This window comes from Ambystoma mexicanum, chromosome 11, assembly GCF_040938575.1.
Source record: "Ambystoma mexicanum isolate Mex_15411 chromosome 11, UKY_AmexF1_1, whole genome shotgun sequence".
In the NCBI taxonomy this organism is placed as follows: Eukaryota; Metazoa; Chordata; class Amphibia; order Caudata; family Ambystomatidae; genus Ambystoma; species Ambystoma mexicanum.
Window position 1 is genome coordinate 1,065,585,690 of NC_090934.1, and position 1,153,433 is coordinate 1,066,739,122.

Consider the following 1,153,433-nt stretch of genomic DNA (forward strand, 5'->3'; position numbering starts at 1 on the left):
TGAATTGGAGGGGGGAAAAGCAGAATTGTATGCAGTGCCTGTGGGCAATGGTCTTGAGTACCCACTGGTCTGTAGTTATCCCTTCCAATGCTTGAAGAAGTGATGTTAGCCGGCCCTCGACCGGGGATGCATGGGAGGGGACCTGGATCTGCGGGTCATTTTTGACCTGAGGCCGGGGAGCCTTGAGGGGTAGAATTCCGTCCCCTTGTTGACCTCTTGGGGTGTACGGGGTGGTGTAGCTGCTGGTTCGTTGGGGAGAGGACCAATTATTTCCCAAGCCGTATTGGTTTTGAGGGAAACGTTGGCCACAAAAGGAACGTCTAAACCCGCTCCCTCTCCTTGGGGAAGGTCTCTGGGCGATTTGATCCAGGGTCTTGAGGGCGTCATGCTCTTTCTTAGCAGTTTCGAGCGCTTTGTCAACTGCCTTCCCAAATAAATTAGTCTCCTCCACCAGCTTATTTATCAGTGACGCTTGAGTCTCTGGTTTAAAACCAGAGTTTCATAACCATGCGTGCCTCTTCAAGAGGGTACCCTGAGCCAAGGACCTGCCGGCTGTCTCTGCCGCATCCATGTATTTTTGAGGATACTTTGATAAATTTGTCTGCCTTCTGCTACTGTGGAGAGCAGTCGAGCCCGCAGCGGCTCAGGGACTTCTTGAAGGCCCTCCTGTAGCATGGTCCATTGTGCATCGGCATAGCTAGCCAACAAAGTCATGTTATTTGCGATGCGAGTGGAAAAAGCTGGAGCCGCTGTGACCCTTTTCACTAGAGCTTATAGCCTCTTGCACTGTTGGTCAGAGGGTGCCTCCCCAGTTGATAGGGGAACCCCTGCTGTTTTCCTGGTTGTAGTTACCACCAGCGAGTCTGGAGTAGCATTGCCCCTGATGTAAAGGGGATCAGAGGGGGAAGGTCAAAACAATTTTTCTACTCAAGGATTTACTGATCAAGTTAAAGCAGGTGTCAATAATGAAGGGGCCAACCCCTTTTTGATCGAATTTAAAAGAGGAACAGCTCGGCAGGCCAGTGGTTTGTCTTTCAAGATATCCTCGACAAAATCAGCCTCTGGTACAGCATCCTGGGTAGCAATCTGGAAATGTTCTGCTGCCCTCCTTAATATAGCGTTGAACGCCATTTGGCCATCAACCAGGGAGGGAGGCCTGTCAAGTGAGTGTGGTCGGGGGGGAACTCCATGCACAAGGCATCAGGTTCCGGTGTTGCATTGGGTGACTGCCAAGGCTGAGGATCAACTAGGTGGGGGTTGCCCCCCCCAACCCTGTGTGGGGTCCATATGAATATCCTCAGTGTCAGCAAAGGGATATTCATCCTGATTGTATTGGTCCACAGGAACCTCATCCTCAGTGAGGTCATAAGTATATCATTCATCTTCTTGAGAAGGATCAAAGACTTTTTGAAGTTTAGCCACAGGGGAAAAGGGACTCTCCTCCCGAGGCCTCTTGGGTGTGGACTTCTCTGGGAGTTGTACAAACCTCTCTAACCTCTCCGTACATCCCTCAAACTTCTCCCTGGTCCAAACAGATGAACAAGAGGAGTCTAGGGGTGGAAAAGGCTATTGTAATGGATCTTCCGTCGCAAAACATCCAGATTGTTCCTTTAACGTCAAAGAAATCCCTCCAATATTTTACGAAAAGTCCTTTCGGGGGACCCACGGTTGATGTGTGTCCTTGTGTTTGTACTTAGGCCTCTCCGTGGGTTTCGATGAATCCTTCGGCCTATCTCTGGATTTCGGCGCATCCCTAGGTTTGTCCTTAGGTATCGAATTCCTGGACCGTTGCTTCTGACTATCCACCGAAATAATCCTAGCAATGCTTTCGGCAACCTCTTCAGAGGCAGAGAGGTGTTTAGTTCGGGCCTGCGATTACGCCGTTATTTTCGGCGGAACCGGGGCCTTTTCGACCGTGGACGCCTTCTTCCGATGCGTCTTGCCGGTCTTCTGAATATTGGGGGCAGCAACCTTCGATTTAGAATGCCCGGTTGCAAGGCCCACCTGCTGTTGCAGGGAGGGCTAATATTCGTTAAGCCCGTTGGAGCTATGGGCCGCTTCGACTGTTTTGTCGAAGACGTCCCGTGGGGTGGGGTCCTTAGTGTGTAAAGAGTGTGCGTCCTTGTCGCCAGGGTGTACAGTCCCCATAGCAGGACTTGAGTATTGCCTGACGGGGCCAGGGATGGACGATGCAGAGCAGGAACGCTCTGCCGAGAGGTCAATGGCCTCCAAATCAGAGCCCTGTTCGTCACTTAGCCCTTCGTCACAATCGGCGGTTGTGGCAGCAGGAGAACTAGACTCGGTCTGCGACATTCCGTAGGCTGCCCACCGCTTAACACAGCGCTTCTTTAGTGTCTTTCGACAAAGGAGTCTCATCGTGATTCAAGGGCAGACACCTATTACACTTAAGGTGTTTATCCCTCCAAGGAAATTTGGCCTTACAAAAAGGACAAAACCTAAACAGAGTCCTCTCCATAGCTGAGGAAAAATATAGTGATGAAAAGACCCAGGGAACAAAGAGAGAAGAAAGGCATTCTCAGAAAAGGAAATGTCCACCCTGACCCCACTTTACCTACTGTGTAGGCCAGCCAGAAGGCCCGGCCATGTGGTCGGCAGCACCGACCGTAACACTATCCGTCGAAGGTCTGTGGAGCCGGCTTTGGCTAGATCAGGAAACAGCCGTTGAAGGGATGGATGGTAGGATAATATTCAATAACTATTATATACGACCAAGGGTCAAAAGGATAACAATGTCTCTGGACGAGCTCTGCATAAGGCAACCAGAATGCTGGGTGGAAAAAAACAATCTGAGGGACCTCGACACGCGAGGGATTTTGGGTACACTACACGTCACATAGGGATAGTGTTACAGGCACACCCATGTCGACATCCCCTTTCGATTCTCGAAAGACAAGATGTAATACTCTGCGGTCACCACTGGATGTCGGACTGTATGCACAGCATGTGATTCTAAGCAGATTAACCAGCATCAGAAGCTTATTTTCATGTGTCAGTCCATCTCAAGCACAGGAAGTACCTGAGGTTCGCCATTGGCGGTTATCACTTTTGAGTTCTGCCATTCGGGCTGACCTCCGTCCGAGGGTTTTCACCAAACTGATGGCAGTGGTGGCAGCGAGTCTCAGGAGGTGGGCATTCACGTCTACCCCTACCTGGACGATTGGCAGATCAGGGTGCATTCTCTCGAACAAGTCCTGGATTATCTCAACGTCACTGGCCACTCTCTTCACAGACTGGGCTTCTCCCTCAATTACTAGAAGTGCCATAAGACACCATCTCAAAATCTCCAGTTCATTGGTGCCGTACTGGATACATCCTTGACAAAGCAAAGAGCTTGCCACCCAAGGTGAGTGCTCAAGATATTCTGTAGATGGTCTCCAAGTTTCACAGTGCCCAGAGTCTCCCGGCCTTTGACTTTTTGAGGTTGTTCAGTCTCACGGCATCCTGCATTTTTCTGGTGCCAGAGGCTCGCCTGAGAATGAGATCCCTTCAATGGGCTCCCAGAACACAATGGTCTCAGTTCTTGGACAACATGTCAGACCTACTTTAGGTTCCAAGCAGGGTTGCACAAGAACTTCTGTGGTGGGCCTGCGAGGACAATATTCTGAAGGGAGAACCTTTTTGGCAACCATGGCCGGAGATGACCGTAGTGACTGATGCCTCACTCACAGGGTAGGAAGGCCACGCCAGCAATCTGACAATGAGCGGTCATTGGTCTCCATCGCAGTCCAAACTACACGTGAATCTTTTGGAGCGGAGAGCAATCAGACTTGTGCTGAAGGCCTTTCTGCCCTTTGTGCGGGGAAAGAATGTCCTGATAATGACGGACAATACAGTGGCCATGTAATACCTCAACAAGAGAGGCAGTGTAGGGTCACTACCACTGTGCAGAGAGGCAATGCAGCTCTTGTACTGGACAATTCAAAAAGGAATCTCCCCATCAGCAGTTCACCTAGCCGGAGAGGAGAACACAGCGGCGGATGCTCTGAGCAGGCAGAGCACAGTCTCCCGAGATTGGGAACTAGCTCAGGAAGTGTCATGAAGCCTACCCCCGGAGCACCAGGCCAGGCCCAGCACCCCCAGGAGCAGGCATCATGCCCCCGGGTAAAAGCCCAGCGGCCCCTTATAGGGGCTCTTTGGACTCTGTCCTGGCGCCGTTGGCGCCAGGCTCATGTTGGACATCAGTCCTGGCGCCAGGCTCATAAAGGAAGGTGTTTTGTGCACTTACCTGATGCAGACCATGCTGCAAGATTCAGGCCTCCCTGAAACCTGAAAGGGACTATTTTTTCATTGGGACTATTTTGCCACTCGGGCGTGGCCAGGGAAGGATACTTACCTGGAACTACTTTGGGTGCTATTTAAGCCACGCCCAGACAGTAGCTCACGCTTCGCATTGTTCTGCATCCAAGCAGCTGAACGCTCACCGTGTCTGCTCCTGCATCTGGTCTCCAGCCACGCCCGCCTCGATCCTGGAACACCTGTAAGGAAAGAAGAGAAAGGTGAAAACCAAGAATTTTATCAAACTTCTTACCTGCATCCGGAACCTTCATGCCAGCGTTCCTGTTCCTGAGAAAAGACTTTCATTTAAAAGCACCGCGTTGTTCGCTGCAGCACTGCGCTTCACTCACCTGTCCTCGGGAGTTCTTCTGGCTCCACCGCGACTGTCTGCACCAGTTGCCACATCTCTGCGCCTAGGGGAGAGAAGAAGAGAAAAGGTGAGCAGAAGGAACATATGAGGAAAGCCTAATTTTCCACCATAACACTTACCGGTCTTCTGTTGGTGGACCATTCCTCATTTCAGGTCGGCGCCGCTTCGTTGGCAGGTACCGCACCCCGGCCCCTATGGGGAAAGGACAAAAGACATTACTGGAGGAATATAAAGACATTAAGAGGGATCGCCCCCATCGCTAACTCACCTGAGTTTACCATTGGCAATTCAATCCCTCAACGCATCGCCTTCATTCTGCACCTGAAATTAAGGACAGATCACAGGTTAGGAAGGCAACAGAAAAGGAGGCTCAACACTTGAACTTTGTAATCTCCATACTTACGGCGTTCCGCTCGGAAAAGTCAAGTGGATTTTGCCAGCACCATTCTGAAAACCAGTGAAGTAACTGGACTAACACGCGCCCCTGCACCAGAAGCAGGATGGAGAGTTCATCCTTTCAAACCATAAAATGAGCTTCAACCGGGGATTTCGGAGGAAGTTAGAGAAGAACGAAGGGGGGGAAGGGAGGAGCAAGCACACTATTCTGCAGACTGTTAATCCCCTTTCTCATCTGCAGAAGGATATTCCTACGGGCCAGACAAGCAAGATTTGAGGGTCCTGTTCAGTCGGTGTTCCGAGTTCTGCACATCACGCTCGAAGAGGCCACAGCAACCCAGACTAGACCAGCGCCTCCGTGGGAGTCAGGTGAGCGTTACAGGAAGTCCTTCAAGAGATCTTCACCTTTGGGGGACCCCTCAAGTGGATCTGTTTGCGACCAGTGTCAACAGGAAGTGCAAACTGTACTGCTCCAGGGAATTTCCTCCAAGAGGGGCTCTAAGAGACACGTTGATAGTGGATTGGGAGTTTCCACTACTGTATGCATTTCCTCCAGTCCCTGCCATTCCTCATGCGATCAGGAGGTTGAGAAAGTTTGGGAAACTCATGATCCCAATTACCCCGGATTGGGCCAGGAGGACATGGTACCCGGACCTTCTGGACATGTCCATCAGCCCTCCAATACGTCTTCCACAAAGAGAGAACCTTCTCTCGCGAGAGGATGGTTGGGTTCTCCAGCCAGAGGTCAAGATTCTCAGCCTTCCCGCATGGTTTCTGAGAGATACAAGGATTGGGACCTCCCAGATGACGTAATGGAGATTTTGCTTTTGGCCAGAAGGCCAGCAACTAAGTCTTTGTACTGCTGCTGTTGGAACAAATTCTGCAGCTGGTGCAGAGACAAGAATGTAGACCCTTTATTATGCAAAACACCAGAGGTGTTATCCTTTCTACTGTACCTAGCCAATCTGGGGCTCCAGGTTAGAACAACGAAAGGCTATTTGGCTGCGCTACCCATGTTTAAGGCTCGTCTGAAGAAATTCTTATTTTAAGGTACCACTGATGATACAATTTCTGAAGGGACTCACTAATTTGTTCCCTCTCTCTCTTTTTCAGGTTCTAGTTTGGTACCTTAATTTGGTGTTAAAATGCCTTGTGTGTGCAACATTTGAACCTCTGCATTCATGTCTATTAAGGTTACTAACGTTCAAGACCATTTTGTTGGTAGCACTAACTTCAGCTCGTAGAGTGAGCAAGTTGCAGGCTCCATCATCTAAACCACCCTTACAGTTTTCCACAAGGACAAGGTCGTCCTGAGGGTTAAGCCTTCATTTTTCCCTAAAATCATTTCAGATTTTCCTGTAGGACAAAAGATTGTGTTACCCACTTTCCATCCTCCACCTCATCCTGGCAAAGGTGGAAGAGAGGTTGCACAAATGAGATCAATGTAGAACTCTAAGCTTCTACATTTCTAGATTGTCCAAACTCCGTCTGAATGATCAACTTTTTATAGTTTAGAAAGGTCACAAACTGGATCAGGCTGTAATAGAGCAGACCTTATGAAGATGGGAGTATTCTAGCAATTTCAGAATGCTACAGGCTGGTGGGCAAAGATCCTCCAGAAGGCTTGTGGGCCCATTCCACCAGGGGCATCGCTGCCTCTTGGGCTATGCAAAGAGGTGATCCTATTAAAAACATTTGTGAGGCACCTATGTGGTCTACAGTACACACATTCACAAAGCATTACTGCCTTGATTCTTCCCCGAGTCAGGCTGGAAGCTTTGGAAAAGTCGTCCTCCATTCTGTTCATGGAAACCATTGATAAATTCTGACTCCCTCCACCAAAACAAACACTGCTTTGGGACTCTATCAAAGATGAGGAATACGTGGTGGGGGGGGGGAGGGAACACAATCCATTCGAAGAACAAGTTACTTACCCCTGGTAACGTTATTTCGACTGGATTTTCCTCTCACGTATTCCTCATCGCCCTCCGAGCCTTCCCCGTAGCAGCATTTCCCATGCTAATACAGATTTTGCTCCTTCAGAGGCTAGTACGGTCAGACCTGTGTTGATGTGGGTAGTTCTACTGAAAGAAAAAACAGAGCTGAAGCTTACAAGTCCTGCGCGGGCTATATATGCCTTTGATGACATCATCTTCGAAAAGGAGGCCCTCGAGGGACATCGAGTCGACTTCATCGACGCACACCTTCTGCCAAAAAGAAATTTCTGAAGCAGCTGAAATTGGATATTGAACATCGTACATGAGGAATACGTGGGAGGAACATCCAGTCGAAAGAACGTTACCAGGGGTAAGTAACTTGTTCTTCTGTCACAATGTGGACTGCTGTAGTATGAATGTTTTTCATACAGTTAACGTTTCGCGCACATTGTCTGGATGTCACATACTTTTTACTCTATTGGGAAGGAAAAAAATAATTTTTACTACCTTGAAATGGCATTTACTCTCAAAGTTTCAAAATAGGGAGTAAGAGGCCAACAGGGGACGCACAGGTGATGGCTGCCTGAATGCTGTGCTCCTGCTAGACTGGGCCGTTAGGTGAATTGAGCCCCCCTTAAACACCCCCTCACCTCCTGAAGAATTTGGAGCGAGAAACCTGAGCGGCGAACGCCCACTACAACTCCAGGAAAAAGACTGTTGCCGTGGGACCCCCGCAGGGCATAGAACGAGACATTGATGGCACCGATTGTGGAAGAGAGTGAACCCTCGTGGAAGGCCCAGAGCGTAGAACCCCATTCGTGAGCTGGGTGGAAGAAATTACTGCGCAACAAGACCCCCGTAGAACCCCCCACGGCCGTATCCCACTTAACAGCAGTCACCCTTGCTGCCCCCCCCCCCTTCACGACTACACGAGGCATCGGTGGGGGGAAAAGACGCGAGGCCTGGAAAACAGAGGCTGGAGTGAGCATCCCCGTGGCAGGGGAGGAGGGGAGGCGTGCCCGGCCCGTGAGAGGCATGGGCGGGCCCGCGTCTCGGGAGGGCTTTGGCCCGAGAGCAGCGGACCGCTCTCCAAATTAAGGACAAGTCGGGAGGGAACCTGCAAAAGTGAAACAGGGCACAGGCCAGGAGCAAGGAGGGGCATGAGCGGACACCCCACCATGCCGGAGGACTTCACAAAGCGAGGGCAGGGCACCCGCCATCCTGACCAAGGCACACATACGGTGAGATGATGCAGGAGGCCTAGAAACCCCCAGGGGCACCGGACAAAAGACAAAGTGCATCCAGCGAGAGCCAGAGGAGAGGGGTCTGGGGGCACACGCACGAAGAGACGTGAAGGCTGATATAGAGGTACAAGCCAGTGTGGTGGGTCATAACCCCCAACAGGCTCTGAAGGGCAAATCCAGGCCTAGGGAGAGCCCCGGGCCAGGCAGAGAGCCTGCACCAAAAGACCCTCACAAGGGGACTGACCCTCACAGACTCGCAACTGCCAATCACCTACCCCCGCCCCAAATAGGCTCCCACTTCCAGCGCCCAGCACCCGCGCCCAGGGACCCTTGAGACAATAAGCACGGTCCCACCACCATCAGTAAGACCGGGCTTTCATCCACACAACAGGCAGCAAGACAGTACGCCTTGAGGGATCCTTGGGGACCACTGCTCTGGGAGGGGGAAAACTGCCAAAAGGCAGCTGTTCAAAGACTCTGGCAAGTGGAGGACGCCCCTCCCCCTGCATTAACCACCTTGAGTCCGGGGTCCCCACAGGAGGGGACAAGAGGGCATCAGCGAGGAAGACATCTCAGAACTACCCGCCCGAACAGTGGAATCAAAGGGAGAGGCCCCTGAGCACCCGACCTTCCAAAATGGTGGCCCACGGGATTCCACCCAGGGCATGTGCCCGCCTAGGGACAACTCACTGAAATCAGCTTCCACGCCTGTATCAAACCCAACGACTGGATAATCGAAGGGCGCGACGCCCCCTCGAAGGGACCCACACCCCACGCACAAGCTTATCAAGACCCTGAGAGGACAAGGAGGACCTAAGTGGACCACAGACATGCAGGTGTCGGTCCAGGCACTACGACACCAGTCAGGAGTAGTGGGGGGGGTGGGTGAGGCCCTCCTCTCTGCACAACTCCCTATAAGCAGTGACGGACATGGGCACTGGCCACCTGAATAGTGTCTGGGAGTCAGGGCTGAGCCCTGTGAAAAGGGCCATCCCAGCGCGATACTGACAAGACAAAGGGAACCTAACCTAGGAACCCACTTCTCGGGCGTCGACCCCAGACAGCACCATGCCACCCCATAGCAGTTGAGGCCTCCCATGAGCCAAAACAGGGGCGTGTGCCCACCTTGAGGCAAACTACCACACCATAGAGTCTAGCTGCGTGGGAGAAGAGGGGAAAAAGACTGATTCAGTCTCACCCAAGAGAAGTAGTGAAAAGTAGACCCCGCTCATCCAGCGTACACACTTCCAACGTACAAACAGCAAACACATTGGCGCTGTATGAGCTGGAAGAAAACCCTCCAGGAATTCTGGTTCCAAGAAGCAATGGAGGTTTAGGGCAACCTGGACCTGGAAAACACGATGGACCAAGCCGAAAAACCTAAGATGGACACTACGACCATGGAAAAAGGCTTTGCCGCTGTGCTGCAAGAGATAAGAGACATGTGCACAGACATAAGTTAAAGGTTCGAGAAAATGGAACAGAGAGTGGACAGAGTGGACGACTGGTTACAACAACTGGAGTCCAATCAGTCTTCATCGGCAACCTTGGAAGCACAAATAGACACCAGACTGGCGGCCTTGGAGAAGAGGGACGAGGAGAGAGCCCTGGAGATGGACGATTTCGAGAATAGAGAGAGGAGGAACAACCTAAATTCTTTCGGCATCCTGGAAACAGACAGTGAGACAGAAAGGGACATATGCCGAGTGGTCAGAGAAGTGATCCGCCTCCTGTTCGGGAATGAGGAGACCACAGAGCCCACAATTGACAGAGCACATAGAGCTGCCGCTCCATCCTCATACGCTTTCACTATTATGCAGAAAAAACAAAAATCTTGGACAAAGCCAGGAAAGCCAACAACATCACAAACAACAACGCACAAATATCGATCTTCCAGGACCTCTCAGCTTTCACGCTGGTTAGACGAAGGCTGTGCTGCCCCCTAATGCAATGTCTACAGGAAAAGGGGATCCGGTAACGGGGCCACCCCTTCTCCCTCTCCTTTGAGTATATGGGTCAAAGATCGTGGAGACGACCAGAGATGGCTCTGAAGAGCAAGGAAACATGAGGGACAGAAAACGAATCCCGGGATCCCGAAAATTCAAGAAGCTGAACACCCCCTCACCGCCCCACGATGACGACCCGGGAGGTGCTAGGGGGAGATGAAGGACACTACCTGAGCCAAGGAAGCTGCCGGGAGAGCCAAGCCAGAGGAGGGCTGGTGTCCCCAACCAACAGCAAGTATGAGGGGAACTTTCATAGGATGGAAATGTCAGAAGAACAATGATCAGGGTGGGGGACTGTGACGGGGCTCAATGCATGAAGTCAATCCACAGATGGGCCGGCCGAAGTGGGCACATAGGTGGTCCAGTCAAGCACCAGGAATGGGCAGACTATTTGGCTGGGCACCAGGGGGGAACGGGGAAAAGCAGTAAGAGGGGAGGGAGGGCAGTTGGGGTTAAGCTCTACCCAGTGGGGAGGGGGACAGGAGAGGAAGGGGGAGGGAGGGAGAGAGCGCAAAGAATGTTTATGGTTTCAAGCATACAACAAACTACCTCTAACAGGGCAATGGCAGGGTGAAAGTTCTAGGAGAAAATCCCGGGAGGCTTATCAGAGAGATTTCATGGCTCAGAAATGGCTGATCACCTACCTTTGCTGGAAGTAGGCTCCCTGAATGTCAGGGGAATGAACTCTCCCACTAAAAGATCCTTACTCTGCAAGGAATTTAGACGGGCCAAACTTGACCTGTTCTTCCTGCAGGAAACCCACTGGGCGAGGAGGACAGAACCGGGTCTCCCGGGGGGAGGAATTGGGGAGGTTTTTCACGCCTCGCACAAAACCAAAAAAAGGGGGGTGGCGATTCCGTTGGCCAATGACCTGGCCTTCAAAAAAGAGGCTTCACTGAAAGACCCAGAGGGTCGTTATTTGTTCATTAAAGGTGAAATACAGGGTTCCCAACTTACCCTGGCAGTGTTATACGGTCCCAACGAAGGCCAGGCACAATTCTGGGAGGCGATAAGGGACAAGCTACGACTCTTTGTTGAAGACACACTAATAGTGGGAGGGGACTTTAACATGGTAATGAATCCCTTGAGAGATAGGAAGAGGATGACACCTCAAGCCCCCCCAGTGGATGATGACCTCCACTTCACAGAGTTTACGCAAAACTAACCACAAGCTGGGCCTAGAGGCCACGGTCGCGGGTGACCCCCATACACATACTATTCCAGGATTCACAAGTCCTTCTCCAGGATCGATTACATCCTCGTGGATAGCACCCTGGCTCACCCACGCAATGGCCCACAGGGTAGACCCAATCCCTTGGTCTGACCATGATCTGGTGAGGATTACTCTATTGGGTGGGGCTGACAGCGGAGGGGAAAGTCGAAGTGCAGCGATGCCCTATTGAAAGATATGGTAACTGCCAAAATGGTGCTAGAGAAAATCGTGGAATATTTTGCCCTGAACGATAATGGGGAAGTCAGCCCACATATATTATGGGATGCATTCAAGACCACCATATGGGGGTCCCTGATAAAAACAGGGGCCCAAAAAAAAGGGAGAGGGAAGAACAGGAAAAAACCCTTCGAGGAAAAAATTGCGGAACTACAACCGGGACACATCCCGGGAAAGTCCATCAACCTAGAGCAAGCTGCAGCACTGGACCAATATAAAATCCAATTGAAGGACCTGCTGCTGAATAAGATGGAAAGGAGCCTCCAATTCCTCAAACAGAAATATTATGAAAAAAGGGACAGGGCGGACAGAATACTGGCATGGAAGTTGAGGGAAGCCCAAAAAAAAATGGTTAAAGCCACAAGAACCAACGCAGTGGCACCGAGATATAACAGCCCCCGAATATTGGCGGGGCCTTCCAGCAATATTATGAAAGGTTATATGATTCGGAATTTAAAGGGGACGGCTCCCATATTGAGGACTGCCTCGAGAAAATACCAATACCGGGCCTGGCGAAGGACCCCGCAGACAATTTAGAGGCCCCAATAACAGAAGAGGAAATAGTCCAAGTGATGAAGGGAATGAAAGGAGGCACGACACCAGGGGAGGATGGGATCTCAGTGAAATTCTATAAAATATACCGCTCAACTCTTGCCCTGCACCTAGCAAAAGTCTTCAACGCAGTCCTCTTAGGGGATATCCTGCCCGAGACAATGATGGGAGCCATCATAGTGGTGCTACCAAAGGAGGAGAAATATCCAACCAAATGGTCCTCTTACAGACCGATATCGTAGCTCAACACAGATGTCAAGATCCTGGCAAAGGTACTCGGCAAGAGGATAGACGGGGATCATGCCCTCCTGGGCACCAGGTGGGCTTCATAAGGGGGCGTCAGGGTTCGGATAACATCCGGAAGACTATAGATTTGATTCACTACGCTAGGGAATCCAACCTCAATGCCAGTCTGCTTTCCCTAGATTCGGAAAAAGCCTTCAACAGAGTGGAATGGAGGTACATGATGCTCCTCCTTCAGAAAATGGGATTTGGGGAACACATGAGAAAATGGGTGGGCGCTCTGTACAGGGCTCACACAGCAAAAGTACAAGTAAATGGAGAGCTTATGGCTTCCTTTAATCTCACCCGGTGTACAAGACAGGGTACCCCCTGTCGCCTTTGATATATGCCCTTACAATGGAACCCCTAGCTATAGCAGTGAGATCGCACCCAGGAATACGGGGAATTCAGAGAGGCCGGGAGGAATTCAAACTTTCCCTATTTGCGGACGATATCTTGGGCTACCCAACGCTCCTGCCCCTTCTCTCATTAATCAAGGCCTTAGTGGCCTTCTCAGGGCTGAAAATTAACAAATCAAAGTCCATGCTACTTCCCCTCCGAGTACACGACCCAATCCTAGACCCTCTAGAGACATTCCTGGGTGTTCAGAGTTGAGAAATCTGCTATCCGTTATTTAGGCGTCCACCTTCTTATTAGAGATCTCTCTATGCTAGCGTCAGGCAATTACGAGCCAATTCTGCCTGATATTAAGATGGACCTGAACTGATGCGGCATATTGATTCTGTCATGGTACGGTCGCATGACGGCTGTGAAGATGAATATCCTACTAAGACTATTATACCCGTTTACGGTCCTCCCCACGAATTTCCCTGAACGAATCTTCAGAGAACCCCAGAAAGCAGTCCAAGCATTTATTTGGCAGGGCAAGACCCAGATGACTAAGAGATCTACTTTTACCCTCGCCAAGGAGGAAGGGTGATTCGGCCTGCCTGACTTCTGGCAATACCACAAGGCAGCCCAACTTCGAGTCCTCCTGGAACAGATGAGAGACGACAAGGGTACGTATTGGACCTACCTAGAAAATATGGACACCCCGCCACTCAAAGTGAGGGACCTCCTGTGGGCCCCACGAAAGGCAATCCCGGGCAAAATACTGACCCACCACACCCTAGGGGTATTGTGGTCCCTTTGGAGGGAGGGGGCACAAACTGAATACCTATCAACGTGGCCCTCCCCAATGGCCTCGCTATGGGGGCCCCATATTCAGGTTAGGAAACAAGGGATTCAGGAATGCGCAGAGCTGTTCGGATAAGGGCATGGAAAGGGTGGGACAACTGTTCCAAGGCAGTGATTTTATTTCATATGAAGAAATAAGAGAGGCCCTGGGCCCCGGCATGATCTGGATATTTGAATACCTTAGGCTGAAGGGCTTCCTAAGTGACCAGAAATGGGGGGAAAAACTCAAAAGGCCACTAAACCCTTTTGAGAAAGTAATTGATTCAGCAGACTCTAGGAAGTGGATGGTCTCGAAATTGTACAAAATCATAAATACTAACCTGACAGAGAGACGGGGGTTCCGTCAGTATTAGCTTTCCATGGGAATCTCTTTACAGCGGACATGGAACACAACTTTTAAATACTGCAGGGATGGCACAGAGACCCACTCAAATTATCTAAGATGTTCACGGGGGTCTCGCCAAGATGTCCAAGGAGATGTGGTATGGTGGGCTCGAGGGGACACATGTGGTGGCATTGTCCACAAATAAAAAAGTACTGGGAAGACCTGAGAGGATGGATGGCAGAGGTCACAGGGGAATTAATTCCACAAGACCCAATGCCGCTGCTACTGGGAGTGCCACTGAGGGATTCAGCCACGTATAGATACCCCAGAATGTGGGAGACGATGCGGGCTGCAAGGGTAGCCCTGGCACAGAAAAGGAAGATCCCTATGACCCCAAGCAAGGAAGAATGGCGGAATAAAGTAAAAAATATGTTCCTAATGGATACATTGACGGGTATGGTGAACAATGACCCGGGCTCCTTCCGAGCAGAATGGCACGGGGTGAGACAGAAATGCGGATGGGAAGTGCACTGAGGGAAAGAGGCCTCTCGCATATCACACGGGAGGGCAGCAACGGCACAGCGAGAGGGGTAGAGGGGAGAAGGGGTGGAAGACGAGGGGGGAGCAAACCACACGCTTGCTGTAGAGAAACTCCAAGACAAAGTAGAATGACTCACCATATAAGCCTCCAGCAGGGGACGAGGATTTTTATCATTCTTTTCACGCATTTGGACCAATTTTCTATGCACCTGAAACCACTGTTAATGTTGATTGAGGGGAGGTAGAGGTGCGGGGAAGGGGGGGGGGACAGTTATGTTTAATTCAACAGGCTAGATGTTGATAAGCTTTGTTCAAAAGGTTTCTGTTGCGATTCTGCTTAAAAGCTAATAAAATGTAAAGTAAAAAAAAAAAATAGGGAGTCAAATTCTCCAACCTCAAAATCTTATCTGGATCACTGGACCGTGAGCACTACGGAAGGACCTTCCACAGAAATCCTGAACAGTCCAATGTAGCCATCTGGCTGAAAACTAAGAACATGTTCAGTGCATAAATTAAAGGCAGTTACTACGCACCAGTAAATATATCTCCAAGTCCACAAGCTATTTGTGGATGCGCACTAGGTAAAACTTTTCTTTTTAAAAATGTGTTTCCAGTTTATTAATACTTTACCAACATTTAACCAACAAATATGAAAATATAATATACTCATAAAATCAATATATATCCAGATACTTCAGTAATTTACTCTTCACTCATTACATGAAAATACTCATATTATCTAAAAAATAAAAATGTAATGTTTTTCCACAGGTTATATAAAAATGAAAATAATACCATAATCTCAGTCCTCCTCATTTTTTTGCTATACACGTTTCCCCCCACTAAGGAATGGATAGTTCTTAGAACTTGCACCAGTGCGATTGAGAGTGAAGTAGAGTGATCACTCGTCAGTCTATTCCAGAACTAGTTTCCCAATTGTGGTTATTTCTGGGCAATCTGTTAACCAGTGCTTCAATGTTCCTATTACTTCAAGACTTTTACAAAGGCAACACCTTTTCTCATTTCTGTTTATACCGCTATTGGGCCTCCAACTTTGTAAAGTACCTAATAAATTAAAACGGACCTACATATAGCTCTGTCTGTAATTGTGGTTTTGAAATTTATAGACGTAATCCAACATAGTATTGTATCGTCAGTGATGTCTAGCAAGTTCTGCATAACTTTTGTATTTTATAAGCTTGTCCTGGTCTAAGCACCATCCCGACAACTTCAGTTTTGTATAGACTTTCTCTGGATTAATAGCTTTTCGTTGTCCGAGTTAATGTGAACCAAAATGTTGTCACATTCCTCAGCAAATTGCATTAACGGTTTGTCCGCCTTATATTTAATGAAGACTTGTCCAGAAATGAACACTTACCCCTAAGCAAACCTTCAGTCAATCCACAGCAAACAGCCCTCTGCAATGTTGTCTGAGATGTACATTTCTCCAGTACACATCTCACATAAATGCGGAACAGATGAGTCACAGCTGGAGGTACTGTGTTAACTTTAAACTTAACAGTGAACGCTTTTTTGTTTCTGCTGTACCAGATGCTGTGAATACCAATACACTATCCGACTGAGACCCTTGGCGATAAACACAATGTTTAAGTTTTACAACTTACTTTCTGGCAAAGCCAACAAGGGAAGTGACTAGAGCGCCCAAACAAGAGACTACAACTCAACTGCTCTAGGGAAATTTTGGGAGGGGCAATGTTTTAAGATGTGAGATTTATTTCTGTCACCAAACATAGAAGGTGGTCCAAGCAAATACTATTTGAATAGGGGATTGAGACGCCTGCTGTAAAAAGGAAAATGCAGCAATGATGGTGAAGATGGCATGGTTGGAGTGATCATTGGCATCCCCACATCTCTTATCTCCAGTTCCTTTCCTTTTGGTGTTGAAATTGAGGATTTGCTTTTTTGTAGTGACATCCCCGGTGGACAGATGAGGTGCACTGGTACCACAAGGCTCACTCAATGAGTTAAAATATCTGGTACTAGGGATAATACATTGACAAGGATCAACGATTGTTTGATGTCCATCAGAGAATGGGTGGCGCAAATTGTTAGCCATTTATTTTCAGATAAGTGTGAGATCCTAGCAGTGAATGATGCAATTAAACCTTGAACTCTACTTTCTGGTCATACACCTTTGGCTCATGCCCAACACCTAACACTGCGGTCAAAAACCTGGGCATCTTCTTGGATAGTACCTGACTTTAAAGAACCAGGTTGCTGGGCTATTGAAATCATGTTTCTTTCATCTTTGGAGAATTAAACATCTGTTCTGGTGCTATCCTTTTCACACCAGTTCACTGTTGTGAATGATTTTATTTCTTCTCACCTGGACTTCAATAGCATTTATCAGGCCCTACCAATTACTTTGATTCCACAGCTGCAAAGTGGCAGATTGCAGCAGTTAGAATTCTATTAAGATTAAAGAAATCTGAAAATACCTCCCCAGGCTTACGCCCTTTTCATTGGATTTCAGTAAGAAACCATATTATTTTTAAAAGTATGTGCTTGGTCGTTAAATGCTTTTAACATCCAAGCACCTCTCCATTTTCTGAAACTACAGCCCTAAGCCCCAAGACACTGTTTTAGATCTCACACTGAGGTGATTATTGTCCCACACCATAAAAAAAAAAGACTGGCAGTGGGAGGCAACTCATTTACGGTTCTGGCAGCTGAGCAATGGAATTCCCTTCCATCCTAACTACGCAAAGAGACTAACCTGCTTACTTTTAAGTAACGTCTTAAGACATCTGTTCAATCTCTTGTCATCATCATGCAATTTCTTGAATACATTGCTCCTTGATACTCATCTCGATAGCATCTAGATGCCTCTGGGTGATGGCTGTACTTCTTAAAACTCCAATAACAGACCATAAAAAAATGAAAATGTTTTAATATAGGAAGCAAAGGCCCTTTTCTGACCCTATATAGTGTAGAGAGAATAGCCACAGGCCTGTTCGTCATGAAGGGACTTTTCGTGTAGTGTGCAAAACCTGAAAGAATAGGATGCTGAAACATAACCTACACATTCTTGTGAGGAAAAAGACCCTGCTTTTCTTTCCATCATCCCCCTGTTCCTTCCTATATCAGAGTCATTTGGGAACCTGGAAGACATTTTGCCTGATATGCCTGGGTTTCAGTGCCTTATGGAGGTGTTTGGGAGCAGCAGGTTTTGGCAGGGGCGACCAAGTCACATTGCAAGGACCACATGTATTGCAGTTGTGAGATGGGAAGAAGGCAGGGCTACTCAAGGACAGACTAGAAGACTGGAAGTTACGCCAACCGTCCAAACAGGATATAAGAGTGTAGTACCTGATGACACAAAAGCTGCACCTGAAAGTGACAGAAATTATCTGGCACCTGAAAGGGCAGGTTGCCATGAACAAAAGAATCAGCAAACCGATAAGATGGAGTCTTTGCAACTTCATGAAGTTGCACATCATGGAGCTGCTCTGGAGGGCAGCTGCACAGACTTTGCCCAAGTAAAGCTTCTGTATCAATAACACTTGCCAAGTAAGCGGCTACCTAGATTTAATGTTTTATTTTCTCCTGGGGCTGCACTTATAGGCTGAAGGCAGCAGTGTACGGTCACTTAATCAGGTATCACTCTTCAGTCCTAGAATCTCCACTTTAATTAATCAAATCCGGACTCCTTCCCAAAGCAGGTAAATCTTCTCAATAACCGTTGGGGAGGAGCGTTGGGTGCTGCTGTTTTGGGCTCTTTCATGGAGGTGGGTGGAAGGGTTGGTCCGACGACTGCATGCTACCTCCATCTTTTCCCATTCGGTTACCTGTTCTACTCTTCCGCAGAGCCTGAAATTGTGTCTTGGGTTGATGGTTCAAATCCCCACTGTCCTGAATTAATGGAAAAGCAGTTGTTTGCACAAGATCAGTGTATCATTCTACCCTTGAGCTTTTGAAGCCCTCCAGGGCCAATCTCATGAGGATCTGGGCAAAACCTGAAAATGATTGTCCCTGCCTAGTCAAGACAAGCATTACTTCTTTGTAAACATATTCAAAAAGACCAAACATGAAGTCGGGTATGGTATGGGAATTTCTATGGAAAAATAGCAGAAACCTAGAAAATCTGAGTGTCAAATATTATCAAACCACATTTACATTCAAAAGAAATTAAAATGCACAAAACTGTTCTAAATTATGTCAATCTGGGTAAAGAATGTGTTATTTCAGCAGTGGCATGAAATACCTTTTGGAAAGGATCTGCCAGTTTCTAAGCCAGTGCACAGAAAAAGCAGGTCCAAGACTATGCAATCACCATTCTTTGTGCTCTTGACAGCGAAATATTCGAAAGGTTAGGCTCTATAATTATGAAACAAGTGTGGGCAATAAACTTTGAAGCTACATTTTAACTCATAATAGCAATCCCGATTTTATGGTTCAAGATTAAATGGTGGGTGTAGAGACAGGCTTTGCTTTTTGAACATGTTATGTTAAGATTTTTCGTACCAACGTACAGCACAAACGCCACCCAAAGGCAACTTGGCACTATGACTGAGTAAACACTAAGAAAAAGGAGGAGGGCTAGAAAAGTAAAGTTTTCAGAGCCCTTCTGAATTGCAAATGGGCAGCCACAGAGCAGAGAGCGATTGGAAGAGCATTCCACAGCATGACAGCCTTAACAGAAACTGAACGGCCGCCGATTCCCACGCGACGAAACCTAGGGACAGCAAGAAGAAAACGATTCCTAGGTCGTAGCTCACAGGCAGGAGTGTAGGGTCGAAACTTCAGCTGCAAATATTCAGGACCAACTGTGTGATAAGCCCCATGCACCAGACACAGATATTTGAAGTAGACACGTTTCACCGCTGGCAGCCAATGTAGAGCATTGAGAACTGAAGAAATGTGCTCCCGGTAGGAAGCACCAGTGGCAAAACAGGCAGCTGAATTTGGAAGCATCTGAAGGCTGCGTAATAAGTAGTCGGGCTGAGCCAGATGCAGAGAATTACAATAATCGATCCGAACTGCAAAACCTTTCTGAGTAGCCTCAGCTGAAATTGACCAGCCTGGCAAATTGAACTGATCTCGGAGGGCATAGAGAGGGAAGCAGACAACTTTACACCCAGATTTTTGATCACAGGGACAGCAATCGGAAAGAAACCGAAAGAAGAGAGCCAGAAAGACGAAGTCCAAGGGGACAAGAGAGAAGTAGAGCCCACCACCATAACCTCAGACCTATCCCCATTCAATTTGAGCCAGTTGTCGCTCATCCAGCACCCGACAGCAGACAGTCTCGTCCAGAAGGTCCAGTCGAACAAGAATCTGAGTATCATCAGCATACAAGTAACATCTGAACCCATGAGAGCAGATCAGAAGCTGAATGTAAATATTGAAAAAGAGTTGGGGATAAGGCAGGACCTTGAGGAACCCCACACACCAAAGCAGAAATAGCAGAAAGAAAAGGTTGAAGTGAGAGCTGCTGCAAGCGGTCAGAGAGAAAGGAATGGAACCATGAAAGAACAGAGCTAGACACCAGCCGCTGACAGACGACTGATCGGGATAGAGTGATCGACAGTATCAAATGAGGCAGACAGATCAAGCAAGATCAATGCTGCTACTCCACCCTGATCAGCAATGAGCGTTAGGTAATCAAGCACAGAGTCCAGAACAGTCTCTGTACCACGTCCTGGCCTAAAGCCTGACTGAAAAGCATCAAGCAAGGACCTATTTTCACAAAACTGCCCAAGCAGTGGGGAGACCAGGGATTCCAGCAACTTCATAAAGAACGACAGAGTGAGACAGGGTGAAAGTTCACAAGAACTAAAGGGTCCAGGAGGGTTGTTTTAACAAAGGGATCACCGTGGCACATTTTAGAACAGAGGGGATGGCCCCAGTAGAACAGGAATGACTACATGATTAACTATGAGATTCTATCCACTCAATCTCCCTTTCAGTGGCATTTGAGGGCAATTGCTAATCATTATGGAAGCACACAGTCTTCACTGGATGGTCTGAGGCATACTGATTAGATTAACTGCACACCTTTGGAGGATTTATTTGAAATCTTAGACAGTTAGAAATGATATTTCAGAGTACTGATGTTCAGAAAAGTACTGACCAAGTGTGGCTGCACATTTCCACATTCAACAATTACTTTTTGAGGTTGACTAGCTAGAAAAATCAAAATAATTCATGTGCAACTGTGAAGTCACAAAACCGAGTCTGTTCTTCATATCTATTAATGAAGGCCCAAGCATGAAGTAACAATAAATAAATAACATTTTCACATGAAAATATTTCTTCTATAAAACCTTACAATCTGCAAAACCAGCATAAAACCACATAGTGGTCATCTACATTTTCAGGCTGCCAAACATGTTCATAGTGGATTTTTTCTCACATCTATTATTCCAGGATTGGAAATAAGAGGAGGGATTGCATTAAGGATAGAAATGCGATGCTCCCGTCGAGGTTTTGAAAGGTATGCAACAGTTCTGGGAGAGACTGCATCGTTGGGCTGCACTACTCGGTGGTGCGCAAACTCTGGTACATCATTATGTCGGAGATCCTCCAATCCAGGCTGCTCCTCACTCGGCAGAGAAGACCGCCTCCATGTTGGGGGTAAGGGCACATGCACCAGTGTCTCCTCCTTGAGCTTGGGGTTTCTTTCACAGACAGTCAGTGGCAAATTCTGCTCAATCGCTGCACCAGCAGCAACTTGAAAAAGTGTTCCAGCATTAGTGGTCTTTTTTTCTTCCAAGTGAGCAACTCTTCCATCCACTGCAGTCTCTGAGAAAAGAAAAATGAAATGTGCTGAATAAATCCCAAGCCAAAATGTTACGCTAATTCAACTTGCTGAAGGGAAGGAAAAGCAGGAGCAGTAAAGCAAATCTCACTCCATATTGGATATATATCCATATATCAAAGTTTGCTCTCAATACAAGCTTTTAAACACTGGGTGGAAATTGAAGAGAACCTTAGGTGCATGAGGGGGTCATTCGTTATTGAACAAAAGCCCACATAACAAGCAAAAATAACCCAAACCTTGTCATGATATATAAATTGAGGGAAATTCAAGAGCAGTTTCTAATTAAATGGTTTTGGTTGAAAATATAGATTTTAAACAAAAGGTCCTGCTTCCCAAAAATCCAGACATCTAACCAACCCCAGTCTGATGGGGTGAGCGAAGCCACTACTGAACCATTGAGGACAGCACAGTCTGCAGCTTTGCATTCTATATATCCCTTGTTAAGGAACAAAATATAACACAATGTAATAAGGGCCACTTCTGCAAGCCTGAAACATATTTAAAAGGGAGAAGAGCACAAACTTACTACTGCTACCCATCCAAGAACAATTATGAATGGCAGTCCGTCCATCCAGAATATTAGCTGTACCATGCACCCTTTTCTTGGAAACAATGCCATCATTCCTTATAAACACAATCAAGTCTAACCCAATTTCATAAAGCACACAACTGACATCGACTTAGTCGAATTTGTGAACCAGGAAGACTCTTCTGAAGCAAATATATACGTGAGATCTGGCCTAGTACATAACATGTTATGGCAGGCCAGAATTAAATTATTTGATCTTGGTTTCATATTGCTTCGGGTTAATCTCCCAAAGGGTGGCCAAGTTGAAAAATCCAAAGTGAAAATATATCGACCAAACCAAAATGTACTATCCAGAGATGTTGAATCAAAGCAAATCCCAATGCCATTTGTGCAGAACTTCAGGGCGAGTTCATAACAGACACTCATCGAGGGCCCCGTTGGCCTAGTCTCTTGGAATACTATAGGTCATAACCATTTCATAAACTAGTAGGAGTGACCTCGAGCAATATGACATCATTGCACTCCAAGAGACGCGGCTCATCGAGACTCCCATATGGGACACACACACACTCGTTAGCACCATGGCTGTGAAAAAAGTGAAAGGCCGTCCATCTGGTAGTCTCCTTTTGGCAATCAAAAAAACATGTGGCTTTATAGGTGAGGAGTATTATACCCCCTCCCCCTACTTCCAAGTTGTGAGACTTACCAGAGCCAAAGCTGATATTATCATCCGTTACATATATTGGAGTAAGTCAAATTTGACCACAGATCTATTTTTCACGCACTTATTATGGCATCTGGATAATATAGTCCTGAATAATAGCGCTGCAAATGTATTAATAGTAGGTGATCTCAATCTGCACTTGCTCTCTGATACCAATCTAACCCAGACAAATGATAAGAGCACTTGGATCAGAATCATGAAAGATAGGGGTCTCATCATGTTAAACAATGTATGTAATAGGAATGCCCCTGCTTGTATCACATGGCAAAGAGGCTTACAGTGTGGCATCTTGGATTACATCTACGTAAATCATAAATTCCTTTCCCAAGAACAATCTATGGATGTGATACCATCTTGTGCAAGTGACCACAATAAGCTGATTATGCGCTTTTACTTTCCCACTGGCTGGCAAGATCCAGCAGGAGAATGAATTTATCTCACATTAGCGTAAATAATTGTGGCAATCGCCTGAGATGGAATTCCCAGAAACTAATCCAATTTGAAAATAGTCTCAACCAAATGTTTAATTCTTTTCCAATTAATATCCAGGACTGTTATGTCCAAAAGATGCAGATATTTAAACAAACCATTATGCCTTATTTGACCACCAGATACAAACATCGGCATTCATTTGACTTTAAAATTCAACAAGCTAAATCTGACTTAAGATGTGCTTTGTGCAATCTGATACAATATCCCATGAGTATGCGACCCAACATGAAAAAGAAATTAAAACTGGGCTATACACAATGGTTGAAAGAGCAAAAAACGGGCCTTTATCGAGATAATAGTAAGCAAATGTTAAAGCAATTAGTCCGTAAATCGACAAGTGGCATATGGGCATGTATAAATGGAGCCACCGTAGGAACTCAGGAAGCAGTATTGATAAATCCAATACAAAATGAGGACTGGGAAGCACATTTTAAAGATCTTTACCAATCCCTGTTTCCAGAATTGAATTGGTCTTTCCAGCGTATACCCATGCCTCACTCCTTTCCAATAGATATTGATGACATCATTGATTGCATCAAGACTCTAAGTCGATCGCGAGCTAGTGGGCCTGACGGGTTGCATAATGGCATGTTTAAGGATCATCCTCAAGAATGGGCATCGATTCTAATGCAGATCTTTGAAAATGCCTTTATCACCGGACGTATCCCACGGACATGGAAGCAATCGATCATAGTGCCTATATTTAAGAAAGGCAATAGGACCGACCCAAAGGCCTATCGGCCAATTGCCCTTCTAGATTGTCCAGGCAAGATCTTCGGACGCCTGGTCCTGAAACAATTTAATACGTTGTTGAATACTTACGGCCTCTGTGATATATTTCAGACAGGCTTTCTACCAGAATTAGGCACAGCAATAAATATCATTACTGTAAACAGTGTCGTCTGCCGGGCTCTTGAGCAGAAACAAGCCTTATATGTGGCCTTCATCGATTTTCGTATGGCTTTTGACGCAGTTCCGCGCGAATTGCTATACAAAAAATTAATGAACAGTGGTTGTCCATGGTCAATTCTAAAATGGATCATTGAATTTCATTCTGACACCACCATCCAGATTAGATTAAACAGCAATGGCCTGCTCTCTGACTCCATCAATACTGCACGAGGCCTGAAACAACGGTGCCGGCTAGCATCTGCATTATTTAATTTTTTCATTGCGGACATAAAACTACGATTCAAATCTATCGTGAGCGATTCACCAAGAATCAATGGTGTTCCGATCCAACATCTACTGTATGCAGAGGACATGGTTTTGTTTTCTAAAACACCCAATGGTCTACGTGCCCTATTGAAATCCCTATAAACGTACTGTCTAGATAATTGTATTTCATTCAATGTCACAAAAACTAAAGTCATCCAGTTTGGTACATTAAAACAGCGGTCCAAATTCCATCATTGGCCTCTACAGACTGCAAAGCTGCATACAGTTTCATCATATATATACCTGGGTACATTGATAACACAACAACTGAATGTAGTAGAACAGGAACACCATTTGAAACAAAAAGCGTTAATGATAGTGTCCCAGGCACGCCTGATTAAAGCCAAGTACTGCAAATGTTCACTAAAGCCTATCATTATTTATTATAAACAGAAATTCATTCCCGTTGTAACATATGGCACCAAAGCTTTCAAAATTAAAACCTATGAGTATTGGACAGTAATCGAGGGGTACTATTGGAAACGTATTCTGAATCTCCCTATGTCTGAACCTACATGTATAGTGAGGCATGAATTAGGTTTACTATCGCTATATGCCTCCTATACATGGAAACTCTGCTCTCTCTATAGGAAATGTTTAATGGCTATTAACGGCACTGGCATTCTGTGTTTCATAGCCAATTACCTATTAAAATCTGAAGATGGATTTCCTATAGTATGGAGGATGAAGGCGCAGGGAATCATCGTGGAATTGAATCTTTCAGCATCAACCTTAATCGAAAATCCAGACTATGTCAAAAAACATCTATGGAAAAATGACTGGATTCAAACGAGGTGGCCTGCCTTACATATCAGGCATTTAAAGATAATCCATTCAATTTAAAACAATATGGTATGAATGAGCCTTACCTAACTCTCTTTCCGAATTCCTGCCATAGAGATGATTTCCTGCGCTTTCCTTTAAATATATGGCCGACACATAAGATATTGTGCAGACGGAAAATTCTACCTTTGAATGCATTACCTGGTTGATTTTGGAAATCTGCTCCCGAAACGCTAAGACATTTGTGCACTGATTGTGTGAAATTGCTTCCACAAAGGGTTTTGATTTTTAAGCCCTTATTTCAAGGATCATGTATTGTAACGAGTGCCGAATTGTGGAATGTATTGTTTCACACAAGAAGAAAATCAGTCAGATATGCTATTCTAATTTTTTTATATGGCTTAGAGTTGGCAGAAAAAGAAAAAATAGCGGTACAAAGTAAACTATAAACCTCTGCAATCTCAAACATGCATGAACTGGTTCAATACACATTTTCCGTTAAAAATAGAGTTAGTTAGCTAGTTGTAATTTTACATGGGTGCCAAAAAAGATTGTTTTTATCTTAATATGCTATCTCGATTTGTATGAGATTTGTTTACAACTGATATGTGTACCATGCATTTTATCCTATGTGTTTCTTTACTATTAATTGTTTTCGCTAATAATGGTAAATTTTGTATATGCTTTTCATATTTTTATATATGTTGTTGTAAAGTTGAAAAATCAAGTTTTTCTTGATTAAAACAATAAAAAATAAATTTTAAAAAAAGCACACATTCCACAAAAGAAATAATAATTTGTAGAAAGCTAATTAGAAGTAGGAGACTATTGCCTTTTGAGCCAAAACATGAAGGAAAATGCATAGGCTCAATAGGCCCTGTACTCTTTTTTCTATCGTCACTTATTTATGAACCTTTGTACATTTGTAATGGTATCACAGTACATGATTATGATGCAGCCCCTCAGCTTGGGGCCATGGTCACTCTTAGGAGGAAAATACTAGTCCTATGTTTATGGTATGGTGGCTACCTTCTTAAACCAAAATAAGTATGCAATCTTTAAGCTTTCTTGGCCCACCTGAAGGTAGCTGTGTTTAAGCAATCAAGGGAAACTCATTGAACGGTAACAGGGTAAGGAACAAGTTACTTACCTGTAACTGTTGTTCTCCAGCATGGGTCTGGCATGGATTCACATGCTCATGAATATTCCCCGTCGTCAGGCTGGGAATCCTCGGTAAAGAAAAAACCAGTAACAGTTTCGTTTCTGATCTGTCTTTCGTAGTAGTAACCAATCACTGGTCTCTGCGTCATACGGACCACAGCCAATGACTGCCCTCTTCCTAAGCCCCGCCTCTGGCAGCCATCTTCAGATTTGGAAGCACGTGAAGTGGCAGTATGACCAAGTGAAGAGCCGCAGAGGGGTAGGCGGGAGGGTTCGCATGTGAATCCATGCCAGACCCATGCTGGAGAACAACAGTTACAGGTAAGTAACTTGTTCCTTCTCCAGCATGGGGTCTGGTATGGATTCACATGCTCATGAATAAAGAATACATAGCAGTACACACATGCACAACCACGGGAGGTGGCAAAGGCTCAACATTAAGCATTACCTCAAACTCAACATTAAGCATCTTACCTCCTCACCAGGCTCACCTCAGGCGAACAGGTTGCGCAGCACTGCTTGGCCGACCCTGGACTCCTCCCTGGAATCCCGATCGACGCAGTAGAACTTTGTGAAGGTGTGTGTCGACCTCCACGTAGCAGCCCTGCATATGTCCAGCAGGGGCACACCAGAAAGGAACGCCGTGGTAGCTGCGATCGCTCTGGTGGAATGGGCTCTCGGACGGCCAGGCAGCGGTCGGTTTGCCAACCGATGACAGTACATGATACAGCCGGAGAGCCATCTGGAAATGGAAGCCTTCGAGAGAGCCTTCCCCTGATTGACAGGTCCAAAGTTCACAAAGAGTTGTGACGTCTTCCGAAAACCCTTCGTGCGGTCCACGTAGAACTTCAGCGCTCTAGCTACATCCAGCGAGTGCAAAGTCCTCTCAGCCGGCGACGAAGGCGACGGGAAAAACACAGGTAACACCAAGGGTTCGTTGAGATGGAAGTCCGACGGTACCTTGGGCATGAAGGAGGGGTGCGTCCTGAGCACTACCCTCGTGTCGTGGAAAGTCAAGTACGGGGCCTTGCAGGAAAGGGCCTGGATCTCTCCCACTCGTCGTGCGGAGGTGATGGCCACAAGAAAAGCTGTTTTCCACGACAGGAACTTCAACGGGGCCGAGTGCAGAGGCTCGAACGGAGGTCCCATGAGCTTGGTCAGCACCACGTTGAGCTCCCACGCCGGGGCCGGAGCCTTCACCGGCGGGAACGATCTGAACAGTCCCTTCATGAACTCTTTCACCAGACGATGAGACCACAAGGACGTCCGCCCCGTGGTTCTGGTGTATCGGGAGATCGCAGCAAGATGAATCTTGATGGACGCGTGTGCCAGACCAGCTTTGGCCAGCGTCAACAGGTACGGCAGTACTTGGGGAGCCGTAATCCGTAGAGGGTTAATCTTCTGTGCGTGGCACCAGACAGAGAACCTCTTCCATTTGTGTCCGTAGCATTTAAGAGTCGAGGACGCCCTGGCCTTTGCAAGAACCTCTCTGCAATCGGCCGGTATGTCGTATCCTCCAAACTCTAGCGCTGCAGGAGCCAGGCCTGCAAGTTCAGCGACTTCGGGTCGTGGTGGAGGATGGCGCCTCCTTCCCTGGAGAGCAGATCCGCGTCCACTGGCAGCTTGATCGGCGGGGACGCTGACAAGTCCAGAAGGTCCGGGAACCATATCTGCCTCGGCCACGCAGGTGCGACGAGGATCATCCTGCACCGTGACCTCTTGAGCTGGTTGACGAGCCGGATTAGCAGAGGCAAGGGAGGGAACGCGTAGAGGAACAGGCCCTCCCAGGGGAACGAGAAAGCATCGCCCATGCTCCTCGTCTGGGGAAACCTGCTGGCGAACCTCCGGCACTTGGTGTTCGTCGCCGTCGCGAACAGGTCGATCTGGGGTGTGCCCCACCGTCGGAAGAGGCGATCCACCAGATCCTGCCGTAGTTCCCACTCGTGGCACGAGCGCAGCTCCCTGCTGAGTGAGTCGGCGATGGTGTTTTTTATCCCTGCCAGATGAAACGGCACCAGAAAAATCCCTTGGGCAACGGCCCAATGCCACAGGTCCTGCGCCTCCTTGGACAGCGCTGGGGACCTGGTTCCGCCCTGTTTCCTGATGTAAAACATGGTGGTGGTGTTGTCGGTGAAGATCCTCACCACCTTGCCCTTGAGGGACGGAAGGAAGGACCTGAGGGCCCAAAACACTGCACGGAGCTCCAGGACGTTGATATGCAGGGACTTCTCCGTCGGGAGCCAGAGTCCCCTTGCGTGCAGATTTTCGGTGTGCGCTCCCCACCCTTCCAGGGAGGCATCCGTGGTCACGGTCTCCTGGTGGGCTGGGGTCTGGAAGTCCATGCCCGCCGTCAAATGCGCGCGGGTGCCCCACCACCGTATCGCTCGTCGGAAACTCTCGTCGAGCTTGATCCTTTCCTCGAAGCTGCCCGTCGTCTGGATCCAGCGCGCATCCAGGAATTCTTGCAACGGGCGCATCCGGAGCCTGCACATGGGAATGAGGTAGATGCAGGAAGACATCATCCCGAGGAGGGACTTGATGGACCTCACTTTGGCCGCGTCGGCCACCAACATCCGTTGCACCTTGCCCAAGATGGTCCTGGTCCTCTCCTCCGACGGGGAGGCCAGAAGGGACACTGTGTCGAGCCTGGCTCCCAGAAACAGTGCGACTTGCGCGGGCACCAGGTGGGATTTGGCGTAGTTCACGGAGAATCCCAGGTCCGAGAGGAGTTGGACGGTCCTTGCCGTGTGGACCACGGCGAGCTCCCTCGTCTTGGCGCGGATGAGCCAGTCGTCCAGGTAGGGGTAGACGTGAATCCCCTCGCGGCGCAGCTGCGCCGCCACCGGTGCGAGGCACTTGGTGAATACCCTGGGTGCCGACCGTAGTCCGAAGGGAAGGGCTTTGAACTGGTAATGACGCCCTTGGACCACGAATCTGAGGAATTTGCGGTGCCCCTTTAGGATGGGAATGTGGAAGTAGGCATCCTCCAAATCCAACGACGATAGGAAGTCTCCTTCCTCCAGCTGACCCAGGACGTGCTGGAGGGTGACCATCCGGAACTTCTGCGCCTTGATGAACTTGTTCAGACGTCGCAGGTCCAGGATGGGGCGCCATCCTCCCGTCTTCTTCTTCACGAGGAAGTATCTCGAGTAGACTCCGGAGCCCCGAAGCCTCTTTGGGACGAGTTCGATGGCGCCCTTTCTGAGCATCGCCTTTACCTCCAGGAGAAGTTGAGGGACGTGAAGTTCTTTCCTGGCCACGGGGGGGGACGCGCGGGCACCTTCTTTGAAACTCGAGCGCGTGGCCCCGGGCCAGGGCGTCCAGCACCCAACGGTCGGTGGAGATGGACTCCCACACGCTGACGAAGCCCGCCAGCCGGCCTCCCACCGGGGTGCTTCGGTGGGGGCCCGACCCCACGGCCGGTTCAATCCTGCTTGGGCGCGGCCTTGCCGCCTTGACCTCCTTGGCGACGACGGCGGGGTCCGCTAGACTTGCCTCGTCCTCTGTAGGCCTCTTGCGACGACGAGCGGGCCGCTTGACGGTGGGAAGCGAAACCGCCGCCGGAACCTTTGGAGGCGCCCTTGCCTCCACCGCTCCGAAAGGGCGTCCGTCGTTGCAGGACTCCAAGGGCCCGGGCCGTCTCAGTATCCGCCTTGATGGCCTGAAGGGAATCGTCCACTGTCTTCCCAAACAGGTTGTTCCCGTCGAAGGGCATGTCCAGGACTCTGGTCTGGACGTCCTGCCGGAAATCCGTAGCTTTGAGCCATCCACGACGTCGAAGGCAAACGCCGTTGCCCAGCTGGCGGAACCCGGTGTCGGCGATGTCCGTCGCCACGGTGATGGCGTGGTCCGAGGCCACCTCACCTTCCTGCAGGATCTCAAGGGCCTCCGCCCTCTTGTCGTCCGGCAGAAAATCCAGCAGGGGAGCTATCTTGTACCAGAGCTCCCTGTCATAGCGGGCCACGATAGCCAAGGCGTTGGCCGCTTTAATCGTCGTCGCTGCCGACGAGATGACTCTACGTCCCATAGCATCCAATTTCTTTCCCTCGCCGTCCGGCGGGGAAGTCGATGTGGAGGCCGCACCCCCCCCCGCTTTCTTCCTGGCTGCCGCGGAGACGACGGAGTCCGGGGTAGGCTGCGCCCGGAGGCACAGGGGGGCCGTGTCCGGGACCCGGTACTTTTTCTCGTACCGGTCTCTTCTAGCTGGCGTCGTGGAAGGGTTCTTGAGGAGGGAAAGGCCCTCATCCCAAATGTCGTCCAACAGAGGCACTGAGAGGACCGTCTTCCTCTTGGCCTCGCGCCGCTGATAAAGGAAGCCTTCCTTTTTCTTCTCCTCAGGGCAGAGTTGGAACAGCTCGGAAGCCCTGGAGATCATGGAGTGGAAAGATCCGATCTCGTCGGGCGGAGAAGCCCTGGTGGGAGGCGACGACGGAAAATCCTCGTCGTATGCCTCGTCGTCCGTACCCGTCGCTGCCGTGTCCGTCCCCGTATCATCCCCTCGGGTGGACGGGGAGGAGGGCTGGAAGGGGCGCGACGGTTGAAAAGGAGGTGGTGGATGGATCCTTCTTTTCTTGGTAGGGGGAACACCAGAAGGTCCCGGTTCTGGATCCCCCGACGGGAGAGGTTCCTCCGTCGGTAACGGTAGCCTCGTCCTTATCTCGGAGCATAAGGACTGTATGGCCAACAAAATGGCCGCCGAGTTGTCTTGCGGCGCTGGCAGAGGGGAATCCGACGGGCGAGCAGGGGCCCCGTCGGTATCCTCGTCGTCGTCACCTGCGTCGGGGTCCATTCCGACGGGCTGGCCTTCTTCCACGCCTAGGCCGTGGCTTAAGACCTCGATCAGCTCCTCTTCTGAGGTTGAGGCCGAATCTCCGACAACGCCCTGCCCCCCCTTCTTCTTCCCCACGGAGGGTTTCACGGGGGTCCTATCGATGGGCACAAAGGAAGACTCCCTCCGAGGAGGCAGGGAGATTCTGGGCCCTGAGGTCGCCACCACTGGTGCAGCCACCACAGGCTGAGCCAGGGCCGCCGCGACCGTTTCGATAGAGGGCTTGGTCGGATGGATCAAGGCCTTCACCACCTTAGGTGCGCTCACCGCCTTATCCTTGAGGGAGGGGGCACTGCCACGCTCCTCCTCTGCCTTAGAGCTCGACCGGGGCCTCTCCAGGAGCTTCGCCGGGTGCTCGGCCTTCCTCTTACCCGACCCAGAGCGTTGGCTCGTGGTTGATGGTGCCGGGGAGGGTGCGCCCTGCCTGGCGCCCGTAGAGCCCGACCGTACGGCGCTCCCGGTGCCAGCGGACTCGCGGTGCTTGGCCTTATGTTGGGCCCCCGTCGCCGGGGCGCCCTCAAAGGTCTTAGAAGACTGCTCGGATTTCTTCTTCTTCTCGCCAGACGGGCTCTTACGCTCCAGCCAGTTGGCGAGACGTTGATGGCGGTCCTTCATGGTCCGTTCCGACATGTTGCCGCAAAACGCACAGTCCTTCTCCACGTGCGTCTTGTCCTCATGAAGGCAGTAAAGGCAGAAAGAGTGTTCGTCCTCCTTGAAGACGTTCTGCAGCTGGCATCCAGGGCAGACCCTGAACAGCTTTCCGGGCGTCGAGCTTCCCTTCTCCTGGGCCATCTCCGAGACCGGGCCTGAGAAGCTTCTGGATTCCTCCGAAGTGTAGCTCGACGAAATCTTCACCCTTGAGGGGCACAGATGAATCCGACACGGGTCCCCGTTGATCGGATGTAGGATCGGTGGAGCTTGAGGCTCTTTGACCGAAAGAATCGAAGTTTTTTGTGAAAAAGCGCGAAAAAAAAGCACTAACGCTCGAGAGCAATAGCACGAGGATCCCAACACATGAACGTGCGGTAAAAATCTGAAGATGGCTGCCAGAGGCGGTGCTTAGGTAGAGGGCAGTCATTGGCTGTGGTCAGTATGACGCAGAGACCAGTGATTGGTTATTACTACGAAAGACAGATCAGAAACGAAACTGATACTGGTTTTTTCTTTACCGAGGATTCCCAGCCTGACGACGGGGAATATTCATGAGCATGTGAATCCATGCCAGACCCCATGCTGGAGAAAGTATGTCTTCCTTGACAGCAATGACTAGCATCTTTGCTTCAAGGAAGGTAGTTGCTTACAGCCAATCAGCGCCCTCCAAAAACTAGACTGCTCCTCCTGGGTCAGCCTAGTAATCTTCATTTGGGTAGTCCTCTTTCTCACCTCAGTCTTTGTCATTCTGTTTGCTGCAGAATATTGAAGGATACTGTCAGCAGAATTTGTGGGTTGTAGAAGGGGATTATTACAGTATGCAATCAAGGCATGAAGAATGGAGGGGAGATCCCCGAAAGGGGATACCCATGTATTTTCTGATGATGCCTGTCCCTCCTCCTGAGGGTCACCTCCCCTCATGGGATCCTCCCTCATATAGCCACCACCAGTGTCAGGATCGTACCGACTGACGTTGCCTGGCCACATGAGGAGAGGTTACCTCTGGGAAAGAAGTGACGACATCATCAGATTCAACAAAGTGGTTTCAAGTGGAATCTCAGCAAAGTGGGTGAGCTTGCATACCTCTTTCCACCACCTTCATGCAAAGGGTGGAACAGGTGCAAAGTACTCTCCCTTGCCTGGTCATGATCAGTGAAGTTGTGGCCAAGGATACATACATGGGCTTCTCCTTGAGTAGTGGGATTGGAACTGGACCCCTAATCCTTTGAACATACCTTTGTTTCTTCACTAGTCGAATATTTTACATACCAATTTGCTTTGCCAATAATTGTTTGTTCACTTCCAAGTCTTCCAACTCACTCCCTACAACGGGCACCTACCTGGACCTTGTGAGTCTTACTGGCAGTAGGCCCAACTACCTCAGCAGGAAAGGACTTCTTAAAGTAAACACTTCAGTCCTTGCAAGATGACAGGTCAGCAGCGGCTGTGCCTGTACTTCAGTGGCCAAGAGGTGGATCTGTTGCAGTTGAAAATCTAAATCAAAGAGCACTGCCAGTATGTCAATTGTTGCTGATGTTGGCAGGCTCGGCTCCTTCTGGCGACTGGTTGCTGGAGGGGTCTGCACAAATCCGGAAAAGGTGGACGGCTGGTGCGGTCTCTTTCTGGCTGCTGGAGCTGTGCCTGGAGGACAAGTACTGGAGCCTGGAGGCCAACGCCAGAGTTTGGTCTGGTCAGGCTGTCTCTGTTTCTGAGAGACTGTTGACCATTTTAATATTTGCTTGCCCCAAAGCCAATTCTTGTTAGTCTGTATGGCTCGGTTTTGTCCTGTTACAACACATCATGTTACTTGATGTTCGATTTGACTGCTTATTGGGTCATGTAATTTCTTCTTGTTGGTTTTCTTGTTTCTCTTTTCACCTCTTTTGTGTCCTGTTATATGTCAAATGCCATTTTTACAAAATGTGTACCAACTCAATGTTTGTGAAGCGCCTTGGTGTAAGGCGCTATAGAAGAAAAATAAAATACAATACAAATACAAAGAAGAAACTGCTGGAGCTGGACTGTAGTGCCACATTCCGATTTGTTGGAGGTGCACGCTCCAGTGTCATAAGGTGTAGACAGCAATCAGGATTGACAGTCTGTGCATTACCAGTGTTTTTTGGGGGTTTATTCTGGGTTGCAGTTTAGTTCCTTGGTTCGGGCAGCAACCCAGTCCTCATCGCAGGCTGTTGATGCGGTCTGTCTGCACAGGGTCATGTCAACAAGGCAATTTCTGGGGAGCAGTGGATCGCAAGGGTTTATGACTCGACTTTGCCCAATCACTACATGAAAGGGAATTTGCAGGTGTTTTGTTCCCTTTGGTTGGTAGAAGTATAATGTCTCCTTACATACAAAGTGCTGCCATTTGAACAGTTCTGATAAGAGGGTAGAGAGCAACACTGTTTTTATTTATTTGTGTCAGTAGTTTACAAAAACTTCAACACATACAAATTCAATAATTTTCTCATTCACAAACCCATCTAAAATTCATCCTCTCAATTTCATGATATTTTCATAATAACCTAAAATTAGCATCTCATTCATAAATAAACATTTCCACTTAAAATTCATCAAATATCAATCATTTTATCAAATATCCCAAATGATCCTAAGATTAATTTAACATTTATGGATAGCTCTTAAAAATCTAACAAGAGCAAGGTTCAAGAGTAGCCTCCGTTAACTTGTTCCGGAACCATTCTACACCCAAGCTCTCTTCTGTTGCCACAAATCTACCCAGATATGGCACCCTCAAAGATTTCACCTTTGTGCAGTGAGACACCCAATGATTTAAAATCTCTAAAATATTTTATTTACATAGCCTACATAGGCATTTGTTTGCTGGTATACCACTTATTCTTCCCCATCTATCTAGGGTATCCAATAGATTGGGTCTAAACCTCATATACACATGCCTACATTTGTGGTCAAGAAATCTTTCAAGATATTCTGGCAACTTCCTGTAGGGCCGATGTTTTGCCAGTATGGAGTGGAGATATTATATATATATATATATATATATATATATATATATATGTATATGACAATGCATTACTTACCGTAAAAGCATTTCTGATGGTTGTATCTGCTTAGATTCACATGCTGTGCATAGGTCCGACATCCAGTGGTCACTGCGGAGTATTGCATTTTGTTTTTCGTAGTCGAAAAGGGGACGTCGACAAGGCGTGTCTGTAACACTATCCCTATAGTGACGTGCGTTGTACCCACAATCCCTCACGCGTCGAGGTCCCTCTGTTTGTATTTTTCTGCCCTGAGGGAGCCTTTTAGCCGTGAGTGAGTACAGAAAAGAGAGAAATATATATAAAAGGATGTCTATGTTCCTTCCATCCGAGCGGGGAGGAAGGGTGGGCGCATGTGAATCTAAGCAGATACAACCATCAGAAATGCTTTTACGGTAAGTAATGCATTGTCTTCTGATGTTTGTTAATCTGCTTAGAATCACATGCTGTGCATAGACTAGCGAGCAGTACCCGGAGTTGGCGGTGGGTTATGAGAAGGAACAGTAGAGAAAAGATGTCTTAATACTGCCTGCCCAACCTGGGAATCAGATCTAGAGTGTGCATCTAGACAGTAGTGTTTTGTAAATGTGTGCACAGAACTCCAGGTTGCCGCTTTGCAGATGGACTCAAGGGGAACATTTGCAATGAATGCTATGGAAGCCCCCGTGCCTCGAGTGGAATGTGCTCTTGGCTTGAAGGGTAGTTCTCTCTTAGCAAGAGAGAAACAGAGAGTGATGCATTGAACAATCCATCTAGATATAGTGGATTTTGAGACCGCATCTCCTTCTCTTCCTGCTGCCACCGAGACAAAGAACTGATTAGTCTTTCTCAGTGGTCTGGTTCTTTCCATGTAGAACATGACAGCTCTGCATACATCTAGTGTATGCAGACTTTTTTCTCCCGAGCTGGAAGGGTTTTGAAAGAACGTTGGTAGTTCTATAGTTTGGTTTACATGAAATTTCGAGATGAATTTAGGTGCAAACCTTGGGTGTGTGCGTAGAACCACCTTATCTTTGTGAACTGTTACGAAGGGGTCTAGTACAGAAAGAGCCTGTAGTTCACTTACTCTCCTAATGGAGGTGATAGCTATTAGGAAAGCAGTCTTAAGGGTGATATCTTTAAGAGTTGCCTTGTGCATGGGTTCGAAGGGAGGGCCCATGAGTCTGGAAAGTACCACATTTAAGTCCCATCCGGGAGCTGGGTTAGCTATCGGAGGGTGTATCCTCTTTACCCCCTCCATGAAGGCTTTGATAACTGGTATCTTCCACCACGACACTTTAAGTTGGGAAGTGGTGTATGCAGAAAGTGCCGCTAGGTGGACTTTAATGGAATTGAACACTAAACCTGAATCCAGTAAATGGGTCAAGTATAGAATAATGTCAGTAGGAGAGCAGTCAACTGGGTTGATGCTAGTACCTCTACACCAGATAAATCTTTTCCATTTGCTAGAATAGCAGTGTCGAGTATTAGGTTTTCTGGCTTCCCTGAGGATGTCCATACATCTCTGTGGGAGTTGTAAATGTCCAAATTCTATGATCTCAGGAGCCAGGCTGCTAAGTTCATGGTCTGAGGGCATGGATGCAGTGTTCTGCCCTTGTCTTGTGACAGCATGTTGTACGGGCAGGGAAGTTTCACTGGGGGAGATAGGGACATCTCCATCAAGTGAGCGAACCACGGCTGCCGGGCCCACATTGGGGCCACTAGTATCATTGTAACCTGCTCCTGATGCATCTTGTGCACCACTTTGTTGAGAAGGGGAGTCGGGGGAAAGGCGTAAACAAATTTCCCTGACCATAGAATCGACAGACCGTTCCCCTTGGACTGGTTCTGGGGGTACCTGGAGGCGTAACTTTGGCATTGTGAGTTTTCCAGAGTTGCGAACAGGTCTATTTCCGGGAAACCCCATTGAGTGAAGACGTCTAAGACGATGTCTTTGTGTAATTGCCATTCGTACTCTCCGGGCAGGGGGAAGTCTCTGCTGAGTTTGTCTGCTAGAAGATTGAGTTCCCCTGGTACATGTTGTGACAGTAGGAACATGTTGTGTCTGAGAGCCCACTTCCATATATTCTGGGACAGTTTGGACAGTCCTGGAGAGTGAGTGCCTCCTTGCTTGTTGAGGTAGTACATGGCTGTGGTGCTGTCTGTGAGGACCATCACTGTCTTTTCTTGTAGCTGTTTCTGAAAGGCTTTCAGTGCTTTGAACACCGCTAGTAGTTCCAGCAGGTTTATATGCTTGGATGCTAAGCTCGGAGTCCAAACTCCGTGGGCCGTCTGATGGGATAGGTGAGCCCCCCATCCTGTAAGGGATGCGTCTGTGGTTAGAGTGGCTTCCACTGCGGGTGTGGCAAAAGTTTTCCCTAATAACAGGTTTTCTTTTGTCCACCACCGTAGCGAGAGAACCAAGGCCTGCGAGACCACCACTAGATCGTCCCATTGTCCGCTGGCCTGACACCACTGGCTGTAGAGCCACTCTTGCATTGGGCGCATGCGCAGGCGCGCGTGAGGTACCAAATAAATACATGACGCCATCATCCCTAGCAAGCGCATTGCTTTGCGTACCGTCACCTCTCGGCCTGCTACATAATGGGGAATTTGAAACAGCATGTTTTGGACCCTCTCGTTGGAGGGGAATACGAGGCCGTCCTTTGTTCGAATTAGAGCTCCTAGGAATTGTTTGGTTTGGCTGGGGTCTAAGCTGGACTTCTTTTCGTTGATGGAGAAGCCCAGTTGGGACAAAAGGTCTACGGTCTTTTGGGTATTGGAGAAGCATGTTTCATAAGAATCCCCTGTTATGAGCCAGTCGTCGAGGTAAGGGTATACCGGGATGGATAATCTGCGCAGGTGGGCCGCTGCCACTGCCAGTACTTTCGTGAATACCCTTGGTGCAGATGCTATCCCGAAGGGTAGTACTCTGAACTGGTAGTGTTTGTCCTCTATTTTGAACCTGAGGTATTTTCTGTGCGATGTCAACATTAAAATATGAAAGTATGCATCTTTCATGTCCAGTGTTGTCATGTAATCCCCTTGTGATAACAGTGGGATTACCTCCTGTAAGGTCACCATACGAAACTTTTGGGGTTTGACAAATATGTTCGCTGGGCGCAGATCTAATACAGGGCGCATGGTTAAGTCCTTTTTGGGTACAAGGAAGTACACTGAATAAATACCTTCTGTTACCTGTGATAGGGGGACGGGCTCTATAGCTTCTTTCTTCAGTAGTTCTTCCACCTCTTGAAGAAGAATGGAGAGGTGTTGCGGTGTCATGCGTCGGTTCCGTGGGGGTTTGTACTTCGGGGAACCGTTGAACTCGATGCAGTATCCGTGGGCTATGGTGGATAATACCCAACGGTCTGACGTGATTCCCTCCCATGCTGAAAGGAACGATGTTAGCCGGCCCCCGACCGGTGATGCATGGGAGGGGACCCGAATTTTCGGGTCATTTGCTGGTATTGGGCGTGGAACCTCTGGGGCTGGAGCCACGACCTCTTCCTTTGCCACGGCGTTGGCCTCTTTGACTGAACTGGGTGTTACCCTGGTTAGTGGGCCAGTTGGAGCCAGAGTAATATTGTTGTTGTTGGTTCTGCTGCTGTCTTTGGCCACGAAAGGAGCGTTTATTACCATAGCCTCGCCTGTTAGGGGGCCTAGAAATTTGATCAAGAGTCTTGATGGTATCAAACTCTTTTTTAGCATGTTCTAGGGCCTCATCTACTGCTTTCCCAAACAGATGCGTCTGTTCAATGGGTTTATTTATGAGGGAGGCTTGGGTTTCGGGCTTAAAACCTGAATTGCGTAGCCAAACGTGGCGCTTGAGAAGTATTCCCTGCACTAGAGAGCGGCCAGCCGTCTCAGCGGCATCTAGGGAGTTTTTAACGATGCCCTGGTTTACCAGTGTGCCCTCTGATATTATAGCTAGCAGGCGAGAACGCAGAGGTTCAGGTGCTTCCTCTGCTTCGCTGCGCAGCTTGTTCCACTGTGCATCTGCGTAGCTAGCTAAAAGTGAGTTGTTATTAGCAATTCTAGTAGAGAAGGCGGCGGAGGTCGTGATTCTCTTCCCCAGTGCGTAGAGTTTTTTGCCTTCTTTGTCTGGAGGTGCTTCACTAGTGGATAGTGGCACCCCTGCTCTTTTTCTTGTGTTGGTAACCACAAGGGAGTCCGGAATAGAGTGTCCTCTGATGTATAAAGGGTCAGAGGATGAAGGGCTGAAGAGCTTTTCTATTCTAGGGTTGACCCCTCTTACTAAAGCTGGGTTAGTAAGGGAAGGAGAAATTCTTCTTTTAATAGAAGCCAGAAGTGGAATAGATTGGCTAACAGGGGCTTTTTCTTTGATGACTTTTTCTACAAAGTCAATGTCTGGAAGAGTTTCCCCTGTATCAATCTCAAAATGCGCTGCTGCCTTGCGCAATAGTGCATTGAGGGAAGGTTGGTCATCTATGGGAGAGGAGTTCCCATGTGAATCCTTGAGAGGAGAAGGGAGAAAGGCATCAGGGTCTGAATGTACTGATGGGGATTGCCAAGGCTGCACTGACGGTGAATGCCAGGGCTGCGAGGTAGCTGTATCCTCTTCAAACCCTGTAGCAGTGGTGTAAGGATCTTCTTCGAACCCCTCTTCCTCAAGTTCTACCTCTTCTTCTCCACCCAAACACTCCTCATCTTCTTGGAGGTATTGCTCCTCCTCAGTGAGGTCAACCAGCCTAGGAATCTTGACTCTAGGGTCATTCTGTGGCCATTCTCTTTGTCTTTTGTGAGTGGGTGGGTCTTGGTTTCCTAGAAACCTTTCCATTTTCTCCATGCAAGAATGGAGTCTTTCAAGGGTCTCATGGGGTACCCCTGAATAGTCTATAGGGGGGAAATTAGTGTTTTCGCCTTCGAATCGTTTCGAACGCTCCCACAACGTTGACGAGAGGTTCCCGTCTCCTTCTGAAAAGCCTTCAGGTAGTTCGGAAGCGTCCTTTGGAGAAAGGGGGAGTTCCTGGCTACTTTTATGTATTTTCGACGCGGTATTCGACGTTTGTTTCGTCGTCCGCGTACGTTTGTCTTCGGCGACAATTCTCGCTAGGCTCTCGACCACGATTTTGTCCGTCGAGGGCTCTGGTGTCGACGTTGTGTGCGTTGCGCGTTGTACCTCGACGGTCGCTCTATGAAGCGTTGCGTCGGATGTTTTTGGGGTAGCGCCCGTGTTAGATGGAAGCCCAATCGCTGGTCGCGGCTGCGTTTGCGGGTGGGGCTTGTGACCTTTACGGTCCGCGGTAGACGCCGGAGTGCCCTGCGTCCCCTTTGGCGCTGATGGATCCTTCGTTCTCGACGAAGAAGAGCCGTGGGTAGTGTGTTTAGCCTTATGGGGTTTGTGTGCGTCCTTGTCGCCGGGGTGTTCATCCCCATAAGCAGGGCGTGAGCCGAGCCCGTCGGGGCCGGGGACGGACGACGAGGAGCGGGAGCGCTCCTTCTGGGGGTTCATGACTTCCGTAACGGACGTCGAGTTATCGCACTCCTCGTCACTTTCAGTAACAGCGGCAGCGGGTGAGGAAACTGACTTCGACATCGCGTAGTCCGCCCACCTCTTAACCCTACGTTCTTTAAGAGTCCTGGGTTTTAAGAGCTTGCAGGCTGCGCAGCTGTTCTCTATGTGATCGAGGGGTAAGCAACGATTACAGAGCTTGTGCTTATCTTTCCAAGTATATTTGCCCCTGCAGCGTGGGCAAAACTTAAATGGTGTCCTCTCCATAGCTGAGGCAATAATAGCTGGCGATAACAACCCCAAGGGAAAGAAAGGGGAGAAAGAAAGACATTCTCAAAGAGAAGAGACAAAGTTCTAACCCGCACTCTCCCTACTGTAAGTTGGCCGTCGAGGCCAGGCCACGTGTTCGGCAGCGCCGAAGGATCTCCTCCGCTCTTCCTCTCCGTCGAAAATCAGTTCGGCGGAGAAACAGCTTCACAGCTAACGTCGAGGGGGAGGGATTGTTATCAGTATATTAAGTTATGACAAAAGGACCGAGGTCCGTGGCAAGTATAGCAATGTCTCTCTAGGAGCTCCGCGAAAGGCGACCAGAAACTGGGCGGAAAAAAACAATCTGAGGGACCTCGACGCGTGAGGGATTGTGGGTACAACGCACGTCACTATAGGGATAGTGTTACAGACACGCCTTGTCGACGTCCCCTTTTCGACTACGAAAAACAAAATGCAATACTCTGCAGTGACCACTGGATGTCGGACCTATGCACAGCATGTGATTCTAAGCAGATTAACAAACATCAGAAATATATATATGTATATATATATGTTTTTTTTAAAACTTTGTTTATAATTTTTCTTCATTTGTACAACATCAAAACAAAAAGAACAGGGAAGCTTCACAGTGGCCACTTAGAGCACTCCCCTCTTATCCCAGTAGCATGTTACAGCCTTGCTCTGGCATGGTTATGTTTCAACATTTAACATCTCGATGAGAGAGGCTCCGTTTGTCATTCCGTTCCCCTATACACTTGCCTTCATAGTAACAGCACTTCCCCTTCATATTCATGGTCCATTCACATACATTTTGGCTTGATGGTAATGTCTCGCAGAGCCTGTAGCTGTTTACTGGGCCCATGAAACCCCATTCCTGCGGGTCTATAGTCCAGCAATCAGCATACAAGTGAGAGGCCTTGCCCCTTTCAGTCCGCTCTATCTACACATCTACCTATTGACATTGCCCTCCCATCACAAGTAGAGTTTATTCATATACAACACAGTTTTACAGTGGTTCCCCCCTGGAATTTGTTGTCGCCTGTTGAGCCTGTGTGATCAGATGTTTGTTTGGGTCCCATATGTCCTTAGGCCTGGCGTGGGCGTGCACCAGTCTTCCATATTCCATTTCCATTTAGTTGCAGTATAGAATATCGTCCTTCCATTGGTCCACCACTGGACTGCGTCATCTGTCCCACACCATTGCCACCCTCCTCTTTGCCCACAGTAATAATAATTCAGCTAACGCCTCACCCGATGCGAGATCCCTCTAGTGTCCCCCAGCAGGCCAGTCCCTAGAAGCGGCTCCACCTGGTCTCCTGAGATATCACTCATTATTTGAAGACCTGCTCCCAGAACAGAACCGCCACAACGGGGGGGAGAGGCGAGAGGGGTGGGCATTTCCATGCCACATGCATGAAGTCTGCCAGCGCGGCAGCACACCAAGCACATTTATCTGAGGTGCTGGGAAAAGACTTGTGGAGCAAATTATTATTATTTATCTCAGGTGTGTAATAGAACTGACAGATGTACTTAAAATGAATCAGTTTGTATCAACCATTGAGTGCTATCTTTCTCGTACGCCCACAGCAGTATCTCCACATTTCTTCTGATACAGTGTTCCCCCCAGGGCGGTTTCCCATTTGCTCTGGGAGGGTTCTGACCAACCCACCCATTTCCCCAGTGTTTTGTTATAGAGCATGGATACTGTTCTACTAGTGTCTACACGCTTCAACATTCCGTCCAGTAAGGGTGCCACCTCCGGTTCTTTTGGAAAGGTCGGAAACAAGTCTCTCAGGGTTTGTCACAGCCTATAGTATAGAAAGAGATCTAGTGATGTAAATGTCCCTCTGTTACGCATCCCCTCCACAGTTATAAACTGTCCCCCTGAGAAAAGATCCCGGAAGCACAGTAGCCTCAAGCGTTTCATACAGATCGTCATTGGGGAGAGTAAATGACATCTCCTTTAATTTTCGCTTCAATTCGGACCCACAATCCGCACGTCAGTTCCACCAAGTTTCCAACTTTATTTATCTTGCTAGGTGCTGTCAACACAGCTGCACGCAGTAGGTAGGTACGGTGCCGCAAGGGCCCTCTCCACTTCCACATGTCTCCTGTCACCACTATCCCCAAACCAATACATGAAATAGCTCGCCCAGGCCGCCTCATAGTATGCCTCAAAGTTAGGCAGCGCCAGCCCCCCTCTATCTAACAGTGCTGTTAATTGCTCCCATGAGACGTGAGCTTGCTTGCCCGTCCAGATGAATCACAAAACCTCAGATTGTATCCTAGGAAAAATGCCTTTGGTAGCGCTAATGGCACATTGAGGAACACAGAGAAATCTTGGCAATAGGACCATCTTAACCAGCAAGATCCTCCCATACAGACTAAGAGGTAACTACACCCACCTGCCTACTACTGGGCGAACCTGTTCTAGTACCCTTGCATAATTATGCAATTAGTGTACCCCTGTGGACCTAGTGATATTGATAACTAGGTATCTGGAGTAATCCATGTGCCACTGGAACCCATAGACATCCGCAAACCTCTCAGTGTGGCCAGTGAGTGGAAAGAGCGCTGATTTAGTGGCAATGATTTTTAATCCTGAGAAGTCCCCATATCGAAGCACATCTACCATGATCGGGTCCTAGGTTATCCCGTGGATTTTTTATATAGATCACCATATTGTCTGCATAGAGGGTTATCACTACTCTGTGCTCGTACAGCCGAATTCCCCTGTGAATATGCCTATCCCCAATTAGTTCAGCCAATGGTTCAATCGCCAAGGCAAAGTAAAGGGGAGAGGGGACAACCCTGACGTGTACCCCTCTCCTGCAAGATATTAGGGGTCAGCTGACCGTTCATTCTGATCCTCGTCATGGGCCGGTTATAGAGCAAGGAGACCAAGGAGATAAACCCCTCCCCCATCCCCATCTTCCACAACACTGTAAAAAGAAGGGGCCATGTGATCCAATCAAATGCCTTTTCGGCATCTAATAGTGCTGCTATGATCGGCTCGTCCTGTTGAACTGTCGAATTAGCCCAAACATCCGCCTCAAACCATACAAAGTGGAGTGCCCTGCGATGAATCCTGCCTGGTCTGATCGCACACATTTGTGCATTAATGGCGCCAATCGAGTCATCAGTACCTTAGCAGGATCTTATTGTCCAGGTTAATGAGCGAGATAGGGCAGTAGGATGAACATTCATCTGCCGCCTTCCCAGTCTTCAACAACACAGCAACCACTGCCTCTCTCAAATTCCGGTAACTCACCATCTCTCAGAGACTGTTGATATAGTCCGAGGAGATGCGGCGAAAGGTTCAATGCAAAGTGCTTGTAGAATTCGGCCGTGAAGCAGTCCAGCCCTGGGGCTCTCCCAGAGGACAGTGCTCTGATCGCCAATTGTATTTCCTCCACTGTCATGGGCCTATTCAGCCACTCCCTCTCGCCATCAGTACACCACTACAGTGACACGTGGTCTAGATAGCCATGCGAGTTGGACTGCGAGACTCAAGTCTGCTACAAGTAGAGGCTGGTATAGAATGTGTAAAACGCCCATACAACCTCACTGTTGGTGTATCGTGGCTCCCCCGTTTCATCCCTGAGATAATATGAGTTTTTGGTATATCGACTCTTTCAGCCCTGACAGCAACCGACCTGGGCATTGCCCCTTCCCATATTGCCGAACAGCTGCTCTATCCGGCAGTAATGTCCCTTCCCGCTGCGCTAGTTCTTTAAATGTATCCAGCTCCTCCCTGATCTCTTGTTGTTTGGTCAGTGCGTTCAAGGACCCCAGGTCTGTCTGCAGTGGTCTTAATAGCGCTTTACTGTTTGACAGTTCCCTCTGGTTCTGTTGTAGTATCTTGGCTTCCTTTGAAATACACTCTCCTTGAATCACACACTTAAAACTCTCCCATAATGCCTAATATGAATCCACTGAGCCCACATTTTCCTCAAAGAATGAATCGACAGCATGCATGATCTCTATGCGGAACACCTCATCTGACAGCCCCTCACTCTAAAACACCCACAGGGGCCTCCCATTCTCCCGTCCCGACATCTCCCGGGTTATGACTACTGGTGCATGCACCGACAGTGTGCGTGCTAATATTGTGGCCTCGTTCACCCATCCCCACCATCGAGTTTGAGACCAGGAAGTAATCCAACCACAATGCTGATTGGTGCACTGAGGACTGAAATGCAAAGCCAGCTTCCCCTTCGTGTCTGTTTCACCAAATGTCATTTAACTCCCAGGTCCAACATATATCACGCAACTTGCATGTCAATTTCAACACCGGTCTGTGCACCCTCCTGTCCTGTCAAGGTCCGGCTCCATTACAACATTATAATCCCCTGCCCAGACAATCAGCCCTGGTCTTAGCTTATCTAGCTGTTGGCCTATCCATTTAGTGTGTCTGTAGAATCCTGTTTGGGGCCGTAATAGTTGATAGGAGTGACTACCTAGCCATGCATATTTTCAAAGACCAGCACCGCCCTCCCCTCTCCGTCCTTGACTGTCTCAATGAGGCGGAACCCAACCGGGCTCCATATTAGTATACCAACCCCTCGCAAGTAGGAGGAATACTATGAGTAGTACCAATGACATCCCCATTCTTGCCCAAAATGTGCATTCCCCCCCGGGTGTCAAAAGGGTTTCCTGTAGGAGCGTTCTATCAATCTGTTGACGCTGCACGTACAGTAGTACCTTGCGGGTAGATGGGCAGTGCAAGCCTGTGACCTTCCATGTCATGCATTTAAGCAATGCCACCATGTTTCACAACCCTCCCATAGAAATGTCCTAATGTGTAGTCTACTCTGTACCAGGACCCCGGCAACGAGAGGATCCAAGAATTATCCAGAGCAACCCCAGTAACCTCCGCTTCCCTCCCCCGTACTCTTTCAACGCCCCCCCACCGACAACCCCAACTCGCCAGTTCCCCCAAATCCCGCCGGAACCCCAACTTCCAGTCATCCCCACCCTCCTCAACCCAGTGTTCGTCAAATACTTTCGCATGAGGGCCGTCTAGTCTCCAGCCACTCCTTGCATCCCTCTACATGCAGTATACCCCCTTCACTTCACCTTTGGTGTGCACACCTCATTAATTAGCTTTTATTAGAGAGGTCATACAACATTCCATAGTACCTCTCCTTCTAAATCATTGTTCCCTCTGCGCCTGGGAAGTCTTGGGAGCATTTCAATAAAGGAGTTAGCTTCTTCCGGAGTGTGAAAGAATAGCACCCGCCCCTCGTGTTCGACTCAGAGCTTATCAGGGAAAATCATAGCATATTTCATGCCCCTTGCCCTGAGCCGTTTCTTGATGTCAATGTAGGTCTTCCTGGATGCCTGTACATTGTCTAAGAAGTCTGGGAACAGTCTTATAGTGTCTCCTTTGTACGAGTTCCTTTGTCTCTAGCTTTTCGTAGTGCAAAATCTCTGTCCCAGTAATTTAGCATGCAGGCTATGATCGGACGGGCAGGTGCCCCCGACACCGGCCTCCTTTTGCCAGGGATCCTGTGCACTCTTCTTCCCCAATGAACACGGCCGAAAAGTCCTCACATCCCAGGGCTTCCCACATAATAGTTTCAACCAAAGGTTCCATGGGCCGTTGATCAACCGATTCCAGGACCTCCACTATCCGGAGATTGTTTCTTCTGGATCTTGATTCTAGGTCCTCATGCTCTTCAGTTAGTTACTCCAGGGCCCTTTTCACTTGAACAAGCTCCCTGGATATGGTGGACGTCTCATCTTCGACCGTCGACAGCCTCCCCTCCACTTCATCTGGTCTTTCTCCATGTTTGTCAAGGTGAACCTGCATGTGATCCACCTTGCAGGTCAAAGTGTCAATTTTCCCATCCAGTGACTGTCTACTACTCTGCAGTTGAGTAAGCATGGTCTTAATGTCATTGAGCGCACCACTCGGATTCTGCCGTGCATGCTGTAGACTCCCCCCCCCCGCATCCTCCATGGTCTTCTGCCCTTTATTCTGAATGAACAGGTGTCTCGAAGTGTAACTTAGATTGTTGTTTCCCAGCCTTTCCAGTATTAGACATTATTCGTCTCAACCCAGCAGTCAGTGATCGCCCCACCCGATGGTGTCACCCCTCTCTTCCAGAGCGAGCCCCAGCAGTAGATCCAAAACCCTGATTCAGCTGCCACTATTCTCCACAGATTTCACCAGAGACCTCCTTGTTGTTTTCAGCCAGTGCTGTTATCCACTGTAGTGGCGCCCGTAAGTGCACCGCATTCACAGGTTGTCAAGTTGGGGCAGGGCTCAAGTTATCCGTCACCACAGCCTACATTCAAATGGGCCAATCAAGTTCACCGTCCGGTGGTGCAACTCCAGCCAGGATCTTTTGCTTACTATGGTGCTGCGGGATTCCCCTATCCTGAGGGGGGGGGGGGTCCACTTGTTGGCAGGGTGTTTTGTGGCAGTGTTGCTGATATGGGGGTGGAAGGTTACGCAGCTCAGCATGTCGCTGTGACTCCGGCCAGGCCCGCACCCGTCTCCCCTCAACGCCCTTTACTTGAAATATGTGAGTCGTGGGCCTCTCGCTGCTCCGGTTGCAGTCGATAGATGGGGCAGGGCTCGATCACTTCGGCTATCTGTCACCACATCCCTATGGTTAAAATGGATCAATCAAGTCCATCGTCAGTCGGTGGAGCACCAGCCGGGATCCCCTGCTTACTCTGGTGCTGCACGATACCCACTATTATGAAGCCCCCCCTAACTGGCAGGGTATTTTGTGGCAGTGCTGCTGATATGGGGTTGGGAGGGGGGGGACGTGCCACTGCTCTGACTCTGGTCAGGTGTGCACCCGTCTCCCCTCAACTTCTCCCACTTGAAATTTGCAGATCTCAGGCCTCCCGCTGTGGAGGTTGCAATCTGTAGGTTAGCCGAGTGCCGTTGGCGCAGCTCCTCTCCCATCTGCTCGCCTCACCGGCGCATCACCCCAGCTTGCTCCGATGCAGCAGCTTACACTCCGTTGCTCTGTGTTCACACCGTCCATACTGGGGGTGGGAGGGGCCTCCGCTTTGCTGCTTTCACTTTCCCCGCCAGAATGGCGTCCCTTCTAGTCTTCACTCTATCTATCCATGCTTTGGACACCTCTCCACAAATCCCTTCAGGATACCTTCGCCCTGGTTCCTTAATGTCCAGCCTTCCATACACTGCCATGGGCGCCCTTCCGTCCGCTGGGTCATTCACTGCCGATATACTCTGAGCTGCAGCCCTTCAATGAGGCGGATGTGCTCTCCTCTCCAGCTCCGTACTGGGGCCGTCTGCATCCTTTTCCTCTCAGTAGGTCTGCTTGAGATTACCCACTCTGATCTCAGTCCTGGTGCGGTCCACAGCCACCAAACTTCCCAGGAATGTGCTTTGGGTGTCTGCCTGCGTATGCCTCCTGAGTTAATGCTGCAGTGAGTCGGGGGGACTCAGGATGCGTTCCGGATCAAGAAGGGCGCGCTGGAGCTCACAGGCTCGCGGCCGTCTTGGCTTTCTAGCGCCCTCCTGAGCAGAGCCTATATTTGGCAAGTGAGTCCTGATCTTCACTCCATTGATCTAATTTGATCTTTCTATAGACCTTCATTGGGTTACTAGTCAGAATATCCTTACTCATTCCTGAGCTTTCAAGGAATTGATCACACTCGCCCACTAAAAAAAGCATGGATACCATTTTTCATTTCCAAAGCTGCTTTGATGTTCTCATAAAATGACTTCTTAGGAGGGGCCAAGATCTTAATAAATAACCTTAGTTTCGCAATTTGAACAAGCCTCTTCCATGTGACCAAACCCAACTCATGATGAATTAGAACATACAGACTTGCCAAAGTAAAGTTCAACAACCTTTTCCACCAAGTACTTTCTAGATGTTCCAATTTTAACCAATCTACATTCACCAATTCCAGCCCGTATAGCAAAGTAGGTATGACTTTCCCGTTACAATAGCGTATCAACGGTTTTAGTGTATATCTGCAATATTACAGCAGGATTTTGCTATTTTGAGCACAGTTATACCTGCTTTTGTTTCACTCTTATCGGCAGCGAACTACACTTTGCTCTATTTGCAATTAGGAATCCTAAATACTTATTTCATTAACTGTTTCTAAAAGCTGTTTTCCCAAAAAACAGACCGTATTTCCCAGATATTTTTTATTCAAGTTGGTTATAATGGTTGTCTTATGGGGATTCATGGTTAAACTATTGTCTCTCGCGTAATGTTCCAATGCATATAGAGTACTCTGGAGCCCGTTGCTGTTCATTCAGAAGTCGCCTTGTGTGTTGCAAGACTTGTCCCAAGTGTCAACAGAATAAAAATTCCGATACTCTGTATGAGAGATTGGGAAGGCAAACTATCCTCCAAACATAGGTCTGCTGTCATTAAAACCTTTAGAAGCAATGCAGTAACTGGGTGTTGCTACATTAAAACTTTCATCAGCACCTTCTCGATTATCCTCTCAAGTACAGATTATGGCTTGAATCCTAGACACCATTTACGAATAGGTCATATCCGGTTCTTGCAAATGCATCCCACGAGCTAAGGCAATATGTAGCATATGTTCTGACATTCATATTCCACCCACTCATCAGAACAATGTTTGACCACTGGACTCAGCAACGGGTTTGCACAGGGGCTACCGGTAGGGACACTACCAGAATACAGCAAGCTGAACCCCACTATCATCATATAAAGGCTGCTGCCAACCTGTAAAGCCAACACAAAAAGTTGCATAAGAATATCTGCTCTGGAAAAAGGTCATTGTGTGATACACTGGCCCTGAGACACTTGGGGTCTTCTCAGGGGAACAATTAGTATTCAGTCAGTAATCAGTCTCTGATGAAGCCACAGATAAACACTCAACAAGGTGAAGGTGTTAACCAGGCACAGAAAACTGAAAACACAGAGCCCTGATGCTCGAGAGTCACACGGTTGATGCGAGTGGCTTTATTTGCTTAGACTACCATTTAGAAACAACCTTATTCATACACAGAGCACCAGACACTTTCTCCCTTAACATAGCCAACTACCCAGACAAGAGAATAGGGAATAAAAATACTCCATATAAAAAATAGAAAAATGTCATACATATCCCTGTCTCTGCTTACACTAGCACTGTACTAGAAACAGGGCCACAGGAAAGAGGTATAATACAAGTGCCTGATCTAAAGACCTCCAATATATAAAAAGCATCCATTTAATTTGCATGATTTACTAGGTGGATTACACAAATATTTGTTTTACAGTTAAACTTTAGTAGTGCTCATCTGGAAAATACCCTTTAGGAATGGCAAATACTTTTTTACAATCTAAAACAAATGAAGTTACTCACCTTAGTGAGTAACTTACTCCTAAGACCATAGTACATTTTGCTCCGTACTTGTGGGATATTCCGTCCCTTGAGACGAAACCGGAGCACATTTTGAGAGCATCAAAAATATTGTCCTTTTTTCTATTTTTACACAGGGCCAGCATGTGTGGCTTTAGCCCCGCCTTCCTGAGCCCCTCCCAGCGCATTGCCATTCAGTCCTTTTCTATTGCCAAGGTCGGTATGCATATTTAACAATATTGGGGAACTTTTGAGAGGAAGGCAGGCAGCCGTATGGAGGAAAGGGGACTATGGACTATGAGTATGTTAGTCACTAAAGTGAGTAACTTAGTGTTACTCCCAAGTCCCGTCCCCTTTCCTCCATACTTGTGGGAGATTCACAAGCACTGATGTACAGAACTGTGTGGATGGAAAAACTCCCTTAATTAAAGAGGTTTCCGAGGACTGCTTGAACAAACTGAGCGTCAGCTCTTGAGCTGAGGTCAAGACAATAGTTTTTACAGAACGTCGAGGGATGGGGGGGGCAAGTGGCCCTTTACTGTGTAGGCTTCTGTAATGCAGGAGACTTATACAGCGGGAAATTGAGGCCGTCGAGGCTTGCATTCCTTTCATATTTACGAAAGTCATGAAAAGTTCTTTGCCCTATCTAGACAGAACGCGAGAGCTCTCCTAACGTCAATGTTGTGTAAGACCCGCTCTGTGTATGACGAAGGTTCTGGACAAGAACACTGGTAAAATGATGGACTGGTTAATATGAAACTCAAACTATTTTTAGAAGAAAAGATGTGTGTGTGCACAGCACGACTATCTTTATGAAATAAAAGATTCTTCAATGGAGAGAGCCTGCAGCTCGCGAATCCTTATGGCTGAGGTAATGGCGACTAGAAAGGCCACCTTTCAGGTGAGCAATTTCAAGTCCACCATCACCAAAAGTTCAAACGGCTTACGGCAGAGCGCTTTGAGCACAATGTTAGGTAAGAATTTGTATAGTCCAACTGGTATGGGACTTTACAAGACTTTCTTGGTATTGGGTAACCCACCTTTTAATATAGGTCTGTACTACACAAGTTGGTAGTAATACTGAGCAGCCAGGCTTATCTTAAGAGGGGTAATGTGAGCTGCACAATGAAATCAGTAAATACAGATATCCAAGTATACATTTATACACTTAAAGTTATAGTATAAATATTTATTTATATATACACAAGGATAATTAGACAATCTTTAAAAAGTAGCAACTAATAGTAACATTAACCCCAAGGTTAGGATTCAATTTCAACCAGAGCAATAAAGCAGGTGAGTAAATGTTTCATATGTTACACATATTCGAGCACATTGAGTGACGCCATTTGAGGTCAGTAATAACACTTATTTGAGATCACCATTGCAATATTGAGTTATAAGGAGGGAAAAGTTGTAGTCAGATCAGAACATACTTTGTACTTTGAAAAACAGTTCGATTCTCCCAGCGGATGTAGGCAGTCTTTTATCCCAGCAATATATATATGATATCATATGGCGCCTATACACAATTGTGTTCGACAATTAAAACCTGTAAGGGAACAAGCACTGCCAAAGCCAATAGTTCAGAACGGGGCCTTTATGGAGCCAGGACAGCCAAAGTCAATGGGCCAGTTCAAAGTTCTGATGCTCTTTTCTGAGAAAATGTTTTAAAATAGTCAGTTCAGTAGAAAAATCACAGAAGCTCAAGAGGAGACACCTTGAAGAAACACAAGCTGGAAGGCCAGTGCAAGTGTGTTGAGGTCAACTCAAAAGAGGTTAAAATAGTGCTCCCCGAGCTAGGAAGCACCACCAGTGGCAAAAGCTAGATGTACCCCAACCCCACAGTACCTGTGATCTGAAGAATTCGTTCCAGCTGGATGCCTCCCTTTTGCAGTGTAGCAACCTTTGTTCCTTGTCTTTAGTCGTGTTGACGAAACGGAGGATGTCTGGTGGGCTTCTGCTGCAGCACTCGAGAGAGGGGATCTGCAGCAGTGGATTCTCCGGATTCCATAGCCTTTTGTAGTTTTGGCACCTTTTTTTCAGCGCCAAAGAACGAACAGCTCTGGTTAGAAGTTACTTGATCCCTCGGTCCTGGACTCTGGTGAGGGCACTCTGGAAGAAGAGGTCCTGCTTATGGAGGGTCCTCTGGATGCTCACAAAGTTTTGGCTGGTTATACAATTCCGAAGACAATGCTCTCAATGATGGCTGGGGTCCCCGGGCATTGGGATTCTGCAGCCTTGAAGTCACAGCAAGTCAGGGTTGCAGCAAAATGAAACTCGTCTCGAGGCTAGTTGGTCCCACCAGCCCAAGGATGGAAGTCGTCCCATACGGGTCTTCCCAGTCGAAACTAATACGAGTTAGCACAGCTGCAGTGCTTCAACAGGAACTTTGCAGTCCAGGAGGGTGCTGCTGGCGTCTCTTCATGTCTTCTTCATCGGATGTTGTCCTCCAGTGGTTGGCTCTGCCTCTAGTCTTAAAATTCTCGCCTTTTAAGCAAGTTCCCATTCATTCACAGCCCTAGGCTGTCAATCACCCAGCAGGGTGGCTGTGCTCCTGGACAGCCAGCCGGCCAATCAGGACTGGTTGCACTCAGGCACACTGAGATACAAAGTACAGGGAAGTTTTGGGACCCTCCCTCACTTCCTGTCTTTCCAGACACACTGGAGCTTGGGCGGGCTTCAGGGCTTAATCAACCCAAAGCCAAAATGCACAAATGACTCAAACCTGATTCAAACAACAGAGTAACAGCCCACAAGGAACTAACTGACAAGAAATGGCGAAAAAAAGAAGACAGGGGCCATTTTGAGAAAATGGTCACCTTTGGGTGTGGTACTGCAGCTGAGAAATCAGCCTGCAGATACATGGCACAAGGTAGTAAAAAAGAAACCACTGCCACCAGCTAATCACGTTAGTTAGTGTAACAGAATGTTACATGAGAAGGGGGATAAAGGAGATACTATGTAACCACCCCCTCCACCCCCAACACTCCACATATGGTGGTGTGTGCTGGACCCACAAAAGAAAAGGTAAGAAAGGAGTCATTCACCCAAGAAAATGTAGTTAAACATAGAAGTCCAAGGAACTTCTCAGTGGCATTACACAAAAGGTGCTGTGTGTCACAATGCAAAAAGCAGATTCCTATGGAGTTTACCAGACTCCATTAGACAGTAAGAAATACCAAACTCCTAATCCGAAAAAACACGTGTGAGAACAAAGTCCCACTCACTCAGGAGTTCAAATGAAAAAGCCCCGAGTACAGCAAAAGAGCTGGCGGTCTCTAAGGTTAAAAGGAATTGGCACAGAAATGAAAATTCTCCCCAACACACCACATTATAATTGGTTATTTATAACGTGCATAATACCCAGAGGTTTCTAAGCGCGGCCCAGGGGATTGAACCTGTGTTGCTCTGTGTCGTCTTGCTTCCAAGGCAAGTGTCTTGCCCTTGAGCTATCCTCCCGAGGCCCCATTTCGCAAGAGAAGGCTTGACGGGAGGGAAGAGATGAAGACCAGCGAAATGACATTTCATCATAGGGTTTGTTAGAGTGAACAAAGAAGAATCAGTGTTGAGGTTTGCCCCATTGTCAGACAGCTACGTCCGGCACGAGTATATGTGAATGGCGGTGGATGCAAAGTCAGAGATGAAAGAACTGACACAATCCACTGAAGCTTGACGAGGATCAATCTGTTTGTCTAAGCAACACTGACAGAAGCGTAGCCATTTGCTTCTGTACTATGCCCATGTAGTGTGTTTGCGTGCTGCCTGGATGATGCACTTATTCTTAGCGGATATGTTGAATTGTGCTAGCGACCTGATTTCAGGAACCACGCTGCCAAGCTGAGAGATTGTGGGAAGGGAGGTCGCACTTGTTGATCGTTCTGGTGCATGAGATTGGGAATCTCTGGCAACTGGATCAGTGTAAAGAATGAAAGCGTCTTCAGCTCCGACAACCAGAACCTGGCTGGCCAACAGGATGCTTTAAAGATGACCGTGCAGTTGTGTGCCTTCCCTAGCTTCAGCACAGCACGATGAATCAAGGGGAGGGCAGGAAAGGCAAACACACATTACATCCAAGGAATTCTGTAGTGCATTGCTGAGTGAACCCAGATCCAGCCCCTTTCTGGAGGCATAAAGGAGAAGCTTCCTGTTGGAGAGTTTTGCAAACAGGTCTACACTTTCGGTCTGCCACTCGTAAAAGATCTGGGAGAGAAATTGAGCGTTTAACTTCCACTCATGGTTTGCCGTAGACTGGTCACTGAGGAAATCAGCTGCTGTGTTCTCCTGGCCAAGAATGCGCACCGCCTGCAGCCAAATTCTCTTTTGCACTGCTCATTCCCATATCTGAATGGAAAGTTTCTCCAGGGGAACAGATTTGGTCCCCCCTTGCTTGCTCATGTAAAACATTGTAAATGAGTTGTCTGTCTTGATTTGAACTATTTTGCTGAAAATGTTGGACTGGAAAGCCTTTGAGGCTAGAAATATCACTATCAGTTCGTGGTAGTTGACATGATGTTCTTTGTCCGAGGACGACTACAGAACGAACACCTCCAAGTGACCTAGCATCGCTCCCCAGCCGAGCAGAGAGGAATCAGTTGTCAACCTCATATGAGGAGACGGATCGATAAAGGGAGTCCCCACAGAAAGGTTGGCGAAGTTTGACCACCAGTGGAGATTGGAAGTCATCTCCAGGGACACCCGAATAAATTGGGAGTCTGGCTCTGTCTCCTGAGAGCTGTTTTGTCGGAACGTCATTTGTGTACGTCTCATCTTTAACCTTGTTAGAGGAAGGGCTAAGACGCAGGATGCCATTAGGCCCAGAAGCCTCTGGAACCACCACGCTGACCAGTGGGTGTAGTTCAGAACTAGGGAACATGTATGTGCTATGCCCCGCATCCTGTTTGTTAGAAAGACTTTGGCACCGACTGTGTTCCATAGAAAACCCTGAAAAACAGGTCCTGAGAGACAGTCATTGAAGATTTCCTCCAGTTCACTGACAATCCCAGTTCGAAGAGAAGCTGAAGTAACAAATGCATTAGTGAAGCTGTTTTCTAAGGACAGGGACTCTTGATGAGCCAGTCGTCCAGATACTGGACTCCACAAAGCCTGAGAAAAGTTTCTATCACAGCCAGCATCTTTGTGAAGACTTTTGGCGCCAAGCAAAGTCCAAAAGGGAGGATGCAGTACTGAAAGTGTTTGCCCTTTACTGAAAAACAAAGAAATCTGCAGTGATGGGGCCATATTGGTATATGAAAGTACACATCCTAAAGATCTATTACACAGAGCCAGTTGTCCTTTACAAGGGCGTGATCATCTTGAATCTTTCCTTGGGAATGTGGAAAATGAAATCTGACAGTTATAAAATAGTGCATGGGTACTGTAAAAATGTGTGAGTAGAAGCCCCTGTACTCTTACACCCAAAGGACGTGTTCTATCGCCTTCAAATCCAGAAGTCTCTGAACGACGAGAGGGAGGTCCGGTCTGCTGTTGAGGACGGATGGAGGAATTGCCGGAAGGGGAAGACGGAAACCCAAACCGATCACTGATAGAACCCATAGATCCTTTGTGATGGTTCTACAGGCCTCCAGGTGTAAAAAGATTTGTTCCCCTACCGGAGTCGAGCGGGACCATTCCAAACCATCATTTGGTATTTTTGTCAGAAGAGGGGGTTACTGGTTCCAGAGGTGGAGGATACAGAGTGAGAGAAAACCCCTCGACCACTCGTTCTCTGCTGCTTATGTCTAGGGCCGCTTGGGGAGCGGTCCGGCAGATGCGATTTCCGATCCTGAAAACCTCGAAACCCTATTAGGATCTGGAACGGAATTACAATTTGGGGGGGGGGGGAGAGGGATTTACAGCTGGAGGTTTTGTGAGGACAGACAGTGATTTACCTGTCAAAGTACTCGCCTTCGTTTTCACCAACTCATCATCAGTGGAGCAGTGGAGGAGATCTTTACCCTCAAAGAGAATATCCAGAATCTTGTCTTGGACCTCCTTCGTGAACTTTGTTGCCTATAGCCACACCTGGCACGTGACATCTACGCCCATCTTAATGTCATGCGCCGAAGTATCAATATGATGTGCAGTGGTTTCTAACAGGTTTTGAGCCAGAACTTTCATCTGATAACCTGGTTTTGAAATGGGGAATTAACTGTTGGGATTCCAAAAGCTCCTTCCAGAGTTTTAGGTGTTCCGCAGCCAGCACTGCTTTGGTATTTGCTTGACAGAGCTGAATGGCCGCATTTGCAAAGACTTTCTTTCCCACCCCCTCCGAACTCTTATCCTCCTTTGACAAGACCTGTGATGCCGAGAAGGACAATGCCAAAGACTAGGAATGGAGGGTTTCAGCTGCCACTACTGTAGAAAACAGGAGGGGACATGTGGTTAGTAGGGCACTTGGCTCAGACGCTTGAAAACTGTATCGAGCATCTATCTTTTGTTTATGTGTTGGTATATGTGTGGCTTCTCCCACACTTTTCATGCCTCAGCAAAAATATTCTTTTGAAGGAAAAGGCCTGATCTTTCCTGTGTCTTCAAAGTAAGAGCGCCTGACAGAACACCAGCCTGCAGACTAGGAGGTTCAGGAGTCAGAATGCCTAAATACAACATTAGATCAACCACCCTATCATTAAATGCCCTGATTGACGAAGGCGGATCTTCATCATCCTCATGTACATCCACTAAGCCTTTTTCAGCAGGAATTTCGGCAGGTAGAGTCGAGCGTGGAGGAAGAGGAGCAGTCTCTGGCTCTTTAGGCTCAAGAGGAAATTCCACCAGAGGAGGAGGGGAAACTTTTTCCGGCCTTGCAGGAGGAGCCGGAGACAGAGACCGTACTTCCATTGGTTTTGTAGGTTCTGGTGGTTTGGAAGGAAAACTTCCCCAAAGAGGTCCTTAAAGTAGGCCTTCATCGGGTTTGAGGGCATTAGGTTTTGTAAACTGCAGAAAAAAGCCACTTGTGAAGATGGTCTTGGCTGTGGAGTCGGAACAGGTCTGTTGAGCAAATTATGCTTCCATCGACACCAGCTGCCAAGAGGGTCCCCGCCTCATCCACGGATAAACGCAGTGTAACAGTGTCGATGTAGGAGGAAGCTATATCATATGGGGGAAGAGGCCTTCTGAGTCCAATCAATTCTTGGACTGCAAGGATGTCTCCCCAAGGATGCAAACTGCAAGGTTTTAGGCCTGGCATCCACACCGGACGCAACTGAAGGCACCAACATAATGGCCGATGTCACTGACACTGGAGGGGCTGCCATTTGAGACTCTGTAGTACCATGCGTCGCAGATCTGTCAGAGGCCATGGTGAGTTTGGCTGTTATTTCAAGGGCCTTTGATGATTCTTTAGCCCTTTTTGAGGGATCCTGGACAGAGCCGGTAGAAGTGGACTTTGGACGGGCCTCTGTCCTTTCTGCCCCCTCAGATTGGCCCAGAGGAGTACAATGGATCACCTCCTCTCACCTGATGAGCCTTCTTTCGAGTGCACTGGCTGAGTCGCAGTAGAAGCACGCGTTCTAGCAATGGTCTGGCCGAGACGCGTGAGGCAAAAAATTCTGAGGGTCCACAGCTGCATAATGACGTCTGCAGGAAACACAGAAGGCGACACCCTTACACTCCGGCATAGGCAGAGGAAAAGCAAACTACTGTGGTACTGAGGCAGGAAGGAAAATTGAAGGACAAAAAGCAGGGTACGAAAAAAAAAGCATGATGCAAGTGCGTCCGATCCCGACCGTGCTGTTAATATGGATTTCTAAACTATGGCTTGGCGGACAGATGGTTAGGAGGCCACCGTTCTTGTTGTGAGCAGGGAAAACTTCTGATAGTTTTGCCAAACCAATCATGGGAGGATGGAGAGTGGGCAAGGCTAAGGATTGCACTTAGGCAGTAAGATTCAAAAATACTGTATTTATTTTAGACCCAGAAAACAACCTATGAAAAATGACAGGTTATTGTAATTGTTTATATATAAAGTGCATATACTGTGCTTCAAAGCGCTTCAAGGCGGGAAGGGAACAAGGGGATAAAATAGTCATTCTTAGGTCTTGAAGATTCCGAATGATCCAACAGCAATAACTAGCATACTGGCATACTAGGCCATATGCATTTCTACTGGTATCAGTGTGTGACAAAGAATGGGGAGGTAAGGGGGTGGGAGAGAGGAGAAGGACATACAGAAACAAAAAAGGTTGGTCTATGCATGAGTATATCAGGCCTAACCAAGCTAGGGATGGGAGACAGAGGGAGGACAGGACAGACAAACCTGCTAGGCTTGGTACATTAAAGGTCGAGCAAATCCACAGACACGAGTGCGAGGGAGGGGGGACAAGTGCGCCCAGTCCAGCAGGGGCCTGGGTTAAGTGCAGAGTGGTTGCCACTATCATGGAACATATTCAGAGTACAGTAGTGCAGAGCAGAGTGCAGGGGCCCAGAGACAAGAGCAGGGCTGGCGGGGGAGCCTGGGACCTGTGAGGCTCTGGAGGTGCACCAGGCGACCAGTCAGCGAACTTAGTAGGTTGGGGAAGAGAAAAGTGAGGGAAGCAGGAGAGAAGAGAAAGGAAGTTAGCAGGGGAGATGGAGTGAGAAAGAAGAAGAGGAAGGTCTTAAAGAGTTTTGGGAATTTAAGGAGGTCCGGTTCCAGACAGAGAGCATCAGGGAGACTGTACCAGAGGGAGGCACCTGCAGAGGATAAGGATCTACCCCCAAATCTCAGTTTGGAAAAACAGCTCACCCGCAGAGAGTTGGAGGAGGCCGAACAGAGGGCTCTGGAAGGAGAGTATTCAGCAAGAGAGCATTGTAGATAGAGCGGGCTCCGGTGCCAGAAAGCTTTGTGGACTACGCAGAGGGACTTGAACTTGATCCTTGCAGCCACGGGAGCCAATGGAGGGATTTCAGCACCAGAGAGATGCGGTCCCTGGCTTGAGGCCAAGGATAAGTCGTGTGGTTCTGTTCTGGATAAGTTGAAGGGGTCGGAGAGTAGCAGTAGGACGATTGAGAAAGACTGTTGCAGTAGGCCAGTCTGGAGAGAACCAGGGCTCTGGGTACAGTGAGCCTCTGGGGAAGGTGAGAAAAGGTAGAATACCTCCCAGGAGGTGAAGCTGATAGTTGGACTTTTTGGACATGTCCGAGATGTGAGAAGAGAAGGAGAGAGTAGTTAAAGATGACCCCCAGATTTTTTGCCTCACTGGTGGGTGAGGGTGCAGGACCAATGGTGGCTGGCCAGAGTGAAAGCGGGAGCAGGTGTCCCAATGAGGACGATCCCTGTTTTACTGGCGTTAAGGCAGAGATCATTAGCAGCACACCAGAACTGAATTGCGTACAGTCGGGGATAAGCGAGGTGGAGGAAGAGGCCGAGGGTAGCCTGAAGGAGAGCTGTGTCTCATCCTCATAACAATGAAAGTTGGAGGTGAAGGCAGAGATCTTGTGGGCCAAGGGGCCCATGTAGACATTGAAAAACCAGGGGAATAGATTGGATCCCTGGGGACACCACAAGTAGAAAAGGTGATAGCAGAGAGAAAGGACCCAAGTTCCACCCGTGAAGGACGGTTAGAGAAAAAGGATGCTAGCCACGCCAGGGCCTGATCAGAAATGCCCAGGGTATCACAGAGACGTGAGATCAGGATGTTGTGGTTTACCGTACCGAAGGCAGAGGAGAGGTCAAGAAGAATGAGGACAGAGGGAGAGTTAGAGTCAAGGGGGCTGATTCATGGAAGTGTTTTATAATGGCGCAATCCCAAAGGAAAACGCTCCATGAATCAGGCCCTAGGTTTCAGAGCAGGTCTTCACGGGTGTTCAGAAGAGCATTATCACACAATACTAAACACTATAAAACATATATACAGTCACTGTAAATGGTTCAGAACAATCATATTACCCCCCGCACCCTGAAAGGAAGGGGGCAATAGTTTGTGATAGCACTAACTGTCCACAGGAATTGCAACCTAACTTATCAAGTCCGGCCCCAAGTTAAATGGGGCCTTGTGCCCAAAAAGTTCAAAGTTTCCAAGAGTTTTGAGAGCTGGGAAAACGTTAGGGAACATACCCTGGGGGTGTGAAGATGGATCCAAACATCTGAAGATGCATAAAGGCGAGTATGACCGTTCCTAGCTTTTGGAGGGTGTCTGGCAATTTTTTTGGCCAAAGTCAAACAGTTGTAAAGTATTCAAAAGTGTGTTAAACTTTTAAAAGGGCAGAGATAGGGGAGCAGGTATGTTACCTCTGTACACCAGACTTGGCAGGTCGATGGAGGGTTGACAGTGGTCAGTTTTCCAGTTGTTGGTTCTGGTCGAATAAGCCCAGGAGCTGCAGGTGCAGGAAGAGTTACAGTTGGGTCCAGGAGCTGCTGCAACCTGTTCTCGTGGATGAATGCAGCACACACCAACGCATTCCTCCTCTAGGTACTCGACCAGAAGTGGGAAAGCCAGTTTCAGCGACGGTCACTGATGCACAGCGACAGCAGTGGACACAGATTTCACAGCCGAAGAAAGCCTACTATCTCTGGACCCATTGATGGTGGGACATCAGAATATTGCAGGAGGGACTCTTGCAGGACAAGCTGAATACCCCTTGAGTTCCGGGCTGAAACTCAGAACAATGGCACTTCTGCCAAGGTAGCCCAATCTGAAGCTGGCCAGTCAACTGGGTGGTCCTGGGACACTTCCGAAGGTTTCAACTTGCTAGGTTAGCCGAAGATTAGGACCAGTTGTTCCCACCAGTCCAGAGGGTTGAAGCACTGATGAGGGTCTTTACAGATCAGTAGCCAGGCAGGGCTCCACCGGGACTGCAGCAAGAGGTGGTTGCCAAGCCTCTTTAGAATGCTTCAACAGAACTTCCTTCTTCTGCCCGGCTACTCAGAATTCTTGGCTCCTCTTCAGATCAGCTGGAATGGCTGCAGGACACCTCTTCCCATCCCAAAGTCAGGTGACTGATCAGACTTAGCCCTCCAATGGCAAGATCTGCCCCACATATGCACACCAACAGTGGACCACTGCGGGTCTGACTGAAGCATGCACACTAGACATTCAGGGGCCAGTATGTGGATTGCAACCAGACAGTCCCAACCCCACTTCCTGGTACCCCCACACACGTGGGATGCACTAGCCTGCAAAAGGCACAGCTTTCCCGGGCAAGAGCATGACCATAAAAGGAAATTCCAGACCTGGCAAGTTAGGAAGAACCCAAAAGCCAAGATGGCCAAGGAACAAACAAAATACTTTGTGGCACGGCCATGTTGGGACACTAGCCACTGTTAGTATCCAAATACAGTAAGGGTAAAGAAATTACAGTAAAAAAATAAATCTAAAGTAACTGCTGCCACCAGTTTGTCCATAGGCATATCTGAGATAACCAAATAGCCTCTTTGTGTACGCTTTGATCATACAAAAGAAGCTCCATTGCAGTCCATTCGAAGATGCATTGTGCAATGTTAAAATGTTACCCAAATAGTTAAAGTTCAAAAACTACGGGAAACAGTTTCCCAGTACCGACAGTCTGAAAGACTAGTCAGTTTCCCCATAACTCGAGTGCAGGATTCGTAACAATAGGGCCTGTCTCTGGAGGAGGCCAGTCTGACACCCCAATATATGTACAGGATATTCAGCAGGACCATCACCAAGCAAAGACCCTGAAAAAACAGAGGGGAAAGCTTCCGGGGACAAAGAAACGTTCCAGGCAGCAGTCACAATAGAAAAGCAGGAATCCAGAATTATCAGCTCAATCTCTGAAAACATGGATCCAGGTTAACCCAGCAAAAGACAACAATCATTTCTCAGCACTCTGAGTCACGAGGATGTGGACTGCCTGCCTGCCAGTCTATGATTGATCATCATAGACTTAGATTTATCATCTGCAAGCCACATTCTATGTCCCTGATGCCTCAATTCCTGTGCAGCATCTCATCCAAATACCACGTGGAAATATAAAAAAGCAAATTTTTATTGTGAAAATGTCCAGTCAAATCCACTCTGGGGCAGTCTGCACTGTGGCTGAGTGGTGCTTCTTCATCTGTGTGCCTTTTTGTTTCCTGGCAGCACACAGCATTTCCAAGATGGCCACCACCTTCTTCACATAGAAGGCCTCCGGAGTTCCTCCTCACTCGCCTCCCCTCTTCCTGATTGGCTGCTTCTATCCTCATTTGGCCTATCGGGGAACCGTCAGGCTTTAGCCAGCCCCCTCTTCAAAGGCCTACGTCTAAGCCCCTGTCTGTGCCTGGCCGGGCTTCTGGGCCCTACTCTCCTAGATCTATAACCAAATATGCTCCATCATGTAGGATACCCCTTCCTTGCACTTCTGGACCGTGACATTCCACCTCTTGCCATCATGTGAGTACTGTCTGTTGCTTGGTGGCTGCTTCGCCTCTACTCGACTCACACCCTCTGCCCCTCCAGTCACTCTCTTTACAGATGTCCCATTGGACAACAGTGAAACTTTACTCTGCTTTCAATCTCTGAACTATATTGCACTGACCCTATCTCTCTTGTCCTGTTGTGCTGCAATTCCGGTGCCATCCTGCATTGTATGTGTCCAAGTGTAAAACTCAAATTTAGGTCTCCATTCATCCTGCATTGTATGTGTCTAATTGTAAAAATTGAATTTAGGAGTGTCTTTTTGTTTTCTACTCTTAACACCCACTTGGCCAACTGTGCATCAGGTTCAGAACTGTGCATTGCAGCACACCCCTCACCCCCTCTTGCTTTCTCTCTGCCTTTCACTTCCTCCGCTCGCTCCGAGATGGCACTCTCCATCTCCCCAATCTACTCAAACTGCTACACCATCACTGATCCAATCCTCTCTCACAGAATCTGGATGGAAAAAGCATAAAAAAAGACATCCTTGCTGCAAACCCTGACCTCCCTATTGCAGACATCTATGTCAGTGCATCCGAGAGAGACATCTTCACTGATCATTTTCTCTGTCCCATCTCCTGACCTATGGAACTCTCACCTCACTGCCACTCCCCCACCTTACTCTTCCACATCCATTAATCGCAGCACCAAGCGGGAAGTCCTCCTTGCGGGCTTCTTCTCATCCCACTGCTGCATCAATGTCTACCTCACAGGCACAGTCTTGGTTCAAGGCCCTCAGGCAAACCTTCTCTTTGACTGGATCCTGCCTTCTCTCATCAATTTCCTGCCTTCTCTCATCAATTTCCTTCCTTCCCCTGCCTCTCCCCCTTCTATCCCCTCTGCTCCACCGATTCTGATGGAAGCCCCTCGCCTGACACTCCACCTCAAAAAACCTTTAAAGGCAGCGATCGTCTCCACCTGGCGGCCCTCAACTCGCGTTCAGCCATAAAACACTGACCTGGACAAACCTGCACTCACAAACTTGGTTCAATGCCAGTTCAGGTACTTCCTTGGACTCACTCCTACCCGATGGCTTTAAGATTACCTCAATGCCCCGACCACACTGTGCTGGCGGTGGGGTTGCCTTAATCTTCCCAGAGTGGATTCCTTCTTCCATCCTACCCACTTAGCCCTATTCATCCTTTGAGAGCCTACCATGCAAATTAGTCCCCGCTCCTTCCTCCTTCACTATTGCTACAATCTACAGGCCCCCAGGCACCTCTTCTTTTTTCCTCTCCGAGTGGGTGGACTTCTGTTCCTCCCTACTCTCTACCACCTGCAGCCTGCTACTACTAGGTGACTTCAACATCCATCTAGACTCCCCTTGCACAGCAACGACCCTCTTCACTGACCTCTGCACCTCCCTATCCCTCTCCATCCTTCCCTCTGGCCCTCCCCATTCTGATCACTCTCTCTACTGCACTGGTCACCCCTCTCTCCTGGTCTGACCACTCTCCTGACCTCTCACCTCGGTCCCTATGGCCCTCTGACAACTCCTCATAATGCTCTGACAACCTCATTCACGAACATCCGTCCGATGCTACGAGTGTCAGCTGCTACCTTCACGATGTATGATATGGCATTTAAAAACACGCCTATACACAAGTGTTTCAAGGCGCGACGAGGCAAGGGAGGGGAAACAGAGGGAAGACAGACAACAATCCTATTAGGCCAGGTGACATTGAGATTGCGCAAGTGCAGGGGAGGGGGGGTGGGAAGGGAACGCGTGCAGGGGTAAAGGGGAGGGGGCAGTGCAGTAGATAGGATAACAGAAAAATAAAGACCATAAATAAAAATGCAGCTAGCTGGTGGCAAGAGCAAGGGTAAGTGCAGACATCAGGTGTCAAGTGCTAGTAAGGCTTTAGGGATACAGAAACAGTCCTAGAGTGCAAAGGTTGCCAGGGGGCAGTGCAGGTGTGCAACTGGCGGGGGTACCAGTGCCCCGAAATCAGAGGGTAGCCAGGTAACCACTGCAGTTTCATATTCCAGCAGGGGAGAGAAGGAGAGAAAGCAGAAGCAAAGAGGAAGGTCTTGAGGTGCTTCCGGAACCGGAGGTGGTTCTCCTCAAGTTTCAGAAAGGCAGGGAGACTGTTCCCGAGGGAGGGCCCCAGCAGAAGAAAGATCTACCACCAACTCGCTGCTTGGAGAAGCAACTCACCCTGAGGGAGTTGGAGGCGGATGAGCGAAGAGCTCGAGAAGGAAGATATTTAGGAAGGGAGAGTTAAAGGTATTGAGGTCCCAGGCCCCAGAAGGCCTTGTGGACAATGCAGAGGGTTTTGAACTTAATCCTCGCCGCCACTGGGAGCCAGTGCAGTGATTTCAGTCCTGGAGAGATACGATCCCTGGGCTTGAGGCCATGGACAAAGCTTGCAGTCCTGTTTTGGATGGGTTGCAGAGGGAGGCAGATTTAGGAAGAGGAGATTGCAGTAGTCCAGCCTAGAGAGAACCAGAGCTCTGGAGACAGTGAGCATCTAGGGGAAGGAGAGGAAAGGACGAATATCTCTGAGGAGGTGCAGCTGGTAGTGTGACTTCTTAGAGACGTCAGAGATGTGAGGAGAGAAGCAAAGTGTGCAGTCGAAGATGACCCCAAGGTGATTAGCTTCACAGGTGGGAGTACGGAAGAGGGCCAAGAGAGGACGGCCAGAGAGTGACAGGAAAGGAGGGAGCAGGTGTGCCGATGAGGAGAATCTCGGTCTTCATGGCATCAAGGCAGAGATCATTGGCAGCACAACACTCCTGGATGGTGGACAGTCGGAGATGAGAGAAGGAGAAGAGGTGGCTGAAGAGAGCCTGAAAATGAGCATCCACATAGCATTGACAGTTGGGGCAGAGAGGGGCAATGCGGTGGGCAGGAAGTGCCAGGTATTGGTTGAACAGCCAGGGAGAGAGGTTAGACCCCGGGGAACACCACAGGTAGAGATAGAGAGGAAGGACCCAAGTTGGAACAGGAAGGGTCGATCAGAGAGGAAGGTCGTCAGCCAAGCCAGGGCCTGATCGGCGATACCCAAGTTATCACGGAGACGGTTGAGCAGGATGGCATGGTTGACAGTGTCAAATGCAGAAGAGAGATCAAGTAAGATGAGGACACAGGAGGTGTTGGAGTCGAGGTTGGAGAGCAGGTCTTCACGGATGTTCAGGAGAGCAGTTTCCGTGCTTCTGGCAGCTCTGTAGCCAGACTGATGGTCATGGAGACAGCAAACAGATTCTGAGTGAAGATTAAGCAGGAAGATGGCCAGCTTTTCCAGGAGTTTGCCCAGGAAAGGAGTGATGGATATTAGGCGATAGTTAGCTGGGCAGGCAGGGTCGGCAGAGAGTTTCTTAAGAAGAGGGTGCACAAGGGAGTGCTTCAGAGGGGAGGGGAAGACTCCAGTGGTAAAGAAGTGGTTGCAGAAATCAGCCAGAGCAGGAGCCAGGGTGTCAATTTGATCCTTGATGGTTTTGGAGGAGCAGGGGTGAACCTGTTTTGACGAGACTTTCATAGATTGGACTTGTCTAGAAACCTCATCTGAGGAGAACAGGTGAAAGGCAGAGAAGGAGGGAGGAGAGGTGGCCGAAGAAGGGCAGAGGAAAAGCAGAGAGGAGACGGAGGAGGAGGAGGAGAGGAAGAGAGAGAGAGGACAGGTTGTCCTGAGTTTTAGAGATTAAATGAGAAGCCAGGGCCATGCAGAAGGCCTGGGAAAGGACAGGAGAGGTAGAGACTGCAGCAGGATTGGCCAGCTCCTTGCAGATTTTAAAGAGTTCAGCCGAGTTGATAGATGCCGCAGAGACGCGGGCTTGGATGTGGGCTCTCTTCTTGGTGTGGGCAGAGGGCCGGTATTGACGTTGGAGCAAGCAGCAGGCCAGTTTGTCAGAGGATGTACCAGAAGCACGCCATTTCCGCTCAGCCACCCTGCACTTGCGTTTAAGCGTGACTAGGTCTGAGTTGTACCAAGAGTTGCACTTGGCTTTGGGCTTTCAGCGGATCCCCATGACAGGGGCAAGAACATCAAGAGTATCAGATATAGCAGAGTTAAGCATGGAAAGGGCTGTGTCAGGGTGTAAGTCAGCAATGGGGTGAGAAAGTGGTGGCGAAAGCCTCAACTGACACCCGCTTCATGGGTCGGATAGCCAGAAGGTAGGTGGCAGTGCTGGGGTTGGCTTGGCCTGAGGGGTAGAGAGGGTGAGTTGGGAGGAAAGGAGAAAGTTGTCACTCCAGAAGAGAGGAGTGATTAGAGGGGTCGAAAGGGGAAGGTCTGAAGAGGTCAGAACATCCAGAGTGTGCCCTGCAGAGTGAGTCGGGCCAGAGGGGAAAACAGAGAGTGAGATAGAGTCGCAAAGGTCACGGAGAAGTCCAGTGGGAGGACAGGAAGCATCCAGGTGGATGTTGAAGTCTCCAAGGAGGAGGAGTTGAGTGGTTGAGACCAGGAGGATGGAGGAGAGGTCCGCCTAATCAGAGAGGAAGGAGGAGATCTGACCAGGTAGCCAATAGATGGTAGCCACAGTAAGGGAATGTGCAAGAGAGAGAACCTACAAACAAGGCATTCAAAAGAGGAGTAGGCCTGCGTAGGAATGACAGATGCAGGAATCCACTCAGGAAGATCAGGGCAACACCCCCTCCGGAAGGGTTGGATCTCGGCGCGGAGAGGATCTTGTAGCCATCATGGAGGAGAGTTTCGAAGCTCGTGACAGAGCTGGCTGTGAACCATGTCTCGGTGAGACCGAGGACATCGAGGTCAAGTTCCTCCAGGAGGCGGCAGATGTCAGGAGTGTTTGACATCTGAGCGAGATTTTAGAGTGGCAATATGAAGAAGGTTGCCGCCCTTGAAAGACTTCCGGGGAGGGGTACAAATCTGAGTTAGGCCCTGCAGGGGTGTAGAAGCAGCCCGCAAGTGGGGTGGGGGGGCAGAGGAGGAAGGTGGAGAGGGCAAGATAGCCAAGGAAGAGACAGCAGGGGGAGGTAAGGGGGGCCGTAAAGGGAAGAGAGGGGATAGCAGGAGAAGAAAGGAAATTGATGAGGTGCGGGAAGCGTCTATCAAAGAGGCGAAGGTTGGCTTGAGGGCCTTAGACCAAGACGGTACCATTCAGGTAAACATTAATGATGACCTAGAGGAGTGGAAGGAGGACAGGAGGGCCTCCCGCCGGGTGCCATCATTAATGGGAGAGGAAGAGACCATATGCAGAGTCCATAGGTCTGGCGAGGGAACGACAAAGAGGATGTCAGTGAAAAGTTGCCTGGAGGAGGCACTGGTATACGGGTCAGCAATAGGAAGGCCTGGGTTGGAGACTTCTTCCTACCAGATTTAGTGAGGAGAGCAGGATAGTCAATAGAAGAGCAGTTAGAGAAGATAGGAGAGACAGAGCACCAAGAGTAGGTAGGGAGAAGAGGGGAGTATGAAGGGGTAGGGGAGAACACTAGGGAGGGACACGGGGCAGGGTGCAAGCAGACGAGACAGAGACGAGACAAATTGACAATTGGACAGGACAACAGGCACTTAGATAGTGGTAGAAAGGTTCGGTAGTTGAGTGCTTTTGCTAGGAGGCAAAGCTACAGAATGGTACCACTTTCACAATACAATTATAAAAAAAGGAGAAAAAACAGCTAAGTTTCAGAGTGCTGAATAGTGGGGAAAAGGCCTAGGTTACACAATGCAATTTTAAATACTTTCAAACAGGAGAAAACACACCTAAGTTTGAGAGTCTGCTATATGGTCAGGTTTCAGGGTTGAGTGAATTTCTTACCTAACCCGGGCCACCCCTACCTTCCTAAGTCGCTGCTCGTTGATGGCCGGCAGCTGGCCTCCCCGGCTGACATCTGCAGACACTGGTTGGAGCCGCCTCAGTTGGAGCCGCCCTTTGCACCTTAATTCCTGCTTGCGCACCCAACACAGACTCTACCACTGATTCTGCCCTCAGCAACCTCTATCTGTCCATTACCAACACCCTTGCCCCAGTCATGAAGATTCTCCTGAAACCTGCCTCCAAGCGTAACACCTGGTACGACTCCGAACTTGCAGACCAAAAACGTAAGTGCAGGGCTGGAACGGAAGTGGCACACTTCAGGCTCACCCTCTGACAAACTGGCGTGCCGCCTGATCCAGAGACACTACAGAATCTCTATCTGTGGAAAAAAAAGAGCACACATTCAGGCACGAGTGTCCAATGCATCCAACAACACGGCTGAACTCTTCAAAATCTGCACGGAACTTGCCAACATGTCCGCAGTATCTTCTGCCCCCACTCCTTCCCAGGCCCTTTGCAATGCGCTCACCTCTCATTTCATTTACAAAACCCAGAACATACCGAACAGCTTTGTCACACACTCTTCCAACCCAAACCTCCCCCCTCTACCCACCTACCTCCCTCTCTCCTCCTTCCTCCTTCTCCTCTTTTGCTCCCGTCACCCTTGAAGAAGTCACCAGAGTTGTCAACTCTATGAAGGTCTCTTCCAAAAAGGTTGCCCCATTCTCTTCCAGAGCCATCAAGGACATTTCCTCTCTCACCCCTGCTCTTGCTGATCTCTGCAAATATTCCTTTGCTACTGGTTCTTTTCCATCCGCCCTCAAGCACTTCTCTGTGAGCCCCCTACTTTAAAAATAAACCTGCAGACTCTTCATGCCCAGGCAAATAACATCCCATTTCCATCACCCCCTTCCTGGGGAAACTGCTTGAGAAGTTGGCCCTCCCCCAACTTATCTCTCTTACCGAACTTGTTGGCGGTCTACACGACTGCCAGTCTGGATTCAGAGCATCCAGAGGCACGGAAAAAAACTCTTCTGAACACCTGTGAAGAACTGCTTTCGTCCCTTGATTCCAACTCCCCTGCTGTCCTCATCCCCCTTGATCTCTCTTCTGCATTTGACACAGTGAACCATTCCATCCTCATAAAAAGGCTTCATGATACCCTTGGTCTCTCGGAGTGGGCACTGGACTGGCTTACTTCCTTCCTAACTGACCGTTCTTCCAAAACGATTCTGGGCCCTTTCTCCTCCCCTACTTCCTACTCCACCTGTGGCGTCCCGAAGAGCTCCATTCTTTTGTCCTGGCTCTTCAACATATACCTCTCTCTGCTGGCACACATTCCCTCCTTCTCCCCCAACTTCCCGTGCTACGCTGATGACACACAAGGAACAAGTTACTTACCTGTAACTGTTGTTCTCCAGCATGGGTCTGGCATGGATTCACATGCTCATGAATATTCCCCGTCGTCAGGCCGAGAATCCTCGGTATAGAAAAAAATCAGTATCAGTTTTGTTTCTGATCTGCCTTTCTTAGTAGTAACCAATCACTGGTCTCTGGGTCATACTGCCCCCAGCCAATGACTGCCCTTCCCTAAGCCCCGCCTCTGGCTGCCATCCTCAGATTTGGTAGCATGTAAAGTGGCAGTATGACCAAGTGAAGAGCCGCAGAGGGGTAGGCGGGAGGGTTCGCATGTGAATACATGCCAGACCCATGCTGGAGAACAACAGTTACAGGTAAGTAACTTGTTCCTTCTCCAGCATGGGGTCTGGCATGGATTCACATGCTCATGAATACAAGAATACATAGCAGCATACACATGCACAACCACGGGAGGTAGCAACAGGCTCAACATTAAGCAATAAAAAAAAACTCAACATTAAGCATCTCTTACCTCCTCACCAGGCTCACCTTAAGCGAACAGGTTGCGCAGCACTGCTTGGCTGACCCTGGACTCCTCCCTGGAGTCCCGATCGACGCAGTAGAATCTCGTGAAGGTGTGCGTCGACCTCCACGTATCACCCCTGCAGATCTCGAGCAGGGGCACACCAGACAGGAACGCCGTGGTAGCAGCGATCGCTCTGGTCGAATGGGCTCTCGGACGGCCGGGCAGCGGTCGGTTTGCCAAACGGTGACAGTGCATGATGCAGCCGGAGAGCCATCTGGAAATGGAAGCCTTCGAGAGAGCCTTCCCTTGATTCACAGGTCCAAAGTTTACAAACAGCTGTGATGTCTTCCGAAAACTCTTTGTGCGGTCCACGTAGAACTTCAGCGCTCTAGCTACGTCCAGCGATGCAGAGTCCTCTCTACAGGCGACGGGAAGAAAACTGGCAACACCAAGGGTTCGTTGAGGTGGATGTCCGACGGCACCTTGGGCATGAAGGAGGGGTGCGTCCTCAGCACCACCCTCGTGTCGTGAAAAGTCAAGTATGGTGGCTTGCAAGATAGGGCCTGGATCTCTCCCACAAGATAGGGCCTGGATCTCTTCCACTCGTCGTGCGGAGGTGATGGCCACGGGAAATGCGGTCTTCCACGACAGAAACTTCAACAGCGCCGAATGCATAGGCTCAAATGGGGCCTCCATGAGCCTGGTCAGCACCACGTTGAGCTCCCACGCCGGGGCAGAGGCCTTCACCGGCGGGAACGATCGGAACGATCCTTTCATAAATTCCTTCACCAGCCGATGAGACCACAAGGACGCCCGTCCTGTAGTTCTGGTGTATCGTGAGATGGCGGCCAGATGTATCTTGATGGAAGCGTGAGCTAGTCCAGCCTTGGCCAATGACAGTAGGTACGGCAATACTTGAGGGGCCTTAATCCGCAGAGGATTAATCTTCTGTGCACGGCACCAGACAGAGAACCTCTTCCATTTATGTCTGTAGCACTTGAGAGTTGAGGACGCCCTGGCCTTTGCAAGAACCTCTCTGCAGTCGGCTGGGATGTCGTACCCTCCAAACTCTAGTGCTGCAGGAGCCAGGCCTGCAAGTTCAGCGACTCTGGGTTGTGATGAAGAATGGCGCCTCCTTCTCTGAGAGAAGATCCGCGTCCGTCGGCAGCTTGACTGGTGTGGACGCTGACAAGTCCAGAAGGTCCGGGAACCAGATCTGTCTCGGCCACGCTGGTGCAACGAGGATCATCCTGCACTGGGACCTCTTGAGCTGGTTGATGAGCCGGAGCAGCAACGGCAACGGAGGGAACGCATAAAGAAATAGGCCGTCCCAGGGGAACGAGAAAGCATCGCCCATGCTCCTCAGCTGGGGGAACCTGCTGGCGAACCTCTGGCACTTGGAGTTCGTCGCGGTCGCGAAGAGATCGATCTGGGGGTCGCCCCATCGTCGGAAGAGTCGATCCACTTGATCCTGGCATAGTTCCCACTGGTGGCACGAGCGCAGCTCTCTGCTGAGTGAGTCGGCGATGGTGTTTTTTACTCCTGCCAGATGAAAAGGCACCAGAAACATCCCTTGGGCGACGGCCCAATGCCACAGATCCTGGGCTTCCTTGGATAAGGCAGGGGATCTGGTTCCGCCCTGCTTCCGGATGTAGAACATCGTGGTGGTGTTGTCGGTGAAGATTCTCACCACCTTGCCCTTGAGGGACGGAAGAAAAGACCCGAGGGCCCAGAACACTGCGCAGAGCTCAAAGATGTTGATGTGGAGTGGCTTCTCCTCCGGGAGCCAAAGACTCTCGCGTGAAGATCTCCGGAGTGCGCTCTCCGTCGTCACCGTCACCTGGTGAGCTGGGGTCTGAAAGTCCGTGCCCGCCGACAGATGAGAGCGGGTACCCCACCACCGGATCGCCTGACGGAACGTCTCGTTGAGTGGGATCCTGTCCTCGAAGCTGCCAGTCGACTGGATCCAGCAGGCGTCGAGGAACTCTTGTAAGGGGCGCATCCGAAGTCTGCAAAGGCGCACCAGATAAATGCAGGAGGACATCATCCCGAGGAGGGACTTGATAGATCTTACCCTGGCCACGTCTGTGGCTAGCAGACGCTGCACCTTGCCCAGGATGGTCCTGGTCCTTTCCTCCGGCAGCGAGGCCAGCCGCGCCACTGTGTCGAGCTTGGCTCCCAGAAACAGGGCGACTTGCGACGGGACCAGGTGGGATTTTGGAAAGTTGATGGAGAACCCCAGGTCCGTGAGCAGCTGGACGGTCTTTGCAGTGTGCTCCACAGCGAGCTCCCTTGTCCTTGCTCGGATGAGCCAGTCGTCCAGGTAGGGGTAGACGTGGATCCCCTGCAGGCGCAGCCACGCCGCCACCGGTGCGAGGCACTTGGTGAACACCCTGGGTGCCTACTTCAATCCGAACGGGAGAGCCTTGAACTGGTAGTGCCGCCCTTGGACCACGAACCTGAGGAGCTTTCGGTGTCTTTTTAGAATGGGGATGTGGAAGTACGCATCCTCCAAGTCCGACGACGAAAGGAAACCGCCCTCCTCCAGCTGGCCTAGCACGTGCTGGAGGGTGACCACCCGGAACTTCTGTGCCTTGATGTACTTGTTCAGTCGTCGCAGGTCCAGGATGGGACGCCATCCTCCTGTCTTCTTCTTTACGAGGAAGTACCTTGAGTAAACTCCGGAGCCCCGAAGCCTCTTTGGGACAAGCTCAATGGCACCCTTCTTGAGCATCGCCCTTACTTCCAACAGTAGTTGAGGGATGTGATTTTCCTTCCTGGCCACGGGTGGAACGCGGGGGCACTTCTTCTGTAACTCGAGGGCGTGCCCTTGGGCCAGGGCGTCCAGCACCCAACCGTCGATGGAGATGGACTCCCACACGCTGACTAACTTCGTCAGCCGGCCTCCCACCGGGGTGCTTCGTCGGGGGCCCGACCCTACAGTCGGTTCAATCTTGTTTGGAGGCCGCCTTGCCTCCTTGACCTCCCTGTCGACGACGACGGGCACCACCTGACTTGCCGTATCCCCTGTAGGCCTCCTGAGACGAAGATCTTGCAGCTTGGCGGTACGTCGAGGAGCCACTGCCGGATCCCTTGGAGGCACCTTGTCTGCCTCCGGAGCTCCGAAAGGAAGGCTATCGTTGTTGGAGCACTCCCAGTGCCCAGGCAGTCTCCATGTCCGTCTTGATGGCCTGAAGGGACTCATCAACCGCCTTCCCAAACAGGTTGTTCCCGTCGAAGGGCATGTCCAAAACTTTGGTTTGTACGTCCTGGCGGAAATCCGTTGCCTTGAGCCATCCTCGTCGTCTCAGGCAAACGCTGTTGCCCAACTGACGGAAACCGGTGTTGGCGATGTCCGTTGCCACCGTGATGGCGTGGTCCGAAGCAATCTCACCTTCCTGTAAGATTTCAAGGGCCTCAGCCCTTTTGGCGTCCGGAAGGAAGTCCAATAGAGGGGCGATTTTGAACCACAACTCCCTGTGGTAGCGGGCTACGATAGCCAGGGCGTTGGCCGCCTTGATAGTTGTCGCTGCGGATGAGATGACCTGTCGTCCCATCGCGTCCAGCTTCCTGCCCTCGCCGTCCGGCGGGGAAGTTGATGTCGAGGCCGATGCCCCCCCAGCTTTCTTCTTTGCCGCTGCCGAGACGACCGAATCCGGGGTAGGTTGCGCCCGAAGGCACAAGGGGGCAGCGTCGGGGACGCGGTTTTTCTTCTCGTACCGGTCCCTCTTTGCAGGCGCCGTGGCAGGGTTCTTGAGGAGGGAGAGCCCCTCATCCCAGATGTCATCAAGAAGTGGTACGGCGAGGACCGTCTTCCTTTTAGCCTTGCGCCGTTGGTAAAGGAACCCTTCCTTCTTCTCCTCGGGGCAGAGCTGGAAGAGCTCTTATGCCCTGGAAATCATTTCATGGAAGGATCCAATCTCGTCGGGCGGGGACGCCCGAGCAGGGGGCGACTGGGGACACGTCCCGTCGTCGCATCCGTCGTCATCTGTACCTGTCGTAGCCGTGTCCGTGCCCGTATCATCCCCGTGGGTAGTTGACTGGGGGGAAGGCACAGCAGGCCGCAGAGGTGGAAGAGGTGGCAGAGGATGCGTCTTCCTCCTCTTATGCGGTGGACTTTCCGAAGGTCCCGGCTCCAGTTCGCCCGTTGGTTCTGGCTCAGGGACCTCCGTCGGGGGGGGAGGGGCAACCTTGTCCTTATCTCCGAGCATAAGGACTGAATTGCTGACAAAATGGCTGCCGAAGTGTCCTGCGGCACCGGAAACAATAGGCACGAGGTCTCTTCAGGAACCTCGTCGGCGCCACAGTCGCTCTCGTCGGGATCCCTCCCGATGGGCTGGGCTTCCTCCACGACTTCGATGAGCTCTTCAGAGGTCGTGTCCGTATCCACGATGGCCACCTGCCCCTCCCCCTCTTTTTCCAACGGGGACTTCGTGGGGGTCTTCTCGATGGACCTGAAAGACGACTCCCTCCGCGGTGGCAGGGAGACTCTGGATCCTGAGGTCACCTCCACTGGCGTAGCCTCCACAGGCTGAGCCAGGGCCGCTGCGACATCCTCAATCGAGGTCTTAGCAGGGTGAATTAAGGCCGTCGTCACCTTCTGCACGCCTGGGGCCTTCACCTTGGGGGGGAGGGTCCGAGCCTCGCTCCCACTCTGCCGGAATCTTCGAGATCGACCGGGGCCTCTCCAGAAGCTTCGCCGGGTTCTTGGACTTCCTCTTACCCGAGCCAGAGCGTTGGCTCGTGGTTGATGGCGCCGGGGAGGATGCGCCCTGCCTGGCAGCCAAGGAGCCCGACCGTTCGGCGCTCCCGGTGCCCGCGGAGCTTGGCCTTTTGTTGGGCCCCCGTCGCCGAGGCTCCCTCACAGGACTTAGAAGACCGCTCGGACTTCTTCTTCTCGCCTGATGGGCTCTTCCCTTCCAGCCAGTTGGCGAGACTGAGGTGGCGATCCTTCATGGTCCGCTCCGACATGTTCCCGCAAAATGCACAGTCCTTCTCCACGTGCGTCTTGTCCTCATGGAGACAGTAGAGGCATTACAAATGCTAGTCCTCCTTGAACACATTCTGAAGCTGGCATCCAGGGCAGGTCCTGAACAGCTTCCCGGGCGTCAAGCTTCCTTTCTCCTGGGCCATGTCTGAGGTAGGCCTCGGAACTCTGGAATCCTCCAAAAGCGTAACTCGACGTAATCTTCACCCTTGAGGGGCACAGAAACTCCGAAACGGGTCCTCATTGATCGGATGTAGAAACGGTGGAGCTTGAGGCTCTATTTATCCGAAAAATGAGAAAAATCTCCTGAAAAAAGCGCGAAAACGCAGCAAACGCTCGAGAGCTACAGCACAAGGACTCCCAACACTTGAACGTGCGGTAAAAATCTGAGGATGGCTGCCAGAGGCGGGGCTTAGGGAGAGGGCAGTCATTGGCTGGGGGCAGTATGACCCAGAGACCAGTGATTGGTTACTACTAAGAAAGACAGATCAGAAACGAAACTGATACTGATTTTTTCTATACCGAGGATTCCCGGCCTGACGACGGGGAATATTCATGAGCATGTGAATCCATGCCAGACCCCATGCTGGAGAACTTCTCCAAACATTCTACTGACGCCCTTGCACCTTCCTTCATCCCTGACTGTCTCTCTGCCATCCAGGCCTGGTGCACTGCTAATGACCTCTGCCTCAATGCCAGCAAAACCGAGATTATCGCTATTGGGTCCCCTGCACTCTACTTCTTCCCTTCACTCGGGCCTTCCTCCATGGGCTCTCCCACTGACGCCTCCTCTGAAGCCAGGAATCCCGGAGTCATCTTGAACTCCTCCCCTTCCTTCATCCCTCATATTCAGGACATTGTCAAGAAGTCCCACTTTCAGCTCTAACTTCTCAAAGGAACTCTACCCTTCCTCACCTTCGCCCAGAGACTCAATGTTACCCGTGCTATGGTTCTCTCCAGGCTACACAATTGCAACAGCCTCCTCCTTAATCTTCCTTCATGCACACTGTGACCCCTCCAGCTAACCCAGAATAGGGCAGCAAGACGTATCCTTGGCCTCAAGCCCAGGGACTGCATCTCTCCAGCCCTACAAAGCATTCACTGGTTCCCAATCTCAGCACAGATTAAATTCATAGCCCTCTGTATCATCCAAAAAAGTTATCTGGGGCCGGGGACCACTATCTTCAACACTGGCACCAACTCCCTGCGTGTGAAGCGGTTTGCTAAACAGAGAGCTGGTGGTCGATCCCTTTCCTCAGCAGGCTCCCTTCTGTGGAATAACCTACCTCCCCCCTCTGCATCTTGAGCAGGACCTCCTCAAGTGCCGAAAAAACCTCAAGACCTTTCTCTTTATCTGTTACTTCTCCTATCTTCCCTGCTAATCATTCAGTAGCGTGGCTGATGTGCAGGACCCTTATGTATCTTCGGGGCTCTGACCCCCACACATCTCTCCTCCAAGCCTCTGTCTACTTACTACACTTTCCTAGGCTCACCCTCCCCACGGGAAGCTGCACCTACGCTTTCCCTTCTTAGCATTTCACCCCAAGCACTTCTCCATGAGCACTACAGCACCTATCCCTTACCCCCGTCCCCTCTGCACTTGCACTTTCTGAACACTCACAAGGCATAGTAGGTTTGTCCCCCCTCCCTTTCATTCTCATGATTTGTTTGTACTGTTAATTCAATGATTTATCTTTGTTGTAAATTCATGGTCTACCTTCCCCTGTCCCCATCCTTTGGGCGCTTTGAAACAGTTTTGCTAATTGTATAAGTGCCTAAAAGTGACCAATAAAATAAAAAATAAAACCAGCATTTCAATTGGAGGCAATTTAGGCAAAGAAAGAATCTGTGGCAAGGAGTGAGCAAGAAAGACTGGAAACTCCATGTAACCTAAGAAAAGGAAAGTTGAGAAGTAGCACACAAGCGAGTGAACACAAGAGTTTAACAGCGCCACAGCAACACAGAAAGTTGCGACACAGAGGCTCCAGGAGGAAACCGCTGATAAGCGGGCCTCGCTTGACATCATTCCGCTTAAATCTGAATCAGGAAGACTGTTCAGCTGCACGAGTCTTCCGAAAATGCTATGTCAGCACCACAATGTGTGCTGAAAGCACGTAGTGCGCTTATGCATGACAATAACAATGAGCAAAAGGCCAGTGGAGTGAAGCTGAAGGCTTCACTTCACTGTAAAAAGTCAGGACATGGTGTAAAAACAAAAGCAATAGGTTTGGGTGTCCATAGAATATGGAGGGAAAGCTGCTAAAAGCAAAAACCTTCCTAACGCGCCGCAGAGAAAAGGGCTGAAGGGCGATACGATGGGCAGGGCCCAGGACAGCATGACTAAAACCACACGCGCTGCCTCCACGTAAAAATCGAAAAGGGACAATATTTTGTGATAATCTCAAAAAGTGCTACAGACTGGTCCCGAAGCATGGAATATCCCACAAGTGTCGATGAAAGGAGACAGATGTAGGAGTAAATAATTTTACACCCAACTTTCAAAATTAGGTAGTAAAATACTGCTACTTCAAAGTCATACCGGGAGCCCTCTTTAGAATTACCTGTCCAGTGTCCAAAACTGCAGTAGTAAGGAAAGAGGTTTAAGTACATAATAAACAGATCTGGGTGTTCTTTTCAGAATATCACAGCGTTGGGTTCTAAGAGCAACACAGAATTCTGCAATACAAGTTCAAAGGCCGGTTTGCCTAGTGCCAGATTAATCTATCGAACAATGGACCAATGCTTCAGAGACTAACTTCTCACTCTTGGCCACAAGCGTCCAGGGCAAATATTCAAGTGCTGGCAGTAGCTTTGATTAATGGTGTATTGGATGAGAAATGTGAGTCTGGTGAAGGGAATAACACTCTGATGAATTGGCTTTAATTGCACACTATATTCTTGGGCTCTTACGTTTGCTATGACATCCAGGTGAAATCTGTGGATAAGATGTCACTTTGCTGAGTCTCAGATTCAGTTCCTGGTGGGCCCATTTGTACCAACGTAGCTCCTGCTCTAGCATTTGGATTCTGGCCTCATACTGCCGCTTGCTGCCAGCAATTCCTTCACCCATTTGCTCTGAAATGATAAAAGTAAAAAAGAAATACACATGGCTGTTTTTCAGCAGCAGTTTTTAAATGTGTACAAAGATACATGAAAATGCAAAGTATAGTTTGGAAACAAATTAATGTACGTGCAACATTATATGCATTAAGTCATATGATTTCACAAATTACATTTTTTAGGTCAAGCCGCTTTTTCAATTATATATGTCAATGTACCTTTAGCTTTTTCTCCTTTTTTTTTTAATTTAATTCTTTTTATTGGCATTTAGGAGTTCGGTTACATACAGGTCGATTCAATAGACTGATGGTTAGGCACGGGAGAAGACATATCGATGGTACACGTCATAGGTGCGACCTCTGGGATTGCAAGAGGTCATTTGGCAGAATGCCTTACTCGTGGCACCCCACACTCTAGGTATGCAGCCTCCCCCTCCAACTAATAACACCACCCTACCCCCTGGCTCCCAACTTTGAGTTGCTCCTTTGAAGTTCTAACAGTTCAGCCCGCGTGTGTTTAGGCGCTCAGTGTGCTGGCCTTGGGCCACTTTGGTTTGTGATGAGGTGCCGATCGTGCTTCTGGATTATGTGCAATAGGGTATCTGTCGTTCATTCTGTCTATGTGTCAGTCAGTTCTCTGAATTTTGTCGCTCTTAGTCCTCGTAGGGGATGCAGGGATTGTTGTTGTGCGATAGCCACGCATTCCATTCTGCAGGTTTTAACCAGGAGTGTGATTCGCTCAGCGGCTGTGGGGGGTGGGGGGGGATCTTTGGCTTTCCAGTGGGTTATGAGGAGTTTCCTTGCCGTGAACAGTATTAGGCCTATGCGTTTATGGGTGAGCCCTTCCTCGTGCCAGTTGTCCGCCTCTCCCCCCAGAGCATTACCCAGGGTGTGAAAGTGACTGTAGCCCCTCTGATTTCGCTTATCTGCTTATGCACGCCCTTCCAGTAACGGGAGATCTTGGGGCATTGCCAGAGGACCTGACCCATTGTGCCTAGTGCGCCACATTCTCTCCAACATTTGTTTGAGTGGGAGATCCCCATCCGATGCATAGTAGATGGGGTGAAATACAGCCCCTGTACAATTTTATATTGAATCTCTATATTTCTGAGGTTGATGGTACTCGGTGGAATAGCAGCGAAGTAATTTAGGATGTCCGATATCGCTATTTGGGTCCCCTGGTCTTCAGACCAATTGCGTGCCAGGGTGTAGTTCAGCTCCTGATTGTTTGGGATTGCCATTCGGTAGACTGTGCGGAGATGTGGGAAGGAATCAAGGTGTAATTCCATCTCCGTCTCGCAGGGAATGGGGGCAAGGGGTGTGGGGGGCTGTTCAGTGTAGCGCCTTATCATGGAGCAGATTGTGTGGTATGTGAGCCAGTCGCCCCTCCCTAGGCCAAGTCTTACGCGCACGTCATGGAACATCTGCATTGTCGCCTCCTCTTGTATGTCCACTATCCTAACGTTGGCCCACTCGTGGTCCTGCTTAGGGTGTGTTGTGCCTGCGTGCCCATAGGATACCACCGCCCGGAAGCTAGACCATGGTGGTGCATGCTTGGTTTGGATCCCTTGTGTTGCCCTGAGTCTGTGCCACTGGGAGAGTGTGGGCCCGATTATGGGGTGTTTCCCTAAGGTGGGCGAGAGCTTTTTTGGTGGTATGGCCATTATTTCGATTGGGTTCAGGGGTGTCATCATCTCTACTTCCATAGACCTCCAGCTGGAGTCATCCGATGGGTCCAACCAGCGTTTCACCCAGCACACTTGCGCCGCTTGGTAGTATGCCTTAAGGGATGGGGCTGCGAGTCCACCGTTCATCTTAGCGGCTTGTAGGGCTGGGAGGCGGATTCTCGCCTTCTTCCCTCTCCAAATTAACTTGATTATTGCTTTGTCTAACACTTTTAGGGCGGTGGTCGTCAGGCTAACCGGGATCATCATTGCGATGTACGTGAGCTTGGGGAAAAAAGAGTTCATCTTAAGAGCATTTATCCGCCCGGTCAAGGAGTGATTTAGGGTGTCCCATCTTTTTAGGTCTGGACATATGCCAGTTATTTTCTGGGGTTAGTTTAAGTCCCCAAGGTCGCCCATTGAGGCACTGATGTGGATACCGAGGTATTTAATGTGATGCGTCTTTAGTGAGAAGGGGGCTACCTCCCCACCCAGCCCCCCGTGTCCCAGGGAATGTCTGGCCAGAGCGGCATGACCTCTGATTTGCTCTAGTTAATTTTATATCCTGCCACTGGGCCAATCACCATTAGGAGTGTTCGAATGTATGAGAGAGCTATTTACTATTACTAATGTAGAGCAGCATATCGTCCTCATAGAGGGACACACAGTGTTCTTCTCCGCCTTGTACGATGCCTGCCCATCCCCTGTCGGCCCAGACCTTGATTGCAATTGGCTCTATGGAGAGGGCGTATAGTAGTGGTGACAGTGGGAACCCTTGGCGTGTGCACGACTGTAGTTCGAAAGCGGGGGAGGTAATGCCATTGGTTACTACGGCGGCTGTGGGGCCAGTATAGAGTAGCTTAATCAGTTGAACGAGGTGGGGAGGAAAGCCATATCGTGGTAATACTTTGAATATAAACTTCCATTGTACCTTGTCGAAGGCCTCTTTCTGCATCGACTGCTAGTATGAGGTCTTCAGGGTCCCTACCGCCTGCTACAAGATTTAGCAGTCGCCTGATGTCACTTGAGTGTCTGTTCCGAATGAGCCGCACGTTTCGGCCGGCCTAGAGTGGCGGGGGGGGGGGGAGGAGCTGCGGCGCATTAGAGTCGCCTGTGGTGTTGGCTTGTACTTGGCCACGCCGCTATTATCGGGATGAGGCGTCCCCTGCACACCGGGTGACTTCCCCCCCGCCCCTCTTACTTGTGTTGAGTTAGATTGGGTTGGCTCCACTATGCACCGGCATTTTTTTCCAGTTTCGTCTGCGTTCGAACAGGAGCTTCTCTAGCCTACAGCCATCTTGCGCCGCGCCTCCTAGCAGTCTCCACCTTTTGCTTTTTCTTGTTGGTTTTCCTGACTCATATTTAAACCTACAGTCGTGTAGACCCTACAACTGTGCTGTGGAGTGTTGGCAGCTAAAATAAGTTTTGGATTTACTAGAGGTGAAAGTGTTTACCCGCATTAGTAGCCCAATGTACTAGTATTGAAGCCACTGGAGCCACGCTACAGCAGAATCAGCGGTAGCGTGGGGAGCGAATGAGTCACTTGCAAGATACTGGAAGGCTGGCATCCTGACCGACTGGGAAGTCAAGGTCGGGAAAGAGATGGAAAAGCAACAGTCTCATCTGGTGGCGTGACCACAAGGAAGCCATGGGGGACATGGGGCCTGGTAATCGACACTGAGATCAGACTGCAGAAGGGAGCCCGGATCCCTGAGCTCTGCACCCGAAATTAATTTGCAGCTGAGACAAGCAACAGCAGTGAAGTGAACGCTGCTGATGAGAGAACACAATTGAGCGGTACGAACATTGATAATCAAGGACGGGCAAGCAGACGAGGTTACGGCAGCCTGATAAACCTGAGGAGAGAGAACACAAGCCTATCAGGAGAGAAATAATGTTTTTCGGAGAGCCTTACGAAATTGAGAAACCTTCATTTCCAAGGCTGGGAAAGCCACAAGGGGTACAGGAGCAAGATGAACCTGAAAAGAGATGAAGCACGCCTATCAGAGAGCCAGAGAGTTTAGGAGAGCCCAGAGAAAATGAAAGGCTTTAATACCCAAGGTTAGAAATGCTAAGAGGTATAGTAACTTGAAAAACCCAAACATTGATGTAGGTAGGCACCAAAGTAAGATCCTGCCAGATAATATATACAAAACAGCAAGAGGACTTTGGGAAAGCCCTAGAATGAAGGAAAAAACAATTTGCAAGAACTATATTTATTAAAACCTTCATTTGGAAAGACATTCAGAATTGGACAAACTTTTGTTTAAAACCTTTTGGAAAGAGTCTTTAAAACCCTCTTTTGGAAAGAGACCCAAACTTGACTAACTTATTTTAAACCTTGTATTTCCTGAGGAAATTGCAACAACTTAGTTGAACGTTTACAAATCTGTTTTCTGAGCAAAAGGACTCCAGAATTTGATGAACTTGCAAAACCTGCTTGGAGAAGGAATCCAAGTGTCAGGCCAGGCAGAAGTCCAAGACAGAAGCCTTTTCCTGGTCCCCTTCTTTCTGTTAGACTTTCTGAAATGTAGGGTCAGTTAGTTGGTTAGGATTTGGATATAGGACTTTAGACTTTGTCCTGCACCCTTAGTGTTAATTTTGTTAGATAGGGAACTTCCCTCATAGCTAATAGGGATAGCTAGACGTTTTCTTTTTAATTTTAATAAAAACTCTTATACATGTCAGTCATTAGTCCGACTCCTCCTTCTGGTTCCCCACAGTAGGGATTTACTTTGTTGGTCCTCTTGATCCTACTACATTCTCCAGCAGTAGGTGTATCTTCATAGTCTTTGATCTTAAAAAAAGGCGATCGTGGGGCCCCTAACAGCTATCGCCCGATTGCGTTATTGGACGCCCCGGACAATATCTTCTCAAGACTAGTCCTGAGAGATTTCTCCTAGTGGACGCGAACATGTGATCAGCGAGATCCAAACCAAACAGGTTTTGTTGCCGGACTTGGGACAGCAGTTAACCTTCTAACATTGAATGCTCTTAAAGATCATGCACAAACAGTTAAACAGCCACTGTATTTTGCCTTCATCGATTTGCATTCAGCATTCGATTCAGTGTCGAGAGTGAAGCTCATGTTGAAATTGTTGAAGGCTAGATGTCCCGTCAACTTGTGTGATATTATTCATGCACTGCACTCGGAAACTACTATAAAGATTAGACTTTCATTGGCAGGCTTGTTGTCAGCGGCAATCGCAACGTTTAGAGGGCTGAAGCAGGGATGGATCCTTGCTTCCCCGCCTCTTTAATTTCTTCATTCACAATGTGATGTTTGACTTCTCTCTGGCTTGCTCAGATTCGCCTAAGCTCAACGGTTTGGTCGTCAGAGCGATGTGGTATGCTGACGACCTTGTTCTGGTTTCAAAGACCCCCACAGGTCTTCTGACTTTTCTCTCAGTTCTAAGTGCCTATTTGGACGAGAATGAATTTGTTATTAATTTAAAAAAAACACAAATTGTGATACATGGCCTAGGCTTACCCATAGATCGAAAATTGACTGGAAAATCAAAAATGTGCAGGTTGAGATTGTTTCCAGCTACATATATTTAGGTCTTGTTTTTGATGGACAGCCTCATGGTGACGCTCAGTTGAAAATCATTGTGCACAAACTTGACTCGGCTATTTCGCAAACACGGCTCATTTTATCCAAATTTGGCAAATTTTCCATCTGCCCAGTGGTAACATATTGGCAGCAGAAAGTCATGCCTACCATTTTATATGGTTTAGAGACTAAAAATATCATATCGGCATCCTTTCTGAATAAATTAGAGGTGAAATTTTGGAGGAATGTTCTCTGTATTCGACAATGTGTTCCCGGGCCGTGGCTGCGTCTTACCCCTCTGCTGTCTGTGTATCAGTGGCATCTATGTGCTTTGTACTAGAAATGCCTAGTGCACATCGAAAATGACACCATTCTAGCATGCCTCTCGAAGTATATGCTTTCCTCTTCCCATGCTTTTGTGCGAACCTGGACTGCTAGCGTTTTTGAAGTGTTGGGTATGGCTGATGTGACAATTGACATCTTTGTGAATAATCCGGAAAGAGCAAAAGAAAAAATGTACAGGTGGGATTTGATTGAAACCAGAACTAAATGTCTCACATATAAGGATTTCAAGTCCCAGGGTTTTCATCCAAAAAGTCTTAATGTTGTGGAAGCATATATGTGCAGAGCTCCGTCTCCGCAATTTAGATATGTGATTCAGCACTTTCGCTTTAATCTATACTTAACACAAGACATTCTTGCTAGAAGAAAACTCATTGATTCTAAAAAGAACTATTGTAGATTTTGTGGTGATGTAAATATAAAAGAAACGTTGAAACACATTATTGTGGATTGTCCTGCTCACATAGACTTGCGAAGAAGATTTTTTAACCGGCATTGACATACTTTGGGCTAATGTCTCCATCAAATCGATGGCCAACAATATTGGAAACCAAAGTAATGAGTATTTGAATTGGCACTTTTGATTTCTTAAATGCATTGAATTTGGATAGGGTCAATAATACAGAGCTTGAATAATGACTGAGTATTGTTGCCATAGTATACTAGAGGTTTCAATCAACAGAAGTGTTTGTTGCCTTTCATTTGGTTAAATCAATTTTATTAATCCGCCTCAGTCAAATGGTAAAACAGGACTCTGGCTTATTAAGTCTATTTATTCAATTGTTCTTATGTTACTATTCAACTCTAATGTAAACATGGCATTCACTGATTTGTGTTTGTAACTAAGTTAATTGTTCCTAAGTTTTACTGTTCATGTTTTGTGCAATTTAACCATTTGATTTTATTGATTCTGTCTTCTTTGTAAATTCGTAAACCTGTAAATTTGTAAACTTGTAAATTTTTAAGTATGTAATTTAAACTTGTTTTTAAAAAATTTGTTTACTCAGCTGAATTCAAATTAAAAAAAAGTTTTTTTAAAAAAATAGTCTTTGATCATTTTGATCATGCCACTAGATATTCAACTGAATACAGTAACTACAAAATCAGTTGCCAAATCATTACTAGGGCGGACTTCCCTAAATGCGTTGTGTCTGATTGAAGCAGCAACTTTATGTACATGCAGGCCATGTGGACTGAATGTGGGGTGTCATATACATTTTCATCCTGATATCCACAGACAAATGGTGTAGTTGCGAGATTCAATAGAACTCTCAAAAGCATGATTGGAGCATTTGAGGAGCACCAAAGGACAAAGGAACAGGGACCTTCTGATGCAATGCTTTTTATTTGCTTACAGAGGGGTACCACAAGGGGTTGGTGTTACTCACTTTGAACTCCTGTTTTGTCACCCTGTCAGGGGACCCCTAGCTATAGTTAATGATTGGAGTCCCCCACTCCTCTGGTCACTAGCAATATAGTGGACCATGTGCTAGACCATCTGAAGGCCAATGACAAGCTGGAGGCTGGACAACACTGGTGAAAAACTGGTATGATCAGAATGCTTCACTTGCACATTTTCCCCAGGCCAAGAAATCCTGATCATGAACCCTATAAGGCCTGGAGCTTTATAGGACAGATGGTCTGATCCTTATCGGATAGTTGAACATCTAGTTGAGATTAACTATTTAGTGGACCTTGAAAGACATAATCGGGTGCCCAAAGTATATATGAATAGTTTGAATGTTTTCATCCCTAGGGTTGAAATGGGAGCCCTGCTCCTGGCTTCAGAAATAGAGGAAGAGGAATCTGAACCTCTCTTGACCTGTTCTAGAGCAGCCCTTCAGATGACTCCATTGAAGATGGCAAATTGTCCGCCTCAGCTGACACTACAAAAGCAAGGCGAGATGGAAACCTTGCTTAGGCATTTTTGCTCCTTATTTTCCATAATTCCGGCTCAACACCTTGGTGTAAGCATGATGTTGATACTGGAACTAGTGTGCCTACAAAAGGTAGGAGGTGCGGGATGTCAGACAAGGTACGGTCTCACATCAAGTCTATGGTCAACAAGATGTTGGATCTTGAGGGTGATAAATCCCTCTAGTAGTCCTTGGCCCGGTCCAGTGATATTGGTAACAAAGGCAGGCACCACAGATTTCAGATTCTATGTTGACTATAGAGCGCTTAATGCTGTCACCAAGACAGCGGATCATCCCTCCCATGAACTGAAGCTTTGGTGGACAAACTGGGTGCTGTAACGTAGATCAGTACTTTCGATCTCAATGCAGGGTATTGGCAAATAACCCTGGCAAAAAAATACCAAGGCGAAGACAGCATTCTCAGCGCCTTAGGGACTTTACCTGTTCAGGGTAATGACCTTTAAGTCTAAGGACTACAGTTGCCACTTATCAGAATTTGGTCAATCATGTCCTGAATGGGTTAGATGAATTCTGCATGGCATATTTGGACGATATTGGAGTCTTTAGCCCTACTTCGAACAGCATGCAAGACACCTAGGAATTGTGTTACAGGACCATCCACAGGCCCACTTGACCATAAAGGTTACCAAATGCCAGATTGGTCAAGGTTCAGTAATCTACCTTGGGCAGTAATCTACCTTGGGCAGGAGGTCGATAGGCCAAAATTCACCCTCTACTCAGCAAAGTACAAGCTTTGCACAAGTGTGCAACCCCCACAACCCATACCCAGGTAAGAGCCTTTCTAGGCCTCACTGGGTATTACTGGAATTCTGTGGCAGATTTTGGAACCATAGCTGCCCCTCTCACTGCCCTCACTACTTCAAAGACGCTTAAGAAGATCATTTTGTCTGAGAATGCCTGCATGGTTCCCTTTACCAGGCCCATGTTCTCAGGGCACCTGATTATCAGAGACCTTTTATAGGGCAGACAGATGCCTCTGACACAGGGATAGGAGCAGTCCTCACTCAGATGACAAAGGCAAAAAATAGTGTTTCTCCATTGTGTGCGACCTTAGAAAGCTGCAACTCTACCTCTTTGGGTCTCTCTTCACTTTCTCTCTTCACTGTGCAAACTGAACATAAGCCCTTAAAGTGGCTAATGAACATGAAGGGAGAGAATCCTAAGTTGCTCAGGTGGTCCATAAATCTTCAAGGCTTTGACTTCACCATTGTGAATAAGGTCAACAATCTTCGAATTTTAGCACCTGATAAAGCCTCTGTTCTTCCCCCTGTGGAGATCCTGTCGCCTTCTTCCGTCAGTGTACTGCTCTTTAGAGTTTGAGGAAGATATTATTGAAGTGCTTTGTGGCCTTAAGCCCACAAGCTATCCTGATGATCCGTATCCCTCTGCTGTTGTCAAGAAATGTGCTTACTCTCTGGCCATTGCTATTTTTGTCAATGTATCTTTTCGTTCGGCTCAGGTTGCAGGACAAACAAAGCTTGGATTACCCCTTTAATTAAGGCACCTACAGTTAGGTTAGATTTTAACCTTCGTGTTAAATCTACCTCACTTGTGAGAACCCCAGAATTTTTTGATTGACTGGTAGGTTATTTGTCCCTATACCTCAGTGAATGATCCTTTTACTATTTTTCTAGGTGTCATTTTTAAGACTCTCCATAGTGTCCTTTTAATTGTTATCCTCCGACAACTTCGTATATACCTATTTATTGTTACAGGGTTGCCCTTTGGGCTCCCCTTTTACCATCTCTGGCTAACCTTGTGAGAACTACAGTTCCCAAGGGTAGAAGAACAAGTTACTTTCTTACCTGGTAACGTTCTTTCGCTGGGATGTTCCTCCGACATATTCCACATCTATGACAGGAAATCACCACAGCTGTGGTGTTTCGGAAAAAAATGTCGGCGTCGGAGTCCTACGTCAATGACGTCGATACGCTGTCCGTCGAGAGCAGACGTCAACGGATGTTATAAGTAGGACGCACGACGCCCATAGCCTCAGTTGTATTTTTTTCCCAGAACATGTGGCCAGTATGACTACAGAAAGCCTTGTGGAAACGTAAGCTGCAATCGCATAAGAAATTCTGTAGAGGGGAAGGCTGGGAGGGTGCGATGTGGAATACGTCGGAGGAACATCCCATCGAAAGAACTTTACCAGGTAAGAAAGTAACTTGTTCTTCGAAGGGGTTGTGTCCTCCGACGTATTCCACATCTATGACAGACTCCCAAAGCAGTACCAACGTATGGAGGTGGGAAAAGAATTTAGAATTTTAGAATGCCCAATTAAATTGCAGAATAGATACCACCTTGCCAAAGGCCAAATCCTGCCAATGGAGTAGTGTTTTACAAAAGTACGGACAGAGGCCCATGTGGCTGCTTCACAAATATTACGAATGGAACACCCCTCTGCCCGTAAGAGTACCGGAGGGTCCTTACCCGTCAAACTGTAACAGTCAGAGATTGTCAAGATAATCCATCTGGACAAGGTCTGCTTAGTAACAGCTTGACCCAAAAGCCTTCCAGCGTATCCTACAAAGAGCTGATCGTCCACTCTGACCCGGGACATGCGTGATGTAGAAACTTAAAGCCCTCCTAGGATCCAACCTATGGGGCCTCTCCTCTTCCTTACCAGGATGCGTAGGAGGATAGAACGCCCGAAGAATTACCTTCTGGCTCAAAATTCCAACACAACCTTCGGAAAAAAAGAAGGACGAACCCTAAGGACAACCCTGTCCTTATGGAACACAGTGAAAGGTGGCTTGGCGGATAGTGCCTGCAAATCACTCACTCTGCGAGCGGAAGTAACCGCAACCAAAAATACAGTTTAAAGATCAACAGTCCCAAAGCAGAAGAGTGTAAGGGCTCAAACGGAGCTCCCATTAGGAATTTCAGAACCAAGTTCAAATCCCAACCTGGCACGGTGGAAACACATTAGTTAGCCCTTTCTGAAACTGAGAAATTAACGGAAACTTAAAATAAGAACACTCCTTAGACGAGCGCTTACATATGGACAGCGCCGCCAGGTAACCCTTAATGGTACCCACTTGCAGGCCCTTGTGGGCTAACGAAAGCAAAAAAGACAGAACCACAGGAATGGCACATGAAAAAGAATCCACATTCATTACCCTGCACCAGTCGCAGAACTTTCTTCAACGGCAATGGTACAGGGACTTTGTTGCGGGCCTTCTGGCCGAAAGCAACACCTCCATCATCTCTTCAAGAAGGTCCCAATCATTATACCTCAACCTTTCAGAAACCAAGCATGAAGGTTGAGAGACTTGACCTCTGGATGGAGAACCTGAACCCCCTCCCGTGAGAGCAGATAGTCTCGATAGGGAAGACGGCGTGGAGGGCAGATGGACATGTCGAGAAGTCCGGGTACCACGCTCTCCTGGCCCATGCCGGAGCAACGAGGATCATTCGGGAACCGAACCTCCGTAACCTCTGCAACACTTGCAGAATGACGGGGACTGGAAGGAACGCATACAGCAGTGGGAAGGACCACTCCACTACGAACGCGTCCCCCAAGGCTCCTCTTGGAGGAAATTCCCGCGAGCAGAATCTTTCGCACTTCCGGTTGACAGTGGTGGCGAAGAGATCCACTTGTGGGGTCCCCCAAAGGGCGAAGATCTCCAAGAGAACTTCCTGAGTCAGCTCCCACTCGTGAGAGACCGTGCTCTGCCTGCTCAAAGCGTCCGCCGCCTCGTTTCCGTCTCCGGCCAGATGAACTGCCGAGATCGAAATTTCCTGCTGGATGGCCCAGAACTAGAGCTGCATCGCCTCTCTGCACAGTGGGAGAGACCCTGCCCCCACCCCTTTTAGTTGAGGTAGTGCATGGCCACTGTATTGTCTGTCAGAATCAGGACATTCTTCCCCCGCACAGATGTCAGAAAAGCCTTCAGGGCTAGCCTGACGGCCCTCAGCTCCAACAGATTGATATGGAGTCTGGACTCCGATGGAGACCAACGACCGCTGACTGTCAACTCGTTGGCATGAGCTCCCCATCCCGTGAGGGATGCGTCCGTCACGATTGTCACCTCCGGCAGGGTAGCCAAAATGGAGCCCCTTCATCAGATTGCCTTCGACGGCCCACCACAGAAGATCCTGGGCGACCGAGGGCGGCACCTGAACGGGATCCGACATCCTGCCGGAGGACTGCGACCACTGCATCTTGAGAGCCCACTGGAGATCCGCAGCCTGGCCTCTGGCACCAGGAGAATGCAGGATGCCATGAGGCCGAGCAACCTCAAGAACTCGAACGCCGGGAGACTCTGGGCACGTTGAAACTTGTTCACCATCTGCAGAACGTGATGAGCCCTCACCTGGGGAGGCGAACACTGCCCCAGTGTTTTGTCGAGCACTGCTCCAATGTACTGGAGCCGCTGGGTAGGTGTCAAGTGGGACTTCAAGTTGAGGGAGAAGCCCAGCTTGTGAAGGGAGTGACAGGTGACTGACAGATGATCCATGACTTGCTCGGGAGAGCGCGCCCTGCTCAACCAATCGTCCAGGTAGGGGTAGACGTGGATCCCCTTTTCTTGAGATACTCTGCCACCACCACCATTAGCTTGGTGAAGACCCTCGGGACGGAGGTCAATCCGAACGGCAGGACCCGAAACTGAAAATGCGAGTCCCCAACCGCGAACCTCAGGTACTTCCTGTGCTTGGGATGAATCGGCACATGAAAGTAAGCATCCTTGAGGTCGAGAGACACCAACCAGTCCTGAAGTTGAAGGGCCCGGAGGACTTGAGAGAGTGTAACCATCTTGAACTTGTCCTTCCTGAGGAGCTTGTTCAAACCACGCAAGTCCATGATGGGTCTAAATCCCCCGTCCTTTTTCGGGATCAAAAATATGGGGAATACCATCCCTTGTTCCTCTCCGCTACAGGCACGAGTTCTATGGTGCCTTTCTCTAGCAGGGATAGGATTTCCTGCGCAAGGAGCGGATCCGGACTCTTCAAAGAGAGCTTCCCTGGTGGATTGTCGCGAGGCCTCTGCCGGAAAGGAAGACAGTAGCCGTAGGCTATGATCTCCAGAACCCATACATCGGAAGTAATGGCACGCCATTCTACAAGATGCTGCGCCAGCCTTCCCCCAACCAGCGAACCATGGGACATGGCCTCAAACTGAGCTGAAGCTGCTGCGGCAGTGCCTGAGGGCAAAGAGGCAACTGCCCGAGCGGCTTTGGCACCTCAAGTACCTTGTTTTCCACCTCTGGTACTCCTACGTTGGCCCCTTTGACTGGCAGCCCCCCTCGATCTACCAAAGGAAGAGTAGTATCGAAAGGAACCTCCCCTCCATTGCTGTCCCCTAGAACGAAAAGGCAGAGGTTGACGTACTGCAGCGCTCAACGACTTTGGTGCAGCTTTGGAGGTCTGCAACCTCTCAAGACTCTCGCCAGCCTTGCTGCCAAAAAGATGGTCACCATCAAAGGGCATGTTGAGAAGCAGGGACTGTACATCAGGAGCAAACCCCGACTTCCGCAACCACGCAAACCTGCGCATCACGGTACTCGCCGCCATGGACCGGCTGCCACAGTCTGCCACGTCCTGACCCGATTGAACGGATTCACACATGGCATCCTTGCCATCCTGAACGAGTGCAAGAAAAAACCATCCCATTCCTCCCCTTCGGGAATATGTTCAGCCGCTAAAGATACACAATTCCACAAAGTGTGAGTGAATCTTGCCAAGGCACAAACGGAGTTGGCTGCCTTTAAAGCCATACCCCCAGATGAAAATACTTTCTTCGCCCAACCGTCAAAGCACTTGTCGTCCCTATCGGGAGGGATGGTAGGGTACGCCGCCTGCTTCGCTGGGGCCGTAGCCGCCTGTACCACCAAACTCTCCGGTGTGGGGTGCCAAGACAAGTAGCCGGGGTCGCCACTGGCTGGACGGTATTTTTTCGGCAACAACTTATTCACTGCCGGGAGACTCTCCAGAGCAGTCCAAGCCGCCGCCACCCTTCTTTGTAAGGCCATATGAAATGGCAGCACCGGGTCAGTGGGTGGACCTTGGTCCAAAATATCTGTCAGGTCATCCTGCAGAAAATCCACAGGTGGAGCAGACCACCCCAAGTACTCCGTCACCCTCGACATGAGACGCCTGTACAAAGACTCGGCGTGTGTACCAGGATCGAGCCTGCCAAATTCAACCTTCGGGGAGGTGTCCAGGCTACTGGCGTCATGCTAGGATTGACGCAGGTCTTCCATCTGGCTATGACCAGACAACAGTTTGTCAGGAACCTCGGGAGGGACAAACCCTTCCACATCTGATCCTTTATCCACCTCTGAGATATAATCCAAAGGCTGGAATAAATCCCTGGATGAGGGCACAGAATAAGGTTCAAACACAGGCCTCACCGATTTACTCGGGGCCTTCCTCTGGGTTTCCACCGATCTCCGGGGTAAAGCCTCCTCAAAAGGCATCGAGCGCGTCGACAGACTCGGCGTCGACGTTGAGCGTGGCGCTAACTACTTCAACTTCGAGGCTGGAGCCTCGAGAGAGTCCCTCAAAGGACATGGCGCTGATGGCGTCGACGTCTTCTTAGAAGACCTCGCAGGCTCTGACGGTTTCGAGGGCGTCGAGGACTGGGACCTGGAGCGGGCCTGGCTAGTGTGATCTACCTTGTCCTATCGGGACCTCGACAGCTCCCGATGATCGCGCCGACCGCCCGAAGGCGTACGAGCGGTGGCCCTAGCGCGTTCCTTACCAGCTTCTCTCGAAGGCGCGGACGGAACGGAGCCCTGGCTTTTGAAAATCGCCATCATCTCCTTGCGAAACGCGTCCCATTCGGCCGGAGATGAATGCTTGGTGGGACAAGCAACCAGCCGTCTGGTGGAGTCGTCAGACGAGGACGGGGAAGGCGACCGGTGACGGAGGCAGAGGAATGGCGGGAACCACTCTGGGACCGAGGCCCCCTGGACTTACGCTGACACGGAGAGTCGCCCCTCGAAGCGTTGGTCGAAAGCCCAGCGGATTTCGACTTTCGGGGTTTGGAAACCCTACCTACAGTCAACTTCTTCTTTCGCTCCTGCAAGGCCTTCGACGTCAAAGACTGACACTCATCACAGTCATCGGTGGTGTGGTCCTCGCAGAGGCACCACAGGCAGACGTTGTGCGGGTCCTTAAGCGACATCTTGGAACTGCAGTCCCGACACTTCTTGAAGCCTGACCGGTGGGTAGAAGAAGACGAAGACATGATACTTGTTACGCTCACCTGGTATCCACGGGGACGCCACCCACCCCTGGTTGTATGATTTGCACTCTCGAACCCTCTCCCGGTCCCTTAGTAAGGCCTCTGGTTAAAGATGGGTCCTAATATTGTAAAAGGTGGATTCTCCGTCCTGCTCCTCGTGGCAGGGGCGCGTAGATGAAGGGGGCGAGCAGCGACCAAGTTACTTCATTGGTGCAAGCCCCCCTCTGGGAATCCAGGCCTGCTGCGACTCTGTAGGTTTGCTGCTTTACAGTCTTTATATGCAGTTCTTATGTTCCTCTTAGTTCGAATAATAATGTCTGGTATGTTTTAGGTATGGAAAGGTATTTTGGTGTTGTCATGCAGTTTGAAGATGAGCATGGACCGGTAGGTGAAAGTGCGGTGTGCGCGATGCTGTCCGGTGAGTAATGCGCGATGCGCGGCGCTGTTTTGCCTTTTATATTGCTAACCTGTGTCGTTTCTCTCCTTGCAGGTTGCGATGTTCCTCGTCGAGCGCCGTAATGTTCCAGCAATGATACTGACCAGGAGAGGACTACCCAGGTAAGAATTGTGTGGCTTTCTTCATTCAGAAGGAAACGTGAGTAAACGCTTACTAATGCTGTCTTTCTTTCTCCTCTTTCCAGCTTATGGTATTCCAGGATGCATGCGGTGCCGGATGATGGAGTTCGTACCTTCAGGTGAGTGGAACTGAAGTCAGCGATGGATTGAAGACAGGATACTGTTCCAGGTAAGTTTTGTACTGTTCTTTCTCTCTCTGCAGGTCCTTGGTTTCAGGTAAGCTGGCATCAAAGAACTGGACACGGTGAGCGTCACGCTGCCGAGAGCAGAACAACACAAAGCATGTTCTGCTGTTTGGGTGTGGTGTAAATAGTCTCAGGTAAAGTAGTCCAGGTAAAATAGTCTCAGGCCTGCCACACCCAAAGTAGTCCAGGTAAAGTAGTCCCAGGCTTGCCACACCCAAAAGACTAGACCGCATAGCTCAGTTCCTTGTAACTGAGCTATGTGTGTGCCTCCATGTTGGCTGATACACACACCCCCCCCCCCCCCCCCCCAAGTTAAATAGTCCCAAGTAAATAGTCCCATTCTAATGTTGGTCTTCATGATGGTTATGAGCCTGGCGACAAAGGCGCCAGGACTGACTCCAAGAGAGTCTTGGATGAGGTTTTAAGGCCTTTGACCTGGCCCTAACTGGAAGGATGACTTGCCAGTGAGGGCCAGGGGCAAGGATCATGACAATACTTCACAAACAACCAAGTTCGAAGAACCGATTAAATCAGGCGAAGAACCGAGGCACGCCGAGATTCCGAAGCGAACACGTTTGCGGAAAAAATGGAACTGAGATTACGGGCGTTGTGCGTCCTACTTATAACATCCAGTGACGTCGGCTCTCGACGGAGGCCCTCGAGGGACAGCGTATCGACGTAGGACTCCGAAAAATACTTCTGAAGCAGCACAGCTGTGGCGATTACCTCTCATAGATGTGGAATATGTCGGAGGACACAATCCCTTCTAAAGGATATTTCTATCCCTTCTACATTTTGTTAGATGAAAACCAGCACACCCCACATTATGTGGAGTGCTGGGGAGATACAGTGCATCCCTTTCTCACTAACAATTGGGAGGGTATAGTCTCATTACTCTCTCCATGACGGCTTTGATGACAGGAACTGTAAAGTGGTGTACACGGACAGAGCCGCTAGGTGTACCTTGATGGAGGTAAATACTAGGCCAGAGTCTAGTAGGTAAAGCATGTAGTGTAGAATGTTGGATGGATAACATTCAATTGGATTTAAGGATTGTGATTGGCACCATATTACAAACCTTTTTCACTTGTTGAAGTAACAGTGTCTGGTGTTGGGATTCCATTCCTCCTTTAGGATATCCATACACCTTTGAGGAAGTTTCAAGTGCACAAACTCTATGACTTCAGGAGCCAGGCTGCTCATAGACTGAGGATGTGGATGGCGTGTTGTCCCCCCGTGTTGGGACAGCATGTTGTAGAGGCACGGGAGGTTGATTGGTTTGCACATCGCCAGCTTGAGCATGTGTGGAAACCATGATTGGCTTTCCCTCAGTGGAGCTATCAGGATTAGCATGGCTTGTTCCTGCTGCATCTTGTGCACTTTTCTGCTGAGGACTGGTGTTGAGGGGTGGGGGGGGGAGGGGAGGGGGAAAGTGTAAGCACATTTCCCTGACCAACTCATCCATAGGGTCTTCCCCTTGGACTCTGGTTGGGGAAACCTGGATGTGAAGTCTGGGCATTGTAGCAAACAAGTCTAAAGGAGGATAACGGATTTCGTATAGAATATCTCTTTTGAGCTGCCACTCGTGGTCCTGTGGTAGAGGATTTCTGCTTATGGTGTCTGCTAGAGCACCGAGTTTCCCTGTAACGTGATGAGAGATTAGGAACATGTTCTGCTTGAGTGACCACTTCCAGATGTTTTGGGATAACCTGGACAGGCTTGGAGAGTGTGTGCCTCCTTGCTTGTTTAGGTAGAACATGGTGGTGGTGATGTCTGTGATGACTTGTACTGTCTGACCTACCTGATGCTGCTGAAAAGCCTGCAGTCTTGAGAACTGCTACACGTTCTAGAAGGTTGATGTGGTTTTCGGCTGTGGTGTGCGTCCACTGCCCATGAGCTATGTGGTGAAGGTAATTTGGCAATGTGGTTTGAGGCATCCGTAGTTGGTATCGTAAAAGGGTTTTCATTTCAACAAGTTGTCTTTGGACCAACAGCAAAGAGCCTTTACCAGGGTTAGCAAAACAACCACTAGATTGTCCCATTGCCGTTTGCCTGAGACCATTGTTTTGCTAACCAGTCTTGCATTGGGCGCATGCGCAGCCGTGCGTGTGGAACTAGGTAGATGCATGAGACCATCATCCTAAGCAGGCGCATTGCCTTACGTACGGTTATCTGGCGACAGGCTAGATAGTGAGGTATTTGTAGCAGCATGTTCTAAACTCTTTCGTTGGAGGGCAAGACAAGACCTTCTCTTGTCTTTATGATTGCACCCAGGAATATTTTTTGTCTGACGGGGCACGAGACTTATCATTGATGGAGAAACCCAATTGGAACAGAAGGTTGATTGTTCTTTGGGTGTTGTATTTGCAAATTTGAGGGGTCTCTCTTGTTATCAGCCAGTCGTCCAGATAAGGGTACACTGGGAGTGACTTTCTGCATAGGTGCGCCGCTACTTCTGCTAGTATCTTTGTGAACACCCTTGGAGCAGAGGCTATGCCAAAGAGGAGCACCTTGAATTGGTAGTGTTCTCCCACTATCTGGACACGCAGGAATTTTCTGTGCGCTGGGAACATTGAAATATGAAGGTATGCATCTTTCATATCCAATGTTGCCATGTAGTCTCCCTGCTTTAGAAGGGGAATCACTTCCTGAAGGGTTGTCCTGCGAATGTTTGCTGGCTGAAGGTCTAGTACCGGGCAAATTGTTATGTCTTTTTTGGGTACAAGAAAGCATGCTAAATAAATACCCTTGTTTACCTGTTTGCTGGGACGAGTTCTAGGGCGTCCTTTTCCAGCAGTGTTTTCAACTCCTCCAGTAGTATGCGTTTTTCCTCCTGTGTTGTGTTTTTTGTTTTGGTGGGTGGTTGGATGGTCTTTGTAGAAGCTCTATACGGCATCTGCCCGCCACAGTCGATAACACCCACTTGTCTGAGGTGACCCGCCGCCAAGAGTGGGTAAAGTGTGAGATGCAACCTCCTACTGGAGTGGCATGGGAGGGGATCTGGATCGGGTTGCCATTGTTTGGGAGGGCTGGAGCCCCTGGCAGAGGAGGCTCTACCTCTGCTTCTAGATCCTTTGTAGCCTCTTTGAAAATAAGAGGGGGAGGACTGTCCCTGCAAGGTGCCTGATAATAAAGATTGGCTACCTTGCCCATAACTGGAGGAGCATTGTGGGCCCTGCCCACGGAACAGTCTTGCGTTGAAAGACCCCTCTGCACAAACAGTTTTCTGGACAGCTGCCCAAGAGATTTCAGGGTGCCATATTCTTCCTTGGCGCTCTTAAGGGAATCCTCAACTGCCTTACCGAACAGGGCATTTGGTTCAGTAGACATTTTGAGTAATGTGGCCTGTGTTTCAAGTTTAAACCCTGACTGCCTGAACCAGGCATGGCGCTTAATCAGCATGCCATCGGCTATGATATGGCCTGCGCTGTCCGCGGCTTCCAGGTTGTTCTTTGGGATGCAGTTGACCGCCTGCTTGCCTTCGGGTACAGTCTTTAGGAGTTGAGATTTTGGAGGCTCTGGGACTGTCTGAATCTGTTTTTGCAGTTGATCCCACTTAAGGTGGTTGCATTGTAGGTTATACTAGTTCGATAGGTAGCTGAGGAAGCCACCTTTCTGTCAAAAGTGTACATATTTTTACTCTTTATCTGGCTAGAGGTGTACCTGCCCTCTTCCTAGTTGTGGTGACAACCAGGGAGATGGTTTTCAGCTGACCCCTGATGAGGTCGGTATGGGCTGGCCTGAACACTTTCTCGATGCAGGGGTTGACAGCTTGAGTAAGGTTTGATGTCAGGATGGCTGAATACGTTTTTGAAGAGATTGCAGGAGGGGAATGAATTGTGTTGCAGACCTCTTGTCTCCAAGAATGTCCTCCACAAAGTCTTTCTCAACTTGGACCTCCTGGGTGTCTATGTTAAAATGTTCTGCGGCCTTGAGGAGCAGCACATTGTATTGGAGCAGATTGTTGACTGAGGAGTCAGCCACCAGCTAATCTTGATGGTCTGGTGACTGCAATATGTAGACGTCACCGTCGTAATATTGGTCTTGGTCACAGTGGCGGAACACAAAATGTGGGGGCCCCCCTGCGAGCCATGCTGAGGGGGCCCCCCAACTCGGCAACAAATCACAGGTTGCGCCACACTCTGGGCCGGCCTAGACTGTCACGCTTGCACAATACGCATGAACGTGCTGCTGAAGGGGTATGCCGCACACTGCACTAGGAAAAAGATATAAATATGTGTTTTAATGCAATATACAGCACACTTTCTGAGATAAATTGGCTATAAAGCCAGAGTGTTTGCAATTGTTTTGTAGGGTAACACAATCCAATACATGCAAGTCACCAACAGTGCACAGGAACATTAATGCTTCCAACTGGCTGCACAATGTAGACCAGTGTAAACACGTAATAACATTATAGTACAGAATGCCAGGCCACATTTAGACATACCTAGACTGTTTTCAGCAAAATGCCAGTCAAAGCAATAACACTCATCAAGAAGAGAGCACACAATAAAGCATGTGTCTCCATGGCCTCGAACAACACGGCCAAACTCTTTAAAATCTGCAAGGAACTGGTCAATCCTGTTGTGGTCTATACCTCTTCTGTTCCCTCCCATGCCCTCTGTACAGCTCTGGCCTCTCATTTCTCTGCTAAATCTCAGGACATCCTGTCCTCTATGTCCTCTTCCTCTCTCGGCCCATTTTGGCCATCTCTTCTCTCCTCCTCCTTTTTCCTCTTTCTCTCTGACAACACTTGACGAGGTTTCTAGACAAGTCCGATCTATGAAAGTGTCGTCCAAACAGGTGCTCCGCTGCTCCTCCAGAACCATCAAAGCCCATATTGACACCCTCGCTCCAGCCTTGGCCGATTTCTGTAATCACTCTTTCGCCACTGCAATGTTCCCCTCTCCCTTTGAGCACTGCCTTGTGCACCCACTCCTCAAGAAGCAGTCTGCTGATCCTACCTGTCCGGAAAACTATCGCTCAATCTCCACCTTTCCTGAGCAAACTCTTGGAAAAGCTTGCTATCTCCCAGCTTACTCTCCACACTGAATCTGTTGGTTGTCTCCATGACCATCAGTCTGGCTTCAGAGCTGCCAGAGGCATGGAAACTGCTCTCCTTAACACCTGTGCTGCTCTCTAACCTTGATTCCAGCATTCCTTCTATTCTCATCCTTCATCTTTCCTCTGCTTTCGACAGGGTCAACATCGCCATCCTGATCAATCGACTCTGTGAGAACCTGGGCATCACAGATCAGACCCCAGAGTGACTGACCTACTTCCACTTGGACCGCCACTCCGCTCCCAGGTCGATCGTGGTCCCATTCTCTCCGCCACCTCTCTCTACCTGTGGCATTGCCCAGGGCTCTATCCTCTCACGCTGGTTTTTCAACCTCTACTTGGCCACTTTGGCCTCCCTGATCTCTACCTTATTGTCTAACTTTCAGTGTTGTGCGGATGACTCAGCTTTCCTTCAGGCTCCCCTCATCCTCCTCTCCTCTCCTCTCTTGCTCATTCCTGACTGTCTATCCACGATTCAGGATTGGTGCGCCTCCAATGATCTCTGCCTTAATGCCAGTAAGACAGAGATCCTTCTCATTGGGACCCTTGCCACTGCGTTTCCTCTCTCACTATAGCAGACCACCTTGGGCCCTCTTCCTTTGCCTTCCTGCGAGGCAAAAAACCTTGGTGTCATCTTCAACGCCAAACTCTCTTTCTCTCCTAACATCTCGGACATCACCAAGAAGTCCCACTACCAGCTGCTCCTCCTCAAAGCGACTCTTCCCTTTTTCACTCTCCACCAGAAGCTCACTGTCTCTAGGCTGGACTACTGCAACAGCCACTTTCTCAATCTGTCTTCCTCTAGTCTCCGTCATCTGCAAATAATCCAGAACAGGACTGCAAGACTTAGCCTTGGCCTCAAGCCCTGGGATTGTATTTCTCCAGCCCTGAAATCTCTCCACTGGCTGCAAGGATCAAGTTCAAGAACCTTTGCATTGCCCACAAGGCTTTCTGGGGCCAGTGCCCACACTAAATCCAATGCTCTCTTCCAAAATACCTTCTTTCTCTAACCTTTCACTCAGCTACCTCCAACTCTCTAAGGCTTAGACATTTCTCCAGGCAGAGAGTGGGGGTAGACCTCTCTCCACTGCTGGTGCCCCCAACTGGAATGGCCTCCCTGCCCCTCTCAAACTTGAGGCGGACAACCTGAAGTTTCGGAAGCAGCTAAAAGCTTTCCTGTTCTCTGCTGCTTTCGCTCTCTCTCCCCCCTGCTGACCTACCTGTCTGCTGTACTGACTGGCTGCTTGGCTACCCCTCAGAGTCTCTCTGAGTTCAGGCTCTTTCTTGATTGGTCACCCTTGCACTGCCTCCGGGCCTACCATGCACTTAGGGGCTGTAACTGTAACCCTGCAGTCCATTGTTCTCCTTGCACAACCAATAGCTGCTCTGCCCTGGCTGCACTTACTGAGAGCATTGCTGCCCTGTTTTCCCCTCCCCTCTCACTTGCACTTCCCTGCTCCCTTTTCCCTTGCACTTCTCGTTCTGGCAATGACACAAGGCCTGGTGAGATCGTTTGTCTTGTCCTCCCTCTATCATCCCTCCCTTGTGTACACTTGTGTACAGGCGTGTTATAAATGACTTGAATTACATCATATTATTTTATCGCAGATGCCCAGAAAAATATACAATGCCGCAGTAAGAAATGGCTAGACTGGCAGCACCCAAATGCCAATCTAGCCAGGTAATTAAAGTTAGCAGGACTACTTTATCAGAAATGTCCAGTTAAAAGAAAGTCATACCAAACTGAGGAATGACTAGACTGGCTGCATCAAAATGCCTCTCTAGCCACTAATACCACATATCATGCCTGCTTAGCCTGGACATGGACAACCATTATGATTTATCACACAATCCTGCCCCCCACACATCCACTCTCCCTCCCACCCACTACCCCAACCTCCACAATCAGCTCCTTGGCCCAGAATTACCTCTGCGTCCCTCTTCCTTGTCCCAGAGCTTACATATGAGGCTCCTTGCCTCATAGGTAAGTACTGGGATGAGGAACAGTGGGACTAGGAGTGATGAAGATTACAGGTAGCTAAATCAGGCATTACCTCCATGTACCTCTACCTCTTCCCAGTACTTTTGTATGAGGCAGAGTGCCTCAAACACACGTACTGCCTCGTATATAAGTACTGGGACGAGGAAGAATAGGGCTAGGAGTAAGCAAGGCATTAAACACAAGTAGTAGCGCAACACCATTGAGTTAACTGGGCTTCAGCACTACCCCCCTGACATTTTGGGCTATATTGACTCAACTTGGCTAACCTTTAGAGCAGTTGCCAGACCGAACAGGACACAGATTTTAAACGGCACCTGGTTTTTGCTGTTAACAAGAACCCAGCAATTACCAACGTAAAGCATTTCACTGTTAGTAGCTGCATTCAAATGCCACATTGTTTAGGCAATTGAAATCGTGATGTGGGTTTAGTACTTGCATGCCAGGGGGGTGATTGGAAGGGTAGAGAGGGAACAGGAGACTTATAAGAGAGAGTTAACTGCTTGTAACATTGAATCTGCGCTAGAATAGTCTCATTAAAATGCGTAAATAATTTGGATGCGCCCACACAAATAAGTTTCCCCCTCCCCACCGCATGTGAAGTTAGCGCCTCTCCCAACATTTGAAGAGTTAGCCCCCCCGAAATGAAGGTTTTCTTGTGCCCCTGTACACAAGCACACACACCATTCACCTTATACACACCCAGTCATCCACACATTTAAGTGTGCACCCTTTCACCATACACTCACACAGGTAGCCACCTATATATTTAAGTGTACACCCTTTCACCATGCAGGCACACCCACACAGCCACCCATACATTTGAGTGTGCACCCTTTCACCATAGACTAATACACGCACACCTCATGGAGTTGAGGGGGGCCCTATTACTTAAAAAAGAAATTGGGGCTCATTACGGGTCCAGCGGTAACCGTGCCGGTGCTACCGGCGGGTTGCCGCCGGACCCATAAAAAATTGCTATGGCCTGACTTCCCGGTGCCACCGTGCTATTTCAAGTCCGGCGGCTGGGAAATCAGGTGCTGGTAATTTCGTTAAACCCCAGACTCCACGGGAATGGGGACACAGAAGCACCTGCACCATTGTTAACGGTGCCGGTGCTTCCGTGACAGGTCTGCCTACCGTGGCTGCTGTGCCTGGCAGGGTCAGACCTGTCGGGCACGGCAGCCCCACCAGGCAGACCTGTAATATGCCGGTCCGGAAACAACAGTGCCTGTAAGCTTACCAGCACCGTTGTTTCCGGACCGGCATGGTCAGAATGAGCCCCATTGTTTCTTTTTTAAGTCACTATAACTTCATTAAGAAATTATTTCAGTTAAGGACCGAACCATAATCAAAATAATTTCTTTATGATGGCTGAGTGGCTTCAAAAACAAACTATTTCTTTTTGAAGGCATAGGGCTCCTCCCCCACCCCATGACATGGAGGCCTCCAGCCTAGGGTCTTCCATGTCATGGGGTACGGGGGCCCTCAGACTTCAAAAAGAAAGTTTCTTTTTGTAGTCACTCTGCCTTCATAAAGAAATTATTTCTGTTACAGAAATGTTCTTTATGAATGCAGAGTGAATTTCAAAAGAAACTTTTTTTTTTTTTTACTGGGGCCCCCTCCCAGCCATGTGCTGGTGGGGCCCCCTACACCGCGGGCCCCCCCCCGCACCGCGGGGGCTGCGGGGGCCCCTGTTACGCCAGTGCTTGGTCATCCTGGTCCTGGTTATACTGGTCCCCTTGAGAGCCAGGATCAAGTCAACCTGAGGTGTCTATAAAATATAGGCCCTGAGAGGGGAGTGGGAGGGGGAGCTTAGGGGTAGCCTGGGTCTGGGTTGAGGTGCTGGGCTGAGAGGTGTCCAGGCGTGCCTTCTTGGACGATGGTGCATCTCTAGCTACTCCTGTGTGTGAAGGGCCTTGAAGGTTTTATAGTTCTGCAGGGTACCAGTCCATGAACATTCTCCTCATAACTATCGAAACTCTATGGGGTCCACTCAGATGACTTTGAAAATATCTAGGGTGTAGGAGTGTCTTGTAAGGGTATAGGCTCCTTGTGGTGCATGGTCCCTGAAAGAATGTATACGGGTGCAGGGGTGAAGGGCTACTATCTTGGGAAGTAGAGGACTTAAACGGTAGAGGGGTCGAAGTTTTAGTGGATTTCGACATCTTGGATTTTAAAAGAGGGCCAAGGACGTGTTTCTTAATGAGTTCTCTCATTTTGGACGTAGTGGAAGGGGCCGTTGAAGCGCCTTTCGGCACATGAAAGGAGGTCTGTTTTATGCACAGTGTCAAAAACAGACTTGTGCATCTGCTTCCGAAGCCTGTCGTGCGGTGAGAGCGATGGCCCAGAGGACAGGGATGTTTTCGAGGTCCTTTCCTTTGACACCGCGTGTCTCTCAACGGTTGACACCGCAGTCGACAGTCAGCCGTCGGGTGTGTGCATGGTGTGGCGTGAAGTGTGTGTGCTTGAGCTGCCGGGTGTAGTCTCTGTAAAAGGACTGCCGACCTGCGTAATGAAGTCGGGGGCTCGCACGTGGGAGGTCTCTCGAATCCGGATCGCCCTCACCGTCACTTAAGGAGGTGGTACCCAAACTGATGGTTTCCAATTGATGTTATGGTAAATCTGTCCGAATTCGGCCAGTACCATTCGATCGATTGAACACGATCAGATTGGGTAATCACTACCAAACATGGCGAGCGGGGTTGGCGTGGGTGTCCCCTGCCCCCCATGTTTGGTAGTGATGTCCTTTGGGGGCAGCAGGGGTGTCCCCCGCTTCCAGAGGTTTGGAGGCGGGGGACAAAAACAAAAATGAAAAGCGGACCCAGTGCCGTCGGATCAGACCCGCGTAGGAGGGACAGATCCGACGCTGGAGGGTAAGATGATGAGCGGACACCATCAAAGTAAGTACAGGGTGTGTGGGGGAATGTATTTGGGGGGTTTAAGTATGGGCAGATTTGGCTGCAGCAAAATTGTCTTTGTGGCTGAATTGACCACGGTCAATTTCAGTCGCAAACAATTGTGCCACAGCCAAATCGTATAATCCACTTAGGACACCAACGCTGCCATCACTGGAAGCTCCCACCATGTCAGTGGAGGCCTCGGCTTGCATGGCGTTGGCGGCCTAGCATTTTGTTCTATGGTCCTTCAATGTCTTTGGTCAAAAGAGCTTCTTTTCTAGGTGATCCTGTGGAAGACAGTGGTTATACACCGTGTGTGTCTTCCCAGGGGTACTACCTATAGCAGGACGGTTTTCCATGATAGGTGGCAAAGGCAGCATGGCGAATTGAATGAAATGAGGGGAAGAGATTAGGCATTCTCTAAAAGGAGAAGAAAGTATGGCCTCCCCCCACTCTCCCTACTGTGAAAGGTTGAGGCTCGGTGTCCATCAGACAATTAGTCTGGCGAAATCCACTGCAGATGATCTTGGACGATGGGCGGTAGCGAAAGAATAGTAAGAAAGTCTACAATAAACTTTTTCTAATCAAAGGCATCAGCCTGACGAACTCCACAAACTTGCGTCGGACTACGATGGCGGAAAAAAACAATCTGAGGACGATGGGTACAGTGGACGTCACACTAGGGATAGTATTACTGACATGCCCAGTCGATGTCCCTTTTCGAGTTTCAAAAACAAAACATGTAATACTCAGACTACCACTACATGTCAGCCTCTGCATAGCATGTGATCTAAGCAGATCCATAGCCCCAGAAATATATATATAAATATGGCAAATATTACCTGTACCTGTAGTCGACTTTCTGATACTTGTATCCGCTTGGATTCACATGTTTTGATAGGCTGACATCTAGTGTTTGGTGGGTAGTATTGCATGACTGGTTTACAAAATGAGACGTTGACGGGGTGTGTCTATAATACTATCCCTAGTGTGACGTACACTGTACCCATGGCCCTTCATGTGCCGAGGTTTGTTTTGTTTTTGACACTGAGGATGCATGAAGTATGTGTTAGAGTACAGAAAATTGAAGCAGGTGCGAGATGTCCATGTTCCTTCTACCCAAACGAAGGGAGGAAGGGTGGGCACGTGTGACACTAAGTAGATACAAGTGTGAGAAAGACAATTTCAGGTATTTAATATTTGTCTTCCGAGGCTTGTGGATATGTATAGAATCACATGGTTTTCATAGATTAGCGAGCAGTACTAGGAGACGTAGGTGGGCTGTTAGAAGGTACAGAGGCAAACAGATGCTTTAACACTGCCTTCCCCAACTGAGAATCCCCTCTTGTTTGAGTACACAGTATTGTTGATTGCACATGTGAACTGAGCTCCATGTCGCTGCTTCATACATAGCCTCTAGAGGGACATTTGCAATGAAGGCTAAAGTTGCACAAGTACACCGAGTTGAGTGTGCTGTGTGTGTGAATGATAGTGTCTTGTTGGATAATGTGTAGCATTGTTGAATGCATTTTATAATCCATTTAGAAATTGCTGCTTTGGAGACAGGGTCGCCTTCTCTGCGTGCAGCTAAGGACACAAGGAATTGATTAGTCTTTGTAAATGGCTTTGTTTTGTCTAGGTAATACACATTACTGCTCCCCTGACCATCTAGAGTATGGAGGGCTCTTTCTCCACAGAGTTCTGACTACTTTGTCCTTGACAAATGGGTGCGATACTGATAGTGCTCGTAGCTCTTTCACTCTTCTTATAGTGGTGATTGCAATAAGAAAAGCAGTCTTGTAGGTGAAGCTAGATTTATGCATGGGTTCGAACACGACATTTAAATCCCACCCTGGGAGATAGTTTGAAATTGGGGGATACATTCTTTTGACCCCCTCCATGAAGGCATCATCCACTGGAACCTTCCACCAAGACACCTAGCTAGATGTACTTTTACAGCTTCACCTGTCTCACAGTGTACTTTTACAGCCTCACCTGTGTTTGCTGGCGCTTCGGACTTGTGGCACACTGATGCAGAGACACTTCCACTCCGGGAAAGCCTCTCTTGCTCGGCAGACCCTCGCCAAGTTCTCTTGCAGGCTTTGCGTTATCCCGCTCATCTGAACTGCCTCTGTTCCAGGCGACCACGTCCCCAGCAGCCTTGCTGCCGGTGGTTCAGTGGTCCTCTCACAGCACCCACTGTGCTCCTCCCTGTCTCCTGCTTCTTCAGTAAGTCAGGCTCGCAAGCCGTTGCTTGGAAGAGCGTTTCTCTCTTAGCACGGTCCGTACTGTGCGGCGGCGTCTAACTACAGTTCTGCTTCCCACACTGCCTACTCTGCCTCTCGTCTCCACCTGTCAATGGAAGGCATTCCCCAGGTTTAAATGTCCTGCACAACTCATTTACATTATGACAACTAGTCCACAGGTTTGGTTTGGGGTTTCCTTTAATCCACATCAACTCCTTCCTCAGCTTCTTAGTCTCACTTTTACAGGCTTTGTTGGAGTCCACATAAACTTTAGCTATTTTAAAGTTGTATTGTTTTGGATCTTTGAATGAATCTAAAACATTATAGACAGGAGATGTTAAGTGCGTATTATGTGTACCTGAAATATAGATGTGTTCTGTTTGGATTGTTGTGCAAGAAGAGGTTTTAAAAAAATAAATCTTTGTTTTTCATAACAATAATAAGAACAAAAAGGACTGCAATTTCACATCAAACATCCACAGTAATGTCACATCATCATCAATGGAGCATACAAAGTCGCTGACATCACTAATCAACCACGGTCTCTGGAGCACTGGCAGTGCAATGCGCACCACACATTAAGTATGCTGCATAAGGCCTCTATATATTCCTTGGTCAGTGGTGCAAAGTGGCGCCGTACTCAATTTCTACATCATGGCAGTACAAAATATCAATTTTGAACTGATCATGCAGTGGTGGGCGGCCCCTACCCAACACCATGGCAATCCTCCTCCTCACCAGGACCAGTAGGAGACGAGGGAAATGTCTAACATGCCCCATCTCTTTCCTATACTCCAACAGAGCCACCATAGGGGAAGGAGCAACTCTCCCCTCCATCCCCATGCCGCTCATGCTGTTTGTTTGTGGTCCCCTCCCCCCCATGCCTCTCTTGCTGCTCGTTTGTGCCCCCTACCCTCCTCCCTTGCCCCCTGTCTTCTTACATTGTTTTTCTCCTTCTCCCTCTTTCCCTTCCTACCCCCCTTTTTGCAGCATTCTGGCATTACCTCAATTGCCATCAGGCATAGTAATGTAGCCGCCAGTCTGTCTCTTTCCCTTGCCACCCCTCCCTTTCATTTTTTAATAGCACTTACTCTATCACTCTGTCTTGACTTGTGTGATAGACAAGCGGCTACATTACTATGCCTGTCTCCTTCTCGATCCCACCCCCAATCTACCTTCTATGTTACTTGCACTATCTGAAATGTTGCTAGGCTGATTATGATGGTTATTTTTCACATTCTGAATGTATCAAGGACTTGTAAGAATGTCAATGCATTCTCCCATGTTCCCTTCCCTGCCTTGAAGCACTTTGAAACACCTTGTGTATAGGCGCTAAACAAATAATCAATCAATCCAAAAATCTCACTTAGAATATCGAATATCTGGGTCCAGAAAGTGTGAACTCGGGGGCAATGCCACGATAAGTGCATGAAAGTGGCCAGGGTAGAACCACATCTCTGGCAGGTCTCAGATGTCTCAGGGAAGAACGTATGCAGGTCTGCTAGAGTGAAATAAAACTGGTGCAGGAATTTAAAGTGAATCAGCTTGACTCTACTATTGAATGCAACCTTTGTATGCCCAGGTTAGCAACATGCTAACCTGGGCACAGCAGTAATGCCAAGCATCGTCAGGGATAGCGAGGGAATTTTCCCATTTCCTACAGGAGTCATCCGCACAGCCCACTGCAGCGTCTATTTTTTTGCATATAGCCCAGATAAAAACCTCCCACCACTCTCCGCACTCATCACTACATGCAAAATAGGGGCAGTAGGAGGCACAGTAGAAAATGAGGGAAACCATTCTTTCAGCACATTCCGTAACCTGAAGAACAAGAACATGTCCAGGTCTGAGGTGCCACCCCTATTTATGAACTCATCAATCGTGAGGAATTGCCCCCGAGGAAATATGTCCTTCCAGCAAGAGACACCCAGCTTAGCCATGCATTGTACATAAACTGCCTCACTAATCAGTGGGATCCTGGAAACATGTAGAACTGGTAGGAGGGGGGGAATACAACACCTCCTTTCGCGACTTACCCACACAATGTGCAGCCAAGCTTTACAGGTAATTTCAACCATGTTTTTGGCCTAAGTCACGCATTGCTGGAAATTCAATATCACTCCCCGCAAGAGTGCAGGTGACACAAGTGCCCTTTAAATCTGGACATGCGATCCGTCAGGCTGCCGGTCATTCCAATAGGCGAGAAACGCAGTCCAATAGGATACCATATCGAGAAGCGACACCCCAACCCTGTCCAATGGCGCAATCAACTTGCTCCAGCGTATTCATGGTGGTTTACCCTGCCATATAAATCCAGAGAGCAATGACTCTACTTTCTTGAAAAAAGATGAGGGTACCACTATCGGTATATTTAGGAACGCATACAGAAATCTAGAAAGAAACACCATTTTAATCAAAGATATCCGTCCGTACAACGATAACCAAAGATGCCTCTACCTTTCAAGGGTTGACGCCACCTGAGTAAGTTTCACAATATAATTCTCTTGGTACAACACTTCAGGAGATGGTGCAATCACCACCCCACAGATAACGAGTACTGTCCTCATTCCTCATGTCACTTGAAGCCTAAACCCCCACAATACCTCTCCACTCAGTCAAGGGAAACCACGCTGATTTTGCAGGGTTAATATTAAGCCCAGAATATTGCCCAAACTCCAGGACATCTGCCATAATGAGCGCTAAATTCGTCAGAGGGTGAGAAACAAGCAGAATCATGTCTTCAGTCTAGAACGAGAACAGCAGACGGTGTGTAGAGAGGCCTATGCCCCTGTGTATATGCCTGGATCTTACCGATTCAGCCAAGGGTTCCACCACAGGAGCGAACAGAGGGGGGACAGGGGACACCCCATTTACTCTCAATCGTGCAACTGGGGGCGTGTAGAACAGGGTGACCAAGGAAAGAAACACTCCACCAACGCCCGAGCGCTGTGAACAAGAAAGGCCATTCCACAGAATTGAATGCCTTCTCAGCATCAAGGAGGGCTGCCACGACCTGGGACTGACTGTCCAAAACGGACAAAATGTCAAACACCCTGAGTAGACCGTACAAGGGGGACCTCCCCAGGATAAATCCTACCTCATGCATCGATATAGGGAGACACCAGTCCGTTAATGCATGCAGATACCCATCCAGAAAGTGAAGCACCAGAATTGTGGTAAACGCCTTATAATAGTTAGCAGAGAACCCTTCTGGGCCTGGTGCTTTCCCCGAAGGAAGGGCCTTAATGGCGGCATGAATCTCCTGCGAAGAAAGCATTATGCCCAACCAGTCCCTTTCCTCTTGTGACAGCCAGTACAAACTGCGACAAGTAATCATCCACAGCAGATTTGCTCGCTGAGGTTTTCGATGAGTACATCATTCTGTAATAGTCTACGAGAGTCCCAGAAATGTCCTTGTCATTATGGAGGAGGGTCTCAGCAGCGGACCGATTGGCAGAAATGTGGGAGTCTGAAGTCTCCAACCTTACTGCACGCGCCAGCAGTCTGCCAGGCCTCGGTCCCTCTCAGTACTGCTGCACTGCCGTTTGTCTGTGTAAGAACTTCACCTCCCTCTCCGCTATCTTTCTGAACTGCCCCAGCTATGTATAGAATCTCACCTGTAAACCAGGGTTGGTAAAAAAAACCCTTTTCTGACTCCACATCTCATAGGAGAGACTATCAGCCCGCTTAGCCTATATAGTCCTAAGAATCCCCACTTCCTTGGCAATACAAACCCCTTGAATCACACATTTAAAGGCCTTCCACAGTACACAGCTCGAGGCCACTGTCCCTTAGTTTTCCTGGAAATAATTAAGGATCTGCTCCCCGATATCTTCAAGTAACAACTCGTTGGTGAGGCTCTCGCATTCTTAAAAAAGAAAATATATATATATATATATATATACATATACTACAGTCTCACACCCACCCGATTCCCCCAAGCGAAACCAATATATAGTCCAAGGACAAGTCTCGCAGTCCTGTTCTGGATAAAGTTGTAGAGAAGGGAGAGTAGAGACAGGAAGATTTAGAAAGAGTCTGTTGCAGTAGTCCAGCCTAGAGAGGACCAGAGCTCTGGAGACAGTAAGCTTCTGGGGGAAAGAAAGGAAAGGAAGAATACCTCTGATGAGGTGCAGCTGATAGTTTGACTTCTTAGAGATGTTGGAGATGTGAGGAGAGAAAAAGAAGGTGGAGTTGAAAATGACGGACTTGTTCGAAATAAAACGTATCAAATGCCTTTTTTCCGACACCAAAAGTGGCGAAAAAAAAGTTTCAAATGCTTTTTTAAAATTTTTTATGGGGGGGGGGGTTCCCCCTCCAACTCCACGTTTTCTTTTTAAAAAAAAACTTTTTTATGCATACTAAACTAAAAAATATATAAATAAAATGGAACAAGTTACTTACCTGTAACTGTTGTTCTCCAGCATGGGTCTGGCATGGATTCACATGCTCATGAATATTTCCCGTCGTCAGGCTGGGAATCCTCAGTAAAGAAAAATCAGTATCAGTTTTGTTTCTGATCTGTCTTTCGTAGTAGTAACCAATCACTGATCTCTGCATCATAAATACTGACCACAGCCAATGACTGCCCTCTCCCTAAGCCCCGCCTCTGGCAGCCATCTTCAGATTTGGTAGCACGTGAAGTGGCAGTATGACCAAGTGAAGAGCCGCAGAGGGGTAGGCAGGAGGGTTCGCATGTGAATCCATGCCAGACCCATGCTGGAGAACAACAGTTACAGGTAAGTAACTTGTTCCTTCTCCAGCATGGGGTCTGGCATGGATTCACATGCTCATGAATAAAATAATACATAGCAGTACACACATGCACAACCACGGGAGGTGGCAAAGGCTCAACATTAAGCATTATATACAAAACTCAACATTAAGCAATTCTTACCTCCTCACCAGGCTCACCTTAGGCGAACAGGTTGCGCAGCACTGCTTGGCCGACCCTGGACTCCTCCCTGGAATCCCGATCGATGCAGTAGTATTTCGTGAAGGTGTGCGTCGACCTCCACGTAGCAGCCCTGCAGATGTCCAGCAAGGGCACACCAGATAGGAACGCCGTGGTAGCTGCGATCGCTCTGGTGGAAGGGGCTCTCGGACGGCCAGGCAGCGGTCGGTTTGCCAACCGATGACAGTACATGATACAGCCGGAGAGCCATCTGGAAATGGAGGCCTTCGAGAGAGCCTTCCCATGATTGACAGGTCCAAAGTTCACAAAAAGTTGTGACGTCTTCCGAAAACACTTCGTGCGGTCCACGTAGAACTTCAGCGCTCTAGCCACATCCAGCGAGTGCAAAGTCCTTTCAGCCGGCGACGAAGGCGACGGGAAGAAAACAGGCAACACCAAGGGTTCGTTGAGGTGGAAGTCCGACGGCACCTTGGGCATGAAGGAGGGGTGCGTCCTGAGCACTACCCTCGTGTCGTGAAAAGTCAAGTACGGGGGCTTGCAGGAAAGGGCCTGGATCTCTCCCACCCGTCGTGCGGAGGTGATGGCCACAAGAAACGCTGTTTTCCACGACAAGAACTTCAACGGAGCCGAGTGCAGAGGCTCGAACGGAGGTCCCATGAGCTTGGTCAGCACCACGTTGAGCTCCCACGCCGGGGCCGGAGCCGGAGCCTTCACCGGCGGGAACGATCTGAACAGTCCCTTCATGAATTCTTTCACCAGACGATGAGACCACAAAGACGTCCGTCCCGTGGTTCTGGTGCATCGGGAGATCGCAGCAGGATGAATCTTGATGGACGCGTGCGCCAGTCCAGCCTTGGCCAGCGTCAGTAGGTACGGCAGTACTTGGGGAGCCGTAATCCATAGAGGGTTAATCTTCTGTGCGTGGCACCAGACAGAACCTCTTCCATTTGTGTCCATAGCATTTAAGAGTTGAGGACGCCCTGGCCTTTGCAAGAACCTCTCTGCAGTCGGCCGGTATGTCGTAGCCTCCAAACTCTAACGCTGCAGGAGCCAGGCCTGCAAGTTCAGCGACTTCGGGTCGTGATGGAGGATGGCGCCTCCTTCCCTGGAGAGAAGATCCGCGTCCACTGGCAGCTTGATTGACGGGGACGCTGACAAGTCCAGAAGGTCCGGGAACCATATCTGCCTCGGCTACGCAGGTGCGACGAGGATCATCCTGCACCGTGACCTCTTGAGCTGGTTGATGAGCCGGATCAGCAACGGCAATGGAGGGAACGCGTATAGAAACAGGCCCTCCCAGGGGAACGAGAAAGCATCGCCCATGCTCCTCGGCTGGGGAAACCTGCTGGCGAACCTCCAGCACTTGGAGTTCGTCGCCGTCGCGAACAGATCGATCTGGGGTGTGCCCCACCGTCGGAAGAGGCGGTCCACTAGATCCTGTCGTAGTTCCCGGTCGTGGCACGAGCGCAGCTCTCTGCTGAGCGAGTCGGCGATGGTGTTTTTTATTCCTGCCAGATGAAACGGCACCAGAAACATCCCTTGGGCGACGGCCCAATGCCACAGATCCTGCGCCTCCTTGGACAGGGCTGGGGATCTGGTACCGCCCTGCTTCCTGATGTAGAACATGGTGGTGGTGGTGTCGGTGAAGATCCTCACCACCTTGCCCTTGAGGGACGGAAGAAAGGACCTGAGGGCCCAAAACACTGCATGGAGCTCCAGGACGTTGATATGGAGGGACTTCTCCGTCGGAAGCCAAAGGCCTCTCGCGTGCAGATTTTCAGTGTGCGCTCCCCACCCTTCCAGGGAGGCATCCGTGGTCACTGTCTTCTGGTGGCCGGGGGACTGGAAGTCCATGCCCGCCGTCAGATGCGCGCGGGTGCACCACCACCGGATCGCTCATCGGAAACTCTCGTCGAGTGTGATCCTCTCCTCGAAGCTGCCCGTCGTCTGGATCCAGCGCGCGTCCAGGAACTCCTGCAACGGGCGCATCCGGAGCCTGCACAGGCGGATGAGATAAATGCAAGAAGACATCATTCCGAGGAGGGACTTGATGGACCTCACCCTGGCCGCGTCCGCAACCAGCATCCGCTGCACCTTGCCCAAGATGGCCCTCGTCCTTTCCTCCGACGGAGAGGCCAGAAGCGACACTGTGTCGAGCTTCGCTCCCAGAAACAGTGCGTCTTGCGTGGGCACCAGGTGGGACTTGGTGTAGTTTATGGAGAATCCCAGGTCCACAAATAGTTGGACGGTCCTTGCCGTGTGCTCCACGGCGAGCTCCTTCGTCTTCGCTCGGATGAGACAGTCGTCCAGGTAGGGGTAGACGTGGATCCCCTCTAGGCGCAGCCGTGCCGCCACCGGTGCGAGGCACTTGGTGAACACCCTGGGTGCCGACCTCAATCCGAAGGGAAGGGCTCTGAACTGGTAGTGACGCCCTTGGACCACGAATCTTAGAAACTTTCGGTGTCCCTCTAGGATGGGGATATGGAAGTAGGCATCCTCCAAATCCAACGACAACAGGAAATCGCCCTCCTCCAGTTGACCCAGGACGTGTTGGAGGGTGACCATCCTGAAATTCTGTGCCTTGATGAATTTGTTCAGTCGTCGTAGGTCCAGGATGGGACGCCATCCTCCCGTCGTCTTCTTCACGAGGAAGTATCTTGAGTAAACTCCGGAGCCCCGAAGCCTCTTTGGGACGAGCTCGATGGCGCCCTTCCTGAGCATCGCCCTTACCTCCAAGAGAAGTTGAGGGACGTGATGTTCCTTCCTGGCCACAGGGGGAACGCGCGGGCACCTCTTTAAAAACTCGAGGGCGTGACCCTGAGCCAGGGCGTCCAGCACCCAACGATCAGTGGAGATGGACTCCCACACGCCGACGAAGCTCGCCAGCCGGCCTCCCACCGGGGTGCTTCGGTGGGGGCCCGACCCCACAGCCGGTTCAGTCCTGCTTCGACGAGGCTTTGCCGCCTTATCCTCCTTGGCGACGACGGCGGGGTCCGCCCGACTTGCCTCGTCCCCTGTAGGCTTCCTGTGACGACGAACGGGCCGCTTGACGATAGGTGGAAAATCCGCCGCTGGAACCTTTGGAGGCACCCTGTTTGCCTCCACCGCTCTGAAAGGGCGGCCGTCGTTGCTGGAGAACACCAAGAGCCCGGGCCGTCTCCGTGTCCGCCTTGATGGCTTGTAGGGAATCGTCCACTGTTTTCCCAAACAGGTTGCTCCCGTCGAACGGCATGTCCAAGACTCTGGTCTGCACGTCCTGACGGAAGTCAGTAGCCTTGAGCAATCCACGCCGCCTAAGGCACACACCGTCGCCCAACTGGCGAAATCCAGTGCCCGCGATGTCCGTCGCTATCGTAATGGCGTGGTCCGACGCCACTTCTCCTTCCTGCAAGATCTCTAGGGCCTCCGCCCTCTTGTCGTCTGGTAGGAAGTCCAGCAGAGGGGCGAGTTTGTACCACAACTCCCTGTCGTAGCGGGCTACGATAGCCAAGGCGTTGGCAGCCTTAATCGTCGTCGCTGCCGATGAGATGACTCTGCGTCCCATCGTGTCCAACTTCTTTCCCTCGCCGTCCGGCGGGGAGGTTGACGTAGAGGCCGCGCCCCCCCCCCCGCTTTCTTCCTGGCCGCCGCGGAGACGACCGAGTCCGGGGTCGGCTGTGCCCGAAGGGACAAGGGGGCCGCGTCCGGGACCCGGTACTTCTTCTCGTACCGATCCCTTCTAGCCGGCGTTGTGGATGGGTTCTTGAGGAGGGCGAGACCCTCATCCCAGATATCGTCCAGTAGAGGTACAGCGAGGACCGTCTTCCTCTTGGCCTCGCGCCGTTGATAAAGGAAACCTTCCTTCTTCTTCTCTTCCAGGCAGAGCTGGAAAAGCTCGGATGCCCTGGCGATCATGGCGTGAAACGATCCAATCTCGTCGGGCGGGGAAGCCCGGGTGGGAGGTGACGACGGGAGATCCTCGTCGTAAACCTTGTCGTCAGTACCCGTCGCGGCCGTGTCAGTCCCCGTATCATCACCACGTGTCGTGGACGGGGAGGAGGGCTGAGCAGGGCGCGTAGGTTGAAAATGAGGTGGAGGATGAATCCTTCTTCTCTTAAGAGGAGGGCTCCCAGAAGGGCCTGGCTCCGGGTCCCCCGTCGGGAGCGGTTCCTCCGTTGGTGGTAACGGCAGTCTCGTCCTTATCTCCGAGCATAAGGACTGTATAGCCAACAAAATGGCCGCCGAGTTGTCTTGCGGCACTGGTTGAGGGGGTTCCGACGGGCGATCAGGAGCCCCGTCGGCACCCTCGACGTTCTCGTCATCTCCCACGTCAGGGTCCCTCCCGACAGGATGGTCTTCTTCCACGCCAGCGCCGTGGCCTAAGACTTCGATCAGCTCCTCCTCAGAAGTTGAGGCCGAATCCACGACGACCTCCTGCCCCCCCTTTTTCTTCTCCGTCGGAGGTTTCACGGGGGTCCTGTCGATGGGCATGGAAGAGGAATCCCTCCGCGGTGGCAGGGAGATTCTGGGCCCCGAGGTCGGCACCACTGGTGTAGCCTCCACAGGCTGAGCCAGGGCCGCCGCGACTGTCTCGATAGTGGCCTTGGCCGGATGGATCAAGGCTTTCACCACCTTAGGTGCGCTCACCGCCTTCTCCTTGGGGGGAGGGTCACCACCTCGCTCCCCCTCCGATGGGGCCTTCGAGCACAACCGGGGTCTCTCCAGGAGCTTCTCCGGGTGCTCGGCCTTCCTCTTACCCGAGCCAGAGCGTTGGCTCGTGGTTGATGGCGCCGGGGAGGATGCGCCCTGCCTGGCGCCCGTAGAGCCCGACCGTTCGGCGCTCCCGGTGCCAGCGGACTCGCGGTGCTTGGCCTTCTGTTGGACCCCCGTCGCCGGGGCGCCCTCAAAGGTCTTAGAAGACCGCTCGGACGACGACTTCTTCTTCTCGCCTGACGGGCTCTTTCCTTTCAGCCAGTTGGCGAGACGCTGATGACGGTCCTTCATGGTCCGCTCCGACATATTGCCGCAAAACGCACAGTCCTTCTCCACGTGCGTCTTGTCTTCATGCAGGCAGTAAAGGCAAAGGGAGTGTTCGTCCTCCTTAAAGACATTCTGAAGCTGGCATCCAGGGCAGACCCTGAACAGCTTTCCGGGCGTCGAGCTTCCTTTCTCCTGGGCCATGCTCGAGAAGGGCCTGAGAAACTTCTGGAGTCCTCCAAAAGCGTGGCTCGACGAAATCTTCACCCTTGAGGGGCGTAGAAGAATCCGACACGGGTCCCCGTTGATCGGATAAAGAAACGGTGGAGCTTGAGGCTCTTTTGACCGAAAGAGAACATTTTCCTAAGAAAAAGCGCGAAAAAAGCACTAACGCTCGAGAGCAATAGCACGAGGATCCCAACACTTGAACGTGCGGTAAAAATCTGAAGATGGCTGCCAGAGGCGGGGCTTAGGGAGAGGGCAGTCATTGGCTGTGGTCAGTATGACGCAGAGATCAGTGATTGGTTACTACTACGAAAGACAGATCAGAAACTAAAGTGATACTGATTTTTCTTTACCGAGGATTCCCAGCCTGACGATGGGGAATATTCATGAGCATGTGAATCCATGCCAGACCCCATGCTGGAGAAAAAAAAGTATTCACATTTTTTTTTCCGGTCCTTTTGGTTTCCAAAAAAAGGGCATTCAATCTTTTTTTCCAAAACTATGACACTATGGTTCTTAGCCTAACTGGTAGGAGCAGGAAGAGGGCCCAGAGCGGGTGGCCAGAGAGGCAAGGAGGGAGCTGGGGTTCCGATGAGGAGGATCTCCGTCTTACTGGCATGAAGGCAGAGATCAAGGGCAGCGCACCACTCCTGGATTGCGGACAGACAGTCAGGAATGAGAGAAGGATTAGAGGCGTCCGAGGGGAGCCTGAAGGAGAGCTGGGTGTCATCCGTATAACACTGAAAGTTGGGAGCAGCTGTGCGGTGGGCAAGAGGTGCCAGGGATTGGTTGAACAGCCAGGGAGAAAGGTTACACTCCTGGGGAACACCACAGGCAGAGAGAGAGGTTAGACCCCTGGGGAATACCACAGGTAGAGAGAGGTTGGGCCTTTTATGCCTCACAGGTTCGACAAAAGAATTCAGGTGTGAGCCATTAGCTTCAATTGCCTGACTACTACATTTATTTATTGTTTGCTTGTTAGGTGCTTATACAGTAAATTAATTCTGTTTCAAAGCGTCCACAGGGCCAGAGGGACGGAATATGGGAATTAAACACATTAAAAATACACAAAAATATTAGATACAGTGGAGGGAAAAAGGACAAACCTAAAATGACTTGTGAGTATTCAGAACGTGCAAGTGCAGCAAGGAAGAGGGCAGTGAGGGTAGGTGCTGGGGTGTCCATGCTTGAGGGTGAGCCACAGATGAGGTGCAAGGTATGTTAAGTGCTACACGGCCTGGAGCCGTGTTGGGTGGTAAGTGTGATCCTCCAGGGCGTAGGGTGTGCAGAGGCAAGTGATGAAGGTAGACAGGCGATGAGGCGATTGGATGCGGGAGGTCAAGGTCCCTGAGGATGCATAAGGTCCCTGGACACCAATCACAGCAACTGTGAGATGAGCAGAGGAGAGAAGAATGGAAGGACATCCTGCCCTCTGTTTAGCTGAACACTTTACACACTCGGAGTTGGTGCCAGAGGAACGTAGAAGTATAGAGGGAGAGTTTAGTAACAGAGTTGCAGATAGTGTGATCCCCAGCCCCAGACAGCCTTGAGGATGATGCAGAGGGACTTGAATTTAATCCATGCAGCAACCAGTGAAGACTTTTTAGGGCAGGAGAGTTGCAGTCCCTGGGCTTAAAGCCAAGGACAAGTCTTGCTGCCCTATTCTGGATTAGCTGGAGGGGTTGCAGAGTGGATGAAGACGCTGGAGGAGGCTATTGTAATAGTCAAACCTACAGAGAACCAAGGCTCGGGTAACATTGAGCTTCTGGGGGGAAAGTGGGGATGGAACAAGTTACTTACCTGTAACTGTTGTTCTCCAGCATGGGTCTGGCATGGATTCACATGCTCATGAATATTCCCCGTCGTCAGGCTGGGAATCCTCGGTAAAGAAAAAACCAGTATCAGTTTCGTTTCTGATCTGTCTTTCGTAGTAACAACCAATCACTGGTCTCTGCGTCATACTGACCACAGCCAATGACTGCCCTCTACCTAAGCACCGCCTCTGGCAGCCATCTTCAGATTTGGAAGCACGTGAAGTGGCAGTATGACCAAGTGAAGAGCCGCAGAGGGGTAGGCGGGAGGGTTCGCATGTGAATCCATGCCAGACCCATGCTGGAGAACAACAATTACAGGTAAGTAACTTGTTCCTTCTCCAGCATGGGGTCTGGCATGGATTCACATGCTCATGAATAAAGAATACATAGCAGTACACACATGCACAACCACGGGAGGTGGCAAAGGCTCAACATCAAGCATCACATCAACTCAACATTAAGCATCTTACCTCCTCACCAGGCTCACCTCAGGCGAACAGGTTGCGCAGCACTGCTTGGCCGACCCTGGACTCCTCCCTGGAATCCCGGTCGACGCAGTAGAATTTCGTGAAGGTGTGCGTCGACCTCCACGTAGCAGCCCTGCATATGTCCAGCAGGGGCACACCAGATAGGAACGCCGTGGTAGCTGCGATCGCTCTGGTGGAATGGGCTCTCGGACGGCCAGGCAGCGGTCGGTTTGCCAACCGGTGACAGTACATGATACAGCCGGAGAGCCATCTGGAAATGGAAGCCTTCGAGAGAGCCTTCCCCTGATTGACAGGTCCAAAGTTCACAAAGAGTTGTGACGTCTTCCGAAAACCCTTCGTGCGGTCCACGTAGAACTTCAGCGCTCTAGCTACATCCAGCGAGTGCAAAGTCCTCTCAGCCGGCGACGAAGGCGACGGGAAGAACACAGGTAACACCAAGGGTTCGTTGAGATGGAAGTCCGACGGTACCTTGGGCATGAAGGAGGGGTGCGTCCTGAGCACTACCCTCGTGTCGTGGAAAGTCAAGTACGGGGCCTTGCAGGAAAGGGCCTGGATCTCTCCCACTCGTCGTGCGGAGGTGATGGCCACAAGAAAAGCTGTTTTCCACGATAGAAACTTCAACGGGGCCGAGTGCAGAGGCTCGAACGGAGGTCCCATGAGCTTGGTCAGCACCACGTTGAGCTCCCACGCCGGGGCCGGAGCCTTCACCGGCGGGAACGATCTGAACAGTCCCTTCATGAACTCTTTCACCAGACGATGAGACCACAAGGACGTCCGCCCCGTGGTTCTGGTGTATCGGGAGATCGCAGCAAGATGAATCTTGATGGACGCGTGTGCCAGACCAGCTTTGGCCAGCGTCAGCAGGTACGGCAGTACTTGGGGGGCCGTAATCCGTAGAGGGTTAATCTTCTGTGCGTGGCACCAGACAGAGAACCTCTTCCATTTGTGTCCGTAGCATTTAAGAGTCGAGGACGCCCTGGCCTTTGCAAGAACCTCTCTGCAATCGGCCGGTATGTCGTATCCTCCAAACTCTAGCGCTGCAGGAGCCAGGCCTGCAAGTTCAGCGACTTCGGGTCGTGGTGGAGGATGGCGCCTCCTTCCCTGGAGAGTAGATCCGCGTCCGCCGGCAGCTTGATCGGCGGGGACGCTGACAAGTCCAGAAGGTCCGGGAACCATATCTGCCTCGGCCACGCAGGTGCGACGAGGATCATCCTGCACCGTGACCTCTTGAGCTGGTTGACGAGCCGGATTAGCAGAGGCAAGGGAGGGAACGCGTAGAGGAACAGGCCCTCCCAGGGGAACGAGAAAGCATCGCCCATGCTCCTCGTCTGGGGAAACCTGCTGGCGAACCTCCGGCACTTGGTGTTCGTCGCCGTCGCGAACAGGTCGATCTGGGGTGTGCCCCACCGTCGGAAGAGGCGATCCACCAGATCCTGCCGTAGTTCCCACTCGTGGCACGAGCGCAGCTCCCTGCTGAGTGAGTCGGCGATGGTGTTTTTTATCCCTGCCAGATGAAACGGCACCAGAAAAATCCCTTGGGCAACGGCCCAATGCCACAGGTCCTGCGCCTCCTTGGACAGCGCTGGGGACCTGGTTCCGCCCTGTTTCCTGATGTAAAACATGGTGGTGGTGTTGTCGGTGAAGATCCTCACCACCTTGCCCTTGAGGGACGGAAGGAAGGACCTGAGGGCCCAAAACACTGCACGGAGCTCCAGGACGTTGATATGCCGGGACTTCTCCGTCGGGAGCCAGAGTCCCCTTGCGTGCAGATTTTCGGTGTGCGCTCCCCACCCTTCCAGGGAGGCATCCGTGGTCACGGTCTCCTGGTGGGCTGGGGTCTGGAAGTCCATGCCCGCCGTCAAATGCGCGCGGGTGCCCCACCACCGTATCGCTCGTCGGAAACTCTTGTCGAGCTTGATCCTTTCCTCGAAGCTGCCCGTCGTCTGGATCCAGCGCGCATCCAGGAATTCTTGCAACGGGCGCATCCGGAGCCTGCACATGGGAATGAGGTAGATGCAGGAAGACATCATCCCGAGGAGGGACTTGATGGACCTCACTTTGGCCGCGTCGGCCACCAACATCCGTTGCACCTTGCCCAAGATGGTCCTGGTCCTCTCCTCCGACGGGGAGGCCAGAAGGGACACTGTCGAGCCTGGCTCCCAGAAACAGTGCGACTTGCGCGGGCACCAGGTGGGATTTGGCGTAGTTCACGGAGAATCCCAGGTCCGTGAGGAGTTGGACGGTCCTTGCCGTGTGGACCACGGCGAGCTCCCTCGTCTTGGCGCGGATGAGCCAGTCGTCCAGGTAGGGGTAGACGTGAATCCCCTCGCGGCGCAGCTGCGCCGCCACCGGTGCGAGGCACTTGGTGAATACCCTGGGTGCCGACCGTAGTCCGAAGGGAAGGGCTTTGAACTGGTAATGACGCCCTTGGACCACGAATCTGAGGAATTTGCGGTGCCCCTTTAGGATGGGAATGTGGAAGTAGGCATCCTCCAAATCCAACGACGATAGGAAGTCTCCTTCCTCCAGCTGACCCAGGACGTGCTGGAGGGTGACCATCCGGAACTTCTGCGCCTTGATGAACTTGTTCAGACGTCGCAGGTCCAGGATGGGGCGCCATCCTCCCGTCTTCTTCTTCACGAGGAAGTATCTCGAGTAGACTCCGGAGCCCCGAAGCCTCTTTGGGACGAGTTCGATGGCGCCCTTTCTGAGCATCGCCTTTACCTCCAGGAGAAGTTGAGGGACGTGAAGTTCTTTCCTGGCCACGGGGGGGACGCGCGGGCACCTTCTTTGAAACTCGAGCGCGTGGCCCCGGGCCAGGGCGTCCAGCACCCAACGGTCGGTGGAGATGGACTCCCACACGCTGACGAAGCCCGCCAGCCGGCCTCCCACCGGGGTGCTTCGGTGGGGGCCCGACCCCACAGCCGGTTCAATCCTGCTTGGGCGCGGCCTTGCCGCCTTGACCTTCTTTGGCGACGACGGCGGGGTCCGCTAGACTTGCCTCGTCCTCTGTAGGCCTCTTGCGACGACGAGCGGGCCGCTTGACGGTAGGAAGCGAAACCGCCGCCGGAACCTTTGGAGGCGCCCTTGCCTCCGCCGCTCCGAAAGGGCGTCCGTCGTTGCAGGACTCCAAGGGCCCGGGCCGTCTCAGTATCCGCCTTGATGGCCTGAAGGGAATCGTCCACTGTCTTCCCAAACAGGTTGTTCCCGTCGAAGGGCATGTCCAGGACTCTGGTCTGGACGTCCTGCCGGAAATCCGTAGCTTTGAGCCATCCACGACGTCGAAGGCAAATGCCGTTGCCCAGCTGGCGGAACCCGGTGTCGGCGATGTCCGTCGCCACGGTGATGGCGTGGTCCGAGGCCACCTCACCTTCCTGCAGGATCTCAAGGGCCTCCGCCCTCTTGTCGTCCGGCAGAAGATCCAGCAGGGGAGCTATCTTGTACCAGAGCTCCCTGTCATAGCGGGCCACGATAGCCAAGGCGTTGGCCGCTTTAATCGTCGTCGCTGCCGACGAGATGACTCTACGTCCCATAGCATCCAATTTCTTTCCCTCGCCGTCCGGCGGGGAAATCGATGTGGAGGCCGCACCCCCCCCCGCCTTCTTCCTGGCTGCCGCGGAGACGACGGAGTCCGGGGTAGGCTGCGCCCGGAGGCACAGGGGGGCCGTGTCCGGGACCCGGTACTTTTTCTCGTACCGGTCTCTTCTAGCTGGCGTCGTGGAAGGGTTCTTGAGGAGGGAAAGGCCCTCATCCCAAATGTCGTCCAACAGAGGCACTGAGAGGACCGTCTTCCTCTTGGCCTCGCGCCGCTGATAAAGGAAGCCTTCCTTTTTCTTCTCCTCAGGGCAGAGTTGGAAAAGCTCGGAAGCCCTGGAGATCATGGAGTGGAAAGATCCGATCTCGTCGGGCGGAGAAGCCCTGGTGGGAGGCGACGACGGAAAATCCTCGTCGTATGCCTCGTCGTCCGTACCCGTCGCTGCCGTGTCAGTCCCTGTATCATCCCCTCGGGTGGACGGGGAGGAGGGCTGGAAGGGGCGCGACGGTTGAAAAGGAGGTGGTGGATGGATCCTTCTTTTCTTGGTAGGGGGAACACCAGAAGGTCCCGGTTCTGGATCCCCCGACGGGAGAGGTTCCTCCGTCGGTAACGGTAGCCTCGTCCTTATCTCGGAGCATAAGGACTGTATGGCCAACAAAATGGCCGCCGAGTTGTCTTGCGGCGCTGGCAGAGGGGAATCCGACGGGCGAGCAGGGGCCCCGTCGGTATCCTCGACGATGTCGTCGTCGTCACCTGCGTCGGGGTCCATTCCGACGGGCTGGCCTTCTTCCACGCCTAGGCCGTGGCTTAAGACCTCGATCAGCTCCTCTTCTGAGGTTGAGGCCGAATCTCCGACGACGCCCTGCCCCCCCTTCTTCTTCCCCACGGAGGGTTTCACGGGGGTCCTATCGATGGGCACAAAGGAAGACTCCCTCCGAGGAGGCAGGGAGATTCTGGGCCCTGAGGTCGCCACCACTGGTGCAGCCACCACAGGCTGAGCCAGGGCCGCCGCGACCGTTTCGATAGAGGGCTTGGTCGGATGGATCAAGGCCTTCACCACCTTAGGTGCGCTCACCGCCTTATCCTTGAGTGAGGGGGCACTGCCACGCTCCTCCTCTGCCTTAGAGCTCGACCGGGGCCTCTCCAGGAGCTTTGCCGGGTGCTCGGCCTTCCTCTTACCCGACCCAGAGCGTTGGCTCGTGGTTGATGGTGCCGGGGAGGGTGCGCCCTGCCTGGCGCCCGTAGAGCCCGACCGTTCGGCGCTCCCGGTGCCAGCGGACTCGCGGTGCTTGGCCTTATGTTGGGCCCCCGTCGCCGGGGCGCCCTCAAAGGTCTTAGAAGACCGCTCGGATTTCTTCTTCTTCTCGCCAGACGGGCTCTTACCCTCCAGCCAGTTGGCGAGACGTTGATGGCGGTCCTTCATGGTCCGTTCCGACATGTTGCCGCAAAACGCACAGTCCTTCTCCACGTGCGTCTTGTCCTCATGAAGGCAGTAAAGGCAGAAAGAGTGTTCGTCCTCCTTGAAGACGTTCTGCAGCTGGCATCCAGGGCAGACCCTGAACAGCTTTCCGGGCGTCGAGCTTCCCTTCTCCTGGGCCATCTCCGAGACCGGGCCTGAGAAGCTTCTGGATTCCTCCGAAGTGTAGCTCGACGAAATCTTCACCCTTGAGGGGCACAGATGAATCCGACACGGGTCCCCGTTGATCGGATGTAGGATCGGTGGAGCTTGAGGCTCTTTGACCGAAAGAATCGAAGTTTTTTGTGAAAAAAAGCGCGAAAAATAGCACTAACGCTCGAGAGCAATAGCACGAGGATCCCAACACATGAACGTGCGGTAAAAATCTGAAGATGGCTGCCAGAGGCGGTGCTTAGGTAGAGGGCAGTCATTGGCTGTGGTCAGTATGACGCAGAGACCAGTGATTGGTTGTTACTACGAAAGACAGATCAGAAACGAAACTGATACTGGTTTTTTCTTTACCGAGGATTCCCAGCCTGACGACGGGGAATATTCATGAGCATGTGAATCCATGCCAGACCCCATGCTGGAGAAAGTGGCAGTATGACCAAGTGAAGAGCCGCAGAGGGGTAGGAGGGAGGGTTCGCATGTGAATCCATGCCAGACCCATGCTGGAGAACAACAGTTACAGGTAAGTAACTTGTTCCTTCTCCAGCATGGGGTCTGGCATGGATTCACATGCTCATGAATATAAGAATACATAACAGTACACACATGCACAACCACGGGAGGTGGCAATGCTCAACATTAAGCAACTCTGACCCCCTCACCAGGCCCACCTTCAGGCAAACAGGTTGCGCAGCACTGCTTGGCCGACTCTGGACTCCTCCCTGGAATCCCAGTCGACGCAGTAGAATCTTGTGAAGGTGTGCGTCGACCTCCACGTAGCAGCCCTGCAGATATTCAGCAGGGGCACACCAGACAGGAACGCCGTGGTAGCAGCGATCGCTCTGGTAGAATGGGCTCTCAGACGGCCGGGCAACCGTCAGTTTGCCAACCGATGACAGTGCATGATGCAGCCGGAGACCCATGTGGAAATGGAAGCCTTCGAGAGAGCCTTCCCTTGGTTCACAGGTCCAAAGTTCACAAACAGCTGTGATGTCATCCGAAAACTCTTTGTTCGGTCCACGTTGAACTTCAGCGCTCTAGCTACATCCAGCGAGTGCAAAGTCCTCTCGGCCGGCGACAAAGGCGACGGGAAGAAAACTGGTAACACCAAGGGCTTGTTGAGATGGAAGTCCGATGGCACCTTGGGCATGAAGGAGGGGTGCGTCCTCAGCACCACCCTCGTCTCGTGAAAAGTCAAGTATGGAGGCTTGCAGGATAGGGCCTGAATCTCTCCCACACGTCATGTGGAGGTGATGGCCACAAGGAAGGCTGTCTTCCACGACAGGAACTTCAACGGAGCTGAATGCAAAGGCCCGAATGGCGGGCCCATGAGCCTGGTCAGCACCACGTTGAGCTCCCACGCCGGGGCTGGAGCCTTCACCGGCGGGAACGATCGGAACAGTCCTTTCATAAACTCCTTCCTTCACCAGGCGATGAGACCACAGGGATGACCGTCCTGCAGTTCTGGTGTATCGGGAAATCGCTGCCAGATGTATCTTGATGAAGCATGAGCTAGTCCAGCTTTGGCCAGCGACAGTAAGTACGGTAGCACTTGAGGGGCTGTAATCCGTAGAGGGTTAATCTTCTGAGCACGGTACCAGAAAGAGAACCTCTTCCACTTGTGTCCATAGCACTTGAGAGTTGAGGACGCCCTGGCCTTTGCAAGAACCTCTCTGCAGTCCGCCGGGATATCGTACCCTCCAAACTCTAGTTCTGCAGGAGCCAGGCCTGCAAGTTCAGCGACTCTGGGTCGTGATGAAGGATGGTGCCTCCTTCTCTGGAGAGAAGATCTGCGTCCGTCGACAGTTTGACTTGTGGGGACGCTGACAAGTCCAGAAGGTCCGGGAACCAGATCTGCCTCGGCCACGCCAGTACAATGAGCATCATCCTGCACCGGGACCTCTTGAGCTGGTTGACAGGCCATCCCAGGGGAACGAGAAAGCATCGCCCATGCTCTTCGGCTGGGGAAACCTGCTGGCGAACCTCTGGCACTTGGAGTTCGTCGCCGTCGCGAACAGGTCGATCTGGGTTTTGCCCCATCGTTGAAAGAGTTGATCCACTTGATCCTGCCACAGTTCCCACTCGTGGCACGAGCGCAGCTCCCTGCTGAGCGAGTCGGCGATTGTGTGGTTTGTCCATGCCAGATGAAAGGGTACCAGAAACATCCCATGGGCAACGGCCCAGTGCCACAGATCCTGGGCTTCCTTGGACAGGGCTGGGTATCTTGTTCCTCCCTGCTTCCGGATGTAGAACATCGTGGTGGTGTTGTCGGTGAAGATCCTCACCACCTTGCCCTTGAGGGACGGGAGAAACGACCTGAGGGGCCAGAACACCGCTCGGAGCTCCAGTATGTTGATGTGGAGCGTCCTCTCCTCCGGGAGCCAGAGGCCTCTCGCGTGAAGATCTCCGGTGTGCGCTCCCTACCCCTCCATGGAGGCTTCCGTCGTCACCGTCACCTGGTGTGCTGGGGCCTGAAAGTCCCTGCCCCCCGCGAGATGCGCACGGGTGCCCGACCACCGAATCGCTTGGCGGAATACCTCGTTGAGCGAGATCTTGTCCTCGAAGCTGCCCGTGGCTTGCATCCAACGGGCGTTGAGGAACTCCTTCAGAGGGCGCATCCGAAGCCTGCACAGGCGCACCAGGTAGATGCATGAGGACATCATCCCGAGAAGGGACCTGATGGACCTTACCCTGGCCACTTCTGTGGCCAGCAGACGCTGCACCTTGCCCAGGATGGCCTTCGTCCTTTCCTCAGACGGCGAGGCCAATCACGCTACTGTATCGAGCCTGGCTCCCAGAAACAGTGCGACCTGTGACGGAGCCAGGTGGGATTTGGGGAAGTTGATGGAGAATCCCAGGTCCGTGAGCAGCCGGACGGTCTTCGCTGTGTGTTCGACGGCGAGCTCCCTTGTTCTTACTCGGATGAGCCAATCGTCCAGGTAGGGGTAGACGTGGATCCCCTGCAGGTGCAGCCGCGCCACCACTGGCGGTAGGCACTTCGTGAATACCCTGGGCACTGACTTCAATCCGAATGGGAGGGCCTTGAACTGGTAGTGCCGTCCCTGGACCACGAACCTGAGAAACTTTCGGTGTCCTTTTAGTATGGGGATGAGAAAGTACGCATCATCCAAATCCGACGACGATAGGAAGTCGCCTTCCTCCAGCTGGCCCAGCACGCGCTGGAGGGTGACCATCCGAAACTTCTGTGCCTTGATGTATCTGTTTAGTCGACGCAGGTCCAGGATGGGACGCCATCCTCCTGTCTTCTTTCTGACGAGGAAGTATCTTGAGTATACTCCGGAGCCCGGAGCCTCTTTGGGACGAGCTTGATGGCTCCTTTCTTGGGCATCGCCCTTACCTCTAACAGCAGTTGAGGGACCTGGTTTTCCTTCCTGGCCACGGGAAGAATTCAGGGGCACTTCTTTAGAAATTCCAGAGTGTGCACGTGGGCCAGGGCATCCAGCACCCAACAGTCAGTGGAGATGGACTCCAACACGCTGACAAACTTTGTTAGCCGGCCTCCCACGGGGGTGCTTCGGTGGGGGCCCGACACAACGGCCGGCTCAGTCTTGCTTGGAAGCAGCCTTGCTGCCTTGGCCTCCCTGGCGACGACGGCGAGATCCACCTGACTTGCCTCGTCCCCTGTAAGCTTCTTGCGACGAGGAGCGGGCCGCCTGACGGTATGTCGAGGAGCCGCCGCCGAATCGTTTGGAGGCAACTTGCTTGCCTCCGGAGTTCCGAAAGGGCGGTCGCCGTTGCTGCAGAACTGCCAAGTCCCGAGCCGTCTCTGTGTCGGTCTTGATGGCCTGCAGTGACTCATCCACTGTCTTTCCAAACAGATTGTTCCCGTCGAAGGGCATGTCCAAAACCTTGGCTTGCACGTCTTGGCGGAAATCTGTCGCCTTCAGCCACCCCCACCATCTACGCAAACGCTGGTGCCCAACTGGCGGAAACCGGTATCGGCAATGTCCGTGGCTACCGTTATGGCGTGGTCCGACGCCACCTCACCTTCCTGTAGGATCGCCAGGGCCTCTGCCCTCTTGTCGTCCGGTAGGAAGTCCAACAGGGGGGTGATCTTGTACCACAATTCCCTGTCGTAGCGGGCCACAACCGCTAGGGCGTTGGCCGCCTTAATCGTCGTCGCCGCCGTGATGACTCGCCGTCCCATGGCATCCAGTTTCTTTCCCTCGCCGTCCGGTGGGGAAGTTGAAGACGAAGCCGATTCCCTCCCCCCCCGCTTACTTCTTGGCCGCTGCCGAGACGACCGAATCCGGGGTCGGCTGTGCCCTCAGGCACAAGGGGGCGGCATCGGGGACACGGTACTACTTCTCGTACTGGTCCCTCTTGGCAGGCGTCATGCACTGGTTCTTCAGAGCGCCGGTGAGGATGCGCCCTGCCTGACAGTCGAGGAGCCCGACCGTTCGGCGCTCCCGGTACCGCAGACTAGCGGTGCTTTGCCTTCTGTTGGGCCCCCGACGCTGGGACGCCCTCACAGGACTTCGAAGACCGCTTGGACTACTTCTTCTCACCTGACGGGCTCTCGCCTTCCAGCCAGTCGGCGAGACGGGTCCGCCGATCCCTCATAGTCTGGTCCGACATGCTCATGCAAAACGCACAGTCCTTCTCCACGTGCGTTTTGTATTCGTGGAGGCAGTAGAGGCATCTCGAATGCTCGTCCTCCTTGAACACATTCTGAAACTTGCCTCCAGGGCAGTTCCTGAACAGCTTGGATTCAGGTGTCGAGCTTCCCTTTTCCTGGGCCATGTCCACGAGGTAGGCCTCAGAAACTTCTGGAATCCTCCAAGAAGCGTAACTCGACGAAAACTTCACCCTTGAGGGGCGTAGAAAATTCCGAAACGGGTCCCCGTTGATCAGAAGTAGAAACGGTGGAGCTTGAGGCTCGATTGACCGAACAAAGGAGATAAAACTCTGAAAAAACGCAAAACGCAGTAAAAGCTCGAGAGCTATAGCACGAGGACTCCCAACACTTGAACGTGCAGTAAAAATCTGAGGATGGCTGCCAGGGGCGGGGCTTAGGGATAGGGCAGTCATTGGCTGGGTGCAGTATGACCCAGAGACCAGTGATTGGTTACTACTAAGAAAGACAGATCAGAAACAAAACTGATACTGATTTTTTCTTTACCGAGGATTCCCAGCCTGACGACGGGGAATATTCATGAGCATGTGAATCCATGACAGACCCCATGCTGGAGAAAGGGAGAATTCCTTTGAGAATGAAGAGATGAAAGTGGGACTTCTTGGCAATGTCCCGAGTGTGAGGGAGAAAGGAGAGGTAGGAGTCAAAGAGGACTCCAAGGTTTCTGGGTTCAGAGGAAGGAGCAGGGGGAGAGACCATGGAGGGAGGCCAGAGTCAAGGGAAGACAGAGGGAGCAGGGGTCCCAATGGGAAGGATCTCAGTTTTGCTGCCATTGAGACAGAGATGGTTCGAAGTGCACCAGGACTGGATGGCAGACTGGGATGATGGAAGGTGCAAGAGGGTCAGCAGGTGTTAGGGGGAATTCTCTGTTAAGGCTAATTTCCCAAACCTAGCGAGTCCCCCAGCAACTTTGCTGGATTTTTGGGGTTTATTTTCTTCTCCTGCTAAGAGTGAGACTCTTTTTCTCCCACTCTTAGACATGATTTGAGATATCCTTTGACTTTGTAATGTGTTTTATGGGCTATGGGGTCTTTTACTCCATAGGGTTTCATGTATTTTTGGTAAGTGTGTTACACAGCACCCTCATTGCAGTAACACAGGGGTGTCATAGTGACCCCCAAACATAACCTCCATACCCTGGGACTGACTACTGTCTCCCAGGGCATGCAAAGTCACCATTGACTTTACTAGTCTTAAATTATGAAGAGAACCAGTACAAACCATCATATTGTGGAAGTACTGGTAGGGGTAATTAGATTGCCCCTGGGTCTGTTTTTCGAGGGGGCACTGTGCAGTCCCCCCCTCGTCGAGTTTCTGGCTGGTGGCAGTGGTTACCACGCAAAATATTCCACCGGAATATTTCCTATGGTATTTTCCCATTCATTTTAAACGCACCACTTTTTTGGTGCAATGTTCAAGATACCGCCGGGTTATTTATTTAATATTTATTCCCCGGTTGGGTCTTTTTGCCCGGACTCGGTTTTAAAATGGAGTTTGTGTTTGCCTCTGTAACTCCAACCCAAGTCGAGCTCTTTGTTCCACTTTTTGGCGGGCTTCTCCACAGAAGCCTCCAAAAGTGGTGCCACTCTGTCTGGGTCTACAAGATGTGTGGGAGGGGGGGTTTAGGCACCCTGAACTGAGTTGCCTCGGCAACTCAAGTCACACTCTTGTGTGATTGGCCCAGTGGTGAGACACCCGGCTCACCACTTAGCATGTTTGAGTGACAGCTAGGACTGATGAATGGGGATATTCTGCATAAAAGCAGGGCTTTGGGGACTGGAACTTGAGAAGTCGCCACAGGACCAAAGAATCCGAAGAGGGAGAAGCTGAGCCGACATGTAACGACGACACCACCGGTGGAGCCCTGCTGAACCGTCTCACCACTTCCCAACGACAGATAAGATCTTCATCCCGGAGAGTCTTCTTCCTCTGAATTGGTGGGGATAACCAGTTCGCCCTCTTTTCGCCTTCCTGGATCGTCCCGTGGTCGAATCGCCAGTGCCAAGCACCCCGGCGGCCGGATAGCCACGCTTCACCACTACCGCGAATAAAAGGGTAGTACCTTTTAACCGGGAAACTCTGCGGCTTGTTTCTTCCCTGGCAGTGCAACGACCTCCAGCTTTCCTCCACGTCGAGACCTTCTCTTCCCCTGGACGAAGCACCGACATGCACCCGCTGCCAGGAACAACTGCCCCCGCTGGAGCTTTCTCATCATTTCAGGTACTGTGTCCCGCCTGGTCTCCCTTGCAACAGACTGTTCAAGGTGTCCCGTAAATCCTTGACTTTCTATCCTGGGGTGACTTGGGACCTGCTAACTAACTTTTTCTGAACTGATCCAACCCTTTTTGAACTATCTGCAACGACTCTTTAAAGTACTATTCAACTGTGTGATCTTGGACACATTCCGCCTTGCTCTCTCCAAGAGTGGGCCTGGCCTATGACTTTCTTGCTCCTCAGTAGACTCTGCCGTTTCTGACTTGCTCTGGTTCTCTTAAAGTGTTGGTATTGTGTATTTTCCTAATTCTGCCTTTTTCCCTCCCTTTTTAATTAACTTACTGGAGTGCCATCTTAGGTTAAGCGCTCACCTCTGTCTGTAAATAAGTGGTGTTTTAACTAAGACTTGTTCAATAAGTAATCAGGCATGTATATATATTAATAGTGACTGTTTTTGAACTTGCTTGCCATATTAGTGTTAGTGTATTTTACAAAGTGTGTTTTTAAATAAATAATTATATACTTTTATACCCAAGCTCTGGTCAGTGTTTGCTTGTGCTACTGTATTTTAGTACCTATCTTGTATACTCTATATACTGTCTAACTCTTTCTTGAGAGAAGTCTGGCTGCTCGGCCACAGCTACCAGGTAAATCTGGGTGGTACAGACTGCTACCAATTGGGTTTCCTGCCAACACCTGTAGTCTTAAGCCTTTTGCAGTGGTCCCTAAGGGAACTGCACAGGTTTCTGCCTAACAGCAGGAAGTTTGAAAAATTGTCATGTGTTGTCTGCATAACACTAGAAGTTGGGGGAGAAGGAGGAGATGAGCAGTGCAGCTGAGCAAGGTAGATGTTAAAGAAGGGGAGAGGATAGAACCCTGGGGGACACTACAGGTGGAAAAGGATGTAGGAGAGGAGAAGGTGCCCAGGATGACTTGGGAAGAGCGTTCAGTTAGAAAGGTCAGCCAGTCCAGTGCCCGTTCCGAGATACCAAGGGTATCGTGCAGTCTTTGTATGAGGATGGAATGGTTGTCCGTATCAAAGGCAGAGGAGAGATCCAGTAGAATGAGGACAGCTGCGGATTTGGAGTCCAGAGATACAAGCAGTTCTTCACAGGTATTCAGAAGAGCAGTTTCTGTGCCTCTGGATGCTCGAAATCCAGATTGATGGTCGTGGAGACCACCAACAAGTTCAGTGTGCAAGTTGAGCGGGGGCAAGGCCAGCTTCTCCAGCAGTTTCCCCAGGAAGGGGGTGATGGCAATAGGGCGGTAGTTGGCTGGACAGGAAGGGTCTGCTGAAGGTTTTTTCAGGAGGGGGTGCAACAAGGGAATGCTTGAAGGAGGAGGGGGAAAGATCAAGCAGCAAAAGAGTGGTTGCAAAAATCAGCAAGGGCGGGGGGCAAGAGCCAATTTTGTCCTTGATGGTTCTGGATGAGCAAGGGGAAACCTGTTTGGAAGAGACCTTCATGGAGCAGACAACTCTGGTAACTTCTTCAGGTGTGACAGGGGCAAAGGAGGAGATCCCAAATATTGTATACTTTCGAGGAGGGGTCAGGGCAACACTCTGGTTCCCAGCACATTCAGCCTCTTACAGCCCAAGTGGTGTTCTCTTCAGAGAGCTTTCGTGCCTCTTGACTCATCAGGGAGGCTGTGAAAAAAGGGTGCTGACTGCCTTTATGCACTACAGCTACCAGAATGCCTTGATTTTTCCAGCAACACCTGATTTGACTGCCTCCCTAACGAGAGGCACAAAAGCGCTTGGAGGAGAACACCACGCACCTGGACTGTGTGCAAATATATATATATGCATATGTATGCGATTACAGCCTGGTTGCGGTGAAATATCGGGTGGTTACATGATTATATCAGGTTTTTAATCTGTTGTGAGTAAATTCAGCCTTTTTAAAGCCCAAGGGCCGTTTGCCTGCCATACGAGAATTATAGGCAAAAAATTGTTGAGGTTAAATGTATATTTATTTATAATGACTACTGTGAGCTATCGAGTATACTTTTAGCAGTGCTAGAGATTAAAGTTTACTCCCTATTTTTTAAACTGAGAGCCAAATGATTTCAAGGAAGTAAAAACATTCTCAATGGGGTTCTTTTTTTGTAAGCAAATATATATTTTAACTCAAACAGATAGCAATTTGAAATCCATGTTTCTATGCACAAAGTTATTCATGCAAATTAAATTATATATTTTTCCTTTCAATTTGCTCTCTAGAGCAGGCAGGATCATCAGAGCACCTTCCTCTGACACTGTTCTGTTTCTACCACTGATTCCTTGTGTGGGTGGAAGCAGGGGCCTGAGAGGATGCGTCTATTGTTTTCTATTTTTGAAAGAGTCATTTTACTCATTTTCTTTGTTGGAAGCATTTTGCTATTTTAGGGTAGTACAAGTAGCTATGATGCCATGTATCCCTAGGGCTAGCATTTTGTCATCCAGAGGGCAAACTTGCTCTATTGAAAGTCTGCATGAATTGCAGAGTCACGTATCCCCTATATGTCAGCAATACATTTTTTTAAAAAACAAATCTTAAAATATGAAGTAGCGTAATCTACATTTAGGGCATAGCACCATACCACTAAAGGGTGTTCATCAAAATATTATCTTAACATGGTTGAGAGCCACCTCTTTTAGCCATTCAACAGATGTTACCTTGGCACTGTTGCAATAAGAGCTGCAGATTGCGCTCATGTTCTTTCTGCTGCAGTGTCAACTGGCGATCCATCTCCAGTCGCTGGCGCTCCACAGCTGCTTCCAGCCAGTACACCAATTTCTGCTGCTCATCCAGTTGCATCTCCAGCTCGTAGAAGGCAATTTGCTGTTTGTGTTCCTCTTCCCGTAAAGTCACCACCTGTTGAAATGTGGCACACACACACGAATCACGTAATGGTCATAAGAAAAGTAAGATACTTATTTCAAGCTATGGTTCCCCTATGTTGATAATTCATAGATGCAAATGTTTTAGAGTACTCAGTTTTCAGGTTTCGATTACATAAGGACGTAATATATTAGTTTCAATTTAGTAGACCATCCAATTCATTGACATCTCCCATTTCAACAAGCAAATTAATGGATGGATGCTTGAGTCAACAGTTTGCATTTGTATTTGTATTTTATTTATTTGTAGCGCGCACCAGGCCCATGGGTATCCGGGCGCGAAAACTTAGAGGACAAGGTTACAAAAAATGACATCATATATGTTAGGCAGAAACCTGTGCAGTTCCCTTAGGGACCACTGCAAAAGGCTTAGGACTACAGGTGTTGGCAGTAAACCCAATTGGTAGCAGTCTGTACCACCCAGATTTACCTGGTAGCTGTGGCTGAGCAGCCAGACTTCTCTCAAGAAGAGTTAGACAGTATATAGAGTATACAAGATAGGTACCAAAATACAGTAGCACAAGCAAACACTGACCAGAGCTTGGGTATAAAAGTATATAATTATTTATTTAAAAACACTTTGTAATATACACTAACTCTAATATGGCAAGCAAGTTCAAACACAGTCACTATTAATATATATATATATACATCCCTGATTACTTATTGAACAAGTCTTAGTTAAAACACCACTTATTTTCAGACAGAGGAGAGCGCTTAACCTAAGATGGCACTCCAATAAGTTAATTAAAAAGGGAGGGGAAAAGGCAGAATTAGGAAAATACACAATACCAACACTTTAAGAGAACCAGAGCAAGTCAGAAAAGGCAGAGTCTACTGAGGAGCAAGAAAGTCATAGGCCAGGCCCACTCTTGGAGAGAGCAATTCGGAATGTGTCCAAGATCACACAGTTCAATAGTACTTTAAAGAGTCTTTGAAGATAGTTCTAAAAGGGTTGGATCAAGTCAGGAAAAGTTTGTTTGCAGGTCCCAAGTCACCCCAGGATAGAAAGTCAAGGATTTACGGGACACCTTGAACAGTCTGTTGCAAGGGAGACCCGGCGGGACACAGTACCTGAAATGGTGAGAAAGCTCCAGCGGGGGCAGTTGTTCCTGGCAGCGGGTGCAAGTCGGTGCTTCGTCCAGGGGAAGAGGAGATCTCGACGTGGAGGAAAGCTGGAGGTCGTTGGACTGCCAGGGAAGAAACCAGCCGCAGAGTTTCCCGGTTAAAAGGTACTACCCTTTTATTCGCGGTAGTGGTGAAGCGTGGCTATCCGGCCGCCGCGGTTCTTGGCACGTGTGATTCGACCACGAGATGATCCAGGAAGGTGAAAAAGAGGGCAAACTGGTTATCCCCACCAGTTCAGAGGAAGAAGACTCTCCGGGATGAAGATCTTCTCTGTCGTTGGGAAGTGGTGAGACGGTTCAGCAGGGCTCCACCGGTGGTGTCGTCGTTGCAGGTCGGCTCAGCTTCTCCCTCTTCGGATTCTTTGGTCCTGTGGCGGCTTCTTAAGTTCCAGTCCCCAAAGCCCTGCTTTTATGCAGAAAACCCCCGTTCATCAGTCCTAGCTGTCACTCAAACATGCTAAGTGGTGAGCCGTGCGGCTCACCACTGGGCCAATCACACAAGAGTGCGACTTGAGTTGCCAAGGCAACTCAGTCCAGGGTGCCTAAACCCCCTCTCCCACACATCCTGTAGACCCAGACAGAGTGGCACCACTTTTGGAGGCTTCTGTGCAGATGCCCACCAAAAAGTGGAACAAAGGGCTCGACTTGTGTTGGAGTTACAGAGGCGAACACAAATGTCATTTTAAAACCGAGTCCTGGCAGAAAGACCCAACCGGGGAATAAATATTAAATAAATAACCCGGCGGTATCTTTAACATTGCACCAAAAAAGTGGTGCGTTTATAATGAATGGGAAAATCCCATAGGAAATATTCCGGTGGAATATTTTGCGTGGTAACTACTGCCACCAGCCAGAAACTCGACGAGGGGGGACTGTACAGTGCCCCCTCGAAAAACAGACCCAGGGGCAATCTAATTACCCCTACCAGTACTTCCACAATCTGATGGTTTGTACTGGTTCTGTTCACAATTTAAGACTAGTAAAGTCAATGGTGACTTTACATGCCCTGGGAGACAGTAGTCAGTCCCAGGGTATGGAGTCTATGTTTGGGGGTCACTATGACACCCGTGTGTTACTGCACTGAGGGTGCTGTGTCACACACTTACCAAAAATACATGCAACCCTATGGAGTAAAAGACCCCATAGCCCATAAAACACATTACAAAGACAAAGGATATCTCAAATCATGTCTAAGAGTGGGAGAAAAAGGAGAAAGAAATAAACCTCAAAAATCCAGCAAAGCTGCTGGGGGACTCACTAGGTTTGGGAAATTAACCTGAACAGAGAATTCTCCCTAACAATATACAAGATATACAGGAAAAGAGTAGATTTACAGAAGTTGTGTATATAAAATATATTATAATGGACATAATTACAGAAAGGAGTGGAATATGTAATCAAACGTAAACCTAGAGTGAAAGCATAGAAATATACATCATATACAGCAGAGTGAGGCTTGGTCACTCTGAGCGTATCAAAGGGACATAAGTTAAGCGAGGCACAGTTTCAGTGGGGGCTGATGACTCAAGGTGATAGCTGCAAGCAAAGGCTGAGTCAGATTTGAGCATAGAGCCAAGATTTCGTTTTCTGTTTGAAGGAATTAAATGAGGACTCAGATCTGATGTTGGACAGAAGAGTGTTCCAAAGCTTAGTAGCTAGAACAGAGAAACTCACGCCCCCAGCTTTTTTAAGTTTAAATTTCGGCAGAGATAGGCTGTGTGTCTGAGCTGTTCTTTGGGATCGTGAGGAGGCGTGGAGGGAAAGGCTGTTGGATAGGTAGGGTGGGGCCTTGTTAGTCAAACATTTTTGTTTAGTTCAGTTGAGTTTCCTTCAAGCATGATATGCAATCTCAGATTCATCTGCTTACAGAGGAGGGTGAGCAGATCCCATATCACTATATCAAGGATCATGCTGAAGAACCACAGTTACTGGTCATGTTTTTTGAGCAACCTTTCATAGATTCATGTGCTTTTGGAATTTACCTGGGAGGTAGGAACCAGAGCCTCATCTGAATTACAGTATTAGAACAGCTTTTACACTTTCTCAATTCTGGTGTCAATGTCCAAGATAAAATGGATCAAAGGTTGATCATGTTGGTCCCTTTAATATTTTATTTTTATTTATTTTTTAATTTGTTTTTATTGGGATCCATAGGTTGAACATACAATACATCATAATTCTACCCTATCATGGGAAGCGGCAGTAAAACCGAAAAACCTGGATCTAAACAGTTTTTACATTTTGTACTTCAACATGAAAGAAGAGAAAAAGTAACAGAGTGAAGGAAGTAAGATAAAAGAGGACAGCCATCCCCCCTGCCCGCTTGCCCCCCCCTCGAGGTTTCTTTTGGCCAATTGGAAGCTGGGACTTCTTGTGTTTTCGGTGACAGACTGGCATTGGTTCTCTGACTCATGTTTCGCCCTTACTCTTTTAGATACTTACTTGGCTGCACGGTCAGAAGCATTGGTTAGGGTCTCCTAGCGGTGAAGTTCAGTACAGGTTTGTTCATCGCTGAAGGCGGGTGTGGGCATTTGATGTCGTGGGGGTGTGCTTGTGGGGTGGGTTGTTGGGGTTGCGCAATTTGTTTCCCAGTATTCTAAGGGGAGCCATTGCATGTCGATATGCGTGTGCTTTTCCTTAAATGCCACCGTGAGGCTCTCCATTTCATAGATATCCTTGGCTTTACGCAGCCAGTCCTCCTTTGTGGGCAGAAAGGCTCCCTTCCATTTAACGGTCATACAAACTCAGGCTGCTAGGAGTAGGTTTTTGGGTATGTGTGGGAGGACCCGATAGTGTTCCTCTATTTTTTCCACCACGGACAGAACCAGGAGTGGGGCGAGATCCCTATTGATACCTTCTATTTCGAGGATCCAGCCTAGGATCTCCTTCCAATACATCTGTGCTTTAGGGTAGTCCCACCACTGATGCCAGTATGTACTGATTTGAGAGCACCCTCTCCAGCAGTAGGGGCTGGTACCGTTGTACATTTTGGCTAGGCGGCAGGTTGTAATAATTGCCATTGAGTGAGTATTCTGCAGTTGTGCATTTTATATTGGACAGCTATTGATGATTTCCAGACTGCTCGGCATACTGCCTCCCACCCTTGCTGATTGTTCTCCTAACCCAATGCTTCTTCCCATTGACTCTGTGTGCGGGGGGTGGGCAGGTGACCTTTCTAGTAGTGCTCGATACATTTGTGCGTTCTGGCCTTTGGCTCTGTGTGTTCAATATTCTTTCGAAGGAGGCGATGGGGCGTTGCAGCTTTTCATTCCATCTCGGGTCTGTGAGGACACCTTTCAATTTTGAGGCCCTGCTGTGCTTCTTCTAATTCCTCCCTCGTTAGGAAGACTCCTTCCTTCCACATCTGGCCTGCTCTGACTAGCCCCTGCTCCTACTGTGGCTGGAAGTGAATTGGGTCTATAAGGATGTCTCGAATGGGAGGAGCCCAGATGCAGCTGAGGGTCGATGGCCAGGTAGTTATTCCCGTCAAACTCGGGTTTCCCTTTTTCCAGATCGACCACAATACTCCCAGAACCGGGTGTCCGAGTGCTTTGCGTGGGATCGCTTTTCGAGGTGCCCAGAGCCATTCCCCCCGGAGTGACCAGGGCAAAGGGCCCATTTTCAAAGTGAACCCACTGTTTGTGCTTGGACTCTGAAATGTGGTCTACCAGAACACAAAGCTGTGCTGCTTTAAAGTATTCCTGAAAGTTCTCTGGGAAGGATTAATGTGTTATAGGCCATGCACAGTTTCTTTCTCTCCCATAAGAGTGCGAGCAATGTTCTTTTGACTTCTGGCAGGAAGGCGTCTGGCAGGATTACTGGTAGGGATTGTTACAGGAAGAGAAGGCACGGGAGGATGTTCATTTTTATTGCTGTAAACCTACCTGCCCATGAAAGGCCTAATTCCGCCCAGTTCTCTGTGTCATGTCGAATGTGTGCCCACAGCGGTTTGTAATTCGCTGGGTACAGATCCTTCAGCTGTTTTGTGATGGTTATTCCCAGATATCTGAAGTTGTTTAGCGTTACCTTTAGGCCCCAGTTCTCTGGGTTGGAATCTGGGTGCATGTCTCTGCTTTTCAAGGGTAGGGCTACTGTCTTTTTTCGGTTGATCCAAAACCCAGAGTGTGCGCTGTATTCTTCCTTTCTGGCCAGGAGTGCTAGGACAGACTGGGAAGGGTGGGTTATGTAAACCAGGACATTGTCCGCAAAAAGGGCCATCTTATATTCTTTGCCAAATTTCTGAAGGCCAATTATAGAGTTTGCACTACGGACAATCTGGGCCAAGGGTTCCATGACCAGGACGAAGACGAGCGGCGAGAGGGGGCAGCCTTGCCTGGTCCCTCTAGTTAGTTGAAATAGGGGGATGCTATGCCATTAACTACAACTCTTGCCTTCACGTTTCTGTAAAGCGCGCATGCCCATTGCATCCATCCAGGTCCGAAGTCAGCCTTTTCAAGAATATGATTCATGAAGCGCCACTCCATTTGGTCGAATGCTTTTTCTGCATCGACCGAGATGAAGGTGGGGTCAGCGTCACACGGTTCTATTGTCGCCATTAGATTTAGCGTTTTGCGGACATTGTCTGAGCCTTGTCTACCTTGCACTTATCCCACCTGATCACTGTGAATTAAGAGTGGAAGGACTCTGCTTAGTCTATTAGCCAGGATACTGGAGTATATTTTGGCATCTACGTTTAGTAGCGAGAATGGCCTATACGAGCCGCACTCTAGCTTATCTTTACCCTCCTTTGGGATTACAATTATTCTCGCCTCAGTGAATGAGGGTGGGGCTTGACCTGTGGACATAATGTCATTGAATAATGGGGTGAGGGCGCCTTTTAGTCTCTTCCAGAAAGCCGGAGTGAAGCTGTCCTGGCCCGGGGCTGAACCCGCTTTCAACTTTGATATGGCGTGGTCGACTTCTTCCGTCGTTAAAGGGGCGTTGAGCTGTTGGCGGTCTGTGGACTGTATTCGAGCAAAGGACATTTTGGCCATGAAATTTGTCCAGCTCTCTGGGGAAGGATTGCAGTCAGAGGTGTATAACTTTTCATAGAATTGGGCAAAGCGGGCCGTTATGTCCTTTGGGTCGGTCAGGATGGCTCCGGATGGGGAGTTTAGTTTGTTCACTGCTCTTTCTGCCCTTTGCTTTCCAAGTCTTGCGGCGAGCAGCGTGTCGGCTTTATTGCCTTGCTCGTAGTACTTTTTTTGATAAACCCAAGTACTTTTGTTTGATAAACCTAAGGTGGGCTAATGCTTTCCCCTGCCAGATTTCCCTCAGATCTTGTCTAAGTTCCCTTCTTTCTGTTAACACTTATTTTGCCCCTACTGCATCTTTCCCCAGGGCGGCCTCTTTTTCACTGATTAGTTTCTTTAATTGGGTTTCTCTAAGCTGTCGGATTCTTTTGATTGAAGCCCCCTGGGTCATTATAAAGCCTCTTATTGTGGCTTTTGCTGCTTCCTAAACAGTGTTGCGAGGGGGGTCCCCGGTGTCGTTTCTTTCAAAGAACTCTCTTATTTCCGTGTTCAGGGACTCTCTAAAAGGCCCATCTCTGAAGAGCATGTCGTTACATAGCCAGCGTTTGTCTGTTTGTTGGGACCCAGGTCTAGTCCTATCAACACCATATCGTGATCCGGCCACCCTATTGGTTCTATATTAGCACTTCCCAGATGGTGTTCAAGGTCCCCCTCCAGGAGAAAATGGTCTATTCAGGTGAAGGTGTTGTGCTGGGGCGAATAGAACGTGTATGATTTTTGCCAGGGGAGGTGGGTTCTCCAGGCATCTATCAAAAGGTGTTCTTTAACCAGGTTCCGGAACCCTCCTGTGTCTTGTGGGGGCAATGCACCTTCCGTGTAGGACTTCCAATCTAGTGCCGGGTCCATGATCAGGTTGAAATCACCCTGCAGATCAAAGAAACTACCCTTTCCCTATCTAATCGTGCGAGGAGGTCCTCGCAGAAAGTCAGTTGCTGGGTGTTGGGGGCGTATACTGAGCACAATGTGACCTCTCTTGATCTAACGGTTCCATGTAGGATTATAAATCTTCCGCTCGACACGCATAGCTCTAAAGACTTGAAATATATGATGCCCACTCCACCTTTTTTGTCTGGTCCGGACGCCGAGAAAGCCTCTCCCATTTGCTTTCCCCGCAGTCGAAATTCCTCTCTATGTTTATACTCTGTTTCTTGAATGAATAATAAGTCTAACCTGGACTATTGGAACAACCTTGTCAACATGGATCTTTTTGCGGCAAGTTGAGACCCTTTACATTTAGAGAACCTATGTGTATGATGTCAGTCGCCATTGAAATGCTGTGATACATGCACTGCGTACAATAAATTTGAGTGGGTGCGTAGTCTTGTGCTCACCATTCGTGTGACTGTGCGTCTGCTGCGCACGGCTGTCGCCGCAAGGTGAGTATACGGGCAAAGCTTGTTCGCAAACAGAGTTGCTTGGGTGAAGCGTGTTCACCTCAGGTTTCTTTTCTCTTGTAATAGTCATGCTCCTTGGTTCTCGAGATACCTCCCTTCTTCCCTCCTACCCCCTCAAAAAATAAGAAAAGATAAAAAGAATAATAAAATGTCTTTTACCTTAACTTCGGAGACGCCCTAGTGCTAGCATAGGGCCACACGACGGGTGTCTCCCTGTGAACCCGAACGTTTTAACTTTCAAACTTCTCAACCATGAAGAGGGTCGGTTGTCATTTGGCAACTCTAGTTGCTACCCAGCCCGGCAGATTATGTTTCTCAGAGTCTGAGGAAGATGCTGATTGGAGACATTTCACAATCCTTTCTTCGTGCGGCACTGTCAGTTCAGCGACTTCTCACTTTTCTTTCCCCCTGCGTCTGCCTCTGTTGGACTCCGTCTTTTCAATACACTGCTTCATTTAGCTTGTACTCCCCTAAGCGGGATTCAGCCTTTTGCATTTCCTTGCCCCCTTAGAGCGTCCTCTTCTCGGATTTGGTCCTAGCGGTCTCTGTGTCGGCTCAGATGAGGATGGCATTTCTTCTCTGTCCTTTAGTCCCTTCAACACTTGTGCTGCTTCGTCTCCCGAAACCACGCTGTATTTTTCATCTGCGTAGTCAAAAGAGTGAAAAGGGGTGGCCCCACCTGTATCTCGTGCCGCACTCGCGTAGCCACGTAGTGAAGGGGCGGCAGGCCCGTTTTTGTCCGAGAGTAGTGGCGGACAGATTGCGATATATCTTTACTCTGGAATCTTCAAACTCTATTGTCTCCTGTTCTCTTGCTAACCGCACGATTTCAGCTTTTTGCCTGTGATGGTGGCATTTTGCCAGAACGGATCTCGGACCGCCTGGCGGACCGCCCGCCCGGTGGACTCTGTCAAATTCAATCTTAGGAGTTAGGAGTGTGGTGAAAAGGGAGTTTATCAATGCTTTCACTTTCCTTTCTAGGCTTGCCGGGGTCTTGTCTGGGGTCTCCTTTAGTCCTTGAATACGCATATTTGACCTTCTTTCTCCATTTTCTAGGTCGTCGGCCATAGCTGCTAGATCAAAGTTCCTTTGCTCTAGGTCCTGTAGTCGAACTTCCATTCTCATTTCCATGAGGTCTGTGGATTGCTGGTAGTTCTCCAATGCTTCCACTTTGTCTTCCACTTTATGCACTCTTTCTTTAAGAGCATGAACTGTGGCGGTCATGTTGTTGCTTAGGGTCCAGATTTCTCCAAGCAGGAGGCGCCCATCCGCTTTAGTCGATGCTTTATGGTCTCCTCCTAGGATGAGTGCGACCTCTTGGGGTTGGGAGGCCACCATGATATTGTTTTCTCTCCTGAACCTCTGTAGCTTCTGGGCTGTGTCGGGGTACAGTGTTCCCTGCATGCGCTTCTAACAGGCTACTGTTTCGGCTGAGTCCTTGAGTCTGTATGTTGCTAGTTCTGTATACTGTGTGTTTTGCTGTGCACTCTCAGCCTCTGATTAGGGCTCGAGTCTGGGGTAGCAAAGTCTCACACTCAGGTACTATTACCTTTTTGATGCAGTTTGGCAGCGCTATTTGACTCCGCAGCCGTGGTTGGAGTTTGCTTGACTTGCGATGGCCCCTCTTTATGTTGGGGGGTTTTCTCCCTTTGGGGCTGCCCTGGCTCTGTGCTCCCTAGGGGGTTGGGTGGACCTCTTTGATTTTAATTGATTTGTTTAGTTGCTGCTGCCCTCTGAAGTTGAGTATGCTTGAAGAGCTATGCCGGCAGGAGGCAGCTTTGAGGCATGCTTGTAACTGGTGTGCAGTTACCTGGCCTTTTCAACATAAGCACACTTGGGGTTATATTTGTGGGCTCTCCATGCAAGTTTTATCTCCTTTTCATCTGCTGGTAATATGGCTTGAGTTGCCTGCTATTGGTGATTACTTTACCCTCTGCATAAGGGGGGGGGGTTGTGGATCTCCCAGGGCTCAGTAGGAGATTTTATGCCCCTCTTGCAGGGTTATTCCCTGCTGAGCTGCCTCTAAGCGTGGGGGACTGTGCGCCGAGATTGTGGCGTTGCTGGAGGCTTAGATCTGGGTCTCACTGTGTAACCCTACTGCCTCGTGTCGTGCTGTGATAATGGCGGCGACTCACGGAAATTGCAGAGGGGAGTGCCGGCTGATGCCCTCTTCCAGGCCCAAGAGCGGTTTTATGGGCTGGCAGGCAGAGGGGGCCTCTGTGTCCTAGCCTGCAGGGCGATTGTGTAATATTTGGGCCTTAAAATGCCCTGTGAGGTGCAGTTTCTTGCCGCGGCTGTGCCTTGGTATCAGGGGGAGGGTGGTTGTTACAGACCCCCCCCTCGGTTCCGCTCCTTACCGGGTTGTTCCGTGCCAGGGCTGCTCTTCTGCGTCCTGTTGTTCGGGACTGCAGTGCTTCGGGTTACACCGTGTTGTGGGTGGGAATTCCGGATGGCGCGCTCAGCCTGGCCCGTTTGTGTCATTAGGGGCCAGCGAGCGGTGAGTGCTCTTCTCCCTTCTGCCTGCCCGGCTGGGTCGTCCCGTGCGCCTCAGTTACTGTTGCTCAGTCTCACCACGCTGTGGTGACCGGGCCGCCGGAGCTCTGTATGTAGAGGCTGGGTCTATGGCAATTCCGCACTGATTCTTGCTGGGGACGTGCCAAATGACAGCTGATCACTTCTTACCGCAAAAAGATGTATTTAAAGTACTTGCGGGCTTGGCAAAGCTCTAAATACCCGCCATTGCTTGTGGGTTCTCGAGGAGGCTAGCGTTCAGGCTTTAATTCTTGCCTGCGCCCCCTGGTGACCTCCTTTAATATTTATTTTAACAGTGTGTTAGCTAAATATCACTCAACTCATGGTAGAGTGTGCCATAATTGCATCCAGAAGAGTCTTTGTACATGTTTCATAAAAGCAGTTGGCATAAAAGACAATTTTGTCAATCAGTCGCTTTGAAATAGTATGTCCTTTGTTTGTGCACCCAAGCTGTACGAAGAACTATAGCCTTGGGGTCTTTAGGATTTTCAAAACAATAACAGTGCCCTTTTAAGGTAACTCTTCAAGGAGAAATTATTGACATCAAAAAAGGAACATTTCAGTCAGACCAGTTTCTTCACTCAGATAGTGCCATAATTGCATTTCCTAATTTATTTTTGAATGATATTGACTTGACTTTGTGTAAGATCCCAACTATAGGGAATAGTTCACAGTCCCTTTAAAAATTGTTTGGGCAACAGTGAGAACTGATGTTCATGTTATCTGCATCTAGAGATGGTTTCCAAAAATACTTTATATGTATACATCCTACCAGTCTGATGTGGACAGGGACAACATTTAGAAATTATTTTGTTGACACCAATGTTTAATTCTCTTCAAAGGCTCAACATGGGCTCAAAACAAGCAGTTGGTCACCTAGTAAGTTTTAATTGCCAAAACCCTAGAACCATAGCAACATACCTACACAGTGAGAGACAGCGGATTGTGGTGGGTTATCCCACCCATTACTCCAGTCTCATATGAGGAGATAAAGATGTGCTGGCAACTTGACAACTGGTTGGAAGGGCAGCTGGAGATGCTCTTAGGACCAGATATAGCTCATTCAGGTTTTCACACCCTCAAAACTAAAAGACATGAACAAGCACACACAAGCTTGTTTTACCAATACATCAAAAATATGCCTATGCCTGAGGCATTCTTAGACTTGCTCACCCCCTTCTCAACTTTCTCAAATGAATAAATAAGACATGTGAAAAAGTCCTCTGCAATGTGACGGTTGGTTCCCAGAGCCATTGGGCGACGGGCTTAAGGCAGAATGGGGAGAATTCACAGAGTGATCTACCTCCATCCAGGTCGCTTATGAGGGATCAGTCATTGTACTACCACCACCACCACCAATCTCCATGCCATCCCCCCCAAACAGTTACTTGAAAGTTTCACTCACCCCCCTTCATCCTAGGATGCCACAAACCCAATTTTCATGCGTACCGTAGCCATCTTTCTCTGCAAGACCATCCGCAGACCCAAACACCTGCCAACAAAGCTAGCGAACATGCACAGCCTTCACAAACACAACACTCCTTACTTGCTCAAACCTCAAACATCAGTTTTTCACAGGCTCAGACAGCTCACCCTGACTGACCATATACACATAGGAATTCCAAAATAGTAGGTAGGGTCCACATAGTCATAAGCCAGGCCCTATAGCCTCAATCTGACCCACAGAAGAACAAGTTACTTACCCCTGGTAACGTTCTTTCGACTGGAAGTATACATTTATATTATATACAAGCCAGAGTAAGGAAGGATGATATCAAAGGAAGACTGACACAAGTGACCACAGTTCAAGGTGTGATAGACACCTATCTAAACTTAAATCTAATACCGGAGCAAGCTACGACCATCAAATAATAATGCAGTCCTAGTAGAGTCTCGTAAAAATAAATAAATAATAAAAGGGCCTAAACTAAAATACCTATTGCCAATCCTTACTGCTAAGCTACAAATAGTTTGGGGTAATGTTCATGAAAAAGAAAGAAGTGTTCTCTTCAGGTCGTTGGCCTCCCTTCCCCACGTTTTCAGCACGGGACAAGGCGGTTCAAATGTTAGGCAGAATCATATGTAGTACCCTTTGGGAACACCACACACAATTAAGGCTACAAGTGTAAGTACAATTTCTCCTTTGATACAAGCCTGTACTACACAGTAAAGTGGTAGCAATGGCTGACAGACCTATCTCAAGAGTAAAGTAAGCAGTACAAGAAGTTACACAAAGGACAACAATTACTATGATTCAAGCAAACACTGATTCAAGGTTTATGAGTAAAAGAATATACATTTATTTACAACAGTTCACTATCATAAAGCAGCAGAAAATCACAGTCTTAATACACTACAACACCCCCGAATCAATTATGGACAAGTTAGGCTCAATATGAAGTCTGAGCCAAATGGCACTCCAGTAATTTAAAAAGGGGAAAAGACAAGGTTATTCAGAATTAACAGCACCAACAAGTTATAGGCAGGGCAATCTAGAAAAGGCTACTACAACTAGGATTCAAGTCAATAGGCCTTGGCCAATGTTAATGGTTCAGAGTCTTTGCAGAGGATCACACAGTTCAGAGTAGTTTGCGGTTAAGTCTTTGTCAGGAGTTCAAAGCGAAGTTGGTCGGAAGAAAAGTTATTCAAAGGACTAGAGAAGGATAAGCCTTCTGCGAGGCGAAAGATCTCAAGCACTTTCACCATGGTCGGACGGAACGAACTACCAAATTTGCACAGTACCTTAAAAGCAGAAGAATGCTGTAGCTGAGGCAGTTGTTCCTGGCAGTTCCTGCAGGCTCACGGTTCCTGAAGCTCCAGTCGTGGTGACAAGGACGACGGCGGGAGGGTCCTGCACTGCCCAGGGAAGAAGCCAGCAGCAGAGCAAAACGTTGAATAAAAGGTGTGCTCCTTAAAACCCAAACAGGTTCCGTTCCTCCTGGATATCCGGTTCACTGCAGCGATGCACAGCAAATTCTACCAGGAGAGGGAGGCCAGCGTTTGGTGTTTGGCGAGCTGGTTGTTCCCACCTAGCTCAAGGGAAGAAGATTCCTTGCAGATCTTCTCTGTCTTCGAAGTTTCGGGCGATTCGGACCTGCAGCAGTGCTTCAACAGGATGTGCAGTAGTTGCAGCAGACTTCCTTCAGCTTCTCTTTGGTTCTCTCGATCCAGTGGTGTCTCTGCCTTCCAGTTCCAGAGACTGGCTTTTTATGCAACAAATCCCCCATTCACACAACCTGGCTGTCAATCACATAGCAGGGTGGCTGTCCTGGCAGGACAGCCACCTGCCAATCAAACTAGAGTGCAACTTGGGTCTCCAAGGAGACCCTGTGCAGAGGGCCTCAAACCCCTCACTCACATCCTGTCCACCCAGACACTCAGGTGCCTAAGGAGGGCTTTGGTGCAGAAACCCGCCAAAGGACGGCGAACAAAGGAACCAAACCTGGTTTGGCGCGCAGAGTAAAACACGAGAAAGACCTTTACAAAAAGAAATGGCGAATAAACCTGAACGGAACCAAATAAAAATAAAAGGGGTCCAGCGGGCTAGAGTTTGAGGCTACCACCATAGCCTCTAACGCTACCGAGGCTATTTTCATAGCTTGCGGTAGAATAAAAAGGGTAGATACCACTGCCACCAGCCAAATCTTAGAGAAAGGGGAACATAAAAATGTTGCATGAGAATTAGACAAAAAGGGATAGCTATTAACCCTTCCAGTACTCGATTGGAAGATAGGGTGTACTGGGTCTGCAACTTTAAAAAGACTAGTAAAGTCAATGGCAACTTTACATGTTCTGGGAGACAGTAGTCAGTCCCAGAAAATGGAGTTTAAAGTGGGAAGTCTAAAAAGACAACCCCCTGTCACTGCACTAAAGGTTCTGTGTGACACACAGTAAAAAGATGATGCCTATGGAGTGGGTGAGACTCCATAGTCCATGAGCAAAAAATGTACAGCACACAGCAAAACACATGTAAGAGTGGGAAAAAAGGCTCGCACTCTTACCAGGTGAAATAAATTAAACCCTAGAAATCCAGCAAAGCTGCTGAGGGACTCAACATGTAAGGGAAATTAGCCATTCTGGAGAATTCTCCCTAACATCACTCAAGCACAGCACACTCTTGGGCTTCTTTGGCACAAGGACAGTTACATTACAAACATCATGGCCTTCTACGCCCAAGTCTCTCAAGTTATCAAAAGTCTCTTGCTTCAGAGGGCCTGATGAATCAAACAAACAAAGTTCCTTTTCAAGTATTCAAGTAGGGCGATTCAATCTTCACCCTTGATCCCCATCAGCTGGGCTCAGACCCCTTTTTCTTCCACAATTCCTTTTCGGGTGACTCGCGGTTCACCCTGGATTTCCCTCAGACGAGGTCAGATCCCTTTTACACAATTAGTCTTCAGCCAGGTTCGGACCAATTACCATTCGTATATCTCTTCTCGGGTCACTCACGGTTAACCCTGGATCCCCCTCAGTCGGGCTCGGATCCCCTTTCACAATTAATCTCTCTCAGTCTCAGGAGGATAGCTCAGCAGCAACACGCTCGCCTTGGAAGCAAGATGACACTGAGCAACACAAGTTCGATCCCCGGTGCGCGCTTAGAAACCCTTCGGTATTAAACATGTTATAAATAACCTTTCAAATCATATCAGCTGGGCTCGGACCAATTACAGTTCGTATTAGCTATCGAAGACTTTCGAATGTGCACAGAGTTTGGTTTGACCCGTTGCAGGACAACTTTGATGTTACAGTTCACCAATTCTCACACGCTCAGTTGGATAACAAAGAGACCTTCGAATGAGCACCCCCTGTGGCGCCGAACCACTCTGTATATGGTACCTATTTCGGTTTCATAAAGTTCAATCACATACGAGTCATCTTTCGTCATACAATGTTGACGCTTGCAATTTAGGAACTCACCCCCCCACCCCCTTTCTGACACAAACACTTTCTCGCAGACAGTTCACCGTGAGCGACAACAGACTTACACCCGAGCCGTATACCCGAGATGTCTCAACACAAGGGTAAGGCAAAGTCAGGGAATTACTGATAATTACACACACCTGACTTCCAGAACACAATTCAATAACTTGATCGTAACACAGTCTGGTCTGCTATTAGTCTCACCGGCTGTGCTGAATTTACTGTCTGCTTTGTTGTCGGAGTCAAGGATAGTACCACGGCGGCAATCGCTTCTCCCCATCTTGGTTATCAATGCGGGAGGGCCCAGTGTACCTTCAACACACACTGCACCGTTCTTCAGCTGTTATTCCAGGTCTTATGTTTCTTTTCCTCGAGGCCTCTTGAAAGTCAAGGTTCTTCTCTGAAAAGGTCAAGGGTAGGTCCCTCCTTGCAGCCCTCTCTGGTCTCGCCGCCTTTCTCCTCAGTTTAAACTGCCATCTCGGAACTGCTGCTTCTTCTTGTGTGTTTTGCCTTGCTCAGAGTGTGCCTTCGCGCTCCGCCTTTTATCCGTGTGGGGAAGTGTTATGGAAGTCAGGTGTGTGTAATTATCAGTAATTGCCTTACCCTTGTGTTGAGACATGTCAGGTATACGGCTCGGTTGTTAGTCCGTTGTTGCTCACAGTGAACTGTCCGCGAGAAAGTGTTTGTGTCGGAAAAGGGGCGTGGGTGGGGGTAGAGTTCCTAGGTAAGCTACCTGGTAGGATGGGGGAAAAGGTGTTATTGGGAAGGGGATACCGCATCTCACCCTCCGGCGTACCACTTGCGAGACACCTTCAGGTTTCTCGCAGCAGGTAAGGTCTTACTCTTTCAGATTAACGAATACACATAGGAAATATCAACAATACTTTAAAAAGGGGACTGCTTCAATAGTAGTTGCTCGGGCTTACAATTGTTACAGTAAATGACACTAATGACCAGTTATTCTGGGCTCCTTCTCCTCCCCCAACTCCATCTCCACCTGCGGCGTCCCCCAGGGCTCCAACCTTTCTCCCTGGCTCTTTAACAACTACCTTGCTCCGCTTGCACACCTCATTTCCACCTCCCCAAACTTCAAGTGTTATGCAGATGACACGCAACTCTTCTTTAAACTTCCCTCTGACCCTTCTCTTCCTTCCTACATAATCCCCGACTGCCTATCTGCCACTCAGTCCTGGTGTACTTCCAATGATCTCTGCCTCAATGCCAGCAAGACTGAGATCCTTCCCATTGGGACTCCAGCTCCCTCTTTCTATCCGTCACTCTGGCCAACTTCTATGAGCTCTCCCCCTTCTCTTTAACCTGAAGCCAGAAACCTTGGAGTCCTCTTAGACTCCTCTCTTTCCTTCATCCCTCACATTCAGGACCTTGTCAAGAAGTCCCACTTTCAACTCCACCTCCTCAAAGGAATTCTTCCTTTCCGGCTCCTTTACCCAGAAGCTCAATGTCTCTAGAGTTCTGGTTCTCTCTAGGCTAGACTACTGCAATCGCCTTTTCCGTAAGCTACCCTCTTCTTCTCTACGACCCCTGCAGCTAAGCCAGAATATGGCTGCAAGACTTATCCTTGACCCCAAGCCCAGGGACCACATCTCTCCAGCCCTAAAGACTATCCACTGTATTCCGGTTGCTGCGCTGCAAGGATCAAATTCAAATCCCTCTGCATCATGCACAAGACTGTCTGGGGCCAGGAACCACGCGATCTACAACTTGCCCTCACTAAATACTCTCCCTCCAGATCTTTACGTTCCTCCGGTACCAACTCTCTGTGTGTTAAGCGCTTCGCTAAACAGCAAGCTGGTGGCAGGTCTCTCTCCACAGCAGGCTCCCTCCTCTTCGTCTTGAGCCGGATCTCCTCAAATTCCAGAAGCTCCTCAAGACCTTTCTTTTCACCTGCTCCTTCCCTTCCTCCCTCCTTTGTTAAATCCCACAGTTGCTGAGATTGGTGACCAGGGTTCTTATGTGTCCTCCTGGCATTCCACACCTAATCACCTACAGCCTCCACCCCCCACCCCAGCCCTTTGACTTGGCACTCACTGGCCTATGTCACCACAGGCCTGCACTAACCTTATTGCCGGATGACTACTCAATCTAAGCACTTATAGCTGCTCACTCCATAGCTCTTGATACACCAAGCACTTACACCCACCACCCCCACTCCCTCATCCGTTCGCTCTTCTCTGCACTTGCATGTGTTGGTTCAATTATCATACTTAATTTACAATTGTATTGCTACACAATCAAGTCTTTGCAGGTAATGTTTCAAGGTATGTCCGAATGGGCCCCAAATGTCCCTTGGGGAGCATACCCAAGGTACAGACATTGCATATCCCACTTCTTTTTCATTTAAATATGTCAGTTTCCTAAATCATTCATCAGCTGTGGGAGCGTTTTTCGATTTCCATTTAAGCAATATACATCTTTTTGCCACTATGCATGATAGATTAAACAATTTACGTTTAAGTGTGGAAACTTTCCCAATAACGCCCAAAAGGTATTTATGTAGGAGTAGTGTAGGCGCTACCCCAACCATCTCTTACAGCATTGCCGCAACCTTCTGCCAGAATCGTGCCACAAAGAGGCAGGTCCAGTGTTTGCGGAACAAATCTGTGCTCTCTCGCCCACATTTCATGCAGCTATCCCCTCTGCAGTTGGGATGAAACGCACCATCTTAGCAGGGGTGTAGTGCAATTGATTCAATACTTTAAATTGGATTAGTCTCAATTTAGCATTTAATGCACCTTCCCTTGTCAAATATACACCATTTTGCATTGTCTATGTCCACATTCAAATCACTTTCCCTTTTAGCTTTTGTCGTTATCCGTTTGGGCTGAGCGGCCTATATCACGGGCTTTATCGCTCTGTATAGTTGTGGGACCTGTCCCCTGAGTCCTTTGAAGTTATCACCTCCATACTTTCACATGATTCCGTCTCTTGTAGAAATGATGGCCATCTCAGTCATGCTGCAGCCCCGAGTTGGAAATATTACAGTAACATAACTGTGCTCGCCCCTAGCGTCTCCATGAAATCTTGTGTCGCGAACCTGCCCCCAGGGAATAGGTCACCCAAGACCATTTCTTTAGTCCGGTCCCAGGACATCTGAATGTTGGTGTCATAAGTGGGTGGAAGAGCAGGGCAGTTCCAGAGTCCAATTGTTCTGCTATATGTGACCGCAATTTCTAGGCGCTTCAACAATCAGGCCAATGCCTTCACTGTCATACGCACCGGGTCAAATGCACACGATTCCTTATAATGGTCACCCAAGATGACTGCCTTGAGGTCTGTTGGGGCAGCTCCGTACTGCTCTATGTTTGTGTGTACCAGTCTGGGGGCTAGTGTGTACCAGTAGCTTGCATATTGTGCTTGGGCCACTAAGTAATACAATTCAAAATAAGGGACAGCAAGGCCCCCCGTTCATAGGGCTCTGTTAACCTCTCCCAGCACATACGAGGCGCTCACTTCCCCATACAAAATGCACTACTATGGATCAGTTTTGGAAAAAACTTGGTATAGTTGTAAAATATACAAGAGCTTGGGCACCACTACCATATTTAGAAGGGATAGTCTACCATACAATGACATCGGGAATTTCCCCCAGAGTTCCAGCTTTACAGCAAGGGTATTAATGTATTCCTCATGGTTCAGTTCATATAGGCTACCATCACCCCTAGGAATTTAAATCTTGTTGGGGTCCATCTGAGCCCCACAAGCTCAGTTGGCATTCTAGCATTGTCTGTTAGCGGGAACAGTTCAGATTTAGTGATATTCATTTTATAGCCTGAATTATTGGTGAATTTGCTCACTTCCTCCATGACCGGTCCCAAGTGTATTTCTGGATTCCTTATATACAATAGAGTGTCATCTGCATATAAGGAGATAATCTGGGGTGGTCCCGCTATATGTATGCCCCTGTGTGCGTGGTGTTCCCTCATCTGTTGCGCCATTGGCTCTCTTGCGAGTGCAAACAGTAATGGTGAAAATGGGCATCCCTGTCATGTTCCTCGTTCAAGTGTAAGTGCCTGAGAAAGAGCCCTGCTGGTCCTTATTCTAGCTGTCGGGTTTGTATACAGGAGTCCAACACATTTAATAAAGTAACCTCTGAACTCAAAGCGGCTGATAACCCAAACTGGTAATTCCGCGACATAAGAGTCTTAACACTTTCTCTTTGTCAAGCGATGCTGCTACTGCCTGAGCCTGCTGGTCCATCTAGGATATTATACCAAAGAGGCGTTGTAGATTAAGGGCTGTGGATCTAGTTGGGATAAAACCTGATTGGTCCGAATGTATAAGATATGTCATATGTGGGAGTGTTGCGTTTGCTAATACTTTAGCAAAAATCTTGGCATCTGGATTTGTTAAGATAGATTTCTGAACTCTGACCTGGTGGGCAGAGGTTCAGAAGGCCAGCCTAGTTTCTTGGAACAGGGCAACCATCTGGACAAGCAAGGCCAATCAAGGTAGCATTGGCGGCGGTCAAGACTAGGTCTCAGGAGGGGTGAGGGTGACAAAGACCTCAATGAGCACACAGAGTAAAGCACACTTACAAATCACTCCCAGCCAGGTGTATATATATGAGAAATATAAATAAATGTATTCAAGGCCTTTGAGTTTCAACACAAAGTAATAATCATCAATAGCAATACCTTTAAACCAACACAATCCTACTACAATACATATATACAAAACCAAGTGGCCTAAAGGGTTAATGAGCACAGAATGGATCCATAACCTAAAAGGGAAGGAAACAAGCAGTGCAAATAGACTTTAGGGAATTCTTCATGAAATTAGCCCTAACTGAGAGGCGGTCCTGTCCCTACAAGAGTACTTTCAAATGCTGGTGCACGCGATAGTGCAGAAGGGCAAAAACAGGGTCTCTTGCAGAGGCTGTAGCAGCTCACGAAGGTGGGTGACACGAAGAATAAGATCCCACTATTGGTGGAGGGTCACCCCAAAAGGGCCAAACAGGTTCAAGGAGTTGGGAATCGTCCGATAGCTCAGGCTATCTGTGGAAAGGAGAGTGGCCCGCAGGGGACACTCGTGCGTAAAAATGGGTGGAGGCGCTAGGGGCCACCGGTAAGGGTTGCAAGTACTCTTGCATTTGAACTTTTGCAAATTGAACTTTTATGAGTGCATGCAGTGCAGCAAGCCAAAGACTGGCAAGAGGTGTGCAACACATAATGAAGAACCAAGAGAATGTTAATGTTAAAGGATATTTGTACCGCGCACTATGGTCCCCTGGCGCTCTGGCAGCTCTGAAAAAAGGGAGAGCGGGTAAAAGGGGGGTGAGTTGGTGGGAATAAGCTGGAAAAGTGCAAGAGAGCCGTGATGTGCTGTTGGCGGCCTCAACCCGGTTAAACACGTTGGCTGGGCTTGGGGTGTTTTTCAGTCGGTAGTTGTCGTGTGCTGTTGTGCAAGTCTATGTGTAGTTTGTTTTGTTGTTGCAGTGTAGTTAAGTTTGTGCGGATTGTGTTACAGGCTTGTGGTTGTGTTTGGTTAGAGTTTAAGAGATGTGTGCAGAGGGGTGAAATTGTTAGTGGATTGGTTAATTTGCATTGTTGTCCGGAAGCGAGGCACTAAACTTTCATATTCTCTCCAGGTGGGGCACGCAAGCATCGCCGCCCAGAACTGGGACCGGCCGACACTCACAGCCCCTTCCACACATGACGCCCACTGACATTCATAACCCTGTCCAAGTTCGGCCCCGGCCACTCCGTCGACCTGTCTATATGGGGGGCAAGCAGGCATTTGTGAGTCCATCCAAATCTGGTCTGGATAGCATTCCCAATCCAGTCGGTACGTGGCATCGGTCAGCCAATGCTACTCCATCCATATGTGGCAGAGGTCGGCATTCATCGTCTTATCCAGCTGCTCATTCAGGCTACCGCTCACAGCCCCTTCGAAGCGTGGAACACGCCAATGCTTGCATTCACGTCTAGGCGTGGCACCTTTCATTCACAACCAAATCCGGGCTCGGGCCATGCCGATGTCTAGAACTTTGTTAGCAAGGGGAAGCCAGAGAAGTGTAAAATTGCACATACACCAAAGTGGAATTAAGTCAAGGTGACCTGTTTGGGCTGTAGAGCCTAGGGGGATTTGTAGAGATATGTATGGTAGCCTCACTGCGGTCGCGCGCACTCTCTTGTGATTGTTTATAGCGAGAGCCGCCTGACCAAAGCGAGGCGGTTGATGTTTTGAAAAGAAGGCTGCGCTGCACTAGGGCTCCGGGGAGCTCCTTAAATAAAGAACTCTACTTACACCTTACCGTGCCGCCTCACATCCTTCATTGGCGACGAGGCACGGAGCCAGGTTAAAGGATAAAGCTGTGGTGCCGGTACGTCCACGGCGCTGTTGTCGGGTCCTTGCCACCGACGGAAGCCGCACAGCGAGCGGAGAGGTGCGGGGCTGCAGGGGGACTGTCTCCGCGGCGGCCAGGGAGTGTGGCGCTGCTGGGGGACGGTCCCAGTAGCACTGCAGGAGGACGCTCTCCCCACCTCTGCTACGAAAAGCCACGTATCGATCGGAGCCTGCGCAGCTGTTCCTGGTTGGTGCCGCCCACCCCGGCTCTCATTGGGCAGAAAGGTGAGGAGCGAAGGGGGAGAGGGGGCTGGGCACAACCAGAGGGGGAGGCACAATTTACAGTAACGAGTGGATGCAGGGCCACCCAGAGGCCAAAACAGAAGGAAAGTGCCTGCCAGAGGATACCATGTAGGAGGAGTATCAAGACTGTTGAGCTGGGCACCAGAGGAAATATTGCTACTGTATAATTAGAAGCAACTGAAAGACTTGCAAGGGCAAAGAGGAGATTACAATAAGTGACATAAGTCTGGGAATTGGTGCAGTTAGTGCAATTTGGTGTGACAAGAACACCAGAATAACACATAAAAATGGCTGCAGCGAGTATGTCACCCCCGCCACCGTTTGTCAGAACCTGGTACTCCACCAATAAGGTGGGACAGGTGGAAGAAGTTATTTGACACTTAACTGATTGCTATAGGAGGGGATAAGTTTGCATCGGCGAGAAAAGAAGCGATTTTACTCCACAATTTGGGAACGGAGGGCAGAAGTGTTTATGATGGATTACCTGATCTTCCACAGCAGGGCCAAGGAGAGGTGGACCAATATTCTATGGCAGAAAGAAAATTGGAAGTCCATTTTGAAGCCAAGAAAAACATAACGTTTGAAAGGCAGAAGTTCTTCCAGAGGGTACAAGATCCACAAGAACCAGTGGAAAACTTTATTGCGGCGTTGAGGTCCCTTAGCCATACGTGTGAATTTGGACTGCTCACAGATTCTCTTATAAGAGACCAATTGGTCCGATGCACGAATAATGTAAAGATACAAGAAAGGCTATTGTCAAAAGATGCATCACTGGAGTCAGCCATAGACACGGCAAGAAGCATGGAACAGACCCATAAATATATGGCAACTATGAAAGGCGACAAGCAGGAGGGAGAAGTGGCTGCGGTGAGGGGATTCCGCAAGGGGGTCCTGAACAAGGAAATCAGATGTTACAAGTGTGGGAGCAACCGTCACATTTCCACAAGTATGTTTTGTCCAGCCAAGAATATCTCGTGCTTGAAATGCAAGAAGAAGGGGCATTTTGCGAGGGTTTGCCGTGAATCGGGGATGGTGCAGAACATTGAATCAGGCGGAAGAGTACCTGAACAAAAAGAGGATCAAGCGATGGGAATGAGCAGCCAGGCAAAGCATGTGCTGGAAGTATCAGAAGTCTCAAGCAAGGGTGGTGCACCTACAGATGTATTCATGGTCAATGGAAAAGTGGTGACAATGAAGGTGGACAGTTGTTCCCCATGGACTTTGATGTTGAAGGCAACATTTCTGAGTTGCATGCAAGGAGACATAAAACTTTTGAAAGAGCACAATTTAGAACCCTATGCATATGGGAACGTGAGAATTGAAATTGTGGGGATGTTCCAGGCTTCCATCAAGTATAAAGGGAGGAGCTGCAAATCAGAAGTATATGTTACTCAAGAAGGTTCATCACTCCTGGGATGGGGTGAACAGTGGAAGTTGGGAATTAGAATACAAGCGAATGCTGAAAGGCCTATTGATGTAGCCGAGCTAAAAGACAAGTGGGAGAAGGATTACCCAATGGTGTTTTGAGAGGAATTGGGGATGTTGAAGGAATTTGAACATGAGATTCAGCTGAAGGCGGGCGCCAGTCCAAAGGTGCACATGGTGAGGCCAGTGCCTCATGGATTGAGTGAGAAACTTAAAGTAGAAGTAGAGTCGTTACTTCAAAGAGGAATAATAGAGAAGAGTGAAAGCTCAGAATGGCTGTCGCCGGTGGTGGTAGCCGCTAAGGCAAACAGAGACATTAGACTGTGTGTAGATCTGCGAGATCTGAATAGGAACATCTTGATAGATAGACATCCTCTGACGATAATTGGTGACAAATTATCTGTGCTAAATAATGCCAAAGTATTCTCAGTCATTGATCTTTCCCAGGCATACCATCAGATTCCACTGAAGGAGGATTCTCAACATTTGACGGCATTCATTACAGTGTTCGGAACATTTAAGTATTGTAGGATGCCGTTTGGGCTCGCCTCGGCGGCAGCTGTATTCCAAAGGGTGATGGAGACGGTGTTGAACGGATTAAAGAACATTATCGTGTTTCAGGATGATGTTCTGATATATGCTAGTTCCACTGAAGAACATGATGAGGTGTTAAGACAGGTGTTGAGCAGATTGAGCGAGGCAGGGTTGACGGTAAAAAGGAGAAAGTGTAAGATTGCGGTGCACAGGGTAGAGTATCTTGGACATGAGATTTGTGAACAAGGGGTGAAGCCTAAGAGGAATTTAGTGGAGGCAGTGAAATGCGCACCTGTGCCAGGAGATAAAGAGCAAGTGAAATCATTTTTGGGTTTGGCCGAATATTACCATAGGTTTGTGAAAGATTTTGCCAAAGTGTCTATTCCTCTTAGAATGTTGCTCAAGAAGGGTGCGAAATTTGAATGGTCAGCAGAATGTGATGTGGCTTTTGAGTGTATTAAGCAAGCAGTGAGTGGAGCACCATCCACAGGTAGATTTGATCCCAAGGATAAGATTGTTTTGGTGGTTGATGCGAGTATGTTGGGTCTGGGTGCGACATAGGTGCAGTATGACAGGGAAAATACAGAGAGAGTTATTGCATTTGCGTCTAGGACGCTGAGAGGTGCGGAGTGCAAATATTCCGTTATTGAAAGGGAAACGTTGGCCATGTTCTGGGCGGTGAGTCATTTTAAGTACTTCTTGTGGGGGAGAAGATTCATTGTCAGGTCGGACCACAAGCCCATGGTTCAGTTGTTTGAGAGTGGAAGATGGGCCATGGGTTCTCCAAGGATAAGCAGGTGGGGTTTAGGACTCCAAAATGTTTACTTTGATGTGAGCTATTTGCCCGGAAAGAGAAATGTGTTAGCGGACTGCCTGTCTAGACTGCCGGTAAACAGTAAACCTATGGAAGAAAGGGAGACAGAGGAGGAGTCAGTAGTGGTAGAAATACAAAGTGCAGTTAGTAAGGAAGAGTGGACACAGGAAGACGATTCAGATGAGGACCTTAAGCTGGTAAAGGGTTGGACAGTGAAGGGTTGGCCAGCCAAAAGAGACTTGGATAGTAAATTCAATACATGGTGGGAGATAAAGGATGAGTTGAATTTGTGTGAAAACAGGCTAAGAAGAGGAAGGTGTTTTGTCCCTCCACAATCCCTCAGGTCTGTGTTAGTAAGGCTGGCTCATCAGGGACATCCCGGAGAAGCTGCTATGAAAAGGAAATTAAGGCAGAACTATTGGTGGCCGGGAATTGACAGGAGTGCAGAAAGGTGTGTCGAAGATTGCATGGCTTGCCAAACAAGTGACAAATGTAGAGTGGTAAGAGAAGCTCCGTTAATACCTAGTGTGGTACCAGACCAGCCTTGGAACAAGCTAGCAGTGGACATTATGGGTCCTGTAGCAGGTTTGGGAGAAGGTTTGAAATTTTTATTTGTGGTGGTAGACTTCCATTCCAAATGGTTTGAATGGGAAGCAGTAAAAGAGGTTACGGCTAAGGAATTGATTGGTTTCTTGGAGAGTTTTTCTTAAGGAAGGTGTACCTGTTGAAATTGTGTCTGATAACGGGGTACAATTTGTATCTGTGGCAAAGAAAACATTTCTTGCAGGCTATAGCATAAAACACACTAGGACCGCGTTGTATAATCCCAAGGCGAATGGTCTTGTTGAAAGAGTCAACAGGTACATAAAAGGGGGCCTGCAGATGGCCATGAAATCGAGACAATCATGGAGGGAGGTGTTAAGGATGCTAACATGGAATTATGTCACTACACCACACTCTGTGACTGGTGTATCTCCATTTGTATCTATGAAAGGTAGGGAACCTGGAACAAGGCTTTGTCCAGGATGGCTGGGAATGGCCAAAGTAGTTAATATTGATCGAGATCACATTATGAAACTCATTACGTTGAGTCAGGAAAGGAATAAGGAGTTGTTTGATGACAGGATGAGGGTGAAGGAACAAGAATGGAAGGTTGGGGAAATGGTATATGTAAAAAATCCCAGACTAGTGAACAAATGTGTGGAAAGTAAGTTCCTGGGACCGAAGAAGATATGTGCCGTAAAGAGTAACGTCATCCTGGAAGGGGGAGAAGTGTGGTCAAAAGGAAGGTTGGCAAGAGTGGGTGATGGGGAAGAGAGTAAGTTGGGTGAGGAGCTGGAAGGAAGAGCAGTGAATGTGGACAATAGTACTGGTGCGAGAGTCAATGAAGAACGTTCGCATAGGTCTAGATCAAAGCCTGTGTGGATGAGAGATTACGAAACTTGAGATGCTAATACGATTTTCATGTCAAAATTTAATGCACAAAATTGTACATTTAATTCTTTTCTGCCTTAGCCAGTTTCTTGTATATGACTCTGTTGGTCATAATTAGTTATGTTATGTTTCTCTTACTGTCTTCATTATATATGAGGTTATTTGTTTTGTTAGAGGGGGAAGATGTGTAGAGATTTGTATGGTAGCCTCGCTGCGGTCGCGCGCGCTCTCTTGTGATTGTTTAGAGCGAGAGCCGCGTGACCAAAGCGAGGCGGTTGATGTTTTGAAAAGAAGGCTGCGCTGCACTAGGGCTCCGGGGAGCTCCTTAAATAAAGAACTCTACTTACACCTTACCGTGCCGCCTCACATCCTTCAGAATTCTGGTTGCAGGCTCTGTAATGGGTGGACCGTGTGGTCCGACAAATGCGCCTAGACCAGTGAGCCCCGAATAAGGAAAACCTCAGACATTGTGAAACCAAACCAAGAAGAAGCATTATAAGTGAACTGGTGAAGCAAACCAGGAAGAGGGTCAGGGTGACTTATGTTGCACTTTTGAAAATTCTGAAAAAAGTATGGCGGAGTTAAAGGTCTTGGGGAAGAGAACCCTGTGATTTGAAGAACTGCATGTGCCGTCTTGAGAACTGAGCCTCAATACCTCTGTTTTTGAACTGTGTTGCTTGGAACATGCCGAAGGGAACCCCGAGGATTGTTTGGAACTGTATTGCCTTGAACGTGAGAAAGGTAATCTTGAGACTTTTGTGGAACTTTTTTGCACTTGGGGAAGGAGAGCTGAGAGAGAGCTTTTGAGTTGAACACTGTTTCCTTTGTTATTAACATCCCTACACATTGGTTAGCTTTAGTTTTGAGGGCAAGAATAGGTTTTGGACACAGATGGACTTTTAAGTTGAACTCAGACTTTCCCTTAGTTTCGTTCATCAGTTAGGGAAATCCCACCTTACTATAGGGCAAGTTGGGCCTTCTACCATCCTGACATTGAAGTTAATAAATATCTTTTATTTGATCTTTAAGTCTGTTGTCTGTGACCTTGCTTCATGAAGCTTTCACAGTAAGTATATAGAAAAGGGGTCTGATATGTCTAGAAGGTGTTGAAGGCGATGCAATTCAATCCACATGTGGCACAAAAGAACCCTGATGTAAATCAGTTCTTTGATCCTAGCAGCACAAAACCAGAATCCAATTTTGATAGAGCATCCGTCTTGGCAATCTGTTGGTTCATGGAGGCTAGGTATACAGAGCCATTTTCTCTGTAGCTCATCCAGCAAAGCAGTGGGGACAAGGTTTGACCAGGATCAACCAGTGTGCCACAATTGGGTCACGTGATAATTGTCAGAGAGTTGTGGGAGTTCTTAAGAAATGTGATGTATGTTAACTTGACCCTTGGATGCTTTGCTGACCTGTGTTACATGGCCAAGGATTGATGTTTCCCTGGGACCCTTAAGCCAAGTAGCTAAATGCTAAGGGATCAGCCTGACAAGGGCATACAGCCCTTGGAGGAAGAGGAGAGGCATCACACTGTACGAACTGTGACGGCAAGTGTAGGGTGCAAATACTACCACCTGGATACTTGCTGGTCAAAGCAAGTTAAGGGACATAGCTAATTTGACCAGGGCCTCGTCGGTTTCCCTAGCAGTGCTGTGGCAACCCCTATCAGGACCGTGCAAGTAGCTTTTGGGGCTGTGGGGCTAGGGAAAGTGTCAACACTTTGGCTGCAGTGAAATGTCCCTTCCTAGACTCATTTTAGTCCCTCAAGAATAGAATCAACTCAGTTAGAAGAGGTTGGTGGGAAATATCCTGCCAGTGTACCAGCCATTCACCCATAGCACAGGAAGTAAGTGTCAAACAACTAGCAAAGATTTACATTTCTGGTCAGGCCCTGAACACTTTAAACCGAGGTGCAGACCCGTTGATGCAAACCTGCTTTTCCAAGACCCAATAGAAAACTCATTACGTTGCATGGGCTGTCACACAAGAACCTCTGGATCCAGGAGGCAAGCAGCACAATTCCCCAAAAATAATTCAAAAAGAAAAACAGAGAAAAAGCCCCTCTATGTGCGCTAGTTTTTCAGTCCAATCCGTGCTGAGGTGTGGCATAGTGGGGCAGGAACAGGTCTTGCAAATGCGCGCCTGCTTTTATAAAGCTTTTAAGGGATTTTAAGTATTGTCCCAGGTTGAAGATGTTCTATTTGACTCCACCATGACTGCTCGTTAACCTATACAATCATATGCTTAGTTCAGTATGGCAAGGATTCACAAATTACAAAACAATGCAGTGGACCATCTAGCTGGGGGAATGTTGGTGCAATGCATGGCTTCAGCATAAGGTCATACAACAGAGGATGGATTACCTTATCAAAATATTTACAGAGTAAAGCTTGTGTCTCAGAGGAAGAGAGGTAGCTCAGTTTGGCCATGAGATTCATTTCACATTGGGACAGCATGCTGGCTGATGCACGCAGGACGTGCTGCCTGCGTGTGATGGATTCATTCTTGTACTCAATTGCTGCATCTAGTGCTTCTATAGCTTCATCCAGCTGAAAAAGTGTTCGCTCCTCCTGTAGGAGAACATAAAAGTAATTTACCTTAGCAGCAATCATTTGGAAATGTTCTAGTCGGTATTCTATTAAACTGACAGGTGACAAACAAATCAAGTTGTTGAAACTATTCAGTACAGGGTTTAACCCATAATTTAACCTAACATTAGCAGAGTGGGGAGGGAACATACAGTCACCCCCAACAGCCTCAAAGTCTCCCACCTCCTATTGTACATGCATACATATAAAGTGCATTAAAACAGCTAATCACTGACATTTGTTCACATCTACGATCCACTCTACATGTTCATATGTATGTTACTAATACATTTCTTTGGCAAGCACCTGTAAAAAAAGTTAGAGAACAAAACTGTGAATTGAAAGTGCAATGGTTAAAATCCATGAAAGCAGTAAAATGATCTGTAAAATACATCTGTATGTATATATGGGAATATGATAACACAAACATAGCTGGTGAGGTCTGGAAGGCGTGTCAACCTGGACATGTGTCTGCGTAGAACATGTACTTGGAGAAGGTTGAGCAGGAGATTGTTTAGGTGGAGCCGGTGGTGGCATAGTAGCAAGAGTAGGCTGTTAACGCTACTTTCACCTGTGGAGCCGGTGTTACACCCTGAAGCAATTGGCAGAGGCAGCACACGTATAAAATCGGTCAGTGAACCCTTGCGGCGAAGCCAGAGAGGGAAAGCCTGCAATGATGTTAAGCGCGTGTTTGCTTCCAGGGCAGACTAATTGCTTGTGCTGACTGTCCTCGCAAACCCGCTGTGCTACAGATGTGGAGTGGAGATGAATTAGCGGCAGACTGGAGAGCACAGTTCTTATGTACTTTTTGAACTCAAACCCAATTGCAATTTTGCCTCTTGCCTTAACTCCCAGAAAAAATAAAAGAGAGCCTGAGATTTACAATCATAATTGAGTGACTGTGGCAAAGCGCATGCATGGTTTACAGAGCTCTCTCTGTTCTAAAAAGAATCTGCTTGTTGCTACTCAGAAATCCTTGCCTCTCTTTCAGTAGCACCATAAGCAAAAGCCACGCTAATAACATATGATAAATGACAAATCAAATGACAGCCTAAGCTGCATACATTAAGTGGCGTACACAACTAAATGACTCTTGCTGTGGAGTTGAGCATAACGCAATAAAATGGTTTTGGGACCAATATAAGGATCTGGAAAAGAGCATAAAGGATTGTTTAAAGTCACTGTGTTCACGAGGAGAGGAAATCACTGACGGGCCCATAGGTCAGCGCTCACCCTCTAGAACTTGTAAGACAAGATAGCTGCACCATGTGAGGAAAGGGGGTGCAGGATTCACTTACTCCGGCACGACTCAATAACGAGGACTCAGTAGTTTGGCAAAGGGAAGTCTGTTTAATGATACATACATCTAACAGGGAAATAAATGGGAATCGGCTGTAGTGTGATCACCGGTCTCGCTCCGACTTCCGCAAACTTTGGTAGAACAGCAATTCTTATAGGCACAAATCATCATCACTGACGTCTAATTTCTATAAAAAATCATCATGCAATATAATTGGGTAGGAAAGGTAACTTAAGTATAGGTGCTATATCTGTATATAGAAATAAAGCATGTGGATTGGATAACTCTAATCGGGTGGGTGTCTACGCCCATCCCTCTACAACACACGTGATTGACATCACTACAAGTACTACGTCTCATTGGTTACAGTGCCTATAGGACCCTAGATTACATGGTCCATTGTGATTGAGCAAGTTACACCCCTAGACATAAATCTCCATTTTAAATTAGCAGCATGCAGAATAGACACCCAGGTGCCTAGTGCCCCAAGATTCAACCTTCCTCCTTTCCATCCATCAATGTTTTAGGGCTATGTGTCAATTAGTTGGCTGGGTATGGTCTCGGAACTATAGTCTCTTATCAGGAAAAGTTATGGAATCCTTGGGTTCTGGATGACATCAGGCGGTGGTACCTCTTCGTGCCTGGCTGGTCACGTGTTGGTTCACTGTGAATCTGCTTCAGTTTCTAGCCTTTTGTGCATTTAATTCTGTGTTAGCCTAGCCACCTGCATGGGCCTCTCTTATCTTGACCTTCATGAAGCAGGCTGGTATGCTCTGAACTTTGAGTCTTGTTAGCTGATGCTCTCCTCCCCTTCTCTGGTTGACCGTGATTTCCTAGGCATGAGCCGCTCATTGTTGAGTTTCGATTCCGCTCCTTCTCTTGCCTTTGGCTGGGTTTCGAAACTTGGCCTGCCAGGCCTCTGGCCTCCTCGGTACATTTCTGCTTTTACAAAATGGAGTCGCACTTGTATAATGTGCCTTATTGAGGTAGATATATGGTTGGCGCTTCCCGCTCCATCTTCTACTAAGCATTGCAAGCAGTATCGATTTCTTAGCATCTTGCGTTTCAAGCCTATTTACATACGTTTAACAGGTCGGTTGCTTCCATCTTGTCCCGTAGCACCATTTCCGTATGTTTTAACATTGTCTATTCTCTGTGTCCATTACATTTATTTCGTAGTTACTCGTACTGGCGGGCTTGTCTTCAATAGCCGCTTTTGTTAATTCACGAGTCTGTTCAGGCCCTTAAGTCATTTCCACTGGCCTTGCATTCAGGCTTTTGGAGTCTCTTCGTGGACCGTGTGTAGGTACTCTATGTTCCGTATCAGCGGCTGGTATGGCTGTCTGATAAGGTACCGCGCTGCCCAGGGTTGTCGAGTTATGGTTGCTTCAACAGGTACGGATCTTCTTATGTACACGGGTCAAAGTCCCAGTGCGACTCTCTGTCGGTTCATTTGTTCCTCATACAACATGTACCTTGGCGAGTACCCTTTTGGCAGCTCTAACTGAGGGGCAGGGGTGCAGGTCATGTCTGGGACCTCCTTTACACTCCGCCCTCTGGTCGGTTCATCGAAAACTTCTCCTTCATTCTTCATATATGTTTCTTTAGATTCTTCAGTGTTTTGTTCATCCTCCTCAGGGTTGGCACATGATGGCGTGAACATGTGCGTCTTTGGAGTCCATATTTTTATCACGCCTTTCAAACTCCATGCTGTTTTGACATGTTCATCTTTGTTCCAGGTCATAAGCTGGCATTGTCCATTTGGACTGCAGTAGATCCATTTTCCTTCGTACCTTCTTCGTTTCTTGGGATAAGTGAACTTCGTTCCTTCTGGCGTAAATTCACTGGCCTTCACAAAGTCCATTATTTCTTCATCTGTCAGGTCTCTTGGTATCCAGCCTGGCTTGACAGCGACCATCATTTTCATCCCAATGGCTTTCTTTGCAGTTTTCTGGCATTGTGTGATGATTATCTTGATAACACAGAATCCTAGCAGTACCATGCCATGGCTAGTAAGGCTCCCAGGAACTTGAATATATCAGCCATCCATTGCGGGACTCAGGAGAATAGGTTCCCGAACTAGCTGTCATCGTCCACTTCATCCGTTTCATCGGTCATCTGTTTTTTTTTAGAGTTGTTAACATGCTTATGGCCTCTGTGAGGGTTCCATTTTCTTTGTCGTGTGATGGTGTAAATGTGCAACATGATTCTCCGATCTTTGCGCAAACACCTCCATCCATTGCGGTGATCATGTCATCAGTCTGATGGCTCACAGTTCTTCTTTGATCACGTTGAATCCTTTTATTGTGGTATTGATGTTCTGCAATAACTCCCATCTGGTTATTTGCAACCATTTAGCATTCACTCCAATTTGGATGTGCGGCAGGAGCAGTATGGTGAAAACTGTTGAGGTGAGGCTGAATAGCCTGTGTTCAAATGGGATTGAATAGAATACCTCTTCGGATTTTGCGGAAAAGTAGTTTTCTCTCTTCATCCTGGATACCAGTTCCGCGGATCTCCTTTTCCTTAGATGAGCATCTGCTTTCAGGAAACTGTCCAGATTTAGGTCATTTTTTGGAATCACTAGTGCAGGAACGTGGACGTTCACCAGTGTGCATATGCCTCCCCAATTCTTCGGTAGTCATATATGCCTTCGATGCACACGCCCAGTACAGTAATGGTCCATGATGACTGCGGTACCTTGTGTCATTCCTGGAGCTTCAAAGATTCTTCCGCAGTTTACATTCTCTTCCATTTTCCTTGTGCAATTACTTCTGAAGCATAGTTTTGGACTTTCCAGTGGTACTATTTGCAGGGGTCCTCCTCTGTCTTCGACCCATGTTAGTAGATTTACCAATTTTGGCCATAGAGGTTTGCATAACCTCTGAGTTTTCCATTGCTTCTTGGGAGGCTCCAAGGACATCCAAGCTCGGCAGATTACTACTCCTTCTTCCCATCCATTTGGGGAAACCACTGACCCCCACATCTGCATTTGACCTCTGTTCTTCCAGATTTGAGCTTCTTCTGCCGTTTTTCCTTGGACGTTCAGTCTTGAGTTTATTTCCCATCTTATTCCTGATCCTTTGACGTCAGGGTTCTCATATCTAATCACATGATTCTTGGTGTGTGCCCTACTTCTTGTTTTGATGTTCTGAACGAACCTGTCTTCATCAGGGTAATCCTTCTCGTTGGCCCATATCAACGAGGCGTCTCTTCCCATAAATTGTCCTCTGGTGTTACACATGGCCACATGTGACATACAGTGTGCTGTAGGGACATCAATTTCTACAGCCACGAAGATCTTGGATTTTCCCATGCTGTATGGTAGTAGCGCACAGATGAAGCATTCACCTTCCGACTGCCTTCGCCCTACTTCCTTCATGTGTTGTTACCATATGTTGTTTCCGAGATGGGCTGTGCTGTCCAGGTAGTCATTTAGTTCACTGTTATCTTCATGCGGGTTTCTCTTGATTCTCAGCGTTCTCCTGTAATTCTCTATTACTACGTCTCTGAATGCGTCGGTACTGCTTTTCCATTTCGGGTATCTTGGTGGAGCAGGCTGCCTTGACTGTATCGCTGTGGTAGGGGAAGGATTTGTGCTTCCTTCCCTTCCCTTTTGCAGTCTGCCATAAACTTCCCGTAGCCACCATTGGTTCATCAGCCTCCCCACCTGTGGCTGTGTTGTAGGTCTGTGGCTTGTTGCTTGCGTTGGAGCAGGTGTGCTTGCTGTTATAGTTTCTATAGTTCTGTTCAATTCCTCGTGCAGTTTCTTTGCTCTGACGATAAATGGGAACAAGTAACCTATTAGCATGCGTGTCTTTTCTGCGAGTTCTTTCGTGGCCACTTCTGTTTTTTTGAGGTATTTTACTATTTCCTCCTTCTTTGGCATTTCATTCTCTTTTTCTTGGTTATCTCCACTAACCTCTGGAATTGGGTGTTCGGCAGGCAGTTTCTCCTTCTCTGCTGCCTTCGTTGGAGGCCTAGTAGTCATTGACACTTGCCCTTGTTTATGTGCATTCTGTGTGTGGGTGCGTGCCGTGGCCAGTTCTGCATTTTCATTCATTCATTCATTCATTCATTCATTCATTCATTCAGTGCTGACCCTGTCTCCAGCTTTTCTCTCCATTCATCACCTCACGTGTATACGTATCGCTGCTAATTACATTCAAATTGAACTCATTTGCTCCATCATTAGCCTTTCTTGGAACTGGAATCACTATATAGGGTCTGGGTGCTCTTGTAGGCCCCTGACGTTCGTTATCCAATGGGTGTACAGATAGGGGGACACTTCGTGCACCAATAAAGAAGGCAGTCCTGATTGTTAATGACAGAAAGACAATGATGATCACCAAACATATACACATGATAGATTTGTAAGACATCTGGTAGAAATTTCTCCCAGGAAAGCGGGGGGCGCCTTTCTGTTGGGGGTAAAACCAAGTTACTGTTCTGTGCCCCCATTTCGAATGAGTTCATAGTCAGTCATTTATTTCTTCTTTTGCTCTGGTCAGCTGCTGTAAAGTTCAGTAACTAACAAAGTGATGCGTGCTATTCAAATGTCCCTTCTCACGAGTGCCGATAGCAGTCTCTGGATATGCAGTACAGTTCCTGTGCTAAACTATGGAGAAGGGTTAGACTACCGTTTCAGCACATCACATTCATCCTGCATTTCTATAGTAACCACCGTCTCAGGGGACAACTCCAATTTGCCTTGGCCTTGAGGACATGCAGGAATCTGCTCACTGTGAAAAGCTGAAAAGCTGGAACTACTAAAAATCACAAAAATAAAATGTAGTAAAAATAAAAACAAAAATACAAATAAAAGTGAACATATGAAAAAATAGGAAAAAATAAGAAAAATGAAGAAAAAGGAGAATATGATGGCGAAATTCTTGTGTCTGCTCCTTTCGCTTGGTCTCTCGGTCACAAGTTGAAGAACAGTGTCTCTTTTCTCCATCTGCTCCACAGTGAAATGACGACGACAAAATTCTATTTTGGATTTCCTCCTTCTAAGGCTCTCCTCAGCAGTGGATGTCCATAATTGCTTCTTAGTTGCGCTGTAATAGCCCTCAGGAGTCTGTTCAGTTGAGCGTTTTTGCTGGATCACTGAGGAAAGTGAGCACATCAATGTTGCATGGTCTGCCCACTAGTTCTGGAAAGTTTTCAATAATGTGAAAGAAAACCCGGTAGGCATATTGGTTGTCTTCTGGTTTTAATGACATTTGCTCTGATTTTCTATCCTCTAGATCTCAGGCCTTCCTTGCAGCGTGAACAGTCTTCATCTCCTCGATCTGTCCCACAGGGAAAAGGGTCTCACTGGAATCCCCTTAGGAATTCTTGCTGGAAATTAGACCGCTCCACTTGGAGCATGATGCCATGGAGAAGGGTTCTCATGTGTAGGAAATTGACTGGATCTCTTAGGAAGGTGACAACGTCAACATCAGCAGGCCTTCCCACCATTTCTGGATTGTCCGTGACTAGTCGGAGCATAACGTTGTGTGCGAGCTGCGTATCTGAGGGAGACAGGGACATCTGCTTTGTTTTGTTGGGGCCGATCACAAGCCCTTCTTTTGATGTGAACAAGTTTTACACCTTCCCGCTGCGTGGGTTGCAACCAAGCAATTTAATTTGTACCATACTTGGTTGAGATATTCATTGTTTCTTGGATCTCTGATAAACGTTAATGTATCTCTGGTTCTTCCGATGAGTCCTGGGCACTCCTCTATGATTCGGAAAAATAAAGTATAGGTCAGTTCATCGATGATCACTTGAGGTGGTAGCATTTGTGCCCTGTTCGCTGTATTCAGGCAGTTTGATAAGAGCTTCTGTGATGACAGTCAGCAGTTGCGGGATTACCTTCCTGTTCGCCGGATCTTGAATAAAGTCTGTGACACTGGTTTCTCTCCCTATGAGCGACGGGTAAAACAACACCACAATTTGAAAGTATTTGAGTACATCCCACTTTAAATTTCTGCTGGAATGTTCCATAGGTTCTGTGACCAAAGTCTCGATACTGCTTGCTTCTGGATACTGTGTTACCCTTTCAGGAAATATTTTATTGGCAGTCTAACAGGGTCTTGATTCTTTGTACTACATGGGCGTGATGTGATTTCAACAAGTTCAGTTTATCAGTGTTGTTATGGCTTTGGATGTGTGCTCCTCTTTACCCTGCAACTAGGATGCACAGAGTGTTCGTTTTTTATGTCCTTATCCCCTTTTTTTTCTCAGGGTAACTGTCCAATTTTAAGCTACAATTTTGCACAAAAGTTCCTTGTCTTTGTTTTGCTGCTCATGCATCCTTTTTCCTCGTCATGGATCTTGTCTGTACTTGCTGAGGTTCTTCTCCTTTGTCTGTAGATTCTTTGGAGTTGGGTGCAGCGGGAGGGCTCTCTCCTACAAAGGGCTTGATGTCATTTAAGAAGATCCAGGCTCTCCTGCCCTTGAGCTTGACAGCAGACGGGGTGCAGTCCTCCACAATAAGCAGGCCATTAAACCTTGGCTCGTCCCATCTTTTTCTTGAAAAGTTTCTCACGAGGACGCTGTCTCCAGGGAAGATGAGGGGTGCACACAGGCTGTGAGTTGCATCTGCATTAGCACTATCTGTTGTGGTTTGTGCTGTGCTGTCCCCTTTCTGCCGTCGCTGCAGCTGGCCTGAAATGACAGAGGCGCTGGATGTGAGACAGTCCAGATAGGCCTTCATCTCTTCTTCTAGAACCTCCCTAGTCGGCTGGGCATCACATCTAGCTCTGTCTCGGGGGGTAAGGGCGATCCTCATCCTTCTACCAGTAACTATCTCGTGCGGCGTGAGGTGATGGTTGGAGCCTGGTTGGTCCCAAAGTGTATACAATGCCAATGGTAGACAGTGCAGCCATCCCTTCCTTAATGTGAGCTTCAACTTGGCTATCCTTTCCTTAAGCAAGCCGTTGATTTGTTCACATATCCAATTCCCCCCAGGATGATACGCCGACGAGAACTTGTGCCTTATACCAAGCAACAAGTTAATCCGTTCAAATATTGAGTTTACAAAATGGGCCCCATTATCTGATCTCATCACTTCGCACACCCCCCATCTAGGGAACACTTCCCTCACCAGAAACTTTGCGGCACAGGTTGCATCGGGGTGTGTACAGGGACCTGCTTCTACCCATCTTGAAAAGGGACACCACCACAATTAAATACCTGCACCCATTACACACCTGAATCATATCGACATAATCGATATGCAGGTGCTGGAAAGGTCCATTTGGTCTGGGGATGACTCCTCTCACTACTTTTAATGTGTGCCCAGAGGTGAATTGCTGGCAGGTAATGCATTTTACCACAAAAAATGCAACATGCTCCGCTAAATTCGGTGTGAACCAGTCTTCTGTGAGCGTTGCAGCAAGATTTTCCTTTGACATGTGTATGGGGTAGTGAAACTGTTCTAACGCTACCTTTAGGAGGGTGACAGGCATTACTGGTTTACCAGTGCTGTCTTGCCTCCACAATCCGTCAGAGGGGTTTAAAGAACACCCTCGACGCTTCCATAAATTCTTCTCCTCCTGAGGTGCCTCCCCTTGGAGCTCCATTAGCAGAGTCTGCCCCATATTGCCATAGGCCTCTGGAGTGGCTCGTGCTATCATCATTCTTTCATGGGTACGTGCCACCTTCACGTCCATCATTGTTTCAGTTTTGGATGCCATACGCTTGGCTTCGTGTCCGCTTCATGATTTCCACGTGACACGAAATCTGCCCCTTGGTATGAGCGGTGCATTTTACGACCGCTATGCCCACTGGGAGCGATCAACCTGTCCAATAAGGCTGCGTGCTGCACTGGCGTGCAGTCTGCTCGGAGGTAGCCCCTCCTTTTCCAGCGCGCTAGTCCTGCGTGCACTGTAGACATCACATAGGCGGAGTCACTGTACACTGTTACTTCCTGGTCTGCATGATTCTCAATGGCGAGTATCAATGCCACTAGCTCTGCAGCCTGTGCCGAATAATGAGATGGGATTTGTGCACTGACAAGTACTTGGAACTCTCCATTCGTAATGTGTTTGATGACGGCCACACCTGTATACCTTTGTCCGTCTTCTTGGTTAATTCTTGAAGACCCGTCAATAAAGACAATCTCTCCACATGCCAGGGCATTTTCTTTTATCCTGGGGATCTCATCATAGAATTCCTCATAGTTCGTACAGTCGTGCACAGGTTCTTCATCAGTGACTGGCTCAGCTATGAACGTAGCAGGGTTCACAGTTTTGCACCGCACTATTTTGATCGATGGATTAGAGATAATCACCTCATAGGCCGATGCTCTCTGAGAAGTCAGCGTGCCCTTTGGCTTCTCTAGTATGGCGAACAGAGAGTGCTCAACATATAATGTCATGGAGCACCGCATCACAATGGATGACGCCTTCTCGATAGCGAACGCGGCAGCAGCTAGATTTTGCTCGCAAGGGAAATGGCCCTTCATGACTCGGTCCAGACTCCCGCTGTAATATGCTAGGGGCTTGTACCCCAACAAGGTTCGTTGTGCGAGCACTGCCGTCATAAAATTACCATCAGTATGAGAGAACAGATAGAATTCTCTGCATAATTAGGAATCCCGAGAACTGGGGCCTTACAAATTGCCCCCTTGAGTTCTGTAAACCCCTTCTCCATTTCTTCATTCCACTCAATTTCTTCTCGTGTTGCCTGGGCCTTTAAGGGCCTGTAGCAAGGGCTTGGTATACAAGGTGTAGTCAAAGATCCATTATCTGACATAATTGCACAGACCTAAGAAGCTTTGCATGTGTTTTATCGTGCGCGGCTTGGCCGTGTTCATGATAGCTTCAGCCCTTTCTGGGGTTATCTTCTTCTCCTCATGTCATGTATGATCAGTTGCCCAATGTACAACACCTCCTGTTGGCAGTACTGCAACTTTTCCTTGTCAACCTTGTACCCCTTCTGAGCCAGTATAGTCAATAGCTGGACAGAATCGCGCCTGCATTGCTCTTCAGTGGTGCTGCAGATCAGAATGTCATCTACATACTGCAAGACAACACTGTCCACCGCAATGTTGCTTAGGTCCATCTGTAGGACTCTGTTGAAAATGGATGGAGACTCACAGTACGCCTGTGGCAACCTCGTACTTTTCAGGCGCATTTGTCTGAAAGTAAATGACGTCAGGTCTTGTGAGTCACGGTGCAATGGAATCAAAAACGCATTTTTCAAATCGATCACCGAAATATTTTGCCTCAGTGGGTATGTTGCACAAAATTGTGGAGGGGTTCGGGACTAGAGGGAACTCGGCTTCGACTATGCCATTCAATGCTTGTAAATCCTAGATTAAACGCCAGGACCCTCCCTTTGATTTCTTGATTGGATAAATCACTGTGTTGCAAGGTGATTCTGACATCACTAGGATGCCTTGCTCCATCATGGCGGAGATAGTCTTCGCAATTCCTACATCTGCCTCTCTGGACATGGGATATTGTCGCGCTCGTGGTAAAATTGCTCCTGGTTTTAATTTGATTTTCACTTCACTTGCCCCTTTCAGGAGACCTACATCATAAGGCCAAGTAGACCATACTGTGGCAGGCACTTGGGCCATGTCATTATCAAAGTATTCTGGATGTTTTAGTGCCAACATCATCCTCTGTGGTACCTCCCTTCTGATCATTTTGACCCAAAATATGAGACTCACTTCCACTCTTGTCTCTTCTAGGGCAGGGTGTTCTTCGAACAGATCGTCATCGGTGACATCAGTCACTCGATACCCTTCTTCGATGGCGACAATCGCACACCATGGTCTGCCCTCATCGTCCTATCCTTCAACTAATACCACTTTTCCTCGCACTGCGGCAGATTGGATCATTTAAGGGAAATACTTGTCCCTCCTCTTCGTGCATGGGTATTCTTGGTCTGAATAGAAACTCATCAGGGGCTCTCAGTTTTGTCTGCAAGGCCTGGCAATCCCACCATAAGCACTCGTACGCCATATGCGAAAACTTCTGGCTCCAGTGGTATAGCTCTCATAGCTGCACATCCAGAGTATGCTCTGATCATTTTGCACACGTCTGAATAATGCATTCCTGGGGTGGAGCACACTATGCCATCCTCAGTGAACGAGATGGACATATTCAACTTTGTCATCAAGTCCCGACCCATGATATTTACTGGGGACTGACGAGAATATAATAGAGGTACATTCATTTCGCGCTCCCCTACAGAGACTGGGAGTGCATTAGTAAAGGGAACTCTACTATGAGCTCCAGTAAAACTCTGGGTACCTCGCCGGAAAAGGAGAACTTGCCTTCTCGTATGCACAAACGCGTTGCACCCGTGTCAACTAAGAAAGAATATTCTTTCCCCCCTATGGTGACAATTACCCTAGGTTCCCTGTTAGGGTCTGGTGGCACTGATAGGATAGAACACATCAGAGTCCCCTGTGAGCTGTCCTATTTCATGTACAGGTTCGGTCCACTGTATACTTGTGGGTTTCCCCCATTTCCGGGGTTAATACCCCCACCGGAATTAGTGCCCTGAGCCATTTGCGGCGGTGCCTGCTGGGGTTGTCCCTGTGGCACATTCCCCATGTTCAGTGGCTGAACCACTTGCTGTGTACCTTGCTGCAAGCCAGCCGCCTGCTGCTGCACAGTATAATTTTGTGCACTGCCCTGTTGCGGGGTAGCAGGTAGATTCACCACGCCTGCCCCATCCCTTGGTTGTTTTGCCATATGCTTTGGTTTCTGCACATGCGCGCCACGTGTCCCGTAACTCCACACAGCCAACATACTGGCGGTGGTCGGGCCATCTGTCCATCTAACGTAGCTGCCCATCTGTGCGTTCAGGACACCAGCTTAAACATTTTGAAAACCTCCTTGGTTACCTCAAAACCCTCCCTAATTACTCTGCCATCCTCTTCCTCCAAAACCCCTTCCCTTTGGGTAAAATCCTACATTACCCTGCGATGGGTTGGTAGTTTGTAGTGCGCTCGATTCAGCTGGGCTTGTTAGCATGGCTCCCTCGAGAGCATACTTAGAAAGCTTCCTTTGCACCAGCTTCGCCTCCTCTCCCTTACGCGTTGCCGCCTCCTTCCGATTCTTTTCTTGCAACAGCCTACAGTAATGTGCAATTGTCAATTGGATTTTGGCTCATGGTTTAGCTTCTATTCCTACCAATTTCTTGAGCTGTTTTTGCACTGGTTCTGGTAACCTTTGGCACAATATATGATAGAATATAGGGATAGATTTCGTCCAAGACTCATGCGTTTCGAATACCCACGCGTCCTGAGAATTTTGGATATAAAGCAACGGATCCTCCGACTCATTTTTCGAGTCATTATAGCTCCCATATCAGATGGGTCTGGATATAGCGTACGAAGCGCTTTCCACGCTGCTGCTCTACAGTTATTAAATGGCGCTCCGTCATGGGAGGTGTCTGTTATGGTTACCCGCCCTTTTCCACACGTCGTCTGCTCTTTCACCGAGTATAGCAATTAGGAGTCCCTTAATGTCCCCTATGGCTAGGGTGACGCCCCCTCGTCATTTTCTCTAACTCATGTATCCACTTTCCGGCTCCCGATGTCAGCATTGGAAGCTTAATTTTAAGGTTCTCTCGGTCCATGTGTGGCCATGGAATATATTGGGGTCTTGCTCCCCCTTTTTCTTGTAGTGGGAATTGGAATGCGCAATCCTCTTTCTTTCCCCGTACCTCTCCGCTCTTCCGCCGGGGTGGCGTTCCCGCCTTGCCGTCTACCTGGCAATGCCCTTAACATATCCGAATAGGCAGGGGCTGACGCCCCCCTCTGACCATGGGGTGTTTCTCCATGTCGGCTGGACTGTCCAGTGGCCTTTGGCGTCCTACTTATGGACCCGCCAGCATCTGACCATCGTACCTCTCGGTCCCCTGGGAGCCGCTTTTCGCACTGTCTCCCTTCGTCATGCGCCACTTCCTCCGTTTCCCCACCGGAGTCAGACTCTGAATACTCCCTGTTTACACAACTCCATGCATCATCTTCGTTCTGTCCATTTTCTAGTCTATCTAGGGACAGTCCCCTACTCCCACTACTTCGGGTGACATCCTCAGTGTCATATAGCTGAGTGCTTTCTAAGCGCTCATCCTCCCTTTCTCCTTGGGAGATTAGTTCCAGCCCCATCTCATCATATATTCTATCAATAGTTTCCCCGATGCTTCTGGTGTCGAAGTCATCGTCAATATTTGTCCCGCTTGTACCTGGTACCGCATCGCTAGCAGGAAAGAACTCTTCTATGTCTTCCCAGTCTACAACAGGATTGGGTTTAATGACTTCCCGTTCCAAATACTCATGTCCTCTGTCTACGCTTGCGTTCTGCTTCCTCATTTATTTCCTTTCGCTTCTTTGCTTCTTCTCTAGCCAAATCTACTTCTCTCATTCGTTCGTTTCTACGTTCCTTTGCCCTTCTACTTTCCTCATCTTCTCGCTTCTTCACTTTCTTTTCGTGCACTCTCCTTTCTTCCTCTAACTTTAGCATGTTCTGCCTGTACTTTTCGTAGGCAGCGTATTGTGTGCGACTGAGCGGTATTCCCTGCTCTTCGCGATATAGTTGCTCTCTCCTCAACCTATCCTTCTTTCTTACCCTCTCGTCTCTCATATCTTGTTCTTTCTCCTTTTCCCTTCTTTGCGCCTCATCAGACCGTTCACTCGGTCTTACGTCATCACTTCCTTTTCCATCTAATTTCAATAATATCTGTCCTTTCATCCATTCGTCTTTTGCGAATGCTAACTCATCACTTCCTTTCTGCTTTTTTCCCTCTCTCTCACTGTCGAGAGGTGCTCTAGTGTGTGCCCGATCCTTTCTTCCATCGCCGGGCCTCTCCTTGTCCCTCGGGACTGTGGAGGTCAAATCAATTTCCTGTTCCTTCTCTTTCATCTCGTCACTACTGCATGTAGGTGACTCATATGCGGGGTTGGTATACCCTGTGGATGTTTTGAGCTTTCTCAATGGGAAAAGACCCTCTGACTCGCTTCCCTCAATGACTGGTTCCGGCGGGGCAGGTGGCGCGGTAGGCGTCTCAATTCCCTCCGTACATACGTTTAATATCCAGTCTGCGGGTGGTTCTTCTTCCTTCGCTTGCTCGAACATTTTCCAAAGTTCGAGGACAGCAAGGCATTTTTCTAGCTTCTTGCCGGTATATGTGGCATGTAGGAATGTTGTCATGTGCTGTAAAAGAGCCTTATCCAGTGACCCGTTCTGGGGCCAAAGAATAAACATCCTATTGGCAGTACCCTTAACCCACTCCTGACTATTTTTTCAATTTTACTGCATGCTTGGGCAGCTGCTTACATAAATGTGCAAGTAGGGTAACTTCCTCCATTCTTAATTTTTGTCACCAACAATATTCACACACAATTCCTTAAGCTTTCCACTAGTAGAAGCGAGCACCACATACGCAAGCTCCAATCCAACCTTTTCCTGCCAAATTTTGTATCAACAATTTGCTCAAAACTCATCAATTCAAAGGCGATTCCCTCTTAGTTATGAAATTGCATCAAGCCAAAATGCATTGCAATCAATCAATAATACAATAATTTCACATTTGACATACACAGGACATATACGACAGACTAGACAGACGTCAGCTGGTCATACATATACCTGCCTTCTAATCACTACCCACCATGGGATTTGAACGAACCCCCTTATTACGTCTTTAAACGTAATCGTAGCCTAATCGTCCCCCCTCTGTGGGCTATGGGTTCACGTTCCTTCTGACCACTCTTTAAAGCGCAGGAACAAGGCAAATCTTACCATTTTTTCTCAGGTGCCCCCCTGGTATTCCTTATGTTTTATTCTCTCAGGTGCCCCCCGGTATTCCTTACGTTTTACTTCAGGTGCCCCCCTGATACTGTTTACGTTTTACTTCAGGTGCTCGAGTCATTACCCCTATATATATATATATACAGTCTTCTATACTTCTGACTATTTTATTTTTTCCTCCACCCTCCGTTACCTTCCCCTTACTGACTCTAGTGCCTATATGACATTTGCCAAAGTAACGAGTTTATTGTTTCACTCACCGATTGCATCGTTTCCTCTCTGGAGCTTCAGGATCACTGCCCCTTCCTCTTCCTGCTTTTAAGGTTTTCGTCCGATCCGCTGCCCGTGGGAGCGAGAAGGGTTATGCTTGGAAAGGTGGGTTCCTTCAGACCCACTGCAGATTTTTTGAGATGCTTCACTCTATCATTGTCCACAGGAAGCTTCTCAGTCTACTCAGCCGGAATGGCAAAAGGACTTGTGATCTTACCGAGGGCCCAGAGTTACTTCGTGCCTTCGGTCTAAGGGTGTCTTACACTATATCAATCGATAATCTATAATCGATGGCCGAAACCATCCTCTGCTACCAAGTGTTCACGTGGAGTGGAAATCACTGACGGGCCCATAGGTCAGCACTCACCCTCTAGAACTTGTAAGACAAGATAGCTGCACCATGTGAGGACAGGGGATGCAGGATTCACTTACTCGGACACGACTCAATAACGAGGACTCAGGAGCTTCGCAAAGGGAAGTCCGTTTAATGATACATACATCAAACAGGGAAACAAATGGGAATCGGCTGTAGTGCGATCACCAGTCTCGCTCCGACTTCCACGAACCTTGGTAGAACAGCAATTCTTATAGGCACAAATCGTCATCACTGACGTCTAATTTCTATAAAAAATCATCATGCAATATAATTGGTTAGGAAAGGTAACTTAAGTATAGGTGCTATATCTGTATATAGAAATAAAGCATGTGGATTGGATAACTTATCGGGTGGGCGTCTACGCCCATCCCTCTACAACACACGTGATTGGCATCACAACAAGTACGACGTCTCATTGGTTACAGTGTCTATAGGACCCTAGATTCCATGGTCCATTGCGATTGGGCAAGTTACACCCCTAGAAATAAATCTCCATTTTAATTAGCAGCATGCAGAATAGACACCCAGCTGCCTAGTGCCCCAAGATTCACCCTTCCTCCTTTCCATCCATCAATGTTTTAGGGCTATGTGTCAATTAGTTGGCTGGGTATGGCCTCGGAACTGTAGTCTCTTATCATGAAAAGTTATGGCATCCTCGGGTTCTGGATGACATCAGGCAGTGGTACCTCTTCGCGCCTGGCTGGTCACGTGTTGGTTCACTGTGAATCTGCTTCAGTTTCTAGCCTTTTGTGCATTTAATTCTGTGTTAGCCTAGCCACCTGCATGGGCCTCTCTTATCTTGACCTTCATGAGGCAGGCTGGTATGCTCTGAAGTTTGAGTCTTGTTAGCTGATGCTCTCCTCCCCTTCTCTGGTTGACCTCGATTTCCTAGGCATGAGCCGCTCATTGTTGAATTTCGATTCCACTCCTTCTCTTGCCTTTGGCTGGGTTTCGAAACTTGGCCTGTCAGGCCTCTGGCCGCCTGGGTACATTTCTGCTTTTACAAAATGGAGTTGCACTTGCATAATGTGCATTATTGAGGTAGATATATGGTTGGCGCTTGCCGCTATATCTTCGACTAAGCATTGCAAGCAGTATCGATTTCTTAGCATCTTGCATTTCAAGCCTATTTACACACGTTTAACAGGTTGGTTGCTTCCATCTTGTCCCGTAGCACCGTTCCAGTACGTTTTAACATTGTCTCTTCTCTGTGTCCATTACATTTATTTCGTAGTTACTCGTACTGGCGTGCTTGCCTTCAATAGCCGCTTTTGTTCATTCATGAGTTTGTTCAGGCCCTTAAGTCATTTCCACTGGCTTTCCATTAAGGCTTTTGGAGTCTCTTCGTGGACCGTGTGTAGGTACTCTTCGTTCCGTATCAGCGGCTGGTATGGCTGTCTGATAGGGTACCGCGCTGCCCAGGGTTGTCGAGTTATGGTTGCTTCAACAGGTACGGATCTGCTTATGTACACAGGGCAAAGTCCCAGTGCATCTCTCTGTAGGTTCATTTGTTCCTCATACGACACGTACCTTGGTGAGTACCCTTTTGGCAGCTCTGAGGGGCAGGGGTGCAGGTCATGTCTGGGACCTCCTTTACAACTGCACCTAATCATACATGGCCAGACTTTTCAAAGTCTGCAAGGAACTGGCCAATCCTGCAGCAGCCTCTTCTGTCACACCCACCCAGGACCTTTGCTCAGCCCTGGATGCACACTTCATCATAAAAACCCAAGACATCCTTTCTGGCCTCTCTTCCACTCCGCAGCATACACCAACACCGGAGCCTGCCTTGGCCCCTTTTCTCTCTCTCACTGTTCACACCTGATGAGGTCACCAGACAAGCCCAGTCTATGAAGGCTTCACCCAAACAGGTGGAACCCATGCCCCTCAAAAACCATTAAGGACAATATTAACTCCCTTGACCCAGTCTTGGCTGATCTCTGCAATCTCTCCTTCTCCACTGGAATTTTCCCAACTGCCCTTAAGTACTGTCTTGTGCACCCTCTGCTGACCCCTCCATTCCGGAAAACTACCACCCTATCTCCATCACTCCCTTCTTGGGCAAACTCCTGGAGGAGTTGGCTATCAGACAGCTGACCTCCCACACTGAATCTATTGGCTGCTTCCCTGCCCATCAGACTGGCTTTAGAGCATCCAGAGGCACGGAAACTGATCTTCTGAACACCTGTGAAGACCTGCTCTCAAATTTTGACACTAACACTCCCTTTGACCACATTCCCCTTGACCTCTCCTCTGCATTTAACATGGTTAACCACAATAACCTTATTGCACGTCTCTGTGACACCCTGGGAATCACAGGTCAGGCTCTGGCGTGGTTTATCTCCATTCTCTACGACCGCTGCTCTCCACCTGTGGCGTTCCCCAGGGTTGTAACCTCTCCCCCTGGTTCTTCAACGTCTATATGGCTGCCTTGGCACTTGCGATTGTCGCCCTGCGCCCTCTACAACGCATCCAGAATGGAACCGCAAGACTTATCCTTGGCCTCAAGCCCTGGGACAGCATCTCTCTGGCGCTGAAATCCCTTCACTGGCTTCCTGTGGCTGCAAGGATCGCATTGTCCACAAGGCTTTCAGGGGCCCGAGACCTACCTACCTCCAACACGGCCTACTTAAATACTGTCCCTCACGAGCCCTCCGCTCATCTACCTCCAACCTTCTGCGAGCGAGCCGATTTTCCAAGCAGAAATTTGGAGGGAGATCCCTGTCCTCAGCAGATGCCTCCCTCTGGAATAGCTTCCCTCCAGCTCTCGGTCTTGAGCATGACCTTCTTAAGTTCTGGAAACTCCTCAAAACCTTCCTCTTCTCCTCTTCCTTCGCTATACCTCTACCCTGCTAACCTAGCTCTCGGCTCTCTCCATTTCTCCCTGCTCTTCTTCACAGCTTACTAACTGGCCGCCTGGTGTACCTCAGAGACTCACAGGTCCCGGACACCCCACCAGTCCTCTCTCGCACTTGCCTCAGAGCCCTACACCCACCTTCACGGCACTTGGAAATAACCCAAGAGAGTGTCTCTCTGCACTTAACCCAGTCTCCACCGACTGGGTGCACTTGGACCTTCCCCTCTTACCGTCTACGCACTTGCACAATCCAAATACAACATGCCTAAATCTGTCTCTTCTCCCCTTAAATTGCACTGGTAAAACTGCAGAATCGCTGTCAGGCCCATTTGCTTTGTCTCAATTGTAAAATGTATGTTACGCACTTACTCTTGTATTAGACTATTATCGTCTCAGAATTTCAAGGGCTCTGAGCGACTGTTTTTCCCCTTTGTTCCCACCCTCCTTGAGCGCTTTGAAACACTTTCCTGTGTATAGGCGCTATATAAACAAACAATACGGTGCACATGATTGTGTCTCCCTTTTTTTCATTCTCCACAGAGCACGGAGCAGAGGGCGTGATGGACTCCGGCAGCGCCTTAAGCCAATTGGGCATGCCCTGCTCATGCTCTGCTCCATTATGTCCCTGCAGGAGATATTTAAATCTCCATTGAACTGGAATTAATTTATTTTAGTCCGGCTCTGTGCTTGAGTCAATGAATTTGGGATTTGGACTGGACTGTCTTTGTGACTCTTATATTAGACAGCCCACACGATAAACCTTTTTAGTAACAGTCAACTATATTGATTATTCACTGACTTTTACAGAGTCCTTCTTGGGAACGTGAGGGGGTGGTGCAGGATTAAAACAAATTGGTTAACCCTGATTGTGAGTGGCTGCAACAAGAGTGCAATCTCTCGTACTTGTTGCTTTGTCGGACAGGCTTTTAAAAAGGACTATTTCCAGGGGCTTTTTAGCACAATGGATTTTAGTATTGCCTTTTAGTGTGATTTAAAAAGAATCTGTTTTGTTTAATTGAAAAATCTTTTTAGGCTTTATATACATCAATTTTTTGAGTGGTAATAGGCACTTTTCAACATAGTTAAACATCGTCAAAAAGAAAGCTGAAACCCCTATCTCTCTGGAAGCCAGATGAAACAAATCATCAAGGATACTAAGACCTATAACAGAAGTCAATGCTTTAATATCCGAGATACACAAGTTTTGTTATTTGACATTGATGGGCTCGAAGGTCCCAATGGTGTTGTATCAATAGATGGCGGGCACAAAAACGGGGCTAAGAGTCAGAATCAGAGGCCAACATTACAAAGCTTTGGTTGCTCAAATTGCATAGCAAAAAGTATCAGTGAGGATTCACTACAACCATATCAACCCCAGGTCTCGATAGGTAACACCAAGACGAATATGAACTACGTTGACCAAAAAAGGATCTGTTGGCACCCTTTGAGACCAGTCAACGACCAGATCAAGGAGGGAAAAACAATATATTCCCAGTTAAAAAAAAAGCCATAGACAAGGGGAGCCAATCATTAACAGTGTGGAGATGTATGGCCCGGGGAAGGGGGCAACTCAGTAGAAGTTACAGGGGATTTTAAGGACTCCATTGCCCTGCTACTGACGCCAGTCTCCCCCCGGGAATAGACACACTTAGCGAGGCCAAATTGGCAAATCAGTTTGTACAAGATATGGTGCAGATGCCCATATTAAATAGAATTGTACCCCTTATAGTTACGAGTGAAGCAGAGGAAGTTGTGGCTGGGGCTATAAGTAAAAAGGAGTCATTGAAGCATAATTACCCAAAAAGACAAGGTAAGAAGAGGGGAAAGAAACCATTGAACCTAGTGGTGAGATCTAAAACCAAGAAAACTTGCGAAAGTCCAATCCACACTAAAGCGCCTGCCCCAAACATCACCTGCCACATAATTAGTGAATCGAACATGAAAAATAGTGACATTCTCTAAGAAATAAAAGATCTTATTGTCAAAGATTAACAACCAGCTGAAAGAAATATTGGAATTGGTAAAGGAAGCTAAGAGAAGATGATCCTTTTGAGCAAAGGTATACCTGTTCCAATAAATGCAGATCTAAAGTCACCCCTTGGTAACAAGGAACTATTGGCCCAATACCACAAGGCAGATAAATCACTCAAACATGCGATAAGTGCACGTTACACATAAAGTTGTGCATAAGGACATTTTGTACTTTGGTGCCCCACCCCTGGCCGTTGGTAACGGTAAGGAAGAGAGTACGACCTGGAGAAGTGAACAAAATTCCTTGCTGCATCAATTCATCCAGCAGCATGGCCAAGGGAAGCTCAAAGTCCATACTATAAATGCACCTGTTCCGTATTGGGACTACGCCCCCATTGTCAGGTTCCAATCTCACACCCATAGGGGTGCAAGATTATCTCAAAGAAAAAAGATGGCCTAAAGAAAATGTGAGGTACAGACCACCCTTCCGTAATTATGACTAATGTCCCTTGTTTATCCCCGAGCTCATACGAAGTTCACAAAGCCCTTAAAAACAAATGCATACACTGGTTCCTTCATACAAAGGGATGCCTTTCACTGATCAGAGATGATATCAAAAGTTGCATCAGGGACAGAACCACCAATCGTTGGCAAAATTACATCCATGTCTTTTTGACCTCTTGGGATTTAGTGGAGGGAGTGCTGGGCATTGATCTTCGGATTTATCCTCCCGATAATATTATCATAAGTCCTATGAATCCTTTGTCAATCAAGGGTGGTCAAACCAGTCGCGTCAAGAAATCCTACAAAGCACTAATCTTCAGAGAAATAGTAGACCGGGGAACAGCATGTGTTTTGACAGACAGTGGGATGTCGGGGACCTGATGGCCTTGAGGGTGCAGACTGACTGGAACAGTGGGGGCAGCACGAGAACCTTAAATCTACAAAATTGTATCCTGGAATGTGGCAGGATTATCTCGTCAAATCAGTGACCCAAATTGGTGTTCATTCATCCATAACACCAAGTAACATTATTTCAAGAGACATAGGCACTTGAACCCAACTCATTCCAGGGTTACAAAACATGCACCATACGAGCCACAAAGCACCCTAGAGGAAGACCACGACGGCTTGCAAATTTGGATCGGCATTAACCTGAATTAGACGGTAATTGATCATGGCACAAATTCCCCCGATCTCCAGTTTAGAAGGACTGGGGTCTGTTGCTTTTCAATCTATGTGACAGACCATCAAGACTCCATGGAATGTCAACACTCCATGGACTCCAAAACCATATAAATTTAAGGAGCCACTTGACTTTAGTAAGTGGCTATATAATGGTGGCAGGAGATATGAATTTGCAGAACACACACCTAAAAGAAACAGGTTTCTGGGATGACCAGGATATTGCTTGGAATATACCGGATTTGATTGCTGCCCCTCCCAAAAGAACTCATCAACCTGAAGTTGAATCACTGTCTTTCACGTAATCTAAATGTGAGGGCTTGTAATGGTCGCTTTTCCAAAGATCAGTCAGCCAATTTAACATTCAAAGGCAACAGTGATTCATCGTGCATGGATTATATTTTGATTTCTGGTAATAGGTGGGACAGGATATAGGATTTTGAGGTTCAAGTAAGATCAGAAAGTGACCACTTCCCATTCGGTATGGGTATAAAGAGTGGTAGCTGGGTTATGGAAGATGTTTGTGCCCTTAAGGGGAAACAAAATGATTGGCATAGTAGGTCATGCTCGAAAACGGTCAAATGGGCCATTATAGTAGAGCGTGAAGTTAAACCAGCATTATATGGCTCTATATGGAAAACCTGGATATCATTTGCAGTAGTGAGTCAACAGATAGTGACACGGCTTGGATCCAACCTGATTCCATATGTCTCCCAATCCACAGCCACTGTAAAAAGAAAAACCTTGTTGAAAGTAGTCTGGTACAATGAAGACTGTGCAAAGGCAAAGATAAGATTGTTGAGATGTTTAAGAACTGAATCAGGGGCAGATAAAACCAAGCTGTATACATCTGAGTTCAAGAATTTAATTATGGGGGGGGGGGAAGAGATTTTGTTTTGGGAGAGTGGAGCACTGCAAGAAAGAGATTACACTTTTTGGGAAATTGGTTGCAGCAAAAGATCTACAAAACAAAAAGATCGAACAATGTTCCATACGGCCGAACTTTGGCAGACTTATTTCACCACATTATATCAAAACTCTGAGGAGGTTGCTCCCCATTCTCAATTTTTTTGCGGACACAATCACTGTACCTTTGGGTTTTTCCTTAACGGTCGGGGAGGTGGAGAGGGCGCTGATTTCACAGAAAAGTGGGAAAGCTGCAGGGCCCGAACTAATCCCATTGGATCTTTACAAAGATGAGGTGGAGATCTGGGCACCGATTTTATGTAAAACAATTAGAAGGGGGCCCGTCCCAAATTCCTGGCTGAGCGCGACAAAAGTGCCAATATACAAACAGGGGGTGTGGGACCTCCCCGGGAATTTTCACCCAATCTTCCACCTCGATTGCACGGAAAAAACCATGGGGAAAGTGATCCTGTTTCATTTGCAAGAATGAGTTGACAACAACCATGTGATTAGCAACCTCCAGGGAGGCTTCTGTAGTAATAGAGGGGCTGTGGATCATTGCTCTTTGATAATCCGGAAGTATACAATGTTGTATAAAATGAAACTATATGCAATATTCCTGGCTTTAAAAACAGCCTTTGATTCAGTCTCAAGGTATGTCAAATCTTAGTAGAGCATTAAATTCCCATTGAGCGGTTGGTCCCTGCAGTGCTGCTTCATTCTGAGAACCAAGCAACGGTACGCTATGGCTTTGGAGGCGAGCTGACTCGCCCATTTTGTTAGCACAGGGGTGCGTTCTGGCACCCCAACTCTTTAGTATCTACATCCAGGAAAAAATATATGGCCTTAAAAAGGGCTTGCTTAGATTGCCCAAAAATGGCATCATGGAAATATCCAGCATTATTTTAAGCTGATGACACGGTTAACTTAGCAACCACCCCCTACAGGCCTGGAGAAGTCATTAAATATCTTTATGTTGTAAGGGAGGCACAGTATCACAAGTATGAAACTGACAAAATAGGCACAATCTGTAAAACCTTTATTCAATTTACGGAGTTTGGAAAAACTCCTACTATGCCTTATAGCTAGGATGGGAGTAGTCTCTACCATCAAATAATAAACAAAAAACAGTCCTAGTTGAGTCAGTCAAATCAAAATGGCCTATACGAACAAAAACCTAATACCTGCTCTATTGTACAAAAAGTGAGTGAAGGAGAATATGTATGCAAAGGAAAATCAGTGTTCAACTGTAAAGAATGAATGTGGCTGAGTCCACTCTCCTCTCCACGTTGGACAGCACGGAGTATGGCGGTCCCCTTAGACAGGATGACACACTGGTTCAGGTTCTCGAAACAAAGCAGTTCAAAACATGGACAGAGGCCTACCTGGACTTCCAGGTTAAAGCGTCTTTTCAGCTTCAATGTACAGTTCAACAAAAAGTTCATTGATCTCCCCCGATCAGGCTCAGACCTTTCAAACACAACACTTGAAGAGATTCCGTTTCCGCATCTAAATTCACCTTTGTTAGGGGTTCCCTTCCCCTAACTTATCACACTTCCGGTCTCCCTCAGTCGGGCTCAGACCTTTTCTTGATGTCAAAGACTTTTGAATGTGCGTGGCTTTTGCTATAGACCTCCACAGGACCATTTCGACTTTCCCTTCTGCTTACACTCTTTGTTTGCCCCAGTGTCTCTTGCTGAGGGCAACGTTTGATGTCACAAGCACAAAAGTTCAAAGTTCACCTTTTTTCTCTCCCCTTTCTCCAGGGGTTAATTTTGATCACTTCACTTTATAGTTCAATCACTATCGATTCACAACAAAGCCTTTCACAGAAACTTTCAAGTGGACTATTTCTTTCGCTGGACCACTCCGCTACTCAGTATCGCTGGCTTCACAGCTGTCAGTAATTCAAAGTTCATCACAGGTCTGCCTTTCTTTGTGTCTCATCCACCCGTATGCAGCCTTCAATCGTATGATACACTGTTGCAACTTCAATCTTTCCTTAACACACACACCAGTGTTTCATGTCGCTTGCCAACTAACTGGCTGTGTGCATTTCTTTGTTTGTTTTGCTGTTTATAATCCGTGAGTCAAGGTTAATACCACAGACTTGGCCTTGCCTCCCCAACTTTTTTTCCGTTCACCCAGTAGGGTCGCTGGCGTCCTTGAAACACAACGCAGTATTCTTGTCTGGGACCTGGCTTTCTCCACATGTCTTTGACGGCCTTTTGGAGGAAACAACCTCCTGCAGGGAAATCCTGGTGCTCTTCACCTTTAGTTCTCGTCCCTCCGTCCATCGCTCTGCTCCCGTAGGTTCGCCTTCGGCTCGAAAGTTCTGCTCTTACTCGCGTTCCACCTTGCCCAGAGTGTGTCTCTATGTTCCGCCTTTTATCCGTGTGAGGAGAGCTAACTGGTATCGGATGTACGCATTTAAGTCAAGTGCCGGACCCGATTAGCGGGACATGTCCAATGAGATGTGAAAAGGTTAGCATCTTTGCTCTCAGTCACCCTCTTCCTCGGCCAAGTGTTTGTGTAAAAAAGGGGTTAGGGGGAGTTGGGACAGTGGAAAATCCTATAAAATAGGATGGGCCATGTGTACAGGAAAGGGGGGCATACTGCATCTCACCCGCACTACCCAGGTGATCCTCCCGCAGTGGTCCATCGCCAGGGTCTGGATCCAAAGGCGATGGCCGTGCCCTGGCCACCTGAAAGAAATCCCTGGGGACTAGCAGGTGAGACACCCTTTGGTTTCTCACAGTGTCGAAATGTAAGGAATTGCAACTTGAAATAAATGTAGATAAAAAAAGGTTATGGTGTTCAAGCCGCAATTCGTAAATGAAATCAAGTTGGAGCAGTTTGAATATTTTGACTACCTGAGTGTTAGAGTTCAGGAATCGGCGGGTGGAGCCAGCAAGTTCTCAAAGCCAGAAACAAATAACAAGTTACTTACCTGTAACTGTTCTCTAGCATGGGTCTGGCATAGATTCACATGCTCATGAATATTCCCTGACAGGCTGAGAATCCTCTGTAAAAGAAAAAAACGGTTTCACTTTCACTTTTGTGTGTTTGTTTTTATTATTTATATTGCGCACCAGACACAGGGGTATTCTGGCACAATAGCATAAGAGGGTTGTTAGGCTTAGGTTACATATGTACAAGGATAGGTACAGCTGAGGTTACAATGCTGTATAGATGACACAATGGGCAGGCAGAAAGAAAGTGTACAAAACTTGGCATAGATCAGTAAGACACACCTAAAAATAGTAAGGCAGTATAGTTACTTATATACAAGGGGTACAGGCTGGATACATGTATAGTCTGGTCAGACATGTTCCTTTAGCCAGTGGATCAGGCTAGCTCGGAATTGTAGGTAGGGTAAATCTTCCCTTAATGCAGGGGGGAGAGAGTTCCAATACTGAGCAGCTTTAACAGGGAAGCTACTCCTACCGGACTTGGTGAGCCTAAATCTAGGTACTAATAGGAGGTTGGAATTGGCCTTTCTTAGTGGGCGGGAGGCTGTTTGTCTATTAAATCTGTCTGAGTGGTATTGTGGGGCTGCATGGTTGAGGCATTTGTGTGTCAGGGATGCAGTTTTGAGGAGGGTTTTGTCTTTAGTAGAAAGCCAGTTGACTGATCTCCTAAGGTCAGATATATGGGCCTTTTTAGGAAGACTTAGGGCAGCTTTTAAAGCATTGTTTTGGAGAGTTTGAATTTTGGAGATGATGTGTTTATTGATGCCAATATATAAGGCATTGCAATAATCCAGTTTAGATAAGATTAAGGCTCGTGCTAGTGTGATACAGTTATTAGGCGAGAGGAAGGGCTTGGCTGCTCTGATTAGCTTGCAAGTATAGGAGGTGGCTGAGGCCAAAGTATTAACCTGTTTGTCAAAGGAGAGCGTGGAGTCTAGGTGGAAGCCAAGTGTTTTGACTACCTTGGCCACAGTGATATTGTTGTCGATTGCGAATGAGGTGTAGTTGGGGCCTAGTTTTTTAATGTTGGCTGGTGTACCAAGGATGACAATGCATTACTTACCGTAAAAGCATTTCTGATGGTTGTATCTGCTTAGATTCACATGCTGTGCATAGGTCCGACATCCAGTGGTCACTGCGGAGTATTGCATTTTGTTTTTCGTAGTCGAAAAGGGGACGTCGACAAGGCGTGTCTGTAACACTATCCCTATAGTGACGTGCGTTGTACCCACAATCCCTCACGCGTCGAGGTCCCTCTGTTTGTATTTTTCTGCCCTGAGGGAGCCTTATAGACGTGAGTGAGTACAGAAAAGAGAGATATAAAGGAAGTCTATGTTCCTTCCATCCGAGCGGGGAGGAAGGGTGGGCGCATGTGAATCTAAGCAGATACAACCATCAGAAATGCTTTTACGGTAAGTAATGCATTGTCTTCTGATGTTTGTTAATCTGCTTAGAATCACATGCTGTGCATAGACTAGCGAGCAGTACCCGGAGTTGGCGGTGGGTTATGAGAAGGAACAGTAGAGAAAAGATGTCTTAATACTGCCTGTCCCACCTGGGAGTCAGATCTAGAGTGTGCATCTAGACAGTAGTGTTTTGTAAAGGTGTGCACAGAACTCCAGGTAGCCGCTTTGCAGATGGACTCAAGGGGAACATTTGCAATGAATGCTATGGAAGCCCCAGTGCCTCGAGTGGAATGTGCTCTTGGCTTGAAGGGTAGTTCTCTCTTAGCAAGAGTGTAACAGAGAGTGATGCATTGAACAATCCATCTAGATATAGTGGATTTTGAGACCGCATCTCCTTCTCTTCCTGCTGCCACCGAGACAAAGAACTGATTAGTCTTTCTCAGTGGTCTGGTTCTTTCCATGTAGAACATGACAGCTCTGCGTACATCTAGTGTATGCAGACTTTTTTCTCCCGAGCTGGAAGGGTTTTGAAAGAACGTTGGTAGTTCTATAGTTTGGTTTACATGAAATTTCGAGATGAATTTAGGTGCAAACCTTGGGTGTGTGCGTAGAACCACTTTATTTTTGTGAACTGTTACAAAGGGGTCTAGTACAGAAAGAGCCTGTAGTTCACTTACTCTCCTAATGGAGGTGATAGCTATTAGGAAAGCAGTCTTAAGGGTGATATCTTTAAGAGTTGCCTTGTGCATGGGTTCGAAGGGAGGGCCCATGAGTCTGGAAAGTACCACATTTAAGTCCCATCCGGGAGCTGGGTTAGCTATCGGAGGGTGTATCCTTTTTACCCCCTCCATGAAGGCTTTGATAACTGGTATCTTCCACCACGACACTTTAAGTTGGGAAGTGGTGTATGCAGAAAGTGCCGCTAGGTGGACTTTAATGGAATTGAATACTAAACCTGAATCCAGTAAATGGGTCAAGTATAGAATAATGTCAGTAGGAGAGCAGTCAACTGGGTTGATGCTAGTACCTCTACACCAGATAACGAATCTTTTCCATTTGCTAGAATAGCAGTGTCGAGTATTAGGTTTTCTGGCTTCCCTGAGGATGTCCATACATCTCTGTGGGAGTTGTAAATGTCCAAATTCTATGATCTCAGGAGCCAGGCTGCTAAGTTCATGGTCTGAGGGCATGGATGCAGTGTCCTGCCCTTGTCTTGTGACAGCATGTTGTACGGGCAGGGAAGTTTCACTGGGGGAGATAGGGACATCTCCATCAAGTGAGCGAACCAAGGTTGCCGTGCCCACATTGGGGCCACTAGTATCATGGTAACCTGCTCCTGGTGCATCTTGTGCACCACTTTGTTGAGAAGGGGAGTCGGGGGAAAGGCGTAAACAAATTTCCCTGACCATTGAATCAACAGACCGTTCCCCTTGGACTGGTTCTGGGGGTACCTGGAGGCGTAACTTTGGCATTGTGAGTTCTCCAGGGTTGCGAACAGGTCTATTTCCGGGAATCCCCATTGCGTGAAGATGTCTAAGACGATGTCTTCGTGCAATTGCCATTCGTACTCTTCGGGCAGGGGGAAGTCTCTGCTGAGTTTGTCTGCTAGCAGATTGAGTTCCCCTGGTACATGTTGTGCTAGTAGGAACATGTTGTGTTTGAGAGCCCACTTCCATATATTCTGGGACAGCTTGGACAGTCCTGGAGAGTGAGTGCCCCCTTGCTTGTTGAGGTAGTACATGGCTGTGGTGCTGTCTGTGAGGACCATCACTGTCTTTCCTTGTAAGTGTTCCTGAAAGGTTTTCAGTGCTTTGAACACCGCTAGTAGTTCCAGCAGGTTTATATGCTTGGATGCTAAACTCGGAGTCCACACTCCGTGTGCCGTTTGATGGGATAGGTGAGCCCCCCATCCTGTAAGGGATGCGTCTGTGGTTAGAGTGGCTTCCACTGCGGGTGTGGCAAAAGTTTTCCCTAATAACAGGTTTTCTTTTGTCCACCACCGTAGCGAGAGAACCAAGGCCTGCGAGACCACCACTAGATCGTCCCATTGTCCGCTGGCCTGACACCACTGGCTGTAGAGCCACTCTTGCATTGGGCGCATGCGCAGGCGCGCGTGAGGTACCAAATAAATACATGACGCCATCATCCCTAGCAAGCGCATTGCTTTGCGTACCGTCACCTCTCGGCCTGCTACATAATGGGGAATTTGAAACAGCATGTTTTGGACCCTCTCGTTGGAGGGGAATACGAGGCCGTCCCTTGTTCGAATTAGAGCCCCTAGGAATTGTTTGGTTTGGCTGGGGTCTAAGTTGGACTTCTTTTCGTTGATGGAGAAGCCCAGTTGGGACAAAAGGTCTACGGTCTTTTGGGTATTGGAGAAGCATGTTTCGTAAGAATCCCCTGTTATGAGCCAGTCGTCGAGGTAAGGGTATACCGGGATGGATAATCTGCGCAGGTGGGCCGCTGCCACTGCCAGTACTTTCGTGAATACCCTTGGTGCAGATGCTATCCCGAAGGGTAGTACTCTGAACTGGTAGTGTTTGTCCTCTGTTTTGAACCTGAGGTATTTTCTGTGCGATGTCAACATTAAAATATGAAAGTATGCATCTTTCATGTCCAGTGTTGTCATGTAATCCCCTTGTGATAACAGTGGGATTACCTCCTGTAAGGTCACCATACGAAACTTTTGGGGTTTGACAAATATGTTCGCTGGGCGCAGATCTAATACAGGGCGCATGGTTAAGTCCTTTTTGGGTACAAGGAAGTACACTGAATAAATACCTTCTGTTACCTGTGATAGGGGGACGGGCTCTATAGCTTCTTTCTTCAGTAGTTCTTCCACTTCTTGAAGAAGAATGGAGAGGTGTTGCGGTGTCATGCGCCGGTTCCGTGGGGGTTTGTACTTCGGGGAACCGTTGAACTCGATGCAGTATCCGTGGGCTATGGTGGATAATACCCAACGGTCTGACGTGATTCCCTCCCATGCTGAAAGGAACGATGTTAGCCGGACCCCGACCGGTGATGCATGGGAGGGGACCCGAATTTTCGGGTCATTTGATGGTATTGGGCGTGGAACCTCTGGGGCTGGAGCCACGACCTCTTCCTTTGCCACGGCGTTGGCCTCTTTGACTGAACTGGGTGTTACCCTGGTTGGTGGGCCAGTTGGAGCCAGAGTAATATTGTTGTTGTTGGTTCTGCTGCTGTCTTTGGCCACGAAAGGAGCGTTTATTACCATAGCCTCGCCTGTTAGGGGGCCTAGAAATTTGATCAAGAGTTTTGATGGTATCAAACTCTTTTTTAGCATGTTCTAGGGCCTCATCTACTGCTTTCCCAAACAGATGCGTCTGTTCAATGGGTTTATTTATGAGGGAGGCTTGGGTTTCGGGCTTAAAACCTGAATTGCGTAGCCAAACGTGGCGCTTGAGAAGTATTCCCTGCACTAGTGAGCGGCCAGCCGTCTCAGCGGCATCTAGGGAGTTTTTAACGATGCCCTGGTTTACCAGTGTGCCCTCTGATATTATAGCTAGCAGGCGAGAACGCAGAGGTTCAGGTGCTTCCTCTGCTTCGCTGCGCAGCTTGTTCCACTGTGCATCTGCGTAGCTAGCTAAAAGTGAGTTGTTATTAGCAATTCTAGTGGAGAAGGCGGCGGAGGTCGTGATTCTCTTCCCCAGTGCGTAGAGTTTTTTGCCTTCTTTGTCTGGAGGTGCTTCACTAGTGGATAGTGGCACCCCTGCTCTTTTTCTTGTGTTGGTAACCACAAGGGAGTCCGGAATAGAGTGTCCTCTGATGTATAAAGGGTCAGAGGATGAAGGGCTGAAGAGCTTTTCTATTCTAGGGTTGACCCCTCTTACTAGAGCTGGGTTAGTAAGGGAAGGAGAAATTCTTCTTTTAATAGAAGCCAGGAGAGGAATAGATTGGCTAACAGGGGCTTTTTCTTTGATGACTTTTTCTACAAAGTCGATGTCTGGAAGAGTTTCCCCTGTATCAATCTCAAAATGCGCTGCTGCCTTGCGCAATAGTGCATTGAGGGAAGGTTGGTCATCTATGGGAGAGGAGTTCCCATGTGAATCCTTGAGAGGAGAAGGGAGAAAGGCATCAGGGTCTGAATGTACTGATGGGGATTGCCAAGGCTGCACTGACGGTGAATGCCAGGGCTGCGAGGTAGCTGTATCCTCTTCAAACCCTGTAGGAGTGGTGTAAGGATCTTCTTCGAAGCCCTCTTCCTCAAGTTCTACCTCTTCTTCTCCACCCAAACACTCCTCATCTTCTTGGAGGTATTGCTCCTCCTCAGTGAGGTCAACCAGCCTAGGAATCTTGACTCTAGGGTCATCCTGTGGCCATTCTCTTTGTCTTTTGTGAGTGGGTGGGTCTTGGTTTCCTAGAAACCTTTCCATTTTCTCCATGCAAGAATGGAGTCTTTCAAGGGTCTCATGGGGTACCCCTGAATAGTCTAGAGGGGGAAAATTAGTGTTTTCGCCTTCGAATCGTTTCGAACGCTCCCACAGCGTCGACGAGAGGTTCCCGTCTCCTTCTGAAAAGCCTTCAGGTAGTTCGGAAGCGTCCTTTGGAGAAAGGGGCAGTTCCTGGCTACTTTTGTGTTTTTTCGACGCGGTATTCGACGTTTGTTTCGTCGTCCGCGTACGTTCGTCTTCGGCGACAATTCTCGCTAGGCTCTCGGCCACGATTTTGTCCGTCGAGGGCTTTGGTGTCGACGTTGTGTGCGTTGCGCGTTGTACCTCGACGGTCGCTCTATGGAGCGTTGCGTCGGATGTTTTTGGGGTAGCGCCCGTGTTAGATGGAAGCCCAATCGCTGGTCGCGGCTGCGTTTGCGGGTGGGGCTTGTGACCTTTACGGTCTGCGGTAGACGCCGGAGTGCCCTGCGTCCCCTTCGGCGCTGATGGATCCTTCGTTCTCGACGAAGAAGAGCCGTGGGTAGTGTGTTTAGCCTTATGGGGTTTGTGTGCGTCCTTGTCGCCGGGGTGTTCATCCCCATAAGCAGGGCGTGAGCCGAGCCCGTCGGGGCCGGGGACGGACGACGAGGAGCGTGAGCGCTCCTTCTGGGGGTTCATGACTTCCGTAACGGACGTCGAGTTATCGCACTCCTCGTCACTTTCAGTAACAGCGGCAGCGGGTGAGGAAACTGACTTCGACATCGCGTAGTCTGCCCACCTCTTAACCCTACGTTCTTTAAGAGTCCTGGGTTTTAAGAGCTTGCAGGCTGCGCAGCTGTTCTCTATGTGATCGAGGGGTAAGCAACGATTACAGAGCTTGTGCTTATCTTTCCAAGTATATTTGCCCCTGCAGCGTGGGCAAAACTTAAATGGTGTCCTCTCCATAGCTGAGGCAATAATAGCTGGCGATAACAACCCCAAGGGAAAGAAAAGGGAGAAAGAAAGACATTCTCAAAGAGAAGAGACAAAGTTCTAACCCCCACTCTCCCTACTGTAAGTTGGCCGTCGAGGCCAGGCCACGTGTTTGGCAGCGCCGAAGGATCTCCTCCGCTCTTCCTCTCCGTCGAAAATAGTTCGGCGGAGAAACAGCTTCGCAGCTAACGTCGAGGGGGAGGGATCGTTACCAGTATATTAAGTTATGACAAAAGGACCGAGGTCCGTGGTAAGTATAGCAATGTCTCTCTAGGAGCTCTGCGAAAGGCGACCAGAAACTGGGCGGAAAAAAACAATCTGAGGGACCTCGACGCGTGAGGGATTGTGGGTACAACGCACGTCACTATAGGGATAGTGTTACAGACACGCCTTGTCGACATCCCCTTTTCGACTACGAAAAACAAAATGCAATACTCCGCAGTGACCACTGGATGTCGGACCTATGCACAGCATGTGATTCTAAGCAGATTAACAAACATCAGAAAAGGAGTTCTGTTTTGTCATCATTCAGGCATAGACCGTGGGAGGCCATCCATGCCTGGATGATGAGGTAGACTCTGTTTACAAAGGCCAAATCCTTGTCATAATCTCCCGTCAACGGGATGAGGATCTGTGTATCATCAGCATAATTAGTGTAGGTGATACCTAGATCATCTAGATCAGGCTTGTCCAACCTTTTTGAATGTGGGGCCGAAGCATTCACTTTTTGTCACCCGGAGGGCCGGCGAGCCAAAAGTGAACACCCTGACCCAAAACAGTATTTTCAAAAACGATGGTGTGTGACCTTTGACACAATAGCATCACAGGCATAGCCATGCAGTCCCAAAGATAGCTTTTGGTGTCGGGGGCAGTGATCAAAGGTTAGTTTCTTGTGATTTCTTCCAGTGTGTATGTGTTGATATTTCCCGGAAATATCCGGGGCGACCGAGCGTAGCGAGGGAGCTATAACAATCTAGGAGGGTTTGGGGGGGGGGTCTTCCCCGGGTTTGTGGGGGGTCTCCCCCCCCCTAAGATTTTTCTTCCAAATATGGGGCTGAAATGGTGTATTTTACAGCAGGAAAAGTGACCAAAAAGCCATAAGTTTACAATCAGTTCTAAAGGGGAACATGTACATTCCAAATTTAGGCCAGCAATGTCCTCTACAAAGCATGATTGATGCTGCCTGAGCATGTGCAGTGTGCCCAATACATATGCCAGCTTATCTCTGTAATACACATTAATTACTTCTGTGGTAATGAAAGATGCATAATCCAATTCCAGGGGGCACCTGAGGCAGTAAAAGTCCTCCGCCACGGCCCGGTTTATTGGTCGGACCCAACAATGCAGAAATAAATTCATTAATCGAGTCCACGGACCCGACAAACATTGAACAAAAAAATAAATCGGGCAGGGGAGCCGACTTATGAAATTCCCAGGGGGTGCCCAAATATAGGAAGTGACATCACCAGCACTTATATGACCGCTTTTGCTCGTAGTCGCCAACTTGGTGCGAGGGGGCGGGGGGTGCAGAACAGTGGAAACATTGGCTAGCATGTACTGCATATACTAAAGTCAAGTAAGAAGGAGGTTTAAGCCTTCCAGTTGCATTCCAGTAGGCCAATATTGCCCCTACTCCGCCCCTCTATAATCATCCAGGTTGTAGTAGCCCTCAAAAGGCAGAGCAACACAACTAGGATGGGAGAACGAAATGCCATCCCATCCTGTGAGTGTGTCAAACCTCAGAGCAAAGACTGTGCGTGTGCCTTGGAGCACAATCTCATTAATTTGGTGCAAATCTCGCAAGTGGGTGCATGGGAATCCCATGCGACTGTGTGGGCTGCAGACCCCGGATCACTTGCTCACTTCTTCAGTGTGAAACTCTGGCCAAGGCAGTACTGTCCCAATGGTGAGAAGTGTTGTATTTTCACATTAACTATGCTTAAGCACTTTGGGCTATTGAATAGTGCTGCTTTATTCGGAGTAATTCCATCCCTTTAAATATATTAGCTCTTGTATAACCACAACAGTGTCAGAGTCTTGGGAGGATAGCTCAGGGGCAACGTGCTCGCCTTGGAAGCAAGATGACAAGGAGCAAAACAGGTTCGATCCCTCTGGGTACATTATACCTTTACATCTGTGCACCCCTCTTACGAAGAGGGGTGCACAGAGGGGTGCACAGATGTACAAATATATCAAACCCAAAGCGATTTTTTTAGAAATTGGGGGACAGACTTGCTTTGCATCTGTGCCTCCATTTCTAAAAATCGTTTTGGGTTGGGTGTACCTCTACATCTGTGCACCCGTCTTGCCATTTTTAGAAATGGAGGCACAGATGCAAAGCAAGTCTGTCCCCCAATTTCTAAAAAAATCGCTTTGGGTTGGATGTATTTGTACATCTGTGCACCCCGCTTGCCAAGAGAGGTGCACAGATGTACAAATACACCCACCCCAAAACGATTTTTTAGAAATTGGGGGACAGACTTGCTTTGCATCTGTGCCTCCATTTCTAAAAATCGTTTTGGGTTGGGTGTACCTCTACATCTGTGCACCCGTCTTGCCATTTTTAGAAATGGAGGCACAGATGCAAAGCAAGTCTGTCCCCCAATTTCTAAAAAAATCGCTTTGGGTTGGATGTATTTGTACATCTGTGCACCCCGCTTGCCAAGAGAGGTGCACAGATGTACAAATACACCCACCCCAAAACGATTTTTTAGAAATTGGGGGACAGACTTGCTTTGCATCTGTGCCTCCATTTCTAAAAATCGTTTTGGGTTGGGTGTACCTCTACATCCGTGCACACAGATGTAGAAGTATACCCAAACCTAAACGATTTTTAGAAATTGAGGGACAGATGCAAAACAAGAGCATCTTGCTTTGCATCCGTCCAACAATTTTTAAACATTGTTTTTTACCTGGCTTTTACCCGGCCCGCCAGAGAGAGACACAGTATGGATGGAACAAAGGGCCATCCATACTGCGTCTCTTCTCTCCGGCCTGGGGGGCCGAGGGCCAGAGCACCCGCATACTCTGCGTCACTGAAACCGGGCCGTGGCCTGTAACTGCCTCTGGTGCTGGGGGCACCAGAGGCAGTTACAGACCACGGCCCGGTTTATTTATTTATTTGATCAATGTTTGTCGGGTCCGTGGACCCGATTAATTTATTTCTGCAGAAATAAATTAATCGGGTCCACATACCCGACAAACATTGAACAAATAAAGAAATAAACCGGTGACGTAGGTTTTGGGAAAAAAAAGGGTGAAATTCCGACGGAACCTTCGGCATGACTGCGGCGTCCGCAGCACCACCCTCGATTCGTGGAAAGCCAGGTATGGTTACTTGCAGGATAGGGCCTGGATCTCACCCACCCTCCTGGCAGAGGTGTTGGCCACAAGGAAAGACGTTTTCCACAATAGTAACTTGAGAGGGGTCTGATGCATAAGCTTGAAGGGGCCCCCCGTGAGCCTTGTCAGAACCATGTTGAGTTCACCCGCCAGGGCAGGAAACTTCGCCGGCGGGAAAGATCGGAAAAGTCCTTTGAGGAACTCCTTGACGAGTCGCTGAGACCACAGTGAAGATCTTCCTAGAGACCTGGTTTAGTGGGCGGTAGCTGCCAGATGCACCTTGATAGAAGCGTGTGCCAGGCCGCCTTGTCCAAGGAGAGCAAGTATGGAAGAACTTGCGGGTCTGTGACGCTCAGCACGGGAATCTTCTGCGGCCTGTACCACATACTGAAATGCTTCCACTTGTAACCGTAGCACTTCAAAGTTGATGACGCCCTAGCCTTGGCGAGGACCTCTCTGCAGTCCACCGGTAACTCGTATCCACCAAACTCCAGGACTGCAGGAGCCAAGACCTTAGGTTCAGAAATCCTGGCTTGTGATGCAGGATTGCGCCTCCTTCCCTGTCGAGAAGATCCAGAACCACCAGCAGCTTGAGCGGGGGCGACGCAGACCGAGAAGGTACTAATACCAAATTTGCCTCTGCCATGCCGGGGCGATGAGTATCCTCTTGCACGAACACTGTCTACCCACGCTTCCCCCTAGCCTTGGTTACATTTCTTTCCACTCTCAAATCTTCCACTTTACACTTATTTGAATCCTGCCTTCTTTCACTTCCTCTGCCTCATATTCAAGCGTATACATAGCCTAACCCCCTTTACATTGTTTACCTCCTTACTAGCTGTTTCCATCCCACTCTACTCTTCCTCTGCAAATCCAGTCTTCTCTGTTCACTTTCCGTCTGAACTTAAAGAACTTTTGTCATCTGACCATCATTGATTGAACCGATTCTATTCTGCATTGTACCTTATTTTACCTGTGCAGCTGCTTTCGCTTTACCTGGCGAAAGCACTTAATGAATAAAATAAAAATAAGATTTCTCTCCTGCACAATATTGCTCGCCTCCTTGCAGATGGTAGCCTTTCCTCTCCAAGATAATTGTCTTTTCCAAAGCAATTCCTCCCTAATGAGCCAGGACCTCCCTCCTGCTCCATTCAACTATGCCTTCCCTCTAACTGTACAACACAATCTCTCCTGCTTCTGTACACCATGTTTTTACATCCTACCTCCCTTACCATGCAACATTTTCCTCTTGCCTGGTTTCTGCCATCAATCTTGGAATGGGCTCTCCCAAGGCTTGACACTGGCTGGGTGCATTTTCAAAGTCTGAGCTCTCCTCTCCGTTGGTGGTGCTCAATGAGTTGCACCTCGGCTCTGTGTGCTGGCCTGGACTGTGATAATGTGGGCTGTAAAGCAGTGGGCCTTAGATTAAATGATATTAAGGCTTGTTGCCATCTACAACTGTTTTCAGGGTTAGTTGGTTACTGTTGAAGATGCAGGGATTGACTGGCCACCTAAATTCAGTCAGTCAGTCAGGTACACCCTGCTCTCCGGAGTTTGTTTTTGCAGCTCTTGAAAGAGTGTGTGGATGACTCGTAGCAGCAGAGGCAATGGAGGGAACGCAGAGAGGAACAGTGCTTCCCACGGAAAAGAGAACGGGTCCCCCAGGATCCTCGGATGGTGGAGCCTGCTGGTAAACTTCTTGCACTGGAGTTCGCAGCCGTCGCAAACAGATCTACCTGGGGCCTGCCCCACTTGGCGAACAGGCGGTCCACCTGATCCTAACAAAGCTCTCACTCGAGGCATGAGCGCAGTTCCCTGCTGAAGGAGTCTGCAATGGTATTCTTGACTGACGCCAGGTGAAAAAGGACAAGGAACATCCCTTGTCTGATGGCCCATCACCACAAGTCCTGCGCCTCCTTGGAGAGCACCGGGGATCGAGAGCCTCCTTGTTTCCTGATGTAAAACATAGTGGTGTTGTCCGTGAAGATCCTTACCACCTTGCCTTACAGGGGCAAGAGAAAGGAATTGAGGGACCAGAACACTGCCCCAGGATGTTGATCATTCTCCTCTGGCAACCACAGGCCTCTGGCATGCAGACGCCCAGTGTGCACTCCCCATCCCTCTAGGGAGGCGTCCGTGATGACCGGCTCTGGAGTCACATGCCCTGGGCAATGCTGGAGCGAACGCCCGACCGTACTATCACACGCTGAAACTCAATGAGCGTAAGTTCATCTGTGAAGCTTCGGACACCTGTATCCAGCGGGCGTCTAAGAATTCCTGGAGGGGCCGCATCTGCAACCTGCAGAGCTGGACGAGGTAGATGCAGGACGACATCATGCCCAGCAATGACTTGATGGCTCGCACCGTTAGCAGCAATCTGTAACCACTCCTTCGCCACTGGTGTCTTCCCTTCCCCCCTGAAGCACTCTTGTGCACCCTCTTCTTAAGAAACCCTCTGCCGACCCCTCCTGCACGGCTAACTATCAGCCAATCGCCATCACTCCCTTCCTGGGCAAGCTCCTGGAGAAAATGGCCATCTCCCAGCTCAATCTCCACACTGAATCTGTGGATTGTCTTCATGACCATCAGTCTGGCTTCAGAGCTGCCAGAAGCACGGAAACTGCCCTCCTGAACATCCGTGAAGACATGCTCTCCAACCTCGACTCTAACACCCTTTGCGTTCCTATTTTGCTTGATCTCTCTTCTGCCTTTGACACTGTCAACCATGCCATCTTGCTCAACCGTCTCCGTGATAACCTGGGTATCACTGGCCAGGCTCTGGCATGGCTGACTTCTTTCCTCTCCGACCGACCCTCCCAGGTCCAACTTGGGTCCTTCCTCTCCGACATCTTTTTCTCTACCTGTGGTGTCCCCCAGGAATCTAACCTCTTTCCCTGGCTGTTCGATCAATACCTGGCACTCCTAACCCACCGCATCGTCGCTCTCTGTCCCAACTTTCAGTGCTATGCGGATGATACCCAGCTCATTTTCAGGCTACCCTCACCCTCCTCCTCCTCTCCTTCTCTCATCTCGGACTGTCTGCCATCCAGGAATTGTGTGCCGCCAACGACCTCTGCCTTAATGCCAGCAAGATTCTACTCATCGGCACACCCACTTCCCTCCTTTTCTACAGCTCTCTGGCCGGCCTCTCTTGGCCCTCCTCCCACTCCCACCTGCAAGGCTAAAAACCTTGGGGTCATCTTCGACTCTGCACTCTCCTTCTCCCCTCACATCTCTGACGTCTCTAAAAAGTCACACTACCAGCTGCACCTCCTCAGAGGTATTCTTCCTTTCCTCTCCTTCCCCCAGAAGCTCTGTCCCCAGAGCAGCTGGACTACTGTAACAGACTCTATCTAAATCTGCCTGCCTCCACTCTCTGCCCTCTACAACTTATCCAGAACAGGACTGCGAAACTTGTCCTTGGCCTCAAGCCCAGGGATCGTATCTCTCCAGGACTGAACTCTCTGCACTGGCTCCCAGTGGCTGCAAGGATTAAGTTCAAAACCCTCTGCATTGTACAGAAGGCCTTCTGGGGTCTGGGGCCACAGTACCTTCAACTCTCTCTCCCTAAATATCTTCCTTCTCGAGCACTTCGCACATCTGCCTCCAACTCCCTCAGGGTCAGTCACTTCTCCAAGCAACGAGTTGGTGGCAGATCACTCTCTTCGGCAGGGGCCTCTCTCTGGAACAGCCTTCCTGCCTCCCTGAAACTCGAGGAGAACCATCTCCAGTTCCTCAAAACATTTCTCTTTGCTTCTGCTTTCTCCCCACCCGTCCCCTGCTGAATTCCTGACTGTAACTGCACTGGTTACCTGGCCACCTTTTCTGATCTCTGGCCCAGGCCCCGTCAATTGCCCACCTGCACTGCCTTCCTGGCAACCCCTGCACTTGGGGACCGTTTTCTGTATCCCTTCAGTCCCCCTACCAGCACTTATGTCTGCACTTCCTTGCACTTGCCACTAGCTGGCTGTTTTATTTATCTTATTTATTCCGCTTTCCCATGTACTGCACTTTCCCTCTCCCTTCCCCCCGTGCACTTCTCCTTTATTTATTTTATTTATTTATTCGCATTTGTTGAGCGCACAGGCAGCCCGGAGGGCATCGTGGCGCTTGTTACAGATATGAAAATGACGTGTTGTACATACAGTGAAGTCATTACTTAGTTGCAAGAGAAGAGTAGTAGCTACAGGAGAGGAGGAGAAAAGAGTAAACGACACAAAGGAAGAGGAATTAGTTAAACAAGGTGGTTTTCAATTTTTTTCGAAAGGCAGTGAGAGAGGTTTCTGCTCTGAGCGTGCTAGGTAGTGCGTTCCATAGCTTAGGGGCAATGTAGGGGAAACTTATTCCACCTGCTCTAGCTCGTTTGATGCGTGGGACCCTAAGTTGGTTGGTGTGGCATTGCCTTGTTGGTCTGGTGGAGTGAGATCTGGCTAGTGTATCAGACAGGTATGAGGGTGCAGACAGGTTGATACATTTGTGTGCGGTGGTAAGTATTTTGAATGTAATGCGCTCTTTGACTCTCCCCCCCTTCCCATGCACTTGCGCGATCAGAATGACACCTGGCCTAGTAGGATCGTTGTCTGTACTCCCTCTGTTTCCCCCCCCCTTGCCAAGTCGCGCCTTGAAACACTTGTGTATAGGTGCGTTATAAACGCCATATCATATCCTCGTCGAAGACAGCCGCTGTACCTTCCCCAGAATGGCTGCTATCCTATCCTCCGAGGGAGACGCCAGGCAAGACACCGTATTGAGCCTGGCGCCTAGGAACAGCATGTTCTGCGATGGCGTCAAGCAGGACTTTGGATAGTTGGCGGAGAATCCCAGATTCGGTAGTAGCGGGACAGTCGTCTGTGTGTCCTTGGGCCAGCTCATGCGAGCGGGCGCAAATCATCTAGTCGTCCAGTTATGGGTATACGGGTATGCCCTGTAGGCGTAGATGGGCCGCCACTGGTACCAGGCAATTCTTGAACACTCTGGGGGCCTACTTCAAGCCAAAAGGTAGGGTCGTGAACTGGAAGTGCTGTCCTTGCACTACGAAGCGTAGAAACTTTCAGTGTTTCCTGTGAATGGGGAAGTGGAAGTGGAAGTAGGCGTCCTCCAGGTTCAGTGACGTCAAAAAGCCTCCTTTTCCCAGTTGGCCGAGCACGTGTTGCAACGTGCCCATACTGAATTTTTGGGACTCAAGGTATTTGTTCAGATGTCATAGGTCTAGAATGGGCCTCCAGCCACCTGTCTAACCAAAAATCATCTGGAATAGACTCCGGAGCCCCAGAGTCGCTGGGCGTTGTAGCATGGCCCGTACCTCCTGTAGGAGCTGAGGGATGTGTTGTTCCTGATTGGCCACCGGAAGGATACGCAGACACCTGCGCTGAAACTCCAGGGTATGTCCTTGGGCGAGAGCATCCAGCGCCCATCATTCGTTGGCGATCTTTTTCCACTCGCTGACAAACTTCGTCAGCCGGCGTCCCACCGGTATGCACGGGTGGGGACCGGACGTCCGGGTGGGGACCGGACGTCCTGGTCGGTTCAGGCCTGGTTCGCCCTGCGGGATACGACGACACTGTCCTCTGCTACCGTAGGCCTGGGACATGCCCTGTAGGCTTCCTGAGTCGTGGATCTGGGAGGCTGGCGGTACGATTAGGAGAAACTTTTGGAAGGCCTGCTAAACTTTCCTCTGGAGGAGATAAAAGAAGAGCAGTGCTGCTGGAGGGTGCCCAGGGAACGGGCCGTCTCTGTATCCGCCTTGATGGCCTGTAGGGACTCGTCGATGACTTTCCCAAAAAGGTTATCGCCGTCAAAGGGCATGTCCAGTACCTTCGCTTGGACCTCCTAGTGGAAATTCATGGCCTTCAACCAGCCGTGGCGATGAAGGCAGACACTGTTCCCCATCTGCCGGAAGCCTGTGTTGGCGATGTCCAACACTACTGTGATGGCGTGATCAGAGGCTACCTCCTCTTCCTGGAAGAGAGCGATTGCCTCCATCTTCTTATTGTTAGGGAGGAACTTCAAAATCGTAACAAGCTTGTACCACAGCTCCCTGTTGTACCTGGCTAGGACTGCCAGTCCGTTAGTTGCTGTGATGGTGGACGCTGCGGTGTAAATCACCTTCCTTCCTATGGCGTCCATCTTCTTCCCCTCGCTGTCCGGAGGGACCGAAGACGAGAGGTTAGCAGACAGTTTCCTCACAGCCGCCGATACCACCCAATCCGGCGATAGTTGTGTTGGGTGCGGATTCCGGCACCCAGTACTTCTTCTCCAGCCTATCCCGTTTGGCCAGAGCCATGCAAGGGTTCTTCGTGAGGGCCAGGCCCTCCTCCCACACGTCGGCCAGAAGGGGCACCACCATTATTGTCCTCCTCTTGGCCTCGCGCCTCTGGTACAAGAAAACCTCCTTCCTGGTTTCTTCGGGCACAAGCTGGAATAGCTTAGAGGCTCTGGCGATCATGGAATGGAACGACCCCACCTCATCCAGTGGGGCGCCCTAGGTGGTGTATCCAAATGCGGCGACCTGCTGCCAGCTGCGACGATATCCTCGTTGTCCATCGTGGCCGTATCCATCCCCATGTCTGGGTCCGCTGGTGGAGAGGGGGCCCAATGGGGATGTGGAGGCTGAAATGGGGGCGGCGGATGAGGCTTCCTCTTCTTCTGTGGTGACTGATCGGGGGCCTGGGGGAAGATTGGAACCAGGCCCAGTGTTATTCTCTTCTGGATCTCTGACACCAAGGTGTGGAAGGTCAAAAGGATGTCTAAAGACATTCCTCAGCCGAGCTGGTGGGAATGGAACACTAGGCCCTGCGCTGTCGTCGCTGTCATCCTCCTCTTCACTGTCCTTGTGGACGATGTTTAAGGACTCCAGAACCTCGTGGTACATGGATGAGACCTCCGTGGCCTGGAACATGGCCTGGGAGGGCTGTTTTGGGGCTTCCTCACCCGCCACCTTTCCCCTCCAGGTTCTGAGCTGGTTTTCCCTTTTCCGTCGTGCCAGCAGACTTTGCCAAAGTCACTGTAGCGGTTTCGCGCTTCGGGGGCAGGGACACCTTCTGTACTGTGGGGGCTACCTTCACAGGGTCAGCCCCCTTAGAGTTGGTGGCGGTTGCGATGGCTATCATCAACAAAATCTTATTCTTTGCCGATTGGTCCTTCTCGGGCAGTTCGGCCTTCTCCTTAGTCCACGGCTTCTCTTGCTTCTCCCGCAGCTTAGCCGGGGTAGATGATTTCCTTTTCAAGTACGAGCTTGATTGCCAGCTAGCAATGGAGGCGGAGGGTGATATATGATATGTTAGGTTATTTATAATGCTCTTAATACACAGAGGTTTCCGAGCGCGGACCCGGGGATCGAGCTTGTGGTGCTCTGTGTCTTGCTTTCAAGGTGAGCACGTTGCCCCTGAGCTATCCTCCCGAGATGTTGATTGCGCACTGTCCACCTTGGGACCTGCTTCCACGGCTACTTAGAACACTGCTCTTCGGACCGGCCGGGCCTTGGTGAGGCATGACCCTGCTCGGAGCACGGGGCAGAGGACTTGCCATTCAGCCATGCCGCCAGTTTACTGTGCTTATCCTTCATCGTCTTATTGGAGAACCCGAGACATATATCCCACTCCACTTCCTTGTGGTCCGTATGCAGGCAGTAGAGGCATTGCAGGTGCTTGTCATCCACAAACACATTCCGTATCCTGCACTTGGTGCAGGGCTTGAAGAGGGATCTTCCCTCCTTCTCCTCAGTCCCTGTGGTGCTCTGTGTCTTGCTTTCAAGGTGAGCACGTTGCCCCTGAGCTATCCTCCTGAGATGTTGATTGCGCACTGTCCACCTTGGGACCTGCTTCCACGGCTACTTAGAAGACTGCTCTTCGGACCGGCCGGGCCTTGGTGAGGCATGACCCTGCTCGGAGCACGGGGCAGAGGCCTTGCCATTCAGCCATGCCGCCAGTTTACTGTGCTTATCCTTCATCGTCTTATTGGAGAACCCGAGACATATATCCCACTCCACTTCCTTGTGGTCCGTATGCAGGCAGTAGAAGCATTGCAGGTGCTTGTCATCCACAAACACATTCCGTAGCCCGCACTTGGTGCAGGGCTTGAAGAGGGATCTTACCCTCCTTCTCCTCAGTCATGGTCGGAGGGCGCAAAGTAGGCCCAACGGCCTTCTGGAATCTTCAACAACCTTTGCCCTTGAGGGGCGCTGAAATTCACTGACAACGGATCCTGAGAGCACACAGGCTCTTTCAAAACAAAAATAGAACATTTTCCCATCGTAAACACGAAGAAACGTAGAAGTAGCTCGCAAAGCAAAACTCGAGGACTCCCAACACTGAAGCATGCAGGAAAAATCTGAAGATGGCTGCCAGACGAGGGGCTTAGGGAGAGGACTGTCATTGGATGGGGATAGTATGACCCAGAGAACAGTGATTGGTTTAGAGGAGAAATACAGTTTTAAAGTGAAAGTGAAACGGTTTTCTTTTACCGAGGATTCCCAGCCAGACGACAGGGAATATTTATTAGCATGTGAATCCATGCCAGACCCCATGCTGGAGAACATGGAGAAACACAGTGGGGATATTCAATCCTATTTTGTCAGGCATGGTAGTGGGGCAATATCCCTGACCTTGGATTTTATATAAGAAACAGGCCTTAACGGCAGTCACCTACGGCTCAGAACATTGGGGCTATGCCAATATAGGGCATTTAGCCATCAAATAGCACACATTTTTGAAAAATGAGTCCTCCTTCCAAACAGTGCTCAGTCCAACTAGTACAAATAGAACTTAATATAATCACACTTGGTGATCGGGTCGAGGTTAAGCCTGCCCTATACTGGGAGCGGCTTTGGAAAACAGCGGGCTTGGAGATTTACTGAGAAGCCATATAATGCTTATTGTCACTGGGTGGAGGTAAAAGCATTACGTGGGCTGTACACCCAAAGTCTGTCCTCTGTGACTTAGGAGCTGTTGGCCTATGAAAATCTGTCCACCCGATCAGGTTCAAATGTACTTACCCTGAAAGAAGCCACAAAATAAATGCAAGAGAAAGGCTAAAAAGCAAGGCTTTATCTATGAAGCAAGGCCTGGGATACTTATCCCTCCAGATGATGCCTCGTAATCACATTTATTTAGATTTAATAAACCTTCCATTTGAACGCTCATTTTATGCCTGTTTGAGATTGGGAATTTTGAAAGCAGCATGTTTTACTAAAACTAGGACAAATAATGGTTCGGGTTAGGTCGGCTGAATAAACATGTACCCACTATATGTTGATTTGTCCCAACACAATGAAACTGAGGTGTTCCTATGTAAAACCTATTTTGAAGAAAGCAGGGATTTGTCATGTAGGTGAAGCTACGACGTATCTAAAACAGTCAACGCGACCACATGTTATATCAGCAACAGCAAGGTATATGCGTAGACTATGGCTCCAATGATCAAAAATCTTGAAACATGTTATATTGGACCGAAATAACAGTCTAATGCAATTCTAAAGCCAGAATTATTACTTTTATTCTGAAATCACGTTTGCCACACTGACAAGCAGGGGTGTAACTTGTGTATTACTGTGAGCTTGGCTCTCCTAGTAAGCGCAATCCCAGAACTTCCAAGTATAGGGGTGCTGTCTTCCTTTAGATAATAACATCTGTTAATTGTTGTATGATTTTAGCAACCAGTTGAGAACATCCGATTTGACCTGAATTTAACATCTGTAATTAGGATCTGTTTTATACAGTTTTACTCTTGAAAAACGTATGTTTTATGGTGTATGCTTTTAGACTTTTATATTCAAAACTTGATGTATTTAAACTGTGCATTGCTTAAAGGTTTTAAACCGCATAAAAGCCGTTTTGAACTGAACATACTAGCAAGAGGAGGTAAGAATCCGAACCCTGCTGCTGTAGCAGTTGGTCCAGAGGGGCCATGGTCGGACATCGGACTGCAGGTGGTGCATATGGCACCACTGAGAACATTGGCTGAGCACAAGTTGGTTGTTGGGAGATAAGACAATGCTGACGGATGCACTGCCACTCCCTTTGGGAAGGATGAAATCAAGGGCCTATGGACAGGCTTCGTTGTTGACGAGGACATGCTTGTCGACGGAGTGGGTCTAGCTGACGAGATAGTTGCCATAATCGACTTGGACGAAGTGGACATGGTCGTCGACAAGGTGAATGACTGAGTCGACGGGGTGACAGTCGTCGAGGACTTGGGACATCCGTGGGCCATTGTTAACGTGAATTCTCCAGAATGGCTAATCTCCCTTACCTACCAAGTCCCCCGGCAGCATTGCTGGATTTCTAGGATTTTTTTTTCACCTGGTAAGAGTGTGAGCCTTTTTCCCACTCTTACATGTGTTTTGCTGTGTGTTTAACATTTTGTGTGTTCGTATACTGTGGAGCTTCACCTACTCCATAGGCAACATCTTTTTACTGTGTGTTGCACAGCACCTTTAGTGCAGTGACACAGGGTTGTCTTTTTCAGACTTCCCACTTTAAACTACATTTTCTGGGACTGACTACCGTCTCCCAGAACATGGAAAGTTGCCATTGACTTTATTAGTCTTTTTAGAAGCACAGACCCAGTACAAACTATCCATAGAGTACTGGAAAAGGGTTAATAGTTATCCCTTTTCGTCTGTCTCTCATGGAACATTATTTCGTTCCCCTTTCTTTAAGGTTTGGCTGGTGGAAGTAGTATCTACCTTATTTTTCCTACCACAGTCTATGTAAATAGCCTTGGTACTGTTTTAGGCTAAGTTAGTAGCCTCAAACTTAAATCTGCTGGACCCAATTTACTTTTATTTGGTTCTGGCTGGGTTTATTCGCCATTTCTTTTTGTATAGGTCTTTCTCGTGTTTTACTCTGGTTGCCAAACCAGGTTTGGTACCTTTGTTCGACGTCCTTTGGTGGGCTTCTGCACAGAAGCCCTCCTTAGGTGCCTGAATGTCTGAGGGGGACAGGATGTGAGGTAGGGGTTTGAGACTCCCTATTCAGGGTCTCCTTGGAGACCCATGTCGCACTCTGTATGATTGGCTGTGGTGACTGTCCCGACAGGACAGCCACCCTGCTGTGTGATTGACAGCCAGGCTGTGTTAATGGGGGAAAACTGCATAAAAAGCAGGTCTCTGGGACTCGGAAGGCAGAGTCGCCACTGGATCGAGAGAACCGATGAGAAGTAGAAAGAAGAGGACCACTACCACGACTGAACCTCCCGGTGAAGCCCTGCTGCGAGTCCGAATCTCCTAACTTCGACAACAGAGAAGATCTGCAAGGAATCTTCTTCCCTTGAGCTGGTGGGACCAACCAGTTCGCCAAACACCAAGCAAGGCCTCCCTCCCCTTGTCGAATTTGCTGTGCACAGCTGCAGTGAACCGGATAGCCAAGAGGACCGGACCCTTTTTGGGTTTTAAGGAGCGCACCTTTTATTCGTTGCTTTGCTCTGCTGCTGGTTTCTTCCCTGGGCAGTGCAGGCCCCTCCAGTCTTCCTACTTCGTGTCAGTCCGACAGTCGCTTCTGGAACCGTGAGCCTGCAGGATTTGCCAGGAACTTCTGCCTCAGCTACAGCCTTCTTCATTTAAGGTACTGTTCTAACCCGGTTGTTCGTTCCATCCGAGCGCAGTGAAAGTGTTTGAAATCTTTCGCCAATCTGAGGGCTTGTCCTTCTCTACTCTTTTATAACTTTTCCTTCGACCAACTTCGTTTCAAACTCTTGGCAAAGACTTAACTGCGAACTACTCTGAACTGTGTGATCCTCTGCAAAGACTCTGAACCATTAACATTGGCCCAGGCCTATTGATTTGAATCCTCATTGTAGCAAGCCTTTTCTAGATTGCCCTGCCTACTTACTTGTTAGTGCTGCTTAATTGTGTATAACCTTGTGTTTCCCTCCCTTTTTAAATTGCTGAAGTGCCATTTTGCTCACACTTCATTTTGAGCATAACTTGTCCAGAATTGATTGGGTGTTGTGTAGTATATTAAGAGTGTGATTTTTCTGCTGCTTTATTTTGTTAACTGTTTTACAACTGTTGTGTAAATAAATGTATATTCTTTTACTCAGAAACCTTGAGTCAGTGTTTGTTTGAACCATGGTAATTGCTGTCCTTTGTGTAACTATTGATACTGCTCACTTTACTCTTGAGATAAGTCTGGCTGCTCAGCCATCGCTACCGCTTTACTGTGTAGTACATGCTTGTACCAAAGGTGAATTTGTACTGTCACTTGTAGTCTAAATTGTGTGTGGTGTTCCCAAAGGGTACTGCATAGGATTCTGCCTAACAGCCGTCAACGAGGATGGTGTACATTGGGAGGGGCTATAGTCGTGGATGAGCAACGCTTCTCCGAAGAATGCTTTGATGATGATGAGGGCGTCCTCCTAACCATAGCAGTCACTGAGGTGACAGTAGGCATGGACAAAGACGTCAATTAAACGGACAACAAAGGAGCAGCCCTGGTGTGTGACCCATGTCCCTTTTACACCCTCTTAGCACAGGAAGATTCTTCATGGGACCTCGACTTCTTTGATGAGGGTGTGCACTACAGGGGTCTGCTATGCCTGGCAGAAGTGTAACTGCAGACAGAGGTCGAGTGAGAGGGCCCAGACCAGTAGTCCAACCAAGCCACTAACCTCCGGGGTGATCCTTGATGGTTTTGGATGTTAACGACTGGCAGACGGTACAGTTGTTGAAGTCGAGGTTCGGAATACAGACAGAGGCATTCTTCATGAAGATCCCCAATGTAGACGTTCTTAAGATGACAAGTCGAGCAGGCCGTGACTTTAATCTAAGGGTCTGCACCTGGGAGTACTAACTGAGAAAGAGCTATGAGGGGCCGACTGCCTGGGGTTAGTTAGAGCTGCAGTGTTTGGGCCAAGCCTATATATGGCTCCACCACCATCTTGGATTTCATACTTTGTTCTCACCCTACCTGACTGTTCATAGCATGTTGATTACTGATTGGGGATATGCAGGATAAGATCTCTGTTTCACTCAATCCAGAGTAGACAAGGTGTGCATGGAATGAGATACTTTGTTTCCTGCATGTGTACAGCACTCTGTGTCCATGCATGGGGAGTTGTGGACTCAAAAAGTATCTGTGGAATAGTAGTGTTACTGAGGTTTATGCAGAACTTGGAAGCAAGTCCCTTTGGTGTTCTGGCTGAACTAGAATAGTTGCACAGTACTCGCTGCCTCTATTGAAATCGCAAAGAGTTTATTCCTTAAAAGGGACAACCTTTAACTTATGTGTTGGTGATTATTGATATGGCTAAGTTTTAGTTTAGTCTCTCCATTTGGGGCTTGGGGGACTTTCACCCCTCGAGTCTTCGTTAACACTCTCTGCTGATCATCATAAATGGGGAAATGCATAGTGCACCTTCCCGCTCCAGACCTGTAGAAATGTGTCTGACCCCAGGGCGGTCAGATCCAAACTCCAGCTGAAATATTCTGCGCGTTCAGTCTGGAGGCAAACAAGTCTGTGGGTCTCATTACGAGGGCATGGCTACCCACAAACCCGGGTCCCGCAAAAGGGGACTTACCGTGCCATTCCAACCTTGGAGGGCCCGGTAAATCCCTTTTGCGGGACCGGGACCGTCCCCATTCCCATTTGAGCCCCCATAGGGCTCAATGGGAATAGAGTGGATGCTAACAACGGGCCCGTTTTTAGCATCGTGGTCTGCTAGCGGGTCCCGCTAAGGATGCCTGGTCTGACCAGGCGTTCCAAGGCGGGACCCCCTGCAGACCTCGTAATAGGGCAGCCCGGAATGAACAGTGCTGGTCCCTTACCGGCATCGTTCATTCTGCAGCCGCCTACCTCCTAATGAGGCCCTGTGTCTACCGGCCCCCATAGCTGTTCCAACTGTTGGAATACTTACTTGGTTAGTTTCCAGTCGCTGGAGTCCACCAGGTGACGGGAGTACCAGTCTGCCACTACGTTGGGTATTCCTGGTAGATACTCTGCTGTCACTGAAGTCCCTGTCTTCAGGCAGTAATGCCAGAAATCTTTCGCTAGTTCTGCTAGGAGTCTGGATTTCGACCCTCCTAGATGTTTTATGTACTTGACTGCCAAAATGTTGTCCATTTTCAGCAAGATGCAAGAGTTTACCTTGCCCTTTGTGAATGCTTTTATCGCAAATGACACAGCTAATAGTTCTAGACAGTATATATAAAGCAGCAACTCTTCTGAGCTCCATTTGCCTCCTGTCTCTAGCGTGCTGCATAACGCGTCCCAAACTACTCTGCTAGCGTCTGATTCCATCACCAGCTCGGGCCAGTCTCCGAAGATGGCACACCCGTTCCATGCGTCCAAATTCTGTAACCACCACTCTAGCTCTGTGTTTGACTCGCGAAATAGGGGTATTGTCTGATGATACTTCAGACCCTGCTGAAGGTGTCTGATCTTCAACCTCTGGATGGCTCAGTATTGTAGCGGCCCCGTAAATATGGCTTGATTGGAGGTTGCCAATAGTCCCACTATTCTCGCTAGAGCTCTCAGTGTAATTAACTTGCTCGTCAAGACATACTTTGATCTCTTTCTTGATATCTCAGATCATCCTTGCTAGTAACACGAGCGTCACCTTCCTTGTGTCCACTACGAAACCTAGGGAATCTAGCCTTCTCATCAGAGTCATGTCCGATTTCTCTTCATTGATCAAGAACCCTAGTGACATTAAAAGCTCTTTCACCCATGTCGTCTGATACATTAGTGTTTCTCTATCGTCTGCTAGTAGCATTATATTGTCTAAATATATAATTATGCAGTTCCCTTTCTCTCTGATGCCACTGCCACCAGTCTCATGTGCTTTGTGAATGTCCACAGTGCTGATGCTAGCCCGAAAAGGCAGCATCGGGCTGAATTGCCAGAATTGCTCTGCCCACTTGAATGCTAGTAAGGAACAAGTTACTTACCTGTAACTGTTGTTCTCCAGCATGGGTCTGGCATGGGTTCACATGCTCATGAATATTCCCTGTCAGGCTGGGAATCCTATGTAAAGAAAAAATCAGTATCAGTTTCGTTTCTGATCTGTCTTTCTTAGTAGTAACCAATCACTGGTCTCTGGGTCATAATGCCCCCAGCCAATGCCTGCCCTCTCCCTAAGCCCAGCCCCTGGCAGCCATCCTCAGATTTGGTAGCACGTAAAGGGGCAGTATGACCAAGTGAAGAGCCGCAGAGGGGTAGGAGGGAGGGTTCGCATGTGAATCCATGCCAGACCCATGCTGGAGAACAACAGTTACATGCAAGTAACTTGTTCCTTCTCCAGCATGGAGTCTGGCCTGGATTCACATGCTCATAAATATAAGAATACATAGCAGTACACACATGCACAACCATGGGAGGTGGCAAGGCTCAACATTAAGCATTACATAAACTCAACATTAAGCAACTCTTACCTCGTCACCAGGCCCACCTTCAGGCGAACAGGTTGAGCAGCACTGCTTGGCCGACTCTGGACTCCTCCCTGGAATCCCGGTCGACGCAGTAGAATCTCGTGAAGGTGTGCGTCGACCTCCATGTAGCAGTCCTGCAGATGTCCAGCAGGAGCACACCAGACAGAAACGCCGTGGTAGCAGCGATCGCTCTGGTAGAATGGGCTCTCGGACAGTGCATGATGCAGCCGGAGAGCCATCTGGAAATGGAAGCCTTCGAGAGAGCCTTCCCTTGGTTCACAGGTCCAAGGTTCACAAACAGCTGTGATGTCTTCCGAAAACTCTTCGTTCAGTCCACGTAGAACTTCAGCGCTCTAGCTACATCCAGCGAGTGCAAAGTCCACGGCCGGCGACGAAGGCGACGGAAAGAAAACTGGTAACACCAAGGGCTCGTTGAGATCGAAGTCCGACGGCACCTTGGGCATGAAGGAGCGGTGCATCCTCAGCACCACCCTCGTCTCGTGAAAAGAGAAGTATGGAGGCTTGCAGGATAGGGCCTGAATCTCTCCCACACATCGTGCGGAGGTGATGGCCACAAGCAATGCTGTCTTCCACGACAGGAACTTCAACGGAGCCGAATGCAAAGGCTCGAATGGCGGACCCATGAGCCTAGTCAGCACCACGTTGAGCTCCCACGCCGGGCTGGAGCCTGCACCGGCGGGAACGATCGGAACAGTCCCTTCATAAACTCCTTCACCAGGCGATGAGACCCCAGGGATGACCGTCCTGCAGTTCTGGTGTATCGGGAAATCGCTGCCAGATGTATCTTGATGAAGCATGAGCTAGTCCAGCTTTGGCCAGCGACAGTAAGTACGGTAGCACTTGAGGGGCTGTAATCCGTAGAGGGTTAATCTTCTGAGCACGGTACCAGAAAGAGAACCTCTTCCACTTGTGTCCATAGCACTTGAGAGTTGAGGACGCCCTGGCCTTTGCAAGAACCTCTCTGCAGTCCGCCGGGATATCGTACCCTCCAAACTCTAGTGCTGCAGGTGCCAGACCTGCAAGTTCAGCGACTCCGGGTCGTGATGAAGGATGGTGCCTCCTTCTCTGGAGAGAAGATCTGCACCCGTCGACAGTTTGACTGGTGGGGATGCTGACAAGTCCAGAAGGTCCGGGAACCAGATCTGCCTCGTCCACGCCGGTGCAACGAGGATCATCCTGCACCGGGACCTCCTGAGCTGGTTGACGAGTCGCAGTAGCAAGGTCAACGGAGGGAACGCATACAGGAACAGGCCGTCCCAGGGGAACGAGAAAGCATCGCCCATGCTCCTCGGCTGGGGAAACCTGCTGGCGAACCTCTGGCACTTGGGAGTTCGTCGCCGTCGCAAACAGGTCGATCTGGGGTTTGCCCCATCCTTGAAAGAGCCGATCCACTGGATCCTGCCACAGTTCCCACTTGTGGCACGAGCGCAGCACCCTGCTGAGCGAGTTGGCGATTGTGTTGTTTGTCCATGCCAGATGAAAGGGTACCAGAAACATCCCATGGGCAACGGCCCAGTGCCACAGATCCTGGGCTTCCTTGGACAGGGCTGGGGGTCTTGTTCCTCCCTGCTTCCGGATGTAGAACATTGTGGTGGTGTTGTCGGTGAAGATCCTCACCACCTTGCCCTTGAGGGACGGGAGAAACGACCCGAGGGCCCAGAACACCGCTCGGAGCTCCAGTATGTTGATGTGGAGCGTCCTCTCCTCCGGGAGCCAGAGGCCTCTTGCGTGAAGATCTCCGGTGTGCGCTCCCCACCCCTCCAGGGAGGTATCCGTCGTTACCGTCACTTGGTGCGCTGGGGTCTGAAAGTCCGTGCCCGCCGCAAGATGCGCGCGGGTGCCCCACCACCGAATCGCTTGGCGGAATACCTCGTTGAGCGAGATCTTGTCCTCGAAGCTGCCCGTCGCTTGCATCCAACGGGCGTCGAGGAACTCCTGCAGAGGGCGCATCCAAAGCCTGCACAGGCGCACCAGGTAGATGCATGAGGACATCATCCCGAGAAGGCACTCGACTTGATGGACCTCACCCTGGCCACGTCCATGGGCAGCAGACGCTGCACCTTGCCCAGGATGGCCTTCGTCCTTTCCTCCGACGGCGAGGCCAATCGCGCTACTGTATTGAGCCTGGCTCCCAGAAACAGTGTGACCTGCGACAGAGCCAGGTGGGATTTGGGGAAGTTGATGGAGGTCAGTGAGCAGCCGGGCGGTCTTCGCTGTGTGTTCGATGGCAAGTTCCCTTGTTCTTGCTCAGATGAGCCAATCGTCCAGGTAGGGGTAGACGTGGATCCCCTGCAGGCGCAGCCGTGCCGCCACTGGCGCTAGGCACTTGGTGAATACCCTGGGCGCCGACTTCAATCCGAATGGCTGGGCCTTCAACTGGTAGTGCCGTCCTTGGACCACAAACCTGAGAAACATTCGGTGTCCTTTTAGTATGGGGATGTGAAAGTGCGCATCCTCCAAATCCAACGACGATAGGAAGTCGCCTTCCTCCAGCTGGCCTAGAACGTGCTGGAGGGTGACCATCCAGAACTTCTGTGCCTTGATGTATCTGTTTAGTCGACGCAGGTCCAGGATGGGACGCCATCCTCCTGTCTTTTTTCCGACGAGGAAGTATCTTGAGTATACTCCAGAGCCCCGGAGACTCTTTGGGATGAGCTCGATGGCTCCTTTCTTGAGCATCTCCCTTACCTCTAACAGCAGTTGAGGGACGTGGTTTTCCTTCCTGGCCACGGGAGGAATTCAGGGGCACTTCTTTAGAAATTCCAGAGTGTGCCCGTGGGCCAGGGCATCCAGCACCCAACGGTCGGTGGAGATGGACTCCCACACGCTGACGAACTTCGTCAGCCGGCCTCCCACCGGAGTGCTTCGGTGGGGGCCCGACGCAACGGCCGGTTCAGTCTTGCTTGGAAGCGGCCTTGCCGCCTTGGCCTTCCTGGCGATGACGGCGAGATCCACCAGTCTTGTCTCATCCCCTGTAAGCTTCTTGCGACAAGGAGTGGGCCGCCTGACGGTTCGTTGAGGAGCCGCCGCCGAATCGTTTGGAGGCACCTTGCTTGCCTCCGGAGTTCCGAAAGGGCGGCCGCCGTTGTTGCAGAACTCCCAAGGCCTGAGCCGTCTGTGTCGGTCTTGATGGCCTGCAGTGACTCAACCACTGTCTTTCCAAACAGATTGTTCCTGTCGAAGGGCATGTCCAAAACCTTGGCTTGCACGTCTTGGCGGAAATCCGTCGCCTTGAGCCACCCCCGCTGTCTAAGGCAAACGCCGTTTCCCAACTGGTGGAAACCGGTGTCGGCAATGTCCGTGGCTACCATTATGGCGTGGTCCGACGCCACCTCACCTTCCTGTAGGATCATCAGGGCCTCTGCCCTCTTGTCGTCCGGTAGGAAGTCCAACAGGGGGGCGATCTTGTATTACAATTCCCTGTCGTAGCAGGCCACAATCGCTAGGGCGGTGGCTGCCTTAATCGTCGTCACCGCCGACGAGATGACACGCCGTCCCATGGCGTCCAGTTTCTTTCCCTCGCCGTCCAGTGGGGAAGTTGAAGATGAAGCCGATGCCCACCCAGCTTTCTTCTTGGCCGCTGCCGAGACGACTGAATCCGGGGTCGGCTGTGCCCTCAGGCACAAGGGGGCGACGTCGGGGACCCGGTACTTCTTCTCGTACCGGTCCCTCTTGGCAGGCGTCATGTACGGGTTCTTCAGAAGCGCAAGTCCCTTGTCCCAGATGTCATCTAGCAGTGGCACCGCGAGGACCGTCTTCCTCTTGGCCTTGCGCCATTGGTAGAGGAAGCCTTCCTTCTTCTGCTCTTCGGGGCAGAGCTGGAAAAGCTCGGAAGCCCTGGCACTCATGGCGTGGAAGGAGCCAATTTTCGTCGGCCGGGGAGGCCCGAGGAATCGGTGATGGGAGATCCGCCCCGTCGTCATCACCATCGTCATCCGTCCCCGTCGTGGCCGTATCTGTTCCCGTGTCATCCCCAGGGACAGGGGACGGGGACAAAGGCTGCGAGGGCCGTGAGGGCTGAAAAGGCGGGGCCGGATGAATCCTCCTCCTGTTTGGAGGGCTTCCCGATGGTCCCGGCTCTGGGTCATCCGTCGGGGGTAGAGGCAATCTCGTCCTTATCTCCGTGCATAAGGATTGGATTGCCATCAGAATGGCCGCCGAGTTATCCTGCGGCTCAGGCTGCGACAGGCGCCACTCGAACCTCATCGGCGCCACCCTCGCTCTCGTCATCCTCGTCGGGATCCGTCCCATGGGACCGGGCCTCCTCAACGTTCCTGGAGGTCGGTATTTCTTTCTTTCTTCATTAATTCAAAGAGGCGATGACCGGCGTAGCACACGCTGCATGAAAATCGTCTCTCGGGATAAACGTGTGATTTCAATTAATCATTAGGCACTCACAAGTCGTTCAGGCTGAATGCTATGCTTGCGTTGCCTTTCCTAATGAAAAGAGCGTTTTAGGAAGGTATGGTAAAAACGCATTGAAAACACATTTATATAAATCGTTATCACACGTGTTTCTTTAATTGTTTCACACGCATGGGTAAAGTTGTGAACGTGTTGGTCTTTCACATTGTCGATTCCTGGAGATTTTGTCTGTTTAGGGTTAGCACGCAAAGGCAAACATATAGTTGCTGATGATGGTTGCTAGGTACAGATAGAAAAGGAAAGGGAAAGGAAAAAAAAAAAAAAAAGGAGAGAGAAGGGGGACAGGTGAGGGGGAGTGCTCCCACGCGACCTCTTCATACTTTGTATTGTTTTTCTTATTTTTTCATACAGTCTCATTCCGTTTAGGACAGAGGTATTCCTTGCATAACACGGTAACGCACTTAGTGTACTGGGTTTGTTTTCCTGTATCTGGTGCGAATCTAATGGTGCATACTCCTCACTAAAACTGTTAGTACAGGTACACAGAGCAGTTTTAAGTTGCATACAATCTGGTTCTTCGTGATATAGGTACCATGGCGAGTAATACTCGCAGTGGGAAACAGAATAAACACGTAGTAACCGTAATAAAGGAGGGTGCTTTCAAATTCATGGAGAAAGCAAAATCTAGCTCCATAGAACCTGAGGTTCAGAATGATACTCTTAATGGAATTAAGGGGACTAATGCTAAGATTTCACCCAGTTCGTTAGGATGTCAAAGTAGAAATGCAAGTGAGAGCAACTTGAATACAGACACAGTTATATTGCTGAGGTAGACACCTGCGCCAATAAAAAGAAATGCTTTTTAATTAAGGATATGTATGATGAAGAGTTGTCAATACAGCACAGCCTGCTAAGTGTCAGGGATAATGTAAAGCTTGGTGGGCAAGATACCATATCTGACTCCAATACTATTTGTACAAAGGAACATATATCAGACATCTCCATGATGGGAGCTACGGTAAAGACTGAGCTATCTAAAAGAGCGCGGCTTTCATTGGGACCTTCCACTCCTGTCACAGGTAGAAATGGAGCCATGGAACATGTACACTTGCATACGGTTACAGAAAGTGAGGCGATTGTGCGTGTTTCATCTGAGGCTTCCAAAGCTGTAGACAGTGGGATGACGGATAACTTGAATTTAAGTCCATCCTCTATTGCTCAAGCAAAAGCATTTAGGATGGCCATGTTTCGTTTAGACACTGAATGAACTACTGAGAAAATTGCTCACATAAATAATTCAGAAAGGGGCGGGTATTCGAGTCCTGTTGACTTAACAACTCCTCCGAGAATTAATTATGAACCCACATTTAATTCTCTATCAGGGCCTTTTCCAGTTACACACTCCGTGGATAAGATGGAATTGCAGTTTCCAGTTATAAGCAGAATCCTTGATCTCCTAGACAAAGGACATGAGCTAACTCATTTGGAAATAAGAGCACTCAAACAGTCAAACATGGAGGTATTAGCACGTATTACAAAATTGAAGGAATGATATATGGATCCCTAAACCACACAACATGCAATAACAAAATAGAAAAGACACTTACTCGAGAGTGTGCATCTCAAACAAAGTATCATGAAACAAATTAAAAAAACTCTCAAACTGAACTTGTTGGGAATGCAGCAATGTTTTTGACACCTTCATTTCCACAAGCAGTGTCGGAGCACAAAGAGGTTGGGTCTGCGCATAATAATCAAGTGGCAGATCAAATTCAAAATCGATGTGTCACACAGACAAGTGGTTTGGAAGAGTTACTAGCAAAAATTGCCCATGACCTAGCACGGTTGGGTGAGCATACAGGGTTACCCTTGGAACACAATTATCCGTCATCCTCGGTGACACCTGCGGATAGTCCGTCTGTACTTGTACAGGTACTTGAGGAGCAGCGGAGTGAGGATGATACAAATGAAATCATCCAAGGTACAAGGGATGAGGGTGCTCTAGATGCGGAGGATTCACAAGTAGGTAAAATACTCTTTGTCTCCTGCAAGCAAAGGCGTTTACATCAGGGGGCATTAAAACAAATTCAAAATGCAAAAAGCATTTTAGACTCAAACCCCCCCCCCCCAAAAAAAACAAAAAATGCAAAAGGCAATACAAATCTGGATGATCATCATAGCAACTCTTGCAACATTGGGGGGTTTGTTAACGTAGGTCAGGCTAATGATTGGCGCCCCAACCTGAGATCTCACTTAATATAGCTGGTAATGATGCTGCAGCAGGCATTGTCTCTATTAACGCCATTGCTCAGCTAGCAGCAATTGCTTCAAACATCAAGGACTGGTTGTGGCTAGGTAACCTAGTTAATGCTGTAACGAACAGTAACACAACCAATAACTCACGGTAGTTGAATTAGTATCCAGATTTATTCTTGGAATGTCTGTGGATACCACAACTTCTACTCAGCCATGAATACAAACATTCTGTTTGGTGAGCCTTCAATTATCCTCCTTCAGGAGACAATGTTTACTAAACAGATGTTTGTTAGCGTATACAGTGTGTTCTTTACTCCAGAACTAAAACGTGGATTGGGGCGCCCTTCTGGTGGACTTGCGATCCTGGTCAGTAACAGGATAAATGCCCATACAACGTTAGCACATTCTGCAAATGATATTTTAGCCATTGATATAAAATTAAGGGCTGGAAAGAAGGAATTGATTATGATTGTGAACTTGTATTTTAACCCGTTGAAACAGAATATGGATGAATTATTTAATACACTTGATGTAGTATTTGAAAATGCAGTACTGAATAAAAATTATGAAGGCATAATTGTTGGAGGTGACTTCAACACTGATTGTTTAGGTGAATCAAATGGTTGTCTTTCATATAATTCTAAGAAAAAAGCTGTTGTATTTGGGTTTGCGTTGGAAAGAGTTTTTTCTTGCTTGGAACATAAGATTTGTAAAATTATGTCAGGATACTTTAACATATACATGGCATAGGCTGAACTGCATGTCTACAATTGATTTTTTTGCCATGTCGGAGAGCCTGTTGAATTTATGTTCTCTCGCCAGCTTCGTGGATCTGGGGTTCAGTGATCATTGTCTCATCTCAATTAGAATTGATTTATTTTGGTTACAGTTGGATAATGCTCCTGAATTGGCCCTGGTAGAAATAGAGCATCTCCCGGGGACTATCCGATGGAACAAATACCTTTGCTTGAAACTTGTGCAAAGATTAAATAGTATGGCCCTATTTGATACAGGTCGGAAGTACACAGGACAGGATTTCGCATACATTGAAAACTGGAATAACAATATTATAAGAGATACATTAATCTTGATATAAAAAAAAATCTAAACAATAAAGTAAAGCATTTACATCAATTTGACCCGTATATGGCGGCACTCAAGAAACAAAAACATTGTGATTTAAAATACATATCAGCCCAAAAACTATCCTTCTCTGAATATATTGAAAATAAAAAACGAATTGTACAACGGTTCACTAATAATTGCAGAAGACATCGTTATCTTCTTCATTTACGTGACAACCAAAAAATAGTAAGATTTCTATGTAAACACTATACTAAATCTATTTGGCAGATGTTCAGAAAAACGGGTCAGACGTTGAGTGAGATGGCTCTTCCAAATGTAATCTCGGCCAATACTTGGGCGATATATATTGAAGGAAATTTCAAACTCCCTAATACGTTTGTCTTAAATCACTTCTCTACAAAAAAAATCTATACTCTACCTCGTCTTCGCTGGTCAATTGATGATATCATCTGGGCTATAATTTTTCTATGGCATGTGGATCGGATGGAATACCTGCATGTGCACTTAAGGCCGATCCTTTATTTTGAGCTAAACTGCTGTTTATAAAGTTAGAAAATATATTTGTCACTGGGACAATTCCAGATTCGTGGCATATCACTATGATTTTTCCCATCTATAAGAAGGGAAATCCATTAGAGCCAATACATTATAGACCCATTGCCCTCATGGATTGCTCATATAAAGTCTTCACTATTTTATTGTTAAATGAAATAGATAAATTTATAAAATCCCATGATATTCTCTCTAAGAATCAAACTGGTTTTCGCAAACATGGGAACTTCTATTAATGCCACTATGTTATCTCATATGATGTATTCCTGTAAAAAAAAGATCATACAGGTAACATCTATATGGCTTCTTTAGATTTGCGCTCAGCCTTTGATTGCGTTATTCGCTGTTAGGGAGAATTCTCTGTTTAGGCTGAATTTCCTAACCTAGTGAGTCCCACAGCAGCTTTGCTGGATTTTTGGGGTTTATTTTTTTCTCCTGCCAAGAGTGAGACTCTTTTACCCTCACTCTTGGACATGATTTGGGTGTGTTTCTTTTGAATCTAGATGTGTTTAATGGGCTATGGGGTCTTTTACTCCATAGGGCTTCATGTGTTTTTGTGATATGTGTTACACAGCACCCTCAGTGCAGTGACACAGGGGTGTCATAGTGACCCCCCCAGTATAGACTCCATACCCTGGGACTGACTACTGTCTCCCAGGGTATGTAAAGTCACCATTGACTTTACTAGTCGTAAATTCTGAACAGAACCAGTACAAACCATCATATTGTGGACGTACTGGCTGGGGCAATTCGATTGCCCCAGGGTCTGTTAGTCGAGGGGGCACGTCTCCGTCCTCCCTGATCGAGTTTTCGCTGGTGGCAGTGGATACTACTTTTTATATTCAACAGCGAATATTTTCCTATGGGATTTCCCATTGTTTTAGGCTATCTTTATTTAATTATTTACGGTAGCCGCGAACATACCGCCGGTTTATTTAATTAATATTAATTCTCCGGTTGGTATTGTTTGCCAAAACTTGATTCTAAAATGGCGTTTGTGTTCTCTTCTGTGACTCCAACCCAAGTCGAGCCCTTTGTTCCACTTTTTGGCGGGCTTCTCCACAGAAGCCCTCCAAAGTGGTGCCACTCTGTCTGGGGTACTTAGGAGGGGTGGAGGGGAATTTAGGCACCCTGGACTGAGTTGCCTAGACAACTCAAGTCGCACTCCATCCTGATTGGCCCAAGTGGTGAGCCGGCCGGCTCACCACTTAGCATGTTTGAGTGACAGCCAGGCTGAGTGAATGGGGGGTTTGCTGCATAAAAGCAGGGCTTTGGGGACTGGAACTTCAGAAGTCGCCACAGGACCTAAGAATCCGACGAGGGAGAAGCTGAGCCGACCTGCCACGACACCACCACCGGTGGAGCCCAGCTGGACCGTCTCACCACTTTTTCCCAACGACAGAGGAGATCTCCCGCTGGAGAGTCTTCTTCCTTTGACTGGTGGGGATAACCAGTTTCACCGTCTTTTCGCCTTCCCGACGTACCTCGTGGCCGCCTTGCCTGTGCCAAGCACCCCGGCAACCGGGATAACACGTTTTACCACGACCGCGAAACAAAGGTACCACCTTTAACCGGAAAACTCTGCGGCTGGTTTCTGCCCTGGTAGTGCAACGACCTTCATCTTTCCTCCAAGTCGAGATCCTCTATTGCCCTGGACGACGACGCAACTTGCACCCACTACCAGGAACAACTGCCACCGCTGGAGGATCCTTCCCACTTAAGGTACCGTGTCCCGCCTGGCTTCCCTTGCTACCGACTGTACGGGGTAGATTTAGCCCCCGGCTTTCGAACCTGGGTTAGCCTGGGACACCCTGGCTAAACTTTCCTAAGCCTCCCTAAACTCTTTTTGAACCCTCTGCAAGACTTTCTAAGCCTAGTGTAACTGTGTGATCTTGGGAGCATTTGTGCTCTGCTCTCTCTAAGAGGGGGCCCAGCCTTTGGACTTTGGCTCACCAGTGACTTTTGCTCTTCTGCCTTGCTAACAGTGTTCCTGAATCTTAGAGTGGTGTACCTTTCCATATTCTGTCTTTTTCCCTCCCTTTCTCACAAACTTATTGGAGTGCCATCTAGTGAAGCGCTCACCTCTGTATGAAAATAAGTGGTGTTTTACAAGTGACTTATCTGATAAGGAAAAACGGGTGTATATATTATAATAGTAACTGTGTTTAGAATATTTTACAATAAGAGTGCTGGAGTGTTTTCAACAGTGTGTTTTTAAATAAATAATTATATACTTTGGTACCAAAGCTCTGGTCAGTGTTTGCTTGTATTGTTGTATCTGAGTGCCTATTGTGTATACTTTGCATACTGCCTAACTAGTCTTGAGGGAAGTCTGACTGCTCAGCTACAGCTACCAGGTAAATCTGGGTGGTACAGACTGCTACCAAGTGGGTTTACTGCCAACACCTGTAGTCTTAAATCTTTTGCAGTGGTCCCTAAGGGAACTGCACAGGTTTCTGCCTAACATTCGCGACAAGCTGTGGTGCAAACTTCTAAAACTAGGTTTTCCTGAAATTATTATTCAGATATTGGCTCTTCTACATACAGACACATATTTTAAGATTCGTATTAATAGTGAGGGTGATGTGACGCAGAAAATAATAACCTGTACTGGGGTGAAGCAAGGTTGTAGTTTAGCTTCTACTCTTTTTAACTTCTATCTGCTTGATGTTGAAAATTTGTGGGAACAAACTTTATGCTTTCCGGTTAGACTTGGGCACCTTAAGATTCATTGGTTGGCTTATGCTGACGATATCTCATTATTTGATAAAACTCCTATAGGACTTCAAAATAAACTTCAGGTTTTTTCCACTTTTGCCACAGACCATAACTTACAGGCAAATCCAAAATCTTAATCTTTTCAGGTTCAAAGAATATTCCTCGCTATTCTTGGACTCTTGATGGGTGCAATTTGGAAAGAATTTCCATACTCAAATATTTGGGCTACGATGTATCAAATGATTTCTCCAAAAAATACTGGAATTATTCACTACCAACTAAGGTTAGACCTTTAATATCTTTATTAAAAATTATTCATCAGAAATTTTGCAAATTCTCTCTAAATCCTGCAATTCAGTTTTACTTAATAAAAATCGAACCAATTATTCTGTACAATCTGGATTTGTGTCTTCTTGAAATTGATGAATTTCTAGACATGGTGCAAGGATCCATTTGGAAAAATGTGTTAAATCTTGCTAAATCTGTGCCAAATGCATGTATACGTGTTGAATTGGGTCTCTCTAGTGTATCTTCTCGTCATCTATGGAGGCAAATGAATACCTATGATAAAATGTTGAATCCACCTAGAAACTCAGTCTATGAAGAGTTCAATAGGATGTTTATTAAGAAAATCCTATCTCTATTGCACTGTTTAAAAAAAGAATGGATTTGGCCCTTCTTCGAATTAACATTACGAAAGAAGATTTAGCAATGAGAGTGAGTTATGCCAAAAAAAGGCTATATCAAATGGATTGGGTTGATAAGCAGGATAAAATTGGTACATACAAATTGTATAAGGAGTTTGCTTTACATTCGCACAAAATGTCTCCTAGGCTGATGTATATAGAATGTTTTCCTGACATCAAAGTACGGGAAATATACATGCGTTTTCGCATGAACCAATTTCATTCTAAAGAGCGTATTAGTCAGTGGATTCAATTTGATTTGGATATATGTCGCTTTTGTGAGATACCCTCTCAAAGTGAAACCCTAAAACATCTGGTTATTTTCTGTAAACATTTTGACAATGAAAGAACTCTATATTTGGGAGACAAAAGTGTTGGCAATTCAATTCTGTCACGTGAAATGCTTTGGTATAAATTTATGAATAATCCTTATAGTGCATTCATGTGTGCATTGGCTAGATTTCTATTCAAAATCGAAGAGCGACTTAGGCTGAAAATGAAGTGCTATCAAAATGTAGATTAAGAATTTTTACAACTTGTCTTAATTAATATTATTGACAGTATTTTTTAGCAATAGAATTTATTTATTTATTTTTTTACTTTGAATTATGTGGGCAAGTTTATTATGAAGAAAGAAATTATTTAAGATTTTCGTTTTATCTTCTCTCTGTCTATGAAATGTACTTTTAATGTATCAAATATTTCTTTTCTGGTACCCTATTTTAACTATGTCAGTGTGAAAAGTTTCATTTGTAAACTATAACACTATATTAATAAAAAAAAAAAATTAAATAAAAAGGATTCCCTCCGTGGTGGCAGGGAAACTCTGGGCCCCGAGGTCGCCTCCAGTGGGGTAGCCTCCACAGGCTGTGCCAGGGCCGTAGCGACTCTCTCGATAGAGGCCTTAGCCAGGTGAATCAAAGCCTTCACCACCTTGTGCGTGCCTGTGGCTTTCACCTTGGGGGAGGGTCACAGCCTCGCTCCCCATCAGCTGGTTCCTTCGAGCACGACTGGGGCCTCTCCAGAAGCTTAGCCGGATTCTCGGATTTCCTCTTCCCTGAGCCAGAGAGTTGGCTCGTGGTTGATGGCGCCGGTGAGGATGCGCCCTGCCTGGCAGCCGAGAAGCTTGACCGTTCGGCGCTCCCGGTCCCGCGGACTCGCGGTGCTTTGCCTTCTGTTGGGCCCCCGTCGCCGGGGCACCCTCACAGGACTCAGAAGACTGCTCTGACTTCTTCTCACCTGACGGGCTCTTGCGTTCCAGCCACTTGGCGAGACGGGTCCGATGATCCCTCATAGTCCGGTCCGACATGTTCATGCAAAACGCACAGTACTTCTCCATGTGCATTTTGTCTTCGTGGAGGCAGTAGAGGCATCTTGAATGCTCGTCCTCCTTGAACACATTCTGAAACTTGCATCCAGGGCAGTTCCTGAACAGCTTGGATCCGGGTGTCGAGCTTCCCTTTTCCTGGGCCATGTCCACGAGGTAGGCCTCAGAAACTTCTGGAATCCTCCAAGAAGCGTAACTTGACAAAAACTTCACCCTTGAGGGGCGTAGAAAATTCCGAAACGGGTCCCCGTTGATCGGAAGTAGAAACGGTGGAGTTTGAGGCTCGATTGACCGAAAAAATGAGATAAAACTCTTTGAAAAAACGCAAAACACAGTAAAAGCTCGAGAGCCATAGAACGAGGACTCCCAACACTTGAACTTGCGGTAAAAATCTGAGGATGGCTGCCAGGGGCATGGCTTAGGGAGAGGGCAGTCATTGGCTGGGGCAGTATAACCCAGAGACCAGTGATTGATTACTACTAAGAAAGACAGATCAGAAACGAAACTGATACTGATTTTTTCTTTACCAAGGATTCCCAGCCTGTGGATCAGGAACATATTGCTCACAAACTTTGGTGCCTATGCGCATGGCTTGATGGCCTCTTCCTTCTCGAGTTGCTTCAATTCATTGTGAAGGCTTTCTCGCCCTGGCTGTGCCATGTAAATAGGGTTGTGGGACTCGCTCTTGTCTCTGGCCCTGTATAAACTCCAGCTGTAGCCCTTAGGTTGTTTGCAGCACCCAAGCATTGATGGAAATCGTGTGCCAGTTCTGCCAGAACTGCAATGTCCTCCCCCCTACTGGCAGATAAGTAAAGGGTCTCACCTGTGTTAGAGCTTTGCGCTTTTCCTGCTCCTCTGCCCTCTGGGGAATCTCCCTCTGGAGGGAAAAAAAAAAAAAGTCTTGCTGTCGGTTTTCCCAGTAATGCAGTAATGGGCTCTGTTGCCCTGGGGTCTCCTTGATGAGTGGAAATGACCGGCTGCTCAACCCCTAGAGCGGCCGGTACCAGCAAAAACTCTAAACGGGAAAATGTTTCTAATGGAGACCTGTGCTTCCTGGAGAGAGGTGTAGGTCCCTACGAACCTCCCAATTTCCTTACAGAAAGTCTCTCAGAAGAGGAGGCCTTGCGCTGCTTCGCCGTCCTTGTAAGTGGCCAAGTCACTTAATTTAGCATCAATCTTTAAGGGGAGTCCTCTTCTTGACTCTGAAGAGATCACACAGTTAGCTTTACCTAGCAGACAAGACTGCTCTCTGTGCCCAATTTGCTAACGTGTCTGTCTACTTCTTCACCAGTGTCCCTGGCTCGCTACGTTAGATCCATGATCTTAGCTAAAGGGCATGTGAGGTCTAGTACTTTTTTTTGGTAACTTTTCCAAGATCTGTCCATACCTTTGCGTGGGTCTTTGGCCATTTTGGTGACAAATGTAAGCATCTTCAGATCTTGTTTGGGTGCCTCAGCCACTTTTTCCGGTAGATTTAGCCGTGGGCACTCTGGCTTCATGCGCTGTCTCGTTTCTTTTTCCAGCGCTTTCCTAATCCTCTGCGCCATATACTTTGTCACCCTAGGAGATGGCTGCCAGTCCGAGGACCTGGGGTTTCTGATATTGTCCGGATTGAAACTGTGACATTTCCCCTTCATCACCTTCCAAGAGCTTCTCTTTTCAGGCTCTCTTGCCACCAGTGGGTCCTGCCCATTCTTTCTCCGGCTTGCTGTCCTTATCCTGCGAGGAAGCCATGGCCTCTGGTGACTCTTCTTCTGAGTCTATGTCTTCTTTGCCCATATTATCTTCCCATGGGAGGGGCCACAAGGCTTGGCACTGCTGATCTATGCAAGAAAGCGTTTCCCAGCTTTCCAAAAGCATCAGCTGCATCTGGGGCTTCTTGGTCCACCCCATATCTGCGACCCGGGGGAGTAATAGAGGATTTCTTTGCTTCGGCCCTGGTGGCTGTGCTCTCCATTTATTTTGGTGCCTTTTTGTTTCTGGCTTAGGAGGGACTCTAAAGTAGCCAGTCTAGCTATCTTGCAAGGGCTTTACCCCTTGAGCCACTGCATCCACCAACGAGCTTCCTAGCACCTCTTTGAAGCTAAGCGCTAGACCCCGTGCCTGTTCCTGCTCGCTCCATTCATACTCTGCCATTTTAAATGTATGGGTGCTCTGTGCTGAACTGCACGTTCACTGCTCTGTTGGTTTCAATGCATTATAATTGTATATTAATCTTTTTTGTGTGGCTTGCACCTTATCTCACTTCATTGTACTGTTCGTCCGTCTTACTTTGCTGGTATCACGCCATAGTTACCCAGCTGTTCCTGGCCTGTGGTCTTGCTGGGACCCTTGTGCTGGGCTCTCTCTGCCATACGCACGCAGTTTTTTCTCCTTTCTTTCCCAGTGGGCTCCTACGCTGATAGGAGCTGTTTGCTTGCTCGTCGGCTTTTGTGCTCGACACTCGCTCTCTGCTGAGGCCTGGTTCTGAAAAGGAGGGGGCCGTTGCAGGAGCTTGCTCGAAATCTGCTGTAACAGGACCCCGGATATGTCGGTAATGTGGCACAGGTCCCGTTCCACTCACCGCGGGATGTAGTCACTCTCCAGATACTCGCGCAAATGCTGCACTAGCCCTATTACGGCTGCTGTATTAAATCCATGAAATGCCATTAAATGCTACGCGCATCCATGGCTTATGGCCCTAGTCCATCACTAGATATCTAAACACTGTGTAAGCTAATGTAAACACCTATCCTTGGCAGTAAACCCCACTTTATAATATAGCATTGTTGCTCTACAGTAAGGTTGTACTTATCTTGCTGAAGAGCAGGAAAAGAAGAGGTGGTGCAAAGGACAGGAAGTGACCTATGGGCAAAGGCAGGAAGTGTCATGGACTACAAGGAGGAGTAGGATGAGATGGAAATCTAGTTTAAAAGGAAAAAAGAGAAGAAATGAAAAAGAAAATGAGTAGTTGATGTCATTTTCAGTTTATTTGTTGAAACTGCTGCAGAGTGGTATTAAAGAAGTTGAAGCATAATGCTCACCTCCGTTCTTGACATAGAATTAGTTCAGGATATTCACAGATATGTCAAAGCTCATTTTACTTGACCTCATAGCAATCACAGTTTACCCAGAGCTTTCCGGGCTGCAGATTCTTTCAGCTACCAGTGCCCCAAAGGGACTGCTCCTCCTCTCACCTCAAACATGCACCCAGTCAGGGTCTTCTCTCACGTCATGAGCACTGAACTAGCTGGACTGCCCGTGTCACACGGAGCAATAGCTTGCGGACAGACAGTCTGAGGGGCTGAAATAATGGACTGCTGTGACCTTAGTTTGGGGAGTCCACCAGAAGTATCTAGGCCCAATAGGGTTTTCCAGTGAATTTACAATGCAGAATAAGACCGACATGATTGGGAATACACCATATGGTTTTAATACAGATGGCACAAGATTCATTAGTTAACTCAATGAAGATAATATGTTGAAAAACCATTGAGTCTCATATCAGGGCCATGCTGCAATGAGCTTTATGATCCATGTGCGTTTCCAGATGCTTTTTGCAGAGTGCAACTTTGCTGAATTTATTTTTGCTGCCTGAAATATATAGATAAATTGATCAGGATAAACGACACAAAGAAGTTTTGGCACTTGAACTGCGGCAAAGGGGCATGCAGCATTGTGCTGGAGGTGTGCGGTGTGACGGAGGAGGAATGGGGTGTCTTTAATGGGAAAATATATAGATGGGATACGCAGCCCGTGAATCAAAGGGAGGCTAGCTCATTGAGGGATAAGAGGAGCCGACATTGGGGGAGGGAAGGGTGATGGCTAAGATGAAACTGTCTATGGCAATAGGGCCAGATGTTCTTTGCAGTGTAGCCATGAGACTGACCTTTTATTGTGGCGCCCTCTGTTACAATTCCTCTTCTTACATATTTGTGAAACAGGAATCCTACCCAAGAGCTGGAAAAGTTATATACTTATACCAGTGGACATAAAGGGCCCCCATAACATACAGTCAAACTTTAGATTGTTGGCGAAGTTGGACCCCAGCGCTAAGATTTTTGCCACCTGTCTGTTGGAACTCCTGGATGAGTGGGTAAAGAGAGAAGGCCTGCTCCCCTTCCACCAGACTGGTTTTAGGAAGAGATGCAGAACTACCCACTCAAACTGGGGTCTGTTGACCCTGATAACAGATATCCACTTTTAACCTGGCACGGCTCTTTACCTTGCCTTTGTGGATTACACAGCTGCGTTTGACAGTGTTATCAGTGAAAAGTTATGGGGCAAGCTAGGGCAATAGATCCCTCATTGCTGTATTTTATTAAGTCACACCAGATGGCTATAGGTCTACAACGCCCACTAGAGGCTCTGTACACCTTTTCAATTGAGCATGGGCTATACCCTAGCAGCATTAAGACCAAGATCCTTACGTTGGGGAGACAAGCATATGGGGCCCCCTCATTTAGATGGAATTTAGGCGGGTTCACTTTAAGCAACAGAAGAATACAAGTATCTTGGAATGATGATTAGAGCAAAACGGACCCTGTCTCACAATGAGGGAGTTTCAACCAAAGTGTGGAAGAAATGGATTATACTGAAAAAGATAATTACTACACACGGTGGGCACGCACTGGAGGCAAGGATCAGAGCATATAAGCAGTCAATAGTCCGTAGTACTCTATATCCCCTAGAAGTTTATCCGTTAAGTCGTGTAGACTGGCTGCCTAAGCCAGAGGCAAAAATATTGCGCTCATGCTCGTCCTTCCATCTAGTGCCTGGTGGATGCAGTATGCCTGGAACTGTCTAGGGCTCCCTTCCCTGCTTTCTCTCTGGAAGATTGCAGCCTGTAAACTGTGAGCAAAAACCCAGCCTAGTGATTCAAGGGAGCGGACGTTGTTGAGCCTCACTATCCCTCACTCTAACCAATGTAAGAAAAGTAATTGGTATAGGTGACTGGGGAACATGGTGGCACAACATTTTGAGCACTTGGGAATCAAAAATCCACTGGTGACCTGGTTACCCCAATTTGTTAAACTGGAGCGAAAAACCAGATACCATGACATCTCGCAAAGGGGTGAATCACCTGGCCACCCTGCCTGCGAAGGTATGTAACTTTTTCTCAGCAGTGATTTGACAGGGATTCGCCAAGATCCTGTCTCACAAAACTCAGCACACACACTTTAACGCAATTTATTTATTTAATTGTTTTTTATACCGCACCTAATACCGTACCCAAGTTCGGTTTCTAAGCATGGATCTGGGATTCAAACCGCTGTTGCTCTGCGTGATCTTGCTTTCAAGGCAGTGCGGTTTCCCCTGTCCCATCCTCCGTTCCCGCTCCCATTGCAATGAAATACTCTCCCCGTTTTGGCAAATACAGGGGCATGGGAGGGGATCCAGTGGGTCGATAGGCCGAGCACATGGAATCCCAGAGGCACATACTCACGAATTGCGCCTCACTCGCGAAGGGAATACGAGAAGGGATATGTTAATTTTAGAATGCAGCAGGCAGATCAATTATTGAACATGATTTTTGGGGCAGAATCACTTGTGACTGTAGCAGCTGCATTCCATATTTGGTTGCTGGCCTTGGAAAAGTTGAAAGCGGCATCAGAGACTCTACTTAATGTCAGAAAAAATGGGCAAACAGGTGGTTAGAAGATACTTGGGTAATTTGCCACTGGATTTTTAAGCATGAATTGCATGTATATGAGTTTTTAATGTATTTAATGAGTGATATGTTTGAAATGTTTCTGAATTTTGCATACATCTTAAAGTGTAAAAGGTTGTCAATGTTCTTTCAAAAGCACTAATAAAAAAATAAAAATGTATTTTTCTAATTTTACCACTTTACCTCAAAAAGTGGGAGGCGTCACCCCAAACCTCCCAATAAACCCCTGACCCCATACCTTCTATATACTATACTCATATATAACATATATAGTTTTGCGGTAAAGAAAAGTGGTAAAAAAAAAAAAGAAAACGGCAAAAGAAATTTGGGAAAATTGCAATCGTCAAAAGTGTGGAATACCCAGTTAGAATATTCGGCTACTTAATCAAGTATCGTATGTATATTTAATGATTTGACCAACAGATGAGAATGAGACATTATATATCGTAAGAAAGCATTTAGGATTGTCTCCATGAAGGATATTAAATCCAAATCGTATTGGGAATGTTACTTACAATGTATATTGCTGAACAGAACTAATATTTTGTAAAGACTGTTCTTGAAATGTCTGTTATACACATTTTAATATTTGTACAATAGTAACTTGTTCAAAGGATGTTTATTTGAAATGTTTATATGTGAAAACTGAAAATTAAGAAAATGTGATTGATTTATGACATTAGCATGACTGTATTCTACATATGTTTTCAAAGGCATACATGTTTAGAAACATTCACTATTTTGTATTACATAAGAAAGATTTTCCTCGTTGAGTGTGCTGGGGAATAACATCAGTTTTTCCGATGTTAATTTACACTTATTACGTTGTCCATTGGTTCTTCCGAGACAACCGTCCCCCCCCCCCCCAAAGCACCAGAAAAATATAAATGTACATTGTAATATTGAAATTTAAGGATTTCCCAAGAACACTTCTCCCTGCCAGTCAACTCTGCATCAGCTACTCGCTGTGAACTCACTTTTCTCCTCAGAGTGACTTTCCGTCAGGCAGTTTGGAATGTTCTATTAGCAACAATGTTGAAGGCAAGAACCTGGCTTGAGCCCTTTTCCACACAGCATTGGGACAAACCATTTTCAGTTCAGTTTATTTGTCAATTTCAGAATAATAAACATCCCCAAAACATCATAGAACAACATTGACCAACCACAAAGTTTACACATGTTAAAATCAAGGAACCATAAACCAATCAAGGAATCAATAATAATCCCAAAATATAACAAGCATTGGCAATGCCAACAGTTTGGGCTTTTTTGTTGGTAGCGGAAAGGCACTTGCACGGCACAGCCGTAGTGGTATTAACTACCCATTGTTGGTAGCAGGTGCAAAATGGTTCGAGTACCTGGGCATCTATAGCAGTGCCTGGCAAAAGCTTACAACCTATGCGCACGCCACAAATGTCAATGATTTCTTTTTTTAAACAGGTCTTCAGTGGCTTTGCCAATGCATGTTTTTAACAAGACTTCAGTGAAGGGCATACAGAGTGCTTATAAAAAGAGTGTCTGATGGCAGGCCCGGTAGGACATTTTTATTACATCTGTGGTGTGTTTACAGCTCCAATTTAGTTATTAACTCTCAGAAGAGTGCTTAGAGCAATCAATTTCAGGTACTGTTAGGCAGAATTGCATGCAGTACCCTTTGGGACCACGTTGGTAGCGAGCTGAGCAGTCGGGCTTATCTCAAGAGTGAGTGTGAGCAGTACAAGTAGTTACACAAAGGACTTTCAATCACAGTGGTTCAAGTAGACACTTATACTCAAGGTTTCTTGGTAAAACACGTATTAATTTATTTACAAGATCATTTATAAAACATTTCACCAGAAGAAGAAAACATATTATAGACCAATACACTTCAATACAAATCTAAATTGTTGAGACAGTTTAAGCTCCCTTGAAAAAGGAGCCAAATGGCAATTCGGTTACTTAGCAGTGAGCAAAAAGGACAAAAGTAAGTAGAATAGATTATATATACTTTCTAGGCAGTGCAAATAGTTTCAGTTCAACAAATACAGTTCAATTCAAGTCAATAGGCCAGGCCAAAGTCAATGGGCTAGTGTTCTGTATAGGAAGGAGCAGTTCTGGTATCAAACGTTAAAGTCTTTGCAAAAGTTCTCAGAAGTAGTTTAGGCAAAAAAGAATAATTTGTGGGGTCACAAGCTGATTAGGCCTGCAAGTTTGGAAAGTTTCACAAACTTTCTCCGCGAGAGTGGAGTTCTCTTAATCGGGTTGGCACAGTACCTTGGTATAAAGAAAACAAATGTTGCTGAAGTCGTGGTTCCTGGCAGTTCCTGCAGATCTCGCTGTTCCTGAGCCTCAGTCATGGGGACAAGAGGGAGGACATCGGAGGACTCCTGCACTGCACGGGATTGTTGAAGAAAGCAAACAAAATGGAGTTACTTCAGTTCTAGTAGCTGTATATTCAAGAACACAAACTGGAGTCCCTCTCCCTGGTTAAACCTAACCAGCCTTGAGAATGGTCTCCAGGTGTCTTATGAGTCTATTGGTCCCACCAACTCAAAGGAAGAAGCCGTCCTTGAAGGAGCTTCTCTGTCGAATGGAGTTTGGCAATTTGGACCTGCAGCAGGGCTTCATCGGGCAAACGAACGGTCCAGTGGTTGCAGCAGCTGTCCTCTTCCAGCTCGTCTTCGGTTCTTTCGTTCCAGTGGTCGACTCTGCCTTTCAGTCCATGAGACTCGCCTTTTAAACAGTTTTTTCCCTTTCATTCCAGCCTAGCTATCACTCAGCCAGCAGGGTGGCTGTCCTTGCCGGACAGTCAACCAGCCAATCACGGCAGAGTGCATTTGGGTCTCCTAGGAGACTAAGTACAGGGAGTCTCGGGCACCTCTGAGCAAGCCTGGACATTCTCAACAGAGAGCACATCTCCAAATTCAGAAGAGATTACCACTGGCTAAAAATAAACAGGATTCTTCTCAAAACAGTATCATTTACCTCCAAGTTTCTGAATAACAAAGCACCCCCATATCTTACAGAAAGAATAAATAAGAGAACCTCGACACATCCAACTAGATCAGCCAATGCCCACCTTCTAGATATTCCTAGATTCAAGCGTACTAAAGCAGGTGGCTCCAGATTCCCAGTCAAAGCAGCCATATCTTGGAATAAACTCCCCCCAGCCCCGGGAAATGAACAACCCTACCTAAAATTCAGACGTAATATGCTTAACTGGCTACGAACAAACGATCACCAACACCAGATTCTATCCCGGCACTGACCTCTCCCTGGTTTATGGATACCCCATCTCCTTTTTATTGAAAATTGCAAATTACTTTTAGCACTACTGTTTTATGGTAACTGTCATGTGGTAAATCTGGCCTTGGCCTTACGGCAATTATGGTAGCTACTGTAACCAAGTATTCAAGCCCCACTGTACTATGTGACCACCTTATGTGACCTATAGCACCACTACATCACTATAACCTGCACGTGGCAACTAAGGTTAATGTCCATGTTGTACTCATTGTATATGTTGTAACTAAGCCTTAAGTATACTTATCTTTGTTGCACCCAGTTACCTAATGGTTCGGTGCGCATTACCAAATGAATAAACAAACCTCCCTCACTTCCTGCCCACCACAGAGACTCAGTCCTGAAGCCCGCCAAAGGCACACGAACAAAGGGACCAAACCTGGTTTGGTGCGCAGAGAAACACTAGAAGACCTTTCCAAAAAGAAATGGTGGAAAAAGATGACCGAGACCTACAAAGGGGCTTAAGGCGCCATCTTGAAAAACATGTCTTGCGTGATTTTTAGCTACCGGTGTTCGCGGTCTGGAAAGATCTGGTAGTTCGTTGTAAAACCACTGCCACCAGCCTTTTCAATAGGAAAGGGTAGCATTAGACTGCTACATGAGTTTTTAGACACAGGGGATACTATATAACCCCTCCAGCACTCCATTGTAAGATGGTGTGTGGTGGGCCTATGAATTTGGAAAAGACTAGTAAAGTCAATTTCACTTTACATTCTTTGGGAAAAGATGATGCCTATGGAGTTATCTAAATCTCCATAATCAGAGAACACACATCAAAACACATGAAAGAGTGGGAAAAGGCTCACACTCTTTCCAGGTAAAAAAATCAAGTACTCAAAATCCAGCAAAGTTGCTTGGGGTCTCTAAGGTGAAGGGAATTAGCCCATTTCTGAAAATTCTCCCTAACAGGCACTTTTGAGTGCAAAAGTTGATGGTAAATGTCGAAGTAAATGGGGCATTAGATCCAAATATTTAAATCAGTTCCCTTTTGCAGCTGCAAGAAAAATGTATATGCGTTTTAGATTAAATCAATTCCCAACTTATTCAAGAACCAAGTACTGGTACAGATGCCATGGGATTACGTGCTCGGGAACATGTCGTTTTTGTGTGGTAGATGATGAGATCGAAACCTTGAATCATCTGGTAATTTACTGCACTTTTTTTGAGGAATCCCGCATTCGAATATTTGAGTTCTATTTATTGAACAAATCTTAGATTGTTAGGGAATCCTTATGGAAACATTGCATGGAAGGATTTAGTCAAAACTTATACTAAAATTAATTGACTTCCTTGTAAACATAGAGGCAAAATTGTGTGAGGAACAACGAATTGTATAATTAGGCATCTTGTGCCAAAGCAGAAAGATTTATTTTCACTAAGCAACATATCATCCTGTACTTTTCTATTACTTTGATGTTCAGTTCGAGAGGCCATATAGGTATCAAAGCGAATTAATTGGTTTTTATATGTAAAAAATGCACTAATTACTTAAATCCCTAGATTGTTTTATGTATATTTTCAGATATGCGATAGATGTATGTTAAATCTTTTGTCCATTTTTTTTTAATTGTTTCATGTATATTATGAATAGGGTAAACATTGATTTAGCTAGGGTTATACAAGGCTGTATGGTGAATTTCTTCTTGTTTTTCCTTTTTTAACTGCTTTATGTAATGTATGAAAAAAGTTAAAAATGAATTTGTAAAGGTTATTTGAATAAACCAAAAACATAAAAAAAAAAAAAACGATGGTAAGGCTTGATTAAAGCGAGCTCAAAGGGTTCCCATGAGGAGGCGTTTTGGGTGGGGAGGGGCATGAATTTGATGAAATTGGCCATAGTGATTAGCAGGCCCATGGGCAGTCAATGGGTGGGTAAATACCAAACAATAGTAGTAGGGTAGGATACTTTTCAGTTAGCGTTTCAGTTGACAGGTGCCCTGACCCTTTTCAGACCCCATGAATACCTATGTGATTGAACCCCTTTTTTTAATATAAACTGTATTTATTGACCTCCGAACCACATTATCTTTTATATACATTTTATTAACCCCCAGCATTTTTATATTAATTTGATATAAAACTGATAAGAACCCTGATATGGGCTATTGATAGATGATGTATCCAAACCCTATACATTTAATGGAACCGCAACATTTTTTATTGCACCCCAAATGTTTGTATATACATTAACTTTATATTAATGTTATATAAACTGGATAAGACTACCATTGTAGTGTTTATATAGATGCCATTAATCTACCTCCATATGTTTCATTGCAGCCAAAAAATAACCCTATAAAATTGAGCTCGCTTTATCAACACATAACATCAAACTTTTATAAGCAAAGTCTCTTTCCTGTGCCTACACAAAAGCCCAAACTGTTCGCTATGGCAGTGCTTGTTAATTAAAGAAGGCACTGTCCTTTCAACACCGGCTGTGTCCCCGGAAAGTCTCCTTATGGCACCTTCTTTTCACCAGAAGCCTCCAACTGTTTTCAATTGTTACAGCTTGTGCAAGTTCTATTTAATAAAAACTGCCGTGGAATTAGCCTCCACACCCTTTTTTCCCATGGTTTTCCATGTGCGTAGCAGTTGTTTGCATTTGGCTTTTATTTTCTTTAATATGGAGGTCAAACATGTCTGTTTACATTTTCACAGTCACATCATCAGCCCAGGGAGCCTGGAAGGTAAAGACACGCAAATCGACTTCACAATCTGCTGCTCACAGATAATAACTGACAATTAAGAGCCTGTCCCTCCCTCCAAGACGACAGCCCGAGTGGCGCTTCATGGCACAAGCCGCTGTGTTTCTGTGCAAACAAGTTACGTTTTTAAATTAAATGTCACCTGTGGACTGTGAAATTAAATTGCTCTGCAGACGCACTCTAACACCTGAAAGACTGCAACCGAAGCCCTAAACGTGACCAAAACATAAACCTTCCACCGCCTATCTCCCTGCACAGACAATGGGCCTCTTTAACTCAGTGCTGATGCGAGCACATCTGGGGAGTGAATACAGGTTCCTTTGAATTTTTGTATTTACCGCCAAGGACGTTTGAACGCTGTCAAGTTATGGTGCGTTTTGTTTCCGTTTTGCACCAAACGCTATGTTTTAGCCTAGATGCGTGTCTGCCTAACTAAACATGAAGAATGTTGCTGGAAACCTTTGCAGATGTCCTAACGTTGGCTTCACAGAGCCCTATGCCAGTAATAGTTCCGGAAAACCTCTTAAAGGCCAATCTTCCCATGTTGTGGGCAGACGCTTGGGTTGCTTGCTTCTTCACAGCTATTGGGCTTTTACCGGTACACTTATACATCCTACCCTCCAGGGCTTGCATCAGGTCAGATGTAGGGGTCAAAGGGCCCCAGGCCACCCAACTCTCATCCTCCAGTACAGGACTTCAGAACACGGAAAATAACCTGTTTTAGGACATGGTGCACACTATTCTGGTATGGCACATAACCAAAATGGGATTTTAGACCCTAGTCAGTGGGCCCAATCCCACAGGACCTGTTACTTAGTTTGGCCTTGTTCATTGTCAGTAAAGAGGGATCCCTCATTTTTGACACATGTTGAAATACTTGTATTCCAAATATGGATCCCTAGCTCTCTGTGCCTAGGGAAACACTACCTCAGACACACCTCATTGTTAAGGTTCAACAAGGCGGAGACATGTCTCTGGGGTTGCTGTTGGTACTCTTGCTCACAAATGATTGGCATTTATGTACTAGCCTGTATTTGAGGGCATGAACAGACTCGTCGCACATTTATAGTTCTGCTCTGAAATGGCAGAGATCTAAAACGTGATTTTAGATGATCCTGACTTCGAACTATCTCACAGGACGTGTTATTTGGAATTGCTCGTTCTCAGTAAAAAATGTCGGTCATTTAATTCATAAAACGGATAACAAAGACCTGCTCCCCTCTCTCTTACACTTTGCACTGACATATGTTGCTTTATATAATGTTTGGGCACCAACAAGATAAAAAAGCATTACAAATCGACAGATGGATAGGCAACCGTCAGTTACACATTAAAATAAGCATTAATGGTTCAATGTGAACTATGATTTCAAGAATATTGGAAATAAAGATTGGCGTAAAAAAGGAAATAAAAACTGGTAAAAAAAATGTGAACAATAAAAAAAAGGCCCTAAGAAGGAAGTATTAAAGACATAAAAAGCCCTGAAAACCGCTACTTATTTCGTTTAGAATCTTTCAACATCAGAAGTTCATGAACAAAAAGGGCTAGCTGATTGAGCTTTTTTGGTAAGCCTTTTAAAAATTGTCAAAGGGAAGGCCTGGATATTCTAATTGGAATCTAAAGAAAAACTAGCAAAGGAAAACTAAACAGACCAATGAAAGAATGTCCAAAACACTTTTACTTGCACACAGCAACGTGCAATATCACATGATGCTCTAACCACTGTTAGACGCAGTGATGAGAAATCCACAATCAAGCCAGGGCCGTTTTTAAGCATTAAAGAAATACTCTAAAATACTGAGTAGAATTAAAAAAATCAGATTCATCTTGTCACTGTTTTACCTCACAAGAAAGCAGCGAGCCTTGTCTCAGCTTGTCATCTATTTCAACTCTCTGCTTAAGGAGCAATTCTTTCTCTTGCCTCAAGTTTTCAATCTCATTTCGGATCTGTTGTTGGTCGTGAGCGCTGCCATTACGCAGTTTTCCATTCTTTTCAGACAACTCCTTCTCCAGATCTTCTATTCGGCTAGAGACTCTAACTATATCCAAATTCAGAGCCTGCAAAAGTACAATAACAAAGTTAGCAAATTAAATTATTGTCCAGTTTACAGGTTCAAAATACTCATGACTCCATCGTCCCAAATAACGCATGTCATGCAGCAAAGAAATGCTGCCTGTTAAGACAGCCCCTTTCACTCCATTTTTATGGACCTCCTAACTTTTTGCTTTTATTTTTGAATCTGACCTGCTCTTTTTGCAGTGCTTGGAGCCTCCAGCTTCACTACACTGGCTTTTGCTCATCTGTCACGGGGAAACTGCCATGTCCTTCAGGCTGTCAGTACTGGGAAACATTGTTTTCCTTAGTCTTGTTACTTTGTTGCCACTTTTGGTATTTTGTTATCACTTTTGGTAATTTTTTATCGTTGTACAATGCATCTTACAATGCAGTACACGGAGGTTCATGTTTGCCCTAGAATAACAGAGGTGTTTTGGTTACTTTAGGTGTGCCTAAGGGACAAGCTGGTGGCAGAAGTTATTTTATGCTAATTTTGGGTGTATTTTGATTTAGCCTTACAGCATTTACCTACTGTGGCTAGCTAGTGCCCGAACATGGCCGTGCCACAAAGATTTTCGTGTGTCCCTTGGCCATCTTTTCACTAACCCTTCTTCCTGACCTGTGAGGACAGGAAAATCCTTTTATGGACCAGTGTCCGGAAAAGCGGAGGCTTTTCACAGGCTACTGCAGGGCCATGTGTGTTTGCTGGCAGGAAGTGGGTTGGAACGGTCTGGTCCCAATCCACACACTGGTTTCAGTGTGTCTGATTGGTATGCATGAGCTGTGCCACCAGAGGTCATGATTGGAGCACTGCTGGGGGTGTGTGTGTGTGAGCCAGATCTTAGAGTGGCTCGTGGGAGTTTTGGCTCTTAGTTGGCTTTTAGATAAGAAGAGGACACCTGCACCCATTCCAGAGAGATTCTGGAAGAAACCTGAAGGAGCCAAGTATCCTGACCAGCTGCAAGACGTGTAAGGAGACTGTGGACACGTTGGAAGAAGGCCTGGCGACCATCTTCTGCTGCAGTCGTGGAAGAGCCCTGCCTTGTAGGTGATCTTCAGAAGTCCTGCAAAGGAGCTTTGACCCTTGGAGCGGAAGGAACATCCATTCTCGGCGTCAGCTCGGAGTCCTGCGGAGAAGAGCCCTCGGAAGTGCCTCTCCATCACCCAGTGGCTGCCCAGCTCAGAGTTTGGGCTACCGTGCTGCAGAGGTCACCGTTCCACGTTGTGGCCAGGAACTTTGTGGTTCCAGCATCATGGGGACCTGAGATGCGAGGCGAAGTCCGATCACAAGCCCCTCCCCCCACCCCCGAGTCACTGTGCATCAGTGGCCGTTGCCCAAAACCACTTTCCTGCACCCAGTCCTGTGCTGAAAGGGCTCTACATCGGATTCTTCTGCATTCTCCATCCTGAAGACCTTGCACCAGCATTTGTCGCAGATCGGAGAAGTGCTCAAACCTGCAACTCTTTGGCATCAAGGACCGTTGCAGAAGGCGGGAAAAGCGACATTGGACCCTCTTCAGAAGACCTGTCATTCCTAAGAAGAATCAGAGTACGAGGGGGTGAGTTGTAAAAGTACTTACCTGAACCCCTAGCTCCCCTTTAAAAGTTTGGTAACTTTTGAAAAGTGCTCTAACAGTTTCGCTTTGCCATTGCTTGCTCGGGTAAGCACCCTGAAAGTGGGGGACTCTTATTAGCTAGGATAACGTGTCCTCCACCCGTTGGAACTCTTCATTGTAACTCTTCCCCAGAAGCCCTCCACTAACTTTTTCCGGTCTCACAAAACTGTGTGGAACTTAGGTGAACCTTCAGGCACAAGGTCCCATACATCTTAGGGATGGACTATTAAAGTTAGTGTTGCATCTCTGTGGACCTGTAGTGCTGCATACTGATACTTACCTTCCTTTGCAGTGGTTTGTTATGTATTTATTTATTTATTGTTTGCTTGTTAGGTGCATAAACAATAAGAAAATACTGTTGCAAAGCGCCCACTTTTAGGCAAAGTTTGTATGCAGTATCCTCTTGGAACACTATAAACAAGTGACTCCAGGTATAGAAAACCCAACCTTTGGTATAAGCTTGTACTACAGAGTTTTTGTAGCGTGTTGAGCAGACAGGCTTATCTCAAGAGGGGTCAATGTGAGCTGTAGTGGAGTTACACAGAGATTTACAGTTACAAGCATTCAAATAAACTCTTATACTCAGGGTTGCTTGAATAAACAATTATTAATGTTTTTAACAGTCAGTTAGAATAAGCCTTCTTCAGAAAGGAGCAGTATAATAGTAACACTCAAATACACTTCATGAAATACACACTGTTAATAACTCTAAATCAGTAGATACCCTTTTGGGATGGCCCACAAACACTACCTACACCCTCAGGTGACTTCAATTGCTAGAGTGGTGGGGACATTAATATATCACTGTTGCATTCAGAATCATATAGTAATAAGTCAAAGGAAAAGATTATCTAGAACATACACGAGACCACATATATTCTTAAGCAGGCAAATACTTTTGGATCCCTCCAGAAAGAGTAATTCGGTACAATAGGCTATGCCAAAGCCAATGGGCAAAAGTCTTATATATGATGAAGTACTTCTGGTAGGTAAATGGAAAAGTCTTTGCACAATGTTTGAGAAGTCTTTGGAGAAAAGAAGAATCAAATGTGGGGCCTCAAGCTGATTAGACTTGTGAGTAGTAGAAGATGCACGCAACTCTACAGCAAGAGGTAAGTTATCTCAGACTTTGTACAGTACCTTTGAAGATGAAGAACAGATGCAGCAGATGACTCCTGTTCCTGTGCAGCTCTGCAGGTCTCACTATTCCTGGGCCTCAGTCGTGGGGAAAAGAGGGAAAACGTTGGGGGGAGGGTGTGGGGAGGGGGACTCCTGCAATGCACTGGGACGGTCAAAACCTGCAACCGGAAAACTTCACTTTCAGGGGCTGTTCAGTGTTTCAGCTCCTCGCGTCTATCGCAAATAGCAACACAGCGGTTCCTGGCTGTCGAGATGGACTTTCCTTGCTTCTGGGGTCCCGCACTCTGTTGAGGGGGCTCAGGCTCGGTCTTTCTTGTTTTCTCGGAGTCCGTAGGATCTTCCTGGAGCTCTTGGCCAGCTTAAAAGCAACGCACACAATGTGGTGTTCCTCTCCCTTGTTATACGGGTTTCAGCAGCAACTCTGTGGAAATTGAACCAGCTCCGAGATGGATGTCCAGATGGCTTACTTTGGAGTTGATTGGTCCCACCAACTCAAGGGGAGAAGTCGTCCTTGCAGGGGCTTCTCTGTCGATGCGAACTTGGCGTTTCGGCACTGCAGCAGGGCTTCACTGGGCACCAAAGGTCCAGGAGTTGCAGCAGGCGTCCTCTTCAAGTTCTTCTTCAGTTCCTTTGTCCAGTGGTCTACTCTGCCTTCCAAGCCAAAAGCCTTGCCTTTTATTCAGTTCTCTGCCATTCATTCCAGCCTAGCTGTCAGTCCCCCAGCAGGGTGGCTGTCCTTGCTGGACAGTCAGCCGGCCAATCACCACAGAGTGCGTTTGGGGCACTACCCTCACTTCCTGCCTACCCAAGACACCCTGGAGCCAGAGGCAGCCTTCACTCGTCAATCCTGCCAAAAGCAAAGCGACCAATGGGACCAACCCTGGTTTGGTGCACAGAGTATAATTCTCAAGAAGGACCTTTCCACAAAGAAATGGTGAAAAAAGAAGACCGGGCCATTTTGACAAAAAAGGCACCCTTGGGTGCTTTACTGCGGCTGCCGACGTAGCCCGCGGTAAATGCACACCATGGTAGTTAAAACAAAACCACTGCCACCAGCCATTCAGCGACAAAAGGGTAATATAAAATGTTTTACATGAGAAGCTAGAAAAAGGGGATACTAGGTAACCCCTCCAACACCCTATTGTAAGATAGTGTGTGCTCGGTCTAGAAAGTTACAAATGTAAGTAAAGTCAATTTCACTTTACTGCTCTTGGAAACAGTAGTTTATCCAAGAGAAGGTATTTAAACCTTTGGGAAATCTGCAAGACCTCCCTGGGTCACTGCACTCAAGGTGCTGTGTGACCCAATGTAAAAGATGATGCCTATGGAGTTTGTCAGACTCCACAACCAAAAGAAACACAGTGTACAAAATCACAATAAAATACTTCAGTGTGGGAAAAAAGGTCATACTCTCCAGGTAAAAAAAATCAAGTCCTCAAAATCCAGCAAAGTTGCTGGGGGTCTCTAAGGTGGGGGGAATTAGCACATTTCTGAGAATTCTCCCCAACACCCACAGGGCAAGGGAGGGTGCAGGAGTGGGAAATATATTAAAGTACATTAAAAACAGAATGTATAAGAGCAGTGGGGGAAGAGGAAAACGGGACGAACCTAATATGCCTTGTGAGTATTCAGAACATGCAAGTGCAGCAAGGAAGAAGGCAGGGGGTTAGTGCTCTGGAGTCTGAGCTCATGGGTGAGCCACAGATGAACTGCTAGGAATGTTGAGTGCTACACGGCCTGGAATCACGAGGGGTGTAAGTGCGAGCCACCAGGGCGGAGAGTGTAAGTGCAGATAGACAGGAGCTGGGCCGATTGGGTGCGGGAGGTCAGGGCCCCGAGGATGCATAAGGTCCCAGGACACCAATTGCAGCAACTGTGGAATTAGCAGGGGAGAGAAGAAGGGAAAGAGGAGGTAAACAGGAGGAGAGTCTTAAGGAGCTTCTGGATTTTAAGAAGATCCTACTTAAGGCGTGGAGGGAGGAGGAGGCTGTTGCATAGGAGGGAGCCAGCAGAGGAAAGCGAACAACCACCTGCCCTCTGTTTAGCAAAACACTTTACACACTGAGTTAGAGCCAGAGTAGCATATGGTGTAGAGCGGGAGTATTTATTAAGATGAAGGTAAAGATAGTGTGATCCGCGGGGCCAGACCGCCTTGTGGATGATGCAGAGGGATTTGAATTTAATCCGTGCAGCAACCGGGAGCCAGTGAAGACTTTTTAGTGCAGGACAGATGCAGACCCTGGGTTTAAGGCCAAGGAGAAGTCTCACTGCCCTATTCTGGATTAGCCGGAGGGGTTGCAGAGTGGAAGAGGGTAGATTCAGGAGGAGGCTATTGCATTAGGGAAGCCTAGAGAGAACCAGGGTTTGGGTCACATTGAGCCTCTGGGGAAAATTGAGAAAAGGGAGAATTCCTTTGAGAAGGACAAGTTGAAAGTGGGACTTCTTGGCAATGTCCTGAGTGTGAGGGAGGAAGAAGAGAAAGGAGTCTCCAGTACCCTACTCGAGTGATTGTATATATGTATCTTTTATTTAGTGTTGTGTGACAATATTACATGCTAGTAGTCATTGTCCATAGTGTATAGGGCCATTAATAAGTATTAATATAACTGTATGTCTAAGTGTGTTCCTTGACTTTTCACTGTGTGTATTCATTTAGGACCCCTTACCAGGCTCACCCCTCTAGAGACTAAGCCTTGACCACTCGCTTTGCTACTTTGAACTGGGTTGGCTACAGCTCCCAGAGTTGTCCGTTACTAAACTAGGTTGGCCTTCTATACATCTATCCACCAGGCCAGAGTATAGAAAATCACTCATAAGACTGCCTAGGTGGTAAGGAGATTTTTCCAAAGTACTTGGGTGGGTGTGGGGTTGGGAAGATCAGCCTCTTAGTGGCAAGCAGGCTTCGCCTAAGTGTAACCTCAGATGTATACTAATTGACCTCAGGAGAATTGACCCAATTTAAAAGGTCAATTGGGACATATATGCAGGGGAAAACCCCCCGCAACCCCTCACCCAATCCAAAACCCCCCGGAATCCCTCCGCCCCAATCCCCTTATATTATTTATGATCCAAAACCAACCCAATACATATAAAACATAATTAAAATAATATAAAGGTCAATTGTGCAGACGGTCAATTAGGACCACTATAATTAGGTCAATTAGGACAAAAGGTCAATTATAAAAGGTCAATTTGGGTAATAGCGTAACCTCACTCTTCCAGTCGTAGGCAGAAAGAGCAGTCACGGTTTCACTCTTAGGAGGGGAGCAAGGTACAGTTGGACACACACAATGAATGGGCACATAGTATACTACTGAAAATATACCCTTTCAAAGGTTGTGCATTAAGATGGTTGCTATATTTATAGATAAGTACCTTATTTAATAGAACAATAAAATGGGGCGGTTGTCCATCAGGGACATTTATTTTATTTATTTATACAGGGAGGAACAATGCTCTTTTGATCACAAAATCACATACAATATATAAGAAATCATATTTGACGGGGAAGCAATGAGCTTCTTACAATGGGGTGAGTTTTAGTGACATTCTGACCAGTTTGGAGGGGAGGGTGGTGGGGGGGGGGGGCGAAGGGGGGCGAACGTTTATTCACAATCCCAGTTCAGCAAAGTCACTCTCTTCGGCAGTGGTGAACAAGCGACAGAGCTGAACTAAGAAGGAAGGGAGCATATTGTGTATTACATTTATTTTCCACTTAGCGGAACTGAAAAAGGAAAGACCAACGCAGGAAACTTCTAAAAATAAAACTCATTTACTACAATACTACACTAAGGCAAACTTTGATGATTTCAAGGTAAGTAAAAATACTTTATAACACATATGCAACTCACAGTTCAGTAAACCACTATGGGTTATGTGCTACTTCAGAATCACAAGGGGTTATCTAAACAATCAATGCATTCACCAAAGTAGGGAGAAGAGATGTTAAGCATACCCTTACTTCCCAACACTCACCCTAAGGTCAAGCACGGCGCCCTTGCTAGCGGCTCCAGCCCCCAATTCAGCCAGGATTGGAGGGTCCGCCTACTCAACCATGGGGCCAACACTGTGGAACTCACTGCCTCCCCATATACAACAGAACCAAGACTACATGGCTTTCCGTAAGGAACTGAAAACATGTCTCTTTCGCTGAACCATGTATGGGACAGCCTAGGGCGCTAAACCTCCCACCAATGGGCACAATTTGGCTAGAATAGCACTATAATGTAAAAGTAGCAACAGTCAGGACACAGAAGCCGACTAGAACTGCATTATCATGGAAAAGTATCAACAGTCAGGCCACGGAAGTCGGCTCAAGGGATCCGTCTGCTCTGGGCTAGGTAACTGCTGGCTCAACTACAATGGGCTAGCAGCCCACCTTGTGCCAACACGCCGACCATGCCCCCCCTGCGCTCCAATCTTAAATGCCCAGGACTTCAAACCGGAGACATAAAAACACTATAAACGTATAAATATGACCAGGCCCGCTCACTGCCAACCAACCAGACATGCACCACATTGGAAACGAATACCCAGATTCCAAACTGGAGCCCAACAGCTATGTTCTCCACTTTAATTTAGCTTGAAGATTATCTTCCACTAAACAAGCACAGCGATATCACTCCAGGAAATGCCAACCACTGTCATACCAACATATCCGCGAACTACTGCGCATAAGTACAATCCCAGAGCGCAATAGTTGCACCATCAGTCAAATACGATTGGGCCCGTTCTTGTTAACCTGTGTCAAGCTTTACCTACACCTGGGAATTACCACACAAAGCCTCTATCCCAGAGCCTAATAGCACTTAAGTTTCAAACAATATAATTGGGCCAGATCATGTCACCCATCGGGTACACAAGGCGGTATCTGATGAAGTCAGGTAACCCTGGCCTACCTAGGAATAATGCAATGAAATCCCTCGCCAAGTTGCTAAAGCAACTATGCTTGGTTGAACTTGCCCTCGTCTCCTGAGAATATGCACTACGTCCTCCAACCAGTCAGCTCACTAGCACACCTGCTCTCGGAAGTGACAACATTGACGCAAGATAATTCCACAACTCAAACCATAAACTTGTCGGAAATACCCATCCATCTGCTATAAACAATGACCAGGGAACCGGAAAATGGGCTCTGTGGCACTTCAAACCAAGCTTTAGAAATAAGGAAGCGGTAACAGGGTAATCGCAACATACTCTGCACTAGTCAGGGAATTTCTCTCAGAGATCCATTACCCCAAACCACCTGGAAAGACACGAACAACTCAGCGGGCTCTGGAAAGTAATCAGGAATAGGGGTCTCTCACAATTAAGCACAGACACTCATACCAATATGATATTTCTCTCTTTTACACCAACAATAGAACGCAGTTATACCCCATAATCAATTCAACCTAGCTGCACACATACCTACACTGCTCCATAAACAACTCAACAGTTTTTGGAACACAATAAAACCCCACGGAATTAAAAAGAAAATCGACCTAACTGCACACAAAATCTCAGACACAGGCCCCACTGCCGCCAGAATGCAGACTCAGAGGCCAACTACCTTGCTGCACACATTCCACTGATCTCTCCCAACCACTGCACTGAGCCTAGCATTATAATGCAGGTACTCACTGCACAAACCGCACTGGCTGCACACATACTGAGTGCACCCAAGCACTATATACTATGGTATTCTCGCCACTGACCTGGACTACGGTCCACAAGGGCATTCAACCCACATCGCGTTGAGATCATACCAATTGTATATAAGGTGCCATACAAATGCACAATAACTTATCAATACATATGCCTTATAATTTTAAGGCAGCCAGCACCATAAACTAAAACTTCAGGAGCATAGCCCTAGCCCGCAACACGTCTATGGTAGTCCTTTAGGTGTCCCACAAGGTTTCTCAGAGAGGTGAGTAGTCCAGGAAAAGTACTGACGTTCATAAAAGCAGGGCATAGGCAACATGTGAAATAGAGACTGAAGGGTCTTAAGTCAAGTTACAGTGAAAGGAGAAGCAGCTATCACCCCTGGGTTTCACAAGGATGACCCACAGAAGTAATCGCCATGACAAACTGTCCTTGGCTAGCCCCTCATAGTGCTAAGGTAAGCAGAAATGTACACTGAATGCAAACGTAAGAGGGATGGTGGCAGTTTAAGAACTACAGATAAAAAAGATGTCAAGCCTGCAACCCCCCCTAGAAAGGCGGAAATGGTCAGTGGCATGACTAAATCTCTGGTAAAGAATAGCCTCACCCTCGTTGCCACCGTGGAGGGTCACAGGTTCACATGCATGCACCCACAGTCGTCTTTAGGTGCCTCTGGAGACCTCAGACTCGAGGGGGATACCCAGATTTGGTTATACGATAAAGGAGACACCTTCAATGAAATTGTCATGAATTAAAATCTTGAATGCATCCTAGACGGTGTCAGGAGACACCAACTCGATACTAGAAAATTATTCTTACTACAGGATCTTCTGATAGTGGGCAGAACATCAGATTTCCAGATTCCCAGCAGAGCCTTGAGTACACCGCCTACGATTGATTTATAAAATGAACCCCAACCTATTATGGTGAAAAGGAAAGACACTTAAGTCTAGACAAAATGAATCAAGGTTGGTAGCAGAGCAGCAAGGCTTAGATTCAGGGGCGGTGTGCGAGTAGTCTATGGCTAGAATAACAGAGCACTCCAATAATTACAGTTCGAGAAGTACAAAAATAAACAATGATTTATTAGGCCTTACAATAACACACTATGCAATGAAACCTTCAGGTTCCATTGCCCATCACACAACTACTATCAAACATATCTACATCCACTACTGAGTGTTCTAAATAGAACCGTTACACTTTACCTTAAAGAAAGTAAAACCGTTAGCATAATAGTAAGCAAGACTCTCAATAACTGTGCAGTAAAACAAGTGAAGAGGTAGATAGAAAAACAGTTGATTCAAAGGTAGTAATCGCAGGTAAGTAATCAAATTAGAAAAATGTAGTAAGAACACTTATAGGCAAACCTAGTATTAAATCCCCAACTCTTAAAGTTCAGCCATGAGATAGAATAGAGCCTACTGCCCTAAGGACACCAGTTCCACGATATATACTGTTCAGGTAGGTTTACTATTTGATTGAGCAATAGCAGCAGTTGCAATTAAATGGTTGTGATTAAATGGGTCAAAAGTTCAGGTAAGGATCCCTCTCAATTCATTCACACTAGAGAAGGCCAAGGTGGGGGAGGGGATCCTCGACCAGGCCACCACCGATGCGATTCAGGTAAAAGAGATAGGGGCAGTACTTAATGGCCATTTAATCTCTGGAGGAAAGGGGGTGACAAAAAAGGTATGTTAACGTACCTTCCCTTACTCTGATTTTTCCAGAGACCACTTCAGGGGCTTTGGATTCCCTTGGTGGCCACATATTTCTGTGCTTGATTCAGTTGAGGGAGGCCCAGGGATTGCGGGTACAGAGGTTGTTTTCGGGTGCAATATTTAGTTTCCGTCAGTTGCAGTACTTGCATTATGGTTCCAGAGACTGACCAGTTGGTCTCCAACACGAAAGGAAGAGGACTTCTGCGTAGCAGGCAGCCTCGGGAGACGGGATTAAAGGGGAGTCACCACAGGCGGCGGCAGACAAGCTTTAGTTTGTGAACAACGGAGCAGGCCCTGCATGGATTCTGTTGGGACTACAAGGCTGAAAATGCAGGAGCAGGCATCTTGTAGCACAAGTTCCAATGATGCACTCGGAACAGCGACTTACTGCAGCGAGGTAGCCCTGGAAAAAACTAGTTAGGCCACCAGGTGGTCCAGGGACATTTCCGACTGGGTCAGGAGGCACAGATCCTTGAGCAGAGGTTGAGACTGGTTGTTCCCAGAGGTGAAAGCACCAACTAGGGCCTTCTTGAAATCAGGACAGAGGAGCAGGGCTTTACTGGGACTTGGCTGGAGGCAATGCTGGTCAGCTGCACTGGTCGCCCTCGGGTCTTCAGCGTGCTGCACTTTTTCGTAGGGATCTTGGCTCCAACAAAGACATGTCAAACGAATGCAGGAAGCCTTTTATCAAGGATTTGGACTGGAGTCGCCAACAAGTCCACCAATGGTAAGGCTCTGCACCATTCAAACTGGCAGGGGCTGTCAATTCAGGGACAGCCACTGGCCAATACATTCTGCCCAGCAAGGAACACTCCTACGACGACCACCTGCCCATTCACAGGAGGTCTAAAAAGTAGCAATAATGCCATTTACACCAGAGAAGTGGCCACAAAGTGTCCCCATAGCACTCCATGTAAGATTGCTTGTGCTGTAAATAGTAAAATAAAAAAGCCATAAAAGGGAGATGACGGCTCCTCTACTGGTTGATCCAGGGACTCACCAGTGCACCCAAAACAAAATTGCAAGGGTTCTCCATCAGCACACCACATAGTGTGGGGGTGCTGACAATGGAAAGCATGAAAGCCAAAACTGAGGGGAGAGGTCTCCCCACGCTGGAACCTTAAAAGAAGGGTCCAGTGTATCCAGAACCAATTTATGTGAGAGCGCGTATGCCCAGACATGGGTCCCTTTCTCGCTGCGCCATACAGAACCAAGGTGCACCTCACTGATGAGGCCCAACAAGGCTGAAACATGTCTGGGGTTGCTTGTGTTTCCGTGCAGAGGCGAGTTGGCCTAGCAGTTCGGCAGGGCTGCTCCCACTGGTTGCAATACCCGACTGATTTGCATATTTCTGGACCCCATTTGCAATGGCGCAGACGGGCTAAAAAAATGGTGGTGTGGAAGGTTGCCCAGAGCAATGCCAGTGGCTCAGATTAATTTGAAACCTTCCACACTTTACTTTTTTGGTTAAGAGTGGCAACAGAGCATCAAGCCAGGATGTCCCATGGCATCCTAAATGATGTAACATGCAAGGATTGGCCCCTCACTCAGGATGTGCGGATCTTACGACTGGAGCTAATCTGTGGGTAGAACAAGTTTCAAGACGGCATCAACAGAGACATCAGACATTGAAGCAGTTGTTGCCACTGGTTCAAGAGAGGGTGACACCTAGGCAGACTTCCAATGACAGAGAGATCTTTACAGGAGTTTGCTTGGGCAATGGTGGTTGAATTGGTGGTCATAGTGTCTTTTGGAAATCTGTGCCAGTGGTCGGCAAGTGATTTGGATGGTATTAGGAAGGATTTTCATTTTGTAACTTCATCTGCATGGATTTCAATGGGACGCCCCTTCTTTTTGCTTGTTTTGAGCTCTGTCCCGGCATTTGAGGCAAGGAAAATCTTCTGCTTTAATTCCCTTGCCTGTTTTGCTCATTCTTATGGGGGAAATTGACTAGTCCCTAACACGGCTTACCGTTTCTGCCGCCCGATATCACGGTATTACCGGGATATTACAGGCAGCGGTATAATGTTAAGTTCCCATTCCCATGGAGTCCTATAGGACTCCATGGGATGGGAACCACTGAAGCACAGTTGTGAACGGTGCCAGTGCTTAAGTGAGTTATCTGCGGTAGGGGTCTGAACTACCGGCAGGTCAGGCCTGCCCGTAGTTCTCGGCCCCTACAGCAGACTTGGAGTATGCCGATCTGGAAAAGGTGCCGGTACACATTGTTACCAGCACTTTATTTCCCAGATGGCATACTCGTAATGAGGCCCTATGTCTCACTTAATGAATTCTGGTATTGTTACAATGGCACATGACCTTACAGTGAAGTGCAGTTAGGATATGTTGTATCCTTATTTCTTTTTATATAATTACTTTTTGGTTACTTTTACAATGTGTCTAAGATAGGCTGGTAGCAGCAGTGATATTTTTACTGATTACATTATTTCCAGTGAATGGCTCCTAAAGGTGGCTAGGAACCTAAGATGAGAGTGGCACAATGTTTTTTGCTTGTTCTTTGGCCATGTTGTTATTTGGCCTGCTTCCTGCCTTCTAATGTCATGAAACGTTTTATATGTAAATCCATTTCACTGGGAAAGCGGTAGCTTTGGCAGGCTAAGGGGCGTTGTGTGTGTGTGTGTGTGTGTGTGTGTGTGTGTGTCCAAGAGAAGGGGGCTGGGGCTGTCTAGTCCCAATCCACATCTCAGTTGCCGGAAACTCTGTTGCTGGGCAGATGCAGTGACAGTGGCTATCATCCGTTATTAGATAACCACTGGCTGTTTGAATGGTGCATATCCTTACAAATGGTGGGTTTGGGCTTGCTCCAGCATCAATCTTGGATAACAGGAGGACTCCTGCCACTATTTAGCAGATCATTGATGGTACCAAACCATCTACGAAGACAAGCAGCCGTTAGGGAGAAATTTAATTTCTGTGCCAATTCCCTTTAACCTTAGAGACCCCCAGATATTTTGCTGGACTCCGGGCTTTTTAATTTTAACTCCCGAGTGAGTAGGACTTTTTTCTCACTCACTCATGTGTTTTTCTGACTGGGATTTTTCTGTGTTTCTTACTTTTTAATGGAGTCCGGTAAACTCCATAGGCATCTGCTTTTTGCATTGTGACACACAGAATCTTTTTAGTGCAGTGCCACTGAGAAGTCCCTTGGACTTCTCTTAAGGTTAACTACATTTGCTTGGGTGAACTACTGTTCCCAAGAATAGTAAGACGACCCATGCCTAACTTACCTTTGCTTTTCTTTTGTGGGGCTAGAACACACCACCCTATGTCGAATGCTGGGGAGTAACATAGCAACTCTTTTATCCCACTTCTCATGTAACATTTTGTTACACTAACTAACTTGAATGGCTGGTGGCAGTGGTTTCTTTTTATACTGTGTGTTTTCAGAGCTGCAGGACCCCAATACCAGGAGACCTGCTGCCCATTTCTAGTGCATCGTCGTGGAAAGTCCGAATCCGTCCAAGTCTTTGCTGAGCCCTCAAGGAAATTCCAGAGACACAATCTATCTTGACCAGACCGCCTCAAAGTGTGGAACCGCAGGAACCGAAGATTGACCGGATGAATCGTGTCCTTTGTTGGTGCAGCAGAAAAAGCACCAAAACCACAGAGTGACCAAAATATGTTGATGAACGCTGTGCCAAAGGCCCTCCCTTGAGCCTGCTGCTGAGAGATCCCGTCCATTGTCCTGCCTTTTGTCATCAGATCAAGGAATCTGGAGGTTGGGTCTAGAGTTGTAACATCGCGGAGCATCAAGCACAAATGTTTCCTTCAAACTTTAGGTACTGTGGGGGGAAAAAGGTATTGCTTACCTTATTCCAGAAAGTTGCTCTAGAGCATTAGAGTGTACGAGCAGTAAAGGTGTCCAGAGCAATCCCCCTCTTACCTCCGATCCAAGCCGCTGCTTGTGTCCCTTTAGCAAGTCCTTTAATTGAGCTCTAACAACTTTGGTTAATCCTTCTTATTTATTTTATTTATTGCATGTGTTACACGCCCAGACCCTCGGGTATCACGGGGAGGTTGCAAAAGAATTGTTCATGATTACATACAGAATATTCACATTGTTACACGGTGGGATTAACTGCTTAGTTCTAGGCAGTCATTCTAGCAATATGGCAAGCAAAACATAGTTACAAGTTAATACATAAGGAGAAAAGTTAGTTATATTTACAGTCACTATATTATTTGAAAAGCCATGTTTTAAGTGATTTTTTTAAGCCTGAAAAGGAGCCCACTTCTTTGATGCTATTGGGAAGGGAGTTCCAATGTTGGGGGGCTAAGTATTTGAAACTACTGCCACCCGCTTTGGTATTCTTGTAGCGAGGAATCTCAAGTAGTCGATGGTTGTAGGATCCAAGTGTTCTTAAGAAAGTTTTTTTTTGTAGTACTTTAAGGTATTTGGGAGCTGAGCTGTTGGCATTTGTAGGATATGCACAGGGTTTGGAAGATGATCCTGTCTGCAACTGGTAGCCAGTGGTGATCTCTTCTAATCTTAGAGATGTGATCTGATTTCCTTATGCCGATGGCTGCTCCGAGAGCTTTATTTTGTATGGAGTTGTAATTTTTTTAGTTTGGATTTAGAGGTGCCTGATAGTAATACATTACAATAGTCAAGTCGTGACAGTATTAGGGCTCTGGGGCCAGAGTGACGCAGTTTGCAGGGTGAGAAATGTTCTACTTAATGCAATTAGTTTCGCTGTGTAGGATGTGGTCGATGAGAGGCTACTAATGTGTTTATTCATGGACAGATTAGCATCCAAGTAAACTCCTAAAGTGTTTACTTGTTTCAGGACATGTATCATGGTGCCATCGATGTTGATCGAGACAGAGTGAAGGGCGCTGATTTTAGGCTGCAAGCCCACAATGAGAATTTTGGTCTTCTCATCGTTGACAAAGACTATTTGGGGCCATCCAGTTTTGGATGATCACATAAATTCCGTTGATGAGTAAGGTTTCTTGGGTGTAGTTTCCTGAGAGTGGGATGAGGATCTGGGTGTCATCCTCAAAGTTGGTATAGATGACACCCATATCGTCTAACGCTGCGAAGAGGAGTTTTGTGTATACATTGTAAATTGTAGGAGGCAAGAGCCTTGGGGCACTCCAATAGGGACAGGGATGGGGTCAGCAGCTTCCTTGCTTATAGAGACTCTAGAAGTTCGGTCAGCTAGGAAGGATTTAATCCACATGGTAGCATCCATGGAAAAGTTAAAGTCTTTAGCTAGCGTGTTGCAGAGTTTATCATGGTCCACTAGGTCTAACGCTGCAGAAAGGTCTAATAATAGGAGGATACATAGTTTGCCTGAATCTCTAATGGTATCCATCTGGATTTTGAGGTCCAATAGAGCTGTTTCCGTGCTATGGTTTGGCCTGAACCCAGATTGTTTTGAGCCAAGAAGTTGGTAATTTTCTAAATGAGATTGGACTTGGTTATAAGCTATTTTGTCAATGATTTTAAGTAAGCAAGGAACTGTTGTTATTGGACGGTAATTAGCAGGTACAGTCGGGTCTTAAGTGTTTTTTTTTTTAGCAGTGGGGTGACCCATGCTCCTTTAATACTAGCTCGGACCAGATTAGCTTTGAAAGATGCATTCATGAAATTGGTAATGATAGGTGTGAGTGTGGGCGCAAGATTTAACTATTTGTGCTCGGACACAGTCTCCTTTGCAATTTGATGCTTTAAGTTTGGAGATGGTGTCACAGACTAATTCTTGGGAGACTGGACTGAAGACAAAAGGAGGGCTGGTAATAACAGCAGTGTTGAGAGGATGTTTGTCACTAAGGAGTTTACTTGCTAATACATCCTTTTTGGTGGTGATTTTAGATTATAACAACTTAATTTTGGTAGCTAAAGCATTTTGTATGGTGGTACACCAATCTTTGCTCGGTTTGGTAGGGTTAACGATTGGGATTGGATTTTCCAATTCTCTCAAGATGGAGAATAGTTCTTTAGCGTCGGATGCAACGTTGTTGATCCGTGTATTGTAGGCATTCGCTTTGGTTGAGATCATGGCTGATTTATAACTTTTATTTGACAAAAGATAGGCGTTTTTTGATTCAGGCGTAGGGTTTTTCCTATAGGCATGTTGTAGTGCACGTTTCTTTCTTCTAAGAGCAACCAGGTCCTCATTAAACCAAAAGCATGACCATTTGTCAGTGCGTTTTGTTTTGGTGGTTAATGGTGCTACTGCGTGGATTGTGGAGGTGAGTAGTTTTTGTAAATATCCGCTAGGACACATGGGTTATCACTAGTGATTATCGCAGTATCTAGAGCTTTGCTGAGTAAGGGATTGATGTTGTCAGGTGTGAACTTGCAGAGGTTTCTAACTTCATGAGTGTAGATTTTTGTTCAACAGGGAGGGGTTCAGCAGTGGTAATGGTGAACTGGATGATGAAATGGTCCGTCCAACTGAGTGGGGCGATAGAGTCAATGTCGATAGTAGAGTTATGCCCAAAGATCCAATCTAGGGTTCTACCCTTAATATGGTTAGGGGCATTGACGAGTTGTTTGAAACTACGTGGAGGGCTTCTGCTTTGGTATCACAACTATCATTGAAGCCTAGATGTATGTCTCCAAGGATGACGCGTTTGGTTTGATGAGTGGGGCAAGTACAAGGGGGATGTCTAATTCAGGCTGGCTGTTTGAGTTTGGCGCTCTGTATATGACTATGAAATTAATAGCAGTTTTGTCATTGATAGCTAGTTTGGTATGAAGGAGTTCATTGCCACCAAGACTGTCAATAGAGCATGCTCTCAGCTGGAGGTTGGGCTAAGCAATGATCGCAACACCGCCTCCCTGAGAATGAGTCCTATCTGCTCTGACTATAGTGTATTCCGGTGGGATAGCAAGTGACAGAAGAGGGCCTGAGGCTTGGTGCAACCAAGATTCGGTGACAACTAGGAAATCTAGATGCGAGAATAGTATAAGATCATTAATTTCAGTGGTGTGGGCTCCTAAGGAACAGGCATTGATGAGTGCACCTTTGAGGTTAGAGATAGGATTCTGATTGGGGGTGGTTGATTCAGTGGAATGCTTGGGGTGAGAAGTGAGATGAGTTTGTTTAGGTGTGATGTTGAGAGGATGCGGCCAAGAGACGCTTAGGAATTTGGTTGGCTTGTGTGCAATAGAATTGGCAGAGGTTCTATAACCTTGCCTTTGAGTACGGGACCTTAGACAGTGACATCTTGTCTCACCCAGAATCGGGAGGGAGGGGTGGTTTCCAATATTAGGTTGGATTTGAGTGTACTCTGTAGTGGGTGAATTAGACTGAGGACTATTGGAATATGTACCATCATGTAGGCTAGTGGTGCTAGTATAGGTGGTGACTGTTGGAAAGATTGGTGTGGTAGGTAGAAATGGAGTGGGGCATGTGATTGGAAAGTGTCGGGGACAGGCAGGTTTGGATAGTCCATTCTTGAAGGTAACAAACCGATTATCAAAACAAGGTATACTATTGTCAATACAGAAAGGAAACATTGTGAATGTAGAGCAGATTTGCATAGTGGATAGAAATAGCGCTAATAGCGGCATGGCTTGCATATCACTATAGAATACAATGGTAGTACAGTTAATTACGATGTAATGAATAGTATGTGGGGTTCCAAAACTAGCAGAGGCAATAATTAGCTACATTTTAGAGGCTGCATAGGTGAACAGCTAACTAACAGACTCTGAAACATGCACTTAGTACACTTCTAACGCTAGTAATAGACCACACAGACATTAGCATTCCTCAATTAGCTGAACGACTAGACCTGACAGCAGTAAGGTAGTACCGACCAAGAATGTAGTTGATTTTAAGGTAGAGCATTTGCATGGTGGCTGGCTGAGCATATATGCACGAAATGCAGATCACGGGAGCGGAAACAAACGCACAACATTGTAAGCATCAATCTAGAATCACAACAAAATGAGTTTAGGTGAGCAGTATTTTATGCGGGTCTCCAAATTGAGATAAAAGTGATATATACAGTACTATCATGCACAGTTAAGCTAGTGTTGGTCTAAGGTGGGGTGGGGACATGTTATAGTCTGATGTAGGCAATGTTCATGGACAATCGTTTAATTGGGAGTACGCTGCGGAATGACCTGATCTAGCATCACACGGCAGGGACGACTTAGTATGCTGGTGTAGGCAGCGCAGGGAGTGCCAACGAAATGGGGGGTGGCTGATGTGATCGGACCACTAATATAAAGTACCTTTGGAATTTAGCTCCAGCCCGGCGGTGATCGGGTAGCTGCAGGATGTAGGTTCACACTGAGAGGGTGGAGCGGATGACTGGGAGTAGGAGCTGCACGTAAGGGCTACGGACAGGCTAAAGACAGGCGGGTGGCCTTATAGACCGGGCCTTGGATGACCCGGGCGGCTTCCGCCTTCCGGTTCCACTGGGGCAAATAAATGGCACAGCAAGGCCAATCACGTCACTGCAGCTCCAGGGACCGCGTTGCTAGGCAACGCGTACACAACACATGGCGACGGCCATTTTAGCTTAACCCTGCATCACGGTCGCAATGCAGGCAGCGATCGTAGGTGCAGCACAGAGGTAGGAAATGGTTCAAAATCCGGTGATCTACTATAGATAGGGCCCACTGGCATACTCTTGTATCTTCTTTTCCTTTAGACTAGAAAGTATCCACAGGATCCTTTGACTTCTGCTGCATTTCAAGACATTAAGCCTCTCCGAACTATCTTTTAGCTAGGGTTGAGTTTTGGACATTAAAAGACTTGCTGTGCAGGGAAACCACCTCTAGAACCTGAAGCCCTGCTAGGATAACACTAACAAACTGTTTTCCTTCCCGAAAATGAGTATCTTATGTGTGTATTGTGATTAAATGCAATTACCATATTACTTTGTGGGTGCGCGTTATTACTGTAGAACTGTCAAACTGCTGTAACAATTGTGCATGTTCAGCAACTACCAAGTAAGAAGTGGCCTTTTGAAAGTATTGTAAAGTATACCTATGTGTGTTGGCTTGTTGTGCTAAGTATTTGATAGTGACTTTTGTGTTAACATAATAAATCTATATTTTAATATAAATGTATGTGTTTCTTTAATGTGCATTACTAACAGGGTCCAGTTTACTTAGCTACAGCTCACATCTTCCTCAGATAAGGATGACTGCTCTGCCACTCTACCAAGGTCTCTGAGTAGTACTGACAGATACTGGAGTTGGGAATATATAAACCACTGGGATAGCTTACTAAAGTCTTACCTGCAAGCAGAACTTTAGGAAAACTTCCCCAACACAAAGCACTTATTCAACAAGCAAGTAAGTATGTAATGATGGAACCAACTAAATTTCCCAGATGACTAAGGAACAAGTTACTTACCTGTAACTGTTGTTCTCCAGCATGGGTCTGGCATGGATTCACATGCTCATGAATATTCCCCGTCGTCAGGCTGGGAATCCTCGGTAAAGAAAAAACCAGTATCAGTTTCGTTTCTGATCTGTCTTTCGTAGTAATAACCAATCACTGGTCTCTGCGTCATACTGACCACAGCCAATGACTGCCCTCTACCTAAGCACCGCCTCTGGCAGCCATCTTCAGATTTGGAAGCACGTGAAGTGGCAGTATGACCAAGTGAAGAGCCGCAGAGGGGTAGGCGGGAGGGTTCGCATGTGAATCCATGCCAGACCCATGCTGGAGAACAACAGTACAGGTAAGTAACTTGTTCCTTCTCCAGCATGGGGTCTGGCATGGATTCACATGCTCATGAATAAAGAATACATAGCAGTACACACATGCACAACCACGGGAGGTGGCAAAGGCTCAACATTAAGCATCACATCAACTCAACATTAAGCATCTTACCTCCTCACCAGGCTCACCTCAGGCGAACAGGTTGCGCAGCACTGCTTGGCCGACCCTGGACTCCTCCCTGGAATCCCGGTCGACGCAGTAGAATTTCGTGAAGGTGTGCGTCGACCTCCACGTAGCAGCCCTGCATATGTCCAGCAGGGGCACACCAGATAGGAACGCCGTGGTAGCTGCGATCGCTCTGGTGGAATGGGCTCTCGGACGGCCAGGCAGCGGTCGGTTTGCCAACCGGTGACAGCACATGATACAGCCGGAGAGCCATCTGGAGATGGAAGCCTTCGAGAGAGCCTTCCCCTGATTGACAGGTCCAAAGTTCACAAAGAGTTGTGACGTCTTCCGAAAACCCTTCGTGCGGTCCACGTAGAACTTCAGCGCTCTAGCTACATCCAGCGAGTGCAAAGTCCTCTCAGCCGGCGACGAAGGCGACGGGAAGAACACAGGTAACACCAAGGGTTCGTTGAGATGGAAGTCCGACGGTACCTTGGGCATGAAGGAGGGGTGCGTCCTGAGCACTACCCTCGTGTCGTGGAAAGTCAAGTACGGGGCCTTGCAGGAAAGGGCCTGGATCTCTCCCACTCGTCGTGCGGAGGTGATGGCCACAAGAAAAGCTGTTTTCCACGATAGAAACTTCAACGGGGCCGAGTGCAGAGGCTCGAACGGAGGTCCCATGAGCTTGGTCAGCACCACGTTGAGCTCCCACGCCGGGGCCGGAGCCTTCACCGGCGGGAACGATCTGAACAGTCCCTTCATGAACTCTTTCACCAGACGATGAGACCACAAGGACATCCGGCCCGTGGTTCTGGTGTATCGGGAGATCGCAGCAAGATGAATCTTGATGGACGCGTGTGCCAGACCCGCTTTGGCCAGCGTCAGCAGGTACGGCAGTACTTGGGGAGCCGTAATCCGTAGAGGGTTAATCTTCTGTGCGCGGCACCAGACAGAGAACCTCTTCCATTTGTGTCCGTAGCATTTAAGAGTCGAGGACGCCCTGGCCTTTGCAAGAACCTCTCTGCAATCGGCCGGTATGTCGTATCCTCCAAACTCTAGCGCTGCAGGAGCCAGGCCTGCAAGTTCAGCGACTTCGGGTCGTGGTGGAGGATGGCGCCTCCTTCCCTGGAGAGTAGATCCGCGTCCGCCGGCAGCTTGATCGGCGGGGACGCTGACAAGTCCAGCAAGTCCGGGAACCATATCTGCCTCGGCCACGCAGGTGCGACTAGGATCATCCTGCACCGTGACCTCTTGAGCTGGTTGATGAGCCGGATTAGCAGAGGCAAAGGAGGGAACGCGTAGAGGAACAGGCCCTCCCAGGGGAACGAGAAAGCATCGCCCATGCTCCTCGTCTGGGGAAACCTGCTGGCGAACCTCCGGCACTTGGTGTTCGTCGCCGTCGCGAACAGGTCGATCTGGGGTGTGCCCCACCGTCGGAAGAGGCGATCCACCAGATCCTGCCGTAGTTCCCACTCGTGGCACGAGCGCAGCTCCCTGCTGAGTGAGTCGGCGATGGTGTTTTTTATCCCTGCCAGATGAAACGGCACCAGAGAAATCCCTTGGGCGACGGCCCAATGCCACAGGTCCTGCGCCTCCTTGGACAGCGCTGGGGACCTGGTTCCGCCCTGTTTCCTGATGTAAAACATGGTGGTGGTGTTGTCGGTGAAGATCCTCACCACCTTGCCCTTGAGGGACGGAAGGAAGGACCTGAGGGCCCAAAACACTGCACGGAGCTCCAGGACGTTGATATGCAGGGACTTCTCCGTCGGGAGCCAGAGTCCCCTTGCGTGCAGATTTTCGGTGTGCGCTCCCCACCCTTCCAGGGAGGCATCCGTGGTCACAGTCTCCTGGTGGGCTGGGGCCTGGAAGTCCATGCCCGCCGTCAGATGCGCGCGGGTGCCCCACCACCGTATCGCTCGTCGGAAGCTCTCGTCGAGCTTGATCCTTTCCTCGAAGCTGCCCGTCGTCTGGATCCAGCGCGCATCCAGGAATTCTTGCAACGGGCGCATCCGGAGCCTGCACATGGGAATGAGGTAGATGCAGGAAGACATCATCCCGAGGAGGGACTTGATGGACCTCACTTTGGCCGCGTCGGCCACCAACATCCGTTGCACCTTGCCCAAGATGGTCCTGGTCCTCTCCTCCGACGGGGAGGCCAGAAGGGACACTGTGTCGAGCCTCGCTCCCAGAAACAGTGCGACTTGCGCGGGCACCAGGTGGGATTTGGCGTAGTTCACGGAGAATCCCAGGTCCGTGAGGAGTTGGACGGTCCTTGCCGTGTGGACCACGGCGAGCTCCCTCGTCTTGGCGCGGATGAGCCAGTCGTCCAGGTAGGGGTAGACGTGAATCCCCTCGCGGCGCAGCTGCGCCGCCACCGGTGCGAGGCACTTGGTGAATACCCTGGGTGCCGACCGTAGTCCGAAGGGAAGGGCTTTGAACTGGTAATGACGCCCTTGGACCACGAACCTGAGGAATTTCCGGTGCCCCTTTAGGATGGGAATGTGGAAGTAGGCATCCTCCAAATCCAACGACGATAGGAAGTCTCCTTCCTCCAGCTGACCCAGGACGTGCTGGAGGGTGACCATCCGGAACTTCTGCGCCTTGATGAACTTGTTCAGACGTTGCAGGTCTAGGATGGGGCGCCATCCTCCCGTCTTCTTCTTCACGAGGAAGTATCTCGAGTAGACTCCGGAGCCCCGAAGCCCCTTTGGGACGAGTTCGATGGCGCCCTTCCTGAGCATCGCCTTCACCTCCAGGAGAAGTTGAGGGGCGTGAAGTTCTTTCCTGGCCACGGGGGGGACGCGCGGGCACCTTCTTTGAAACTCGAGCGCGTGGCCCCGGGCCAGGGCGTCCAGCACCCAACGGTCGGTGGAGATGGACTCCCACACGCTGACGAAGCCCGCCAACCGGCCTCCCACCGGGGTGCTTCGGTGGGGGCCCGACCCCACGGCCGGTTCAATCCTGCTTGGACGCGGCCTTGCCGCCTTGACCTCCTTGGCGACGACGGCGGGGTCCGCTAGACTTGCCTCGTCCTCTGTAGGCCTCTTGCGACGACGAGCGGGCCGCTTGACGGTAGGAAGCGAAACCGCCGCCGGAACCTTTGGAGGCGCCCTTGCCTCCGCTGCTCCGAAAGGGCGTCCGTCGTTGCTGCAGAACTCCAAGGGCCCGGGCCGTCTCAGTATCCGCCTTGATGGCCTGAAGGGAATCGTCCACTGTCTTCCCAAACAGATTGTTCCCGTCGAAGGGCATGTCCAGGACTCTGGTCTGGACGTCCTGCCGGAAGTCCGTAGCTTTGAGCCATCCACGACGTCGAAGGCAAACGCCGTTGCCCAGCTGGCGGAACCCAGTGTCGGCGATGTCCGTCGCCACGGTGATGGCGTGGTCCGAGGCCACCTCACCTTCCTGCAGGATCTCCAGGGCCTCCGCCCTCTTGTCGTCCGGCAGAAAATCCAGCAGGGGAGCTATCTTGTACCAGAGCTCCCTGTCGTAGCGAGCCACGATAGCCAAGGCGTTGGCCGCTTTAATCGTCGTCGCTGCCGACGAGATGACTCTACGTCCCATAGCATCCAATTTCCTTCCCTCGCCGTCCGGCGGGGAGGTCGATGTGGAGGCCGCACCCCCCCCCCCGCTTTCTTCCTGGCTGCCGCGGAGACGACGGAATCCGGGGTAGGCTGCGCCCGGAGGCACAGGGGGGCCGTGTCCGGGACCCGGTACTTTTTCTCGTACCGGTCTCTTCTAGCTGGCGTCGTGGAAGGGTTCTTGAGGAGGGAAAGGCCCTCATCCCAAATGTCGTCCAACAGAGGCACTGCGAGGACCGTCTTCCTCTTGGCCTCGCGCCGCTGATAAAGGAAGCCTTCCTTTTTCTTCTCCTCAGGGCAGAGTTGGAAAAGCTCGGAAGCCCTGGAGATCATGGAGTGGAAAGATCCGATCTCGTCGGGCGGAGAAGCCCTGGCGGGAGGCGACGACGGAAAATCCTCGTCGTATGCCTCGTCGTCCGTACCCGTCGCTGCCGTGTCAGTCCCCGTATCATCCCCTCGGGTGGACGGGGAGGAGGGCTGGGCGGGGCGCGACGGTTGAAAAGGAGGTGGTGGATGGAACCTTCTTTTCTTGGTAGGGGGAACACCAGAAGGTCCCGGTTCTGGATCCCCCGACGGGAGAGGTTCCTCCGTCGGTAACGGTAGCCTCGTCCTTATCTCGGAGCATAAGGACTGTATGGCCAACAAAATGGCCGCCGAGTTGTCTTGCGGCGCTGGCAGAGGGGATTCCGACGGGCGAGCAGGGGCCCCGTCGGTATCCTCAACGATGTCGTCGTCGTCACCTGCGTCGGGGTCCATTCCGACGGGCTGGCCTTCTTCCACGCCTAGGCCGTGGCTTAAGACCTCAATCAGTTCCTCTTCTGAGGTTGAGGCCGAATCTACGACGACGCCCTGCCCCCCCTTCTTCTTCCCCACGGAGGGTTTCACGGGGGTCCTATCGATGGGCACAAAAGAAGACTCCCTCCGAGGAGGCAGGGAGATTCTGGGCCCCGAGGTCGCCACCACTGGTGCAGCCTCCACAGGCTGAGCCTGGGCCGCCGCGACCGTTTCGATAGAGGGCTTGGTCGGATGGATCAAGGCCTTCACCACCTTAGGTGCGCTCACCGCCTTATCCTTGAGGGAGGGGGCACTGCCACGCTCCTCCTCTGCCTTCGACCGGGGCCTCTCCAGGAGCTTCGACGGGTGCTCGGCCTTCCTCTTACCCGACCCAGAGCGTTGGCTCGTGGTTGATGGTGCCGGGGAGGGTGCGCCCTGCCTGACGCCCGTAGAGCCCGACCGTTCGGCGCTCCCGGTGCCAGCGGACTCGCGGTGCTTAGCCTTATGTTGGGCCCCCGTCGCCGGGGCGCCCTCAAAGGTCTTAGAAGACCGCTCGGATTTCTTCTTCTTCTCGCCAGACGGGCTCTTACCCTCCAGCCAGTTGGCGAGACGTTGATGGCGGTCCTTCATGGTCCGTTCCGACATGTTGCCGCAAAACGCACAGTCCTTCTCCACGTGCGTCTTGTCCTCATGAAGGCAGTAAAGGCAGAAAGAGTGTTCGTCCTCCTTAAAGACGTTCTGCAGCTGGCATCCAGGGCAGACCCTGAACAGCTTTCCGGGCGTCGAGCTTCCCTTCTCCTGGGCCATCTCCGAGACCGGGCCTGAGAAGCTTCTGGAGTCCTCCGAAGTGTAGCTCGACGAATCTTCACCCTTGAGGGGCACAGACGAATCCGACACGGGTCCCCGTTGATCGGATGTAGGATCGGTGGAGCTTGAGGCTCTTTTGACCGAAAGAATCGAAGTTTTTTGTGAAAAAAACGCGAAAAATAGCACTAACGCTCGAGAGCAATAGCACGAGGATCCCAACACATGAACGTGCGGTAAAAATCTGAAGATGGCTGCCAGAGGCGGTGCTTAGGTAGAGGGCAGTCATTGGCTGTGGTCAGTATGACGCAGAGACCAGTGATTGGTTATTACTACGAAAGACAGATCAGAAACGAAACTGATACTGGTTTTTTCTTTACCGAGGATTCCCAGCCTGACGACGGGGAATATTCATGAGCATGTGAATCCATGCCAGACCCCATGCTGGAGAAATGGGTTTCTTGGGGGTCGCTGGAGGTTGGATGTCCCGCCTTTGATTTCAGCGAGAGGTGTGCGGGAGCAAGGATTTTTCCGGTCAGGTCCAGATGCAAGATGAACAGGATTCACTGATGCAGGCCACTTCAGGAGACTTCACAGGAAGGGGGAAGGCGGGTTCCAGCGACTGTCCACACAGGCGATAACAGGTGTCCTTCCAGGCGCGGCTGTAGAAGCTCCTCTAGGACAGGATCCCTTGATCTTGGGATGCTGAAATGTGCAGGTAAGGAGACTTGTACCACAAGCTGGACACTACCAATGTTTCGGGTGCAAGCGTGGAACGGCAGTGGTTCTAGCAAGGTAGCCCAAAAGAGAGCTGGTCAGTCCACAGGATGGACCAGGGACACTTCCGAAGGCTCCGAATGACTGGATCCTCGAAAAGGTGATGAGACTAGTTGGCGCAACTAGTCTGAGGACTGAAGCAACGATCCAGGTCTTTGGAGATCAGGTAGTCCAACAGGGCTTCACTGGGCCAGACGCAGGAAAAGACGCCAAGAGTCTTCAAGGGCAATCTTTGGGTCATCAATCGGCTGCCCATCTACGAGGGATTCTTGGGTCCAACGCTGATCTGATGAAATTGCTGCAGGAGTCTTATCCAAAATCCAGCTTGGAAGCAAGTCCAAGCCCACCAATGGTAAGGATCTGCACCATTCAAGCTACCAGTAGCTGTCCAATCAGGGACAAATAATGGTGTAACACATGCCCACACCTAAACTCTCTGGCACCATGAATTTGGAATAGACCAGAAGGTCCCACCCCATTCCTGGGCCACACACACGCAAAGGCATCACTAGCCTGCAAAAGCAGCAGCTTCACCCGGGGAAGTGTATGACCTAATATGGGATTTCCTGACCTGGCAAGGCAAGTAGGTGGCCAAACTACAATATGGCCAAAAAATAAGAAGAAATCATGAGGCACAGCTATTTTAGGGCACTAGATATGTTTAGTAACCAAACACAGTAAACGCAAAAGAGCACAAAAAAAATATTGCAAAAAATAAACCTGTATCTGCTGCTACCAGCTTGTTTGCAGGCACATATAAAAACAACCAACAATCCCAAGTGTAAAAAGCTAGGGTGATATAGTAGTGGACTGGACTAGCATCTAAGAACGCTTCCAATGTGAAGTGTGCGTTAATGTGGATAAGGTAAGCAATAGCGCTCCAAATATCTCTACCTGTCCCAGATGAGTTAAGTTCCAACTGAGACAGACTTGTGTGAAGCCCAGGATGCCACCATACTTGTGGCACTAAAAATGGCTGCCATGTTAATAATGGCGGTACCTACGTGGCACCATGACGTAATCATGTGCCTAACGGAGGACTTCATTTTAGGTGCTGTCCCAAACGTAAATGTTGAATACAAGGCATTCTAGTGGTATCAAGCTATATCACTAGTGCAACGCTCAATGTAATTGATTGTGTAAAATCACCAAAGCATGAGGTAAACCACCATACCAGTCTAATTGACCAATCTATATTAAATGCTATGTAATTCAATTAGTGATCCATTAAATATGATACGTTTACACATGGATTGGTGGGCATAATATGAAAACATGTGGACAAAGTTATGTATCAGTTGTAAAATACAATAGGCATTTCGAGAAAATAAATTAAATTCATTATTTGCAATTTCACTCATGGAGTAAGGTGTTTTCTAATGGAAAATAGAAGGAAATGGTAATCTGACTTGCACCTTATGTCCTCATTAATTTCATCATGGTGTGTTTCGTAGCAAGTGCATAATAAATGGTAAATATCTTTAATCTCTTAATAACATTGAGCGACGATAGATGAAAATTCTGTTTACAAGTACCTCCCTGTATGCTGATAGCATCTTCTATTCTGTGATGAATGAACCAGATTAGTTGTAAACTCTACCAATTCAACATTGGTTGATACAAGTTGAGCCAGTACATGCTTGGATATGAAAGCATAATATAAAAACATTAACAATGTTCTGTATCAATTGTAGAAACCAATTAGTATTTTTGTGAGAAAAAGTGTTTTTATTAGCTACAGTATCACTCAATTCTAGAAATAATAGGGTAGGATGCATTAAAATAAATAACAGAAAGGTGGTAAATAGACTTACAACCTATGTGCTCATTCATTTCATCATGGCGTGCTGAGTTAAGAGTCTAACAGATGGTGAACTAAATTGAATGTCAGGTACATAAACCATAGTTGGAGTTAAAGAGTGGCACTAGTTGGTATTCATAGAAATGCACCTGTAAAAGTCCTCAATCATGCCAATTGGAGGCAAGGAGTCTAGTTGATGTATCCAAAATAACTCTGTGATAACTTCCTGTTGATATCACTTCACCTTGTGAGGTGTTAGAACAGTTTATTTGAAGTCCAACTAAGGGCTTAGCAAAACTATACAACTGAGACCGTACAAAACATCACTAAGTATAAGGCTGTACCACCTGAGTAGATGGTAGTGTAGACAGAGCAGCCAGGTGTTAGGCTCACCTGGTCTTTGCGGATGCGTTGGGGCACGGTCGTAGCCCTCCCAGGGATGAAACTTCTCATCTGCGCCTAAATGGGAACTACAGTGATGAGCAGCGCAGTTCCTGCGTGAATATAAAGTGGGATTGTGAGGATATGCAGGCTGTGGTTCTAATCCCTTCTACCGACCTCTTCTCCCTTGATCTGGCTCCCCTGGGGTTGTGTTATTCTGGAAGGCTCACCTGCTGAATGATGATGAGCTCTCCATCTTGCTGCTTCTGGCATGGAAGTCCAGGCGAGCTGCGACTCATCCACTTCTGTAGCTGGTAAGTGTTTCCCTTGTTTCCACTTGCCTGCTTGTCTTCAGACGTTCAAAATTGAATTGGTAAAGTTTGTTCTTAACTTAAAGTCTGTTTTACATGTAATGTCTCTTTCTCTGCTCTCTCTTCCTTTGCAGGTGTTGTAGCGGATCAGGCGGTAGCTGTGGTGACCGAAATGCAGCCAGCGGTACGGAGGAGCGGAGCAGCGAATGTCCGGCAGCTGGTAAGCAATCTTTGTGGGTGCAAGTATGATTTTAAGCGAGGCGAGACCCTGGTTGTGGTGTTCTTAATTATTCTAACCTTGTCTTATGTTCTTTCTCGTTTCAGGTCTTTGGTTTCGGGAGCAGGAGTGCGGATGTTGCAGCGTTGGATTCAGAATCCACCAATAAAATGGGATGCTGCCAGGCTGATGAGAACCAGAGTCCAGGTAAGGTTGCAGCCGCTGCAGGTTCCTGCGAGTTAAGTTAGATGGGTCAGGCGGAGGTGAGCGTCACATTGCACGGAGGTGCAAAGTAACGCAAAGTGCTTGTTTGAGAAATAGGTGGGTTTATATAGTCTAATTCTTGGCCACGCCCATTGGTTCTGGCCTGCCTGCCACACCCTGCCCCACAACAAGAGGTAAGTACCCCCTAGATACTACACGTGCTTTTCAGTCTCCACCCCCTGCCTCGCTTGGATTCTGTACGTGCCTTCCAGTTTGTAAATAGACACGCCCGAACAGTGTGCAAGTGGAGAATTCCAATGAATATAAATAAAGCACTCCTGCATTAAATAAACGTTTCAGTTTGTATTTTGGCACCAGGACATAGTCCAGCCGGGACCCCTGTGTCTAAATGTCCCAAAGGGACAAGGAGATATGTTACCCCTTGCCCCCATCACCAGATGGCATGGTTTCTGCGTTGCTGGGCCTGTTGCCATGAAACCAGGCTTATCTTAGGAGGCAGAGAGGACTGTAGAAAGGTACAAAGAACTTTTAGTATACCAAGGGTTCAAAAGAAACACAACCAGAAGTATTAGAAAAAATAAATGTTTATTATAAATACAGTTAGGAATATTAGGGTAAGTACTTTGTCATAGAGTAATAAACATGTTATAAAAACTCATGCTTGAAGGGACACAGACCAAAGCATACACCTTCTTCAGAATACCCAACAGTAATTCTAGGAAAGTCAGACTTTACCAAACACATTTAGTATATGCCCCCCCCCTATTCATGGCGAATAATGTTAGGCAAGATTGTATGCAGTACCATGTGGGAGACTGTACCAGCCTTGTCCTCTTGGCAATAGTTAACCCAACCTTTGGTACAAGCATTTACTACACAAGTTGGTAGAGTGACTGAGCAGCCAGGTTTATCACAAGAGGGGTCAATGCTGTAGGATTGTAACATAGTGACAAGTATCCAAATAAAACTTATACTCAAGGTTTCTTGATTAAACAATTATTTAACAGTCAGTTTGACGAAGCCTTCTTTACAAGGTAGCAAAATGTAACACTTAAATATACTTTTAAAAAAGTACACACTCTCAGTTTCAGTAAATCAGTAGGTACCCATTTGGGATGGCACACAGACACTTGCTACACCCTCAGGTGAATTCAATAGCTAGGACAACGTGGACATTGATATATTACTGGTACATTTAAGGCAATAGTGAGTTTGGTGTCAAAAAGGAAAATGTTAGAGGGAGAAACAATGGTTAACAAGTTTCCCAAACAGGTGAGCATGTTTAATCCCCCCCAACGCAATGTAAATTAACCCTTTCCCAGCTATACAAGTAAAGAATGTATGAACTTTTGGAGGGACAGATCAAAACACAAAATCAGAGATTAGAAGAGACTTCAGGGAGCTAAGATAGCCAATTTCAATTGAGAAAAGTCTAGGGGAGCTGAGGTACTTCTTGAAGGTAAGTAAAAAGTCTTGCACAATGTTATAGAGAGTTTTTGTTGAAAAATAAATCACTGTTGGGCCACAGGCTGGGAGGCGTGTGATGGGCAAATCTGCAAGCAACTCTACAAAAGGCAGCCAATGCGAGTCTCAACTGAGAGCTAGCAAGCTACACAACAAGAGGTAAGTACCCCCTAGTTTACAGTACCTTAGGGCTGAAGAAATTGGTTCCAGCTGGCTTCTGTTCCTGTTGCAGTATGGCAGGTCCTGTTGTTTCTGGGCCTCAGTCATGGAGACAAGAGGGCGGACGTCTAGGGACTCCTGCACTACGATTTGAAGGTCGGGGGCAGCAATGGGCAAATTTCAGATCAGCGGCACTTCAGGGTTTCTGCTTCTTGCAAATAGAACCACTGCGGTTCTCGGACACTGGGTGGACTTTCCTTGCTTCTGGGGTCCAGCACTCTGTTGAGGTGGCTGAGGCTTGGTGAGTCCTGCTTCGAGGGAGTCCGGAGGATCTTCCTGGAGCTCGGGTCCGACTTAAAAATGATGGCACTCGATTCTGGTGTTCCTCTCCCTGGCACTCTGTACCTGCTGCAGCAAATGGAAGTACAGCCAGCAACAAGAGGATTTCCAAATGAGTTCGTCTTGGGGTTGATTGGTCCCACTAACCCAAGGGGAGGAGAAGTCCTTTGCAGGGCTTCTCTAGTTGAGGCGAATTCGGAGCTTCAGCACTGCAGTAGGGCTTCACCGGGCAAACCAACGGAGGAGTTACAGCAAGCAATCCTTCCAAGTTCTTCTTCAGATTCCTTCATCCAGTGGGGCAACTCTGCTTTCCTTGCAAAAGACCTCGCCTTTTATGCAAGTCTCTCCCATTCATTCGCAGCCTAGCTGTGACTCACACAGTAGGGTGGCTGTGCTTCAAGGACAGCCAGCCAACCAAAAACCTTTGGGTGTGTTCCTGTAACAAAGGTGACTAAGCACAGGGAGTTTCAGGAACCTCCCTCGCTTCCTGCCCTGCCAGACACGCTGCAGCCAAAGGCGGGCTTCACCAATGAATTCCACCAAAGACAAAACGAACAAATGGACCAAACCTGGCTTGGCACGCAGAGTAAATCTCAAGAAGGACCTTTCCAACAAGAAATGGTGAAAAAAGAAGACTGGGGCCATTTTGACAAAATTGCAATTGCAGCCTGCAGTAGAAACACTCAATGGTAGTAAAAAGTAAACCACTGCCAGCAGCCATTAATTGTAGAAAGGGTAACATGAAACCTGTTACATGAGAAACTAGACAAAGGGGATACTAAGTAACCCCTCCAGCACCCTATTGTAAGATAGTGAGTGCTGGGTCTGGAAAGTTACAAATGTAAGTAAAGTCAATTTCACTTCACTGCTCTTGGAAATAGTAGTTTATCCAAGAGAAGGTATTTAAACCGTTGGGAAATCTAAAAGACTTTCCTGTGCCACTGCACTGAAGGTGTTGTATCACAATGTAAAAAGATGATGCCCATGGAGTTTGTCAGACTCCAAAACCAAAAGAAACACAGGGTTCTAATCAAAGAAAAATACATGAGAGAGTGGGAAAAAGGTTTCACTCTACAGGATAAAAATCAAAAGTCCTAAAGTCCAGCAAAAGAGCTGATGGTCTCTAGGGTAGAAGGGAATTAGCATATTTCTGAGAATTCTCCTTAACACAAACCATCAGTTATTTTTAGATGACTTTACAGTAAGTCAAGAGTAGTAGACCCAGTCAGTCATGCAGTGATACTCAGTTAAGGAATCACTTAGTAAACCAATCCTGTTACCAGGATACTTTTCTGATAGTTGAACACAAATTCACGGAACAATTTAAACCTAGAACTACATTTAGGATAAGGTAAGAGCAGTGAACAAACTTATATGCCCCCAACCAAGATACAGCGGCCTACTTTCGGACCCTGTATGGTAAAATTAGCCCCCTACTGGGTGGCGAGATCCTATGGGGAGGAGACTTTAATTGTGTACTGAATCCGAAGGTGGACAGATCAGACAGTAAGCTAGACAAACCCACCCCGGCTGCAAAGGTGTTAAAGGCCCTCCTGAGAGACTTTGATCTAGTGGATGTCTGGAGGCAGTTGCACCCAGCAGATAGGCAATACTCACACTATGCGGCACCACATGATCTGCACACGAGACTGGACTACGTGTTCGTCGCTGCCGATCTGGTAAGTGGGATGAGAGGCGTGGAATTTAAAGGCCAGGGTGCTCTCGGACCACTCCCCTTTGGTCCTGGACTGGCAACACCAACCCCTTAGAGCACGGATTCTGACGTGGAAGCTCAGAGCCGAGGCTCTGCAGGATTCGGGATTCCGGGAGGAGATCACAGAGTACTTTGAGATTAATACTGGCAGTGTTTGATCTATGGGAAATGTGTGGAAGGTATTCAAAGTGGCAGGGCCGGTCTTTGCGTCAGGCAGCCTCTAGGGGGCGCTGCACCAGCAGTCCACAGTGCTAGAATACATGTGTAACACGTTAATTTCCTAACATTATAAAAGTGAATGTGCCTGTTCATTTTTATAATGTTAGGAAACAAACGTGTTACAAGTGTATTCTACCACTGGCACTGCTGCAGGCTGTGGTATCGGCCAGGGCAGTTTCTAGTCCATTTGGTGCCCAGGGCGAAATACTAGGAATGCCCCCCCCGCACTCCATCCCATGCGCCACTCCCATCGCACCCCGCGCACCACTCCCACCGCACCCCACACACCACTCCCACTGCACCCTGCGCGCCACTCCCAAACTACACCGTTAAGGAACTCCTACCCAAAGTCAAACAGTCCGTCACACAAGGAATGAATTGCCATTTGCAACGGTGGGCCACTTTTTCACTGGTGCCTAAGACAATTTTATGCCCCAGTCCCACTTATGCTGCAGATAATGAGGACTGGGCACACCAACCAAGAGACCATGAACATGGCACAGGATGCAGTATATAAAACCAACAAAGAACACAAGATGCTGAAGGGGGTTTAGAGGCAACCTAGGCCAAAAGGGCAATGACAAGGGGACACCTGAACCCAATAAACAATCACTTTAACGTTCTTTGACTGGGAATCAAGGGTTATGCTTTGATACACTAAAGTCTTGACTGTTGTAAGGATACATGGACCAGGATTATTTATTCATGCAATGTTTGTCGGGTACCTGCATATTTATTCATTTATGCAATGTGTGTCGGATACAGGTATCCGACACACTTGCATAAATAAATAAATCGCTTCGTAGCTTAAAGAATATTTACTCAGCAACACTGGTCAAAACTATTATCCGCATAGTGAAGTAACTTATCACCAGTGCCATGGAAGTGGTTTAAAGTGTAATTGATATCTAGTTTGGAAAAGAAGCTGCATGAAAGAAATAGCGCTGCTTTAAACTATTATTTTGGCCATTTTCTGGGCTTGCACGGACGCTCCATGGGCCCAAACGTGTCGGGGCCCACGGTGCGTCCCTGCAAGGCGCGCACACTCCCCACAGCCTACTGCACCTCCCCTCCCATCTCAATGCCAGCACGAAACCATTTAGTGACTAATGGGCCACCATTAGCAGTTTCCTGCCGGCATTGTGATGGAAGGGGCTGGTCTTAGCTGCAGGGGGACCTAAAGTGTTTTTATTGGTGTGCTTATGCCCCACACCCCAAGTGGCGCAAAAGTAGTCAGAGGGAGCCTCTGACTTCTGTAATGTCACGTAGTACTTTTGTACTACGCGACATTACAGTCGGACGGGGCAGTGCCAGCACCTGACCTGCGGAACTTTCCCCACGTCAATGTGCCGCCCCACAAACTGGGGAATTCCATCCCCCCCAGAGGCTCCAGGGACCGGGGCAATTGCGTCCCCCGGGGCTATTGCGCCCCAGGCAGTTGGCCGCCTCGTCCGGGCCAAGAAACGGGCCTGGCCTCGGCCCTCAGGCGGGGCCGGGCAATTGGCAAATAAATTAGCAACATTTGTTGCTTTATTACCTACCCCCGGCCCCGGGTGGCACCGGCGCTGCTGGCGCCAGCCAGGCACATGGGTGCATGTACAGTGTGCCCTCCTCCAGGCTATGGGTGCGCACTGACACTGAAGTGTGGATCGATTGGGGCTGGCTGGTGTTGTCGGCCCCGGCCATTATAGAGAAGAGGAGCGAGTGGGTCACTAAATCCTGAAGTTGTTCCCATCACAAGCACACACTGCCAAGCAGCAGCAGAATCAGCAAATACAAACGGTTGCTGCATCCTGCCCTTGCTGATTGGCCTTGTTTCAGGAAACCCGGCAGTAACTACAGCCTGCCGAGGCAAGCACACTTCTTTCCTCCTGCTCCCGTCCTCGCCGGTGAGGCCTATTGCTGCATAGGCATTTTATTTATTTTAAAATGGTATTGTGGAGATGACTGGGCCATCCAAGAACAGCCTCTGGAGGCCACAAAGCTAGACACTTTTGTCAAGGTTCAAGTAGTCATGAAAAAGGAAGCGAGCACTGGTGGTGGACTCTCCTCAGGAGATCAAAAGGCTGGTTCTCTGAAGAAATGGGCAGAGTGTCACCGTCAGCAGATCTTAGACAGTTGCACGTTCCAGCGGGGTTGGATTGGTCGGTCTGTTGGCCGGGCCAAAATCCCTTCGAGGGCGAGGCCCTGGGGGCCGGTACCACACTTGGGCCGGTTTGGGGGTTACTACGCCCCCCTAGTTCCCGCTCCTGAGCATATTGTTAGTCGTTCCCCCTTTCCTGGGCATGCACTGCTGACTTTATTTTAGTGCAAGAGTTTCATACATTTCACTGTTCGCTCAGACTTGTCTTATACTCTTCTTTGTCGTTGTGCTTCTTTTGTTTGGAATAGCAATCACGCTAGTCTAACGAGATAAACAAACACCTACACGAACACGCCTTGTGAATGATGGTGTGAAGGATGGATGCAGGCGCTGGACCAAAAGCTGAGCGAAGTCTGCACAGCAGCTGGCTTGGGAAAGCGACTCGGCAACTACAGTAGAAACCGTCTCCGTGGACGGTTGGCCCGTCTTCCGTATAATGCAAATACCCAGACTTGTAGGATGCATGCTTCACTTTCTTTGTTCCATTGGGGGCGACATGCTGTAGCATCAATTCATGGCCTTTAAAATACCCTGCACAGTGCAGCTTCTGATCTCCTTCAACACAACGCTGGGAAATGGTCATGACTAGCTAACGCCACATTAATCAAAGCCAGGTCTCTAAAGAATGGTTCAAGTGTTGGAGAATCACCTGCTCACACTTTGTCGTGTGACCAACCAGTGTGCAAAAGATGTTTCAGAGCGTGGGCTCTTGATGCCACCCATTTCTGCATTTGATACACCAGCAGCTAAAACACACCCTGGGGAGGCAGCTCCTTCTGCATAGTCCATTTCTCTCCCAAGCTCGGGACAATGTTCTTTACATATTAGAGAATGTGAAAAAGCGCAGGGCTGCAAGGCTGGGGGGTGAGGGTGGAGGGCAAAGCGCACTACGCTTGGGGTACACTGGAGATGCTTCCCCTGATACCTGCAGTACTCCAAGTCCATTGAAATGAAATTCGTCTATACACTGCACAATGTGCAAGGGCCGCTATTATTCAAGCAGCACACGACTAGCAATTTGCAAAAAGTAAACTCAACGAGTACCAAAAAAAGGTCCTCTTCCACCCTTTAAGAATTTGATTGTTTTTGTTTTTATGTTGGGATGGTAGACATCATTATTCTCTGCGATCTTACAGTTTCATGGTGCTGTCGGGAGCTAAAATGAGTGATCATGAAGGAAACATTTAAGAATTTTGAGAGTTAACAAGCATGACGAAACAACCTCCAATACTCGAACTGCCATTTCTCTGCCACAGTAATGCACTGCAGTGTGTTCCAATGTAAAGTCCACATTGTCATGTCATAATTTACGAATGCCACCTCTCCAACATTAACATTGGGAGCCATGTTGAATTGTACATGCATGTTAACTCTCTGTATAGGTTTAAAGTAGACTTTACCACTCGCATGGAGTAGTGATATTGTTTACGTGTGTCCCTCCTAAATATATTTAACTTCCCGTGAAGTATTTGATGCAATACATATTGCATAATTGCATGTATTTTAATGCTGAGATAGACGGGCTTGTACAGCTATCGGTGGGTATGTTGCTGGTGCTTGTTCTTGGAGGTTTGAGTAACACTGTTCAAGACCAGTTCATCACCTTTTAAGAGTGGCTAAATGTTTGAGGTCATTCGAATAACATTAGTGTAGATCTGAAATTGTCGATTCTCTGACCTGAGTCACAGAAGCAAACTGGTCATTGTTCCTAAAAATGAAGAGCAAAAGCAGACTAACATAACTAGGCCTGTTCGGGTTTGACCCTCTTATTGCTGTTTTCTGAGGTTCATGAAATTCAGCAGATGCCAGCATTGACAATTTTGTTAACTCATAGTCCCCACTCCCGCTGCTCAGCGGGAGATCACAGGTCGGGGAGGGGGGTGTCAACGATGCTTCCCGCCTGGGGTGCAATCTGTTGTAAGACCGGCCCTGCAAGGTGGTAGTGCGGGGGGCGGCTATGCCGAAATCCAGAGGGCTCCAGGGGGGCATAGAACGAGAGCTGCGGGGAACGGAGGAAGAGCTGGAAGACATTATGCGTAGGGGAGGCACCTCGAGGGAGGATGGGGTCAGGATGAGACATCTTCAACAAGCTAGTTGTGAACCTTGGGACAGGTTATGTAAATTAAGCTATAAGAAATATGTGGAGAGACAGCATGCAGGGGGAGACAAACCTGGAAGGTTGCTGGCCTGGCTATATAAGAGCGAGGCACCAAGGCCCGCGATCAGGGAAATTAGAGGGGAGGGAGGTTGTATCCTGGACACCCAGGAGGGAGTCAATGATGAGTTCCTGGGATACTACAAAGGGCTCTATGAAGACCCAGGCGGAGCTAGAGACCAAGAAATTCGGGACACGCTAGGAGACATAGGCCTGCCTACCTTAGACGACTTGGAACGGGCAGACCTGCATGCCCCAATCACAATAGAAGAGCTTGAGTTAGTGATTCGTCACGTGCCGACTTGTAAGGCTCCGGGGTCAGACGGGCTCCCGAGCGAATTCTACAAAACCTACAAACAAGAGCTGCTTCCTCCGTTGCTGACTATGTTTAATGAGGCGTATGAGCAAGGCAGGTTGCCAGAGACCTTACGAGAGGCAGTGATCATTCCGCTTTTAAAGCCAGGCAAGCCGAGCACAGACTGTGGGTCATGCAGACCCCTATCGATGCTCAACCAGGATAGTAAAATCCTTACGGCAGTGCTGGCAAACAGGCTTAAGCGTGTCGTTGGCAAACTGATACATCCTGACCAGACAGGCTACGTCCATGGTAGGAATATAACTGATAACACAGGAGACTGCATCACATTATTGATCAGACAGAGGAGGACCCGGGTGAGCTGGCGATCGTCTCGCTTGACGCGGTCAAGGCTTTTGACTCAGTAAGGTGGCCCTGGCTGTTGGTGACTTTAGAAGCCTATGGAATGGGTCCCGGGTATCTTAGGTGGGTTAAAATGGTATACAACTCCCCAATTGTTAGGGTTAAAACGGGTGCTATGATCTCAGACAAATGGCAATTTAGCAGGGGCACCAGACAGGCCTGCCCCTGGTCGCCCATGTTGTACATATTAGCGTTGGAGCCATTAGCTGTGTCTTAGACAACAATACGGGGAAATTGGGATACGCACCGCGGGCGGTCCGCTTCCAATTTCACTATATGCTGACGACATGCTTTTGTATCTGCACTTCCCAGAAGAGAATACACAATACATCCTGGAGGTGATGGAACGTTATGCTGCCCTCTCCGGCATAGCAGTAAACCCCAAAAAATCTAGCATGTTCCCCTTGGGGAGATCTAGACATGTCCCACCAGGGAGTTTGCTGGTATTGCCAATACCCTGGCGAACCAGGTCGTTCCGATATCTCGGAATTGACATATACCATATGACAGTAGAAGAACAAACAAAACACGGTGAAGGCAGTGGAAGGTATCAAAAATAGCATGGGATTCTGGTCCGGACTGCCCCTGGATATGATGGGAAGAGCAGCTCAAATCAAGATGGTAGTCCTGCCCAGACTGTTACATTTTTTCATAAATATCCCGCATGTGATCCCTAGGCGCTTCTTCGCTGGTCTCCACAGCCTGTGCAGGGGCTTAATATGGCATAACTCCAGGAACAGGGTGGCTCTTTGGAAATTACAGAATTCATGTGATGGGGGTGGGGGGTGGTATAAACCTGCTGAATTTTGAGTTATTCTATCTAGCGGGACAATTGCAATACGTGGCCAGGTGGCTCTCTGAGGAAGAAACAGCTGAAACCAGGCTGTTGTGCATGAAACCGGCTCCCAATTTCCTTAGAGGTGGTGGTGTGGCTGTCTAAGCCTAAGGTACTGGAGATGGCGCGGCTGTTGGTGCTTGGCTGGGAGGTTTGGCATAGAGCATGGCAGATGGTGGGATACCCGGCTCCGTTTTCTATGCAGGTGCCGTTGGCGGCACTATGCAGAGAGGACCCCCAATTGATACAAGGGGTCCGTAGATACTGGGAACCGATTGGCCTGGCCACTCTGGGAGACATATGGCAAGAAGGAGAGGCGTTAGAATTCCAGAAATTGATGGAGGACACCGGGGTGTATAAGGGGCAACATATAACCCACTCCAGGATTGTTAAGCTGGTGCAGGAAAAATGGCCGGCGGTGTTGCTCACGGAACAACCGGATGCCACCATGGAGATAATATTTGACATCTTGGAGGGTGGGCACGAGATATCCCGCATATACGAGCTACTGGGGTCCAAGGTGGGGAAGGAATTGTCCCTACTGAGACAGCTCTGGGAGGAAGAGCCTATGTCGGATGGGTTATGGGATAGAGCCCAGAGATGATATGAGAAATTGTCCCGAAAAGCGAGGCTCCAACAGATCCAATTATACGACACACATAGGGCATATTTGACCCCCAGTAAGATTGCTAAGTTCGGGGGCCAGACGATTCAGAGATGCCCCAGGTGCGGGGAGGAGGAAGCCGGGATGTTACATATGTTCTGGGCTTGTCCGGAGGTGGGCAGATTTTGGTCTGAACTAAAGTTACGCCTGGCGGAAAAAGGAATTATGCTGGAGGTGGAGTCGGCCTGGGCATGCATGCTAGGAGGTTTCCCTAGGCCACGTCATCTGAGGCACATTAGCAAGATGAAGGACCTGGCATACATCCTGGCCAAAAGGAGGATTGCAATGTGCTGGAAGGCAGCTCACAGGCCCAGGATGGAGTTGTGGTGGGCTGACCTCTTGAAGTGGGCTGAGGCTGGTTCAAAGCGATCAGCAGAGGAGGTGAGGAGGAGGTAGGACCCCTAATCGAATGGAGGCAATTGGTGGCCACCATGGTCGGCCCTCCCAAGCCCGATCACAGTGATGATGATACGGATGAGATGAGGACAATAGACCCGCCTGAGGATGTACAGGCTGATGATATGGACATTATGGCTCAAGTTGGGGGGGGCGGGACTGAAGAACATAGTTTGTAATGTTACCTTGTTAGACCTGAACATGCAAGTCCTAATTATTGTATTGTTTGGTGTGTTGTTATAAAAATAATAAAAAATGTTTAAAAAAAAAAAAGTAAGAGCAGTGAACCCCATCTTAGTTGGTGCTGGGTGCCAATAGTTTTCACTAGATATGGTGGTGCCTCTAGCACAGGTAATTAATAAGTCTTGAAACGTGCTTGTACGTGTATTGGTATTTACAGTTGCCACAATCTTAAAAAGCACCTGTGGGGTTTACATAGAGTAAGCCAACACGTGTTTCGACCAACAGGTCTTTATTAAGGCGGAGTGGTATCGGAGTCGCATCTTGTATCTCCCCCAGCACTCCACATAAGGTGGGGGTGTGCTAGCTCACAATATAAGATGTAGACTGGGATGAAAATCCCTCTTTACTACTTGGGAACTGTAGTTCACCCACGTACATGAAAGAGAAATTAACAGGGGAGCCCATAGGATAAGGGCAACCTAGCCTAAACCCAAAAGTTGTAGGAAACTGTAACTTCAACCATACACTATGGAGAGAACAGGTCACCCATAAACAGTATAAAAGACTAGGTGAAGGGGAAGGGGAAAAAGATTCCCCTTCACCTAGGGATAAGGTAAAATAGTTACCTAGTCAAAGCAAAAAAGTTATGGGGTTGACACAGGTCAGGAAGATTTATCATAAATATGAAAATCTTACCTAACCGGAGGGAGTGTACAACCTCCAATATCGCATCTCCTCTTGGAGATATTACATTTGTGCTCATGAAAGTGTCTGTATAGTGGCAACTTTGTTACGTGTGAGGATGTTCGACTTATGCTATGTCCAACGCTCTTTCTCGTCGTCTGTCCCACATAATACTTTCACATGGGCAACGTATCCCATAAATGACATTTTGTGTTGCACATGTGGCAAAGTGGTGCAATTAGAATTTCTTGACGGTATGTGGATATTTAACTGAATCGCCCTTAATGATACAGTTACAGTGTTGACACTTAAGGCAAAGGAAAGTACCAACAAAGGAAGGTACCAATCTTGGGTTTCTGCAAGAATCTTTGTGTTTCCCGTTTTGTTCTCTCAGCCTTAATCAATTGATCCCTAAAATGTCTGCCGCGCTTGTATGCCACCATGGCAGGTTTTGGGAATAGCTTACTTAGAAGTGGATTGAGTTGGATACATTTTCAATTTTTCCTAATAATGCGTGATATTTGATAACTCTGGCTGGAAAGCCTCATGGTGTGAATAAATGGAAATGTGTCGATTTTGGGTTTAGGGATCCTCATTTGTTGTCTAGTGCAATCAATGGCTTCTCCAAGAACCTTCTCTGGCTACCCTCTTTGCATGAAAAATGCGTAGTCATGGTATTGCATTCATTGTCCACCACCATTCGACTCAGTCTAAAGAATCGACTTTATGGTAAGCAGTTTTTGAGGTGGGAGGGGTGTGTTTCATATACATTAGCGAATTAGATTGGTATGGTGGTTTACCTGATGCTTTGATGATTTTACACAAATTAATTACATTGAGGAGTGCTGTACTAGTGATATGATATCTATTACTCACCGAAATCGTATTCCTGGTGCATGCTGTGCATAAAGTCTGACATCTAGTGGTAATCAGAGTATTACATCTTTTTTTCCCGAAGATCGAAAAAGGGACGTGGACCTGGGCCAGGGATGTCATTTCACCAAAATAGCTGGGGTAGCGGAAGCGACATTACACGTCTCTTGACCTATGACTACATCACAGGAAGTGATGTCATTTGACCCCACGTAGTGACATAGTGGGAAGCGATTGAAGATGACCTTTCACCCCTTAAAAAACAGAAGTGGCATCACATAGCATTGTTCCTAAGTAAACTACGAAAAATATGGTTTCAATATCTCTGTAATGTGATATTCATTTCATACAAGAATGGATCGCCATATGTATCCTTAATATCAGTGTGTATAGTCCCATATTACCAAATTACTGTGAATGCAAGCAGATGTTCAAGACCAAACGATAATGATGTGTTATTATATAGCACATACTTAAGTGCTTTATATAGAACAAATATACATACAATATCACCAAACCTGCGTTGGCACTCATTTATCAACATGAGATGGATGAAAGGCTGAGTTGGCCTTTCCGGGATTCAAACCTGCAGATCACACACACTTCTCAGAAGCGAGCACTCAACCCACTGAGCTATTTTACCGGCTATAGCTATCTTACCGGCTACAGAAAAATGAGCAATTACATGTCTGAATGTTCTCAAATTCAGAAAGAAAATTACTCTCTGTAGTGGATACCATTAAACTGCTGAGATTTAACAGCAGGCCAGTTCATCTGCAGGTCTGCTGCAAGGTTGGCCACATGTCAAGCCTGTGTGGATCTACTTTTCAGGCTTCAGATGTTGGCAAAATACATACGATTGGGTGGGGTTGTAACTGTGTAGTAAAGAAATTAGAGTAGCGCAGGCAATGCAACGCACTCGCATGGCATCCCGTACTATGGGCACTCGTTAGCTCATACATGCAAACAAACATCCTGAACAGCATGCCATGTAGATAGGAAAGATAGACCCATTACAACAAAGCATTAATTGATGCACAATAAAATCAAAAGCCACTTTATGTAATATGGTCAAACATTTATACACTATACACAAGCTATTAGGCACAAGGATTTGACAAGTGACCAAGGACACCATGTTGGAATGTCTTGTGATGAGCGTAACAGAAACAGCTGCCGAAAACAACCTGCTATAACTGCTGCGAAAAGCCAAACACGTAGTCTGAAACAGGTGCTTATTATACTCTAAATGCTTTTGGGAAGTGTTTGTCTGCATTACGAATTTGAGGTGTTTAAGAAAGGCTGAATCAGTGACTCACCCCCTGTCAGTGCCTGAAATAAACCTTTAATGAGTCTAGCAGTGATTGTATAGAATTCCAGAAAGACAAATTGTGTTATTCCTATTCTTTCTTATTTAGGGTCACTGCTCAGTGTTACACTTGTGGAACCCCCTGTTTTTTTAAGAGGCCTAAAGAAGAAAGCCAGCCACTCCAGAAAAAAAAAAGCCACATGGCGCTGGCCAGAGCCCAGGAGCTGCCATTAAAAAAAATAAAAGGAAAACAAGCATAGCAAGGTAGACCACATGGGGTAGCAAGGGAGACGCCCAAATGACGTCCCTGACCTGGCCGTGCCTGCAACACTATCCCTATTGTGATGTGTAGTGTAGTGTACCCATGATCCCTCATGTGTCAAGGTTCCCCCGGTTGTTTTTGTTCTGCCATGAAGGAGCCTGAAGAGAATGCATGAGTGAGTAGAGATGACAAGAAGGTTTAAGAAGTATGTTCCTCCAACTCCAAGAGGGGAGGAAGGGTGGGCGCATGTGAATCTACGCAGATACAACCACCAGAAATATTATTACCAGGAGTAATGTACCGCTTATGATGCTTGTGAATCTGCTTAGAATCTCATGCTGTGCATAGAGTAGCAAAGAGATGGTCGTAGGATGTGAGAAGGAACAGCAGCAAAAAGATTTCTTAACACTACTTCACCCACCTGAGAATCAATCTTAGAATGTGTATCTAAGCAGTAATGTTGAGTGAAGGTGCGAACAGAACTCCAGGTTGCTGCTTTGCAAATCGAATCAAGAGGAACATTTGCAATGAAAGCTTTAGTAGCTCCTGTAACTCTAGTAGAATGTGCTCTAGGCGTAAAGGGTAAATATTTTATAGCCATATAGTAACACTTATGGATGAATTTAACAATCCATTTAGAAATAGCCGACTTGGAGACAGGGTCCCCTTCTCTGTCAGAGGCATCAGAGACAAAGAATTGATCTATCTTTCATAGTGGTTTTGTCTCATCAATGTAATACACCACTGCTCTTCTAACATCTAGTGTATGGATGCTTCTTTCAGCTGACTTAGTGGGATGCTGAAAGAAAGTTGGAAGTTCAATTAACTGTTTTACATGGAACTTGGAAATGAATTTAGGTGCAAAGCGTGTGTGTGTGTGCAAAACCACTTTGTCCTTCTGAATATTAACAAATGGGTCTTGAACTGAGAGAGCCTGCAGTTCACTCACTCTCCTAATGGAAGTTAATAGCCATCACAAAAGCAGTCTTATAGGTGACAGCCTTAAGATTATCTTTGTGCATCAGCTCAAAAGGAGGCCCCATAAGTTTAGCAAGGACCACATTCAAGTCCCATCTGGGAGTTGGATTAGAAATAGGTGGGTGAAGTCTTTTCACCCCATTCATGAAAGCCTTGATTACTGGGATTTTCCACCATGCAATCTTGTTTGAGGGGTGGTGTAAGCAGAGAGCGCAGCAAGGTGGTAACCCCAAGTGTTTTGGCAGAGCAGATTTTGCGGGAATTTGCTCTTGTGGACAACCTACAAATTTGGGCATGGAGTGTCGCAGCCGCCAAGGAAAACAGGGAACCCCATGCATTTCTGAAAACAAGACACCCTTTGGAATCCACAGAGGTCTGACTCACGCAAATCGCCCCAAAATGTATTACCCACAATCCGGCAAAGCTCGAAATGTGGGGGGAAAAAACACTATTTTCAGACATTTCCCTCTGCCCACCCACTGAAACACGCCGCCAACACCATATGTCCTACCTTCCCGCGTTCCCACAGGTGTCCTGACGAAAACGGTACCTCACATGTGTGGGTGCACCTACCTGGGCGCAAAGGGAAAACGCTAAACCACTGTTAATGCCCAAAGGTTTTGGGGAGACAACGTACAGATTTGTGCCTAGGGTGTTGAGGAAACCAAGGAAAACAGGGAACCCCATGCATTTCCGAAATGAAGACACCTGTGGGAATCCACAGAGGTCTGACTTGCGCGAATTGCCCCAGAATTTATTACCCACAATCCATGGCAAAGTCCAACATTTGGGGGGGGAACACATTTTTCAGACATTTCCCTTTGCCCACCCACCAAAACACGCCATCAACAACACATGTCCTACCTTCCCGCTTTCCACAGGTGTCCCAACAAAAACGGTACCTCACATGTGTGGGTGCACCTACCTGGGTGGAAAAGAAAAATTGTCGACCGTCCACAAGTTCTACGGCAGTCCCAGGGAGCCCCGGCAGGGTTCCCAACCTTTCCCGGAGGGAGAAGATACAACGCAGGCCAGCTAGAGCTCCAGGATAGTCGGGGGTAATGTCCCTGGCCTTGGTGGGCTGTCTCCCATAGGAGCGACCATCTGTCATGATGCCTACCCCCGGGGACCCAGACCAAGTCCAGCAACCCCGGAAGCAGGCATCAAGTTATACCAAGCAAGCCCAACAACCCCTGCTTGGGGCTATTTGGGTGCAGTCCTGGCGCCTATGGCGCCAGGCTCGTATGGAGAGTCAGTCCTGGCGCCATAGGCGCCAGGCCCATAGAGTAAAACTTACCTGATGCAGACCATGCTGCAAGAGCTCCAAGCCAAAAGAGGCTTGGACGGGACTACTTTACCTAGGGACTATTCTTTTACTCGGGTGAGGCTGGGGAGGAATACTTACCTGGGACTACTTTGGAGGCTATTTAAACCACGCCCGAAGAGCAGCACACGCTTCGCGTTATTCTGCATCCAGAAGCGTAACACTCACCGTGCCTGCAAGTCTGCATCCAGCCTTCTGCCACGCCCGCCTCGAGTTTGGAGCTCCTAGAAAAAGGGAGAAAGAAGGAGAAAAGGTCAGAACAAGAGCAATACCTTTGATCCTTACCTGAATTCCCGATCCATCGCGCCTTTGAGCTGGAAGAAAGAAGTTATTTTATGCCGTCGCCTCGCCTGCTGCAGCGCCGCGCTGAACACACCGGCCTTCGCAGCATCTTCACATTACACCGCATCCTCCTGCATGTTCCCGCCGCACTCCGGCACCTAAGGAGAAGACAAGAACACCAAGGTGAGCCAAGGGAATACACAGAGAAATATTAGTTACCCCCCATAGACTTACCTGATTTTACCGCCGGGGGTACTATTCCTCTTCACGGGTCGGCGCAGCTTCCACTGCATCTTCGCCGAACCCCGGCCCCTAAGGGGAAACAAAAGGACAGCAAGGTGAAACAAAGGGACTAACAAGGGGAACCCTCCTCACCACAACAGACTTACCTGATTTTACCGCCAGAGGTATTATTCCCCGAGACTTAATACTTTCTCTCAGCGCCTGAATAGGGGAGAAAGCAACAGGTTACATATTGTCATTATTTTATCGAACTGTGTTGGATAATACAAATCCTTACCAGAATATTACCGGTTGCCACGAGGAACTCTTCACTAGGGTCAAGCTGCAACCAGCAAGGAATCGGACAAGAGTGAAAGTCAGGCATTTGAACTCTTATGAACTACATACTTACGGCGTCTTGCCGGGAATCTCGGAGTCAATATTGTTCTGGAACTCACCAATTCCTTCGAGCCAGTGAAGCAACTGGTTATCTACGCGCCCCTGCGCTCAATGCAGGATGGAGAGCTCATATTTTCAAACCATCAGGTGAGACTATAAGAGGGAACATCAAAGGTGATCAGTGGGGTGAACAGCGGGGCTGGGGGGATTTACGCCCAACTCCACGGGTGGTTAATTCCCTTTCTCCATTTGCAGAAGAATATTCCTACGGGCCAAGCAAACGATGTTAGGTGGGCCAGTCCAGTCTGTCATCTCGGCCCTACGCGTCACATTGGTGGAGACCGCAGCTGTCCAGTTCAGATCTACGCCTCTGTGGGAGCCAGGTGAGTGTAACACCATCCCCAAGCGCAGCAGCGGTTCCAGAGAGCCCCAGCAGGGTCCCCCTCCCTTCCTAGAGGTACATTCTGTAACGCATCCCAGCCAGACCTCCAGGATGGTCGGGGGTGATGTCCCTGACCTTGGGCACCCGTCTCCCATGTGGGTCGACTATCTCCAAGCCCAGCCTGGAGCTCTGGCTGGACTGCATTACAGCCTTTTCCTCCGGGGAAGAATGGGGCCCCTTCAGGAACTGCCACTGGTGACATGGAGACAACCACCGAAGGCCAGGGACATCACTCCCGACAAATCCTGGAGCTCATGAGCTCTGGTTCGGCTGCGTTACAGAATTTTCCTCAGGGAAGGGATGGGTACCCTGCCAGGGCTCCCTGGGACAGCCGCTGCACTTGGGGATGGTCGCCCCATATGGGAGACAGCCCACCAAGGCCAGGGACATCACCCCCACCCATACTGGAGCGCTGGTTGGGCTGCGTTACAGAAGTTCCCCCTGGGGAGGGAAGGGGACCCTGCAGGGGCTCCCTGGAGCGGCTGCTGTGCTTGGGGACAGTACACCCACGTTGGAAACGGATGCTCACGCCGGGAGCATCACCTCTAACCATCCTGGAGTTCTTGCTGTCTGTGTAACAGCTTTTCCCCACCAGGGAGTCCTGGCAGTGTGCCAATACCTCCACGAAGGGAAAAGCTGTAACACAGCCAAGCCAGAACTCCGGGACAGTTGGAGGCGATGTCCCTGGCCTTGGGCATCGGTCTCCCATGTGGGTCTACCATCTCCAATCACAGCGATAGTTCCAGGAAGCCCCAGCAGATTCCCCATCTTTTCCCAGAGGGAGAAGCTGTACCACAGGCCCGCCAGATCTCCAGGATAGTCAGGGGGTTATGTCCCCGTACTTGGGTGGCTATCTCCCATGTGGTTTGACCATCCCAAAGTGCAGCGACAGTTCCAGTGAGCCCTGGCACGGTCCCTGTCCTTTCCCAGAGGGAAAAGCTGTAACGCAGGCCAGCCCGGAACTCGAGGATGGTCGAAGGAGGTGCTTCCGGCCTTGGGCGCCTGTTCTCCCATGTGGGTCGATCGTCCCCAAATCCAGCGACAGTTCCGGGGAGCCCCCGGCAGGTTCCCCATTCCTCCCCAGAGGTGACATCTGTAACGCAGCGCAGCCAGAGGTGCAGCCTGGGCTTGCGGACGGTCAACCCACATGGGAGATAGCCACTCCCAGGGAAACATCAATGTTATGCTGGCATGGGGGGCAATTTGAGGCCTGACAATGCAATTGTGTCCCAGGCACCAAAATATCTCTGCAGATGGCCCACTCCCGCCCACACCACCAAGAATCCAGTCCCAGTCCCAGTCCCACCCACCCCACTGACAATGGGCCCTAACCGTAGAATAAAATACAGTACTCGCATAACGTTGCAGCTGCTCGCGTAGAAAAAGCTGTAAACAAAACAAAAAACGTTACCTATGGTCATCCCAGCAAAAACAAATTATAACTACTACTCTATGATCACGGCCCCCCTTTCAAGCCATCCCTGGTGGTCTACTGACCCTCACCCCTCAGTAAAAACACATTTGCCACTTCCTAGGGGCAGATTGCACTAGCAATCTGCCCCCAGGGAGGGCTACATGAGAGCCCCCCATCCATTTGGGATGGGGGGCGCCCCCTCTTTTCATGATATAAGTCACTGGTGGTTTAGGGTGCTCCCCACCAACAACGTAGATTTAAAAAAAAAAATGTTTTCCCCCTACCCTAGAGGCAGATGGCCACATTACTGTGCCCATCTGCCCCCAGGGTGGGCAAAACATACTGCCCCATTGCTGGGGGGGGGAGGGTAGTGGCAAGATTTCTGGCGGCCCTCTCCCCCACACCCCAAATGGATGGGGGCATCTCATGTAGCCCTCCCTGGGGGCAGAGAGGGCTACATGAGCTGCCCCCATCCACTTACGGTGAGGGGAAGAGCCCCCCCCCTTTCAATACAGAAAAATCCTGGCGGTCTAGTGCCCCCCCCGGCACCCACCACCCAAATCTTATTATTATGATTTTTTTACCTTTCCCCCGGGGGGTGGGAGGAAGCAATACGCATGGCCCCATGCTTGGGGTGCCTGCACCAAGATTTCTGGTGGCCCTCCCCCCCCACCCCAAATGAGTGGGGGGCATTTCATGTAGCCCTCCCTGGGGGCAGATAGGGACAGAAATCTGCCCCCAGGGAGGGCTCCATGAGGTGCCCTCCTTTCTCTTAGTGTGCCCCCCCCCCTTTCAATACAGAAAAATCCTGGAGGTCCAGTTCCCCCACCCAAATCTTATATATATTTTTTTTACCTTTCCCCTAGGGACAGATCTGCCCCCAGGGGTGTGGATACATGTGGCCCCATGCTTGGTGTGGACTGCACAAAGATTTCTGGTGGCCATCTCCCCCCACCCCAAATGGATGGGGGGCATCTCATGTAGCTGTCCCTGGGGGCAGACAGGGACAGAAAGCTACATGAGGTGCCCCCATCCACTTAGGGTGGGGCGGGGGAGAGGGCCACCCCCTTTCATTGTGAAAAAATCCTGGTGGTCTAGTGGCACCCCACCCCAAACTCCTTTCATTTTTTTTTGCCCCTTTTCCTGGGGGCAGATCACCCATCTGCCCCCAGGGGGTCCAATATGTGTGGCCCAATGCTTTGGGGGCTGGGTGGTAAGGCCTGCTTACATAGTAAGCAGCCCACCCAATGTCAAACAGATCCCTGGTGATCTAGTGACATTGCTGGGCGCGGATCGAGCGCTCTGCGCGCCCGGATCCGCACCCAGCAATGCTTCAAAAAAGGTGTCCTTGGAAAGGGCAGAGTCTCCCCTTTCTAACAACACCTCCCTCGATCTGAACGGCACAATCGTTCTGCAGATCGAGGGGGAGAAAGGTGGAAACTCACCTTTCATTTTCACTGTGGCAGCCGATAATGGCTGCCGCGGTGAAAATTACTTAGTTTCATGTCGGCATCATTACGCACGCCGACGTGAAACTGAAATAAATCCAACCCCTGGGCTGTGAGGAGGAACCTCCCCCTCACTTAGCCCGGGGGTTGGAATTCAGTTTTGTGCGATCCCTGCTTTGCAGCGATGGCACAACACGCAATGTGCCAAAAAGGACGAGTGATCTCTTCTTTGCCAACACAAACGTAATGTCTAGGTCGAGTTAGCTCGTCATTGACACTTAAGAGGTTAAAGCAGCTGGAAATGCCCAAACTCTATGACTTCAGGAGCCATACTGCAAAGTTGAGAGTGTGAGGGTGTTAGCGAGAATTCTCAAAAATGTGCTAATTCCCTCCACCTTAGAGACGCCCAGCAACTTTGCTGGATTTTGAGGACTTGATTTCTTTAACCTGGAGAGAGTGGGATCCTTTTTCCCACTATCTCATGTATTGTAATGTGATTTTGATCTATGTGTTTCTTTTGGGTATGGAGTCTGACAAACTCCATAGGCATCATCTTTTACATTGTGTCACAGAGAACCTTCAGTGCAGTGGCACAGGGAAGTGTTTCAGATTCCCCAAAGGTTTAAATACCTTCCTCTTTGATAAACTGTTTCCAAGAGCAGTAAATTGAAATTGACTTTACTTCCATTTGTAACTTTCTAGAACCAGCACACAATATCTTACAATAGGGTGCTGGAGGGGTGACCTAGTAGCCCCTTTGTCTAGCTTCTCATGTAACATTTTTTGTGTTACCCTTTTCTCACTGAATGGCTGGTGGCAGTGATTTCGTTTAACTACTGTGGTGTGCCTTTACCGCAGGCTGCTTTCGCAGCTGCAGAAAAGCACCCAATGGTGCCATTTTTGTCAAAATGGCCATGTTCTTTTTTCGACATTTCTTTGCGGAAAGGTCCTTCTTGAGATTTACCCTGCGCACCAAACCAGGTTTGGTCCCATTGTTCGATTTGCCTTTGGCGGGATTCACGAGTGAAGCCTGCCTCTGGCTCCAGGGTGTCTGGGGTAGGCAGGAAGTGAGGGATGTGCCCAAAACTCCCTGTACTTCGTCTCCTAGGAGACGCAAATATACTCTGTGGTGATTGGCCTGCTGACTGTCTGGCAAGGACAGCCACCCTGCTGGGTGACTGACAGCTAGGCTGGAATGAATGGGAAAGAACTGAATAAAAGGCGAGGCTTTTTGTTACGCTCACCTGGCTCCCACAGGGGCGTCGATCGGACCCGGACAGCTGCGACCTCCTCCAACGTGAAGCGTAGTGCAGAGATGACAGACTGGACTGGACCGCCTAATCTCGTCTGTTTGACCCATAGAAGTATTCTCCTGCAAGTGGAGAAAGGGATTTAGCCACCCGTGGATTCTAGTAATGGCACCCCACTGTTCTCCCCACTAATCACCACCGATATTCACTTTCAGTAAGCTCACCTTATGTTTTTAGATGAGCTCTCCATCCTGCGTGGAATGCAGGGGCGCGTAGATACCAGTTACTTCACTGGTTTGAAGGCGTTGGAAGAGTTCCGGATGAATAATGACTCCGAGGTTCCAGGCGAGAACCCGTAAGTATAAAGTTCAAAGTGTTCAATATGTCCTATGTTCACTCTTGTACATTCCTTTCTTGTGTTGCAGCTGGATCCAAGGGAAGATTGTCTTGTGGCAGCTGATGATGTTCAGGTAAGAGTCTATTACCCAACACTGTCCGGTAAAAGAGGCGTGTATTTAAATTGCTGGTTTCTCTCTCCTTACAGGTGCGGCGTAAGAAGTTGCGGTTTGTTACAGAATAATGCCTCTGGTTGTTAATCAGGTAAGTCTATGGTGGAGAGGTTGTATTTGTTGGCTCTCTTGGCTCACCTTATGTTTCTTTTGTCCCCTAGATGGTGGAATTCGGCGAAGAAAATGATGGAGGCTGCGCCAGATCGAAAAATGCTGTGAGGACTGGCGAGTATGGCGCGGCGCAGCAGCTGGCGATGCGAGTAGAATAATGTCCTTTTGAAGTTCGAAGACTTGATGGATCCGGAATTCAGGTAAGGATTGAAATAATATCTGTGTTCTAACCTTTCCTTCTTCTTTCTTCTACTCCTAGGAGCTCTGGATTCGAGACGGGCGTGGCTGAAGACTGGATGCTGACTGCAGGCACGGTGAGCGTTACGCTGCTGGATGCAGAATAACGCAAAGCATGTGCTGCTATTCGAGCGTGGTTTAAATAGCCTCCAAAGTAGTTCCAGGTAAGAAGTCCCTAGAACCAGACCCGAGTAAAAAAATAGGCCCTGTAGTAAAATAGTCCCATCCAGGCCTCACGTTGGCTTGGATTCATTTGCAGCATGATCTGCATGAGGTAAGTAAAGTCTATGAGCCTGGTGCCTATGGCCTGAACCCAGACAGCCCCCAGCCAGGGCTGCTGGGGTTTTATTAAATATCTGGATGCCTGCTCCCGGGGCTGATGGGCTTGATCCGGATGCCCGGGGGTGTTAGGGAGAATTCTCTTTAAGGCTAATTTCCCAAACCTAGTGAGTCCCCCAGCAGCTTTGCTGGATTTTTGGGGTTTATTTTTTTCTCTCCTGCTAAGAGTGAGATTCTTTTGCTCCCACTCTTAGACATGATTGGAGGTGTTCCTTTAACTTTCCATGTGTTTAATGGGCTATCAGGTCTTTTACTCCATAGGGTCTCATGTGTTTTTTTGATGTAGGCTACACTGCACCCTCCGTGCCGTAACCCAGGGGTGTCGTAGCGACCCCCCACCACATACTCCATACCCTGGGACTGACTACTGTCTCCCAGGGCATGTAAAGTCACCATTGGCTTTGCTAGTCCCAAATTATGAACAGAAAGCAGTACAAACCATCATATTGTGGACGTACTGGTCGGGGCAATTCGATTGCCCCGGGGTCTGCTGTTGTTCGAGGGGGCACGTCTCCGTCCCCCGTGATCAAGTTTTGGCTGGTGGCAGTGGATACTACTTTTTCTATTCGACCGCAAATATATCTCTATGGGATTTTCCCATTGTTCGAGGCTACCAACTTTAATTATTTAATTCCTATAACCTCAAACATACCGCCGGGTTATTTAATTAATATTAATTCACCGGTTGGTATTTTTTGACAGAACTCGATTCTAAAATGGCGTTTGTGTTCTCTTCTGTGACTCCAACCCAAGTCGAGCCCTTTGTTCCACTTTTTGGCGGGCTTCTCCACAGAAGCCTCCAAAAGTGGTGCCACTCTGTCTGGGTACCACAGGGGGCGTGGGAGGGGGTTTAGGCACCCTGGACTGAGTAACCTTGGTAACTCAAATCGCACTCTTGAGTTACCAAGGTCGGCTAACCACTTAGCATGTTTGATTGACAGCTAGGCTGAGTGAATGGGGGTGTGCTGCATAAAAGCAGGGCTTTGGGGAATGGAACTTCAGAAGTCGCCACAGGACCTAAGAATCCGAGGAGGGAGAAGCTGAGCCGACCTGCAACGACGACACCACCGGTGGAGCCCTGCTGAACCGTCTCACCAGTTTTCCCGACGACAGAGGAGATCTCCAGTCCGGAGAGTCTTCTTCCTTTGACTGGTGGGGATAACCAGTTTTGCCTTCTTTTCACCTTCTTGGAGCATCTCGTGGCCGCCTTGCCCGTGCCAAGCACCCCGGCAACCGGAATACCACGGCTTACCACTACCGCGAAGAGAAGGGTAGTGCCTTTTAACCGGAGAACTCTGCGGCTGGTTTCTTCCCTGGCAGTGCAACGACCTTCATCTTTCCTCCACGGCGAGACCTCTTCTTCCTCTGGACGAAACACCAACTTGCACCTGCTGCCAGGAACAACTGCCCCCGCTGGAGCTTCCTTCACACTTAAGGTACTGTGTCCCGCCTGGCTTCCCTTGCGACAGATCGTTCGGGGTGACCGTAAAGCCTCGACTTTCAACCTGGGCTAGCCTGGGACAACCTAGCTAACTTTTCCTGACTTGAATTTCATCCTTTTTGTGCGAACTATCTACAAGACTCTTTGGGCATAACCCCACTGTGTGAACCTGGACCCCTTCTGTTTGCTCTCTCCAAGAGTGGGCCTTGCAATCGACTTCCTTGCTCTCCAGTAGAACTCTGCCTATCCTGCCTTACTGTGGTTCTTTGTAAAAGTATTGGAACTTGTGTGCTTCCTTAACCCTGCCTTTTTCTTCCCTTTCTTTACAACTTATTAGAGCGTCATCTTATGTTAAGCGCTCACCTCTGTCTGAAATTAAGTGGTGTTTCTCACTAAGACTTGTCTAATAAGTGAATAGGGTTGTATTTATATGATAGTGACTGTGTGCTGAATTTACTCACCTCGTTTGTGCTAGTGTAAATTACAAGTGTGTTTTTAAATAATTAATTATATACTTTTACAGCAAAGCTCTGGTCAGTGTTTGTTTGTGCTACTGTGTCTCTGTACCTATTGTGTATACTCTGCATACTGCCTAACTCTTCTTGAGGGAAGTCTGACTGCTCAGCCACAGCTACCAAGTGAATCTGTGTGGTACAGACTGCTACCAAGGGGGTTTACTGCCAAACACCTGTAGTCTTAAATCTTTTGCAGTGGTCCCTAAGGGAACTGCACAGGTTTCTGCCTAACAGGGGGTAGACATCATGACACTTTTGGCTTGGAAGGCAGAGTCAACCACTGGACGAAGGAACCGTAGAAGAACTTGGAGAGACGCCTGCTGCAACTCCTGGACAGTTGGTTTGCCCGGTGAAGCCTGCTGCTGTGCTGAAACGCCAAATTCGTATCGACAGAAGCCCCTGCAAGGACGACTTCTCCCTTTGAGTTGGCGGGACCAATCAACTCCAAAGTAAGCCACCTGGACATCCATCTCGGAGCTGGTTGAATTTCCACATAGTTGCTGCTGGAAATCGTATATTCAGGGAGTGGAACACCATGTTGTGTGCGTTGCTTTTAAGCTGGCCAAGAGCTCCAGGAAGATCCTCCGGACTCCCAGGGAGCAGGACCGACCGAGCCTGAGCACCTTCAACAGAGTGTGGGACCCCCAGAAGCAAGGAAAGTCCACCTAGACAGCCAGCAAACGCAGTGTTGCTATTTGAGGTAGACGCGAGGAGCTGAAACACTGAAGTGCCACTGATTTGAAGATTGCTGGCTGCGAGGGGTGACCTTCCCATTGCAGTGCAGGAGTCCCCAGAAGTCCTCCCTCTTGTCCCCATGGATGAGGCCCAGGAACAGTGAGATCTGCAGATCTGCACAAGAACAGAAGTCATTTGCTGCACCTTTTCTTCAATTCAAAGGTAGTGTAAAAAGTCTGATAACTTGCCTCTTACTGTAGAGTTGCTTGCATCTTCTACTACTCACAAGTCTAATCAGCTTGTGGCCCTACATTTGATTCTTCTATTTTTCCAAGACTTCTAAAACATTGAGCAAAGACTTTTCCTACTTACCTACCAGAAGCGCTACATCCTATATAAGACTTTGGTCCATTGACTTTGGCTTAGCCTATTATACTGAATGACTCTTCTTAGGGGATCCAAAAGTATTTGCCTGGTTAAGAATATTTGTGGTCTCTTGTGGTTCTAATGACCTTTTCCTTTCACCAACTTCTAAGAGTATTCTAAATGCCAACAGTTACATATTAATGTCCCCAGCACCCTAGCTATTGAAGTCACCTGAGGGTGTAGCTTGCGTCTGTGGGCCATCCCAAAAGGGTCTTTACTGATTTAGAAACTAAGAGTGTACAGTATTTAAGTGTATTTGTGTGTTACTAGTATATTGCTCCCTTCTGAAGAAGGCTTATTCTGACTGATAAATACATTAATAATTGTTTATTCAAGAAACCTTGAGTGTAAGAGTTTATTTGAATACTTGTCACTATGAATCTCTGTGTAACTCCCCTACAGCTCACACTGACCCCTCTTGAGATAAGCCTGGCTGCTTAACACACTACCAGAATTGTGTAGTACAAGCTTATACCAAAGGTTGGGTTTCCTGTACCTGTAGTCAGATTTGTGTTTAGTCGACCCAAAGGGTACTGTATACTAAGTTTGCCCAACAGAGGGCAAGGGTGCAGTGTTGTCCCCTGATCTTGAGACAGCATGTTGTGGGGCAAGGCAACTTCACTGGAGGGCAAAGTGACATTCTCATGAGATGCATGGTCGAGGACCCCATATTGGTGCCATCAGGATTACGTAAGAGCAGCAAAAACCATCATGTTAATGCCACAAACATTGCCGACGCAGGTACCACCTCTGTCACCAATGTTATGCCCGCTAGTCACCCATCCACGCATAATACGAGTACGAAAGATACCATGATTAAGGCAGCCCTTACCAATGCTAGATCCCTCCCAGCCCATGCATTGGACATTGCAGACTTACTGAAAACCGTGACATCCTTGCCGTCACGGAAACTTGGCTACACGCAGCATCGGGCCCGTCTTTGTCCTTGGCCATTCCAGACAACTACGCTATCATCAGATGTGATAGAAACACCGACCAAGTGAAAGGAGGAGGGATTGCCTTCATCTTTAAGAACTCCTTTGATATTAGAGCTATTCCCAACCTTCAGATCCCATCCGCTGAATCACCATCTATTAAATTGCCCCTATACCCTAATCGTACGGCAACAGTACATCTCATCTACCAGCCACCAGGACCTATCTCTACATTCTCTGAGGACATCATGACACTCCCTACCACCAATGCCAAACCCAACTCAAAAGCATAATACTCAGAGATTTTAATCTCGGTTTCAATGACCCCATGAACACCAATGCCCTTGACTTAGCTAGCACACTGTCAGATCTTGGCTACAGCCACCACATTCACAAGCCCACACATATTAAAGGTAGAACCCTGGACTGGCTCACGGACCTCAATTGCAGAACCAATCTGATAACCATCACACCATGCATTTGGTCAGAACATCACAAAATAACCTTCTCCATCAAAGCTTCCCCACACAGTCCCAATCTGAACTTTGGCCCGGCTACTCATACCCGTAATAAGGGCATTACAACAGAAACTTCTCCCACCAATTCTTTCCTTCTCAACACATTAACCTCCTCAGACCCTACAGTCTTAGTGGATATGTACAATCACGTCACCCTGAAAGCATTAAACTCCATAACCCCTCTAAAACTGCGCAAACCCAAACCACGATCGCACCTTAACTCTTGGTTTACACCGCACCTGCGAGAACTGCGTAAAACCAAGAGAAACGCTGAAGCACACTGGAAAAACTGCCGTCTCAAACTAACAAAAGTACTCTGACTATAGCCTCCTCCAACTATAAAGAAGCCATCATTCTAGCCAAAAAAAGACACCTATAATAAACGAATCATACAAGCCGAATCCAATACAAAAGAACTGTTTAGGATTCTGAAAGAAATGGAATTGCCTATCGCCCCCACTGACAAATGTATCACGGATGCCGTATGGTGTACCAACATCCAAAAGGCTCTCCTGGATAAAATATCGATGTTACAAACCAAAATTAACACAAAAAACACAACCTACTTACAGACCCAGAATCCAAACCAGTTACGTAGAACATTACCCTTCGAGAACCCTCATTCAAACCATTTAGTTTTTCACCTCTGTCCACTTGGGAAGTGGAAATCATCATCAGGAAGCTTAAACCGTTCAAATGTCAAGGTGACTTATGCCCTGCACCTGTCATTAAAGCGGCCGCACATGACCTTGCTCCTTTCATCACCAATCTCATCAACGCCTCCTTTAAAACAGGAATTGTGCCAAATAACCTAAAATAAGCTTGGGCCATCCCATTAATCAAAAAACCTACCCTTGACCCTAGTAACCCCTCCAACTATAGACCCATCACAACGGTGCCCTTTTTACTAAAAATACTGGACCGGGCAGCCTACCTGCAAATACAGGCGTATCTAGAAACTAACAATCTCCTGGGCCTCAGGAAATCAGGTTTCTGCCCCAGACATGGTACCGAAACAGCCCTGATTGACCTCATAACACAAATCCAAGACGTAGAAGATAAGGGTAAATTAGTCCTCCTACTATTGCTCGACCTATCGGCGGCTTTTGACTTGGTCAACCACCAAACTCTGTGCCACAACCTGAAAGCAGCTGCACACTTCTCCGATTCGGCTACATCTTGGATTAGATCTTTCCTTGCAAACAGAACCATGAGGGTTTTCTTACCATCCACCTCTGCTGAGCCTTCTCCAGTAGTCTGTGGGGTCCTGCAAGGGTCATGTGTCTCCCCTAAGCTTTATAATGTCTTTACGAAGCCTCTCTTCAAAATTCTCGATCATCTGGGTGTCACGTATACCAATTACGCTGAGGACACCCAGATACTCATTCCTATCTCTGGGTAACACAAAAGCCCTTAACGTAATCTATTCAGTAATCCAAGCTTGGATGGCGCACCATGGGCTCTGCCTAAACGACGAGAAAACTGAGCTACTAATACTCGGCTCTCCCACTAGACTTAACAAGCTAGACCCTGCCTTCAAATCCTTCACTATTGATGGCAACACTATCATGGTATCCAATAACACGAAAACCCTCAGTATCTACCTTGATGCCACACTATCCTTCACTAGACAAACTAATGCTGTGGTAGCAGCATCAGCATACACTTGTAAGCTTATCACTGAGTGTAGGCCATTCCTTACGACACCCAACTGTATCACCCTTGCCAGAACCCTAGTTATGGCCAACATCGATTATTGCAATGCCCACTATTTAGGGACCAGCCACAGAAATATCAATAAACTTCAAGTAAAACAAAACAATGCCATCAGGGTTGCCCTCAACATCCTGAAGAAGCACCACATATCGGACACAAGACGTAACCTCCATTGGCTGTCTGTCAAGCACAGAATCTCCCTTAAAACACTTGCTTTAACACACCAAGCAAGGGCCAATTTTGCCCCAGCATACCTCACCATCAGACTCTCCACACACTTCCACAGGCCACTAAGAGTTGCCCAAGTTCACACCATGTCCATCCCGAGATTTAAGCTCCAAAAATCCAGAGACTCCAGTTTTCCTGTTCTGGCAGCCAAACTCTGGAACACGCTTCCCTCCTCCCTCAGATCCAAACCTTGCTTCCAACTATTCAAGAGCAATACTAAACGCTGGCTTCAGGAACTTGATCTTGATGGACCGTACTCATAAGTTTAGCTATCCCCGTCGGGGATTACTAGAGGGCTACTACTAGTCCCCTATTAGTCCCTTCCTGATATTGCCATCTCACTGTGCTCCTGTGGCAATGCCAATTGCTGCTACCTGCTTTTTGTACCTGCCTTATTCAATACTGTGCATTGCCTGATTTTATGTTGTAACCTATGTAAAATGACTGTATATTTTTGTGTAACACTATATGCTGTAAGACATGGGCCCAGTTGCCTCAAGGCCAGGATCGCTTTACAAATAAATAAAATACAAATACAGATTAGTCTAAATTGTTCCTGGTGCATTTTGTGAATTATCCTGTTGATGAGATTAGTTGGGAGAAAAGCGTAGACAAATATCCCTGACCATTTTATCCAGAGACTGTCCCACTTGGACGTCTTTTAGGGATACCTGGAGGCGTAGTTTGGGCATAGTGCGTTCTCCATGGTTGCAAAGAGGTCAATGTCTCGATGTCCCCATTCTGCAAGAACGTTGTGCAAAATGTGTTTGTGTAAGCGCCATTTGTGTTCTACAGGTAGCTGCATGTCTCTGCTGAGCACGTCTGCAAGAAGATTGTACTGGAGGAAAATTTGTTTGAGTGCCCATTTCCAAATGCTCTGTGACAGTTTGGTTGGACAGCCCTGGAGAGTGAGCACCTCCCTGTTTAAGTAATACATGGCTGTGGTGCTGTCGGTAAAGACTAGCACAGTTCCCTTGCCGTTGTGTCTGAAAGGCTTTCAGGGCTTTGAATACAGAAAGTAGCTCTAACAGGTTGATTTGTTTGTTCGCTACCGATTGTGACCATGTGTCTGGTGTAGAATGTGAGCTCCCCACCCTGACAGAGATGAGTCTGTGGTGAGAGTGGCTTCTACAACAGGGGGTAGTGAATGATTTTCCCTTCAGAAGGTTGTCCTTCGACTACCACTTCAGGGACAGAACAAGGGCTTTCGAGACCAACACTAGATCATCCCACTGACCAATTGCTTGACACAATTGGCTTGAGAGCCACTCCTGCATAGGACACATTCACAGACTGGCGTGTGGAACCAGGAAAATTCAGAATGCCATAATTCCTAATAGCTGCACCGCTTTCTGTACGGTTATCCGACTACCAGCTACTTAATGAGGGATCTGGAACAACATGTTTTGGACCCTCTCATTGCAGGGGAAGACAAGCCAGTCATCTGTCTGAATTAGGGCCCACAGAAATTGTTTCACTTGGCTGGGGACAAGACTTTATTTCTACTCGTTGATCAAGAAACCCAGTTGAAGAAGTAGGTCTGTAGCCTTCCGAGTTTTTTCCAGACACGCCCGATGTGTGTCTTCAGTTATGGGCCAGTCGTCTAGATAAGGGTACACCGGAACTAACTGACTGACTGTGCAGGTGAGCTGCTGTCACTGCCCGAACCTTGGTAAAAATCCTTGGAGCCGAGGCAATGCAGAAGGGGAGTACTTTGAATTGATAGCTAATGTTCTCTATCTAGAAACTTAGGTACTTCCTGTGTGCTGGCAACATTAAAAAGTGAAAGTATGCATCTTTCATATCCAATGTGGCCACGTAATCTGTGCTTCAGCAGCGGATTAACCTACCTAACCTTGATTAATGGTTTAAAAGGGGTCGGAAAACTACTATCTTGCCCTACAACTAAGATGGGAGTATTCTCAACCACCAAACGAAATGAAAATACAGTCCTAGTCAGTCCTTAGTCAAAATAAAATGGCCTATAATAACAAACCTAATGCCTGCCCTATTTCTAATATAATAAATGTGTAAAGGCAATGTGTAATGCAAAAAGGAAAATCAGTGTTCAAAAGAAATGTCAGTATGGTACTTGGCCATCCAAGAAAAGTCACTATTTTATCTGCTGGACCTCTTGGCTTTCTCTCACTTCAGCCCAGGTCACCTTTTAGCTTAATACAGTTCAACAAAAGTTTGTTTCCTTCTGGTTACCACAATTCAGTACAGGTTTCCCTCCGGCAAGCTCAAACCTTTCAATCACAATTGTGGGGTTTCCCTTCTCCAAGCTTCAATCACACCTTCATAGGCTTCACTCCATCGGGCTCAAGCCTCCTTTCACTTTGCTTCCGCCTTCGAAGACTTTCGAATCTGCAAGGCTTTGGCTCTTACCTCAACCTCAGCAGGACCACTTCAGCCTTCTTTTCTCAAACGTCACTTTTTCTCCCCTACACCTAGGCCTCTTGGTAAATGTAGTTCCGAACACAGTACTTGTTTCAAAGTTCAAAGATGTCTCTCACACCGAGGTTTCCCTCTGCCGGGGATCAAACCTAACAGTTCAAAGACATCTCTCACATCCAGGTTTCCCTCTGCTGGGATCAAACCTAACAGTCAAACTTTGCATCTCATTCTTACTCTTCCCGCCGGTCCTGCGGCATCAGACATTTCACAGAGACTGATAGGGCAATCTTCTTTTGCAGGACCACTCTGTTACTTTGAATCTTTAATTTACAGTTCTTTACAATGCTTTGCTTGCTCACGTTTTATCGGCACAAGCGCAACCATCATTCGTCGGATACTGTTGCCATCAAGTTTCATTTGACACAGACCAGACTTTCATTGCTTTCAACAACTCACCGGCTGTGTTAATTCATTTTCATTTTAGTCTTTCGTGGCTTTGATTCTGAAGTCTGACTGATACCACAACTGCTGCTGCACCTCCCCAACTCTGCCGTTCACCCGGGAGGGTGGCTGGTACCCTTCAAACACAAAAGAGGATTGTCTCTTCTCTCTAGCTGTGCTTCCTTTGCATAACCTTCAAGGCCCTTTGGATGTAACGATCTCTCGCCGGGGTGTCTAAGGTTTCTCCGTACCTCGGTTCCGTCCCTCGGCCCATCGCTCTGCTGTGCCTAATTTGCTGTTGCCCTGTAAGAACTGCTCCTTCTCGTGCATCGCCTTGCTCAGAGTCGGTCTCAGTGTTCCACCTTTCAACCATGTGCAGAGAGCGAATAGGTACCAGGTGTTTATAATTAAGATAAAGTGCCTGCCCCCTGCCTGATCTTATTAGTGAGACAAGTCCAATGTATTGCATCAGTTGTACTCCTTTCAGCACCAGACCTTCTCTTCCTCGGCTCAGTGTTTGTGTAGGAAAGGGGGTGGGAGGGGATCCGAGAAGTTGGAATATCCTATAAAATAGGATGGGGCACGGGTATTTGGAAAGGGGGAAACCATGTCTCGCCATCGGGGCGTTCCTCCCCCACTGCCAGAGGACTCCTCGCCCAGGTGATCCTCCCGCACTTGTCCACCCCCAGGGTCTGGAACTAAAGGCGATGGTCGTTCCCTGGCCCCCTGAGTAAGGGATCCCTGGGGTCTAGGCAGTGAAACATTGCTAGGTAAGAATTGATGCAGTCACACTTTGTGAGACTACACAAAACTTATCTGCTTGGTATTAGGTAACCCACCTTTTGGTATAGGTCTGTACTACACAAGTTGGTAATGTAACTGAGCAGCCACGCCTATCTCAAGAGGGGTAAATGTGAGCTGTAGAGCTGTAGCAATGACATTCACAAACACAAGTAACCAAGTAACACTTGCACTCAAGGTTGCAGTTATAAATAGCTATTTAATTAATATCCATTTTTAAATAAGCGTTCCTTAAAAAAGGGCAGGATTTGTAACAATCAAATATACTTAAAATACTTTTACAGAATCAGCACAATTTAGTGGATACTCTTTAGAGATTCTTTTTACACACTTCCTACACCTGGAGGTGACTTAATTCATGTTAGGCAACATTGTATGCAGTGCCCTGTGGGAGACTGCACCAGCCTTGTCCTCTTGGCAATAGGTAACCCAACCTTTGGTATAAGCATGTACTACACAAGTTGGTAGAGTGACTGAGCAGCCAGGCTCATCACAAGAGGTGTCAATGTGAGCTGTAGGGTTGTAACAGACTTTCACAGTGACAAGTATCAAAATACAATTTATACTCGAGGTTTCTTAATTAAACAATTATTTATCTGTCAGTTTGAATAAGCCTTATTTAGAAGGGAACAAATATTTAACACTTAAAATATACTTCAAAAATACACACTTTCAGTTTCAGTAAATCAGTAGATACCCATTTGGGATGGCACACAGACACTTCATACAACCTGTGGTGACTTAAATAACTAGGACACTGTGGACATTGATATTTCACTGGTACATTTAGAGCAATACTGAGTTTGGTGTCAAAAAGTAAAAGGTTAGAGAGAGAAACAATGGTCAACATGTTTCTCATACCGGTAAGTACTTTTGAACCCCCCAATGCAATGTACATTAACCCTTTCCCAGCTACACAAGTACAGAATGTGTGACTTTTTGGAGGGACAGATCAAAACACAAAGTCAGAGGTTAGAAGAGTCTATCGGGGAGCCAGGATAGCCAATGTCAATTGAGCAACGTCTAGGAGAGCTGAAGTTCTTCTGAAGGTAAGTAAAAATTCTTGCACAATGTTAAAGAGAGTTTTTGTTGCAAAAGAAATTACTCTTGGGCCACAAGCTGGGAGGCTTGTGATGAGCAAAGCTGTAAGCAACTCTGCAAGAGGTAACAAAGGCAAGTCTTAACTGAGAGCTAGCAAGTTACACAGCAAGAGTTAAGTACCCCTTAGTTTACAGTACCGTAGGTCTGAAGAAATTGGTTCCAGCTGGCTTCTGTTCCTGTTGTAGTATAGCAGATCCTGTTATTCCTGTGCCTCAGTTGCAAACTTCAGATCAGCGTCACTTTGCAGTTTCAGCTTCTCGCGAATAGCACCACTGGAGTTCTCGGACACTGGGTGGACTTTCCTTGCTTCTGGGGTCCAGCACTCTGTTGAGGCTTGGTTAGTCCTGCTTCATGGGAGTACGGAGGCTCTTCCTGGAGCTCAGGTCCGACTTAAAAACAATGCATTCGATTCTGGTGTTCCTCTCCCTGGCATTCGGTTCCTGCAGCAGCAATGGAAGCACAGCTAGCTTCGAGAGGATTTCCAGATGCGTGCGTCTTGGGGTCAATTGGTCCCACCAACCCAAGAGGAGAAGTCTCCCTTTGCAGGGTTTCTCTAGTCGAGGCGAATTCCGAGCTTCAGCACTGCAGCAGGGCTTAACCGGGCAAACCAACGGTCCAGTGGTTGCAGCAAGCATCTCTTCCAAGTTCTTCTTCGGATACCTTCGTCAAGTGGTCGACTTTGCCTTCTGTCTGAAAGACCTCGCCTTTTATGCAGGTTTCTCATATTCATTTGCAGCCTAGCTGTCAATCACACAGCAGGGTGGATGTCCTCCAAAGACAGACAGACAGCCAATCACCTTTGGGTACATTCCTGTAACCAGGGAGACTAAGCACAGGGAGTTTCGGGAACAGACACGCTGGAGCCAGAGCCAGACTTCATCAGTGAATCCCGCCAAAGACAAAAACGAACAAAGGGACCAAACCTGGTTTAGCGCACACAGATAAATCTCAAGGACCTTTCCAACAAGAACTGGTGAAAAAAAGACGATCAGGGCCCTTTTGACAAAACGGACAACCATGGGTGCTTTCCTGTAGCTGCAATTGCAGCCCGCGGTAGAAACACTCAATGGTAGTAAAAAGTAAAACACTGCTACCAGCCATTAATTGTAGGAAGGGAAACATAAAAATGTTACATGAGAAACTAGACAAATGGGATACTAAGTAACCCCTCCAGCATCCTATTGTAAAATAGTGTGTGCTGGGTCTAGAAAGTTACAACTTAAGCAAAGTCAATTTCATTTCACTGCTCTTGGAAACCGTTGTTTATCCAAGAGAAGGTTTTTAAACCTTGAGGAAATCTAAAAGGCTTCCCTGTGCACTGAAGGTGATTGGTGTCACAATGTAAATAGATGAGATGCATGGAAGGGGACCCAAATTGGAGACTCATTTGCTGGCAGGAGAGCCACTGGCGGCTGCATTTCTACCCCTCCCTTTGCCATGACAAAATCCCTGCTGTTGAGGGGTTTGATTAGCGCTGGGCATTCCTTGGCCGGAGTAGCAGGGTGAATCGCTCCAACTGTGGGAACCCTAAGCGGTGCGTGAGAAGGATTGCCTACGAAAGAAACGGCGGGTATTAAAAACCCTGCGTTGTACATACGGCCTGCCAGATATTTTTGTGTCTCATGCTCTTTCTTAGCCGTCTCAAGAGGGTCGTCCACTAGATTGCCGAAGAGAGCTGCCTCCTCAATGGGTTTATTGTTGAGTGAGGCCTGCGTCTCGGGTTTCCCTCTGCTAGCACTCTGCCAGCCATCTCTGCAGCATATTGCGTGTTTAAGATATTTTGCATGACCTGACGTCCTTCTTGCACGATCGCAAGTAGTTGCGATTTAGTTGGTTCAAGAACATTGGGAAGTCCATTTTGCACCAGGCCCCACTGGACATCACTGAAGTTGGCAAGCAGAGTGGTATTATTGGCAATGCGGGTACTGTAGGCCGCAGAAGTTATTCTTTTGCCCAAAGCATAGAATTTCATATAGTCTTTACTAGGAGGAGACTTGGATGAAGAATGGGGAACGCCTGCACCTTTCCTAGTTGTGGTGACTACCAGAGATCCTGGAATTGAGTGACCCCGAATATAAAGCGGGCACGGGTCGAAAATAAAATTCAATGCGTGGATTCACCACATGAGTAAGGGAGTGTCATAACGCGCCATGTGACATGATCTCTATGGCAACATTGTGTGCCTTCGTCATACAGGTCCTCCAAGATGGGGCACACAACGCGCATTACAGCTCTAATGTTTACACATCCCTGTATGGTGTGTGACGTGAAGACCAGGAAGTGGAAGGAACTGCAGACTACTAAATTGATATTGATATTTTATTTCTATCGCGCTCGTACACCAGTGTTTCAGAGCACGAAAAGAGTTTCCTACTGAAGGGGGTGGTGCGTTGTTACTTGCTTAGTTCAGCACTTGCGAGTATAGACCCTCACTGTTGTGTTTATCTGTTGTGAATGTGTTATGTGGAATTCCTTCTTACTACTGCCTTGTAATTATCCCAGTGCTCTCCGGTGCCTGCGCCCGTCCTGTGCTTCCTCCAGTATCCTAATTCTTTCTAATCATCTCTTCAATGCTGGCAACGTAATCCGCGCTGACATCCCGGCATGCTGCATACTACACAACTCTATTCACTGTAGAAGTCTTGAGAACCATCTGACGGATTCCAGCTCTGGTCCTGACCGGGCTTTCTTCCCCCAGAGTGTTTCCATGGAACCTCTAATTTCTCTGTGACTGTGGTCTTTCAGAGAGCAAGGGGGTTACAGGAGAATCTTCATTTGCAGCACTCTACAATGCTGTTCGACATTCAGGTTAGTGGGCGTTTTGGTTGTTTTGGTGTTGAGCTTAACAGGCAGGGCATAATTAAAGAGGGGGCAATGCGCTTCTTAATGGAGTTGATAAGGGGGATAGCCCAGCTGACTGGAATGTTTTCTTTGAGGATGTCTTCCACAAAGTTGGAGTCAGGCACCACTTACTAAGTGACAATTTTAAAATGATACGTTTCTTTCTGAACAATGTTATTGAAAAGCAGCTTGTCATCAACAGGGGAAGCCTCCCTGGGTTGGATTACAGGAGGGACGTCCAAAAAGATATTATCAAGCTCTGCCTCATGAGCAGGGGTAGTGGGTCAGTTTCCCTGGTCATCCGTATAAAGCCATGCACCTAGGTTATGAGAAATAGGGCCTCATTACGAGGTTGGTGCTAGTCATGGCGCTATTAGCGCCATGACTAGCACCAATAACTGGACTGTGTCTGCCCTCGTTCAATGGGGACTTACCGGTCCAGGCCGACCTTGGCGGGACCGGTAAGTCCCCATTGTAAAAGCCATTCCCCATTCCTATTTGAGCCCCCATAGGGCTCAATGGGAAGGGGGAAGGCATCAATAACAGTACCGCAAATTGCGGTACCGTTATTGACCCCGGCATCCCTTAACGGATCCCGTCCATAACGCCTAGTAAAACCAGGCGTTAAGGGAGGGACCCGCTAAGGGACCTCAGAATAGGGCGCAAAGGGATTACCGGCACCGGTGTCATTACCGGTGCCCGGTATCCCTTTACGCCCAACTCAGAATGAGGCCCATAGTGTCCTGGGATCCATCATCATGATCCACAACAAAGAGGATGTCATCACTCTGATCATATTGATCATCCTGAAAAAGGTCACTAGGAGACTTGCAGGGCCTATGGCCTTCTTTGAAGGAATTAGATTGTTTAAGAATTTCATCACATTTAGTGGAAACCCCAATAAATTCAGAGACCTTGTCAATACATTCCTCAGACCTTTCCCTAGTCCAGGAGATAGTGGCTGGGTTTTCTGGAGTGGAAAAGCTAACTCTGCTTGAACAGTGCCTTTGGGCCCCTGCAAGGACTTTGACAATGGAGAGGAGGCCTATGTATAACCTGGGGCAGAGAAGAGGGTGTCTAGCGACCAGAACCAAGTGAGAGGGTCTTAGTGTGTTTTTTCCTTATTTTAGGGTATTGCCTAAAGAAGCATGTTTCGACATGTCTTTTGACGCGCCAGAAACAGGAGTCAAAAATTTAGAAGCGGCAACCTGGGTAGAGGAAGCTTTGGTACCATGCACCACACGTGACGGCGAAGGTGCCGCGAGCCCTGAACCCTCAGGTTCACCAGAACCCAGCGAAACCTCAGGCGGGGCTGCAGGTGCCAGAGGCCTTTTCAACAATACCGTCGAAGGAGGCCGAGGGGTTGTGTGTTTAGGCCAGAGGTGCACAACTGATTTTGACAGAGGCCGAAAGTACCTTACATGATGGCTATAGTGGACCAAAAGTAAATGTAGGTGGGACGGTAGGCGTGGCATGGCAAGAGGCTTTTTCAACCCCCAATTTTTATTAAACACATGGAAAAAGAATATGCACACTATGCCCCATGGCCCCCACGCCCCAACCAAACACTATGCCCCATGGCCCCCACTCCCCAACCAAACACTGTGCCCTGTGGCTCCCGCCCCTCAACCAAACACTATGCCCCTTGGCCCCCACCCCTCAACCAAGCACTATGCCCCATGGCTCCCACCCCTCAACCAAACACTGTGCCCCATGGCTCCCACCCCTCAACCAAACACTGTGCCACATGGACCCGACCAAATACTATGCCTCATGCCACCAAGCATGCACTTTGCATACATACCCATACAGACTCCAAACCCCCCACTCCCACCCCTGCATACAGACTAACAAGCATACACCTTGCACTCATACAAACCCAAACCCCGAACTCAGCATACAAACTCACAAGCATTCACCAATACACCATGCACCCATACAAACCCGAGCCCCCCAACTCAGCATACAAACACACAAGAATACACCAATACACCATGCACCCATACAAACCTGAGCCCCCAACTCAGCATACAAACTCACAAGCCTACACCAATACACCATGCACCCATACAAACCCGAGCCCCCCAACTCAGCATACAAACTCAGAAGAATACACCAATACACCATGCACCCATACAAACCCGAACCCCCACCCCCCCGCAGCCCCACATCTCAACATGCACTGCACTTCACACACTCAGGCAGACCTGACACACCCCCCACCACCGCATCTCAACATACACACACAAACAGAGACAGGACAGACCCAACACACAAACAAGCAAACAGCGCACCCCCCCCCCAAGCACCCTGTACTTACCGGACGTGCTGGAAGGCAGGTTAGCTGGAACGCTGGCGAGGTCTCTGGCACTACGGCTGGTGTGGGAATGGCAAGGCTGAAATGCTTTCCGGCATCAAGCCTTACTGGCCACGCCAGCCGTAGTGCTCGCCCTCCATTGGTGCAGCACACACGCACTACGTGGCTCATTGGAGCCACGTGGTGCGTGTGCCCTGAGCCATTGAGAGCCAGTGTTTTGTCCGGCCCAGAAGAGTTACAAAGACTTTCCTAATGGAGGGAGGCCGATGCTGCTTGCGGGCCGCCCTCCATTAGGAAAGTTTGTGTTCCTCACGGGCCGGACAAAACTGCATGGCGGGCCGCAACTGGCCCGCAAGTTGTGCACCCATGGTTATGACTTTGTGTGAGAATGTGTGCCCTTGTCGCCAGGGGGTGGTTTCCCCGTGGCAGTGCGTTTGGCATGCCTATTGGGGCTGAGGACGGCATGTGGGAGTCAGCCGACTAGACAACAATGTCTTTGATCTCTGAACTGGAGCCGTGGCTGCTAGAAGAATCCTCGTCCAAGGCGACGGCAGGAGAATGGGACCCGGCCTGCATGGTGTAGGGCGGCCACCGCTTTGTGCGCTTTTCATTGAGCCTTCTGGGCCTAAAGATTCGATAGGCTTTCCAACGCTGCTTGTTGTGGTGATGAGGTCAGCAGTCATTACACTCCCTATTATGACCTTTATTAAATCTTGCCTTCTTTATGTCCCCCGAGGGGTCCTGTGGCTGTTTCTCCCACATAAGTCTTCACTTGTCTTCATTTGGGTCTTCAACACGAAGCAGTCTGAAACAGGTCGTTAGGGAGAATTCTCAGAAATGTGCCAATTCCCTTCTACCTAAGAGACCCCCAGCACTTTTGCTGGACTTTAGGACTTTTAATTTCTAACCTGGCGACAGCGAGACCTTTTTCCCCACTCTCTCCTGTATATTTTCTGTGATTTGGTCTCTGTGTTTCTTTTGACTTTGGAGACCAACAAACTCCATAGGCATTGTCTTTACATTGTGACACACACAGCACCTTGAGTGCAGTGCCACGGGGAAGTCGCTTAGATTTCCCAAAGGTTTGTGATGTGAAATTGACTTTACTTACATTTTGTAACTTTCTAGACCCAGCACACCCTATTTTACAATAGGGTGCTGGAGGAGTTACTTAGTATACCCGTTGTCTAGTTTCTCATGTAACATTTTTATGTTACCCTTTCTACAATTAATGGCTGGTGGCAGTGTTTACATTTTACTATTGTGTGTTTTTACCACGGGCTGCGTTTGCAGCTGCAATAAAGCACCCATGGGTTCTCATTTTGTTAAAATGGCTGAGGTCTTATTTTTTCGGCCATTTCTTGGCAGAAAGGCCCTTCTTGAAATTTACTCTGTGCGCCAAACTAGGTTTGGTCCCTTTGTCCGTTTTGTCTTTGGCGGGACTCACAAGTGAAGCCCGCCTCTGGCTCCAGCATGTCTGGCAGGGGCAGGAAGTGAGGGAGGTGCCCAAAACTCCCTGTGCTTAATCCCCTTGGTTACAGGAATGCACCCAAAAGGTGATTGGCCAGCTGGATGTCCTTGGAATTTTTCGCTTACATGTCTCAACTAGCACCAAGGATTAATTTTACAACTCGGGTCAATAGGAGCCACATTCAGTTCTTGGATGTGGAGGTGTACATTAAAACAAATCATCTACACACTACGATATATAACAAACCTACTGATAGAAACAGTATTCTTTTGACATCCAGTTTTCATCCAAGGCCTAACATACAAAGCATTACTTATAGCCAACGTTTACACTACAGAAGAATTATTTCGGAACCACTTGAATTCGAGAATCTATCCAAAAACCTTGAAGAGAAATTTGTGAAAAGAGGTTATTCGCGAGAACAGCTGTCCACAGCATTATCTAAAGCTTCAATGATTCCCAGAGCACAAATTCTGGAGCCAACCACAATGGGAGACTCGGAGCCATTGGTTTATGTGACCACCTACTCTGAACAGAGTTATTAAATCAAGAAAAGTATCAAAAGAAACTGGCAAATGCTTAAAATGGATCCTTTATTGGCTCAACTATTTGCAACTGAACCAACCTTTGCTTACATAAGAAGTAAATGCATTAAAGATTTCCTAGTAAAAGCAGAATATCAACAACTTTCATCTCAACAAAACTTGTTTAAAAGGCACATTACCATGTAATAACTGTCAACATTGTCATAATGCGATTAGAGGTCCCAGTATTAATCATCCATACACAGGTAAAACAATATAATCGAAACATACAAGCACTTGTGATTCGAGTAATGTGATTTATGGTATTAGATGCCCTTGTGGCATATTTTATGTGGGTCTCACAACAAGGAAAGTGAAAGTAAGGTGGACTGAACATAAGTCCAATATTCGAATTAGCTCAGTACATTCACCAGGGCACAACATTTCAGAACATTTCAGCATAACATCACAGATGAAGTTAGTAGTCCTTGAACAAGTGAAATGTCCAAAAAGAGGTGATATAAAAGAATAGAATGGATTGAAAGACTGGACTCTTATGAGCCCAAAGGGATGAAAAATTATTTTGATATAACTTGATATATTTGATTTTAAAGTACATTACTTCAGACTACGGGAACAGCATTTACTGCAACTATATGTGTTGTATTTTTTGTATTCATTTTTGATGATCCATGTTTGAGATGTAATTAGAATAGGTATCTTTCCAGTTTGGGGAAATACGTGTTCAATGAATATGTTTCAGTAATTTGGTGAATTTATTTTTTGATCGGTTGATTTATATTCCTAAAACTGAAAACCTGTGCACTATGAGGTACATCTCACATATTCTATAGAAATGGCACTGAATAGGGCAGAATTACATCCATTCATAAAAACCATGGTTCGTATATAAGCATACGGGTGAGGAGCGGGCCGCTGCGCCCAAACATGAGTGGTATCCTAGCTACATGATCACCTGACTGACGTCTGGCAAGCACGTGATCGCGTGGCTTCACATCCAAATTATTGAATGTTATTATCATATCATACTATGACGGTAGATTTTTAGGATAGACCTTAGTTTGGATTAGCTGCATTTTTCAGGCTAATATGAATCAATTAATCCAGAGATGTGGCATTGAGTCAAGTGATCGGAGCCCGATCACGTGAATTAACACAAGTATATTTAACCGCGATGCGGGACCGTAGGCTGTATCTGCAGCCGTGTTCCCGTTCCCGCACCGCGGTGAGAACAATCCAATAAAACGTTAGTTAACACTTTGGGAAAGTCAACGTTTGGGGGAAACTCCACTGTTTTACCAGTGTGAGTTTTATGGCCCATGGAATCCTCCTTCTAATGTAGCTACATGCATGTTTTTTCAGAGCTGCAATATATCAAATGTTGCTCAAGTGACTATCCTTCACGGATGCAATCAAGTGGACTACACACTTATCGAATTCAAGTATGTGACACGTATCTTTATTTAATAAAATTGATCGGACTCACTCTTTACTATCAATTAGGGGAAACATAGATTAACATGTAGACATCATTTGTCCTTCTTTTCAGACAAAGGAGTCATCTAGTGATAATTTTTACCCAGTTGGGATTGAAAAGAGATGAACCAATTTGGTCCAATGAGGTTAAAGGTCATTAATACTGTGTTGTGTGCACAGTTGTTCAATTTTTGGAATATATAATTTAGTTATTATCCTTTATTGTCTTATCTTTTCTGACAGTAATGGAATGCCAGTAAATATCGACACCTGAAGAAGGGGTCAGTGAACCCCGAAACGCATAGTGTGATATACTGACTATACTTACAAACCTTGTTAGAAAATTGTTCTGCAGGATAAATGTCTGTGGGAACATAATACCTTCCCTGTATAAACCTATCACCACTGTGAACAGTTTTCTTTTTTGAATGAAGCAATTCTCTAAAGTTTTTCTTTATGTGTACATTTTGAATGTTAAAGTATAACAATAGCCTTGTTGGCTAAATTATTTATGTATCTAAAATGATTGAGAACAATCAGAGAAATAATACGCTGAAATCTTTATTTTATTGTCTTGAATCATTTTGAAGAGACTAACCCCTCGATTTAAGTGACCAGGGTTTTAACTCAGTGTCATCTGAGGTATTGTTTGCATTATGTCCTTGGAGGACAGCCACCCTACTGTGTGATTGACAGATAGGCTGGAATGAATGGGAGAAACCTGCATAAAAGGGGATGCTTTTTGGCTTGGAAGGCAGAGTCTACCACTGGACGAAGGAATCCAAAGAAGAACTCCTGGACCATTGGTTTTCCCGGTGAAGCCCTGCTGCTGTGCTAAAGCTCTGAATTTGCCTCCACTAGAGAAGTCCTGCAAGGACGACTTCTCCCCTTGGGTTGGTGGGACCAATCAACCCCAAAGTGAACTCGTCGGAACATCCCCTCAGAGCTACCTCTACTTCCACTGCTGCTGCTGGAACAGAAGTGCCAGGGAGAGGAACACCAGATCGAGTGCATCGCTTTTAAGTTTAAGCCTCAGGAAGATCCTTCAGACTCCCTTGAAACAGGACTGACCAAGCCTGAGCCACCTCAAAAGAGTGCTGGACCTCAGATGTGAGAAAAGTCTAGAGTGGTATCTGAGAGTCCACAGCGGTGCTATGCTGAGACGCGAGGAGCTGAAACCGTGAGGTGCCACTGAATTGAATTTTGACCTTTGCTGCCGCCGACCTTCCCATTGTGTTGCAGGTGTCCCCAGAAGTCCTCCCTCTTGTCCCCACGACTAAGGCACAGGAACAACAGGATCTGCAGATCCACACAGGAACAGAAGCCAGCTGGAACCAGATCTTCTAACCAAAGCTACTGTAACCCTAAGAGGACTTGCCTCTTGTTGTGTAGCCTTACTTTTTCTCAGTTGAGACTTGTCTTGGTTGCCCTTGCAGAGTTTCTTGCTGCAGCTTTGCCCTTTACAAGCCTCCCAGCCTTTGGCCCTTCTCTGACTCTTTCTACAAACCTTTCTAAAAACATTGTGCAAAACTTTTACTTACCTGCAAGATGATCTTCAGCCCCCCTAGACTATGTTCAACTAACACGGACTGTCCTGGCTCACTGTCATGTCTGCCAGACTATCTTCAACTGCTTCCTCGCAGTCTTCTTTCAGGAGAAATAAAGCACGCAATTCTAAACAGCACTATGCACAAAGAACGGCAGCCAGACCATTCTAGTCTCGTTACAGGCTCACTGGACGATTACATTGGAAACGCTGTTAGTTGTGGCACGTCAATGTCACTTGGTTGCTTCCCTAAGACTTGCAGGTTTTTGGGGGCGTGGGTGTTCCTCATTAAGCTCAGCTGTGGCAGGCGCCCTGTGCTTCTAATTAGTGTTCCACCCGTGAAGCTCCGGTTGCTCCGTGCCAGCTTAGCAACTTGTTCCTGTTATTTTCTACTAGAAAGACTTGCCGTTGAATTCGGCATTTTGCTCAACTCTTGATTATGAGCAGCTTTCCCTGCTCGGTTATCAACGCCTCTTTCAACTGTAACATTTAGCCAAAGCATTTACATCCCGCTGCACTGAACACGCTGTTAATTGGTAAAGCGTTTCCTTTCAGCCGCACGAAGGTCTGTGGCTGAGTTGCCTCCGCTTGCTTTACCAGCCGGACTGTTCTTCCTTCCTCTTTCATACACAGACTTCAAGAGCCTCCTCAGCCGCACTGCTTCCGCGACTGCTCCAAAATTCCATCCGTGTTAATTCTCAGCTGATTCCACTCTGTCTACAGTAACAGCTGCATTGTTATTATACTGCATTTACGGACTCCTAAGTATTCTCAGCTGCACGGCTCCCGTGGCTGTTCTAAAACACTCTTTACATTACGAACTACCCGGCCATCTGCTGTTACTGCTTACGGTACGAATTCCTTGTTGCTTTCGTGCTGGGAGCAGGCACCCTGGAGTTTCAGATACTCTTTCCACCGCTTCAGTATCTGCTTTCCATCTTTATTTGGAATCTTCTCCCATCTGCCTTTACCAGATTTTCTGGTGTTGCCACTCTTGGAACCTGTTTCTTGCTTAGCTACATTACCTGTGCACTGGACTTCTAGACGCCTTGCAGAGGATTAGTGCACCAGCCCGACACTAGTGCGTCCCTCATGTCATTCAGGTTTAGATCCTAACAAACCTTCCTTCCTGATTAGTTTCCCTGGATTATACCTGTTCATCTTGGACCAATTTTTTCCAGGCTTAAGTAGGGGATTCATACGATTGGTTGTTCACAGAAGGGTGGGGGGGGGGGTTAACTGGTTAAAGTCACTTTATTGAGTCCATTCCTCTTCTTCTACGAGAAGATATATCCAATAGAACCTGCAGCACAACAACTCTGGTTTTCCCGGTAATAGGGAACAATGCGCCCTTTCCAGTGATCCACTGGGCTAGCTTTAGGTTACTCCCAGCTAGTGGGGTTGATCATTAGGAAGGTCTTACTAACTTAAAGGATCTTCCTCCACACCAGGGCACAATAATCCAAACCAGGAAGGACTTGCAGTCCCGGTAAGCCTTATTCACTATACTGCATATTTGGTTGTATTCTGTGTGTGCCCTGTGTAACACTCCCTGAGAGACTCTTCTACCTCCGACTTTGTGCTTTTGCCTTTCCTCCAGGAAAGGGTTCATTTACTTTGCATTGGAGGGTTTTAAAAGTACTTACCAGTTTATGAAGTATTTGTTAACGTTTGTTTTATTCCTCTAACCCTTTGCACCCAAACTCGGTATTGCTCCGCATGTACCAGTGATAAATCAATGTCCAGTGTCCTAGCTATTTAAGTCACCTGAGGGTGTAGGAAGTGTCTGTGTGCCACCCCAATGGGTATCATTTGATTTAGAGAAACAGAGTGTGCTTTGAAGTGTATTATAATTGTTACATGTTTTGCTCCCTTTTGAAGAAGGCTGATATATAAGACTGTTAAATAAAATAATAATTGTTTAAATCAAGAAACCTTGAGAGTAAGTGTTTATTTGAATAACTGTCACTGTATAACTGTGTTGCAACACTACTGCTCACATCGACCCATCTTGAGAGAAGTCTGGCTGCTCAGCTACACTACCAACCTGTGTAGTACAGACTTATACCGAAGGTTGGGTTCCTATTGCCAGGAGGTCAAGGTTGCTGAAGTCTTCGAAAGGATACGGAACACAATTTTGCCTAACACAGGTTCATAAGTACCACGACCGACGAAACGAAATCATGTGAAACAAAGTAGCTCTTCTATCTAGACAACCCTTGCGGTAGGAGCAAAGACAGAAGAACTTGCCTGAAATGAAGTCTGGAACCTCCAACAATAGCATCTGGAGAACTCAGAACCAGGGGGATAAGTCTACATACCTGTTGCATTTTTGCCCAGCCTCCCATACAGTAACTAGGGTGTGAAGTCCTGACCCTAACTCACTCCAACCTGACATTGGTGGTGGAACTTGGGTTACAGATCTTTCCGTAGGCCTAACCTAGCGTATTTGATTTAGTGGAGTACTCACCTGAACGTCAATGGAACTTATATCTAAAACAAAGTCAAAAACATAGCTTTATTTTGGCGATTGCCATAATACACTTCATAGACCACTTGAAGCAACACGTTACGACAAAAGATTAAAATACATTAACTAAAACGCTAAGCAATTTAAATTCATAATTCCTTAATACTGATCATCATTGTTACTTACATTTGTGCATTATCAAATTATTCAACCTATTTCAGTTCATAATGGATAAAAAGGTAAAAAGAGCTAAAAAAAAAGTTGCGAGAGGATACTCGAATCTCTGTCAGCTAAGACAAGGTTCAAAACATTGTAATAATTCTTCACAGGTGGTTTAAACATAGTCTGTAGTGTCAGAATACCTAAGCACAATTTTTCACCTTTACACCCAATCTCGGTGGATGTAACAAGCTACACACTACACATAGTAAGGTCTAAGCGTGCCTTTGCAAAATTCCAAAGCATTCGTCATTGATCAAATACCCTCTCTAAACAATGGTTTCAATTATCTTATTCTCTCAGATTTCAGCCTTTCACACACACACATAGAAAATGGGCAATGTTTCCTCTCCTTGATTACAAATAGGGCAGATACCATCCCCTCCGATGTTCCAAGATCATGTAAAAGTATCACTCTACAAAGTCCCTTATCTAAAACTGGCAAAAAGGGCTCACGCATAAGGGGGGCTCAAGTAATCTAAATGTCCTTCTTGACCAAAATCTACCTTACAAGCCAAAAAATCAGACCTCATTTTTAGGTTTTGGCAGCTTCCACCAGGTTAATCCTGGTTATGTCGATTGCTTTTTTTCTTTATTCTAACTTTGGTGGCCACTGCAATCGAAAGGGGGTCTTTCAAGAGTGAATTTTCAATCATGCAGTTGAATGTTTTCTTAACATGCATTACCCAAGGAATGGGTTTACCTCCAGCTATGTCCAGTACATGATTCAAAGGATCCCAATACTTTCGGTGCACTATAGCCTTATCCAGTAAAATATTGGTTTCAACGCAGCCTGTTCTCCAATCGGATCTACATCATTAATTTGGAGATGCTGGAGAAATCTGAAGTAATTATTTCAGGTGCTTAAATTCAGTTCTTTTTAGGTCTATAGTATTTTCATGGTCCCACAATTCAGTACTGTAAAGGCTTGCTGGAATTGCTAGTCTACGTTACATTTCTAGGGCTGATGCATTAGCGCCCCTACCATGTTTGGCATGGAAGGTTGTGTGCACCTGAATATTTACCCAGGTTTGTGCAAGCCCTATCTATGTCTGCGGACCACAAGCCGCTCTCGTAAAATCTAATTCCGAGGTAGTCGAAAAACAGCACTTGTTCTAGATTCTTCCCTTCAATAACTACATCAAGTTTGTAGTGCTTAAAGTAACAGGGACTAAAAAGCAAGACATTTGTTTTGCCAATTTTTTTTTTGTAACTTTCTTTATTAATTTTACAACAATGAAATAATAAGACATTACAAGACCGTGCACCGGTCACGAGACCCTTTATCCCCCCCCTCCGACCCTCGGAACGATCCCCGTTTGATGTCGGGTTCAGTTTCATATCAGTTCTAGTGTTGTTGTTCGGCCCTCATGGCTGCTATTGAAGTGTCCGGTTGCTCATAAGTTTTGTATTGGAGGTGAAGACTGCAAAATCGAGTCATCATCTGCATTTAACAGGTATGCAATGTAGAGGCCCCAGATATCCGGGGGGTGTGCGTGGAGAGGCAGAGTTCGTAAGTAGTTTGTTTTGGTATCTTGACAGTAGGTGACATCTTGGAGCCATTGCTTTAGTTTTGGTGGCGGTCCTCTGCCCCAGTTGTAAGCTATTCGTCTGCGTGCCAGGACTAAAAGTAGGTTTGCCAGTTTTCTGGTATGTTCTGGTAGTTGGTTGGTTAGACCCAGCATGGTCAGTGTTGGGTCAGGTTCTAGTTGCACTCCAATTATAGCTGAGATTTTCTCTAGGACTGCTGTCCAAAACGCTCCTATTTCGGGGCACGACCATGCCAGGTGGACAAAGTCGGCTTCCAAGTGCCCACAGCGAGAGCAGGAGGCGGATATTGTCGTCCTCTGGCCGTGAAGTCTTGCTGGAGTGTGGTAGACCTGATGGACAAAGTTGAAGTGAATTTGTTTGTACCTTGTGTTTATTGCCACTTTCTTTGTGAGTCATAGTATGTATGACCAGTCTTCGTCGAGTATCGTAGTGTTCAGAGCTTTTTCCCACCTTGTTTGAGCTTTTAAGCAGCAAGTGAGTTTTTCTGTTAGCAAGTCTTTGTAGATATTTGACAACAGGCGGCCATCACCTTGGGCTTGAATCACTCCGTGGAGCAGTGGCCAGGTCGGTGGTTGGAGCGGGAACGTGGCAAAGCTGGACTGCATGGCGTGTCGAGTTCGGTAGTACATGAAAACGTCAAGGGCGTTTTTTCCACCTTTGTCTCGAGCTTCCTGAATCGAGAGGAACGAGCCGTTCGGAAACAGGTCGCCCAATGAGTGGATTTGCAGTTTCTTGGTCCAGAGCGGGAAAACCTTTTCAGATGTTATGGGTATCCCTGGAATACTTCTCACCGGAAGGAGGGGAGAACATCTGGTTTGTATTCCATTTCGTTTGGCGATTTCTTTCCAAATCGTGTGCGTCGTGACCATTGTGTTCATCGGCATTGAGGGTGTCGGTGGTTCGTTAAGTATCACTGCGCGGAGAAGATAGGGTGTTGCCAGAGCTATTTCGATTTGCACATCTGGCCGGATGAAGTGTGTTGCATACCAATGGCTCAGGAACTGTGCTTACGCTGCCCAGTAATAACTTTCTATATCGGGTAAAGCAAGTCGGCCTTGCGTTATGGGCAGGATCATAGTGCTGTGTGCTATTCGGGCAACCTTGCCAGCCCAGATAAGGTCAAGAAGGATGGACTTGATTCGCCGTAAGAATTTTGCGCGAGTAGTAGGGGGATGTTTGTAAAGAGATATAGTAATTTAGAGAGGATCACCATTTTCGCTAGGGACACTCTGCCCCAAAGTGTGAGGGGAAGCGTTTTCCATCTATTCACTTTTGTTTGGATAGTGTTGAGTGACTTCTCGTAGTTGTCTTGCATGTCGTCAGTGCTGGTTCTGGACATGAGGATTCCCAGATATCGAACCTTCGAGTATTGCCAGTGGAAGCCGAAGTCGTCCTGTAATTCTTTGGTTGATTCTGTGAGAGGGAAAATTATTGATTTTGCATTATTGATTTTTAGTCCTGAAAAGTTGCCGAATTTAAGGACTGCTCGCATCACCGGATTCAGGTTGTCATATGGGTCGCGAAGGAAGAGTGCTATGTCGTCGGCGTAAAGTGAAACCACCATTTTGTGTGGGCCGAAGGAGAGACCTCTGTGCAGATGATAAAGCCTTAGGTCGGATGCAAGGGGTTCCATGACCAGGGCGAAGAGCAATGCTGACAGTGGGCAGCCCTGTCTGGTCCCTCTGCGTAAGAGGATTTCAGAGGAGCTTTTGTTTCAGAGTTTGATTTTAGATGTCAGGTATTTGTAGAGAAGGCCTATCATTTGGATGAATCGTTTGCCGAGGCCCATTCGTTCTAATATTGCAAATAGAAAAGGGCCATTCCACAGAATCAAACGCCTTATTGGCGTCGAGAAGTACTGCTACCGCTTGGTTTTCTGGGTTGAGAGCCTCCATCGCTCCAAACATTCTTCTGAGGCCGAATGATGTATTTCTACCTGGAACGAATCCTGCTTGATCTGCCAGAACCATTGCGGGCATGAGTGGCATCAACCTCCTAGTCAGGATCTTTGCAAAAATGTTATCTAGATTAATTAACGATATGGGCCTGTAGGAGGCGCAATCGTCCTTGGGTTTACCCGTTTTGTGTAGGAGAATGATATTCGCCGTGTAAAGAGTTGGTGGAAGTTGGTCTTTGGCTATGGCTTCTTCGAAGACTTGGAGCAGGAGCGGGGCAAGAATATCTGCAAAAAATTTGTAAAATTCACCTGTTAGGCCATCCGGTCCTGGGGCTTTAGTGCTAGGTAATTCTTTAATGACTTCTAGGATCTCCGCTGAGGTGATGGGTGCGTTCAATGGCTCGCGTAGCCCGGCACTCGTCCAATATAGTTCGGTTGTATTTAGGTATTCTGTTATTTCGGCGGGCTCCCTGGAATAATTGGAGTTATATGGGTTTTGGTAAAATTTGCGGAATGTTTCCAGTATGTCGTCTTCAGAGTATACCAGGGTTCCCGACGTGTCCTGCACCGCCTCGACTGTCGTGGGTTTTCGTTCTGCGGTGATTAGTCTTGCAAGTAACGCACCGGGTCGTTGCCCCTCGCCATACTGGCGGATTTTGTGGTGGCTTGCTAGGAATTTGGCTTCTCTATCTGCTAGTGATCTGAAGGATTCCAATTCTGCCTTGAGAGCGGCCAGCGAGCCGGGATTATTTGTGACTGTAGCCGATTGCTCAGGTTTTTTGAGGCGATTTTCGCATGTGTTTAGTTCTTCCCTAAGCCTCTTTAGGATTCCATTTTCTTTTGCTAGGCACACTCCTCTGATAAAACATTTCAGTGTCTCCCAGAGTGGTCCCAGCGAAGCTACCGTGCCTTGGTTTGTCTCAAGAAATGCGCTCAGTTCGGAACGTAGTTCTTCGGCAAAGAGTTGATCTTGTAGGGCTCTGGGCTTGAATCTCCATTGGGACCTGGTGAAGTCGCTCTGAGATGTCGTGCACACTAAGGTGACCGCTTAGTGGTCTGAGATGGACCTGGGTAGGATTTGGCATTCACCCCATTGGAGTCTGCTATGTGCCGACACTAAGATGTAATCAAGTCTCGAGCTGGATTTGTGTACCCAGGAGTAAAAGGTGAACTCTGGAGAGTCACAGTGTTTGCTTCTCCATATGTCAATGAGATTGTGCGCTTTACATATTTCGGATATTTGCATACTCGGCAAGGGGCGGTTGTTTTGTGTGTTTTGTCTGTACGAGGATCGAGCGGGGTGTATTTTGGCTTTCCTGTTTGATGCAATGTGGGTCTGGACCCAATCGAAATTGTTGGAACCATCGATGTTGGGGCCGTAGGAGTTGATCATGATTATTTCTTCCCCGTCTACGGTTCCGTGGACGAGCAGTGTTCTCCCTTCGGAGTCGCTCTGGGTCCGAATTAGTCTGAAGTTTGTTGATTTGCTGAGGAGTATGGCGACTCCCCTTGCGTATGATGATAACGAGGCAAAGTATCTGTGGCATCCCCACGTTTTCGCCCAGTGGTTTTCTGAGTTCGGTCATAGATGCGTCTCTTGTATGAGAGCCACATCAACGTTGTGACGTCGGAGGTAGCGTAGCAACTTCCTGGTTTTGGAGGGCTGGTTGCCTCCTTTAATGTTCCATGTAGCTAGTTTGAATTTGCTTAGAGTTGCAGCGTTGTTTCTGCTGCTCTGTCACTGGTGGTATTGAGTGCTTAAGGCCGCTTTTTTGGAGTGCATGTTGATCCGACAAGGATATTCGTATGTCCGAGGTGGGGGCATTGGTCTCGGTCGGGTTCGGGTGGGGCTGGTTTTGGCCCCAGTCGGTGCACGTCTAAAACTCTTGGCTTGTTTCTTCTGGGAACACTTTCCCCAACTTGTGTCCCATCTCCCCTTTTTCCCTCCCGGTCGGGCAACCCCCAACCCGCCCGAATGTGATCCCACCCCAAGTAACATTGTGAACAGTGCTGTGCATGGGGCGCTGGTGCCCTCCAAGAACACCTATCCCGAGGTGTATATAACTGACTTTTGCTCATTTCCCGATCTCCTAAGTCGAGCTGAATGTGGGGTGCTTTTCAGGGAGGATCGCTCCCATTCCTCACTCTCCCTCGTGGTCTAGACATTTAACGTAATGGGTGACATCCAATATTATCAAGAAAGATGTTGGCTTCTTCTGGTGACGTGAAGAATTGCGTTTTTTCAGCATGGAGGATGCGTAATTTGGCTGGGAAAAGCATTGAATATTGAATTTGTTCCTCTCGGAACTCCACCAAAGGCTCTTCGGGACGCTTGCACCGCTGGTGAAAAATCGGGGAAGATTTGGATTTTGTCGCCATCAAATTGAATGTCGCCTTTGTCCCTGGCCAACCTGAGTATTAGATTGCGGTCTCTGAAATTCAGCAGTTTGGCAATAATGGGGCGAGGTGCCATTCCTGGAATTGGGCGGTTGGTTGGGATCCTGTGAGCTCTTTCAACCACAAATAGTGACGAGAAGGTGGTTGTTCCAAAGATTTCTTTGCATAGTCGTTCCACGAAGTCTTCCATTTTTGCAGGATTTTGTTGCTCTCTGATCGCCACCAGTCTAATGTTGTTGCGGCGGCTGCGCCCTTCGAAGTCTTCGTTTTTGGCGACGATTTCCTTTACTTGGCGCTCTAATAATGACACTTTGGAGGACAGGGACGTGGTGGTGTCTTCACAGATCCGAGACCCTCTGTTCAACGGTGTCCAGCCTCTCTCCGTATTTATCAAGGCAGTGTTGTATTTGGTCGACTTTGGATGAGAGGGTGTCAATTTTGGCATCGAGGTTGCCTATGCCTGTTTTGAGTTCGAGCCTACCTGGTGCCGGTGGTGTGTTCAGATACGTTCCCTCTCTCTCCGGCTGGGTCTGGAGGGCTCTGTAGGCTGGAGGCGAGCGGTAGCGCCCCGACCGACCGGAAGGCCGATGGCGCAGGCGGGCCGGGCGGGTTCTGAGCCGCCTCTGCTGTTCTCGGGCCGTGGATTTCTGGCCCGCCGTGGGCACCACCTCCAGGGGGCCCGGGTGCCGCTCACCCCGCACGGCAGCCCGCTCCCTGATTGAATCTGGGGGTGGTCGCTCGGGTGCGGATGACGCTGGAGGGGCGGACTCCCCGCTGCCATAGCGCCACGCCACCGCGGCCTCGCCCCTGCCGCCGCTGCGTTGACCAGGATAATGGCGGACAGCGATGAAATTGGTATCCGCCAGACGTTAGAGACTTGGGGTATGATAGCGAGACCGATGGGGGGATTCGGGGGAGAATGAAGTTATTTTATCAGGATCTTTCTCGGGATCGGAGCAAGCTCTCTAGTGAGCAACCATCTTGGATGGCTCTCTAGCGCCCTCTCTGTTTTGCCAATGCTTAATCTGAGGTTAAGGTCTTTGCAATTTCCTAAGAAATATTCACATTATGTTTCAGGCCCTGAGAGCTTGTGACTAACATTATACAGAGGCGTAGACAGGGAAGCGCCTGAGCGGGCAAGGCCCACCCAAAATCTGTAAATACCCACTCAGAAGCGCTGTGTGGGAATTTACAGATTTTAACGTCACTGAGGAGGGACCAACTACATTAGCTTCAGGCCCCACTTGTTAGACAATCCAGGCTACTCCTCTGGCTAGCCATACAGCATCATCTGCATAGCAGGTATTTGTCTGCACCCCTTTTGGGGCAATCCAGGCACCCCTGTAACAAGGCCTCTGTGATCTCTTCGATGTATATATTTATACAAAATAGCAAGGGGGCAAGGACACATCCTTGTCTATTTTATTTATTTTATTGGGCATTTATAAGGCGCTTATACAACGAGACAGTGTTTCAAAGCACCAAACACCCATTTGAACTTCGAAGGGGTCTGACACGTCCCCAGCCAGAGCCCTGCACAGAGCTCCTCTGCCTCCATGTGCAGCTTCATCCTGCCTTTCCTTGATCCACTGGTCCTATGCTGAGCTAGACCCGGAAAACATTGCTAATTTGCGCATTGCGCGCTGATCACATTCTACAGCATTGCCTTTTCATGAAAAACTGCATTGTGCACCGTGATCCGCACTGTGTTCTGTTTTTAATGCGTTTCAACGTTCCTTGAGGCACTTACAGCCCGTGTTTTCAATGCTTGCCATAACAACTGGCTATTGTGGATGAGCTGCAAGATGGCTGCATTATTCCACATCCAGTGGCCTGACTTGGCCTTGCTTCACTCCCTCCTCCCATTGGTTGCCATTGGTCTACTATGGCCAATCATTGCAACCGTGAGGCGGGAGCCGGCCAATCCACAAAGGCCCACACTAAGGCCCCTGGTCAGCTACCTGTCCGCTACAGGCACGGGATGGTCCCAAGCGCCTGTGTGCTGAATGCTCCTCCACCCCCCCCCCTCTGGTCGCCTGTGTGTTGAATGCTTCTCCACTCCCCCTCTGGTCGCCTGTGTGTTGAATACTCGGGAACCCACCCCCTTACCCCCCTGTCTGGTCGCCTGTATGTTGAATGCTCCTCCATCCCCCCCACTAGTCGCCTGAGTGCTGAATGCTCCAACATCCCCACCCTTTATGTTCGCCAGTGTGTTGAATGCTCCTCCATCCCGTGACTGTTCGCTTGCATGCTGAATGCTTCAACAACCCCCCTTCTGGTCACCTGTGTGTTGAATGCTCCTCCACCCCCCCACTGGTCGTGTGTTGAATGCTCCTCCACCCCACCCCCAATTGGTTGCCTGTGTGTTGAATGCTCCTTCCTCCACTCCCCCCACCCCCACTGGTCGCCTGTGTGCTGAATGCTCCAACACCCCCCCTTCTGGTCACCTGTGTTGAATGCTCCACCACCCCCCACTGGTTGCCTGTGTGTTGAATGCTCCTTCCTCCACACCCCCCCTTCTGGTCGCCTGTGTGTTGAATGCTCCTCCACCCCCCCCCACTGGTCGCCTGTGTGTTGAATGCTCCTCCACCCACCCCCCACTGGTCGCCTGTGTGTTGAATGCTCCTCCACCCCCCCCCCCACTGGTCGCCTGTGTGTTGAATGCTCCTCCACCCACCCCCCACTGGTCACCTGTGTGTTGAATGATCCTCCACCCCCCTTTTTCTGGTCGCCTGTGTGCTGAATGCTCCTCCACCCCCCCCTCTGGTCGCCTGTGTGTTGAATGCTTCCCCCCCCCCCTCTGGTCGCCTGTGTGTTGAATGCTCCTCCACCCCCTCTGGTCGCCTATGTGTTGAATGCTCCCCCACCCCCCCCACTGGTTGCCTGTGTGTTGAATGATCCTCCACCCCCCCACCCCCCTTTCTGGTCGCCTGTGTGCTGAATGATCCTCCACCCCCCCGCCTCCCTTTCTGGTCGCCTGTGTGCTGAATGCTCCTCCCTCCACCCCCCCCCTCTGGTCGCCTCTGTGTTGAATGCGCCCCCCACTGGTCGCCTGTGTGTTGAATACTCCTCCACCCCCCTCACTGGTTGAGTGTGCACTGAATGCTCCTCCACACCCCCACGCTCTGGTCGCCTGCATGCTGAATGCTCCTCTAGCACCCCCCTCTGTTTGCCTGTGTGTTGAATTAATTGACTTTAATATGCTGCCTCTGATTTTACCTGCATCCGTTGCTTTGTCCCCTGTAACATGAGGTGCGGCTTGTATTGTGTTGCGCCCACCAGATTGACCTTAATATGTTCCCTCTGATCTTACCTGCATTCTTTGCTTTGTGCCCCCCGTAACATGAGGTGTGGCTTGTAATGTGTTGCACTTACCTGATTGACTGTATTAATACCCCCACCGGATTGACTGTACCTAACCATGTACTTTACACTAAGCACTTATGTAACCAAGTAAGCCTTGTGTAACAACGCCACAATGCCTTAGGGCCGCTAGGCGCTTTATAAATGCAAATAAATAAATATCTCGGCACTGCTTCATTTTTACAATACAATGCCCACATTACAGAAATCAAACGAGAGTGGATCCTCCTTTTCTTTAGAACCTGCGAAATAATTTTGAGGTACACACCATCAAATGCGGTTTTGAGGTCCACAAAAATTGCATAGAGCTTCATACCATTCAAAACCGGGTACTTTTGGACCAATGCAAATAATCAGAAACATTCATCTACTGTGCTTTTGAATTTTTGAAAACCAGCTTGGAGGTCACTGATCTATTTGCCTCCGCCCAAGTTTGTAAATGATATAAAACTGATTTAGCAAATGTTTCACCAGCGCTATCTAAAAGTGAGATCGGCCTGTAGTTCCCTGGGTGGTCCCTGCCCCCTTTCTTGTATATTGGGACAATCAAAGCGATTTCCAAGAGGGTGGAACTATATTCAATTTGACAATAACATTGAATAGTTTACATAGCACAGGAGCCCATAGACCTAGCTCATCCTTTTAAAAATCGTTAGGAACCTCATCCAGTCAAGACACCTTACCACCCTTCTGCGAGCTAAGAGCTTTACAAACTTCTTGCACCGTTAATGTGAATGCACCCTCCCTTATGAGCTAATCAAGGGCAGGACGGACCTCAAAAGCTGACCCGGTTTGATGTCCTACGACGCCACCATATAGTCCCATGAAGTACTCCCTCCATGCATCTGCAGTTATACGACAGTCTAGCAATCTGTCCCCACCTTTTTCTGCCACAGAGATACTTTTCCAGAATTTATTTCAGTCACCACTGGGCCTTGACAAACTTTCTTCTTGCCCGTGATTAACGTTTTATAGTTAGATCTGCAAAAACAGAGTTGGACCTTATCCACTGTAGCTCCTAATTTAGGGCACACCAAAAGCAGTTTCTTAGCGTCTCGACAGTCTGCATCATACCAGCTTAACCTTTTCAACAATTTCTTTTAACCTCTCTCAGTTTGCAAGTATAGTGTGGAAAAAGACTTGCAGTGAGTTTTTCAAACTCATCTAAAATACCCATATTTGAGACATCTGAGACATCTTCACTACAAATCATGTCCAGATTTCTCAAAATAGTTTCATAGATTATTGGCTTTTTCTCCTGCGCAATCATTTTTGGCCATTTAATGGACTTCCGAGCATGCCCAGAGATAATAATTGCCTCTGTGCTACGGCTATTATCAGGTAATACTTTTTCTCTTTAAAATTAAACAATGAATTGTGCGAAATGGTCACTGACAAAAATGTCCAGTAATTCAAAACCAGTCACCATACTCCAGTCATTTGACATTACCAAAATATATGATTGACGGACCATTAACCCCTGATAAGGAAGAATGCGCTGGCTGATCGTTGGGGAAATGGCCATCGCATGGTCTTAACGGCAAATTATAAACCTTGCATGCTGCATCAATTGCTTGGCGGTGGAATATCCCAGGCAATATCTTGTTCGTCCCATAGCTCTCCTAATTCTCTTATGGCCTCAGTTTAGAGGTTGTCACCTGCCAAGATTACATGCATCACCTGTAGATCAAAATGCCCCCAAGAATCAACCAAATCCTGTATCCTGTCCATCTGAGTCAGCCCTTCTAACTGGGTGGGCCGTTTATATATGTTAAACAGCCAGGTTACGTTCCCTCCTAGGGGTAAGTGCCACTAAATATTGGAGTTCTGGGGAGCCAGAATCCCGGTGCTCTATCTTCCAATTTAGAACTACATCTGCCCAAACCAACATGCCTCCGCTTGGTCTCCTCTTCAATCCTTTTTTAGCTGAAATCTGAAAGAATTGGTCCAATTGCAATTCCACCGCCATACAGCCATGTTTCTTGTAAGAAAATCAGGTGAAATTCCATAGCTAACTTCAGCCACCCTGGGTCCTCTAGATGCCTTGTGATCACAGCGATGTTCCACAAAATTAATTGTACTGTAGGCTCCACTGTACTTGCCCTGTGTCAGGGAACCAGACACTTAACGGTACGTAAGCTGCAACTGCCTTGTAACAGTTTTGCTGCTACCAGCTTTGGGGCTTGTACACCTAAATGGGCACAGTTGCTTCCCCAGGAAAACACAGGGTACCTTTGGGGCACACCACAACAAGAGTCTTATGGTCCCTCAGGGGGCGCGCGCGCGCACACACACACACACCGAGTTGCATTTCTAGCGATGCCATGTATTGGGACTCACCAGGGAAAAAGGTCAATGAACTTCAAGCAGCTTACACAAGTGATAAGATATAAGACTTTCTATCCAACACCAATACTGTGGAATGCTTCGCTGGAGGAAGAGTATATAATCTAAAGAATAGACATAAATGTTGTAGTGTGTTTGCTAACATGTAAATACAATGAGAACCTATTCTACCAAGGTTTGAAACAGCAATGGGATTCAGAATCAGATGAACAAGGAAGTGGAAATACGTTAGACATCTTAAGGTCAAATAGGTTATCAACTATCCACAGTGATAGACCAACTCTTGGGATATGAAAATCTAACAATCTCAAAACTTGAACTGTTGCTCAAAAACTCACCTGACTGGATCGAAGTCTTTTATTTTCTATGCTACTCTTTTCCTCAAAGAGAACTTCTCTTTTTTCCACAATGCCTTCCCGCTTTTGCAGTTCCTCTTGTAGTTCATCCAAAGCTCGACGCTGCTCAAGCACTTTATCCATCTCTAAGTCAAGCCACTTCTTTTGCTCCTCAATTTTCTGAAACCACAAGGGATGGGAACATAAACAAATTTCTAACTGGGGGTCCAAGTCCTTCGTTCACTGTGGTCAAAGCACTCAAGTACAGACTGTTCCATGTATTTAGTAAGTACACTTTTAAACAGTACTCTTTATAGTACTAGTTACCTCAAGCCACCCCGTGCCCAGACCCATGGTATGTGCTGGCTCCAGGGCAGTGTCCTGGAACATTCTTTCCCCTCGCCCACAGGTAGAAATGAAGAACCAGCAAAAAGAAATGTAGGGTGAATTTGTTTAAAGAAAGGGTGAAAATGAGCACCAACAGTACAGATGTCACCCTGGTGAGTAACTTAAATTTACTAATACACCCTTAACCTTCCTCCAGACTCAAGGAAAGGAAATGCTGGAAAGTCTTACATTTGTAAATGATGTCCCTTTGAAGCCATGTCCTGTAAAAAAACACATTTCCTCAAGTGTTCTCATAGGTGACAATACTTGGCAAGTACAATTTGCAGTATTCTGCCAACATCATGTCAGGCAGAAAAGAGAAACTGGACACAGTCAACTGATCAGTTGGATTTTCATATGTTTGAATTGAGCCCAATAGGTTGACACAAGCAATCTGCTTTCATACTGGTTCCTGATAGTACCGAGTGATTTCATTGCAGAATATTCACCACACACATTTTTTAGTGCACAATATTCGTCAGCAAGAAATTAACCTACAATATATAATTAAACAAAGACGCATAGTAAGTTTGGTAATGGGGATAATGCTTTTTAGGGTTTGGGGATTTGGAAGTTAATGGGGTAGTGGTGTGGGTAAAGCCCTCCTCCCCCCTCCATGTTGCTGCTTATCTGGTGTTAGGACTGTTTTTCTGAAGTCCACCTAAGGGCTTAGTAAAACCATTCAACTCAGACAGTACACGACTCCACCATCAGTATAAGGCTGTACCACCTCAGTATATGGTAGCGTGGACAGAGCATGCAGGCTTATTTTAGGAGGGAGCGAGAGCTGTAGGAAAGTACATAGAACTGTAGTACACCAAGGATTCAAAAGAAACACTTAAAACCAGAAGTATTACACACAAAATAACAGTTTATTAAAAAAACAAGTAGGCCAAGTTAAGTATTGGGGCAATTACTGGTCAAACAGTCAGACACATTTATAAAAAACACAATACAATGTTTGAAGGTACGCAGATCAAAGCATAAAACATTCTTCAGAATGCCTAACAGTAATTCTAGGGAAGTCGGATCTTTTCATACACATTAAGTATAGGCCACACCTATTTATGGGGAATAAAACAAATCGTTACTTTTTGACAACTTTTAGTAATACAAGGGTAATAGACCCTGTCAGTTATGCAGTAACACTCTGCAAATAAATCACCTAGATCAACCAACCCTGTTAGCAGGATACAGTTCTGAATATTGGAACACAGATTCAAGGAACAAAATATTCCTGTAACTACATTTATGATCACACACAGTTATACTAGGTAAGACCTTTTTGGTGTGATATCCAATTGCAGTTGCTTTGTAGCTCAGTGGAACACAGTCTAAGATAAGCAAGAAGTATTTACACTAATTTAGGATTGTAGCAGGACGGCCAAGGTCAGCTACACCTAAAGAACACTTTTTAAGAATGGCACACATTTATTCTAGGTAGGTAAAACCTAATGATGTAATATACTGTTATAGTTGCTTTTCCGATCAGTGAAACGCATATTGAGGTAAGCAATAGCTCTACCTTATTTTAGGATGGCACACAGCTAACTCAAGGTTAGTTAAACCTATATACTTTTTAAAAGGAGCTACCAGCAACTTAAAGTTAAGTATAACTTGAGGCAGACTTCTTCTAGACAGGCTAACCAGCAAGTCATGGGAAGTAAGACCCAATTGGGGCACTCATACATTTATATCCTAACAGGAATAGTAAAGTGATGCAAACAGCATTACTTTTGGGGAAAAGGCACAGCCAATTCACAGGTGAGTAAATTAACTTTGTATATACTTACCATGAATCTATCTGTGTTGTGCAATTTTGGAAAGTAAAACTGCTCACTCTGAGTTACAGTTACCAACCAATTATTTCACAAGTACTTTTTAACACTGGATATACTTTTCAATACAGAATCCTTTACTTATCCAGTCTTTCCCTAGTCTAATGCATGAGTTCACTCAGGGGCAGAAGAGGGACCCTCGTGGTCTAGGAGCCAGCTGTAGGCAGAGTGAGATAGGCTTCTGTTGCAGGCAAAAGTCAGGAAGACTGTTCGAACAAGTAAGTATTTCACTTTAAAGTTAGTTAGGGTCCAGGGACTTCTGAGAAGACACCCTAGGAGGATTCCAGCAGTTGGCACAGGTGAACTGGATGAGAGGACTCCCAATCACAAGAACACTGCAAAGCTTTACAGAAATCACAAAGGCAAAGTTAAGTAAATACCCCAACCAACACAGTACCTTAGCACAGAAGAAGAGTTGCAGCAAGAACAGTTCAGGATCTGCAGCCAAAAGCCTGGTCGTTGAATTCTTTTATCATGACATCAGAAGACAGGACACTGGAAGGAAGTTTGCAGCAGGGATCATGGGGAAGGCTCTAGGCAAGAGGATCGTCGCATGGTTTACTCAGCACAGCAGAAGAGGTTGCAGCGGGGGAAGACTTCAGGATCTGCAGTCAAAAAAAACAGTCGCTGAATTCCTTTTCATGAAGACTGGACTCTGGAAGGGCTTCTGTAACAGGGATCAACAGGGAAGGCTCCATACAAGAGTTTCTATGCAGCTGGATGCAGAAGACAGAATATCGCTGATTGGATTCACGCCGCTGATCTGGTCCAGCACTCTGGTGAGAGGACTTCAAGGACTGGAATCACGTCTCTGGAGGTACAGCAGGATGCCATAAAAGTTTCAGCTTGATTTGGAATTCGGAAGACCATGCACCGCACGATGGCTCCATGTCCCAGGATATTGGGGTATTTCAGCCACACAAGGTCGCAGCACGACGTGGGATGCTCAAAATGCAGGTTTTCTTGAGTCTAGTGTGTCACGCCATGGTCTGGGTCGGGGTCATCACTTTCAGAATCCCCAGGTCACTTGGAAGAACGGTAAGAGCAGGCTCTGGTTACACAGCAGGCTCTCTGGTATCTGGAAATCTCAGCCACTATTTCTTCATCTTCCTCTTCAGATTCAGGTCCAGTGGTCGACTACATTTTAAGCTTCCAGGATTGGACTTTTATGCAGGATCCCAGCCAATCAAACATACTTGCAATATTCAAACTTGGACAGTTGGCAGTCCTTTCAGGATAGCCAGCCTCCCAGTTTGAACTGGATCTCGTAGGTAGGCTGGAAGACAAAAGGCTGCAGAGGTTTGGACTCCTCCCTCCCTTCCTGCCATCACAGACACTCTGGGGGTCTGGGCGGGCTTGATGGAGGTCTACCGCCGAAGAGAAAATGAACACAAAGAATCTTCCCATTCTGGAGGTCAGGGACAGGAACAAGAAAGGACAAGGAACACTAAAATAGCGAGAAAAGAAAACAGGAGCCATTTTGTTAAAATGAGCACCCATAGGTGCCTTCACTACAGTTGCGAAAACAGCCTGTGGTAAAGGTGCACTGCCACCAGTCATTTGAGGTGAGCCTGTCCCTGTAACAGAAATGTTACAGTTCAAACGAGTTGCATCTCCCCAGCACTCCACATAAGGTGGAAAAAGTTTAGAGACCATAAAATATCCTTCCTATCATAAAACAGTAAGAAACACAAAAAAAGTCCCACTCACTCAGGAGTTACATTAAAAAAATCACTGTGTCCAGCAAAAGAGCTGGAGGTCTCTAATGTTAAAGGGAATTGGCACACAAATGACGATTCTCCCTAACCATGCAATGTCCTTTTGGACCTTGCAAAACGAATACGTTCCGACCCTCTTGGGTATCCTTTCTTAGAGAGCATTTTGAAAAATGTACTTACCTGTAAAACTAGAGTTACTTTAATTGCACAATTTCATTACATAAAGAATACATCTTGATAAATATATTCTGTGCCGACTAAAATTGTGTAACCAACCCGCTCCTTCTGAAGAGTTTGCCGTGACTATGCGCCCTACTATAACTCGGGAGACTCGGAATAGCTCAGTTAACACCTTATAAGTCAAGCCAGTTAATATAATACGGCTTAAGAAAAATCTCCTTAACACTGACCCTGTTTAAACAATCTGCATAAAGTGTTCTAGGCACCAGCCCTATGGCTCCCTGTTGATGATGTATGATGTTGTAGAGCCAAAGTCTACAGCTAAGGAACAAAGATGTAATAAATAAACAGTACACACTTTCCTGAATTTTCAAATAGGAGATTGTAGAAGTGACATGCGTTAGGAAGAGTCTCTTTCCTAGTGGAGTAGGTGTCAAGACCTTCAAGTGAGGAAACTGGTGTTCAGGTCTATAGCTTTCATAAAATGAATTCCACCCCGATGGCGCATTTTTAAGCAGAGTAGGTTATGCCCCTCATAGCAACTTCCCCCTCTGCCCGGATGACCATCATCATCTGCGGCTCCTGAGAGCAATTTCAGTCCCGCTGTGAGACGGACTTGCTGGGACACCTTCAGGTGGTGCATTTGATCTCGGGGTTACAGTAAACTAAAAATCATGTTCAAGCCTCCAAAGAGACCTTATCCAAGCATCTGGAACAGTTTTAGACATGCCAGGGGTAATATTTGAATGCGTAATAGTATAGGAAAGAAACTTTCTCCTGGAATCACACAGCTATAGCGTGAAGTGGTAGGACAGCTGAAGGGCCTTCACCATCGACAGACACAAATTATCTTGTGCCGAAACAGCGGAATGCCATCAATGGTTATATCCAGGTAGGGGTATATGTGACCCCATGCTACCAGAGTCACGAGTCTACTGTGATCACCTCCTTAGTAGACATGGATAAGGAAATAGCAAAACTTTGCATTTCTTATCTCCCACATCTGACAAGTCTCACGTAATCTTGTCAGATGATGCAAAATCAGACCCAATCATGAAGGGTAGACCTGATCAGTCACATAATCACCATTTTGAAGGAATCATCCATGACGTGAACAGCCTGAAAGATGGAGTTTGTTAGGAGGGATATCACAACTCTGTATTTAGGGTAGATGGGACCTTATCAAGCAGATGCGCACCTAGTTTTAGCTATGGTAAAGAAATCAAAGCAAGTCTTAAGAGAGGAGTGGGGTAGAAAATACAGGAGAACATAGCAGAGCTTCAATTAAGGAACATCCACACACCTACACACAGCTAAATAATACATTGTATATATCTTGTTAAAGTAAGTAAGGTGCACACAGTCTCCAGGAACATTCTTATGTCTTGGCCCTACCTGGAAGGATAAACTGCAAAAACCAAAAGTCAACCAGGACCTTAAGGGTATCGACATTTTTGAATGGGCAGGAAATCGGGGGGAAAGATGGACTGGGTAAGTGAGACATTGGTTTTGATGAGGATTGGTCCCCAATGGTAAACATAGGACCCAATGTTAAAGACAGAATGCCTTCGCTGAGACAAAAAGTGGGTAGAACCTTGGAGTCTGGCATCATTGGCAATTCCTTTGTTCCTTTAACTCTCCCAATGGTTGGCAAAAGGTTTTCTGCTCAGTGCATCTGCGGGATTGTTGTCCGTTCTTACAAGGTGAGCTGCCTGAAGGACGTATTGTTCCTGAGGGTCCACTCACACTGGTGCACAGCTAGAGCACATAACTTCACAGATTTTGTGCCCCTCCGTTTGTTCAGGTAAAACAGTCACCACCCTGTCTGTGGGAATGAGTAAACAAACTCCTCATCACTGGCAGGAGCACTTGCAGGACTATGTGCTCCTCCAGCTCCTCCACCTGCCACCTGTTGTGGTTCTGAGGGTGCCTGAGGCTGGCTTCTCCAGCCGGTCAGGGTGGAGTCTGTTGTCATTTTAAGCTGATGAAGAAGATCCTAAAAGTAAGCTCCCACCAGGAGATGTGCCCTGTCAGACTAACAGAGAAGGTCTTCTTGGAGTCGACCTGGAATGAGGACTACCCGGGATTGGGGATCTGAAGTCTGGACCCAACATGCCACCAAATAAAGCTGCATGCAGCGCATTCGTAGTCTGGCCATGGGGACAGGTACACCAGAAGCCCCCATGAGCCCCAGTTAACACTAGAACCACCATGCTGTTGCCGGCAAGTCAGAAAGGAAGTGGGAAACTGTCTCTAAGACAACCATGACTCGGTCCTCCGTAGGAAAGCCCCTGCTTAAAGAACAGCTCCACAGGAACCCTATCTACGCCAGCTTCTGTGATAGATCACGGTGGATGTTGTGATATTGACCGCCAGGCCCAGAGAGAACATGATGTCCAGAAGGAAATTAAGGTGGAAAGCTGCCTGAACAAGTGACTGTGCCCTAGTCAGCCAGTCGTCCAAACAGGGATGCAGTTGTATACACACTACAGACAAAGGAATACTGGCCACCACTACCATAAGCTTGGTAAAAACCCTTGGGGTCGAACTGCGATTGAAGGGAAGAACCTTGTACTGAAAATGGTCCTCTTTTATGGAGAACCAAAGGTAGGATGGGTGAGAGGGCCAAACAGGGAGATGCAAAGTCCATGGCTAATAGCCAGTCACCTGGCTGACGGGAGGTTCATATGGGGGCGGGGACCATCTTGAATTAGCCTTGTGGTAAGAAAAAGATGAAAGGGGAGACGGTTAGAACCATTCACAGGCCAGCCTTCTACTTGGGTATGAACCTGGAGTAGAAGCCCAACTCCTCCTCTGAAGATGGTACCCTTTTGAATGCTTCCATAAATAAGAGATTCTGGAGTTTCTGGAAGATAGATTCTGAGCCTTTTTGATAAGGAGGAGAAAGTGAGGAAGGTGACAGCCTCTGTACTGTTGATAAGGTACCCGACCAAACATCTGAACTAGACGAGGAAGAGGTGTTACCCGAGATACTCAATCCCAATGAGCACCCAAATCTGCAAAATTAATTTACTGAAGGGGAACTCTCTAGGGATGAACTCAGTCAAGGTTAGAGAGAATGTCCATCGTTGGAATGCCCGAGGGGACAGGCCTGTTCAGAGTTGAAGGGTGAGTCCCCTGGGAATCATTGGATCCATTAGGAAGATGTGTTGCAGGATAGTGAACGCAGAATAGTGAACACAGCAGGAGACCATAGGAGGTTGGGTATCCCTCAGTCTTCAAGCCCCTTCTTCCTGTAGTTGGCACATCAAGTCCCCCTTGCAGGTCCTCCTGGGACCAAGAGGAATATGGAGAGGTTATCCATGTATTGTATTTCTACTGGCCTAAGATGGGGGATTGTTAGGTAATATGTTCTTTTTGCTGTTTTCCTCTCAGCTGCTTCTTTCTTTTTGATTTGTTTTTGACGGCTGCCTAGATTTATCGAGGTATTTAAAGCCTTTGGCTTTACTTCTGTTGCTTTGTACACATTTTTATGGGGAAACTGATAAGTCCGTAAGACTATCAGTACTGAGATACTATGTCTCTATTAGTATGTTTCTTTTATTTGAAAGCTGCACTCGTCACCTTAAAGTGAAGTGTGGTTAGGATACTTTGTATCCTTATAACGTTTTCCACTGTAACTTGGTTACGAATGCAATGTTCCCAGAATGGGCAAGTGACGGTAGATCTTTTTCTACCATGTTTTTTACTTCTTACTCGTGCCCTTTTGCATTTTACTGCACAATGCCATAAAGAGTGCCATATATTCTAAAATGGCTGTGCAACTAGATTTTGCCATACTTTCCTTTGGCCTTCTTCCGGTCCAGAATTGCCATATATGGATTCCAGGCAAAATGGTCACAGTCCACATCCATGTCCCAGAGTGTCTATTGCGGGGGCAGAATCTTTGGCCAGCGGCTATTCATGATTGGGTAGCCACTGCCAGTTCGAACAGTGAAGATCTTTACCATTGGTGTACTGTGAGAAACCTGAAGGTGTCTCCTTGACTAGTTCCTGGGGGTCTGTCATCCAGGTGGCCAGGACACGGCCATCGCTTTTGGATCCAGTTCCTGGGGGTGGACCAGTGAGGGAGGATCACCTGGATGGGGGATCCTCAGGGAGTGGAAGTGGGACACAGAAGGGTTAGAGATGTTAGCCCCCTTCTTATGACAACTTTTCCCCAACCTTCCATGTAGGATACACAAACACTGTACACCCCCCCCCCCTTTCCGACGTAAACACTTACGCATATTACGAAGGACGACAGACTAACACTCAAACCATTTACCCGACATGTCCCAACACCAAGGGCAGGCAAAGTCAGGCTATTGACCGGAACCGCACACATCTGACAGCCCTTTCCCTTACCCAGAGGAATTAAAGGTGGAGCACAGAGCGCAATAAGAGCCAGGCAGACTGCACAATGAGAGAGCTAACTCAGCACGGCAATGCAAGAGGAGGAGAAAGATGGAAAATACTGAGAGGGTGACAGGAGAGAAGCAACCTTGCCCTTTCTGACCAAGGTCCATGAACCCTCCGCAGAAGGAATCTCAAGACCATGAACAATAGCCAGCATGTGTTACAGCAGATGTCAATGGTACACAAGACCCTCCTCCGCTGATAACCAAGCCGGGAGAGACGCTCGTCTCAGTGCTACCAATCCTGACTCCAAGGAGAAAGAAAGCCAAGCGCTTCATCACAGCCGGTGAGTCGAGGGGAGAGTCAGTGAGAAACCAAACTGTGTTGAAGGAAAAGTAGCAAATGGCTATTTAAACTGTGAAAGGTTAAAAGAACTGTTGATGAGAAAAGGGGGAAAACCAGCAAGAGAGGAGTCCGGCACCACGTGGGTGTTCACTCGGGAAACTCTGGGCGATTACACGATTGTTGAAACCATCATAACCAGAAAGCCTTGGGAAAGGCGACAAAGGGGTCAAAGTGGTCATACCGGGGTCTTGAAAAATCCTCTGTACAGTTTTGACCAACAGATGATTTATTTATTTATTTATATAGCGCTTTACACCAAGGCGCTGTACAATGGAACAACAAGATACAAGATAACAAATAACAGTGGGAGCAAACAATTACATCATGAATCATTTAATAAAACAGTGGAAAGAGCAATTAACTGAAGGGGGAAAGGGGAGTGGGACTAGATGTGGGGGGGGGTTGGAGACGGATTGGACAAGGGAAAATGAAAGGGAGAGAGAGGAGGAGAGGGGTCAGGGAGGGGGAGGGGAAGTAGAGAGGGCAGAGGGGAGTCATCAAGGAAGAGAATGGAGGAGGAGGGATTTAAGGAATGTGCGAAATGAGAAGGTTGTGGTAGAGCGGATTGTGAGAGGGAGCGAGTTCCAGTGCAGAGGTGCAAGGAGTTGGAAGGAGCGGAAACGGGAGGAAGCGCAGGGGGATGGAGGTACAGTGAGAAGGAAATGGTCAGCAGAATGAAGGGAACGGGAGGGGCAGTAGAAGGAGAGAAGGGAGGAAAGATGAGGAGCAAGACCATGGAGGGATTTGAAGACAAAGCAGAAAAAGTAGAATTTTAGCTGTGAGTGGAAAGGTAGCCAGCCAAGGTAAGAGAGGGAGAAAGAGATGGAGTCACGGGAGGTAAGGAGACAAAGGGTAGGAGCAGCAGAGTGGTATATGGATTTAAGAGGGGCAAGCTGAGATGCGGGAAGACCAAAGAGAAGAGCAGTAGAAGAGGCGGGAAAAGATGAGAGAGGAAATAAGGCGTTTGGTGGCGTGGAATGTGAGGGAGGGACGGATTTTGCGAATATTGTAGAGATGGTATTGGCAGGTGCGAGAGGTGAGTGAAATGTGTTGCGAGAAGGTGAGAGAGGAATCAAAGAGAACGCCTAAGTTACGAGCCTGGGGAGAGATAGGGAAATTGGAGGGGGGAAATTGAATGAAAGGGGGAGGGGAGGGGAGAAGAGAATTAGAGGGGAAGAAAAGGACTTCGGTTTTATCAGTGTTAAGAGAGAGAAAGCGGGAGGACATCCAGTTTTTGATAGCAGTGAGGCAGGAGGAGAGCTTAAAGTGAAAGTCATTTGAGAAGGAGGAGAAAGAGAGAAAGAGTTAAGTATCGTCAGCATAGAAATGGTGGGAGATGCCAAACGAGGAGATAAGGGGGGCAATGAGGGAGGTGTAAAGAGAGAAGAGGAAAGGACCAAGTACAGAGCCTTGAGGAACACCGTAAATAAGAGAGAAGGAAGGAGATTGATTGTGCAGCTAAGGGAAATGAATACTGCATCGTAAGAATTGAATGAGAAAGGCATGATTGACAAGAGTGAACCCAAAAGGGGGATGCCGATAAAAGGGGTCGAAGTCTAAAGTCCCGAAATACAGTGTGTTGACAAGAGTGAACACGGCCGAGAGATGTACACAGTGAACTGTTAGGGTGAATTTTCATTTCTGTGCAAAAATCCTCCCACCTTAGAGACCCACAGCTCTTTTACTGGACCTAGGACTTTTTAATTCTAACCCCTGAGTGAGTGGGACCTTTTTCTCCCTTTCTCATGTGTTTTTACCTGATTTGGATTTTGTGTTTAAACTGTTTTTGGAGTCGGACAAACTCCATAGGCATCTGCTTTTCATATGGTGACACAGCACCTTCTTTTGCAGTATCACTGAGAAATCCTTTAGATTTCTTTTAAGGTTTAAATACCTTCTCTTGTGTGCACTGCAGTTCCCAAGAATAGTAAAGTGAAATGTACTTTACTTACCTTTTCTCTTTGTAGGTCAAGCACACACCATATTATCTGGAGTGCTGGGGGATTACCTAGTAGCCTCTTATCCTACTTTCTCACGTAACATTTTTATGTTACCCTCATTACTTTAAATGGCTGGTGGGAGTGGTTTAATTTTTCCTACCATTGTGCTTTTCTACCACAGGCTGAACACTCTGCTGCAGTACAGCACCCATGGGTGACCATTTCGTCAAAATGGCCCTGGTCTTCTTTTTTCACCATTTTCCGTTTGTGAGGTCTTTCTTTACTCTGTACATTGAGACAGGTTTGAACCCTTTGTTTGTCTTGCCTTTAGCAGGCTTCAGCCCTCAAGCCTGCCCCTGGCTCCAGTGTGTCTGGAAGGACAGGATGTGAGGGAGTGTACCGGAACTCCCCTGTCCTTTGTCTCTAGGAGTGCCTGAACGAAACTAGTCCCGATTGGCTGGCTGTCCTAAAAGGACTGCCACCCCGCTGTGTCATTGACAGCCTTGGCTGTGCATGAATGGGAGGAACCTGCTTAAAAGGCGAGGGTTTTGGGACTACAGGCAGATTCGACCACTGGAAGAACATCCGAAGAGGAAACCATGAAAGAAGCTTGCTGCAACCTCCTGGACCTTGAATTGCCCGGTGAAGCCCTGCTGCTGTGCTGACTTCCTTTTTCACCTCGACAGACGCTCTGGAGGAACGACTTCTCCCCTTGGGTTAGTGGGACCAACTAACCCCGAGATGAACTCCACTTGACACCCTGCCCTACTTGCTGTGCCTCTCTGTTGCTTCAGAAGCCCAATGTCCAGGGTCGAGTGTCGAGAATCGAGTGCTCCGTCTGCCGCAGAACGAGTCCGGCCTAAAGCTCCAGGAGTCTAAGGACACTCCAGAAGCAGGAAATCCTGATCCAGAGTCCCCTCACCAGAGTGTAGGACAGAGGAAGCACGGAACGTCCAACCGGTGTCTAGCGTTCTGCATCAGTGCTGTTTACGAAACGCTGAAAGCACAAAGTGCTGCTGAAATGAAAAGAGCCCATAGCTGCCGCCGACCTTCCCGAATACTGCCGCAGGAGCCCTCCAGACGTCCTCCCTCTTGTCCCCAAGACTGAGGCTCAGGAACCAGGGTCTGCTTGGCTGTAGCAAGACAGAATCCAGCTGGATCACCTTTTCTTCTACCAGAGGTACTGTTTGGGTTTGGGGGTACTTACCTTCTCACCTTAAGTCGTGCTGTCTCACTTGAGACTTGCACCTACTTACTTGATTCCAACTCCCTTTACACAGGCTTAACAACCTTTGGCCCTACAAGTGATTTTTCTGAAGTCTCTGAACTTTGTGCAAGACTTTTATCCACAAAGTGCATCAGAACTGTAGACTGTGTCCAAATGACTTTGGTTGTCCTGGCTCACTAAATCCACTGACTTTGGTATTGCTTCTCCCACCATAAGTTGTGGCTTGTTAAACACTGTTACTGCTGTGAAAGGCTGATCTAGACTTCATTGGAGGATTTAGTTGTCCTCACATATTCTGAGAATCTGTTCTAACCTTTTTTCTTCCCTTAACCTTACCTTTCTGCAACTCTGAATCTGCAATGTATATTAGTGTAATATATAATCCTTTCTCTCGGGAGGGTAGCTCGGGGGCAACGTGCTCGCCTTGGAAGCAAGACAACACAGAGCACCATAGGTTTGATCTCCGGGTCCGCACTTAGAAACCTCTGGGTATTCAGCGCGTTATAAATAACCTATCATATCATATAATAGAGGTCCCCTCCGGGTGTAGGAGAAATGTATTAAGCATATCCAAAGATTATTCACTGGCTTGTTTGATTCTGAAAAGTAATTTCCATCTTTAGTCGTATTGTTACAATCTTTTGCTTATTTTAAACACCTAATCTAAACCTAAATCTAAGATTGGAGCAAGCTTCGACCATCAAACAATAATAATGCAGTCCTAGGAAAAACATATTGCCAATCCTTGAGCTACATACAAAAAGAAGTGTGGGATCATTTTCTTAAGAAAGGAGGAAGTGTTCACAAATAAGTCAGGATGTGGTAATCAGGGTCTCCCTTCCCCACGTTTTCAGCACGGTACAAGGTAGGATTTTGGAGCAAAGCACACGCTCGAGCTTTCCCAGCATGAGCTAACAGTTTCGCTCTCAGCAATCAGGGCCTTCGGTGGTTAAGTCTCATTTCTACAAAAAGTCTCTTACCGCTGTGGGCCTGATTTATCAAAATAATTAACAAAGAGTTCCTTTTTCACATATACATTGGGTGTTGCCTTTCACCCTTGGATCCCCTCTTCTGGGCGCAGATCCCTAGAAAGTTCCTTAATGATATCAGGAGCTCCGATAGCTATAGTTTCCTGCTTTCGAGAGCCTGTCAGGTTAAAAGTAAAAGATTCAACAAAAAGTTCCAGAGTTCTTCTCAGGTGTTGATTAGTGTGACAGCTCTTCACCCCTGGGTTCCTTCTCTTCCTGGCTCAGACCCCTCTTGAATATTAACTTTTCTTTGTCTAGTGTCACTCTCGCATTGCATGTATGCAAAAGGCTTTCCCTCTTGTACTTTGCTTTATTGCATTCACAGGCTGGTGGGTGTTGGCTTTTCCCCCTTGGAAACCCTTCCCCCGGGCGCAGATCCGACTCGACTATTCACCTCCCGCGATCGGGTTCCCTATGACTTTCAATACAATTATGTTATGACTTTCGCGAATCTTAATGTCTTTTTAAACAGTTGTTAGTTAATAATTGGTGCAGTCACACTGTGTGAGACTACACAGGACTTATCTGCTTGGTATGAGGTAACCCACCTTTTGGTATAGGTCTGTACTACACAAGTTGGTAGTGTGACTGAGCAGCCAGGCCTATCTCAAGAGGGGTAAATGTGAACTGTAGAGCTGTACAATGGAAATCCATAAATACAAGTAGCCAAGTAACACTTACACTCAAGGTTTCAGTTATAAATATTTATTGATTTAACGCCAGTTTTAAACTTGTATTCTTTAAAAAGGCAAAAGATTGTAACAATACACCACTACTATGGGGGAAAGTGCAGTAGGATGGCCTATTACACAAAGCTTCTTGCCGGGCAAGGACCGAATGAAAAGTTCCACTTTCTTTGCCTCTTGGAATACCGAAGTTGGCTTCTGCCAAATTTTAACTGTCACCCCACCACATCAGATTTCAAGTGAATGCCTGATCTATCCACTGCTTTTAGTAAAATGATGAAAGAGGACTCCGTTGTGCAGTTTGGGGCTTTCTTGAACTGGAATCCCCAAGTATATCATAAGGCCCTTACCCAGCCATGAAAAGCCTTAGCTAGCATTGCATCTCTTGCACATCCTGGTCCCATTGATGATCACCACCTGGAGGGCTGAGTGGGAGTGGTGGAGGATGTGGTGGGTGTGATTGGGCAAAGGAGAAGGCATCATAGGGAGGGCCTGGAGGGGTGAATAATTGCTGTGGAGGAACTGTTGGAGTTGTCTGAGGAGCCCTTGGAGATAGATCCTGTGAAACAACTGATGTGGGTCAGAGAGAAGTGCCTCCCACATGAGGCCCTTGAAGTATTTCCTCATAGGGAATTAATGCACGAGATCCTGAAAAATCTGTCCTCCATTGATGCATGTTAGTGGCTGCAGGAGCCAGGTGTGGCCATCAGTGCCAAATTATGGGTTCCCTGATAGAGGACCCGCATAGCCTCTCAAATTAGGAGACCATTCCACACTGGCGAAAATGGTGGAAGTCCACAGAAACCAGGAGAAGGTGAGGAAGGAATCTTTCCGAGTCCTCGGTGCTTCGCAGCCCCCGATTAGACGTTTTCCAGGGACTGCCACGAGTCTGAACCTGACACAGTAATAGCACAAGAAAAGTGTGCCATAGTATTCTGCAGTGGAGGTAGGTTGGAGGGCTCTCTGAGGAGGCGCAGAGTGCAGGACTTTCCACTGCCACAGGCCTCTGAGGACCTTCAAGAACCAGCCTGATAAACTAAACAGGGGGTCATCTGGATGTGTCCAGGTATGAGGGTTATTGCCCTTGGATTAAAATCCAGTTAATAGTCCCCCAATAGTCCTCGGCGCATGCAGCAGTAGCAACCGTCATAGAGACCACAGTGGAACCCTGGTAATGTGGGAGCTAGCCACGAGAGTCCCTGAAGGAACACTCCCGCCCCGGTCAATCAACCCGAAGAGAGTCGTCTGGACCTAGTGCCAAGGAAAAAGCTGGATTTTTTTTACCCATGCAGGAAAAGGAACTGAGGGAAAGGAATGTGTGGGACAGAGGCAAAGACCTGTCTGCGCTTCCTCTATGCGAATATTTCTTAAATGGGAAGTGTGCCATGCCTTGCTATGGCTCTGGTCACGTTCCCACATGACGGAAACTACCAAAAGTATTGATGAACGGGGGACAGGACGTAGGAATATAAGAGATTGTGATGAAACCCCCTTACAAGTGTTGAATAGCGAACGCAATAAATAAAGTGGGTGGTCCTTTTACCTACCTCAGCAAAACGACTTGCAGCTACCATACCATAGAAAACTAGAAGATTGAAAGGTGGAAGACTTCAGCTAACATAAAACACCACAAGAGGAGACCATCCCTTGGAAGGGTGCAAAATGTGCACTCACCACTAGCTATTGGCTAGTGATGTTTGACGTAAGAAATATTGTGCGCTGTGTATGTACAGAATTGATGTGGCAAACGACTTACTGCTGGACAGCAGCTTGCAACTTGAATTTCTGCCTTGTGTCCCTTGGAGTTGCAGTGGCTTCCCAACACCAATAAAACCAGAGTGCTGAAACTCACATTCACTGCTTTTGAACAAGCTTAAAATCAACACAGAAACAGTAACATTTAAATCCTCACAAGCAACATTGATCACAGCCCGAAGGCTAAGCACAGATATCCCCAAAGAAGGAGTATTGGGTATAAAAACGTGTCACTCTGTGCCACCTGGTTTTTGAATGTGTTGCCCGTTGCTCCTCTTCGGTGTCCCAAGGTATACCTGCTTCTTAGAAATAATGCATTGAGAATGCACCCTTATGGTGCACCAGGCTTTTATCTCTTTTCAGTAAAGAACTGCTATTTCTTTCAAGGAACACCATTGTCAGAAGACATATGAAGGTGAAGATTTTTATTGTGTGCAGAGTCCATTCAAAGAATTGCCCAAAAGTTACACCTGTTTCGGCCTCACTTAGACCTTTATCAAACCTTGGCTGATTATTCTCATTTAATTGCAGACCTCCTGCATTGGAGTAAGTCCCTTAGTACTCTGTGGGATAGTTCCCTTGGCCCTCCTCTTTACAGAGTGTAGCCTTATTCAAGGACCGCCCTGTGTGCATATTATCAATATCATTTGATAAGTGGCTAAGTGAGGCCGAAGCAAGTGTCACTTTTGGGCAATTATTTTAATGAACACTGCACACAATAACCCTTCACTTTCATATACTTCTTCTGGCCAAAGTATTCCTTGACAGAAATAGCAATTCTTTACTGAATACAGAGAAAAGCCAGGCACACCATTAGGGAGCATTCTTTAAGCACACATCATACACAGAGAAGAACAAGTTACTTTCTTACCTGGTGTTAAGATGGATTTCTGAACTCTGTCCTGGAGGGGCAGAGGTTCAGAAGGCCAGCCTAGTTTCTTGGAACAGGGTAACCTCTGGACAAGCCAGACCAATCAAGGTAGCATTGGTGGCGGTAAAGACTAGGTCTCAAGAGGGGTGAGGGCGACTGAAAGCCCGCAATGAGCACACAAAGCAAGGACACTTACAAATTACTCCAAGCAGGTGTTATATTAAAAATATAGACACATTTATTACAAGGCCTTTGTAACATTGACCGTAGCGAGAAATCACAATAAAACTCAAGTAAACCAACACATACCAATCAAATCCAATATATGAGAATGCATTACTTACCGTAAAAGCATTTCTGATGATTGTATCTGCTTAGATTCACATGCTGTGCATAGGTCCGACATCCAGTGGTCACTGCAGAGTATTGCATTTTGTTTTTCGTAGTCGAAAAGGGGACGTCGACAAGGCGTGTCTGAAACACTATCCCTATAGTGGCGTGCGTTGTACCCACAATCCCTCACGCGTCGAGGTCCCTCTGTTTGTATTTTTCTGCCCTGAGGGAGCCTTCTAGACGTGAGTGAGTACAGAAAAGAGAGAGATATATAAAGGAAGTCTATGTTCCTTCCATCCGAGCGGGGAGGAAGGGCGGGCGCATGTGAATCTAAGCAGATACAATCATCAGAAATGCTTTTACGGTAAGTAATGCATTCTCTTCTGATGTTTGTTAATCTGCTTAGAATCACATGCTGTGCATAGACTAGCGAGCAGTACCCGGAGTTGGCGGTGGGTTATGAGAAGGAACAGTAGAGAAAAGGTGTCGTAATACTGCCTGTCCCACCTGGGAGTCAGATCTAGAGTGTGTATCTAGACAGTAGTGTTTTGTAAAGGTGTGCACAGAACTCCAGGTAGCCGCTTTGCAGATGGACTCAAGGGGAACATTTGCAATGAATGCTATGGATGCCCCCGTGCCTCGAGTAGAGTGTGCTCTTGGCCTAAAGGGCAGTTCTCTCTTAGCAAGAGTATAGCAGAGAGTGATGCATTGAACAATCCATCTAGAAATAGTGGATTTTGAAACTGCATCTCCTTCTCTTCCTGCTGCCACCGAGACGAAGAACTGATTAGTCTTCCTCAGTGGTTTGGTTCTTTCCATGTAGAACATGACCGCTCTGCGTACATCTAGTGTGTGCAGAGTCCTTTCTCCCAAATTGGAAGGATTTTGAAAGAACGTTGGTAGTTCTATAGATTGGTTTACGTGGAATTTAGAAATAAATTTCGGAGCAAACCTAGGGTGAGTGCGTAGAACCACTTTATCTTTGTGAACTGTAACGAAGGGGTCTAGAATAGAAAGAGCCTGAAGTTCACTTACTCTCCTGATGGAGGTGATAGCTATTAAAAAAGCAGTCTTAAGCGTGAGGTGTTTAAGAGATGCTTTGTGCATGGGTTCGAATGGAGAGCCCATGAGTCTGGTAAGTACCACATTAAAGTCCCTTCCGGGAGCTGGGTCAGCTATCGGGGGGTGTATTCTCTTTACTCCCTCCATGAAGGCCTTTATAACAGGGATCCTCCACCACGACACTTTGAGTTGGGAAGTGGTGTATGCAGAAAGTGCAGCTAGGTGGACTTTAATGGAGTTAAACACTAGACCTGAATCCAATAGGTGGGTCAGGTATAGGACCACATGTGTGGGAGAGCAGTCAATAGGGTTGATGCTTTTACTCCTGCACCAGATGACAAATCTTTTCCACTTGCTAGAATAGCAGTGGCGAGTGTTCGGTTTTCGGGCTTCCCTGAGGATGTCCATGCATCTTTGCGGGAGTTGTAGATGTCCGAACTCTATGATCTCAGGAGCCAAGCTGCTAAGTTCATGTTCTGGGGGCATGGATGCAGAGTCCTGCCTTTGTCCTGAGACGGCATGTTGTACGGGCAGGGGAGTTTTACTGGGGGGGATAGAGACATCTCCATCAAGTGAGCGAACCATGGTTGTCGTGCCCACATTGGGGCCACTAGTATCATGGTCACTTGTTCCTGGTGCATCTTGTGCACCACTTTGTTGAGAAGGGGAGTCGGGGGAAAAGCGTAACCAAATTTCCCTGACCATTGCATCGACAGACCGTTCCCCTTGGATTGGTTCTGGGGGTACCTGGAGGCGTAACTTAGGCATTGTGAGTTTTCCAGGGTTGCGAACAGGTCTATTTCTGGGAATCCCCATTGTGTGAAGACGTCGAAGACGATGTCTTCGTGCAGGCGCCATTCGTACTCTTTGGGCAGGGGGAAATCTCTGCTGAGACTGTCTGCTAGCAGATTGAGTTCCCCGGGTACATGTAGTGATAGTAGGAACATGTCCTGTTTGAGAGCCCACTTCCATATATTCTGGGCCAGCTTGGACAGGCCTGGAGAGTGGGTGCCCCCTTGCTTGTTGATGTAGTACATGGCTGTGGTGCTGTCTGTAAGGACCATTACTGTTTTGCCTTGTAGGTGTTCCTGGAAGGCTCTTAGCGCCTTGAACACAGCTAGTAGCTCCAGTAGATTTATGTGTTTGGATGCTACGTTCGGAGTCCACACTCCGTGAGCAGTCTGATGGGATAGGTGAGCCCCCCATCCTGTGAGGGATGCGTCTGTGGTTAGAGTGGCTTCCGCCGCGGGTGTGGCAAAGGGTTTCCCTTTTTCCATGTTTTCCTTTGTCCACCACCGTAGCGAGAGAACTAAGGCCTGCGAGACCACAACTAGATCCTCCCATAGTCCGCTGGCCTGACACCACTGGCTGTTGAGCCACTCTTGCATTGGGCGCATGCGCAGGCGCGCGTGAGGTACTAAATAAATACACGACGCCATCATTCCTAGCAAGCGCATTGCTTTGCGTACCGTCACCTCTCGACCGGTTACATATTGAGGGATTTGAAACAGCATGTTTTGGACCCTCTCTTTGGAGGGGAAGACGAGGCCGTCCTTTGTTTGAATTAGAGCCCCTAGGAATTGTTTGATTTGACTGGGGTCTAAACTGGACTTCTTTTCGTTGATGGAGAAGCCCAACTGGAACAAAAGGTCTACTGTCTTTTGGGTATTGGAGAAGCATGTTTCGTAAGAATCCCCTGTTATGAGCCAGTCGTCGAGGTAAGGGTAAACTGGGATGGACAACCTGCGCAGGTGGGCCGCTGCCACTGCCAGCACCTTCGTGAATACCCTTGGTGCTGATGCTATGCCGAAGGGTAGCACTTTGAACTGGTAGTGTTTGCCCTCTATCATGAACCTGAGGTATTTTCTGTGCGCTGGCAACATTAAAATATGAAAGTATGCATCTTTCATGTCCAATGTTGTCATGTAATCTCCCTGAGAAAGCAGTGGGATTACTTCCTGTAAGGTTACCATACGAAACTTTTGGGGTTTGATAAAGTTGTTCGCTGGGCGCAGATCTAATACAGGGCGCATGGTTAGATCCTTTTTGGGTACAAGGAAGTACACTGAATAAATACCTTTATTACCTGAGATAGAGGCACGACCTCTATGGCTCCTTTTTCCAGTAGTTGTTGTACTTCTTGGAGAAGGATGGCAAGATGTTCCGGTGTCATGCGACGTCCCCTCGGGGGTCTGTAGGATGGGGAACTGTTGAATTCGATACAGTATCCGTGGGCTACGGTGGACAGTACCCAACGGTCTGACGTTATCTCCTCCCATGCAGGAAGAAAGGATGTTATCCGGCCCCCGACCGGTGTTGCATGGGAGGGGACGCGAATCTTCGCGTCACTTGGAGTTGTTGGGGGCTTGGGAGTCTCTGGGGGTGGATCCCCGACCCCTCCCTTTGCCCCGGCGTTGTCCTCTTTGGCTGTACTGCCCACTATTGGTTTGGTAATTGGTGGCAGGGTATTGCTGATGTTGATTTTGTTGTTGGTGTTGGCCACGAAAAAAGCGTTTGTTGCCATAGCCGCGCCTGGTAGTGGGCTTAGAGATCTGGTCGAGAGTCTTGATAGTGTCGAACTCTTTTTTAGCCATCTCTAGGGCTTCATCTACCGCTTTTCCGAAGAGGTTAGCGTCCTCGACAGGTTTATTTATCAAAGACGCCTGTGTCTCTGGTTTAAAGCCTGAGTTGCGCAGCCATACATGGCGCTTTAGGAGTATTCCTTGTACCAAGGAACGTCCTGCTGTTTCTGCCGCGTCCAGAGAGTTTTTAACAATGCTCTGGTTCACTTGGGTTCCTTCGCCAATAGTTGACAGTAGGCGCGTACATAAAGGCTCCGGTGCTTCCTCGGCGTCTTTTCGCAGTTTGGCCCACTGCGCGTCTGCGTAGCTTGCAAGCAAGGAATTGTTGTTGGCAATTCTTGCTGAGAAGGCAGCCGAGGAAGTAACCCTTTTTGCAAGGGCATATAGCCTCTTGCCCTCCTTGTCAGGGGGTGCCTCACTCGTGGAAAGTGGTACCCCTGCCCTCTTTCTAGTATTAGAAACCACTAGGGAATCAGGAATGGAATGTCCCCTAATGTAGAGGGGGTCTGAGGGTGAAGGAGTGAAAAGTTTTTCAATCCGTGGATTGACCCCTCTGATCATAGCGGGAGTGGACAGCGAAGGTATGATCCTTCTCTTCACTGAAGCGAGGAGTGGAATGGTCTGGCTGACCGGGGGTTTTTCCTTAATCACTCTTTCCACAAAGTCCAATTCTGGAGAGAGTTCCCCGGTGTCGAGTTCGAAATGCGCTGCTGCTCTGCGCAACAGTGCATTGAACGTTGGTTGATCGTCAATTGGAGACGTGTTCCTAACTGGAGAATTGTCCGGAGGAGTTAGGTTTATGACATCAGTGTCGGAATACACTGATGGTGATTGCCAGGGGTGTGAAGGTCCCTCTTCTGGGTTAACCCCGAAGCCTTCTTCTATAATGTCTGTTCTGTCTTCCAGACATTCCTCCTGGTTCTGTTCTTCATTGTCCATGAAATCATCTTCTTCCTCGAAGTCTTGCTCCTCCCCAGTGAGGTCATATACATCTTGGAAGTCTGAGGCTGTGTCCTGCTGGGGATCGACTAGCCTCGGATTTTTGGCCCTGGGGTCCTCCTGAGGCCCTTCTCTGGTCCTCTTGAGTGTTTGAGAGGCCTGGGTGCTCATGAACTTGTCCATCCTCTCCATACAGAGGTGGAGTCTTTCCATAGTTTCATGGGGTACCCCAGAGCGGTCTGGCGGGGGAAACATAGGGTTATCTAACTCGAAATGGCTCGACCTCTCCCAAAGCGTCGAGGAAAGTGTCCCATCGCCCTCCGAAAAACCTTCTGGTGTGTCGGGAGACTCCCTGCCTGAAGGGGGTAGTCCCTGCTTCCCTTCGGGCTTTTTCGGCGTATCCTTTAATTTATGCGTAACGCTCGACGAAATCTTCGGCGTACGCTTTTGGGCGTCGGCTACAGCGATCCTTGCTAAGCTATCGGCGACTCGCTTGTCGGCGACTCGTTTGTCGGCGGAAGCTTGAGTTTTCGACGCTATGGGTATCGAACGCTCTACGGCGGTCTGCGCTTTCTGTTGATGCGCACCGGCCGATGGTTTGGTGGCAGCGCCCTTGTTTGCCGAAAGCCCAGTCGCAGGTCGCGGCTGCGGTTGCGAGAGGGGCTTCGAACCCGAACGGTCCGAGGAGGCCGCCGGTGGAACCTGCGTCTCCTTGGGCGCCGAAGGTCTTTTCGACTTTGTCGACGAAGAGCCGTGGGTTGTGTGTTTATGTGGATCTTTGTGTGCGTCTGTGTCGCCGGGGTGTTCATCCCCATAAGCAGGGCGTGAGCCGAGCCCGTCGGGGCCGGGGACAGACGACGAAGCGCGTAAGCGCTCCTTAGAGGGGGTTTCGACTTCCGTAGCGGAGGTCGTGGTATCGCGTTCCTCGTCACTGTAGGTGGTAGCAGCGGCGGGTGAACCTTCGACATCGCGTAGGCCGCCCACCTTTTAACCCTTCGGTCTTTTAGAGTTTTAGGCTTAAGAAGCCGACACGCCGCGCACCTTTCCTCCTTGTGATCGAGGGGCAAGCAGCGGTTACACCGTGAGTGCTTGTCCTTCCAAGTGAATTTGCCTTTACAAAGTGGGCAAAACCTAAACGGTGTCCTCTCCATAGCCGAGGCAATAAATCGCGATACACACCCCAAGGGAAAGGAAGGGGAAAGGGAAAGGCATTCTCAGAAAAGACCCAGAGATGTCCCACGACCCCACTCTCCCTACTGTATATGGCCTGCGAGGCCAGGCCACGTGTTCGGCAGCGCCGAAGGATTTCTTCCGCTCGACCCTCCGTCGAAGATTCTTTTCGGCGGAGAACAGCTTACAACTGCGTCGAGGGAGGGATTATAAATATTAGAGAAAATACGACCAGGGGTCGAGGAGTTGCAATGTCTCTCGAGGAGCTCCGCGTGAAGGCGACCAGAAGCTGGGCGGAAAAAAACAATCTGAGGGACCTCGACGCGTGAGGGATTGTGGGTACAACGCACGTCACTATAGGGATAGTGTTTCAGACACGCCTTGTCGACGTCCCCTTTTCGACTACGAAAAACAAAATGCAATACTCCGCAGTGACCACTGGATGTCGGACCTATGCACAGCATGTGATTCTAAGCAGATTAACAAACATCAGAAATACAAATACAAACGACTCTAACGAGTTAGACGCACAAAATGTGTAGACCACCTAGATGGAGAGGAAAACAGGCAGTGCAAATAATAATTAGACCCAGTCCGCCTTCAGAGGCACCTAACTAAAAGGAAGTCCAAGCCCTACGAAGAGTGGAGCCTTGTGCTCAAAAGTACCTGCACACGCTGGTGCCAACAGGCAAAGGGGAGTCTCTTCGAGGGAATCAGGCAGTTTAGTTCGATGAACAAATGAAGATGAACAGAGCTCCGCGACTCAAGCGCAGCCTCCACTGGGGGCAGAAGCAGAGCGCGAGTACGGAAAGGCGTGCTGTTAGACACAGCGGGGAAAAGCTATGGGCTACTGCAGGAGGGCAACCAGTTCCTAGCGAGGCTACTCACCGGTCCTAGATGCAGGGAGACCCAGGCTTCTCCGCGTCAGTTTCAGTGCTGGCAGGTTCAGATACGAGCAGGGGACGTCTCTGCGTCGTGTAGATTCCACAGCAGCAGAAGTTGAGTTGAGGATGTCCCAAACGCAGTGAACCCGCACAGTTTGTTACCACAGCAGGGCAACGGAGCAGCCGTGTGTATTTCAGCCAAATGTACACTACTCACTTCAGACCTGGGAATGCCAAGTGTACGAATCGTGTGAGAGTGACAAGGACTCTTAATACAACACAACCTGACGGCGGTTACAGAGCAAGACTCCTGGGTACGCTGGTCAGTCTGCTGGATGGCCCAGAGACACTTCCGAAGGCTTACGTGCAGGAGATGGTGAAGATGCCGAGAATAGATGTTCCCACTATTCCAAGGGTCGAAGTACCAGTACAGGCCTTCTTGTTCGATCAGAGGTAGAAAGGGTTTCACAAAGCGACAGCAGTGCAGAGGAGCAGTCCTTCAGCGGGTCACCAGCGATTCCTCGGTTCAGCCTCGTAGTTGCAGGATACTTGGCTCCTGTATTCCTTTGTTCGTGAGAACTCAGGAGATCGACATGGTAGTGGTGTTTCCAGCCCCCTCTTATCCACAGTTCCCTTCGCGCTAAAACGGAGGGGACCCAATGGGAGATCTGCTCACAAAACACTGACACCATACATGGACCTATCACGGACCACGGTGGTCCCAGGCATTCACGACACACTAGACTCTCTGGCACCCAGGATGTGTTTTGGGACCAGACATCCCAGCCCACATCCTGGAGCACACACCAGACCTGTAGAAGCCCGCTAAAGCATCTGTGTTTCGCGGGAAAGTACATGCCCAAATAAGGATGGCCCCGGGTCGGCTGGACCTGGGGAAGGTGAAGGGGGCAAGACGGTCGGCGGGCAGGACAAAGAGCCTCGTGGTCTGGCCATTTTGGGAGCCAGGCCACCATTTTGGGCTAAGCACGAGAAACGCGCTTAAACGCCAAAAGGAGCTTAAAAACACAAAGAAACTATCGCTGCCACCAGTCCCGTCCGTGATTCACTTGGACCGTTCATTAACAATCCAAAGAGAGTATCTAGGGCCTGTAGAAGACTAGAGACCCAAGAGAGCAGTAACTTAGCTTACAGTGCCCTCTTGTGCCATGTTGTGCGAAAGCTGCAACATGATAAAAGAACTACGGAAAACAACGTTTCCCGGTACTGACTGTTTTAAGGGCATGTCAGTTTCCCCGTAAGAATGGAGCGAAAGCCCAGAGGAGTGCGGCAGAGGCTGCACTTCTCTGGCAAAGTCTAGATCCTGGTGAAAACAACAGCAAAAAGTTTAGGGGTTGCCACATGGAAGAAAAATTAACCACAATTAAGAAATCTTTCCTAACACCTGGTAACGTTCTTTCGATGGGATGGTCCGACGACATATTCCATATCTATGACCGTAATCATCACAGCTGTGCTGCTTTGGAAAATCTTCGGCGTCTGCGTCCTGCATCGATGACGTCGATACGCCGCCCTCGAGGACCTCCTCCGACGGCCGACGTCACTGGATGTTATAAGTAGGACGCACAACGCCCGTAGCCTCAGTTGTAGTTTTTTCCCCAGAGCGCCTGGAACCAGTCTTCTGCAGTCTGACACACAAAGCCTTGTGGAAACGTAAGCTGCAATCGCATGAGAAATTCTGTAGCGGGGAAGGCAGGGAGGGAGCGATATGGAATACGTCGTCGGACCATCCCATCGAAAGAACGTTACCAGGTAAGAGAGCAACTTGTTCTTCGAGGGGATTGGGTCCTCCGACGTATTCCATATCCATGACAGACTCCCAAAGCAGTACCAATGCAAGGAGGTGGGAAAAAAATTTAGAAAACAGAAATTTAGAATGCCCAATCAAATCGTGGAGTAAAGGACCGCCTTGCCAAAGGACAGGTCCTGCCCCCAGATGGAATCGAGGGAGTAGTGACGTACAAAAGTATGTACCGAAGCCCAGGTGGCTGCATCACAGATGTTCCGAATAGGGACACCCCTCTGTAGGGCAGTAGAGGCAGCCATACCCCTGGTAGAATGGGCCCGTAAGCCGACTGTTGGGTCCTTACCCGCCAAGCGGAAACACTCAGTGATAGCCAAAATAATCCAGCGAGACAAAATCTGTTTCGCCAGAGCTTGTCCCAAACGCTTTCCAGCGTAACCAATGAAGAGTTGATCATCCATTCTGACCCGGGACATGCATGAAATATAAAAGCTCAACGCTCTCCTAGGATCAAGCCTATGGAGCCTCTCCTCTTCCTTACCAGGATGTGGAGGAGGATAAAACGCCGGAAGAACAACCTTCTGGCCTAAATGAAATTCCAACACTACCTTCGGAAGAAAGGAAGGACGAACTCTAAGGACAACCCTGTCCTTATGAAACACAGTGAGGGTGGCTTAACTGAAAGTGCCTGTAACTCACTCACTCTGCGAGCGGAAGTCACTGCAACCAAAAATACAGTTTTAAGAGTTAACAGTCTCAATGGGAATGAACGCAAAGGATCAAACGGAGCACCCATCAGAAACTTGAGAACAAGGTTCAAATCCCAACCGGGCACCTGGAAAGGTGACGGAGGGAACACATTAGTGACCCCTTTCAGAAACTGAGAAATTAAAGGAATTTTAAAATAGGAACACTCTTCAGACGAGCACTCAAATATGGACAGCGCCGCCAGGTAACCTTTAACGGTACCCACTTGCAAATCCCTTTGGGCCAAAGAAAGCAAAAAAGACAGAACCATGGGAATGTCACATGCAAAAGGATCCACATTCTTAAACCTGCAGCAGTCGCAGAACTTACGGCAACGGTACAGGGACTTGGTTGCTGGCCGTCTGGCTGAGAGCAACACCTCCATCACGTCTTCAGGGAGGTCCCAATCCTTATACCTCAACCTTTCAGAAACCAAGCGTGAAGGTTGAGGGATCTGGCCTCTGGATGGAGAACATGACCCTCCCCCACCCCCCGTGAGAGCAGATCATCTCGGTAGGGAAGACGACGTGGAGGGCAGATGGACAAGTCGAGAAGGTCCGGGTACCACGTTGTATTGCTCTCCCAGAGTGCACGGACAATCATAAATCACCAATGCAATTACAGAGCCAATACTTTGAACGCAGGAAGACGCAATAACTTGCAATCACGCACTCTTAGAAAATAATGAGCTCTTATACGGCTATTTATTCAAAGCTTAGAAGCAACCAGTGATAACATAGAAATAAATCACAGAAGAAACAAAGAATTCAAAAGAAAATACATCACCGTGGGCGTAACTGGATTCCTCATCTCGCCAGAAGTGGCTGGAAGACCCCGATAACAGCCAGGCCGAGAGCACAACAGCCCACAGGTAGGCCAGACAGAAGCGTCCCCCCTCCGGCTGAAGTCTCACCTGACCGCTCAGGGGTTCCGCATATATGCACCCTTCAAAAGGGGTGGCGATTTCTCGAACCTTCTGGCAACCAGCTGGGTCAACCGACAGTAACCTCAAGGAGCAAAGTGCCTCCCTCCTCTAAAAACAAGCACCACGGAAAACAGTCCCATAGCTCATAACAAAGTTAGCTTTCCCAGGAGAAATGTCCTTGACTGCATACCAGGTTTGGAAAGCATATTTTCTTCAGCATCGTGAATCTAGCTCTTAGCAAAATGAGTGCAGCTTTTCACTGAGGCATGAAGTAAATATCCATCATGGCTCTGAGCGCTCCCAGAATGCACTGCGCACCAGCGCCATGTTTTAGCTCAAGCATAACGCACGTCCTCCGGGCCCACGCCGGAGCAATGAGGATCATCCGGGAACCGAACCTCTAACCTCCGCACTACTTGCGGGATGACGGGGACTGAAAGAAACGCGTACAGCAGTCGGAATGACCACTCCACCACGAACGCGTCTCTTAAGGCTCCTTTTGGAGGAAATTCCCGCGAGCAGAACCTTTCGCACTTCCGGTTGACACTGGAGGCGAAGAGATCCACTTGAGGGGTCCCCCAAATGGCGAAGATCTCCAGGAGAATTTCCTGAGTCAACTCCCACTTGTGAGAGATCGCGCTCTTGATAGGGAGAATTCTCTGTATAGGCTGATTTCCCAAACCTAGTGAGTCCCCCAGCAGTTTTGCTGGATTTTTGGGGTTTATTTTTCTCTCCTGCTAAGAGTGCGACTCTTTCTCCCACTCTTTGGCATGATTTGAGAATGTCCTTTGACTATGTAATGTGTTTTATGGGCTATGGGGTCTTTTACTTCATAGGGCTTCATGTGTTTTTGGTATGTGTGTTACACAGCACCCTCAGTGCAGTAACACAGGGGTGTAATAGTGACCCCCAAACATAGACTCCATACCCTGGGACTGACTACTGTCTCCCAGGGCATGTAAAGTCACCATTGACTTTACTAGTCTTAAATTGTGAACAGAACCAGTAAAAACCATCATATTGTGGAAATACTGGTAGGGGTTATTCGATTGCCCCTGGGTCTGTTTTTCAAGGGGGCACTGTCCAGTCCCCCCTTGTCGAGTTTCTGGCTAGTGGCAGTGGTTACCACGCAAAATATTCCACCGGAATATTTCCTATGGGATTTTCCCATTCATTTTAAACGCACTACTTTTTTGGTGCAATGTTCAAGATACCGCCGGGTAATTTATTTAATATTTATTCCCCGGTTGGGTCTTTTTGCCAGGACTCGGATTTAAAATGGCGTTTGTGTTTGCCTCTGTAACTCCAACCCAAGTCGAGCCCTTTGGTCCACTTTTGGCGGGCTTCTGCACAGAAGCCTCCAAAAGTGGTGCCACTCTGTCTGGGTCCACAGGATGTGTGGGAGGGGGGGGGGGGGGGGAATAGGCACCCTGGACTGAGTTGCCTCGGCAACTCAAGTCGCACTCTTGTGTGATTGGCCCAGTGGTGAGCCACTTAGCATGTTTGAGTGACAGCTAGGACTGATGAATGGGGGTTTTCTGCATAAAAGCAGGGCTTTGGGGACTGGAACTTCAGAAGTCGCCACAGGACCTAAAGAATCCGAAGAGGGAGAAGCTGAGCCGACCTGCAATGACGACACCACCGGTGGAGCCCTGCTGAACCGACTCACCACTTCCCAACGACAGAGAAGATCTTCTTCCAGGAGAGTCTTCTTCGTTTGAGCTGGTGGGGTTAACCAGTTCGCCCTTTTTCGCCTTCCTGGATCGTCTCGTGGTCGAATCGCCCGTGCCAAGCACGCCGGCGGCCGGATAGCCACGCTTCACCACTACCGCAAATAAAAGGGTAGTACCTTTTAACCGGGAAACTCCGCGGCTGGTTTCTTCTCTGGCAGTGCAACGACCTCCAGCTTTCCTCCATGTTGAGATCTTCTCTTCCCCTGGACGAAGCAGCGACTTGCACCCGCTACCAGGAACAACTGCCCCACTGGAGCTTTCTCACCATTTCAGGTACTGTTTCCCGCCTGGTCTCCCTTGCAACAGACCGTCCAAGGTGTCCCGCAATCCTTGACTCTCTATCCTGGGGTGACCTCGGACCTGTTAACTAACTTCTGAACTGATCTAACTCCGTTTTGAACTATCTGCAAATACTTTTAAAGTGTACTTCAACTGTGTGATCTTGGGCACATTCCGCCTTGCTCTCTCCAAGAGTGGGCCTGGCCTATGAACTTTTTGCTCTACAGTAGACCCTGCCTTTCTTGACTTGCTATGCTTCTTTAAAAGTGTTGGTATTGTGTGTTTTCCTATTTTTGCCTTTTCTCTCCCTTTTTAAATAATTATTGCAGTGCCATCTTGGTTAAGCCCTCACCTCTGTGTTGATAAGAAGTGGTGTTCTTTTCCCAAGACTTGTCGAATAATTAATCAGGGAGGTGTATATATTTCTAGTGACTGTTTGAACTTGCTTGACATATTAGTGCCAGTGTATTTTTACAAGTGTGTTTTTAAATAAATAATTATATACTTTTATACTAAAGCTCTGGTCAGTGTTTGCTTGTGCTACTGTATTTTTGTACCTAATGTGTATACTCTATATACTGCCTAACTCTTCTTGAGAGAAGTCTGACTGCTCAGCCACAGCTACCAGGTAAATCTGGGTGGTACAGACTGCTACCAACTGGGTTTACTGCTAACACCTGTAGTCTTAAACTTTGTGCAGTGGTCCCTAAGGGAACGGCACAGGTTTCTGCCTAACAGCTCTGCCTGCTCAGAGCGTCCGCCGTCTCCGGCCAGATGAACTGCCGAGATCGAAAACTTCCTGCTGGATTGCCCAGAACCAGAGCTGCATCGCCTCCATGCACAGAGGAAGTGACCCTGCCCCCCTTTTTGTTGAGGTAGTGCATGGCCACTGTGTTGTCCGTCAGGATTAGGACATTCTTCCCTCGCTCAGTCGGCAGAAAAGCCTTCAGGGCTAGCCTGACGGCCCTCAGCTCCAACAGATTGATATGGAGTCTGGACTCCGACTGAGACATCCGTCACGATCGTCACCTCCGGCTAGGGTAGCCAAAATGGAGCCCCCTTCATCAGATTCTCTTCAACGGCCCACCACAGAAGGTCCTGGGCGACCGAGGACGGCACCTGAACAGGGTCCGACATCCTGCCGGAGGACTGAGACCACTGGAGCTTGAGTGCCCATTGCAAAGATCTCACGCGCAACCTGGCCTCTGGCACCAGAATAATGCAGGATGCCATGAAGCCGAGCAATCTCAAGAACTCGAACGCTGGGAGACTCTGGGCAAGCTGAAACTTGTGCACCATCTGCTGAATGTGATGAGCCCTCAACTGGGGAGGAAAACACTGCCCCAGGGACGGGTCGAGCACTGCTTCAATGTACTGGAGCCTCCGAGTCGGTGTCAAATGGGACTTCAAGTTGAGGGAGAAGCCCAGCTTGTAGAGGGAGTGGCAGGTAACTGACAGATGATCCAGGACTTGCTCAGGAGAGCGCGCCCTGATCAACCAATCGTCCAGGTATGGGTAGATAAGAATCCCACCTTTCGTGAGGTGCGCTGCCACTTGGTGAAGACCCTCGGGGCGGAGGTCAATCCGAATGGCAGGACCCAAAACTGAAAGTGCAAGTCGCCAACCGCGAACCTCAGGTACTTCTTGTGCTTTGGATGTTTCGGCACATGAAAATAAGCGTCCTTGAGGTCGAGAGACGCCAAACAGTCCTGAAGTTGAAGGGCCTGGAGGACTTGAGAGAGAGTAACCATCTTGAACTTGTCCTTCCTGAGGAGTTTGTTCAAACCGTGCAAGTTCATGATGGGTCACAATCCCCCGTCTTTCTTGGAAATCAAAAAATAAGGGGAATGCCATCCCTTGTTCCTCTCCGCTACAGGCACCAGTTCTATGGCGCCTTTCTCCAGTGTTAGACAGAAACCTGTGCAGTTCCCTCTGGGACCACTGCAAAAGATTTAAGACTACAGGTGTTTGGCAGTAAACTCACTTGGTAGCAGTCTGTACCACCCAGATTTACCCGGTAGCTGTAGCTGAGCAGTCAGACTTCCCTCAAGAAGAGTTAGGCAGTATACAGAGCATACATAATAGGTACAGAGGCACAATAGTACAAGCAAACACTGACCAGAGCTAGGTGTAAAAGTATATAATTATTTATTTAAAAGACACTCATAAATTACACTAGCACAGAAAAGGTAAGTAAGTCAAAACACAGTCACTATTACTCATATGTACATCCCTAGTTATTTGTTGGACAAGTCTAAGTTACCACCACTTATTTCCAAACAGAGGTGAGCGCTTAACGTTAGATGGCACTCCAACAAGTTAGTTAAAAGGGAGGGAAAAGGCAAAAGAAGTGAAAACAGCAAGGCAAAACACTTTTCAGAGATTCACAGTGAGTGTAGAAAGGCAGTCTATTGAGGAGCAAGGAAGTTCGGTTGCCAGGCCCACTCTAGGGAAAGCCAGGCAAAAAGATGCCCAAGATCACACAATGTCACAAGTCTTTACAGGTGAGTAGAAAAGGTTTTTCCCAGTTAAGAAAAGTTTAGTTAGGGTGTCCCAGGCTTACCCAGGGTCGAGAGCCGGGGGCTAAATCTACCCCGTACAATCGGTGGCAAGGGAGGCCGGGCGGAACACAGTACCTTTAAAATGGAAAGGATCTTCCAGCGGGGACAGTTGTTCCTGGTAGTGGGTGCAAGTCGCGGCGTCGTCCAGAGGAGGAGAAGATCTCGTCGTGGAGGAAAGCTGAAGGTCGTTGCACTACCAGGGAAGAAACCAGCCGTGGAGTTTTTCCGGTTAAAAGGATGTTACCCCTCTTTCGCGGTTGAGGTAAAAAGAGGTATCCCGGTTGCCGGGGTGCTTGGCACAGGCAAGGCGGCCACGAGATGCTTCAGGGCGGCGAAAAGAAGGCAGAAACTGGTTGTCCCCACCAGTCAAGGGAAGAAGACTCTCCGGCGGGAGATCTCCTCTGTCGTCGGGAAAAGTGGTGAGACGGTTCCGCAGGGCTTCACCGGTGGTGTCATCTTGGCAGGTCGGCTCGGCTTCTCCCTCTTCGGCTTCTTAGGTCCTGTGGCGACTTCTTAAGAACCAGTCCCAAAAACCCTGCTTTTATGCAGCAAACCCCCAATCATATAGCCTAGCTGTCACTCAAACATGCTAAGTGGTGAGCGGGGTGGCTCACCCCTTGGGCCAATCACACCAGAGTGCGACATGAGTTGGCAAGGCAACTCAGTCCAGGGTGTCTAAACCCCCTCCCACACCCCCTGTGGTACCCAGACAGAATGGCACCACTTTGGAGGGCTTCTGTGCAGAAGCCCGCCAAAAGTGGAACAAAGGCTCGACTCGGGTTCAGGGTTACTGAAGTGAACCTAGACGCTATTTTGGCGGCGAGTTCTGGCAAAAAATCCCAACCGGTGAATTTATATTAAATAAATAAACCGGCGGTATCTTTAACATTGCACCAAAAAGTGGTGCATTAAAATCAATGGGAAATCCCATTGGGAAATATTCCGGTGGAATATTTCCGTGGTATCCACTGCCACCAGCCAGAAACTCGGCGAGGGGGGACGGGACAGTACCCCCTCGACAACAAACCCAGGGGCAATCTAATTGCCCCTACCAGTACTTCCACAGTATGATGGTTTGTACTGGTTAAGTTCCTAAGTTAAGACTAGTAAAGTCAATGGGGACTTTACAGACCCAGGGAGACAGTAGTCAGTCCCAGGGTGTGGAGTCTATGTTTGGGGGTCTCAATGATACCCCTGTGTTACTGCACTGAGGGTGCTGTGTAACACACATTCAAAAACCAATGATAGCCTATGGGGAAAAAATACCCCATAGCCCATAAGCGCATAGCAAGTCACAGAAACACTCTCAAGTCATGCCCAAGAGTGAGGGTAAAAGAGTCTCACTCTTGGCAGGAGAAAAAAATAAACCCCAAAAATCCAGCAAAGCTGCTGGGGGACTCACTAGGTTAGGAAATTCAGCCTAAACAGAGAATTCTCCCTAACATCCAGCAGGGATTGAATTTCCTGCGCAAGGAGAGAATCCAGACTCTTCAAAGAGAGATTCCCCGGTGTATTGTCTTGAGGCCTCTGCCGGAAAGGAAGACAGTAGCCGTGGGTTATGATCTCCAGAATCCACACATCTGTAGTAATGGCGTGCCACTCTGCAAGATGCTGCGCCAGCCTTACCCCACAGGCGAACCATGGGACATGGCCTCATGACTGAGCTGAAGCGGCTGCGGCTTTGCCTGGGGGCAAAGAGGCAACAGCCCGAGTGGCCTTGGCACCTTGAGTACCTCGTTTTCCACCTCTGGCACTCCTACGGTGGCCCCTTTGATTGGCAGTTCCTCTCGCTTTACCAAAGGATGAGTAATAATGAAAGGAACCTCCCCTCCATTGCTGTGCCCTAGGACGAAAAGGCAGAGGTTGGCAAACTGTAGCGCCCAACAACTTCCCTGCAGCTTTGGAGGTCTGCAACCTCTCAAGGCTCTTGTCAGCCTTGCTGCCAAAAAGATGTTCCCCGTCAAAGGGCATTTTGAGGAGCCGGGCCTGCACATCAGCAGCAAACCCTGACTTGCGCAACGACACAAATCTGCGTATCACGGTGCTCGCCGCCATGGACCGGCTGACGCAATCTGCCATGTCCAAACCCGACTCAACGGCCTCACACATGGCATTCTTGCCATCCTGAACCATGGCAAGGAAACCATCCCATTTGTCCCCTTCGGGAATATGTTCAGCCGCTAAGGAAACATAGTTCCACAGAGTGTGCGTGAAACGTGACAAGGCACAAACGGAGTTGGCCGCCTGAAGCGCCATACCCCCTGAAGAAAACACTTTCTTCGCCCAGCCATCAAAACGCTTGTCGTCCCTATCAGGAGGGATGGGCGTAGTCCTCAGATGAGGAAGGTGAAGGCGACCGATGACGGCGCTTCCGGGAGTGCCTCGAAGAGGCAGAGGAGTGGCGAGACCGACTCCGGAACCGAGACCCACTGGACTTCCGACGACGACACGGAGAGTCGCCCCTCATATCGTCCATCAAAAGCCCCGCAGACCTCGACTGCCGTGACTTGGACACCTTACCTACCGATAACTTCTTGCGCTCCCGCAAGGCTTTGGACGTGAGCGAATGGCAGTTGACACAGTCATTGGTGTCATGGGCCTCCCGGAGGCACCAGAGGCAGGCGTCGTGCGAGTCCGTTACTGACATCTTGGACCCACAGTCCCCGCACTTCTTAAAGCCCGGATGCGGTGTGGAAGACTAGGTAGACATCATCACGAAGAAAGTACTTCACAATACGAACAGGTTCGAAGAACCGAGAAAGAACAGAAACTCCAAAGAGTCGAGGCGCGACGAGATCTCCGAAGCGAACACTTTCGCAGAAAAAATGGAACTGAGGCTACGGGTGTCGTGCGTCCTACTTATAACATCCAGTGACGTCGGCCGTCGGAGGAGGTCCTCGAGGGCGGTGTATCTACGTCATCGACGCAGGAGCCGAAGATTTTACGAAGCAGCACAGCTGTGGTGATTACTGTCATAGATATGGAATACGTCGGAGGACCCAATCCCCTCGAAACATCTTTTTTCAAAAACTCTTAAACGAATGGAAAACAAAGCATTGTATACAGCATTCTCAAGAAATTGATAGTGGGTCTGTCTAACTAGCACAATATACCTAACAAAAATATCAATGCGCAGAAATATACATATTGCAATAAAGAAAAGCTTGCACATAAATGTCATTGTAGGGCGTAGGCTGCAACGAACCATATCATTCAAACAAACAGCTCAGATTCACCTCCATATCATACATAATCCAATGCACAAAGTAGATGCAGTGACTCCAACCAAAGAAAACATTCCAAAACCCACTGAACAAATGTCTAAGGACAAAAAATGAAGAAAAAAAAAAAAAAAAAAAAGAATAGTTGAACTATGTTCCCGCACCATACAGTTTTAAGCGGCCTCCCCCTTCCAATCATCCTCCATAACATTTGCACCTCTTTAGGGACATGCCCATGACTATAGCCACCCATAGCCCCATATGAAAAATGAAAACACAGTTCACTGTCAAGTGGCGTTATGTCCCAAGCTGTCTAAAGAAATAAAAGCAGCCCAGAACCTTGTGAGATGACGCAATATGATGCGACACTGGAGTGTTGCCAACAGGGCCCTGGTTCAAATCCCCAGTAGGGGAGTGTTAGGTAAGAATTTGTGCAGTCACACTGTGTGAGACTACACACGACTTATCTGCTTGGTATTAGGTGTTAAGATGGATTTCTGCACTCGGACCTGGTGGGCAGAGGTTCAGAAGACCAGCCTAGTTTCTTGGAACAGGGTAACCTCTGGACAAGCCAGACCAATCAAGGTAGCTATGGCAGCGGTCAATACTAAGTCTCAGGAGGGGTGAGGGTGACTGAAAGACCTCAATGAGTACACAAAGCAAGGACACTTGCAAATTACTCCCAGACAGGTGTTATATCAAAAATATAGACACATTTATTACAAGGCCTTTCTTACTCAGACCATAGCAAAATATTCACAGCAATACTAATTAAATCAACACAACACTATCAATACAATGTATATACAAGACCATTGGGGTCTAAAGGGTTAAATGCACTAAATATGTTGACAACCTAGATGGGAAGAAAACAGGCAGGTAGTCTTTAGGCCCTTTCGACATCAGAAACACACCTAACTAAGAGGCAGTCCAAGCCCTAAGAAGAGCCCTTGTGCTCAATAGTATTTGCAATGCAAGCGCACGTGGTTGTGCCAATGGGCAAAAGTCGCTTTGGGGGTCTCTAGCAGCTCAGGAAGGTGGATGAGGCGATGAAGAATAAGTTCCCACTATTCAGGGGGGACCTCCACTTGAAGGCAGAGGCAGTTCTAGAGTGTGGGATCGAGTCGCTAGTTCGCACTAGCAGTGGAAAGGAGAGGGACCCTCAGGGGGCACTCGTGCGTAAAAAGGGGCCCTGGCGCTAGGGGTCACCGGTTAGTGTTGGAAGTAGTCACCGGTCCGAGGCGCTCTCGGACCCAAACATAGTCAGTTCAGTCCACTTCCCTTGCAGGTTCGAACACGACAAAAAGGACGTATCTGTTCCTGAGATACAGTGTGGATTCCCAAACGGGACAGTGGTGCTATCTCTGCACCGGGTGGATAGATCGACCGGGTTTCACTGCAGCAGGATTCAGGGGCAAGAGGGTCACAAATGCAGCGTACTTGCAAAGGTTGTTTCCGCAGCAGGGCAACACAGTAACCGCATATGCTCAGGTCCTGGCGCACTCGTCTCACTTCAGACCAGGGAACGCCAAGTGTACGAAATTCATTGTGTGAGGGTGCCGTGGACACAGAGCTAGCAGCATACCAGGTTTGGAGGGCCTCCTCAAAACGGCGGCAGCGACAGAGCAAAGCAACTCGGTAAGCTGGTCAGCCCACTGGTTGGCCCACGGACACTTCCGAGAAAGCTTTCTTACAGGTCTTGATGAAGGTGCCGAGAAAAGTTGGTCCCACTATTCCAACGGGTCGAAGCTTCTTCGCCGACCTTCTAGGACGACTAGATGCAGAGGGGTCCCACAGGACGACAGCGGGCTCAGGGTGCCAAACCTTCCAGCGGGTCACCAGCAGTTCCTCGACTCAGCTTCGTAGTTTCAGGATACTTGGATCCTATCCTTCATTCAGTGAGAACTCCAGAGATCGACATGGTATGGGTGTTTTCAGCCTCCTCTTATCCAGAGTTCCCTTCGTGCCAAAAAGGAGAGGAGATCTGCTCACAAACACACACTCCATACGTGGATCAATCGAGGACCACAGTGGTCCCAGTCATTCACAGCACTACAGACTGTCACCCAGAATGTATATTGGGGACAGACAACCCAGCCCACATCCTGGAGGCACACACAAGTCATGCAGTAGCCCGCGAAAGCTTGGCATTTAACGGGAAACTGCATATTCAAATATGGACTGCCTGGGTCGACTCGACCTGGGGAAGGTGAAGGGGCAAGATGGCCAAAGGACAGGACAAAGAACCTTCTGGCATGGCCTTTTTGGAGCCAGGCCACCTATACGTGCAAGACGCGGTTAACGCAGCTGAAGGCTGGGCTTCTCTGGCAAAGTCAGTCTATGGTGTCTAAACAGCAGCAAAAAGTGGGGGTGTGCACATGGAGGTAAAATTACATACAATTATGAAATCTTTCCTAACACTAGGTAACCCCCCTTTTGGAATTAGTCTGTACTACACAAGTTGGTAGAGTGACTGAGCAGCCAGGCCTATCTCAAGAGGGGTAAACGTGAGCTGTAGAGCTCTACAAATGAAATCCGTGAATACAAGTAGCCAAGTAACACTTACGCTCAAGGTTTTAGTTATAAATAGTTATTTATTTAACATCAGTTTTTAAATGAGCATTCTTTAAAAAGGCAATTCTTTTGTAACAGATCAGATAAACTTTGGAATACTTTTCAGAATTAATAAAGTTAGTGAATAACCTTTAAATATGCTCAATGCATTTCTCCTACTCATAAAGATAGTATTTGCATTTATATATCACACCAATATACTTTTGTATACTCTGAGTTGCAGAAAGGAAGGGATAAGGGAGTAAAAAGGTTAGAACGGTTTCTTAGAAAATGTGAGGATGGGGGCGCTGTTGCGCACGGTCCAAGATGGCTGATTAGAGCTTGAGCTCCGTGCTGGGCACATCCTTCGGCCTACACTAACAGCGTTTGAACATTGCAGACTGCTTCGCCGCTCAACATCGCCAGACACAAGCTCCTCCTGCACCCCCTGTCCAGGTCCCAGATTTCTCCGGGCTGGGAACGCGGAGTTGTACGACGTCCTTCACCGCCACGGGGGATCCCATTCTGCGCCCGTGGAGCGGCTCCAAACCCAGCTCTCTTTTAAAAACCTGACGTTGGTGCGCTGGAGGCCTGCCTGGGGGAGGGGCGCCACTGGCTCGTGTCCCAGAGTGGATCTTGCGCTGGTTCAGCCTTGGTGGACTGGCATCCGGACCACCCACACCCTCCACCAGCGTCCCAGCCCCCGCACACCGCTCTGGGCCCACTGCTGAGCCTGCTACGCGCCCGCACTGATCGGGGAGCTGCAGCCTGGACACCTCTGCTGCCGAGGTCCTCTGGCGCTGGGCCTCGGTGTGCAGGCAGCCGTGCCCCCCAGCCTTATTAGATTAATCCAACACCTCGAACGGAGCTCCCCGCTGCGGCAGCTCAACGCTGCATCATCATTAAAGTAAGTGGGCCCAAACTACCATTTTCAGCGGTGCGGCTGCGGCCCCACATTTGGCTGAACTCACTACATTTGCAATTGTGCCTGGAGGGATCCCCCCACCTCACCCATTTGCACGACCAGGCCCACTGCGCTCACGGATTCTCCCTTTACTCCCTGGGCCATCATCCAATGCATTGGCGCCTGCATGGTTCCCAGCAGAGACACATATACTAGTCTTCTTCCTTCACCTCGTGGCTGGAACAGGACCCCCCCCCCCCCCGATTACACTGCGCACCATGTGCTACGACCTGGGTCCCCCCCCCCACCCCCCATAGAATCCGCTATCACTAACTCTCCCCACTGCTGCCACTGACACTGAAACTGGCCAAGCCTCCACCCGGATCCTGCCTCTTTATGTGATTTGCATTTGATACTAGACCCTGCGGCCTGCACAACTGCCTCAACTGCCCTACCACCTAACCGGGGTGTGAACTGGTGGGGCCCTGGCGACCCTACGTCGTACAGTAGCCTCCAACACACCTTTATCAATGTGTCTACGTGGGATGTCAAAACCCATCCTATAATACAGCTTACGCTGCTCGAGGGGGACGAGTAGCCCCTGACTCGGCTGCCACCCATCTTTACCAGAGTCGCGACCTGCTGCGCCACTCATTTTATGGAGTACTGCCTCACTCAACAGGAACCCCCTGACCACTCCCCACCGACAGCTAGCTCGCAGTGCCTGGTACAGCACTGGTGGAGCATTGGCTGACAGACCCGTACCTACACAGAATGCCCGGGAAAAACAAAAAACGGGGCACAATCCATATTTTTGCAAAGGCAACGTAGAAGCCGGTGGAGCCACGTCCTGAACCCGTGATGGATACGGCAGCAGCCCCGGACAGTCAGGACTCAACTACAATGCTCGAATACATGAGAGAGGGGTTCACCGCTCTGCATTCCAAGCTGGACGATATGAGTGGGATGATCTGCTGGATTAAGGCACGTATAGAGCAGACCGACGGCTGGGTTACTGAGGTCGAGAATAGGATGGGCACAGCTGAAGACAACATTGCCTCCCTCCGGGCCGAGGTGAGTGCTCTGTCCAACAGAGTTCACGAGGTCAGTAGAAAGAACAATGACCTCGAATCACGTTGTTGGCGCAACAATATCCGTATTATTGGTCTCCCTGGTCCTATGGAAGAATATGTGCACTTGACCTTGTTGGATTCCCCCAAATTGTCTCCACAATTTGCCGTCGAGAGAGCCCACCAAGCCCTCACTGCCAAACCTAAACCTGGAGCCCCTCCCCGTCCAATTATTAAGAGGGTGCTGAACTACTGTGACAGGGATGCTCTACTGCACGCCGCGAGAGCCAAGGGCGAACTACACTTGGGATCCTCCAGAAATCACTTTTACCCAGACCTATCTACCGCTGTCCAGCAGGCACGCAAACCCTTTTTATCAGCAAAGAAGAAACTGAGTGATCTTGGTGTAAAATACTCCATGCTGTACCCTGCCAGACTCAGGGTTGAGCACGCAAACCGGATTCATTTTTTCACTATTCCTGAAGAGGCGACCAGATTCATAGAGGAACACTTCCATGGTTGACCTCACACCATCATGGATGGACGCCTGACTGAGCGGTCTCTCTTTGAGCTCTCCGACCGCCTGCTCAACACGTCTGTATTGGTAGTGTGATATTTACTACATGCATCTCCCCCTCTTGGTGGGGCCCTAACGCTGATGTTGCTTCCTTGTGGTCGGCCTTCGGGTTGCTCACTGGGCTGGTGGCTTCCCCCTGTTGGCCCAACCTTGAGGGGGCCTGCGCCATATATCCTTCATTGGAGACTGGTGCCTCCAGGCGGAGAGTGGATCCCTTTGTTTTGCACCTTGTTTTTGCAACAGTTTATTGTCTCAATGTTCATATGCTACAGTGACCTAGTCACTATCCCAGCACAAGTGTGCTCATGTCTGACTGGCGCTAAGGCCCCCAGGCGAAGTTGCCAAGGTTATGAATTGGTTTGATCTAGGGATGGGGTTCATTCTCCCATTTGGGGGAGGGATGTGGGTGGGGGTGAAAGCGGGAAATTGTTAGGGGTGGGCGAGTTGAGGCGCTATGCGAAAAATTACTCTGCCTTCGCCCCTCTGGTTGGGAGAGGGATATTGTTGGGGGTTGTTGTATGGGGGTGTTATACAGAAAAATGCTTGACTTCTGCAATGGAGGGGGGGGTGGGTCTATACCACTTCGGACACTCAAACTGGACGGACTCTTCTCATACCAATCAGTCTTGGCACATATGTGGCTTCGTTGCTGCATGGTCCTTCCCTTTTCAAACAACTCTAATGGCTGATAACGAACTGACCTTTTTAAGCTGGAATGTGAGGGGACTGGGAAATTACAAAAAAATTAGGTTTGTCCAATTGCACGTGGAACGTCATGGTGCTAAAATTCTTCTTTTTTTTTTTACAGGAAACGCACGCCATACCATAGGGATGCTTAAAATTCGCAAAGTCGTGGGGCACACAGAGATTCTATATGGACTACTCTACCCAGTACAGGGGTGTCATGATTTTACTCCATAAAAGTATCAACTTCCACCTCATCTCCTCCCGCAAAGATCCCTTGGGGCAATATGTTCTGCTTCACGGAGTTCTGAACGACAAAGAGATTATACTTCTCAATGTGTATGGACCCAACATTGATGACCCCGAGTTCTACTCACATCTTATTACACTACTAGTTGGGCTCCCCCTGATTCCCATCCTCTGGGGCGGTGACCTTAATACGATCCTGGACACTGACTGGGACAGGTCGGGCACCAGGACTAAAAGGACTAACAAAATAGATTGAGTAAAAAGAATCAAAATTGCAAAGTAGATAAAAAGAATATGTTGTGCGAGTGCAGTAAAGTCGCTGAAATTAAGGAAATGAACAAAATAAATGTAATGGACAAGAGGATCAATGTGGACGTGAGGAATAAAATGGATAACAGCAACTCAATTAACCCAAGCTACTAGACCTTAAACAACAATAAAACAAAAATAGCAATACAACAGCAAGATAGCAAGATCCAGGCGAGAAATCAACAACTAATAACCTCTTATGTAAACTAAAAGGTCAAACAGAATAGAATGAGTAAAGTGGATCCAAGTTGTGAAGTGGATAAAAAAAAAAAAAAATTATACGAAAGCTGTAAAACGGTTGAAATTAATGAAATGGATGTAATGATTGCAATAGACGAAAGGAACTAAATGGACGAAATGAATAAAGTGAAGAGGATGGAAAGATGAATACAAGAGACGGATGAGTACCATGACAGATGGCACGGAATGAATGAGTACATGGTATAAACGGAAAGTACAGAATATACGATTTGACTACATGAGACGGATGTAGTGCATGAGACAGACGGAGAGCACGGAACAGATCGAGTGTGTACGACAAGTGCCATGGGCTGAATCCGATGAATGAACGAAGTGAGTGGAGCGGATGAAGACGGTGGAGTAGATGAAGCACGTAGAGCGGATGAGTGCGCCGAGCGGATGAGTGCGCCGAGCGGATGCGTGCGCCGAGCGGATGCGTGCGCCGAGCGGATGCGTGCGCCGAGCGGATGTAGGTTGTGCGAGTGGATAATAGAGAGGAGCAGTTGTGGTGTTCAGCAGATTGTAAAGCGTGATGGTATTGAGCGGATGTAGGGTGTCGAGCGGATGTAGAGTATGGTGCGGTTGCGGAGCAGGTGTAGAGTGCCGAGTGAGTGTAAAGTGCAGAGCGGGTGTAGAATGTGAAGCAGCTGTAGAATGAGGACCAAGCAGCGGGTGTAGAGTGCGGAGTGGGTGTAGAGGGCGGAACGGGTGTAGAATGCAGATTTAGGGTGTTGAACGGATGTAGAGCGCGAGGGTGTTGAGCGGATGTAGGGTGTTGAGCGGATGTAGAGTATGTGTGGTTGTAGAGCGGGTGTAGAGTGTGGAGCGAGTGTAGAGTGCGAAACGGGTGTAGAATGCAGAGCGAGCAGCGGGTGTAAAGTGAGGAACGGGTGTAGAGTGAGGAACGGGTGTAGAGTGCGGAACGGGTGTAGAGCGCGGAGCTAGGAGTGAGTGCAGAGTGCGGAGCGGGTGCAGAGTACGGAACGGGCATAGAGTGCGGCGCGGGTGTCAAGTATGGAGCAAAAGGGTGATGTATATTGATGCAACTGGTGAGGTGGTTGGAAGGAACGGGGTAGTAAAGGGAAGAAATGGGTGGTTGAAACAGAGGATGGATCTGGAAGAATGGGTGATGTATATAGATGAGACGGGTAAAGTATGAGAAAGAACTGGCGAATTATGTGGACAATATGGGTCAAATATATTGAAGAGAACGATTGAAGTATGTGGATGGAACAGGGAAGTAGATCGATCGAGTGAAAAATGTGGTGGTAAAGAGGAGGTATGGGGTTGGAATGGGTGAGGTATGTGTGGGGAACGGATGAACTGGGTGGAACAGAAAGGATGAAGTATGTAGCTGGAAAAGGCGAATTATGTGGATGGAACGCGTGAAGTACGTGGATGGAACTGATTGGAGTGCACAGAACGGACTGGAGTGCACAGAACGGACTGGAGTGCATGGAGCGGCGTGACTTACATGGATTGGTTTGGAGTGCATGGAACGTCTGAAAGAGAAGGGAAGGGAAAGGAACGGCTTTGAGTGCCTGAAACTGTCGTAATGCATGGAATAGGCGGAGTACATGGAACGGATAGAGTACATGGAACTATTGGAGTGGGCCTGATCTCAAACACCTAAGGTAAACAACCATATCACATCTCCACGCTTACTCTCTTCCTTACACCACCACTCAACTAGAACACAGCGATACTATGACACCATTCGGGTATAGCTGTTCCCATACCATCATTTACCGCATACTCCCCATCACCCTAACTAAACACTGCTGGCTACACAACCTCCAGCCTAAGCGTTCTCCTCAGGCCTAATGCAGCCAGAATCGGTCTGGATAAAACCTGCCAGAACGAACACATACTCTTGATCTCCTAACCACCACACCTACCGCTAAGAAGCAGCTATCACACAAATGCCACATCAGCTGCACACATATCCGGTGCTCACACACACCTTTGACTCTCTCTACTCTCTCTACTGACTTGAACTTTCGGTTCCTGAGGGCGTTCAACCTACCAGCGCCTTGAGACCATACCAATGGTACATAAGGCGCTATATAAATGCAAAGTAACATAACATAACAGCGAACTCTCCAGAGCTGCCAAGATCATCCTAGAATCCCTGCCACAACTAGAGATATCCGATTCGTGGAGAATAATACATCCCGATACCCGGACTTACTCTTTTTACTCCTCTGTCCATGATTCCCACTCCAGGATAGACCGATGGATCACCTCAGATATGCTACTCAGATATGTCACGCAAATGCTAATCCCCCCTAGGACTCATTCTGACCACTCCCCTGTGACCATCTCCCTCGCCTGGGGCGCGACTCACGCTACATCTCACTCCTGGAAACTAAAACCTCAGGCACTGTTGGACGTGGCCTTCCAGACCGACCTAGAGGAGGCAATTGACGACTACTTTACACTGAACTCTGGGTCTGTTCCTACACAAGCCACCCTATGGGAGTCATTTAAAGCCTACATCAGGGGAGTGGCTATTTCCAAAGAGTCTGGGATCCTCAGGGCCATCTGCAGGGACATGTCATCAAGAGAATCTACTCTCTCCTCAGAGGCCCAATATTCCCTACATCATTCACCAACTACCCTAGCCAGTATCGGTGCAGAGCTGGACACATTTCGCTCTCATGCTGATAGAGAAAGTTCATAGGCACTCCTGGTCTGGTGAGATGCTACGGCAAGGGCGAGCGTCCTGGCTGCATACTAGCTAGACGACTTCGTCGGGAGATGGGCTCGCCACACATCCCTGCTATTGAAAGACCGGATGGCTCCTTAGCTACCCTTCTGCCGGACATCAACAACCAGTTCCATTCATTTTGCTCGGCTCTATACACGAACATCGACACTCTCCCGGAGTCAGACATAGATACATATCTAGATGCCCTCCCTCTCTGTTCTTTCCAATGACACTAGCACTGCCCTGGACTCCCTTATCACATCGGAAAAATATCTGAGGCCATCGACTCAGCGGCATCGGGCAAAAGCCCAGGTTCCAATGGTTTTCCCATCGAGTTTTATAAACAATACAAATCACGTTTGATCCGCCATCTCTTAGCACTATGGGAAGAATCCTGTACATCAGGCACACTAACCACCCACCCACCCACCGGGAGGCCGTTAGAACCATATTACTTAAGCCCGGTAAGTCTGCCACCCTATGCGGATCATATCGACCTCTCTCACTCATAAACTGTGACGTCAAGATATATGCCAAGGTTGCCATGCGATTAACCCCCTATAGGTCTCACATTATACATCCAGATCAATCCAGGTTCATCCCTGGCCGCTCCACTTGTCTAAACCTGCAACGCCTCTTCAACATCAGCAGCAGGATCAATCCAAACACTTAGGCCGAGGCAGCAGCCCTTGATATGCAGAAAGCGTTCGATTCTGTGTCTTGGAGTCATCTCTGGAGAGTGCTTGTAAAATGCAACGTTGGGCCCCGGTTTAGTTTGTGGGTTAAACTGCTTTACTCAAACCGAGTAGCCAGGATTCGCACGTAGGAGGTGCGCTCGCCCCCCTTTTGCATATCTCGAGGCACGAGGCAGGGATGTCCCTTCTCTCCGCTAATCTTCGCCATTGCCATCGAGCCCCTAGTGGATAGAATACGGCAGGCACATTTGCACCGAGGTCTGTGTCTACTAGACACATCTGACATTATTTCCTTATACGCGGATGACTCCCTGCTTTTCATCCGCTCACCTGAAAATAATCTTGCCCCGATCCTTGAAGACTGTGTACAGTTTGGGGAACTCTCAGGCCTTAAAGTCAACTGCACCAAATCAATACTATTCCCATTAAATGGCGCTACCTCTCCCCCCTCTGATCTGATGGGCTTCACCTGGGCACAATCGGAAATCACATCTCGGTGTGACTGTGACGCGTATGAGTAATAGAGTCTATGACGCCAACTACCAGAACTATTTGACCGTGCTCACACGAAAATGCCAGGGTTGAGCCAAACTCCCACTGTCTCTTGCGGGTAAACTTGGTGTCTTGAAGATGGTTTGTGCTCCCCGAGATGCTCTACCACTTTCTCAATCTCCCCTTGCGGCCAGGCAAGGACTTCTTTCGATCACTGAGCCGCACACTTAACGAATTCCTCTGGCATTCGGGAGCAGTTCGCCTCAAATATAATACCCTAGCTACCCATTTAGCACTCGGGGGCTTCGGTGCCCCCAACTTTGAGAAATATTGGCTAGTCGCCCAAGCCCAATGTGCTTCGTACTAGTTTGCCACCACCAATCCCCCATCGCACGTGCGACTGGAAAGACGCTTGGTGGGAGATCATGATATACGATCCCTAATGCTCTCCCCTCCTGCCCGTAGTAATAACCCTCTTGATCCAGTAGACATTACATTTCATGCACTAGCTAGACTATGGAAACTCTCTGATACTCCCCATCCATTTTACAGGGGCTTACCTCTTTGGAACTTCCTTCCCGGGATCCCCTGTGTTCCCTTCCCAGTAGCGTGAGACTGGGCAGAAGCTGGCTTCGAAAACATCCGTGATGTATTTTATCAGGACCAATTTGTTGAGTGGGAAGACCTGCCGATAACTCTACAGCGTAGTTCACCTGTTTGGCTCAAATACTCAGCCCTTTGTCTGATTCTTTAGAAGAGATACCCTAGCTTCCCTGTCATACACCCCCGTCCCAATCCTTTCTGAAATAATGAACACAAGATTGAAAATTTACAGATTATACTCTTTAGTACAGTCTGTGACCTCCCCTACATTCGAGGTGCTGAGACAATCTTGGGCCGGGCATTTGGAACTAGAGATGACCGACCAGCGCTGGAAGCGGACGTGCTCCTGCACCCATGAAGTCTTGTTCAACTCCTGCTTCAAGCTGATACAATTTTAAATTCCCAGACCACTCGCCCTGTTGCACCAGATGCAAGTCCAACAAAGCAACCTATATCCATATGATTTGGACCTGCCCCTCCCTCACCAAATTCTGGTCCGATGTGTGCTCCACAATTTCATCAATCCTTGACCATGAGTTTGCCCCCTCTCCGTTTAAATGTCTTTCCCAGGCCTACATCGAGATCCCCCAAAACTTGCGGGGTTATGTATGCTACTAGTGACACGATGCATTCTAATGTGCTGGGTCCGGCCTCGGGCACCCACGCATGCACAGTGGCCATCAGCTGTCACTTGGGCCTCTAACACAGAGGAGGCCTGGTCGTTACAACTGCCACCAGCGACTAGACCTAGGGATGTGTGGTCCAGATTTCGCTCCTACCTGGCAGCTATATCCACTGAATCAGATACCTCATCCCCTCCACAGTCCCCACCACAAAACGATCCCCCTTGAATGTTTGATATATTCTTGTCATATCATGTATCCTCAGCGACTAACTACTAATGTGATTCTGTCCTGTCTCCATATATCATTGTAAGTTCATGGCCTAAGTAAGTTGTCCGTTGAAATCAATGAATGTAACCCACTGCTTACCCTTCTGTGTATTTCTCCAATTAAGTCTAGATAAGCCTTTCACAGCAGTAACTGTATCCAACAAGCTAAAACCTATGAAGGACAAGCAATATCAAAGTCAATGGATTTTGAAGAGTGCTTTTAGGTAGCCAGGACAGCCAAAGCCATTTGGAAAAAGTCTATAGTTCTGATGCACTTCTTGGATAAAATGTCTTGCACAAAGTCAGAGTTCAGAAAATCACTTGTAGGAACACAAGATGTGCAAAGGGAGTTGAAATCAACTTAGAAAGTTTAAGTAGGGGCCAGCCCCAAGTGAGAAAGCACGACTTAAGGCAACAAGGTAAGTACCTCAAACAGTACCTCTTGTTAGAAGAAATGGTCTAGCTGAATTCCGTCTTGCTACAGTCAAGCAGCCCCTGGCTCCGGAGCCTCAGTCGTGGGGACAAGAGGGAGGACGTTTGGAGGGCACCTGCGGCAGTACTCGGGAAGGTCGTTGGCAGCTACAGGCTCTTTTCTAATTCAGCAGCGCTTCGCAAACACCGATACACACCACATCTCTGGTTGGACTTACCTTTCTCCCTCGGTCATGGGCTCTGGCGATGAGACTCTGGATCGGGATTTCCTGCTTGTTACATTATAACATTTATATAGCAACAAAGCCCCAAGGCATCTAGGTTCACTCACAAGCAGAAAGAGGACAGTGAGGATGGCCAATGATTAAGCAAACAAAATCGTTTTCAAGGACTTTCTAAAAACCAAAATGATTGGTTTCTTCTCTAAGCACCAGAGGTAGATTGTTCCATGCCTTTGACACAAGCACTGGAAAGGAGGGTCCATTTCCACATGATCTCTTGGTCCTTGCCACTTTTAGAAGCTGGGCAGAGATTGATCGAAGATTTATAGTGGGCTAGTATATGGAGACTCTTTCCTTCAAATAGCTGGGAGCTGCTCCATAGATGCACTTATGACAGAGTCAACATTTTGAAAGAGATCCTGGCTGATATAGGCAGCCAGTGAAACTCGTTTCTAGCAGGAGTGGTTGATTCATACCGTTTCATACTGTAAACAATACGAACAGACGCATTTTGGATTTTTTGCAAACTTAAAATATCTTCCATGCTGGCACCCCCTCCCCCCAACAAGGCATTGCAGAAATCCAAACTTGGGAGGATAACGGCCCTCACTAACTCTGGAGGGTTCTTATGAGGCTCCTGGAGCTTTTAGCCAGATGTGTTCCGCTGCAGACGTTGCACTCGACTATGGACACTCGACCTGTGGCATTGGGCTTCTGCAGCAACGGAGAGGCACAGCAAGTCGTGAATTGCGCAGAAGTGGAGATTGTCTCGGGGTTAGTTGGCCCCATTAACCCAAGAGGAGAAGTTGTTCTATCTGAGCTTCACCGTCGAGGTGAAAAAGGAGGTCAGCACAGCAGTTTTCCCATTCATGCACAGCCTAGGCCGTCAATCACATAGCGGGGTGGCTGTCCTGAGAGGACAGCAAACAAGCCAATCAGGACTGGTTGCATTCATGCACTCCTAAAGACAAAGGACAGAGGAGTTTCGGGAATCTCCCTCACATCCTGCCTTTGCATACACACTGGAGCCAGAAGGACAAACAAAGGGCTCAAAGCTGTCTCAACGCACACAGTAAATACCAAGAAAGACCTCACAAAGTGGCCAAAAAAAAAAAGAGAACAGGGGCAATTTTGACAAAATAGTCACCCATGGGTGCTGTACTGCAGCTGAGGGTTCAGCCTGCGGTAGAAAAGCACGATGGTAGGACAAATGAAACCACTGCCACCAGCCATTTAAAGTAGCGAGGGTAACAAACATTTTACATGAGAATGTAGGATAAGGGGGTAGTAAGTAAATCCCAAGCACTCCACATATGATGGTGTGTGTGCTAGACCTACAAAGAGAAAAGGTAAGTAAAGTACATTTCACTTTACTCTTCTTGGGAACAGTAGTTCACCCAGGAAAAGGTATTTAAACCTTAAGAGAAATCCAAAGGACTTCTCAGTGACACTGCACTGAAGGTGCTGTGTGTCACTATACAAAAAGAAGATGCCTATGGAGTTTGTCAGACTCCAAAAACAGTGAAAACATAAAATCCAAATCAGGGAAAAAAAAATGAGAGACAAAAAGGTCCCACTCAGGAGTTAGAATGAAAAAGTCTTAAGTCCAGAAAAAGAGCTGGAGGTATCTAAGGTTGAAGGGAATTAACACAGAAATAAAAATTCTCCCTAACACATACTTGGCAGACAAGTGAACCAAGTTGGTCCAATCCTGGGGAAGGGAGTCATTCCCTCCAACCTGAATAAACTCTGAAAAAGAGCCTAAGAGAAACGTGGGGAAGGAAGTCATTCCCCCAGCCTTCATGAACAGTGGAAACTGGAACTTTGTACCTATAAAAGGGACTGCAACCTGGGGAACACAGTCATTCTCTCATGAAATAGTCCCTCCACATCACCAGCAACATAGACCGCTCTCTGAAGAAAGAGACACTCTTCACCATTAAGAAGACTCACCAACCCTTTCATTTAGTTTTAGGTAAAAGGGAAGGAAAAAAGTCCACCGTCTTGGACTTTAACCATAAAGTCCCCCCCCCCCCTTTTTTTCTGTACTTACCAGACTCACCCTGTCTGTTAAGACTCTGGTGGACTTTTTATTTATGGACATTCTGAAACACCCTTAGTATTTAGGTGAGGCAGGGAAACCCCTCTAAGAGTTAGGGGCAGTTAAGGTTTTCTCTTTTATTTTCCTACTAATACAAATCTTTGCCCAAAAACATACCACCTGTGTGTCCGTCTCCTCCTTCCACACCCTTACAGAAGGTATGGACAGACAACCATGTGGCTGCCCAACAGATATTAAGAACGACGGACAGGAACGCCGTAGTAGAAGCCACGGCCCTCTTCGAGTGTGCTCTTGGTCTTCCTGGAAGGGGTCCGTTAGCCAGACGATAGCAGTGGGAAATGCATGCCGATAGCCATCTCGCAAAGGAAGACTTTGAAAGGGCGTTGCCCCTGTCGGTAGGTACGAAAGCCTCAAACATTTGCGACTTTCGGAACTCCTTTGTGCCGACCACATAGAACCTGAGGGCCTGTGCGACATCTAGAGAATGCAAGGCTTGCTCAGCTGGAGACAAAGGAGAGCTAAAGAACACTGGTAGAATCAGAGGTTCATTCAGGTGGAATGCTGAAGGGACCTTTGGCATAAGGAAAGGGTGCGTACGCAGAACCACCTTGACTTGTGGAAACTCAAGTAGGGAGGTTTGCAGGAGAGGGCTTACAATTCACCTACTCATCTGGCTGAAGTGATGGCAACTAAGAATGCATTCTTACAGGAGAGAAAATGTAAAGGAGCTCTGTGAAGAGGCTCGAAAGGCTGTCCCATTAGCTATGGTAATTTTAATGTTGAAGGACATTTGTACCACACACCATCACCACCGGAGTGGTCCCCTGGGTGAGTTAGTGGGAGGAGGATGGAAAAGTGCAAGAGAGCAGCGATATGCTGTTGCCGGCCTCAGCCGGGTGGGTCCTTTGGCTGGGCCTGGGTTGCTTGCGGCCGGTAGTCGTCGTGTACTGTTGTGCGAGTCTATGTGTGTTTTTTGTTTTGTTGTTGCAGTGTAGTGAAGTTTGTGCGGTTTGTTGTGCTGTAGGTTTGCGGTTGTATTTGGTTTGGAGTTTGAGAGGTGTGTGCAGAGGGGTAATTGTTAGTGGATTGGTTAGTTGGCATTTTTGTCTTGAACTGAGGCGCTGGGTTTACGCAATCTCCCCAGATGGGGCCTGGGAGCATTTCTGCGCCTCTGCCCTGATCTGGGCTTGTCCGGGACTCACCGTCCCATTCACATCTGGCCTCCACTTCCATCAACTTCCTTTGTGGGAGGCCACATTGAGTTCTAAAGCTGGAGCAAGGCCTCGAAATGGGGGAAACACACAAAACAGTTCTTTGAGGAGTTCCTTCACCAGCCTATGCGTCCAGAGGGAAGGCTGATTTGAGGTACGCATGTAGTGTGAAATGGCTGCCAATTGCACCATGATAGGCAAGTGTGCCAAGCCAGAGTTTGCTAAAGACAGAAGGTATGGCATATGGCAAAACATTTCCACTTGCTTCTATAGCAGGACAGCGTAGATGGAGCTTGTGCCGTTGCTAGGATTATTTTGCGGTCTGGAAGCAGCAAAATGCTTCTAAATTCTAGTGGTGCAGGAGCCAAGCTCTTGAGATGAGGGATGCTGGATCGTGATGCAGAACTGACCCGGCATCTCTGCCGAGCAGGTCGGAGAGAGGAGGTGATCGGACACATGGAGCCACTGACCGGTTTTGGAAGAATTGGGCAGAATTGGGCAGAAAGCGTAAAGAAACAGTCAGTCCCAGTAGAATGAGAATGCATCCCCCAGGCACCTCTCTTGGGGAAACCGACTTGCAAACTTGTTGCATTTTTTGTTCGCCGATGTAGCCAACAAATCGTTCTCTGGGTGTCCCCACTCGGTGATATGACGGAAAGCTTTGCTCTGGTGAAGTTCCCATTTTTGGCAGGACCCCAGGCTCACTGCTGAGCGAATCTGCAATTGCATTGTGGATCCCTGGTAGGTGGAAGGGAATCGGAAACATGCCGTACAACGGACTCCATTTACACAGTGCCTGTTCTTCTGCAGACAGAGTCGGAGAGTGCCCCTCCCCACCCCCCGCTTGCCGGTATAGAACATGGTGGTGGTGTTGTCTGTGAAGATGCGGACCACCATGTCTTGCAGCTGCAGTCTGAAGGACTTCCAAGGCTCAGAACACGGCCCTCAACTCCAGGCCATTGATGTGAAGGGCTTTTTCTTCTGGTAACCACAAGCCCCTGGCATGGAATTGTCCTGTGTGGGCTCCCCAACCGACCAGGGATTCATTCGTGGTAACTGTGACCTGATGCATTGGAAGCCGAAAGGGGTCTCCTTGAGTGAGGTTGCGACGATGACTCCACCATTGGAGAGCTTGGCTAAAGGATGGCGTGAGGTGAAGCTCATCATCGCAGGATTCCGATATTTGCTGGAGCTAGGCGTTTTGTCATCACTCTTTGCGCCGACTTTAATCCGACGGGCAGGGCATGGAATTGATAGTGTTTCTTCTTAAACTTGGAGGCAGAGGAAGTGCCTGTGCCGCAGATGAATGGGAATAGGCAGCCTTTAAGTCTGGAGAGGAGAGCAAGTCTGCTTCTTTTAGCTGGTCCAGCATATGCTGTAGCGTCACTATACGAAACCTCCGAGACCTGAGAAATTTGTGAGAGTCTCCTGAGGTCTAGTAAGGGTCTTGTGAGAAACCAAAGTACCCGCTAGTCTCGGGACTTGCCATCCAGGTGGCCATGACACGGCCATCGCTTTTGGATTCAGTTCATGTGGGTGGGCCAATGCAGGATGATCACCTGGGCGAGGGGTATTCAGTGAGTGGGGGTGTGACAGCCGGATGAGACGCAGCATTCACCCCTTTTTTGTTCATCTACCCCTTCCTATCTTATAGGATTTTCTGAAGTCCCCAACCCCATCCCCGCCCTTTTTTACACAAACACTGGGCCGAGGAAGAGGGTGACGGAGTAACCAGGCTAACACTCTTACATCATACTGGACATGTCCCGTTAATCGAGTCAGGCACTTTACACTAAGTGCATACACCCGATACCAGTTAGCTCTCCTCACACGAATAAAAGGCAACACCTAAAGACACACTGAGCAAGGTGGAACACGAGTACGAGATGAACCTCTGGGACGAAGGCACACCTACTGGAGCACAGCAACGGACCAAGGGACGAGAGCAGAGGGCCAAAATCCCCAAGGGCTCCCTACTGGAGGTCAGTGCCTCCGACAGACCTCGAAAGACTAGTGGAGAAGGCCAGATCCGACAAGTGAAGATTGCATTGTGTTTCAAGGACGCCAGCAACCCTCCTGGGTGAACAGCAGAGTTGGGGAGGCGAGGCCAAGCCTGCGGTATTAACCTTGACTCTTGGATTAGAAATAGCAAAACAAGAAAGAAGCGCCGCAGCCAGTGAGTTGGCAAGTGACCTTAGAAGTGTGTTTTAAAGCCAATGAAGTAGCAACATTATATCACAAGTGAAGGTTGCATGCATGTGGATGAGGCGTGAAGAAAGACGCACCATAGTGGTCTGGTGAAAGGAAGTAGCCGATTCGAACGTCTCTGTGAAAGGTACATTGTTTGAAGCTATAAAGTGAACAAACATCAAAAGTGAATTAAGCAAGAGTAAATGTGAACTTTGAGTCGAACCAAAGGTACTGTAAACCGAAGAGGTCTTACCTCTTGTTGTATAGCCTTACTTCCTCTCATTTGAGACTTGTCTTGGTTTCCCTTGCAGAGTTGCTTGTAGCTTTGCCCTTCACAAGCCTCCCAGCTTGTGGCCCTTCTGTGTATCTTATTTCTACAAACTTTTCTAAAAACATTGCGCAAGACTTTTACTTACCTGCAAGAACATCTTCAGCTCACCTACACTTTGTTCAACTAACATTGACTGTCCTAGCACCCTGAGGGACTCTTCTACCTTCGACTTTTTGTTTTTGCCTTTCCTCCAGGAAAGGGTTAATTTACTTTGCACTGGACGATTTTAAAAGTACTTACCAGTTTATGAAGTATTTGTTAACCTTTTTTTTATTCCTCTATCTAACCCTTTGCACCCAAACTCAGTATTGCTCTGAATTTACCAGTGATAAATCAATGTCCACAGTGTCATAGCTATTTAAGTCACCTGCTGAGGGTATAGGAAGTGTCTGTGTGCCATCTCCAATGGGTATCATTTGATTTAGAGAAAAAGAGCGTGTTTTGAAACACTACCAGCCTGTGTAGTACAGACGTATACCAAAGGTTGGGTTCCTATTGCCAAGAGGTCAAGGTTGCTGTAGTCTTCCAAAGGATACTGCACACAATCTTGCCTAACAGTGGCTTTCAACCATCCTTGGGCGTGGGGGGGAACACTGCCCCCATTGCCCATCTCTTGGAATCATGTATTCGTTATGTCCACGCAATGGAGATGGCATGATCCGATGCCACTTCCCCCTTCATGCAGCAGTGTCAGTAACTCATCCCACTCTGGGAGAAAATCTAGCATCTGTCCCAGTTTAAACCAGTGATCACTGCCGTAGCAAGGGAGAATAGCAAGAACGTTCTCAGCTTTAATAGCTATTGTGGTTGTAATGATGACTCTTTGCAAAATCGTTGTTTTCTCTTTGTCTTGCAGCACCGTACAGGGAGATGAGGGATTGGCAGAACGCTTACGGGTTACTGCAGAAACAATTGAGTTTGGGCAGGGTTGTGTGCGCAGGTTATTTCTCAAAGCGACCCTTGTTAGTGAGAGCTTAGAATGGGTTTTTCATGACAAGGAGGCCGTCCTCCCAAATAGTTTCCAGCACTGGGATGGCCACCATTGACTTCCTGGAATATTCCTGTTGTTGGCAAAGGAAACCCTTGTTCTGTTCTTCAGGTAGCAGGTCAAAAAGCTTTGCAGCTCATGTCATGAGGGTATGGAAGGAGCCAATCCCGTCTGCGGGAGACTCTCTTGGCACTAGGTCTGCTGGCTCGCCGTCACCTTGCACCAGATCTTCAAACTAGTCTCTGGGGTAGAGGCATGGGTACCGTCCGATGGCTAGTCAGCAGAGTCTGTCCGTAAATGTGTGGGTGACCAGTGGAAAAATGGAGCTCTTGGAAGAGGTCCCGAGGATGGAGGATGAGCTAGGCATTCCCTAGTAGGGAACTCACAGGGTTGCACTGGAGCAGGCAATGGCGTAGCTGGAAGTCAATGTTGAAGCTCAGAAACTAGTGTCTAATGTGGAAAGTATATCCAGACCCATCTCGAGCCTGAAGGTGTCCTTTGCGACAGGAGGCCTTGGAGAAGGTGGAGGTGTCACTGTATGAGCGGGACCTTGAGGTATAGGAAGGCCTTGTCTTGTTGGCCCTGGTGGAGGCAAGCTAACACTAGGAGGCCCAGCTTCGCCTTCCTCGTTTACGGAGAACACTTACTCCGAAACCTCAATGTCGGAATCTGCACTCTTTTGCAGCAACTGCATAGGAGGGGCCATGTATGGACAGGGAACTGCAGACGGTGTATACTGAGCCAGTGAAAACAGTGGCTGAGCACAAGTTGGCCTGGGGAGGCATGATAATACTAATAGGACATCGCTGTCACAGCAACTCCCTTTGGAAACGTGAAGATCACAGGCCTCTGTATAGGCATTGCAGATGAGACGTGCTCGGCGATGGCGTAGGTCTATATGGCAATGACGCTGAAGAGTTGGTTGTCGACAAAGTGATCGACGGGACAGAAGCAATGATTTTCTAGTTGATGTAGTTGCCTTGGGTTTCGATGAGGTGGTTGATGGACTCCCCAAAAGGTTGGAGGTCAAAGAGGATTTTGTTGTCGACTGAGATTTGGGCTGACTGTGTATCATCGATGATGATGAAACTGTTGTCGTCGATGAGCGTTGCTTTTCTGAAGAGTGCTTGGTTGATAAAGCTGTTGACTAAGGTGTTCGATGCCAAAGTGGTCACTGTGACCGTAGACCAAAAAGTCAACTATATCCTCAATGACGGAGCAGCCCGAGCATGTGATCCATGTCCCCTTTTTGCTTGCTTCCCCCGCGAAGACTCCTCATGGGACCTCAACCTCTTTGAAGAAGGAATGCGCTCTAGGGGTCTGCTGTACCTAGCAGAGGCATAACTGCGGACAGAGTCAGAGGCCCCGGCACCTTCAGCCAATCAGGCCACCAACCTATGGTTGTGGTCTTTGCGGATCTTGGATGAGAACTACAGTTGTTCAAGTCGTGGTCCAGATACAGACAGTAGAGACACTGTTCATGAAGATCCTTGACATAAACGTTCTTCGGGATACATGTCGAGCAGGCCTCATGTCTGTCCTCTCAATGGACTTGCGAAGGCCTCAGATTGAAGATCTGAACTCCAGAGGCAGTGGAATGGGCCGAGACTTCTGTGCGGTCGCCGAGAAGTGATGCAGCAGCAAAAACAGAAGATTTGATGAGTAAACTAACAAAAATAGACAAAAAGCGGACATTCTAGAAGAGAGAATTCTCGAGGACTCACTTAACATGCGTTAACAAATCTGAAGATGCTCACCAGGGACTTAGCCAAGGGGACCTGTCTGCTTTAATGTTACTGAAGATTCCCAGCTTGACGACGGGGAATATTCAAAGAGCATGTGAATCCATGAAAGAACCAATGCTGGAGAACTGCTTATTTGTGTACATCTTCTGTCTCATTTGAAATATTTGAGTGCTTTGTGTGTGCCTCATTGTAGCTCTAGATCACTCTCACCCTCACCCTCGTGAGTCTACACCCTACTGCTGTGCTACTTTACCTTGACTGGCTTTGGCCAGACATCAGTGTCTTTCCTATTCACCCTATAGGTTGGCTTCTCATAAATTACCTTCTGGGTGGATTCTGAAAATCCATCTTAACACCCACCATGCCCTTGACCTAAAGAGGATGCTGCAGGAAGGAGAAAAGAAGCATGCTGACTACATGTGTTTTGGACGAGGGGATGGGATGATTAGTCTAGAACAATTGCGATCTACAACTTGTAGAGACTCTGGTGCCTTGGTAGGTAATGATCTCTACCCATGCCCCTTGAAAAGCTTAATGTAGGACCTAAATAATGAAACCAGGTGCAGTATTCCAGCATTTTAAAGGGCTGTCCTTCCAGGTATTTGGAGGGGCTCTCAGCAATTATAATATTCATATGGGGCCTCTGGAACCAGGAAGGTACAGCCTCACCCAAAAACAGCTATTTGCATTACAAAAGGGAGTGGGGCGGAGAAGATGGGGCTACCTTTCGGGAGTGAGGTGGGGGTTGACCGATTTGTGGCAAATTCCAAAAGTGCAAAATGGTTAGGTGACTGAGAAAGGCTGGAGGAGCTGGAATGCAAGGTGAGCAGATGAGAGGCTAGGAGAGGGTTGGGGCCGTGTTGAACAGAAGGGGGGGGGGGGCAAAAGGGCCTGGTATGCAAGAGGAGCGGAGGGCATTGTTAGGAGGGGGCTGGGGCCTGATTTGGCAGAGTGAAATAGGGGCCAGAAGGGCTGGGTGTTAGGCGAGTTTTCCTAAAGTCCACTTTGTAGGTAGACTTCATAAACCTATCCCAATAGTTTGAAATCCCCAACTCTTAGCATCAGTCTGTACTACTCATGGAACCTTGGTAGAGTGGTCAGCAGGCAGGCCTACCATGAGAGGACGATTTCAGCTGTAGGTAAGTACACTGAACTTAGCTAGTAATGCACATCAAAGAAATACTTGCACATACATATTAAAAAAATATAGATTATATATACACACAAGATATACTTTAAAATACTTAGTACATTTAAACAAAACACTTAGTAATACTTTGGAATACTTTTCAAAGGCTACTGCTTAGTTTGTAGTTGCTTGCCATTACAATTGTTACAGTTATTGACAGTAATGACAGTTCTACCGTATTATCGGTAATAAGGCACACACGCAAATCTTAGGAGAAATACGGTAAGTACACTTACTCTCCAAAACCACATAAGAATGATTTTTAGGAAGGAAAATAGTTGGTTAATGTAATACTGCCAAGGCTTAAGGTTAGAGTCAGAGTCAGATTCTTCCCGCAACAAGGCTTTTATGGTCCACAACGCAACCCTAGTTAAAGGCAGTTCAGCAAGGGCTCAAAGTCTTGACAAGCAGCAGAACAACGAAAAACCTGTGGATATTTTCTAGTCTCTAAGATGCAAGAGGGTGCAACCAACGTTGGAGACCCTATTAAAGGATTTGCTAAAGGGACAGAAGCAGCAGCTTGGGTCAGAGGTAAGAGGGGGTTGCCCTGGACACCTATACATGCACTCCAATGCTCTGGAGTGACTTTTTGAATTAAGGTAAGCAATACCCTTTTCCCCACAGTACATTTGGTTTGAAGAAATGTTTGTGGCTGGATTCTCCTTAATGTGGCTGTACTGGACTAGACCTCCAGATTCCTTGATCTGGTGATGAAAGGCAGGACAATGGATGGGATCTCTAAGCAGCAGTCTCGAGGGGGAGATATCTGGCGCAGAATTCAGCAACTTCTCTGGTCACTCTGAGGTTTTGGCACCTTTACTGCAGCACCAACAAAGGACATGATTCGCCCAGTCAAACTTCGATTCCTGGAGTCCAGCACTCGGCAGAGATTTGGAGGAATTTGGAGGGAGAGTCCTTTAACAGGGTCTCCAACGTTGGTTGTATCCGCTTGCATCTTAGTTAAGACTTTGAGCCCGCTCTGAAATGCCTTAGCTAGGGTTGCGTTTTGGACCTTAAAAGGCTTGCTGTGTGAAGAAACTGCCTATATAACCTTAAGCCTTGCTAGTATTACATTAACCAACTATTTTCCTTTCTACATCGACTCCTGCTGGCACCACAGGCGCTCATCTCCCTCCACGGCCACCACAAGTGAGGCCTCTTAAGAGTCACTTCCACCGCAAGGTAAGCCCATGGGGGTCCCACCAATCAATTGTACTGCAGGTTCAAAGCGCAGCAATGGTGGTGTGAAAACCGCATTTCAATTCCCAACGAGGCTTTTTATTAATTTCCCTGTCTTTAACATTGTGCGCCTTTGCTGGCGTTAGCTGAATCCACCTTATTTTGTCCACTGCTGGTGCTTTCCCCTGCATAAGCCATCCTCCCAACATGGCCACCGCTTCTACCGTACCAACAGGCACTGAAGTGCCTGCTACACTGCCTCCCATGCGAGATCACTGATTGGTTGGAAAAGCAGCTGTAGCCCAATCGACCAGCCGGCAGGCTGGAAGCCAGCCCACCACACAAGGACCTCACTAAAGGCTCCTGTCTGAGCCTGCCTGAGGCTGGCGAAGCTGCGAGCTCAAAAACATAGCCTGCTTTGCATCTGCCTGGAAAGTCAGCAAGAGCCTCCCACCATACCGGTAGGGCCACCTCATCTAACCGAACCACCATTCCTCCATACCAACCACTACATGCTCCACTGTGTGGATTTCTGCATGCTTCCCTTCTATCTGTCCCAGTCTGCACAAGCACACCCTGGCCATCAGCTCCTATGTGCACACACCTTCCAGATTTCCATACACAGCATAGTCCCTGTGCCTATGGGAATGATTAGAGACATGCACACTGACTTTACTCGACTACCCCTTGTGTCCTACCTTAAAAACAAATCCGAGATGTGTGATATTCTCACCTTGGCCGGAGAATACTGTACCTTGATCTGTTCCCCTGACCAATTTCATTTAGATGTATGCCCCCGATGAACTGCATTTAGATGTGTGCCATCAATTAACTGCATTCAGATGTGTGCCATTAATTAATTGCATTTAGATGTGAGCCTCTGACCAATTGCATTTAGATATGTGCCCCTGATTAACTGCAGTTAAACTTGAGTCTCCAAAACCTCATTCTAAACACAGCAGTCCGCCCACCTGTTGCTAAAAGCCACACCTAGCTGCCATCTCAGACTGCTACCTTGGTGCATCACCACATCTCTAGACCTGGACTTACCCCTAGCTGGCCCAACCAAGACATGGGCAACCAGAAGCCAGTGATCTGCCTCGCCAACCTTCCTCAACATGGCACTTTCAAATACAAACACACATTCACCCTAAAAATGTCAATCAACCTCCCAGACTCTCACACTATCACAACACACGCTTCCTGTCCTATGCATGCCAACCAAATTCCTCAGCTATCCCATTGGACACGAAATTCAAGTTCACGCCAAGTCCTAGTCTACCCCGCCCCCTTGTCACTTGGAATATTAGACTAACATCTTGCCTAGCTAAATGCCAGCAGCATCTTCGAACAACAACCCCATCGGTCACTTGGAGGAATGCACACAAACTCGAGAGCCACCATCCTCATCACCATAAGAACATATCAACAACCCCCTCCAGTCATTTATCGTAACTCGGAATGCCTCCACCCCCGATTTAACTGCTACCAGATGTAACCAGAATGATACCACACATGGCTTTACTGATGCCACTTATGATCTGAATACTTAGACCCTAGGTCTCTCCAAATCAAATGCCCATATGAATTCTCTACCGAAGCCCACTACCCCAGCTCCAACTACAACTTTGAGCACTTTGATCCCACTAGCTCTTGTGCACCCATTAAGCACTGAGGTCAATACAGCCACCATAGACAACGCCAGATTGGAGATAACCACACTAAAGGGCGCAATCATTAATGCCAGGCCACTCCTAGCACATTCACTACACAGACCATATCACCACAAACAGCCTAGACTTCCTAGCCATTACCAAAATATGGCTCCATGCAGCAGCCAGCCTGGCACTCTCCCTCAGCATCCCAGAAAGTTACACCATCTTCAGGACAGACAAGACAGGTCTCCAAAGGAGGCGGAGCAGCATGGATTGCTAAGAACCAACTGTTCATAAGGGAAATCCCTAACCAATCGTTCCATTCTATCAAAATGTCCTTAGCCACCTCTGTCACCATGGCCCTCCACCTTATATACAGACCCCCAGGTCCTGTGCTTTCCTTCAAGGAAGATGTTGCACAACTCCTTTCAGAAAACACCAAGCCATGCTCCAAAATCATACTCTTGGGGGAGTTAAATCGGGGACTCAACGACCCTACCGATGACAATGCCGTCGCCCTCACTATCAGAGCATTCGGTTTCACCCACCGTATCATTAACCTCACACACATCAAAGGCGAGCCCTCGACTTGCTGGCAGACTAACTGCAATACCAATATCCTTCCTAACATGCCATGGCATTGGTCTGACCATCACGTCATCTCCTTCACAATCCCGGAGAACTCCTCTGCAGATACTACCCCTCCCCAGGCACCACCGCCCTATCCAGAAATACTTGCAACATAATACCCGGATAATTCTGCCAATGACCCCTCTACTATGGTAGAGGTATATTATCAAACTCTCCTAGCTGCCATTGACAAAGTAGCGGCACCCAGCATGTGTAAACCTAAACCTCTAGCCCACCTCAACTCCTGGTACACCCCAAACCTCAAAATGATGTGCAGCACTAAGAGATTTGCTGAGACCATATGGAATAAATCCCCCACAGAATTCAACAAAGATATCTTTACTGCCGCCTACAAAAATTATAAACATGCCATCCTCCAAACCAAAAATGCAATTTATAGAGAGAATTGCCAAAGCCAACCACGGCACTAAGGAGCTCTTCACCAGTTTACGAGAACTTGAATCACCAGTGCCACCTCAAGAATCGTGTCTTAAAGACACTGCCTGGTGCACAGATATAGAAAAAGCACTCCTTGACAAAATCACCCTACTACAAATGAAAATCGAATGAAAAAAGAATAAACACCTTGCCAAACTCAGCAGGATTTTATTTTATACATACACCCAGAACGCCAATACACAACGTGAATTCAACCCATCACAACAGAAGTCTTGAAAATCATCACAAGCCTTCCAGATGTCAAGGTGATGTCTGCCCGCCTAACTCATTAAAGACTGCGCTGCCGAACTTGCCCCATTCATCACAACCTTGATCAATGCCCAATTCGAAACGAGAACTGTCCCAACCAACCTTAAAGATGTGTGGGTCAGAGGGCGCTAGAGGGCCAACCAAGATGGCCGCTTTGGTCTGAGATACCGTTGTGCCCCGCATCAATCCTGCATAATCCTGCCACCCCCTGTACGGAAAAGCCCCAATTCCTCGACTCCTGGTCGCCCGACCTGCCCAGCTGCCTGCTAGTGAGTTTCTGGTGAAAATCGGCCATTCCCTGCCTGTACGAGACCCAGCGTGGCCTGGGCTCCGAGATCTGCCCGGCCGGCCCGGCCCGCCATGGCAGCTGGCACTACGCTGTAGACCCCCTCCGGCTCGAGGACCGCGTACCAGGCCCCCGAGGAGGCACCAGTGGCGGGCGCACGGCGTGGTGTGCATTGGAAGATCTGCAGGGGTCTGCCTGCGGTGCGCCTGTGAGGGGCCGCTCCCGCGCCTTCCCGAGCCTCGCCTGGTGGAGTGGCCAGATCCGGGGAGGCGCTCATCGGCGCTGTGGTGAGCCGCGAGGGCTCGGCAGAAGTGGGGGCCCAGCATCCGCCCTGCCAGCGCGCTGCTTTCGCCGGAGCCTGCTCCCCGCCCTGCGTGGCACCCCATCGCCCGGAGCGGCCGTGCCCGCGGTGAAACTCCCCTGCAGCGGTGCTCCACGGAGACCGACGGCGTGAGGCGGAGGGAGCAGTCGAGACATCAGGTACGGAGGGGGAGGGAGGTCGCGCTTCGTGATAGAGCCTTCCCGAGCCGGCCCGCCTCCTGCCCCCCACCCCCTTGCCAGGCCAATTTCGGGTCCTGTCCACGGCTCCGGGTGTCACGGCACGGAGCCGGTCCCGTTCGGCTCGCGGAGAGCTCCGGAGGCACGTCGGGAGGAGTGTGGGGTCACCTGCGGCACTCCGGAGCATCTGCTTCACGGGGATCCGGAGCAGCGCACTGAGGGCCCAGTGAAGGGCTTTGGAAAGAACAAATCCAGCGTTTCTTTGTTTGTAGAGCACACCCCCCCCCACCACTTTGGCATCATATCAGGAGGTACACCCAACTCGCCTGTGGAGTGTTGCACTGCATCCCTCAGGCCTCTCTGCACACACCCTGCTGCCAGGCAAGAGTAGCTCCAACACTACGGCGCTTTCCATCCTGTCGCAGCGACTTCAGCAGCGCATCATAAAAAGAAGACTCACTGTGCAATACATCCCCCCCCGTGTCAACACCTCCCCTGGGGGAGTCTGTTTGCAGAAGCTTGAGCCATCACAGAAGAGCGCCAACCTCCCCCTCAGGTCAGCCAAAGACAGTCCCCACAGAGCGCTCCGCAGAGCGCACGAAACACAGCACAGGAGAGGGGAACCAACTCGCCACACAACTGAAAGCCCTCCAAATTGGACCAGCCGGATAAATCCTATCACCACCGGGTGGGTCCAAGGAACACCCCTAGCACAGTAAAGTACAGCTGGACTCACACAACGATCTCCAGATCCACATTTGAAATGGGGAAAAACGACAAATCCCAGAGGAAGTTGACTTTCGAGGGAGGTGCGACACCTAAAGCCCCCGTCCAGCGTGAGGACCAGCCTCCCGCCCCCAGCAACTCACCCCAGATGGAATCAGAGGGTAACTCATCTGAAATCAAAGAACTCCTATTGGAATTGAAAGCTGGCATTGGAAATCTAAACAACAAAATGGACGGCCTCGCCTCCAAAGTTGACCTCCTCCAACACCGCATGGACACACACTCAGAACGTTTAAATGAGGTCGAGCAAAGAGTGTCAAATCTAGATGATGGCGCATCGGCCCTCTCAACCAAAGTCTTGCAGCTCGAAGCTCAAATGAAAACGACAATGGCCAAATGCCAAGACTTAGAAAGCCGATCAAGGAGGAATAACATAAGAATCATCGGGGTGAGGGAACAGCAGCCGCAAGGTAAAATGGAGGAGTACGTGGAGTCACTCTGCACATCACTCTTCAGTAGAGAATCTCTGTCTCAAGTTTTCATAGTAGAGAGAGCACACAGGATTTCATATGCCCGACCTGCCCCCGGCGCTCCGCCTAGGCCAATCATCGCAAGGCTGCTCAACTACAAGGACCGAGACACCATCCTCCGCCTAGCTAGAGAGAAAGGAGACCTGCTCCATGATGGTGACAAAATCCATATTTATCCAGACTTCTCTCCCACAGTACAATCCCAGAGGAAATCCTTTACCGCCATCAAACAAAGACTCAGAGCCAATCAATTACCCTACTTGATGCTCTTTCCAGCACGACTCAGAGTACAGCAAGGGGAGAGGGTCAATTTTTTCCAATCGCCCGATGATGCAAGCATGTTTCTTGACCAGATAGGCTGCCCTGATCCGAACCCCAACCGTCCCAGGCCCCAAAGAGACAGAAATCTCAGGAATCCACCATAAACCGGAGTGACCAGAGTCGGCTTACATTCTCGCAATAAGTTGCAAAAGGTACAGGTGCAATTCTCACTGATTACAACGCGGGGCAGGGATGCTTGGAAAGCCCCAGGCGCCCCTAGCACAGCACCAGTTCATTCTCCAAAGTTCACTCAGCCACCAGTTGGTTTTTTTGTTTTATGATGAGTTCCTTGGGGGTACAGTTCCCACAGCGACATGGCATCCACATGTTTCGCTTTCTGTTTTATTTGGTTATTGAGGGATCTCCCTGTGGGCCAGTTGGGGGTTGCCCACCTCAAAGAGAGAAACGCCATGGGCCATTTGGGGTCTACCCATGGACGGTGCCCTCAGAGTTCATCAGGAAAGTTCTGCGCCACCAGTTCTCAATCATCCCCCTGCTCTCCGTCTCCCAATCAGATACCAGTGTCGTCTTGCCAAGCAATGATCCAATTTTTCAGCCTCATTTCCAACAAAACTCACCCCGATGCCACACCACGGCTAGCCTCAGGTGAAGATCTGCGGTCAAATAGAAAGATATACCCGACCCATTCAACGTTCTAACATGGAACATAAGAGGCGGCAACATCCCAGCTAAAACCAGGAAAATACTGCAATACCTCAGGCGTCACGATATAGGCGTGGCTATGATTCAGGAAACCCACCTTCTCCCAGGGAAGGACCATCAGTGGGCCAAGAGCTGGGGCTGTCACAGATACTACTCCTCCTACTCAACCTACTCCAGAGGAGTCGCTATTCTCATACACAGGAGGATGAGCTTCCGCATGATACGCACGGCGAAAGACGCAGAAGGGTGAGCGATCCTAGTGAGCGGCATAATAGCAGGCCAGAAAGTGACCTTTGTTAACTCCTACGCTCCAAACACGGATGGCCCAGACAATTTTGGATGGGTGCTTACCCAGCTTTCCATGCAGGACCCAGCTTCCATAATCTGGGGTGGGGATATGAACACTGTATTGGATCCAGTAAGAGACAGATCGAAAGCTTCGCCACAACCTCCTACCAAAGCGGGACTCCAAATAAAAGATATATGCAATGCCTTCAACATGCTAGACATTTGGAGGGTCTCGAACGGCGAGTCGCGAGAATTCACATTTCACTCACCAGTACACAACACGAGCTCCCGAATCGACTATTTCTTCGTCTCAGCAAGCGGTCCAATGTCAAGTGATCGTTGCTGCATACATCCGAGAACGCTCTCCGATCACTCCCCTCTTTTCCTCAGCTTTACGCCTTCCACTCCTACCCCGCCACTACAGCGATGGCGCTTCAAGACAGGCTCGTTAAGAGATGAGGTGTTTGCCTCTGAACTAAGGGAGGAGATCAACGCGTTTCTCGAGGCCAACGTAGGATCGGTCCCCTCCGCAAGCACAATCTGGGAGTCCCTAAAATGCTTTATCAGAGGAATCTGCCACGCCAAGGAAAAAGGCATCCTAAAGCTCATCAGGCGCGAGCTCACAACCAGCGAAGAGAGGCTAAAGGTACTTGAACTCCAAGCCACAAACGGGGCAGATCCCAAAATAACAGCAGCCCTGAAGGAAGAATTGCTAAAATTTAATCTCGCAGCAGACCGAGAGGTCAAATTCCTGAATCGCAACAGCCAAGTCCGTCAATACGGAGAAGGTCAAAAACCTGGTGCCCTTCTAGCAAATTTAATCAGAGCTGATAACAAGCATGCGCAAATAGAACTGATTCGGACCAAGCTAGGTGGGTCGGTTTACACCGACGAAAAGATAGCAGAGGAGTTCCGGATCTTCTACCAAGATCTCTATAGTGCTAAACTCAACAAGTCTTCAACCGACCCACTGGAGTACCTGGAAGACACAGAGCTTTACTTGGTCGAACAGTCTCTCCGTGAACCCTTAAATGAAATGATCACGCAAGAAGAGATTATAGAAGCCATAAAGTCCCTCCCCAGCTCCAAAGCGCCGGGCCCTGACGGACTGACAGGAGAATTTTACAAGGCAGTTGCGAGCACCCTGGCCCCCCTCCTGGCCGAAGTGTATGGAGAGGCGCTGGAGAGGGGACACCTCCCTCCCTCCACCTGTGAAGCCAATGTTATTCTGCTGTACAAGCCTGGCAAGCCCCCGGAGGAATGTTCTTCCTACCGACCAATTTCTCTCCTCAATCTTGACAATAAAATTCTTGCCAAGGTGCTGGCGGGGAGGTTGATGCCACTGATGCCAGCCCTCGTACTGGCAGACCAAGCCGGCTTCATACCTGGCCGCAACACGACTTTCGGAATCAGGAGAATGTTCGGTGTCATCGCCGCACTGGATCCCTCGCTACAGGCTGTGGTGGTTCTTCTCGACGCCGAAAAGGCTTTCGACTCGGTGGAGTGGCCGTTTCTGTTCATGGTTCTCACCAGGATGGGCCTGGGAGCCCGCTTTATCAACCTTGTCTCCCTCCTATATACCAAGCCACGCGCCAGTATCATTGTGGGTACAGCCAAATCAGCTCCAATAGATCTGCAACGAGGCACGAGACAGGGCTGCCCACTATCGGCCTTAATTTTCGCCTTGGTGATGGAACCACTGGCCTCCAAACTTCGAGAACAGCGGCAGCAGAGGGGTCTCATTATAGGCCCTCACAAACTCATCATCTCTCTCTATGCCGATGACGTTGCACTGTTCATCCAAGACCCTGAGGACAATCTGAATCCAGTCATGAGGGAAGTCATCAAGTTTGGAGCAGCGTGAGGTTTAAAAATCAACCAGGCAAAATCCATTGTATTCCCTCTGACCCCAGCCACCAAACAGTTTCCAGACGACTTCCAACTCACATGGAAATTCTCCAAGGTCCGGTACCTCGGCATACAACTATCTCTAAAGTGTCAGGAAGTGTTTCGTGATAATTACGAAGAGGTGGTCAAGTCTCTGCAAGACAAGATTTCTCGATGGAAGTCTCTTCCACTAACCCTCTGGGGAAGGGTCTCCCTGGTGAAGATGGTGATTCTACCAAAACTATTATACCTATTCAACAATATCCCTCTGTTGCTGCAACAATCCTTCTTGAAAAAATTGAAAAGCCTGGTCCTTGAACTACTCTGGGCGGGCAAGCCAGCCAGAGTGGCGTACACCACGCTGACACTCCCGGTCACCAATGGGGACTGGCGCTGCCGGACCTTGAGAGATACTTCTGGGCAGCTCAAGCACAGTTCCTCAGCCATTGGTATGCCTCTCAAGTTACCCGACCACATGTACAAGTCGAACGAGCCCTCGCAACACCTAACTTTCTAACCGCAGTCGTCCTTAGTCACACGCCGGTTCCCAGTTCCACGATGACCGTAATGCTCACGACGTACAAAGTCTGGAGGACTCTGGCCCAGAAACTCGGAGTACATTCACGGTACTCCCCACTCCTACCTGTCAAGTTTATTCCCGGAGTCCCACTGACCTCAGAGACGGTGTTCCACCAATGGGTTGACAAACTGAACATACAAACCCTAGGGGATCTCTTCACGGAAGATGGCTTTCTAACTCCAGAACAAGCCAAAAATAAAGGGGGCAACACTGGTTTGGATGTATTCCTTTACTTCAGGACTCGCTACACCTTTCAGGCGCTGCTGCCAGACTTCCCGCGTCAACCACCAACTTGGCAATTGCTGCATAATGTTATCCAGGCACAAGGCGAAGGTAGGCTGGTGTCACAGATCTATAAATCCCTCATTCCCACTACAACCCCCGCCATCACTGGTGCAAAAGCTAGATGGGAAAAGTCATTGCAGGTTAACATATCGGATGAAGACTGGTTTTATAGTCTGAAACAAACTCAAAAAGTGGCGCTTAACTCACGCCTAAAACTTATACACTTCAACTTCCTCCATCAAACATATCACACACCAGCAAAAACCAACAAACATCACCCAGACGCAGAAGCGAAATGCAACAGATGCGGGACAATCTCAGCGAACTTTGTTCACCTAGCATGGGAGTGCCCCGAGCTAACGCCTTTCTGGAAACAAGTCCTGGAGACGACAGCTGCTATTGTGGGAGAACCAATACAGCCGAGCCATACAGCAGCCCTGTGAGGCATGACTAGGCTGCTCTCAGCTCCAATAAGAAAACTGGCCGGGGTTCTGTTGACTAGCCCGGAGGAGGGTTGCCATGGCCTGGGTCCGAGGCCCCCCCCCCCCCCCCCCCCCCGACAGTCGCCGCATGGCGCAGAGACTTGCTTTATTACCAAGATGTTGAAATAGACTTCATCAAACTCCTTCCATTGCACGCCCGGGCACCAGACATCTGGGGACCACTGACACTGTTCTTGAGGGGCGAAGTGGAGAATCACGCATCTGACTCCTCAGACTCGGAAGATACCCCTCGGTGAGGGCTGGCCCATGGTATTTCCATATCCTTGGAGCGAGAGCTAAAAGTAGCTCACACGCAGCTAAAGAGGACGCTGTATCTGGGGGGCGGGGATGTTAGAGGGGTGTGGGGGTGGACACCGGGTGGGTCCTGGGTCAAGGCGCAAAGTTTAAAGTCCACCCTAATGTGGGTGTGAAGTTGTATTGAGGTTTAAATACCTAAAAATAAAGTTTTTAAAAAAAAGATGTGTGGGTCCCCGATTTACTAAACAAACCTACTTTAGAACCTAACATCCCTACAATCTACCTCCCCTTAACAACAATACCTTTCCTCCTTAAAATATTGGCCAGAGCATCTTATCTGAAAATCCCAAACCATTTGGAATCTAACAACCTCCTAGGCCTTCGCCAATCGGGCTTCCGTCCAGGGCATGGCACTGAATCAGCCCTCCTGGATCTAAAAATAACAAATGGATGAGACTAAAGAGAATGGCAACCTAGCATTCCTCCTCCTGCTGGACCTCTCAGCAGATTTTGACTTGGTCAACCACAGTATACTTTGCAAACACCTCACCTCGGAGGCCCACTTTTCAATCAAAGTTATACATTGGACACAGTCCTTCCTACCCAACAAACCTATGAGGGTCTTCTCACCTACCGCAGCAGCATTGCCAGCCTCAGTCAAATGTGCAGTTGCTCAAGCCTCCTGCGTCCCCTCTACACTCTACAATATCTTTACAAAGCCTCTATTCCACCTTCGATGAATTGGGTATCACCTACACCAACTATTTAGACGATACAGGTACGTACAGGTAATAATACCTGTAATAAACCTATTACAGGTACCTATGACAGACTAAAAATCACAAAATAAAATGTACCAAACCATCCAGGCGTGGATGGCCCAGCATGGCCTTTATTTAAACGCTGAAAAAACAGGTACTCCTCATAGGCTCACAAAACCGTCTAAACAAACTCTGTGACTCCTTCATGTCCTTCGCTATTGATGGCATCACTATCCATGTCTCCAAGGAAGTAAAAAAGCACTCACCTTAACTAGACAAGTCAACTCCACGGCATCAGCGGCAGTTTACACTTCAAAGCTCATCAATGCCTGTAGACCATTCCGGTCATCAAACAGCTGTATTATGCTTGCTAGAGCTCTTATCTTATCTAGAATACACTATTGCAAACGCCCTCTACGCCGGCACTAATACCCACAATATCAAAAAACTTTACGCGATTCAAAACAATGCTCCAATGACGAGAAGGCATGCTCACTGGTTGGCGGACCAGGAACGAATCCTTCTGAAAACCCTCTCCTTGACGTTCAAATGTGTGTCCAATTCAGCCCCCAAGTACTTATCCAACAAATTCACCAGAAAACAATCCAATAGACCCACTCGCTCAGCCCATTCGCTCTTATTCACCATACCCGGATTCAAACGACAGAAAGAAGGGGGTCGCAGCATCCCAGTGGTAGCTGCCAAACATTGGTACTCTTCCATCACCATCAAGATCTGAATCTTCTTTTTGGTCCTTCCATAAAAGCTTGAAAACATGGATATTCACACAAGAGCGGCTAAAGTAGCTCTCTCACAATCCGCCTGAAATATCCACTATGCCCAGTACTGTTAACCGTATGCATTGCTCTGAATAGTTAACCTTTTACATTACTTAGAATCGTTACACATTTATATATGTACTTTATGCTGTGCTGTTAAAACAAAAACAAAAAAACAGCGCCCAGATGCCTCAGGGTTAGTTGCGCTTTACAAATGGCAAAATAAATAAATGCCATTATCTTATGTGGTTTTGCAGAATAAATGTACTTGCCGCATTTCTCCTAAGATTCGCGAGTGCGCGTTATTACCGATAAATTTGGTAGAACTGTCATTACTGTCAAAAGCTGTAACAATTGTAACCGCAAGGAACTACAAACTAACAGTGGCCTTTGAAAAGTATTCCTAAGTGTTTTGTTTAAATGTACCAAGTATTTTGAAGCGTATCTTGTGTATATATACATACATCTATATTTTAATATACATGTATGTGTTTCTTTGATGTGCATTACTAGCTAGGTTCAGTGTACTTACCTACAGTTCAAATCTTCCTCTTATGATAAACCTGACTGCTCTGCCACTCTACCAGGATTCCATGAGTAGTACAGACTGATACTAAGAGTTGGGGATCTACAGACCATTGGGATAGTTTTATGAAGTCTACCTACAAAGTGGACTTTCGAAAAACTCCCCCAATACTGGGGATGCAAGGTGAGCAGAGGGGATGCTGGGAGGGTATCCTACTTTACTTCACCACATACATCTACCTTGTCATATATTCCTTTCACCAGACATTTACTTTCTCATGCCTTTACTTTGTTTGCATCTTCACACTGCGAACATGGCAATGGATGTGGTTAGGCATAGCATATGGTCACATTTGGGGTCAAGGGAAAGCTGGGGGCTCGAATATGGGGTAGGTCTCCCTGCAATGACAAAGTAAATGTCTGGCAAAGTGAATGCTGACAAAGTAAAGACATACATCCTGCTGGGAGAGGGTTTCGGTAGGGCTGAGTAGAAGGAAGTCCAGAAGGGCTTAGGCTACAAAGGGAGCAGAGGGGAATGCTAGGAGTGGGATGGAGCTAGGGTCAATGGCGGCCGAAAAGTCCATGGCGGCCGAAAAGTCCATGAGGGCCAGGGCTACAAGAACACTTATGGGAGGTGGAAAAAGAGAAGCAAGGGGGTTCCTTACCTATGGCATTGCAAAGTTAGAGAAGGCTCACATGAATTTAACCAACGGCCTTGAAGCAGGGAACAGAGGCGAGTTTGGAAGAAGGTAAAGGCTGAGTTATGTTATTGGGATTTATACCACACTCAACTGTCATTTGTATGGTCTCCAAGTGGTCTGGCGGATCAGATGTTGCAGCCGCTCCACATCTGTTGAGATTGAAGCAGAAACTCTAATAAAACCCACCCCCTACCAAGTGTCTCACCTCTATCACTACGCATTGAATATGCTGGTGCACATCTTAAGATCAGGCAATTCCAACATTGTTAACTTGTGGTGGTCCTGTGGTCTGGCTCCCTGTGCTGCCAGTGACGCGACTGCTTTCTCCTACTATAATGACATGGTATAGAGCTTCATAGCACTGCAATGTTAAATCACTCTTATTACTGGCTCATGGAAGTAAATGTATTATTCGGAGGGAGTGGTTAAGGGGTTTGACGGCACGGCTAGGGTATCAAAAACCATGGCACATAGAGTCACCCTGTCCCCAAGTGAGAACATTGCGTTTGAGCCATCCTTCATGGCTAGTGTCTCTAGCACGCCGAGCATGTGTGGCCAGCACGTTTTCCAGTATTCATGCGCACCTGTTTGTAACACTACTGTTCATGAATCCGCCCTGGACTTCTCGGCCTTTCGGACACAAAGCGAGGAAGTCTCCCGTGCCTCAGGAGCAGACTTGTGGTCAGAGTACTGCATATTTGTTGCATGCACTGCATCTCCTGCAAACCGACCTGCACACTGGCAGGCTTTCGGTCCTGACCCATGACATCAATACACCACCAAAGTTCTACCGTGGGAGACCCTTCTTTACCTACTGTACAGTAGATCTCCTGGTGATCCATCTAATTAAAGGGAGGGCTTACCTGAAGCTGTGCAAATTATGAGCGTGGGCCTTTGTGGACTCTGGGGAGTACCCATGTGCCATCTCCTGAAGGTATATCACTAAGTGGGTGGCTTCCCTTGGCAAAAGAGGTCCCTTGCCCTCCTCCATGGCTCCCCTACATGTGACACCAAAGTAGATACAGAAGGAAGCGCAATATATCCCTTGGATCAAACATTTTTTCCAAACTGCTTTGGTAACATATGCCTGAAGTTAATAAAATGTTTCCACATATTGGTAAAGTAGAAACTCTGGACACCCACTTGCGTATAAAGCCCATCACAGTTAAGAAAACCACCACACTACTGGACAGCCCTACCTGCTGCTGTTCCAGGCTTATGACTGATCCATTACTCCCACTCCTCCTCTTCTTCTGAAAAGCTGCTATCTCCTCAGTTTTAATTCTGAGAATCTTTTTCTGCTGTTCATGCTTGTGTTCCAGCTCCTAATGATTAAAATAAGTTGATTTAGGGTACATACCTCTGTCACACGGAATAAGGAACTTTTTTTTGTTGCAGCATACTATCCAGTTAAGGGGAAGGGGGACTTTGTTCAGTAAATATTTAGAAATACATAAAGGAATTTATAATTCATCTTATAAAAGACAGCCAAAAATTATGGCAAGCAATATTATATAAAGATTTTACTCAACACAAACCTTTGGTTGATCTATTCTATGCTACTGATATCCCTTGCCCAAAATCACCACGCAGAAATCTCTACATTTATTCACAATTTTGGACTTAGCCGTGTGTTAAGACAAACAAATCTACGCCTCTCCATGAATTGGAATCTCAGTCTCCATTTTTTACCACCACTCTGTGACTTTTCTTCTTTATTTCAGTCTCTAATCTGCGCTTCTCATCAGTCTCCTCTTTCAATTTCTTCTGTAGCCGTTCTTGCTGCTGTTTCATCAACAGCACATTCCGCTCAAGCTCCTGTATTCGCTTCTCACCCTGGCATGACAAGGACACCAGCTTCTCTGTGGCTTGCCTTTTCTTCTTCAGGACCTTAATAGTAAAGCAAAGATGATAAATATACAACAGGTCAGTTCAAGGTAGGAAGTTATGGCTGAGAGGATAATAGATGGGTTTGAAAAATGATCCTGTTGAAGCCGTCAAATAAATCTCTTTGACCAATCATATCAAAAGAAGTAGTTGTACATGTGTCTTGTGAATCATGTCTCCATACATTTTAAGCCTAAATGAATCAGCAGCACACTACTGAAATGGATGACACTGACCTGAACTTTGCTTTGAGCGGCAGCTATTTTCTGACGGCATTCTTGCACTTTGCGTTTCTCCACTGGATCCGTAGTATCGTTCCTTTCGAGCTCCTTCAGCATTCCTTGACTCTCACTCAATTCAGCCCGCACCTTCTCAGTCTCAAGTTCCAGATCTGTGATTTTCAGGCAGTACTGTTTGTTCATAGCTTGAGCATCTTTCCCTGAAACAACAAGAATGAGAAGTCTGCAGTTGTCTGTCAAGCTGTACATCAACCAGATTGTATCAAAACAGTATTGAGAGTAAAAGCTGACAGTGTGACAGAATTACTAACCTACGGAAAATACAAATTCTTTACTGATGAAGGTTCTAGTTTTAAGAAGAAAACATTCTTTTAGAGGTATATTCTACAGAGCCTGGCATATGTGTATGAGTGAACTACAAAAGAAAAGCACAACAAAGTAATCCTGGTACAAACTGCTATTCGCTCACACTTTTCTATGGTATGTTTCATCACAAAGCTTCGGCCAGACATTAGTGCAGATATAGCACTAGATGCACACATTTGTGATAGTTGGAAGTCTAGGGAAAGAAATCCTACCTGTTTTAATAAGCTCACTGATTAGCTCTTCCTTCATACGGATGTTGATGGCAAGTTCTCTAATCTTCTGTTGGGCTTGAACTAGTCTCCACTCTTGATCACAATTTTTTACAGAGGAGGCAAATCTACGACCAAAACCAGTGGTCCTTCTTTGGATATCAGAAGCTGCAAAGGAAACAGATCTATAATGAAACCTCCATAGTTCAAAACAGAGTCCCAAAGAAACATGCTGTTAAGATAGATTTTCAAAATCATCCATCTGGGTAGATTGAGAGGCCAGCCTATTCAGATGAACACTAATGGCTAGCCAAACTCCATCTTGGTAGTGTGACTGAACAGCAAGGCTAAGACCTAGAGTGAGAGTGGAGAAGGGTTCAGTTAAGCACGCACAGAGCACTATAAAAACAAGTTAGGCAGGATGTTTAAAAATACAGTTATTTATTTCGGCCTTAGACAACGCTTAAAAAAAATGAAAAACCATAGATAAGATTGACTAAAGCATGCATTACAATTATATACACATTCACCTTGATGTGCTCTGCTAAGAACACTAACACTTATCCTTTAAATACAGTTACATATATGTTTCAAAATACAAAGTGTAGCAAAGCAAGTGAATAGAATCAGGTAAGTAATGAATACTTTGAGAACTATTAGGTTTAAAATAAAGGGTATATATATATATATTAAACACCATACAAAACCCTATAAATAAGGCAATTGCCTTAAAAAGTATTTTCCTAGCTAGAAAATGCTCTTAGAGTCACAGGTCCTAATAACATTATTTTCAGGAGGCTAGCAGTATCTTTTAGTAAGTTGCACAAGTGTTGGCATGAACCAACAAGTAGTCGTAAGTGGTCCAAAAATGAATAAAAACAAGGGGAACGTCTTTAAACGGCTCTCTTCCACTGCAACAGCCTTGGGGAAAACCACCAGGACAAAACACCACCGTTCAAGGCTATCAAGTCTAGGCAAGGGAGACAGAGGAATAGGACTTTATGCCCATAGAACCCTATGGAGGCGGTGTTCAAAACGGGTATGTTTACTTGGTCCATGTGCTTCCATTCACATGGTGACCAACATAGGCATTTCTGAAATTGCTCTGCCTTCTAGATTTGTGCCTTGGTTCCACTGGAGGAAGACCATGGGCCGCTGATAACTAGGGCACTTCAGGCATCAGGTTCTTGGGCCCAGCTAATTCATGGTTCTGTGCTCTGATCGACCGAATTCCAGATAGCTGGAACCTCAAGACACAGGCCTCAAGACCACAACTCTGTCAAAGACCTCAGAGGAATCCCAAGATGTGGAGCAGGCGGTGACTCTGATGGCCACTTCAAGAAGATGACCACCCTTGTGGAAAGAACTAAGAAATTCACCCTGCAAGGCCCCTCTTCGTGGAGGAGAGATGTAACTTCAGGGAAATGCGTTTTGTTCCATAAATTGAGGGTCTTAAGGCTCAACTCGGGATGGCGACCGTTACAGTGAAGAAGCCCAGGAAGATATTTGGCCAGCCCACAGGATGGCTCCGGACTGTTCAAGTGCTTTCAACAGCTGGATCTTCGAGCAGAGGTCGGGACAGGCTATTACCATAGGTCCAAGGGATGGAAATACCAATGAAGGTCTTCTTGAGATCTGCAGAGGGGTAGGGCTTCACCAGGCAAGTGAAGAAAGGGCTGCTAGCAATCTTCCAACACCAAGTGCTGGGTCTTCAACAGGCTGCTCTCGGTCATAGGTGTCATGGCACAAACGATGATCTAAAGAACGGCTGCAAGAGTCCACTTTTTATCCAGTATCCGGCCTGGAGTTGTCCCCAGCCCACCAGTGGCAAGGATCTGCACCACTCAAACTGGCAGAGACTGTCCAATCCTAGACAGCCTCTGCCCACTGCATCTGCCCAGCAAAAGACACATCCGGCATAGATGTGGAATGGGTCCAGACAGACCCAGGCCTTGAACATCCGGCCACGGACACACACACGGACACACACACGGACACACACACTTTGCCCGTGAAAACTGAAACATTCCCCAGGAGAGGGCTTACCATATATGGAAAATCCAGCCACTCCAGGGCAGGGAGAAGGTCACAAGACAACACTGCATAAAGGACAGCCAAAAATCTCGGAGAAATTGCCACAAGAACTTTCGGTAGCACATTTTGAACTAAAGTGTTAAGAGGCATCTGTAGACCTGTTTGGGATGTGGGGTTACTTTACCAATCCAAGGCAAAGGACAATCCCTAGGGTTTCCTTGACTTAGTGGTAAACTCTGCTTCAGGATCAAGGTCAACTTCAGGAGATGTCACAATAGGCTCCACTCCCAACTTCAGAGTTGATCCAAGGGTTTTTATTTGAGTTTATGTGAGTCTTACAGCCGCCGTCCTCGCATCTGATGTAGCACCTCATCCCTAGCCTAGGTGTCCCTGTTCTCAGGTAGTATTTACAGATGGTTGACTGACTGCCTAGGTTGCCTTGTACCAGAGATGAAGACCCAAAGGTAGCTTGTTTTTTCTGTCTAAAACTTCCTCAGGGACTACCTAACTGTCCCCACTCTATGCAAATGTTAGTGATCTATTGGGATTTTGTGAATTGTGCCTTACAGATACCCTATTGAATTCAATCCTTCCTCTACCACGCTCACTTTCAGCCTGCCCTCTCCTCTCGTCTACTCTCCTTCAACTCTACCCGTTTCTCCACACTCCTGCCTCCAATCTTCAGTGCTTCTGCTGTATCTCACACTTCCTAGGCCTCACGTTCACCCTTTTGCTCCCTCCTCTTCACTAGCACATTCTCTTACAATTACCACTCACTCCACCCTCTCCTTTCTTTCAGTTTCTTACACTTCACTGTCACTCACTACACCAACTCCTCTAATCACACGTGCCACCCTAACATGGACACTTCTACTGCAATACCACTTCCACTCACTACCCAGTACCTCACCCGTCCCTGAAAACAGCATCACACTCCACTTTACCTTCAACCCTCCTGCTGGTCTCTTGGTCATTGTTAAAATGGATTTCCAAAATCAACCCTAGGGGAAGGATTTTGGAAGGCCACCCTATTATGGTGAACAGGGAGACAATGAGGACTAGTATATCCCAATCACGGTAAGGTAGCAGAGCAGCAAGGCTTTGTCTCAGTAGGGCTGCGAGCGGTTTAGGGCTACAATCGGTCCACACAGAAAACCACCAATAATTCAAGTTACGCAGTAATTATAACATACATTACTCACCGTAATCGTATTTCTGTTGCTTGTATCTGCTTAGATTCACATGCTGTGCATATAGTCTGACAACTAGTGGTAATCGTGGAGTATTGCATACTTTTTTCAAAGATCGAAAAGGGATGGCGACATGGGCGTGACTAACACTATCCCTAGCAGTGACATGTAGTGTACCCAAAATCCTTGACAGGTTGAGGACCCCCGGTTGTTTTTGTTCTGCCGTTAGGGAGCCTGATAGAATGCCTGCATGAGTACAGAGAAACAAGGTGTAAGATGCCTATGTTCCTTCAACTCCAAGACGGGAGGAAGGATGGGCGCATGTGAATCTAAGCAGATACAAGCACCAGAAATACTATTACGTGTAGTAATGTATGTCTTCTGATGCTTGTGAATCTGTTTAGAATCACATGCTGTGCATAGACTAGCAAGCAGTACCAGGAGATGGTGGTGGGATGTGCGAAGGAACAGTAGCAAAGATGTCTTACCACTGCTTGTCCCACCTGAGAATCAGATTTGTGTCTAAGCAGTAATGAAAGTGTGATCAGAACTCCAGGTAGTTGCCTTACAAATCGAATCAAGAGGAACATTTGCAATTAAGACTATACTAGCTTGTGTAGAGTGGTTTTGTTTTATCAAGGTAATATATCACTGCTCTCCTAACATCCAGTGTTTGTAGGCTTCTTTCAAGCTGTGTTAGTGGGGTTCTTAAAGAAAGTTGGAAGTTCGATGGATTTGTTCACATGGAACTTGAAAAATTAATTTAGGCACAAAGCGTGTCCGTGTGCAGTACCACCTTGTATTTTTGAATGGCCACATAAGGGTCTTGAACTGAAAGAGCCTGTAGTTCACTGACATTCCTGATATAGTTAATGGCCACTAGAAAGGCAGTCTTATAGGTGAGCGCCTTAAGACAACCTTATGCATTGGCCCAAAAGGAGGTCCCCATCCGGGAGTTGGGTTCGAAATAGGAGGGTGAAGTATTTTTACCCCGTCCATGAATGTCTTAATTACTGGAATTTTCTACCAGGAAACGTTGCTCTGAGATGTGGTGTACGCAGAGAGGGCAGCAAGATCGACCTTTATCGAGTTGAAAATAAGTCCATAATCTAAGAGATGTGTTAGATAAAGAACTATCTTAAGGTGAACAGTCAATAGGCTTCATGTTTTTACTATTGCAACAAATGAGAAAATGTTTCCATTTATTGGAGTAACAATGTCTGTGTGTTAGGTTTCCGTGTATCTTTAAGTATGTCCATACGCCTTTGAGGTAGTTGGAGGTGGCCAAACTATGACTTTACGGGCCAAGCTGCTAAGTTGAGTGTTTGAGGGCATGGGTGTAGTGTCTTTCCCTTGGTCTTGTGACAGCATGTTGTATGGGCGGGATAGTTTCCTCAGTGGGGAGACTGACATTCTCATGAGATAACAGAACCATGGCCTCGAGCCTACATTGGTGCCACCAGGATCAGAGTGACTTGGACCTGGTGAATCTTGTGAACTATTCTTTTGAGTAGGGGAACTGGGGGTGGGGGGGACGGACATGTAGGCAATTTTCCCTGACCATGTTATCCAGAGATCATTCCCTTTGGATTTTCTCTGCGCGTACCTGGAGGCGTAATGTGGGCATTGTGCTTTCTCCTGAGTTGCGAACAAGTTCATGTCTGGATGATCCCATTCTGCAAAGATGCTGTGTAGAATGTGTTTCTTGCCATCGTAACTCATGCTCCTCGGGTAGTTGCACGTCTCTGTTGAGTGAGTCTGCCAGAAGATTGAGTTCCCCTGGAATATGTTGTTAGGAACATGTGTTTGAATGCCCATTTCCAAATGTTTATGTGACAGTTTGGACAGTCCTGACGAGTGAGTGCCCCCCTGTTTAATCAGGTAATACATGGCCATGGTGCCCTCTATAAGGACCAGAACAGTCTTACCCTGAAGATGTGTCGGGAAGGCTTTTACGGCCTTGAACATAGCAAGTAGTTCCAACAGATTGGTGTGATTGGCTGCTACTGACTGGGACCACATGCTGTGCACTGTCTGTTCTAGGAGGTGTGCTCCCCAGCCTGACAGGGATGCATCCGTGGTGAGAGCAGCTTCCGCCGGAGGGGTACTGAAGGATTTTCCCCTCGGAAGGTTCTCCTTGGACCACTGTTAGGTAAGATTTTCATATCAATTACAAATCTTCCTGCCTGTGTCAACCCCCGAACATTTTGCTGGACAGGTAGATTATTTTTCCCTATACTTCAGTGAGGGGAATCTCTCAGAGAGTCTTTTACTCTTTTTATGGGTGTCATTTTTAAAACTCTATAGTGTCCTTTATAAGTTATCATCTTTGACAACCAACCTTTTGGCAATAAGTGCCTATTGTTGATGGGTTGCCCTAGGGCAGTGGTCTTCAAACTTTTTTGGCTCGGGCCCCCCTTGAGCCAAGTTTGGGCAAGCCGGGCCCCCCTAAAAGTGCTGGATGGACAGTATGTAGAAATCGCTATGAACTTTCACGTGCCGTCACCGCACCCTACTCCCAGTACAGACCCTGGGCTCTCCCCCACCCTACTCCTACCACTATCCCAGTGCTGCCGCCCATACTGCTCCCACCACAGTCCCATAACACAAACACACACATCCATAAACATTTAAATAAAAAATAAATCACCATAGACGTACCTTCTGCAGGGGCCTGTGCGTGGTTGCTATAATGCCCCGCTCCAGGTTGCTCTGCCCATATGTGCGAGGAGGCGCAGGAGCACCCCCTCGCACATACATACATGCAGTGCCCCAGCCAGCATTTCCAATGAGCTATACAAGGCTGGCGAAGCAAAACACCCCCAACGTTCCATGGCTCAGTGATCATGTGCAGCTGGGGAACTGAACTATGAAAGGCAAACAGTGTTTCCCTTTGACAGTTCAGCCGGCCCAGGAGCACTCCCTCAGCTGGAAAAAGCAGCTGAGGGAGTGCTCAGAGTTTCACTGCGCTGGCTCCTCGGCTCCTCCATAATGGGTTAGGTGGCCAGTGGGTGGACGCCTCCTCACCCATTATGGATGAGTCGGCAGGCTTGGACTGGCCTATAGGGCAATAGGACGATGACTGTACCAAAAATGCAAAATGCTAGTGTAGGCCAATCAAAATGGGCCGCTTTTTTGGCCAATGTGGGCCAGTTTGAGGAGTTGCTTCACTATGCAGCTAGTAGTTTTGACCATTGTTGCTGAATAAATATTCTTTAAATATCAATTTGTTTACATTTGAATAAAAAACAACCCCTTGGGTACTATTCAGTCTGTGACTAAAGGACTGAATATCCATTTGCAACTGCTGGCCATGTTTTCATTGGTGCCTAAGACCGTTTTATGGTCCATGTTATCTGCCCCCTCCCATTTCCTCCCCCAAAAAAAAAAAAAAAAACAATTATTATTTTTTTTTTTTTACACACATTTCATGCTGGGCTCTGGCGCCCCCCCCTAGGAGGTGGCCACGCCCCCCCTGGGGGGGCGCGCCCCACAGTTTGAAGACCTCTGTCCTAGGGGCTCCCCTTTTAACTTTATCTGGCTAACCTTGTGGGACCTACAGTTCCCAAGGGTAGAAAGGATCTTTGGATCCCTTTTACATTTTATTAGGTGAGACCAGCACCCCCACCTTATGTGGAGTGCTGAGGAGATACAGAGTATCACCTTTCTCATTTTGAATGTAACATTTATGTTACAAGGACAAACTTACCTTTAATGGCTGGTGGTAGTGAAACTTTTTTATTAATTCAGTGCACCGTTATCGTGGGCTGTTTCCCAAGCCCCGGCAAAGGCACCCATGGGTGCTCATATTAACAGAATGGCCAGTCTTCTTTATTTGCCATTTTAGCATTTCTTGTTCCTTCTCCTGACATCCAGGGCGAGAAATTCCTTTGTGTGATTTTCATCTTCGGAAGTCCTGTGGACTCCCTGCCCCGGCTCCAGAGTGTCTGGGAAGGCAGGAAGCGAGGTAGGAGTCCAAAACTCTGCAGCCATTTGTCTTCCAGCCTGACTGCGAGAATCCAATTCAAACTGGAAGGCTTGCCTCAAGTTTGAGGCTGGCTGCAACTTTGAACGTGGCATGGCTGTTTGATTGGCTGGGTTACTGCAAAAAAAGTCTGATCCTGGAAGCTGAAGAGGTAGTCGACCACTGGAACCAGAACCAAAACCAAAGAGGAAGATGAAAAAACAGTAGGTGAGGCGATTTCCAGCGATGGGAGAGCCTGCTGTGTAATCAGAGCCTGCTGTAGCCCTTCATTCCAATTGACCTTGGGACTCCAAAAATGATGACCCTGACCCAGACCCTAGTGAGACAACCTAGACTCAAGACGACCTGCATTTTTAGCCATCGCACGTGCAAAAAGACCCTTCATCAGAGGACCTTACAAACGACGAGAATACAGCCAGCAACATTCTGTCTTCTTCTGTGCTCCTGAAAAGGCACCAAATTCACAGAGCTTCACCCAACCGCAAGGGAACTCTTGCCTGGAGCCTTCTCCTGTGATGCCTGCTGCAAAGGTCCTTCCAAAGTCCTGTCTTCCGTCGTCTTTACAAAGGAATCCATCGACTGGGTTTTTGGCTGCATATCCTGAAGACTTCCTGCTGCAACTTTTCTTATGTGCTTATGTACTGTGTTGGCTGGGGTATTTTACCTACATCAAGCCTTTGTGATTTTTATATAGCTTTGAGGTGTTTTCTGTGATTGGGAAGCCACTCATCCAGATCACCCAGGCCCACTGCGGAATCCTCCTAGGATGTCTTCTCTGAAGTCCCTGGACCCTCAACTAACTTTAAAGTGTAACACTTACTTGTTTGATCAGTCTTCCTCTGGAACTATGACTTTGCCTGCAACTGAACCCTATCTCACCCTGCCTACAACTGGCACCTAGACCACTAGGGTCCCTCTACTACCTCTGAGCCAACTCATGCTATAGAATAAGGGAAGGACTGGATAGGAAAAGGGTTCTGCCTTGAAAAGAACAACAAGTGTGCAAAAGTTACTTACTTGTATAAGAAGTTGGTTGGTAACTGTAACTCTGAGACTACAGTTACATAAGTTCTTACTTACCTTAAATGTGTGTTGCACTATTCTGAAAAGTATATATAGGGTTAATTTACTCACCTATGAATTGGTTGTGCCTCTTGTTAAGAGGCATTTCTAAACTGTGACCTGGTGGGCAGACGTTTAGGAGGGCACACTCGATTTAGTGAAACAGAGGAACCTTCTGGACAGCCAGGCGAATCTAGGTAGCTTGGCAGGCGGTCAAGACTAAGTTTAATGTTGGCCGGACCAATAAACACCAGTAAACTTTAGTTAAATCCCAGACGCCAGCAATCTATCAACTACATACAGAATCGAAGGAAGACAATCTACGACTTATCAAACTACAAACATTAGCCACAACAGGACGACACTAATGACCAAATACATGGCTAAACCAAGACGGAAGACCAAAGACGATCATCAATAATACCCTTGCCAATCAGTCCCAAGCCCAGCAGGCCACCGTCAAATAGTCAGCGAGGGAATATAGGGGCGGCCAATCCACAGCACCAACACCAGAAGGGGAAGAATTGACATAACCAGCCCCACTACCCTAAGATCCATGCAACAACCAGGAACACACCGTGACATCTAATCTAACGATTAGACAGCCAAGAAACGTTACCAGCTTCTAAGCGTACCCACAGGTATGCTACTTAAGTAGCAAACCCAAAGTGGGAACCTCAACTTTCACTGATACCTAGAGGTAACACCAAGTAATATGAACAAAAATGGTACCAGGAGAACAAGAGAGACTGAAGAAGGTGGGCAGACAAATATGAAGCTCAAATCGGTATATTCATTTTATGAAGATTTGTCTAAAAAACACAGACGCATATTGATTTAATTAATTCTAAAAAGCATTTTACTAATCATACATTCAAAAAGCAAAATCTAAACTGATCCGTTCCAAACACAGGTCAGAAACACTGTCTGCTTTCAGAGACACACGGCGTTAGACTGCGGGCTCCGACTGCTGCAAACAAGATTCACGCATCAGCGTACACGCCCGTTAGCGTACAAACTGTGCTGCGGGATAGAAGGGAGACAAGTGCTACTCCATTTGGATAGCGTTACTATAACGAAGACGGTTTTTTGAAAACTTAAGAGTTATTTTTCTTCCCGTTCGGCTGGAGCAAGAAGTGACCTAGTCTCCAGTGTTTCTGACCTGTGTTTGGAACGGATCAGTTTAGATTTTGCTTTTTGTGAAAACCCAGCCTTACTGGACTTACACCAGAAGCTACAGGGACACAAGCTATTAGGCGAACCTAATGAGGCTCGCAGAACGTTGCTATTGTTCATCCAATCCTGATGAAGACATACAACTTGTCGAGTCGAAACTATTAACCAACTGGGAAGCCTTTTGTTGTAAAGAAGATTGATATTGTTAGGCACCAATAGTCTTAGGCACCAATAGTCGATATTATATTGGGAATGAACTGTGATTAATAACATTGTGAATGATTTACAGCACAATGGAAAAGAAGTGGTTTAATGAAATGATCAGCTTTTGTAATTTCTTAGCATGTCAATATATTATTTAAATATTGCATTAGAGAGTGAATGTATGAATGTATGATTAGTAAAATGCTTTTTAGAATTAATTAAATCAATATGCGTCTGTGTTTTTTAGACAAATCTTAATAAAATGAATATACCGATTTGAGCTTCATATTTGTCTGCCCACCTTCTTCAGTCTCTCTTGTTCTCATGCTACTTAAGTAGAACAAGATCAGCTAGAACCAGGACATACAACCCACTAACCCAACTTCAAAATCTGCTTAACTAATTCACCCGAAAACTCACACAACCATCTCTCGCCCAGCAAACTGCACAGACTTCACCACACCGCAACAACAACAAACACATAAACTGCATCAACAGCACACAAGGTCTCGCTCTGATCCGATAATTATACCAAAGCTCAGCGCACAGTGGAAACCGAACTGAAGCCGCCAACAGATCACTCTTCTCACTTTCCTACTCCCTCTTCACTAGATTAACCTACCCCCCACCCCACCCTCCTGTTACAGATCCGCCTGAGTGCCTGGAGACCAATTCCATTCGTGACGGTGCGGGATATAAATACATTTAACATTAACATTATATCAAAACAGTTACCACATTATATACTCTACTATATAACATATAAAGAATATGTTTCCTTATGCGACAAATGAGTAAAACACAGCCACAACCCCACACAGCCGCAACCTGAAATGAGAAGGGTGAGTTAACACACTTGGAGCATTAGACAATTCTTCCGAGACGTTCCCTAACTTTCGAGACCAGCCCTAAGAAGTGGGGAGCCTTGTGCTCAACAGTACAGTTGTGTATAAAAAAGCACGATCGCCGAGTCAGAACAAAATGCGGGTTCTTCTTGGGAGAGCTGTAGCAAGTCAGGAAGGGGCTTGAGGCGATGAGGAATTGGTTCCCACTATTCGAGTAGGATCTGCCTTTGGCCGCAGAGCGGTTTTCAAAAGGTGAGAATAGCTAGGGATTGCAGGCTAACCCAGCCAAAAGCGAATACCTTTTAAGGAACATTCATGCGAAAATGAGATTGGTTGTGCCAGGGGCCACTGATAAGTGATGAAAGTACTTGCAATCCTCGGCACAGTCCGGACCAAACTTTGCCAGTTTAGTCGACGTCGTTAGTAAGTAGGTTCGAGTCCTGCAGTTTCGCTGCGCTTCGGCTCTCAGCGGCTGCGGGATAGAACAGTTGTCTTTGATGGGACAGTTGCCTTTTCTCAGCTTCCGAAGGAGATGCAAAGAAAGTTCTGGTGCTGCGGGCTTCAGGGCAAGGCAGAGCAGGTCAGCAAGACATCTACAGCGACCGTGACCAACAGGTAGTGACACAGGAATCGCAGATATGTGCAGCGTTCCAAACTCTCCTAATTCAGGACCCAGGCCTGCAAAATGTGGCGAAGGAGGGCACAGGACCACAAGCAAACTAAGTCCCAAGTCTCGGGTTTCAATTCTAGATGGCAGCGATTCTGCGGGATACAAGGAGGTAGAGCTGGACAGTTGACTGGATGGCCCAGGAGCACTTCCGAAGGGGCTCGTTCGGTGGGTAAGCAGGGGGAGCCGAGAGTAGTAGTTCCCACTAATACAAAGGGGCGAGGCGCCCTGGCAGGCCTTAAAACTGGGGTCCGACGGGACATCAAAGGGCTCCAAAACAGTCTAGTGCGTCTCCAGCAGTTCCACAAGTCTGTTTCTTCGTACAGGATACTTGGCTCCCTCTGTAATTTGGAAAGCACTCAGGTGATCTACCTAGAATAGATGCAGAGCTCCTTCTCTTATCCAAGATTAGCTTTGCGCCAACATTGAGGATTTCCAATCGAAGATCTTGTCTCATGCAGGCATCCCAGTCGTGGACCAATCACGGTCCACGGTGGTCCCAGTCTTTCAGGCACTCCAGACATCCTGGCAAAAGTAGTGTGGATTGGGGCCAAACAGTCCCAGCCTGCTTCCTGGGCACACACACGTGACATGGAGAAGCCTGCGAAAGAGATTGGTTTTCGCAGGAAGCTGCTGCCCAAATAAGCAAAATCTGTGTTACTTGACCTGGGTGAAGGCAAGGGACAAAATGGCCATGGCAGAACAAAAGACTTTGTGGCTCAGCCATTTTCGGATCCGACTACGGATGTGATTCAGTAAAAGGAAGTAAACACTTCCTGCCACCAGTTCATCCCAGGCACACTCATACAACCACCAAAAATTCCTTTGAGGGTGTCTAGGGTCATAAAACAAAAAGGACCCCAGCACACAGTACTGTAAGGGGTTCCATGTGTTAAAATCGCAGCAAAAATTGCTGTGGTTACAAAATATTGTGGCACAAATGCAGTGGTTTTGCCGCCGCAATCCATGTAAAGGATTATATGGTATAACAGGGTTCACCTTTACCGGGTCAAACCACTCCATTTTTGCCGCGATTTTTTGTATAGGCGACATTTTTGCCGCGATTTCATTACTGCATACCCTGTAAAGTACATTGTGCACTGTTAAAAGGTTACCAAGAAATGGCAACAGACTAAGGGAAACAGTTTTCCAGTACTGACAGTCTGAAGGACGGGTCAGTTTCCACATAACAAGTGAGCAAAAGCCCAGGGGAGCGCAGCTGACGGCTGTGCTCCACAGGCAAAGGTCATGATAGGCTAGCCAAACAAAAGCAAAAAGTTGGGGGGGGGAGGAGGGTATAGAAATGGAGGGAAAATTACACATTGATTACATCTTTCCTAACACCACTTCATGAAATGTAATGCTGTTGGTTTCACTTCAATAGTAATAGAGGAATATACTGTTTATTTAATCAGTGTTCCCCTATTCAGAAAAGCATATTTGCAAGTTGGTTGACTATGTGATTTCATTGTTGAGTGTCACTGCATAACTGACTGGGTCTACTACCCTAGTATTACTGAAAGGAATCAGAAGTAACCTATGATGTTACCCCTCTAGAAATACTGTTGGGCGTTCTAAATAAGGTCTGTACGTTGATCTGTGTATTGAAAGCATAGTGTTGTGTTTTTATAATGTGTTTATATGCTATATGATCGTACTTATTTTTCGAAGACTCTCTTGGTTGGCTTGCATATAAAATAAACCCTTTATTTTTACAATACATAGTGTGTCAGTGTTTCTTTGGACCATATGTATAATACAATTTCTTTGTACTAATTCTACAGCCCTTTCTCCCTCCGAAGATAATCCTGGCTGTTCTGTCTACGCTATCATATACTCAGGGGTACAGCCTTATACTAAGAGTGGAGTCTTGTACTGCCTCAGTTGAATGGTTTTACTAAGCCCTTAGTTGGACTTCAGAAAAACTGTCCTAACCCTGTTGGCATGCACTGGAACAAATGTAAAGCGAATTATAACCAGGTTACTCATCGTAGTGACCACCTTACTCCTATTCCATAGTCCCTTTTCCTCCATACTTATGGGACATCTCTCCGTCCTGTGGGACGGGACGGGAGCACTTTGTAAAAAGCATCCAAAATGTTTTTTCCAAAAACTTGTCCTTCCTCTCTTTCTTGCGCGTGTCCCTGCACGCGCCCGTAACCCTGCCCACCTTGGCTCCGCCCTATGCATCGCCCATCAGTCCTTTTCTATCGCCATGTCAGAGACCTATTAGCAATAACAGAGGAACCTCAGAGGGGCCGGCGGGCGGGCGTATGGAGGAAAGGGGACTATGGACTAGGAGTAAGGTGGTCACTACGGTGAGTAACCTGGTTATACTCCTACGCCCCGTCCCCTTTCCTCCATACTTATGGGAGATTCCAAAGCACTCCTTACAGGAACAAGGGGTGGATGGAAATACCCCTTACTGAAAAAGGTTCTTCAGCAGAGCCTGACCAAACTGAGCATCAGCTCTTGAGCTCATGTCAAGACAATGCTTACAAAAAGCAGACAGGGAGGCACAAGTAGCTGCCCTAGCGATGGACTCCCAGGGGACCTATATCTGGAAAGCAACCGCGGCTGCCTTGTCCCGCACTAGGTGTGCATGAATACCCTTAGGAGGCTTCAGCCCTTGGACGGTGAAAGACTCCGTAATGCAGGCGGCGATCCACCGGGAAATAGTCGCCTTAGATGCCCGCTTACCCTCAGGGTCACAAAGCTCACAAACAGTTGAGAAGAACTCCTAAGCTCGGATGTTCAGTCCAGATAGAACTTAATAGCCCTTCTGACATCGAGACAATGCAGAATCCTTTCTGCCTCTGATGTAGGGTTCGGAAAAAAGACCGGCAAGGAGATCGACTGATTCAGGTGGAACTCAGATACCACCTTCGGCAGAAAAGCAGGATTTGTCCGAAGGACTATTGTGAAAGACCAAAAAGGGGTGCTCCACCGACAAGGCATGGAGCTCCTTCACCCGCCTTGCTGACGTAACGGCGATCAAAAAGGACACTTTCCAGGATAGGTACTTGAGGTCCACCGTGGCCATTGGTTCGAAAGGCTTATGGCACAACGCCGTCAGGACTACATTTAGGTCCCACGGCGGATGCAGACTGCGAATTGGATGACAGAGTGTCAAGCCTGCAAAATGCCTCTTAATCACTGGGTTACACAGAGAGTAAGAGCACTGGTCCGTAGAAAGGTAAGCGGAAACCGCTGAAAGGTAAGTTCTGCATGACAGAACATGGACACCCGACTCTGCTAAGGATACAAAGGATAGCACCGTGTCAATCGTAGCCCCCCCCCTTTGGGTCCAACTGCTTGCTTAAACACCAATGACAGAACCTGAGCCATGTGCTCCTGTACTCAGACCTAGTCGAAGGTTTCCTGGCTGACTGGATAATACACGTGTTATCCGCAGACAAGTTAAGATGTTCTAAAGACTTGAACTCAGGCACCATGCCGCCAAGCTGAGCGATTGTGGGGAGGGGTGCCACAGCTACTGTTGCCCCCTGTGAAGAAGATCAGGGGTCACTGGTAACCTGATTGGCGGGTACACCGACAGGTGTTGAAGTTCTGAGAACCAAAACCTTGCTGGCCACCACGGAGCTATGAGCAGAAGGGAACAGTTCACCGAGTTCTTCAACTTGCAAATTGCTTGGTGAACTAGAGGCAGAGGTGGGAAGGCGTAAGCTCTCATGTTGTGCCATGGAATCTCGAGAGCATCCCCCAGAGAGGAGGCTCCCAGCCCCCCTCTGGAGGCATACTGAGGAAGCTTCTTGTTTACCGCCGTAGCGAAGAGTTGGACTCCCTGCTCACTGTGCTCAGAGAGACAAAGCTTCATCTCACTGATGAGGCCCAACAAGGCTGAAACACGTGTATGGGGTTGCTTTTGGTACTCTTGTTTAGAGTGGAATTGCCATAGCATTTCGGTGCTGGACTGCCCATGTGGGCGGGACAAAGACTTATATGCAAATGGTATATTTCCTATCTGTGAAAGGTAGGGTGAACAAAAAGCGTGTGCTGCAAACTCATCTCAGAACAGGTTATCATGCCATGTTCTTTCTGGAGAGGAGCGCCTGCTACCTTTTTTGAAGTAGCGAAGAGGTCCACTTCCGGTGTGCCCCAACGCAGGAAAATCCATGAGAGGACCTTCTCCTTCAACTCCCACTCGTAGTTTACCACTGTCCGCCGGCTGAGGGCATCCGCTGTGACATTCAGCTGGCCCGGGATGTGCACTGCAAGCAGCCAGACACCATGAAGTACAGCCCACTCCCAAATATGGATGGACAAGTCCATGAGAGGGGGAGACTTGGTACCCCCTTGTTTGTTGATGTAATACATCGACACCACATTGTCCGTGCATATGTGGACCGCTTTGTTGGCAACGATTGGTCTGAACGCCCTGAGCGCTAGGAAGATTGCCAGAAGCTCTAGATGATTTATGTGGAGGAGCTTGTCCTGAGGCGACCAGAGATCCGAGACCTGAAGATGATCCAACGTCGCACCCCACCCGAGAAGGGAGGTGTCCGTCGTGATTTTCACCGTAGGGGCTGGGTCCTAAAACCCCACACCCACCAACAGGTTGCTGGGAGATGACCAGCACTCCAGGTCCACTCTCATGGAAGCCGGAATCGTTATCAACTTGGAATCCGGATCCACAGCCTGACGCCAAGAACTCCGGAGAGCCGTCTCAGTCCGCCTCATCTTGAGACGAGCAAGAGGAAGAGCCAACACGCACTAGGCCATGAGGCCCAGAAGCCTCTGGAACCACCAGGCCAACATGCTCTCCGACTGTGCAAACATCTGACACGTGGCCAAAAGATTCGCCATTCTGTCCCCGGTCAGGTACACCCTGCCGTCGATTGTGTTCCAGCGAAAACCCAGGAAAATCAAGTCCTGTGAGACCGTCATGGAAGATTTCCGCCAGTTCACCGACAGACCAAGATGGAACAGGAGCTGAAGGAGAGACTGAAGATTGCACGCGGCTATCAACGGGCAAGGACTGCGTACAACATCAAAGAACATCTAGTGCACTCACTCTACCAACCAGACACAGCTGGCAGTGCTGCACGTACCCTTTGCCCCCTACAAGGCCATCATCCATGTGGCAACTGTATAGCCTGCCAGTTTACCAAGAAGATGAAAACTTTCCCCATTGGTGAACGCCAATGGACACTTAGAGCCCTTACTAATTGTAAGAGTCAAAATGCCATCTATTGCATCGAGTGGCCATGTGGCCTTCAATACATAGGTCAAACCACCAGGGCAGTCAATATCCGCATCTCAGAACACTGATCTAAAATCAGATGCAAAAATCTTACAGCTCCCTTAGTGGAACACTATCTGTCATCCAACCATACTCCCGATGACATCCTTTGGTGGGTGGTGGAAAAAATCAAAGCTGGCCCCGATATCCATCATAGTCTCCTCAAAGGAATCAAGGTGGATGATCCAACTGTGTACCTAGTTTTTTTAGCAACATAAGTTCATAAATAACGCATACCGTATGTTTGTTTCAACTGGCTATAGCTGAATATGGCCGCTGGCATGTAATACTTTACTTACGGCTACATATGGCCGTACAATATTGCGCTTCTTTGCCTTCACTGTTTCTCTCATGCTGTGCAAACTAATCTCGATTTGAGTCAGAAACAGACATGAGTCTTATGACCTCCGTAATTTCTGAACCACAAAAGCACTATGGCAGAGATCATGCGCATCCACTAACAGACGGCCGCGCTGGTTTCGCCTGCGCGATTCTCTCTAAACAGCCCCTTAGTGGCTCCCATGGAAACAGACATCACAGCATTGAAAGCGTGCGTCCGTTTTGATAGACGGATGCGTCGCCTATCACCGCTTGTTTGGGCATTGCGTTTTTCCCACCAGAACCACACACGCGCGGTTTCCAAGGACGGAACATAAACAGGTTCCAGCCGCCCGCTACCGTCTTACAGACGCGAACGCCAAATGCCGGCAAACACCCTACACGAGAGGCAGCTCAGACTGAACACGCCAAGTAAAGCGGATCCATAAAACCAATCAGCTATGGCCCTCTTTTTGAATATATGATCCACTTTGGGCAATATTTGCACAGCACATTGTGCTCACTATTGAACATTTCCATTTAATATTTAAATACATGGCTCACATATGTAGAAGTTAACAGTGCCAACGCACATGCAGCATACTTCGGAACATATGCGGACCGTTTTACAAACTAATCTGGTACACAAGCGGTACCTTGATGTTACATGACACGGGGCTTACCACGGCGGCTATGCTCTCGTTTTGAGAATGTTACTTACTTCTCACACAATGCTGCGCATGCAGTATTATTATTATAATTATTTCAACCACAGTACCAATTTCTTGACTAATCCGGTCCCTCACCTCTTCCCTGTTGTCCTCCACTTGATTTCCATAGGAGCTACACCAGGCTTCCACCACGGCCTACTGGGAAACAGATATGGGAATCAGCCACCACATGATACAACAGGCAACAATTGTCTAGCCTACAGGTACTATTACATTCATTACTTTTTTCTGCTTGGATGTTTTACCCTGCACTTAAATCAGTATTACTGCAAATACCCTCGCCTGCCTCAGGAGGGTGGGGGGTTAATGGGTCGCTAGCAGCCCCTCCCATTTTTTGCCTTTCTTCTTGTTCCCCATTCAGAATTTTCGTTTGCATTATACAGCTGTCCGGTTCTGCCGTTTTATGAGCCCCAAGTGATGATCCACGCTGCCCAGCACTAAGCCGTTTGGTGATCGACAACCGAGCACTTGGGATACATAGCACCGGCAGGTAAGACACCAGACTGGTGCTGCGAGAACTGATTCATAATCACAGTGCCCAGTAGTCAATGGCACATAATAACTTTACTCACCGGTATTCTCTGTACTTTCCACCGGGTCGTCCACATGGAGCCCTGATTAAGGCAGACGCAGCTTCACTGCAACACCGCCGAAACGTGAAATTTACTGGGAACACTTGATTAAGTCTGTTCCTGGTTTTACAGACTCTGTTCAGTCAGTCTCTGCCACGTTGGCAAAGATCTTTCACCTTATGACCCTGGAATATTGATTATTCAATTTAAGTCACTTTCTCATAGACCATTTACTGTTCAAATGGAAATTATAACCCAATTTAGGAGCCTTTGAAACTCGGCCAAATCACCAGTGTAGGTGGTAAACTGCACTATTAAACCTGCACTACAGTGACAAGTATCAAGTAACTTTTCTAGAGCGAGTTCAAAGGCATTAGTCTTTTTTTCTTTTATTTAACACAAAGCACTTTTGTATGTGCATAAGCCTCTACGCTACTTCTGCCAATGATATCACTTGTGTCAATGAAAATATAATTGATACCTACCTGTATGTTCATTGTATAGTATATCATGTATTTTGTTTTGCATTTTCTTTATGATGTCAGTGTGAACTAGTAATCTTTAAATGTATGTTTCAAGTTTTTAGCATATCCCACTTATGTATCACATATCTCACATGAACAGAAAATAAACAACTGTGTTTCAATATTTTAACACACCAATACAGTGAGTGGTTATTACCCTTAGATTAATTCCTTGGATCTCGTACTTAGGAGACCGACCTTTAAAAACCTTTTGGATAGGCCCAAGTATTTGTACCAGTCCCCCACAGCAGCTGTGCTGTGCTCAAAGAACTCTTTACCAGTAAGGGTACAATCTATTGTTTATAAAGACTGCGTAAGAGCCAGCGTCTAAATACGGATACACATGCATACCCTGCAGAAGAAGATAGACCGCAATCACCAACATCTTCGTGAAGACACATGGCGCAGAGCTGAGGCCAAAAGGAAGCACTCTAAACTGGAAATGCTCCTCTCCCAAAGAGAAACGGAGATACCGCCGGTGTGGATTCCATATCAGGATATGCATGTACGCATCCTGTAGAACCACCACGCTGAGCCAATCGCCCATCTGCAAGGAAGACCGTATCTGGCTGGGCGTGATCATCTTGAATTTCTCTTGGGGTAAGGAAAGATTGAACTGGGAAAGGTCTAGAATGGTGCGCAGGCCAGCCTGGTTGGGTTTGGGCACCGTAAACAGCCGGGAATAGAAGCCCTCCTCTCGATACCCAAGAGGGACAGGTTTTACAGCTCTGAGGTCCAGAAGTTTCTGAACCTCGGCTTTCAGGGAGGGCGAGCCCGACAGCTGGAAAGAAGGGTTGAAGAGTGGGGTAGGGGGTAAAGGTAAGCGGAAGCCCGCCTGAGCAACTGACAAGACCCATCTGTCTTCTGTGATGGTCTGCCATGCCTCCCAATGAGACGCAATGCGTCCTCCCACCGGGGTCTCACAGAAGCGCGGAAAACCCTAATTTTACAGGTTTTTCAGTGGCGCTGCCACCTGAACCAGAGGTAGAGGCTGAGGAGCGGGAGAAAAACCGAGTCCGTTGTTGCCTCCGGCGTTATTCCCCGAAGGAGTATCCACCCTTCGAGATTTCCGGTAAAGGAAGCCTCAAACCAGAGGAGGGCCCACTCTGCGAAAGCGGTCTCTGGGTTTTAAAGGGGGTCTTTACCAGGACTGACAACGACTTAGCCGTCTGTGTGCTATCCATCATGGTCAGCTCTACATCTGTTGTAGAATGAAAGAGCTCCTTACCATCAAACGGAAGGTCCAGCACCTTGTCCTGCACTTCCTTTGAAAACTTGGTGGCATGTAGCCACGCCTCTTCTGAGGAATCAATCCCCAGCATCAGGCCCCGAGCCAAGGTGTCTACGTGGTGAGCCACAGCCTCCAGGAGATCCTGGGCCAAGACCCTGGCATCGGACAATCCCGCTTAAAAGTCTTCCAGCCTCTCGACCGGGATGAACTCCTCAAACTCCGACAGACCTTTCCACATACGCATATTAGCCCCCGCTAACACCAGTTCGGCATTGGCCTGCCAAAGTTGCAAGGCCAAGTTGGTGAAAATCTTCCTCCCAAGGGATTCAAGGAGCTTGTCCTCCTTTCCCAGAACCTGAGCAGCCGTCGTAGAAGAGGATGCTGCAGGCCTGGATTGTAAAGTGGCCGCAGCCACCATCGTGGAGGAAGGGGACGGACAAGATGACAGGGCCACCTCTTCCGAAGAATGCAGCCTGTATTGACAAAAAGTCCAGAGTGTGGCTTTTCCCAGATCCTGCAGACCTCGGCCACAACGTCCTTCTGTAAGAACAGGCCGGTACGCTCCAGAGGAGACAGGGTGAACGCCCCAGAAAGCACGCCCTCCTTGCGGAGCAAGTGCCTCGGGCACCGGAACATCCAAGAAGCACATCATGTCCAGTAACCGGTCATGAAAAGCTCTAATAGAGCGGGGCAGATCCTTGATGTCCTGATCGCCCTGTGCATCATCCAACAGGTCAGGATCCTGTTGAGCCGTGTCGGGCGCTGCCTTGTCCACAGGGGACAATGGGGGCAAGGGCGGAAGAGTCGGGGAAGGCACCGTGGGCAAGGGAGGCGCCGGCGGAACCACCATAGGAACGGGTGGAGCCTGAGGCGCAGGTTGACATATTTCTCTAAACAGCCCTTTGAAATATTCCCTCATGGGGTTGGTACGCATAAGCGTCTGAAATTTGCCGAAAAAGGTGTTCTCCGTGGACTGTTTTGGTACCGGAGTAGGAGGATAATTCCAGGGACGTAACGGGGAGGGCTGCCACACCAGCCCATCTCCCGAAGTATCCACAAAAATCAAAGGTGCCGACCCCACAGGCAACTCTAGGTTCACCCACAGAGCCAAGTCCTACACCTGAGGCCGATGGCGTAGTTGTAGGAGTAGCACCCAAAATAGCCGCCGCGGTCGTGGCGGGAACGGGCACCATTTTGTCCTCATCTGAGGGGAACTGCGGCACGTGAGGAAGTGAGGCAGAGGTCCCCATCGATGGATCAGGGGTCTTAAGTTTATCCTTAACGTAAGAAACCTCGGCAGAGCTGGTACTATGAGGCCTGGAATGTTTCTGCGACATACCAACCGCCAAATTAGCCTTCCCAGGAAGGATCTCGGCACTGCCGGTAAAAGAAGAATTTTCCTTCTTTGCTCCCTCAACAGATCTGGCGTCGCCGAAAGAGCTGGAACGGTGAGAAACAGCCTTCACCGATAATACCATGCCAGGCCTCTCAGAAATGTTGGTAGCCTTAGCCTCTGTACGAGGGACCTCGGACCCAGGTCCAGTAACAGCCTTATTAGCGCGGGCCTCGAACATTCGTTCGTTAACACCAAGCCCAACCAAGGCCTCGGGGCGAAACCCGGTTTTATTTTTGAGGGAAGTCGATAAAGAGGCCTCAGAGCGAGCTCCGGTACCCCACGACTCAGTAGAACTGGGTCTACAAACAGCCCCCACAGGAGAGGCCTCATAGCGTGCTCCGGTATCCACAGGCCCCTTACGGAGACCCTCGAAGAAAACTCTGGTACAATTATTAGGCCCAACGGGCACCTCAGGGCAATCCCCGGTGACAGAGAGTTCAACGCCCCTCCCGGCCCGGGAGGAACCCGGAAAGGTATCCCCCGGCCTGGGTGCTCTGAAAAGTAAAGAACTTACCGGGCGTTTCTTCTTTTCGTAGATGAACGCCTGAAAATGCGAAGGAGGAGTTCGTCGGAACACCTCCTCCCACCGCTCCAAACGGCGTTGAAGTGCCCGGACCGAAAGGGAGTCGCAGTAAAAGCAAGAGTCCCAACGGTGATCCGGACCCAAACACTCTAAACAAAGAGGATGGGGGTCCGCCCTCGCGAAACGACGGTGACACGAACAATCTGGAAAGTCTAGTTTGAACGACATGGACAGACTAGTACACGATCGCTAGCGAAAGCCAGAGAGGAAAAAGGGAAGAAAATCTTCCACGGGTGCAAGTGCGTCCAGTCCCGAAGAAGCGTAGAAAAGGACTGATGGGCGATGCGCGGGGCGGAGCCAAGGTGGGCAGGGTTACGGCCGCGTGCTGGGCCCCGCGCAAGAACGAGAGGAAGGAGACATTTTTGATTAAAAAAATGTTTGATGCTTTTTACAAAGTGCTCCGGTCCCGTCCCACAGGACGGAGAGATGTCTCATAAGTATGGAGGAAAGGGGACGGGACGTAGGAGTACATTGATTATTTAGATACTGTGTGTCCAAAGGAAACCATCCAGTAGGTTTGGTTTAGCCAAATTGAAATGTACTTATTGTATTTAACATAAGGACTAACACCATGGCCTGCTTTAGGGCTGAGGACTACATACACGTAGCATTGCAATAACGGATTGTAGTGTGCAGGCTACGTGGCCTCAATGATAAAGGAAGTAAGCTATACTTATTACAAGGGTTGTGGGACCATAAAATGTTAAGCCCCTCACCGGAGTCCACTCCTGATAATACTGATGAAAGTGAGGATGATGAGGGTTGAGACTGCTGTCCAAACTCCTCTGAGGATGAATCTGAGCATTCTGCTGAGTAGGATGTTAGTTCACCCCCCTCTCCTTCTCCTGCCTCTACCTTACTGTATAACATTGTTAGTGAGAATTTTCATTTCTGTGCAATTCTCTTCAACCTTAAGAGACCCCCAGCTCCTTTGCTAGACTTAGGGCTTGTGACTTTTTCCTCCTGAGTCAGTGGGACCATTTTCTCACACTCATTTTTCCTGACTAGGAATTTTGTGCTTTCACTGTTTTATGGAGTCTGACAAACTCCACAGGCATCTGCTTTTTGCATGGTGACACACAGCACCTTCGGTGCAGTGCAGTGCAAGTAAGAAGTCCCTTGGCTTCTCTGAATGTTTAATTACATTTTATTGGGTGAACTACCGTTCCCAAGAATAGTAAGATGATTGCTGTCTTACTTACCTTTCTCTTTGTGGGACCAGCACATACCACCCTATGTGGAGTGCTGGGAGGGCAACTTAGTAATTCCCTATCCCACTTCTCATGTGACATTTTTATTACACTACCATACTTTGGCTGGTGGCAGAGGTTTACTTTTTACTATCAGTGTGCATTTTTACCACAGGCTGAATCCTCAACTGCAGTACATTATCCCAAAATGGCACCCGTATTCTTTTTAAAAAAAAAATGTTTTATTGTTTAATCAAAACAGGATTTTTACAATATAAATGTCTCTTCGTATATCTCAAAACTTGTCCCTGTGGCGGACTTAAGTTCTTGTCGTTTGGGCTCTTGACTGTTGTAGTTAGGCAAGGTCATGGCCGTCGAGTCACTGCTCGTCTTTTAGTAGATTGGTCACGATGTATTCCAATATTTTGGCTGTAGCTATTTGCCAGCTGGTTCTGTCGCCTCCTATGAGCCTGCACCACCACATATGTTCTTCCATCAGTGGATCGGCTCTTGATACATGTGTGATGTACCGTAGTCTTATCGTGCGCGTTGCGTGACAGGCCATCAAGAGATGGCGAATTGTTTCTTGTGGAGGCGGCACGATGTCTTGACAGAAACGGCAATTAGCTGTTGATGATAAACCTCTTACGTATCGGATTTCATTCGTTGGTAAAAGATTTAATCGTGCTCTTAATATCAAGTTGCTTGCATGTTTATTTGGAAATTTCTTTATGAAATTTTGCAACTCATTCAATTTGTTTGTGTTTCTGGGGAGATGCGAAGTGAGCTTTTGTTTCAGAGCCGATTCGGTTGTCTTTGCCCAATCTGCTTCCTTCAATCCAAGCAAGAATTCTGCATGGCATCCAGGAGCAAGATGTTTTCCTTTTGCCACATTAACATCTCCGATTTGCCTGCATCCATCTCGCGCTTGATCATTTTGTAAATTTCATTGCCGTCGACCATTCTGCACTTCCTATAGAGCATTAGTGTATTGCAGCTCACCGTGCACTACAAAGACTGGAGGCTCAGCTCACGTCTTATTGCTACTCCCGAGGTAGAGTTTGGAAGCTTGAGCACTGATTTCCGAAATGAGGCTTCCAATTTCGGCCAGAAATTCTTTGGGATGGTCGGCATGGCCTCAGCACCCTATGTTACAGCAGGCACCACTTTCATTTTGTAAAAGTTGATTGTTGGTTGTAGTGAAAATTTCCCAAATTTACGGTCAATTGTCTTGGCCTGAGCAGCTAATTTTTTGATCTTTTTGGCCAGTACTGTTTGCATGGTGATCTCACTTTTCGTGCTATTAAGTTGGACCCCAAGGTACTTATGAACGATTTCGATTTTTGAATCTCCAAGAAACCATTTTAGGTTTTCGATTTTCTTTCTCTTTTTCTGCAGAATCAAAGCCTTGGTTTTTCCTCTGTTGATTTCCAAGAAGTTTTCACTTGCGTATTGTTGGAGACTGTTAAGTTGCCGTTGGAGGCCTAACTGGAGTCTGGTCGAATAATGTAAGGTCGTCAGCGTAGAGAAGTCGATCTATCGTGGCGTTTCCAATTGTAGGCGGGAAGGCACGCGTGTTGGATGTGCTTTCTTGGAGGTCGCCTATATAGGCCAAGAATAGAGCCGACGCTAGTGGGCAGCCCTGCTTAACTCCCCGTGTGATCGGAATTTCGTCTGATAGATCTCCTTCGCGGCTTAGACACATCCTCATCGAGGTGTTATGATGCAGGGCTTGTATGGGAGCCAGTATATCTTCCGGACAATTCCAGTCTCTCAATTTCATCCAGATGCGATGTCTCTCAATGCGGTCGAAGGCTTGTGTAAAATCAATGAAGACGACGTATAGACGTTGACCAAATTGTAGGGCTTTACTTTTCAGTATACTGAATGTTAGTATATTACCTACTGTCCCAGTGTTTTTTTTTAAGCCTGATTGCAGATGGTCATTGCAATTAGTAGAAGCGCCCGTCTTCTTTTTTCGCAATTTTCTGTTTGTTAGATTAAAGCCAAGAAGAAACTGGTAGTTGAAACTGGTTTGAGCCCTTTGTGTGTTTTGCCTTTGGCGGGCTTCATCCCTGAAGCCCGCCAGGCTCCAGTGGGAGGGTCCCAAAACCTCCCTGTCCTTTGTCTCTATGTGTGCCTGAGTGAAACCGGTCCTTATTGGCCAGCTGGCTGCCCTGAAAGGACAGCCAACCTGCTGTGAGATTGACAGCATAGGCTGTGAATTAATGGGAAATCGCATGCCTATTTTTAGCCCCCTGGGCTCGAAAATGCCACCCACTGAAAAGTGCTCCTCCTAGCCCCATAATTACACATGAGCAGTGTAAATTATATTTTTATTGAAAAAACTACCTAAAAAGCGCACTGAGCGTTTTTTCTGTGCCTCCATTGGAACACGAGGTGTTCCTGCTTCAACATGGCCGCCAACCTCCTTCTTGCCAAGAAGACGACCACATGACATCCAGGAGAGCCCCCATTGGCCAACTGCAACTACAGAAGGCCAATCAGGTACCGGCAGGCAAACGCCGGCCCTCTCATCCAAAGGATCCTCATCACAAGGAACTTTTCCTGTCTGGAGCCTGTCCGGAGGCACCTGAGGCCTGGGCTAAGGATTCTGCCCATTTTCTGGTAAGCCTGCCCTGACCCTGCAGCTTGCCCACACCTCCCCAGAACCTAACCTTTCCACCTAATCCCTTCATGCAGTACACTTCATGGGTGCCTCTGCTTTTCACTGACTTTGGACAATTGCTTGCTATCACCTGGTCTATTGTTGATATATAATATCTCACTATACTATTTAGCGTATTTACCAGTATTGCTTATCCGCTTGTACTGTATCCTCTTGTGCAGCCAACTGCTGCTACCTATTATGCCCTGCCACCATTTAGCCTCCGCCTGCCCCACTTAGAAAATCGAATTTAGGCATTGTATTTTGTTGAAATGCTACCTATTATGCTGTGCTTCTGAACTACCTACCACTAGTCGCACAATCCCCCCTGTCATTTCTGTCACATACCAGCAGCACACACACACAGCCACTCTCCATGATCATGATGCCCAAGAATGCACCTCCCTATCATAGCATAGTTTCACTCTCCCTGCCACCCTCCGCTCAGCCAGCCTAACAGCCATCCTTATAGCCCTCACTATAATGGCCTCTACTCCTCCCCACATATTCCCAGCACACCTCACCCAGCGCCCGGCACTAAATTCACTTGCCGCAGCACCACCTACAAAACCATTATATTAAAAAAAGACAGTCACAAGGGGGCCTCAGCCACCTAGCCTAGCCACCAGACTCCACAATCTCAGAAATCGATCACTTCCTAGGTATTTACTCTGCTCACCCAGACCCATCACGACTAGAAACACCAGATTAGGCACCCGCACTGCACCACTACCCCATACTAAGATAAGCATAGGCATTGCCCCTCTCCCCCACCACCCCAACATGCCTCTACACTACTTCACACTAAGCTCCTCACTACCACACACCACAACAAGCACACTTCACCCCATACTAGTACAAACAAAAACATCAAAGGCACACAACACCCACCTCTTCAATGTGCACAACTGAACGTACGCTCCCTACCTGCACATGCCCTCGAGATAAATGATCTACTATCCACACTTATTCTGGACTTACTTTGCATCACTGAATCCTAGCTCAAAGATGCCTCCTGCCCAGCCATCGCACTAGCCCTACCCACAGGCTACACCATCCTTAGGCAAGATAGATGTGATAAGATTGGAGGGGGAGTCGCCCTTATCCACAAAGACTCACTATCCATCAGATTAGCAGACCATAGTACATGGGGTGGTAATGCTGATATGCTATCAGCCAAGCTTACGCTCTCCCCCGATAATCTAATCAACATCCACATCCTATACAGACCTCCCGGACAACATTAAAAAGTCCTCCAAAATCCTTCTATTAGGAGACTTAAATTTAGGATACAATGATCCTAAGGATAAATCCGCCGCAACCCTAGCTAAAGAACTCACAGAATTGGGTTTCTCCCAAAGAGTCCTCACCCCTACTCACTCCAAAGGCCGCACCCTTGACTGGGTCATGGATCACAACTGTGCATCCAACATTACCTCAAACACTGCCCTTCCTTGGACGGACCACACATGCATCGAATTCCTCATCCCCTACAACCTTAAACCTAAGACTCTCACCCACGCATCAACTGCCACAATAAGAAGTTCTAAAAAACTCAAAGCAGACAACTTGCGTCACCACCTTAAAAGCCCCTGCCTAGCACCACCTTTCTCTCAGGACCCAAATATACTATCAGCCATCTTCAATGATACTCTCACCAATGCCATAAACTCTATAGCCCCACTTGAAAGCAAGAAGGGAAAAAAATAATTTCACTGCAACTCTTGGTTCTCGGAAGAACTCCAAACCCTCGGAGCTCAAAAGCGCCAGTCGCTTAAAAACTGGCAAACGGATCCAAGTGATCTAAATAACAGACTCTTCAAACAAATAGCCCTCCAATATAAAAAAGCCATTTTAGCAGCAAAATCCAACTCCTTCAATGATAGGATCTCAAAGGCCAACTCCCGAGCTAAAGAACTATTGGCAATCTTTAATTAATTAGTCACTCCTCCGGCTACCGCTGACGAGATAACTAAAGACAAAGCCTGGTGTGCCAGCATTCAGTCCGCCATGCTCAACAAAATAAAACTCCTCCAGAACAAAATCCAAAACCACTGCAAAGCCCTCCCAAACCAAAAAACCAACCGCCCTACACAAGACAAGAGTAGTAATCTCAATCACGCTCAATTCTCCTTCAGAAACGTCACTGAACCCGAGGTCCTTAATTTCATCAAAACCTCAAACCATCCCTCTGCAAAGCAGACATTTGCGCTCCCAAAATCATCAAGGAATGCGCTAATGACCTAGCACCCCTAATTACTGCCCTCATTAACGGATCTTTCCAAACAGGAACTGTCCCAAACAATCTCAAGGAAGCCCGGGTGCGGCCACTTCTAAAAAAGGCCACACTTGACCCAGCGCAACCCAACAACTACAGACTGATAACGACAGCCCTGTTCCTCCTAAAAATCGTGGACAAAGCAGCTCACATCCAGATCCAATCATACATAGAAGCTAACTCCATACTAGGCAAAAGACAATCTGGCTTCCGTGTCGGGCATGGAACAGAATCCGCCTTATTAGACCTAAAAAATCAAATATCACAGATCATGGACAAAGGCAAACCTGCCTTACTCCTCCTCCTCGATCTATCAGCTGCTTTTGACCTGGTAGATCACCAAACACTCACCACCCACCTCACCCATGCAGCCCATTTCTCTAATCAAGCAGCATCCTGGATCACTTCCTTCCTTGAAAGAAGAGCCATGAAGGTCTACTCCGACACAGCTAACGCAGATCCTACTACTATAAACTGCGGTGTCCCCCAAGGATCTTGTACAGCCCCCACCCTCTATAACCTCTTCACAAAACCCCTCTTCGACCTACTTGACTCCATGGGTGTTGCATTGCATATACAAACTATGCAGACGACACTCAAGTACTTTTACCTCTACCTGGACTCACCAAGACGCCACGGCCCTTCACAACATCTATGCCACTATCCAAGCTTGGATGGCAATCAATGGCCTCTGTCTTAATGGGGAGAAGACTGAAATTCTCATCCTGGGCCAGACAAACACATTATCGAAACTAAGCCCCCAATACAACAACATCAACATAGACAACTCAACCATCTCCGTATCATCCTCTGTCAAGACTCTAGGTGTTCACATTGATGCAAATCTATCGATGAACAAACAAGTCAGCGCCATAGCCTCTGCATCAGCGTTCAGCACCAAACTCATCAATGCCATTAAACCCTACTTATCAACCCCCAACCGCTTGGCCATAGCTAGAGCAACTATAGGAGCCAAACTCGATTAGCTGGCACCTCCGCCAAAAACATTCACAGACTGCAAACCACACAAAACAATGCCCTCAGAGCCGCCATGAGCATCCCTAGAAGAGACCATATATCCCACGCCAGACGTGAAGCACGGTGGCTCCAGGTCAAAGACCGTGTTACTCTGAAAATCCTCACCATCACTCACAGGTGCATCAACAAAACCGCTCCAGCATACCGATCTGAAGCAAAATCAAGGACCACATCCACTCGCCCCACCAGAGCTCAGTACACCAACCTGCTACACATACCACGCATAAAGAGAGCCACAGCGGGAGGTCTAGGCTTCTTCTATATTGCACCGAAACGCTGGAACTCACTCCCTGCCAACCTTAGAGCTGAAACTTCCATCTCTGTCTTCCGCAACAACCTCAAGGCCACTCTCCTCAACTAGCAAGTGGAGGACTGCCTCCTCTACTGCTGCCATGTATACTGTAATATAACACAAATGTAATATAACTGTATTGTAACCAGTATATATACTGCTAATGACTGTTACTATACTGCAACCTGTATATATATATATATATATATATATATATATATATATATATATATATATATATTGTCATACACAAACCAGTCCCGCCACCATGCACCGTCACACCAGCACACACAGGTACTGTCCCTGGGTTGCAGACCACCTCCCGGGACATTTCCATACCTAGGGTGCGAGGGAGTCGCCATGGTCAACGAGGGCGGGCAGTGCGGAAGGTCCGACCCGGTTTGTTGCCTCGTTACCATTGGCAACTCCCATGGAGACTACGTTCAAGCTGGAACACCCGACTGCGTTTACTTCCTGGTTCCGCGGCGCTCTCCCGATCACGTGCCCAGAATCCCGCTCACGTGATCAAGAGCCGGCACGCATAAAACCGGGAAGTTCGAGTTCCATCACCGCTTCACAGCTGTTCCACGACTCTGTTCGGCTTTTGCAGCATTCACGATACCTGGATACATCGGATTTTTTGGACCTTGGCTTACGGATTACGGACTGGCTTGCTGACTCCTCGGATCTTGTTGCACGGATATTGTTACTTTGGACCCTCGGCTTTTGATTAACGGATTGCTTACGGATCACCCTTTCTTGACTCTACGATTTTGGCCACTGGCGCTGAGTGGCAAACTCAGGTGCTCACCTAGTTACAACCAGCCACTACCATCTGGGTTACGGTTGACACGGCTGTCCAGACCTACGGCTCTCCCTCGCACCAGGCCCCCGGCACCCCAGAATCATCCCGGTTGGGTTTAGGTAAGAGATTTATACACGTTTCTGCATATCCCAGTATTGTGTCTGCCTGTGCTAATCTTACCTTCCCTTTAACAGCCTCCGGGGTCCAGGACGTCATCAGATCCGACGAAGAAACAAAACACCTGTGGCCTCAAAGCTCGCACAGGGAGTTTCTTTACTCATCCCTGTGGGTGATTTGTGGACAGAGGTCCATTACTCTTCACTACGCGGCAAGTCACGACAGACTGTGAAGCCGTTGCGTCGTGGAGAGTATGGAACCGGAGGACCCCGTGGCTGCCTTGGTACAGGCACTCACATTACTAAGAGCAGATATGGTTGCCGCTACTGCTACGATACACCAGAGATTAGATCTGATACAGAGCACACAACACCCCTTGCCCGCTGATGCTGAGTTCGGGGAAGCTGCTGCTGCAGCGCAACCCCCAACTGCTCAACAGCCTCCTACTGCTCCTGCCGCACCTCAGGTTCCAATACTCATGTCCACGCCCTTTCCTTTGGCTGCCCCAGAAAGGTTCCACGGTGACCCCAGAAAGTTTCGCACATTCGTAAACCAGTGTAAACTGCATTTCCTCTGTAGACCTCAGGCTTTCCCTGACGCCACCACTAAAGCAGCGTTCACCTTGTCCCACCTGGCCGGCACCGCGGCAGAATGGGCCAACCCTTTGTTGGAGAACGACAACCCCGTCCTATACGATTTTGACCTACTAGTCACAGAATTGTCCCGTGTGTTCGACACGCATCACAAAGCCCAGTCTCGGGACCTCGAGCTGTTAGATCTGACCCAAGGGAAGAATACCCTCCTCGAATACATAGCTCGTTTTAATCAATTAGTCGCTGAGACATCCTGGCCTGAACCAAAGAGGGCGGTCGTTTTCTATAGGGGGCTTAATAACACCATGAAGGACGCTATGGCTGTGGTTCCATCTTTGCCCACGACCCACACTGAGTTAGTGGATCTCGCATTACAAATCGACGCAAGACGTTCCGAACGTCGGTCTGAAACAGGAATCCCCCTTGCCACTCCACCCTCCTCTTTCTCTGGTACAGGCATTGAACCCATGCAAATAGGTGGCATTCGCAGTCCCATCACGCAATCAGAAAGGGAACGCAGAAGAACTGACCATGCCTGTTTTTACTGTGGTCTACTTGGCCATTTTGTAAAATCATGTCCCCGACGCCCTAAACTCAAGAATCCGGTTTTTCCGAATGCTCAACCCTAGATCCGGGGACTGGATCGAGCAATGTTCCCATTTCCCCGGATAGGAACCCCGCTTTTGGCAGAATCAGACCAGTGTTGGTACAGGCCATGCTTAACCCTACACCCGACATATCTCATGCCATCTCGATTTACATCGATTCAGGCGCCACGGGCAATTATATTGATAGGACTTTGGCCAGATCCTTAAACTTGCCTCTGATCTCCAAGCAACATCCTGAGCCGGTACAAGCAGTAGATGGTACAGCACTGATATCAGGCCCTATAAAGCAACAAACCGCCCCCATCACACTCACAATACAAGACACGCATCAGGAAATCATCACCTTCGATTTGATTACGATGCCACAGTTTGGTATCATCTTGGGTCTTCCTTGGTTACATCTACATAACCCCTTGATTGACTGGAAGTCGGGGCAAGTCCATTTCGAATCTGAGACATGCCAGAATTTTTGTCTCACCGCACCCGATGACGCTGAATTCCCCCCACGGGCCCTAGGGGGCATAGCACAGCTCACTCTGCAAGAGGATATCCCTATGGCTCTCGAACCCCATGTAGTGGGGGCTGTTGCCGTTGGTTTTCCTGCGGATTACAACGATTTCCGTGAGGTATTCGACAAGGGTTCCTCGGAGGTGCTACCACCACACCGACCTTATGACTGCCCCATAGACCTAATTCCTGATTCCGTGATTCCCTCAGGCCGCATCTACTCCTTATCTCCATCAGAAGAACAGGCATTAAAAGATTATATACAGGTTGCATTGAAGGTCGGCCATATACGTCCCTCCACCTCTCCGGCTGCTAGCCCAATATTCTTTGTCCCAAAAAAGGAGGGCGATCTGCGTCCTTGTGTGGACTACCGCCGACTTAATTCCATCACCGTAAAAAATCGATACCCAATACCCTTGATCACTCCCTTACTGGACAGGTTAAGCCACGCTACCATATTTACAAAACTCGATCTCCGCGGAGCCTACAACCTGGTTAGGATCCGCTCCGGGGACGAGTGGAAGACGGCTTTCTGTACACGTTACGGATTATTCGAATACGTGGTCATGCCCTTTGGGCTTTGTAACGCCCCTGCTACCTTCCAACGTTTCATGAACGAGGTATTTCATGATCTGTTGGACGTATGCGTGGCAGTATACCTTGACGACATTCTCATATACTCACAGGACATAAAAGAACATATAGTACACGTCCGCGAAGTACTGTCCCGTCTCCGCCAACACTCACTCTACGCCAAACCTGAGAAATGCCTGTTTCATACTGAAAGCGTTGATTTCTTGGGATTCCACATTACACCTGGGGGTTTGGCCATGAACCAGTCCAAAGTCCGTGCGGTTTTGGACTGGCCAAAACCCGGCAATCTCAAGTCCTTGCAATCATTCCTTGGGTTCTCGAATTTCTATAGGCGTTTCATCCAAGACTTCTCATCTCTGGTAGCTCCTCTTACAGCCCTAACCAGCCCCAAATCGCCTTTTGTTTGGTTGGATGAACACCAGGCTGCTTTTGACGCCTTAAAGTCTGCATTTACTACTGCCCCTGTCCTGAAACATCCCGACCCAGAACTCCCGTTTATTGTGGAGGCCGATGCGTCCTCTTTTGCTCTCGGGGCAGTCCTGTCCCAACGTTGCCCTCATTCGGGTCAATTGCATCCAGTGGCATTTCATTCTCGGAAATTCTCTGTTACGGAACTACATTACACTGTCACGGAGAAAGAATTGCTCGCCATCAAAGATGCTTTCTTGGTCTGGCGGCATCATTTGTTGGGAGCGAAGCACACAGTCATGGTGTTCACCGACCACCGCAACCTCCAGGATCTGGCCTCGCTCAAATGTATTAACAGTCGGCAGGTGCGGTGGCATTTATTCTTTGCGGCCTTTGACTTCCAGGTCAAACATCGTTCCGGTCTGTCCCATGGGAAAGCGGACGCATTGTCTCGCTCTCCGGGTGGGGTATCCTTACCTGTGTTTCCAGAAACCCTGTTAAACCAACATGTTATTTGCCTTTGCACCCCTCCTTTATCTCTATTGGACTCACTTCGCACATGGGTTTCACAACATCCCGATCAGGTCACCGAGTGGGATCCAGAGTTTCATGAAGGGTTGCCCTATATCCGAAACAGGTTGTGGTTGCCTTCTACCGACACTCGTAACCTTGCTCTGAAATGGTCCCACGATAGCGCCATCAATGGTCATCCAGGACAGAAACGCACGTTGGACATGCTCAGGCGTTGGTGTTGGTGGCCCTCCATGAAACACGACGTTGAAGGGTATGTTAACACCTGTGCTATATGTGCCCAGTGTAAGCATCGTAGGGGGCGTCCACTGGGGCTTCTACTTCCGTTACCTGTACCCCCCAGGCCTTGGCACACGGTTTCCATGGATTTCGTAACCGACCCGCCCCGGACAAAGGGTTTCGACACCATATGGGTGGTGGTGGATTCATTTTCCAAAATGGCTCGCTTCATTCCTTGTTCTGGCATCCCTTCTGCCCCAGCTTTGGCCGATCTCTTCTTTAAATCGGTCTTTTGTTTCTTTGGGTTGCCCACGATTATTATTTCGGATAGGGGGCCCCAGTTCACTTCTCGGTTCTGGCGAGCTCTTACGGCTCTCCTGGGTATAGATTCCCGCTTTTCCTCCGCTTACCACCCGGAGACGGACGGCCAGACTGAGAGGGTGAACCAGGCCATGGAACAATATCTACGTTGTTTGATTCTGCAACACCAGCAATCCTGGCTCGGTTTACTACATCTTGCTGAGTTTTCGTATAACAACTCCACACATTCCTCCACTGGCTCTTCCCCCTTTTTTGTATTGTATGGCCAGCATCCCCACACCTTACCTATCCCGGACCTAGCTCCCTCTGACAACCCTGCTGCTGTCGCCTGTGCCCGCGACCTATCGGCTGTTCAGGCTCGGACCCTTACTCATCTCCAGGAGGCCCGGGAATCCATGAAGGCCATGGCGGATAGAAGGAGGGCGGTAGCACCTTCCTATGTTGTGGGGGACAGGGTTTGGCTCTCTTCTCGTCATCTTAGGCTACCTGGGTGTCGCAAACTTTTACCCCGTTTTGTGGGCCCGTATAAGATTACTGCTGTGATCAACCCTGTAGCCTACCGACTCTCAGTCCCTGCTTCCTGGCGCATACACCCCGTATTCCACACCTCTTTGTTGAAGTCCTGTCCGGCACCTACTCGTCTCCGGTCTACGCCTGGCCCGGTGGCGGTGGGTGACTCCGTGGAATATGAGGTTTCTGCTGTCTTGGGTTCTCGCTTTGTCAGGGGTGGGCTCCAGTATCTTGTTGACTGGGTGGGTTTTGGCCCCGAGGAGCGTTGTTGGGTTCCTGCTGGGGACGTCCATGCCCCGAGGCTTGTTTCACGTTTCCACCGGGATCACCCTTCCTGCCCACGTGGTCGTGGGCCATTGAGGGGGGGCTCTGTCATACACAAACCAGTCCCGCCACCATGCACCGTCACACCAGCACACACAGGTACTGTCCCTGGGTTGCAGACCACCTCCCGGGACATTTCCATACCTAGGGTGCGAGGGAGTCGCCATGGTCAACGAGGGCGGGCAGTGCGGAAGGTCCGACCCGGTTTGTTGCCTCGTTACCATTGGCAACTCCCATGGAGACTACGTTCAAGCTGGAACACCCGACTGCGTTTACTTCCTGGTTCCGCGGCGCTCTCCCGATCACGTGCCCAGAATCCCGCTCACGTGATCAAGAGCCGGCACGCATAAAACCGGGAAGTTCGAGTTCCATCACCGCTTCACAGCTGTTCCACGACTCTGTTCGGCTTTTGCAGCATTCACGATACCTGGATACATCGGATTTTTTGGACTTTGGCTTACGGATTACGGACTGGCTTGCTGACTCCTCGGATCTTGTTGCACGGATATTGTTACTTTGGACCCTCGGCTTTTGATTAACGGATTGCTTACGGATCACCCTTTCTTGACTCTACGATTTTGGCCACTGGCGCTGAGTGGCAAACTCAGGTGCTCACCTAGTTACAACCAGCCACTACCATCTGGGTTACGGTTGACACGGCTGTCCAGACCTACGGCTCTCCCTCGCACCAGGCCCCCGGCACCCCAGAATCATCCCGGTTGGGTTTAGGTAAGAGATTTATACACGTTTCTGCATATCCCAGTATTGTGTCTGCCTGTGCTAATCTTACCTTCCCTTTAACAGCCTCCGGGGTCCAGGACGTCATCAGATCCGACGAAGAAACAAAACACCTGTGGCCTCAAAGCTCGCACAGGGAGTTTCTTTACTCATCCCTGTGGGTGATTTGTGGACAGAGGTCCATTACTCTTCACTACGCGGCAAGTCACGACATATATATATATATATATATATATATATATATCGCTAATGACCATGTAACTAAGTAACTAAGCTTTGTACTGTAACAAGTGCCACAATGCCCTCAGGCTGTTGTGCGCTATATAAATATGAATAAAACAAACAAATAAAAAGCAAGGTATTTGGGACAAGAGGCAGAGTCGACCACTGGAGAGGAACATCCGAAGAAGAAGACGTACGAGACAACAGCAGCACCCTCCTGGACAGCAAAGTGCCCTGTGAAGCCCTGCAGCTGTGCTGACCCCATTTTCCTATCGACTGGGAAGACCCATACGGGACAACTTCCTCCCTTATGCTGGTGGGACCAACTAGCCTCAAGACAAGCTTCCATTTGGTGCAACCTCCGACTTGCTGTGCCTCACCAGAGCTGCAGAAGCCCAATGCCAGGGGTCCTGTGACCATTGACGAGTGCATCGTTTTGCGAAGTCAGAATCCATTCAAATCTTGGTGGGCAACCTGAAGACCCTATCAAAGCAGTAAATCTTGATCCAGAGTCCCCTCACCAGAGTCAAGGACAGAGGGAGCAAGCTTCTTCCAACCAGAGTTCTCGTTCTTCACCGACGCCAAGGAAAAGGCACCAAAACACTGAAGTGCCGTTCAAACAAATAAAATCCATTGCTGGGAGTCCCTCTCCCGAGTACTGCCGCAAGAGCCCGCCAGACGTCCGCCCTTTGATCACCACAACCAAGGTCCAGAAACAAGGGTCTGCCAAGCTGCAGCAAGGAGGAATCCAGCTGGAACATTTTTCGTCAAATCAATGGTACTGTGGGGGGCTTGGGGTTTTCACCCTTTAGCCATAAATTGTGCTTCTTGTCTTGCAAATTACTTTTTGAAGTTGATCTCAACTGACCTACACTGGCCTAACAGCTTGTGCTCTCTAGCACGTAGCTCACATGAGTTAGTGATTTCTTCTGAACTTACTAACTTTGTCAAGACTTAAGAAGAAGTGCATCAGAACCATTGACTTTGTCCATTGACTTTGGCTGTCCTGGATCCCTAAAGGCACTCCTCTGAACCTACTTTTGGCAGTAATTGTTCCCTCATAGGTTTTAATTGTTGACACTATTATTGCTGAGATACAAGTTTACCTGCCTCCCTTTAGGAGATTGCAATTGTTTTACAAACTGTTGAAAGTTTGTTCTAAATTGTATTCTAACCTTTCCTTCCTTTAACAACTCAATAACTGAATAGGTAACCGAAATAAGTGCAATACTGACCTTTACTGAACATGTGTTTGGATAAGAAAAGTCTTTATCAACTTTTGTCTTTGAAAAATTGAATCCAAAATGTCACTGAATGTTTCTAGTAGATGGTGCTTTTCAAAGAATGCTTATTTAAACCTTGTGTATATTATAAATACCTAAATATTTACATGTAAGTGTTACTTGGCTACTTGTACTTACTAATTTCAATTGTACAGCTCTACAGCTCATATTACCCCTCTTAAAATGAGCCTGGCTGCTCAGTCACACTACCAACTTGTGTAGTACAGGCCTATATTAAAATGTGGGTTACCCAATACCAAGCATATAAATCTTGTTTAATCCTACACCAGTTGGACTGCACTAATTCTTATCCAACAACCACGACTTCTGAAATTTCTCTGCAACTTTGTAAAAGGCAACTCCTGTGGCAACACAACTTGAAGATATGGGAAAGTGACAAAATGTTTAAGCTTTCAGTACAGTTATCTGACAACTGGCTTGATATTGAGGAATCTGGATCATGTTTTTGCCCCTCTCGTTGGAGGGGACGACAAGCCTGTCTTCTGTCCGAATTAGTGCTCCTAGAAACTGTTGCACTTGACTAGGGACCAGATCGGACTTCTCGTTGATCGAGAACCCCAGATTGAAGAGGTGGTCTACTGTCTTGAGTGTTCTCCAGACACGTCTGGTACGAGTCTCCAGTTATGAGCCAGTCGTCAAGATAAGGGTACACTGGAATGGATTGCCTGCGCAGCTGAGCCGCCGCCACTAATAGTACCGTTGTAAACACCCTTGGAGGTGAGGCAACGCCGAAGGGGAGTACCGTGAACTGATAGTGGGTGTCCTCTATCTTGAACCGGAGGTGCTTACTGTGCGCTGGCAACATTGATATATGAAAGTATGCATCTTTCATATCGAAGGTGGCCATGTAATCCCCCGGTCATAGTAGTGGGATTACCTCCTGTAGAGTGGTCACCCTGAACTTTTGAGGTTAGCCATATTTGTTTGCAGGACACAGATCTAAAACAGGGCACATGGTTAGATAATTTTTGGGTACAAGAAAGTATATTAAATAATACCCTTGTTTAAATGAAGATCTGGGACGACCTTGTTGGCTCCCTTCTGCAGCAGGATCTGGACTTCTAGCAGGATGTGTAGATGTTCCGGCGACAGCGGACTGCTTTTCGGCGGCTGGTATCGGGGTGGTTGCAGCAATTCCATGCAATAAGCACTGTTGACGGTTTTGAGGGCCCACTCATCTGAGACGTGGCCCTCCCATGTGTGGGTGAATGATGTTAATCGTCCACCTACCAGGGAAACATGACAGGGGACCTGCGCCACCAAGTCATTTGCTTGTAGGGGCCAGGGAACCTCTGGCTGCCGAGTTTCTCCCCCTACCCGTACCATGTCGAAATCCTCATTGTTGAGGGGTTTGAAAGCTAGTGAAAGGGCCTTGGCCGTAATACCAGGTAGAACCTCTTGTACCGTAGTCCCCTTGAGAAGAGCAGAAAAAGGATTGCCTGTGAAAGGACTGACGGATGTTGAAGACTCCCCGTTGCACAAAGGGTTTTGCTGAGATTTGGTTCAGCGATTTCAGTGTCTTATGTTCTTTTCTTTGCGGTTTTGAGGGCGTCATCAACCGCTTTCCCGAAGAGTGCAGTGTCTTCTACAGGTTTATCGATTAGAGAAGCCTGTGTTTTAGGCTAAAAGCCAGAGTTCTTGAGCTAAGCATGGCGTTTTAGGAGGGCCCCTTCCGCTTGTACCCGACCTGCTGTCTCTGCCGAATCATTTTTTAATATATTCTCCGCCACCCGACGCCCTTCATTCACCACCGCCAGAAGCTGAGACCGAGCAAACTCTGGGACGTTTTGCAGGCCACCTTGCACCATCCTTTATTGTCCATCGCTATAGCTAACCAGAAGAGTGGTGTTAGTGGCTATACGAGTGCTGAAAGCAGCCGAGGTGGTAATATGTTTCCCCAAGAGCATAAATCTTCTTGCAGTCCTTATTGAGAGGCGACTCTGATGAGGACAGCAGGACTCCTGCACGTCTCCTGGTAGTTCTCACAACCAAGGAGCCTAGAGTGGAATGTCTTCCGATATATCAAAGGGTCCAAGGGTGCCAGACAAAATGTTCTCAACTCTCTGGTTGACGGCCCGAGTGAGTGATGGTGAGAGTAAAGAGGGGGTAAAGTGCTTCTTAGCTGGCTGACATGACTTTCAATTTGAGGATGTCCTTGACGAAATCCGAATGGGGTACAGCTTTCTGCGTTTAACGATTTTGAAGTGGTTAGCAGCCTTCCTGCGTAGGGAGTTGAATAACATGTGACCGTCAACAGGTGAGGCCTCCTGTGGTTGAGAGACGGGAGTAGTATCCAGGAAGATATTATCCAGATCAGGTTCACAGCAGGACTATTGGGCCAAGTACCCTGGTTATCATCAGGGGTCCAGGTATCTGTATCCTGAGACGTCTGATCCGTATCGGTGACATAATAGATATCATCCTGGTCATCCGAAGGGTCCTGGAAGATATTCACAGGAGTTTCAGGGAGATGTGTAGGTGGAGATTAAATTTGAGCACCAGCAGAGTGGTGACTTGGAAGCACTGGGGCAATCGTCAATATCTTAGGCCTTTTTAAAAATGTGCCAAATGTAGCTGAAAAGTCTATGAATTCAGATATGTTGCCCATGCAGCCCTCAAGTTTTTCCCTGGACCAGAAAGATGAAGAAGCTTCGTCAATGGGAGGGAAAGAAGGAGCAGCTGGAGTAGGATCTTGCTGTAGGGCCTGAGATAAAGGGGGAGAGGCTTGAGAATATCCCTCAGGTAAGGGGGAGGCCTTCTTAAGGCCAGAGCTATGAGAATGGGTTTTGGGAAGCTTCTCCTGAGGTTTCGGAAATTTCTTTTTGAGAGAAGCATGTTTCAGCACCTCTTTTGATGCTAGTGCATCGTGTGCAGACGTTTTATGGGAGGCGCCCAGTAAGGCCGAAGCCTTAGGGCCTTGCGCCTGCGGAGACGATGGGGGCGCAGCGGTTCCTGAATCACGAGGTTCAGTAGGCCCCGCCAAACTCTTTGACGGGCATCAATGATTTCTTCGACGAATCAGTCGAATGAGACTGCTTGGTTTTATGGGAGTGGTACGTGTGTCGCCTGGGTGTGAACTCCCCGTCGCACTTCCAGCGCCATGATAATCGCGGCTGGGGACAGACAGGCGGGAGTCAGTAGAGACTGTTCCGTCTATGAGCTCTGACTCAGAGCCGTGGCTGCTTACAGACTGCTCGTCCGAGGCGACGCTGGAGCATGACTCTTGGCCTGCATGGCGTAGGCCGCCCACCGCTTTGTGCGCCCGTCCTTCAGGGTCTTGGGCCGAAAGAGCTTACAGGCCTTGCAACGCCGTTCGTCGTGGTCACGAGAGAGGCACAGATTGCACACTCGATTACATGGCGGACACACTTTAAACAGAGTTCATTCCATAGTGAAGTGAAAAAGCAGCCAGATGAAAGGAGCAAGACGGGGGGAGGGCAACGAAAAGGCATTCTCAAGAGAATAGTCTGTAGAAATGTGGTCCCACTCTCACAACTGTAAGCCTGGGCCTGAGGGCCAAGACTGAGAGAAACAGCCGTTGAGTTGACAGAGGTGTAGAATCAGCAAAAACAGGATCAGCAGTCGAGAAGGTTCTCAATGGTCGAACAGCCATCGAAGATCGGGGGAAGGATTGCCAAACAAACAAATAGCAATATAAACTCGATAGACAAGCTCAGCATGAAGCATTCGACCAGAAAGGCAGAAGAAAACTATCTGGGGGCCCTCCACGCTTATGGAATTTGAGTACACTACACGTCACGTTAGAAATAGTGTTACAGTCACACCCATCTCGACGTCCCTTTTCGATCTTTGAAAAAAGATGCAATTCTCTAGCATTACCACTAGATGCCGGACTATGTGCACAGCATGTGATTCTCAGCAGATTCACAATCATCAGAAAAACAAATACAATTATTAATTAGGCCTTTAGTTTAAACACTAAGGAGATAAAAATCACAGGTAAATGGTGTCACAAAAAAACCTTATTTAAAAAAAAATGGCTGGATATCTGGGGAGGGAGGTTTTTATCTGAGGAAGTCTGGGCCCGAGGGTCATTTGTTAAGATGGATTTCCAAAAATCTGCCCAGGGTGTGGATTCTCTGAACCCAACGTATTATGGTGAATACAAAAGACATTGAAATATAGCCAAACCTGATCAAGGTAGGTAGCAGAGTAGCAAGGCTTAGACTCAGGAGGGGTTCAAGAGTGTTCTAGGGCTACAATGAGACACACAGAGCACTCTGCTAATTTCAGATGAGACAGGCAAGTACAAAAATGAACAATGATTTCTTAGGCCTTTCAAATACACAATAAGCAAGTAAAAACCTCTAGTCAAATATTGCCATGTGCATGTATACTTAGTTTAGGTCTGTCGCGGTGCTTAGGAATTGGTTCTAGACACCTTCCTGCTGAACACCCAAACGAAGAAAAGATGAACAATTCTGCGATGCAGACGACCTCAGGACACCTCTATGGACAGGCGTTATTCCAGGGATGAACATAGGAGCAGGTTCTGCGCGGCTGAAAATGCAGGAGCAGTCACCTTGTTGTACAGGTTGAAGATTTCCCAAGTTCCAAGGATGTATTCGGAACGGTGACAACTGCGGCGAGGTAGCACAGGTGAGTGCTGGCGAGTCCAACGGTTAGTCAAGGGACACTTTCGAAGGCTCAGGATGCATGGATCGAGCAGGGGTTGAGACTGGTTGTTCCCACCAATCCAGGGGTCTAAGCACTGACAAGGGCCTTCTTGAGATCAGGAAGAGGAGCAGGGCTTCACTGGGACTTTACTGGAGTTGGTTCTAGTCAACTGAAGGGGTCGTCCTCAGGTCGTCAACTGGCTGATTTTCATAGAGGACTTGGCTCCAAAGATGATCCGTCAAATCGCTGCAGGAGTCCTCCCTTTATTCAAGATTAAGAATGTGAGCTTGTTCAAGCCCACAAATGTAAGGATATGCACCATTCAACAGGTAGTGGCTATCCAATCTTGGATAGCCACTCGTTACTACATCTGCCCAGCAAAAGACATTAAGGCACCTCGATGTGTACTGGGACCCGACTGTGCCCGACCCCCACATCCGTGCTCGCACACAAACCACCCCTTTGCCTTCAAAAGTAGTAGCTTTCCCTGGAAAAGGGCATTCCATGTATGGCATTTCTTCATCTGAAGGAAGGAAGAAAGCCAAATAACCATACAGTCAAAGGACGAGCAAAAGCCTTGTGGTACAAACATTTTAGGGTATGCTAGCCACCTTTAGTAGCCCTTTCCAGTAAATGCAAAGGTGCATGGGTAAAATTACAAAAACTGGGTTGAAAAATATTTGCTCCCACAAGTCCATCTTAGGCACATTGTAAAAGTAACCAAAAGCCATTATAGAAAATATTATAAATATACAAAGTATCCTAACCGCACTTCAAGGTGATGTGTGCAATTGCAACAAAACAAGTAATTGACAAAAAGGACAGGGCCTCGAAGTACTGTCTCCAAGTACTGATAGTCTTATGGACTAATCACTCTCCTTAAGAATGAGCAAAAAGACAAGGGAACTAAAGCAGAAGGCTTTACCTGCCTCCAGAAAGTCAGGTCAGGCAAACAAAGCAAAAAACAAAAAAGAAAGGGTGTTGCATAGAAGTCTATGGGAGGAAAGCAGGAAAAAGAAAATCTTCCCTAGTATTTGCACATCCCGGGTTAGGGACAAGGGGATCTAATCCACCCCCAGTATAGAGAGGTTTTGCTGCAGCAGAATTCGTCGAATTAGATTTAATCGAATTTATTTTAACGACTTTTGACGCAAAAATATGTGGGGGTGGGTTTAGGTGAATAAATAATATAGTGGAGTTCTGGGTGGGGGTGGGGCATATATTAGCGACAACATCTACCAGACAAAAAAACTGAAATTACATAAAATCTTTGGCAAAAATCACATAGAACCATGCACCCCTAGATGGGATTCCTGTTCCAGTCCGTTATACATCTTGAACAGCCCATCAGCATTGCTATGTTAAGGACCTGGCCTATGCTCAACAGTGAAGTCAAAGCTGTGAAGGTTTATGGACCACCTGAGCAATTTTGGATTTTCCCCCTTCATGTTGAACAGCCATTTAAAGGTCTTACCGTCAGTTTGTATAGTGAAGTTATTCCCAAAGAGGTAGGGTCTCGGCTTCTTAAGAGGCCACACAACGGCACTTCTTTTCCATTGTGGCTCACCTTAATTCTCTGTCCTTAACTTAACAACTAATGAAACACACTGGGTGTTCCCTGCCTTTATCATCTAACAGAGGACTCTTATTCCAGTGTCAGAGGCATATGTCTGTACAATAAAGGGTCTCCGAAAGTCAGGTGCCATGAGAACAGTGACCTGGCAAAGGGAATCCTTTAAGACCTGAAAGGCAATTTAACACTCCACTGACCAAGTAACCTTTTGGGGTTTCTTTGGAGTGGTGAGGGCAGTCAAAGGCACAGCTATAGTTCCACAATCTACCATGAAATTCCTGTAATACCCAGTGAGCCCTAGACAAGCTCTCACCTGGGTTTGGGTTATGGGGGTTGCCCAGTCTTGTACAGCTTGTACTTTAGTGCGTAGAGGCTAAATCTTTTCCCCACCAGCTTCATGCCCAGGATATGATATGATATGAGTTATTTATAATGCGCCTGTACACAAGTCTTTCTAGGAGCGACAGGAAAAGGTAGGGAGACATAGGGAGGATCAAACAAACAATCTTACTAGGTCTTGTGTCCTTCAGATCATGCAAGTGCGGGGGGAGAAGTGCCAGGGCAAAGGGGAGAAGGGAAGTGCGGTTAGGGCAGCAGTTGCTCTGAGTAAGTGCACCCGGGGGAGCCAGCTATGGGAAGTGAAAATAAGTAAGGTTACAGATACAGCCCTTAAGTGCTTGGATGCCCGGAGGAAGTGCAGGTGCTTGCAGGTCATGGAGGAAGACTAGTGCCCGTTGTGTTCTGAGGGTAGCCAGGCGACCAGCTAGCGCGGCAAACAGGTGGTCAGCAAGAGTAAGCAGAAAAGGAAGGTATTGAGCTGCTTCCCGAACTTCCAGAGGGCGGACCCTGCAGAGGAGAAAAATCTCTGACCCTTGGCCAATCTGGCATTTGGTTGCTTGTGTGGTCAAGTGGGCCTGCGGAAGATACTGCATCACAATCCCTAGGTGTTGGACATGCTCTTCTCGAGTAGGGCTGACACCTGCAATATCAGCCAGATATATCATGCAAAACTCATCTAACCCATTCAGGGCGTGGTTAACCAACCTTTGGAAAGTGGCAGGCGCATTCTTTAAGACAAAAGGGTATTACTCTGTGTTAGGTGCGTTTTTCTAAAGTCCAACTGGTTTGGGACTTCATAAGACTTCTCTTGGTATTAGGGGCCTAACTCTTAATATAGGCCTGTACTACACAAGTCGGTAGAGTGGCTGAGCAGCCAGGCTTATCTTAGTAGGGAATTGTGAGCTGTAGAGCAGTACAATGAAATCAGTTTACACAGATATCCAAGTAAACACTTACGTTATAGTATAGTTATAGTAACATATTTATATATACACATGGCACACAAGCAAATCTAAAATGCAGCAACTAACAATAACATTCTATGTGAAATGGAATCAATTTATATAAGAAACAATAATGCAGGTGAGTAACTTTTTCTATGCTTTACATATCCAGCACACAGAGTGATGTCAATTGTCAGTATCAGCACTTATATCACCTTGAGATGGGACGGAAAGTTTCAAAGTTAGGCAGAACACAACTAGCAACTGTTAATAACAAGTATACTCTCCCAGAGGCATATAGGCAGTCTGTTTCCTAGCAATACATGTGTACACAGTTAAAACCTATGGAGGAACCAGCATTGCCAAAGCCAAAAGGATCAAGAAGATGGACCTTTGGGAAACCAGGACAGCCAAAGTCAAAGGGACAGTTCCAGTTCTGAGGAAGATCTTCAGAGGAAAAGTTAGTTAACCAGTCAGTGGTTCTTGAAGAAACGGAAGATCAAGGGGAGCCTACCAGATAGTGCACAGACTGCAAGGCCTGCACTGAAGAGTTAAGGTCAACTCTCAATTGAAGAAAACAGCACTTCCCAAGCCAGGAAGCACCGAAAATGGCACAAGGTAATTACAACCTGTTAGAAAAGATTTCTCTTTACTGCACCTTTCCTTCCATCGTTATGGTCCCCCAAACCTTTAGCTTTTATTTATGATCCTGACTTGTACTTCTTACAGTGCAGTGAAGCCTTAAGTTTCACTACACTGTCTTTTGCCCATCGGTTATGGGGAAACTGGCATGCCCTTCAGGCTGTCCGTACTGGGGAAACATGATTTTCCCTTAGTCTTGTGACTTTGTTTCTACTTTTAGTAACTGGTTATCACTAGTGGTAACTTATCATTATACAATGCAGCTTACCCTGCAGTACAATGGGGTACACTTTTTGTTTTGCCCCAGACTAACACTCAGAGGATTTTTGGTTACTCTAGGTGTGCTAAAAGGATAAGCTAGTGACAGCAGTGGCTTTTTCCCATTCTGTGGGACTTTCCCTTACCGTGTTTACCTACTAACTGTGGCTTGTGTCCAAACATGGCCATGCCACATGGTTTTTCGCTTGTCCTTTTGCCATCTTGTTTTTTAGCCTTCTTTCTGGCCTGTGAGGCCAGGAAAACCCTTATAAAGGACTTCCAGTGCCCGGGAAAGCAGAGGTTTTTGGCAGGCTACTGGAGGGTTGTGTGTTTGCTGGCAGGATGTGGGCTGGGACTGTCTGGTCCCAATCCACAAACGGGTTTCAGTGTGTCAGACATATGCAAGAGTGCTCCTGCCAGTGGTCCCGATTGGACTCTCACCAGAAGCGAGAATGGGACTCAGCTGGTGGCTCTCGCACATGGAGGCCTGGAACGGCCGAGCGATATTCGGATCTGCCCCAGACATAGTGATAGAGTCAGACGCCAGCCGTTCCGGCTGGGGAGCAAGATGTGGTCCGGTGGCCACAGGAGGGACTTGGTCGCCACAGGAACTGGGAATGCAAATAAATTGCCTAGAGCTCTTGGTGGGTTCCTTCGCAGTATGCTCTTTTACCAAAGACAGAGTGAGCTGTTGTATCTTACTAAAGATGGACAACATTTTGGCGGTAAGATACATCAATCATCTAGGTGGCACCAAATCTCAGCCCCTAGCAGAACTGGCCAAAGACTTTTGGCACTACTGCCTAGAGCACCGGATTTCAGTAACAGCAGAGTATCTTCCGGGTGTTACGAATGTAGTAGCGGATTGGTACTCATGACACGCAGTCGATTACATCGACTGGAAGCTCGACAAGGAAGTCTTCCTTCGACTTCAGCAGATCTGGGGTCCCATGTCCAAAGACCTGTTTGCCTCACGCCTGAACACTAAGCTACCAGAGTTTTTCAGCTGGAATCCAGATCCAGCAGCGGCTGCAATGGATGCTTTTCTCCAGCATTGGACCGAAGGAGTGCATTACGCCTTTCCCCATTCAACATGATTGCGAGGACCCTGGCGAAGGCCCGTCAAGAACAAGCAGAATTAGTTCTTGTAGCCCCGGTCTGGACCTCTCAGACCTGGTATCCAGTTCTTCTGGAACTTTCTTTGGATTTTCCAATCCTTCTACCCCAATTTCCAGATCTCCTGCTAGATCCTGCGGGGCGACGGCACCCTCTTCTCCAGCAAGGATCTCTGGTCCTAGCAGCCTGGAGGATTTCAGGTCTAGGTGGAAAGTTCCAGGTATGTCTCACACAGCAATCAGCCTCATCGAGGAGAACTGGGCCCCGGCCACACTCAAAAGATACTCTAACTCATGGAATACATGGAGAAGCTGGTGTCAAGACAAAGGGTTACATCCAGTTTCGGCACCTGTAGAGGAAATTCTGAATTTTCTGGCATCCTTAGCAGAGAAGGGTCTAGCCTACAGAACTGTTAATGCATGTCGTTCCGCTATTTCAGCAGGCCACGACCCCATAGAAGGAACTCTGGCAGGTGAGCATCACCTAGTATGCAGATTACTTAAGGGCGTCAGACTCACAGCTCCACCCCCGTCTCATTACGGTAAGCTATGGGGTGTCAACAAAGTGTTGAACCTATTCCTATCCTGGCCTGATAACGAGGAATTATCTCGTACTGCCTTATCCGGCAAACTCACTACACTACTCTGTCTCCTCTCCTGCAGGAGGGTCTCTGATGTCAGAGCCCTCGATCTGGCAGGCAGGACCTTTTCACCTGGTGGCATAGTATTCCATATACATAGAAGAATGAAGTGCAATTCAAGAGTGATTTCTTATCCTGTCTTCGGAGAGCAGCCCAAGCTCTGCTTGGTCAGATGTCTTAAGGTTTACGAGAAAGTCATGGCTCCCCTCAGAACTTCAGCCGACGAACAACTCCTAATAGCTTTACGTAAGCCGCATAAACCTGTTTCCACCCCGACCCTGGCACGCTGGGTGAGGTGGACCTTAACCCAAGCAGGAATAGATACCTTGCAATTCGGAGCTCACTCCGTAAGAGGAGCTATGGCTTCTAAGGCATTCCAAGTCGGGATCCGACAGGAAGATATCATGAGAATGGCGGACTGGGCAAGCGAATCAGTACTCGAGCAATTCTACCTAAAACCGGTAGAACAGCCGGCATCTATTGTGGTAAGTAAGCTTTAAACAAGCATAATGGGAGCCTCTGGTCTTGATATAGAATAAAGATTTTCCATAATAACTTAGTAGAAAGTCTTAATTCTATTAAAGACACGGAGGCAAGCATTATCCCACCCGGCAAAAAATTAGAACGTACCATGTGCAGAGATTATGTACCCATGTTGATAACTGACATAATTTTCAATGCATAACTGTTCTTTCAGATAACGCAACTTATTTTTCACCCACCCTTCTAAGGGACATAGGGATGTAATATACCCAAACTAACTAATTATCTCTCTCTCTTGGCAGTGCCTACGGACAAATCCACCTAATTCTTGGAACCCCTTTACCTGCTGTTTCGAGTTGTTTCCAGTTCAGAATCTTCTGTTAATCAAGTTCGCAGCTTCGAAAGAGGAAGTGCATCATACTCAAGGCTGTTTATGTAGGGACTTGGCCTGCCATTGGAGGATATTGGTCACATGTGGGTGATCTTGTGCTGAGCTTTCTTCAGACTCCTGGGAAACTTAGTTTACGTCGTTTCTTTAGACTTTCAGAACATTCTATGTCACTCCATTGTTAAATTCATTGTTCTGTCTATTTTTTGTTTGAAAAATATATATATATATATATCTTGCTGCTGAGCGCTTACTTTAATTATTTAATATAGAAAGAGAAGCATAATGCTCGCCTCTGTGTCTTTAATAGAATTAAGACTTTCTAGTAAGTTATTATGGAAAATCTTTATTTTGCTCCTGAGTGAGTGGGACCGCTTTCTCACTCCCTCATGTATTTTTGCCTGACCAGGATTTTTTATTTTCACTGTTTTTGGAGTCCGACGAACTCCATAGGCATCTGCTTTTTGTATACCAACACACAGCACCCTCAGTGCAGTGTCACTGAGAAGTCCCTTGGATTTCTGTTAAGGTTTAAATACCTTCTCTTGGGTGAACTACTGTACCCAAGAATAGTAAGGTTAATAGTACCTCTTACAGAGGTAGCTCCTCTGCTCTGCTAAGTAATGGTCAGACCCAGTGAAGGGAGAATGAAGTGACTTGTCAAGTGTCACTTAGCTGTCATCCACAGGAAGGTGGTGAGAGAGAGAACTTTCAGATCTCTAATAGGTTTGATTGGAGCCCTCAGTGATCCCCAGAGAAGGAGGTGTGACCTTCTCCTGTCAAATTTAGTTAACTCCCTGAACATCTGTGAGTGGTGTGGGCCTTACCATGTTTCACAACTTGGCAAGGTAAACTATTCAAAAGTCCTTGGTGGACCTGGCCAGGTTACCATAATGTTTCCTATGGATAGTGTGGAGGATTCCATCATGAGAGATAGAATAGGAGCCCCGTCTATGGTTATTTTTATTTTTAAATGTTTTTATTGGCATTTAGTTAAAGAAAATTTTGCATTGCACGCATTTCGTTAAGATCATATAATTATGCCAAGTTTTTAATAAAAACTTTCAAACAAACAAAACCAGTGATTTCCTACAACAGTCTTAGTATGTGGCATTGTGAGACCGAGTGGGCATCCCGTCGTCCAGGGTGCCGTTCTTGCACTTTTTCACATGGCAGTGCCCGTAGCTATTGTTCATTAGGTACAGGGAGATAACCGCGTTGGGGGGGGCGTGTTCCATAATATGTAGTTCATTCAGGGGGGGTCTATCATCAGATGGGTGAAACATGTCCCACACCAATGCTTTCCATGCAACCCATTTGTTGTTACCATCAAGCCCCGTTCTGCTGACCGCTTCCATCCACACCATGGTTTCAGCCTCTGGCCATCTCTCAAATTCCCAATGCCAGTTTTGGTATTGTGGCCCCCCAACTCTTTTCCATGACATGGCGATGTGCCCTGCCTATGGTTATAGAGAGGGAGCCAGAGAAATCTGTGTATCGCCCTGCCCAGTGCCAAAGCAGCCCTTCTTATGGCTTCAGTGAGGATGACCTAGTGTCTCCTCACCTGACACCACATCAGCAAAGTGATGAATCCTTACTTCAGTGTATGACATAGCAGATTCAATCCTCATTTGGAAAGAAATTGGAAAGAAATTGGAAAGAAATTGGGATAACTCAAGAGACTGGGTGTCAAGATCTTCATCAGGCCAACTTGTTCAAGGAGACAACCAAGTGTCAATCTGAACAGGAGCCATTAGCCTTCCTCCAGCATGATGTTGGTGTATGGGGGACAAGATGCAACCTCTTGTCAGTGGAGTAGTTCATGTACAGAACTGGGCCTCCCCCATTACCCAAGCCCGAGTGAGGACTTTCCTGGCCCTCACTGGGAAACACAGGAGAAAAATGGCAGGCTATGGCAATATAGCTTCCCCTCTGACTGCCCTCACTGCTCATAGGTGACCTAAAGAATTCTTATGGACCCCTGAGTGTGAGAAGGCCTTATGTGGCCTAAATGAATCTTTAGGTCAGGCACCTGATTGGAAGAGACCTTTCTTAGTGCAGTGTTCTTCTGCCATTCTCGAACGGGGAGGTCTGTGGGTGTGTCTTTTGCCTTTGGCAGGAACCCTTGGGTGTCCCCACCTAGGGTCCAGTGTGTCTGGGCAGGCAGGAAGTTTTCCACCCCCCCTATCCTTTGTCTGCCAGAGTGCATGAATAGAACCAGCTACCACTGGGGGTTTGGCTTTCCTGATTGGATAGCCATATGCCCCTTTCTGTAAATTGCTGATAGAGATTGCAGGGGAGTTACTGCTGGAACTGTATGAAAGGTGAGGCTGCTGGAGTAAAAAGCAAGTTGGCCACTGAAAACTGAAGTAACCAAAGAAGACGACTAGAGACGCCTGCAGACCCTTTGCAACACTGAAGCGACCACTGCTGTCCTGACCCCGTTTTCTATGCGAAAGAGGAACTGCGAAGAGGACTCCTCCTTCCCTTTGACTGGTGGGAACAACCAGTCCCCAGACGAACTTTGATTTGAGCCATCTCCCGAGGTCCTATGACTTTCCAGAAGTGCAGAAGGCCAATACCAGGATACCTGCTGCCCATTTTGAGTGCATAGTAGTGGAAATGGCGAATCCATCCAAGTCTTTGCTGCACCCTAAAGAACACTCCAGTGACATAATTCAACTCGTCCAGACCCCCTCATCCGAGTGTGGGACTGCCGGAACCAAAGAAGATTGACCAGGCGAATTGTATCCTTTGTTGGTGCTGCAGAAAAGGTGGCAAAGCCACACAGTGACCAGAGAAGTTGAAAGCCGTGCCAGAGGTCCTCCCTCGAGACTGCTGCTGAGAAATCCCACCTATTGTCCTGCGTTTCGTCATCAGCCCAAGGACTATGGAGGTCGGGTCCAAAGCTGCAACATCGCAGCTCATCCAGCCACAAATACTTTGTTCTAACCAAAGGTACTGTGGGGAAAAGGTATTGCTTACCTTATTCCAGATAGTCGCTCCAGAGCACTGGAGTGCACATAGAGGTGTCTAGGGCAACCCCCGCTTACCTCGGACTAAAGCTGCTGCTTGTGTCCCTTGTACAGAAGACATGGTATCAACAATAAAACAGACACAGATGCCCACAGTTTAAGGGTGTTTATTGAACTTCAACAAGGCTGTGATAAACGCCTATCTCACACTAAATCTACAGATGGGAGCAAGCTACGAGCATCAAATAATAATAATGCAGTCCTGTCAAAATAAAAAGGCCTATACTAAAAATCCTTACTGCTAATTATACAAAGTGTGGGGTAGTGTTCATGAAAAAGAAAGAAGTTTTCACAAAATGATATGTTAGGATGTTCAGGCCGTTGACCTCCCTTCCCATGTTTTCAGCACAGCACAAGGCGGTTCACCAAACACACATACACACATTTACTTAGTTCTTCAACACGAGGATACAGTTCCATTATCAACATCAGGGCCTTCTGTGGTGTAAGTCTCTTTACCTCTAAAAGGTTTATTGCTTCAGAGGGCCTGATGTACAAACACAAAAACAAAGTTGCTGTCTTCTTATAAGTTTTCACTTTGTGTAATCCTGTCCTCCCTCTGGGCCCACAAAAGAATGCCTATGGGCTGTCCAAGAAAGCTAGTGGCCTCATTTTAGTTTCTGAAATTCACAGCAGCACAAAAGCGAACAGAGGATGAGCACCGACTAGCACTGTGAAGTCGGCCTTGCGCTGGGCTGCTAAGACGCCCGCCTGCGGAGGAGAACTCTGACCCATGCGGGCTGCAGCATGCAGTCGAGGGCGGCACCTCCCAGGGCTGGCGTTCGGTACTGGAGCAGCAGGCGTTGTGCAGATCATGAGCAGCCTAAGCGTGAAGTGCCCCTAATCATCAAATGGAGCCCAGAGTGGATCAAGGTGAAGGGTGGCTCGGCGAGGCTACACCGCCCTCCCAGAGTACTAGAAGGGGGCGGTCGGACCCCTGCGGCATGAGGCGGTGAGTGAGGGAGGGGAGAGGGGTGTGTACTTCCCTCCGGAGAACCGTAGCAGTGCCCCTAGCATCTGGTTGCTGATGCCCCCCCTTGCTCTCTCGCTCGGATCTTAAACGAGAGCACAGAGGAACAGAGGAGCTTTAAGGAGCGAACCCGAGCGCGGGCTTCTCCCTCCCCATAGTGGTAATTGCGCTCTTTGGGGGATGACGGGCTGGCTCCAATGAGCACTACACACTAGTGACACGATAAGGAATGCGCCGAGGGAGCGGCTCATGGGAGAAAGAGCTGAGGCATGGAGACACAAGGAGAGGCAGCAAGAGGGGTGTGAGGTGATCGCCTGGTTTAGAGGACAGAGAATAGTGGTGAAGGGGGCCTGCCATTAACATAAGCCCCGAGGGGAACACCGTGCTCATAAAGTCCGGACACGCTAGGAGGCCCAGGATGAACCGCCTGGGGAGGTCCACAATCTAAGTGGATAGGATACAAGTACAGTGATTACCTGCATCGACTACTACAAGTCCCCGGGGTAAAAGAGCATTGAGTCTCAGAGAGGGCACTTGGAGCAAATAGGAGACCTTTGCTCCCCCGTGCCCAAACGCACCGACAAACTGCTGACCCACCGCAATAGGGGAGGATACCCTGAGGGGAGAAGGTGGGTAAAGGCTGTAGGGACAAGGCATTGCCAGTACAGCAGCAAAGAGCGTGCAACCCATGCAAGTCCCCTGAGAGGCCCCTCAGATACCAGGAGCCAGGGGGAAGAACGTCCAAGCCAAACTCAAAGGGTCATCTGACCCACAAGGGGGACAAATGGAGCGGTGCTGGCACCAGCCACCAGAAGCTTTGACTGCTGGCTCTGGGTACTAATCGAAAAGTGTGCCCAAGGAGGGGGAGCCACATACCATGGGCCCGAATAAAGAGGACCTGCAGGAGTGTCTTAGAGGAATGGAGGACAGGATGATAGTTCCTTCCAAGACCAGCTTACAAGAATGAAAGACGATCTGCGGAGCGCTCTACAGAAATTTAGGATAGCAGTTACCGACTTAGGCACCAGAGTGGACATAACTGAATGGGGCCTACCAATGGTAGCGGAGGAGGTGAGGCATAACAGTGACTTCTTGGAACAAGTAGCAAGAGCCACACACAACCTCGAATTGCATGCAGAGGACTTGGAGAACCGTTACCGCAGGTCAAATATTTGTGTGAAAGGTTTGAGCGAAGCAACCCTCGATGTGCACCTGAGACACCATACAACAATGCTTTGGAAGCTTCTTGACGGAGACGCAACCGGAGGACGTTAGAATAGACTGGGTGCATAGGGTAGGACCTAAGACAAAATCCAGGGTCGAGGCCAAGACACGTCCTAGTGGCCCAATCATCGTATGCAATGAAAGAAGAACTCAGCGCAGCAAGGGTGTACCAAAGAGTGACAATCAACAAGAGCCCAAATCCAGCTTTATCAGGACTTGGCGCCATCTAATCTACAAAAAAGGAAGGCAATGAACCTGGTGACTAAAGTGCTAATCGCCAAAGGTATCTCTTATAAATGAACATTCCCGTTCTGGCTTTGCTTTTCGTGGTAGGGCATGCAACAGTGAGTCATGACAGGTTAAGGTGGCATGTCGCTGATGAATTTGGAGGAGGAAGAAAGGCATCCGCTGCGTGCATCCAGATCCTCCTCTCCTAGCAGAGGCACCAAACCTTGGGAATGGTTGGGAGGGTGGGGAAGGAGGGGCAATAGAGGCACTAAACTGAGAGGCCCCCCCCCCCCAACTTGGACTTGGAATACAGAAATGCTGCTGAGAATGGTGGGTAGGCCCTGGGCGTAATGGGCCAGACGGAGAGAGGTAACACGGAATCCGAAAGAGGGTGTAGGTCGCCCATGTGGGGGACGTCCGTGGGGTTTAACCAGGACTGATGCCCCAGAATAGTATTTGGGGTAGTTCTTGGGAACACTGGCCCTGACCGGTGAGGGGGAGGTGTTAAAGTTATTCGGGTTACTGCGGGAGGGATTGTGTTTTGGGGAGTTCGGTATGAGGGGAAAAGTGCCTGAATGGGAGGGGACAAGGGAAAGAGGAAGACCCACGTATGCAGAACAAGTTTGGAACACATTAAAGCTTTGTTAAAGGCAAGAACCCGTAAATGGAACAATGTTGCTCTCAATCATAACACATAATGTTAGGGGCTTAAATTCTCCTGCCAAACGCAAAAAAGTGTAGGGCCAGCGGAATCGTTGTCGAGCGGATATAATAATGCTCCAGGAGACTCACATTAAGAAAGCAGATAAATCCATTTCCCGCTTTCACCATTTACACAACTATATCAGGCAAATTCACAGGGGAAAACGGCAGGGGTCATGATAGGCTTCAGGAGCTCACACCAAGCAAAAGTACTGCACACACCAAAAGACAAACAGGGGAGGTATTTATTCATACAGGTGCAAGTGGGGCTTAGGAAAAGGAATCTAGGAATGCTACATGCACCAAATACTGAACAGGAAGGCTTCCTACAGGGGTGCTGCAGAAGCTAGAAAAGTTTGAAATAGGTGAAATGATCCTCTGGAGATTTTAATCTGGCATCGGATCCCATTAAGGATAGGAGCTCTGAGTAGACATGGAGGAAGCCCCCCTACCAAACTCCTTAAAGAGGCATGGTGTCAAAAAGCCTAAAAGAGGCTTGTGACACCATAGCCCTTAAGGATGTCTGGCGAGGGAAGAAAGGGGAAGAAAGTGGGTTCACCTGTTTATCACATGTCTATCAGACCCTGTCCAGGATTGACCATGGGCCTCATTCCAAGTCCGACAGTAACCCTGCCGGTGCTAAGGGCGGGTTGCCGCCGGACTCGGAATGAATTACTGGTGCCTGACTTCCCAATAAAACCGGGGGATTACAACCCCCGCGCTGAGAAGTCAGGAGCCAGCAATTCATAGGACTCTAAGGGAATGGGTCACGGGATCACCATCACCGTTAACAACGGTGCCGGTGCTCCAGTGACAAGTCTGCCTACCGTGGCTGCTGCGCCCGTCAGGGTCGGACCTGTCGGGCACAGTGGTTCTGGCAGGCAGACTTGTAGTTTGCCAGTCCGGAAACAACGGTGCCGGTAGGCTTACTGGCACCGTTGTTTCCGGACTAGAAAACTTATAATGAGGCCCTATGGCTGGGTGTCAGCAGCTCTCCTGGGAGATTCTGGCAGATGAGGTGGTGGTGGTGGAGCATCTGAAAGATGGGATTGACAGACTTTGCAGACCAGGACAACCAGGAAATGACGCAAGACAGGATACGAGTAACGAGGGTGGAAATCATAGGTATCCAGGCCCAAAGGCAGAAACAAAGGACAGCGATGGAAACTGACTTAGAATCCCAGATACAGGAGACCACCCTGACCTTAGGTAGGAAAAAGTGTAAAGTTAACTATAAAAAACTAAAAGACCTCAGTGGCCAACTAGAACTACTTCGAACGTGCAGGGCGGAACGATCTGTACTGAAAATAAGGCAGCGCTACCACATAAGTGTGAATAGAGCAAACAGGCTCGTAGCCAGACAAGTGAGACAGGCAGAAGCGAATCATACAATAACAGCTATGAAACAGCCGGATGGGACAATAGCTTCAGATAAACGATTGTGGGTTCCTTTAAAGAATTCTATGGGTTGCTATACAAGTCCGATAATCCCGGACAACAAGCAATACAGCATTATTTAGGGAAGTCCCAATTGAGGAAGCTTGCACCTTTGACAGGGTGAGACTAGAGGAAGAAATCACTAGGGAAGAGGTGGAGGCAGTAATTAAGGGCCTGCTGAGGAACAAAACGCTGGGTCCAGACGGGTTTACAGCATGTTTCGACCAAAAGTTTATTTAACAAATGAGCCCATGGTTGGCCCGTCTTTTTAACGCGATGAGTCACAGTGGTTCTGTGACCCACTCGAAGGAAGCGAAGTGGGTGGTGCTTAACAAACCGAATAAAGACCCGATGACTTGCGGGTCCTATCGCCGTATTGCTCTACAATATCTGGATGCAAAAATGCATACTGGGGTAGTGGCGGCCAGACTGTCATCTCTACTGCCATATCTGGTGGGTACAGACCAAGCAGGATTTATAAAGGGAAGACAAACATGGGATAATACCAGGAGGCTCATCTGATGGCGAAAGCGGAGCGCCGGCGGGTTCCGGTGGTACAGATTTTGATCAACGCCAAAAAAGCCTTTGACCGGGTCAAATGGCTCTTTCGGTTTGAGACAACGAAACGTATGGGGATGGGCCCTAAGTTCGTAAACATGGTAAAGGGAAATTACAGCACTCCCACGATGCGGCCCTCAATGAATTCCCCACCTATCAGATGAGGTATAGATTTCACAAGGGACAAGACAGGGGTGCCCCTTGTCCCCACTTCTCTAAGCAGGGTTCTTAGAACCACTTCGAACATCTATTAGGCAAAACTCGGCCATAAAGGGGGTACGGTGATATGATGACCCTGACAGACACAAACTTCAATACCGGCTCTGCTCAACGAACTCTCCAATATGGAAAGGGCAGGGGGTCTAAAGATTAACATGGTTAAATCCGAGCTGCTAAGCTTGGGTCTTACCAAAAGTTAGGTAATGACTCTGCCAATGCTCTCCCCCTTTTAAAGTGGCTAAGGGCACAATTGCATACCTGGGAGTAAATTTAACGCAATCTATCTCAGGCTTATATGGGGAAAACTATCCGGAACTGATCTCTAAGCTTAAACCAGATCTAACCAGATAGACCCCCCCAGGCGCATAGCTTGGCTGGGGAGGATAGCTACAGTAGAAAGGACTACGGTTCCTAGACTACTATACTACCTCCAGGCATTACCCGTTAATGTCCCACAATCATATTTTAAGGCCGTTAACTAACGGGTATCACAATTCATATGGCAAAATAAACTCCCTAGAATTGCCCTAGAGACTTTGTTGGCTCCTAGATTGAAAGGTGGGGGGGGGTGTGGGGCTGCTGAATTTTGCGAAATATGAAGCGGCCCAATTGCAGGTTATACACGAATGATTCTCGAACGACAAGCCTAAGCCGGGGGCTAGGATGGATCATGCGGTAGCAGGGATCCCCCCCCCACCCAGAGGGACTGTTAGGGTTAAAAAGGCAAGACAGTCCCCAGAATGTAGGGCTGAGCCACATACTATGGGTGGTCTGCGACCTTTGGGGCCGCCTCCTTAGTCGGGGGCACCCAACGACGATCCCGTCTCCGTTTACCCTTCTGTTTGGGAACTCTCAGTTATGATATGATAGGTTATTTATAACGCGCTTAATACCCAGAGGTTTCTAAGCGCAGACTCTGGGATCGAACCCATGTTGCTCCGTGTCGTCTTGCTTCCAAGGCGAGCACGTTGCCCTTGAGCTATCCTCCCGAGACAAAGTTCTCCCCGGGATGAGCCAAGGCTCATTTGTATGATGACGGGAAGTGGGGTTTACAAAGGTGGGAGACATGCTGGTGGATGGAGAGGTTAGATCGTTTGAAGAGTGTAAACAACAACTCGGGCTAACAGAGAAAGACAGATTGGAATACTATCAGTTCAGGCACTGGCTGACACAACCTGACATAAAGAAGGCAGCGCAAAGGGGTATGATCCTGTTCAAAAAATTCATTACAACACATACAGGGGACAAGCAGCTGGTATCATGGATATTACACAATCCTACAGGGTGAGGGCCCGGACCGTACCTGTACGACGAGATAGCAGAAGAGACTCTGGGAAGAAATACCTGAAAGACATTGGGAGACACTTGGGAATAAATACCGAAATGGACTAGATCCATTCAAACCAGGGAGGGATGGTACAAGGTAATTTTAAGGATTGCATGGTATCAAGAATAGACCGACACGTGATCACAGTTCAAGGGTGTTTATTAAGCTGTACAGGTAGGGTGGAAAAATGCCTAATCTAAGCCTAAATCTAACATGGGAGCGAACTACGGCCATCAAATCAAAATAAGGCAGTCCTAGTGGCGTCTTGTTAAATAAAAAGGCCTATACTAAGAAAACCCTATTACCAATCCTTGCGCTAAATACAAAAGAGTGTGGGATAGGGCTCATAAGAAATAAAGAGGTGTTCACAAATAATATGCCAGGATGCAGTAGTCGTGGTCTCCCTTCCCCATGTTTTGAGCATGGGACAAGCCGGGACTCTGGAACACAGCACACGCTCAAGCTTTCCCAGCACAAGATGACAGTTCTGTTTTCAGCTATCCGGATCTCTGATGTAAAAAACCTTTTGCCTTCAAGGGCCTGATGTATTCAAAACACCACCAAAAGTTCCTCTCAGTATGTAGGCTGGGTGATGACTTTTCACCCCGGGATTTCCCCTCTTCTGGGCACAGATCCCCAAATAGTTCTTAACGATATCAGGACCTTCAGAGGTTAGCTTTCCTGCTTCTGATGGCCTGATAGCTTCAAAATCAACAAACAAAAAGTTAATTTTGTGTTGCACTTGAGGTGATGATTCTTCACTCCTGGGTTCCCCTCTTCCGGGCCTCAGACCCCTCTCGAATATTCACTTCCCTCCGTCGGGTTCACTTTGCCTTTTATTAAAAAGAAATTCTCGGTTGCATTCACATGTTGTTGGGGTGTGAGTTTCTCACCCTGCATCCCCCTCTTCCGGGCGCAGATCCTTCTCAACTGTTTGCCTCCCTCAGTCGGGTTCACTATGGATTTCAACGCAATCTCCTCTGCTTATATTCTCGAATCTTAATGTCTTTTTAAACAGTTCAAGGTGGACAACCCTTTGCCGGGTTCACTCTTGTCAACACACTGTTCTTTGGGATTTAACTAGACCCCCGTATGACCACTTTGACCCTCTTCTCGCCTTTCCCAATGCCTTCTGGTTACAGTAGTTTCAACAATCGGGCAATCGCCCAGAGTTTCTCGAGTAAGCAGCCATGTGGTGCTTGGCTCATCTGCAGGTGGCTTTCCCCTTTTACATCAATACTTCTGTGTACATTCTGCAATTAGCCGTTTTCTACTTTTGTTCAACACAGTTTGATTTCTTTATCAGTTCTCTCCTCGACTCACCGGCTCCGATGAACCACATGGCTTTCTTCGAATCGGGTGTCAAGGCCAGTACCACGGCAGTAGGCGTCTCCCTCTGTGCTGCTTATCAGCGTAGGCCTGCTCTGTGTACAGTTGACATCTGCTGCAACACACTTGGGCTACTGTTCGCGGTCTTACATTTCCTTCCACAGAGGTTACACCGGCCTTGGTTGTAAAGGGCAAGGTTGGTTCTCTCCTCATCACTTTCTAGGTTTGCACCGTCTTTCTCCTCCGCTTGAACTGCCGTTCCTGGATAGCTGTCTTGTTGTGCGGTCTGCCTTGCTGGTCTGTGCTCTCGCGCTCCACTTTTTATACCTGTGGGGAAGGGAAAGGGCCATCAGGTGAGTGTGCTTCTGGTCAATTGCCCGACTTTGCCTGACCCTTGTGTTGGGACACGTCAGGTAAACGGCTCTGCTGTTCGTCCGTCATCTTTCATGATGTGCGAAAGTGTTAGAGTTGGAAAAGGGGGCACGGGGGTAGAGTGTTTGAATATCCTATGGTGTAGGATGGGAAAAGTTCTTATAAGAAGGGGGAACCACGTCTCACCCCTCTGTGCCCTACTTCCACTCCCCAAGGACCCCCCCAGGAACTGGACCCAATAGCGATGGCCATGTCCTGGCCACCTGGATGACAGACCCCCGAGGATTTGTACGCGAGACACCTTCAGGTTTCTCACATAATGATACAGTGGTGCTACACTCCGGAATGACTGCAGAAAATGTATCCAGGGGTAACCTAAGAATGCTGGTATAGCACAAATGGTATACGGACCGCCAACATATTCCCTAAAGGAATGGATGTGCGGACTCTTTGACCCCGAGTTCCAAAATCCTACGAAACCTCAGCGGAAAGCATTCATGATACTATTAATAGCGGCCTGGTTAGTTTTGGCTATGAAATGGAAGCAAAAGCACTCCCTACGAATATGGAATAGTTGCATAAGGTTTGGGTGATACTAGCCATGGAGTGGGTGACATATAGGATACAAGGCGAGGGGGACAAATTCCGCAAAGACTGGGGAATGATATTGGACTATCTTCAGGGAGACTATATGCAACAATGGTGCACCCAGAACTTGAAAATACTGGACATAATGTAGATGTTAAGTCATGGGCGGTGGAGATGATATGCATGGTCTTGCAGGGCTAGAAATCAGGCACAGGGGGGGAGGAATGTTTTGTATATGTTGAAAATGGCAATAAAACCTGTCAAAAAAAGGGTCTAAACTTAAAAAAAAAAATAAAAAAAAAAAAGTATTACCAATCCTTACCTCTAATTCTACAAAGTGTGGGGTAGTGTTCATGAAAAAGAAAGAAGTGTTCACAAAATTATATGTCAGGATGTTCAGGCCGTTGGCCTCCCTTCCCCACATTTCCAGCATGGGACAAGGCGGTTCACTCGAGCAAAGCACACATTCTGGCTTCTTCGGCATGAGGATACAGTTCCATTACCAACATCAGAGCCTTCTATGGTACATGTCTCTTTACCTCTCAAAGGTCTTTTGCTTCAGAAAGCCTGATGTACAAACAAAAAAAACACAAAGTTCCTTTCTTCTTTTAAGTGTTCACCCTGGATCCCCCTAAGCCGGGCTCAGATCCCCCTTTTACAATGTTCAGAGAATATTCTTTTTAGGGTGACTCATGGTTCATCCCGAATTCCCCTCAGCCGGATTCAGACACTTCCTCTTATGCAATTGATCTGCCTCAGCTGGGCTCAGACCAATTGCAGTTCGTATTCAACTATCATAGACTTTCGAATGTGCACAGGATTTAGCTTGACCCATTGCAGGACCACTTCAATATCAAGACTTCCTTTTCCACTGTTGCCAATTAATTGGATACCTAACAGAGACCTTCGAATGAGCACCCACCTGGCGCCGGAACGCTCTGTCTACGGTATCTTGCTTGGCCTCCCGAAGTTTAATCACATAATTTGTCTGATTTTCAATTATATTCGCTTATACAATGTTGCCGCTTGCAATCTTTGTTCTAACACAGGCTGGTTTGGTATCAGTCTCTCCGACTCACCGGCTGTGCGGTCTTTACTGGCGCTGCTTTGTTATAGAAGCCAAGGACAGTGCCAAAGTGGCAATCGTTCCTCCCCGCCTTGGTTAACGACGCAGGAGAGCTCTGAGTAGTTCTGATGCACAATGCAGGTTTGTTCAGCTTTAGGACCCGGCCTAAGGTTGCTTACTTTCCAAGGTTCCCGAAAGTAACAGTCTGAAAAGGTCAAGGGCACTACCCTCCTTGCAACCCTCTCTGGTCTCGCCGCCTTTCTCCTCATATTTAACTGCCTTCTGGAACTGCTGTTTCCTCATATGCTTTTCCTTGCTCAGAGTGTGCTTTTGTGCTCTTCCTTTTATCAGTGTGGAGAAGTGTGATGGAAGACAGGTGTGTGTAATTATCAGTAATTGCCGGACCATTGTATTGGGACATGTCAGGTATACAGCTCTGGTGTTAGTCCGTTTTTGCTCATGATGAGCTGTCCGTGAGAAAGTGTTTGTGTCGGGACAGGGGGAGGAGTTGAGTTCCTAGGTATTCTACCTGGTAGAATGGGGAAAGGTGTTACAGGGAAGGGGATACCACATCTCAACATCCAGTGTCCCACTTCCACTCCCCCGAAGACCCTCATCCAGGTGATCCTCTCGCACTGGTCCGCCCCCAGGAACTGGATCAAAAAGTGACGGCCGTGTCCTGGCCACCTGGATGACAGATCCCAGGGGACTAGCGAGTGAATCACCTTCAGGTTTATCACACCCTTTGGAGAGTCCTTTCACAGCGTCTCCAATGTTGGGTTAGCCTTCTTGCATTTTCCTTCCTAAAGACTATCCACAGGGACTTTTGATTACTGTTGATTTGCAAGACTTTAAGCCGCTCCAAACTGTCTTTTAGCTAGGGTTGCATTTTGGACTAAGACTTGCTGTGCCTCGAAACTGCCTCTAGAATCAGAAGCTCTGCTAGGATAACGCTAACCAACTGTTTATCCTTCCCAAAAATCAGTATCTTATATGTGTATGCTTACTAAATGCAATTCCTGCATTACTTTTGGGAGCACATTATTACCGATAATACGTTAAACCTGTCAAAATCCTGTAACAATTGTAAGCCTTCAGCAAATACCAACTAAGACGTGGTCTTTTGAAAGTATTGAAAAGTATACCTATGTGTGTTGGTTTATTTTGCTAAGAATTTAAGAGTGACTCGTGTAAATATAATACATCTATCAATATTAATGTACATGTGTTTCTATGATGTGCATTACTAACTAGGTTCAGGGTACTTGCCTACAGCTCACATCTTCCTCTTAAGATAAGCCTGACTGCTCTGCCACTATAAGTTCTCTGAGTAATACAGACGCAAACTAAGAGATGGAGATCTACAAACCACTGGGATAGCTTACTAAAGTCTTACCTCCAAGTGGCACTTTAGGAAAACTCCCCTAACAGCTTCAGTGACAACAACGGAGGAGCAAAAACTCCAGCTCACTTTGCTGAGGTAGGGTCAGGTGACGGCCATCTAGGTCATCCTCATTGAAGCCATTAGAAGGTAAGTTCTGGCACAGGAGAGGGAAACACTCAGATTTCTCTGGCCCTCATTCTGTAGCCATAAGTAGGGCTCCAATTCTATCTCTCAAGACAGAATACTCCACACTATTCACAGGAAACTCTATCGTAACCTTTCTAGGTCCACCAATGCCTCCTGAATAGTTTACCTTGTTAAGTTGTGAAACTTGGTAAGGCCCAGACCACTTGCATGTGTTCAGGGATTTAGAAAACAAGTTTGACAGCAAAAGGTCACACTTCCTTCTCTGGGGCTCACTAAGGGCTCCAATCAAACTTAGGAGAGAACTGACAAGCCTCTCTCTCAGACCATCTTCCTGTGGATGACAGTAAAGTAACATTTGACAGCTCACTTCACCCTCCTTCACTGGAGTCTGACCATTACTGGGTACAACAGGGGAGCTCTGGTACTGACACTCAGTAAGGGGTCAATGACTGACTTGGCAGTCATTCTCTGTGGGTTGGCACAAGGACAAATGAGGTTCTGATCAGCAATTTCCAATTGTAACCTATTGCCTGAGGTCTACAGGGTCAAAGGACTCACCAAATTAGACCTTGTCTCTGGTACAAATGTGTTCACTCCTAAAAGTGAATACTGGAGTGACTGAATACATGTCTCACCCCCATCAACCCGCTGACAGACAGGGAGTCTCCCCTACATTGGTTTTCTCCTGAGACCCATCATCTTGGGCCAGCAAGGGCATGGCTTAACAGCCATGTTGTGAGGAAGCTCTTCTAAACAGCTCCTGATGATCCTGACCTGCAAGAGTGGCCATAGCGTGGACAACTACTCCGGGAATCACCAACAGCTGCATGAAGGCTGCGGGCACGAAGTGGAAAAAATCCAGACGTCTGAGGTTTGCTGCTTAGAAAGGAGGTGACTGGAACGTCGAGGTGAAAGAAGATGGCAGTCACTGCGACCAAACCGGACTCCGCCAAACAAAGCACGATGAGGTGGCGTGTACAGAGGTTGATGCCCAGTGGGGAGCTGTGCAGGACCAGGTCTGCAGTGTATTACCAGTCACAAAAAGTGCAGACTGGGCGAAATAATTGCCGCTTGTGAAGCTACACTGCAGATGCTGAATTGGTAGCGGTGAGCCGAAGAAGGACGACTGAGAGGAGCAGCCGGGCAGGGTGAATGGTGCGGCTGATGCAGCATGGCCGCGGTATAATGTTTAAAAGCACAGGAGGTGAGCGGCGGGGAAGAGGGACGAGGGCAGATATAAGGCGGCAGTGGCACGGGACCCGCCGGTGCGGCAAGGTCATGAAGTGGCTCCCCCCCACCTGCTCACATACAGCAACGAGAACACTGCCGAAATGCACTAAGGGGCATTAATCGGAGACCAGACGTAGCAGCCGAAGCAAAGCCTAACACAGCCCCAAGCCGCAATCAGTATCAGACGCGCACACCCCCGAGCACAACAAGTATGGCTATGCAGAGAGAAGAACATTTAACAAGATAGCATAGCAGTGGGGAGGATCACAAGAGTACCGGAGCCCTGCAACAAAGTATCATTGCTGACAAACCCACGCAACATTCCATACAATGGCTCACTGAGCTGCAAGCTTTGTAGAACTCGGAACCCAGCAGCTAAAGAACCAACTTCCAACAACAGTCACAAGAGGGTCACAGGAATAACTGCCGGCCGACATTAATTGGACTCCTGGAGGCAAGCCTGACTGCAAGCGAACCCTGATGTTGCCTTACACCTCATAGGGCACATGCAAAGAAGACAGCACGCAAACATCATTGTTCCTGAAGGCGACTAATCAAAATAGGCATCACTGCTGGGCACACATGCAGGGGGTCTAACTAGCTCTGGGAAGACACGTGGTAACAGGCACTGTGGAAGTACAAGGGCGCTGTTCAGTAACGAAGTTTTTCGAGCATCCGGGAGGCATCCAGCCACCCCGGAACTGTACGGCCAGCCCTCAGGCAACAACACCCGGCCCCCTGGGACAGGAGCAAGTAACAAAGTAGGTGGTCAGGAACTAATTCCCAAGCCAAGTACAATTCAGCGATGGTGGCCAAGTCACAAAAGAATAAGTCTAAGCAGCCGACATTGGACACTTTCACCAAATCCACCAACATGGTGGACAATGCTGCGTCGGAAGGCTTATCAACACAAGGAGACCTAAATCGTAACAAGGGAGATCAACAGATCCTGGACGCCATTGCAGCCGTGAAGATTGCTTTAGAATCTAAAATAGATGCCATTAGCCTGAACGTGAACCTGCTGAAGCAAGATGTTCGACGCTCTCGGAGCGCACATGGATAATGCAAAAGGAGGTAGCGGTGAATGCAGCCAACCAGAAAGACACCTCCAGAGATATATCTATTTTGCAACAGCAATTGCAGACCCTTGAGGGCAGATTTGAAGATGCAGAAGGCCGTGCTAGATGTAACAATGTGAGAATTATCAGACTCCCTGGAGGGGAAGAGGGCGCAAATCCCACGAACTATATGAAGAATATGTTACTGCAAGAAATTGGCCAATGCACCCTCAACCAGGGCTTGACGGTAGAAAGAGCTCACAGGACCCTGTCCAAGAGGCCACCTCCAGGTGCCCCACCACGGCCTATAATAGCCAGGATACTCAATTATAAGGACAGAGAACAGATTCTCAAACATTTCCGGAAAGGAGGCACAATTCAAAGAGCATCGGCAAACATAACTGCATACCCGGATTATACCCTACAGATGCAAAAGCAAAGAATGCACTTCAGCTCCATCAAGAGAAGGATGCGAGGAGCGAAACCTAAGTACATGTTACTGTACCCATCAAGACTGAAGGTGTTCAACAAGGGCACAGCCATCTTTTTCGACAACCCGGAGGATGCTCACACTTGCATAGACACAGAGAACTTGCCTTCTCAAGAGGTCTAGCAGAAGACGGGCGAGGGGACACACACAGAACAACCTGCGGATTGCCACAGGGACGGAGCCGGCATGACCGTCAGATTGTAATATTCAAGGACCTAGTACATAGAACACAGGCGTCAATACCTATGCGTAAAATGAGCCAGCAGTGCTTGCACCACCAGAAGCATACTGCAGAGGAGCGACCCTCCCCGAAGTGTGGATTTCTTTGGGATACTAGTTATCGAGTATCCACCTGCTGCACCCCAGCCCCCAGGACAATCAACAGGGGTAGGCGGAGACGCGGGGATGCCTGAGCGCAAGCTATTGAGCTGGGCAATTGTTTGGGAGCGGGTGGGTAAAGGAGTTGGTGTGGTTAGGAAGGGGTTAGCCGATAGATCCACGCATGGGACATACGATAGCTGCATCAAAAAGGATATCCTGGTCTCCAACCTAGCCCTCCCTATCACCGATACCTGTACCAGTACTTCCTCCAGGCAAACCCCTCAACATCCTCTGTTGTGCCCTCGCCAGGCCTATGTACTCTACATATGGTCTCTGTGCTCTCTTTCTCTTTTTCTATTAATGGTGGCACCCGGTGGGAGGCCCTCCTGGCTTCCTCCCACTCCTCTAAGGTTATCATTAATGTTTACTTGAATGGTACCGTCTTGGTCCAAGGCCCTCAAGCCAACCTTCTCTACTTTGATAGAAGCTTCCAGAGCCTCATTGATTTACTTTCTTCCGCTGCTGTTCCCTCTCTGCCCTCCACAGCTTCCTTGCCCCCCCCCACCCCCTGCCATCTCCTCCTTCCTCTTCTGTCCCCCCTCAGGCTTTTTCCTACACCTTTGCAGGGCGTACCTCCTCCCCAGAAGTCTTTCAAGGACAGCAAACTTCTCCATATTGCCACTCTAAACTCTCGCTCAGCTGTCAAACACTCCTCTGACATCTGCCGCCTCCTGGAGGAACTTGACCTAGATGTCCTCAGTCTCACCAAAGTATACACACAATTTCTACAGATAGCTACCCAGCTGTTACATAACGGGCTGGAAGGAAAGAGTAACAAGGCAAAAGTTGTACCTTAATGTTAATTGCATTCAGAAATGGCGCTTGAGGTCAGTCGCATATAAACATCACATTTTATTGAAATATCATCATACAAAAGACGTTAATTAGTACGTCAATACAAGATAAAACATATCAGCATTTTTGTCCAGTCAGAGCCTATCGGTATCAGACAATGTGCTTAAATCAAGTTATCACAGCAATTAAAAGGTGTGGTTAGTAATCTTGGTGAGTGACTGATCCCCCGCAATTTATTCTAAAGAGGAGCATTTGCCCTCACACTTTAGTGCCTCCCTCTGGAACAGCCTCCCTGCCTCTCTGAAACTTGAGGAGAACCATCTACGGTTCCAGAAGCACCTAAAGACCTTCCTCTTTGCTTCTGCTTTCTCTCCTCCTCTCCCCTGCTGATCTCCTGGTTGAAAGTGAATTTGCACTAGTTACCTGGCTACCCTCTGATCTCGGGCCCAGGTCTCCTCTCCGCCAGCTGCACACCTGCACTGCCACCCTGAAAACCCTTGCACTCAGGGACTGTTCTGTACCCCTACAGCCCCCTACCAGCACTTGACACCCGTTATCTGCACCTACCCTTGCACTTGCCACCAGCTGGCCGCACTTTTTATTTATCCATTTATTGTCTTTATTCATTTACTGTTCCTATGTACTGCACTTCCCCCTTCCCCCCCCGCACTGTTCCTCCCCCCACCCCTCTCTATGCACTTGCGCAATCTCAATGTCACCTGGCCTACTAAGATTGCCATCTCTGTCTTCCCTCTGCCCCCCCTTGCCTCATCGCGCCTTGAAACACTTGTGTATAGGCGCGTTATAAATGCCATATCATATCGGACTGTTGCGAGATACGAAATTGCTTATACAGGATGGGGGTCCTTAAAATAGTTACATGGAATGTTAGAGGGCTCAACAGCTATATTAAGCGAAACAGAATAATGCCATATTAGAGAAGCAAGAGGATAGACATCGCACTCCTGCAAGAAACACATCTCACTAAGGATAGGCAAATAGTACTTGCTAGGAAATGTACCGCCACAACAGTGGGCTCGCCGTACTCCGCGTTTGCAAGAGGGGTTTTGGTATGGATGGCACTGACATTTAAAGTCCGAACCATGAGTCCACAGCCTACCTTGGATCACTATACCCCCAGATTGGTAAACTCAGGGACAGCACAGTGATATATGGGGGGGGGGGACTTTAATTGTACATTAAACCCTAACAGACAGATCGGATGACAAAATAACGCATCCGAGCCCCTCAGCCAAAGCTTTAAACATATCATTGCAAAAAATGTAATTGTCGGATGTATGAAGAGCCCTGCACCCGCACAACCAGGGATATTCTCATTACACTGCTCCTAAAGACCTATATACTAGACTACATATTCACAGCAGGGCAAGGGTGCTGTCGGACCAATCTCCCTTGGTGGTAGCATGGCAAACCTGTCCCCCAACCCCCATGGCAGGTATCCCGACTTGGAGGCTGAGAAGAGAGCCCCTCAAGGATGGGGTGTGTTGAGAACAGTTGAGGGAGGGGGTGAAGGATTACTTTAGGAACAATACTGGAAGTGTTGACTCTGCTGGCACATTGTGGGAGGCCTTCAAGGTAGTGATCAGAGGGACAGCGATCGCCAAGGCTAAAAGGCATACAAGCCGTAATAGAAATGGATTTAAATAAAGCTTCACAGACTTTCCCAGCAAACAGGCCCAAGAAGTAGCCCGACTACAGCAAGAATGTCTAGTACATTGGGAAGGACTAGGTAAGCTGAATTACAGGAAATGTATAGCGAGGCAGCACGCGGAGGGCGATAAGCTGGGACACTTGTTGGCCTGGCTATACAGAAGAGTGTCTTAATGACAATTGATAAAAGAGATAGTGGGAAAGGACGGGTGGGGTGCGTAATGCAAGGAAGTATTAATGAGTGGTTTTATGATTATTACAAGGAATTATATATAGAGACGACGGGAGCAGATTCGTCAGAGATAGAAGAAGCCCTGTCACAGATCGATCTCCCCAGGCTAGATGCAGAGACACCCGATAGGCTTGAAGCCCCCATAACCATAGAGGAGCTGGAAGCCACCATAAGAGTTGCCGATGGGCAAAGCCCCTGGGGCGGACGGGTTACCTAGTGAATTCTACAAGGAATTTGTGGCAGATGTGGTGCCCCCGTTGCTCGCCATGTTGAATGAGGCGCTGGACACAGGTGCACTGCAGGCATCGCTGAGAGAGTCCATTATAGTACCACTATTAAAGCCCCATAAGTAGGAAACCGACTGCGGTTCTTATAGACCTCTTTTGCTGCTGAATCAGGATGGGAAAATCCTCACAGCTTTGATAGCCAACAGGCTTAAGCCAGTAATATCCTAGCTTATACACCCAGACCAGACGGGCTATGTGCCAGGCAGGAACATTACGTACATCCTAAGGAGACTACACCACGTCATAGATAGTACCCACGGAAGCACGCATCAATAAGCGGGAGCCTCGTTGGACGCAGTAAAAGCCTTCGACTTGGTTAGATGGCCATGGCTGACAGCGGCACTGAGTAGCTTCGGCATGGGGCCAATGTATATAAAATGGGTACGACTGCTATATAGCAGCCCAAGGGCAAGAGTCAAGACAGGAGCCCACATTTCAGATCAATGGCAGTTGGAGAAAGGTACCAGGCAGGGCTGCCCGTGGTCTCGTATGAGGTTTATACAGGCCCTGGAACCGTTGGCGGTTTACTCGAGGAAGGAATATTATGCAGCAGGCATAATCATACAGGGGAACGTTAATTTAATCTCTCTGTGTGCAGACGATATGCTCCTGTACTTACAACACCCAGAAACCAATTTACAGTATATTTGACATGCGTTTGAGAGATATGCATATTTATCCAGTATTATGATAAATGCACAGAAATCATGCTTTTTTCCCTTTGGCAGCATACATGGGGACTTCCCTTAGTGCATTGCCGACGCTGCCAGTAAAATGGGAGGTGAACTCATTTGGATATATGCGAGTGAATATATTTCATGACCCCAAGACAAAATATTTACAGAACACACTCAAGGCGGTAGACAAAGTGGAAAGGTCCATGGCTTTCTGGGTCAGATTCCCACTCTCACTGATGGGGAGAGGGGCATTATTAAAAATGGTAGTTCTCCCAAGGCTTCTTCATTTTTTCACTAACATCCCGTACACTATTCCTAAAGGCTTCTTTAATAAGATTGATTATATTCTTCGGGGCTTCTTGTGGCACGGCACGAGATGCAGAGTGGCACTAATCAAATTGCAAAGACCACATGAGCAAGGTGGCATAAAGGTGCCCAACTTCGGGGCGTATTTTGGGGCGAGCCAGCTGCAATTCATCACAAATTGGTTATCAGATGAGCAATCCCAAGACACCTTGATACTACAGCCCTTATGCGTCCCATTCTATCTGAAGGAGGTGTTATGGATGGCACCACCGAGTAACCCAAAGCCCTCGCTGTTGCTGAAGCTAGGTAGAATGATTTGGCTTGGGGCCTGTCGTTTAGGAAAGCGGCCGCCGTATTCCACCCAAGATCCCATTGGTGTCACTCAAGGCTGAAGACCCACAACTTAGATTGAATGTACGGAAGTACTGGGAACTCATGGGAATGGCGACAGTGGGAGACCTATTGCACAATGGCATACCAAAGGACTTTAAGGTACTAACCTCAGAAATAGGCATACATGAAGGACAATACATCACACATGCTTCTCTCCTCACTAGATTTAAGCAGAGGTGGCCACATACGTATGGGGTGTGGCAAGAGGAGGACTCTATAGAAACACTTCATGATATCTTGGAAGATGGGCATGCAGTGTCTACGATATACGAGTTATTAATGTCATGGAGGGGGGACATGCTGCTGCAGACCAGGCGCAGCTGGGAGGCAGATGTACAAGAACAATTAACAGACGCAGACTGGGGTAGAGCATTGGCCTATCATAAAAAGGTGTCTAGAAACGTGAAGCTCCAACTGATACAGCTATATAGAACTCATAGGGCATACATGACACCAAAGAGAATTGCTAATTTCAGCAAAGCAACCGACCAAACTTGCCCGAAATGCAGATGGATTATTGTGGATCTGGTTCATTTGTTTTGGGGTTGTGGCGAGATTTGTGTGGGGCGGGGGTTGAGTTAGGGGGTGTGAGTTATACAGACACGATGGACTGGACAATGTGATGTTCTATACATGAGCGTCTGTAAGTTATGTTGTTGGTTAAAATCAATCAAATATATATATTTTTTAAATCTTGGGGCAGCAAGATAGTGTGTTAGACCAGTCTGGTGTGTGAGGATGGCATGGTTATCAGAAGTAAGAATACAAGAGAAGTGGTTCAAGGGTGTTTATTTAATAGTTTCAAAAGGGTTGGAGAACTCCAATCTTGCCCTGCTGCTAGGCTCGTATGTCCAAGTTCCTTAAACAAACACAGTGCTATTCACAGTTCCATGTGTTCCCATCAGCCGGGCTCAAACCTTGCAAATCAATAGCACAATTTCTATCACAATGGCTGTTAGGTAAGAATTGATGCAGTCACACTATGTGAGACTACACAACACTTATCTGCTTGTTATTAGGTAACCCACCTTTTGGTATAGGTCTGAACTACACAAGTTGGTAGTGTGACTGAGCAGCCAGGCCCATCTCAAGAGAAGTAAATGTGTGCATGTAGTGCTGTACAAATGAAATCCATAAATACAAGTAGCCAAGTAACACTTACACTCAAGGTTTCAGTTATAAATAGTTATTTATTTAACTAACATCAATTTTTAAATACGCATTCTTTAAAAAGCCAATTTCTACTTTAAAATTACTTTGTAAAATCAAAACAAGTAAGTGGATATTCTTTGGATATGCTTCTTACACAATTTCTACACCCTAAGGTGACTTCAATCACAAGGACAGCAATGGCATTTATAATGCAGATTCTGAGGTTGCAGAAAGGAAAGGTTAGGGAAGGAAAAGGGTTAGAAAGGTTCTCAGTATATGCGAGGACAACTAAATCTTCCAATGAAATCTAGATAAGCCTTTTCCAACAATAACAGTCTACAACAAGCTACCACCTATGAGGGACAAACGGTATCAAAATTAATGGACTAGAAGAGTCTTCAGGGAGCCAGGACAGCCAAAGTCATTTGGGACACAGTCTATGGAGCTGACTGATGCACTTCTTAGATCAATGTCTTGCGAGAGGCTTTAGAAAAATCACTTGTAGGGTCACAAGCTGTTAAGCCTGTGAGAAGGGAGTTGAAATCAACTTGAAAAAGTAAGCCAATGCAATTCCCAAATTAGAAGAGTGCGGCTAAAAGATGAGGTACGTACTCCAAGCCTAAACAGTACCTCTGGTTTGAAAAAGAGTGGTCCAGCTGGATTCTGTCTTGCTACAGCGATGCAAACCCTTGTTCCTGAGCATCAGTCGTGGGGACAGGAGGGAGGACGTCTGGAGGGCTTCCTGCGGCGGTGCTTGGGAGGTCTTTGGCAGCTACGGCTCTTTTCAGTTCAGCTGTACCTCGCGGTTTCATCGCTTAGCAAAAAGCACCGTTGCGGCTCTTGGACACTGGTTGGACACTCTTTGCTACCTCGGTCCTGCACTCTGATGAGGGGACTTTGGCTCTGGAGAGCTTCTCCGTCGAGGTGAAAAAGGAGTTCAGCACAGCAACAGGGCTTCACCGGGCAATTCAAAGGTCCAGGAGGTTGCATGCAAGCTTCGTTCATGGTTTCTCTGTCGGGTCTTTCTCCCAGGGTCGACTCTGCCTGTAGTCCAAAAACCCTCGCCTTTTAAGCAGATTTCTTTCATTCATGCACAGCCTAGGCAGTCAATTACACAGCAGTGTGGCTGTCCTGAAAGGACAGCCAGCCAGCCAATCAGGACTAGTTGCATTCAGGCATTCCTAGAGACAAAGGACGGGAGTTTCAGGACCCTCCCTCACATCCTGTCCTTCCAGACACACTGAGGCAAGCTTCAGGGCTAAAGCCCGCCAAAGACAACACAAATGGCTCAAACCTGTCTCAATGCACAGAGTAAAACCCAAGAAAGACTGCAGAAACAGAAAATGGTGAAAAAAGAAGACAGGGGCCATTTTGACAAAATGGTCACCCATGGGTGCTGTGCTGTAGTTGAGGGTTCAGCCTACGGTAGAAAAGCACAATGGTAGGAAAAATTAAATCACTACCACTAGCCATTTAAAGTAGGGAGGGTAACATAAAAATGTTACATGAGAATGTAGGATAAGGGGCTACTGGGTAACCCCCCAGCACTCCACATAAAATGGTGTGTGCTGGACCTACAAAGAGAAAAGGTACGTAAAGTCAATTTCACTTTACTATTCTTGGGAACGGAAGTTCACACAAGGAAAGGTATTTACACCTTAGTGTGTCACTATACACAAAGCAGATGCCTACGGAGTTCATCAGGTTCCAAAAACAGTGAAAACACACAATTCAAATAAAACACACGAGAGTGAGAAAAAGATCTTGCTCACTCCAGGGTTAAAATTAAAAAAGTCCTAAATCCAGATAAAGAGCTGGGGGTCTCTAAGGTTGAAGGGAATTAGCACAGAAATGAGAATTCTCCTTAACAATTGCATCCCTCAGTCAGGTACACGCTTGCCTTCTCAATAGCACAGTTCACTTTGCTTCCCTTAGTAGGGTTCACAGACATTGGGGTTCCCTTCCCCTTACTTTCACCATCGCTCTCACAATTTCCCTCAGCCGGGTTCACAGTTCAGCAATGCACAACTTGTCAAAGACTTTCGACTGTACAAAGGCTTTGGCTTTACCCTCGTCGGACCACTTTGACATCTTACACTGGCCTCTCCTAAGCCCTCTTGGTACTTGTAGTTTCTAATCCCTCAACCAGATTCACACTTGCACAGTTCAACCTTTGGAGTGTTTCGACAAAGCAACAATCGGTTGCTGGACCACTCGGCTATTCACTTTGCTTCTGACTTGTTTCACAATCCCTCAGTCAGGTTCACAATTGGTAACAATGTCTCGGGTTTTCTCTTGCAATTTCCAATGGCACACGCGCAGCTTCAAACGCTACTGTATCTTCTACTCCTTAGCGCTAGCCGGCCTCGCACATCACATTTCACTCACCGGTAGTGTAGGATTCAGTTCATCAACATCGTTCCCTTTTGAAGTCAGTGCTTCCAACACAGCGCTGTTTGTTCTCCTTCCAAATCGCTCGTTTCCACCCGAAAGAGGCACCGATTTAGCCTTGTGTGTTACAGAGGAGTTTCCTTTAATTTCTGATGCGACCTTCGCTTTGCAGTGGATAGCGCCACAGCCTTTCTTTCACCAGCTGGCCTGTCCTGCTCTGCCTCCAGGGTCGCCACTGCTCCAAGGGGAATTACTCCTGCTGCTCTGCTCGCCTTGCTCAAAGTGTGCCTCTGAGCTCTTGCCTTTTATCCAGGTGGGGAGAGTTAATCTGCAGGTGTGGGTTCTGGGCTTGGTTAGCCCGACTTGTCTGACTCTTGTTAGTGGGGAAGAGCCATGGCAAGCCAAAACATTTAAAGCTCCCAGGGTCTGTCCTTCCTTACCATAATACTGGGATTGTAAGGATTGTGCGAGTGGGAGTGTTTTTCCTAATTCTTTGAAAAATTATATAACTTGCTGTCAGAAAAAGAAGAATAGGGCTGTTGCTGTGAAAGGGGAGTACTTGGCCGGTCAACAGGGAAATAGGGATTCTGGGAGCTGTAGTTTTCCAATGCAACTGGGTTTGGGTTTAATGGGTGTGGATTTTGGGAAAGGTAGTGTCCTGGCTCAGGGTAAAAATTAAATCTGTAAGGTGGGATTGCAAAATGATTGAACACTGAACTCAAAGTGAATTCCGATACCCAAGGTTCTGTTTCAATAATAGTGGACCTCATACCTCGAAAAGCGGACCTAATTACTTGCCTATTACTCAATCATACTTGCCTCACAGCTTCTCAGACTTTAGTCCCTTTGTTGAATTCTCAACCGGTCCTAAGAAAAGAAAATATCATTGGTTTTGAAGGCACAGCGGAACTACTTGGTACTATGCATATTAACCGCTCATATTTCTGATCTAACTAGAATATCACTTGCAAGATCGAATAATCACAGAATGATATGCTATCTGCCCTCGGAGGCTATTCTGAAGTTTATTTTCGTCATGTAGGGCGGAGATCAAGGAACAAGGTCTTTCCCTTTTACCCTTGATAACGAAAATAGTGCACAGGATTTCCTATTTTATCAGAACCCTGCTGTTATCGCTAAAGTTGATGTTAAGTTGGAAGCTGAACCCAAAGCTAATAATCTGAAGCAGTGGTTATCTGAAATGTTGCAACAAGCAGGGAAAAATAATGATACGATCTGGTTAGAACCGATCGTAAGAGCAATCCTGAACTCCAGCAGTGAAACCGCACTGCCCTAGCCATCCATTGGAAATGAGTTAACTATCATCTCATGGAATTTCTGTGGTTTTCTGAACTTTCAGAATTGGTTCCATATGTTACATACATCCCACCGTCCATCCATTATATTGACAACAAGAAACTATGAAAATGTATGCATTTTCGATCCCCGAGTATAGAACATACTGCTCAACTGCGTCTAGGGCAAACAGCGGCCGTCCCTCTGGTGGTTTTGCCATTGCAGTAAACAACATCATATGCCACTCACAACTTGTTTGGGAATCTGCGAGTCTCTTGGGTGTATTACTGAATTTAAGTAACAAAAATTACAAATCAATTTTCTTACTAAATCTTTATTGGAACCCAATAGCTATTCCAATCGGTGCAATATTTGATGAAATAGATAACTGTCTTGAAACCTTGTTTCTTCACAATGGTAATCATGAAATTATAATTGGTGGAGATTTTGATTCTGATTGCTACCCGAGAATGACTGATTCCCAGGCAAGCAGAGCATTAAGCCCTGCTCAGTTGGAGAGGCAACAGTTGGAAATCTTATTTCAATGATTTGGATATTGACATTATTGAATGTGATAAGGCACTGAAATGCACTTGGAATCGGGCGTGAATTCCTCAAGGATAGACCATTAATGCATCTCACACAATATACGTTATCTTCTTTAGTAAAGACTGACCCAATAATATATGCAGACCATGCCCCGTTATCAATACGTTTACAAATTGATTGTCCGATGTTGGCTATCGACCATTCCCTAATATTCCCGGAGGTACATCACGGTTCAATATCTTTAAGGTGGAACCCTGGACTCTGGAACCAATTTGCACAATTTGTTTGGGATCATATAGCAAATAATAATTTAAACCTACTTAAGTCAATTCCTCAAAAAGAAGCAATGTGTGTAAGAGCAATTAATAAGGCTCTAGTATACTTTAGTAAAAAATATCCTCCGAATGCGACAAACCATATACACCTTTTTGATCCAGAGTGTAAAAAATTAAAAAAGGAAAAGAATAGAGAATTAAAGTGGCTTAAAAATAATGAACTACTTGCCTCAAACTATAATACTCTCCGCAAACGAGTTTTGATGAAGTATAAAAATAGGATGCGACAGGTGCGCATATTGAACTATAATAAGACCAACTGCGCATTGATCAAGTCTATCTGTAAACATGATCCTAGGGCCATTTGGCAAACTATTAAAAGCACAAGCCTTAGAATCACAGTTTATCTACCAAACCAGATGACGGCAAGTGCTTGGCACAACTTTATCTCGGCAAAATTTGAACTTCCACTTAAATGTAGGGACATACCAACTGTGCCCATCAAGTATGCACAAGGAGGAGTTATGCACTGGTCTTTTGATGATATAAAATGGGCAATTGGTAAATTGACATTTTCGAAGTCAGCTGGACCGGATGAGTTAGCACCTTGTGTTTACAAAACTGATCCCAACCTTTGGGCCACTATACGTAAAATAAAGTTTGATTCGATATTTTCCACTGGGCATATCCCGCAAACATTGCTAACTTCCAACATCATACCCATTTACAAAAAAGGTGACCCAACAGTACCAGCAAATTATCGGCCGATTTCTTTAACACAGAAGCAAAATTCTTTGCTGCTTTGCTCCTATATGATTTAGAACAATATATTGAACAAAATGCTTTATATGCAAAATTTCAAACTGGCTTTAGAAAGAACATGAGTACTACTCTCAATGCCACTATCATCTCCCACATACTATTTGGTGTGACTCATAAGCATTCTGCTCCGGTATATATTGCTCTAATCGACATGTCTGCTGCATTTGACTCTGTGGTGCGAAATGTATTATGAACTATGATGGTTAAGTTGGGAATTCCATCACAAATAATATATTGTCTTATACAACTGCATACCGGAACATCTTATAGAGTTAGAATATCAGGCGACGGTGGGATTACTGAGCCAAAAATAACCTTTATTGGATTAAAGCAGGGCTGCAATCTTGCGGCCACCCTCTTTAACCTCTATATGGCTGATTTGGATTCCACATGGACACATGGAGTGAGAATGGTCTTTTCTCAATTAAACTTGGTTAATTACGCCTGCAGTTGTTAGCGTTTGCAGACGACATTATTGTTTTTGATCCCACACCACCAGGGCTGCAGACTAAATTGTACTTATTCGAGGAGTTCACCCGTGCACATAATCTTTGGCCCAATCCAACTGAAACCGCGATTATGCGATTTGGTGAAAAAAAATAAGACTAAAAGTTACCGATGGCAAATACAGAATATACCGATCCCTGTAATTACTGATACTATTTACTTAGGTTACAATAATTCATCAAATAATTCAATAACATTTTTGACAAACCAACAAAATTTGAAGGCTAGACCTCTTATTTCGCAGCTAAAAATAATCTTTTTTAAATACTGCAAATATTCTCCGATGCCTTTAATTGATTTCTTTACACTAAAAGTGGAAAGTGTGCTTCTATTCTGTTTGGACATTTGTCGTCTAGATATGAATAATATCCTGGACTCCCAACAAGGGAGAATCCGGAAAACCAATGCATCTCTCACTGGCATTGCCTAACAACATAATTAGGCATGAACTTAGTCTTATTTCACTTTCTTAAAGATGGAAATGGAGACGTTTGTCCAACTACGTGAAAATGATTTGTCCTGCCAGGAATTCTCTTTACCAAGACTTAAAAATGAATCTATCTCTGAACAATGTTCCCTCTATGAATTTATACCAACGTCAAATGCAGGACATTTTGGAGGAGGTAGGCATTTCACTTGATGACTTATGCATGCAACCTGGTTATGCAAAGAAAAAACTCTTTGAATTTGATTGGTGCAAAACACTCGAAATCATTAGAAGCTACAAGACCTATACTGAATACGCCGGTTTCATAAAGAAACGCATACCATGTAATTATACCAGAAATGTTTTTTGAAGTTTACATTTTATCAGTTCCACACAAGGGAAAGGATGGCATACTGGTACAAGACAAAAGATGTTACCACTAACATGAGTTGTCGTTTTCAACTTTGCGATGAACCAATTGAAAAGCCTGAAACATTTAGTACTATTTTGCCCACATTTTAAAACAAAGACGACTAACCTACTAATGAAATTTGTAAATTTGAATTTGAGGACTCCCCTGAATTATTGTGGGCAATGATGATGAATGGAAATCATAGACCGTTGACCTTTGCTTTAGTTTGGTTCTTAAAGCATATTGAAAATGAATTGGATAACTATTCCAAAATAATAATTTGTATGTTGAATTGATGCTTCCTTTCACTCTGCTTTTTGTACACTTTTTTTTATGAGCAACGTAAGAGAATTAGATTTTCTTTTAATGATTATTTTAATTTTTTCATAGAGTATTATATTAAGTTAGTTGCGTTGTTCTCACACGGTGTATATACTCTGTTGAAATTCTGATATTTTGTAACCAAAATACGTTTTTATTATATTAACTTTTGTAAAAGTTCTTTTATGAATCATGGACAAAAAAAATACAAAAAAAAAATGAAAACAGGGTGTGAGGAGGTCAAAGAGGCAATGGAGATAAAAAACGACCCCATTCTAACTTTCAGACCCAGCCCCCAAAAGGTTATAGCAGCAGGAGAAAAAAAACTACATGTCCCATAAACCACCACGAGAAATGCAGTCAATTGGGGGGGTGGGGGGGAGGGGGTGCGGAAGGACCAAATTAACAAAGGGAGCGGTATAGGTACAGCCCAGTCATGCGGTATAGTGACCGGTACACACATAGAAGTACAGGTTGGTATGGACAACCAGTGCAGGGAACGAGGTGGAGGGGAGAAGGAAAACTGGCTGCAGGTGTGGGCAGGAAAGGCGTGTGGAAGCTGAATGGAGGGGAGGAGCAGAGCATATGTTAAAAGAAGCCCCGGGAAACTCACCAGGTGTCTCATTACAGCAGCAGCACTGGCCGGAGACCACAGAGTAGTGGGAGGAATACCCAGCCAGGTGATGTACATTGGGCGTACTAGGAGGCTGACTGAGCGGTATCGCGGAGATCCTTATCAAGAGGCAGACTCTCCACCAGGAAAAGCTCGAGGAGCGGCAGCGCAGAAAAACACACCCGAGGCGGATTCACTGACAAGGGAAACTTGGCCGTAAGCCATTTCAAAGGACAGTGCTTCCGTGGGTTTACCTTCTCTGTTTTTGAAACCCCATTTTGGACAGCTGGCGAAGGAGCGGAAAGCTAGCGTCCGAGAAAAGGGAATTTATGTGAGCTGTTTATTATTCTGTGACGAGTGGTGCAATTCAAACTTTCTCCCCCGCAAGCACACTCTCCTCACCTGAGCTGTCTGAGTTGGCGGTCTCTTGAGACGTCGTCGTGCAAGGTAGTCACTTCCCTTCTTAAGAAGAATGTGCTTGTCACGGAGGGAAGCCACAGTGACAGCTGGATAAACAGCTGTCCCGTGACTCCCTTTCCGGAACCAAGCCGGAATCAGGGAAAAACCCGAAAGGGAAAAAACCCTGCGGAGCAGTGTAGACTCTACAATCCGGATGACAGAATAGTCGCTGATGAGGGCAATGGAGCGAGGCGGATAGCAGAGTAGAAGAAGTCCAACCGTCTAAACCATGTAGTAGTAGAGTCAGGGGAGACGGAGGCTCCTTGTGGCAATTAGATGAAATGGCACTGGTTCCAGAAAGAGGAAAAATAGGTATGCAGCAAGCCAGCTCAGAGGAGCCCAACAGGAAGAGAATACGGGAAGGATTCCCGAAATCAGAAGAGAGAGAAAAACGGAAATAAGCACACCGGAGTACCGCCTAGAGCAGCAGAAGTAAATAGTAGCGTTCCGAGGAAAGAAACGAACACAGGAGAAAGCAGGAAAACCCTCTGGCCGATCCGAAACAGGAGAACGGCAGAGGATCGGAGCGAGGAAACCCAGAAACAGAACAGGAAGCGTCCAAAGTGGGTTGCAGCGTCTGCCAGGAGGCGGGGAGTTTAAATACTTCCAGCGGCACTGCGTCAGGGAACTGGGGCTGGTAGCAAGAACACAGAGAAAGGACTAACACCCTACCTCTGTGTCTCCAGCTCCAACGCAGATACAACCGCCAATTACGGCAATGGCCGTGACGGCGGATGACAGTTTCTTTCAAAGAGGCGAGAAGCCTAAGACGACATTCCTACGAACTCTGAATTGATTAACCCTTTACCGCGCATGCCGGCTCAGCCAAAAATAAGCATGGTTTGTGGTTTATACTGAGGGGCTGGTGGAAAGGTTAACACAGCAATAAATCTTAACTTTTTAACCCTGCATCCGACTACAGCCTACTACTTTACAAAGGTGGCAGCGGTGGGATTCAAGAGAACGCCAAGGCAGACAAAATGGAAGCTGTGATAAAGGCACGCACAGAGGGGCAGCAGCAACTGCAACAACTTATCCAAGTGCAAGGCCATCAGGCGCAGGCAGACGGAAAAGCCCTCCAACAAGCCATACAAGTGCAAAGTGCGGCACAAGAGCAAGGACGGGAAGCGTTAAGAATATTGGGAGAAGCAGTGGCCACCACACGGACGCATCCCGCGATACCGTCCACGGTATTACAGAAATACCAAGTAAGAGACGACCCCAGTTTTTTCTTTGTGAATTTTGAGAGAATATCCAGAGCAGCTCAATGGCCACATGACAGATGGGCCTTCTACCTCGCACCTCTGCTCACGGGGCCAATGCATGGGGCATACCAAGCAGCCAACCGCACAGGTGACACTCCTTATACCGAGATTAAAAAAACAGTGTTGGAAAGACTTGGTATGGATGAAGAATCATACAGACTCAAGTTTAGAGAAACCAGATTGAAACCCGACAAAAGTCCAAGACAATTGTTCTACAGAGTGCAAGATTTGGCGGAAAAATGGCTGCAAGCAGGCACTGCCACAATAGGACAGATAAAGGACAAAGTAATGATGGAACAATTCATTGATGCCTTACCCGGTCCCATACAGAGGTGGGTTAGGCAACATCACCATCTGTCCTTAACCGAGGCCATAGATGTGGCAACAGCATATCAGAAGGCAGGGAACACTCGGCCCTTCCCAGCAACACAATTGAGACCAAGTATGGAGACTCCTGCCTTACGCAGCGGGCCTTACAAAGGGCCAACCACCGAACCCAGGAACAGGGCAGAACCCCAGCCTAATGGGGTTGTTTAAACAAAGGAACGGCATCCCAATGTTTCGAATGTGGGGAATGGGGTCATATTGCTCGATTCTGCTCCAGAAAACCAAAACCGGAACCAATGGAAATCGGGACCTTACAAACCCAGGAATACAGAAGGAAACTGTTACCTTATGATAGAAGTCACAGTGGACGGACATCCCCGTCAAGCAATGATGGATAGCGGAAGCCGACAGACGGCCATACAGCCCCCATGTGAGCAAGAAAGATCACAAATGGGTGAGAACCATTGGCATCAAATGTGTGCATGGGGATGTGAAAGGGTATCCTACCAAAGACATTGTATTACGATTGCAGAGGCTGAGATACCAATCAAAGCAGCCATTATTCCTACCCCACCCGCCCCGGTACTGATAGGAACAGATCTACCGGAATTTGATAGGTGGTTAAGAGAGGCCCCATTTTCAGAAACTGAACTATTGGGGGCCTGCAATCGAGAAAAATTATCCAAAACCCAGAAAAGGACGAACCGAGTGAATCAGGAAAAGTACAGAGACATTTCCATCATAGACTGGAAAGTGGGGGATCATATGCCATCATTTCGAACAGAAACAGGGCTAGATGAAATGCTAAAAATAGCCAGAGAACAAGCCTTGGACGCTAGCGGGACACACCCTACTACGCCTTACTTTAAAGAAAAACAAGGTTTAATATATTGAGGAACTCAAGGCCCTGATAAAATAGAGAAGGAGCAATTGTTGGTTCCCCAGTCCTACAGGAAAGGGCTGATACAGCTGGCACGGGGACATCTAGCGGAGAACAGGACTATAAAAAGGGTGTTGCAAAATTTCTATTGACCCGGAGTTTACGCTGAGGTGTCAAAGTATTGCAAAGAATGTGCTATATGTCAGAAAACAAGCCCACATATACTGGCCCAAGCCCCACTACAAAGGATGCCCTTGATCAAAGAACCCTCTCAGAGAATAGGGCTAGACATTGTGGGGCCTATGGAACCTACTAGCAGAGGATACCGGTTCATACTAGTGGTAGTGGACTAAGCCACTAGGTACCCCGAAGCCTTTCCATTAAGAGGAATGACTGCAAGACAAGTATGTGATGCCCTCTTGCCCTCGCCAGAGTAGAGATTCCCCTAGAGATTGTGACCGACTAAGGACGTAATTTTATGTCAACTGTCATGAAGGAGGTATGCAAGACCCTTGGCATCAACCATTTGAGAACCTCTGTGAACCATCCCCAGACGGATGGGCTGGTGGAAAGATATAATAAAACTATCAAACAAATGATAAAAAGAGACACCAGTCCCACTGGTCTGGAGTGGGAGAGAGTGCTACCATGGGTGTTGATGGTTTTATGTGACACTCTGCAATCTTCCACGGGGTATTCCCCATTTGAATTATTATTTGGGAGAAAGCCAAAATCTATCTTGGGATTACTGAAAGATACCTGGGAAAACCAGGAGGAAACAAACCTCACTGAATATGTTAATGACTTAAGAGAGCACCTGGGAAAACTCCGAGATTATGCACAGGAAAACTTGGGTCGGGCTCAAGAAAGACAACAGAAATATTATGATAAAGGAAGCAGACCGAGAACTCTTAAAGTAGGAGACAAGGTGTTGGTGTTATTATCCACTCACACCAACAAAATGCTCGCCCAATGGAAAGGCCCGTACAGTATCACGAAAATATTGGGCCCAGTTAACTATGAGGTAGAGCAACCCGATAGACAAAACAAACATCAGAACTATCACATTAATATCCTCAAGTTATGGAAAGAAGGGGACTCAGCTGTATTGTGTACAACCCTGGCAGAGCTGTCGGTCCCAGAACAAACGGTCACACACCCGGCTAGCGGCATACAAGATGTGGGATTGGGGGAACAGTTGAGCGACACCCAAAGACCAAACTGGGGACCCAAACTGAGTTATTTTCCACCTTAGAACCTGTGGCAAAAGTATTCTCAGGTATACCAGGAAGAACCCATATGGCTACCCACTGCATTCCCACAGAGGCAGGCAAGATTGTACGCCTCTGACCCTACAGTATCCCCAAAGCAAAAAGAGGGGAGATAGCACAAGAAATAAATGGTATGCTGAAACTAGGTACCATTACCCCCTCCAAGAGTGCATGGTGTTCACCTTGGTACTAGTGCCCAAACCAGATGGTACCACACGGTTTTGTATGGCTTTTAGGCAATTAAATGCCATTTCCCGATACAAAGCCTACCCAATGCCCAGGATTGATGAACTAATAGAAAAGCTGGGAATCGGCATCTTTCTTGAGCACCTTGGACTTAACCAAAGGATATTGGCAGATACCTCTCAACCTGGCGGATCAGGAGAAAACAGCCTTATCAACACCTCAAGGGCTATTTCAGTTTACTGTGTTACCATTTGGGTTACACGAGGCTCCTGCCACGTTTCAGGCTTTAATGGACAAGATCTTAAAACCTCATGAACCAGGGGGGCGCTGTTGTGCGCCGAGCAAGATGGCCGCTTGATGCGTGAGCTCTGTGGCGAGCGGACCTCATAATCCTGTTCCTTGGCGCCTATCCTATCTGCTGCCGTGTACGGGGTACACGATTCTGCTGCCACGGCTTTGGGGATCCAGCGGACCCAATCCTGCTGTGAATCGTAGCCGGGAAGGGCTTTCCCCGACTCCGTAGCGCCCATCCCCCCGCCTGCGGCGCTCCTGCGTGCCGAGGACTCGGCCCCGGCAGAGAGTGGTCGTACCCGCCGGGGTCCTACTGCGCTGCCTTCCACATCTGCCAGGCATCGGTGGGGGCCGGCGTGCCTCATCCCTTCCGGCGGCGGGGCCGACGGGGGCCCGGGATCGTGGCCCGCCGGCGGGCTGCGGCTTCTGCTGGGACGGTGCGGCCTGGGGCGGCTGCCCCCGTGTCCCTGGAGGGACGTTGGACCTGTGACGCGGCCGTCCCGCTCCCCCCCCCCTGCTGCACACTCCATCTTGGGCCCTCCTCGCCCTCTTCGGAGGATCTCCGCGACCTGTGGGGGTGTTGCCGGAGCCTCTCCCTCCCGACGGCGCCCAGGTACGTGCTGCGGGGGTCTCGCTGCCTCCGGGGGCGATCCTGCGGCCGCCGCCTCGGTGCTCCTGCAGCCCTCAGGCCCCGCTGGGCCGACCCCCCCTCCTAGGGTGATCCTGTGAGCCCCGGCGGGGGGTGGACGAGTCCGCCTGGGGGCCTTGCTGAATTCCTTCCAGCACCTGCGATCTGCTGGGGGGGGCCGGGCTTTCGTTCCCCCTGGTGCCGGGTGGCCTGGAGCGCGCCGCCCCCGTCATTCTTGGAGAGGCGCCTGGACTGATCCCCTGTCCCAGCTTGGGAGTCGCCGTGTGGTCTTCTCTCCTCCTTCCTTGGGACCCAGCGGGGGGGGCGGGGGGACCTTCCCCCCCCCTGCTTGCACAACCTGTGCCGGTGGGGCGACGCGGCCTTTGGGTGCGTGCTGGGGAGGCTCCATTGACTTTTCACGCCGGAACTGCCGCCACCCTGCCTCGGGACTCCGGGGTCACCCCTCCTTGGCGGGCCGCCCTCTCTGCGGTGTGGGGTATCTGAGGCCCACAAACAACGACGACCGGCTCCGCCTGGTGAGCCCTGACCTTCCTGGCTCTCCTGCTCTGGGGCCCAGCTCTAGCTCCCCCCCCCCCTTGGGGGGCTACTCGGCCTTCACCAACCTCATATTGCGTTTACCTTGGCTGGAATCCCTCGTTCTGTGTGGCCTTATCGTTCACTGGGGGCTGGCCTCTCCCCGCCTCAGTACCCTGGAGGCTACTGCCACTCCACCTGGAGTGATACTCTGCAGAAGGGCCCCGTCAATACCGCTGGTCCTTACTCTTCCATCTCTGGCTGTCTTCCACACCTTCCTGATCGGGCGGGAGCCCTGCAGCCTACACTTCTACGGCATAGTCTCGTGGCCACGATATTTCCTGCCTCCCTCTCTTGTCACGCACCCCACCTGGATTATTGACTTACACGGCCTGGGATCCCCCCGGTCTCCCTCTTGGGGCTGCTGGTGACTCCCCTTTACCCCACTCAACCATCAACATTGTCAAAATGACCAAGGGGGGCGCGAGGAAACAGAGCTCCATCAACATGTTTGCGAAGGCGGCTGTTAGATCCCCGGAGGACCCCATTGAACAGGCCCCTGTGGCGTCGTCGTCCGCAGTGGCACCTGAGCCCCAGGGCATGATGGACTTCATCAGGGAGGGTTTCACTGCCCTACACTCGAAACTGGACGATATGAACGGCACTATTTCCTCAATCAAGGCCCACATCGAGAGGACCGATAGCCGCGTGTCTGAGGTCGAGACACGGGTCGGCTCCGCCGAGGATGCACTGGGTGCACTGCGCTCCGAGGTTGTCGCTCTCTCGAGCCGAGTCCTCGAGGTGGAGAAGAAGAACGAGGACTTGGAATCCCGCTCGAGGCGCAATAACCTTCGCATCATCGGGGTCCCTGAGAACGAGGTGCACGAGCCAATGGAGGACTTCGTTGAGCACACATTAATGTCACTCCTGGATTCGCCCAAGCTCTCCCCCCACTTCGCTATTGAGCGAGCGCACCGTGCCCTCACCGCTAAACCCAAACCCGGGGCTCCGCCTCGTCCCATCATCGCCCGGGTCCTGAACTACCGGGATCGTGATACTCTACTCAGGGCTGCAAGGGTCAAGGGCGAGCTCTTATTGGGAGGTGCGAGGATTCATCTTTACCCCGACTTCTCGACCGCCGTCCAACGAGAACGCAAGACTTTCCAGGCTGTGAAGCGGAGACTGCGAGATCACTCCATTAAATATGCCATGCTCTACCCCGCCAAACTGCGCATAGAACACGCTAATCAGGTGTTCTTCTTCACGATCCCGGAAGAGGCCTCCAGGTTTATGGACGAACACTTCCCAGGCTGACTTCCTTCTCTTGTCCACAACTCTGCAGCTTCCCCCTTGGGCCCCGCAGGGGGGGGGCCGGGTCCGGCCCTTCCCCGTCGCTGGTGCCGCATTGATCCTCTCTCCCGGATTCGGCTTGTTCAAGTTTCTCCTTTCATTTCAATGATGTGCCATACTGCTAAGTGCAAGACACCCTGCTTAAGTTACATTCAATGTTTGAAGTTGCACCTTGAGCTCTACTGGTCCTGCTGCGGCCCGGAGCGCTGCGGTCAGCCCGGCCTACAGGCCCCCAGGCGCTGATGCCTCTAGTTTGGTTTTGGTTGAGGGGGTTTGGGATTGTCATTCCTCTGTTTGGGAGGGGGATGTGGGTGGGGGTGGGAGATGTTTGGGGTTTTATTATCAGAAAATTGGCACTGGCAGCGAGGGCGGACTGGGGTGCAGCACTCACCCATTGGTCTTGGACACCTTTTTTGACTATACCACTACCACATCCATGGCAGAGGGGGACTTAACCCTTATGAGTTGGAATGTGCGGGGGTTGGGGAACTATAGAAAGATGAGGCAGCTCCAGCTGCAGGCTGAGCGCCATAGGTCCAAGATCCTCTTTTTGCAGGAGACACATGCTCGCATGGAACAATGCGTGCGGTTCGCCAAAACCTGGGGCCCCCATAGGTTTTTTACCGACTTCTCTACTCAAAGTCGTGGGGTCATGACCCTTATTCACAAGAGTCTCCGGTTCACCCTCATCTCTTCACATATTGACCCCCTGGGCAGGTATGTACTGTTACACGCCACGCTTCAAGGGAAAGAAGTGGTTTTGCTGAACATTTATGGCCCCAACCTCGATGACCCTGAGTTCTACAGGCAGGTCACGTCCCTTCTAGATGGCTTCCCCCTTGTTCCAATCCTCTGGGGGGGGACTTTAATACTATCTTTGATGTGGCCCTTGATAGATCTGGGACCAAGCCCCGTCATCTTTCCAGGGCAGCCTATGCTGCATTATCATCTCTGCCCCGGTTGGCCATGGTGGATGCATGGAGGTTCTTTTACCCTGACTCTCGCGTTTATTCATTTTATTCTTCAGTCCATGGCTCGTACTCCCGAATTGACCGCTGGGTGATCTCCAATGTCCTGGTTAAGGACGTGAAACAGTTGATGATTTTACCCAGAACATTGTCTGACCACTCTCCAGTGACCATCACCGTGAATTGGGCCCCTGATCCTGGCCGGTCCCGCTGCTGGAAACTGAAACCCCTTGCCCTTCTTGATCCAGAGTTTCATTCCGAGCTCGAGGACTCTATTGAAGAGTTCTTCGAGTTAAACACAGGCTCGGTACCATCAATAGCCACACTGTGGGAGTCTTTCAAGGCCTATATTAGAGGGATTGCAATTTCCAAGGAAAACGGAGTCCTCAAATCAATTAGGAGAGCCCTAGCCGAGAGTGAATCCAAGCTGTCGACCCTGGAGGCTGCATGTTCACTTCACTCTTCTCCGGGTAACCTAGCGGCCATTGGGACGGAACTGGATACATTTCGCTCCCTGGCTGATCGTGAACAGAGGTTTCTGGACAACCCAGGTATCGCACGGAAATACGGGGAGGGCGAGCGCCCTGGCCGATTCCTCGCGAGGTTGATCCGACATGAGACGGGTTCCCCACACATTCTCGGGATTGAGAGACCGGACGGCTCTTTGGCTGTCTCCTCCCGGGACGTCAACACGGAATTCTTTAATTTTTACGGGTCCCTATACTCCAATGCGGACGAAGTATCAGTGGAAGAAATCGACTCCTTTCTCAGGTCCCTTCCCTTGTCAACTTTATCCCCTGAGGCCGCGGGCTCTCTTGATTCCCCACTCACACTGGAAGAGCTCTCCGACGCTATCGATTCCCTATCCTCGGGGAAAGCCCCCGGCTCCGATGGTATCCCAGTCGAATTTTACAAGTCCTATAAATCACTTCTCCTTCCTCACCTGTTGGCTGTGGGAGAGGAGGCGGTCGAGACAGGTGTGTTCCCCCCTTCACTACGTGAGGCCACGATTACAGTATTGCTAAAGGCTGGCAAACCTCCCTCGCATTGTGGATCGTATCGTCCGCTTTCCCTTATAAACTGCGACGCCAAAATATACGCAAAGGCCCTGGCTCTCAGGTTGGCCCCCATCCTTCCGTCCATCATTCATTCCGATCAAGCGGGCTTTGTCCCGGGGCGGTCCACCTCCCTGAACTTACGGCGTATATTTAATATAATTGACAGGATTAGCCCAGAGACTCAGGCTGTAGCGGCTACGCTGGACATGCAAAAGGCCTTTGATTCGGTTTCATGGCGATTCCTTTGGCGGGTTCTCGAGAGCTGTAAATTTGGTCCCTCCTTTCTCTCTTGGGTCAAGCTACTCTATTCGTCCCCCGTGGCTAGGGTCCGTACAGGTGACCACTGCTCTCCTTCCTTTGGGATCGCCAGGGGGACGAGGCAGGGGTGGCCATTCTCTCCCTTGGTTTTTGCAATAGCCATAGAGCCCTTTGCGGACATGCTTCGTCATCGCCACGCCCACAGAGGCCTCCGTACTGCCGGGAGGGCGGACATAGTTTCCCTATATGCGGATGATGCGTTGCTGTTCATTCGCTCTCCATCCCTCAACTTGCCTCCAGTGCTGGAGGATATCATTTATTTTGGCCGGGTCTCGGGCCTTAGGGTGAACTGCTCGAAATCCATCCTCTTCCCACTCACGGAATGCACTCTCCCCCCCCTGACACTCTGGGATTCACATGGGCTCAATCCACATTCACTTACCTGGGGATAGCAGTAACGCGCCAGCAGGCACTAACCCTCGAAGAGAACTTCCGGAAATACCTTACACTCCTGTCTGTTAAGGTTTTAGCATGGGACAAGCTCCCGATTTCTCTCGCGGGCAGAATGGGTCTATTGAAAATGGTGGTGTTACCTCAGCTGCTTTATAAGTTTGCCAACGTACCCTTGTGGCCGGGCGCAGACTTTTTTCGCGACCTGACTCGTACGATTAACTCCTTCCTTTGGCACTCGGGAGCGGTCCGGCTTAAGTATGAGACCTTGTCCACCCCCATGGCCAGGGGGGGCTTTGGTGCCCCTGATTTTCTCAAATATTGGCTAGTATCCCAGATCCAATATATCTCCCATTGGTTTAATACAACTGACCCCCCCCCCCACGTCCGGCTTGAGAAACTTGCGGTCTGTGACCGCGAAATCCGATCTTTGGTTATACAACCCGCTCCTCAGGTGCTGGACTCACAGAGCCCGTTAGCCTGCACATCCCTTGCATTAGCCAAAACATGGAAGCTGCTTGGAATAGCCCGCGCCTTCCACGGCAACCTTCCCCTCTGGAACTTCCTCCCGGGGGTTCCCCAGGTCACACCACTTATTGTTCGTCGCTGGGCCGAGGCAGGCTATTAGCTGCTGCGGGACGTGTTTGACCAGGGCATATTCATCGAGTGGACTGATCTTCCCCTACCCTTGAGGAGTGACCGGAGTGCCTGGCTTCAATATGCGGCTCTCCGTAAGACCCTTAAGCGTAATTATCCAACATTCCCTGCGTTACCACCAGACGACCCGGCCATTGAGGAACTCACTTCCCCCTCACCCATGAAAGGTAAAATCTCTAGGTTATACTCCATGCTGCAGTCCAGATCCTCTCCAGAATTTTCTAAACTCAGGGGGTATTGGGAGAGGGACCTGGGGGAGGAAATATCGGACGACCGCTGGGCACATATATGCGATCGCACTCACCGGGTGTCCTTTAATTCCCGATTCAAACTCATTCAGTTAAAAGTGCTGCATAGGTTCCACTATACTCCGGCTAGATTGCATCGCATGTCCAGTGAGCATCCTTCTAGTTGCCCTCGATGCGGGCATGATGACGCGGACTACATCCACATGATCTGGTCCTGCCCCCGCCTTACACAGTTCTGGGGAGCGGTTTGCGCGACGGTATCTGCTATGCTCGATCACCCCATCGATCCTTCTCCAGCATTGTGTCTCTTCCATGATCTCCCTGGCCTCCCTCGTAACTCTAAAAAACTGACTGGCCTCTGCATGCTCTTAGCGGTTCGGTCCATCCTGCTCTGCTGGCTTCGCCCCTTTCCCCCCACACATGCCCAATGGTTAAAGGCGGTTACTTGGGCCTCTGACTGAGGAAACTTGGTCTCACATGCAACCTACTCACTCCAGGCCTAGGGACATCTGGCTTAGATTCCGCTCCTACTTGTCCGACCTTGACATGACTCCGGCTGCTTCCCCTCCACCTGCTCTTTCTCACTAGTCTGAGAGTTCCCCCCATTTTATTTTGATCAGCCTCCCCTCCCCGTATGTCGTTTGTAATTCTGTTTTCCCTTTTTTTTGAGTCATCTAATGTGCAATCTCCGTATGACTGTTTCATGATCTGTATTGTCAGTCTGTACCTGCTGGGCGCTGTTCGCCTGTTGTTTTGCTGCCATGCTGCCTAATAAAAAATTAAAAAAAAAAAAAAAACCTCATGAACCATATGCGGTGGCCAATTTGGATGACATAGTAATTTTAAGTAGAACCTGGGAAGAACACTTAGTACATCTAAGTAATTAAATCCTTTCAAGAGGCCGGGCTACATATCAATCTAAAGAAAACCGAACTGGCAGCCAAAACCACTAAGTATCTGGGATATTCAGTGGGAGGTGGGGTAATCACACCCCTGGTGGACAAAATACAGGCCTTGGAAAAACTATGAATTCCAGAGACACGGAAGGAGATCCGAGCATTTCTGGGGTTCGTGGGGTATTACAGAAGATTCATACCACACCTTTCTACAATAGCGGCACCACTGACGGACACCTTAAAAACTAATCGGCCACTTAAAATCACTCCAGAAGTGGTGCAAGCCTTTCAACAATTAATACAGCTAATATCAACCCAACCGGTCCTACACTGCCCGGACTTCTCCAAAGACTTTTTTTTGCAGGCAGGTGCGCAAGGATGTGGTTTAGGTGCAGTGCTATCCCAAGGGTCGGAACAAGACCTTTGCCCTATAGCGTTCATCAGTAGAAAACTCCTGCCGCCTGAGATACCGTACTCCACTCTAGAAAAAGAATGTCTGGCAATAAAGTGGGCAGTAGAATCCCTCCGTTATTACCTACTAGGGCGGAAGTTTACCATTTTTACGGATCATGCACCTCTCAGATGGCTGGCCACCCAGAAGGATTCAAACCATAGGGTTCTGAGGTGTTTCTTGACTCTTCAGCCCTATCATTTTGTTACAGTACATAAACCCGGAAAGTATCAGTTAGTCGCTGATAATTTATCCAGGGCGCTGAACCGGCCCGAACGGCCTGGTTCCCTGTGGGGAGTATGTGAGGAGGTCAAAGAGGCAATGGAGATAAAAGACGACCCCATTCTAACTTTCAGACCCAGCCCCCAAAAGGTTATAGCAGCAGGACAAAACAAAACTACATGTCCCATAAACCACCACGAGAAATAAAGTCAAGGTGGGGGAAAGGACAAAATGAACAAAGAGAAGCGGTATAGGTATAGCCCAGTCATGCAGTATAGTGACCGGTACACACATAGAAGTACAAGTTGGGATGGACAACCAGTGCAGGGAACGGGGTGGAGGGGAGAAGGAAAACTGGCTGCAAGTGTGGGAAGTGGGCAGGAAAGGCGGGTGGAAGCTGAATGGAGGGGAGGAGCAGAGTACGAGTTAAAAGAAGCACCAGGAAACTCACTAGGTGTCTCATTACAGCAGCAGCACTGGCCGGAGACCACAGAGGAGTGGGAGGAATCCCCAGGTGATGTACATTAGGCGTACTAGGAGGCTGACGGTGCGGCATCGCAGAGATCCTTATCAAGAGGCAGACTCTCCGGCAGGAAAGGCTCGAGGAGCGGCAGCGCAGAAATACACACCCGAGGCGGATTCACTGACAAGGGAAACCTGGCCGTAAGCCATTTCAAAGGACAGTGCTTCCGTGGGTTTACCTTCTCTGTTTGTTTTTGAAACCCCATTTTGGACAGCTGGCGAAGGAACAGAAAGCTAGCGTCCGAGAAAAGGAAATTTATGTGAGCTGTTTATTATTCTTTCAAAGAGGCGAGAAGCCTAACAGGATATTCCTACGAACTCCGAATTGATTAACCCTTTACCGCGCAAGCTGGCTGAGCCAAAAATAAGCAGGTTTTGTTGTTTATACGGAGGGGCTGGTGGAAAGATTAACATAGCAATAAATCTTAACTTGTTAACCTTGCATCCAACTACAGCCTACTACTTTCCACAGGGATTATGGGAGTTGTAGTTTGGCATAGAAATCACAGGAAAATCGCACAAACCCATGACAGGATAAAGGGGACAGTTATGTTGTGGTGAAGGAATGCATCCTTATTTCCCCGCTTGTACTTCCGAGGTGTTCTTTCTTTTTTTTACCCGTCTTCTCCTTTTCCTAATGGGTTTTGCAAATGTAGAGGGGTTGTTGGATTTTTCTTTTGGTAAGGGAGATTCATTGGGTGGAAGGGATGATGAGTGGGAATAGCCTATAAAAGCTTCAGGGACTTCATCCTCCTCATCCTCTTCCCCATTGTGATACCACACCTCACCTGGGGTATTCCCCCCCCCAAGCGTACCCCCGGGTTCCCCTACCCAGGTGACCCTCCCTTCATCGCTCGTCCACCCCCAGGGTTGGGGTCTGAGAACGCTAGCCCTTCCATGGCTACCTGAATAAAGAATTATTGGGGTCTACTTGGCAGAATACCCTCAGGTTGCTCACAGGTGGTATCCTGACATTGGGATGTACCACAAGGGGAATGTCACACACCAACTGTAGGAGAAAGGGCCACACATCCTGAGAAACCTCCAACCTCTCTCTGATGGGCTCTCTGTGCTTACTTTCAAGTAACCCACCTTCCTGCTCTATTCTCAGCTGAACTGGAAGGGAACCCTCCCATTGGAAGAAGCCTTTCTCCACAGGCCTATCCATGATTGTTTTCTTTTATGTTGGCCCATACTTCTAGCTGGGTAATTCAGGTGTCTCATAGGGTCCAAGATGTTTTGATGGTCCTTCTTCCAAGCTTGGAATAGGGACAGTACCAACTACCTCAAAAGATGTTGTAGGCAGGACAGGGTGGATATTCTCTTTCCCTCTGCCTCTTTTTCTGACTCCTCGGACCATGGATTTCCCCTTATGCCCAAGCTTTCCCTCAGGCTTGCCTATGGCAGCCTAGTGCCCAGAGGGTCTGGTGAGTGTCTATCAGGACCTACGTCCTGAAGATTAAGCTCACCCAGAAGTCTTCTAGGAACAGCTCTGCTATATTGACAGATGGCCTGACCATTTCACTATTCACAGCTCTCATGACAGGTGCTACTGGAATATTGAGAGAGGGCCTACCGGTCAACTGAGTATTCCCCACAGGATCTCTGGCAAGAACCTGTGGGTTTACCATGGAGGAATCTACATCAGTAGGACTGGGCCCAGTGTTCTTAAAAGTAGCGGCACTTGCACCTGCTACCTGAACACTACCCTCAGAAGAATTATGACTAAGGGACAGGACTGGGAAGGGAGCAGATGCTCCAGCACTACTTGGTTCCAAGGAATCTAGACTAACTTCAGATCCTTCCCCTGTGGGGAAGGAATCAAAGGAAAGGACATCCCTGCAAACTCTTCTTCCTCATAATGAGGAAAGAAGAGATTTGCAGAGTGGACCTCCAAGGTCTTACCCCCTTCTTGTGGTCACTGGCTCCACATGTTTAACAAGCCCCACTGGGTTATGACACATAGGGAGGCTTAGAGAAGCCACTCATGCTTGGGAGGATTAGTCCCACTACCCTGACTTGACTCGTGACTTCCCCTAATTAAACTTTTTGTGGGTCTTCTTGGACAACGTTTTTCCTGTTCCCCACACCCTCTTTCTCTTTCTGCTCCTTCCCTCTCCTGCTTACCAGAAGCAGGCTTGTCCTTATGGGACACTGAATGTGAGCCCCTTAAGTCAGAGGCAATGGCTAACCTCTTAGGATTTAACTCCTTAGAATCAGCCAAATGTTGCTTAAGCTCTGGGGAACATGAGGCAGAAATGTGCTTAAGCCTGACTAAGTGAATCATGCCCCCAAAGGAATAGTCACTGGAAAGTCTGGGAGAGGGCCAGCCTAGCTGCCGCGTGGAGCCAGTAGAGCCTGGAAATGGGAACACATCCCATATATGGTGGCCGGAGAGTCTATGGAACGCTGAAGAGCCCAGGAGGGCTGCAAGTCGAGATGCAGCACCTGGGAGCATTCAAATCATGACGCCCGACCAGAGAAGGAACAGCAACAAACAGTTGGCCTGAGGTGAACGGTTCTGATGCAATCCGATCAGCCGCCTCCCCCGATGAACACTGCAGAGACACAGGTACGTGGTTCATGCCAACGAGAGGGAGGAGGGTGGCTGAGCTCAGGAGCATTCCAAAAGGGAACAAAACGTACACAAAGTTGAGGGAAGTAACCAAAGACCTAGGTGGAGGTACGATACCTGAAACAAATAGACAGACCCAAAGGAGGTGAACAATAATGCAATACCTTCCAAGGGGTTAAGAGAAAGCCAAACTTAAGAAAAATACTTAAGGAAGGGTAGATCTAAAGTCCCATACCCTAGAAGAGGTTACCAGAAACTAGAAGACACACAAAATACCCAAAGGGGGTGAATCTGCCACCCTAAGAGGGGTCCACTAGGAGCCGGAAAGAAACGGAAAGACCCAGGAGGGTGGTATATGAGAAAAGGATACTGCAAGAGAGTAAACCCCAGCCGAGAGCCAAGAGCCCAATCCGACCTGAGAAGACTTGCATTACTCACCGTAATAGCATTTCTGATGATTGTAGTATCTGCTTAGATTCACATGCTGTGCATATGGTCCGACATCCAGTAGTAACCGCGGAGTATTGCATCTAGTCTTTCTGGGACCGAAAGGGGACGTCGGCATATGCGTGTCTGTAACATTATCCCTATCGTGACGTGTACCCAAAATCCCTCACGCGCCGAACTCCCTCTGATTGTATTTTTTCTGCCATGAGGGAGCACAAGGCTATTGTGAGTGAGTACATAAAGAGAGAAAGTAGTAAGACATCTATGTTCCTTCCACCCGAGCGGAGAGGCAGGGTGGGCTCATGTGAATCCAAGCAGATACAATCATCAGAAATGCTATTATGGTGAGTAATGCATGTCTTCTGATGCTTGTTAATCTGATTAGAATCACATGCTGTGCATAGACTAGCGATCTGTACCCGGAGTTGGAGGTGGGTTGTGAGAAGGAACAGTAGTGAAAAGATGTCTTAATACTGCTTGTCCCACCTGAGAATCCGATCTAGAAGGAGTGTCTAGGCAATAGTGTTTTGTAAAGGTGTGTACAGAACTCCAGGTTGCTGCTTTGCAAATGGACTCAAGGGGAACCTTTGCAATGAATGCTATGAAAGCCCCAGTGCTCCGAGTAGTGTGCTCTAGGCTTGAAGGGCAGTTCTCTCTTAGCAAGAGTAGAACAGTGAGATGCATTTGACAATCCACCTTGAGATAGCTGATTTAGAGACAGGATCTGCTTCTCTACCACCTGCCACTGAAACGAAAAACTGGTTTGTCTTTCTCAGTGGTTTCGTTATTTCCAGGTAAAACATGACTGCCCTGCGCACATCTAGTGTGTGTAGGCTTTTTTCGACCATGCTAGAGGGATTCTGGAAGAAAGTGGGTAGTTCAATTGATTGGTTCACATGGAACTTCGAAACTAATTTAGGAGCAAATCGGGGATGAGTGCGCAGAACCACCTTATCCCTGTGGACTGTAACAAAAGGTTCTAGAACTGAAAGGGCCTGAAGTTCACTAACCCTTCTAATAGAAGTGATAGCCACTAGGAAGGCTGTTTTATAAGTAAGGTCTTTTAGACTTGCTTTATGCATTGGTTCAAATGGAGACCCCACGAGTCTGGTCAATACCACATTTAGATCCCATTCGGGAGCTGGGTTAGAAACGGAGGGATGAATTCTCTTAACCCCTTCCATAGAGGCCTTAATAACTGATATTTTCCACCACGACACCTTCTGTTGTGACGTAGAGAGAGCAGCTAGGTGAACCGTTAGGGAATTAAAAACCAGTCTTGAGTCTAACAAGTGTGTCGGGTACAACACAATGTGGGTAGGAGAGCAGTCAATCGGGTTGATGCCCTTGGTACTGCACCAGATGACAAAGCGTTTCCACTTACTGGAATAGCAATGGCGGGTGTTAGGTTTCCTAGCTTCCCTAAGTATGTCCATGCATCTCTGAGGGAGTTGAAGGTGTCCGAAATCTATGACCTCATGAGCCAGGCTGCTAAATTCCGAGTTTGTGAGCATGGGTGTAGCGTTTCCCCTCTGTCCTGAGACAACATGTTCTGCGGGCAGGGCAACTTCACTTCATAGGAAGGGAGAGGAACATCTTCATCAGATGAGAGAATCAGGGTTGGCGGGCCCACATGGTGGCCACCAATATCATGGTGAGTGGTTCCTGGTGCATCTTGTGCATATCCTTGTTGAGTAAGGGAGTCGGGGGGGGGGGGAAGCAAACAAATTTCCCATACCATATTATCCAGAGCCTGTTGCCCTTGGAGCGGTTCTGGGGATTGCCTGGAGGCGTAGTCATGGCATTGGACGTTCTCCGGAGTGGCGAACAAGTCGATCTCTGGGAAGACCCATTCTGCGAAGACGATGGAGATGTCTTTGGGTAGACGCCATTCGTACTCTATGGGTAGTGGGAAATCTCTGCTGAGCACGTCCACTAGAAGGTTGAGTTCGCCGGGAACGTTTCGGGACAGCAGGAACATCTTGTGTTCGAGAGCCCACATCCAAATGTTCTGGGACAGCTTGGATAGCCCTGGAGAGTGTGTGCCCCCGTTTGTTTAGGTAATACATGGCTGTGGTGCTGTCTGTCAAGATCAGAACTGTCTTCCCCTGTAGCTGTGTCTGAAAGGCCTTCATGCACTGTCTGCTGTAGCAGATGAGCCCCCCACCCTGTGAGAGATGCGTCTGTCGTGAGAGTGGCTTCTACTACAGGGGTGGTGAAGGTCTTCCCTCTTCAAGAGGTTATCGCTCGACCACCACTGCAGAGAGAGAACGAGGGCTGGTGAGACAACTATCAGATCCTCCCATTGTCCAATGGCCTGACACCACTGGCTGTTGAGTCACTCTTGTATGGGACGCTTGCGCTGCTGCGCGTGAGGAACTAAATAAATGCATGATGCCATCATTCCTAGCAGTCGCATGGCCTTGTGTACTGTCACTTCCCGATTGGCTACATATTGAGGGATCTGAAAAGGCATGTTCTGAACCCTCTCGTTGGAGGGGAAGACGAGGCCATCTTTGGTCCGAATTAGAGCCCTCAGTAACTGTGACCTGACTGGGGTCTAAGCTGGATTTCTTCTCGTTGATGGAGAATCCCCGGACTATTTCTTCTGAGTGTTCAATAGGCACGTTTCGTAAGAGTCCCCTGTTATGAGCCAGTCGTCAAGGTATGGGTAAACCGGGACGGATAGTCTGTGCAGGTGTGCTGCAGCTACTGCCAGAACCTTTGTAAACACCATTGGCGCCGAGGCAATGCCGAAGGGGAGTACCTTGAATTGATAGTGCCTGTCCTCTATCATGAACCTTAGATATTTTCTGTGCGCTGACAACATTGAAATATGAAAGTATGCATCTTTCATGTCTAGTGTAGCCATGTATTCCCCTGTTTCAACAGTGGGCTTACTTCCTGCATTACCATACAAAACTTTTGAGGTTTGACAAATTTGTTCGCTGGTCGCAGGTCTAGTACAGGGTGCATGGTGAGGTCCTTTTTGGGTACAAGGAAGTACACTGAATAAATACCCTCATTTACCTGAAGAATAGGGAGGCTTCTATGGCGTCCGTTTCCAGAAGTGCTTCCACCTCTTGTATCAGGATTCGCAGATGGTCTGGCGTCAGGCATTGTGCTTTGGGCGGTCTGAATTGTGTTGGTCGGGCGAATTCCACGCAGTACCCATGGGCGACTGTCTTGAGAACCCACTGGTCTGACGTTATCCCCTCCCATGCCGAAAGGAAAGATGTTAAGCGCCCCCCTGACTGGGGTGACATAGGAGGGGACCTGGATCCAAGGTCATTTCTGACCAGAGGCTGTGGCTCCCCTGGAGTTGGGGCATCTGCCTTTCCCGCACCGCTGTCCGCTGGGTGGATAGTTGGCGGGGGTGCTGGAAGCTTGTCCCAAGTTCCAGGTATTTCCCATATTATACTGGTTTTGTGTGGAACAGGACTGGCCCCGAAAGGAACGGCTGGAACCACTTCCCCTCTGGGGGGAGGGCTTTTGCGTGATTTGCTGAAGAGACTTAAGAGTCTCATGCTCCTTCTTGGCATTCTCAAGGGCACCGTCGACTGCCTTACCAAAGAGATTTGTCTCCTCGACAGGCTTATTAATAAGAGCTTCTTGGGTTTCCGACTTGAAACCAGAGTTCCTGAGCCAAGCGTGCCGTTTGAACAGGGTGCCCTGAGCAAGGAATATTCCCGCTGTCTCTGCAGCATTCAGAGTGTTTTTCAGTACGTTCTGGTTGACCTGCCTGCCCTTGGCCACAATGGCGAGTAATTTGGTTCTAACGGGTTCAGGCACCTCCGTAGTGTTGTTTGCTATGCTATGCGTGTGGAAAAGGCAGCTGCTGTGGCGATTAGTTTTCCCAAGGCGTACAGTCTTTTTGACTCCTTATTGGGAGGTGACTCTCCCGTAGCAAGGACCCCCCGCCCGTTTCCGGGTGGTGGTAACAAGTAGGGAATCGGGGGTGGCATGGCCCTTTATGTATGTAGGGTCAGTAGGCGATGAGCGAAATCATTTTTAAACCTTCGGATTTACTGCCCTAGTCTGGGCTGGTGTGACCAAGGAAGGAGCCAATCGCCTCTTAATGGAATTCAGAAGAGGGATGGCTTGGCTGGAGGGGGGCTTTTCTTTGAGGATATCCTTCACAAAGTCCTGTTCAGGCAAAACCTCCTGGGTGTCGATTTGAAAATGTTCAGCCACCTTTCTCAAGATGGCGTTGAACGCCATTGGGTCGTTCACTGGGGAAGCCTGGCGGGCCGGAGTGGAGGGAAAGGAATCCAAACATAGGACATCCTGGTCGTGAGTAGGGAGCGCCCATGGTTCCGCCTCAACCTGGTGACTGTCCTCCCAGTCTCTCGTGGGATCCGACTGGTCATCCACAGTGAAGTCTTGTAGGAAAGTAGTATCCTCCTCCTGATCATAAATGTCCTGATACATGTCCATCTGGATCTCGTCTTCAGGGAGGATGGAAGTGTAATCTTCCTGAGAAGGTCCATAAAGTTCTTTGAACTTTAGAAGCAGGCACAAATAGAGGGTCCTCCCGAGGTCTCTTGGGGGTAGGGTGCTCTGAAAGTGAGACAAATGTCTCCAACCTATCCATATACCCTTTGAATTTTTCTCTGGTCCATCTAGACGAAACAGAAGGGTCCAAGGGTGGAACATTTTCTTTTTCCCCCCCTATGGCACCGAAATGTGTCTCCAATAGAGAGACAAAAGGCACAGGACTCTCTATGTAGTCCTCGCGAGCATCTGGGCGCTGTGGCGCATCTTTCGGCGTGTCCGCGGGCCGCTCCTTGCGCTTTGTCGTCTCTTTAGACTTCTCCTTCAGCCCCACTGCTGAAGCAATCCTAGCGATGCTTTCGGAGATGTCCGACGAAGCGGGCGATCTGCCAGTCGACTAAGAGGCCGAGCGGTAGATTTCTCTCCTACCGGGGCCTTAGGGGGCGTCGGAACATCAGCTAAGCACACTCCGATGGCCGGATGTGTTTTGGAGGTAGCGCCCTTTGGTTTAGAAGGCCCAGTTGCAAGACGCTGCTGCGGATGCGGGGAAGGGTGTTGATCTTGAAGATCATAGGATCCCGCCGAAATTTTCGGTGGTCCCATTGGCGCCTTCACCCGTTTCGGCGGTACTGTCGAAACCGGGGCTGGGATTGTGTGTTTAGTGTAGCGATCTTGTACGCCCCTGTCGCCGGGTGTTTCCCCCATAGCGTGACTCGTGTCAGGCCTAGCAGGGTCGGGGACAGGCGTGGCACACCTAGGAATGTCCGTTGCGAGGTCGATGGCATCCGACACGGATGCCGGGTCATCACTAGTACCCCTGTCACTTTCGGCGGGTGCAGCGGTGGGGGAAGAAGATCCAGCCTGTGACATGCCTTAGGCCGCCCACCGCTTAATGCAGTGCTCCTTAAGCGTCTTAGGCCGCAGGCGTTTACAGGCCGCGCACCACGCTTCATCGTGGTCAAGGGGTAGATAATTGTTGCACTTAGAGTGCACGTCCTTCCAAGGGTATCTGGCCCTGCAAGAGGGGCAAAACCTAAATGGTGTCCTTTCCATAGCAAAAGGCAATAAAGGCGATGACCAGACCTACAGGGCAAAGAGGGGGGAAAGAGGAGGACATGGCTGAAAGGATATGGCCACTCCAACCCCACTCTGCCTCTGTGTAGGCCGGTCAGAGGATTCTGCCACTTGGACGGCTCCGTCTCCGGATCGCAGGCGTCGAAAGTGCAATGCAGTCTTCAGCGTAGTACAGGAAGCACTGTCGAAATTACTTTAAGGGGATAATCGACAAAGTCGATAACAAGGTGATAACAATGTCTCTTATGAAAGAACTGCGCAATTGGGCGACCAGTAATCCGGGTGGAAAAAAACAATCTGAGGGACCTCGGCACGTGAAGGATTTTGTGTACACTACACGTCACGATAGGGATAGTGATAGTGTTACAGACACGCCTATGCCGACGTCCCCTTTCGGTCCCCGAAAGAAAAGATGCACTACTCTGCGGTTACCACTGGATGTCGGACTATATGCACAGCATGTGATTCTAAGCAGATTAACAAGCATCAGAACCAAAGATACTCACAGGGGTTGGAAAACCAGAACAAATCAGGCCATCAAGTAGAGTCAAAATGTCCATGCTGGACCACAGAAACCGGTCACCTGCAAGAAGCTGTGACACCCTGCAGGGGAAAGCCAGAGCCATCTGATAGTTGTACAGATGTCCTCTGACTGACATTTGTATACATTATATCAAGCATGTGACTTGACTCTTAAGAAAGACTTGAGTAGTGTTGAGCAGCTTCTCAAGCACCAAACTGTCAGACAAAAAATGATCATACACCTACCTTTACATGTCTCTCTGTGAGACTTTGCTACAATGTCATTGTCATCATCTAGGCCAGTTTGACGAAGTTCCAAATTAGCCATGTAGTCAGGATTACTCTTGTCATCTGCATATAGTAAAATGCCATCCCTAAAAACAATAAAAATGACAGATCAGCATTTTGCAAGTTCATGTTCTCTATCGCATCCCTTCAAAAACGTACACCATCGTTACTGATGAGACAAGTTAGCAACCAAAATGCAAACAAAACAAAAGGGTTTTCTGACACTATATAGTACGAGCACAGACCTATGTAATAATTAGCAACCGAATGTGAAAGAAACCCAAGAGTGAACAAATCCTACCAGTCCTTTGTTAGACAACTTTTCTCTGCGACCACCTGATCATCATCCTTTTCCAAACTGCCCACCGGTATCTCCAAATCCTCTCCAAATGCTTTCTGTAGCACCTGGTCTCCATCTTCTAGGCTCCGTACTAAACACTGGCTGCGGCTTCGACATCTCTCCACCATTTCTTCAGCGACGCACGACACCCCACTGCTGGGAACGGTCTGCAAACAGAAAATACATTAATCCATAGGTTTCACAGGAACATTTCGGACCCAAAAGAGACCATCATTCAATGTGTAAAAATGGGGCTGTAAAAACATTTAAATAGGGTGCTCTGCAAACTAATTCTTCGGTCCAGGGTAAATTAACTGCAACCGGTATCTGCATCAGGGATAGTTTTAAAGAATGGCAACAATTAGATTAAATGAACTATAATGCAGTTCAACTCATCCAAAATGAGGAGATTTAGTTAGGGTCTGAATCTACAGTCAAATCCAGGGTTATCATCTAACCTTTTCTACAACTCCACCCTTAATACAATGAAATTGTGGCCTTAAAGGCCATTCACCTGTAGGGAAATCTAGGTTTCATTAAAATCCATTAATCGTAGATGGTCAACAGTGCAACACGCCTGCAAGAGAGCAACACTAACCTCAAGGTATATTGGTGAGTGTTAAAGCCACTTGTATAGCTCTAGATTTCAAATTTTGATGAACAAATATTGCTTTCATAATACAGAAACAAAAGGAATGAGAGTCAAAGCCTTGAATTGACCTCGCATCATGGTTTCATCTTTCTATGTTATCATGGAAAGATATCATTTGAAGCAAAGTGGGAGCTATGGGTCTAAATCAACTATTCAAATTGGAAATGCAGAAGCAATGCTCTGTTAATATCAGTTTCAAAGGGAAATAGAGCAGGCTTTGGGATACTCAAATTAAAACTTCAAAACAGCAGTGAACACTTGTTTGTCAGCCAAAATGTTGGCTGGTGGCAGTGATACCTTTTATTAATTTTGGTGCACCTTTACCGCAGGCTGTGTTCAAAGCTGCAGTAAAGGCACCTAAGAGTGCTCATTCTAACAAAATGGCCCCAGTCTTCTTTTTTCACCATTTTAGTGTTTCATGTCCTTACTTGTTCCTTCCCCCGCTACTAAAAAAAACTACTCTCAACCCTGACATCCCCACGAATTACAGACCCATTACCACCGTCCCATTCCTACTAAAATCTTGGATAGAGTGGCTTATTTACAAATCCAGGACTACCTTGAGGCCAATCACCTACTAGGAACTCGCCAATCTGGCTTTCGACCACAACACGGGACAGAAACGGCCCTTGTTGATCTCAAATGCCAGATAGACGAACTCAAAGACAAAAACAAGGCTGCCATCCTTCTACTCCTTGACCTCTCCGCTGCCTTTGACCTGGTCGACCATAAAATCCTGTGCAACCATTTGTCTCTGGCAGCACACTTCTCCCACTCTGCAGTCACATGGATCCAATCTTTCCTGGACAACAGAACCATGCGGGTCTTCTCCCCCCTAGCAGCGGCTGACCCTATCCCCATCACCTGCGGTGTCCCACAAGGATCCTGTGTCTCACCTACCCTTTACAATATTTTCACCAAGCCCTTATTCGACAAGCTGGACAATCTGGGTGTCACCTATACTAACTACGCAGATGACACCCAGATACTCCTCACCCTATCAGGCAACTACAACAAGGACGCCAAATGGATCAATGAAGTCTTTTCCATCATTCAGGCATGGATGGCCACACATGGCCTATGCCTGAATGATGACAAGACTGAATTGCTTCTTGTCGGCTCACCGAACACTATCAGTAAACTCTGTCCCGGCTACACTAGCTTCACTATTGACGGTAACACCATACCCATTGCCAAGAGCGTAAAAACCCTCGGTTTCTACCTAGACACGAACATCAACCTAGCTAAACAAATCAACATGACCGCCTCAGCCACTGCCTACACCGGTAAACTAATCAGGGCCTGCAGACCACTGATCTCCCCTAGCAACTGTCTCATCCTAGCCAGAGCACTCATTCAATCTAAACTGGATTACTGTAATAGCCTCTATGTAGGTGCCAACAAAACAGTAATCAATAAATTGCAAGTTTTACAAAATAACGCACTCCGTGCCGCCCTCAATATTCCTAGAAGGGAACACATCTCCGCCACCAGAACTGCCTGCAAATGGTTGTCCATCCAACAGAAAATTGACTTGAAAACCATATGCCTTACTTACAAAGCCCTCAATCATCTTGCCCCACCCTACCTCTCGAACAAATTTACACTAAGACAGAACACTAGAACCACCAGATCGTCCAACTCATTACAACTAACAGTTCCCAAATACTCCCTCAAAAGAGCTGGAGGATCCAGCTTCCCAACTTTGGCATCACAACTCTGGAATTCCATCCCACTGGATATTAAATCTACACCTACTTTCCAACCCTTCAGAACTAAGGTCATTTCCTGGTTAACCAACAAATAACTGTCCTACCACATATGTATGCACTCCGAATGTCCAATTTTATGTATGATGTTTGAATACTATTATCTATGCCCTATCAATACTGTACTATTGTCTTTTACCTGTAACCTGATGTTCAAAGCGCATATATACCCCCGGGTCAAGAGCGCTATATAAATAAATAAACAAACAAACAAAACATCCAGGGTGGGAAATTCCTTTGTAAGATGTTTATCTTCGCTGGGAGGCCCCTGGACTCCCCGCCCAGGCTCCAGTCTGTTTGTGAAGGCAGGAAGCGAGGGAGGTGTCCAAAACGCTACAGCCCTTTGTCTTCCTCCCTGCCTGAATGAGGACAAACTAATACCAGCGGGGGGCTGGCTGTCCTGATTGGACACCATACCACCCTTGTTGTAAAATGCAGGGAGAGAATGCAGAGGTTGTGCTGTAGTTCCTGTTAAATACTGCAAACCTGGAAGCTAAAGCCAAGTCGACCACTGGAACCAAAACCAAAGAGGATGATGAAGGAAAAGAGGCTGAGACGATTTTCAGCGACGGGAGAGCCTGCTGTGTAAGCACAGCCTGCTGTAGCCCTTCCTTCCAATCGACCTGTGGACTCCGAAAACGATGACTCTGACCCAGAGCCTGGTGAGACCCACTAGACTAAAAAATACTTGCACTTTGAACCATCCCACGCTTTGCTGCGACCTTGCGGGGCTGCAATACCCAAATACCCTGGGACCTCGAGCCATTGTGTAGTGCACAATCTTCAGAATTCCGAATCTCGCAGAAACTTAGTGGGCTTCCTGGTGTATCTCCAGAGACACAAATCGAGTCCGAAAAGTCCCCTCACCAGAGAGCTGGATCTTTGTAATGACGAGAATCTGATCGCGATATTCTGTCTTCTTCTGTGCTCCTGTAAAAGGCGCCAAATCCACAGAGCCGCATACCTTGCCTAGAGCCTTCTCCATTGATCCCTGCTGCAAAGTCCCTTCCAAGGTCCTGTTTTCAGTCACCACGACAAGGAATCCACTGACCGGGTTTTTGGCTGCAGATCCTGAAGTCGTCCTGCTGCAAAATCTTCAATGCTGAGGTACTGTGTTGACTTGAGTATGCACTTACCTTACCTTGAGTATGCACTTACAGGATTCCTGTGTACTTGTGGGGTGTTTTCTGCGATTGGGAGGCCTCTGGTCCAGTGAACCCAGTTCCACTGCTAGAATCCTGCTAGGGTGTCTTCTGTGAAGCCCCTGGACCCTCAACTAACTCTAAAGTAAAATACTCACCTGTTTGCCCAGTCTTCCTGAGGAACTCTGACTTTTGCTACTTTAGAACATATGCTGACACGGTCTGTTGGCTAGATCCTAGTGACCCCCCTTCTGCCACTGAGAACACTCATGCTCCAAGAATAAGGGAAATGCATTTAGGGATTGGGCCTTTTGCCTAGAAAATAAAATAAGTGTTTAAAAGTGATTTATTTGTAAAAGAGTTGGTAACTGTAACTCAGAGTGAACAGTTACAAAAATGTCTTATTTACCTTGGATGTGTGATGCACTATTCTCAGAAGTATGTTTAACATCTTTCTTTCTTTAGAAACTGTTTTGCCATTCTAACAGAAAGTAGATGTAAGGGTATATTACTCGCCTGTAATTTGGTTGTGCCTCTTCCCAAAAGTAATGTTGGTTTCACCATATTATTCCTGTTATGATAATTGTATGAGTGTCCTGCAACTGGGTCTTGCTTCCACCGACTTGCTGTTAGCCTGTCCAGAATAAGTCTGCATTAGGTTTTACCTACCTAGAATAAATCGGAGTCATTCAGCAAAGTGTAACATTGGGTTTTGTTTTCCCTAGGCTGTTTTAGACAGACACAAAAAGAGGCTTAGGTTTATACCTGCCCCAAGTTGCCGATAGCTCTTTGAAAATGTATAGCGGTTTTACTTACCTTGAGTTAGCTGTGTGTTATCCCAAAAGTAGTTATAGGTTTTTTACTGTACCTAGAATAAGTGTTTCACTATTCAACAAACATATACTGTCCAGTTGACTGATTTGTTACTGAGCGTCACTGTACAACTGGTAGGGTCTACTATCCTTGAATTATTTAATGTAATCTGAAAGTAACCATTGGTTTTTACTCCCGAAAAATAGGTGTGCCCTATACTGAATGTGTATGAAAAGGTTTGACTTCTCTAGAACTACTGTTAGGTGTTCCAAATAAGGTTTATGCTTTGGTCTGTGTACCTTCAAGCATAGTGTTGTGTTTTTATAATTGTGATTACATATAATGTGTGATAGTACTTAATTACCCCTAAAAATAACTAGGCCTACTTGTATTTAAATAAATCCTTTTTTTATTTCTTTTTTTACAATACATAGTGTTTCAGTGTTTCTTTGGACCATTTGTATTACAATTTAATTTGTACTGATTCTACAGCCCTCTCTCCCTCCTAAGATAAGCCTGGCTGCTCTGTCTACACTACCATGAACTCAGGAGGTACAGCCTTATACTAAGAGTGGAGTCTTGTACTGCCTCAGCTGAATGGTTTTACAAAGCCCTTAGTTGGACTTCAGAAAAACTGTCCCATCAGTCTCTGTTGTGGCCGAATGTCTCACTGAAGCGAGTTTAATTCCTCCTAAAATAGGTACATGTAAACTATCATGGTTGGCTTATGCAGACTTTTTTTCCGTTATTAGATAATTCTAGTTGGTCTGCAGAGACTCCTTAATTGTTTTTCTAAATATGCTAAAGAGAACGTGCTCTTAATTAAGCACTCTAAAATAGGATATTTGCTATGTCAAAGGGGAAAAAAACCAAACACACATAGTCAAGTCTGGAACTTGGAAAATACGGTGATCAAGATAAGTCCTAGTGTCACGTATTTGGGTTTTCCTTTTAGTGCACAACCAGGCCTGAAGAATATCCGTGAGATTTTGCTTCAAAAAGCTTTAATGCTTCAGAATGATATATTATACAATAGGTTTTTTATAACGTGCTTAATACCCAGAGGTTTCTAAGCGAGGACCCGGGGATTGAACCCATGTTGCTCCGGGTCGTCTTGCTTCCAAGGCGAGCACGTTGCACCTGAGCTATCCTACCGAGCCAAATCAACTCTCTAACTAGATTGTACATTTGATCGATTCTCTATTAAACCAACACTTATATTTTATGAGGGCAAGATGGTTCCAAAACGTACATATGGCCTGGAACTTTATGAGGCTATATTTACACTATTGCATTTGATCGAGGCCAAGCTGTGGCGTACACTTTTGAAAGTCTGAATGCTAATCCGTTAGCAGCATCAGATTCGATTTGGGGACTATTTCATTAAGAGCTTGTGTGCTAAACTGACACCCCCATTACTGATTATTTATATGAGGTTCTGGGAGGGGCGCTTCAGAGCTCAGTAATCTCTGTAAATAGTAGCTTGTTTCTGGTTCGTTTTGGCCAGAAATGTGAAATCATAATTTCAGAAATTGTGATGGACAAAACTATATCAATGGTTAACCCGACAAAAGTAAAAAAGGGCCCCGTTTGATCAAGACTGGGTTAACATGACTGAGTAGTTCCACTCCTACCAATCGATGAGCCATCTGTCCCATGAATACAAAAGACGGGGTACTTTGTCCTTCTTGCTGACACAGTTCCCAAATCATTACTATTGATCTATTCTGCTAAAGTTTTGTTGGAACTTGCTTTTTACAAAGGAAATTTTACTTAGACAAAAAATCATTACTGAAAGTAACAGTGGTTGCAGATCTGTAATGCATCTATTGAAACAATTAAGCATTTGATGCTCGACTGTAATGCCTTGTCCGAATCTAAAAATAAGCTTTTGGATCAACATCAAGTGAATCGCACTGTTCTGGAAGATTAATTCTTCTTGATGAGATGTTTAAATGTCCAGAGTGTTTTGGAAGGCCTAGCGGTGGCTTCTTGTATTAAGAGTATGAATTTAATGTAACATTACTGTCGTTCATCACATTTATTCTAATGTATTTTATGTGGATTTATTGTATTTGCTATGGATAATTGCTTTTGTTCTAGTTCTTTTCGATAATGAGTATCGTCTTTCGTACTATTTATCCAATCTAATTCGATTTGAAATGTGGTTTCTATGTTGCAAAGGTTTTTCTTAAACCAAATACTAATAAAATAAAGATCACATGTATTTTTGAGCCCAGCTTCCGGAGATCGTATTTTTTTTTTTTTTAACAATCTGCACTTCAGGCTCAAAATGCAATGGTGCACCCTATGCATTTTCGTGGCAGATATTATCTAAATCAAAGCCATGTCTCGTTAGATGCATAATCATACAGTCACAAGCATTGGTTGTCATGTTATTGTCAGCTTGGTGAGCAGTGGCTTATTCATAACAGGGCCTGGTGTGGATTAGCCGTCTGGCCTGGGTGTACCCATAACAACCATGTTGGGTCCAAACCAGAAAGCTTCTCTTCGATCCCCATGGGAATGGTAGACACCTTCCTTCAAGAAACAGGACCCTCCCTGGGAGGTCCCCTGAAAACCGGTGATTCAAAAGACCGCTGTAAACACAAACACAGTTTTGAGGATTCTGGGAGTGGCCCGTTTCTTCTGCCCCCCTCCCTCCATTTTTATGGATCATGCCTTATTTTTTGTGGCCAGAGGAACTCCCCATGAAGTCCCCCTGACATTGTAACCTTTTTTGCCGTCCTTAAGGTACATGGGTTTGGGTCACCCAGAAGGCACCCAGTCCCAGGCACCCCATTTTAGCTTTGGGGTGATTGTCCCGGGAGGATAGCTCAGCGGCAGCGTGCGCGTCTTGGAAGCAAGACGACACGAAGCAACAACGGGTTCGATCCCCGGGTCCGCGCTTAGAAACCTCTGGGTGTTTAAGCGCGTTATAAATACGTAACTAAGACAAAAAAAAAACACAACACAATTACACAACTAAGAAAAACAAACAATTCCTGTAACAGCGCCTCGATGCCTGTGGGCTGTGTGAGCGCTTTATAAATGTTAAATAAATTAAATTAAATTAAAATCTCACACTACATTGGTTGTAGGGAGTAGGCTGTTGCAGCTGCATTTTGATTTTGGCTTCATCAAGGTTGCAACCATTTTACCACACTGGAAAACACAATCTACCAGTTTTATAGCCATTGGGGCAGTGAATTTATTTAGGCTCTGCTCTTGCCCATTTTGTTTTTAGGGGCCTTCTTTGATTTGGGCAGGCATAAGGGTAAGACCTAAAATGGACATACTGATCACTTAGGCTTCTTGTAAGCCTAGGAGTCAGCCTCCACCTTGGCTCTGACTGCTTTAGATCCACCCAAGTCCCTGAAGTCTCCATCTCACTTCCAGTGGGGGTGATCTGAGCTGAGTGGTCATCCACATGGACCACACCGATTCCTCCCTCACCCCCCTTAGTGATTGGTTGGATGGCTTTGTCCAGCACCTCAGGGCAGTCGTGTTTAAGAGTTCCCCCTCCCACTACATGCTCTCCTGTTGATGATGTCCTGCTGGAGGAGTTTCCCAGTCATTTCCACAGTTGAGTGTCTTTGGGGGCCCCTCTTCTGACTATACCTGCTGGCTGTGGTAGTTTTGCCACATCCAGGTTGAGATGTTCTGCTCCTGGAAGTCTAGGTAGTGCTTCCTCCTGTTGACTCCACTGCAGTGCTGTGTCGAGTCTTTCATACCGGGGCCACTTCCACAGCTGTTTTCTGCCTGGGTCTCGCGCCCTGCTGTAGGATGCTGCAGTTGACTAGAAGGGTACTGGGACACCGATATCCCAACTCATCTGCTCCTTGGCATGTCCTCAGTTGTCTGCACTGCCATCCTTGTTATAGGACCATCTTCTGTGGTTGTGCCACCCCTTCTTTTTGTCCAGTGAGTCTCCAGAATCCATCTTTCCTGGTTCTCTAGTCTTACCCCCCAGTGTTCCTTGCCACTATTTTCATGGTTGGCTCGAAGGGCCGGATCATGGGAAGGCTGATTATTGTTGTGTTCTGTTGCGGGGGTGTTCGTTGGCCAAGGGTGTACGTACTTGTGCAGCGGATACCATAAACCGCATCAGGAAATGAAGCCCTGGGGTTGACATTTTTTGGAAGCAGGTTATATGATATGATATAGGCGTGTTTCAAGGCGCATTTCCCATTGACTAACCTGCATCTTTTGTTGGGGCTTCTGGTTCAAAAACCAAAGTCTGGATCTTTTCATTGGGGTCGCTTCTGGTACACTGTGGGGTTGTTTGCCACTTATTCCGTACGTGTGGGGTAAAACTGTTCTAGATGAAGGATTGGACTTTTAGTATTTACCAGATAATTTAAATGGATTTTAAAGTAATGTTCTCTGCTTCTCTTACTGTGAAAACATTATGTTGTAGCTAATTTCTCTAACCATGTAACTATTTTTCACTGAAGTTTATTGCACTATGTATCTAAAAATATATCCTGATTTCTTGGAGGACACCCTCAAGCAATACTAATCATAAAGAGTGCATTTGTGTTATTCAAATACTATGCCCTAGAGTCCAGGACTTAATGTTCAGTTATCAGTGTGAGTCTTTGTAGGGTTAGTAGTTGTACAGCTCTCACCAGACGGTTGTACAAAAACTGCCTTACCCGAATATCCTGTGGTAGCAATTGATATTTTACACGAGGGTGCTAATTACTGGAAAACCCCCAGCTGTTGGAGAACATCCGCCAACCTCGGCATGAGTGGAGAGCCCCCTCGGGAGCGCTGGGCCTTACCAGCCAATAGTCCAAGTAAGGGCATGGGTGGTGGCCCTCAAACTGAAGGACCGCCACCACATTCATACGTTTTGTGAACACACAAGGTACCGCATTAAGACTAAACTGTAGCACACTATACTGAAAATGGGGCGACATAATCGTGAACCGCAGGAACGTCCAGTGCGGTTGGAAGATAGGGACATGTAGGTACGTATCTTTAGGTCTAAGGAACACATTCAGTCCCCTGCGCACCAAGACTCCGCTATGTGAGCAGGTGTCATCATCTTGAAGCGTTTGAGTGGGAGTGAGTGGGAGTGAGGAAAGAAAGATCCAGGACTACCCTCAGGACCGCCTGGTTGTTTTTGGGCGCTGCAAAAATCCTGGGTCTGTGCAGTTTGTGTGGATGTCCTCTTTTTGTTGTTAATTCGTCGTCCGTGGATGAATTGAACAAATCTGACCCCTCAAAGGGGAGGTTAAGTATTCGGTCATGTACATCAACAGAAAATTTGGTGGTGTGTATCCATGCGGTGCTTCTCATTTCCATGCTCAGGCAGAGACCCGTGCTGGCCACAACAATATGGAAGACTGTGACTCCAGAAGGTCTTGGGCAACTGTGCGCGCCTCCACTATGCCCGCATTAAAAGCAGCTTGATTCTCGGAGGGCAAACTTGGCAGACAATCCCCCATTTCCCTCCACCACTTTTGGTCTGCCGAGGCGAGTTTGGCATCAGTGTTAGCCTGCCGGAGGCAAAGCACATGCCTAAACACCACACCACCAGCTTTTTCTTCTTAATGACCAGTCTGGTAGACAAATAGTTTTACATACAGATAGTGACCTCTTTTTTGAAGAACTTTTCCGGCATTCGTAAGTCTCTTAACCTCCACAATCTCTTACCACTAGAGGAATCTAGGCCAAACAAATAATTGCATTCAAGTCTGCATGCACACTTGCTATTTTGTTCCCTTTTCAGGACAACCACAGCAGCCTCAAAGGACCTTGTGAAGCATTACACTAAAATAATGTTCCTGAATACACCCTTGGGGTCTCTACTGCTCAACTGAGTGAGCACTCATAACGAAAGTTCACAAGAAAAATAAATTAACCATCTAAATATTACAATAATAATGTTCTAATATACAAAAAGAGCCCTTTTTAATTTAACACTAGTCTAACACTACAGACTCCCCAAGATAGAAAGAATGCACTCAATAAATAAAAGGTAATAGGGAGTCAACCACTAGAGAGCTCTGAAGAGTACAGAACACACTGCGGAAGAAAATGCTGAAACAAAAGCCATTATTTCAAAGATGACAGACTATTTAGCCCAAAGTCTGTTGTACCAGCACATCAAAAAAGCAACCTGAAAATGCTACGGTCCTGAACTTCCTATATCAAGGTATCCCACGAACCGGATGTGGTCACGACTCACATTGCATCATACAAGGTCCAATGGCTGGATGCACTGCCCAGATCAAAGCACTTATGAAGTGCTGCAATAAATAAACAGTACCCTTGAGGTTCCGATGGTGGGGTGCTTAAAAACTAATTATGGTATTGCACATTTACAAAAAGGGAAAAAAATATACCTTTCTGCAAGGAATCCTGCCACCAGGTAAAGTGTGCTTGTAATGTGCAAGACTTTTAAGTTGATGCTCCAGGGGAGCTGTGAGAGGTCGTTGTACAGGATCCACCAGGTAGACATTTTCCAGCAGAGCAGATACGGACAGGTTTGATCTCATCAGCTCCAGACTGGTTTGCAGCTCTAAAATTGTATCTTTCTGATCCTGCAACTTGTCACTCTGAAAAAGAAGTTTGGTGTTAAATGGATTGCATTTGGATAGGAATTACAGCGAACATACTCCCAATGAATGCTCCCGATTACCAATAACCAATTATTCTAATCCTCCATTTTAATGGCACTTCCTTCACTGATCAAATATTTTACTAAAAACAACAAAAATGGCTTAAGGAAAACAGTGTAAGTACAAAATGAAATGAATGAAAAATACATAACTATTAGAGGGTAGACTCTCAATCAAGGACCTCTTTATACACAAAGCCCCAACAATGTGCATGCCTTAATCAACAAATCAACAATGAAGCCCCGTTTTTGTTTCCTGCAACAGGTGGGCATAGTATTTTAACTACTCCCCGGCCAGGAACTGACCCCATTAACATCACCTGGTTTTTCCAGCCCTGGTTCGGGCAAGGGTGTACTCTTCCCTTCCCCGGGGCAGAGACAGTTCCCATGTATACCACCCCACCATCCCAGACCAGCTGCTCTGGAGGGGCGCTAAGCAACCTGCAAATAAAAGGTTACTAATTTAGGAGATGGGCCACAATTCTGAGTTCTGGATGTTAATAAGGCACAGTACACCAGAGGGGGTGTTTTGATCCCCTTTCTTGCCTAGCATATAAAAAACACATCACTTGTCATCTACATGTTCCACAGCTGCAGACTCCCATTACTTTAACTTAAAACCCAGTCCACTAGTCAGTTTGTATTAGTCAGTCACATCGCATAACACATAGTGCACAGTACCTTCTTGTTGCAGCACTGATACCGAAGTTCCTTCCCAATTTAACTTCACCCCTCCCCTCCCCCCCACCCCCAGCCCCGGTTCCACCACCAGCCCTCCGCTCCTCCGCGGTGGCTGTCATGGACACTTGTTTGTGCTCCATGGGGCTGCGTAAGCCCTCACTTCCTCGGAGGGCTTTTTAAAACCCTTAATTCTCCTTATGGGCTTTAGGAGCCCTTCTCCGCTACGTGGGCTTTGGAAGCCCATAACCATCTTCATTTCCTCTGTGGAGGTGTGCTTGTGCTTGCACTTATAGGGCTTTAGAAATCGGTATTTCCTCCATGGCAGTGCATTAATTCAGCCCTGTAATTTAATGGGGCTTTGGAAGCCAGTGTTTCCTCTGTGGCGGTGCGTGCACACAACACGATCATTAATTCAAGTCCTAGTGCTTTGCGAGCCCTTTGTTTCCTTTCCTCTGTGGCGGTTTTTATTTAGTTGGGGCTCTGTCAGCCCTAAGTGTTCCTTTGGGCTTATAAGCCCATGCTGATCCCTGCTAGCAGTGCAGGGGTTACATTTCCTCTGCGGCAGTGTTTTTATTTTCCCTGAGGTGGAGAATAGTCCTTGTTGGACAGCCCAGGCCGCCCAGGTGACGTATATCGCATTGAGTCGGCTGAGGCTCCATGAGTTCTGCTTTCTCCCACTCTCCCCGTCTGGCTACGGGGTGAGTGCGGGTAACGCGCAGGCCCCCCAGCGATCACATGCTCTCTCCCTGCATGCACCAATAGGGTTTCCCTCATCTTCATTGCTTGCCCTGCTCTCGCACGGGGCAGACGGGCTTACTGCCACGGCCTGGTCTTCACCCGGGCCGCACCGTGCACACGACCCGGGACTTCTCACACCTCCCGGCCACGCACCGGTTTGGGAAGCGGCGACACACGGCCCAGGCCTGAGGTGTCATCTTCACCCGGGCCACACCACACACGCAGTCCGGATCGGGTCTTTCCTTTCTTATGGCCCGCCTTAGTTGGGTGTCTGGGCAGGCCCCTGCCGTCCAGGCCACGCTCCCGCTTGGGGAACCGTCTGCACATGTGGCCGCGGGGCATAGGCTTTAGTCTTTCCTAGGCCACACCGCACATGCGGCCTGGGACTCAACTTTTCACATGGCTGCAGCTGGCAGATGCAGCTCATTAAAAAATGCCCCGAGGGGCTGCTCGAGGCCGCGACCCCCAGGGACTGCAGCTCTTGTCTTTCCTTTCTATGCTCTTTCTCTTACTGCTTTATCTATGTTCTTCTTCAACCCCCTCTTTTCAACTGACGCCTTCCAACTTTATTTTCACTTTAGTCCAGGTCTCTGGTGGTCGGCAGGTGAGACCTGCCATTGTCCTTTAGCCTCAAGGCTCCCTGTGTCCCCCATGGTGGGGAACATGGTACAGTGAGATAAGTTGTAAAGCACATCCACATTTAATAAAGCTTTGTATATACTCCTGGTGTGACTTGTCTTTATGTATATACTTCCCATAACCCCCCCCATTTTCTAGGGCCCCTTTTGGGGCCAGAGGTTACAAACAAATACAAAGCTTGCAAACAATTCTGATCTTCAAATGTCATGTTCTCCTCAAGGCTAAGAAGGCTGTTAAAAATGTGTGGCGTGGCAAGCGGGGGCTCCAGGCAATAGGGTAGACTTCAGATAAACAGGAAAAGCAGGTGTAAAACGGAGTGTTCAGCACTAAAATTTCAATGTTTTTTGAGCGGAATAAAATGACAGGTGAGATGTTGTATGACTAAGAAATCTGAACAAAAAAGGTTTTGTATTGCAGCCAGGATATGGGGCTATTAAGCAGGAGAAAGATTACAGATTAAATGGCAGGATTAAGTATATGATCCGGGAGCTTGGAGAGCAGCAAAGCATTCCAAGTGCCATCAAAAACCCATTACGGCAGGCACCGTACATCAAATCTCATTCTCTGCGCCCCTGGCCACAAGTTGAAAGTGAAGAGTAGAGGAGTCACACATGCAAAGACTTGCACAAGATTCTTGCGGACGGATTCTTTATAATAAGGAGTTATTTTAGAAGATAATTGAGGAGCCCAAATAGATGGGATTCCCAAAGTAGAAATGACAACAGAAATAAAGTCCTGACAAAGGAAATAAAGGGTCTTTGAGATCTTGCAGTGAAAAAAATCAGGTGGAAGATATAGAAATTTCAGCATAATTCACATATTTACAACTCCAGCTTCAATAACAGCAAAGGACCAATATACCTGTAATCGTCTTTCTGATGCTTGTATCTGCTTAGATTTACATCCTCTGAATAGGCTGATATTTAGTGGTTGTCGTGGAGTTCAAAAAGGGACTTTGACATAACGGGTCTGTAATACTATCCCTAGTGTGACATGTACTGTACCCATGGCCCTTCATGCCTCAAGGTCCTCAGATTGTTTGTTTCTGACACGAGGGAGCACGAAGTGTGTATGCGAGTACAGGAAGGTAAAGAAAGGTGTAAGATGTCGATGTACCTTCAACTCCAAAGAGGGGACGAAGGGTGGTCGTATGTGAATCTAAGCAGTGTGAGAAACCGGACAGTGTTCTCGCACCTACTCCACCGGGATCCACTAGTCAAGTGGCCATGGAAGGGCCATCACTGTTTGATCCCCGACCCTGAGGGTGGACAAGCAAGGGAGGATCACCGGAGTAGAGGGTCACGCGGGATTGGGAAAAGAACATCCGAGGGTGAGACTGGGTATTCACCTTTTTCCATTCGACCTCAAAACCACCTTTTCCCTCAGCTTTCATGGGGTATTTCCAAACCCATTCCATCTCCACCCTCCCGATTTCCAACAAATACTGGGATGAGGAAGAGGCAACCGGGAGTAGTGAAGATTTCCCATAGGGATAGCATGGGGAGCGTAAGGGAAGCCGGCTGTAGAAAGAACATAAGTTGTCCCATTGATAGTCAGGCAGAGTCGGGCATTTACTAATTATCACTCACACCCAACTCCACTTGACGTTTTTTCCAGCTAAAAAAGCTGTGGTTCTACACAGGTGAAAGAGCAGGCTGGGGATGTTGTCTGGAGCAGAGAAGCCAAGGAGCAGAGAGTAGCAGGATCTACGGCCCAGAGAACGGTACGCTGAGACGCTGGCCAGGTGTTTGTGAGGGGCTGCAGCATGGCTAGGGTGCCGTGACTCTAGGGAGCCGGAGCAAAGCACCCTGCACGTTGCTATTGGCAGTTGGAAGATTGCTCGATCCCTTGGGACCTGTGCTGGACCCAAGGGTGGCTGAGGGGCAGGTAGTGAGACCCTGACCTCCGGGCCTCACAACCAGAAGGGGCCGCTTGTCCACACGCTGCTGCTCGGGGGAGTCTCCTGAAAGTAAGAGAGAGACTTGGGAGCATGTGGATGACTTAAGCGGCGCGGACGATAGAAATGCAGAAAGCAGCACTGAGCAGAAAGGAGGAAAGAAATGAAAGGAAACTAGTAAAGCAATATAGATTGAAAGAAGAGTGACAAGAATAAGAGAAAGCAAGCAATGCAGAGCATGCAAGGGGCTCAAAATGAAAGAACTGTGATTAAAGAGGGTGCGAGCGACACAAAACGTGAGAGAAGGGTGCAAGCGACACGGCAGAGTAGAAAGTGTGCAAGGGGAAGCTCAAGAAGGTGCCAGTCGTCACAAGAAAGACAGTAAGGTACAAGTGTGCAGGAGAAGGAAAGAAAGGTGCCAGCGGCCATGAGAAAGAAGTCAAGAAAACAGAGGGGAACAAGAAGGGATGCAAAAATAAAAACCCTGAAGGCAAAAGGTTAAGATAATGAAGGGCAGGAAATAAAAGGGGGGTTCAAGCTTGGCATGGTCGCCCTTAGGAGGAGCAAAGAACCAGACGTTTTCGAAAGTCTGATGCTTCCCCTTTAAAGAACTGTACATGAAGAAAGGTACATCCTGAACTTGTGTTTTGAAACTCAAGAGGGTCCTGAGCTTAGGAAAGGGAACCCTGAGAAGCCTAAGAGCTAAACTTGTATTTGAATTTGGAAAAGGCTTACATTTGGGGAAGGGATCCCTAAGAGATCAAAGTGGATTCTTGATAATTTTATGTTACTGAAGGAATTGAAGCTTGGGGGAAGGGAACCCCAAGGCATTAAAGACTTTGGCATTGTTTGAACTATGGAGAAGGTCCTATGAACAGTCCCTTTCCGAATGGATTGTGTCCTCCTGCGTTATTCCTCATCTTTGATATTCAATATCCAGCTTCAGCTGCTTTGGATTTATTTATTTTTTTCGGCAGAGGGGCGCTGTGTGTTGATGGCGTGGACCCGATGTCCCTCAGGTGCCTCCGTCTCAAGGATGATGTCATCGAAGGCATATATAGATAATTGTAATTGGTTATTTATAATGCGCTCAATAACCAGAGGTTTCTAAGTGCGGACCCGGGGATCGAACCTGTGTTGCTCGGCATCATCTTGCTTCTAAGACGAGCGTGTTGCCCCCGAGCTATCCTCTCGAGACCAGCCCAGTTGGGCTCCAGTTCCTTTTTCCTGTGAATGCTATTGCTTCAAGAAATATATCACGCTTCATTACTTCATACGATTATGTCTTCTTCGTCGACACCGACTACCACAAAGACCGGGTTCAAGAAGTGTCGAGATTGTGGTTGGAAAATGTCATTATCCGACCCACACCGTATATGGTTATGTTGTCTCGGGGTGGAGCATGAGACCTCAGACTGCTCCAAGCGCCAGTCGATGACAGGAAAAGCCTTGAAGGAACTAAGGGGAAATTGGCATAGTTCGAAACCCCAAATCATCTACCCTGAACAAAAAACCTTCGACCAACGAGTCGAGAGGCAACTCTCCTCGGAGGAAGAAAGTTGAGAGGTAGAGATCGAGGAGCGTCTCCCACCACTCATCATCGTCAAAGAAGTCCAAAAAGAGGGACCGTCGCCTTCTTCGACTTCATTGTTGGACTCTTCCCCCGAGAAGATATCTTGCCCCACAAAGAAATCCACTTTGGCCGAATTGGAGGCTTTTAGAGCAGAGATGCTAAAAATATTTGAAAAGCAAAAACCCCCAAGGCATGCTCCTACCGGGCCTTCAAAAGAAGCCGGGAAGGAAAGGGCTCGACCTAAATCCCACACGCCCTCGAGCCCGGGACGAAGGCCTAATCCTCATCGGGAGCCGTCGTTGCCTCGATCCGATGACGTGTCATCGAAGGATCCATCGAGCCGAAAGCATAAGCTTAAGTCGAGGTAGTCGACACCATTGAGACCTTCGACGCCAGCCAACCCTCGACGTCGCCTTCGACGCCGAAGGCATTGACGCCAGCTGCACCATCGACAAAACCTATAGCGCCATTGAAAAAGCTTTTGACGACTCCTCCAGCAGCAAATCCATTATTCATTAAACCCCTGATGCCTGAAAAGACTTATGTGCCTTCACCAAGAAAGGACTATTTTAAGTCCCTTGTCTTCATTTATGAGGAGAATGAACCCTCGGACAACGATGCACCATTTGGCCTCCAGTTTGGTATGCCAAATCTGCCAGAAAGTTTTATCTCTGAGGAGTCAAGGTTGAAATACCTTTATGACAATCTCCAGATGGCTAGTGGGGTGCACACCTCACCTGAGCTAGAGTTTGGAAGACCAGAGGCTGGGGAGCATGCGGATGCGTCACAGACAGCTCATGTCCAAGCTAATGGAATATATGAGGTGGAGTAGGCCTCCGTTACCATTTCAGCAGGATGATTTTATGGACATGCTGGATAAGGATCGTCAATTTCACCATTTCACATTGCTCTGCATAAAAGGTGGCGGCTAACTGGGAAACGCCAGAAACCAATAGGCCTGTCAATACAAATGATATAAAAAGTACCATCCTTCCATTAGTGAACCCAACTACCTGTCTAAACACCCCACTCCAGAGAGTCTTGCGGTACAGGCAGCTACCGCAACATCTAAGCAAGCAGCTTACCCTACCATCCCTCCAGATAAGGACAAAAGAGTAGATGGATGGGCAAGGAAGGTATTTTCTGCCGGGAGTATGGTGCTCAAATCAGCCAACTCCATATGTGCCCTTGCAAAATTTACATTCACTCTACGCGACTGCATTTCCATGGCGGCAGATCACTTTCCCGAGGGGGATGAAAGACGGCAAAGAAGTCATGTGTGAGTGTCTTCAGTCAGGTCTGGATTCGGCTGACAGCACCAGGAGAGCCATGGCTACTAGCACCGTTATATACAGATTTATGTGGTTGAGGAAGTCTGGTTTTGCACCAGATTTGCAATCCAGACTCCTGAACGTGCCCTTTGACGGGTCTCACCTTTTTGGCAACAAGGCTGACGAGAGCGTTGAGAAGTTGCAGACCTCTAAGGCGGCAGCCAAATATTTAGGTGCCACTATTAGGCAGCTTCAGCCTTTTCGCCCTACTGGACAACCTTAGAGGGATAGATCTTTTCGCTACTGCTCCTCAGTTGGAAGAGCCAGAGGAATGGCTGGTCAGAGAGACCAAAGAACGTTCCCTTGTGGCGGACGAGGGAGAGGTGCAAAGCCAGCTCAAGCAGGGGCATCTTTACCATCTGCTACTGCATCAGCCGCCTCAAAACCTCTGAGGTCTGGAGTCACAACTCAGTGGGGGGGAAACTATCTCAGCATCTAGAAGAATGGCAAGACATTACTTCGGATGGTTGGGCATTGGAAATCATAGCCCATGGGTACTGTCTTCCTTTCATACAGAGACCCCAGAGCAATCCACCAGGGAACCACTTTTGGAGGATTCCAGATCAGCTCCTTGTGCAGGAAATGTTAACCCTGCTAGAGAAAGGCACTATACAGCTGGTGCCTGTAGTGGAGAAGAACGAACAAGGGATGGTATTCCCCTTATTTCCAAATACCCAAAAAGGACATAGGACTGAGACCCATCTTGGACTTGAGATACTTGAACAAGTTCCTGATGAAGGACTTGTTCAAGATGGTCACTCTTTCCCAGATCCTTCAGGGCCTCCAACTCCAGGATTGGATGGTGTCACGGACCTTCAGGATGCTTATTTTCATGTGGCAATCCATCTCAAGCACAGAAAATACCTGGAGGTTCCCAGTTGGCGGTTCTCGTGATCAATTTTGAGTTCTGCCATTCGGGCTATCCTCCGCCCGAGGGTTTTCACCCAACTGATGCCAGTGAGTCTGTCTGAGGAGTGGGGGTGGCAAGGGGCACGTCTATCCCTACGTGGACGATTGGCTGATCAGGGCGCGTTCTGCAGAACAAGTCCGGGATCATCTCAACGTCACCTGCCACTCTCTTCACAGGCTAGGCAAGTCCCATATGACCATATGACCATATGACACCTTTTCAAAAGCTCCAGTTCATCAGAGCTATAGTGGATACATTTCTTGGGAAAGAGCTTGCCACCCGAGGTGAGGGCTCAAGACATTCTGCAGATAGTCTCCAAGTTTCAAAGGGCCCAGCGTCTCCCAGCCTTCCATTTTTTGAGGTTGCTCGACCTCATGGCATCCTGCCTTCTTCTGGTGCCAGAGGCCCACCTGAGAATGAGATAGATCCCTTCAATGGGCTCTCAGAACTCAATGGTCCCAGTTCACAGGTAAGATGTCGGGCCTACTTCAGATTCCGAGCAGAGGCGCACATGGTCTTCTGTGGTGGGCCTGCAAGGACAATATTCTGAAGAGAACCTTTTTGGCAACCATGGCGTATGGGAGGCATGGTCCTTGAGACCCCACTCCCCTCCATTCTATTCCCACGTGCGGATTAAGGTTTGTCCACCAGCCACCTATGCGCCTGTGGCCAGGGATGCGGGTCGACTCATATGTATGCACACATTGGCCAGAAAGCCCAGACTCCATTTTGTACCACAACCAGACTCCATTTTGTACATGGTACCACAGGCCTCGTAGCCTGCAGAGCTGCAGCTCTCCCCTCGAGATCACACACAGCGAGCCAGTCACCTCCCTCGTCCTCCTCCCCTCTGCGTCCCTGCCGAGGGCCAGTTCCCACGGGAGACTAGGCGCAAACAAGCAACATGACAAACACTATCTTTCACCTTCCGCAGTCCATCACTGACCTGCAGATGACCGGGCAAAGGCTTGGGTTTAAAGAGCACAATTTATCTTCACAAACATGCCCCATCCCCGTGCAGACCCCACATAACATACACTGTGGATAACCCCCCCAACCCTGTTCTCCTTTTGAAGTAACAGTTATAGATTCTATGCCTGTGTGACACCCCGGTTCACCCATACTGCTAATCCCTTTGTGAAGGCTATAAATCCTCACATGCAAGCATGTATTAAGGGGCTATGTTCAGAAAATGAAACAAGATAATCCTCACCTATTTGTAATGCACATGAAGCTGTCAGTCATATGTATACGTCACATACTATAAAAGAATCTTGTCTTTCAAGAAACACTCATCTTTATTCACACAGTCATTAGAGAAAGAGGTACACAATAAAGATGTTCATTGGTTTTTTTGAATATACATGTGTCCACACAGTACGTTCAAATTACATGCTGATCCAAGTGCATATGATGTAAGACGGTAGCATTACGAGACTGTTGTAAATCGAATTTACTTTGTAAACCTGGTACTCACGATAAACGTAAACGTGTAACCTATACAATGTACATAAGCTTGCATATTGTTTGATATACCCGTAACCACACTGATCTAATCCAACCTCGTATTATTGATGTGCATGTAACCCTGTGGAGTATACGAGTTAGAAGCCACAGTTCTCTCGTTCTCTCTCTCTCTCTTTCCTCTCTCTCTTTCTCCCTCTCTCTCTCTCGTTCTCTCTCCCCCTTTCCCTGCAGCGCCGCGCATCCAGCCCCCACCTTCCTCCCGCCTCAGGTTGTGCCAACATCTAAAGGCCCCGATTTCATTAACGATGTAATGCTGTTAGTGTAACCTCTCACCCCTCCACTAAGCCGCACTAAGTATCTGCCCTCCCCTAAGCCACCAGACCCACAATAGCACCATAAAACTTGTTCCACATTCCGAGACCTCGAGTAAAACAAATACAGACAATAAGAGGCTCATTTACTGCCTTTTTTGATGTACCAGCTATGTGCCCTCTGACCAGATGGTATCCAGACTCACCCCAACCCCGACTGACCATGGTGGCAGTATATTTGTTCTAGTACTACCAAATTATAAAGATGTCCCCCACTAGATGTAACAAAGTGAGATGATCGAGATATCCTTGACATATCCCCCTAGCAAGACACCTGAACCCATGAAGCAGTCCCTTTCCTGTATGATGTGTTTTATGATAACGAGATAAGAGCACCTAGAGTTATGTGTTATTTCTCTTGTGATGTTAGATTAACAATTTAGAGGATTTACAGGGCATTATGAATTATAATGAACACTGAATGGGTATGTGTGGCCACAAGGGCAAATGTCAGTGCAGCCAAGATGTATCTAGAACGGCATCTCCTGAGCCGACACTCCACCCCGATGAGCCCAGCTGACCTACAAGCATCACTATGACAACGTGGAGCCTCACCAATCCTAGAATTCCGACATTATGTATTCTATACTACCCATTCCCCATTGTCCAATCTCAGCGATCCATGTAATCCCTAGTTCCCACGTCATAGGTGATGTGGTTTTGTAAAAAAAATGTGAATGTTTTCTGATGTTTGGCAGAGCGCTCTCTGAGTTTGCAGAGTGCTCTGCTTGCCCTATTCTGGTTTTGGATAAACTTACTTTTTACCTTCACCCGCACTTGGTCTTGGTCTCATTCCCTCCTGGGGTGTGTCCATCATTGACTCTCATTGGGGAGTGTATTATTGTATTTTTGGGGACACTCACTTTCAATGGCCGCAGATCACTGTAGTGACAGATGCCTCACTCACAGAGTGGGGAGCCCACACCAATGATCTGACAGTCAGAGGTCGTTGGTCTCCATCGGAGACCAAACTATATATCAATCTTTTGGACCTGAGGGCATTAAGACTAGCGGCTGAAGGCCTTCCTGCCCTCTGTGCCGGGGAAGAATGTCCTGATAATGACAGACAACACAATGGCCACGTACTACCTGAACAAAAGAGGAGGTGTAGGGTCACTGCCACTGTGCAGAGGCAATGCAGCTCTGGTACTGTACTGGGCAATTCAGAAAGGAATCTCCCTATCAGCAGTTCACCTAGCCGGGGAGGAGAACACGGCGGCGGAAGCTGTGAGCAGGCAGAGCACAGTCTCCCACGAGTGGGAACTAGCTCAGGAAGTCCTTCTAGAGATTTTCACCCTTTGGGGAACCCCTCAAGTGGATCTGTTTGAGACCAGTGTCAACTGTGCGCACTATACTGCTCATGGGAATTTCCCTCAAGAGGAGCTCCAGGAGATGCGTTCGTAATGGACTGGGAGTTTCCACTCCTGTTCGCATTTTCTCCAGTCCCCGCCATTCCTCATGTGATCAGGAGGTTGAGAAAGTTTGGGAAACACATGATCCCAATTGCCCCGGATTGGGCCAGGAGGACGTGGTACCCAGACCTTCTAGGCATGTCCATTTGCCCTCCAATACATCTTCCACAAAGAGGACTTTCTCTCGTGAGAGGAGGGTCGGGTTCTCCACCCAGAGGTCAAGACACTCAGCCTTCAAGCATGGTTTCTGAAAGGCTGAGATACAAGGATTGGGACCTTCCGGAAGACGTAATGGAGATTTTGCTTTCGGCAGGCCAGCAACAAAATCTTTGTACCGTTGTCGTTGGAACAAATTCTGTAACTGGTGCAAAGAGAAGAATGTAGACCCTTTTCTGTGCAAAACACCAGATGTTTTATCCTTTCTACTATCCTTAGCCAATCTGGGGCTCCAGATTTGCACTATTAAAGGTTATTTGGCAGCGCTGTCCATCTTTAAACGCTTGTCAGAGGAATGTTGATATTTCAAAATTCGACCAGTGACAATTTCTAAAGGGGCTCACCAATGTGTCCTCCCCTACCCCCCCCCCCCCCCCCCCCATCTCCTTTCCAGGTTCCAACTTGGGACCTTAATCTGGTATTAAAATGTCCTATGTGTGCACCATTTGAACCTTTACACTCATGCCCTTTAATGTTGTTAACCTTTAAAACCATTCTCTTGATAGCTCCGACAGCCCTTTGAGTGAGTGAGTGAGTGAGTGAGTGAGTGAGTGAGTGAGTGAGTGAGTGAGTGAGTTTCAGGCACTTTCGTCCAAGACAACATTTACTATCTCCCAACTTTTTACCCCAAATAATTTCGGATTTTCATCTAGGGCAGAAGATTGTTTTACCTTCTTTCTATCCCCCCCGCCCCCATCTCATCCTGGCAAGGAGGAGGAGAGTTTACACAGGTTGGACCCTCGCAGAGCCCCGAGCTTTTATATATCTAGACTGTCAAAACTTTGCATTGATGATCCGCTTTTCATTTGCTATACAGGCTGCAAACTGGGTCAGGCTGTCTGTTTCGTAACTTTATCCAGGTGGATCATTCTGGCTATTTCGGAATGTTACGGAATGCGGGCACACATTCTCCTGAAGGGTTAAGAGCCCATTCCACCAGGGGCATGGCTACCTCTACAGCCGTTGCTAATGGGTGTTCAGATAGTATTTGTGAGGCAGCAAATGTGGTCTACGATTCACATGTTCACAAAACAATACTGCCTGGAGTCTTCCCTCGGTCAGGATGGGAGCTTTGGAAAAGCAGTCCTGTGTTCGGTTAATGAAAACATTTAAGAAACTGAAATGATTACTCCCTCCACCAAATTTAATACTGCTTTGGGAGTCCATCAAAGATGAGGAATAGTGGGAGGACACAATCCATTCAAAGAACAAGTTACTTACCCCTGGTAACGTTCTTTTGACTGGATTTTCCTCCCACGTATTCCTCATCACCCTCTCAACCTACCCCATAGTCGAATTCCCAATGCTATTACAGCTTTCGCTCCATCAAGGCTAAGTACGGTCATTCCCGTGGTTATGCAGGTATTTCCACTGTAAGAAAAAAACAGAACTGAAGACAATGGGCGCTGCAAGTGCTATATGTGCCTTCAATGACATTACTCTCGAGGCGGATGCCCTTGAGGGTCATTGGGTCGACGTGAAGCGCCCTCTGCGGAATTTCTTTTCACGAAGCAGCAGAAGCTGGATATCGAATATCAAAGATGAGGAAGATGTGGGAGGAACATCCAGTTGAAAGAACGTTACCAGGGGGAAGTGACTTGTTCTTTTGTTTGAACTCATTTTTGAAGCTGACCAACCTACACCTGGTGAGAAGACAACGTGAAACCAATCCTCGTTTCTTTTTGTGTTGAACCACCACCGTTTGCTTCTGAAAGACTTCCCAACACATTTTTGTCAAAGAGTGAGGGCAGGCATAGGTTTAGACACAGACAGATTTCAATTTTGGACTTTCAGACTTGGACGGGCCTTAAAAACATCAGTTAAGGGAACCATCCCTTTAGTGTTCGGGCCAGTTAGGCATTAAACCAACCCAGGAACTTTAGTAAATAAAGGTTTTTAAACAAACATCTTTCAGTCTGTCTCTCCTGATACCATGCCTGTCTGACGGCAGATAAAAGCATTAGAAAGACAATCACAGGTATGTAATATTTGTCTTCCGATGGCTTGTGGATATGCTTAGAATCACATGCTTTGCATAGACTAGTGAGCAGTACCTGGAGAGGGTGGTGGGTTGTTATAAGGTACAGAGGCAAAAAGATGTATTAGCACCATCTGACCCACTCCCTGTAGAGTATCCATGCAGTAATGCTGTGTTAAAGTGTAAAATGTACTCCATGTTGCTGCTTTGCAAATAGCGTCCAACAGCACATTTGCAATGAATGCTAGAGTAGCACCGTTACCTCATGTTTAGAGTGCTCTGGGTATGAATGGAAACGTTTTCTTGGACAGAGTAGCAAAGTTGGATGCAATTTACAATCCATCTTGAAATAGCCAATTTAGAGACAGCAGCTAAGGAGACAAAGAAATGATCTGTCTTCCTTATGGTTTTTGTTTTATATAGTACATTACTACCCTCCTGACCTCTAGTGTGTGTGGAGGGTCCTTTCTGCAGAGTTTGGAAGAACAATCGTTCTATTGACTGATTGACATGACATTTTGAAAATAAATGTAGGTGAGAATCGTGGATTTGTTCTTAACCCTACCTTGTCTTTATGAATGGTTACAAATGGGTCTTGAACTGCCGTCCTGCAGTTCACTGACTCTGCTTATTGAAGTGATGGTTATCAGAAAAGCAGTCTTATAGGGGAGATGCTTAGGAGTAGCTTTATGCATAGGTTCAAATGGGGGGGGGCCTTAAGCTATGTAAAAATTACATTTAAGTCCCACCATGGGCACCCTGGGAGTGGAGTTGAAATTGGGAGATATAGTCTCTTGACCCCTTCCATGAATGCTTTAACCACATGAACCCTCCACCAAGATACCTTGCTCTGTGAGGTGGTTTATGATGATAGACGGATTAGTGTTCAACTCTCAAAGTCCATCTAGTATATTATATCAGAAGGTGAACAGTCAATAGGGTTGACCTTACTTCTTTTGTACCACAACACAAAGCGTTTTCATTTGTTGAAATAACAGTGCCTTGGGTTTGGTTTAAGTGCTTCCTTCAAGATGGCCATGCAGCTTTAAGGTACATTTAGGTGTCCAAATGCTATGACCTCAAAAGCCAGGCACCCAAATTCAGTGTTTGACAATGTGGAAGGACAGTTGTTCCCTGAAGCCGGGAAAACACGCGGTAAGAGCTCTGCAGTTTTCTACTTTATTTAATTCTTTTTATTGAGTATTTTTTAACCAAAAAGAAACAGAGAATACAGTTTTCAAGTACAATCGTGAGCATGTTACATACAGTAGACAATGCCAGTATTCACAATATACATCGCATACACCGTATGCACAAGTTTCCTAGTCATCGGATCAGTATTCCAGTCCTCATTCCCAGCACCAAACAGCACTGGGCCTGGGGTTAGATCTATAGTGACTGTGGGCCCCAGTGGCGTGTTTGTGGACCATTACCGAGAATGTCCTGATATTCAGGCAGGTCCAGAGTACATGTCCCATTGTACCCAGTCCTCCGCAATGTCGCCAGCATGCAGGTGTCTGTGTGAGCCCCATCCTATAGAGTTTGCTTGGCGTATAGTATAGCCTTTGGGACAGTTTGAATTGAATCTCTCTATTGTAGATGTTGTGCGATGCTTCGGTTATGGCGTCAAAAAAGCTGTAAAAATTCCCTAGGTCCACCAGGGTTTCCAAGTCGTTGGACCACTGTGACGCAAGAGTTTGGTTCTGCCTGGTATTATTTGGGGATGCAGATAGTTTAAAACGCTTGTCGGCATGGAAAGATAGTCACGTACAGCTCCATCTCGAGTTCCCCCGGCTGATGGATTGGCTTGTAGCGTTTGTTCCGTCATGTTCGATCGTATCACTGCTAGGAGAATGTGGTATTGTTTCCAGTCTGACTTCTGTAGTTGTAGGAACTGATTGAACACCTGAAAGTTGATGGGGGGATTGTTCACCTTAAAGCTCCATCACTTTAATCTGTGGCCAAAGAGTCTTGGTTGGGGTGTAGGGAGTGATCGAGACCAATCCATAGGATCGCCCTTCTACTAATCCATGCATGGGCAGCCTGAAGATTTGCTCCCAGAAGCACTCATTTTGTGGCACTGTGTCAGTGTTGGACACAATTAAGGGTCCAGCATTTGGCCCAGCATATTTGGGCTGATTGGTATTAGGTGCAAGGGCTCTGCAGTTTGACTGGTGGGCAAACTATTTTGAGCAGGTGTAAGAACCATTTTTGATGTGCCCACATTGGAGCTATTAGGACCATTGTGAGATGCTCCTGGTGCATCTTGTGGATTATTTTGTTGAGTAGTGGCGTGGAGCGAAAAGCCCGAGCACATAAAAAGAGGCCGTTTCCAAAATGGCACGCTCGCTACAGGAATAGGAATATCTTTACAGGTAAGCACTTAGAGAGGAGCAATCTTGGCTAGCTGAAGGTCCATGTGGGTATTGTTGTGGTTCAACTATTGCAGAAGGAGCATTATTTTATTTACCATCTAATTTACTGGCTATGGAATGGGTCCAATTTGGAATTGGTCAAGATAGGAAGTGTTACATAGTTTTCTGAGATTACCCTTTACATAAGGGGCCCTGATGGAAGTTTACACATTGCGTGTGTATATATATAATATAATATATTAATCCTGTTTTCAGGATTGTTGATTATGAGACTTTGCCAAGATTAACTTGAAGTCACTGACTAGGCTATTTGACATTCCTTTTTATGGGTGTTTGGGTGGCAGTGAATGGCCTGAATGCACTGTGAGCCCGATTGGCTGCCTGCCTGCCTGCCTACCTGCCTGCCTACCTGCCCTTCTGTTTGATTGGCTGCCTGAGCTTGGCTCAGCGGCGTGAATGAGGGACATCTTGGGACTACTCACTTCCCAATTTGTTCAGAAGCTGAAGTTGAAACTTCAAGTTGCTTATCCTTGAGGCCCAGCTGGAAGAACATGGTTTGCTGCTGCTCTCCGTTGATTAAATCCGAAAGCTGTCATGCCTGTCAAGGACTGATAGAAGAGAGGACCTGTTTAGGAGAACTCTCCACTAGCTACGAGGAAACATCGTGCAGAAGCTGATCTTCATCTAGGCACCTTGGAAGTCAGTCCCGAAAGCCTGTCGACGGGAGACTGGTCCGCCGAGAAACACTGAAGTAAAGCACCAGGACATGGAGGCCATTGACGTCCATCAGCGTCGACCAGGGTTTGGAGGATCTCTGTGACCGCTGGAAACCGGTTGAGTCATGTTGCCCAGAAGCGGGGACAGCTTGACGCCGTGCTGGTAGACGATAGGAGCCGCAACGCTCCACCATTGCCTAAGAACATTTAAACCAAGGGCTCCCTTGCCATCACCATCGACTGCTTTGTCCCTTCAGAGAAAATCGAGGTTGTCAACGACTGAGGAGAACCTGCCGGTGGGTTTCCCGCCACCTGAAGTCCACAAAGACACCGATGAGTGAAGATCCAGCTGGGATCGAGTCCTGATTGTAGACACCAACACCCGACGCCCGCTGCCGGGCTTACGCTCGTCACAAAGGCCTATTTGCAGCACCTAACTAGTCATTAAGGTGCACCGCACGCATCGTCTACGCTGGACGTCCACAATCAATCATTGACAATCACAGCGAAATTCCAAACTGTTGTCCCAACGACAGTGTTTACCTTTTCTTCACGGAATCTTGACGACCGTGGATCCTGCTTTAAAGGTAGTCCACTCATGAGGAATCCGTCAACGAGCCTTCGAAGAAACTCGGCTAACTCCGGTACTTTGGGTCAGGGGAACATATTTCTCCGGGAACAAGACCATTTAAACATAAATGGACTGGGCTTGTTAATACACTTTATTACAGGTTGCCCAGGTGGGGGGATCCCCACTCAGAATTGTGCCTTGGTAGAGGTGGACAACATTCTGCCATTGTTTAACTTAACTTGCCTTCCTTCCTATGTCCTATGTCCAATCATTAATTCGAAAACAAAAGGATTGAATACAATAGTTGAGGATACATTTGTACTAATAACCTTTCGAATAGTAATTTGTGAGAATCATTTTTGAACAATATATCTAATAATAATAAAATAGTAGCGACACTCATTAGTTTTGTAATAATAATAATGCTTCATTGCTTTTATTTTAACAATGATGTAATATTGAGTTTATTTAAATACTGTTTTCTAATGCATTTAGTATATTTGTATGTATATATGATTATTAACTGTAAAAATAACAGACGAATATAAACTGAATAAAATTTGCAATTTTCTTAAATATATATATTAAACATTTCAACTTTAACTTTTCAAACTGTAGATGGCGATATTGGATTAGTTATTCTATTATTCAAGTTTTGTTTATGTTTCTAGTCCAACGTATGACGTCCCACGTTTACGCATTCATGCATGGTCACCATTTTGCGAGTTCTTTTTGTTCAGTCGGGTTCCTATGCGTACGCGTTCTCGATTTATTTATGGATTTTTTTTTTCATAATGGAGCGTCTTTTTTTTCTACGGATGTGGCTTTTTGGACTCTTTTCTTATCGTGGAATGGATTTTTTCTACGCCTGGATGGATGTTTCATTTGGATTAACGATTCTCGATTGCTGATCCCTTTTTTTTTCCTGGAATGGTTTTATTTTACTCTTGGATGGATATTGGATTCGGATTATGGATTTCTGATGTCGCGGATTGGTTCGTTATGGATTTCTTCGATTTTGGTACTTTTTTTGGATTGCAGAATCACTGATTTGGGTGAGTTTTTGCTTATTTATTTTAACATTTCAAGTTATAAGATTTTGCTTCCAAATAGTTCATTGATTCCATCGACTCGAAATTTTTCACTATACTCGTTATTCTCTCTTCATAATCTCTGTATTTTTTTTCTGTTTGAGTATTTTCAAGCAAAATAGTTTGTGCAATTTTTATTTCCTGCGTTGTTTGCTCACTTTTAAGTTGCTTTAGGAAATGCCACAAGTTTGGGTTATTTACATTGAAATCTTTATTTTGCTGTCCCAACCCTCCTGAATATTGTTTGTTCTTGGCCAGTTTTCCGCTCAGTAACAGTTCCATATTGAAATTGAATATTTGGCTCTCCTCCTTGTACCTTTTCTTGTAATATGCCCTATCCATGCGTTTTCTAAATAATCTAACAAATCAGCTAATTCATCCTCATTTATTGTGAAATATGCTGTTGCAATCAATGTTTCATAATATGTAATCACTTTGTCTTCCTGTACAAATGCCAAAGCAAATATTTGTTTCATTTGGTGCTGAAAATCACTGTTTTCAATGTATTTTGTTCTTAGGCCTAGCTTTTGTATTTTTCGCCATATTGCTTGTCCGAAATGAAAAAAACATCCTTGTACATGAGTGTTTGGGTACGTTGTTTGAAAACCTTTCAGTTAACCCTGCTCAAAGTCCCTCACTATTGTATTCAGTGTTTATCTGGTATTGCTTCTTTGATTTTCATAAATACACATCTGCCTGGCATTACACAAACTAACGGTATTACTGTTCCGTTTATTGTACCATGTATGCTATAAAATTGATGAAAGGGTTCCGGACATGATTTAAACGTTGCATCTCCGTGCCATATCGTCAAATTTCCTACATGTGACAAATTAGTATCAGTAGTAAAAAATTTATATTTTTTTCATCTTTAATCTCCAATGTCGCAAACAGAAACTGTTCCCCATTTTCAGTTTTTTGTAAAACATCAGGTACATTTATGTCAAGATAATTTTGTGGTGCCATCGGCAGGTTTTCTTTCTGCTGTTTTTGTCTATTGATGCTTCTTTTTAGTAGTTTTGTGTTCGGCGTCTGAACCGCTACATGGAGCAGAATTTTTCCATATGTTCGTTCACTATTGAGCTACATGCTTCATTTCGATTTGCTTCCGCATTTTTTTAAATTTCATGTATCGACTTTTTAATAATCGCTGTAGTATCAGGCATATGGTTGTGTTCTCCTGTACATCTTATATTTTCACCTTCTGTGATCGAACTTCCTGTACATTTTAATTTTCGATATTTGGTACATTCCAATAAGTGGATTCTTTATGTACACCAATTGATTTCCTCCCATTTGAGATTGTATATATTCAATTTTCCCACTCATGTATCTGAAATAGCAAAATGTATCGTTAATTATTGTTTCCTGACTTTAATGTGTGTCTTACTATTTCATTAGTTTCATGCGTTTTACTTACCTGGTGATTTCAGTCACGTAATACAATTCTCGTGTCAGCTGGTGTTTCCTAGTCACTTTCTCTCACGTACTGACTGTTTTCAACTGTCACCTGTGCATATAATCTCTACGCAAGGTTCTTTACTCGTCGTTCCTACCTACTGTATTAACCCTTTATCGATCGAGTTTTCAAGTACTATGTTGTTTAACCTTCGATACTTTTTTTCTCTCGACCGAATTACTTTTCACATGTTTTCTACCAGATGTCGAAACTTTGACTTGATTCGATCCTTTTGTTTTTCAGCTCTTTGTTTTCGGTCCCATCACCTATAACCCTGATACACATTATTGTTTGATTTGTATGCCATTAGAATCTGTCAGCATTTGGTGCATTTTAAAGGAGTCAATAGTTAAGAGTGGTACCACACAGACATGGTATACTATACATTTGCCATATTAGATTTGCCAAAGTACAAAGTGTGCTATTAATTGTGTATGGGATACATTAATCACAGCAATCGTATTTCCGATGCTTGCATCTGCTTAGATTCACATGCTGTGCATAGGCCGACATCTAGTGGAAGCTGCAGAGTATTACAGTTTGTCACATAACAGAGTGTGTGGACATTCCTTTGTGGGGTGCTTGGGGACTACACTGTACTTAAGAAACCGTCTGCATCACCTCCTGAGAGCTTAAGCCTGGGTTGCTCGTCCATAGCTACCATATAAAGAACATTGGCTGGGGTACTCTGTGCTTCTACTCTTCCATACGAAGGGCAGGAGTACAGATAACACCCCTGCAGTCTTTACACTCACGTTGGGACTGAGTGAAACAATATTGTAACCACCATTGCTAAAGTAAAGAGCGCAATATTGGAACAAAATGAATGCAACCATAATTGCCAAAGTAAAGAGGGGACAATATTGGGATGAAGTGAATGTAATCTACAAGAACGGAAAGTACCAAAAAGTGAAGATAACAACCTGCATTGCGTAAGCCAAAGAAAAGGAAGGCAATTTTAAATAAAAGGGGATGCAGCTTTCCTAAAGCCCAATACCTGAAAAAGAGACATTAACAATAGCTAATTGGTGGTGTAGAAGGAACTCAGAGGTGGCAGGTGAAAAGCCCTCCTTGTAGACATCATCAAGGGGGGCCGGGGGACACCGGCATTGCATGTGGCAAACAAATCAGTGGGAAAAACAATGTAAATGTGTATTGCACCCTCCTTGTGGAAGAAGTTGGGAACCCAGTTGTTGTTGAAAGCCAAATACTTTTTCAAGAATCTTTTTTTGTATAACTTTCCAAAGGATCTAAGTGGGGAACGTTTGAAGCAAACCTCACCACAGAGTACTTATAGTAGTAATAGGAGTGTTATCCAGGAAAGGGACTATTAGTGGTTAGTCCTGGCAGGCTAGTGGACCAGGAAGAAGATAATTGAAGTACTGCATTGTAGTACAAGGTTGTGGTGGAAAGAAAGTGGCAAATCCAATAACGTGTTATGATGAACTGTGGTAAAATCATCCTTACAAAACTTTGTTTATGAAGAAGAAATGTGAAAGTGGTTATTCTTCAAAGAAGAGACAATATATTGAATATGGATTGGAAGTGTGAAGACAAAGACTTTTTGGTTTATCAAGCAAGAGTTTGTGGAACCTTTGACAATCAATGTGAAGACCAATACATCATGTATAACAATAAGACTATCCAAGTGCCAAGTAAAAGACTAATGGAATGACAAGAACTTTGTTTTATTTGGAGCGGAACTTGGCCATAGAAAAGAACCTTTTTGATTTGAACTTTGCTTTGAAATATCCTAAATTAATTCCGGGGAAGGGTATCCAACCTTAGTTAAAAGGATACATATTTGCAACGACTATGATTGAATATAACTTATTTTATTGAGTTGAAACAGCCATATGATACCTGTATAATTTTGTTGTATGTGTTAGTGTGAGGGACAGATCCCTTTTGATAGTGGAGTGTTTTCCTTTAGTCTTAGTTTGACAGCTAGGGAACTCCCTGTTCGGTCTGGGAAAGTGAGGCGTTTAACTCACCCTTACCATTTCATAAAATGGCTACTTGTGAGAAAACTCTCTACTTGTCTGTCTCGCATTTCTGACCCCCTCACAGTGGCAATATCCCAATTCTGGACACAACCATAATGATACAGGCCAATAGTGGTATTTTTGTTTACGGCGAGTCCCGGGTAGGCCTGTATTATATGCACATTTTAGTGTGCATTTCCTGGAATTCTCTTTTTTGTCATTGTTGTCCTGACCAACGGACCCACAGTGCGTTCCCCTTGGATATGTCAGGGGAATCCTGGATGCGTAATCATGGTATTTTGTGTTCCTTTGTGTTGCGAAGAGATCTAGCTCTGGATGACCCCACTCTTTGAAGACGACGTGTAGAGTGTCGGAGTATAACTCCCATGAAATCCTGCACAGTGCAACGGCTAAAGGACATAACTTAGTGGCAATGTGGACACAAAGATGTGAAAGCTTATTAGCTGAATTTGACATCAAGATCAATATGCTCCACGAAAATCCGAACGCTGCAAAAATAAAAATCTGGCGCATAGATTGGGAGAGTACTTGCGCACAAAGAGCCGCTGCAAAACTGATGATAAATGTACCAGCTGAAGCCCGTGCCTTTAATACGGCACAACGCTACATTAGTCTATTCCCAGACCCCAATGCACGCAGACGCTTTAGGTTATTCCGCATGAATTTATTTAAAACCAAAGAGCGATGTGGAAATGTAACAAAAATATAAACCTTTCATGTAGATTTTGCACAAGAGAACCAGAAACATTAAATCACCTGGTTCTTTTCTGCAAAAATCTTTGCAATGAAAGAACTTCGCATTTGGGTCCGTGGAGCGCAAGCCATCCCCCTTTGTGCGCGGATGAATGGTGGGGTCAGATGTTTAACGGAACTGATTCAAAACTGCTAATTCTTCTGACGCACTTCTTAACAACAATTGAAGTAGAATTAAGTTTGGTTGATGCTGTCCAGGATGTAAGCATTGGCTAAATGGAGGGTTGGACTAAACGGACGCTGGAGGGAGCGTGAGGATTGGAGGACCTTTTGGAATGACGTAAAATGATGTATGTTACATGTTGTTTGTCGATGTGTTTGTAAAAGATTTTAAAGGTTTGTATAAACCGTATAAAATAATTAAAAAATGTTTTTTAAAAAAATGTGTCTTTCTTTGGAACAAGGAAGTACACAGAATAAACTCCCTTGTTTACCTCTTCCAAAGGAACGGGTTCTATTGCTAAATTCTCACATAGCGACTGGATCTCTGCATCGAGTAGAGTATTATCTGACATTTCTTGGACATGGACTTTCATCTGGGTGATGATCGTGCAGAATTTCCAAAAACTCGATGCCGTTTCCGGCTGCTACGGTTGAAAGCACCCACCTGTCTGTAGCAATTCCCTCGCATGTGTAGGTGTATTGCGAAATGTGCTCCCCTACAGGGGAGACATGGGCAGGAACCCGGAAGTGCTTGGCGTTTTTTTTTGGGAGGGAATGGCATAGCTTTTAGTAGTCGACTATTCCCCCTTTGGAAGGTTCTCTGACCGGAGGACTGAAAGGCGGAAGGTTGCAACAGGCCTGTACAGCAGGGTGTGGAGGATGCACCTGGTGTGTAAAGTAACTACGATGCTCTTGAGAACCCCTTGTGTATGAAAGGTGCACCGGGCATTAAAGGCACCCTATTGCCAAAGGGTATTTAAGGTTTCATGTTCTTTTTTGGCCAGCTCTAGCACATTGTCTAGTGCTTTGCCAAAAAGAACCTTGTTCTCTATTGGAATATTAATCAAAGCTGCTTTCATCTCTGGCTTGAAACCGTAGTTCTGGAGCCAAGCGTAGCGTTTAATGACTGTCCCCTCAGCGACAATTCTGCCAGCGGAGTCAGCTGCATCTAACAAAATTTTAATAATGAAATGTGCCACTTGTTAACCCTATGACAACGTTTTTTAAAATAAAGTGTTTTGAGAGGTTCTGGCACTCTGTCCAATTGTTCTTCAAAAAGGTCCCAATGGGCACTATTGCAGCCTGTCAGAGTGGTATGATTGGCAATTCTGGCTTCAAAAGCAACAGAAGGCGACACTTTTTTTTGCTGAGCCTATATATTATTTTGCTCACCTTATCTAAAGGAGCTTTTGCAGTAGCTAGAGGAGTGCCTGCCCTCTTGCAGGTTGTGGTCACCACTGGAGAGTCCAGCATTAAAATGGCCCCTTATGTATAAGGAGTCAGAGGGAGCTGGGTTAAAGCGCTTTTAGAGACGCTGTGTGATGAATCAGCAATGATTCCCCAGAAAACCTGGCCTGGCACCCTTCTCACGTAGCCAGGGAAGGCAGATGCTTTCAGATCCTGACCCTGGGGGGGTGGTATTCTACGGGAGGATCACAAGAGGGGGTAAGCAGTTCAGGAGTAATGGAAAACCCTCTTGTTCAACTTTCCCCGAAGCCCCACTCTTTTAATGGCTTATTGTAAAGCACTGGAAATAATAAAACCTAATTTCTCCATTTGGGACTTCAAGTCCCATAATTCCCCAAGTACTGGGGTCGAGGAAGAGGGCTGAAGAGGTGCAATGAGTGGTCAGGTGATTAGTGCAGATGACCCACACCTGAGGGCCAGAGAAACTCAAAAGACCCCCTCAGGCGCAGGCCATAAAGTTGGATTTGCTTGTGAAGAGCAGAGGAAGCCAGAATCAAAAGTCACGTACTTCATGTTGGCAGCCCAAGCAGAAGCTGGAGGAAAGTGAGGATGCCAGTACCACTGCATGGCGGATATCAGGTGCAAGTCCTGAGAGAGTCAGTATCCCCAGAATACTAAAGTGCAGAGGTTGTACAGCGGGAAGCGTACAGCAGGAAGGCTTTTCCCCTTGTCACCCGTTCTGCAGAGGCTGCACAGCGGGAAGCATGCAGGAGGCAGTCTCAGCTGGCACCAGAGGGCCTCATGAGCAAGAGTAGCTCCAAGTGGGAGTGGCATGGGCAAAGGCAGACTTACCAAAGTGGTTTGCTGGGTCGCGAGGAGCCCCAGCAGAAGTCGTCCTGCGAGTGACAAGGGGAACATAGGCAGACGTCTGATCCGGTGAGTTCACAGGTTTTCAGAGACCCGCTGAGCACTCCATCCCCGTTTGCGGGTTGGAAGCAAGCGTTCGGCAAGCGAGAGTGGCTCCGGTAGAAGCAGAACGAGTGCAACGCAGCAGAACCAGCACTCGCATGTCGATCAATATGATTCACACAGTACTTTTGAATACCGAACTATTGTAAAACAGCAGAAGCAGCACTCGCGTGTGAGTGAAAGTAATTCACAAATATCGAACTAGGGAAAAGCAGTAAAACTCTAGTGTATCAAAGCCAAATGACTAATCCTGAAAGTGCACGTTTGTGGAAAAAACCCAACCAACTAATAGGCATTGCCCAAGCCAAGAGAAACCGAGACCAGGCAAACATAACCGAGCCAATAATGCCAACAGCAGAAGTGGGCTTATGCAAGGTCTATAAACTTTGAAACTAGTTGCCCATATTGTATACAGCATCTAGTACAAGCTGGGATACCCACACACTGCCAAAACCAGGGAAGAGGCAGGAAGACTCCTATCCCAGTCAGTCTTTAGTTGCTTGTGAAGGGGGGAAACAAGAGCTGCCCTTCTGGGAAAAGATAGCCAGAAGGAGAGCAGCATAATTTACAGAAAATGATTAAAGTGCTTGAGAAAATATACTAGACCAATAGCATTTGCTAGTAGTTTTTATGAAGGGTGAGTATCATTTGCACGATATTCGACCTTGCTGGCGAATAGGGGGATGTTAGAAACCTATTTTCCATTTACTGCAAACACACTTTGCAGTAAATGGCAAATGCAAGTTTCACTGTGCGTGCTTGGCAGCATTGCACCAAACAAAGTGTGCTTATGGCGACATGCACCATTTTACAAAAAGCGCTGGTATATATCACCTTTGGTGAGTGTTTTTCTCTTAGGTTGAGTATGTAAACTAAGGAACTCGCCCTGCAGGTCCAGTGTGATTTTTTAAGAATTTGCAAGGTCTAAAAGAGCATCAATGTGAATCTTGTTTTCCCGGAAAAGTTGTTGAAAGTTTAGAAGCTGCCCTTCGGTGAATACTGTGAAGCTGTTGTAAACCACTTGTCAGTTGACTTCGACCAGAAAAGCATTTGTTGTTTTGAAACACTGTTCAGGCAGGGCAGTATACCCAAATGGCAAGCCTTTGGAAACTGCAGGCATGGAAGCAAGTGCTGTGGAAGTTGAAGGAGTGCAACAAGGTGGTCCTGACAGACATTTTCTGTTAGTTGTTCCGCAGGCTGGTGCAAAAGTTGTTTAAGGTGTCGAAGTGGCCAATCATCCTGATTGTTGTTATTAAGGAACTAAGAACCTGTTTAAAGAGGAAGAGCCGTATATCTTCTGTGGTGGAGCATTCTGTTGACAAGTTGAAATTGCACCCAACTGTACTGAACCCTTGTTTCAAATCAGGATTTCCTGGTGTTCTTTTCTTGAACTGTGAAGCAGAATCACATTTAAACCTGGGGAAGGGCAATTCGTCCAGTTTATGATGAGAAACTGTGGTTACACTGTGAATGTAATCATTATTGTTTTGAACTGCCATGCATTTCCTTGTTTATTTGTTATATGTTTAAGTGTGAGGGACAGATATCCATTGCTAGGGTGTTTCCTAGGTAGGGAAATCCTCGTCAGGATAGGGATAGTGAGGCGTTCATCCAACCTATATAATATAATAAAATGGTGTTCATTGAGAAAACTTTACAACGGGGTCCACCTCAGTTCTAACCCCTCACAGCTGGTTTCCTGGCCTTGTGAGAGACTGCGTGCGATGGCAGGATATACTTTCACCGATTGTAAAAGTGGAATATATTAGCCCACTGTTTTTTTTCTCATTACAAATATTATGCACAAAACCAGTATCTTCCTCAAGTGATCAGCTACCTTCTTTTTCAGATTATTAAAAAGGAGGTGAATTTGCCACAGACTCCTCTTGGATGCCCGGGGTTTGTATGGTCGAATCATCATAATCATTTCTAGCCTGAACATCATCAATATCAGAGTCCTGATCTTGATCCTCATCAATATTACAGGTTGAGGTGTTACCTGTTCTAACCTAGGTGCTTTTGATGGTGGTTCTCCTCCCCCCGTTAAATATACTATTGTTTTATTGGTTGCATTTACAATTCTTTTACAAAACAGCAGATCTTGCATCTTGTCCACTGTGGACTCAAAAGGCTCTTTTGTCCATGCATCTGTGGATGGTGTTTCCTGTAATGATTCAATTTCTTCTGGATCACTGAAGGACTTTTTATGCAAAACATCAGATAAAGGGGAAGAAGCCCTGGTGTACTGAGATGCTTTTGAAACAGTGTCTGTTTGATTTGACAGCTGTTTTTGTGTGCGTGTGTGTGTTTGGGAAACAGATTCTGTCTGCTTCAACGTGTGTGTAATTGTGAGAGACATATGTTTAAACTTTTCTTTTAACGCTTACGTCTGCAAAGACGACGGCATCAAGGTTTTTGGAATGGAACTCCCCGTTATCAGCAACATTTTGGGTAAAGGGTAAAGCATTGAAAGCTTTGTCGTGGAAGCAGAGGACTGTTTGCGCTGTATCAGTTAATGTAACCATAGCTTTGTGTTCTGATTTTTCGGTAGTTACGCAGAGGCCTGGCTGGGGGCATGTATGTGTTTAACTTCTTTCATGAAGGGCCCATGCTTGTGTGAATGCGTGCTTTTGTCGCCAGGGGTTGTCTCCATAGCAGTGCTCGACGCATGCCCTCAGGAAATGGGGGAGGAGCTTGCAGGAGTCTTCTGAATCCTGCATGGTGTCTTCAGTGTCACTTAAGGTGTCAAAGGCGTCTTGTTCGTCCTCTGGCTCCTCTGTGCCAGCGGGGTAGCCTGAGAAGGTCTTGGTCTGCATGGCGTAGGTGCCCAACGTTGTGTCTGGCGATCTTTTAGTGTTTGCGGGGCAGAAAAGTTTGCAAGTTGCACTAAGAGTTTCTGAATGGTCTTGAGGAAGACAATGATTGCACACAGTGTGTGTGTCCTTCCACGGAAACCTGCAGATACACTTGGGCCAGAATTTAAAAGGTGTATTTTCCATGACCATGAATAAAGGCAGCCTGATAATGGGTGTGAAAGGGCAGAAAAACAAGAGACATTCTCAAAATATATAAAGAATACATCTACCCCACACTCGTCCTACTGTGAGGACCGAAGCCTGATGTAGGCTAAACGTTGTGTAGGCTGAGAGGGCCGGCCAGGGTTGGATTCACAAGCCGTTGACTGACGTGCAGTCGATCACCAAAGAGACTGTTGAGCAACAGCAGTTGTATAAAATAATTATAGAAACTACTAATATCATGCCAGCTTTAAAGCTCACCACTACACAAAATGCAATCAACTTGAATGGTGGAAAAAAACAATCCGAGGACCTTGACACGTGACAGACAATGGGTACAGTACACACCACACTAGGGATAGTATTACAGACACACCATGTCAACGTCCCTTTTCGAACTTTGAAAACAAGTCATGCACTACTCTGCACCAACCACTAGAAATCTGCCTATACAAAGCTGGGTTTAAAAAGGCTGAATGTGAAAGTAGAAGTCATTTGAGCCAAGTCACACATGCCACAGTACCACCCAGCAGCCATCACTGGAAGTTCACCTCCAGTTCTGTAAGAGAAAGACCATTTTCTGCAGCAAAATGATTATGTTTCGGCTAATGTGAATACCTACAATGATTTGCTCATGTGGCTCTGAACTGGAGGGTTTTTTCAAGCATTTTTAAACCCACCATAAATGTGCCTTTGTTTGCTAAACATGCCTCAATGATCAAACCACAAGGCTGCCAGTCTACACTGCACTGATGATCCCCAATAAGGGTGAAACCAGGTCTGAAATTATCTACTGCCAGTCTTGGGTTGATCAAACGGTGTACAAAATAGCACTGCCCTGCAAGTCTTAGACAATTTACTGAAACAAAAGGCTTAGATTTGGCCTAATTTACATTTTCACAATGCTTTGCTTATGTGGCTCTGAAATGGATTTGAATTTCCAGCAGTGATGGCTACTGGTTTGGGATGTGGCATGTGTGACTGCTCAAATGAAAACCTATAGAATTTAATGAAACAGCTTTGTTAAAGGGATGTTATGGTTACAAGTAAAACCGAAAAACCTCAGAGATTCACCAGTTAAAGTAAGCTAAGCAACCATATATCGCGCCACCACCGTGCACTGCTAGGACTAACACCGAGGACGACAAAGATGACCTCACAAATGGCAAGCACACTAGAATGTTTGGAAGAGAACTTCCCAAGAGATGAAATGAGTGACAATAAATCTCTATGGCTATACAGTAAATATTTTACTGTTAACAAACGTACTTTGTACACACCATACTAAAATAATTATTTCTATTACTCTTACAGTACAAAGTGTTCATTACGAAAGCACACCCCAGGTTCATCATTTTCAGTCCCCACAATTAGAAACATAAGTCGCATCTCCAAATGTAAATAGTCAAATGAAGAACTTGTCAACAAAATTGGATACACTAATAATGTCAATGAACTTGTACAGTACGTGAGAAACCACCTGATTAAAAATTGTCATTTTCACCGTCCCACTTGCACCTGCACCTCTTGTCCCCAGCAGTCATCCCCAGCCAATTCCAAACATTTTCCTCATTTGATGAAACCTCAGTCCCATCCTCCCCTCATGATTATTCTACACAAATGCCTAATTCTCCAATTTTTGTTTCCCATTCTGATATCCCATCCCTTTGTTTAATACATTTATTTTTTTGTACTACAAATGTCTTGAATATTGTTGTGCAATTTTTATGAGTCCGCGGACTATGCAAATGTCTGGGATGTCCGCACTCAACAAGCAGATTGTCCAGACATGCGTGCAATGCACTCTTAATTAGTCCGCGGACGCTGCGGACATCCTAAAGACACCCTGCGCATGTGCCTTGCGATTCCCGCCTAGAGGCTGTGTTTGGACGGCCGTCGGGGTCGCGGATGTCCGGGGACATCATCATGTGACCGCACCCGTGCAGCCCAACGGGTGTGTTCACGAACGGTGTGTTCACGAACCGTGTCCGTGGCCGCAGACTGTTTAAAAGTCAATTTCCTACCAATCTAGGGTGTTTAAAGCAGATACTTTACCCTTGCACAGCTCACAGACCCATTCTACGTTGATCTGGCAACTTTTTACAACTTTTCAAGGCATTTCTGCGACTCGGTAGTCCGCGGACAGTCTAACTGTCCACGGATGGTACATCTAAAAGGGGCCCACCCATTACTTTTCCTCATTCTCAATCTGGCTATCCAGGAGACAGCACCTGTTTTGGAAAGCTGTTGGGGAGATCTGCAATCTTGCTGAAAATGGCATCTGCTATGGCCACCTCTGCTCTCCAATCACCCCACCCCCACCACCATGACCACCCCCACCACCACCACCACCACCACCACCACCATTATCACCATTGGGAGGGTCTGGACATGGGAACAGGCGCGATGATGTAGAGGAGGAAAAAGAGGAAGATGAAGAGGAGTTAGTGGCAGTGCCTACCTGCAGCACCCGGAGTGAGTCCTCGGTGTGGCCGTTCTTTAAGACCGTGGGTGGGGGTCCCGAAGGCAAAGGCTGCCCGTGTTGAATGCACTGAGTGTGGGGTGGAACTCAGTCGTGAACAACAGCTGCACTACTCCTTCGGGACCACATCAATGTGCTGCCACGTCTGTTCTAAGCACCCAATTGCACTGAGAAAGGCAGGCCACCTTCCTCTGCGCCATCATCTTCTCCCGCTCTTGCCAGCCCATAGGGTACTCCTATGGGGCAGAGGATCCCACTGGCCACCTCACAGGCCATACTGGGTGCTGTAGATCTTTACCTTTCAAGGGTCACAGTATGCTGCATGTACTGACACACACCACTCTGCAGAGGGGAACAGTTTCGCAGTGCTTTTGAGGCAGTTGTCAAAGAGCACGAGAAACACTGCCCCCTACCTTAAATTTAAGGCGCGCCCAACATCTTACCCTGTCCACATGTCCCTTCATCTCTGTGGTTGGTGCCGCTTGGTTCCTTTCCCTTTCCCCACCTTAACTTCCCTCTCCTGCAAATAAAACTGAAAACGGTAAAAAAATAAATAAACAAAAAAAACTAGGAGCCACCTTTCACAGTTAGAAACTAGAAGTGAGAAAAAAAGTCACAGGCACCGATGCAGGCTGCACTGTCTGCGGAGAGCGCAGTAGTCTACAGACTTAAAAAAACAGGACATGGGACAACTTATTTTGCGCTCAAAAAGGGTGGCTCTTAAAAGAACCATTTTTGACTTTTGTGGCTTTTATGTGTTAATTTTTGGTTTTAGAAACTGAACAAAAAAAACATTTCACTAATTTTCTTCTCAATTTCACAAAAACTGCTTCAAAGCATTTTGAATGTTTTCCACAAAAATCTGATTACCCACATCAGTTAAATGGACACCATCTCACCGATAAATGTTGGCCCAATCAAATGTAATTTTCTCATTATGGAATGATGTCATCCCAACATCGCGACCAAAAGCACACACAGCTTTATTGACATTGCACCTCGCTTTTTCCATTTGTGGACCAAATGAACTGGAAGGCATCCACATCTGTCTCTGGGCAATTCGTGAAAAAATGATTTTGTAATTAGGGAACATTTCCTTCAACTTTCCTAATGTCTCCTTCATTGCAAACTGCAATGAGATTCCAGTCACGGTCCCCAAACTGTTCCCACCACAATGAATGATAATAATGTCCGGATGTTTCAATTCAACCATATTTGCACAAAGTGGGAGCAAGTCCACCCACGTCATGCCACGCACTCCATACCAGAACACTTCCAATTCAGGGAATCCAAGATGTTTGGCTATTCCACAATGCTCAGCATACGCCTCACCCAGTGGACCCAAGAGTCCCCCAAAATCCAAATGCTCTGCCTGCTGAACGACATTGCCATGGCCATTTTCAATTCTCTCACAACTCCTACTAACAAAACTCTTGCTACCTTCTCTTCCTGTATGCCACACCCAGGAAACCTGATTGGCTGATCCTCCGATGAATGGATAACTTGGCTATCCGCGGTCTCCACAGTCCCATTTCCATGCCAGGCAGTATCAAAAGACCTGGATGTGGCACGTGCCGTCCGCGGACAGATCGTCCCATTGAATGGGGCCGTTAGGAACATTAAACACAATGTAAGTTGTTTAATCTTTAGTGGTGTCTCTGAAAATAACCTTTAATTATTTTTTTGCTTTTATTTTTTTTCCTTAGAGGAATCTCTTCAATGCATTCCTTACATTATTAAAGGAAAATTGCATTTCGAATATTTGTAAATACATTTCCACCCGGATAAAAAAAAAAATGAACACCCTGAGAATTGATATGATCATACTGAAAAGATGGCATTACAGAACCATACAGAAAAGAAGATACACCTTTATTGACAATCGGTCTTGATTTTTCAATTTGAGAACTGAAAAGGTTTGTTAGACATCGCTATGTGAGTCTCTGATTTTTATTCCAGAAAAAATAGTTGCATAAGGCTTTTTTAAAAATCCTTCAGCGCAACTTGCAGACACTGGAGTCACAAACACGAAACGGTCCCCTCCACAATGGACAATCACAATATATGGACTTTTAAAATGAGCCGTACTCTCACAAAAGGAGAGCAAGTTTGCCCAGTTTGAGCCACAAACTGCATGCCAGGAAACTTCCACTTCTGCCAACCCAATATTTCCGAGGATGCCATGATTCTCAGCATATACCTTCAATGACTTAATTGAAGAGTCCCCCAGAATCCACACAGTCTGCCTTCTGAAACACATAGTTTTAGGCAGGATTGTATGTAGTAACCCTGTGGGAGACTACACCAGCCTTGTCCTCTTGGCAACATGTAACCCAACCTTTGGTATAGGCCTGTACCACACAGGTTGGTAGAGTGACTGCGCAGCCAGGCTCATCTCAAGGGGGGGGGGGGGTCAATGTGAGCATAGGGTTGCAACATAGAGATTCACAGTGCCAGGTATTCAAATAACACTCATACTCAAGGTTTCTTGATTAAATTATTATGTATTAATTTGTCAGTTTTAAAATAAGCCTTCTTTAGAAGGGAGCAATATCCAACACTTAAAATACACTTCAAAACACACTCCTTCAATTCAATAAAGTAAGTTGATACCCTTTTGGGATGGCACACAGGTCTTCCTACACCATGAGGTGACTTCAATAGTTAGGATACTGTGGACATTAATATATCACTTTTCACAGTGAAATGGTAATACTGAAGTTGTGGCAAAAGGGAAAAGGTTAGGGAAGGAAACAATGGTTAACAGGTTTCTCAAACAGGTAAGCACTTTAGAATCCCCCAATGCAATATAGGTTAACCCTTTCCGAGCAATACAACTAAGGTATGTATTTTGGAGGGATAGTTAAACACAAAGTCAGAGGATAAGAAGAGTCTTTCAGGGAGCCAGGACACCCAATGGTCAATTGAGCAAAGTCTAGGGGAGCTGACGCACTTCTTGAAGATTAGCACAAAAGACTTGCACAATGTTAAAGAGTTTTGTTTTAAAATAAATCCCTGTTGGGCCACAAGCTCGGAGGCTTGTGAAGGGCAAAGCTGCAAGCAACTCTGCAAAGGGCAGCCAATGCAAGTCTCGAATGAGAGCAAGCTACACACAAGAGGTAAGTACCCCTTTGTTCACAGTACCTCGAGTCTAAAGAAAAGGTTCCAGCTGGCTTCTGTTCCTGTTGTAGTCCTGCAGATCCTGTTGTTCCTGGGCCTCAGTCGTGGGGACAAGAGGGAGGACGCCTGGGGACTCCTGCACTAAGGTTTGAAGGTCAGCTGCAGCAATGGGCACAATTCAGATCAGCGGCACTTCGCGGTTTCAGCTACTCGCAAATAGCACCAGTGCGGTTCTTAGACACCTTGTGGACTTTCCTTGCTTCTGGGGTCCAGCACTCTGTTGAGGTGGCTCGGGCTTTATCATTCTTGCTTCCTGGGAGTCTGTACGATCTTCCTGGAGCTTGGGTCCGACTTAAAGACACTCACTCGATTCTGGTGTCCTCTCCCTGGCAATCGGTTCCTGCAGCAGCAATGGAAGTACAGCCAGCTCCGAGAGGATTTCCACAGGAGCGTGTCTTGGTGTTGATTGGTCCCACCAACCCAAGGGGAGAAGTCATCCTTTGCAAAGCTTCTCTAGTCGAGGCGAATTCAGAGCTTCAGCACTGCAGCAGGGCTTCACAGGACAAACCAACGGTCCAGGGGTTGCACCAGGCGTCTCTTCAAAGTTCTTCTTCGGATTCCTTCGTCCAGTGGTTGACTGCCTTCCAAGCCAAATGCCTCGCCTTTTATGCAGGTTTCTCCCATTCATTTGCAGCCTAACGGTCAATCGCATAGCAGTGTGCCTGTCCTCCAAGGACAGCCAGCTAGCCAGCCAATCGCCTTTTGGTGCATTCCTGTAACTAAGGGCATTAAGCACAGGGAGTTTCAGGCACCTCCCTCACTTCCTGCCCCTGCCAGACACGCTGGAGCCAGAGGCGGGCTTCACCAGTGAATCCCGCCAAAGACAAAATGAACAAATAGACTAAACCTGGTTTGGCGCGCAGAGTGAATCTCAAGAAGGACCTTTCCAAAAAGAAATGGCGAAAAAAAAAAGATCCGGCCATTTTGACAAAATGGGCACCCATTGGTGTTTTATTGCAGCTGCAATTGCAACATGCAGTAAAAAACACAAAATGGTAGGAAAAGGTAAACCACTGCCACCAGCCATTAACTGTAGAAAAAGGTAACACAAATGTTACATGAGAACCTAGACTAAGGGGATACTAAGTAACCTCTCCAGCACCCTATTGTAAGATAGTATTTGCTGGGTCTAGAAAGTTAGCAAAGTCAATTTCACTTTACTGGGTCTTGGAAACAGTAGTTTCACCAAGAGAAGGTATTTAAACCTTTGAGAAATCTAAGACTCCCTGTGCCACTGCACTGAAGGTGCTGTGTGTCACAATGTAAAGATGATGCCTATGGAATTTTTCACACTCCAAAGCCAAAAGAAACAAACAGAGTCCAAATCACCGAAAAATACATGAGTGAGTGGGGGGGAAAAAGGTCTCACTGTCTCCAGGTTAGAAATTAAAAGTCCTAAAGTCCAGCAAAAAGAGCAGGGGGTCTCTAAGGTAGACGGGAATTATCACATTTCTGAGAATTCACCCTAACAATTCTCTTTCAATAGTTGCCCACCATGTCTCACTGTCCTTCAGTTTCCTACTGATGAAGCAGATAGGGTGTTCCCTGCCTTTCCCATCCAGCTGACTCAAAACTGCACCTATTCCTGTATTTGAAGCATCAGTTTGTACAATAAAGGACTGGTTGTAGTCAGGAGCTCTCAAGACTAGAGCTTGACAAAGAGCTTTCATTAGTCCTTCAAAGGCTTGAGTGCACTCCTCATTCCACCTAACCTTCTTGGGGGAATTTGGGTGAGGACATCCCAATCAATGGAGAAGCTATGGTCCCATAGTTCTCAATGAAGTGCCTATAGTAACCAGTGAGACCTAGAAAGGCTCCCAATTGGGTTTGAGTAGTAGGTGTGGCCCAGTCTTGTACAGCTTGTACTTTGCTAGGCAATGACTTTATTTCACCTCCTCCTACCTCATGACCAAGGTAGACCACTTCACTCTGAACAATTTGACATTTGCTAGCCTTTACGGTCAGATAGGCCTGTTCCAGGGCCTGCAAAGCATATCCAAGGTGGACAAGATGCTGTTCCCAAGTGGGGCTGAACACTGCAATGTCATCGAAGTATGCCATGAAGAAGTCCTCCATCCCATTCAAAACTTGATTCACCATCCTCTGGAATGTAGCAGGTGCATTTTTGAGTCCAAAAGCCATAACCTTAAATTTGTAGAGGCCACCTGGGGTAGAAAATGCAGTTATCTCCTTGGAATGAGTTATTCGCCAACAGCCTGATTTTAGGTCAAATATGCTGAGGAACTCGGCTGAGCCAGGTTTGTCCACCAGCTCATCTGTCCTACGTAAAGGATGGGCATCAGTAGTGGTGACTGCATTAAGACTATCGTCCACACAGAATCTCAACTCATTGGATCCTGCCTTTGGAACTAGTACAACTGGACTAGCCCATGGACTTGTAGATGGCTCTATTACCCCAAGATCAAGCATCTTCTTGACCTCTTCCTTTCTGTGGGCTCTTACATGGTCTGACATTCTGTAACCCATGCTTTTGACAGGGAGACGGTCATCAGTGAGAATATCATGCTGGCCCCAAGAGGTCAAGCCTGGTGTTAGTGAAAACAGGGAGGCAAACTGATTCAACTGAATTCTGCACTCCTCCTGTTTCAGAGTCAGATCAAAAGAGAGATTAACTCCTATTTTTCCATCGAAAGGCTGTCCCCTGAGCAGGTCAGGTAGAGGCTCCCTCTCCTCCTCCTCTTGATCAGAGGCTAAGAGCAAAGCTCCTAGCTCTTGTCTGGATACATATGCATTCAGGCAGTTAGTGTGAAAGACCCTAGGGCCTCCTTGGGATTGCCCAAGGCCACTAAATAATTGACCTCTCCAAGTTTGCGCACAACTTGAAGGGTCCAATCCATTTGTCCTGTAAGGCCCTGTGTCTTGTAGGTACCATTACTAGAACAAGCAGGTGTGGACTAAACTCCACGTTGGCCTTCTAGTCATGCCAATGTTTGACCAGAGCCTGACCTGCTTTCAAGTTATGTGAAGCGTCTGTCATCATTTGTGCCATTCTAGCCATTACCACTGCTCTCACAACTTCTGCAAACAAAACTCCTACTATCCTCTCTTCCTGTACATCACACCCAGCAAACCTGATTGGCTAATCCCCACAGTCCCCTTTCCATGCCAGGCATCCACAAAAGACCCGGATGTGGCACATGCCGTCCGCGGACTATCACGGTGTGTGCGGACCTACTTACAGAGGGGCAGCCCTTCTGCCCTTTCCACTTTCATGTTCTCAACACTCCCTTATTGGCTGCTTTCAAAGAGTTACACATTCATCCGCCAATCACATCCAAAACCTCTATACCTAAACCAGTGATCTCACTTCAAAACTTCAAATGTACACTTGAACTATCAGAGTACATATCTCCTGTTAATGAAAGGCATCTGCATCAAAATCTACTGTGCAACTGTCCAAGATTTCTAGTTCTAGATTCAACAAGATCTGCATTAAACAAAACATAGTACAGGTATGCCTATAATAAAAAATGTTCTACACGTTCACAAATATATATACAGGGTTACTTCTACTTTGCGTGTAATAAGCTTCTCAATCAACATTCTCTTTTGCAATCACTCCACCAAATGTAATTTATTGCATCATTCAGCACACTTACTTAAAATGCTGCACATGTAAAAATCTTTATTTTTAAAAGCATTTCGATGAAACTTACAAAATGCACATGTGCATTTATAGCAACACTGTGCTACATTTTTCTAGAAAGAAAAGGAAAAGCAGATTCAAAAGATTTCTAGAACATTTTATAATGGCACTTGCTAAATGGAATTTTAATATGTTGGCAGTACATTCATACCAACCAACATAACCCATTCAAATCTATAGGTGGTTATAAATCATGTATTTTTTCTCTGCACTTAGTGACTTGTAATACAACTCCTGCCATTACACATCTTGCACTACAACTCTCAGAATGTAAATGAAAAAAAAAATGAAAAAAAACACAGGACTACATGACACTTAAAAGTATAACAGTTATATGAAATGGAAAATGCTGCGAGTTTAAAAAAAATCCTTTTTAGGGCCGTTTCAATTAAAATTGAAAAATGCATACAAGCCTTTCAAACAGCACTGTGCATAACTTCTCTAGAAAAGAAACAAAAAGCAGATACAAAACATCTCCACAATACTTGGAAGTTCCACTTAGTGTGTGCATATTTGATATTTTCACAGTACATGAATACTTGCTAACATAACCTGTTCCAATCTACAGGTGCTTTCCCAGTCCTATTTTTTTCTACATTCTAGTACCTGTAGTCCAACATTTCTAACTACAACTCCCACAATGCAAAGCAAAACAACAAGACTTGATAAGCGAACGGAACTGCGAGTCTGTGCGGGTACAAAAGCCAGACTATGCTCGTTTCCCTCAGAGATAGCTTGTAAGTGGCATTTTAGTTGCACGTTGGATTTTTATAATTTTAAGTATCAGCTGCGTTTTTAATAAGATACATTTGTATGTGATACTATTTTTAACAAACTGCCTGAAATCGCTGCTATTATTTTAACACTGTATCTGGAAGTTGTGTTAAATCTATATCAATCTCGGCACTAACTCGTGTGATTAGAATCAGATTCCACCCGGTCACACACGAGCTAGGCTAGAAACGGAACTACAACTTCCAATAGGATTGTAGTTTCTGTGTTCTATTTGATCCGTCCTGCGGCATGCACGCGCCTGCGCGAACGGTACTGAGAGTCTGTGCGGGTCCGTGCGAGGACATGCAGACGTGCCCACATACTCTGATGTGCTCGGTATCTGCAGGTCATGTGGAAGCCCCAGCTAAGGATTGTAGCCCCTTACAGGAATATACCCCCAACACCAATAATAATAATACCTTACCTTTGCCAGAGACTGATACCCTGCCCTCTGAACTTACTGTAGCACTATTAAATACTTGTTCCGTTGTGAGACATACACTGGATATACATGACTATATCCAGGAACAGAAGTGAGACATCATGTGTCTTACTGAGACGTGGCTCACCAACTCTCACGGACCCTCTATAAAACAGGTGACAACCGAACCCCCCCCCCCCCCGCAGCCAGATGTGTTCTTTGGGAAACACCGGGAGGGGACTGTTGGGGAGGAGTAGCCATTATATGTAAAAAGATTAAGATTCTATGAAGTTAAAATTGAATGCGCAGGGAGTGATATTATTCATGTTAAACTGACATCCAACCTTAATTATACCCTGAATCTAGTACTTCTCTACCTATGATGACCACCAATACTGGGTTGGTTATCCTAGGTGATTTTAACCGCTGGAAAGGTGATAAAAGGGATAAGAAAGCACTGGCATTAGAAAAAATGCTAGGAAATCAACACATCACAATCCATAATATGAACCCTACGCACAACAGGGGCCATATATTGGATTGGATTGGATTGGCAGTGGAAATATACAGGTTAGAGACATCTTGACCATACCATGTATCTGGTCTGATCACTCTTTCGTCACTTGTGTACTGAGGCTTCCAGCCTTTGCAAGTAGAATGCATGAACCTGCGCACACAGTTAAAACTCAAAACTTAACGGAATGGGTCACATGTTGCGGCGCTCCAAAGACCTAGGAAAATATGTGAAAGTTTGGTCTCTTTTCTGCGGTTATGTTTGGTTTGGACATGGTGAGGGGGAGGGCCGTGAAAGGGGGGGAGGGGGGCCTCAGTCAGGCCCCGTTTTCTGTCTTTATGTTTTACAAAATGCTAATAAAAACCAAAGTTTAAAAAAAACCTCAAAACTTAAAGATATTACCACTTCTATCTTAGTTGAGTATATACAATTATTGATGACTAAAACTAATGACGACCTGGAGACGCTTATAAAAAACTACAATAAGGAGACCACAGAAATGCTTGATAAATACGCCCCTATGAAAGATAAATTGGTCAGAGATCTACCCAATCCTCTCCAACTCTGGCTGAACTCAGGGCCAGTAAAAGGAAGGCAGAACACACTTGGTGTAGGGACAGCTTTACTATTAATCTGTCGGACTGGAAATGTAAAGAGAAATATTATAAGGCCAAGATTATTGAGGCAAAGAAAACCTACTATAATCAAATTAGTTTAGCCAGAGATCAGACGAAGAAACTCTTTCGCCTTTTTAGACCCTGGGAAAAACCCACTGCTTGCAGTCTTCCTATAAAACCCACAGTGGAAGACCGTAACCGAGTACAAAAAGCTTTTGCTGATAAATTACTGAAAGCTCAGGATAAAATCAAGGACGAAGCTTTGGTATCCCCATTGCTCAAATCGACATCTAACTAAGCGTCCATTGAGACACTTGATAACTGTGTCAACCCGTTAAATACTAACATCCGAAACTGAAACCTTACCCGGGTCAGCAGCGGGCTTTTTATTCAAGGAATCTACCATAGTTGAAATGGTAAATATACTTAAGACTATGCACCCGACTAATTGTCCTGGAGAACTGCTCCCATCCAAACATCTTGGAACATAAGGAAGTGTTTGCACCTTTCCTTTGTAGATTTGCAAACGCCTCCTTTCGGACGGGGGTCATTCCCGAGTGGATAGAAAATGTAGCATTTACTCCTTTGTTCAAAAAAGTGCGACTAGAACCCACTTATGCAGCCAATTTAAGACCAATCACTAATACACTGTTCTTCCTTAAACTCATAGATAAGGTAGCGCCAATCCAGTTACAAGTTCATGTACAACTGGCCGGTATTCTACACGCTAAACAGTCAGGTTTCAGAAGTCGCTATGGCACGGAAAGTGCCCTTCTTGACCTGCAGACACATATGCTCTCGTAATTAGAGCAGAGCAGTCAGGGCTGCGGATGCTGTTGGAACTATCAGCAGCCTTTGACTTGCTAGATCATAAAACATTACTTTATCGGATGCAGACTGTCGGGGGCCTCGCCACAAATGCTATCACCTGGATGAGATCCTTCTTGGAAGGTCACAAATGCATTGGGGTGATAGTGCCTCCAAGTCACAAACCATAACGTGTGGAGTGCCCCAGGGGGCGTGCCTCTGCCCCTTGTTAACATTTACATTTAACCTCTTTGTAACAAGTTAGATCTATTACAGATTTTTTTCTGTAACTACACTGATTTTCAGTTGTTTCTTGATATCACAGGTGATTATGAGAAGGACCAACTCATGTTGGATGCGGTTTATCAAATGATAAAACGGTGGATGTCCACCAATTAGCTCTGCCTGAATGCTACAAAGACTATTTGGCCCCCGGCAGGCACAAACTAAGCTGGGCCAAGAGTAAACTGGCTTTAGTATAGATGGTAGCCAAATTAATATTGTGCAGAAAGTAAAGACCTTAGGCAAATATATGGAAAACAGTTTAGACTGTGAAGGTCATGTTGCAGCCATTACCATCAGTACCAACTATCAACTCAAAGTACTCAGACAGGTTGCAACCTAGGTTTCAGATGAAAACCATACCAAACTCGTGAAAGCGGTCATTCTGCCAAGTATGGCTTCTGCACCGCACTTCTAGGTGGTGCAAATAAAGCTGACATCCAAGAATTACAAAAAATTCAGAACAAAGCCATTCGCATCATCTTCCAGATGAAGCGTTCGGAACCTACATCTGCAGCCAGGAAAAAATTACATTGGCTCCCAGTGGGAGCCAGAATTCAGTTCAAACTGCTAACCATATGCCATAAATGCATTTTTGGTAATGCACCGCCTATCTGAAGGATGTAGTTAACATTTACCAGCCTAAAAGAAATCTGAGGTCAGGAGAAGACTCCTTACTGGTACTGCACCGGGTAAAACGAGCCTGTGGATTTGGACGGGCCTTTCACGCTCAAGCCTTACCCCTACCACTGCGTAAAACGGAGAACCTCCTCGCCTTCCGGAAACAATTGAAAAACATATCTTTTCAATTAGCATGAATACTGCATGCAGCTTTCTCTGTCACTGTATCGGTCTCTCGGTGCCTGGATACCTACGGGCTTTGGCGCGGTACAAGCACAATAACAATAAGCACCTACATATTGCAACGGATCATGTTTGCAAGTATGTATCCACTGCCAACATATTAAACCTCCACACACCAAGTACCCTTTAAACATGTTCTTCTACAAATCTTTAACCTCCACTTTTATTTTACAAAACAGTTACACACAGCGCTGCTATAAATGTTTGTTATCCATATTTTAAAATCTTTCACAAACATTCTCCTAAAAACTAAACTTTTTTCACATCATCATTTTCCATTTTTCATTCCATATTAATATCACACTTTCCCTTACACTGCCAGCATACTAAACCTGCTTACAAATTATATATATATATATATATATATATATATATATATACTGCCAAAGTATCTATATATGACACTACCCCTTACTCATCAAGTACTTTTCTTTTCCAACCTCTACTATAAGCCACCAAACGCTGCTGCAACACAATCCACCATTATATTACCACTAGGCCACAGTTTCCCCCATTTGTTAATTATACTGCAACACATTACAAATACATTGCACCACAAACAGCATTTCTTTCATTAAATTTAGCAGCATTAAAGTAACCTACACATACACCTTTCCTTACACCCATTGTCCCCTTCCCTTCTAATCTCCCAAACAGAACCACTCCTACTTCAATTGTTCTAACAACACAGTTCACATAATTCAATAGATTATCCAAAACACAACTTTATTAACTCTATTTCCCAACAACTCCTCAAACATTCATAAATAACAACCTCTCTTAGTGAAAGTCCTTCACCATTACCATATATACCCATTAACTTTCTTTTATAATTACAGGAAAAAAGAAAATTACTGAAGACACCACCCAGAAGAAGATTATCTTCACATCCTACAAATAAGTACATTACTATACTATTAATGGTATCCAGGCATTGCTTTGAATGACAAAAAACGCATTTTTTTTAAGTAACTTTTTTTTACAAAAATGGGTGTTAATGGGTAAAAGAACAGGGGTAGGGGACCCCCACATTTATAAAAAATGCTTTTTTTCAGCGCATTTTTATTCACACTTTGACATTGAAAACTATGTCATTCGAAACAATAACTAGGAACCCTATTAATCTCTTTATTATGGTACCAATGCACTTTTGCTATATATTAACCTACAGTATTCGTTTCAAATCATCAACACTGATTTCACTCTTACTCAATACACTTCAGTATGCACACTTTCCATTCCCATCTAAACATCATTATAAAACCCACTACTCTCCTCAAAACATCATAATGTCCCTACGCATTAATTCACACCACCACTCTCTTACTCGCTACACGAAAGCCCCTCAGACATTGTTTCTATATTTTTGCATATCTATCAAGAAGCATTAGAGACATCCAGAAGACATTTAAAGCATCATGGATTGTATTTAATGGACAGAAAGTTCAAGTGAATACCTCACATAGCCATTAAATTTGCTTCACACCACGTACTAGCCTGGTTCTCTAGGGGTAGCTCCTGCCTACTAGCTGATGCTCAATACCAAGGAGCTAGTTTTAGCTCCTGCTCATAAAATCTTAATTTCGACCGGTGATCTGGAGCCACTGGTCGGCATTTGCCAGTGTCTTTTAGAAGTTCACTTAACTGCAGGCCTCTAGAGTCATGAAGCACATGTTGCCAAAATGTTCTAACTGGCACTCGGGATTAAAGCAATGATGACTTTGGATGCTTCAAATCGACAGTAACTTGGGCTTTAGTCACAGTTTAAGCATTAACTCCCAACTAATACACACACAACATAAATTCAAAACAACTCCCTCAACGTTCTCCAAACTGGCATTCATTCTGCACCTATGACCCTCCTATGCCATATTCATAGTAGCAAGCAAGACAGCAACCAAGAATAAACACATGACCAGTGCACTCCAAATTCCAGACTATCAATTGGGTGCAAGATGTTTTTCACTTGTGTGCAATTGTCAATCAAGCTGGTACTCCCAAATGTGTAAACCATCCAGATCCTCCCCCAAACTGTTTAAATACTATTTAACTACTGAAAAGTCTAAATCATTCAAGATCATAACAACAGGGTTGAAAAAAGGACAACTTTGATTATCTTTTGGGCGAGAAAGGACTTCTCTCAAGAACAGCTGTAACATGCAATAGTCCCACCATAGATGTGCCAGATCACCAGCGAAAGGTCTGACCTGACAGAAATATTTTATTATATTGGTGAAGTACACTGGAGAAAAATACTGCATGCACTTTTACTTGAGTACAGAGAGGATTTTGATGTTTTGGCCCAGATATTATCCCATGAGAGTCCAATATCACTTTTCATTTTGTACATTATGAGGTCTGTAGAAATATTTGAATGTATAGGTTAAGCTAGGAAAGCAAGACAGATTTTATGCACCTATGATATACAGTTAGACCCTACAATTACGTGAAATAAACAGGGTTTTTCTCAAAATTAATTTATAAGAAGAGTCAATTTTAAACCAAGTTTGTCGCCAGCTTTGCCTCAAGGACATCACTATAAGGTTATGCACTCAAATAATTCATCAGCAATAGAAATGTTCCGTCTACATGCATCTCCATATTGGCTTTAACGCAGGCATTAATTTCCAATCATATGTATACTGAACTGATGATCCCTGCTAAGGGTAAAACCAGGTATGTAGTTTTCTTGACAGCCTTACAAAATGTCTGTATTGGGTTGATTAAACCATATATCAAGTAGCACTGCCCTCTAAGACAAAGACAATTTCTTGGAGAAAAAGGTTTGTATTTAGGCTAATTTGCATACCCACAATGCCTTGCTGATGTGGTTTGGAACTAGAGGTGAACTTCCAGCGATGGCTAATAGGTGCGCACGTGGCGTTGTGAAACGTGTGAGGTAGCTCAAATGGACTATCATATAACATGTCCCTGTAAACAATGGTATGTGGGTAGCACCATAGGGAAGCTTTAGCTCAGTATTCTTCAACACATGAGAGCGAACAAGAATCAAGATCCTTCCTACCCTATGGCACTATATTTCAAGAATAAACACCATGGCAAATTGGAGGGCTTTGCCTTTTTTGGCTTTCACAGTATCGAAAGATCTTCTTGGGGAGGCAACCGGGAATTATTGTTGAGATAAAAAGGAGACAAAGTGTATATTGGACTTTAAGACTAAAACCATTTGGGCACAACTTCGATGAAGAATTGTATCCATTTTTGGGGACGTAGATATGTACATAAATGATATTATAGATCGGATTTATATGTTCTATTGTCCTAGATGACATCTTTATTTCGGCCAACATGTCTTGCAGACCAGCCTTAAATGTTTTTTTGTTGTTTTCAGTAACTAATTCACTGTTTCTATGTATGTATTATGGTGACACCTGCTGTTATTGATTTAGGTGTGTATTAATGGTTTGAGCTACAACTCTAAATCTTAGACCCGTATATAGTAGGGTCTGGACAATGACCTTATGCCATTTACGAACAGCTCCCAAGTAAAATACGCATATTATCTTTCTCTTCCCTTCCTTCCTCTATCTTTTATCCCCCCTTTTTCTTGCTTATTATTACTAGATTTCTTTCTCTCTGTGGGAAAGCATTGTGGTACTTTTCTCAACCAATTTAATCCTGCTTCTCTCTGGTTATTTTCTATTCCTAGATCTGCCTTTTCATCTAATTTTCTCAATACTATATTTTCCTCACCCACCATATTATCCTAAGGCATCCTGGTTTCAATGTACCTATTTTACAACAAGCACTAGATACTTTACCAGCATCTGCAAACGGGTTGTTGAGACCCTGTTAAGTTTGTACAGCTTTGATATTGTCATACAGAAAAAATATCACAAACGCACGAAAAATTGTGCAGTTATGTGTTTTTTGTACTATTTATTTATTGTTTATTTATACATCGCTTATACACAGGTAGAGTGCTTCAAGGCGGGAAGGGGGCAAGGGAATACAGTAAACATTCTTAGGCCTTGAAGTTTCCGAATGCTTTAACCGAAAAAACTAGCATACTAGGCCTGACAGCACTTCTCCTAGTGCAAGTGCAGGAAATGTTACAGTTGTAACCCTGTTAGGGAGGGGGACAACAAAGTGGGAGGGGGTGACGCAGGACAGAAACAGGCAAACAGTCAGCAAAAACTGAACAAAGTTAGGGAGGGGAAAGAGGAAGGAGGGTGGAGAGAAAAAGAATGGACGTTAGCAGGGGAGAAGGAAAGAGAAGGAGGAAGGGAAGACGAAGGGAGGAAGGGAAGACGTAGAGAGGCAGGGAGGCTGTTTCAGAGGGAGGCACCTGCAGAGGATAAAGATCTGCCCTCAAATCTCGATTTGTGAAAGCGGCTCACCCGCAGGGAGTTGGAAGAGGACGATACATTTTAATGCCTATTTGCACAATATTAATCCTGCTAGAAGGGCTCAGTGCCGACTATACAATTGTAGCTGGCGAAATGATATCAATGCCCTTATATTCAGGTCTAGCATCCAGTACTGTATATGCACTTTGATGAGCATTTGCACAGTTGCCAATTTGCATAATATTTATGCTGCTAACTTGTACCTTCACTGTCAATGCAATGGTAGCTGGCCGCAATGGTATTCATACCCCAAGACATAGCATTAGCGTTTTGGACTGACTATGCACCTTGATACCAATTTGCACAGTTTACATGTTATAACTTTATATTAGATATGCACTATGCACTTTGCTGCAAATTTGCACAGTTGAATAACTGCCATCCAGCACTGATACCGTTTGTGCAAGGTAAAATAAATATGTACATTTGGACCCCAAACACAAAGTTGTGCCGATACGAGATATGTATAAAAAAGATGCACTAAGCACTTTTACAACTCTAAATTCACAGTTGGAAAATGCATGATGCTTACATATGGATAACGCTTTGTCATTGGTGCGAGGGAGTTAAATAATTGTAAATAAGCAAGCAATTTTGCTTTGCTCCAAGTATTGGTTAAAAGGTTTTTATATTATTTGCAAATGTATGCAGCACACGCTGTAAGGCGAATCTGCTCCATAATGGTCGCAAGGAAAACAAATTGACTGTATAGACGCACTTTGCTAAGGACAGAAATAAAGGACTATTAACATGGAATTGCAAAAACCACAAAGACTAATAACCATAGAGTTTCATGCTGGTTAGCTTAAAAAAGTTTTCCACAGAGAGTTCTCTGTACGTGACCAAGCAGTCAGTAGGGTGTGAAACACGTTGTACCATGCTTTTACTTTTTGTTCCCCTGTGAATTCATTAAAGCTGGAAACTATTTTCGTTATATTGCCTTGGAAACTTTTTGTTCCTAAATTGAAGGCTTCACGTTCTGGAGAACAGGACTCCATGGAGTGCATTACCCCACCGTTGCTGTCCTTGCACCGTTTCTTCTGAAACATATATATATGGGATACATTACTCACCGTAATCGTATTTCTGATACTTGTATCTGCTTAGATTCACATGCTATGCACAGGCCGACATCTAGTGGAAGCTGCAGAGTATTACAGTTGTTGTTTTCGAAACTCAAAAAGGGACGTCGACAGGGCGTGCCACGTAATACTATCCCTAGTGTGATGTCTACTGTACCCATGGTGCGTCACACAGCGAGGTCCCTCAGATTGTTTTGTTTCCGACATGAGGTTGCATGAAGTGTAGCGTCCGTACAGGTGTAGTAAAGCAGATTATGTATCAGATAAAGCCCAGAAAGCATCTTTGGACCTTCTACTCCAAGGGGAGGATGGGTGGGCTCATGTGAATCTACGCAGATGCAAGCATCAGAAATACAATTACGGTGAGTAATGAATCCCTTCTGAGGCTTGTGGAATCTACTTAGATCACATGCTATGCATAGATTAGTCAGCAGTGTTTGGAGAAGGTGGTGGGTAGTGAGAAGATACCGTGGCAAATTGATGTTTTATCACTGCTTGTGCCACCTGGGAATCTGCTTTAGATTGAGTGTCAATGCAGTAGTGCTGAGTAAAAGTGTGGATAGAGCTTCATGTAGCCACTTTGCAAATGGCATCCAAATTTGCGATAAAAGCCAAGGTAGCTCCTGTGCCCCTGGTGGAGGTAGCTCTTGGTGTGAAAGGCAGTGTTTTATTTGATAGAGAGTAGCAGAGCTGTATGCATCTGACTATCAAACTGGAGATGGCGTTTTTGGATACGCGGTCTCCTTCCCTGCCTGGAGCTATGGAGACAAACAGTTGGTCCGTTTTCCTTAGCGGTCTGTTCTTGTTTACATAGTAAAGGACAGCCCTCCTTACATCTAGTGTATGGAGTTTTTTCTCAGCTGAGCTTGATGGATTTTGGAAGAAAGATGGTAGTTCGATGGCTTAATTGACATGGAACTTTGAAATGAACTTAGGTAAAAACCTAGGGTGTGTTCTTAATACCAATTTGTCTTTGTGGATAACAAAGAAAGGGTTGTGCACTGACAAAGCTTGCAGTTCACCGACTCTCCTTATGAAGGTGATAGCCACCAGAAAAGCTGTCTTATATGTGAGGTGTTTAGGGCTGAACTTATGCATAGGCTTAAAGGGGGGTCCAATGAGCTTTGCAAGTACTAGATTTAGGTCCCACCTTGGCAGCGGGTTTAAAATCTGAGGGTGGATTCTTTTTACTCGCTTCATGAATGCCTTAATGACCAGGATTTTCTACCAGGACACCTTACTCTGAGAAGTGGTGTACGCGTGTAGAGCCGCTAGGTGAACCTTGATTGAGTTAAATACTAGCCCTGAGCCTAGTAAGTGAAGCACGTAATGAAGAATGTGTGATGGAGTACATTCTATTGGGTTGATTTGTTCTGTGTGGCACCAAATTACAAATCTCTTCCACTTGTTAAAGTACACCTCTGAGGTAGATTTAAATGGCCAAACTCTGACTTCAGAGTTCAGAGACGGAGGATGAGGGTTTAATGTTGTCCCCCTGTGCTGTGTGAGCATGTTGAAATGGCACAGGAGTTTGATAGGGTGGCAAATTGCCAGTTTGCGCAGATGTGGATACCAAGGTTGTCTCGCCCATATAGGATCAACTAGGATTAATGTCACTTGTTCTTTGTGCATCTTGTTCACCACTTTGATCATCAGAGGAGTTGGGGGAAAAGCGTAGGCAAATTTCCCTGACCAATTCATTCACAGGGCATTCCCCTTGGAGGCGTGTTGGGGAACCTGGATGCGAAGTCTGGGCATTGTTTGTTTTGTTAAGTGAAGATGCAGTCTACAATATCTTTGTCGAGTTGCCACTCGTGCTCTTCTGATAGAGGATCTCTGCCTAATGAGTCTGCTAGCGAATCGGGTTCCCCTGGAACATGTTGCGATGTTAGGAACATGCCCCGCTTAAATGCCCACTTCCAGATTTTTTGTGTTAGCCTGGACAGACTTGGAGAGTGTGTGTGTACCCCCCTGCTTGTTTATGTAAAACATAGCAGTGGTGCTCTCTGTGAGTATTTGTACTGTCTTATCTGTTAGGTGTGCTTGGAAGGTTTGTAATGCCTTGAGCACTGCAAGAAGTTCCAAAAGGTTGATTTGATGCTGGGCTGTGATCAGGGTCCATAGACCATGTGCTCTGAGATGAAGGTAATGGGCCCCCTCCCCACCCGGTGAGTGATGTGTCTGTTGTGACAACCGCCTACACCGCTGGGTCGTGAAAGGGTTTTCACTTTAACAGGTTCTCCTTTGTCCACCAGCGTAAAGCTTGTACTAGGGTTGACGAAATGACTACTAGATCGTCCCACGGACCACTTGCCTGAGACCACTGTTTCGCCAGCCACTCCTGCATTGGGTGCATGCTCAATATTGTGTGTGGGACCAGGTAAATGCATGATTCCATCATCCTGCGCAAGTGTATTGCTTTGTGTGAGGTTATCTGGTGACCGGCTAGATAGTGAGGTATTTGCAGCAGTATGTTTTGTACTCTTTCGTTCGAAAGACTAGACCCTCTTCAGTTTTTATGACAGCTCCTAGGAACTAATTGGTCTTGTTTGGTACAAGGCTTGACTTTTTCTCGTTAATTGAGAAACCCAATTGAAAATGTAAAATTTATTGTTCTTTGGTTATTTTGCTTGTAAATTTGGGGGTTCTCCCCTGTGATCATCCAGTCATCCAGGTAAGGGTACACCGGGATTAACTCACTGCGTAGATGCGCCGACACCACTGCCAGAAATTTGGCGAATACCCTTGGAGCGGAGGCTATGCCCAAGGGTAGCACCTTGAATTGGTTGTGCCGGTTCGCTATTTTGAAATGCAAGAATTATATGTGCGCCGGGAACATTTAAATATAAATGTAGGCATCTTTAATATCAAAGGTTGCCATGGAATCCCCTGCTTTAGCAGTGGGATTACTTTGTGTAGCGTGGTCATGCGGAATTTCTGTGGCTTGACATAGGTGTTTGCAGGACGCAGGTCTAAGACAGGGTGCATGGCGAGGTCTTTCTTTGGCACAAGGAAGTACATTGAATAAATAGCCTTGTTTACCTGGTTCGCCGGGACGATTTCTACGATGTCCTTTAAGAGCAGCGTCCTCACCTCTTCCAACAGGATATGTTGTTCTTCCTGAGAGGTGTTCCTTTGTCTTGGTGGGTGGGTGGTTGGTTGCTGTATCAGTTATATGCAATAACCGCCCACCATGGTCGAAAGTACCCACTTGTCCAAGGGGATTCCTTGGAGGTGGGCCCAGCATTTTGTTTTGCTCCTGCAGTGTTTTGGGCCTGAACAGTTTACATGACTTGCACTGTCCTTTGGCGTGACCCTTCGGCGTGACCCTTCGGGAGATGGATTGCACGCACGGTGCAAGCCTTTCCAAGGGAACTTTCAATTACAGGCGGGGCAAAACTTAAAGGGTGTATTCTCCATTATGTATGGGAAAGGCAGCCTGGCGAAATAAGTGGGTGGGGAAGGGAATATGCATTCTCTTAATGAGACTAAAGAATGAACCACCTCCCACTATTCCTATTGTGAGTGGCGAGGTCCCTTGCTGCCTTCGGAGGACGTGGCAAAGAGTCGTCGACGATGGTAATTTGTCCTTGATGCCGTCCCTCAGGATCTTGCCGTAGACGGATATTAAAGGACAGAAAGAATATTCTAAGTTTAATTTTTTGAAGCAATGGCAATAGCCAAGAAGGAACTCTGCGATATGCGAGCGACTATGATAGGAGAAAGACAACGATCTAAAGGACCTCAACGCGTGAAGCACCATGGGTACAGCAGACGTAACACTAGGGATAGTATTACTGGCACGCCCTGTCAACGTCCCCTTTTTGATTTTCGAAAAGAACAACTAATACTCTGCAGCTTCCACTAGATGTCGGCCTAAGCAGAGGTGCTTCCGGAACCGGAGATGGTTCTCCTCAAGTTTTAGAGTGGCAGGGAGGCTGTTCCAGAGGGAGGCCCCAGCCGAAGACAGATCTAACCCAGCTCATTTCTTTGAAAAACGAGTGACCCTGAGGGAGTTCGAGGTAGAGGAGCGAAGAGCTCCAGAGGAGAGGTATTTGCGGAGGAATAGCTGAAGGTATTTTGGACCCAGTCCCCAGAAAGCTTTGTGGACAATGCAGAGGATTTTGAATTTAATCCTTGCATTCACTGGGAGCCAATGGAGAGATTTCAGAGCTGGAGAGATACGATCACAGGGTTTGAGGCCAAGGACAAGTCTCGTAGTCCTGTTCTGGATTAGTTGCAGAGGGCGGAGAGTAGAGGCAGGTGCATTTAGAAAGAGGATGTTACAATAGACCAACCTAGAGAGAAACAGAGCTTGGGAGACCATGAACTTCTGGGGGACAGAGAGGAAAGGCAGAGTACCTCTGAGGAGGTGTAGTAGGAAGTTTGACTTTTTAGAGACATCACAGATGTGGGCAGAGAAGGAAAGTGTGGAGTTAAAGATGACCCAGAGGTTCTTAGCCTCGCAGGTGGGGGTAGGAGGAGGGCCAAGGGAGGCCGGCCAGAGAGTCAGAGGAAAGGATGGCGAAGGTGTGTCGATGAGAAGGATCTTCGTCTTGCTGACATTGAGAGAAAGATCATGGGCAGCACACCAATCTTGAATGGCAATTAGGCAATAAGAAATGAGAGAGGCAGAGGAGGTGGCTGAGGGCAGCCTGAAAATGAGTTGAATGTCGTCAGCATAGCACTGGATATTTGCGCAGAAAATAGCAATGCAGTGGGCGAGAGTTGCCAGGTATTGGTTGAAAAGCCATTTGTTTGTTTGATGGACGACTGGTGCATGGGCTCGAAAGGTGGCCTCATGAGTCTTGCGAGCAGCACATTTAGCTCCCACAAAGAGGTGAAAAGACCGGGACAGGCCACACAATGACTCCTTCACCAGCTAGTGAGACCATAGGGACGGGCCCCTGTGTAGCGGTTGTACCTGGAGAATGCTGCCAGGTGCACTTTAATTGAGGAATGGGTCAAACCAGATTCAGCCAGGGACAACAGATAAGGTAACAGCTCCTCCGGCCGGCCGGCTTGAGGTTACAGTTGATGGGTCCTGCACCATACTTTAAAACTTGCTCTTGTAGCACTTCAAGGTGGACTGAGCTCTTGCCCTGGCCAGGACCTCCTGGCAAGCTTGCGGGAGGGACAGAGCCCCAAACTCTAAGAACAAAGGAGCCAGGCCGTCAGATTGAGAGAGGCCGGGTCGTGGTGCAGAACTGCCCTTGGTTCCTGGACAGGAGTAATTGATTCGTGCGCAGAGTACCAAAACTGTCTCGGTCACGCAGGGGTCACTAATATCAGTTTGCACCGATACAGTCTAAAAGGGTGCAAGACTCGAGGCACCAGAGGAATTGGGGGAAATGCATACAGAAACTTCCTCTCCAACGGAAACCCCAAAGGTGTCCCCCAAGCTTTCCGAGTGGGGAAAGCAGCTGGCAAAGGTTTTCCAGCGACTGTTGTCGTAGGTGGCAAAAAGGTCGATCTACGGAGTGCCCCGATTCTGAAACAACAGGTGAAGCTGGTCATCATGCAACTCCCACTTGTGACAAGAGCGTAACTCCCTGCTGATGGAGTCCGCCGGAGTGTTCTGAACCCCCAGCCGGTGGAGGAGAATAAGAAACATGTTGTGCTGCAGAGCTGAATGACACAGGGCTTGGTCTCCTTGGAAAGCTGTGGGAACCTCGTTCCTCCTTGCTTGTGGACATAAAACAGATATTGGGGCTCATTACAAGTTTCCCGGTCTGGAATGCAGTGATTCCGCGGCGACGGTAATAAAGTTTCCGCGTCCACAAGGTTGCGGAAAGATCGGTGGATTACAGGCTGTCGGTCGCACGCACCACACGGACGTGGAAATGGTGTCACCGTCGCCATGTAAACACCCACGGAAATGTACATAGCGACCCCACAAGCAGTGTAAAAACTGTGTCTGTCGCACGTCGTCACGGACACGGAAGTGGAAATACCATGACCGCGAAAACCGGAACAGAGAGGCGACCATCATATAAATCACAATCCACTGCCATCCACAGTCAGCACAAGCTAAATCTACACAGTGAGAAGGCAAAAAAGGACCACCAGCATGTCTGCCAGGATCCCTGCCCAGAGGCAATGCAAACAGCGCTTTAGTGAGGCGGAGCTCACTGTATTGGTTGACCATATAGTGCAGCATGCCACGATGCCGTTTAGTGCAGACCAACAGCGTGCAACACAGCAGCACAGGAAGGAAGTGTGGGCGGAAGCTGCACGCAAGTGCACCGCTGTGGGCGTGACTACGAGGAGCGTCAAGGACTGCCACAAGAGGTGGGACGACCTCAGACTGAGGGTGCGAAACCTGATCTGAACACACCGGCAACGCAGCAGTGAGACAGGTGGAGGGCCCCTTTCCCCACTGAGGCTGCAGACATGGGAGGAGCGCTGCAGCAGTGTCCTCCACCGTGAGGCCATCCATGGGATTGGGGATGCTGAGGCAGGAGCGAGCCCACCTGCAGATGCTGGTAAGTGCACAAATATGAATGCCATATGAGTACATGTTGAGGCCAGGAGTGCCCCCAAAGGACCCATTAACACCCCCCCCCCCCCCCAGCCAGTGCATGAATGCCCCAAAGGACCCATTAACAACCCCCCCCCCCCAGCCAGTGCATGAGAGCCCCAAAGGACCCATTAACAACCCCCCCCCCACCCAGCCAGTGCATGAGTGCCCCAGAGGACACAATCATGATCCAGATGACGATCCACATCACTACAACACATGACCGTCAACAAGCATATGTGTGTAAATGCAATTGTTCACTGATCAACCTGTCTGATGCATGTGATGCACCCATCAGGCACCACCACACAACTAATTGCATGCCCTCTGTGTCCCCACAGCCATATCAAGTGACAGTGACACCGCACAACAGCCCAGGCAATCGGCTCCTGCACGTGTGCAAGCCAGCGCCCCTGCCCAGGAGGATGCTGCTAGCAGTTCTGCAACTCTACCCCCAGTAGTATCTGGTACACAGTACCGGCCACCAGCACCACCATCTCCACCATCCCCACGCTGCCTGCTGCAACACAGGTGCCACGGGCACCCATCATGCCTACACAACCCACCCCAGAAAGTATCTGCACTGCAGAGGAGGCAGCAGGTAGCAACAACAGTGCCCCAGCACTGCAGTCTGATTTAGGGCCACAGGGGGAGGTGCCCAACCTGGATGACTTAGCATTGTTTCATGACCTGGAGTTCAGCCCAACATCACTCCACAGTCCAATGAGGTCACCTACCCCCTCAATGGCTGAGCTCAATGCCCGCATGCAGCGGATGGAGGAGCAGCAGGCTACCCCCTCAGCCAGCTGGTGGAAAGGCAGCTTGAGGAATCCAGGCTGCAGAGGGAGAGCTACAGCACATCTGTGCGTCGGCTCTCAAGGTCAACTGGACACTTCGCCACCACAATAGTGACCCTGGCACGCCATGTGCGGGAGGGCAATAACAACACTTCCAGTATTGCCGAGCCAATGTTGCTTGCCCACCAGGCATATCTTGGACGTTTGCCACCAATGCCAGCAACAGTTCCATCCACTAGCACCACCCCATCCAGCTCCACCTCTGCCAGTCCACGGAGGCGCTCAAGTCGTCTAGCAGGGCCCTCGGCCAAGGATGCACAAGCGCTGAAGCGCACATGCAAATGATGGCATGTGTGTTTGGCACTGCAGGACACATGTGGACTAGAAGGGTATAAGGGGGTGGGTACGTTTTGGTGGTGGGGGACGTCCATTAGGGGGTTAGTGAATTGGGGCCTGCTTGGGGGTGGGTACGTTTGGGTGGTGGGTGGGCACGGGTGTACAGCTTCCCTAAACATTGCACCTCCTTCCCTGTTGTAATGTTATGAATATATCATCATTGAAAAAACATTCATGAGTTGTCATCCATCATTTCATTTGCAGTACATCAATTTATTTACTGGCATCGTCATATCCAGGCAATGCTGTTAATGTGCAGTCTCTCAAAAGTTAATGCGAATCAGTGCATCCTGTGCTCGTTGTCCATATAGTGCACCCCCAGGAGGAGGTGGAGCCATCCCATCCCCATCGCCATTCCCATCCCCATCCCCATCCCCATCTTCATCCTCTGTGTCTGGGGGCATCGGAATGTTCCTGCACAGGCACAGATTGTGCAGCATGGCACAAACAAGGGTAATTTTACCCGTCTTCACTGGGTTGTACAGCAGTGATCCACCAGATCTGCTCAAACAGCGGAACCGGGCCTTCAGTAGTCCAAATGTCCTCTCAATCATGCCACGTGTGCGGACGTGTGCCCTGTTGTACGCCCCCTCATGTCTGTTCCTTGGCCTCCGTACAGGCGTCATCAGCCATGGCGTGAGTGCATATCCAGCATCACCTACATGCGATGTACATGTGGGGGACATGTCAGTGTTTGTCGTATCATGTCTTCATCAGATGCAGTGCAATCTTGTGTCATTGTTCATTCATGCATATGTGGCATGCAGTGGTTGGACCGGTGGGTGATTACCATTCCTGGGTCATTGTAGTGGACGTTGGCATCTGGACATTGACCAACGCATTGGTGTGCATGTGTACTTTGCCCTGCGGGTGACATTGTTTAGTAAGTATGGCATTGTGCAGTGATGTACACACATGGCAGAGACAATCAGTCCACTGTGATGATGTTGTCGATGCAGGAGGTCTCATGTGCAGGCATCATGTGCATTGGGGGGGGGGCGCAGTGGTGCATATTGTGGGTGGATGTATGCAGTGGCTCCAGGTGTATGGGCCAGTGATAGTATCGGCTGTGTGTGTCATGTGGCAGGGTGTGTACAGGCACACTGTGGCAACCTGTCATGTGTAGCTTCGTGATGTTTGGGTTGTGCTGTCTATTCAGTGAATAGGCAGGGGGGGGGGGTGATGCATGTGCAATCGCAGCAGCCCACTCACATTTGTCATTGCACTGAACACACACTCCCCTTCCACAGGGCCTGGGCATTGGCAGCTGTACTCAGCCAACAGCCATGTGCTTGGTCCAGCACAGCGTTCCATGTACCGTGGCAATGTCGAATTCCGCAGAACCATTGAGTCATGTGTTGAGCCTGGGAAACGTGCGCAGCAATGTGTTATCACTTGTGCGGCATCACATACCATCTGCACATTCAGTGAGTGGTACTGTTTCCTATTGCGGAACACCAATCTTGATAGCACGTGGTACTGTCAGCTCGATGTGGGTGCAGTCGACTGCACCTATGCAATTTGGCATGCCTGCAATGGCATGGAAGGCCAACTTGGTGGCAATGACCTCGGGAAGGGTACGGGGTAGGGCGATCTGTTCAGACACATGGCGCAACAGGGCATCCAGTACCTGTACCAAGATTTTAGAGAAACAGGGTTGTGATAGCCCTTGCAGCTCACCAACTGTATGCTGATAGGTTCCAGTGCCAAGAAAATGCAGTTCCGACACCACCTTTAGGAGGGGGGGGGGGTGGCGGTGGTGATGTCAATGTGGCTGCTGATGTCCTCTATCATGGTGGTCATGTACAGGATTGTTGGACGGTCGAGCAGGTATAATGTGTGGATCTGTCCTCGGGTAAGGTTCCAGGGTGAGGCCCTGATGCATGGTATTGCAGGCTGCCTGCGGGGTGGTGCCGGCTGGACAATAGGGTTTGCCATGGGTACAGGGTTAGGTAGTTGTCGCCTGCGCCTCCTCCGTCTCCTCCTCCTCCTCCTCCTCTGCACCATTGCAGCCATCATGTGCAATGCTGCCTGTTGGTTGAGTAGCCCCAGTCCCAATGCTACTAAAGCTGCTGCCTTCATAGTTCTGTTTGTAGTTGGCCTGGGTGTGGCCCTTTTGTAGGTTCCCAGTGGCCTGCTGGGTCCAGCTGGGCTCATTTGGTGCACCTGTGGCCTGATTCAGGTCACCAAGCACTGTTTAACGTCACGTTCGCGGTGGCGGCGATACCGCCACCATGGTCACGGTTTTAGCACCATTTTTGTGGCGGTGTTTCCATGTCCATGCTATTTGTGATGCTCGCGGTGTATAGTGTTGCTGGTAACGGGGAGGGGGTGGGAGGGGGATTTCCGTGCAGGTGAAGTTTACGGGTGCTTTGACCCCGCAGTGGCGGTTTATGGTGGTGCTATTTCCGGGTCCGTAGGTCATAATTCAGCGATCGCAGAAACAGTGCCGGTATGGTAATACCGGCAGCGTTAAGTCCGGAGTACTTGTAAAGAGGCCCATTGTGTTTTTGGTGTAAATCCGAAGCACTTTTCCTGTCATAAGCGGGAGGAAGGACTTCAGGGCCGGAATTATGCCAAATGCCCTTCAGGGCCGGAATTATGCCAATTATGCCCTGTAGCTCTAGCAGGTTGATGTGCTGTGTCTTCTCCTTCTCTGACCGAAGGCCTATGGTACGTTGGTCTTGACAATGGGCGCCCCAGCCATATGATATGATAGGATAGGTTATTTATAACGCGACTAATACCCAGAGGTTTCTAAGTGCGGACCCAGGGAACGAACCTGTGTTGCTCTGTGTCGTCTTGCTTTCAAGGAAGCAAGCATGTTGCCGCTGAGCTATCCTCCCAAGTCGAGCTATCCTATCCAGTGAAGCATCCGTTGTTACGGTGGCCTGATGGTCCGGTAACCTGAAGGGGACGCCCTACAGTTGATGCTCCCACACTGGCCACCAACGAAGGGCCCTTTTGAAAACTGGAGTCTGAGCGATGCGGTCGTCCCAGGACCCCCGAAGCTTGGATCCAGCAGGCATTCAGGAATTTCTGCAGTAGTCTCAAGTGTACCCGGTGGTTGGTGACCAATGGGATGCATGATGATAACATCCCCAGCAGGGATTTATAGTTGCGAACCGTTGTTGTCTCGGTGCCGTTGAGACACTGTACCTTTTGCAGAAGGGCCCCTATCCTCTCATCTGAGGGTCTGGCGGTGCAGGTTGCGCTGTCTAGCCTTGTTCTGAGGTAGAGTGCCTGTTGTGATGGAACTAGGCACAACTTTGGGAAGTTGAGAGAGAACCCGAGTTGCTGTAGACACTGGATGGTGGTGTTGGTATCAGCTAGTGGGTAAGAAGGGGCCCTTACTAACCAGTCGTCTAAATACGGTCAGAGGTGAACGCCGCTCCACCGAAGGTGAGCCACCACTGGCGCAAGGCATTTGGTGAATACCCATGGAGCAGACCTCAAGCCGAATGGAAGGGCCCTGAACTGATAATACACCCCTGCACCATGAAGCGTAGGTCGCACCGGTGTGAGCCTAATAGCGATGTGAAGGTATGCATCCTCGAGGTCGAGGGATGCTAGGAAGTCTCGTTGTTGTAGCTGGGACAACACCTGCTGTAGCGTGACCATGCAGAAAGTTTGTGCCTTTAGGAACTTGTTGAGTACCCTCAGATATAATATGGCTCTTCAAGCCCCTGACCTGCTGTGCAGTGATTTTTTCCTTAACAGCAAGTAGCGGGAGTATACTCCCATGCCCAGCTCACCCCTGGGAACCTTCTCCACTGCGCCCTTCTGCAGCAGTGCTTGCACTTCCTGAATCAAGTGGTGTTGCAACTTCTCTGGTTTGTGTACAGGAGGAATGTCCGGTGGATAGTCCAGGAACTTCAATGAGTGTCCCTGCTGGAGGAGGGATAACACCCATTTGTCTGTGGTGATGGGAGTCCATTCTTCGACGAACCTTGATAGTTGTCCTCCCACTAAGGTGCTGAAGAGGGGGCACCTGGACCAGGGCTCGTCATGCTTGTTTGCCAGACTGGCTCTTAAATTGGGAAGAGCCACAGCGCCGCTGCAAACCACTGTCAGACCGAGACCTTTTCCTGTCTCAGACCCTGATGAATACAGGGCCTTGTAGGAGGAGGAAGACTGGTATGTAGCGTGGGTATCCCGTGAAGTCGTGCCATAGCACAGTTTTCCTAAATGAAAGGACTGGTGCCTCTGTTGTAATGTGCCCAAAGAGTGAGCAGATTCAGTGTGTTTTTATGGACTGTAAGGCCTCATCCACCTTCTTCCCAAACAGAGAGGAGCTGTCGAAGGGCATGTCCATTGCCCTGGAATGGCCATCGGGCTACAACTAGGTGGCCGTGAGCCAACCCTGCCTACATAAGACCGTTCCATAGTCAAGCTGGCGAAAACCAGATTCAGTGATGTCTACAGAGAGTGATGGCATGGTCTTTTACCAACTCGCCTTCATGGAGGATGTCTAAGACTTCTTGTCATCCAGCAGGAACTCCAGCAAGGGGCACTACTTGTACACCAACTCGCGATCGTCACATGCGAGTATGGCCATTGCATTAGCCGCCTTGATAATCGTGGCAGCGATGGTTACCAAAGGCGTCGAGACGTTTGCCTTCTTTGTCTGAGGGAACAGAACAGAACGAAGATGGCTTAGCCAACCTTTTCCTGGCAGCCACTGATACAATGGAATCTGGTGTGGGTTGTGTGCGGAGGCAGTCAGCAGCTCTCACAGGGGCTCTGTACTTTTTGTCGAACCAGTCTTTTAGTCAGGGCAGTGCCAAGGTGATTAGGCCATCCTCCTAGATGTCTTCTAGCAGCAGTATAGACATGACAGATATCCTGCGCTGCTCGGGGGTGAGGCGGGTCTGTGTGTGTCTGTGTGTCTCTGTCTGTCTGTCTGTCTTGGCTGGAGAGGATGGTGGCGACATAATGGCCTCCTCTGCTTCATCCACGCCAGATTGGGATAGACCTGGTTCTGGTACAACAATGCCGCCTGGTAGTAAGCCCACCCCAAGGTTAAGGAATGCTGCCCATGGACGAGCCGCTACTGCAGACACTGCGCTGGTGTGGGTGTTGGAGACGCCAGTGACAATGGAAATGGTAACAATTGTATTGCAGGGATCCGTTTTGCCCGTTAACGAGGTTGCCAACAAGGGTTTGACAGTCATGGACGGAAATGCGGTCTACAAGATCCTCGTGGGTGTAGTCAACTTTCTTTTGTGGTATTCGTGGCCGATGATGGTTTTGCTGGTGACAAGGTAGTCGTTGACAGTATTCCATTGGATGTTGTTGATGGTCTCGGAGTAGATGATCTGGAGTAAGACTTGATCATCAACGAGGACTGCTTAGTAGCCGATTTCAACAAGATTTTTTCGACCTTTAAGACGAAGAGTACCCACCAGACTTAGAAATGGGCTTAGAAGAGGTGGACTCCCGGGGCGATGTAAAAAGCCTTGGCTTCCCCCACTCCAGACCGCTCTTGAGCACTGACCTTCGGTGAAGACCGATCTTTATGCGATGATCTGGGCTCGTCCCTGCAGGTATCTTTATGCTTCTTCCCGCTGGTGGCTTGGACTTCGTGTGACCTAGACATCTTACTAGAGGTGGTTCGTTGGGCCAGCCTGCCCTGCCGTAACGAGGCATGACTTCCGACTGAAGCAAAATCAGAGGCCCCGCCGGGCATCCTCAAGCCACGCGACAAGACGACAGTGATGATCCCTCAGCCTCTTGCTGGAGAACAGATTTCACAATCCTAGATAACATGGTGTGGATGAAGGTAGTAGAGGCAGTCATCGTGGTGATCCCCCACATAGGCATTCTTCAGTCCACAGCAGGCATTCAGTCACCATGAGGTAGGCCCAACTGCGCAGACAAAGTGTCGAAGATTACCGGTGATGGGAATGTTCCACAGAAGGTAGCACTGTCGCTGCGTATGCCGGCCGTCGTGTAGACGTCAAAAATATGTATTTTTCATAAAAACGATGTTAATTTTGATACATAGTCGTAGAAAATTCAAAGAGATGATTTTTTAGGACTCCCCAACACGAACGTGCAGTAAATAATCTGAAGATGGCCAACAGGAGAGGAGTTAAGGGAGGTGTTCCTATTGGCTGTGGGCAGTATGACCCAAAATGACTATAATAGAGCACAAAAGTGGCAGAGAATTTCATTTTAAATTTAAACTGCCTTATGTTACCGAGGATTCCCAGCCTGACAACGAGAAATATTCACAGCATGTGAATCCATGAAAGATCCAATGCTGGAGAACTACTGAAATTCAACTAAAGCCACCTTAACTTCGCGCCTCCTGTTACTTTAGTGATACTGTGGTCTAGAATTGATACATATTAGCTTACATGCGCAATGAAAGATAAAATGTTAAACCCATCAAATGCAAAAACATATATACACATTAATACAAATACATGAGGAATTCATGAATCTCAATATAGTGGGCTTTTTTGTTACAAATTAATCAAAAACACAGTAGTGTCCAGACCCCCGGTCGTTGATGTCTTGTTTAGCAACAGGTCAGGGAGCAATTACACTGGGCCTGAGCGACTTATGGATATCGTCCCTTTCTTATTCCCCAATCTGGATACCAACGCAATAAGGAAGCATTTAATATAAGATTGGATAGAGTGTGCGACACAGCAAACATAAGATTGCTGGTAAGATAGCTCAGCAAGTTGAGCACTCGCTGCTGCGATCAGAGCGTGACCTGCAGGTCGCAGGTTTCGAATCCCGGCAAGGCCATCTCAGCCTTTCATCCTTACGAGGTCGATAAATGAGTACCAATTTCGTTTGGGTGATAATGTATGTAAATATGTGCTCTCTAAAGCACTTTGGATTAAGGCGCTATATAAATAACACATCATTATCATTATTATCATTTATCCAGGAATAACAAGACATGCGTTACCTGCAGTCCTGTTGTGTCTTTTCTGAACAATCTGAAAAAGGGATTCTTATTTGTAACACAAAAGGGGTTCTAGATGCTAGAACAGCAGTAATACCAAGTGGGGAGACAAGAGTACTTGCACCTGTCGTCTTGTCCAATTGTCTTGTCTCTGTCTCGTCTGCTTGCGCCACTCCCTGTGTCCCTCCCTAGTGCTCTCCCGGCCCCCAACCCGAACCCCTCCCAACCCCTTTATCTTCTCTCCTCTCCTCTCCCCTCCCTTCCTACTCTATGGTGTTCTCTGTCACTCCAATCTTTTCTAACTGATTCTCTATTGACTACCCTGCTCTCCTCACTAAATCTAGTAGGAAGAAGTTTAAAAAGGACATCCTGGTCTCCAACCCACACCTCCCCATCGCTGATACCTATACCAGTGCTTCCTCCAGTCAAACCCTCACCGACATCCTCTTTGTCCTTCCCTCGCCAGACCTATGGACTCTACATATCATCTCTGTGCACTCTCCTTTCTCTTCTTCTGCCATTAATGGTGGCACCCGTTGGGAGGTCCTCTTGGTCTCCTTCCACGCCTTTAAGGTCATCATTAATGTTTACTTGAATGGTACAGTCTTGGTCCAAAGCCCTCAAGCCAACCTTCTCTTTGATAGATGCTTCCTGCGCCTCATAAATTTCCTTTCTTCTCCTGCTGTCCCCTCTCTGACCTCCACAGCTTCCTTGACTACCTTGCCCTCCCACTCCTTCCACCTCCTCTCGGGCTTCTTCTACACCTCTGTAGGGCGTACCTCTGGTTTGTACCCCTGCCCGGAAGTCTTTCAAGGATGGCAACTTTCTCCACATTGCCACTCTAAACTCTTGCTCAGCGGTCAAATACTCCTCCGACATCTGCCGCCTCCTGGAGGAACTTGACCTCTATGTCCTCGGTCTCACCGAGACATGGTTCACAGCCAGCTCTGTCACAAGCTTTGACACTCTGTTCCCTGATGACTACAAGATCCTCTCCACACCCAGATCCAACCCTTCTGGAGGGTGTGTAGCCCTGATCTTCCCAGAGTGGATTCCTGCCTCCGTCATTCACATGCAGGCCTACTCATCTTTTGAATGCCTCGTCTGCAGGCTCTCTCGCTCTCCTGGCCATTTCCTTACCATGGCAACCATCTATCGGCCACTTGGTCAGATCCCCTCCTTCCTCTCTGAGTGAGCAGACCGCTCCGCTTCCCTCCTGGTCTCAACCACTCAACTCCTCCTTCTTGGAGACTTTAACATCCACCTGGATGCTTCCAGTCCTTCCTCTGGACTCTTTCGCGACCTCTACGATTCTCTCTAATACCCGACTCACTATGCAGGGCACACTCTGGATGCTCTGATCTCTTCAGACCTTCCCTTTTGATCCCTCTCATCACTCCTCTCTCCTGCAGTGATCACTTTCTCCTTTCCTCCCAGCTCACCTTCTCTACCCCTCAGGCCAAGCCAACTCCAGCACTTCCTTCTCATTTATCCGACCCATGTAGCGTGTGTCAGTTGAGGCTTCGCTGCCACTGTCTCACCCCACCCTCCCCCGCCTTGCCTAACTCGCACCTTGACACAGTCCTTTCCATGCTCCACTCTGCTTTATCTGTTACCCTCAATGTTCTTGCCCCTGTCATGAGGATCCGCTTGAAGCCCAAAGCCAAGTGCAACTCTTGGTACGACTAAGACCTTGTCAACCTTAAACACAATTGCAGGGTGGCTGAGAGGAAATGGCATGCTTCCGACACACCCTCTGACAAACTGGCCTGCCGTTTGCTCCAAAGGCAATACCGACTCTCTGTCCGCACCAAGAAGAGAGCCCACATTCAAGCCAGTGTCTCTGTGGCATCAAACAACTCAGCCAAACTCTTTAAAATCTGCCAGGAGCGGGTCAATCCTGCTGCAGTCTCTACCTCTCCAGTCCCCTCCCAGGCCCTCTGTACGGCCCTGGCTTCTCACTTCATCTCTAAAACTCAGGACATCCTGGCCTCTCTCTCTTTCTCTCCCCTCCTCCCTCTACACCTGGCTCTTCCTCTGGCCCTTCTTCAGCCACCTCTCCTCCCCATTCTCTGCCTTTCCCCTGTTCTACCCAGACAAGGTTTCTAGACAAGTGCCTCCAAAACCATCAAGGACCACAGTAACACCCTGGCTCCTGCTCTGGCTGACTTCTGCAACCACTCCTCCGCCGCTGGAGTCTTCCCTTCCCCCCTGAAGCACTCCCTTGTGCACCCTCTTCTTAAGAAACCCTCTGCCAACCCTTCCTGCCCGGCTAACTACCGTCCAATCTCCATCACTCCTTTCCTGGGCAAACTCCTGGCAAAGCTGGCCAGCTCCCAGCTTAATCTTCACACTGAATCTGTTGGTTATCTCCATGACCATCAGTCTGGCGTCAGAGCTTCAGAGCTGCTCTCCTGAACATCTGTGAAGACCTGCTTTCCAACCTGCATTCCAACACCCCCTGTGTACTCATCTTACTTGATCTCTCTTCTGCCTTTGACATGGTCAACCATGCCATCCTGCTCAACAGTCTCCATGATAACTTGGGTATCGCTTGGCTGACTTCTTTCCTCTCCGATCGACCCTCCCAGGTCCAGCTTGAGTCCTTCCTCTCCTCTATCTCTACCTGTGGTATTCCCCGGGGGTCTAACCTCTCTGCCTGGTTGTTCAACTGAAACTGGCACTTCTTGCCCACTGCATTGCCGATCTCTGCCCCAACTTTCAGTGCTATGCGGATGACGCAACTCATTTTCAGACTGCCTTCCACCACCTCTTCTCCTTCTCTCATCTCCGACTGTCTGCTATCCAGGAGTTGTGTGCCGCCAATGATCTCTGCCTTAATTCCAGTAAGACCAAGATTCTCCTCATCGGCACACCTGTTCCCTCCTTTGTCACTCTGTGGCCGGCCTCTCTTGGCCCTCATCCTGCTCCCACCTGTGAGGCTAAAAACCTTGGGGTTTTCTTCGACTCCACACTCTCCTTCTCTACTCCCATCTCCGACGTCTCTAAGAAGTCACACTACCAGCTGCACCTCCTTAGAGGTATTCTTCCTCTCCTTCCGCCAGAAGCTCACTGTCTCCAGAGCTCTGGTTCTCTCTAGGCTGTACTACTGCAACAGCCTCTTTCTAAATCTGCCTGCCTCTACTCTCTGCCCTCTGCAACTCATCCAAAATAGGACTGCGAGACTTGTCTTCGTTACGCTCACTGGGTTCCCACAGGGAGGTCGATCGGACCCGGACAGCTGCGGTCTCCACCAACGTGATGCGTAGTGCAGAGATGACGGTCTGGACTGGCTCGCCTAATCTTGTCTGCTGGACTCGTAGAAGTATTCTCCTGCAAGTGGAGAAAGGGATTTAGCCACCCGTGGACTTTAGTGATGGCCCCCCAACTGTTCTCGTTTTCCCCACTAATCACCTCCGATATCCCCTCTTGGTAACCTCACCTTATGTTTTTAAATGATGAGCTCTACATCCTGCATGGCATGCAGGGGCGCGTAGATACCAGTTACTTCACTGGTTTGAAGGTACTGGAGGAGTCCCGGAGGAATATTGACTCCAGTGTCTATAAAGTTCAAAGAGTTCAATATGTCCGATGTTCACTCTTGTTCCATTCCTTCGTTAGGTTGCAGCTGGGTCCAAAAGAATATTGCATGCAGGCAGCTGATGGCGTTCAGGTAAGAGTCTGTATTACCAAACACTGTCCGGTAAAAGTTGCATGAGTTTAACTTGCTGTTTTCTCTCCCTTTATGGGTGTGGCATAGGAAGATGCAGCGAATTAAAGGATAATACCTCTGGTGGTAAAGCAGGTAAGCCTATGGTGGCAAGAGATTGTCTTTGTCGGTTTTCTCGGCTCACCTTGTTATTCCTTTTGTTTTCCCCCCAGGTGCTGGGTTTCGACGAAGAAAATGATGGAGGCAGCGCCGAGTCGAAAGATGCGGTGGACTGGGGAGTATAACGTGGCGTTGCTGCTGGCGAAGCGACGCGTGATGAAATAACATCCTTTCAAGGCTCGGAGCTGTGTTGGGTCTGGAATCAGGTAAGGAATCAAATAATGTCCGTGATCTAACCTCTGCTCCTTTCTTTTCCTTTTGTCTAGGAGCTCCGGATTCGAGGCGGGTGTGGCAGAAGACTGGATGCTAACTTGCAGACAAGGTGAGCGTTATGCTGCTGGATGCAGAATAACACGAAGCATGGGCTGCTGTTCGGGCGGGTTTAAATAGCCTGCAAAGTAGTCCCAGGTAAGAAGTTCCCCAGAACCACACCCGAGTGAAAAATAGTCCCTGTAATGAAATAGTCAAATCCAGGCCTCATGTTGGCTTGGACTCATTTGCAGCATGGTCTGCATAATGTAAGTAAAGTCTATGAGCCTGGCGCCTAAGGCGCCAGGACTGAATCCAAACAGCCCCCAGCCGGGGCTGTTGGGGTTTTAACAAGTATCTGGATGCCTGCTCCCGGGGCTGATGGACTCTATCCGGATGCCCGGGGGTAGGCATCATGACAGTCTCGGCCTCAAGCCCAGGGATTGTATATCCCCAGGACTGAAATTTCAGCTGCCAGTGGCGATGAGGATTACGTTCAAAACCCTCTGCCTTGTCCACAAGGCCATCTGGGGCCTGGGACCTCAATACCTTCAACTCTCTCTTCCTAAATATCTTCCTTCTCGAGCTCTTCGCTCAGCTGCCTCCAACTCCCTCAGTGTCAGTCGCTTCTCCAAGCAACGAGTTGGTGATAGATCTCCTTCTGCTGGTGCCTCCCTCTGGAACAGCCTCCCTTCCTTCCTGAAACTTGGAGACCCATCTCTGGTTCCGGAAACGCCTCAAAACCTTCCTCTTTGCTTCTGCTTTCACTCCTCCTCTCCCCTGCTGATCTCCTGTCTGAAACTGAAACTGCACTGGTTACCTGGCTGCCCCCTGATCTCGGGCCAAGGTCCTGTTCCCAACAGTTGCATACCTGCACTGCCCCCCTGGCAACCCTTGCACTCAGGGACTGTTTCTGTATCCCTACAGCCCCCTACCTGTACTGGACACCTGATGTCTGCTGCACTTATCCTTACACTTATGTATTGTCTTTATTTATTTACTGTTTCTCCTATGCACTGCCTCCTCCACATTCCCCTTGCACTTTTCCCCTTCCCCCGTCCCCTGCACATGCGCTATCTCAATGTCACCTGGCCTAGTAAGATCGTTGTCTCCGTCTTCCCTCTGTCCCCCCCTCCCTTGCCTCGTCACGCCTTGAAACACTTGTGTATAGGTGCGTTATAAATGCCATATCATATCATATTAATTGCAGGACAGGGTACTCCTTTACTTGATTCTTCACACAAAATGAAGTAAACCTTAAACAGATTTCATTGAATCTGATAGTATACAAATGATAGCTTGGGTAGAGCTGAAAGTAAATACAAGGCGCTCATATAACCTGCATAGAAGCAGTCTGAGCGTGGAATTAGCCCAGATCAAGGAATCAAACATAAGAAAAATGTGGCAACCACAACCCTCCTCCTCACCGGACTAATTACCTAAGCTTGGTGATGTGAAAAAGGAGTGGTCTGGATCTCTGATTTAGGAAGTTTGCAAGATGCTGTGTGCTCGGCTTTCTGCTCTTTTATGCATGTTTGTCAGGATGACCCAGCATTTCCCGGCAGCCATCTTGGTGGAAAACTAGCCCTGCAACAACTGAATAGGACAGTGTCTCACCCGGCAGCCATTTGGAGTCCAATGATCAAATGCTAGTGTCACCAGTCACACCAAACTAAATCGAGTGGAACCAATGGTGGAAAGGAATTGCACGAAAACAGGGCAAACGGTGCTCATCAAGATACGTTTCACCAGGGACAACGGGGTAGACCCTGGTAGCAGCAAGTCCACAAGGGCTGCCACAACCTCCCAGGAAGCAAGGGGGAAGTTCACCCATAAGCCCCAACAGGTAGTCGGGCTGTTTTGCAAAGTGAACTTTGAAACCGGTTCTGTGAGGTTTTAGAAGCCAGGCGATGGGTAAATAAGAAAAATCAACTTTCTCGGTCAGCTCAGTGGTAGAAACTGGCAATGAGTGATGATCTGATAAACATTGCAGACGGCAGCGGTAATCTCCTGATGGATCGGAGCGTGACAGAAGGGGTTTCACTATTTGCTTTGGCTAGCAGCAAACACAAGGCGAGTCAATGCAAAAGGCTAACTAATGAGAAACCAGGAGTTGCAATTGTATTGTCAGATGTGCGATAAAGCGGCGGGTATTTAGATTAGAATTTTCCAATGAAACCAATGACATGAGGAATGCGATTCCATCACTAACTCAAAGAGAAATTACCCAACCAGCCTTCCTCATATCGCTGGGAATATGTGTAAATTAAGAGTTACGGTTTAAACGGCTTAGATGCTAGTAATGAATTATGTTTGCATACAAATGTTTTACTACATAATGACGTCATGGCCCACCACGATGAATCCTAAGAGGTGTGTTCTACAGATGAGCTGAAGATGATAGTTAAGATAAAACTGGCCAATGAAAACATAGGAATTGGGAAAATATGTGATTTCTTTGAAGAGGGTTTTGTTCAATCACTTATGGGGGTGGATTGTAATAAAGTATATGGGAGTGTTTTAACTGTTGCAGAAATGTATACAATATGGCAACTGATGTGGATTGTTGAAGCTTGGGTTGGTCCTAAGGTACCATCCAACTGCTCCCCAGATAATTGTACAATAAACTTGCTTTACGTACAACCATGTGCTCACTTCTGAAGTGGGGGGCCTGACCGGGTTAAGGAGATTAAAGGTCCATCCGCACAAAAACTATATTCCACATAATGCCATTATGTATGGCATTGCGAATCCCTTGTCTTTTAACATAAATGTACTCTTTGGTTTTGCAACGGGAATGCGCCAGGTTAAGCCAGTCCTGAGTTTTCCAATACCCTGAATTTCAGGGGTTTTGTTGCGATAAGTTTCTTATCTTAACTGATTAATAACTAAAAGTTTCTTCATTGAATTTCCAAGGGTTTTGTTGTTCCATATATGTTTTTACTGTGCCACTGGCTCACCGTCCATTGTAAAACACAACCAGACCACTAGCCTTGGCCTCCAGCAATGGCCAGTGGTCACTGCTTTTGGCCGTACCCACACCTGAAACCCATTTCTCGAAGACGTTCATCAATCACAGACTGGTTTTTTACTGGTTTTGACAGTGGTATTGTTATGTATAAAAGCTGGCAAGCTTTGAGAACTCAACATTTTTTTTAGGCAATGCACAGCAAGATTGAATTATTTGCCATGGATGACAGACTTTGGTTAAGCAGCGTGCTACAAGTTCCTAGTTTTATGGCCGATCTCTTGGTTACTGTTGTGATACATTGCACAACCCCAACTAACAGCATTTAAGCATGGACAAGGGAAAAAAAATAATGACTGGCTAGAAGAATAACATTCCCTGGTACTTATGCCCCTTTAGAAAAAATCAAAAGCTGCCACCCATGAATATACCCACAGTAAGTGAACATAGGTCTTAAAGTGAAATATGCAAATGCAGGTCAATTGCCCTTCCCCTTAGAAAAAAGTGCACAAGACAAAATAGCATTGGACTTTAAAAAAAAAAAGTAATGAACACCAGAAATATAACCTGAGAGAGGAGATGTTCCAATAAATATGCTGGCAAAGTATTAAAGGTGCTCACGCTTTAAGCCCAGCAATCCGGAGTCAAATACTTCCTAGAAAACAAGATCCCAAATATGAGGCAAGTGCTCGTGGTCTTGTAGGTAAGCATCTGCACTGAGAACTTGACAACCTGAGTACAATCGTGGTAGCCAAATACTTGAGCAAGCTTTCCAACCTCAGAAAAACCAATGGGCTGCATCGGCCCTCTTGAAAAAAAATGTCTAATGTCCACCCACGTGCCCTTTACTTGTGCGCTTAAAAAACCGCCACAATCAGGGGAAAATAACCCCACCAGCGTCCAGGATTGCAACCTTTCTTGACACATCCGGGGCAAATACTCATGAATTATTTACCCTCTCATCATTTCCCCTCCTCATCCCCCATGTCTGGCTTTTAACAGTACTTGAAAAGTACACATAGCATAGTGTCATTCTAATATATAAATCCTTATAGAACTAGGTTAGGCAAAAAGTGTACAATTGTAGCATTATTCCCCACCTTCTTGACTGCAAGACCACTTTTGCCTCACACGTGCAAGCTGGACTTTCAATTGTCCATGTATTCGCAGCCCCTTACCCAAGGATAGAAGCTCTTTTCATGTGGGCCTCATGACACCTTGACCTTTAGAGTGCAATACTTTAAATGACTGACAGTAGGACACTTTAAAAAAATGTGTATACCGTGCATTTCCTTAGTGTATTATGAAATATTTAAAACTAAGAAAATACACAGTATCCAGGACTGTGGATTGTCTCCCATCTGTTCAATAACCGGGATTGACCCTGCTTAGCTTCAAAGCGAGGAAGGGGCCGGCACCCACAGTCCATCTTGCTTCAAGTGGTCTTCTAACTCGTGCTCATTTATTAGGCAACATTAGCTGAAGGGCCCGGCCGCTTCCTCAATTTCAATCTAAGCAGGGTTGGTCCCGGCTTCTGCATCAATGGGAGTCCCAGATGTCGTATCATGTCACTGGCCATCGCCGAGTGATTTTTCACCTCAGACTTGACTGTAGCTGGAATATATATAATACATTACTCACCGTAATCGTATTTCTGATGCTTGTATCTGCTTGGATTCACATGCTGTGCATAGGTCGACATCTAGTGGAAGCTGCAGAGTATTACAGTTTGTTTTTCGAAGCTCGAAAATGGGCGTCGACACAGGGCGTGCCTGTAATACTATCCCTAGTGTGACGTCCACTGTACCCATGATCCCTCACGCGTCTAGGACTCTCAGATTGTATTTTTCCTGACATGAGGTAGCATGAGAAGTAGCGTGAGTACAGATGATCCAAGCAGATAGAAGATAGATAAGATAAGACTACAAGCATCCATGCGCCTTCTCTCAGAGGGGAGGATGGGTGGGTCGCATGTGAATCTAAGCAGATACAAGCATCAGAAATACAATTACGGTGAGTAATGTATCCCTTCTGAGGCTTGTGGAATCTGCTTAGATCACATGCTGTGCATAGATTAGCGAGCAGTGTTAGAAGGAGGTGGGATTTGAGAAGGGTCATGAGCAAATAAATGTCTTAGAACCGCTTGTCCCACTTGAGCATCTGTCTTGGAATGGGCGTCAATGCAGTAGTGCTGAGTAAAAGTGTGAATAGAGCTCCAAGTAGCTGCTTTGCAAATGGTGTCAAGGGGAACATTTGCAATGAAAGCCAGAGTGGCCCCAATGCCTCTTGTCGAGTGGGCTCTGGGTGTAAAAGGCAAAGTTTTGTCAGAAAGAGAGTAACACAACTGGATACAGTTGACAAACCACTTGGAGATGGCACCCTTAGAGACGCGATCTCCCTCTTTGCCAGTGGCTACGGAGACAAACAGTTGATCTGTTTTCCTAAGCGGTCTGGTCTTGTTTACATAGTAAACTACCGCTCTACGCACATCTAGTGTGTGTAGTTTAACCTCAGCCGAGCTTTGTGGGTTTTGGAAGAAAGCCGGAAGCTCGATGGGCTGGTTTACATGGAATTTCGAAAAAATAAACTTAGGTGAGAACCTAGGGGGTGTCCGTAAAACCAGCTTATCCTTATGAATAGTAAAGAAAGAATCCTGCACTGACAGAGCCTGAATTTCACTGACCCTTCTTATGGATGTAATGGCTACTAAGAAGGCAGTCTTATAGGTCAGGTGTTTGAGACTTGTTTTATGCATGGGCTCGAATGGGGGGGCCCATGAGTTCAGATAGCACCACATTCAGGTCCCATCCCGGTGGTGGGTTAGATATAGGAGGATGAAGTCTCTTTACTCCCTCCATGAAGGCTTTAACCACGGGTACCTTCCACCACGACACCTTGCTATGTGAGGTGGTGTACGCTGACAGTGTTGCCTGGTGTACCTTTAGTGAGTTGAAAACCAACCCTGCGTCCAGCAGGTGGAACATGTATGTCACCATTGTGGAAGGAGTGCAATCAACTGGGTTGATTTGTTTATTCTGGCACCAGATAACGAATCTCTTCCATTTGTCGAAGTAGCAATGCCTCGTTCGGTTTCCTAGACTCTTTTAGGATGTCCATACACCCCTGTGGTAGATTGAGATGTCCAAACTCTATGACCTCAGGAGCCATGCTGCTAGGTTCAAGGAGTTGGGTAGAGGATGCACCTTCTGACCTTGGTGCTGGGACAAAAGATTGTACCAGCCCAGGAGTTTGATGGTATCGCACACCGAAAGTCTGCATAGGTGTGGAAACCACGGTTGTCTCACCCACATGGGAGCAACTAGGACGAGCGTCATCGACTCTCTGTTCATCTTGCTCACCACCTTCCTGATGAGGAGTTGGTGGAAAAGCGTACGCAAACATCCCTGACCAGTTCATCCACAGGGCGTTCCCCAGGGAGTCCGGTTGGGGAAACCTGGATGCGAATCCTGGGCACTGTCTGTTTTCGCTTGTGGCGAATAGGTCTATAGTGGGGAAACCCCACTGAGAGAAGAGATCTTCTACGATTTCGCTGTGTAGACACCATTCGTGTTCTGCCGGAATGGGATCTCTGCTCAAAGCGTCCGCTAGAGAATTGAGATCCCCTGGAACATGTTGAGATGACAGAAAGATGTTCCGTCTGAGTGCCCATATCCACATTTTCTGGGCAAGTCTGGACAGATTTGGCAAACGAGTCCATCCTTGCTTGTTCAGGTAGAAAATGGCTGTCATGCTGTCCGTCCGGATCTGCACCGACAGGTTCAGTAGGTGGGGCTCGAACGCTTGAAGTGCTCTGAAAACTGCCAGAAGCTCTAGCAGGTTGATGTGATTCTTGGCCACTGTGTGAGACCAGAGAGCCTGAGCTGTGTGGTGGAGATGGTGAGCTCCCCATCCTGTCAGGCATGCATCCGTCGTGACTATTGCCTGTATCTCGGGATCGTAAAAGGGTTTCCCCTTGGATAGATTGTCTCTTGTCCACCAGTGGAGGCTTTGTACAAGTGTTGGCGAAACGACCACTAGATCGTCCCACTGACCACTTGCCTGAGACCACAGTTTCGCCAGCCATTCTTGCATGGGGGACCAGGTAAACACATGACGCCATCATGCCCAGCAAACGCATTGCTTTGCGTACTGTTATCTGGCGACCGGTTTGATATTGCGGAATTTGCAGTAGTATATTCCGAATTCTTTCCTCTGAAGGAAAAGCCAACCCCTCTTGAGTATTTAGAACAGCTCCTAGGAACTGCTTGGAGGTGGTCCGTTTATGGAGAAGCCCAATTCGAAGAGGAGGTCGATAGTTCTTTGAATGTTTGTCCTGCAAATTACTGGGGTCTCCCCCGTGATGAGCCAGTCGTCCAGATAAGGGTACACTGGGATTGCCTCCCTGCGTAGGTGTGCCGCCGCCACCGCCAGTACCTTGGTGAATACCCTTGGAGCCGAGGCTATCCCGAAGGGCAGTACCTTGAACTGGTAGTGCTGACTGTCCACCTTGAAGCGCAGATATTTTCTGTGTGCTGGGAACATGGAAATATGAAAATAAGCATCTTTCATATCCAATGTTGCCATGTAATCCCCCTTTTTTTAGGAGGGGAATTACCTCTTGGAGAGTAGTCATGCGAAACTTTTGGGGCTTGACACTTGTATGCAGACCGTAAATCCAATACTGGGCGCATTGTCAAATCTTTTTTTGGCACAAGGAAGTAAGTTGAATAAATACCCTTGTTTACCTGGTGTCCCGGGACGAGTTCTATTGCGTCCTTTGCGAGAAGATTTTCGATCTCTTCGAGTAGGATCTTCTGGTGGTCTAAGGAGTGTATTCTTTGTCGTGGAGGGTGGTTTCGGAGACGCTCTAGGAGTTCTATGCAGTATCCTGCAGACACTGTGGACAGCACCCATCTGTCTGATGTGATCCCTTCCCAAGCTTGGGTGAAGATGGAAATGCGGCCCCCTACTGGGGATGCCTGAGAAGGGACCCTGAACGGAGCGTCACTGTTTTGGTGGAGGTGTGCCCTCTCCTTTATTGGGACTGCCTCTACCCCTACCACGACCTCTTTTGTTACCCCTGCCATAACTCTGGGTAGACTGCTGGTTAGTGTTCCATGTAGTACCCTGGCTTTGGGAATAGTTTGAGCCTCTTTGGGAGTTTTGTCCGCGAGGCCGACGAAAATTTCCATTCCCTCTCTGGTTAGGGGGTTTGTTGGTTAGTTGCCCTAGGGACTTGAGTGTCTGGTACTCGTCCTTGGCATTCTTCAGCGCGTCCTCGACCGCCTTTCCAAACAATAGATCCGGCTCCACCGGCTTATCTATCAATGATACTTGGGTCTCGGCCTTGAAACCAGACTGCCGTAGCCAAGCATGCCTCTTGATGACCGTGCTTTCAGCAATTAATCTGCCGGCGTTATCCGCGGTATCAAAGGTTGACTTTAAAATGCAACCTGACATGGCTCTCTCCTCTGCCGAAACTTGTGCCAATTGGCTTTTTAAGGGTTCTGGGGCAGAGTCTATGAGAGCCGCGACTTCTTTCCACTGGTGGCAGTTGTAACTAGCCAGCAGGGTGGTGGAGTTGGCAATCCTTGCCTGGTAGGCGGAAGTGGAGGCTACTTTCCTGCCCAAGCCATAAATCTTCTTGCTCTCTTTGTCGGGGGGAGCTTCGGACGATGACAACGGGGGTTCCCGCCCTCTTACGGGAGTCCGGTTTGAGATGTCCCCTTATGTACAGTGGGTCAGGTTGGGCTGCCCTGAAAAGCTTTTCAATTCTGGGGTTTACTGCCCTAGTGAGATTGGGGTTAACAAGGGAAGGGTCTATCCTCCTTTGTATTGACTTAAGGATAGGGATGGCCTGAGCAACAGGTCTTTTTTCTCCCACCAATTCCTCTCCAAAGTCCCTCTCTACCTGAGCACCTTGGGTGTCAATGTGGAAGTGGTGTGCCGCTCTGGACAGTACCTCATTCAGGAGAGGCTGGTTGTATACAGGGGAGTCGGTAACCGCGGGCTCTTTCACTACTGGGGAATCTACCCTGTATGTATCTGGGTCATTCTCCTCCTCCTCCTCCTCCTCTTGGCCCTCATCATCCCCATAATAGCCTGTCCCAGTTTGTTCTTCGAACATGCCCACGTCTGGATCCTCACCAAAGGATGGATCTTCCTGATATTGAGAATAGGGCTGTATATAGAAGGGGTCTGAAAACTGAGTTGGTGCTTCACCCCGGGACTTACTTGGGGGTATTGGATCCTTAGAGCCTGAGGGAGTTGACCCTTCTGGGGTATAAGAGAGAAAGTGTTCCGGGTTTTTGGCGTAGAAATCTGCCAATGATGACATCCTTGACATTACTCTGTCTATGTCATCACTGGACCATTCCCTTGAACTGGGAATAACTCTTTCCTGGAGTGCTTTCCTTGTTTTATCCTGACTAGACCTACTGGTTTGAACAGGGGTCTTAGGGACAACAGACTGAGATTTGTCCTGACTAGACCTACTGGCCTGAACAGGGGCCTTAGGGACAAGAGACTGAGACTTGTCCGTCTGTTTAGGTGGAGTAGAATGTAGTTTAGGAGAGGAAGTAAGCTGGGACTGCTTACTTCGTTGTTTTCCCCCTTCCCCGCAGGTGGAAGTGTGTTTCCCCGATTTTTGGGCCCTATCCGAGCTTTCCGATGCCTGGCGCCGAAATTCGGGGGTAGAGTCCCTGTCTCTGGAGAGTGTAAGGGATTCGGTAGCAGCCTTCGCGCTGCCTGCAGACGCCGACTCCTGGAGTGCGGCCTGGGGGTAGAGGTCGGCGTCGTCCTCCGACGACCGAACCTCAGTCACCTAGGGGACCGAGGCACTCTTAGCAACAGTGGAGGGTTGCCTGGTGTCATGAGGCGATCTCGAACGCGAAGAGGACACTGACTCGGTGGACCGTTCTCTACGTGCCTCTTTCTGAGAACTCGACGTGCGCGTTGAGTCTCGGTTGGACCTTTGTTTGCTGGAAGTGGTGTGGGTAGCGTACGTGTCGCCGGGGGTCTTCCCCATAGCTTCCCTGCCGGACAACCTTCCGAGGTCGGGGACTTGCGCTTGGCTGTCCATCGACGCCACATTGGCCTCGCCGTCCGAAAGTACAGCGTTGCGGCTATCGCTGAAGGCACCCTCCGCGGCCATGGCCTCTTGTCGCCTGGCGTGGTGGGCCCAACGCTTTGTCGAACGGTCCTTAAGGGTCTTCGGGTTAAACCGACTGCACGCTCTGCAATTCGCTTGGGGGTGGTCCCTCAGCAAGCAGAGGTTACACGTGGCCTGTCTGTCAACCCAAGGATACTTGCGGTTGCACTTGGGGCAAAATTGAAAAGAGGTACCCTCCATACGCACCCTGTGGCAGCGGGCTGGGAGTGTAGAAATATAAGTAATGTACATATATTAATCAGAGTGTAGGATATGTGCCACCCCCCACTCTCCCTACTTGCAGGACCAAGTCCAGAGGACTTCCGAGGGCCGGGCCGAGGCCAGAGGCCTTCCGAGGCCCAAATCCGTCGCTGTAGTCCGACGGTCGAATTTTCTCCAATCCGGCGTCGAGTGTCGATGTTCGGAGACTCGACGTATAGGTGGAATAAACGGGGAAATATATAACAATATTTGCAAAATCTGACTAAGTAAGCAAACTCAGCTCAGTGCTTCAGACCAGCATGGCGGAAAAAAACAATCTGAGGGTCTTAGACATGTGAGGGATCATGGGTACAGTGGACGTCACACTAGGGATAGTATTACTGGCACGCCCTGTGTCGACGCCCATTTTCGAGTTTCGAAAAACAAACTGTAATACTCCGCAGCTTCCACTAGATGTCGGCCTATGCACAGCATGTGATCTAAGCAGATTCCACAAGCCTCAGAAATATATAATACACTGTTATTCCATAACCGCAGATATGAACTATACATAGAACTAAACATACCCTTGGTTATAATGCTGTAGTCCTTATACCCAGGGTTATCGGGAAAAACTGAAATAAAATAATGCTTCCCTGCCTCCTAGGCCCTCACCAAGTGCCCCCCCTCATCTGTGCCAGCTCTCACCCTCCCCAAATGGCCCCCTCTCCTCCCCTGCACTCTCCCATTCCCCGCACAACACAGTGTTTCTGTGACGCAGTTTGCTTTGAGATGGCGTCTATAGTCAAGGTTACAGAAAAGCTTTGTGTTGCAAACTCAGTCGCTAGACCCTCTTGCAACTCCCAAATTTCACTTGATGTCTTCTTGCTTTCCTCCACTCTAGCCTGATACCATTTGCAAGTTTGTTTTTTGACCTGCAAATAGCTTTTTTATGCGTTTTCTTTTCTGATTTAATTTAGAAACACCCGTTTTCTGGGTAATTTACCCAAGATACAACAATATTTTTGGGAGAAGGGGCACTCCCTTTTCCATCAAACATTTAAACTACTGGATGGGAAAACACTAAACCACAAAAGGGCCTCAAGTCAATGCATCGTGCCCACGTTGTTTCGCACCTGGTCCAAACCCATCCAGAGGTTTGCCCTGTGCTGATGTGCAGTTGTCAGCATATTTCCTATTGATTTGCATTTGGTTCTACAAGGCTGGGCTGCAGATGTAATCTTCACTAGTAATATGTGCAGGTTAAAACACATATTCACTGGCAAATTACAAATAGGTCTACCTGGACTGCAGGGTTTTAATACTTTGTATGATTTTCAATAAATAGAATCAATTCTCTGTTAATTTCGGTTGCGCAAACCAAATTTAACTAATTCATAGCTAGACTCACAGCAGCACAAATTTGCATGATTTCAAATAAGACAATAGTGTGTCACGAATACACTATTGCATGCATGATTCTGTGCCGGCATGAGACAACGGCTCTAGTTAACGATACTTAATCTTACAAAAGCTTTCTACATTTAAGTTGCACCAAAATGCTGTGCGTTTTAAGTTCTGCCTCTCTCTGAAGAAATACATTGGGTTTAAGGAAATTACATCTCTCTTTATATTCAAAGTAAATGGGGAGACACAGGGAACCATATTTCACTGCACTTGGGTCTTTGTCATATTAGCCTTTCCCTTTAATTCCCAGCCCCTCTGATTCCCAGGATTTTACCATGGACAGTCTATAGGGACAATTTGGAGTTCCATTGGGGTTTTAATTACCTTTTAAATGTGGCTTCACATTTGGGGAAAATCTTCTTGGCCCCTCTCTCTTGAGCTGCCGCATTCAGCAAGGTATTTGCTCTGCTGGTTGCTTGGACCGAGGACTGCGCATCTCTCCAGTCTGTCTTCCAATGCGCCTCCAGATCTCAGTTCTCCAGTAACCCCTCGCAGTTGTTTACAAGCATATTCTTCAATATTAACCTCTTAAGCTTCACTTCTTAATTCCTCTTGCCTATGTGCATGCTATTACATATTCCGCAGCTACTGCCCAGCCTTGTGGTGAGGTGCAGCTTCCATCAGTCATGTGACTGCAAAAGGAGGCGTAAACTCACTCACAATGTAACATGGCAATTTTGTTGACTTTTGATGTGAATGTGCATGATTTTCTCACTCTATTTCAGTGTCATCTACACATCGGGAGGAAGAATTCAAGATAGTAAATGTCCCGGTGCATTGGATATTAACACTGCTAATAATTTTTTGCTTTTTTCTCCACATTTTTCCATGACATCCCATGCAGATTTTATACATGGTGAAAAAACATGCTCTATCTATAATCTGCAATTAATCCAGTTTTTCTAACAGTTTCTCTTACACAGATATGATTTTTTTTTAAAAATCAAGTTTTTATTAAAAATGTCATCCATTAGCTTTCTATTCAAATCTGTGAGGGAAGAAATGCAGACTTTGGCCGGCTGGTGTCACGGTTGATGCATCCCCTGCACCTCTTCTCTTTCCTGATATGAACATTTGTCAAAGCAAGTTTCCTTTGTTGCTCACAGAATATCGGATAACAATCCTGTGACTTTAGCTAAAATTGAATTTTTTTTCTTCATTTAATGTGGTTAGTTCATATGAACTTTTTACTTACATAATTTAATCATAAACATTAATTGATATAAACAATAATAAATCTATAAACATTAATACAACTATCAAAAATATGATTCCATATTATAATAAACATTTTGTAACAATAGTTATACAATACAGCTATCTAAAAAAAAACATTTACATGAATCCATAACAGGAATTCAAATCATTTGTCAGTTTTCCATTGCCTAAACAGCGTACTGCCATGTCTTATAAAGTACTAGGTGCAGAGAGGTATTAGCAATACATCCAAAATTCTCTGCTTTTTATCATGTCGTAGTTATATACACATTTTCCCAGATTACACATGAAAGTTCTACCAAGATTCTTGCATTCTGTCATTAATTGTTTAGTGGTATCAGTTATATGTAATAATTGACAGATACAACAGTATCTTTAATCCCTACAGATTTTAAGTTATTGTTAGTACGGTAAGTTGGTTATTACGCAACAATAGTAATCAGGGGACTGCAGGCGACGCATATAAGAATAAATAGGGTTGTACAACCTTATATCGATAGTCAATGTTTGATCTATCCCAAAACATTTTCAGCTTTACTAAGTGATCAGAATATTGGTTTCAGTCCCAGTACACCATACCAAAAAAGTGGAGCAATATGGGTGGGGATAACCAAATTAGTGTTGCTAAGGAGCAGAGGACAGGAGGTGCAATAAACAATTTACAAACAATCCTTTTTTTTTTTAAATGATAAACATGATTAAAAAACATCACAACATTACTATATGCCTAAATCAAAAAGACAATGTAAATAGAGCCAATACATTTATCCAAGGTACACGCTGATCATACCTAAAAATCACTCAAATCTTAAGGGCCCTTGTGACCTCAGATAATGACCTCAACACACAAAAACATATATGCTTGTAATGCCATAGTTGCATTACCTCACCCTACATGTTTCAGGCCAAAGGCCTATAGTTGGCAGACCTCCCTAAGAGGTATCAAAAGTCAAATGTAACATGGAGATGGACAATAAACAGTCCAACTCCACTGGCTCCAACGGATGGAAGAATTTGGGTCTGAATTTTGCAAACAGTGTGGCTTTGATGCCACAGTCTTCAATTGCTATTCCAAACAACGATCAACCATTCTACAAAAACAAACAAAATATGAAACCCGTCAATTAATAATCAAAATCTACACCTCCACCAACCATGCTCTCACCCCACCCTAACTAAAAGGTATAATACACATGAAGAGAATCCATAGTAACCTCCAACATACCAGATCAGTAAATGCTGGTATCACACATTGGTTACGATAGGCTTTGCCAAATTAATTGTGACTGCCAAAGTAGGTAATTCCATAGATCATCAGGGACCAGTTTGCCTCCTAGAATCTATGAGAGCAAACCATGAGAAAAGTACCAACCATTAATAATGGAGGCCACTATAATACACAATCCAAGGGCTCAGTGAGCATGCCAATAACTGTGGTTCCAGAGTGTCAACAAAAAAAAAGCAGATGAAGGGGTGAAAAACAATGTGAAACACAGCACAGCCCAAAAGTTAAACAGCACCTCAAGCAACGAGAACACAGGACAGCCATTCAATCACCCAGGTCCTGACTAGAATAATATCCAGAGTAATGGTCTCATTTCAGATCATCAAAAAGTGTTTTTGATTAATGAACATTATATTATACCAACCATATATTCTTTGCCTAAAATTCATTAACAATATGATAAGCTTCTGGTAGTCAGACCGATAGTCAGCTGCATTGGATGGAAAACATATCCAAACATATTGATAACATTCCAAGACCACAGGTATTTAACCTAATATCTTCCATCAGAGATAACATGTGCATTTTGCAAATACAAGATCATTTGGGGTGAGATATTATTTCTAGTTACAATGGATGTAAAGGCCATGCATGCTTCCATTGATTATAAATTAGCATTGGCAACAACAGATCATTTCTACGATGACAAATCAGCACTTTGTATGTTACATGTTGAATTATTGAAATAACTGTTACAATTTACGTTAGAAAACAGCATTTGTATCTTCAATGATAATATTTATAAACCAAACAAAAAGGGTGGCGATTGTTGCTCGTTTTGCACCTTCCTTAGCTAACTTATTTATGGGTGAATGTGAAATCGAACATGCGCTAAATGACAATAAATTTGTGCATAAAGTTCTATTATGGAAACATTACATCAATGACATTTGTATGATTTGGAAGGGAACATAACAGGATCTTAATATACTGATTTTTTTCATAATCAATTTGGCATAGAAGTACCAATTATCAAACAATTCTTCAGACATAACCAGTATTCAAGAAAATCGAATTCAGACAAGAGCATATGGAAAATCAACAGAGGTAAATGCAACTTTGCATGCCACTTGTGGTCATTAAAGAACTACAATAAGCAATATTCCGACTGGAGAATGTGTAAGGGCAGTGAAAAATTGTAGTGAGAACAATACACAGTTGGAATTTGAGATCATCAAGAGAAGCTTCTGAGACCCTGGCAACATATTTCTGAATCAACTTATGGAACCAATCCTGTGCATACTTGTGTGACAAAAGAATAATATTGTGATCAATTCTGAGAAGGATATTAGCCTTGAAAACTCTATATAGTGAAACACTATGCATGTGTAACAGTGTCAGCTGAGGACATGAAATAATAAGATTTGATCAATAAACTAATGTTAAAATCATATAAAAATTATGTAAACTCATTTAAGGGAATTCCCTATATTACTACTGTCCAGCGCGAGACAATTAATAGGAACGCCTTCTTTCTTACTTTTACTAGTTTAAAGTTACCAAAGTTACATCAGCAATATGTTTGGGCATGGAATTTCGAGTTTTAAATGCACCAAAGCATTATTTCGAAGTGAAGTGACAACCTTGCAAAAGACACTGGTACTTCAAAGTATTTTGGTTGAAGTTAAACTTATGCAAATATGATAATTTCAAACAAACAACAGGTTTGGAATACACAAGTGGATTTTCCTCCTACCCAGGAGATCAAGGAACATAGCACTTGTGATTAAATCCTTGTTCCTTAAAGGTTTTAAAGCTCCAAATATATGTCCCGAGGCCTGCCAAATTCTCTGGGATGTGGAAAACATACTACTTTTACATGGGGTACAGCTCCAACTTCTATGCATTTTTGTGTACGTCATTAGCATTACCCAGCAAGTCTCTGGAATCACGTTTAAATGTCCAAGAAGGAGCTGTCATTTGAAATTCACTTTTATTTGATTGAAAATGTCCTTTGGCCACATTTTACAGAGAGGATGCCTTTCATCATGACAGCAAGCAAGATGCGCAATGCAATGCAAGCATAGGTTTCTGAATGGCACCTCTCTTGCTCTTTCAGAGGTACTTTTCTGTGGTCCGTTTATAGGCCATTATTCTTTGTTGCAGGGTTCGTTCGAGTGTGCTGCAGTGCCAAAGGCGATAACTAAGATTTGATGTAGCTGAGAATCTCCTGGAATGAGCTGCAACCTGTATCGCAACTTCAAATGGTGTGGTGCTCCACTACCTCCTTTTCTGATTTGCACATGAGAAATCTAGTGCCTTCCTGATTTTTAGGAAGGAAGGCGGCCTACATTTTTCAAAATTTAGCAGTTTACCCTCTTGAAATAATTGTGCATTTTTTTTTATCAATCTTGGGAAAAGACCAAGTCCTCAAGTTAAGCAACATACATGTCCGTTTTACACCTTAAAATTAGGCAAATGCTCCTAGAAAAAACGGCGAGTAATACAAATTTAGTCCAGCAGCATCAACCGAGCATGCCATAGAGAGTCAATATAGTATTGTATAGTCTAATGTGAAGAGGGCCTGTAAGATTTTTCTTAAATATTTTCTGAGGCAACCCAGCTTAGGTAACGAGGCAACCCAGCTTAGGGTAATTAGGAAATGGCTCCATGATGGGGAAGAAAAACACTGGGTTAAAATGGACAGGGCGGTCACAAAGCATGATTTGGGTGAGGTCCTGTGGCTACCTAAGCAACACCGACCAAGACACATGTATGAGAGCTCCATCACCAAACTAGTTGCGGACAACTGGGACAGGCTTGTCAAACATAAGGAAATCACAACTTGTCCATCTCCATTTACACCCATATTCAACAACAAAGACTTCACTCCTGGGATGGAGAGGGGGGCATTCAGGAAAAGGCAGGAAGGGGGCTGCCAGAGGATGAGAGATATGTTTATAGGGGGGGAAATTAGCAACTTTGTAGACTGCAAAAGGGACTTCGCACTGGGGGAGGGCGAGAGGCTGAGATATTCCCAAATGCGTCACTGGCACCTACACCCCACAAATAAGGAAGCGGCCACTAGACCCCCGACCCCATGTGAGAAATTCTTAATGTCCAACGATGGCTCGAAAGGGCTAATCTCGCAACTCTACAAGATTCTGGATGAAGCTACCCCGAGGCCGCAGTGGGCATACATGGGAAGATGGGAACGCATTTTGGGCAGGGAGATTGAGAAGAGAGAATGGGAGAAACTCTGGAGAAAAATCCCCAAACTAGCTAGAGCCTCACAAATCCAGGAAGCCTGGTATAAAATACTGTATGGGTGGCACTACACTCCAGCTCGACTGCGCAGGATATATCCCGGGGCGATGGGAATTTGCTGGAGAGGTTGTGGACAGAAGGGCACAGTGGAACATATTTGGTGGAGGTGCCCAAAAATAGACCCGTTCTGGAAGGACATCGGTCAAGCGATAGAACAAGTGTTTGGGTCAGTGGGAAGCATGCCCCCAGAAAGGACCTTACTGTGCCTTCGGCCAGAAGAAACGACAGGAGAACCGAGGGACAGAGAAAGAGCGCGGGTAATGCTCACTATAGCTGGAATGACAATCATTGCCCAAAGATGGAAAAGCTCAGATATACCGACGTTCCAAGACTGGCTGCACAAAGTGTGGGAGATGGTGGCAATGGAATGGGCCACATATGCAATGAACAATGCATTACAGAACTTTGCAGGCAAGTGGGTAGAGGTATTAACCTTTCTCAGGGACGATTTCAGGATCGGATGGCACCCGCAACGCCTAAGGCTCCTAGATTTGCAATGACCCAAAGAGACTTTATGAGGTCACAGGTAGCAACGGAAAATTTGAAGCAGCACCGAGGGGGGGGGGGGAGGGAGCAAAGGGGTGGGGGGGATTTCTGGGGAATTTTACGTTTGTTGGAAAATTCAATAAAAATAATTTTAAAAAAATAATATTTTCATGTGCAGTGATAAAGTACAAAAAGAAATGTGTTACAAACTAAAAACATGTTTTTTTTAATTAAAATGTATTTGTACAGGTCTAAAAATAGCCCAGCCGTTACTGAGAATCAAAACGAAAAAGAAACTTAGAATGAGCACATTTATGAAAGAAAGAAGAGGTCATTGCACCGCGACTCCGAACTAGGACTGCCATAATGCTAACTGCCAGGCTATTACGCAAGGCTATGCAAAAAGGACAAGCATACTCGACCTTCGCACTTGGACACTGCCAAGGTGAATGATGCTTTTAAAACATTGTCAAACACTCACTTTAAAATAATAATACCAGCAACGGAAAACACAGAAAAACATGTTTTCGGCTAAGAGTGCTGTACATTTTAACAGAGTGGGTAACAGTTACACTATTCAGACGAATTAGCTATAATTTAGTTGAATGTGTATCATCTTACATGTTGATTACCTGAATTGTGTACTGCTCCATAGCATCTTCGAGGGCTGCCAAAAAATCCTTGTTCTCCTCTTCCAAATGCTGGACTTGCCTTTGCAAGTCAGCAATGCATGTGTCCTTATCACCATCTCTGCTTTTCTGAAATTGAGAATAAGACAATTATTGCAACAGGACAAATCATTGCAAGGAGACATCTTTTAAAGCCATTTTGAGCAAAAGGCAATGTCATGTAGATCATTGATCTTCAAACGGTGGGGTTTACCTACAGACAGGCGGAGGAGTTTAAAAATAAAAGTCAGAATTAAAAAAAATATATATAAAAAAGGTAGGATTATGTGGGAGAAGGACTCCTGATCCACTGAATGCCATAACACAAACTAATAATGGATGTCTAGAGAGCGGGCACATGCTCCCACAACCACCCGCGTCATGAAATGGTGCCAGCAGAGCCCTAACAAACAAAAAGCAGTTAACCTTTGGGGTAGGCCTCACTCAAACCTTGCACATAAACTGGAGCAGACAGCACCACTATAGACCGGCCTACACCAGTTCGTTGAAAAGGATACCTGCACTGTGTGAGCCTTACCTATTCTGTGTAGGAAAAAACTTGCACTACTGCTCCCTGTGCAGCACAAATCGGCTTTCTATTAGTGGTGTCCTCCCATAGACCCTAAAATATTCCCTCATGTAGCCTTTACGTTTTTCAGCCAGCCCCCAGACCCGGAGAATACAAGTTTAGGGATGGGTGCAGGAGTTTGTCTAAAGATTGAATCAGAAGCAGTTGCATGCAATACTGGTTTCGGCAAGAATGGAGGAAATCCTGGCGGTTTGTAACAATGCCCCAGTGGGTGGTACTGATATAATTAGATGGTACGAAGTTTTAATGGCAACAATCTTTAGAGAAGTAAGAGTATGTGTCAGAGTAGAAAGCAGATTACAAGGTCAAGGATATGGGGCTCGGCTTGGTCAGAACTGGAATGCAGGTCACTGAAGTGGACAATCAATCAGGGGGTAAATGGCGGCACGGTCTGTATGCAGGACAATTACACGCCCTTAAGATTGAGTATAGCAAGCTGCTAAAAAGGAAGAGGAGAGAGCATATTTAAAAGTAATGTGAGCAACTCGAGTCAACTTGGAGCATAATCACCCGAGGATTTGACATTACAAAGGAATCTGACCCATGCTGTATATCTGACAGATGGATTTCCCACTTTACTGGCATCTTGTTTGGTGCAGAGGCAGGACCCACCAGGACGGAGTGGGGTGTGTGGGAGGATCTGATTTTTTTTTTTTGCAAGAGGAGATATTGGCCTGTGTAAAGGCTCTCCCAGCGGGAAAAGCGGTTGGCCAGGATGGCTTACGGTCGTACTATCTAAAGTGACCTGGTAGGCCAACATGTTGGAAAACCTCCAAGCAATTTCAAGCTCTGGGGTTATACCACTTATGTGGAAGAAAGCTACAATCATCACGATTTTTAGTAGGGCTCGACTAATGACCCCCATACCGCCCACTTTCACTCAGACATCCCTAGTAAAATATTTAATAAATGTTTGAAAAAACAGAGTGGAAGAGTGGGCACAAAAAAAACTCTGTGATAAACCCCTCCCAAGCTGGGTTCAGGAGTGGCTGTTCAACCATGGATCACTGTGGGGGGCGTGACCATCTACGGAACAATGCGGACGTGAGCCTTCGAGCTCCCGGCCCCGCTACATACAGCTTGCTTAAATCACCTGCCATCCGTGTCGAACCACAACTATTAATCAGACCCTCGGTGAGGGGAACCGCTGCTGCGAATTTTCGGGAGAAAAGTGCGACGGCGAGGCGTCCGGAGGATAGAGATCTCCCCGAAGTGTCCCGAGGAAGCGATTCCAAGATGGCGCTGTGCTACGTGCAGATGTAAACCTGCCTACGCAACAAAGATACGAGATTGTGAACGGACGCAGGCTAAAGGGGACAAGAGGTGCGGGGAGCGGGGCTGCGCGGGGGTTGCCCGCGAGAGGAAGGCCGCCATGCCTCCATCCCAACACCCGTCCCGCTGAGGGGAGTGGCGAGCTTCCCGCTCATCCGCCAGACAATCCGGGGGAGAGAAAGGGTCACACCTGAAGAGAATGCAAACGAGGACAGGCCCGGTCGAAGGGGCAGCGATAACGGACGAAACTCCCTCGAGCACCCCGCGTGCGGCACACAGCTGCGCCACCGCATGAGTGTAAGTGAAAAGCCAGCAAAAAGAAGAGCTTGAGGTGCCTCAAACCAAGACTTGTCCTCGTGCCAAGCCCTAATTGGCCCCCATCACAGATCCGCCCAAATCGAAAGGTGTTTAATCGGACACCGGACACACTGGCAGCACATGTTACGCAGAAACTCCTGTGTAAAGACCTCTGACATGGGAAAAGAAAAATCCAGGAAAACCGGTACTCAAAGCAAAATTGACCAATTCACCACTGCCGTGGCAAATGCGCTGGTAGAGCAAGACTGCAGCGAAACAATGGAGGAGCAAACAGGAGCAATCTCTCTGAAGGACAGTATGGTGGCGATCGCCGATTCCTGTGCCTCCATGGAACAGAAAATCAATGGAATAAGCGTGGATGTCTCGCTACTATGCAGCGATCTCAAAAAGTTGACGTCCGGCACGGTGAGGCAGAGCAGTGCATATCTGGGACGGAGGATGGACTAAGGAACCTGGAGCAGCAACTCCACGGAACCACGGCCCGCCTGAAGGTACTGGAAGCGGGAGTAGATGAAGGAGAGGGCAGATTGAGACGGAACAATGTACGCATCCTAGGCTTGCCTGAGAAGGCCGAAGGTGACTGCATGGAACTGTTCCTGGAACAATGGCTCATCGATCTGTTCGATAAAAAGAGCTTCTCTAAATTCTTCTCAATAGAACAAGCTCACCGAGTGCCCACTGGGCGTCCCCCGCCTGGATCCCCGCCACGCACGGTGGTGGCAAGGTTCCTGAATTACAGAGACCGGGAGGCATTGTTGCAAATGGCACGCACGAAGGGCTCGATAACCCATAACGGCTCCAGAATTGCCTTATTTCCGGACTATACAAGAGAAGTGCAAAAGGCGAGGCAATCATTTGAGCAAATCAAAAAACAGCTGCGCTCTCTGAATGTCAAATATGGCCTAATCTTTCCGGCCCAACTGAAAATTTTCCATAAAGGGACGACGATCCACTTCACTGACCCTAAAGAGGCATGGAGGTGGGCAGAACTACACATATATGGCGACTGGAGACCGAATCGAAGAAGCAGACCCGCGCACTCTGGAAATCCTCCGGCCAGAGACCCCCCCCCCCCCCCCCCGGACCAGCCACCGAACCGTGATGACATTATGCCACCACTTGTGGGGGAGGGCTGAGACGGGAGACAAGGTAGCAGCGATCACCCAAGTGGCGGGACCCACGACGGGGGATCGGCATCTGATGGAAACAATGCAGCAAGGTATTTGACACGGATGAGGAAACATATAGCGGCCGTTTCGGACGCATGCACCCCCCTAGTTACGTGGGAACAGTTGTAGAAGTTGTAGGGGTGTTAACTGTTGTCTGAGCAAACCATTGGCGAGCTCGGACTGATGTTCGGGCGACAGATACTTCATGTTGGGGCGGAGTATGGGGAGGGGGTAGGGGAGTTTGAAATTGCACCAGAAGTTGTTTGTTTAGTTCCCTGTTTTAAAATGGCCCATGGCTCCACTCGGGCACAGAAGTTACAGCACACTATAGGTCGGGATCTGGCTCCCACCAAAGAGATAAAGTTCACTACCACAGGACACACGCAGCACAACCCGCCACACCCAATGCCTATCTGATATGATGGAATCCAACAACAGGAATAACACCAAGTCCATTAAGATTATGACCTGAAATGTGAACGGGCTGGGCAGTAGCATTAAGAGGCGCCTTGTTTTACAACAACTAAATCGACATGCGCCAGACGCAGCTTTCCTAACGGAAACCCACTTAGCGGGCACGAATTGCAACCTTTTCAAGCGAACAAATTACTGCATAGCATTGCACTCAGGCTTTTCCATGGGGGCCCGGGGAGTTCTGATCCTAATACACAAGCGATTGCCCTTTAAACTGTTATCCGTTGCACAGGACACGGGAGGCAGATACGTACATATAACCGGGACTCTCTGGGAACGCACCATATCCATGTTAGCCATTTATGCTCCACCGACCTTATTTGCCTCCCTAATCGATGACTTAACACCCGTAATCACTGCAGATCCCTCGAACTTGGTGATAGTGGGGGGAGACATCAATGAGGTAATGAACCTGGAGCTTGATCGCACACATGTCCGCGCGAGAAACCCCTCCACGCGCACTAAATTAGCCACATTTATGGATGCCATGGGACTGAAAGATGTGTGGAGGCACCTACACCCTGGCACGAGTGAATACTCATTCCTATCTGGGGCACACGCCTCATTATCAAGGCTTGACTACTTTTTTCTGCCAACATCTGAAATACACCTAGTAAGTGCAGCGCAGTTCCTACCCAGGGGCATATCAGACCACTCCCCACTCATGATAGAAATCAACACTGAAAGACCGACCCCCCCCACCTACCTGGCGGCTGAACAGTTACTACCTGGGTTTCCCAGAACTGTTGGAGCATGTACAAAAAACTACAGAATTGTACTTTGAAGTGAATGAACACTCTGTAGGTAGCCCAACAACTGTACGGGAAGCATATAAACCGGTATTTTTTTTATTTTTTATTTTTATTTATTTATTACATTTGTTACTCGCCCAGACCCTGGGGTATCACGGCGAAGGCTGCAGAAGGTATTCAATTATTAAACAATGTTACAGTTTCAAGACAATAATACATTTTTTATACAGACGTTAAGGCAGATATGGTCCTAAATCAGATTCCAATTGGTGGGATAGTCCATAACCTTATGTTCAAAATTTATTGAATAACCAGGTTTTCAGAGCTTTTTTGAATTTTTGTAATGATTCCTGCTTTTTGATGCTTAGAGGTAGGGAGTTCCAATGCGAAGGGGCTAAAACTTTGAAACTACTTCCTCCTGCTCTGCTATATTTGAATGCGGGAACTTCTAAAAGGGCCAGATTATTGGATCTCAGCGGCCTGCAAGCCATTTTATTTTTGACGGAATTATTGAGGTAGCTGGGTGCTTTGTTGGTGGTGCATTTGTAGACAATGCTAAGGGTTTTGAATATGATCCTTGCTTCAATAGGCAGCCAGTGATTTTCTCTTCTAATGTTAGATATATGTTCTGATTTCTTTATCCCTAAGGCCGCTCTAAGGGCTTTATTCTGTAGTAGTTGGATTTTGTTTATATTGGTTTTGGAAGTTCCCAGGAAGAGGATGTTACAGTAATCTAGTTTTGTTAGGATAAGGGCTCTGGCCAGAGTGATGCAATTTGCAGGGGTGAGAAATTGGCGACTGAGAGCAATAAGTTTTGCTGTGTAAGCTGTGGATGAAGAGAGGGCTGCAATTTGTTTATGCATGGAGAGGTTGGCATCGATGTAGACACCTAACGTTTTAACTTGTTTAAGTACTGTGATCCGGGTACCGTCGATGTTAATGTGAGAGTAGTCCGGCTGGAGGGTGCTTATTCTTTTTTGGGAGCCCACAATGAGGATCTCCATCTTCTCATCATTTAAGCAAAGACTATTCAGGGCCATCCAGTTTTGGATTATGGAATAGACTTTATTAATGGTGAGGGTGTCTTGGGTGTAGTCACCTGAGATTGGGATGAGGATCTGTGTGTCATCTGCGAAGTTGGTGTAAGGGGGGAACTTATCTCCTGGATTGCGGCCCATAAGAAAAGACAAGCTAAAGACAAGCTAAATCAATCCAGGAAGCGGAATTGCGAGTGCAGAGGGCAGAGGCAGCTCATATATCCCAAGGCCAACCAGAATCTCTCCGGGCATTGCAACTAGCACAAAAACAACTACAGAACATCGACCTCGACAACGCCAAACAGGCGCACACAGCAATGCGGGCTAGAGTGTACGAAACTGGGGATAAAGCGGGCAAAATGCTGGCATGGCTGGAGAAGCGAGATGAAGGGCTCAGACATGTCAGGGCGATTAGGGCACAGGGGGACACACTCTTAACAGCGGACCGGGACATCGCGGAGGTTTTCGCCTCCTATTATAGGGAGCTCTACAAAGCACCGGCCTCCCCCATTGATACCACAATCCTAGCGGAAGTTACCCTTCCCTCTCTAACACCCGAGCAAACTGCCCTCCTAGACACAAATATCACGGAGGACGAATTGTCCGCAGCCAAAGCGGACCTCCAACCCGGGAAAACCCAGGGGCCCAACGGCTTCCCGGTAGAGGTGTGGAAAAAAATAGGTACAAACATAATTATACCACATCTATTGAAAATGTATGCAACTTCCCACAGTGAGGTACTCCTCCCACGAGACCTGAGACAAGCCACTATAGTGGTAATACCCAAAGAAGACAAACCCCCGGATAGATGCAGTTCTTACAGACCGATTTCTCTTCATCAACACCGAAACCAAAATCCTAGCGAAAACACTAGCTAACCGACTCCAGCCAATTATATCCTCCCTGATTCACCCGGATCAATGTGGATTCATGCCACAAAGATCCACGCGCATGAACATACATCGTTTACATACGGCGATGGAAAGCGCGCCCACCATTCAGGGCCCACTAGCCCTGTTGGCGGTAGATTTTGAAAAGGCGTTCGATTCGGTAAACTGGGAAGCGATCTGGGAGATAATGCAGAGAATGGGATTTGGGCCCCAATTCATGAGCTGGGTCAAACTACTGTATAAAGCACCAATAGCAGTCACAAAGGTAAACGGTTATATATCAAACCCCTTTGAAATAGGAAAGGGAACCAGGCAAGGATGCCCTCTGTCAGCCATGATATTCGCGATAGCAATCGAGCCACTCGTGATACTATTGAGAGGCAATGAGACATGGAAGGGCTTCCGCTGGTCAGAAAGCTGGGGAAGACAAGGTGTCCTTATTTGCGGATGACATGCTTATATATCTGTACGATCCAGTAAGATCCTGTCCCATAGTGACCGGATTGATACAAAAATACGGCGCCTTCAGCGGCTCTGCAGGTTAACTGGGCTAAGTCCATCCTGTTCCCGCTGGGGCAGGTAGAATAAGCGATACCCCCACAATGCCCCTATCAGGTTGAAAGGAGGCAGTTCAAGTACCTGGGTATACTCGTCACAAATGATCTTAATGATTATGTCCCTAGAAACGTACACCCAGTGATGACGAGACTCGCTGAAGATTCACAACAATGGGCATCCCTCCCCCTGACGCTACTAGGCAGAGCAGCGCTCTTTAAAATGATGTCCCTGCCCAACTCCTATATATATATATATATATTACAAAATGCCCCACTTCACGTCCCCCCCAAATGTATTTGGGAAAATAGATCAATCAATCCGAAAGTTGCTGTGGAATGATGCGCCCCCCCCCCCCGCATAGCACTTGCCACGCTCCAAAGATCCATTTGGGAGGGCGGAATAGGGCTTCCCCGGATACAGACATACTATTGGGCCAGCCAATTGACAATCGTAAATGACCAATTGCACGGGGACAAATCCGCGCCGCATAACCGCTCATTAGAAGCTGACACTCCTGAAAACCCTGTCATGCAATATCTTTATAGGAAAAGGGCCCGTCCAAACATCTCCAATATGCGGACACACCTAACCCAAATCTGGACGGACGCACACAAATTTGTGGGATGGGGCAACAAGCTGTCGCTAGCCCAACCACTGTGGAACAACAGAAATCTCCCGGGTGTATATAATCTCCCCAAATGGCCACTCTGGTCCCAACATGAAACAATAACATTGGGTGATGTCGTGAGTGAGGGCATCGTAATTCCATTCTCGGAGCTGGCGCTCAGCCTCGCACTTCCCCAAACGAACAATATCATTACACTCAGTTGCAACACGCACTACAGGGCAATCTCCCTGATATGACCGCATTGCCGGAATTCACCCCAATAGAAAGGAACCTTTTCCCAGAGCGAATCACTCAAAAAGTGACATCGGTCCTATATAGTCCCATAACCTCCTTTTGCACGACAGAATTGCGAGCACTACAGACCAAATGGGAGACTGATGTGGGTGCAATACTACAGGAAGAATGGGTCATGGCTCTGATGTTTCCTAACCCAACCTGCCTGCGATGCAAAACAGAGGAAGGTACCTTCTTTCACATACTCTGGACATGCACACACATTCAGCAGTTCTGGGACGCATGTTGCAACGAGCTATCTAGAGTCCTAGGTAAAGAGATCCCCAGAGATCCTAAACTGCTACTGTTGGGAATAGACGGAGTTGACCTGACAAAATATGAAAAACTGTTTGTGTTCACCACTACCGCACTTATCAAAAGAAACATTGCTCAGAAATGGGGGTCGAAGGTGACTCCGAGTTATCAACAATGGACAACAGACGTAGACATCTGTGTTGCAATGGAGCACAGGGTATACACGGCCAGAGGATGTCCGGCCAAGGCGCAGAAGGTATGGCAAAAGTGGGAAGACGCCCATTGAAAGGGGTCTCTGTATAAGCGGACAAGAAAAGAGAATGTGGCGCCCCTCGACATCCAGGTTACCAATAAAGCGGGGGAATCGAATGTAGCTCCTGTGAAGGGGCAGTGAACTCAGATTTGAAATGTTGTGTGTAATAACGGTGGGAAACAATCAATGACCTGTATCGACAGTGTGCTTATGTTGTTTGTTTGTTTCAAATCAATAAAATGTATTCTAAAAAAAACCATGGATCACTGCCTAACTCTAAATATTTTAATAGAGAAATATTGTTTAATCGAGGTGCGGAGGTAGGTTATATGTGACCTTCTTGGACCTGGAGAAGGCCTTTGACACAGTCAATAGGGAGGCCGTGTGGCAGAAAGGAACGGACATGAAGGTCGCGCACAATAACCTACATTTGATTTTAAGGAGTTCCTTAAACACAGCAGTAAGAGTAAGTGACCATGGGCAGACTACAGAGGCGTTCCCCACCGAGGTATTAAACAAAGATTTTAACCCTCTAGCCTGTGTGGTGACAATAAATCTGTCTTTATTGGGAAGGATGCCGTTTGCAACCCTGCTATATGCTGGTGATACAGCTTTGATTGACCAAACTCTGGCAGGCCTGCAGGCTAGTCTAGATTATGCTGCTAAATATTTTAAGGCTAACAAGTTAAATTTGAACAGGGAAAAACCCAAATTGTAGTTTTTGGCAATGGCAGAAAGTAAGTCAATCACTCCTGGACTGGGGAGAAAATTGTAGGTTGTGAATTCTTTTTTTTATCTGGATTTGATTTTCGAAAGTAATGGGAAATGGAGGAAACATTTGGAGATGGTTAGTTTGAAAGTTAATGAGATTTTACCACAGGTTTGGCAGGCGTATACTTAACGCTTTAGAGGTTTACAAGAGTAAGGTTGGGAGTGTGTTACTGAATGGTCGTGAACTATGGGGGGGGGGGTCACCAAGTGTGACGAGATGGAGGTCATCCAAAACGGGATCTTGAAGCGGTTGACCCGTCTCCTTTAGGTAACGCCCAACTGTGCTCTATGCCTGGAGTTGGCGGTCCCTACATTTGCAACACTGGTGCTCAAAATTGAGGGGAGCTTGTGGCCTATTTAGCTCCTGCATCTTGCATAGTGGAACCTGGTTAGTTTGACACCAACAGCTACCAGGATCTACCTTTGGCTCCTAGGACCAACTGGTGCCTTCCATACATGTAAATGTGACATTAACTTTGTCTATTTCAGAATGTTAATAAAGAACAATCAGAACACATGCAATACATATTTAAACACAATGGTTCATACAAAATGGACAAAAAGTTAAAGGAGCATATCTGGTAGCTCCTGGTTCCCCTGCAGTAGCTCCTGCCTACTGGTTGATGCCCGACACCCAGGAGCAGGTTTTAGCTCCTGCTCAACTAATCTCAATTTAGAACCCTGCAACACAGGCCAAAATTAGATTCGGTTGGCGTTTTTTTGAAGGCAAGAACCCGAACATGCAGCATATCTTGGTGGCAATGGTAAAAGCAACCCCCTGTAGAAAGTATAGATGGTTCCACAAGGACGTTAAAGTTGTGAGGAAGGGTGAGATTGTGGCAGTGAATATCGTAAGAGATTCAAGTCTGGCAGTCTTGAAATCTTCTATTAAAATGGGGGTGTTACTAGGGCGAGGATTGGTGTGCAGCACATTCTTTGAGATCTTTGAGCCCGTTTTCCTCTTTGAGATATAGCCTGGAGTTGGGTGGGGGTGTGAGTACAGGCTGGTGCCAAACAGGAAATGGTAGACCCGGTAAAATGCTGCATGTGTCGGTTGGCTGCAACAGACGATCTCTGTAATTGTCTGCTAATTTGTAATTGGTATCTGGATTTGCAGAGGGACCTGTTAAGGCCCGTTTCGTGATATCCGGGATTGAATTTTATTTGGAATTGTATGGTCATGGATTTTATTTTTGCAGCTATGTGAGACTAGCTTTGATTCGACTGGCGGGGAAACGGTTTGTTTCGTATTTTTAATTTGGGTTGGAGGGGAGGAGTGTTTTGGGGGTTTGCTGAGGGTTGTTTTAAATTATTAAGGGCATGGGTGTTATAAATGTTTGTTTTATGATGCAGTTTGTTTTATTGTATTTAGTGTTTGTAAATTGTTAATGGAGAGATCTGAGTTAATAAAAATTAATGGCCTCATGTTAAATGGATAATGTATTAGCAGTTAATAGAGCCACAACCAATGTCTTTTAAAAAAAAACAGATGGTATGGCAAGGGATAAAATGCAACACAAGAGTTAGAAGACCACTACTAAATAGACGTCCCATGGGTGAAGAGCTGCAAGACTAAATGGGCCTGTTTTTGATAGTTTTACAACACTGACAATGATTGCCGAGCAGGGAGTTTTTAACATGTCCACTACTAGTTAATTATTCCACAGCACACTGGAAGAAAAGGGAGAAATAGTCTTACCATCAAAATAAATAAAACACCTAAGTGGCCTCCTACATAACAATTTTCATTTTTCAAAATGGATCAGTTTGGAACTGTAATGCAAACTGCATTACTGGCTCAGATAGGGCCACAAAATGCATTTAAGTGTCCAATGAATGCATTTCGACCAAAACAAATCTATGTGCAGAAAAAACGCCGACCAATAATTAACTAAATGGCTTAGTCACCAAGTCATTGATACACACACCTAAAATAAGCAGAATTGGCAAGTAACCTTATTACAGTCAGACGTTTGGATCACTCGGGAAACCAGCTAACATGCAAGATATATCTTAAGTGCAGATACTGCACTTATCCCAGAAACATGGGCCGTAATCAATTGTACATAAATAAGAGTCCACTTGTGCACGCTCCTCTTGAGTGCTCCAGTGACAGGGGTTTGCAGGGAAAGTACTCTAGAAGGGGAAGGTGGTGCACAAGGTTGGGGGGTGTTTTGCCTGTTAACATTAATTTATGTGTGTGTGTGTAAGGGTTTTTAACTAAGGTCCATTCAGGAGGCTGGTGTGCTCCCTTTCCAAGATGGAGGGGGCTTCCCAGGAAACTGATTGGCTCAAGTCTAGAGGAGGTTATTCTGGAATGTTCAATTGAATTGTAACTGCCTTTCATTCCAGGCACTAGCTTAGCAGGTCACAGTTACCATGAGTTCCTGATTAAATTAGGAACAAGACCATTTAATTTCAACCAGAAAGCTGCAGAAAATCATCACCAGAAACTAGAGATAAGTGATTAACATGTGTTAAGAAGAAGTTCTTAATCTTGAGGGGTTATAAAAGTTACTGGTATTTTATTCACAGGTTCATCTAAAAAGGAAACTAAATTGTGCTTTTATAACCAAGTTATATCATTAGTGGAGGAGAGTGCGGGGTTCAATTGTGGGCCAGTGCATAAGAGGAAGAAACTGTCGAGCGAGTCAGTGCGGTGAAATCTACAGGTTAAATAAATTAAGAGTAGACGCTTCAGAGTATACTGGAAGACAAATGAGGATAAAACAAGGCTCAACAATGTTAAAACAGAAAGACATTTAACAAGCAGAATGAACATTGGGCAGTGCAGTGGAACCAATTACAATAAAGTCAGAAGGGTTCAGGAATCGGACTAACCAGAATTGTAAGTGATAACCTGAGAGAAACAAACTAAAGAGAAAATGAAGTAGCAACTTCTATCATTGAGTGAGTCTAAAACATCTAGTCAGTTTTAAACGATCTTAAAAAGAAAAGAAGTTCAAAGACAACATACTTTACCAGAACATAATAAAGACTAGTAAGACATCTAGGGAGTCTTTCAACAACTTCTTCATAAGGATGAGTATCAGGATAGTGAACCACAGATTGGCAGAGAAGATAGTAGGCATACTCAAAAGGTGCCTTCGAGCTCCAAAAGAAGGCAGACAGGTAACTGGGGGAAAGTTATTCTTCTGAAGGAGAAGGAAGAGCAGAATATAAGGTACTGAGTTTTAACTGCATGTATTTGGTTTTCAGGTCTTCAATAGCAGATTGGAGAACTAAGGAGGAGAGTTTGAAAAGAAGTCCTGTCCGTTTTATTTTATCCACCAACCCCCCCCCCCCTCCTCCCCTCCCAAGAGTTGTGGGCTGAGATCCAGTGACTGTAGCGATTTCTGGCCACTTCTGGGACTAATGGAAAGTGCTGCTCTACCTATTTGCCCCGCCCACTGCACTGGGATCACTACAAAAACCTGCTGAAGCGCGCTCCTGCATGTGCACTCATATTGAGTGCTGCACTGGGTGTAGCTGCGATTTCTGCTCGCTTCTGGGACTATTGGAAAGTGCCCCTCCACATACACTTGCGCTGTCCAATGTACTTGGATCCTTACAAAAGCCAGCTGAAGAGCACTCCTGTTGAGTGCTCTAATGAGTGTACCTGTGGTTGGACAGGGAATTCGGCTGGCTTTTGGGATGATTGCAAAGTGCTGCTGTACCTACTTGCCTCACCCACTACACCTGGATCCCTAAAAAAACCCTGCTGAGGCGCGCTCCCGTTGAGGGTATGACGTTTATCCATCACCAGGTTTTCTTTTTTTGGCAAGTTTTTTGCAGCCGATTTTTGGCTGAAAGAACTCATTGAAAAATATGGGAGAGGGGTGGGTAAAGGGATGTAAGGAGTAGGGGGGTGTGCAGGGAATATGTAGTAAAATTACTGGGAACGGAGGCTGGGGGAAAACCACCCAAATATGAAAAAGAATTCAATGAGTTTTTTCAGGCAAAAAAAATGGCGGCGAAAAAACTGCGGAAAAATACCTGGTGACGGAATGACAGAACCCGGCTGAGTGCTGCAGTGAGTCTAGCTGCGATTTGGCGGTTTCGACTGCAGGCCCAACACTGCATTCAGTGTGAGGACCCTCGCAAGTAAACTGCTGTAAATAAGCCCATAACAGGTTCTTGTGGAAAGTACAGTCTACATAGAGCTATGCTGGCTCAACAAAAAAATAAATAAACAATGCGTCTTGCCACCTTCGCTCCAGGGCTAGGGGAGCACGACAGGCCAAACCAGGGGCAAGCCGAAAGGAGGCTACACTGAGAGAAAAGAGATTGATGGACTCGATTTTGTACCAACCAATACTGCTATGGGAAAAATAACCAACTACTTTACGGCAGAAATCCACTCGGTTATGATAACACAATCAATGCCTAGTAGTGCCACAGGAGTAGACGAAAACCATCTAAATCTGTCAAAACGACATCAAATGATAATTTCTTAATGTAAATGTGTTACTTTCTCCAGTGTACCGTGAACGCCCCTCTCGAGGGCCATGACACCATTGACTTTCGCTTATTTCTCGGTTTGTATTAGAGCGTGACACAGGCACTTAAGAGCCAACCATCTCACCTCTCTGCTTCGCCACTACGTTTTGTGGAAGAGCAAAACACGGAATGCAGTGAAACAACATATACAGAGGAGGTGGACACAGAACCTATGCAATTCGCTTTAAAGTTACTACTGAAACTTTTTGGAAAAATGTACGAAGATACAGTGAACGCTGCTGAAGCAAATTGAATCTCTGCAACACATCAAGGGAAGGGGTCCCCAAATTCCCATAAGGATTATGGAAAAAATGTGGGAGAGCGATCAGAAGACGAGAGAACGGAAGCAGTGGCTGTAATAATTCTAGAGGAAGAAATCTCTAATGCTCAGGAAAAAATAGGAACCGACTTTGAAAAAAACCAAAGTGAGTGATAGCATCTATCTGACACGGAAGGAACAAAGAATGCAAAAAAGGAAAGTTATGAAGGAACAAACGCAACAGAATCCTGCTCATCCAGCAAAGGGGACAAATAAGGGATTGGCCAGGTCTGAAGAAAGGAGTATGAATAAAATGAAAAAAAAAGAAAAACGTACTAATAGAAGACTGAATCGATGGGAGAAAAAGACTGGAAGGGTAACTATCTGGCTGATAAAAACACCTGCCAACATTGCCGAGGACCATGATGATAATGCAACCATCTTAAGTGAAATAGACAAAGTTAGTAATACTTCATTCATGGTAGAGACAGGCTTACCCCAGAGAATAGAAAAGAGAACATTGAGAACTGAAGTGAATGACTACCTACATATACAACAATGAGCAAGGAGAATAAACAGCCAGGCAGCACAAAACTCTGAATGACTACTATTTTTCCAAACGCAACAGAGAAATGGCTGAAGGAAAAAGTTACTTACCTGTAACTGTTGTTCTCCAGCATGTGTCTGGCATAAATTCACATGTCGTCAGGCTGGGAATCCTCAGTAAGAAAAAGAAAGCAGTCTTGCTTTAAAAGCTTGACAACTGCCTTTCTCTCATTAACCAATCACTGGGTCATACAGCATCCATCCAATGGCTCTCGAGTCCCGCCCCTGGCAGCCATCTTCAGATTCAAAGCACGTGAGGTGCCGTTATGAACCCAGAAGAGCACAGCCGGGAAGACAAGTGGGTTTGCATGTGAATTCATGCCAGACCCATCCTGCAGAACAACAGTTACAGGTAAGTAACTTGCGCCTTCTCCAGCGTGGGGTCTGGCATGGATTCACATGCTCATGCATACAAGTATACAGCAGTAAACACATACAAAACCACAGGAGGTGGCAAGGCTCAAAAGAAGTACAAACACTTACCCCTGGAACAGACTCGCCACAAATCGCTTGGCCGCCTCTGTACTCCACCCTGGAATCCCGGTTGCCACAGTAGAACCTTGTGAAGGTGTGCGTAGACCTCCATGTAACAGCCCTGCAGATGTCCAGCAGGGGAACCCAACAGAGAAAAATGCCGTTATTGAAGTGATGGCTCTGGTGGAATGAGCTCTAGGCCGGGTCGGGTCTGTGGGCAAGATGATGACCCTGCATGATGCAGCTGGAGAGCCACCTGAATGTTTAAGTCTTTGACAGGGCATTTCCCTGTTTCACAAGACCAAAGTTCACAAAACGTTGAGAAGTCTTCCAACAATCATTTATGAGAGCCACATAGAAATTCAAGGCCCGAGCAACGTCCAGCGTATGCAGTGACCGTTCAGCAGCTGAAGCAGGATTCGGGAAGAAGACTGGAAGTACCAAGGGTTTGTTAAGGTAGAATGCAGACAGACGCTTAGGCATAAAGGAAGGGTGGGCCTAAAGCACCACCGTTGCAGCACGAAATGACAGATATGGGCTTTGCAGGAGAGAGCTTGAATCTCTCCGACCCCGCCTAGCTGAGGTGATAGCACCAGGAATGCTGTTTTCCAAGAAAGATACTTCAGGGGGGCATGATGCAATGGCTCGAATGGTGGCCCCAGGAGCCTGGTTAGGACGACATTGATCTCCCACGCTGGGGCAGGGACCTTCACTGGAGGGAAGGATCTGAAGAGGCCCTTAATGAATTCTTTGAAGAGCCTGTGGGACCACAAGGATGGTCTTCCCGGCGAGCAGGTGTATTGTGACATAGCTGCCAGAAGCACCCTGATGAAGGCATGGGCCAATCAAGCCTTGGTTAGCAACAGTATGTACGGCAGGAGCTGTATCGCTGTGACCTTCTGGGACCTACACAACAGTGAATCGCTTCCACTTGTGCCCGTAGCACGATAGTGTAGATGACGCCCTGGCCTTTGCAAGAACCGTTTTAATTTCCATAGGAAGATTATAGTGGTCAAACTCTAGGCTGCAGGAGCCAGGCCACGAGGTTCATTGATGCCAGGCCGTGATGCAGAATGGTCCCCCCCTTCTCTGGAGAGTAGGTTGGAAAGGGGATGCAGACGGATGGCTGGAGCCACCGACAGGCGGAGCAGATTCGGGTACCAGATCTGGCAGGGCCACGCTGGGGCGAGGTGTATCATCTTGCAGTGACAGAGTTTCATTGTGTTCATGGCACGCAGTTGAAGTGTAATTGGGGGGGGGGCATACAGAAATCACCCTTTCTGCCTGAGCGAGAAAACGTCCCCTAGGCTCCACAGCTGGGCAAACCTGCTGGCAAACTCCTTGCATTTAGAATTCATTGCCGTGGCGAAGAGGTCGATCTGGGGGACAACCCCATTTGCTGAGGAAAGACACCTGCTCTTGTTTAATCTCCCATTCGTGGCAGGACCGCAGTTCACTGCTCAAGGCATCCGCTACGGTGTTCTTGATGCCTGCCAGGTGTAATGGGACAAGGAAAATGCCTTGAAGAATCACCCAGTACTACAGGGCTTGAGCCTCAAGTAAAAGAGCAAGGTGATCGGGTCCCGCACTGCTTCCCGATGTAGAACATTGTGGTGGTGTGGTCTGTGAAGATCCTTACTACCAGACCCCTTAGAAGAGGCAGGAATGACTTGAGAGCGCAGAATACGGCCTGTAACTTCAGCACATTGATGTGCAGATTCTTCCCTTCCTGGCCGGTGTGAGCCCGCCATCCGCCCAGACAGGCATCTGTGGCGACTGTAGCCTGGAAAGGTGGGACTTGAAACGGGAAACCCTGAGGTGTGAGCGCACTCCCCACCATTGTTTCGACTGTCTGAATTCCAGGTTGAGGGTAATCTTGTCTGTCCATTTCTCTGTGACTTGGCACCACCTGACTTCCAGAAACCTTTGAAGCGGCCTCACCTGCAGCCTGTAGAACGGGACTAGGTGGATGCAAGAGGACATGCCCAGTAGTTACTTGATTGCTAGTATGGTCGCGGATCGCATCGTGGACAGCCAATGTACCTTCCCCAGGATGGCCACCACCCTCTTCTCGGAGAGGTACGCCAAGGATGCCACCGTGTTCAGGTGGGCACCCAGAAACACAGCTACCTGCGATGGCACTATGCAGGATTTCGGATAATTGATGGAGAATCTGAGCTCCATCAGTAGGCGTATGGTCTTGTGTGCATCTCCAGGTCCTGAGAACATGAACGGATGAGCCAGTCGTAAGGGTATATGTGTATGCCTTTGAGGCATAGATGAGCAGCCACTGGGGCCCAGCATTTTGTGAAAACCCTTGGTGCCGATTTTAGGCCGAAGGACAGAGCTTTGAACCGATAGTGACATCCCAGAACTACGAAGCGCAGGAACTTTTGATGCTTCGGGTATATGGGGACGTGAAAGTAGGCATCCTCCAGGTCCAGCATCGTCATGTAATCCACTTCCTTGGCCAAGCACTTAATCTAACATTATTATCCTGGAACTTTGGGATTTTAAGTATTTGTTGAGGCATCGCAAATCCAGGAATGGGTGCCACCCTCCCGATTTCTTTCAGGACAGAAAGTATCTTCATTATACTCTGTAGCACCTTTTGCCAGCATGGCTTGCACTTCTTTGAGCAGCTGGGCCATGTGTAGCTCCTTCCTCACTACAGGGGGAATACGAGGGCACTTGTGTTCATACTCCAGGGTGTGTCACTGACCAAGTATGTCCAGCACCCATTCGTCAGTGGTGATGTCCTTCCACACATTGCCAAAATTTGATAGACCACTCCCCACCGGGTCCGAAAGTGGGGGTCCCTGCCTTGAGCCGAGTGAGGCTTGCATGGGTGTATGCGTCTTATTTTGCGGGCGTCAGCGACTCTGGCCCTCCTCCAAAGGCCTGCGACCGGCCTCTGTATGCTTAAAGTGGCTGACGTTAGGAGGTTGAGGCGTATTCTCTGCAAGATCTGCTGAACTTTCGCCTTGAAGATTGAAAGGAAGAGGAACAACAATTTTACAGGGTACCTAGGGATCTTGCTGTCTTTGTGTCCGTCTTCATCGCCTGCAGCATATCATCTACTACCTTTCCAAAGAGGTTATCCCCGTCAAAGGGCATATCGACTACCTTGGCCTGGACGTCGGGTCTAAAGTTGGTGGCTCTCAGCCAGCCTTGGCACCTGAGCGCCACACCATTACCCATCTGACGGAAACCTGAACCAGCGACATCCATGGCTACTGTGATGGCGTGGTCGGAGGCCACCTCTCCTTCCTGAAAAAGGGCGAGCGCCTCAGTCTTCTTATCATCCAGCAAGAAATCTAGGAGTGGAGCCAGCTTGAACCACAACTCCCTATCATAACAGGCTAGAATGGCCAGAGTGTTGGCGAGCTTGACGGTTGATGCTGCAGTGTATATGACACGCTTCCACATTGCGTCGAGCTTCTTTCCTTCCTGGTCTGGTGGAACCATAGATTTGAAGGACGTGTTTGCAGACTGTTTGCTTGCTGCAGCCGAGACCACAGAATACAGTGATGGCTGTGATCCGAGACACTTGAGGGCTGAGACTGGCACCCTGTATTTTATCTCGAGCCTGTCCAGTTTTGCTGGTGCAGAGCTTGGGGTCTTCATTAGTCCGAGGCCTTGCTCCCACACCTCGTCAAGTAAAGGGACAGACAATATCGTCTTCCGGGCTGATGTGCGCCTCTGGTAAAGGAAACCCTCCTTTTCCTCTGGCATTAAGTTGAAGAGGCTAGATGCCCTTGCCAGTTCTCCAGATAGGATTTTGAGGTGGGAGTATTTTACGCTCTATTTTTAAACTTTGAGAGTAAATGTGATTCTTTGTTTTCTGTTTGTTAACGTTTTTATTTTACAATATAAACAAATAAAATACAACAACAACCAGTCAAATGACCGGCAACAGAATATAACAAAATCATGCCATACAACCGGACAACAATAACAAATTAACTAATAAAGACCATCTAATGAAGTAAAGGGAAAGAGAAGAAAGATATAAAGAAGAAAAGAAAAAAAAAAGATGGAAAAACAGTATAGTAAATCATTGAACAATGGTAATGAGATCTCCAGGAAATAGAATTATAAAAGCTTAACCCGTACATCACCCATACATACCGGTGAGATCGAGGACATCGAGGTCCAGTTCCTCCAGAAGGCGGCAGATGTCGGAATGTTTGACAGCTGAGCGAGAGTTAAGAGTGGCAATATGGAGAAGGTTGCCGTCCTTGAAAGACTTCCAGGGAGGGGTACAAATCAGAGGTACGCCCTGCAGAGGTGTAGAGGAAGCCTGAGGGGTGGCAGAAAGGGAAGGAGGAGAGGGCAAGGTAGCCCAGGAGGAGGCAGCAGGGGGAGGCAAGGAAGTCCTGGAAGGGGGAGGGGTTGAAACAACAGGAGAAGAAAGGAAATTGAGGAGGCGCGGGAAGCGACCATCGAAGAGAAGGTTGGCCCGAGGGCCTTGGACCAAGACGGTACCATTCAAGTAAACATTAATGATGACCTTAGAGGAGCGGAAGGAAGCCAGGAGGGCCTCCCACCGAGTGCCACCATTAGTGGGAGAGGAGGAGAAGGGAGCGAGCACAGAGACCATATGTAGAGTCCATAGGTCTGGTGAGGGAACGACAAAGAGGATGTTGGTGAAAGTTTGCCCGGAGGAGGCGCTGGTATAGGTGTCAGCGATAAGGAGGCCTGGGTTGGAGACCAGGATGTCCTTTTTAAACTTCTTCCTACCAGATTTAGTGAGGAGGGCAGGATATTCGATAGAGAAGCAGTTAGAGAAGATGGGAGAGACAGAGCACCATAGAGTAGGTAGGGAGAGGTGAGAAGAGGATGGGAGAGGGAAGGGGAGAACACTAGGGAAGGACACAGGGCAGGGTGCAAGCAGACGGGACAGAGAGAGGCGAGACAAGTTGAACAATTGGACAAGACGACCGACACCCAGGTCTAAGAATATCACAATGCAATTTTTAAAAACAGGAGAAAAACACACCCAAGTTTGAGAATCCTGAATAGAGGGGAAAAAGCCTAGGTTTCACAATGCAATTTTAAAAACAGGAGGAAAACACACAAGAGGCTGCTAGGTGGACAGGGGTATGCAGGGTAGCTGGTTGGCAAATGGCTTCCCATTCAGACACCTGCAGACACAAACTGGAGCCGGCTCTGTGGGAGCCGCCCTTTGCCTTGGGCCCTTAGCCGCAGGGGCTGCCCAGGGAAGGTCAGTAATGATAGAATGGGATGGCCAATCAGGGTGGTTGGCTGGCTGGGGGGGGGGGAGGGAGGGAGGGAGGGAGGAAGGGTAAGAGAGCCCAAACGTACCAGAAAGGGAAAGGAACAAGCGAGGCAACAGGGCCCCATAAAACACCACAAATCAAAAAATAAAATAAAACAGCCACCAAGGGGGTCTCACCAGCCGAGGATTAAGTGCAGCAGCGGTCATCTTTTTTTGAAAGGCTTCAGAGAAATATATTCCGTTTCAGAGGTGGCGTGCAATAACATCCATGTAGATAAAATCAAAGACTTCTGGCTTCCGTCATGTAACCTGACCTTTGCACTGCCCTCTGCTCTAAACCTGTGCATAAATGTACACAGGAAAATAATTAAGCAGTCGTATTTACAAGATTTTCATGCGTAAAAAGGCCACGTACGCACCTTATCTGGAGGCCTGGCCCTTGCCATCATGGTGTGGAACGACCCCACTTCATTTGCGGGAGAAGCCCTGGAGGTATCATTGGCACCTACCAAGTCCACATCCGCAGGAATAAAGTCGTTAAACTCATCTGTGTCTGTGATGCCGGTATCAGTGCACGTTGCAGTATCCCCCTGCGCACGCTGGTGTTGCTGGGAAAGGCAGGGACGCTGGTAGTCGCCTCAAGGTAGCCAAGCGATGGCTGTGCGCTGGCCTTGGAGGGCTGAACCTGGTGTCGCTCCCGACTGAGCTGCTATTGGTGGCAGCTGCTGTTATATCTCTGAGAACCGAGAACTCAGCACAGTGAAAATATCCTGAGGCATGTCTCTAGAAATCTGTGGGGGGGGGCATAGGCGGGAGCACTGAGGGAGGGCTAATGTGCCTCTGTGGGCTACTATTCCTTGGTGACTCTATGCCCATCAGGCTGTCCCGGCATTCCTGCAAAGTTTACTCCTCAGAACTTGGGTATACCGCCATGATCGAGACTCTCGCTACCTCCTTCCGACCCCCACCAGTCTGGGAAGAAAATCCATTGGTGGCAACAGATACTTTGGTCTTGCTGCCTCCTTCAAAGCGGAAGATACCACAGGTGCCTTTACTGACTGAGCAATGCTAGTTGACGAGGCAGTAGCCTTGGCGGCAGCGATACCCTAGACTTCTCCCTGGTCGTCAAAGGGGTAGCCGTCGACAGAGTCGCCGACACCACCAAACGCTGTCATCCACGTGGATGTGCCGCCCACAGTCGTCGACGGGGCAACTGTCGACTGGGGGGCCAGGTCGAAGATGTGGTCGAAGGCATTGTCGATGGGAGGCTTCTGCTTGTGCGGCATCACCAGTGATACATTTGTGGATGGAGACGTCGATTAGGACCTGGACGTGGCTTCCTTACGGGAATGCTTTCTCGGTTTATCCTTCGACAAAGGGCCATGTTTCGAAGGCCTCAGAGATGATCCACCACCCACCAGCAAGCTTACCATGGACAGGCATGTTTACGGAGAGTGGGTGTGCTCCGAACTAGGACCGTCAGCCACATTGTCTCTATTCGGCTCAGCAGCATGCCGCATGGCCCTAAGGATACCATGCAGGTATACATCCTTAGCCAATCTCAACCTCTTACCTGAAGACGAGTGCTCCAGAGGTAAACTGGATCTGGGTTCTGTCTGAGCGTGCCCAGAGGCCACACCAGGGGCCGGTCTTCCTTCAGCCACTCCACCAACCATCAGTAATAGTCTCTCTTATTCTTGGCTGGCAAACTTCGGCAGATGTCACATTGGTCTTCCTCATGGTCGGGAAGCAGACAATAGACACTGATGTTCCTCAAATCACTCCGGGAGCAGAGCCTGAACACACTCTTCTTGCCTTCATCCGACATGGTGAGGCACGAAGTAGGCCTCACTAGGCCTTCCAATACTTGACACGAAGATCCGACGGTGCAGTTGTGGATCTTCACCGGCAACGGTTTTTGGCTGCTATCGGTATGGACGAGTCCGCTGAGAGATTTAGGACAAAAATAGGAAATGTTTTCCATTGGAAAACAACAATCATGAAAAATGGCTGAAAGAGCAACTGACAAGGACTTCCTGCGCCGAAACATGCAGTAAAAATCTGAAGAGGCCCACCAGGGGCAGGACTCAGGGAGACTGTCGTCAATGGATGGGTGCAGTATGACCCAGCCTCCAGTGATTTGATAATGAGAGAAAGGCAGTTTTCAAGCTTTTAAAGCAAGATAGCTTTCTTCTTCTAACCGAGGATTCACAGCCTGAAGGCAGGGAATATTCATGAGCATATGAATCCATGCTGGAGAATAGAAAAGTCACCTTGGGGATCATCAACGCAATCTGCCAACTGAGGGTATCACTCTCTAAAGATTTGGAATATGTACAAATGCTGGGGAGGCACAACTGTCCCAACAGCACCTTTTCATTGTTATGCACAAGACACAGTCGACCAAGTTGAGCCCTTCAAGAAACGCATATCAAAAATGCGTTATGAAGTGACAATACTGGGGTTGACAGACTTCTAGGATAAACAAAACAAAATAAATACTATGAGGCTGAAACAAAATGTTGGAGTTAACCCATGTATCCATCTGGAATCTCAATCACCCATGAGAGAAAATAAATCACAGGAAACGATGGAAGACCAGGCCTAACCATTACCACCATAGGATCTGGTAGAATGGCCATGATGGACACAGCAGAGGCCCTTTTTGAATCTACAGTAAGGTAATGCGCTTGATATCTGGCTTCCTACCTGTAAATCGAATACAACGCCCATGATGTGCTAAAATCAGAACGTGGAAAACACGTAGACAGTCACTTTTTAGACACTGATAAGGGCCATTTGTTATTATTTGATGCCGATTTGTTTCTTCTACAAGAAACATGGCTCATGCAGGAAACGCAGGTTGACAGTTTTACAGTGTATCAAGCATTGGCACTAAAGGGAAATAAGGGCCAACCTAGAGTGGGGGCTACTAATTGGGATAAACAAAAAAATTGTGTCAAAAAGATCAAACTAGAGGTAGTAAATATAATGTTTTGGCAGTAAAGATTGAGTTTAAGGATCCTAGTAAAAAAGGAAAAGTTTGGCTCTTCGATGTATACGTTCCTCCAAGTGGAGCTTTTATTTTGGACATAAGAATGGTTGATGGATGCAGAGAATTCATTAGTACTGATTGGAGGGTGATATAAATGCTGATTGCCTAAAGACATCAAATAAGCAACTGCAGCCCATAATAGATCATGGTAAAAGGGGGCTTAAATTTGTAAATGAATGGGGGCTCTGTATGTTAAATGAATCCACATAAGGGGAAATGCCTGGGCGGAACCCTTGGAGGGAAAATGGAGTAACTGCAACCTTTGACCATTTATTCATTAGTGTTGGGGAGGTGGACTACGTGCAAGACCTGCGTTCCAGCTTTAACATCTATAGCTACCATGCTATGATGTTATGATGACCCTGGCCCCCTGCCAATTGACTGCCTTTGCATTCAACTACCAATCGGGGCGGGAGGCGGGAGCCGGCCTGTTGTTCAAAGGCCCACTTCTAAGGCCCCTGTCCACTCCCTGTCCGCTACCAGAACGCTACATGAGACCATTGCAACAACCCGCCCCTCCGTGAACTTGCTACCTCAATCAGCTATGAAACTACCAAGACGCTCTCTACTCACTCAGCATGGGTTAACTTCCTCCTCCCGATTGCCCCTTTTCCCTTCTTGGGTCCTTCACTCCCTTCTCTACTTGTTCTCACAGTTCTCTGTTATGTATTGTTCCTCATCATTTAACTTTCAAAGTCAGATTTCAGTGTGTAATGCATTTAACTTTGAAAGTCAGATAGTCAGATTTGGGCGTTTTGCATTTAACTATGAAAGTCAAATTGTAAGAAGAATTTAAAAAAGAATATCTTGGCCTTCAACCTAGGTCTCCCCATCGCTAATACCTATTCCAGTGCATCTTCCAGACAGACCCTCACCGACGTCCTCTTTGTCGTTCCTTCTCCAGATCTATGAACCCCTCATATGATCTCTGTGCTCTCTCCAGTCTCCTCCTCTCGCATTAATGGTGGCACCTGCTGGGAAGTGCTCATGGATTCCTTCGACTCCTCCAGAGTCATCATGAATATCTACCTAAATGGCACAGTCATGGTCCAAGGCCCTCAGGCCAATCTCCTCCTCTTCGAAAGGCGGTTCCCTTGCCTCATCAACTTCCTTTCATCTCTGGCTGTCCCCTCTTCTCCTCCTCTGCCCCACCTCAGGCTCCCTCCACACCTCTGCAGGGCGTACCCATCCCCGGAAGGTCTTAAAGGCTGGCAACCTTCGCCATAGTGCCACTCTCAACTCTTGCTCTGCTGTCAAACACTCCTCTAACATCTGCCACCTCTTGGAAGAACTTGACCTAGATGTCTAGGTCTTACCGAGATATGGTTTACGGCCAGTTCTGTCAAAAGCTTTGACAATCTCTTCCCTGATGGCTACAAGATCCTCTCCACCCCCAGATCCACCGGGACCGGAGGGGTGTAGCCCTGATCTTTCCCGAGTGGATTCCTGCCTCTATCATTCCCATGGTCAAATCACCTCTTTTCTCTCCGAGTGGGCTGACCTCTCCTCCTCCCTCCTGACCTCAATGTCATGATCCCTGCTTCCAAGGGGTCAGGACTTGCCCCACGACCTTGGAAGCAGGCCCATGACTCTGATCCCAGGAACCAGCCAGTCCCTATAGGGACCCTCTGGACCTTGTCCTGGCGCCAGTGGCGCCAGGCTCATGATGGTGACTGGTCCCGGCACAGGAAGCGCCGGGCTCATATTAGATAGGAGTGCTTGGTGGACCTACCTGTAGCAGACCATGCTGCTTACTTACCAGCTAACTGGTCTCCTGATCCTTCTCTGCCTGGAACTACTTTTTCTGTCTGGGTGGAGCAGGAGCCACTCCCTGGAAGCAGAACACAGGAACTCTTCTAGAAATCTGGAACTCTTTTCTTACCTGGGTGGGGCCGTGGAAGGAGACGCCTAAGCACTACAGAAGGCTATTTAAACCACACCCGATTGGTTTCACGTGCTTCGCGTTATTCTGCATCTGCAGCAGGACGCTCACCGTGTCAGCTCCAGGAAACCTCCAGCTCCAGATCCTGTGAACACGAAATAACCTGCTGGAATTCAATCTTCAGTCTTCTTCAGTCTTCTGCAGCTCCTGCAAAACAAAGGCACAGGTTAGGCTAAAGTAAAGGCAGTGAATCTACTTACCTAATCCAACGGCAGCATCCAAGGCGCCTTTCTCTGCCTTTCTCTTCCGGCATCCGACATCTGCAAAGAGAGAGAACATCGGTCAGTAATATTCAACTACAAGTTCTGCTTACCTGTGTTACGCCCGTTCCAACTCAGCTGGCGCTGCATTCCGGCACCTGCAAGGCAAGATACATCGGTTAGTAACGCTTAGTTACAAGACTGCTTACCTGTGTTATGTTCGCTTTCAATCTGTTCGCGCTGCACCTCAGCACCTGCAAAGACAAAAGAGACATTACGGAGCATTCTCCAGCGCTAGTGCAGTCTTTCTACTTACGTGCCATTGAAGGATAATCTTCATCGTCACAGCATCTGAAAAGGGAAAGACAGACTTTACAGACTTAAGACTTTTGAAAGAGAAGAGAACAATGCAAAAGGAACTTTAATACTTACAAGGCACGCTCGTGCATTAACGGCGTCTTCGCTCTCAGCAAATCCTCTGCTATCAAGAGGCAGAGCTCGCATCCAGTGAAGCAACTGGATCCAGCGCCCCTGCACAAGACGCAGGATGGAGAGCCCGGCATTTACCTATATAAAGGTAAGCGCAATATCAACCCAGTTCCACGGGGAAAGAAAGGGCGAGAGGGGCTAGGAACTTTCCGAACCTTCCAAACACCAATACCTTGGTTTACCCTTGCAGACATCTCACTCTTCAGCTTAAACTGTCGGTGGGAAGGGGACCCAGTCCGGGAGCAAAACGAACCCTGCGCCTAACACTGAAGACAGTATCCTCGCCAGATCAAGACCTGCGCCTCCGGGGGAACCAGGTGAGCGTTACACTCAACCACTCAACTCCTCCTCCTTGGTGACCTCAACATCCATCTCGATTCTCCCTGTTCCTCATCTGTGCTTTCTTGCAACCTCTGTGACACCCTCTCCCTTTCTATCCTCCACTCTGGCCCAACTCACTCTGCAGGACACACACTTGATGTCTTGATATCCTCTACCCTTGCCCTATCCCTCTGAGCACTCCTCTCTCCTGGAGCAATCACTGCCTCCTCTCCTCTCATCTCATCTCTCCCTCCCTCCCTCTCCCTCCCTCTCTTCCCCCCACCCCCCAAGCCAAGCCTACCCCAACATTGCCACCTACCTTCTCGGACATTCGGCCCATAAAGCTTGTGTCTGTTGAGGCTTTCGCTGCCGCCTTCTCTCCCGCCCACTCCACCCCTGGCTGACTCACATCCAGACGCAGCCTTGTCCCTGCTCTACGCTTCTATTTCTGATACTCTTGCCCCTGTCATGAGGATCCACCTGAAGCCCAGAGCCAAGTGCAGTTGGTGGTTTGACTCCAACCTAGCTACACTTAAACGTAAGTGTAGGGTGGCTGAGAGGAAATGGAGGGCTTCTTGTTCATCCTCTGACAAACTGGCCTGCCGCCTGCTCCAAAGGCAATACCGACTCTCGGTACGCACCAAGAAGAGAGTCCACATTCAAGCCTGTGTCTCTGCACCATCTAACAATTCAGTGGAACTCTAAAATCTGCAAGCAGCTGGCCAACCCTGCTGCAGTCTCTACCCCCACCCCCCTTTTGCCTCCCAGGCTCTTTGCAATGCCCTTTCCTCTCACTTTATCTCAAAAACCCAGGACATCCTGTCCACCCTCTCCTCCCTGGCCCTCCTCTCCCTTATTCCCTCTCCCCTCTCTATCTGCCCTTGCTGACCCTCCTTCAGCCTCCCCCCACCCTCTCTCTCATCCTTTCCTCTTTTCTCCCCCGATGAGGTCGCTAGACAAGTCCGATCCATGAAAGCCTTGTCAAAACAGGTTCATCCCTGTTCCTCTAAAACCATCAAGGATCACATTGATACACTCGCTCTGGCCCTTGCTGATTTTTGCAACCTGTCCTTTTCCACAGGATCCTTTCCCTCCCCTCTGAAGCACTCCCTTTTGCATCCACTGGTCAAGGAACCCACAGCTGATCCTTCTTGTCCGGCTAACTATCGCCCAATTTCCATCACTCCCTTTCTGGGTAAACTCCTGGAAAAGCTGGCCATCTCTCAGTTTAACCTTCATTCCAATTTTGTTGGCTCTCTCCACAACCACCAGTCAGGCTTCACAGCTGCCAGAAACACGGAAACTGCTCTCCGGAACATTGTGAAGATCTACTCTCCAACCTTGACTCTAACATTCCCTCTGTCCTTGTCCTACTCGATCTCACTTCTGCGTTCGGCACGGTCAACCATATCACCCTGTTCAACCACCTCCGTTATAACCTGGGTATCACCGATCAGGCTCGGGCCTGGCTGACCTCTTTCCTCTCTGATTGACCCTCCCAGGTCCAACTTGGGTCCTTCCTATCATCCATCTCTACCTGTGGTGTTCCCCCCGGGTCTAACCTCTCGCCCTGGCTCCTCAACCAATACCTGCCAACTCTTGCCCACTGCATTGCTATTTTCTGCTTAAATCTCCAGTGCTATGCTGACACTGATTTTCAGGCTACCCTCAGCCACCTCCTCTGCTTCTCTCATCTCGGATTGCCTGCCATTAAAGATTGGTGTGCCGCCAACGTTCTCTCTATAAATGCCAACAAAACTGAGATCCTCCTCATCGGTACACCTTCACCATCTTTTCCCCTCACTCCCTGGCTGGCCTCCCTTGGCCTTGGCCCTGCTCCGACCCCTACCTGCGAGGCTAAGAACCTCTGGGTCATCTTTGACTCCACACTTTCCTTCTCCGCCCATATCTCTAAAAAGTCAAACTTCCTACTGCACCTCCTCAGAGGTATTCTTCCTTTCCTCTCCTTCCCCCAGAAGCTCACTGTCTCCCAACCTCTGGTTCTCTCTAGGTTGGACTATTGTCATAGCCTCTTTCTAAATCTACCTGCCTCTACTCTCCGCCCTCTGCAACTAATCCAGAACAGGACTGCGAAACATGTCCTTGGCCTCAAATCTCTCCATTGGCACCAAGTGGATGCAAGGATTAAATTCAAAACCCTCTGCATTGTCCACAAGGCTTTCTGGGGCCTGGGTCCAAAATACCTTCAGCTCTCCCTACGCAAATACCTCCCCTCTCGAGCTCTTCGCGCCTCTACCTCGAACTCCCTCAGGGTCAGTCGTTTTTCAAAGAAACAAGCTGGGGGTAGATCTCTGTCTTCAGCTGGGCAGCCTGCCGGCCACACTAAACCTTGAGACCTTCCTCCCTTCTGCCTTCGCTCCCCCTCTCCCCTGCTGATCTGTTCTCTCTTATGCGGAAATGAAACGAGAAAAGCTCAAGATCCCACATACTTACCACCTTTATGAAGAAAAGAGCACATAACACTGCTGGATACAGTTTAAAAAGGGATAATCACAGTCTATATGGTTCCATATGTTAATATCCCTGCAGAAATATCACCATACAAGAATGCCGCTGTTTTTTGTGGCAATATTAACACATGGAACCTGCAGGGGACACCCCGGCAACCCCCGCTCCCATTTACCCCATAAATTATGCCCATAATTAATGTTGCCTAAAGCCTTTCTCTGTGACCATATGTATGGCAACATTATTTATGGGGATATTACCTGATACTGTCTATAGACAATGATTGATCCAGTTATAGTATATGGGCTGGAAGGACTGTGCCAGCTAAAGATGGACTGGATTAACAAACTGGGGGATGGGCTGTGGAGAAGAATCTTTTGGCTAAGTGTGTCCCAGTACAGGCAATTCGTCTGGAACTGGGTATTACATCAATTTCTGCTCTGGTCCTTATGCGACGTGGCACTATGTATATCAATGCCAGAAGGAGCCTAAACGCCCTAAGTTGGCTTGTATGGGTACCATTTTGAATCAAAAGGACCGTGTAGCTATACAGGCTATTGGACAGCAAGTGGAAAACCCGTTTGTATGTGTTGGGTGGACTCTGGATTGGAAAATGGTACCAGTTAATTAAGGGATTCACCGAAAGAACAAGTTACTTACCAACTGTAACGTTCTTTCGACTGGATGTTCCTCCCACGTATTCCTCATCTTAGATAGATATATCCTTACCTTCAGCTTTGCTGCTTTGGGAAAAAAAATTCTCTCTCCACCAGAGGGTGCTCCACTTGAGGTTGCAGCGTCTATGTCCCTCGGAGGCATCCGTCGAGCGCCGGCGTCATCCGTCGAGCGCCGGCGTCCTCCACTGTATAAATGCCTTGAGCGCGCCCGTTGGCCTCAGTTCTGTTTTTTCATATATTGTAGCCAATGGATTGTAGTTAATGGCGTGCCTCTTTTGACCCAAGCTTTAAAGGAATTTTGAGTGTAAACCAAGTAAACTGTACTGTGGGGTAGGCTGCGAGGGTCGATGAGGAATATGTGGGAGGAACATCCAATCGAAAGAACGTTACAGTTGGTAAGTAACTTGTTCTTTGAATGGATTGTGTCCTCCCACGTATTCCTCATCTTAGATAGACCCCCAAAGCAGATTTGTATCGGAGGTGGGAGTACAGAAATATTAGTAATGTACAGAATGAAGTACTAATTTAGCAAAAAGACCTCCTTGTGAAGAAGTCGAATCTAGAGCATAATGTTTTATAAAAGTGTGCATGGCTGACCATGTGGCTGCTGCGCAAATATCTTCCACTGGGACACCCCTATGAAGTGCTGTTGAAGACGACATGCCCCTGGTTGAATGAGCCCTCAGCCCATCTGGAGGATCTTTCCCAGTCAATCTATAACATTCAGTTATAGCCAAAATTATCCATCTAGATAATGTTTGTTTAGTCACTGCCAGTCCTAATTTGCGGCCAGTGTATCCCTCAAAAAGTTGGTCACACTGACATAATCTTGCCAATCTTGAAATATAGAAGCTGAGAGCCCTTCTAGGGTCTAATCTATGTAGCCTTTCCTCTTCCTTACTTGCGTGAGGAGGAGGGTAAAAAGTAGGCAGTGTTCTTTTTTGTGACAGGTGAAAATCAGACAATTTTTGGCAAAAAAGAGGGTTTTACCCTAAGAACAACTTTATCTTTATAAAAGATGGTGTGAGGAGGTCTGCTAGAAAGTGCCTGCAACTCACATACCCTGCGGGCTGATTTAATTGCCACAAGAAGAACAAGTTACTCTCTTACCTGGTAACGTTCTTTCGATGGGATGGTCCGACGACGTATTCCATATCACTGACAGGTAATGTCCGCAGCACAGCTGTGGACATTACCTGTCATAGATATGGAATACGTCGGAGGGCCCAATCCCCTCAAAGTATTGTTTTTAAAGTAAGGAGCCTTAACGGACAAGCATGTAAAGGCTCAAATGGAATGCATGTGAGGAACTTTAGTACCAAGTTGAAGTCCCACACAGGTACTTGAAAAGGTATTGGAGGAAACACATTATTTAGCCCTTTTAAGAATTGAGTTATCAAAAAGGTATTTTGAAGTAAGATTTTTCCTCTGAGGAGCGCTTGAAAATAGATAGCGCTGCTAAATAACCCTTTATCGTGCCAACCTGCAGCCCCAGATTAGCCAAGTATAACAGAAAAGACAATATTGTGGGAATATTCCACTGAAAAGGGTCCACATTCTTATCTCTGCACCAGTTACTGAACTTGTTCCAACGAGACCGGTACAGAGATTTAGTTGCTGGCCTTCTGGCCGAAATCAAGATCTCCATGAAGTCATCCGGAAGGTCCCAATCCTTGTATCTCAGAAGCCATGTGTGAAGGTTGAGTGTCTTGACCTCTGGATGGAGAACGTGAACTTCCTCTTGTGAGAGAAGAGCCTCTCTTTTTGTAAGACGTATTGGAGGGCAGATGGACATGTCCAGAAGGTCTGGGTACCACATATTCCTGGCCCAATCCGGGGCAATTAGGATCATGGTTTTCCTGAACTTTCTCAACCTCCTGGATCAAAGGGACTGGAGGAAACGCATACAGAAGTGGAAATTCCCAGTCCACTACCAACGCGCCCCTAGAGCTCCTCGTAGGAAATTCCCTTGAGCAGTACAGTTCGCACTTCCTGTTGACACTGGTCACGAACAGATCCGCTTGCGGGGTTCCCCAAAGGGTGAAGATCTCTTGAAGGACTTCCTGAGCTAGTTCCCACTCGTGGGAGATGTGCTCTGCCTGCTCAGAGCGTCCGCCGCTGCGTTTTCCTCTCCGGCTAGGTGAACTGTCGACAGAGAGATCCCTCCTTGTATTGCCCAGAACCAGAGCGGCATTGCTGCTCTGCACAGTGGTAGTGACCCTACTCCTCCTCTTTTATTGAGGTAGTACATGGCCACCGTGTTGTCCGTCATTATTAGGACGTTCTTTATCCGTACAGAGGGCAGGAAGGCCTTCAGCGCTAGTCGGATTGCCCTCAGCTCCAATAGGTTGATGTGTAGTTTGGACTCCGATGGAGACCAACGACCGCGGATTGTCAACTCGTTGGTGTGAGCTCCCCACCCTGCAAGTGAGGCGTCCGTCGCTACTGTTTTCTCCAGACATGGTTACAAAAAGATTCTCCCCTGAGGATATGTTCCCTGCAAGCCCACCATTGCAGATCCTGTGCTACTCTGGTTGGAACTTGCAAAAGATCTGACATTTCCTTTGAAAATTGGGACCATTGAGTCCTGAGGGTCCATTGAAGGGATCTCATCCTTAATCTGGCTTCTGCCACCAGAAAAATGCAGGATCCCATAAGACCGAGCAACCTCAGAAAGGCCGGTAGATACTGTGCATTCTGTAATTTTATTACCATCTGCAGAATGTGGTGAGCTCTCTCTTCGGGAGGCAAGGCTTTGCCCGAACAAGTATCCAGGACTGCTCCGATAAACTTGAGTTTCTGAGATGGTATCATGTTTGACTTTATTTAAATTCAGAGAAGCCTAGTTTGTGAAGGAAGTGGCAGGTCTTGGACAAATGTTCCTGGGCTTGTTCTGCATTACGTGCCCTGATCAATCCAATCGTCCGGGTAGGGGTAGACTTGAACCCCCCCCTCCCCCTCCCGAGACTCGCTACCACCACCGCCATCAACTTGGTGAAAACTCTTGGTGCAGAGGTCAACCCGAAGGCAGAACTCGAAACTGATAGTCAGAATTGCCAATCGCGAACCTCAGGTACTTTCTGTGAATGAGATGGATTGGCACAAGAAAGTAAGCATCCTGAAGGTCCAATGATACCAACCAGTCTTGGAATTGGAGAGCCTGAAGGATCTGAGAAAGTGTGACCATCTTGAACTTGTCCAAGCTTCTCAAGTCCAAGATGGGTCTCAATCCTCTGTCCTTCTTTGGTATGAGGAAATATGGGGAATAACAACCCTTGTTCCTCTCCGCTACAGATACATGTTCTATTGCACCTTTCTGTAGCAGGGTTAAGATTTCCTGCAACAGGAGCGGGTCTGGATGTTTGACAGAGTTGTATCACGGCAGGTGATTCTGAGGTTTCTTTTTCAAAGGAAGGCAGTAACCTTACTGTTTCCAGTGCCCAAGCAGCTGAAGTAATGCCCTGCTATTCTTCCAGATGCTGTTAGATTCTGCCTTCCACTGGGGTCTTGTGGGTCAAAACCTCAGAGTGGTTTTGCAGCAGCTGCAGCAGCGGCTGAAGGGACAGTTGCCGTTGCTGGGGCAGATCTAGTACCTTTTCCTCGCCCCCGGGGAAATTTCCTTTGCCCTCTTTGACTGGCCTGTCCCCTTTCTTTTCCGAATGAGGAATAAAATTTAAAGGGACGAACCCTCCAGGAAGATGAGCCTGCGTAGGGGGGTTGTTGAGGTTGTCGTATAGCGGCACTGAGTGATTTCGCCGCCGCTTTGGAGGTCTGCAGCTTCTCCAAACTTTCATCTGCCTCGCTGCCAAACAACCTCGAGCCGTCAAATGGCATATTGAGAAGCCTGGATTGCACATCCGGTGCAAAACCAGACTTCCTTAGCCACGCAAATCTGCGTAGCACCGTACTAGACACCATGGACCTACTGATACTGTCAGCTGTGTCCAAACCCGATTGAAGGCATTCCCCCGAAGCCTCCTTTCCATCCCTTACTATGGACAGGAACCCTTCACGTTCCTCACCTTCAGGGATGTGTTCAGCTGCCGCCGACGTACAGTCCCACTGGGTATATGTAAATCTTGCAAGGGTGCAAGTTACATTTGTGGATTTTAAAGCCATGCTCCCTGACATAAAAATCTTTCTGGACCATGCATCAATCTTTTTATCATCCCTATCTGGGATGATTGTAGGGTATGCAGCATTTCTATTAGAAGTAGCTGCCTGAACTAAAAGACTTTCAGGTGATGGTTGTTTACTCAGGTATTCAGGATCTGAGGAACAGGGTCTATATTTTGACAATTCTTTTATTTACTGCCAGAATAGATTCAGGGTTTTTCCATGCATTGTCCTTTGTAAGGTGACATGAAAAGGAAGTATGGGGTCTTGCTGAGGTCCTCCAGAAAGGATGTCAGTCATATCATATCCTCCTGATAGGTGAATTTCTATTCCATCCCATGAATTCAGTTACTCTGTTCATCAATTTTCTATATCCCGCATCAGCATGCTCAGCCGGGTCAGGCTTTTCAAATTTATATTCTGGAGATGTATCCAGACCACTTGCTGACTGCAAGCACTCATAAGTCTTGCATCTTAGATTGAGGGTCAATTAACTCCTCAGGGACTTGCTTTGTACCAAATTCCACACCATCAGGTGAAAAGTCTTCTGCTGATCAATCTTCTTAATATATGGAGGACATGGTTCTAAAGAAATCATGTCTATTTTCTGGATGAAATACCTTTTCAGGTGGCATAGACTTCAACACAGGTGTCGATTTTGTAATTGGAGTGAACGAAGACGTCGACAAAAGCGTCAATGACGTAGATGTTGTATCACCTTAGATATCGTTGAGGTAATCTTTGAAGGAATTGTCGAGACTGTCAAAAAAGTCTTCGACACCGTCGACTGTGCACTCGACGTAACCTTTTTTCGGTTGGGTTGTCGACACCTTGTGCTCGACCGCCTTCTTTAGAGGCTTCGAGGATGTTTTAGATGAGGACTTTGATGGCGTATGAGAGTCTGATGCCATTTTCTTGAGTTCCACCTCCGATTTATGCACTGGTAGGCGTTTATGAGGCGTCGGGGGAAGATTCCCCGGACGACACCCTCAAAGATTTTTTGTCAGATTTTCTCATCTTAGATCTTCCCCCATCACTTTTTTTTTTAATGAGTAGGGGCATGGTCTTCGCTAGACTTTGAGGGGGTCTGGGCCGCATTCTCAAAAATCTTTAGCATAGATTCTCTGAATGCTTCCCACTTTCTTGGGGAATCAGGTTTTGACGGACATGTTATGATTTCCTCAGACGACATCGAGGAAGTGGGAGACCGGTGTAGTCTTTTCTTTGCATTTTTAGAGGAAGAGGACTTCCTGGATCTACTCCTTGACCTGGATTTTTTGTGACGTTTTGATGAAGACTCAGTCGAGACTTTTCTCCCTCTCGAAGAAAACTTTGAGGATTCCCCCATCGGCAGTTTACCTCTCCGTTCCTTTAAGGCCTTATGGGTCATCGACTGACAGGAACCGCACTCGTCTATATGGTGGTTGGAACCGAGGCACGAGAGGCAATTCCGATGGGGATCAGTCAGCGACATCATTCTCCCACATTTCTGGCATTTCTTGAATCCAGTCTTCGGTGTGGAGGGATTAGATGAAGACGACATTTTCATACGAACTGAAGCACCGTTTTATTCAATTCCGAAGTGAAGCGAACAAAAACGGAACTGAGGCCAACGGGCACGCTCGAGGCATTAATACAGCGGTTGACGTTGGCGCTCGATGGATGCCGCCAAGGGACATCAACACTGCAACCTCGAGTGGGGCGCCCTCTGGTGGAGAGAGAAATATTTTTTCCGAAGCAGCAAAGCTGAAGGTAAGGATATATCTAAGATGAGGAATACGTGGGAGGACACAATCCATTCGAAGGGTGAAACTATGGGATTAGGGACAAAACCATTTACACCAATCCATCCTTCAGACCTATGGAGAATTTGTATCTATACAAAAAACATATCGAACACCCCAAAAATATCTTACTAAGTGCCCAGGCCCTGCATTGAGGAGATTTCTAATGCTCCTGTGGTTTAACCAACTACCAGTAATGGAGATTCTGGATACTGGGAAAATTAAGACGAAAGGGGGTGTAGAGTGTGCAAGCAGAAGCATACACAGGTGTCTGCACAGCACATACTGAGAGGTTGCAAACAGATAGGTGATCTCTACCGGATGTATTTAGGAACACACGTACATAGGTTGGAAAACAGTGGAAGCAATTACTTTTGGAGAAGATGTCCAATGGCCACTGACCACAGGTGAAATGTCACTTTTCAAGCTATGGCAGCGAAATTAGGGTTTTACTTGACAGAGCATGAACTACATGTAAAGTATGATAAACTGTCACCTTAGGAAAGTTTATATGGGACAATATGTTGAATATGAGTTTAGAGGTGGAATATGGGTTAAAACTCAGTGTTATTATTTTATTGTAAACTAGTGTGAAAGTCTGTGTACACGGGCCAAAATATGCATGGACAAACGTACAGCTGGCCCAATGCATTTCCTTAGGCAACAGCTCCCTCTAGTGGTGACAACAGGTTAAGCGGGCAGTCTATACTGCGCATGAATACATCAGGCAAACCTAGCCGGCCTTTTATTTTATTGCATGATATGTTCCTATTTGATTGTTTTTATAATTAATATATGAACTTTTTTTTCAAACTGAATCACAAAATAAAAATGTTCAAGAAATGCTCCAAGGTAGCTCACAGCTGGGGCATTTGTCCAACCAAGCAAGCAGCAGGGCTACATCTGACTGTATACACTGTATGATTCGACAAAGCAAATCATGAAATTAAACAGCTTCCACAGCAATATTATCCTATCTTTGAAGAAAGTCCCTGCAAAAGGTTGACCTGGTGATGGGATTTTCATCATGTATGTGCCAAAAGCACTGACAGAATTCCACCTAATTCTAATGTTCTCCCATGACCGCTTAACATATTCTCATCCCATTCGTCCAGTTAAGCAGAAAGTGACAAAGTGACTAAACGCAATGTCTTTCTTACATTGCATTATGTAAATAATACCTCCGGGTTTGGGCGCCACCAACAAATACAATCAAATAAATGAACAAATCTACTCAATCCTAGCACCTATAAAAAAGGTAACATACTGTAGTACTATAACTCTGAAACATAGAATGAGAATCACGTTACTGCTTTGCTACCAGGTGCGGTTGCAAAAGTGCACATTTTATACACGGGAAAATTCACTTACATTTGCAAAGGAGTTTCCAAAGTGAGTAGTGGCAATCTGGTGGAAGGGGTTTTGAGAACTTTAGAATGCACTGATCTGATCGCAAAGATCCAGGTTCTACTACCAGAATTCAATACACTAACAATATATAATGGCAATTATAGATACGAGTGGATGTGTGTGTTGATTGCAATACAACACATTAATGTACATGCTAGTTTTGTTCTATAGCACTCTGTATTACATTGGGGTCACATTAGAAAGCTTTCAGCATAGATGTTGTGGCCATCTCACATGGTTGCGTCCACAGATACGTATTTGGGTACCTTTGGCATGGGCACCAGTCCAACGTTTATGCATCCAATTAAGTGAAAAAGAACAAGGTTAAGTTCTATGGCCGTTAGTGTCTAATCTCTGCATCATGGTGGGGTGGTTCCGGTAATGGGTAGAAGTCAATAGTGGAAATGGGCCAGAGTAATGGTGATGTGGGAAGACTTCATTTAGCCGTGTTCGTTCTCACAGAGGGACGCCTATGGACTATTTTTTCATTGTTTAAGGGACTTCGGTTTAGTCACCCTAAGTTTCCTAGGGTCATCCAGACGTGGACCCCTTGCTCAGAGACACAGCTCCACCTCATTGATGATGCCCAACAAGGCTGAAACACGTGTATGGGGTTGCTGTTGGTGCTCTTGTTCAGAAGAGAATTGCTATAGCATTTCGGTGCTGGACTGCCCATGTGGACGGGACAAAGACTGATATGCAAATGGCAATTTCCCTTCTGTGAAAGTTGCAGTGAGCTAAAGTGTGGCTGCGAACACTCGAGTGGGTACCTTCCCAAAGAAAAAGTTCATTTAGCCATGTTTGTTCTCGCAGAGGGGCGCCTATGGACTATTTTTTCATATACATGTTTGTTTAATGGCAAATGCCATTTATCAGTGCCAAATGTCACAGGTTACAGTCACCTCAAAAAGTAAATGTTTAATCCTTTGATCACAACACTCATGTTCATTAGTACATTATAATATATGAACTGGACATACAGGGGTGATCTTTTACACTGGACTGGCTCACTATGACATGCTAGTCGCAATAAATCCTACAAAGACGTTTTGCAACTCGGGAAATCAGATTGTGTTTTTTTGCCTGGTTGATGCATTTATAGTTGGAGCAGAATTCTATTAGAAACATGCAAGATTAAAAAAAACAAGCAAGTAACGTAAGCCGAATATTAATGCCAGTCGGTGGACTCAAAATCAGCTACAAGTCTCAGCGGTGGGTTAGTGCTATATATGTACTCTGTACAAGTCAGAGGCTCAAGTCGCAGGAGGCTCACTCCCGGTTTTAACCCTTGCATATGGATACAATGAGTATCCCGGAAGTGCATATGCAAGTGCACCGACTGTTGGACTGACCGTCCCTTTGCTGCTTGCTGGCGCTCTGAATTGCGTTTGGACTTGCTGCTGAGCATTAGACTGCCCGTCAGCAAGAGGAAGCCTTGCGTGCTGAGAAACGCGGACTGCGCTGCCGTGCAGGAATAAAGGACTCTTTCCAAGTTATCAGCTGGGACTTGTGTGGGGCTGTTCTAGGGGTTGTGTTGCTTTACTGTTGGGTTGCTTCTGGTTGTGGATACGCTGAGACCGTGGTGCCGCCATTTATTTGAACAAGGTCTCTTCTTTGTTTTAGGGACTTTGACTGGCTGATAAAACAATCACGCCCACTGCCAAGCCCCCGCCGCCAATATAGTTCCGGTGTATGCGCATCCTGCGCGCGCATTCCCGGAAGTGCATATGCAAGTGCACTGACTGTTGGACTGTTTGACGGGGCTTGGGCCGGGCTGAAACTGGTATTTGATATTTGATATTTGATTTAAATTGCTTTGGCAAACAGATAGTTGGGCTGACAACTTGTGGGGCTGTTAGAACGAAACAGTGATTATTGGTGCCGAAGATCTCCAGGCCTCTGTAATCCGGGTCAATGGCCTCCGTAGTGGCCGCAAACTCTGCGAGTCCCCATCAGAGCCTCGTAGTGATGCGTATTGGATGATCTCTGATGGCCCTGGTGGTGCTTCACTATGTTTAGGCTCCAGTGTGGGGCCCCCCCATTGTGGGGATATCGATATGTAATGAAGTGCCGCCTCCCCGTGTTCTGCATTTCCGAACAGCTGTGAAGCGGTAGTTAATGTGCCAACTGCCCACCCCCTGAATGGGACAGGCGCTGAGGGATCCTTTGAGGCCCCGATTTCTATTAAAAACTTAAATTGACCGATATGAATAAAAGTGATGACACCAGGGACCAAGAGCTCCCATTGATTACAGATATGCCATATGACCAGGAAAGGCATCATCCAATATGGGAGATGTCCCAATTAGATCTAAGTTCTCAGATGTGTCCATGATTGCACCGGGTATTGAGGCAGTGTTGGGGAAACGTATTAGGATTTCCTTGGGCCCCTACACCCTGGTTACACAATCCAAGTATGGCATGGAGAACGTCCATATGTTTAGTAAAACTGCTGAGTGTGAGGTTCCAAGGGGTCGGGGGGTTCCATGCACTCCCACAAGGCTGTTTATTCAAGCAAAGATTTTGGCAATATCAAATATAGCTCTCCCACGGACATGAAATCTAACCCTACACAGTTGGGGGTGCTTGTTTTCTCTGTCCCAAAACCCTGAGACAACGCCTTTTGAATTGGGTCACCCTACTGACCAATATATCTCGGATCTTGAAACCTCAGGTACTGATTTCCCGGTAATGACTAGATTGTTAAATCTGTTGGATAAGGGCCACGAACAGACCCATTGTGAAATTGGGAGTCCTAAAGGGTGTGCTGGTAGAGGTATTATCCAAAATGAGTAAGATCGAAGGTTACCTATTTGCTTGTGATGCCGTGGCTGCTTTGACTATGGATAAAACGAAACCTAACCTAGTAAAAGCAGACCAAGTCTCACAAACACCAGCTGATCCTAGGATGGTTGGGGGTGAAATTAGGTAATTTGCTGCCATGGCTGCTGTCCCTAAGGTCAAAGGGGAAGTCAAGAGTGATTGTGTAGCTCGTGAGTTGATGCAGGCGGTGACAGCTAATATCTTGGCTATACAGTAAATTATTAAGGGATTTACAGCTGCGCCTGTTGAGGATCATGGCGCAGATGTTTCAGGATGTATGGGTATGTTGGATGAGGAGGGGCCTCAGGCTGGTCAGGAACCCACCAATTTCCCTTCTGCTCTCACCAATCTAATAGACCTTGATGATGACTTGCAAGTCAATAAGGCCCATATGTCCTCGGAAATACCCATCATTGAGTCTGAGCCATGTCCCTATGCTATTTTGATCAGAAAACAAAGGAAAATGGCAGCAAGGGATCAAAAAAGAAAATTCCATCAAGCTAAGAATCTTAGTGCTGCTGCTAAAAAAGGTAGTAACGACTTTCTAAAATCAACTGTACCGCCCTTTGATTCTATGAAAGCCAGTACAGCCTCACCTAACGAAGAAGAGGTTATTGACTTAGAACAACTCAATCCTGAATCTAAGAAGTTACTGAATCTTGATGTCTCGAACAAGGGAAACATGAAACCCCAATGCAAGGGGACCCCCGAAATTAAAAGTTGTAAGAAGGCTAGTAGGAAACAGGACACCCTTGATAACACAACAAAGGGGTCGTTAAAAGATGGGCCCATTGTCTTGGGGAGCCACAAACAATTGGACTTGTTGAACTTCAATCCCACCCTGCACATTAAAAAAGCTTCCAACACAAGGGAGGGTGTTGTTCTAAACTCCCTAATCTGTTGCCCGAGTGTAAGGGGGAATTGGCCGTGAGTCAAAGTTCAGCTACGGTTGAATCGTGCACTATACCAGTAGGGCTTGATGCAGGCGGCCAGCTAACTGCACATTCAAGCCTGCACCCTAAGGTACCCCCTATTTTGGTGGGGGGGGGAACTGGTCGAGCAAAAGGGGTGGATGTACATAATCCGACAGTTACGGATGAGGAGGGCACCATCCTTAATCATGAGATGCCATCAATAATGGGTTGGGAATGCAATGTACCTACTAATGGGAAAATGAGTCTTAACCGATCAGCTATCTTAAAGGCATTTCAGGCTATGCCCTCCCTGAGAACTATCAGATCTGATGACATTGATTGGGTCTGGATATCCTCTAACAACAACACGATGATATGTGGGTATCACTCGCATATCATCATGAAATTGATTTGGGCCCAGAGATGGGACTCTGAACTGATTCGCTTGACTCCATTTATATTTTCCACGGAAGAGCAAGCCACAAATTTGGGTCGGCTACAGGGCAATGATTCTGCTCCACTCAGTGAGGAACTGATTAGGCAATTTATTACTTTTGCTGCTGCCTTTTCTGGTGCAAAGAACAATGATCCTGGGTTTCAGACTATGGCACATAATCCTGTGGCAGGCAATTAGAGCGAGGGATCAGGGCTGACTGTTGTCGTGGAATGCATGTGGCCTGAAGAATCTTATATCATGGGCCTCGCACCTCGACGAGGAGTCTCGCCCTGAGATTATTTTAATTCAGGAGACCATGCACTTGGCACACTTTGAAGTCTCAGGTTACTTTACATATGTTCAGCCTGCAACCAAAGGAGCACAAGGTCGCCCCTCAGGTGGCCTAGCGGTACTAACTGACAAGGCAAGCAGAATTTCTTCTGCTCTGGTCTTTGCCGAATACTGCATCCTAGCTGTTAAACTCATTTTTCCAGGTGGCACTAGGAGCAGGGGTTTGGTGATTTGTTTGTATTGGAACAAAGTGATCATAGCACAGACAGATCTACTTAACCAGCTCAACAAAATACTTGAAGATGCCATATCCCAAGTCCTGGTATCACTGTCATTCTGGGGGGCGACTTTAATGCAACCTGTATGGAAATGGCTAGCAATAGCGGTTGTCCCCCTCTTGGGGTTGGTGCCTCCTCAAGAACCTATGGGAAGAAGTGGGTCAATTACTTTTTGGCATGGGACATTCAACTGGTACCCCCTAACCCAGGGCCGTTTGTTCACACATGGTCTCGTGGGACATTTTGCTCACAGATCGATTACTTTTTTGTTTCCACTGCACTTTTGGGCAAGGTGGACAGGTTGTCCATATGTAACCTATCCCTGGGAGCTCATCTGGCCCTGCAACTTACCCTGAAAGAAGGTACTATGCGCTTTAACTCTGATCCTGCCTTAAGTTTGGTTGTGCCTGACCGCCCTTATCTTAACTTGAGGTGGGACTTTAAACTTTGCCATAAAACGATGGCTTGCCTAAGGGATGATCCTTTGATTTGTTTTCCTCGTGAAAGAGCCGGCTTAGGTTGTTTACATGCAGAATGGCAAAATTGTAGAAGAATCCAGACACATGTAAACAACATGATGCCAACACAGAAACATCGAAGCATGCCACCCAAGCATCAGCATACCTATAATCTGTCTGTGGTGAGCATCCGTAAGGAAAAACGGAAAGATATACGTTGTATTGGCTCACAGAAACATGAATGGTCTAGCTATATTCAGCTCAAATTAATAATTAATCACGCTATCGAAACAGGTTAAAGGCATTGAAATATGAGCTAATGCTGGTTGATAACCAGAGAATGCTCCACCATTTACTAAATAATGATTCCAGCCAGGTATGGTCTGTGTTGAGAGCTCTCACTGGAGTAGTTGAGCCATTGAAGGAAGCAGCAGTGACTGACGACCTGGGTCACTTTTGTTCAGAACAAATATGCCCTTCCCACACGATTTGCCAGTGTTACACCTCGTACCTTTCAGAGCTTGGTCTTGAGATCTTCTCCGTGTTTGGTGGATGATATCATCCGGGCCATCGTGAAGATCAAGAGCTCTCGACCGCCGGGCCCGGATGGCATTCCACCATGCTCGATTAAGGCAGACCCGACTTTTTGGACGAAGATTTTACAGAACAAGTTTGATAGCATCTACCTGTAAGTTTCCATCCCTCCTCTTGGTGATCGGCAACTATTATCCCCATTTACAAAAAAGGGAGGTGGTACAATCGAAATAACTTTAGGCCTATCACTCTGATGGATGCGTCCGCAAAGATTTTTACTCATCTACTTTTGGAGTCCATTCATCACTTTATTGCTTTACTTGATGTATTGCCACGCTTTCAAGTGGGCTTTCGTAAACATCTGGGGTGCTCGCTTAATGCAACCATTCGGGCCCACCTATCCACGCAAACCAGAGGTTCACAGACTGGCCCCATCTATATGGCTGCCTTGGACTTGACATTTGCATTCAACACGGTCATCAGATCTGTGCTCTGGGAGAAGAGGCTTTCCGATATATTTAGTGGCCATGATAGCTCTTCTCCATCAAAACACCACCTATAGAATTAGATTGACTAAGGAGGGGGCCATGACCGATACAATAACAACTGAATCATAAACCCCCTTGAGAACACATCCCCATCAACACTTCGACTAAGAACCACCCAAGAAATGAGAACCCCTTGACCTTGACCCCTTGCGACTCCTGAACCGCTGGCCACCTGCTCCCTCCCCATTCAGACTGCCAAGAACAATATACTGCACCAAGAAGACTGTTTTGGTTAACCGTTTGTTATGTTAATATCTGTTAACTATTAAAAACTGTATGCATTTGCATAAATACCAATAAAATACTTTACAACAAAAGAAATAAGAACTGAAATTGGTCTCAAACAGGGGTGCAATTTGGCAGCCATTCTTTTTAATCTTTATTTAGCCGATTTGGAGTCAGCATGGTCAGATGCAGTTATATACCCGGTCAAGCTTGGCAGGCTGGCTATAAACTGGCTGGCCTTCGCCGATGACCTCCTGTTCATGTTCCGTACTCGTTTTGGTCTGCAGGCCAAACTCTCGTCATTTCAGTCTTATGCCTACAAAAATAACCTTCAGGTGAACCCAGTGAAATCTTTCATCGTATTTGCAGCTGGAAAGTAAAAAAAACGCTAAATTCACTTGGTCTATTAACGAGACGATAATACGTAAAGTTAATTCAAAATTCCTTGACTGCTTTCAGGGCAGAGTGTGGAAATAGGTTCTTGGATTGGCATTGTCTATCCCAAACTTGCTGATCTGTCATGAAATATGTATTCTTCCATTGTCGTTTAAATGGCATTGGCGACTGATGAATGGTTATGTCAAAATGCTTGTGCCACCTAAACAGTTCCTATACGAAGACCTTGCTGAACTGGTAAAAGATGGTTGGTCGCCATCCATTCTAAGATTCAAAAACAAAATGGACAAAATTTTAGATGACACTGATGCAAAAGATGATCTAGTGCTCGGCATCCCAGCGTGCAAAAAGACATTTCAATCTTATTTTTGGTGTATTCTGGTTGATCGAATAGGTAAAAGTAAAAAGTATTATGAATATGCTAAATTTACTAGGAAACTTGGAGATAGTGTACGTTATTTAGAAATCTTTCCATGCAGGGGGGCGCTGTTGCACCGAAGCAAGATGGCCGCCTGAGTGTACAGCTCCGGAATACGAGGGCGCATATAATCCTTTTTTACTGCGGTAAATGCAGCTGGATCATCTGTTACTGGAGCAGCTGTGTGGTCCGTGTACAGGCTACGCTCGAGCTAACTTTAGGAGTCGGAGACCTCTTGGAAGCCCCACTTTCCTCACCAATGGTGCGTCTGTGTCGACTGCTGGCCCGCCCTGTGACAGAGCCCCGTGAGGCTCAGATTGCCGATTCCACCCGACACCCCGGCGCAGGCGGCCTGTGTGGGGGAGGGCCACTGAGGCACGTGTGCTGGCCGCGCGTCCATGCTGCCCGCCTAATCTTCCGGCGGACCTCTGCGCTCCATCCCGGGCCACTGTCCGAGACCTGAGACTGTGCTCACTGCTGTTGGGGCCCGAGCCGCGGGCATCCCGGGCTGCCGCGGCTGACTCCGCGCTGCTGTGCTCGGTGCCTGCCCTCCTCCCTCGCTCCCCCTCCTGTGGCGGCCAGACTGCATCTCTCTTCAGGTAAAGAGCCAGGGAGCAAGCTTCCTTCCCCCGGGACTGGGGATCCGGTCCCTGCGGCCACAGACTAGCCTGGAATCCTCCTCCCTGCTGCGGCGTGTTTCAGGCTGCGGCGCCCGGCCTTGTCGCCGCAGCGGATTGTGCCTTATGCCACCCGGGCGCCCCGCTGGAGCGGCACCGGGCCCGGAGCCCTCACCATCCTGATCACACTTTGGGCCCTTCCCCCCCCCCCATCTCACCATGCGGTATACGTTAACTCCCACTTGAAGTACCTACGTAGGAATCCTTTGGTACACGTTCCCTGCTCTATCAGAGGATCCTGCTAAGTGTTGCTCCCCCTGCGCTGTGGTGGCTCCCACTGGACTTTGCGGCTGGCAGGCCGGCTGATTGGCCTTGTACACCCTTGTGCCGCTGCAGTTTAGTACCCGGCTCTCGCATACATTGGGGGTGGAGGTGCTGCCTGGTGCCCTGCTCCCCCCCCCCTATTTTACACCAGTCCTGCTGCGCCTGTGCCGGCGATGCTTTTATCTCCCAACATCATTGCCTTCATGGGGTGCCCCCTCTGTTGCCACAACTGGTGTGGTCCCTGCACATTATAGGACACTTGTGCGGCCTGGCGAGACTGCTTGGATTATACCCTGGTCATGAACTGTACACCGTCCTGCCGGCACAAAGAGCTTCGCAGCTATAAACCTAGCAACTCCTAATCCGCGGCCACTGCTGGGGGAGCTGCACCACCTCTTAGCACTTATTCCTTCCCTGGTTTGTTGTGGCCGGACCTGGATTCCTCGCCTTGCGATCCCTGCTCTGCTGGAAGACCTGTGAGTAGCGGGGACTCCCCTGTGGCTGGTTCTGTCTGTGTGCGCCCCCTCTGGATTGTATATTCACCAGGTCGGCTAACTCATCCCTGTGGTTTTGGTATAGCACTCATCTGGGTACCTGCTGAACGCCTGCCCGCTGTGAGAGGATGCCGCCCTGGACCCGAACTGCTGTGTCTTGCAATACCGGACCTCCGGTGCTGTATCATCGGTGCCTTCGGCTCCGCTGATGTTACTCTGTGGGATTGCGTGCACCGCGGCCACCAAGGTAACTGGCCCTGAACATTGGGGTGCGCGCACATCACTTAAATTGTAGGTAGGAGGCATAACTTGCTGTACGTCAGACGCCGTCCTGCAGACCCGGTGGGCCACATACCACAGCCCCAGATGTCTCTGGGTTGCGGCCAGTAGCGATAGCACTTCTCTACCTCTGAGTACCTACTTCTGTCTGTGATCCTGGACCTTGTGCCCGTCCTTCACCATGACTAAGGGAGCTGGAGCTGGGAAAAAGCAAAGCTCGTTGAATATGTTTACCAAAACACCGTCCAAACCCGCCCCTGATGACCCGGAGGAGCAACCTGCTGCCTCTGCCTCAACAGCTTCAGACGACTCTCAGAAGATGCTAGAATACATACGAGATGGCTTCACTACACTCCACACAAAACTGGACGATATGAATGGGACAATCTCCTCCATAAAAGCCCATATCGAAAAGACAGACGGAAGAGTCGCTGAGGTTGAAACCAGACTAGGAGCTGCTGAAGATGACCTGGGCTCGCTACACGCAGTAGTCTCCACGCTCACCAACCGGGTGGCAGCGGTGGAAAACAAAAATGATGATCTTGAATCCTGCTCGAGGCGGAACAACTTGCGCATTATTGGAATTCCCGAGGAGAATATCACAGAGCCCATGGAGGATTACGTGGAACGCCTCCTCATGACACTCCTCGATTCCCCTAAACTCTCCTCACAGTTTGCCATTGAGAGAGCGCATCGAGCCTTGACCGCAAAGCCCAGACCGAGCGCTCCACCGCGGCCCATTATAGCCAGGATCCTAAATTTCCGGGACCGCGATGCCCTCCTGCGAGCAGCCAGGATCAAGGGAGAACTTCTCCTTGGAGCGAATAGAATCCACCACTATTCTGTGGCGGTACAGCGGGAGCGCCAATCATTCACAGCTGTGAAGAGGAGACTTCGTGACTTAGGAGTCAAATACTCCATGCTGTTCCCCGCAAAACTTCGTATTGAGCACTCCAACAAAACTTTCTTTTTCACGATCCCGGAGGAGGCTTCCAAGTTCCTTGACAAGCACTTCCCTGGCTGATCCACGGCGACCACAGGCCCAGTCTGTCAGGTTCCTAATATGATGCTTTAAGTCAATGTTGGTCCGTTTTTAGACTCATTCATGATGATCCACAACATGCACATCGATGCTGGCTGCTCATCTGTGTTTTTCTTCTTGTTGTTTGGATCCTCTGTTTCCCGGTTCAACTGAGGAGCAGGATCTTGCTATGCTTAACTATTAACAATACTTTACAGTTGCACCGGTTCCATGGTTTTCTCTATTGTGACCGGATCCCCTGCTGGGGTGCTGGCACTGATGAACTGTTTATGATTATAATGTGTCAGGGTTGGAGTCTATGGACATCCATGAACATTTGGCTGCAGTCCAACTGTCTCCACCATAATTCCTCCACACATGTAATCTGAGCTGAACATACTTGTTATTCTAACTGCATTTACACTCTACTTGCCCTCACCAAGTCTGTCGCGCCACGGCTAGGACAGCTAACAGCCCCCCAGGCGCTGATGCCGAGTTGTTTGTTTTTGCTTGGTTGTGCGTTGGATTTCGTCCCTCTGCTTGGGGGAGGGATGTGGGTGGAGGAGGGGGGAGGGGACGTTATGTTTAAAAAAGTCTCGACAGCCACCGGAAGCGCCATAGCATACCATCTGATATATGTAGATATGAGGCCACACGCATTCAGTTTGTACATCTTTCACTTGCTGACTACCCCGTCACAGTACTTCTATCACTTACCCCTAAAGTATGGCTAGTGCTGTCCTAACCTTTATGAGTTGGAATGTCCGGGGGTTAGGCAATTACAAAAAAATGCGGCAGATCCAGCTCCATGCTGAGCGCCACAGAGTTAAAATCTTATGCTTACAGGAAACCCACGCTCGCTCGGAGCAATGTGAGCGATTCGCTAGACAATGGGGACACCAGAGATACTATACTAACTATTCCACTCAAGGCCGTGGCACCCTCACCTTAATACACAAGAGCCCGAAGTTCACATGTCACCACTCCCACATAGATCCACTTGGTAGGTATGTATTGATCACGGGCACACTACAACATCAGGAGGTAGCCATCTTGAATATATATGGTCCCAATGTTGACGATCCCGAGTTCTACCTGCACCTGGCCACTCTACTCGAAAGATACCCCCTTATTCCTATTCTATGGGGCGGGGATTTTAATACGATATTGGATGTCACCCTAGATAGGTAGGGCTCTAGACCTCGCCAACTGTCTAGGACAGCGTATGCTGTCCTTACCACACTTCCCCGTCTCTCGCTGGTGGATGCCTGGCGTCTGATGAACCCTGAATCTCGTATATACTCCTTTTATTCTTCAGTACATGATTCCCACTCTCAAATAGACAGGTGGCTCATTACAGACATGCTGGTCAGATACCTATCTCACCTGGCTATACTCCCCAGGACATTATCAGACCATTCACCGGTACTTCTCTCCTTAAACTGGGGACCGGATGCCAATAAAACCAGGCAGTGGAGGAGGAGTCCTTACTCGCTTCGTGACCCGGTTTTCACGGCCGAACTCGAATACTCTATGGAGGAATATTTTGAGATCAACACAAACTCTGTGCCCACACAAGCTGTACTCTGGGAATCCTTCAAAGCACACACGAGGGGGATCGCCATCTCCAAAAGTTGTGGTATTCTAAAGGGTATCCGCGCCGACATTGCCACCAGCGAATCGGCCCTGGCTGCCCACGAATCCCAATATGCAGAAGATCACTCCCCAGCCACCCTATCGGCGCTGGGCACTGAGCTGGACAAGTTCCGTGACCTTGCCGAGCTTGAGGTTAAGTTCCTGGACTCCCCCCAATTGGCAAGGAAATACGGCGAAGGAGAACGTCCTGGCCGAATGCTGGCTAGACTATTGCGCCGAGAGCTCGGAGCCCCCAATATCCCGGCCATAACGAGACCCGATGGCTCACTCGCTACCTCCCCACAGGACATTAATTCCGAGTTCCTCTCGTTCTACACTTCCCTGTATTCGGAGGCCGACGGGCCCCAGGTTTCCGAAATTGACTCATACTTTGAGAGTCTTCCCCTTTCCGTTCTGTCGGCCGACGTAACCAGCTTCCTTGAGAGACCCTTCTCATTGGAGGAACTTATCGAGGCCATTGAGTCGTTGGCATCTGGGAAGGCCCCTGGCCCGGATTGTCTCCCTATGGACTTCTATAAACAATACAAATCTCTCCTAGCACCACACTTGCTAACCCTGTGGGAGGAATCTTGCGACAGAGGGATACTTCCCCATCCCTCCGTGAGGCACTGATCACAGTTCTCCTTAAACCTGGCAAGCCCCCTACGCAGTGCGGCTCATACCGTCCACTCTCGCTGATTAACAGTGATGTTAAAATATATGCGAAACTGCTAGCCAACAGCTTAGCCCCATACATGCCCCACATCATCCACCCTGACCAGTCTGGATTTGTCCCGGGTAGGTCCACATCTTTGAATCTGTGTAGGCTCTTTAATGTGATCAGCAGGATCAGCCCATCCACACAGGCAGTTGCAGCTAATCTGGACATGCAGAAGGCATTTGACTCGGTCTCGTGGAAATATCTATGGCGAGTCCTCGAGAAATGCAAGTTCGGCCCCAACTTCTGATCCTGGATAAAGCTGCTCTACACCGCTCCGTCGGCCAGAGTCTGTACAGAAGACAGATGCTCCGTCCCCTTCCGGATATCCAGAGGCACACGCCAAGGATGCCCCTTTTCCCCACTCATCTTTGCCATAGCCATAGAGCCTTTTGCTGACATGGTTCAGCAATTGCACTCACGGAGGGGATTACGCACCGCCGGCCAATCCGACATAGTTTCCCTTTACGCTGATGATGCCCTCCTGTATATCCGTTCCCCTGACACCAACCTTGCTCCCGTACTGGCAGATGTGGCCCATTTTGGAGACATATCCGGATTGAAAGTAAACTGCTCCAAGTCTACCTTGTTCCCACTCACAGACTCAACACGACCCCCCCTGACTTACATGGGTTCAACTGGTCTCGGTCTGGTTTCACTTACCTGGGGTGGTGGTCTCCCGACACACGGCACAGCTGCGGGATGAAAATTACCAGAGTTACCTTACTAACCTGGTGACAAAAACCTATTGGTCTAGGCTCCCCGGCTCGCTAGCAGGCAGAATTGGTATACTTGTGGTATTACCTCAATTACTGTATCAATTTACCAATCTGCCTATGTGGCCTGGTGCTGCTTTTTTTTCCAAACGCTGCGCTCCATCATCAACACCTTTCTCTGGCACTCGGGGGCGGTCCGCCTCAAACTGTCCACACTGACCAAAGCGTTGGGTGGGTTCAACGCCCCCGATTTTATCAGATACTGGGTGGTGGCCCAGTCTCAATTCGCTGCACAGTTGTTCAACACCATCGACCCTCCCCCACATGTTCGCCTAGAGAAGCGGACGGTCAGCGACCGAGTGATCGGATTTTTGATCCTCAAGCCAATCCCACCTGATCCAAACTCTGCTGATCCTGTCGCTAGCACATCCTTGGCATTAACCAAACTCTGGGCGATGGTCGACACTCCCCACCCATTTCATGGTGATCTGCCACTGTAGAACTTTCTCCCGGATATCCCACTCATTTCACGATCAATGGTTTCTCACTGGGCGGATGCTGGCTTTCTGATGCTTCATGATGCCTTTGAACAAGGAAACTTTATTGAATGGCCTAATCTCCCCTCTTTACTCAGACGCCGCCCCCGCCTCATTCCGGGAGAGTCTCAAATCCAGGTATCCCGATTTCCCTGCTTTGCCAACCGACGAGCCTATAGTTGCTGAGCTCTGTTCCTTTCTCTCTTTCAGGGATAAGGTGTTGAGACTTTATTCCTTATTGCAGACTAGGGCGGCCCCCCTTCGCAAATCTGAGGCGCAGGTGGGAGGAGGATCTCCGGGTTGAAATTACTGACGATAGATGGTCCCGAATGTGCGCTCGCACTCATGATGTGTCCTATAACACCAAATTTAAACTAATCCAATTCAAGGTCCTACACAGGTACCAGCACACACCAATGAGACTTCATCGCATGTTCCACACCACCCCTCCCACATGCCCCAGGTGTGGCATGGACCAGGCTTCTTATGTCCACATGCTATGGTACTGTCCCCGCCTAACCCAATTTTGGCTGGACATCTGCTCCACGCTCTCGGATGTTCTGGAACACACCATCTCTCCCTCCCCATTGCACTGCCTGTTCCATGACTTTCCTCAATTGCCCCGTGACTCTAAGAAACTAGCAGGTCTTTGCATGCTGTTGGCGGTCCGCTGCATATTACTATGCTGGCTTCGCCCTAGGGCGCCCACTTATACACAGTGGTTCAGGGCAATCACATGGGCTCTTGATACTGAGCAGTCCTGGAACGAAATGCAACATCCACATTCCAGGCCGAGGGACATATGGCGCAGATTCCGAGACTATATGACCGCCATGACCTCACCGTCAAATTCTACGCCTTCCTCTCCGGAGGGCTCCCTGTAGATGCGTACTCCTTGGTACAGTTATCAATGCTTTGTCTACTGCCCATTGTTGATGCCGCTTCAATCTGCTCAATATGTATTGCTTAATGTGTGTACTGCTTGTATTTTAATGCTGGCGCCGTGTGGCTCCTCCCATCTTTTCTGGTAAGCTGTCAATTCAATAAAAGAATGTTTTTTTAAAAAAAGAAATCTTTCCATGCAATATTTACGTTTTAAATTGAACCAACTAATCACTAACGAAAAGCTACAACACTGGGGACAAACAATTATTGAAAAGTCGACGGGTAGATTTCGCTTCTGCACTGAAGGTAATGAGTTGGAAACCTTGAAACATCTAACCATATTTTGCCCATTGTTTCATCAACAAAGAACAATGTAATTCGGCTCATTCTTGTACACTGCTTCCACAACTTGGAAAGAGTCATTGTCGGAACGATGTATGTGGGGGCACCAGCCAACGGCTGGTGCTTAGCCTAACTAATTTTCTAGTCTTGCTTGATATTGAACCGTCCGCGAAACTAAAAGGTGATAAAGAGGATATGTCATTAGACCCCCTTTTTGATGGGTAATTGCGTTCAGATATAACTCAATGAGGAGGCACTGTTGCTCTAAATATTGTAGCTACTTGGATGATGAACAGATATTGGAAATTTTGTTTTCTTTTATTATTTAAACTGCTCAAATCCAAATTTATATTTTATTTTCTATTTTGTTTCCCATCTTATTGCTTCTTTAAAATATTCTCTAATGTTTTATATCTAATACAAAGTTGGTGTTTTATTTGTACTACGTATTCTACCATGTTGATCGAAATGCTATTTCATGTCTCACGTTCACAGGAACCGAGATAAGAATGCGTTATGATTTGCATTCTTTTTATTGTGTTGTGATGTTTTGAAAAGGTTATAATAAAACCATAAACAATAAAAAAAAGTTTAAAAAAAAGTTATAATTAGTACAGTTCAATTGAACAAACGTATCACCCAAGGATCCAGGTGGAAGTATTTTACCACCTACATTTGAACTTTGGGAGCATAAGGATTGTTTGATGAGCAAAAAAGGCAGTTCTCATTTTTGATTGGGGTATTTTTGGATAACTAAAACTACATTTTAATGTTACTAACATAGGTATGCTATATAACTTACTTTTATTGAGCCTGGCAATGACCACAGATGAAGATGTCATTTTATAGGCCTTCTCCAGATCAGATAACATAGTAGTAAATCTCCAATGTGTTGTGGTGAACCAGAAGGACTCTTCCTAGAATGGTCCTGGTACAAGGTTCTTTTGTTTAAATGTAAAGAAAAATGCCCATCTGGCTTATCACTTCCCTCCTCCCCCCGTAGTAGTCTCTCCCTGAGTTCTCCTCCCATTCACAGTTCTTCCGGTGTTTAAGTACGTCATCACAATTGAAAAAGGATGTGTCCACCTTCCTTGAGGGCAGCGTCCTGATGAAACCTAGCATTTACTGCAGCCAGCAGCAATTGTGTGGAAGGAGGATTACTGGTAGCTGTGGACAAAATATGAGAACAGATTTTTCGAGGTGACCATCAGACAAGAGACCTTGTCCCTGAGAGGGAAGTCACTACCAGTGAGGTTCCACTTGCCCAGACCCCTATGGAGGGTCTTGTGGAGTGGGCTCACCTACCTAGCCTACCAGAGGATGGCTGGGGAGAAGGGACAGATTGACCAGATTTGTCACAGTGTGCAGTTTAGTTGGCTACAAGGGGCAAATAGACCATCTGTTCCTTGCCAATTTTTACTGAAGCCTTTGTCTAAATTTAGCAAACATTCAAAATGTTCCTTAAGTACACTTTCTGAAAGTTCCTCTGACCCTAGCTTACATTACAGGGTGTCGGGCTCACCCACCCACCCACGGGTGTAACACAAACTTTGGGGGCCTTCCTGCAAGCCATACTAAGCCACCCCTTCCTCAAAGCTCAACAAAGCACAGGACGCGCCACACTCCGGGGCGGCCTAGACCATATCAAGCGCGCAATGCCCACGATGATCATGGCGCTTCAGGGGAACGTGCACATGGCGCTTCAGGGGAACGTGCACATGGCGCTAGGTGAAAGATGCAAGTATGTTTTTTAAGCTTCAAATAAATCTTTCCCATAGTGTAGAAACAAGGGATGGTGCCTAGCCTCTGGCACCCAAATGGGCAAGCTGGTGAATTTTTGTTATTGGACGGGTTTAAATATATCTGCCACAAGTATAAAAGAGCGGCCAAGCATAGCAAGGAAACCTGAACAATGAAAACAGGGTTTGGTGGGGAGGTTCTCCCCACCCGAGAATATTTTTTGAATAAGGGGTTAAAGAGGTGCATTTCACAGCACACATTTGTTGAAAATGTGGCTAAAAAGCCAGAGTTTGCAATCGGTTTTGTAGGGTAACTCATGAAAAAATGCAATGGATGCAAGTCACAAATAGTGCACAGGAGCATTTCCCAACACACTTTCATGCCTTTCCCTACAATATATGCCAGTACAAAAAAACATGTCCATTCCGGCTGCATCAATAACTGCCAGTATTTCCATGTAAGAACATACTCACGTTTGCTTTGATCATAAGGCCAGTAATGATAATACAAGAAAACATGTTCAAGCCGACTACCAATATATACCAGTACAGCTACATAAGAATATACTCAGATTGGTTTTACCATTAGAAATGCCATACCATAATAAGAAAAACCTGAAACTGGCTCCAATGTAGACCAGTCTAGACACATAAGAACACTCATGCTTGCTTTCTAGTATTTGCCCATTAAAATTGATCATGCCACAGTAAGAAAAGGTTAAACTGGCCGCACCAAAATACGACTATAGTCATGTATCAACACTCAAGTTGGCTTTGCCCATAAATACAAGTAAAACATGTATGTCACTTTAAAAAAAATTCTTACTGGACACCCCCAGCACCACGCACGCACACAATCCTATTAAAATGCCTATTAGGGCAGACCAAAAAGTAGTGCATGCATATTATTGCCAATATTACGCAGCTAAACCACTCTGTCATACCACTGCCACTTGCACATTCTGCATTATCGCACATTGGTACGCGCACACGAATTAAGTGCTATCTGTTTACCCTGCATTACTGTATACTGGCATGTACAAACGAATTTAAATATCAACTGTATAGTTTGCATCACCGAATACTGGCATGCACTAATGATTGTAAGTCTGGTACACCCCTACCCTGCAAACTGTAATCTGCCCCCACACTATTGCTAGCACACAAGCCATTTTGCGACTCGCTACACTAGGCAGTGATCTGAATCGTATATATATTGTGATTTTTTTTGTTAAATTGCCAGTTCTCCATAACCTGTATATACAATTATCACGTATGCTGCTACACCACCTACACGTGTCAGTTGTTGCCGACCATATCCTCTGCCAGTATCCCATTGCTAATGTCGCTAGCACTCCATTCTTGTCACGGATATACTGAATAATGACTGTCCAATAATATGTGCATAGACCCCAATATATTCTGTGCATTGTTAGTTGTCTAGCAGCCTCTCAACTAGACTATGAACCCAGATCTAGTAACCTGAACCTGTACTGGTAGTACACTGTACAACCTGCTACTAGACATTCTGATCCTGTTGGCTCCCATCTCTCCCAACCAGACGTTGCCCGCGGGTGAACTCAGCACATTACAAGCGTGCACCAACTGCCTTAATCCCCCAGAACACTGTTGCAACGCTAAATGCCTGCATGCTATTATGCTGTGCCCTTTTACCAACCTATAACCTTACGAGCGTATCCTCACTTGGCTCTTGTAAAAATACTGTTTGCTGTACACTTCGTCATTTGTGCTCCCCTGTATGCCTACCTCCCTACCTATTCACGTATGATTACTCTGAACCACAGCACGCAGCTAACCCATATACTGAGTGTACACATACTTTGATCATAGTGTGCATGCCAACCAATTTGGTACGGGCCCACTACCAATGTTGAATTTGCTTATTGCCAGTACCCTAGCCAATGTCGAATTTGCCTATTGCCAGTACTCGGCTCTCAACCTACCCATCAGAAAGGGAGGATTCTCGATTGGGTAGCTGCCCTCAACTGTAATATTACCTGCAAGGACTCCTTACATCTTATATGGACTGGTCATCATCTCCTCTCGGTAGATATCAATATCAACAACCTAGAGCCCAAAAAAATCCCCTATTGTACCAGCCTGTCCCACTAGGAATAAGCGCAACATCACTGCTGATGCCTTAATACCCCTGGTAGTCCCCATACTTAAAGCACTATCTGTCACAGATGACCTGAACCCATTAGTCAACACCTACGACGAGTCCATGTCCAAAGCCATCGATACTATCGCCCCACTGAAAATGCACAAAGGGGAGCCCAGAGCACACCTGAACTCCTGGTACACCCCTGAACTCAAATTGCTCAGGTTAAAAAGAAGAAAACTAGAGACACTGTGGAAAACCACACCCTCTACTGAAAACAGAACCAATCTCACTAATATCACATCCTTATACAAAAATGAGAGAAAAAGTACCATAAAAGAAACCTTCAACTCCAGGATAAACCAGGCAGGATCCAGCACCAGAGAACTATTTAACATTCTCAAGGAACTAGAAAACCCTAATCCTCCTGCAGATACCTGTAAGAAGGACAAACCTTGGTGCACTAGCATCCAGAATGCCCTTGCCAACAAAATCACAGGGCTCCAAACTAAAATTGAGAACAAACGACAACAACTTACCAGTAGCAAGACCACTACCACCAGCCCAGGCACGCCACTTCCCATCGACATGAACTCAGGCTTCACATTCAATAAGGTAACCATACCCGAAGTACAAAAAATGATAGCCTCTCTGAAGCCATCCAATTGTAAAGGGGACAGCTGCCCTGCTCAGATCATAAAAGATGCAGCCAGAGATCTATCCCCCTTCATTACCAAACTAATAAACCTATCATTTACCAGCAGCTCAGTCCCAAGCAATTTGAAACAATCATGGGTTCTCCCACTTCTACAAAAACAAACATTAGACCCTTCTATACCCACCAATTACAGACCTATCACTACTGTCCCGTTCCTTCTGAAAATCCTAGATAGCGTTGCCTACTTGCAAATTCAAGACAAACCAACTACTAGGAATACGACAATCTGGCTTTAGACCTCAACACAGAACAGAAACGGCCCTTGTTGACCTAAAAAGTCAGATTGATGAACTAAAAGATAAAGGCATTACCGCCATCGTACTTCTTTTAGAGATCTCAGCAGCCTTCGACTTGGTTGACCATAAAATCCTTCGCAACCACTTAGCAGCACACTTCTCCCTCTCTGCTGTCACGTGGATACAATCTTTCCTTGCTAATAGAACCATGCAGGTCTTCTCACCCTTAGCGGTGGCTGACCCGATCCCCATCACATGCGGTGTCCCACAAGGATCTTGTGTTTCGCCTACTTCGTATAACATTTTTACAAAACCTATATTCGATAAATTGAACAATCTGGGTGTCACCTACACTAACTATGCAGATGACACCCAGATACTCCTAACTATCAGGTAACTTCAGTGCTGACGTCGACCAGATCAACAAAATCTTCACTATCATTCTGGCATGGGTGGCCACACATGGCCTCTGCCTGAATGATAAGACTGAACTGCTCCTTGTCGGCTCACCCAACAACCTGCAGAAACTTAGCCCCAACTATAACAGTATCATCATCCATGGTAATACCGTACCCATTGTTAAAAGTGTAAAAACCCTTGGTTTCTACCTTGATGCCAACACCAACTTCTCTAAACAAATCAACATGACTGCCTCAGCCACTGCCTACACAGGCAAGCTGATCAGGGCCTGTGGACCTTTCTTGTCCTATAACAGCTGCCTCATATTGCACAGGGCTCTCATTCAGTCCAAATTGGATTACTGCAACAGTCTTTACTTAGGCGCAAATAAATCCATAATCAACAAATTGCAGGTCCTCCAAAATAACGCTCTGCTAACAGCTCTAAACATTCCCAGGCGAGAGCACATCTCTACTATTAGAAAATCGTACAAGTGGCTCTCCATACAACAAAAAGTCGACCTAAAAACCATCTGCCTCACTTACAAAGCCCTGAATCACCAAGCCCCTCCATACCTCACTAACAAATTCACCCTGAAATCATCGGCCAGAATCACAAGATCCACTAATACCTTATGCCTGATGGTGCCCAGGTGCACCCTAAAAAGAGCCGGTGGACATAGCTTGCCGGTTCTAGCCTCCCAACACTGGAATACTCTACTACTGGACATCAAATCCATCTCTACCTTTCAATCATTCAGAAACCATGTCATTAGTTGGATACTGAAAAATAATTAACAATACCTCGTCTAACTTTACACTTACATACCTTAGCAGTCACTCTCTCTTACCTCTGCGTTCCTATTGTATGATTTTGTACCATAAATTGTGTATACTATAAGACAATGCATTACTTACCGTAAAAGCATTTCTGATGGTTGCATCTGCTTAGATTCACATCCAGTGGTCACTGCGGAGTATTGCATTTTGTTTTTCGTAGTCGAAAAGGGAACGTCGACAAGGCGTGTCTGTAACACTATCCCTATAGTGACGTGCAGTGTACCCACAATCCCTCACGCGTCGAGGTCCCTCTGTTTGCATTTTTTCTGCCCAGTTATTGGTCGCCTTTATGCGGCCTCTCCAGCCCCCCTGTGCATATCACACAAGTCAACCGCAGTATGCCCCCACTCAGCCCTCACCCTGACTTTGGTAGGGTGGGGGCAGATGTGGGTGCCACCCTTGCATATGGGCTGTGGACCTCCTGCTCCCCAGGGACGGGGGGAGCCCATGCTATGACACTGCTTCGTCCCAGGAGTACGGATCCCATATCTGCTTGCTGCGGTTAGCCTCCGAAGTGGGGAAGGAGCATGGGGAGGTGGAAGGGGCAAAGAGAGCCAGAGACAGAGTGGGAGTAAGATGGACAGAGTGAGCATGGAGGCAGAAATGCACACCAGAGATAGAGCGAGCTTGCGGGCAGATGCACACGCCGGAGACAGAGTGAGCAGGCAGGCAGATGCGCACTCTGAGACAGAGGGAGCATATGGGGTTATTTTTTGCATGGTGTCCCTGTGCATCTCCATAGAAATGTCCATCTCCGAGTCGCACAACCCTACATCATGATCTGTGGTATGTGAGTGCAGTTTCCCGCCCTTCTGCAGGATCACTCTCCATCTTCCTCAGCCTCTGCAAAGTCAAAATATCTACTGCCCATGTACACCTTAAGCAGTGCTGACTAGAATCATTGGTTGATAGCAGAAGCTAATCTAGGGTGTGCAGAGCGCATCCAATCGGAGTTCAAAGCCAGGCCATGAGTGTTTAGGGATGAATAGGGCAGAGGATGGTTAAATGAGAGTAAAGACGTGCAGAGCAACTGGTTACGTATGTTGACGAAAAATCTACACTTTTGTGAATTTCATAATATTTCAACTGCTTGTGATGTGGGCTCTTCCAAGTACACGTGAACGAAGACCAGCCCTCTGCCTGCAGAAACGTCTGCATTTCCTAACACTACATAAAAGAACCCCCGATGCACAGAAGGGCCTGAAAGTCGAAGCAAAATTGTGTGAATGCACTTTCAGAGAAGAGGCTACCCACCAGCCTTCACATAGCGAGGACAAAGGCTACATCCCTGATCGCTACCTCGACCGACATATATAAAAAGCTTTGCAGCGCGTGTTTAATTTTCACCTATGCCTAGAGTGACCGGACGTCCCGGTTTCTGCTGCTCTGTCCCCCTTTCTCAAGATTACGTTTCCATTGGAAACTGCAGTGGTCCCGATTTTTGGTAGTCAGTCTTTATAGCTGACAGGCATGAATGCACAATCTGACACAGAAGAAAAGCTGCATTTTCCAACTTAAAATAGCGTTAGTTTGTGATAAATTAATTATAATGTGTTTATCTGAACCGTAGGCTATGCCCCTCCTTGTGTTGCTAAGAGATTTGATGATCCAACAAGGAGCGAGCCGTATTCCACTTTCTGGGGAAGTACCCTTTTTATCTATGTACGTTCAAATACAACGACGGTCCAACACCCACGCAACAGACCCAATGTCACCTTTGGAACAACTGCACAGTAACATTCTACAATGCTTACATCACAAAAACAAAACAAAAAAACACTTCACACCAGCAAACACGTGCACGCACGGTGCACCAGTGAAAGGAGAAGGGGACCATCGCTCTCCCTCGCAAAAAATACGAAACAGACTCTCGCGCTAAACCAGCAGCTGGGTCTAGTGAGAGGCCCTTGTGTGGGGCTGAGTGGCTTGCTATAAGGCTGCATCTGCCGCATCAGTGCGCGTGCTTTCTGTGCATCGGGGAGGCTGTGTGCAAGGGTGTGGGCGATATTAGGCCTGCGATGTAGGCATGGTAGATTGTTACAGCACAAGTGACCCAAAGGTGACAGTTGTTCGGTTGCCTCAGGGTGGAGGGTGCCGGTGGGGTCAGGCTACTTGTACCTGATGTATATAGTTAACAAAAGGTACCCAATTACCTTGAAACTGGTGGACGCTGTTCCTTCTAGGATCTGCAGACCTTTGCAACACCTTGCTTAATGGCCCAAGGATTCTGTCAGATATCACATAGTGTACACTACTAGAGACTTCTAAATGTCTGCCGCATCAGTCCACGATACAGGCCGTGCATGGGCAGGAGAATTGCTCCTGCCCCAAAGGGAGCTTTAAAAGATGAAGCCTGCAAAGCAGAGGGCGACACATTCCAATATGCGATTATAGCAACAAGCAACCGCTGAAGAGCTCAACAGGACTCAGCACTTCAAAACATATGGAGGGATGCAAGCAGCTTTCATTTTCGTAGCAGCCAAAATGCATGTGCATAAATAAGGTCTTCCAAGAACCTTACTTTAAATTCCCAATGCATGCATCTTTCATTCACTTCATCGCGTCGAATTAATGGAAATTGGTTTACAATCATAATTTACTGCAAAGATAATTGTAAAAAAAAAAAAAAAAAAAAAAAAAAAAAAAGTGTTTTACACAATTGGATTCTGGATTCCACAAGATCAAACCCCAAACATTAAAATGTGCCTAGCTAAACCTTTGCTGCTTGATGCCAGTTTTAGATTTACACGTGTTGCATTGCTCTGCCATCTAGCGAGTGGTTTTGGAAATGTCCTGAAAAATAAATGATCAAAAATGTGGCTTGGATAATTGTGGGAGTGGAAGGAGACAACTTAAAAGCCCTGCCTAGACTGTGCTTGTGACAGAAGAGAGGTGCCACGGCTTATTGTCACGTTTGGGATATAAAAGACGAGCAGGGATGAGCACCCTGCCCTTTAACCTTAATATAGTCGACATGCATGAAGCTCTCGCCAGAGTGAATAGCTTTCCGCCAAAAATTAGACCCATACACAGGGAGTGTGTATGGTTGATGGGTTAAACGGACAAGATCATCTTGATGGATCACACCACGATTGGCCATAAAAGATTAAATGCACCGTATTATTTTCTAAAAACAAAAACTATCACAAAACGAAAATCATTGACATAGGAAGAAGGAAAAAAAGCTACACAAACATGGCAATGAAGGAACAAGTTACTTACCTGTAACTGTTGTTCTCCAGCATGGGTCTGGCATGGATTCACATGCTCATGAATATTCCCCGTCGTCAGGCTGGGAATCCTCGGTAAAGAAAAAACCAGTATCAGTTTCGTTTCTGATCTGTCTTTCGTAGTAATAACCAATCACTGGTCTCTGCGTCATACTGACCACAGCCAATGACTGCCCTCTACCTAAGCACCGCCTCTGGCAGCCATCTTCAGATTTGGAAGCACGTGAAGTGGCAGTATGACCAAGTGAAGAGCCGCAGAGGGGTAGGCGGGAGGGTTCGCATGTGAATCCATGCCAGACCCATGCTGGAGAACAACAGTTACAGGTAAGTAACTTGTTCCTTCTCCAGCATGGGGTCTGGCATGGATTCACATGCTCATGAATAAAGAATACATAGCAGTACACACATGCACAACCACGGGAGGTGGCAAAGGCTCAACATTAAGCATTACATCAAACTCAACATTAAGCATCTTACCTCCTCACCAGGCTCACCTCAGGCGAACAGGTTGCGCAGCACTGCTTGGCCGACCCTGGACTGTGTGTCGACCTCCACGTAGCAGCCCTGCATATGTCCAGCAGGGGCACACCAGAAAGGAACGCTGTGGTAGCTGCGATCGCTCTGGTGGAATGGGCTCTCGGACGGCCAGGCAGCGGTCGGTTTGCCAACCGATGACAGTACATGATACAGCCGGAGAGCCATCTGGAAATGGAAGCCTTCGAGAGAGCCTTCCCCTGATTGACAGGTCCAAAGTTCACAAAGAGTTGTGACGTCTTCCGAAAACCCTTCGTGCGGTCCACGTAGAACTTCAGCGCTCTAGCTACATCCAGCGAGTGCAAAGTCCTCTCAGCCGGCGACGAAGGCGACGGGAAGAACACAGGTAACACCAAGGGTTCGTTGAGATGGAAGTCCGACGGTACCTTGGGCATGAAGGAGGGGTGCGTCCTGAGCACTACCCTCGTGTTGTGGAAAGTCAAGTACGGGGCCTTGCAGGAAAGGGCCTGGATCTCTCCCACTCGTCGTGCGGAGGTGATGGCCACAAGAAAAGCTGTTTTCCACGATAGAAACTTCAACGGGGCCGAGTGCAGAGGCTCGAACGGAGGTCCCATGAGCTTGGTCAGCACCACGTTGAGCTCCCACGCCGGGGCCGGAGCCTTCACCGGCGGGAACGATCTGAACAGTCCCTTCATGAACTCTTTCACCAGACGATGAGACCACAAGGACGTCCGCCCCGTGGTTCTGGTGTATCGGGAGATCGCAGCAAGATGAATCTTGATGGACGCGTGTGCCAGACCAGCTTTGGCCAGCGTCAGCAGGTACGGCAGTACTTGGGGGGCCGTAATCGGTAGAGGGTTAATCTTCTGTGCGTGGCACCAGACAGAGAACCTCTTCCATTTGTGTCCGTAGCATTTAAGAGTCGAGGACGCCCTGGCCTTTGCAAGAACCTCTCTGCAATCGGCCGGTATGTCGTATCCTCCAAACTCTAGCGCTGCAGGAGCCAGGCCTGCAAGTTCAGCGACTTCGGGTCGTGGTGGAGGATGGCGCCTCCTTCCCTGGAGAGTAGATCCGCGTCCGCCGGCAGCTTGATCGGCGGGGACGCTGACAAGTCCAGAAGGTCCGGGAACCATATCTGCCTCGGCCACGCAGGTGCGACGAGGATCATCCTGCACCGTGACCTCTTGAGCTGGTTGACGAGCCGGATTAGCAGAGGCAAGGGAGGGAACGCGTAGAGGAACAGGCCCTCCCAGGGGAACGAGAAAGCATCGCCCATGCTCCTCGTCTGGGGAAACCTGCTGGCGAACCTCCGGCACTTGGTGTTCGTCGCCGTCGCGAACAGGTCGATCTGGGGTGTGCCCCACCGTCGGAAGAGGCGATCCACCAGATCCTGCCGTAGTTCCCACTCGTGGCACGAGCGCAGCTCCCTGCTGAGTGAGTCGGCGATGGTGTTTTTTATCCCTGCCAGATGAAACGGCACCAGAAAAATCCCTTGGGCAACGGCCCAATGCCACAGGTCCTGCGCCTCCTTGGACAGCGCTGGGGACCTGGTTCCGCCCTGTTTCCTGATGTAAAACATGGTGGTGGTGTTGTCGGTGAAGATCCTCACCACCTTGCCCTTGAGGGACGGAAGGAAGGACCTGAGGGCCCAAAACACTGCACGGAGCTCCAGGACGTTGATATGCAGGGACTTCTCCGTCGGGAGCCAGAGTCCCCTTGCGTGCAGATTTTCGGTGTGCGCTCCCCACCCTTCCAGGGAGGCATCCGTGGTCACGGTCTCCTGGTGGGCTGGGGTCTGGAAGTCCATGCCCGCCGTCAAATGCGCGCGGGTGCCCCACCACCGTATCGCTCGTCGGAAACTCTCGTCGAGCTTGATCCTTTCCTCGAAGCTGCCCGTCGTCTGGATCCAGCGCGCATCCAGGAATTCTTGCAACGGGCGCATCCGGAGCCTGCACATGGGAATGAGGTAGATGCAGGAAGACATCATCCCGAGGAGGGACTTGATGGACCTCACTTTGGCCGCGTCGGCCACCAACATCCGTTGCACCTTGCCCAAGATGGTCCTGGTCCTCTCCTCCGACGGGGAGGCCAGAAGGGACACTGTGTCGAGCCTGGCTCCCAGAAACAGTGCGACTTGCGCGGGCACCAGGTGGGATTTGGCGTAGTTCACGGAGAATCCCAGGTCCGTGAGGAGTTGGACGGTCCTTGCCGTGTGGACCACGGCGAGCTCCCTCGTCTTGGCGCGGATGAGCCAGTCGTCCAGGTAGGGGTAGACGTGAATCCCCTCGCGGTGCAGCTGCGCCGCCACCGGTGCGAGGCACTTGGTGAATACCCTGGGTGCCGACCGTAGTCCGAAGGGAAGGGCTTTGAACTGGTAATGACGCCCTTGGACCACGAATCTGAGGAATTTGCGGTGCCCCTTTAGGATGGGAATGTGGAAGTAGGCATCCTCCAAATCCAACGACGATAGGAAGTCTCCTTCCTCCAGCTGACCCAGGACGTGCTGGAGGGTGACCATCCGGAACTTCTGCGCCTTGATGAACTTGTTCAGACGTCGCAGGTCCAGGATGGGGCGCCATCCTCCCGTCTTCTTCTTCACGAGGAAGTATCTCGAGTAGACTCCGGAGCCCCGAAGCCTCTTTGGGACGAGTTCGATGGCGCCCTTTCTGAGCATCGCCTTTACCTCCAGGAGAAGTTGAGGGACGTGAAGTTCTTTCCTGGCCACGGGGGGGACGCGCGGGCACCTTCTTTGAAACTCGAGCGCGTGGCCCCGGGCCAGGGCGTCCAGCACCCAACGGTTGGTGGAGATGGACTCCCACACGCTGACGAAGCCCGCCAGCCGGCCTCCCACCGGGGTGCTTCGGTGGGGGCCCGACCCCACGGCCGGTTCAATCCTGCTTGGGCGCGGCCTTGCCGCCTTGACCTCCTTGGCGACGACGGCGGGGTCCGCTAGACTTGCCTCGTCCTCTGTAGGCCTCTTGCGACGATGAGCGGGCCGCTTGACGGTAGGAAGCGAAACCGCCGCCGGAACCTTTGGAGGCGCCCTTGCCTCCGCCGCTCCGAAAGGGCGTCCGTCGTTGCAGGACTCCAAGGGCCCGGGCCGTCTCAGTATCCGCCTTGATGGCCTGAAGGGAATCGTCCACTGTCTTCCCAAACAGGTTGTTCCCGTCGAAGGGCATGTCCAGGACTCTGGTCTGGACGTCCTGCCGGAAATCCGTAGCTTTGAGCCATCCACGACGTCGAAGGCAAACGCCGTTGCCCAGCTGGCGGAACCCGGTGTCGGCGATGTCCGTCGCCACGGTGATGGCGTGGTCCGAGGCCACCTCACCTTCCTGCAGGATCTCAAGGGCCTCCGTCCCATAGCATCCAATTTCTTTCCCTCGCCGTCCGGCGGGGAAGTCGATGTGGAGGCCGCACCCCCCCCCCGCTTTCTTCCTGGCTGCCGCGGAGACGACGGAGTCTGGGGTAGGCTGCGCCCGGAGGCACAGGGGGGCCGTGTCCGGGACCCGGTACTTTTTCTCGTACCGGTCTCTTCTAGCTGGCGTCGTGGAAGGGTTCTTGAGGAGGGAAAGGCCCTCATCCCAAATGTCGTCCAACAGAGGCACTGAGAGGACCGTCTTCCTCTTGGCCTCGCGCCGCTGATAAAGGAAGCCTTCCTTTTTCTTCTCCTCAGGGCAGAGTTGGAAAAGCTCGGAAGCCCTGGAGATCATGGAGTGGAAAGATCCGATCTCGTCGGGCGGAGAAGCCCTGGTGGGAGGCGACGACGGAAAATCCTCGTCGTATGCCTCGTCGTCCGTACCCGTCGCTGCCGTGTCAGTCCCCGTATCATCCCCTCGGGTGGACGGGGAGGAGGGCTGGAAGGGGCGCGACGGTTGAAAAGGAGGTGGTGGATGGATCCTTCTTTTCTTGGTAGGGGGAACACCAGAAGGTCCCGGTTCTGGATCCCCCGACGGGAGAGGTTCCTCCGTCGGTAACGGTAGCCTCGTCCTTATCTCGGAGCATAAGGACTGTATGGCCAACAAAATGGCCGCCGAGTTGTCTTGCGGCGCTGGCAGAGGGGAATCCGACAGGCGAGCAGGGGCCCCGTCGGTATCCTCGACGATGTCGTCGTCACCTGCGTCGGGGTCCATTCCGACGGGCTGGCCTTCTTCCACGCCTAGGCCGTGGCTTAAGACCTCGATCAGCTCCTCTTCCGAGGTTGAGGCCGAATCTCCGACGACGCCCTGCCCCCCCTTCTTCTTCCCCACGGAGGGTTTCACGGGGGTCCTATCGATGGGCACAAAGGAAGACTCCCTCCGAGGAGGCAGGGAGATTCTGGGCCCTGAGGTCGCCACCACTGGTGCAGCCACCACAGGCTGAGCCAGGGCCGCCGCGACCGTTTCGATAGAGGGCTTGGTCGGATGGATCAAGGCCTTCACCACCTTAGGTGCGCTCACCGCCTTATCCTTGAGGGAGGGGGCACTGCCACGCTCCTCCTCTGCCTTAGAGCTCGACCGGGGCCTCTCCAGGAGCTTCGCCGGGTGCTCGGCCTTCCTCTTACCCGACCCAGAGCGTTGGCTCGTGGTTGATGGTGCCGGGGAGGGTGCGCCCTGCCTGGCGCCCGTAGAGCCCGACCGTTCGGCGCTCCCGGTGCCAGCGGACTCGCGGTGCTTGGCCTTATGTTGGGCCCCCGTCGCCGGGGCGCCCTCAAAGGTCTTAGAAGACCGCTCGGATTTCTTCTTCTTCTCGCCAGACGGGCTCTTACCCTCCAGCCAGTTGGCGAGACGTTGATGGCGGTCCTTCATGGTCCGTTCCGACATGTTGCCGCAAAACGCACAGTCCTTCTCCACGTGCGTCTTGTCCTCATGAAGGCAGTAAAGGCAGAAAGAGTGTTCGTCCTCCTTGAAGACGTTCTGCAGCTGGCATCCAGGGCAGACCCTGAACAGCTTTCCGGGCGTCGAGCTTCCCTTCTCCTGGGCCATCTCCGAGACCGGGCCTGAGAAGCTTCTGGATTCCTCCGAAGTGTAGCTCGACGAATCTTCACCCTTGAGGGGCACAGATGAATCCGACACGGGTCCCCGTTGATCGGATGTAGGATCGGTGGAGCTTGAGGCTCTTTGACCGAAAGAATCGAAGTTTTTTGTGAAAAAAGCGCGAAAAATAGCACTAACGCTCGAGAGCAATAGCACGAGGATCCCAACACATGAACGTGCGGTAAAAATCTGAAGATGGCTGCCAGAGGCGGTGCTTAGGTAGAGGGCAGTCATTGGCTGTGGTCAGTATGACGCAGAGACCAGTGATTGGTTATTACTACGAAAGACAGATCAGAAACGAAACTGATACTGGTTTTTTCTTTACCGAGGATTCCCAGCCTGACGACGGGGAATATTCATGAGCATGTGAATCCATGCCAGACCCCATGCTGGAGAACAGTGCTTTCATCCAGCAGGAATCTATTTAGGTTATTTTAACATTTGTAAAGCTCACTAAACCCTCGGATTATCAAGGCGCTAGTTACGGTCATTAACACAGCTCAACAGGTGCAGAACACGGGCATGCAGGATATGAAAAGAGATGCGGGTTTGGCGATGAGGGATGGATGCAACGATCATCTCTGGGAGGAGAGAAATGTTTTGAGCTGCTTGTGGAATGCCCAGTAGGAGTGTTCCAGTCTCAAGGATGCTGGTAGGGCGTTCCGATTCTTGGCGACGATTAACGGGAAGCTGGCCCCCGCCTGCTCATTGAAGTCAGAACCTTGGGGTGTTGAGGCGATTCGTGTGGGTAAGTCTGGTGTCAGACGTTTTAGTGAATTTGGACGCAAGGTATCTTGGAACAGAGTTCAAGATACATTTATGGGTTATGACCAGTGTTTTGACGCAAATGCGCTCTAGGATTGGTAACCAAAGTACATTTCTTCTGGCTTGTGACGTGTGTTCTTTTTCGCAATGTTCAAAACTGCCCTTAGAGCATTGTTCGGTATTATTTGAAGTTTGTTGAGGTTACCAGCAGAAGTGCCTGAGAATAGGGCATTGCAGCAGTCCAACGTAGAAGCCATCAACGCTCTTGCAATAGTGGGGCAGCTTTTTGTGGAAAGGAATGGTCTACAGGCATAGATGAGTTTTGTGATGTAGGCTGCTGAAGAGGCAATGACGTTGACTTGCCTGCATAGTGACAAGGGGAAGTCTAGGCATACTCCAAGAGTTTTGACGCTGCTGGAGACCTGGATAGAGATGCTGTCAATGTTTTAAGATTTGCATGCTGGGTCTAATTTGTTTACAAGGTGGGGTGAGCCGACCAAGAGCAGCTCAGTTTTGTCGCCGTCGAGACAAGAGGATATGTGTCGCCATCCATGCTTGGATAGTTTGGTATCCTAGTCTCAACGACTCAATCAGTTGGGTAGTTGCCGGTGATGGGTAGGAGTAGCTGCATATCGTCTGTGTAATTTGTTTAAGAAATTCACTCTGCGTGGAGAAGATCGAAAAACGGTTTGGTGAAGATATTCTATAGTGTAGGTTACACACACATGACACTTGAGGGACACTGCAAGGGACAGGGGTAGGAGAAGCTGAGGCAGATGTGGAGAAGACTCATTGTTCTGTTTGATAAGAAGGAAGTGTGCCAGGAAGTAGCCTCGGGGGAGAATTAGGCTCCCGAGTGGAGATGCTCACTTAGTATTTGGTGATCCACCAAATCAAAGGCTGCTGAGAGATCTAGCAATAGGAGGAAGGCTAGTTTGCCAGCATCTTTGGATTCATCAAGCTGACTTTTGAATTCATGTAGTGCTGTTTGAGACCCATGGCCTGCTCTAAAGCAGGGACGTCCTTTGGGGGGGTCGCTGGGTCGGACTCCCTTGCTACCCCTAAAAAAAGGAAGCTCCTGGGCTGTGGCCAGGGCTATATGGTTCATTGTTTATGGAGTGGCTGGCTTTCTTGCTCTAGCGTCTTAAAAAAAACAAAAACAGACGGTTCGACCAGTGTAACACTTTCAGCAGTGACCCTAAATAAGAAAGAATAGGAATAACAAATCATTTGTCTTTCTGTAATTCTAAACAATAATTGTTACAGTCATTAAAGATTTATTTAAGGCACACTTCATGGGGTGAGTCACTGATTTAGTCTGTTCTTAAACACCTCAAATTCACACTGCAGACAAAAACGTCCAAAAAGCATTTAGGAGTAGAATAAGCATCAGAACCTCATTCCTAGGTTGGCGGTAAGGGGTTAACGGCCCCGTTAAGGGTGCCGGTGCCGTTAACCCCTTACCGCCGCATTACGAGGTCCTTTAGCGGATCCTGCTAAGGGCGGCTGGTTTTAACAGGCCCATTGTTAGCTCCCTCCCCATTGAGCCCTATGGGTGCTCGAATGGGAATGGGGAATGGGATGGGTTCCCTGAATGGGGAAATACAGGGTCCTCCAAGGTTGGAATGGCCCGGTAATTCCCCATTCGGGGAACCCAGACCCGGTATGCGTGTAGCCATGGCGCTAACAGCACCATGGCTACCTCCATACTCGTAATGACCCCCTATGTGTTTTGATTTTCGCAAGGTGCAGTTATAGCATGTTTTTTTCTGCTGTTGCCTCTGTTACGATCATCACAAGACATTCCATCTTGGTGTCATCTGTCACTTGACAAAATACTTGTGCCTAAACGCTTGTGTACAGTGTAGAAATTTTTGATCATAGAACATAAAGTGGCCCTTGATTTCATTGTGCCACAATTATGTATTTGTTGCAATGCGTCTATCTTTCCTATCACCCCGGCATGCTCTACAGGATATTTGTTTGTATGTATGCGTTAACGAGTGCCCAGAGTATGGGATGGCGTGTTAGTGCGCTGCTTTCCCCGTGTTACTCTAAAATTCTTTACTACACAGTTATGAACCCAATGGAATGTATTTTTCCAAACTCTGAAACCTAAAAAGTAAATTCATGCAGGCTTGACATGTGGTCAACTTTGCACTAGACCTGGAGACGAACTGGCCTGCTGTTAAATCTCAGTTACCGGTTTAATGGTATCCACTACATAGTGTAATTTGCTTTCTCACTTTGAGAACATTCAGACATGTAATTTCTCATTTAACTATAGTCGGTACGATAGTTATAGCCGGGAAAATAGCTCAGTGGATTAACGCTCACTGCTGCGATGTGTGTGCGATCTGCAGGTTGCAAGTTCGAATCCCGGCAAGGCCAACTCAGCCTTTGATCCTTCTGATGTCGCTAAATCAGTACTGTAATGAAGGCATGGTATCAAACAGTGAAGACAGACGCAAGAGATCTCAGTTCAAGGGTGTTTATTGAACTTCAATGGGTTGGTTGAACGCCTATCTAACCAAAATCTAAGGATGGGAGCAAGCTACGACCATCAAAAAATATCGCAGTCCTAGTCAAGTATCTGTCAAAATAAAAGGGTCTATACTAATAAACCTAGTGCCAATCCTTACTTCTAAATACAAAAAAGGTGTGGGACAATGTATGCAACAAAGAAAAGCGATCAAGAAATAATATATGTCAGGACGATTGAGCAGTTGGCTTCCCTTCCCCACATTTTCAGCATGGGGCAAGGCGGCACGTTCGAGCTTCGCACACACTCTGGCTTCTCTGACCCGGGGACACAGTTCAAAGCATAGACTTCAGGGCCTTCTGCCAAAATCTCTTTTACAATAACAGTCTCTTACTGCACAGGGCCTGTTGTAACAAATATCAAAGTTCCATTTCTACTAGGATCTTCACATGCACACGTTCTTGCATCCAGTATTTATCATGGGTCTCCCTCCTTCAGACTTGGACCCCGTTTGTACCACAATGTTTACTCTTGGTCTCCCTAGTTCGGGCTCGGACCATGTATCTCCCTCATTCGGGCTCAGATCCTCTTGATAACAAAATCGAAGAATTTGGAATGTGCGATGGGTTTTACTTAACGTCACAAGACCACTTGGATTCACTTTGTACAATAGTCTCATCAATCTTTTGGCTTTTGTTTCTCTTGGCATGATACCTTACAGAGACCTTAGATTGGGCACACTCCCGGTGCCGGACCACTCTTAACGGTATTGTATCTTTCCTTCTCAGGTTCAAACATTCATCAGCAGTTTAGCTTTACTCGTGTCTTTTCATCACACGCGTTTAACAATGTTTGTTCCAGCGCTTGTTATACAATGTTGACGCTTGCAACCTTGACTTCAACACAGACCGGTCTTCCATTGGTCTCCCCAACTCACCGGCTGTGTTGATCTCTCTAATGCTCCTTTGTTCTTGGAGCCAAAGACCGTCCCCCGGCGGCTGCCGCTCCTCCCCACCTTGGTTGGTTACGCAGGAGGGCCTTCGATATCTCCGACACACAATGCAGGAGTCTTCAGTCTGGTTTCCTGGCCTTCTGCTTTCTGCTTCGAAGGTTTCTGGAAAGTAATGGTTTCTTGCCGAAAAGGTCAAGGGTATTTCCCTCCTTGCGAACCCTTCTTAGTGTGCCGTCTTTCTCCCCTCGTTCAGCTGCTGACTCAAAACTGCTGTTCCTTCATGTGCTTTGGTCGCTCAGAGTGTGCTCTCGTACTCCGCCTTTTATCCATGAGGGGAAGTTTAATGGAAGTCAGGTGTGAGTGATTGTCAGTAATTGCCCGACTTCGCCTGACCATAGTAGAGGGACATGTCAGGTACACTGCCCGGGTGTGAGTCTGCTTTCTCCCAGAGCGGGCAGTCCGTGTGAAAGTGTTACAGAAGGGAAATGGAGGGGTAAAGTTCCCACGTATCCTACCTGGTAGGATGGGGTAAAGATGTTACCGGGGGAGGGAAACTTCATCTCACCATCCTGTGTCCCAATCCCACTCCCCGAAAACCGCTCACCCAGGTGATCCTCCCGTGCTCATCTACCCCCAGGGTCTGGATCCAAAGGCGATTTGCATGCCCTGGCCACCTGAGAGAGAGATCCCCGGGGACTACCGGGTGAGACTCCTGGTTTCTCATAGTACCAACACAGGTTGGGTGATATTGTATGTATATTTGTCCTATATAAAGCGCTTAAGCGTAAGTGCTATATAATAACATTATCATTTGGCCATGGACGTCTGCTTACATTTACAGTAATGTATTAATATGGGCCTATACACACTGATTAACGATACATATAGTGATCCATTCTTGTATAAAAGGTTTATCACTTTACAGTTACATAACCATATTTTTCATAGTGTACTTAGGAACCATTCTGTGTGATGCCCCTTCCCGTTTTGTCAAGGGGGTGAAAGGTTGTGTTCCATCACTACCCGTGATGTAACTTCGCGGTGGGGTCAAATTGCAACACTTCCTGTGATGTCATTTGAGATCAAGGGTCACGTGATGTCACTTCTGCTACCCATGGCATTTTGTTGAAATGACGTTCCTGGACTAAAGCCTGATTGACGTAAGCCTAGGAGATTGTAGGATTCCAATTGCTGTTGGATCTGTAGATAGGCTGCTCTGTCCAGTATTTTCTGGAGGAATGGTGCAGTTGTTATAGGGCGGTAATTAGTAGTGGTGCCTGGGTCGGGTGTGGGCTTTTTCTAGGAGCGGTAGGACCCAGGCTTCTTTTGGGTTGGCTGGTACAATTCCTGAAGAGCAGGAGGCATTGATGAAGGAGGATATGAATGGCTCTAGAGCTTCAGCTCAGTCTTTGATGACTGGGGCTGGGCAGATGTCCCTTTGGCATCATAAGGGCTTGAGACCCTTTAAGATAGTGATAACTTCACTTTCGGAGACGGGTTTGAACTCAAATAGAGGGACCCTATGCTGGTTGTCTTGGGGTTTCGGGTCCGGGAGGTCATTGGTGGCAGGCAATTTATTTTCTTTTGCTGGCTCTTTTCTTGAAGCATGGATATTTTGCTCACTTAGGCGTGTTGTATGTTAGTGCACCAAGTGGTGTCTTTGGTAGAGTTGGTGCTGGGGATTATAATTCTCATAGTATGGAGAAGAGCTCCCTGGTGCTAGAGTTGGCTTTGGTGATTCTGGTGTTGGTCGTGGTGCTTTTTGCTCGGAAGAGGGCATGTTTGTAGGCTTTTGTTGTGGAAGTGAATAGGGCTTTGTTTTGCGGATTAGGATTATTTCTCCAAGAAGTTTCTGCTGTGCGTTTCAGAGTACAGAGTATTTTCAAGTCTGGGGTGAACCATGGGATGAGGAGGGCAATGAGTTTTGGCTTTTTTCGATTAGCCAACAGGGCTAGCATGTCAGTGGCCATAGCCAGGGTTTGGTTGTAATTGTGAACCAAGATGGCTGGGTTGCTGATGGGTATAGCTTGCTCTGCGCGAAGTTTCAGAAAAGGCAGAATGCTTGCAGGGGTTATGATTCTGGAGTTTCTTGTTGGTGTGGCATGCAGCAAGGGAGGCTTGGTGTGTTGTGCCTGGGGTGTAGGTAGCTGGAAGGTAACATTGTTTTGTTGTGGTCTAACCAGGGAAAGGACATGTTGGATAGAATTGTGATGCCACAGTCCAGGTCATCAAGCCAATCTAGGATGCTGCCTTTGTTGTGGGTGGGAGTTGTGATGAGTTGTGGGAATCCATCGACCTCCAGGTCGTTGGCTACGGCGAAGGTATTGGAATCAGTGTTGTTCTTAAAGCCTGAATTCAAATTTCACTACAGTAGGGTCTTCTTTCACTTTTGAACTTTCTATCCAAGGCTCTGCCCTTGGCTCTCTATGAATCTGGACACTTCACAATCTCACAGATTGCAAAACCGATCAAGTAGTCTATTGCATTGAATGCCCTTGCGGCCTACGGCACGTGGGACAAACAGATCCATCCATACTCAGATCTCTGAACATAGGTCGAAGATTTGCTGTAGAAATGCTACAGCCGCCTTGGTGCACCACTACATTGAATATCAACATTCAACGAATGATATACTGTGGTGGGTACTTGACATTGTCAAAGAAACCCTGAATAACCAGAGAAGACTACTGGCAAAAGAAGTGTGTTGTATCCACAGGCTTAATTCCTTTAACAATGGACTGAATGAGGAATTTGAACCCCTCTTCTAAACTGCAGCCACTTGCTATGATATATGATATTATGCACCCATACACAAGTGTTTCACACAACACAACAGGCGCATTGTTGCTTGTCTCCCATCTGACCACACACCTCTATAACCAGAGGTGCCAACATTGGGCAGCTGCCAGCAACGGCAGCCTCTTATCTGCCCACCAGTGGCTCTGGAGGCACAGCACTTCTAAAATAGGGTCATGCCACCACTCCTTAGTTTGAGTCTCTGCCACACTGTGATGTGGAGCATGTCACACCAGACCCGCCTTTCTGTGCTGCTGGTCTGTCCTCGCACTCCCTGTCAGCCTTGCAAGCTCTGGCACCTGGTCTGTACTCAAGATTTAGTTTTCACTGCAATCTATGTCCTGTTAGCTGTGACCACTTATGAGCAGGAAGCCCTCTTCCTCCATTAGCACCATCCCGGGTTGGACCTCCATGAGCCCAGGTACACACTACAGCATTGGGATGGACTACTTCTGTGCGCTTTGTATGCCTTTCCTCCACTAATGGGGCTGTGACGCACACGCAGGACACTCAGATGCAAGTTTGTTATTTATTACTCGTTCAACTTGTGAACCCTGAGCAAGATACCACTTCAGAGCAGGATGCAACAATATTTGTTTGCATCCTGCTCTGCTATCATAATATTCGCCCCTCCCTACCTATCCTCCCTTCTCACTTTCTGTACTCCTTCTCGTTCTCTCCGTTCTGCGGATCTCTGCCTTCTCTCTCCTCCTCATCCACCCTGCGCCCCTTCCCGCTTCTGCTCTTCCAACTTCTCGCCCCTTTCCATTGGAATCACCTACCCATCCGCGTCCGCTCTATTACGTCCTACCCTTCATTCCGCACTTCTCTAAAATCCTAGCTCTTCCACTCAGCCCCCCTAGCATCTTTTTTGTTTCCTCTCTCACTACTGAATCCACCTCTACCTACACCTCCTACCCCCTCTCTCACTTTGGTCCCTCTCTCCATTAGCGCTTAACCTCATCAATAATGTAAATTGTTCCTTGTACTGTTTTCTGGTTTAGATTCAATTGTCATGTATTGCTTGTTGTATTTGCTTGTTCCTATTGTAAAGCGCTTTGAATTAAAGCGCTATATAAATGAAAATATATACAAATTTGACTTACTTAATTCCCAGATGGGCTTTTTACGTACCCAGGCACACACTCTTGACACAGCAACGCAGTGTTCCTTGGTTGTGTCATGGCTACACCATCACAGCCCTACTTTATGCGGCTGGGTAAGGAGACGCAACTGTGTAGTTCCGCTGTACATTATGTGGGTAACCATAGTAACTACGTGTTGAAGTCATGTCGCACCTAGGCTATCCCATCCAAGCAGCGCTCGGAGTTGCCATATCAACAGCTTTTGCCACAGACTCAATTTTCAGTCCGTCAGCAATCCCGATGAGCCGGTTTGCTGCCAACCGCATTGGCAGACGCACTACTGGCACACCCCGTGTAAGTCCCTGTAATTGCCCACACTCGAATCATACCTTGAATTGTTGATGTCCTGCATTCAATACAATGTTGCGTCCCCATCTGTCAGCACTTATGCTCCAACAACATCGGCCGACGTGAGTCTCTTCAAACCTTTCCATTAATGCTTGGACGCTTTGCTAGGCGAATACATTATAAGTTACTCACTGTAGTGACTAACGTACTCTTAGTCCATAGTCCCCTTTTCTCCATACTTCATGGGCGTCCCTCGCGAGGGACGGGAGACGGAACCTTTTTAACCAGAAAAATCTTCTTCTCCTTTAAATTTAGAGGCCCGGCCCTGGGAGCATGTGCTGCCTGACTCCGCCCTCTGACATCCTGGGAGCGGGGGGGGGGGGTATGGTGGGATGTATGGAGGAAAGGGGACTATGGACTAAGAGTACGTTAGTCACTAAGGTGAGTAACTTATTACTCTTACGTCCTGTCCCCTTTCTACCATACTGCATGGGCGATTACAACTGAATGTGGACCCAGGGTGGAGAGGAGACCAACCTTAAGCAAACAGGTTCCAGAAAACCGCCTGTCCGAAAGCCGCATCCAACCTGGAGCCGGCATCCAAACAGTAATGCTTGCAGAAAGCCGATGGTGTGGCCCATGTGGCCGCCCTGCTTATGACCTGCCAGGGGACATGGTGCTGAAATGCGATGGCCGTTGCCTTGGCCCTGACTGCGTGGGCATGCATATTCATCGGAAGGGGTCTATGCTGGCCCTCGTACGCTTCCTTGATGGCCGAGACCATCCTGCGGGAAATTGAGGCTTTTGAGGCCCGATAGCCTGGCCTGGCGCCTCCAAAAGTGATGAATAGGGTATCTGCCTTGCGGAAGCCCCTGGTCCTGTCCAGATAGATTTTCAGGGCCCGCCTATCATCTAGGCAGTGCAGAACTCTCTGGGGCTTGTTCTTCGGGTCAGAAAATAATGTAGGAAGGACGATCTCCTCGTTTAAGTGAAAGGCTGATGGCACCTTAGGTAGAAATGCCGGATAGGTCCGCAGGACCACCTTGTCCTTGTGAAAGGTAGTGTACGGCTCTGAGGCGACTAGGGCCTGGATCTAGCTGACCCTGCGTGCATATGTGAGGCCGATTAGCAGAGCCGTCTTGATGGTGACCAGCCTGATGTCCGCGGACGCCATAGGCTCGAACGGCTTGTGCGCAAGGGCGCCCAAGACTAGGTTCAAATCCCACATAGGGTGTGGCTTCCTGATGGGCGGGTAGAGCCTAGCGAGTCTGGCCAAATGTCTGACGATCGGGTTGGAGGAGGAGACCCCTTCCTCTGAATTCCTGTAGGCCCCAATGGCTGAGAAGTATTTGCGGCAGGTGTCCACCTGCACGCCCGAGTTGGCGAGGATGCTGAGAATGACAGCACATCGTCCAATGAACAAGCCAGTGGGTTGATATCTTTGGAGTGCGTCCAGTGGCAGAACCTGGTCCATTTACTTTTATACTGGGCTCTGGTAGCCTTGCTCATAGACCCCTGTATGATTTCCAGATTGGCTTGGGATAGGTTGAGGTGGCTGAGCGCCGCTTGCTCAGGAACCATGCTGTGAGGACAAGCTTCTGAGGGGCGGGGTGGACGACCTTGCCCCCTGCTGAGTCAGAAGATGTGCTGGGCCCGTCGGGAGGTGGATTGGAGAGACCTCCAAGAGGCTGAGCAGCTCCGAGAACCATGGTCTGTCTGGCCACCACGGGCCTATCAGAATGATGTTGAGTTGGTGCGACTCCCAGAACTTACAAAGCACTCTGAGAATCAGTAGAGTGGGCGGGAAGGTGTATGCGACATGCCGTTCCACTGGATCCATAAAGTGTCGCCCAGGGAGCCTAGGCCCTTCCGCTGCCAGGAGGCGAACTGAGGGCATTTGTTGTTGTGCCTGGTGGCAAAGAGATCCACTTGGGGGAGGCCCCATCTGTGGAATATCTCCAGTGCAACAAGGTCGTTCAGCTGCCACTTGTAGTTGTCCGCTCCCAACCTGCTGAGCGTGTACGCTTCCACGTTGGATTCCCCTGGAAGGTGGACTGCCGTGAGGAAGATCGCGTTCTCCAAGGCCCATTCCCACATGTTGATCGCCAGTCTGCACAGGGCAGAGGACCTGGTTCCCCCCTTGCTTGTTGATGTAGTACATACTGGTCGAGTCGTCCGTCTAGATGAGGATAACCCTTCCCTTGAGACGTGGGAGGAAGGCTCTGAGCACTAACCAGATGGCGTTCAGTTACAGCCAATTGATGTGGTGATCTTGTTCCCGACGTGTCCACGTGCCATGGACTGAGAGGTCCTCCAGGGTGGCTCCCCAGCCCTCGAGGGAGGAGTCTGTGGTAATCGTCACCTGCGGAACGGGGTGCCTGAAGGGCTTGCCTGTCCGCAGGTTGCAGTCCTTGGACCACCATGGGAGGTCCGGGTGGAGAGAAGTGGGGATCTTGATGATTTCGGCCTGCAATCCCCTCTCCTGGTTCCACAACGCTGAGAAGTGGAGCGGATTTCTTCTCATCCTGAGTCTTGTGTGAGGGACGGCCAGCAGTACCGCTGAAAAAAGGCCCAGTAGATGCTGGTACCACCAAGCCGAAGTAGCGCCTTGGCTGAGAAAGTGGGTCGTGGCCCTCCTGATGGCCGAGATCTTTTACTCCGAGGGGGGGGGAGACCCTCTCGGAGCGCGTGTCCCAGATGAGGCCCAGGAAGGTCAAAGACTGTGGGTTATAGCTGTGACTTCCTGAGATTGAGCGAAAAGCCCAGGTCATGTAGAGTGTTCATCAGTGCCTGGGAGGAGTGGTGAACTGCTTCTTGAGATGTAGCCCAGAAGAGCCAGTCGTCTAGGTAGGGTTATATATGGAGGCCCCGAGCCCGGACAAGGGCTGCCACTGCATTCATGAGTCTGGTAAAGACCCTGGAGGCCGAGTTGAGGCCAAAAGGGAGGACCTTGTACTGAAAAGGGCAGCCCATGAACCTGAACCGGACGAAAGAACGATAGGGTTGCCAGATCGGGACGTGCAGATATGTGTCCTTCAGATCCAGGGAGCACATCCAGTCTCCCCTGCATAATGTCTCCGCAATAAAAGCTGGTGTCACCATCTTGAACCTCTGGAGAGGTAAGGAGAGGTTGAGGGTGGAAAGGTCCAGTACAACTCTCAGGCCAGCCTGGTTCTTTTTCTGAATGGCAAAGATCTTGGAGTAGAAGCCCGATCCTCGATGGGAGGCTGGGATTTCCTCCACGGCCTGGCTCAGGACGAGCGACCGAATCTCCGCCAAAAGAGTTGCTCTCCCAACTTGCGGAAGAGGAGGAGATGAGGAAGGAGAGGCGGTAATAGGTAGACGGTATCCCGAGGAGACTACCGACAGGATCCAGGGGTCCGCAAAGTTCTGTCGCCAAAAGTGTGTGTGAAGAGCAAGCCTGCCCCCCCCCCCCCACTGGCGACACATGGACCCAAACAGGTCCGTCATGACTTTTTACCCTCGGAAGTAGAGTGCGAGGAGGGGGGGGGGGGGGACTGTAAAAAGCCCTTACCCTCCTCCCCCTTTTTGATGCTTGTGCCGACAAGGGGTCGGCGAGCGTTCCAGATGCCTGGATTTCTGTTCCTGGAAGCCGCAGAAGCCTCCAGATGAGCGACCCTTATCCAAGCGTTGCTGAGACTGGGAGTATGCTTTGGGCGTGGTCTTTGCCAGAATGGATAAAAACTTAGCCGTCTGAGAGCTATTCTTCTTGTCAAGCTCTTCGTCTGTGCTGGAGTGAAAGAGGTCACTGCCCTCGAATATGTTTCTAGACATCTGGGTTGAACTTGGTTGCCCGGAGCCAGGCCATCCTTCTCATGTCTGTGGCAATGCAGATGGCACGTCCAGAGGTATCAATGTGTGCCAGCGTGGACTCCATAATATCCTGAGCCACGAGCTTGGCCTCGGCTAGTCCGCCTTGAAACGTGATTGGCTGTGGGAGGGGAGTTCCGGGAGGAAGTCAGCAATTTCCCGCCATAATCTCTGGTTGGTGGCTGCCAGCATGGCGTCTGCGTTGGCCTGTCGCAGGTGCAAGGAAGCATTGGAATACAGCTTCTTACCGTATGCCTCCAAAGTCTTCTCCTCCTTGCCTAATAGCACCGCCGATGACGAAGACAAGGACGACTGAGGCTTGGAGTATAGTGATGCCGCAGCGATCACTGAGGAGTGTGGCCGAGGATGGGAGGAGAGCAAGAGTGTATCCCCCTCCATCTCCCTGTACTTGGCGTCCAGGCGGCGGTTTGACTGGCTGGATGGAGTGGGGTTTGAGCCAACCCTTCTTGGCGAGGGAGACTACATCGGTTTGCAGTGGAATTCCCATTCTGGATGTGGCGTCTGAAGACCGAGTACCTATTGAAAAAATACAAAAGAAGAAATAGAGGAAGAATCTGCACGTGGAATTACATGGCCAAAGCCAAACCCAGGAGTGCTGGTAAATTCGGCACGTTCCCGTCGACATGGAAAAGGGAGGGGGCTGGGGTGTGGCGCTGGAGGGTGGAGGGGTCTGGGGTGTGGCGCTGGTGGGTGGAGTCAGGGCAGCGCATGCTCCCAGGGTTGCGCCTCTAAATTTAGAGGGGAAGAAGATTATTCTGGTGAAAAAGGTTCCGTCTCCCGTCCCTCGCGAGGGACGCCCATGCAATATGGAGGAAAGGGGAAGAGACGTAAGAGTATTACATGCCTGAAGACAAGATAGGGCAGTGGCCATTATAGACATATTTTCGACACTGCACCCATCAACCTCGCTCACTTTGGGACACCAAACACCTTTTTTCATTAATGCAGACAAAAGTTTTTTGGTACAGGCTAGACTCCAGCCTCTTGACCAACATCTGCGCACACGCTCCGTCCACTTTCTGTGCCTCTGCATGTTTTTTGTCTCTTTTTCACAACAGGACATTCGACCAGACACAGGCACATTGAGATCACGGTTTTCTGACTGATGGGCATGCTCACATAATGGAACCTAGCTGGTTGTAGGGTTTCACCTGTACCCCTTAGATATGCATGCCAGGTGCGGGCAGGCACGCAATTGAGACAGCTAGGCTCCTACCGGATTGTGTTAACTCTCTTTTCCTTGAGCCCCTTGTTCCACGGGGGCCAGGAGTTTTTCACATCGCCACAGCATTCAATTTTATATGTTGTACGTCTGTTTGAATCCTTCTTACCAGATACATGGACTTTGACCAGACAACTAGAGACGCACATGCTCCTATGCTGGCAACCCTCCCTTCACAGCACCACAACATTTAGTAACGACAACACTGGCCATCAGGGCTGGAGTGTTTGTTTGGAGCACACACCCTACCCACCTGTAGGGTAAGTGACCTAGGGTGCCCACTGTGGCTAGTTTGACTTCATTTAGATGTTCTTCTAGATTAACATTGATATATTACTGTATGTCCCTAAAGGGTTTGTCGAATGTGTCCGGAGGAAGGCGACTTGACCATCACTGTCGACTGCCGAAACGGGTTACAACTGGGGGTCCTGACCAGGCGTGAGGTCCGGGCAATCATTGTGAGCAATCTCACACATTGGCAGACCCACCTGTAAACACGACTCTAGTAATTAACAAACTGAGCACCCAAAAGGTATTCAGGCGATGCCAATAACAATGAGATTTGAAAATTTGTATGACTAAGTGTATTACACTTGTTTGTAAATGGTTTCAAATTTGATTGTACCTAGAACTGAATGTGTAAAGAAAACCAATTAACTAGGCCAATTGGTCTAGCCACCAAATAGGTTTGAGCACCAGTAAATTAGCACTTGTGGCATATATATTTGTATGGTTTAAGACCGCTCTCTTATTTTGAAGTCTCTTTTTACCCCACTTCTCTTCAACACCCCTTTTTTATTTTTTAAGTTTTGGGTTGGTTAGAAGGGCTCTTTGCAGATTCACAGGTATTCTCATTTCACTCCAGTGGGGTCTTCTTTCACGTTTGAACTTTCTATCCAAGGTTCTGCCCTTGGCACTCTATGAATCTGTGTGCAAATACGTATTGTCTCTAGAATTTTTAGCATTTTATTTTCTGTAAAACAATAAAAAGACATATTGATGGAATACTAAATGCCTACATCCACAACATCTTCACAACTACCGCTAGTTTTATTGTGATTGTTTTATTTTGCAGTGCCACTCTGGAAGCACACTAAGCAGGAGATAAGTTTTGATACCCATAAATGTTGAAACGACACACTTACTATAACCATTAGGTTTCCAAGTGGTAGAACCATATGTTTTGTGCCTAAATTTAGGTCACTAAGAGGTATGATTTTAGAGGCGAGTTTGGAATTTGCAAAGAGGTTAAGTGAGATGTCGTCCTCAAAGGAGAGTGGAGGGCATGGGGCCCGATACATCAGGTGGAAGGCTGCTGTGGCTGTGTGTGAGAGAGTACGTTTGACAGATAGTATTTCCCCTGATTGGATGGTGTGGGTGTTAAGTTTCTCTGATGGCTAGGGAGTCCTTTGCTATAATAGCAACGCCACCCCCTCTCCCATCTACTCTGTCTTTGCGAAAGATGGAGAATTTTTGGGGAAGTGCCAAGGAGACAGCTGATCCTGAGGTTGCATGAAGCCATGTTTCGGAAATGGCTAGCAAGTCTACGTTGTTGGCAGGGATCAGGTCAGCAATGTCAAGTGCGTGGGCTGCCACTGACCTGGCATTAATTAATGCTCCTCTTATGATGTGGGAGTCCAGTGTGTGGTCCTCAGGATGATGGTTGTTTTGGGTGACCGGACCTCAGGCCGAGTTGGGCCTGGCATTGCAGGGTGGTCCTACCAGCATGGTAGGTGCAGGATGAGGAGGTGAATTATGGGTTCCTGGCGAATGAGGCAGACAAGAGTCTTTTCCGTGGTGTGCTGCAATGAGCAGTGGTGTGGCACTGTTTTGATCCTGAGGGAGCATGGTGCCAATGGTGGGGGTGGTAGGTGCAGGGCTAGGCTTGGGTAGGGTAGGTTGGATTCAGCAAGTAGGGCTGGCATTGTTGGTGTAGTAGGGATAGGAGTGTCTGGACTAGTCATACTAGGTGCGAGTTTGTAGGGAGTTGGGCTTTCGCATGTAACGTGGATGGGCTTGGGTGAGCAGCGGTCATGGTGCCGCGTTGTGTTGTGAGCGGATCACCGGGTGAGGGTGTTTTGAAAAAACTTCTTCGGGTGAGAGTCATCAGGGGGAGAGTTCGGGAGGCTGCACTTGGAGTTGTACGAGTAAGGATTGGTGGGTGTGCATGAGATTTTCATGGCAATTCACACAGAAGGCTTGGCCAATCCGCTTCGCATAGACATCGAGCCATCAAGGCTCTACTGTTTGTATTGCCGCTGCCACTGCCATCTTATCCTGGAGCTGATGCTCCATATTCGAGTCCTCACCCCCCAGTGGGTGATCCTACTGGAGGGTAGGGGAGACAAGATGGAAGTTTCAAATACCATGGCTATCTTTTGTCAGACACAGACAGTGACAAAATCATGCAGGAAAATATGAATGCACCTAAATTCTCATACATAAAAGACTTTACCAGACAAACTGCATTAGATGAATAACGGTTTTAGATTTTGTTTTGATTTTTAAATTACATGTAGCCAAAACACACTAATAATAAAAGAAAAAAAATTACCGGGAGATTGGGAGGCGCACAATTGAGCAAGGAGAGTAATGGCGTGTCTCGCTCCGGCACACCCATTACCCAGTGATTTTTGCCATTTTACCTAGACACCATCAACCCATCTTGTGGTCTCATAACTTGGAGGCTGTACAAAACTCTTTTTCTGCTCTGAGAAGATGATTAGGGACGGCGATTACAATTCAGGCCCACTCCTAGACCGGACATTGCCTTGGACAAAGCTGTATTGGCTGAGTACGCCTCAGATTATCAGGCCTGCGGCCATGCAGGTGGTCTTCGCCTCATCGGTCCCCTCGTTGAAATTCTCAGCTGAGCCCTGCATATCCCTGAACTGCACTTACAAACTACTGATAACTGCATCACTGCTAGGGACCATAACAGCCAGAGACCATCACCACCATCTTACCAGCTCCTGACGCCAGCTGAGAGATCTGTTGCAGGCCAGACAGTCTGGCGTAGAGTATCCCGGAGGGCACCTGTTAGGTTGGTAGAGGGACGCTGCCAGCCCCTGGGTCACGCTTTTTATTGCGAGTGTGTGATGACACTAGTCTCATCACGACACTCTATACACGTATCGCAACACAACACCCCTCCTTTATCATAAACGGCAGTAACAAGTAGTTGTTAGGAATAACATACAAATATATCTCAACAGATCGTGTTAATAGAGCATCAAGAATTGCATATCTCCACTCTCACATGTTGCTCAGATTCAAGTTTGCTTGGAAGTAGTCTCTAAATGTGAAAGAGGGGGCAATTACGAGAAACTACTATCACAAAAGGGAGGCTTTCTGGATAGATTTCTTCGACACACTGGTGCTCATGGGTCCAAAATGGTTTGAATGAATTGCTGCATTTTCTAGGAATATTATTCTGGAACTTATTTATAGTATATTATCTGTTCTAACATAAAATCTGTTTAGAAATGCCATCTATATTTACCAAGATGTCTGTAGAATGTTGTCCACAATATTGTACATATCCAAACTCCAACTACATTTACAATATGGTATAATGTGATAGATTATGTATAGGTTTTGTGGTGACAAGGAATGAAGAGACTGACCAAGTGGTACCATAGTGGTGGCTATAGACTTGTATTAAATGAAAACCAAACCTATCTATTTCTAACTCTAAGGGAGTTTCCCTACCTACACTAAATAAACTCGGGTGCTCGCCAAGAAGTCTGTGTGCGTCAAAACAAAAACGCACTCCTATCCTATTCCTGTCACTACAACAAAACACCATAAAGTTCTGCTACTGTTTGTAATCCGGCAGAATGACTCCCTTCTCTTGGATGTAAAAATGCCAAGTTGTTGAAAACCAAAATAAAGTTCCACAAAAGTTCTAGGTTCTCTGTGATCCAATGGAAAATAAACAGTCACAAAGTTCTTGTGGGGCTAGGAGAATGACTCCCTTGTCCTAGCTGGTTCCCCAACGTCATTATTGCTTTCCCAATACGGGAGCCTTTCACAGTCTCTAGTTTTTTGTACAATTCTTGGTCCATCCCACTAGGACGATACCGCCCTCCTGTGGGACTGGCCAGGGAACTGCATCACAAAAATGGTTACTGGCTTTCCTATTTCTTTTATGCTTATATTAGGGGTTTCTTCGTGTCAAGAAGGCGGCAAGGTTAAGACATGTGCTGTAAAGACGGGACTGTTGGCAGGACCCGGTGTTGGCCAATTATCAATATGTACTAGACTAATTACAGAAGATGATTTGGGTTTGGCTCGCTGGTACCTCCCTCGACGATTCTGGGGTGTGTACAATGATTCTCTCCTTTGGCAAGGGTTTCCCCAGCTATTTGGTGTTTGCATAGAGAAGGAGAGCATAAACTATCCCTGCACCTCAAACCATTTTAGGCATCTCTGTTGTACTTGCCACAGTCGAAAAGATGACCCCCTTTTGTGGTGTTTCAGGGATTAGGGGGCCTCTGCTTCCTGGACAACGTATCTTCTCAATCGCTGAGATAGGTTCTCTCTGTTCATACTATACACTGCTTCCCTTGTTGCTTTACGTTTCATGGAATGTCTAAAGGGTTTCTTAAACAGATCATCCACTCCCTCCTGTACTTTCATTAAATCCTGTTATCTGTATTGGGGTTGGGATGCTTCGTCGGGTCGGTAGGGTTTCGGATGACTCAGTCAGCCTTCTCTGTGTGGGGCACCAATTGTTGGAGCCTCGCGCTACTTTTTCTGATATCAATAGTGGGTTTGACCGTTCTTCTCATATAGGCCCAGTACTCCGCAGTTTTCACTGTCTCTTTTTCCCTTCTCTGTCGCAAGCCTGGGGTAGCAGTTCCAGCGCAGTTGTCGGAGACAACGGTTCGCCCGCTACAGGTCTTATTTTCTCTCCCCCTCTTTCCCCCTCTCTCTTGCCCCTCCCTCTCTCCCTCCCTCCCTCCCTCTTCCAAACCTCAAAGGAGACGCTTTCCACTCGTCAGAGAACTTGTATCGCTCGGGCGATAGGCCACTTGTTCTTTGACTCGTTCTTTGTTGCAGTCTTATTTTCACCTACCGTCCACCAAGCGTAGTTCTAATAACATTGGGTGTTCTGTCTTCGTACAGAGCGCATGCTCCGGTCTCTACTTCTACCCCTCCCCCCAACATTGGAGCAACCTACTGGACGTCCTTGTGCGTTCTCCTGAACCACACCCCTCTTTTGGGCCGTCCTGTTCTTCCTTCTGCGATATGCTGGGCCCTGGTTGCCAAGCCATTCTTGCTCGCACTCTCTCGACCTTGGCTTCCTCCTTGGTCTCTGTTCTAATCCAGAAGTCTGTTGCTCCAGCCTCGACTCGCTACTACTCTCCTCTGTACCTTGCCTGGGACTCTCCTTGGTACTCTTCTGCCTTTGCTTCCGACACACTGATACATAGAAAAGAAAGATTCAAATATAGTAAGGCCCGCCCTGACGTACCGTCCATTTCATCGACAGCTGTGCTGGTATTTTTCCTGGTCATTCGTAGCGTCTCTGGACCTAAACCGTCAGGGTGGTTTGATGTTTCTTAGTAACACATGGTTTTAGTCATCAATTTAGACCCATAAGGTTTTGGTCCCATCATCAGCCTACCAGGTTGTGGTTTAAAGGTGTTGTACCTGCCAATCGCGTCCTTATCCCTAGGAGAGGAGTCTCCAGGAGACCCTGCTGCATGTGACCACCCCTACAGGGACTATTAGTTAGCAGCCTCAACTCCCTAGCCTCATGGAGAGGGCTTCTCCCCTGGGGAGAAGTGACGCCATGTAAAGGGTTGTCACAGTTTTGACAATAACTTTGATAACTTGTCATTTACTACTTCAAATCTATATATTGTGGAATTAATATTGGTTTAAGGAATCTCAGGATGAATCATGGCAATGGTATGCTGTGACATCATGCCAACGCCATCACACAGTGATGTCATTGCATACGAGCATACCGCGACTGCGGATTTGCGCTAAAATAAATGCTACTTAATCGCGTAAGCTCTGGGATCCTGTTTTTTCTTGAAGCTATGCTAAAATACAAGGACATCCACAGATTGTTACCTGGTAAGATTTGATAAAAGGGACTACTATCCAAAATTTCATAGGAAGTCCTACAAATGAGCATGTCAACACGCCATACATTTGTTTTTCTCTTTTTTTTATAGGCCACAATACGATTTTGGAGACCATCAGTAAAACATACAAGTACTTTCACTAGACCATATCATGTTGATTTGCATACAAATTACTCCCAAAAAAGGAGTTTGAATCCCTTTACCTTGTCTCTTCAAGGAGGTGAAAGAAGAAAATCACGTGTGCAGGTATCTTTTTTAACAATTAAATTGGGGTGAAGGGGAGTGCTATTGATTTCCTCAAATTGAGCCCTACTATTTAAAATATATTATATTACTCTTCTTTTTCTTAAGCATATATGTTTGATGAAGGTTGTAGAACCGAAATACGTGAAGCATCAGTATAGCCATAATTTGGCCTTGTGGAATGACTAACCTTGAAGCCTGTACAGTTGATATACTGTGGAAATCCATGGCAGATTCTAAATCACAAATGTTATCAGAATATTCAAAATGGCATACTTTTGAATTTTTCCTTTACATTTTTGAAGGTTGACTTTGAACATTGTTAATACTATGTTCTTTCTATATAATATGTTGAAAATTGATTTTTCTATACATCTAATGCTTTCAAGCTAAACTATTAAATGAGTGAACATCGGTGGTCTGTCCTTACATTAGGAGAGCCTTAAACGTCAACGGATCGCCACTCCCACATCAATGATAATTGACAATGAGACGAGAATCTCTTTGAAAGTGCATTCACCTCACTCATACAGAATATACCCATCAGACTTTATGGAATGTAGCACTGACCCTAGGATTCCCACCCTTAGCATCCAACTCCGAAAAAAACCTGGGATGCACCTGGACTCGGATCCAACACTCAATAACCACATCAATACTGTGTCCAGAAAATGTCATTTTCACAAACGCAACCCTCAGATGATTCTTCCATTATCTCTCCTAGCCTCACAAACTCTCAGCCATCTGGTCCATCATCCGCTCCACTTTGGCTCCACTATGCCAACTCCCTCTATTTGGGCGCCCCCGCCTATCTGCTCAGAAAGTTCCAGTGGTTCCAAAACACTGCAACCAGACTCCTCCTTGCCCTCTAACCCAGAGAACACATCACTTCTGCTCTTAGAGTGCTCCATTGGCTACCTATCGGCCAACTAGTGAACCTCCAGGCATTCTGCATTACACACTGTGCCCTCCACAAGTCAGATCCTGAATTACTTCAACACAAGCTTACACGATACCAACCCATCAGAAACCTTAGATCTGGCTCTGCATCCCTCCTTGTGATCCCCCTCCCCTTCAATTCCACCAGAGTAGGTGAATTCTCCATTTCAGTTCAAGCTCCCACCCTCTGGAATTCTCTTCCACTCAAATATCCATGCCAACAAGGACTACCTCGCCTTCAGGAAGGCCCTCAAAACCTGGTTATTCCCTCCAGTAACCCGACAATCCCCCCCACCCCTTTTTCAGACCTTCCTTCAAATCAACCAGGGAAAGTCTCTGCCATATCCTCCCCAACACTTCAGACCAAGGTAAAGAATTAATTTGCAACAGACCGGATGTCCCGATTATAGGGCTAAATCGAAAGCAAAGCTCCAACTGAGGCTCAAGATACGTATCTGCACATCACTTCAGTGATCACCAGCCACAGGTTATCAAATGCATTGCACTTAGGAGGAATCATGTAGGTTGGTTCATGTATCACACTTGCAAGAAGTGTGTAGGTTATCCAGTCTGTTGCACTTGGAGGGGTTGTGTGGGTTACCTATTGTGTTGTGTTGAAATATCTATGTAAGTTACCCAACATATTGCACCTAGAAGAACTCTACAGGTTACCCAGTATATTGTGCTACAGGGAACTGACTATCCGGTGTATTGCACTTGGAGGAATTGCATAGGTTATCCAATGTTATGCATTTTGGAGGAACTGTATGGGCTGTCCAATTGTATTGTGCTTGGAGGAATTATGTAAGTTAGCCCATGTAACGCTCTTGGAAGTGCCGAGTAGAAGGTAGCCGGTTCATTGAATCTATGTGAATGTAGAAAGTAGCCATTGCACTGATTCCAGGTCAATGTAGAATGTAGCCAGTGCATTGAATCTATGGAAAGGTGTAATGTAGTGAGTGCATTGAATCTGGGTGAGGTTAGAGGGTGGCTAGTGCAGTGATTCTGTGAGAAGGTTGAATGTAACTAGTGCACTGAGGCATTCTTTAGAGTATAGCCAATGCATCTGTCGCACTCCATGCTTATGGAACTTTAGCTGCAGGCACGGCCACAGTCACACATGCATCTGCCTCCATACACCACACTAAACACAAAGCACTAAATCTCTGGCATCAGAATGCAGCTACGATCTATGACAAAAAATACAATCTAGCTGGACACATAACGAGTCTATCGAACTAGTGCACTCTCCGGACCACCTCCCAGCTCCCATCCACATAACCGATCATCATGGGTAGCTTAATGGAGCATGGCCAGCTCACCCAATTCCTTAGCTTGGCCAAATGCTCACACACATTCTATTCCTCCTGTCAACTTTATCTTTTCTTGGACTTGCACCACACCTCATTTACGTGTAGGACTTCTTTCTCCGTGTTCCGTCTATGTTATGTGATAAACCGAGGGAATTCGTCCCTTATCGTCAACAAGCGTGTGGAGGCCATACCAATGGGATAAAGTCGCTATATAAATGACAAACTACTACACAATGGATTTTCTTAAAAACAAAATTATAAACTGATTACTTTTTGAGATGACAAACCTTTGAATGATTGTGGGCGCTGGCTGGATTCGATTGCCCAAGTTCTGGCAGTTGTGCCTATTGTTTCAAGTCATGATTGAGTCAAAGGATGGTTGGTGCATGTGGTTTTTTATTATTTACGTTGGTTTAGCAAACCCAGACTGTAGACGAACGGCATTATCCGCCGATCCCGGCACCAGACCTGGCTATCCAGCCCAACTAGCACCCGGACCCGGGAGGACAAGACACCAACTTTATTTAGAGTCTACCACCCTACTCACTCATGCCCTGAAAAAGACTTAGGTCGAAACGCGCGTCGGCTGTGTGCACTCACCATTGTTGAAAAACTGGCACAATTTGCCACACTGATAATCTTTGGTTTTGCTAAACCAACGTTAATAATAAAAAAACCACATGCACCAACCGTCCTTTGACTCAATCATGACTTGAAACAATAGGCACAGCTGCCAGAACTTGGGCAATCGAATCCAGCCAGCGCCCACAATGATTCAAAGGTTTGTCATCTCAAAAAGCTTTCAACCAATTGGGAACTCTTGAGTTGGTCCCAAGACAAATCATGATCTAGACTGCAGGCGGAACCAGTAAACCAATAATAGGAGGTGCGCAGCGGACTGAGAGTCCCGACCTTGACAACTCTAACCAACTAAAACCTTATAAACTGATTAGGTGAGGTTGCAATATTTTTTCAGAGCTCAGAAGTTATAGCCACATTTTCAAACTCCTTAAGAATGAACGCCACAAACATCTTACTATCAGCATCTAAAAGGGTTATCGGCCTATAATATTTTGGGTCAGACCTTTGATTATCCATCATCTGAAATTCTCTGAAAGAAAAGGCCATGTCCTTGGCCACAGACAAGATATACAGTAGAACGGCCATCATCTAGAATGTTATTCTGACCTTGCACTGAACAGTCTCTAAAAAAGGAAACGGGTTACATAAGGAAAGAAATGGCACACAAAACCTTTGCTACTTCAGAGGCAAGAATAATGGGACTACATCTCCCGGTCAGGCCTGTGCCATCTTATCCACTTCTGTGAACTGTGCCGTATCCTGCTTCGACCACAATTACGATGCCCTGCTAATTCGTAATAGGAAGATTCCTGATTATTTCTCAAGAAACAAAGAGGCAGAAAGGCAACTTCCCAGGCTCATGACACAGAGGATATCAGATTCCTTCAAAGACTACCTCTATGTGCTTAGAACTTAAACATTACCACAAGCATCAAATGAAATGGCCACAACGCAGTGCTATTTCTCACGCGGAACATGAACAGGGTTAAATCAGCCGATTAAATGCATGAAAAGTCTCACGCAAATGGGGGTGGGAACAAAAATAAATCTCAAAGATGCGCTAGTTCTTCAAGAGTTGGATCTAGAGACCGAAGTCTGTTTTTTACCCCTACTGTGGAACGGACACCCTGAAATAATCTCTGTATTGGAATGTGCTGCTTTTTCTTGCTGGAATTTTGTTTTACTTAAAACCCTACATTTGTGAAAAAACATATATTCTATATATTTGTATGCGCCCACAGCCAATAAGATGTTTATCAAAATGCAATGCTAATCGCTCATGGTTTTAAAATAGTGCAGGTAAAGTGGCAAAGTCCCACCAAAGAGATTTTGTTTAAAACCTGGGTAAAATAAATGCAAATATAGTTAGGACTGTGTTTATGTTCATCGTTTTTAGCAAACGGGAATTCCACCTGTCCAACAAAAATATTGAGCACCAGGTAGCTGCCCTACATACATTACGCAGACATATAACCAATGAGTGCCACCAGGCCAACTTCAGGTCTGCCATTCTCTTCCGTCCACCCTGGTTTCGTTACAGCCTTTTCAGACAGAAACCAACAAAGTTGCCTCAAATTTCCAGAGTTTTCCCCCTACTCCCAAAGTGGAGGGTAAAACCGCACCCCTCCTCGTCTTCTGCCTAGATTTTTCGATCTTCATGCAGTGACTAAGGAAGAGGCTGGGACCATGCTGCTGCCAGCCACAGTTGACAGAAGACATAGGAAGGGATACGTGGGTGAGAGCTGTTTCAGACTGCAAACCCCCCCCCCCATACTCAGACATCCTTCCGCCACCCACTTATTCCCGTTACCGATGGCTATCCTTATACAGTTTTTTGGAAGAGTGGAGTTTGTGGCGGGACTCCCTCTCTCCTGCGCACCCTTTATTTGGTTGTTAGTTGAATTAGACCTGCAGCCAGAGTCATAGTTTGTCAAGGAACCAACTCCGAGGTTCCTACTGTCTAGAAAGATTGTGGGGGGAGTGACAAACTTTTGGACTGGAAAGGCGCTGGTTGGGTTTGATAGTCCAGTATTTGTTTGTAGGTAGTTTGCACAAGAAAATAGATGGTCCAGGTTGTTGGTGTGTTAAACATGAGATTTATAGGTTTATTCCTTGTTATAATCAGCACCAATGAAAGACATCATTGGATGTAAATGTAATATTCATAACATGATGATATGTTACACAGCCGACGCGCGTTTCAACCTAAGTCTTTTTCAAGGCCAATTGGGTTTGGTGGTTGAGTTTTCAGGTGGAATGGGCTGGTCCTCCCAAGTGTGGGTGCCAGAGGGCTGAATAGCCGTACTTGGCCGGGTTCGGCAATGCTGTTGTGTGGAGTCGACTCCACACAACAGCATTGCCGAACCCGGCCAAGTACGGCTATTCAGCCCTCTGGCACCCACACTTGGGAGGACCAGCCCATTCCACCTGAAAACTCAACCACCAAACCCAATTGGCCTTGAAAAAGACTTAGGTTGAAACGCGCGTCGGCTGTGTAACATATCATCATGTTATGAATATTACATTTACATCCAATGATGTCTTTCATTGGTGCTGATTATAACAAGGAATAAACCTATAAATCTCATGTTTAACACACCAACAACCTGGACCATCTATTTTCTTGTGCAAACTACCTACAAACAAATACTGGACTATCAAACCCAACCAGCGCCTTTCCAGTCCAAAAGTTTGTCTATCCTTATACAGGCCTGGGTTTCTTTCCCAACCCCTAATTTCCAATGCAGGCTGCACTATTGTGGGCTATACAGGTGCAAACGAAGGGACCTTAGCCCATGCAGATTAGATTAGGTAAGAAATATAGGGCACCTGGCGGAGTCCTGATCTACCCAAGTGGGTAAACGTATAATACAAAAATAATCACGGGGATCCCTGTGACACAACTGTACCATCCCCCCTTGTGTATGTTATATGTAAATATTGTTGTGTGCACCATGTGTAAACCATGCCTTGGACCAGTTTAAGTCTCAGGCGCATATTTCCCTGCATAGTAGGGTCTTCCTACCTCATCCATTTTGGGAAATGTGCATTGTAATGAAGTTTTGACCTCAATAACCCCAGAGGTCGACACTCATCCGTGTTACCACTATCCACAACCAGCCTTGTCCGTTTGTACTTCCTAAACTTTCGTGCTTATCGAAAGGATTGTAAAGTAAATTGTCAAGTCATCCAAAACCACCTGTGTTAATGCAAAATAAATACACGTACACAGAATCACTTTGTTGTATCTCTCCATCCTGATTATTTTTGTATTATGCAGATTAGATTATACAGAACACTACTGGTATATAATATTTACGGATATGCCTAATTTGATTGTACGTTAGATGTGGTAAAACAACCTGTGCCTATATGTTTTCTGCTCCAAGCAGCAAAGGGTTAGAGAGGGATATGCTTGCAGAATTCACCCAGCATTTGCCTATGGGCAAATATCACCCTTTGCATCTTGAAACTAGTAGTAGTTGTGGACACAAAAGCAATGATAGTCAATTTAAATATGAGCAATTTGAAAAGCATCCCCTAAAAAATCTGAATGCAAACATTTATTATATATTTTTTGTCTGTTTCCCCATAGGAATTGTTGTAATTCACCCAGAGGAAGGCTTTTGATATTAGGCCCAGCAGGTGGCCTGTTTGCCGAAATGAACATGGGTGTTCATGAAACTGATTAGGACAATAATAGAGGAAATTTTATTTATTTACATTTGTATAGGGCACTTGCAGCCCGGGGGCATCGAGGTGCCGTTACAAGATAGGAATTTTGATTCAAAGGTTAGACAGGTGACCAGAGGTCTCTTGGTTACACAAACACAGCTATAGTTACATACAGATGCATGATAGGAAGCTTACTGTTACAGATTGATAGCATTTTCATTTGAAATCAAATGCATATGATTTGTTTGCAGGTCTGCCTCCGTATAAGAACAAGAGTTAAAAAACAGAAAAACGATCTTGAAAATTGTTTTTAAAATTGTTTGAAAAAAAGTAATGAGCACATTCTGTGCCGTTTATTGTAACTCAGTTTATTTTTTGTTATTTTGATTTAATCCACCTGTATTTGACAATTTCTTTGTCAACTAATATATTTTTTAAGAGTTTTCTCTTGCAAACATTGTTTTCCATATCATCCCTATGTTTTCGGGTCGCTTGCAAAAATCATTCCTTGTGCTTACATTCAGATTCTGGATGGGGAAACTTTTAAGGTGATCTCCTTTTTGGGATACACGCAACAGATTTTAAAAAAAAATGAACTCATTTCTCTTTGCAAAATAATTTTTACCGGCTTGTGTACCATTTGCATTGTATTTTTATGACCCCCTCCCATAGCTGCACCACAGTGGGGCACCCTAATATTGTTTGGAGCACACGTTCCTTGAGTTCATATAATGTTGCGGATTGCAACCTTTGGCTCAGCATAGCCCGGCTTACTATCGGCTCTCCCATACTTACCCGCTCTGCTGAACTTGTTGGCGTTTGTCTCTGGAGTCGAGGACGGTACCACCGTAGCCAGCGTGCCTCTGCCCGCCTGGGCTATGTGGGAGGCTCCTGTGCACCGTTGACATCTGTTCCACCACACGCCAGCTGTAATTCCCGGTTTTATGATTCTTTTCACAAAGGCTTTGCAGGTCTTTTGTTGAAAAGGGCAGTGGCACTTCCCTCCTTGTCGTCCTTTCAGGTCTCCCAGTCTTTCTTTCCCGTTTGAACTGCCGCCCTAGAATAGCTGCTTCCTCGTCCGTTTGGCCTTCCTCAGAGTGTGCTCTCATGTTCCGCCTTTTATCTCTGTGGGGAAGGGAAAGGGCCATCGGGTGTGTGTAGTTATTGTCAATTGCTGGACTCTGCCTCACCCTCATGTTGGGAAATGTCAGATAAACAGCTCTGGTGTTAGTCGTTGTCTTTCACGGTGTAAGAAAGTGTTCGTGTCGGAAAAGGGGGGGCGGTAGAACTTCTAAATATCCTGCGAGGTAAGATGGGGAAAAGGGGTTAATGGGAAGGAGGTACCGCGTCTCACCCATCGGTGCCCCACTTCCACTCCCTGAAGACCCCTCATCCAGGTGATCATCCCCCACTGGTCCACCCCCAGGAACTGGATCCAATAGCAATGGCCATGTCCTGGCCACCTGGATGAAAGATCTCCAGGGACTAGCGCGCGAGACACCTTCAGGTTTCTCCCAATTGACATAAAAGGCTAAAACACAAGCCATGGATGCCAGAGAGCACCATCTTGAACATAGGAATTCTCAGAGCGTAGTTAAATACCTGGTGTGTTAGTAGCTGCTAGAGTCAGAATGGCAAAAAACAAAACTAGCAACAGCACAGAGATCATGGGTACTGCGGGGCTCCGGTTGGTGATGTAGCAATGGCTCAATTCTAGGCATGCCCTTGTGTCGATCCCTAGTGAGCTGCAGATTTAAAAAAAAATACAGATTAAATCTATTATCGGGCTCGGTCATCGTCAAACTGCTCCCTACCGAAGTATAAAGATGCTTTGTTGGATGTTATAAATCAAGCTGGGGGCCTTTCCTTACCATGGGTCATGCACATTAAGGACACGCTAAGTGACTTGGGCCTTAGGGAGTATTGGACTAATCCAAGTATCATATCCAATACATCCAAGGAAATAAAGGCTGCAGCGTTAGACAAGGTCTTTCGAGACAACAGCTCTAAGGCTGCAGGTTCGACAGTCCCGACACGTTATTGCAGCAAGGCAAAAGAGGGTTATGAAGAGTACTATGACTATGTACACCCGAAATTCGAAAGATCCCCGATCATTAAGCTGCATATAGGGATATTACCAACTACAAGCCTTTGCCATACATGGAACAATACTGTATCTGCTATGTGTCTGCTGTGTGGCTACATGAATGAGAATATTGTTCACTTTTTGATGATATGCCCAGTAACTTTACTATTGAGGCAACGATATGTAAAGCCACTATTTTTGACTTGAGGTTGCAGGACAAGGCTGGGTCAGTCGGTCTTAACTTTAGTGATGTGCTTGCAGTGTATGCTACTTGTAAATATCTTGTGTGGGCTTGGAGATTAAGAGTAAAAAAAAAATGTTTAAAAAAAAGGAGGACCACCAGGGGGCGCAGGCAAAATGGCAGCCTAAGCGTTCGCCAGCCGAAACCTGCAGAGAATGGCAGCGTTGTAATGTTTGCCCAGCCGCGGCAGAAACAAAGCAACTGCGGGGGTAGTGGAAGCTGTCATCGTGCCGCAGGTCCAGTGGGAGGAAAAATCTGAAAGATTTTCATCAAGGAATAGGGTGTGAAGACGAGCCAGCCTGCCGCCCTAGACCAATCGAGACTGCAGCCGAAGTGGAAGAGAAGCAGAACCACGTGGGCCCTGCATGGCTCCAGCAGTGAGGGACGAACTAATCGGAAAAATCGGGTAAGGAAAAAAAGGGACGCCCAAGCAGAAACGTGTATGCCGATGCGCAGGTCCAGCGCCAAGTGAAGGAACACTAACAAATCGGGTGAAGCGAGCACTGCAGGGCAGAGGTCGCAGAGGAAAACCGGCACAGTGGTAAGGAGTAGGAGCGGGAGCAGGGAGGCGTGCTCACACGAACACGCCGTAGGAGGAACACACAACCTGCTCTTCCTGGCTGGAGGGGCAGAAGAAGCGAAGCTGCAGTCCTGGGCACTAGCAAAGCTCAGTGAACACCGGATTCGCCATTATCAACCCCAAAGGGGAAAGAAACACTACGCGCTGTCAAGCGCAAAAAAGCAACTGATCCCCCCGTACCAGCCAAAGCCACGGCTCTCCCTCCATAGGGAGGGGGGCAGCACGGAGAGCATTACAGGTGCAGTCAGTGCAGATATTCATGATGGTGCTCTCCTCCTACCCCACCCACCTCACCCAACAAGCAAATACTGGAACAGAGTCCACCCACGAGCAGGTAGAACAGCAGAGGATGGGCGAGGACGAAATAAAAGAACTGCACGTGGGGAGGAAGCGTGGATGTGAAAGTGGCTGGCCACAAATAGATTAGTAAAGGGGACTAGCAAGACAAGAATAGGCCTCACGCAGAAGTGTGGCACAACAGAGGGGTCACACAGCCTGAAGCGGGGGCCCCCCTCCAGAGGAACAGCAGGTCTAAAACCCATAAAGGGCATCACCACAGAGACACAAACTCCCCCAGACACAGGTGTTAACACCAGGCAGCTCCAAGCAACAGGGATGTAAAGCTCTAGAGGCCCTCGCCACAAGCACGAAGTAAGCAGAGGCCTTTCTGAGGGCAAACCAAGCTGCACATGCAAAACGGGATCAACTTGGCAACAGCCTCAAAGCTCCAGAGGTATCACCGTACCGACCCAGCAACGGCAGCGCAAACAACCCCAGAGGCTCCTCTCAAACTCGGGGAAGACCATGAAACCCAGACAAAAGTGGACATATGTCTCTTGCTGGAGGAAATGAGATTCTTACGCAGTAGCAGGACCTCAACAGGAAGCGCCCTCCAAGAGAGGGTCCTTAAAATAGAGGACAAAGTGGAGGCACTTTAAAACTATCAACAGTCAAGACCTTGAGCAGAAAAACATGGACTTGGCAGCTAAAGTTGACAGCAGGAAGAGATGGGCCAACATCAGGATACAAGGCCTTAAGGAAGCACCCAACAAAACTCTGGCGAGTCTGGAGAGAGTCAAGGCCCTAGTGAACTCGCTCTTCGCATTTCCCTTTATCCCAGACCTGGAATTTGAGAGAGTCCACAGGGCTAGGGGACCCCCGAACGGACCAAAATCAGTACTGGCCAAATGTCACCACTATAGATACAAAGTGTTGATAGTGCAACGAGCCAGAGTGCAAGAATACATTGACTTTGAAGACTCTCGAGTCAAAATGTATCAAGACCTGTCAGGCTCCACCTTTACCCAAAGAAGAGACGGTCGTCCTCGAACCACCTGGTTACGAGAGCACAACATTTGCTGCTGATGGGGGTTCCCCTTCGCACTATTGTTCGAACACAGCAATTAGGACTACAGGGTGACCTCGAGTGAGGAGGCAAGCAGCGTCTTGCGAGGCCTAACCGCTGGCACAGAGCCGATCAGAAAACCCATAAGCCTGTGGCCAAACAGAGGATGCTCCAAAGGCACAAGAAAATTCAACAGACTTAACACTCCCTGAGAAAGGGATGCACTTCACCACGGAAAATACATCGCCAACTCGGAGGAAAAGAAAAGCACCTAAAAGTGCCACCCAAAGTGTGGCCCTATAGTTTTTTTCTATGGAGTCTCCAGTTACAGGGGAATCCCTTTTTGGTTGGTTTTTCATGTTTTTTACAAGGGGTAAGGAGGGAGAGGGGGGGAATGGAAGGGAAACAGCACACAAACAAAGGGGTGAACGGCGGATCAAAACCAAAGGCTTCTCAGCAGACAACCTCACTCAGCAAAAGGTCACATAACATATCGGCACAACAGAGAAACCCATATAAATGCCACAGCCAACCAAATCCAGAATGTGCGATCAGATACAATCAGGCACAGGGCCAACTCATTTGTACAGCAAGTCATAGAGCACAAGGTCTCCAGGAGACATGACATCAAACAAAGAGACATGATATCAAACATGGTGAGGATTGTGTAACTAAATGCGAAAGGTCTCAATTTGCCCCAGAAGAGATAGATGTTGATGAGAGCATTCCATCAGGCCAACCTCGACATACTCTTCATACAGGAAACCAAATTAAAAAATGGAGAAGAACTGGCCACCAGGGGGCGCGCGGATGAGTATCTCTCCTGCGTGAGCTCCGTCCCTGCGGTCCCGATAAGCGGAATGAGCCCCCGCTGAAGGATCCCCCACCACGAAAGTTCGAAATTCTGTGATCTGAACGGACCCCCCCGCAGCTGAGAAAAAACCCGACAAAAATCAGACCCGTTTTGACCGAGAACTCGGCAGTTTCAGAAGTGCCTAACCGCTGCGCCACGGAGGGCCCGAAGCCTGGCGTAGTGTGGCCCGTGCGAAAGGCGTTACCCGCGGTGCGCATCTGTGCCCTAAGCTTGTGGTGGTGATCCCTCGCCCGCGTGAAACAGTGAGCCCAAAAACTCCCAAGGATACCGGGCGGCTGCACGGGGTGAGTGAGAGACTTTTCCGCAAAACTCTGCAGTACCAGAGCCCGCGCCTGGCGGTGCCGCGTAACACGCGTGACCCTCCAACCCTGCCGCTCCCTGCACAACATACTACGCCAGAGGGAGAAGAGCGGTCGGTTGGACTTCCTCCAATTGCGCACCCCAGAACCACACATACCCCCCGCTTGGGGCCCGCGGAGCTGTCCCAAATCATACGAAGTGCTGGAGACCGGAGACAATACGGATCCCACAACCCGAGCATTCTCATAGAGGGTAGGGCCCCCTGCTCAGAGGCGTGTGCCTTCTCTAACCAGGATTTTGTCGCATGGACCTACGCCACAAACTGGCCAGATTTGCCTACGAACCGTACGTCTCGCCTTGCGGATCTACAGGTGCAATGACCACGGACCCATCGGAAGCGGGTGCCGCCGCCGCCACCAAAGGAGACATCGCCACACTATTGAACGAAATAAAAAACATGGGAGCTAACCTCGGCGGCAAGATCGACAAAATCACTCAGAGGATGGACAGATTCGAAGAACGATTGGTAAGTGTGGAAAATAACCAGGCCTCGATCGACACCCTTGAAGTTCAGATGGACGTACGGATCCGAAACATCGAAAAAAGAGAAGTCGAGGCGAGGCTCAAGATGGATGATTTAGAAAACAGAGAAAGGAGAAATAACCTCCGCTTTTTTGGCATTCCGGAACGCGAAGGTGAAACTGAAAAAGATCTCAAAGACACCATCCACGACATCATTAGAATATTGACCGCCGATGAAGACATCGACAAGCCCAAAACCGAACGCATACATAGAGCCGTTGGGCCAACCGGCGGTCCGCGGTCTGTTCTGGCCAGGTTTCACCGATACCAAGACAAAGCTAGAATCCTTGAGAAGGCCAGGTCTGTAGGCCCGCTCACGATGGGAGGCGCTCAAATCACCATCTTCCAAGATCTATCCTCGTTAACTTTAGCCCTGAGACGCCTTTGCAGCCCCCTCACGAAATGGCTCAAGGACCAGGGCACAAGGTATAGATGGGGATACCCCTTCTCGCTTACATTTGAGCACGGCAGCAGGAAAATAGTCCTACGCTCTGAAGACGAAATCAAAGACTGCATCGCCGATCTCCTCGGTGCAGACCCGCGGAGCAAGGAAGGCGGCGGACGACCGGGATCGCAGTGGGAGCTCCAGGGCCCGAGGCGCAAGAGGGTAAAAGGATCGAGAAAATTTAGACGCCCCAACAACACCCCCGATCATGATTAACCAAGAGAAGCCACGCTGGAATTGTGCTAGCTACAGTCATATCTAAAACACATGGCACTGTCTCCCGCGGGGGATGCAACATTGTGGAATCACACGCTGCGGACAGGGCACCCCCCAGGAATGGGAGATGACGTGGACTCCTGCGGAAAGTCCTGAAAGCCACACGTAACGTTGAAACTTTCACATGTTTATTGTTATTACTGTTAAAATTGCATAATGTTTGGGGGAAGGGGAGAAGAGATGGGGGCTCACCCTTAAATTATGATGGTAAATTTGCTCGGGACCATAGGTCAACGGTCCCTACTGATGGTCCGCCGACGGACTGCAAACTCTCATCCAGTCTGTCCCGGACGCCGTCAACAGCTGCCAATGCAGCACCCCCTGTTTGCAAGCTCAAGCGAGCACCACCAATTATGGTGGAATACGAGAAAAGGGGAGAGAGGTAACGAACACTTGGGACATGTACAGATAACAATATGTTTGCTCCGAAGTACACTGCCAAGATGGCACAGGGCGCCCACTTGACTTTCTGCTCGCTGATGGTGAGAGATCCTAGTCTCCAAACCGCTGATGGCATCACATGAGAAGTCTAAGGGCAAGGGTCTCCTCAGAATTGGGACTATCAATGTGAAGGGACTGAACTCCCCTACTAAGAGATTGCTAGTGCACAGAGAATTCCGAAGATCCGACATTGACATTCTCCTCATGCAAGAGACGAAATTTGCCAGAGGAGAGGAGCGAACGGTCCTGGGGAATCGGGGGGGTTTGGAATTCTGGGGCTCTGGCCCACTCAGGAAGGGAGGGGTTGGGATCCTCATCAGGAAGGGAGTAGGCTTTGAGCTAGAGAAGACCTGGTCGGATGTAAGTGGACGAACCCTCCTGATAGTGGGGAAAATCGCAAGAGTTCAGGTCACGATTGCTACCATATACTCGCCTAATAGCGGGCAAGCTGCATTCCTTCGGAGAACGATTCCCAAAATAGTACTAGAGACTGCAGGCCACCTCATTATAGGAGGCGACTTTAATCAGTGTGTGATCTGTTGACTGGAAGCCAGGCAACCCCGACACGCGGGCCCAGTATAGAGGGGATCGCACTGAATTCGCTGCCATGATGGAACTTTACGATCTACGAGATGTGTGGAGAATACAACATCCTGACAAAGGGGGTTTCACCTTCTACTCGAACCCCCATCGCACATTCTCACGCATAGACTATATATTCCTCGCACCTGATCTTGCAAGGTCAACAAGTCATACCAACATTGTCCCGACAACATGGACAGATCATGACATGGTCCTAGCAGATGTCGACTGGGCCGACCTGCCTGCTGCTGGGGGATCCTGGCGATGCAACGAGTCCCTCTGGACCGACGCGGAGTTCAGGAATGAAATGGAAACCGAGATCGAAGAATATTTCAAGACGAATGACAACGGGGAGGTCTCCAAACAAGTGATCTGGGAAGCGGGGAAGGCCACGTGGAGAGGTATATTAATACGTGAGGGCTCCTCTAAAAAGAGAGAGCGTAAAATTGTAGAAAACAAACTCCGCAAAGAAATATACCAGCTGGAAGCGGGAATAAGAGACGAAACGACGGTGGACCCCTCCAAACTAGACATGGCCCAACGTAAAAGAAAGGAACTACGGCTGTTAGAACACGGCCAGGTGGTGCGGAAGTTGCAATTCCTGAAACAGACATATTATGAGAAGGGGGACAAGGCTGATGCACTCTTAGCCGCCAGGCTCAGGGAAAGGAGGGAAGAACGCAAGGTGAAAGAGATAAAAGAGCCCACCAACGTCGCGATACATCCACCCCACTCGATACCCGAGAGCTTCGCCACTTTTTACGAAAACCTATATACCTCTGAGCTGCTTGCGGCTCACCCCGATATATCCTCTTACCTGTCCCCAATTACTATGCCCACAATATCACACACAGAGTCCGAACTCCTCGATAGCCCAATAACCGAACACGAGACACGAGAGGCGATCAAACGGCTTACACTGGGGAAGTCACCGGGCGAGGATGGTTATACGGCCGGCTTCTATAAGACCTTCGCTGAGCAGCTATCACCCTTTCTCACGGAGCTCTTTAATGAGATAATGACTTCTGGGATCGCACCAGATTCCTTTAAGAAAGCCCTCATAACTGTCATCCCTAAAGAGGGTAGAGATCCCAAATTATGCGGGTCATGCCGCCCCATTTCCCTCCTCAACCTCGATGCTAAGATTTATGCACGAGTATTGGCAGCCAGACTGGAAACTTTAATGCCCAATCTGGTCCACCCTGACCAGGTGGGATTTATCCTTGGGAGGCAGGGCGCCGACACCATGCGTAAAACTCTACACCTTGTCCATGTGGGGCTCAGTATATCAGATGACCCGGCCCTCCTATCGATTGACGCAGAAAAAGCCTTCGATAGGGTGGAATGGGATTTCCTGGGTGCAGTACTCCAGAAAGTAGGGATAGGCTCAAAATTCCGTGATGGAGTACGAGCCAGCCACTCCTTGCAGGTCCCTACACGCATGCGTAGCGTTTCGAATTTACAACTAGTTTCAAACAAAGAGATTACCATCTGTTCTCCCTCGTTGCTGGACAATTCCATTATACAGCAACCGTTTTGCAGTCATTTACAGACGGCGTTGAAGGCTCAGGCTAAGTTGCGCTGCCTCTTCACTTTTCAAATACATGCAGCGCTGGATCATCTTAAACTGCATGGGGCGCCCTCCAGGTTATGTTTTAGTCCTGAATTGTCTCGCGTGACTGGCCACACTACACTGCATAGATTTTTGCAGCAGCTAGGTTTTCATCAGAATGGTAACACCCACCTCCTGAGGAAGACGTTCAGTTAACCACCACTACACGTCGAAACCGGTCGAGAGAAAAAATTCTACAGGGATGTGATCTTTGCATTTGTTCTTCCTATCCACCCTGACAATAGATTGTTTGTGAATTATTTCTATTGTTTGTAAACACCGCAATAATGAGTGTTATTATGGGGACTAGTTATGAATTCCTCTTCCCCATTGGTTCTTAGCATGTTTTCTGTGTTTTTAGTACTTTGGATGTATGCCACGGTATGATGAGTTGTGTGTGTATGTATGTACTATGTATGTTGAGTATGAGTGATGAAGTTTTAGCCGATTTTCGGCATATTGTTGCTGCTGTTCTGTTATGTTAAAATGATCAGTGTATAATAATTTTGAGTGATTTATTCACTAGTTTTCAATTTTTGTATCACCTTTAATAAATTTGGATACATTTTTTCTAAACATATTTTGCTCTGGACATATCTTTTCTGTTTCTTGGAGTACGAGCAATATACACCTCCCCCAAAGCATCAATATTTGTGAACGGGGAAAATTCCAGATGGTTTGAATTGCAACGGGGGACCAGACAAGGATGCCCACTCTCCGCGATCCTGTTTGCACTTTCCCTGGAGCCCCTAGCCCAAAAAATAAGGAACGACCCCCGAATAGAGGGAATACGGCTGGGAGGGACGGAATACAAGGCTGGGCTGTATGCTGATGATATCCTTCTACACCTAACTAAACCTATGACCTCCATTCCACATGCCCTAAATCTAATATAAGAATATGGCCGGTTCTCTGGATTTAAAGTAAGCATGTCCAAATCCATACTCTTTCCACTCCAAGGTACCCCAGATGACAATGACACCAAGTTCCTCCCCTTAGGGCTCAAGGTAGAACACACGACATTACGATACTTGGGCATACAGATCACCAAAACCCTAGACGACCTCTATGAGGCTAACTTCCCCCCGCTCCTTCAAAGCTTTGAGAGAGACCTTGAGAAATGGAGCAAACTGACGATCTCTTGGCTGGGGCGCATCAATGCCGTCAAGATGGTGTGCCTCCCCCGTTTCCTCTACCCCTTTCAGATGTTACCGATAGAGATACCCCAAAAATTCTTCGTGGATGCCCGAAAGATCATGCTGCGGTTCCTCTGGCAGGGAAAAAGACCGAGGATCTCTTATGACACACTTATTCTCCCCAAGGATGGGGGTGGATTAGGTCTTCCCGATCTGAGAAAATACTACAATGCCACTCAGTTGCACGTCCTAATCCCACACTTCAGAGACCACAAACACCTGCAACGGGTCCAGATGGACAACCACTACTTGTCCCCCGCCACAGTGGCAGAGTGGCTGTGGTCGCCATACCAACGGGTCCAGAAGAGAACTAAGCACCACCCCATACTATCCACCATATGGACTACATGGCGCACTGGGAAAGAGATGCGCGGAGTTACCACCTGGCCATCCCCGCTCAGTCACTTGTGGTCTCCTGGCATAAATGACCAAATCCCGAACCTAGACCGGTTCCAGTCATGGTACGAGGCAGGCATGGAGAGGGTGGGACATCTCCAGAAAAAGGATGAGTTTATCACACTACCTGACCTGACAACGGCACTGGGGATAGGTACTCTATCGACATTCCACTTCATCCAGCTAAAAGGGGTGTTAACGAGAACCGAATGGAGGGAAAAACTGAGAAGAGATCTTACCGCCTTTGAGAAACTCCTAGACTCTAGAACGGAAATGAAAGGCCTTATCTCAATAATGTATCAAACGCTATTGGGTGCAGGCGGCGGGACTACGGAACCCCTTAGGGCCAGATGGGAAAAAGACCTTGGCGAAGAGATACTTCCCGAACAATGGGACTTATATGTGCAGAGCTGCGCCTAAATCCTCCATATCCAACCAGTATAAACTGCATGCAATAAAACTCCTACACCGATGGCAATACGATCCGCTTCGACTCTCCAAAATGTCTCAGTCCATGAGCCCAAAGTGCTGGAGAAACTGCCGAGAAACTGCCAACTACTGGCACATGTGGTGGAGCTGTCCGCACATCAAAGTGTTTTGGACAGAAGTCCTGGGATGGATCAAAGAAGTAGATAACATCCATAGAGAACTTGACCCACTCCTTGTTCTGTTTGGCCTTGAGAGAGTCGAGGAGGATTGGTTTCGGGTCAAAGGCCTGGCTCCTCAGCTATTACTGGCTGCGAGGGCCCTAATAGCGACCAAGTGGAAATCCCCTCAGGTTCCAGGTAAGACCGAGTGGATTAAATTGGCCACAAGCATTTATGTAATGGAAACAATCACTGCCTCCCTGCACAATAAATCGGTGAAATGCGAAACTCTATGGATGGACTTCAAGAATACATATATCACACCTACTTACGACTCCCAACCAGAGGAACCCCCAAAAAACCTGACCGAATGATGCTACACCTAAGGAACACTACAAAGGATGAGACTCTTACTTCCAGCGACCATGGTACTATCGGATGTGACACTGTGTCAATCATATGATACTAACACTTTTGTCAAACTATTGTACTCGTGAAATGCACTAACCCAAGTGTGGGGGGGGGTGGGAGTGGGCTTTGGCGAACAGTCAATGAGACACTTCCAGACAATCGGGACTGTCGCACTACCAGGAGATTCTAGTATACTGTTTTACTATGCACTGTTTGTTCGAGTCGTACCTCTGGCAGATGTATGATCTTGTTTGAATACTGTTTGCTTCCTTTTGTTTCTCGCAAAACCAATAAAGCTAAATTTAAAAAAAAAAAAAAATGGAGAAGAAATCACTCCCATGGGTAGACGGTTAGGGGTAGTCATATGGGCATCAGGGCCAGCCAAAAGGGGTGGGGTGAGTCTTATGCATCGTGCAGCCCTGGGTTTGCTCCTCCGCAGGGACCCAGACGGAAAGTATTGAATCATTAAAGGCACCATTAGGGAGAAAGAAATTACTTTGTGCTCAGCATACGCACCAAACACCCAGCAACTGGCGTTGGATAGAGAACACTTTACGGTGGTAGAAAGGGCGAGAACCGGGGTGCTGATTTATGGAGGAGATTTCAACATGGTGATGAATCCTACAGAAGACTGGGCATCATACAGGGAGGGAGCCACCCCTCCACGGGAGAAGGGGTCCTTTCTCAGTCTAATACAGGAACACTTCTTAGTGAACTCATGGAGGGTCCAACATCCGCAAAAAAAGCAAATATGTTCTACTCACCCTACCACAAAACATTTTCACACAGATTACATATTCCTAGAAGCAGCACTAGAATATCTGATAGAAAGCGCAACTATTGAGCTAGTGGGTTGGTGAAACCCCGACATGATCATTATTGAGCTGAACCAAGGTCCAGGCATGGCCACAGATAAGATAGATCTGCAACTATATTCTTTTTAAAGATAAAGTGTTTAGGGAGTCTCTAAACTCAGAAACACAGGAGTTTTTCGAGCAAAATGATTTTTGGGGGGGTGGGGGGGATCTCCCGCAAGTGACAGTGTGGGAAGCGACGAAAGCCACATTAAGAGGTCTGTTGATAGCGCAGGGAACATTCATGAAAAGGGCCAGACAACTGCGAGAAACCCAATTGAAAAGAGAAGTAAGCCGTAGGGAAGCCATCTTAAAGGGAGGAGTGGGGATGTGGCAGGGACACTGACATAAATCAAAGAGCTTAGACAGGAGCAGAAGGAGGTGTGGCAGGGCAAACCGTTAACTCACCTCCGATACGTCAAGCAGAAATTTTACGAGAAAGGGGATAAAGCCCACACCCTGCTTGCTGCAAGATTAAGAGGACAGAGCTGAAATAGCGGTTTATAAAATTAAGTCGCAGACAGGTGTAACGCTAGACAACCCTATAGACCTAAGTGCACGCTTTGCCCAGTTCTATGGGAAACTGTACACCTCAGACAGCAGTTCTCCTCATTATGGCATCTCGAGGTTCCTGGAGCCTCTGGCACTGCCCTCACGACAATCCACATAATCAGACAGACTGAATGATATGGCATTTATAATGTGCTTATACACAAGTGTTTCGAGGCGCGACGAGGCAAGGGAGGGGGGACAGAGGGAAGACTGAGACAACGATCTTACTAGGCCAGAGATCGCGCAAGTGCAGGGGAAGGGAAAGGTGCAGGGAGGAAGGGGGAGGGGGCAGTGCAGTACATGGGATCAACAGTAAAAAATAAATAGAATAAATAAAAGCAGTAAGTAAAAGTGTGGCCAGCTGGTGGCAAGTGTAAGGGTAAGTGCAGACACCAGGTGTCAAGTGGTGGTAGGGGACTGTAGGGATACAGAAAACAGTTCCCAAGTGCGGGGGCTGCCAGGGAGGCAGTGCATGCATGCAACTGGCGGGGGAGGGGACCTGGGCCCGAGATCAGAGGGTGGCCAGGTAACCAGTGCAGTCTCAGTTACAGCCAGGAGTTAAGCAGGGGAGAGGAGGAGAGAAAGCAGAAGCAAAGAGGAAGGTTTTGAGGTGCTTCCGGAGGCAGAGATGGTTTTCCTCAAGTTTCAGGGAGGCAGGGAGGCTGTTCCAGAAGGAGGCCGCAGCCGAAGAAAGAGATCTACCACCAACTCGATGCTTGGAGAAGCGACTGGCCCTGAGGGAATTGGAGGCAGATGAGCGAGGAGCTCCAGAAGGAAGATATTTAGGAAGAGAGAGTTGAAGGTATTGAAGTACCAGGCCCAAGAAGGCCTTGTGGACAATGCAGAGGGGCTTGAACTTAATCCTCGCAGCCACTGGGAGCCAGTGCCGAGATTTCAGTCCTGGTGAGTTACGATCCCTGGGCTTGAAGCCAAGGACATGTCTCGCAGTCCTTTTCTGGATGAGTTGCAGAGGGCGGAGAGTAGAAGCAGGCAGATTTACAAAGAGGCTGTTGCAGTAGTCTGGCCTAGAGAGAACCATAGCTCTGGAGACAGTGAGCTTCTGGGGGAAAGGAGAGGAAAGGAAGAATACCTCCGAGTGCACCCATCGCTGCGGAGGAGGTAGATGCAGCCATTTCCCAACTAAAAGTGGGATCGGCACCAGTCCAGGACGGCTTTACCCCTGCATACTACAAGACTATGAAGTGTGCTTCGACGCCTTTCTTGACCCTTTTATTTAATGACATCATGGACAGGGGGGGAGACTCTGCCTTCCTTCATGGAAGCTAGGATCATTGTATTGCCCAAAGGCAGAAACAGGCTCAAGTGTGGGTCGTATAGGCCAATCTGGTTGCTAAACTTAGACGCCACAATTTACGCCAGCATACTCACCAACAGGCTCAGTGAGGTCCTGCCAACACTAATGCACAACGACCAAGTGGGATATGTGAGGGGGCGACAGGGTTCTGACAACATTTGCAAGACTTTAGATTTAATTACAGCAATTGATACCAGGGACATCTGTCCCACTCTCGTCTTGGTCGACGCTGAAAAGGACTTCGACAGAGTGGAGTGGCAGTTTATGCACCAGGTGTTGGGCAAAGCGAACTTGGGATCCTGCTGGATATCAGGGGCGCAAGCACTATATCGCAATACCAGGGCTACGGTCAAAGTCAACGGCATGGCATCCCCCTCCTTTGCCTTGACCAGGGGAACCAGGCAAGGGTGCCCTCTATCGCCCCTGGTCTTTGCTCTTGTAATGGAACCTTTGGCGCAACACATTCAGCAGCACCCCACCATCACAGGTTTTAACAAGTTTGGTAAGAAATATAAATTAGCATAATTTACAGATGACGTCCTTTTCTGCCAGACACATCCGCACCAAACTGTCCCAAGGCTCTTGTCCAGACTCGAGGAATATGGAACCCACTCGGGTTTTCGTGTGAACAAAGGCAAAATGGTAGTGTTAGTCCTAGGAGAGGCGAGTGACCACCCAAGCCTGAACCCTATAGCATGGGGCATAAAGGAAGCAGATTAAAGCAGCCGATATTTGGGGATAACCATCACCAGAAATCTACCAAACCTGTACCAGGCGAACTACACGCCGCTTTGGTAAACGATTAAGGGAGACACACTGAAGTGGGCAAGACTAAACCTTTGTGGGCGGGAAGATTTCTGGCGATAAAAATGAAAGTTTTACTAAGGCTTCTCTTCCTTTACCACTCCCGGTCATCCTTCCCGACACTATTCAAGCCAAAACCTTCTGGTCTTCTTATGGGAGGTGGGAAAACCTTGCATCACAATGATTCTCCCCAAAAATCAAGGGGGCATGGCATACCCGGATTTCTACGAGTATTACAGAGAAGCACATAGAAGGGTGTTATTAGGCCATCTCAGGCCATCTGACAGCAAACAATGGGTACATCTGGAAAATGCTTACTTTGCCCCGGTCACGTTGTGAGAATGGCTCTGGGCCCCTTTAAACACATTTCTGCGAAGAGCACAAGAACACCCAATCCTAGGGGTCTTCTGGGCACTATTGAAGAAACAACCAGAAATGCAAGGAGTCACTGTTACGAAGTGACTCGCATACCTTCTTATGGTTGACTTGCCAGGTTTATTAACAGCTTCTCAAGTATCTTTACAGGCAGTCATTTAAGTTACATAAAGGACATGAATACTGGCAGCCCATCACCCAGGCAGGGAGTTCACCAACTGACCAGGGCTGGAACCTTCAGTCACACATTCCAACACTCATACATCAACACTCCACATGACATCACAACATTCCTGCTCAGCCAGGCAAGACATATACAACACATCTCCCCCCTTTACATTAAGACACTGCACACACTAAGCACTACACACAACACATCTCCCCTGCTTGCAACTGAACACAACACCACGGGACACACCTCCACTCATACCAACACACCCCATCCACACAGACTCGTATGATCCGGGCAGGCACACTACATGTGCTCAAACAGTCATGACTCTAATCTAATCCCGGTGCACTGGCCAGGCACACTGAGACCAACAACTAAATATATGCACACTCTGGACCCTGAAAGATGGTGCAAGTCTTCAATAGGCACGCAATGCAGCCAGGAACGACCGCCTGCACGCAATGAAAGAAAAACACTAGTGGTACACAACCACAAGATAGAAGTACATGTGTGACCTTTCATGCCCATCACCAACAGATATGCTTATACACACACCGGGGGCGCTACCACCCGCACACATACCTCTTTACGCGTGTGCGACTGTAATAACAGTCACACTCCAACCAACTGGGGGCGCTACAACCCAGCACAATAGCTATAACTCAAGGAGGACTGTACTCAAAGTCGCACCTTGTATGGATGGAGTTACTACCACTCAGAATAGCCATTTACCCTGCATGACTAAATCACAGTCACGCCCTCACTGTTAAGGTGGCTCTACCACCATGAACAAATATACGTGGCCTCACCATGCATCTGAATTATTGCAGACACTTCCACACACAAGTGGTGGCGCTACCACCACAATCAACCGTATACCGTTAACCCATGTACGCCCCTACCACAGACGCACCCATACCAAGCTTAAAACTATGCTGAGATCGCAACCCATCTCAGCATATGGTAGGTTTAACATGTCAGCTAGGCACACTCACCATCAGTGACACTCACGCACTTACAATGCTATCCAAGTTTCACACTGACACCGGAGGCGCTACCTCTTTCTAACACGATTGTGGCACTCACACACATACTATACACACTATGGGCGCTACCCATCTCACATCTTCTCTGACTCACTCCACACTTCATGCTAGCTTTGACTATATCATAAGAGAGTCAGTTAAAATTAATTTGCATTGTAACATTCCATATGCATAACTTATAACGTTTGAACCGACAATCATCAAATCAGGTACAATAACATTCTAGGAATTCCTAAAAGTCCATGTTGCCTTCAAGCAACCTACTGCTGTGCCCTACCAATACATCCTTAGTGTCCATAGCCAGTCCTTGTTTACCTGCAAATTCCTCAAATAAGGTTACATCTACCTTCATCCATAACCAAACCGCTCTCACGCAGTAACCGACAAAAATGCCCCTAAACGTCCATAGCCAGTCCTAGGCTTTACCTGCAAATTCCTCAAATTGTTAAATCTAGTTAAATCTAACATCACATTTTTAATACATTTGCACTCACTCTTACTCATCTTGTATCTCTTTAGGGATTCGGAAGACTCTTGACCCCTTGGGTCTACTACATGTCAACACTATACATTTTTCAATTTCCTTTTTAAAACAATGCTTCAAAACCAAGAAAAAGGATACACATATTTCTTTTCTCTTCCTGTACTTGCTTACACAGAACTCTACAGCAGTGTCACCGCTCCCCACGGTTTCTTCCTTCGGTGGAAAACTCCTTGTAAATCCTTGCCGCTGCCACGCCCCTTAGCAACGACCACGTAGCGCTGACCTATGTATCTCCCGCACGATGCGCAGCTGTCCGGCACTCAAATCCAGTGGGACTGGACTTGCTGAACGCTTCTATGTCCTTGCTTCTTTTATGAACACTTCCCCTTTTTCTAATGGGCGCCGCTTCGCTTCCCAACTTAAGAAGTCCTTATTTTGCCGCCGTCTCTTTCCACACAAGGATAGGTTGAAGTCACCTTTCAGGGCGCATCTCTTCCGGCTCCTCCTCATGCGATACGTCACCGCCTTGGTTTCAGTTTCCGAAAACGTCATCATGTTGCACGCTTCTTTAGGTGCTTTTCTCTATAGTTAGCCTTCCGTGTCTCTGCTAACTGCGCCGCGTATTAACAGCGACTGCAGCTCAAACGGATACCGAATCCTTGTCAAGAACATTCTCTCCGATCGCCAACTCTCCAGGGCCCTTCAGTGACATCATCATTGCTACAAAGGCATACGAAGTGCTCACATCTCCAGCTGACCAACCGTCACCTAATGATAGCAGAGTGTTGTGGTCACAGTTTTCTATTCGGAAAGTGCTATGTTTCTCAGTAAACGCCATCAGCGCTTCAGTTTCTGCTCACATGCCAGCACTTCAGCTTCAGTTTCTACTCACATGCCAGCACTCCAGCTTCATTTCCTACGCACATCAATAACCATGAGCTCTTAACTCTCTCCAAAATGAGCTCATTTATAACATATGGGCGCAGCTGCGGCTTCCCACTTCCTTCAACTTATGGGACAGTTTCCCTTCTACAGCCTCAGGGCCCAGCTCCCTTCTTGAGCTTCCCTTCAAATCACGGCCCTGCTTCTCTCCTCAGGCCCGGGACCTAGCTCTCCCCGTTTTCAGTGATCAGTTGCAGGCCCAGTTCTTTATTATGAACCAATGGGTAATTGAGGGTCCCGCATGCCATGGGCCTCTCCTCCTCCCCCCCTGCCTGTGTCCTGGGTGATGGACATTACTCGTCTTGTTTTGGGGGCAGTGTCGTCCTCTTCCTTCTTCCTGCACCCCCCGCAGCAGGTTGTCCAGCATCAGCACGCAGGTTCCTTGTCAGAAAGGCCGACTCGTCGCCATTGTTACGAAGTGACTCGCATACCTTCTTATGGTTGACTTGCCAGGTTTATTAACAGCTTCTCAAGTATCTTTACAGGCAGTCATTTAAGTTACATAAAGGACATTGAAGGACATGAACACTGGCAGCCCATCACCCAGGCAGGGGGTTCACCAACTGACCAGGGCTGGAACCTTCAGTCACACATTCCAACACTCATACATCACCACTCCACATGACATAACAACATTCCTGCTCAGCCAGGCAAGACATACAACAGTCACCATCTGGCCCTCCCTTTAGCTGTATATGTCCCCCCCACCGGAGACATCATAACAGAACTGATTTGTTTCCAGCCTCAATACGAGCAAGGGGCGATTAGGGTGGCACAGATGCGGGAGGAGGGGTCGTTCTTGATGAGGGAAGAACTAGAGGAAGCACAACAGGGCCTAAAGATCGAACCACTCCCATATTTACAACTAAAGGGAGCTCTCACAGACCCTCGAGAGGATGACCAGCTCCGGAGAGGTCTCACCCCCTTCAAATTTACATTGAACACAGACACCAATGGGCAGATTACAAAACTGTACGGTGCACTTTTAGAAAGGGGACATCTTCCAACACCACACACCCAAATGAAGTGGGAGAGCGACTTGGGGTGGGAAGAAAATCAAGAGGGATGGGCTGTAATAGCCAGAGTGGTCTTGAGCTCCACCATATCAGTTCAATACAAGATCCACCATAGTAGACTTCTCATGCAATGGCATTTAACGCCACAGCCCCTAGTGAAAATGTACACAGGCATTTCCCCTACTGCTAGCGAGGTTGCACAAAGATTAGCACCTACTGGCACCAGTGGTGGGAGTGCCCCTGTGTGCAGGTCTACTGGAAGGAAATCTTGGGATGGATACATGATGTAAAAGGTATAGATATGATGTTAACACCCTTCCTGGTTCTGTTTGGAGTCGAATTTGTGGAAGATCAACACCTGGTCCCCCCCCATTTCTCCTGGATCCTACTCCTAGCAGTGCAAGTATGTCTGGCCATAAATTGGAAGGGGAGTGCGCTGCCATCAAAAACTGAATGGTTATGCAAAGCCAGAGAAATGTATGAAATGGAGAGCCTCACAGCAGCATTATTGGAATCCCACTCACACAGACATGCAATGGATCCCCTTCCTGGAGCGGCATAGAATTACACCACAAAGTCCGGGACAAAGGGGTGCACCAAAGAGTAGGGCGGACGACCCTCCAGCTCTGAGCCCCTCGGACCCATTTAGAGACAGAGTCCCCCAACCACATCTGAGCGCCAACAGTCAGGAGAGGTATCGATGAAGCTGAAGGCTTGGCAACCTGTAGTATACTGGTGCACTGAAAAACTAATTCAAAAGCAGGGGTCATTCTGGATCCAGTCAATATCTGAATAGGGTATCCTTTTCAACCTTTTGATAGCCTCATGCTCGGAAAATGAACATAAAACAATGGCAGTGACCGGTTCTTTTGATGAGAGTCCACCACTTTCAGCCCTGGACAAACTGTTTTGTGGATTTGTCTTCAGAAGTAGCTTTATGGCCTCAAAAGTAGTCTTAGTGCATTCATCAACCCAAGTAATGTTCTTCCTTACTGAGTTTCTGAAACGATCCCAAAGATGAGCAGTTTTTCCAGATATACTGTCTTCAGTGGCATATTGAATGTTTTGATAGAAATTCAAAAGGCCACAGGTTGCACTACTAAGTTAGCAGAAGGAAGGTTATGGAATTACTTGGGCAGCACAAGGGAATTAGCAGTGCAGCTAGAAAGGTAAGATTGTAGCAAATCACACATATATAGCTTCAAAAGGAGCATACACAGACTAACACCAGAAGTCAGACATTGACAGATTGCAAACAAAGAACTTCAAAAAGTGAGACGAAGAAGCAATCCTTTTATGTCCATGCACAGAACATGGAACAACCATTTCACTGGATATCAGAGTGGTCTATTCTCTGCTGAAATTTAGGGAAAGGGTTGAAGACTCAAATCTTCAGAGAACATGTCACAGATCATTAATCTGTAAATCTTCCCCAACCCAGAGCGGTCCGACTTTCCCTCCATAAATAGTCTTCTCTTTGGCTATAACCATATGCCCCTCTTAATTTCCTTCTAAGTGTACCCTAAATATTCTAGCATTAGAATTCTTACCACTTTATTGGTTCACCTTACTGTACCCCCGATTGTACAGTGCTCCATTGTTTCCTCGGACATCAAAATCTACAGTGACATATACGACATTTATGCCTTTGCATTTTTCTGGGAACACGAAAAAAAAACAGATGTAAAAATGGTAATGACGTATAGAAGAAGAAAAAAAAAAAAGAAGCTGGTAGTGTGAATGGGGGATACAACTGCATAAAAATGTACATGCAGTATTTGTAAAGTTAGCAAACCCATCCACATTTACAAGACATAACTGCTACTACCTGGCACTTGGACAGCTTTGTGCTGCGTTCCTTTTGGTTTGGTTCCTCTGCTGTGGTGCTCTCAATCCCACTGTCTTGACCAGACACAGAGTTGATCTCACTCCTCTCCTCTTCTACTGTGCAAAGCCATTCCTTCACATCCAGGGCCTGATGAACTGTCAGGTTTCCATGTGACTGCAACTCTGTGAAAAGGCGATATGCATCATCTGTGCAGCTTCTATAGTGTGCACATTCGGCCAACAAACGGGACATGTGATCCTCTGAGGAACGCCATTTTACAGTTTTAGCAGGATCCGAGTGGCTAATAATCCGGGTTTCTGATCGGTGTCTCTGTTCCAGTGCACGTTGCAAACTCCTGATCTTGTATTCCAAACCCTCCACTCGTTCAGATTCCTTCCGACAGTTAACAATGGCCTTGTTCTGGATATTCTGGGCTCTACTGGCATAGTTCAACGTGTTCAAGCTTTCGTCAAAGTTAGAAGAAGATGGGCTGATGCAAGCAATCATGGCAGTCTTAGCATTTCCACCAAGGGAATCCTTCAGGATCCTAAAGAATCGAAAGCGCAGTATTAAAAAAGAAAGTGATAACACTAAAAACAGTCACACAAAAACAAGTTGTGCTCACTTAGCTGGCAATAAAATAATTCACTGTTAACCACGCAAATGCAAATATTAAAGCCCTAACAGAATAAGAAAAAGGGGCATTGACAGAAATTACTGCAGATCATGCCTAACGCAGGTTTTATTACTTTAGATGGATAGCGGTAGGTCTAATTGAATTCTGCATCATGTCACATGCAGCTACTTCATCAAGCAAGTATATATTTTTAAAGTTACATTTAATGTTCATTTTAATGTTTTTACATTGGGGTATCTTGTACAGGAATTAATGTTTTTGGGTCTGTTTCAAATGCTGCAGGGGAAGAAGAGAAAGAAAAACGAAGTAAAAGGGCAGTAGGAGAGAGGAAAGAAAGGCAGATCGGAGAGAGTGACGTTGGAACAGAAATTAATGGAGCGACAATGAAAAGAAACAGGATTTGAAAAACAAAGCTTAGCTAGCAGGGTGCCAAGATAGATAGTATCCATGCACGCACCCATGGGCCTCATCTCCAAAGAGCACCGGCAGACAGGCCCATCCTGCCTCTCCCTCTGATGGATACATTCACCTGCGAGCCCAGAACTATGGTGGACAAGGGCGACTTTCATTTCAGTAGACCGATGAGGTTTCAGAGGGGGGAAAAAAAACACCAGGGTCAGAGAAAGGTTTAAGGGACTGGTTGCTACACTCCCCTAGCTCTGGGCTGTCCGGCATATGCTCCAGACCCCCAAGGCAGTAGGTAGCTTGGGTATCGGTCTAATGGAGTTCCTATGGAGCAAAGGCCTGTGCCGCAGGGTTGGGGTAGAATTTGGGAATATTAAGGTTGCATGGAATAGAGTGTGCAGAGTGGAGAACTCTACACATTTCACTCCAGGTGCAGGTCCCAAACTTGAAAGGGGAGAGAAGCAAGGGGAGAGAGGTAATAAGCATTGCATCTGGTCGGGATAAAGTGTGTTCGGAGGTGAGGGAGTGCTTGGCTTTACGGCTAGGACCCTAATTCAGATTGATTGATTAACTTTTACATGCATTTTCTGTCTACAAATTAACATTCCCCGTGACCCTTCAATTTAACCCTTCAGCTAAATGCCTTTCAATGAAATATGACAAGGACCTGAATGCCAGATGACCCTCATTTCAACCTTGAAAGAGTGCAGCATGTCTGATCACACAACATATGCAAGATATTTGTTCAGTCTAATGCCTTTCGATGGAGAGCTAAAGTGGGACAAGCAGATTACCGCCAAAGTGAACACTTCACAATTTAGCATGGATGAGAGAAATTTTATATCAAACAATATCTCCACCCACTACCCCGAATAGCACAGACAACCAACCTGGCTTCATCTTCCATCCAAAACTGTCCATTCTCTGACCCCAAGCGCTTCCACTGCTAGGCAGTTATTTCAGTGGCTTTATGCCCAAATCCCTGAAAAACCCTAGAAAGATAGCTACACAAACACCTACCAAGGAAGAGAGAAAAAGCAAGCACAAAGCTGCTTGCAAGTGATGGCTGGAGAGACCCCATTTTGAAATGGGTAGAGCCGATGGGTGTATTGCAGAAGTTCTCTTGGTCCTAGTAAAAAGAACAGTTAGTCAGGGCAATATGCTACTTGAATATTCTGAAACTTCTAGATTCTTCTACCACCAATCCACACCCATGTAACCAATGGAAGGCCTGTTCACCCCTTAAATGAGAGCTCAGTTTTCTAGGTTATTTTCACCATCCTCAGGCACATTCAAAGGTTATCCAGTGCATGCCACTAGAGCACCACTGACTTATTTAACATGGTCCAGAGATTCCCCAAGATATGAGAAGATCCTGTCAAATCACAGGAAGAGCTCCAAGTAATTATAGACTGTTACCACCCCACGTGTGTAGATTTAAACCTGCTACTGCAGGCATGGTTACCCCCAGACAAGTTTGTTCTGCTTAAAGCATGGACAAATTGTCAGACCGAAGAACCCGCTGCACCCAGAAATTTGAAAACCTTTACTGATTGGTGCAAACTATCTTACAATTTGTCCTTGAAAAAGTGATTGGGCCAAGATTAATTCGTTCAAGCAAGCCAAGGGAAAAACACCATGCAGCGTATCTTTAACGACTGAAACAATGTTTTTAACAACATTCAGGGATTATGGATCCTTTGATTACTGCATCGCTGGCGGTAGTGGCACTGTTCATTATGGGGTTGCAACCCAACATAGCAGAAGGAATTAAAGCTGGATTGAATGGAAAGAAAAGGGGTTGGTCAAGGTCATGTTGGCAGCTCAACATTTTCATGAGAAGGTTGAAAGACAGAAAGAAACAACAGAAGCCAAGCTATATTGCTCTACAGATGAACAAGTTACTTTCTTACCTGGTAACGTTTTTTCGATGGGATGTTCCTCTGACGTATTCCGCATCTTTGACGTAGATTACCACAAATGTGCTGCTTCGGAAAACTTTTTCGGCGCAGGCGTCGTGCGTCGATGACGTCGATACGCTCCCTCAAGCACCTCCTCCGACAGTCGGCGTCACCGGATGTTATATGTAGGACGCACGGCGCCCGTAGCCTCCTCAGTTGTAGTTTTTTCCCCCAGAACGTGTGGCACCAATCTCCTGCCAGTAATACTACCGAAAGCCTTGCGGAAATGGAAGCTGCAATTGCATAAGAAATTCTGTAGAGGGGCAGGTAGGGAGGGTACGATGTGGAATACGTTGGAGGAACATCCCATCGAAAGAATGTTACCGGGTAAGAAAGTAACTTGTTCTTCGAAGGGATTGTGTCCTCTGACGTATTCCACATCTTTGACAGACTCCCAAAGCAGTACCAACGTAAGGAGGTGGGAAAAGAATTTTCTTTTTTTTTTAGAATGCCCAATCAAATTGCAGAATAGAGGACTGCCTTACCAAAGGCCAAATCTTGCCCATGGATAGAGTCCAGGGAATAATGTTTCACAAAAGTATGAACAGAGGCCTATGCGGTTGCTTCGCAAATATTGCGAATCGGAACACCCCTCTGTAGTGCAGTGGAGGCAGCCCTACCCATAGTAGAATGAGCCCGTAAGCCTACTGGAGGGTCCTCTCCTGCCAACCGATAACACTCAGAGATCGTCAAAATGATCCATCTAGACAAGGTCTGCTTGGAAACAGCCTGACAAACGCCTTCCAGCGTAACCAATAAAGAGCTGATTGTCCACTCTTTTCCGGGACATCTGTGAGAGATAGAAACTCAAAGCTCTCCTAGGGTCCAACCTAGGGAGCCTCTCCTCTTCCTTACCAGGATGTGGAAGAGGATAGAATGCCGGAAGAATTACCTTCTGGCTCAGATGGAATTCCGACACAACCTTCGGAAGAAAGGAAGGCTGTACCCTAAGGACAACTGTGTCCTTATGGAACACAGTGAAGGGTGGTTTGGCGGAAAGTGCCTGAAACTCACTCACTCTGCGTGCGGAAGTAACCACAACTAAAAATACAGTTTTAAAGGACAACAGTATCAACGGACAAGAATATAAGGGCTGAAATGGAGCTCCCATTAGGAACTTTAAAACGAAATTCAAATCCCATCCCGGCACCTGGAAAGGCGACGGTGGAAACAAATGAGTTAGCCCTTTTAGAAACTGAGATCGCAAAGGGATTTTAAAATAAGAACATTACTCAGACGAGCGCTTAAATATGGACAGCGCCGCCAGGTAACCCTTAATGGTACCCACATGCAGGCCCTTGTGGGCTAAAGAAAGCAAAAAAGACAAAAGCAAAGGAATGGAACATTGGAAAGGATCCACATTCTGTACCCTGCACCAGTCGCAGAACTTCCTCCAACGGCAAAGGTACAGGGATTTCGTTGCGGGCCTTCTGGCCGAAAGCAACACCTCCATCACGTCTTCAGGGAGGTCCCAATCCTTATATCTCAGCCTTTCAGATACCAAGCACGAAGGCTGAGAGACTTGACCTCTGGATGGAGAACTCGACACCCCCCCCTCGAGAGCAGTCTCGGTAGGGAAGACGACGTGGAGGGCAGATGGACATGTCTAAAAGGTCCGGGTACCACGCTCTCCTGGCCCATGCCAGAGCAATGAGTATCATCCGGGAACCGAACCTCCGCAACACCTGTGGAATGACGGGGACTGGAGGGAACACGTACAGCAGTGGGAAGGACCACTCCACTACGAACGCGTCTCCCAAGGCTCCTCTTGGAAGAAATTCCCGCAAGCAGAATCTCTCGCACTTCCAGTTGACACTGGTGGCGAAGAGATCCACTTGTGAGGCTCCCCAAAGGGCGAAGATCTCCAAAAGAACTTCCTGAGCCAGCTCCCACTCGTGAGAGACCGTGCTCTGCCTGCTCAGAGCGTCCGCCGCCACGTTTTCGTCTTTGGCCAGATGAACTGCCGCAATCGAAATTTCCTGCTGGATGGCCCAGAACAAGGGCTGCATCGCCTCCCTGCACAGTGGGAGTGACCCTGCCCCCCCTTTTTGTCGAGGTAGTGCATGGCCACTGTATTGTCTGTCATAATCAGGGCATTCTTCTGCCGCACAGACAGCAGAAAAGCCTTCAGGACTAGCCTGACAGCCCGCAGCTCTAACAGATTGATGTGTAGTCTGGACTCCGGAGACCAACGACCGCTGGCTGTCAGCTCGTTGGCATGAGCTCCCCAACCCATGAGGGATGCGTCCGTCACGATCGTCACCTCCGGCTATGGTTGCCAAAACGGAGCCCCTTTGAACAGATTTCCTTCTCGGGCCTACCACAGAAGGTCCTGGGCGACCGAGGGCAGAATCTGAACGGGGTCCGACATCCTGCCGGAGAACTGCGACCACTGCATCTTGAGTGCCCACTGCAGAGATCTCATCCGCAGACTGGCCTCTTGCACCAGTAAAATGCAGGATGCCATGAGGCCGAGCAATCTCAAGAACTCAAACGCCGGGAGACTCTGGGCACATTGAAATTTGTCCACCATCTGCAGAATGTGGTGAGCCCTCACCTGGGGAGGCAAACACTGCCCCAGGGATGTGTCTAGCACTGCCCCGATGTACTGGAGCCGCTGGGTAGGCGTCACATGAGACTTCTTTAAATTGAGGGAGAAGCCCAGCTTGTGAAGGGAGTGGTAGGTGACATACAGATGATCCAGGACTTGCTCGAGAGAGCGCGCCCTGATCAACCAATCGTCCAGGTAGGGGTAGATGTGAATCCCCCCCCTTTCCTGAGATGCGCTGCCGCCACCACCACCATCAGCTTGCTGAAGACCCTCGGGCGGAGGTCAATCCGAACGGCAGGATCCGAAACTGAAAATGCAAGTCGCCAGCCGCGAACCTCCCGTACTTCCTCTACTTGGGATGAATCGGCACATGAAAGTAAACATCCTTGAGGTCGAGAGACACCAATCAATCCTGAAGTTGAAGGGCCTGGAGGACTTGAGAAAGAGTAACCATCTTGAACTTGTCCTTCCTGAAGAGCTTGTTCAAACCACGCAAGTCCATGATGGGTCTCAATCCTCCATCTTTTTTCCGGATCAAAAAATATGGGGGATACCATCCCTTGTTCCTCTCCGCTACAGGTACCAGTTCTATGGCACCTTTCTCTAGCAGGGATAGGATTTCCTGTGCAAGGAGCGGGTCCGGACGCTTCAAAGAGAGCTTCCCTGGTGGATTGTCATGAGGCCTCTGCCGGAAAGGAAGACCGTAGCCGTGGGCTATGATCTCCAGAACCCACACATCTGAAGTAACGGCACGCCATTCTACAAGATGCTACGCCCGCCTTCCCCCAACCGGCGAACCATGGGACATGGCCTCATGACTGAGCGGAAGTGGCTGCGGCAGTGCCAGAGGGCAAGGAGGCAACTGCCCGAGCGGCTGTGGCACCTCGAGTACCTTGCTTTCCACCTCTGGTACTCCTATGGTGGCCTCTTTGACTGGCAGTTCCCCTCGATCTACCAAAGGAAGAATAGTATCGAAAGGAACCTCCCCTCCATTGCTGTCCCCTAGGCCGAAAAGGCGGAGGTTGACGCACTGCAGCCCTCAAGGACTTTGCTGCAGCTTTGGAGTTCTGCAACCTCTCAAGGCTCTAGTCAGCCTTGCTGCCAAAAAGATGGACACCATCAAAGGGCATGTTGAGAAGCCGGGACTGTACATCAGGAGCAAACCCCGACTTCCTCAACCACGTAAACCTGTGCATGACGGTGCTCGCCGCCATGGACCGGCTGACACAGTCTGCCACCGCCAGACCCGACTGAACAGTTTCACACATGGCATCCTTGCCATCCTGAACGAGGGCAAGAAAACCATCCCGTTCCTCTCCTTCGGGAATATGTTCAGCTGCCGACGACACACAATTCCAGAGTGTGCGTGAATCTTGCAAAGGCACAAACGGAGTTGGCTGCCTTTAAAGCCATACCCCCAAAAGAAAATAGCTTCTTCGCCCAGCCATCAAAGCGTTTTTCGTCCCCATCAGGTGCGATTGTAGGGTACGCAGCCTGCTTTGCTGGGCCGTAGCCACCTGCACCACCAAACTCTCCAGAGTAGGGTGTGTAGACAAGTAGCAGGGGTCACCACAGGTTGGGCGGTATTTTTTCGCCAACGACTTATTCACTGCCGGGAGACTCTCCGGAGCAGTCCAAGCCGCCGCCACCCTTCTTTGTAAAGCCTTATGAAATGGCAAAAACCGGGTCAGTGGGTGGACCTTGGTCCAAGATATCGGTCAGATCATCCTGCAGAAAATCCACAGGTGGAGCAGACCATCCCAGATCCTTCGTCACCCTCGACATGAGGCGCCTGCACGAGGAGTCGGCATGTGTACCAGGCTCAGGCCTGCCAAACTCAACCTCCAGGGAGGTATCAAGACCACTTGTGTCATGTAAAGATTGACGAAGGTCAACTGGCTATGACCAGACAACAGGTCATTAGGAACCTCGGGAGGCACAACCCCCTTTTCACCAGACCCTTCCTCTACCTCTGAAATGTACTCCAAGGGTTGGAACAAGTCCACCCTGGGAGGCGGAACAGAGTATGGGTCAAATATAGGCAGCACAGACTTGCTGAACGCCTTTCTCTGAGCTTCCACAGCTCTCCGGGGAACCTCTGGCAAATTTTCCTCAAAAAGCATGGAGGGCGCCGATGGGAGTGGCGTTGACGTCGACCCAGGCGCCGACGCCTTCAACAACGGCTTCGAGGTCGGTGCCCCGAGCGTGTCCTTCGAAGGTCTCGGCGCCGATGGAGTCGACAACTTCCTCAGAGCCAGAGCCTCGACCAAGTCCCTCGACGGACATGGCGCCGACGGTGTCGATGCCTTCTTCGAAGGCCTCGAGGCTCCAACGGTCTCAACGGCGTCGAGGACCAGGACCTGGATCGGGCACGGTGGCGATCCTCCTTGTACGATCGGGACCTCGACGGTTCCCGATGACCGCGCTGACCGGCCGAGCCCAAAGGCGTGAGAGCGGTGGCTCTAGCGTGTTCCCTGCCAGCTTCACTCGAAGGCGCGGACGGAACGGTGCCCTGCGATTCGAAAATCGCCATCTGCCGGCGGAATTCATCCCATTCGGCCGACGACAAGTGTTTTGTGGGACAAGACACCAGCCGTCTGGCAGAGTCCTCCGACGAGGACGGGGAAGACGACTGGTGACGGCGCTTCCGTGAATGCCTCAAAGAGGCAGAGGAATGGCGGGACCAACTCCTATAACGAGACCCCCTGAACTTACACCGACAGTCTCCCCTCAAATTGTCGGTCGAAAGTCCAGCGGATTTCTACTTACGGGGTTTGGAAACCCTACCTACTGACAGCAGCTTCTTCTAGCTCCCGCAAGGCCTTCGAAGTCAAAGACTGGCATTTGTCGCAGTCATTAGTGGCGTAGTTCTCGCCGAGGCACCAGAGGCAGACGTCTTGCGGGTCCGTAAGTGACATCTTGGAACCGCAGTCCTGACACTTCTTGAAGCCCGACTTCGGGGTAGCAGAAGACGACATCTTTCTCGTAACAATAGAAGAACCGATTCAACAAGAGAGAACCAAGGCGCGCCGAGATTTCAAAGCGAACCCATTCGCGGAAAAAACGGAACTGAGGCTAGGGGTGTTGTGCGTCCTACATATAACATACGGTGACGTCAACCGTCAGAGGAGGTCCTTTAGGGAGCGTATCGACATCATCAACGCAGGACGCCTACACCGAAAAAGTTTTCTGAACAAGCACAGCTGTGGTAATCAATGTCAAAGATGTGGAATACGTCAGAGGACACAACCCCCTCGAAACAGAGTTTGCTTCCCTCCCTCAACCCTCTATGGCTCCTCTGCCGCCTCCTTCCTCAGCCACCTCTTCGGCACCCCTGCTGCTTTTCTGACCATGCCGTTGCCTCCTTCCACCACCTCTCTGACTACCCTGCTTTCTCTTCCTTCGTCCTCTGCTGATCCGCAGGCACCTTCAACACTTCTGCACGGTGTACCTCTGGCCTGTACCCCTCCACCGAAGTCCTTCAAATGTGGCAACCTGCTCCACATCGCCATCAACTCTTGCTCAGCTGTCAAACATTCCACTGACATCTGCCGTCTCCTGGAAGAGCTTCATTTGGAGGTAATCAGTCTCACTGAGACTTGGTTCACAGTCAGCTCTGTCACAAGTTTTGACATACTCCTTCCTGATGGCTACAGGATCCTCTGTGTACCCAGAACCAACCGTCCCGGTGGGGATGTAGCCTTGATTTTCCCCAGAGTAGATCCCTGCTTCTGTCATTCCAATGCAGGAATACTCCCTCCTTTGAATGCCTGGTCTGCAGTCAGTCAATCCGACCGTACCTCCCTCCCTCCCTCCATCCATCCCTCCCTCCTCCCCTCATCACTCACTCCAGGGCACACCCAGGATGTTCTCATATCCTCAGACTTCCCCCTTCTCGAAAACACCCTCACCACTCCTCTTTCTGAGTGACCATTTTCTCCTTTCCTTCCACCTCTCTCTCTCTACCCCTCAGGTCACGCCGACTCCAGCACTGCCACCTACCTTCTCGGTCATTGTTAGGGAGAATTCTCAGAAATGTGCTAATTCCTTCCACCTTAGAAACCCAGAGCAACTTTGCTGGATTTACCTGGAGAGAGCGAGACCCTTTTTTCCCCCACTCTCTCATTGATGTGATTTCTGAGCTTTGTGTTCTTTTGGTTGTTTGAGTCTGACAAACTCCAGAGGTATCATCTTTTACATTGTGTCACGAGCACCTTCAGTGCAGTGGCACAGAGAAGTCTTTCAGATTTTCCAAAGGTTTAATACCTTCTCTGGGATCAAATTACAGTTTCCCAGAGCACTAAAGTGAAATTGACTTTACTTCCATTTTTTACTTCTAGACCCAGCACACACCATCTTACAATAGGGTGCTGGAGTGATTACCTAATATCCCCTTTGTCTAACTTCGCATGTAACATTTTTATGTTGCCCTTTCCTCACTGAATGGCTGGTGGCAGTGGTTTTGTTTTAACTACCGTGGTGTGCATTTACCACGGGCTGCGTTCGCAGCTGCAGTAAAGCACCCAAGCATGCCATTTTTGTCAAAATGGTCCGGTCTTCTTTTTTTGCCATTTCTTTGTGGAAAGTTCCTTCTTGAGATTTACTCTGCGTGCCAAACCAGGTTTGGTCCCATTGTTCGCTTTGCCTTTGGCGGGATTCACAAGTGAAGCCCACCTCTGGCTCCAGGGTGTCTGGGGTAGGCAGGAAGTGAGGGAGGTGCCCGAAACTCCCTATGCTTAGTCTCCTAGGAAACCCAAATGCACTCTGTGGTGATTGGCCGGCTGACTACCCGGCAAGGACAGCCACTCTGATGGGTGATTGACAGCCAGGCTGGAATGAATGGGATACAACTGAATAAAAGGTGAGGTTTTTGGCTTGGAAAGCAGAGTCGACAACTGGACGAAGGAACCGAAGAAGAACTTGAAGAGGATGTCTGCTGCAACTCCTGGACCGTTGGTTTGCCCGGTGAAGCCCTGCTGCTGTGCTGAAACTCCAAATTTGTATCAACAGAGAAGCCCCTGCAAGGACGACTTCTCCCCTTGAGTTGGTGGGACCAATCAACTCCAAAGTAAGCCACCTGAACATCCTTCTCAGAGCTGGTTCCATTTCCACAGGGTTGCTGCTGGAAACAGTGTAGCCAGGGAGAGGAACATCAGATTGTGCGCGTTGCTTTTAAGTTTCTCAAGAGCTCCAGGAAGATCCTCCAGACTCCCAGGAAGCAGGACTGACCGAGCCTGAGCCCCCTCAACAGTGTGCGGGACCCCAGAAGCAAAGAAAGTCCATCTCGACAGCAAGGAATCGCAGTGTTGCTATTTGCGGTAGTCGCGAGGAGCTGAAACATCAAAGTGCCACTTGTTGGAAAGATTGCTGGTTGCAAGCAGTGACCATCCCATTGCAGTGCAGGAGTCCCCAGAAGTCCTCTCTCTTGCCCCCACGACTGCGGCCCAGGAACAGAGATCTGCAGAGCTGAACAGGAACAGAAGTCATCTACTGCACTTTTTCTTCAATACAAAGGCACTGCAAAGTCTGAGAGAACTTACCTCTCATTGTATAGTTGCCAGCATCTTCTACCACTCACAGGTCTAATCAGCGTGTGGCCCTACATTTGATTCTGCTTTTCTTCAAAGACTACTAAAACATTGTGCCAAGACTTTTCTACTTATCTACCAGGCTTCATCCTATATAAGACTTTCGCCCATTGACTTGGACCTAGCCTGTTATACTGAATGACTCTGCTGTTGAGATCCAAAAGTATTTGCCTGCTTAAGAATATTTGTGGTCTCTTGTTTGTTCTAATAACCTTTACCTTTTACCAACTTCTAACAGTATTCTAAATCCAAACAGTATGATATTAATGTCCCCAGCACCATAGCTATTGAAGTCACCTGAGGGTGTAGGTTGTGTCTGTGGGCCATCCCAAAAGGTTCTTTACCGATTCAAAAACTAAGAGTGAATAGTATTGAAGTGTATTTGGGTGTTACTTTTTATACTGCTGCCTTCTGAAGAAGGCTTACTCTGACTGATAAATAAATTCATAATTGTTTATTCAAGAAACCTTGTGTGTAAGAGTTTATTTGAATACTTGTCACTGTGAATCTCTGTATAACGCCCCTACAGCTCACATTGACCCCTCTTGAGATAAGCCTGGCTGCTCAACATGCTACCAAAACTGTGTAGTACAAGCTTATACCAAAGGTTGGGTTTCCTATACCTGTAGTCAGAGTTGTTGTAGTGCACCCTAAGGGTACTGCATAAAACTTTGCCTAACAGTCATCCGACCCATGAAGCATGCGTCAGTTGAGGCTTTCACTGCTACTTTCCCTCCTCTTGCACCTTTGGCTGACTCACACCTGAACACAACCCTCTCTAACCTTCATCTCTATCACTCTGGATATCCTTGCCCCGTCACGAGGATCCGTTTGAATCCCAAATCCTAGTGCAACTCTTGGTACGATTCCGACCTCGCCACCCTTAAATGCAAGTGTAGGGTGACTGAGAGGCAGTGCAGGGCATCAGGCGCACCCCCTGACATACTGGCCTGCCGACTGCTCCAAAGGCAGTACAGACTCTGTCCTCTCTAAGAAGAGAGTCTGCATCCAAGCCTGCATCTCTGCAGCATCTAACAACTCGGCCAAACTTCAAAATCTGCAAGGAGCTGGCCAATCCTGCTGCAATCTCTACCTCTCCTGTTCCCTCCTCAGCATCATAATACTTTTGGTTTGTCTCCTCAATGTCCCCTTGGTCTCCTTGGTCTGTTATTGAGACACGGTCCTATGAACCTGAAGTGTTAAAATAGTATAGGTCGTCAGGTATGTTTTGAGAGGAAGTGGTACTAGGCTGTGTAGTGTCTAGGTGGGGTCTTTTGGCGTTGGCTGCTTCTTAGCTGCTTCGCCTTGAGGGGGGCCCTTGGAGGCTGGACATTTGATAAGGGTGTTGATCAAATAAGTTAACAAAGCTAGACATTCTCCTCATTACTCCCTCAAATTATTCTGGGGTCCATTGAGTGGAGCTTGATAAAACTGTATGAGCAGGGGTAGGGAAGGCTCTCATGTAAAGGGTTGCTTGTGGTGCATTGGCCATGAGAGGGAGTCAGTTTGGGCAGTGTGTTCTTTATCCTTCGAAAACGGTGTTTGGAGTTTTGCGACATCTTGGATTTGAGCAGAGTGTCTGGGATGTGTTTTTTAACTGTCGATGCGTCGTTCGACACAGTTGCCAGTACCCGAGGACTAGTCTGATTTGCTTGCGGTGTTGGAAACAGAGTCGGTGTCTGTTTTGGGGGCCTGTCATGTGGCAAATGCGATGGCTCAGAGGACAGGGACTTTTCTGACCTTTCCTTCAACACTGTGTGTGGCTTATCGGTAGACAACACTGTCGACTGTCGGCCATGGGGGGGGGGGCGGTTAGTGTTGCGTGCAGTGTGGATGCTTGAGCCGCCGGGTGTCGTCTCTGTAGCAGAATCACCGGCCTGCCTGTTGGAGTCAGTGGCTCGTACATGGGAAACTGTTGGGTGCTGATCGCCCTCAGCGTCACTTAGGATGCTGATATCGCTGGAGGCTCCCTCAAAGTCCATGTCGGCCTTGGTCTGCATGGCGTGGTGGGCCCAGCATTTAGTTTTCCGTTCCTTTAGTGACTTGGGCCAAAACAGTTTGCAAGACTTGCAATGTTTTTCGGAATGGCCCCTAGGAAGGCGAGATTACACACCCTGTGCAAATCCTTCCAGGAAAAACTTCCTTTTACAGGAAGGATACAATTTAAACAGTGTTTTCTCTTTACTATGGAAAGATGGCAGCTCGGTGATGTAAAAGGAAGAATAGGGAAATAGGCATTCTCTAAATTAGATGAATTTAGATTAGATGAACCTCACCCCACTCTCCCTACTGTGCAGGGCCGAGACCCGTTGGGGCCAAGTAGGCCGCAGTTAAACATTGTCGAGACGGGTGAGTGAGTAGTCGTCAACGAATGATCTTGTCCTCGAAAGCCGTCGCCGGAGATCTTGCGATGTACGGCTGTCAAAAGGATAGAAAGTGTAAATTTAAACTTTGTATAAGTAAAGGCGTAAGCCAGAAGAAGGAACTCTGAAACTTGCTTCAGACTATGATGGTGGAAAAAAACAATCTGAGGGACCTCGCCGCGTTAAAAGACCATGGGTACAGGAGACCTCACACAAGGCATAGTATACTGGCTCGCCCGGTCGACGTCCCTTTTAGAGTTTCGAAAACAAAAAATGTAATACTCTGCGGCTACCACTAGCTGTCGGCCTATGCAGATCATGTGATCTAAGCAAATCCACAGGCCTCAGATCATTCACACTGAAAAAACCTTAGTTAAGGTGCAGTTAAGTTGCGCAGATTTAATGCAACAAAACACTTGAAATTCAGAAGATGTCGGAAGTCATTACCAGCTTAGCTCGGTGCGCTCCCGTGGATGTCCCCCAAAATGAATGCTATATCCCCATAATGCCATTTTGTATGTCATTGTGAATCCCTGCTCTTATTCTATGCATGTGTTCATGAGCTTTGCAAAAGCAACGCAGAGAGTTAAGATGATCATGACTTACCACATCTCCTGAATTCCAAGGGTTTTGTTACATTAAATCTGTGCAACTTAACAGCACCTAAACAAAGGTTTTTCGGTTAATTTCAAAAAGTTTTGGTAAGCCATTGTTTTTTTTTTTTTACAGGCCACTAGCCTTCGGCCGTGCCCTCTGTATATATTAAAACACTACCGGCCCACTAGCCACCGCCTTTGGCCATGTTCACTGTACATGTTTCCCAAATATGTTTCTTTTGGACACACTAGATGGCCACTATATGTCTTTCGGCCCACTTTCCATTTTAAAACACCAGCTTTCTTTCTCACTCACTAGCCATGGTCTTCACCCATGGCCGCGGCCCCTTTACATGTTACCCAAATAGCTTTCTTGCAGCCTCACTAGCCATGGCCTTTGGCTGTGGCCAGTGCCCACAGCCTTTAGCTGTGGCCACTCTACATACAGCTACAATAGGTTTCCTAAACGGGCCGACTAGCCATGGCCTTTGGCTGTGGCTACACCACTAGGTTTCTTTTGTACACAATAGACAGGGTCTGTGGCAAACGTTTAGTTTGCAAAAAATCAGCCAAATCTGTCATGCAAGTCAACCGTTATTAGCAATTCAATTTACAGGTTTCCTATGGAATATGTTAATCAAGTAACAACTATAGTGCTGCAACAGTTGCACTATAGTATGACCAGGCTATCAGGACTATGCTGCCCTGATGATCCCTAATAATAGTGAAGCCCAGTATGTAGCTGTCCTGACACCCTTGCACAATATCCGACTTGGGCTGATTAAGCTATGTATAAAGTAGCACTGCTTTCTAAGACAGAATTTCCTGCAGAAAAGGTTTGCATTTGGGCTCATTTGCATACCCACAGTGCCTTGTTATAGCGCTGAACTGGAAGTGAAATTCCAGCGATGGCCGCTAGGTGGCATTGTGGAATATGCGAGTTGGCTCAAATGGACTGTCCTACTTTCACATTTTAGCTGATAGGTGTTAGGAGAGTTTTCCTAAAGTCCACTTGGAAGTAAAACGCTATAAAACTATCCCCTGGTATACAGGTCCCTAACTCTTAGTACAAGTCTATACTACCCAAAGGATCTGGTAGAATGGCAGAGCAGCCAGTCTTATCTTATCTTATGAGGAGTATGTGAGCTGTAGATAAGCATACTGAACCCAGTCAATACAATAGTCCAAATAAATTCTTACACACTGAAAGTAATAATAAAATATACATGTATTGTATATACACAAGGCAGGTAAGCAAATACTATGTTAGACACACCAATACACATAGGAAATATCAACAATACTTTTCAAAGGTGACTGCTTCAATAGTAGTTGCTTGCGCTTAAAATTGTTACAGGAAATGACACCGACAGTTCTACTGTAAAACCTGTAGTGGCGCACACCTGCATTTGTTACAGAGACATGACATTTTCATTCATTTATAAAGTCACACAGACAAAGTCTGTAGGAAGGAAAAGAAGGGTTATTCAACACTATTGGCAGCAACACTTTCCAAGGCTTCAAATGCTTTGGCAGTCCAATACCCAACTATCCAAGAGTTTTTTAAAATAATTTTTATTATGTTTAACAAACAACACTCCAAACATTACAACCAGTTAGGACATTCGTGATCGATCTTCAAACGATGCATTGTGAAATACGCTCTTCAATCCTCCCCTCTCCCACCCCATTAACTTGAGCCATTGTATCCATGTCATCCACCTGAGCGTCTGCAGGCGTCTCTATTACCATCATCTCATCCATGTCATCAACTTCGTGGTCGGCCTGGGGGGGCTCACCATTGAGGTCACCAATTGCCTCCAAGCCATCAGGGGACCCACCTCTTCTTCCACACCTCTGGTGACTGCTTCATACCAGGCAGCCGTTTCTGCCTCTGCCCATTTCAAGAAGTCTGCCCACCACATCTCCAATCTAGGCTGATGGGCCGCTTTCCAGCACAGTGCAATTCTACGCTTGGCCAACATATACGCCAAGTCCTTCATCTTGCTAATATGCCTTAGGTTACGTGGCCTGGAAAAGCGCCCAAGCATGCATGCCCAAGCAGACCCCAAATCTAGCACCACCCCTCTGTCAGCCAATCTTGTTTTCAGTTCTATCCAGAACCTACTCACTTCCGGGCAAGCCCAGAACATGTGCAGCAACCTGGCTTTCTCCTACCCGCACCCGAGACATTTCTGTATAGCCGGGCCACCAAACCTGGCTATTTTACCGGGGGTCAAATATGCTCTGTGAGTGACATATAATTGGATCTGCTGAAGTCTCGCATTTCGGGACACCATCTTATGGTACCTTTGGGCTCTATCCCATTGTCCATCTGTCATGGGATCGCCCACCTCCTCTTCCCAGTCATGCCTCAGTTGAAGCAACTCCTTCCCCGCCCTAGTACTCAGTAACTCGTATATCCGAGATATTTCATGCCCGCCCTCCGAGACATCATACATCGTTTCTATGGTGGCCTCAGGTTGTTCCGTTAGTACTGCTTCAGGCCACCTTTCTCTCACGTGTTCCATGATTCTGGAATAAGTAACGTGTTGGCCTTTATGCACCCCGGTATCCTTCATTAATCTCTGAAATCCTAATGCCTCTCTCTCCTACCATATATCACATAGGGTGGCCAGGCCAACCGGTTCCCAGTATCTACAGAGCCCTTTTATCAATTGGGAGTCTCCCCCACATAACGCCACCGACAGGACCTGCTGAGAGAACGGGACCGGGTCACCCATAGTTTGCCATGCCCTACGCCAGACCTCCCAGCCCAGCACCAAGAATCTCGCCATCTCCAGTACTTTTGTTTTAGGCAACCACACTGTCTTACCACACTGTCTTAAGAAGTAGGGAGCAGAATCACTCCGCAAAAGCCTGGCTTCAGCCGATTCGTCCTCGGACAACCACCTAGCTACATATAGTAGCTGTCCCGCCAGGTAATACAACTCAAAATTCGGCAGGTTTATACCCCCCCTTGTCACACGAATTTTGTAATTTCCAAAGGGCCACCCTGTTCTTGGAATTGGGCCATATGAAGCTCCTGCACAGGCTATGAAGTTTGACAAAAAAAAACGTTTGGGGATCAAGTACGGGATATTCACAAAAAAGTGTAGCAGTCCGGGTAGGACTACCATTTTAAGCAAAGCTGCTCTTCCATTCATGGAAAGGGGCAATCTGGACCAAAACACCATGCTATTTTTAATACTTTCAACTGCTTTCTCCATATTGTGCTTGTGCTCTGCCTCTAACGTGTGGTATATATCTATGCCTAGGTATCGAAACGTCTCGATTCGCCAGGGTATTGGCAAGATGGGAAGTTTTCCTAGTGGAATGCCCCTTTATCTCCCCAAGGGGAACACGCTGGACTTCCCGGGGTTTACCGATATGCCCGAGAGGGTGGCATACCGTTCCATCACCTCCAGGACATATTGTAGGTTCTCCTCCGGGAAGCGCAGATACAGAAGCATGTCATCAGCATACAGTGATATTAGGTGCGTGCCTCCCGCCGTGCGGATCCCCATCTCCCCGTATTGTTGCCTAAGGCAAACTGCCAACGGCTCCAACGCAAGGATATATAACATGAGCAACCAGGGGCATCCCCTGTCTGGTCCCCCTACTAAGTCGCCATTTATCTGAGATTATGGCGCCCGTTTTAACCCTTGCAATCGGGGAGCTGTATAATATTTTGACACATCTCGGATACCCCGGCCCAATCCCGTACTCTTTTAAGGTCGCCATCAACCAGGGCCATCTCACTGAATCAAAGGCCTTGACCGCATCCAGCAACACGATGGCCAGCTCACCCGGGTCTTTCTCTGTTTGGTCAATAATATGTAAGTGATATTTCTGCCGGGGACGTAACCCTGGTCCGGGTTTATCAGTCTGCCGATTACTCGCTTAAGCCTATTGGCCAGCACCGCTGTGAGGATTTTACTGTCCTGGTTGAGCATCGATAAGGGCCTTAAGACCCACAGTCCTTGTTTGGTTTACCCGGTTTCAGGAGCGGGAAGATCACTGCTTCTCGTAGGGACTCTGGCAACCCTCCCCGTTCATAAGCCTCATTAAACATGGCCAGCAGCGGCTGGAGCAGCTCTTGCCTATACGCTTTATAAAATTTGCTGGGTTATCCGTCCGACCAAGGTGCTTTGCACGTGGGTAGGTGTTGGATCACTGCCTCCAGTTCGTCTGAGGTGATTGGGGCATCTAAGTCATTTAAAGTGGGCAGACCTATGTCTTCTAGTGTTTCCTGAATTTCTTGACCCATATCTCCACCCATGTCCTCATACAAACATTTATAATATCTGAGGAACTCTTCATTCACACCCTCTTGGGTATCCCGGATCTGGCCCTCCTCACCCCTGACTTCTCTGATCACTGGTCGGGGCGTCTCATTTTTATATAACCAGGCCAGCAATCTGCCCGGCTCGTCTCCACCCACGTGCTGCCTTTCTACGTATTTCTTATAGTTCAGCTTACATAGCCTATCCCAGAGCCTGCTGCTGGCTTGTTGCAGCAACCTCATCCTTACTACGTCTTCCCGGGTGGTCCCCCTGTGCATCAACTCCTCTAGCTCCCTCTGTTTCCTGCAATTCTCGTTCTATACCTCCTTGGAGCCCCCTGGATTTTGATATAGCTACCCCACGTACTACCACCTTAAATGCCTCCGATACTGTTCCCACAGATTGCACGCTGCCAGTATTAATGTCTAAGTATTCCGTGATGGCCTCCCTCAGGTCCTCTTGGAATCCCGAGTCCTGTAGGGCCTCAGCTCTGAGCCTCCACGTCGGGATATGCGCCCTAGGGGGATGGTGTCGCCACTCCAGGACCAAAGGGGAATGGTCCGAAAGCACCTTGGCTTTATATTCCGCACCCACCATTTCTCCAGCTATCTCAGCAGCAGCGAACACATAATCCAGCCTAGTATGCAGGTCATGCGGCGCTGCGTAATGTGAGTATTGCCTATCTGTTGGATGCAGCCGCCTCCAGACATCCTCCAGTTTGAAGTCTGTCAACAGGGCCTGCAACGCTTTAGCATCCGGAGTGGGTTTGTCGAGCTTACTGTCTGATCTATCCATCATGGGGTTCAGGGTGCAGTTGAAAGCACCTCCCCATAGAATCATGCCACCCAGCAGGGGGCTGATTTTACTATATAGAGACCTAAAGTAAGCCGCAGTATCTTGGTTGGGGGCGTATAAGTGTATAATGCTCACTTCCTGGTTCTCCAGCAGCCCCTTCGCTACCACCATTCTGCCTTCCGGGCCCACTGTCGACCGGAGCAGCTGAAATATGACAACTCCTCTTGAATACACTGAGTATGTAGCTCCCGTGACACTTCCCTTCCATTTCCTCTTGACCACCTCCAGTTTCTCTCTAGTGAGGTGGGTTTCTTGTAGTAATGCTATATCAATCCTCATCCTCCTCAGATACATCATTATTATTATTTTATTACGTTTTAAGTAACTATTGAGGCCCCACACATTCCAGGTCACCACTCTAAGACTACCAAACACAATCTACTTGATATCCCACCTTTCCCCCCAGTTTCCCATTCCGCTCCTGATGAGAGTTTGGCTCATGTCCCTCCCACACCCAACAACCTCCCCTTCCCCAACTTCAACCCACTGCACACAACCCCTTCCCTCCCCCCTCTCTCCAACCAACCCCAACAAATGACCAGCTCCATCCCTGGATCTCAGGCCCACCCGCGTCTGGTCCTGCCTCGGAGTGCCGAGGGCAGGAACCCAGCAGGGTGTCACCGGGCTACCGGTGACCTAAATAGCTTGACGCTATGGGGGTACAAGGGTTGGCTCCGAGGGGCTCCCGCAATGTGAATAAGGTGTCTCAGCTCTATCGGATCGTGCATGCATGTGTAGTCCAAACAGCACCTTCCCATAAACCATGTCTAGTACTATATTCCAGTCCCAGTGTCTCGCGCTATGTCACCCTGGATGCCACAGCCGCATATTACTTATCTTCTCCATCTCCTGTCTGGATACCCGATTCTTGGGGGCAGCTCTGCGTGCCCAGCCACCCCATAGCCTCCTCCGGAGTTTCAGAAAACAAAGATCTGTTCTTGTGGAACCCCTTCAGCTTGGCCGGATAGATCAGCATATACTTGTGGCCTATTTCATGCAGTCTTCTTTTCACAGCCCCAAAGTTCATTTGTCGTTCATTTGTCTGCGCTGCACCTGCAAGGTGTAGTGTGGGTATGCGGTTATCTTCGCTGTCCCCTTTTCTATTGTTCCGCCCTTCCGAAAGAATTCAAGAATTTTTTCCCGATCCCGGTAATTCAGGATCTTAGCAATTATTGGCCTGGGGGGGGGGGGGTTCCTGGCAGCAGCCTCCTCATCAGAGCCCTGTGCGCTCTTTCCACCGCAAACCCCTGGATCAACCCCCCTCCGGTTATTTCCTGCAGTAACAGTTTCAACGTATTCCGTAGGGTTAGGCCCCTCGATTCCCTCTGGCAATCCTACAATGCGGATATTATTTCTTCGGGCGAGAATTGCAATTCGAACCTCGGTTATCATACAGTAGCGCTGCCGTCCGGAGTTGAGACTCGAGACATTGGGAATCGCTTACCTATGGTCATGGGCCCTCCTGCCAAAACCCGTTGTCCTGGCTCCTCCGGGTCACAGTTTATGAGAGTGCACCACGCAACAAGTATTTGCAGCACCAGTGTCGCCCAGCTGTGGTGACTGTCGCTGTAAGTGGCTGCAGACCTCTGGGTACTTGCATCACTTACCGGTGGCCCCCTGGCACATCTATTTGTTTTACGCACGAAAATCCCTGAAAAGATACTCACCTTAGCTGGGTTAGCCTGCGCTCCACAGCTATTCCTGAACTCTGAAGGACGCTTTACCTGCAAGCAGAGGCGTTGCTGAGGGGGTAGGGGGGCGGCTGAGGGGGCTAAAGCCCGAGGTCTTTTGGTTGTAGCACCGGATAAAAGCTCAGGGACTACAACCAAAAGGGTAGCTAGCCCCAAGCCCCAACAGTCCCGACATTAGCTTAGCCCCAGATATTTTCCAGACCTACCAACACCCCTGCCTGCAAGGGTAGCCCCTTGAGGATTGGGGCTTTATTCTTCATCACTTCAACCCCCTTCCTAAACAGCTACAGCTCCCTGAAGAGAACCCGCTTTTTGCTTTACACACAATTGTGCATTGTTAACACACTACTGTACTGTTCAGCATAAGACTCCTCACTTCTTAGAGCTGGACTGCTTAAGTTAGGGTTTGACTTTGAAGAACTGCCTAATGCGGTATCTGTGTTGAACTCCTCTTCTGTTGCAGGTTGTGGTTATTTTCTTCCCTTTCATCTGCATTAATCTAAACACATTGGGCCTCATTACACGGTAGGAGGTAACCATGCCGCTATTAGCGGCATGGCTACTCCCTTACCGCATACCGGGTCCGAGTAGGCGGTATGGGGCTTTACCGGGTCATTCCAACCCTGGAGGACCCGGTAAATCCCCATGCCAAATACCATTCCCCATTCCCATTCGAGCCCCCATAGGGCTCAATGGGAATGGGGAAGGAGCTAATAACGGTACCGCAATTTGCGGTACCGTTATTAGCTCTGAAGTCCCTTAGCGGGTCCAGGCGTAAAGGACGGGACCCGCTGAGGGACTTCATAGTAGGGCGCTAAGGGATTACCGGCACCAGTGACCTTACCGGTACCGGTAATCCCTTAGTGCCTACCGTGTAATGAGGCCAGTTGTGTATATATGGTACATAGTGTAAGTCGTGTGTGGTAAGTGTTTTATTATTACTGTGGTTTGTTGTGTTCAGTTACAAAGGCCTACAATAAATGTATTTTTGATATACATCTATTGAAGAGTATTCTGTGGAGATTTACTGTGTATGATAATTGTGGGCTTCCGATCACTCTCACCCCCTCCTGAGACTTAGTCTTGACCGCCTGCCATGCTACCGTAGATTGATCCAGTTTGTCCAGAAGGTTCCCCCATTTCCACTAAACTAGGATGGCCTCCTAAACGTCTACCCATCAGGTCAGAGTTTAGAAATCCATTTTAACAGATCCCATCAAAGGCAAAACTCACCTTCATACCTCCCCCTCCCATAATGCTAGAAGAAGGGCTAACAGAGGACAACCAGACAAGAAATGGCAAAAATGAATTAGCCACCATGTTGGAACATAGGTGACCCTGTGGTGCATAACCGAGACTGTGAATACAGTCTGCAGTAGAAAATAGCACAAGATTTGGTAGAACACATCCACTGACACCAGCCATAACTATAGGGTCGTCACTGTGACCAAAACGTCACAGGAGCAGAGAGTAGGGGATACTAGATATCCACTTAGCACTCCACATAAGGTGGTGTGTGCTAATCTCTCATAAACTAAAGTTTTAGGAAGGATACAACATACCCCTCCATCCTTAAGAACAGTCGTTTTTAAGGATAGTCAAAGAATATCAAAGGAGAACCCAAAGGGTTCCCAGCAGCGCTGCACATAGTGGGCTGTGTGCTGCAAAAGTGTAACACAGATGCCTGTAAGAGATATGGGGAAAGCAGACTCCATAGAATAAGGTAATACAGAAAGACCAGAGGTCCCAAAAGTCATAGCAAATAAGAATAGAGCAAATAAGAATGAATGAGGGGGAAAAGGGTTCCCCTCATTCAGTAGAAAAAAGAAAAAGTTCCATAAATCCACCAAAAAGTGTTGGGGGTATCACAAGGAGAGGGATTAAGCATAAAACTGATAAATCTCCCGAACAAAAGGTTTTCTTTTTAAACCTTTTAAAACAACACATGCATGCATGCATGCACACACGCACGCATGCATGCATGCACACACGCACGCACGCACACACGCACGCACGCACGCACGGGATGCAATGGTGACTTTTACTTTCCAGAAATTGGGAAATACTCCCAAAAAATAAAAATAGGCAGTAAAAATACCACCAGCAAAAAAATAAGAAAAATACATGATGTTTGGACCAGTAGTACCACAGGAAGAAACTACCATTTTAACTGTTTTTAGGAAGACGTGCACATGTATCTTTTAATGTGCATGAATAACTAGGTGTAAAGAAATCAATATTACAAAAACATTTGTTAAAACATTTTTACTCGCTTATAAAATACTCCAATTGGGAATTTCACTTACATTTTTACCCCCCAAAAATAATTTTGCTCCCAGCTTCAAAAGATAATACTACCCATTTCAAATCTAATCTGGAGCACTGCCACGTATATATTTATGTATTCATCAAGCACTGTGTTTGGTGCAAAACGAGTCATGGGGTGCGTCTCTTTCTACGCCTTGTGCTTGAATAAATGTTAAAATTTAATAACTCCTTCCTTCTGCCTCATTGACAGTTTTTTTGGAATCCGAAGTGCCATCTTGGTCACTTCTGTGCCATCCTTTTCCCTCTAAAAAAATATTAAAAAGTCCAAATTGATGTGCAGGAAGATGCGCTCAACAGCGAGCACTTAAGACGGACCATTCAGCCACACTTGGGTGCCTGTTATGTATGTGCCTAGACCCAGCGCGTACGTCATTATACAAATAAAGCGGCGTGAACGATAACTCTGCTCTACAGAGAAAATAAAGTGCAGTGTCTGGACTCCAAAGAGAGTCCAGGCACTGCATAACATGTAACAGTCTTAATCACTAGGTGGACAGATGAAAAGAAACCAACACATTTCACACTAAGACGTGCTTTGTCGAGGTTACACAAGTGAAAGCAACACAGCCATGCTTATAGCAACATATTGCTTTGTCTACTTTGATTATTCCTGTACTCACTAGAATAAAAACCATTAGGAAAATGAAATATGCAATGATGTTTAAACAGTGGTACTGCAAAATCTATGTTAATGCCACAAGCACTCAGAATCAACATAATTAACCGTTGCCACAAAAAGTATAAACTGTAAAGATTAAAGTGCCAGTGCTCACTTAACGCTTAGGGGAAAGGAACGGGACGAATTAAAGGATAGTACTCCGCTACTATGGAGCCCCGGAGGGATTAGATACTAAGGGGTGCGCCTCACGACAACACTAGCTGGGTGGTACTCGGCGAATTTTCCTCCTCAAAGCGATCAGGAGGGATTACCAAAAATGGAGAGGGCTCAGAGTATTTTGGTTAGGGCGGATTGCAGCGGTGAAGATGGTCACACTCCCACGCTTGTTATATTAATTCCAGGCGATTCCGCAGCCTGTTCCCTCGAGTTTCTTCAAAGAACTGGGGACTTTGACTAAGGAATTTGGGTGGGAAGGTTAGTGGGAGTATATTGATGGCTCGCAAGGGGCAAGGGGGCCTAGCCTTACCTAACCTTCGGCGGTATTACGAAGCCACCCAGCTGCGAATTATTAGGGAATGGTTGAGGGGGGAGGAAAGTCCGCAGGAGAAAATTTGGGTGAGAATGGATAGGGTGGTGGCGCACTGCGATCTTGCGGAAGTGCTTTGGCTTCCTAAAGAGCATAGACCTTAGCACCTTTACGAAAGCACTATAACTAAATTAATGGCAGATACCTGGGATAATATGATGCGTGCTAGGGGAATCACTACATACCCATCCCCATTTACACCGCTTTTTGCTAATGGTGACTTTACCCCGGGTCTGGAGAAGGGGGGCCTTTGAGAGGTGGCAGGAGGGAGGGTGCAGAAAGCTATGTGACATGTTCCGAGATGGGGAATTGCTGTCGTTCGAAGATTGTAAACGCATCTTTGCGATACAAGAGAAGGAAAGGCTGAGATACGCTCAGATAAGACATTGGGTACTTCACCCCGGAGTCAGGATGGCAGCAACTAGGGAACCTACACAGTTTGAAAGATTTCTATTAACCAATGACGGTACAAAAGGCCTTATCTCCAATATTTATACGATTTTGAATTCTTCGCTTTCGGAGCCTCAGTGGGCCTATATGCAGAAATGGGAAAAGGCGCTAGGGAGAGAAATCAGTAGGACGGAGTGGGAAAGATTATGGAGAAAGATACCTAAACTGGCTAGAGCGTCTCAGCTCCAGGAAGCATGGTATAAGCTGGTATTTGGGTGGCACTATACTCCGGCCCGGATCCACAAGATGTTTCCCGCGAGATCGGGCAGTTGTTGGAGGGGATGTGGCATGGCGGGCACAGCTGACCATGTGTGGTGGAAGTGCCCCAAGATTGCACCTTTCTGGGCGGATGTACAAAGGGCACAGGAACAGGCCTTTGGCCCGGGGGAGACTATCTCCAATGCAGATCCTCTTGGGCATCAGTGGGGACTGAAGTGAGGGGGGAATAAGAGGAAGGGAGAAAGCAAAAGTAATCCTGACCCTTGCGGCTTTGCTGTTGATAGCTCAGAGGTGGAAGAGCCCCGTGAGCCCCTTGGAACAGGATTGGCTATGGAAAGTTTGGGACATATTGGCCTTGGAGTGGGCAACTTACGCCATGGAAGATAAAGTGCAAAGTTTTGCTGCGGATTGGGGGGAGGTTATAGCTTTCCTTAAAGAGGACTATAAAGTGGTATGGTGTCCGCAGCGCTTGAGACTGCTTGAGCTACAATAGGGCGGAGGAAGTGTCTGGAACGAGGTGGATGTGGACTTTGAATGCTCGTCACTTTCGGGGGTGGCGGGACGGGTTGGGAGGGAATGTTTTCTCTGTTTTTTTGGTGTTTTGTGCTGTTGTTCAATACAGTAAAATTCAATAAAAAGAATTTAAAATTAAAAAAAAGTGCCAGTGCTCCTCAAATACTATTTTTTCTTAAAGACATCGCATAGAACAATGGTATGCAACTCATGGCATTTTCATATGTGGCATCAAATTGTAAATGCCTTCAAATCAACATTAATACCAGTGTACTCTAAAACTATTTGGTACCCGCATTTCTATGGCATTCATAACACATACCAATTAACAATCGGGGATAGAAAAACTTTGAAGAAATGTTAAAATAACGGTATGGTTTTAAAGAGGAATGTTGCAAAAAGTATGCAATTTCGACAGCTACTCAAGAGTAAACTAGATTAGCCTATGCCACAGCGAGAAGTATTAGCTATAAAGTGCTGATGCGCATACTGGGTATTTAAAATGCCAGTTCTCATTAAATACTGTTGCGATTCTTAAACCATAACAAAAACGAACGGTATTGAACATAATAGCATTTTCACATGTGGTCTTAAAGTGCAAGTGCTTTTGAAACCACATAATCGTAATTCCATCCAAACGTCTGAACTATCCTCCGCTCTGCGACATTTCACATCAGTTTTTTGTTGGTTTTATTTCAAAGCAATCAAAGTGCCGTTTTTTTCTGTGGACAGGGTCATCGTTCGCGCCGCTTTGTGTAAATCACTGGGAGAACCACCAATAGCTTGTAAGAGATAGAAGAAAAAAAAATCTTTTGAACGCTATGCTAATGCAATGTGTGGAACAAACTACAAAGCTGAAAGTAAAACATGATTATTACAGGAACTGCTGGTCAAGAAATGCCAGTTGTCTGCCAGAAATGCGATTATCTGCCAGAACTCATCCAAGAGGAAGCGCAAAATCTTAATGAATGTGAAAAAAAGCATTACGAAATTAGAAAACATGACACAAATCGGAGCAGAACCCTACAAAGATACGTATTTGGGAACTTGCAGCAAGAAGAAAGTGAAACAGCAGAACAATTTATTACAGCTCCGAGGGGTTTTAGTCAGAACCTGAACTTTGGGCAACTGACTGATGAGACTACTGGACCAATTTATGTTAGAAGGCAATGAGATCAAAATAAAAGAATAATTGTAATCAAAGGGCAATTCAAAATTAGAAGTACTACGGATAGTCAAAGAGGTACAACACACCAAGTATGTGAGACCTTTGGAAAAAAATACTCCGATGCAGTAACAATATCAGGGAAGAAAATGGAAAAAAGCACAATAGACAAAAATGTGACCATGAACCTGCAGTCCAAACCTATAACGAAAACTCCCACTCTGGGGAGAACATCCTTACATTTCAGTGCACCTGCATTTTCAGCCAGTATTGGCAAGGAACCAGATAAACACTCGGCAGAGCTGTTACAGATGTGAAGTACCAGGACACATCACTAGTAGCCCAAACTGCCTGGCAATTAATATTGTTTGAAACAAATGTAAACGTAAAGGGCACCTAGAAAGGTGATGCAGGACAAATACAGAATTGAATCTAGTAGAATAGATGTACAATGAACCAGAAGAGGCTGTTTTCGCAGTTGGAGAGGCGGAAGAGCTGGATGAACCAATTTACACTGTGTCCATAAACAGCATACAAGTGATCATGATAGATTCAGATGTTAAGTATATGCTTCTCCCAAAAACAATATTCGATTCAGCGCTGAATGGCGAGACACTTAATTAAGTTGACACCAAACCGGTGTTGTATGGGGGAATAAAGATATAAATCATGGCTTGATTCTCAGTAGAACTGATGTTCAAAGGCAGGCAAGATTTATGCCACCAAGAAAAGAGCCCCCCTTTGCTCAGTTGGCCACACCTGAAGAAATTAAAAATTCAACTGAACCTAAATTCAGAAGAAACGGTATTGTGTTGAGAAGAACTGACAGTTTTAAGAGCATGGTTTGACACAGAGTAAAAACAAACATAAGCTCAACAGGAATAGCATTGAATATCTGGGATATCTAAACTCTGCTAAAAGGTACTGAACCTTGAAAAGATGCAATTAAGGAAGCACCAAAACCAAAGGAGACAGATGAACTGTGCTTGTTTTTAGGTATGGTGGAATACTGCAGACAGTTTATCTTAAACTTTCGGATGAAACCATACATAGGAGATAACCAAACAAGTACAATACACATTTTAATTGGTCAGACGCATGCAACAGAGAATTTGCTATAATAAAAATCAGCCCTGGACCCAATCACTACAGAAGTTCAGATTAGTGGAGAAAAATTATTTATTGCGCTTGGGCAGAAACCAAATACTCGACTGTAGAGAAGGAACTGCTTGCTGTCAAGTGGGCAATACACCAGTTCAGAACCTTTTTTATGGAGTCTTCCATTTGAAGTACGTGTAGACCAGAAACATTTAAAAGAAGCATCGAACAGGCTAGACAGATTATCAGCAACAATTAGAAGACGGGTGACACCATTATAAGAGTACACTTTCAGTGTTGAATATGTACCGGGGAGGAAGAACATTCGATCAGACTGTCATGGTTTACAGTGGAAGAGTAAAAATATCAGGGTGGGGAGGGCTTAGGGGGGAGCAGAATGAAATGTGTTGATGCTTGAGCGGAAAGTGGTTTCTAAAGAGGTCCAAGATGTAGGTATGAGGAAAGACAATAAGGAAGAACACTCTAATTGAAGGTGTCTAGAAGGAGTGCCGATAGAAGGACATTTTCATGGGAGACTGCATGATACCCGCCTGTGGGTGTGAGAGTTAAAATAATAGAACTAGCCCATGAAGAGCACCAAGGAATAACAAACACTAAACAGTGGATTACGGGCTGACAATTGGCGGGCATGATGTGATTTTCAGTTTGAGGGAAGGGTTAGGAACTCCATACTATGCAACAACAGCGAGAAGGTCTTGACTACCCGAGAAATACCATTGACTAAAATGGCAGTGCAATAGAGACCATGGGAAAGGGTGGATATGGATATTGCGGGGCCTTTTGCATAATATTAACAGATCTTGTACTGAGATGGGTAGACTAGAAAATAACAAGAGAAACACTACCATGAATACAGTAATAACATTTTTAACTGAGGTATTCCAAAATGGAAGGTGACCCGAATATATTACTTACCGAAAACAGTCATCCTCCCATCATCACTTAAGATAACATCTGGTGCGATAGCGTCCAGGACACTCATTGGAAAAATTAGCCATCTACAAGTCAAAATTAATAGTAAGCACTCCCATGTGACAGCACCCCTGCCACCACTCGCGCAACCAGAATCAAACCTGGACATCCCACGTTTACAATTCCAACCTATTTCAGTCTCTGACCTGGGAACCATCATCAAGGGTCTTAAAACATCCTGCTGTAAAAAGGACATCTGTCCAGCCTTCATTGTCAAAGATTGTGCAGAGCCGTTACTCCCACTCATCACAGCCATCACAAACTCATTCTTTGCAACCTGCTCGGTGCCCACCGCCTTCAAGGAATCTTGGAGGTCTCCCCTGCTAAAAAAAAAAAAAAAAAAAACATCCTTAGCCCCCAAGATCCCCACCAACTACCAGCCCATCACAACTGTCCCCTTCCTGCTGAAAATCACCCACAGAGTTGCCTAACTCCAGATCCGAGACATCCTTGAATCCCACAAAATCGTAGACACCCGGCAATCAGGCTTCCGCCCCAGACACGGCACTGAGACAGCCCTCATCAACTTAAAAACAACTGGATGATGCTATCGACTCAGGCAAGCTCTCGCTCCTCCTCCTTCTTGACTAAACAGCTTTTGACCTTGTCGACCACCACACACTTTCCCACCAACCCTGTGCACTTCTCCCCTGAAGCCGCCAAAGGGATTGCCTCCTTCCTGTCCAACAGAACATCAAGAGTCTTAGCTGGCGACGCAGCAGCCACCCCTACTCCCATCATTGTGTCTCACCCACCTAGTACAATATTTACACAAAGCCTCTCTTAGACCTCCTCAACACATGTTAGACAAACTAAGTTGATGACCACTCAAATCCTCATCCCACCTATGCGGCAACCACTCCCAAGACACAGCCATGGTAAATGTAATCTACGAGACCATTCAAAATGGGATGGCTACACACAGCCTTGGCTTGAAAGATGAAAAGACAGAATTACTGATCATTGGCTCCCCAGCCCGCCTCACCAATCTCGATAAGAGCTTCAAATCTTTCACTATTGACGACAACAACATCCCCGTTGCCTCTGCAGTAAAAAAAAAAAATAGGGTTCGGGGGGGTTCTACCTGGATGCTACCTTCAACATGTCACAGCCGATCAACCACATTGCCTCTACGTCACAAAGTTGATCAATGCCAGCAAGCCATTCCCGTCTACAGAAAACCGAACCAACAACACCCGAGCATTCATTGGATCCAAACTGGATTATGGCAACCCTCTAATCTGTGGCACTTAACTGCAAGTGCTTCAGCATAATGCCCTCAGAGCAGCCACAGACCTAGACAAACATGACCACATTTCTGAAATGAGGAGATCCCTTCACTGGCTCTCGGTCAGGGAGAGAATTTCAAAACACTTTCTATCAGTCACGCATGCTTAGCCAGCCATGCACCAACATACCTTATCCAAAAGGTAAAAAAACAAGCCCCCACAAGACGGCAGCGGTCTCCCAACAAACACTGCCTGGAGACACCCAGATACAACCACAAAAGAGCTGGAGGGACAGTTTCCTAGTCCGGGCGGTCACCTTCTCAAACAATCCCCCCCCCCCCCTCCCCACCTGCGGGTTGAACCTTCATACCAGACGTCCAGAAAGAAGCTGAAAAGCCACCTTTCAATTAACATCTACCGCTCAGTCATCCTTGGTCCTTTACTGTAACTAGTGCCTAGATGCCCCCAGGCTACGTGCACAGCTATAAATGTATAATGTGTACAGTACAGGTCAATAGAGATGAAACAATGCATCAAAGAATGGCTTTGAACAAGGTCTTACCTCGGATTACTGTCCACAAACGAATGGGACAAAAGAGATTTAACAAAATAATCAAATATTGACATATATAGGCATGGGTGGTTAATCAGGACCTGCAGACCATTTTAGAGAGTAGTGGCTCACAGGGTTATTATCCCAGTCTACCACGAGAGTGTCACCATTCGAGATGAGCAGGAGGAACCACCCCATTACCAAACTGTGCAGTGGGCAGGTTTGACCCATTTGGAACTAGAAACCATGATATAAGCAAGGCTTGACACGAAGATAAAGTGTGGTGTGAGAGAAAGGGGGTAAAGGAAAGGATCCTAGAGGTTGGAGAGCGGGTGAGGATAAAGCTGCCCAGAGTTCTACAAGGAGGAGACATGAGGTTGTCCAGGTCAATGAAGGCTACTCATCACAATGCGGTCTGCACAGATGGTAGAGTGAGGAACATGAACAGAGTAGGTGGTCTTCCAAACATGGAGGAAAAATAACCTGCAATAAAACTGATGAGAATCATAGGAGAAGAGAGACAATAAGGACAGAATAAACTCACAGGTAGACATAAATGAAGATTGGAAGAATGGTCATAGGAGTCGAGAGAATTCATGCAGGCAGAGAAACGCATTTAGCAGACCTCATAAGTTTCCATGCAAGTTTGTGTTGCATGTCCCACAATCTTGAAACCTCCCTACAAGCAACAGAGGGAAGAGATGTAGGAAAGGATTGCAGGAGACCCAGCAGACAAAGCAAGCATTTAACTGGTTTGAAGGATTATGTTGCTGATGGATAAAGGGCAGATGTGTGGTATGTATTAGTTTTAATCTACAAAATGAATGAAAATGTGAGTGAGAGAATGTGGAGGATTTGAAGGGTGTGGAGCATTGTAGGACTGATGAGGCCGTTTAGCGGGAGATATACAAATAAAGAGACATTAAATAAATACATACAATCTCCTAGGCGGTCACTTCAACATACATACCCGTTACTCCCTAAAATAAAACAGGGCACAATTCAACAGATATGGTCAGATCAGTAGCACCAGCAAAGCACGGACACAGGAAGGAGATGTAATATTTCGGCCTGTTCCGAAGAGAAACCGTAAGGTAAACTGCATCTTCTATGCTGCATGAACTGCTAGGTGAAATAAGGATAGCTTAAAAGGCATTCTTCTTTCATTTAATAGTTAAAACACATTTTTACTCGCCTGAAAAATACCCCATTCGGAATGGAAATTACTCCTCCCCCCCTCCCACCAAGCCACCCAAAAATAAATACACATTTTACTCCCACTACTTAACTGTATCTGGAACCCAGATGCAAAACAGCATTGATTGGCATACATATGAAGGACATGCGTTTCTACTCCCAAGCTGTTGCTCCTCTATAGAACATTTCAGGCCCTACTGGAAAAAACAGCTTGCTGCAATTATACATTCACCCGTCTCAACCAAACCATAGTTACACTTCGAAGAAATGAAGTACCAATCACAGCAAGTCACACGTTACTGCTAGCTTCCCAAATGATTGCATTTAAGCCTTTCTTCTATGTCCAATTTACATATTATTGTGGCATGCTCCCACAGTTATAATTTTAGGATTGCAGTGTACAAAACTAATCACCTCTTACCAAAGCAGGCCAAATCTCTTGGACGCGCCTTCAGAGTAGCACTCATACCTTACCTTGTGATTTTAGAATCTCTGTATGGGATGTGGCTGCTTTTCCTTTTCGAGTCCCCCAGGGCACTGATCACGTTGCCCAGGGCCAGAAGTCCCGAGTTGATCTGAATGCTCTCCTTCAATCGTTCGCCTGTATTCCCAGTCTTCATAATGCGCTCCGATCCTGCTAAATCCACAAAATGAAACTTGGATGAGAGCACCTGCCCCATGTCAAGAACTGGACCATGATCCTTGCGTGTAAGAGGAGCAGCACGGCACATACCCCTCCTTTGTTCCATGGTGACAGTGAAGATGGTATGAGAGCGACTAGATTTTGCATTGATCTGAGTGGCACCTGTATGTTTTGCGGTGTTGCCCATTTCCAAAAGGCTCAATACCTCATCCAGCCCCTCCACTTCAATGTCTTTAACGCCACATAGCACTAAAAAAAGGAAAAAATAAACATGGCCTTAATGTACACATCAGCAAGCTATTAAATATCTAAAGCAGATTAATGTGGTTACTTCTTAGACTGTGTGCATTTTGGGGCTGAACAATGGCCCCTAACAAATTCCAGGAACCTTAAACTAAAGTGGCATCAATTATTAGAATCCATTAAAAATGAAACAATTATGTATATACACGATTGATTGGTTAAGAAAAACACATTTAAATGTTGCCTAGTTTCTTATTTTATTGCCTGTTCTCTCAGGATAAAGAGAGAGGCGCCATACTGAGATTGTTACGACTCACATGAAAAGTATTAATGAAAACACATCCAGTTATCATAGTGGACTGGATGTTTTCCTATCATGTGAGTGAAGAAAGTCTAAAATCAGGGTGAAGATTCTCACTCCAGCATCCAAGCCAAAACCTTCCAAGAATAAATTTGCTATCACCAAACATGGATACAGATTAGGTTCACAGTGAGGAATGTGTGAAGGACAGCAAATTGTAGGCTCTGAAAATTGGGATTGAACGTACAAATGTGCACAGAAAGAGGAAAGCCCAGAGTCATTACCAGTGTTTCCTTTGTCATCCTCCCGGATCTGAATGTCCTTGCTGGATGTCTCCACTTCAAGAAGATCCTTGAACTCCTCTTTGTACACTTCTAAGTAGGACACGCGGACTAAGTAATCAAGCAAGTCCTCCTCATCGATCAGCTGGAAGATTTCAGCCATAGCACGGGGTATAATGCCCTGCTCATCCTCACTGATAGATGCTAATGGAGAGTAAGGAAAAGGAACATAATAAAAAAAAAAAAACAGTCTAACTGGAACCAACAACATACATAAATTTCCAAAGAATGAATGTTCTTTGACAACGCTATATTTTAGGCATGGACTAGTGCCCGTTTTATGCATGAAAAGTTACATAATTACAATCCTCTTTGCACAGCAGCATCTTTTCTCCTTTTCAAACTGCACTTCCACACATAAGGCAACATACAATAAATATTGACATAGCCAATATATTTGGTTTATCAGCATTTTCCGATTACAGTCGCCCCCCACCCTCCCATGACCCCTCCTTTGTGCTGTCAGTAGTGCACTCTCAGATTTTCTCAATTTGTGCTCACCACTGCATCATACCAGCCAGCAGGGGGACAGAGAACAGACTCTGTGCCCATCTCCTGCAGCAGCTTTCGATGAGAGAGGCTCTAACCAGCCTCTTGGAGTACACACTCGTAGTGTTACATGCAATGGGTAACTTCTTGAACTGCACTAGTCAGCATGCAGACAGACACTGAGAAACCTGAAGGTGTCCCACCCGCTAGTCCCCAGGTATCTGCCATCCAGGTGGCCAGTACACGGCCATCACTTGCCTGCGTGAGGGGTCTCCAGGGAGTGAGACGCAATATCCCCCTTCCATGTAACGCATTTTCCCCATCCTACCAAGTAGGATACTTTGCAACTCAACCTCCCTGCCCTGCCCCCTTTACCAACACAAACACTTTCTCACGGACAGCTCACTGTGAGAGAAAACCAAATAACACCCAAGCAATATACCTGACAATTACTGATCATTACACACACCCGACTTCCATCACACTTCCCCACACAGATAAAAGGCAGAGTACGAAAGCACACTCTGAGCAAGCTGAAGCACACGAGGAAGCAGCAGTTCCAAGATGGCAGTTTAATACAAGGAGAACAGCAAGACCAGAGAGGGCTGCAAGGAGGGAAGTGCCCTTGACCTTTTCAGAGGAAAACCGTTATTTTCACGAGCCTTCGAGAATAAGAAACATAAGACCTGGAATTAAAGCTGAAGAAACTTGCACTGTGTCTCGGAGGTACCTGGGGCTGTCCTGGGTCGATAGCCAAGGCGGAGAGGAGCGTTTGGGCTGTGGTACTGTCCTTGGCTCCTACAACAAAGCAGCGCCAGTAAAGTCAGCACAGCCGGTGTGTCGGGGAGACTGATACCAGACCGGTCTGTGTTAGAACCAAGGTTTCAAGCGGCCACATTGTATGGAGAAATCTGAAGATAACAGTATGTGAAGCGTATGTGACGAGAGACGTGAATATTATTGAACAGCAAAGGAATGACTGAACTTTTGAAGCCAAGATTGATACCATGTATAGAGTGGTCCGGCGCCACATGGGTGCTCATACGAAGGTCTCGGTTAGGTATCCAACTGACTGGTGGCAAATGTAAAAAGGAATTGTGAAATCGAAGTGGTCCTGCAATGGGTCAAGCTAAACCCAGTGCACATTTGAAAGTCTTCGATAGTTAATTGGAACCGAAATTGGACCAAGCCCGGCTGAGGGAGACTAATTGTGCAACAGCTAAGGGGGATCCGGGGTGAACCGCGAGTCACACGAGAAAGACTATTCTCTGAACATTGAAAAGTGGATCTGAGCCTGGAAGAGGGGCATCCAAAATAATGATCACTGTATAAAAAGCGATCTGAGCCCGGCTGAGGGGGATCCAGGGTTAAAAGTGAATTACCTGAATTGAAAAGAGGAAAGGAACTTTGTTTTGGTACATCAGGCCCTCTGAATCAAGGGACTTTGAGGAGTAAAGGGACCTGGGTACAGAAGGCCCTGATGCTAGTAATTTAACTGTATCCTCGTGCCGAAGAAGCCAGAGAGTGTGCTATGCTCGAGTGAACCGCCTGTAGGTTTAGGATTAGATGAGCATTTAACACACCCTTGTTGAAGTTCAGTAAACACCCTTGAACTGTGGTAACTTGTGTGTCTTACTGATACCAGGCCTTCCTTACAAAACACACAGCAGACATTTGGGATGGATATGTAACCCAGCTTCTCCCTTATACATATATGACAACACTTGGCAAATGAGTTTCTCTGCCACAGAGTCAAAATAAATAAGCATTGCCAAAACCACCAGTTTTAGCTTTTGTCTAGGAATGGGTTAGGCAATTGTCAGGCATTGCCATAATTCTATTACATGGCTATAAGATGGCAACATATAGAACATCTTGTGATTACCTTGGAATATACAATAGTAGCGCTTGGCAAATGCCTATCTAATAAATATACACAAGTCAAAACTGTTAGCTTTGTTCACACAGTTTCACCAACGATTGCCCACTCATAGCACCAGGCACATCCAAGTCTGCGCACGCAACCCTCCTTACCTACCACAGCGCACACACGCGTTCTGACCGCGTAGAAATTCCCCCAATGCCCACCGTAACAAGCTTCCGTCCCCCTCTACCTCCGAAGATACATCAGCATCTGCCTGTGAAGAGACGAGCCGGCTCGCTAGCCGCCTCTTCTCTACACACACCTATGAGTCATCTATGAGCCCTACAAAGCCGCGCCTATACCACTCTTCCCAAACCTGCCTACAGACCACCAGGTACGCCATCCCCCTACCACTGATCCTCATGCCCCAGCTACTCATGCCACGGCCGATCGGCCACACACTGCCATACCCGCATCATGTAAATGGTCCGCACCACCCAACAAGCTAGTCCACAGCTCCTCTACCGTCCCACCTCCAATACACTCGCATGAATGCTCCAATCCACACAATACACCTCCACAATCACTCATCTCTGCAAGGAACGCCAGATTGTGCGCTCGCACCACCAGAGACACACCCACACACCTCCCAGCCTCTTGTCTTCTTCAGAAACTCTCACGCAAGCACTAGATGCAGCACCAAACACCAACCACAGGCCTCACTCTTAAGTCAGCACCCAGTTCACCCACTCACATACATATACCAACTACTTTATCTTCACGCCACCGTCCCAACCAAGTCCCAGACAACTCCCACCCTACTACCTCATCAGGACCTGTGACCGTAAAACTAAAAAACAACGGCTGCCACCATTCCTACCTTAGAATCATCCTCTCAAACATCCCAACCACTCCAGAGCACCCTCATGAAAGCTAGGACATTCCTGGCTCACGCCCTAGACATAAATGACCTCATCACTGCCGAAGAACTAGACCTCCTAGCCATCAGAGACATGGCTCCACCAGGCTTCCAGGCCGGGCACTCTCACTAGCCCTTACACCAGGCTACACATCATAAGGTGCGACAGGCTAAACTCCCGAAGGGGTTGCGTCACCCATATCTATAGGGAGTCCCTTCTAGTTAGACTTTGTAGCAACTCCACAGAGGAGCACTGAGCACCTTGCAGTAAAACTGACCACATCCTCAACATACTCCATCACCCTACACATCCTCTACCGGCAACCAAGACATACAGTAGCTTTCAATTAACATATCAAACACATGCTAAGCAGCAACATCAAATCCACCACCAGAGCCATAATCCTAGGTGACTTCAACCTGGGCCTACACAGCCCTTCTGACACAGTAGGGCAGCACTGCAGCAAATGCACTTTCAGACCTTGGCTTCACACATTGCGTATCCTCTCCCACCCACGACCAAGGCAGAAGACTCGGCTGGATAGCCGACCTCTGACCTAAACAGACCTGAACAGCCAGGTCACCATCAACTCCAACACCCCATGCCCATGGTCGGACCACCACATCATCAGCTTCTCCTGCCCAACTCTTATCAGCCTGTCACCTACACTCCCGCCTACTCTGTGTAGCTCGAGACTAATCACCAAAGACTCCATCTCCCCTTCACTCATGCCCTTTTAATTCAATACCTCCACAGGTAACCAACCCCAAGCCCTAGTTGACCGATATGCCATCACCCTCACTAATGCCATCAATCTGGTTGTCTCTCATCCCCAGAAAGGCTAAGCCCACCTGCCACCTCAACCCCTGGTTCACTGCAGACCTTCAAACCTTGTGCAGTAAGAAAAGACAAGCAAAAGCACTATGGAAAAAACAGCCCACAAAGATGCTAAAAACAGACTAACAAAATTGCCACGCAATACAAGCAAGCTATTGCAGCTGCAAAAGCCCAATTATACAACACTAGAATTGAGAATGCCAACTCAAACTCTAAGGACTTGTTCAAAATCCTCAGAGAAGCCACCACACCACCTAATCCCACTGACGTCGAAACGTGGTGCACAAACATTGAGAATGCTATACGTGAGAAAATCTCCCTATTACAGAAAATAATTGATCAGAAAGAGAAGAAACAACACCCCTATCCCCTCAGACCCCTTCAAAGTACACCCGGCACCTGCTTTCAAATTCAGGCAATCATCGAAGGCCGAAACAGCTAACATCCTAAATAACCTTAAACCCTCCAACTGTAAGGGTGACATCTGCCCAGCAGCTACTATCAAAGACTGCTCAGAGCACCTGGGGCAATTCATCACAAAATATATTAATGCTTTCTAAGCCAACAAGACTGTTCCAGTGAGCCTCAAGGAATCCTGGGTCTGCCCTCTACTTAAGAAACCGTCATTGTATGCTGCAGCGGCAAATAACTACCACCCCATAACGACAGTACCTTTCCTGCTGAAGGTCTTAGACAGAGCAGCATACAACCAGATCCAAGCCCATCTCGAATCTAACCACATCCTAGGTATGTGACAATCAGGCATCCGTCCCGGCCATGCTACTGAAAAAGCACTATTAGACATTAAAATCCAACTCGATTACTTCAGAGACAAGAGCAAACCAGCCATCCTTCTCCTGCTAGACATATCGGCTGCCTTCGACCTTGTAGACCACCCCACTATGTCACCACCTCATCACTTCAACCAATTTCTCCCCAAATGCCACATCTTGGATAGCCTCCTTCTTGGAGGACAGAACCATGAGAGTCTTCTCAGACACTGGCAGCAGCCCCACATCCCTATCCCCTGCGGCATCCCCCATGGTTCCTATGTCTCCCCTTCCCTCTACAACATATTCACAAAACCTCTTTTTGACATCCTGGATGAAATCGGCATATTCTACAACTATGCCGATGACACCCAAATTCTCCTCCCCTTGTCAGGCTGCTACGAAGAAGAGACGTTTGCTTAATAAAATCTATTTCCACGATACTATCATGGATGGCAGCCAACTACCTATGACTATTACAAGGCCGAGATCCTACTGACAGGCCCACCTGCAATGCTGCAGAGACTCGGGTCCCCAATACATGCCTTCAACATAGACGGTCTCCAGATCCGAGCATCAGCTGCAGTAAAAACACTGGGGGTCTACATAGACTCTGAGTTCTCCCTCACCAAACAAGTTAACCCGATCGCCTCATCAGCAGTTTACACAGCCAAACTTATCAACGCTGCAAGAAAATTCTTAACCCCACAGAGCTGCTTAATCATCGCCAGAGCAACGACAGGAGAAACTTTGGACTACTGTAATGCTCTTTTTGCAGGAACCTCAAAAAAGAACATTAATAAACTTACACATAATCCAAAAAAATGCCCTTCGAGCGGCCCTAAGCATCCCCAAAGTCAGATCACATATCAGCCGCCAAGTGCATTGGCTCCCCATTAAAGAAAGGATCATTTTCAAAACGCTATCGATGGATCACAAATGTTTGAGCAACTCAGCACTGCAAAACCTAGCCCAGAAAATTGAGAGATCCAAGTCCAATAGACCCGTAAGGTCCACCTATGCCCAATGCCTCATCCTACCAAATACCAAAAGAGCAAAAGGAGGAGGGGCGAGCTTCCCAATGATAGCAGTTAACCACTGGAACTCTCTCCCCACTGAACTAAGATCTGAGCGCTCCTACTGGACATTACGCATAGCTCTAAAACATAGCTTTTCACCGAACCGATAAGCACCCACTCTGGCCTTCTGGCCTCTGAACACCGTTTGCAGTCCTTAATCTGCTATTCATGCTATTCTATCCTTTAATATGAAATTTACTATTTAGTTCGCTAAGATTGTATCATGTAACTGGTCTCACAACAGCGCCATGGTGCCTCAGGGTTTAGGCGCTTTACAAATGTAAACAAATAAATTAAAGAAATAAATGCTTGTTTTTAACATGAATCTCCTGCTAGGAACAGATATACATCAAGTGGCCGAATGCACACTTAGGGCCTGATTCAAGTGTTTTATAATGGCACAATCCCAAATGTTAATGTTAAAGGACATTTGTACCGCGCACTATCACCACAGAGTGGTCCCCTGGCGGCTCTGAAAGAGGGAGGGAGAGGTGGTTAGTGGGTGAAGGCTGGAAAAGTGCAAGATTGCAGTGATGTGCTGTTGGCAGCCTTAGCCTGGTGGTTCCGTCGGCTGGGCCTGGGGTGTATGCGGCCGGTAGTCGTTGTGTGCGGATGTGCGAGTCTATGTGTGTTTTTGTTTTGTTGTTGTAGTGTAGTGAAGTTCGTGCGGTTTGTTGTGCTGGAGGTTTGTGGTTGTGTTTGGTTTGGAGTTTGAGAGGTGTATGCAGAGAAGGAAATTGTTAATGGTATTGGTTAGTTGGTATCTCTACCCTGGATTGACCAGTTGGGCTCGTGTAATCATACACGACGGGGTGCTTGCGCACCCTGTGCCTCAGAAGGTGCCGTTTTGCATTTCCATAGGAAAACGCTCTATGAATCGGACCCAAGAAATTTCGATTACACCAGCAGCATGTTTAGAGCTGCAATTAAGCCATTAACTCTCTGCAGACCAAATAGGAAAAGGAAAACTGGCAGGCCACAGTCTGATGTTACCACCCAATTGAACTACCTCAAAGAGATCCCAGGAGAATGTTTTTTTGGTTGGGGAAGGTAGTGGGTGGGAATGTCGGGATTAACAAGGCCCAGGGGACTGGCAGTCAATGGGTGGCTCAATATCAAAACGCCAGCAAGCTTGGTCTACCTGGTCACGTCATCTCCCTCCTAGCTGTACTTAAATGCAATAGTTTTTCCATCATTAATATTGGTATGAAAACAGTTTCAATGTTGTATTTGTGAAATATAATCAATACAATAATCATCCACCTTGTTAGAAAGAATGTAACATATGGTCAAAGATAATAATTGGGCAGATAAAGAAGTGTCATGATTCAGACCACAAAGCAGTTTAAATCATTTTCTGACTTCAACTCTTTTGGTGATAAATTATAAACTTGATCTATCCAAAACCATTCTCGCCTAGCTAATATCTTTAGATATCATCTCACATTTCTGGGGCTTCCTGCAACCTCTAACACCACAAATTGAAGCTGTGCTATATTGGGATGATATTGAATACGTGGGTGGTAAAAGAAGATATGGAATATATGCTCAAGTATCCAACGATGAAAACATTCTATTAAGAGTGGTTGACAAGGCATCACATAATAAATAGAAACTTTATTATTGAAACAGACTCCTCAATGACTAAAGGAGGCATGGGAATTATAAAAAAAAAAAAAAAAAGTGTAGTACCTTCCACTGCCTTGAATACCAATGCTGTAATGATGTTAAATAAGTCGAGATTATACAGGCACACAGATTTATCTGCGAGCATATGCAACTTGTGATACTGCAAATGTAATCTTTGCACTCTGATGTCCTAGTGGTATCTGCTATGTGGCTATGACAACACGACTTACAAAGTTTCGCTGGACTGAACACAAGTCTAATAGCAGAACTAGAAATAGGAAATCGGTTAAAACAGACTTTATTCTATATCATCACATTGTAACGCAACTTCAATTTGTGAAATAAGAGGTTGTACAATGCCCAAAATGGGGCGGTGATTTTAAACTTCCTCTCATTAAAAATCTCTACATTATCAAGGTAATTACTTATATTACTTAATAGAAGTATTGCACTGTATAAGGATTTTCAAAAGTTATCAACTGAACTTTAGATGGTGACTACACATATATTTTACAGTCTTTAAGGCTACTTAAATGAAAAATCCCCTGGTCTTGCAGTGAATGCTTTGTTAAGCCAAGTAACATTGACCTACCACATTTATCGTGTCAGACCCTCTCATACATTTAGGGGCTGATTCATGGAATTTGTGCGCCAAAAAAAACGGGGATTTGTGCGCCATTCTGCCTGCAAATCCCTGTTTAACAAATGGGGATTTGCGGGCAGAATGGCACACAAATCCCCGTTTTTCGGCGCACAAATTCCATGAATCAGCCCCTTAATCTCAGTTATGGAACCCTAGTGGAACAAGAGAGGTTAGCACTAACATTTAGTAACATTAAAATGGTTTGTTTTTGATTTTAGGAAGGCAGCAAAACAATCTCCTGAAGAGGGATTAGTATATATGTCAGAAACGCGTTTAGAAGTGTAGGGACATATTTATATATATATATATATATACACACACACACACACACACACACACACACACACACACACACACACACACACAACTCTGAGGATGTGAAATCTATTTTTAGTGATGTGTACTAAAACATTTATTTTGTATTATATGTATGAAATTATACTAATAAAACTTGGGCAAGGCTCATACTTTATATACTGTTTATAATTAACAAATGGTATAATTAAAAATACAAAAAAATACAAACATTACGGATATCCATACATTGAACAGTGTAAAATATTGTTCTACTTCACAATTAGTCTAAATTGCATCTATCGCAGATTCTAAATTTGTGTTAAGATTAAAAGAGCTTATTTCTGTTGCGAGTGCATGCCAATTCCCGAACCAACATTGATTCTGGACTAGCAGAAGCGCCATAGTTAATGAGCCACACATGTCACAGCGCCACCCGGTAACCATCCCTGGAAGCACACCTTCAGTTCAGAGCTACAGAGCAAACCACTATGGATATGCAGCCACTAAAAGAAGTTTGAATTCATAAGCCCAAAACTCAGAGAATACAACCACCACATACATGATGCAAGAGTGGTGGGGGACAGTGTTGCAGGTTATGTGCAGTCCGATATTCAATGCTTTCGCCAAAGAAGCAGTATATCAGGTCATGATTTCCATGGGTTGGGGGAAATCGGTGAATCCAGGAAAGGGTGGAGGTGTCACAGCAAAGGTTAAGATTAATTCTAAACTTTCCAGCCATCAATTATTTTGTTTCGCTTAGTCACCCCGAGTGGGATGGGTATGCCCAAATGTGGGTCCCGTGCCTGCTGGGCCTAGAGACCAAAGCTACTCCTCACTGATGTCTAATGAGGCTGAAACACGTCTGGGGATGCCTGGGGTTCGTGCAGAAGGGATGCGTCAAGCATTTTGTGCTGGACTGCCCCTTTTGTGGTGGGACCGAGCCCGAAAGCAAAGAGAACTAGATTAAGAAATAGAACGAAGAAAAATATGGGATGGTCTTGATACCAGTCTTATTCGTAAGGAACCAGTAGGGCCGAGGCCAGAAATACGATGGGATAGAACAGAAGAGTTCCTTCCGCTAAAGGAAGTAAAGCCAGGGGCATATAGAGATGAGTTAGACGAAGAAAGATTTGATGCGGAAAGCATCGGAGACAGGATCGATGAGGCCTATCAACAGTTGAGACGAAATAGCGAGCATGGAACTCGGAATGATGATTGATCCCTAATGCCTCGATCACAAAGAGAGGAGGAAAGCCCGTTCAGTAATGAATGTTGAGCATTGTCTTTAAGTAGACTGAATCTGGATATGGGTGAAGGGAATGACAGTCAAACTAGTTGGGGACAAGACATGTCAGACGAGGAAAGGGAATCCAGTCTTAGGTGTAGAAGGAGGGAGCGCGTGCACCTCTGAAGGATGCCTGTAAATGGATGAAGTAAGATGGTCAGATCTGGAACAACCTAAGGATAGGACGGCAGATCCCATACCATATCCAGAACGTCCCTGAGGTTTATCATTTAGTGAGAAGGGAGAATTGTCACCATATGGGAGCAGGTTAAGGTTGCTACCGTCAAGGAGATGGACAGGGACGATCGTCCCTGCCATGGATAGACTGATGGGAACCGACTGTGAGTTGGGGTTTAAGCAGTTTCCCTTATTGGAAAAAGGGGGAGCAAGACCACAGTATATTCCATGGCCGCAGATAGACAAGAATAATTTAAGGTGTAAGCTCCCGAGTTTGACTTTGGGCGCTGGGAAATGGATATACAAATTAGAAAAAAATTACAGGGGGAATATGCTGGCCATAGGGGACATAAAAGGTCTCCTGGCAGCTATTCTTGGGGAAAGAGCTGCTGACATACGGAGGAGAGCAGGATATTCACGTGTGACAGCACAAAAACGCAGCACATGACGGAGCGCTGTTTAATAATTGTAGAACAGACGTATGGAAGGCTCTCAGGGTACAGTACCCCAATACAGCAGTTATGGGTGGAATCATGACACGTAAGATGAAAGAAGATGAAGACCCTATTGCTTATATTAAGGACATTCAGGAGAAATGGCAATTTGAAACTCGTGAGTCGTGGGAAAAAACAGTGGCATTATTTTACCACATTTTATGCCAGGGATTGATTGCCTGAGCCAGTACAGAGGCAGATGAAGAAACAAGTGGAGATGGAGGCGAGGCCATGGGCTGAGATACAGTTGACGATAGTGCATTACTGTTGGCTATTGCAAGAGAAAAATAGGAAGAAAGATGAGACTAGGAAAATCGAGGAAGCCAAGTTAGTTCAGAAATAAATTGTCAAAATTTGCCAGAGAAGGGGCAGTACTGACAAGCGGAGAAGGAGTGGGGATGCAGGAAGCAATGGGTACATCGCATGCGAGTAATCAGAGCCCGATGGATCAAGGTGGATACGGGTTTGTGCCACAAGGTAGAGGCATGGGCTAAGGAGGAAGATTCCAAAATAATCAAGGTGGGTTTCAGAATACACAGAATGAGAAACAGAGTGCGCAGGGAAGATATAACCAAGGGGGACTTGTCAAATGGGCACCCCCAGTATGTTGGATTTGTGGGATGACACAGCAGATTTCATGCGTATGTGGGAGCTAAGGGAACAGAATGCCAATTTTCAAGAGGGGTTGGGGGGGGCACAGGTTATCCTCCACCATATAGCACACAATTAGGGAAGCGTTCGCCCAAGATCACACATTGCATCAGACAAAAGCGCAGCGAGTACAGCAGGTACAGCAACCAGAACAAGTGCAAATGAATCCACCAGAAGGGCAGTCACAACAGGCCCCTATGCAGACACAGCAGTATGCAAAGACAGAAAAACTGCTGACACCCAGAATAGGAGGCGTCACTGTGGTAGGAGGAGATCCTTTCACAGGGACGAGGATGAGCCTGTACCCACAATAGGACAGCTCACAGGGTGACTTGATGTGTTCAGTACTATCTGTGACACCGGACCCCCAAGAGAAACCAAGGGTCGATGCGACGATAGAAGGTAATCTTTTTCTTTTCTAGTAGACACTGGGGCTACTCGTTTTTGTATACGAGAGGGAAAATATCCAATGGCGGGAATTGCCACGAATGCTCAAGGGTTCCCTGGAGCTACAAGTCGAGTTCCTTTTACTAATGAATTACCAGTCTCTATAGGAGAGTGCGATATGTCTGTTCCTTTGTTATATTTACGACAGACACCAGTTAACATTATGGGAAAAGATTTAATGACAAAGCTTAACATGACTATTTCATTTACTGATCAAGGAATAGTGTGCTCCACCCCAGGAATACACTATTTAAACATGGGCGAATTTATACTGGCGTTCACAGGGCAAGTGGCTCTGCGAGGCATTCCAGTAGATCCAGAGATTTTTCAAAATAGAGGGAGCATTCTACTGACATGGCTACCTGGCTTAGTGGGAAAGATTGTGACGATAGCTGATAAGTTTTTGTTCAGACCACGAATACCTATGAACAAAGGCAAGGGACACACTATCCCTATAGAATTAGAAGCAGCCATAGTACGAAGGGCAATGGCAATGCTTGGAGTATATGATGAGGGCAGACCATGGAGAACTAATAGCTCTCGAGGAAGGGTACAGATTGACTGACATAACTGATGGACATGTTTAGGGAAGACCAAACAGACAAAGGTGTTCTTTATGCGCATCACATACTAGGTAAGGATAGAAAAGAGGGAAATCCCACAGAGAATGGCGATACTGCAGCAGTGTCCAGCATATTTTCAGGAAGACTTGGAGAAGGTGCCAGGCATACTTTGGACCACAGACCCTTATGATGTAGGTTTATTCAGGGGCGTGGCCTGGAGCCGATGGCGTACAGAGGCTGAATAGCCGAGCTCCGGCTAAAACGCCGTTTCTCAATCCTTTTTGCTGGCATAAGAAGTGCCTACGACCACGAAAAGCTGATGCAGAGGCGGGAGAAGCTGACCCCGATACAATCTGCTTGACCAGCCTGGAAATCGGACCCTCTGGTCGGCGAAATTGTCCTTGAATCATACTCCCTCCCCAGCTTCCATACGCATCCAAGATGGCGCCCCGCGCCACTTAGCGGAAACTCCGAGAAGGAAGCCGCCATCAAACGGCATCTGGGGATTAAGGTGGCCAGATCGAGCAGAGACACCACGACGGAGCACGATCGCATGCAGGACATCGGAAGGGAGAGCCCTCACCCTGCTTCTCACCGCTGGGCGAGGCCCGCCACAGCGGCACCTGGACACCGCTCCCGTGGTACACTATGCGGGGTCAGCCGTCGCTGAGGACGGCCCGCTGAGGGCGCACACGACCACCGGAGATTCCTCCCCAGCGTCGCCCCGGGGCGCAGGACAGCGAGAACCAGCAGCAAGAGCGCTACTACGGCGCCCCCAGATCTTCCTGCCCCGGCGAGTCGGACGGTCAGAGGTAAGGGCAGCGACCTCAGATATAGCGGCGGCACCTCTACCCCCCTGCAGATTCGGATTAATTGACTTTTGACACCTTGGGAACATCACTCATTACTCTACACACGGGGAGACGACTGATACCCCCACCGGTAACTCATCTAAAGTGTCCCAGGGACAGCATCACTGAGACCCCAAGATGGCTGCCAGGAACAAAGCGAAAGCAGCCACCATGGACTCATTTGTATCCGCCAAGTCAAAAACCCCTACACAGGCTCGCTCTTGTAGCCCAGAGATTACCCACATGAAAGAGGGGGAAACCACAGGTAACCACTCCCAAATACTGGAGGCTATTGCTTCATTGAGGACACACATAGACTCTAAGATCAACGAATTTAAAATGGACATTCAACTCATGCGTCAGGACGCCCGCAAATTAACTGAGAGGGTGACAAACACAGAGACTTCAATAGAAGAAACGGCTGGGGCCACAGCAGCCTTGAAGTCCAAGGTTGCAGACCTAGAGAAGAAAGTGGCTATCCTGGAGCAGAGGTCCGAGGAGGCCAAAGGTCGGGCTAGACGGGGCAACATTAGGATCCTAGGAGTATCAGAAGGAAACTAAGGAACTAAGGCCCAAACACTACAGCCTACGTAGAATCCTTGCTACAACAGGAGATTGGGGCCCGGAAACTGTCGCAGGGTTTCGCGGTCCAAAGGGCCCACAGGTCCCTCCAGAAGCGGCCCCCACCTTGCTCATTTCCACGACCAATAATTGCTAAAATTCTAAACTTTCAGGATAGGGAAATTATCTTACGGCACTCCAGGGAAGAAGGCCCCATCGAACGTGGCGACTCTTAAATAACCATTTACCCTGATTACACTCAGAAAGTGCAGAGGGAGAGGAACCCTTTCGTCCCAGTAAAAGCAAGACTTCGACAACTAAACCTGAAATACAGGCTGGTCTACTCATCGCGCTTGAAAGTCATCTTCAACGGGTGTGCCATATTCCTAGAAAACCCAACGGCCGCCAACATGTGGCTGGAAGAATTGCAGATGGTAAAGAAGCTCCCCAGATGGAAGATTGAGGCTCTCAGACCGTCGGCATATGACACACGCCGCCATAAATGGCCACAACAAGCACAAGCAACCGGACCTCAGAAGGTCATCCAACTAACAGTTAGCTACATAGAAGCGGCCCTCGTTCGGCCTCTCCGCCAGACACCAGCCCTATCCCCCGCAGACAATCCGGGTCGGGTCAGCCACCTGCCCGACCCAGTTCGCGCCCGATACCCGGATGGGTCTAGACGGCTCGAGAGCGCCCCGAGCACCACAACGAAGATGTAGTCGCTGGGCGCACCAGTTCAAGTTCTGCTAACAATTTTGTTAGCTATACAGTCTTCATACCACTACCGCTGAAGAAGCACAAAATGGGTGCATGCTGCAAGCCGGGGGGGCGAAGAACCCGATTACTCACCGTCAACAGTCTCATAACCTCGGATCGGCATTACTACAGGCTCCAGAGGAGGAGCTGCCAGCCGGGCTCGAAATATTGAACCTATGGCGTCACAACTCAAAGGGATGACGTGGAATGTGAGAGGGATGAGCTCATACCTGAGACGAAACCGAATACAGTCCGATCTCCGCAGGAAAAAGGTTTCGATTGCGATGTTGCAAGAGATGCATCTTACGAAGACACCATATGTCCAAATTAACAGATGGATGGGCTGGGACCGGGAGAGGATCCCCCTACTCTAAATACTCAAGGGGGGTGTTCACATGGGTGAACCCGAATGTGCCCTTCCAATTGCAAGGATTCGAGTCCGATAAAGAAGGAAGGTATGTAATAATGTGGGGCACTATCGAGCAGACTCCAATTTGCTAAGTCAATTTGTACTTCCCGCAACATGGAATACCATCACACCTTAGAGGAATATGCTCACGGATGGCACACTACCGAAATAGGACCTTTATATGGGGGGGGACTTCAACTGTGTCATTGATGGCTCTATGGACCGGTCAGCACCCCCCACCCATCCAAGTAACCCCGCAACATGCGCTCCGATAGAAACGCTGCAACAACTCGACTTGGTGGATATTTGGAGGGAACAGCATCCTGCTGAAAAGATCTATTCTTACTATTCAGCCCCGCACAAGATCCACAGAAGAATCAATTATCTGTTCATCGACAGAGAACAAATACCATTGGCAGAAACCACAGCATATTTAGGAAGATCAATCTCAGACCACTCCCCACTGATCATGCAATGGCAATTAATGGGGCCTAGACCACCAATCCCCATGTGGAGGATGCCGACTGCGGCCCTCGCCGACCCTGAGTTCAGAGAGGACCTTGCTGAAAAACTAGAAGAATACATTGACATTAATAAAGGCTCAGTATCTACCTGGAGCACTTTGTGGGAAGCCATGTAGGTGGTGGCTAGAGGAGAAATAATATCAAAAGCTGGAGGCACTCGCAGGCAATTGAGGACTGAACTCGAAGCACAAGAGGAAGAGATCTCCCGTCTAGAATCCACTCAGCCATTACTCCAGGTCGAAATGAAGTTGAAGGAAGCCCGCGAGAAATACCAGTCTTCCTGGGACAGATTACAGAAGTTTGACTTCGCAACATACACTGGCCTGGCTGTGTAAGCGTGAATGCCCCAGGCACCTCCCAACGGAGATACTGGACGAAAACGGGATACGTCACAAGACACAACTAGAAATTAATGAAGCGTTTGCCAAATTCTACTCCAGCTTGTACTCCCATGACACACAAATAGACAGAGATGAAATTAAAGAAACACTGGAAGAGATAGGCCTCCCCAAAATATCCAGCGAACAGAGAGAGGCACTGGAGATGGAAATCACAGCAGAAGACGTGACAGGAGCAATCAGATCGCTGGCCACCTGTAAGGCTCCCGGAAGTGACGGCCTCCCGCCTGAATTTTACAAAACATACAAATCCACCCTCACCCCTATCCTCCACGAGGTCTACCTAGAGGCCTACGAAAACGGGGTCTTACCTAACACTATGAAAGAGACAATAATTATTCCCATGCTCAAACCAAACAAACCACCCACTGACTGACTCCTATCGCCCTCTGGCCATGTTAAATTATGACAGCAAGATTCTCACCACTATACTGGCCAGCAGACTCGCTAGGGTGGTAGGGTCCCTAATCCACGAAGACCAGAATGGTTTTGTTCCAGGATGTAATACCACAGCCAACCTGAGAAGGCTTCAACACATTATGGCCGAAACCTATGAGAATGAAGAAGACCTAGCAGTACCATCACTCGATGCCATCAAGGCCTTTGATTCAATCTTTTGGGAGTGGCTTGTTGAGGTGCTGAGAGGGTTCGGGTTTGGCAAGGGCTTTGTCAGATGGATCACAGTACTCTATAATTCTCTTGTTGCAAGAGTTAAAACCGGCAGAACAGTGTCTGAATCCTGGAAAATACAAAGGGGCACCAGACAAGGGTGCCCACTGTCGCCCATGCTATACATATTGGGCCTGGAGCCGATTGCCATATATTTTAGGAAACAGTTCTTTGACGCTGGCATCAAAGTGGGCAACGAACATAACATAATATCCCTATACGCGGACAATGTCCTTTTATACTTGAAAGATCCCCAGGTCAACGCACCAATCACATTGGATGTACTAGACAACTATGCGAAATACTCTGGGATCAAATTCAGTAGACTGAAATCCTCTGCCTTTCCCTTGGCTAGCCTGAGAGGCCTAGAAGAAACTGATCTCCTGGACATTGGGATAAAGTAGCAACTCGACACGTTTCGGTACCTAGGAATTAATCTGAGCCACACCCCGATGCTCACACACGAGCACAACACGGAAGTAGCAATAACCAGCCTTCGCAGATCCATGAAATTTTGGTCTAGACTCCCACTTGCAATGGTAGGCAGAGCAGCAATCGTTAAGATGATAATCCTCCCCCGATTTCTGTATTTCTTTGTCAACATATGCCACTATGTCAGACCGCCCTTTTTTAAGAAATTGGAGGCACTTATCAAGTACTTCCTATGGGGACCTACCAGGCATAAATTGACTTTGGCTACCCTATCCCTCCCATACAAGGAAGGGGGAATACAACTCCCAGACTTCCAGCTGTATTATCTTGTGTCAAAGCTTAGCCACGTGATAAAGTGGCTCTCAGACGATCCATCAGCCGAGCTGGGACTATTGCTACAATCTCCCTCCAGAATATTCCCCAAAGAAACTCTTTGGAACCCTCTACGACAATCCCCAGATGCCCCCCTGATCGTCGAACTCGGTAGGCAGATTTGGACCAGAACCTGCTACATCAGGCAGGTGAAACACCCTTACTCTCCAGACAACCCCATTCTGGTTGATGTGTGCAGATCGGATCTCTCCACAGCTAGGAGGTGGGAGGGCTCTGGAATTTACACATGGGGGACATGTTTGAGGAGGGCGAATTCAGGGATTGTGAGTCACTGCAGGCTAACTAAGTGCTATCAAGCGGCCAGTGTCTCTGGTATCACCGGCTCAAACAATACGCCAAGAAGATCTGGTGCAGCTGGCCGGAGGAACCCACCCCAGACCCACTGTTACAGGAGATGCACGACCTTACGGATGGCTGGAAACCGGTCTCTCGACTCTATAAGAGGCTCATCGAAAAAACCCAACCCCAAAAGTGCGACACTGAAGGCGAAATGGGAACGGACCTCGATACTATGCTTACAGACAAGGAATGGGAAAGAACGTTACTATACCCCAAGAAGGTGTCGAGAAACTCCAGGTTCGGTCAGATACAACTAAACGTCCTATATCGGACGTATATGACCCCACACAGGGTGGCCTCTTTCAACAAACAAGCCTCCCCGGCTTGCCCATGGTGTGCGAATGACAAAGCTGATCTGATCCACATGTTCTGGACTTGCACTAGGACAATGGCGCTGTGGTCCAAAGTTAAACAGACCTGCACTGATGCCGGGATAAGCAGATATGAATGGACACCCGGGGAATGCTTATTGGGGGTCTACCCCAGACCAAGCAAATACAAACATGTTGTTAAGTTGATGGACATTGCATGTACCCTTGCCAAAAGAACTATAGCCATGGCATGGAAGACACCAGGGGGCCCTAGACATGAACGCTGGATGAAAGAACTAGAGCGATGGACTGCAGCAGAAACCAGAGCCTGGCAAGATGGAATCATCTCTAGCGGAGACATTGCGAGTGGCACTCTAGACTCTTGGAAGGCCCTCCTGAGATATACACTTCAGTGCAGACCATAAACCCCCTTGATAAACCCCCACCACTTTGCCATAACTGATCCCTCGCGCTCGCCTGGATATAGTGATCTTCTTGACCGAGATCCCTCCCACTTCCCGTAACATCGGAACCCCTATTTGCAGCCATGCCCACCTAAGTAAGAGGAATCGCATGAAGACTGTTGTTTATGTTTATTGTTTTAGTTAATTTTCTTGTATTTGTATGCATCTAATACAAATGCCAATAAAATATGTTTAAAAAAAAAAAAAAGATGTAGGTTTATTCAAAGGGAATATGGGAAGTTAAAATAAAGCTGAAGCCAGGAGCAATTTTACCTCAAGCAAGACAGTACCCCATGTCTTCAGGGGCTGGTGAGGGTATATTTCAGACTATCTCAGCACTGATGAAACAAGGGATTTTAGTGCCATCAGAATCGTTGTGTAATACCGTGGTGTATCCAATCGTAAATTCTAAAGGACGGTTGTGGAGATGTATACAAGATATGAGACAGATTAACCAGATTGTAGATGCAGAGTTTCCTTTAGTTCCTAATCCGGAAACAATACTGTGCAGTATCCCAGGGAAGATCGATATTTCCTGGTGATCGATTTGAAAAATGCATGTCTTCTTGATCCCGTTGCACAAGGATTCGCAAGACTTGACTTCCTTTATGTTTTACCAAACTCGACTGAAACATACTTGTTTGTCCCATCGATCTTTAACAGAGTCCTACAGATGGATTTAGGCAATATTGATCTTAAGAGTGCAGTGATACTGTATGTAGATGACATTTTAATTTGTAGCACCAAGGAAGAGGAGTGCATACAAGATCCTTTTCAGTTGATGACTATTCTAGTCGACAAGGGATACAAGATAGACAATAGACAAGGAGAAGTTACAATACTGCCAGTAAGAGGTGTTATACATAGGGCAGTTGATTTCACATGAAAGAAAGAATGCAACACCTGAAAGAGCTGAGGCGATTATGAAAACCTCAAAGCCAAATACAGTGAAACAGATACAATGGTTTGGGGGATTATGTAACTATGTTAGAGCCTAGGTGTTCGATTACAGTTGAACACGAGATCCCTTTTGTAAGCTTTGAAGAAAGCATAAGTGGATAAAGTAAAAACAGAATGGACTGAGGAAATGGAGGAAGGGTTTGAGGAGTTGAAGAAAGCAATTTGTACAGCCCCGGTTTTAGGAATTCCCAATTATGCTGAGGAATTTTATTTCTTTTCACATACAGATGGGACAGTCATGACGGCAGTGCTTACACAGAGAATCACATTAGGGTGCAAGTCTTAAGTGCATTACAGTAGGATTTTGGACCCAGTTATGAGAGGACACTTCCCTTGTACAGTCATTGGCAGCTGCTGCGTTCGCAATTGAGAAGTCTATAAGTATTGTTATGAGCTGCTCTATGACCCTCTTTGTGGAGCATGCTCGGTTTGCCATTTTAGAGAAACCCAGAGGGCACATTGACATCACAAAGAGCTTCAGCTTATGAGCTAATGATTTTGAATCCGACGATTAAGATGTAAAATAGTGAATCCTGACACGTTTATAGCTGAGCCAGTAGAAGAAAGCAATGTGCATGACTGTGTTAATTATGTTGCATTTTATGATGATATACCCAGTGTGAAGGAAAATGCTTTAGCAGGCAGGGAGCTTCTCTTCATTAATGGTTCTTTGAACTTTGAAAATTGAACAGTCTAGTGGGTAGAGGCATAAGAAACAAATTAAATGGAGAATTTGAAGTTAGTGGCGCTCATTGTTGCGCTCGAGAAACACGAAGGACAGGAAGTGACGGTGTACAGCGACTCTGCCTACATGATGTCAACCGTACATGCAGGATTAGCAAGTTGGAAATGGAGGGGCTACCTCTGTGCGGACAGCACTCCAGTGCAGCATGCATCCCTATTGGACAGGCTTATTAAAGCACTATAACTCCCAATAGCCATAGCAGTCATTAAATGTGCAGCGCACATTTATTTCTTGTCGGAACAAAGCCGCATGAGCCAAAAGGGTTGCATATTCCCCAGATATTTTGAGTTTCGATACTGAGAGAATTAAAGAGAAAGTAGTTGCCCAACATCACGCGGAGTTGCAACTCCCTCACCTGATTTAAGATGGCTGCCACACCAAAGAGCAATCTTTATCTTTTTTAACCAGGTTGCCTAGCAACGAGTCCACATGACACCCTCATAGCCTATCAGGGCTGCCGAAAGGCAGAAGCCGGCCCCCACCCCTAATGCCCCCCCTGTCTGTGCCTGTCAATGCCGGAAGAACGGCAGAACGTGAACGCTCCCCTCTACAAACTTCATGAACCACAGATACCCTGAAATTCAACACCTGAACAGAATCTCCTCAAATTACCCATCCATCATCCGTGCCAACTGGTTTTACTCGCATGCAGTGACAATTAGCAGTGCTCGTAGATATCAAGCCCTTTTCTTACTTCAAGGTAAGACACATCGCTATTTAGTGTCTTCTGTCTAACTATGCCACAGTACTTGTTACCTTACACTCTAACGTTCATTCTTTACACTGTCTTAACATCTGCGCCTGTGGGCATGTACTCAAGCCACAGATGAAATGCATAATGTATGGCAGAGATTGCTTCTCGACTCACACGTCACCAGCTAACTGTAGTATATATGGTCAATGCATTGGCAATGATAAATGTATGGTCAATGCATTGGCAATGATAAATGTAATCGCTTAACTACCTCCTAGCTAGGATGGAGTCGTTTCTGATATTCATTGTATGATTTGTCTACAGCGATTAACGCCACCCAGAGTGTCACAGTATTGATTCACTTTGCATTACCTGCAGTCTATGAACTGGTAGTAGATCAAACACCACCATGGTGCCTCTAGTCAGGATTCTATATAATGTCTAGGTTCTCATCATATAGCCATAGCCGTTGATCCTCCTGCTTATACCACTACTAAATTAACAACAGCTACCTCCACACTAATACAAGTATGCCAACCACACTGATCAAAATGGCTGCCCTTAATCACCACACCCATGTAAGACAGATAATGAAATGGCGTAGACCCAGATTACCCCAAACCATAGCCATGCCTCTACAACTTGCAGACTCCCTCTCCATCTTGCCAACCTTTTTTCTATCGGCAGCTCTCAACCATAGGACACCCCAAAGGAATAACAACCTAACTGATGATACTGACAAGTGCAGATCTGCAACCCTGTCCACTGACACTCAGAAATAGCACCAGAACTAAGTTCATGATAGACATCCTCTTCAACAGCGACGCCATCGTAGGAAGGAACTCACTTTTAACACTCCGAACAGCTCGCACAGGTACTCAATGACCTAAATTCCACCAGACCAACGCCACAACACCACACTACAACATGTTATGTGCACTCATCAACGCCATATCCATACCAGCCGATGCACTAGATCTAGCAGACATCATTACAACTCAAACTAGACTTCCTGGCCATAAGTGAATCATGGCTCCACGCGGCTTCAGGTCCAGCCCTTGCCTTGGCAATGCCAGATATTTACACTATCTGCAAGATGGACAGACCATCAGCTAAAGGCGGAGGAGTAGCCATAATTTCTAAAAGTGCTTTGAAACATTGAGAGAAACACCTAGCACGCCTATCTCATCAGGAGAACTACTATCAGTGAAAATGTCACTGTCACCTACTGCGACATTGAATATCCACCTTATCTACAAACCCCCAGGGCCCTGTACTCAACTTTGAGAATTATATAACACAAATCTGATCCGCAAATGCTAAACCAAACTCACAAACCATTTTACTGGGCGATTTCAACTTATGACCCACTTGACAAAAACGCTCTATCCCTAGCCAAGACTGTCAGCACAGGACTTTTCGCACCGGATCCAGAATCCCACACATGCAAAAAGCTGCACGCTCGACTGGCTTGCGGATATCAACTGCTATTCGACTATCTTATCCAACTCTCGCTGTCTCTGGTCAGATCACCATCTCATAACTTTCAACACTAATACCAAGATCAGCCGCACTAACCTCCCTGAAGCTGGCCAAAATGACCAAACAGTACAATGAAACCATATTGGCCGCCATAGACAAGCTTGTGCCACTTGCCCTATGCACAGAAGAAAAATAAAAAAACTGCCCACTTAAATGGCTGGTTCATTCACACACTAAAAGCATCAAAAAATGTGAAAAGAAAAACTTAATTGCAATGGGAAAAAAGATCGCTGTCAGATAAAAACAAACTAGAATTCAAAAGACCTGCCGAGGAATACAAATCACAAGTCATCCTAACAAAAAGTTCACTGTTTAATGAAAAAATCACTAAAGCCGAAGAATTGTTCGCAATCCTCTGGGAATTAGAAAGTCCAATTCCCCCAGTGGAAAGCTGCAACAAGGACGCAAACTGGTGTCTGAACATACAAAATGCTCTACAAGATAAAGTTGCTCAACTGCAATCTAAAATTGAAGCTAAAAGAACCTTAGTCACACTATCTGATCACCCTAGCCACCATGTGAATCTCCCACTACCAATGAAATACTGAAATTCGAATTTACAGAGGTCACTAACTCAGAAGTACTCCAAATCGTACTCCAAATCATCTCCAGTTTAAAGCCCTCATGGTGCCAAGGTGACCCGTCCCGGTAGCAGTCATTAAAGACTGCGTCCGCCAACTAAGTACATTTATTACGTATCATTAATGGGTCATTCAAAAATAATTGTGTCCCTATTGACCTTAGGAACGCCTGGATAGTACCCCAGCTAAATAAAACTACCCTCAACCCAAACATACCTACCAACTACTACCCAATGACAACTGTACCTTTTCTCTTGAAAATTCTAGATAGGGTAGCCTACCTCCAAATCCAGAAATACCTTGAAGCTAACACACAGGACAGAAACAGCACTATTGGACTCCAAATGGACGACCTAAAGGATAAAGGGAAACTAGCCTTACTTCTGCTCCTTGACCTCTCAGCTGCTTTTGATCTCATGGACCACAACATATTGTGCAAACACCTGACCTCTGCAGCACATGTCTCAACCAACACTACCCAATGGATTAAATAATTTCTAACTGACAGAACCATGTGAGTCTTCTCCCCCAAGGTGGAAGCGCCACCATTTCGCCAACATTATACAATACAGGGGGGGGGGGGGGCGTAGCTTGGTAGCCATGTAGGAAGACGTGGGTTTGCTGTGTCTCCCGCCAATCCTACACAGATCCGGACAAATAAACTACTAAATGCGGCCGCAGAGGATCACAACTACACGTATGTGCTTATGAAGGAAGCAAGCACGGGCAGGAACAGCTGTAACTAGCGCCACGCAAGAATCAGAAGTCATGCCCAAGTGAAGTTCTCTACGAAAATAAGCAGACCGGTCCCAAGATGGCAGCGAGGAAGAACAAAGGGATCAGCTGCAGTGACAACAGCTGATCGGAGATCGCGCTCCGATATCTGTTTCGCTTTCACCGGCAGCACTACAAAGCGACCCCGCACTCCCAGGAGCAGGGAATAGGAGGCTGGACGCCGTACCATCAGCGGGTCCGTGAAGGTAAAGGGGAACAGAGGTTGCGACACCTCAGACGGCGCTGGGTCGCCGAATGCGGAAAAACTGGCACCGGCCCGCTTAAAGCTGGCGGGGCTGGGATCGATGGGTCTGCACTGCATGATACTCTCCCCTCCTGGGGAACGAATGCCAAGTACACACATTAGCAGTGAAAATCGCAGGTGGCAGAAACTGACGAGGACTCCGCCGAACTGGCCATCCCCGCATAGCAACACGTCCTCTTGCAGCCGCGCGGAGAGCAGCTGCACGCGTGTGCCTGCGAGGGGAAAAGCGTGGATGAAGGCTGCCAAGCACAGACCTTGGACATGATCCGCATAGACGGAGGAGCTGGGAAGTCCATGACACAACGGATTGCGTTTTCCAAAGCCGCGGGATCCAAGAACAACGGGACCCGCCACTGTAAAAGCAGCTGGCCGGGCACAGGCTTGGCCACTCATAACACACGCAACACGCCACAAAGACAATCAAACTGTGACACCGTAGCCCCTGTCTACCACAGCTGAGACCACAAATTAAAGATCCCAGCTCAAACAAGATAACGTGCCCCGGATAACACTGAGCATATAAGACTGGCACCAGCAAATTGGAACTGCATGGCGAACAGACCCTCTGAGAATCTACTTTCAAGGTGTCTGATCAGAATTCTGGGTTCCCACTGCTACAAGGGACGGGAAAAGTAACACACTAACAAACTGGGAGCTACAGATGGTGAGGGAGCATGGGGAAACAGCAAGGCCCGGTGAGCCGGAAGACCGGGTAGAGGTATACCCCCATACCAAAGCGAGCTGGACACGGACCTTACGGCCTGGCCTATAAAGACCAAATGCACAGGCGCTGCGCCAACAGGAAGTGAACTCCTGCTCAACATTGCGTACACACTGCCTACACGCATGAGGTTAGCGCCTTGGAAGACAGTGACAGGACCCACAGTGGATGTGAAGCAGGAGACCCGAGTTGGCGGAAGCCAGCACAGGTGGTGTACCCTGACCACTTACACAGTGGCAGCAAGAGGTCATGTAACCCTTACCAAAGCACCACAGATCATACGTTTGGGTAAACACAAAAGACCTTAAAGCCCCACCACATGATCCCTGGGGCAAATAAATCACCTATGTTGGAACCCCTCCCGAAACGCTGCCAAGGGGGAAACAGATCTGAGTGTCTGAGACCAGACCATCGCTGGCTATACCTAAGGCACGGGACTGCATTCAGATGGCAGCCAAACAGGGCAAGGCCAAAGGGAAGCAACCCACACTAGAAGAATTTACAACACCACCACAGGCATCGGAGGGGGCCAGAAGCAAGGATAAGACCCCGACCAACGGATGCGACTTTGGTACGCAATGATCAACAGATCTTAGAAGCAATAGCAGACCTGAAATTATCGTGCAAAACTAAACTGGAGGCAGCCATGGCCGGACTAAAGACAACATTGGAACTCAAAGTGGGCGCAGTCCAGGAAGAAGTGAATCTGCTACGACAAGGTGTAAAAACACTAATGGAACGCATAGGCGAAACAGAGAAAGAAGTGACCTTAAATACGACTGCTTGTGATGCTCATGCCTCGGAGATCCACATATTGAAGCAACATGTAAGCAATCTGGAAAATAGAGCCGAGGAAGCCGAAGGACGCGCCCGAAGAAATAATATATGCATCATAGGGCTCCCGAAAGGCGAAGAAGGGTCTAACCCAACAAACTACGTTGAGACGATGCTACTGCAGGAAATAGGAGGAGGCACGCTCACCCAAGGGTTCACGGTGGAAAGGGCACACAGCGCCCTATCACGGAAGCCACCACTGGGGGCCCCTCCGAGACCAATAATTGCCAAAATATTGAACCTTCGGGACAGGGAGAAAATCCTGGAATACTTTCGGAAGGGTGGCACTATATAGAGAGCATCCACTGCAATGACGGCATACCCAGATTATACACTATTGGTACAGAGACGGAGAATGAACTATGGAACTGTGAAGAAGAAATTGCAGGGCGCGGGCTACAAATACGTGCTAATGTACCCTGTGAAACTGAAGGTGTTCCACGGGAACAGGACCCTGTTCTTCGAAACTCCTGAGGATGCAACTGAATGGCTAGACGCCCAGAACTGCCAGTCAGAAACAAACAGCCAGAAGGAAGGCGGAACAGATGCAGTAACTAAGGTGCTGTATATTTTGGACATTGGGACTTCAATATAAGATAGGGCAATGCCATCTGGAATATACAAGCTATGTATTGAATAAAAATAAGTGATCTGACACGGCGCAATAATGCAAAGTGCGGGAGGCGCGATGGACCGTGCTCATACCCCTAGAGATAGTATAGTTGGGTTACCGGTAGGTGGTAACTTCCTGCGGAGTTCCGATTACCGGCTGCCGGGAAAGGGCTAAAAATGCAGGCGAGCCGGAGATCCAGGGATGGAGCTGGGCAACAGTTGGGGAAGGGGAGGAGGGAAACGGGAAGGGTTTGCAGAGAGCTAAGGTAGTTAGGAGGGTGTTCTGTTTTGAGGGAGGGATTAATTATGAAGATACAGAAACTTAACATGGAAGGTTCGCAAGCACAACTATATCTGTTTAGAAAAAGGTGGGGGGAGAAAAGGACAGGCAGAGTAGGATATAGCGGAGATGGGGGACCTTAAAGTTGGGACCTAGAATGTACGCGGGTTAAACACCTATATCATACGCAACAAAGTTATGATGTACATACGCCGACAGAAGATTGACATAGCAATGCTACAGGAAACCCACTTAACAAAAGAGAAGCTGGAGTTGGTGAAAAGGATGTGGCGGGGGACCATAATAGGAGCCACATACTCCTACTATGCTAGGGGGAGTCCTTATATGGATAGCACCCTGCGTCCCTTTCAAACTGTTGCAACAGGAGGTGAGAGAAGATGGGAGAATGGTGCTAGTAAAAGGGATAGTGGGAAATAAAGTAGTCAACCTGATTAATATCTATGCCCCGAAAAATGATACTGCATCTTATTTCAGAAACTTGTATGCCACTGTTAGCCTATACATGGAAGGGGCAGTAATAATAGGGGGGGGGAGGGCTCAACTGCACACTAGACCCCAAGATTGATAGGTCAGACAACAAAATAACCAAGCCCAATCTGGCTAAGAGGGCCCGGACAACCTTCATATGAGAACCCCAGCTCACTGACATATGGAGGAAGCTCCACCCCAACTGCCGGGGGTATTCGCACCACGCGGCCCCACATGACCTATACACCAGATTAGACTATATACTAGTGTCCAGCTCTATGGTGAAAGAGATCAAAGCAGCAGTACTATCAGATCATACACCACTGTTGGTGACATGGCAGATCTCGCCAACCAGGCCTAGCATCCCGACATGGAAACTTTGTGCAGAAGCACTAGCAATACAAGAATACTTCGAAATAAACACTGGAAGTGTTGGGTCAGCAGGCACACTCTCAGCAAAAGATAGCAAAGTCGACTGGGATGTTGGGGGGTGGGGGGAATAATAGCAGATCTACAAGCCACAGAGAAGGAGATTGAGGTTAAAATGCAAGGAGGTCCAGACTCCCCAGAAAAGACTAAAGCGATAGGACACCTGACCAAAAAAGCTAAAGCTCTCTGGGAGAGATTGTGTAACCTCAACTACAGGAAATATGTAGAGACACAACATGCGGAAGGGGATAAACCAGGCAGATTGTTAGCCTGGTTGTGCAAAATAGAGACCCGAGGCTGGTGAGCCGGGAGATGCGCCGAGAGGATGGTGCACTCGAGGACACACAGGAGGAATAAACAAGTGCTTCCGGAGATATTATTCTAAGTTATATACTGATAAAACAGAAGCAGAAGACATTGACATAAGCGAAGTGCTGGAAGACATCATCCTACCTAGGCTAGAGGCATCTGATAGAGAACGACTTGAGGCTCCATTAGAATTGGTGGAACTAGAGCATGTAATCCGCAACCTACCTACCAATAAGGCGCCAGGAGCCGATGGCCTCCCAAGTGAATTCTATAAGACATACATGGCAGATCTGCTACCACCATTGTTGGCCATGTTAAATGAGGCGTTCGAACGGGGCAAGCTGCCAGAAACTCAGAGAAGCGCTTATCCTTCCGCTCCTCAAGCCGGGCAAAATAGACATCGATTGTGGATCCTACAGACCGCTGTCGATGTTAAATCAGGAGGAGCAAGATCACAACGTTAGAGATGAACATAGGAATAATACAGAACTGGCAGTTGAAGGGATACAACGTAGTACGACATTCTGGTCGAGGTTGCCCTTAACCATGATGGGGAGAATGGCATTGCTTAAAATGATAGTACTGTCCAGGCTGCTACACAACTTCGCAAACGTCCCGCACCTGATACCTAAACGCTATTTTTTTAACAAACTCCACAACATGTGTAAAGGGTTCATCTGGCAGAATACTCGAAACCGGGTAGCCCTATGGAAATTACAAAACGCACACGACCGGGCGGGTATTAAACTGCCCAACATTGAGGTGCACTACCTAGCAAGCCAATTGCAATATGTAGTCAGATGGCTCTCTGAAGACAACTTCGGAATCCAGACTGCTGAGGGCTGAATGTACACCATTTTTTCTTAAATGAGTGGATGTGGGTCACGGAGCTCCCAAAAAGCAAGAGGGCGGCGCTACTGACCCTGGGGAGGAGGATCTGGTTTAGGACATGCGTAATGCTGGGAAGCTGGATGCCATGGCTCCCCGCAAGTCCCCTTGGTGACATTAATGGGGATAGATGATCAATCTATCCCCGTGGGGGTGACAACAGTAGGGGATGTGTGGCCAGGGGATGTCAGAATAGAATTTGACAACCTAAGCGAGAACACGGGCCTACATGGAGGGCAGTACATCACGTATGCAAGGTTGATGGCAATATTAAAAAAGACGTGGTCAGAAGAAGTACTGACCCAACAGCCAGACGAAACTATAGAAATGTTCCACTCGGTGTCAGATGGGTGTCACGAAGTCTCCAGAATTTACGATATATTGATGTCTAAAGTGGGAAAGGAGGTGGTTCAGACGAGGCGAGACTGGGAAGAAGAGAGCGGGGAAAATAAGCGATCGGCTGTGGGAAAGGGCACAGAGGTATCACAAAAAAGTGTCGAGGAATGCACGACTACAACAGATTCAATTATACATTACCCATAGAGCATACATGACGAATCGCTAAATTCACAAATGCAGCTCCACAACGATGCCCGAAGTGTGGAGAAGAAAATGCTGGGATGGTACACATGTTTTGGGCCTGCCCCGAAATAGCAAAGTACTGGAAAGAAATAGCAGATCGACGGCATCCAAGGGGATTGAATTAGTGATAGACTCCCTGTGGGCATGTATGGTGGGAGGCTTCCCGATACCGCGTAAACTCAAGCATGTGGGCAAACTCAAAGTCCTGGCCTATATTCTAGCAAAAAGAAGGATAGCCATGGGTTGGAAAGCCCAAGCGAGACCCAACATAGATACCTGGTGGAGGGCGAAACAGTGGCCTGGAGGGAGGCAGCATGCAAAGATGGGGGAAGAGGAAACGGAAGCCTATATGGCGTGGCAACATCCGATTGCATCCATGTCGGGCTTCGGACCCAAAGAATTGGACACTGATAGCTCTTTGGATAATGGAGAAGAAGAGACAAAGAAGAAGAGACAACAATGGACTAGTGAACCGTGTTGGCCTCTTGTGTCGACGCTGAAAAGGGGGTGGGGGGATAAGGCAGGGGGGTTGGGGTTTGAGCAGTTTTATGCACCATGTTTAGGTGCACTGTGTGTTTGTTATGAAACCAATAAAATGTTTACCAAAAAAAAAGCATTATACAATGTCTTTACCAAGCCCCTATTTGACCGTCTGGACGATCTGGATGTCACCTATGCCAACTACACAGATGACACCCAGATCCTCACACCGATCACTGGGGACCATGGTATCAACACTGCCACCCTCAATGCCATTTACCTAACCATCCAAGCATGGATGACGCATCATGGGTTATGTCTGAATGACGACAAGACCGAGTTGCTCATTATAGGCTCTCAACTCAGGTTGGCTAAACTAAGTGACACCTTCAAATCTTTCCACATTGATGGCAATACCACCAAAGTGTCTAACGAGGTAAAAACACTAGGTTTCTACCTGTACTCCTCGCTCACACTGTCAAAACAAGTTAATGCTACGACATCAGCCACAACTTATACATGCAAAGTCATCAATGCATGTAGACAATTCCTCTAACCAGACAGCTGTATTACTTGGCGAGAGCCTCAGTCCTGACCCGACTAGACTACTTAAATGCCTTTTATGCTGGCACCAAAACCTAGAACATACAAAAGCTTCTAGTCCTGCAAAATAACACCCTTAGATCGGCACTCAGCATCCCTAGATCTGCCCACATCTTGGCAGCAAGACAGAAAACTCACTGGCTACCTGTAAAAGAACGAATCATTTTCAAAACACTCTCACAAATGTCTTCTCCGGATCGCCCCCTCATATCCATCGGACAAGATATCAAAACCTCATCTTACAAGATCCACCGGAGCAGCCTACATGCACCTTCGATTTAAACTACAAAAAGCAGGTGGCAGTAGCTTCCCAACCATAGCTAGCAAGCAGTGTAACACCCTGCCTGTCCAGATCAGAGCACAAGAATCCTTTTGGACTTTCCGTAGACAACTAAAAACTCACCTCTTTACACAAAGTCTGGGCGAACAATGCTCACTACTTTAGTAAACGGTATAGATGGAAACTGTCGCCAGTAGACTCCTCCCTGTAACTATGTAAATAATGTATCATCTGCTGTACACATAATTGTCAAAACTGTTGGATGTATGTAACCATGACAACAAATGTAACTTTTCTCTGTAAAACAGCGCACAAATGCCTTTGGGCTTGGCACACTATATAAGTAACTAAATAAACTATATTAATGCAAGAAGGGCTTAATAAAAACTGTTGATAACCCAACTAATGGAGATTCATGGGAGGGCACTGCAGGAAGAGCAAGATTTATAGAAGCGAAGTGGGTGCTCTTTATCCCCCACTGAAGCATTAGGCAACAAGACAGCACCGGAAAGCCGGTGATGCCAGCAGCATTATTAAAGGTTGCGCTTGAACAGCTGCATTACCCCGCATGTAACTGGGGAGAGTCTTGCTGCTACGATTGCGGAAGACTAGTTAATTCCGAATGTGTTGTAATGAGTTGCACTATTTATGGTTAACTGCATCGTGTGTCAAAGGGTTACTTCTTGGCATACACTGAGAACAATTAGAGGTGTAATCCCTCGAACGAATGGTCAGTTTGAACATTTAAATATTGAATATATCAGATGGTGTGGATGTTGCGGATAGAGGCAACACCTGTTCCCCATGTTGTTGCCATATATCTGTATCCCCATATATATCTGTATCCCATAGATACCTGTATCCACCCTGTCGCTTTATATCTGTGTGTCGCTATGCACATCCCCACCGTCCTGCTCACGTGCCTAGTCTCAGGTGCTTTTACTGATAACCACCATATTACACCACTATGCTTACTCTGTACTATACACTATCATCCAACTAGAACACAGCTATACTCCTGTTAATTCGCCCTATCTGTTCACATACGAACACTACTCTTTGATCACCTGCTCACCCTAATAAAACGCAGCTAGCTGAGCACATTCCGGCTAGCTGTTAGCATAGGCGTTCCTCAGACCTAACGCAGCCAGAACCTAGTCTGGGTGTCCACCCACCAGACTGAACACAGCCAACTGATTTCCTCAGCACCACAACTATCGCTAGGAAGCAGCTATCATCCAACATCTACACCAGCTGCACACATATCCGGTGCACCCACGCACCATACCACACTCCCTTTCTCTACTGACTTGAACTACGGTTCCCGAGGGCGTTCAACCTACCATCGCTTTGAGGTTATACCAATGATATATATAGGCACTATATAAATGCCAAGCTACATAACTGCAGGTGTGTAATGGATGTAGGTCTTTTTTTGTGGTGTGTTCCTTCTCTAGGTGGATCGAGGCAAGTATGTGTACACACCCTGATGCTACTTGTGCAGCTACGTTTTTAGTGCACTGAAGTCTTTCCGAGATGGGGTGTGTGTGAAGTGCTGAGATTTGACAATGGGCCGCATTTTGTTAATGAGCTATTTGGGTCACGTCCCCGGTCATGAAACACCGTTCTAGCAAACTCTCCCTAGGTTCCCACTTACCTCTGCACACCCGACAACGGCAGTTGGGCGACAGGTCCCGGCACATCCAGAAGAAGGGCTTGAATAGCAGTCCAGGACGGATTCCCTTCCTCCACTGGCAGATACCATGGCGTCTTCCCACGCTGCACCATAGGTATCGGCATCACTTGGAGACTCGTAGTTTGAGACATCACGTGATCAGGAAGTAACTCCTGTTGTGGACGGAGCACGTGACACAGAACATGCCTACGTGATCCGATCATGTGACCGTCCTTTGCATTCAAAAGAAACAAGCGGACACGCAAACAATGCTTCACAGCTGCTTCCGGCAAGTACTGTTTGGCGTTACCATAGTTTTGCTTCCTTCAGATGCTTTGACCACAGACTGTTTTCACGGACTTATGTTGCCTCTCCTTGGTATTTCTGCACAGTTTGTCTTACTTGGAACTTACGACCCTTGGCCTGTCAACTGGATATTGCTCTTTGATTTTCCCCTGCAATCAACGTTACCTCTTGGCTCCTGACCCCGGATTGTGTACTGGACAGTGTACGGATCTCCCTGCCTTCGCACCTTGCTCAATTCTTCTGTGCCGATTCAGGTGTGCACCCTCCATCCAGAGTGCCATTCAAGTTGCCATCTGTCACCTACTGCCGCCGGCTATTGCAGACCCCTGCCCCATTGCTACATCCAGGGCATCCTTCCACCTGTATTAGGTAAGCCTTCCTGGGTACCCTCTTCATTGTTCCAATTGGAACTGCTTTTCCATTTTCTAACATCGTTGCTTGCCTTCCAGTGGTCGGGGGGTCCTTCCGGCGTTCCTGGTTCCAGGCTGATGGCACACTACACCTGTGGCCTCAAAGATTGCACGGACAGTTGTCTTGATATCTGCCCGTGTGGTACTTGGGGACGGAGGTTCCATAATCTACACAACCATTAAGTCTTAACAGACTGAAGCCTACTGGTCGTCCAGATTATGGAAGCCTCAGCCGGGGACCCCGTGGCCGCTCTAATGCAAGCCGTCAGAGCCCTTAGGACGGATATGGCTGCAGCTACAACTGCAATCCACCACCGCCTGGACTCCTTACAGAGTGCTCGCCATCCATCCATTACCGGCGGACTCCGAGTTCGGTGATGCCATGCCCCAAAAACCCAGGTCTCTCCACCTCCTGTTCCCGTGGTGATTCCTACCCCGTTCCATCCAGCAGCCCAGGAAAGGTATCAGGGCGATTGCAAAAGGTACCGTACATTCCTCAACCAATGTAAACTCCACTTCCTCTGCCGGCCCTAGGCGTTCCCTGACTCAACCACCAAGGCAGCCTTTTTGCTTTCCCACTTGACGGGTGTAGCTGCCACCTGGGCGAACCAGTTGTTAGAAAGCGATCACCGGGCCCTCTACGATTTCGAGCTCTTGGTGAGTGAGATGGCCAAAGTCTTTGACACCAGGTATAAGGCACAATACCGGGACCTAGAGTTATTAGATCTCGCTCAGGGCAGACATACTAATAGAATACATAACGCGATTCAACCAGTTGTCTGCGGAAACATACTGGCCCGAGAACAAAAAGGCTGTGGTGTTCTATAGGGGTTTGTGCAGTGCTATGAAAAATGCCCTCTCGGTTGTTCCATCTCTCCCAGTCCCAGCCACTTATTCTGAAATGGTCGATCTGACACTTCAGGTAGACGCCCGGAGAACCGAGTGTCGGGCAGAAGCCGGCCTTTCTAACAACCAGTCCCTCCTTCCACCAGATGCTACCAGTGAACCCATGCAAATAGGAGGGATACGTAGTCCCATAACTCATGCTGAGCGAGAACGCAGAAGAACAGGCAATGCCTGTTTTTACTGCGGTCTCAACGGGCATTACATCAAGGAGTGTCCTCGTCGCCCAAAGAACAAAAATACGGGTTTTCAGAAGGCTCGCCCTTGAGATCGGGGGTTAAGGCAAGCTTTTTACAAACCCCCTCCGAAGTCATCCCTGCTTTCGGTCCTATAAGACCAGTCATAGTCCATGCTCTGCTACACCCCACCAGGGAGTGCTCGCACTCTGTACACATAGTGATAGATTCTGGGGCTACCAGTTGTTTCATAGATATCACATTGGCCAACACACTGAATCTAACACTGATTTCAAAGAAGCACCCTGAGCCCGTACAGGCCGTCGATGGTACCTCCCTTGCATCCGGCCCGATCAAACAACAAACCGCCCCCATGGAGGTAGTCATTCTAGGCACCCATAAGGAAACATTGTCCTTCGACCTCATTTCCACACCATAGTTCGGGATCATTTTAGGCATTCCCTGGTTAAGAAAACATAATCCGCTTATTAACTGGGGTACAGGCCAAGTACTTTTTGAGTCCGAAGTTTGTCAACACTACTGTTTGGTGGAATCTGAGGGTATGACCAACCCTGCAAGAGCCCTTGGGGCGTTGGCTTCTTTAGCAATCGGGGAGGATGTAACACCTGGGACTCCACATACGGTAGGGGCAGTCCTAGCCGGTATACCCTCAGTATATCATGATTTCCAAGCTGTGTTTGATAAGGCCTCGGCTGAGGGTTTGCCACCACATAAACCATATGACTGCCCCATTAACTTGGCTCCTGAGGCGTCGATACCAAAGGGCCGTATCTATTCCCCGTCACCATCTGAAGAACTGGCCCTGAAAGAGTACGTCCAACAAGCCTTACTTCTGGGCCATATCCGACCCTCTTCCTCACCCGCAGCTAGACCCATATTCTTTGTTCCGAAGGAGGGGGATCTCCGTCCCTGCGTGGATTATAGACGGTTGAATTCTGTCACCATCAAGAACCGCTACCCCATCCCTCTCATCTCCACTCTCTTAGATAAGCTGACACATGCATCTGTCTACACCAAGCTGGACCTCCGGGGGTGTACAACCTGATACGCATGCGCAGATGGGATGAGTGGAAAACAGCATTCTGCACTCGCCAACCACTGCAAGGCAAGCAACGATGTTAGATAATGGAAAAGCAGTTCCAATTAGAACAATGAAGAGGGTACCCAGGAAGGCTTACCTAATACAGGTGGAAGGATGCCCTGGATGTAGCAATGGAGCTGGGGTCTGCAATAGCCGGCGGCAGTAGGCGACAGATGGCAACTTGAATGGCACTCTGGATGGAGGGTGCACACCTGAATCGGCAGAGAAGAATTGAGCAAGGTGCGAAGGCGGGGAGATCCGTACACAGTCCAGTACACAATCCAGGGTCAGGAGCCAAGAGGTAATGTCGATTGCAGGGGAAAATCCAAGAGCAACATCCAGTTGACAGGCCAAGGGTCGTAAGTTCCAAGTAAGACGAACCGTGCAGAAATACCAAGGAGAGGCAACAGAAGTCTGTGAAAACAGTCTGTGGTGAAAGCATCTGAAGGAAGCAAAACTATGGTAACGCCAAACAGTACTTGCCGGGAAGCAGCTGTGAATATACTGTGATGCCCTTCGGCTTATGTAATGCTCCGGGCACCTTTCAGCGCTTTATTAACGATGTGTTCAGTGACATCTTAGACATCTATGTTGTGGTACATTTGGATGACATACTTGTGTTTTCTCCTTCATTGGAGGGGCATATCATCCACGTCAGAGAGGTGATGTCCCGACTCAGAAAAAACGCATTATTCGCGAAACCCGAAAAGTGCCAGTTTCATACGAAAGAATTTCTGGGATTCCATATCTCTCCAGGTGGATTGGCGATGAATCAGTCTAAGATTCGTGCAATCACAGACAGGCCGGTGCCAGGGAACCTTAAGCGGCTACAATCCTCCCTAGGATTCGCAAATTTTTACCGGCGTTTTATCGCGAATTTATCTTCTATTGTTGCCCCTCTGACAGCCTTGACAAGCCCTCTCGTCTCATTCCACTGGTCTGCCGAACATCAGGCTGCCTTTGAATCCCTTAAAACAACCTTCACCACAACCCCGGTCCTCCAACACCCGGATCCAGAGCTCCACTTCATTGTGGAGGCTGACGCATCTTCATTTGCGTTGGGTGCAGTCCTTTCCCAACCCTGTCCAGCGACTGGTCATCTGCACCCGGTGGCAGATCACTCACAGAAATTCACGTCAACCGAAACACACTATACGGTCACAGAGAAAGAGCTCCTTGCCATCAAAGACGCGTTTCAGGTCTGGAGACACCATGTTCTGGGGGCTAAGCACCAGATGGTTGTGTACACCGATCACAAAAATCTGCAGGATCTAGCATCACTCAAATGTGTTAACAGCTGACAAGTTCGCTGGCATTTGTTCTTTGCAGCTTACGACTTTGTGGTTAAACATAGGCCGGGGTGGTCCACGGAAAAGCAGATGCTTTGTCCCGTTCACCAGAGGTGTCTCTCCCGTCCTTTCCAGACACATTGTTAGAACAAGGGCAGGTAGTATGTGCTTGCACTCCCTCACAACCCATGTTATCTGCCATACGCCAATGGGTCTTACATCATCCCCAAGCATTGACGGAGTGGGACCCAGTGTTTCAAGATGGGTTGCCTTTCGTACAAGGGAGGCTGTTTTTGCCCACTAGTGACACACGTAATCAGGCCCTAGACTGGTCCCACAGTGCCATCATCAATGGCCACCCAGGGCAATGACGCACTTTAGATCTGCTGAAACGTTGGTGCTGGTGGCCGTTGATGAGACGCGATGTGGAGTACTACGTGAACACCTGCTCGGTGTGTGCTCAGTGCAAGTCACAAAGGGGCGGCACGCTAGGATTGCTACAACCCCTACCGATACCACCTGAGACCCTGGCATACGGTCTTGATGGACCTAATCACTGATTTGCCCCGCACGCAGGGATTTGACACGGTTTGGGTAGTGGTGGATTCTTACACCTAGATGGCTTGTTTTGTGCCTTGTAATGGAATCCCTTCCGCTCCTCCATTGGCCCGAATGTTCTTCAAATCTATCTTATCTGTTTGGCTTACCGCAGGTTATAGGGTCAGACCGTGGATCTCAATTCACGTCCCGTTTTTTGGCAAGCCCTTACCAAGCTTCTTGGCATCGATGCTCGTTTCTCCTCTGCCTACCATCCTGAGAGCGATGGGCAGACAGAGAGGGTGAATCAAGCATTGGAATAATACTTACGTTGTCTGTCTCTCCAGTATCAAAACACCTGACTTAGTTCACTACACCTTGTGGAGTTCGCATACAATAATGCCCTGCATTCCTCCACTGGTTTCTCCCCGTTCTACTCCCTTTATGGTCAACACCCTCGCACTCTTCCTTTTCCCGACTTCACCCCCACCGGTACCCCTTTGGCTAATGCCGGTGTCTGTGATCTGGCCGCGGTTCATGCCCAGACCCTCGGCCATCTCCATGAGGCCCAGTCATCTATGAAGGCAGCTGCTGACAGGAAGCGGGAGGGTGCTCCTGCTTACCGCGTGGGGGAGCAGGTTTGGTTGTCCTCTCACCATTTACACATCCCTGGTTGCCGTAAACTACTCCCGCGGTTTGTTGGTCCCTATCGGCTGTCCAAGGTCCTGAATCCGGTAGCTTATCGCCTTGCAATCCCCTCTGCCTGGCGTATATACCCGGTGGTCCATACCTCGCTGCTCAAACCATGCCCTGACCCGACCCGACCCGCATTATGTCCCCTCCTGCCCCTGTTTCTGTGGTGTCCCCTGATGTGTTCGAGGTCAGTCCAATTCTGGGTTCTCGCCTTTTTCGGGGGCTGTTGCAGTACCTCGTGGACTGGTTGGGGTACGGTCCAGAGGACCGCTCTTGGGTTCCCTCTTCGGATGTCCATGCCCCGTTGTTGGTCGCCCGCTTCCATCGGGATCATCCTTCCAGCCCACGGGGTTGTGGGCCTTTGGGGGGCGGGAGGGCTCCGTCACGTCCCCGGTCATGAAACACCGTTCTAGCAAACTCCCCCTAGGTTCCCACTTACCTCTGCACACCCGACGACGGCAGTTGGGAGACAGGTCCTGGCACATCTGGAAGAAGGGCTTGAATGGCCGTCCAGGACGGAGTCCCTTCCTCCACTGGCAGATACCATGGCGTCTTCCCACGCTGCACCATAGGTATGGCATCACTTGGGGACTCGTAGTTTGAGACACCACGTGATCAAGAAGTAACTCCTGTTGTAGACGGAGCACGTGATACAGAACATGCGTCACATGATCCGATCATGTGACCGTCCTTTGCGTTCAAAAGAAACGAGCGGACACACAAACAACGCTTCACAGCTGCTTCCCGGCAAGTACTGTTTGGCGTTACCATAGTTTTGCTTCCTTCAGATGCTTTCACCACTGACTGTTTTCACAGACTTCTGTTGCCTCTCCTTGGTATTTCTGCACGGTTCGTCTTACTTGGAACTTACGACCCTTGGCCTGTCAACTGGATGTTGCTCTTGGATTTTCCCCTGCAATCGACATTACCTCTTGGCTCCTGACCCTGGATTGTGTACTGGACTGTGTACGGATCTCCCCGCCTTCGCACCTTGCTCAATTCTTCTCTGCCGATTCAGGTGTGCACCCTCCATCCAGAGTGCCATTCAAGTTGCCATCTGTCGCCTACTGCTGCCGGCTATTGCAGACCCCAGCTCCATTGCTACATCCAGGGCATCCTTCCACCTGTATTAGGTAAGCCTTCCTGGGTACCCTCTTCATTGTTCTAATTGGAACTGCTTTTCCATTATCTAACATCGTTGCTTGCCTTGCAGTGGTCGGAGGGGGTCCTTCCGGCGTTCCTGGTTCCAGGCTGACGGCAATCTGCACCTGTGGCCTCAAAGATTGCACGGGCAGTTGTCTTGATATTTGCCCGTGTGGTACTTGGCGACGGTGGTTCCATAATCTACACGAGCATCAAGTCTTAACAATTTGAACAAATAGGACTTCTATTTAATATAAAGCACACGTTTTCTTCTGCAAGCAAACAGGATATGTGAGAGACTCAATGGCCTCCTTAAAGAAAGGATTGCCAAGATTAAATTGACTTTGAAGAAGGAATGGCTATTTTGCCTGCCCCTAGCGTTATATGCACTTCGGAAACAGCCTGGATCAGACCATCATCTCACCCCTCACGAATTAATGACAGGGCGGTGCATGAAAACATCTCTTACACCTCCATCTAGGAGTAGAAGTGATGCCCAGAGTGTAGCTAAAACCTGAGGAGATGAATTGCATGACTATTTGACATGTATGACCTCGAGCATCTCTCTCATTTCAGATCAACTGAAGCGCCAAGGGGGTTCGGGGGGAGGTTGGTCTCAGAACACAGAAGAAGACAATTCAACAACCAACCCAACTGAACTTTTATCAGCACCTAAGTTATATGTTGTAGACATCATTTTGGTCAAGAACTATACCAGGTTTGGCATGAGCCAGGTTTTTGCGTTGAAAATATAACCCCTTCAGATGTGAAGGTCCAAGGGACGAGCTTGGCTTCACTTAGAGATGTGAAAGCCTACAAAAGCTGAGACCCCTACCTCCCACCGTTGCAGATCCAGAAGTAAGGCAAGAAGAAGAATTGACTCGATCAGTGATGAAGAAGGACGATAAGGCCCCTGCCATTGGATGAGATCGATTTAGCTTGGACTAGAATTCGGAGGACACTCCTTATAGATACTTTAGCAGGAGTGCAAAGACTTGCTGAGAATTTTAATAGGCCAAACATGAACTTTAGAAATACATTGACGTATCAAAGTTATGCCTAAACGTCAGTTCCTGATCAGAAATTGGAAACGAGATCAGTATCCAGATTCATTTTGTGGTGCATACCTAAGCAGTTAAACATATGGTAATTACTGCCAGTGATGTTCATCGGCTTGTGCTTGCTATTTTTATATTTATACTTCACGCTTATCCTGCTCTGATCAGAATAGACGCTGATATTCACACTTTTTTAAAGAATCCTAAGAATAGCCCTGTGATTAGAAGGCTTCTCTCATAGCAATAATCAAGCAGATTTTACAATTACAGGTGTAAAGAAATGTGAGGACTATTAAAAATTAGAAATACAGAAGCTGGTACAGTTCTAGAGAATTATCAAGTGCAACAAGTACAAATATGGTGCAAAAGATGGATGTCTATGTTTTTGTGCATAATATATGCCTGTACGATTACTCTCTTTGTTCCTCCTCGTTCACAGTCTCTATCATACTAGCACTCCCACTGAGGCAGAAGCCACTATGGTCCTCCCCACTACGAGAACTGCTTTTGATTTGCTTACTGCTGCTAAGACAGAGGCACATATAGTTCTCCCCAATGAAAGATCTGCTTTTGACTTGCTTCATGAGTATTGCACAACCTTTACATTTGGGAGGTATAGGAGAGATGCAGAGGAAGTAATGAGGGGATAAATAGATGATGCAGCACACTTGAGTAATAACGTGGTATCAGCACATGAGAGAATTGGGGGCAAATCATCTAAAGAGAGTTGCTACAGTTGCGCTCTCATACCCTATGCCATGAATACAGTGCAAACGTTCATCTCCAGATAACTTCCAGCACGATGCCAGATGCCTCGTTCATCTTGCAGCATGCATGACCAGGGGATAATTCCAGGGAAGTTGGGCCACTTTGCGATCAAGATTGAAAATGGTTGTTTCGATTCCAGGATTATATCAAGACTTCACAGATGGAAAAGGAACCTGGAGGGGAGAGCAATATGCTTGTGTATCCTGCATTAGGATGGGAAGAGGTAGTCATTGAAGATATGAAGAGAATGGATTGCCCTGATATAACAGAAATAGCCAGATCGCCCGGATCGCCTAGATGTTGGGAACAAACTGAAGTCTTAGTCTATGGACGAGTAAAGACCAAAAAGGGATGGGAAAAGAGGATTAATGCCCTATGCAGCTCATCTTCTGAAGCCAGAATATGTGCAATAGGTGCAGAGAGTGAACAATGGATGTTTGAAGCCAAGCTGTCATAAACCACCGAATACGCCCTTTTTGGACTTCATGGTCCATGATGCACTGCGGCATGAATTCAGTGATCCTTCCAACATGGCCGACGGGCCTGAAATGCTGCGCTCTAGCCCTTGCGCGCAATGCTCGATTTCCTAGAAAACAGACACGCCCCCGCGGCTCTGCGCGTCTCAACGCAACTGCTTGGAGTTGCTAGACGTGCGTTTCGAGTCCGCTTCCCGTGCCATCTCCAGTTCCTTACCTTCCTTCTTTTCTTTTGTTTCCTTGAATCCCGTTCAAATCTCTCCTTACCCGCTAGCCCGTATCCTTTTCCTGGATTCGTCTTGTGCTCGGTCCTGCGGTGTCCGGACACTCTCCGAGCGTGGGACTCTTACCTCCTTCCTGAATTCACGACTACATTCCTGGATACTGAATGCCATCTGGCCAAGGACAGCTGGCTACCTCAAGCTGGAACCTGAAGACTCGGACCCGGCCTGTACAAACCTTGGACAGTGAAATAAAAAAAGGAAGTTGCACCCAAGAAGGTCACAAGCAAGGAAAAACAGGTGAAAAAGAGAGAAACTTGTGACACAAGCGGCTGACATGGGTAGAAGATGAATCAGGTCCAATGGTTGTAGTCCCATTTGAGAATGCAACATTGCACTTCCAGAGGCACGGGAAGAAGCATTTGAGAGATAACAAAGGCTTCACAACTACAATTGATGTTACTAGGATGGGAGCAGGGACAGACGTCCTAATGGATCGATATTGGGCTTGTGGGCCTAGTGCCTACATGAAACTGCCCAAGCATTGGGGGGGGCGTGCTCCTTGGTGCTCATTCATCTTCCAGCAGTAGTGATTCCTCAGAGTGACCTGAACATTGGATAATTTCAAAAAGTAGATGCCCGTTTGAGGAAGAGAAGATCGCTTGAATTTCTCAATAGAACCAGAAGAGGGAATTACTTCTCAGCCAAATCAATAGAAGCATACGACTCCATTCCTTACGAGCACAGGTTTTTCAGCAAGACTGCTTCAATATTTACGACTATCTTCATGCCTGGGATCCAGATGATGCCAAATGCCAAATGGTTGCAGATTACCAGATGGGAGCTCCTGCAGACGATCAACACCACCATAAAAGGGATTCAATGCTATCAAAGAAGAGTTGAAGGCCATACGACTAATGGCCCTGCAGAACAGATACATCCTCGGCATGATCACAGCGACGGAAGGAGGAGTTTGCGCCAAAATCGGGCCATCATGTTGCACATCCATACCTTCTCACGATGACGAGAATAGGATCTTGACAGAGGCTATAACGCTGCTGACAAACCTGCATACCAAGATGAAAGACAAGACAGAGGACATTATAGATGACAGTTGATTTGCGTCTATATTCTCATGGATTCCGCAGTGGAAGGCAAACCTCTTCAAGTTTCTTGGAGCAATACTGGTGGTGGTGATGTTTGGATTCTGTGTGATCAGGATGTTACGAAATTCTCTCGCCTCGGTGCTTCCGCCGTATGGCAATGCTGGAGGTTACCATGGAGACAGGGACTCCCAATCTCGCAGTTCCGATTCCGTGGAAGTCACGTGACTTCAATGTCACGTTTACGGCGGGATAGGCCCCGCCCCCATACACCTAAGAGGTGTTCAAAAGAAGCCTGCGTAGACCCAAACGCTGCTTCTAATTAGCGTTACTTTGCCGAACTTACTTACCTTGTGCTGATCTGATATTTGACCGTGGAATTCCTTCATCGACCCTTCTTTGCCTGTTCCTTGGATTTGTCGACTTGGCTTCTTCGACAGTGGTCTCGTCCGCCTGCCGAACCTTTACTTCCATTCTACACTTACCTTCCGGCTGGCTCGGCAGTGTATTTCCTAAGCACTGCACCCCTTCCAGCCTTGCGCCAGTGGCGCTGTGAACTCCCAGCCGGCCAGAAGCACTGCATCCCTTCCAGCTTTGCGCAAGCAGTGCTGTGAACTCCCAGTTCCTCAGTTTCATAGCTGCCTGAGAAGAACTGCTTCCTTTCATCCCTAAAATAAGACTGTTCCTCTTTTATCTATCTCTTTATGTAAAGACTCTTGTATACTCCTGGCTTGGGCATTTTCCTCAGGATTGAGATCGACTTGCTGTTCCTGCCCTGCTTTCCATTGGATCAACTTAACTGGAATACTTCAACATCATAAGTGACTACTGTGCACTTGAACGCTATCCTGACCCAGTGCACCCTCCCGGACCTAGTTGCGTCCCTCGTGCCGTTCGGGGTAGCACCCCATACTAATTACCCTATTTTTTATTTTATCCTGACGTTGATTTACCTAAATTCTAACGCTCTCCTATTAGGGTAAGCTGTCCAACTATTTTGTACATTTTTTGGGATTCTGTACAGGTATTAAGGTTAATCCAACCTTCTTTTCCTTTTCTAGTAGTTGCATCTCGACTACTCCTCTTGATACCTATACAACTCTACCAAGCCTCATCAAGCCTCTCTTTCAGGTACTGTTGTCTCTTGCAAACACCATACTTATCGTGTTACCCAATCATTACCTTGTAACAGTGTTTGCTTTTTCCACAGCTTGGTGTTGCGGTGTGGGTATCCCCGCTCTTTTGGGTAACCAATTCCTTTGCTTGTATTAACTCTAACAACAAAGGGGTGGGTTGCATTAAAGAGCTCGTCAGGTTGAGGAGGTCTGGTTCTGGAGAGTTCAATATCTTGAACATACCAGCTTAGACTGAAGGCTTACCGGAGCTGCTCCCTCTACCCTAGTGTTCGAAGGTCGAGCAACGCCCCGACCTGTCCAACTAGTGGTGAGTAACACAGGATAATAATTGCCCAATGCAAGAAGACAGCAAAGAAAGACGTAGGAAGGATGATCAAGATTGATGTCTAATCAGGGTTTGGGCCAAAGGAATTGATTGATGAAGATGTCAGAAAATACATAGAGGCCAGCATCGTAGCACCTGAAGGAACGAAGTTCCTGTATCCAAAGAAGTACGTAGGACGGTGGGTCTATTGTAATCCGAATGGACAGTGCAATTACATGACCTAGAGTGTGGATGAACATGTTAAATCAGCCGGCACCCCGAGGGGGGTGATGAAGATCTGGATTTTGAAGAAGCACTTCTACAAGAGAAAATATCAAGATGTGGAGACCATTGAAGAGGTGGTCGATGACTCGAATCAGAGGGGGGGAATGTAGAGGAGCAGTTACAAGCCTATACAGGAAATCCCGCCCCCCTAATTCATGTATGTTGGAAACCTGAGACCGTGCCATGCTTGACACCAGCAGTTGTGACCATACCAAGGCAAATATTCAAAAGAAGATATCCTCTGAGAAAGCCCTTTCAAATGTATCCCCGAAGAGACCACAATCTGAGGAAGTAACTCCCTGAAGGAATATGAGAAAGAGCGAAAGAGGAGCTGGTGACGACAAAAGACGAGCGTGACGCACTCAGAATACTGGCTGAAGAGAATATATGGACCTTATAGAAACTGAGTCGAGTAAACTTTCATATGCTAAAAGAAGATTGCATGCGTGTGACGCAATGCAGAAAATGCAAGCTGTTCAATAACCGTGCAGATGCTGTATTGCAAGCAGTCTAAGAGATCATAGAAGCTGGCTATACGTAGTGAATAGATTGCAGGTGAAGCTGCCATTGTATAGAAGCTGGACATTGGTGACATGACTTTAGTAAGACCGGACCCATGGAGAGTAAAGACCAAGAACTGTGTCGCTAAGAATTAGCTGAGATCGTGGATACGAATGGCGAGGCTGTCTGGCCTGGTACCAAAGCTGAAGCAGGCAAGACCGGTTATTGTTGAAGGCTGTGAACGTGAGAAGCTGAATCATCTCTTGTTAAGGTGCAAAGAAAGAACACCAAGCGTGTCAAGTTTTATTCAATGAAGACTTAAATGCTGCAAAATTGACCAAATCGTGGTCTCCTTTCATGTGAGCCAAGAATAGAAATAGAGTTGAGCATGGAGTTCCAGAACTACGATAGTGCGTGCTCACACTCCATTTCCAGAGACAAGAATACTCTGCAAGGTCAAGTTCAAAGACAATCTTCATGGCAGAAGGCATAGCTGATGAGACGTTGGGCTAATTGTGTGGGATGGTAAAATCAAGTCCACCTCCTGGCACCTGGGTCTGGAGCTCACATGCTGCTAAGTGAATTGAATATTCCAGACATGGCACGAGTGTGCCAACCAATTGTAGAGGGCCGTACAATGAAGGGCCTCATAGTTTGAAGACCAATGATATACTGTGTATTTAATAGTTTTGAAGAGGACTCATTTTAGAGGTAGGCATAAGTTGTCCACCCGACAGATATCCAATCACAATCCCAACCCTTATAGAAAGTATACTTATATGTTCCCCTTGAGCCTATCACAACCCCTCATAGGTTTTTCCTCATTTGCCATGTAGTAGGACGTCACCTCTGACGAATGTTTAGTATATAAATGTGTTTTATGAGATATGCGCCGAGAGCTCGAGCGAACGTCCGTTGATGTCCGTTGTAACTACCTGTTTTAGATAATTGTTAATAAAACAGCAAAACTTTGCCATCTTCCTGAGTTGGTTTGATTATTTGGTGTCAGAGTTTGTCTGCATCCCCACTCATTGCATGCATGCTATCCAAAAGGCCACATGCTCAGAGTCATATTTTTTTTCCATAGAATACGAGTATTTAGAGAGAGAAGACCTAACTCAAATCTTAACGCAGCCGTTGGAATCGAGGTTGGTAAAGAGCACCCTTTTCCAGAGTAGGCTTTCCATTACAGTAAAATCAAAATACTCCTGCAAATGGTAGATCTCTATCCCATATATCAAGGCAGGCAATGCCTTAGCTTCATAGAACATATGTACCGGAAGAAGTGAAAGTTCCTAAATTTATAATGAAGTGCTTCAACCGAGTTGCCAAACTTCTTGCTTTTTCCTTCAAATGATTCACTGGACTCTTATTTGGTTGAGCTGTTAAAGAATCCTAGATATCTAAACTTCGGCACCACCTCAATGTTGCATTCACCTACCCACAATGCATGGCTTTTCCTGCACCCTTCTTTAATTAAATTACTTTAGTTTTCCTTAAATTGATGTTCAAATCATTTTCTTTACAAAACAACTCAATGGCCTTCAAAAATCTTTGCAGCCCTATCTTTGGTCTATCCATTATGACAATATCATCTGCGTGGGAAATCCATATGGCCCGTAACTATTTAATGACAGGCCGGGGTAAAGGCTGCCGCCTCGATACATTTCCCCAAGATCCGCCAGCTATATACTGAATAGTGCAGGAGCCAATATGCACCCCTACCGCAGGCCACATCTGGTGGGTAGATGTTGCGTGTATTCTCCCTCTTATGGTGGTGTCTGTGGCAAATCAACTTCCGGGCAACAGTGGTCCTTGCGCGACTATTGGTTTTCTAAAACATCAATCAACCCAACACCTCTAATACACCACAAGGGATCCGAACAGATTGGAATAACAAGCAAATTATAAACCTCCTTGTCCAATTTTGTTAACGTGGAAAGAACGGCAGGCTTATCCCTGAAGGTTTGTAATCATTGGTTAGTTACAACACAGCAAAAATACATTTATTACGCTATGATAAAAGGGACTGTCCCATCAAGTTTGTATAGAAAAATAGCCACTTTATATCACAACAGACAGTTTATTTATATTGCGCCAAAGCCTGCAAGTATCAGGACGCAGAACACACAAACATCAACAATTATGAACATGGGCAAAACCTAGGAAATCCTTTTCCAATGACATATCCACACAAGAGGGCATTATAAAGACCTGGTTGTTTGAATAAGTATATGTTTCTTAAACACCGAGTGACATGTCTCTAGGCATAAGCTCGTGGGTAAAGCATTCTATGCTTGGGCCGCAAGGATGACAAAAGAGTCTGAGGCCTCTTCATTATTTTGATCTTGCCACTGTTATTTGTCCTTGGGTATTGGGAGGCAGGTGTCTAGCGGGTATTTATGTTGTTATACGTTTAAGATATTTAGGAACACTCCTATGGATGCATTTGTGGGCCACAGAGAGTGTCTTGAAATGTAATCTTGCTGACACTGGCAGCCAGTCGAGCTTTCTCCTGGCCTGAGAGATTTGTTCTCTATATGTTTATAATATTTAGGAGCACTCCTATGGATACGTTTTTGGGCCACAGAGAGGGCCTTGAAATGTAATCTTGCTCACAATGGCAGCGACAGAGCTTTCTTCTGGCCCGAGAGTTATGTTCTCTTTTAGGGATATTGTATATAATCTGCACCGCCTCATTTTGTAGAATTTGAAGTCTGGTTATGCAATGTTCGCTTGCTCCTAAAAGGAGAACGTTGAGGTAGTCCAGCCGAGGCACGATAATGGCTTGGACCAAGACTTCACGATTTGTTTGAAACAAAAAGGACTTGCCGTGTCTTAGTACTCCTTCAACATGAGTTTTAGAGTTAAGGTAGGCTTCCAGCTAGACACCCAATGCCTTGACCTTATCCAAGACGCCTATGTGATTCCCATCCAAGTCCATGTGTGTGTATTCAGGGCCTAGTTTTGCTCTTACCGTTGTGGAGGCAAAAATCAAGAGTTCCGTCTTAGAGGGATTTAGGCACATGCCAAATTGACCTACTCCAAATTGATCTAATTTCTTTGGTCGAATTTAGTAGGTCAATTGGTACATTTTAATAAACAAAATAGATGTGGGGTGGGGTAAGGGAATAGATTAAGGTTATGGGAGGTAGCGGGGGGGTATCCCCCTGCAGTAGGTCATTTTTTTTGGTTAAAAAGAAAACCCATATCCTTTATCGCGCCATAGATGGAACTCGACCTGACTAAGTCTTGTAGTCTCCACTTAGTTCCATCAGGAGCTGAGTGTCATCAGTGTACATGGCAAATAGACACCCAGAGTGGTTAACAGGTCACAAAAAGGCTTCATATATAAGATAAATAAAGCTGGTGACATACAGGCTCCCTGCGGGACTCCATAGATTATTTGTTCCATGTCCAAGGAAGCAGTTCCCCAACATACCCAGGATTCCCTTGCTCATAAAAGAGCTAATCCAGTTTGTGGCTTTTTTAGAACATTTCCCAGTAGTGAGTAAAGCATTCAGAGGACGTTTATAATTTAACAAATCGAAGGCGGCTGACAAGTGCAAGAGTACTGGGAGAAATCTGAAGGTGTCTCCCTAGCTAGTCCCCGGGGATCTGTCATCCAGGTGGCCAGGACACAGCCATTGCTATTGAATCCAGTTCCTGGCCTGGGGGTGGACCAGTGATGGCGGTGGGGGGGGGGGGGGGGGACCTTAGGGAGTGGGAGTGGGACACCGACTAGTGAGACGCGATATCCCCCTTCTTTCAACACCTTTTCCCCATCCTACCACGGAGGATATTCCGAAACACTCCCCCCCCCCCCCCCCGCTTTTTTTCATATGCACACCTTCACACAACACGAAAGACAAGGAACTAATGCCAGAGCCGTTTACCGGACATGTCCCAATACAGTGGTCGGGCAAAGTCCAGCAATTGACTGACCAGAATCACACACACCCTTCCCCACAGGAATAAAAAGGTGGAGCACACAAGCCCAAGGGAGGCAAGGCAGACAGCACAAAGGAAGGGCTAACGCAGCACGGCAGTTCAAGAGGAGGAGAACAACGGCATAGATCGAGAGGGTGACAAAGAGAGAAGCGACTTTGCCCTTTCCGGCTAAGGCCCGTGAAGCCTCTTCAGAGGTCTGTGAATAATAGGCCAGTGTGTATTGCCAAAGATGTCTTGGTATGCAAGACTCTCCTCTGCTGATTATTAAGCCGGGGAGAGACGCTTGTCTCAACCTGGACTCCAAGGAGAAAGAAAGCAAAGCAGTTCATCATAGCTGGTGAGAGGGGAGTATCGATAAGAAACCGAACTGTGTTAAACGAAAGTAGCCAGTGGCTAATTTGAACTTTGAAAGGCAAAAGATACTTTAGTTGAAAGAGGGGGGAAAACCAAGAACAGAGGAGTACAGCACCACATAGGTGCTCATGCAGGAAAGTCTGGGCGATTACCCGATGGTAGAAAACTACCATAAACAGGAGCCCTTGGGAAAAGGCGAGAAGAGGTCAAAGTGGTCATAGAGGTGTCCTGTCGAATCCTCTGTATCTGTACCGTCGAAAGTCTTTGACCAAGAGATGATTGAGAAGTTAAGGGAAATGAATCCGCTTGGTGAAGCGAGCGCATGAATAGTATGTTTAAAGGTTGTCAAGAGTGAACCCTACCGAGGGATGCAAACGAGAAGGGGCGAAATCTAAAGTCCCATTGTGAACTGTTTTCATAAAAGATTGGCAAGGATGAACCCGACCAAAGGATGCCAACGAGGAAGGGGCGAAGCCGGAAGTTCCTACGAATAGTGCGATAACAGAAGTAAACCCTACTGAGAGATGTCCATAGTAAAGTGCGTTGGAAAGGTGGACAGAGTGAACCCAGCAGAGGGAGACCGACATACAGGAGTGAATACTGTACCGTTTAAAAAGACATTAAAACTTGTGAAAGTAAGAAGCAGTGAAAGACCAGGAGAAGTGAAGTGCCTCCTTGTCCTTTGGGGTCCAAGCCCGGCCGAGGGAGATCCTTGGGTGAAAAGTCATCACCCAAAGTTCACTCAGAAAGGAGAGGTTTTGATTTGTTGAAAGTTACTTGCGAGGGTTCAGCACCCAGGAGAGGTGGACCCAGGGGTGAAGCCATCACCTAAAGTATTCATGGAACAGAACTTGTGTTTGTTTGTTGAGAATATCAGGCCCTCTAAGGCAAGAGACTTTTATTGAAAAGAGACTTAACCATCGAAGAACCTAATAGCTAGTGATGTACTGTCGGCTTGTGCTGGTTAAGCTCGAGCATGTGCTGTGTTCAGGAAACCCACCTTGTCTTGTGTTCAAAATGTGGGGAAGGGAGAACCCTGGCAATCACATCCTGACTTATTATTTGTGAACACTTTTTTCCTTTAATGAAACCCTATCCCACACTCCTTCTCTAATTACTTGTAAGGATTTGACAATTTTATTTAAAAAAAAAAAAAAAAAGTTTAGTATAGGCCTTTTACTTTGACAGGACACCGCAAGGACTGCCTTATTTTTCATTTGATGGTCGATGCTTGTTCCCATCTTAGGTTTAGCTTAGGCGTTTTTCCACCCTGCATTTACAGTTTAAGAAACACCCTTGAACGATGATCACTTGTGTCTTTATTGTTACAGTACAAGCAGGCCAGTTTTACCCTTTTCTAAAAACTCAAACATATGCGACTGAAGATCCAGTAAGGCACTTTCCGTGCCATATTGCGTACAAAAGCCAGATTGCATCAGGTGAAAAAGATCACATTTTTCGTAGTGCTGTTGTAGGAGGATAAGTTGCTACTTTATCAATGATCTTCTAAAGGAATACCAAGTTTGTTTATAGGGCATAGATTATTTGGATCTTTAGGATCTAGATTTGTTTGGTTTTTTTCGGCAGAGGATACAATATTTTATTTGTATTGCGCTCATACACAAGTGTTTCAGAGCACAGGAGTGATTACTACCTGTTTAATTACACCAGGGATGGTGCAGTGACTAAAGTTGGAGTTTACAAAACGTACTTAGAAAGGTACAAAAATACTGGGATTGCCTAGACTCAATTAAGAAGAACTTCACCTTGACAATGCACATGGATTTAAGAAGTGAGCACATTTCACTATCAGTTATTGGTTGGAAGCAAAGGAGAAATCAGTGTCCTCCTTATTTATAGGCTGAGTTTTATGACATGTATCATTGTCACACACGTTGGCCCGCGCGGAAGAGATTTTTTTTAGCAAACGCCTGCTGTACCATGATAAAGTCGGATGACATATAGGACTGAGGTTGATGCAATGGTTTTTCTAAGTTTTGATACATTTTTTAATAGTGTTTTGGAGTTGTTCTCTGCCATTTAGATTTCCCCGTTAAATGTTTTTTTGCCTCCAGGATTTTGGTTTAGTCGTTTTCTGCAACATTTTCCAATTGCATTTATTTTCATTGGTTTGATTTTTCTCCCAGAGATGTTCTGCGTGCATTGTTTCTCTTTTTAGATTTGCCAAATCGGGGGTAAGCCATGATGGTTGGCAAGTTTTGTCCCTAAACAATTTAAAGGAGCCACTTTGTCCAAAAAACTATTTAGCTGATGGTTATACGTATTTAGTAAGACCTCAGATGGGTTCATGTCCGAAGTGTTCCCCATTACATGATTACGGCTTTCATGAAGTTCATCAAGATTAATCCTTTTTAGATTTCTGTTAACAAGATAGGTTGCGAGTGTTCCTTGGAATACTCGGAAGGTGCATAAGACACTCCACAAAGTGGTGGTCGGACCAGGCGCAAGGTCTAGAATTTGTAATGTCCGCTGCAATATTTCTAACAGCAACCCAGTCCAAGATGTTTCCACCAGAGTGTGTTCGTTCCCTATTAAGAATGTTAAAGTTTACATTTCAGATGTCTTTCTAGTTCTATAGCCTCCTTATCCTCTCGGTTTGCTAGCCATCTGTTTTGGACACCGAGAAGTATAGTGAAGCTATTTGGCTTGTTAAGGGGAGCTAAATGATGTAACAGGTCCTCATTAAAACCAGTCATCTTGTCTGGTGGTCGATATACCAGAATGAAGTTAATGCAGCAATTATTATTGGGAAGAAACGCAAGGTGGATCATTTCAAATAGGGGTCTCAAAGAAGTGCAAGTTTGACCTATCCAGAAGAGCCACTCCTTCCCCTATTCCCAGTTCATGATTTTCACCAAAAAAGCTAAACCCAGGTGGTATGGCCATGCCCATGTTCGGGCCACTAGGATCTTTGAGCCAGGTTTCAGTCACACACATCAAGTCTAAGGCCTCTACCGGAGTATAGTCATGCATATTAAATCGCATGTTTGTTTAAGGAGCGGTTATTTAATAGGGGCAGCTTGGTAGTGGACAGGTTCAAAGAGGTCTGTGTATACTTAGGATCCCGTGTTACCTTCACGTCTTCAAATTTGACAATGTTTAACTGTGACGTAGGGCCTCAATATAAGTTTGCCGGTCCAGTAGTAACCGTTACTACCAGACCGGAAAACTTTAAAAATTGTGCTCGCGGGTGCCTTCCCGCCCACGAGCTTTGAGCGAGCAGAGAGGCACCCGCGAGCACAACTCGTCGGATGCACCAGCACCAATGAATGGTGCCGGTGCAACCAACCTCCTCATTCCCATTGAGCCCTATGGGGCTCAAGTGGGAATGGGGAGTAATGAATACCATCGCCCGGCAATGGGGACGGACCGAGTCCGCCGGGGTCGGAATGCCCCCGTACATCCCCATTGCCGGGTGCCCGTAATTTCCTGAGTTTGGCGGCAACCGTGTCGGTTTTACTGGCAAGGCAACCGCCAAACTCGTAATGAGCCCCATAGACTTTAAGGAGCACGAGATGTCTAGGGTCTTGAGCTTTTGGAAGCCTTGGTCTATGTAGTCTGGGTCATGGCCGGGCTCTATGGGGGGAAAAGAGTTTGGTTCTGTGACTGGGCATTATCATCAATTTCACAAAACTCTGGTAGTAGTAGAGAGTCAGGGTCGCCTAAACAGCCGGAGTCTGTTACAGTGGTGTAAAGGGACGGGTTGGTGGAGGGCGTGGTGGTCCTCCAGTGAGTGGGGCTCAGTGAACACTAAGCCTGGGATTGTGTTAGGAATGTTGCAAGATCTAATTGAAGCAGTGTCATAAAAATCTGTAATTTATTTTTCTACAATTTTCTCACGTCTCAATCTTTGAGCAGCAAGTACTAACGTGAGCTCTGGATAGAGTCCCATACTGTAGGAAGGCAGTCAAGGACGTAACAAGTAGGTGCTGAAGGAAAATCAACAAAAAAAAATTCGAAAATTCGCCTAGATAGCTTTAAGCAGGTCCCCTGTTAGCAAAAGAAGACAGTGGAAATCAGAATGTTACCATAAACGGGAGCAGAGCTTAGAACCGCGTATCCTAACACGGGCCACTGCACGGACCAGCGAAGACCGACTAAGCCCAGAAGTTTCCATAAGAGGCCTCTAAGGAAGCTGGGAAACGTTGTTCTGGAGGCAGAGCAATCTGCTCCGTACTCTGTGAGAATGCTTGATCTCTCTGCTTCAAGCTATAGCCAAATGATTGTCGGGTAACCCATGCAGACAATGCAAAAAAGGTAGCAGGCGCCCCCCTCTCTCGAAAGAACAAGGCATGATAACCTGTTCAGTGGTTATTAACCACATTGAGAGTCCGCAGCCATTGCTTTTTGCTCACTGTACCTTCACAGATGGGAAATATCCATTTGCATATCAGTCTTTGTCCCGCCCACAAGGGCAGTCCAGCACCGAAATGCTATGGCAATTCCTCTCTGAACAAGAGTACCATCAGCAACCCCATACACGTGTTTCAGCCTTGTTGGGCATCATCAGTGAGGTGAAGCTGAGCCTCTCTAACCCATGCAGACAAGCCCAAGTTCGCTAAGCACACTGACAGGCCCAGCAGTGCACAAATTAGCAGATGTCAAACAAGTCACACAAGCAGTCAGCGTTCAAACAAGAGTCCCTCTAGTAAGGTTCTAGCAACACTACAAAATACAACCCACCCTGTAAAGGAATGCACAGGACGGAGAGTTTCAAAGAAAGAAAAGGGATGCACTCTGGATCCTGACAGGAGAGTAGTTGGTATGGTTAATAACCACAACAGTTAAAGGTTTCTTGGCTTCAGCAAAAAGGAAGCAATGGGTCTTAAAATGTCTCTAGAGGCCTTCAGGGAAGGACCAGGGTGACAGAACCACAATGTGCTTTGTACTATAGATGCTCTTGGTGCGCGACAGGGTCCAGTCGGCTTCAGGGAGCTTTGAAGGCTTCTATGAGAGAGTTTGAGACGTGAGTCAGCTGTGGCTAGCAGGCGGCAAGGCGGTCAGGAATCGTGGTTTCAGTGCAGTTCGGCAGTTCTTAAGCGCTGGTCGAGACGTCTCCGATAGCTTGAAATGACTGCGGCTTGACAGCAGTCAGCATTGCAGTTCATTGCAGCTTGAGTAACTCGACTGGCTCCAAAATGTCCTTTAAGGCGGTCGTCCCTAGATGCTTGTCATGGCACTTCTCCCAGATTCTTCAATGGGCTTGCATCGTCCTTAAATGTGGAGGGGCCCACGTCTGAGGAGTGTGTTGCAGGCAGCTGCATTGTCCTCAGTTTCGGGTTCAGACAGCTTCTGGCACCTCCTACCTAGGAAGCTTGCTGCAAGGCCTAGCAGGGCACGCTGTGTGCTGGCTGGGTACCGGTTCTGGATCAGCAAGAGGGTCTACTGGATTCAGTATCTCCCTCTGTTCCCTGGGAGATGCTTAGGGGAGGGATCTTGCTTCCCTCTTTGGAGGTCATGGCCTTCCTTCACTGCAGAAGATGTAAGGCCGACTGTACCTTCGTCCAGGTTCGAATGAGTTCTTCTTGCAAAGTCTTCAGAGGATCTGCCAAAAGAGGGGCTTGGCCCTCTTTTAAAGACAAATGGGCCACAGTGATTGGTATAGGCTAAGCCTACATTAATGAACCAATCCTAGGGTCCCTACCAACAATCTTCTGTATGCATGAGGTGATAAACAGAGTGCTTTGCAACAGGAAAGGTAAAGGGGTGAAAACGTGTGATTCTAAGTCCCACCCATGTTCCTGTATGTTGATCAAAGAGTTTGACTCGCCTTGTGGTTCCTGATTAAAGTGGCAGGTCTCCCTTGAAGCTGCGGCGAGACCAGGCTCTCTGGCTCCTGCAAACCAGTGTTGTACCTTATGAATGGGATCCCCCTACCAGGGTGGACTACTGTAAACACGCAGTCCCAGACTGACTGTTCACTGTCATCGATATGGATAACGGGAGCCTGCTTAAGATTGACACAGTTACATATCAAAAGGTTGCTGTGGGATCAGGTCTCCTTTGTTAAGGTCTGCAGCCAGGCACTATGTGGGCCTGTTTGAAGTACCTTTTAATTGGTATGCTAACAGCCAATACCAGTTGCAGGGCCCAACAAAAGAGCAGGGCAGATCCATGGAGCCTTTGTTAATTAATCGGGCTGGCCTTGGCAGGGGGAAGGTTGGTCCTCCCCTTTCTGGAGAAGGCATAGTGTACGCCTGGCTGTCATATCCCAACCAAATATGTCAGGGCGAACTGTGCCTGGAGGCTGTGTCCACCCAGAGTACACAATGTGTTTGTTGTGGTGAGAGCATAGGAAAATGTGTGTGGATTAAGCCCACACATTTTCCTGAGGTTGGTATACCATCATTCCACTGTGCGGATGGTCGAATTCCTCATAGTGTCAAGAGTGAAGATATACCAGAATTTTCCACAGGCCCTTCGGGAGGTCTCAATCCCTTAGCATAGTCCATAGCCAACCTCCATTTACACAGTCAAACGCAAGCAATAAATCGATCATGGCTGCCAATATGCTATGATCTTTGTGCAGCCAGGCCAACTTCTGCACCTGGTCGATTACATAGCCGGCCAAAATTGTGCTCAACCCCGGCCAAAAGCCCACCCGATAGGGCACAGAATATGGTTTGCTTCCACCCAGATGTTAATTTCCCTCAAAATGATAGAAGCAAAATCCTTTGAATATACATCAATGAAGGCTATCGGGCCGTAATTTAGTGGATCAATTCTGTTATCTTTTTATAGATTGTCACTACATTTGACTGCTTCCAGCATTCTGGAGTTTGTTCAATCTTGACAATATCTTTGAACAGATAAAACCATATTTTCCCCCATAATTTAGGGTCGCCATTGGGCCCCAGGGCTATAGACTTACTACTTTAATTATGCTCTTCTCAATAAATTACTGGGTAATGTCTAATTTCCACTTCACATACTCCATATTCATTTCTTATTGCCTCTATCATGCCGATCTCCATATAAATGTGTGAAATGATTTACCAGGTTAATCCTTTAATTGCGTTGGGCTGCACCAATGCCATTGTTTTTCTCGTTTATGCAGGCCAACATACTTTCAATATCTACCTAGCAATGAACCAAACATAAGTTCTTAATTCTATTTTTATAGGTTTGCTTGGCCTTCTTTACAACATACTGCAGCTCTTTCTTATCTATAATGTTGGTCTTTACCCATCTTAAATTCTGCCTGTGCAATCTTTTGAGAGCTTGAATTAGTTTGTTGTAAACGCGTTTTACTCTTTGACATTTATTATCTCCCTAGACAAGCTTCAGGTGATTTTAACATAAGGTGGAAAGCCCCCTTGATTCCCATAAAATAACTGCTTAAGATTTAACATTGCTTCTACAGAATCATTTATACCTTGATTAATTGCCCTGATCTTCTTCAGGAACCAGTTCAATCTATTTCTTCATCTGGTTACCAGCAGATGTACCTCTGAACATTGCTTCAATCCCTGCTGAAATTTCCCAAAATATAAACACGGGCATTGATGGTTGCTCGGGAACCAATCTTATCTCATAATGTACCATACGTAATAACTGTGTTTCAGATGCAGTTATGAAGTCAATACAAGACTGCTGTACTCTTGTGCTATGTGTACCCCTTGTTCTCATTTCTGGTGTTCTTATTCTGTAACAGGGATAGGTGCCATTCCTCAAAGAATTGTGCCCATTTCAATCCCTGTACAGATTGCTTCTTTCTAGGCTAACAAAGCTTTTGCGGAGGTACATTTCCCCCTCCTCTTCTAGCGACCTACAGTCCGCAAGGTCTCCAAATTGAATTATCTCAGACGTGTTTTCTACATACCAATCCTGCAAGATTCGTTCCATGAGCTATCAAACATTCTATGCCGTTATCCAGATTATTACAGTACACATTGATCAGTAGCATCTTTTTACCACTTATTTTTAGGCTTGGTGCAGCCTCAATGGCCAAAATTCCCGCTATCGAATTATCCCTTACAACAACCTGTGAGAATCTGAAAGTATGTACTAAGGACAGAAGGCCCCACCCCAGGCCCCGCCCCCCCCCCAAGCCCCGCCTACTATAGTGCCCTTTACAGCTTTTGGTAAATGGGACGCGTATCCATCCAAAACCGCTTCCTCCCCATCAGAGAAAATAACTGGTCATCAAATATGTTCTAATAAATTTATAATGAAGGTGGTACTCAACAAATGACTGTTCACCATCTATATAGGTCACCTTGGGAAATGTAGGGAAGTCAACTGCTGCAAGTGGATAATTATTCCACCTGGTCTAGAGCAAATGGCACAGGTCTGCACATGTTAGCCCATTCCGGCAAGACATTTCCAATTTAATTGAACCAATCCAGGGAGTGTCTGTTTTGAAATAACCTAGTCGCTGTATTTTAGGGCAATTTCCTGCCAACGTAAACGTCACCTGCACAAATGAAATGGGCCTATGTAGTATTTACTGTCACAAGAAAGCAAATCCTACAGAATTTGAATAGTAATGTTAGACTAGATTATGAAAAGTATCCTACTCAAAGAAGGATATCACCCATGGCCGAATAAAGGCGAGACACAGCGCCATTACCAGGGGTCTGAAGATTCTTAACGATGGATTGGAGATGGCTCCCTCCCTCCCCCGCTACTGCACATCCCCATCAACAACAAAAAAAGATAATCTAGTTTCTTTTTTTTTCTACGACAGCAGCTAAGTTCCTTTTCTATTTCTACGGTAGGAGCACGGAAGCCAGAGGAGGAATCACAGGTAAGCAGTTAAGTCAGAGGAGGTGGGGAGTGAGATGGAGGAGGGGGCATGTTGAGTTGTCGTGAGGGTTAGGGTCTAAGCAAAGAAAGAAAGATGGCGTCACACAGGAAAGGGGTTTGGGTGGCTGGGAGAAATGAAGCGTTCACTGGCAGATGCCGCCTGCATTCCCAGCCACCTCATTGGGTGAACACCCTTATTTGAGTGTGAACGGCTTATCTGGGTGTGAATGGCAATAAATGTGGGGATCATTTATTGACCCATAAGGGTGATGCTGGCAGTTAGTTTAATGGAATGTCCCATTGTCCCACCCGTCTCCAGCTCCCACTTTGAAACTTTTTTTCATTGCGAGTAGTCTTCTGATCTCGCTGAAGTTCACCTCTGGTTCTGAGCAACAACAGCAAGGTATTGTGGGTATGCAAGTTAGCTAATGCAATTCTTTTTCTCCAGCAAATTGTCTTTGTTTAAGAGGGTAGTGCTACTTTATAAACAGCTTAAAAAAAGGTTTGCATTTGAGCTCATTGGCATACCCACAATGGCTTGCTGTTGTGGTTCAGAACTGGAGGTGAACTTCCAGCAATGGCTACTAGGTGGCGTTGTGAAATGTGTGACTTGGCTCAAATGGACTTTCCTACTTTCACATTTCAGGTGAAAGGTTTTTTTTTTTAAAAAAAAAAACCTTTTTAAACCCACCATAACTTTCTTGATGTTTCTTGCTGTTGTGAAACCATGGCCAAATGCTCCAACCACAAGGCTGTCGGGACTAGGGTGAAACCAGGCATGTAGTTGCCGTGGCAGCCTTGCACATGTCTGTCTTGGGTTACGCTATGTATAACGTAGCACAGGCCTCTTAGACGAAGAATTTCTTGGAGAAAAAGGTTTGCATTTGAGCTAATGTGAGTATCCACAATGCCTTGCTGTTGTGGTTCAGAACTGAAGGTGAACTTCCAGCGATGGCTACTAAGTGGCATTGTGAAATGTGTGACTTGGCTCAAATGGACTGCTATTTTCACATTTCAGGTGAAAGTTAAACCCACCAGAACTGTCTTGGCGTTGTGTACATATACACAATGAAAAAACAAAACATGTTATGGTTACAAGCAAAACCGAAAAACACCAGAAATTCACCAGTTATGGTAAGCTCAGCAACCATAACTCGAGCCACCACTGTGCACTGCTAAGACTAATACCCAGGACATGAAAGATGATATCATGATGGCATCACATATCGCTGCCACTTGTTCTCGTTTCCTGACGTGATTAGGCTAGTTTTGTTTTTACTGACAATGAGAATTTCCAAAATTTAAACTGTGCTATATATCTACACATTAACCTTTTCATATGTTCTTAAAGTACTTTCCTTAGCGAAACATCTGTGCTCATACAACACATAAATGGGGAAATAAGCACGCCTCAAACACAATTAAGTTGTGTACATGATGATTAACTCTAATCTCCATGTCATTTTTTGGTGCTGTTTCTTTCTTCCTTACTTTAGTTTCCCTGTATGTGCCTCGAATTTGAATGCATTGTGTATTTTTATATGTATTATTTCTACTAACACAAGTGTGTGGTAAGTTTTCAATTGTTACCTATTTATTCCATTACTCAAAACTCTCATACAGGTAGCATTTATTATTTTACTATCAGAAATTACCAGATTAAAAATATTGTACTTCTATGGTGCACGCTGCAACCATTGCCTATATGTATGTATGATTAGGTTCTTCTACTAACAACAACACTAGAATATAATGATTTGTTTACATGAGAACATTCATTAATACATTAAGTAGTTCATGATAGTTTTCCCAATCACCCCTAACATCTTGTTTCCAACATTATAAACTCAACCCCGTGTAGGGACTGTTTATTAAAATTAATGTAATATGTGATTTCATCAATTACATTTGTCATGTCATCTTTCATGTCCTGGGTGTTGTCTTAGCAGTGCACGGTGGTGGTGGGGATTATGGTTGCTTGTTTCAGTGAATTTCATGGGTTTTTACAAGTGCACGGTAATTTCCTACAACTTACTAATATCACACTTATCCCAATATAGCAACATTTTTGTCCTATTAAAGTTTCACCTTAAAACTGCCCTTTCCCACCTTCTAGCATAATTTTTAACACTTCTGTTTGCAAAGTTTTCCACAGTTTTTGTGTTTGTCAATGTTCGCGAGCGTCGGACGTCATCGCAGACTTTTTTGGACAGTGTCACGTGACCACACGTGCAGCATCATGACGTGTCTGTGAGCGCGTCTGACCTTCGCAAACGGGTCCGTGCTTCGCTAACAGTTCGGAACTGCATTTTCAGCTGATCTAGGAACTTTGAATCTCAAAAATTACCCTTGCACAGCTCCTACACCTATTCTTACTCATTATCCATTAACAATCTAGCACACATCACATACTTGGAAGAACATTAGTAAAACTGCAAGTTATCTTAAAAATGGCATCAGCTATTGCCATCCCTCCTCCCCAAGAGCCACCACCAGCTGGGGGACCTACACAACAAAAAAAAAAAAGCACAGTACTTCAAAAGACAAAGAAGTAGTAAAGGAAGTGCCTACCTCTAGCACCCAGAGAGAATCAGGGGTGTGGCAGTTCTTTACCACTGTTGGGAATGTACCAAAGGCTAAAGCTACCAAAGTGAAATGTGCTTACTCAGTCGCAGACTACCTGGACACTACTCCTACGGGTCCACATCCATGCGCCGCCACACCAAATCGAACCACTGCAATGCTCTCAGAAAGGTGGTTCCTTTCTTAACCAGTAGTAGGCTGTCTTCCTCATCTTCCCTAACCAATACTGTAACCACACAGCCTACTTCTGTGGGACACAAAATCCAACCAGCTACCTTCCAAGCGATAAAAGAGGCTGTTGATCCAGATCTTTGGAGGCAACAGTACTCTGTATATACTGCAACACACCACTCTGCAGGAGGGAGCAATTTCGAAGTGCTTTTGAAGCTGTAATCAAGGAGCATGCGAAACACTGCCCCCACCTTAGATGTAACACACACGCAAAATCTTCCCCTCAATAACCAATAATCAAAAACACCCAAAAAATAAAAATGGCTCTTTAGGGAAACACCTTTCACAGTTAAAAAATAGAACTAAAAAAAAAAAATAATCTCATAGACACCATCTCCTTTACATTTCTCAGTAAAGTAGATCGAATAAGTTTCTCCAACATTTCCATTAGCATTTTGTGTTATGCTAATGGGAATAATGGACAATTGTATACTAGAGAAAAATATAAAAAGGACAGAAACAATGTTCTGTCCCAAATACTTTTCTCTCGCATACAACAAGGACCATAATCGATGGACCTTTATAACTATCTGCGGTCTCCACTGTCCCCTTTCCAGGGTATGGATTATTAAAAGACTCGATGGCATGTGCACACCATCGCACAGAGCAGCACTTCTTAATTTTATAAAATTAATACCATATAAGCTAAGTGCACAGGCTGGTACATTGTGGATATGTTACTTTATTTTTGTAAAATGCACATGCACAATACACTGTGTTTGGATTTTAAAAGATATGATTTTTCAGTGCAGAAGTATCATGATAGGTTCCCTCGATTGGAAATTCCTTAAAAATGATCCCAAAAAGGCCCCATCCTTTTGCGTTCGACTATCTACAAACATCATACACGGCGTGACCTTGCCCAACTCTGTGTCAATGAAGATATTTTGAGAGGTGGGTGTGGGAAATGATTTGCCATTTAAACACTCCATCCCCAAACATCCGGTTCTTTGTGATTTTATCGACAAATTAAAAACTGGTAAATTACATTGTGGTAATTTACGTTGTGTTTTTCCCTCCTTTTTTCTTGAAAGAAACCATCTTTGATTTGCAAATGATTCAGCACAGAGAATATCCCACACTCAAACTCAGGAGGACAATCTCTGCCCCTTGACCAACATTATTTAGAGTGAAGTCTTAGCAACCCAAAACAAAAAACAGATACCCTTTCAGTAGGCAAAAATGATCCATGTGATGATTTTTCAGTCGGTTTGGTTAATGTTACTTGACCTTTGTGAGGTGTTAAAACTATTTCACCAATATGAATGTATGACAGTGAATGTTCGAAATCATTAAACCCAACCGTTTGCAAAAAACATATCCGTTTTTCTTTACTATAGTAGTGATAAACACCAGTAGTAGTGGACACAAGAGCATTTGCCACTTACATCCCGATAGGCAATCCAAGTAATACCACCGATCACAGAAACATGCAGAGCAGCCAGGTACATGCAATGGTGCCTTAACTCAGAATTCATGATTGCTCCCTTAACATAATATTTATGTAGTGTCTTTTGTCATGATCACCTGTGGTCAAGCGTGACCCCTGACCCTTACCTCCACCCCAGTGGAGGCTGTGGAAAGTGGACACGGAGTCAGTAGTCAGGTTTATGATAATACAGACCGCATGCAGTGACCTAGCGCTTTGGGACATTTTGCCTGAGTGTTTGTGCCCATCAGCATAATTTAACCAATACAGCCAGGAAATGTGTGAAGTTCTTTAGCATCAAAGAGACACCATTTGTTACGCTCATTTGGTATCCACAGGGACGCCACCCAGCTGGGTTACTCACTGGTATGCTTCTCAGCTTAGCCCTGATGTGGTCTGCGGGGAAGGTTCTGCCTTGTGGTAGAATTAGGCGTGCTCTCCGTCCTGCCTTCTTTGCAGGGGCGCGTTGTCTTTCATGGGCGAGTGCGGTCCAGTTACTTCACCGACGCCGGCCCGTTTGATATTGTTCAGGTAGGTCTTATTGCTGTTCTTTAGTTTTGTTGCTATCCTGCATGCCTTTCTTTGTTTAAAATGTCTCTTTTTTTCTCCCTTAGGTATGCTAGCTTCAGCGCAGCGAACTGGCTTGGTTGAGCCCCGTTGGCAAACGATGGCGCATTAAGAGCGCTATGATGCGGTAAGTAAGCGATATGCGCAGTGCTAACATGTGTTTTCCTTCCTTGTAGGTCGCGGTGTTCTTCAGCGCGAGTGGAATGTCCGGAGTGGTGCCAGCCGAGAGGCGACCAGCCAGGTAAGCCTTTTGAGCAGTTCGTAATTTGTAAATGTCTCTACAGCTTTCTTTAATGTTGCCTCTATCTTCCTCTTTCAGGTCGTTCTGTCCGGGAGGCGTGCAGATTCGAGGAAGCTGTTCTCAGTAGCTGCGAGTGTTTAAAGATGAAGACTGCAGGTAAGATGCTGCTGCTAATGATGTTCCTTTTGTCTCCTTGCAGGTTCTGTTTCCCCGAGGTTCGAGGGAATAGCTGGACACGCTGAGCGTCACGTTGCAAGCTGCAAAGTAACACGAAGCATGTTCTGCAGTCAGGGTGTGGTTTATATAGCCCAGGGAAAATAGTTCCAGGGAAAGTAGTTCCAGGCATGCCACAGCCAAAACACTAGACCACATAGCTTGGTTCTTACGAACCAAGCTATGTGGATGCCTCCATGTTGGCTGACAATACAATAAAGTAGTTCCCAAACACATTGTTGTTCATGGTGTATGAGCCTGGCGCCATAGCCACAGGACTGGCCCCATGAGAGCTTTTGAAGAGGATGCCAGGCTCTAGAGGCCCGAGTCCTGACTCCACCTGACCAATGGGTTTGCCAGAGGGGGTTTTGGGCGATGGTCGTGACACCATTCTAACGCATTACTCAGAATTAGGAACTTAACAATGGGAGTAGTAGGTTCATATATTTTTAATAATCACACCCATCATCTACAATATCTAATTTGCATTGCACATGCCATAACAAAAACGAATGAGAAATAACATATCATCACACCTATGAAAAGAACTGCTATGCGAGCGAAGAGCATGGTTACATTACTGGAGAACAGAACAAGTGATCGTTTTAGTTTAGCAGCACGCATGACCTGAGAATTATGCTATGTTGTGCTATGTTATGTGTAAGATACTATTCCCTTAGTCTCAAAATGCACACAGCAAGACCCCAAATTTAACTCGCGTATTAGAGCAGAATGTGCTGCACCTGAACCAACACCTTCTACGTGCCTTCCTGTTCAGCTGGGCCTGCTTATCTCTGTCTCGCCTCTTCTATGGGATCTTCGGCAGACCTCACCCCAGCCCCCACGACTTGCGAGTCTGCTGCTTGATGGGTGAACCTCCCTCCCCCAGTTCAGCCTGCGCTTTATATGTAAAAAAGGGATCTGGACTGTAAGTCATATCCGCTATTAGGCCTAAGCTTTAGAGTTTCACTCTGTTTGTTGACCATACGATATTGTACATGCAAACTTATAAGGGACAAGTGTTGTCTGTGTTCAAAAGCTGTGTCCATTAGATTAACTGGGCTTTCTCTTTCACTGAGAGGATAAAGCATGTCACTTGCTTTTACACATGGTGTGAAGGCATCTCTTACCCCTGCTGCGTGCAGCTTAAGACAGGAAGTTACCACTTCCGGTTAGGTTCCCTGCTATTTCCTGACCGTCACCTTTCGTTGAAGCCAAGAAGCAAATGTATGCATCTGCTCTTTGTAAAAAGCATGTGCATTATTTATTCAAGGAACTATATTTTCTGAAGCAAGGGTCTGCGTCTGCTCTGTGCATGATTGGAACGCATGTGCCTGCTATTGAAGGTTTCCACTGCAAACAAAAAAACAAAAATACATTTTTAAAAAAATAAATAAATCGCCTGATGTGTGACCAAAATTGTCTTACCAGGCTCGCTATCCGTGACACTTTACCTGTGCTCCCGCGTGAGTATTGGGTAGAATTACGAGTGAAGGTGTGTGGAACGTGAGATGTGTTGAGGCTGGAGAGGCGGTTGGACTGAGTGGCGGAGGAAGCTCAGGGTCGTCATATTAGCTTTAATAAAACAGTTATAACCACTTACCAGATACTCCAGCCTCTGTGCTTATAGACACCACAGTTGACAACAAATTACCAACAACCCTGCAAGTGAGCAGAGAACCCAAGCAGTGAGCCGGGCTGAAACGGCGGGCATAGACGGCACCCAGGTTGGTCGTTGGCCAGCAACAGCTCTCTCCTGTTGAGCGCTAAGGAGGACGGGTGGGCCAATAAGCAAAGTGCGCGCACAGAAAGCGAAAGCGCATTAAGAGTAACAGACGTTTTAGCCTAGCGTGTGTGCACAGACTGCTTCAACAACAGCTGATCAACGCTGGGGTAAAATACCCTAAAGCATCACGCAACGTGCCGCCATCTCGGATTTGAGACTAGTTGAAGTGTGGGCAGTAATCCACATTGCTTCCAACACTCATTTTAGTCGCAGTACTCAAAAAAAAAAAAAAAAAAAAAAAAAGGAAAGAGAAAGAGAAAACATACAGAAAGGAGTATGGCCTGATTGGAACCAAGACTGGTACTGATAGTTAAAGCTTGGGAAAAAAAAAGAAAAATAAAATAAAAAGAGCAAAATTAATCATTTTTGGTTGGCTTGCTTTTCATCCCTAGTGAACTGGAGTGAGTTATAGCACATTTCAACATGCAAGGCATTACTGTACACCCACCAGAGAGTTTCTAGCCGAATCCTGGTAGGCCAGCCACATTGTGGGCAGAGTGCAAAGAATACTGGAAAAATTACATCAAGACAGTTGAAAGAGTGGGTTTGACCCCACAGAAGAGGAAGTTACTATTGATACATACCTTGGGGCCTGAGGGTCAATGCAAATACAGAGAACTACCATAATTGTCTGGGGACTTGGACAAACATGAACGGGCTTTGAGGCAGTAAATAAGTATTAGGCCCCAGAGAGTTGAGCATACACATCGGTGCTCGAAAGAAGTTAAGAATAAGAAAATGGAGGTTCTTCAAGCACAAACTAGAAGTCAGGCAGAGAAAGAGTCCTCAGAAAAACTTCTTGTGAATGCTGTAAGGATCAAGAGGGATAAAGTGGGTGGTGACGAAGCTGTACCAGACAAACACACACTTAAGATCAAAGGTGCAGGATTGCAAATAGGTCACGAGGGGAGGGAAGAATTCCGAGTTCAAAAGCGAAAGCAGAGGAAAAGATAGATTTTTTAGGTGCGGCAAGATAGGTCATTATGCCAATTCGAAAAGCTACTGCCATTAACCAAGCGTGTGCGATTTGCAGAATGAGGGGTCATTTTGCGGTGGGCTGTAGGAACAAAAAGGTGTCCTTAGTAAAAGATGACTCAGAAGAAGAGTCTGTAGTAGTAGGTGAGCCAATCAATGGGGGAATTGAAATGTCCCAGATGTGACAAAATGATTGAAAATAAGTTGTCAGTGATAGCTGACAGTTGTTCCCCATATATTATTGTGACAGCAGGATCATGCAAAAGACTTAAAAGCCAAGGATTGAGAACAAAAGGATCAAAGATTCATATCACAGGTTGGTTCAAAAGCATTGTGCAATTTAAAAACCGTCAAGCGGAAGTAAAAGTCTAGATTGCAAGGAAAGGCGTAAATGTCCTAGGCTGGAAGGATCAGGCTGCCATGAGGATATTGGATCTGTGTCAGGATGAGCTTGTGCTAATTGTGAAGAGCAGCAAATCAAGTGCAGAGAAAAGTTCAAAAAAGGATATCGATAAATTGTTCTAGCAAAGGTTGGGGCTATTGAGGAATTACGCTCATAGAATGATATTAAAACCCAGAGCGGTACCAGTGGTGCACTCTAAGGCGAGACCGATTCCCTTTACATTAGTGGAGAGTGTTGAACAAGAGCTACATAGACTTGAGAATGTGGGGATCATTGAAAGAATTGAGTCGTCTCAATGGGTGAGCCCCATTGTCATCAGTCAAAAAGAATGGAAAGTTGAGGAATGCGTAGATCTCAGAGAGTTAAATAAGAACATCTTGGTCGACTAGTATCTGCTGCCCATAATTTCGGAAATGTTGAATTGCATGGAGGGGGCAGATCTGTTCACCATGCTACACTTCTCTAATGTGTATAACCAAATCAACCTCACAGAAGATTGTAGGAGGTAAGACAGCCTTTTGTGTGCCCCTTGGAATGTTCCCTTACAGAAGAATGCTGTGGACTGGCGTCTGTAGCTGCGGCATTCCAGAGGGCAATGATGCAAGTTCTGAAGGATTTAAAGGGGACCTTGGTCTACTAGGACGACATCATTGTTTTTGGAAAGGGAGAATGTGAACATGATGAAAGGCTGTGCAAGTTACGCGAGAAAGGCTTAAAAGTAGAAGAGTAAAAACACGTTTAAGGAACCATAAATTGAGTATTTGGGCCATGTGATTAGTGGCAAAGGCTACAAACTTAAGGTTGATGCCATGAAGGCTATCAAGATTGCACAGGACCCCCAAAACAAAGAGGAGCTCAGGTCATTCCTGGGTTTATGTGAATATTATAATATGTTTGTGCAGAACTGTGCCAGATTGACAGAGCCTATGAGAAGGTTTCTCAAGAAAGATGTGAAATATGAATGGAATGATGATTGTAAGAAGTCTGCTGAGTGCATAAAGTATAGTTTTTGTGAATCATTGAACCTTGGAGGATTTGTGATTGGTAGGAAGACCAAGCTAACAGTTGATGCAAGTGGTATTGGACTTGGGGCAGTGTTTTCAGAGGTGATGGAGGATGGCCATGAGAGAGTTATCTGCCATGCTTCCAAAGCCACTACAGAAGTAGAGAGTTGATACTCAGTAATTGAAAGGGATTTATTGGCTTGTGGCTGGTTGGTGAACTATTTCAGGAAGTATGTGTGTGGCAATTAATTTACGATATGCACCGATCACAAAGCTTTTGTGGAGGTTCTATCGGTTTGCAGAATGTGAAAGGCAACGCCCAGGCTTGCGAGGCTGGGTTTAAGCCTACAGGACTATCACTTTGAAGTAAAGTGCATGCCTGGTAATTGCAATAAGGTTGCTGATTTGCTTTTCAGGTAACCTCTGAAGTTGGAGGGAGGTTTTCAAATTGATGAGTCAGCGGTATTAAAAGTGACCGGTTACTGATCTTGAAACTTCTCACTACTGTGTTCAGTAACAACTTTTTCAGGTTCGAAGCTCGCTACTTTGTTCAGATATCCGGAACCTCGATGGGGGTCGCAATGGCCCCAAGTTTTGCGAACATCTGTGTGTCCTACTTAGATGAAACTGAACTGAAGCCACCCCGGAAGTGATTCACGGTTGACAGGAGGCGGACGAACGCAGAACCCGTACGGAGTACCAACGAGAAAGTACTCCCGCGATTTGAGCGGGAACAGCGGGAAAGGTTCCATGGGCACCGATGGGAAGCGCCAAAACAATTAACACGACAGGAATTACACAGAAGTGAAACTAACCGTTCGAGCTTGGAAAGAAAGGTAACGGAGGCAATAAGTCCAGAGGCAAGGCGAATAAATGACATGTGGATAAACGCCATTGAAACTAGACGACCGTTTAAAGATTTCAGAAATGGAATCCACCTAACTGGCCAACTGTGATTGCATGCTCCATAGGAGTGAGACTACCACTTCTGTGTTCATTTACCTGCAGACAATATCAAGACCTTAAAAGAAGTGGATAAATATATTATAAAAAGGGTGGAGATTCTCTTCCAGGTAGACTGACGGCAAGGGTACTACAAACCCTTGGAGAGAAGACACCACTAGAACTCCAACAAGAATTGTTGAAAATGAAATGCTTTTAGTAGAAAACGTTGGGTTTTAGGTTATTACGTTTACGGATATGTTATGCATGTCTAACCCCTCACAAAAGTCCCTGATGAATTGCCGAGTATTGGTTACATTACATTTAAAGCAGTAACATACATGTCGGGCACTAGTTGTGGAATGAGATTGTGACAATGAACGCAGAAAAGGAGTGAATGGAATGAGATGAGTGAAATGTACCCAGTGAGGTATGGCCCAGTGTGATAAGCAACACAGCACAGTACACTTTAACGGTTAAGCATTTAAATTAACTGACTTAGAGATTGAAGGGGTTAAGCTCGTGCATATACCACTGTGAACATGTCTTCTAGACTTTTATTGCAGGAGACTAAAGAAGCACCTTAATAACACACTGGATGGTGTTCTTAATATTTGTGTGTAATTGAACAATAAAACGTGTATTTTTTACAAACTTGTGTTTAAATAGTGGTTTTCCTCACTTCCATAAGTGAATATGGTACTGGAATAGAGTCCACCCAGAGAAGGTAGCAACTATTATCACTAGCTTTGTGTTTGAAAGTGTTAAGGGTTAATCCCTTTATTTTGAGGGTATGCTGGTGATACATACCCCTCTATCTCTCCTTTTTGTTTGAATATACTACTTAGAGGAAACCCTGGTAATACATAATCCAAGATGGGAGACACACTTTGTGAGGTACACAAATGACCTCTTTGGAATATGAAATGGTACTGTAGAAGAATTGGAAGAATTCTTTCTATTCATGGAGCTTGCACCGAGGATCGAATTTACACAGAAATGGAGTAAAACATCAATAGAATTCCTGAATGTGCTAGTCTATTCCAAACTAAAACAAACTGGAGACCATGGTATTTACCAAATCTACTGATAAAAACAGCCTCTTGTTGGCATCAAGCTTCCACCCGAGAAGAACTACAGAGAGCATCCCCCAAGCCAATTCCTCAGATGTAGAAGAATTATAGCTGAGGAACGTGAATTTGACACCAAGTCGACTGAACTCAGAAAACATTCCTGGATAAAGGTTATAATAAAGAAATCAGTACAAACTCAAGCCACCAGAGTAAGGAATACATCCAGATCAGAAGCTTTAAAACCTAGCGTCAAAACGACCAACAGTGATCTCGTTTATGTCACTACCTACAGGCCTCCAGATAAGGTGGGTACCAATTCTTTTTACGCATGAAAATCTTGTAAATACGACAGCTTTATTTTTATGCTGGGTAAATTTACACACAGGTTTAGAGCAGAGGCCAGTGCAAAGTCAGGGTACTTGACAAAAACCAGAAGGCTTCTTTTGATGTTTATCTACATGGATGTAATTGCAAGCCACCTCTGAAACAGAATGCATTTCTCTGAAGCCTTTCGAAAAAATAAACAGCACACTGTGATAAAAGGAATGGTTTCTTTCCATTCTGCTTCAGAAGCACTGCATGTTTTCTTAGAATGTTAAGATTGTATAACTAATAAGATGGAAAACTAAGTTGCAATTGAGAATTCATATTTTTCAACAAGTTATGCTTTTTTCCAGTGAAAGCCAACCAGTATAGCACAATTGTATTTTTCAAAGTTCCAGTGCTGTGTGAATAATCATGCGGAGGCAGATCATTTTTGCACTTATAATTTACACTCTAATTATAAAAACAGTGTGTAAAATGATGACTATGCACAGTCTAGTTTACATCCATTCAACCTTGCAGCCAATGGGGTACATTACTATAAATGGTCAGTGGCAGCAGAGTCTTTGCTCAAGGGTGAGTGATTGTCATTACACTGATCACAGGTGTTCTAGCCTCTCAAATCTTCAGGACTACAATTAAAACATCCAAAACCTGACTCTCAAGGAAGTGCAAGCTCTGTTCATAAACAAACAAATTAAAGTTAGATTGGTAATTGAAATAGAAACTCAGCAAAACCTGTCCATGTGATAATCCAGATAGGTATTTAACTTTATGTAGCACTTCATGAATGGCTCATCGTACATCTAGGTACTGTGATTATTATACCTCAGTCGATATTCAGTTAACCAACCTCTGAAGGATCTTATCCAATAAGATAGCTCAGCCGGTTGAGCACTCGTTGCTGCAATCTGTGTGTTATCTGTAGGTTGGGGGGGTTCAAATTCCGGCAAGTCCAACTCAGCCTTTCGAGGTCAATAAAGGAGTACCTACTTGGGTTTGGTGGTAATTGTGATAAATATGTCCTATGCACAGCGCTTTGCCAAAAGAGCTATATAAATAACCATTTGACCACTAGATTAGATATAGAATTTAGCATAGAGTTCTTGCCTCTCTGCACTGTTGTATCATAACACTGGCATACCATTAGGTAGTAATAGCTCCAGGAAATTAGGACTTTCATTAAACACCAAAAGACAATTCTGCTATCGAATCTCAAAACACACAATACAATTCATGTTTGCTTTACTATATAATTTACCTTTCATTATTTCTGGCCATATGATCTCTCCTGTATATATTTAAATGTTGAAATTGTTGTTGTGATTTCAACATTTAAATATATACAGGAGAGATCATATGGCCAGAAATAATGAAAGGTGTATTCTGTCACAATGCAGAAAGCTGCTGCATAGTAATGATTTCCATACCGTTTTTGCACACGTCTGCTGGATGTCGCATACATTTTATTCTCTTGCAAAGGAGAAAAGTAATTTTTACTCTCTAAAATCAAATTTACTCTCAAAGTTTCAAAATCGAGAGTAAAATACTCCCACCTCCAAAATCTTATCTGGAGCACTGACTACCTACTCTCAACAGAGTAATCGTATTAAGAAAAAAGTCAAAAAGAACTGGAAAATGCTATCATTAGATCCAACTTTAGCAAACCTTTTCCCCAACCAGCCTCCGCCTACAGTAAAAGTAGGTCACTACGTGACCATCTTATCAAATCTGTTCAGACACAAAAGAATGAAGAAAACCTTCAGCGGAACCATTCCGTGCAATAATTGTAATTGTTGCCACAATGTAATTAAAGGAAACCACATTAATCACCCACATAAAGGACATCGGATTCCATTAATGCACACATTAACATGTGATACGAAGAATGTGATTTACGGAATCAAATGCCCCTGCGAGCTATACTACGTGGGCCTTACTTCCAGGAAAGCGAAAACGAGGAGGTGCGAACATAAGTCAAATATTCGATTATTATCAAAAAAATTACCTGTGGGACAACGCTTTAACCTACAAAAACATACAAGTGCACAAACTCAGTTTATAATCTTGGAGCGCGTCACCTTACCCAGGAGAGGGGGCAATCCAACCAGGCTCTTACAGAGAGAAATATACTGGATTGAGAAGCTTGACACAATGTATGCATGAGGGATGAATTTAAAATGGGACCTTAATATCTGTAAGTCGGACTTTAGTTAAATCAAAGATGGAATTGTGACATCTTGGCAGTTTCAGATAACTACACAATCCATATTGACTTTATTGGCTGTGAACACATTATTCACTGAAATAAACATCCATGTAGTTCATGGTAAAATACATTTATCAATGATGACCTAGTAGGAGATACCATGCAGTATTAGCTAATGATATTACAAGAGAGTTAGATTTTAAACACATATAGGCAGACATCCAGTCTCAGTTTAGCTTGAGACCACCACTTCTCTTTCATATAAAACATTGTCCAAGATAACGCTTGTGCGCCCCAGAGCCAACAGAGCAGACCTAATATGAACGCGCAAGCACGACAGTTGCTTAGCAATGTGCCGATTCGGATATTCAAGAGGCCAAGGCAAGCCGTCGCGAACACGGACACAGACACGACTCACATGCGGAGCTTAGGTAAGCAGGGCAACACTCTGGAACGGTTGTAAATATGGACTGTGTTAATCGTTATGATAGCAGCATTTGCGAGTAATGTCAACTAATATCAGTACATTACCTCATACAGTTAGAATCCTACAACACGCTGAATATCGCTAACACGACCGGAACAGTCAAACACCATTAAAGACAACACTATGGCGTCCCCTAGCATCCTACACTAGAAGCAAGGGAACAAAGGGAATACATTTCATCGAAAAGGTACGAATAGTTAAACGTTAGGGCCATCATGAGGAAATGTCATTATATAGATGTCTTTAATATAACAGTATGTCTGAGCAGAAGCTTTGTAGCAAATGCAACAGCAATACTCACTCCCTACCACCCTCAGAGCTGAAACTTCCATCTCTGTCTTCCGCAATAAACTCTAGACCACTCTCCTTAACTAACACTGCTACCATTTCCTGTGCCCCTAACATGTAATTATAATATAAACACACATGTAATATATTAGAATGTAATCTTTGTGTATATATGTATATATTGCACCCCTGTACTCAACTGCTCACTATGTAACAAATGTCGATTTCATATTTTATGTAACTAAGCATTGTCCTGCAACAAGTGCCACGATGCCCACAGGCTGTTGTGTGCTATATAAATACGAATAAAAACAAACAAACGTACGTAGCTAGTGCAATTGTCCACAGACATTGGAGACCATACTCTCTCAACGAGAGCGGCTCATCCAATTAATCATCTGACATGAAGCATACCTGCGTTTCCGTATTATGAGAACCTACTAGGTGAGTCATAATAATCAAAATAATACATGCCAACACTTGTAATTGTAGACAGTATCTAAGTGGGACCCAGCTTTGGATAAGTGACTGATCCCACTGGAGACCGTCCAGGTTATTTTACCAACAAATGAATGTTGACATATTTAAATTTTTACCTGCAGAACTGGCACACATGAATATCTCTACCAAGTGTGAAGGGAAATGATACACAGAGCACCATTTGTTTGAAGGTTAGAATCAGTGATCAATCTAATTTGATCTCTACTTACCAAATGAGTAAGAATTATACTGATACTCTGGTGTTTTGAAACACTAAAAACTGATTTTTTTTAAATTTTACTCTCAGAATAGAAATACAATTCCTGATATCTTTACCTGAAGAAGGGCGAGACAGCCCGAAACGTTTAGTAATTGATAGGAGATGCCAATCTGAGAGATCTCAGCTCCACAGGAACTGTAACATCAATCCCTATCAAGATATCTGGAACAATAAGACTGTTGCTTTGTACTAAATATTGATGAATGTTTTTCTTATCTTTGTGTACACTTTATCAAATTAATAATCAAAGACAGTATGGCCAATTGTCCAATAAATGTAAGAATTATATTACAAAATTGGAAGCACTGTGATGTGAGTAACTTCTTTGGGTAATCAACAATTTAACCTCACAAACTGTCGTACTTCATTGTAAATTGATCATTGAAAATATTACCTTTTTTTTTTTAAACCACTTTGAATGTAATGAGTTGACTTATGCTTTACAATTATACTGTCTAAAGTGTGCAATTCGTCTGCTCTTAGGTGCATTTCGATTTTCGAGGGACCTGTCCTTCCTTACACAGGTTTTCTCTAAGTCACATACACACAGAGTACAATTAAATTTATTTTTCACACAGGCGCCAGAACACACGACAATTTCGTCACTCGCAAGCTGCATCCACCAGAATGTAGACACTCAAAAGAAACAGGAGCCGTGGTATTGGAAATTGCCTGCACCGGTACTCACAGACACTCGCCTCTCCAATGGTGTAAGTCTTGCCAGAGCCCGTCTGCCCGTAGGCTATCACGGTGGCGTTGTAACCCTGGAAGAAGGCTTGCACCAGTGGCTGCACGCAGGCTGAGTAAACCGTCTCCTGGTCGCTGAGCCCTGGCTCGAAGACTTGGTGGAAACGGAATGTACGGTCCCGTCCCAGTGTGAGTTCCCGGGGAGTTGTACTTAGGCAAGACTGGTGTCCGCGCAGTATCTCCACGGGTAGCAACGGCCGTACACGTACAGCCACCCGCACCGGGCTCTCCTCTGCCGGCGGCTTGAGACCCATGGCGGGGATGTCAACTGAGGCGGGATAGGGAGCGATAACCGATCATAACATTCCTCCGGGAAGATGAGGCTTTAGACAAGAGGCAGGAGCAGATAAAGTTCCATTCCAAGACGATAGACATAAATGAAAGACTACTGGAATCCCTGGTCGGGGATAGGGGGAGAAAGCGGGGTGGGATGGAAAGAGAAGGAAGACTTCTCTGTAATCAGCCTTTACTAGAAGTGCGAGTGTGAAGAGGAAAGTAAACACGCTGTGTTCTTCACTGTTCTATGTGATAATGAAAGGGAGGCTAAAGCAGAGCACACGGCAGGGAGTACGGAGACAAATTCTTTGAATTGAAGTCATAGCTGAAATTACCTTAGAAATAGAATATGGACGTTATTGAATGCAATCAGTAGTCGGTAATATTGGGCGGATGTGATAAGAGTTTTCGTCAACAAGGGGAACTGAATTTAATAACCACTGTACTTTATTGTGTACTTAATATTACTGTGCCTGCTGAATCTTCGGATCTTTAATTGTAATGTCATACGTTTGCAGGATCTGACACGGTCTTAATCACGTCCCTTTATTTATGTCTCCTACACAAAATTGGCATTTGTGCTCTCAAACCACCACCCGACCAACATAACACTGCTGATATTGTGGTATAATGTATTTCATTTAGTCTATGATTAGAGGACCATGGGCCTCAGCACAAGTGTGACAACAATCCGGTGCAATTTCTGCAGAGTGGAAATAGCGTTACTGCAGGGTTGTGAGGCGGTATTAGCACCGCAGCACCAACTGGTGTGAACGCGGGCCCAACTCTAGCGGTAGCACTATTAGCGCCTGGTAGAAAGTGCACCAAAATAAAGGTTACTACCGAAATATCGGCGTATTAACGCTAACCCCGCCAACTCCAGTGCTATTAGCGCTAGCAGAAATTGCGTCATCGACAGGAACGGGAAGCATTGCGGTGGCCATTTTGAAAAACACAATACATCCACTAGCTCCACTTTCTGCAGTGATCTGGACCTGGAAACAAGCCAGCATTTCTTAGGAGAAGATCAGAGGCAAGATGGCAGAAAATTGTTTGAAGAAACCTAAGTTTAGTGAGCTGGTGGTCCCCACCGATGAGCTATATGGCATCAGTCAGCGTAAAACCTCAGCACAGAGCAGGACAGCCATCTGGCATTCCATCAGCCAGAAAGTGACTGCTGTGGCCAGCGTACACTGTGATGGGGAGGACTGTCAGAAACGATGGAACGACCTCAGGGTCAGGGTGCATGGACTACTGTCCCAACTCCACCAGGAGTCCCTGGCGACTAGAGGAGGAAATGTGGAACGACTGGTCCTTACCGCCGGGAGAAAAAGTGCAGCACAGTGCTGAATATGGAGGGAATATGATATGATAAGTCATTTATAACGCGCCTGTACACAAGTGTTTGGAGGCGCGACAAGACAAGGGAGGGAAGACAGAGGGAGGACAAAACAAATGACCTTAGTAAGCCATGTGTTATTCAGATCCTGCAAGTGCGAGAACAAGAAGTGTAAAGGGAAAGGGAGGGGAAAACAGGGCAGCAATGCTTTGAGTAAGTGCAGCCAGGGCAGCGCGGCTATGGGTACTGCAAGGAGAGCAAATAACTGTAGGGTTGCAGTTGCAGCCCCTATGTGCGTGGTAGGCCCGGAGGCAGTGCAAGGGTGACTGATCAAGAAAGAGCCTGATACCCAGTGAGTCTCTGAGGGTAGCCAAGCTACCAGTTTGTACAGCAGTCAGGTAGGTCAGCAGGGGAGGGAGAGAGAAAGCAGGAACGTTTTAAGCTGCTTCTGGAACTTCAGGTGGTCCGGTTCAAGTTTGAGAGGGGCAGTGAGGCCATTCCAGATGGAGGCACCTGCAGAGGAGAGAGATCTACCCCCCACTCTCTGCCTGGAGAAGTGTCTAACCCTTAGAGAGTTGGAGGGAGCTGAGCAAAGGGCTCGAGAAAGAAGGTACTTTGGAAGAGAGAGTAGGATGTAGTGCATGCCGGGCCCGAGAAAGCCTTGTGGACAATGCAAAGGGTCCTAAACTTGAACCTTGCAGCCACCAGGAGTCAGTGGAGAGATTGCAGGACTGGAGAGATATGGTCCCTGGGCTTGAGGCCAGGGATAAGTCTTGCAATCCTGTTCTGGATTAGTTGAAGAGGGCGTAGAGTAGAGGAAGGCAGATTGAGAAAGACGCTGTTGCAGTAGTCCAGCCTAGAGAGAACCAGGGCTCTGGAGACAGTGAGTTTATGGGGGAAAGTGAGAAAGGGAAGAGTCCCTTTGAGGACGTGCAGCTGGTAGTGAGACTTCTTGGTGACTTCAGAGATGTGAGGAGAAAAAGAGAGAGTAGCGTCGAAGATGACACTAAAGTTTTTTGACTCGCAGGAAGGCGAAGCAAGAGGGCCCAAGGCAGGCTGCCAGAGTGAGAGAGGGAAAGGAGGGGCCCCAATGAGAAGAATCTTTGTCTTACTGGCATTAAGGCAGAGATCGTAGGAGGTGCACCAATCCTGAATCGCAGATAGACAGTCAAAAATGAGCAAGAGAGGAGAGTAGGCTGAGGGGAGCCTGAAGGAAAGCTGAGTGTCATCCGCATAACACTGAAAGTTAGAGGAGAAAGTAGAGACCACGTGGGATAGAGGGGCCAAGTAGAGGTTTAAAAACCAGGGCGAGAGGATTAAGCCCTGGGGAATGCCACAGGTAGGGAGAGAAAGGGACCAAGTTGGACCTGGGAGGGGCTTCCAAGAGGACGGAGGTCAGCCACTCACAGGGCCTGATCCGTGATGCCCAGGTTGTCACAGAGTCAATTGATCAGGATGGCGTCGTTGACCATGTCGAAAGCAGAGGAAAGATCATGGAGGAGGAGGACGTAAGGGATGCTAGAATCAGGGTTAGAGATCAGATCTTCACGGGTGTTCAGGAGAGCAGTTTCAGTGCCTATGGCCGCTCTGAAGCCAGACTGATAGTTATGGAGACACCCAACATATTCAGTGTGGAGTGTAAGCTGGGAGATGGCCAGCTTTTCCAAGAGTTTGCTCTGGAAAGGGGTGATGGAGATTGGGCGATAGTTTGCTGGGCAAGTAGGATCGACAAACAGCTTCTTGAGGAGGCGGTGCACATGGGACTGCTTAGGGGGAGAGGGGAAAGTTCCAGTGGCGAAAGAGTGATTACAAAAATCAGCCAATGCTGGAGCGAGGGTGTCAGTATGGTCCTTGATGGTTCTGGAGGAGAAGGAGAGCACCTGTTTGGATGACACTTTCATAGATTGGACTTGTCTAGCAACGTCGTCAGGTGTTATCAGAGAGAAAGAGGAGAAAGGAGGAGGAGAGGGAGAGGTGGCTGGAGGAGGGCAGAGAGCAGTACAGGGAGAGGAAGAGGAGAGCGAGTACAGGATGTCCTGAGTTTTAGTGAGAAGTGAGAAGCCAGGGCCATAAACAGGACCTGGGAGGGAACAAGAGAGGTGGAGATTGCAGAAGGATTGGCCAGCTCCTTGCAGATTTTGAAAAGTTTGGCTGTGTTATTAGAGGCCGCAGAGACATGGGCTTGGGTGTGGACTCTCTTCTTGGACAGGACAGAGGGTTTGTATTGCCTTTGGAGCAGGCGGCAGGCCAGTTTGTCAGAGGATGCACCCAAAGACCTCCACTTCCTCTCAGCCACCCTGCACTTGTGTTTCAGGGCAGCGAGGTCAGAGTCATACCAAGAGTTGCACATGGAGTTAGGCTTCAGACAGATTCTTATGGCGGAGGCAAGGATGTCCAGATTGTGGAGGATGAGAAGATGCAGAATAGAGAGGGCTGTGTCAGGGTGTGAGTCAGCCGCAGGAGTAGGAGGAGTGCAGAAGGTGGTGGCAAAGGCATCAACTGACCCACGCTTCATGAGCCGAATGACCGAGAAGGTAGGTGGCAGTGCTGGGTAGGGCTTTGCCTGGGCGACAGAGAGTGTCAGGTGAAAGGAAAGAAGAAAGTAGTCAAGAGAGAGTAGTAGTGAGAGGGTTAGAGAGAGGGATGTCTGAAGAGATGTGAACATCCAAGGGGTGTCCGGCAGTGTGTGTCGGACCGCAGGGTAGAATGGAGAGAGAGAAAGTTGCAGAGATTGCAGAAGAGCCCCATGGAGGGATCAGAAGCATCCAGGTGGATGTTGAAGTCTGCGAGGAGGAGAAGGTGAGAGGTTGAGGCAAGGACAGATGTGGGAAGAAGAGGGCAACCTGGCCAGGTGGCCTGTAGATGGTGGCCATAGTCCTAGAGAGGCCAGGAGAGATAAAAAAGCTTGCAGACCAGACATTCAAAGTCAGAATAGGCCTGCGTAGGAATGACAAAGTCAGGGACCCACTCTGGAAAGATGATAGCTACTCCCCTTCTGGGTCAGTTGGTTCTGGTCACGGAGAGGAGCTTGTATCCATCTGGGAGGAGAGTGTCAAAACCCGTTGCAGAGGTGGCCGTGAACCATGTTTCAGTGAGAGCGAGGACATCCAGGTCAAGCTCTTTGCAGAGGTGGCAGATGTCAGAGGAGTGTTTGACAGCAGAGCAAGCATTGAGAGTGCTAAAGTGGAGCACATTGCCACATTTCAAAGACTTCCAGGGAGGGGTACACGATTGAGGTACACCCTGTGGAAGTGGCAGAGGTGGTAACAGGTGGTGGTATGGTAGCGGAGGATGGTGCCAGAGAGGGGGCAGAGGAAGGAGGTGGCAGATGGGCCACAGAGGTGCTAGTAGGGGTAGCAGGAGATGGCTATCCAAAAGGAGGAGATTGGGCTGAGGGCCATGGACCAAGACAGTGCCATTCAAGTAGACATTAATGATGGTCTTGGAGGAATGGAAGAAGACCAAGACAACCTCCCACTGAGTGCCACCATTAATGGGAGAGGAGGAGATAGGAGAGAGAGCCATGGCCATATGAGGGGTCCATAGGTCCGGTGAAGGAACGACAAAGAGGATGTCGGTGAGAGTCTGTCTGGAGGAAGCACCTATATAAGTATCAGCGGTAGGAAGGCCAGAGTTGGCAATACGGATGTCCCTCTTGAACTTCTTCCTTCCAGACTTAGTGAGGGCATAGGATAGGAGATAGAGTAGCAGTTAGAGAAGATGGGAGAAACAGAGAGCACCATGGAGGGTGCGAAGGAGGAGGGTGCGAGAGAAGAGAGAAAGAGATGCACAGCTCAGCACCACGCAATAGAGGATGCACAGAAAGGGGAGGGGGAGCCGGGGTCACAAAAAAAGGTAAGATACAATAGAGAAACACAGGAGGAGAAAGCAATTGACTCAAAACAGTACAGCGGCACCCCTTGCTGGGTGGGAGACCTAGAGAGTGGGTGAGAGCCTAATGGGATGTTCAGGGGGGATCACACAGTAGGGAACACACTGAAGGAGCAGACAGGTACACTCAGCAGTACAAGGGTACTCCCAAAGGGTGGGGACTTGGAGAGAGCCTAAAGAGACACAGTTAACAGTTCCTCAGTTACAGCAATGCAAAACACCCAGATTCAGCTTTCCTAAAAAGGGGGAAAAGGCCTCGTTTTTTTAACACAGCAGCAATACAAAACACCCAGATTCAACTTTCCTAAAAAGGGGAAAAATGGCCTAGTTTTTAAACACAGCAGCAATGCGTAACACCCAGATTGAAATTTCCTGATTTGTTGCAGCATGTTGACAGCCGCTAGTTTCCTGCTTCCCCTGCTGAAACCGACAGACACCATCTGGGGCTGTTTCTGTGAAGCTGTCCTTAGCCTTGGGGCCCGTCGCTGCAGTGGGATGCAACGGGCAGTGGGGCTGTCCTACTAAGTGGGCAGCAAGGCCAATCAGGGGTCCGGGGAGGGCTGGGAGGAGGGAGAAACCAGGAGGGGGCAGAGGGGATCAAGGGAAGAGAAGCCGTGATGCAGCAGCAATAAGGCACACAAAAGTTAATTATGGCGGGAGTGCAGGATGAAGGAGAACTCACCATAACCTTCTATAGAAAATGAGAGCTATGCAACGATCCGCTGGGCTAGGCACTCGGCAGTGCCTCAGGCAGTGTGCAGCAGGCCAATTCGGGGTCTAGGGAGGGGTCGGAGAAGGGAGGAAGGAGCAGGGGCAGAGGGGGATCCATCCCTGACAACATCTACAGGACACTCACACATCGGCAGAGGAGGACGATGGGGCAGGCCCATCTGGGAGTGGCGCATCCAGGCCTTCAAGGTGCGCCACCACCACACCACAAAGGCACAGCCAGGCTGACGTCGACTCCACAGCCCACCAGAACCACTGCAAAGCCCACTGCACTCACTCCCGCAGCTGGAGGTTCTGACACAGAGACCACACCTCCAGGCAGGCCGACTGTGGAAACACCGGAGGGCCACCAGCCCATTAACACCGCCTACAGAAGGGCCACAAACCCCTGTGCGCACTCACCGCCACCAGCGTTCACCAACACCAGAGAGCCCTTGCTGCTGCTAGTGCGCTCAGTCCCCAGAAAATCCTTGCTGCCGCCAGTATGCTCAGTCCCCAGAAAACCCTCACCGCCGCCAGCATGCTCAGTCCCCAGAAAGCACTTGCCACCGCCAGCGTGCTCAGTCCCCAGAAAGCCCTTGCCAGCCCCAGCGTGCTGAAACACCGGAGCCAGATATTGACACACCATCCTATGACAACAGCCAAAAGCCACTGCACAGCCCCGCTCCCATACGGCACTCTCCAACAAGCAGCACAGTGCTGCAGAGGCTGGCGGAGAGAAAGCAGAGACAGAGGGAGATCGAGGCAATAGGGCACATGCACTTGGACCACTTGCAGGCCACACATGACAGAATACAAGGGCCCACCCGCAGGATTGTGCAGGCCATCGCGAGGAATTGGGCTGAGACAACTGCCAGTATGGCCGGCTTGACACTATACGCCCAGAGGGTCAGGGAGATGAGCAAAGGTGTCTCTGCACTTACAGAGGCCATCCGCCAGAGCATGGAATTGACAATCCAACATGTCTGGAGGCCAGGCTCCATCCCTTCCAGTTCTACGACTTCCACAGATGAGTTGCAGCAAAGCACACCGAGGCGTCAGTCCCAGCGCCATATGCACCCAAGATCATTGGGGGCTGGCAGGGGGGGAAGAAGCCACAGTTGTAATCGACATCGAGACACTAATTGCCCTGAGTGGCCATGCTGGGAGTTGGTGGTTAGAGGAGGGAGGGGGATAGTGTATTGTGACTTTGGCGGTGGGAGGGGGGAGGGGGGATAGTGTATTGGGGAGTTGGTGGTGGGAGGGGGGATAGTGTGCTGGGGAGTTAGTGGTGGGATGTGGGAGGGGGATAGTGTGCTGGTGAGTTGGTGGTGGGAGGAGGGAAGGGGATAGTGTGCTGGGGAGTTGGTGGTTGGAGGAGTGAGGGGGATAGTTGGGGCACTTCATTTCATAAAAAGTGTTAAACTTCATCAATGCGAGGACATTGCTGATTGTGTAATTGTCCAGTTTATTGATAGAGGTTAGTGTTGCACAGTCGTGCATGGCTTGTGCCATGTGAAAGTGTCAGAAGAAGTTGTATATCAGTCCCTGGCAGGCAATCTCCCACCCTGAACATCATCTCTGGCAATGCGTGCATTTGCCTCTGCTAGAGGCACTGCATCCTCATCCTCTCTAGGTGGCCACGTCAGATGGTAGCGGAACATTTCTCTTCAGGCAGATATTGTGCAGCAATGCACACACACAAGCACAATTGTACCCACATTCTCTGGAGCGTACATCAGGACTCCACCGGTACGGTCGAGGGTTTATAGTGATAATATCGAAAACCAAAATCTCGAAAACCAAAATCTCGAATACAAAAGGCCGAAAAATAAAATATCGAATTTTTTTTTCAATGTGTTTTTTTTTTAAATGGGGGGGTTCCCCCCCAACCCCCCTTTTTTCATTTTTTTTTTATTTTACCCCTTTTTTTTACTTACCTGACCCCAAAAACATATATAAATAAATAAATAAAAAATTCGATATTTTTTTTTTCGATATTTTTTTTTTCGGTCTTTTTGTATTCGATATTTTGGTTTCGAGATTTTGACTGACTACCACGGTCGAGGTAGCAGAAACGTGACTTCATCAGGCAGGAGGTACGCTTGATGCAGACACAGGTCCTTCTGTGAGCGTGGTTTTAGGCATTATCTTGCAGTGTTTGTGGATCACGCACAGGGGTCATTAGCCAGGCCAGCTGTGGGTATCTGGAGTCACCTGCATGGGGGGAGGCATAGGCATTAGTCACGGTGTAAGGTGTGGGGGTGGCCTCACACAATATAAGGGCAATGGACATCTTGTGCATGCAAATGGGCCTTCTTTTCACATCATTTGTCTATTTAATGTCTGTGCATGCTGTGTCACTCGTGTCATGCATTGTTTCTGCTTCACATGAACCCTGTTCCCTTGCAGCATATGTTACATAAGGTGTCTGTCAGTGACATCTGCAGCTTACATGGTAGCTGCTGTTAAGAAGGATTTCTGAACTCTGTCCAGGAGGGGCAGAGGTTCAGAAGGCCAACCTAGTTTCTTGGAACAGGGTAACCTCTGGACAAGCCAGAACAATCAGGGTAGCTGTGGCAGGGGTCAAGACTAAGGGCCTCATCACGACTTTGGCAGTAACCCTTAAATCCGGCGGTAGCGCTATTACCGCCGGATTTAAGGGTCCGCCAAAGCAGGACTTCGGCGGATTTCTCCACAGCTCTGAGCTGGGGGGAAATCTACCGACAATTTGCGCTATTACTGCCGGCGGGAAATCCACCAGCGGTATTAGCGCAAAATTTCCCCATTGAGCCCAATGGGGAATGGGGCATTCCCGAATGGGCTCAATGGGGAATGGGGATTGACATTACCGCCGAACTCGTGATCCGGCGCTATTAGCGCCGGGGAGTTCGGCGGTAGGGCTAATACCGCCAGTGGTAATACCGCCGGCGTTACCGCCCAAGTCGTGATGAGGCCCTAAGTCTCAGGAGGGGTGAGATTGACTGAAGGACCTCAATGACCACACAGAGCAAAGATACTTACAAATTACTACAGACAGGTGTTATATTAAAAATATAGACACATTTATTACAAGGCCTTTGTAACATAGACCATAGTTAAGAATCACAACAACACTAAGTAAACCAATACATCACACTCAATAAAATATATATACAGACCAGGGGGGTCTAAAGGGATGACTGCACGAAATATGTTGACAACCTAGAGGGGAAGAAAACAGGCAGTGCAGTTAATCTTTCGGCCCAATTCAACATCAGATATTCACCTAACTAAGAGGCAGTCCAAGCCATAAGAAGAGGGGAGCCTTGTGCTCAATAGTACATGTATGCCAACGCACGTGGTTGTTCCTATGGGCAAAACAGGGTCTCTTCAGGGGTCTCTAGCAGCTCGGGAAGGTGGATAAGGCGATGAAGAATAAGTTCCCACTATTCAAGAAGGTCCTCCACTTGAAGGCAGAGGCAGTTTGAGAGTTCGGGATGGAGTCGCTATTTCACAATAGCAATGGACAGGAGAGGGGCCACCAGGGGCCACTCATATGTAAAGTTGGGCTCTGGCACTAGGGGCCACCGGTTGGGGTAAAGATTACTCACCGGTTCCTGAGACAAGGAGGCCCAAACTTCGGCAGGTTAGTCCAATTCGGTTGCAGGTTCGACGGCGGCAAAAAGGACGTCTCGGCACCTTTTAGTTCCTGAGATCCAGCGAGGATTCCCAAACGGGACAGTGGCGATTTCTCCACTCCAGGGGGATGAATCACCCCAGTTTCACTGCAGCAGGCTTCAGGGGCAAGAGGGTCACAAATGCAGCGGACTTGCAAAGGACGTTGCCGCAGCAGGGCAACACAGTAACAGCGTTTACTCCGGTCCGGGCGCGCTCATCTCACTTCTGACCTGGGAATGCCAAGTGTACGAAATTCGGTGTGAGGGTGCCGTGGACACAGAGCTAGCAGTATACCAAGTTTTGAGGGCCTCCTCGAAACGACGCCAGAGACAGAGCAAAGGTCCTGCGTAAGCTGGTCAGCCCACTGGTTGGCCCAGGGACACTTCCGAGAAAGCTTACTTGCAGGTTTTGGTGAAGGTGCCGAGAATAGTTGGTCGCACTATTCCAATGGGTGGAAGCGTCTTCGCAGACCTTCTAGGACGACCAGATACAGAGGGGTCCCACGGGACGACAGCGGGCTCAGGGTGCTCAACCTTCCAGCGGGTCACCAGCAGTTCCTCGACTCAGCTTCGTAGTTGCAGGATACTTGGATCCTGTCCTTTGTTCAGTGAGAACTCAGGAGATCGACCTGGTAGTGGTGTTTCCAGCCTCCTCTTAACCAAAGTTCCCTTTGTGCCAAAACGGAGAGGACCCAATGGGAGATCTGCTCACAAACACACACTCCATTCGTAGACCAATCACAGACCAAGGTGGTCTCATGCATTCAGGACACTCCAGATTCTCTGGCACCCAGGATGTGTATTGGGACCAGACATCCCAGCCCACAACCTGGATGCGCACACACAAGGCATGCAGAAGCCTGCGAAAGCATTGGGTTTTGCTGGAAAATGCATAACCAAATAAGGACTGGCCCAGGTCGACTCGACCTGGGGAAGGTGAAGGGGCAAGATGGCCAAAGGACAGGACAAAGAACCTTGTGGCATGGCCATATTGGAGCCAGGCCACCTATTTGTGCCAAACACAGTTAACATGGCAGGAAAGGGTTCAAAATAATGCGAATCGATAGCTGCCGCCAGTCTTGTCCATGACACATCTGCACAGTTCATAAAAAGTCCAGCGAGAGTATCTAGGGCCTTTGGAAATGACTATAGACCCAAGTGTGTTGTATGGTAAGATACATTGCACACTTGTTACATGTTGCACAAAAGTTGCAACATGAGAAAAGGACTAAGGGAAACAAAGTCTCCCAGTACTGACTGTCTTAAGGGCATGTCAGTTCCCCATAAAAAGTGAGTGAAAGCCCAGAGGAGTGCAGCTGAAGGCTGTGCTTCTCTGGCAAAGTCAGTCAGTGGTGTCTAAACAGCAGCAAAAAGTTTGGGGGTTGACACATGGAGGGAAGATTACATACACATATGAAATCCTTCCTAACACTCACCCCTCCCAGACTAAGGACAGGGGGAACTAATCCACCCATGGATGAGTTTCGTGTTCAGGTCGGTTAAACATTCTCAACAACCCATCAGCATTGCTATGTTGGACACCTGGCCTATGCTCAATAGTGAAGTCAAAGCCTTGCAGACTTATGGACCACCTAAGCAACTTTGGATTCTCTCCCTTCATGTTCATTAGCCACTTTAAGGGCTTATGGTCAGTTTGCACAGTGAAGTGGGTCCCATAGAGGTAAGGCCTCAGCTTCCTTAGGACCCACACAACAGAGAAACATTATTTCTCTACTGTGGACCATCTGAGCTCTCTGTCCTTAAGCTGGCGACTAATGAAGCAAATAGGGTGTTCCTTACCCTTCTCATCTACTTGTGATAGTACAGCTCCTATCCCAGTGTCAGAGGCATCTGTCTGCACAATAAAAGGTATTTTGTAATCAGGGGCCCTAAGAACAGGGGCCTGGCACAAGGAGTCTTTTAAGCCATTGAAGGCCTTCTCACAATCTTCAGACCAAGTTACCTTCTTGGGTTTCTTTGGAGTAGTGAGAGCAGTCAGAGGGGCAGCTATGGTACCATAGTCTTCCATGAAATTTCTGTAGTTCTCAGATTCAGTCTGATCCTTACTGTCTCCACCAACCCCCTCCTCACCTGAAGTCTTTATGGCTGAAGTACCGTCTGAATCTGAGTCCCAGGATTCATCCGTTGGTATCTCCTTTCTTCTCTGTCTCCAAAATTCGTTGGGCTTCTTGTGCGTCCTTACCCCTGGTTTGGTGCGATGGGAATGAGCTCCACTAGAGGCCACTTTGCCAGAGATGCAATTTGCCTGGCAGCGGGGACCCCAGGGAGCCCACCCCAGACCAGGGAAAAAGCCTTGCCGAAAAAACCCTGGTAGGTTATGATTTCTTGCTGGGACAACAAGTCCCAGAATGCACTTGAGAAACTGAAGTATCCGAAAGCTCCACAGAATCCTCGAGAGAGCAGCAGCAGAAGTGCCGGGAGTCAGGAGGGGCAAGGTAGCAGAAGAGTAGTAGGTGCCTCGCAAGGACTGTGAGCAAGGAAAGAGAGAGGGTACCCAAGAGGGTAAGTAATAAACAGCAAACAGAGGAACTGCAGAGCAAGGCCGTTCGGAAAGCGGCCAGAAGGGAAAAGTAGAAATACACGTGAGCGTTGGAGAACACTGTCCAAAACACTGGAAGTTGCAACGCGAGTGCGTTAGCGACTTCCGGAAATATAAAGTCCAAAGACTAGAATGCGCCTTGCGATTCCTGGAATTGAGTCCTTCTTCTATCTCCTTTTTAGTCTCCATCTTAGGTATAGTTTCCAAGGCAGGCGAGATGTGACAGTATGACCCCTTCTCAGGCCTCCACCTCCTGGCTTTCCGGGGTGAAGGCGATGGAATCTCCGTAGTAAACGAGGAGCAGAAATGTTCTTAACAGGTTCCCATGTGCACTCAGACCTTGGGTATCCCTTCCACAACACCAAGTATTGCAGTACACCTCTTTTGTATCTGGAGTCCAAAATGTTGGAAACTTCGTATTCCTCAGTGGTATTTGTGGTCTTTTGAGGAGGTCCTTTTGTCTTTCGGGAATGAGGGTCCTCAATATATGGTTTAAGGAGTGAGGTATGAAAGACAGGATGAATTCTTTTGAGAATCGGGGGAAGATCCAGTCTATAAGCCACAGGATTGATCTTGGCTGAAATACGAAAGGGCCCAAGATACCTGGGTGCAAACTTTCCTGGATGAACCCATCTGGGTAAGTACTTGGTGGATAACCATACCTGCCTTCCTACCCCCCACTGAGGATTTGGACTTCTCTTTTGATCCGCCCATCTTTTACAGTCTTGTCGTGCTCTTGCGAGATTGGATTCTGATACTCGATGCATCCTCTGTATGGTATCCAGTAGATGATCCACTGAAGGTGTGTTTGTAGGAGGGATACCAAAGAGGGGTATATGCTTTGGGTCATAACCATAGGTACACTTGAACGGACTCATTCCTAGGGAGGTATGTCTTGTGTTGTTATAAGAGAACTCTGCCATGGGCAGAAGATGGAACCAGTCGTCTTGTTCTTGGTTACAAAAACATTGTATGTACTGTTCAAGAGTGGCGTTTAAGCGTTCAGTTTGCCCATTGCTTTCAGGGTGAAACCCCGAGGAAAGAGATCTCTTGATTCCTAATGTTCTGCACAGAACTGTCCAGAATTTGGACGTAAATTGAGCGCCTCTATCAGAGACTATATTGACAGGTATCCCATGAAGCCTGACTATATCCTTCAAAAAGATTTCAGCAGTCTTGCTGGCAGTGGGAAGTCCTTTAAGAGGAGAGAAGTGAGCCAGCTTGCTAAAGGAATCGATTGTAACCATTATGGCGGTGTGTCCACAGGATTCCGGCAGCTCCACTATGAAATCCGTGGATATCTGTTGCCACGGTCCTTCGGGTTGTCTTTCTTGTTGAAGAAGTCCTAGGGGTTTGTGGTAATCGTACTTGTTTTGAGCACACACGGGACAGGCCTTTACATACTCCTTCACATCCTTAGCCATGGACGGCCACCAAAATTGACGAGATGTTAGCTCTAGCGTGGCTCTTTGACCCTTGTGTCCAGCAGAAGGAATATCATGGCACCAGGACATTGCTTGTACTTGGAGTTCTCGGTTTGGTACATACAAAGCTTCCTTTTTAAAGAGAAAATTACCCTTCCCCTTCAAGTCCAATTTTGAACTCTTGTGGTTCTGTTGTTCTGCCTTTACCCGTTGCAAAAATGTGTTTATGGTGGCGATGAATGACTTTCCTGCTAACATGAGTTCCTGTTCTGGTAGATCTCCTGAATCTTCACTCATACTCCGAGAAAGAGCGTCTGCTAGAGTGTTGTCCTTTCCGGGAAGATAGGTAATCACAAAGTCAAATTGTGAGAAGAAGTACGCCCACCTGGCATGTCGTGAATTGCGGCATTCCATCTTTTGAAGGACTTTAAGGTTTTTATGATCCGTACGGACCAAAAACGGTACTACAGAGCCTTGTAGCAGATGCCTCCATTCCTCGCATGCTTGTCGGATGGCCAGGAGTTCCTTTTCTAACACGGAATAGTTGCGTTCACTAGTGGTCAACGTGCGTGAAAAATAAGAGACAGGATGTTCTAAACCGTCTTCCTCCTCTTGTAATAATGCTGCCCCAATGGCACCGAGGGAAGCATCGGTTTCCACTATGAACTGGCAGGTTTGATCTGGTTGTCTTAGGATCGGAGCTGTTACAAAGGATTGTTTCAAAGTTTGGAAGGCTTGTTCTGTGTTGGAATCCCAGAGAAATTTCACCCCCTTCTTTAGAAGATTGGTGATAGGAAGAATAATCTCTGAGAAATTTGGGATAAACTTTCTATAGAAGTTCGCTAGTCCTAAGAATCGTTGGATTCCCTTGACATTAGAGGGTACAGGCCAATTTGTGATGGCATCAGTCTTGGCTGGATCCATCTGTATGTTATCTGCAGACAATATAAAACCCAAATATGGTACTGTGGATGCCTCAAATATGCATTTTTCAGGTTTAGCTAGTAGACTGTTTCTCCTTAAACGCTGTAAGACTTCTGTTACCAATACCCGATGTTCAGCCAAGGTGGCGGAAAAGACAAGAATGTCGTCTAGGTAAACAACCACTGAGGAGTATAGCATATCCGAAAACACATTGTCCATAAATCGTTGGAATTGTGCCGGTGCATTGACTAGTCCAAAAGGCATTACTCTATATTCGTAATGTCCTAGAGGTGTCCGAAAAGCCGTCTTCCATTCATCTCCTTCGCGGAGTCTTAAAAGGTGATAAGCTCCTCTCAAATCCAGCTTGGTGAAGATTTGGGCACCCTGGACAGCTTCAATAATGTCCTTCATCAATGGCATAGGATATCTGTCTCGCACCGTAAGACTATTCAGACCTCTGTAATCTATGCATGGGCGTAGTTCTATTGTTCCTTTTTTGGGAATAAAAAATAGAGACGCTCCTGCTGAGGAAGATGACTCTCTAATAAGGCCGTTCTCTAGGTTGGTGGCAAGGTACTCTTTCAGAGCCTTCTTTTCAGGTAGTGACAACGGGAACATTCTCCCGCAAGGTACGACTGCTTCCGGTGTCAGATCAATCTTACAGTCTTCTCTGCGATGTGGTGGTAGAAGACGAGGCTGTGTATCTGTGAATACATCTATAAATTCCTGATAAGGAGCTGGTATCATGTTGACACTGAAGGAAGGATGCAGTGTTGCTTGAATAATCGGGGTGTTTTCAGTGGTTAAACAATGTTGATCGCAGTATTGCGATTTGATGTCAACTGTATTCAAACTCCAATCAATGTGGGGATTATGTTTTCTCAACCAAGGGATTCCCAGTATGACCGGAAAATGTGCCGCCCTGATCAGATCGAATGAGAGGTATTCCTGATGATTAGCCATCTTTACTTTCAACTCCTGTGTTTCGTGACTAATGGGACCTGATGTTAGTGGGGTACCATCGACTCCTTCCACCGGAATAGATTTGATCTTCGGTCGTCTTGGTAAGAGATGTTCCTTGGCCCACTTGTCGTCCACAAAGTTGCCCGCCGCTCCACAGTCCAACATGGCGATGCACTCCACGGACCCTGTCGGTTCCCACTCTATTAGTATCTTGATTACCATAAGACTGTTACAGTCCAACGCCAAAGATTGTGCTAAGTGACAGGGATTTATGGTGTTCACCCCTTCCCTTTCCCTTTCCCTTTCCCTGTTTAAGGTTGGGGTCCTTCGTTTCCCTGTCTTCTGGAGGGAATTTCAGGGCAATCTCTTAATAGATGACTGTTTGACCCACAATACATACACAAGCCAAGGTCCCTTCTTCTCTTACGTTCGCTAGTAGATAGAGGTCCTCGGGTAGTTCCGATTTGCATAGGTTCCTCCATAGATCTTTTTTCAGGTATCGAAGAGGGGTTTGGTCCTAATACAGAACTGCGTGGTCTTCTTCTTTCTGCCTTCCTTTCTGCCATACGGAACTCTACTTGTAAGACTAAGGAGACCAGGTCTTGGAAAGAATTAGGCCTAGCTACTCTCGCCAGTTCGTCCTTAATATCTTCGTGGAGTCCTCTTCGGAATATCGTCTGTTGGGCAGTTTCAGGCCATCCTGCTTCTGCTGCTATCCTTTGAAATCTCGCTAGGTACGTTTGGACATCCGATGACCCTTGTCGTATGTCGAGTAGATCTTCAAAGGCGGTATACAAAACCTCCTGTCTTTCAAACCTTTCTTTTAGTCGTTGTATGAATAGACCGTAATCCCTGAGAATCGGATCTGAAGTGGTAACAAAAGGCGTAGCCCATGCCAAAGCGTTGCCTGTCAGATTGGATATTAAGAACCCAATCTTGGTTCTGTCTAACTCGTAAGTTCTGGGGCGAAAGGTGAATTGGATTGTGCAGGCATCCAAGAATACTTTTAATTTCTTCGGGTCCCCATCATATTTCCCACACGACAGGGGAAGGGGAGGTAATTCTCCTCTGTTATCATCCCGTTGAGGTACTTGTTGTCCCAGCTGTTGGACCTGTTGCTGTAATGCCGAGTTGTCAGCTCTTAGGGACTGCACTTCAGCTGTTAGAGCCTGAATGGCGTTTACCATTTCCTGATATTGTTCTAGAGAGGCCATCTTTTCTGGGCGTTGCAATCTCTCAGATTCAGTCTGATCCTTACTGTCTCCACCAACCCCCTCCTCACCTGAAGTCTTTATGGCTGAAGTACCGTCTGAATCAGAGTCCCAGGATTCATCCGTTGGTATCTCCTTTCTTCTCTGTCTCCAAAATTCGTTGGGCTTCTTGTGCGTCCTTACCCCTGGTTTGGTGCGATGGGAATGAGCTCCACTAGAGGCCACTTTGCCAGAGATGCAATTTGCCTGGCAGCGGGGACCCCAGGGAGCCCACCCCAGACCAGGGAAAAAGCCTTGCCGAAAAAACCCTGGTAGGTTATGATTTCTTGCTGGGACAACAAGTCCCAGAATGCACTTGAGAAACTGAAGTATCCGAAAGCTCCACAGAATCCTCGAGAGAGCAGCAGCAGAAGTGCCGGGAGTCAGGAGGGGCAAGGTAGCAGAAGAGTAGTAGGTGCCTCGCAAGGACTGTGAGCAAGGAAAGAGAGAGGGTACCCAAGAGGGTAAGTAATAAACAGCAAACAGAGGAACAGCCGTCTGAGAACGGCAGAAACTGCAGAGCAAGGCCGTTCGGAAAGTGGCCAGAAGGGAAAAGTAGAAATACACGTGAGCGTTGGAGAACACTGTCCAAAACACTGGAAGTTGCAACGCGAGTGCGTTAGCGACTTCCGGAAATATAAAGTCCAAAGACTAGAATGCGCCTTGCGATTCCTGGAATTGAGTCCTTCTTCTATCTCCTTTTTAGTCTCCATCTTAGGTATAGTTTCCAAGGCAGGCGAGTTGTGACAGTAGTATCCAGTGAGTCCCAAAAAGGCTCTCACTTGGATTTGTGTAGTGGGGGTAGGCCAGTCTTGTACTGCTTGTACTTTACTGGGTAGAGGCTGTATCCTCCCTTCACCTACTTCATGTCCAAGGTAGACCTCTGATCCTTGTCCAATCTGGCACTTACTGGCCTTTATGGTCAAGTGGGCCTTCCGAAGAGCCTGTAACACAATCCTAAGGTGTTTCACATGGTCTACCCAGGTGGCACTGAAAACTGCTATATCATCCAGATATTCAAGACAGAATTCATCCAACACATGATTCACAAGCCTCTGGAAAGTGGTAGGGGCATTCTTCAACCCAAAAGGCATTACCCTAAACTGGTAAAAGCCGTCTGGTGTTGAGAAAGCTGTCTTCTCCTTGGCATGCTCTGCAAGGGCTATTTGCCAATAGCCTGCAGTGAGGTCAAACGTGCTGAGGTACTTGGAGGCACCCAAAGTATCCACCAGCTCATCTGTTCTAGGCAAGGGGTGTGCATCTGTCTTGGTGACAGCATTCAGAGCCCTGTAATCCATACAGAACCTCAGTCCAGAAGTACCTGCTTTTGGAACCAACATCACTGGTCTGGACCAAGGACTACTGGAGGGTTCAATCACCCCAAGATCCAACATTTTCTTGACCTCTGTCTTAATGTAAGACCTTACTTCGTCTGACATTCTGTATCCCCTAATTTTGGTAGGTGCACTATCTCCTGTGTCTATGTTATGTGTGCACCAAGGTGTCAAACCAGGGGACTGTGAAAACAAGGGAGAACTGCCTAAGCAAAGTTTTTACCTCAGCCTGTTGATCAGAAGTCAGGTGAGAGGCCCTTGGACATCCTCAATGGAGCTGTCTGAAGGACTGCTTTGGAATAGGTCAGGAAGAGGTCCAGACTCTTCTTCCTCAACATCTGAAGCCAACAGCAGTGCTGCGATTTCAACTCTTGGGATGAAAGCCTTCAGCCTATTTACATGGAAAACTTTTGGAGCCTGACCAGCCCTTCCAAGGTCCACTAAATAGTTGACCTCACCCAGTGACTCCACCACTGTGTAAGGACCTGACCATTTGTCCTGTAAAGCTCTAGGAGTTATAGGATTCATGATCAGGACTTGCTGACCAGGTGTGAAATTGATGAGAGAAGCCTTCTGGTCATACCATTGTTTCACCAGAGCTTGCCCTGCTTTCAACTTTTCACTAGCCAGACCCATCAGGAGTACCATCCTTTTTCTGAGCCCTAGCACATAGTCCACTACTTTGGTAGTTATGGGGGGAGTGGGCATCTCCCATCCCTTCTTGACTATGGCTAAGGGTCCCCTTTCAGGGTGACCAAACAGAAGTTCAAAGGGGCTGAAGCAAACACCCTCTTGTGGTACCTCTCTGTAGGCAAACAGTAAGCATGGTAATAGAAGATCCCATTTTCTTCTTTGTGGTTCTTCCAGAGCCCCAATCATGCTCTTAAAGGTCCTGTTAAACCGTTCAACTAGTCATATGGGTGATATGCAGAGGAAAACCGATAGGTGACCCAACATTCCTTCCACATGGCCTGCATATACTTGGACATAAAGTTGCTGCCTCTGTCAGACACAACTTCTTTAGGGAAGCCAACCCTAGTAAAGATGCCAAGCAAGGTTTTTGCAACTCACTTGGCAGTCACAGTTTTTAATGGGATTGCCTCAGGATACCTGGTGGCCTGGTCGACCAGCACCAGCTTAAACCTATTGCCTGAGGATGTTTGGGGGTCCAGAGGAGCAACAATTTCGATCCCTACCCTCTCAAATGATACCCCCACAACTGGGAGTGGTACCAATGGAGCTTGGATTGTTGAACCACTCTTACCAGATAACTGGCAGGAAGCACAACTCCTGTAGTGACTATCTACTTGCAACCCCATCTTGGGCCAGTAGAAGTGCATGGATAACCTTTGCTTGGTTCTCTTGATTCTAAGGTGACCAGCAAGGGGTACTTCATGCGCCAACTGCAGGAGGAAGGGTCTTACAGCAAGGGGAACCACCAACCTCCTAGGGTCTCCTTCTACAGACTCTGTAGGCTCACTATACAGGAGCCCACCTTCCCAATAAATCCTGTGCTTCCCAGGATGTTCACCCTCCAGCTGGGAGCAGGCCTGTCTCCTTAGGCCTTCCAGAGATGGGCACTCACGTTGCCCCTTACTAAATTCTTCCCTATCAGGACCACCTTCCACTAACAAATCATTTAGTTTAGGCTGGTCATGTGGGTCAATTATTTCAGGTATCACCACAACCTCGTCAGGTCATGGCGATTGACCAACTACCTCCACCTCAGTGGTAGGTGAGTTAGGGGGAATGTTTTCTTTCCCTCTTTTGGATTTTCGGACTCCTTTGGCCTTGGGTTTCCCCTTTGGCTGGGGCATAGCATTGGTCTTGGCCAGTGCTTCCCTTGTTTGAGACCTTGTGCAGGGTCTTTCAGCTGTATCTCCCACAGGCCCTAAAGCTCTGAGATCATTTCCCAGCAAGACCTTTCCTGGGAGATTCCTCTGTATGGTCACTGGAATTCTGACTGCTGTACCATTGATAGTAAGAGTATCAGGTATTACTGGGAACATGAGAGGTGGGCCATCAGCCAACTTAGTGAGGGCCAGGGGGGCTCTGGCAACTTCCTCTGGGTCTACCAAGGTAGAATCAACTACAGTTCGACTGCACCCACTATCCCTAAGAGCTGGAGTATCTACTCCATTGATCAGCACACTGTCTTTAAAGTAGTGCTTAGTATTATCTGGAATCCTAGCATAAGCCTCTGAGACTTTAGGCTCCCAGGAACCCAGGGAAACTAAAACTACCCCAGCTTCTATCCCACTGGGGAAGGAGTCTGAGGAGAAGGATGCCCCTGCAATCTCTTCTTCCTCATAGGAGGAGAAGGCCAGATTAGCAGAGTGGACCCCCAAGGTTTTGACGTTACATCTGGGATCCCACTTCACATGGTCATTTGCTCCACAAGAAAACAAGATCCACTGGGAATGTTTGCATAGGGAAGCTCACTATAACCAGAGTTCTGTTTTGGAGGCTAACCTCCACTGACCTGTGAGTTCTCTTGTGTCTTACCCTTATTTCTTCTTTTGTGGCCCTTCTGGGAGGAAGTTTTATACGTTTTTCCACCCTCCTTATCTTTGGACCCCCCCCCCCCGCTTACCAGGATGAGACTTGTCGTTATGGGACACTGTATGTGACACCCACAAGTCTGCTGCTATGGCAAGTTTCTTAGGATCTATCTCCTTTGAATCTGCCAAGTGCTGCTTAATCTCAGGGGAAAAAGATGCAAAAATGTGTTCAAGCATGTCAAGACATATCATACCTTCAAAAGTAGAGACCTTATAACTTTCAATCCAGCCAGTCAAGTTTTGTAAGGATTCAGTTGCATAAGATACCCAAGTACCACCTTCTTTCTTTTGTACTCTCTGAATCTTTTTAGGTATTGGGGAGGAGTCTTTCCAAACTTTAAGATGAGAGTTTGCTTCAACATTGCAAAATCTGCTCTCTCAGCTTCTGACATTTCCATAATGCCACTGCAGCCAGAATGGAGCAGTCTGCTAAGTAACCAGGCAATTTTATCAGCATTGTCAACTTGTTGAACTTCACAGGCATACTCAAATGCATTCAGCCAGTCCATAATGTCATTCTTTTCCTCATACACACTGAGCAGATCCTTAGGAAACATTGGATGAGAGGAGGCCCCAGACCCATGTCCAGGACCCTTGGATCCATTGGCAACCTGAAGCTTGGCCAGTTACAACTGGTGATCCCTGTCTTTCTGTTTTTCTGCCTGGTCTATTTTCAGATTGGTCATGTTAAATTCAAGCTCCTTCTGCCTAAACAGCAGTCCTTGCTTCTTCAATTCAAGCATGGCCTCACCTTCACTACTGGCAGAGGAAACACTAGACATTACATCCTCCAAATCATCATGGATCCCATGAACAAGTGCAGTGACAGAACTGTCAGTTCTGCCAGTGGGAGCAGCTCCACCTCCTTCTGTACTGTTCAGTGGAGCTATGGCACTAAGCTGAGCTTCTTGTCAGTCCATGATTCTTTGGATCATTTCTATGTTTGTGCCTTGAGCAGAGACACCTCTCTCAGCACACATATTTCTCAATATTTCAGATTTAGAAGCATTTAAAGTTAACAAGGTACTTGTTTCCATACTGTTTGATAGGACTATGACCTTTTTCAGGTATACTACAACAATTCACTATGTGTCCTGGTAGGAATAACTTGAAATGCCTTCACTAGTATGCAACACTGGATACCTTCAGTCCTATCCCACCGCTGTCACCAATTTGTTAAGAAGGATTTCTGAACTCTGTCCAGGAGGGGCAGAGGTTCAGAAGGCCAACCTAGTTTCTTGGAACAGGGTAACCTCTGGACAAGCCAGACCAATCAGGATAGCTATGGCAGGTGGTCAAGGCTAAGTCTCAGGAGGGGTGAGGGTGTCATGACCACTGTGAGGCGGCACAAGTTGTGCCACAAGCAGGCTCCCACCAGAACCCTGAGGGCCTTACAACCACTGCAAAAGGGCTCCTGGAGCCAATCCTGGCACCTTTGGCACCAGGTTCATATGTAGGAAGGAAGGGCTGTTTAAACTAGGTCCCATATATGTACATGGGCCTTTCAATTCAACATGGAAGCACCTACACAGTGTAGTTCTAAGAACCAAGCCTTGCGTTCTAGTGTTTTGGGTGTGGCAGGCCTGGAACTACTTTCCCTGGTACTACTTTACCTGAGCTATATAAACCACACCCTGACTGCAGAACGCGGTTTGTGTTATTCTGCAACCAGCAGCGTGACACTCACCGTGTCCAGCTCCTGGTCTTCAGCATCATCCTGTAATCCTACAAGAACAAGAACAAGATTATTCTGTCTTACCTGAAAAAACACCATCCATCACTCAGCATCTCAACTGGGCTGCAATCTGTGGAAACCGAGAGAAGAAGAAACATCACTCACCTGTGAGAACTAGCTTAAGAACTTCCGGCAAACCGCTACCACAGCTGCTGTTCGAACATTGCGACCTGCAATAACGAGAAAGGGAAAAACAATATTAGAAGGCACGCTCCCAAAACATCCAATTCCATCAGTCTTACCTGAGTTCCATCGTGCTACGCCACGGTTCCATCTGGAGCACCACAGCAACATCTACAAAGGAAAAGAGACATATTCAGGTTCGCTTTCAATATTAAACAACGGATTCCGGGGGCCTGATTTTCATTGCGCTCTCATCCACTCGCAGCACCACAGCGGCCTGTGAGGAGAAGAAGAAGAAAACACAGGTTAGCTTTAAAAGACAATAAAGGCGCTGCGCTTCACTTCACGCTTCCTCTTACCTAGAAACGTGTCTCTCCATCCGGCACGTCAGCATCAAGACCTTCGCACCTGAAAAGAAGGAGATGAAGACATTAACAAATTCCCACCATAAACAGAACAAAGACTTACAATTAACAAACCTACCTGCCTACCAGCAGATTCGGGGTCACAGCAGGCCTGGGCCCAAGGAAGGTGTACTGCACCAGTGAAGCAACTCAGGCAGCTCGCCAACAAACGTCAAACGCCCCTGCACAAGAAACACAGGACGGATAGCTCACCCTACAAATAAGTAAGGTGAGAAAAGAACCCAGTGGGAAGGGAATCAGTCAGAGGGAGGTGGGGAATTCACCCACTAGAGACAGTTATCACAAATCCTCCCTTCTGTAATTGCAGATTCATTATTCAGCACTGGGCAACTACGCATCCAGGGTTCCAGATCTCAGAGCCTTCCAGACGCCCCCAGAGATATCAGGTGAGCGTAACAGAGGGTGACTGAAGGACCCCAATGAGCCCACAGAGCAAGGACACTTACAAATTACTCCAGACAGGTGTTATATTAAAAATATAGACACATTTATTACAAGGCCTTTGTAACATAGACCATAGTAAAGAATCACAGCAACACTAAGTAAACCAATACATTACACTCAATACAATATATATACAAGACCTGGGGGGGGGGGTCTAAAGGGATGACTGCACGAAATATGTTGACAACTTAGAGGGGAAGAAAACAGGCAGTGCAGTTAATCTTTAGGCCCAATTCAACATCAGATATTCACCTAAGAGGCAGTCCAAGCCCTAAGAAGAGGGGAGCCTTGTGCTCAATAGTACATGTATGCTAACGCACGCGGTTGTTCCAATGGGCAAAACAGGGTCTCTTCAGGGGTCTCTAGCAGCCCGGGAATGTGGATAAGGCGATTAAGAATAGGTTCCCACTATTCAAGAAGGACCTCCACTTGAAGACAGAGGCAGTTTGAGAGTTCGGGATAGAGTCGCTATTTCGCAAGAGCAGTGGGCAGGGGAGGGGCCCCCAGGAGCCACTCGTGCGTAAAGTTGGGCTCTGGCTGTAGGGGCCACCGGTTGGGGTAAAGATTACTCACCGGTCCCTGATGCAAGGAGGCCCAAACTTTGGCAGGTTAGTCCAATTTGGTTGCAGGTTCAAAGGCGGCAAAAAGGATGTCTCGGCACCTTTTCCTTCCTGAGATCCAGCGAGGATTCCCAATCGGGACAGTGTCGATTTCTCCACTCTGGGTGGATGAATTGCCCCAGTTTCACTGCAGCAGGCTTCAGGGACAAGAGGATCACAAATGTAGTAGACTTGCAAACGACGTTGCTGCAGCAGGGCAACACGGTAACCGCGTTTACTCCGGTACGGGTGCACTCATCTCACTTCTGACCTGGGAATGCCAAGTGTAAAATCCGGTGTGAGGGTGCCGTGGACACAGTGCTAGCAGTATACTAAGTTTCAAGGGCCCCCTCGAAACGATGGTGGAGACAGAGCAAAGGTCCTGCGTAAGCTGGTCAGCCCACTGGTTGGCCCATGGACACTTCCGAGAAAGCTTACTTGCAGGTTTTGGTCAAGGTGCCGAGAAAAGTTGGTCCCACTATTCCAGTGGGTTGAAGCGTCTTCGCAGACCTTCTAGAACGACCAGATGCAGAGGGGTCCCACAGGACGACAGTGGGCTTAGGGTGCCAAACCTTCCAGCGACCAGCGGTTCCTCGACTCAGCTTCGTAGTTGCAGGATACTTGGATCCTATCCTTTGTTCATTGAGAGCTCAGGAGATTGACCTGGTAGTGGTGTTTCCAGCCTCCTCTTATTCAAAGTTACCTTCGCGCCAAAACGGAGTGGACCCAATGGGAGTTCTGCTCACAAACACACATTCCATTTGTGGACCAATCACAGACCACAGTGGTCTCAGGCATTCAGGACACTTCAGACTCTCTGGCACCCAGGATGTATATTGGGAACAGACATCCCAGCCCACATCCTGGAGGCACACACACAAGGCATGCAGAAACCCGCGAAAGCACTGGGATTCGCAGGAAAAGGCATGACCAAATAAGGACTGGCCCGGATCGACTCAACCTGGGGAAGGTGAAGGGGCAAGATGGCCAAAGCACAGGACAAAGAACCTCGTGGCATGGCCATATTGGAGCCAGGCCACCTATTCGCGCCAAACGCGGTTAACATGGCAAGAAAGGGTTAAAAATAATGCGAAACGATAGCTAACACCAGTCCTGTCCATGACACATCTGCACAGTTCATAAAAAGTCCAGCGAGAGTATCTAGGGCCTTTGGAAATGACTATAGACCCAAGTGTGCTGTATGGTAAAATACATTGCACACTTTTTACATGTTGCACAAAAGTTGCAACATGAGAAAAGGACTAAGGGAAACAAAGTCTCCCAGTACTGACTGTCTTAAGGGCATGTCAGTTTCCCCATAAAAAATGAGCGAAAGCCCAGAGGAATGCAGCTGAAGGCTGTGCTTCTCTGGCAAAGTCTGTCAGTGGTGTCTAAACAGCAACAAAAGGTTTGGGGGTTGACACATGGAGGGAAAATGACATACACATATGAAATCTTTCCTAACACTTGTCATGTGGCAGTGTATTTTCACAGTGCATTTGGCTTGCAGGGTTTCCCATGCCCCCCCCCCTGAACATCTGGTGCAAATGGGTGGCCATTGTGGGCTGGCAACACATGGGTGCATGGCTGTGATACTGACTGGGTTGTTGTTGTGTGAGGTGATGTGGCCATTTTCCAGTATTGCTTTGGCTTGTACATTTTGCATTGTGGTACATGTAGTCATGTTTGTGTTTATAGTTGCTACTGTATGTGTACATCAGCTTCTCCATCCAGGTGAGTCCAACATGTGCATGCTCCTTGGGCTGCACTGTGACATTGGTGCGGGAGGTCGGCAGGTACAGTTCTTGCATTTGCTTGTCATGCCTTGCTTTGTATAGTTATTTGCATCCCCTCGTCATTTGGACATGTACTTCGCAGCATATGTGTACCTGCAGGCAATTTTCCTCACCCACTATCCAGGTCTGTTGTCCTCTGTGCCTATCCATAGATCCTGGCACTGTGCTGTTCTGTAGGACCATGGAATCATGGGTGGAACCAGGTTAGCGGGCACAGCAGTGGGTGTACAGGTTGGGGTCACAGGTCACCTGCACATTCAGGGAGTGGTAGTGCGTGCGTTTGCGGTACACTGCTTGCTGAGCCCGTGGGGCCACCAACGCAACATGGGTATAGTCGAGGGCAGCAGTCACATTTGGCATTTGGGCAATGACATAGAACTATGCCTTCATGGCATTGACCTGGGTGGGGTAGGCAGTGAGATGTGGCATTGCACTTGCCGCAGGAGGGCTTCAAGCACCTGGCCCAACACTGCGCAGAATGTGGACTGTGCCGTGCCATGCATCATGGCCACAGAGTGCTGGAAGGTGCCAGTTCCATGGAATTGTAGGACAGACACTAGCTTCAGCAGGGGGGGCACAGCTGTCCAGATGTTGATCCTGCTCCCTATGTCATCCTCTATTGTGGTGAGCAGCTCTGTTATGGTCTCCCTGTTGAGGCGGTACAGGGTGACCAACTGGCTGTCTGTGAGGGTCAAGGGTGAGGGCCTAACCCTGGGGATCAGTGCACACCTTGCTTGTGCTCTGCTCTACCTCCTCCTCCTCCTCCCTCCCACCTGCCTGTACATCCTGTGCCCTGGCCTGGTTGTCCTGCCTCCCAACTTCCAGGCAGCAGCTTCCTGTCCCAGCTCACAATGGCTAGTGGCAGCATGGTGTTTGTTAACAGTGTTTGGGGTAAGGGTGTGCCTTATGTAGCCTTCTGGTGTGGATTGGGATCACCGGTGGCTTCATTTCAGGCACCTGTGTTCATTTACCGCCAGCTGGAAACTGGAGGTAACTGTGGCATGTTTTTGGCGGTATTTGTGCCGGTTTTCTGCGCTAATACCGCCGTACATGGACTTGTGATGCAGGTGAGTTTGCCCCAGAGGTGGCCGGCTGTAAGAGCGCCGGCTGCATTAGTGCCGGCTGTAACAGCGCTGGCTGATTTTACAGTAAACAGTATTTGCACCGGCTCATGACTTTGTATTTATTAACATTTCAAAATACAAACAGGTGCCCAGGCTTCCCCTGGCACTAGAGCATCAACAGAGAAGCAATTATGTTTACATGTTTTTATTACGAACTGTAACCCTCCCTCCCACCCCCCACTCCCTTCACCCCACCTTCCCTCCCCCCATTCACCCCTCACCTCAGATCCGGAGGATTACAGGCTACAAGAACAAAAACTGTGGGAAGAGTAAAAATACCAAACAAACCATTCAAACAAGTTGACGTGGTGGGGTTCTTCACCCTCCTAAGCGTTCAGACAACTATAGGCAACATGAGGCAGAACAGAGCAAATTGCTGTGAAATCACTAGCGTCCAACAGTCACAGTCTATTAGAACAACATTCCTCATTCATAAGGACAACCATCCATTCCAGGGCAAAGGAAGACAAGGAGTCATTAGTTATGGCCGACAGCTTCTTGTAGATGAAGATAGCATGCAACTTCTTAAGCCATTCTGCTTTCGAAGGGGCTAGGGGGCTTTTCCATTTATGCGCCAATGCCATTCTCCCAGCCCTCAACATTGCCCCCACAACTTTCGGAAAACCATTAATCTCTGCGTCTGGCATGGGGGTGCCCAAAAGGATTTCCAGGGGGAGTAGGGATGGACAAGAGCCCACAATATCCTTGATCTAGCTAAGCAGTTCGGACCAGTACACCTGAATCACTGGACATTCCCACCACATATTATACCAAGTGCCTCGCTGTGAGCACATCCTAGGGCACAGCAGGGATACATTTTGAACATTTTGGACAAAGTAGCCGGGGGACGATGCCAAGAGTGGAGGACCTTAAAGCCGTGTTCCATGGCCGAGGTATACAGCGCCCCCGAGAAAATGGTTTTGAAAATGGCCCTCCATGAAGTGTCCTCCAAAGCCATACCCAGTCTCCCTTTCCATATCTGTTTGAAGGGCTGTCTACCTTTCAAATCTGCCGTAACCAATAATTTATAAATCTTGGAAAGGGAACTCTTCCTGGATGGGGATTCAACTAGAACATTTTCAAAGAGGGAGAGAGGACGGGTCAAGTCGGAAACCCACCGAGAGTGTGTCAAAATGCCTTTCAGGCATAAATACTCAAAGACGGAGAGGGAGGTGAGCCCCCAACGCCTCGGTGAGTTGATTATACTCAATAAAGGAACCCTGATGGAAGAGCTGAGCTGCTCTCTCCAAGCCCCCATCAGATCACGCCTGGGTGTCACGGAAGCCCCTGGAACCCAGACTGAAAGGGAGAGCCCAGAGGGATGACAGGGGAGAAGGCCAAGAGGAAAGCTACTTATTAGCCTTATCCGGTTTCCAAGCTCCCCACAGAGCCGCAAGAGTGGGTTGACACTTGAGATGAGCTGGAAGAGATTTTGGAGGGGCCCACAGCAGGTCCCTGATTTTCTTCGGATGGGAATGGACATCCTTGATGTAAGACCAATACGTCCCCAGATCATCTCTCATGTGCTCCAACATCACTCGAAGCTGGGCTGCCTTATGATACAGCCTAAAGTCAGGGAGGCCAAGGCCACTATAAGACTTGGGCAAGGTTAAAGTCACCATTCTGATTCTAGCTTTTTTACCATTCCAGATAAAGTAGTGAATGCGAGCTTGTAGAGCCTCAAAAAAGGCTCCGGAATCACAACAGGAAGCGTCGAGAACAGTTAGAGAATTTGAGGCACGATGTTCATTTTCACCGAGACCTTATACCCAAACCAAGAGAGCGTAAGAGGAGCCCATCGTATAAGGTCCAGACTAATCTTAGACAAGATCGGGAGAAAATTAACTTGGAAGAGCTGAGTTAGTTCCCTGGTGATAAGAACGCCCAAATATGGAGTGGCATCACATTCTATTCTCATGCTCTGCATTTCGGTTCTCCCTGCAATTTCCCCATCCCTACCCATCGGCATTACGAACGATTTGGAAGCATTCACCTTAAGCACCGAGAAGGAGCCAAAGAGGCCTATGAGCCCCAGCAACTGGGGGAGTTAAACCTGAAGGTTCGTGAGGTAGGCCAAGATGTCATCAGCAAACAACGAAAATTTGAATTCCCAATCACTGCACATAACCCCCGCGATCTCCCGATCACCTCTAAGCGCGATGGCCAGGGGCTCCATTGCCAGGGCGTATAAGCGTGGGGACAAGGGGCACTCCTGACGGGTGCCCCTGGACAAAGTCATATAAGATGAGGTGCAACCATTGACCAATACCCGCGCCAGAGGGCCATTGTACAGTGCCGAAACCCACCCACAAAAGTTGTCTCCCAAACCCATTTTGCGGAGAACCTTATGTGGAATTGGGTGAAATGAGTAGCCTGGAATTGTTATCATTATTAGAAATCTTATTACTATCTGTAGAGAACCATTACCCATTATTAGACTCACTGTTAGAGAATCATTAGAATTACCATTGCCTACATTGTTACTCTTTGCTATGGAATCATTCCATTATTGCTATTCCATTATTGCATTCTGTTTAGCTATCCATAGTATATTGCTGAAGTAGACACTATCTACATATTAGACTGCCACCTTTGTTTGCATTTGCAGATTTGCTTATAGAATGATACTGTATGCATATAGTGCTTGCCATTTAGAATGATAGAGAAACATGCTGCCACTTTGCACTTTGCCATTTGAAATAGAATGACACTTGCACTTACACATATTTGAAGTCCCATGTAGTGTTTTAGAGACACAACATATACTCACCATGATTTGCTGTTCATCTATGTTTGCATTAGATATAGCGCTTAGGCTGAGAGAGAAAATGCATTGCTTGCACCACACACACACTGTCATATTTGAAATGCACGTAAAGCCATTCACACATTGTTATGCTTTGTAGAGACACATTTAGAGATATGTTTGGTATGTCATGTATGTATGTATGTTGAGTCACTTAGAATGAGTTGCTTTATAGTGCCTGGATTTGTGGTAAACGCTAGAGAGCATTAGGCTGGCATTTGAATCCATTTTCTGATGGAGAGAGACAGAAGACACTGGGCTCAGTGCGGAGAATTGTTTTGTAAACATTGGCAGAGAGTACAGATAACATGGAGCCTTGTCCTAGTAGAGACGGCCTAGGAAGCTTATCAGCTTGGCTGGTGTGCTTCGCGGAGACAACGCAAAGGTTTGGGCTGCGCCAAGGGAGTGACAATGGAGCGATGGGAGAAGGTGCTTTTGTATGAGAGGGACGGGGCCTAAAAGTGCATTTTGTAATACAGAGTGAAGCCTACAGTGGAGAGAATGGGTATGAATAGTGAAAAGAGGGAATAGATGGTGTTTTGCACACAGAATGGCCATGAAAGAAAGATATGTTGTTCCAATGTCACTTTGACACGCAGGCAGGCATTTTGCTATACGCCGAAAGAGAAATTCTTAGAATGCAAGTAATTATAGAAATATGGTGCATCATGGTAGACTATAACCAAGGAGGCTAGAATTGGCTGGAGTTAGTCTGCACGAGAGAGTTGTTGGGGGGGAGACTGAAGAGTTGTGGGACTGCACGAGAGATCGAGAGTTGGCCAGAGAGATCGGGAGAGCCACAGAGAGAGACTTGGCTGGGGAAAGGTGTCTTGGTGCAGCAGCCTGATGACGCTCTGATGAGATTGAGAGCTTGGGAGTTCGAGTGACCAGATCTTGAGAGGCAGACACTGACTGACCTGGCACATGCAGAATGGGAAGTATGGTTTTGGCCTTTGCTAAACTGATGGGACAGACAGACACACACAGTCACACACACACACACACACACAGTCACACACACACACACACACACACACACACACGCACACACACACACACACACACACACACGTTCGGGCAAAGGGGAAACTAGACAGGGATTGTCTAGAGCGTGGATGTTGTGGATTGATGGTGTGGATTTACCCATGAAGGTGATGGATGCTAGTGCTTGCATTAGATTGCATTAGAACCACGCACTTGCAGCACAGGCTTACATAGTTACTGCATGGTAGCTTTGCACCAGAAGTATAAAAGGTGCAAATTAGACATAGCATTAGAACTGTCTGCATTGTTATGCATTATGCTTAGCAGTGTGTATATAAATAAATGTATCCCATTGTTATAAATTGAATAGATTCTTTGTGTTTTCTTTGTGTCTTAGTGTTATTTGTTATTGCCCATGGTAGTAAGATTGCTGTATGTTATTAGGCGTAATCTAGGAGTACACAGTGCACATGGAGCCTGATACAAATGCAGCCAAAGGGGGTGTATAGTGATCCACACCCCAATAGGAGATTGTCAAAGATTTGTTTGAAGACCGTAGAGCGTGCTTGCCCAAAAAGGGGGGGCAACACGACGGTTAGGGGTTTGGTTTTGTCAGACTGACAAAATGGAGGGGGCACACAGATCTTCACTCAATGCGGACTGATAGAGATAGATGTTTTGCAGCTGGTCTGCTGGCACACTTATCGGTTTTGCAAGAGTTGAAGTTTGAACATCTTGTCTGTGCCACTAGTGTTTTTTTTTTTCTGTTCGTTCGTCGTGGGAATAGAGATTTTTTTTGTTTCATGTTTTGTCTGTCTTTGTTGTTATTGTCTTAGAGCATGCTGTTCTTCAATTTCGTTCGTCGTAGGAAGGGGAGCGTAATTGTTTGACTTTGGTTGCCGGAATTGGTTGTAACATTGACCCAGAACAGTATTTCATGACTGGCAATGATTGTATGAATAAATGTACATTAATTCGCCGAGTGAGAGAAACAGTTTTTTTTATTGAAGACACTCGGAATAATTGAAACTGCAGAATGAGTTCATTTCATAGTGACCTGAAGGCAATAAGAAATTGGCTTAAAAATACACTTGAGTCCTGGGATGCATCCCAGGGATCAACTGTATTGAAAGTGAAAAGTGACATAGCTATGAGAGAAGGGAGCCCATATATTGTTGACTTGCACTCAGTAATATGTCGTCTCAGAGATGTGATTAGTAACTGGGAAAATGTCCCATTAAAAGCATCAATTTCATCAGCAGTGATGGGCAGGAATATAGTGCATGTTGTACATGGGGAGAAAAAGTTACCTCGGAACAATGGAAGAGATTTGACAGACATGTGCAGTGAAACCTAGAGAATTGGCTAGGGGAATGCATAGAGAGTTTGCCTATGAAAACTTGAGGCTTTGTGAAACTGTGTCATTAGAGAGCATGTTGCATGAACAGAGTTATGTGCATGAAGGTAGTTATGTGCAGATCTTTGATTTGAACAGAGAGAGAGAGACAGTTTTTGCAGCAGTGGTAACATCAGCACTTTGCCAACGTTTTCGAGTGAAAAAAAAAATATTGTCCAATGACCTAGATATTTTCACAACATTGAGAGGGAAGATTGATAAAAGGAATCGTGCTAAATTTGGATGTTTTGAAAGCTTGCATTCCTGGAATTTTTGTAGTTTAAATGTGTGCATGGAGAGCATGTTTGTTGACATTGGAGAACTCGCGGGGCTGGCAGACTGTTTATTTGAAGCACGAGGCAGTGGATTGCAGGAATGTAGTTTGAATGTGGATTGCATTGTATATGAGAGAGGTTTTTTGAATGAAACTGATTTGATTTTTCAGCATGTAATAATTCAGCTTTGTGAATTCTTAATGAAGAAAAATGGGGAGAGTGTTGTGACATTTAGAGGACATGGAAGTGACACAGAAGGAGTGAAATTGAATGCAGTTGTGACATGGTTGAAGTATGTGAAACTGGCTGTTTTGTTTTGTTTTGAAAAGGATATGGATGGATGCAGGAGTCATGCATTAAGCATGTATGCATTATGATGCAGGGAGAGACAGGCCTAGTGAGACAATAGACAGAGGCACTGACACATTGATGAGACACGGGGAACTAGCATGGATGCCATTGAGAGACATGGGAAAGTGTGGGACTAGCAGATGTGCACTTCAACGCACAATGAGAAATGCTGTTTTATTTTGGCTTGAAAAACACCTAAAACTCAGTAAGACTGATACTTGCACTTGTGTTTCTTTACATGAAATCTGGAGAGACACCTTGACTAGACTGAGATCGCACAGACCGAGATTGCATTAATGTCCAGACAAGATGACATCGCCGCATGAAATGACCAGACCAGACGACTGGCAATGACCAGACATTGATGATGGCTGACACCTTGTGACTTTGCATGGCTGTTTTGAAGCAGCACCAGAAAGAGACTGGCTTTTGTCACAGTGCAATGTGACTTTGCATCATGGCTGTTTGTTTGCAGCAATGATGAGACATTGGCATCTGACATTTGACGCTTTGCAGCAGCACTTTTGGGGAATGCCGACCGACCGACTTAAGGCCTTAGGGTGTGCGCCTTGTCCAATGGCTGTGCTCTGAGAATGTACCCAGAAAATCTGCTGCTAGAGAGACTTTGTGGCATGACACCTATTGCCATGGGAAGTGAAGATCGTGACCGACTGTGCAGAGAGAATACACCTTGAAGTATCCTGTGCCAAGTGATGAGAGTGAAAGAGCAGTGAGAAAATTGTTCAGCAGTGAAGCAGCAGCAGAGGAGAGCAGAAGAAGAAATTCGAATTGCTTTATAATCTGCAGCGAGAAGAGAATCCATTTGGAATGCCTTTTGAAGCAGACAAGTTTGGGCCTGAGCAGAGAAAGAGAGAAAAATGCAGCAATGAGCAGCAATGAGCAGGAAGACACGCTCTGAAAGCATTTCTTGCCTGATCCACGTTTGGAAATGCAGTGAAGCTTTGTTCTCTTGAGTGAAGGAGACAGAGTATGGTGCTTTGAAAGCATTTGCACTTGCATTTAACGCTGGCTGTCCCTCATTTGAAGAGCATGGCAATGGCATGGCAACAGCATGACCTGGCGAAGAGAGGAGAGAATTTGAACCTGCTAGAGATGGGCCTATGGAGAAGGGCCACACTGTGCCCAGAGGAGAGTAACCACCTGCAATGTCTTGCAAACACTCTGAATGAGTGCACCTGTCGCCTTTGTTCATGAAGTGAAGTGAAAAAGGGAGCGTAAGCATCGATTAGCATCAATTGAAAGTACTGACACGCGTTTTTTCCCTGTGCTACCTTTGAAGTGAAGGGCATATGTTGATCACTCCATGGGGACGAATGGGGCACATATGGTACCTGACACTTGCTTGCTCCTTGATGGAGCCCTGTGCAAAAATCTCATGCTGGAATTTATCAAGCAGGCCAACCTGAATTGGCGTGTACACGTTTTTGCTGCCTGAACATTGATTGCCTGAACAATATTGGCTTGAACACTTTGCTGCTTCACGTTTGTTCACACTTTGCTGTTGTGGAGAACCTTCGCAACCTGACCTTTGACCTTTTGCTGAACTCTGATATGCTCTTAGTGAACACATTATCCGTTTGTGAACACTCGCTTTGTTGACATTGCATCTTTGTTGACATTCCTTGGCTGAAACCTTTTGCATCAGAATTGATTTGTACTGAATTTGTACTGTGCACGGTTGTGAGCACACACATACCTCATGAGGAACTTGGAAGTACCATGGAGTGGAATATAACTGAATACACTGCATGTATACACTGATATGTATGCATTGATCTGTAGAATGTTTGGCCTGTTTGGCTACTGACATCTGTACTGACCTTTGACACCTGTCAAAAGTGATTGGCATATTTTGTGCTTGACACATTGAACTGGAAACACCTGTATGCACAGTACCTATGCACTGATTCTATGCATTGCATTTTCGTTTTCTGCTTGTAGAGACACTTTCACACCTTTGGCTTGTAGACACTTTTGACTTCTGACTTTTTGCTTGACTTTTGACCTTTGACATTTGGCTATGTTATTCTGATTTCTGACACATTTGCAGCTTTGCATTTGATATTTTAGCTTGTCATTGATAGAGTGAAATGCTTGCATTTTGAAAAAAGTTTTTTTCTGCATCTTGAATGATGTATGTTTTTCCTTTCTTCTGTAACTTTTCTTGGTATTAGCATACCACGATTGCTATGCTATGTTATATTAGACTTTTGTTATGATTTATCTAATGATAAAAGGGAGGATTGTGGAATTGGGTGAAATGAGTAGCCTGCAATTGTTATCATTATTAGAAATCATAGTACTATCTGTAGGGAACCATTACCCATTATTAGACTCACTGTTAGAGAATCATTAGAATTACCATTGCCTACATTGTTACTCTTTGCTATGGAATCATTCCATTATTTCCATTCCATTATTGCATTCTGTTTAGCTATCCATAGTACATTGCTGAAGTAGACACTATCTACATATTAGACTGCCACCTTTGTATGCATTTGCAGATTTGCTTATAGAATGATACTGTATGCATATAGTGCTTGCCATTTAGAATGATAGAGAAACATGCTGCCACTTTGCACTTTGCCATTTGAAATAGAATGACACTTGCACTTGCACATATTTGAAGTGCCATGTAGTGTTTTAGAGACACAACATATACTCACCATGATTTGCTGTTCATCTATGTTTGCATTAGATATAGCGCTTAGGCTGAGAGTGAAAATGCATTGCTTGCACCACACACACACTGTCATATTTGAAATGCACGTAAAGCCATTCACACATTGTTATGCTTTGTAGAAACACATTTAGAGATATGTTTGGTATGTCATGTATGCATGTATGTATGTTGAGTCACTTAGAATGAGTTGCTTTATAGTGCCTGGATTTGCGGTAAACGCTAGAGAGCATTAGGCTGGCATTTGAATCCATTTTCTGATGGAGAGAGACAGAAGACACTGGGCTCAGTGCAGAGAATTGTTTTGTAAACATTGGCAGAGAGTACAGATAACATGGACCCTTGTCCTAGTAGAGACGGCCTAGGAAGCTTAACAGCTTGGCTGGTGTGCTTCGCGCAGACAACGCAAAGGTGTGGGCTGTGCCAAGGGAGTGACGATGGAGAGATGGGAGAAGGTGCTTTTGTATGAGAGGGCCGGAGCCTAAAAGTGCATTTTGTAATACAGAGTGAAGCCTACAGTGGAGAGAATGGATATGAACAGTGAATAGAGGGAATAGATGGTGTTTCAGAATGGCCATGAAAGAAAGATATGATGTTCTAATGTCACTTTGACATGCAGTAACAGGACATGCCGAGACAAGTAACACGCAAGGAGACAGGCAGGCATTTTGCTATATGCCGAAAGAGACATTCTTACAATGCAAGTAATTATAGAAATATGGTGCGTCATGGAAGACTATAACCAAGGAGGCTAGAATTGGCTGGAGTTAGTCTGCACGAGAGAGTTGTTGGGGGGGAGACTGAAGAGTTGTGGGACTGCACGAGAGATCGGGAGTTGGCCAGAGAGATCGGGAGAGCCACAGAGAGAGACTTGGCTGGGGAAAGGTGTCTTGGTGCAGCAGCCTGATGACGCTCTGATGAGATCGAAAGCTTGGGAGTTCGAGTGACCAGATCTTGAGAGGCAGACATTGACTGACCTGGCACATGCAGAATGGGAAGTATGGTTTTGGCCTTGGCTAAACTGATGGACCAGACAGACACACACACACAGACACAGACACACACACACACACACAGGTTTGGGTGAAGGGGAAACTAGACAGGGATTGTCTAGAGCGTGGATGGTGTGGATTGATGGTGTGGATTTACCCATGAAGGTGATGGATGCTAGCGCTTGCATTAGATTGCATTAGAACCCCACACTTGCAGCACAGGCTTACATAGTTACTGCATGGTAGCTTTGCACCTGAAGTATAAAAGGTGCAAATTAGACATAGCATTAGAACTGCCTGCATTGTTATGCATTATGCTTAGCTGTGTGTATATAAATAAATGTATCCCATTGTTACAAATTGAATCGATTCTTTGTGTTTTCTTTGTGTCTTATTGTTATTTGTTATTGCCCACGGTAGTAAGATAGGTGTATGTTATTAAGCGTAATCTAGGAGTACACAGTGCACATGGGGCCTGATACGAATGCAGCCAAAGGGGGTGTATAGTGATCCACACCCCAGTAGGAGATTGTCAAAGATTTGTCTGAAGACCGGAGAGCGTGCTTGCCCAAAAAGGGGGGGCAACACGACGGTTAGGGGTTTGGTTTTTTCAGACGGACACTTACACATATAAGGCCATTCGACCCGGTCGAAGGCCTTTTGTGAGTCCAACGATATAAGGTATCACTCCACATCCTGTCTCGAAACCTCATGCATGAGATCCAGGGTCTTCCGCACACTATCCATCCCCTGGCGACCAGGAATGAAGCCGACCTGATCCTCATGCACCAGGGACGAGAGGTGTCTCGCCAATCTATTTGCCAAAGGTTTAGCCAGAATCTTAATGTCCATGTTAAGAAGGGAGACCGGGCCATACGACTGGCATTAGCAGGGATCTTTCCCTTCCTCAGGGAGAACCACTATAAGGCCGGACATCATAGTGCGTGGAAGGGAACCCAGCTCCAGAACAGAATTAAACATTTTGGCCATGAATGGGGCAAGCGTAGAGCGGTAAGTTTTATAAAAACGAACTGTATAACCGTTGTCTCCAGGGGCGGTGCAACTCTTCAGGGCGGAAATGGTGTCAATTATTTCTTGGGGAGTGATAGGTATCTCAAGCATATACGCTTTGTCGGGAGGGAGACAAGGAATGGGAAGGCGGTCAACATCAGCCCCATCCCCTGCGTATTCCAAAGAGTATAAGTGCTCATAATAAAGCCTAAATTGCTCGACTATCTCTCCATCCCTTAAGATTATCCCTCCCTCAGGTGAGCGTATTGAGGAAACTCTCCTACTGTTCCTGTGCTCCCGAAGCCTCCAAGCCAGTATCTTATCTGCTTTTTCCCCTCTTTCCATATATTTCTGTTTCAAAAAGGACAGCTTCCTTTCCGTCCGCCCGACAAGTAGAGCTGCAGTCTAGAGTGCAGCTGCTGCAGCTCCTCCCATTTACCTGGAAATATCTGCGTCTTCAATTTACCCCCCCCCGGTTGAATAGCGGCAATCTTTTCTCTGAAGAGCTTCTCTTCCCTTTCCCTCTCCCTCTTCTTCCTTGAACCCACCTCAATGAGAGTACCCCTAATAGTGGCCTTGAATGCGTCCCAAACCTCCATGACACCCACTTCCCCATTATCATTATTTGAGAAATAATCCTTGATGACGGCTAAAAGCGATTGTCTCACTTCTTTATCCTAAAACAGGAAGTCGTTACACCACCATTGGGGGCTAGCAGGAGGAGGGGGGATACCAATTTTAATCTTAACCATATCATGGTCCGACCACGGAATGACCTCGACCCCTGATTCGGAGACCTCTTCCTTAAGAGAAGTGTCTAGCAAGATGTAATCAATGCGGGAGAATGCTGCATGCTGTTTAGAATAATAAGTAAAATACGGGTCCCGGTCCTGTTCTGGAGCACCCGGATCCCACAGGCCTAGTTCCCCGTTCGCCTCTTGGAAGGCGATTGCCATTTTCTTCTGAGACCGCCAGTTAGGGCAGACTATGGACGCTTTCCTGTCCCTTTCAGGGCAAAGGACCATGTTGAAGTCCCCTCTCAACAACAGAATGCCTTGTGTGAAAGCCATGATTTTCCCTTCATCCCCTCCAAAAAGCTATCTTGCCCCTCGTTTGGGGCATATATAGCAACCAGGGTAAACAGCCTGCCCTTCACCTCCCCTTTGACCATGATATATCGACCCTCCGGGTCGGTCTTTTGGGCCTTCAGCTTAAAGTGCGCTTTGGGAGAGACCAAAAGGGCGACCCCACGTTTTTTGGTTGCGAAGTGAGAGGAACACACTTGCTGTACAGATTTAACCCTATGACATGATTCGAGCCCCCTGGAAGCTGTGGGAACGATGGAGGTGGAAATGAGTCGAGTACGCTTCTGGCGAAGTTGGTGTAACGTTCTAGTGTTTCACCCTGACTTCGCGATGACGTGTTTAAAGATGGGTCGAAGCTAGCACTCGGCGCGTTGCAACCCTGCTTTCACCGTCGGGTTTACACGCTGCTCGAGTGTTCCGCTTTCTGCCTTCAGTTGTACTTTTCCCCTCTAGGCATTTCGCCTTCGTTTTTCTCCTTCCGCGTTACTCTTAACGCTCCTCTGGCATTTCTGCTGCCGTCTCGTCGGTGGTTCGGTGCCGGTCTCCTTGTTTCCTTTTTTTTTCCTCCTCTCCTCTTCCGCCCATTTACCTCTGAGTATTTCCTACCTTATCCACGGCTACCACGGCTACTCTTGTTCCTACCTGAAGCTTCACCGGCAACTGGTCAATCTTTCTCCCAGGTCCGGTGCATTCTGGGAATCGTAGTATATACGCTCTCAAGATCTACGCTCTCAAGATCTACCAACAGGATAAGAAGAGTATTTACCCGGTCATTACCTTATCAACCATCAGAGGATCGACATCAGGGTTTTTCTGCAAAGGCTTTTGCCTGAAGGGGGGTGGACTCCCTGGGAGCCCCTACTGCCGGCTTATCGCTAATATGCAGTGTGGCTTCCAGAGGAGCATACCCTAAAATCTGCAAAGAAAAGCCTAACAACTCCTGGCGAGAAAGACGACAGATTTCCTCCGGAAGTTCCTCAGACGAAGAATCCACAGGTGAGGAGGCGGAGGAGGTGGGAGACTTGGAGGTTGAGGATATAATTACTATCAAACCTGAGACCCTACATTTTAGTTCTCTGCCCCTGACCCAGTTAGTTTCTTGCAAGAACAAGAAATGAAGCTGAAGCCTCGAAAATTCAATCACCACAAGCAACCTTTTAGTGGAGGAGTTCAGACCACGCACATTTAGTGACCCCTCTGTCAAATACTGAAGTAAATCATCCATCAAAAAGACTATTAAAGCACACGGCCCCCAACAGGGAGCTCTCAGTGATGTCACTCCCACATGGTTTCAAAACCTCATACCAGGCCACGGAGCCCATCAAGACTCCAACTAATACCAGACCTCCTGGAAAGACTAAAACCAAACTCTCAAGAACAACCTCCAACACCTCACCCCACCCCCCAACTCCAGAATGCTTGAAAACCAAGCGACTCCATCCTGCCGCTGGGCCAGGCCACCAGTGTCTCCCCCCTCTGGGCACTCAGAATCAACAAAAGCCTCAGCGAGAATCCCTCCCCCCGAAACCAATGTCAGACCAAGGGGTCCATATAGTCAGGAAACCATCGACCGCAGCCGTCCTGGGAACCACCACAGGCACCCCAAAGACCACCAGCCAGGAGTCTTTGAAAAGAGACCCCCCACCCCTCTAGAGGCGCATATGAACTCATTTGCAAGAGACAGACATGGACTTCAAACATTAGCTGAGCCTGGCGAAGCCAGAGCCACCCTGAAGAATTTCCTATGGCCTCAGACTTTCCACCTCTTCTTGGAAGCCCCGGATCCCGCGGGGCCGGATGGGGCTCGCTCTCGACCCTGGTCCGAGATCTCCATGGTCGGGTCACCCAGAAGTTTGCAGGACACCCTACGGATATCCTCCTCAGTAACCACCGCATACTTGGAGCCCTCAAGCTCAAAAGAAAGTGAGAAATGGTACCCCCACCGATACCACACACCTTTAGCCTGCAACATTTTCGTTAGCGGAGAGCACAGCCGCCGTCTTGCCAAAGTGAAGGCGGAAAGATCCTGGTACACCGAGACCCTTGCTCCCTCCCACTCCACGGGGCGCTTTCTGCATGCCAACTCAGAATTTTGCTTTTCTCTGAAAAATAGTGGAACCGCACAAGAATCGACCTAGGGCCTTTGCTAGATGTGCCAGCCCTGTGCGCCCTGTCGATGGTTGGTTCATTCGTGTTGGAATCATCAAAGAGCAACCTCACAACTGCCTTAACAGCTCTGGTAATGTCCGACTGCATTTCCCCCTCATGTTCCGGAAGGCCCAGAAATCATAAATTGCAGCGATGCTCCCTATTCTCCAAATCATCAATTCTTAGGGCACACTTCTCCTCTCTTCTCTCTAGCTCCGCCAGATGGGAATCGAACTGAGCCTCCAGAATGTCCATTGAGGACGTGTTAGCTTCCAATGCTTGAACCCTGTCGTCAATAGTGTCAACCTTCTTATCAAGCGTGTCCAGCCGCAATGCAGTGTCTGCTCTGAAACCCCGAATTTCCTCCAGGAGGGCGGCCATACCCTTGGCGACAGAATTAGGGCCCGACACTTCCGGAAGAGCAGGGGATGCCATTGCAGAGTGGGGCAGGGGATCGGGGGTAAACGGCAAAACTTCCCCAAGGTTTCTGTCCAGCTCATGGGTATACACCTCTCTCCTGAACTCGGGCTGGACCCTCTTATAGGACACCCAAGAGGACTTCTGAGCAAACACAAAGGGTGTCTCCCCAATCACGGAAGCTCAACGGGCCCAGCCAGGTGATGGCTACGATGACGGCCCTGAGCCCCTCACCACACAATCAAGGGCTCTGGGGCAAGCTCCTCTAAACCCAGGTCGCCCCCCTACTGCAGAAGGGTAGGGAGAATGTTGTAGGGCTATCCAGCAACACCCCAGCTAAAGTCCGGGTACCAGGGCTATCTCCCAACCCTTTCACCCACCAGCTCTTGACCAGCCTAAAGCGAAGACACGCTCCGGTTGCCCAGCCCAAAATCCAGCACTCCTGCCAATGTCAATCTACACAGGCCCAGGCGTAATATTGTATGCCGCTGGAAGTCCTCAATAGTGCAGGTAGCAACAGTCCATCAACAAATAGAGTCCCAGCTGTACAACACCAAACACAGCGGGAGCTCCAGAACCCTGTATCCAGTGCCGCTTATCCTCACAGCGCGCTCCCTCCAGCTGGCCCCCAGGCGGCGGTACAGAAAACGTGTGCAGCGCCAATCTACACACAGCAGGCCCCTCTGCCCAAACTGAGGACGCCTCGGGGCAATCCAGATACCAGCACACTAGCACACCGCAGGGCAGCCCACCTCAATTCCAAAAAGCGCTTCCGAAGCGGACCCGCGGCTCCTGCGCGGAAGCTTCCTTGTCCAGACCTGGTCTCCCAGAGAGCGCGCACACCAGCAAGGTGCCGGCCACAGAGACCCGCTCCAGCAAGTATCGCCTCAGCAGGCAGGCCCCCCGTGATCACCAGGAAATGCTCCCCCGTCCTTTGCTTGGGAGCTCCGTTAGGAGGCAGAGCTCACACTCTTCAGGCAGCCTCCTTGCCCCTCCCCCGCCGCAGAGGAGGCCTCACCGCCGTGGAGCAACTGCCGGGATCCACCTCTCACTCAGCCCCGCCAGGGGCAGCCAGGGTGGCTCTCCCCCTCCACGCCACCTCCGGCTGTCAGAATTGCACCCCCAAGGCCCACAGGGGGCTCACACACCATCTCGGGGGGTCTGTTTCCTCGATTGGGAGGTTTGGGGGGGCTCAATACCCAAATAACCAGGCCCCAAGGAGAGGAAGGCTGGGTGCGTCAGCACATCTCGGTGCCCCCTGGTGGTACTGTTACCGCCATTTTTAAGGGTTGCCGCCAGACTTGTGATGAGGTGTGGATTGCATTCTATGTCAAGACCAGAGGCTAAATTAGGCCTCATCAGGAGTTGGGGAGAGAGGGAACATGCAGTGGTAACACTATTACCGACGCATTTACCGGTCCACCCAATCCCGAGTATGGCCATACCTCGACGTATTCACCTCCAGTTCTGAGCTCGAGGTGAATGCGCCAGCGGTATGGGCATATTTGGCGTTATTATCGGTGGTGGTATTAGCAAAGACAGTAATTGTGCCATCCAACAATGGATCAAATGGGAATGGGGACTTACCGCCCCACCCGCAATTAGGGATCCGGTGCAAATTACACCGGACTGAGTTGTGGTAAAGCTAACAGTGTTGGGCGGCATCCCAGCGCAATTAGCGCCAGGATAACGGCCAACCTCTGATGAGGCCCATTATGCTTTAACTCTTTAATGCCTTTCTTCACAGCAGCCTTTTTAAACATCACTTTCTCTTTTTTTTAGTAGTAAATAAACCAAATCAAAGAAAACTTCCATCACAAGGGACTACAAATCTCCAGAAGTCCCCTGTGCTCCTGTAGTTTTGTGTCCTGAGAAGACAGCCAATCCTGCCTCAGCACACCTCTCATGTCATGTCCTGTCCACACCTCTTCCTCTTTCTTTGCTGCTCTTCCAAGCTGATATGTCATGTTTTAGTGTATTTCACATGAACTGCATGTGTTCACTGTGATGATTGAACGTGGTCAAAGAGTATAATACTGTACTGAGCAGTGGTTCAGCATGAGCTGCATTAGAAGGCTGGGTGAGGCTTGCCAGGTTTAGCTTACTAGTAGAGTCGGGGACTCCGTCATATTTCCCAGTAACATAGCGCTGAAACCGGAGAGACATCTGCTTTCCGCCGATTAGCGAGAGCGGGAGGTGGGCCTGCTGCCGGACTTGGCATCGAATTAATTTGCTCGCACAACTTTACCCGGGGAGCGCACCGGATCCGCGAGTCACAACGCTAATTTTTCAGTTACCAGGGACCTCGTCTCCAGACGCGCGCGACTCCAGGTATGGGAGCAGAAATCAGCTGGATAACGGCAGTCACCATTACGGCTTTCGGAGGAAAGCACCCTCAGATTTAACACGCGTGCATGCGCAGTAGGGAGAAGAATGTTTTGAAGAGAAATGCTTCGGACAGAGGTGCTGCATTGAACACTACAGTCCACGGGGAATAAAAAAGAAGTGCCTGCTCTATCCTAACAGTCTGCAACATTCAGGGTCAGACTTGACATCAGGCACAAGCAACAGACTTAATAGTGCTCACAGCTAGGACTGATGTCACATAAGGAGCCTGAAAGCTCTTCACCCGAATACAGTGAGGAGGAACAAGAGCAGGACAGAGGCTTGTCCTTAAGCTTTTAGAAGGTGCTGGGGGATTCACTAGTCGTGGCAGTGGCACAAGGAGTCCAGCCCATACAAGAGTGCCTACGGGCATGCAAGTCCCTCATTGCTACAAAGAAGATAGCTCCAATTAAAAGAAAGAGAGTTATGAGCATAGGTGAAGGTACCTCCTCTTCCTCACACCCCAAGAAAAAGGAGATGTCCAAGGGGGAGTACAAGACCTGGAAGAGCTCCCACTCTTCTACCCCCCCTGTGTCACAGAGATGGAGGTTTGCAGTTGCCCCAAGAGGTAGCCAATGTGTTTAAAAAGCTGAAGAATGCTTTTCTAGGGAATTTGACAGTGCCAAACCTTGTACCCCCTACCCCAGGGGCAGAAAACAAAGGGGACACCCATGAAGGCCATGCTCCCACAGATGAAGAAGGGGAGGATGATGATAGCTATCAAGACAATGGCAGCATTGCGCACCCCAATAGCATATTGGCTGGTAAACCCAACATAGCAGCACAGCTAGCCAGAGCTACGCTAGAAGAAGGGGACGACATGGGTGACATGTTTGATGCTGATGTGTAACGCTCACCTGGTATTCACGGGGACGTCACTCAGCCTGTTCTGACCTCTTACGACATCAAACCCTTCCCTGGAGTCTACCTGACTGGAGACAGCCTGAAACACAGTATTGGTAGAGTTTAACTCCCTATTGTCTCTGTGTGCTTGAACCCCTTCTTCCCCGGGGTCCAACCCTTCCCTTTGATCCACAGCTCACCTTGTTTTCTTGGAAAGTGTGCTCTCCATCCTGCTTTCAGCGCAGGGGCGCGTTCATAGATGCGGGCTCGTTGCTGCCTAGTTACTTCACTGGCAAGAGTCAGACAGGTAAGTATAATGAGTCTTTTGAACAGTTCTCTAACTTTGTTCCTTTCCTTCCTTAGATGATGGCCGGCATCCGGGGATGGCGGCGTGCTGCTGAGATGAGTAGCGCTGAAGGTGAGTGAGAGCGCGATGCGCGATATGACCCTTTTGTATTTGTATTGAACTGAGTTCTTTTTCTGTGTCTTTTAGGTGCCACAACGTTTTCAGCGTGGATGCCGGTTATGAAGAAGAAATGCAGTGAGTAAGCACGGTATGCGGCGCCTCTAGATGTTTCCACGCTAACCTGGAATGTCTTTTCCCTCTTGCAGATGGATGAGAAGTTCCAGAGACAGAGTTCCCCCAGAGCGGCTGGGATTCAGGTAAGCGTTTGAAGCTCATACAGTCTTTAAAAATAAGCGAAGATTTGCTGAATGCTTACTAATGTCTTTTTTCTGTTCTTTTCCCTTTTCCTTAGGAAGCAACGTGCCGGGACGGGAATGACACCGCCGAAGATGCCCGCAGAATAGAAGAAGCGATGAATGATAGGCAGAAGCGCTGCAAGGTAAGGCTGTTCCTAACAGTGTACTTGTTCTTGCAGGAGCTGAGCACCGAAGAAAGATGCAGGCCTACTGGAGTCCGATTCAAACACGGTGAGTGTCACGCTGCAGGTACAGAAAACACAAAGCATGTTTCTCAGCCTCGGCGTGGCTTAAATAGTCTCTGGGTATCCCAGGTGTCTCTGGGCTGAACCACACTCAACAGACTAGACTGCACATGCAGTTCTGGGAACCGAAATATGTGGGGGCATCCATCTTGTCCCTATCAATGCACTACAAGTCCAATCCCCAATGTTATCCTATGGGAGTGAGTGAGTCTGGTGCCACAAGCGCCAAGTCTGACTCCAAGTGGGTCTTTGGAGGGATGGAGAGGCCCTTGAGGGCCATGTAGGTGATCGTGGCCTGGCTCCAGCCTGACATCTTGGAGGGCTGGGGACATGAGGGGCAGGAATCATGACAGCACTCCCCCCAAGGTCCCACTCAAGGTGGCTCTTCTGTATGGTCCTGGTTTGTTTGGATGGTTTTGATGAAATAGTCTAAGCAAGCGAGGTGCATGGATGTACTCACAAGGCTCCCATGTCCTGTCTTGTGGACCATACCCCTTCCAGTCTACTAAGTAGTATAATTTGGATCTGATGTACTTTGAATCCAGGATGTCCTTAACTTCAAATTCTGGCTCCCCGGCGACTACTACTGGCTGCAGTGGCGTTGCTACCCGGGTCCCAGGTTGAACAGGTTTAAGGAGAGACACGTAGAACACAGGATGAATCTGCATGTTTGACGGAAAAGCTAGTCTGACAGCCACAGGATTTATCACAGAGGTGATGCTGAATGGACCCAGGTATCTTGGATGGAAAGTTCGGGTTCCTTTAATGGACACGTATTTAGACGCCAGCCAGACTTTGTCTCCCACTTGGTAGTTGGGGGCCTTTGCTCGGTGTTGATCAGCAAACTTCTTTTGGCGATTCTTAGCTTGAAGTAGGTGTTCAGCTGCCCTTTTAAAGGTTTGAGAAATGGTCGTGTGCAAGGTTTTGACTGCTGGCATTTCCAGGGTTGTAGGAATGTCCAACTCAGATGTACGTGGATGCCTGCCATACATGGTATAAAAGGGTGTCTGCCTAGTGCTGGTGTGTAGGGAATTATTATAAGCATATTCAGCTATCCATAATAGGTTGAACCAGCTTCCTTCAGCTTGGTGTAACATGCAACGCAGATACTGCTCGAGCGTCTGATTTGTCCTCTCAGTTTGACCATCCGTTTGGGGATGGTGACTGGTGGATAGCCGGATGTCGATCTGGGCCATAGAGCAGCATTTTCTCCAGAGGTTAGATACGAATTGAGTACCTCGATCTGAGACTAAAACTGAAGGAAACCCAGGGAGCCGTACGATGCCTTCAAGAAATACCTTTGCCAGAGTGGAAGCATTTGGGAGCCTATTAAGAGGAATGAAATGTGCCATTTTTGAAAATAGGTCCACAACCACAAGAATAGTGTTAAACCCTTGAATGGGTGGTAAGTCAGTAATAAAATCGAGGGACAACGTGTGCCAGGGTGCTGATGGGATTTCCAATGGTTGTAATAGCCCAGCTGGTTTCTGCTTGGATGACTTGTTTTGAGCACACACTCCACAAGATAGGATGAATTGTATAATGTCTTTACGCCACGTGGGTCACCAATAATTTCGTTTTACCTTGGCTAGGGTTTTAGTGATTCCGGGGTGGCCCTCAATCAAGGAATCATGATAACCGGACATGACTTGTTCTCGTAGTTCTAGGTTTGGTAAGAATAAATGATTCCTGAAGTAGGGCAACTGATCTTTTATCATGCAATGTTCTCCTTGTGCACTCCACGCTTGTAATTTCTCCGGACTCATCAGGTTTTGGATTTCTTCATGTAATTCTTTCTGAGTTATGGTTGCTGTGATTCCTAGGAGCTTGTCACTCGTGATGATTGCTATTGGGTCAGGGGTCTGATACCCTTGCTCTTCCACCCCCATACGGTAAAGGGCATCGGTCTTCCTGTTTTTCACCCCTGGTCGAAATGTAATCACGTAGTCATATTCAGCAAAAAAAAGAGCCCGATGCAGTTGTTGTGAGGATTGGGCCTTTGCTGTTTTTAGGTACTGGAGGCTCCGGTGGTCATTTATTACGGTGATTGTGTGTCTGGCGCCCAAGAGGTAGTGCTGCCATGCCTTAAAGGCTGACTTAATGGCTAGGAGTTCTTTGTCTGTGATAACGTAATTGAGTCCAGGGGGTGTGAATTTACGCGGCGAGAAGAAAACAGGGTGTAACTGGCCCGTTTTCGGGGTCCTTTTGTGAGAGGATGGCTCCCAAAGCCATGCTTGAGGCGTCCATTTCCACCAGGTATGGGAGATCAGGGCGAGGGTGGTGTAAGATTGGGACAGATATGAATCTTGCTTTGAGTTCCTGGAAAGCTTCCTCGGCTTCTCTTGTCCACTGGAACATTGTGTTGCTTTTCCTTACCAATGACGTGATGGAATGCACGATTTGCAAAAATCCTGGGATGAACTGGCGGTAGAAGTTTGCAAAACCCAGCATACTTTGAACCCCCTTGAATGAATTTGGGGATGGCCAGTTCAGGATAGCATCTACCTTGTGTACATCCATTCAGATTCCATTCGGGTTGAGAATAAAGCCCAGGAATTCCACCTTGGAGACGTGGAATGAGCACTTTTCGAGCTTGGCGTAAAGCTGGTGTTGACGGAGTTTCTCCAAATATACTAGAATATCGTCGATGTACACTAGAGCACAGACATCAATCAATTCCCGTAGGACATCGTTCATGAAGTATTGAAATGCTGCAGGCGCGTTTTCCATTCGTCCCCCTGTTTTACGCGAACAAGGTGATATGCCCCCCTCAGGTCTAGTTTTGTGTAGATTTGGGCATCTTTGACTTGGTCAAGCAATTCAGGGATCAATGGCAGGGGGTAGCAGTTTTTTACGGTAATCTGGTTCAGTGCGCGATAGTCGATGCACGTTCTCAGTCCCTCTTCTTTTTGCGATACGAAGAATAGAGGACTGGCTGCTGGAGACTTCGAGGGACGGATGAACCCGTTGGCCAGGTATTGGTCAAGATAGGCCTTCAGGTGCTGGTTTTCTGGTTCTGTGAGTGCGTAGATTCGCCCACAAGGGATTTGTGCACCGGGTGTCAGGTTGATTTGGCAATCATATGGTCTATGCGGTGGCAGGGTATTAGCCTGTTCTTTCTGAAAGACATCTTGAAAGTCCTAGTATTCACTTGGTAGAGTGTCGATTGCCACAGTCGCAAGCGTGGAGGTTCTGGTGTCTATTGGTTGTTTCTCTTGGCGATAACATGTGTGGGTGCAAGTCTCGGGAAAGGCCAATTCTTTTGCTCGCCAATCGATTTGAGGATTGTGAGCTACCAACCATGGCATTCCCAAAATCAACCGGAACTGTGGTGCCTTAATGAAGTCGAAAACAATAGATTCTTGGTGTCCATCCTTGCACAGAAGAGTTAAAGCTGCAGTGCATTGGGATACTGGACCAGAAGCTATTTCCGTGCCGTTGACAGTGGTAACAGTGTCAGTGGTTGATTTAGGGCATAACGGAAGCTCCATCTTTGCCGCAAGATCCTGGTTGATGTAATTCCCAACGGCTCCACTGTCAATGTACGCTCTTACTGCGTGCATCTGAGATGGTTGTTGGTGATTGATCAAGACCACAGATAGTGCAAAATGGGAGGTCTGTAGTTCACTTTCCTCGCTCGACAAGTGGACCCCTACACTTGCCGGGCTGGGGAGTTTTCCGATTCCTTGATGGTATCTTCCTTGTCCGTGGCCCCTACCGTCCTCCTCGGTGGCTTCACAGGGCACTCTTTAAGGAAATGACCTGACCTTCCACAGTACAGACATGACTGCTGCTGTCTCCTTTTATCCCTTTCCACTTTAGTCAAGGGGGATCTGACCCCCCGATTTGCATTGGTTCTCCTGAACCTTCTGTTGTGCGGGCAATATTGTCCTTTGAACGCACATACATAGGCCGAGGGTCCGGTCTGGTTCGATCTGCTCTTCGGTCCTGCAACCTATGATCCAGTTGAACAACAAGGTCAATGAATTCTGAGCAGTCTTTCGGGGGGTTCACTACTTGTGCGAGAACATCCTTGAGCTCCCCCCGCAAACCCTAATGAAATAACGTGGTTCTCTTCTCCACTGGCCATTCTGCTTCATCTACGAGTCTACTGAACTTGGCTATGTATGTTAATAGGTCTTGATTCCCTTGGCGTAGGGACAGAAGTTCGTTGTCCAATGCCTGCCCATGAGTACAACGGGAGAACAGCTTTTCCATCTCCTGCTGAAAGCCCCTGAAGTCATGCAGCAAAGGATCGTCTTGGGCCACAAAGGGTACAGACCGGTCCGCGGCGCTACCACTCAGGTAGGATAGCACAAAAGCGACCTGTGATTGGTCATTCGGAAAGGCCCCTGGTCTACAAAGGAAGTGCAGGCGGCACTGGTTCATGAACGTTGCAAACCTCTTGGGATTCCCCGTAAATCGTTCGGGCAGGGCCAAGGGAACTGCCCCAGGAAGGATTATCTGAACGGGATTGGCTGATGGTGCTGGCATCGAGGGCACGCTTCCCGGCAATGGTGCATGCCCTGCTTGTGACTGGAGAAGTTGCCGGCTTAAATCATTTGTGCGTTCTTTGGCTACTATCAGCTCTCTCCTCAGGGTGTTGGTCTCCTGCCTGGCTGCATGTACTTCAGAATGTAGCTGCCCCAACATGTGGGCTAACTGGTCGGTTTCTGACGTTTCCATGACGCCCAGGTGGATTTTGATGTGAGGCTTTGTGTTCTGTAACGCTCACCTGGTATCCACGGGGACGTCATTCAGCCTGTTCTGACCTCTTACGACCTCAAACCCTTCCCTGGAGTCTACTCGACTGGAGACTGGGCCTGAAACACAGGATTGGTAGAGTTTAACTCCCTATTGTCTCTGTGTGCTTGAACCCCTTCTTCCCCGGGGTCCAACCCTTCCCTTTGATCCACAGCTCACCTTGCTTTCTTGGAAAGTGTGCTCTCTGTCCTGCTTTCAGCGCAGGGGCGCGTTGATTAATGCGGGCTCATTGCTGCCTAGTTACTTCACTGGCAAGAGTCAGACAGGTAAGTATAATGAGTCTTTTGAACAGTTCTCTAACTTTGTTCCTTTCCTTCCTTAGATGATGGCCGGCATCCGGGGATGGCGACGTGCTGCTGAGATGAGTAGCGCTGAAGGTGAATGAGAGCGCGATGCGCGATGCGACCCTTTCGTATTTGTATTGAACTGAGTTATTTTTCTGTGTCTTTTAGGTGCCGCAGCGTTTTCAGCGTGGATGCCGGTTATGAAGAAGAAATGCGGAGAGTAAGCGCAGTATGCAGCGCCTCTAGATGTTTCAACGCTAACCTGGAGTGCCTTTTCCCTCTTGCAGATGGATGAGAAGTTCCGGAGACAGAGTTCCCCCAAAGCGGCTGGGATTCAGGTAAGCATTTGAAGCTCGTACAGTCTTTAAAAATAAGCGAAGATTTGCTGAATGCTTACTAATGCCTTTTTCTGTTCTTTTCCCCTTTCCTTAGGAAGCACCGTGGGAATAACACCGCCGAAGATGCCCACAGAACAGAAGAAGCGATGAATGATGGGCAGAAGCATCGCAAGGTAAGGCTGTTCCTAACAGTGTTCTTGTTCTTGCAGGAGCTGAGCGCAGAAGAAAGATACAGGCCTACTGGAGACCGATCCAAACACGGTGAGTGTCACGCTGCAGGTGCAGAAAACAGAAATCATGTTTCTCAGCCTGGGCGTGGCTTAAATAAATAGTCTCTGGGTATCCCAGGTGTCTCTGGGCTGAACCACACCCAAAAGACTAGACTGCACATGCAGTTCTGGGAACCGAAATATGTGGGGGCATCCATCTTGTCCCCATCAATGCACTACAAGTCCAATTCCCAATGTTATCCTATGGGAGTGAGTGAGTCTGGTGCCACAAGCGCCAAGTCTGACTCCACGTGGGTCTTTGGAGGGATGGAGAGGCCCTTGATGGCCATGTAGGTGGTTGTGGCCTGGCTTCAGCCTGATATCTTGGAGGGCTGGGGACATGAGGGGCAGTCGACTGAAAGAGTACCATCACCAAGAGTAGCCCATTGACACAATGAATTAGGAAGCCACTAAGAAGGAGGTGCGCTTCCGGATGAGGACAGAGTGCCCCAAACCATAGTTGCCTGGCCAGGTAATGGACACTCCAGAACTTGACGCCAAGATGGTCAGGATTGTTAACAAAGCTGCCAAAAGGTGGGACGCAAGGTGCAGGCATTTGCAGACAGAAGGAAAGCGGTCTGTACAAGAGTTGCAGATGCACGGAAACTGTTTAGAGCTGCTGGCAGGCTCGTTCTCAGTGAAAGCGGTTGCCAGAGAGAGAATGAACTGCTGCATCCTGTTGAAGATGGACAACATCTCAGCAGTGAAGTAACGACATCGATAGGGGGGAACCCAGTCGAGAATGTTGGTGGAACTAGCAAAATATTTCTGGAATTATTGCCTAGAGAGGAAAATAGCGATTACAGTGTATTATCTGCCCTGGAAGCAGAATGTAGTCGCAGACTCGAACTCCAGATACGTGGAGGACACCAGCGATTGGAGGCTGCACAGTCCTGTATTCTTACAATTACAGCAGTGCTGGGGGCTGATACACATCAATCTTTTCACCTCCAGGTTGAATGCCCAGGCACCCAGATATTTCAGCTGGAGACTGGACCCAGGGGCACGGGGGACAGACACATTTCTCCATAGTTGGGCAGGGGAGCAAAAATACACCTTTCACCCATTTATCAAGCTGGTGAGGACATTAGAGAAAGTGCGCAGGGAGCAAGCAGAGCTGGTGATCATCAGTCCGCTGTGGAAATCGCAAGCTTGGTTTCCGACTCTGATAGAACTTTCCTTGACTTTTCCGAGAGTGATTCTGCTTCAACCGAATCTGTCGTGCAACCCGGGGGGTCAGGAGCACCTGTTAGTGCTGGGAGGGACCCTACAGCTTCTAGCGTGCAGAATTTCAGTCAACGCAGGGCATTGCCAGGCCTTTCGGAGGTCGCTACTGACTGTATCATAAACTCCTGGAAACTGTCCACCCTCCGGAGCTATGACGCAGCTTGGACCAAGTGGGAGGAGTGGGGAGCGCTGCAGCAGGTTCATCCCGTTTCTGCCTCTTTAGTCCACGTCCTAAATTTCTTAGCGGGGCTGGCATAAGATGGCTGAGCGTTCTGCACTATAGGGGTGTCTAGGTCGGCCATTTCCACGGGACATGAGAAACGTGATGGGGTGCCAATTGTGGAACACTCAGCCGTGGTTAGACTCTTGCGGGGAGCAAAGATGCATAAGCCTCCGGCAGCCAAATACTCAGTACTCTGGGATGTAGAGGTTGTATTCCACCTCCTTAAACAATGGCTGGTATATGAACAATTGTCAATCCATCATCTGTCAGTAAGTTAGCCATGCTGCTGTGTCTGGTATCATGTAGGAGGGTGTCTGATGTTAAAGCTCTGGAGATCAATAGGAAAGTGTTTTATCCGGAAGGTGTAGCTTTCCATATCGCAAAGAGGACTAAGAGTGGGTCCTCCATTATCTCACACCCTTATTTCCCTGAGGAGCCCAAACTATATATGGCTTCGTGTATTATGGACTATGAAAAGGCGACCAAGAATGTGAGGCCCCAAAGTGTGCATTAGTTATTGATTTTGCGTGGGAAACCTTTCTTTGCGGTAGTGTAAGGAACTCATCGTGGCAACAGTAAAGACAGACACAAGTGTTCACAGTTCAAGGGTGTTTATTGAACTTTATAATGGGTGAGATAAACACCTAATCTAAACATAAATCTAAAATGGGAGCAAGCTACGACCATCAAATAATAATAAGGCATTCCTAGTGGCGTCTTGTCAAATAAAAAGGGCATATACTAAAAAATAAAACTGTTGCCAATCCTTACTACTAAATTACAAAAAGAGTGTGGGATAATGTTCACCAGAAAAGAAAAAAGTGTTCACAAAATGATAAGTCAGGATGGTATGGCTGGGTCTCCCATCCCCACGTTTTTGACACATGGGACAAGGCCGAACTCTCGAGCACAGCACACTCCTTGGCTTCGTCAGCAGGAGGTTCACAGTTCCAGTTCAACAATATCAAAACCTTCAGAGGCTAAGTGTCTTTCCTGCAAAGGCTTACTGATTCTAGGTAATGTACTCATGTACCCTGGGCGATTGCACTTCGCCCCTTGAAACTCCCTCCGCTGGGCTCGGATCCTCCCTGCAAAAATGGGCCTCCCTCCGTCGGGTTCACTACGGCCTTTCAAATGCAGCGTGCAATTTTCTAGAGTCTTCATGTGCTTTTGAACAACCTCTCATCATGGGCAACCCTCTGCTGTGTTCACTCTTGTCGACACAATGTTCACGGGTGTATTACTCTTGATACACAAGCAACAAACAAAAGTTCTCTTGGTGGTCTTGCACCTTGGGAAATTGTCTTTCGCCCCTAAATTCTCCCTCTGTCGGGCTAAGATCATCCCTGGTAAAATTGGGCACTCCTCCGTTTGGCTCACTATGGCCTTCTTTAACACAGTTCATGTATTTTTAACACAGTTTATGTTTTACTCAATTTCACCAGAAAGCGTTGGTTCCCTTTTCCTAGCTTTCTTTCGGCATTCCTCTCTCAGGTTCACACTAGCCTTATTCCACAGCTTGCCATCTCATCGGAAAGTGGGGTTCCCTTCCCCTAGCTTTCCTCTGGTAATGGGTCAGAGACTTTCGATTGTACAAGGGATTTGACATAACCCTTGTAGGACCACCCTGACGCCTCATGCCACCCTTTCCTAGGGCCTTCTGGTTCTTGTAGTTTCAAAACAACTCCCAGTCAGAGTCTTTCAAATGAGCGCCCACATGGCGACTGACCCCTCTGCTCCTGGACCTCAACTGGGCTTTCTTTAAAGTTTAAACACACACAAAAGTTCTTTCTCTTTCTAATACCTTGCATTCAAAATGTTGCTACTTGCAACCTTGAGCTCAACAAAGTTCGGCTTGCTATTAGCTTCCTCCGACTCACCGGCTGTGCTGAACCCGTTGGCTTCTCTGCTCTCTGGAGTCAAGGATAGTACCACAGTAGTCAGCTTGCCTCCCCACCTGCATTATCAATGCGGGAGGCCCCCAAATATCAATGGCATCTGCGGCTAGGCACGGCAGCTATAACTCCCAGTCTTATGATTTCCCTCTCAGAGGCTTTGCAGGTCTGAGGTGAAACGGGCAGTGGCAATTACCCTTTCATCATCTTCCCAGGTCTCACCGCCTTTCTTCTCTGTTTGAACTGCCGGTTTGGTGTAGCTGTCTCCTCGTGCGTTCAGCCTTGCTCAAAGTGTGCTTCCGTGCTCTGCCTTTTATCCCTGTGGGGAAGGTAAAGGGCCATCAGGTGTGCGTGGCTATTGTCAATTGCCTGACTGCCTGACGTGTATTGGGACATGTCAGGTAAAGGGGAAGGTAGGATGGGGAGATGGTGTTACAAGGAAGGGGATACCGCGTCTCAACCCTCGGTGTCCTACTTTCTATCCCTGAATACCCCTCGCCCAGGTGATCCTTGCCCACTGGTTCACCCCATGAACTGGATCAAATAGCGATGGCCGTGTCCTGGCCACCTGGACGACAGATCTCCCTGGGACTAGCGGGTGAGACATCTTCGGGTTTCTCACATTAGCATCCGCCACCACCATTGCTAGATGGGTTAGGGAAATCATGCATATGGCAGGCATAGATTTAAAATTTTGTGTAGCACATTCTGTTAGAGGGGCAATGGCATCCAAGGCGTTTTGTTTCGTGGGAGCTTCCCTGCAGGAATTTATGAAGTCTGCTGATTGGTCTTCAGAACTGACTTTTAAGACATTTTATTTCAAGCCTGTGTCGTGAGTGGCTGCAGTGGTATTCGATAGCTTCGAACAACCATAATGTTCGCCTCCGATCTTGACATAGAATGAAGATTACCCAGGCTTATAGCGCCAGGTAATCTTGATTCTATTAAAGACACGGAGGCAAGCATTATCCCACCCAGAATACGCAGGTGGGATCCATCAGTAGAAGGGCTGATGCAGCAATTAGTGATGTATTATTAAATCGGGCTCCTGGTTATGTCCCTGTTCTCACCACCAGGTGGTTTAAACATTGATTAGTGATGTGACATATTGTATTCCCCCCCCACCCTTCCAATTGTGATATTTTGTTTGGTTGCTAGGTGATGACCATAAAACAGAGCGTGGTAACCATCGGAAGCTGGAGCTAGTTGGTTGGAGAAGTCATGGTTCAAGGCTGTGCGGATTCCCGCATCTGGAGTCATTCCGCGTGGATGTTCCACACGGTTGTGTTATTGGTTTGACTGTTTTTCATTGGATGATCAAAGAAAGAGGAGGAGTTGTGGACAGGATGTGACTTGAGAGGTGTGCTGAGGCAGTATTGGCTGTCTTCTCAGGACACAAACCTACAGGAGCACGGGATATTTCTGGGGATGTGTAGTCCCTTGTTATGGAAGTTTTGTTTAATTTGATTTATTTAATAATGGAGAAAAAAAGTGATGTTTAAAAAGGCTGCTGTGAAGAGTGGCATTAAAGAGTTAAAGCATTAAGCTTGCCTCTGTGTCTTTAATAGAATTTAGACTACCTGGGCTATAAGCCTGGCTAATCTTCATTATATTAATGATAAATATTACTACACATATTGCAATTCTGCAGTCTGTTAAGACGTGCATGAGTGAGATTCTGTTAAAAAAAAAACACTTTAAGGCTATTCAAATTTTGCCACCTAAGTAAACTAATGCAAAATCACTTTAAGGCAATACCATTTTTGTCAGCTAAGTAAACTAAGGCACTTAGATGCAAAGGTGTGGTAAAAGAGTGTCTGTAGCAGAATTACTGCCATTTTAATTGCATCGCCGTACTACAAGATTGGAGGCAAAGTGGACGAAATACCTTCAACACTTGGCAGGAAGTATTTCTGGTAGTATAATAGCAGCTAATCGTGCCTTCACATACTGGCTGTTCTTAATGGTGTAGCATGTGGATGTTAAGAATCCCCTCTGTCGCCAGAGTTGACCGAAATCGTGGCCTACCCCATAGGCATACCTTGAATCAGTATAAATGCTAACAGACTGTTGGGCAGCTAGCTAGGGTGCCTGATAGCATGCCTGATAGAGTGCCACCAGCTCTGCAACCTGCGCAGAGGTAACCTGAGGCATCCTCCCGCTCTCTGCCACCTCCCCAAGTGCACATACCGCATACCCCAATAACAATTTCCTATTTTGATCCTGGTGACATGACCCATCCACAAAATAAATCAGATTAACTTCTGACAAAGGGGTATAAGATTTATTTTTTAACATTCTTATAGTGCACAGCAGCCCTGAGGCATCGTGGCACTGTTACAGGTGGCTGTGATAAATCACTTGGAGGTGTTAACAAGAAATCAGTAATGGCAACTCAATCATGGGGATACCATATCATGCAGTTTACCATCCTATTGGCCGTGAGGACACAGGCCTTGGTGCCAAGGGCACCATGGATGCCGGTAGCATCCTAGATGGAGGGAGGCCTGGGCAGGGCACGAGACGGATCCAGGGGGCCCAGACCAGCAGGGGCCTGCAGAACCGTGATCACACAGTGTGGGCCTGCAGGCCAGGGATGCAGGACCGTGATCACACGGTATGGGCTTGCAGGCTCGAAATGAGATACGGACACAGGAGTTCCATTGTTGGAGTCTGCAGCCGTTCTGAGGCACGTGCCTGCAGAGGCTCCTTTTATTAGGTCGGGTCATGACACAGTCATGGCCCATCTTAAAAGGGAAAAACACTGAGGAGGGTCACACATAACACTCCTCCTTAAAAGGGCAATACACTAGGGAGGGTCACACTTAACAATACGCAGAGCTATATGGATAGCCCCAATAATCTAGAGGATTGGTATAAATCTATAATATCATTTTGGTTCCATCACTAATCAATAAGGAGCTTCAGAGGCGATGTGCTTGTGCTTCTTTTGATTACACCATTTGTTTATATCACTTTTAAGACAGTAAGAACAAGAAGATATAATATGTCTTAGAGGCCCTTGTGAGAAACCTGAGGGTGTTCTCACTTGTTTTCCCACACATTATCTCCTCAGGTGGCCAGGGAAACGCCAGCGCTTTCAGATCCTGACCCTGGGGGTGTATATGCAAAGGAGGATCACATGGGAGGAGGAGACTTAGGGGTAGGGTTGAGAACCCCTTAGTAGAGACGCAGTATCCCCCATTTCCCTTTTCCCAGGAAACCGATGTTCCCCAAACCTTCATGGGATATGTTAAGTCCTGCTCCTTCTCTCTCTCCGCCTTCCCCCCATTTCCAATAAACACTGTGAAGGTTAAGAAGCAACTGGGAGCAGTGGAGATTAACTCTGAGAAACACTTTAAGAAGCAGAGGAAAGAATACTACCAACCACCACTAGGTTGTCCCACTAGTAAAGCCGGTCAGGGTCAGGCAATCAGACACACCTGACTTCACTTAACTCTAGCTGGTAGTATAAAAGCAGCAGCCAGAAACAGCATTTTGAGCGAGCTGGAACTGCAGGGAGGACCCAGAGAGTCCAGAAGCAGGAGAAGCTGTGGATAGAGTTCGGAGGAGAACAGAGGGGTGAGGGAATGGCCCAGTGCCTGCGAGGGGCTGCAGCGCAGCTGAGGAGCTGGGTTTCCAAAGGGCCAGAGAAGGCAGACTGCAGCCTGCTGGCTGTGTCCACTGCAATGCTCGTTTCCCCTGGGCATGTGAAATGCGGCCCAGATTTCTGAGGGGCAGGTGAAGAGACCCTGACCTTGACCCAAATTCCCAAAGAACTGCCCACCAGCACTGCGTTAACCTGGTGAGTCTCGTGACCAGACAAAGAGGGGAACTCGGTAAGCGCGTGTGTGTGGCTGGAATGGCAGTAGGAAGCATAAAGGTTAATGAAGGTGAAAGGAATTCTGGGACTTGCAGTTTGGGGAACAGCAAGAGTAAAGGGCCAGAAAAAGGAAATGCCCAAGATGAACGGCATTCTGGGACTTGCAGTGTGAATGACAGCAAGATTCAAAATTCCATTAAAATAAATGTGCAAGAGGCATGAGAGCGAGAAAGAAGGAAGAAAAGTTAAGTATACATTTGTATGTTGTTTTAAAAAAAAAGGAATTCTGAAAACTGACATCAGCTCTCTGAAAGTGCAGGGTATCTGTGTGAGGCTTGATGGAGGAGCTAAGTAGAGAGCAAGTGAAGGGGAGCTACACAACAGGGAAAAAGTGAGCTAAGACCCCAAGAAAAGTGTGTGTACATTGACATGCAGTGAAACACCCTAGAAGAACAGAAACATTCCCCGAAAGTGGAAAAGGAATGGTGAAAGGTTCAAGGCGAGGGCGAATTGGAAGATATGTACAGTTTGTGAATTGAAATAGATTACCAGGGGCACAATCCTAAAAGCCTGGGTATTGGAGTGGTCCTGCTAAATAATACTGTGCACTGTCGAAAGTCTCTAGTTGGGGAAGGGAAATCCGTTGTGGAGTACTATTGAACTGCTAAGTGTCAAGATTGAAGGGAAAGAAAACTCCGGAAGAAACCATAGCAAGAGAGAATCTTGTGACCCCTTTAAGTTGTGAATTGTGAGTTTCCTGAAAGAAGGTAACAAGGAGGAATTCAGGAGTAAGAGAGCTCTTAGTAACCTCAGGGAACTTTGTTTGGAAGTATTGAATTTGAAGAACCTTTCAGAAACCGGTTTTAATCTGTTTAAGTCTATGGAACTTTGTTAAATACTGAGTATCCTAGGGTTGGAGATGGGAGCTGTGGGACAGCTCCACTACCAGCTGAGAGACCAAGACAAAAGAGCTGCATAGGCCACTGCAGCGCCACCTTAAAATTTCTTTTGATTCAGCCCTTCTTTTTATTTGTCCAATTCCGTACACATTATTGTTATAGAAAAGTGAGGGCAGGCTTAGTTTTTCACACAGACATCGTTATTAGTTTTTATTGACTTTAATTTAATTGTTGAGATCACTCCCATTATAGAGATAGGACCAGTTAGGCAGTAACCATCCTATCCTTTTTTTTGTTATTAAAGGTTTTGAAACTTGAACATTTGTGTCGGTGTCCATCTCTGAGCACCATGGGTTCCTCACACTCTCCTTATTAGCCTATTGGGTGTGATAATGGATAATATGAGAGCCACATGATATAATTATGTGAAGTGCTCGGGATTTAATTGTTAGGAAAGATTTCCCTTAGGTGCAATTTTCCCTCCAGTTATGGACCCCCCCAAAATATTTTGCTTTTGTTTGACTTACCTAACCTGACTTTTTCCAGTGGAGCACAGCTTTCAGCTGCACTCCTCTGGGCTTTCGCTCATATGTTATGTGGAAACTGACATGTCCTTCAGGCTGTCAGTACTGGGAAACTATGTTTCCATTAGTCTTTGACTATATTGTCATTTCTTGGTAACTTTTTATCTATGTGGCAAGTACCTTACAGTACCGCGCATAGGTTTTTTTTGTTTTATGGCCCTAGTCACCCTCTAGGGATTTTTTGTGATTGTACAAGTGTGCCTAGGACAAACTGTTGGTAGCAGTTTACTTCTAAGGTATTTTTATTTCTTTTTAATGCAGCAAAATATGTTTGGCTCAAGACTGTGGCCAGTGCTGAAAATGGCCGTGCCACAAAGTCTTTTGTTCTGTCCTTTGGCCAGTTTGTCCCTTTTGCCTTCCCCCAGGTTGAGTGACCCAGCTATTCCTTATTTGGGCATGCAGCCTGCTGGGAAAGCTGCATCTTTCGTGGGCTCCTGCAAGTCACATGTACTAGTGCCCAGGAAGAGGGTTGGGACTGTCTGGTCCCAATCCACACTACTGGTGCCAGTATGTCTGGTATGCCTGAATGACTGGAACCACTGTGGGCCGTGATTGGCCCTCGTCTGGCGTGAATGCAAGAGAGCAGATTGAATCTTGGATAAAAGAAGTGCTTCTGCACCCATTCCAGGCCGATCAACTGTAGTTCACACCAAACTGAAATGAAAGAGCAGACCCGTGGAACCACCGGAGATGTGCTGGATGGTTTGGCACCATCACCCTGCTGTTGTCCCATGGCACCCTTGCTTTTGTATCGATCACAGAAGGCCTGTAAGGCCGATTCGACCCTTTGGAGTAGTGGTACAAACTACTCTCGGCACCTCCTGCTTATCCTCAAAAAGAGCATCTTTGGAGGTGTTCCTGGGCCATCCAGCAAACTCACCAGCGGTATCATCTAGGAGCACCGCCGTCCCGAGTTGACACTCAAGACTTAGGGAATCGCTAACGTGTGGCCTGGGACCTCTCCCGCCAAAACTTGCTGTCCTAGCTCCTCTGGGTCACGATTTATGAGAGTGCACCACGCCGCAAACATTTGCGGTCCCTGCATCGTCCTGCTGTGGTAACGTCACTGTAGGAGCCTTGAATACCTGCCCCCCTGTGCCCTGAGACAGGCTGCACTGGAACTGTCTTTCTTTCTTTCTTCATCGAGTGCTGAGAAAAGGCTACTGTCCTGCCATGGACGATCATCCCGTCCCGCAGCCACTGAGAGCCGAAGTGATGTGTAACTGCAGGGGTTAAACCTACAAGCGACTTGGACTGGACTGGAAAAGTTTGGCCCGGACTGTATCGAAGGTCGGTGAGTACTTGAATCACTTACCGGTGGCCCCCTGGCAGACCCGATTTCGCTTTTACGGACGACAGTGCGTTGTTAACAACTGCTGTACTTTTGAGAATAAGGCTCCCCACTTCATAGGGCTGGACTGCATAAGTTAGGGATCGACTCAGAAGAACTGCCTAATGTGATATTTGTGTTAACTTACCTCTTCTGTTGCGGGCTGTTTTTTGTTCTCCCTCTTATCTGTATTAGGCGAAAAAGAATTTGTATGGTAAATAGTGTAAGGCGTTTGTGGTAAATGTTTATTATTAGTGTGGTTTATTCGTGTTTAGTTATAAGTCCTATAATAAATGTATTTTTGATATACTCTTGTCTAAGGGTATTCTGTGGAGTTTTACTGTTTGTGCTCTTTGTGGGCTTCCAATCACTCTCACCCCTCCTGAGACATAGGGCCTCATTATGAGGTCGGCGGTAAGGGGTTAACGGCAAGAGGAAGGGTGCCGTTGCCGTTAACCCCTTACCGCCGCATTACGAGATCCCTTAGCGGGAGCCGCTAAGGGACCAGGGAGATAATAATGGGCCCGCTATTAGCCCCTATGGGGGCTCGAATGGGAATGGGGAATGGTTCTCAGAATGGGGACTTACCGGATCCTCCAAGGTTGGAATGACCCGGTACGTACCCATTCCGAGAACCCAGACCCGGTATGCGGTAAGGGGGTAGCCATGGTGCTAATAGCACCATGGCTGCCTCCTACCTCGTAATGAGGCCCATAGTCTTGACTGACTGCCAAGCTACCGTACATTGGTCTGGTTTCTCAAGAAGGTTCCCCTGTTCCACTAAACTAGGGTGGCCTCCTAAACTTCTCCCCACCAGGTTAGAGTTTAGAAATCCATCTTAACATTAATACATAAATAAAATCAAAAATTATTTCATAAAAGGTCTACGCCTGGCAGTGATGACAGTATGGAGCATGCATTGCTTAAGGAATAACATATATGAAGTGGCTCTTTTGTAATCATGATATTTGCTCTTATTTAAATGTTCAGCTATACCGTGATGAAATAACTTGCAATGTGCCGTTAACACCCGATCCGGCAGGCCGGATAAGGCCATTAGCACCCCTGGTTACCAAAGCGGTAACCCGGGGTGCTAAAAAAAACTAAGATTTGACTTTGCTCAACAGGACGCTGCGTGCGTCCCTTTGAACGAAGGAAAATCCTTTCCCAAGATGGCCGCCACGGAAAGGGAAGGCGAGGCTCCAAACAGAGCCCCTCTTCCCTTTCCATGGCGGCCAACCGGAGCTCTCAGGATGGTGGGGAGCAGCTGTGGGCTGCAGCCATTGACGCTGCTGCCAAAAGGTAAGTGGAGGGAGGGGGAGTTTGGGGTTTATTTTTATTTTTAAAGAAATGGCGGCCCGCAGCAGGTAGGCAGCCAGCGGGTTCTGTAGAATAGGGGCTGAGATCAGAGATTTCAGCCAGCGTTCTGCAGAATCTAATTGGCTGCGCCTCCCGACCCAGGTGCTAATGGATGATTGGGGCCATAACGCTGCGTTCGATGGTCTCGGAACATTACTAAGTAAAGAAACGGCAACCATCAAACAAAGGTTCTCAGCTAATACACCATGGTGCCCACTCTCACAATTGCAATGAATTGGTCATGCACGATCTTATTGAGGAAGTTTGTATCATTGTTACATTATTATTACAATGTTATCCATGAGATGCTACTTAATATTTAAATCGAGTAAAATATACTTGCTGTAGTCACAATTTGAATAGTGGTCACTGAATTGGTTTAACTCAACTAATGTTTCACATTATAAGGGACAAGTAATACTGTGACTAGCAGTGGCTAATATGGGCCACGAATGTCACTCTTCAGTGGTGAATACACCTTTGCAATATGGTACATCAGTTGTTGTTACATGGATTGCACAGTACAATATGGCGCCCAACTAACTTGGCGTTTTTCTTGATGCGAGAGTCTGTTTTCTTTTATGCGCTCAAGTTTAAATGCTTGTTGTCCACAGATGGTTCTTCTTACACCTTGGGAAGGCCATACTGATGGAGAGTAGCAGTCTGAGCTCACAAATACAGCTCTGGTAAGCAATAGGTCCAGATAGGATTGAAAGACTATGGTTAAAACAAGTGTGCGAGAGCCATTGAGATGACTAAAATTCTTTTTGTTCTATGTGGTTTGTCATTGCAGACTTATGCAGCCTGCATAACGTACGTTGAGCAGATTGCTCATATATCCTGAATAGGCATAAAAGAAGGCATAAAAGAAATCAGGAGTTGTCCTCGCCGCCAGATGTGTTCAGAATACGGTTGAGGTAGGTGTGGTCCGCCTTTTTGTTTGCCCAATGAGTGCATGCGTTGTGAATACCGTTAACGATAATTAGAGGTAATTGACCCTCATTTCACATTATGTTGCAGGATAGAGTTCCTGACAGTTATTTGAAGACAGAGGTGTTTCCACGTCAAGAAATTAAGTGAGAGCTCATGGTAAATGCTCTTTTTGTATAAATGAATGGGAGCTGCAATTGGGTACAATGGATGTTGGACAGGCAGTTGTGAACAATGTTTTAATTTGTCTATATGTATGTGTTTTATGTCTTTTTAGAAACTATAGAGACTTTCCTGGATGATTTGTAAGAATTAGAAATGCAGGGATTCCAAGATGGCCGCCGGTCTGTGACGGTGCACAACTCATGTGGTCCACCCGGGTGGGAAACTAAAGGCAACATTATCAGTCTAAAGAATACGAACAAAGACACATTTGTAGCTATCCTGGTCCCCAGAAGGCGTATTGAAAGTAGTGCAAGAAGGAAAAGCTGAATTGCAGCTGTTACGCTCCTCCGACTGGCAGCTCGTAAACGAGAACATGGCGAGGAGGAGGCACTGCGGAGAGACCGGTGCGTAACATCAACTCGAAGAGAAGAGTGAAGGGAAAGCACACGCTCTCCAGCGTCCAGAGGTTAGAGGGTGAGAAGCGACACCAATGTGAGCGTGACCCCCCCGGACACTACAACACTAGCAAGTGAAGGATAACACCAGCAACTGAGCCGAAGCGGGGTAGAGGCACAACGGGGGAGAGGAGCTGCCGGACCGCTCAATGGGCGTGAACCCGGTGAGGACAGCGCGGGGTACGATGAACAGCCGTGCTGGAAAGGAGTCGTTCCACGCTTCAACGAAACAGCAACAAGCTTAACCCCACCAAGAAGCAACCCACAAACGAAGGGAGGCAGTGGCGGCCTGTGAGGGGACACGACCATAATACCCAAACAGAACGGTACGAGAGAGCCGCGTTCCTCAACTTCACAGGCAGCCTCCCAAGGACCTCAGGAAGGCGGCACGCTGTGATCACGCAGAGAAGAGGGGAACCTAAAGTCTTCATGGATAAGGTACGGCCATCGTCCGTGCAACGTAATAGGAAGCATAGTGAAGTACACACCAAAGCGCATACAGAGAAGGGGGAAGATCAGCGCCACCACATATATAAAACATTATTAACACCCGTGAAATAGGAAGCAGCCTGCTCAACATAAAGCTACTAAGGATGTGCTTTGTGAAACAGAGCAACGTGACACAGGGGCAACTTGAGAAGGTCCCCGTGCTCATCCTGCATGACAAAGGATTAAGGAGCAGAACTGAGTGAACAAGACCCTTAGGTTGAGCGAGGAGAAAAGCATCCGTGGACACAAAGCTTCGAGGGTAAGATTGGAACAAAACAAGGCAGACCAGCGCCAGGACCTATCAAATAACATACTGCAACAGGTATAAAGGACCGACACAGGACCACCCCGGCTCACTGTCAAATTAAGAACAGAAGCAAGAGTGGTACGAGGCCTTTGGCCCCAACACAATCAACGTTCACCCGGACAGGGGGCTGGAGAAAACTCCAGATAAAAGGTGTAATCCGGAATTGCGACACAAAACGCAGAAAGGGGCAACCACGACCAGAGCCCACATACAACCTAATGCCAGATACAGTATACGTAGACAGAGGTACACTGAGCTTATCAAGTCGTGCTCACCCCCCGCTCACCTAGTGTGCCAGGGTAAGGATACATATCGTCAGCTCCAGCCAACAGATGCGAGGGGCCAAACCTAAGAACACCCCACTGAGAGCCAAGGCACCGCCAAAATATGAGGAGGACAGCTAGAGCACTGCTGGAGACAGCATCGTTTGGAAGAACAGCTAGGGGAAGACGTGACAGAGGAAGCAGACAAAAGTGAGAACACGAAGGAGGACGCTAAGATGGCAATGAACAAAGAAGAGCTACAAGAATGTTTGAAAGGGATGGAAAGTAGGATGATGGGAGCCCTCCAAGACCAACTGGGGAAAATAAGTGAATAACTGAGGTCCTCACTACAGGAGGTCAGGAAGGAAATCACAGAACTGGGGAGCAGAGTGGACACTACAGAAGCGGGGCTCTCAGAGATCGCAGAAGACTCGAAACAGAACAGTGAATTCCTCGAACAGGTTGCCAGGGCAACACATAACCTAAAACCTCAGGCAGAAGATCCCAAGAATAGAGCCCGTAGATCCAACATTAGGGTTAAAGGCCTGGTTGAAACAATCAAGGATAAGGACCTGAAAGAAACAATGCAGCATTGCTTCAGCAGCCTACTAACTGGTACACAACCAGAGGACATACTAATAGACAGAGTTCACAGAGTAGGACCTAAGAAAGGAGACCCAGGAGCTAGACCGAGAGACGTCCTACTAGCAATTACTTCCTACACCATGAAGGAGAAGATACTGCGAGCAGCGAGAAAGCAACAAATGGTCTCTATCAACGGAACGCAAGTCCAAATATAGCAGGACCTAGCATTATCCACCCTACACAAAAGGAGACTGATGCAGCCTGTCACAAGGGTGTTAATTGCATAAACGATCACCTACAAATGGGCATACCCCTTTGGTTTACGGTTCACCTGGGAGGGCAGACAGCAGCAGATCACCTTGTGCGAGGAAGGGCTGACCCTGCTACAGATAGAGCAAGAGGAACCATGGATGGACAAGGGGTTAAGTCAAAATCAGAAAGGGGAAGGACACAGACAATGGCAATGGTCATCCAGCTCCAAAAAGAGGCGAGGCAAAGAGTCCACTCTAACAGGCTCCAGTCCGAACTGAAGCCCATAAGCAGAACGGCACAATAATCAAGTGAGACCCAATGTTGGGGTCAGGGAGGGAAGAAGAATGTTAAGAAGGGGAAATGATTGCGAGACGAGAGAAGCATGCCTGGAGGGAAGGGAGAGGGAGGGCATCTTGGAACTTAACTCAGGATATGGAAATATCCTGACAAAGGGAAAGTTGGGGTAGGTACGAGACCCAATGACCCAGGAGGGGGCAGGGGGCGGTTCTAAGGAAACATGGTCCAAAGGGCAGAGAACAGGGAGGAGGGGTGAGGGGAGGAGGGGTAAGGGAAGGGAAAGTTAAAGTTGAAGTTCAGACAATTGGGAAAGTTTCAAGGTATGGTCCACAAGGTAGGAAGAAGGGAGGTGTAAGCAGCGGGGGGAGACATAGCAAATATCTAGAAAAACCTAGGCGTAAGAGGAATGGCTGACTTGAATATCATAACCCTAGATATACAGGGCCTAAACTCGCCGGTGAAGCGGCTCTCTATTCTGGCAAGACTAATTGACCTTCAAGCATCGATAGTCTTTCTGCAAGAGACACATCTACTCACCGTAGACGAAAAAAGAATGACCCATAAAGCATTCCCTAGACAGTATCATGCTTCGGGTGGGAAAAAGACCAAGGGCGTGGCTATACTATTGGGCGCCAATGTGAAATTTAAGAAACAAGCTTTGTACAGAGATAAGGAGGGAAGATACCTGCTCCTCAAAGGCATGCTGGACAAACAGATATTCACACTAATCGCAATATACGCCCCAAATGAGAAACAGGATCTTTGTCTAGGGGAATAAACTGGAAGGGTGGTGCAAAGGCCAGATAGTGATTGGCACAGATTTTAATTGTGTGATGGACGCTGCCCTGGATAAAACATTGCTACCCTCCCCTGCAGACGGGAGAAACAGGCAAGCGCTAGGGAAACTCTTTAGGGATCTGGGGGTAGTGGACACATGGAGATTTTTCCACGAGCAAGAAAAGGAATGTACCCACTATTCAGCAGCACACAGAGGGTACTCAAGAATTGATATGATACTGGTCTCGGCCACGCTGATCCCCCAGGTGGGAAAAGTACAAATAGGAGTCAAATATCTCTCCGATCATGCTCCGGTCCTAATACAAATTGAGATGGTAAAAGACACAATCAAAACCCGTAAGAACTGGAGACTGAACTAAATGATATTGAGAGATATCGCTCTTAGGGCACATACGGAGAAGGTATTGAATAACAATTTTCAAGACAATGACAGTGGGGAAACAGACTGGGGAGTCATCTGGGATGCAGGGAAAGTGGTAGCCTGGGGGGAATTCATATCGCAGGCCACAGCATACATGTGGGAAAGGGGGGCTTATTAAGAAGAAACTTGAGTCAGAGCTACAGGAGGCAGAAACACAACATAGAACTAGGCAAACACAAAAATCGCTGAGAACACTCCGGAAAGTAAGAGCCCAGTTGGAAACACACGTAGCAGACTGCACAGCACAGTCCTTACTGAACACCAAGCAGACATACTACACTCAGGGGGGAAAAGCCAACAGATTCTTAGCAGCCAAGTTATGTAAACAAAGATCCCGAAATTACATTGCACAGCTCAAGAATGAAAGAGGGGAACCATGTGTATCAGAGATGGGGAAACTGGAAATAATGGAGAGATTTCATCAGAGACTTCTGAGACGGGAGGACCTGCACTCACATTCACAAATAGAATACATATCAAAATTCACTCTACCCCAAATTACTAAGGAGGACAGTGACACTTTACAGACCCCCATAACGTCAAAAGAAATAAGTGACGCTATAACAAACTTTCCCTCTAATAAGACCCCGGGACCGGATTGGCTGGGGAACGGATATTACAAGACGTTCCAAAATCAACTACTAGGCCCACTAACAAAACTCATTAATCATATAAGGGAAAGCGGTACGGTCACGACCGACATGGGAAGATCGATCACAGTATTAATATTTAAACCGGGTGAAGACCCCACTGACTGCACTAGCTACCGGCCGATATCACTGGTTAACACTGATGCCAAACTATACGCTAAAGTCCTCGCTGCAAGACTGATGAAGGTACTACCCAAAATAATTCATGAGGACCAAGAAGGCTTTATAATAGGGAGGCAAACACAAGACAATATAAGGTGGGCGGTGGATGTCATAGACCTAGGAACCAGGACGGAGCAAAGGTTCCATAGCTGTAGGAGTTCCTGGTAACCTTGCAACAAGAAAGTTTCATTGGACCTTGTGACTACAAAGATTTACACGCTGAATGCAGTGTGTGACGGTGTATTTCCTTAATATTCATAAAGTAGACACATGGTCTAAAGAGTGGTCAGCCGACACGTGTTTCAAACCCAAAGGTTCCTTCTCAAGGCAGGTTACGTAATGTAGATCGAGGAGGCAGGAATACATTTTAATTCAGAAACCGCCGTGTGGCAGAGTATTCAATTGTTGGTTTCATGGCTGTTGCCAATTCCTGACAGATGGCAACAGCCATGAAACCCCATGAAACCAACAATTGAATACTCTGACACATGGCGGTTTCTGAATTAAAATTCATTCCTACCTCCCCGATCTACATTACTTAACCTGCCTTGAGAAGGAACCTTCGGGTTTGAAACACGTGTCGGCTGACCACTCTTTAGACCATGTGTCTACTTTATGAATATTAAAGAAATTCACCTTCACACACTGCATTCAGTGTGTAAATCTTTGTAGGCACAAGATCCAATGAAACTTTCTTGCTGCAAGGTAACCAGGAACTCCTACTATTTCCTTACAAAAGGTGTTGGGTTCACCTTTTCCCACCTGTGACCTTGTACAGAACAATAAAGACCATCAGATCAAATACCAAGCTCAACACAGGAGTTTTCTATCCTAGAGCCCACATTTCTCCTGTTTTCCATAGCTGCACTAGATGCACCACGTGCCTTTGGCAGCCTAGACTGGACTTACTTCAAACTGGTCTTGAGGAAATTTGGTTGTGGCCTCGATTTCATTAGGATGGTCTAGCGAACTTCTGACTCCCAAATACAACCTTCATGGTTAACGGGAACACCACAGCCCAAATTAAAATACAGAGAGTCGCACGCCAGGGATGTCCCATATCCCCCATATTCCCCATGGCAATGCAGCCTATAGCAGAAATATTAAGACAGGATCAAGAAGTGGTGGGGTGACCTGTGGAGGGGCAATGCACAAGATAGCACTATATGCCAATGACATTCTGCTCTTCCTTAAAGACTCTACAAACACACTACCTAAAGCACTGAAAGGGTTACAAGAATTCGCCAGGATTTCAGGGTTCATCATTAATTACACTAAATCTAAGGCTCTGAACATATCGGAATTAGAGGGGGAGATCGACAAACAGAGGGCATCATACCCCCTAATCTGGGAAAGGGAGGAAATAGAATATCTGGGGATACAATTAACAAAAGATTACAAAGGTTTGTATAGGGCAAATATAACACCCCAGTGGAAACAACTGAAGGAAGATCTAGACAAATGGGACGCCCAGGAATTAACCTGGTTTGCACGCATTGCAGCACTTAAAATGACATTGCTACCCCAACTGCTATATGTGGTGGGTTCTCTTCTGGTGAAAGTCCCCCCTAAAATGAGTAAGGCGCTCCAGAAAGAGTTAAGAACTTTCGTGTGGCATAGGAAAATACCTAGAATACAAAGGAATGTTTTGAACAGGCCACCAATCTTGGGAGGACTGGGGGTCCCCGATGTCGAGAGGTACATTCTGGCGGCACAAATAGCACCAATGATGAAATGGATGGGAAGGGATACACTAAATCGTTGGATGGGGATTGAGCAAGGGGTGACATCCATCCCTCTGGGAACGCTACACGCACTGCGAGTAAAGGCCAGGGGGGCAGAGGGACAACTACTAGAGGCCACCAAAGTGTTGCTGAGGGGATGGGACTGAGCACTCAGAAGACGTAGCATTGCACCTGGTCTAGGACCCTTTACCCCAATGGCACACAACCAAGACTTTATTCTAGGCAAGCAAAACAGGTTCTGGGATAATTGGAGACAGGCACAAACAATCCACTTAAAGGATTTTTTTCAGGGAGAAAACCCTCTTCTATTTTAGGAATGCAAGCAGAAATTTGGCATCGGGGAAAGGGAGAAATATACATATGTACAGATTAGGCACTGGATATCACAGAAGGAGGTTAGGGAGGCGACCAAGAGGACCCTGATAGGGATGGAGCTGACTCTGCAGGAAGGCACGATGACAATGGTAATATCGACAATAGGCTGCTGGATAAGGCACAAGGTATAAACTCTCATACAAGGACAAGGACAACTGGGATAAGGACCTGGGCACACTCATCACGGAGGAGGAATGGGGACAAATCTGGAGGAGTGCACAAAAGACTTCAAAATGCACTGCCATTTAGGAAACAGCATAGAAAATATGTTACATCTGGTACTTGACCTCCCATAGGCTGCATAAAATTAACCCTAGTTAAAGCGAAATGGCCATGGAAAAAGTGGGAGCCCTGAGAGAGGGTAAACATCAGAAATTCCTGTCAGCGTGGGAGCCATTCCTCGAGTTTGTTAAGGAAAGGGAAGGTCAGTACTATAGACCAACAATACTGAGAGCGATACAGAACTGAGGGACATGGAAATGGGAACAGAGGAGAATCAGAATTGTGAATCATGCCTAAAGAGCACCCACACAGAACTCACCTCCTCTCCCTCTCTCATCTCTAATTGCCTAACTGCCATTCAAGATTGGTGTACCGCTAATTATCTTTGCCTGAATGCCAGCAAGACGGAGATCCTTCTCCTCGGCACTCCTTCACCATCCTTTCCCCTCACTCTATAGCCGGCCTCCCTTGGCCCTCCTCCTACCCCCACCTGCGAGGCTAAGAACCTCGGGGTCATCTTTGACTCCACACTTTCCTTCTCCACCAATATCTCTGAGATCTCTGAAAAGTCAAACTTCCTACTGCACCTCCTCAGAGGTACTCATCCTTTCCTCTCCTTCCCCCAGATGCTCATGGTTCTCTCTAGGTTGGACTATTTTAACAGCCTCTTTCTAAATCCACCTGCCTCTAATCTCCGCCCTCTGCAACTAATCCAGAACAGGACTGCGAGACTTGTCCTTGGCCTCAAGCCCTGCTATCGTATCTCTCCAGCTCTGAAATCTCTTCTTTGGCTCCCAGTGGATGCAAGGATTAAATTCAAAACTGCATTGTCCACAAGGCTTTCTGGGGCCTGGGTCCAAAATACCTTCAGCTATCCCTCCGTAAATACCTCCCCTCTCAAGCTCTTCGCTCCTCTACCTCTAACTTCCTCAGGGTCAGTTATTTTTCAAAGAAACGAGCTGGGGGTACATCTCTGTCTTCGACTGGGGCCTCCCTCTGGAACAGCCTCCCTACCACTCTAAAACTTGAGGAGAACCATCTCCGATTCTGGAAGCACCTCAAGACGTTCCTCTTTGCTTCTGCCTTCGCTCCCCTCTCCCCTGCTGATCTGTTCTCTCTTGGCACTGTGCACCTGGCCACCCTCTGTCCTCCGGGCCCAGGTACCTGCTCACCCTGCCACCCTCCCGCACTGCCTCCGGGCCACCCCTTGCACTGGGGTCTGTATCTGTACCGATACAGCCGCCCCTTTTTTCTTCCTGCACTTATCAGATCTACCCTGTCTGCTGCCTTAAACCCAGCACTAGCCAATTGCTGTCTGCACTACCACTGTTTGTTGCCTTTATTATATTTATTTATTATTATTTATCTGTTTCTCCTTTGCTCCGCACTTTCCATCTCTCCTCGCTTCCATGCACTTGCGCGTTCTCAATGTCACTGGGCCTAGTAAGATCGTTGTTTTTGTTCTCCCCTGTTCCCCTCCCTTGCCTTGTCGTGCTCTGAAACACTTGTGTATGAGCGCGATAGAAATAAAATATCAATATCAATATCCACTGATACAGTCAGGTCCTGAAGAAGACCGATGTTAGGGAGAATTCTCTTATAAGGCTAATTTCCCAAACCTAGTGAGTCCCCCAGCAGCTTTGCTGGATTTTTGGGGTTTGTTTTTTTCTCCTGCTAAGAGTGAGACTCTTTTCCTCCCACTATTAGACATGATTTGAGGAATGTCTTTGACTTTTTGTGTGCTTATGGGCTGTGTTTCTTTTTTTACTCCATAGGGTATCTTCTGTTTTTGTGTTTTTGTTACACAGCACCCTCAGTGTAGTAACACAGGGGTGTCAGAGTGACCCCCAAACATAGACTCCATACCCTGGGACTGACTACTGTCTCCCAGGGCATGTAAAGTCACCATTGACTTTACTAGTCCAACATTGTGAACAGAACCAGTACAAACCATCATATTGTGGAAGTACTGGAAGGGGTTAATTCGATTGCCCCTGGGTATGTTTTCAAGGGGGCACTGTCCAGTTCCCCCTTGTCGGGTTTCTGGCTGGTGGCAGTGGTTACCATGCAAAATATTCCACCAGAATATTTCCTATGGGATTTTCCCATTGATTTTAAACGCACCACTTTTTGGTGCAATGTTAAAGATACCGCCGGTTTATTTATTTAATATTAAATCACCGGTTGGGTCTTTTTGCCAGAACTCTTTTCTAAAATGGCGTTCGTGTCCGTCTCTGTAACTCCAACCGAGGTCGGGCCCTTTGTTCCACTTTTTGGCAGGCTTCTCCATAGAAGCCCTCCAACTGGTGCTACTCTGTCTGGGTTCCACAGGATGTGTGGGTGGGGGAATTGGCACCCTGGACTGCGTTGCCTTAGCAACCCAAGTCACACTCTGTTCTGATTGGGCCAGTGGTGAGCCGCCCGGCTCACCACTTAGCATGTTTGAGTGACAGCTAGGCTGTTGAATGGGGGTTTTTCTGCATAAAAGCAGGGCTTTTGGGACTAGAACTTCAGAAGTCGCCAGAGGACTTAAGAAATCTGAAGAGGGAAGAAGCTGAGCCATCTGCAATGACGAACCACCGGTGGAGCCCTGCTGCAACGACCTCACCACTTTCCCGACGACAAGAGGAGATCTTCTGCTGGAAGAGTCTTCTCCCTCTGAGCTGGTGGGATCAACCAGTTCACCATTTCGCCTTCCAGGACGTCTCTTGGTCGAATCACCCGTGCCAAGAACCCCGGCGGCTGGATAGCCAAGCTGCACCACTGTGAACGCACCTTTTAACCGACAAACTCTGCGGCTGGTTTCTTCCCTGGGCAGTGCAACGACTCCAAGTTTCCTCCTCGACGAGATCCTCTCTTCCCCTGGTCGAAACCACAAACTACACCCGCTGCCAGGAACAACTGCCACCGCTGGAGCTTCCTCAACTTTAAAGGTACTGTGTTCCACCTGGCCTCCCTTTCTTCGTTTTGCTCAAGGTGACCTTTAAATCCTTGGCTTTCCAACTAGGTTGGCCCCCAGACCTTCTAACTTTATCTTTTGAACCACCCCAACCGATTTTGAACATTCCTACAAAGAATTGAATGCATTGCTAAACCGTGTGATCTTGGGCACATTTCGCCTTGCTACATTCAAAGTGGGCCTGGCCTATGAACTTTGGCTCTACAGTATACCCTGCTTTCAGTAACTTGATTTTGTCTCTTAAAAGTGTTGGAAACTGTTTTATTTTTATGACCTGTCTTTTTCTCTCCCTTTAACCTAATTATTGGAGTGCCATCTAAGTTACACGCTCACCTCTGTTTTGACAAAAAGTGGTGTTTTAACTTAGACTTGTCTAAATAATTCTTAAGGGAGGTGTGTATACTTTTCTGATTGTGTTTTGAACTTGCTTTGATTAATAGTGCTAGTGTATTTTCTAAAAGTGTGCGTTAAATAAATAATTATGTACTTTTGATACAAAGCTCTGGTAAGTGTTTGCTTGTATTATTGTATCTTAGTGCCTATTGGGTATACTTTGCATACTGCCTAACTTTTTTTGGCCCTATTGTGTATCCTCTGTATACTGCCTAACTCTTCTTGAGAGAAGTCTGACTGCTCAGCCACAGCTACCATGTAAATCTGGGTGGTGCAGACTGCTACCAATTGGGTTTACTGCTTACTCCTGTGGTCTTAATCTTTTTGCAGTGGTCCCCAAGGAAACTGCACAGGATTCTGCCTAACAACCGACATCAGTTCTAGTGTCAATTTAGATGATTTACCTGTCGAAACTAGAAAAAGGGAAGGCCTATATTATGTTATGAGGGGCATTTAAGAAGTTTTGTTCCTCTCAATACCCTCTAGTAGATGACAGTTCAGAGTGATGGACTTGGACTTTTTAGCTATATGATTGTATTGAATGTTTCCTTATGGTGAATTTGGCAACAATGCATATGTATGGGGATTATCATAATTGAGGCTATATATATATATATATATAGGTTGGTTCTTGTAGCAGAAATATTATTTGGAGAAATATGCGATTATGCACCATTTTTGCACATTTGATCATTGACATTTTGATTAAATGGTTTATTTTGTGGAATTTTGTTCTTTGTTTTTTTAGAATGTAATAATTGTTTATGTGTGGTTTTTAAATACATTTGTATTATTAATTATTTGTTACACATATAGCCCCAGTTGATAGGTAATATTCTAAATTAATTTTGGTTATAATGAAAAATGTTACTCGTCAGACACCATCTTTGTAGTTTGTGATACTTTTCTTCCCCAGTTGTCTGCGGAGTTAGGGGAACAGACATCCACAGGTTTCTATGAGATGTAGTGTTGACATGTGCAGTGGTGTACGGGCGAGTTTTGGCTGCACTTTGTGTTGGTCCTTCTCAGTTGTGGGTCAGTGGGTTTTCAGGCTGTGTTCTTTTTGAGACAGTTGGAGGCACTGTTCCAGAGTACAGGGGGAAGGCAGACATGCCGATATGAATGGTGACACAAAGGTGATGAGCTTACCTTGGTAATCCCTGTTTGTCGCAGTGCCTCATATACTAGTGCAGGCCTCCTCTCGGATGAGGGACAGGGTCACCCCTTCCCTAGGCGTGAGTCGCTTTACAGGGCCTTGTTGGGTTTCCTCCGAGAGCTTGGGTCAGGGAGAATTGGGTGTATTTTAGCTTCACCCGGCACCTCTCGTTCCTCCACTTCTATTTGAGGTCCTCGACAGTGGTGACTCGACGTTCTGTGCATTGATGTTCTCTGCGAGCCTGGCCTAAAGTGTGTTCGACTCACTCTGTGTGGTGTCCAGGGATATTGATCATGGTGTTCCGGTGCTGGTTGATGAACTCCACCATCACCTCCATCTCGTCTTCACCGAAGTTCTGCTTGCACTGGAACATGGTATATTCTTTGTAGAAATATGCGATTATGCACAATTTATGCTTGTCTTTTGCACAATATCCGATTCATGCAATTTTTGCACATTTGATCATTGACATTTTGATTAAATGGTTTATTTTGTGGAATTTTGTTCTTTTCTTTTTACAATGTAATAATTGTTTATGTGTGGTTTTTAAATACATTTTTATTATTAATTAATTGTATTCACACACTTGCCTGAATTGATTAATTGTTACACCTATAGCCCTAGCTGATAAGTAATTTTCTAAATTAATTTTGCTTATAATGGAAAATGTTACTCGTCAGGCACCATCTTTGTAGTTTGTGATACTTTTCTTCCCCAGGTATCTGCCGAAATTAGGGGTACACACATCCACAGGTTTCTATGTGATGTAGTGTTGACATGCGCAGTGGTGTATAGGTGAGTTTTGCCTGCACTTTGTGTTTTTCCTTCTCAGTTGTTGGTCAGTGTGCTTTCAGGCTGTGTTCCCTTTGAGACAGTTGGAAGCAGTGTTCCAGGGTACAGTGGATGGCAGACATGCCGACATGCGTGGTTACACAAAGCGGTGATCCTCCATGTTGCTGGACACCACAGACTCTGCAGCAATTGGGACCATTTGTGTGGTAGCTTTTATTGGTTGGTAGTGGTTTAGGTGTTGGATGCTTATTGCGATCTGGTGTCTTACTGGGTAGTTGTGGAAGTGACAGGTGTTGTGTTGGTCACGTGAGTACTCCAGGTGTTTGGGGCAACATGTTCTTTGGCACCTTTCTTGGATCCTTATGTGTGCCTTGTTTGCTGATTGTTGGTCGACATTGTATTGATATTACAGTATGTGTGGTCATGTCAGTTTGTCCTGTGCAGCTATTTGTGGCTTTGTATGTGTTTAATGGTGTCTGTGAGTGGGGTGTGATGTGTTTGCTCTGTCAGTGTTGTGCCTTTGGTGGGCTGTTTAGGGCCTGTTTCCCCTTGTGTTATTTGACATGGATCTGAATGTTGATTTTGTTGAAATGACCACATCCCATGGCATGATGTTTGCTTCGGAATCTCCGCAATGGAATTTCCGCCGGTCAGTGACATGCTTTGGATGGTGAATCTGGCTCTTGTGGTCACGTGGAATGGACGTTTCTGCGGGTGTGTCTTGGAAATGGTGGGCATGTTATGGATGTGTCTGAAGTTTTTGGTGGGTGTGTTTCTGGGGCTGTGGCCCAACGTTTATGGGTGTGTCAGGTGTTGTGGGCCGGTTTTGATGAGTGTCAGGGTGTTGTGTGTCTCCTAGAGTATTTCTCCTACAGTGTAAGTTTGTTGGTATTTAGTAAGAGACAGATGGTCTGGCGAAGTCAATGTCCAGTGACTTAACTTGCACCATGAGAGTGATGTTGTAAGTGCATGATGTGTGAAAGTTTTTGGTTGCAAGCGGACAGGAGACATAAATGGCAAAGGTTGTCGGTGTATGGGAAAAATGTTTACTTATGCAAAGTGAATGGGTCTGTCATGTTGGGATTGTTGCTTGGGTTTAGCCTTCACTTGCGCTGGTGTAGTTTCTGTCGAAGGGAGTTAGATTGCATATTTTGTGGTCTAACTGTATTTTATAAGTGAATCAGGCAAGACTTACGCTAGGTTTTGTGCAAAGTGTACGTTCTGTGAGATTGTTGTTTCTAACTTAGTAAATATGTATGTTTTGTTAAATACCTGGTATTTGGCATAACTTAAACTATACTTACGCAAAGTTAAATACCTGGTATTTGGCATAACTTAAACTATACTTACGCAAACGTTATTTTCCTGTTATGTTAAGTTGCTAAACTCATAGGAAGAGCACTTTTTTGGCGGTTTGTAACTTCGATCCCCCTGGAGGAATCTTCACCAAACTTTGCAAAAAAAGTATATGGGCGGCTCTGAATATTGTCACCAAGTTGGGGTGAGGTTTCGTGCAGGGGGGGCAAAGTTATAGGGGGGTCCCACATTTTTTTTCCCCGTAGACTGAATGGGGAGAAACTTTGCGCGCGTCTACAGCCCGAACGGCTGGACGGATTTTCACCAAATTTGCGGCAGGTGCGGGGGCTTGGGTCAGAAAGCGTGCTTTTATGTGTTTGGTTGCAATCCGACCAGTACTTTTGTTGCAAATTACTGAAATGTATGTCCCAAACAATTAGTGATATCTGGGTCCGCTCCGCGGAAGCATTTTCCTGTTTGCTCCACGTACCGAAGTGTCATTGGCCTGCGGTACGCCGTGATGTCGACACACGTTGGATGCGGCCGGTGGTTGGCTGGAGGGAAGCATGCTGTGCGTCAAAGTGTTTGGGAAACGCTGCCATGGTGTATCGGAGGACAGTGCGGTGGCGGAAGGGCCTGGAAAAGGTACTGAAGGCCATGTGTTGGTGGCAAGAAGGGAGGGAACGGGTGGGGGAGTGAGAAGTGGTTCAGGTGACATATCTAGGTAGGTGGATGAAGACGGAGCAGTGCCTACAGTTTTCACACGTAATGCGTCAAGTCGTGGGTAGCTAGACAGGTGAGTACTTTGTATGGTTATTGGAGGCAGGTGTCGTAATGGCCCGATAGCTTCTGCCTGACCTGTTTGCGGCAACCTCTTTCCGTGGTGAGTGGTGGTAGATCAATTTTAGAGGGGGAATGAATTGCAGATGACATAGGTTGGATGGGAGCACGGGTGGCTGTGCTATGCGGATGGAATGCGGTAGTTGGGCACATGGTGGCATACATGGGTGTAGGAAGTTGCGTTGGGTCAGTGGAAGGATTAGACTATTGGGTGCATGGGCGAAGGCCGTACACCTTTGGGCATGCATTGAAGAGCGTAGGGCTTTAGCATACCCACTGCAGTAACTCAAGTGTGGGTGTGCATCCGGTACAGGATGGTGCTTGCATAGTGCGGTGTGTGCACATTGGTTGCAGTAGGCCAGTGTTGCGAACCGAATGTGGGTAGTTTGGCAGTGACACAATATTTCGGGAATGGAAGTGGGGATGGCCATAGTATGTGCATGAAAGTGCACAGGGGTGCAGTAGAGAGTGCTTTCTCTCTACATTATCATAACTGGTGCAATTTGTTGCTGCATAGTTCCATGGCGGTGCGTAGGTTGAGTAGGAGTGCTATGTATGTGTCACAACCTTAGATTCAGGCCAAGGAACTCGGGCTCTCTGGCCCTCGTCACAGTATGCTAACAAGACCCGAAGGGTCCTAGGCTGCCCCTCTCGGATTCCTTGGAGTCTGTCCTGGTGCCGTTGGCATCAGGCTCACAGGGCAGGTGCGGTTTTCTATGGGCAAAGGACAAACATGGCTGCCCCCACAAGGACCATTGGGGAACTGAAACTAGCAGGCTAGCATCCAGGACGGGGCCCGCCCCGAAGGCACTTGGGATACCTGCTGGGTATTTAAACCACACCCAACTCAAGGCACGCGCTTTGCGTTATTCTGCTCTAGCAGCGTGACCTTCACCAGGTCCTGCTTAGCATCTTGGCCTGCACGGGCGAGAGAAGACAAGAACCACAGTTACCTTACCTGCCCAGCTTCAGCTCTCCCATCCACCTGGAGTCTTCTTGGACATCGACATCCTCCTCCAGCAACATCCCTGCAAAGAAGGGCGAGAATAGGACATCAAGTGAGCTCACTTACCCAGCCCTCTCGGAAGGCCGTCGCCACCCGAACATCGTCCATCGGCTTCTGGTTCCATCCGGTCTCCTCTTCCAGGATTCCTCCCACGACCTGCAAGAAACAACAGCACAGGTCAGCCAACTTTCACGGACGCTCTCAGCGCTGCACTCTGCACATCCTTACCTTCTCGAACTCTGCCTCCAGCATCAGCTCGTTCCATCAGCACCTGCAAAATAGGAGGAGAAGGTTATTCAGAGCATCTACCAATACAGACACTATACTTAACTCAAAAGACTTACCTGAAAAGTGGAGTCGCAGCCGGTCCGGACTCCAGGCCCACGCCAGTGAAGCAACTCGGCGGAACGGAGCCCAGCGACAACGCGCCACTGCCCAGTACGGCAGGACGGAGAGCGCACCTTAACGAAAACCAAGGGGAGAGAAGTCCATAGGGGAACCGCAAGGGGAACACCGGGAGGTGGGTCTCGCGGGAAGGAGTAGTAGCTAAAATCCACCTCCTGTCTTCTAGAACTGATCCCTGGCAGCTCGAGCCCCAGAGGAGGTGCCGTGTCCCCAGAAGCATTCTCGACCAGTCGAGAGGCATCCCCGTGGATACAAGGGGAGCGTTACAGTATGTGGATAGTCGAAGTTGGTGACATAGTGAAATGGATGGTGCCATTATGTAGCAGTGAGAGTGTTGAAGGCGTAGGCTATTGGGTGCATGGCCGAAGGCCGTAGGCCATGCACTCAAGATGCTAGGACTTTAGGACACATACGGCAGTAATGCATTTTGGATTCTTCAGCCGTTAGAGGGTGGTGACCTGTAAAGAATGGGTGTGGAGCACATTTCAGACGCAATAGAGCAGGAGAAATGAGCTTCCATGCGTGCATGTTCTGTTTCGCAGGTGAGGACACTGTTACAAGATGGTAAAGTTTTTGATGTGTACTTGGTGATGGTGAGGTGAAAAGTTATGCAGTGTGGGCACTGGGTGCTGGGTTTACATAATGTCAGTATGGAAGAGGATATGGTAGAAGTGCACCTTAAATGTGCTTGGTTACTATGCTGTGTGCTGATTTGTTGAAGTATGGCCAATGTTGTGAAAAGGTTGTGGGTAGGTTGGTAGTGACACAATACTTTGTGAATGGGTGTGGGTAGGGGTGGTGGAGGCTCTGGTATGTTTGTGGATTCTCCTGATAGCTACCTGTTTTCGTGAATGGCTGCAATGCAGAGGTTGAGTACGTGATTGGTGGATGCGTGTTCAGATTGGGTAGGAGTGCTGGTGGCTGTGGTGTGTATGTGGATTGGCGTAGTTGGTGATATGGTCACATGCATGGTGGCATTAAGTTGCAGTGCCTATGTTCAAGGCCTAGCCTATTGGGTGCATGGCCGAAAGGCCGTAGGCCTTAGGCTGTGCATTGAAGAGCGTAGGACTAGAGGAAACCCACGCCATGAATGCAATTTTGACTGTGTATCTGGTAGAGGGTGGTGACCTGTAAAGAATGGTTGTGGAGTACATTTCAGACGCCATAGAGCAGCAGAAGTGAGCTGGCAGGTGTGTATGTTTGGTTCTGCAGGTGAGGTCGCTGGTAGTAAAGTTTTGGATGCTTGCTTGGAGATGGTACAATAAAAAATCACGCAGTGTGGGCACTGGGTGCTGTGTGTGCATACTGGCAGCATGGCAGAGGGTATGGTTGAAGTGTAGCTTGTATGGGTTCTTTACTATGCTGTGTGGAGATTTGTTGAAGTAGGGCCAATGTTGTGAAAATGTTGTGGTTAGGTTGGTAGTGACACAATACCTTGTGAATGGCAGTGGGTAGGGATGATTGAGGCTGTGGTATGTTTGTGGATGCTGCTAATTGCGACCTGTTTTCGTGAATGGGTGTTTTATGGTGTGAGGGAGTTGGGTTGAAGTGCTGCTACGTATGTTACGTGTGTGCACAATGTTAGCTGCCCACATGGTCGCATGCATGGATTCATAGTGTTGTGCTGGGTGTGGGCAAGGGTGGACTGTTGTGTGCATGGCGAAAGGTGCGCTGCGTGTGCCACAGGATTATTGTGGATGCTGAAATAGGGCATCCTGTTGGAAAAGGTGCTGGTAGAGAGGCTTTGGAAGCAAAGGGAACATGCTCTCAGAATGTTTAACGGGAAATATGGAGTTGTGTACAGAAATGATAGTGTGCAATGGCAAGGTTCAGTATGTAATTGTTGCAGGCGTTTTTGAAATTTTATACTTGCCAATAGGCGCCACTAAGGGAGTGTTGGAAAATTCGAGTGCAAAGGGAAGAAATATTGTGTCTGATTTACTGCGGCGTGGCCCTAGCTGTAGCTGGGAAAGTGCACGAACCACATCATGGCCTTCTGCACATGGAGCCTTTGCAAATGGAACTGTGGGAATTCTCCAATGAGGATTCGAGGGTGTGATTCACCGGAAGGGGTGGAGACATATTTACCCAAAGTTCCATGCAGTGAGGTTGGCAGAGATGGACAGACGGCGAGTGCTTATAGTGGGTGATACCTTTGTGCACAATCTGCACAGGTATGCCATGGAAAGAGGGTTTGATACTGGCTTTCAGTTGGAAGGAGTGCAGGCTTTTTGGGGCACAGTTTATGAGTGGGGTTTCGGATGCATGGGTCTCCATTGCAAATGTGTTGCCTCTGTTGGTATTATAGATGTGGTGGTCGTGCATTTTGGAGGACTACATTTGGGGCACATGTCATGGTCACGTTTGCTTGCTTATTTAAAGAAGTTGATGACAGCTGTGATGCAGATATTTCCTACTGCAAAGGTGATTTTCTCATCGATGACACCAAGAGGATAATGGGAGCATGCCGATGTAGTTTGTCCACAGCCAGAGGTCGGGAGATGTTGGATAAACAGAAGCATGTGCGACTTTATGTGCGGTGCTGGGATGTTCCGCACCGACTATGAAAGCATTAATAACCACCAAGATTTCCAGTGGTTTCAAGGAAATGGCATTTTTTGACCTCCATTGGCAATGCTGTTGTGTTTGCCACTCTGCACGAAATGTTGCAGAGAATTCTGTAAAATGTAAGATAAGCGTTCGTCTTCAGTCGAAAAAAATGTCAAGAGGAGAAGCAGACGGTGAGCAAAAGAGAGAAAAACAAGAAAAAAAACAATGTATGAATGCACGTACACACATAACAAAAACACAACAAAAAGAAAAAAATATATTTATAAGTGTTTTTAGAGACAATCTTAAAGACACAATCCCCACCCCTGTTTCGCATGCCCCCTCCCCCTCCAGTTTCTAGCACGGTAATGAAGCTGATTCCGCGGGATTTTGAGGAGTAGACGTGGCACATCCGGCTCTTTTTAGAATGGCAGCTATGGCATTGGCTCTGTGAAGGCTAAGCCATTGGGCAATGTGGTTGCTTGTTGTGGTGTGCACACAAACACTGTGACAGAAGGTCTATTTGTACCGATAAATGTAGGAGGCTATGGTGAAAGTGTGCAAGGTAAGGGGCATGCATCCTGTTTGTATGCACGCACTGCACGCACTTGCTTAACGTTGCTAATATACATTCCCTGCTGCTTTTGTGGGATAACTTTTCCGACATTTGTAGTACATGCATTACAGTGTGAAGACCATATTGTGAAGTGTACAAGGTACGTGGCAGGCATCATGTTGGTATGAATGCAGTGTGTGCATCATATGATATGATGTGCTTTGGTATTTTGTGCCATTTGTATCGCGCCTACATACAAGTGTGTGAAGGCGCGCAGAGGAAAGGGAGGCGGAACGGAGGCCACACAGAGACATTGGGCCTCATTACGAATCCGGCGGTAACCGAGGCGGAGGATATTTGGATGATATTCTGATCTTTTCGAAACATTTAGCCTCACATAAGGTGCATGTATCTCAGGTCTTAAACCGCCTCCGGGAACATCATCTATTTGCTAAACCAGAGAAATGTATCTTCCATGTTTCTTCGGTACGCTATCTGGGATTCATTATAAGCCCCCATGGTATTGCTATGGATCCATCCAAGATCAAGGCCATTACTTCCTGGCCCACACCCACCAATGTTAAACAGATACAATCCTTCCTCGGACTGGCCAATTTTTATCTTCAAATTCATATCTGCATTCTCCTCAGCGACCCATTATCTCATTTCTAAAGAAGGACGTTTCATTCAAATGGGAAGAAGCTCATGAGGTTGCCTTTCAGACACTAAAGAAACCATTTACACAAGAACCCATTCTGTGCCAACCTGATGTTACTAAACCCTTCCTGGTGGAAACAGATGCATCCGAATATGCCATTGGAGCCGTTCTGAAGCAGGAGCAAGAGGACCATTATGAACATCCAATCGCTTTCAAGAACACTGAATCCTAGTGAAGTTCAGTATTCAGTTCTTGAAAATGAGCTTTTGGCTATCCGACAAGCCTTTACGGAATGGCGGCATCTCCTCCTAGGGGCTAGGTTCCCAGTACAAGTCCGGACGGATCATAGAAACCTACAAGTACTCCAGACCATGGAATGTAGAAACAGCCGTCAGGCACGATGGGCTTATTTCTTTGTTCAGTTCCAGTTTCACATTTGCCATATTCCTGGTCCATCTAATATCATAGCTGATGCCTTATCCCGATGCCCAGATTATGTGTCAGAGGAGACTCCACCACTGCCCAAGATGTTTCCTGAAAGGGTGTTTATAGCCCAAACTGAGACTTTACTGGACCAGATTAAAGCTGCCACTCCAACGTCCAAATTATGTGAAGACTACAATAACTCCAACCATTGGTCCTTACAACATTGAGATGGATATCCCTTAAAGGACTCAGCCCTTGCAATCCCTTCACAGGAACTCAGGAATAAGGTGATTCGCCTGTGCTATGACACCTGTTTTTCGAGTCACCGGGGCATTAAGACCACCATGCAAACCATACGAAGACAGTTTTGGTGGCCTAAAATGCAACAGGAGATATCTGAATATATCCAGGCTTGTGCCATATGCGCTCAAAATAAAAAAAATAACAGGAAGCCTGTCGGCCTCCTAGTGCAGCCAGAATTACCCACTCGTCCCTGGGAGATGATAGACACCGATTTTCTCGTGGAATTGCCTCCTTCAAAAGGATATACGTGCATTATGGTTACCATCGATATGTACTCTCACATGGCTCATTTTACCCCACTACCTAAATTGCCAACTGCCAAGGAGATGGCAAACACCTTTATGACAGAGATCTTCAGATTACACGGTTTGACTTCCAAGATCATTTCTGACAGAGGTATACAGTACACTTCCCGGTTTTGGACACAACAGTGTCGCCTGTTAGGCATTGAAAGAGCACTGTCCTCTGGGTATCATCCCCAGACTAATGGAATCACGGAAAGGGTGAACCAAACCATTGAACAATACTTACACTGCTTTTCCTCCCAAGTACAGGATGATTGGTCAGTGCTGCTTCCTGTAGCAGAATTTGCTTACAACAATTCTGATCATTCCACAACTAGGATCAGTCCTTTTTTGTGTAACTACGGTTTCCATCCATCGGTATTACCCACTTGCCTCCCTCATTCCACTCCTGTTCAATCCGTTGACGCTTCGATAACGGACTTAAGCACCCTACATCAGAACGTCAAGAAACATTTATTGGAAGCCAGGACCATCAATAAGAGGTATGCAGATGCCAGACGTCGACCCGCCCCTTTCTACATTGTAGGTGATAGGGTCTGGTTATCTTCACGTTATCTACCCAGACATCTCAGACCCAACAAATTAGCACCCCTGTTCTACGGGCCCTTTACGATTACAAAGGTCATCAACCCGGTGGTATTCAGGATTCGTCTGCCAAAGTCTTGGAATAAGATCCATCCCGTTTTTCATTCCTCCCTTCTAAAGCCTTATCAACCTTTAACCAGACAGAAGACCCGACCACCACCTATCCTTGCAGACGATCAGCTGGAGTTTGAAGTTGCCAGGATTGTGATTCCTGGTACAGACGGGGACGTCTATAGTACCTTGTGGAATGGAAAGGGTATCCACCTAGTGAACGAACATGCGAGCCGGTATCCAATATTCATGCACCCCCGTTTGGTTTCTCGATTTCATCGTATACATCCAGGCAAACCCGGGGGAACTGGGTTTCAAAGGGGGCATTCTGTCATGAATTCCTGATTCGCCCCTTCTGGACGTTGGAGACATAGAAATCGCCTTGCGGCATCCATGTTTTCCTCCAACATGGCCGCTGCTGCTGAGATCACTATTGCAGCGGTCTAGTCATGCTTTCACCGCATCAGCTGATAAGCGCTGCTTTAACCCGAGCCGGCGCGTCTCAACATTCGGTTGCCTTCAGCCGTTCTCAGCGCGTCCTCATTGAATTTTCCCTTGCCCTTGCTTCTCCCGCTGTCTTGCTCCCAGCTCTGCCGTGTCCCTTCCTTCCTTGTCCTTCCCTGCTGTTGTCCCCTGTTGTGCTTTGCCGGATCTGCCCTTGCCGCCGAACACTCTCAGCGGTTACCGGAATTGTTCCTTCCTGGACTTTTCCATCCTTCCTGGAACATACTATCTGAGCCTGCTATCAAGATCAGTACCGTCAGGGCAGTGGCCTCAGAGGCCAGCCCGCTCAGCACTTTAGACCGGCAGGGTGGCGTCGGGGGAGACTCGCCCATATCTCTTTACCGCGAACCTCAAGAAAGAAAGAAAAGGATCCTTCCTCCAAAAAGAAAGCCTCCAAGGAAAAACAGGTAAACCCGGATTCAAAGTCCCCGCTTTCACAAGAGTAATGCATTTTTTAATCCCTATTCCATTTTCTACTAAACCGCAAATATGAAAAATAACCCAGAATATGGAAAATTAACCCTGAATATGAAAAGAAAACCTAAATATGCAAAAATCATTCGAGCTCTCGACTTGGTCCCCAGCCAACCCCCAACTCCTCAATTTCACATGGTGAGCTCTTCCCCCTCCCGCCTCTATCCTGATGACAGTTCATCATTTTTTCCTTCATCAAAAGTCATTTTTTGCCCCTTTTAATTTTCGTAACCCCGAATATTCAAGAATATCTCTCGCAACGGACAACAAATAATGACAGATTTTCATTCCCAAAAAGCCTCTCTGCTGCAAAGCCCCCTGGAGATATCACTATCATTTTGGGAGAAGGAGGCACCCTTGTGAGGCAGTCTCAGGAGAATAGCTCAGGGGCAATGTGCTCGACTTAGAAGCAAGACGATGCGGAGCAACACAGGTTCGATCCCCGGGCTGCGCTTAGAAACCTCTGGGTATTAAGTGCATTATAAATAACCAATTACAATTACCCTCACCCCCTTTTCAGTAAAATATTACAAATTCTACTGGATGTAACAAACCCAGACCCCACTGAAAATCGAGTCAATGCTTCGTGCCCAAGTTGCTTCGTACCTGGTCCAATTACATTCAGCCGTTTTCACTGTGTGCTTGAGGAAAAATGTTTTTGTCTATGGGAAAATAAATGGGGACTAGGCTGAAATTTTATTTTCTGTTTTCTTAATAACTTCTTTATCTTTTAAAAGATCTTTCCCAAAATTTGCAATCAGTGGGGACACTTTTGTCTGCAAAATATTAGCTGAATCCGTCACGCGAGTCAAAGGTTATTAGCAATTAAATATTCGGGTTTCCTACGGTACTTGATACTCAACTATAGTGCGGCAACAGCGGCACTATTATATATATATATATGTATGTATATGTATGTATATATATATATATAAAAATAGGTAGGTGGATAGAAACCCTTTTTTAAGCACGTTTTAAGGCTAATCTAACAAAAAGTATTGTGAACAAAGAGTTGGAATAACAACATCAATGTACAACCACTCACTGTGTATACCACTACAAATGTAACCATGAAACTCCAAAGCATAAAATAAGCAGTGTTACATATCAATTTGCTATGTAATTCTGTAGTTTTGCTAATTAAATTGACACTTGTGTAGCACAGCTGGCTATTTAAATTACCCTCAATGAAAACACAACTCACCCTGCATTCCTCTCTTGTCCTTAGGGCTCTCTCCACCCTCTCTTCTCTAAAAGTTCAAAGGGGCCAATGGAGAGAGACTGCAGCAGTTATCATATGTCCACTCTTACATGTGCCAATGGCCTGTATTAGAGTGTGATTTCATTTGCAGATAATTGCAAAGCAGAAGTAATCAGGGTGAAACTTTTATTAAGCTAACTATATTCTGCTGGTCAAAGACCAATACGTATCAACTTAACTTTTTTTAAAGCCAGTCCTGCAATTCCATTCTTATTTGTGTCATAATGCATAATTGCAGTATTTCTACTGTAAATCACTTCATTGTTTCCATATTTTTCAGTAAAGTTTAGGATAGTGTATCTAAATCTCAAAGTATCAACTTTATTTTATTTTGTAGTAGAAGATGCATCTGAGCAATTGGTGTTCAACTCATGATCTGATTCAAACTCTTTGACATTCTATCTTATCAGCCTGTGGCTTTATACCAGCTACCCTGAAAGTGAAATGTTTGCAAGCTACAATATTAAACCTAGCGTTGGAAAGGAACTAGGGTCCCCCTGCACCCACAAGGGCTTTAGTATTAAGTAAGACCTCTTTTAGGAACTAGAGAAGGCTCTCTCATGCAGATATGATCACATACACAGACATGGGCACGGCACTGAAGAAGGACATGGGTAGACACTGAAGAAGGCAGTTATTGTTTAAATATAAGGCGCAATTAACTCTTAGCTGAATACATTTGTAAATGTCAGATCCTATGTATTTGTAAAAATATTAGCACGGTAGATGCAAACTCTCTCCCGGAAAGAATGTGGCCTGTGCTAAAAATGGACTACAGGCATTACCCTGGTGTTCGCTAGCTAGCACTGGCAGAGCACACAACACTCACCAGCTGTTTACTGTCCGTCAAGAGTGTATGCAGGCTAAGAACAGGGGATTTTACATGCTCGGTGCACAAAATGAAATGGGACATTGTATTGCTCTCCCCTGAAAAGTGCACGGAACAACCATAAATCACCAATGCAATTATAGAGCAAATACTTCAACCCATAAAGTACATAGAAATAACTCATAAAACTAATATGGACATAGATAACAGAAGAAGTAAAGAAGTCAAAAAGAAATACATCACCGTGAGCGTAATATAATTCCTCATCTCGTCCAGAAGCGTCTGGAAGACCCCGGGGACAGCCAGACCGAGAGTGCCACAGCTCGCAGGAAGGCCCGACGGAGCGTCCTTCTCTGGCTCAAGTCTCACCTGACCCCCTCCGGGTTTCCGCATATATAGACACTCCACAAAGGGGAGTTAATTCTCGAACCTTCTGGAAATTGCACCTGCGCACTTGAGGAACAGCCGTTGGTTGCCAGCTGGTTCAATCAAGAGCTCCCCCCAAGGAACGCAGGGCCTCCCTGCTCTAAAAACACGCTCCACGGAGAACAGTAGCAAGCCATAACAACATTAGCTTTCCCAGCAGAAATGGCCTTGACCGCATACCAGGTTTTGGAAAAGCATGTTTGTCTCAGCACTGTGAATCTAACACTTCAGCAAAATGTGTGCAGCCTTTCACTGCGGAGTGAAGTAAATATCCAACATGGCTCCGAGCGCTCCCAGAATGCATTGCGAGCCCGCGCCATTTTGAATCAAGCATGGATATTTATCTTCCATAGCCAGGTGGAACACATTGAAGGCAACAACACCAAGCAATTATAATAGACAGAATAATAAAAATGCAAACAGAAATATAACGTAGTGTACCCCCAATATCAGGTATCCATGAAAATAACCAATCCCACCAGTTTTTGTCACGATCTTGAGACACTTGAGAAATGAGATCCCTCAAACCTCGAATATGACTGTAACGCTCACCTGGCTCCCACAGAGGCGCTGGTCTGGTCTGGGTTGCTGTGGCCTCTTCAAGCGTGATGCGCAGAATTCGGACCACCGATTGAACAGGACCCCCAAATCTTGCTTGTCTGGCCCGTAGGAATATCCTTCTGCAGATGAGAAAGGGGATTAACTGTCTGCTGAATAGTGTGCTTGCTCCCCCCTTTCCCCCTTCGTTCTCCTCTGACTTCCTCCAAAACCCCCCGGTTTAAGCTCACCTTATGGTTTGGAAGGATGAACTCTCCATCCTGCTTCTGGTGCAGGGGCGCGCGTTCTTCCAGTTACTTCACTGGTTTTCAGAATGGCGCTGGCAAATCCACTTGACTTTTCTGAGCGATACACCGTAAGTATGAAGATGCAAAAGTTCAAGTGTGAGCCTCCTTTTATGTTGTTTCTCCTAACCTGTGATCTGTCCTTTATTTCAGGTGCAGAACCAAGGCGATGCGTTGAGGGGTTAAATTGCCGGTGGTAAAATAAGGTGAGTTAGTGATGAGGGCGAGCCCTCTAAATGTCTTTATAATTCCCCAGTAATGTCCTTTGTCCTTTCCCCATAGGGGCCAGGGTGCGGTACCTGGCAAAGATGCGGCGCCGACCCGAGATGTGGAATGGTTCACCAAGAAAAGCCGGTAAGTAATATGGCTGAAAATTCGGCTTTCCTCTTGTGTTCCCTTGCTCACCTTTTGACTCTTCTTCTCTCCCCTAGGTGCAGAGATGTGGCGACTGGTGCTGAGAGCCGCGATCGAGCCGGGCGGCGTCTCAGGAACAGATGAGTGAAGCGCGGCGCTGCAGCGAGCAACGCAGTGCTTTTAAATGGAAGTCCTCCTTCAGGAATGCTGGCGTGTAGATTCCGGATGCAGGTAAGAAGGTTGAATAAGTTCTTGGTTTTCACCTTTCTCTTCTCTTCTTTCCTTACAGGTGTTCCAGGTTCGAGGTGGGCGTGGCTGGAGTCCAGGTGCAGGAGCTGACACGGTGAGCGTTCAGCTGCTGGGATGCAGAACAACGCGAAGCACGTGTGGCTGTCCGGGCGTGGCTTAAATAGCCTTGGAAGAAGTTCCAGGTGAGTATTCTTCCACAGCCCCACCCAAGTAACAAAATAGTTCCCTCAGAAAAATAGTCCCTCTTAAGCCTCATTTGGCTTGGTTCTTCATGCAGCATGGTCTCCATCAGGTGAGTGTGCAGCATGGTCTGCTTCAGGTAAGTGCACCAAACACTTCCCCTTATGAGCCTGGCGCCTATGGCGCCAGGACTGATGTCCAACATGAGCCTGGCGCCAACAGCGCCAGGACAGAGTCCAAAGAGCCCCTATAAAGGGCAGCTGGGCTTCTACCCGGGGGCGTGATGCCTGCTCCCGGGGGTACTGGGCCTGGCCTGGTACTCCGGGGGTAGCATCATGACAGCACTCCCCCCCAAGGCCCCTCCCAAGGTCGTTCCCTCAGGAGGTTTCGGTTTGTTCGGGAAATTCCGATGGAACCTTTTTACTAGCCGAGGTGTATGTATGTGGTCGCTGGGTTCCCAAGATCTTTTCTGAGGCCCGTACCCCTTCCAATCAATTAGATAGAAAAGTTTTGATTTTGAGATCTTAGAGTCCAAAATGTTCTTCACCTCGAATTCAGGCTCCCCATCTATCTGGATTGGTTCTGGTGGCTTTATTAATCTGGTTCCTGGTTGCACTGGTTTCAAAAGCGACACATGAAAAACAGGGTGAATGCGCATGTTAGCTGGTAGATCTAGCTTGACTGCCACTGGGTTAATTATAGCTTTGATCGAGTAAGGGCCTAAATACTTTGGATTAAAAGTCTGAGGTCCCTTGAGCGATAAGTGTTTGGTAGCCAACCATACTTGATCCCCTATTTGGTATGGAGGCGCCTCCTTTCGATGCAGATCCGCATTCTTTTTGTATTTCCCTTTCGCATGTTGTAAGTGTGCAGTAGCATCCTTGAAGGCTTGAGTAATCGTAGAATGCAAATGTCCACTGCGGGCATTTCGAGGCTCAAAGGTGAGTCCAGGTCTGAAGTACGAGGGTGATGTCCATATAGAGTATAAAAGGGGCTCTGACCAGTTCCAGAGTGTATTGAGTTATTGTATGCATATTCAGCCACCCATAAAATATCCTTCCAATTACCCTCCGATTGGTGCAACATACATCGTAGATATTGTTCCAGGGTCTGGTTTGTTCTCTCCGTCTGACCATCGGTCTGTGGGTGGTGGCTGGTTGAAAGTCTTACGTCGATTTGTGCCAGTTGACAACATTTTTTCCAAAAATGAGAAATAAACTGGCTTCCCCGATCGGAGATTAGTATGGACGGGAATCCATGCAGACGGATGATATTTTCGAGGAATTCCTTGGCAAGAACAAAAGCTGAAGGTAAACCTTTCAATGGAATAAAATGGGCCATCTTGGAAAATAAATCCACCACAACCAGAATAGTATTGTATCCATTACAAGAGGGGAGGTCCGTGATAAAATCTAGTGACAAGGTGTGCCAAGGTGCTGGTGGAATGTCTAAGGGCTGAAGAAGACCGGCGGGTTTTGATTTTTGACCTTTGTTTTGGGTGCAAACTCCACAGGACATCACGAATGATTTAATATCCTTTCGCCAGGACTGCCACCAGAATTGTCGTTTAATTTTTTCCTCTGTTTTGGCAATGCCAGGATGTCCTTCCATCAGAGTATCGTGATGACGGGAAATAACCAGTTCTTGCAATTTCTTTTCTGGCAAAAATAAACGTCCTCGGAAGTAAGGTAAGCCATCGTTGATTGAAAAGTCAGACCCCCTTTTGATCCAATCCTGCAAGGCTGAAGAGTCCAGGAATAGTTTTACCCGTGCTTGAATGTCTTCAAGGGTTTGTAAAGTGGTTATCCCCAAGATTCTTTGTTCGGGAATTATCGGCACAGGTTCTGAGTTTGTGTCCATTTCTCCCATTCCAATTCGAGATAGCGCGTCCACTTTGCCATTCTTACAGCCGGACGGTAAGTGATTACAAAATCAAACTCAGCAAAGAATAAAGCCCATCGGAGCTGTCGTGAAGACTGAGCCTTGGCAGTTTTTAAATATTGTAAATTTCGGTGATCAGTGATCACGGTGATGGTATGCCTGGCGCCAAGAAGATAATGCCGCCAAGCCTTAAAGGGCGGACTTAATGGCTAATAATTCCTTATCAGTGATTGCATAATTTATCTCCGGCGGCGAGAACTTTCTGGACCAAAATGCTACGGGGTGCAGTTGGTTGGTTTCGGGGTCTCTCTGGGACAGGACAGCTCCCATGGCTAAGCTGGATGCGTCGGTTTCGACTATATATGGGAGATCAGGACGCGGGTGTTTCAAAATAGGTGCGGACGTAAATTTAGCTTTTAATTCCTGAAAGGCCTGTTCAGCTTCCTCGGTCCATTCAAAACGTTTATTCTTCCGCAAGAGCGCAGTGATGGGTTGCACCACCCGTGAAAATTCCGGGATAAACCTGCGATAAAAATTGGCAAAACCAAGCATGCTTTGGACACCTTTCACCGAACTAGGTGATGGCCATTTGAGGATGGCATCCACTTTCCGTGAGTCAATTCGGACCCCTTTAGGTGTCAGGATGAATCCAAGAAACTGAACCTCGGTGGTATGGAAAACGCATTTCTCCAGCTTTGCAAACAGTTTGTGCTGGCGCATTTTCTCAAGGACGGCCCTGACATGTTTTCTGTGATCTGATTCCGAAGAGGAGTACACCAGAATGTCATCGATATACACGACAACACAGACATCGATGAGTTCCCGAAGGACATCGTTCATGAAGAATTGGAAGGCAGCAGGCGCGTTGCACAACCCGAAAGGCATCACCTGGTATTCGAATAGTCCATATTTTGAACGGAAGGCCGTTTTCCATTCTTCACCTTCTTTTACTCGTACCAGATGATAAGCCCCCCGAAGATCTAACGTGGTGTATATGCAAGCGTCCTTCACCTGGTCAAGGAGTTGAGGGATCAAAGGCAGAGGGTAACGATTTTTAACAGTTATCTGGTTCAATGCGCGGTAATCGATACAAGTTCTAAGGTTGCCTTCTTTTTTTGGCACGAAGAACAAAGCCGAGGATGCCGGAGACTTTGACGGGCGGATGAAACCATTGGCTAGGTATTGATCTAAATAATGTCTCAAATGCTGTTTCTTTGGCTCAGTAAGGGTATAAATCCTGCTACAAGGGGTTGAGCACTGGGTACCAGATCTATTTGGCAATCGTACGATTTGTGAGGAGGTAACGTGTTGGCCTGTTCCTTTTGGAAGACGTCCTGAAAGTCTTGGTATTCCGGAGGTAGTTGCATGGAGACAGAGGTTACTGATGCTAGAATGATCTTCAGATTTTCTGGGTAGCAGGTTCGTGCACACTCCGGAAAGGTTATTCTCTTCGCTCGCCAATCAATTAGAGGATTATGTGTCTCTAACCAAGGGATTCCGAGAATAACCTGAAACTGTGGAGCCTTGATTACATCAAACACAACTGCCTCCCGATGGCCGTCCGGACCTACAAGTGTCACCTCAGCTGTGGAATGTGTTACAGGTCCCGAGGCAATTTCGGTTCCATCAACTGTGGTGATGACATCTTTGCTGGTTTTAGGACGCAGAGGGAAGTTAATCCTGGAGACCAATTCACGATCCACGTAGTTTCCTATAGCCCCACTATCGATGTATGCCTTTATTGCATGCAACCGCTTAGGCTGTTCCGGATCTACGAGGACCATTGGCACAATGAAATGCGAGGTCTGAGAGTTCGTTTTCAAGGTCGGCAAGCGGACCCCTACGCTTGTCGGGCGGGGTCGTTTCCCGATACAGAGGTTTCATGGATTTTTTCAGCGGCTCCTACCACCTTCCTGGGCGGCCTTGCCGGGCAATCTCGTAGAAAGTGTCCAGAGGATCCACAATAAAGACATAAGTGCATCTGCCGTCTTCTTTCACATTCCTTTTGAGTGAAAGGTCCTTTAACTCCTCCGATTTACATTGGCTCAGAGGCTTCAGCCCCCTTGAGGTTAACATGGGTCTTGACTAACACCCGGGTCTCAAACTTGGACCGATCTGCTTTTCTGTTTTGCAGTCTGTGATCCAATTGGACCACTAAGTCTATATATTCTGAGCATTCTTGGGGCGGATTTACAACTTGGGCCAGGACATCTTTAAGTTCTCTGCGTAGACCTCGATAAAATAACGTGATTCTTTTATCCTCTGGCCACCCAGTTTCCACAATTAGTCTATTAAAGGTTGCAATGTAGGAAAGGAGGTCTTGATTGCCCTGTCGCAGAGATAGAAGTTCGTCATCTAGAGCCTGCCCCTGGGAGTGACAAGCAAATAACCTTTCCATGCTTGCTTGAAATCCTTGAAAATCACGAAGAATCGGGTCATCTTGAGTTACCAGTGGAACTGACCAATCGGCAGCACTGCCGCTGAGATATGACAATACAAAGGATACCTTGGTCTGGTCATTAGGGAAGGCCCCAGGTCTGCACAGGAAATGCAAACGACACTGATTCATGAATACGGCGAATCGTTTGGGGTCCCCAGCAAAGCGTTCGGGTGGGGCCAGCGGCATGTTTCCTGATAGATTAATCTGCACTGGGTTACTGGAAAGCACAGGAGTGGGATTCCCTCTGGAACCGGGTAAAGGAGTTTGTCCAGCTTGACCTTGCAAAAGCTGTCCAGCCAGGTCATCAGTCCTTTCCTTTGATACAATCACTTCCCTCCTGAAAGCATTAGACCCTTGACGAGCGGCGTGTACTTCGGCCCGAAATTCCCCCAGTAGTTGGGCCAACTGGTCAGTCTCAGAAGGTTCCATAGCACCTGGGTGGGAATTTGTAGGAAGGCTTCGCGTTCTGTAACACTCACCTGGCTCCCACGGAGGCGCTGGTCTGGTCTGGGTTGCTGTGGCCTCTTCAAGCGTGATGCGCAGAATTCGGACCACCGATTGAACAGGACCCCCAAATCTTGCTTGTCTGGCCCGTAGGAATATCCTTCTGCAGATGAGAAAGGGGATTAACTGTCTGCTGAATAGTGTGCTTGCTCCCCCCTTTCCCCCTTCGTTCTCCTCTGACTTCCTCCAAAACCCCCCGGTTTAAGCTCACCTTATGGTTTGGAAGGATGAACTCTCCATCCTGCTTCTGGTGCAGGGGCGCGCGTTCGTCCAGTTACTTCAATGGTTTTCAGAATGGCGCTGGCAAATCCACTTGACTTTTCTGAGCGATACACCGTAAGTATGAAGATGCAAAAGTTCAAGTGTGAGCCTCCTTTTATGTTGTTTCTCCTAACCTGTGATCTGTCCTTTATTTCAGGTGCAGAACCAAGGCGATGCCTTGAGGGGTTAAATTGCCGGTGGTAAAATCAGGTGAGTTAGTGATGAGGGCGACCCCTCTAAATGTCTTTATAATTCCCCAGTAATGTCTTTTGTCCTTTCCCCATAGGGCCCGGGTTGCGGTACCTGCCAAAGATGCGGCGCCGACCCGAGATGTGGAATGGTTCACCAAGAAAAGCCGGTAAGTAATATGGCTGAAAATTCGGCTTTCCTCTTGTGTTCCCTTGCTCACCTTTTGTCTCTTCTTCTTTCCCCTAGGTGCAGAGATGTGGCGACTGGTGCTGAGAGCCGCGATGGAGCCGGGCGGCGTCTCTGGAACAGTTGAGTGAAGCGCGGCGCTGCAGCGAGCAACGCAGTGCTTTTAAATGGAAGTCCTCCTTCAGGAATGCTGGCGTGTAGATTCCGGATGCAGGTAAGAAGGTTGAATAAGTTCTTGGTTTTCACCTTTCTCTTCTCGTCTTTCCTTACAGGTGTTCCAGGTTCGAGGCGGGCGTGGCTGGAGTCCAGGTGCAGGAGCTGACACGGTGAGCGTTCAGCTGCTGGGATGCAGAACAACGCGAAGCACGTGTGGCTGTCCGGGCGTGGCTTAAATAGCCTTGGAAGAAGTTCCAGGTGAGTATTCTTCCACAGACCCACCCAAGTAACAAAATAGTTCCCTCAGAAAAATAGTCCCTCCTAAGCCTCATTTGGCTTGGTTCTTCATGCAGCATGGTCTGTATCAGGTGAGTGTGCAGCATGGTCTGCTTCAGGTAAGTGCACCAAACACTTCCCCTTATGAGCCTGGCGCCTATGGCGCCAGGACTGATGTCCAACATGAGCCTGGCGCCAACGGCGCCAGGACAGAGTCCAAAGAGCCCCTATAAAGGGCAGCTGGGCTTCTACCGGGGGCGTGATGCCTACTCCCGGGGGTGCTGGGCCTGGCCTGGTACTCCGGGGGTAGGCATCATGACAATGACTTTCAATGGATCGTGAGTGGTCACTTAAATTGAAACAACACATACCTTCAAAGGCATTACACCCTAAATTATGTTTCAGCAATAAGTAATCAACAGCAGCTCTGTTCTGTAAAGTTGCTTTTCTAATAACTTGACTATCAAGGAGTAATTCTTCTAAAGCCTGCGAAGTATGATTAAGACTTTTAACTACTAAACGCGCTAATTTCATCAAAGATTTGTAACCTCCAGCAGCTAAACCCCAAACACCTACTAATGAAAGGGTTAATGCTAAAACCTCAGCTTCTGATAGCAAATGTACATGTCAATCACAGTCAAGAGATAGCCCTACAGATTCAAAAGTTAACCTTTTACCTCGAGTTATCGCTGAGTGTAAAGGAAACATCATTAGTCCTAATCGAGTCAACGCACATGGACCTCCAGAAATGTTAGCTGGAATATAAGTATATGTAGTGTTACCACATGAAAAGAGCCATCCTGTTGGAAGTTTCACATGATTCAAATGACTAGCAGTTATCACTGTATGATTGTAGGACATAGTATTATTTACACTGGTACATTTGCGTGACATTCATGAACACAGTCGCCTCTCGAACGTAGTATGATTGTATTGATTGGTCAACTCTATTTGTCTGCATTTACCAATTTCTTGTGCATTGCACGTCATAATGTAGCACACATCACCTTGGGTTATGTTGTACGTAATCACACGTGTCAAATTTCTCCACTTCTTGTCGGTTTCTTGGCAGAACCTACAATACTCATAAACTGAAAAAGATTGTCTAATGTCTGAGTCTTGAACTAAAGAATCATTATGTGTGACGCTGAAAATATGCTTTAAAACCGGAACAGGCGTCGGCACCTCAACTAAACATGTAGTCAATAAAGCTTCAGCATTGGGCAGATCCGTAAGACAAAAATGTGATATATTCAGTACTTGCTGTGCTTGATATATCCACATATTTTCTTCTTGGGTTATCATAGCAGAGTGTTTCCTCCGTCCTACAAAGGGCTCCTGCACAACTGGCATCAAGGTCATTTTCACTTGCTCCTGATGTGCTTGTCGCATCTCACGGATCCATGTCTTCGGTCTGGCGGGCTTTTCGGCACTGGCATAGGGCTGCTTGGGGACAACATTATTCATCACTATCAGTATCCCCTTGATCACTGGCACAGATGTGACATTTTACGGTTGTAACTACAGATCTCTTAATTCGCCCAAATGGAGTCCATTTAGTGCCACAGTTACACCAACCAGACCCAGGATCTACAAAGCAAGCCCAGAAAAGAGATATCAGTGTTGCACATCACCCTCTCAGGTAACATTTGTCTGGGTACATATTGCCATTTCTTTCTACTAGGCTCCATTACTAAAACCACTTGATCTTTGCCTGATGCAATGACATCTGCCAGTGGTTTAGATTAATTCGAAACCTTCCACCCATCACTTTTGTGGACAGGTCGCAATGACATCTGCCAGCACTGGTGGACCACTTGGCTTTTCCACCCACACCTTTGCACCCGGTACCATGCTGTCTGAAGAGCCAAAACCACGATCCCCACAGGTAGTTAACACTCTAGGAGGCTCCCCTTTCTTAATCATAGACAACTTAATGGGAATGACTATCAATTGGGCCACTCGATCACCCTTGTGGATTGATAACAATTGATCCCCACTATTCATTAGGATGACTTTAATCTCGCCTTGGTAATCAGCATCAATTACCCCTCCCAACACTTGAACTCCCTTCAATGCTAGGCCAGATTTAGGGGCAATCCATCCCATATGCTCTGGGGGAATCTGTACTCCAATTCCGGTTTCAATGACAACAATTCCTCTTGGATCTAATCTGATTTCTTCATTGGAATGCAAGTCTACCCCTGCTGACTCTGGAGTTGCCCGATAGGGAGCTGAAGAACCTGGCGTGATTTCCCAGTATAATAGTGTTTCCCTGACTGAATTGGGTTGAACCTGCAAAGTAGGAGTCATTAATCGAATCAAAGGAGTTTCATGTTCATACACAGGCCTATTGTTTAACACTTGCACCGCATCAAACACACAATCACGCCAGCCTGCCAAACTGCCGTCTCCAGATTTGCGCAACTGTTCTTTCAGTAACCCATTCATTCGTTTAATTAGCCCTGCCGCAGCTGAATGGTAGGTAATGTGGTAAATCCACTAAATGCTCTTTTCCTGACAAAATTCTTGGACTAATTTGCCTTTGAAATGTGACCCATTGTCACTTTGAATCTTCAAAGGCACTCCATAATGTAATATGATCTGATCTAACAACCTGATGGTATTCAATTGGGTTGCACGTTTGCACGGCAAAACCATCAAATATCCTGAGTATGTATCTACAATAGTGAATGCATACTGACAACCTGCTGATTGGCATAGGACCAATATGATCAATCTGCCAAATTTGACCTGCTAATTTTCCTCTTCTCAATGTGCCTCGAACAATTTGAGGTATCGGTCTATGTAATTGGTGTTGGCACACGGGACATTGCAAAATAATGTTTTTCACTAGTTCTAACGGAAGACTGATGCCTTGAGCTTGTGCCCACCTGATAGTAGCCTTTTCCCCAAGGTGCCCACATTTCTGATGGGCCAATTTGGCCAAACCCTCCATATCGTCTTCCCGAGCCTCTGCATCCATTGTTGCAATCTTGGTGTCTTCGTCTGCAACAGAATTAAACCAACGTTCTAATGAATCTGTGGCACAATGTGCGTCCACATGATATAGAGTGACTTCACTTTGTAACAACATTTCTGCAATATCTTCCCACAGTTCCTTTCCCCACAACTCTTTTGAATGAATCTTCCATCCATTCTTTTGCCAAGTCGGCAACCATACTGCCAATCAATTCGCCACTGACCATGAATCTGTGTACACATAACAAAGACCAGGGGTCTCTTGTTTCAATGCTTGGTAAACTGCGTAAAGTTCTGCGAACTGACTGCTCTTTCCTTTCCCTGTTGTTGTCAACATCTTTTTGGTTTTGGGATTGTACGACACTGCTTTCCAGTACCGCTCAGTTCCCACGTATCGAGCTGAACCATCCGTGAACCAAGCATGCTCTGTTTGTTCCACGGTCAAATCGCTGTAAGGTACTCCCCATTTCACGGAAGACTCACGTTTTTCAGCCACTTCTGGTGGTATGTAATTTGAGAGCGATATGTTGGCTACTTGCTCATGTAATTTGGCCACTCCACCCTTTCCTGATTTGGCTCTGTCTTGAATATACCATTTCCATTTAATTATGCTGGCTTCTTGAGCATGTCCTATTCTATGTGTTTTAGGAGAGCTCAGTACCCATTGCATGATTGGTATTTCTGGCCTCATCAATACATCATGGTCCACCATCATTTGCTCAGTATCAACAAGGGCCCAATAACATGCCAGCAATTGCTTCTCAAACAGAGTATATGAGTTACCAGCATCGGGTAACTTACGACTCCAAAACCCTAATGGCCCACGTTTTCTGTCTTGTTTCTGCCACACACTCCAGTTAGCATAATTGTCTTGCACAGGCACATTTAATTCCAGTTCGCCTTCCTTCAAGGGCCATAAATCAAGCACCTGCTGCACGATGTCTTTCGCCATCTCACAGGCTCTCTGCTGCTCTTCCCCCCACTGAAACTCATATTTCTTGCGTGTCACCTTATAGAGGGGGGCCAATATCTGCCCTAAATGCGGAATGTGCTGTCTCCAAAACCCAAACAGTCCTATAAACTGCTGAGCTTGCTTTTTGTTCGTTGGAGTGGTGAATTCAAGTATTTTCTGTCGAGCTTTAGGCACCATTTCTCGATGCCCATGATGCCACCGAATCCCTAGAAATATCACTGTTTCAGCTGGACCTTTAATTTTACTCGGATTAATCTCCCACCCTTCCTTTTTCAATCCTTCAATAAGGACATCTAACTGACTTTGCACGCTGTGCTCATCCTTGCCCTGAATCAAAATGTCATCAATGTAATGAGAGATTTGTATGTCAGGTTTACACGGTATCTTGTCTAAGTGCTCTGCCACCAGCCTGTGACAGATAGTCGGACTGTGCATGTACCCCACGGCTATTCTCGTGAAAGTGTACTGACGTCCACCCCACGTAAATGCAAACTGTTCTTGACACTCGTCAGCAATTGGCACAGAGAAAAATGCATTAGCTAAATTGATCACTGCATACCAAGTCCCCTCAAACTTTTGGACATTTTCAATCAAAGTAATAGCATCTGGGACTGCGGGTACTAAGGGAGGAGTGTGTTTATTCAACTCCCTGTAATCTACTGTCATCCTCCACGACCCATCCCCCTTTTTAATGGGCCAGAGCGGATTGTTCCATGATGTGTTAATAGGGCATAATACACCCGCCTCCACGTACTCTTTGATGGTGTCTGAGATTTCCTTGTGCCCGCCAGGAATGGGGTATTGTTTCATGGCTACCCACTTAGTCGCCACTGGCACTTGCACTGGGGGCATCTTCAATTTGCCTACAGTAATGGATGTACAAATTAATGCGCTCACCCCAAATTGGTACGTTTTACCGCCAAGCCCCAAGGTTAGCCCTTCCAAAATGTCAAAGCCAATTATATATTCAGGTATCGGGAAAATCAACCCTTGGTATTTCTGCCTCTTTAAGTTGCCTATTTTCATCTCCACTCTCGTTTGCACAGTGGGGGTCTCCTTTCCCCCTAAACCTGTAATCGTAAACTGTTTGCCTTTAAATCGTGTCGGATTACCATGAATCAAAGAGGCCTCCGCCCCGGTGTCTATCAATGCTCACACCCCTTGTGTATTTCCTGGCCCCCAAAAAATCTTAACATCAACATGAGGCCGCCGGTCAACTTTTATGTGGGCAGACGCTGCCGGAGCTTGGCCGTAGCCCTACTCAAATTTCGAATGAGTTTGACTTGACTCCGCCTCTAGCATTGCACTCACCACCTTTCTCAAATCAGCGTATGTTGGCTGATACGGGCAAGGTGTCCCCGTAGACCCTTCTTCTTGTTCTTCCGCAGGGGGAGCAGAAGGTGAGGTGTCCCCCTGTGGTGCGGTGACTACTTGTTTCTTAACCTGTTTATAGCTCTCTTTGGCTGCAAGTCCTCTTTTTTTGTATAATTCATACATTACTCTGGTTTGAATGCCATCAATTTCTTCGTGTGGCACACCATCTTTTAACAAAGCCAAAAACATGTCTTTCGTGGACACTTGGGAGTCTCTACTATCTTGCCTCCTGCCTTCAGTTCTTCTCTCACTACGCCCCTCTATCTCCCATGGCTTGTTATCCCTCTTGTCCCACTCTCCCAAATCTGCAATTTGCCAAATGGCATCTGCTACTTCATCAGTAGCCTTGCCCGTCATACCTACGAGCAAAGTCATAATGATACTTTTGTATACGGGTGGCACAGTTCTAATCACCATGTTTCGAGTTGAAACTGAGAGCGGCAAGGCTCCCATGTGATCAGGGGCGTCTATGTGAATCGCCTCTTTCATAGCATGCTCTCTGACTTTTTGAATTGCTTCTCTCAACGTATACCACTTCGTTTCTTCACTGGGCCAATCTGTGGTAATAGGGTATTTATGGTTACATGCTTGGGCTATCAGGTGCAACAAAGACACCTGCGTATCTTGACCATTTGCATCAGGGGGGCGGTTCTGCTCTTAAGACCTCATGTACATTGGTATCAATTGGCAGTGGTAAAAAATGCGGTGAATCAGAATCTACCAACAACCCTGCAGCACCCCATCTAGCAATCTCACCATCCATGTCAATAAAGCTTCCCCTGATTTTTGCCTCAAACGGGTAATAATTTCCCCACCTCCTGTTGTGTGTAATCTTCAAAAGTGCTTAAATCCACCATACCACCACCAGGATTCTGCGGGTGTGGTCCGGCTCGCCGCCTTCTAACAGGCTTCGCCGCCACTGTTTTCTGTTTCACCTCTGGTTTGGGGTCAGACTCTTCTGCAGAACTACTTTCTAGACTGGTCAAATAAAAATATCACCATCCCATTTGTCCGGATCCCAGTCTACACCAGTGGTAGCGATTACAGTTGCCACCTTTCTTTTGTTGACCCCTGCCCGTCTTTTCCTATACTTATAACGAGCTACTCTGACTGCTGCCCTCTCGGCCACTGCCTGATATGTGTCGGCCTTATCTTTAAAAAGTTTCATTTGAATCTGCTACATTAACGGAGTCTGCCGTTCTGCAGCCAGCTCTCTTTCTAATCGCAAAACCTAATTTTTCATGTCCAAATTCCTTTGATGTATTTTCCTATAAGCATGCAAAAGAACCCACCCACGCCTGCCTAATGCCGCACATTCTTTACCACGTTCTACTGAAACCTGTTGCAAGCATGCAATTACATCAGCTGGATCGGCATCCCCCAATCCTTGATCCCAAGTCTCACTTAAACCGGCACCACATGCCCATGCCTGAGCCAACTTATCATATGGACTCTTAGTCCACCCTGGAATGATAACATCAGAACATTCACCGCCAGCGGGAACACTCTTTTTCCTGAACAAACTATTCATTACTGCACAATGGTACAAAACCTCTTTATATATATATTTTTTTTCTTTTCTCACTGCAATCACTCCCACAAGCACGCACACACCAGCAAGGAAAGAGAAAAAAAAAACAGCTTAACACAGTTCAACACTCACTGCCAAATTACTTTCACTTGCAGGATAACCGAAGCCTATCTACGTTCAAACAGATTCTTGAATATTTGGAATACTTCATCACAAATACCCTGCTCACAGCGCCAAAATGTATTGCTCTCCCCTGAAAAGTGCACGGAACAACCATAAATCACCAATGCAATTATAGAGCAAATACTTCAACCCATAAACAGACAGACACAATAACTCACAGCCAAGCACTCTTTAGAAGATAATCAGCTCTTTACGGCTATTTATTCAAAGATTACAAGTACATAGAAATAACTCATAAAACTAATATGGACATAGATCACAGAAGAAATAAAGAAGTCAAAAAGAAATACATCACCGTGAGCGTAATATAATTCCTCATCTCGTCCATAAGCGACTGGAAGACCCCGGGGACAGCCAGGCCGAGAGTGCCACAGCTCACAGGAAGGCCAGACAGAGCGTCCTTCTCTGGCTGAAGTCTCACCTGACCCCCTTCGGGTTTCCGCATATATAGACACTCCACACAAAGGGGAGTTAATTCTCGAACCTTCTGGAAATTGCGCCTGCGCAGTTGAGGAACAGCCGTCGGTTGCCAGCTGGGTCAATCGAGAGCTCCCCTCAAGGAACGCAGGGCCTCCCTGCTCTAAAAACACACTCCACGGAGAACAGTAGCAAGCCATAACAACATTAGCTTTCCCAGCAGAAATGGCCTTGACCGCATACCAGGTTTTGGAAAAGCATGTTTGTCTCAGCACTGTGAATCTAACACTTCAGCATAATGTGTGCAGCCTTTCACTGCGGAGTGAAGTAAATATCCAACATGGCTCTGAGCGCTCCCAGAATCGTGCCCGCGCCATTTTGAATCAAGCATAAATCAAGCATAACAACATATTATGAACATTAAGGGTGGGGAGAGGCTACGAGGCTCAGATAACATGAGTCGAATGAGTGAAATATGGACAGAATGAATGAAAATTGTGTATAAAAAATGTTTTGTTTTTCCTGGAGCTAGGCCTCAAGGTTTGTAAATGACTGCAGGGCTGCAGTGTGTTTCTATGTAAGGTAGCAAAATGTAGAGTAGCATGTTCTGACAGAAACCGCTGACAATGAAGAAAGGAAGGCTTTGGAGCATCCCTTGTATGGAAGCAGGATGGATTGAGATGAAGCCAGGGCCTGTATCCAGTGACACAACTACAGCAAGATAGGCCTATATAAACCCCTGCCTGGGACCACTGTGGCGGGAGAAAGGAACGGAAGAGGGACAGTAGACTGTTCAGGCAGCAGAGTTCCTTGCTACCATCCTCATTTCTGTAAGATTAAACTTGTTATCCTTACAAGATAGACACTTGCGGTGTGTGTGAAAACAAAGTGAAAAAGAATAAAGGGGGGTGTGGAAAAAGTGGGTTGATCTCTATATTTGTCTAGCAAGCAGCAGCATGCGCAGCATAGCAGTAAGGTCTAAGTGAAGCATTAGGGACCTTTTAGCAGCAAAATATAAGGGGGAAAAAAATTCCACAAAAAAAAAGAGAATCTAGATATTTGGTGATTATTAGAGGATATGGAAGATCAGGAAGTTGGAAAAGAGATCCAATGTAAGGGGATATACACTGTAACGCCTAAACCTGCAGTAGGGTATACAAATCCAGTCTATAAGCCTCCAGTGGTAGAGAAAGTGTCAACAAAAGGATTATCAGGATTAGCAACTCGGGGGGAGGGGGACTCAAGAGCTTTTGCACCTCGATCTCCATCCACAAGCGCTGACATGCCCGTAGAATCAGTGTACTAAAGGGGTTCACAAGCAGATATAAACAATGAGTTAAGAGCATTGTGAGAAAGGTTAGTCAGGTTACAAGAACCCGAAGAAGTACCACCAGAAATAAGGGTACCGGTGCAGAAAATAGGGGAGTGGAAGTCAAGAGATGTTTTGGTTAGACTCAACCCTGGGGCAATAAGAAATGTTTGTGTCGAAAAAGATGATGGGGAGATGGTATGGACGGTGCTGGGACAAGAGGTAGAACAAGAAGGGAAAATGAACGGGAAGACCAAGATGGCAGAAATAATGAAGAGGCAGGGCAAGAAAGAGGTCAAGGAGAGGAGGCAGTGAGAAACTCATCGCCGCCACAAGAGGCAGTGAGAAGGGATAGACCAAGAAATAGACCAGATTTAATGGTGGTAGTACAAGATCAGAAGAATACTAAAAAAGGGGTAGGAAACAAAATAGACATGCAGATGCCTCTTGTACATAAAGAAGTAGGGATAACGCAGTATGTGCCATGGCTTCAAATCGACAAAAAATATTTGGTTATAGCTCTCCCCAGCTTACAGCCGGAGTCAGTAAATGGATCTATGAATTTGAAAAACAAACAGCAGGATTAGCCTTAGCACTAGGAGACCTTAAGAGTTTACTGGTTGCCATAGTTGGGGACCAGGATGGGGACATATGGACATGGGCTGTGTACCCTGGGGTAAGTCTTGCAGATAATGAACATAATGGAGCAGCCTTTAATGAAGTAGGGGCAAGGATATGGGATGCCCTATGACATATGTACCCAGATACCGCTGATTTACATTCTTTAATGCAATGCACAATGGGTGATGATGAGGACCCAGTTAGGTTTATTCTTAAGTTACAGGAAATATGGAGAGTGTACCATTTTTCCATTTTATTGTAAATGGGGGATTACCAAAAGAGGTCCAGAAGGCAGTAGATAAAATTGTGGGAGTTGAAGCCAAAGGGTGGGCGGAGATACAAAGTATAATAGTCCACCATTGTAAGAGAATCAAGGTGCAGGACAGGGAGATAGCCCAGAAGCTGCAAATAGATGAGTCAAAACTAGTGGAAAAGAAACTAAATAAGGTTGTCATCCAAGCGCTGGTGATGGCTCCGGCTCGGGGGAAAGGATAGGAGACACTCAACAAATTGTGAATGCCACAATTGCCGCACTATGGGGCGAAGAAGGACATGGAAAATGGGGTGGGGGGACAGTACCCCAGCCACAGTGGCAGTATGAAGGTGCACCCACAGAAGAGGAGGATTTCGAGGAGCAAGAGAAGGAGGCTTTGGGGGGTAGGGCACCGGGGAGGAGGATTGGGAACATCACAGTGCTGGTATTGCGGGAGATGGGGGCATTTCGCAAGAGAATGGATGAACAGGCCTGGGATGGGATTTAATTATGGGCTATCACCTCCAGGGCAAGGATTGCAAGGGCCTCAAGGGATGGGACAACAGCAATTTGGGCTTGGGGGTCACAATCAGTTCCCTTATGGGGCTGACAGGCAAGGGCAACGTGGGCAACAACCACAGCAGGGTGAGGGAACACAGTTCAACAGGATGGCAGGGAGAACAGGCGCCCCGTTCCTGTCATGACCACAGGTTAAGTTCCCATTTTAGTCCTAGGAGATACAGGTCCATATGGGAATTCAGGTTGCCTTAGCTGGTTAATTGATTCTAATCCCCTCATGTTAATGGTTGGTTGGGGTTTCCTTAATGGCTGCTAGGTGGTGCCTCTTAGTCAGTTAGCTAGCGGGTCTAGTTGTTTTCATTCCTGGCTATTTAAGCCCCGCCCATCAGGAGACTCGCGCTTCGCGTCGTTCGTCTGAGTACAGATGGAACACTCGCCGCGTACCTCCGATTTCTGTCACAATTAAAATATTCCTTGTCCACAGACATTTACCGTAGTTCCGTTAGTAACTAATCACTAGTTCTCAGTTCCTTTCCTGTATTCCCTGTGCAGCCGCCTCCGCTTCCGTCACAGTCCGTAGTTTGGAGTCCTGTCATAGCGGTCTCCTCACCGCACAGCCTGTTTGCTCCGCTTCAGTCACAGTCCGTAGTTTGGAGTCCTGTCATAGCGGTCTCCTCACCTCACAGCCTGTTGTTCCGCTTCAGTCACAGTACGTAGTTTGGAGTCCTGTCATAGCGGTCTTCTCACCTCACAGTCAGTTTGCCGCTTCTCTCACGCAAGTACTCCTAGTGTTATACGAATGTTTTTGCTTCGTTTTGTTGCCTTATCAAATACTTTGAATTGTGTATAATTGTTATTAGGCTACCTTATGCATTCTATTGTATTACGCTGTCATTAGCGGGTTCTTGCCAGATTGTGGAGTTTCCTTGAAGGTGTGTTCTAGTCAGAGATAATAGTTCGCCACTGCTCTCCAGTCTGCATTGTCACACACATGCCTCACACCACAGCAAACCTTTCCCTTTTTAGGTTATATTAGGATTAGGGGTAACCTCATTTTCAAACATTCCTATTCCCAGTGAATATTGCTCGCCAAATTTGAGCCTAGTAGCCCTTCCCCTATTCCAAATAATAAAATAAAAAGAAACCTTCTCCTGTGTCCCATCTTCTGGACTTGTGCCCCTGTATGAACAGGATGGAGAGCTCAACATATTAAATACCAAGGTGAGCCTTTACTGGTCCTATAGTTACAAGTTTGTTCTTCCTATTTATGAAGAAAACTAAGGAAGGGAATATTGTTATTTTCTCCACAGAAATTCTGCGTTAGCTCCCAGGAAGGTAGAAGTCAGTTGGAGGTCCAGAAGGTCCCCGCAGAGTTCAGGTGAGCGTTACAGAACGCGAAGCCCGCTTTGAAAAATACTCTGCCTGGACATTATGGAAACTCCAGAAGTAGACCAGTTGGCCCAGTTATTGGGGGAACTAAGAGCTCAGGTCCATTCAGCCTGCTCTGAGACCACTGCTCTCCGGAGAGAATTAATTGTTAACCGGGATCGCACTGATGATTTAGCTCGCCAGATGTTGCAAGCCCAAGCGGGTCAAACTCCTTTGCCTCCTGCCAGCGCTTCTGCCCCCGTTTCAGTCACGCCTCCTTCACCAGTTCAAGTAATTGTTCCCGGCAATATCCCCTTAGCTCCTCCTGAACGCTTTCTAGGAGTTCCTAAGAAGTTTGCGGTTTTTCTTAACCAATGCCGGCTTCATTTTCTCTGTCGCCCTGGGGTATTTCCTTCTGATCAGGCCAAGGTAGTGTTTATATTATCCTATTTGGGTGGTTATGCGGCCGATTGGTCAATTCCGTTAGTAGACAGGGATGATCTGATTTCGAGAAATCTTTCAGACTTTCAGAAGGAGATGGAGAAATTGTTTGCACGTCATGCTCAGGCTCTAGATAATGAGTTACTTTCTCTTCGCCAAGGTAACCAGGAATTGTTGGTGTATGTAGCAACCTTTAACAGATTGGTGGCAGAAACAAATTGGCCCACAGAGAAAAGAACCACCTTATTTCAGAGAGGACTCAGGTGGTGAACCCTCCAGAAGGAATTGCAGAATTTATTGATTTAACTGTACAACTTGATCAGAGATTGCAAGACAGAAGGGTGGATCGCTCTCGCTCTGAAAACAGAACTTATTTTGTTTGCCCCAAGGAAAGTCAGTTGAGAGCCAGTTCTGAGAGTTCTGTTGAACCCATGCAGTTGGGTGCCGTTAGAGACCGATATCACAAGCTGAAAGAGACAAGAGACGCCAGCAACAGTTGTGTCTTTACTGTGGTAAGGCTGGTCATTTTCTCAAGGAGTGTCCTGTTAAACCTTCCCGGAGGCCTATTGGAGGCGTTAACCCAGACAAGAAGGACTTGAATTCGGAAAACTCCAGTGCCCGACAAGTGTAGAGGTCAACTTGTCGAGCATGGAAAAAGGTTTGGTGACCTCGCACTTTGTTTTTCCCATTACTTTATCCAGTACAGAACAGCCCACCAGAATGCAGACTCTGCAAGCCTACATCGATTGTGGTGCAGTCGGTAATTATATGGATATCGATTTGGCAACTAGGATGGGTTTTCCTCATGTGAACAAGCACAAAGCTGAAAATGTATCAGCAGTTGATGGTACGCCTTTGGCTTCAGGTCCTGTTACTCAACGCACGGCGAACCTTACTATGTGTTGTCAGGGGAAACATGAAGAGAGAATCACGTTCGACCTAATTAGTGCTCCCCAACTCCAAATTATACTTGGCTTGCCCTGGTTGGAGAAACATAATCCAAGGATTGATTGGTGAACTCGGTCTCTGACCTTTGCTGATGAGTGTAGAGAACTTTGCTACAAGAAAAACACCCAGGAAGATTCCCGCCTTATGAAGAAGGTCTCTGTTTCAACGTTAGGAATAATAGGCCTACTCCCTCCCGAGTATGCAGAATTCCGAGACGTCTTTGAAGAGAAATTGGCCAAGGAGCTTCCTCCACATCGACCCTATGATTGTCAAAGTGATATTCTTCCTGGAAGTGAAATTCCATGTAGTCAAATTTATTTGTTAACGGAGAAAGAAGATTCTCACCTGAAGAAATACTTAGACCAATACTTAGCCAATGGTTTCATTCAACCCTCTAAGTCTCCTGCTGCTTCGCCTCTTTTTTTTGTCGCCAAGAAAGAAGGCGATCTCAGAACTTGTATCGATTACCGCGCACTCAACCAGATTACTGTCAAGAATCGATATCCTATTCCTCTCATTTCAAATTTGTTAGACCAGATTAAAGGAGCCCAGATATTTACCAAGCTGCATCTTAGAGGGGCTTATCACCTAATCCGAGTTAAGGAAGGCGACGAGTGGAAAACTGCATTTCGCACAAAATATGGCCTCTTCGAATACCAAGTCATGCCATTCGGATTATGCAACGCTCAAGCTGCGTTTCAGTGCTTTATGAATAACGTTTTGAAAGATCTACTTGATGTCTGCGCAGTAGTCTACATTGACGAAATCTTAATTTTTTCAGCAAACCCCTCTGAGCATGTGAATCACGTTTCGGCGGTTTTGAAGAAATTGCGAGAAAACTCCCTTTATGTGAAAATGGAAAAATGTTCATTTCATGTTTCTGAAGTAGAGTTTCTAGGTTTCGTGCTGTCCTCTCAAGGAGATAAGGTGGATGTTCGTAAGGTGGAGGCAATTCTATCATGGCCGGTTCCAACTTCTGTGAAAGGAGTCCAAAGTTTTTTGGGCTTTGCAAATTTCTATAGAAGATTTGTGGAAAATTTCTCGCAGTTGCTTCATCACGTCATTGCTAAAGAAGAACCAGAAGTTTGCATGGACCCCGGAGGCCACAGTTGCGTTTCAGAATCTCAAGTCCAATTTTGCAGAGGCTCCTATATTGAGACATCCTCATCCTGACTTACCTTTCATTGTAGAGACAGATGCCTCTAGTGCTGCCATGGGGGCTGTTTTGTCACAACGAGATCCACAGACTCAAATTTTGCACCCAGTGGCGTTCTGGTCGAAAAAAAATTCAGCTGCGGAACGAAATTATACAATTACAGACAAGGAACTGTTGGCAATCAAGTGCACCTTAAAAGAATGGAGACATTATTTGCTAGGTGCTCAACACACGGTCACCATCCTTACTGACCATCGAAACTTGCAGTATCTCCGCTCAGTCAAGGCCCAATCGGCTAGACAACTGCGATGGGCTTTATTCTTCGCAGAGTACGACTTTGTCATCACCTTTCGGCCAGGAGTCCGTAATAGGAAAGCTGATGCCTTGTCCCGAATTGGCATTGAAGACGAGACCTTTGTTCCCCAAGTTCCAAACAACATCATTGCTGGAGAAAAGGTTTTAGGATTACTAAATACATCAGACCCTTTCTATGAAGAACTACTGAAGTATCAGGAATCAGGGTTGGCACAGGCGTGGAGTGCTAAAATACGCCTATTGAGACATTATGTGCTGGAAGGACAAGGAAACTTCACTTCCCAGCATCCTTTGTGTTATTTTGAAGTTTGGCCCGTGCGCGCCTTGCCAGCTGTACTGCATCAAGAATCAAGGCAGCTTAAAGGCAGGCAACGGCGGTGGGCAGGTGTGGCTTATTGTTGATTCGGAGCAGGAGTCAGGCTGCCGCGTTCGGCAACAGGAGGAAGGCGTCCGCGTGCGACGAAACGAGATGCAGAGGAGGAACGCTTGATTGCACGCGTTCACAGTGCGGTAAGAGCAGAAGGGGCGCTGAGTAGCCGCAGAGACAACGCTTGCTGTTCTTCGTCTGGGAAGTCCCACGGGGCTCCCCAGACTCAAGATAAGTACTTGTGAGGGCAATATATTTCCTGAACTGTTTGGAATGATTTACCGCTGTTTCACTATTTGTCTGGGAAGTCCCACGGGCTCCCCAGACCTGAGATAAGTAACGCCCTAATCACTTTGAATTCAATTAGTGTGAAAAACGAAAGTGTGTTTGTTACTCGTATAATTCAAGAACTTTGCCAATCTTGTGTGGGTTAATGCAGGAAGTACTGCATATGGACAACGACATTTCACTAGTGCCAGGAACTAAAGGAAATGCATTTATGTTGTATGTTGCTAACGTTGCCCGAAGGGCCATGTGTATTGTCTAATCATTCTGGGAAGCTTTCCCTTATGTGTAGTCATATTGCTTGCTTATGTGTTGTATGAGAATGATATTTCAGAGCAGGATACAGTACACGTATTAAGGTGTGCTATTCAGGAATCAGGTATATGTTAATTGTGCAGGTGATTTTTCTGTTCATTCTGTGTGAGTTAGAGTAGGGTTTTTTCCTGGTATTTCCCCAGTCCCATCCACCTTAGGAGTTTCCTTACCCTCTTTCCGGTGTTCCTTATTTACCCTCCTTAACCACAACCTCTCCCTAACCCCTCTTCCCCCCATTGGCTGCCACGTGGCGACCTGTTTCCTAACTCAGGCGCCTGTGCCAACCACGGTGGGAGGGTTGAGTTCATTCGGCTTCCGTGGTTCGGGGGAGAGTGTCGATCTCTCTTCCTTCCAGTTAGTGTGATTGTGACATAATAGGCCACCCCCAAATTGGGATACTCACAACCACCTAAGCCAAATGGACCCGACACTTCCACCTTTAGCGGATGTGCTAAAGGTTTTACAGGATATTCAGTTGGAATTAGCACATGCTAGGCAGGAAGCTACCACCTTGAAAGCCCAGGTACAAGGGTTGGTAGCGCAAGGTACCCCTTTGGAGGGGCCCAGTACTTCCACTACGGAGGGCACTTCCATTAGGGGCAATCCTACGGTCATTGTCCAACCACCGAGTAGTGTACCATTGGTCTCACCACAACGTTTTTCAGGGGATCCTAGGAAATACATGACCTTTCTTACCCAATGTAGACTCCATTTATTGTGCAAACCTGCGGCGTTTGAGACCATCCAAGCCAGAACCGCTTTTGTAATATCCTATTTGACAGGGGATGCAGCAGCCTGAGCGATGCCCTTAGTACAGAAAGATGATCCCTTGTTATATAACTGGGATAATTTTCTAGGAGAATTTGGTAGACTGTTTGATAGACGGGAGGTTTCATTGGCCCAAGACAAGGAATTGTTAGGGTTAAGATAGGGATCACGAGATTTGGTTACATATGTGACACAGTTCAATAGATTAGTGATTGAAACTGAATGGCCAGAAGCAAAACAGACGGTACTGTTTTATCAAGGGCTACGGGAGGAAATGAAAGATGCCATTGCGCAGGTAGAACCGCAACCCAGTACTTGTACAGCGATGATAGACCTAGCCCTTAGGTTAGATCATAGAATGAATGAGAGAAGGGGAGACAAGAAGAAACCAGAAGCAGTCCCGTTTGTGAGATTGGACAGGAGTAAAGGAGGAAGGATTAGCGATGTGGAACCAATGCAGATTGGTAGTATCAGAGGTCCGTTATCTGAGGCAGAAAAAGAACAACGGAAACTTAATAAATTGTGTTTGTACTGTGGACAGGCAGGTCATTTTATTTGTACCTGTCCTAATACTCTGCAAAAGAATCTTGGAGGGGAACGAGGCAAGAAGGAAGCGGGAAAAGAGTTGAGCCGACCTTCGAGGGAACTCAGTTGACAGGCCCGAAGGAAGCAAAGTTCCCCAAATTAGTGGCAAATACAGTTGGGAGCAAGACATCTCATTTGTATATTCTGGTAACGTTATGTTGGGCGATGTCTAAGCAAGTGGTGTTAGCCATGGTGGATTCAGGGGCCACAGGTAATTTTGTGGACATTACATTGGCCCACCAGTTAAGACTACCTGTACAAGATAAGCCAAGAGTGGAAGGGATCCAATCAGTGGACGGTTCTCCGTTAGTATCTGGTCCTATCAAACAACAAACGCATAAGTTACAGATGACATTTGCATCAGGTCACAGAGAAGACATTGCTTTTGATTTAATAGCTGCACCACAGTTTGGTTTAATTTTAGGAATGCCCTGGTTAGTGCAACATAATCCCAGGATTGATTGGGAAAAGCAGACTGTAGAGTTTACGGAGCAGAAGTGTCAAGGACACATGATATCTGAGATGGAACCTTCGGGATGGTTGGTTGATCAAGAAAGAAAGGATCAAGTGGTAGGAGCAGTGGAAGCAGGGATTCCCTTGCAATACCGAGAGTTCGCAAAAGTATTTGACAAAGGTGGGGCAGAGCAACTACCACCCCATAGACCATATGATTGTGTCATTGAATTGGAGGAGGGGGCGAAGTTGCCTTGTAGCAGAATCTACGCCCTGACAGAAACGGAAAATGAACATTTAAGAGTGTATCTGGATGAAATGCTGGAGAAGGGGTTCATTAGACATTCCACGTCCCCTGTCTCCTCTCCCTTGTTTTTTGTCCCTAAGAAAGAGGGGACATTACGAACTTGTATTGATTACCGCGCATTGAATAAGGTGACCATTAAGAATAGGTTTCCCTTACCTCTAATTTCAGTATTATTGGATCAGGTGCGGGCGGCAAAAATATACACGAAATTGGACTTAAGGGGGGCATACCACTTGATCAGAGTGCGGGAGGGGGATGAGTGGATAACGGCATTCCGGACAAAGTTTGGTTTATTTGAATACTTGGTCATGCCGTTTGGATTATGCAACGCTCCTGCGGCATTTCAATTCTTTATGCAAGAAGTTTTGAGAGATTTTATTGATGTGTTTGTCATAGTTTACATTGATGACATTTTGATTTATTCAGTTTCACCAGAACAACATGTTCAGCATGTGAGGGCAGTGCTTCAGAGGTTACAGGAGTATCAGCTCTGTGTAAAATTGGAGAAATGTGCTTTACACACTAGGCAGGTGGAGTTTCTGGGGTTTATTCTCACTCCAGAGGTGTAGTAATGGATGCAAAGAAAGTACAAGCTGTAACAGATTGGCCATCTCCTCAATGTATCAAGGACGTTCAATCATTTCTATGATTTGCCAATTTCTATCGGTGTTTTATTAGTAATTTTCCAGCCATTGTAACGCCAATTACACAATTGCTTAAGAAGGCAACACCATTTGTTTGGGGTCCTGAAGCAGAAAAGGCTTTTCAGACTTTAAAGGTAGCTTTTACCACTGCACCAGTGTTGAGACATCCAGACACAAGTCAAGCCTTCAAGGTGGAGACTGATGCTAGTAACCTGGCGGTGGGGGCTATTTTGTCACAGAAGGATATGGAGGGAGTGTGGCATCCAGTGGCATTTTATTCTAGAAAGTTATCGGGTTGTGAACAGAATTATTCTATCACGGATAAGGAGTGGTTAGCTATTCGATCAGCTTTTCTTGAATGGAGACATTATCTATTGGGGACTAAGCATCAGGTAGTAGTGGTGACTGATCACATGAATCTACAATACTTTAAGACTGCTCACAAACTTAGTCCCAGACAACTCCGCTGGTCTCAGTATTTCAATGAATTTGATTTCGTAGTAACCTTCAGGCCAGGAAAGAATAATGGCAAAGCAGATGCACTGTCTAGGCAGCAAAATTTGGAGAGTGTGGAGAGTGAAGTAAGAGCAATTATTTCCTCAGAGAAAGTCATTGGAGCAATTACCACCAACTTAATTGGGGAGGTCAAGAGAGCATTACCACCTCGGCAACTTCAGAAGTGGCGGGACAGTCAAACAGAAAGAAAGGTGCGGCAGGGGTTGCCGTACCATCAAGACCGATTATTTCTACCTACTAAAGAAGTACAGAAAAAAGCATTATATTGGTGTCATAATTCTCAATTAGCGGGACATGCTGGTCAAAGAAAATTGCAAAATATGCTAGAAAAGTATTTTTGGTGGCCTACATTGAGACAGGATGTGAGCAACTATCTACTAAAATGTGAGAATTGTATGAGAAACAAAGCAGATCATGTAAAGAAAAGAGGGTTACTTCAACCATTACCCACTCCTGAGAAGGTATGGACCCATATATCAATGGATTTCATTACCGACCTTCCACCTGATAAGCAGTTTGACACTATTTGAGTAGTGGTGGATTTCTTGTCCAAACAAGCACATTTCATTCCTTGTGAAGGAATACCTGGAGCAGGCAGGTTAGCGGAGTTGTTTCTTCAACATGTGGTTAGATTACATGGTTTGCCAAAAAGTATTGTCTCAGATAGAGGACCTCAATTCACTTCACGGTTTTGGCGAGCTTTCTGTCGCATGTTGGAAATAAACTGTGCTCTCTCTACGAGTTATCATCCCCAAACTGATGGTCAGACAGAACGGGTCAACCAAACACTCGAACAATATTTGAGAGGCTATTTAGGTGATGGCCGAGAGTCTTGGGTACATGCACTCTGGTTGGCTGAATTTACATATAACAATACACTGCACATGTCATTGGGTATGTCTCCTAATGAATGCTTATTTGGGTATGAGCAAAATATGATACCAGAACATTTACCTGAAGTGGAGAATCTACCTGTGTTGCAAGATTGAAAACAGTTGCTTCTCAATATCCGCCAGAAGGCACACACCAATTTGGAACAGGCTAAGAAAGCCTATAAAAGACATGCTGATAAACACCAACAGGAGAGTCCGCGTTATAAAGCAGGAGATAGGGTTTGGTTATCAACCAGAAATCTAACCATAGTTGGATCTCGTAAATTTATGCCTAGATTTATTGGACCTTATGAAATCATTGCATGTGTGTCACCAACAGCTATGAATCTGCGTTTGCCTAAAACTCTACAAATACACCCGGTATTCCATGTTTCTTTGCTTAAACCCGCAGCTCCAGGGACAACTACGAAGAAACCCCCAGCCATAGTGAAAGATGGGAACATGGAATACGAAGTAAAACGCATTGTGGATTCCAGAAAAAGATATCGACAACTTTGGTATTTGATCCACTGGGAAGGTTACGGCCCTGAGGATTGTTCTTGGGAACCAGCTAGAGAGGTTCATGCTCCCAGGTTACTGAAACAATTTCATTTACGCAACCCAGGTAAACCAGGTCCTGGGAGGAGCCCTGGAAGAGGAGGTAATGTCAGGAATCATGGTTGGCACAGGCGTGGAGTGCTAAAATACGCCTATTGAGACATTATGTGCTGGAAGGACAAGGAAACTTCAGTTCCCAGCATCCTTTGTGTTATTTTGTAGTTTGGCCCGTGCGCGCCTTGCTAGCTGTACTGCATCAAGAATCAAGGCAGCTTAAAGGCAGGCAACGGCGGTGGGCAGGTGTGGCTTATTGTTGATTTGGAGCAGGAGTCAGGCTGCCGCGTTCGGCAACAGGAGGAAGGCGTCCGCGTGCGACGAAATGAGATGCAGAGGAGGAACGCTTGATCGCACACGTTCACAGTGCGGTAGGAGCAGGAGGGGCGCTGAGTAGCCGGCAGAGACAACGCTTGCTGTTCTTCGTCTGGGAAGTCCCACGGGGCTCCCCAGACTCAAGATAAGTACTCGTGAGGGCAATATATTTCCTGAACTGTTTGGAATGATTTACCGCTGTTTCACTATTTGTCTGGGAAGTCCCACGGCTCCCCATACCTGAGATAAGTAACGCCCTAATCACTTTGAATTCAATCAGTGTGAAAAACGAAAGTGTATTTGTTACTCGTATAATTCAAGATCTTTGCCAATCTTGTGTGGGTTAATGCAGGAAGTACTGCATATGGACAACGACATTTCACTAGTGCAAGGAACTAAAGGAAATGCATTTATGTTGTATGTTGCTAACGCTGCCTGAAGGGCCATGTGTATTGTCTAATCATTTTGGGAAGCTTTCCCTTATGTGTAGTCATATTGCTTGCTTATGTGTTGTATGAGAATGATATATCAGAGCAGGATACAGTACACGTATTAAGGTGTGCTATTCAGGAATCAGGTATATGTTAATTGTGCAGGTGATTTTTCTGTTCATTCTATGTGAGTTAGAGTAGGGTTTTTTCCTGGTGTTTCCCCAGTCCCATCCACCTTAGGAGTTTCCTTACCCTCTTTCCGGTGTTCCTAATTTCCCCTCCCTATCCACAACCTCTCCCTAACCCCTCTTCCCCCCATTGGCTGCCACGTGGCAACCTGTTTCCTAACTCAGGCGCCTGTGCCAACCACGGTGGGAGGGTCGAGTTCATTCGGCTTCCGTGGTTCGGGGGAGAGTGTCGATCTCTCTTCCTTCCAGTTAGTGTGATTGTGACATGAAGGAAGTCGAGAGGAATTTGGTTCCTGACGAGTTGCTTGCCTGGACTGATCGAGGCGATCAATTCACCCTACAGGAGAATATACCTCATTATCAAAATTGCTTGTACCTACCTACGGAAGAACTGAGAAGACAAGTAATTGCAAACTACCATAGCTCCCTGAATGAGGGTCACCCAGGGGTCACAAAGTCTTTGGAAAAAATCAAGAGACACTACTGGTGGCCTACGTGGCGCAAGGATGTCATGCAATTTATTCAAACCTGTGGAAAATGTGCACAAAATAAGAACACAACAATTTGTTTCTAAATTTTGGAGGAAATGTTGTGCCTTGGCCAAGATTGATGTTCGATTATCTACCAGTCATCATCCCCAAACTGATGGTCAAACGGAGCGCACTAACCAGACTCTAGAACAGTATTTGCGTTGTATGCTTCACCAAACAGAAGATTCTTGGTTGGATATATTGTGGGTAGCTGAATATGCTTACAACAATTCAACTCATTCCTCTACTGGGCTTAATCCATTCTATACATTACATGGTAGACATCCTCGAACCTCTGCTTTTGATCCTCCAGAACCTTTAGAGATGCCTGCTGTGAAGGCTCTCCATGAATTCATCTCTACGGCCCACACTAGGGCTCAAGCTAGCTTATCTGCAGCCAAAGAAAGTTAGAAGAAGTTTGCTGACCGCCATCGATGCGTAGCTCCTAAGTTTCAAGTCGGAGACTCTGTGTGGCTATCCTCCAGAAAATTGATGTTGAAAGGTTCAAAGAAATTTCTTCCCCGATTTTTGGGTCCGTTCTCCATTGAAGCCATCATCAACCCAGTGGCAGTGAAATTGACCCTTCCTCGGAGGATGCAAATTCATCCAGTTTTTCATGTGTCTTTACTGAAACCAGTAAAACCAGATACTCGCTTAGAACCAGCTCCAGCTCCCATTGAATTTGAAGACAATCAATCTGAATATGAAGTGAAGGACATTTTAGACTCCAAGGTTGTCAGGCATAAGGTTTTTATCTGGTTGACTGGAAGGGCTATGGTCCCTTAGATCGATCTTGGGAACCTAAAGAAAACATACATGCCACTAGATTGTTAAAGAGATTTCATCATAATCACCCCAATAAACCGGGAGGAGAGTTCTTGAGGATGGGTACTGTCATGACCACAGGTTAAGTTCCCATTTTAGTCCTAGGAGATACAGGTCCATATGGGAAATCAGGTTACCTTAGCTGGTTAATTGATTCTAATCCCCTCATGTTAATGGTTGGTTTGGGTTTCCTTAATGGCCGCTAGGTGGTGCCTCTGAGTCAGTTAGCTAGCGGGTCTAGTTGTTTTAATTCCCGGCTATTTAAGCCCCGCTCATCAGGAGACTCGCGCTTTGCGTCATTCGTCTGAGTACAGATGGAACGCTCGCCGCGTACCTCCGATTTCTGTCACAATTAAAATATTCCTTGTCCACAGACATTTACCGTAGTTCCGTTAGTAACTAATTACTAGTTCCCAGCAGCCGCCTCCGCTTCCGTCACAGTCCGTAGTTTGGAGTCCTGTCATAGCGGTCTCCTCACCGCACAGCCTGTTTGCTCCGCTTCAGTCACAGTCCGTAGTTTGGAGTCCTGTCATAGCGGTCTTCTCACCTCACAGTCAGTTTGCCGCTTCTCTCACGCAAGTACTCCTAGTGTTATACAAATGTTTTTGCTTTGTTTTGTTGCCTTATCAAATACTTTGAATTGTGTATAATTGTTATTAAGCTACCTTATGCACTCTATGGTATTACGCTGTCATTAGCGGGTTCTTGCCAGATTATGGAGTTTCCTTGAAGGTGTGTTCTAGTCAGAGATAATAGTTCGCCACTGCTCTCCAGTCTGCATTGTCACACACATGCCTCACACCACAGCAAACCTTTCCCTTTTTAGGTTATATTAGGATTAGGGGTAACCTCATTTTCAAACATTCCTATTCCCAGTGAATGTTGCTCGCCAAATTTGAGCCTAGTAGCCCTTCCCCTATTCCAAATAATAAAATAAAAAGAAACCTTCTCCTGTGTCCCATCTTCAGGACTTGCACCCCTGTATGAACAGGATGGAGAGCTCAACATATTAAATACCAAGGTGAGCCTTTGCTGGTCCTATAGTTACAAGTTTGTTCTTCCTATTAAAGAAGAAAACTAAGGAAGGGAATATTGTTATTTTCTCCACAGAAATTCCGTGTTAGCTCCCAGGAAGGTAGAAGTCAGTTGGAGGTCCAGAAGGTCCCCGCAGAGTTCAGGTGAGCGTTACAGAACGTGAAGCCCGCTTTGAAAAATACTCTGCCTGGACATTATGGAAACTCCAGAAGTAGACCAGTTGGCCCAGTTATTGGGGGAACTAAGAGCTCAGGTCCATTCAGCCCGCTCTGAAACCAGTGCTCTCCGGAGAGAATTAATTGTTAACCGGGATCGCACTGATGATTTAGCTCGCCAGATGTTGCAAGCCCAAGCGGGTCAAACTCCTTTGCCTCCTGCCAGCGCTTCTGCCCCCGTTTCAGTCACGCCTCCTTCACCAGTTCAAGTAATTGTTCCCGCCAATATCCCCTTAGTTCTTCCTGAATGCTTTCTAGGAGTTCCTAAGAAGTTTGCGGTTTTTCTTAACCAATGCCGGCTTCATTTTCTCTGTCGCCCTGGGGTATTTCCTTCTGATCAGGCTTTCAGACTTTCAGAAGGAGATGGAGAAATTGTTTGCACGTCATGCTCAGGGTCAGGCTCTAGATAATGAGTTACTCTTCGCCAAGGTAACCAAGAATTGTTGGTGTATGTAGCAACCTTTAACAGATTGGTGGCAGAAACAAATTGGCCCACAAAGAAAAGAACCACCTTATTTCAGAGAGGACGCCGTAATGAATTGAAAGACGTCTTGGCTCAGGTGGTGAACCCTCCAGAAGGAATTGCAGAATTTATTGATTTAACTGTACAACTTGATCAGAGATTGCAAGACAGAAGGGTGGATCGCTCTCGCTCTGAAAACAGAACTTATTTTGTGCGCCCCAAGGAAAGCCAGTTGAGAGCCAGTTCTGAGAGTTCTGTTGAACCCATGCAGTTGCGAGCCGTTAGAGGACCGATATCACAAGCTGAAAGAGACAAGAGACGCCAGCAACAGTTGTGTCTTTACTGTGGTAAGGCTGGTCATTTTCTCAAGGAGTGTCCTGTTAAACCTTCCCGGAGGCCTATTGGAGGCGTTAACCAGACAAGAAGGACTTGAATTCGGAAAACTCCAGTGCCCAACAAGTGTAGAGATCAACTTGTCGAGCATGGAAAAAGGTTTTGTGACCTCGCACTTTGTTTTTCCCATTACTTTATCCAGTACAGAACAGCCCACCAGAATGCAGACTCTGCAAGCCTACATCGATTGTGGTGCAGTCGGTAATTATATGGATATCGATTTGGCAACTAGGATGGGTTTTCCTCGTGTGAACAAGCACGAAGCTGAAAATGTATCAACAGTTGATGGTACGCCTTTGGCTTCAGGTCCTGTTACTCAACGCACGGCGAACCTTACTATGTATTGTCAGGGGAAACATGAAGAGAGAATCACGTTCGACCTAATTAGTGCTCCCCAACTCCAAATTATACTTGGCTTGCCCTGGTTGGAGAAACATAATCCAAGGATTGATTGGCGAACTCGGTCTCTGACCTTTGCTGATGAGTGTAGAGAACTTTGCTGCACGAAAAACACCCAGGAAGATTCCCGCCTTATGAAGAAGGTCTCTGTTTCAACGTTAGGAATAATAGGCCTACTCCCTCCCGAGTATGCAGAATTCTGAGACGTCTTTGAAGAGAAATTGGCCAAGGAGCTTCCTCCACATCGACCCTATGATTGTCAAATTGATATTCTTCCTGGAAGTGAAATTCCATGTAGTCGAATTTATTTGTTAACGGAGAAAGAAGATTCCCACCTGAAGAAATACTTAGACCAATACTTAGCCAATGGTTTCATTCAACCCTCTAAGTCTCCTGCTGCTTCGCCTCTTTTTTTGTCGCCAAGAAAGAAGGCGATCTCAGAACTTGTATCGATTACCGCACACTCAACCAGATTACTGTCAAGAATCGATATCCTATTCCTCTCATTTCAAATTTGTTAGACCAGATTAAAGGAGCCCAGATATTTACCAAGCTGGATCTTAGAGGGGCTTATCACCTAATCCGAGTTTAGGAAGGCGATGAGTGGAAAACTGCATTTCGCACAAAATATGGCCTCTTCGAATACCAAGTCATGCCATTCGGATTATGCAACGCTCCAGCTGCGTTTCAGTGCTTTATGAATAACGTTTTGAAAGATCTACTTGATGTCTGCGCAGTAGTCTACATTGACAATATTGTCGGGGGGAAATTCTCCCGGGGTCGGCAGGGCCGTCCGCGGACCTCCGGGCAGGGAGGCCCCAACTCCTCCCACGTATCCCAAAAATGAGTATGAGACACACACAAGAAGCAAGGTGGTTCTGCTGTTTATTGAACAACGGCATGGATGGGTCAAGGATCGTACGCGTCCGTCCTGACTCTCGAAATTCATGGGGCTCGCAGGTCCTTTTTGCCTCAGTATGACGGCTACTTATCTCACCTGGGAAAGTTAGCAAAAAACCTATCGCCACTCTGGATTGGTTCCTCGAGTGGTAGGGTTAGTATAGCATACGTATAGAGAACGCTGTTAGTGGTTAAGGGTCAGTCAGGTGGTATACTTGGGTTGTCCCTTCTATTAGATACATGAAAATTGTTACACGAAGACCCCTGATGATTGGCTAATGTTAATGGCGTCTGTGATGAGTGCCTCATGTTCTGATTGGTCCACTCGCGAGCCCCCCAGCCTGGGACCATTGTTGTTCCAAGCTTGCGGTGCACCTGTCATTTGCAACAATATGTATCTATGTGTTTGTGCAGACAATGCGTGGATTTGCTCATATGCTTGAGAGCAGACTATTCCCACCGCCATAGGTGTCCATTGGGTCGTTTCATTGTTGCAGCCTGTGTCTCAAAACGTGGGACCCAGGTGACTTCTCCCTCCTGGGTCTGGCACCCTGTCAGGTTCGGCTTGGTCACGTGAGGAGAGACTTTGGTTGAGGCAGAATTCTGCACATTTAATGTTGTATTTTCCACTGTGTGTCTGGCTTAGTTTGCAGGTGTGACCTTGGCTTCGGCTTGTGGCATGCGAGTTGCAACATTGCCCCCTTGGCTGTCAGCCCTCGCTGGACTCATTCTGCAGGGTCAGCAATTGTACTCTTGCTCGTTCAATGTTCGTGGAGGCTATTGCTTGCGGCCTACTTGGGCCTAGTGCATAGGTGGGGATGTTTAATGCACGGCACTTTAATTGTTTTATCCCCAGTATCATGTCTTCGTTATATTTCTCATCGCAATGCATGGGTTAGGAGAAGCGTCAGCAAGCATTTTAGATGAGTTCTTTGTGCGTCTTGCGTTTCTGCATTTTGAAAAACCTATGTGAAAAATAATAAAGATGCGCGTAAGTGGGTGTGTCCGTCACCTACGTCATATCACTGAATATGTTCTTCGTGTGGATTGGTGTGGGAGTGTCCAGTGTGCATGTTTGCACGGGTGTTCTGACCGTTGGCTAGGTCGTCATGGCATCTCTAACGATGTGTTTATTTACTGTTGAATGGTTCAGTCGAGTTCATCCATGCCGCAGGTGTCGGCTTGGGCAGGGCAGGCTGGTGGGCAGGCTGGTGGGCACATCCGTATGTTCCTGTACCAGGGTATTTGGTCGTCTGGTAGATAGGCAAATTCCTCTCATGGCGGGTGTCTGGGCCGCGATCCTCTAGGCCAGGGGCGTGAGGGGATTGGTGGGAGTCTTTTGTCCCATTCTCCCACTTCAGTCCCCCCTCTGGTCGACTTGTCGACCACAAACATATCTTTTTCCTTATCTCCTCTTACTCTCCATATTTTAGTTACTCCTCCCAAGTGTCCATAGTGGTTGACATGGTCTTCAAATGACCAATACATATACACACATGTTCCTCCAGGTGTGCAGTATACCCATTTCCCTATGTAGCTCCTTGGGTTTCTTGGGTTTTCGAGCTTCACAGATGGTGGGTCCAGGTGGTTGGTGATGATCTGTTTGCGCAGTTTTTCTCTTTCTTTTGTTATTGTGTCTGTGTGCTGGCCATCATCTGTCGGCATCAAGGGGTGCATACCAACCATTTCGATCATTTCGTCTGTAGTGCGTGCCTTCCGGGCCTTCCAAAACCTTATTAGGATCAGTGCAGCTCCAGCCAGTATTATGCACCAACTATAATCTTCAGTCCGTCCGACAGCCAAAATGGCATCCATGACCATAACATTGAAAACCAGCTGTCATCCTTCTTCAATCCTTTACTTTCTTCCATCATTTTGGAGTGCATCTGGGCCAGTTGTGATACTGCTTCTGTCAGTGTACCATTGTCAGCATCGTTAGCAGGAATAAATGTACAGCATGATTGTCCTATCTTTGCGCAAACCCCTCCTTCCATTGCTGTAAGGAGATCTAATACATATCTGTTCTGTAGTGCTACCATCCTCACTGCTCGCAGTTCCTCTTTTATTGCGTTGAATCCATTTACTGTAGAATTAATTGTCATCATTAGCTCCCATCGAGTTATCTGGAGCCATTTTGCGTTTGCGTAAGCTTGTAGTCCCGGATGTATTATTGACGAGAAGAACATTGCTGCTCTGCTGAATAGTCTGTGTTCTGGTGGGATTGAAGTGAGTGCTGTTTCCGACCTTCCCCATAGGTAATTTCCTGTCAGAGGTTCTCCTTGTCTCTTCTTTCTATTCAGGACATTGTTGTTGTTGTTGTTTTCGTTCTCTGACCCCTTCTGAGGTTTTACAGATCTCTTCTTCCTCTTGTTTCCTTCATCCATTTTAGGGAAGTTCGCCATGTTCACATGTTTCTGGGGCACCACTAGTGATGGTACATTAATGTGTACCATTGTGCATATACCATTCCACAGAGGGGGCAGTGTGTGGTATGCCTTGTTTCCGCAGGCCCAGTAATGGTCCATTAATACTGCTGTTCCTGCTCCCCCCTCAGGTAACTCTATCACGCTTGCACAGTTGGTGTTGTATCCCACGTCCACTTCTCCTCTATGTTGGTAGCATATCTTAGGTGCAGACAGCGGCAGTATGCTCATTGGGTCTTCATCCTTCTCCATCCACGTCAGCATGGGTACGTACTTGCCCCAAATCGTCCAACATCTGGTATTGTGTTCATCAATAGTTGTAATATTTTCTCTTGTTACCATGTTGCTGCCAATCACTCCTATGTCCCATTTGTTGTCCATGTACACCTTCCCTGTTATTGTTACCAGTGGTCTTTCCCAACATCCTTGTGTACCAGGAACTTCAGTGGCGTACCAGTCACATGGTAGGTATTGTAGTGTCACTTTCTTCGTTTCTCCCTTTTCAGGACCACTTGTCATGTATCTGAATGCTTCAGCATGCAAACTGCTCTTGTGGTAACTCAAATAAGTCTTGAGGAAGTTGTTTTCGTATGGATATGTGTCTCGCGTTTTCCACACCAACCTCACCACCGTCCCTTGAAATCGCCCTCTCGTTTGGAATAGTGCCAGGTATATTATACATCGTGCTGTCTTTTCATCTATTTCTGTGGCAACGAACGTTCGAGAAGCGCTCATGGCGTATGGGATCAATGAGCAAACGTAGCAGCTGTCTTCTGTTGTCTGCTTAGCTATTTGGGTCATGTGTTGGTACCACATGTTGTTCGAGACTTGTGCTGAATCTGTTATGTAATTATCAATACCTTTATTATCTGAGTATGTGCTGCGTTTAACTCTATTTCCCTTATGTGGAGGCTTGCTAGTACCACCTGACGTAACACCTGTTGCAGCCGTGGGTGGGGGTACATTAGGTTTGGGTGCAGCCAAAATATTGATAGCATAACTTTTCTGCCACACAGAGGCAGCTAGAAAACCAGTGATCATCAAAACCCCTATCATTTTTATTACAAAAGCTAGTCTCACCGGCATTTTGCTCTTACCTTGCTGCAGTCCGGCAGCTTATCCTTGCGACGTTAAAGTTGCCCGCCTGAAAATTTTCAATAAGCTTGTTATTAGTGTTAGTTGTTGTTTTCCAGCTCTCCCTATCAAGTAGTCGTTCAGTGCCCAGGCGAAGAGCTGTTCCCACGCCAATCTAAGCGATCTGTCTCTTAGGGCGGGCAGGTGTTGGTGAAGATGGGGCATTGATTGTTCTATGGCCAAGATAAATGCTGTGTAGTAAACACGTACCCTCCTTCTTTTTAGGTACTTTGGCCTTTTTATGTGATAGACAAATTGGTGTGATAGGGCTTCAGGGTAATTATCGTCTGAGGGTAACATCTACTCCTGGGCAATGGACGCTGTTAGTTATCTGTTTTTTCAGCAATACAATAATACGCGGTACCTGCATGTGCAAGAAAGAAAAAGAGAACATTCAAGTGTTTACATGTGTATATGTGCAAGACAATGTCCTTCAATTGGGTGGTGGCTGTAATGGGTAGGAGGTTTGTGGGCAGAGGGTTTGGGGTTCAACTGGCGGAAGTCTCTTTACTCTTTGATCGTGTGACCATGGGGTGGGAGGTATGGGAATTACCAGTTTCTATTTCAGTAGTTGTGTCTGGGAATTCTGGGGGGTGGCAGGGTATGGAGACACTGAGGTCGTCAGCTGTGGTAAAAGTCTCTTTCTCCGTGGGTGACGCTGTCCCTGTTCTTCCAATGGCCCTGTCGGTGACACTAGGGCGGGTCTGGAGTTTGCAGATCTTCACGTCGTGTAGGTGATTCCAAGCACGTTTGTCCTGCAACTTTACTGCTCTCGTAGATACCTCCTCTACCAGGTGGGGGCCAGTGAAGCGTGGGCTGTTCCACTTTCTATTGAAATTGCGGAGTAGCACGTGGTCACCTTTAGCAATTTTGCACAGTTTTTCCTTTTCCAATTCTTTATCCGCGTCTTCTTGTTGATCACTCTTAGACCCACCCCGCATGCGCTCGAGCTGTTGAGACACAAATACTACACTAGTAATCAAAGAAGACACATATTGGTACATTTCATCACCAAGAACAGTTGCAGTGTTTTCATAGTCTGTGAATGCCCTTGATGTTGGCGTTAGAGGAAGGCGCATTTGACGTCCGGTCACCACCTCGTGAGGAGTGAGGTGGTGGTCGGAGCCTGGTCTATTCCTCAGCTCAAATAGAGCTAGCGGAAGGCAATACAACCAACTCTTCTTTGTTGTTTGCTGTATCTTTGCAATTGCCTCCTTCAGTAGGCCATTCAGGCGTTCGCACATACCGTTGGCCTGCGGGTGATATGCACATGCAAATTTATGCTTGATGTTCAGTAAGGATGTGATGTGCTGGAACATTTCATTAGCGAAATGCGGGCCGTTATCCGACCGCAGTACCTCGCACACTCCCCACCTGGGGAAAACCTCCCTCACTAGAAATTTAGCTGCTCTAAATGCATCTGGATGTGAGCAGGGTCCTGCCTCAATCCACCTGGAGAATGGGCATACCACTACAATCATATACCTATTTCCTTGACATACGTTGATCATATCAACGTAGTCAATATGGATGTGCAGGAAGGGTCCCTCTGGCCGGGGTATAGTACCTTTTATCATTTTCAGCGTGTGACCGGCCGTAAACTGTTGACATGTGAGACAATTGCTGATAAAATTTGTCACATGGGAATTTAACTCGGGACAGAACCAATCTTCCCTAATTCGTGCTGCAATAACTTCCTTGCCTGTGTGGGCTGGGTGGTGGAGTTGGCTCAGGGCGGTGTTCAATAGTGCCAATGGCATTACCATCTTTCCAGTGTTACCCTGACGCCATAGTGCGTCAGTTGGCGACATTGTACATCCTCTTTTTACCCATATTTCTTTTTCTGCCATTGGTGCAGCCGCTTGTAACTCCATTATCTGTGTGGCTGGGAGATGGGTGTACCCCTCTCTCATCAACATCTCTTTAGCTATCCTCCTCCCTCTCCCTCTCTCTGACTCTGGGGGGTTCCATATCTCACCAAAATATGCAGCATACTTCGCATGTGCGTCTGCTGCTGCATTTCCTTTTGAGATATGATCTTCTCCATTAGTGTGTGCGGTACATTTGACCAAAGCTAATTCTTGGGGGTCATTTATTACTTCAATTAATTCAGCTAATAAGAGAGCATGTTGCACTGGGGTGCCGTCAGCTCTCCTAAACCCTCTTCTCCTCCATTTGGACAATCCTGAGTGGACAGTAGACGTGACATATGCGCTGTCAGAATATATAATTACTCTTTTGTCAAAGCTTTCCTTCAACGCCAAGATCAGTGCAACCAATTCTGCTGCTTGAGCAGAGTAATGTTGTGGTAATTGTACGCATTTCACCGCCACACACACCAATTCCTCTGTCATTTTTACCACTGCTGCCCCAGTTCTCCTTATCCCATCACTCTGGTCTATTGTTGATGACCCATCAATGAACAAGAGCTCTCCTCCATTTAGCGCGTCCTCTTCAACTTTTCTAGTACATGAGTACATTTCGGTAGTCTGCGTACAATCATGTGCATAGTCGCCTTCCTCAATAACTTCCGCTATAAACCTTGCAGGATTAACTGTGCTGCATCTAACAATTGATAATTCTGGTCTAGATAATATGATCTCATAACCTGACGCCCTCTGCGTGGTTAGTGTGGACTTAGGCTTGTTCAATATTGCAAATAGTGCATGTTCCACAAATAGTGTGGTTGGGCACCCCATTGTAATTGATGATGCTTTCTCTACCGCGAAGGCAGCTGCGGCGAGACCTTGTTCGCAAGGGAAATGTCCTAACATTACAGGATCCAAGTGACCGCTGTAAAATGCTACTGGTTTGTATCCAATGCTTGTTTTTTGAGCCAACACTGCTTTCATTACTGCTGAGTCGCAATGTGAAAATATAAAGAATTGTCATTCATAATCTGGGGTGGCCAGTACCGGAGCAGTTGATAGAGCAGTTGATATTGCATCTTTCAGTTCATCAAATGCCTCTTTCATTTCCATTGTCCACCCCAATTTATTCTCCCCTTTGTTAGCTTCTCTTAATGCCTCAAGTAGGGGTCCTATATATGAGCTGTAATCAAATACCCATGCTCTGCAGTAGTTGCACAGTCCCAGGAACTGCTGCAGTTCCCTCACTGTTTGTGGCAATGGTGTTTTTGATATAGCCTGTGCTCTTTGTGGTGCAATCTTTCTTCCGTATTGGGATATGAGCTGACCAATGTATAGTACCTGTTCCTGACAGTACTGTAACTTTTCTTTGTCTACCTTGTAACCCTTTTCAGCCAATATTGTCAGCATCTTCAATGAGTCCTCTCTGCATTTTTTTTCGCTTGTGCTGCAAATTATTATATCGTCAACATACTGCAACACTGTGCTTTCCAATTCAATGTTTCCCAAGTCCATCTGTATTACTCTGTTGAAAATTGAGGGTGACTCGCAGTACCCTTGTGGCAATCTGGTGTGTTTCCATTTTGTGTTTCTGTACGTGAAGCTTGTCAGACCTTGTGAATCTGGGTGCAGGGGTATTGAGAAAAAGGCATTTTTGAGGTCAATCACTGTAAATCGTGATGCCTCTGCTGAAATGCCACACAATATTGTGGCCGGGTTTGCTGCTATGGGGTATTCTGCTTCCACTATGTTGTTCAAGGGCCTGAGGTCCTGGATAAAACGCCAAGACCCTCCTTTAGCTTTGCGCACTGGATATACGGCTGTGTTACATGGTGATTCTGATGGTACCAATATGCCATTATTTATAAGGGCCGTTATTGTTTCATATATGCCTTCATCTGCCTCTTTTGATAGTGGGTATTGCTTCACTCTAGGGAGTATTGCACCTTTTTTCAATTTTATTCTTACTCCGCTATACTTTTTATGCACCCCACGTCATAGGGACTAGTAGTCCATAATGATGTTGGGACTTATGCCATATCCTCCTCAAAAAAGGGAACTGGGGTGGATGTGGGTGCTTCAAGTGCCATTGCAATTTTCTGTGCCACTTGTTTGTATGTCACTCTTAGCCATATATCTACACTCATCATAAATACCATTTCACCTTCTTCGTTTTCTTCGGAAAAGAGCTCCTCGTCTGACACCTCGGTGAGCCTGCATCCCTCAGCTAGGGCTATCACTGCCCTCCATGCTCTTCCTTCCCTGTCTTGGGCATGTACTGCGATATAATCAGCAGTTGCTATAATGCTCTCCATGCTCACTGAAATCACCTTTCCTTCTGGTTCATTGGCTGGTGTTTCTGGTCTAAACAAATAGGCTGTTGCCCTCCTCCAGATCTTTCCTTCTATTCCTGGCATCCATGCGAATGCCATGTCTGTTCCGTACTGGAACAGTTCACCATCTACTGGCTCAGCCCTAATCACTGTAGGTCCACAGTGAGCTTGTATAATTTGCCGTGCAGTGAGCATGTTTATTCCAGGAGTGGAGCAAATTATGCCGTCCTCCGTAAAGGAGATCGTCATATTCAACCTGCTCATTATGTCTCTCCCAAGTATGTTTACTGGTGAGTCCCTAGAATATAAAAGCGGGGCGGACATGTCATAATCCCCTATCGATAAGGGAATGCTATCAGTAAAGGGAACCAACCCCCTAGCCCCAGAGAATCCTTGGGTGTTCATGACCTCACCTGACATCTTAAATTTACCTTCCCTTATGCAAGACCGGGTCGCCCCGGTGTCAACAAGGAATGATAATTTTTTGTCACCTATCGTTACCTCTATGCGTGGTTCCTCCGCACTATTAGGTGTTACCGACAGGATGGGACACACCAAGGCCGTCTGTGGGCTGTCCTATTGTGGGTATAATGATTGACCACTTCCTGTGTAAGGGTTGTGTCCCAGGACCGTCACCCTTCCCAGTTGTGTTTGCTGTAGTTGTGTATTGGTAGAGGTTATTTTATGGTCTTGAATTTGGGCAGGTTGCTGTACTTGCTGCACTTGAGGTTGTTGTGTTATCGCTACCTGTCGTTGTGGTAGTGAATATGTCTGTGGCTGTTGTTGTGTTACTAGTTGTTGCTGCACATTTCCCGGTTGCAGTGCCTGCTGTTGTTGGATGCCCTGCTGTTGGATTGTGGGCCCTTGTTGTCCCTGTTCTCCCCATGCTGGTGTACCGGGTCGCATTCTACATGTGCGTGACATGTGCCCTAGTAATCCACAAATCCAACATACCGGTGGTTCCCTGTTCTGCCACGGAAAGCTCCCTGAATTGTCCTGGTATACTGGTTGCCCGGTGGGGTAGAAATTTCTGAATCCTCACCCTTGCTGTTGTGTGTTATAGCCGTATCCCCTCCCCCTCATCATTCCTCCCCTTCCCCTGTTATAATTATAATATCCAGCTCCTGGTGTTGGGTATCCTCCTCCCATGTTGGTCGTATATGGTGAGGGCGGCTGTTGTGTTACAATCTGTGGTGATTGTATTTGGGAGGGATCTTGTGCAGCCACTACTTGTGTGGGGTTTTGGGTCATTGTTGTAGGTGTAGTTATTAGAGCACCTTCCATCGTGTATTTAGTAAGTTTTTTCTGCACCAATTTAGCCTCTTCCGCTTTTCTATCCTCTTCCTTTTGTTTCATTTTTTCTTGCCATGTCCTACAATGATGTACTATCGTCAGTTGTATTTCTGTCCATGCTTTTGCTTCCATCCCCACTACTTTCTTCAGTTGTTTCTGCACTGCTTCTGGGAGCCCTTGTATTAGTATATGATAGAATATTGCTGGTGTTTTGTCCCATTGTTCTCTAGTTTCCATACGCCACTTCTCTTGAATTTCCTGGATATAATCGACAGGATCTTCGTTCTCACGCATCTTGCGTGATGTAATTGCTCCTATGTCTGATGTGTCTGGGTACTGTACCCTCAGCGCTTGCCATAATGCATGTCTGCAGTTTGCGAATGGTGCCCCATCATCTGATGTGTTTGTTATTGTGACCCCGGGGAAGCCTGCTCTCTTCCAGATGTCATCTGCTGCATCCCCCAATATTGATATTAGGAGGCCCTTTACATCTCCTACTGCCAATTTCTGTCCTGTGGTGTGTTTTTCCATTTCATATATCCATTTTCCCGCACCTCCACTTAATGATGGGAGCCTGCACTTTATATTTTCCTTGTCTGCATGCTTCCAAGGGACGATTTGTGGTCTAACCCCTCCCCTCTCCAGAAGTGGCATTAGGTTGTGTCCTGTTTGACCCCCTGGGTTCCCCAAAGTCGAGTCTGTGTACCCCTCCTCTTCTTCCGTGTCGTCTACATCATCTGTTGTGTCCATATTTCCCCTGCTCGTAACTGTTTCTCCTCCATCTCTTCCCCTTCTTTTATCATTTCCTTTATTTAATGTGGGCGTGTGTATTCGTTCTTCCTGCCTGCGTCCAGGAAGGTCTCTAAGCCTGCCTGCATAGGGTGTGAGTTCGTGAGGGGCGGGTGCGGATGTAGGTGGGCATGCACGGGATGAGTGTGGGGTGGTGGAGCATGTTGGACGGAATGATGAGGGTGTAGCTGCACGTGTCTGCCTTCCCGCCATTCCTTGCTCTTCCTCCTCACTTCCCCCCAGTTCTTCCTTTCTCCTGCAGGCCCATGGTGATTCCCTGTTTGTCCGGGTGATGTACAATTTATCTAGGCTTTCCCTTTCCCTATTTCTTCCTTCCTTCCCCATTCCTTCTTCTTCCTCACTACAAAAGTCATCCAGGAGCGACAACCCCCAATCTGTCTTTTTCCCCCTAATCGTTACTGTTTTTAAGTCTATTAGCTCCGTTCCTCCCATTTCTTCCTTACCAATTGCTCCCCTTTGTGCTGATGTTGTTGCTACTTCTGTGTCTCTGCATACATATCTCCTTACTTCACTCTCCCCTCTCCTATCATCTCTTTCCCCTTCTTTTTTCTCCTCTATTTCTCTACCAATTTCCTCTCTTTTCTTTTTTAATTCCTCCATTACTTCACTACTCTTTTTTTCTAATATCCTTTCCTCTTCTCTCTTCCTTTTCCATCTCTCTCCTTCCCGCTCTAATATACTCTCTATCATCCTCCCTTCTTCGTATTTCTTTGTCGTTTCTGATAGTATTCTCCTCTTCCATATTTCCATTTCTTTTTCTTTCTCTTCTTCCTCTCTTTTCTTGTCACGCAGTGCTGCTCTCGATACCCTTCCTGCTACTGCCTTCACCCTTTCAGCTTCTCTCTTTCGCTCCTCTGTTCGTTCCCTCATTTTTTCCAACTCATTCTTACTTTCTTTCCTTTCCCGTGCTCTCTCTCTTTCCTCTCTCTCAAGCTGCTTGATCAGTGCATTCTACTCATCCCTTAATTCTGCTAATCGTTCCTCCAAAATCTCTTCCTTTTTTCATAACAGCTCTTCCTCCTTTCTTTTTCCCTCTTCCCCTTTCATGTCACTCTTTCTGGTATTATCCTCGTCCAATTTCCTTACTACCTCCTTCTCTTCTCCTGTTAATGAACCTCGTAATTTTAATAATACCTGCGCAGCTACCCACTCATCATGTCCTATTGCCGCGATTTGTTCTTCGCTAGTCCTCCCCTCCCCTGCGGGCATCTTCGTATTACTCTTTTCTCCTCCCTCTTGTTCCCTGTGTTCTGTGTGCCTTCACTCTCCTTTTCCCCATTCTCTTCTTCCTCCTTAATCTTCTTCTCTTCCGTTGTTTCCCCCATAGTGAACATTCCGTTTGGTCCTGGTCGGGACCCTTGGAACTTCCTCCATAAGTTAAACACCTCCACATGGTGTGTCAATTTCTTCCCCTTGTATGTGTTATGCAGATGGGTTAATAGTGAATGTTGGGTATATGGATCGAAACTGCCATTAGGCGGCCATGGTGTTGTCATTTTGTTGTCCGTCCCCTGTGTCCATTCTATGCTGTATTTGATCAGTTTCTCGCTATGGGGTGACAGTGTTTTACATATATGCTGTAGCGGGGTAGTGAGGGTGTTCCCCCACCCTCCCGATCCCGTCCCGTATGACATAGTAGCACTTCAGTTGTTATCCTACCCCTATATGGTAGCGGTGATCTTGCTAACAGTGTACGCTATACAATCTCAGATCTTTAACTGGCCCCGTAATTTTGGGGACTTGCGATTGTCCGCTAAAGAAAAATAGTAAAATATAGCATTTGCATTTGTATATTCTTTTCTTTCTTTTCTTCCTTCACCGAACACCTTTACGGCCCCCTCCGGCCGAGGCGCACGTAGCCCCCTGTAGCTGCGTGCCCTGTGTGACGTTCTTATACAGCCGTCCCACTTTGTTTTACCCCTCCTCCTCTTTCTTCACTTGTCGTGGCCGGCGTTCTCCGTGCGCGGCCACGTCCCCCTTTTCACCTTTCCTCGATCTACTCGTTACCGTTTATCTCCGTCTTCACTCCCTTACCATTATTCTCTTCCCCACCACTCTCCAAAAAAATGCCTTGTGTCGAGATATCCTATGAAAGCCCTACTGGTGACGTCATCGATCTCTTCCAAAACTACTGGTAAGTTCTTTACATGTTTTTAAAAGTTCGAAATACGCTTGCAATCTACCCCCCGTTAACCCCACAGCTGTCCCCTTGTCACGCCTGGAACAAGGTAATCAACAATATAATCAGACTGCGCACACTGCGTCGCCTCGCGTGTGATACGCCCCTCGACAGGAGGGCTTAACCAGCCAATTATCTTCCGTATTAGGCAACCAGCTAGCTACCACCTACAGGGAAACGTCATCTATCTATTGAGTTTTCTGCTCGATCAATAGGGATCCTCATCTACTCATTGATCAATAAGCACCAAATCGTAGGAAACCGCACACACACACACCCTTACAGGTGGTCGCGACCTAGGCCAATCAGTGTTTACGAGCGGCCGCACGTGATGTTTTCGTGCTCCGCCCCCTCCTCTTCTGCACTTGTCCAGCTACCATTCACTTCACCGTCAACACTAATTTATCAAACCTTCGCCGCACACCTGTGTAACACCTCCCACCTCCCGTATTCTATTCCTCCCCCCTCCCTCACAATTTCACATTGCTTGTTGGGCGTGGCATACTCACCAAGTTCTCTTGATGCGGGGCCGCTCGAATGCGTGCACCCCTCCAAGCGGCTCGCCACCTCCCCTCGTCTGGACCACGTCTGGACACTCGCCAACCGCGGGCGGGATACTTCGCAACCGCTCCCGAAGGCCAATATCCGGATTGCGCTGTCCGGTCTTCTCGCAGTTCCGCAATGGTCCTGTAGTCCTCAAAAGGGGGCAGCGGCAGAGGGGGCCGCGCCGCCGGGCCTCCTCACAAGAGCACTCGGAAAAATAAAATAAAAGCAGATCTTAAACAGATCTCAGCAGTGCCTCCAACTTGTCGGGGGGAAATTCTCCCGGGGTCGGCTGGGTTGTCCGCGTACCTCTGGGCAGGGAGGCCCCAACTACTCCCAAAAATGAGTATGAGACACACACAAGAAGCAAGGTGGTTCTGCTGTTTATTGAACAACGGCAGGGATGGGTCAAGGATCGTACGCGTCCGTCCTGACTCTCGAAATTCGTGGGGCTCGCAGGCCATTTTTGCCTCAGTATGACGCGCTACTTGCGTCACTTGGGAAAGTTAGCAAAAAACCTATCGCCACTCTGGATTGGTTCCTCGAGTGGTAGGGTTAGTATAGCATACGTATAGAGAACGCTGTTAGTGGTTAAGGGTCAGTCAGGTGGTATACTTGGGTTGTCCCTTCTATTAGATACATGAAAATTGTTACACGAAGACCCCTGATGATTGGCTAATGTTAATGGCGTCAGTGATGAGTGCCCCATGTTCTGATTGGTCCACTCGCGAGCCCCCCAGCCTGGGACCATCGTTGTTCCCAGCTCGCGGTGCACCTTTCATTTGCAACAATATGTAACTATGTGTTTGTGCAGACAATGCGTGGATTTGCTCTTATGCTTGAGAGCAGACTATTCCCACTGCCGTAGGTGTCCATTGGGTCGTTTCATTGTTGCAGCCTGTGTCTCAAAACCTGGGACCCAGGCGACTTCTCCCTCCTGGGTCTGGCACCCTGTCAGGTTCGGCTTGGTCACGTGAGGAGAGACCTTGGTTGAGGCAGAATTCTGCATATTTAATGTTGTATTTTCCACTGTGTGTCTGGCTTAGTTTGCATGTGTGACCTTGGCTTCGGCTTGTGGCATGCGAGTTGCAACATTGCCCCCTTGGGATGTTTGATGCACGGCACTTTAATTGTTTTATCCCCAGTATCATGTCTTCGTTATATTTCTCATCGCAATGTATGGGTTAGGAGAAGCGTCAGCAAGCATTTTAGATGAGTTCTTTGTGCGTCTTGCGTTACTGCATTTTGAAAAACCTATGTGAAAAATAATAAAGATGCACGTCAGTGGGTGTGTCCGTCACCTACGTCATAGCACTGAATATGTTCTTCGTGTGGATTGGTGTGGGAGTGTCCAGTGTGCATGTTTGCACGGGTGTTCTGACCGTTGGCTAGGTCGTCATGACATCTCTAACGATGTGTTTATTTACTGTTGAATGGTTCAGTCGAGTTCATCCATGCCACAGGTGTCGGCTTGGGCAGGGCAGGCTGGTGGGCAGGCTGGTGGGCACATCCGTATGTTCCTGTACCAGGGTATTTGGTCGTCTGGTAGATAGGCAAATTCCTCTCGTGGCGGGTGTCTGGGCAGCGATCCTCTAGGCCAGGGGCATGAGGGGATTGGTGGGAGTCTTTTGTCCCATTCTCCCACTTCAATATCTTAATTTTTTCAGCAAACCCCTCTGAGCATGTGAATCACGTTTCGGAGCTTTTGAAGAAATTGCGAGAAAACTCCCTTTATGTGAAAATGGAAAAATGTTCATTTCATGTTTCTGAAGTAGAGTTTCTAGGTTTCGTGCTGTCCTCTCAAGGGGTTAAGATGGATGTTCGTAAGGTGGAGGCAATTCTATCATGGCCGGTTCCAACTTCTGTGAAAGGAGTCAAAAGTTTTTTGGGCTTTGCAAATTTCTATAGAAGATTTGTGGAAAATTTCTCGCAGTTGGTTCATCCCATCACGTCATTGCTAAGAAGAACCAGAAGTTTGCATGGACCCTGAGGCCACAGTTGCGTTTCAGACTCTCAAGTCCAAGTTTGCAGAGGCTCCTATATTGAGACATCCTCCTCCTGACTTACCTTTCATTGTAGAGACGGATGCCTCTAGTGCTGCCATGGGGGCTGTTTTGTCACAACGAGATCCACAGACTCAAATTTTGCACCCAGTGGCGTTCTGGTCGAAAAAAAATTCAGCTGCGGAACGAAATTATACAATTACAGACAAGGAACTGTTGGCAATCAAGTGCGCCTTAAAAGAATGGAGACATTATTTGCTAGGTGCTCAACACACGGTCACCATCCTTACTGACCAGCGAAACTTGCAGTATCTCCGCTCAGTCAAGGCCCAATCAGCTAGACAACTGCGATGGGCTTTATTCTTCGCAGAGTACGACTTTGTCATCACCTTTCGGCCAAGAGTCCGTAATGGGAAAGCTGATGCCTTGTCCCGAATTGGCATTGAAGACGAGACCTTTGTTCCCCAAGTTCCAAACAACATCATTGCTGGAGAAAGGGTTTTAGGATTACTAAATACATCAGACCCTTTCTATGAAGAACTACTGAAGTGTCAGGAATCAGGGTTGGCACAGGCGTGGAGTGCTAAAATATGCCTATTGAGACATTATGTGCTGGAAGGACAAGGAAACTTCAGTTCCCAGCATCCTTTGTGTTATTTTGTAGTTTGGCCCGTGCGCGCCTTGCCAGCTGTACTGCATCAAGAATCAAGGTAGCTTAAAGGCAGGCAACGGCGGTGGGCAGGTGTGGCTTATTGTTGATTTGGAGCAGGAGTCAGGCTGCCACGTTCGGCAACAGGAGGAAGGCATCCGCGTGCGATGAAACGAGATGCAGAGGAGGAACGCTTGATCGCACGCGTTCACAGTGCGGTAAGAGCAGGAGGGGCGCTGAGTAGCCGCAGAGGAAACGCTTGCTGTTCTTCGTCTGGAAAGTCCCACGGGGCTCCCCAGATTCAAGATAAGTACTTGTGAGGGCAATATATTTCCTGAACTGTTTGGAATGATTTACCGCTGTTTCACTATTTGTCTGGGAAGTCCCACGGCTCCCCAGACCTGAGATAAGTAACGCCCTAATCACTTTGAATTCAATCAGTGTGAAAAACGAAAGTGTGTTTGTTACTCGTATAATTCAAGAACTTTGCCAATCTTGTGTGTGTTAATGCAGGAAGTACTGCATATGGACAACGACATTTCACTAGTGCCAGGAACTAAAGGAAATGCATTTATGTTGTATGTTGCTAACGCTGCCCGAAGGGCCATGTGTATTGTCTAATCATTTTGGGAAGCTTTCCCTTATGTGTAGTCATATTGCTTGCTTATGTGTTGTATGAGAATGATATTTCAGAGCAGGATACAGTACACGTATTAAGGTGTGCTATTCAGGAATAAGGTATATGTTAATTGTGCAGGTGATTTTTCTGTTCATTCTATGTGAGTTAGAGTAGGGTTTTTTCCTGGTATTTCCCCAGTCCCATCCACCTTAGGAGTTTCCTTACCCTCTTTCCGGTGTTCCTAATTTACCCTCCCTATCCACAACCTCTCCCTAACCCCTCTTCCCCCCATTGGCTGCCACGTGGCAACCTGTTTCCTAACTCAGGCGCCTGTGCCAACCATAGTGGGAGGGTTGAGTTCATTTGGCTTCCGTGGTTCGGGGGAGAGTGTCGATCTCTCTTCCTTCCAGTTAGTGTGATTGTGATATAATAAGCCACCCCCAAATTGGGATACTCACAACCACCTAAGCCAAATGGACCCGACACCTCCACCTTTAGCGGATGTGCTAAAGGTTTTACAGGATATTCAGTTGGAATTAGCACATGCTAGGCAGGAAGCTACCACCTTGAAAGCCCAGGTACAAGGGTTGGTAGCGCAAGGTACCCCTTTGGAGGGGCCCAGTACCTCCACTACGGAGGGCACTTCCATTAGGGGCAATCCTACGGTCATTGTCCAACCACCGAGTAGTGTACCATTGGCCTCACCAGAACGTTTTTCAGGGGATCCTAGGAAATACATGACCTTTCTTACCCAATGTAGACTCCATTTTTTGTGCAAACCTGCAGCGTTTGAGACCATCCAAGCCAGAACCGCTTTTGTAATATCCTATTTGACAGGGGATGCAGCAGCCTGAGCGATGCCCTTAGTACAGAAAGATGATCCCTTGTTATATAACTGGGATAATTTTCTAGGAGAATTTGGTTAACTGTTTGATAGACGGGAGGTTTCATTGGCCCAAGACAAGGAGTTGTTAGGGTTAAGACAGGATCACGAGATTTGGTTACATAGGTGACACAGTTCAATAGATTAGTGATTGAAACTGAATGGCCAGAAGCAAAACAGACGGTACTGTTTTATCAAGGGCTACGGGAGGAAATGAAAGATGCCATTGCGCAGGTAGAACCGCAACCCAGTACTTGTACAGCGATGATAGACCTAGCCCTTAGGTTAGATCATAGAATGAATGAGAGAAGGGGAGACAAGAAGAAACCAGAAGCAGTCCCGTTTGTGAGATTGGACAGGAGTAAAGGAGGAAGGAGTAGCGATGTGGAACCAATGCAGATTGGTAGTATCAGAGGTCCGTTATCTGAGGCAGAAAAAGAACAACGGAAACTTAATAAATTGTGTTTGTACTGTGGACAGGCAGGTCATTTTATTCGTACCTGTCCTAATACTCTGCAAAAGAATCTTGGAGGGGAACGAGGCAAGAAGGAAGCGGGAAAAGAGTTGAGCCGACCTTAGGGCGAACTCAGGTGACAGGCCCGAAGGAAGCAAGGTTCCCCAAATTAGTGGCAAATACAGTTGGGAGCAAGACATCTCATTTGTATATTCTGGTAACGTTATGTTGGGCGATGTCTAAGCAAGTGGTGTTGGCCATGGTGGATTCAGGGGCCACAGGTAATTTTGTGGACATAACATTGGCCCACCAGTTAAGACTACCTGTACAAGATAAACCAAGAGTGGAAGGGGTCCAATCAGTGGACGGTTCTCTGTTAGTATCTGGTCCTATCAAACAACAAACGCATACGTTACAGATGACATTTGCATCAGGTCACAGAGAAGACATTGCTTTTGATTTAATAGCTGCACCACAGTTTGGTTTAATTTTAGGAATGCCCTGGTTAGTGCAACATAATCCCAGGATTGATTGGGAAAAGCAGACTGTAGAGTTTACAGAGCAGAAATGTCAAGGATACATGATATCTGAGATGGAACCTTCGGGATGGTTGGTTGATCAAGAAAGAAAGTGTCAAGTGGTAGGAGCAGTGGAAGCAGGGATTCCCTTGCAATACCGAGAGTTCGCAAAAGTATTTGACAAAGGTGGGGCAGAGCAACTACCACCCCATAGACCATATGATTGTGTCATTGAATTGGAGGAGGGGGCGAAGTTGCCTTGTAGCAGAATCTACGCCCTGAGAGAAACGGAAAATGAACATTTAAGAGTGTATCTGGATGAAATGCTGGCGAAGGAGTTCATTAGACATTCCACGTCCCCTGTCTCCTCTCCCTTGTTTTCTGTCCCTAAGAAAGAGGGGACATTACGAACTTGTATTGATTACCGCGCATTGAATAAGGTGACCAATTTAGAATAGGTTTCCCTTACCTCTAATTTCAGAATTATTGGATCAGGTGCGGGCGGCAAAAATATACACGAAATTGGACTTAAGGGGGGCATACCACTTGATCAGAGTGCGGGAGGGGGATGAGTGAAAGACGGCATTCCGGACAAAGTTTGGTTTATTTGAATACTTGGTCATGCCGTTTGGATTATGCAACGCTCCTGCGGCATTTCAATTCTTTATGCAAAAAGTTTTGAGAGATTTTATTGATGTGTTTGTCATAGTTTACATTGACGACATTTTGATTTATTCAGTTTCACCAGAACAACATGTTCAGCATGTGAGGGCAGTGCTTTAGAGGTTACAGGAGTATCAGCTCTGTGTAAAATTGGAGAAATGTGCTTTTCACACTAGGCAGGTGGAGTTTCTGGGGTTTATTCTCACTCCAGAGGGTGTAGTAATGGATGCAAAGAAAGTACAAGCTGTAACAGATTGGCCATCTCCTCAATGTATCAAGGACGTTCAATCATTTCTATGATTTGCCAATTTCTATCAGCGTTTTATTAGTAATTTTCCAGCCATTGTAACGCCAATTACACGATTGCTTAAGAAGGCAACACCATTTGTTTGGGGTCCTGAAGCAGAAAAGGCTTTTCAGACTTTAAAGGTAGCTTTTACCACTGCACCAGTGTTGAGACATCCAGACACAAGTCAAGCCGTCAAGGTGGAGACTGACGCTAGTAACCTGGCGGTGGGGGCTATTTTGTCACAGAAGGATATGGAGGGAGTGTGGCATCCAGTGGCATTTTATTCTAGAAAGTTATCGGGTTGTGAACAGAATTATTCTATCACGGATAAGGAGTTGTTAGCTATTCAATCAGCTTTTCTAGAATGGAGACATTATCTATTAGGGACTAAGCATCAGGTAGTAGTGGTGACTGATCACATGAATCTACAATACTTTAAGACTGCTCACAAACTTAGTCCCAGACAACTCCGCTGGTCTCAGTATTTCAATGAATTTGATTTCGTAGTAACCTTCAGGCCAGGAAAGAATAATGGCAAAGCAGATGCACTGTCTAGGCAGCAAAATTTGGAGAGTGTGGAGAGTGAAGTAAGAGCAATTATTCCCTCAGAGAAAGTCATTGGAGCAATTACCACCAACTTAATTGGGGAGGTCAAGAGAGCATTACCACCTCGGCAACTTCAGAAGTGGCGGGACAGTCAAACAGAAAGAAAGGTGCGGCAGGGGGTGCCGTACCATCAAGACCGATTATTTCTACCTACTAAAGAAGTGCAGAAAAAAGCATTATATTGGTGTCATAATTCTCCATTAGCGGGACATGCTGGTCAAAGAAAAATGCAAACTATGCTAGAAAAGTATTTTTGGTGGCCTACATTGAGACAGGATGTGAGCAACTATCTACTAAAATGTGAGAAATGTATGAGAAACAATGCAGATCATGTAAAGAAAAGAGGGTTACTTCAACCATTACCCACTCCTGAGAAGGTATGGACCCACATATCAATGGATTTCATTACCGACCTTCCACCTGATAAGCAGTTTGACACTATTTGAGTAGTGGTGGATTTCTGTGGGTCCAAACAAGCGCATTTCATTCCTTGTGACGGAATACCTGGAGCTTGCAGGTTAGCAGAGTTGTTTCTTCAACATGTGGTTACACTACATGGTTTGCCAAAAAGTATTGTCTCAGATAGAGGACCTCAATTCACTTCACGGTTTTGGCGAGCTTTCTGTCGCATGTTGGAAATCAACTGTGCTCTCTCTACGAGTTATCATCCCCAAACTGATGGTCAGACAGAACGGGTCAACCAAACACTCGAACAATATTTGAGAGGCTATTTAGGTGATGGCCGAGAGTTTTGGGTACAGGCACTCTGGTTGGCTGAATTTACATATAACAATACACTGCTCACGTCATTGGGTATGTCTCCTAATGAATGCTTATTTGGGTATGAGCAAAATATGATACCAGAACATTTACCTGAAGTGGAGAATCTACCTGTGTTGCAAGATCGAAAACAGTTGCTTCTCAATATCCGACAGAAGGCGCACACCAATTTGGAACAGGCTAAGAAAGCCTATAAAAGACATGCTGATAAACACCGACAGGAGAGTCTGCTTTATAAAGCAGGAGATAGGGTTTGGTTATCAACCAGAAATCTCTCCATAGTTGGATCTCGTAAATTTATGCCTAGATTTATTGGACCTGATGAAATCATTGCATGTGTGTCACCAACAGCTATGAAACTGCGTTTGCCTAAAACTCTACAAATACACCCGGTATTCCATGTTTCTTTGCTTAAACCCGCAGCTCCAGGGACAACTACGAAGAAACCCCCAGCCATAGTGAAAGATGGGAACCTGGAATACGAAGTAAAACGCATTGTGGATTCCAGAAAAAGATATCGACAACTTTGGTATTTGATCCACTGGGAAGGTTACGGCCCTGAGGATTGTTCTTGGGAACCAGCTAGAGAGGTTCATGCTCCCAGGTTAGTGAAACAATTTCATTTACGCAACCCAGGCAAACCAGGTCCTGGGAGGAGCCCTGGAAGAGGAGGTAATGTCAGGAATCAGGGTTGGCACAGGCGTGGAGTGCTAAAATACGCCTATTGAGACATTATGTGCTGGAAGGACAAGGAAACTTCAGTTCCCAGCATCCTTTGTGTTATTTTGTAGTTTGGCCCGTGCGCGCCTTGTCAGCTGTACTGCATCAAGAATCAAGGTAGCTTAAAGGCAGGCAACGGCGGTGGGCAGGTGTGGCTTATTGTTGATTTGGAGCAGGAGTCAGGCTGCCGCGTTCGGCAACAGGAGGAAGGCGTCCGCGTGCGACGAAACGAGATGCAGAGGAGGAACGCTTGATCGCACACGTTCACAGTGCGGTAGGAGCAGGAGAGGCGCTGAGTAGCCGGCAGAGACAACGCTTGCTGTTGTTCGTCTGGGAAGTCCCACGGGGCTCCCCAGACTCAAGATAAGTACTCGTGAGGGCAATATATTTCCTGAACTGTTTGGAATGATTTACCGCTGTTTCACTATTTGTCTGGGAAGTCCCACGGGCTCCCCAGACCTGAGATAAGTAACGCCCTAATCACTTTGAATTCAATCAGTGTGAAAAACTAAAGTGTATTTGTTACTCGTATACTTCAAGAACTTTGCCAATCTTGTGTGGGTTAATGCAGGAAGTACTGCATATGGACAACGACATTTCACTAGTGCCAGGAACTAAAGGAAATGCATTTATGTTGTATGTTGCTAACGCTGCCCGAAGGGCCATGTGTATTGTCTAATCATTTTGGGAAGCTTTCCCTTATGTGTAGTCATATTGCTTGCTTATGTGTTGTGTGAGAATGATATTTCAGAGCAGGATACAGTACACGTATTAAGGTGTGCTATTCAGGAATCAGGTATATGTTAATTGTGCAGGTGATTTTTCTGTTCATTCTATGTGAGTTAGAGTAGGGTTTTTTCCTGGTGTTTCCCCAGTCCCATCCACCTTAGGAGTTTCCTTACCCTCTTTTCGGTGTTCCTAATTTCCCCTCCCTATCCACAACCGCTCCCTAACCCCTCTTCCCCCCATTGGCTGCCACGTGGCGACCTGTTTCCTAACTCAGGCGCCTGTGCCAACCACGGTGGGAGGGTCGAGTTCATTCGGCTTCCGTGGTTCGGGGGAGAGTGTCGATCTCTCTTCCTTCCAGTTAGTGTGATTGTGACATGAAGGAAGTCAAGAGGAATTTGGTTCCTGAGGAGTTGCTTGCCTGGACTGATCGAGGTGATCAATTCACCCTACAGGAGAATATACCTCATTATCAAAATCGCTTGTACCTACCTACGGAAGAACTGAGAAGTAATTGCAAACTACCATAGCTCCCTAATTGAGGGTCACCCAGGGGTCACAAAGTCTTTGGAAAAAATCAAGAGACACTACTGGTGGCCTACGTGGCGCAAGGATGTCATGCAATTTATTCAAACCTGTGGAAAATGTGCACAAAATAAGAACACAAAGAAAAGACCGGCCGGTCTTCTTCAACCTTTGGATGTACCACTGAGTCCTTGGCATACTGTGTCAATGGATTTCATTACCGATCTTCCTCCGTGTAGGGGTTTTGACACCATTCTAGTGGTGGTTGACTTATTCTCCAAGATGGCACATTTTATCGCAGTCCAAGGACTTCCGACTGCCTCTGGATTGGCCAAGATATTTCTGGAGAACATTGTTAAGGCGCATGGTTTTCCCTCCATTGTAATCTCCGACCGAGGTAGCCAATTCGTTTCTAAATTTTGGAGGAAATGTTGTGCCTTGGCCAAGATTAATGTTCGATTATCCACCAGTCATCATCCCCAAACCGATGGTCAAACGGAGTGCACTAACCAGACTCTAGAACAGTATTTATGTTGTATGCTTCACCAAACAGAAGATTCTTGGTTGGATATATTGTGGGTAGCTGAATATGCTTACAACAATTCAACTCATTCATCTACTGGGCTTACTCCATTCTATACATTACATGGTAGACATCCTCGAACCCCTGCTTTTGATCCTACAGAACCTTTAGAGATGCCTGCTGGGAAGACTCTCCATGAATTCATCTCTACGGCCCACACTAGGGCTCAAGCTAGCTTATCTGCAGCCAAAGAAAGTCAGAAGAAGTTTGCTGACCGCCATCGATGCATAGCTCCTAAGTTTCAAGTCGGAGACTCTGTGTGGCTATCCTCCAGAAAATTGATGTTGAAAGGTTCAAAGAAATTTCTTCCCCGATTTTTGGGTCTGTTCTCCATTGAAGCCATCATCAACCCAGTGGCAGTGAAATTGTCCCTTCCTCGGAGGATGCGAATTCATCCAGTTTTTCATGTGTCTTTACTGAAACCAGTAAAACCAGATACTCGTTTAGAACCAGCTCCAGCTCCCATTGAATTTGAAGACAATCAATCTGAATATGAAGTGAAGGACATTTTAGACTCCAAGGTTGTCAGGCATAAGGTTTTTTATCTGGTTGACTGGAAGGGCTATGGTCCCTTAGATCGATCTTGGGAACCTAAAGAAAACATACATGCCACTAGATTGTTAAAAAGATTTCATCAGAATCACCCCAATAAACCGGGAGGAGAGTTCTTGAGGAGGGGTACTGTCATGACCACAGGTTAAGTTCCCATTTTAGTCCTAGGAGATACAGGTCCATATGGGAATTCAGGTTACCTTAGCTGGTTAATTGATTCTAATCCCCTCATTTTAATGGTTGGTTTGGGTTTCCTTAATGGCCGCTAGGTGGTGACTCTGAGTCAGTTAGCTAGCGGGTCTAGTTGTTTTAATTCCTGGCTATTTAAGCCCCGCCCATCAGGAGACTCGCGCTTCGCGTCGTTCGTCTGAGTACAGATGGAACGCTCGCCACGTACCTCCGATTTCTGTCACAATTAAAATATTCCTTGTCCACAGACATTTACCGTAGTTCCTTTAGTAACTAATTACTAGTTCTCAGTTCCTTTCCTGTATTCCCTGTGCAGCCGCCTCCGCTTCCGTCACAGTCCGTAGTTTGGAGTCCTGTCATAGCGGTCTCCTCACCGCACAGCCTGTTTGCTCCGCTTCAGTCACAGTCCGTAGTTTGGAGTCCTGTCATAGCGGTCTCCTCACCTCACAGCCTGTTGCTCCGCTTCAGTCACAATCCGTAGTTTGGAGTCCTGTCATAGCGGTCTTCTCACCTCACAGTCAGTTTGCCGCTTCTCTCACGCAAGTACTCCTAGTGTTATACGAATGTTTTTGCTTCGTTTTGTTGCCTTATCAAATACTTTGAATTGTGTATAATTGTTATTAGGCTACGTTATGCATTCTATGGTATTACGCTGTCATTAGCGGGTTCTTGCCAGATTGTGGAGTTGCCTTGAAGGTGTGTTCTAGTCAGAGATAATAGTATGCCACTGCTCTCCAGTCTGCATTGTCACACATGCCTCACACCACAGCAAACCTTTCCCTTTTTAGGTTATATTAGGATTAGGGGTAGCCTCATTTTCAAACATTCCTATTCCCAGTGAATATTGCTCGCCAAATTTGAGCCTAGTAGCCTCTTCCCCTATTCCAAATAATAAAATAAAAAGAAACCTTCTCCTGTGTCCCATCTTCAGGACTTGCGCACCTGTATGAACAGGATGGAGAGCTCAACATATTAAATATCAAGGTGAGGCTTTGCTGGTCCTATAGTTACAAGTTTGTTCTTCCTATTTAAGAAGAAAACTAAGGAAGGGAATATTGTTATTTTCTCCACAGAAATTCCGTGTTAGCTCCCAGGAAGGTAGAAGACAGTTGGAGGTCCAGAAGGTCCCAGCAGAGTTCAGGTGAGCGTTACAGTTCCAAGGAGTTACAATGGCAGGGAGCGGCCCTTTTTCATTTCTCTGGGACAAATACATATTCTGATTAGGACAGCCCACAGAGAGCAATTGCGTGTCCAATCCTATTGACAACCGCACACCCCGAAGAAGAAACCTTGGTGGAGGCGGAAATAGGAAACAAGCCATTTATATTTATGGTAGATTCAGGTGCAACTAAATCATGCATTATGAAGGGGAACTTTCCATTATAAGGTAAAACTTCTGACATGGAGGGATTCTCTGGGGCTATTTCTATGGTTCCATACACTGAGGAGCTGGATATAAAAGTGGGAGGGAAGGTAGTACAAGCCCCCTTGTCATATTCAGAGAGTTCCCCTGTAAACTTGTTGGGTAGGGATCTGCTCAGTAAACTATATGTAACTATATCATTCACAGATCAAGGAGTAGTGTGCTCCACTCCAGGGATGTGTGTAGCACGAGCAATGGTAATAATCAATCCGATGGCAAGGGAATCAGTAGTCCGTGGGGTTCCTGTGGTCCTGGACATATTTGTCTATGGTATCAAGGTACTAGCAAAAGCAGTGCCTCAAATTACGACAAAATGTTAGCGAGTGCCCACAGATTTAGTTTTCCGATCCATGATTTTGGCAATCTGCATCCCCTGTGATATCATGGTGCAGTATAGGAAGGTACAGTGCCCCCTGATGACAGTGGTGACGGTTCCATGTGTTAATATCCCCGCAAAAATATCGCGATACAGAAATATTGCCATATTTTTGCTGTGATATTGAGCCATGGATCCTGCGGGGGACACCCCTGCAACCCCTTCTCCCACAAATTATCCCCCCAAAAATATCACCTATGGCGAGACAAATGACCATATGTACGGCGATATTTTTGGTGGGGATAATATGTAGGGATACTGTGGTGACCCTGTCTTTATTTTTTTAGGAGGACATGCAAAATGTGCCAGCACAATTATGGACTGTTAATCCACATGATATTGGGTTACTGAGAGACGTCAGGAGCAGTACGAGCAGTACTCCCGAGGGTGCGGCAGTGCCCGTTGTTAAGGGAAGCAGAAGAAGGGATAAAAGGAACTATTTTGGCTCTATTAGAGCAAGGGATCATTGTGCCATCCACGTCCCTGTGTAATACGGCCATATACCCAGTCAAGAAAGCAGCAGGGGGTAGTTGGTGGATGATCCAGGATCTACGCCTTCTTAATGACCTGGTGCAGAAGGAGTTTCCGGTAGTTCCAAATCCGGCGACAATCCTATGTAGCATTCCCAAGACAGCAACATACTTCACAGTGGTGGATCTGAAGAATCATTCTTCTCAATCGCACTTCAACCTGATTCATGGTATCTCACTGCGTTTATGCATGGTCACCGATGATTTGAGCAAACGAGATTGCCTAAAGCGTACTGTGAAAGTGTTTTCAATATAGTATTGCATGCCGACTTGAGAAATATTCAGGTGCCTAGCGCAATCATCCAGTATGTGGATGATCTACTGGTATGTAGTGAAAATGAACAACAGTGCAGGAGGGATTCTGTTGCATTATTTCAATTGCTGGCTCACAAAGAGTGCAAGGCTGATAAAAAGAAGCTACAAAACTGCCAACAGGAGGTACTATACTTGGGGCAACTTATTTCTGCAAACGGGAAAAAAATATTACCAGATAGGGCGGCGGCAGAATGCGCCACCACTAGGCCCAGTACTGTCAAGGAAATTCAACAGTTTTGGGGCTTAAGTAATTATTGTAGGGCATGGATCCTAAACTATGCAGCCTACACAAGGCCGCTGTTACAAAGTCTCAGAGAAGGACAGAAGACAAAAAATGGGAATTGTAATGGACTGAAGAAATGAATAGAGAATTTGAGGACTTGAAACAAGCTATTTGCACGGCCCCTGTGTTAGCAACTCCGGATTATACACAGGAGTTGTATTTATTTTCCCACTCAGATGGACGGATCATGACTGCAATATTGACCCAAAAGAGCACAATGGGCCACAGGCCATTGGCTTATTATAGTGTGATGCTCGACTCAGGCATGTAGGGACAGTTTGCATTCGAACAAGCACTTGCAGTGGCTGCATTTGCAATAGAGAAAAGTTCCATGATTGTCATGGGGTGCTTTGTTACCTTATTTGTGGAACATTCACTATTCGGCATTTTGGAAAGGTCGGCCTTGAAATCGACCGTGATGACTCAGAGATCCTCTGCATATGAGATTATAATCTCCAAACCTCATATTCATATAGTAAGGTGCAAGACTGTGAATCCTGCCACATTTTTGACAGAGTTATCCAATGTTGATAACCAGAGAAGGCATTACTGTGCTACATACGAGGGTGAAGAGGAGGGTAAATCTAAAGTGAGAGACATTGCCTTGACAGAAGGAGAGACACTATATGTTGATGGGTCATCAACAATTGACCAGGAGACGGGCGGAGGCATACAGGGGCGGCAGTGGTGCACGGTTAAGGGGGGAGCATGAAGTTCTGATCATGAAAAGATTACCTATGCATTGTTCAGCTCAGGCAGCAGAACTTGTTGCTCTCATTGAGGCATTGAGAGCCTCCCAAGGGCAGTGTGTCACTATCTACTCAAACTCGGCATATGTCATGACAACAGTGCATGCGGGTCTGTCTCGGTGGAGGAGGAGAGGGTTTCAGAGAGCAGATGGCTCTCCAGTGCACCATGCAAGGCTGTTGGAAGAACTGATTGAAGCTTTATCATGGCCCTCCGCTGTCAAATGCGCTGCCCATACTAATGCCACGGATGAAATCTCTAAGGGCAATGTGGCTGCAGACCAGGCAGCCAAGTTGGCATCATTTCCCCCAGATACAATGTTAACAGAGTATATAGTGACCACCCCTGTAGAAAGTGAGACCACCGTTCCATACACAGCATTGCCCATATCACAGATTATAGAGTTGCAAGGCAAAGTGCCTGGGGAGGAAAAGGAGCTATGGTTGAGGAGGGGATTCAAACAGTCTCCCACTGATCTATTGTCGAGGCAGGAGAGTTCTGGGAAGGTGGGGATGCCACAAGAATTACTCTCTGTGGCATTTGAGCAATTCCATTTCCCCTTCAACAGCTCCAAACAAAATATTGTAGCAGATATTCAGGAGGACTGGTTTGTACCAAACCTCCAGGAGAGCATTTCGGAAAAAGCAATACACTGTCTGACATGCCAAAGTTTCAGCACAGGGATGACATTACGGACATTAAGGGCCTCATCACGACTTGGGCGGTAACGCCGGCGGTATTACTGCCGACGGTATTAGCCCTACCGCCGAACTCCCCGGCGCTAATAGTGCCGGACCACGAGTTTGGCGGTAATGTTAATCCCCATTCCCCATTGAGCCCATTCCCCATTGGGCTCAATGGGGAAATTTTGCACTAATCCCCCCTGCGGATTTCCCGCCAGCAGTATGAGCGCAAATTTTCAGCGGATTTCCCCCCAGCTAAGAGCTGGGGCGAAATCCACCCAAGTCCTGATTTGGCGGACCCTTAAATCCGGCGGTAATAGCGCTACCGCCGGATTTAAGGGTTACCGCAAAGTCATGATGAGGCCCTAAGAGTTACATTACCTCGCCCTATGGGGCTGTTCCTTGTACTGCATATAGATTATGCAGATATGGGGGAAAGGTGCAATGGATATAGGTACCTTATTGTGGTGGTGTGTCCCTTTTCAAGGTCGGTGGAAGCAGGACCATGTGCACACCCTGATGAAAAGTGTGCAGCACGGTTCCTGGTCAGAGAGGTGTTTTCACAATGGGCCGTGTGCAAAGTATTGAGATCAGATAACGGCACACATTTCTTTAATGAGCTATTTCAGCATGTTGCATCGCCATTGGGCATAAAGCATCGAATGTGCTCAATTTGCCACCCTTAGGCTAATGGTGTTGTGGAGAGGATCAATGGGCTTATGAAAAGTAAACTATCAAAATTGTGTTCCATGTTAAAGAAAGACTGGGTACACTGTTTGCCTTTGGCACACTTCAGTTTACGCAGACAGCCTAGTAGGACCCCAATTTGAGTACCACATGAACAGGCAGGTGCATGCAAACCCCCATAGCCCCTGTGAGGAAAGCATTAGATGCACATCAAGCAGCGACAATATTAGGAGAGGAATTTAGGGAACATTTAACAGCACTAACATGTGCTATCAAATATATCTCTTGACAGATTGCGCCACCCAGGAGCGAAGGAAATGACACACTGGACGGGACAGCACCTGCAAATCTATCTGCCACAACTGGACCATTATTGCCTGGGGAGCTGATTTATGTAAAAAAACTTCATACGTCGATGGAACAATGCCAGGTTTCAAGGTCCGTATGAGGTGGTGTTCTGTACGCCTCTCGCTGTCCGTGTGAAGGAGTTAAGATATTGGAACAGAGTAAGCACATAATCAAAGAAGAAGTTTTATTAAAGGATCCATGCCAGGGTGATGTGCAGTGGCACACGCCTGATTTTTCTTTTTTCTTTCTTTTCTTTTCTCATTTTTTATTGTTCTTTTATTTTTGATCTTTTTCCAATTCTTTTGATTTTTCAAATTTTGAAGGGCCAGAACCTGGTCGGCTCTGGTGGGAAAGGGGTAACTCTCCCTCTCTCTCCCTCTCTCTTCCTCTCTCTTCCTCTCTCTTCCTACCTCTCTCTCCCTCTCTCCCTCTCCTTCTCTCTCTTTCTCCCTCTCTCTCTCTCTTTTTCTCTTTCTCTTTCTCACTCTCTTTCACTCTCTCTCTCGATAACCTTTTTTCTCCTCTCCAGGGATAAGCAAGGATGCCTGACTGACATGTTCAAACATCTCAGTTATGTTAAAAAGGTTAAAATGAATGTCATTTGTTCTAGGAATTATGTATTATGCTTTTTTAGTATTATATTGTTTTGTATGACACTGGTCGTGGTTGTTGGAATGTATGAAGGTATGTCTGTTATATGGGTTGGCCATATAAAGGGGGATGGACAGTTGGACAATAATACTAGTATGACTATGTCTATGATGAAAAAGAATCACAAAATGTCTCACTTTTTGCCGGCCATCCCTACAAGTTTTCTTAGACGAACAAAACGGGAAGTACGAATGACGTATGATTTATATAAGGGGTTGAGCTTTGATGCCATTTCTGATATTGAGTACTCAGAATCATCGAACAGCTGGCACTCCGATATGCGTACTGTAGGAACAAATGTGATCAATGAAAGCTGTTACGTGTGTGCACTTATCCCGCATGCATTAGGGGCTCCTAAGGTTTTAGTTCCACATCCAGTCCCAATTACAGAGGCACAATGCCTGGTACATCTTGCACTATGTAGGATAAATGACACATTCCAGGCTCACAGTGTGCAGTCGAGGAGCATTGATCTAGACCCAGCGCTATGCAATGGCAATACAAAATACAGCAAGTGTCTCCAAGTACCATATTTTTCCTTGGGAGGTTACTCACATGTCAACGACAAATGGCAAGGCACCAAAGTGACGTGCCCGGCAGATGGACTGATCGAGTACAGCAAAGAAATAATAGCCCAAGTAGAGACTATGGGCCTCATTACACGGTAGGCGGTAGGGACATACCGTTACCGGTAAGGGATTACCGGTATCGGTAAATCCCCTCCCCAATCACGAACCGGACATACCGCTATTAGCGGCACCGCTAAGTACGGTGGCACTATTAGCGGCAAGTCCGTGAGCGCGCGCCCCCTCAGACCGGAAATAGCGGCATAGCGCTAATATCACAGCATCACGAGCCATGCGTACATGGCAATACCGGCATGTAGTAGACCCAAAGAACCCTTACCGGCAAGGCGCTAATACCGGCATTGCGAACCACACGTTAAAAGAGCACAGCAGAGTTCCCACCTGCCACAGGTGGACAAAATCAGCACAGGTGGAGGCAATGGAGACTGGCAGCACAAAAGAGCACACCACACCCCTCCCCACACCCATTCCCACACCAAGATGGATGCAATACTAGCAGCATTACATGGGCTAGAGGACATGATTGCAGTGCAGCAGCTACAACAACAGGCAGCACAGAGGAGACGCAGGAGGAGGAGGAGGGCAAGACAGGCGCAGCAAGCACCACCAGTGCACCTAGTGATACCACAGAGGCAGCCACCAATTCCCAGGATCAGAGCCAGTCCAGTCAACCTAACCCCTGAGCAGATACACACCCTGTACCGTCTGGACTGGGATACCATCACCACCATAGTAGACATGATATACAACGACATCGTGAGTCTCATTGACATCCGTACTGCCATCCCCCCTCTACTGAAGGTAGTAACAGTGCTCCACTTCTTGGCCACAGGCACCTACCAGCATACGGTAGGTCAGATGCATGGCATATCACAACCAGTATTCTCACGCACACTGAACCAGGTGCTCGATGCCCTCCTGAAGCACACAAGTCAACACATATACATGCCACGGACTGCCCAGGAGATCTCCAACACCAAAGCTGGCTTCCATTCACTGGCAGGCATCCCAAGTTGCATCGGGGCCATCGACTGTACCCATGTAGAACTGGTGGTCCCACATGCCAATGAGGCAGTGTACCGTAACAGAAAGCTATACCACTCCATCAACGTCCAAATGGTATGTGACTCCAACAAGATCATCACACATTGCTGTGCCCGATATCCCGGTTCAACCCATGATGCAATGGTCCTGCGGAACTCGACAATACCACGATACATGGAGCGACATGCTGGACAACGTTCGTGGCTACTTGGTGAGTAGCAGGCCGACCACATGTCAGTGTGATGTGGATTGTGAGTGGGGGGAGATGCATACTCCAACTGGGCGTGAATGGGGGGGGGGGATGCATACTCCAACTGGGCGTGAATGGGGGGGGGAGATGCATACTCCAACTGGGCGTGAACTGGTGTCATGAGAAGAATGGACATACATATTTGCATCACTGTACAGTGAGGCAGCCCACAATGGACCAGAGACAAAACCACATGCTGGAAGTGAGTGCCACGACAAACATATCAATCCATTACGCCAAACAGGCCATTCCAAACAACATGCACACCGCACAACACACCATTCCCCCATTACACAAATCAGCAACATGCATATCAAAATCACAACTGAAATGTACGCTGAACAACATCAGAAATGGTCCGCGCACATGAGTGCATACAAATGGATCCCCTGTAGCCATTGTGGTGAGGCACACCCGTACCCCACCACTGAATTGCCATCAAACAGCATGGGGACATCAACTAAGGAATGGCAGTGTACTAGCAGTGTGGCACTAACGTTGCCAGGGCCAGGAAACACAAATCACTTAAACTCAGGCGGGACATGGCAATCCCTGCCGTATGCATGCATGGTGCATGTCCACTTGCAAGGACCACCTCACCTTCCCACATTGCAGTTACCCTGATTGCCATGCGTGCTTGGATCTGTGGATGTCGTTGAATATGCAATGTTTGTTTGTGTGATATGTGCACGCTCCACATTATGTAGACACTTACACATACCCATTGTTGCACCCATGCAGGTGATGCAGGTTATCCCCTGAAGAGGTGGCTCCTTACCCCTGTGCAGAACCCACAGAACAGGCACGAAGAGGACTACAATCATGCACACACCCGTACCCGCGTGGTGATCGAGCAGACATTCGGCCTATTGAAGGAACGCTTCCGGTGCCTCAGCAGGTCGGGCGGGGCACTCCTGTACGGGCATGAGAAGGTGGCCAAGATCACCATGGCATGTGTCATGCTTCACAATATGTGTATCAGACGGAATGTGCCAATGCCCCCTGACATGTAACTGCGACCACCGTCTGAGGATGATGACGGGTATGAGGATGGAGGAGAGGGGGCTGCAGGTCATGCAGGTGGCGATGCCCATGAGGGACGTGCTGTGCGGCAGCACCTGATAGACCATTGTTTCTGATGCACATGGATTAGGAGGGTGCAATTGGTGTTCAGCTGAGGGCACGGGGTGTATGGAGGACATAAACACAGTGCACCCTTCAACAATAAAGCACACATACACAATGATCAATGTCCAGTCATGTGATTATCCATGCCATTACGTGTGTATTGAGCATTATGTCATTCAAACGTGCATGTACCCTCCACCCCAACAACCCTCACCCCCCTCCCCCCACAACTCCCCCAAACACCCTCACCCCCCTCCCCCCCACAACTCCACCAAACACCCTCCCCCCTTCCCCCACAACTCCCCCAAACACCCTCACCCCCCTCCCCCCACAACTCCACCAAACACCCTCACCCCCCTCCCCCCACAACTCCCCCAAACACCCTCACCCCCCTCCCCCCACAACTCCCCCAAACACCCTCACCCCCCTCCCCCCACAACTCCACCAAACACCCTCACCCCCCTCCCCCCACAACTCCCCCAAACACCCTCACCCCCCTCCGCCCACAACTCCCCCAAACACCCTCACCCCCCACCCCCCACAACTCCACCGAACATGGTGTGCACATCAGTGCTGCATTAGTTCCCAAGTGTCAACAGGGACAGGCTGGCCCTACTTCCCTCCTCCACTACCACCATTGGGGGGTTGTGAGTCTGACCACCGCAAGGACCGGCTGGACCTGCGCAGGATGGTTGTCTGGTCGGAGCTAGTAGACGAGGGGGTGGCTGGTTGATCTGCTCCCTGTGAGTGACGCATGCTCTCCATCGCCTCAGCAATGCGCGTTAGGACAAGCCTCACAGCGGCCATCTCGTCACATAGGCGCGTCGTGTTGCTGTCCATGGCAGCTTTCATGTCCCTTGACAACACCCGGATCTCCTCCCTGGTCGAGGCAGCCTCGCTCACTTGCCGGGCAACCAGGGCATTGAGCTCCTCCTGGCGCTGGCGTATCAGGCTCATGGTGTCGTCTGCGGCCCTGCCCCTGTTACTCCTCGGCGCAGCTTGCTGCATGTGGCCAACATCAGGTGAGCTCGCCACGGGACTGAATGACCCATCCATTGAATCTCCGGCATGCACCTCATGGATGCTGCCATTGGATGTGTTGCATGGGCTGTGGAGTGGGGACAGCTGGGTGCTGGGTGTACGCTGCCCTTCCGGTGTCGGACATGGGTCGTCCACATCACTCATAGGTGCCGTGGCTGCTGCTTCCCCGACGGAGCTATTGGCTGCGGACGGCGTGCCTTCTGGCACTGGCTCCTGAGTGGTGGGGGTGGGGGTTCTGCCACAGTGTCGGATGGCATTTCGACCCTTGGTGTGGTCGTTGCATGTGTGGCTTTCGAACGCTGGGCCACTCCAGATATCCCAGTGCCCCTCGATGTACTGGGCCTGGTGCCTGCATCCTTTCCCTTGGCCTGCTTTTTGGGTGGTGGGGCCTGCGTTGCAGAGTCCAGCTCCTCACTGTCAGAATGTGACCCTGTGGGGGAGCAAGACAGGGATAGCATCAGTGATGGGTCAACGTGCTGTCATGATCTCTGCTTCCAAAAGGTCAGGGTTTTCCCAACTCCCTTGGAAGCAGATCCATAACCCAGGTTCCGAGTGCCAACCAGTCCCAATTGGGACCTTTTGGACCCAGTCCTGGTGCCAGTGGCACCAGGCTCATAAATATGCCCAGTCCCAGCGCTGGAAGCGCCGGGCTCATAATGCTTGGGTGGACTTACCTGCAGCAGAACATGCTGCTTACTTGCTTGCCAGTTGAGCCTCTGATCCTCTTCTGTTTGGAACTACTTTTCCTGTTGGGTGGGGCAGGAGCCACTCCCTAGGTTCAGAACACTGGAACTCTTCTGGAAAGCAGGAACTCTTTTCTTACCTAGGCGTGGCTGTGGAAGGAGACACCTAAGCACTACAGGAGGCTATTTAAACCACACCTGATGGATGAATCTTGCTTTGTGTTATTCTGCATCCTCTGCAGCAGAACGCTCATCGTGTCTTCTGCATCTGATCCTGGGCCTAAGGAAAAAGGCTTACTATCCTGAATCCAGTCTTCAGCAACACCTATAAAGACAAGAAAGAACAGGTTAGCATTACGGTCTTCAGTGACAGCTCTTCACTTACCTGGTCCATCAGATGTCACCAACGCCTCGCGCTGCATTCCGACATCTGAAAGACAAAGGCTTACCTACTCTTCGTGCGCTCCGGAGGTCTTCACACTGCATTCCGGCATCTGAAAGACAAAAGCTTACCAACTCTTCGCACGCTCCGGAGGCCTTCGGCACTGCATCCCGCATCTGAAAGACAAAACAAGGTGCGTTTAAAGACATTGGGGAACTTTAATACTCACGTGCCATTACTCCTTTCCACATCTAACCCAGTGGGTATTCCGGCACCCTGCAGCCGCTCCGAACTTGTACCTGCAAAATAAAAAGACAGTTAGAGCGCATCCTGAAGCAGGCAACAAGCGCTTACTTACGTGCTTCCAGGCGCTTCTATTCATCACACGGGCTCCATCTTCAACTCACTTCAGCCCGTCATCCACCATCGCCGGAACCCTGCAAAACAAGAGACATCATTACTAAAGACTTTAAAGACATTAGAATTACTCGAAACTTACCGTTCGTGCAGTAAACGACGGACAGCAGTCCACTGAAGTCAAGAGGCCTGCTCCCCTTATCCAGTGAAGAAACTGGTTACAGCACCCTGCCCCGAGGCAGATGGAGAGCACGGCGTTCACTTACCTACGGTGAGAGCGTTAACCTTCGGGGTTCTACAGGAGAAGAGAAAGGGAAGAAGAGAGAGACATTCAATAACCCAGTTCATTAATCCCATATTTTCTATCTGCAGACATCTTACCCTTCGAATCAGACATACAGTGCCCAGAGGTCCAGCCCAAAGAGCCAGCCGTGTGTTACACATCACCTTTGAAGATACGGTATACGCCCAGTCAAGACCGGCGCCTCTACGGGAATCAGGTGAGCGTTACAGAACACAAAGCCTACCACAAAAGTCCCGTCCAGGCGCTATGGAAACCTCGGATACCGACCAACTAGCCCAGTTACTTGGGGAACTAAGGGCAGAAGTGCATGCAGCCCGTCAGGAAACGAACGCTCTAAGAAGGGAACGGATTATTTCCAAGGAGCGAACAGATGATCTCGCTAGACAATTGCTACAGTCACAAGCCGGACAGACCCCGTTACCCGCATCTGGGGGAAATCTTCCTTCTACATCCTCTATGAATCCAGTGCAGATCAACCTACCTGGGAATGTACCTCTGGCTCCGCCCGAACGATTTTCTGGTGACCCAAAGAGGTTTGCAGTATTTATCAATCAGTGCCGGTTGCATTTCTTATGCCGGCCAGCAGCCTTTCCAACTGATCAAGCTAAAGGAGCTTTCGTGCTTTCGTACCTTAGTGGCAATGCGGCAGACTGGTCGATCCCTCTAGTAAATCAAGATGATCCGGTCCTCCATGATTTTCAAGCTTTTCAGCTCAGTATGGAAAAACTGTTCGCAAGACATTCACAGGGGCAGGCCTTGGACAATGAGCTTCTTTCGTTGCGACAAGGTAATCAAGACCTTTTGGCTTATATTGCGTCTTTCAACAGACTGATAGTGGAAACTCAATGGCCTGAGGACAAAAGGATTACGCTGTTTTATAGAGGTCTACGTGGAGAGCTCAAAGATGTGTTAGCCCAAGTAGTGAATCCCCCACAAGATTGTTCAGACTATATATACTTAGTCATTCAAATAGATCACAGACTGCAGAACAGGAAGGCTGATCGTTCCAAGTTTGATGCTCGAGTATTTTCCAAACCGCCAACTCCTTCCAAAGGAGTAGACTCCGGGGAACCCATGCAAATAGGGGGTCTGAAAGGTCCTCTAACACAAAAGGAGCGGGAAAGGAGAAAACAGTTGCAATTATGCCTCTATTGCGGAAACTCAGGGCACTTTCTTCGAGACTGTCCAGTGAAACCTGCCAAGAAGGCAGTAGGAGCTGCAGTTACCAAAGTTACAAACTCTGAGCAGGGAAACGACCTCGCCCGACAAGAATAGAGGTCCTCTTGCCGAGCGTGAAAACCAGTTCCGTGACCTCGCATTTCCTGATACCTATGGTCCTCATTAGCCCTGATAATCCGGATCGATTACATGCAATTGAAGCTTACGTCGACAGCGGTGCCATCGGCAATTATGTGGATCATGAAATGGTTTTGAGGATGAATCTAACTCTTTGTCCCAAGGCTGTAAAGGACGTCATTACTACGGTGGATGGTACGGAGATAGCCTCCGGGCCAGTAACGCATACCACTCAAGAAGTGACGCTAGTAAGTCAAGATGGACACCATGAGAAGATCGTGTTCGATGTGATCAAGGCCCCTCAGTTTCAGATTATTCTAGGAATACCTTGGTTAGAGAAACACAATCCTCTGATCGATTGGCGAGCAAGAACGGTCCAGTTTCCAGAATGTGTCTCTACTTGTCACCCTCCACCTGGTGTTGCACTGGCAGCAATTTCTTCAGAGACTCCCCAGTTACCTCCCGAATACCTAGAATACCAAGATGTTTTCCGGAAGGATCAGGCTAACTCTCTACCTCCTCATAGGTCTTATGACTGCCAGATAGACCTGATACCTGGATCTACTCCTCCTTGTAGTAGAATTTATGCCCTCACTGAGCCTGAGAACCTTCACCTTCGACAATACCTGGATCAATACCTGGCAAATGGGTTTATTCGTCCTTCCAAGTCCCCTGCTTCTTCAGCTTTGTTCTTCGTTCCAAAAAAGGAAGGAGACCTTAGAACTTGTATAGATTATCGCTCCCTGAACCAGATCACCGTTAAGAATAGATATCCGTTACCTTTGATCCCTGAACTCGTGGACCAAGTCAGAAAAGCATGCATATATACAAAGCTGGATCTTAGAGGAGCTTACCACTTGGTACGAGTAAAAGAGGGTGATGAATGGAAGACGGCCTTCCGCACCAAGTATGGGCTATTTGAATATCAGGTCATGCCCTTCGGACTTTGCAATGCCCCGGCCGCCTTTCAATATTTTATGAACGATGTCCTCAGAGAGCTCATAGATGTGTGTGTTGTTGTTTACATTGACGACATCCTCGTTTATTCTTCATCGGAATCTGAACATCAGAAACACGTGAAAATGGTCCTCGAAAGATTGCGTCAACACAAACTTTTCGCTAAGTTGGAAAAATGTGTTTTCAACGTGACTGAAGTTGAATTCTTGGGATTCATATTATCACCTGGCGGAGTGCGTATGGATTCAAAGAAGGTCGATGCAGTTCTCAAATGGCCATCACCATCCTCCGTAAAAGATGTGCAAAGCATGTTAGGCTTCGCTAACTTTTACCGCAGGTTTATCCCCGAATTCTCTCGAATAGTCCAGCCCATCACTGCCTTGTTAAAGAAAAACAAACGTTTTGAATGGTCTACCGAGGCGGAACAAGCTTTCCAGGATTTGAAGACTAAATTTATCTCTGCACCAATCTTAAAACATCCTCGCCCCGAACTCCCCTACATTGTGGAAACTGATGCTTCAAGCCTTGCCATGGGGCAGTTCTATCACAAAAGGACCCGGTAACCAATCAGTTGCATCCCGTGGCATTTTGGTCCCGCAAATTCTCACCTCCTGAAATCAATTACACGATTACTGACAAGGAACTTCTGGCTATCAAGTCTGCCTTTAAGGCTTGGCGGCATTATCTGCTGGGGGCCCGACACACCGTTACTGTGATTACGGATCACCGAAACCTGCAATATTTGAAAACCGCAAAAGCCCAATCCTCTAGACAACTCCGTTGGGCATTATTCTTTGCCGAGTTTGACTTCATAATTACCTATCGACCTGGTACAAAAAACGGTAAAGCTGATGCCCTTTCTCGGATGGGAGTGGAAGAACACTTGATCAACCCTAAACCTGTACCAATCATTCCCGAACAAAGAATTCTGGGTGTAATCGCCACACAATCCATAGAGGAAGTTAAGGATAAAGCCAGGCAACTGGTAACTCCAGCAGACATACAGAATTGGCATCTGCAGGGAAAGGACTTTGTAGTAAAAGACAACTTATTGTATTTCCAAGAACGATTATACCTACCCAGCACAGATTTACAGAAAAAAGTAATCTCTTGTTATCACGATTCATTAATAGAAGGACATCCCGGTATAGTCAAGACCTCAGAAAGGATCAAGCGCTACTTCTGGTGGCCGTCTTGGAAAAAAGATATCAGAGACTTTATAATGTCCTGTGGAGTATGCGCCCAAAACAAGAGTCAAAAGGAAAGACCAGCAGGCCTCTTACGCCCTATTGACATCCCACCTCGCCCTTGGCATACGCTTTCTATGGACTTCATCACCGATCTACCTCCATGCTCCGGATACAATACGATTCTAGTAATCGTGGACTTATTCTCCAAGATGGCGCATTTCATTCCGCTCAAAGGCTTGCCAACAGCAGCAACTCTGGCCCGAGAATTTCTCGAAAACATCGTCCGACTGCACGGTTTTCCTTCGGTTCTAATTTCGGATCGAGGTAGTCAATTTATTTCTCATTTTTGGCGAAGTTGCTGTCGGTCGGCTCAAATTGATGTGAGACTATCGACCAGTCACCACCCTCAGACCGATGGACAAACCGAGAGGACCAATCAAACTCTGGAACAGTATTTACGCTGCATGCTGCAACAAACTGAAAAAACTTGGAAAGACATCCTTTGGATAGCCGAATATGCCTACAATAACTCTGTCCATTCGGGAACTGGGAAAACCCTGTTTTTTCTTTTGTACGGCAGTCACCCTCGAACCTCGGAGTTGGATCCCCTCCAAGATCTTGAAACACCAGCAGTAGACTACCTGCATTCTACAATCACCCAAGCCTTTAAGGAAGCTGTTTCTCACCTTCAAAGGGCTAAAGAACAATACAAGAAAGGAGCAGATCAACATCGGAAGGAAGCCCCTCAATATCAAGTAGGGGATCAAGTCTGGTTATCCACCAAATATCTACCTCTAAAAGGGCCACGCACATTCAACCCAAGATACCTTGGTCCCTATTCCATCACTACCATAGTAAACCCAGTAGCGGTCAAGTTGGACTTGCCCCCGCACATGAAGATACATCCGGTCTTCCACGTCTCTCTATTAAAACCCGTGCAACCTCAAACCCGACTAACTAAATCTCCAAAACCTATCCTAGTTGATGGAGAACTCGAGTTTGAAGTCAAAAGCATTCTGGACTCCAAGATCTCCAAATCTAAACTATTTTACCTAATTGACTGGAAAGGCTACGGCCCCCAAGAGAGATCCTGGGAACCTGCTGAACATGTCCACGCTCCTCGCCTAATCAAAAGATTTCACCGAACATTTCCTGACAAGCCAAAACCCCCGGAGAAGCCCGGTTTGGGAGGGGCCTTGAGGGGGGGTACTGTCATGATCTCTGCTTCCAAAAGGTCAGGGTTTTCCCCAACTCCCTTGGAAGCAGATCCATAACTCAGGTTCCGAGTGCCAACCAGTCCCAATTGGGACCTTTTGGACCCAGTCCTGGCGCCAGTGGCACCAGGCTCATAAATATGCCCAGTCCCAGCGCTGGAAGCGCCGGGCTCATAATGCTTGGGTGGACTTACCTGCAGCAGACCATGCTGCTTACTTGCCTGCCAGTTGAGCCTCTGATCCTCTTCTGTTTGGAACTACTTTTCCTGTTGGGTGGGGCAGGAGCCACTCCCTAGGTTCAGAACACTGGAACTCTTCTGGAAAGCAGGAACTCTTTTCTTACCTAGGCGTGGCTGTGGAAGGAGACACCTAAGCACTACAGGAGGCTATTTAAACCACACCTGATGGATGAATCTCGCTTTGTGTTATTCTGCATCCTCTGCAGCAGAACGCTCATCGTGTCTTCTGCATCTGATCCTGGGCCTAAGGAAAAAGGCTTACCATCCTGAATCCAGTCTTCAGCAACACCTATAAAGACAAGAAAGAACAGGTTAGCATTATGGTCTTCAGTGACAGCTCTTCACTTACCTGGTCCATCGGCTGTCACCAACGCCTCGCGCTGCATTCCGACATCTGAAAAACAAAGGCTTACCTACTCTTCGTGCGCTTCGGAGGTCTTCACACTGCATTCCGGCATCTGAAAGACAAAAGCTTACCAACTCTTCGCACGCTCCGGAGGCCTTCGGCGCTGCATCCCGCATCTGAAAGACAAAACAAGGTGCGTTTAAAGACATTGGGGAACTTTGATACTCACGTGCCATTACTCCTTTCCACATCTAACCCAGTGGGTATTCCGGCACCCTGCAGCCGCTCCGAACTTGTACCTGCAAAATAAAAAGACAGTTAGAGCGCATCGTGAAGCAGGCAACAAGCGCTTACTTACGTGCTTCCAGGCGCTTCTATTCATCACACGGGCTCCATCTTCAACTCACTTCAGCCCGTCATCCACCATCGCCGGAACCCTGCAAAACAAGAGACATCATTACTAAAGACTTTAAAGACATTAGAATTACTCGAAACTTACTGTTCGTGCAGTAAACGACGGACAGCAGTCCACTGAAGTCAAGAGGCCTGCTCCCCTTATCCAGTGAAGAAACTGGTTACAGCACCCTGCCCCGAGGCAGATGGAGAGCACGGCGTTCCCTTACCTACGGTGAGAGCGTTAACCTTCGGGGTTCTACAGGAGAAGAGAAAGGGAAGAAGAGAGAGACATTCAATAACCCAGTTCATTAATCCCATATTTTCTATCTGCAGACATCTTACCCTTCGAGTCAGACATACAGTGCCCAGAGGTCCAGCCCAAAGAGCCAGCCGTGTGTTACACATCACCTTTGAAGATACGGTATACACCCAGTCAAGACTGGCGCCTCTACGGGAATCAGGTGAGCGTTACACGTGCATCATGCATATGTTGTTGTTGCTGCAGTTATTTGGATTTGGACATCTAGTTTGGGCCTGCAGGTTGTTGGCCAGATGGGTGGGTCATCCGGACATGTGTCAGGGTGACACGTGTGTGAGGTGCTGCATGCATGTGGTTGTGTGGGGATGTGCACGGCATATATGCAGGGTTGTGTACATGTGTGTGTGATGACCCCATCCATTAGCTAATTCCCATTTCACATTTGGGGGAGGGACTCATGCTTAGCATTGCTGTGTTTTGCGTGGTCACTCACCTCCGTCTGACGTTGTTGCCACACCACACTCCATTCGGCCCACTCCCTCGATGGATTCTATGCCAATGGTGCTGGCACATGTCTCCTCCCACTCCTGCATCTTCATCGGGGATCCACCTCCGCCTCCTGTGCCCATGGCCAGATTCCTGTTGGCCGATAAAATGCTGCGTACACGGAGGCGCAGATCATCCCACCGCTTGCGCACGTCCTTTACGGTGCGGGGGGTGGAGCCCACGGCACTGACTTTCTGCGCCACCTCAGCCCAGATTTCCTTTTTTCTCAGGAGTGCAGGGCGCCGCATGTCGCTAGCGAACACTACGTCTGCATTTGCAGCCAGGGTGTCTGCCAGCATTTTCAATTCCTCGTTTGAGAAGCGTTCTTTGCGCTGGTGCGCATCGGCTTTCTTTAGGGCCTTGGGCATTGTTTGTTCTTGTGGGATGTGGTTTTGCCAGTCGTGGTGTTGCTGCAGGTCCTGAGTGCAGGGGATGGCAATGGATTGTGTTTTTAAAGATGGCCGCCAGGCTCTTTCCCGTTCCGGTGCGATGACGCTATTTCCGGTTCCGGTGTTTTACGGTGACCGCTAATAGCAGTGACCGCTAACAGCGGTGACCGCTAATAGCGTGCAGCATGAGGGCGGAGGTGCTATCAGCACTTTGGTCAGAGCCGGAAAGGTGCTTTTGCGCCATGGCGGTAGGGTCATTTACCAGCATGGCCCTATGCGCGTGTCCGCTAACTCGTAATGGAACGCTATTAGCGGTCTCCTACGATGGCGGACACGCTAATAGCGCCATGACGGTAAATCACATTTTTTACCGCCTACCGTGTAATGAGGCCCTATGTGTGTGCAAATATGGTCCCAATACATCATAAGGCTGACATGGATTGCAACAATGGAGAAGCCAGTGTGAATACATAGAGACACGGACTATGAACTTTGTTTTAGCAATGAATAACATTTCCTGTTGGTGCAAACACACAGTGCAACCACACTCTTGTGATCCCTGACATGACAAAAGGTACGGCAGCAGTGATGGATTACTACTGGGTTTGTGGCCGACAAGCCTACTTGCACCTCCCACCATCCTGGAGGGGTAAGTGTTCACTGGCCACTTTGCACTCAGTGCTTCTAGTAATCCTGGAAGAACACCTGAAGGCAAAAGAAATGCCTGACAAGGTGCCAACAGCCACTCCAGCACCTGAAGAAGCAGAAAGAAACTTGCAGACGACACACAAATTTCATATGCTGCCAGATAAAAGAATGATTTCAAAGCTGGGAAGAGAGAAGAGGTCGAACTATGTCTCGAAAGACTCTTCTGCACTGCTCAGAGGACTACCTGACGAGTATCGAATTCTTAGCTCAGCAAAGACTTTCTTTTAATCTTTTCTGGCTCCTGGGGTACAATCAGCTGCAAACAACTAGTGGGTGCAGATAGTACGATGGGAGCTAGTCCAGCTGGCCAATGACACAGAGAATGGGTTCAACGCCATCAAAGTAGAGACCTGTGCATTGAGACTCATGACGATGCAGAACCGCTACATGCTGGATTTGCTAACAGCCATAGAAGGAGGAGTGTGTAAAAAGTTGGGAAGCAGCTGCTGCACTTTTGTACCCCCGGAGGGCGCTGAGAATGGGTGGCTATCCCACGTCATCGAGGGGGTGCACAATCTAGGTGTTCAAAAGAGTTCAGAACACGGATCGCTTCCCTTTGATTGGGTCCCGTCATAGCTGGAGGTAGTAGTAAAAATACTGGTGCCTGTTATCGTATTCTTCTTGGTCCTCTTCTGCACGTGCCAATTGGGTCTCTGATGTTTTGTCAATATAGTTTCTTGTAGTGCAAAGATAATGGTATCAATTGGGGGATCTAAAACACCTTGCCATACTATAAACAGCGAAACTCAAACTAATATTTCTGGGGTTGTAGATATGTCAGGTGGTGATGATTTCATTACTGTAGAAGTAACGAAAGGGGGGAATGTTGGGAAGGTACTAGGGTCCTCCTGCACCCCCATGCGCTTTAGAATTAGACTAGACTTCTTTTAGCCGCTATAGGCACTAGGGAAAGCTCTCTGATGCAGATATAATAACATACACAGACATGGGCACGGCACTGAAGAAGGCAGTTATTGTTTAAATATAAGGCACTATTAATTCTTAGCTGAATACATTTGTAAATGTCAGATCCTATGCATTTGTAAAAATCTTAGCACAGTAGATGCAAACTCTCTCCCGGAAAGAATGTGGCCTGTGCTAAAAATGTACTACAGGCATTACTGTTGTTTTCGCTTTCTAGAACTGGCACAGCACATGTGACTCACCAGCTGTTTACTGTCCGTCAAGAGTCTATGCAGGCTAAGAATAGGGGATTTTACATGCTCGGTGCACAAAATGAAATGGGACATATTATGAATATTAAGGGTGGGTGGAAGCTACAGGGCTCAGATAACATGAATAGAATGAGTGAAATATGGACAGAATAAATGAAAATTGTGTATACATTTGTTTTCATTTTTCCTGGGGCTAGGCCTCAAGGTTTGTAAAAGTCTGCAGGGCTGCAGTGTGTTTCTATGTAAGGTAGCAAAATGTAGAGTAGCATGTTCTGACAGAAACCGCTGACAATGAAGAAAGGAAGGCTTTGGAGCATCCCTTGTGTGGAAGCAGGATGGATTGGGATGAAGCCAGGGCCTGTATCCACTGACGCAACTACAGCAAGACAGGCCTATATACATCCCTGCCTGGGACCACTGTGGTAGGAGAAAGGAATGGATGAGGCACAGGAGACTGTTCAGGCAGCAGAGTTCCTTGCTACCATCCTCATTTCTGTAAGATTAAACTTGTTATCCTTACAAGATAGACTCTTGGCCTTATTTCCCTAGAGAGGTGTATTTATTCTGCTGTGAGTGTAATTAGGGACGACCTTATAATTAGGGACACCCTTACAATTAGGGACACCCTTACAATTAGGGACACCCTTACACTAGTTTACCCAGTTCTCTGCCTGATAAGTTATCTACCCTGCTTAGTCTCGTACTTTCTTACCTCTTAAATATTAATAAACAAACGGCAAACTAGCGATCATCCAGTTTATATAGCTATAGCTCTACTGCAATACCAGACACTGTAGTTAGACTCTAGAGGTCAATTTGCACTACGATTAAAATCAAATTATATTTTAACACCTGGGAAGAGAGCTGGCCAATAAGGACGGAAATGTAAGTGTAACTTGCAAGTAGTGACCCACATTTCATGCCTACCTCCATTGTCTCTACCCAGACTTCACCTTGTTCTTGGAGGCGGTTCCCCAGGCCAAGTCTCCACTAAAGTGCCTCACCTCCAACCCCCACAATTCTCCCTACTAGAGCCAGCCCCATTGCTCACTCTCGAGTGCACCGACTGGCCCAACTTCAGGTCCTGGAAATAGTTATTTCCAATTGTGGACATATGTGTAATTTCTTTTTAAGTGAAGCATGAATTTTGCAAAGCCTGGTTCCTTTGAATACAAACAAACAATTATCAGCACCCCAAGTGGTGGCCTGGATTGTTAATGATGATAAATAAAGCTTTTGTGGGTGTGTAGGACTGAGATGCTGCGCTTGGGCCTACCTACGGCTTGAGGGACATTACTGGTCCAAACCGTATAGTAGCATACATGTACGAAAATGTACATTTTCTACATGTACCTGTACATTTTGTATAGAAGGTGTACATTGATTCTGAATATTTGTCATTATAGCATGTATGTGTCGTAAGTGTGTGTGTTGAAATTGTGTGTGTTGTAAGGGCATGTGTACAAGAATGTGTGTCATGTGTCTCATAGTGTGTGTGTGTGTCAAAACACTTTGTGCCGTAGGACTGTGTGTTTTAGCACTGTGTTTCATAGGAGTGTGTTAAATAGCAGTGCGTGCCACAGGAGCGTATTTCATAGGACCGTGTATCATGGGAGCTTGTATCATAGGAGAGCACGTCGGAGGAGCATGCGTCATAAGAGTGTATGTTGTTGGAGTGTCTGTCATAGGAGCATGTGTTGTTGGTGTGTGTGTTGTAAGAGTGTATGTCGTTACACAGCGTGTTGTATGGCTATGAATGCTTGGTGTGTACATGTATGGTGTATAAGTAGTGTTTTAGTTTTGGTATGATATCATAAACTGCACATGTCCTATATGCCTCCTATGCATATGAAAACTTACATTGAAGTCAGGTTTGACTTTGATGTGTGGTTTCAATATGTACAAGAGGCGTATATTAGTTTTCCAGTTCGTACTTGTATGCAATTTAAATTTCCTGAGAGCTAACATCGAAGTTACTCCTGGTGTGGATGTGAATATTCATACATATCGTAGCATACATGTGCGCAATGGACATATTCGACATATGCATTTTGTATAGAAGCAGTACATTGATTCGGAAAATCAGTAATGTACATATTCTAAATGTACATTGATTCTCATTGTGTGTAATGTACACATTGTGACAAATCTGAAGAGTGTGTCCCTTTTTCCCTTTGAGGCTGGGTAGGTGGGCCTGCCCAGCAAAACCCTCCCTAGGGGTTTGGGAAAGCAGAACCTCACTGGAAGCGACTGCCCTCAAGGGTACAAGGACTCTTTTTCCCTGTGAAGCCATCATGAAGCAGACACAGACAACAGGGCTGGAACAGGGGTAATGGCCCGCCAGCCCAGGCTATACGGCCGCGTGAAAGCGAGCGCAGATAACGCGGACGCTAGGCTGTTACCCCCGTTCCAGAGCTTGGAATGGGGGATTAACGCTATTAGCACCCCGGGTTACCAAAGTGGTAACCCGGGGTGCTAACAAAAAAAAATGTATTATCCTTCATTCAACAGAACACGCACAGCATCCTGTCGAATGAAGGAAAATACTTTTCCAAGATGGCCACTATGGAAAGGGAAGCGGGTCTCCGCACGGAGCCCCTCTTCCCTTTCTATGGTGCCCTGCAAGTGCGGTGAGGAAGGAGAGGCGGCTGCAGAGAGTGCTGCCGCCACCGCAGAAATGAAGTGAGGGGGTGAGAAGGGGCACAAAACAAATGGGACAGGGTTTGGGGGAAGATGGTGGCAGGCGAGCCTGCTGTCAGGCGGGATGGAACGCAGGCTTTCACTGGTGGTTCAAGCCTGCATTCCTAGCCACCTGACTTGCTGGCTCCCCATGGCAGGGTGTTAATAAATTATAGATCAGGATGGAGTAAGGCTTAACTTGCCCAATACTAACGTGGGATTTCCCTACCTAAAGAACACTAAGGATAGCCTGTGTCAGGAAGTCCAAATCAAATGTTTGTCTGTGTCCAAAACCTATACTTGCCCTCACAACTAACTGTTGTAGGGATGTCGGCATCAAAGAAATAGTGTTCAAAATAAAGTTCAGAGCTTCTTCCAGCTCTTGGCTTGTAATCAGCTTCCCCTTCCCTAAGTTCAGAATAGTTCACAAGATACTGGGGCTCCCTTCCCGAAGGGTTAAAATCTTCTAGCTTTCTTTAAACAATACAGTTCCTTGGGACTCTTCCCAGCTCTTTTGATATTGGTTCTTTTCACAAGTTCACACAGGCAGTTCAATATCTTTGTTTCAAAAGCACATAAAAGATTGCTGCAAAACGCAACCTTCTTGATGGATACTTTCAATGGCTTCTCCATACAGGGCCCTCGGTCTAGGCATGGTTGTCAGACCACATGGTCCTCCCATTACAGGTTACGCAACCGATACCCCTTTCTTGGTTTATCCTGGCTTGCTTCATCTTAGCATACAAACGACTCTTTGCGTTCTATTGGCTTTGCTAGCACTTGTTTCACATACATAAACACTGCTTCCATGCAGGGGCCCTCTCGGTCTAGGCGCAGTTGTTGGACCACATGGTCCAACCATTGCAAATCACGCAACCGAGTCCCCTTTCTTGGTTTATCCTGGCTCTTGCCAATTCTTGCTTCCTCTTAGCATACAAATGACTCTTTGTGTTCTATTGGCTTTGCTAGCACTTGTTTCACATACATACCCTTCTGGGTGTTATCTTGACTTTGGCAATACTTGTGTTTCACAAAATACAGTTCGTAGTATCAATTATTTTCACATCCTTTCTTTCACTTCACTCACGAGTGCTAAAAAGTTGCTTTTGCTCTGCTTGGCATTCAAAAGTGTTTGTAATGACTTACAGTTTTTTCGTTATTCAAATGTACTTGTAATGGTTCTGTGCAGTTTTCAATAATGACTTTCAGTTCATTCGTTATTCAAAAGTACTTATAATTGCTCTGTGCGATATTCGAAAGCACTTGTAAAGGTTTTCATTTCGTTCGGCATTCAAAAGCATGCTCACTGCATATTCGCCTGCCAGGCGGTGTCTCCGACACTCACCGGTTGAAGCTTACAGCGTTGGCAGGTCTCTGTCGCCACGGGTCTCTGCTTTCCTGTGTGTTACCTCGTCTTCCTCTCCCTGCGGTTCTTCCTGACGTGGCTCCCCAACGATGTTCCACTTGCAGGTTAGGATTCCTGTGACCGCTTCCATCAGTCACACCAGTCTCCCTCTTGCACACTGCTCCCAGCTTCCAACACACGTTGGCTTTGCTTGCTGCTGAATACTGTACTGGTGTGTTTTTGGGAAGGTTTTAGGGGAAGCACAGGGAAGGGCTATCAAAAGCCTATCAAGGCGTGAGGGATGGAGGGTTTGTTGTGAAAGGGAAATGGGGAATACCATATCTCACCTAAAGACATCCTCTCCTCACTCCCTAATTCTCTCCCTCCGAGGCGATCCTTCCTCGCATAGCCACCCCCAGGCTAAGGATCCAAAAGCTATGGCCTTTCCCTGGCCACCTGAGAGGAGGTTACAGTGTGAAAAGAAGTGAGGGCACCCTCAGGTTCCTCACATCCCATGGGGAACTCCTTCTACCTAAGGCATTGTTTGTAAACATGGGAACCAGAGAAACTGATGTTACATTCAGCTGTTAGACTCAAAATGATACTGACCGTACCTTTTGGGTGTTGGGCTTAAGACAATTCTGGTCTCTTTGTGGAATTGACAGCCGAAGATAAAGAACACATACCTTTTTGGTCATGCATTGAGAATAAAAGTCGATCACCCTTGAATGGAGGAGAAGAATTTTTTTTCGGAGGTGAGGCTCCGACGTGAGCATGGGGACGGAGCTTTGCAACACAGTGGAGCCGGCTGTGGCACGAAGAGAAGCAGGAGCAGAAGAAGAGAGATGCTTTGACCCATCACAGAGCTGCGTGGAGTCGGTGAGGCAAACACACAGAAAAGCAAATTAATCCTCTGCTCGCAACATGAGAGGTAAGGAGAAGAGAGACACTGAAACTAGCAGAGCACAAAACTCGCTTGTGTCCAGACTGGAAAACCAGAAAACCAGAAAGCCGTGGATAACGCTGGCGCTAGTGAGCAGACGCCACCTCACTGGAGCAAGCCCTGTGACATAGAAGGTAGCCAGCTTGCTCAGACTGGAGGGAGGTGGAGAGAAGAAGGAGCAAAAGGGGAAGATGGAAGGATTGTCCTAATCCTATATACAGGTCAGAGAAGCATGGAGAGGGAAAAAGAACCAGATGGGTTGCTTGGGCTTCTGTAAACCTAAGTGGTGGCAAGAGGGTTCACATATATCCCAGAGAAATAAGTGAAACATAGGAACCCAAGGGAGTTAGGGAAACCATTAAGAGGGTTAGGAAACTTGATTGGATAGGAAAGGGGTTTTGAGGGAAAGAAGCATACCATGGGTACCCACTCTAGATACCAAGTCATACTAGCACCTACACAACCGCCTACATTGAGAACTGTGAAATGAAAGCATAACCCTGTTCCTGGTTCCACAGTGTCCATCTGTATTCAGCACACTTGTTGCTTTCCTTAATCAAAGACACCTGTAATTTCCATTAGCATAATTGTAGCTCAACTAACAGAAAGTATAAGCACACTAAGCACATTCAACATGCAAATGTGGTGGCCAAATTGGTAGTGGCATATTTAACACGTAGCAAGCAACACAAAACGAAACATAGATTCAAGAGCAAGTGGCTGGAGTTTGCCGGACATTTATGTGAAAATTAATTACCCAATGTCTGGGTTTGTATATTCCACTCATTGGGGGTCATTCCGAGGTTGGAGGTAAGGGATTACCGGCGCCTGTAAGGGCACCGATGGCGGTAATCCCTTACCTCCATATTCTGAGTTCCCTTTGCGGGTCCCTCTTTACCTCCTGCTTTTAGCAGGAGTAAATTACGGGACCCGCAAAGTGACCTTGGAGTAAATTACGGCACTGTAATTTACGATGCCGTAATTACCTCCTTCCCCATTCCCATTGAGCCCTATGGGGGCAGAAATGGGGATGGGGAAGGGCTATGGTGAATGGGGAATTACCGGTCCATCCAACCTTGGAATGGACCGGAAATTACTCCATTCACCATGCCGGTATTCCATGGAGTGAATAACTCCATGGTTGCCAACCATGGAGCTATTTACTCCATGGTGTAGTCCTAACTCGGAATGAGGGCCATTGTCTGAAGCAACTTCCCTGTTTACTTCATACGGTTTTGAGGAGGTTCACATGCGTACAATATTGGTTCATGCTCATGGTTTTCACTTATCTTATGCCTGGTGAATATTCCACGGTCTCCCCAGGCTCAGTAGTGTGAGCTAGAATCGTCAGAGGGAAGAATCAGCTCATGTATTAAAACACATAAGTGTTATTTAATTTTTGCTTCTGAGATTTTGGAATGTGAACCAAGAACTGTATGTATGCCAGATGGAATATGGAATGTGGGAATATGGCATGTGGTCACTGTGTTGTTTTGGAAATTGAGCAGTTAGTGAGAAGATAATAAAGAAGGTATAAGACGTTGGCTTGAGACTATGAATATTTATAAATAGAAAATAACAATTGGCGATGAGGAGAAACACAACCAGTAAAGGAAAAGCACAGAAAAGGTATCAGATGTAAGACACAAGAAGGAAAAGAAAATGAAAAGCATGGACAAAGTCTAAAAGACAAGGTGAAAGGAGGCAAATAAATGAAAAGAAACGGTAAGGAGCGCATAAATGTAAGCGATCCATAAGTAAACCGATTGAGTAATCGGAACGCCAACATAATTAAAAAGGCAGTAGTGCAATATCTAAAGCGCGAGCGCTAAACAAGCTGGGAGAGCGTGCGTGTAACATTAATGTTAAAACAGAAATCTGACCTCACCGCATACAGCACCGAGTGTCTGTAGAGCAAGCTGATCGTGGTTACTGTGAACGTAGGAATATTAATGAAAAGAGACATTATTCACTACGAGTGCATTTTATGAACATCTAATCAACGGCATAACAATTCGAGGAAAGCACCTTAAGGCGTGCTAAAACGTGACGGCCATTTTGGGAACAAAAGTATCTGTAGTTAAGTTACCATGGCAACCGTAATACGAAGGGATGTGTGCGGTGAAAGAGACGCAGAAATGCATTAGAAGACACGCATGCAAGGTTAATTTATGCTCTGTGATGACACTGAGTGAACACAAGCATCGTGAATAGTTCCAGAAGCCACTGCCAAATAATAAATGCATTATTTGTCTTTTAGAATACAATAACAAGCAGTGAACAAACGAAAATACAAAAACAGTAAAGAAAGTTCATTGAAAAAAAAATATATTTTTTTAAAGGAGGTGAAAAAAACATAACAAAGAAACAAACATATGCTCAAATAACAGTACTAGAAGAAACTAAAGAAAGAATTTGTCAAAAGAAAAGCAAACAAAATGTCTTCTGAAAATGCAAATGAGAATGCAAGCACAAGTTCTTCGCAAAGTGTGTCTGGGATGTTAATGCCCATGAATCGAATCAGTTACTTAAGACCCTTTCAGTTTAGAACCTCAAGAGGACCAAGGTCAAAGGTGGCAAGAATGGTTAGGTACGTTTGAACAATTCTTGAGAACATTTCGAAATGAAAATGCTATAAACAAAGTGGACATATTTATAAATTTGGTTGGCCAAGAATTAACCACTGTGATCAAAACAATACCTCCAGAGGAGAAAGAAACATATCAGCTTTTGATGGCAGCAATCAGCAGTAAGATGGTAATTCCACCGAACAAAGACTAAAGGTATGAATGAGAGTATTGCATGGCCATGGGTCAGTTGTGTTTGAGATGTGGACAAGAAAATCACTTTCAGACAATGTGTCGAGAAAGAATGATGACACCTGCATATAGACCTAACACATCAATGATAATGAACAGAAATTATGATGGCCAGAGAACTTTCAAAGTAAAACCATTTCCAGAGAAAGAAATAACAAGATCAAGTGGAATATCTGGAGTGAATCAACAAGCTCAACAGCCAAGATTTGTTAGAGCAATAGATAATCTACCAATAGAAACGTCTGAGCAGAGAGACTTTGACCAGAATCAAGATATGAAACTGTCTCAAATTCAGAGTCAAGAAGAAACACAGATTGTAGATCCATAGGAAAACCCACCAGTAGAAGAAAATGTAAATAAAGACAAATATCAAAATCAAGTATATGATAGATACAGTAAAGAATATGTAAGACTGATCTATAACAATGAAGATGATAAAGTGGCCATACAAGTAACTGTGAACTTGGGTGGAAAAGATATACCGTTTCTAGTTGACACTGGTGCAACAGTAAATGTAATGAGTGAAAGGGCATATGAAAGGATTTCAACATTATATCCTTTAAGGCCATCAAGGCTCAAATATATCAATGGGGTGCTAAACAACCACTATTTTCAAAAGGTCAATTTCATTGTGACTTGATTCATAATGGACGGTGTGTATCAGTTAACATGCATGTTATAAATACTCCAGCTGTGGGTCAATGCCTTATCAGTTGCAAAACCGCAACGGAACTACAGCTCATTGATGTCAAATACAACCATCAGAGAAAATACAAGGGTTTCCATCACAGCGTCATCATAAAGTATGGGTCATGGAAAAAGAGATATTGGATTTGGAAAGAATTAAGGAGAAGTTTTCTAAATTATTTCAAGGGGTTGCAAAACTGAAAGACATTGTGATACAATTACATATTGATAAATCAGTTTTTCCGGTCCCTCAGCATCCCAGAAGGATTGGTTTTCATTTGCAAGCCAAAGTGTCTCAGGAGCTACAACAACTAATTGAAAATGACATTATTGAAAAAGTTGAAGGAGGACCTACACCATGGGTGTCTCCATTGGTGGTAGTGCCTAAAGGATATGGTCGTCTTCGTTTATGCGTTGACATGAGAATCCGAATATGGCCATACAGAGAGAGCGTCATCCAGGACCCAGTATTGAGGACATGATAATTTGCCTGAATCAAGCCACCAGATTCACGAAATTGGTCCTAAATCAAGGATATCATCAATTGGTAATTGATCCAAATTCAAGACCCATAATCACTTTTACGACTCATGAAGGGTTGTTTAGATATAAAAGACTGAGCTTTGGAATTTCTTCTGCAGCTGTCACGCCCCCAGTAGTCCCGCCCCCGGCAGTCCCGTTCAGCACACAACAAACACCTGCTTGTTTTGGTTCTTGATCTTGCGTCTCCTACATCAGGTGTTATCATCATCCAACCCGAGTGTCATCAGGTTACCAACTGTCGCCTACCACCGCCGGCTACCGCAGACCCCTGTCACATTACCTCATTCACTGGGTTCCCTGCCATCTGTTTTGGGTAAGCCTCCTGTAGCTATATTATCTTGCTCTAGATTGGGACTGTTTTCATTGCTTAACCTGGTTGTTTGCCTTACAGTGGTCAGGAGGGTCCTTCCGGCGTTCCTGGTTCTGGCTGACGGCACTCTACACCTGTGGCCCCAAAGACTACACAAGCAGTTGTATTGTTATTTTGTACCCGCAATCAAGCTTTGGATTGGTCCCACAATGCCCTCATCAATGGCCAATCAGGGCAGCGATGCACCTTGGATCTGCTCAAACGCTGGTGCTGGTGGCCATCGAAGCAACGAGACGTGGAAGCATACGTAAACACTTGCTCGATATGTGCACAGTGTAAAAGTCGAAGGGGTCGCACACTAGGGTTATTACAACCTTTACCCATTCCCCCAAGGACTTGGCATACGGTCTCGATGGACCTAATCACTGACCTACCTTGTATGCAAGGCTAAAACACAATATGGGTTGTAGTAGATTCTTACACCAAGATGGCATGTTTTGTACCCTGTAAAGGCGTTCCCTCTGCTCCTTCCCTGGCTCGGATGTTCTTTAGGTCCGTCTTTTGTCTGTTCGGCTTACCCCAAGTCATCGTGTCGGACCGTGGCTCACAGTTCACGTCTCGTTTCTGGGTGGCTCTTACCAAACTCCTGGGCATTGATGCGCACTTCTCCTCCACCTACCATCCGGAGAGCGACGGTCAGACTGAGAGGGTCAACCAAGTACTAGAGCAATACTTACGCTGCCTAACCCTTCAATTCCAATACACCTGGCTTAGCTTGCTCCATCTTGCAGAATTTGCGTATAACAATGCCCTTCATTCGTCCACAGGTTTTTCCCCGTTTAACTCACTCTATGGTCAGCACCCACGTGCTCTACCATTTCCCGATTTTGCTCTCACCAGTACTCCTGCTGCTAATGCATGTGCCTGGGATCTTGCCTCAGTCCATGCCCAGACCCTCATCCATCTCCAGGAAGGCCAAGCCTCCATGAGGACAGCCGCTAACAGGAAGAGAACAGACGCCCCTACCTATAAAGTTGGTGAACGAGTTTGGTTATCTACACGCCATTTGCACATACCGGGGTGCCGCAAATTGCTGCCTCGTTTTGTTGGCCCGTATCGGGTCTCCAAGGTCCTGAATCCAGTGGCCTACCGCCTCGCTGTTCCCACCAACTGGAGACTGCACCCGGTTTTCCATACCTCGCTGCTCGAGCCATGCCCTGACCCGACCCACATTATCTCCCCTCCTGCTCCTGTAGCTGTGGTTTCCCAAGATGAGTATGAGATTAGCTCTATTCTGGGTTCCCGTCTCTGTAGGGGTCGCTTGCAATGCCTAGTGGACTGGCTAGGTTATGGTCCAGAAGAACGTTCTTGGGTTCCCTCTTCCGATGTTCATGCTCTCTGTTAGTGGCACGATTCCATAGGGACTACCCTTCCAGCCACGTGGTCATGGGCCTTTGAGGAGGGGCTCTGTCACGCCCCCGGCAGTCCCGTTCAGCACACAACAAACCTCAGGATCCCAAACAGATTAGGTCCCACGTACCCATACAGGTCTGCAGACGGCGAGTGGGTGACGACAAATGGCATCAAAAACTCCTGCAACAACCACGTTCTCCTTTTTTACACTGGCGAATGCCCTGGCGACTTGCCACCAGGCTCCTGCAGCACCGAGGCCGTCGGGCTCATCACGCAGTGCGTCACATGAGCGGTAGGGTTCATGTTTGGGGCAACAAGACGCGGAGCGTACGTCGCGCATGAAGGAACTGCACGATATTGAACAAATCACGTGTTCTGGAGCGCGGTCACGTGACTAAGAAGTGCGGTCACGTGATTAAATCACATGAGCATTTCTCGCATTCAAAAGGAACGCCCTGACCCTCCCTCAATGCTTCACAGCGGACACTGTTAGCACTGTTTGGCGTTTCTACGGATTTTTGCTCTTGTTCCCTCGGCCACGGACTGCTTCTTGGAATTCTTCTTCGCCCTCCCTTGGTACTTTTGCCTCTACTGTGTGATCTACTCAGACTTGACCTCGGCCATTCCTCTGGGATTGTTTTTGGATTGCCCTTTGCATTAACAGGGATTCTTGGCTTTTCGACCTCGGATTGTTCACTGGATTGATTCTGAACTCCCCTGCTTGTTTTGGTTCTTGATCCTGCTTCTCCTACATCAGGTGTTATCATCATCCAACCCGAGTGCCATCCAGGTTACTAACTGTCGCCTACCACCGCCGGCTACCGCAGACCCCTGTCACATTACCTCATTCACTGGGTTCCCTGCCACCTGTATTGGGTAGGCCTCCTGTAGCTATATTATCTTGCTCTAGATTGGGACTGTTTTCATTGCTTAACCTGGTTGTTTGCCTTACAGTGGTCAGGAGGGTCCTTCCGGCGTTACTGGTTCCGGCTGACGGCACTCTACACCTGTGGCCTCAAAGACTACACGAGCAGTTGTATTGTTATTTTGTTCGTGTGGTAATTGGGGACGGAGGTTTCATCATCCACACTACCATCAAGTCTTGACAGCAGCTGAAATATTTCCAGAAACGATAAGAAGAGTTATTGCACCAGTAAAGCATGCATTCAATTATAGTGATGACATACTGATATATGGGGTGGATCAAAGAAATACATGATGAGGCCTTGGAACATGCATGTAGAATCCTTCAGGATAGTGGATTAACATTTAATGCTCCAAAGTGTGAAGTAAACAAAAGTAGTTTACGAATTTTTTGGACATATATTCTTAAGAAATGGGATCAAGGCAGAGCCAGAAAAAGTGAGTACTATTTCGGAACTGGATCCTCCCAAGGATGTGGCGGAAGTGAGATCATTTTTAGGAATGACGGGGTACTGTGCAAGATATTTGCCCAATTATACAACAATGACTGACACTTTGAGGCAGTTATTAAAGAAAGAAGTGGTGTTTTAGTGGAATGATAAATGCAAAGAAAGTTTTGAATTGATAAAAAAGGAATTGGCCAGTGAAAGGCAGTTAGAATATTTCAATCTAAAATGGGAAACCGAGATCACTGTGGATGCAAGCCCAGTGGTTCTAGGGGCTATATTAGCACAGACTGAACCTGGAGAAGACAAAGTCAGACGTGTGGTGGCATATGCAAGTAGAGCTCTGAGTAAAGTAGAACAGTCATATTCACAAGCTGAAAGGGAGAGTTTAGCAGCAGTATGGGCTTGTGAAAAATGTAATCATTTTATAATTGGAAAACCATTCACTTTGATTACAGATCATGAAGCATTACTAGCTCTGTTTGGGAATCCAAGAATTAAGATGCCTCCAAGGATTGAACGATGGGGAATTTGTTTATAGGAATATGATTATAACATTATTCACAAACCGGGGAAAGAAGCTAATCCTGCAGATTATTTATCGAGACATCCAAAAGAAGAGTGTGAAAACAGATTGCAAGAAGAGGCTGAAGAATTCCTGTCATATCTGTCACTAAATGCATTGCCATCCGCTGTCACGAAATAAATATTTGCTGAGAAGTGTAATACAGATCTTACAATTCAGGTGGCAATACAAATTACCAAGGCTGGTAAGTGGAAACATTGGAGTAAAGTTCAAGTTACAGAGGAAGGGGTAGATCGGAGAGACCTGGAAAGGATAGCCAGAGTAAGTAGTGAGCTATCAGTAACAGACCAAGGCATACTGCTGAGAGGAAATAGATTAGTGGCACCTAAAAGTTTGCGGAAAGTACTTGTAATGCTGGCACATGAAGGTCATCGGGGAGTTGCAAATACCAAGAAAATTCTTCGAAGTCAAGTATGGTTTCCATACATGGATGTCATAGTTGATGACACATTACAACACTGTGTTGCATGTCAGGTGACAGCATCAGGAAATAAACCTGAGCCTCTTCAGTTGGTACCTTTACCTGAACGGCCATGGAATAGAGTGGCAATTGACTTCTTTGGGCCGCTTGAAGAAGGAGGATATTTGCTAGTAATTGTGGATGAATACTCTAGATTTCCATTGGTTAAACATATCGCATCTACTGCATTTCATCATGTGGCAGTAGTTTTGGAGGAGTTATTTAGTGAGTGGGGTGTTCCAAATGTCATCAAGTCTGATAATGGCCCTCCATTTCAAGAGCATGAGTTCCGCACATTTGGTGTACATCTTGGATTTAAACACCAAAAGATCACTCCCTTGTGGCCACAAGCCAATGGTATGGTCGAGTGATTCATGAACACTATAAAGAAGACTAGACAAAAAGCAGTGGTGGATAATATTTCCATACCTCAGGCTATTTCCCAGTTGTTGAGAAGCTATTGAAACACTCCTCATGAGAAGACTGGATATTGACCGTCGGAGTCGATGATCAGATATAAGCCCCGAACCAGACTTCCACAGATAAAGGACTATACTCCTATAGAAGATGAAGAAATAAGAGAAAGGGATATGTTAAAAAGGAAAAGAAGCAAAGAGTGGACTGGTGTGAAAAGGAGATCAAGTGAAAGCAAGTTGAAAGAGGGAGAGTCTGTTGTTGTTCTACAAAGGCAACGAAGGAAACTGGATTCAAGGTACCGACCGGTACCTTTAAAGGTCAAGAAAATTAAAGGCACTATGGTAACAGCTGTCGGAGATGACTGTGATATAACAAGAAATGCGTCATACTTCAAAAGACTGTTCCAGGAGAATTTGAACGAAGAAAAGGAAGATGAACCTGTATCAGAAGTGCATGAAGAAATGGATTTTTCTTTTTCTGAAAATGATATATCTGTAGGTTTGGATGATGTTCATGTTCAAGAGAAGTCGGGGTTGGTGGATTCAGAAGTGAATGTAAGTTCCGAAATACAGGATGTAGCTTCAAAGAGTCAGACTTGCAGAATGATTCGAAAGCCGGCTCGTTTAATCGAGCAGATTTAGTATAAGCCTACTGTCTTGTAAGTACAAATTTACAAATCTACTTGTCAAGTTATTTAATTCCTGTAAGTACAAATTTATATTTCAAGTTGTTGAAGTTGTGAAGTTGAACTACAATGATAAGTATGGGGGGGTTGTTGTGGTTATGTATTAAAACACATAAGTGTTATTTAATTATTGCTTCTGAGATGTTAGAATGTGAACCAAGAACTGTATGTATGTCAGATGGAATATGGAATGTGGGAATATGGAATGTGGACACTGTGTTGTTTTGGAAATTGAGCAGTTAGTGAGAAGATAATAAAGAAGGTATGAGACGTTGGCTTGAGACTAAGAATATTTATAAATAGAAAGTAACACATTCCACGGTCTCCCCAGTCTCAGTAGTGCGAGCTAGAATCGTCAGAGGGAAGAATCAGCTCACTGTGACATCACAGTACTGCGGACGAGCGAAGAATTACCCGCAGCTGGGGAAGCAGCTTTCCGCACCGGTCCGCTCTCCGTCCTCTGCTTACCTTCACCTTTTCTGTCCACTGGTAGAACTCCACTCCTGCTGTGTTCCTGCTCCTCGGCCTGGGTGTGCACCGCACACCAAACAATCACCAGCAAGCAACACAGGCTGAGGAGGAGCTAAAAGGCCTCCTGACGTGTCGTCCTCATCCCGTGGCCAGAGCCCCATGTCCTGCAATTGCTCATGTGAACTGTAGTCCCTAGGCGGTGTGGGGTCCCAACACACTAAATCAACAGGGCTTTTTAGCCTGTGTGTTGTGACTCTGGCCACAAAGGCCCTTATGAGCCAAACTAGCCCCCCAATTCCTCACAGTACCCTCCTCCTCAGGGCCCTTTCAAGGTCCTGGCTTGTCCGTATGAGCACAGTGAAATAACTTCACCAATCTTGGTGCATGAACAACGTCTGCCAATTCCTGTGAATTGTCCTCTGGGCCATATCCCACCCATTCAATGAGATACCATAGTCATCTGTGCTTATTTTTCATACTCCTCCTGTCCATCCTTCATAACCATCATAGGCTTCTGGGTCTTGGCATTAGTAGATGCAGGTTTAATTAGAGAAACATGAAAAAATGGGCAGGAAGCCTTAATCGAACCGCAGTTCGAGAGACACCTTTCTCAATAGCATAAGGTCCAATGTACCGTGGCAGAAATATATGTGACCCATACAATCGTATTTGTTGCATAGACAACCACACTTTGTCCCCTACAGCATACTTAGGAACCTCCTGTCTTTTCTTGCATGCATACTTTTTATAGAACTCCTTGGCCCTGCCCAAAGTTTGATGTGCCCTTCGCCTGATTTCAAGAAGCTCCTGCTTATGCTACGTCAGAGCGGGACTCTTACTATGCAAAGCCATTACCTCTGGAAGCATGTTTAATTCCTACTGCCCTTACAAACAAATATTGGGTGACATACCCAGAGAGAAATGCTCTCTATTGTTGCAACAAAATTCTGCTAACCGTGATACACGAACCCATGACTTCAACTCATCCGCTAAAAAAACAGTGCAGCAATTGTACCATAGTGTGATTAACTCTCTCTGTCTGACCATCAACAAGATGGTAACTCTTGGAAAGAGTGCAGAAGATTCCTACGATATCACAGAATGCATGCCAAAATGTAAACGTGAATTGAGCGCCCGTTCAGACACTTTTGACCGCAGTAGTCCATGCAACCTCACTACATGTTGTATGAATAAAGCTGCTAATTCTCCAGCATTCGTCACTCCAGCACATGGAATTAATGTGCCTGCTTAGTGAAGTAATCCACCACTAGCATTATGTTGTCGTATTTCTCATCCTTAGGGAGATCTGTTACAAAATCCATTGATATGTGGGTCCATGGTTCATTCGGAGTAGGTACGGGCTGCAGCAGACTGACCTCCTGAAATGATCCGTCTTGAACCTCATGCATGTGTCACATCGTTATATGTAACTATGTACATCAGTGTTCATTCCTGGCCACCAAACGTACTTTCCTAACCTGTTCCTAGTCTTCCGTTCCCCTGAGTGACCAGCCAAAGGGGAATTGTGGCACCAAAACAACACCTTTTCTCTCAAGAGTAATGTAGGTAAGTACAATCTACAAGCTTGATATGGTAACCCATCTTGTTCAGTCCTCAACGTATACATGGTTTCCCATTCTCACAAATCATTTACTGAGAGGCTCCGCTGAACTTTAGTTAAGATGTCCTTGGTTACTTTCCCCAATATCCTCTCCACAGATATTATATTTCGATCTTCTTGAACTGGGACTTCTGTGTTTTCCTGTCTGGTCAAGGCACCAGCTTTTCCATTGTTCTTGCCAGGACGGTAGGTGACAACAAAATTAAATTCCTCAAAAAATTGCGACCAACACAACTGTCGTGGACTTAAGGTCTTAGCTGTTTTTAGAAATTGTAAGTTCTTGTGGTCATTCAATACTGTTACAGGATGACATGCTCCTCTCAGATAGTGCCTCCAGTCCTGAAAGGCTGCCCTCATAGCCAGCAACTCCTTATCAGTGATGGCATAATTCTGTTTGCAGCTAGTCAATTTTCATGAGAAAAAAAAAAGCTAACAGGTGCATAACCTCTTTATCATCTTGCTGTGAAAGGATTGCCCCAATGGCTAGGATAGAAGCATCAGTTTCCACTTCAAATGGTTTCTCCAAACGAGGATGCCGCAGGATTGGTGCCCTAGTAAAGGCGGTCTTCAGCTTCCTAAAGGTAGATTCAGCCTCCTCATCCCAGGTGAACCTAGTTGCCTTTTTGAGTAGTCAGGTTATCGGGGTGATGGTATGTGAAAAGTTGCTGATAAATCGGATATAGAAATTCGCAAACCCCAAAAAAGATGGAATGCCTTTCACACATTGTGGAGACTGCCACTTAGTTACTGCTTGCACCTTCTTGTCATCCATGATCATTCCAGTGGGAGTGAGTATAAAACCCCAAAACTCTATTCTTGTGGTATAGAATTCAAATGTTTCCAATTTGGCAAATAGCTTGTAAGTTTGAAGCCATTGTAGTACTGCCTTGAGATGGTGATCATGTTGCTCTACTGTTTCTGAGTATATCATCAATGTACACTATGACAAAGACATCCAGGTAATCTTCCAACACCTCCTGCATAAAATTCTCGAAGGCTGCAGGCTCATTACACAGTCCAAATGGCATAACCAAATACTCAAAAGGCCAGATTTGATGCGGAAGGCCGTCTTCCACTTGTCACCATCCTTCACTCGAATCAGATGGTATGCTCCTCTTAGATCCAACTTGGTGTACATCTTGGCTGTCTTTAGTTGATCAAGTAATACAGATATGAACAATAAGGAGAACCTATTCTTGATGGTAACTTTGTTTAATGCTCTGTAATCATTACAAGTTCTCAAAGTACCCTCCTTCTTTGGTACAAAAAACAAAGGTGAGGATGTAGGCAACTTGGAATGTCAGATGAACCGCATGCCAGCATTTCATCTAGGTACTGTTGTAAGTCTTGTGTTTCCTTTTCAAGAGAGCATAAATGAGACTGCATAATAGTTTTGCATTATGCTCAAGAACAATTACACACTCATATGGTCTATTGTGAGGGGTCAGAAATGTGAGGCGGACAACTTGGCAAAGGTTTTTCACAAGAAGCCATTTTATTTAACTCCTAAGGGTTTGATAAACACCTCACAATAACTACCCTAATGATCTGGATGACATGATCATCATGTCGCAGGAAGCCCAGAAGCTTAGGAGTCAAAGTAACAGGGCCACTCAGCTTTGCAGGATTTGGTTTTCTGATGAATTGGTAGAAATCGGAGCTTGTTCTAGCCCAGACGCTACAATTCCTGGGTTTAACAGAGGACACTCAGAAAAGTCTACTAGAACTGCAAGCTCAGAAGGTGAAGAACATAAAAAAAAGCTGAGGAATGTGCCAGGAAAGCCGTAAGAAAATATCATATATCACTCAGGAAGCCTGCAAGGATAATGGTACTCTTGGCGGCATCCATTCAGGTTTCTAGGGGCCCTTGCATTACAGAGCCTTACAGAGGTTGAATATTTGACGTCTTCAGAAGGGAATAGCATATCAACAATTGATGGAGCTAGATGCAGAAGTAGGGATGGAGCTGAATTGATGATTGGGGCACATGGATGCACTGAATGGCAGGGCCATTTTTGGGAAGCTCAGGACATCATTCTGAAATCGGACGTCAGCAAACTAGGATGAGAGCCAGATATAGTTAGATGCTGACAGGTGGCAGATGGACCAAAGGGGTGCTTTGAAACACAATGTCTTGCTGTATAAGCTCCTTGCAGATGCACAATAAAATAGAAAATAAAGAGCTAAGCCTCCACATAAATTGTCTCGAGTTTCTGGTGGGGTACATTGCCATTCAAACTCCCTTGAAGAACAGAGTAGGGTTCTGTGTACTTCTCAAAATGGATAATGTTTCGGCAGTCCTGTACATAATCACCTGTTAGGCACCAATTTGAGGCTGTTGGCATTCAGGGCAAAGGATTTCTGGCACACTAGAGAGTCTGTGTGATGGTAGAGTACTTGCTGAGGGCATACAACATAGTGACAGACTGGAATTCTCTGCATCTCTTGGATTCCAGCTATTGGAGACTAAGTCAGGAGAACTTGTGGGAGTGTGAGACGCAAATGGGTCCTTTTCTGTTTGTTTCCAAGATCAATTCCCAATTGTCATGTTTCTTCAGCTGCTCAACTGGAGAAGATTATCCTCTATTGACGAAGGGATCAGTTGACCTACTAGCTTGTAGGATTTCAGGAAAAATTGAGATTGCCTGGAATTTCGCAGGCAGCTTCAGATCTCATTGCAGAATCCTGGGCACCCTGTACAGCGAAAAGCTATTGAGCAGCATGGGTAGTTTGGACTAAATGATGCATTGTATGACATCTTCATCCCATTTTGGCACCTCTGGATGACGTTTAAAATGTTCTTGTAGAATCTAGCAGAAAGGAAAGGCTTTTAAAATGGTGGGAGGCTACAGGTCCGCTATCTCAGCCGGTCACCATCCCCACCCATCAACACCCAAGTTGGTTAATCCTATAATTCATTCTCGTCTCGAGACAGGTTAATTCAATCAATCTACCTTCATGCATTTTAGAATGCCTTAGCCACCTCCTCTTTTTCAAATGCCACTGTTGATCCCCTAAAAGTACTTCAGGATGTCTTCACCAAAGTTGCAGATGAGTATGCACCTCTAAAGCCTCAACAGAAACCCCAAAGATGCTATGCACTCTGGTTTACCCCCTTGTTGTGGGTACTTACGGTCTCTATTAAACAAGCTGAGGGACCTGGCATGCCGCTTACCACCCAGTAGATAAAGTTATTTAAAAATCTCTTCCCCTGAAATATCATCAGGCTATCAAAGAAGCAAGGTCTGCTTACTATGCCAATCCCATCTCTCTGGCTTTTCTTTGTATAACAATTTTTATTGATTTATACAACCTGAAGGTGTCTCACCCGCTAGTCCCTGGGAATCTGTCGTCCAGGTGGCCAGGACACGGCCATCGCTTTTGGATCCAGTTCCTGGGGCTGGACCAGTGCGGGAGGATCACCTGTGTGAGGGATCTTTGGGGAGTGGGAATGGGGCACTGGATGGCGAGAGGAAGTATCCCCTTCTCGGTAATACCTTTATCCCATCTTACCAGGTAGGATATTTAGGAACTCAAACCCCCTCTCCCCCACCTTCACAACACAAACACTGTCTCACTGACAGCTCGATATGAGAGAAAACGGACTAACACCCGAGCTGTATACCTGACATGTCCCAATACAATGGTCAAGCAGGGTCAGGCAATTACTGACCATCACGCACACTTGACTTCCATTACACTTGTCCACACGGATAAAAGGCAAAGCACAAGAGCACACTCTGAGCAGGGCAAAGCACACAAGGAAGCAGCAGTTCCAAGATGGCAGTTTAACACTAGGAGAAAGACGGCAAAACAGAAGGGTATCGCAAGGAGGGAAGTGCCTTTGACCTTTTTGACAAGGAACCATTACTTTCACAAACCCTCGAGAATAGAAAGCGTAAGACCAGGAAACCAGGCTGAAGAATCCTGCATTGTGTGTCGTAGGGACACTGAGCCCTCCTGCATCGATAATCAGGGCAGGGAAAATTGCTTGCCGATATGGTACTGCCCTTGGCTCCTACAACAAAGCAGCGCCAGTGAAATCAACACAGCCTGTGAGTTGGGGAGACTGATACCAGACCAGTCTGTTTTGAAGCGAAGGTTGCAAGCTGCAACATTGTATGGTGAGTGCTGAAGTGAACAGTGTATGAAACACATGTGATAACCAATGCTAGTAAAAATGGAACAGGATAATGTCAGGAGGGTAATTGATATCATAGACTGGGGCACCAGAAGCGCCCAGAAATTCGCTATCACTGCACTTGATGCCACACGGGCATTCGATAGCATAGACTGGGTATACATCAGGCAGGTGCTAGAGGGTTTCGGCTGTGGGCCAACATTCACCAAGATGGTGCTGGCTAATTACCAGTTTCCATCCACACACCTAATGGTAAACGGCTATGCATCAGAAAGACTTAATATCCAGAGTGGTACTCGGCAGGGGTGACCCCTCTCATATTTGCCATGGCAATGGAGCTATTTGCCCACAGGATTAGGAAGAACCCGGGTATCATTGGATTGCGAACAGGAGAGACCCAACATAAGATAGCCCTATACGCAGACGATATTATGCTTTACATGGCAGATCCAAAACACACGTTACCCAATATAATTATAGAACTGCAGAGATTCGGAAAAATATCACGGTTCACAAAAAATTACGCCAAATCCAAAGCACTGAATATAACTGAGGGTAGAGGAAACATAACATACCTAGAGGAACGCTACCCCTTACAGTGAGGAAAACAGTCCCTGGAATAACTTGGAATCCGCATCACTAGATCCACAAAAAACCTGCTTAAAGCGAATATCACTCCCCTTTGGAAGCGCCTGCAAGAGGATTTGTAGAGATGGGACCTTCAGGGCTTTGCTTGGTTTGCTAGGATAGCGGCGATAAAAATGACCCTGCTACCCAGATTGCTGTACGTGGTTAGCTCCACCCCAGTGGTGATCCTCCCGAATCTGATTCAGTAACTCAAAAAAGCTGTGTTCAAATTTATCTGGGAGAATAATAAGCTTAGAATCCAAAAAAAGATCATGATGTGCCCAACCCTTCTGGGAGGGCTAGGAGTGCCGGACATAAAGAGATATGTCTTAGCTGCCCAATTGGCGCCAGCACTGAAATGGGCAGGCAGTGACCCCCTCCCAGGGTGGGGGGAAATAGAACAGTTCGCTACTGACACCCCACTACGTGTGCTCCCATTCCTTAGGCCAAAAGCACAAGAGAGGGGTGGTATCCTACTGGAAGCGACAAAAACGACACTTCACACCTGGGATACGGCGATCCATGGCAGGGGGATCAAACTAGGTCTGGGTCCTATGTCCCCTATTTCACACAATCCGGATTTTTCGCCTGGGCTCCAACTAAGGTTCTGGGATGGCTGGCAGGGAGCGGACGCAATGTCCCTACGAGACTTGTACCAAGACGATGCCCCACTATCCTTTGAATTATGCAAACAAAGATTTGGCATCACTGAAGGGCATAGATTTAAATATGTACAAGTGCGTCATTGGATCTCGCACCCTGCAGTAAAAAAGGCCAGTCTACGCCCCCCAGTAGGTGTAGAACTCACGATATGGGAGGGGCACAAGGAAAAGCGATTACGAGACTGTACAAGGTACTAGATAAATCGCAAGCAGATGATACCCTCCAATACATGAAGGATTGGGAGCGGGCCATGGGGGAGGAGATTACTCAGGAAGAATGGAGTCAAATCTGGTGGAGGGCTCACAAACTATCCAAATCCACTGCAATCAAAGAATCAGCATATAAGTTATGCTATCGATGGTACCTGCCCCCAAACAGAGTACATAAAATTAATCCCACTTACCCTCAGACTGTTGGCGACAGTGTGGTGAAAGAGGTGACCTTTTCCATATGTGGTGGACGTGCCCAAAGATAAAGGTGTACTGGAAAGAAATACTGAGTTTAATCAAAGACATAACAGGTACAGACCTACCACAATCCCCCAAGGTCATTCTGTTGGGGGCGGTGGCAGAAGGGACTTACGCAGCTTCAGGGAATAGAGCAGCCTTCATCACCCACCTACTGGCTGCAGCAAGGATGACAGTCGCCCAACAATGGAAAACAGTGGAAGGTCCTACAGCCCCTTGGTGGTGTATGAAAGTGTGGGGAGTTATGGCGATGGAGAACATTTGCGCCACAAAGTCAGGGACATACCTGAAATTCCTAGCCATATGGGATCCACTTCAGGACTATGTGGGGGAGAGGGAGGTCCAATTCTTTAAACCCAGGACTTTAAGAAACATTCACAAGTTGGTTAAAAAAAAAATGGAACAACAGATGAGTGATTGAACTTTGAAACCAAGATACAATACCCTTGACAGAGTGGTCCGGCACCGTGTGCGTGCTCATTCGAAAGTCTCTCTAAGGTATCCAACCAAGAGTTGAGAAAGGTGAAAGAGCAGCAAATAACTGTATATGGGAGTGGTCCTACGACGGGTCAGGCAAAATCATGTGCACAATCGAAAGTCTTCGATGTTGATACTGCCAAGAAAGTTGGTCTGAACCTGAACAAGGGAGATCAATTAAATACGTTGAGGACAAAATAGAGAAAGTTGGTCAAAGCCCGAACGAGGGTGATCAATGGAAAGCTTTTGGGATAAAGCAAGTTTGTGTTTTTTTTAATTTTTTAATTTTTATTAATTTTCACAACAAACTATAAACATTCAAACCTCAGAATCCAGGTTGTTCAGACAAGAATGTGCCCCCTTTTTCCTGAAAGAAATGATATGGCTGCCTATATCAGATATGAAAGAGTGCTCAGGGATGATGACATTGGGGTGGAAAATATGGCACAGGACATGTCAGATAATGGAGAACCCAGCTCTGTGTTCCCCACAAGGTCCACTGGTCACGTTGACGGGAAAAGAAAGCCAATTAAGGAAGATGATCAGGAAGCACTGGGAACCAGTGGGGAAAGCAACAGTGGGAGACATATGGCAGGAGGGGAGTATGAAAGAATTTGGGATGCTGGTGGAGGAAACGGGGTTGCACACGGGGCAATATATTACATACCCAAGGCATAAAATAAGCGGTATCGCATCGCAATTTGCGATATAATAATGTTTTGCTGTTTATTTTAGGAATCATGTAGCACCAGCTGCAATATGATTTCCACAGCAGAAGAAAAAAAAAAGATTGTGCCTTTAAAAGTTCTGCCTGCTGTGCACAACGTGCACTGCAGGCGAGGCAGAAGCACCCGGGCTGGGCTCAAAACATTGTATCAATGTTTTGTCAGCCCAGCCCGGATGCGGCGTCATCACATGGTGAGAGGAGGTTCTCAGCCCCCCTCTCACACTCTGGCTTAACTTTGAGGTAAGGAGGACGAAGGACTTGCTAGGGGAGGATGGGTGGGGGAGACGGCCCCTGCTTTTCATGCAAATGTCGTGGGTGCAAGTGTCTGATGATAATATTTCTCCCGCCCGTTCGGGTGGGAGAAATATTATTCTCAGCCACTTGCTCACACCCAGCACCCGTCATAATAACGCAGCCTGCTGCTCGTAGAAGGCAAGCAGCAGGCTGCGTTATTATGGTCTGGTGCTGGGTGTGAGCAAGTGGCTGAGAATAATATTTCTCCCGCCCGAACGGGCGGGAGAAATATTATCATCAGACACTTACACCCAGCACTCTCCGTCGTAATAACACAGCCTGCTGCCTTCTACGAGCAGCAGGCTGCGTTATTATGGCGGGTGGTGGATGTTAGAGAGCAGCCACTCTCTAACACCCAGCACTCGCCGTAATAACGCAGCATGCGGCTCATAGAAGAGGCCTTCTATGGGCCGCATGCTGCGTTATTACGGCGGGTGCTGGATGTTAGAGAGCAGCTGCTCTCTAACACCCAGCACCCGCCGTAATAACGCAGCCTGCTGCTCATAGAAGAGGCCTCGTCTATGAGCCGCATGCTGCGTTATTACGGCGGATTACAGCGGGTGGTGGATGTTAGAGAGCAGCCGCTCTCTAACTCCCAGCACTCGCCATAATAATGCAGCATGCGGCTCATAGAAGAGGTCTTGTATGAGTCACATGCTGCGTTATTACGGCAGGTGTTGGATGTTAGAGAGCAGCCGCACTCTAACACCCAGCACCCGCCATAATAACGCAGCATGCGGCTCATAGAAGAGGCCTTCTATGAGCAGCAGGCTGCGTTATTACGGCGGATGCTGGATGTTAGAGACCAGCTCTAACACCCAGCACCCGCCATAATAACGCAGCCTGCTGCTCAGAGAAGAGGCCTTCTACGAGCAGCAGGCTGCGTTATTACAGCGGGTTCTGGATGTTAGAGACCAGCTCTAACACCCAGCACCAGGGCAGCCGACTTATGAATTTCCCAGGGGGGCCCAAATACAATAGTCACCAAATTGGTGCAATGGTGCGTGTGGGGTGGGTGGAGGCGCGCGCAGCGCAGAACAGTGGTAAAAATTGACTAGTATGCACTGCATAAACTAAAGTCAAGTAAGAAGGAGATTTAAGCCTTCGAGTTGCATTCCAGTAGGCCATCACTGCCCCTACTCCACCCCTCTATAATCATCCAGGTTGTAGTAGCCTTCCAAAGGCAGAGCAACACAACTAGGATGGGAGAACAAAATGCCGTCCCATCCTGTGAGTGTGTGAAACGTCAGAGCAAAGACTGTGTTTGTGTCTCCTACCTTGGAGTACAATCTCACTAATTTGGTGCAAATCTCGCAAATGGGAGCAAGGGAATCCCCTGCGTGTGTGTGGGCTGCAGACCCCTGATCACATGCTCACTTCTTCAGTGTGAAACTCTGGCGACGGCTCTTTGGGCAAGCATTCAGGATGGTTCTCACACCTATAAACAGTGTGATATATTGAGTGGGCACCTCACTCCTTGGAGCATAGTATCTGCCGTTGCTGGTAATCTCTCAACTGAATGTACAGTTTCACTCTTGGTCATCTCAGTGACCCCATGTTTATTAATGGAGTCAGTCTCCCATCTGGGAAGACAATTATATCTCTGTTAAAACACTCTGAATTATCACTCCAGTTTTTTCGATCTATAGATGCATACCATATCCATTCAATGTGTGTGCAGGGGTGATAACGTGTGTCTGAGAGAGCTCATTCTTTCATTTAGGAGAGATAAAGGGGTAACAACCCCCTGTATGTGGGATCAGGTTCATTTTGCCCCATGGCCCCTCCAGAAGAAGTGAGCAGGTTTTAAGACCCTGCTGATTCTGCTATCCGACAGGCTCGAGCATTCTATCCCTTGCCCCATCACGGCTCCCAACATCCTGAGCGGCAGTTTATGGACAGCAGGCAGCTCCGGACATGCCTGTTGCCAATTGAATGTAGACAGATCTACTATTTAGACACTGGGAGAGAGCCAAGGATCCACATTGGTGGTGAAGAAGCACTCAACATACAGAACACAATGGTATAGTGTTGCAGTCCTGCTGAGAAATGACAATTCTCACTCTTGCACCCTAGCTCTCATACCTTAGCCCTCTCAACATGCACACTACTCTCACTCACTTATGTTTTCAAATAATACTACTTCTCACTCTCTCTAGCTGTCATTTTTACTCAAAACTAGTTTTCATGCATTCTTGCACGATAGCTCTCAATCGCAGTCACCCACAGTACTTGCACCTGAGTTCTCACTCACAACTGCGCTCTAATCTTGCATATAGCCGCCACTCTCTCTTGCTCCCTGTCCCATGTTTCTTAGTGTTCATGCTCACTCTTACTCACCCCACACCCTTGTTCTCTCACACACAGCCTGCAATAAAAGTCTTTCAGAGTTTTTAAAATGTTTACCAGAATCCAACTGCACTTATCGTGTCTGCCATCTCGCAGCCTGATGCCTCTGTTCAGAAGCGCATGGCAAAAGGTCCTGATCTCGATGTACCCTCCCCTTTTGTGGCTAAGCCTACATATCTAGTCTTTTGAACTGTTATTTTTTGTGCCCCTAAATCGCCCACCCCAGCCCCAATTACTTTTTGGTAGCTGGCATTAGTGGAAGATGGCATTTTAACACATAACAAAACAAATAAAACTCAGAATCATTACAGATGCAGCCAATGATTTTGCAGTTTTATGCAGGAACCTTGGAGCTCTGTAAAGGCGCTATGGGGCAAAATACATGCAAACCTCCTAATTTGCATAAAGGTGAAAGGCCCCAACGCTTTCCCCGATTGCTGGGCTGGGTGTTGGCAAGTTGCTGCACTGGCATTTGTTCGGTTATTGATTCTCGAGCCCCCTCCACCCCCAGAGTGAGTGTGCATTGTGGATAGGTAATGAGTTGCTTTTTGCCTATTTTGTAGGAATCGGTCTGAAGTGTAGAGGAAGATTACGCAGAGAGACCTTCCCACTTTGACTTAGCAATATGCCTTAAGAGGTAAGCAAAGCCTAGCCCAACTTTTTATTCTAAAAATATCTTTTTAATGTAATTTAAAGGCCTTCTGCAAGCAGGATGTGTTATTGGTGCAGGTGGCCGTGCTGGGAATTAATTTTCTCCTGCCCGTTTTGGTGGGAGAAATCAATACCAGCCACTTGCTTGCGCTCAGCCCCACACTAAAACTGTGCTGCAACACTGACTGCATGACCCAGCCACACATCCTTGAACTGAAAAATGTTTTTAGAGCTTTGTTTGGCCATGCATGCGGCGAACCTTTACATTTTACAGACATTGCACTGATGTTATACTTCAGAGGTACATAGAAATAATTTCTGCATTCTTGCTAATTCTATATCTTGGGTTACAAATAATTCTGGTGACATTCAATATTAGTACAAAATTGCTAATCAAATGAGTTCATTTGCTAATCAAAAAATGTTAATTAGCAAAATCTGCTAATCAATTTTTGAAAACTAATTTATGCCTTGCATACCACAGGATGGTGTGGCGCATCCAAGAGACATGGCCCGAAATAGCACTGGAGGAATACCCAGACGCCGCCCTAGAAATGATGTACGATATAGCAGAAGGAGGGCATGAGATATCTCGGATATACGAGTTGGTGATGTCCAAAGTGGGGAAGGAGGTGGCGCAATTGAGACAGGATTGGGAGGAAGAAGTGGGTGCCCTTATGAGCGATGGGATGTGAGAGCGGGCCCGAGGGTACCATAAAAAAGTATCAAGGAATGCAAGACTACAGCAAATACAACTGTATATAACCCACAGGGCTTATATGACACCCCAAAGGATAGCTAAGTTTAAAAATGCAGAACGACAAACTTACCCCAAATGCGGCGAGGAAAATGCCGAATGACGCATATGTTCTGGGCGTGCCCAGAAATCGAGACATTTTGGGGCGAAGTAGCCCACAGATTGGAGGAAGAAGGTGTCAAGCTAAATGTTGAAACAGCATGGGCATGTCTGTTAGGGGGGTTTCCCAAATCATGAAAGCTTAAACATGTAAGTAAATTAAAGAACTTGGCATATATACTTGCGAAGCGTAGAATTGCTATGGGGCATGCCATAGACCAAGGATAGAAGTATGGTGGAAAGATCTTCAGAAATGGGTTGAAGCCGAAACTGTAGTTTGGCAGGAAGCTAGTAATATAGGAGGGGATGAAGACACAGGGACCTTGACAGCCTGGAAACACCTAATATCCACTTTGTTTGGGCCCGCCCAAGACTGGTCGAGCTCCAGGACTCAGCAGAGAACATAGGAGAAGAAACCCCATCGCAAGAAGAAGAAGCAAATCGCGAAGTAGAATAGGCTTGGAAGGGGGCGAGGGGGAGGGAGATGCAGTAAACATTGGTTATGTTGTATATATTGAAATATTGTAATAATCACTGCAAGTTTGGTTAGTTGTTGTTTGTTGAAATAAAATCAATAAAAACTGTTTAAAAAAAAAACATTCAACAAACCAGCAATGTACATCATAAGTCTACAACATCTTGTACATAACATTTAGGCTCTGCTGTTTACTTTTAACCCTCCCCCCAACTCGAGCCTACTCCACTTTGCGTTTTGCTGGTCCTTCATTCAGAGGCATTCCTGCGTCCTCCTTTTCAACAGATTCATTCCCGCTTAGGCCATTCTGCGTGGGCTCATATAATGCGGCTACCAGATGTCTCCAAGTCATCAGGGATCCTGCTTCCCTCCTCCCCTGTTGCTCGCCTCTTGCCACACTGCTGTTTCAGCTTCAGTCCATTTCTGTAGGTCCCTCCACCATGCCTCTACTCTAGGTCTGTAGCTTGCCTTCCATCCCATGGCAATTCTCCGTTTGGCGAGTATGTATGCCAGGTCCTTCCGTTTGCTCACGTGTTTCAATTGACGCGGCCTAGGGAACCCCCCTAACATGCAGGCCCATAATGATTCCACATTTATCTTAATCCCTTTCTCATTTAACTGATGGGCTACCTCTCCCCAGAACTTCCCAATTTCTGGACATGCCCAAAACATATGTCTCATCCCTGCATTTACTTCTCCACATCTAGGGCATGTTTGTCGTTCGGAGTTCTCAAATCTAGCAATCCATTGGGGAGTCAAGTATGCCCTGTGGGTTACATATAGCTGTATATGCTGTAGCCTCGCATTTCTAGACACCTTTTTATGGTACCCTTGGGCCATTCCCATAGACTGTCACTCATAGGTTCCCCAACCTCTTCCTCACAGTATAGTCTTAATTTCCCAATCCTGGACATTAAGAGCTCGTAGATTCTAGAAATCTCATGCCCTCCATCTGCCATGTCTTTCTTCATTTCTATGGCTTCATCAGGTTGTTCTTCTAGCATTATTTCTGACCATGTCTTTTTGATCCGCCGTACCATTCTAGTATAAGTGATGTATTGTCCCACTTGTAGACCAGTTTCCTCCACCAGCACCTCAAATTCTTTTATCTTCCCCTCTTGCCATATGTCTCCCACTGTTGCAATCCCCACTGATTCCCATCGCCCACGAATCATTCTCCTCAGTTGTTCATCCCCTTTAGTCAATGCCACTAGCAGCACTTGCGGGGAACATGGGGTTGCGTTCTCCATGACCTGACATGCCTTTCACCATATCTTCCATCCCAACTCCAGCATCCCCGGGCACCCTCTCAACTCTGATTTGGGGAGCCATCTCATTTCTTTGAGGAAGTACGGTCCGCACTCTAGACTCAACAGTCTAGTCTCTAAGGTAGGGTCCTCAGATAACCATTTAGCCACATGTTTCAATTGACTTGCTAGGTAATAGGTGCTAGGTAATAGGCCTCAAAATTCGGCAGTTTTATACCTCCTTTGTCATACGTGTTCTGCAATTTCCACAGGGCAATTCTATTCCTATTTCTGTGCCAGAGTAACCCCCTACATATGCTCTGAAGTTTGGTATCATATATGGTATGTTCCCGAAATAGTGTAATAACCTAGGAAATACAACCATTTTCAATAGTGTCCCTCTTCCCATCATAGCCATCATAGCCAAGGGGAGTTTAGTCCAGAATTTCATACTATTTTCTATGCTCGCTACTGCTTTCTCAGTGTTATGCTTGTATTCTAAATGACTATCACCAAGTATCTGAATGTGTTTGTCTCCCATGGTATTTGCAGGACTGGCAATTGTTCCTTTGGGACCCCTATGTACCTCCCCAGAGGGAATATACACGATTTTTTAGGGTTGACAGCGATGCCCGATAATGACGCAAATTGTTCCATCATTTTTAATATGTATTGGAGGTTTTCCTCAGGGTATCGCAGTAACAGCAGCATATCGTCTGCATATAACGAGATTAGGTGCGGTTCCCAATTTGTGTGGATCCCGATTATTCCGTATTGCTGTCTTAAATATATAGCCAAGGGTTCCAACGCTAGTATATACAGCATTGGCGACCATGGGCATCCCTGTCTGGGACCCCTGCCGAGTTGACACTTCTCCGAGATACACGCCCCCGTTTTAACTCTGGCTAGCGGCGTACCATACAGCAATTTTACCCATCTGAGGTATCCTGGTCCCATCCCATATTTACTCAGGAATGCCATCAGCCAGGGCCACATAACGGAGTCAACGGCTTTTATTGCATCAAGTGATACAATAGCGATCTCACTCGGGTCTCCTCTCGTGTGCTCCATAACCCGGTGGAGTCGTCTTAAGTTGTCTGAACTACTTCTGCCCGGAACATACCCTGTTTGATCAGAATGTATTAAGTCGCCAATGACTCGCTTCATTCTGCTTGCCAACACCGCAGTAAGTATTTTGCTGTCCTGGTTCAGCATCGACAGTGGTCTATACCATCCACACTCCATGTCTGGTTTATTAGGTTTAGGGAGTGGGATGATAATCGCTTCTCTCAGGGATTGTGATAGCGTTCCTATTTCAAACGCCTCATTCAACATTGTTAGCAGCGGGGGGAGCACCTTATTCTTATACTTTTTATAGAACTCGCTTGGGAGCCCATCAATTCCCAGGGTCTTGCCGGTGGGCAGTAGTACCACCACTTCTTCTAACTCTTCTATTGTCATTGGGGCTTCTAGGCCCTCTCTTTCCTCAGCACTTATTTTAGGCAAACCAATGTCTTCCAGTATTTCCGCTATCTCTATGCTGTCGCCCCTTCCTTCGTCCTTGTACAATCTCTATGTTTACTGTTTACTGTTTACCCTGTTTACTCCTTCCTAGGTATCCACTATGTGCCCACTCTCTCCCACTACTGCTCTGATCACTGGTCTGGGAGACTCATTTTTGTACAACCAAGCCAGCATTCTCCCTGGTTTGTCTCCGCCCGCATGCTGCCTCTCCGTATATTTCTTGTAGCTTAAATTACACAATCTATCACAGTGTCCTACACATTCCTGCTGCAGTTGACTTATGGCTCCTGCTGCCTCCTCAGAGTCCCCCCCCTTCACCCATCGCTTCCTTAAGCAAGTTTGTGTTAAAGTGAATTAAATTGGTGGAGCCCAGCGGAGGGAGACTGATTGAACATTGCGTGAAAACGGATCTGAGACCGGCTGAGGGGAATCTGAGGTGAATAGAAAATCACCTGAAAAATTGAGTATGTGTGAAATTCCGAGAGGAAAATAACGTATTGTTTGTTCATCGCATCAGGTCCTCTGCAACAAGAGAGTTTGGAAGCAAAGAGGCTTGGGCACAAAAGGCCCTGACGCTAACGTTTGAACTGCACCCTCGTGCTAGAGAAGCCAGGTACTGTACTAAGCTCAAGTGTACCACCTTATCCCATGCTGAAAACGTGGGAAGTAAGGTCAATGGCCTGAACATCCTGACATATAATTTTTTGAACACTTCTTTCATTTACATAACATTGTTTCCCACACTATTTGTATTTAGAGGTAAGGATTGGCAATAGGTTTATTAGTATAGGCCCTTTGATTTTGACAAGACACCACTAGGACTACGTTATTATTATTTGATGGTCGTAGCTTGCTCTCATCTGTAGATTTGGGATTAGATAGGCGTTTTTCAACCTTTTTTGAAGTTCAATAAACACCCTTGCTTGACCTGTGGTCACTTGTGTCTGTCTTACTGTTGATACCATGCCTTCTTTACAGTAGCAACAAACAAATGATTTGTCATCACAAATTAACTCAGTTTTCAGATATATCATCTGCGCACTCATGTACATATATTACCACCGGAATGAGAAATGCCAATCTCCTTTTCCTTTTGCGGCATTCAGTTTTATTGTTCATTCATGCCCCCCTCCTCTCACTTTTGCCAGATTCTTTTTGCCTTCTCTGGATACCCACGTGCAGTGTACACGCGCTGTTCTTTAGACATACAGATATTTACCTCAACAGCCCATTGTGCAAAACTGGGGCGCTCCGGAACCCCGCATTTCTTTGCAATGTTCGGTTCGATCAGGCAAATCGTTGTGGATAAGAATAGCTTTACATAGCGGTTAGAAATTCCCTCTCTGCAAATACCCAACTGTAGTAATTTTGATTTTTGTGGCATCTCCACTTCTGTCACGACCCTTACCCCAGACCAGCACTGGCAAGTCCACTTGGTCCAGGTAGGATCAGGGCTTGGGGCTCCATTAAGGCCTTGAAGGGCAGGCACCCACTCCCAAGACTCTCTTGGAACCAGTCCTGGCGCCTCTGGTGCCAGACTCATACTCTTTGAAGAACGAGTGCAAAAGGGGACTACTTTTTTTCATTTGGGCCTGCAGCTAACATTGAGGCACCCACATAGCTTGGTTCCTAGGAACTAAGCTAAGCGGTATAGTGTTTTGGGTGTGGTAGGACTACTTTACCTGGACTACTTTGCTGAGGCTATTTAAACCACACCCAAGCAACAAAGTACGCTTTGCGTTACTTTGCAGACTGCAACGTGACGCTCACCGTGTCCTGTGATACCCACGAGCCTCGGAGAAGAGAACCTGCAGAGTAGACAACAGGGACATCGTTATCAGCATTTTACCTGCAATCTCCATCCTGTCATCCGCTCCCAGCTCCAGTGAACGGCTTCTTCTGAACACCGCATACCTTCCGGATTGAAAAGACCTAAAAGAGAAATGGAGAAGACAATATTAGAAAAGGCATACTCTGGCATTGCTAAGCTTAGAACAGCACAAGAAGCTTACCTGGCTGGTCGCCTCCTAGCCGGTATCGCTCCAGAGTTCCACACACGCTGGAGAAGCACTGCGACCTGTAAGAAAGAAAGAACACAGGTTAGCAAAGGCAAGACAAAGCAGTGCCGCGCATAGCGCTTACCTACCACATTACATCGCTCACCACTCATTTATCGGTGAGGCCCAACTTGACCAGTATGCCACGCTGAAGCTCCGCACATCTAGGGAGAAAGAAAGACATTATTAACCAAAAGAAAGGCATGCAAGGGTAACAGCACTATACAGAACTGCTGCAATAAGACCTACCTTAGAGACATTGAACGGGTACGTGCCAGTGAAGTAACTTGGTCGCCCACGCACACTGAAGACAACGCGCCCCTGCTAAGAAGGCAGGACGGAGAGCACGCCTAATTCCACAACAAGCCCTCTTGTGTTTTCAGGCTGAACATCCTCTGTAGACAACATCCAGGGAAACTGGGGAGAAGATTCCGGCAACCAACCCGGGCTGAGTGGCATCCCCGTGAATACCAGGTGAGCGTAACAACTTCCAGTATATTGGATAACTTATTGCATCATGCAAACCAAAAGCAGCAAATCTGGGGGCATTCCTATAAAATGTGGATAAAGGTATCTTCTCCACCCCACAATGCAGACAGTGCGAACCATCGGCCCAACCTCATCGAAACAGTGTTACCCTAGGGTAGTATACTCTATGGAGAATCTTAAGCTGTATTAGGCGTAGCATGGAAGAGATTGTGATCTCTGGTGAACATCAGGGCCGTAACCCAGTCCTCCAGGTCAATAGGTCCCACATCCACTTCCCATTTCGCCTTAAGAATGGATAATTATGGGGTTGCAAAAGCTGTTATTGTTTGACACAATGTAGAAGTAACCTTGGTGCAAATGCGCTCTAATAGGACATTCCGTTCCAGTGGGGAACAATGTGGCCTTTCTGACGGATGGGGAAAATGCTTATGTAGTGCATGAGTAATTTGTAAATAGTGGTATTGTTCTGTGTCCGATAAGCCACATTTCTGTCGCAATTCAGCAAAGGGGGAGACAGTCTCCCCTCTCAATGATGTCTTCAATAGTATTTATACCTGCTTCCCTCAATTCTAGGAACCCCAGTAATGTATTTACTTACGGAAAACTGCCATTTCCCCATAGGGGTTGTGCTAGAGTTAGCTGCTCATCCCATCCAATATGTTTATGGGCCGCCCTCCATACCTGTACCGTGTGCAGTGTCATAGATGGAGAGGACGTTTGAGGCAACTCCTGGTCTCCATGCATTACATCATTAACAACCGCCATTTAGCTTGCCAAATAATGGGATTTGATAAGCAGCAGCCCTATCCCGCCCTCCCAAACCGACTGCTGCAATGTAGCTATGAAGTATACACGTCAAGCGGAGGGAAGTCTTAAGATATTTATAATTAAGTTATATCAATGTAAGGGGATATGAATGATGAGGCTGTAACCGGTGCAGCTGCCTTCTCTCTCCAACAACCACTGCTCTCATTCCTTTCCAAACATTCCACTTCTGGTATGCTTGCACTCTGCTCCGGCTACACTATGCGATACTACAAGCTAAGATAATCCATGGTTGTCTACCGCCCCAGAGACGATCTCTGAGGACGGACTCAATCCTGTGGAATTCAAGATCAGGGATCTGCAAGGGAGCGTTTAGTATAATATATAGAAAACGTTGCAGTGCAATCATCTTATAAAGAGCAGCTCTGCCTAATAGAGATAATGGAAGTATCTCCCAGTGTCAAACGTCTTTCGAAAAGCGGTCGGTGACCGGGTGTAGATTGTGAGTGAGGTATTTTGAGAGGTCTGCTTCGACCCTGTATGCCCAAATATCAGAATTCTTCTTTTTTAATTCGGTATGGGCAGTTCGGGGAAATCGCCAGGTCAGCCCCCTGAACCGGAAAGAGTATATATGTATCCCAATTAACTCATAGTGCGCTGAACGCTCCATATTCCCTCAGTAGCTGTGTAACAATCGGGCAGGGGTGGGCCCAAGTATATCAGTAATTCGTCAGCGCACAGTGAAACCTTGTCTTTGCCTCCCGTTGGCCAGCGAAGGCCCTCCCACTATGTGTACTGCCGAAGTAGTGCAGCAAGAGTGTCTATAGCGATCACTAATAAAAAAGGGGATATAGGGTATGCCTGATGTGTTGCCCTCCCCAGTGGGAAGGTCCTAGAGAGCCTGCCATTCACTCTGACTTCTACCAATGGAAATATATACAGTAACTGAGCCCAGTCCAGGAAGCCACCCCGAACCCTATCCTACCCATAATTTCCCAAACACTATCCCAGTATTTCTCTGGCTTTGAACTAGCCTAAAGAACTCTCTTAGTGGCAAGGGAATTATCCTCTTCTGACATCATTTCTTCACGGGTCGGTCCTTCACAGGCTCTCTGTGATAATTTGTCTGAATTTTACATTCTGAAAATGTCTAACATCAGAGCGAATATTCTACCTCTTCTCCATGAAGTACCATCTTCTAGACCACTTTCTGCTTGCTTCGTTACCTTTACCTCAGCATGGACTATTTTCTTCCTCTTCTGTCTCTGAGGATCATCTTCCTGGAGTGATCTCACAACTTAAATCTTGCTCTCCTCTGGACCCTATTTCCCTACAAGTACAAAAGACAATTGGTATTGAACTAGCCCCAGTCATCACCTCTGCTGTTAATTCCTCATTGAGCCAAGGGGTTGTCCCTACTGGCCTAAAACATGTGCTGGTTACTCCCCTTCTTAAAAAAAACCTAACCTGGTCCCTACATTGCCTGCACATTTTCATCTGATTTTGCTACTCAGATTCCTTATGAAGGTACTTGAAGCTATAGTTACCCCTCAACTCAGGAATGTTCTTGAGGATGCTTCCAATCTTGATCCTTATCAGTCAGGCTTTCACTCCTTGATGGGCACTGAGTCAGTGATCGTCTCAGTCATTGACAATGCTACTCTGATCAGGGACCAGGGTGGGATGGGCGGAACTGCCCTTCTGATATTACTCGACCTGTCTGCCGCGTTTGACACTATTGACCATCCTATTTTGTGTCAACGACTTCAGGAGGTCAGTATCACAGGGACAGATCTCCGCTGGTTTACATCCTTTTTGTCAGACCACTCACAGACGCTTTCTCTACTCCCTTTCAGGTCTGGGTCATCTTCCCTGACCTGTGGGGTACCTCAGGGCTTGGCAATATCTTCCCTTCTGTTCCAAAGGGATACATTCTGCATTATACAATTCAGCATATTAAGTTTAGACAGCTTTGCATACAAAACAGCACTAGAGACAGAGATGCATTGTTAAATGACATACATGTGATATGACACGTTTCAGCTCGGTTCGGGCACATCCAGATCACACATGTAAGAGCGGAAAGCTGCCCACGCATCCCAGGGTCCAGAAGAAGAGACCCTGAACGCATATCATAGAAGGTTGAGGAGGTTGGCACTGTTCTGCGAATTCAACGACAACGAAAAAGAGATAAGGCGCCAAATAATAAATGGTATGTCATCGGAGAAACTGCGCAGACAGGTTTTGAGGGAAAAAGGGATCACATTGGTGAGGATACTTCAATACGGACGCCAGAGGGAGCTGTCTCACGCGAGGTCAGCCCATATGGTCACCACCCTCTAGAAACTGCAAGTGGTGCCAAGAACAGCAACCATAGCACAGGTAATGAACAGGCCCGCTTTACAAAAAGGCCCTCACAAAGGGATGACAACGGCGAGACACATAACGCGCCAAGATGGCAGCCAAGAATCCCCAGCCCAATAGAGTGTGGTTGGTGCGGAGGGGCACGACACAGGAAAAGAAACTGCCCAGCACAAGGGACCATGTGCAGAGCCTGTGGCCGAAGAGACCATTATGCACGCACCTGCAGGGCATCAGCAGGCCAGAACCAATGCCCACAACCACCGCCCACAAAGCAATCGAAAAAGAAGAAGTAAAAGCAGGTGGAGAAACGCTTGGTAGCAACTGGAAACAACTCATTGACGGATGAGTCAGGGGATGAAGATGAGGAAGCAGTGACAGCAATCGCAGCAGGACGAGTGAAGAAAAAAGGCAAGGTCCACCACATCTCGGCACTAAATAGGGCAACGACACCCAGAGGAGGAAAAAGAAAAGGCCAAAGTGCCTTGTGAACATACAGGCACAAGAAACATTGATGACCATTGACACAGGGGCATCGGTCAACGTCATGCCGACAAGCATGTTCCGGAAACTGTGCCCGCAGCCTACACTCAAGCACACGGACACACAACTGTTTGCTTATGGCAGCAAGAAACCGCTATTTCAAACCACATTTTGTAGGGGTGACATAACCATCATCTCCAAAATATACATGGCATTGAGTGTGTTCTCAGTTTGGAGGCTGCAGAAAACCTGGGACTCATCCAATTCATTTGTGACGTAACCGACTCCGCTGAGATCACCAGCCTACTAGCCAAACACCCGAGCATTCTATAGGGCATTGGATGCCTCAAAGACAAACTGATCAAGCTCCACATTGATCAAACAGTGCAGCCACCGGCAGTCCGCCACAGAAGAACCCCTTTTCACATGAGGGACATTGTAGCTAAAGAACTGCCTGAACTTGAAAAGGCTGGCATCATCGAGAAAGTGACCGGCCCAACCCCCTGGATCTCCCCTATGGTTGTTACGAAAAAGCCCAAGCAACCCGGGAAGGTACGGATATGCTTAGATATGCGCCTACCCAATGCCGCCATAAAGAGGGAGAGACACATCACCCCGACATTGGACAAGATCATCACAGACCTCACAGGGTCGAAAAATTTCTCCAAAATAGACCCCACTGCCAGCAATCACCAGCTCAAATTACACCGGGACTCGAGGTACATAACAGCTTTCTTGACCCACCTGGGCCTGCAGCACTACAAGTGACTAGGTTTCGGGGTATCCTAGGCAGCAGGAGTATTCCAACAGGCCATCTAGGAAATAATCCAGGGCATCCATGCTGTACTTAACATCAGTGACAATATCCTCATCCATGCTGAAAACAGAGGAACATCTGCGTTGCCTAGGAACAGTCCTCGACAGGTTGGAGAAAGCAGGGACAAATTCGAGTTCCTAAAGGAGGAGATAATTTTTTTTGGCTATGTCTTCAACAAAGAAGGGATATCAGATGACCCCCAGAAGGTAGTGCATATAAAAGAAGCCCTCCTCCCATCCCCCAACCACAACCAGAGAGGTGCGAAGCTTTCTGAGCATGGTAACATACTGTGGTAGATTTATCCCCAACCTGGCCACCATGTCAGAGCCGCTCCGAGAACTCACCAGGCAGAATGGCAAATGGGAATGGAGCCCACAATGCTTGGAAGCGCTTGATTGCATCAAGCAATCATTGTCGGCCGACATAACAATGGCCTACTATGACGCAGTCCTGGTCACAGACCTATACGTGGATGCAAGCCCAATCAGACTCTGGGCAATCCTGGTACAGAAGTCGCAGACAGGAGAAACTCGAATGATTGCATACGCATACAGGGCTCTCATACCGACTGAACAAAGGTACTCCCACATCGAGAAAGAAACAATAGCAGTCCTGTCGGGATGCTGATACTTCCACGTTTATCTTTACAGACAGAAATTCTGAACATTCACCAACCACAAACCACTGCTCCCAATCTTCACGGGGTCATCAGCACCCCCGTCAGCCAGGATACGGAAGTGGTTACTGCACCTGCAGCCGTAGGAGTTCGAGTTGATGTAACAGGCGGGGGCAGACAACCACGCAGACTACCTGTCTAAGCACCCACGCCCAGTGACACGAGGAGAAGCGGGCGAGACAGAGGAGCCAAGTCATCAATGTCACAAAGCCCAAGGCAGTCAGCATCGTGGACATCATCGAGGCCACGCAATATGATCAGTGCTGTGACATCGTCAAAAACACAATCATAGCAGTGGAATGGAACTCTTTTCTTTGAAATGTTCACAACCGCACGCTGGCGGCAAGGTATTTCCTGACGGTGATGTTCACGGTGCGGCAGGAACTGTCCCTCACCAGTAAGAGTCTAATCTTAAGAGAGACCTGGATCGTGATCCCCTGCAGCCTACAAGACAGGATTTTCTCCCTTGCACACGAGGGACACCAAGGGATTGTCTGTACAAAGGCCAGGATAAGACACCGGGTGTGGAGCAATGGTAAACTCATCCATTCCTCATCATCCGAGCAAGGGTTCTGGATGAAATCGACAGCGGACAGACTCATGCAAAAAGAGTTGCAGCAAATAAGTACATGAGCCACAAGAGGAACCCCAGGGAAGCCAGACACAAAGTAGGCGACAGTGTGTTGGTACTGCGGAACCCCACAAAGTCGAAACTTGAGTCGAGATATGACCACCAACCATGGAAGGTGACAAGAACTGAAGGGTCGATGGTGACAGCAAGTAAAGGAGAGCAAACCATTACGAGAAGCGCATCCTGATTCAAGAAGGTGCCCGAGGAGATGTGGACCTATGGAAGCGGGCAACCACAAGGAGACGATGGCCCTGGACAGCAGCATCTGGCGCAAATGGTTGAGAAGCAGGACACTCGAGGTGGCAGCCCAGGTGAGCTAGCGGACGAAGAGGATGTGCCCGACGTGAAAGAAGGTGAGCAGGATGGGGGATGTGAATCAAAGATAAACCTGCCCCTGTGGCTCCATAGATATAACCTGAGGACTACCCCCAAAGCCCCAGCAAGGCTGCAAGACTATGAATGGTGAAGGCCTCAAAGACTGGGTGGGGTTTTCCTGTTCTTTAGAAGCAAGGGGAGCGTCTCACCTGAATTGGATGTGAGTATGCAGGGTGAGCCCCCATGTGTGTTAACTGTTATTGTTAAAGTTTTGTTTATTCAAAATAAAGGAGGAGTGTTGCATCTGCCACACGTCATGCCCAATACGATGACGTGAGGTGCAATAAAGGGCCCGCCTGGCGGAAGCCGGCAGAGTGGAGCATAACCAACACGCAGCATGATGTGATTTCTTGAGCTCCCGATCCTCACTCGCTCTAACACCGTGGTGCGGCCTACATGCAATTAATTCCCTGCCGGCACCCCCGGCGCAGGGATATAACAGAGGGAAGGGTGGGTGATAAATGTGTGTTTTGCCGCTTAGGACGCTAAGGCCGGCCCTGGATCGGTATATATAGATTTGGCACTCTACTAGCGGCCCTTATTCACAGAGCATTTTCCAATGGGGTTTTGCCATTATAAAATGCTTCTGTGAATGAGCTCCTATAACATCTAAGGCATTCACACTAGAGGCAAGGCTGGAAGATATTCTCAAGACAGCTGATGGGGCTGTAGTGTTCCCATTTCTTTATCCCTCACTGCAGAGAAGACACAGTCCTCTGTCCATCCCGAGCGTCTAGGCTCGACATGGGAAAGCAGGGTTACCACCAAGTGTTCAGCATTTGCCACTTGATTAATAAAGAAGCAAGAAGCACGACTTCACGGCTACGCGTCTTTATTCGAATGGGCTCACCATGTTTCATGGTATTACCATTTAAGATATAACACTGCTGACGAGGCTTCTTACAAAGAACAAACGCGTGCTACATTACAGCACAAGCGCTCCCACAGAGCTCCTCCAGCTGATCCCGCTGCCGCACACCGTAGCACCGGCAGCCCTGGCATGATCCGCCCTCAGGTCGGAGGGCCCACAACATGCGTGCAGCGAATCCTGTGCCTGCAGTTACAAGCCCACAAGTCTGGGGCCAACGATGAGCATAGAGCCGCTCTGCCTGCAGTTGGAAAGTAAATATAAATACAAAAGCGTAATTTTCCTCACAGCATTCCCGCGCAGAATATTCCGTGCACCTGAGGGACAGCCACGTGCTTGCTCCCACCTAGAAACGTACAAATACTGCAATTACATACTCCTGCCTGCTGCAGCCACGCCAGAACATGCTCCCACGTGTATCCAGGCATACGTTTTCACGTGCCTGAAAACCCCCCTGCCATAGCTGCTCCAGCACATTCTCCACATGGATCCAAGGTCTCAAATTCAACCCGGTCATGAGGGCGAGCCAGTACAGATAATACACAACAAAGTGCAACATGTCTGAAGATGAGACAGTTGGCAGCTGCTCCCCACAAACACCTCCACCCCATGTGTCCCCGTCTTATGACAGAACAGAAAGGGGGAATGAATCGCTGCAGTTACAGGCGGTTCCACATTTTGACATCACAGACACCAGCAGCCTAGCGCCACGGTGGAACCTATGGCTACAAGAACTCCAAATGTACATCGACACAACAGGGGTAAGGGGAGAACGCCGTCTCAGGGGAATATTACTGCACTCACTGGGACCAGTAGTCCGCGACATCGTCCTCGAAATGCCACAAAGCACCACCACGACATTTCAAGGTATCATTGACGCCTCTTCAACTACTTTGCATCACATTTTTCACATGACCATGCAAGATAAAGGAGAAACCCATGAACATTTTGGCATGAGACTCAGAAAATAGGTCAAATATTGTGACTTTGAACATTACTCGACGGATGAAGCTCTGAAGTCACAAACAATTGCTGGGTGTGAGTCGGCAGAATTTCTTAAAAACTGCTACAAAGGACTAGATCACGTGAAGAAATATTACAATTGGCCAGAGCGACATGGCTCTCTCCATGCAAACTGAATCATTAGGAAATACCAAGATCACGCAAACGGCATCCACAGCGTCATTATGTCAGATCCGAACATCTGAACGATACATCAACAGAGAACAAAAGAAATGGTACAGGTGCGGCTACAATTTCCCTCACGTAGGGCCATGCCCAGCAGTTGGCCACACGTGAGACAAATGTGGTGGTGACAACCATTTCCAGTCCGTCTGCAAAAACATCAGACACTACCAGACAGCTACAAACTACAGTGGCCCAAGCAGAAGACGGGACAGCCCCCATTCCAGGCAGCCGCCATCATTGACTAGCAGGAATCAATCATCTCCAAACAGGAGGAGGGATTCCCTGTGCAGATCTAGACATACAAGGGAAAGGAGAGAGGAATTGAGAAGAAGACCCTCCCCTGAAATCATAGAAAAAAGATCCACGAGACACAAAGTGCGCTACATCGAGGTCTCACCAAAATGCAGAAAAGCATCAGGCTCTTCCTCATCCAGTGGAGACCGCAAGTGAGGCTATGTACATGCTCTGGGCAACAAGAGAGCGACAGAATATAGCCCGACATTCCTACTACAACTCAATGGCAGCCCTTGAGAATTTCCGATTGACACCGGGGAAACTGTGAATGTAGTCAACTAAGGTACATACCAAGCACTCAAATACAAGAACATGCTCCAACCAGCTAATATTGCCATTTATCCATAGGGCATGTTCAAAGCCACCTGTGCATACAAAGAAAAAACAGTCAAAATATAAATATACCTAATAGAAGGAGAGGGACCAGGTGGCAGCATCCTCAGCTTCAAGTCTGCTATATACATGGGTCTTGTACACATCATGTACCAAATAATGACAGCATATACCACGAGCCCAAAAGATATGATGCAAAAACTCTTCCCAGCTTTATGCAAAGGAAAACAAGTCAAATTACACATCAATCCTGACATCAAGCCTGTAGTCCAACATTACAGAGGAATACCCATGAACATCCAGAAACAAGTTTAGGACGAAACACAAGCTCTGCTTGATCAGGACATCATAGAGCATGCAACTGGACCCACACCTTGGGTATCCCCAATCGTCCCAGTCCCGAAGAAGGAAAATAGGAAAAGCATCTGAATCTGCGTCGACATGAGGGTACCCAACATGGCTATCGAGAGAGAGAGGCACATGTCGCCGAGAATGACGGACATGATGCACCTGCTTTAGAGTTTAACAGAGGCTATCATCAGCTTGAGCTACATCCCGAATCGCGCTACATAACCACTTTCTCAACCCACGTGGGTCTATTTCGCTATAAGCAACTCAGCTTCGAGGTGTCATCGGCCGCAGACATTTTTCAGATGAAATACACCAGGTCATAAAACACATTACACATTGTCTCAATTATAGCAATGACATTCTAGTGTTTGGTGCCACTCGGGAATCCCACAACGATGCATTACGGTGCGTGTGCAAGGCACTGAAAGCGGCAAATGTAACTCTGAATGTTGACAAATGCGAACTGAACAAATCAACACAGAAATTCTTTTGCCACATTTTCTCACAAGAAGGACTACATCTTGACCTGGAAAAAGTCCAAGCACTGTAGAAGCGCCCACACCACAATCTGTTTCAGCCGTCTGTTCTTTCCTGGGTATGGCTAGCTACTGTACTCGATATATACAGGACCTCGCACCCATCAGCACCGCGCTAAGACATCTTACAGGAAAGGGACAAGAATTTGTTTGGTCAAATGGTTGTGAGGACGTATTTCAGGAAATAAAACCTCAAGTTGCATCAGGCTTGTGCATGGCCTACTACGATCCAAACCTGGAAACGGAACTGACGGTCGATTCGAGTCCAGTTTGCTTAGGGGCAATCCTGGCACAAGTGAAGCCTGGCTCTCCCTCTTCAGAATCCCACCGAATTGTAGCATATGCCAGTCACAGCTTATCAGCAGCAGAGTGAGCGTACTCTCTGTTAACTGTTAACGTTAGCTGTTACAGTTATGAACCTTGTTGAGAATGCCTCCAACAATGAGATATAGGATGATAGCACTAACCTGAACACTCAGCAGTGACCGGGAAGGCAATGGAACAGACGAATATGAAGATTCCCCCACAAACCCAGCCACTCCCTACCCGGGTAAAACAACCAGGAGAAGAGAGGACTGCGCCCCCAGGGAAACCCTCTATGGGAAAAAAAACCTGCGTAGCCGCGACGGCAGTCCGCTGTCGTCAGGTCTTCAAGAGCGGGAATCCTGCAGGAGTTCGTCTTTGATTCAGGTATATGATTACTGCAGGGGAGTTGTTCTGTGAATGAGAAAGGACAAGTGTGAGAGTTTGCAGAATAGGGAGCAGAAGGGGAGTCCCACGGAAACAGCCACCCACCTAGGATCCGCTTCGGATGTTTTAATGCAGATCAATTATGTTCGCTATGTTCAGTAACTCGGAAGGCTGCAAGAAAGGGATGAACGATCCTAAATAGAAGGGTGAAAAGGGTTTATGAAAGTGTCAGTTGAATAGTAATAGATATTAGAATAGCACAATCTGAAAGATGGTAATACAGTTGGGAGGAAGTGCGAGGTCGGCAAATATGTAACCCTGCGCGAAGTCAATTGCGGAATGCTAGGACGAGTTCCAGGCAGAGTTCTGGAGAAAGACGGGAAGGAGTCTCGGATGGCAGAGCCAAAGATCCCCCGATATCTGGAATAGTCAAATCTGAAGCAAACAAGAGGTAAGAGGTTAGAATTCAGGTAAGAGCCAGAATGTAAAGATCCCTAGATTGCGAACACTTACGAAGCGTCTGAACTAGGAGTAGCAACGCACTGAAGCAATGTATTAGATTCCTTATATTTGGTCACATGACCGGCAGGCAACGTCGGGAAGCACGTATAACAACTAGACCGGTGCTCAAAGAATGACATGAAAGATCAGCCGTCATCTTGGAAGGACCCATAAACGCGGAACGGCAAACTCGGCCACGATGCCAAAAAGACCAGCGTTTATAGCAAGATGTAACACTCTCAGCCTCAAAAAGAGAGTTTAGCCGTAGCGTGGGCCTGTGAGCACTACCACCTCTTTCTGTATGGACAACATTTTACAATCATCACAGACCACCAGGCCCTCTTGACTATATACGGAAAACTGACAGCTAAAATGCCCCTGCGCATTGCCAGGTGGGGACTCTGCCTTCAAGAATATTCATTCAAAATATTGAACTGCCCCGCGAATGAAAACAACCCGGCCGATTTCCTGTCAAGATACCCTCTACCCGCAAAAGATGAATCGCAGTCTCGCAAGGCAGATCAATATGTGAACCAATTAGGGGAAATTAATAAACAATTTGAAATCTTTAAGCCCAATACTTTGACTAGAAAAACTAACAAATTACAAAAATACATTAAAGATTTCAAAATTTAATTGGTTTACCCATACACCACAGAGGACTATATCAATTCCCTGAACAAACAGGTGTCACCGTCTTCACAAAGAACTGGAACCAGGAGAAAGTGGGTAACGTTTTCTGGATCAAGCAGTAATTTCTCAGACGACGGGTCTGTATACAATTACAGACCTTTTCCTTATAACGAATTTGGTCAACTCCCGCCCCCCCCTCCTTTCTTAGGCAGAGGCGAGCAAGGGGCAGAATGGGGACCTCCAACTTGGAACATGCCCTAACAGGGCAACCGGAGACGACAATACACAGGAGGAGATAGGCATTGCACCTAATGAACAAAATGTTCTTCCTATATTTAATCTAGCCCAAGTAGATCTCACAACAGTGCAAATGTCTGACCTGTCTAAAGAACTCTTGTTTCTGCCTACCACGAAAACAGATTGGTATAATACAGAGCTCGAGATACAACGTTTTCTACGTACGGTTAGGTTACGCATTTTCTTCCAAGATAGAGAGGAAAGTGAAACAGAATTGGATACAGGACTCCATCCCAAATCCTCTTTCTCCCCCTCAGATAACCAAGTCCCCAGCGATCTGCTAACCTTTGAGAAGTGCATCCTTAATGATATTAAGAAACTTAGAAGCAGAAAATTGACCCTACACCACAATATCGCCAAGGCAGAAACAGATGCATTGAAACAATTGTCTGACAATTGGGATCTGGTCATTAAGCCAGCTGACCAAGGGGGAGGAATTGTCATTATGTCTATCAATCAGTATAAGAACATGGTTATGCTACTGTTTGAGGACAGAGAGAGTTACATTCCCCTCAGGAAAGACCCCACCAAGGAGATGCAACTTGAAATCTTGAAAATTATCTGCTTTGCATTGGAACGTGCTAGATTTGCAATAAAGAGGCAGTCTTCCTTAAAACAACACAAGGCAGGATACCCTGCCTGTATGCGTTACCAAAAATACATAAGGACGCTCAAAACCCACCGGGTAGATCAATTGTCTCTGGGTGTGGCTCAATATTGGAGCCTTTATGCAAATTTGTGGATGCTTTCCTCAAGCCCATGAGCATCAGGACGGACTCCTACCTCAGGGACACCACCCACATAATTCAAGTCTTTGAAAACCTAGACTTCAATCCCACAACTCAATATCTGGTGACAATGGATATAAAATCCTTATATGCCAGCATTCCTCAGATGGCCGCCACTGATTGTGTCTGTGACCCCCTTATTTCGAATAATCTTCAATCTCTGGTCCCCCCTACATTCATCATTGAGCTGATGACATAAGCTCTTTGTAAAAATGTCTTTGTGTTCGATAATGAACCCTACTTGCAAATTAAAGGAGCCACCATGGGCGCAACTTTTGCTCCCAGTTTGGCAATTCTTTACATGGCATCATATGAAAAAAAGGTACATCTCTACCGAAAAGAACCCCTGGTTGCGTAATGTGAAGTGGTGGAGACGATACATTGATGATATCATCTTCATCTCGGAAGTAGTGAAGAGGACCTTAAAACTTATTTCTCCTGGCTAAATACCTGCAACGCTGATATCGAATTCACTATGGATTATGACAATCGTACCATACATTTTTTGGATCGAAGATCAGTTATGTGAACGGGAAACTAACATGCAACCTATTTCGCAGAACGACCGATCGGAATATTCTTTTACATTGCACGAGTAACCATCCGACCCATATTAAGGAGAACTTATCATATGGCCATTTTTTTTAACAACTTTATTTAATTTTCCAAGCATCACAGACATGAATATAACGATAATCAACTCATTGCAACCACTATCCGGGGATTCAACACACGAAAATAAGACTGCTTTGCTCATACAAGAAGAAGAAAAAGGAAAAAAGTGAAGCAAAAACAACAAAAGAAAAAGGCATATGTAATGAACAACAAGTTAATCCCCCCCCCCCCCAGACATATCCCAAATTATGGGTGAGAAGGTTCAATGTACTGATTTATAAATTCAACAGGTTGGATCACTTTCAATGTAAAGTTCGAATTCAATAGGTGGCAAGTGCCGCCTGAAATATCCCCAAATCAAGGGCCTCTGTGTCGTTCCACAGGATTAGTCATATTCCCAGCTTGAAGTTCGGGGTTATTAAATGATAGATATTGCGCGAAGCAGCCTTGGTTTAAAGAACATCTGTTCCTTGTTGTCCATAAATTCATGTAGTGGTAGCCAGGTGTTCAAGTACCTTGAATAGAAGCCTCGGGCCTGTGCCGTTACCTTCTCCATGGCCATTACTCCCCACAGTCTAACCCACCACATAGCTGTTATTGGGCCTTCCCTTGTCCTCCATACCTGTGCTGGTGTCATCCTGGCCGCGCTCAACATGTGGGTTATAAGAGTGGCTGTAGGCCCTGAGTTCGCATAACATCCCTCCACCGCCTCGCCGAGTAGTACCGCTAACGGATCGAAGGCCAATCCCACCCCAGTAATATCTTTGATGTGGCTTAAAATCTCCTTCCAGTAGGTCGCTGCCCACGGGCAAGACCACCACATATGGATTAGGTCCCCGGATTGTCCGCAATCCCTCCAACAAGCTGCGGGATATTCTGAATTAATGGCGTGCATACGTGCGGGTGTCATGTACCACCGGAGGCAAAGTTTGTATGCTGCCTCCTTAATGGAGGTGCATTTGGAACCTTTGGCTGTTCTATGCCAAATGCGACTCCAAGTTTCCTCTGAAATTGGTTTCCCCAGGTCTGTCTCCCACTTCTGCATATATGTGAGTTTTTCTTCAGGGTTTGCCCCTCCCATTAGACAATATAATCTGGTTATGCCCTTATCTGGTTCACCTTCCTGTATGGTTAGCTCTATTCCTGTTGGGTTTCTGGTTGCCCTTTCTTTTACTTTGGCGTTGGAGACCCAGTGCCTAAGCTGAACATAGTGATACTGTTCCTGCTCCGGTATATGGAACCTGGCCTTGTAGTCTTCGAACATCAGGGGTGACCCATCTGCATAGAGATCTATAAGGGTTAAGTTGTTCTCTATGCCCCCCCATTGTGTCCAGAAATTGGCTTGCATCCCTGGGGTATAGTCTGGGTTATAGGCAATCGGGGCCAACGGGTCGATTCCTACTTTAATCTTCTTTTTTCTTAACACCCTATCCCAGTACCATAAGGTAGTTTTGGTTGATTCCAGTAGCATACCCCTTTTTTCCCTGTGATGTGTAGCGATAAAGCCAAGGTTCCCCAGAGGTGTCTTAGTCGCTGTTCATTCTATTGTTACCCATTGATGACGGTCTTCTCCAGCTGCCCATTGTAACACCAGGGCTATTTATGCAGTCCATAGGTACCTGCGGAATTCCAGAACCCCCCAGCCCCCCGGACAGTTGTGGTCTAAAAAGTACCTTTCTTGGTATTCTCAGTATCTTCCCACCCCAGATAAAGGACATTACTTCTTTCTACAGTGTCTGAATAGCTGGACTGGGGATTTTTATCGGAAGGGCTCCTACCACGTAAAGACATTTTGGAAGCAGAGTCATCTTAACCGCCGTGATGCGTGCCAGCCAGGACAACTCCTGTAGTTCCCACCGCTTCAGGTCACTAGTTAAGGTTTTGAGGAGATCAGGGATGTTGGCTCCATATAACCTAGTCTCGAAAAGAACATCCAGAGGATTCAATTTAAAATTTCTCGTATTAAGGATTTTATTAAACCTAATACATTTCTTGTTATGTGAGTTTAATCACAGTTTTATTTTGCACTCAGACAATTATTTATTTAACATAGCAGCAAAGTTGTTTAAAGACACATCATAATTCCATAAAATTCATACTCTTGAATCATTCACACATTTGTCCTCAGTCATACACCATACATTAGCCCATTCATACACAACATCAATAAGTACAAGGTAAAAACACATGAGAGACATCACAATTCATTCACAATCCAACTATTGTACAAAAATTATTATATTTTGTAAGAAACAACAACAAACAGAATGACCACAGTGATTCTTGTGGGTGGTCAGTAGTTCGGATAGGCAAAGAATAGAAGATCTTCACAAATAGCCTGATCCACACTTTCTCTACCGGTTTCGAAGTGTTAACATTTTTTGTGTTACGTCTTTATCAGGAGATATTAATATATTTTCTAAAAATAAAATAAAAATAAAACAAATATAAGAAACATAAATTTCCCTAAACAAATATCTAGACAGTGAAAAAGCGCAAATGTGTGAATACACCGTGCTCAAGTTTAAAGTAGAAAAATCTACTCCTATCCTGCTTATGACCCTCAATGTAAATATACATCCGTGGTAAACAGAGGGCGTCATGTAAGGTGTGCTACCAACCGAAATCAGTGTCCCCAGGCAAGGCAGGACTAGATCAGGACTCGAAACCCACCAAATGTGATACATCAATTACTGCGTGCAAAGAGTGGCATCCCATGTTGGAAAGTCCATCTAATTATGAAACAACCACAACTACTGACCTTGAAAGCACCAACAGAAATCAATCTGTGGTGTATTACCGCTGTCATTGAGATTTTTCAGCCTTCAAATAGAGGATCCCGCTTTTGTAGAAGAATGTACTTAATACTTCAATCTAAGGGGTTAAAATATGTTGGAAGAATCAGGAAAGCCCTCTGGCAAAGAGTAATGGGCCAGAACCTACGTATGAGGTCACAAGACCCAAATCTTTAAGCTAGCCCAAATGTCAAGAATATACAAACACCAAGAACACGTTAAGGCAGTTTTACAACATTTACGTGAACATAAGCTCCTGGCCAAACCTGAAAAATGTATTTTCTACGTATCAACCATTCACTACCTTGGGTTTGTTCTTAGCTCCAAAGGTATCGGAATGGATCCTTCCAAGGTTGATTCCATCTTTTCTTGGCCTGTTCCTACTACTGTGAAACATATTCAATCCTTCCTGGGGCTTGCTAACTTTTACAGGAAATTCATACCCGCGTTTTCTGACATTGTACACCCTATTGTAACACTCTTAAGGAAAGACACTCCGTTTCAGTGGTCCTCAGCTCAGGACACAGTGTTTCAATGATTGAAATTGGAATTCACTCGAGCTCCCATCCTAGCTGAACCTGATACACACCGACCCTTACGAGTTGAGACTGATGTCTCTGACTATGCCATCGGAGCAGTCTTGAAACAAGAACTTGATGACAAGATGGAACATCCCATTGCCTACCTATCCTGTACCTTGACTCCCAGTGAAACTCATTATTCCGTCCTGGAGAAGGAGTTGCTAGCCATCCGACAAGCCTTCACTGACTGGCTGTCACGCTTCACTCACCGGCTGTATATGGCAACAGGAATCAATATGCGCTTAGAACGGTGGCAAGACCGTTCTACAACAAGTGGAGGTTGTTTTCCCGACTTCCTTCGAAACGCTACTGCATTTCAGCTCGTAAGGTCATATGACTGTTATGAGATTCACAGTCACGTGGTCCGGCACGTATTTAGGTCCTGTTTTCTAAGTGGCAAGCGCTTCTGATTGTTGCCGTTACTCTGTGTTGGCGGTCGAATTACGTTTCGGACTGCTGTCGGCCCTACCCTTGGGGCATTCTGTTTCCATAATCCCAGAAATTGAAATTACTTTTCTCCAATTGTGCTGTACTGTGTGGAGTTATATCTCGGAAGACACTCACCAGCTACTCTGAGTTTCTGTTACCTCGCGGACGCCTTCTGTGCTCCCAGCTGGTCTTGCCTCACGGGCGCCGCTTTCAAGCCTCCGTGTTCTCTGCTAAACTTGCCTCGCGGACGCTGCTCTCAAGCTTCCGCGTTCCCCGCTGGACTCACCTCGCGGACAATGTTTCCAGTTGTCGATACCTCCCGACAGAGAGGACCGGGAACCGTAGCGGACGTATTTTCTTATCTGCTTCAATCCGGGGTTATTAACGGATGGTCTACAGTAAGTGAGGTATTTAACAGCCTACTTCCCTCTGTGTTGACATTATTCCACATCAAAGAAGTGACTTTCTCAATCACCATATTCTACACTCTTCAGTTATATCCCAGTTGGGAATGTTTCAATTCAGTAATAAGGGTGAATGTTTAATTGTGAATTAACTAGAGACCAGAACTTGTGCTATTGTTTTACCAAGGCGGTACTTATTATTTACCATTGGAGTTGTCCATCATTTATGCTAGAGATACCAGGATTATTTAGAATTTGCCTTGTGCACAGAACTAAGGACGCTATCCAGAGTGCACCTACCCGGCTCTAGATCGATCCTCGTTCCGTTCGGGATTAGTTTCCCACTAACCTTCCCTTTCCTTGTCGTTGTTTTTTATTTTGAATACATTGGATCTCCACCTGAACGCTACTAACTCCTCCTACAGGTCAGTGCCATTCCGGGGGGTGTCTTAGTGAGGAATTGGATCATATAGTTCCTTAGCTTATGCATTGTTCTTACAGATTGGAGAGTGTACTTTAATCACCCTTTCAGTGGATTCCTCGCCCTGACCTCGTTGTTGTATCGGGCAGTGGGTGGAATCAAAGGAAAGGTTTCTGCTTTGAGGAGACTACAGTGACGTTTATGTGAAGACCAAGAAGAGGATTCAGAATCATACTGTATCCTTTACTGTATTATACCCGTATCCTTTTTGGTGTATTACTTGCCTAAAGTTGATTCTAAGGGTAGCATGTCAGAATCAGAAGACATAGCAATGGAGGTAGTAGACCCCCTGGAAGCCCTTACGCGATTAATAGCGGATCTCCGCAATGAAATGATCACTGCTCAGGATACATTGCGCCACCGTATGGACGTTCTACAAGATGCAATGCATACTCAGGGAGGTGAAAACCCTGCAGCCAGGGCTTCCAGTTCAGGCTCGTCTCTACCACCAAAGGAGTCAGTACAAGTACTGATGCCTACACAGTTTCCGCTTGCTCCTCCTGAGAGATTTTCTGGCGACCCCAAAGCATATTGTACATTTGTTAATCAGTGTCGCTTGCACTTTTTGTGTCCTCCTAGCTCATTTCCTGATTTAACTACCAAGGCAGCGTTTGTTCTATCATACCTGGGTGGCACAGCTGCTGCATGGGCCAATCCCCTCTTAGAAAACAACAGTCCATTACTTTATGACTGTGACGCCTTGTTAGAAGCCATGAGCAAGGTATTTGACATGCGATATGCTACTCAAGCCAATGATCTGGAACTATTGCGTCTTCAACAAGGGAATCAACCCCTGTTGTCCTATTTGGCCAGATTCAATCAATTAACTGCGGAAACGAGTTGGCCCGAGGAGAAGAAAGCGGCGGTCTTTTACTAAGGCCTTTCTGAAGATCATAAAGATGCCCTTCCTACGGTGCCTGTAGTACCCGCTTGATTTACTGAACTTCTGGATCTTATTCTACAAATAGATGCCTGCAGAAATGCACAGAAAGGTGAAAAGAAACCATTCCTTCCACCTATAGCACGTTCCGATCCTCCAGTGGCATCCTCCAATGATCCTGAACCCATGCAAATAGGAGCCATACAAGGTCGCCTTTCAAGTGCAGAACGGGAAAACAGGCGGAAGAATAATCTCTGCATGTATTGTGGTTCAGCAGAGCATCTATTGGTCTCTTGCCCAAAAAAGCCTAATAGGCGTCCGGGAAACGCCAAAACTCGACCTCGGTAAGAGCCCCTGTCTCGAGTTATGATTTGGGCTCTAGGAAAACTATCCCGTCGGCTCCCATTGCCATTTCTGTGGAATTATGTTTCCGTGATTCTAAAATACAAACTCAGGCGATGATTGATTCAGGGGCCACTAACAATTACATCAATTTTTAATTTCTGCACAAAGCTGGTATATCTACGGTAACCAAGAAAATCCCAGAAACAGTTAATACTGTTGACGGTTCTATTCTGGTTTCAGGTCTGGTCACCAAAGAAACTATCCCAATCACGTTGGTTCAATGCAATGGACATACGGAAGAATTAGTATTTGACGTCATTGCAGACCCTCAGTAGAAGCTTATATTGGGGATTTCTTGGCTGACCCAACACAATCCATTAATTGGTTGGACAACTGGTCAGATACAATATCCTTCAGCATTCTGCAATGAAAACTGTTTTACGGAAGCTGAATTGGTCAGGGATTCCTCTGTTGTTTCCTTACTTGACACCGCATTCACTATAGAAGCGGTGTCCGCACCTCCAATTCAAGTACCACAAGAATACAATGCTTTCGCTGATGTGTTCGATAAGGGAATGGTGGAGCATTTGCCACCACATCGTGCTTATGATTGTCCGATAGAGTTAATACCCGGTTCTAAGGTCCCAACCGGAAGAGCCTACTCCTTGACTCAACAAGAGGATGCCATCCTCAAAGAGTACATTGACAAGGCGGTTGAAATGGGTTTCATTCGTCCTTCCCAGTCTCCTTCGGCCTCTCCTTTGTTTTTTGTCCCCAAAAAAGAGGGAGATCTACGGCCCTGTATTGACTACAGAGCATTAAATGATATCACAGTGAATAATCAATAGCCATTGCCATTAATCAATGTCCTGTTAGACCAATTGGGTACAGCAGTAATTTTTACAAAATTGGATCTACGTGGGGCATACAATTTGGTACGCATTTGCAAAGAAGACGAATGGAAAACGGCTTTCAAGACACGGTATGGTCTTTATGAATACCTTGTTATGCCATTCGGCTTGTGTAATGCTCCTGCTACATTTCAGTTTTTTATGAATGACATTTTTCGCAATCTCCTGGATCAGTTTGTTGTCATTTATTTGGATGATATCCTCATATATTCCACTTCACATCAGGAGCATATAAGGCATGTATCTCAAGTACTACAAAGGTTAAGGGAGCACAAGCTGTTTGTGAAGGCTGAAAAGTGTGTTTTTCATTCTCAGGAGGTGGAATTCCTGGGTTATGACATCACAAGCACAGGAGTACATATGAGTAACTCCAAGGTTAAGGCTGTTTTGAACTGGCCCATTCCTGCTAATACCAAAGCATTGCAATCCTTTGTAGGATTCGCTAATTTCTACCGTCGCTTTATTAGATCTTTTTCTCAAACGGTAGCTCCTTTGACGGCTCTCACCAGTTCTAAGACGGCCTTTGCCTGGAACAAGTACGCACAGAGGTCATTCGATACTCTAAAGGAGGCTTTTACTACCGCCCCAGTTTTGCAACATCCGGACATCGATCTTCCATTTTATGTAGAAGCAGACGCTTCTAACATTGCGATTGAGGCCATTCTTTCCCAAATCTGCCCACACAGCCATGAGGAGTATCCTGTTGCTTTCTTTTCACGGAAATTGAATCCATACGAGAGGAATTATACTGTCACGCAACGAGAACTCCTAGCGATCAAAGACGCACTACAGGAGTGGCGTCACCATCTAATGGCAGCTAAGCATCCGTTGACCATCTATTCCGATCATCGCAACTTGCAGGCTTTCAAAACCATGAAATGTCTAACTGCACGTCAAGCTAGATGACATGCCTTCTTTACTCAATTTGACTTTCTGATCACTTACCGTCCTTCACGAGAGGTGTTTAAGGCGGACGCATTGTCACGCCTTGGGAAAGACAAAACTAAGGTGGAACCACACCCATTGGTCGCAAAGCACGTAGTGTGCAGCTGTTCTGCTCAGTCTTCATTGAAACACAAGCTTCAGGATTGGGTATCTCAACACCCGCAGGAAGTGGCTTCATTGAATTTGGACGTCCAGAAGGGTCTTCCGTTTATGCAAGGGCTCTTGTATCTACCTACTGAAGACACTCGTGTCAGGGCCATGCGCTAGGGACATGACTCATTAATGGCAGCTCATCCGGGTCAAAAGAAAACCACAGAATTACTACGCCGATGGTGTTGGTGGCCGTCCATGTCTAGAGATGTGATCGACTACGTCAAGGCATGTTCTGTATGTACCCAGTGTAAAAACCAACCTGGCAAACCCATGGGATTGATGCAGAGACTACCCATTCCCCATAAACCCTGGTACATGATTTCGATGGACTGTGTGGTCGAATTGCCAATGGAACAGAGTTTTAATACGATTTGGGTTGTTGTGGACTACTTTACCAAACTAGCTTTGTTCATACCATGTAAGGGCCTGCCCACTGCCGCAGGGCTAGCAGAACTTTTTCTATGACATGTTATCCGTTTCTTTGGACTACCTACTATCATCATTACAGACAGAGGTTCGCAGTTCTCCTCCCATTTTTGGAAGGCTCTTATTTCTGCTCTGTTGATTGATGACAGAATGTCTAGTTCTTTCCATCCCCAAACGGATGGCAAACGGAAAGAACAAACGGTACCATGGAACAATACTTAAGATGCCTCTGTCTCCAATATCAGTCTGCTTGGTTGTCCATGTTGCCATCAGCCGAGTTTGCTTACAATAATTCACTTCATACATCTATTGGTACCACACCGTTTTTTGCCTTATACGGACAACATCCAAGATCCATTCCATTGGATCATGATCTAGCTACGGCCAATCCTGCATCCAGTTGTACTATGAGAGACATATTGGGGCTGCACACTCGAATCAAACAACAGTTGCACCGCGCCAAGCAAAACTCCAAACGTTACGCCGATGCTAAGAGATCCTCTGCTCCGGTGTATCAGGTGGGAATGAAAGTATGGTTGTCATCCAGAAATCTGAAGATTCCTTGCAAAAAGAAGCTTCTTCCGCGATTTATTGGTCCTTTTGCCATTACAAGGATTGTCAATCCTGCGGCTGTCTGCCTGGATTTGCCTGCCCGATGGAGAGTCCACCCTGTGTTCCATGTCTCTTTGGTCAAACCATGTCATCCAAACACTAGGTTGCCTGTTAGACCTCTGGCCATACAAGTGAAAGGCTCTGAGGAATACGAGGTTAAGGCCATTCTTGACATGCGGATGCGTGCTGGTAAGACCCACTATTTGATTGACTGGAAAGGCTACGGTCCTGAAGACCGAACGTGGGAACCACTTTCCAATATTCATGCGCCAGTGCAGCTCTGTAGGTTTCATGCCAGAAGTGGTGTGGAGATGCCTTTGGGGGATGGTACTGTCACGCTTCACTCACCGGCTGACTATATGGCAACAGGAATCCATATGCGCTTAGAACGGTGGCAAGACCTTTCTACAACAAGTGGAGGTTGTTTTCCCGACTTCCTTCGAAACGGTACTGCATTTCGGCTCATAAGGTCACATGACCATTATGAGATTCACAGTCACGTGGTACGGCATGTATTTAGGTCCTGTTTTCTAAGCGGCAAGTGCTTCTGATTGTTGCCGTTACTCTGTGTTGGCAGTCGAATTACGTTTCGGACCCTTGGATTACTTTTCTCCAATTGTGCAGTACTGTGTGGAGTTATATCTCAGAAGACACTCACCAGCTACTCTGAGTTTCTGTTACCTCGCGGACACCTTCTGTGCTCCCAGCTGTTCTTGCCTGGCGGACGCCGCTTTCACGCCTCCGCGTTCTCTGCTAAACTTGCCTCGCGGACGCTGCTCTCAAGCTTCCGCATTCCCCGCTGGACTCACCTCGGGGACAACGTTTCCAGTTGTCCATACCTCCCTGCAGAGAGGACCTGGAACCATAGCAGACGTATTTTCTTCTCCGCTTCAATCTGGGGTTATTACCGAATGGTCTACAGTAAGTGAGGTATTTAACAGCCTACTTCCCTCTGTGTTGACATTATTCCACATCAAAGAAGTGACTTTCTCAATCACCACATTCTACACTCTTCAGTTATATCCCAGTTGGGAATGTTTCAATTCAGTAATAAGGGTGAATGTTTAATTGTGAATTAACTAGAGACCAGAACTTGTGCTATTGTTTTACCAAGGCGGTACTTATTATTTACCATTGGAGTTGTCCATCATTTATGCTGGAGATATCAGGATTATTTTGAATTTGCCTTGTGCACAGAACTAAGGACGCTATCCAGAGTGCACCTACCCGGCTCTAGATCGACCCTCGTTCCGTTCGGGATTAGTTTCCCACTAACCTTCCCTTTCCTTGTTTTTTATTTTGAATACATTGGATCTCCACCTGAACGCTACTAACTCCTCCTACAGTTTAGTGCCATTCCGGGGGGTGTCTTAGTGAGGAATTGGATCATATAGTTCCTTACCTTATGCATTGTTCTTACAGATTGGCGAGTGTACTTTAATCACCCTTTCAGTTGATTCCTCGTCCTGACTTCGTTGTTGTATCGGGCAGTGGGTGGAATCAAAGGAAAGGTTTCTGCTTTGAGGATACTACAGTGAAGTTTATGTGAAGACCAAGAAAAGGATTCAGAATCATAATGTATCCTTTACTGTATTCTACCCATATCCTTTTTGGTGTATTACTTGCCTAAAGTTGATTCTAAGGGTAGCATGTCACTGGCGTCATCGCCTTCTGGGAGCCAAACACCCAGTACAAGTTCGTACGGACCATTGGAACTTACAACTGTTACAATCCCTGGAGTGCAGAAACAGCCATCAGGCCCGCTGGGCCTTCTTTTTTGCCCAATACCAGTTTCAAATTCTTCACTTTCCTGGAACACATAACATCATAGTTGATGCCTTGTCCAGATGTCCTGACTACGATCCTCTTGAAACACGCTCCTTTCCCAAGATGTTTCCTGACTCTGTAATTGTAGCTCAAGCTATTTCTCTCCTGGAGGACATTCATGCTAAGACACTTTCTTGCGAACTCTGGAAGGAATACGAAAGGAACAATCTTAGGAACCTCAAGCAGAAAGACGGGTATCTTTTCAAGAAAAACCGGCTGGCAGTACCCACACTGGAAATCAGACGTAAAATCACAAGACTATGTCACAATACCCTCCATTCAGGACATTGTGGCATCACCACCACTCTCCCATCTTTTACAGAGACAGTTGTGGTGGCCACGGATGAAAGACGATGTAAGAACCTATGTCCAATCCTGTGCAGTCTATAACCAGAACAAACATGATAACAGAAGACCAGCAGGTCTCTTACACCAACCAGCAATGCCAACATGACCTTGGGAAATCATCGCCACAGATTTTATCGTGGAGTTGCCCCCATCCAGAGGATACACAACCATAATGGTTACTATCGATCTGTTTACACACATGGCTCACTTTACACCCTTGTTTAAGCTACCACCTTCATCTGAATTGGCTGGTATTTTCCTGGAACACATATTCAGAGTTCATGGACTGCCTTCCAAAATCATCTCTGACAGAGGCCCCCAATACATATCCCAATTTTGGAAACAACTATGTGAAATATATTTGTAATTCAGCGTGCGTTGTCATCAGGATATCAGCCACAAACCAATGGAGCAACAGAACGAGTCAACCAGACCCTAGAGCAGTATCTTCGCTGTTTCTCCGCCAAAGTCCAGGATGATTGGTCACTTCTGATTCCTGTAGCTGAGTTTGCTTACAACAATTTGGATCATTCAGTCATCAAAACCAGCCCGTTCTTCTGTAGCCAAGGATTTCATCCTTCAGTTCTACCGTCTATCCTGCCTCATCCAACCCCAGTCCCTACGGTTGATTCCTGGATCGAAATGTTAATCAATATCCACAAAGACGCCAAAGAACGACTGGAAAAGGCCAGGAAAGACGTCAAACGTTATGCAGACACCAAAAGAAGACCAAGCCCTCCTTACGCAGTCGGAGACAATGTTTGACTGTCCACGAAACTTCTTCCTCGACACCTACGACCAAATAAATTGGCTCCCAAGTGTTATGGACCCTTCTAATCCAGTAGCCTTCCGACTCCAGCTTCCGGATTTGTGGAAAAGGATTCATCTAGTCTTCCACACTTCTTTGCTAAAACCATTTGTGCAAGCCACCCGAACTGCTCCAAGACCCCCTCCAGTACTCGTCAATAAACAACTTGAGTTCGAGGTCTCCAGGATATGTGATTCCAGATACAGACGCGACCAACTCCAGTATCTGGTTGAATGGAAAGGATACCCTCCCAGTGAGCGCACTGGGAACCAGTCTCAAACATGAAAGCCCCTCGTCTGTTGCAAAGATATCATCGGATCCACCCAGGCAAACCCGAAGGTGCCGGGCGTAGGAGGAGGCATGCTGTCATGATCCGCCAAACCCGCCCTTTTTGGACTTCATGGTCCATGAAGCACCGCGGTGTAAACTCTACGGTTCTACCAACATGGCCGGCGCTTCCGAAGCGCTGCACACCAGCCTTTTCATGCTACACTCGGCTTCCGAGAAAAAGGCCACACCTCCGCAGCGTGGCGCGTCTCAACGCTACTGCTTGGTGTAGTTAGACGTGCGTTTCTGAAGTTCACTTTGCTCTCTCTTTGATACCATATTTCCTTCCTTCCTTCCTGGTACTCATTTATTCGTTTCCCCTTACCTTGTTTTCGTGGGACTACTCCTGGAAATTCCTCATGCTCGGAGTCGGAGCCCCGACTCCTTCAAGCCGACTCATCTGCCTCCTGGTTCCTCGACCGGATATTGAACGCTTCCATTTGGAAGGCTAAAACCTCACACTGGACTCCGAAGACCCGCGTCCAGGTTTATACAAATCCCGGAGGGTAAGAAAGAAGGAAGCTACATCCAAGAGCGTCACAAGAAAGGAAATACAGGTGAGAAGGGGAGAAACTTGTGACATCGTGTATATAATAAAACTGTTTTGTTTGCACAAAAAGGCGTGCTGCATCATCTGTTAGGTGGGTTTCCAAAATCGCTCTGGCCTTTTTAAGTTCCCGCCATGCCCTTTGTGAGCCCCTCTTTTGATATTCTACCTCAGCTATGCGTATGTTGGCCTCCATGTTACGTTGTGCCCTCGCCCGGGTCTTGATGTAGTTTGATGTTTGTGCAATAAACTCTCCACATACTACCGCTTTGCTTGCATCCCAGATGGTCGACCACCCAGTCCCAGGAGTAATATTTTCTTGGAAATAATTTCTTAAGGTTTGTTCTATGCCTATTCGGACAGTGAGGTCTTTTAGTATTATTTAGTTCAAGCGCCAAGGTTTGTGGGGTTGTTGTTGCGGGTGGTTTAATTCTATTTTTAATATTACTGGGGCGTGATCTAATAGGCATCGCACCCCAATTTCGAGGCCTGTGACGTGCGGGAACACTGTTTCTGAAATGAGTACCATATCAATACGCGAATGACCTCTGTGTACAGCAGAGTAATGAGTGTAGGTTCTGTCTTGTGGGTTAAAAAATCGCCATGTTTCCAGCAGGTGCAAGTCCCTTAGAAATTTAGCTAATGCTTGTCTAAATGTATGGTCATGGGAGGTAGCCGGGACGGTTTTATCCGTGGCTGCATCCATCACTCCGTTAAAGTCGCCACCAATTAGGATTTTCCCTATGCCCCTTTGTGCAATTCTGGGAAGCAAACTCGGCAAAAAATTGTCTTGTTTTACATTAGGCACGTAAACAGAAATCAATGTGACTAATTGTCCCCGCAGTTTCCCCCCAAACCGACCTTCTGGATCTTTTTTAACAAAACGTTTCTCAAAATTGATACCTTTTGCCAGTAAGATACCCACTTCCCGTTTTTTAGTCCCACTAGAGGCCAGGTATTGTGTGGGGAAGGCCCTATGTTTCAGCCTCCATTCATCGTTGGGGGGCAGATGTGTCTCCTGTAACCATACCACTGAGGCCTGCATGTCCCTCAATCTGTTTAATATGATTTTCCGCTTAACTGGGGAGTGCAGCCCCTGGACATTCAGTGAGACGAAAGTTAGGTCCGTCATTACCACACTTTTAACCATTTGTCCCCTTCATTGTGTTCCAACTCGTGTATGTTGTAAAGTATTATGTTTGTGTATTGTACCCTTCCACCCAAAACATTCAAAACATAACTTCTTCCCTAACCCATTAACTTTTGGATTGTAACTTCCAACTTGCATTACCAACAGAATACCTATGTAGTGTATCACCGGGTATCTATCCCCCGGGAGAAATGGGCCCGGTCATCCCTTTCCCCCCCACTTCCCCCTCTCCCTTTTCCCCCCCATTTCGCCGCTTGATGGCTTGTGTGACTACAACTCTTATTCTAAGCTGGTTTGAGATTCCATTTCAGGCATAAGTTTCTGATTTCTTGTTTTCCCTCCCCCGTAGTGACGCCATTCTTTTGCTTTGAAGAGAATGTCTCCTGTTACTAGAAGTTGCATGACCTCTTATATAGGATCTGTGAGTTGCGATTCTTTATTGCGCCTCCATGGGTGAGGTCCCCCCGGTCTCCACTGGCTTCCGCCATGCCTCACCTACAACTCATTGCTTCGGGCGGGGAGCCTTCTCCGTCCGTGTGGTTGCTCCCTTCCCCTTCTTGCATGAGGTCTGCCATTTCTTCTTCCTTGGCAACCGAGAATCTCTGGCCCTTCCACTTGAAGCGGAGGCATGTTGGGTGTCCCCATTGATACCGCACCTTTCTAGTTCTAAGCCAGTCTGTAACCACCATCAGCCTTTTCCTCCTGGCAAGTGTAGCTTGTGCCAGGTCTTGAAACAGTTGAAGTGACGTGGAGCGAAAGATCTAGGTTCTTATTTGCGAGCAGCTTGCATTATGTCTACTTTCAATTGGTACAGGTGGACCTGGGTTAGGACGGCTGGAATCAGGTTCTTATTGATTTGGTAGGTGGAATAAGTTCTGTGTGTACGGTCTAGCATAATTTCTTTGTTCTCTTCCACATTTAGAATGTCGCGAAACAGGTCGGTCACGTATTGTTGTAAGTCCAAGTCCATCACGGATTTCGGAATTCCACGGATTCAAATGTTATTACGTCTGGACCTATTTTCAGCATCCTCTTGTCTGTTTTGTATTTGTTCCATTTGCTGTTCCAGCTCATGCACCCTATTCGCCAGGACGTCGTGCTCGTGACCCTGCTCTGTTAATACAGTTTCAACCTCATCAATCCTCTTTTCTGCTGCAAGGATTCCTTTATTGAGGTCCGAGATGGATTTAGCCAGGTCACTTGCACTCTCTTTGATATCCTTCTTGAGTTCTTGTAACATTTCCAAAAGATCTGACTTCCTGATAGGTGTGTCTCCTCCACTTTGCCGGCTCTCCTCTGGTAACAGGCCCCCTGATGTTTTTCTCCAGGAGGCGGCACCACGGCTCCACCGGCGGCTCCTGCCGCGACCCCACTGGGTAATGGAGTCCCAGTGGGCACTTTGCCTTTGGGGGCCGGGGTCTCCACCCCCAACACATAGGCGCCCGGGCTGCACCCTTGTGAGCCCCCGCAGCGCAGAAGAATGGGGCGGAATCTTCTGTCACGGCACTTCCTCTCCCTCTGCTCCCAGCCGCGGACCAGCTCCGGACCAACGTCGAGGTCTCTGCATCGGTCCGGTTGGGTCTCAGTGCCCTGCAGCCTCCTCCAACACACGCACGGCGAGCAGTCAGGGATCCGCCGGTCCACCGCCACCACGCCATCCCAGCCTTCCCCTCCTTCTTTTCGAAGCTCCGGCTACCGGCAGTGCGGCCACTCTGCGAATTATCCGTACATGGCCAGGGGAGTCTCCTGCTGTCCCTCTGCTGACGCCGTGCTGTGCACTGGAGCCAGGTTCACCTGTCTGGGCCTCTCTGCCCCCTAGATGCCCATACGTGCCTCTCCCACCGCTCCACCGCTACACTCCAGCGGGACCTCGAGACACCAGATGGGGCGAGGGGATAGGCAGTCACAACGCGGCTTCATATGAACAGATATCCTCCACAGTTATGCCTTCCAGGAAGCGCATTTCTCCAACCAGCGTCTTGGCACCAACACAGGGATTCTCGATTTAGTTTGCTGTCTCACCAAGTCACAATTCTCCAATTACCAACGGATCGTGGGTTCCCCAGTAAAGGAGCTCAGCCTCGTCCGCCATCTTGGTCGCGGGAAGGCTGAGGCCGAAAAGTTCATGGAACTCCGTCAATAATGGCTCTAGAGTTCCCCACGGCACCTCTGTTATTCTCCTCGGCTTCCGACACCCGTTGGTGGGGCTTGCCGGCCCGCATACATAGTTTTAGGGGTACTGGGGGTTTGAGAAGGGGCTGGGAACCCAGAGCTCAACGAGGAGGCCTCCGACAGCATCCTCGGCTACCATATGGGTAATTTTTAAGATTGCGAAGAAACTGCACATCCCTTGATGATTTTTATGAGAATGCCTCCGCCCTCGGTGAGAGATTACACCACACAGGATATCTGAGAAAACTAGTATCCCAGTCTAAAAAAACGAGCAAGATTCACAAACCGCGACACGTTACTGACTCCACAAGAGTCTCAGCAACAGAAAAAGGAAGAAAGACATACATGTGTCATTACACATGGCACCCAGACTCACATGGTACCCAGACTTTTGACATTAAAAACATAATTTGCAAATATTGGCCGTTGGCAAGGCTAAACTTACCAGAGAACCATTGCCACGCTTCGCGTTTAAAAGATCACGCAATTTGCGGGAACACCTGGTCCATTCCCAGTTCACCAAGGAGACTCCATGAGCGGGTTTATGGAACCTACGTGCCATAGCTGGCCACTATCCGTGTGGCTCATCCACTGCATGCCAATTCATGAGAAAAATCCAGAAATGTCAAATTGGCACAATGACCTGGACCCTGAAACATTTAACTAACTGCAAATCTAACCAGGTAGTCTATTGTATCGAATGCCCATGCAGGCTTCGGTATGTGGGCATAACAATGCGGAGCATCACTACTTGGATCACGGAACACCGGTCGAGAATCAGATGTAAGAACCAGTCCTCACCCCTTTTGGAACACAATCTGGAGGCCCGCCACACACTGAATGATTTGGTCTAGTGGGCTCTGGAAAAGAGTGAAGATGGGTCCTTGTAAAGACTGGAGGGGGGGGTCTGCACTTCTGCTCTCTATATGGTAGAGGAGAGGCACAGAGGACCCCAGCCAAGATTCTCTATTACGGTAGCAATGGACGAGTAATCAAGGCCTAGCTTCTCAGGAGGTGATGCAGGCTGGTTCTTAAGTATAGTGTAGTCCCCAAGCCCCCACAAAGGAATGTCCACACACTGTATTAGTTAAAACACAGTCTTTATATAATTAAGTTCAAGGTTATATACAATCACAATAACTCACATTGTGCTTAGTTAATCTATAATGGCAAATATATACAATTCTAAGTGGTACCACAATTATTATCAGATTTCATTAAAGTGCATCAACTATATTCTGGTCAAATGTCATACAGATCATTCAATAAAGGAAACCAACAATAGAAATAGGAGGAAAGCAGTTGGTTAGAACAATTGGCAGAATACTGGCTCCTACCACCTAGGCACAATTCTGTGTGGAGCTATATCACAAGTCCATGTATTGTTCTATAAGTCTTATTTCCTTCTAAAATAGTTCTACAACCCCAATGTACCTGGAGTAGCAGAGTTTGTCGTCGGGTCGTCGACGGATTCTTCTTGAACGGCTCCCTTTAAAGCAGGAGCCACGGATCGTCGAGATCCTACGAGGAAAAGGGTTGAACGATGACAGTGAGGTGGCAGCTTTGTTCCTAGCAGTGCTCGTCGACGACAGAGCGTTGGCGTCCTGCAAGGAAGAGGAGTGCGGGGCACCTCGGTGACGATAGTTCCGGGCCGCAAAGAGTTGGAACAACGTTGGCCCAGCAAGGGCGTTGGGTCGTCGGCGACTCTGTGGTCTTCAGGTGGCAGGAAACCCACCGGCGGATGCTCCTCGGCGCGTCAGCGGCTTCGACTTTCTCCGGCGGGACAAATCGATCAATGGTGCAGATGAGAGTGTCCTTGGATCAAATGTTACTTAGGCAAAGGGAGCCTGGCGGCTCCAGTCGGCGACGGCGGTCATCAACAGTGATGGACAACAGTGTCCGGGCACTTCTCTTTGTGATTCCACGGCGGCCCCCGTCTCCGGTCGGCAGCCTTTCGTAGGTCTGTCTACCAGGGAGCACTGGCAAAGATTAGCAATGCACGATGGTCCCTTGTAGCTCGGGAAGAGGGCGCCTAACCAGGCCCTCTCTGGGTCAGTCCTTGGAGACACAGCAGCTTTCAGATCAACGAAGTGGACCAGCAGCAAGACTTCTCTTCCATCAGGGCTTCAAGGTTAAGCTTCAGTTTCAACTCCAGTTTCTCTTCAGCTTCTGAACACGAATTCTAGCAGTGAGAGGCCCCCAGATATACTAGTTGATCTCCCATTCATTCTCCTGGGTCACACTCAGGCAACCAATCGGTCAGAAGGGCATTCATGCAGGCAGCAAGCCAATCAGGTGCATAGTGCATTCAGGCTATTCACTTCTCTCCAGACACTCACAACATGTTATGTGTATTGGGACAAGTACCCAGCCATTCAACACTCCACACTGCATTCATACCAGTTTCGGGCAGGGCTGTCTCAGTCATTGTGTCAAACACCAGAAACTAGACATCCACAACAAGAAGTGCATATTGGTCACACACTCCATTCACCCAGGTCCCACCCACAGGGTGTACCCACAACATACAGTCACTGGGAAGGCTCCAGCCAGTCTGGCCTGGACTTCACAACAACACCATATATGGAACTTCCACCCAACAGCCAGTCAGGGGGAAGGGACATAGTCCGGGCTTCCCATGACTTTGGGAAAACAAGGTAACAGGCAATAGAAAGCAAGAGGCCACAGGGGCCATCTTGTTTCCTATCAGGAATCAACTGATTCCAATGCCAGGGCCTCGGTATCCCAAAATGGAGGATACTCAGAGCACCTGTCAAATTCAGCATGGAGCTGCCACCAGCCCATACCCTGCTCTTTGGGCCACACACAGGTGCCCAGGAACATACACTAGGGGCACAGGGTTGTACCCCCCACCCATGGGTGCCATAAGGGTATCCCATGGGTCCGTACACCAAACCAAAAACAGGAAGAGCTGCACTGCCAGGAGTCCCACTTGGACTCCTGGGCAGAAAACAATACAGAACACAAATGAAAAAGGACTACAGGACAAGGACAGGGAGGCCCTGTCCCTCCAATGCATTTCCAGCATCACAGTCCTAATGTACAAAGACACCTGCTGGATTTAGAGTGCAGGTGGATACATAGGCCATGGTCTCAATGAGCAGTTCTTACCCCCTCCCATCTAATCTGACGGGTCCCCATTTTCAATCTGGTCAGACCCTCCTCTGCAGCCAGGCGGTGTACAATATATACTGGGAGACATGCCTACTGTCTTCCCTTCATCCATAATAATCCCCTCGTCATAGAAGAGCAACCTACAGAAGGGTGTACCCAGTCCCTCTACCACACCAACTACTCCATACATTCAGTCTGCTCCGGGATTGCATGTACATCTGATTTTTTACACATTCTTTTTTATTCATGTACTTTTTGTGCATCATGAATTTGTCCCTTTTTGTTTGAAATCAGACACTGTGGTAATGATTTTATCTCACCATTACAGCTCGGGGAGACTAGCTCATCTCCACTCGTACCACGTTATCCAGCGTCTCCCATGTAGCCACATGGATGGCTTCACAGACACGTTTCAGGCAACCACGGCTGCATATGCACAGCCTTCCTTTGCGATGTGCAGCTGAGGCTGGTGTGCACACCCTGGATTGGTCCACAGCAACAGACCCCTAACCAGGAGCCTGGACAGCGTTCCTACTGGCTTGCCCGTGACACACCCAGGACCATGGACGACTAGCTCCCCCCCACCCCCGTCTCCAAGCAACGCTGTCCTGAGTTCTGGATCTCCCTGGCAACGTACTTGCCAGGCCCGTCTGTAGCAGCCACGTCTGCATTTCACGGCGCCTCGTTTCAATATCTTTCGTTCACGTACGATTGCGTGGCTGATTTAAGGATTCCGGGACCCAGGGCTGGACTGGGAACTAAAAGAGGCCCTGGAAATAATTACTGGGACCAAAAGAGGTCCTGGAAATAAAGTTCAAAGTGGCCCCATATGACACATTTTCAGCAAGCCCAATGCTTTTCCTATGAGAACATTTGGAAATACCACAGAAAAGAGGCCCACCGGGAAATCTCCAGAGTTCCCTATAGGCCAGTCCACCCCCGCCGGGACCTTGGACCGAAACGCGGCTATTCTCTCATTTGTTTCATATTTCGGATTATTGATGGCATGCGAACGACCACCAGGTAGGTTCAACATGGCTGCTCTCACTGATTTCACCACGCTTTGAAGCCATGACTAAGCTACCGAATCTTAAGCACACACAGTCTCTGATTCATGATGCTGGGTCTCTTTCTTTCCCCTTTTTTTGCCTATGCTTCTTCCAAGTCTCTCTGCCAAATCGGCCTTGAAAACAAGTCCCTACGGTCGAGCTGAGCAACATAAGAATAGCACTACAGCGGTTGCCCGACATTCTCTACCGCCACACAGCGGGGCTCCTTGCTGGGTAAGAATCACATGTCTAATCTTTTGATCCGTAATCCCCTTCCATTAACCGCGTGTGGCCGCACAAGACTAGATTTTGACATTCTGCATTTGTCTCTGTGTCTCCCCTTCTCTCTCTCTACGTAGCTCATGATAGCAATCCGGCACAATACAGGTCCTGATCAATTACAATGAGTTTTCTGATACTCATCTGAGCCCGACAACCCGGGCGGATCATCTGCACTGGAGTCCACCATTGAGGAAAGGGTACCTCAGAATCCCATGGTAAGCCCTTTTTACAATGAGCATTTGTGACCGTTGCCAGTCAAATCATTCTTTGAATAGTTCTCCCTTATGACTCATGCCTTTTGTTGAATTCATTTGTATGTATATCCAACAGGGTCTTTCAGTCACATCCTGACAAAGGAGGCCCCACCAACTCTTTTGCTTTTGAAACGCGACTCAACCAAGGATCCCCCTGTGGTCCATTTTTTTTAACCAATTCTAAAACCATTGGACAGCCTTTTTACTTCCACTTTGTCCACCCCTGGTCGCATCTAATTAAGTTCAAAGTCCTTAGCAAATATTGGACTTCTTTGTAAATAGTCTTAACTGTCTCTTTCACTCCTTGCACTCTTGCTGATCAGCCTTGGTCTTGCACACCTTCTTAGGGTCTCTTTTAGTAATCACAATCTATTCTTACTCCACTTTGCTTTGTTCACGGTTTTAGTGTATCTTTCACACTATAGGCGTATACCTATCATATAAGGTATACATACTGCATTGGATTTATCATTTTGGTTAATACACACAATAATGCAATTAAATGTTTTTTTCCATGATTAAATATTAGTAAAACAACATCTCATGTTTTTATGAAAAAACAAAAGTGGTCTGTGTCTGTGTTTTTGTATAAGAACTATTATATATGATAGTACAGCGGAGCTTGTGTCGGAGGCGGCCTCTGTAACTGCCGGTTGGCTTGTGTGGAGGTGCGGCTTAACACGTAGCGTGATGCTTCACGTTGCAGCAAAGCGGAGCGAAGGGTCCGTTACTCTAACGGTTCGAGGATTACGGCGGCTTACGGTGCAGAACCCAGCATTTTGTGCAGAGACCCACGGAGCGCCGACTAGATCTTCCCCCCTGCACCGACACTGCCATTGACTCTGGTAGACTCTGGCAGAACCTACCGAGGTGAGGTGAGCCAACTTAGGAAGGTGGGCATGCGGGCTGGTGTCAGGGGTTGTCGGATTGTAGGTTGGTGGGGGACAGACTGGGACAAAACTAGGCGAAATTAACTGAAACACCCTGAGACACCCTGGGACAGCCAGAACAGGGTGTTGGCGAGTCCTGGCTGGGGGAAAACATCAAAGTAGTATTCTGGTGCCAGTCCCTTGCATCCGAAGTGGGTATCCCGAGTTAGGGGTAGCCCATTGAGTGACATGACCTCCAGTGACAAGAGGCGGCGGTGTGCTGCCTAGCCCCACAACCACACCTGCCTGTATGGTAGAATTGTGAGCAGAAACTGTGAGTTGAGAGCAGAACGGGGAGCTGAACTGTTAACCATAAACCCTGACCAGCCGGGCTATCAGCATAGGAAATGTCCACTGCATCATCACCCTTGTTTCCTGTCGAGGAAGACCGTCGGTGTCTTCGGAGCTCGCGGTTGCGTGCCCCAATGGAGCAACCAGGGGCCGAAGATTTACCTAACCAACCACACCAAATGAACGGCTTGGTGCTCTGTTTAAAACCAAAGGGGATAGGGGGTGCTATTCAAACGAACGTAGCACCGTTAGTAAACATCTCCTCGTCAATGTCAGCCAACACCAAGGTCCAGAAGATCCTGGTCTCGGGTGAGAGGTCAGAAGACCCTGATAATGACACCCAGGCTTTGGCAGAAGAGCCCCACCAACCTGGGCTTGATATGAACATCCGAGACCCTGGCCCCAGCCGCCCATTACCCCGCAGCCCCCCGCCGGCCTCTGGGGACAGAGTATCGGGACAAGAGGTGGCAGGGGTGGCGCGGGTTGAGGAGCGGTTGGGGAACTGTCCCTCAAACATCGAGCAGGAAGGGAGTGTGGGCGAAGGTGGATGGTGCAATGAAAACCCAGAAGGTGAAGAGGGTTTGTGCTCCGAAGTAGCCCTGGCTCCCCCTTCTGAAAATATGGTGAGCATGCAAGTCTTAGTACACTTGGAACCCAGCCTTGTTAAATCTTTTCCCTTAGTGGGAACCAGTCCTTTGGAGAATAGTCCTTTGGGGAGAATACAGATGTGGATTCCAATAGCAAAAAGCACCCACGATCTTCAGTCTCGCAAAAAACGAGAGGCAACCATAAACAAAAACTACCTACTTTATCCAAAAAGTCTTACAAGAAAGATAAATCATTAGTGTTAAAAAGCACTAAAAACAACACCGTGACATTCACTAACATGAGAGACTATTTTGGTCTTAGAATGCGTGACAGATTTAAAAGAGGTGGCGAGGTTACCGACTTGGAAATTCTGGAGGCACTCAATGAAGGTCCACCAATTGTTAAAAAGAGAAGAATTGAACAACATTTGCCTCTGAATGAGACCCCCCTACAGGAGGTCAGTATAACTCTATCTAAGAGTACCCCTACGTCGGCTAGATCTAAGGCCACTCGGACAATTACATTTGCACAGACTTCAAATCCGAGGGAATCAACTATCATTGTACCTTCAGAGGTTGTGACGATACAGTCTCCCACACCGGAGACGGAACCAAAGGAATCAAAAACGCCCCCCATCCCGGATCACAGCCATACACAAATGATGCCTATGACCAAGCACAAGATCAACATGTTGGAGCCGCTAGAAAACCCTGTGCCTCCAGGTAATTTTGTGGCGGTAGACATGGGCATGTATGACCAGACTGAAAACCGAGCCTAAAACGACCGGCGGGGTGTGTTGAAGGATCCCTCCAATGAAGTGACAAAAAAAACTAAACCCCTCAGTCAAGGTTCGTCTATGAACGGGAAAATCCGCCTAGTGAAACCTAATGCTGACCAAGGGCTTTGGGATCCTCTAAACGTGGCAGGACGGCGCATAAACACTTTGGATTTTCAAAGATCACATACTCCACCTCGATCTGCGACGTGCCATCTCTGGTCAAAATCACCAGAGAAAGGAAGATCTGATCCTTGTACAGACTCTACTAGAGGAACTACAATGCCAAAAAAACAGATATGCTATCAATAATGTCCACAGTGACAATCGCATTTGCCCCTTTCATGAGCTATACGAAGGGGCCAGTGACACCTTGAAAGATCACACATCTATACAAGCCTCGCTGTTGGCGAAATTAACCTTTTTGGAAGCTTATACAATGACTCGGGAGAGAGAAGAATCAAGACCTAACCAAGAAGGGAACTTAGTCCCCTTGAGTGGCTGCCGGGAACACCACATTACATCAAAAAGCAGCAAGGTCACAGAATCACAGGAAAACACTACGATTGACTTAACGAAGACCTGTAACGTCAATGTCACAACTTCAAAGGATACAATAACCAAGGGAACGGAACATGAACCAAGTAAAAAACGGGACACTTTGGAACCAGTGTTTATTATCAACAAGCCTGGTAAAGTAGTTCCCAAAGCGTGTACGCGATTGACAAAAAAGACAAACAGCAACGAGTTGGACACAAGAGCTGAGAAAGCAGTCCCAAAACTATGTTCAACAACTAGCAAGTCACCTATAACAACAGAGGACTTTTTGAAATCTGGGGCCTTAATGAACATAAGTACATACTCCATCGAAGACCCACTTATTGAGAAGAGTTCGGACAACCTAGAAGCTGCGATATATAGCAGTGCACAAACTCCCGTTACTCGGACCCAGACAAAGCCAGGTACAGATGGAAGGTCAAATGATGATAAAGAAGCAAAAATAAAAGTTCGAGTGGAACGAAGGGTGGGAAGAGATATTCAAGAACATAACGAGGAAAAGAGAGACAAAGAAAGGGTCGATAGAGAGTGTGATAATCACAGACACGACGGAGGCCCTTTACGGAAACATAATAAGAGCTGTATAACTCCCCCCCCCACCTGGGAGGATAAATGGATCACGTAGAAAGTCCCCCAGATGGTCAGTAGATCCTCAGAAGAATCGTCCGGAACATCGAATATTCCACTACACATCAAAGACAGAAAAGTATAACAGAGAGTCTAACCGAAAAACAGAAACAAGATGGATAATGAAATTACAACAGATTGAGGGGAACGATGATGAAGTAATTTTGAATCGGAGCTCGGTGTGAACGTTGTTTAGCTACATTCCCTCACTAAAAAAGATAAGAACAGATGATCTACTTATTGTAGGCCCCAGCAATCGACATGGGAAAGCTTCTGCCCACTTATACATTGCGTCCTCTACTATTAAACGCAAATTAAAAGAGGACACTGAGAAACTGCTGAAAATGGACTACGACCTCACTGAGTCAAGCAGAGAGATCCCTGTCAAATCAGGAGAAAAATGGACATCTGATGAGACTTGTTTCCGGCAAAGACGAAGAACAGAGGACGCCAAATATAAGCAAGAAAGACGACGGGATTACAAAGAGACCAACGACAGATCTACTCATGGCCGGAGCCTGCGTGTCAACCGAAGAGAAAGTTATGTAGAGGAACACTCATATCACATTCGCAATGTTCAGAGCATAAAGCCCTCACAGGTTGTAGCTACAAATAACACCACCAGGACTAAGATCCACATGCAAATTCCATCTTCCACTCGACACGCTACCATAAACTCAACTTCTTTGACAAGAGCAGAAAAAACAGGCACTGAGGAGCCTTTTACAAAAAAATCCCCAGTACAGAGTCTGTGGGCATGGCTTCCAAATGTGCTATCAAAACAACGGAAAAGATAGCAACCCTTGACCCTTGAGCATGGCAATCCTCTTCACAAGAAACAGGATCCAATGAAAGAAATTAAGCTATGCTCTTGGAACACTAGGGGTCATGGTCACCTGACAGTTGCTGGCGACAAAAAATTAACGGAATATGACATTCTCTGTTTACAAGAGACCTGGTTGACCGATCTCCCCTCATTCGATGGTTATGAAGTTTTCCTTGCTCCAGCAAGGAAGGGCATATTCGGCCGACCGACTTCAGGAATCCTGACGGCCATCCGTTATAGTAGTGGAATCGTCGTTCCAGAAATATTGACAAGTAATCATTTTCTGTTAATGATTAAAGCAGAGCTGCCTAAACCTGAGCCTATAAACAAGAAGAGAGGCAAGATGACAATAGCAATTCTGAACATTTACTGGAACCCCGTCATTATGGAAACCGACACCTTTCTTCTAGCCATCAAACAAGCCATTGACGAGGCGACTTCAGTTCACCTAGCATCTCACTTGCTGATTTGCGGAGACTTAAACAGCTCATGCTCTATGAAAAATCTGGAAGAAAGTGTCAGAAATAACTCTTCACAATCAGACCGGAGAGGGAAAGCATGGCTAAAATTAATTACATCACTCGAACTGCATAATATTAGCGAGGTGCTGCCCACCAAAACATCTTACCTACATGGGAGCGCGGGGCACTTCAAACCACGATTGATTACATCTTTGCCTCAAGTGACTTAGCGCAATCAATCACAGCATTTGAAGTGATACGAACTCAGGCTAGTGATCACAACTTGCTGTGTGTCACTTGGCCTTCACCCAAACCTCTGGCTACAAAATCCACCAGCCATTTGGAAACGAATTCCCAAGGTTCAAGGTTAAAGATGTTGAAAGCAACTATAAAAGACCTACACTATCAATACGAGACCGTAGACCACACGGAAATCGCCAGTCAGATCGACTATTTACCTCTACTTGAGATTTACACAAAAAAAAAGGGGTACAAAGAAAGCGGTCGAGCCTAGGAAACATGTGTTTGACAAAGTTCAGGTCGAGAAAAGAAAAGAACTAAGAAAAGTGAAGAGAAAAGCAAAATGCCTGGGCCCATTAAAATTCAATCAGTTAGTGATGGACGCCTCTTGGAGTTACAAATCGTGGCTGAATCACCATCTGTGGCAATTATACCAACAAGACGCAGAGGCTATCCAGAGAGTGCTCCAGGGAAATAAGAGCCAGGAATTCTGGTCACCCCTCAATTCAACTTGTCCAAAAGAAGAACTCACTATTTTAAACAACATAGGTGAAACAGTATGGACGAACTTTTTCAAAACCTTGTTCTCCTCACCTACAGCAAACTAGATTGTCAAACAGAAAACGAAAATAATTGACCAGGTGGAGTGGGTCCCTTTGGACGACTATGAAGACGTAATAAGGCAGATCAAGATCCTCAAGAACTCTTGAGTGCCGGGCCCGGGTGGCATTACAAACTTGGACCTCAAGGCCTTTCCCGAAGAGTAGAGCGGCGCTTCTAAGCAAAATATTCCAAAGATGCGCCAAATTCAAGACTGTCCCAAACTCATGGAAATCAGCGACGGTAGTACCCATATATAAGAAAGGAAACTATGGGGACCCGGCAAACTATCGGCCAATAGCATTATTGGACTGTATTGGAAAGGTTTACGGGTCCCTTCTGTTAATCAAATTCAAAGCTTGGGCAAAAACAGTTCCCTGTGAAGATTTCCTACAAACAGGGTTCAAAATAAATTGCGGTACATCAGCTAACATTCTGACCCTGAACATCCTGAAGCACAAGGTCCTGCAGGGCGGTCCACGAATATTCATTGTCTTCGTGGACCTTACCCAGGCATTTGATCAGGTGGACAGGTCGCTATTGTGGGAAAAACTAGCAGCCTGGGATTGTCCCCCTGCCCTGATAGAGCCGATTAAAGCTCAACATGAGAGTTTGTCTTGATCAACAGGGACACCTGTCGGCCCAAATCCACACGGAAAGGGGAGTCAAACAAGGGTGCCCATTGGCACCGGCCTTGTTTTTGGTGTTTTTAGGAGACATCAAGGAGCCGGAAACTGACTTTCGAAGTTTCCCCCTGAAGCTGGGTAAAACTCAAATAAATAGGCTCCTGTACGCTGACGATGTGACCCTCCTCGACTTCACGCCGATAGGGCTCCAGCGTCAACTCAGTAATTGTTAGGATTAGCCTTCCCTTCTATGGTTTATAAGGGAAGGAGGTGTTAGGATCAGCCTTCCTTTCTTATGGTTTCACCTTCTAAATGCTGTAGGTATGTGGTGATGTCATTTGTGGAATGTATGAGGTATCTTGGAGTGTTTGTGTATGAATGGGTTCTAACCCAGGCAGTTGATCTAAGGAAGCCTGGGTGGTGGGAGCCAGTGGGTTTCTGTCATGATTTCCTCCTATCTCCTTATGGACTTGATGAGACCTGATTTGTACCTGTAACTGAAGAACCTGAATAAAGCAACCATTAAACATACCTGCAACCTCACCCTGATTATATTACTATGACCCAGACCGGGTCATAACAATTGGCGACGAGGACTGGTCTCCAACAGGACTGGTTGGATGGACCCTGAAGGCTACAAAGGCTACAAGGCAACAGGTACCTGTGTGTGTGGTCCAGGATAAGGAGAAAGGAGATACTGCTGCGGGGGGTGCAGAGCAGGAGGGAAGCTCAAGTGAGAGACTGTACAAGGAGAGGGAACCCACTGCCCCCATGGTCCAGGAAGAGTCCCACCACCCAGGGCTGAGAAAGTGACAGTGCCTTAGTAGGCGCAAGGACAGGCACCCAGGGCTGAGAAAGTGACAGTGCCTTAGTAGGTGCAAGGACAGGCACCCAGGGCTGAGAAAGTGACAGTGCCTTAGTAGGCGCAAGGACAGGCACCCAGGGCTGAGGAACTGTTGGTGCACTGGGAGGAGCAAGGCGAAACACCCTCTGCGGGGTATAGAAGGCTGCCTGCTGAGGCACGCAGGGGCAACAAACAGTGGCACCCAGCGAGAATTCAGAGAGACAGTTCTGTGAAGCAGCTCGCCTATGCATTCATTATGTGCTGCGAGGTGCTCGATGTGCCCAAAGACTGATCTAGTGTGAGTTGTTGGCTCGCCATATCTGTGAAGTCCCAGGGGTCGCCTGAGCTACAGAGTCAGCCTGACATGTTACACTACTCCAGCTGATAGAAGGAATTCTGTCATCATGATTTTCTAGTGAAGCATTGGGAGTTCTTCACAATGGGTGTTGTGCAGCGCCGGTTTGGGCAATGACCTCAGCTAGCTGTAGTGACAGTTGGCCTGAGAGGTCCGTGTGCTCCTGAGCTTGTAGTGGCACTGATGATGTCATTGGACTGCTGTGAGGTATGGCGGATGAGGAGAACGTCCATCCAGAGCGTTTCAAGGGAAGCGCCATCAGAGGAATGCACCACGCAGCGTGGTGAACGTTATGACGTGTACAGGGGAGCCGTTTTCAGTTCCGACTTCAGAACATCCTTTGTTTACATTGCTCAGGTTTCGGTATTGTGATGGATGTGTCCATGAAGAAGAAAGAAGAAGAGGAAAAGTTTTTATCTCACATGCAGCGTTTGAAGTTTTCATAGTGCTGTTTTTTGTCAGCGTGTGACTCGTGTCTCAGTGCCAGCTTCATTGGTATGGCGCGCATGAGATGTGCGTTTATTCATTGCTTCGTAGAGTGTAATCACATAATGTTTCATGTGAGTCAAGTACGGAGCTGCAGAAAATAGTAAGCATTGCTGCGATGGGATAGAGAATTCAATGCAATTGTTGTGTATTTTGTTTGGGAAAGAGTAAAAGCTGCTGCGTTGTAAAAAAAAAAAAAAAAAAAAAAAAATGGACATGGGTTGTTCACATTAGCCTGCTGTTTATCTTGGCATTATCCATTTTGCAAATATGTTCAGTCTGTGTACTAGATTTGAAACAACAAAGATTAATGGGTACATAAATTCGTACATAAATGCATGGTGAAACAGCATGGATGGATGGATGGATGAAAGATAGAAGGCAAGGATGTGATGGAGTGCTAACATCTTGTTTTAAAAAGCCATTAGTATAACCTTTTAAAGTTGCAGGAAGGTTATGTTGCAATGTGGCAACAGAGACTTTTAGAATGCTACAAGAAGTTTTTATTACAGGGTTATATTTACAGTGATGTTGTTTATACACGGGATGAATGGAGTTGCGTGCAGCATGATGTGATTCCATTTTTTGGTGATATTCATTTTATGCTTCCTGACTTGTTTTAGTTTTTAACCATCTTGAGGATTTGCAGCTTGTAAAGTTGTACATGAAAAGGCAGCATGGACTTTTAGATGGTGTCTCTACAGTTGTTTCAGAGGCATGTCATTATTGAAATGTTATATTGCTATCTGATTTATTAAGCACGTGATTTGATTTGGAGTGTGGGTAGGGCCCTGCCCACACCCCTCAAGTTACTTCCGGTTGTAACTAAGATGTTGTTGCTTGATTGTCTGAGTGATTAAGTTACACGACTGTGAGTGGTTGCATGGGGTGCATGTAACCAGTGTGACGTGTGCGTGCACTGACTGGTTGTGGCTAGTCAAGAGGCTCTGCGGAGTCATGATAGTAATTTGCGTGGCTCAGAGGAGTCAGGGTAGTGATTTGTTTGTCTAGTGGTAGTCTGGTCAAGCGGCTCTGCGGAGTCATGGTAGTGAATTGTATGACTAGTGGTAGTCTGGTCAAGCGGCTCTGCGGAGTCATGGTAGTGAATTGTGTGACCAGTGGTAGTCTGGTCTAGCGGCTCAGAGGAGTCATGGTAGTGAATTGTATGACTAGTGGTAGTCTGGTCAAGCGGCTCTGCGGAGTTGTGATGGTGAATTGTGTGACTAGTGGTAGTCTGGTCAAGCGGCTCTGCGGAGTCATGGTAGTGAATTGTGTGACCAGTGGTAGTCTGGTCAAGCGGCTCAGAGGAGTCTTGATAGTGATTGGTGTGGCTCTGCGGAGTCATGATAGTAATTTGCGTGGCTCAGAGGAGTCAGGGTAGTGATTTGTGTGGCTCAGAGGAGTCAGGATAGTGTTTTGTGCTGAGCCATGATGGTGAGTGATTCATTATTATTGTTTTTACTTGAAGTGTTGTTTCTGGGGTCATCCTGGATTTTCTTCTCGGTGGTTCTGGGAGCTTGGCAACAGAACATCTTGGTAGTGGGGTTACCTGGTGGTTTTTAGTAGCTATGAGGGCTCGAGGTGTCTGGCCAACACATCGAGGAAGTATGGTGGTATGGTTGACTGGTTCTCCACCAGTTGCCTCTGTTGTGAGTGTTGCTATGAATGTTGAGTGGTTGAGGATGAGTCAGGTGAGTGTGTTTTAATTGATTGGAGGCGCCTGTCTCTTCAGTTGCCATGAGTCTATGGTCTGGTGTAGTAGGTTAGACATGTTCCTTGTAGGTGTGTAGCGGACTTCGTGCCAGCCCGTATAGGTGGCTGTTTGTGCTCAGGTGTGGCAGCCCTGAGGTCTACCAGTGGCAGTGGTGGACGGGAGGTGGTTTGTTTTCCTCAGGTTGCGTATGGCATGCTGGTTAGTAGCCCAGAGGGGCAGGTCTGTGCTCCAGCGTGGCAGGCTGGTGACCCGTTGGTGGCGGCGACGGGTGGAAGGTGATGCGTGATTTTTTGAAGGACAGAAGTTGTTGTTGTTTAGATGGTGGGGTGCCGTTACTGGATTGTTAGTTACGCCTGGTTGTCCAGCTGTTATATTCTTGGTCTTTTAGAGTGACTGGCAGAGTATTCGTGCTTGAGGCCTTTTGATGGTTAGGTGTGATGACGGCTTCAGGTCATGGTGTGTTTGAGGTGTGACACTGGACTGGTTGGGATTGTAGGGGAAGGAGGTGTTAGGATTAGCCTTCCCTTCTATGGTTTATAAGGGAAGGAGGTGTTAGGATCAGCCTTCCTTTCTTATGGTTTCACCTTCTAAATGCTGTAGGTATGTGGTGATGTCATTTGTGGAATGTATGAGGTATCTTGGAGTGTTTGTGTATGAATGGGTTCTAACCCAGGCAGTTGATCTAAGGAAGCCTGGGTGGTGGGAGCCAGTGGGTTTCTGTCATGATTTCCTCCTATCTCCTTATGGACTTGATGAGACCTGATTTGTACCTGTAACTGAAGAACCTGAATAAAGCAACCATTAAGCATGCCTGCAACTGTATCCTGATTATATCACTATGACCCAGACCGGGTCATAACAGTAATCTCCAGGCTTATATGAACAAAAACAATTTAGAGATTAATGAAGCTAAAACCAAGCTGATGATTGTGACGAAAGGAGTCAAGACCAAGGAAAAAACAAACTTAGCCATAGAGCGGAAAGTGATCGAGAAAGTGGCCGAATTTAAATACTTGGGGGTGATGTTGGACAACACAAAAAACGAGACAGGAATGCAGAAATTTCTGAAGGCCAAAACAAGAAAACTAACAGCGCAAGGGCATGCAATAGACAGGAAATTTGGCCGCTTCTCGCTGATTCCGGTTATCAACTTTTACAAGGCGAAGGTCGTGCCACTCTAACTTATGGAGCTGAGGCGATGCCAAACATTCCACCAGTTTTTTGGATCACCTTGGAGGCAAGATTTTGGAGAAAAATCCTGGGTCTTCCTACCTGTGTCCCGATGGCCTGTATTAGAAAATAACTCAGTCTACTCTCTTTGTCGGCTTCAGTGAGTTCCAACTCTTTGATGCTCTACCGCAAATGTTTGCTTGCGTAAAGACCCCCTGTTTACAACTTAATCATACAAGAAATAAAAGATGCTGGCTGCAAGATGCTTACTAGATAGGCCCAGAGAATGCAAGAAATTCTTCACGAGGTGGCCCTGGAAGAGGAGACCCTTATGAATAACCCAGTGAAGGTATTGAACAAATTCAAAGAGCTTGATTGGATCAAGACGGGCGAGAAAGCATCGGCATATAGATTGACGACTCACCTACCTTAGAATCACAAAAAATTAAACAAGATACAACCATTTATCAAATTATCTCCATCAAAAAAAGCCTGAAACTTGTTTTTGAGAGCAAGACTGAATCTATTACCTACAAACTAAATCCTCTCTATACAGGGGCTGGCCACCACAGTCGGATGCAAACTTTGTGGTTCTGCTGAAACGAAAGAGTCTATCCACCACTTACTCTTGTGTTGCCCTGGTACCCTCAAGCCAAAATCTCTCTACTTGCAGCGTTTATTCTCAAACTTTGCACTGCAGGATGAAGGCCTTTGCTGGTCAAGACTGATGACGGGAGAAAAAAACAGCTGGATGTTGGCAACATACAACATCCTACAAGATGTTTTAAAAAAACTTCCCGTCACAAAAGGACCTGGTGCCTGAGCAAACGGTTAAATGATGTATTGAGTAATGATTCTTAGTGTAAATTTTATCCTCAAACTTCTGTTCTCTTCTATGAAATTGAGCTACTTCTTCAATTGTAAAAATCTTAAAGATTAAAATACAATAAAAAATAGTAAATATAATAATAAAATAATATATATAACTATTTAGTTTTGATTAATTGTTCAAATCACTGGTTGATACGATAAGGTCTTGAATTATTAACCACCCTGGTATCAACTTGTGGCAGCAGTTCCATTTGTTTTGGTGTCGATATGTGAACTATATCATTGGCAACGCATTGCCCAATTCACTGACCGTCCCTGAACTGCTCCACAACCTACACAAGGATCGGGTGCTCTCCTTGGTAACAGAAACAGTGATCTCTATCAGATGGTACGATGCGAAACAGACAGAAATGACCCTGTCAGACCAGGTACAGAAACACCTGCGCACATTTAGCCTTGCTGTCCCCGGAAGGCCAGCTACTAAAGGAAGACCGGATAGTGATTCCACACGCTCTACAAGACTGAATTATTGACGTAGCTCACACAGGACACAGGGGAATAGTCTCCACCGAACGACTACTGCGAACAAAAGTGTGGTTTCCTCAAATGGACAAGAAAGTGGAAGAAACCCTGGGGAAGTGTCCCATATGCAAGGCAATTGCTCCCTGCACATTCCCGGAACATTTAAAAATGACAGCCATGCCAACTCAAGTATGGAGTGAAGTTGCAGTTGACATGATTGGACCCCTTCCCAATGGCAAACATGTGCTAGTAATCATGGATGAGATGTCACGGTTTGCAGAGGTACACCTGATATGCTCCACGGCAGCACATGCTGTGAATCCCACTTTTGACAAAATGTTTACTGACTATTGCATAGCAACAATAGTGAAGTCCAACAATGGTCCACCGTTCAGTGGACAAGACTTCAGAACGTTGGCAGAACACTTGGGATTTCAACACTGAAAGACCACCCCACTATGGCCACAGGCAAATGGCACTGTAGGAGGCTACATGGCGAATCTAAGTGTTCTGCAAATATGTCACATTACCAGAGGATCGTTCATGCAAGCAATCTGCAACCTATTACGAGACTATCGAAACACTCCTCACAGCTCCACGTTAGTATGCCTGTCAGAACTCATGTTTGGCAGAATCGTTAGAACCAACATCCCACACTTGGGAGACTGCGCAAGCCGAACGCCTGAATTCAGGAGAGAGACGCAAACTAACCAACCCTACTAACAATTTCCCTTTCTGCATACACCTCTCAAACTCCAAACCAAACACAACCAAAATCTACAGCACAACAAACCGCACAAACTTCACTACATTTCAACAACAAAACAAAAACACACATAGTCTTGCACAACATTACACAACGACTACCGGCCGCAAACACCCCAGGCCCAGCCAATGGACCCACCGGGCTGAGGCCGCCAACAGCACATCACTGCTCTCTTGCACTTTTCCTGCCTCTTCCCACTAACTCAACCTCCCCTCCTCTTTCAGAGCCGCCAGAGCGCCAGGGGACTACTCCAGTGGTGATAGTGCGCGGTACAAATGTCCTTTAATATTAACATTAACAAACAAAACAACAGTCGACACAGAGTTAAGACCAAGAGAAAAGGATAAATAAAGCAAAGAAAAAGTGAAAACATATGCTGATGCAAGGAGAAGAGCGAAAGACCCAGAAGTATGCATCGGAGACCAAGTACTCGTGGACCACGAACAAGGCTCAAAAGAGATACCAGCCTTCAGTACACAACCAATGACAGTCACCAACATCAAAGGATCCATGGTGACCGTAGCTAGCCCCCGGTGCACAACCACCAGAAATTCCTCGTTTTTCAAACGGTTAGAAAGTGAAACAACACTGCAAGATGAAGGGAGCAATCCAACTGATGCCGATTGTAGTTCAAAAGCAGATTACACAGTCTAAAGTAGCACAAGGTGTCTTCTATAAAAGCCACTAAGGGAGCACCACCCGGCCTTGATGGAAAACTCAGTCAAAAGTGGCAGGAAGCATGATTTGATTTATCTAGAGCCAGAGAACTATTTTGCGCACACCAGGAACCTCCGCAGCCAGCAGAGAAAACTCTGACTGACAGCATAACAAAAGCACGTGTGCGAAACCGTTGCAGATGAACGAGGGATCTACCAAACGTGTATGTTATAATGCAGCCCAGTAAGGTTTCCTCCTGGAATTGGGAAACATGCTGTATCTTGCCTTGTGTCTCCTAAATTGGTTCCATGTCCGTTTTGTGCGTACAGAAACACGTGTGCTTCTTACGTTTGCAATAATACGCTTTCCCACGCAATCGCTCTGTTTGGAATCCACCTCCTGAGTGGGAAGGAATGGTATGATCCGAACCAACGCACAATCTTGGCAGATCTGGGCGGTTTCAGTGCAGTTGCTGACTGCAGGAAGGGACGGAAGGAGTGCACTTTGGAGACAACACAGGCAAACTGCAAGACCATAGGACAGAGTGAGGGAGAAAGGGGATAGAAATAGAGAGGGAGAGTGTAAGCAAGCTCTGCGCTCGTATGTTATAAAGCGAAACTCCAACATTTCAGCTTTTAACCTAACCTCAGGAGACAAGAAATAGACTCGAACCGACAACTCCAACCCCCAAGAAGAAATAAAGACAACTCAAATATTCAAGTTCCGAAACCCAAATAGGAGATGACGCAAAACTCAAGCACTCCTGCTCCGAACCTCAATATGAAATAAAGCAAACGTCAGAAACGGTGCCGTGAGCCCCAAGAGGAGCCAAAAGAACCCACCAACCTCGAGAGCAGATAAAGAGAAACTCCAACACCTGCAACACCGGCGATATAAGAGAAACATAACCAGGCCACCTGTAAACCCCAAAAGAAACGAGGACCAGAAAGACCCCAGAGCAGGATTCATGTGAGAGACAGCTGGGAAGGGAGTGAGAGGCCCAAGCCCTGAACCCTCCCCCGAAGAAAATCGAGACAGATAACCATTTTCAGAGTCCAGAGACTGCAGCCGCCAGCACTCAGTGGCGGAGATAAGCGAGTATCTTCACCTCAAGGGGACGCTTAACTCTTACCCGCCCCCCCCTGAGAGCGCACCTGTGAGGCGGGCGGGAGGTCGGCGCGAGTGACGCCTGAAGCTTCTCCCTCTCGCAGATAAGCGAGACTCCTCCAGCACGCCACTCACGGGCGAGATAAGCGAGAGAGGGAGGACCCGGAGCCAGAGAGAGAGGTGCCCAGCGCACCCTGAAAGAGCGCCAATGGTTCTAAGGATCCCCCTGCGCAGGTCGGTCAGCCTCAACCCTGACCAGCAGCACCCTTCTTCCGGACCGGCAGAGGTGAGCGGACCCCCGGCCCTCAAGATGGAGGCCAACGTGCTGGTGATGGGGGCAGACAATGTGGGCAAATCAGGTGAGAGGGGCACGGGTTGAGGGCTGTGAAATAGCTGAGTGCTGTGGGAGAGGAAATGGTTTCCCCTTCCTGCTGTAGAGCTATAGATTTGTGTTGTGAACCGTATACATGGGCAACATATACCCACATTGAATCTAATAAATAAGTCTCCCCTGTGGTCTCCTCTTTTGTTGCTCACTTCACTCATTAATCTCTCCTTCCCTACCCCCTCCCCTCCTCTCCTTTCTTACTTGAAAATTGTTCTAAATGCGATTTTTATGGTTTGATTCATGTATACTGTTTTGCTTCTACTGTTACATGTTTTATGTGTTTCTTGTTTTTAACTGTAAAGCGCCTTGGATTAAGGCGCTATATAAAACAACAAAATACCGAAACAGCCCATGCATCGAGGGAGGGAGGCATATGGGGACGGAGGGTAACCGGCTGGAATCTCAGCAGTCTCTATGTAGCTGATAAAATGAATACTATTGGCATGACTAAAGCAAACATCTATTATTTTTGGGTTTTGTGCTGGTGGTTTAGTACAGTACCTCAAGCCTCGCGCTATTAGAGGACTTTGATTTGTGGTGTAAATGTTGATGTTGTTTCAAAGTCCTGATTTCAGCATTTCAAACCTTCAAAATGGGCCCAGCACCCCTGCCTGCTTTTAAGACGAATGGATAACAGGGTGGTTGGTCCAGTGGTCCAGGTGCCTCCCTGGATACTGGGGTTATGGGTTGTAATCCGGCTGCATTACCTGAAATACTTGTGATTCTCTTATCACTCCCTCCTTCTGTTGCAATTACATATTCTCTCTACAGTCGCTACCCATACGTCCTAGTTCTTGTAATGCGTGCACAAACCAGGCCCTCCACACCCTTCTGCTAGATGTACAGCAGCTCATGCTGAGATCTTTTGCTGCAGAAAGTGCCCCCTGTAATCAACCTGTTGCTCCTTGGAACTAGATGGGCCCTACATCATATATCTGAAAATGAGTTTCATTTTTGTTATTAGAGCCTGTGGACAGGAATCACTTGCAAAAGTCCAATCTGTCTTGTTCAAGATCACTGAATTTTTGCTATAGCAAAGTCTGATTTCCTGAAACACAGGTGCACTTTTCATGCCAAGACGAGGCCTGCAAATAAATTGTTCGTTTACCAGGTTCATTGTGGGTGGGATAGTTGTTTACAGTGACACGGCATGTTTATGCAGATCGTTTAAGTGTCATACATGTCAATGCATTTCTGTGGTGGTTTCTGTACTTACTATATAAAGGGTATGACACACAAAGACTAAAGTTTGTTGAAAAGTTTTTTTAAAAAGTGTTTAATCCACTTAGAATTCATAGTTATTTTTGTGTTTTTCCTCAGCATTGACAGTGCGTTTCCTCACAAGAAGGTTCATTGGCGAATATGGCGATTTGGGTATGCAATCATTTCGTGTTTCCTGTGTCAGAATGCCACGTATGCCTCAGAGTTGTACACTGAGTGTTTTTGCTACTGTCTTTAGTTCCTGGCTAATATGGACACCTGATTTGGACATGTAGTGCTAAAATAATCGCCAAAACGAGAATTTCAAGGGGCAGATTCTGAGGCTGTGGTAGCTAGGTCAAGCAATTTCAAATCCACAACTTCGGTGGCATATTTTACACATTATCCAGGATGCACATAATTTACACAAATTGAAATCGCTGCAGGCAAACTTCAAATGAGCATGACAGTCACAGGCCCATATACACAGGGTTGCCAATGTACAAGAAATCCCACTTTTAGAAAAGTACTTTTTGCCAAGTGAAACTGATTTATCTGAGCATGTCACATTAGGCACTCGTGGGGTGGCAGGAAATGTTAATTTAAGAAACATTCTGGGTTGCATGTAGTTTCCATAAGTTCCAGAATCCTGCGACCGGTTCACAAAAAAGTTACTGAGTAACTATGATTTTCTATTTGTAAGTGAGTTACTTATAGTTTAAGCTTATCCCAGGTTGAAGTCACAAGAGGGACCTACCCAGGTTTGCGACAGGTGACGTTCCAAAACGTCTGCGCGTTGCATGGCAATGCAACCTTTTCTAGGCCAGTAGCTGACACAATTCATATGTTTACCACCCGCCCTTTCAAACCTCAGTTGATCTGCTTGTCCCCATGCTACTGCGCTTCAGCTCTTCTTTTTTTATGATCAAGACTTTGCAATATATCGATGCAGGTGTCATGGTGAGTTTGATTCTTCTTTCTCAAAATACTTTTTTTTTAAACGGGGGGGGGGGGGCGCTGCAATCAAGGACAATTTTCCACTTATTTTAATTCTCAGATGCAATTATTATGGGGCAGAGGGTGGCATTGCCCCAAATATTTTTTCTAAAAAGGCTGAGTACATTACAATTACAAAGACTGTCTAAATATGCCGCTTTGAGTAATTGGTTTGTCTTGATAGTGTCTAACACCTAATAATAATAATAATAATAATGCGGTTAGAGGTCATTTAGTTGTGGTTAAGTTGCTCAACCCATATGAAGAGCACTTTTTGGGCGGCTTATAACTTCGCCCCGCGGACGAATGCTCATGAAACTTTGCAGAACAAGTATATTGCCCTGTCAGATTGATTCTGCCAAGTTTGGTGAGGTTTCGGGTGGTAGTTATAGTGGGGAGGGGTCACAACATTTGTGGTTTTTCCTTTAGTCCCAATGGAAAAACAATTTTGCTCACGCCTACAGTTCAAATGGCTGGACGGATTTTCACCAAATTTGAGCAAGGAGTGGTGGTTCTGTCCCGAAAAGCGTGCTTTTGTAAATTGGTGTAAATTCGTTCAGTAGGTTTAGCTAACAAAAAGTAGGTAAAAATAAATGTGTGATATCTAGGTTCAGCCCGCGGACTGTTTGGTCTGCGAACGGGCCTCCGATTGGTTCGCAGGGCGGCGTGATGCCCGTGGCCTTCGGACGCGCCCTCTGATTGGCTGGTGAAAAACGTGAGCTGTGTCAATTTGGAAACTGTCATCATGTTGGAATCGCGAACAGCGCTCGTAGTCCGCGGACATCGCAGTAAAACATATAAAAAAACTCAAAATTTCACTTGTTAAACTAATGAAACAATCTTTGGTGAAGTGAGGGGTGATGAGGATGGGATGGGCTATGGCCATAAAAAGCCAAAAACGGGTGTTTTTCATCTCACAAGTCCGCGAACAGCTCTGGACAGCCTCCGATTGGTTCGCAGGGCAGCTTGATGCCCGTGGACATCGAACTCGTCCGTTGGTTGGCTGGTGAAAAACATGAGCTGTGTCAATTTGGAAAGGCAGATCCATTGACTGGATCGCAGACCACAACTGTTCATCGACCATCACCAATATGCAAGCCCTCCCATGGACTGATCACCACTGTATTAATTTCTCTATTCCCACCATCCCTACTCAAAAGCTACTCCCATATGCCCGACTGGCTAAAGTCAGAAGCTCAAAAAAACTCAGAAAAATCAACCTCACACCGCTCCTCAACATCCAGGAACTAAAACACCCCTTCACCAACTACCCCATCTCTCTGGCCAACACCTACGCCAAAGCCCTCACTCAAGCAATTGAGTCTTTAGCTCCCTTATAAGAAAGAAAAAAAAAAAAAGAAAATCAATTCAATCTATGCTGCGCACTAATAAACGCAGAGCTCTAGCAAAATGGCAATCCACCCCCATCAATCCTCACTGAAAGAATTCAGATATCGCCTCCTCATATAAAAAAGCCATATTCTTAGCCAAATCGGAATCCTTCAACCATAGGATCTCCAAAGCCAGCTCCAAATCCAGAGAAATATTCTCTATTTTCAAAGACCTCATCACCCTGGCCTCCGGCCCTGATGGAAATCATCAAAGACGAAACCTGGTGTTACAACATTCAGGCCGCACAGCTAAACAAAGTGAAAATGCTCCAAGAAAAAATATTAGTACAGCGCAAAACCCTTCCTAACCAAAGCCCATCATCCCCACCCTACCAAACCAATCAAATCCTTTTCAGTGACGTTCCTGAATAGGAAGACAACGAAGTCCCTGACCTCCTCAAACACATCAAACCTTCCATATGTAAAGGGGACATCTGTCCTCGGTCCATCATTAAAGAATGCGCAGAATCCCTGGTTTCTATCATTACAGCATTCGTCAATGCCCCATTCTCCACTGGAATTGTACCACAAAGTTTAAAAGAAGCCTGGGTTTGCACACTCATAAAAAAAAAAACACTCTAGACCCTGCTTGTCCCAACAACTACTGCCCAATCACCACCGTCCCCTTTCTCCTCAAAATTCTTGACAAAGCGGCTCGCATCCAAATCCAACACTACCTGGAATCCAACGCCATTTTGGCAAGAAGACAGTCAGACTTCTGCAAAGGACATGGCACTGAAACTGCACTCCTAAATTTAAAGAACCAGATCACCAAAATAATGGACAAAGGCAATCCTGCCCTCCTTCTCCTCCTCGATCTCTCTGCAGCGTTTGACCTCGTCGATCACGACATCCTCACATCCCATCTATCTAATGCAGCCCACTCCTCATGTAAGGCTTCCTCCTGGATTTCATCCTTCTTAGAAGGAAGAGCCATGAAAGTTTACTCTGAATCAAGCCAATGCTGCTCTCTCCACTATCAACTGTGGAGTTCCCCAAGGTTCATGCACTGCACCTACTCTCTACAACCTGTTCACCAAACTCCTCTTTGACAGGCTGGACGCGCTCGGCATAGGTTACACAAACTATGCCGACGATACCCAAGTCCTCCTCCCTCTCACTGGTGACTATGACATAGATGCAGAAGCCCTATTCCAGATAGACGCCACCACACAAACTTGGATAGCAATCAATGGTCTTTGCCTCAACGGGGACAAAACCGAGATTATCATCCTAGGCTCCAAGGAAACCCTCTCCAAACTCAACCTAAAATACTCCCAATTCACCATCGACAACACAAACATACCAGTCTCTACCTCTGTAAGGACCCTCGGAGTCTACATAGATGCTAGTCTCTCATTGACAAGACAGGTCAGCGCCATCTCCTCTGCCCCTGCCCTCACCACCAAACTGATCTTTGCAATAAAACCCTTTCTTACCACTCAGAACTTCCTTTCCATTGCAAGAGCCACCATAGGAGCAAGACTCGACTATTGCAATGCCCTTCTTGCAGGCATCTCCACAAAAATCAACAGGCTACAAGTAGTCCATAACAATGTGCTCCATGCCGCCCTACATATCCCCAAAAAATGAATACATATCTCACACCAGACACCCCATTGTCTCCCAGTTAAAGAAAGCATCAACTTAAAAATCCTCAAACTCGCATACAAAATGCATCAATCTCTCCGCCCCTTCATACCTATCAGAAACCATAACCAAGAACGCCCCTGCCCGCCCTAAAAGAAGCCATCACGCCAACCAACTCTGCGTACCCGCAATAAAAAGGAGCCAACTCTGGTGGCATCAGCTTCACCTACATAGCTCCCATACTCTGGAATGCCTTACCCAACGCACTCAGAGCAGAACCGTCTCTACTCTCCTTTCGCAAATCCCTCAAAACCACGCTATTCACTTAAGCATCTCTCTACACCTCAGTCCACCCAGCTACTCAATGTATGATATCCTATGCCACAGGAAATGCAATTATTTTTTTTTTAACCTTAAGAACCAAATGTATAATCTCATGTAACTGCTATGCTTTTTCATCCCTGTGTAACCAGTAAGCCTACCTGTAACAGCGCCACAATGCCTAAGGGCGGATGTGCGCTATAAAAATACGAATAAATAAATGGTTGGATTCGCGAACAGCGCCCGTAGTCCAGACATTGCAGTAAAAAATATAAAAAAAACTCAAAATTGCACTTGTCAAACTAATGAAACAATCTTTGGGGAAGTGAGAGGTGATGAGGATGGGATGAGTTTTTCATCTCCCCAAGTCCGCTCGGGACAGCCCTGTAATGTTCGCGAACCTCTCAGATGTTGGGGCATCCAGACACATTTTTGCATTACACGGTTGGTGAAAAGTAGTTTTTGGATTGCGTATAACTTTGGCGCCACTCCATAAAACTGCCTGAAATTTTGTGATATTCTAGACGTTACCTTAAATGGTTTTACAAAGTTTGGTGCTGTTTTGCCAAGAGGGAACCAAACTGGAGGCAGGTCCCAAAATATTTGAATGGCTTATAAATCTCGTGCCATTTCACGAATCTGCACAAATATTTGCACAAGAATGTACAACCCAGATTTGGATGTTTGGCACAGTTTGGTGGGATTTTGTGAAGAGGTGGCAACATTGGAGGGGGGGTTTCAACATTTTTAGATGGCTTATAACTTTTCATTTGACGAATGTGCACAAATCATAGATTGATCCAACTTTGAATTTTTCTGTAAGCCTGAATGGATTTTCGTCAGCTGGGAGCAAAGTTATGACACTCTTATGTACGTACATTTTGACACATTAAAAAAAAATAAAGCATGCATGGATTTGCTGGAGAGTTGTGCAAGGAGCATTAGCAAAGACCTGAAAGCATGGTTTTGCAAAAGTGTCTGTTTTATTTTTTGAATAGTGTCATAATGTAGGTACAAAAAATAGTGATATATCTGTGGTGGCCATGGGCAGTAGCCAGATGACCTCGAAGGATTGGCAATGGGCTTAAAGTGGGTATGGTCACCAGGGACTGGCTATGTGGTGAAGTTTTTCTAAATTGGGATAGGTTTGAATGGGAAAATAAAATTCTGTCTGGCTACAGCCCGAAATGCTGCACAGGATTGCACTCGCACAATGCTCAGACAATGCTAATCAGCAGATAATTACCAAGCAAGCAGAACTAGGTGCCCACGTGGTCACGAGGCCGATCCTTGAAATCATTACCCACCCTTATTTGCGACAACAATCGGACACAATAGTGGAACTGTTTGCCAGACTCATTTCCACAATCTTGTAGCAATGACTGGCCCGCAATCCACATGCCTTGGGAAAGACTCTAGATAGTCGAAGTATGTGTTGGCTGACTTCTTAACAATAAATATAGCATCAAGAATGGTTTTGCAGACTGCTTCATTACGGCAACAGTTACTTATTGAATAACCCAGTGCTGAGGTGAACAGGGCTCGCTCTCCTATTCAAAACCTAACACTTGAAGAAGGAAGGGCACCCTCACAAAAGAACCCAATCCCCAGCATCATGGTAATCTGTTTAAAGTACTAGATGGAGCGCAGTGATCTACCCATAATGCTGCCCTGCACTTACTTGATAATCGTGAACTCATTTAAAAAATGTTTTTTATTTTAATTTGGTTGCACAAGTGGAAACTACCCATCAGTACAAAGAATACAAAACACCATAACACAGAAGCTGTTTATGATTGAGTGGTCCATCACTGGTTCTCCCCCCTTTTCTCTCTCCCCTGTCTCCTCCCCTCCCTCCATCCGTTAGTTCAGAAATTCCTCTGGCCCAGCAGTTAGAGGTCATTCAATTCTAGTTCGGCATTGTCTTTTAGGGCTAATCGAGCAGATTGAGGTTTGTAAGTCTGCGCTGGAAAACTCCGATCATACTCTAATCGGGGCCCAAATGTCAGTGAACCTGTGTAGGAGGCCTGCTTTGGTTGCCACAACCTTCTCTGCCACTAAAATGTCCCAGAGTTTGATCCACTTTAGAGTCATCGAGGGGCCCTCAGAAGTCTCCCAGGTGCGGGTAATTGTGATCCTCCCCGCTAGTAAAAGTTGTGTAAGGAGATTGGTGGTTTTCCCTGTTCTTGGGTAGGACCCTGGCACCGGTGCGCCCAGTAAGATTGCTTCCGGCTCCCTGGGGATTGTTACTTGAGTAATACTTTATATAGCAGAAATGCAGTAGTTCCAGAAGGTTTGCACGACGGGGCAGGTCCACTACATATGAAAGTACGAGCCAAGCTGTCCATGTTTGCGCCAGCATTGAGAGACGAGAGGTTTTTGGAACTGGTAAAGGCGTACTGGGGAGTAGTACCAGCGAAGGAGCAGTTTATAGGCACATTCACGGTTTGTGATGCAAAATGAGTGTGCACTCTGGTCTATATGTCCACCCAAGTTCGATCCTCCAGTGGATGCCCTAGGTCCGTTTCCTACTGTGCCATATATGGGGGCCTAAAAGAAAGCACATCTTCTTGTAATAGTTTGTAGAGGCTAGAGATCCTACCTGTGGCTGGTGTCCCCTGCAGTAATTTCAAGAGGGCTGAGATTTTGTGTGGTTCCCCGTCGGACTATGGGGCGAGTACACCAATGCCGAAGTTGCGAGTAAGAGAATCTATCCGTTTCGGACAATTGAAAGATCGATTCTAGTCCTCCTTTTGCCCAGTTTCTAAAATTCGAGGGACGGGACCTGGGAGAAAAGGCCGGATTATGGAAGATTGCAGTGTTTGGAACCATGCCACGCGCAACTCCCTTGGATTTTAGCTCCCAATCCCATACACTAAGGGTATTTTTGGTGGAGGTGAGGATCCCCGACCAAGTCCTCTACAGCGGGGGCGGAACATACGGGATAAAGCGGAGAGAAAGCTAGATTCGCGACTGCTCCAACTACACCCATTTTGGAGTGCCAGGCAACATGCACCAAGCCTGGAAGCGCGCCAACAGTGACGCCACTTGGTATTTATGCAAGTTAGGGATCCCAAGCGGGAGCTGCCCATCGTTACTTTTTGAGATATTCTTGCTTTCTTCCCTCTCCATATAAAGCAGAGCAACTGCAGAAGGGGGGGTAATGAAATTGTAGTGGGCAAGGAGGAGCAGAAGTAAAGGAACCGTGGGAGAAGATTCATCTTGCAGGCAGTGATCCGCCCGATAAGTGATCGCTCTTAGGAGGTCCACCGTTCGAGATCCTTTTCTAATTCTTTAAAGAGAGTGGGGAAGTTCATTAGATACACGTCCTTTGGACGGGCCGGGATCTGGACCCCAGGTAAGGGATAGATTCCCGTTCCAATTAATGGGGCATAGGGGCTTGAGGGCCTCCAGTTCCTTGGGTCCTAGACCCGCTCCCAGGGCTGCCAACTTCTCAAAATTATTGGTGAACCCCGCTGCCTCTCCAAACCTGCGTAGCTCTTGGAGAGAATGCTAGTGAGGAACGGATATCGGTTATAGACAGCAGCACGTCGTCGGCATAGAGCGAGATCTTCTGCTGGTAGGCGCCAATTGGCAATCCTTTAATGTTGGAGTCCATGCAAACCCACAGAGCGAATGGCTCCATTCTCAGGGTGAACAGGAGAGGGGATAGGAGGCATCCCTGTCTAGTGCCACAGGTCAGGGGAATGGGTTCCGATAGATTATGGTTAACTTGTAGTGAAGTTTTTGGAAACCGGTATTTGGCCAAAACCATGTTACGGAAGCTTGGGCCAAAGTGAAAGACTTCTAGGGTGAGCTGGAGAAAGGTCCAATATACTTTATCAAAGGCTTTGGATGCAATTTGTGAGTCCTGAGTCGCTATGTCCACTAAGTTTAGGGCTCTACGAATATTGTCCCCGGTTGACCTATTTGTTATAAACCCTTTTTGATCAGCGTCGATTAGTTTAGGGAGAATGGACGCTAGGAGGTTTGCCTTTGAATAGATATTGGCATCAATGTTTAATAGGCAAATGGGTCTGTATGAATTATTATCTCTGGGGTCTTTACCTGGTTTAAGCAGGAGGATGGTTACTGATTCCTGCATTTATGGAGCCTGATGAGCCAAAAGAGTTCAAAAGGGCCATCACCGAGCTATAAACTGGGGTGAAACACCTTGTAAAACCTCTTGGTGAATCCATCTGGGCCAGGGGCTCTAGGCTTCAGAGATTTAATGGCTGCCTCCACCTCCTCATGTGTAATCGGGGCATCCAGTTTGTAACGCTTACCTTGGGCTCTGCAGGAACACAACTCCTGATGGCCTTAACTGTTCTTCTCCTGGTGCGTGGTTCTAGCACTAAACCTTTCCTTCTTCAATTGCAGAAATAAATCTCTGGAATGTACCAACAACTAATCAAAATGGTTTAAGTATGCAATGGCAATGGAGTGTTAGTTCTCACCAGTCAACCTATCACCTTCCTAAATTGTTGTTGCTCACCTTAGCTTATGTTATAATGTGCTCTCCATCCTGCATCTGTGCAGGGGCGCAAGTTCTGAAGAGGGGCACAGGTGAATGGGTAGATAAGGAACTCTATGTGTTGGTGAAGTGCTAGGGAAAAAACAACCCCGAAAACCTAGGAAAACACTATAATGTACTTGGGAGATTCTAAAAGCATTCACAAGGCCATATGTGCATGGGAATGAATGAGAATGAATGCAAACTGAAAGGCAGAACTATTGACTAAAGAAGCTGCACCTAACATGCAAGCCTGTCCAACGATTTCTCTGTAAAACAACCATCTGTGCTCAATATCTTCTCACAAACGCTAAATTAATGGAAGAGAAACAAAGAAAAAATGAGCGACTAAAGTACTCCTAGAACTATGTGCATATCCTTATGACGTGAATAACGGAACGCCTTGACAATATGTGCACTATGATCCAAAATCTTTCTCCTCCCCACCTAAAACCTGATTAATGCTCTGAGGAATGAACCTATGGCAAAGCCAGCATCAAGCAAGTACTAAGATGTGAATTTGCGCTTGAGCTCCCATAACCTAAAGGAGCGAAACGCGGCTAAAATATAACTAGCGTTCCTAAAATATAAGCCACACTGTTGTAACTAGACAAACAATTGAATTGAATTGTACGCTGTACTTGCGGTTTGTGGAAAAGCTACGGAAGATCTCTCCTGACGGTTTCCTCAAGGAACAACAGGTTTTTTCCACACAATGGCAAAAACTACTGAAGGGACCGAACTTTGACAGAAATTAAGGGGGAAGAACTACTGGAGGTAAAATCTGAGGAAACGACTGGAAAACACTGTAGTGAAAAGGGGAACTATGACTGGAGAAATGTTCTGTGAGAGGTGAACCGCGGTAAGCGTCCGCTGTTAAGCCAAAGACACGAAGCGTCGCCCAACAGAAGGGAGGGGCTTAAATACTAGCAGAGCCCATGCTACTGGACCGCGCTTACAGAAATCTGGTTAGGCCACCTGGCGGCCATATTGAGTGATGCAGAACATTTGAATAGTTATGGCCCAATATATTTTGCTACTCTTAACCCAATAATGGTGCGCCTACCCAAAACCTCCTCAAGGAATTTTATGGCAAAAGTCCCGTGGTCATGACACAGTTCCTCTTTGTTGGACTCTTTGAGATGTGGAAAGGAAGGAGGCACCGTGGAGATAGCTTACTTGTTCTGCTTTATAACGGGGGTCCCTGACATCGTCTCGTAGAGGTGGGCTGCTACTGCCAACTGTAGCTTGTCATGTTCAGTATAGTGGACCTTGCCGTGCGGATCTCGTAGGCTCACTATGGTATTCCTTCTCTTCGCCTTGGCCAGTTTATCCACCAGAAGTTTGTTTGCCTTGTTATATTTAGCGTAGTAGCCTTGTTTGGATTTGGCCAACAGATGGGCCGTATTCTCCACATAGTGGGCTTCCAGCTTTTTCTGGGCTATTTGCAGGGAACGGTGGACCCTCTGCGACCGGCCTTTTTCGTGTTTGATCTCGGCCTTTTGGACCTCTTCATCTTCTAGCTTCATACAGTCTGCCGTTTACGTTTTCGTTATGCCGCTCCGTGGCCATTCAGCTCCCCCCTGAATGCAGCCTTCATGGCATCCCAGGTATTGGCTGGGGATGTATCCTCCAAAGAGTTCTTTTGGAAATATTTCCGGATCACCTTGGCTATAGCGTCCCTTAGTGACATGTTGTTGAGGATCGGGCTGTATAGACTCTAGCTGGGTTGGGGAGGCGGTTCCGGGTTGTGAGCTCGAAGTGTTAGTTTGACCAGGGCATGGTCTGACAGTACTTTCGTCCCTATGGCCACCTCACGAAAGTGAGAATTTGTGGGGAGGTCAGCAAGAGGTCTATCCGGGAGGACATCCGGTGCACATGCTGGGGGGGGTGGAGGGGGAGAAGTCCTTTTGGCGTTGATGTAACACCCTCCATGTGTTCACCACCCCTAGTGTCCGAAAGAGATGGCGAAGTCAAGTAGCGATCTTGAAGTCCCTGGGAGCAGGTGGATCCGATCTGTCCCACAGATGATCTGGGACCCCATTGAAGTCTCCTCTGATAATTGTTTGGCCTTCTATGAAGAGGAGGAGTTTGACCGCCCCCCCTCTCCCCCGTGCTTCTCAGAACGCCTCCTGTCCCTCATTGGGGGCGTAGACTGAAATGAGAGAGTAAAGCTGGCCATATATAAAGCCTTTGATTGCCGTATATCGTCGTCCTGGGCAACATATTGTCTCCAGGGATCTAAACTGAATTCCTTAGGCTAGGAGTATGGCTTTAAGAGGTAACTGTCTATTTCGGAAGCGTGTAAAAGTCCAATGGCAGCAGGTGAGTTTCCTATAAGAAGACCACTGAGCCCTCCATATCCTGGAGCCGTTGCAGTGTCGATTTTCGATTAGGGGGAGAATTCGAGCCCTTCACATTCAGTGAGATGTTCAGTTTCTGGTGGGGCAGAGGGTCTTCTAGGGGGCTTGAATTCAGCGGAGAGGGGGGCGAAGCCGGGTTCAACTCAGCCGCCATTCAAATCTTCTGTTTTCATTGCTCCACAGCGCAACAAGTGTTTTAACTTTAGCTTCCAACTTGAAGCTGTAACAACGCACTGGTAGGATACCGACAACTTTCTGTCAGCAACTTCCTGAACAAACTGGAACAAAACTGGAGTCAGGCATGGACCGTGTGAAGCCCGCTATAGACCCATTCTGTTCCCTTATTTCCTTAGCTTCCATAGGGCCAGACGTCTGGGACATCGCGCCTGAAGTGCTGCCGGTCACTGCAACAATGGCAGCCTCTGGCAGCCTCTTGCACCCAGACTGTCGGGCTGCGGGCATCGTTTATCTTGCATTACGATCTTTATGGACCTTTTGACAGGCCGTTCGCCTCTCTTTAGGAAGGAGGTCTTCTGCACCTTCAGGAGAGTCGAGAGGAGCAATCTCTTTTGTCCGGTTGAATGGGGGTTCAGGATTGTTTCCGCATCTTCCAGATGTGCAGTCGTTCGGGAGACCCCTCTGTAGGAGAATTGAAGTCCAGTAGGGAACAGCCAGCGATAACTAATTTTCTGGTCTCAAAGGAATAGTGTTGGTGGCCTCAGGGCCCTCCGCTTCTGTATTGTTGCTGCGACCAGGTCCAGGAAGATTTGCAGGGGAGACCCCTGAAACGACAGCTCATCTTAGGTGCGACCTATTGCCATTATTGCCTCCTTGGTCGTGTAGAAGTGGACTCGGGTGATCACGTCTGAGGGGAAATCCGTCTCCTCTGGGTGCGATCCAATATGAGCTGGGACTTCTCAAGGTGTGGTAGGAGAGACTGGAACAGGTCCCCCACATATTCTGCTAGGTTCTGGTCTGGGATTGAGCTAGGGGATCCCCCTTGTACGCAGGTTATCTCGTTGGGCCCTGTTCTCCAAGTCCTCCTGCTTGTATTCTACGATCTCGTTCCTGTCTGTCAGGGCTTGGATCTTACGTTGCACTTCGAGATTTGTCGCTGAGTGCTCCTGAGTCAGCTCCTCATCTCTCCCACTCTCTTTTCCACCTCCAACACCCTCTGGTCCTGCCTTCAAGTTTGGTGGTGAGCTCCAACATACAGGATTAGAATTCTGATTTATTGTTAATGTCCATCATAAAGGCCTGGATGTCTTCCTTGGTGGCTAGCTGTCCAGTGCCCCCGGGTGAAGCTTGAGGTGAGGATTTGGAGGTCTCTGGTTTCTTTCCCTTCTCCGCCGGGAGCAACATAGTGGAAATATCACTGCTCTTGTGGGGGTCTTGAGATGTTTCGACATGGTGACGGAATCGTCCTGTGCTCCGTAGGGTCCCCACTGAGACGTAGAGAATAGAGGCTGCTAGAGGTTCCCCCGGACCAGGAGGCATTCGCCCCTATATTGTTGGGCCCCTACTCCGGATCCGGGCTATCTAAGTGGTGGCCAGAAAACTTTGCCGCCCCAGATGTCTTTTGCCTTCAAGGTGGGGGGGAAGGAGAGCAGGACCAGAGCCCACCGTGCCGGGTGGGGGTGGTAAAGTAGTCATTGTACCCCCCATTTAATGCAGGTTAGTGTGCCACCTCCTCTTTGAGTGAGCCAGTGTTCTGCTGACTGTCTGTTTACTGCACCATTGGGGTGGTGAGGAGAGAGGGAGCAGAGAGATTGTAGCTTCAACAATGTGTCCTCGGGACTGGCTAGATCAGTCGATGGTGATGTTGTGGGGAGGGGCAGATCCTCCTAAAGCCCTGGGCAGCTGTGTGGGGATCCTGCCCCCTAGGTGGAATCAAGTATTTCAGCGCGGGGGAGCCACCCTCCCCACTCCTCCTCTCCACATTAAGCTCATCTTACTCTACTGTGCAGCAGTCTGGGTGCCTGGCTCAATTGGTGTTTCTCTGGCTGCTTTTCTCCAGTCTGTTGCATGCTCGTCGTCTCGGAGAGCTGCCATATTAAGCTCTCCAGGTCGTCCTGTTTCTCAGCACTTTGCAGATCCTGGTGTGGATCAGGCATGGGAGGATGGATTCACTCCTTTCATGGCAGGTCTACCCCAGTTGATCATGGCATGAGGTTATATTAGCGGGTCACTGCAAGTGAGGGATTGCAGTGGTGAACTCGCTCTGATACATAGTGAGCTAACATGTTTAAATTTGGATTAGCAGAGGGCCAGTTCCAGCAGTCTGAATGTTCCTGCTTCCCCGAGGACCCTGCAGGTGTTGTGGGACCCCACCGCTGTCCAGACGAACGTGTCTGGCCCAAAACGGGGGGGGGTCACTGCTCAGTGCAGTGCCGGGCCCCCAGATTGAGGCTACTGTAGACATTCTGGCTCTGTCCCTCCTTTATAGGGCCGGGTTTTATGGAGCGGACTGGCGCGGAGGAGGAGTAGTGGGCTTTCCGCCTCTCCCAATTAAGCACCAGAGCCTCCTCTGAGCCCGCGAGTCATCCCATTCACCTCTTTGGGATGCGCTGCAAATCGGATGGCTGGGTTCCGTTATCGTGTAGTCGTGACCGGCTATGGGGACTCTCCCGACCCTCGATCTCCAGCAATCGCCTCCTCCCTTCTTTCTCCCTGCATCGTCTTCCATCTTGACGGGCTGGGGACGGGGTCTCGGGCTCACCAGTAGAGTTCCGATCTCGGCACTGCACGATAACTCCTCATTTTGGAGTAATCAGTGCACTTCACCTTCCGATTACTGCAGACATCTTCTACGACCTTAACAGGCAGTGGCAACCATGTTATTCTGCTAGAGCCATGGTCTTCACTCTGAGGCCATCAGCAGAGCTGCCACACCGATGGCGCTGCTGGCCTCGCCCCCATGTACTCTGATTTGATTATTGGGGCATGCAGCATGGCCCAACCCTAGGTTAGAATGGGAAGAAATATTCTGCTTGCGGCTACAGCCTAAAGTGCTGTACTGAATAACATCAAACTTGCTCGAGGAGCATCAGCAAGGACCTGAAAGCATGGTTTTGCAAATCTGTTTTGTGTTAGATTTCGCCCCCAGCCCGTAGGCACAAAACATTGTTATTTGGTGCTTGGACAATAGGCCTGGCCCTCGGCAAGGCTGACTTATTGGGTCATGCGGCATGGCGGAAGGTCTACGTTGAAATGGGAAAATAAATTATGCTTGCCGCTGCAGTCACGAGTGCTGGACGGGATTGCATCAGTCTTGCGTGAGGAGCATCAGCAAGGACTTGAAAGGATGCTTTTGCAAATGTGTCCTGTGTTTTATTTTCTTACATTTTAAGTGTGTTTAAAGCAAGTACAAAAAATAGTGATCTAACTTTTCCGCCATGGGCAGTGGCACAAAAAATAGTGATATAAGTTTGGTGCATGGAGCATGGGCTTGGCCCGGCCCTCAGCAAGGCCAAATAATGCCTACTCTGATTTGCCTACTGGAGTATGCGCTGCTGATAACGACTCACCGAAGTATGCATCAATGACATTTGTGATGTCATCTTTCATGTACTGGTTGTTTGGCTTAGCGAAGGTGGAGCGAGTTATGGTTGCTTAGCTTACCATAACTGTTGAATTTTTAGCGTTTTCGGTTTTACTTGTGACGATAACGTCCCTTTTTAACAATGTTTTTTCAGTAAATATATAAACGTGCATGTCTACGTCCTCCTTTTGCCTACCCTGATCCAATCTCCTTTAGCCTCCCCTCATCTGCCATCACTGATAAAACACTGAGCAGATGCCAGATGGTCTCAAAAAGTGGCATGGCAAGTTCCCCGCCTAGTGAACGATTCAGATAATCTTTGCGCCGATTTACGTTTTCATTCATGTGATAATGATATACACCAAAGTTTCAGGTTGCAATTGGTGTGAGCCATTCTCGTCAGAAGTGTGTGGGGTGGACTCGTCTGAAATTTGGGCTGGCTGCTGCGAGGCTATCTTATACTTGTTTTAGGGCAGATTACCGTGGCCTGGCAAACTCGCATAGCAACATAGCTAAACCACTAGTTGTTGGGGAGAATTATCATTCTATGGCTAATTTCCCTTACCTATAGAGTTCCTCAGCAGCTTTACTAGATTTGAAGGGTTTGCTTCTTTTTACCTGCTAAGACTGAGACTCTTTTTCCCACTCTTAGGCATTTTTGCTCTGTGTGTTCTAGGCTATTTTTGTTTAATGCCTATGGAGTTTCTCTCCCCTCCATAGGAACCATCTTTATTCAAAGGTGTTACACAGCACCCTCCGTGCAGTGACACAGGGGTGTCGTAGCGACTCCCAAACATAGACTCCATACCCTTGGACTGACTACTGTCTCCCAGGGCATGTAAAGTCCCAATTGACTTTACTAGTCAATTTTTATGAACTAAACCAGTACAAACCATCTTACTATGGAAGTACTGGGAAGGGTTAATAGTTTTTCCATTATGTTCATTTTTGAGAGGGGACTGTACAGTCCCTCTCTCAAAAGTTTCTGGCTGGTGGCAGTGGTTACTATCATAAATATTCGACCGCAAATATATCCCTATGGGATTTTCCCATTGTTCGAGGCTGCCACATTTTCTGACAGCCTCCTACATACCGCCGGTGTATTTTAATATTAACTTTACTCCCGTAGGTTTTTATTGCCAGAACTTTAATATAACTTCTTTCTCGTGTCTTTCTCTAAACTCCTAACCCTGGTCGGGGATCCTTTTGTTTGTCCTTTTGGTGGGCTTCTACCGAGAAGCTCTGCTTTCGGTGCCACTGAGTCTGGGGTGGGTCCATCGTGTGGGAGGGGGAATAGGACCCCTGGACAGGGTTGCCTCAGCAACCCATGTCGCACTCTATCCTGATTGGCTGGAGGGTCTCCACTGTGTGAGTGACAGCTAGGCTGTATGAATGGGGATCTTTTTGCATAAAAGTAGGGTCCTGAGGACTGGAAGAGCAAGACGTTGTCACTGGAACTAATAAGCCGAAGAGGAGAGAAGCCAAAGACATCTGCAACGAATGAACCACTGGTGAAGCCCTGCTGCAAAGTCTCGCCACTTTTCTCCACATGACAAGAGAAGATCTTTACCTGCAAGAGCCTTCTTCCCTTGAGCTGGTGGGGCCAACCAGTTTGTCAATCGCCTTCCCGGACCTGCCTTGGTCGAATCTGCCGTACCCAGTACTCGGAGGCCGCATAGCCAGGCACCTGTCCACCCGGACCGTGATTTAAAGGAGCGTACCTTTCTATTCGTCGGGCAGCACCGCGGCTGGTTTCATCCCTGGGTAGTGCAGTAACTCGAACCTTCCTCCACGACGAGAGCCTCTCTTCCTCTGCTGGATCACCCGAACTGCAGGAACTACCAGGAACAACCGCCATCGCAGGAGCCACATCTTCATTTCAAGGTACATTGTTCCGCCAGGCCGCCCTTTCTTCGCGGTAGTAATCCTTTACCTACCTTTTGGGTCGGCTGCCTATCTCGCTTAACATTGTCTTTCAAACTTCTGCATCCGCCTTTTCCAACTCGTTTATCAAAGACTTGGCTGCAGCTACAAGAACATTTTGCTCCTGGGCGCTTGCCCTGTACCAACTGACTTTGGCACAGGCCTACTGACTCTGGGTACATTTGTTAGACTTGCCTTCCTTAGATTGATTTTCATCCAGAACTGTGTGGTGCACCCATTTCTTATAACTACCCTTTCCTTCCCATTTTTAAAACTTGTGAAATGCCATTTTGCTCAGTTTTCATTTAAGTATTGCCTATACTGATGCACTGTCTTGCTTAAACTGGTCCACAAACTTATGGGAGGTGTTGCTAGGGTGTGTAAGAAGGTATTTCTGAATAACTTGTGTTTTCCCTCCTTGTAAGGAATTGTTAGAGTATCCCTTGTGTGTAGTTTTCACTGTGCCATTTTCCTCAGTTTTCACTGTGGTTCACTTGGTCTACAATTTAACTTGGGAGTGTGTATATTTTTCCTCTGATTTATTTAACTTGCTTGATGACTGTGATACATGTGTTTTATTAGAAGTGGATAAAATAAATATAGAACTACTTTTTAATACAAAGCTTTGGTCAGTGTTTCCTTGTGCCATAGTACTGTAGGCCTATTGTGTAAACCCTGAATACTGCTAATCTCCCTCTTGAGATAAATCTGACTGTGTTCAGTCATAATTTCGAAAAATGTCTGAAAAAAAATCGAATTCTTTATTTTTTTATTTATATATTTTTTGGGGGGTTTCGCGAGTAAAAAAAAAAGGTAACAAAAAAGGGGGGGTTGAGGGTGAACCCTCCCCCTTTTCGAATAAAAAACGTAGTGAAAAAGAAATTCGATATTTTTTCGAAATTAAGACTTTTGACATTTTGGTATTCGAAATTATCACTATGAACTAAGTCTGACTGCTCAGCCACAGCTACCAACTAAATCTTTGTGGTACGGACTGATACCAAAGGGGATTTATTGCTCTCACCTGTAGTCTTAATCTTGTGTAGTGCTCCCTAAGGGAACTGCCCAGGATTCTGCCTAACACTAGTTAAAGTAATTTACCAATTAAGCATAATCTGCCTTCATAGTGTAACATGGCATAGCATGAAGAAATGGCATTTCGTTTAACGTTTAACTTCATACGAGATTGGTACATCTAGTGCACACTGCGCCAAGTTGTATGTGGTATGGAATTCAAATTGTACAGCGGTCTGTGTTAGATGAATTTCACTGTATTGGTCTGTGTGTTTTACAAGAGTATTACTGCAGAGCTGGGCCAGGGCGCCAGCCCCCCACACACCAATAACAAAAGGGTGCCATTCCACGCCAATAACAAAAGGTTGCCATAAGCCTCCAACCACGGCAACTTGGGGGCGGGGGGGTCTTTCAATGGCTCCCCCGAGCTGGCATAGTGGCCGAAGGCGTGGCAGGCGCCCCCTTTGTTATTAAATGCACCTGTGGCAGTGGAGCGCATTTAATAACAATAGGGTGCTGATGTGCCCTATTCACATCATTAACTCCTGGTTAAAAAAAATTGCACATCCTGTCCGCCCCACCCCTTGTTGACCACGGGGAGGGCGCCAATTCGCTCAGGGCACTGCTGCCCCTAAGGCCGGCCCTGCTGCAGAGGAAAGTGTGTGCCATAGATGTTCTGCCTGAAGTGAGTGCTCTTAAGTGTGTGGTCTAGGAGTGAAACCAAACGGGCTCTACCTGTTGTAGAAGACCCAGTAACTGGACAGATCTGTGCCTGTCATGGAAATATTGGTGCATTTCAGTATGCGACTATCGAATGACCCTCGCCTCGTGGCTCTTCAATAAGCAATTGCAAGTATCCTACTTCTCTTAGGACAACTTGTTTGATATAGCGCTAGTTTCGAAGAGAAACCTAGGATAGGTTGAAACACAAATAAGGGATGGAGAAATTGGAGATAAGAATAACATAGGGTTAACATTTGAGAAGTATGTACGGTCTGTGGAAAGAAATCGTCGATTGGGAGAAAACTATACACCCTTCGCAATTCAACCAGCAGTGCGCAGTTCAGTTCCAGAAATGGTGATTTTGTTTTTGTTTGGAATTTTTGAACATTCTGAACACTTTTTGGGCAACTTGGAGGCCTGAAATATTTACATTCTCTAATTTGTAGAAACGGCTGGCTTCCAGCAACCAGAGTGCATGAAAATGTAAACCTGCAAATTGGGCACCATTTTCATGCGCCCATCGCAACAATTGCCAAGGAGCGGTTTATATTTTGCACACTGAGCAGTGGACATTTAAAAAATGTTGCGCCATCTGTGAAGAAAAAAGTTTAATCCTGTTAGTCCAGTTTAGAATCACACAAAGTACAGGTTTGTATACTTGTATTGAACTAACAAAAAAACTATGCAGCGATGGAACAAAAGATTTGCTTTCGAAGACAAGGGGGCACGGGGGGGGCTCATTACGAGTATGCTGGTCCCGAAAGTAAGGGGCCGGCATCTTTTCCAGACCGGCATACTTCGTGTCTGCCGGTAGTGGCGGTGGTTCAGGCCCCTACCGGCAGATAACTAACTGAAGCACCGACGACGGTGCTGGTGCTTCATTCAGCGTTTCCCATCCCATGGAGTCCTATGGGAATCCATGGGAATGGGAACTTGCTGTTACTCCGCCACCCGTCATATGCCAGTAATACCGAGATATTGGGCGGCGGAAACGTTAAGGCGAGATTGCTGGTAACCCCTTAACGGCAATCTCGTAAAGACCCCCACAGGACTTCTTCGTCAGATGGTGCAGAGTGAAGATGTGTCCAGTCATTAAACAGGCTGGCCCACATATCTCAAGTGAGGTGTAATGGTTACTTAATTGTAATGTTAGCCCGAACCTGGCAGCAGCTTGTTTGTCAGGCCTCACACTGAACTCGTAGGGTCTCATTAGAATTTTCTTGGTGCAGTTAAAGTGCTGGTTATTCCTTGACCGCACTTTTCCTGCACCAGGAAAATACAAGTTTGCCGGTGGGTGTCACAGATTTACCTCCAGCTAAGAGCTGGAGGTAAATCGGGCCCCTCCTGGCAAAAATCTGCTGGAATTACCGGCACTGGGGCTGCATGGAGTGGGGATTTACCGGCATTCTCGCTGCCTCTAATATCCCGTTAATACCCGGATAACAAGCAGCGGGAATGCTAATTCTGTTTGGTGGTATCCCGCTGGTAATCAAACTCCTAATGAGGGCGTATGACAGTTATTCGAGGGGTGCACTTGCTCAAATCCCGCTCTATCTTTGACCTTCGTACCTTACAACAGACACTCAAGGGTTAGAGGGGAGTATAAGAAACGCTTTGGCACGTGACTTTCGGGCTAGATCAGGTCTCCCTGAACGCAAGGCAGTCTCCCTTATGGGAACTTAGAAACGCGAATGTTATAGTTTAACTGTTGGAATTGATAACGTTCCATTGTTAGTACCGTGCTCTGAGAGTCTTCTGAACATTGACAATGCCAAATATCAGGACTCGTGGTCTTACAGGAGTTTAGTGCATTAGGGGATTGTGCACGTTTTTAGAATCTTGCTAGAATCTATATGTATTTGTGAAAGTGTGTTGGTATGTTTGGGGTTGGCTCCAGCCCCATAACAGCTGTTTTTTTAATTTTTTTTTATTTTATTTAATTTTTTCCCCTCCAAAAATAGGAGGTTAGGACACAATATAACATACACAAGGCTGTAGCAGACCCCAACGTGCATGTCGACTACAGGCCCGGGCAATGCCGGGGAGTATGGCTACTATATAATATTTCAATAAACATCTTTCCTTATTCTGTGTCTCTTCCTGCATATACTGCTTGAAGGTATAACTTGTGACTTCATTGCGAATGCCATTTGTAAATCCTGTGTTTCAATTCCTGTCCCGGAGCCTGTGTTAAATGTACCCTCTTTTGTGGGCCAGGGTTGGACGATCATTCACTGATCACTTTCTTCTGATAGTGCCCCAAAGCTGCTGCCTCCATTATCTTGTTATGCATGTCAGAGATAGTGACATATTATGCTGGAGGATAAACAAGAACTCACGTGCCCCCAGCTTCATTTACCGAGGCCGTCCAGATCATCTCTGTTTGACTTCGCACGTTTCATTACCGTTTAGCTGCACGAACCATCTACAAGTAATTCACAGATGGTAAAGATTTCATGCTCATTCATTCCGTGCACCCTCTGCTTGAAGCCAGGGGTCTGCACATTCGGCTCTCCAGATATTTTGGTAGGATTACGACCACTGTGGTCCCTCACAATTGACTATGCCGGCTGGGGCTGAAGGAAGTTGTAGTCATAAAACATCAGTGAGCCAAAGGCTGCCGACCCCTGTTCTTAGATATCAAAGATGTCACTTAGTGGAAATTGTGATGCTTTCTTTAGAGGTTTGCATATGTGTATATTGACAATAGGGCTAGCAATGTGTCCCTCAGTGGCATTTAACCGGGGGATGGATAGGGGGGGAGGAGGGTCATTGCTTGGGAAATGTAAGCCTAACGCATTTGATGCCAGTGTACATATGAGTGACATTATCAGATAGTGTCCATGGTGGCATGGGTATTATGGGCCTCATTACGAGTTTGCCGGTAACCCGCATGTACTATTGGCATGTTACAGGCAAACTCGCCTGGCACCCAATATCCCTGTGTTGGCACCCAATATCCCTGTGTTTCCGGGATATTACGGGTGCCGGAAACATTGGTAAATTCCCATTGCATGGAGTCCGATAGGACTCCATGGAATGGGTTTGCCCCAATCACCAGCACTGGTAGTGCTGCTGATAGGGCCAATTCTTTGCTGGTAGAGGACTGAACTCTTGGCAGGTCCCGCTCACTAGTAGTTCAATGCCCGTACCGGTAAACTCTGAGTGTGCCGGTCCAGTAAAAATGCCAGATCCAGTATTACCAACATTTTTTTGTTTTTTTACTGGACTAGTACGCTCGTAATGCGGCCCAATGTCCCAACTTTGGGTTGAATTTCTCCATTCTAGGTGGTATTCTAGGTGGTGTAGCCTTGGGTCACTTAAATGTAATAAAATCGATTGAATGAAAGCACAAAGGCCAGGGCTGGGATATGGTGTCTCTGGTGACGTGGAGTCATTTGGTAACCTTACCTACATGAGGCGTTAAGTTCCAGGCAGTATTGCACTGGGCTGTGTCCGCTGCCAGTCTCAGAGATCGATGCCAGCTGGTGCTCATGTGGAAGCCCAGGAGGTGTAATGCATCTGCAGTGATTAATCGTGATGCATAATTGAAAGGAAAAAAACATGACGTTTTGGTAGGCAATAGCACAAAATGTTGGTTTTGGAATCTTTTATTCGACTAACTGGAAATATTCTGCCAAGAGGGAAGAATGCCTTTGCTTTTAAAGTACCATAGACCTCATCAGATGGTGCGAAAATGAACCTATAACTGAGCTTGAGTACCTAGTATGGTTGCGACTGTCATGGTTGAAAAAGTTGCAAATACAAATGAGTGGCGCACTTAACAAATGCTGATCCCTCGAAAAGAAAGGATCTAAAACAGTGAACCACTTGCTCCTCTGTGGCCCTATTTGCAGAGTAAGAAGCCAGCAGCTTAAGTGATCTCTGACCGTTAGTAAGTAATATAAAGTAATAACTGCTGAACCCATATGCATGCATACATTTGTTAGCCGATCCCTTGCCCTCACCCAGAATAAATTGGCTCACACATTGTTTGTCAAGTGTTGGCAATAAAAGGCCGTAGGTTTTTATTGTACAGATATGGTTATGGAGATAACAATAATCACATATCATGATAGTCACATACTTTTGGGCACTGGGTCCTGACGTTACCCCCTTTGGCCCGTGCCCGCCTTCTTATGTCCCACGACTTGTTGTGGGCACCGTACAGTGCCCTGTACTTCTTTTCCTTTGTTCTTCTCCCTTATTTGTAGGGTGGGAGGGTTTTGTGGTAAAGAAGCAAAGGTTTTGGAAGGCACTGAGTAAACAGTGCACCTCCTGTGTGTTTGGGTCCTCGTTCAGGGTCCACAAACTGTTTGTGTTTTCTCAGAGCTGCCGCTCTGTATTTATAAGACCCAGGGAAGCCGTGGGTCTTTGATGTATAGTAGTGGGGGTTGTTATGTTTCAGCCCCCGGCCGGATAGCCGACTATCTGGCCCCCCCGGGGGGGCAGGTCTTTGAACCTGGTCCCTGCCTGCCCGTTGGTTTCCTTAGGTGCTTAGCACCTTGGTGCGTGAAGGAAGGGTGAGGTGATTGCTCACACTTCACCCTTCCTCAGCATTGGGTTGCACAGACTGAGTGTCTCTTTGGCTTGGGGGAAGGAGAGGGGGAGAGGTTGGGCTGCCCCTCTCCAGGCCTGTTGATGGTAACAGCAGTTACCCTGCCTCGTTTTGGGAGGCCCTGCAGCAATAGCCCATCCTTCCTTCAGACCGCGAAAGCGGACCAAAAAGCTGTGTTTGTAAGCCTTTTAAAATCAAACTCCCTACTTCTTTTGCAGCCCTCTGTGAGGAAAAGGCATACCTCGAATTAGCAGAGTTCTCTGGCGAGAAATACCATTAAAAATCATAGAGAGAAAAAAATGATCCCCTTGCGTATGTCCTCACCCAATGAAAGGAAGCTTATTAAATGTAGGCCTACCTGATGGTGCTAGTAGAGCAGCAATCCGATTTGAGACTGGACTGTGGCATGGAAGTCGCCACCTTCAAGTAGTAGACGATGCACTCTGCATCCTTGACAAAGGAGAGGCCTGCCTTTTCATCCTCTAGGACATATTGCACGCATTTGATATAGTGGACCATCTAAATCATCTGCATAACATGATGCCACCCCTTGGGATAGATAGTCCTCCTCACACGGGTTACCTTGATGCACCAGGACCACACTCCTCTGATTAAAAGTGAAGACTTGGTCACCTCAACTCTCACACCATATGTGGTCCCACATGGATTGAACTTTTCCCCTTCAGCCCAACATATAGCTTAATGTAGCCTGCGGCCCATAAAGGGCCAGCGAGAAAGGGCTTGTGCCCTAAGGGGAAACCTAGAAATAAAGATGGAGACACCAAAGTGAATAAAGTATTTTATTTTATGAGGTGTTTTGTTTAGGTGTATGTTTTGGGTTAATCTATCCAGCCCACCATGGGGCTGGATGGAATGTTGAAAGGAGAAAAGAGAACAAAGGGACAGAACTCCTCTGCTCAAGAATGGGCTGGGCACCAGAGAAGTAATCTACAGGAGAATTTAATAAAAAATACTTTTGAAAGACCATTGTTGAGAAGTAAGGAGAAGAAAAGAAAACTGAACTAGAGCGTCGAAAAACAAAGAAAATGTCCTTGGGGGTCCAATGCCTTGAGCGGGCCTTTGGGGTCTACAGACATTGTGGTGCCAGACTCTGTGGGGTCAGGCTCCCGGCGAGTGAACAGAGAGACCAGACCACATGCCAGGAGCTGTCCGTCTGCCCGTGGGGCCATGCCAAGTGTCTTCCCGCTCATGGGCTAGACCGGACGACCCACGAAGATCAAAGTGGCCACGCGTTCTGCCCCGGCCAAAGATGAAGAGCTGTACAGTCCAAAGATGAAGAGCTGTCCAGTCCGGGCCGTGTGAGAGGAGTGTCCCAAATTGGGCAACCCACCTGGATCCCGTGTCGGCCCACCTCGTCGCTGGGTTCTGTATAAAAGTTCTGGGCTGCGTATGCCAGTCGGACCGGGAGCTAAAGAGGGAGAGGGGCAGTGAAGGGAAACCCCGAGCAGCCTGAGAAGGCGGCGCTGGTGAAGAGCGGGATGCAGGGCGAAGTCCCGGGCTGCCTGGTCATGGCAGCCCCAGTGAAGAGCAGCCCCAGGCTGGCACCAGGAGGCAGCCCGGGTGAAGCAGGTAGCTCCAGCACCTCGGCAAGAGCACCCGTATGAACCACAGCCGGGACTGGAGATGGTGCCGTGGGAAAGCAGTGTGAACGGCGGCATCCCCATGTCATTGGGAATGCTGCCCAAAACAAGTATTGTGCGGTGACACAGGCGAGGCCCTCGCGCTAACAGGATGCCCCAGAGGACTTTAAAGTGGCTGCGGGTGTGGTGGTGAGTGCGGGTGGCACCCACAGCATATGGGGGCCGCCATGAACATTTAAAAGGCAGTGGGTCGTGGCAGTGATGGGTGGGTCCCCATGCGGACAGGGGGCTGCCCAGAGACATGTAAATAGCACGAGCCACGCATGGTAATCTGGGCAGCCCCACGTGGTGGATGTGTGGGGTCGCACCATGGTGGTTCCCCCGGGCACTGGGGCTACATTAAGATACACATGATGCCTCTAGACAAGCTGTCGGGAGATATGCACCCAACCAAACAGCAGCCTGTGCGTCATACCCTTCTGTATCTAAAAATCATTGCAGAAAAATATATCATCCACCTCAAAGAGTGCTTAGGTAAAATCCAGATTTGAATGTCTCATCACTATTTGAAACTCACCCCACAAAAGGTGGGGGTGATACTTCTGCCATTACGTGTCATCATTATCTCTATTTGAGTGTATGTCGGTTCTTGCAAACCTAGTGCCAAATCACTACTTTTTGTGGGGAATGGCGAATTGCAACATGACCACATGCTAAAATGTGAGTCTGAGGATTGCTCAATGTCAAATCATTTTGACAAGGAACATAACCCATCCTATTCCTGACTCAGATCCACACTCGGCAGTGCAGTCTCTGAAAATCTCCATACCCCACTAAGCAATGCTCTACTAGCTGGCATCCAAAAAATGTCTGCCACCAATGAAAGTCAACTAGCATGCAGCATTGTGTCCAATCTCAGGCACACTTCACGTTCTCATAGTCCAAATTATACGACCGGTATTCCTTGACTAAATAGGCCACCACCTAAACTCTCACAAATATGTAGCTAACAAACTCTCATTCACAGGAGACTGCTGGACCCTCCAATGTAAAAACAAATCTCTGAATATTAAGCCAAAATTTCCAGTAGCGGATCTCTTTTGTTTTGTCACAGTGGACACCCAAAACTGTTTTGAATGGTTCACTAGAAACTCCTCAGCCACGGCAGAAGTGTCTTGATGCTTGCTAATGGAAAAACCATAAAAGCCAGAATGCGATGGCATAGTGACCATAGTGGGAGTGGGAATTTCCCTCTCTGGAAAATTGCTTTTATAATGAAAGGTTTCTTGTTAAGAGGATTTGTGGAGACTGGCTACCTGCCTAAATGCTTCCTCCCCTCCAATTTTCCACTACAAATAAGGATAATCTAGACTGCAAATTGTTGACTCTGGTAGTTGTGAGGTAATCCTCTACTATGCTAGAAGTGTGGAAAGGTTGATCATCCAGTGTTGGTTTGGTAACTCTCTGAAAGTGGAAGGAGGGATATTCCTTTGCTAGTCACCAAAACACATTGAGGGGATGCGGCTTCTTCTACTTGCTAGAGTTCAGTGTGGTCCCTCCTTTCGATAGATGCCGTTTTAAGAAGGTTTCCCGAATCAGTGAAGTCTGTGTAACTATGCTGGAAAACAAATGTTATCTTGGAGTATCTCTATAAAGTGCTGTTGTGAGGATGTCCACTGTTTGTTTCCTTTATTATTTATTTATTGTTATTTATGTTTCTCCTCTGCTTCGCACTTTCCACCTCTCCCCCTTCCATGCACTTTCCCCTACCCCCTCTCCCATGCACTTGCGCATTCGCAATGTCACTGAGCCTAGTAAGATCGCTGTTTTGTTCTCCCGTTCCCCTCCCTTGCCTTGTCGCGCTCTGAAACATTTGTGTACGAGCGCGATAGAAATAAAATATCAATCAGTCAAGTTCGGTAAGTATGCAGATCTCTCCTGCGCAAATGCCTTATTCCATGCTATACTCGCACATATATATATATATATCTAAAGCGTGGTCATGAGAATCTGAGCAATACGGGGCATGATCCGTTTGGTGAAAAAAGTCCTGTAGCCTAAACACAATCTAGTACATAAATTGGCACTATGTTGGGCCTGGAGCTGTCCACTGCATGCATCATAGCCCTTACTGTGACCGAGGAGCTGCAGCACATGCTAGTTGACTTCAGCTATTATTCGACAGTGCACAAATAGTTTTTGTCCAGAGGAGAACCTTGGCCTTGTGGGTAGCCTTTACCATGTCCCTCCTTTTGTGTATAGCTTTGTGTTCTTTGACATAGGTTTTGCAGAGTTACTGCAACGTCCCACTGAATACCTAAGACCAAGTACGTGTGCATGGCTTTTCCATTGACTGTTGCTACATAGACTCTTAGGCCCTCATTATGAGTGAGCATCTTTTCTGGACCGGTTCTCTTCCCCCAAACCCCAGCCCTCCCTAGCCCCCCCCCGAGTCTGCCGGTAGGGGCTTTGAACTACTAGCAGACCAGATGTGCTGGTAGTTCATTCCTCTACCGGCAGATAAATCACTGAAACACTGGCACCGTTAGTAACCGTGCCGGTGCTTCAGTGTTCCTATTCCCGTGGAGCCCTATGGGACTCCATGGGAAGGTGAATTTACCGTTCTGCCGGTGCTCCCAATAGCCGTGCATTACTGGGATATTGGGCGGCTGAAGCGGTAACCGAGGTTGCTGGTAGGCCCGGCAACCTCATAATGAGGGCTGAGTATCCTATCTTGGAACCATATTTGCGGTTTTTAAACAATCATTTAATGAATCCATTGGATACAAAGCATTTCAAAATTGCCCACATTTCAGCAGAAAGGTCACAGAATGTCTGTCTTCAGTTGAATTTTGTTTTGCGTGAATCATAATTAAGGAGATCTTGGAACATAGCAAATGAAGTTAATTTACACCTTGTTTGAAATATTTTCAAGAAGTCCCCCTACTTTTGTCTAGCCAGTCACCCTGTCTGCTTCTCTAGTATGCAATTCCAGTTAACTGGAGGCCTACCAAGCCATCTTTGAACTACACATTTACATCATGCAAGGGTAGAGTGAAGTATCAAAATTCATACAACTGAGAGGGTGAGAAAGCTGTATTGCTCAGGTGGATATACAATTTTATAGGTGAATATTTCAGTTTGGACGGACACTTTGTTGAATGGCTTCTGCTTGAGCAGAAATTAAGCACAGACGGGGGAAAAGAGACGAGAAGGAAGATGACGTAAATACACGCTCCAAAAAGAGTAGCACCCACCCTCATACAGGCATGCCAGAAACCACAGGAAGTGTACGTGTGTAACTAAAGGACTAATTCAGCTTCTCAGCAATCGAGCCAAGACCGCAAAAGATTATGATTCAAGAGAGGGCCAGAAGAAAGCTAACCTGTTCCATTCACCAGAGGAAATGTTGTTCCCCCCCATGGGCGCCGGAAATAATGGTGCTGTTAAAGCACTACCTATGAGCCAAACGAATTGATGCTGTTATAAGACCACCTGTGAGTTAAAACCTATGTCGTCTTACTAGGTGGAGCTAAAATGCCACCTACGATTGAAACCTAATAGCAGTGCTAAACCCCCCGTATGGACCAAAACTGATGTTGGCACTTTATTACCTGAGTTTCTTCTGTTAATGATTCTCAATCAAATAAGTGTATTCAGAGATAATCCATCAAACATGAATGAGTTCAATGAAAAAACATTAATTCCAATGAAACACTTAAAATAAAATCAATACATACCCAAAACATCATAAACATACATATACAATAATGACTTAAAAATACCTTTTCACAAAGAATTGTCTGATCAAAAAATCCATTCAAATAGGAGTCTCCAGAAAGTGTTTCCTTGCTTGCCAAGCCCTCCTCGGATAATTAAGAGAGCCCCAGGCTACAACACATGGCTCTGCTTGAAGCAAAAAACGTTCGAGTTGGTCGACACTGGGTACATTGCCACTGTTTCAAAATTATTAATGTCTGTTTTCTAATGTCCCTATAGTGGGGACACAACAACGCAAAATGCAATAGGTGCTCTTTAGGCGATCCACAAATCAAAACGTGCTCTAGTCAGAATCCAGCGGTCAACTGGAATGTCACTATGAATTAAATACGGTTGTACAGCGTCCACTTTCTTGACAGTAGCATGTGTCCTATTCGAAACCAAGAGCAACCCTACTAATTCTCGCCTTTCATTAAAGTGCAAAAAATGTCTTTTGTAAGTGTTGCTCACCTGCCGAGTCAGCAAGTTTATTATTGGCTTAAAAAGTATGGGGGCATTTAACTTGGTTGTACAATCTGAAATGTGCTTTAACAGCGGTACCTTGTACCAAGCAGCACTGCATAACAGGGCTTTAACTACCTTCTGTGTTACCAGTGCTCTGGGGTTTTACCATATTCTCAACCAGCATTCTATAAGGGCCCGGTGCCAGTCCTCTTCCAAATATTTAGCTCAAAGCTCGACGTGAACTGCATAATTTGGTGCCAAACTTGGTAGGTCCAAGAACTTTTATGTTCTATGGTCTGCAATAGGGCAACATGTTCTTACCCCCACAGTGAGGCCCCGTAATTAGTAGCTGCCTTCATCTGAGCATTATATACCTTCAAAATCCTTCCAAGTAGTTTCCCCTGACACATTTGCATGTAACGAAATACCCCTCCCATTGCTGAGTCCTTTTAGTTATGTCTTGATATGTGACATCCCCCCGCCCTCCCAGTTTTCTTCATCTCCCTGCGTTGCATACCATGACAGCTGATTTTGATGCGTTCATTTTCAAATGTAAATTTACCATAAAATTAGTGTAGACATTGATTCGTTTCTGGAGGGCGTTTGGGATTGGAGCAATGACAACAGTATCGTCTGCATGTTTGGGATTGGAGCAATGACAACAGTATCGTCTGCATAAGCTAAAAGGGGAACATTTTGTTATCCACCCGTGGAAAATCTGCTTTGGACTCTACAAGTGCTTTATAAAGACCATTTGTATAAAGTTTCAATAAAACCAGAACCAAAACGCATCCCTGACGGACTCCTGTGACCACATCAAAATAGCTGGTACATTGTTCCTGCTCCCCATAGTGAACACATGCCCATGAACAATGATTTCAAAGCACCAACTATGAGCCAAAAATGTACAGTTTTGATAAAGTGATACATTGTCACGACCCTCGCCCAAACCCCCCTCTGGCAAACCCATTGGCCAGGTGAAGTCAGGACTCGGGCCTCTAGAGCCTGGCATCCTCTTCAAAAGCCCTCATGGGGCCAGGCCTGGTGCCTATGGCGCCAGGCTCATACACCATGAACAACAATATGCAATGTGCTTGGGGGGGAGGGGGCTAAATGGCAGCGTAGGGGGACGCGTCAGAGAAGAGCTCCTGTGATCCGACATTGATTTTTACAGATATTGAAGATTCCAGCGGACATTGCACATACGCAACACATGCATACGTGCATGAATACCTGGGGCACGTTCCGAGCGCTGGAAGGACCCGATCAAGTGCTGACGTGGGAAGCTACGGCTGAAGAAGATAGCAGGGTGCCCACGGCTGGGACGAAGACAAAATGGCGCATCAGGACAAAGGGCCATGAACTGACCATCACGACGCACCAGGAGCGTATGCTGGAGCGCCGTGCCACTGCCCGGCCTAACGACACGCAACAAGTGATCCCGTGCCTGGAGGCTTGCCAGCAGACCCAGCCATGCTGAGTTGCGGATTCCGGTGTCCCCGACAGATGCCCCTGCACCAAGTTGGTGCGGGCGCCTCCGGGCGCGGTTGAAGCGGACGGACCGGCTGGCGTGCTGCGCTGGGGGCCCGAAGGCCGGATCGGGATCCCCAGAAGAGGGGCACCGAAATATCTGTGGTGCGGCCGCAGCGGGCTTAGCAGCGAGAGGAGTGCGCGCAGGCCAGGACCGGCCTTGTCCGGCCCGACACTCCTGGAGGTGGACCGGCACGGCCAGTGTGCTTGAAAGGGGGTCGCCTGGGGGGGTCCCGCGGACGGCAGATGTGCCCGGTGGGGAGCGCCTGACTCTGGGGAGCGTTGGCCCGTATAGAAACCCAGCAGGGTCCTACTGCTGATCGAGATCCCCGGAAGAGGGGCACCTCTGTGGAGCCCGGGCCTGCGGAGGCCGGGGAGTGGAGAGAGCGCTGGCCCGTACTGAGACCCGGTAGCGGGCGGGAATCGCTGAAGAGCCTTTGAAGCGGCCGCAGCGAGCTTCACGCCGAGCGTAGAGCGAGGGGGCCGGGACTGGCCTTGCCCGGCCTGACATTCCTGGAGGCGGGCCTGCACGGCCAGCAGACCTGAAAGGGGGTCCCCTGGAAGATCCCGCGGATGGCGGATGTGTCCAGTGGGGAGCGCTTGATCCTGTGCGGTGCCCGGCTTGGGTGGGTCGCACGCCCGAAATTGGATATCGGGGTGTGTTGACACCCCCAGCAGCGCGCGGCCCGCCGGCAGGGCGGCTGCCGTCGCGGGCGCGGGTGGTAGTGAGCAAGCATGCGAGCCTGGACCCGGCAGCGAATGTAATAGTGCCCCGGCGAAACTGTGCAAAGAACAGAGCAGCACAGGAGCGCTCTGCCACGGACATGCAGAAAAGGGCAGCTTGTGGCCAGAGCCCCCACATAAGTAGGCAGGTGGAGGAAGTAGCCCTACGGGTCACCACAGCGCGGTCCCAGTGGGGAGGACCTTGGGGCACTGGAGGGACTCGTGAAAAGGCAGTACACGGGCCGGGAGGACCGCACAGGCACCGGAGGACAGGTCGAGGCAGGAGCCTAGGCCTTGTGAAAGGAGGTGGCAAGCAAGAAGCACGTGGGAGGCACAATCCACTCAGGTGGGGAGATAAATCACTGGGATACCTAGGACACTGCCAGGCCTGGCCCTGACACCTTGGGGAGCTTGGTGCGCTTGATCTGCACGCTGTGGGCTTGGCCCGCTCGCCCCCGACGCACCATGACGACTAATAAATCCCTCCGACAAAGGGACAGGCAGTCAACATTGGATGACTTTGCCAGAACGCCATCAACCACAGAAGGGGCAAGGAAGAAAGACAAGACCTCCAACGAGGGCCCCGGTCCTATGGGCAACCGGGAGGTGCTAGAAGCAATCGCAGACCTGAAGGTGGCCTTGGAGACCAAACTGGGCCTTGCAATAGACGAATTGAAAGCCGCGCTGGAGCTCAAGGTAGGAGCGGTGCAGGAGGATGTGAACCTTCTCCGGCAAGATGTAAGGTTGCTGGCGGAGCGCACGGGGGCCCTAGAAAAAGAGGTGGCCCCGAACACGGAGGCCTGTGCGGCTCATCGGACAGAACTTAATGCCCTAGTGCAACGCGTGGGCAACTGGGAGAACAGGGCTGAGGAGGCGGAGGGACACGCCCGGAGAAATAACATTTGCATCGTTGGGTTGCCGGAAGGTGCTAAGGGAGCTAACCTCACCGAATTCATCGAATCCATGCTATTGCAGGAGATACCCGGGGGACTCCTATCCCAAGGATTTGCCGTAGAGAGGGCGCACAGGGCCCTGATGAGGAGGCAGCCGCCGAGGAATCCCCCTAGGCCGGTGATCGCTAAGATTCTAAATTACAGAGACTGGGAAAAGATCATTGAGCACTTTTGGAAGGGAGGCATGATACACAGGGGGGCCGCGCTCATAACGGCATACCCGGATTATACCCTACAGGTACAGCGTAGCCGCATGAACTTTGGGTCGGTGAAAAAGAGACTGCGGGAAGCTGGCCACAAGTACATGCTGCTTTACCCGGCCAAACTGAAGGTATTCCACAAGGGACGGACTTTGTTTTTTCACACTCCTGAGGACGCAATGGGATGGCTGGACGAGCGGAGCTCCCCCCAGGAATCGGAGATCCAGGAAGACGACGGTGGAGATAAGTAGCAGGTGTTGGGAGCTACCTGGGCGCTATAGCCAGTGACATTGAGACTTGAATATAGCATTGCATATAACTGGTGGGGGTACATGTCTGTAGCCACAGTTATAGATCTGATCCGGGAGCGCTGGAATCTTTTGATTCTTTTTTTTTTTTTTTGATGATAGGGGAGCTACTCGGAACCTGACCTCATAAACCCCATCGAGTAACTTAGTGAGGTCACTGGTAGTCCGATGACTCCCTGCTGGGCTCTGGGCCGGGATTCTGGGTCAGAGCCAAACTTTGGGGGGGGGGCCTGAGATCCAGGGATGGAGCTGGGCATCTGTTGGCTGGGGCAGGGGGGGGAGTGGGGAGGGGGAGGGCTGTGGGGGTGTGCAGTGGGTTGAAGTTGGGAAAATTAGGAGTTGGGGGATGGGGGGCGTTGGACGGGAGGGAAAGGGTAATGAGCCAAAACATGTATCTTCATAGGCGGGGCAACAGGTGGAGGAGAAGGGTGGGACATTGTAGTTATGGCGTCGGGGTGCCTTAGAGTGGTCACCTGGAACGTCAGGGGCCTAAACAGTTATTTGAAACGAAACAAGGTGATGATGTATCTGAAAAGGATGAGGATTGAAATAGCGTTATTACAGGAGACCCACCTCACTAAGGAGAAATTAGAGGTGGTCAAGAAGAAATGGAAAGGATGCATGGGTGGTGCCACGAATTTAGCATATGCTAGAGGTGTTATCACTTGGGTGGCACCGCACGTACCATTTCAGCTGTTCCAGGTTGTGGCGACCCGGGCGGCAGACTGCTCGTCATTAAAGGGATGCTAGAAAACCGGGAAGTGTGTATTGTGAACCTGTACGCCCCTAACCAGGATACAGTGGCCTATTACAGGACGCTGTACAGCAAAATTTAACGGATGTCTGGAGGCTGCTGCACCCTGTAGACGGGCCATACTCGCACTATACGGCACCGCACGATCTTCACACAAGGCTGGACTATGTGTTCACCTCTACAGGGCTGGCAGAAGAGATTGAAGGCGCGGAATACAAGGCCATGGTGCTCTCAGACCATTCTCCCCTGGTCCTGGAGTGGCGACACCAGCCCCTAAGGGTGCGGATCCCCACCTGGAGACTCAGGGCCGAGGCCCTGCGGGACCCAGGATTCCGGGAAGACTTAAGGGAGGCGATCACCGACTATTTTGAGATCAATACTGCCAGCGTTAGCTCCATGGGAACCGTGTGGGAGGCGTTTAAGGTGGTCATGCGGTGGTTAGCCATATTGAAATTCAAGGGACTTCAGGGGGGCTTAAAGCAGGAACTGAGGCGAATAGAAGAGATGGACGAGAGGGCACGTAGTGGGGGCACCTCTAACGAGGACCGAGACAAGATGAAGCAGCTGCAACAAGCTAGCCGGGAATGCTGGGACAGGCTGTGTAATATAAGCTACAAGAAATACGTGGAAAGACAGCACGCAGGAGGAGATAAGCCGGGCAGGCTGCTTGCCTGGCTATACAAGAGCGAGAAGCCGCGATCGGTGATCCGGGAAATCGAAAGGGGATGGGGGGCAGACTCGGAACACCCAGGAGGAGGTGAACTTAGAGTTCCTGAAATATTACAAACACCTCTATGAGGACCCAGGTGGCCCGAGTGATCATGCAATCAAGGAGACGCTGGAGGACATGGACCTCGCCTCCCTAGATGATGCAGAACGCGCCGACGTAGACGCCCTTATCACAATAGAGGAACTCGAGCTGGTAGTCCAGCACTTGCCCACCTGCAAAGCCCCTGGGTCGGACGGGTTACCAAGCAAATTCTATAAAGCTTACAAACAGGAGTTGCTCCCCCCGCTGCTGGCCATGCTGAATGAGTCATACGAGCAGGGCAGATTACCCGAATCCCTGCGGGAGGCGGTGATCATTCCGCTTCTGAAGTCGGGTAAGCCTAGCACGATTTGTGGGTCGTACAGACCCCTTTCAATGCTTAACCAGGACAGTAAAATTCTTACTGCTGTGCTAGCGAACAGGCTAAAGGCCGTTATTGGTAAACTGATACACACAGATCAAACAGGCTATGCCCCGGGCAGGAACATAACTGATAACCTCAGAAGGTTGCACCACATTATTGACCAGACAAAAGACAGAGGGCGGACATGAGGTTTCTCAAATATATGAACTGCTGGTGATGAAGGTGGGGAAGGAACTGACTCATTTAAGACAAATGTTGGAAGAAGAGGTTGGGGAGCCCATGTCGGACGGGCTCTGGGAAAAGGCCCAGAGATATCATAAAAAAAGTGTCCCGGAATGCTAGGCTCCAACAAATCCAACTATATGTCACGCATAAAGCATACCTCACCCCAACAAGATCGCCAGGTTTGGTGGTCAGGTGGCCCAGAAATGCCCTAGGTGCGGGGAAGTGGAACCCGGGCTGCTACACATGTTCTGGGCTTGCCCGGAAGTGGGAACATTTTGGTTGGAACTAAAGGCACGCCTGGCAGGATGTGGCATCGCTATGGAGGTGGAGTTGGCCTGGGCATGCATGTTGGGGGGGTTTTACTAGGCCACGTAATTTAAAGCACATAAGCAAAATGAAAGACCTAGCATATATCCTGGCCAAACGAAGGATAGCAATGGGTTGGAAAGCGGCCCGGAGACCAAAGATAGAGCTGTGGTGGGCTGACCTCCTGAAATGGGCTGAGGCAGAAACGACAGTCTGGTTTGAAATGGCATGTAGAGGAGGGGAGGAGGAGGTAGGACCCCTACTCGAATGAAGACAGCTAGTGGCCACCATGAAGGGCCCACCTCAGCCCGATTGCAGTGATGCCGATACAGACAATGAGACGGCAAACCCGCCCGAAAAACCACAGGCTGGTGATAGAGACAAATTGGCTCAAGTTGGGGGGGAGGGAGGGAGGGAGGGAGGGAGGGGGACTTAAGAACTTAGCATGTGACTTTACGATGTTGAACTGTATGCGGATGTCCCAAGTTTTGTATGTTTGGTGTGTTGTTATAAAACAAAAATGTTTAAAAAAATGTTTTTTAAATGTGCTTGGGAACTACTTTTATTGTATTGTCAGCCAACATGGAGGCATTCACATAGCCTGGTTCCCTAAGAACCAAGCTATGCGGTCTAGTGTTTTGGGTGTGGCAGGCCTGGAACTACTTTCCCTGGTACTACTTTACCTGGGCTATATAAACCACACCCTGACTGCAGAACATGCTTCGTGTTACTTTGCAGCTTGCAACGTGATGCTCACTGTGTCCAGCTATTCCCTCGGAGAAGCAGAACCTGCAAGGAGACAAAAGGAACAGGAAAGGAAAAGGAATTAGCAGCAGCATCTTAAAAGCAGTCTTCATCTTTAAACACTCGCAGCTACTGAGAACAGCTTCCTCGAATCTGCACGCCTCCCGGACAGAACGACCTGAAAGAGGAAGATGGAGGCAACATTAAAGAAAGCTGTAGAGACATTTACAAATTACGAACTGCTCAAAAGGCTTACCTGGCTGGTCGCCTCTCGGCTGGCACGGACATTCCACTCGCGCTGAAGAAACTGAGACCTACAAGGAAGGAGAACACAGGTTAGCAAAGGCAAGACTTTGCAGTGCTGCACATAGCGCTTACTTACCGCATTATAGCGCTCTTAATGCGCCATCATTTAACAGCGGGGCTCAACCAAGCCAGTTCGCCGCGCTGAAGCTCCACATACGTAAGGGAGAAAAAAGACATTTTAAACAAACAAAGGCATGCAGGATAGCAACAAAACTAAAGAACAGCAATAAGACCTACCTGAACAATATCAAACGGGCCGGCGTCAGTGAAGTAACTGGACTGCACTCGCACATGAAAGACAACGCTCCCCTGCAAAGAAGGCAGGACGGAGAGCACGCCTAATTCTACCACAAGGTGAGGAGAGGGCGCCAGAGGGACTGAAAGCATACAGGGGTGGGGGGAGGGTACTTACCCCAGTCGGTCAGTCTTGAACACAGTCCTCCTGTATTTTCAGGCAGAACCTTCCCCGCAGACCACATCAGGGCAAAGCTGAGAAGCATACCAGCGAGTAACCCGGCTGGGTGGCGTCCCTGTGGATGCCAGGTGAGCGTAACATATATACGAGCCATTGTAGCTCTAAAGCCCCCATCTACACCAATTAGTTTTGCCTCACTAAGGGGTGCTTAGGTGCCACATTTGAGCCAAAACGAAAAATGAACCATTGACTCCAGGACCTTAGTAGAAAAAGAATTGAGCAAGTCTTCCCACAGCCCATTTGTTGCAAGTGGTGGATCCCCAGGCCCAGGTCCCTGAAGTGCAAATGTCCTTCCATGACGCCTCTGATATACATTTTATGTTTTATATGTGTGTGTGTGTGTGTGTGTGTGTGTGTGTGTGTGTGTGTATATATATATATATATATATATATCATTTAAAAAAATAAAAATGGGAAGCTTGTATCTCTTGTACATATAGAGCTTGAAGTCTTAGTAAAAGCTTATCAAAGCGTACCTGTTCGTGCGTTATGTTTGGTAATAGATGACCATTATATTTTAAACAAGTCTTAATTCTATTTTAGCTTAGGTTTAACTTTAGTCCAAACATTATATAATGCAATGTGTAAAGCTTTGTTAGCCGTATTTAGAGCATATGCCCAGAACGATTCACTCTTGATACTGTCATAATTGCAGACAAATTTGCCTAGCATGTTCATATAGATTGTCCCATTTACATTACATTCCATAAGCACATGCTATGCTGTTTCTTGAGTATGCTCGTTGACACACAGACTTAACAGGCAATCCTAAATAATGATCACACCCCGACTGCCTCCAGGAGGCCAGGAGCCCCCTGCAACTGCTGCCATTCCTCGTCAGAGAGGGAGCCCCGCTGAACCCGAGCGCTCCGCCGCCGTCCGACGTGCCCCTCTGCTTGCCCTCATCTCCTGGGTAAGCCTGCTGCCCCATATCTGAAGCCACTGCCCCCCATGCTGAATTTGTGCCCATACCACCATCCAAGTTGTGTTAAAGGCCGCAGATCGCCATTCCCCATGAGGAGGATCTACAAAATGGCCACCGTCGGCTGTTAACATGGTTGCTAGCAACGTGTATGAATGCCGATAGGCTGCTCAACTGTGCTTCAGTGACGCTGGATCACCGGAAGGCGTGAGCCGGCCGTATCTCGAAGGGTGTACTCAAAGGGTGGTGCCTGTCTGAGCCGGAAGGGCTGAGTGCTGCCGAGTGCTTTTGCCGCTAAAACTAACTACTACCTCCAAGGGGTCATACCCACCTGCTCCAGCCACTACTGGGGTAAGACTAGACCTAGTCCGATGATACTTCACATACTTTCTTGATCTCTGCATACTATGCAATGCCCATAATGCTCTCCTTGCTCAAAACACTGTAGTACCTCTGTAAGCAAACGCCCATTGACCACAATTACTACCTACGCTATAATCTGCCTTCCTGCCGATCTGCACTGCTGCCTCATTACCAATTGCTACAAACTATTTGTAGCATGCCAGCTCCTGAAACAAGTATACCACTAATCACCTGTAAACGGAACTCCTACTAGCTACACTGTACTACTTAAAACCTACTTTATAGTGTTGTTTACTCTCAGATTCTCCCTGCTCCATCGTGCTAGTTACTATATCACCCCTATCTTGATTACTATGCTTTCTAATGTGTTTATGTATGTAAAATTGTAGAACACCATCTCAACCACATAGAATGCACCCCACCCCACCCAGCTAGCCAGCCTTACACCGCCCACCACATACATAAAGCGTTCAACATCTCCAACCACACTGCACCCCTTTGTGCCCGCGCACTGACCCACGCAGACAAATCATCACTGCCTCCCACTACACATCATGGATACCACCACACCCACACAACCACCATACATCGCCCCTACACCATTTCTCCCTTCTTTACTCTACCCCCCACACAACGCACCGCCCATAGCATGATCACCACACCCCCCACTAAATTCACACTAACCACAAAAAAACACAACCACCAACCACACCAGCAGCACCATACCCACCGTACGTCCCAGACCAGTCAATAGCAGAAACAACCTCCTTATGTTACGCTTGCGCAATGCACACCCCACTTTTCCCCTGAAGCCCACAGCCACACCACAGATTATGGTGCCCTCCACTACCTCTGAAACTATATCGCGCTCCCTACCACACAACACGAACACCACTAGTGCTACTACCATAACAACCATAGACACTATCACAATCTTTCTCCAACCCACACAACTCTACATCAAAGCCACCACAGGCACTGCTCCCCCTACCAAAAACAATTATCCTCCCAAAACATCTGAACCCCCTACCTACAATGTGCACTTATTAATGCTAGATCCCTTCCAGCACATGTCACGGAAATCTATGACCTCATAACCAATCTTAACCTTGACATCTTGGACATTACTGAGTCCTGGTTATATCAAGCTGCTGGACCAGCCATCTCGCTAGCCCTCCCACAAGGGCATTCAATATACAGACAAGACAGAGCTATGACCAAAGGTGGAGGCGTAGCCCTCATTGTAAAAGACTCCCTGACCATAAGAGAAACCAGCTCACACCTCGGGGAGAACACTGACTGCCACCTCAACCAACCCACCATCACTGTCCACCTCGTATACCGCCCTCCAGGGCCCATAGCCGACTTTCATGAAAATCTCACACATCTCCTAAGTGACAATCTCAAAACATCCTCCAAAACACTTCTCCTAGGCGACCTCATTCTTCGCCTCAACGATCCCATGGACAAACCAGCCAAAGCACTAGCCCAAACACTTCTTAAGCTCGGATTTCAGCAAAGAAACCTCACCCCCACACAATGCAAAGGACACACCCTTGACTGGTTAGCTGACCATAACTGCAATGTAGATCTCAGCTCCAACACACCTATTCCTTGGTCGGACCACCACCTCATCCACTTGTTCATTCCCACCTGCAACGACGCACCAAAAACTCTCCCACCCATCCCTCAGGCCTTAGCCAGAAGTGCCCGTAACCTTACCAAAGAAAACATCCTTCCCTTCCTAGACACCCCATCCATCCTTCACCCCACCTCCACAGACCCCTCTGTACTCGCAGCAACTATGTCATGGAATCCGCCATCGAAGCCATCCAGAACAAAAAAGCTAAAAAGATAAAACGCAACAACACTTGGTTCACTACTGAACTCGAGGAACTCCGAACTCAAAAACGGAAAGAGCGCTAAAGAAATGGCTAGCCTCCCCAAAGGACGATACACTATCGGCCTATAAATCCATTGCCATGAGCTATAAAAAAAGCCATAATAACCGCCAAATCCATCTCCTACAACAACAGAATTACCATCGCTACCTCTGAATCTAAAGAACTATTCGCCATGTATAGAGAACTTTCCACCCCAGCTACCAAATCTCTCGAAATCACAAAAGACGTAGCATGGTGCACCAGTGTGCAAACAGCGTTAATCAATAAAATTGAGCTCCTCCAAGACAAGATTTTAGTACATCACAAAAACCTCTCCAAAATCATCAATCTCACAACCGACCATGAAAACAAGATCAACCCACTAAAAATCAAACTATTCTCATTCAGGGAAGTGACCATACTTGAAATAATAGAAATAGTCCAAAAAAATCAAACCCTCCAACTGCAAAGGCGACGCATGTCCGACTAAACTAGTCAAAGACTGCAATGAAACCTTAGCCACATTTCTCAAAACATTCATCAATGCCTCCTTTAACTCAAATACAGTCCCTGACTGCCTAAAAGAGGCGTGGGTACGCCCACTTCTGAAGAAACCCTCACTAGACCCTGAAATAGCCAACTACAGACCCATTGCTACCGTACCATTCCTGCTCAAAATTTTGGATAAGGTAGCATACACACAGATGCAACGATTCCTAGAAGAAAATAAAATTCTAGGCAAAAGGCAGTCGGGATTCCGTCCAGGTCATGGAACAGAATCCGCTGTACTAGACTTAAAAATATAACTCGGAGATATCATGGATAAAGGCAAACCTGTACTCCTCCTTCTATTAGATCTGTCTGCTGCCTTTGATCTCGTCAACCATGAGATTCTAGGCAAGCAACTACAAAATTCTGTCCACTTCTCTACAGAAGCTACAGCCTGGATTGACTCGTTCCTCTGTGGAAGACGGATGAGTGTTCTCTGACTCGGCCGCTGCCTCACCCACCACTATTCACTGTGGAGTACCCCAAGGCTCATGTACTGCACCCACTCTATACAACATCTTCACGCTGCCTCTCTTCAATGACTTGGACAATTGCAACATAGCATACACCAACTATGCTGACACGCAAGTCTTAATCCCTCTCACCGGCATTTATGAACAAGATACATCCACCCTAACCAACATCTACGCTGCAATCCAAACCTGGATGGCAGCAAATGGTCTTTGTCTCAACGGAGGTAAGACAGAGATCCTTATAGTAGGCACTAAAGAAACCATAAACAAGCACATCACAATACAACTCATTCACCATCGACAACACCACGATCACAGTATCCCCAGCAGTAAAAACACTAGGGGTCTATCTCGACTCCTCCCTATCTATAACCCGACAGGTCAATGCCATAGCCTTGTCTGCTGCACTCAACACCAAAATCATCAACGCAGTCAAACCCTTCCTCTCAATACAAAATTGCCTATCCATCGCCAGAGCCACTATCGGCACCAAACTTGACTACTGCAACGCTCTTTCTGGGCACCTCCGCCAAAAACTTACAAAAACTACAAGTGACTCAAAATAATGCCCTCAGAGCTGCACTAAGTATCCCCAAAAGAGATCATATATCCCAAGCAAGGAAAGGCACACATTGGCTCCCAGTCAAAGAGCGCATTTTATTCAAAACACTAGCCATTACACACAAATTCCTCTCACTCAATGCCCCCCCACTTATCCGAAAGGATCACCCCCTGCACATCGTCCAGACCCACCAGATCCCACCTCACCAACCAGATCCAGATCCCATCCTTCAGAAGACACAAAGTGGGTGGTGCCAGTTTCCAATACCTAGCACCAAAAAAATTGGAACGCCCTCCCCACAGCCTTGAGAAATGAAAAATCTTACACTGTTTTCAGGAAAATGCTTAAAACTAAACTGTTCAACTAAGTACTTTGCATTACCACTTGTACTCCAACACACTGTGCGACTGTAACCTCTGTAAGGAACTTGTAATCTCCTAAGTATGTAACATGTATGTACTTATGTATGTATCTAAACTATGTAACCAACACGCCTACTGTAAGAAGCGCTACAATGCTCCAGGGCTGCCCGACGCTATACAAAACCAAACCCCCCCCCCCCCAAAAAGCTATATTATTAGTTGTATACCACACTCTGCTGCCATTTGCACTGTCCCTTGGTGCAGTGGCGGATCCAAAAGAGGGGAGGGCTGTGGCTAGTGGGGCTTAAAGGACAATTGCAAGCTATCTTTGATGTTGCTTTGATTCCTGCAATTCAGAAGTACCTGTGTACCTCAGCTGCCTTTGCCTAGAGGAGAGCCTTATGTGCAGGTATTGCAAGGATTTTTTTAATTATTTTTTTTAAAAACTTTATTTTTGCATTTTAGTAAGACATGCATATAAACAAGCCCAAACAGTGGGCTGCAAACTTGCCGCCGTTGCCCCCCCCCGCACCCACCCCCCACCCCTGACAGTCCCGATATGCAGCGAGTTTCTATTGCGTTTTGGTTTACTAGCGTGGAGCTTGCAGAGACTGAGCAGGTGGCTCAGTTGGAGTGGCGTTGGAGAGGAGGTATGAGATGTACGGGCCCCAAATATCCAGAGGCCTCGCGTGGAAGGGCAGTGTCTTTATGAATTCTGTTTCTTGGCAATAGAGAATGTCTTTCCTCCAGTTCGCTAGTGTGGGGGGGGTGCACCTCGTCCCCACGCAATGGCTGATCTTCTACGTGCCAGTACCAATAGCACGCTTGCAAGTTTTCTAACGTGCAATAAGGATTTCGTCAACCCTAGGAGTGCCACCATTGGGGTGTGCTCCACCCCCTCGCCGATTATTGCTTCAGTTTCGCCAAGCACATCTGACCAGAATTTGGCCACTGTCGGGCAGCTCCACGCCAGGTGCAGAAAGTCAGCGTCAGGTGTCCCTCATCTGTCGCAAGATGCGTTCGACAGATGTCTGGGTGATGTCTGTTTCTCTTTTTGGGGGTGTAGTATGTTTGGTGCAGAAAGTTGAAATGAATTTGTTTGAAGCGGGAGTTAAGTGCCACTTTTTGGGTCTGTTGTAGGATGTAGTCCCACTCCTCGTCTAGGATGGGCGTTTGTAGCGAAGTTTCCCACCTTGCCTTTGTTTTGGGGTTTGATGGAAAAGTGTCCATTAGCAGGGCTTTGTAGATGGATGAGACCAATTTGCCCTCCCCTTGTGCCTGAATTACTCCGTGCAGTAGCTTCCAAGTGGGTGGTTGTTGTGGGAACGATGGAATGAGGTCTTGTAGGGCATACCGAACTCTGAAGTACATAAAAATATCAAGGGAGGTGGTTCTACCTTTCTCCTTCGCTTGCTGGGGTGTAATGAAGCTATCTTGTATGAAAAGGTCACCTAGTGTTTATTTTGCATTTGTCTGCCCAGTTCAGGAACACTTTCTCAGCTGTGATTGGGACCCCGGGGATGAATTTAACGGGGAGTAGAGCAGAGTATCTGAACTTTATCTTATACTTTTGGGCCATTTTTTGCCATATTGAGTATGTAGATTGCACTATGTTCAGTGTCGTGTGTGGCACGGCCTGTTTACAGATGATCACGGCCCTCGGCAAGTTGGGTGAGGCCAGTGCCCGTTCGACCTGTACGTGTGGTCCTACGAACTGGGGCTTATACCAATGACTGAAGAACTAGACTAGTACTGCCCACTAGTACTGTTCCAAATCGGGTAGTGCTAGGCCGCCCTTGGTGACAGGTAGCTTGAGGGACGTGTATGCCACCCTTGCGGGTTTGCCCGACCAAATGAGGTCTAGGACCAGACTTCACAGATTTCCCAGGAAACGTTGAGTCAACAGGATGAGGATGTTGGAAAAGAGATACAGGAGTTTGGGGAGAATTACCATTTTTACCAATGAGGCTCTTCCCCTGAGGGTGAGCGGGAAAGTTTTCCACCTGTTCACCTTTTCCCTTAGTGTTCTCAGTGTGCTTTCGTAGTTGTCTTTGAATATGTCGTGGTGGTTCAGGGACATCAGGATTCCTAGGTATCGGGACGTGAGCTTTTTCCCAATGAAAGTTGAAATCCTCTTTAAATGTTTGGGTCTTTGTATTTAAGGAGAATATGATTTGATTTAGATTGATTTTCAACCCTGATGCCAACCCAAACTTTATTATTTCACGCATAATCAGGTTAAGTTTTTCGCTGGGGTTTTGCATGTACAGGACTCTGTCGTTGGCAAAGAGGGATATTATCAAACTGTGAGGTCCTATTTTGAGCCCTTTCTGGATTTGGCGTTCTCTGAGGCCCGCTGCTAGGGGCTCCATCACGAGGGCGAATATCATGGCGGATAATGGGCATCACTGCCTGGTGCCGCGTTGGAGATTTATATATGCCGAGCAAGTCGAACCGAGGGTGATTGTTGATAGGGGCTGATTATAGAGAAGCAAGACCAGCTTAATAAACTGTCTCCCAAGTCCGAGCTGCTGCAGCACGGCAAACAAGAAGGGCCACTCGACGGAGTCGAACGCCTTTTCGGCATCCAGCAGCACCGCCACCGCCTGCTGGTCGGGTTCGAGCGATGCCAGAATCCTGAACATTCTATGTATCCCAAATGTGTTTCGGCCAGGCACGAATCCCGCCTGGTCCGCAAGTACCTGTTACGCTCACCTGGCTCCCACAGGGGCGTCGGTCGGACCCGGACAGCTGCGGTCTCCACCCACGTGATGCGTAGTGCAGCGATGACTGACTGGATCTGCCCTCCTAATCCTGTCTGCTTAACCCGTAGAAATATTCTTCTGCAAGTGGAGAGATGGATTTAGCCACTTGTGGAATTAAACTGATGGCACCCACACAGTCCTCCCCAACTAATCACCTCCGAAATGCCCTCACAGCAATCTCGCCTTATAGTCTTGAAAGATAAGCTCTCCATCCTGCGTGGATTTGCAGGGGCGCGTCCATTCCAGTTACTTCACTGGTTAGAAGGCTCGGGAGAGTTCCGGAGAGTATTGCCTCTGAGGTTCCTGGTGAGGACCAGTAAGTATTAAGTTCATAGAGTTCAATATGTCCGATGTTCACTCTTGTTCCCCCCCTTCCTTTCTTGTCTTGCAGCTGGCTTGTTAAAAGATGCTCTTGTGGCAGCTGGTGGCGCTCGGGTAAGAGTCTGTATTACCCGGCGCTGTCCGGTAAATGTTGCACGAGGAAAACATGTTGTTTTGTCTCTCTTTACAGATGCGGCACGTGAAAATATGGAGAGTCACAAAAGGATGCCTCCGATGGTAAATCAGGTAAGTCTATGGTGGTAAGAATTATATTTGTTGGTTCCCTCGGCTCACCTTGTGGTTTTCTTTTGTCTCCTAGGTGCCGAAGTTCGGCCAAGAAATGATGGAGGCAGCGCCGACCCGAAGGATGCTGTGAAGACTGGTGAGTATGGCGCGGCGCTGCAGCTGGAGGTGCGGTGCGTGCAGAAATGTTCTTTACAGGTCCGGAGACCAGATGGATCCAGAATCAGGTGTGGAATAGAAATAAGTTTGTTTTCTAACCTTGTCCCTTTCTTTCCTCTTTGTTTAGGAGCTCCGGATTCGAGGCGGGCGTGGCAGAATACTGGTTGCAGGCTGCAGGCACGGTGAGTGTTACGCTGCTGGATGCAGAATAAGCATCTGTTGCTGGTCGGGTGTGGTTTAAATAGCCTCAAAAGTAGTCCCAGGTAAGAAGTCCCTAGAACCACACCCGAGTAAAAAATAGTCCCTGTAGAAAAATAGTCCCTTTCAGACTTCATGTTGTATTGGAGTCATTTGCAGCATGGTCTGCCTGAGGTAAGGAATGACTATGAGCCTGGCGCCTTAGGCGCCAGGACTGATTCCTACTATGAGCCTGGCGCCTAAGGCGCCAGGACTGAACCCAGATAGCCCGTAGCCGGGGCTGCTGAGGTTTTACTAAATGTCTAGATGCCTGCTCCCGGGGCAGATGGACTTTGTCCGGATGCCTGGGGGTAGGCATCATGACAGTACCAGTGCGGGCATTAGCGGGAGTAGTCTATTTGTGAGAATCTTTGCCAGGATTTTATTGTCGAGATTGATTAATGATATTGGGCGATAAGATTTACATTCTTCAGGTGGTTTGTCTTTTTTGCGTAGGAGAATTACGTTGCTTCCCTTAGTGTTTGTGGGAGAATGCCAGATTCGATCGCTTCTTCGAAGACATTTAGGAGAAGGGGGGCTATGAGAGGGGCAAAGTATTTATAGAACCCGCCGGTTAACCCATCAGGCCCCGGGGCTTTGGATGGCGGTAGACTTTTTATTGCTTCTTGGATCTCATCTAGAGTAATGGGATCGTTCAGTGGCTCGTGGAGTTCCCTCTCCACCCAGTACAGTTCCGTGTCGTTGAGGTAGTTCCGAATCGCCTCAGTGTCTGCTGGGTGCCCAGCACTGTATAGTTCTTGGTAGAATGCCCTGAACACTTCGACTAGGTCTTCTTCTTTGTGCAGCACATCTCCCTGCGGTGCTCGGATACTGTCCACCCTTGTTGGTCTCCTATCTGCAGCTATGAGACGTGCAAGGGGGGCACCAGGCTTCTGGCCTTTGCCATATTGTCTAATTCTATGATTGTGGCCCAGAAATTTTAACTCCTGTTCCGCTAGGTTTCTGAAGTTGAGAAGTTCTTCTTTCAACATTGCCTGGATGTGGTCTGAGTTGTTAGTGGCTTGCTGCTTTTCCAGGTCTTTCAGGCGGGTTTTGCTGGTGCCTAGATCTCGTCTGATAAGTTTCAGAGTTCCGTTTTCTTTGGCCAGACAGACGCCCCTTACATAGCATTTGAGTGATTCCCACAGCACCCCAGCGGAGTTGACGGTGCCCTGGTTAATTTCAAGAAAGGTACCGATTTCCTCGCGTAGTTCTGTGGCAAATACTTGATCCGCAAGAGATCTGGGTTTAAAGCGCCATTGGGGGGGCCGTGCTCTGGTAGTCGGTAAGCAGCATTCGAGTATTACCGTGGCGTGATCCGAGACGGTTTTGGGGAGTATTTGGCAGCTGCCCCATTGCCAGTTGCTGTGTGCTGAGACTAGCAGATAATCGATGCAGGACTTTGTATTATGGACGCTTGAGTGGTATGTGTAGTCTGGTTTCCCAATTCTGCTTACTCCATATATCGGATGGGTCGAATGCTTTGCAGATCTCCTGCACTTGTAGGCTGGCCTTGGACAGATGCGCGGTTGTTGGTTGTGATTTGTCTTTCTGTGGGTCGAGATGTGTATTCAGGTCGCCACCCCAGATTATGGTTGCGTTGCGCACTTGCACTAGGCGGGACAGCACTCAGTTAAAGTTGTTTGCACCGGCTGTGTTAGGGGCGTAGGAGTTGCCGAAAACCACCTCCTCTCCCTCCACAATCCCCCTAACCAGGAGTGACCTTCCATCGTTGTCTCTTTCCGTTTTGATCAAACAAAACCCTAGCGAAGTATGAATGAGGATTGCGACTCCCCTGGCGTAGGATGAATAAGAAGAGAAGTAGCGGTGGCATCCCCAACTGCGGGCCCACAGGTGTTCATTTTGAGGTAGAAGGTGGGTCTCTTGAATCATTGCCACCTCTATCTTGTGTTGTCTGAGTAACTGCAGGATCTTACGTGTCTTGGCTGGGATATTGCCCCCTCTAATGTTCCAGGCTGCTACTTTGAATTGGCACGATGATGTTTTATATGGAACCCGTTTAAGGTGGTAGTGGTGGGCCTCTCCTCGGCGATGTCCCGGCATTTTGGTCGGCTGGGTTGCATGGGACCTGCATCAGGCGGGAGGGCGCGCGATGGGTGGCGGCGGGGCCCGAGGTGAGGCGATGGGGCATGGCACGCACTTTGAACAACAACATTAAAACAACTTTCCTTACACCGACAACCCCCAACTTGTCCATTTGGAACCCCCCCAACTAGAACACAAGACGTGCTGTGCACGGGGCGCAGGTGGCCTTCCAAGACTTAGGCCCCAGCCTCCCGTTTGCGAAGATTGACCTGATGGCTTGTTTCCTTCTTGCTTTGGATCAGTGGCGCAGGTGTTCAAGGCGGGACTCTCCCCACCCTTTCTCTGCTTGCAGATCCGGACATTTGGTTTGCGGATTTACATCCCTGCCTGTCAAGGAACAGTATGGCTTCCTCGGGGGAGTTGAAGAAGTGGGTATTTCCCTCAAGTTGGATGCGTAGCCTCGCAGGGAAGAGCATCGAATACGTGATTTGGTTGGCGCGCAGCCTGTGTTTAACATGGGTGAACAACCTCCTTTGGGCTTGGACTGACGGAGAAAAGTCTGGATAAAACTGAATGTCGTCCCCATCGAAGTGGAGTTTGCCCTCTTCTCTTGCCATTCTTAAGATCGCGTCCCTGTCCTTGTAGCTCAAGAGTTTGGCGATGATCGGGCAGGGAGGTGTCCCCGGGACGGGTCTTGTTGCTGGGATTCTGTGGGCTCTTTCCACCACGAATAAATGCGACAGAACAGCGGGGCCAAATAGCTCGGTGCATAGTTTCTCGATGTGCTCCTCCATTTTGTTTGGTAGTTGTTGTTCTCTGACTCCGACTATCCTTAAATTATTTCGTCTGGAGCGACCTTCCAAGTCCTCATTTTTGGCCAGTACAGTTTTCATTTGGCCCTCAAGCGTGGAGACTCGGGTGGTGAGTGCTTCTGCGCCGTCGTCCAGATCCAATACCCTTTGTTCGACGGAGTCTAACCTGTCAATGTTTTTATCGAGGCGGTGTTGCAGCAGGTCCACCTTGGACGAGATTGAGTCTATCTTGCAGTCCAGGCCGCTTATCCCAACTTTTAGTTCCATTAGGATTTCCCTAATGTCTGGTTGTTGCAGATGTTCTTCCTCCGATAGATTATTTGGAGATTCGGGGGGTGGTCCGGTCTGGGCGTTTTTGGGTGCTGGGACCGCGTCAAAGTGAGTTTTCTCTGGGACTTGTCAGGCTTTCCCATTTTGGTCTTGGCAGATGTGGGTGCCATTCGGTTGGTTGTCCCGGGCTGTCGATGGCAGTGTCAGAGCGTCCGGTTTTTGGGTTTTATGTGAGGCGGGGACGGAGTAACTGTGCGCTGTGGGTCGCTGGCGAAGCGTGCACGGAAGATGGGCCATGGTGCAGTCGTGCCGGGGCAAACTCACGTGGAGGACTAGTGGGGTTTAGTAGCTATCCATCTACGGATCAAGTTCTGATTTTGCCGCTACGTGCCGCACAAGGAGGGGCTGGGACCCGGCTGCGTGGAGAGTCGTTATGGTCAGTCTCTTAGCTGAAACGGCGGGGGTGCCGCGGGGCGACCCCTTTCTTGCCAGCCCAGTTTAAGCCTGCCATCTTGTTTTGCGTGCCGGTCTGATTTCGCACGCTTCCCGCCTCTCACCTGCTGGTGTCCGCCCCGACACCGTCTTTCTGCTGGTTGTGGGCCTTGTAGCTGCTCCGCAGGGTCGGTGAAGCGTCCCGAGCGTCTCCTCCGCGCGCTCGGGGAGGCGGGCTGGGCGCGGCATGGCTTGGGCCGCGCCGCAGGGCTCCGTGAGGCGTGGAGGACTGCACGCAGCCGGCCAATTCCTGTAGTGCTGCTCTCCGATGTCACCTCCCTGCTGCAGCTGGACCCGGCAGGTCTCACGGGTGAGTCCGCTGCTTCTCCTATCAGTCTTCGGAGGTTTGATGCCAGGCGGGCCGGTGTTCCAGGGGCCCAAGCGGTTCGTGATTGTGTGGCCTGTACCACGCTGCGGATATCTCACGGAAGGCGAGGCCGATTTGCTCCAGATTTTCGGCAGGGATGAAGTGCTGCGCTGGAATAGTGCATTTCTTGCGTATTTAGAGATTTTGCCTCAGGATTGCAGCGATTAAACAGGATTCATGCAGGTGGTAGCCGAGGGCTTACAGGGGAGCCGCCCTCTAGGTTGGCCCTCTAGCGCCCTCTAGGTATTGCAAGGATGCATTGGTTGGCACTCAGATATCTAAGTTCCTTGTAGTGGTGTAGAGTTCTAATGTTCGGTTTCTCTTGGGAGGAGTGTTCAAATGCCATGTTTGGGTGACTTTGTATGCTTATTGTGCGATGGAGCGTAGAATTTGATTGTGTGGCCCCGGCGATGTCCTTGTAGTGGCGCACCTGAGGGAAATAATGAAAAGAAGTCCTAAGACACCCTGGAAATTGGCTGTTGTTCATAGTGTCAAAAAGCATGCAGTGTCTGGACCTAAATCACATTGGGAAGAGATGGGGGAAGACCAATGGTGGCAAGCAGTAGTGGGTATGAAATCAGCAGTGAAGTGAAATCCCGCCTGTGAAAATTCCTTATAGGGATAGCAAGGAGCAGACCTGCAGTGGGATACCTGTGAGAAAAATTACATCGAAGTAAAATTACAATGGGACCCCTAGGAAAACCTAAAATCACAGTGGAGTAACATAACAGTGCGACAACTAGTAGCAAAATTCCAACAGTGCCAAATTACGGTTGGACATTTAGGAGTGAAGTTACAGTGGTACATTTTCTGTCTCTTGGGCTCCTTGCTCTTCGCGTAGTGTTCCTCTGGCTTCTGTTCTTGGTCCACTTCTTTACTCAATTGCAGCCACAAAAATTCTGTATCCTGCACTGAAAATGAATGTTGTTAGGGTGGGTTTGTAGCTTATGAGAATACCAGTTAGCTGCTCACCTGGTTCATAATTTTAATAGGTGACTATGCACGAGACACAAAAAAAGTGTGAGTGATAAGTACAGTGAATGAATGTTGCTTTCTTTGTTTAACTTGTAGAGACCAATATTGTCTCTGGTTCTTTTTGTTTTCATTGTGAACTAATCATTGATTATTTACTTTTGGAATCTTCTCCATCAGTGACAAACATCAACTCAGATGTGTGCTATATCACAGATCTTTGTGCCATTTTTCCACTTTCTCAGGTGCTCTTCACCCTACTATCTTATTGTTTTGCGACCATTTAGCTCTGAATCAATTGCCATTCTCTTAATCTTATCTCAAATAGTACTGAGATACCCTTATTGTTTAAGTCCTCATGCTTGTTCTCTCCCACGCTTCTTTTATGTTCTTTCCACTCACTTCCCTTGTTCCTATCTGCCTGTAAGATGGGTAAACTTTTGATCTGTCTCATACCTTCTCTCACACTTCTCTTCTCGCATGCATGTGTAGTTAGTAGAAAGATAACATTTTTCCTGTCTAGTCCTTTTTTTTTTTTGTGAGACTATATAGGTTAAGTCCTACCTCATTGTCCTCCTGTCTTGACTGTTTTTCTCTTCTAGTTGGTTTTCTTGCTTTTGTCTTGGCCCCAGTCTATTCTATATTCAACCCTCCTATAAGTCTTCTCTTAAACGTTCTCATTTGGTGTGTGCCCTCTCACGATTCTTCATTGGCTCCCTTTCCACTTTTGTGTTGGTGGTCATCTTCTCATTTAGTTGTAGTTGCATCTTCCTTCTGTTCCTTCATGTTTCGTTTATTTGCTGTTCCAACTCCTTTTTAATGAAACCCTTGTTTTACTTTGTTTGCGCTGCTTCCTCTGAGCTCTTTTTTGCTCTCTCTTAAAAGCTTGTTTGACATATTCTTCTTAACTTCTTTTGCTGCATGTTTTAGTGCACAGGGTTCCATCTCCGGTCCTCCTGTTTACTCTATCACGTTTAAGCCGTCCTTACTGCGTTGATGAAAGTAATTTAAACATGCTATTAAAAAATAAATAAGCAATGGTGATGGGTATTCCCCCTTACTTTATCAAAATTACTTCTGCAATTCGTCTGCATTCACTTTGTCAGACATTTACCTCATCTTCTTACCTTTACTTCATCTGCAGCCTCACATTGTCATGGTGGCAATGAATATGGTAAGGTTAGCTGTATTACTGGATTACTGCAACAGCCGCTTTCTAAATTTACCTGCTTCTACTCTCCACCCTTTATAACTCATACAGAACCGGACTGCAAGACTTTTCCTGGGCCTCAATCCCTGGGATCGTATCTCTCCAGCCCTGAAATCTCTGCATTGGCTCCCAGTGGCTGAAAGAATTAAATATAAGACACTTTGCATTGTCCACAAGGCTTTCTGGGGCCAACATACCTTCAACTCTCCCTCTGCAAATACCTTGCACCTCGAGCTCAGAGTCAGTTGTTTCTCAAAGAAATGTGCTGGGGGTAGATCTGTCTTCGGTTGGGGCATCCTTCTGGAACAGCCTCCCTGCCACTCTGAAACTTGGAGAACCATCTCCGGTTGCGGAAGCACCTCAAGACCTTCCTCTTTGCTTCTGCCTTCTCTCCTCCTCTCCCCTGTTGATCTGTTCTGCTTAGGCATTGTGAACCTGGTTACCCTCTGATTTCGGGCCCAGGTTTTTGCCCACCCTGCCACGCACCAGCACTGCCTCCTGGCAACCCTTGCACTTTGGCTCTGTATCTGTAAACTGACAGCCTTCCTCCCAACCCCCTCTTTCCCTGCACTTAGCAGACACCCCCGGTCTGTACCTTTTACCTAGCCTTTGCCACTTGCTGGCTGCCCTACCATTTGTTGTTTTTCATTCATATGCTCAGCACTTTCCACTTCCCACCTCCCCCTCTGCAATATCCTCCTTCCCTCTCCCCTGCACTTACACGTTCTCAATGTCGCTGGGCCTAGTAAGATCCTTGTTTTTGTTCTCCCTTGTTCCTCTCCCTTGCCTCTTCGCGCTCTGAAAGACATTTGTATGAGCGTGATACAAATAAAATAGCAATATCAATAGCTGTAAGGTTAGTGTTGGGGCCAGGGAGCGGTTTGAAGAAGAATATGGGTTAGAAAAGAACAGGGTTTAAGTGTTCTCGCCCCTGTAAAGACGAAGTGAAGGTTAGAAGAAGTTAAAGACAGAAAAAGTAAATGTATGAAGAGGTTATTGTGACGAAATTAATGCATGGCAAGGGGAATGCAGAACAAATGACGTACATCCTGATGATCACCATGTAAAACCAGTACTCTAAAGTTGCAGATAGCAGCATCCTTCCCTTCTGACCTGAAATGCAAGTATCAAAAAGGAATCAACCAGCCTGAGATGCCCTAGCTCTGACTAAGTGAGTGGGTAATTGGCATTGGTGGAGTTCAGAAGTCACGGCTGTCGTCATACAGCAGGAAGTAAATGTTGTCAGAATTAACGAATTAGATGTGAAAACAGTTACTCCCAAAGGATTATCCTGGTCCTTTCTGATTCAGAAAGGAGCCTCAGCCTCTGAAGGAAGCTGAGAAAGATGCTGATTTGTGCCTTTTATCTGTGACAGCTGATAGTTCTTGACTTCATTAATCTTTTATAATGCGCTTAATACCGAGACCAGTCTGTAAGTGTTTGCTGTTGCTGGCGATCGACACTGACACACTGCCTTTTAATTGTGAGAGGAGTGGAGACGTGCTAACGGCAGCTCTTTTCATCCACCCCTTTGTAAACATCATACTCCGGGCGAAGGTGAGTTAAGGGGTGTTTGTGGGTGTGAGCTTTACTGCTCCCAAAACCAACAGAACAAATAAGGTGATTCCACCTTAATAAAACTGGCGCTCTCAGTTTGCCCCCAATCCTAGGAGCTGAAAAGTTCAAATGATTTGTTCCGTAGTATATCTGTACAAGCACATACTGAATCCTTGACTGTATATCAAGAAATGTTTTATTCACATTTTTGATATGTGCACTACGAATAGCACTTGTTCCAAATATATGAAGCTGAGCAATCCTCACAGTATGCCTTAAGTGTACATTAGCCAATGCATTTCGGTGAAACCTTCGCCAGGGCTGTACAAAGGCAGTGTTGCGCTCCATAAAGCTAGTTAGATGTCTATCACTGCTCAAATGAGCTATTCATCATAAGCAAAGAAACATAATTACAGGCAAAATATACAAATCGCATCAAAAAAATGGTTCAAGCAAGAATACAAAATGCACATACCATCCATTGTATGAGCCAATTCACGCCAAAATGGAAAAAAGATATAAACAAAAGTGCGTTTTAGTTTGAATACATATGCAGTGTCTGTGTATTGAAGAACAATCCGTGTTGTCATCATACCTGGTTAGGATTTAATCTGATTTTCAAATACGTGTGGAAGCACATGTAGAAAGCAGCCCCTGCTGGGAGAAAAACAAACCCTCAGCCAGTGTCTCCTTCTAAGATGTTCTCTGTAAAGGTGCTAACGCCAAAGCAGGAGCACTCACCTCATGTCCGTATTGTTATCCAGCTGCTGCCGAATGAGCCACAGGGACACGTGCTCGCGCAGACTGGGAGCCTCTTTATGCGTTGTCATGGAGACCGTGCGAGGCGTTGTGATCCAGCTGGAAGGCCAGGGCGCGTACGCCTCGCGCCTCACCCCTGTTTTTTTCCAACATTTGATCTTTTCCAACACGTATGGATTCTCTCCGATTTGCTCTCTCGAATATTCTGAGCTGTAGAACAGCGTAAGGGTCATGTTTAACTACCATGCTACTAGAGCTTCGCATTCTCAATCACAATGTTCTAGTTACATACACCGTTTGATTATCGTTGCATTCACGTTACTTGTATAGCCCCGAATTCTCAGTAATTTCGTAAAAGCACTCCTCTACTGACGTACATGGTCGCCATGGAGACATCCCCGCTCCCGGGTACCCACCCGGGGCGGGGCGCGAGGAGTACGTGCCCTGGCATTCCAGCTGGATCACAACGCCTCGCACGGTCTCCATGACAACGCATAAAGAGGCTCCCAGTCTGCGCAAGCACGCGTCCCTGCGGCTCATTCGGCAGCAGCTGGATAACAATACGGACATGAGGTGAGTGCTCCCGCTTTGGCGTTAGCACCTTTACAGAGAACATCTTAGAAAGAGACACTGGCTGAGGGTTTGTTTTTCTCCCAGCAAGGGCTGCTTTCTACATGTGCTTCCACACGTATTTGAAGATCAGATTAAGTCCTAACCAGGTATGACGACAACACGGATTGTTCTTCAATACCAGACACTGCATATGTATTCAAACTAAAACGCACTTTTGTTTATATCTTTTTTCCATTTTGGCGTGAATTGGCTGATACAACAATGGATGGTATGTGCATTTTGTATTCTTGCTTGAACAATGTTTTTGATGCAATTTGTTTATTTTGCCTGTAATTATGTTTCTTTGCATATGATGAATAGCTCATCTGAGCAGTGATAGACATCTAACTAGCTTTATTGAGCGCAATACTGCCTTTTTACAGCCCTGACGAAGGTTTCACCGAAATGCATTGGCTAATGTACACTTAAGGCATACTATGATGATTGTTCAGCTTCATATATCTGAAACAAGTGCTATTCGTAGTGCACATATCAAAAATGTGAATGAAACATTTCTTGATATACAGTCAAGGATTCAGTATGTGCTTATAAAGATATACTAAACAAATCATTTGAACTTTTCAGCTCCTAGGATTGGGGCAAACTGTGAGCGCCAGTTTTAATAAGGTGGAATCACCTTATTTGTTCTGTTGGTTTTGTATTTCAGTGGTCCATGTGCCATGGGACCATTTTTGGGCTGGCAGCTCCAGGTTAAAACAATTGACAGAAACTATATATATTTTTTGGTAAAGAAGAAAAATTGGAAATTTCATTTAAGAAGGTATAACAGCGTGGTGCCTACCGCTCCTTTCTATTTTTCGAATTTCCTCTCAGCTTTACTGCTCTCCACAGTGTGCCTTGTTAAAGATGCTGCTGGACCCAAATAACCAATCAATACGCTCCCGGACAAGACACCAGGTGAGATTGCATGCTGCCCCCGGTATGCATGGTAACCTTGCGCTACGTTGACTTTATCTCCATCGAGGTCGCTAAACCCACACACCAGTATGAAAATGCTTCTGGCTAATCAAATCTCTGAAACGGTGGTGCCGCTTGATTCTCTGGTGTGCAGTATAGGGTTGCCGGTTGTAAGAACTTTGAATGTTACATCTTCTAAACTAGTGAATACCTGTGTTAATGTGGATAAATCAAAGGGGACAGACTCAGATTGACATTTCTATCAATGGGGAGGAGTATGCAGGGTCCATGGAACGGGACTTAGAGCGGGTTGCAAATAAAATATTGTGCGTAGTGAAGGAGGATGGCAGGCCGGGAGGGCCGGCGGTCTCCATCATGTTACCAGGGCTGTGCACCGGCTCATTGAGCGTAAATACACTAGGTTTGGACTTTGATACGGAGTGCGGCCATGGGATGGCAACTACGGATCTGCTACCCGACAATGCAGGCTTAAGCCTGTTAATGAATGAACGTACCTTTCCACTGAGTAAGAGAATGGCTTACAATGAAACCATGAAGAATGATCGTTGAGCTCTAAGGGAAAGTTTAGTTTATGAATTTGACCACAGGGAAGGCCCAATTCCACCTAAAAATTCTGATTTAGCGCCCCAGCTTGTGGCAGACTTGTCCCTTTTGAGAAAATAATTCACAAAGGAGACAAAGCCTTTCAACCATCAAGGACAGAGTCAACACCTTAAGAGATGATCAGAGCCCTATTTGGGCAGCCTGTTACCAACAGGAAGGTACCAATTGTCGAGCCAGTTGGCCATTTCCCTAGGAACATGGAAACATGTACAGGAAGGGTTGACAAAGGGGCCCATGACCAATTGAACAGTTCAGCGAAATCTAGGAGTCTAAATGCAACATATTCAACTTCACAGGAAGTGAACGTCATGGGTGTGTCTAAGCCAGGGGAGGAGTACCCCTAGGGGTCACCATAGTCAAGTTACAGTTCCTTGTCATCAGACCAAGTATCTTGAATGACTATAGTGAAACCGGAAATGGGCCACCACAAGGGGGTTTGACCCTCAAAGAAGATCTAGCTCTTATTCAAAATACCAAAGGTAAGTATACTTGACAGTTCAACATGCGCCATGACAAATCCGTATTCTTACACCATTTTTCAGTTTGTGATTTAATTGGAAAGTATAATATTGGTGATTGTTAGCCCTTTGTGATTACACGTGTTTCGGCAAACACGTTGCCTTTTTCAAATCCGGGCAAGTCATAATCGCATTCTTGCAAAACTCAGTTTCTGGAAAAGGCTCCCATTTCGTCATTGGTTAACCCTTTAACTGCCATGGGTTCCCCCGCGGGCCAATGCCTATTTTGGTGATTTCGGTATGAGGGACCTCGACCCGCGAGGGATTTTGGGTACACTACACGTCACTATAGGGATAGTATTACAGACGCGCCTATGTCGACGTCCCCTTTTCGACTCTCGAAAAACAAGGTGCAATACTCCGCAGTGACCACTGGATGTCAGACTATGCACAGCATGTGAATCTAAGCAGATACAACCATCAGAAATGCTTTTACGGTAAGTAATGCATGTCAGATTTCGGCCAAATTTGACCCCTTTTTTTCCCACATGTAGGCAGTCGTAACGCCACCCAGGAATCCTAGGTTGCTGTAGGGGGGTGAGAGAAAATAACCAAAAAGGCCAAAAATGTTGGGTTTAAAAAAAAAAAAAAGAAATGGCAATAAAATGATGTACAAAGAAGCCTGTGGGTTTTTTTTTCCCTTGTAAGAGCTAGGAACAAATGGCTTGCTGTGCTGAATTCCCCAATTTCCTGGCTTTCAAGTACAGGTTGACTGGAAACGAAAAGAAATTATTTTGATGCGGTTATCAACCGTTTTGTGAGAGGTAGCTGATTTTTACCCATTTCTGCGAATTGGACATGCATGGACGGAATGGAAGAAAAGGGTAGAAAAGCTGAATTGGAGGACAAAAAGGCATACATTTCTGTAAAGTAGACAAAATTCCAAGTTTGGGCAGGGGTGATGTGCGCAGGTCAGGCACCAACTAGGTAGGGGAAAATTCCATAGTTTATGGAAAAAGCAGGAAAAAAAGGTATGTGGTGGACATGGTTGGCCTGGTATGGCAATGGCTTCTATGAATTTTGAGAAAAACAATGCTCCGCTACATTCCCCCGACTCTTGCAGTTAGGAAAGCACACATTTTTGTAGTGTTTTACAAAACAAGCAATACCACAAGCCAAACACTGAGCCATAGTACACAGGAGGTTTATCCTCATGGCTTGAACAGACGCACTTAGCATGTGTAAATCGGGAAAACCAATGTGGTGAGGAACAGCAAGCATACATTTTATGAAAGAGCACAGGCAGACCTTTTCAAGGGTAGGTGACTTGTGCAGGTTACAAAAGTGTATGGTGCCTAAAGCAGCAACTAAATGTAGGGTCACATTTGGGAAATGAAAGGGTTGTGTGACAAAGGGCACCAGCAAATGGGTCGAAACAAAATGTCATAGCTTTGAACGTTCCCACAGGTGTCCCGACGAAAACGGTACCTCACATGTGTGGGTGCAGCTACCTGGGTGCCAAGGGAAAAGCCAAAAACGTGCCTATGGTGTACACATGAGTCGAAATCCTGCAATTTTGCTGTGCGAAAAGACTCGGTGTTACCCATATTTTCGGCTTCTGCCTTTGCGCCCAGGTAGGTGCACCCACACATGTGAGGTACCATTTTCATCGGGACACCTGTGGGAACACGGGAAGGTAGGACATGTGGCGTTGGCGGTGTGTTTTGGTGTGTGGCCAGAGGGAAATGTTTGAAAATTGTGTTTTTTCAACAAAGGTTGGACTTTGCCAGGGATTGTGGGTAATACATTCTGGTGCAATTCGTGCAAGGCAGACCTCTGTGGATTCCCACGGGTGTCCTCTTTTGGGAAATGCATGGGGTTCCCTGTTTTCCTTGCTGGCTTTGACACCCTAGGACCAAATATGTAGGTTGGCCACATGAACAACACGTGCTGTGCCGAAAGGCTTGGGGTTACCAGTGGGTTAGCCTTTTCCTTTTGCACCCAGGTAGGTGACCCACACATGTAGGGTACATTTTTCGTCGGGGAAACCTGTGGGAACGCGGGAAGGTATGACATCTGTTGGCGACGTGTTTCGGTGAGTGGACAGAGGGAAATGTCTCTGAAATTGGCTGGAAATGAACACAATTCTCAGACATTTTGCTCTGACCACCCATAGAAACATGCAGCCAACAACACATGGCCTACCTTCCCGCGTCCCCACACGTGTCCCGATGAAAATGGTACCTCACATGTGTGGGCGCACCTACCTGGGCGCAAAGGGGAAAGCCTAAAACATGGCTAACCCCAAGTCTTTTGAACAGCTAAATTTCAGGAATTTTTCTGAAGTGCCCACCAAACAGATGTAGGCCTAGGGTGTCGAAGCCACCAAGGAAAACGGGGAAACCCATGCATTTCTGAAAAGAAGACACCCATGGGAATCCAAAGATGTCTGAATTACGTAAATCTCCCAAGAATGTATTACCCACAAGCCCTGCCGAAGACCCACATGGGAGAAGGGCGCCCAAGGCCAGGGACATTACCGCCGACTTTGCCTAAGCTCTGGCTGGCCTGCGTTACAGCTTCTCCCCACCAGGGAGTCCTGGCAGTGTGCCAATACCTCCCAGAAGGGAAAATCTGTAATGCAGCCCAGCCATAACTCCAGGACTGTTGGAGGTAATGTCCCTGGCCTTGGACATCCATGTACCATGTGGGTGTACCGTCCCCTAAGCACAGCGGCAGAGGGTGCCCCGGCAGGATCCCCATTCCTCCCCGGAGGTTACATCTGTAACGTAGCACAGCCAGAGGTGCAGCTTGGGCTTGCAGACGGACAACCCACATGGGAGTCATCCGCTCCCAGGGAAACGCCAATGTTCTGCTGGCATGGGGGGGCAATTTGTGGCCTGCCCCTGCAATTGTGTCCCAACCCACCAAAATATCTGCCCAGACGGCCCATTCCCACCAACAATCTAGCCCCAGTCTCGCCCACCCCACTGACAGTGGGCCCTAACCATAGAATAATAAAAAACAGTACTTGCATAACGTTGCAGCTGCTCGCGTAGAAATAACAATAAACAAAACAAACATTTGTTACCTACGGTCACCCAATCAAAATCAAATTTACACTCCTACTTTCTAATCATGCCCCCCTTGCAAGCCATCCCTGGTGGTCTACTGAACCTCACCCCCCATCCCCCCTCAGCGAAACACACTTGCCCTTCCTAGAGGCAGAAATCTGCCCCCAGTGAGGGCTGCATGAGGGCCCCCCCAAACTCCATTTGGGGTGGGTGGAGAGGCACGCCCCAAAACGTCGGACAGCCCCCCCCCCCCCAATGGATGGGGAAGTAGGGTTTAGGCAATCTGGGGGCAGATTGGCACACCAATGTGCTCATCTGCACCAAGGGAAGTTTGGTAAACAAAGAAAGAAATTGAAAATGGTAGGCTGCACTTTAAGGGAGGGTGAGGAACACCCTAAACTGCCGAGGAAGTTTGTTATCTAAATGGGGGTGCACCTCTCCACCCCAACCACAAATGGAGGTGCACCCCCTTCTGTTTTAAACAAGGTTGTTGAATGTGATACTGAATGGGAGATAATAAATTGTTAAACGTTTCTTTGTGCTTTCTCGGTATGTCGGCATAAAACCAATAATATATATTTTTTAAAAAATGTTTTAATAAAAGATCTGTGTTGCCTTGCTTCCAAGACAACCGTGTTGGCCCTTAGCTATCCTCCCAGCCCTCATGTTCTAGTGATGCTTTGCGAGGAGCTTTAAAATTACTGGACTTCCTCGAGGATTTCCCTCCCTACAGCCATGCTGAATGGCCTACGGGTCGGTAGGAAAGCTCAGGGGCAATGCGTTTGTTTTGGAATCAAGAAAACGTTGAGCAACACAGGTTCAAATCGCAGTCTCGCACTTAGAGACTGGTCTCTGGTATTAAGCGTGTTTATAAAGGATTCATTCATGTATTGTGACCCTGCGTTAAGGTAAGGATGCTTGCTTTGCTTCTTTTTTTGCTGCTACAAGCCTGTCGTTTCTCCATAGGTTTATTGGCAGCATTGGCCATTAAACAGAATGGACCTCTAACATCAAAACCTCCCAGCGTGGTCCTGCAGCATTAAAGGCTTAGTACTGCCTCGCTGCATGGGATCACTACACTCGTCTCTCCCCCCACAAGCCAAGGACTACCTCAACAGAGCTAACATTATAAAATCACGCATTAGCATAATTAAATTACCCAGGATGCTTTCTGTAGCACTTTCCTCATTGCAAACAGATGGCTAGCCAGGAGTCCGCAAAACCTGTACATATCATGTTCACATCCTGGATAGATAACTCACTGAGTAAGGCGTTTGCTGTTGAGATGTGTTTTTATACTGCAGGTCATCTGTTCCAAGTCCCCAAAGAGCCAACTGTTTTGTGCTGAATTATAACATCTGTACGTTAAAAAGGCCAGTGTTACCCTCGTGGTGCTCTGAAACAAGTTAGAAAGCACTGTATAAAAAAACAAACTATTTTTACCATGGGGCATGTTCAGTGCCTTTTGGATATTGTCCGATTCAGTGAAAAGTTCAATCCATTAGCTGGTGACGGAGCCATTTTAGCAACGGGAGTATGCCAAAGTGAAGTGTGTGGGCGGTGGCTACTGTGCAAGTATTTTGGAACTGTGCTTTATAGTCCGGATTCTGAACATCTAGCCGCATGGAACAACTTCATACATATTACAGTTTTTAACTTTTTTAAGGGGAGCCAACCTCCATATTCCCTGTACTACTTGCCGCCACAAAGCCTTAAGACCCCCTCTACCCCCTCCCCTGAAACCTGCCCCCCCACTTCCATAACATTCAACCTTCCAAAACCTCCCATATTAAAATGCGGTAAGATGTCTGACTACCCAATCCGGTAAGTCAAATGAGACCAGGTGGGCAGATAACTAGTCTCCTGCCACCCGGGCTGCGGATGGCATCACAGTGTACACATGATTCGTGGTGTCTTGCTCTTTATAATCTTCTAGTTGATAAGCGGATGCCACACATTGCCAATGCCAACGTATTTCCTGATGTGACTATTGCTCTTCTTGGCAGCATTCCATGCCATTTAGATCCAGGCAGGAACACTTGTGATCCCATCCTCTACGGGAACCTGTATATTCCTCACTGTAATGACTGTTTCCAGCAAATAATCAGAGCATTCCACGGCGCTATAGCAACTCGTGTTATTTACAGTGCTAAGAAGCAACACAACTGCGGTAGCAAGCACTATTTGAAAACACGCTATTTTGAGCAGATAAAAAGCTACCCTTGCTGACTGCAGTTCGCATAGAGCTTCATTATGGAGGACTGAACCTCTCCAGGGAACAAGGGAAGGAACAGTGACGGAGTTCTGCCAGTTATACAGTCACTATTATTAGACTTTACCCAGAGTTCCCAACACCACGTGCTACATTGTGGGAGTTATTACGTGCTAATCCTACCTGTTCCTATTAATAATCAGTAACAGCAACATAACAGCACAGACTCGCTAAATTATGCTTGTTGATAGAAGCATTATGAAGGCATCCAGATACACTGGCACGCCATTTGAATTTATGTCTGTGGCAGGCCGCGTAGCATTTGAGCACCGGAGGCATCCAACTTTTCTTTTCAAATGTCAGCCATTTGCATTAAAGTGAAATATTCTCCACATGCAGTCCACTGCCTCCTAGCTGATGTAGGGCAGGCCTTCGCTGTGCTTGAATAGCAGTCTGGAGGCGTTGGCTCGTTAGGCTCGACATCACTCGGTGGTATTTATGTCTTTAATGTAGACTGAGTCATCCAGCCATTTACATGCAGAAAACATGTCTGAAATGTTTACGCTTTTCGTTTTCTTGTCGCTTCCACAGAGTCCATATACAGTCACAGTGTTACAGTGGAGGGGAGAGAAGTCCTGTTTAACATCTGGGATTTTCCGTATTCGCAGGTAAATTCGTGGAACCATAGAACTTGACGGCTTCTGAGGATCGCCAGGCCGGTCCATTCTGCCAATTTCCTCTCTATTCTTTAGGCACAGACTTTGCATGCCAGTTTTCCTCTCATTTTATCAGTGTGATTGTGCCCTCGTTTCTTGCTTTGCCTGGAGGGCATTTATTTCTACCTACACCTTCAGTGTCATAGGCGCCCAGTACACAGGGGCATTTGCCACTGTGCGCTCGTGTACTCGACGCCTATGACACTGTTTGAACAACGGGCAGGAATGACGTTTTGCTTCCATTGGAAGCATTTAAATAGTTTCATTGCAGTGCCATAAAACTAGTCAAACGCTAGTCAAAACTAACCGAAAACGTGATTGCGCGCTGCGGCAGGACTTTTGTTCCTCTCCTGCTGGGTGCAGGCATGCTGGAGTGTTAGCAGGCATCTTGTAAAATTAGCAAGTGCTGCTCACTTCAAAGTGGGAAGGCCACCTATTCATCACCCCAACCTTTATTGTGGGGACAGTGGACATGCCATGCTCATTGTTCTTTTTGCTATTTCTTGCTTTTTTATCTTTATTTTTCTAGCGTTGACATTTTGCATCTCACTTTTCCATTCTCACTTTTCTGAGTTATTCTCTTTCTGAATAATTTTCCAGCCATTTCATCTGTGAAACGTCAATTTTTCTTTGCCTCTTTCATCTGCCTCCTTTCAAACCCCATGATTTTGCTGCTGTCTTACTGTCTCTCTCCCCTCCTCCCTCTCTATCTTAAGCAGTAATTTAGCCCCACTCTACCAGGTTACATGTCCATGGCTGTTTTAAACCAGAGGCCACTGATTCAAACTGCAATAAGTTAGCTCTGCATGTTAATGGACCTGCCGTAGAACGATGTGAGTAACCAGAAGGTCAAGCTGCCTAACAGATTGGCACAGAGGAATAGAAGAGAGGGGACATATGGAGAGATGGAGATGGAAGGAAAGATAGGTAGGAAGATGGGTAAAGACATGGAAGGAAAGAAAGTCGGGGAGTGTGCTAGAGATAGAAATGTGGAGAAGGTAGGAGGGATGTTGTGGTGGGAGAGAGTGTGAGAGTGTGTGTGTGTGTGTGTGTGTGTGTGGGTACCTGGTCTTGGGAACGGCTGAGCAAAGAACCAAGAATGATGGATGCATCATGGATTAATGTGTGGAGAGAAGGGGGGGGATAGAGACTGAAGGAGTGTGAATTGGAGAGATGGAAGGAGCAAAAGAAAATGAAGCTTTTGCGGGATGGAAAGAGGGAGTGACAAATGGGAAAATATAGTTGGTAAAGGGTAGCCGGTGGCGGGGTGGCGGGATGTTGAAAAGAAGATGAAGGGACAGGGCAAGTAATTGTGTAGATACGTGAAGTGGCACCCATGGTGCAAATACTATGCCCACAACCATTTACACGCAGAGACAAACCCTGGGGAACAAAAAGGTATAAAAGAAAAATAATCCATACCTCTGGAAAGGCCGCAAGGATCCAGAAAGGGATGTGCCACCCTCCAAATGGTGCAGCAGAGACACAGGCCCTTTGAAACGCCAAGCCTTGATGAGGCCCTCTTTGTAACGAGGCCAAGAAAATGCCAACCAATGATTGTGTTGTTCACCCAAGCTCCTGAATGACGACAGAGATTCTTGTTAGTCTCCCGGGGGACAGTGCCTTTCCATCTTTTTAGTTGAAATGGGTCCTGAGCCTCGGAAGACCCCCTGAGAAGCTGCCCCATGTTGACAGTCTTGTGACGCAGCAACCCGCTCCTTTAATTTAGCAAATGAAATGTGTGCTTTGCAATGCAAACGTTACAGGTGCCTTTGCTGGTCCATCACCTCCCTCGGGCCTCTTGCAGTATCCAGCAACCTTCTTATCATCATGTTGCATTTTTACTGTAGTTACCTCTACATTAGCACCCTTCCTTCAAAGAGTGATTAATAGCTTTTGAATGGCCATTTAGGGCCTGATTTACCAAGCCTTTTCAATGGGATTTCTCCATTGGAAATTATTTCAGAAGTTCAGGCCCTTAGAATTTCAGCCACCCCTTGGCTGCCTGTCCACGATGATCTGCAGCTATTAAATCCCCCCCTTATCTCCTGTGCTGAATTCAGGCAGGTGGCATTTTGCATTGGGGATGCCCCTCTGTTTATAGCATCATAATACTTTGATTTGTGATCCTTTCTTTTTTTCGGCTGGCAGTTTCTCGACATGTTGGGTCCCTAACTGCCTCTTACCGTCCTATGTCTTATGTCATTGTGCTAGGCTCAGCCAAGAGTAGGGATTGTTTGGAACATGGGGGAGCGGGGGGCTTGCTTGAAGACCTGAAGGCAAGTGGTAGTTCCTGCTGTTATTTGTTAAACCTGCAAAATTCTTTTGGCGGTAGGTGAGTTGGTATAGTATGGTTAAACATCCAACCCCCAAAATTGTTCTAGCATTCTTATTACAAGATCCTGCAACACCAATATGACACCTATGCGTGTTGCTGCCTTCACAAGGGAAATTGAAGCTGAGGCTTTGACTCCGCCCAGGACTTATATTATGGAGGTTGGGGGGAGAGGGCATTTACAAGAAGTTCAATACCATGGGTGTCTTAATTTTGGCTCTACGACTACAAGGGCATGTTACTTTTTCTGGCACGTGCATGACCAGGGGGAATCGTCTCTCTGATGTCCTGGAGAGGAGTGCCAGAAGAAGGCAGCGACTGCAGGCATCAAGGAGGGTTGATAGCGAGGCCGTTTGCATCATTAAGGTGGAAGAGCTGAAACCCAAAGGTTATAATGCTGTTTTTTGTCAGGATGGTTCAGAGCAATCAAGGAATGTGCTATCAGGAAGCGATTAGAGATGGGGGGGGGGGGGATAACGGGCAGTGACCATAAATGTGGTATTTGTTACTTTAAATTAAATAAGGGTTTAATAACCTATTTAAGTGTGATTGTTGGGTGATTAGAAATTATGGGGTACAGAACAGGCTGTGTGAAACCTTTTAAAGCAGTCCAGCAGACTAAACCAATGAAAGGGTGTAAATGGATTTTTCCAGATCCTGGATTTTTATTTGCTGGATGGATTTCTGAAATGTGGCTTTACGGTATTCCTACACCCAATTCCAATGGAAATTGGGACCCCTGATCACAAACCTGGCCCACCCAGATGAACATTCCTGGAGCCGGGCCTGGCCAGAAAGTGGAAAGGCAGGGTAGTTGAGACATCCCCAGAACCTTGCATCTGAGGAAGATTGTACAGTAATGAAGAGGACTAAGGTTACAGGCTGAGATCGTGAAGGCCCACCAGATGACTTTGCTCTTCAACACCAGGTGGGTAAGCCTGAAAACTGTGCAATTGCCTAATTCTCAACCCCTGCCGGAAGACCTATGGGTACCAGGCACAGTAACTGGTAGAATATTCTATGTGGACCAATACCAGATCCCAGTGAATTTTGTTGTGATCAAGAAACACTCGGCAAAGACAGAAAAAGAAGCATGGGATACTATAAATCACAAAGACTGAACAACAAATTTAGGTGTTTCACCAATGAAGCAAACTTGATCCATGAGATAGAGGGAAGGACTGAGCACCACTATCCAAAAGAAAACCAGAGTGAGTTGTGAAGACCAAAAACCCCATTCTGTGTGGCCCAGTTATAACACAACCCATACTGTTTTGATTGATATCCAAATAAAAAGTTAACGTTTATATGGTGCAGATTTTTCTGTGGACCCTTGGCTGTCACAGATTCCATGGTTTATTGAATTGAATGGCAATATATGATGTGCATGCAACAAACACAACAACAATTATTCAAGACCAATTCAGTGATAACCTGTGCACGTATTGAATGGGGCGCACTTCAGTGAGGGTTGAAGAATTTAGGGTAGGTATGGTGGTTTGGCGAATTCCAATTTTAAGATGTTACACATCTGCTTTTTTGTACCCTTATCAAATATAAAGTTGTGCACCACCCGCAGTTTAAATTATGTGGTTGTTTTACATATGATTCAAAATTAGTAGCTTACTTTGTAGAGTGCCTTGCTTAGTTTACTGTGGATTAACAATGTGAGCTATTGAAACACTTATTGGTGAACACAAACGTGCACCCACACAAGTTATGAGTGTGATGGTAATGCAAAAAACTTGTCTACTGCCTTATGCATTGGGATCATAACAGTTTTTTACGGCATGTATGCATGGGGCAAATAACACATTTTAGTGTATCCTGTACTCTAGCAATTAATATCCAAGCAATTGCAACTCATAATCAAATGGTTTCAATTTCCAATATCTAGATACTTACAAGAGGAATAGCATAATTTATCCTAAGTATGGTTTTACATATTAGTTCATGCACCTCCCCACCCTTGAAGCTGGGAAAGGTGCTGAAAACCTTTACAAGGAGAGGCTTTTGGTTAGATCTTGTCCACTGTTTTTTGAGGGAGAAGCCTCATATTGCATAACCTATGGTGAAATAATCAGTAGTAGGTGATAATTTACTATTCTCCCTAGCTCGCCTGTCTGTGCTATTTATCTTATATAGTATGTGCTGAGGCATGATTAGCGATTATTGCGTTATGTTTTTCATGTAGGTGATTACGTCTCATTGCCGTCCTCCTCTTCTCTGTCTCCTTTGCCAGGATCAATCTGATGAGACTTGTGCAGAAGAGGAAAAGCGGATGCAGTGGGCAGATGGCTTTGTTCTGGTCTACAGCATTTGTGACCGTGCCAGCTTCAACATCATCCGCCACAAGGTTCAGCACATTAAGGTCACCAAAGAGTATCTGGGGCTTGAGAAACTTCCTATCATCATTGTGGGCAACAAGCGAGACTTGCACCATCGGCGCACTGTATCCAGCGAGGAAGGCAGGCTTCTCGCTCTGTCCATGGACTGTGAGTTCTATGAAGTGTCTGCTGCGGAAGCGTACCATGGGGCATTGTTGGTATTCCACAGACTTGTGGATAAGATTAAAGAGTCCAAGATGGTCTCGAAGAAAGGAACAGGGATACGTGGCATTGTCAAAAGCATGTCAGCTGTATTCGCTAGAAGGAGAACAGACTCGCTCTGAATTGTGAGATGGTTTTGCTTTCAGTACCTTTCCATTTTATTTACTGTATTACCGCACGCGTGGTAACCTCCTGGGAGAGGGGTTGGGGCTACGTTTTGAGTTGACCTGCTTTGGGAGTATGTAATAAATGTACTCTGGAGGCCTCTGTCCCACCAGTTATTGTCATGGAGCTCCACCCTGACAAAAAGCCAAAATCAGGCCTCAGTGTCACTGAATGGGGGCACAGGTGGACAATCTTGCCCAATTCCATTATTCTGCCAATATATGGCATCATTTACTTCCAGGAGTCTGTGTTGAGCTCTTTTGGCATAGACCATGCCATAATAATACATGATTATTTAATAATGTTATGGAACAAGTCGTTAAATCTCCCATCGTGCACTTGACCTAGGTTGCTATTCTCTGAGCAGTGTCTCACGTCTTTATATATCTACAACTTGAGACAAGAAAAGGAAGATCCCAGTGGGTGCTCTTGTCCAACTTTGCCTTACCTGTCCCAACTATTTTACCATTCCTTCCCTCAGAATTCCAGCTTCCTTGCACAGCATAAAATCCAGGGCCAACTTGTTCTCAAGTGAGACCTCTTCTAAAATCTGTGCTTTTCATGGTGTTCGATGCTAGGAGATTGGCTGGGCCTGAAGGCCACTACATGGTTTCTTTAGGATTAAAATGAAAATACAGTGCCTTTTGAAGAAAAGAAACCGGTTTCGTTTTATGCTGATATGAACAACAAATATATATACATATTCTTCATTTGGAAAATGCATTGATCTCTTTCACCACTAAATGCAAATTATGGCCCATTTAGTTGACTCTTTATTATCCACAACTTTTGGCTGCAAGTCATCTCCCCGTGAAAGCTACTACAAGAAAGTTCCCCATGTCCACTGAAGAATTGTTGGCCACAGATGTTGCTTTAGCGGTTTTAGGTTAAGTTCTAACCATATTCAATCAATAGTTCTCACATCTCAGCGCAATATTAGGCATGCTTTGCACATAGGTCAACCCATTTCTCTAGCTAATGCCTTGCTTATTTGTGGAATCAACCAATTTGTGGGACTTACTATGTTCTCTTCTCGCTCCTACTGATTTGGATTTCACACCCAAAGCTCACGTAGAACAGGAACATGGAGTCAGCAAGAGTTGCTGTGTACATCACAGCACTTTGCATTTGAGTTATTGACAGAATGTACACCTAATGGTGGATGTCAAAAGCATGGCAATTAAATCATTACTACTCCAAAGTTCAGTCCTTACAATAGCACTTTATACATGTGATTGCCAATTGCTGTCGGAGCTGGCAGGTAACGGAAGCAAATGATATCAGGTATGACTCATCAGGATCACATCATTTGGGCAAATGGGGACGTTAGAAATTAGAGCCCACGTCTATTTGTTACATTGCCTATGAGTGAGCCAACCTCCTATTCTCTCAATTCTAAGTCAAACCATTTTAAGACTGATAGCAAGTGTTTTCCGCGGTCTGGAAATGGACAAAGTGTACAGTGGGAAATCACACTCCCTTCGTGCGGGGAGGGGGCAGGAGGAGTGGTGACAGTGATATGGGCGTCTCTGAGGCCACAGTCTAGGTGAAGCAGCACCCGATCAGTCAATGAAGTGTGTTTGGAGGGTACCTGCCGCACGGACTCAGTCTTGGTAATTTGCATGAAAGCAAAGGGCATTTTGGGAACAGAAAATGACCACATACCTTTTTACTTGGAATATGTTTGTGGCAAAAGGTTTTCATGCTTGAATCACTGAACAATTTATGCAAACTGGAGACTCTGCTCATTTCATTTGTTGCCGCACTCATCCTAACATTAAAATGTCTTAAACCAGAAGCCATGTATATTCATTTGGACAGTGATTGTTCCTGAATTTGAGGCGTGGCCCGTTCTGCCTGAGTGGGAGCCATCTCATTGCTCTAAATAGGCTACACAGCTTACTGAAAGTCTCCTGAAGCGTGACTGGGCTCCTCATGAGTGACTGGGTTTGGACACTTATTTAAGGTGTATCTGCGCAGTAACGGCACTCAAAGACGGCATGTTGTCAGAGTGCATCTGTCCTCTTCTGGCACAATTCCTCCCCTGTTTATCCTGCAAGAAATGAATATAAGTTGTTGAGTTCTTGATTGCTTCTTGCCAAATTCGTCTGATTTGATTAGTTCATTCAGGCAGAAAGTCACCTTACTTATACTTTTGAAGCTTCTGGTCCTTTCTAGAAGTAGGCCCTGCATGACGTTTACTCTAGGGTTGAAAGACCAAGACCCTACCACTTCGGTCTTGAGCTCAGTTTCCAATATTTTTTTAGTTACATAACAGGCATTCACTTTGGCTCAAGAATTGCAATTGGAAATTAAACCCTGGCTGGTTCATTTCATTGTGTCTTGCCACTGCTGCCAGTTTGCCCAACCACAAATATCTATTTTTTTCCTATACAGCTTAACCTTAAATATAAGTGTCTGCTGAATATTGGGATTTTAGATATAGGCTGTTTCGTTCTCTGCTCACTTTAAAGAACTCCATTCTATGTGTGTACCAGGCAGTAACTAACACATGAGCAATGCTCCGATCACTTTGCAGTGTGATGAGCATAAACAACATGGAGAGTGAGGGAGGTGGGGGATTCTCCTAAAGTTGTTCGTTTGAAACTTTCTTCTCGCCTTAGGACTGTTAGGAGCAGCATGTAAATAAGATTGTATCTATGTAATTGTATGTGAATATTCATAAAGCATGCTGCCAGGATGGAATTAAATGTTTTAATTTGGGAGCATGTGCGACTATATTTTGTCTTGTTCCCTTTGAGGCTTGCCTAGTAACACAGCCTCGTCTGGCCCTCAGTTAAAACAACTTTGGCTCACTACGTGCCTTGTAAATCATTTCCCATGAAATACGGAAATATCAGTGCTCTTAACCCCTAAATCTTTCTTGGCCGAGTTTTCTTTTTATCATGGTTAGATTTCATGACGCCACATATGCATCCCAATAGTTGACAAAAAGAGCCAGAATGCGAAGTCCAAGGTAGAAATCAACAAACAGTAAAAAATATAGGGCCATTTTCATAGTGCATCATGAAACTCGGAAATCCAGAGAGCCTGAATACACTGTTTTTCAAAGGGATTTTCCCATTGAAAACCTGTTTTGTACTCGGGCCCATTGTGGTCACTTTTCTGAGTGAAGCATTTCTGAGCAATGGCCACATACCACATATTCCCATTTACAAAGGTGACCTGCATATGTTTTGGAGGGTCAGTGAGCCAGCACAAATACTGTGCTGGCCAGCCACCTTCAAGACATTAGTGAAGAGTGGTAATGTAGTATAGTCTTGCAGCACTCAGATAGTATTGTGAGTGCCTTTCATCATCTTGGTCCCCTGCATGGCCTATAGTTGTGAAATGTTTAAGAATGGAAAATAACATTCCTGTTATACTTGGCCTACGGGCCAAAGCCTGCAGAAAATAAGACCACGCAATAACTTACGGAGACAGGTCGAGTGTATGAACCTTCGTCTCTTTATTTTAAAATCATACTGAAAACCTTGGTGTTTGCCCTGCCTACTCATGTGACCCAACCTCGTTGGATTCATAGACATCAACGAAGGACTGGCATGTTTCCATGACATCCATGAACATAAACATAAGACATTACAGGATGATTTCCTCTGGCTAGCCCATTTCTTCAATCCATCTCGTTGGTCTGCGAATTGTTCTTTTCAAAGTGCTGTGGGCTGTTGGGGTGTATTCTTCCTTTTCACTGCCATTGGTGTCTATGTCCCCCCCCCCATCCATGACATCAGAGCAACTTTCCGATGAGCTTTCAGAGAGAACAGTTTGTTCCACTGATGCAGTGTATTGTTCGTCTCGTTGTGCTTCCCTTTCAGGTTTCTTGAAGTGTGAAAAGTTTCTGGTGATGTGTCCACTGGGACTCGCTGCTGTTAACATGGATCCCTTAATGTGCGTCATGGTCAAGGGTTCCGGACTTAATGCAGGCGTGTCTTTGGATCCTTGTGGTTGTCATACTAATACTTGGTCTCCGATTTGTACTGTTGGTTCTCTGGCCTTGCTCCTGGTGTCAGTATATGCCTTTTATTTTTGTCTTGCTTTCTTCATCTCTGTTCAGAGCTCGTATTTCAGTGTCCAATGCTACCTCTTTGGTAGAGTTTTGTGGCAGCGTGGTTCTTATGGTTGTGCCAAACATCAATTCAGAGGGGCACACACCGGTGGAACTGTGTGGCGGGTTAAGATAGTCTCTGAGAAGGGTGCAGATAGCTTGCATGATTGACCCTTTTGTAATGGAGCATATTTGTAGAGTTCTCTTCAGGTTATCCATGAATCTTTCGACAGTACCGTTTGCTTGTGGCCACAGGGGTGTGATTTTTTTTTCAATGGTGAAATCCTAAATGTTCTGCAAACATTGCAAAATCACGTCCATTGACTGATGGGCCATTGTCGGATTTTACAATGGTTGGGAGGCCGTAGTCTGCAAATGTTTTGCCCAGAGTTTGGATGACAGCATGGGCTGCTGCAAAGTGTATTAGATACGACATTTCGTCCATAACGACCAGGGTATATTTTCCATTGGGTAAGGGACCGAACATGTCGACCACTACTTCGTCCCATACTTGTAGTGGCATGGGTGTCATCTTCAATGGCTCTGTGAACGTGCCAGGTACTACCGCCTTGCAGGTGATGCAGTTTCCGAGTGCTTTCTTGATTTTTGTGTCCATGTGTGGAAACCACACCTTTGTTCGGAGTTGTCTCTTGGTAGATACAATTCCCCTGTGTCCTGTGTGAGCCATGCTGATCAATCTTCCTTGTAATGTTTCCGGTATGACGAGCCGGTTCTCTTTTAGTAATGGTCTGTTCGGCGAGATGGTAGGCCGTGCTTCAAGCGGTGACATTTTTTGATTAGCTTACGGTCTGTTTCAGAGGTGCACCATCCCCCGGAGTCAGATCTGTGCCATCTTCTTGAGGTTAAGTTGTCCTTCACTTGCATGACTATTGGGTCCTGACGCATGCTGTGGAGGATTTCTTGCATTGTGAGTGACTTGGGGAGAGCGTTGGTCACAATGTAGTTAATATATTGGTCTGCCTTGATGGACTGTTAGGAAATATTTCATTTTATGTGTAATTTTCCCTCCAGTTGTACACCCCCCATACATAGTTTCGAAATGCAATACTTTCGAATCAAAAGGATGGGGAAAAAAAAATTGGAATGCACTTTTTTGGGGGGGGGGGGTGGAAACCACTAATTTTTCCTTACCAAACCCCAAAAAAAGACATTTAAAAAAAAGCATTACTTTTTTTTTTCCCCCGATCCTTTTGATTCAAAAGTATTGTATTTCGAAACTATGTGTTCGAAACTTCGAGTGGACACCATTTAGACACCATAGACTGCTGACTTTGCCAGAGAAGCACAGCCTTCATCTGCACTCCTCTGGGCTTTCGCTCACTTTTTATGGGGAAACTGACATGCCCTTAAGACAGTCAGTACTGGGAGACTTTGTTTCCCTTAGTCCTTTTCCAATGTTGGACCACAGAATAGTGTACTTGGGTCTCATAGTGTATTACAATGACCCTAGATACTCTCCTAGGACTTTTTTGGAGATGTGCAGATGTGTCATGGACAGGGCTGGTGGCAGCTTATCTTCATGTAATTTTAACCCTTTTCTGCCATGTTAACCGTGTTTGGCACGAATAAGTGGCCTGGCTCCAAAATGGCCATGCCACGAGGTTCTTTGTCCTCTCCTTTGGCCATCTTGCCCCTTTGCCTTCCCCATCTCGTGCCGACCCGGGTCAGTCTTTATTTGGACATGCAGTTTCCCGCAAAACGCCAAGCTTTCGCAGGCTTCTGCATGCCTTGTGTGTGTGCCTCCAGGATGTGGGCTGGCATATTTGTCCCCAATACACATACTGGGTTCCTGAGAGTCTGGAGTGCCATGAATGACTGGGACTACTGTAGTCCGTGATTGGTCCATGTATGGAGTGTGTGCTTGTGAGCAGATCTCCCATTGGGTCCTCTTCGTTTTGGCACGAAGGGAACTTTGGATAGGAGGAGGCCAAAAACACCCATACCATGTCGATCTCTGGAGTTCTCACTAAACGAAGGATAGGATCCCAAGTAGCCTGAAACTAAGAAGCCGAGTCGAGGAACTGCTGGTGAACCGCTGGAAGGTTTGGCACCCTGAGCCCGCTGTCGTCCTGTGGGACTCCTCTGCATCTGGTCATCCTAGAAGGTCTGCGAAGACGCTTCGACCCATTAGAATAGTGGGACCAACTATTCTCGGCACTTTCAACAAACCCTGCAAGTAAGCCTTCTCGGAAGTGTCCCTGGGCCTCGGAAATGTCCCTGAGCCAACCAATGGGCTGACCAGTTTACGCAGGACGTTTGCTCTCTCTCAGCCGTCGTCTGGAGAAGGCCCTCGAAACGTGGTATACTGCTAGCCATGTGTCAGCGGCACCCTCACACCGAATTTCGTACACTTGGCATTCCCAGGTCTGAAGTGAGACGAGCGCGCCAGGACCGTAGCATACGAGGTTAATGTGTTGCCCTGCTGTGGCAACTACCTTTGCATGTGCGCTGCATTTGTGACCCTCTTGCCCCAGAAGCCTGCTGCAAGAAACTGGGTCGATTCATCCACCCGGAGCGGAGAAATCGTCACTGTGCCGTTTGGGAATCTTCACTGTATCTTTGGAACTGAAAGCCGCAGAGCTGTCATATTGCCGCAGTAGAACACGCAACCGAAGTAGACTGGACTGGCAAAGTTTGGTCCGGAGTGCGCCTGTGGCCGGTGAGTAACCCTAACCTTAACCTGTGGCCCCTAGCGCCTGCATCTGTTATTACTCACAAGTGGCCCCGGGGGGCAGGGGGGGTGTCCCTCTCCTTTCCACTGTTAGTGCGAACTAGCGATTCCATCCCGCTCACTGGAACTGCCTCTGCCTTCAAGTGGAGGCCCTCCCTGAATAGTGGGAACTTATTCTTCATCGCCTCATCCACCTTCCCGAGCTGCTAGAGACCCCTGAAGAGACCCTGTTGTGCCCATTGGAACAACCGTGGCGCCTGCACTACATGTACTATTGAGCATAAGGCTCCTCTCTTCTTAGGGCTTGGACTGCCTCTTAGTTAGGTGTGTTGTCTATGTTGAAGGGGCCTAGAGACTATCTGCACTGCCTGTATTCTCCCCATCTAGGTTGTGGACATATTTCTTGCAGTTAAACCTTTGGACCCCAATGGTCTTGTATATATCTTGTATTGATTGTGTTGTGTGGGTTTACTTAGTATTGCTGTGATTCTTTTTCTATGGTCTGAGTTACAAAAGCCTTGTAATAAATGTGTTTATATTTTCGATATAACACCTGTCTAGGAGTAATTTGTAAGTGTCCTTGCTCTGTGTGTGCTTATTAAGGTCTTTCAGTCACCCTCACCACTCCTGAGACGTAGTCTTGACCGCCTGCCATAGCTACCTTGATTGGTCTGGCTTGGCCAGAGGTTACACTCAAACTAGGCTGGCCTTCTGAACATCTGCCTACCAGGCCTTCTGAACCAGAGTTCAGAAATCCATCTTAACAACTGTGTCTCTTCCTTTGCTGTTAGGGGGTATCAGGATAAAAAGTCAGCTGGATTATTGTCCCTTCCTGGCCGATGGACTCTCGTGAATGAGTATTCCTGTAAACGGAGTCCCCAACGTGCAATCGAGGTGGCATCTTTGCGTTTGATTTTCCATATATTGTGAGCACCTGGTGGCCCGCAATGATGGTGAATCTCTTGCCATATAGGAATAAATGATAGTGCTTGCAGGCCCATGCAACTCCCAGGCTTTCCTTTTCTGGTTGAGAGTATGCGCACTCAGTCTGAGATAAGATGCAACTTGCATAGGGCACAATACGACGGATGGATGAGGAGGATGAACCCAGTCTGAATTGTGCTGCCAGCATGGCCCCTAAACCCACTTGGCTTGTGTCGACTGTCAGCTCAGTTTCCAAGTTGGGATCATAGTAAGCCATGCATGAGGCAGAGGAGATATGCATTTTTATCTCTTGGAATGCCTCTTCACGTTCTCTGGAACACCTGAATTTGTCCTTTTCCTGTGAGAAGCCGTAGGGGAGTGCTGAATGAGGCAGAATCCTGTATATATCTTGTGCATTAGCTGGCCATGACCAGGAATGACCATAAAGCAGATGTTGGCGTGGGTGTTGGCGTCTTAACAAGCGCTTGCTTGCACCTTGGCTGGGTCGGGCTTTAGGCCGTCATGCAAGAATATTTGCCTCCTCTGGTGCCATGCATACTCAGCCTAGTGCATCGTCATGTGCTTCTTGAGTTGTTATGAAGACTAATGTTAGACATCGCGGGATGTGTTTTAATTATCTGGTGTATCTCCTTCTGGAAAATCTCAGCTGCGCAGGACACTCCAAAGCTGATGCGTTTGTAGCGAAAAAGTCTGAGATGTGTGGAAAACGTAGTAATCTAGCAGGAATCTGGGTGTAGTTCAGATTGGTGGTAGCCTTTGTTAAAGTCTAGTTTGGAGCAGATTTTTGCCCCATGCAGCAAATGCATCATGTTGGTTATTCTTGTGGAGCAAAAACAAAGGGGTGATGGCTGGAAGGTTTAGAATGAATCTTAACCACTGGCATTGCTCTGGGCAACCCTCCAGACCATTGTACTTCGCCTGCCAAGCCATTACAGAAGGGAAAACACCACATGCAAATCAGGCCTAGTCCCACCCCTAAAAGGGGCAGTCTAGCCCGAACTGCTTGGTCACATCCCTTCTGCATGAGACCACAAGCATCCCAAAACATGTTTCGGCCTTGTTGGGCCTCATTAGTGAGGAGTAGCTTGGGCCTCTAGGCCCAGCAGGCACAGGACCCACGTCTGGGCATACCTGTCCCACTCGGGGTGACAAAGCAAAAACAAAGAGGTGATGGCTGGAAGGTTTAGAATGAATCTTAACCACTGGCATTGCTCTGGGCAACCCTCCAGGCCATCGTTCTTCACCTGCCAAGCCATTACAGAAGGGACATTCTTGGGGATACATGTCTTTCTCTTTCGATTGCCATGTTTGGTGCCCTCATGTCCACACATATGCGAATATGTCCTTCATTTTCTTTCTTGGGAACTGGTACAATGGGTGGGACCCAGGGTGTGGATTCAGTGGCATGTTCGATGATATCTTGCGTGAGGAGTGTTTGGAGTTTGTCTTCTACTTGCTTTTTTTATGTTCAAAGGGATTAATTGGTAATGCTGTGCCAATCGCTTGACGTCAGTATTAATATGTGGTTTGATTTGCTTTTCTTTGAATCGTCCAAAGCCCGCTGAGTAATGTGGGGAACATCTTTAGTATCATGTCTTTCGGGCTTGTTGTATAGGCTGTAATTATTTGGTACATAATTTGTACCAGTGCCATTTGTATGGCTGATTTGAAACTGAGAATGTTGCCACCTGGTACTTCACTTTTGACTACATATATTTTGCCGTCTTGTCTTTGTAGGTGCACGTAGCTTTGAACATGCCTTTGCATTCCAGATGTGTGTTCTATAGGGATAGATGTCAATGTAAGCCGGTTTCAATGCTCTTATTTTCTATTCCTTGATATGTATCCTCATTCACCACATTGACAGTGGCACCAGTGTCGATTAGAAATTCCCGGGCCTTTCCATTTATTTGTAACAAAAGTGTTGGGCTATAGTCAGTGGCTGTTTTGTTGCCTATTGCGTGTACATATCCCCTTTTGCAGTCTCCGAGGAGGATGATTCAGAGTCGTTGAGACGTCTCGATGAGACTATCTCAGCTTATGACGTGTTGACCTCCGTTTTGTGTCTTTGGCGTGGACCTTCGGCGGAATTCGCCCCTTCTGTCACGTTGACGTCTGGCTCTGTGGTGATTCTCGTGGTCTGCTCGATGATCGGTTTCATCTGTTGGTGAGAGATCCCAAAGTCATACCCCAGTGCCACAGCATGGTGGCACATGTGGGCAATCTTGCCCAAATCTATTATTCTGCAAATATATGGCATCACGTACTGCCAGGAGTCTATGTTGAGCTCTTTCGGCATAGACCATACTATAATAACGCATGATGTTTTCACAATGTTTATGGAACAAGTAATAAAATATTGCGTTGTGCACTTGACTTAAGTTGCTATTATCTGAGCAACGTCTCACGTCTTTATATATCTACACCTTGAGACAAGAAAAGGAAGATCTCAGTGGTTGCTCTTGGCTAACTTTGCCTTACCTGCCCCAACTATCTTACCAATCCTTCCCCCAGAATCCAAGCTCCCTTGCACAGCATAAAAAACCGGTTCCAACTTGTTCCAAAGTGAGACCTCTTCTAAACTCTGCTTATCATGGTGTTGAATGCTAGGAGATTGGCTGGGCCTGAAGGACACTACATGGTTTCTTTAGGATTAAAAAGAAAATACAATGCCTTTTGAAGAAAAGATACTGATTTCGTTTTATGCTGATGAACCACAAAAAGACATACATTCTTCAGTTGGAAAATAAATTGATTTCTTTCACCACTAAATGCAAATGATGGCCCATTTAGTTGACTCTTTATCGTTCACACCTTTTGTCTGCAAGTCGTCTCCCTGTGAAAGCTATTACAAGAATGTCCCCCTGGTCCACTGAACAATTGTTGGCCACTGATGTTGCTTTAGCGGATTTCGGTTAAATTCTAACCATATTCAATCAATTGTTCACATATCTGTGCAATATTAGGCATGCTTTGCACATGGGTCAACCCATTTCACTAGCTAATGCTTTGCTTATTTGTGGAATCCACCAATTTGTGGGTCTTACTATGTTCTCGCTCCTACTGAATTGGATTTCGCACCCAAAGCGCATGTAGAACAGGAACACGAAGTTAGCAAGAGTTGCTGTATACATCACATCACTTTACATTTATTTGAGTTATTGACAGAATGTACACCTAATGGTGGATGGCAAAAGCATGGCAATAAATCATTACTACTCCAACGTTCAGTTCTTGCAATAGCACTTTATACATGTGATTGCCAATTACTGCCGGAGCTGACGGGTAACGGAACCAAATGATGACATCAGGCATGATTAAGTTAAAAACCCTCTGCATTGTCCACAAGGCCGCCTGGGGCCTGGGGCCTAAATACCTTCAACTCTCTGTTCCTAAATATATTCCTTCCTGAGCCCTTTGCGCATTCGTCTCCAACTCCCTCAGGGTCAGCCGCTTCTCGAAGCAACGAGCTGGGGGTAGATCTCTCCGTGGCAGGGGCCTCCCTCTGGAACAGCCTTCCTGCCTCCCTGAAACTTGAGGAGAACCATCTCCGGTTCCGGAAGCACCTCAAAACCTTCCTCTTTGCTTCTGCTTTCTCTCTCCCTCTCCCTAAATTCTTCACTGAAACTGCACTGAATCTGCAACTGGGCCACTCTCACCGACCTCGGTCCTGGGCCCAGCCACTCTCCACTTGCACTGCCTCTCTGGCAACCCCTGCACTGCGGGACTGTCTCTATATCCCTACAGCCCCCCCCCCTTCCCAGCACTTACCTTGCACATGCCACCAGCTGGCCCTATTTATTTATTTTATTCTACTTACCTTGTACTGCACTCCCCCCCCCTCCCCTTCCCCTTGCACTTTTTCTCTTCCCCCTATCCCTGCACTTGCGCGATCTAAATGACACCTGGCCTAGTAGGATCGTTGTCTGTCTTTTCCTTGTTCCCCCCTCTCTGCCTCGTCGCGCCTTGAAACACTTGTGTAGAGGCGCGTTACAAATGCCATATCATATCATTCATCAGGATCACATCATTTGGGCATTATGGGGACGTTAGAAATTAGAGCCCAAGTCTATTTGTTACATTGCCTATGAGTGAGCCAACCTCATATTCTCCCAATACTATGTCAACCCATTTTAAGACTGATACCATGTGTTTTCCTCAGTGCTGGAAATGGACAAAGTTTACACTGAGAAATCTCCCTGCCTTCGTGTGGGGAGGTGCAGGAGGAGTGTTGACAGTAATATGGGCATCTTTGAGGCCACAGTCCAGGAGAAGCAGCGCCCGATCCGTCAATGAAGTGCGGGTGGAGGGCACCTGCAGCACGGACTCAGTCTTGGTAATTTGCATGAAAGCAAGGGGCATTTTGGGAACACAAGAACGACCACATACCTTTTTTAATTGGAATATGTTCGTGGCAGAAGGTTTTCCTGCTTGAATCACTGAGCAATTTCTGCAAACTGGAGACACTGCTAATTTCATTTTTTGCAGCACTCATCCTAACACTAAAATGTCTTAAACCAGAAGCTATATATATTAATTTGGAGAGGGATTGTTCCTGGATTTGAGGGGTGGGATGTTCTGCTTGAGTGCGAGACACCTCATTGCTCTAATTAGGCTACACAGCTTACTGTAAGTCTCCTGGAGCGTGACTGGCTGCTCATGAGTAACTGGGTTTGGACACTTAGTTGGGGGTGTATATGCGCCGGAACAGCACTCGAACACTGCATGTTGTGTCAGAGCGCATCTCCGTCGTCTTCTGGCACAAATCCTCCCCTCCTTATCTTGCAAGAAATAAATATAAGTTGTTGAGTTCATGATTGCTTCTTGCCAAATTCGTATAATTTGATCAGTTAATTCAGGAAGAAAGTCACCTTACTTTTAAAGCTTATAGTCCTTTCTAGGAGTAGGCCTTGCATGACGTTTACTCGAGGGTTGAAAGACCAATACCCTACCACATATCAGTTACCAAACAGGCATTCACTTTGGCTCAAGAATTGCAATTTGAAATTAAACCCTTGCTGATTAATTTCATTGGGTCTTGTCACTGCTGCCAGCTTGCCCAAACACAAATATCATTTTTTTTCCTACACAGCTTAACCTTAAATATAAATATGTCCGCTCAATATTGGTATTTTAGATGTAGGCTTTGTCGTTATATGCTCACTTTAAAGGAGGACTCCATTCTATGTGTGTACCAGGCAGTAACGAACACATGAGCCTGATCACTTTGCAGTGTGATAACCACAAACAACATGGAGAGTGAGGGAGGTGTGGGATTCTCCTAAAGGTGTTCCTTTGGAACTTTATTCTGACTTTAGGACTGGGTTATATTTTTGTAATGTTGCAGCATGTAAATAAGATTGTATCTATGTAATTATGTGTGAATATTCATAAAGCATACTGTCAGGATGGAATTGAATGTTTTCATTTGGGAGCGTGTACGACTATAGTTTGTCTTGTTTCCTTTAAGGCTTGCCTAGTAAAAACTCGCTTAAAACAACGTTGGCTCACTACATGCTGTGTAAATAATGTCCCTGAAATACGGAAATACCAGTGCTGTTAACCCCTACATCTTTCTTGGCCGAGTTTTCTTGTTATCGTGGTTAGATTTTATGACGCCACATTTGCATCGCAATAGTTGACAAAAAGAGCCAAAATGCTAAGTCCAAGGAAGGAATCAACAAACAGTAAAAAATATTGGGCCATTTTCATAGTGCATCATGCAACTCAAAGAAATGCAGAGGGCCTGAGTACACGGCGTTTTTCAATGAGATTTCCCCATTGAAAACCCATTTTGGAATGTCCTTGTGGTCACTTTTCTGAGTGAACCATTTCTGAGCAATGCCCAGCTGTTCTCATTTACAAATGCGACCTGCACATTTTTCGGACGGTCAGTAAGCCAGCACAAACACTGTGCTGGCCAGCCACCTTCAAGACATTAGTGAAGAGTAGTAATGTATTATAGTCTCGCAGCACTCAGATGGTATTGTGAGCCCCGTTCATCATTTTGGTCCCTTGCAGAGCCTGTAGTCGTGGAATGTGCAAAAGGAAAAACATTCCTATCCCTATTTGCCGGATAGTACTGTAAGCAATACTGCAGCGGATCTTACCGCTGCTGTCTCAATTAAAAATAAAAAGACTCGAAGGGTCGGAAATGTTCCAAACGGGAACAAAGGGCCTCTTTTCATTTCCAGATTTAAAAGCGCATCCCATGGCGCATCCTATAAGTGAATTGGGATGTACTTTTTAAATACGTGTACATGCTCCTCTTTCCCCAGCCTGTCTTGCGCCATTGTTCTCCGGAGGGAGGTTATTCCTGATGCATACGTCCTGAGACCAGATTATTTAACGTGCACCATTGTTAAAAATTGAGCAAATGCTTTGATTGTACAACATGGAGCAAACATGTTTTGCCACAATGCTTATTATTAAAAACCAGTTTATCAGACTGTTGCATTGTACTATGTTTCCTGCATAACATAAAACAAAAGGTGTTCACAGTATTTCTCTTCCTGTTATGCTGCACACATAGTAAATAAAACGCCATGCTTCAAATTTGGCCAGGTAAAAGGATTTTTAAAAAATATGGATTGGGGCTCAACTTGTTTACTCCATATTATATAAGCAGAAATATTGCTGCTGAAATCATTTGCTAAGCTTTTGTACACAAGTGCAAAGCTTTGATATTCTTACTCCTCATGTGCTTTTGCAAATCCGACACACCTTTTTGAAGAGCTCAAGCTAAGAGGGCTGTTGAGATCGAGTGCAAACAATCTGGCAAACACTTTTATAAATGGGGTGACCAGCGCACCTACCTCATGTCACCAGCACATCACATTTCTAGTCTTGTACTTTCATTATCAAGACAATGTATTATCTTACCAGAATTCATTCCACACACGGCTTCTATTTGCATGATCTTCAGGTGCTTTGGTGGATTCTGCAAATAATGGGTGGGGGTAGGTTAGACCAGAGAGCGCGAAAAGGCAAGATAGTTATGCTATTGTGTTAATTTATGCAGACCGGATGTACTAGGAGTTCTTCATGCAGGCCTATTTCTAGGTGCCCTTTGTCAAGAGCATAGTGACATACATGTCCAGAGGGGATCATTTCATTGTCAACGTGTGTATAACGCATTGGCCAGTACGTCGTCGATAGGTAAGTAGATTGGAAAGGTGTAGCGTTCTATTTGATGTCAGTTACCATATGCCACTGGCTTAGTTCTTATGAATATAGAGTGAGCATAGAGGATGAGAATGTTAATTTCATGTTAGTGGAGGGCCCAGTGGCCAACTTGGAGCATCTATCCGGTGAGGGCATGGCGCTCTGTTGGTAGGGGTGCTGCTGGGGCGACGTGCCTTTAGTGGTGTACTTTAGGTAAGATACTTGTGAAGAAATGTCTTGATGCACCCTAGAGTGGGCTGGTATCTCTGGCTGTGTGTAGGACAGTGGTCCTGGATGAGAGTGGGGGTGCGAGATATAGCGAGCATGCAGCAGTGGGCCCCAAGTAGACGGCGGGTGTCAAGGTATGATATCTAGAATCCACTCATGCAAAGTACATTGGACATCAGAGAGCAAAAACACGTTGGGGCATTAATTTCTGGGGTGCCAAACCTCAGAGGGGCAAAATTACACTGGATCACATACACGCAAATCCCAGCAAACAGAATCAAGGTGAGGCACCAGGAAGCAGTACAGTATATGGCAGAATGTAGACTGGTTAGCAGGTTAGTGATGGGTGCGAACAATCAAGCCACATACACAAAGGTATAACATGGCCTACAAAGGGCAACATGATGATGGTGGCGTGACAAGGTACAGTAAAGCATTAAGTTGTAGAAAGCATGAACATGCCTAACATTGCAAAACAGTCTTGCCTCCTCTCCTCCCTGTACCCCTTGCCATGGCAGATAGCTATTATTTTAATTGGCTTTCTCTATCGTTCTCCCTTTTTCAATTTCTCGCTGTCTCTAAATCAATCGCTCTCCTTCATTCTTTTTTTTTCCCAATACGTTTTTATTAAGTTTTCAGAGAAACAAGTACACAAACACCCCCCAACATCTCCCCCCACCTTCCTCCCTTCCCACCCCCCCCATCCAAGAGGACACCTGATAGCGTAACGACATTAGAATTAGAGACATAATGCATGTTAAATCGACCCGGCTGCCAGGGTGGGTCGTTGAGCCAGTTTCTCAAAACAGCCACCCAAATGGATAGCTGTGCTAAAATTCACAAGTCTTCCTTCACAGGTCTGATTCGTCCTGTGGGTGAATTATGCCCAGTAGTTCCATAGCCTTGGGGCACCAGGCTTGGCGGGCTCCCGCTCTTAGATATGCCAGCAGGTTGGCCCGGTCCGGCGTGAACCGCAAGTGGAGCCCCTGGATAGAGTAGGTGAGCCACTCCATGGCCACCAATGACCAGTTTAGCAACCCACTCATGTTCCTGTGGAGGGTCCTTTTATCTCCACCTCCGGGACAGGACCAGGGCAGCTGCCAGCATCATTAGCACGTAAAGTTTGCGGTCAGCCCTACTAGCAAGGGATGTCAACATCCCATTAAGGCCTAATATTTCCAGCCCTCTGTTTTGACCCACCCTAACACCTGGGTGACCGCATGCTGGACCTGAGTCCTGAAGAGATCAATTTCTGGACACTCCCACCAAACATGAGCCCAGGTGCCCACTGCGCCGCACTCCCTCCAGCACAACCGTGATACATTGGGGTATATTTTATTTAACCTAATTGGGGTTAGGTGCCACCTCAACATCAGTTTCAGCCAGATCTCCCGAATTTGAATGGATCTTGTAAGTTCCGGGATCTGAGACCACAGATTGACCCATTTCAGTTCCTCTATGCCTGTCCCTACATCCTGCTCCCATTTGACCATATATTTCCTGGACTGCAACGTTTCTCCCCGCTTAATAAGTTTATAAATGGACGACACAACCCCCTTGTCTCCTGTGTCCGTGTCTAAGTACTTTTCGAACAGGGTGAGGGAACGAGAGCCAGCCTGCTTAACCAACAGCTGGGAAAGCCAGTGCCTGATCTGGAGATAGGAAAGCCTCTGCTTCTCCCCTAAGCCAAAGTCCTTCTTACACTGCTCAAATTGTTTCCCCTCGCCCCCGCCAACATATGCCGCACCTTGGTTCCAGGGGGGCTGTCGGATGGATCGAAGGCCGACGCATTGGTGGCTGCTGGAGTGAATTGTGGGTTACCATGTAGGGGCGTGTACAGAGATGGGAAAGTAGTAATGTGTGCGCTTTTAATGGCTTGATCCCAGGCCTCGCCTGTAGTCAATGTTATATCACTGCAGTATATTCGGGAAGGCCTATCATGCCTCAGCAACCACAGAACCCCCTCTAGGTCCCCTCCCACCACCGCCCTATCCATCGGCTTCCACACCTTCCCTCTGTCATTTCTTTGCCAATCTCTGATAACCCTAATCTGTGCTGCCAGATAGTATACCCTAAAGTCTGGTTCCCCCACACCACCCTGGTCCAACAGAGCTTTCATGAGGGAAGCCGCCACCCTCGGGTGCTTTCGGTACCAGACAAAGCAACTGGTTATTCTTTGGAGGGCCCTAAAGAAAGTCGCCGGGACACGGACAGGGAGGACTGAAAAATGATATAGAAGCAGGGGCAAAATCGCAATCTTTAAGGCGTTGAATCTACCCAACCATGAAATTTCCAGAGGCCCCCAATCCACCAGTTTTGATTTCACCTTCTGAAGGAGCAGAGGGTAGTTTGCCTTGTATAAATCCCCCGTGGTCTTGGTTAGATAGATTCCCAAATACTTCAATGAAGTGTCAACCCATCTGTAGTTATAAGCCTTCCTGAGGTCGTGGACCGCGCTGGATGTCAGGGAGAGAGGGAGCACTTCTGATTTGTGGGCATTCATTTTTAGCTATGCAACTTGGCCAGACCTATTCAATTCCCTCGCCACTGCCTGCAAGGAGGTGACCGGTTGGGTCAGTGACAAAATCATGTCATCTGCGAAGGCAACGACCTTGTGAACCTCGCCTCCAAACGGGACTCCCTCTATATCTTCCGCCGCTCTCACCGTCACCAGGAACGGTTCTAGGTGAAGGGCATAGAGGAGTGGTGACATCGGACAGCCCTGCTTAGTGCCTCTTCCTACCCAAACCCGGGCTGATATTTGGCTGTTTATTGCTAGCCGGATTACTGGGTTTTGGCAATTTGCCCTTACTCGAGTAATGAATCCCAGGCCAAACCCATTCTACCAATAGCAGCAAACAGGAACCCCCACTCAACCCGATCAAAAGCCTTCTCGGCGTTGATCGCCAAGAGAAGGGCCGGGATTCTCTTTTTCTGTGTCTTTTCGAACAGGTGGGCCAGTCTTCTAACATTGTCCGATGTTTGCCTGCCTCTAATAAAACCCAACTGGTCACAATGAATTAATTTGGGGAGGATTGTTTCAAGGCCATTGGCTAGAACCTTGGTATGTCTCTCCTTCATTCTTTCCATCTCTCCAATAGTTATATTGTGCCCTATCTGCAACAAGGATCTGGGAATTGGCAGATGATTTAATGGGTCATTTTGCAGACTACACTCAATACCATTAGCGGATTGCTAAACGTTAAGGGAGGTAT

The 1,153,433-nt window shown here is 47.3% G+C and overlaps 2 protein-coding genes and 1 long non-coding RNA gene across 3 annotated transcripts; 2 read left to right on the forward strand and 1 right to left on the reverse strand.

The window, feature by feature from the left end:
- Positions 1-20,610: 20,610 nt before the first annotated feature.
- Positions 20,611-818,519, reverse strand: KIF7 (kinesin family member 7). The gene is made up of 18 exons (XM_069624313.1): positions 818,082-818,519; positions 744,339-744,539; positions 743,342-743,759; positions 710,985-711,531; positions 596,791-596,916; positions 512,546-512,758; positions 501,775-501,980; positions 501,432-501,559; positions 400,216-400,380; positions 399,635-399,837; positions 399,204-399,401; positions 398,711-398,836; positions 326,833-327,009; positions 238,761-238,976; positions 160,974-161,180; positions 132,561-132,759; positions 77,673-77,837; positions 20,611-21,360 (listed from the first exon to the last, which is right to left on the reverse strand). Exons 1-18 carry the CDS (start codon positions 818,392-818,394, stop codon positions 20,951-20,953), a joined length of 4,218 nt encoding a protein of 1,405 aa, XP_069480414.1. The 5' UTR covers positions 818,395-818,519; the 3' UTR covers positions 20,611-20,950.
- LOC138504099 (uncharacterized) lies at positions 698,815-699,586 on the forward strand. The gene is made up of 2 exons (XR_011279775.1): positions 698,815-699,041; positions 699,124-699,586. It is a non-coding gene; the product is annotated as an uncharacterized lncRNA (long non-coding RNA).
- Positions 818,520-1,065,413: 246,894 nt separating the features above from the next.
- Positions 1,065,414-1,136,921, forward strand: LOC138504100 (ras-related and estrogen-regulated growth inhibitor-like protein). The gene is made up of 4 exons (XM_069624314.1): positions 1,065,414-1,066,492; positions 1,067,842-1,067,895; positions 1,129,950-1,130,026; positions 1,134,652-1,136,921. Exons 1-4 carry the CDS (start codon positions 1,066,342-1,066,344, stop codon positions 1,135,078-1,135,080), a joined length of 711 nt encoding a protein of 236 aa, XP_069480415.1. The 5' UTR covers positions 1,065,414-1,066,341; the 3' UTR covers positions 1,135,081-1,136,921.
- Positions 1,136,922-1,153,433: the final 16,512 nt, after the last annotated feature.

Bases quoted from the DNA above. Each gene is read 5' to 3' on its own strand.
- KIF7 (XM_069624313.1), bottom strand. From the start codon at position 818,394: ATGGGTCTCAAGCCGCCGGCAGAGGAGAGCCCGGTGCGGGTGGCTGTA. The intron at 501,560-501,774 runs GTAGGATTTGTT...TATTGTTTTTAG, and splicing joins AGTTGTCTAACAAAGGACTG to GGATGGCATTTTACTATATG. The intron at 77,838-132,560 runs GTAACATCTGTT...TTATCATTTCAG, and splicing joins CTTATTGCAACAGTGCCAAG to AGCAAATGGGTGAAGGAATT.
- LOC138504100 (XM_069624314.1), top strand. From the start codon at position 1,066,342: ATGGTTCTAAGGATCCCCCTGCGCAGGTCGGTCAGCCTCAACCCTGAC. The intron at 1,067,896-1,129,949 runs GTATGCAATCAT...TCGCTTCCACAG, and splicing joins TGGCGAATATGGCGATTTGG to AGTCCATATACAGTCACAGT. The intron at 1,130,027-1,134,651 runs GTAAATTCGTGG...CTCCTTTGCCAG, and splicing joins GGGATTTTCCGTATTCGCAG to GATCAATCTGATGAGACTTG.